The 1,117,590-nt window shown below is 40.5% G+C and overlaps 23 protein-coding genes and 2 long non-coding RNA genes across 72 annotated transcripts; 14 read left to right on the top strand and 11 right to left on the bottom strand.

Annotated features, from left to right (window-relative positions):
* Window positions 1-3,399: 3,399 nt before the first annotated feature.
* Window positions 3,400-27,881, bottom strand: RELL1 (RELT like 1). 2 transcript variants are annotated; one of them, XM_061379691.1, is made up of 7 exons: window positions 27,702-27,881; window positions 16,739-16,981; window positions 14,878-14,949; window positions 13,509-13,566; window positions 10,952-11,191; window positions 10,074-10,261; window positions 3,400-6,507 (listed from the first exon to the last, which is right to left on the bottom strand). In XM_061379691.1, the coding sequence occupies exons 1-6, from the start codon at window positions 27,787-27,789 to the stop codon at window positions 10,081-10,083; spliced, it is 882 nt and encodes a 293-aa protein (XP_061235675.1). In that variant the 5' UTR covers window positions 27,790-27,881; the 3' UTR covers window positions 3,400-6,507; window positions 10,074-10,080. The 2 variants fall into 2 exon arrangements, with proteins under 2 accessions (XP_061235675.1, XP_061235676.1); XM_061379692.1 differs by lacking the exon at window positions 3,400-6,507 and adding an exon at window positions 8,963-9,548.
* Window positions 27,882-50,242: 22,361 nt separating this feature from the next.
* On the top strand, window positions 50,243-69,970 carry PGM2 (phosphoglucomutase 2). Its single transcript, XM_061379687.1, has 14 exons — window positions 50,243-50,385; window positions 55,428-55,595; window positions 56,424-56,530; window positions 56,905-56,989; window positions 58,200-58,283; window positions 59,728-59,921; window positions 60,889-61,078; window positions 61,809-61,906; window positions 64,329-64,509; window positions 64,631-64,724; window positions 65,494-65,623; window positions 67,899-68,088; window positions 68,731-68,864; window positions 69,568-69,970. Exons 1-14 carry the CDS (start codon window positions 50,314-50,316, stop codon window positions 69,668-69,670), a joined length of 1,830 nt encoding a protein of 609 aa, XP_061235671.1. The 5' UTR covers window positions 50,243-50,313; the 3' UTR covers window positions 69,671-69,970.
* Window positions 69,971-79,642: 9,672 nt separating this feature from the next.
* Window positions 79,643-180,402, top strand: TBC1D1 (TBC1 domain family member 1). Of its 8 annotated transcripts, none has more exons than XM_061379674.1 (22): window positions 79,648-79,819; window positions 86,860-87,371; window positions 129,147-129,680; window positions 132,774-132,863; window positions 134,140-134,244; window positions 134,880-135,012; window positions 136,422-136,513; window positions 138,039-138,149; window positions 140,618-140,746; window positions 142,034-142,120; window positions 143,811-144,091; window positions 145,785-145,913; window positions 148,122-148,238; window positions 149,255-149,394; window positions 159,370-159,555; window positions 160,557-160,718; window positions 162,678-162,836; window positions 168,560-168,804; window positions 169,231-169,390; window positions 173,500-173,669; window positions 176,356-176,526; window positions 178,601-180,402. In XM_061379674.1, exons 2-22 carry the CDS (start codon window positions 86,955-86,957, stop codon window positions 178,799-178,801), a joined length of 3,819 nt encoding a protein of 1,272 aa, XP_061235658.1. In that variant the 5' UTR covers window positions 79,648-79,819; window positions 86,860-86,954; the 3' UTR covers window positions 178,802-180,402. The 8 variants fall into 8 exon arrangements, with proteins under 8 accessions (XP_061235663.1, XP_061235658.1, XP_061235659.1 ...); XM_061379675.1 differs by having other exon boundaries at window positions 143,811-144,052; XM_061379679.1 differs by lacking the exon at window positions 176,356-176,526 and having other exon boundaries at window positions 79,643-79,819.
* Window positions 180,403-232,789: 52,387 nt separating this feature from the next.
* On the bottom strand, window positions 232,790-236,522 carry LOC133226373 (uncharacterized). Its single transcript, XR_009729490.1, has 3 exons — window positions 236,450-236,522; window positions 235,729-235,793; window positions 232,790-233,938 (listed from the first exon to the last, which is right to left on the bottom strand). It is a non-coding gene; the product is annotated as an uncharacterized LOC133226373 (long non-coding RNA).
* A 102,000-nt stretch (window positions 236,523-338,522) lies between these two features.
* KLF3 (KLF transcription factor 3) lies at window positions 338,523-363,772 on the top strand. Its single transcript, XM_061379784.1, has 7 exons — window positions 338,523-338,630; window positions 342,827-342,865; window positions 349,234-349,329; window positions 356,169-356,664; window positions 357,121-357,271; window positions 361,708-361,868; window positions 363,026-363,772. The coding sequence occupies exons 3-7, from the start codon at window positions 349,273-349,275 to the stop codon at window positions 363,205-363,207; spliced, it is 1,047 nt and encodes a 348-aa protein (XP_061235768.1). The 5' UTR covers window positions 338,523-338,630; window positions 342,827-342,865; window positions 349,234-349,272; the 3' UTR covers window positions 363,208-363,772.
* A 6,843-nt stretch (window positions 363,773-370,615) lies between these two features.
* On the bottom strand, window positions 370,616-386,647 carry LOC133226391 (toll-like receptor 6). Of its 5 annotated transcripts, XM_061379917.1 has the most exons (4): window positions 375,346-376,621; window positions 374,642-374,699; window positions 373,416-373,724; window positions 370,616-372,464 (listed from the first exon to the last, which is right to left on the bottom strand). In XM_061379917.1, exons 3-4 carry the CDS (start codon window positions 373,638-373,640, stop codon window positions 371,184-371,186), a joined length of 1,506 nt encoding a protein of 501 aa, XP_061235901.1. In that variant the 5' UTR covers window positions 373,641-373,724; window positions 374,642-374,699; window positions 375,346-376,621; the 3' UTR covers window positions 370,616-371,183. The 5 variants fall into 5 exon arrangements, with proteins under 5 accessions (XP_061235901.1, XP_061235897.1, XP_061235900.1 ...); XM_061379913.1 differs by having other exon boundaries at window positions 370,616-373,724; window positions 375,346-376,618; XM_061379916.1 differs by lacking the exons at window positions 374,642-374,699; window positions 375,346-376,621 and adding an exon at window positions 386,627-386,647 and having other exon boundaries at window positions 370,616-373,724.
* LOC133226392 (toll-like receptor 1) lies at window positions 380,112-382,426 on the bottom strand. The gene has a single exon (XM_061379919.1). It carries the CDS (start codon window positions 382,372-382,374, stop codon window positions 380,425-380,427), a length of 1,950 nt encoding a protein of 649 aa, XP_061235903.1. The 5' UTR covers window positions 382,375-382,426; the 3' UTR covers window positions 380,112-380,424.
* A 3,511-nt stretch (window positions 386,648-390,158) lies between the features above and the next one.
* Window positions 390,159-420,606, top strand: FAM114A1 (family with sequence similarity 114 member A1). Of its 4 annotated transcripts, none has more exons than XM_061379780.1 (15): window positions 390,159-390,264; window positions 391,759-392,108; window positions 393,481-393,568; window positions 402,449-402,562; window positions 402,723-402,829; window positions 403,852-403,986; window positions 405,706-405,858; window positions 407,307-407,430; window positions 408,546-408,605; window positions 411,173-411,258; window positions 412,410-412,577; window positions 413,836-413,975; window positions 415,223-415,295; window positions 418,237-418,290; window positions 419,878-420,606. In XM_061379780.1, the coding sequence occupies exons 2-15, from the start codon at window positions 391,767-391,769 to the stop codon at window positions 419,977-419,979; spliced, it is 1,746 nt and encodes a 581-aa protein (XP_061235764.1). In that variant the 5' UTR covers window positions 390,159-390,264; window positions 391,759-391,766; the 3' UTR covers window positions 419,980-420,606. The 4 variants fall into 4 exon arrangements, with proteins under 4 accessions (XP_061235764.1, XP_061235765.1, XP_061235766.1 ...); XM_061379781.1 differs by having other exon boundaries at window positions 411,176-411,258; XM_061379782.1 differs by lacking the exon at window positions 408,546-408,605.
* A 17,098-nt stretch (window positions 420,607-437,704) lies between these two features.
* TMEM156 (transmembrane protein 156) lies at window positions 437,705-456,228 on the bottom strand. The gene is made up of 7 exons (XM_061379983.1): window positions 456,080-456,228; window positions 451,351-451,629; window positions 449,557-449,805; window positions 447,281-447,388; window positions 444,134-444,238; window positions 438,875-438,976; window positions 437,705-437,757 (listed from the first exon to the last, which is right to left on the bottom strand). Exons 1-7 carry the CDS (start codon window positions 456,177-456,179, stop codon window positions 437,705-437,707), a joined length of 996 nt encoding a protein of 331 aa, XP_061235967.1. The 5' UTR covers window positions 456,180-456,228.
* Window positions 456,229-459,101: 2,873 nt separating this feature from the next.
* On the top strand, window positions 459,102-518,627 carry KLHL5 (kelch like family member 5). 8 transcript variants are annotated; one of them, XM_061379924.1, is made up of 12 exons: window positions 461,982-462,073; window positions 465,763-465,914; window positions 489,229-489,414; window positions 497,335-497,471; window positions 497,908-498,104; window positions 505,678-505,890; window positions 509,839-510,025; window positions 511,309-511,533; window positions 511,835-511,997; window positions 514,161-514,373; window positions 514,958-515,129; window positions 517,175-518,627. In XM_061379924.1, exons 2-12 carry the CDS (start codon window positions 465,835-465,837, stop codon window positions 517,229-517,231), a joined length of 1,830 nt encoding a protein of 609 aa, XP_061235908.1. In that variant the 5' UTR covers window positions 461,982-462,073; window positions 465,763-465,834; the 3' UTR covers window positions 517,232-518,627. The 8 variants fall into 8 exon arrangements, with proteins under 8 accessions (XP_061235913.1, XP_061235912.1, XP_061235908.1 ...); XM_061379925.1 differs by having other exon boundaries at window positions 489,232-489,414; XM_061379929.1 differs by lacking the exons at window positions 461,982-462,073; window positions 465,763-465,914 and adding an exon at window positions 459,102-459,262.
* A 213-nt stretch (window positions 518,628-518,840) lies between these two features.
* On the top strand, window positions 518,841-563,901 carry WDR19 (WD repeat domain 19). 6 transcript variants are annotated; one of them, XM_061379669.1, is made up of 37 exons: window positions 518,841-518,889; window positions 520,370-520,461; window positions 520,546-520,611; window positions 523,391-523,516; window positions 526,297-526,412; window positions 526,981-527,096; window positions 528,118-528,198; window positions 530,573-530,685; window positions 531,928-532,101; window positions 533,198-533,268; window positions 534,045-534,217; window positions 534,307-534,421; window positions 535,144-535,250; window positions 535,661-535,783; window positions 537,080-537,229; window positions 537,759-537,906; window positions 538,522-538,726; window positions 539,292-539,451; window positions 540,054-540,164; window positions 540,409-540,518; window positions 542,371-542,428; window positions 543,454-543,600; window positions 543,715-543,797; window positions 544,576-544,659; window positions 545,699-545,845; window positions 546,252-546,376; window positions 547,804-547,916; window positions 548,801-548,869; window positions 549,142-549,219; window positions 553,262-553,358; window positions 555,549-555,673; window positions 556,339-556,420; window positions 557,058-557,208; window positions 560,448-560,571; window positions 562,130-562,206; window positions 562,813-562,932; window positions 563,714-563,901. In XM_061379669.1, exons 1-36 carry the CDS (start codon window positions 518,884-518,886, stop codon window positions 562,925-562,927), a joined length of 4,038 nt encoding a protein of 1,345 aa, XP_061235653.1. In that variant the 5' UTR covers window positions 518,841-518,883; the 3' UTR covers window positions 562,928-562,932; window positions 563,714-563,901. The 6 variants fall into 6 exon arrangements, 5 of the variants coding, with proteins under 5 accessions (XP_061235653.1, XP_061235654.1, XP_061235655.1 ...); XM_061379670.1 differs by lacking the exon at window positions 535,661-535,783; XM_061379671.1 differs by lacking the exons at window positions 518,841-518,889; window positions 520,370-520,461; window positions 520,546-520,611; window positions 526,981-527,096 and having other exon boundaries at window positions 523,392-523,516.
* A 798-nt stretch (window positions 563,902-564,699) lies between these two features.
* On the bottom strand, window positions 564,700-602,368 carry RFC1 (replication factor C subunit 1). 3 transcript variants are annotated; one of them, XM_061379685.1, is made up of 25 exons: window positions 602,226-602,368; window positions 596,980-597,108; window positions 595,094-595,172; window positions 593,230-593,349; window positions 580,596-580,828; window positions 579,790-579,864; window positions 578,248-578,325; window positions 577,356-577,443; window positions 576,974-577,260; window positions 576,515-576,622; window positions 575,810-575,989; window positions 575,379-575,483; window positions 574,663-575,059; window positions 573,761-573,870; window positions 572,078-572,192; window positions 571,525-571,613; window positions 570,358-570,495; window positions 569,806-569,901; window positions 569,545-569,643; window positions 568,956-569,110; window positions 568,724-568,841; window positions 567,310-567,455; window positions 566,651-566,864; window positions 565,404-565,595; window positions 564,700-564,825 (listed from the first exon to the last, which is right to left on the bottom strand). In XM_061379685.1, the coding sequence occupies exons 1-25, from the start codon at window positions 602,226-602,228 to the stop codon at window positions 564,727-564,729; spliced, it is 3,453 nt and encodes a 1,150-aa protein (XP_061235669.1). In that variant the 5' UTR covers window positions 602,229-602,368; the 3' UTR covers window positions 564,700-564,726. The 3 variants fall into 3 exon arrangements, with proteins under 3 accessions (XP_061235669.1, XP_061235668.1, XP_061235667.1); XM_061379684.1 differs by lacking the exon at window positions 602,226-602,368 and adding an exon at window positions 599,507-599,527; XM_061379683.1 differs by lacking the exon at window positions 602,226-602,368 and adding an exon at window positions 597,903-598,029.
* Window positions 602,369-608,015: 5,647 nt separating this feature from the next.
* Window positions 608,016-624,382, top strand: KLB (klotho beta). The gene is made up of 5 exons (XM_061379958.1): window positions 608,016-609,142; window positions 615,050-615,557; window positions 618,397-618,665; window positions 619,843-620,986; window positions 622,745-624,382. Exons 1-5 carry the CDS (start codon window positions 608,405-608,407, stop codon window positions 623,092-623,094), a joined length of 3,009 nt encoding a protein of 1,002 aa, XP_061235942.1. The 5' UTR covers window positions 608,016-608,404; the 3' UTR covers window positions 623,095-624,382.
* A 1,376-nt stretch (window positions 624,383-625,758) lies between these two features.
* Window positions 625,759-630,845, bottom strand: RPL9 (ribosomal protein L9). The gene is made up of 7 exons (XM_061379698.1): window positions 630,687-630,845; window positions 630,489-630,604; window positions 629,547-629,642; window positions 629,098-629,230; window positions 627,609-627,689; window positions 627,068-627,186; window positions 625,759-625,874 (listed from the first exon to the last, which is right to left on the bottom strand). Exons 1-6 carry the CDS (start codon window positions 630,730-630,732, stop codon window positions 627,080-627,082), a joined length of 579 nt encoding a protein of 192 aa, XP_061235682.1. The 5' UTR covers window positions 630,733-630,845; the 3' UTR covers window positions 625,759-625,874; window positions 627,068-627,079.
* A 428-nt stretch (window positions 630,846-631,273) lies between these two features.
* On the top strand, window positions 631,274-641,917 carry LIAS (lipoic acid synthetase). Of its 3 annotated transcripts, XM_061379689.1 has the most exons (11): window positions 631,297-631,446; window positions 632,379-632,551; window positions 633,264-633,357; window positions 634,076-634,156; window positions 634,366-634,522; window positions 635,372-635,429; window positions 636,507-636,635; window positions 637,241-637,386; window positions 639,106-639,176; window positions 639,919-640,030; window positions 640,934-641,917. In XM_061379689.1, the coding sequence occupies exons 1-11, from the start codon at window positions 631,366-631,368 to the stop codon at window positions 640,984-640,986; spliced, it is 1,155 nt and encodes a 384-aa protein (XP_061235673.1). In that variant the 5' UTR covers window positions 631,297-631,365; the 3' UTR covers window positions 640,987-641,917. The 3 variants fall into 3 exon arrangements, 2 of the variants coding, with proteins under 2 accessions (XP_061235674.1, XP_061235673.1); XM_061379690.1 differs by lacking the exon at window positions 632,379-632,551 and having other exon boundaries at window positions 631,274-631,446; XR_009729471.1 differs by lacking the exon at window positions 637,241-637,386 and having other exon boundaries at window positions 640,934-641,012.
* A 936-nt stretch (window positions 641,918-642,853) lies between these two features.
* On the bottom strand, window positions 642,854-661,463 carry UGDH (UDP-glucose 6-dehydrogenase). The gene is made up of 12 exons (XM_061379688.1): window positions 661,228-661,463; window positions 660,324-660,492; window positions 657,883-657,984; window positions 656,356-656,556; window positions 656,078-656,275; window positions 655,429-655,576; window positions 654,146-654,240; window positions 652,256-652,386; window positions 651,391-651,524; window positions 650,166-650,257; window positions 649,966-650,076; window positions 642,854-647,281 (listed from the first exon to the last, which is right to left on the bottom strand). The coding sequence occupies exons 2-12, from the start codon at window positions 660,483-660,485 to the stop codon at window positions 647,171-647,173; spliced, it is 1,485 nt and encodes a 494-aa protein (XP_061235672.1). The 5' UTR covers window positions 660,486-660,492; window positions 661,228-661,463; the 3' UTR covers window positions 642,854-647,170.
* A 7,911-nt stretch (window positions 661,464-669,374) lies between these two features.
* SMIM14 (small integral membrane protein 14) lies at window positions 669,375-728,000 on the bottom strand. 2 transcript variants are annotated; one of them, XM_061379702.1, is made up of 6 exons: window positions 727,986-728,000; window positions 727,207-727,299; window positions 698,906-699,016; window positions 684,990-685,038; window positions 673,132-673,280; window positions 669,375-672,547 (listed from the first exon to the last, which is right to left on the bottom strand). In XM_061379702.1, exons 3-6 carry the CDS (start codon window positions 698,978-698,980, stop codon window positions 672,515-672,517), a joined length of 306 nt encoding a protein of 101 aa, XP_061235686.1. In that variant the 5' UTR covers window positions 698,981-699,016; window positions 727,207-727,299; window positions 727,986-728,000; the 3' UTR covers window positions 669,375-672,514. The 2 variants fall into 2 exon arrangements, with proteins under 2 accessions (XP_061235686.1, XP_061235685.1); XM_061379701.1 differs by lacking the exons at window positions 727,207-727,299; window positions 727,986-728,000 and adding an exon at window positions 713,985-714,166.
* LOC133226320 (uncharacterized) lies at window positions 713,703-724,781 on the top strand. Its single transcript, XR_009729472.1, has 3 exons — window positions 713,703-713,830; window positions 723,593-723,843; window positions 724,283-724,781. It is a non-coding gene; the product is annotated as an uncharacterized LOC133226320 (long non-coding RNA).
* UBE2K (ubiquitin conjugating enzyme E2 K) lies at window positions 727,817-768,375 on the top strand. 5 transcript variants are annotated; one of them, XM_061379693.1, is made up of 8 exons: window positions 728,182-728,418; window positions 735,936-735,975; window positions 745,600-745,693; window positions 750,801-750,859; window positions 753,213-753,295; window positions 762,964-763,063; window positions 766,551-766,679; window positions 767,017-768,375. In XM_061379693.1, exons 1-8 carry the CDS (start codon window positions 728,246-728,248, stop codon window positions 767,089-767,091), a joined length of 753 nt encoding a protein of 250 aa, XP_061235677.1. In that variant the 5' UTR covers window positions 728,182-728,245; the 3' UTR covers window positions 767,092-768,375. The 5 variants fall into 5 exon arrangements, with proteins under 5 accessions (XP_061235678.1, XP_061235677.1, XP_061235681.1 ...); XM_061379694.1 differs by lacking the exon at window positions 735,936-735,975 and having other exon boundaries at window positions 727,817-728,418; XM_061379696.1 differs by lacking the exons at window positions 728,182-728,418; window positions 735,936-735,975; window positions 745,600-745,693 and adding exons at window positions 746,930-747,019; window positions 747,498-747,604.
* Window positions 768,376-779,852: 11,477 nt separating this feature from the next.
* PDS5A (PDS5 cohesin associated factor A) lies at window positions 779,853-857,628 on the bottom strand. 2 transcript variants are annotated; one of them, XM_061379667.1, is made up of 34 exons: window positions 857,496-857,628; window positions 856,519-856,689; window positions 827,917-828,120; window positions 827,443-827,529; window positions 826,539-826,636; window positions 825,917-826,043; window positions 821,803-821,883; window positions 820,297-820,437; window positions 819,193-819,308; window positions 818,292-818,386; window positions 817,300-817,445; window positions 812,045-812,196; window positions 808,425-808,538; window positions 807,705-807,786; window positions 807,025-807,073; window positions 806,765-806,904; window positions 805,503-805,618; window positions 804,636-804,741; window positions 803,009-803,169; window positions 801,161-801,284; window positions 799,848-800,006; window positions 799,530-799,598; window positions 798,731-798,867; window positions 797,893-798,016; window positions 797,420-797,624; window positions 796,806-796,920; window positions 793,654-793,786; window positions 792,887-793,006; window positions 792,001-792,063; window positions 786,781-786,926; window positions 785,464-785,569; window positions 782,876-783,228; window positions 781,632-781,782; window positions 779,853-781,051 (listed from the first exon to the last, which is right to left on the bottom strand). In XM_061379667.1, the coding sequence occupies exons 1-34, from the start codon at window positions 857,520-857,522 to the stop codon at window positions 781,016-781,018; spliced, it is 4,254 nt and encodes a 1,417-aa protein (XP_061235651.1). In that variant the 5' UTR covers window positions 857,523-857,628; the 3' UTR covers window positions 779,853-781,015. The 2 variants fall into 2 exon arrangements, with proteins under 2 accessions (XP_061235651.1, XP_061235652.1); XM_061379668.1 differs by lacking the exon at window positions 781,632-781,782.
* An 18,813-nt stretch (window positions 857,629-876,441) lies between these two features.
* Window positions 876,442-918,411, top strand: N4BP2 (NEDD4 binding protein 2). Of its 2 annotated transcripts, XM_061379791.1 has the most exons (19): window positions 876,442-876,631; window positions 883,846-883,960; window positions 884,258-884,429; window positions 890,554-890,889; window positions 892,764-893,994; window positions 894,826-894,950; window positions 896,141-896,229; window positions 897,521-897,597; window positions 899,378-899,533; window positions 902,095-904,406; window positions 905,786-905,871; window positions 906,599-906,641; window positions 907,801-908,045; window positions 909,529-909,647; window positions 910,982-911,120; window positions 911,249-911,434; window positions 913,854-914,022; window positions 915,649-915,772; window positions 916,589-918,411. In XM_061379791.1, exons 4-19 carry the CDS (start codon window positions 890,676-890,678, stop codon window positions 916,632-916,634), a joined length of 5,361 nt encoding a protein of 1,786 aa, XP_061235775.1. In that variant the 5' UTR covers window positions 876,442-876,631; window positions 883,846-883,960; window positions 884,258-884,429; window positions 890,554-890,675; the 3' UTR covers window positions 916,635-918,411. The 2 variants fall into 2 exon arrangements, with proteins under 2 accessions (XP_061235775.1, XP_061235776.1); XM_061379792.1 differs by lacking the exons at window positions 883,846-883,960; window positions 884,258-884,429.
* An 11,340-nt stretch (window positions 918,412-929,751) lies between these two features.
* Window positions 929,752-947,112, top strand: RHOH (ras homolog family member H). 5 transcript variants are annotated; one of them, XM_061379704.1, is made up of 3 exons: window positions 929,752-931,256; window positions 932,324-932,428; window positions 945,781-947,112. In XM_061379704.1, exon 3 carries the CDS (start codon window positions 946,006-946,008, stop codon window positions 946,579-946,581), a length of 576 nt encoding a protein of 191 aa, XP_061235688.1. In that variant the 5' UTR covers window positions 929,752-931,256; window positions 932,324-932,428; window positions 945,781-946,005; the 3' UTR covers window positions 946,582-947,112. The 5 variants fall into 5 exon arrangements, with proteins under 5 accessions (XP_061235688.1, XP_061235690.1, XP_061235689.1 ...); XM_061379706.1 differs by lacking the exon at window positions 932,324-932,428; XM_061379705.1 differs by lacking the exons at window positions 929,752-931,256; window positions 932,324-932,428 and adding an exon at window positions 940,972-941,464.
* A 22,885-nt stretch (window positions 947,113-969,997) lies between these two features.
* On the top strand, window positions 969,998-971,931 carry LOC133226341 (uncharacterized). The gene is made up of 2 exons (XM_061379763.1): window positions 969,998-970,226; window positions 970,770-971,931. Exons 1-2 carry the CDS (start codon window positions 970,004-970,006, stop codon window positions 971,684-971,686), a joined length of 1,140 nt encoding a protein of 379 aa, XP_061235747.1. The 5' UTR covers window positions 969,998-970,003; the 3' UTR covers window positions 971,687-971,931.
* Window positions 971,932-983,609: 11,678 nt separating this feature from the next.
* Window positions 983,610-989,483, top strand: CHRNA9 (cholinergic receptor nicotinic alpha 9 subunit). The gene is made up of 5 exons (XM_061379757.1): window positions 983,610-983,791; window positions 984,924-985,069; window positions 985,831-985,985; window positions 986,657-987,189; window positions 988,810-989,483. The coding sequence occupies exons 1-5, from the start codon at window positions 983,722-983,724 to the stop codon at window positions 989,367-989,369; spliced, it is 1,464 nt and encodes a 487-aa protein (XP_061235741.1). The 5' UTR covers window positions 983,610-983,721; the 3' UTR covers window positions 989,370-989,483.
* A 20,563-nt stretch (window positions 989,484-1,010,046) lies between these two features.
* Window positions 1,010,047-1,090,963, bottom strand: RBM47 (RNA binding motif protein 47). Of its 6 annotated transcripts, XM_061379934.1 has the most exons (6): window positions 1,056,119-1,056,155; window positions 1,055,508-1,055,771; window positions 1,018,759-1,019,918; window positions 1,017,056-1,017,262; window positions 1,013,172-1,013,374; window positions 1,010,047-1,012,811 (listed from the first exon to the last, which is right to left on the bottom strand). In XM_061379934.1, the coding sequence occupies exons 3-6, from the start codon at window positions 1,019,885-1,019,887 to the stop codon at window positions 1,012,560-1,012,562; spliced, it is 1,791 nt and encodes a 596-aa protein (XP_061235918.1). In that variant the 5' UTR covers window positions 1,019,888-1,019,918; window positions 1,055,508-1,055,771; window positions 1,056,119-1,056,155; the 3' UTR covers window positions 1,010,047-1,012,559. The 6 variants fall into 6 exon arrangements, with proteins under 6 accessions (XP_061235918.1, XP_061235917.1, XP_061235915.1 ...); XM_061379933.1 differs by lacking the exons at window positions 1,055,508-1,055,771; window positions 1,056,119-1,056,155 and adding an exon at window positions 1,090,809-1,090,963 and having other exon boundaries at window positions 1,017,056-1,017,259; XM_061379931.1 differs by lacking the exons at window positions 1,055,508-1,055,771; window positions 1,056,119-1,056,155 and adding an exon at window positions 1,090,809-1,090,963.
* Between the last annotated feature and the right edge of the window lie 26,627 nt (window positions 1,090,964-1,117,590).

Genomic DNA, 1,117,590 nt, shown 5'->3' on the forward strand with positions numbered 1-1,117,590 from the left:
AAAATGAGGGGTTACTTTGATAGGAAAATAGATTCAGCAATATATTCTCCTTTGCACAAGACACACACACACTGCAGCTATACTTCATGCCATTGCACCTCTACAGCACTAAGGGCTGCACACAGATAATTTAAGAGATGTTTCAATTACGATACAAGAGGCCTGCTCTACAAAGACCTTAGACGAACCCAAGGCAGAGCAAGTCTAACTGCATCTCCAGGCAGATGGCCAACTACTCACCTCTGGTACCCACCATGGCTCTGCACTAAGGCCCACCTGTGTCACAGGTGACTTAGTATCTCTTCTTACCTAAACTTACTAGCAAAACACACAACCAATCCACTCACCGCCTCCCCAGTCACAGAAAACTCAGAGATTTCTTACTTTAACAGCACAGACCTTGCTGCAAGGGAGATCTCCTCACAGGATTCCACCATCTTCATGGTTCCAGCCCTATGGGCCTAGCATCTACTTTCTTTTCTGATTACTTAAAAGGAACAGACTCCACTTTCCCAAACTGCTCAGCTTTTTCCTCTTCCTGTGCCAACTCTACATATTCCTTTATTGGATTTGGCTCACAAACTGATCTTAACCTGCTAGGAAGGGAGCTCCGAGGCTGACTGGGAGCCTTGCAGCTCTGTGCTGTGGCAGTTTGACCAGCCAGCCCTGCTATGGGTGGTGCGCAGAGGAGGCAAAATGCTGCATCCAGAGCAAGAGACACAAAGTATGGCAAGGTGAATAGACCAGCAGCATCTTACTGCACACCCCCTACAACTGAAGGGGAAAAAGAAATTAAGAAAAAGCAAGGATACAGAAAACAAGAGAAATGGAAACTGCATCCACAGCATCTGCCAGCACTTTGCGCCTAACTGCAAAACTCCCTCAACAAAGTTATGGAGTACACAACTTCACAAAACACTGAGGAAAAAAAATCCAAATCCATCTTTATGGATGTCATATATAGACAGCCAAGGCTTAACCACTCTGTTTTCTTATTTATTCATTAGCAGCAGTATTACATACTTAGCAGTGAAAAGAACAGGCCTAAAGTGGCAGGGGGCTGGAACTAGATCTTTCCAACCCAACTTCTGAAAGCGCACAGAAACCCTAGTTTAACAGGTACAAACTGATTCACACTTCAAACTACATCTGGGACACAGGTGTGAGTACTCAAGATCTATTAAATATTCAGGAAACTGAATTCCTTAGGAGACACAGCCTCATGTTCCAACGCAGTAGGCACTTTTCAGTATTACCAGAACAGACTCTATGCTCTCCTCTCATCAAGAGATGAGCGATCTCAAACAGGTACGTTTTAACCCACATCATTTTGTATTAGTATGGAGTAAGTACAAACTCAGTTCACTTTTAGGGAAAAAAAAAAAACCCCGAACAAAAATACCAGAAACACAAAACCAAAAACCACACAACCAAAAAACAAATTTATGTGACACCCTTCTCTCCTGTCTTTTCCTACTGTGCTTTTAGTGCCTATCTTCCCTCTTCTATGTCTTTCAGTTTACCTCTGGTATGTGGCACCACAAGCAGTCACATCTCCCAGGAGGCTCAGGAGCCCCCTGTTCCATGCTGTATGTAGACACACTTCAGGAATCCTGGAACTTGGCTTCACTTCCACGGAAAGTGCGTTGATGCAGTATCTATCCACAGACGTGAAGTACACAGAAAAACACTTGTGCTTTAGGTTTGGGGTTTTTTTCAAATGAGACCATGTGGCTGAAATAATAGTCTTACTACAACTGACATACAAAACACTTGCAAGTACAGGGATCATTGAAGATACCAATTTTGTCAAGGTTTCTGTGACTGTGAAAAATAGGGGACTGTTCAGAAAGAAAATAACAATGAGCTATGAAGTACATTAGAGCATGTTTTCCAACTGAGGTTGTTTATAAAGAGATTCAGTAATAATAGAAAAGAAATGCTTTAATGCTTACCATGTTTCAAAAACACAGTACACGTGCTTTGTGTACTTTACAAGTAAAGTCAGATTTTACTAGTAGCTCCCTCATCTGTTTTGCTCCAACAGCATGAGTTAGGATCCTGAATTCTGGCATAATACTGTACTAAAACAAAAAAACAAAAAACCCAGACAAACACCAAAGTGCCTGTGGTGGTGAAAAAATAACAGAAGTATTATTCAGGTAAAAATAAAATCTATCTGGAAGAAATTCTTCACGTTTCTTTTGACAACTATGTCAGTCCATTTATAATAGAATTTTTCGAACTTTAATACAGCAAGCCTCTTGTATTTCAATATATACACATACTATCTAATAAAAATGTGTATTACATGAAATTACAATCTTCTATCTGTATCTTCTGTCAAAGCTTGTTGATACGGTTATACTGCATTCAGTTTTAAACTTCAACATGAACTGAAATTGTCACTGAAAGCATTAGAAAGTGAAGGAAAAGGGGGCAAGGGGAACACAGGCTAAAGGAACAAGAAGATAGCATATTACTCTCAGGTTATTTTATTATGCAGAAGAGAAAAGGAAAGAAAAAAAAAATCCGCCCAAAAGGGGATCAAGAAAGTGTTCAATTTCCAGAAGCTTCACAATCAGTATCTCAATTCTCTTCAAAAATTAAGGCCTGGAGGAATTTTTGTTTGTTTGTTTAATTGTGAATATAAACCACAGCTGTGTATAAACCTCTAAAATTCAAATACAGATCTCAAAATAGACCTTTTGTGATACAGCTAGGAACACTGAAATAAACAAAAAAAAAAACACTCCTGCAAATCGGATGGTACACTGATAATCACATAGCAGCTACCCACAACTTGCTTTGAGCCTCCTTGACATCACTGATATACAAAACCTCAATTTTAATGCAATTTACAGATCATAGTTATCTGTGAGAACGTAATGCAACAAATTCAGCATTGTAGTATCACAGAGGGACATAGGCCAAGAGGAAGCAACTGCCAAGAGCTTCCTGTCATTTGTAATTTTTTGTTCCATCCCTTATGAAAACAATTGAGAATAAAGATAGTACTGTGGACTTTTAAAAGTTCAATGTCAAATATAGTAAGTTATTTTTTAATTAAACTTTTTTATAAAGATTGTAATTTAAAGTTGTTAAAGTCTTGATCCTTTAAAGGTAAAAGGCCTTTAAGATAATCAGATACCAGAATGGATTAAAGCACAAATTTTCTTCTTTCCCATGTAAAACATGGAACTAAAGTAATATTTGCAATTGTCCTTTCTCAAGAATATAGAACTGCTCTGAAGTATATCACGCCACAACCTAATCTTCTCACTACCTCCATAAACAAAAACTTAAGATGCAAATTATACAAACTGCATTATACATTAAGACTGTGCAAAGGTGAAGTTCCACAGAATGGATGCAGGCTTAAAGAAGTCACAAGCCAGCTTAAGAATCAATACTTTTTATTTACTGCTTGGTAGTACAAAAGTTGTATATAAACTATTTTGTTAAAAATACATCTGATATGCAAATTTAAGAAAGGCAGACTAATATGGCAATATCCATACCCCTACAAAATAGCAGAGTGTAGTGTTAAATGCACTTCAACAGGCACAGTTTCTAAATCCTCTTACTGAAGTAACAATGCACAAATTCAATTCTTGCACATATCAGGTCATCTAATACCTTATGTATTTTATACAGGTAAATAATGTTTTCATATCCAACACATTTTCATTTCCTTTATTCTACATATCTCCAATGGAATCAAAATAGAAACTACTTTTAAATTAAGTAAAAAAATACATATTTCTGTTTCAGCTTTCTTCCATCTTTTTGGCAAATTTACTTGCAGTACTAACCCATCATGTATCAAAACATGACAAACAACGTTATCAAAATAACCCCCCTTTTTGTATTTAAAGCTTTTGCAACAGTCTATAACTGTGTATTTCCTTTGTGAGAGTTACTTAAACAGCTTGGTTTTGCCCAATATTCTCTTTTTCCAGTAACATTTTATACTCATAGCTCTCAGTCTTTTGGAAACTGAAGCTAATTACTATAACCAATACTAATTAAGTTCTTCTAGAAATATTAGCTCTTCATATAAATAATTAAGTGAAGCTTGGAGAAAAAAAATAAAGATCAACAATATTAAATGTATGCCTTTAAGGTGAGTTTGGTGTTTATCTTAAAGAGATTTCCTAAGTAAGATTTAAATTAATGGGAGCAGGGTTGCTAAAACAATAAAGCTCCAGTCCTGGCTGAACAGTTATTTTGGGTTCTCAAGGATGAACAATATCTCTAAGAAATACACATTTTAAAAGGAAAAATAAACCATTTAATCTTTTCAGAACTTTGTTTGATTATAGTTTGCTCTGGGGTTTGTTTGTTGTTCTGTTTTCCCCAAAATACAGCATTGGCGAAACTTATATATTGTTAAGTATATATATTGGTAAGTGTGGCCAGCAGGTCAAGGGAAGTGATTCTCCCCCTCTACTCTGATCTCATGAGTACTGTGTTCAGTTCTGGGATGCCCAGCACAAGAGGGATATGGACCTGTTGGAGCAAGTCCAGAGGAGGCCATGAAGATGATCAGGAGGCTGGAAGCACCTCTGCTATGAAGACAGGCTGAGAGAGTTGGTCTTGCTCAGACTGGAGAAGAGAAGGCTCCAGGGAGACCTTATTGCAAACTTTTAGTACCTAAAGGGGCCTGTAAAAAGCTGGAGAAGGACTTTTTACAAGGGCATGTAGTGTCTGAACAAAGGAGAATAGTTTTAAACTGACAGAGGAGGTTTAGATTACATATTGGGAAGAAATTCTTTACTGTGAGGGTGCTGAGGCATTGAAACAGGTTGCCCATCCCTGGAAGTGTTCCAGGCCAGGTTGGACAGGGCTTTGAGCAACCCGGTCTGGTAAAGGATGTCCCTGCCCATTGCATGGAATTTGGAACTAGGTGATCTTTAAGGTCCCTTCCAACCCAAATCATTCTATGAGTCTATGAAGTCCAGATAGTATCTCATGGATACAAGTAGAAGAAAGACCACCTGCAACACATACTTTCAGCAAGCGTGAAAATAAACTTCATGTTTCCTGGGAAGACATGGGAGTATCTAATACATAGGCATTGAGACTAAATTTTATCTTTTTACACATTGATTGTTAACACTGTGTAAACTGATGAAAAAAACCAGATATGGTTTCAGATATGAAGGAGAAACACAGTTTAGAGCAATTGGACTGAAAGGATTGGAAGTATGAATTTAAAATAAATCAATTTCAATGCAAACACTGATTTTAACTGAGTTAATAAAATAAATTTATAGTTCTCAGAATATAGTGCAATCTCTACTAAAATGCGTTACATTAGAACTTAAACTCTTAGGCAGTCAAAGCAAATGATATTTTTCAGTTTCTATTACACAGCAAAGTTTGCTAAGTATTGTAAAGATTTGCCTCCCCATAACAAGTAACAGGACAAAGTAGAAATCATGATAAGCTGACACAAAGAATATCACAAAACCATCACTGGTATTTTTAGTGGTAAGTCATACTTCAAATATGAAGGGAGTGACACTGGCTCAAGATTTCAGTGCCAATGAAAAAAAAGCTACCCTCAGTCCAATAAAGCCACTCTGAAGTACTTTAGCATATACCCCAAAAAATTTTTTTATGTCAGGTATTCCATATCCTTATCTAAAGCTTGAAATATGTTGCCTTAGCTTAATTAGGAGCCTGTGGATAAAAACAAAAAAAGGCAGAACTATTAGGCATTCTTCAAACACAAGAGAGTAGGTACAAGAAAACGTGAAACAAGTGGCCTTGAGGAAAGTAACCTTCCCAAGAGCTTACACAGCTACATAGAAAAAAATGCTGTTCAGCCTATGTCAAGTAGTAAGGGGGAGTAAGGAGGAGGAAGAAAACAATTTGACATCTGCATATAACTGAGCCACTCTAATGTGAAGTAACCTTTAGAGTCCAAGGGCTTATGTACTAAAGGCACACATGCAGATTTTGGCTGACATAATGATCTACCCTGTATGTTTTGCTTGGCTACTAGTGGTTAGATTAAGAGTATTTTCATCTTCCAAAGGCTTGCTTTTATCTTCAGCAAACACTTGTCAATTTTGGAAGGGCAGAACAAAGGAGAAAAATCCAGATGGATTAGAGGGGTGAACACAGTTTATCCATAGGCTAATCATATTACATGTAATACTGAGCTCACTAAAAATGCTTGTCTAAGTTTTAAAAAAATAAAATAAAAATTAAGATTTGGTAAGTCTTTTACCTTTCCTGTCCAAAACCTTAGGTTTTATCTCCAAGATGAAGCCCAACATTTGATACGAGGTCCACAAAGGTCAACAATATTTAAGTGTCTAAACCTTAATGGCTTTGCACCAGTAAAAATCAGTGTTTACCCTTGCATGGATGCCACCACAGAACTTGTAAAACGCAACAATGCCATAAATACATTTCCTTAAATAGTATATTTCTCTTGGGAGTTTTCAGTTTTCTCCACAGTGCTAGCAAACAAGTTTCTTCTAAAAGTTCCACCTGCAAGAGAAGAATAAAAATAAGCCTAAATAGCAGAATTAGTTTTAGACTGAGCATGCCACAATTAAAAGTTAGCAGATGCTCCAAAATGGGGAAAAATGCCACAATCACAGGAAGTGGTTGCCGTGCATTGCAAGTTTAGCATGTGAAATCCTAAAGGAAAGAAACTGAAAATTTAGCTGGTACTTATGAAAATGATGGACAAATGCATGGACAAACTAACAAATCACATCACAGTGCAAAGCACACATAACTGAAAGGATACTAGGAACGAAAGATGTTAAATATCTTCACCGCACCAGTACTTTAAGTTTTTGTTTACCTGTAGCTTACAACGGGTGTGCAAGAGCTCAACTCAAAATTCTGACTTCAACCATCAGTCTGTCTACTACTTTATGTACCACTAAGCATATTCTAAATAAACTTAAATGATGAAATGGAGTCTGCTGAGAACATGGACTGTGGAGACATGGAGAAGACATGCTATAGCTTCAAATGACACAGCCAGCAAGAACTAGGATAAGCTGAACTATCATAGAAGTCACTTTAAGAAAATACTTGAGAACATGTCAGTTTAGGAGGGGAAAAAAAAACAAAACAAAACAAAACAAAAACACCCTGAACTCAAAAGCAGCAGTGAAAACAAGCAACCAGCAATATTACATCATTCAGGTACTGCCCAACTCAGGTATACCATTTCATACAGGAATTCTCAAGTAACATCAGTTAAAGTCAGGCCACAAAGCACAAATCTACTGCCTCAAAACACTGGAACAAACCTTTTCTGTTGACTGTTAAATACACATTTGTGTCTGCCTTCTTCCTCTGCATCTGAAGATCTAAGCCAAATTTTCCAAAACCATATGCTTTCTATAGTAAATTTATTGGCTGAGAGTGCAGAAATCTTAAATGATACTTATCTGTTCAGTTTCTGTTAATGAAGCTATAATGATTTATTAAAAGTCTGAAGTAACTGAGTAAAGGTCTAACTACTACCTGTTCAGATGTGAACAGCTTTTCACAGCAGTGGACAAAAACTAATCTAGAGTCATGCTAGGGAGCAGTGTCATAGTCTTTCAAGCAAGATCTGTTTATTTTTTTGTAGTGCACATCAAACAAGCCTGGAAAGTTTCCCAGATGATTTACAAAATAGCTCTGTTGGACTGGAAAGACCTTTACAAGAGATTCTGCTTTTAGAACATGTTTTCAGAAAGGGCAATACTTTAATCCTAAGGGAGGTTCTACAATGAAAAGCTGCCATAGATGGACATTTAATCTTTTTTTTTTTTTATGGCTATACTATTGTATCTCCCTAGGGAACAGCTTATTTTTAGATTAAAGTAGTCATGGTTTAAATTTAGAGAACAACTTTTAGATAATTACAGGGAATCTATTTTTTATTTAGGAGAGAACAAATTAGAAAGAAAACTGGACTACAAAACATTTTTAGAGTCACTTTAAAAATTATTACTTTTTTCTAAACCAAAGTGCACTGGAATTAGCTTTATTTTCATATATGCCTTTTTCTATTTCAAATGTTTACAGAGACTAAGTAGTCTAAGTAAAAAAAAACAAACAACGCATTACAAACAGTCTGATCATGCTAAATTTAGAGATACAGGAAAGAAAGGACAGTCACAGGAGTAACAAAACAATTAGCTGGCTATGAAAATGTCAATGCAGCCAGTGAAGGAAGAGGTTATTTCTTCTTACATTTAGCTAATATTGATTTTTTAAAGAGAGGAAAAAGAAAGAACACCAACAAAGTAACTGCTGAGTATCAGGACATAATTCTGAATCAGAAAGTAAGAGTAGTTTGTCTTTCACTGACATCTGCAGATCCTTTGCAGATTACAGAGCAGCAATAAGTCAGCAGCCACTAGAAAGCTACAAGTTGCCAAAAACTGTCATAGAACAAAATGCAGAAACAAAATACTTAGCCATCCTTACAGCTATCTCTAAGGATGCTGTATACACCTGGAAGGCAGCTGTATTTACACTGGCTTTTACAACCATTTGTCCAGTTTGGTCTTACAAATGTCCAGCAATGAAGATAGGACAACTTATTTCAACTTCTTAATTTTTGAAACCTTAACTCCACCTCCTTGCAAATTAGCTCACTATTTACTTTCTAACCCACTGAGCAAGAAGAATTTACTTAATCACACTCCACAGCCTTTTAAACATTTGGTAACATACCACATCTCCAAGTCTTTCTTTCTCTGTGACAGTGGTTCAAAAAAATTTGGTATAATTTAATGATAAGGCACAAAGTCCAGACAAATACACACTCCTTAGTTCAACGGTCCTAACTGTGCTGCCAATAACGGTTGGTAGGAAGTATCCCACTGCATACCAGTTCTCTACTTTGCCTTCCTTTCTTAATTGATACACTTACAGAACGTCTTATTCATTAATAAAAAACAGATATAAAGAAAAGGCCACATCTCAAACCTTGGCTTTTCAAATTTAACCTCAAGACACTCAAGGGGGTTTGGGTCTTGTTACATTGTTAAACATACACAATTTCCACTTGTGCATTTCCCTCATATCTGAAGCTCCTAAGAGTTTGAAATGGACTGAGCTGACACAACATGACTTTATCTGTTCTCTCAGCATACAGAGATTTTGGCACTGTGCACTTTGTTCAGTGTCTTCAAATCTAGGGCCTTTGTCACCCCAGAACCCCTTTCCTCCTAAAGGGAACGCTCTGTATTTGAATTACATTTATGTAAAATCACCTTTCCCCTTCAGATGATCAGTCAGTGTGTCATCAGTTAGAAGCAAATCACATTGACTTACAGGGGCTTTTCACCCCAGCTGTTACAAAAAAAACAAACCCAAAAGAAAATCAAAAACAGTCAGCAGTGCATTCCAAAGCCATGCTGGACACATTGACATGCTTCATGGGGTACCTCAAGCAATTCACTGAACTTTGATGACGCACAAGAAAACCCCAACCTCCTTAGTAACCTACCTAGATCCCTGTGATATGAGCATTTTCATGTGTCTCCATTCCTATTAGCCAAAGATCCACTGATCTATCAGAGAAGTACCTTGTAAGCAGTCACTTACATAAAAGCACACAGTACAAGGCAGCAAGCATAAGGAAGAAGCATTTAAGTTATTCCAGTGATGCAACTGTCAGCAGCATTTGTTTCTTCTGGGTAATAAGCACATTGCCACTAAATCTGAACCACCACTTCTTGCAAAAATTAATATTCAGATGTTTAATTTTTTTGGACCTCTGATGCCACCCTCCACAAAGAGTTTATTTCAACATCTACTCTCATTACAAAGCCTAAATAAACAATTAGATAAAAATTTGGTGGATAATTTAGCCTTTACAAATTTATCATTAGCTGAGTGAGCAAATATAATTTTTTGAAAATATAATCTGATTGATTCAATCTGATTTTCTTCTAAAACTTCTGTAGAAACTTTTTAAATTAAAAGGTGAATTTTCATGCAGAACCGATACATTTTCAACTTCATTTTTCGTTATCAATTACCTTCACTTATTTGACAACATACAACTTTCAGCACGAGTTCCCACTGTGTGTTACCTGCAGTTTACTCGGAGCTTCTCCTCTCTCGCATCTCCTGTTTCACAGATGTGGCAGGCACTTCAGTGTCCTCCTGTTTTGCAGGTGTGGCAGGCGTATCACCATTGATACTCTCCACACCGGTAACAGACATCAAGCTTTTCCGTTCTTTGGAATTCGATTTGTGCTCCACTTTTGTGACTCTAAATCTGAGGTAAGCAAAAGAAAGATTCATTTTTATTTCCTCAGATTAGTTAGATTGCACACAGTACCCAATGTAAGGACAGGAATATGTTTTCAGGTCCTCAAGACCCTCAGAGCTGACAACCACATAGGACCAGCTTCACTTCAAAGAAGTCTTCCTTCCCACTACCTACATGTACTTGTAATACTCACTATTGCTAAATCACACTTTCTCTGGGAATTATGTTTTCAAGCAAAATCCACAGATAGCATACTACTTCTTAGAGGAGTAATTATCTAAGACAACTATAACATAAGCTGGGAATTAAAAATAACAAAACAGAATGCTTTCTATAGTTCACACTTACTTGAAAAATACCAAATTCAGAAAGAGGAATTTATTGGTGTGCAACCCTTCCTTCTTTTTAGCCAGTGTCAATAGAGCAATAGCTATGGATTTATACCCACAGTAAATCCCCAGCTATTTACATAATAATAATTAAAAAAATAAAAAAACAACAAATACAAAACCCAAACAAACAACCCATGTTTATTTCTTCCGGAAATAACCTCAGTCTAATAGTAATAGGGTTACAAAAAACAATTGCTGATGCTATAAACAGTGTAGAATCAATAAATACCTGATCCAAAATGGGCCACTGTATCTTCCCTATGAAAACCATACTTATTGTATGACCCAATGACCCAAGCCTTACCTTCCCACAGAAAGGACTGTAACTTCTCCGATACGACTTCTTCTGTGCTCTTTAGATTTATGAGCTGGCTTTATGAGGTGCCATCGTTTGTGGCTACAACGAGTACAAACATCCTGTTCTATTGCTCCTCCAACAGTATGGAAGTGATGGCCTTTACAGCTGTGTTTAAATGGAATAACACCAGGTGACAAAGGAGATCCTGGACTTGTTGGACTCCCGGGAGAGGTAGGAGATAAAGGGCTGTAGGAAAAAGTATAAAGGAAATTTAGTGTTTAGTACAACATCCTGTTTCTTAAGAAGAAAAAGAAGAGTAAGATATAACCTTCAGTTACGCCTGTGAATAACTTTTTCAGGGACCGTTTATTTGTGAGGATGTCTGGTTTACGGCTCCCTCCAATATCCTATTTTTGCAGTTAAAATCACTTCCATAAATTAATTCAGCTGCAGTCATGTGGTTAAGATAATTAACACAAAGGAAAAGGAAACATAAAAAAAAAAAAAAAGGCTAAAAGAAAACAGTTTACCTGAAATTATACTGATGAAGACATGCAATCAGCTCCTTAAAGTCACACTTGGAGAACTATGGAAACTATTTTAGCGTTGTTACAGTACCCCCAGGAAATCACAAAAGAGCATTGTCCTACAACACTGCAAAGAGCCAAACTGTCTACCATGAAAAGGAAAGGACTCAACAGATAATTCGGCTTAAGCTTCAGAAACACTTTTTTCTTAAAGTACTTTGAAAGAAAGAAAAAGCAGTATAACCACCAAGAAGTACTTATTGAGAACATCTGATTGATTCAATCCGATTTTCTTCTAAAGCAGAAAAGCAGGCAGCATATAGAGAAACCAGATGTACTTTTTTTTGACTTCAGCATCAATTTTGATACCGTGCTGCAACACATTCTCCTAAATCAAGCCTCTCAGTACATTAAAGGTGAAATTTCTGCAGCTTAAGGTAGCACACCTTGTTTGAAAAGAAAAAAAAAAGAAAAGGAAATACCAGGAAATTACATATTAGTAGCTTACTATGAAACTGGAAAGGCACACTAATGTGGTTATTCTGGTCCTGATGATATTCAGTGTTTTAATAATTCCTTGCATAATAGAACAGAAGAATAACTAAAGTACCCATAAACTCTGGGTCACCCATAGTAACCGTAGAGGACAAGATGAGAAATGAGGATGATCAGAAGAGAGCATGTGTATGAAACACACATTCAAACATACATAAACCTTATTAAAAATATTGCTGTATTGCAGGAAGGAAAAACAAATTTCAGTGCTTTAGCAGAGAAGCTTTATAAACCCAGATTACAAAGGAACGAGCCAGAGGATCATTCTGCAGAAAAAGAAGGTGAAGATCACAAGCTAAACATGAATCATTATGATTTTGTTGCTTAAAAGAACAATCAGGAGTATAACCTGCTAACCTAGAGCTACATTACTCAGCATTAATCATCTCTCAGCTGATCATTCCATCCAGTTTTGGAACTGTTATTTCAAGAAAAATACTAACAAACTGAAGAGACTCCAAAGGAGAACAGCCAAACAAAAGAAATAAAATATGCCACAAAAGACAGGAGTTACTTGGATGCTTATTTTCAAAACAAAAATATCGACATAAGACATTTAATGGTCTTCAGATACATAAGAGAATGCTACTAAGGGAAAACTGTTCAACATCTGAAGCAAAGACAGGACCTAATGGCTTTAAGTGGCAGAAGTGAAGATTTTGCTTAGCCATTACTTTTCTTATCATTAGGAAATGTTTCATAATGCATCAAACTTAGAAAAAAAATACAGTGGATTTGCACTTAAGTTACTAAAGCTTTGGGAGTATCTGTCAGAAATTATATAATTATTTTCCCCTTCCCTTTACCTTTTGTATTTTAATTCACCACTGAAACAATAGCTAAAATTCCCAAAATAACATCACACATATCTACACAAAAAGACCGAGTTAAATTCAAATATTTCTGCTGCACCGTAAGTTTAAAAGGTACTTATGTAGAGATATACATAAATGATGCATCTGAAATTCAAGAGATAAACTATTTTCTCTATGTAATTCTCTAAATGTGTACTGAAAAAAGTAAGAGGTGGGTCAGCCAACGTATATTACCATGATTACAAAGAAAAAAGTAAACCAGGAGACACAGAAAGAAATGTCTATTTCGAGTTAGCATCCATACAAAAGAACCAAGTGCTGCTTATGTTTCTTCAAATCAGAGGAACTTTGGACTAAGCCAAATAGTAAGTAACTTCACTGTGATGTAAACAAGTATTGCAGCCTCTGTAAATACTTAACCCAAAAAGCAATGAACCCGTATCACACACCTAGAACTCATAACCAGAAGAGCCAGTTACTAACCCAGGGCACACATTAAAACTGAGTGACTCAGAGACACCACAATCAACATAAATCAATGGAAATCAACGTATTATCATCTCAGCGGGCAAATCAAGGAACTGATGTACTCAGGAAACAAAATCTTCAGAAAGGGTACATTTTTTGTTGCCTCAGGAAATATGCATTAAGAAGATGAGGAATTACCTTTCAGGTTCAAAGGCACTGCTATCTGCTACCATGGCCTTTAGCACATCAGCATTTGCTGCAATGAGAATAAACAGAATTCTTCAGAAGTGCACAACTCAAACCTCAGAAAAAGCAAACAGCAAAATTAAAGGTCCTCAAAGAAACTTCATTTAGAAGAAAGATGACTGCATCATGCATAGCTCCAAAAAGGCACAAGAGAAAATTGTGCAAAAAAAAAAAATTGTTAATATAATTCTATGTGATTTTCTTAACATGAGCTACTAAAAGTACAGTTCATACTGCACTCAAAAGCTCTGCCCCAATTAAGCCATGTAACACAGCCATCTACACAACACTCCCAGACAAGGTCTCTGAAAAGTTTAAAACATCCACTTGACCACAGGATTATCATCACCTCATATATATATATAAAGCTACTTCAGATGAAAGACACTGGTTCAATTGAGCCCTACAAAATGCAAATTATCAGCCAAAAACAACCAATAGCTCACATATTCTAAAACACATATGGGCTACACCTAATCCCAGCCTCCATGAAAAATACACAAACTCAAAGCCCTGACAGTTATTAAGTAAAAAGCCAAACTAAAACAACAAAAAACAATAAAAAAGAAGAAAAAAAACAAGGGGAAAAAAAACCACAAACCAACCCAAAAATACAATTTCTCCAGAGGATTAGTCTTCATTCAAAAATAACTCAGAGCTAGCTCAACACTTCAGAGAACTTCAGTTTACACAAACATAAAATTAAAAGGCTGCAGGTTCTTGTGCTATAAAAACATGCAGTCTCCTAAGTGTTTCTTCTCCTGGGCAAGTAAGTTCTGAACTAATGAAGCATTCCATGGGCTGCTTAACTTTGATTTTACTTTTGCAGTCATATCATCTTCTTTATCCTTTATTCTGCACACACAGCACATAAAATTAGTGCTCGTCTACCCTATAGTCTCAGTTATTCACAAAACCTTTCAGAGAACAGCTGCAAAAATCATTTCAAGACAAAAAGCTTAATCTGGTCAAAAAAAACATTTCCACATGCTTTAAACATTTGCCACTAAGAAAGCAACCTTGAGGTTTTCTTTCACAAACAAAAGGATGAACCAAAAAATAAAAATAAAAATCAAATACCCAAATAGTTAAAGTATCAAGAAATGCATGAACCAAACTTCCCATACAAAACAATTCTCAGGTAAGCAAAACCTTCCCTATTTTGTTTGAAGTTATTGCCTTCTAAAGGCAATCTCAAAGAGTTAAGCATGTACAAAATGGTTATTAAATAAAAACACATGAACATACCATACTTCAGAATATGTGGAAAAAAAAAAAACTTGTTATAGAACACCATAACTTGAACATCACAATACTATACCTTCATTTTTCATAATGTAGTTAACAATTTGTCCCACAGTGTCGCTATTCTCATGTATTGTTTCATTCATTTCTGTGCAAGGAAATAAATATGTTATCAATATCTTGGGCTTCCAAATCAAGAAGTGAGTTATTTTAAAACAAAGTAAAAACAAGGCCACAAGCTAAAACCAAACCAAACACCAGAAGAAATTACTTCAAAAGACAGACAACATCTATTGTCACTTCAGAATGGAAGCTTAGAGAAGACTTTCTAGTCCTTATTCAGAAAAAAATACAAACACAAGTTTATGGAGTCTAGACATCAGCTCTAACATACTAATTTAAGACTTGAATAACTTGAATTAAAGTTGAATTTACAAAAGCATATGTCAAAACTCGTGCTATATCCAGTAAGGAAGAGACAAGACAGCAGTATTTGTATTTGGGTATGCAATAGGGAGGGGAAACAAACAAAATCATTAGTCTGCCCAAGTCACTATTTTAAAATAGATACTATCACCTTCTAGAATAAGAGGGATTCAATTTAAGCTTTTCATCATATTTGATTTTTTGCAGAAGCAAGGAATTTAAGAAAGAAACCTTACAACTAAATACTTCTGGAATCAATTGCACCTATTAACAATACTGGAGGCTTCCCCAGAAAAACTTCAGAAGTCGGAGAAAGATGGGAAAGAAAAACAGAACTGTGAGGAGGCACAGCTCTGCCGGTTTCCAATAATTACGGCTAGCTTTAAAAATAAAAAAAAGAAAAAAAAGAAAAAAAAAACCAAAATAAAAGAAGTATCACAGGATTGAGACAAATTTGTAGGTGAGATCCTCCTGAATCTGTCTCAGCAGTAGTAAATTAGGGGTTTCAACATCTCTGTACCCATGCTCCATCTTCATTCTAATACAGGTAACTGTGCAGTGCAACTTTGAGCTACCTCCCCAAGACCTAGAAGTTATCCCCCTATCATGACTGCTCACCTTGCTGTCACCAAGCAGGTGAACTAACAGATCAGCCTGTTCCATCCCCTACATGCATGCCCCAGGCAGTAATTGCTTAAGAACATGCTAACACATCATTACTATACCGAATAGCTCTACCCTTACCACAAAGCCAAAAAGCTGGAAGTGTAATTTGCACTTACTATGAACCTACTGACAGTAATTAATTAGGAGAAAGGAAGAAGCCCAAAGTATTTACAAGTGACTTGACACTTATATTTACTTAGCCAAATGCTATAGTGGCTTACTATAGCCCTTCCCAAGGGATAGCATTCTTTTCTTGTTTTGTTTTCAAGTAAGGGTAGATGGAAATAAGGAACCATAAAAATAAAAGCACAAACATTAGAACAAAAAGAAGTATCTTTAGGAAAAAAATATAAGCAGTACACATAACACAACACAGAAAGTAGACAGTCCAAAGGCTGTTTTATAATGAGACGGGAGATACGAATGACAGAGCAACGGGAGCAAAGACTGCTAACACAAAACTAAGATTTTAGGCTTCATGTAGCAGGGCTTTTTATCTCTCCTCAGATGAAATTATGCGTAATAATATTTTGTTGCTAACAGCAGGTGGAATGCAGAAAAGTAATCTGGTGACTGTGACTGCAGTGTACAGCTGCAAACAAATATACTGGACACTTTGATCCCTCTGTAAGCTCTTAACTGATGTTAGAGGACTTGCATGGGAAATTGGAACACTCCTAGTTTTGACTGGCAAAGATCAAAACGCAACGGACATATAATGGTAACAAAAATATTTTCCTTAATATTGTTTTGATGTCAAATATAGACAGAGAAATGACAGAAGTCTCACAATAAATTATTCTATAGTTGTAGAGAAATGGGAAGTAATTAGACTTGTTGATTACCTATTTTTTCATCAAACTTTTCTTCTTCTACTTGTTCTGCCTCTGTTGTACAACGATATCCTTTTTTCTTAAGGACATGACAGATCAGGATCCCCAGGAGACCCATGATGAAGAAAACAGGAACCAATGCAAAAGCAATATATTCTAGGTGTTCAGCCTTGCCATCACTGCCATCAGTCTTAGTTGTCAAAGTAGTTGTCTGTAAATCACTGCTTGACAAAAACTGGAAAAACGCTCCATTGCCTATGCAAATGAATAAACACAGGTATTACTATACTCTGTAAATCAATTCAAAGCATTTAGAAAATTGCAAGCAGGACTAAATCCCCTAGCATCAATGTGATGTACCTTCTGTGATGACTTGAATGGGCAACACATACTTCACTAGCTGCGAAGCCACACCCGTAACAGTAGCTATTCCCTCTTCATAAATGATTACAAGACATCTAAGGTGCAAAACCCCACATGGTATTTCTCAAACATAAGAGTGAAGAACAATATTCTAGCCTAATAGGCTTGTGAGCTCAATAAAAGGGCTCACATATTCCATGGAAGTGTAACACCACCACTGCTCCTTGTCCCCACCAGTGAGGAAAATGAGATACCATTTCTCCAGTATTAAATTAATGCCAAATTGCTAAAAAAAAAAAAAAAAAAAGGACATGGATTCCTCCCTAATATGTAAGCACAGGATTCTGAACTGACCTTTGCAAAGCAGTATCATCAGGTGTGAGAGAAATACCATGATGTTTTTCTTAATAGTGGGATTTCACAGTACGAAAGAAAAAAAAATTACTCATCAGCATAAGATAAGCTCATTTCCCTTGTTTAAGATTCAGAACCCATTTTGTATTTAAACTTGAAACAGGATGAGACAAAGGCTTTACGTTTTGTTTGCAAAGAATCTTAAGTTGCAGCATACACACTAGCTTTAGACTCACAATTATATATTTTTGTTTCAATTAAACTCTGAATTTAACAGATGTATATATTCCATTCTATAGACTGAGCTTTTGAACTACCAGAAGTATAGAATATTTACATTAGAAGGGACCTTTGAAGTTCATTACTCCGGATGCTGCTAGAAGTGGATCTGATTAGATCAGGTTGCTCAGGTAAGCTCCATCTGAATGATGGGCATTTCACAAATTTCTGGGCAACCTGTCCCAATATTTGCCCCCTTTCATGGCTAATATACTCAGATAAATTGAAGTCTCAGTACTTTCTCATATATAAGGTAAAAAGGTGTTCCTGGTTTCAGCTGGGATAGTTAATTTTCTTCCTAGAAATCCAAAAATACAGATTTGCATACCCAAAATTCCTTCTGAGCCTCTAGAGTTTATACACACTCCCCACCCACATAAAAAGATTTAAATACCACTCCTCCAACATGCAGGAATATTGCTGTATTTCTACCCTTTATTATTGCTCTCCACTGCAACTGAAAGTACGTTTTTTTTGAGTAAGAAAACAATGACAGTAAAGACAACCAATAGGAAAAATTTCTAACACTATTTCAAGATATTTTCCATCTTTTATTAAAATGGTCAGGGAAATTCAGTCATTCCATTAATGAAACTGGTTAAAGGAACAAAGATCCATCAGAAAACCATTTATGACAGTGATGCTATCAGAATAGAATGTCTAGAACAATCAAATCACTATGTTTAAAAAAAAACAAACAACTAATTGAAGCCTCCAGAAAATTACTGAAAGACTCTTATTTCACAAACACCTCTCCTGCGTTAGCTGTAGAACTAAGCTGGATTTGAAAATACCAGTAAGGTGACAGAATTTTTTTTTAAACCTGTAGTTCTTTTCATATCAAAACACTAAGTCGTTTATTTTTAAAGTATTCTGAATTTTTCAGTACAGTCTTGAATCGTCACTTCAGTAGTACATAGCACACAAGACTTGCTCAAAGTGAAAAAAGCACTGGAACTTCATTGAAATAACAATGGATAAAACCACAATCAGCAGCAAGAAGAAAAGGTGTGCTAAAAGCATTTCTCTAAACTAGCTTTCTAAACAATAGCAGAAACACAGAAAACTTGTAAGAACTGCAAACAAACTACTGAACAGATCACAAGGCTAAATGTTAAAATCTCAGGATGTTTGCTTTGGACAAAGCCAGATGGTCTAGCTTACTCCCAAATACAAAAGTGAAAGCTGTTCACTTATAAGAGAGGCCAGCAATCCTACAGATAACTGTATACAGAATTTACTAGACAAGTAACCTTTAGATGCTTTAATTTATGCCCGAGTAGGACAACTGACCAATATACACAATTTAACACTTTCAGGCTACAACTGTTTTACACTGCAAAGAAACAAGAGACAAGAATGGCTTATGGCCACAATCATATAACCAAGAAAGTTGATCTTACATGCACTTTATTTCCTTTCTAAGAACTTATAATTTACATTTTAATATACCAAAATATTTTTTTTGTTGTTTGTTTGGGGGGTTTTTGGTTCCCCGCCCCAACTCATCACGCAGCAACAGGTACAAAATCCCTCATTTAAGCAAAGCACCTTAATTCATTTCCCAAGCAGGAGAAAAGCCATCATATCAAAGTAGTATTATTTTGGTTACCACAGCATCTCCAAATCTAAAAAATCCAACTTAAACAGTATATGTCACAAACCCAGAGAGGTATTAATAGATAAGCACCCTTCAGGTTCAAACAGAAGACAAAAACAGGCAGGTGCTTTGGGCTTCGCTTGCACATTAGTCATTTTGAGAACAAATGGGAAAGACCTACAACACTAAGAGATCCACTGCCCCTCACTACTCTAATGGGTGGAAGGGCCATGAGATCAATCTGACTCAACTTCTGCAGTTTTCTACCTCTCTCCATGGAAAGAGAGGCATTCATTCCCCAAACAAATAACACATTTCAGTGTTTTCTCCATAACCACACTAGGTAAATACCCACTTCAAACCTAGAGCAAGCAGGTCTTACAGACTAATACACCTAGAACACACTTTCCTAAAGTAATTGTGGTAACATGGAGGCATAGTCTCAGAGTATGCTCCAAAAATAAGGCCAGGATGATTATTTGTTTAAAGAAGCCTAATGTCCTATATAATTATTTTTAAATCACCAACTTGAAACCACATACGCTTGATGCAGCCACTGAAAATGTATATACAATTTACAATACAAAGCTGAGTCAGAGCTGCATACAATCAGAAGACAAATTACACAAAGAAAATCGGAAAATGAAACCCAAATGCTATTAAATGTTCACAGCAAACCATAATAAATTCTATATAAACCTGAACCAATCTCAAGTTCACAAACAACTCCAGTGACTGAGATGCATCACATTTTCTGAAACACAGATCACTGCCAAATGTTGCAAATGAATGATCATTGCAATTGGTAAACACCATCCCCACCCTGCAAAAAAGCACACCATCAGAAACTCCTCAGGTTCATGTTCCCAGCACACCTAATATATAGCACCTGTAAATGCTAGCACAGTTTGAGTTCCTTTGGTGTCAGTTTTCTTTTTCTAGCTACATAATCTGTTTCAGGACTTAGTACTTCCACTCAGACTGTCACTTGAAACACCAATGAGAAAATCTCATCAGATACAATCTAATCTGCAATCAAAAGGTGATGATAATCTAGACAAATTCTCAAATGACAGATGCAACACAAACAAGGTAAAATAAAACAAAAAAATTAAAAAAAAAAAAAAAGACAAGAACTGTGCCTATACTGGTTTGGGTTTTTTTTTCCTGACAGAAGCATGTTGGTAAAAACTCTTAGTTTATCAAGTGCATACTCTGCAGCACAATTTAGCCCACTACTTGGATTAAGATTTAAAGACCTTCTGAACCAGGCAGAGAGACATACTCAAAAGTATTTTTCCAATTTAAAAATTCATTAGCAGAGATACTCCAACATACCAGACTAGGTAGACAAGACTATGTGATTTTTCTTCAGTTGTAGATACCTAAAAATCTAGTTCTCCCATTAAAATTCAACAAGATAAACAACTTTATTTGCAAGGTATTATACGAGTAAAACATTAAATCAGTAATATTAATAATATACATAACTTACAGAAAGTCCATAAACAGCTTGATGACACTCATTTTATGTTCAGAGATGTAAAAAATCACCAAAAGCAAACAAAAAAGTATCCCAGAAGTATTTAGCTGTATCAAATACTTGGTAACCTTATAAGCAGAGTGCAGCACCCAGCTTTCATTATCGAACACCCTAATACACAGCAAGATGTCTGCCCTCAAAGACCTCAACAGTTAAAACATAATGCAAAACCAAGGCTTGCCTAGCTTATGAGCAATATATATAAATATATATTTTATTTCCCAAGTCACAGGTATACCCTTCATTGTATGCTCCCTATTCTGCTTCCCCAGAGGCATATTATACTTATTAACAGACCTGATAGTCTACCTCATTCTCATGATGTCTGATGTTGCTTCACAATGGGTTTTAATGACAACTTCGGCACATAGCAATCTTCCTTGACTCAAGTCAATTCCTATAGAAATTAATTTGCTTTGGTGATTTGCTGTCCTGGCATTTTTATATACCTGTCACTGTATACCAGTTTACACATTAAAATTACCTGAAGATGTGATATAAATAAAAAGGTTTAGGAGCAATATTCAGCACATTTAAAGTGACACTTAAAGCTACATTTTGCCACAAATTGCTACTAATTCAGATCCTATGTACTCTTGTTTCCTTAAAAATTAACATATTAGGTATTGAATTTGAGTATTGCCTGCCCTTACTTAATCTTTACCTAAAAAGTAACTATAAGGATAGTCAAACTCAGCCCAAGTCTTTTATACTGGTTCTAATCAGTATTAGTTTGACTTAGTGTTCTTTCAGCAATGGCTCAAAGAATTTTTACAGCACCTTCATGAAACAGAATATACAAGGAAAATGTTCGCATATGAAAGAATATTTCATCCTGCATTAAACTGAAATTTTTACGTGGCCTTGACATATCCATTAACATTTTTCTTAAGCGCTGTATTCCCTCCATATCAGTAAATTAATGGCTGACTACAGAAATATTCCAAGACTCGTGTCTTGAAGGCTGTGAGAAAAAAGGAGCAGACCACATAAAGCAAAGGTATTGCTCTGTAACAAACTTAAAGGGTAAAGAAAGTTTTATAAACTCACAGAAAAGGGAGATGGGAGCAATTTAGAAAGGTCATCTCACTTCATCTCACTGTCAAAAAGCAGGACTAACTGTACCTAGACAACTCTCTGCCAAGTACGGCTAAAGATCCTGAAAAGGCAACAGCTTGCACTCCACGCCTATTTTCTTTCTCACTACAAACGGAGAGTCAGAACAATTCCTCCTTTAGAATCTACTACCACAATATCTGATTTTGCTTGTACTGATATCTGCAGTTACAGAATTACTCTTTCCTTGGTTTTAGCTGCAGGTACTCGAAAAGATTTCATAGTTGGCACGATCACCAGAATCTCCCCAACATGAGCCCCAGTTATCTCAAAACTTTGCCTTTACTATTGATCTAAATAGGCAATTCTCAAGCTTTTCATAAAGCACATGACAAATCTCTAGAAGTACTTAAGACTGCATAAAGAACTTGGATTCTTGAAAAAATAAATAATTTTTATAACAAAGATCAAACCTGTTTAGTTGTTATATAAGCAATATAGCTCAACATTAAAATAATGCACTCTATTTATTTTTCTAACTCTCCTGTACTAAACTCAAGCATAATCTACATCTAGCTGACTACTTCAAGCAATTCTAGCTGGTTTTGTATTGTTTAATTTACAGAAAGCAACCCATGAACAATGATGTAAGCTCTTTGCTCTACTGATAAAGAATGCTATTTGGTTTGTCTGGATTTTGCCCATTACACCCACGCCATTTATTTCTTATGGCATGCCTTTTATAGAACTTTGTTTACATTTTAAGAGTTTGATTGTTCTAGCAATCTACTTGCTAAAATAAGTACATACTCATTCACCATCTTCTTCTCTATAATGTTCAAGAAGTCACAGGATCACATTTCCTGCTTTCCAGCACAAAAGTGAAATGCAGCTATCAATCTCAGAGTATACAGAACAAACTATTGTTGGCCTTAATGAATATTTAAAGAAATTAAATGTCATCAATGTATGACCTATTTAAGTACAAAACAAATTAAATATTCAGATATGGCATATGATACGCTTTAACATCTCAGCTAAGCATAGCTGGAAAACATGTCTCAGCAGCTTATGTATTTATCTCCCTCCCCACCACTAATGTGCCAGATCACCACCCACCTGTGGAAAAAGAGCAATCACTCAATGTTTGAAGCAATTTAGACAGAACACAATTTGCTTGGGTGGGTTTTTGTTTCCTTTCTTTTCCTTTCTTCCATACCTGGATCACTTCTAGTTCAATTCACCATGGCGACCTACACACTGTTTAAAGGGCACAACCAAAGGACTGCTTAAGCTGGCAAGGCCACACGGAGGAACAGTCAGGCATCTGGAACCTCAGCTCACCCTGCAAGGAAGAAGCACCTGATGATCATACCTAGTGCTTCATCTTCTCCTGGATCTAGAGGAAGCAGACTCTGAACTGCATTAAACTATAAAGACACTTCTTACCTCCAGGCTGAACATCTAAGGTGGATGGATGCACACTTGGATTTAAAGCATTCATCCTAAGTATCATTTAAAGACATTTCTTATTTTAAATTACACACTTTTAAACTTGGGCATAAAAATAAAGCTTGTTGATTAGCTGAACTTCCTATATACATACTAAATATCTCACTCTCAAGAATTTAAGAAAACTTTATTTTTAAAAACTTACTAAGGTAATGGAGTTTTAATGAAATTAATTAAATGCCAGAAATGGCCACCTTATGTCCCTTGGCATTTCAGAAGTGGTGGATATTTTCTTAAAATAAAGCAGGTCTAAACTATCTATTTTAATTCAGTACATTCTACTTATTTAGATATAAAATAAAGCATTCTACTACAGCTGCAGTAGAGGTTTCTGTTATCAAAGTCTAATTTCATTTTGTCAGACTCTTAATTCATGTGCTTAGCAGTGAATTTATCTAGAACCCTGATGGTAATTACGTACCGATTTAATACTGGGTTTTAGTCAGTTTAATGATAGTAAATTTCTCCAGAATGGTTTGCTGCAACTTGGAATTAAATGTACCTTTAAAAAGTTATCCAATGTAAACAGTATTTATCTGTTCTGGACACTACAGTAAAATTGCCTATGCATACCTAAGCACATGAAATAACAAGCAGTTTCAATCAGAAGTCAAAATATATCACTGCCCAAAACAAGCACAAAGACATTTAGAAAATGTTTGGGCTTCTCTGCCTTACTAGTGGTAGCTACAGAAGAGACCAGGCAAACTAGACAAGGCAGCAAAGAACAAGTTAAAAAAAAAAAAGTTAATTTTCTAGAGGAAAACACTCTTAAGTGAAGAAAACCTATTGCCTACCATTCACTGGCCTATTGTTCAAGGAAATTGTACTTTAGGGAATATGCACAAACTGAATAACAAAGAAAAACACCTATCATTGAAGAGGAACATTCAACAAGTTTGTGAATTCCGATGAACTTCTAGCTTCTTTGTAGCAATCAGAACCTACAGCCAGAAGTGAAATAAGCAGGAAGTCTGATGAGAAAAAGGAAGCCACATGATGAAAGAACGTACTGACAACTAACAACAGTACTGCTAATTGCCTTAGAGGTTAAGCAAGGTTAAGATTTGCTATTAAGAATTCTTTAGACCTCAAAACCTTCATTAGACTTGTCAAGAGCAGTATCTCAACAAAGCAAGTAGAAGGATCAACCCCAGTTCTTTAAAGCTCTTCCTAACTGCACTTAAGAGAACAATAGCAGCAAGATGCATGCAGCAAGTCTTAGGGATGGCTTACCTGAATGTAATAACAATAACCTCCTTGCCACCCAGCATTGTGTTCATAACTATAAAACCTCAAATGTTTCACAGCACCTCTAGCTGAAGCCTGCTTACAGTCCTTAAATTAAAGGAGAAGTCTCTGACCCACTGAAGTGACCACAAAAATTGTGTCCGTCAGCAATTTTTGCAGTAGGTCTGGAAAGAGAGCTTTCTACTCTGAGCTGAGAGACAAGTCTCCACCTTGACGAGTTCTTTCTTAATCCTTATTTAGTTCTGAACTACATGTCCTATCAACACTTTGAGTAAGTTGTCTGCACAAAGTTTTAGGCAGGTTTCCTTAAAAGCTTGAGGGTGCAGTGGGGATTTAGGGAGGAGACATCCCATATGTAAGGGTAGGCCCTACTGACAGCAAACTATAGCTAAAAGCATTACTGTATATTGCACATAATCCTCAGCAACTTTAAACCATACCAATTTCTACACTCCCAGACAGAGCTTGTTAGGAGCCAATAAGGAAGACCAAACCTAGTAAATCATCTCATCAGTCACCCAATCAGTCCGAACAATCCCACCATGAATGCATCTGACATTCAGAATTCAATAAGACAAGAAGAGTATCTAGAGTTTTGTCATGTTCAGAAAGGGAAAAATTGCAATACGAAGGGTATGACAGAGGCTCAGTCCATTCCTTGTGAGTGACACAATACGAGGTTGATAATGCTGCAGAAACACATACAAAGACAAAAAACTCGCGTTTCCCTGTTTAACAGTGTTAAAATTGGAGTGCTTGTGGTGTAATTGCTTTGGTCACTACTTGCACAGCACAAAGCTCCTACTGCAAAAATACATAGAAACTGATGTTTTTCATCTGTGTTGGAAAATTTCCCCTCAAATTTCAAGTTTTCAAATAAAACATGCACTGGATGCAGCTACCACACACATTTAGTAAAGCAAACTTCACCTGTTTGGCTGTTTAAAAAAATAACCAGTCTTCCTTCACACCAGATATGATTCCATAAAACGGGTAAATTTACAAGTAGAAGCAGCACCTGGTGAGCAGCAATGAAACCAAACACATCTTATCACAACATTTATGCAAACTAACAGCCACACTAGTTTAAATGAGTTAAAACCCAATTTTAACAAATACCAGAATATCTCCTGTGTGAAGATAAGGCAGATAAACTGACACAAAGCATCTGGCAAATTCAGAGTAATAAGAAAATTCTTTCATAGCTTTACACACTTCCTGCTAGACTTCCCAACTTCTGGATTTAAAATTATGATCCTCTTCATCTACATAAAGAGCCATAGAATAGTTAAGGTTGGAAAGGACCTTAAGATTACCTAGTTCCAACCCTCCTGCTATGGGCAGGGGCACCTCACACTGAACCATGTCGCCCAAGACTCCCTCCAACCTGGCCCTGAACACTGCAAGGACCAGACTTAGTTACTGCTATTGGTTTTAAATCCTACCAATGCACCAAATCCTACCAATGGCACACTAACAATCCTCCAGCAAAACTGCATTCAAGCTCAATAAGGAAATCCTGAGTATAAATATTTGTTAAAAGCCAATATAAGTCTATGTATACACATCCTTTGGTTTACTAAAACACGTTTACACTCTTTTCAAGATGCCAGCAGTAGGTAAACTGCACACTCATCTCAACATGCGCTAAAATACCGAAGTAATAACTATCAAAGAACAAATTAAATTTTTATCTATTAAAAAATATTTTACACTAAAGCAACTGAGAAGGAAAAAAAATATGGCCATGATTAAGGGCAGAAGAAAAATCCACAATTCCTCTCCTCTAACCTCTGCATACAAAAACTGAAGAAAAAAAAAAAAAAAAAAGAGGCGTCTTTCCAGTGCCCCAAAGAGAAGGCTGACAAGCCTCCCATTCCTCTTGGTTTCAGAAAACAAATAGCAGGTGGCAGATACCCCAGTCCTCTCTGACAGAGCCAACCTGCACCAATGATTACAGATGTACAAAAGTAAGTATAGGAAGACTAGAAACATTTATCGCTAATTTTATGCTAAAAAGCCCACGTTAACTGTTTCCACTCTTATCAATGTCATACCATTCAGAGGCAATAAAGCTGCTTAAATTGAAAATCACGCCAGGTAAAAAATGAGCATCAACTTAAAAATTAACGTTTAAGCATAGACAATACACAAAAAAACAGACTACACAGGCAACAAAATCTGCTTCGCTTTGAGATTATTAGTACCATAACATTTGTGGTTATCTATAAACAAAGAAAATGTCACTTAAGACTAACTTCCTCTGGCGCTTGTCTGCGTGCGAGTGTTCTTCAGAGATCTCCGGGATTACAGTCAACCGAATTTCCAAAACCTAAACGCTAAAAGCCAAGTTTACTCTCACAACAGACGGTGAAACAGAACCAATTCTCCCACGCATTTCTACCTTGCGAGACATCTGATTCCAGCTTGAAGTGGAATCAACTACGGAGGAGTTACCAGACTCGCTCTGTGCAGCTCATTAGGAGTTTTTTTTCTGTCTTTTCATCTCAACTCCGGGCTACCCCCGACTAAGCTAACAGTCCGGGCGGGGACTGTCGCGACATCAGAACCGCTCGGCATTTGGGCTGAACGCAGCCGGCCTCACCGGGAGAGACCGGCCGCTGCCGCCGGGAGCGCCGACCTCCTCTCTGCGATCCCTTCCCGCCGGGCTCCGCGGTGCCAAGGCGGAGAAGAGACACGCTCCAGTCGTGCTACCCTGCGGCGGGCCCCGGCACGTGGCTCAAACGACAGGTACCCCAGAGGCACCCGCTTCGGCCCCGCGACGGTGGGGAGAGGCTCCCGGGGGAGAGGCAACGGGGCCAGCCGAAACACCCGAACGACAGGAGAGGTCGGCAGGGCCCGGACACTCGCACCCCTCGACGAGTACACAGCCGGTGGCGGGAGCCCGCGGAGAGCCTCAGGGGCCGTCGGCAGAGAGCGAGGGGGGTCCCGGCATGAAGCTTCCCCTCCGACAGAGCTCCCACCCGCGGCGAAGGACCGAGGCCGCAGCGACCCACCGAGAGCAGAGCGGTTGCCCAGCCAGGCACCTGCCGGACCCAGCGAGGGAGCAGTCGGTGAGATCCCGCCTGTCGCTGCCGGAGCCATACCCAGCGCCTAGCCCGCGCTGCCTCTGCGTTGGCAGCCGCGCTGCCACAGCCCGGCCCGGTCAGGCCCAGCCCACCGGCGGCGGGGCGCACCCTGCCCGCACGGCGCCTGCGCGAAGCCGCCGATGCGGGGCGGAGCTGGGACGCCAAGGCGCGGCGTTCGTGAGGTGGGTGGGCTTGGCAGCTGTGGGGCTGCTGCTGAGGCCGTGGCGGGGAAAGCCGAGGGTGAAGCTTAGGGAGCGGCTGCTTGGTACCACCCCTGGTCTGGTCTTGGGGTGGGCATAAGGCGTTTCTTACGCACTCCTGCGGGGGTAGTTCCGCGGTGTCCCCCGGCCCCAGAAGCAGTTCAGATCGCAGCTGGTAGAGAAGGCTTTATGAGCCCGGCCCCTTCAGCCTGGGAAGAGCAATGCTGGGATGCAGCAGGGAGGCAAGATGGAGATGGGGCAACATTTCCTAACGGACACGGGGCAGGATGAGCTGACTTCTTGCCCCACTTACTCAGCCATGCGCTGCAATGGCTCACAAGCACCAGGTGTGCTGTGCCACCGTCGTGAGGTTGCCCGAGGTCTCTCTTCCACCCAGGTTTAGGGGTGTCCTTGAGACTGGTTCTTCTTAGCTGTGGCCACAGAAAGCTGGTCTGCCATTCTGGTGGCCATGCTCACCGTGCCGGGAGCAGCATTGCTGCCAGGGTGTAGCATTGCACAAAGGCCGAGGAGCTTACAGCAAGGACAGTTGTTCTGCGTCAGGGGCCCTGCTCCCCAGCGTCTGCAGGGAGCTTGTTTGTTGTAAGAGCTGCACTGGAGCTACATGGTGACCATGCAGGGCAGTCTGTTATGCCGAGGGGCTCCAGGGCCTTATGAAGTTACTGCCACCACTACAGCATTCAAAATGAACATGGAAGTGTTCCGAAACTAGTTATGACCCTCCACTAGCTGTCCGTTAGTGCATGGGAACATAGCTCACACTCACAGTTACCTCTTCCCATCCACAAGGCCTCAAATTCATCTTTTATTGCTTAGTTTTTCGTAAAGTTTTTACACTCTGGTAAACTAATTCCCATGCTTAGACCTTGGCCCACATTGTATTTCAGCATCTGCAACTAGACTTTCCTACTGACATGGCATGAAACCAAGTCGTAGAATCTTGTAATGGTTTGGGTTGGAAGGGACCTTAAAGATCATTTATATCTAGTTCCACCCCCTGTGCCACGGGCAGGGGCCCTTTCACTAGACCAGGTTGCTCAAAGCCCCATGCAACCTGGCCTTGAACACTGCCAGGGATGGGGAAGCCACAGCTTCTGTAAGCAACCTGTTCCCATGCCTCACCACCTTCATAGTAAAGAATTTTTTGCTAATGTCTAACCTAAATCTCCCCTCTTTCAGTCATATTCTTGTATCAAGGCAGAGGCAGCTGTAGCTTCCGTGTAGTTCCAAATATATTACTCTAAATTATTCTGACCTAAATAGTGTATTTCCTTGCTTTCACTCATTTTAAATACCTAAGCAAAAATCACCATATTGCTGTAATTATAAAGGCAGATAGATCCTTGAATGATATTTTTCATCTAGTGCCAATGATGTGTGCAGATATATCCTTACCAGCCACTAACTAGAGTTTATCCACAGCTAGATTCAGTACACTAGACTGAACCTTCTTGTCTGGGACAATCAGCCCACCTGAAACCTTTCCCCTACACCCCTCCTGGCTTCCTTTCTGGTGAAGAAAATCCGCAGAAAATTATGTCGTCAAAAATAGTACGTCAGGTACAATACGTGCACTTGAGAACATAAAGCGCTCTGGAAATAACCAAAGTTTTAACCCTTTCCTTCTGTGCTTGACTGTCAGCTCTATTCTTGTTAGACTGTGGCCACTATTTATGCAATTATTTTCTTCCAAAGATACATGTATGAAGATCCGAGGATGTATCTGAGATAAGCATGCTGACAAGCAAAAAATAAAAAAGCTCTCCTTTATCCTTTTGGGCACAAGGGTAAAAGACCTTTCCAGAGAAGAAGCATTTTTTGAGTGTAGTGACAGGGCACTATTGATTGTTTAGATACTTGTTTACATTTCCGTTGTTAGCATCTGTTAGTACCATGATCTTAACAGTTCTTTCACAGTTCAAAGTTGAGTCCTGGTAAAAGCAAATTCTGAAATAATTTAGCTGACTTTGACTGCTATTTGCTCATCAGAAGTGTCCAAGTTGAAAAGGCAGTACAGCAGTCCTGAGAGTAGATGATGTAAGCCTTCAGAAACAGTTACAACATGGATAAGCAAGATAATGTATTAAAGCCCAATAAAAAAAACAAACCAAACAAACCCCCAAAAACCAAACAAGTTACAGAATAGAGTACATAAGCAGAATAAGTAGGAATTGCTCATTTTTTTTTCCATGTTTAATATTTATATCAAGTGCTCAATGTGAAGATGTTAAGGAATTTAATGAATATATTTGTAATTGGAAATGCCTCTTCTCAGTCAAGTAGATAACCAACAGCTTCTCATATATGAAGAACTGGGAGGAGACTTCACGTATTTATTAACAAAGAAAACTAACTGTCCTTTTCAACAGAAGAGGAAGTCAAGCAGGAGGATGAGGTTCTTTGCACTTACAAGAGCAAATCTTTCTTCCTCTTGGGTCTCCTACAGAAAGTACTGCTGCTTACCCTAGATGGGTCTGCTCTGTCTCTTAAATTTTGATTTATTCTTTTTTAATTTTTGAGGGTGTGTTTCTGTGTCAGCTGTACTCTGCCCTAAAGGAGATGGACTCAGGGCAAGGGGGAATCCTCTTTTTGGTGAAGTGTAGCACTGTAGTGCCCAACTCACAGGTAACCGCAGAACTCAGCAGGATTTCTGAACCAAATTGACTCTATGAAACAAGCTCCTCAGAGGTCCCCTTTATTTCAAAGCCTCCCTCTGACTTCAGAAGTATTGCAGTTAAAAAACAATCAAGAGAAAAAGAAACACCCACAAAGAAACCCAATTAGAGAACTAACCTGGGTTTACAACACAGCCCACAAGCAGTGAATTGGCACAGCTTCTGAGGCAGCATCTTCCTGTCCTTCACCCACTGGAACAAACACCCCTGGGCACAGGGGAATTCTTTAATCAGCTTTGCCAGCAGAAGATCTGTGAGACCACCTGCCAGCTTTTAGAGAGAATAATAAACCTCACTCGAAACATTACAAAGGTTCCTTTAGGATAAGCACTACTCAGCAGCAACTAAAACGTCAGTGTGTTATTTAACATTATTCTCATCCTTAGCACTGTACCAGCTAAGAAGTAAATTAACTGTCCCAGATGAAACCAGGACACTTGTGTATTTGTATGGCAAATTATATATTATAAAATAATATATGGACCCAGACAGTATAACCTACCTTGGTGTACTAGTTTTGGCTGTGTGGTGCTTAGCTGCCTACTGGAGTTAAACCATGACACTTGGAAGTGATACCTCTAACTCAAAGCAGCTATATTCACCAAATTTTTAGTCAGGAAAATGTTGTAAGGAACACTCCCAGCGAACTATTTAAAGGCTAAACTCATAGTTATTGCTTCCCACTTTACCCAGTATGCAGCTGTTTCTGGTGATGAAAGTAAATCTATTTCTGAAAGGTACTGCCTTACACAGAAAAGTAAATCTCTCTAGCCTAACAGAGCTGTAAAGAAAACAGTTTTGCTGTAAAATTCTAAACTTTGTACCTGAAAAATTGCCATTTTTTACAATATTTCATCCTGTCAGCTTGAGAAAATACTAGTAAAGAAGCTGTAAGGGTAGTGTTTTTCTAGAAGCAATCTCTCTCTTGCTCCATGTCTTTCTCTTCTTGTCTCTTTCATGCTACTGTCCCTCTAATGCTGTAACCAGTTAGGTTGCAGGACTTACTTTTTAAGAAGGAATTCAGTTTCGGTTTTATTTGTACCTATGTAAGGTCAGGGTTGTGGCTGCCACCTTTCAAGAAATAATTTAACCACTGGATTTTTGGTTTGGTCAGGACTGTGGCTTCTCTGTGATGAGTCCCTCTGATAAGGATGAAATCTGTTTCCTTGGACTAGAGAGAGTAAAGGCACCTGGACTTGATTCTGGAGCTAAGTAGTTATGCTACCTGCCTGAGAAGAGACTAGCGTTACAGCTGCTGTCATAAAGACCGGAGCACATGATTTTACAAACATTGGCATGTGGATTGGAAAAATAATTGAAACCAGTTATTGTAGCCTAGCACATCCCTCCAGGATGCTAGCCCTTAACATTATAGCAATTGTGGTAGGGAATAAAGAGGGAAGTGATGCAATTAGCTTTAATTGTTTGTACTGTTATGGTTGCCATTACGTTTCCCGAGATGCCAGATCCTGTTGATACTCGATAGGTGTTCCCCAAGAGTGCCTGGTAGATAGAGCTCTCCTCAGGGAACTGAAGGAGAGGAATGTTCATTTTCTGATATTAGCTAGGTCCTAAGCATCAAAGCACACATGTCTTCAGTGCCTGGGAAACTTTAAAGGCTATGGTATGGCTCTTAGGAAGCTCAGGTGCCTCCTAAGTTAATCAACAGCTTCGGGCTTCAGTGGAATGTAAGAAGTTGCATGGTATTAGTTTAGCTTCTTGGAATATAAGGAAAAGAGACGACCATAAGCAAGTACTAAAGTAGCTTCAGAGCTTGACAAGAGGACTTACAGGGAAACAACAGAGTCCATCCTACACTGAAAGGAGTTACGAAAGAAGATTAGTGGGTTTGAATGTTGTGGAGAACCGTATTACAAACATACAATGTATAGGCTGGCTTGGTGTGTGGTAGAGGCAGAAACTGAAGTAGCACAAAGTAGACCAAGTCCCTACAGATGGCAGCTTTTCCCTGGGTTTTATGCTGTCACAGTTGTTAAGGAATTACCACACAAGAGTTAAATTGGTAAGTAAAAATCAGCATGTAAATACTGTATTAAAGTTTTATATTATAATGCTTATTTTCAGAAAATTGAAAGTGAAGCAAAGGTCTAAGGTAATGAAACCGAAATCCACTGTTTCTCATTCCCCATTCATGCATTATTATGAATTAATCTGATGGACTTTGAATTTGTCACAACTTGGCAAGTACTCATTGGGGAATCAGCAATAGTGATGGTGAGCAGAAAACTAGGAAATCCCAGTAGTGTTGTGTGAAGTCACTAAGCATGAAAGAATTGGCTTAATTAATGGCATTATTACAAATAGCACATTCACAACTCTGTGTGGCTAAAGCTGTATATGCACATAGAAAATTATATTTAGAAGTATGAATATTATATTAAATGTTTTATTAATCTCTCATCATTTTGGAAGCATCCATAAATGAAAGTAGCAAAGTAACTGAAGAAGGTCACTTCTGCATTTCAGCAACCAGGAAAGCTGGAAGGATGCATGGAGGCAGGTGCATAGAAACTTGGAGCTGCCTGTTGGTTCTGCAAGGACCTTGGCTATCTGTATAAAGGGGGCAGAAAGTACTTCTGAGTGGTGTCTTCCCCATCTTCTGCCTGGGGCAGATTTGCAGTGTGTGTTGTGTTGCAGATGTTTTCCAATTCCCAGAGCTAGTAAGAAGATCAGTACAAATTAAAAAACCTGGTTATTCTAATTAACCAAATCCTATTGATTTGTTTTATCCATCCAGTTTAAAGATACTTCTTAATCCTCACCTTCCCTATCCCTGCGATTTCCTATTAGGAAAACAAAATAATTGAAAGATGGATTTCTTTCAAGTTAAATAATTTATAATGTTCTAAACTTCAGATAAGACTTGAAGTAAATCTTCCTAGCTTCTGAGATTTGATCATCAATAACAAATTACCTATCCTGTAATACGATAGTTCTACATTTATTTGAAAAGGAGAGTAACAAAGTATTTTGTAGAGTATAAATATTAATCAAGTTTCCATATAATAATTCAGGAGTGACTTTGCCCAAATGCCCAAAATTCTCTTCTGTTGAAATGGACTTCTTGCCTCTCCCCATTTTCTGGCTTTTTTTATAGACCAAGTCCTTACTCTATCTCCAGAGCTGTATGAGAAATTAGCAGTTAAATCCTATAAAAAGTGATTAGTAACGTCAAATAGGCTACCATGGACTCTTCAAAAGGTAGCTTTGTACTGCATTTGCTCCCTTATGATTTCATGAAAGTTTGGTTGTTGCTTTCTTTTTGTAAAATATATTGTCATGGTTTAGGCCCAGGCCGTAGATCAGAACCATGCAGTCTACTCCCCACCCCAGCCCTTTCTTCCCACCGCTCCCGGAAGGATGAGAAGGAGAAGCAAAAAAAAAGTAACTCCCACAGGTTGAGATAAGAACAGTTTAGTAACTAAGGTATAACACAAATCACTACTGCTACCACTAATAATAATAATAAAGGAAATAACAATGGAAGAGAATACAACACCCCACCACGCACAGACCGATGCCTCACCCCACCCAGCAGTGAACTAGCCCTTCTGGGTAACTGCTTCCATTTTATATACTGGGCATGACGTGCTGTGGTACGGAATACCTCTTTGGTCAGTTTGGGTCAGGTGTCCTGTCTCTGCTTCCTCCCGACTTCCCCTCCTCCCTGGCAGAGCACGAGGCTCACAAAGTCCTTGGTCAGGTAAACATTTGAGAAGTAACTAAAAACATCGGTGTTATCAGCGCTGTTCCCAGGCCGTAAGTCAAAAACACAGCTCTGCACCAGCTACTAAGAAGGAGAAAAAATGACTGCTACTGCTGAACCCAGGACATACATAAAAAGCTAATGTGAACCCAATTGCCTTTTGGTTAATTTTTTCCATACTGGTCTGATGTAAGAGTGAAAAAGGTAGCCAAAAAGCAGTAATTTGTACAGATTATGTCACTTACAGGTTTATTGTGGAGCACACACAAAAAATAATGACCTGCTGAAGATTGTACTCATAACAAAAACCAGGCTATGAGAATATAGTGACAGTAAACTAGAAATACAGCATAAAGGTATCTGTTTGGCCTTCACATGTCAAGATTTATGGTCCTGGCCTGTTGGCAGCATTTACACTTAACTGTATGATGCCTAGCCACTTTGGGGGATTTCTCAGTCCTCAGCTCAGAAGCTGCTTTCTCAGCTCCTAGTCATGCATAAGTAATATTTTCCAGAGAATTTAAAATTTAATTCTAGGATTTATGAACTTAATTTCCTGAAAGATAAAAGGATGTAGACCTCCAAGAGACATCTAGAAAAACACTCCAGTGCTTCAATTGTTATAGGTGTTTGATTACTCATACAGAGTGCTGCTTTCATTTAATCATGCTGGCTGTGCAAAGTGGAATAGTACATTCCTTCAAAATAGTACTGAGGCTGGAACTATTAGAGAAAAATATAGGTCACGCTGCTGTGATAAGCGTTCCTCATACATTTTCATAGGATGGAAATCTGGGAAGTGGTCTGTTAGCCTGATATGGTTAGACTTCTCGTTTTGGTTGACCAGAGTACTAGCTACCACATTTAATCTCCTATGCATGAATATATGATGTGGGTAAAAGCCAAGAGCCAAGTGAGTAATCACTGAATCACAATTTAAAGTCTTAGTTTGTAGAGGACAGACTTTATTTCCTCCAAGATTTCAGAAGCACACTCTGGTTTATGCAAATATGACTCGCCAAGTTTGTGTGCAAGGAGTTCAGTATAAAACTCAGTCAAGAACAGATCTTGAGATAAACTTCAAATCTTGTTAGACCTGTTTATTCCCACAGCTTTTATACTAAACTCTTTAGATAAGAAGCCACAAACACACTGAAAAGCTGTAGGGGGAAGGAAAAGATTTAATTTGAATTCCAGTCTATTATATTCACAACAGTATTTCTATTTATTTGCATAATACCTCATAAGTCACCAATCATTTTAGAGCCAGAGAACACGTAAAAGCAATTATACACAAAGTTAGAAAAATACAAAAGCTAGGATACAGTAAGATGCACAGCAGATGTGGTTGTATGGATGTTTATTTAGTGTAACATGCTAGGTATTATTTGGGGTTTTCTTCTCTGGCAGAAAATGTTTGGATTTCTGGAAATAATACGAGTATTGGGAATTTCTTCAGCTCCTTCTCTTGCCTTTGCTAAGCTGAGCTGTGCAGTATCTTCAGACAAGGAGGCATTTGCAGTAACTGTTTTTTCTCTGGAAGATGTGGAGTAGTTTATTGACAGGGGTTGAAATGAGAAGGGCGAGTGAAATCATGTCTGATTACTGATGCCCAGAGTTTCCATTGTACTGACAAGGCCTTGTTGGATCAGCTCCCTGGGAATGTGGAACTGAAGCCCTGTTGATTCAGTTTTGAGGACTGAAAGGGAATCAAGGGATAGACGGGGGTAGGAGAGGCAGGTGGCTGAGAGTCTGGGAAAGCATCTCAATTGGAAGGGGCAGCTTCCTAGAGCTGTTTAGGAAATAATGCCCCATGACTGTGAGGACTTGACAAGGTTTTGATAGATTTTTGTCTTTCATATCAGGCCAAAGGTCACATCTGAACCATGGTTAAGACAGAAATTTTTTTTTGTTTAACAGCTCATGGACAAACTGTGTTTGTGGCAGCTTCAGAAGGGTGAGATATGTAATTCTCAGAAGTCAGATTTCCCCCTCCCCCAGATTAATCTTCCGTTTGCTTTAAAATAATTGGAATTTTCACTGGGGATAGAAAAAAGTATACTCAGAAAACAAGTAGTGCCAAAGGCCAGCAGGAGTGCTGGGAGTCACTCAGGTAAAAGAGAAAGCCCAGCAAGCAAATGGACTCTGGCACTGTGTTTTTGAAGAGGATCGTGTGGCATTAAGGAAGATCCTGGTGCCTTTCACTGAATGCCACAAACTGGGACCTGCCCTGCTTAAACTAAGACAGTTGTAGAGCTCGCCTCTCTTTAGTCTCACACTTCCAAAACCTGTACTGGTTAACTTCAATACAAGTTCATTTTAAGCAATAATTATGTTACCAGAAGGCACTGGGTGGTGTTTTATTTTTTTAAAGTAACAAGTAGGTTGTGTTCTCAAGCAGTAGCAGGTAAAGGAGCTGCTCATCTCCCATGTTTTATGCAGAGCCCGTGGTCTTGTTAATTGTCCTACTTACTCTCTTGTGTCACCCACTCTTGACACAGGATTTGAAGATTTTAGTAGGTGTGTGATAATTAAATTAGCATGAAAATCGTCTTGTAGTTGAATAGGATTTTGGTTAGGACATGCTCATACATATCAAGTCTTAGCAAGTTAGGTTTTTTTGGCTATAGTGGTGGTGAGGCAGGGCAGAAGTGAATAGTACATTCATTAAAGCATATTATTTCAGATATTCCCAAACTTTTTCTTAAATAGAAGTCAAACTGCAGTATGATGACAGAGAAAACTTACTACAAAATATGGGATCAAGTTCACATGTGTGCAGAGGGAGAAGACACTTTTTAATCATAAAGTCTAGTGTGTTAGCCTTCCCTTCAGATATGGGCAAGCTGTCTGATTTCCTCCTGGAACTGAAATGACTGAAATTCATAGGTCCTGTTTTGCTAAACAGAGCCTTAATCAAAGGGTTGTGGAAGCCAAGGCTGGCTGCTTTTTTTCTCAACTGTGGGTGCTGTTCTGCTTCATACGGCCAGCCAGATCTTCAGAGCAGCAGAAACTAGTCAACAGTATCTTCTGTCCTAATCACAAAGGTATTGAGTAATTGTCTTTCTTTTTTTTTGCTACCACAATGATTATTTCAAGCATTTTTTATACTGAAAAGAGTGTCTAAGTCTCAAAACATTGTGTAGTTTGATGATTTAACACAGTGCCAAAACAAAAATGTACAAGCCTAGACTTGCAAAGCATTATCTCAGAATAGTGCAAATAATACTTTAAAATGATAACAAACATATAAAAGGTATTTTTAGGGTGAACTACTATGTGTGAACTACTATGCACAGCAAACACTAATCTGCAATAATCATATCCTTAATTATCATTATTGCAGGAACAATACCTAACCCAACCTTCCTCAGGAGAGTCATTGCCTAGAGTTATATTAATGCCTAGATAGATATATATGTCTCTAGAATTTATTATATCTATAGTAGCTCTATGATATATATATACATCTATCATATGCGTAATGTATAACATATTATAAAGAATTATTATCACCTGGAATTACGGTAGGTAAAAATCTAGACTCTTAAACTACAGGCAACATACAAGCAGTAGATGATACTAGGGCTTTTTTCCGAAGGATTCATTTGACCGTTACTCAGCCTCCTAATATAAACAACTAAATTATTCCATAACATCCCTCAAGACTGTTAAGTCAACCAAAAGCCTTGCATCTCCAAATATTTGCTTCTGGTGATAGCACATTACAAACCCTAGCCATAATCAGGATTTCCACCTGGTGTTTATAAAATGTAATCTTGTTTTAGCTGTTGAAGTCCCAAGGTAAAGGTAAGAATGTCTTGCTGAATATTTTCACATTACTTCAGTTCAAAATATTTTGACTGAAGAAAAGCAAAGACTTTTTTTTTTTTCCAGTGGTGTTTGTCTGTACATCGTACTAGCAACAAAGTGCAAGCCAAATCCAAACAGTACTGCTGTATAAGGTGAGATCCTTCACTTCATTCTTCACTGCAAGGAACTCTGACAAGAGGATTTTTTCCCCTTTAAAATATGAAATACACATTTTTGAAACAGAAGATCAAACTCAAGTTGCAACTTCTATTGAGAGAAAATATCAGGTAGTAACAGCCTCTAAACTTGGTATTAATACTTTTATGGTGCTTCCCTCTCAGCAATTCTTCCTGCCTTTCTGTCAGACTGGTTCTCAGGGGTTGCAGGAGGGCTTGGATGCAGGAGTAGGACCAGCCCCTCTGGTAGCTCAAGGGTAACTGGAACATCAGTTAGAGACTAAGAGATGCTAGTGAAGTTGGTGTTTGTTATAGACTCATATTTCTGGTTTAAAGCAGCATAGCTTTTTACTCTGCCTTTCATGCAATTTGTAGTTCAAAAGCAGCAGAAGTCTAGAAGAGCAAATAATAGTTTGAATTACATTTTGCTGTTAGGAAACAAATTCTGCAGATAATTTTTTCTGATTCTTGTGGGGCCACAGGTAGTATCAGAGCTGGAAAAAAAATAAAGATGTAATCAGAGTAAAAGGAAGGGGAACAAGAGCTGATTAATCGTCACACTATCAGTGGTCATCATTGCTAAACCTGATGTGGAAACAACATTATGGTACTTCCATGAACACATGAGAATGGATGAGAACAAAATTTGGGAGTGGCTAAGTGAAATCAGGGAGTTTTGATTCCAGGACATTCTGATTCAGCAAGGGAGGGGAGATGTTGACTGCATGTTTAGTCTCTTAATAAAATCACTAACCAGTTTAGGTTTGTGACTTTTGAAAGAGCCTGACAAAGCTTTGACTCTTGCAGAGGACATCTGACTTTGATGCACTTTGCAGTCACAAAGTCCACAGCTGCTTTCTAAGGGAGGCAGCACACAAATAAGGCTGGGTATCAAGATCAGTTCAGCTGAACATTGCACAGCAAGTTGCTCTGCACCTTAAAATAGAAACAGATTTATTTTAGCAAGCGAAAAGGTTACCAGCTCCAGTGTAGCCACGTCAAGAGCTTGTGGTTTAATCAGATGAGGAAACTTTGGTATGTGATCCTTGCCTGTCACACAGACAGCTGCTTACATGCCATTTCAAGCAGTGGATACTAGTGTTTTCAAGTTAACTTAGGGTGATGAATACAGTGGGGATTATTGTTGCCCCCTCGTGCAGTCTTGAATTTTCCCCACCTGATGTACAGATAAGTAAAGTTTATATTGCTGGTTGTTTCTGTGTTCAAAGGGCTGTAGTATTTCCAGTGGATAATTAACAGGAACCCCATCTATTGTAAATAATTCTGTGGAGAACTGTCCTGTTGACACCTGGGATTCTGTCTCATTCCATCCTTCTGTCTTTCTTCCAACCCTTTTTTTGATTTTCTGAGTTTTGCAGGTTTGTATTTGTCTGGTCAAGTGGCTTTACCTGTAAGTATTCCAAATCATGATGGAGGGGGTTTACTTGTTTGCACTATTGTAACCTTCCTTTCTTTGACAATTAACACTTCTCCAGGTGTGTTAACAGTGATGTTGACGTTGTATTTGGTGCCTCAGTGCCAAATATCGACCTAGTGGGAACCTCTAGGTCATCACAGCAACCCAGAAGGTTCCTAAATAGCTTGTAAGTCTTACAGTAAATGTGAAATGGAAATTGTGGCTCATTGTTTCTCTTCTGAGGTTATGTCAGCTAAAAAACAGTCATTCATTTTAATTTAGCTGGTAAATGTAGTTTCCTGGCAGTGTAGGCTACAGAAGGCAAAATTTAACATCAAGTCACTTCTGAACAAGGCAGGAAAGAAGGCATGTTATGTCTGAAGGCCTCTCTTTCATCCACTGCCTCCCTGCAAGCTCAGTGAATTTTCATTGTCATTCTCTCAGCACTTCAAATACATGTGCTTTGCTATCTTCTTTATCAGCATCAGGTTCACAACAGCATAAACTTCTAAGCCACAATAATCAGAGGTTCCGCATTAAATTAGCTTGTTTAGAGCTCCAGCTCAAAGGCAACAAAATTAAGGTATTTCAGGTATCTTCAGGAGCGTGATGGCTGTCAGCAAATATAAGATTGAATTTTGTCTTCAGTGTAAGTTGTTACCTGACCTAGAAGACAAACCAAACAAGAAAAACCTACACTGTTACAGGTTTAGTTGGGGTTTTTTTTAATCACAAAAGCATTAATGGGAGCTGTGGAATGACTGAAAATCTTCACATTATTCCAATATTTTTTATATGAGATGGTTTTTGCTTTTGAGGATGAAAAGAGACAAGTTTTTTCAGTGAGATATAAACTGTTTTAATTGTCAGTGGTTGTTAGCCTATTCTCAAGACAAAAATTGTTTGTTGTTTTTTTTTAATGAAGTGCTTAGTAATTGAAGGAGCTCTTTTAAGTCACTCCATGACAAAGGGCTCAGAATCAGATTTTCTGAAAGGGCTGGGGGGAGCTTCACCTTTTAAAAAAGTTTTGATAACTTGTGCAAATTTTTCTTAGAGATTAATTCCCACAGGAAAAAATGCTTCTTACCCTGTTTGTATTTCTTCAGTCATGTTACTGATATCAAGACCGGTTATGGAAGGCTTTTATAATAGCTAAGTTGATACAAGTTTTATGAAATGCAAAATATGTTGACCTGCAATATTATACTAAAATTTAAAATCACTCAGAATTCCTGAAGTCAAAACACTCATTACACCCTGTAGTGCTGTAGATGGAACTTGTAGGTAGTGGTGGCTCTTTATAATTTATTTATCTACATTACTGCAAACTGCTATCTGTGCTGCAAACTTAATATGCTGCATTATGCTCCTTGTCGGTCCTGTCCTGCAGCACCTTATGAAAAACCACTACACCTTTGTACTCAGCAGTGGGTTATGTGGTTGGGTTTTTACCTTTTCAGGACTGTGTTGTCCTCTCTATAACCTGATGGTGTGTTATCTTTATTGCTGGTAACAAGGTAGTGTACCAGCTTGTTTTGGGAAAGGGAAGAGGCAGGGTGCAATTTGCTTTTTAAAATAAAATAACATGAAAAAAGAGTGAGGAAGTAGTAATACTCATACTGACAAGAGGGTTTTCCTAAAACTGCACCCTGAAGAATGTAATGAATGTGAATGAAACCTCTGCTGCTGGCTGAGTAGAAGAGAGAAAGGTCTCACTGAGAAGCATCCTGAGACACAACAAATAGAAATATTTGCATCTGATCTGCTAATATTTAGATTTCTGAAAGAAAATGAGCATTATGAGGGAGAGCTTTACCTCAGAATTGGGATCTGCTTTAAAGTGCTGTATTTTACGCAGTAACTATTTCTTTAATGTGTTGTCTATAAGAGATAAGAGACAGCAAAATGAGGGGACAGATCTCTAAGGAAGGAAGAAGTGGTTGGCAAGAAGAGCAATGTGTTAGTCATGCTATAGTTAGAACAGCTGCTATCCAGCATGTAATTATGTTACTTTTTTGAAGGGAGAAACTTTGCTTCTATGTGCATAAACATTTTTTTTCCCTTAAATACAGTTCTGTCTACAAAATGATTGGCAGCTGAGGCCTGTAGGTGTTTAGCCAGACCAAACAAACTATGGGACAAAGCTGCTTGAGCTAACTGCAAGAACAGACCCAAACACGAGCTGAATGCTGTGTTTAATCATTTCAACTAAGAATTTCGAGTAGTGCATTCAGTAAGTCTTCTTGCAGACAGTTTATCTGGTATGTGACTGAGCTCACATACTGCTGCTTCATGAAAAGAAAGGTGTGAACAGATGTCTATGCCTACATAGCATGCTTGTTCACACTGATGATGAGTCAGTACGTATTGACTATATATGGGGTTTACTTCATTCTCACTAATATTTCAATTTATGAGATTATTGCTTTAAAGCAATGAATACAAAGGCATTATCTCATCATATTGACAATGAGCTGCTTGAGAACTCTTTAATGGTGTTTTTGTCAGGAAGACTTTGTTCCAGCAAATGTTTATGTCTATAGAGGAAATTGTAGAGTTTCCTCTACAGTAAGATTGCATTGCAATACACCATCAGTATGTACAATAAAGTAATAGTAAAGTGCTGTAATAAAGAACAAGTTTCCGAATGTAGTGTTAAAACTATATCATTCAGTATGGTCCTTTCATCAGCTGGCACCTACCGAAACTTCTCCCTCTTTGTCATCGGTGCTCAATACCTATAGTTCATTCACCAAAGCAGTTGTAGCCTGTCTACATGTCACTAGATTTAGGCTCTTCCATGTCAACAGTGTGAATATGCTGTAGAGCCACCAAATCATCCTCACCCCTTTGTTGACTTCCAAAGTGGCAGTAAGTGCTTCCTCAGGTAGAGCTGTCTTGGGGCTTGTTTGTAGACAAATGGAAGCTTCAGATTTGTGCCCATAAGTGTAAACTGTTTATTACTTAACTTGTTTTTATGTTACTTTATACTGTGATTCTGTCTATTCCCTACTAACAGCCTTTTCACTTTAATAAAACTCACTTTTTTCAGTGTGATACATTTGCTAAATGGGAAGTTATTGCTGCTTCAGACCAGGTAGATATTCTAAGGATAAATCTGATTTTAACACAACTAGGAATGGAAAGATAGTCCTTCAGAACTGAAAATATTTCTCCCTTTGCAGAGCTTGTACAGAAGAGTTTCTGCAGTGCTGGGTTTGTACCACATCATATACTTCTATGAAGTTTCAAACAAACTTCAGGTTTCCCAAGAATCTGACTCAGGCCCCTTCTTTTCCAGTTATCCGTCTTTATCTGCAAGTACAGTTTTGTGTATGGAGCACTTCCATTCCTCAAGAGTAAAGCTTTTGTAAATTTTTCTTTGCTAGTTTTCTTTTAAGGTTTGGTTACCATATGATTCAAAGCACTACACTATGAGCTAACAATTCCTATTATACATCTAAATATATTGTGGTCATATATATGAATAATATAAGAATATTATATTAATATATAAGAATATAGATATAAGAAATGTCTCTTATTGGTATTGGGTAATTATGCTGGAGGGGGAAATATTGTGAATCAGTTACAGCATATTTGCAAAGAGTTAATTACTGATTGTGACCTTATGAAGCTGCTGTTGTTATATAAGAAACTACAGTTTAAATCAAACATGTTCAAACCTTTCCAGTGCATTTCCATTCTAGGAAACAGCATAGAATTGCAAGACATTGTCTACTACTTCTTTTGATCATGTAATCACGGCAGTCTTGCTGTGAAAAACAAGCATCCTATGACCAGCCTATCAACTACAAAACATGAACAAGAAGGAAGTAGCTTTGAGTCTGAGTATCTGGCAAGTAAACCAAGAATAAAAATGAGCATAATTATGCTAATCATAAAGCCAATCTCCAAACAATTTCTCAAGCGATGCAGGCATCGAGCCAAATACCTAGGGAGATACTTGCATTTACCAAGCAAGCACATAACACCAGAAAATTCTATTAATGCAGGAATGGTTACAGACACAAATTGTTCTCAGAGATGGCGACATTAATTCCTTTCAACAGCTAGGTCATGGAAAGAAGAAAGCAAAACAACACCCTTAGGCCCACAGTGACATTTCAGAGTCTTTATTAAAGCATATTACTATGATAATTTACTACAGTTTTCTACAGATAGATTAACAGTAGGATTTCAGACAGTACACTTTAGTTGACTACAACTTCAACTTAAAGTTTTATTCAAAATGAGATATGGGAAATATGGTCGTTTTCCCAATGTGTGGTGCTCCTATTATGTTCTCATTATTTCTTTAATTCCTTGATAATGAAACATCATGGAAACAGTGTGAGGGAACAGTGCAGATAGTTTTTACTCACTGGCAATTGTTCTCTATTGCACAATTCTAAAGACAAGCAGAGGAAACTCTGCCCTCAGGTTACAGGAAGACTAGCACTAAATTATCAAACAATTACTATCTGGAAGAAACATGGGGATTTTTTGCAAGGCAGGACAATAAGAATACGGTTCTATCTCAACTATTTGCATTAAATAATCTCAGTACTTATTTCTGCTATGACCGAGAGAGGGCATCCTTTTCCTATTAAATCATGACACGAATACTGAAATAATGAAAGCTCATCAAGAACCTAGTGCAGATTTCTTACTATTCCTACATTTTAACTAAAACTTTTTGAAGTTTAAAAATGTAACTATTTAAAAAACAGATGTACTTCAATCTCCCAAGTTGTTTGAGGCCATTTTAAGACCTGCTATATAAAGTTTTCAGTATAGCCTTTAATGTAGTGCTTATATGGTTTCAGTAGAATTTGCTTTATCTCCTCTACCAAGAACAAATACATTACATTAGTAAGAGGCTACTTCTTTTAAATCAGATCGTTAACTGCAGATTTTTTTATTCATTTAGGAAAAGCAAGGTAGGGCATTTATTGTTATGTTTACCTTCTCCTTAGAGCAGCTTTGTAGCACAAATATGAATCTACCAACTTTCCATATTTTAGATACTACTTCCTCCATCAGTGGGACATTGGATAAATCTTTTGCACATAAGCTCAGTTTTGCTGTCACTAAAACAAATATTTAACTTGGTGTATGAAGTGTGGGGTGTAGAAAAGCATACCATGCTGGTGTTTTTTAAAGCAACCACCTTTCCGCTTGGATACTGCCATCGTGCCTCTCAGTCATGCATTTACAAGCCTGAGCATTCAGTGGGAACTGCTGCAGGTTCAGCACTTTTGAGAAACAGCTTACTTAGAAGTCTAATGTTGGATTTAGAAGCTTAACATTTTTGGGAAACTTGTCTATAATCCCCATAGCTTACTGTTGTTGAGGCAAATACCTATCCAGTATATTGATGCTGCAACCACTTCAGATTTTTTTTACTTCCATTCTGAACAACTAATTCTGGTAAAGGAATACTTTTTGTAACTTGGGGCAAGAGAACTGTCAGAATCACTCTCAACTCCATTTCTGTGACAAAACTGTGTTGCCTTAATCAAGTTGTAGGCTTAGTAAGTCTACCTAGGTATCCAGAAATCTAACTAACAAGGGAAGAAAGTTTAATTACAACAGAACTGAAGAACGTATATAAAAATAGTCTACTCCACTCACTATTTTCATAAAGGAATCGGGCCAAAATAGTCTGTGCGTATTACTCTTTAATTCTGTGGAACCAAAACATTAAATACATCATTTTTGTCACAGTGTAATTTTTGAATCATTTGGTGAGTTCAAGATCATTTATTTATTAGTCAGGCTATTTTTATTTTTCACTAAAACTTGCATTTTGGGGCTTTAAAAGTGAAGCACCATCTAAGAGAAGGGCAGCAATCCAAAATACACTTGAAAAGAACTGGCATTAACTCTAACTTTGTTCTGTCTGTTGAACAAATGCAAGTAAATTCATCCTTGAACCTGGAAACTGGGTGCTGTCTAGAACAAGACAGAAAAAGCACATTTTAGTTGTTCAGCTTCCACAGGATTTGGGAACTGCCAGAGATCAGGAGTTTATGCTAAACAGTGGAAATTGGAAGACTTTTAGTTGTGAACAAGGGGCTTACAATAAACAATGGAGAAAAATTTCCAAGAGGAAATGTAAAATAACATGACACATTCTTGCATTAGCTGGTAGATGACAGAAGTAGAGAACAAATACTAAAATTCAAGCCAGGAATACAATATCCAGTACATCCTTCCTTCTCTTCCCCTGCTTCCCCCTAACCTCTCATCGGGTTACAAGAACAGTGCTTTATTTAGGGCAACATCCTCTTCTGAGGGCTGTATGTGCTTTTTGAACTGTGCAGTGTGCGCCACTGTTTGCCAGTCAGTCTGTGCTATGCAATCAAAACTTCCTTTTCTCCTGCCTCCCACTGGTATTTCAAGCTAGTGATGCAAGTAGAAACTAGTAACACCCCTTGAAATTTTCAGACTGTATTGTATGCGTATGCGTACTTAAAGTGTATGCACTTTAAGTTCGGAGAACCAAGGGCTACCTTTAACTTGGTAGTAGTAATATCCTATAATCATTAATCCTTTCCTTTGTGTCTGTAGGTACCACAAGTATTAATTGCTATGTCCCAATTGGCAGTAAGTGGAGAATGATTATGAACTGAAGGCATACTGAAAATGGGGGAACTGGGCAGAAGAGTTTAAATGTAATATCTGCATATATAACAAGAAAACATTATTGACTGTGATACTCACTTTCTGTTAGCATTTCACAGATTTTCTGTGTAGCTGTACCACAGTAATGTAGAAGTCAGCAATGTCCTCCTTGCGAGAATATACATCTCACCCATCACAGAATCACAGACTGACTGAGGTTGGAGGAGACCTCTGGAGTATGCTATAGTATGCCACATGGAAAGGTTCTTTAGGAAGTGTCTTTTTACGATGCCTATGAAATTTCAAGATAACATAGTTAAGGCCAAGTAGTCTGTCACTTAAACAGCTTCCGATTTTTGTTAGCTCTTTGGCAGAATTCATCAGCTGACACCAGCTTCCTGAATAAATGTGCCTTTTATTCTGCCACACACCAAACTCATCCATTACCTGAAGAACCATATGTAATATTTAATTATTTGTGCTGAACCTATGTGACACATTGAAAATGCAAGGCATTGCTGGCACTTCTAACTTGCCAATACTATCTGTATTTCAGGTGTTAATTGAAACACTGAATCTGACAAATTGGTATGTGGGCACTGAGAAAATATGTCTACATTGAACTACTAACATATTGTCTCATCTCTTGCCTTTGCACTGCCCTTATTCCTCTGGCATGCATAGGAATGCAAAGCCTTGCTCGCACCTTGTTGAGCACCACCAGAAGAGGACAAAAAAATTATCTGCCAGTAATACTTGTTTCTCTTTTCTTCCTTCTATTTTCTGTCTTTGATTTTCTTCCAGTGATGAATGACACCCTTCAGTATGAAAGCTGGGACAAAGAAGTACCTTACAAAGTGCAACACATAGCCTTCCTTGGCAGCTTACAACCAAGTGACAACCAAAAAAAATATATGTACACAGATATATGAATGCTCTTTCATATAAAGATAGAGATAGAGAGAGAGGGAGAGAAATAGATAGATAGATAGATAGATAGATAGATAGATAGATAGATGGATAGATTAGATAGATAGATAGATAGATAGATAGATAGATAGATAGATAGATAGATAGATGATAGATAGATGATAGATAGACAGACATATAGATAGATAGCAGTACAGATATATTAAACTTCTCATCAGCCAGAAAAGTAGCATCAAATATATAACTTACTAAAATGCTACAATTACTGACAATTACAGAAATCACATGCTGTTTGGACTTGGGAATGATTTGTTTGTGTCTTTAGATTGAGTTGAAATTTAAACTTTAAATCTCTTTCAGGATTTCTCTTCTGTTGTAGTTATACTGCTCCTAGAGAGCAATCTGTAGTAGTAACATCTGCTGCACCAGCAGAAGACCCAGGGGGTTAAAAATTCTCCAAATGATTGCAGACTGATTCCTAGTCTTCTGACTAGTCAACCTGAGGCACTCTGGAGAAAGTGTTCCTGTCTGCTGCCACTCCACTTGAGTCAATAGGGGTACTTTGGCAGGGTGCTTTGCAAAGTCAACATCTTAGTGGCTTATATTGTTATTCACTTACACAAATGCTGGGCTTTTTTTCTGTGATTACTTCTGTCCAGCCTTTGAGAAGCATGGCAGAAGTTCATTGACATGGCCCCTTCCTCATTTGCCTCATCCTTTAAACATGGGGCAAAAGGGATGCTCTGGTTGTTCCCATTGAATCACTGTTCAAAAGAGCCTGGATAGCTATATCCCTTGTGGGAGTTTGATTCAGGACGTGGTAGTACTGGCAGGCTACTCTCCTGGCTCCAGAGTGTCTGCTTCTCCTCTGGTACTGCACCTTCCCAGTGACCTCATCCAGGGATTTTCCCCCCACCTTGGCCTGTCCTGCAGGGTCAAGCAGGGAAATCCCAGTCACTCCCGTAGCTCTCTGCATTTATGCAGCTCTGATCTAGCTCAGCTGCTAGCTAGAAGCTCGAGCAATTAGATTGCTGTTTCCCTTAGTACTTTACGAGGTTGATGCCATATATCTTGTTATGCAAGAGTGAGAGTTCAGTGTTCTCTGGATTGTACTTCTGCCAGAAAAGTAAGAAGTCAAAATGGTCAAAGGGGCATCCTCAGGGGACTGCAGCCAAAACCTGAGCTAAGTTATTGAACTGTTTAAAGAGCAACAGCTTGGCAGCTCACACTTCCCTCAAAGGCACTATGCTATAAACCAGAGCGATTAATCAATGCAGCTTTGGCTGCTCCTTAGCCCTGGCAGGAGGAGCACAGTCAGCCTCCTGAAGTGAAACTCAGTTACCTTTTTATTTTCTTACTTTTTTCAGTTTTGCAGCTGACAGCAGATCTGTGTCGAGGCAAGGAGATGCAGAGCCAGAGATGCTGCTGATGAAGAGTCAGTGCCCTTCTGCACAAGAGGCCCCAAAGTGGCCGAACAACATAATTCTGTGTCTGGTTTCTTCCTCTTCAGTTCCACTGATCTTTCATCTTAAAGCTTTTCCAGAGGAATACCTTAATAGTTATTTTTACTCATCAGTAGTGCAGGAGGAGATTCATTAACAATGATCTTCGCAAGCTATGTGTACCATTTCTCCTTTACATGCATTCTGGTAACATATTAATGACTTCTGAAGGTTTTCAAATACCCTACAAGTCATTATTTCTATGAAAATTTACACAATTAGTACTCATTATTCTACTCGTCATGCATACCAATAATAGGTGGTTTAGTGTATAAATGAAAACACGTAGAAATAACATGTTTCACCTGATAACAGTGAGCAGTTCCAACTTGAAAGGGTGTAGTATATAGAATGTTTGTTGATGTTGACAGACAAAAAGCGTTCTTCAACACAAATCACATATTCACAATACTGAACAAGTTCTTAGGAATGGGATTTTTAGCCCCCCAAAGTGGGAATGGAGTCAGCCAACTTCTCACAGTACCAAATAGGAATCATCCAGGATTTTTCTCGGTATTCCTTCTGCAGGGACTGGCATGTGAGGCCAGGCTGCTGCCACTCACTCAGGATTAGCAGAAGTAGAGTGCTCTGATTGTGACTTCCATAAAGAACTTCCTATAGTTGGATGGTTGGCAACTGAAGGAGAAACAGAGGTCACATCATGTTCTAAGGTTTGAGACTAAACACTAAAAAAATCCCAGCTACAGGTCAATTCAGTGATACATGCCCTCTTTCCCACTGCTTGCTTGTGCAGAATTCCGGCTTGTTCTAGAACATACAGGGCAGAGCAACAGAGAAAGAAAGCTGGAAAATGAATTTTTCCAGGCTGTTTCTCTCTTTGCCTCCAGGTGAATGCAGTTTGTTCATATTTTTATCATGGGAAGGATTGGCTACACTGTTAGCATGTCAATCAGACAGACACGGCTGAAAACTTTGCTTGGGTCTTGTCTTTTCCATACTCTCACACTTCAGGCAGTAAAGAGTAAATAAAGATGCCACATGCCCATCTGACGCTTAAAGATTAAGTAGGTGACTATGTATTTTGCTTAGTCTTTATCCCAAATTAGGGTTCTTCTGAGGTCATCCCTGATTTACATCGACCTTAGAAAGGAATCCATAGAGCCTCTAGCCATGAAAAGTCACTTTCAAACTACAACAGCGTTAGATCCGTCTCTGTCGCTCATGTCGAGCAGGAGGCAGCAGCTTGGTACGTGCAGACAAGCGGTGCTGTTCATCCCGCTTCTGCCGTCACCCGGCTCCCCGACCGTGGTCGCGGCGGGTGGCGCGGAGCGGCCCCGGCTCTGCTCCTGACCCCGACCTCGACCCCAGTGGGGCCAGGGCAGGCGGGCTGGGCGGAGGTGGCGCGGCCCGGCACGGCCCCGGCGGGCGGAGCGGAGCGGTCGCGCTCCGGAAGAGGGAAGGAGCGGGCGGTGGCGGTGCGGCGGCAGCAGCATGGCTGCGCGGGGCTCCGCCGGGGACGCTGCGCTGCGCAGCGCGGCCGAGCAGTGGCTGCTCTGGGACAAGGTGAGGGGCGGCGGGAGCCCTGTGCTCTCCGCGGGGCTGAGGGAGCTCCGGTCGCGCTGGGACTTGGCGGGGCAGGCGGTGGGGGCCCAGTCGTGGCAAGCGTCAGGAGGCGAGGGGCGAGCCCCAGCTTTCAAACTGTCGGTGCCTGGGAGCACGAGGGCACTTGCTGGCTCTTTCCGCTCTGCTCCCGAGCCCCATAGCAAAGGGGCTGCTCCCCTTCCCCCGTCCTCCCCTCCCGCAGTGGGGCTGCGGTTCCCGCCGCTGCTGCCGTGTCAGTTCTCGTGGCAGCCCTCTCTTCAATCTAGAGTCCCATTTAGCTGATCTGGTAAGTATCGGCGCTGTATTGAACTCCTTATTTAAAAGGGCCTGTATTGTTCCTGACCACTTCTGTTGTAGGGACGGTTGGTAGGCTTAAATTATTAAAGGGAAGAACACATCGCTGTGCTGTCTGTCTCCCGGTGTTAAAAACCTCCAGGTACCTCCCTGGTTTTGTTTACTATAATATTGTTTCCAAAAGACAGGCAGGCTTGCTTCAAAACCACCTGTTAAGTGCAGAATCCATCCTCTTCTTCCTGGTGGTGTTGCCCAGCGCTTAGTGGGCCTCACTGTTTGTAAGATAACTCCTGACTCTTCAATATTGTCCTTTCCCATGGTTCCTCTCCCTTTTTCTGCCATTGTCTGGGAACACTTTAGCATGCATTATTTCCCATCATGTTAAGGTGCTTAACATTGTAGGACTTTGTCTTCAGTGTTGGTCTTGACAGCACTATACGCAGAAGTATTTTTTTGTATTCCACATGTCTAAAGAACCATCTTGCCACAGTGCTGTTGTGGATAATACTAATGTAGTTCCTTGCTGCTGCAGTTCGCACTTGGTTCTAGGCCTTTATTCAGGATATCGGGTTTCTAGCTCTTTGTCCTTATATGTGAAATATGTTCATTTGGGTGTATTGGGGCACACAGGCCATGTCCCTCTTTGCTCCCTTCAGTGTCTGCCCTGAGCTCAACACCATACAGTGCACTCTGGGTTTTGTGCATCATGGAGGCTTGTTTGGTACAGGCTCTTATGCTTATTTCAAAATTATCAATGAAAACAGAATAATTCTTTTGTGGTTTTAGTACTTTCTCCGAGTTCTAAAGGACATCACTAGAAGTAGCTCAAGTTTGCTGTGATTCTTTATTAGGGATCATTTGAGTGGTTAACTGCTCAGTTAGCCAGCTCTGGTTTTATTAATGATAATGCACCGCCAAACCAGCCCTTTCAGAACTGCTGGTGTGTCACATCCAGTGACAATACGCTTATTGTCGTCATCTGGGGTTTTTTTCCAGTATAATTGACTTCGAGAAAACAGTCTGGTTTTAAAGGGTCTTTTATTTCCATAACTTCATAGAATCATAGAATGGTTTGGGTTGGGAAGGACTTCATGATCATATAGTTCCAAGCCCCCTGCCATGGGCAGGGACACTTTCCACCAGACCGGGTTGCTCAAACCCCCATCCAACCTGGCCTTGAACACAGCCAGGAATGGAACATTCACAGCTGCTTTGGGCAGCCTCTTGCAGTGCCTCAGCACTCTCATAATAGTTTCTTCCTTATATCTCACCTGAATCTTTCCTGTTTAAGTTTGAACCCATTACCCCTTGTCCTATCACTAGAGTCCCTGATGAAGAGTGAGTTTCTTGTTGATCAACACTTCCAAGTCCTTCTCTGCAGGGCTGCTCTGAATCTCTCCTCTGCCCAACCTGTAGCTGTGCCTGGGATTGCTCCGACCCAGGTACAGGACCTTGCACTTTGCTTGGTTAGACTTCATGAGGTTTGTGTTGGCCCACCTCTCCTGTCTTCTGTTTGACCAATTCATTTTCAGCTGGTTACTCTGATTATTTTGTGAAACCCTCTGGAAACCTCTTGTGGCATCCCTTATAGCCTCTCTACTTTTGAAAGATTAGCTCTTTGTAATGACTGTGCCTTTGACTCAGTAATAATTGACCAGTATGCAATACCCATTGCTGATTGCTCAAAACTGATGAGGTATTTTCATCTTTCAGTCACTCTTACATGTTCGTAAGAAGAATCTGATATAACCCTTGCCTATTTACTCTGACACTTAAAAAAAAAAAAAAGGTTCCTTTTTGATGTGTGGAGCCAAGTCAATATTTAATGATGATGGGTTGTGTGCTTGTTACAAAATAATAGTTTGCAAGAGCCAGCCTTTACCGCTAAAGACAGTCCTGCTGACTTAACAGGAAGTTTGTACCTGGGTGGCAATTACTGAGCTTGTTACCGGGCTGTCTTTGTCACTGTGTTCATTGCAGTGGTTTCATGTTTTTCATTCTTTCTCTTATCGGTCATAAAAGTATGGATAAGAGGTAGCTTCTGCTTTTGTCAAAAGTAAAACCTGTGTAGTGAGTAACTGTCCCTCTACTCTGACACCTTGTGGGGCCTCCTGCACTGATGAAACCTCTCTGTAACCTTCCTGCAGTGTAGATTGAAGTAAATAACTCAAGTGTTCCCAGGGGATGCTTAAGCACTGCTGGAAATTAATCCTCTATTAAATCACCTGCCCTGTATTCACAGGAATCCGTGTTACCATATTTGCATGCAATTTTATTTGAGAGTAGAAAAAGTGGAACCTGAGAGAACCAGCAAGGAAGTTAGAACACAGCACTTCATCCTTCAGATACAGTTGGGTCCGTCTTTAGTAGAGATGCTGTGAAGATTTGGGTGTGGCTTCTTCGTTCTGCTTAAAAAAGTTACTGTTTCTTTTTTCCTTAGCTGTACATATTGGTATTGTAACATTCACACAATATTGTAATATATTGAAACATTTGTTTCAATTTTAAGTTAAACAAAATGGGAACAGTTGCCCCTACAGTAAATAAAGAAAATGCAGATTCTCGGAAGAATTTATCCATAAATACAATTGTAACAGTAATTCTGGAAAAATCCCTCTGCTCTGTTAAACAGAAGGCCTGGCTTTTACCATTACTTTTTTTTGGAGGTGGGAGCAGCAGGGAACAACCCAAACAACTAAATCAATGCAGTGAAGTTTTCTGTAGCAAATGATGTGGACCTAAACTCTGAGACTTAGGCAGCTACCTGGGTAAGTACCATCATTTAACCAGATGTAGAACACTGGAGGATCCCTGTAGCTTCACAGTCAACACCAAACCAGGGTAATCCCTCTAACAACAGTAACAAAGATTTCTCTGATGAGAGCTATAGGATGTCCTCATGCCCAGCTGCCTTTCTGTACTGACATTACAGCTTCTACTCTGTCCATCTGTACAAACGTGTGCAGCATCTACCTAAAGAGATGCCTTTTTCAATGGTAAGAGGCAACTCTTGTGCAGAACACTCACGCAGAGGGGAAAAAAGGTGACCAGGCAGTGTACAAAGCCTGATGCAAAAGTTGTCATTCAGGCTTCACCCTACAAGGCGTGGCCCTCATACTGCAGCAAAAAGTTCAGGTCAACTTTTAAACAACCTAAACTCGGAAGTTACACTGACCTATATTATTCTGCAATAACATAGAATTATATTTATTACTATAGAATATAATTACTCTATAATAATACAGAATTACATTGAGCCTCCTACAAGGAAGTATCAGGTACCATGTTCTTGGACTGGTAGTTCTTAACCTGGAAATCAGTAATTATGGAGTACCTCATTGCTTATTGCATCTGGGAAGCTGCCTTTTTAAATTATTTATCTTATTCTGTGTTACACAGTTTGCTCATTAGCACCAAAGGCTCTTTAGCTTTTGAGAATTTATTTAAACTATGGTGTTTGTCCAGTAGCAGGTGCACAGGTCAGTGATTAGGGCACCCTGGTTTCAGTTTGGTGTGCAGAATGCTTACACCTTTGTGTGCAGGCTGACTCACATGCCTACTGCTGTGCGTGTTCTGCAGCATTTTCTGGAGCTGAAGAAAATACCTTTTTTCCTTTTTTTTTTTTTTTTTGTTTGTTTGTTTGTTTTGTTTGCACTGTATGTATACCTGAATCATCCAATAAATAGTATAGTCTGTGACCTTGATTTGAAGTCAAAGCTTGAGTCTGTTTGGATATGGTAGTCTTTGTACTCCAGTGTAAAGTGTGTGCAAACATGTGATGAGTAACTTGCAGAGGATGCTGCCTCTCCACATAACCATGTTGCCTAGTGCCTGGAGTGTGCCATCTGTCCTCTTGGCTCATCAGTTTTCAAAGATCAAACACTAAACTTCACAGATCCCGTGTTACTGAGATTGAGTTGTTGCAGCGTAGGTATTACAGGACTTTACTAATTCCTAATTTTGAAAAACAGAGAGTTGATAATGATAAAGAGTTGAAACAAGCAATATATCAAGAAAAACTGTGACACTTGGAAACTGCTCACTCTTTGCAAGCAGTCCGATGTGGCCTTTTCCTTACCACTCGCACACTCATTCTGTTTAAGAATTCAGCTGCAATTTCTGAGCTTTGATCTCAAGGGTTATGCTTATTTTTACAAGCATTGCCCATAAGTATATTGCAAATTATCATCTTTATCTTCTGATGCATCTGCTTTAGCTCCCCTGGTGTCAGCCGGTCTTTGGGCAAGGTGATGATTTTATTTTTTACACTCTACTTTAGTGCTTTGGAACTACCAAATATTTCTTAATCATCAACTTAACTTACTTTCTTATATGTTTAGAGTAGTTCTTCTGTTGTGATGACACTTCTCTGAACTGTAAATGTGCTTTTTTTATTTGGTTTTGTTTTGGTTTTAAAACCAGAAAATATTAAAATAGACATCCTGGAAATCTTTTCAGATTCCAAAATGTGATATATATTCTGCTGTGAAGGCACTTCAGGAGCTAAATCAAAAATAAGTAATACTTGACTTCAAATTAGGAAGATGTAGTAGGAGTTCTGGTGTTCCTGAAGTGGTGTGTGATGCTTTGATACTGAAATAACCCAGTACAAACATTGGGAAAGAAAGCCAGTTCTGTTAAGAAGCTTAAGGGTGTTAAAAACAACCAAAGCAAATCTTTTTTGGAATATCTGAATTTTGTATCTACAGAATCCCAGAACTTCTGCAACAGTGAAGCAACTGCTTGCTGAAGGAAATGCCGGAGAGCTGCAGAAATACTTTGGCTCGCGGATGGAGTTTGGCACAGCCGGGCTCAGAGCTGCCATGGGAGCAGGGATTTCCCATATGAATGACTTGACTATTATCCAGACAACCCAGGTACTGTGTTCAGCACTTCATCTCACTTAACTGGTTGTATATACAAATGGGAGAGCCTCATTTAGGACAAGCAAATGGGTATTATATGGAAGTACAAGTTTTTTACTATTCCTCCATTTTTAAAAAAATGTTAATTAGTAGCTAAGGAAGTGCTGATCTCTGAAAACAAGTAGGGATAAGCTTTAAACCATTAGAAGAAGTTATTTTCCATCGTTGATTTGCAATTGAATTTATACACAGGTACACTTAAGCTCAAGTGGATCAGTTAGTCCTGATGGACTATAGATAAAACCCCAAAGGTAGCCAGCATTTGGCTAAGCTTTGTGTATGTTGGATGTATAAAGTTACATAAATGCAGAGAAGCTATATGTATATATGCAAGTCCTAAAGTAGATCTGCTTGGAGAGAGCTTAAAAAAATCCCAAAACCTTAAATTACTGCAGCCCAGAGTGGTGGCGTATCACGTCCTAAATATGTGCCATTGTTAAGGGCGAGGTTCAGTTTAAAACTGATGGATTTGAGCTTAAAAACTGAAATACTGGTCAGTTGTCCTCTTCCTCGTCTGACATCTATCACAGCTAATCATGTCATTTGTTTCTGGAATTGGTTCTGGACTTGAATGCTGTACAGCTTCACTATATTGATTTGAAGGGTTTTGATATTTCTTCGTATTTTGTGATCCTAGGAAAACTGAATCCCAATCGAGTTCACTGAGATGTTATGCGTGCTCACGTTTTTAAGATATCAGCGTCTTAGCAATCATCTTAATGCAGCAATGAATTAAATGTTCAGGTTGAGTTGATGAGGTGGGTTTGCTATTGTCTCCAGGGATTTTGCAGATACCTTGAGAAGAATTTCAGTGACCTGAAAAAAAGAGGAGTTGTGATTGGTTTTGATGCTCGGGCGCATCTTTCCAGCGGAGGGAGTAGCAAAAGGTACCTTTTAGCTTTTAAGTATTGTGTAGATGTCTTGTGTGATCCATTATGACTTTATGTCTGCTTCAACAGTATTTTCTCTTTCTGGAGAGTGAATTAAGGTGACGGCTTTATAGTACTTTTATATTCTGTCAATGCCAAAGCAGTTCTTGGGAGTTACGCTTTGTCTATTGGGAATAGTGAGGGAACACATTTTAAATTGGGTATGTATAATAGTTATTTATGTAGGGGTTTGTTTGGTTTGGGTTGCTTTTGGTTATTGTAGTTGGTTTTTTTTTTAATTGGGGAAGGGTTTGTGGGAGGGAAGCTGTGAATTCTAGGAATCCAGTTGGTGAGAAAATGAATCTATTTCCCTGGCATCTTTACTTCTTTAGGTTTGCAAGACTTGCTGCTAATACCTTCATCAGCCAAGGAGTTCCAGTTTATCTCTTCTCAGATATAATACCAACTCCTTTTGTGGTAGGTTCCCCTAACATATCTTTTTATATACCAAAAGTTCTGTCAGGTGTCTTGCATTACTTACATTTAAAAAAACCAGACATACCACTTTACTTTTTAAGATCTCTCTGCAGTTAGTCTTCTGTTTATTTAGCTGTATTTAGTTTACAATATCCACAGCAAGAGCAGGAAGAAGCTTAGTGGGATGTCAGTGACACTGGGACGTGTTTCTCTTCATTCCTGCTTTCCCGCAGATTTCTTGTAAAAGACATCTCATTGTTTCTAGATTGCTGTGGACTCTGAAGCCTGAAACATGTACGCATATTTCAGTTTGGATGGTTCTTTATTTTTATTGTCATTTGGGGGGGGTATTGAATCCAAAGTAGACTTTTTAGATAGCTACTACAGGTTGGAGTTCAGTGGTGTGGCTCCGGGAGGGCTGTTGAATGCGTCCGCATTTTCACCATCACATCACTAGGTGTCAGTCCTCTAGAGCAATAAAGAAAACCTCTACCTTTGCACTAAAGGAAGTTTCTCCTATTTATTACCAGTTACTCCAGCAAGTGCTGCAAAGAGAACACAGCAGGATGAAGGCTTTGTATGCAGCCGTCCTGTACTGATACAAATTTTGGTAGATTTAGGGTCAGATTCTTCATAGTGCAGCTGAAAGCATTGTTGCAAGAACTGCAGTTGATTGTATTTGCTATTAAAGATCCAGGACTTGAACTGGACCTGTTGTCACAAATAATGCTTTATTTTTAAGTCGCTCCATCTGTTTTGGATTAATTTATAAGAGCTCTCTCCAGAACAGTTTTCCTCTCAACCACAATGGAGTAATTGCTCCATGGACTGCTCTCAAAATATAGCATGCACGAGACTGCTTCCACTCTATACAGACTTCTGTCATTACCCCAACAAAATTTACATTCTACAGTAGGCAACACATGCACTCAGTTTCCTTCTATAAAAACACTACTCTAAAGATCTACAAAGTGTCTGAAACAACACTGAGAATGTGCAAATGGGAAGATGCACATGAAAAGGCAAGGGCTAAAGTTGTGCCCTGTGTGGTGGAGCAAGTTCTGCTTAGCATCTGCTTTAGAGAGTCAGTCTGTAGGACTCACACGCTGGCTTTCTCTTCACTCAGCAGTATGGAAGTATTGCATATGGATGAGAATAAATAATACAGTATTTTGCACATTTCAGTTCAGATAACTTTCTCTTGTTACAGCCATACACAGTAACTCGTCTGAACCTTTGTGCTGGAATTATGGTTACGGCTTCCCATAATCCAAAACAAGATAATGGTTACAAGGTATTCCTATATGATCTATTTTCTGGTTTATTTCAAACATTTTTTTTCCATGTAGAGACACCAGTACTATTATGTATAGTTTCTATCATGGTATAGAACAAATTAGATTACAGTTTGATCTCTTCTAGATGTATGTATGTAAAGCTAGTAGTATGCTTCACTAATAATTAAAATCTTAGCTCTAAAAAGCAGGAAGGTGAGCATACTTTGGAACACTTTACAATATTAACTGACCTCTTTTCAAAAGCACTAATAATTTCTCCAATTCGTGATTTAAAAGTATCTCTTTCATTTGACAAACCCAGAAAATTAAAAATACATGAAACCTGATAAGTTGCTTGCACAAAATGTTTTGAATAAATTCCATTGATTTTTTTGTACATTTTTCTTTTGCTTAATTATTACTGTGACTTTTTTTCTATAACAGAAACCTGCTTTCCACTGAAAACAAAAACATGTCTGCATTGCCTCTCTGCCAGTCACCCCATAGCTTGACTGGTCATATACAAACTATTTCCAAAACTAAAAAATGGAATTTGGGGTACCTTTTTTGTCTTCTTAATAGAAAAACAAGGCATTAGCAGGGATGATTTCTTGCTGTCCCTCCTTCTAGAACTTTGTGTCTTTTTAAAATTGATTTTTTTTTTGTTAATATTTCATGTATTGATCATGATAACTTCTTTGGGTGTTTTATCAAATGCTCTTTTAATCAACTTAATTTTTTCTTAATGCTTTTTTATCTGGGCTACATATGTGCATGGTCCAGGTGCTGTTAGGTATCTGTCCTTAAACTTGTGGTCTGTAAGCCACCAGTAGGAGAAAGTGTGCAAACAACTGTCAAAAAGTAAAACATAATAAGTATATCTCTTCCTGGATGTGCAAACAGTCAACAAAAAGCAAAAGACCACAAGGACTGAAGGTCCTGAAACTTAGCTGTATTTGTGCTTGCTGTTGTGGCAACACTGCTGCTGTATGCAGCTGCAAAGTTTTTGTGTCTTTCTCCTTGTCGTGGTTTAAGCCCAGCTGAACCCAGGACACTCCTTAATTCTTTACTTTTGTACACTTTCTCTTCTTAAGAATTCTATTATCTAATGATAATACCTCAAAATCTGGGAGAAAGTATATGGCATAGCCTGGGCAAGTTATCAATCCCAAGGTGAGCAGACAGATTGATACTTGAGTCTTCTCAGTAAATGAGCTGGGTCTTGTTTTGTGTTTCATTTTGGATTTGGATATCTTCTGATAAAATTAAGCAGCTTTTTTTATAGAACAAAAATGGGATGTGAGAGAGATCACCGAGCATATGAACAGGGAAATATTCTGGCTATACTTAAGCTAATTTACTGCAATACCCTACCAAATGCAGTGCACCTTAGAAACAAAAAAAATTACCAAATTATCCTACAGTGTCAATGACCAAATACTCACTCTATTTATTATTTAGGTTTACTGGGAAAATGGTGCTCAGATCATTTCTCCTCATGACAAAGGAATTTCTCAGGCTATTGAGGAGAACCAAGAGCCATGGCCTCAGGCTTGGGATGACAAACTGATTGACAGCAGCCTGCTACTTCATGATCCATATGCCATGGTCAATAAGGAGTATTTCAAAGACATACAGAAACAGTGCTTTCACAGGTAACTGGTTTTAACTCCATTAAGAATACTGGATTTTCCATCTAGTACTTCAGTGAGGCAGTTTAAATTGATGGAAGTCAGGGCAGCTGTGATCCTGACATTCTTTCTTTGCCTCTCAGCACTGGCAGCTGTGGGATGATGTAGTAAGCCATTTCATAAAGCTGGTCTGGCAGATGTCTAACCCAGCAACGTGAGCCATTAGTTTCTGATTATATCATCTCCCTGTATTCACATGGCCAGGCATCAACCAAACGCCACAGCAAGACTGTGGCCATCTTGTGCAGATGGGCTTCAGCTGACAGTAATCGTCCAGCAACCTTAAAATGGGCTTTTAAGGTAGATGGTGAACTTGGCTGTTAAGCCAGTTCTGGCAGGAGGTCTTGCTCTGTCGTTCTAACTTTGCATGTGCTCCTGGTGGCCTTGGGCACCTTCCACAAGCCTTTTCCTGTCACTTCCTCCACAAAGTCAAATGGTTGTTTCTTTTTGTGATTAGCATGTAGAATTGGTTTATGTATTAGATAACCTGCAATGTGTTAGATCTGTTTATTTACCAAAATTTTAACCATCAGTAATCATATTCTCACAATTGCCAAAGACAAAGTAAGAATTGCTAGAAAGTTAGGAATATGAGAAAAATTATGCTGCTTTTTCAGAATAGGAGTTAAATGTCTCCTTACGGGTTTATATGCCAGAGATGGAGATGAAAAGTCTTACTGGTCAGTTGAGTATAGAGTGTACAACATAACTTATCCCAGAGATTTTCACATAGCAGGATATTAGATATCAAGAATGACTTATTGCTAAAAAATGAGACTAAGCCAATTCACATGCCATTACCTTTAAAACTTGACCTCCTTTAATTTATGTTTGAGAGACAGAATACTGAGTCATCTGTCTCTGAACATAGTGAATTTTATGTATAATATCCTTCCATATCCAAGTTTACTGTTAATCTGTTTCATTTCAGGAATATAAACAAGGAAACAAACCTGAAATTTGTTCATACTTCTGTACATGGCGTAGGTCATAAATTTGTGCAGTTGGCCTTCAAGGCATTTGACCTCAGCCCTCCTTTTGCTGTTCCGGAGCAGAAGGATCCTGATCCAGAATTTCCCACAGTGAAGTATCCAAATCCAGAAGAAGGCAAAGGTGTTCTGGTAAATAAATACCTTTTTTTTTTTTTTTTTTTTTTTAAAAAGAAAAAAAAAAAAGAAAGAAAAAGAGTTGCAATGTCTTTCAAGCAGTGTTTCCTTTCTTCCAGAAGTTATGGCTAAAAATATTCATGGAAGGACTATTTTGTTTCTGTTTTCATAGCCTTACCTTTAGTGACCAGTTAGCTGGAACCCTTTCATTGAAATGAGTAACTTTTGAACCACCAGTCAGGTAGTAATCAGCTATAACTTCAAACTACTTTGTCCTGTTCTGTATCAAAATGAGCAGCATCTGCACAGAGAACTAAGTGATACAATTCTTTTTAAAAATAAAATAATAAAAAAAAAAAAACTCTTTCACAGTTGGTTTTGGAAGGCTTTTACAGTTTACATCTGAAATACAATGACCAAACTTCTATGATACAACACCGGTAGCAGGAGAAGTTTTCACAGGTGGTTAGAAATCCTGCTACAAGTATTTCCGCTACACTTTGTTATTAAAGGGTCCTGTTGAATTGAAACAATGTTTGGCTCAGGCTGCAGAAATGGAATGATGTACCTGAAGTTAAATACCCCTGACTCTGCTCTACTGCTACCAGGCTCAGAGTTTATTTTTTGTAGAGACGGATCATGATTTGGGGTTTTTGAGATTAAATAAATTGGGAAAATAATTTAAAACCTGTAAAAGTAGAAATAATTATCTGGGAGTATTAACACTTGCTTACCACTTTTCCAGACATTGTCTTTTGCTTTGGCTGAAAAAGATGGGGCAAAAATCATTCTAGCAAATGATCCTGATGCTGATCGACTTGCAGTGGCAGAGAAACAAGAGAGGTATGGTAATAAAGAAACCATTTATATTTTTAACTTAAAGGCTAGGCTCATTTGGGGGATTCTCGTTACCAGTGTTGCAAAAGAAGATGGAAGAGTCACAGTAGTTGTTTTTGGACTAAGACCACACAGAAATATGAGAGGACTGTATGAAGCAGACCACAGTGGGAGCTGTAAATGAAATAATGGTTAATATTAGACACTGTACAAATAAATATTGAATAGTTGATATGCTGTAATTGAGGCATGCACAGAAGCATGTGAATTGCTGTGACTGTGCTAGACATTACTAAAGGTGGGTTTTCAGTTATCGTTCAGTTTTCATTCATGCTATGTTTATTAAATAATAACTTGAATATTCAGGAGAAACTTTATAAAATAGGGAACATCCCTGTTATTTATGTGAGTTCCTTCTTTCCCAAATGCTGTTAGACCAAACATTTTACTAATTATTAGGTGATTTGGGCCCCTTTTGCTCGGTTGTAGACTTTTATACATGATGTTATGTACTGCATTTCACCTTGAGCTTTATTAGTGTTTGGCACTTCTCAGTGCCAAATGAGTATAGTACCCTTGCCTTTAAGGACCAGCTATATATGAATTGTTTATCTATGTATATCCTGTCAAAGAATGGGATCAAAGAAGGTAAACTTGCTCAAACAAGGGATTTTCACATTTTTTTCAGCTGAATATACACTGTAACCTGTAGTTCTTGACCTAATATTGCCATCCCCTTGTGTCACGCTCCCAGTATCTTCTGCTTCTACAATTGTTTGCATTTCTGTTTTGTGGTTAATTTAATGAATGAAAATAAGCTGAAGTATGCAGTTGGTATCATATCTACAAATAGTGGTGTTTCTCTTTTCTCTTCCTTGGCAAAGCAGAAACTAATCTGAGCAGTTGGAAACCATAAGTCTTTAATAAATGGAAACGTCAAGATTTTAAGCTCAGAGAGGAGCAGAACAAAAATCTGCTGCTGGGCCTGGAGCAGAAATAGTGTAAATGAGTTCCCTGTGCATGAAAGCCAGAAAAGAGATATGAAGTCATGACAACAGTCCTGGCTAGCCAAGGGATGAGATGGGTGCCTGCTCACCTCAGTGATTGTGGATGATGCAAATATTTGAATCTGTGCCAGTTACACAAATTCCAAAAACCCAGTAAAAGGAGACAGTGCAAATGTCAGTTTTGCTCACAAGATAATCTTGTTTGGTCTTCTAGCAGCTTCAAAGGTGGCAGTGCTTTCTTTGGGGGTTTGGAGAGCTTTTTTTCAACTCATTAGCCTCACAGCATGAACTAAGTAGGCTTCTCTGCCTTTAGAAGAAGGCCTAATTGGTAGTCTCTCCTGCATGTTGGGCAGTGTTAGGTGGAATTTTTTGTGGTTTAATGTTTTTGACCTCTGCCAGCCTCAGTTAGCAATTCAGCATTGAGGAAAAGGCACAAAAAGCTTCAGTTTATGCTAGTTATTATGGGTTTAAGCAAGAATGCAAAATCATTTGTGCTTTTTGTCTAAAAACATAGAGCTATCTGACACCTGAAGAGGGGGTGCTAGTTTATGTATCACCATTTAGAGCACAGTGCTCTCACTCTGCTACCTCTTTGCTGTTTAGCCAGTCTTAGTTGTCTCCTGTCAGTCCCATGTCCTCACATTCCTGCTGTAGCTGTTCATACACTAATTGAATATTAATATAGGCTTCTACAGTATCTGTATACTTCTTCTTTGACAGAAACTCCTGCTAGAGCACCCTATCTCAGCGCTCTTACACTAAGTTGTCGCTGTGCAATGCTTTGTGCCTGTTGGCATCAATAAATGCAGGAGACTGAGTCTGCTCCTCTTTCACAACAGGTACTGTTTCTGTAGGTCTTGGTTTTTGTCAGTTTGGCAGTGTCTTTGTCCCCTTTTATGACTGGGAATTTTTGGGCAATTTCAACAGCTGTATTTCCCTTTTACTTCCAGTTTTTCTTATTTCTAGCAACATGTCAATGTTAATCTTTTTCACCCATTTGAGATTTTTTCCAGTCTTCTCAATGACAAATTTATGTGTTTATGATTAAATAGGAAGTATTTGTCACTGATTCAACTAAAAGTATTGATCACTTGAGAATTCTGTTTTCGTGTCTCTGTGCTTTGTCTTACCGATTTTATAATTTGTTTGCTGCATATATTTGTTTTACTTAAAACCTGATGGAAACATCATTGTTTCATCTTTGGATAAACTCAAAAGCTGGTTCGTATGATGGAGAATTTTGGGGGAAGGAATTTTTTTGTTTGTTCATAATGAGCATAATATATCTTGTTACTGTAGCTTGGAATTCACATGTGCTTTATTTGTTACTATTTGCATATGGAAGAACCAATAGATTTTTTCCCCCCACCTGCAGAGTCATCCTTTGAATCCATGTGTTTTCTATTCTTTTTCCCCTTCAGTGGTGAATGGAAAGTGTTTTCTGGAAATGAGCTGGGAGCTCTTCTAGGCTGGTGGATCTTCACCTGCTGGAAAAATAACAACAGGGATACCCGTGCCATTAAAGATGTCTACATGTTATCCAGCACTGTTTCTTCCAAAATCCTGAGAGCAATCGCACTGAAGGAAGGTTTTCACTTTGAGGTAAGCAACAGTTACACATTATTCCATGTTCTTTTATTTGCTTTCCTATACAGTGTCATATCTTTGTAAAACTTTGTTTTTATTTTTAATGCCTTTTTTTCTTTTCTGCTTACTGCCATAGGAAACCCTCACAGGTTTCAAGTGGATGGGCAACCGTGCCAAACAGCTCATGGACCAAGGAAAAGCTGTTCTTTTCGCGTTTGAGGAAGCTATAGGTAAGAAACAAAATATTATGTTCTGGTACCTTGTAAAATAGTGGAAGTAGGACTACTGCAAAAAATGGCAGTGTAAAGGTGTCCTCAACACAATGGGTGTATTTCCAGTGAGTAAATTATAATCATCCATTTGTCTGATTAATATTACTAGTTTTAATCCTTTGTGTCTCTGTTAAGCACTGAGTATGACAATGTGGGCTAGATGTATGTATTTTCAGTAGCATAGTTATGTAGACTTGGGCTGCAAATTCTGCACAAGCTATTTAAAAAACCCCAAACAAAACACATTTTTCAGACTTCAGCTATATTTACCTGACAGTTTGAAGCTAAGCTTAAATGAGAATAAACTAAAGTAAAATCTCCTCCAAGTTGTACTTGTAAACTGGAAAACCATGAATAAAAGCTATGAATTCATGCAAATGAAATTGTAAAGCTATAAAGCTACTTCTTGAGTATCTCAGTACCTGAAAACCAGGGAAAATGTGACTGATTTCTCAGATAATTATCAGTGTTACCATATGTTACCATGTAAGGGCAATCACATTTGAGACCATGTGACCTACTTGCTTTTTACTTGCAGTGTGGCATTTCTCCTTCATGAGAGCTCCAGAAGCACTCAGGAGCATCTGGCACTGATAAGATAAAAATCCATCTCTATCATGAAATTTCATTAAATATCTTGCTTATCAAAATTAACACTGATTAGAAGATAAATTTTTTCCACTTTTGGTTTAACTCTGTATTTAACTCTATAATTTTCTTTGTTTAGGGTATATGTGCTGTCCTGCTGTTCTGGACAAAGATGGTGTCAGTGCTGCTGTGATAACAGCGGAGATGGCTAGCTTTTTGGCAACCAGAAATCTGTCTTTGTCTCAGCAGCTGAAAGCTGTCTATGATGAGTGAGTTCAATTAGAATTGTTTAATTTTCAAATTTTCTCCATTCCACGTACTGTGGTTAATAGGGACTCAATGGCAACCTATAGTATATGAAAAAATAAAAATTGGGTTATTGTACTATAGTACCCATCTAGAAAGCAGTCCTGCCTCATGGGCGTGAATACATTCATGACTTCATTTTGTGTCATTTTAAGGCATTTTAAAACTAACATTACCTTACTAATTCCCCATTAGTTAATGAGATTTTTGTGGTATTTATGTTTGCTTATCTGAAAGGTTTTTCACTTCTGAGAAGTTCTGCTCTTGGGTCCTTTTACAGAAGATTGGCCTGGGTTTTGGCTAGCAGTATTGCTATGTGGTAGAAAGCATAGTGCCTCTTGCTGCTTAAATGTGCCAGATGCACAAAAATGTTGATGGCAGAATGGGTCTAAGCAGCTCTGGCATATTCATGATACTCATAGAAGCCAGCTTGCTCTGTCCTGCTTGCAGGGCAACTTCTGATTAAATTAATTCTAGTTGGCTCTAAGGTTAGGCTTTTTTTGAGATTATTCCAGTTTTTTGTTTTATTTTATGTATGTTTCTTGGTTTTGGTTTGGTCATTTTGGTGGTTTTTATTATTATTAATAGTATACATTGGTTGCTGGTTGTTCTTTCTGCTCCTGAATACTGGAATTTGAGCTGATTGCTCCAAAGTGCTGTGACTGGCCATAGCTATTGGCTATATACAGCTGGGTAACCCTCTGAGAGGTTTTAATCTGGGGCACTACTTTTTTTTTCTTTCACGTGTTCAAAGACCTACAGAAGTAAGTTGTGGGATTTATCAACTATTGTACATGGCAGAAGTTTAGGTGGGCTCAAGAAGCAGTAGTATAAGTGCATGGAAGAGGAATTCATGCCTAGAGCTGCACATATAGCATCTGAAGTTAGAATTCTCTCAATCAGTAGTAGCTGGAAGTGTATTTTCAAAGAATTATCCTTCTCTGGCCCATGCCTATGTTTTACTTTCTTTTTTTTTTAAATACTCATTCAATAAACACCTGCTTCAGGTTGCCCTCAGAAGATTTCCCTGAGTGGAACTTAGCTGTGCTGCTGTGTACACAGCCACTGGAGAGGATTCTCAAAGTCAGAGCCTATTTAGCATAAAAGCAGTCTGTAGATGCACCTCAGAGTAAGATGTCACTGTGCATAGTCACTCTTTTTGGAAATGCTAAAGATATAGGGAAGGATACAAATCTTCCTTATTAAATTGATGTTTGGTAACTAGAACTGGAGGGGGGATTCTTGTTTTGTTTGGGGGAGGCTTTGTTTTGTGTGTGTTTGATTTTCATTTGTGGGTAGTATAATGTTGCAGTTTTCTGCTCCTTGCTACTTCATATTTGTCAGATTTGTCTTGTGAGTTGCTGTTGAAGCAGAAGAAACTGTTCTGTGTTTTGCAGTTATAAACAGGAGATCTCAAAGAAGAAAATGCAGATCACGGAAAGGACACAGTCCTAGCAGGCTCATCAGTTCTTTAAGTTATAGGACAGGTTTTGTTAATTCCCTTGCTGGATTCTCAAGACTGACTTACCAACTACAGACCGTCCATTTTGCTACAAACATGACCCCATTTAAGGAATCTTTCAGGTTTCTAACAGGAACATCCTAGTATTAACGAAAGATTCTGTCCTTCAGACATTTCCTGGCATCTTGTAAACAAATGAAGTGTTGATCTTCATCTCACTTAAACAACCAGTCCAGGCTTGTATCCCTTTCAACAGCGTGCTGTTTTGAAAAGTCAGTATGAGCAGGTCATTTGTGTTTGACACTGATTCTGCATCATATTACCTGGCAGCAAACAGATAAGGTAAAAAACCAATGTTCAGAACAATTTGGTTAAGTAAAGATGTTTTAACGAGAGAGCAGCTTCTGAGGTGTGACTAGAGAAGACAGTCTGGAATTTGTTTTACTCAGAAAAGGTCAAGTGAAGTCCAGTCAAAGAAGCTATTTAGATGTAGTGTTCTCATATGGTGATTATATCTTTCCGAGGAAGTAATGACTTTTTTTTTTCTAATTTGTAATCATTGAAAGGAAAAGTGTCTGCACAGAAGTTTCTTTGAAGCATGCAAATTAGGACAATTAAGCTGTCAAGGCCTTTTTAAGATTGAAAGTGAGAGAACTGATGCTACAGTTGGGTAACCATGAGAAAAGATTCTTGCTTTATAGAAAGTTGTATAATGTGCATGGTGTACAACTCTATGAACACTGTTTCTTCCATTCATTTGTATTGTGTCTTCACAGATATGGCTTCCATATTACCAAAGCTTCATACTTCATCTGCCATGATCCAAAAGTTATTCAACAGCTTTTTGACAATCTTAGAAATTTTGACGGAAAAAACACCTACCCAAAATCTTGTGGTAGATTTAAAGTTTCTGGAATAAGGGATCTAACTACTGGGTATGACAGCAGTCAGCCAGATCAAAAGGCTGTAGGTATATTTTTTTGATTGTATGTAAATCATAGAAATATGTATATACACATAGATAAAAATTTCTATGGAGAAACACTCTAAACCTTATGTGATATCCTGAGTCTTAAAATGAGTTAGATTGGGGATGATTGCTTTGCCCTGGTGAGAGGAAATGAAGGTTTGGGTGGAGGGAGGGATGGTTTTTTTTGTTTGGTTTTGTGGTATTTTTTGTCTCCAGGGTGACAGACTGTCCAGGGAGGTAGGAGAATCTTGCTGTCTTGCTACAGCAATCTTGCATAATTTTCTTCAGTTAAACTGTCTACTGAGATGTGGCTTTGGGTTCTTTAGTTTTGCACAGTTTATGTTTCTTTTCCTCCTGGAAAATGCCATTATAGAGCAATTTCTATCTGCAGTAAAAATATTGACTAGATTGAAATGAGCTACCTAGCAGCATTGTACTGCAACCAGATTCTAGGTTGATGATAAGGCTGTCATTTGCCTGTTGTGGGTTCAAGACCATAATGATGAAAACAGAACAAAGCTTAACTTTACATGATCCTTTAGCTGTATTATACAACGTCAAGTCATGGGTTTTGTCTTGAATTCATTATTTATAGTCACTTTCCAAGCTTCTAAAACAATTATTTTTACTATTTCTAGATACTTCCCACTAGTAAAAGTAGCCAAATGATAACTTTCACTTTTGCTAATGGAGGAGTAGCCACAATGAGAACCAGTGGGACGGAACCAAAGATCAAATACTATTCAGAACTTTGTGCACCTCCTGGAAACAGGTATTGTCAGTCAATAGCAGTCAATTCTGTGTAATAGGGGTTGTGTGGCTTTTGGTATTGTTTTGATAGGGAAAGGGCTCACCATGATCAATTAATATTAGTACAGTCATTAATTTAGCAAATGTATTTGCATAAAGCTTCAATTGTAGAAAATTTGTTGATGCATTCTTGTTACTGAAATTCCTTTGAACCTGGTTTTGCATTCAGTGAAAAGTTATATAACTATACATAAAGTGTCCTAATATATTTTAAACCCTTCTGTGATTAGTAACTATATCCTTGAGTCATAGCCTTGGAAATAATATAGTCTTAAAGATAAGCAATTATTAACTTCTATAATGAAAATAATGCTGTTTCACAGATGAAAATACATCTGCAGATACTATTGCAAGTATAAAAGTTACATTTCTAAACACATATGTTTAGTAAAAAAAGATTTGAACTCAAACTGGCTGTTCTTTTTTAGATTATGTTGTAGTTTTATGTTTCTCCATAGTCTTAAGTGCCTTTACGCATGTGCTCCAGTTGGAAGTGACCATCAGTGCATCACCATAAGAAATCAAGTGTACATATTAGTATCAATAGCAAAAGTTGTCTAAAACAATGCAACAGACTTAAAAATTCCTCAGACTGAAAATATGCTTTTTTTGTTTCTCCACTGTGACACTGTGTTTCTGTATTTATGTGGATTTTGTTTTCTCAGTGATGCTGAGCAGCTGAAGAAGGAACTAGATGAATTGGTCAATGCTCTTGAAAAACACTTCTTTCAACCAGAAAAAAATAATCTTCAACGAAAGACTGAGTAAAATAGCAAAATTACTGCCTTAATTGGCTTCTGCAGCATTAGAAATGTGTTACTTAAGAAGTAAGGATTTTTAGGACCAAACATCTGAGAACCCAACTAAAAAGACTTCTGCTTTTATTGAGAGTTATTCTGGATACTCTTGTATCTAGTATTTTATTTTGGAAGGAAAGTACCTTTACTTTTGAAGGACCAAAAAATACCAATCAGTTGAACTACAAGCCTTATGAACTAAAAGTTGCAAATGTATGTCAATCAAAACTTGTTTTAATTAAATAAGTAATATCCTGATTTCTGAAATGCAGCCTCTTTTGTGGGGATTTTTATTTCTTTTCTGTGTGAGCAATCTGATCTCACTATCCAACTTTATCTAGGTTTAGATTTGCAAATAAAATTCTGTTAACAAGAAGCACTGTAAACCTGTGGTGAGACTTTGACAATCTTGGGAGAGATGTTTCAGAAATAGCGATATTTCTTGGAGATTTAGGTCCAAATGAAAAAGAAACTCATCGTGAATTTGCTGAAGATCTATCTGCTGTGGGACTATAAATCTTCTTCCAAGTTAGAGATACTAAGTGTACTAAACTGCCTTTCAATACCATGAACATATTAAGATAATGTATTTACATACAACACCTTTCTGTTGTACTTATGTACTGCAGCCTCGGAGCCTGTCACACAGTATGCTACCTTAGTGCAGAACTCTGCATGTCTAATTTAGAGCAGAAGCTTCCATTTTATTGCATGCTGTTGTCTGCACTTGCAGAGCCCAAGAGGGTTACCAGTTGAATTTAATACAAGGGTTTCCTGCATTTTCAGTACTTGTTTTACGTATCAGTGTAGGTCTAACAGCCCTAGTATTTCTTGGGTAAAGAAATCTCTTTGCCAGAACAATTTCTGCTATTCCATGGGGAATGACTAATTGCCAGACCAAGTGTATATCAAATTTAGCAAATTATTCATAAAAGAACAAACTTGCTGTTCTGTCCACAGTAAATACTAACTTACCATGCTAGCTGATGGTAAACACTGACGCCTACTTTCACCCTGCAGACTTTAGTGTATTCATTGGAGGACACAAGGAAAGGAGTAGTCCCTGCATTTTGTGGCTGTCATGTCAGTTTTTCTTGGCTGTGCAGTCAAAGGCAGTGTCTGCATCATTCATATCAAGCTCCATCTGTGTGGCATACAAAATTAACTTAAAAATAAAGTAATAGCAAGGATATTTAAGAAAGAGTATGCTGTTAATAAAATCCTAGTCCTTTCAAGTAAAAAGCTAAGATTGGCTATTAGTTTGTGCAGAAAGTGCTTGTTCAGACCCTCAACTTTTCTGTTTCCATTTATTTTGTACTAAACCAAAGATGAGATGGGTTTTTATTGATACATGTTTATTTGGTGCCTTCAATAAGACAGTCCATACTCCAAAATAGGACCCTAGGGCCTAATGAATATGGTAATAACTGTCAAGGGAATCTCAATATTGACTACAGTGCAATCAGCTTTGTCACGCAGCATGAAATTTCAGCTTATATGAGCTCCTGCTGTCCTTTCCTTCTGAAAATAAAAGCTAAGGACAAAATAAAGATCTAAAATAGCTACACAGTATGCTACATGTGCTAAAACAGTGCATTTGGCATGTTGTAGATCTGAACTGATTCTCAAAAGGAAAGTAGAATTTCCTAAGACACTGAAAAACAAAATAATCAGTCATCAGTCCCTTTCCACCTGACCTTGTGCCAGGAAGTCTATTAATCTTTGGACTTTTTTCTGATTAAAGAATCTTTGTATGAAATCTGATGGCAACATTACCAGACTTAAAATGTTGGGGTTTGTCATCTTTTTTTTTTTAATTAATATTAATTAAGAGAAATTAAGCAGGAAACTTACCCACTGCTCCCTACCCTTGCTATTGCAAGGGTTCCTTTTTTCCTCTTTCCTGCCCCTCAGCACATGAGGTCATGCATGCTTTTTTTTCATTTATGAAAAGGCACTAGGGAGGCATGAAAAAAAGAAGGTAAGGGGGAAATTTAAATTGAGATAGAGTGTGGAGATTGGGTACTCCAGTACTCAAGTAGGAGAACAAAGCTTAAAGGAATAGCTCCAACATGCTATTGCTATTTCTTTTGAACATTGATTAGAATTAAAAAGCAAGAGGATGACAAGCAGAATGAAAGATTGGGACATCTGATTCTCCTAACTTGTCCTTAATTTGCTTTATCTGCCATTCCTGTAAAAGCTTGTTTATGTCTGTGGAAAATCCTCTTGAAGGAGTGCTGTCTTTTGTATGTGCAGGATAGCAGTTGATGTAGGGTGTTATGTTCCAGCTACACTATTAGTTCTGGAAAACAAGTAGACTACTGAATGTCCATGCCTTTCTCTAGGCAATGTCAGGTTGGGGGGAGGAGAGAGAGACACAGGTATATGGTCCCCAGAACAGAGTAAGGCACCTTATTTTGAGGTACTGGCTATGTGAGAAGTGGAAGGATAAATGTTGGACCTATACCTCAATTTCTGGTATAGGTAGAGTTCAACTCTGGTAGAGTTGAATATCTGTCTTGTGACGCAACCACAGGCCACTCTTGCAAAACATGGTTTCCTGCACTGCACTGCAGTCTGAGCTTCAAAGAAAATAGCTCTTCACAACTTTCCAAACCATACTGCTCACTGGCTGGTTAGATGATGTTGGTCAGTGCTTCTGACACTGACTTGTTTATGCTATTCAGTCTCTCATAGTGTGATCACTGTGGACTGAGTGTCAAGATTGAGACAGGGCAGCACCTTTGCCAGAAGATACAGCAATAGGGGGCATATCATGGGAGGGGGTGTGCATCATTTTCCAGATTGCTAAAGACAAAAGCTTCTTGAAAGAAAAATCAAAGAATCATAGAATAGTTAGGGTTGGAAGGACCTTAAGATCATCTAGTTCTAACTCCCCTGCCACGGGCAGGGACATCACACGCATCTTGCTGAAGCAAGAGTTGTAGTATATATATGATAAATATAAACCACTCTCTCAGCAGCCTAGATAGGCTACAAACCTAGGGCACATGGGGTGCGTAGACTGTGGAGCCTCCACCTCTGAAGGCTCTATTTGACTTTAAACCACAGTGTGGATGGATGCACCACAGGTGTAGTACTCACCAGTGACATCTCTGTGTGTATGGGGTCCCATGCTGAAGAGCACAGCCAAAGGAACAGTTCTGGAGAAGGCAGGCTGGGGCAGGGCCTTCAGTCTGGGCACTGATGAGCTATACCCAGGGCAAGGGGGCTTTGTGCACCTACACAAACCTGCAACCTTGGGCTTTGTCAGGGGAGATGATTCTCCTTCTCCAGCCTGCTCTTGTGAGACCCCCGCTTGGAGTACTGCATCCAACTCTAGAGACCTGAGCACAAGACTGTTAGAACAGGTCCAGAGGAGAGCCACAGAAACAGGTAGAGGGCTGGAGCATCTCTCCTATGAAGACAGGTGGAGAGAGCTGGAGCCCAGAGAAGAGAGGGCTCCAGGTACACTTCATTACCGCCTTTCAATATATAAGGGGGACTTTTAAGCAAGACACTGTAGTGACAGGACAAGGAGTAACAGTTTAAAACTGAAAGAGGGTAGATTTAGATTGAATATAAGGCAAAAAATTTTTATGATGAGGGTGGTGAGGCAGTGGAACAGGTTGCCCATAGAAGCTGTGGCTGGCTTATGCGTGGAAGTGTTCAAAGCTGGGTTGGATGGGGCTTTGAGCAACCTATCTAGTGAAAGATGTCCCTATCTATTGCAAGGGAATTGGGCTAGATGATATTTAAACAGTCCCTTTGACACAAACCAGCTAACATGCTGACAGTAGAGCTATGATGGTGTTGCTGCCCCTACTACCACTGTCCTCATAATTCTCCTTGTTTAGACATTTAAAGGGTACCTTCTCATACCTCTCTCATCTTCCACCTAACTGATCCCCTAAACTGGTTACCTCTACTAGGTACTGGTATGGCAAGACTGTGATTTATTGTCATCAGGCTGAGAACCCCTTTTTTAGGTTATATAGGTCTTATGGAGGTGAATACAGTATAAGGCAAGACCAAAGGGCCTTTACAGCCATCCCACAAAGGCCTACGAGATTTTGTGCTGTACACTGAGCACTTGGAGAACTCAGCAAATGTCTTAGAAGTCTGGCAGTGGGGACAGCAATGAGCTGACACATACTGAGACATCCTTAAGATGGCTTTAGAGCATCCTCAGAAAGAGTACAGATATGGCCAAGATGATGACCCAATCTGTATCATTCTGTCTTCCCAGGGACAGGGGATTTACTTCTCCATTTCCTGCTCTGTTCCAAACAGAATTTCACAACTTTGTGTAGGGGGGAACAAAAAAAACCCACAGTGGTTTATGAAGCTCATTGAACAACTATGACAAACTAGAGAATTACAAGATTAAACTTTTGTTGCTAGAGTCTTTACTAACCTTGTCTTGCATCAGAGAAAGAATCTAGAACTGAAATACAGAACTGAAACAAAGGCAGTAAAAGTATACCATAGAGAGAACTTAATATTGCAAGTTGGAATGGGTGTGCAGCTACAGCTTCTTCACAGCTGGTCTAATTCCTCCATCAAAGCGTTGTGTAAGATAAGGCAGCCAATTTAGAGATGATTAGTCCCAGGGCAGACATTAAATAATTTGTGAATAACCAGCCTTGAACTGGGAGCAGAAGCACTAATATTTTATCCAGAAATGGGAACTGCCATGACTAGAATAAAGAATGCTTGCAGTCCAGACTGAACTCAAGTATCAGGGAATCCCTAACTATTGCTAGAGTAAGACACATCCCTAAGTTACCAAAATCATGAAAAATGAGCCACATTAAGACCCATAATTCCAATGAATGCTGTACAAGTTTAATCCTATACAGAATCATGCCTATGGGGCTAGGGGGAAAGTGCCTCTAGACAGAGAAGAAATTAGCATAGTACTAAAAACTTGTTCCAAAATACCCAGAACATTGTAATGCTTTTAAGAGTAGACTGATGGACTTCACTTGAAAGTTGTTTGTTTACTAGCCACAACTTAAATTCACCCCTGGCTTTTTTTTTCCCCAGTAAACTTTTTGACCAATTTGGCTAGATGGAAGTAACTGCATTTCATCTTCCTTACAGGCTGTGAACCTAGTCCACAGCATATTATGAAAAACACAAGTATTGTACTTGAGTTGCAGAAGGATTTATTTGAGACTTTCGCTATATAACGACAAATTGTACAACTGGAATTCACTATAAAAGAATATTTAATATATAAACAATTATCTTAATGTTGTATAAGTATGTGCTTAAAGCTGTAACTAATTCACCTACAAAGTTTCTGTAAATTAAGTTTCCTGCTTGCTATTGCTTTTCAAAGTTCCAGTGGTTGTGGGATTTATTTTGACACACCAGCAATAAGCAAACCTGATGTCCTTGTTTAACAGTCACTGCACATAGCAACATTAAAATGATACTAAACTAACATATTTAAGCACCAGCCTAAGTCTTTACCAGAATGGAGACATTCAGGATTCTGTGGCTGAAGGCACCTGGATGCCATATATAAACTTAAAAATTAATTGTAAATAAAAATAATAGCCAACAAAACTCTCCTCTGCCCGTAAGTACAAAAGTAATAAAAAGTAAAGTAATTAAATGAAGTTGAACTACCTTCCTGCACAGTATTTCTTTGCACTACATAAGCACTTAAATTCATCAAGGACAGTGTTTCTGCGTGGAAGCCAACATTTCTCTTTTGTATAGCAATTGCCAGGTAAGATGAGGTCATGCAATGTCAGAACACTGTGCATAATGGGATGAACCTATTAAACTGTCCAATCATATCCTAACACCCACCTAAATAAATTGTAATATAAATGATGGCATAGCAAAAGCAGCTTCCAAACAAAAGGAAAAGCTTAAAATAAACCATCACTGGTAAGTAATTTTCAAATGTATTTATGGGAATGAAGGGCAGGGAGGATTAATGATGACATTTGAAATGTGCAAAACCACAGAGAGAGCAGCAGGCAGGATCTGTAATAGTAGCTCAACTCTTTCTTGATACTTTACTCATGATCAGTGATAACAGAAAGCCTCTTGTCTACAAAGATAATCCTTAACTAATGTTGCTGGCATGCATTCCTACAGCATATGAAGTATGCAAATGTGCTATAATAACAGTTATAATTCAAATTTTGTTTATTAAATGTCTAGAACTATATATAAATAGCATCTGGAGATACATCATTGGATAAGAATGTAGTACTTCATCCAGAGCTCACTTAAGTCAAAGGACTGCAAAACAGTTAGTACCATGCCCTTAATAAGGTACTAAACAGATGTACATGAAACAAATAACAAATAAAGACTTAGACTGTTTTACATAATAGCAATAGAAATCCATCATTATGTACAATTCATCCAGAGGGAGAAGCAGAGGCTTATAATTCAATTGAAGCATAACATAGGTGGCTGCATTCAAATTCATAATCCAAAGTGTTAGTGCTTTCAACTGCTGCCCAACTATAGAGAGACTTGAACTCTGAAAGCATCTTGGGTGGAAACTTAAAACTTTGCATTTGCTTTGTGGTACTTCAAAGGGTGAATCCACTGTCACCCTTGGGCAGCCCCAACCTGTGCCTTCACCCATGGCTAGGCACATGCAGCCTAAATCTGGACTGATACACAATCCTACCCCAGCTGGGATCCAGTGAGTAGATGCTTCTCCTTAGCCTACAAGTGAGGCTCCATTGCCCACATGTTGCCATAGCATGCCTCATACAAGTCTGTTTATCCAGGTTCTGTACAAAAGGCAATGATGGCTTTTCCTCTGCATTTTTTGGAAGTGTGACTGTACAAAGAGCTAATGGTTAAACTGGTGTTCTTTTATAGATCATGTTTGCAGGATGTGAAAACCCCAGGCTGATTTCCCTCCTCAGTCTGAAGAAGTTAATGTGATGGTATGTTTAATAGTCTACTGCAAAGAAAAACTAGCCTGTGAAGGAAAAATGAATAGAGATTTACTGAATCAGAAAAGCAAAAATTATTAGTAAGTTTGGTGCTCAGGGCTTTCATCCGAATACAGGGATTCCAGTCCTTGAAATATATGGAAATGTTTATTTTTTATGGGCTGGAACTTATGCCCCCCTTCTGGTTCTCTTCTTGTGTTCACAAATGAAACTGGGGTTTTCCCCCTATGTAAGTAACGCTTTCATCAGGAAGCAGAGAGAAGGAATGCAGTTCAATCATCAGTCCTGAAGGCTGATGATTTCATGGAAGGCAGGCCGAACGCTCTCAGCCTTACTCAGGCTAAGTAAGAGACAAACTTACCTTCCCGTATTCTGGATAAACAGATGTAACAAGACACAGTGACCTTTTTGTTCTTCAAATAAAGCATTTAAATACCTATCTTCAGGAAAGTGTGGATGCTGAATCGTGAGAATAGAGGACTACATCTTTTAGACCTAATAGGTGCTAAAAACAGAAAGAGAAGGTGACTTTATGCACAGTCCCATCTTCTGCATATCCATATCACCTTATGCAGCTCATGAGCTATGGAACATTGAAATACCCTCCTACTGCAAGGACAGACCATATCGTACAGTTGCAGCTTTACCACATGACTATTCCGAAGCACTCTTTTATCCATGACAGCTGTTTTTTCCCTTGCTATCACCAGTCACACCAAAGTGTGTTCATATCTAAATGCTCTTTGTTTCACCTGGTTCAGCTTTAAACTTTTTCTTGTGCATTGTTTCTAAACCTCTTCACAAACAATTTGATTTCTGTCATAGCACTGTTTTAAGTCTCTATTACCAGCACTGAAATGAATGGTCACTCACATGTACACAGCTGAACATGGTGGAGTTTGCTCCAGATGCTTATTGTGACCTGTGTGTTTCTCCACTCTATCTCATTAGTCATATGTTGTTCTTACTATGACTGTTTTCATCTGTTGCTGAGCTGGTGGGAGACATCAGGCTAATACCTTCTAAAACCATTGACAGATGTTGTATTTTTATTACTTGGAAATTTTTAGGTAGATAAAATTATCACAAAATGTTTCAAAAGTTATACCAAAATTTACTTTCATTTTGAAGCACTCAGATATTATATTTTTACCATACCTTACTAAGTATTATAGGAGTTGGTGGGGTTAAACAGATGATTGGCTGTTCCTGAACAGCTTTTCAGGGTGTTTGCCAAATATAAACACTCCAGGTTTGTTTCATCTCCTATTAACTGTAAGGAAATATTTTATGCCTATTTGAATGAAAAAGTCTGCTAGGCAAAGAATTAAAACATATGAGCCAGAGATAATGGGAAAAATAATAGAGGGCCCTGTCAGCAAGTTCAAGCACAGTCTGATTTCTTTCCCAGATGTCAAAGAGGAGGAGGAAGAAAGGATTTGTATTTGTGATGCTCTAGCATTGACTTCTGTTATGGTTCAAGGATCTCCCAACCAGCAAGAAATAGTATTGTAGGATTCTTTTCTGTTTCATTACCACTTTCTGAAAGTCACCCAGTGAAGCAGCAAAAGATCTGGTAATGTATAAGCCTTGTCTGAAGTGCTGGAGCTGTCTGGGTGGGACTGCAGTTCACCATCTTCTAGAACATGACTAGAGTCATGTAATGCACAGGCAGCAGGGTCTGCAATGAGCAAAAGGACACGCTTGCCTCAGATACTGAGGCTGGGGCGTGATAACTAGAGTAAAAGCCTTGTCCTTAGCTGTGATGGTTTAAAAGCTAAGACAGACATGGTTTGCAGAGAGGTGGCATTCCCATTCCTAAGGAAGGTAAAGGATGTCACTAAAACCAAGAGGCATTCATACCTATTCCCACGTATGAAGAAGCAGCAACCATGAACTGAGTGCAGATTGGGAACAAGTGCTCTGAGGGAACTGCTGCTTCACACTTCATGTATCAACAATCAACAAGCAAGCAAAAGCCATGTAGATACAGCCACCACACACTTTGCAAGTAGGGACATGTTTACATACCAAAACGTGATTTTTCATAATCAGGGGCAACACTGTGCTTGTGTTTGACAGCTTACTTGACTGTTTCCCTCACAGAACAGCACACATGCAGCAGCAGAGCAAATTTCCCTGAGAAAGCTCTGATTCTACAAATATGCACAGGCTTAAAAGTAAGTACATCAGCAATCCTACTGCCAAGATGACTTGAAATTAATTGAGTGTAAAAGTGGTTTGCAGAATGCGAATGTGAGGTACCTTGATCATCTGGAAAGAGCGCTCACAGGGGAGTATTCAATTAAGTTTCCAGATCCTCTTTGGCAACTTACAGACCAACTGGTGCCAACTACAGTGATTTTATATAAATACATGTATGCATGTGTGGAAGAGGTGGGAGGAAGGTGTGAGGTGATTCAGAGAAGCTGAGCCTGTGGAAGGCTGCCCCACGGGCAAGACTGGGCCCAGACCGACGGGGACTTAACCACTTCAGGTTCTCGGTGCCGGGCTAGTTCCAGCTTCATGAGGAAACTTCCCCCTGAGAGCTGTTCCCGCCTTACCTTCCGCGCCCGCACCTTCAGCTAACCTCCTGGGCTCACCACGGCAAGGCGATAACGACACGTTTTCTGTGGGAGTTCGGGGTTGTGCACACAGGGCTGCGTCGCCGAAATGCTCCTTGAGAGGGACGAAACGGGCCGGGATAAGGGTCCTCAACTGCCTGCTGTCGCGATATGGGTACCCGCCTGTCGCCGGCCGCCCCTGTCGCGCGCCTGTCCCTCTCCACCCGGCCTGGCAGGGGACCAGCCGCCTGTTGCTATTTTCGCCCGCGCTGGCTGGGCGTGAGCGGAGAGGCGGCGACTGGCAGCCGCCGGGCGTGCGGCCCGACCTCCCCCGCCCGGACCGCCGGCAGGTAGGGGCGGGTCGCCCGCCGGCCCCGTCCCGACCGGGGCGGACAGCAACAGGAGACGGCGATCAGCCCCCTGGCCCGGTCGGGCCGCCCGCGCTGCCGGTGTGCTGAGGCGCTGGTGTGGCCTCCCCTCCCCGGCCCGTTGGCGGCTCTCTGTCCCTCGCCCCTCAGCAGGAGGTGGGCCGGCGGCGCCTGACAGCCTGCGGCTGCTGCCTGTCAAAGGCACTTCCTTGCAGCGAGCACATCCTGCGGCGGCCGGGCGGCGGTAAGCGGCTGCCGGTTCGCCCCAGCTCCAGCTCCAGGCCTGGCGGGGGGTGGCCGGGGCGGCAGTGGGGGACACCGTGCGCCTGCTGCGGGCCGGCCCGGGAAGCAGCGCTGGCGGGACCGAGCCGCGTTTGTGGAGGGGACGGTGAGGGGAGGGAGAGCGGCTTTTAGCTTTGAGGAAGTGAAGGAGTTGAGGCAAGAAGTGAGGCACCCCGCCAAGGGGCGGCTGCGGGCTGGCGGGGCCGGGCCGGGCCGGGCTCTGTACCCGGACTCTGAGGTGGCAGAAGGAGGTAGACCCGGCCGAGAGGAAACGGCTGAGAGGCGGGTGGAGGCCGGGGCCCTGCTCCGTGCAGGCGGCGAGGATAGCAAGGGCGGACGCCCTCCCTCCTTCCCTCTCCGACGGTCGTAACGGAGCCCCCGGTGAAGTCGCAGCCTAGGAACAGTACTTGCGTGGGGCAGGACGGGGCGGGCGGGAGTGGAGCCGGGACGGCGGGGAGCCGGTGCCGAGCTTCTCAGCTCACAGAGACCTGGGAGAGCGGGTCTCTCGTCGGAGTGACCGGAAGACCTGCTTGAATTTAATGTGCTGTTGACCTGATGAGCTACTGTCTGCTTTTAGTTCTTTTTCTCACTCTTGCCTGCATCTTCCTCTCCCATCAATGCACAGTCGCTTAATCTGAGTCCTCCCAGAACCTGCTCCTTATCAGAGCAACACAGCGACTCTTCCCATAGGGGTGAAACTAACCTCTCGTACAGCAGCAGCACGGTTGAGGTTAACCTTAAAATCCTCACACGCTGGCGCACTATTTTGGTGGCCCTTTAAATTCGCATACGAAATTAACGCAGGAATGACCTCTTGAAACTGTGCTCACGAGAGGTATGAAACAAATGTGGTTATTTATAGTGCAATTTGAAAAGACTGAGAGCTTCGAATCTGTGTTGTGTTTAAGAGAGCGTCTAATACAGCGGATCTGAACCTTTAGGAGTGCAGATGGTGGAATTTGTGTCTGCTGTTAAGCCCAGAGATTGAATGGAACATCCTGGGTAAAAATTAATAAATACATACGTCTCCCTAGCAGCAAATACCTCGGAGCCAATAACTGTGATTATGCTTTTAACACTTGTAAATGCCAAAATGGAAATTCATCACAGCTTGTTTTGTGTAAATGCTGGTGGTCATAGGTAATATGCACAAGTAGAAATGCTGAAGGTAAGAAAAATGACAAGCTGCAAGGAATGTGAAACATATTGAGTGGTACATGGATGACTCAACACTTTTTTTTCTTTATAATTTGGTTAACTGAAAAGTTGGATGCAAGTATTTGGCTGTGGATATGCAACTGAATAAAAAAAAGGTATGGCATTCAGAATGTTGTATACCTAACAAGCTTTCTTTTACAAAGACTTTCTTAGTGCATTGCAATGGTAGAACAGCCCAATATTGTGTCCAGGTCCATCTGAGGCTGACTCAGAAGACCTCAGTCATCAGTATATTAAGTTCTGTGGACTCTATTAGGGACATAGGTGTCAAGGGCAGGAACAATGAGCTATTTTCTTAACTTGATAGTTGATCATAAACTTGTATGTGATTCCTACCACAAAGCCAAATGGCTTGCTCAGAGTATGTGGTAGAACATTTTTCAGGACCGGGTCTGAAGTTGCTGAAGGTGTTGAAAAGAATCTGTCATAAGTCAGTATTTAATGCATGTATATGAAAAAAAAAAAAAAAAATTTAAAGGAATTTCTGAGGTGAATTGTTCTCTTGACTTGCACATGCTCTTGCACACAGCAAGCCATAGCTCCAGAAGGAAACAGCAGATAATAAGTAGCTATGAGATAAAAAGAACATCTTGCAACAGAAGGCTGTGTTGTGATACCAACAGTTTCAGTTAAATAAGAACTATTTGAAAATGGAGAGCAACCTGTGTTATGATACCTAAACTATCTATTTAACTGTAGAAAACAGGCCAAAAATGTTGCTTAAACCCCCCCCCCCCAAAAAAAAAAAAAGAGATAAAGCTTACAACTAGGTGCCCCATAGAACAATGTAATGAATGATGTTGTGACAGTAGGTAAGAGAGTCATTTCATACATATTGATGGAAACATAAACATAAAAGGACCACTTCTTAGCAGTGACATATCACGACATACCGAATACATATTCGCATTTGTGTTTTTTTAAATATGTCCTGCTAGGTGGATAGAGAAGTCTTTCAGCATGAGTGGAGACAATGTAAATCTTAGGGGTCAGAGAGAGAGGGAGAGAAGTGGTATTTAGCTCTGGCTTGCGTTCCAGAGCTCTGGCTGCAGGCCAGGGCTCCTCATAATCCTTAAATAGTATGATATTTCTGCTAAATAATCAGTGGTGAAGTGCAGGTGGTACCAGTGCCTCTGGTTCTGTTTGCAAGCAGGTTTCAGCACTAAAGTAGTGCATAGAAGAGCTGAACAAATTTGTGCTTTTTAAGACTAGCTGTTTTTCAGAAGACCTTGTTTGGAAGTTTTGCTTAGCTTCTTAGAGAAGAAAAATAAAAACTGTTTTACAGAAAAAACCTGCTGTCATGTTAGTAGTCTGAGGGAGTAAGTCTCAGTTGTCTCAGATGAGCTGCATCTTCCTCAGATGAACTGAGGAATCTGGGGCCTTTCTGTTCAACAGTTCATAGGTCAAGCTCATTTAATCATTGAAGTGTGGAAGCTCTGACTGCTTCCTTGCTTGACGCATCTTATAAACTCATCAGTTCTCCTGTGGATCCCAGCAGTCCAACTCCAGATGAATGATACCAAATCAGGAGGAGAGCTGGAGGAGAGTGAAGGATTGCTTAGCTCAATAGTTACCTACATTCTGAACAAGAGTCTGAACTTTTGGCTGCACATCTGTACTATATTTTGTCCAGAAGAAACAGCAGAAGGATGAAGGATAACTCTTCATCACTGATGTAGTTTCTACTTTTTTTTTTTTTCCCCTTTGTGTGTGTTCTTTTGGTTTAGATCTATCTCTCTCCCTTCTTTGCCTTTTTTCTGTATTTGTTTGAGTCTATCCCAAATCTACATGGTTTTCCCCCAGCTGCCAAAACCTGATTTCCAGTGCCTCACCCTCCCAGGTTAATAACACAGTCTGTTCTCTGTACCCCACAAGATTCTTCTTCCTAGCCTCAAAGCTGATCTGTCCCTATCTAGCTGAATGGCACCCAGAGCCTATATCTTGTCCTCAGTCCTTGCAACAGTCTTAAGCTGAGTTTTGAGGAGTGCCGTCCTGCATGATGCACAGCTTCTTAGACATGTACCTGGGAAGTACCTGGGGTTCAGAATGGCATAAGTACTGATTTTTGTATCTGTCCTGCCATCACCTTGACTTCTCTCTGAAGGCATTCCTTTCACTTTCTGGTGACATTAAAATATGAGAATAGAACTTAATTTGGGAGAACAAGAGCCTGATGAAAAACACAGTATCAGATTTTGCTACAGGACTGTCAGTGTAGTGTTGCATGCTTTCTAAGACTGCTCCCTGCTTATGGGAAGTGGCTGGGTTAATCACAGTGAAAAAGAAGCTGGGGACAAAGAGCACATGTATGTTCCTATGTATATCTTTCACATTAGTGAGTCAGTCTAGTGTCTCCTAGTATAGAAGGTGAGGTAAGATTTATTAGCATGCTTTGGGTAAATATCATATGTGCTACAGTTTGCCTGGCTGTTTTTATGCTGGTAGAGCAAATATAGATAAATTGAAGGAAACAAGTGGGAGGCTTTATTTTTGTTCTTTTTCTATTCTCTCTTGGATTAAAGGCAAAATAATCATTTGCTTTAAAGAAGCTGTGAATTAATCAGTGAGACACTTGGGAGCCTACTATACTAATATGGGTGGTAAAAGGGTACAGCACCTACAACCAAGTTTTAAAGCGGATAAACTGGGTGGTGGCAACCAGACATGGGTGAAGGTGCCAAAATTCCGAGTGGTGGAGTTGGGGGAGACGTGAATGGGTCAGAGCACAGACACTCTTCAGTCATAGTGTGTGCTTAATTTTATGGCTAGGAATAGGCCTGTTAAAATGTACAGAACTATTTTTAGGTCTGTATTAAGCATGTACATAAATACTTCATGGTCTGGAAGTAAAACCTAGGCCTTGGTATAAACTTAAAGGACATTAACGCTGACAACATGAAATTGGTGTAATTTCTGATGGCCTATGAATGTAAATTAAGATAAGAATGACAGGAGGAGTAAACAAGGAAAGAATGGCTGGAAAAGGCAGAAGAAACATGCAGAACAGTAGCGTACAGAACAATATGGGTTAGATAATGAGACCTTCTGATACTGCTAAATTAGTGCCCTGAGAAATTGCACTTTTAGCCTCTCTTAATGTTAGGAAAAAAACCAAAACCCTAGCATTCTGACTTCTAATTAATTGCTTTGATTTAGTATAAACTGCTTTTCTTTAGAAATAACAAATACAGACATAGGAGTATTTATGCTGTTGACTTTGCAAGGTGTTTATTTTGTTTGAGAGGTGAACGCCAAGAAGTTTCGCATTTGTATTACATTCCAGCAGTACAGTGTTTGTTTAAGTATGACAGAGTATCAAACTTTTTTTCTTAAATCCTGTTCAGTACTTAGAGTCAGCACGCAAAGTAATACATTGTGATATTTATTCATATTTGAGGCTGCAGTGCCTTGCAGGTCTGGACTAAAAGAGCATGGTAGATGGTGGTAATCCAAATGAAACTTCTCTTCCTTGAAAAGTTGATTTAAATGAGGATGACTCTGTTGTATTTTTACTTGTGTTTTATTTAATGGCATTTTTTATAAAAGAGTTCTGAGAAATATGGTTACAAAAGGTATGTGGCTAATAGGTTATCACCCGTGCAGGGGCTCACTTCTCCTATTTTTAGCTAAGAATGAAGGGGTTTTATGTTTTCTTACCCTGAACTTATTATATATGCCACTAAATACTAAGAACACTAAAAGCTACAAACCTTGTGTTAACACCATTGTACTTAAGAATGATCCTGATCTTCCCTGCAGTTGCAGAGCTATTTGTCATTGTTACAGTTAAGAAGAAAATAATTTGTAAAATTTTGTCAAAGAAGAAGAGACCACTTTGATTCCTGACAGACGCAAAACTATAATGACAATTGTGTTTAGCAGTCTATGCTGATCAGGTATAAAAAATGTTTTGTGAAGCTGCTGTCCCATAGGTTTCGATGCATTTATATTCATCTTAAAGATGGTTGTTTTCTTGCTTGCTTGTGAAACAAAAAAGAGTTGTTGCATAATTGAAATGAGGCTTCCAAATTCTGGATTTTCATTTCCTTTTTCCCCCACACCTCCCTCATCTCTCTCTCCTCTTCCCCTCCAGGTTTATAAAAAGGTTTCTGAAGAAATTGTTCTACACATCTAGAAAGCTACTTATAATAATTTCTTCAAATAGTGTCTTTAAAACCTGCATTATTGTATTCTTTTGCTAAATTTGTCAGCCTTGGGACTGGTAATGTTGCCACAGAGTTCATTTGTCAAAAGATGCAGAAGTTCCAAACCAGTAAATGTACCCAACCCTGGGGTTTCTGCATTTCCCTTGCTTTTACAGTTTGCCATTTACTATAGAAACATTTTTCCCCATGTGGACATTTGTAAATTGGTTGTATTTTAAAACCTTGTTTAGTTCAAAATGAATTTCCATCTTAAATTTCCTTTCATTTTCAACAAGGTGAAACACTGTTAGAAACTCAGCTTGAGAATATTTTATAAGGATAAATAAAGGACACAGTTTGATGAAAACTCATGAGAAAAATACTGCTATTTTTGATCATGCTTGTAGGTGAACTAAGACAAGAAATATTGTTGCCACAGTAAACAGATGCCATTTATTAAATACTTGTTCAAATATAATTGAAAGTGTTTTGTAAAGAGTTCTTTGGACTGCTCATGTTGTTTAATAGGTCTTTTCATGGGAAATTCTCAGAAGGCTGAGGGTAAACTAGTGTCATGGTATTTAAGCACAGGCAATTACAGGCCTGTCAGCTTCTCATCAGTCTCACACAAAAATAATGTAACAGCTTAAAGCCAGGTTCAGTTAATGAGGACTTAAAACACGGTAGTATAACACATGCCAATCTATGTTTTCATAGACCATATTTTGCTAAACAAAATTGACAGATAAATGTAGTTATTAGATTTGTTACTAAACCAACTAATATGTAGTAACAACAGTGGTGGTACTATATGTTGGGTATAACAGGGTTATAACAGGGTTGTATGTAACTTGGTTCCATTTGATACTTTACAAAATGAAAATGATACAATATCAATGTGACACGCATTAAGTATTCCTGGCTGTCTGACAGGCCTCAAAACGTAATCATGAGTTGTGAATCGTCATGTTTTTTAGTGGGATGCTATAAGGATTGAGGCTTATCTCTGCTGTCTGGTAGCTTTATCAGCAGTCAGTCAGTTGACTGCTACTCGTTTTTCCAGATGAAGATTTCTGGGGTGTTATTTAATGAAAAAGTCTGTTTGGTAACAGCCCAGATCACTTGGCAAACTACCCAAGGAAACAACCACATGTTAGTAACCAAAGTAAAAGTTGTCTACCTATGAACAAGGAGGATGACCTTCCTCCCTCCCCAAATGGGAATGTGTCTTAGCAAGCACTGACTGCAACTGTCCTGAAGGTCAGAAAAGCTCAGCTGAGTTTTTTCTGTGATAATAGGATTGAAACAGGCCACTGTGATCCATGTACCTCTGCCCTGAGACAAACACGAGCTAGAAAGAATGTGTGGTTTTGAGTCTGATTACTTACTAGATGGTTTAGCAAGAGTTGAAAAGCAACTTTTAAATTAGAACTGACTTTTTTTTTTTTTAAAGCAATGAATTTATTGCTATTATGTTTGTTGGACCTGAAATGATAAGGTCCAAGGTAGGGGAAATGTGCTGAATAGGTCATTGTAGAAGATCAGTATGTCTCTTCTGATGTTATCAAATATTTGTGTTACTAACAGTTCATTTTTAATAGGGTTCCACTACCTACATAACTATTTCTTTTCCTTACAGAAATCTTCTGTTCCTTAATCAAAGAACCATACAGAAGTCATTCCATGGAACTGAAATATTGATGAATTAGTCCAGGTTCCGTAAAGGACTGTAAAATGGAGCCAATTACATTCAAAGTTAAGAAGCACCAAATATCAAATGATTTCTCAGCAAGTTTCAGTCTCCAGCTTGTTGGTTCTCTGCCAGTGCATTCCCTAACCACCATGTCAATGCTGCCTTGGATTGTGGCAGAGATCCGGATGCTCAGTGCAAAGGCTTCCAAAGAAGAACCTAGCATCAGCCAAATCCGACTGTATGTTTCACCAGAGAGTTTACGATGTGAACCAGACACTGGGAAAAACCAGCAGTGGGACCCTTTGAATTATTCAGGTTTGTTTGAACACAAGCCGCAGCATGTCCACAAACTGATACACAACAGCCACGATCCAAGCTACTTTGCTTGTCTGATAAAGGATGGAGCAGCAAATCATCAAAGTATCTGCTATGTATTTAAAGCTGATGATCAGACAAAAGTAAGTAAAAAGAAAGAAAAACCACCAGAGCAAGCAGCCCTGGAGCTGCCTTTGTGCTGTTTGAAACTTTTCACTACAATGTAAGATCTTAAGCTTGTATTTACAATTAGAGGTTGGATCTCACTAAAACATACTGACAAATGTCATTTTACTTGATATTAATGGTTCCATTGAGTTTGAACTGTACAATATGTGAAGTGAAAGGTGTATAAATCTTCCACAGAATCAGAGCCTGAATTTCACCAGCTTAAAAAACACTCACATTTGGGATATGGGCTGAAATCTTGTCCCTCAAGTCAGTGAGAGTTTTTCTGTTGATGTCACTACATCTAGGATTTCACCCTTGAGTCACTGTGAACTTTATCTAATCCTACGGTCGGACCTCTCAAATTTCTCTTTTCCTGAGTTGAGACGTACGTGACTGGGAAATAGAGATAGCTCCTTTCTCAGAAGGAGGAGTGGGTAGTGGGGAGCCTTGGTATGCAGGATACCTCCAACCACAGGACACTGTGGAAGCCTCTTCCTAGATCTGTAATGCAGAGCTTCGTGGGAGGTGTTGGAGGATGAGAGAGAGACCGACCATACTGCAGTGCTGTGACTGTGACATGCAGGCTTGCTGCTGCATGGTGTGAAATGGGAGTTTGGTGTGCATGTCGCATGCTGTGGGTGAGATTTGGCTCACTCTGCATTTCTTAGGAACAAGTTGTGTCCTTGCTGAAAAGGTGGAAGCATTAAAAATAGTCTCTTCTTTTGTTTGAGGCCACTGTGAGACAGTAACTCTCATAACGCGAGTAGAATTTGGCAAAAAGCTGCTGTGACCTATTGGGGACAAACCAGTGACATATCCTTCACTTCTTGAGTGGAGACTGTAGTTATAATGTTGGAAAACAGTCTATTACTACATGCTGCTTGCTTTACTCATAGGAGGTGTCCTGCTGAAGCACTGTGGAGGTATTATGTGTATATACGCCACACATGGGATTTATGCCAACCTGAGCAATCGAAAAACATTGCATGGTCCCAAATCTGCGGTCTTGAGCTTAGAGCTCAAAACATATGAAAACAGGTTTAGTTAAATCCACCCCAATTAAAAAGTCAGTTCAGGTAAATTAGAAGGCAAATATGTTGTAAATCATAAGCATTCAAGTGAGAAATCCTGTCAAGTTAATACCAAATTTGTATATGTAAGGGAGCAGAAATAAGGAATAGATGTTTCAGAACTTGGCATTGAATAAATACATTGGTAAATGCATTTTGCAGTTTTCTCATGCACTTATTTTTGCTCGTGATTTTACAGGATTATAGTGAGTACACAGCACTGATCATCCCTGGTACATTTTCTTTTGCAACAAAGGATTGAAGTACTTTTTCCTAGACATGTTTGAAATCAGAACAAAATAAGTCTCCTGTTAAATTTACAGCTGTGTCTACATCTTTTTAGAGAAAACACCCAGAATTTTTGGGTGCCTATTTTGACCACTTGGTCCCAGATTTGCACAGCTCTGTGTTCTTTCAAAAACTACCCTCCACCTGGGCTCTAAACTTGCCTTGATTGCAAGGGTTGTTTCTCCTGACTTTTTTGCAGGCTAGTTTCCTCATTAGGAGGTAGACATCTAATTGGCATTTGTGTTTTAACAAAATGATAATGGGCATGTCAAATGTTCTTCTCATCTTCTAAAGTGAAGCCCTTCCAGTTTTACTTAAATTCAGTGCGATTTCTGATTAATCTTACCTTTAAGTAAATCACTTATGCTTTATAGGGTGCTGTTACTTTGCCCTGAGTTGTTGTTGTGCAATGCCTTTTAGCTAATCGGTACTTCTATATTTATCAAGAGGGATGAAATGATGTTACCTGTTTTGCAGATACCCGATTTGCAAGCATAGGAGTGCACTGTATACCTTTGTTACAAACTGAGCTGTTTGTTAAAAGTGAATGAGTTAGGATGAAGAACTTAACACTATGTTGCTGCAGCTTATGTTTAGTTTCAGAAGAAATAAATTTTAGAAATTGCAGCTTTGCAACTGACGTGACACAGCAGACTTCCATGAACTCTTTACCCAGTAGCCTTAGACATCCAATCTTATGTGATAATTGCACTTGTTCTCAGGTTAGGGCAGGTCTGACTCAGAATTTGAAGTGAAAAATACTTTGTGGCTTTACAAATTCTGAATATATTCCTATCTTAGGGTAAATAGAATAAAAGAGGACAGAGGGGTGTCTGTTGGAGGAGTGGGAAGATAGTATGTTAAGACAAAAGTAGGTGAGTAGAAGACTAAACAGCAAAGGCCTTTGAAGAGGAGTGCGAGAAACTTGAAGCTCCTTCAGACAGACGAATAGCACTGGAGGTGGTAGAAAGTACAGAAAACCAGGATTGCTTGGGCTTTTAGCATCAGCATTGCAGATAGACAGGAGTTCATTAACTGTAGTCCATTACCTGTGGTTGTATTGAGAACATACTGAGTGAGAACATATACTTGATTAATGAGGGATTATCTTACTGTTTAATATGAAAGCATTTTGTTAATGGGAAATGATCTTTTTCTGGGTAATATTTAGCTCAAAATTGATGGGGTGTAGGAACATGTAATGTTTTTTTCTGGATATGAATACAGGACTGTTAGGTTCATTGTTGCTCCATTACCAGCATGTTCACTTTAGAAAAGAAATCAGTAGACAGGTAATTAACACTAAATAATGTCAGGATTCTTTACAAGGAATTCTTTGTTCTATTCCTCCTCAGAAATGAAAGAAAAGGCAGAGTGCCACTGTGGTCTTTGTCTTCATCGTGTAGGATCCTGTATGATTATTTCCATTACTTCATGTCAGTATACAGCTCACTTTCCCTGCTGGTGCAGCAGTAAATAGGAGAGGACGTAAGAAGTTTCCTGTCAGACTGCTCCTTGGCACATTACTTGAAAACAAGCACATGGATATAGAGATCATTCCACTCCACCTAGTACTAGAAGGATGGTTTTACACTGCATAGGGAGAGCTTTTATGGGTTAAAGTTACCTTTCTAAGCATATCTGTTGGATATGGGATATGGAGCTTTCCTTCTTTCTCTATGCATAACTTCAGTAAGTTTCCAGTAGTTACAGATAGGGGATGTTTTATCCCTTCACCCTCGTTCTGTGGAAGTTCTGATGACTGAGTAATTTCTGCCTGAGGGTGGGGCTGAAGCATTAATGCATATTCTTTGTAGGTGCTCAGGAATGGAGCTGAATTCAATTATATTGCCTGCAGGGAGTTTATGAAGGCTATTGACAGGTCATTGATTCCGATGATGCATACTGTGTTGAGTAATGGTGGTGGAAGCTGAGGAAGCTCTCCTGTAAATCTCTGCTTGCAGAACAGTACCTTCATCATCAAGCACATCTTTGTTGAACAGGTTGACCACAGTGCTTGGGTACTGTAGGGAACATGATGGCATAAATGAAAACATACATGCTACCAGACCACGTATCTTTGCTTATGCTCTACAGAAATGTCAGATGGTATTGACATCATGATTGTTGAAAAATAAATAGGTTAAAACTTATTTTTGGCCTACACTTGAGATGTGGTATATTGAAAGTGTTTGGAACTGTAGGTGAGGTATGCTGTTTCCTACATGAGCTCATTCTCCACAATCACAGCACGGTTTTTCTGTAGGACACCTTGCTTTAGTGCATCATTCACTCAAAGAAGTGAAAAAGATAATAAGAAGCTAATGGCATACTGTCCTGGGATATCCCTCTCCACTAAACACAAAGTAACCAAAACATTACAGAAGAAGAGTAATTCCTGCTCTTAGATTCAGTTTGGAGAAGTAATTCCACATGCCATTATGTTGGTCTTTATTTGGTGTATCAAATTATTTTACTTAGGTATGTTTAACCTAATTTGATGGATGTTTTGGCTGGGAAATGGAATACTGGTCACTAGTTTACCTGATCAGGCCCTGGGCTAGTTTAGATTTAAGGGAAGTTAAGGTTGCACTGTCCTTTATTATATATTTTTATTTGTTGTAAGTAAAGAATAACAATGCTAAACTTAATGGTTTCACAGAAGTCTGAGTCAAAGAGGGCATTCAGTACCTCAGCCTTTTCCATGTCCTGTACTTCATTGAGAAGCAGGCTCACATTTTCCATGGTTTTCTTTTTTGTCATCTATGTAGCAACAGACGCCCCTTTTGTTACCTTTTACATCCCTTGCCAGATTCAACTCCAGGTCGGCTTTGGCTTTCCTAACCATGTCTCTAAGACAGTGTCTATATGTTTCTCTCAGGTTACAGGTATTCTCCTGTTTTATGTTTGAGATTTTCCAGGAGTTTCTTGTTAATCCATGCAGGCTTTTTTTTTTTTCCCTTGGTCATTTGAATGGACTGCTCTTGAACTTGAGGCTGAGTAACAACCAGCATTCTTGGACCGTCTTCTCTCCTGGGCCATTATTCCATGGTACTTTTTCAAGTAGATCCCTGAAGAGTTGATCCCAAAATCTGCTCTTCTGAAATCCAGGGTTATGATCATGCTTTTTGCCTTGCTTCTCAGAATCCTGAGCTCCACCATCTTAGGGTCACTGCAGCCAAGGCTGCCTTTGACCTTCATATCCCCATCAAGCCCCTCCTTGTTGGTAAGTATGAGGTCTGGCAGAGCACCTCTTCTCATCACCTCCTCTGTCACTTGGATCAGCAAGGTGTCATCAGTGTCTTTCAGAAATTTGCTGGGTTGACTATGCCCTGCTGTATTGTTCCTCCAGCAGATACTTGGATGGTTGAAGTCCCTCATCATGACCAGGGTTTGCAGATGTGAGTACTATACTGAAAGTACTACACTAGAAGTACTAGCTTTCTTCATTCACATCTTCTCCCTGGTCACAGGGTAAAATAAATCCCTTTGTGCAAGGTAAAAGTTAGCAGACAGTGCTGTCACCTTTTTTTAGTGAAGCAGGTGCTAAGAATGTTTGAAAGTTTCTCCTTTTTTCTTTATGTGATATGAACTGGAAGGCTAGAGGATTTGAGGGAAAGCCCAGAAACTTGGTCCTGATGTCTTGTAAGGAGAAGTATTTCTGTGACATTTATCAATGACTAATACAGAACTAGAGTATGAAGGAATGTAAAATGTTCAGTTCTCATTTTTTAAGGGTTAAGTTTAGTTCTTCTCCCCCTGCAAGAGTCTGGACAGGAGCTGTCATAACAGCCTGTCATACATACTTGTGTTTACCAGAGCTGTTAATGTTACAATGGGAAAAAAACTGAATAGAACTGTTCTGTTCCATTTTATAGAGTAACACTGCTTTTGCTCGTGATTTAAGCAGGATCACAGCTGCACAAGACATGCACAGATCTGCTTGTTTCTTCTGAATCTGTTCAGTAGTGTCATAAATCAGGGGCAGCTTTTGGCCCAGGAACTGGGCTGCTAGCAGCTGCAGGAGTGTTGCCATGAGAGTTGCAGTGCCCATATGGTTGCAGTGGACTGGGACACCTGCTTGAGACCTGAGCCTGCTCATAGACTCTGTGCCAAATCTGCCCCATGGCAGACACAGATAAGCCCCATCTCCTTTTTAAAATGTAGCCCTGAGGCACTTTTTAAAGTGTAGCGCTTGCCCTGCTGTTGAGCTGTTTGGTTACAACAGTAATCTCGCCTTTTGTTAGAAGTCTTCATTTTCTGGGTCCAATTGCTTTAACAGTTACTATGTTTTTTAAACAACCTTCACCTACTTTTGTGAGGTACTTAACGCACTTAAGTAGATCATGCTGTATTACCTGGAATGCAGTACTTCTTATTACATGTTGTTTGTGATCTGATTATGTGCTGGAGAAGCTGGTTTCAGATAATCAACACGTAGCTCCCTGTGAGCTGCACAGAACTGATGTGAGTGAACTTCACATTATTCATCTATAAAAGGAATGGCAGAGCCCAGTGAACTCCAGAGCAGTTGTTGTGAGGCTTAGCTTCGTGACTGAGGGTTGTTACACAACTTGTTTTTACATTAGGCTCTAAGATGTGGCCTCACTAAGTATCTCATTTTTAATAGCACCATTTCCCTTTCAGAAAAGAATTAAGGCAAGATAATTTTAGAGGTGATCTTTTCCTACTGTATTTTACTGCTTGATGAGTTTAAGGAGATTAAAACTGTTTGTTCTTTTGCAAAAAGCATAAAACGCTGAAACAAAATGAGGAAACTGGACTTATTTCAGTGCAGCTGAGAGCTTAATTTGGCTGGTTTCTGCCTCCTGTTTGTATTCACCTTTGTTTTTTTCTGATGAAATCTACATAAATGCAAACTGCTAATACTGCAGTCTTGCCTGTTTCCCAAATGCTAACTGGAGAAATTAATGTTAAAAAAACCCCAACAAAACAAAACAAAAACAAAAAAAAAAACACAAAAAACAAACAAACAAAAAAAAACAACAGAAACAAAACTCAAACAATAAAAAACAGAAGAAAAAAAATCGAGCAGAACAAATGAAACACCAAATATGTAATTGTGCACATATATAGCCTGGTATATAAAGTAGGTCAAAGTTTAGCTGTGCAAGTCTTAATAGCATGCCCTATGTAATTCAAACAGCCAGCTGTGCTTTGGACACTCTCACAATTAATCAGGATTTTTACTTATCCTGAGCCTAGAGCATAACTGTGACTAGACCAGCTCTATCCTGGGACCTATTCAAAGGATTCACGTAGGTGAACTTTTCTTTCAGGGTGCTTTAGTGGACAATGAACCTGTCCCTAGCAGCATTGTCTCAAGCCTTTATGGGGCTCTTGTCAGGCTCTTGTAGAGTGACTAGAGGCTCTTGTAGAGTGACTTTGTGCCATCCTGGCTAAGCTAAGTGCTCCACCCTTATTTTACAAGAAATATTGTGTGATTTCCCTCAACCTCATGTACGATTGCTACACAGAGGAAGTCATTTGTGCAATACCAGTGCTGTTTCCTGACTTAGAGATGAAGTCTTACCAAGGAAGATGAAATTAATCACATGGTTTGTAAGGAGATTCTTACAGTGGCAGCAACATGAAATCATACTTTCTTGTGATTTCTTCTATTTTCTAAATCATGCAGAAATTTCTGCTACAGAATGACAATTAGTATAAGATTCTGTATCAGATGACACTGTTAGCGAATTTTTAAACTTAAATAATACTGAAAGTATCTATGTGTTACTTATGCTGCCATGTGCACTTCATTTTAGAGCCAGAGTTCACACCAAAATTATTTATTGTTCCTTTTGGGGATTGTAGAAGATATACAAAACAGTGGAACTGAGGCAAAAATCTCAGTAGCAGATTTGTGACCAAGCTTCTCAAGTGACTGGTAACTATTCCTTTTGTCTGACAAGGTCTGATAGTTACAGCCTATGAAGTCCAGTACAGGCAATTGGAATAATATTAAAGCTTTCTCCAGAGTCAGAGTTTCCTTCAGAAACTCCCTGTTCACATAGTGAAGAGTTTCCTTGCATATCTCCAAAGAGAAGCTTACTCTTAACATCTTCGCCCAGTCTGAGTGCAGCTTTTCCTCTAGTTTCATGTTGCACTGTGGTATCACTCAGTGGGGCAGTTCAGAGCAATTTAAATATTCCAAAATATTGTGACCATCTTCCTAAACTTTGCAAGAGTTTGGTGATGCTGTAGTCTTCCAATTTGATTGAAAAGCCTGAAGATAACTTACTGTGGAAAACTAATGTGAAAATTTGGGTATTCATTCAGTCCACACAGTTCTCGAAGCACAGTGTTGGTCTTGAGATGAGAGGCTATGTTTATCTACACATTCCCCCAGCACTAAACATATTAAATTCCTTTGCTTCACAAGTGGCAACAATAACAGAATAGGTTACAGCGAAGTTATTCAGCTCACCTTACTATAGTGCGGTAAAGTCTGCTTTTTGCAAAGGTGTCAGATGAAATACACACAAAGTGAATGGGTCTCCTCACCACCTTGGAGCCTAAGCCTAGTCAGACCTGCAGCTTCAAGCCAACTCAAAGCCCACAGAAATTTCTGGGCAAATAAAACAAGAAGTGGGAGTTGCATGTGTGAGAAAGTTCTGAGTGAGAAAGTAAATGAGTCTAGAAACCCAGGTTGCATATACAGAATGAAGAGTATAGAAAGTACTGTTTGATCTATAGTAACACTGGATATTAAGCTGAATTTACAATACTACAAAGAGCAATAATTAATGATAAAGGAACTCCAGTGTATTTCCAGCAGTTACCCACTGCTGTGGCTTGCTGAAATTAAATTAAGACTAGGGGATGTTTGAAAGAATGATGTGTTAATGACCTCCAAGTGCAAGTCAGCCTAATCTTGATTTAGTAGATGGTTTTTATTTTCATTTAATTAATGATTTTAAGGAATATAATGTATGCACACTTATGAAGTTTTTAAATTACTTTTGTAGGTACATGGCACAATGATATTTGTATGCAATTTAAAGCCAGAAAGCATATTTTTCGGCGGGGGGGGGGGGGGAGGAGAGGAGGGGGTGGAACTGCTTTGAAAAATAACAGTTTTAATAAAATATCAGTCTTACTTAATACAGTGTTAGTTTTCATGGCACACAGTACAATAACACATTGAGGACAGTGTAATTTAGTTCATGAAAGAGAGAATTCAGAGCTTGTACAATCTGTTTTTAGACACGTGGGAAGATAGCTTTTGTCAAATATATGAATAAACAAAGGTTGTATCTGTCACGTACATTAGTACAGTCTCTCCAGACAGAAGTGGCTCTGGCATGAATCAGATTATAGGACTGGGTCCTACATCACTGATTTTCCTGAAGACTAGTAAAACCAAAACCTGTCTATTTTCCCTGCTTCACAAGTTCCTCTGAAAAGCTTGGTCTTTAGCTCACTTGGATCTACTTAAACATTCATATTCAGGCAGTTGTATTTTCTTTTTCTTTTTTTTTTTCAGATTCTAAAATGGCTCTAATTTGTCAAATTCAAGCTGTCCACATTGAAATATGAAGATATCAATTAATAAATTATGATACTGAATAATCACCTTCCTGAAATAGCTCATTATTTTTCCATGCAATTGGCTTTTCATATAGAGTTTTGCCTGCATTGGGCTGATATTTATGCTGTGCCCTCAAGGTTATCAGATGTGGGTTCTCTGGCTGTAGTGGAGCAGAAAACCAAAGCAGAGGAGGCATATATAACTGTTTATTTACTTTAGCCGCACAATCTCCCATCCTGTTATATGTCAAAGTGAGTAACAGTAACAAATCACTGTCGTAAAACCAGTGCTTTCCCTTGCCCAGTGCAGGCACTGTTGTTACATATTTCTGGGTTTTTTTAGTCTTTCTGTGGACGTCAAGTTATGGTAAGGACTGTGGGAAATATTTGCCTAAAGAATGATTTGTGTGACTGGACAAATACACGCTTAAATGGATATGTGTGTCTGCCCTAAAGGTTGATCGTGGAGGATCTGATACAAGGATTGAGTAGATAGTGCTGGTTTATACTTGGTTTGTCCTTTGTATGAAACTGCTGGTTGATGTGGACCTTCTTATTTCCCACCCTCCCCCCACTTTTCCCAGAGTGACAGTAATTGAGATCTATTGCTGGTCATAAAAACAGCTTTGCTGCCAGTGATTCGTCTTGCATTGGGTTAAATTTGATCCTTCTACATGAGTGATTAAATGCTTTGCATTTGCAAGCTTCTCGTTTCAGCCTTTAAAAGAACCTCACAAAGCTAGTTTCACACATGCAGAATGTGTTTAAAAATTGCATTCTTAGTAACCATGATCCATGGTGGCTTGTTGAGTTGTTTTGTTGCTTGTATGCTGTGCTTCTAAATAATAACGTAAAGAGCTTTCACAGGAAGAGAGAATGAAAGATAAAATTCATAACTCTTAATTTGAGATTTCGGAGGCCACATTCAGGACAAAGGTGAACACCAGCTTGCAACTAACACCTGGTGATGTATTTTACATCTAAACCTGTGGCTAACTGAAACAGAGATTTTTTTTTGAGAGTCTAAAAAGCAAATTGTACATGTCTTACTTCTGAGTCTTTAATGCTGAAAACATGTATGCACTTTTAAGTTCAGGCTAGTTTGATTGAAGACAACAGAAATACTTCCAATAATGACACTGAACATGCTTGTAGATACTTGCCTGCCTAGCACCTAAAATACCTAATATATTATTCTTCTTGGTTTTATCTTCAGGTGTTTTCCAGTGACAGTTTCCAATGAACAGTTATTCATATAAAAAAAAATGGTTTCCAATTTCTGTAATTATTTAGAAAGATTTTTAATGAAGTAAAAGGATTTTTAAAACCTGACAAAAAGAAAAATGGTAACTATAATGCATTAACATATTGAGGATGATTAACACTTCTATTAGGAAAATTAGGTTTCTTTCTTTCATTAAAAATGCAAATGAAAGTATGATGTATGTCTAGGAAGCAATAATGTACTGATGTCTTAGGAAGAGCAAAACTCCATCACTTTTGATTCTCTCAATCAAAACCCTGATGTGCATCTGCAGGTACAAATAGCATTTGGTTCCTGCAGAGATCTCTAATTGAAACTGGATTCAGAGGCATTGCTAGCAGATAGTAGGCTGCCTTAGCTTGACCTGCAGTCCAGTGGTGATGAGACACTTTCATTTTCCTGGTTTAAGCGCATATTTCAAATGGCACAACAGAAGCTAATGATCTGCTGGAACGAGGCACTTGGATTCCCAAATCAGGAGCGGGATTTAGGAGGCAAAGCGGCTGCTTCTGTGGAGCTCTGCTTCCTCAAAGCATTGTACAGCATTTCTGACAGTAACATTTTCATACATAGTCAGACCCTTTGAAAGTTTCTTTAATTGGAGGAAGTGAACTTCATTGTTCTTAAAAGGGATTAGTCTCCAGAGTGCATAACTCCTTTTTACACGCACCCCCTCCCTTCCCTCCGCTCCCTCCACACAGGTTTGCAGATTCACCATGGTCTAAGATGAGGTGTTTAAGTGCCACTTAGTGGCTGTCCAGAGCAAATATAAGCTGCTCCGATAGCTGTAGCAGTTTTCACCCCTCCTCCTGTTGCTTCCAGCAGCAGACTTCCTCACCTTATTTTAGAGATGTTGAAGGCTTAATCTAAGACTGGTTGAAATCAATTAAAAGACCCTGGTGGGCTTTCGGTAAGAATTTCAATACTGTCATTCCCATTTTAAGTCGGGTTTGTTTGGGTTTGTTTTTTTCTGTTTTTTTTTTTTTTTTTTTGGGGGGGGGCGGGGTTGTTTGTTTGTTTGTTTTGGGTCCCCCCCCCCCCCCGAAAAAAATTATCCTTATGAAATTCTTGGGTTCTCCTTGTGGTTTTGGTGTGGGTGTTTTTTTTTTTTTGCTGTTGTTTTTTTGTTGGTTTTTTTTTTTTGGGGGGGGTGTTCTTGGGTTTGTTTTGTTTGGGCACTAAATGCCTTTAAAAGTATGGTAATGAGCTGATATTTTACTATGAAACAAGCTAGCACAAGAACCAACAGTAACTAAACAAGTTGTCTCTAGAACTGAAATATTGGTGTTTTGGAGTTTATTCTTAGGTATGAAATTCACAAAACAAGACACACGCTGAACTGGGGTTAGTATTTGGCATCAGCTAATGTTCTGGGATGTCTCAGTTCCCCTCAGCAGAATATCTGATAGATGTGAAAACATCAGCTCTCAGTCATGTTCTGACTTTGATATAACGTGCTTGTAGCTGGATAAGGACCAAAGCTGACCTTCTAGAGATTTCAGAATATTCTTTACATGTATGTTATTAGCTCCTTAATGAACTAGATCCATCCAGGGAACAATAAACCTCAGAGTGTGTGCATTGCTCATGTTCAGGCTTGCTTTCTACTGTGAGGAGGTTTTCAATGGGCATTCTGCAGGCCAGTTGTGTACTGCAGAAGGCATGCTTCAAGTGTTTTTTTTTAAATTAATTCTTTTTTTCTTCCTTTTCCTTGCCCCTTCTTATTTTAGTTCTTGTGTTTTAATAGAATGTCCTTAAGCAAGCACAGACTGGAAAAGTTAGAAAAATTCCCAGAAACCTCAAACAAACAAAATGTAGGTTTCTGAGATATAGGTACATTTCTTGTTAATTCAAACTGTCAAGGTCCTGGAATAAATCCTTTCACACAAGTTGAGACTGTGTACTTCCAACAAGCCATATAAAAACTATGTATGTGACAAATTTTCCTTACCTGGATAACCCTCAGTGACCTGACTTTTGCACACACACATATGCACAGGCATGTCAGTCTGTTCTGGAAGCCCTGATGCCAGCTTGAGACATCAGGTGAATTAGACTTGCAGGCCTTAGTCTTAACTGGAGCTCAGTCCCAGCTGGGTTGTGACTGAAATCCAAACATGTGCATGAGGATGACATTATGGATCTATTTGCATGTTAGAAACAACTGTGAAAACAAATTAAAGCTGGCCTACATGCCACTCCTAAATTATGATTGAAATCAACAGGAGACTTGGAATTTCTTATGTCATGGGGTAAAAGACCCTGCTCAGCTCACTTCTGAGGTTCACTTATTCGTTTGGGTCTTTGTGCCTGTGAACACATTCAAATATGTGAGCTCAGACTCACAGGTTGCAGAGATATCTGAACTTACTGCTTCAGTGAAGAGCTCTGCTGTCCAGACCATCCTTCCAGCTGTGTCCAGGTTTCTTCTGGAATGCCAGAATTCCCTATTGATACTGGGAATACCGAGGAAGGAGGAAAGGGCAGAATCAGCCCATGGTGACTTTATTGTAACTTTATTTATTTCTGTAGTGTACCACATATCAAACAATATTTTGGGCTTTATTCCTGAAAATATGTACACATTTTCTAAACTTCACCTACTCCAGGAGTCTTACGTGAGCTGACATAGCTGTCTGACATTCTCAGTGACAAAACATGGTTAAAAACCCATGTAGTGAGGGAATGCGTTCAGTTTGCGTGGATCCAGGATCCATGGTTGTGGGATAGCTGACTCAGCATATGGAGGATTCCATTGTTCTGGCAGAGGAGCGGAAGCACAGTCAGCACATGTGGCCAGAATGTGCAGTGGTGTCTTACAGTAATATGTTCTGAGACCTTTGAAGTGATGCAGCTTTATCAAAACCACAAAAAAAGCCATAATGACAAGTCCTGTTACTGTATTTTAAAAGCCTCTGTATTGTATGTTGTATTTCACAAGTGTTTTCCAGCATGTTTTTAGGAGTTAAAACAGTATTGGCTTACAATAACTGAATGTGGAATATTGTTTGTAACGAAACCAGGAGCTGCAGACTCCTGAATAGAAAGCCTAACTGAATGGTGGGGAAGGTGTTTTTTTCCAGATCAATAGAAACAGTACTTGAATCTTGTGTTTTAAAGATGGTTTATTGCCGTTTTGTGGATTTTGCTATAATTGAAAGATAGTATGACTTAGATGAAAATATATAAAATCGATCACAAGAGCACAAGAATCCACATCATTGCCAAAGGAACACTAGATGGGTTAATAAGCCCTGAGAGTAGGAAGGGGAAAGATAAGAAACAGTGAGTTAAAAGCACGTGCAAGGGAACATTGCTGATAAAACTTTTCACTTTCAAGACAGCTGGGAAAGAATATAATCAACAGCACAACATGGTGAAATAAACAGATAATTCAATAAAAAGGTAGATTTATATGCACCATACAAATTACTATACTATTATTTTAGTGGGTTCCAGTGGTATTCTCAATTCCATCGTACACAGGAAATATCTAGGGAAGGACTGTGCTGCAGCTTGTTATCAAACGGTGATGGGAAGCTCTGTGGAGCAAGGGCTGGGCGGGTTGTTGAGGGCACTTGTTAATCGGCTGCAAGGGGCTGCTGTAGTGCTCAGCGGGCTGCTGCAGTTCTCCCGCTGGGGTTTTGTCCAAGAGCACTAGAGCAGTGTGGCTTGTGATATGAAGGCAACGTTACAGAAATTGAAATTTCTTCAGCTTGATTCCAGAAAAGAACAGGACCATATGGTATTTGTTTCCTCTTTTTGTTATCTGTGCTTAAGCTGCATGAGGATGTAGTAGCAACTTGGTGTGTGATTTTAGCGGGGGCAGGATCGGATCCTTCTCAAATGAATGGCTTTTACACCCAGGTGCTCATCATATGTACATTGCGATAATGCTTCATTGACTGTAGGTAAGTTATGGACCCTGTGCCTGCTGAGAGATAAACCTGAACTGATATTTTTATTATTAAGCTCTTTCCATCAAAACCAAGAATATTATGGGTTGGACGTGGAATAGTTAAAGTTTTATACTAACTGTTTTTTTTCAGTGTACGGAAATGGATGTTTCTTTAGAGTATCCTGTGCTACAGTAAAGGTCCAGTAGAATCTGTGTACTGTCTATGGGGATTGTGAGTTATGAGAAATCAATACTGTTACAAATAGATTTATTAAGTTATTAAATAAATTGTGCAGAACTGAGAAGACCGGTTACTTTTCATGGCTCTCAATACTGTGGAACTTTAGTTTCCTAGTCTCCTACTGTTGCAACTGAATTACACAAAATAATATGCTTAGGTGGGGGTATTTTATAGGTAGTTGTGTGAACCAAGAGCTAGGCTATAACTGTAAAATTGTGCACACAAAATTGCACGATTTATATTATTCATTACTAGAGTGTTCTAGTAGGATAAAGTGAATATGGACATCTTCACTAACATGAAGTCCCATGTAATGGAAATAGGCATTCATAGCATGTCTCTCTCCCATAGCACCTGGGGAACTGGTAAATTTTCTAATTACGTTTTTAACCAGTAAAGTGCGAGTTGTCATGTTCTGATCATAGTCTTGTTTTCCTGAGCACTTTCTAGACCTTTTTTGCTATGTAACTTAGCCATTATGGTAAGTAGAAGTGCTTAGTATTTAACTTTTTTTCGAGTTGTGAAATAGTCCTCCACAAAGGAAATGGGATGTACTTTCAAATGAAGTGTCTGTCTACCCATCTGGGTAACCTGGGTTAACCATACACATTTCAAGATCTTTAATTATAATCTTTAATTAATTGCATCTTACGAAATACTTCTTAAACTTTGAGAGGTTTGTGGGGTTTTTTTTTCTTTCTCCTGATATCATTCAGTGCTTGCCACAAGGAATCCACAGGAAGCTGGAGGAAAAGGATGGGAAGTTCTTCCATGGACATATATCTAGTGCCAGGGGACATTAATCTCAATTTAATTCTCACGTCCTTCATGCCTCATTGTCAGAGGGATTTTTAAAGTAAGCACTCCTGCATCATTAGTGTTTTGTGGTTTATCCAGTTGTGTCAGGGTGTGTGTGCAGGTGTGTCTCATCTCTGTGGTGGCTGATGCTCTTTCTCCTAGAGCCGTCTCAGCAGCCTGGAGAGCTCAGCTTGAGAAAAATGTGAGGTTTCCAACTGTTTCAACCACAGTCAAGACCTAGTTGATGATCTCAAGGGTTCAACTTGTATCTTTGTCACTAAACTCTGGGATCCATTTGATCTGAGCTCTCTAATCTGCTCCTGCAGTTTTCCAGTTTGCCTGTGTTCCACTCTTCCTGATCCAGTTTCACAGCTGCCCAAACCCCCCCCATTGTGACACTATAAATGTGAGGAGCTCCTGATGTCTCTTGCGTGGCAGTTCCCCACTATGCAGTGAGTTTTCTCCATAGCTCATTTGCCACATTGTCCTTGTGGGTTTTTTTTGCATACAACTATTCACATCAAAGTGATCTCTTTACAAGTCTCCTGGACTTATCTGCAGATTCAGGTTGTGGTTTTTTTCACCCGTTTACAGGGATCTGATCAGTTGATCAGAATTGAATTATTCATCAGTGCACATTTGATCTTGGTCAAAGGCAGATACACAATTATGCTTGAGCAGAATTAGTCAGAAACCATAGCAAAGTTCCTGACAGCTTTAGGTTTTTATTTTGGGTTTCTTTTTTGTGGGGTTTTGTGGGGGCTGTGTGTCGGAGGACAGAAAATACTCAATCCAGCATAAAGCTTGCCAATCCAAAGTTTACTCATCAGTGTTTCTGGAAATGTTTGAAGCAGTAGGATTATTTCAGTCCAGATGAGCATTTTGAATTAGTTGGCCTTAATGTTTGTGAACGGGCACTTGCAAACAGTGAAGGAGGACTTCACTGTCTGCTGAGCAACATGGTTGTTGGGCTTTTGTGCTTCTCTCCTACACGTTGTAGGATCACCTTTCCCTTCACAGATCTGTTCCTCCCTCAGTCTTCTTGCTGAGACGAAGGATCTCAAATGAGCCTCAGCACATTGTAACACTCATGTTCTGACACTGCTGGAGAGAAGATAGGTACTGCTGTTAGGGAAGAAGACACATAATTCATCACCAATGCTACTATTCATTCCTGAGCAGGAAATGCTATTGTCACTCGAATTAAAGCATTTGAGCAGTTACAAATTTTGTGACTGGAAGACAATCATATATAAGCTAAAACCTACAGGAGAGAGTGGAAAGGGTGCCACTGCTGAGTCTGTGCCCACCGCTCTGGTGACGAATTGTTCTCTTCTGTCTGCCACATGGGGAGCATATTATCTCTGGGCAATGGCCCAGTGTCTAGTGTTTTTCATATTTGCTACTGGTTAGCAGGTAGCCAAAACATCAGTCTGCACTCTTAACTCACTAACAGTACAAAGGTTACCCAAAACACTGCCATTTCTGTTTCCACTGAGCATCTGGAAACTACCAAGAAAGTAATCCCATTTTCTCTGGTGAAAGCTGGATTTCATCTTAGTGTGGATGCACAGTCCAGTTGTGTTAAGGGCACAGCCAGTACTAAGCAGTGATTAATTGTCAAGTCTTGCTGTTCTCTCTCATCAGGGAGCTGATGCAGATCTTGTTTGGTAAGGTAGTTTGGTTTTGTGATTAATTTTTGATTTGATTTTGTATTGAGAAAAAAGGAGGTTGTTTATAATTTGGCAAAAAAAGATGTACCAAAACTCACTCTTCTTTACCACAGTATCTTTTCAGAAGCTAGCTGGTCAGGCTTGATTGAGTCTTTGGATAGGATGAAATCAAACAGGATTCATTATTCTTTTCATTCAGTGGATCCAGATGAGTAATTTGTTGCATCTTGCATCATATAAAAGCCCAAGATTTCCTTGAATAGACACCTTTGTTTTCCTATTTTTTAATACAGCTGTATCTGAGAACCAAACCTGACTAAATTTTAAATTCACATGACAAACAGTACTCTCACAGTAGTTTCTTGCTTTCTATCTTTTCCTCTGTAAAATACGGTTCTATAAAATAGGAACCATCTAGTCTACTACTTGAAATGGTAAGGGATGAGGCAAAACTCAAGGAAATCCTAATTAATGGTGACAAGTGATAAAGGATAAAAATTGTGGGTGTTTTAAACAAAGACCAGATAATGGATACTGGTAATTACTGGCAGGCATATTCTTTTACTGCATTTTTTTCAGCTGAATTTACAAAGGCCTTTTTGTGTTAAGAGAAACAAAAGAGATAAATGAAACTTGTGTCAGTGAATGTGGGCATAGAGGATAATTAATGAAAAGAATAGCTGCCAAAACATAATTAAGTACAATTCAAAGGAAAAAAACTTCAAAAGGGAATGGGGTGTGCTCTAAAACCACCACCAAAGTTAACAGAAAATCAACAGGAGAGGCCAGTTCTCAGGTGGCTATGCTCCTAATGCAACTTCTTGTGAGACATCATTCAGTGGTGACATACTGTGAAGACTCTCAAAAATATTAACAGCCATTACATCTAAAGAAAGCTGAAATCAGAGGAGAATGAGTCAGAAAATACTCTTGTGTTGAAAGGTTGACTTCAGCCTCCAGTTTCTTGTTAATATTTCCTCATATCTCACATCTCTTACCTCCAGTTTCTTTTAATGGAGAGAGTTTTGTTTGGGAAGAAATAGTGGGGGTAGTTGTGTATGTGTAAATTTCTGAAGGATATCTGTAAAACTGAAAATTATCTTTCTGACAATGTAACTAGTTTGTGACTTTGAGGTATTTTAATTGCTACTATTTTAAAAACAGCCACAAATATCCTGATAATATTTTCCATGATAACATGGAACAGTACATAGAAGTGAGGATTTTGTTTTGTTATTTAAAAGATCATACATTTAGATAAGGTGGTGTCAAGTGCTACTTACTGTTTATGCAATACAGATGTTATTCCCTGGCCCTGAATTTTTCCACTTACCTAAAATGGATATATAGTATTTTTGGAGAGACAGTTATTTGCAGAAGAGAAACTTAAAATAGAAAAATAAAGAGGTTCTGTTTTTAGAAAGTTGAACATCCTGAAAAATGAATCCACTTACTGTTCCTACTGCATTACTAAATTTTTTGGAAAGTGAGTGACCTCTTCGTTTACACTGAAGAATTTCATGTGTTACCAAATGTTTTTATATCTGAACATTTAAGCCTAGGTGCTAGCTATTTCCTAATGCCAAATGTGCCCACTCCTTCTGCCTTCAAGGCTGGCAGATATCGTCTCATTTAACAGATAAACTAAAGCAGAGAGAGCAGTGATGTAGCATGCCTGAAAATCATATTAACAGAAACTGGAATACATTCACTGTTACTCTCTCTCCTAATTCATTGTCTTCACCACAACAACACTCTTCCTCCCAGTTTTATAAAAGCATGTAGGTTTCAGAGTGCATTTAAAATCACATAACACTATAATAACAATTGCACACAATAGGTTTAGAAACTAAGTAGTGTGAGGTGACTGGGGTCGCTCTGACACTCTTTGAGCCAGTTGCAGTCAGGATGAGAAGCCAGATCTTCTGACTGACATCAGAGTTTAATGTGGACTCAGAGGAGATGTGTGTATTGTTAGTTTAAAACTGTGGAAGGGTGCCAGTCAGGAAGGGGGAGCTGGAAAAACTCCCAAGCAGGCAAGATCTCCTCAAAGGGGAAGAAATAATTATTTAGAAATAATATTGTTCATACTCAGAGAAATGCAACTCTAATTCTACCACCAAATAGTGAATATACTGTACAGCTGTAAGCAGCACATAATGAGGAACATTCTGCCTTGCTCCTGCTCTCAGTTGCTGTATGACATAAAAGCAGACCCAGTTCTGTACTTTAGATGGTAATACTTCTAGTGTTCTTGGAAGGTACCTCGCTTAAAGCCCTAAGAACAGATGTCGCTTATTCATGTGTGTGCTCTATATATCATGAACAATAGCAGCAGTCAAAATTTCTCCTTCTATTATGCCAGGAAACCTTTAGAGACCACCATCAGAATAAGTGTTGATCATATTTAGTCATTAATTTGGCTTATGGCTAAGAATATCTGTGCAATCAAACTGCCCATGGCCATTATTGTACTCACAGAATGAGCTGTTGGCTTGTGAATCACCTCTACTTTAACCTGTATAACTATTAGAAAATGGAACTCTATTCTCCTTTATGAAAATGTCAAGTGTATTTGTTATGGTTTTAATTCCAGAAACTATAGTGTAGATTGTCAGTTGATTAAAAATAGGTCTAGGCAGGATCTTTGGGCTCTCCAACCATGAGAAGGTCGCTGTGAGTAACTTGCATGCTGATTTATTAGCTCATATTGGTTAGTATTTTGTGGCTCCTTGGCAAATGTAGCTCAGGAAGAGGATTTCAAATTCCCGCATCAGATTTCTTCTCCTGATTACCTGTGTGTCTTTGAGCAAGCAAATGAAACCGGTCAAGACTGAATTTTACAGATGGGTAAACTACTGTTTCTCTAGAGAGTGCTAACATCCAGTGGCAACAGATTTCCCCAGTCCTATCAGCACCAGCTCAGCTGGGCTGCAGGGCCAGGCCAGGGCTGGGAATGCACTGCCATGCACTGGCTCATGCATCCACTGCAGCTGGATACCTCCATTCTCAGCCTATCACCAACCTATTGGCCATGATGGAGATACCCCTCTTCACTGATGCAGTCCTTTGTTTTGTGGCACCTTTTTGGGGTAGGTGTTACTGTTCTGGATCAGCATTCTGGTTTGTTCTTTTGTGATTCTCTATTCCTTCAGAGGAAGTGGATGGAATTATGCTGTGACTATGCTGCAGGAATGACCTGAGAGCTGTTTTTGTGCTGCCCTCTCAGCCTACTGTGGCTCATTAGACACAGTTAGTGCTACAGCACTCACTAGTGCAGCATGAGTAGGTGATACAGCTCTCAGTTGCAGGATTATGCAGTCTGGGGCATGGGCTGAAACTGTTCCTTTTATGTCTCACTGAGCTGCGAGGTTGGCTCTGCTGCTCCCCAGCCCCTGTGCATTTGTGTCACTCTTGCTTCTGTGGTCTTCTAATATCTTAGATTTAAGTGGAACAGTGCCAGCTCTGAACCGGGAGGTCATTCCATTTGCCCTAACTAAAGGACATGCAGGACACTTACACCAGGTGACTGTCCTGGAGAGAGTGTCTTTGGGCACACCAAAGAGCTGAATCTGGCACTTCAATGTCTAACTTTGAGCAGTTGAATTTTATTGGGCACAAGTGCAGAACAGACCACTGTGCTTTCCTGTTACGATTTTGCAAATCTAGTTCTGCATTTTGTTTCTGTGAGGTGATGGAAAATAAAGGGCTTTTTGTTACATGGGACCCAGTGGATTATTTCCTGTGAAATCCATTTTTGGGTGTTTTTTTTTTTTTTTTTTCTTTCGTATTTCTATGCCTTTCCTCCAAACTGAGGAAAATGAGTTCTTTTCAGGCAGCCCTACTCTACTGAGCAGGGGGTGTGTTCACAGGCAGTCCAGCCAGAGCAACAACAGGGCTGAGCACCTTTCCTGTCTGGGTGGCAGGTAACTTCCCTTGGCCTACGAGGAATGCATGTACTATTGACTTCTGCTGTGCTGGTTTTTTAGCTCTCTTCTTCGGCAGCTTATTTCTGGAAGCAGAGCTGCTAGTGTGTGATGTCAGATGCCGATAGCTAACATGATTGGCGACCCTGACTGGAAGCGTAACGTTTTGCAGTGATTTCCAGCAGATGATTTTTGATATTGGTGTTAAGTCAGACTTCACTGCCAGCATATTCCCAGAAAGTTATGTGGACCGCGTGAGATTTTTGTTTCTAAGTCGCGAATGCTGTCGCTCGCGCTGAATTTCATAGAAAGACATCGCGATGAGGTAGCAAGCGGCTGCTTGCGCTCTCGGGCGTGTTGCGGGGGGGAGCCCGCTCCCTTCCCGCCTTCCCGGGGACCGCCGGCCGCAGCCCGGGGCGTCGCGGCGGAGGCGGAGCGCAGCGGAGGCGGGACGCGGCCCCGGCTCCCCGCCTGGCCCTTCCCTTCCTTTCCTTTCCCTTCCCTTCCCTTCGCTTCCCTTCCTGCCCCGCAGCAGGAGCCGGCTCTGCCGCGGGGAGCCTCCCGGCTCCGCCAGCTCACAGCCCCGCCGGGTGGAGCCCGGCGCCCGGAGTCGGCGGCAGCAGAGAAAGTTTCGGGCTGGCTCCTGTCCCGGCGAGTGAGGCGGCAGCCGAGAGGCAGCGGGGAGAGGCAGAGAGGAGCGGCCAGAGCCGGGGATCGCGGCCGGCCGCCGCGCCGGAGCTCATAGGATGTCACCATTGTTCAGCTGGGTATCTAAGGTAGGCGGCACCGCGCCCCCCGTACTCCGCTCTCGGGAAATAAAGTCCAGTCTAAGAGTTTGCAGATGTTCGCGCTTAATTTCAAGGCAAGTCAACGGTCGCTGGGAAGGGAGCAGGGCCCTGCTGTATTGTTCAGCCAGAGAACAGGAGAAGCGCTTAAACTGAGCAGTAGAAGCAAACTAGTAACACTCATGGCTTTGGCTGAGAGATTAACACCCCAGCTTGCAGTCCTGGCGGACTGTGCTTACCTTGCTGCGGGTCTGTAGAAGAGGAGAGCTGTAATTAAAACGGCACAGAAAGTGGGGTCTCTCTGCCCGCTGAAGTCTTAAGGCTTCTTAGTGCTCTGGAGAATGTGTAACAGCACTCCTACTGTTTGTTTTGGGCTTTTTTTCCTGGGTTTTGTCATACTCTGAATTTATGAAGAACAGTAAGTTAGCTTTTAATGGAAGACTTACCTGTGTTAAGTTTGATCATGCATGTGTCATGCTGGCTTTTTACATCTGTGTGTCTGGGGCTTCAGTAGAATTTTCCACTGTAACTGTGAAACATGCAGATGCAAAGCAATGGAGATGGTTAAAGAAATCTAGAATATAATTTTGAGCTATTTTCAATTTTTTTTTCTTCAGAGAAACAGTCATTCTGAATGTAAAATGAGCTGTATATGATATTCTGTTGTGAGGCACAATATAACATGTAGAAGCAGACAAGCAGGAGAAACAGCTGTATGACAGCCAAGAACTGAGGGTTCTTTGGAGGAATTACCTGGGGCAGGGTGGGGGGGAAGGGAGAATACGACTTTATCTTGAAATTTAACAGGCAGCCCAGCCTACTAGGCAGACCACATAAAACCTGGTTCTCCCTTTTGTTGTGCCAGGTGTAAATGGTCTGTTGCTTAATTACTGTTATACATCCTTCTCCCTGAATATGTAACAGGTGAAATGCCTACCCGGGGAAGATAGTAAGAGGGAGGTGTTTCATGTGTGACTGTGTTGTCTTTGCTCAGATTCTGAGATAGAAGGATTTGCTCTAGTTGTCTTAAAAGAAGTCTACTTTAGCCATGTCCTGAGAGATAGAAATGTATCATTTCCTCTTTCCACTTGGCATTTTTTCATCTGCTTAAAGAGCTGCCTGGTGGGGTGCTTGTTAAAGTAGTTCCCTCTCCTGTCATCGCTGTGGCTCTGTCTCCTGGATGATGTGAGAGGCCTGATTTGCCATGTTATCCTTGGGAATGATCCTGGCTGATTTCCATGCCAACTCTTACAAACGTGCCAGTGGCTGCTGTCAAAAAATGAGTGGTACTGTTGAGTATGTACTGCGGGGATGCCATCAAACGACAGTCTGTTTCCCCTTCTTGGTGTTCACCTGTCACCTGAACAAAGCAGCTAGTCAGAGTAGTTAGTCTTGGAGTAAGTACAGGGCAGAACATGTAGCTCACAGAATTGGCTGTGTTTTAGAGAGAGTAACAGAAGCTCTTGCAGAAACACACTTCTAACTCTGCTTTAAGGAATGCTTTCTGGGCTTTCAAAACTAATTATTGCAGCGTTGGTTCCTTGCAAGTGTTTAGTTTTATTCTTTTAATGGCCGTTAATCATCAGTGCTAATTTGGGAGGGAAAGCAAAGCAGTCTATTTAGAACTATAAAATGAGACTTGTTAGTGGAGAAAGCTTTCTTACCTGCCAAAATCTGATCCATAAAAATGTAGGAACTACTGCTGTTGGCTTTCAACATAAATGAAAGCTTTTCCAGTTTTTACAAGATGGTAACGTGTTCTAGAACAGGGAGCGACCGCACAACATAGGTGGGGGGAAACTGCCCTTCTGAAAGCAGCACTGACCCCCAGCATCTATTACTTAAAAATGAGTAACCCCCACATCCAGTAATATGAGCGCTTAGTGTCACCCCAGGCCTGCAGATACTTACAAGTGAAGTAATTTACTCCCATATACTATAAAATTGTTCCCTAGTGTTTGTATAAACATTACCTTTTAATATGTCTTCATTACAGGTTTTTATGTGCTGTTTTACCCAGCTTGTCTCCTACCTACTTGCAGGCTCCTTGGGGATGAGTTCTGAGGTGCTGCCAGGACAAGTTGTGGGGCCCATTTTGGGCTGGAGTATAAACCCCTGCTCTAGTCTTACGTGGGTTGATGTTGCCCACGTTGGCCATGTGGATGCTGGCTGAGCCACTTACATGATGACTCTGTAGATAATGAAGTTCTTAAATACTGACTTGTTTTAGTCTCCTAAAACTATTTGAATAAAACAGAATAGTTATACCTGTTTTTCCTGTACAGTTTTATACAAAGTCAGCCAGTTCATTTCAGGGAAACCTTTGACTAAGCACCTTAAAAGACAGTTTGTTGAAAGTGTAAACTAGGTTTGCATTGTTGTAGGTAGACAATACAGTCACTTTTGTAGACACACATATTTTAATCTATAATCAGTTTAGTTCACTGCAATAGCTGTTACTAAAAGTAAGGAAATAATTTTGGAGTTGAAAAATGTCAAAGCTCTCAGCAAATAAAAAAATCATAGAAGTGAAGATTTTTACCGATTTGTGGTTCATTTGCACACCATTAATTCATTAGTAGGAGGTAATAGTACAGTGATAGTTAAGAGAAATTTTATATCTGTTTCTGTAATAAATTGAATATAAAGAGAATTTGAGTAAATGTGTCCTTGGATTCTCAGGTAAGCAATTTATATATAGTGTGTCTTTCTAGTTCCATATATAATATAAAAGCTGAGTTTAGCTTATTTTGTCCAAAGGATTATAAACCAACAAGGAACTAGTAAAGAAAACAGCTAAGGGAAAATGCAAAGCAAGGGCACATTATTTAAATCAAAGTGTCTCTATAATGATGTTGCTGGTGTGGATCAATCAGCCCTGGTCAGCTGCTTCCAACCTGCAGGACAGCAGGTGGGAAAGGGATGCTCCTGGTTCTCTCCTGAGCAGAAGCGCCCAGCAGGTTTCTGGCTGCAGCCTGAGGAAACATTAGAATGGGCCACCAGCACTGGCAGAAAAGGGCAGGTTTGCAATGTAGCTGTTCCCTCAGCTGGCCTGGCTATCTTGGGCTATGGACTGAGAAGCTGATCATTTGAGTTTCTTCTGCTCTGAAGAACAGACTTTAGGGTATATTCACAATAGATGCTCTGAAATTCCCAATAGCAAAGCAAGAAGTATTGTGGGTTTGTTTTCTAAGAACTGCCAGGTCAAAGTTGCCTGCATCAATTGCGAAGCTCTTAAGCCACCAAAAAAGAAAGTTTCTATGCTATTCAGTGGAGCAAAGGCTTGATTGCTCAGCTTGTCCCATGAAACATTACTGGAGTAGTAATTACAGTAATATTGGAAATGCCACTTACTTTTCTTAGAGTCCTGATACAGCTTAATATGCTGTGTTAGAATTGATCTTGCCAGTGTTTTGCCACTATTTCTAGTATTCTGTAAGCAAGAATAGTAGAATAGAGTGCCTAGTAGGCCTCTGAGGGAGAAAGAATGCATGGGAGTAGCAATCTACTTAGTTTAGGTCAGAAGCTAAAAATCAAATTGATTTGCCTCTGGAGGAGAATGAGAAGGAATGAGAGACTGAAAATCAGGAAGCCCAAGAAATTGCCCTCTCCTCTTTTTCCTTTTTAAGTGTTCTGAAAGGGTGATCTTGGCATTTTTACTGTTCTGTTTTAGGGTGTATCACACTCATTTAGGAGGATGTTTTGTTCCAATTGACATGTGCCTTTTTCATCACAGCTTCCAGAAAGTTGAGCACCTTTGTGTGTCTTTAATCCCTCAGTGAATGACTTGCATTGTAGCCAGACAAATTGAGGTTTGGTCTCTTAAGGACCCCACATAAACAGGCATTTTAACACTGTCTGAAGCCAAATAAATTTAGGACATATTTTAAGCCCACCTTACTTTTAAGCCCACCTTACTACTAAAATGGTAAGTTATTTTGGGAGGTGAGTAAATGTTGGTGGTACCCTATGGGGTACAACCCTTGTTTGTGCTAGTGCATTTACTCCTGATAGCCCTTTTTGTAAAGGAGTTTGGCTACTTGGATACTGTATCAAGAATCAGAGAGTTAATAGAGAGCTAGTGTTGGGGAAGAATTGGGAGTCGCTGGGGAAGAAAGGCTCAAATGCCAGAGCTTCACTTGTGGAAAAATCTCCTTGAAGCCATAGATCCTGTGGGTAAGGCTGAAGGGACAGACCCTCACTTGTCTCCCAGGCCAGATGCCAGCAACGCAACGAAGTTCGGATTTCTGCTGGAGCTGGGTTTTAGTGTCTGAGTTCACACAATGCCCCTGTCAGAGAACACTACGTTGCTGCTCCCCAAGTCAGTTTATGCTGGGGAAAAAATGTTACCAGTTGACAGGTTTTCAGACAAATGCAGATTGTCACCGAGTGCCAAGAGGTTGTAATGTGCTGTTTTCTGTATGCCAGTCACACCCCACCATCCCCGCGGGGGTCTGAGCAATGACCAAGGAATATGCGCTCAGCATTTGAAATGAATTCAGTCCTTTGGTTAAACCCCTCTGTTACTCAGCAGTTATGTTCCCTTTGGAGCTATTAGCTTTTATTCTTCGTCCTTCCATTTCTTTTTTTTGCATGCCAGGCCTGAATTGCACCCACTCTGCTTAGACATCCCCAGTTCGATGAGAGAAAGACAGAATACAGTCTGGCTCGCATGGCTTTTACGTGGCTGGGCAGATGAAGTAGGGCAGTGTCCTATGCATTTGTAAAGTACATTATGGGTGCTTAGTAAGAAGTGGGGCTTCCCGTAGTGAGATTCCTGGCCATGTAGATTGCAGCTTACCAAGGTTTTTCTCCTGAATCATTTATGCCTTTCTGAATTAATTTCTTATGAGTGTCTACTTTTGGGTTCATGTTGACCTTCAGATTTAATAACAAGCCAAGCCTGACAAGGTAGCTGAGCTTGCTGTTTTGTACAGGTCTTGCCCCCTGCAATTCAAAACAGAGCTTTTAGGTTCCAGTCAAAGACTGATTGCTTTCCTTTGCTGAGCTCTCTGGAAATTGGTGCTATTAGCTGTCTTAATGTGGTTGACATGGTTTGGGCCAAACCAATAACAAGTGTTAGTAAATCTTGCAGGACCAGGGAAAACTCCAGGTCCCATCAGAGATGGACAGTACAACTAAGGGTTTGTTGGGGGTTTTGCCATATTGTATGTGAGACACCATAGTTTAACTTTATTTGCTTTACATTTGATTATCTAAAATAGTGTTTCACATCACAGCCTGCTTTTCTGGAATGCTGCTATAGTGAAACAGTCTTTTATGTGTGCTAGAGGTGTTTCTGAGAACACAAAAGCAGTAGTTTGGCTCTTGGTTCCCCAAGTAGAAAGTCAGGCAAAACACCTCTTTCTTCAGAGATCAGATCATAGAGCTTCAAGATAATTCCAGTTTGTAATTTCCCATCATCCTGAACATAGAAGCTGCAGCACTTCTGAGAAACCTCTGCTTTAAGGGGATGTTGGAATGTTTTTTTCTGTGCCAACTAACAAATAAGGTTTTAAAATAAAATGTTTTAAAAGACTTACTGAAGTTGAAGGAGCTGGGGTTGTGTATAGTATACGGAGGTTGACTAGTGGCTTAACAAGTAAATCTTCAATAGAAACAGTGTTAATTGAATTAAAACTTTATATATATATATAAGGAAGTTGTGAATGCTCCATCCCTGGCAGTGTTCAAGGTGAGGTTGGACAGAGCCTTGGGCGGCATGGTTTAGTGGGAGGTGGCCCTGCCCATGGCAGGGAGGTTGGAACTAGATGATCGTAAGATCCTTTCCAACCCTAAATATTCTATGATTCTATTTTATTATTAGAAGCCTTTACAGCTCAACTATTCAAGCTGAATTTCTCATGGATGGCAGTGACTGAGGGAAAAAAAAATCTTAGCCTTGGTTTTGTTAGTATTTTACATATCAGTAAAGATACACAAAATATGTCAAGAGATGTGCCCAGATGAGCTTGTTTGCTAATTTATATGGGGAGATAAGACAGCAGAGCTGGAAAAAGCAGCGGGAACTGAGAGAGCAGAAGCTGAGACAGGGAATTACATTAACCACTGTATCAGTTTTATCACTGAGTTATTTGTGTACTGGATTGTATCTGCGTTGGTTTTGGTTATGCTTAATTTTTAACCAAGTTACAGTAACAAATCCTCAATGAATTAATGCATAAATATGGAATTTTAATAGGAGAGATTTAAAGTAAAATCTTCCTGAAAACAGGGTTTGCTTATTGAGGAACAAGAGGGGAGGTTCAGTCACCTTTATCCTGTTGAAGTGGACTGGAGTGTTAACAACTGGGCTTCTGCTACCTGTTTTCTCCTGAGCCTGCAAGTTTCCAAAAGGCCAAGCCAATATTTGCAGATCACCTGGCTAGATGTGTGAAAGCTGCACAGTAGCCTAGATGAAGTCACCTGTAGGTTGCATCTACTTTAGCAAGTAGCATATAGTAACAGATTATTCAAGGGAAACTGCTGGTGCTGGGGATAGGTAGTGTACCTTATTTAAGGAAGTTGGTTTTACTTTCAACTAGCCCTAACTTAGTGCTGTTAACAGATGCCTGTTTGCAGTGAAATGGTCACAAAGTGAAGGCTTAGTTCTGTTTAAATGGACATTGTGGAGCAGTTCAGGCACTTTGTGACAGCTCCACAATGCTGTCGCTCAAGAAGTGGATTGGGAGATTCCATTCTCAAACATATTCCTCGTCCAAATTAAAATAGTGTAGTCATACCTATATAATACTTGAGAATCCAGTTAGAGAAGCTGGACAAACAGCATATACACAGCTTTCTAGTAGATGGCCCTGATTCAAGGAATGGAGGTCCATCAGAGAGGTTTTGTTTTGGCTTTTGGCTACTGCTTTGTGAGGATTTCAGGCCTGAAGAGGTTGTCCAGAGTTTCTGTGAGCTAGACTTCTGCCTGCCATTAACTGAAGCAGTGTGAAGAGAGAGTAAAAACATGTACTGATTTCCATTCTCAGGGAAGTGTGCATGTAAGCACATGTGTTGATGGATGCATTTAAGAAACAAAACTTCATCTTGGCTGAGTATCTGGAAGCTTCCCAACTCAAAAGTTGCTGGCTTTGGACATGTGAATGCTTTTCTTTGTGCCTTTACAGCATCATCACTGTAATCAAAAACATATGTTTTTTCCAGGGGGAACCTTTGATACGCAGTAACCAAACAGGATTTTCAGGTACAGATATCTAGTGAAATTGCAGGTTTGGGGAGAAGAGAATACTTGCATGTAGTTGCACAGGCACACTCCCAGCTACTGAAAATGGCACAGCTGAGCTAAACTAAACAGCCCCTTTTCCTTTCCAGTCAAACATTTTGGGGGGTTTGTATGTTTATTTCAAAGAGCTCTGTAACCAAATATCTTACTTTTATTAGACCTTAGCATTTGCCTTTACATTTACCGGACCATTGGTCTGCTGCTATCGTACCAATGAGGTGAGCTCACTGCACCTGTTGTCACGGAAATTTGGAGGGTTAACATTAAATGTTTCATGCTTGTTTTATTCCTTTGAATGTTTTTATACCTTCCAATTTCCTCAGGTGCAAGGCATGGAGAAGGAGATTTGTAGAAGTGCTTTGGAGTTTTAGACAATTATGTACAAGAGGCCTGTCTTTAAAACTCTGATCACAGTTACCTAGAACATGAACCAAAAATATGTGTTGGAATTTCAGATTTTGGCTAAGTCCCACTTGTATCTGTAGGATTTAGCTTCCGTGAAAGCAATTGCCATTTCCATGTGACATGCTGGAAATGGAGGCTGACTTTTGTACACCTAAGAAAAATGTTCTTTTATATGGAAACACAGTTTATGGAGCTGATGCTATGTTTTGTTTATAAAGTGCAGAATTATACACAAAATTATTTATTGTAGGTTGCTATAATTGTCATGCAGTTATTGGAGGCTGACTTTTGTACACCTAAGAAAAATGTTCTTTTATATGGAAACACAGTTTATGGAGCTGATGCTATGTTTTGTTTATAAAGTGCAGAATTATACACAAAATTATTTATTGTAGGTTGCTATAATTGTTACAGTTCAGGCAGTATTCTCTGTTACTTCTAAAAATTTGATAATGCTTTCATGTATGTTTAAAAAACAACACCAGAAGGTCCAGTCCACTTGTCTGTTAGGTGTGGCTGAAATATCAGCAGTCCTTAGTGCTGACAGAGTCTGTTGGAGGGGATAGAAGTTGGCATTGAAAGGAGTCTTGCCTCAAAATCTTTTTTTCCTTCCTTTCTTCCTGCTTCCCTTCAGCTAGTCTCTGTGCTTCATAGAGCATCATCCTTGTATCGCCCTCCAGTTCTTATGGAGATGCTGTAAGTCTGTGACATACGTGCTTTAGAAATGTTTTATACTCACCACACCCTTTTGGGCTTCCTCAGCAAGTAAGTGTTTAAATATAGAATACTTTGGAAATATTGTGAAGGTCAGGATTCAGTCACTCTGGAAGGGGTGTGACAGCATAGTGTCCAACTTAGCTGCAGTTCAGTGTTTGGTGCTTGTCTGTCTGATTTACCATTTTTTTTAAAGGAATCCAGCCTTAAACCGAAGGAGAGAGTGAAAGAACAAAAAGGAATAGTGGAAAACTTACTGTTGGAAGAGACAGGGTAGGCTTAAAATAGCAATTTCGTAAGAGAACAGATTCTGATTTTTTTTTATGTGGGTATTGTTGTAAGTTGTGGCCAAATAAAGTACGTTGTGGATCAAATTTCGTATTTATTAAGTGGTAATACAAATGTATGGTAGGAGCTCCAGGAACACACATGATCTTGAGAATATCTTCCATTTTCAATCAGTCTGGCACTGTCTTCCATGTTGTGGTTTTACTTTTTTTCTCCCTTTTTCTCCTGTATTGCTTTCTTACATAGGAATGAAAAGAATTTTGAGACTGAGACTCAGATTAATTAAGTTCTCTGAAGTTCACCTCTTGCTCATCAACTACATCATTAGTATTTCCAAACTCCTTTCAGGCATTATGTAGGACTTTGTTACTAGTTGCTGTTACTGTGTTTATTTAAATGAACCAGATTATGCAGGTAAATGATCTGATTGCAGCTTTAGAGAAATATTAGTAAGACTGTAGTATGGCTAATGCAGAAGGTACAGAAGGATGAATTTCAGCTGTTACTCTTTAGTTCCTATGGTTTTCCTAGATAAGCACTGCTTCTGAGACCAAGTAGCAGCACCTTCACAGGCCAGGTAGTAGTGCTGAACTGAGCTATGGTTGAGATGTTGGCTATATGCTGAACTGAGATGACCAAAAGAGTTGTTGGCAAAGGCTGCAGATCTAGAGAGCTACCACTGTGAGTTTGTAGGGAATTTAGCACAGGACATAAACATGAGAATTCTTGTCAGCAGAGAGAGCCATCATGGCATTTTCATCATTTGGAGGCACTGCTAAAACTTCTCTTCTGGCTTCTGCTTCTTAGGTATTTCTGGGGTGGCTTAGCTCTGGGATGACATCCAGGAGTGATCCCATAGCTCCGTTTGTCTTGATGATGCCTTTTATCAATGTTTTGACAACTCTTCTCCATTTGGGCCTTAAAAGAATGTGCAGCTTTATCTAAAAAGGATATTGATATATTGGGGTTTATGTCGGGACATGCAAATTCACTATTGACTGTCAACACAAGGAGCATGCTTGGGTGCCCTGTAACAGTTAAAGTGGTAAGAGAACAGCCAGTGAAGATGCCAACATTCAAATGAAGATATGAGATTTGGTTAAGATGACCAAAAGCATGGACAAGTGCAGTAGTGCTGCGTAGGGTGGTATTGAACGACTGCCAGACGTAGGGTAGTTAGTCTGTAATCCTGCACTGCAGCTGATGCATTCCTACCATCTGTGATGGCCTTTGCAGTGAAATGCAGTCCTGCAGGCAGTCTGTTAAGTGAACAGCACATTTTTCACACTGTTTTCTCTGAATACATTGTTAAATAACTTCTTAAGATCTCTAGTATCCCATTGGTTTTCCTTTCTCTCATCACTTTTCTAGCATGTTTATGTACTTAGTGCAGACATTCTGGGTCTCTTACAGTGACTTGCAGAGGCACCTGATGCAAAGACTTATGGAACAACCGTTCTACAAAAGCATTTTTTCCCAAGCTCTTTCTTTTTTCTTGCAAGATTTTTGTCAAATCTGGATCTGAGAGGAAGAATAGAATACAGAAAACTTGAACTTCTTATCTACTGCAAAATTTTAAGAGGTTTGTCTTTTAACAGAAGGGAAGTAGAGTCTTGTTTGTCTATCATCAGCAGGAATTGGGAGGACTGACTTTTTAGGACAACGATCCTTGACTCTTTGGCATCCTTTCCTCCCTCTGGAGGCAGAATTGCTAGTTTCCCTAATGTGATCTGGCTGTATCTTAATAGAGGGGACCTTGAATAAACAGATTGCCCTTTCCTTTTCTACCCAAAAACATTGCACTGATAGCTTCCAGTAAATGCAACATAACCTAAAGAAACCAATGTGTTTTCCACTGTCCTCAATAACAATTTAGCAACTGTTTCCATGAGAGTTAAAACGTGACCTATCCTGTTGTAGCTAAATCTCTTCACATAAAGCTGAATAGTTTTAATTCAAATTACATGATGAGTGTTTTAGTGTAAATAGTCCTTAGGAATCATAGGAAGTCAGTAAGCTTTCTGTGAGTTGTTTGTTTCAATATACAGGTTAATTCTGTAGGTTAACAATTTCATTATATGCTTCATATGTAGTAAAGGTCTTGCTAACAGTCTGAGAGCTCTTTAGATGTATTGTTCTTCTTCTTCTTCCATTTTATTGAATGCATAGTACATTAGGGATACCTCATGTACAGTAGCATTAAACTTCAACTTTATAAAACTTTAACCTATGTCAGTACTATAAAAGGTGTAGGTGTTCTTAAGATGACTATTCATGTAGAAATCAAAGGCTGGCAAACACCTTATGTTCAAAGGAAGTTAATTTTCAGAAATATATACATTGTTATTTTGTGTGGTTTACAAGGTATTTTAGGGGAAAAAATTACAAACTAGCATCAACTACAGTTGTGAATTTCATGAAGTAGGTAGTTAATTGACAAGTTTGAAAATCCCATTAGACCTTTTGATGATAGAGCATCACTAGAAGGCATAACTTAGAAAAAACCATAACTCAAAAAGTCGCTAGACATGAGAAACCATTTGCTTTACATCCAAAAAGGACTAAAACCGGTGAACTAAATAACTGCTTTTCTTAAGTGGAAGTTCGGGTAGTTTTCATGGGATGTTTAACCATAACTTTCCTATCCTGTCCTTCTGCAAGCTGACCTGTGGCAGCTGAAATGTACTACTACACACCAAAGCAGCAAATATGTACTTATCCATGAGCAAATCTGTTCACTGGCATTTTATACCAGTCAGGCAGAATTCTGGAAGAGGCTCGTCAGCTTCTACACTCCAATTCCATTGAGGCCTTTGTGAGTGTAATGTTCCAGGAAGAGTCTTCCCATGAAAAACTTCTGTCCCCCTGCCTCCCCCAGCAGTTCTAGGGAGAAGGAGCCTGGGGCTGACCCTTTCCTCCCGAAGTTTTACTGAGTTGTCAGAGTAAAAGAGATGATGTTTCACTCTATTGCAGGTAGAGCTAATTTATGTGTCATGTCAAGCAAAAGCATTCATAGGATAATCCTCCTTATCCCCTGTGTAAACCTCAAGAATATATTTTGAGGGGAGGGGGGATTTTGACACACATTTGGATCAGCAGGCCAAGAAGGTTCTATCAGAAATAACTTCAATTGTAACAAGGACCCAAATTGCAAATCGAGTTTTCCTCCCTTCTTGTTTGCAGCTGGATATTGCTAAAAGGACAGGCTTTGTGTCATTTGGAAAGAAGTTGCATTCGCTTCTGTCTGTTTTGTAGCCCCTGTTTTGCCAGTTGTACCAATTTCGGTAACTGTGACAGAAGCCTGAGAGCAAAGGAGACTGGGAGAGAGCCTGTCTCATACAAGTGGAGATTAATCTGGTAAATAGCTGCTTCCCCCCCCCCCCCCCCGAATGTTCTTGGTAACTCATTTCCTGTTTTAAATCCTGTTACTGCCTTTCACTTAAAAAAAACACCGAACTATGAAGAACCTCTCACCCCCCCGCGAAAAAAACAAAACCCACCAAGAAAAAAGTCCTTGTTCCAAAAACTTTCAAATGTCATTGCTGTGTTTTTATAACTAAGAATAGTCTTCCTTCTGTTTCCCACCCCATAGCCTCCAACTCAGCCCCTAGGCCTGTCTCAACCCTGTGAAAGGAGCTGAATTCTACTCCCACACCCTTAAAAAAGGATTTAATCTCTGTTGATAATGCATGAACACAGAGGTTTCTAGCTATTACTTTACAACAGGCATTACCTCCTTGTAAAACGTGAGCCAGGAATCCTGCAGGTTTGACGGACTTTGAAGACGTTAATGTCTTCAGGTGCTCTTGTCATTTGTGAAATTATGTGAAAACTGAAACTAAAGATGGAGAAGATAACACTATAAAGATCTTAATGGGCTATTTGAAATATCTGTTGACTTGCTTTATTTCACATCTCAGTTTATGGTACTGAATGGAGGAACTGATGAAACAGGACAAGATAAAAAGAGTTTGTATTGTAAAGACAGAAGGGGGCTGGGGAAAATGAATTAATGAATGCCATATGATAAATCTTCCAGGTATAGGGCAGAGTATACAAATAGGCTTCCCAAAAGTAGATTTTGTAGGAATACCCCCTTCAGAGCCAGTCAGGTGCTGTTGCATTTGGAGGTACACTAAAAGCCCATGGAGGCCTTCCATCAGCTGCAGTTTAGTTTTGGTTTATTCATTTTCATGGAGAGGTGTCCCAAAGTAAGCAGCAGTCTGGGACATGGTGGTTTATTTACGGGAAGTAGTCAGGTTTTGTTGTATTTTGGGTTTCAAGGAAGGTATGTCTTGAGAGCATGAGAAAGAAAACCTTAAAGTGTATCAGCAGCATGGTGCTTCTCGGGGAGGAAGTACCACCACAAAATAGAGCAGTCCAGCTTCACTAGAACACTGGGTGCAATTATGTTCTATTTCTGAGCTTGTTTACAATAATCTATAAACAGATTCTGCAAATATTGTTTTTTCAGAAAAAAAAAAGAAAACTTTTTTTGTGCAACTTTAGATTGCCTGGAGTGCTCTCCAACACACATGACTTGGAAAAAGTGTAACCCTTTCCATCTGGCTGAGGAGTCATGAGGAAGGTTCTTGAGCTGAGATTTGTCTGTAATATTAAAAGGAATGTGATACTGTGAAAGTTACAAACAGTACTCACAGAATCAATCTGCATTACTTAGCAATCTTCTGGAAGGAGCACCTGACTACCTGATGTCTGTAGGGAGTCTAGTCAACTTTATAGCTTTTTATGATGATGCGTAAACTGTAAGAGTATGTGTTGGCTAGATGGAGCTCCATTCTTGGTGCCTACTATGTCAGAGTCATCTCAGAGGACATGAGTGTCACTCATCTACCATGCTCAAAATCAAAAGAACTAAACACATGACTCTTTTCTGCAACTTTGGGTTTTAGTGCACTTTTGTTCATCAGCTTCTTACATACATACCTACAAAACTTGAGTCTTAGCCCCATCACCTTTGCTTATCCCATTCTCTGTATAACACCTGATTAAACCTAACCAAGTAAACTGCCCCTGAAAGTAGACACATGTATAGTATTACCATGGACCTATGAAAGGAAAGAAAATTATTCAGGCTTTGAGCTTTCCCTTATCAAAATTGGAATGACATCCCTGCCTTGCCTTTGCAGGTTTGGTTTCAGGGTCCTTCCTGAGCAGCACACCTGTGGTGTGGTTAGCCTGGTTGGCTGCTAGCCTGGCTGTGTTCTCAGCCCTCTGATTGTGTTCTGACCTGTTCTCCTTTCTCCAGAGATCCATAGGTTCCCTGGTTAAATGAGGCACCTAGTGCATTTTAGGTACTATAAAGAGAAATGAGTTAGACCAACATGCATGAGTGGTGAAGCTGCAGAGAGTAGTACAGTTCTGTGCTGTTTTATGAATAGTGAGGATACAGCAGCAAAGTTTTGGATCATTTGTGTTGAGGTATGAAATCATGGAGCAAAGGTGAACTGTTTCCCAATCCAACCATTGATCTTAAATACTTAAGGAAGTGTTGGTATTATTCTCACTTTTGCTTTATCAATGGTGTATTTGTTATGCACAGAGAAACTGATGTGAGTTTACTATGGATGGTCATCATCCAGGAACTGAAGGAACTAACCTTTCTGCCTTTGTCGGGATTAAATCTGGTTTGAAAGTGGCTTTGTGGTAGGAATAAAAGTCAACAAATAGCAAAGGAAGAAAGATAATAATTAAAGTGTATCATGGAACTGCTGATTAGAAGTAAAGGGGTGAAACTTCGGACAATGAGAATTGGGCTTAATGGCTGGAAAAAGTCTGCAAGGTGTGGGAGGCTGTAGAGCAGTCTCTAAGCAAGATAATAGAAGAAGAAAAACCTGTGAGGACTGTTGAGATAAGACACGAGTATAAAAGGTCTTTCACTAAACTGCAAATGGAAGTTTGTAATTCTTTTCTACCTTGAATTTCTAGTAATCCCAAGGAAGAGGGAAATTCTGTCACCTTTAGAACTTTTTTTTTTTTTTCCTTCAGTAGAAGAGCAAAATAATAAAGGCTGAAGCTTTTAGCTCATTCTTTATTTAAACTAGTAGGCAAGATTCAGCAAGATTCAGTCTCAGCTGATAGCGTCTTGCTCTTATTTTTTCTGGCAGCTGTAGGTTTCCCATGGGGAAGAGGAGGTTCTGGAGTCCCCATTGTTGGAGTTACTTAGAACTCAGTTGGATGTGACCCCTAGTGTCTTGTCTAAGGTTGAAGTTGGATCTAACTTGAGTTTGTCTTGCTTTATGGGGGGGGGGGGGGTGTTCTGCGCTTTCAGAGGTTACAACCAAATTCAATTATTCTGTGATACTGAAAGGAGAAATTGTGCAGTATCTTGATTAAAAAATAAAAAAAAAATAAAAATCCCAGAGAAGTCTGTAAATTAAAATGGTTTAGATCTAAAAATACCAAACTTTAAATTCATTTAGTGACTAAAACTATTCAGAAAAGTCAGTTAACCACTAGTGTGAGTTTGAGAAGTGATAAAGACGTGAAGCACTGATCTGTTTTATTACTGCACAGCTGTTTTGCTAGAAGTGTGCTGACAAAAGATCAACTGCTTTTTAGTACGTATCAAACTACTGAAATCAAAGATTTTATGCAGACTTTTAAAAATGCAAATAAATACTTTGCTGTCTCATCTTTTTATAAATGTTTTATTTGTCTCAAAAATGAATTTCCTTTCTTCTGTTCCACTACTTCTACAAAGTATTCCATGGTTATAAATACCTTACAGGTGACAAAAGTACTGCTGTCTGTCCTGTTAGAACTAGATATCTTCTCCCAAGATACATTGTATCAGTTGCAGACCCTGTTTTTCGCTTAGCACCACTCTCTAGTAAAGTAGACATGGAAAAGTATTAACACCAAACATCTCAAATATCTCAAATATCTTGAGATATTTTATTGAGCTATGGTCAGGAAAAATGGCAAGTAAAACCACTTAAAAATAATTCAGATGTGTTCTTGAATAAGCAGGCAAAACTCAATCAAAAACATCTACTTGTTTCAAGAGCTTTGGGAAAGATTTTTAAGGCTCTGGTCTTCTGAGGCCTTCTGAGGTTCAGCTCAAGAACTGACCCTAATGGTTTTAAGTCTCCCAAGAATTCATGGAGTTTATTGTGTAAGACCAATTCCTGATAACACAGATCTGTTTTATATTAAACAAAGCCACCTGCTCCTTTAAAATAGTTCAGTCTGTGCTTGGGACCTTCACTGCCTTATGGAGAGACTGATAGGTATAAATGTGTAGGTTTATACTGTAGGTATAAACCCTGCATAGCATCTAATGTTTGGTTGGTTGGTTTTTTTCACCAGCTCTGGCCACTTGATGTATTAACAGTTCTTTTTCTGTGGCATGCTTTGCTTTCTTATTTAGCGTGTATTAAAGAAACAGAGAATCATGCTTTTTTAGTCTCCCCTTATTTACCAAAAGGCAGCTGTTGCACTCAGCTGTTCCTGGACTTTTTTCATTAGAGTAGTTTCTCACTCTTTCTCAAATATACTGAGAGGCTAAAGGCGTTGACATCTTGCTATATGTTTGCATGTATACTTTCAGGGTGATTTCTGGCTTCATGTAACTGTTGCTGTGAAGGGAAAGAGTTATTCTTTCTTCTTCAGGTGCAGCAAATCTGTGCCTGTTTAAAAATCACTGCCTTCTCTTGTGATTTGGTGCATGGCATAGTAGCAGTTTGTCTTGTAGCAGACTAATGTGAATTAGGAAGTTCTAGATATTGGTTTCTGTTTTGCTTGATTACCCAAGAATCAAGTCACAAGAATACTCAGCATTTCATTTCCGTGCTTTGTCTCTGCAAAATAAACATTCTCATTGTAACAGAAATAACATGGTATACTTAAAAAAAAATAAAATATCACAGGAGTCCAGTGTTAGTTTTAAGGGTTATAGACACATCTTCTTCTGTATCTAATTCAGACACTCTAAAATGCAAAAACATCTCCTAATGTATTTCAGTTGTGTTTTCTGTTCACCAGTCCTCTTGGGCCCAGACTGAGTGATGAGAAGGTAATGTTCTGTGTTGAGTAAAGTTTCATTGTTGCTTACACTGTTGTTCTGTACTTAGTTTTGTGGGCTTAGAGAAATAATTTTACGTCATCAGCAGTTGTCTTTCTGATTACAGAAATAATCTTTATCCACTAATTACATATTTATACTGAGAAACAAGTCGGAAAACAGTTAAGAATAGAAGTAGGCGAGTAAAGAGAATTTGTGTGGCAGGAAGAAATTGTACACATGTGCAGCAGTCCTCCCCCACTGTCTTAGCAAGTTCAGATTGGTAGACACCAACCTCCTGTATGTCTGTACAGGAGATGCTGGTATCTAAGTCACCAGGCTGAGATGGGATGAGGCCTCCTGAGGTCACCTCATTCAGCCCTCTGCTCAAAGCAGAGTCAGCTAGAGCACATTGCTCAGGGTCATTTCCAGTCAGAGTTTGCATACCTACAAGGATGGAGACTGCAATATGTGGGTAACCTGTGCCAGCATGTGGCCAACCTTACTATAAAAAAAGACTTTCTTATGGTCAGGAAGAACCCCACAACCATTAAGTTAATTCAGGAGCAATTTGATCCTTGCTCCTCCTTGATACAAATTAAAGAGCCATAAAACCTGATTCAGTTTACATCTTAATTAATTCCTGGAGGTTTGCAGAGATGTGATTACTGTTTGCCCAGTGGCATGCTGCGTAACCTGGAAAAATTCCAGCTGCAGTTAATAAACATTTGCCAGGATAGAGCCTACATTGTTTATATTAATAATTTGACAGAATTATAAAATATTTATGTATTTATTTGCATTTCACAGGTGTCCTCTTGATGTCTCACCCTCTTTATTTAAACTAGTGTTTACTTGATCTTCATGTACTCAGCATCCAGGTTTGCTGAGAGCGCCAGATTCAGAGGATGCAGAGGAGCATGTGCATTCTTAGTTTCTAGATACTTGCATAGAAGACCTGGAAAGGTACAGGTAAATTAAAAGAGCACATATCCTGATCTGGCCAAGAACAGTTGCAAGTTAAATACTTATCTCATTCATCATAGCTTTTTTATGCTAATGAAGAGAGACTAAAGTTTAACATACTTAAGGGTCACAGGAAAGTGAGGTATCGATTTGCTGCTTCTTCTGTAGCAGTAGTACTGCATCAATTGCCTAATCAGGAGTAAAAAAATTGTATTAACAGGCTGTGGGGTTTGGTTGTTCTAGGGGGGTTTTGTTGGTTTTTGTTTTAAGTTAACAAGCAGGAACAGAGGAGGCAGTGTTTTTCAGTACGTGTAGCACAGAAGCCAGCTGTTACTTACAAATGACATAATTAAAGCCTTAGCATATGTGAAAATAAATAATTAAATAGTCCCTTTGGTTTTCATTAACAGGCCTCCTAGGTCTTCTCAGACCTGAAGCATATTAACTACTGCAGTCATTTTCTGTGATGTAGTGTCTTTCTCTTACTCTCTGTCTATGAAGTCTAGCTACTGCTGAATAGCAATTTTGTCCATGTCCAAGGTGTTTGATAACAAAAGACATTCAAGAAATCAAATTCAATAACTGCATATCTGTGATGGATCCCTAATGCCTTGTCTGGGCTTTTAGCTCAGCTATAAGCCTTGTAGCACCTGTGCTGCTGGAAACTATAGTTGTCAGCATGGGTTGTGCTGGCTAAGACAGTGGCACCCTTTGCCTGGGTGAGAGGTGGTGTTCCTGGCTTTAGGAAAGTGTTTTCCAAGAAATACCTCACTCCTTTGCTGTCACTTCTGCAGCCTTGGCAAAAGCAGAGGTGGGATTGCAGGTCTCTCTGCAGGTCACTTGAATATTGCCCGTGGCTGGTGAGACAAGGCACCCCCCGGAAGAGTAAATTGTGTTTATTAGAAAATGTTAAAGCAGTTGCAGCTTGAAATATGGGTAGAATAAAGTTTTATGTTTCACTGTCATCCCTGATATATTATGCAACTAAAAATTGGGTCTTTGAAGGAGTACAAGGTAGGTAAAACTGAGATGAACCTTGAGCTCACAGTGGCTTTCTAAAAGGTTCATGACATAGCTGAGACTTCTGAAGTCATGACCCTGTTTTCTTACCTCTGTCTTTGCTGAGTGATAAGCTCATGACTCATTCATTGCGCTCAGGGGTGAAGTAATGTTTCCTGTGTTGTCTGTCTGTCTTATTTTGTAATCTGTTACTTATTCTCTTGAATCCACTAGCTCTATGTGTGTGTATGCTTATCTATTTATCCATATCTATACATCTGTGCTTCCTTGTCTCTAAAAAAGGCCTACTGAGGTCTTTCTGAGCAGGCAGAATATAACCATTCAGTTTTCAGTGTTCAGCCTCTTTTTTTTTCCCCTTGGAGTCCTTTGCTGTTTCCACCATTGGTGTATGTACATTACTGCATTATGCTTAAGCCATGGATAACCATAGAAAAGTCTGGAAAAGACAGAGGTCATGTCTCTGAAGCATTATTATTTTTCTTTTTAATGTTCGAGGATACTTTTTCTCATAGAGGATGTGGTTCTTTGGGTTTCTGTTTTAGTCTGCTGCTCCCAGACTTCTTTCTGTACTATCTGCAACCAGCTACTTGTAAGCAAGCAAGCTCCAGCTGATGCTTGACAGAGGATTTTTGCTTTGTCAGGAAACAGGCACACTTAACGTGGATTATTTTTTTTTCTCAGGGTAATTTGGGGAAATTAAAAATTTGGCAGAATTATCTGTTGTAAACATAGATGGTAGCCCTGTATTTGTCATTACAGAAGCAGCACAGACTGCAGAAGAACCGTAATGTCCTTAAGCCAGTCAAAGCAGTAGGATGTAACCAAGCATCAGCCCCACAGCAGTTCAGCAGATAGCATATGCATGTTCCCATCTTACAACCACATCAGAAACTGTGACTGTTTAATGTTACTTAACATACTTGTAATTATGCCATTGGATATATTTTAACATCTGTGGCTGCAGCAGATTTGAGAGTATCATCTAGGATGGTAGAATAAAAATGAACACCTAAAATAAGGAATGTTTCTTTGAAAAACACACCTATTTACAGTAAAAAAAAAAAAAAAAAATCCCAAACACCAAACTGCAATAACAAGATAATATGCTATTATGATGGTGAAAGCAAATTTACAAGAGACTCGGTAACATGAATGCTTGAATAAGAGAAAGGAGTGAAAAATAACAGATTGCATAACTTTCCCAAGTAATTAGTCAGTAGCTTCTGTCATGCTTTCTGAAGTATTATTCGTTTTGAGTTTGAATGTGTCACATTATACTGGTTCCTTCAGGTGCAAAAGTTTTACTGAAAACATAGTGTATTGCAGATGAAGCTCTTTTGACAAAGTGTTGGTGATGGTGAATTGCTGGCAGGGAGACAAATGAGCAATTCATTTAGTCAGTGTTTTAACTTCTATAATGTGCATGTTGGACAAATACAAATCACTTCAACTGGTCTTTCAGAAAACAAACCCAAATTAGCCATCCCAGAAAAATAACAGCAGGAAGCACCTCTTACTTTTGCGACTTGTTTGTCATACACAGCGTTGGCATCTGGTTGTTTATTTTTTTTTTCCCCTCTTCTAGGTGCCTGAGATCATAAGTTCTATTCGACAAGCTGGAAAAATTGCTCGTCAGGAAGAGTTTCAGAGTAATCTCTCAGATGTTGAAGACCCTTTTGCCAAAAAGTTTGAGGTGCTGTTCTGTGGACGGGTGACAGTAGCACATAAAAATGCACCTCCAGCACTCATAGATGAATGCATTGAGAAATTTAATCGTGCAAGTTGTACAAAACAATCAGATTGCAACTCCTCATCTCAACAACATGAAACTGCCAATAACTTTGGAGGCTTCTCTTTCAGCGACAAATTTCGGTCTGTTTTCCAGCCCTTGGTCAGTGAAGAAGAGGAGAAAAGGCCAATTAGGAAGTCCTTTTCCCAGCCTGGGCTGCGTTCCTTTGCTTTTAAGAAGGATTTGCAAGAGGGAAGCCAAAGGAGTAGCAGCTTTGTCAAGTCTTTCGAAGAAGATGCCATTTCACTGAACCTAAAAAGTCAACTCATCTATGGACACAGTGTTGTGCAGCCAACAGACATTGCAGAAAACCGGACAATGTTGTTTACGGTAAAGCAAAATGTGCAGCTTTGGTGCTTTCTCATCTTGGAGTTTGGAGTGGCAAACACCAAAGCAGATATTCTGACAGATGGCTGTTACTTCTTTTAATAACTTAATTGCAATTACCACAGCTTAACTTAAACTTGCCTATTTCTCTAGAAAGCATTGCTAGTCAGTGTAAATTGTTTTACATAGTCAAAATCAGTTTATATTGAATAGTTTAAAACAGCACTACCTGTAATATTGGCTTCTAAGAACAGCTTTTAGAAAGCCACAGCAAGTTAGTAGGTAGTTATACAATTGCAAAATGGTATGTACAGTTACACTAGCTATTAACAGTAGAAATAAATTTCCAGGTGAATGAGTTAACTGTAACTAGAGCAGAAGGACCAAACCATGCCTGGGGGCTAGTAGACTCTATGTCCTGTGTTAGGCAGCATAATTCATGGAGGTCCTCTGCTGCCAGCATGCCTGTATAATGGTGGAGTAGTGTAGTAAGTTCCTAGACTACTCCACACCTGCTTCCACTGCAGGCCTACTCTTGTGTGGGTAGCAATGCCTTGCCTTGATAGGTGAGCAGCAAAATAATTTTTAAAGACCTGAGAAATAAAGAATGTGTTATTTGCTTCTCTTACAATCCTCTTGATACATAAGTTATGTAACATTTTTATATATGTATCTTGTATCATGTGAACAGAATGCAGACCTGGAGCTGATATTGTGATCACTGACTATCATAAGATCATCTTGGATCTGTCAGCTGCTGTCGGGGCTGGGAGGTTTTAAGGACAGCAGCAGAATGGAGTGGGTGCAGTTACAGCAGTTTTTTTGGAGGAGGGGAAGAGAAGCATTGCTTTAAGGTGGATTGCCAAAGTGTCATGTCTGTAAAAGGTAACAAAAAAAGAGGCGTAGTTAGCGATACCTGATTTAAAACTTCTGGTCAGTTGTGGCAGGCTGACATCAGAGAGAGAAGTGGAAGAAGGTGGAGAGAAATTTTATGCATCAGTAAAAACAATTCCATGTTTACTTTCCCTGAGCATGTATCTCATACAGAAAATTTAGACAACCTTTATAATAATGCCTAATTTTTAAACAATTCCTGACTCCATTATTCATTTGTGGCACGTGCTATAGGGATAGGGACATTATATTATATATGGACTGCTCAAAGTCCAGATCTTCTTACTCCAGTGAGTGCATTTTTAATTTGTATTAAATAGATGCAACAGTTCCCAAAAACACATGCAGCTTCAGCCTGAACATAATGTGAGTCACTTGCTGACAGGCTCATTTCCCAGTTGTGAGGTTCTACTGCTCTGCTTTCTATCTTGGGTTGCTTTTTGCCTGGGAAAATATTGTTTAGAATGCACAGTTGTATTCTTTTGCTATTCAGTTGGTCTAAATTCAGCTGAATATAAGGAAGTGACGTAACTGTGGTTTGTACCTCCGGTATCCCCAAGTTTGTGACAGAGCTGAGTTTGTTGGTTAGCCATCCCCCATGGTCAGCAGGTTCTCTGAGTAATGGTATGCATGCAGTATGCACAGGTCAATCAACTGCTCAGCAGTTTCTGTATGGCTACATATTAAGCTCTTAAAAGTAACTCCATCAGGAGTTCATCAGGAGGGAAAAATTTGTTTGTATTTTCACAGTTAAAGTTCTTCCTTGGATCTTCCCCAGGACTGCAGCAGAGGTTAGTTGGTGTATGAGGTGTGAAAAAAGTTATCTGCTGACTCTCCTCACCTTGTCCAGACAGTCCAGATTTGGTGTCTGTTCCTGAAGAGCTGCTTTCCTAGCCAATTTCTTAGTATTTTCTTAATTCATTTTAGGCTTTTCTCCTGGCTGTGCCCTTTTTTTTGGGGGGGGGGGAGAGGGGAGGAGGGAGGAGCATGGGTGGGGAGAAGGGGTGTGTTGTTGGGCTTTGGTTTTTTTTTTCCTTTGTTCTGTTGGATTCAAATGATCCCTGCTGCCCTGGGGCCAAGTGTGAAAGGAGTATGTGGGGCTGAGCTAAGGGAGGGGAAGGCAGCAGCAGTCAGGAGGGGGCTGCCGAGTAGGTGTTGGAAGGAATCTCACGAACACAGGCGAGGTCAGCCTGGGGACAATACAAGGAAATCAACAGGGGACTGGGGAAAATCATTGTGACTGGTTGAAGTCAAAGAGGTGGAATGTGACCATTTTTAGACACACACAGGTGTGGCACATCTCACTTCATTTGTACACAGGGTTTCCACCTTCCTTAAGAAATGATGGATATATTGGTGCTTCTGATGTTTTTACGTGCATCTTTTGGGATATGGTAGTGGTTGAAGCTTCAGCAGGTTTGTTATTAAGTCACACTCCTGAATGTATTGCAATTCTATTGCATCTTCCCTAAAAGCTGATGTAAGATTTGTCCTCTGCAGAATTTTTGATGTGCTAGAAACTATGAGGAATTTAAATTCTATCTGTTAAAAAGGTACAAAGATGCTGCCAGAAGCTGAAAAATTGAAAACAGCAGTTTCACCTTAAAAATGCCTCTCAGCCCTCAAAAGTTAGCATGAGCTTTTGGGTCACTGCTGTACAAACTGCCCACAGATTAATTTAAGTTAGAAAATGTGCTCCAGTAAGCTCATTTTGTATAGTTCAAGTTAAAACCTTTAGATTAAATGGTGTGTATATCTTAAATAAATAAATAAATAAAAGCCTAAAAAAATAATCAGGTGGAGTATAGGTAGAGGCACGCACTTGGACTTAAATTTTAGGACCAGTTTCACTAATTAGCTTTTCAGAAATGTGGTATGTGACAAAGCTGCAGAAGATAAGGGAGTGTTGAGTGTATTTTCTCAGTGCAAACTAAGTTATTTATGGTATAATATTACTCTCATCTAATTAAAGTCTCAGTCTCTTGTCTCGTGAAAATAAATATTAATTCAGTAATGTGAGGAGCTCTGAATGCCAGATCAGTGTTGTTTCCATATTCTTACTTTCTCTGGTAATAATACACTGATTGGTCTAAACATACCGGTAGAAAAAAGTAACTTATATTCAGGAAACATTTTATAGTGAGACAAAAGGAAGTGTAATGGTATTTGTTATCATCTTGATTTTTACTTTGCTCTTTTTAGATTGGCCAGTCTGAAGTTTACCTTATCAGTCCTGACACAAAAAAAGTAGCAATTGAAAAAAGCTTTAAAGAAATATCCTTTTGTTCTCAGGTAAGAGTGCAGTGTGTTCTCTCTGTTTTCCTTTTCTCTTTTTTTTTCTTTTCATATTCTCCACTTGTAAATGCTCACATACTCCTTCCTGTCTCCTAGTATTTCAAATGGATTCTTATCTCAGCAGTGTCGGTGATTGCTATTGACAAGTTGCTAGTTAATCAGTAATTTTGTAAAACCATGGTTATTTTCTCTTGCTTTGCATTGTAAATTCTGAGATACTTCTGTGTGCAGTGGATGAATAATATGATCTAGAATGGACACCCTGATCAGCTCTGGTTTAAGATTTCAGCAGGCCTGATGCAGTTGTTCGAAGTTCTGCTTGGCATCTTCATATGGTTTAAATTTCACTAAAATTTTTAATTTACTGTGATTCATCATTATGATTATTGATACAGCAGTGTATTGCTTCTCTTTATTTGATTTTAATATTGTTGTGCTATAACATTTAGCAGGTACTAAGATGGTGCTGAGCATAATTACATTTCTATAAACAGGCTCTACCACTGTGCATGTAATTCATCATCATAAGTATGATTTGTTGGGTTTTTTCTTTAAACAAGCGTGGTGCACTGAGGAGACGTGCACTGTGATCACCCGACTCTACTCATCTGAAAGTCTTTTCATAAAAGAAAAAAAATCCCAGAAATTAAAAAACCTTAGCATTTTACCAGGATGTAATGTTTATCTACTGTTGCGGGTTGCTTGTACCTCAATTTGCATGCCTTTAGGGAAAATAAATGCTTCCATGTCTGATCTTTAAGTTATATATTAAATGATTTTCATTTTTTAACTAGCCAAGCTTTTTTTTAGATAAAAAAAAGTTTATCCATTTTTCACTATTGCTTTCATTTGCTCTTAGAAATGTAAAGCAATTGTTGACCACTTAAGCAAAAGAGAAGAAAAACAGTGAGCTTTTTGCCCCCCCTCATATTTCTAAAACTGAGTAAAATACATGTTGAATAGCATTTATTCGTCTCTGTGTTTTCCAATGGATCTATTCAAATTGTTGTTTAAAAAATAAAAGAGGAAAAGAAAAACAAGAAGAAAATGCCACCAAAACCAACAAACAACCTTAGACTTCAGTAAAGTTTAAGATTCATGAAGTAATAAAATAGATTTTTAATGGCCAGATGACTTTAATGTAGCTGTAACAGTGATATGGGACCTACCTGTAATGCTGTTGGGCCTTTCATGCTTCTGTTACTTGGAGAAGTACAGGCACAAAATATTGAAAGTACATGTGACTGCTTCATTACTGTTGTTTTTGTACTAGGGAATTAGACATGTGGATCACTTTGGGTTTATCTGCAGAGAATCTTCAGAAAACGGAGGCTTCCACTTTGTTTGCTATGTGTTTCAATGTACAGATGAAGCACTGGTAAGTGCCTAATGGAACAGTAGGCCCTAAAAGTCTTCTGTTGCTCTATGCTCTTTGTTTTGCTGAAGGTCTTTAAATCCTGCTCTGCTTGGAAATGTAATTATTTAAAAAAGGTAACTAACATAGCAGTACTTTATAGTACATAGTACTAACATAAAAGTTACTGAAATGTAACTGACATATCAAAGCAATTTTTAATTTGCTTTGAAGGCAGAAGCTTAAGTCCCCTTTAAGATCCAGTAATTTAATTGCACAAAGTTAAGACTGTATACCTCTTTTTGGGAAGAGGATTTCTTCATAGTGCACTCATTCAGAAAATCAGAACTACACTGTCAGGCTAGTGCATCACAACTTCAGTAAGCTTTTTTTATCACAGACAAGATAGAGGTAGTATCTTTTATTAGACCACAGTCATAAAATTAGGTGGCCTGGAGAGATATGACTTCACAGTAAGTTTTGTCTTTGCTTTGTGTTTGTGTGTAGAAATGGCAGGGGAACAGCTTTTCTTTTTAATCATAGCCACATTCCCAAATAAGCATCAGTATCATTCTAAAAGACTGTTGTGTTTGTGGTAAGGAAAACAGAAGCTCAGTGGAAGAGTGAAATTCTGTTCTTTTGCACTCTAATCTTTTCAGGTTGATGAAATCATGATGACATTGAAACAGGCTTTCACCGTAGCTGCTGTGCAACAGACTTCCAGGGCACAGCCCCAGCTCTGTGAAGGATGTCCTATGCAAAGCTTGCATAAACTCTGTGAAAAGATAGAAGGTGAGGTTTAAAAACTTCCTAGTTGAATATTTCTTCTAGTAATTTTACTGGGGGACAGTCTTACATGTTAAACTCTATGAGAATGAATGCTTAAAAAGAGCCTGGAACTTGGGATGGAGGGTTGAAAGCCAGTCTTTCTATTTAGCAGACTGCAACATCATGTTATCTGTAAGGTAATAAGAATTTTCTAAAGAAAAGTTAAACTCCTTTCTATATTTTAGTTGAATTTTTGAAAACTCATCAAGTCTAAATATTACTGAATTGCAGCTAGCATGGTTCTATTAGCTGCCTAAATGCTGAAAATTGCAGGTAAGAAACTCCTTAAGAATATATGCTGCAATAGTTTTGACCCCCTGTCCTATGGAATCCACTTAAATACCAGCATTACGCTATCATAAACCTGAACCAAGCAGTATGCATATGTTTGTGATGTTGATTTATGCCCCTTCATGAAAATGCAGCAGTTAAGAGTTGTAGGTGTTGCTCAGAAAACAAGTTTAAAGGAAAAAAACCAAACAAAATCTCTTTGCATTTCAGCAAATTTCACAGTTGGGTTTTGTTTGTTTAAGTAATGTCTTGAGTGAATAAAGGGCAACAGCAGCTTGTCAGATCACATGACAGTAGCTTGTTGGACTAAAACCTATCTAGTATTAATTTGATGAAACTGGAGAACTTCCAAAAGTACTTTTCACTCTATTTTGGTATCAGCTAGCTATGATTTTTGAGCTATGATTTCTTAGAGGCAAAGGATTCTCAGTGCCTTTAATCGTGCCATCTGGTTAAATATATCATCTGCTTCTGAAGGAGAAATGCCATAATCAGAAACTGAAGTACAAAATACTGTTGATGGTCTGCTCTTTTTCCACAGAAAATAGAGGAAGGGAAATTAATCCAGGATGAGAGCAGGAAAAATAATCTGAATGAGAGAGTAGTCTGCTTTAGACTCTCCGTCAGTAAATGTTGTCAGCGAGAGGCACAACAAGAAGTTTACTAATATGCAATAAATTTACTCTTTTTCAGAAGAGGCTAAGGTATACAAATTGGAGAAAATCAATGGAAATCATATTTGTACCATTAGCAAATCCAAGTAGTACTGCAGAAATCACCAGCAAAGCAAACTGCTAAAATGCAGTCAATTGTGGGTTTATTTTATCTTGTGTGATAATGGAATCTTTAGCTAAGAGTATAATCCCGGTCTGTGCTCAGTAAATCTCCTCATTACAGAGTTCATGTCCCTCACTTTAAAGACATGAGTTCACTAACAGCTTTAAATTAACCTAGAGTTCTTTTAGTGCCCCATTATGAAATCACTGCAACGGGTCAGCTCAAATAACTGACAAGCATATTTATGTTGATTAATTCTGACAAATTTGACCCTGTGATTTGTTCCTTTTTATTCTTATTGGCAGGGTTACACCCTTCTAAGACTAAATTAGAGCTACAAAAGCATCTAACAACACTAAATAACCAGGAGCAGGCCTCTGTTTTTGAAGAGGTTAAGGTAAGCTCTGTGTTTCCTACAAGATTTTAAAGCAATTGAAGTTTTTGCTAACATCAGCATCAAGCACCAAAGTTGTGGGTTTATTTGTGAATTATCTTCATTTAATAGACTGTTAATCACCTTGTGCTTTAATTTCAATAACATTATTTTTTAGAGCTGTTAAAAACTTGTCCTTTTATAACAGTGGCTCATTTTACTCGTTTTTCTTCTGCTTTCAATGAAAAAAGTTGACTTCTCGCTGAGTAAAAATGCACACATTTTTTGCAGGTGAAAGCAAAATAAAATTGTGAGAACATTCAACTGTTAACTTGACCAAACCAAATGACTGTAACATTCCCAGATCAAAAGAATTCCTGCTTAACATTTATCCTTGATCTTAATACTTGTCAAACTAACTTAAAAAGTTTAACTTTCTATCTTCTGAATTAAATCCATTTTAGCACAGAGGAAAGCATAGTGGATGTAAGACAGATGAACACTGTAGGAAATGTCTTTGGGATTGGCACACTATTGAAGATTAGGGAATTTCAGACATTTTAAAAATAATATTTCCTTCCTCTCTTGAATCATTTCAGTCTCTTTGTGTGTTTCCTTGTGGCAGTTTATCATCCAGTACCAAATTTGGAAGTTACTCTGCGGGACTGATTCCATGACCTAAGTAATTAGTATATAGTAGCTAGCTGGCACTGTTGCCTTTTAGTATTCTGTACACATTTTAAAGATCTAAAGCTTCCAGTAGTCACAGAAAACTGTTAATTGATTCTGATGAGAGTCTGCAAATGTTTAACTTGGTCAAACCAAGGGTATGTCTCTCCTGTCTGCCTTTTTCAGCTGATTTTTTTGAGTTGAACTGCCTGACATTTTAGTTGTAGCGTTCTCAGAGCTCCATATGTTGTAACCATGATTTGCATTTTTTTATAACCGTCTTTCTAAAGATATTTTTATTAATCTGATGTGCTACCTTGGCATTGCCTAATTCATAAGTTACCAGCTGCATTACCTCAGTAGTCTTAGAACAGCATATACTTTTCAAAAGTTAGGTTTCTGAAATTGAATTCTATAATAACTTCTTCTAAAAGTATTTTCATTTACAGTAGTTCAGATCTAAATAGAATGCAGCAGGGAAACATATGTTCACCTTGTGCACTGTTTTTTAAAATACCTGTATCATTTCCTAAAACTGAAATGTCCAGTGAGGTTTTCTAGCAGAAGGGTTTTGCAGCAGAACCACAGTATTTTGGTTTTCTGCACATCAAAAGCAGATTGGAAAAATATTTTTATGTCTTAATATGCTTTTGACAATTTAATACGTCCAGAGTTGTCTTTTCATGTAAATTCTGCTGTGTATGGTGAGGTCAAGTGTTTCCATACCTGTGTTCTTTGCCTGGGACACTGGTGCCCTCTGGTGGACTGGAGTCCAAGTTAAACTGGTTCTTAGCGATGTATTGACAGTCAGATTGTAAGAGGAAATATATGCTGTTATACAAATGTATAATTACTATGCTTGTGGTGTTTTCAATTAAAGAAATTAAGACCAAGGAATGATCAAAAAGAGAATGAGTTGGTTATCTCTGTTTTGAGAAACATGTATGAAGAAAAACAGAAGGACCATATCCATGTTGGAGAAGCAAAACAGGTAAGTAAGTAATCGCTAAGTTTTAGTTCATGTAAGGAGGATCCATGGAAAAAAAAAACACCTCCATTCCATTTTTATATTTTTCCAAAGGCAAATTTCCATCACTGGCATTTTGGAACTTCAGACTGTTGGGAGCGGTGAACACTGGTTTTGCTTATGATTCATAGGCTGTTGTTCTGTGCCACAACAGGCATATCTGATTTTGAGGTACCCAGTACAGTCTGATTTCAGGCCTAGGAGATAAGTATGCAAACAAGGTAGACCACTGATCTGATTGTTGCTCTCTTCTCACTGCAATGAAAATTCGTTGTGTGTGAGAGAACGAATTTGTAATTGTTCTCAGATAGTCTGTGGCATTTGCCATCCCACTGTCTGTATGAGTCATTGTCCTGACAAACAGACTGGATTTGATTCTTGATAAAGACTTACATTTACTTAATAGCTAGAAGTTACTTACTTGTACAAACCACCTTTTGAAGTGGCCTCAAGGAGGAGTAGCTGAGTAGGATTGCTGCAGAAACCACATCTGCAACTCGTCCATTTCTGCAGAGCTGTGTTACCTTTCATTCTGTATCAGGTTGTATTACTGCTGTTTAATTGGCTATTTATACAGCACAGTTAAGATTTTTCAGAAGGGATTAGTGATTTTGGATGCCTTGCTTTGTGACTAACTAACTAACTTGAGACACCTCATGGATGTTTGTGTTTAAAAGAGGATCAGCACCAGTTCTCTGAAAACTTTCAGTTCCAGTTGTTTGACCCTTTTAAAAATCTTGGCTGTCCCACCACTGCTGGCTGGTAATTTCACCATGATGACTGCTGTTGTCCGTTTGTGATAGAAACTAGCAAGTATATATATGGAGTCTAATGAGACCCAGAAGGAATTTGGGACATAGCAGCAAGTCTTTATTTACTGTTTGTTCACTTTGCTAATCTCCTCTTTATGGCTTACTAGCTAACTATTGACCTCCCTGAGGAAGCAAGAAGAAAACTTTGCATGTTTTGTTCTCTGATTTTTTGCCTTGGGCATCTCACCAGAAATACACTTTTAAGAAAAGAGCATTGTAGTTGTGGTCTGACAGGAAGAAACATTGCCTGAGGTCCTCTATCATCATACCTGAAATATTTTTATTTGGTCTAATGACAGCCGATTATCAGATAGTTGTCAGTAATGAATGGCTTGGAAATAGGGATATAGGAAGCAAGATAATATCTTGATATGTCTTCAGTGTGATTTGAAAATCCCTAAGGCCTGCTGCAGTCTGTTTACCCAGTTTCTGGAACCAAAATTGGTTAATCTCATGTTTGCAAAGATGCCAATGCTCTAACAACAGAGTTGACTTGCCCTTAGTCCATCATTTGTCTTAGCACAACATTTTATATTTACTCTGATAATTTATCTCCAGCGCTGTGTAATAGCAGATACCTTTGAACATGTACACTGGCAGTGTTTTTTTTCTCAGCAGTTATTAACCCCTAACACCCTCATGTCCTTGTTCCCTTCTTTTCTGCAAAGGTATTCACTTTACTGCTTTTCATAATATTTTTTTTCCTAATATTTAAATCAGGGGAGGGAAGAATGTAAAGAAAAAAAAAAATCCAACCCCAAAACCTGATATTAGTACATGGGTTTTATCTAACAAAAATGACCTTCAAATTAAGTGTCTTTTTCATAAGAATGTAATAGCAGGCAGTATCTAATTTGCTCTTTGTGGATAAAATAAGTGAAGGTTAAAAGAAAATAAACATTCGGGGCTCTAAATTTAGAGCCAAAAAAGGTAGAGCAGCCTTAAGATGAAGCCCAAAAACAACACTGAAAATTGTGTTCTGGTATCAGCTGCAGGTATTAGGTTTAGATGGTAATATTTGCATCATAGAGTCATTTTTGTATTTGCTGCACTGGTCTTTGCAAGCACTAAAAATGAACTGAAATATTTATTTAAAAAGAAAACTCTCAATAGACTGTTAGCTTTAAGATGGAACTATTTCAACTGGTGAAACATACAGAAAAATCAGGTTATTATACATCTTCCTGACCTTTAAGAAGCCCTGTTTTAATATAGTGGAGACACTTGAGAGTTTTTGTTAATGATGAGCTTCACCATTTTTGATTAATTTCTTGGCAAGAAAAGTAAATCCATTCAGCAATCTCTAATCTGTTACACTTAAACATTTGGAATTTGTACAGTTGTACTTTATTGTTAAAGAATATTTTCCAGCACAGCCATAGATCCATATTGAAGGGGCACTTCTTCTGAAGCTGCTACATTTCCTTTAGGAGATTTCCTGGTCTCATGTTAGGATAGTTTGTTAAATTTCAGTATAAATATCAAAAGATCAAAATGCATGAAACGCCAAGGACACCAGAAGAAAGTATTGATCCAGGTCATGGAAGCCTTCAGACTGTTCACTGAGATCCTGCTCCATGCTCTTGAGTATTTCACATTTATATTTTTAAATACTTGCAGACTTCACAACCCCCTACTGAGAATGCTGTAAATGAAGTGCCCAGCAGTACTTCGAGATTCAGATTAGATATGTTAAAGAACAAAGCAAAAAGATCCCTGACAGAATCATTTGAAAGCATTTTGTCACGTGTAAGTATCATCATGTTTATTGCCTCTGAACATAATTTCATTGTTTTATTTATTTGAATGATAGAAAAGTAATATTTGTTATCTTTCCAGGTTGAATGCCAAACAACAAATATTAAAGGAACAAAAATTTGGCAGTCTCATTCTCCTCAGCAGTTAAATTGAACAAAAACCTAGTACAGTTTATTAGCTCATAGACATGCAACTAGTAGTGACAAAACAAGGCTTTCAAAGGTTATTTCAGACACTGTATCTAACCTGCTTCCATGAAACAAATGATGGCAAAAGCATGTTCTCTCTGTTATTATTATGCTCATAGAGAAGATTTTTAGTTGAATATCTCCCCTCATTACTTACCAGCCAGCATTTCTAGAGTTCACCCCTGTAAAATTCTGCTGTGAGCATGTTCAGTGTATGAGACATAATGATAGTGGTGCTACACAAAGTATAGTAGCTACTGTTCTAATTTTTGTCAGTTTGTCCTGACCAGCATAAGGTGTCTTCCCATAAGCACAGCTGTATATTGATTGCATTTTCATTGTCATGGCTGTTTTGATGGAAATTCTTTATTTTTATTAGATCTGAGGCATTTTGCCTGATATTCAAGGAGAGTATAGTCATTATTGTGAATAATGATAACATTTTGTATTTTATCTAGAATAACAGCTCAAAGAGAACATAAACCTTAACTTCAGAACATAAAAAAAATATATCATTTAAGGTGAGGAAGACAGAAATTCCATAGTTGTGTCAGCATATAAGAACCCAGTAGTTTCTTGATATTTCTCTTGGCTACATAAAAACATTATAGAAAAATACTGTTGAACAGATTATGCAAAAATATTTATGCTTTCTGATTTGTAGCCATTGAAATGATAATACCAGAAATGATGTTCTGTTGTGTATTAAATCTATATGGTTTTAAGAGCTTTATAAGCCTTCTTGTTTCTTTGTATCTTGGCAAGAACTACCTAGTGTCAAAATTTCCCATTTGGAATTCAGAAGGTACTTTAACAGTAGTTACAGTACATTTATTCAGTATGTGATTATGTACGTATCATGGAAAGCACATCATTTCCCATGAGAATTCCTCAATTCCACCAGATCCTTTAGAATGTCCTGAATGAAGCCTTTGTTTCTCACAAGGGCAAAGGCTGTTCTTAGACATTTCAGGAAATTTAATTTGGATACTGTATTTGAAAATTAAAGATCCTGACTATGCTACACAAATCTTTTTTTGGTATTCCTACACATCATAATCCTAACTGCTGGTGTGCTTTATCTCTGCAGGGCAGTAAAGCCAGAGGTCCGCTGGATAGTGCTGGTGCTGTGGATTTGGACAGTTCTATATCCAGTTCTTTAAACAGCACACGTAAAGTAAGTAGTCTGGGGTGAATGTATATACTTGGAAACTTCAAATAATATTCCCTGAAAAAAATAGTCAGATGTGAAATGTGGTTATCAACCACTCATATAACTGTTCTGTTCTAGCATCTTGCATTTTGTTCTGATTTTTTTTTGGGGAGTAAGCAAGCTAACTGATTGTATGTGAAAGGAAATAAACCCTAGAGCAATCAAACAATATGATAAAACAGTATCACAGAGTAGGGAGGGTAGGTATATCCTTTTCTTCCTACCTGCAAGAGTCCTTTTGCCACTTACTTATCCATAGGTTCCATCTTTATTCCTGTACCAAGTCCCTCTGAGGGACAGGGCTGCATTCATTGCAGGCAGCCACTTGGATCAGTGACTGCCTTTCCCTTTGCCCCATGTCATCCCTTCCTCACACTCTGCTGGACTCCAGCTTGAAGCAATATTTAAGTTCTTTAGAATTTGCTAGTTGATTATCCAAATCATTTTTCATGTATGGAATTTGTCAGAATGTGTGCGAGTCCTGTGAGGGACAGCTTGAGCAAAATCATTTCCTACTTTACTCTGGTAACAGACTTTCAGGCTAAGAAATAGCAGTCGTGTCAATACAATGGTGACATGTAAGATGCTGTTATCTCTAGAGCTTCACTGGAGATTTCTGTACTGTTCGGCATGATGGGATTCTTAGTAAATCTGTGTTCCTGTTCTCTGGAATTTTCAAGTTGCTTTCAGGCTTTTCATTCTGTTCCCTATGCTATTAAAAGAGAACAGTGCAATTGGGTCTCTATTTGAAATAAAAAAGCCATGTTACTGTAAATAAACATATATTTTTTATATATCTTATTGTGTGAGTCTGTATATGTGAAATAAAATATTATATAAATCATCTGAATCTTGCAAGAATGTGCGGTAAAATAAATGCAGTAACTACCATGCTGCTGATCCTAATGTGGTTGGTTTCAGCCCTGAAAGTGCATAGTGTGAATGCAGCATTGAATTAATCAGAATCATAAAACTCAAATAAAAGGTCAAGTAATTTCCCCTTTTTTGCATGGTTGGAAAGCTTTTAGTCTGAATAAAACAATATAAGCAAGCAGCATAGAAGAAGACAGTCATCTTCTATGGGGGCAGCCTAGTACTCTGCAGGTTTGGATACAGCTGTTGATTTTTCTCTAGTGCCTCATCACCTATGGACTCCTGACTTCAGGTAGTCAAGAATCTATTCTTACTGCTTATGTTTTTGAAAGAATGGCCAGCTCTGCAAGAAACACATGAGGTGGTGAATGAAGAAAAATGCATGGTTTTGGACTGAAACAGGCATCTGATCATAGGAATGCTATATTCTCAGATGGGGTGCAATCTATATAGTATTCTGAAATGTCAGCCTTTTCATTGCTGTCACTGTTACCCAAATCTGACTCTTCTGTTCTGACCCCATTTCTTCTGAGTTGTATTTGACATACTGTAAAATACAATTACTCTCAAAATAACTTTTCCTCTCTAAAATGGAGACTCTGATTTTTGACCTACATTAATAACAAAGACATAAACCATCAAAGATTCTTTCTTTAGGCTATCATGATAAAACATGCAAGTTTAAAGCAGATCTCTGGGATGTGAATGATGATATGAGACTGCAACCTCAAAGACTGATAACTCTTGATAAGATTGATAACCTTATGTCTTGCACTGCTAGGAAGCACCATTGTGTGAAAAGGATAAAGACAGACTTCCTGCGCTTCCTACAGAAAACACTGTCAAGACCAGTGGATCAGTGGGTGATCTCTCCAGTGATGCAGATGATTCCCCAGTTGAGCAGTTACCTCAGCAAAGCTTTCGGAGGCGGGCAAACACGCTGAGTCATTTGCCAACAGAAAGCCAGGAATCTCTGGTACCTGTTGAAACATCGCCGTCTGTTCCCCAGAGGAAACTTATGAGGTATCACTCAGTGAGCACAGAGACTCCTCACAAAAGAAAGTAAGACTTACTAAAAGCAGGCTATGATTTTGTTTGTTGAGGACATATTTTGGGATGATAATTGCATACCAGGTATGTCCTCTTAATGGATAAGAAATGTATCACAGCAGTGTGTCACTCACTGGAGGTTTGTAGGTATTCTGTTTAAAAACACTTTTAGCCCTGTGTACTCCACAGAGGAGAGAAAATATAAGATGTTGTAGTTCCACAGTATAAGTGTAAGCGCAACGTAGGATTGCTCCTATGGGGTTTTATTATATTTTTTCAAGCAATATTCCTTAATGCTGGTTGTTTCGCTCTGCAAGCAGCATAAAGAAATGCTACTTCTTATTCTCTATAGAGAAAATTCTGGTAGCATTTGTGATCCTGAAAACCTTACTAGTTGGTGAATTCATGTGTGAGTTCACAATAACACAAAAACTGACATAAATTACCTAATTCTTGATAGAGGTGAGGCTCCTGTCTAACTTTTCAACAAGTCTATATAGACTTTACTCATAAAACCAAGTTACTGCTTGCCTTCATGCTAATATTCTTCAAACTGTCCTCCTTCAAAAGCCTGCCTCCACATCTCTAAAGTCTTCTCTTAACTTTATGGCAGTTTTCTTCGCTCCCTGTATCTGGCTTTTCCCAATTACTATGGAAACACTCTGTAGGCTTCTGTTTGGCTGCCAAGATGCTTGTTTACACAAGTTAGACAGTAGGAAATCTGAATGTATTTCAGCTCATTTTTTCTCTGCAGGAGGTGGGGCAGTAAAAAAAACATGCCTGCAATAGGTGATGACAGTGAAAAAAGGGGAATTATAGTATTTGACATGAAACATGCCCTGGGTTGCCTTTTTGTCCCTTCTTTGAACCTTTTTAATTCTAAAATACTAGAAGTTTTTTGTAGTGCAATTTAAGACTTGCAGTGTTTGTTGAGAGTTGCCCTGATGTTTGTAGCTGCTTGCTCAATCAATTCTTATTGTACTGTAGGAATGCAGCTAGAAATTAAGTACATTTTTAATTTCCTTGGTTATTTTTATTTGGGTTTGATCATGTAATTTTTAGTAACACTGAGTGTGCATGCTCCCTCACATAAAGCAAAAAGAAATCACTGCTTCCCTTTTTAGCAAAAGTATAGAACCAGAGGAAATGGAAAACTTAGAGGAAATGGAAAAATCACTGGAATTACAGACTTTTAACGATTCTTGAACATTTTATAAGTGTTTTTGAACAGCTTACCTTAATTCTTAAATTGTTTCCAAAGTGTAAGTAAATTCACTTCTTCATGTAGCATTTCACTTCTCATCCATTAGAGCTCTTGATCATATGCCTGGCTTTATCATAGAAATCAAGAGGAAGTGCATATGAGGGAGAAGAAAGGGGTGTGTCAGTGACAGGTTTTGGGGAGTTTAAATACAGTCATATGCTGAAATGCCTCGCTGAAGCCTGTAAATGTGTATGTGGGACTTTGCTGATTGGGTTAAAATGTTCAGCCTCTTACTGCATTAACTGTGGAAAACATAGGAACTGGCTCATTTGTATATGGCAGGTCTCTTTCAAAGATTAGAGAAGTGATTCCCCTTTTTATTTTTTTTTCTTCCCCTTTCCCCTTTTTTCCTCTCTGTTTTGTTCTTTGTGCTACCTCAACTCCATCACTGGTTGGAATCCCACTATATGGTTTGAAAACATCTGTTGGTGAATCTAAAAGTTCTTCTGGTCAACTTGCACGTTCTCCTACTCTAACTCGTCTTAATCCTTCGGCCTCTTCACCCAACTTCTTTAAATACCTAAGGCATAATTCAAGCGGAGAACAAAGTGGGCATTTTGCGCAGAAGAGGTGAGCCAGCTAGCATAGTTTGGAGAAGTGTTTGTTTTACCATGTCATAAATGTGAAGCTGTAGTGTAAATAATTTAATACAGACCAAAGGTCGTAGATTTTTATGGGAGAGGGGACTAACTGCTCCGCTACTGAATGCAGAGCTGCTACCCATGTAATTTTTTTGTTTAATAAATTATTTCAGACACATGGGCACATGACTTGCTTTGGAAAAACTGGCTCTAAAGAAACTTGTTATGCAGCAGACAGCAGCACTACTTAAATTGTGTGAGGAATAAGTTGCCAAGAACGTGTGATTCAGCTCACTTTGTCCTTCCTGAATCATACAGTTCTGTTCTGCTTTGTTCATGATAACACACAAACATATTACTATTTTGTGCCTGACATTAAGGGCAAATTGGCAAAGTTAAATAAATGGGGCAAGAAGTAGGACTGTGGAGAGCTGATTACAAAGAAAACCCACAACCAAAAATCACAAACAGGAAAACATTCCCCCCAGAACCAGTCAGAAAACCCCGACCACCAGCTTATGTATTTGTGGTGGTTACTTTGAGCAATATCAAATAATATTTTTCTGTGCCTCCTTTCTTAGAAATTCTTTACGTATAGAGAATGTTGAGCAAAAGACATTAACCCATCATTTCCCTGAAAATCTGAAACAAGTAGCTCCCTAAAAATCTTAACCATGCAACTCTTTCTTAAGTTCCTTGAGCTAAAACTGTTTATTTTAGCTCAAAAGGCTAATGAGACCAAACATCCTTGGAAGTGCTGTTTACAGTCATTGACCATTGGCAGGCAATTTTTTTTTTTGCTGTTGTTGTTTATTGTTTGGTTTTGTTCTCTCAGGTGAAGGTTTCCTGTTTTTCCAAAGTGTTGATTCTTCTGACCATGAGAAAATACTCAATTGAGAACCTTGTTTCACCAGTTCCTTCAGTTATATTTGTGAACCAGCATCTCTTTAATTTAGCTTCACCTCAGAAGTATGGTGTAGGAAATGAGTTTATTTTACTCTTCATTTTAATTCTGCATGCAGAATAGCAACTTCTTCCCTTTCCCTGTCATTTAAGGGTATACCATATAAAACCTCTAAGAAACAAGACTGAAAATGGAAATTTATAGGGATTATCAAATGGGTTAATGAGTTTAAATCAATAAAGTTGAGCTACCTAAATTGATTGTATTCTGTAAGTGAAATTGCCATGCAATTGTGATGGATTTACAATATGACTTTAAGCAAAACCTCTTTGCAGGGCACACTGTGCAACAACCTTATCGCCTTCATGCTCAATACCATCTGATAAAGAACAGCTTTGCTTCATACTAGTGCTTTTCTCAGGGTATCTCCATCCCCCTCACATCTTCAGGAGACAGTGCTAAATGCCATCCAGATATATAATTTGAGGATTATCAGAAGCAGTTCTTTTTTAAACTTAGTTCTTCAGGAGTAAATTTTCCTACTCGCGTACTTTTGTGTACTCTTCTGAGAAAAGGCCTTGTAGTATCATTAGCCAAATAATTTTATATTTTTTAATTCCCTGCAAAGCCTGTTCATTATCTGAGTTGTTCTCACTTCCATCTATTGGCATTCTCTGAGCATGTTAGGGGCTTGTTATTTTAAAAGAGAGCAACATTATGTTGGCCAGAAGACTGCTGATGAAATTTGGTTAGTGCTCCTGTCTGTTGCATAAATACAGCCACAGTCCTAAATGATCAGTCAGAAGGCTCAACTTTTAACTTAAAAGTTCCAAGCTTGTCTGTTAATGCTTCACAGAATGTTTTTTGCCAAAGTCTTAGTTTTCATCTGCCACTGCAATGATTATCAGTGTCAGCTTTTCCTAACCTCTTCCCCCCAACTTGGTCTTTGAGACTGGTATTTAAGTAAATGTGCAATGATAAAGTTGGCATCAGTTCTGATTAGATTAAAGGACTTTAGTTGAAACATACACTAAGTATCTTAGAATACAGCAAAGAATAATAACTTTACTGGAAGTACATTTATTTATGTTGGAACATTTTAGTTTGCCTAAACAAATATGTATTTCAAAGTAGCACATTATTAGCAGTTTCAGTTTTGGCTTTGGTTTCCTTGATATTCAGGCCTTCAGGATTAAGCTGCTTCTTGTTTGAAACTAGCAGTATGTATTATTTTTATTCTGTGGATTTATACTTCTTTATTCTAAACTATGCTTTTCCCAACTGCACTCTCAGCATCTCCTACCGTACTGCCTTAAGGAAAAAGCTTCATTCTTCCTCTTCTGTGCCAAATTTCTTAAAATTTCTGGCTCCTGTAGATGAAAATAACACCTCTGACTTTAGGAGCACAAGGTAGGGTTCTCTCTTAAAGCCTGCAGGTAAAACTGTTTTCAAAGGTTTGTTTAAACTATTTCAAATGCTTCTTGCACTTGCAAAATGTGATTTGTGCAACAGTTCACTTGCATGTATTCTGCATGTGATTGCTGTCAAAAGGATGGAGCTGTACCAGACTCCTTGCCCATTACAGTTGCAGAACTTAGCCATTTTGATGTTATAATGATCCTGCAACCTCCACCTATGCACTTCAGTGATTATTCCTGCCAAAGCATTGTATTGGCAGTTTTCAGTTAAGAGAATATACATGGTTCATCCTAAGTAGGATGGAATAAGCAAAGAATAGTTTAAAGATGTAACAACTGAGAGTTACTAATGGGATTTTTAGTAGGAAAACAACATTGCTGTTCACTATTTTGTTTAATATTCTGAATACAAAGCTTTGTATGTAGTTTGTGTACATCAAATGAGTAACATACAAGGTTCCTAAACACTATTCCAAAGGTTGTTGTCTATTTCAAATGGTGAGTTGTGAACACAAAGGGCAAAAGTTTTGCTCTAAGTCTGTTTTGTGGATGAATATATTACATACCCAGTTCACAGAAGGTTACAAGTTTAGTTGGTGTTTATAAAGCTCCTTGATATATGCTGATAAAAGGTATCAACAGTTCTTTGTGCCTCCTATGAATAATTGCTAGATATTTTGGATGGCATTTAAATAGAATGGTAAAAATACATTATGGTGTATGTGTCTTTAATGCATTGGGTTTGCTGCAAAGAAAGCTGAGAACTGATTAAAACTGGAGAAGAGCTGCCGGGCCCTTTTGGTGAACCTGTGTGATGTTTGCAGCCTTGTATAAATCTGCTGCCACAAAGCAAGCTTCACTTACCCAACACTAAGCTTGACCCAGCACGTGCACAGCACACTGCACTCTGTAGTTGATGGTCACTGTTGTTACATGCACTGAAGACTGTGTCACTGATAGCAGATTCAGGCAAACTACTCACAAGCCATTCTGTGTTCACTGTTCTAGTGACTATGAATCTAAACACAGCCAGCAGGCCATTGGTGAGGACAGCCCTGTAAGGACACGACGGCATTCATGGAGGCAACAGATATTCCTGCGAGTGGCAACCCCTCAGAAAGCATGTGATTCTCCCAGTCGATATGATGGTAAAGTCTGTGTTTATTTGCTTCCATGAATGTTGTCAGTGGAGATAATGTGGATCATTTTGTCTACTGAGCAGACAAATTTGCCTGGTGCTTTGTTTGTACTGTCTTTGCACTTTCTCACCTACTCTTTGATCAAGCCAACCTCCTCAGCTGTTGAGGCTTTTAGTTTTCAGCTTTGGTATGTAACATAGTTTCAAAGTTGTGTCAAATTAACTAACTGGAGGAGCAATTATTGTTGTTTGTACTGTTTTAATGAGTTCTGGGTTTAAAAAAAGCATCACCAAGTATTGCTCTAGAAGAAAAGGTGAGGCTTCTGTTTCATCTTGCCATGCTGCAATATAGAACTCTGGACTAGAAAAATCCTGGCCTAGCAGAAGGAATTAAATTTCTTTTATGACCTCAGTTGAGTTCTGTAAAGTGTACTTCATACCAGACTGAATTTGACCACATGTATGCTGTTCCACTCTGTGACTTTTGCCACTTGAGCTACAGTTATCCACTGTTCTCATATTTATCTCCTGAAATTCTGTAAAGCTTAAGAACCACAGACTAGAAAAAAATCACTGCACATCAGAGTGCAGGTGCGACATTTTATCCTTCTCACTGAACCAGGTACTACAGCACATGCTGAGGCCAACAATACCTCAGAGAAGCTTGTGTCTGTAGATAATGGTCTCTGGCTCATTAAAGCTTGAATTTCACAGCTTGAGCTCTGCAAGCTTTACCTCCTTCTTGCATCTTAAAGAGAGACTTTGATTAATTGGACACAGCATATAACACAAGTGTTGTTAATGTAATGCTGGCAATGTAATTTGACTGATGTTGGGGAAGCTGTGTATGGGCATAGATGCCTCTTAAATTTAGTGTATTTTAGAATGAAGTGATCTCAAGAGCATGTTGTGTAAACACACTTTAAATGCTCCCGTATACTCAAGCCATTCTGTGAAGCTACTGATTTTTCAGATTTGATGCATCTTTTTGTGACTGGAAATAGTCTTACTTGTTTTTGAAAGCCACAAAACTTTTCCATATTAAATAGGAAAAAAAAATATCCTAAATTGCCTATTAAAGCATTTCCTCTGAGACATAATAGCTGCAAGATACAATCTTAACAACCTACAGCTGGATAAGCAGAATAGTTGGAGAAGCAAGTGTGGCCAAAATGAAAACAGGACGTACTATTAATAGATGTAGCAATTTAAAATATCTGGCCTTTTTCTTTACTGTTGTTTTCTTTTTCTGGTTTTGTTCCAATGTACATATTCAATTTATGAACCCAGAGAGAAAACTCAGAGTTAGGTTTTCTTCTTTACTTTATTTTATTATTATTTATAATAAGTATGGGGTTTTCTATTTGGGGTTTCATGCATCCCCTGGAACATTTCTGGCAGTAAAGAATACTCACTCATGTTCCAGCCTCTGTAGCCTTTAAGAGAGCTGCTATAAAGGTGATCTTACTTTGGACTCACCACCACAGTTAACTTAGTCACCTCTGTACTTCCAAAGTAAATGTAACTATCATTTATTGTCTTGTTCCTCTTTCTTTGGTACTGTCTTCAAGGAGAAGCAGCACATACATTGGAGTTTATTGATTTTGTAAGTTACTTGTACTTTTAGTCTTTCTCACTCTTTTTATCTTTATTTCCTTTGGAAACAGAAATTATGCAAACAGCTGATGTATCACCAAAAGATCAATTTCAGACCAGTTGAACAGAGGGCAAAGAAGGTTTTCAAGATAATGTTATATAGCATGTTCTGCAAACATAAGAATAAAGGGAGGGAAACAAGGGAACATTGTGAGTTTCCCTTTATATACTGACTCCTGTGACCAATTTCTCCATTCAAGTGCAGTAGTCCATACACCCATCCAGGGTACTCTGCAGGAGAGCAGTGAGAAAAAAACCTAGGGATTTTTTAAAAGTCCCAACCAGGAGACATGGATCTCTGTGAATCAGAGATGATAGGGTTATTCAGGCTTAGCATAGGCCTAAACTATGTACTACTTTGACCACATGTGGGCAGGCACTGTCAAGAAAATGATACAGATCTGTGGCAGTAACTTCTTTGGTTTGTAATCAGTAAATATGAGTATCTAAGACGTCACAAGAAACAGAGACAACTTTTAACTCTGTACACACAGGATGATCTAGATTCCTGTATTTGTGATTTGTATAGGCAAGTGGCGAGCTAGATCTCAGAATGGATTGTGTTTGTTGCCACGCTCTGTAGTTAATGCAGCAGGATAAGAAGGTGCATTTACTAAAATTTTGTTGTTGTTTTTTTTTAAAGCAAAACCCAGACAACTGGTACATAGCTTTGGCTTAAATTTTGAGGTTAATCTTACAAGGTTCTGAACTTTGGAAATGTCTGGTGTCCTGAGTTCTCACATGAAGCTGACAACACTTTGAGTCCCACTGTCCTGCACTTCTGGATCCTTTACTTGTTTAGGATCCAGATATTTGAGCTAAAACTTATTTCCTGTAGCTCAGCTGGAAAGAAATGATTGCTGGCAGCGCTTTGGTGGTTGCATTGTGTATACTAGGCAGAGGTCATACTGTTTGTTTTGCAGACACCATTATTTAAAAGGAGAGGTTTATTGTACATGGAGGAAGGTGTCCAGGAGTGTAGTAAAATGAAAAACAGTTCTAAATCAGTAGGATATTAAAAAAAAAAAAAAAGGATTGCAAATAGATACACTTAGAAAGCCATTTTTGTCTCGACAGTTGAGATTCCTGCCTTGCTTGAAGACCAGACTCAATCCAGCTGCACTTGGGCAAGATGAGCAAGTGCTCTGAGACAACAGAAAGCCTGAGATTTAGGAGAATCTTACTTTTGGTTGTTATGGGAGCAATGTCCCAAGTGCAGGTCCTCTTTCAGCCACCTCCTGCCTGTGGATGCTACCAGTTTCCCCTTTCCTTGCTATTTTCCCCTGCTTCTGTACATAACTTTACAATGAAACACATGACTGCATTTTTTGCATTATGCAATTCGCTGCCTGGCAGGACAGCGAGGTGATGTCTCATGAACCTGAAGAGGAGGCTGATCTCCACTTTGGAGATCTGGAAAGGATTTTCTGCATAGGTGAAATATTCAGCAGAAATTTTTATTTCTTTCCAGCTGGCAGCTTGATGTTTTCAGGGTTGAATTATGGTAGTTCTATTGTAGCAAGCTACAGTTCAAATGTCCAACTTCACCTCCTGCTGTTTGCCACTTCCCATGGAATGGTTGTGCTGCTGCGGGTGGTGTGGAACACAGAGAGGAAGCATTTCTGTCACACCACCACCACCACCTTGAGACATACTCAGTGTCTTGTCCTCTGATATTTTTCTTTTTTGTTTATTTGTGGGGCAGAATTAGTGTTGTATCCTGCAAAGTGGAAAGACAAAAAAAGAGGAGCAAAGGTCACTTGCAAAATGGATCACATTTGGTGTGTTACAATTCTATATTTCTTTTGAAAGAAGGTTTTTGTTGATCTCTTTATATGATTTTTTTTTTTTACCTGTTTTCTCTATGAGTGCACAAAAGTCACTGGCTGTCCCACTCACTGTCTAAAACATTCTAAGTAATAAAAGTGTTTCTTCAGTTCTTTGATTTTTACCTTTATACCTGCCCATCCTACTTGCAGCTGAATCGTCATACCTCTAGAGTCTTTCTAATAAGGTCCACATTTTGTGGCTATGCAAATGGTTTAGGATGTCCTAGTTCTCTGTCTTCACTGTTAAAATGGGAAAGGAGCAGCCTGGTGATCATTGTAAGCCAGCTGAAATATGAGCTTACTCAGAAATGGTGGTTAGTTTCCAGTTGGATCAGTTTTCTAGTCCTACTCCTGGTATTACACAAACACTAGAGCAGGCACAGGGAGGCAAAGAGGGACACTTGCAGGGAAGCTGGAGGTTGGTGCTCTTACCCTGCTCAGAAGCAGGACACGCTTAGATCAGTGCAGAGTGATCACGAAACTTCACCTGGTGCTGCAGTGCAGCATACTTCTATTCAGCATCTACAAATCTCTGTGCAGTGGACTATTTTCACTACAATTTTCACATATTGACTGCAGAATTTGTCGCAGTGGGAGAACTGTTTTGCAGATTGTCAGAAACTCCCAGCAGGGTAAAGTCAAGTACTAGGTTTAAAGAGGGTGTGAACAGGTTCCTGAAGTAAGTGGTGGGAAAGTGATGATGTTTGTCATGAGCTGCAGGATGTTGGTGGCAGTAGACAGCAAGATTTTTAAAACAGCAGTGTCAATTGTAGAACGGATGATTTGTTTCAAAGGTGGACAGTGGGTTGGAATTACATGTTGGACAGTGAAAAATTGCAATTCAGAGGAATGAGATGCTCTTACATGACTGCGGAGATTCACTTATTTGTTTGCTAAGTTGGATTTTGTAATGTTTAAAATGCAACAAAGAAAAATAGTGTAAAGCAGAAAATAAAATGCTTAACGGAATTCTTCCATCCACGTTCTTGCCATATGTTGCTTGAGTTCTTAACCCTGGAGAACAGTTGTGACTGGTAAACACTGCATTTAGAGAGCCATCTGTAAACAGCTTTGTAGATGGGATGGTGATACCGCATTATATTTGAACCTCCTCCCTTTTAGCTTCCTATAAAAATAAAACAAGCCCTTTTTTTCTGCATGAAATGTTGCATTTTCTAGTCAAAGATGAATCTTGTTATCTTGGTTTTGGTATTTGAGGTTGGTTAAACTGAGTGCTTCTGGCAGAATGTTTTTAAAATTTAGGCCTTTAGGTGGGTTTGTCACGTCTTTGTTTTTTACTTTGCATGTGTGGTTTCTCTTAGTGGGTTTCCTTCTTTTCTTGTTTTGTGGAAAGCCTTGTTTAATACTGAGGTTGCTTGAATAGTGAATTACAAATGAAATTTTCTAAAAAATAGGGTTTAAGGCAACGTTTTAATAACTCACTGTTGGAATGTCTTCCCGCAGGTCCCAGCAAGTGCTCTATACTCATTGTAGCTGCTTCTGGAGCTAATGAAATTTCCTGTTCATATCATTACCAGTCAAATATTGTGTAATGAGTACTGCAGTCGTTAACCAACCTTTATTTAGTGTGGTGCCTGGGAGTAATATACTGTGATACTTTCTTCATAATCTTTGTATTTTGTTTTATGTGTTATCTTTGCAAGTGAGAATTTTGTGTAATACAAAAATTCTGTAGCTTGCAGATGTACCATATATGAGGTAGAATTTTATATGGAAGCTGCAGGGAAAGGAGCAACATATTTGAAAGGAGTACAGGTCAAATGTGGAACAGGAGTCAACGAAAGTTGACGAGGTTAGCAGATGAACAGGGAAGCAGGCTTTCCATGTGTGCTGAAGTGTTTAGATCCTGCTGAAGTGCGCTTACTAATCTCATTAAAGTTTCAAAGGCTGTGCATTACTTGGATTTAAACGCGTGGCAGTTTGATTCAGTGGGATGTGAACTCCCAGTTATGTTCAGTTGAATGGCTCTACTATTTATCTTTGCTTTCTCTGCTACCCTCCAGATCATTTGTGCATAATAATGAAATATTCAGTTTCTTGTTACAGTATTTCTACTCTTGTCTGGATCTAGAAGCTGAGTGGCATGTCTTTGTTGCATACCCATGGAACATGGGTTTGTGTCTGGAGTTTTACTTTGCTTTGAGGGTTTACCTGCACATTCCACCTCCTCCACTCCTTTACCAGCCAAACAGCTGATGCAACTCTGCAAACTTTAGACAGGCCACCTGAGCAGTTAAACAGGTTCATTTTGGTTTCTATACATCCTGCCACATGCCAGCATGGAGATGGGAGGGAAGGAAGGTTGTAAATGTGTTGCAGTTTATCAAAGTAAACTTTAGACTTTCTGTCAAATGTCCACGAGTGGTAAGACGGAAAGAAAATATAGAAAAGGAGCTGCAATTTGGAAGGCAAGATCAAGTCTAAGACTCTTCTACAGAGGAATCAGAGGTAGGGTTGATAATCGTAATTGTTCAGCCCATAGAATTTTGTAATCTTTTTGCTTTCTTTTATAGCCTTAAGCATTGTGGGTTAAACTTCTTCTAGTGAATAGTGATCTTATCAGGTTAGTCAGTAATGGACAAGAAATTTTCAGCCTAAGTGGAAGCAGGACCATGGTCTTAAGTAATTAATGCTTTGCAGTGGTTCAGGTGTTGCCACAGTCAGTGGAGGATGATAAGTGAGTAATATCTCTGATAAATTAGAAGGTGATCTTTTGTCAAGTTGATATGAGTAGAGCAATCCACAAAATTTGCACTGGGAAAGTAGAATGTGTATGTTAAAACCAGGAACATTCTAGGAATACAATTTGTTTAATTCATTTACTTGCATCTATTTTGCCAGTCTGCTGGGTTTTGGTTTGGTTTGGTTTTTTTGGTTTTTTTGTTTGTTTGTTTTGCTCTTGTGCTAGTAGGTAACCCTAATCTGTCTCTGTACGTAGTCTGATATTTTCTAATACATGTGTATATATACATACCTAAAACCAAAATACAGTCTGACTCTAAAAGAGATCCATAAACCACTGAGGCCATGTTTAGGTTGAGAAGAGATTTGTTTCTCCTAAGATGTACGTGCATTGTGTATTGGATGCTGGGAGAATGTAACAAGAACTGAATAGACTTAGTGTACAATAGACAAAGTGATTCAAATAAGAATACCTTTTACTTTTTGCATTGATGTTTGGTGACTGTTTTCATTAATTCCTCTTTTCTTATGGCAATGTTATTTTGTGCATGTAATGCAGCCTTAGAGGAATTCCCTTGACAATGGTGATCTTTTTTTTTTTTAATTTAATATTTTATTCAAGCAAATGAAGCTGGTTCTAAGAGCATGAAAGAGACTATATGTAGTCATTCTACATAAACATGTGTAGAACATTGTTGACAGTATAGTGTGTGCATCAAAACCAATCAAAATACTTTTCCTTTTGTTGTCAACACAAGGTGAGAATTATCAAATGTGTGTTCCTTCTTTATTTGATGACATTTACCTAAGCTTTCATAACTGTAGATCTTAGATCACAGAAATCTTTCCATTTACCTGTAAAGAAAAAGACAAACAAATTAATGCATCCCAGTTTCTTAGAAGGGATATAATATAGTTTCTTCATTGTATGAATATTTCTCATAACCAGCTGTGTTTTTTAATGCATTTTCAGTTTTTCCTACTTCTCTTTGCAGCAAATGGTGATGGCCATTAAAGTGTCAAATGTTTGTCATAGAATCATAGAATCATAGAATGGTTAGGGTTGGAAAGGACCTTAAGATCATCAAGTTCCAACCCCCCTGCCATGGGCAGGGACACCTCACTCTAAACCATATCACCCAAAGCCTCATCCAACCTGGCTTTGAACACTGCCAGGGATGGAGCATTCACAACCTCCTTGGGCAACCTATTCCAGTGCCTCACCACCCTTACAAGAAAGAATTTCCTCCTTATATTCAATCTAAACTTCCCCTGTTTAAGTTTTAACCCATTACCTCTTGTGCTATCACTACAGTCCCTAATGAAGAGTCCATCCCCAGCATCCCTATATGCCCCCTTCAGATACTGGAAGGCTGCTATGAGGTCTCCACACAGCCTTCTCCAGGGGGCTGAACAGTCCCAACTTTCTCAGCCAATCTTCATATGAGCGGTGCTCCATTCCCCTGATCATTCTCGTGGCCCTCCTCTGGACTTGTTCCAACAGAACCATGTCCTTTTTATGTTGAGGACACCAGAACTGTACACAATACTCCAAGTGAGGTCTCACGAGAGCAGAATAAAGGGGCAGGATCACCTCCTTCGACCTGCTGGTCACGCTCCTTTTGATGCAGCCCAGCATACGGTTGGCTTTCTGGGCTGCAAGCGCACACTGCTGGCTCATGTTGATTTTCTCATCGACCAGCACCCCCAAGTCCTTCTCCGCAGGGCTGCTCTGAATCTCTTCTCTGCCCATCCTGTACTGTGTCTGGGATTGCCCTGACCCAGGTGTAGGACCTTGCACTTGGCATGGTTCAACTTCATAGGGTTGGCATCAGCCCACCTCACAAGTGTGTCAAGGTCCCTCTGGATGGCATTCCTTCCCTCCAGCGTATCAACTGAACCACACAGCTTGGTGTCATTGGCAAACTTGCTGAGGGCACACTCAATCCCACTGTCCATGTCAGCGACGAAGATGCTGAACAGGACTGGTCCCAACACCGATCCCTGAGGGACACCACTCGTTACTGGTCTCCAGCTGGATATTGAGCCTTTGACCACAACTCTTTGTCCTTGACCTAATTCTCCTTCCTGTCAAGTTTGCTGTTCTCTGAAATGCAGTAAATACCCAAAGTGTGGGTATCTGCATTTATATCCAGAGTCCACGTTTTTAAAGGTTTAATTTGTTTTGCTAGCTCAAAATGTTGCATTTTTATATGCATATTTTAGCTCTTGAATTAAACTGTGGTAATAAGCAAAGAAATGTTGTCTAAGCAAACAGGTGGTATTTGGAGCCACCCTATTTATCTATGACTCCTTGAGAGGAAAAGATTGACAGTGGCAAAACTGAGAAAAACAGAAGCCAACAGCTGTGAACGTTTCCATTCTTATTTAGTCATCTGAGCTCAGTTGTGCGAGTGCCTTTGAAGAAACAAGGAAAGAATAGCTGCATATGAACTGTGTGAGTTAATATATGGCATAGCATTCTGAGCAGAATTCGAAGCGGTGAAAACTTTCCTATTTTGTTAATTTGTAGAAATGAGATAATGTGTGTGTTTAATTCAAAATCTTTATCACTGTGCGAGGCAATGACAAAGAAATGGACCTCTGAGCTACCATCAGAATAGTTGTTTGAGGAGTACTCCTTCTCCAGGAGCTATTGGACATTGCATGCACATATGTACTTGTCTTTGGCTGGAGAATCTGGGGAATGGTTTTTATTGCATTGATTTTAAAGCATTTTCTTTTATGGATAACTGGTCAGCTTGTCCTTGGAAGATGTTTCACAGCCATTCTGTTGGGCTGAAGGAGAAGTGCTGTTGTGGTGGCTTTCCACTGGGATTTGATAGGAAGAGATGGGTAGTTTTGACCATTCATTTTTAAGGTGGTGCATCAAGTAATTTTTCTTCTAGATACAAATTACATCAAAGATTAGTGAGCAGTCAGAGTTGTTTTAGAAACCAGTAAAATTAAGTGGTACTACAGCAGGCATTAAGAACACAAAGTATAAGAATTTATGCTTTGTGTTGAGAACTTGTTTGAAAACTATGTTGTTTGCCCTTTCCCTAAAGATTTTTAAACCTGCTTGAAATTTACTTAATGTTTATTTTATTTTGTACTGTTTTCAGTCTTAGAATTAGCCTACATGCATGACAAAAAGATATATTTTGTGGTATACCAGCTGAAGCCAAAAGAAAAAGTGCAAAAGGTTAGGATATGATTAAAAGTTAGAAGTGAGAGCAAACATGTCTTAGGTGCCTGTCTCTTTTTCTGCATGTTTGCTTTAAGAACTGTTAATCATCCCAGTGAATGGCCTTAGGTGGTGGTGTGTTTGTGCAGCTAAGGGTGTGTGTTTTCTTTGTTAAGCAGTTCAGAAATGGTTCTTTAAATTATAAGGTTGCTATATTTGATTTGAATCATGCCAGATTTCAGCTGTAGGTTTTATTTTTGCAATTTCTCAAGCTTGCTTTTTCCATTTAGTTCTGCCCTTGTAAAGCTGTAATAAGTAAGCCATGGTTTCATGTATGGTGTAGTGTTTTTATCAGGTTCTAGAAAAAAAAATGTTCCAGGATTTGGCCAATATGATTTTTACCCAGAAGAAGCTTCTAAATCTGCTTGAAACGGTCATTTGGTAAACTTTGCTTAGTCTTGCTACCTCTTAGATATGTATGTATATATGTGTGTATGTAAGTAGATACAGGCATACATACATTTGTGTATATATATGCAGTCCGTCAAAATGTGCCCCTTCACCTGATCATGAAATCTAAGTAGTTCACAACAGTTTCTCTCTTTTAAAGATTACTCCGAACTTGGAGAGCTTCCACCCAGATCCCCATTGGAACCAGTGTGTGAAGATGGCCCCTTTGGGCCAGTGAAAGAAGAAAGGAAACGGACACCCCGTGAGCTTCGCGAGTTGTGGAAGAAAGCTATTATTCAGCAGATACTTCTTCTTAGAATGGAGAAAGAAAACCAGAAGTTACAAGGTTGGTGCACCCTACTGCAATAGAGGTTAACCTCTTCATTTGTTCTGTGGCCTTGGCAGTGGATTGGACCATGCCTTAATGAAATGTTTTAGGAACGTACAGTTTAACAGCATTTCTCTCAGGTCTCATTAGTGTAGGTGACGATTTACACTCATTTTTTCATCACTACATCTTATTATTTGTTTACTTGATCTGAACTGGTACTCTTAGTTTTACCACAGGCTGGTGTCAAGAAGCTCTGGCAAGGAATTCAGCACAATAATGTTCTGCATTTGCATCCATAGGTCATTGTCTGAGTATTGGTCATGGCAGTGTTCTGTTTGGCTGGTCTTGAAGTTCTCAAGGAGCTGGTTGTGGACTTGAAACTGTGGGTGCCTGCTGTAGTGTACAAATTGTGCAAGCAAGGCTTGCATGGAGTAGTAATTGTTTAGATCAGTCATAAAGATGATAAGGAGCTTGAGAAACTGTAACTTGCAGGGCATTTTTAACACAAATCTGTTGTGACGATTTTTGCATATAAAATGTAGCTGATTACGAATACATGTTTTATTGTGGCGGCTGCATACAGAACCATAAGTGATTGCGCTGGAGAGCTGCTCTTTTGAGGATGTGAAGGACAGGGAGAGAAATGTTTATCTGGCTGATTTTAGATGTCCAGGAAGGGAGTATGCACCTGGATCCTCAAGGGGGTGAGGTACCTGGCCTGAAAATGGCAATTCTTGTTTGTCTTTGTGAAAACTTGAGAAAGGATTGTCTTCCAGGAAGAACAACTGTGTAGACAAAGGGCCCAGCCATGTGAAAATATCAGTATGCCGAACATGAAGTCCTTCTTTCAACTCAGGCCAAGACTCCTGGCTGGAAGGAGAGAATTTATTTTGTCCTGTCACCTGAGTCCCTGATGAAGAGTCCTTCTCTGGCACCTTTCTAGGCCTCCAATGTCCAAGTTAAATTAATACGTTACAAATAGTAAACAATATTAACTGGTGTGTTCAATTTATCAGCTTCAGAAAACAATTTGCAGAACAGACGTCTGAAACTTGACTATGAAGAAATCACACCATGCTTAAAAGAGGTAACTTTGATTTGGGAAAAAATGCTGAGTACACCTGGAAGGTCAAAGATTAAATTTGACGTGGAAAAAATACACTCTGCTGTTGGGCAAGGTAAGCACAGTTTGCTATTCTGATTTGTGTAAATGCACTTAAATTGTGTTAGAAAATGAATAGCGTGACCTGTTAACCACTCCTTATAACCAGGTTCTTCCTAAAGCTGTTCTTCAGGCTGCTGACTAAAGGAGTGACAATGTTGGATATCTTCATGGTTATGCGTATGCAAGTAACAGCCCCTTTCAGCGGTAGCTGCAGTTCTGTTACTGGAATTACCAGACTTGGTATTCAGTTTTGAATTAAATTTGATTTTATAAATTAAAAGTTATCATTAAAGAAGAAAGCCTGGATAATGCCAAAGAAATGACTGTGTAAATAACTGAAGAAACTGCACTACTATATGGAAATTCTCTGTTCCAGCCTGGGTAGTATGCGTGTATATAAATAGTATACATGGGTATCTCTGTAGAACTGCCTTTCTTCTTTCAAATTCAGCAATGCATTGTACCTGCAAGCACCACCTACAGTCTTCCTCACAGCTGCAGGGCTGAGCAACCATCCCGTTTCCACTGTGTGAAAAATAATGTAACCTAAGGATGGTTTTAAATGTGCTACAAAATTAGAACATTTCAGTAATAACATTATTACTCAATGTTATTTATGCCATGGTTGGATCCAAAGGCATTATGCTGAGTGCTGTATGTAGCCAATGGGGAAGATAGCTACTCCAAGGAATTTCTTATAGTTCTAAACAAAGCTTTCCAATGTGCAATGGAAGTGTCAAGAATTCACCACTAGGAGAAGTTTACTATATGCAGTTATTCATCAAGTTAAATCAAATTGTCCATTTAAAATAGCTAGCACATCTATATTTCTAACAATACTAAATGCCCTAAGCACAAAGCACTGCAGAGTGAGGGAAACTCATCACAGGTTTCTCCCATTAACGTAGGTAAAGGGCTCTGTTGAGTCAGTGTGTGAGAGTGACAAAAACTTGTTTTCTGTTGATAGTCCAGTCATGCTGGCTTATGTTACAGTTCAAAATAAAATTAAAAAAACTCAGAATGGTGCAAAATAAATAGATAAATAAAGCACTGCATAGTGGATTGCTAATAAGTTGCACATACAAGTAGCCAGTTGGTTATCCCTAGCTCTTACATAGCTATTACGATGCTCTGCTCTCTAAAGCCCAGTTATGTCAGAGTTCTTAGAGTGATGTCAAATTTCATACATATGCAGAAATGAAAAATGCATTTAAATTGAGTTTAGGAAGTTCTCGTTTAGACCAAAACCATTACAATTAACGTGAGTAAGCAAGGCAAACAGGTAAGGATTGCAGGTTTCGGTTAGCATGGGGCTTAAATTAGGATAACAATATATAGAGAAAGAAGTTCAATCTTTAAAACATTTTTTACATGTAGAAGTCATTCAGCAAACCACTACAAATATACAAAAAAAACCTACAAATATAACACTTGCTTTCTGATTATCTGCTTTCTGTTGTAGTCTAGATCACATCTCATTTGTACTTGTTTATACTTTTGGTATGTGTGCATTCTACCGTCCTAAAACTTACTCCTAACAACACTGTCAGTGCTGTATTAGTGAAAACATTAATTAGTTCTATTGTAGTGCTCTACTGTGTACTTTACATGGGGAAAAAAAAGGGAGATAAGTATATAACTTTACTGAGACAAGTGTTGCAATTTTTGCTGCTTCTTCTAGTACTTCTCAGACTGCATGCAAGGGTAACCTTAGACTTAGGCAGCTCACCCTGTTTCTACTTTTAATCTCACCTATTAAGATAATGTCTCTTACTGGTTGAGGAAGTGTAAGGACTCTAGTTTGATCTGCTTCTGTGGTCTACTGGAGATAGCAGATACTAATCTAGCAGACAGGGATCTGCTTGCATATCTAGCAGATATGGATCTTCAGTTCCTCAATCCTGTTAGCTCAACTATAGCTGAACCCTGTGTAGAAGTGCAAATTAAGGTTTTAATGACTTTCTTCTCTCAGGAGTGCCACGTCACCACCGTGGGGAGATCTGGAAGTTTCTAGCAGAGCAATACCATCTTAAACATCAGTTTCCCAGTAAACAACAACCGAAGGACACACCTTATAAAGAGCTCCTAAAACAACTAACTTCTCAACAACATGCAATACTTATTGACCTAGGTAAGTACAGTAGTGGTTTGAAATTAAAATAAGGGGTTTGTGATTTCTGGAAAATAACTAGAAGAAAGTAAAACACAAAAAGCTTCTCACCATTTAGGAATAGGTTGTTGGTAAGAACTGCTTTTAATCTGGTGTGAGAACCATTACTTGACACCATTAGGAAAATCAAAATTTGCATTTCAAGCACAAAGTTCCTTTGCAACATGTGGTAATAAGAGGCTGCTAGATATAACCGTGATACATCTGTGTTTCATGTATTGACAGTGAACTCCACAGGCCCATGGAATACAAACTGTCAAGAAAGGAAGTCAGTATTTAAGTGCAGACTGTTGAATTACATGCTGTTTATTCCTGATGTCCAGTGTTTGCTGTCTCTGCTCAACACTTTTACTGTAAATAATGCAGAAGTTTTGCTTTTTTGCTTTTTTTTTGCCTATTTCAGTGGGTAGGTGCTAGCAGTTGGTATTTTTACTTGTATTAAAATAATTATGAAAAGATATTTTTAATAATTATTTTTATTTTTTTAAATAAGTCTCTTTTAAAGGCAGGTTATTCACATTGCTGAATTCTAAGCAGTAGCTGGCTCCTGACTCAGGGAGAATGAATCGATCTGTTGAGGCACATATAGTTCATTGAGTTTATCAGAGAGAGGATAGGAATCAAGGCTTTTAAATGTGAAATTTAGGTGGGCTTCAGACAGGCTTTTGGTCTTCTTGAGTAGTTTTCCATTTTCCCTCACATTTATTGGTCAAAGCTTAAAAAGTATTTTCTAGTGCTAGAAGGAAGCATGAGAAAGGAAATCTAAATGGAATTAAATGATTGTTTTAGGGTTGGAGCAGAAGAGTTTGCTTCAGATAATTGTAAAAGACAAATCTATGTATATCCTCCATCCGTTTAGTTCCGTTGCATGAGATTGTATTTCATTGATTGACTCTCGCCATTGCTAGATTAAGACAATAATAAAACCCAGGAACATTCAGTAAGACCAAGGCAGTATCCTCTGTAAGATGTGGATCGTTACTGTCTTTGGTTGCTGCTGCTCCCAGTCTCTATCAGTACCAGTGACCTCCTTGTCTCAGAAGCTCCCACAAGACAGCCATTTGTTTCGTAGACCACTCAGAGGTACTTTTTGGCATCTTCTCCATCTTCCCTCATGAAGGTGCTTCCCTTTTCTCCCCCAGGCAGCGCATGGCTGCTCCTCAGCTGGGTTAAGTAGTCTGTGGAATCTACTGCAGTCATTAAAATATGTCTAACATGACAGTAATTACTCAAATATATGTGATTGTTGGTTGGATGTTCACCCTGGCCAAAGCATTTGTATTGAATGCAAGCCATCTGATGCAAGTTTATAACACCTCACTGCTTTATGGCTAAATTGGAAGTTTTTACAGCTAATCTACAGGTTAACCTCATGAATATATAGTTGTGGATATTTTAAAAGATATTGTTTTTTCCTCCCTTGGATATTTTAATTCAGTTTATTGTCTGAGAAACCAGGAGCCGATGTTTTTCCAAGAAGATTCCAGCCTTTGTGTGTGGGATAATCCCACACTGAACTCAATGTTCATTATGCTCTTTCCTAATAAAGGAGAAAAATTAATAATGTCTTCCAGAGCATGGTAGAACTTACAGCAAGCTTTTGTTGTAGGGTTTGTGGTTTGGGTCTGAGGAGTTGTGTGGAACAATTTAAGAGGTTCCCTAATCACTATGTTTGATTAAAGGGGGAAGTTATGTGCTGCATATAAGCAAATGTCATGATAGAATGATAAAAAATATGGGAAAATCTGTACTTGGTTTGACCTCAGTGATTAAAACCTCTTGTATTATTTTCACTTATATCTTTTCTGTGAAGAAGTAATATGGAACAGTCCTATCATGCTTCTGCTCTTTATAATTACCCATATAGTTTGAGTATCCTTCATTGTAAATGGAAGGCTATACCGTCTTTCTTCCACATGGAAGAATTGTTTGATGAGGGAGGGATCACCTAGACCCAGAACTGTCAGGGGCACCTATTTCTTAAGAACCCAATGTGCAGGCAATCTGCTGCAGATACTGAACTGTGAGATTGGTCAAGTTTAGATAGTGACCTAAGCTTTATATGGTAAATAAGAATATTTTCTACTTTTGTGGGGTTTTTTTGCAACACTTGGTAAAGTGTGTCAAAATACCAAGGTAGTGCATGCAAAACAAGAATCTAGTGGGACAGGCACGTTTCTGCAGAAACTGGTGGGTAGTTGACGTGGGGAGGTTGATGATCGATGACACTTTCACTTTGCCATACTTGAAAGGCCTGTCAGGTTTCAACTTGGCACTACGAAAGTAACACTCCAAGGAATCTTGTTGCCAACCAGGAATAGGCAGCTGCGATGTAAGTAAATTATTGCCCTACAGACTTTGTCACACCAGTTCTAGGAATTCCCCTGATCACATAGCAACAGAAGCAGTCTTTAGTTTTTGAGACATTTATGTGAAACGAGTGATCATTCTCTAGCAAGTACCTGTTGATCCAAGTCAGCATATGTGATGTTGATACCACTGGCAGGGAACGTTGTGATTCTGTCACACTGGAGTGCCTCAGTAAGTGGTAAACACTTTTGTGCTGGGTTAGTGAATTGAACAACTTCATCAGAGGAGAGAGGTAGGTGTGGGACAGCTCCTGGCCAGGAGGGAGTACTGTCAGAGTTTGGTTGGCTCACACTGCAGACTGGGGCTTGCTGGCTCAGCAAGCTGTTCATATTTTCTGCCTGGTTCTGCACACAAATACTTTCTTATCTTAACCATGTGCTCTGCTTGTAGAAACAAATGACTGCATGTGCTCGCAAATGGGTAACTTCATGGTGGTTTTCCTGCAAAGTATTTTTCTGAGGGAGCTATTTGCCAGCTCATTAGCTCAGGGAAGGATTGGGCTCTATATTTTAGTAAGATGAAATCAGGAAGCCGAAGAATTCCTAGTTTCCTAGTGGTTCACATTGAAATAGAATAGTGCTGCACAGTAACAGACAGCATAACTGGATAGGCAGCTAGAAGGAATTTGCATGTTCTGACTTGTGTTGCTTCAGGCTATCAGAAGTGCTTTCTCTTAAATCTTTAAGAATCCTTCTGAAAGCATGCACTTCTGCCTTGAGAGAAAATCCTATGTTCTAGCAACATGTGGTTATAATATTTAAAAAAGCTTTCCCAAATTCAGCTAAAGAGATCTAGCTAATGCAGTATGAACCAAAGCTGTAATACCTTTCACTTAGTTGAATCAATGCATCTTCAGCTGTAAATTGTGCTTCCTGGGAATGAGGACAGCAGTGTGCATCTGAATGCAAAGGTAAGGTACAAAAGCCACTTTCCTGGCCCAGTTTACATGTCGCAGTGCTATTTCATTATGTGGACAACAGCAAAGCCACAATTCCCTGAAGACTTTTTTGTGTATTTCCTTAGTGGCCCCACCTGCAGAACCGCAGCAGTCACTGGGAATTTCAGGTCCTGAAAACCAAAGTCATGTTCAATGAATTATTTAATTTCTCAGTAAGGTAAACTGACTTCCAGATGCTGTTGGTGTACAAAACGCATCACTGAGTGTTTGCAGAACATAGAAAATTATGGTGGGTTTTATTACATTTCAAAAATAAAGTAGTTACTTTCTCATTCTGGCAGTCTTGGTGTATCACAATTCGTTTAGAGTCCTTAGAGTTGTTTGCTCCTAAGTGAAAGCTAAAATTCTTAAGTCATCACCAGAGCACTCGGAAACAAAACAGCTTCTGAGTTTAGCAGTTCTGCTTCTCCTTGATTTGCTGTCTTTTAGAACTTCTTTGCATTTTTATTCTTGCTCAGTTTGTAACTTTTCCTCATGACTTACATGAAGGGAGCCTTGCTGTGAGTGAGGCCGTACGGGTCTGCCACAAGACCATGCTGTAATAACTTGTCATTCAGGGAGAGGCTTCCTTTGCAAAGGAACACAAGCTCCTTCTCATTTGGAAGACAGAAATAGTTCTGTTAACATTCAACTCTTGTGACAGCCTGGCCAGGGGAGATCTGCTTAGGAACTGAATGCCAGTGTCCCATGTGACAGGCTAGAGTAGCTACCAAATGGCAGAAGGACTCTGCCCCAGGCTTTGTCTTCCTGAAACAGGAGCTCTGATATTATCTAGCAGCACAACAGCATTCCTGGAGCTAAAGGGTGGGGTGATATTTAACAAGTGTGCAACTGAAAACCAAGCTTCCCTTAATACTAGAACAAAAGAAGTATTCAAATTTCTTCTCCACTGAGGTATTTCAGAGGGGAAATCTGAAGGGGGAAATTTTTTTCCTAAAATTTTAAATGCTGCCTTTTGAAAAAGTTTTTGGAAAAAAAAAAATCTGTAAAAGTTAAGCCTTTAATGTCTCCGTTCACAGGATCACAGGGTGGTTGAGGCTGGAAGGCAGCACTTGGTATTATCTAGTTCCCTCTCAAAATGAGGTCATCTAAAACGGGTTGCGCAGGGCCATGGTCTCTCAGGTTTTGAATATGTCCATAGGTGAAGATTTTGCAACCTAGAAAAATAAATAGATTTTTTTTTTCTTATGTTAGGTGAATTTCCTGTGTTTTGCTTTGTGCCCAGTGCCTCTTGTCCTGTCAGCGGGCACTACTGAGAAGAGCCTGGCTCCCTCATCTTCATTTCCCCATGTTATTTGTGCATAGTAAAAGATCCCCCTGAGCCTTTTATTTTCCAGGTTGAATTGTCCCAGGTGTCTCAGCCTTTCTTCATAGGAAAGATGCTCTAGTTGCTTCATCATCTTAGTGACTCTTTGCTGGATTTTCTCCAGTATGTCCATATCTGTCTTGCAGTTGGGAGCCCAGAACTGGATACAGCACTCCAGGTGTAGCTTCACAGTGCTGAGTACAGAGCGCCTCCCTCAAGCTGCTGGTAGTGCTCCTCCTGATGCAGTCCAGGATACCATTAGCCGCCTTTGCTGCAAGGGCTCACATTCAACTTGGTGACCACCAAGTTAATTTTCTGAGAAGCTGCTTTCCAGATGGGTGCCTAATAGCATGTACTGGTAGCTAACCCCATGTAAAAGGGGATTTTTCTGCCAGGTTAGTGAATGGGATGAGCTCATGGAAGACTCTGAGCTTCATGCTGTAGGAAAGAAGGAAGGACACATAAGACTGGGAGGGACACAGGCAAGGAGGGTGGGGGGAAGAGACACATTTACTAGGGAAAAAAGAAAGGGAAGAGGCCCCAGCCTAGAGAACTCAGGTCTTCTAAGTCTGTGCCTGGATCCTAATAGTTGTTTAAAAGGTAATACTTTAATCAAGAGGACTGGGTTACTCATCAAGCCACTGAAGACTAGAGTCTCTCACTATTGTAAGCAACCCTATAAGCCCTTTAACAAACTGATCAAGGGCTAGTCTTAAGAACTAGTTCCTCAGCTGCTCCAGACAAAATACTGTCCCCACCCCTGGCGGTTTTTAAGTTAATTTTCAACTACTGTAACAAAATGGTAGTAGAGCATAAGAATCAATTGTTTGGTATTGTTAACTTTTTTACAGTCTTCCTGGGGATGATTTCAGAATTGACCTTTCAAGAGGATCTACCTTTTTGAAAGACTGCTTAATTTGATAACATGGCAAAGGTTTTTTGATGCTTTTTTGTTAGGGGTTGGTTGTTTGGGTTTTTTTTCGGGGGGAGGGGTTATTATTATTATTTTTATTTTTTAATTTAAGGCACCATCTTTGGTTGTTTTCACAGGACGCACATTTCCAACACATCCGTACTTCTCAGCACAGCTGGGAGCTGGGCAGCTGTCACTCTACAATATTTTGAAGGCCTATTCACTTCTGGACCAGGAAGTAGGATATTGCCAGGGCCTTAGTTTTGTAGCAGGAGTCCTATTACTTCATATGAGTGAAGAAGATGCTTTTAAAATGCTGAAGTTTCTCATGTTTGATGTGGGCCTGAGAAAACAGTATCGTCCTGACATGACAATTTTACAGGTATGATTTAAATTCTTCTAATGAAAGGATGCTAATGTTAAACCATAATAATGCAGTACAGCTAAGATTGTCAAAATCTGGACTTGAACTTAAATTCACCTCTCAGAAATGAGGAAAGATAATCTGTGAACAGAATACATCATGTAAAATGCATTAGTTTCAATAAAAAGACTACTAGGCAAAAACATAAATAGGAAGAATTCTTTTACGTGCCGTATGAGGTTCAAATGATCCTGCAAATGAGCATGTCCGAGGCTCACAGGTGACCCATCCTGGGTCTTTTAAATGGCTTCTATTTCTTTTCTTCAATCCATCCAAACACTAATTGACAAATACCTTTCACTGTTCCTAGTAAGTATGAAACACAGATGTTGCTACATCTAAAAATGTGTTTATCTTTACTCTCTTTGTTCTTATTCCCTGCAGATCCAGATGTATCAACTGTCTCGACTTCTTCATGACTACCATCGAGATCTCTATAACCACCTAGAGGAACATGAGATTGGCCCCAGCCTCTATGCTGCTCCCTGGTTTCTCACCATGTTTGCCTCCCAGTTTCCCCTTGGATTTGTAGCCAGAGTGTTTGGTAAATCTTCATAAACCCCTCTATCTGTTCTTTCTGAAGTTTTATATTTGGAATCCTGTTATTTGGAACAGCATTATTACCCAACCTGATTCAGAAAGCCAGGAGAAATATTTTACTTACTATTGATGAACAGAAGAGCAACAGAGGTCATCTTTTGGAACATGTAGTTTTTATAGTAAAATGGAAAGAGAGAGGAGGAAAGCATATGTCATTCCCAAACTGTTCTGTCTTTCCATCCTCATTGTTAGCTTTTCCCACCCTGTAATCACTTGTAGAGGGGATGTAAACTTTGATGCCATGAAGGCATGGTGTTACAACAGTGGCACTTCAACACCACGATTAGTTTTAAGCTGAAAAGAGATGTAACAAAGGTATCATCTGAGAACTATATTAATCTGCTTCATTGTCTTTGTCTCCAACAGTGTCAGTGGAAAATTATATTAAGGGTTATGTTTTTAAACACACACAGAGGTGGCCCTTGCAGTTTAAACATGGACTTATGCTACCGAAACATAGTCTTTTAAACTAGTGTTTCTTTTCCTTACAATTTTAGCCTGACTGATAATTTCACTTCCAAAAATGTTTGAAAGCATAAGTTTAGGCTCTAAAATGTAGGCTCCTAACAAATTTAGGCTCTAAAGTCACTTCTGTTACTTATTTTTTAAATCTACAAAAGTAAAGTTCTCTTTTTTCTTTTTTTTTTTTTGTTTTGTTTTTGTTAATTAAATTCCAGTTAAGAATTTATCTTGATGCTGTGTTATGGATTTAGATTTTATAGATTGTTTGGTATTTGAAAAGATACTAAATATAGTCTTGTCTACCACAGTAACAAATAATGAATTATAGATTCCAAGAACCACCACCAAGAATCCTTTCCTGTTTCTGTTAAAGGACATGCCAAAAGTAGTGCTGTAAGAGATCATAGTGAAAAGGATGGTGTATAGCTAAGCAGATCTATGTGTCTGTGATTAGCATCTTAACTCCAGGGAAAACAGCCCTTTTTTTTTTTTTCCTGGAACAGTTCAAAGTAGGCTAAAGGACATCAATAACTATCTAGTTGATGGTAATAATTGTTAGGAATTAAATCAAGTGCTGCATGCAAGTGTCATATACTGAGTTTATAATCTAATCAGTTCATCTTTCAGTTCTTCTTACTCATAGTATTGTACATGATAAGAACAGTCTTTGACTTGGACAGTTGACTGCAGTGGAGGTATTAAAGTGCCTTGTGTCTCCAGTATATTTGGATTTCTGCCTTAATACATGGATTAGTATTTTATCTGTCAGTGGAGGATTGTAAGGCTTTAGCAAGCAAAGATTTTACACTGGAATAGAAAGCATAGATGCATGATCTTCACAGGACTGATTTTAGGTCAGAAACAGAAAAACATGTGTGACTGAAACTGTAACCTCTTAAGAATACCTATTTTTTTTCTTTTTTTTTTTTTTTTTTTTTAGACAGTCCATCACGACCAACACTTGCAGTTTTTAATGTTTCAAAGCATTTAGTGATTTCCTTAAAACAGTGTTTACTGGAATTGTGTAGGTCAAGAAATTGGACATTTTTTTGCATTAGAAAGCAAGATCTCTTCACCCATGATGAAGATTGAAACACAAATATAAACCTGAAAAAGGCTATAGCTGTCAGTTTGCTAGCAGCTGTCGTTAGCAGCATGGCAAGTTAGGATCCAACCAGTTCTGACCCATGTGTTCACACACTTTTGCAGAACATAAATACGTTTTTGTTGCTAGAACCCTTGGGATGAAAGAACGTTGCCTTTTAATGTTGAAGTAACTCATCTGTAGTTTACCAAGGCTGTAAAATCGCTCTGTCGTTTTCTAACGTGGTATCTCTAAACCCTTGATATTGGAAGCCCCACTGCTGTTTAACAAGATAATTGTTATAGACCACTTTCTTTAGATTTCCATACAGTATAGTTTCTGCAAGCATTTTACAAAGCAGTATGTGAAAGAAATGGGCCAGAAAGAGGTTGACCCAAAGACTGTTTAAGGAGTCCAATAGTAAAACTTCTTTTAAATTTTTAATTATCTATCCAAGCTTTCAATACTTCTCCTAAGTGGGATCTAATGAAAGTGCAGCATTAGCAAAGGTGTGTTCTTTAATAATCAGATTTACTTATTAATGGAGGAGCCTTGGTGGAATAGTGTATATTATTTCAAGATTGTAGATAAAACTTGGGTTTTTTTTAATGCCGGAGGCTGCCAGTGATGCTGACATTGATTTGGGTACCTTCACTGCTGTTGGCTGGCAGCCCACTTAACGGGAAGCATGGGGAGTGGATAACAAATAGGTCTTTGTTAAGTCTTTGCTGTTTTAAATCAGAGAGACATTTCAGCTGTGTATTACCATCTCAGCTCATACAGACATTCATTAACAACTTGTAGATCAACTCAAGGTGACCTATGTGACTTTCTGGGTGAGGTGCTGAATAAAAAATGTGTTATTTTCAGCTCTGTTTTTTCAGTTTGTGTTTCTTAGATGTTCTTCAGCATTTCCTGTCCTAATATAAAGCCTTCTCTATAAAGCGTTTTCCCATAGCTTTCAGTTTCAGTAGAGAATTGAGGCTCTGTTACCACTTTTCAATCATTCTTGACTTTGGACTTGTCATTGAATCAGACTTGAAAAATTTTATACCACTTTTAGGACAAATGGTGGCAAAGTGCAAGATTTATGGTTAGTTATTACTTTTGCTTTTCTTTCTCAGAGAGAAAGAGGGAGAAGTGAAATGAGTTATGACTTCAACATTATAACCAGAAAAGCACAAGGGGAAATTTCATTCTGATACAAACTTGAAAAGAGAGTTGATTTTACTCTTTTTCCAGTAAGAAGGAAGTTAGCCAGAGTTTTCAGATGTTCTTTACTACATCAGATACACCTGTAGTTTTTCTAGCAGTTGTTTTTCTTACTGTGTGGCAGAGCTTGTTTCTTTTTTCAGTCTCCATTATTCTTTCTTTTTTTTTATCATGAAGACAAACTGTTTGGTGTCTTTGTTTTACTTCGTAAGTAGTTGCGATTTCATTCACAGCTTCAAATATAAAGAATGGAAAGAGCAAGAGAGAAGCCCTTTAAAAATAAAAATCTATTTAGGAAATACAGAATAAACCCAGAGTATCTTCTCTTCCTTTTTCCACCTCCATTAGTATTGTTTCATATGTTAGATGCTTTTGCCGGCAGTGAGTCTGTCAGAAAAAAACACCTGAGCAGATCCTGAGTTATAATAGCGGGAAAGTAAATGCTGGGCAATGCTGTCTATCCTGTGGACAGGTGTGTTTGTGAAGATGGGTTTCTTGTCTGATGCTTTCATTACAGTCTTCTGTTTCTTTCCTCTATGAAGACACAGGCCACTTGTAAAGGAAAAGAAAGGATGTTGCATTGAAAGGTCACTATATACTGTAGTTTCAGCGTGCTTGTACATATATCAGATGCTGTTATTGCAGGGTCACAGGCAATATTGACACTTAAGCTGTATTACTAAGATTTCAGGATACTTCTTAATGTAATTTTTAAAATATTAATGTAAGTGGTTGAAACACGTACTAAAAATAAGCACATGCACATGAAACCTGAGGCTGCTGGAAGGTGTGCATTTAGCCTTATCTGCTCAGTGTCCTGGCTTCAGCTGGGCTTAAACCACAACACTGAGATTTTGTAGCTTTCTCCACCAGAAAACAGAATTTCAGATCTTCGGTTGTGTCTTCAGGTGTATTTTTTGCCTCTTTTATTAGGGTTTTTAAATGGCATTGGGATTTGAATCTATTCAAATTCAGATTCCTGTGAGCATCTCAAAAGAAATTACATGCACAAAAAATGGTGACATTGGCAAACCTGGTTTATTGTGTACTTAGCTTAAATTTGAATTGGATTTTTTTGAAAAAAAACTTGCTAAACAAATTGAAATTTGCTATTCCTGGTAATAATCTTGACCCTGCAAAACTTCTAAAGCCAAGGCCACAGTAATTAAAGCACAGTATTTAGCCTCCAGGTCAGTCCTATGAGAAGTTGTTGTCTTTGGACATTTTACTGGTTTAATATTCTTGTCAAAAGATGTGTTTGCTTTATGTACTTTCTTTTTTCTTTGTTTTCACAGATATGCTCTTTCTTCAAGGATCAGAGGCTATATTTAAAGTGGCTTTAAGCCTTTTAGGAAGCCACAAGCCGTTGATTCTGCAGCATGAGAACCTAGAAACTATTGTTGATTTTATTAAAAGCACTCTCCCCAACTTGGGTTTGGTACAGATGGAAAAGACCATTAGTCAGGTATGAAAAGATATGAACATATAAGAAGTATGCAAAGGAATGCTCTTTTTCACAAGTTCTTGACAGAAAAACCGCAAGTGTCTTGTGTTACTTTGAGCTGCTAATCCTGTTATTGTAGTTCTGAAGATTGAAACCTTTTGGAAGCATATGGCTCAGGTAATACCTCTGTATTCATACATCTACATGTTGGTTATGGTCACTTTATGAAGCTTTTAATGAAAATGAGTTTTTTTAAGTGTGTGACTCTGTTATCGGCAGGAGTATTACAGCCCATACACTGTGCATTCTACAAAACAGTGGGCTAAAAGCCTTCTGAGTTTTCCTGTCTCCAAAGAGTCTTGCTCTCCAAATCTCATTTCAGAAGCAAAAGCTGACGTACAAGAGCTTCACAGATGTTGACTTTACTTGATGAAATTGGGAGTCCCTCCCTACACTGACTTTGTCTATACTGGCTTTTATGGTGTTGGCTCAAGTATGTTACAACAGTGCCTTTGTATTCCTGCCAGGAGTACGTGGGGTAGTGCAGTCTCTCGCAGTCACAGTGACTCTAGACAGCAAAAACTGGGAATCCTTGCTATACTATTTTTAAATGGCAGACAAGGAAGATGATGCAGTATTGCTAACCTGCCAGAAGAACCCAGAAGAGAACTGTGGAATTTGATAAAATCACAGATTATTGCAATTAAGGCTTGCCTTTTTAGAAACCTCAACTGTTACACTTCACATCTAATTTGCAGCAGACAAAGAGATGATGGGGTTTGTTTTTCAGAAGGCCTTTTGTTGTCTAAAACATGGGGGGCAGGGAGCACTGTGCAGAACTACAAATGCCTGCTACTCACTACGGGCAGCAGATGTGCAAAGCCTGTGGCTTGGTAAAGAAAGCAGGCAGCTTGCAAGGGGTTCCTTTCTGTTCCCTGGCAGCAAAGCTTCTGGGGGACATTAATTAGACATGAATTAGGATCAGGAAAATTGCTTCTAGTGCTCATTGTCAAAGGAAGGAGTAGAGAGCTAGGAAGTCTTTACATGGGGAAGGAAAGCAAGTGATATCTAGGGAGCGAAGGCCATTGTGTGTTGTCTGCTAGGCTGAAAGCATGGAGTGTACAACTCTGCAGAGACTTGCAGTACTTAGGCAGGCGATATGCAGAAAACCATTGGCTCTGAGCAGAAGGATACTCTGTTTAGGCAGCTCTGTAAATTTAAAGTGGTCAGTGAGCTGAAGGGAGAGCAGTTCCTCCTCTGATCAGAAGAAAGCCCATTGTCTGACCAGCCCTGCAGTCCATACACAGCTCCTGGCCTAATCCCCATTCTCCTTAGGCCTCTGCAGGGTGGCTTTTGATTTACATGCACTAACGTGCCTTCCGTTAGCTAGTTTTCATGTCAAGCTTTTGATTTGCATCATGTTTCCCCTCCTTCAGATTTGATACTTTGGGTATGACAGCAGGGATTTCCCCCACATCTCAAGAGCACAGGGGCCAGAAGTGGCAGAGGTCAGATGAAAAGAACTGGCATTCTACCCTGCTGACTTGCACTGTTAGCTTTACTGAAATGTCAGCAGTGTCCTCCAGAGATGCGCAGACCTATAGAAAATGAAAGATCCATATGTTTAACCAAACTCAAAATTGTGTTTCAGCCTTCTGTACTTAGATGCTCAGTATGTGTGTTTCTGCTGGTATAAAATTATGAGGTAATTTTTTTATAGCATATGTAGCAGGTGTCAGAAACAATTCATAAACTGGTATTTTCTTTAGCCAAGAAAGCTTTGTAGACAAAGCAGATAAAATAGATAATAACTATTACTATTTCAAGAGGTATTAAAGATAGGATTTGGTATTTGACTCATTTCCAAAAAGAGTAAAGTACAAGAGGTTTAAAAATAATGAATAACCCCTGAACTTGTATTTTTGGGCTATTTTCCACATGCGTTTTTAAATCAACTTTAGTTCCTGTTATGTTCTTTGATTAGCACACTTGGCCTTTTAATTTACCACCTTCTTCAGTGCTTTCAGAGGAGATAGCTAGCACAGGGACAGCAGAGACATATTTTTTTAATAATTTGAAGGCAGGTGTTTGCCAAAACCTAGAAAAAGGAAAATACAATAGCAATGGTTTTTATTTGGATCACTCTGCACCTCAATTTATTTATCTCCTTTTATAATAAAAGGTTTTCTTAATATTCATGTGTAAGGCTGAGCGCTCATTTTGGTGATTCTTATTTAGCAATAATAGAAATCTACTTTGACATTACATAACGTGTCTGTTACGTGTATTAGTGTAAGGACAGATTAGTTCATTTTCAGTCTCTAGGAATACTGTAAAATCATAAATAAACATAGCAGTGTTTACTGTTTCTCCTTTAAAGCTTTCATTCTACTTAGCCTTACACTTGTCCACATGGCACATGGGTGTGGACCACAGTTTTCTAAAATTACATCTAATTCTGAGTATGTCTAGGAAGGTTTATGCCACACTCAGATGTATTAAATTTAAATGACATTTTTAGTGAAGTTTTTAAGTAGATCTAATTCCAATGTATTGCACTCTACTGCCTCAGTCTTGCCGTGTGAATGACAAAAATAGTCTGGTTTTTGTACACAGGGATTAGATATCTAAGTCTAGATCCATGGATTTCAAAACATTGAATGATTTTGATCTGCACAGCACCTAATATTATTTTTGTATACAACAGGTGTTTGAAATGGATATTGCCAAGCAGTTGCAAGCTTATGAAGTTGAGTATCATGTGCTTCAGGATGAGCTTATAGATTCTTCTTTAAATGACAACCAGAGACTGGATAAATTAGAAAAAGCGAACAGTAGCTTGCGCAAACAAAACTTTGATCTCCTGGAAGAACTGCAGGTACAATTTATATTTCATAATTAACATTCTAATTTTTCTACCTTTACAGAAGGGATTGTCGTACACTAGAGCACAGGAGAGATTGGCGTTTGGTCTGTTGACTTTAAAAGCATAGCCACTAGCAGTTATATTTAATTCTGTTTTTAAAGCTTAAATGCAGAAGAAGTTGAGAGGGGTGGATAGAACATGTGCTTATAATTAGTGAAAAGTTGAATCACCACACTGTTTCTTCTCTTGCAGTTAAAATTGTACCTCTAGAAGATGACTAAAAATACACAAAGTGCTTTCTCAACTTTGTTTTTGTTTTCAGCAGGGATACTAGATGGGAAAGCTGATGCCAGTGTCACAGTTTAGAGATACATCAGATATGGGACACACTGTCTATAAAGACATACTGCTTCTTACAAGATTTTTTTTTAAAACTGTTGCCCAGATTGTTTAGACAATACGTGAAATAGTAATTTCAAATATATGCTTAGTGCCTGATCAGTATGCAGCTGTTTCAGAGGCAGGACGCCTGGTCTCTAGGGGTTATTCTTTGCTTAACTGTTTAAGAAGTCAGAGTTTTGGCTGCTTTATAATAGGATGTTTGTTATAAAACTTTTGACTATGATTTTAGTTTGAAGAAAGGGACTTCAGGAGTAAGAAGAAGAAATTTCAAGCCTCTTGATTAATGGTAGAGGCATAGACTTTTTAAGATAATAGGGGAGGGGAAGGAGTTTGGGTTTCTCAGCCATTGGTCCAGTATCATGACTAAAGCTAGGCAAGTGTGATTAGACTTAGATTGCCTCTCCTAACAAAAATTTGCTTAAGCTGTAAATTCTGATCCTGTGAGATCTGAACCTGTTTTGGGTACTAAGATGAGCCTTAGAGAAGCCAGGAGAAGAGATACTCCTCTGCAAGATATTTTGATATCTTGCCAGGCACATGGGCAAGGAAACTGTTGACTGTAGCATGGAGGGAGAGGGATTTCTGGGATGAGATTCCAGATGGAATATCCTATACATAGCTACATCAGGGGATCTTCTACTCCCTTCTGTCCCTAAGGACTCTGCAGCCCTAAGCATTTTTTTACAAAGCTCGTTTCCACCTGTGTGCTGCCAAGTCAGCACCCAACATCGTAGGGGGGAACTTAACCCTAGTGTTGGAACAGTCCCTTTGTCTTGCATGTGGGGCTTCATCACCCTTCGTTTCCTATAGGGAAAGGTCCTCCATTGATGATGTGCATAAACACAGTGCATAACCAAACAAAGTGCATAACCAAACAATGGGTGCCATGGTTTGTCAATATCTTTCCCCCAAAGGCTGAACTTGTAAACCCAACACAATTACATGAAGAGCAGTGAGCTCATCAGAAGGGCAAATACTTCCCTGAAAGCCAGGACCACCATATTGTCTCCAAATGTTATTCAGTGATGAAACTTCAAAACAGATCTCTGCTTTTGTCAACGTAGCTCAGCTACAAATCTCACATTATGAGATTGGATGATCTAATACTTTGATTTGCAATGAAGAACAGCCTTTTGAAGGAGAATTTTTGGAATTTTTCATTATGTGTTTTCTGTTTCCATATTGCTCTAAATCCACTCTTTCCCCTTCACCTCCAAAGCTGGACTAAATGTTGAGATGACATGAGGATGGGTTGTCTTTGCTTTGCAAAGCATGTGCAATTCAACAAACATGGTTGGCTGAGATGGCTTCCTAATAGGCTCATACAGAAGCTTATCTTAGCCTGCAGGTTTTTAGTATATAATTTGCCGACTTAGTAACACTCTGATTTCATTACTTTGCATTGTTTTCTGAGTCTAATTGTGAGCTAATCAAAGCAATCAAGTTGAGAGAGGGAAGTTTCTTGTTACAGGCAACAGTAGTTTCTTATTGTAGTCTAAAGTACACAGATCTAGTAACATTCATACTTCCATTTACCTTTGCAATTTTTCATTTGGAAATTACTTTGTATGTATTAATGTATCTCAAAAATATTTTAAAGTCATTTTCACTTATTAATGAATTTCCCCTTTCTTCTTTTTTCCTTTCCCTTTCTTCCTCTCTTCCTTTCCTTTTACTGTGAAAGGTGGCCAATGGAAAGATCCAAAACCTTGAAGCCACAGTAGAGCTTTTATTGACCAGTGAAGGCAAATTGAAGCAGTCCATTCTCATGCTTGAACAGGAGCGAGCAGCTTTGTTGAAAACAGTGGAAGAGATGCAGAAAAAGATTGGTGATACAGACGGGAAGCCTCTGCTTAGTAGACAAGGACATATGGTTGCTGACTGACATTCACAGTAGTAATGGAGCAGAGAAGCTGAGCAAGAAACAAAGGGAAGAACTGGGTCTTTCTGTCATGATCCGTGGGGATTTGACATTATCATTTTCATTGTACATGCCTTACTCTGTAGCAAAGCAAGGTATAGGCATGGTGGCTTCCTGTACCAGAGAAGCTGGTTTCTCATGGAGAAGGCTCGCTCTTAGTATGCAGAAATACAGAAAGATACCACGTAATAATAAGCAGGAGAAGCTTAATAGCACGTGCAGTCATACACAATATGCTGTAAAGATGTTATGGACTTTTCCATAAGTGCTTTTAAACCTAAGTGCTTTGTGTTTGTCACAGATTTTGTTTGTGTGTAGATCACCACCATTGTTAAATGCGCACCCTTTAGAAGGCCCATTGAAGAAATATGGCAATGTAAAGCCTTTGAATGAATGACTGCCCCATTGCAGCTATGCAGCGGTAACATTTACAGTTTTGTGATTGGACTGGAGATACTTTTGACAGTGTAATTCCCCTACAGCTTGACTGGGTTCTGTTAATTATGCTGTTTGCGCTTCAGAAAACTGCTTCCTGATGCTTGAAGGTGCCAATCCATTGGACTTCAGAGAGCTGGATTTCATCATATATAACTATGCATAAGTGGAGAGCTGCCATCTGTTTTCACATTGGTTTAGTATATTTTTTGTTTATCAACCATTAATTTAGTATGTTGTTAGTTGGCATTATCTGATAAACATACTGTATATAGTAACTGTATTATGCTTAAAAAATACACTGACATTGGTTTGGTGAAGCCTGTGACTTTTGCGACATCATCCAAGGATTTATATTCATACTCTACAAATTTCATCTTATTTATTTCTGATCTGAAATGTGATGTAGGACAACCTTTTCCTGGGAAACTAATGCCCACTGTCATGTTGTTTTTTCCTTTATTCAGGCATTTCAAGAGCTTCACATTGTGCTAGATGTGCTTAAACTGTTTTATAAAGAGTATGGCATTCTTTTTACAATGCATCTTTCAAGTAAGATTACACATGTAGAAACAAATATTTCTCACTTTCTTTAATACAATGAAAGTAGTTTTCAGGCCAGTTAAAGTACCACTGCTACAAGTGTAGTAATACCCATGGATATCCATTTGTTTGGGTTTGCTTCAGAATCGGGAACAGTGTCATAGTTTTGTCCAGTCCCCAAGTGCAGAGGTAATAGGCGTCAGTGTTTTGTTATGGTGGAGATTGATTCAGGAGATTGGGGGGGGGGGGGTGTGTGTATTTTTTTCTGTCTTTATTTTTAAATTTTCAAAGCACACAGTGTTTCCTCTGACTGGCAGTGCACAAGAGGTTTTGGTTTACTTTTTCCTTTTCTCATGCAAACCCGCCTGACACATTGTGGTTGTAGTTTAATAGCAGACCTGTAACATTCATCTACAGTGCAGAGCGAATACCTCTATGTAGGTCAAAAAGAAAAAAAGATCATTTACTCTTCAATTTCTAGAAGCTTTATTTGACTCTGTTGTGTCTTAAATATGTCTGGTTCTTGCAAATCCACCCTGTATTCACTTAGTATGGAAATTCCAGATAAATCAGTTATTATTAATCTATTTACCTCTTAGGCTTGGCTTTTTATTTGGAAATCATATTGAAGCTCATGCTTCACGTTTAAAACCTTGTCATAATGGACCTTATACTTTTAGAGCACTCAGTAGTGTTGCATTTTTACAGCATAGTGCCATAATTCATACACTGACTTTTTAACAAAAATAATAAATGTAATAATAATCTATGTCTACATCTATGTCTGCACATTTTTTGACATTTAAAAACAAAAACATAATTGGTGGGGTGACAGTTCAGAATGGTGTCAGATGAGAATTTCCCTAAAAGTACAGTACCATCTACAGTGGTTATTAATGAAAACTCTTAGTTCTCAGTCTCTTCTGAACATGTTAAGAATCCAGCTGTGGTCTTGGGACCTGCATCTGTGCATGTTGACCAAGGCGAAGTACATTCCACATAACTCCAGGGATGCATTCCTTGTAATGTTTTGCTTCTCTGCTAGTGTAAGTGGAGGACTACTTCTAGTCCAGAGCCTTTTATTCAGAATTTGGGTAATGCCAGAACTAAGTGCATTTAGGTGAGGACTAAAGTCACTGTTCTTAGAATGTGGCAAAAAGATAATAAGCAACATTTAGCTTTTGTGACTGCATAAATGTAACTGTTTCATTGTGCCAGGGAGTGGAATTTTCTGCAGGTAAAAATGCATTTTCTATTTGTACATGTGCAAATTAATACAATTCTGTTAAATATGTAAATGCCTGGCAAAGTGGGGGATTATGCCATCCACTGGGCATGTCTGAACATGAACAAAATAGCTGATTTAAGTCTTTCTGCTGCTTATACTGAAGCAGATATATGGTATGTTTCTTCAGGATGTCTCTCGCAATCCTGTGCCTCTCCAGTTCAAGAGGCCAAAGTGGAAAAAAGTGGAGGAAGGTAATGACAGTTACCCTATTCCCAACTTTGGAATATCTGTGGGCTTCTCCCTTCAGAAGTATGAGAAGGAAGTAACAGAGCCCAGAGCTAGTCCCAGATACTTGCCTCCTTCTCCAACTACATTCTGTAGCTAACCATCCGTAAGGATGCGTATAATTAGATCTCTTGTTGTCTGACTACCAGCAATTGTCATTCATCACATACTGTCTTCAATAGAACAGCAATTTTAGATTCAGAGAATGTTCAAAAAAAAAAACAAGCCAACCTACTAATCCATACACTAGTCCTCAGCAGGAATCCTGAATGAACCACTCCTGGAAAATCCAAGTTGAAATAATCAACATTGTCTCCATCTCACTTTTACAGATAAAAGTCCTCAGGAGTGATGCTTACTTTTTGAAGAAAAGAAAAAATAGTGAAGAAGAAAGGAAGGAAGGAGTTCACTTGTATGCGCAACCTAGGCTTCCAGAGGTGCACAACAAAGGCAGCAAGGTGTGCAGTCCGAATATGCTAGTGAATGACATTGATGCAGTTGTCTGGAGAGAGGTTAGCCTGAAATGTGGAAAGAGCCAAAGTTGGCATGCATAGGAAGGAAAAGGTAGCTCCACTAAACCATAGAACTGAACAGTACTGAATAGCTGGAGGACTTGCTGTGGTGTGGTTCTGATTTGGTTTTTCCAACCAGTGCAAGCAGTAGTTTGTGGTAGGTACTTATGATTCCCTGTACTTCTGGCTGTTTGATGTACTTTTATATTTTGCCATGTTGTCTACCCAGAGATCGTTACTTAATACAAAATCTGAAAATGATGGCATTGCCCATCATGTGAGAAGGTCAAAGCAGTTTAATAAAAGCATGTATTAGAGGTCTTCCCTTGTCCAGAGTGAGAATTGAGGCACAAAGTTCAAAGACTTGCACCAAATATTTGGTTTTTCACTGGTTGCTGGCACTGAAATCTAGATCTTCCAAATCATGGTCAGACTCTCTTGCTGGTTGTCTGAAAGATTGTTCCACAAGGTCTGCAATGTGTACTCATTAGTTACACAATGCTCTGCTGAAGCAATGTAAAATGGGAAGTGCAGCCACTGGAACTTTGTCCTTTCCCGATAGCTATGCCTCCCTCCCAACAGCAACTCTCAGTTCTGCTAAAACATGCTGTATCAGGTACCTCTTCTGCAGGTATTTTTACACTCTCCAGCTCTTGCTTCGTATGCTAGAGTAGGTGAATTGCCAGCAGTCCTGAGCAGCATGGATGGTAGTATAGAGTTGCCAGTCAACCAATATTCTTGGGATTTTTTCAAACACAGTAATCTTTGATAAGAGTTTGCATTACTTAGGACAAAAATGATGGAACTGCACCTAGCAGGACTCCGAACAAAGGATGGTAATATACACAGAGCAGAGGACAACGTAGCTAGTGTTTTTTCTCTTTTGGGATCTTCCTCCGTCATTCAGTGGGACAGGAGCTAAATCAATTTTTTGGTGATTTTGAAGTCCACCACAATAGCTGCTGCAATTCCACCATAATAAAACATCCTGGTGTATCAACATGGCAGAGCACACCACCACTTCTTAGCCAAGTCAGCTGGGATAGTGTCAGTGCCCCCAATGCATTCCCCTCTCTCCTGGAGGTTTGGCTGCTTTATTAGATAATGTACCTTAGATAATGAAGACATCTGCCCTTGAGGCACTTCTGGCCTCCAGCAGCTTCTGACCTCAGTGCAGCCATTCAACAAAAAGCTGGAGGAAGCCAGGTGCTTCGACCCTGCCATCACCTCTTGGGAGCTGCATTTAAGCTGAGGCTCTTGTGCTTGGTCCCTGAGACATGTTGCAACCACACTTGTGTCTGCCTGTGTACCTTGTTGATCCTTACCTAAGGACTTGGCTTCCTGGCTTGACCTTAGACATGCCTCACCACCACAGCCTTGTCTCGTGACCTGGACTGGTGACCTGCCTTGCTTGTCCTTTATTGGGTGTTGTGGGACAGTCCCCTTGTCAGTAAGTTGCCCCCCTCAGCTCATGGCTCATTTTCTCCTTCAGAGCAGTGCCTGCCCTTGCTGCTCCCCAACACACAGCCCCATAGCACAGCTCAGGTTACATGTCTGCATTGCTTCTGATTCCAGTGATGGGCTGGTCAGAGCTTGTTTAGGTGTTGCTACATGACACTGCTTCATTGAGCAAGCAAGCCAGTTCTTTTTAGAGCTTGTTATAGGGACCTCCAGTGCAATGGTCATGCTGTGTGAAAGGGCCCTTACTAGTATCCCACCTATTTCAAAATACTGTGATCACGTTCTTTTCCACTTCAAACAGTGCACGATATTTGCATGCTATGTTCATGACACAAAGAGTGCCTAAAGGGAAAAGACTACATTTTGACTCCGGCTGGATGAATGCCATGATTGCTTGAAGCACCTTAGATCATTGCACAGTATTTATACAGTGTCACACCCTGTGATGTGAAGTAATTTTTCTTCAACAGATCTTTACTAGAACAGGTCTGTGGGAGGGAGAAGAACACCAGCACCCAGGCTAACCATTGGGATGCAACCTAAGCATTACTTTTGGAAGGTACATGTGTGGCTTACACCCACTAAGTTTTACATAACCTAAATTAGGGTACTCAGTTGCTTATGCAGCTGCCAGAAAGTGTTCCTTTCATCTAAACAAACCTGAGGCTGCAAGAATTCAATGCCTCAAAGTAAGCAAATCAGGAAGTACTTAATTATGTAGAAGACTCTAGTTACTCTTTTGCATAAATGGATTTTTTTTCTTCTGTCTAATTGCATCATATGTTTTCATGGTGTTAGAAAAGCTTTGGGGCTATAGATGCTAAAAGATGATGAAGGTGCTCTTGCAGAGAGAACAGAGATGATTAAAATAGGGACTCTGGGGAAGCTTGTACTAGCTCCATGTTGTTGACTGTTCTCATGCAACATTTCAGAACCCCAGAGAGATTTTAGGAGATTTTACTGACATTTCTAAAGTGTTATATTTTGCAAGTAGAAATTCCTGCTACAGAAAGAGATGGAATCTGCTTTTGATAGGAGTAAAATGACCAACAAAGATGTTCTGGCAGTGGTCATACTGGTCCTAGGTTCAACTGCACGCCTGTTTCCTTCTGTCGCTGTCTGGCACTCTTCTGTAATACTTTTTGGTTGGTTTTTTTTTTATCATTCACACTAGATTTCATGTTTACAGAGGAGATGTTAATAAGTTCATTTTTCAGCTAAGAGCAGAACGTGATAATTACTTTTTGTATCTGACCTTTGTTATTAATGAGATGGTGAGTTTCCATTTTGCATTAGTTATTTGCAAGTCAGTCAATCAAAATAGTCCTCAGGAAGAAGTCTTCTTGCTACAACTTGATTTATCCTACTTCTCTTGAACGTGTTTTGGGGTTCTTTTTTTGACTGTTAAGTAGTATTTAAGAAGTTTCCAAGTTCTGTTTTCTCAGGATTTTTTTTTTTCCATAAGCTGTTACAGGATGAACAAACACAGCAGTCCTATGGAGAGTCTTTTTCAATGTTTCCAACATCTGGTGCTTAGGATGTTGTTGGCTTGCAGTGTCAAAGATTTGGAATTGACAAGGCAAGAACTGACTCAGAGTATGTTTCTTGCATGTATTAGTTAAGATGAGCTGAGTAGCTTGAAGAGTCAGCCACTGATTGGGTCTTTGAGTTCATGAAGCCATAGATGCTTAATGGGATTAGTGGTACATGCATGTCTCTCCAGCTTGTTATTTGGAGTTTCATATCACAATATGTGCATATCACAAAAAATCTGATTCCAAATCAACGTAAACATAACCTGAAATGCAATTGCCATTTAGTGTTTAATATCCTGCTGCACCAATTGTGTCTCATATTTTTTGGTAAGGAATCTCAAATAGTGGTGTGAGTGGTTAGAGACTGAGGTAACAGGCAGACACTGAAGAGCAGCGAAACTTGCAATTGGCAAAATAGCAATATAATTTACAGCATGTAAGCAAGGAATAATTATAGAGCCTTTGAAGTGCATTCTATACAGTAAACTTGTAAAGAAAGTTGTTAATAAACATTATATTCATTTTGAAAGAAGGAAAAAGAACCTTATTAAAATTGGACAGAGGTGGACTGTTGAGAGCAGGTAGGACCAGCCATGATAAAGCCATGACATCTTCAAGACCTGCAGTAGGATTTCTAACATACCGTAAAGAGGTCTGAGTGCAAATATCCATTGAACTGAGAGGCAGTACAAGTCTGAACATAGTGAAATAATCTGAATAAGCCTCAGAAAGCCTTCAGGGTTTTTTGCAGTTCCCAATGGGCTTCACACGGGTTCTCTGAGGAAGAAAATGTGTTGTTCTTTTCAAACGCTGCAGAAAGTCATATAAGACCTGATCACATAACTTAGTCATGTGGTCAGGAAAGGTTGCTTCCTGGTAGAATGGAAAGTAAAGGAAGAATTTTTAACACAAAAATATCCTCTGACAGCCTCTGGTTTATCTCTGTGATACACTGATGTCTTCATAGCGCTGAGAGCAAGCATCTGTTTCAATAGTATTTCAATAGCAATTTAAGTAGCTACTTCCAGCCACGGACACTTTTACAATATGTAACCTTGTTGGAGCTGAAATGAAAATAGTTCATGATGCTAGCCTATTATCTTAAGGGCAAATGTTTGCAAGACATTACTAAATAGGTTAGGATTAAGGTAACAATTGGTTAATATTGTGGGCAAATTAAGGAATGTATATTTGAACATCTGAGTGGATCTGCACTGACTGTTATTAGATGTGTGTCTGTCCCAAGTACAGTATATTCTTGTTTCCCCTTTTCTAAAACTTCATGCCTCAACAAAGGATAAAAACTTCCAGTGTCAGCTTTTGCTTAAAAAAGAAGTAGGAAGTTCTATGATTAAAGGAACATGAGTGTATGTGAGAGGAGGAAATGAGAGTTTCAGAAGGTAACTATCTTCTTAATTACAAATTTTAAGCACTTTCTGTCTCTCAGATCTAGCATGTTCTATCTGTGTAAGAAAAGAAACACAAACATCATGAAGTATTACCCTGCTGCATCTTACCAGGAAGGGAAGAAACTGGATTTTTAAAAGAAAACCAACAAAACTTTTGGCAGAGATTTATACTACTTTTATTATTATTGTTTCATTTTACTTTTCTTCTAGTGCCTGATATTAAAGGACCCAAATTTATCCACAGGGTGAAGGAATTTAATCATTAATTCCAACAGGAACAGGATGGTACCCTTATTATTCCTATCTCAGATAAAAAACTGCCCCTGGGGGAGGGGTTCTTTTGTTGTTGCTGGGTTATGTTTTTTAATGTGTTTATTATCCTTGGAGTGTAAGACCTAAGCTCTAATCTCAAAGCAAAGCAGCGATTGTGACCCTAAGCACAGGAAGTGCTCTAATGCTGCTGTTCACTATTACGCAATCTGCTGAGTGCTGTGCTGTGCAGAATCCTTCCGTCTCCTCCAGACATCAGCTTCCACAAGAGCTGTTTTTTTCTAAACCATTCTAGGTGTTGTACAGAAAGAACAGCAGAGGAGCTGAACCAAGTTCTTGGTATGGCTTTTTACATGTGTGCACATGGCTCTGGGCAGACACTTTCTACAGGTGAAAATATGGCCCTAATCATGGATAGATTTAAAAGCATTCATTGGCCTTGAATTTTTTTTCTTTTTTTCCTATCAAACTTCCTACTTTGGCATTTGAGTGCTGTATAAGGTTAGTGTCTCCAGAGGATGGTGTGTTAACTTTTGCCTAAATCAGAGGTTTCTCGACCACAGGGGATTGATGAGCTGGCCAAGTACAGAACTGCAAACTGTTTTCAGCTACAATACTGAAGTACATGTAGCAATCAGGGGAAAAAAAGTATGGAAGGGCAGGGGCAACAGAAATGAGACCAGACAGCTTTAAGAGGGTTGCTATGTATCCTGCACACTCCTAGCGCTGTGCTTCACTGAGGAGGCTCCACTGAAATTCCGGCTCTTATGCCAAAGGCTGTGCAAGAGAAGCAACGGGTGAGACATGTTAGGGAAACATGATAAACAAATTGAGCATCAGAGGGAAACTGTAGAAAGGGCAGGCTGGAGGGTGCACTGTCCTGCTACCATTACCCAACTAATCATCAGCATCTGTCCTGCACACATGAAAGTGCTGTACAGTGTTTGGTGCCAGAGACATCAAACCTCCTGCACGCAAGGATGAACATGTGAAAGACAGCTGGTAGGGCCCAATGAAGTTTCCAGAAGAAGCCACGTGGGTGAGTGTGCCTCAAGATTGCCATTTACATCAACCTGAAAGATGAGAGTTTGGGTTTAATCTGTGTTGGTTAAATCCAGGCTCTAATTTTTACATAATTTGCATATAGAGAGTAATTGGGGTTTGATACCTCTTTTCCACATACAAATTTAGGTGCTTTGCCAGAATGAATATCAAACAATGGTTCCTTCTGAAAATCATAAGGGGAATTAAAACTCTTAATCTAGAGACTCTCATATTGATTTCCTGCATTTCCTGTGGTTTTAATATTACTGATCTGCAGTGCCACTCAAAGATTCTTTTACTCTTCAGTGAAAGCAGTCAGATAATTTCAAGCACTAATTTTTCAAAAGTAATACTTAGTTAACTTCCTAATTCTGCATTTGTGCAACAGAGTCACAAAGTTGCATGTCTGCATTAAGGAATTCCCATCAGTGGTGAATCAAATTCTCCACTAGATGGTAATGTTGTTTCAGTTGATTTGTGTTGAAAGAAGTTTCTCTGCCAACAACTCCAAAAGGAAGTGGAAGCCATGAGACTTGTCCAAGAAATGATCTTTGGATGATTTGGGTAAGAAAAAGTTTCCATTTATTAGAAAAAAAAAATTTGTTTTGAAAAGGTTTTGATGAAAACCTTGCACTGTAATTATGAGGATTAGAGAAGTCTTAGTTCATGAAACATCTTTAAAAATGTCTAAAAACTATGAATTAATTGATAGAGAATGCAAAAGACAAGCAGAATGATCTCTGCTTCATGCTCTTATCTGATACCCATCTTTGTTGCTGAGTGATTCAAAATCCTTCAGTTGTTTCTAGCCACAGTTTTGCTGGGAAGTAGAAAAATAATCTTCTCCGCCTTTTATGGCAATGGAAACAGAAGCAAAACACTGCTGCTGCACTGGTACAAGAAAACCTCACTAGCTCCATCGATGCAATCCTGGGGGTAAAATAGCAGCTGTGCTCCTTTTCCATTGCCTCCTGGGACTTGGTTCAGCCAGGCTGGCATGTACAAATAAAGTATAAACCATGACGTACAGACAGCACAGGCTCTGGGCAAGCCCTGCAGCCAGTTCACACCAGCACTTGCTCTATGGACTCTCTACAGTGCTGTTGTGCAGCAACAGTGGAGCTCGGTGATGAGCCAGGAGAGCATGCTGTGTACCACTGCCATGTGGTGTCAGTCTTACTAACTTCAGTCCACTGTGGTAAAAATCAGATCAGGGGACAAGTACCTTACCATTCACAGTGAATGTGGGCTGCAGTTGGGACCAAAGGGTGGCCTTTATCACAGAAACATGATTTATGTTGTTTGCATTCAGCAAAACACAACCACTATGAAGTGAAAAAATGCCAACATACTCCACAAGGAGAAGGAGAGTTCCTGCATGTGCTACAAGCAAACATCTGCAGGCTTGCTCCTAGGCAATGTCTCAGGCCAGTGCAGCTCTGGAATATGTTTTAATAAGTCTTTAAATAGCACATAGCATTAAAACTAAATAAAGGTTTCTAGCTTCTATACTAGGATTTACCATGAAATTCAATGGACTCCTTTACATTGAATTCTACCTTAGTATGCTGATAGATCTCAACTGCAGCATTACAAATAGTAACCTAAAAATAGCTCAGTTTGTTTCTTAGAGGCCATCCATCGATGTTACAAATTAAAAGCAGAATTATGGTATTTGCAAACAGCATGCTCTCCACTAGTGCTGGCTGAGAGCATCATCACTTAACTTGCATCAAGTGAGAGTCCCTGTCAGCAGTGGGTCCTCTGATCACATGAGACTCAGTTACATATACTGTAAAGTTCATCTGTGCTAGTTTTATTTTTAATAATAAAGTTTTAAAAAAGCCTTTTTGCCTTCCACTTGGAACAGAGAGTAAAAAAGATACCACCAGGAAAAAAAAAATTCAGTTGAGGCTTGATTTAAAGTAAGGATTCCATGTGACTCTGTTAATTGTTGTTAAAGGATTATCTGGGCCTTGGCTACAGAGATGGTTATGGCTGTACATACAGTTGCAATTTGAATATGATATAGGCAGGAAAATGTAAAGCTTCTGTTTCAGGTTTGGATTAGTATTCCGTATTCTGTAATCAGGCACACTTCAACCTGATGGAAACATGGATAACTTTTTTGCTTGAAATCAGAGAAAACAGGTTTGTCCCACCCAAGAGACATGGGATGAAACTCACACTCAGGGAAGTCTCTGCAGGTCCTTCGAAGGGCAGTCTCACATTTCTGCTTGCTGCTCCCCTACCTTACCTAGACAGGCAAAATTTACAGTGAGAGGTAATAGTTTTAATCAGAGCTACCACATCGGATGACTTTTTGAGTGCTGATAATATTCAACTGTCTGGATAAGAAGCTGCAAAATCAGAACCAAATGAAGGTTAGGCACACTTGATCTTACTTCGTGCATATCACACTGAGTTCTTTTTCTCACATCCACACCAAAGATACCTTCTCATGGCTGTATCTATTTCAGTCCCCAGCTGACTAGCAAGCACACCATCCAGAACAATCTTAGTTAAAAAAAACAAAGGTGTAGTTAATCCTAAAGATACCAAATGGTGTTGTATCAGCCATAACTGCCAGTGGTTTCCACTGGGGTATAGCTTCAGGAAGAGCTAAGTACAGGACTGAAGGTTAAAGTCCAGATTTTCCTGAGAAGAAGGATGAGTTCATCCTGGTTATCCAGCCTTCTGTTGCCACACTAAGACTTGGGGACTGCAGCATATATTTTGATTTGAGCACAGTTTTCTGTCACAAACAGCTGCTCTGATACTTAATAAGATAATTTCAGATTCATATTATATTATCATGACCTTTACAACCATCATGAGCCTGTAGCTATGTAGAGAAGTAGTGTCTTCACCTTGCAGATCATCTGAACACAAAGAGAGTAGTCTTTCTGCTACTCTTTGCAGAACAAACCTTTGGGAAATCTCTGTGCAGCCCATCTCCTACACACAAAACAAGTTTCTGACCATACTCAGTGACAGCCCATTAACCTGTGAGACCCACTCAACATTACACAATGCAAGTGGCTGCCAGCCTGACTATTAGCAGAACAACCTAACTGGCTACTTCCACAGAAAACATGCAAGAGACCTGTAAAACCTCTGTTTTTCTTCCTTTTTTTCCTAATTTACATCTGCTTTCCTATCTCGTTCTGACGTGCCAGAACATGCTGGGTATCAGACTCCCAGAGGCGAGGACAGTACTTGATCCCACAATTTTTTCTGAACAATTTTGAGGGGCAGAACCTCTTCCATATCACTGATGTATGGCGCTGCTGCTGGGTCACTGGCGAGTTTGTAAATACGCACAGAGAAAAAGATCTGAAAAATGAAGATGGTTTTATTTAAGTTGAAATGTGTCAGATGTTTGTGTCATATTGCACACAAATTCTCATAATCTTTCAATATTATAAAATCTCATTTAATACTGGGTGTTGTAATTTGGTGATTAAGAAAAATCTTATTTAGAAATAATGTCACAATTTCCACTTGTCACCCCAAATTAAAATCCCAGGAATTTTACAGCTCTCTGTTAGAAAAGAGCTAGTTAGAAAGCATGATTCCACGCTCTTCTATAAAGCTTTTCATCTACAGGTTTTCAAGTACTGTAGAGAGAACAATCCCATTTTCTCTCTCACAGTAGTGGAAACATAATGAATTTAAATGTTCCTGTTTGGGCTTGCCCTGCTCTGCAAAAGCAGAGACCCAAGGGAGGTGGATGCTGGAGAGCCCTTAGGTCTCCTAATTCCTTCTAACCCCTAAATCACCCTGCCTTTCCTGGGTATAAACTCCTACTCAAAGTGCAGAGCATGGTGGCACTGAGCCAGGGGAGAGAAGCAGAAAGCACTGAAAGTTATTATGGGGAGGGAGGTGGGGGAGGTGTTAGGACATATGAATAAGCAGCAACCCACATGCAACCAACGTCTTAAGAGTATTTTTCACTTTTGGCTATACCTTAGATGTCTGAGCTATATGCTGTAAATGGAGCACAATTAAACATGTATGTTAACCTTTAGAAAGCTGGAATATTTAATAGTTAGGGGGACACTGAGAAAAGCATCAACATATGAGAGCTGATGAGTACCACTGAGACATGACTCAATTGATTTAAACAGACTGGTCTCCTCTGTTTGTCCTGTGTTGCTGCCTGTGCATCCCGGAGGACGCCACCTCAGAGCACAGCACGCACAGTCTCAACAAGTGACAGGATTCACCCTGTCCATACCTTTTTGTGCAGAGCAAAGCACATGGTGGGGTGGAGCAGAAAACACTTCTGCGAAAGGCAAACTACTAGAGCTGAGCTTGATGTGCTGAGAGCAAGTGTGGCAAGATCTTGCGCTGTGTCCGCACAAGGAGCCATGCAGAGTCCAGGGAGACACAACCAAACTTTCTTGGGCTGGTCATGGGATTGGAGAAGGAACTGTGGCCTAACATAACTTTGTGGCCTTGGCTTCCCACTAACCACCTGGTTTTGGAGCACTTCACAGCTGGAGTAGAGCTCTGTGCTCCTGCTCTGCATTGTTGTCCATGCATGAACCAGCATTGGGGTGTCTGCTCCAGCTCCCGTTGTCAGTGTGCGAGACAGACAGACACATCCCAAGCCTCCACAGCTCACTGGAGCAGCATGGCTGGCCAGCTGCAGGCTGTGCCTTTGTGCAGCCCATTTTAACAACAGATGCTTAAAAACTGCTCCCTCAGCTCCAATCCCCAGTGCATCCTTGCTTCAACTGATTTCAGCCTCTTCAGCAAGGTAATCCCCTACACAGTAGGAAAAGAGAGGATGAGTAGAATACCTCACCTGTAGCAGCACTGTGCTGTGAAATGGGAGCAGAACTGGGAAGAAAGCTTGTACAGGTACAAGGTGGGCTAATGAAGCAGGACAGTGCTACTGCAATAGTACAGGTGGCTGGGGCAAACCTCCTACAAAAAGATCAGGAAGTGGTAGTGCCATGTAAGTGATTTGCTGTGACTTTTTGATGTCATGTCATAGTAAATATGGCTATGTGTAAATACCAAAGCTGATTTGGAAATGTGTAAATTTGATGTCCAGAGATTTTAAGCAAAAATACACTGACAATGGCACAGGTGCTATCCCTGGTCTTTTTGAACCTAATATCCAGAACAAGCAGGAAGCATTAGAGCATAAGCAGGATTTCCTCCTAGTAAACCCAATTTCCCCCTTTTAGTCTAATTATATTGTACTAAATGTCCTCTTTTTAGCTGACAGATAAGTTAACTAAAAGAATAGGCAGAAAAGAAAAAAAAAAAAAGAAAAAAGAAAAGCAAGAGAGCATGCAATTGCATTGCCTTTGGCATGGGAAAAGCTGCAGCCAGAAGCGGCTCATGGATAGACGGTGTCTTAGGGCTGTGTACAACTTGTACCAGTGCCTGAGCTGTCCTTACTTCACTCCCTCATAGCAACCGGTGCACAATGAGTTTGGATTACTTTCCATGCATACTTGTTTGTGCTTACTAATGAAAAATCAAGCCTAAAATATTGTGCTTCTTCAGCCATTCGCCAGCCACCTGATCCCACTGGATTTCACCTCATTCTACTTGTCTGATTTCACTGCACTCTAATTTTCCCTCTTATCTTTTCCTCCACAGAGCCTCGTGTTAATCCAGATAAATCTTATTTGCTGACGATCTTTCTCTAGTATTTTAGCTGTAGGCTTTACAGAGTTATTTATTATCAAGAATCTGCAAATGATGTAGAATGTCTTCTTTTGCCTTTGATCTGCTGTCCCCTTCACGTTTAGAGGAGTGACAACACAGCCTTTAAAATCACTCTTCTGGAGGATTTTTCCCTAACTACTGGCTTGTGCAAGATGCCACGGGGAGAGGGGCAGAGAGACCAGGGGCTGAAATAGAAGAGGCTCAATTACGCCCCCGGGAGAGAGCAGCACGCAGGACACCCCATCCAGCTGCAGAAGGTGCAATAGTGCAGACTGAAGTTTGGGAGGTTTGTGCTGTGAATGGGGCCGCTGTGGCCCTCCGGCAGGTGTGGCTGATGCCTGTGGGAGCAGCGCCTTCCTATTGGGAGCACCAGCAGAATGCAAATGTGGAAACATTGGCAGGAGGGTGCGCTGGGGGCAAAGCCAAGAAATCGCATCCGCCGGAGCTGCGCGCAGCGGGCCAAGCGTCAGGCGCTCTCCCGGAGGGTCAGACAGCCCCAGCCGCGCCGCATTGCTTCATGAGATAGGCAGTCACTTGGCAACAGCCCGCATCCCGTTCACAGCAGCGGCGGGTTCCGCGTCCTCAGGGTGAGGGTCGGGGGCAGAGGGGCAGCCTCTGAGAGGAGGGAGGCTGTGGCTTGCCCCAGGCTGCGGCAGGTACTGCAATCGGACTGTAAAGGTCACCGTGTTGCTTCCTGAACACGTCACAGAAACAAGGCTGGCAAAGGGCACACACACAGGAGCAGAAGACCTTGAACCCGTGTGCAAATTTACCAGGGGATATGGAAAAGCAAACACGGAGGAGCCAAGCGAGAGCTGTGGTGGTTAAAGCTTCCTCTGAATAGCAGGTTTTAACCGGAGTTGGCCACTAATTTTGCAACCAAATACTTTCTATCAGGTAGTCCCTGCTCTGGTCAGGCTTGAGAATTTTTCAGTAAGACATATATGTATTGAACAAATCCTTTCCCTTTTCCTTCTCTTCTCTTTCCTTCTCTTCTCTTCTCTTCTCTTTCCTTCTCTTTCCTTCTCTTCTCTTTCCTTCTCTTCTCTTCTCTTCTCTTCTCTTCTCTTCTCTTCTCTTCTCTTCTCTTCTCTTCTCTTCTCTTCTCTTCTCTTCTCTTCTCTTCTCTTTTTCTCTCTCCTTCTCTTCTCTTCTCTTTCTTCTTCCTTCCTTCCTCTCCCTTCCCTTCTCCCTCTCCTCCTCCTCTCCTCTCCTCTCCTCTCCTCTCCTCTCCTCTCCTCTCCCTCTCCTTCCTCTCCCTCTCCTCTCCTCTCCTCTCCTCTCCCTCCTCTCCTCTCCTCTCCTCTCCTCTCCTCTCCTCTCCTCTCCTCTCCTCTCCTCTCCTCTCTCTTTTTTCTCTTTTCTCTTTTCTCTTTTCTCTTTTCTCTTTTCTATTCTCTTTTCTCTCCTCTCCTCCTTACCTTCCTTTCCCTCTTCATTTTTCTTTAAAGAGGAGTGCTCCAGAGGACAAAACAGGCTATTGAGTCATAACATCCCTTTAGTCCCTTTCCCTCCTCTGGGATGAGGAAGGAGCCCAAGTCTGGATACACCCCTTGCCAACTCCAGGCCAAAGGAACAACACTCGCTCTTTTCCTTCCCCAGTGTTTTCTCTGCTGGGGAGTGATAAGGTGTATGTATGTTTTTCAGTGGTTTCTGTGAAAACCGAAAACTCCAGTGCTTCTTGTAGAAGATTGTTCATTTTACAGAAGTAATTGTTTCCTTTTCTGTTAACAGTTGCTCCCACCTTGGGGCAGGTGGAACAAATGGTTGGCTTGCTAGCCCAGGTTGAGGGTCAATCAGTGCTGAATGCCTCAGATCAGGCTCTTGGCTGGTGGGGCATCTATTGGTTTTTGCAAAGCCCTTGGGCTCTTTCGAGCTCAGGATAAAAGACTGAAATTTTGTAGTTTTGTGGGATGAGGAAACTATTTTCCACCAGACACTGTTCCTTAGAAAATATGTGATGAAGCAGCCAAGGAAACAGGGAGAACAGCTAAGTCTTCATCTGTCAAGCTCACTTCAAGCAGGGTCAAGGAATGGTTGGGTTCACTTCACTTCAGGGCTTTTAATGTTCTGCCTGCCTTACTGTGGGAGTTTATAACAAAGTGAGAGTTCCCCGAAACACTTTCAGCTGAAAATTATGATTCCAGAAAATGAGCTGAGGGATATTTCTTTTTGAGACTGGGTTGGGAATCACTGGGACATTGAGCTTGGAACAGCAGATAGATAGCCTAACTATCGGTGTGCAACTCTGAGGTAAGAAAACCATACATTTTATGGAAACACGTTTTAATGATGGTATGTTTAAAGGCAAAAAAGTCTGCACAAACAAGTATTTGCGTCAGTGCTACTCTGTTGCCACCAATTTACTGGCAAAGCTTCTTGAGGCACTGCCAATAAGTTATGGGGGAGGTCACTGGCAATTAAAGACGAGTGAATATTAGGGTAACAGGGAGCTGTATTTTTATTTGGAGGTGACATTGGAGGAATTTTTGTTCTTTTCCATGTATGTTAAGAGCTTTGTGCAGTATTTTGATACATCATTACTCCAGAGATACCACCTTTTTTTTTGCTGGTGTTTTGGTGAACCCAGAGTTCAGCAAAAATGTTCTTTACGGTTTTTTTTACTTCTGTTTCCATACGCACTTCCGAATAGCTTCAGTTAACTGTTACTTTTACTCAGATGAGTTTACACTTTTTGAAAAGGTAGGACCTAAAAATTTGTTTATGACATCACTGAATAATTAATAATTCAATGTGCACATTACTTATTTTGTACACTACAATCATCTCCTTGGCTCAGATATTCCCCATTTGTCAGCTGATGCCTGTCTTTGAAAATGAGTTTCTAAATGTCAATAATTCCAAATCTATCTAGTTCCAATAGCCTGCATGATAAAAGACTGTGTTCTGGTTAGATGGATAATTTACTCCTCAACTGATAAGCACTAGATGTGGTGCAATCACTCTGCAAGGTTCTTGACGTGAAAGCTGTTGGGTTCTCTACGTATTGCTTTTGATGGTTTGGTTAGCTTTCCCCAACATTACTAGGTAATTTAGTGCCAATGTGGAACACAAAATATTCCTCTGGCTTCTCTGAGAGCCATTTCTGCTGTAGGTTTCTAGGAGGGAAGCTTGGTCCTTCTATAAAGGACCATGACTTCTATTTTCCACATACTTTTCATGAAGCATGTGTGAAGATACAGCTCTTTGTGTCTGTTCCTCTCCTTCACATCACTTGAAGTCAAACTTGTGGCCCCTGCTTCTTCGTCACAATTAAAATTAGTGCAAAAGCAGTGGGGGAAGCCAGTGGCTAAGGTGAAGGGAAAATGAGTGGCTGAGAAAAAGAAATGTTTTGGGTGGTGTGAAACAAAGTGAGAAGAAAGAGTGATCTGGAGTCAGTGAGAGAAGGAGAGCAGAGTGAGGTCATATTGTGGCAGGGTAAGAAGCTGCTGAAGTGTGTCTTTGTCCCAACAATTGCTTTGTTGGACATCAGCAGTGTAGTAGTACAGAGCAGAAAAGAAAAGTTCTTTTTTTTAATGGCATATATTACAAGCAGATAATGTTTAAGTAGGCAGTGTATCGTTGATGCATAGTTAAACGTCACCCTGGCAAGAACACATGTAAACCTATTTAACAGAGCTCCATTTTCCAGTGTAATTCACAGAGACTTATCTATGTAAAGACGTACTGGAACAAGTCTCCTACTAATATTGCTTCCCTAGGAGACACTTTGGGCCTCTGAGATGATCATTAACTCATCTTTTTCATGGAGTGCTGTTTGATGTCTTTCCAAGACCCATGTATCGTCTTTAGCACAAACTTTCATGGTCTTCCTTTTTGCTCTGTTCCCTTCAGACTCCACTCCAGGGCTTGCCTGCTAGCTCTGATACCTGATTTCCTCAGACAGTGGCTAATCCATTTCCAGTTTCTTTAATAGTAGCTTTGATGCATCTCTCTTGTACTATACTGTGCTCTCATGTGTTATCCATCCTACCATCCATTAATATCTAAAAAGTGGAGGGATCGCAATGTTTTGAAGTAATCTCATCAGCTTCTTTGTGGTCCCCAGTGTCTGACCTTTCAGTAAAATTCTCTTTACATTGGCGTTCAGAATTGAAGCTTATTTCTCCGTCAGTCTTAATTTCTACACCACTTTGAAACTAAAAGCTACTGGTTCTCCTCAAGTCCCAGTACTATTATCGCCTTCTATCACAGGACTAACTCACAAAGTTTCCAGCCTGAATGACTCTGCTTTTGACAGTGTGTTTTGCTACATTATTCAGTATTCTTTTTATCTTCACTTTATCAGCCTTTACCAACTTCCTGCTTTGCAAGCTTGCTTGTTTCAGCTTCCTCCCGTTGTCAGTCTTTAGAGTCACACACCATCATGTCTGGTCAACAAATCAGATATCATCTGTGAACTCTAAGTCTTCCAGCATTTTGACTGATGTTCACCACATCCCTGTCAGTGGTATTCCTCAGTCAATAAATGGCAGAAGTAGCAAGAGTGTTAAGAAACCTGCTTATCTCACAGTAGTCTCTGCTTTGAATGACTGGGAAAAAGCTGCTCTCTCAATTGCAGCTATTAACAAATATTTCAATGGCCCAGCTCTCCATAGATCACATGTGTTCTCAGGGTTTATAAAATGTGTTGATTTGACTGCTACAAGATGCTCTGTACAGTAGATTCCCCTAACATAATTTTACTATCCTATTGCTGGTTTTGTATTCTGACTTTGACATGATAATTTCAAAGTTAGGCATCCAGTGCCTCAGATTCTCTAGAACGTTCTTGACAAGAACATACATAATATACAAATAAGCTTTATCCTCCAGGCATTTGATCAAGATGCCTCTTTCTACCCATGGGCAACATTTTTTGGTCTGACTTACACCAAGAAGTTCATTTGTGGCAGCAGTAGAGGTTGGGCCTCCTGTATTTAGCAGCTCAGCCACGATTCACCCGTTCCACAGACTGCATTTTCATTATGCAGGGCTGGAATGGCATTCCACAGTCCTGCACGTTTTTAAAACCAGATTGGGAGAGAGGCAAGAAAATGAGATTTACACACTGGTAAACAGAGCTGTTGAGTTTACAAAGTCTTTCAGTCCTGGATTCCTTTTCTTTTTTCTCTTTTTTTTTTTTTTTTTATCTAAATGTTTAACATGATCTCTGAGGGACATTTTGGCCCTCAAAGCCTCTCATCCTGCCAAAGAGACTTGTCATGCAGATATGACTTTCCTTGTTTTCATCTGAAAGGGACAGAAGATGGGAATGCTCAGCAGCTGGCAGGAGTGAGCTCTTAATAATTAAAGAAACTGAATGTCTCACAGTGCTCCTTGCCAGCAGCCGGTACCAGCTGCTGCAGTGACAGCTTCTGGGCGATGCTGGTGGGTGCAGATCATGTACCTTGTTGAAGTTTCTTTGTAATATTGTGCAAAAGGAGGCCTTCCATGTTCCAGTGTCATATAATTGTGCTAACTTCTTATATCCCATCTGTTTGCTAATACACCTCCCCACTGTCCTTTTTTTTTTCTCTTTACCTTTGGGGTAATTTCAAATGGAATTGCCTTGAGTATTTTCCACTGACAAACTGGACATGTAGGCATGTCTGTGGACCACTGGCAGAGCTAACCTAGGCCAGTAACTTGTGTGACAGCTCTTATTTGTGTGAAACCTGGCAGGTTTAAGTGTATGTTTTTTCTGCATTAAGCTCTCCTCTCAGGACCTGGTTTCATGCCAGCTCGCAGCCTACCACCTGCATGAGAATGCCTTGCTGGGAGAGCCACCACATTCACCACCCTGTGCCATGTCTCAGCGTGGGTAAGAGCAGCACAAACACCTGGGCAGGAGTTTCTCAGAAACATGGGGCTATCTCTGCAGGGATGACCACACGGGACCATCGCATGTGGAGGTCAGATTTCATGGCAGATACTGCTACAGCTTCAGCTCAAGCTCAGCTTGCCCTGCAGAGAGACTTCCACCCTGGGATGTCTGTGCCAGAGCACAGCTCCTCTGTCGCAGTTGCATAAGCGGAATGGAGGCCGTTTGCACTGGGTGTGAGATCTGGCATAAAGACAAAGGGGGAGGGTGAGGATTTGAGTCAAGTGTGGAAGCAGAGGAGGCAGCCAGAGAGGCTTCTCCAGGGCATGAGAAAGGTGAGGGGAAGAGGGACAGAAGAGCCTGGCCTGCCCTGAGACAAATGCAGGGCAGGGCTGGAGTGTATCTTTATCCCAACAACTATTTCCATCCTGAGCAGCCCAAGGTAACTCTAATGATAATACTTGGCTTTTTATCTGTGCACTGTGAGAAAACACATGGAAACTCACCACTGGATCCAACTCTCCTCTCAATATTTTGACTTAAAGGAGGTGAATTGGCCCTGTGCAGGGAAAATGCATGGGGATGCTACAGAGGAAAAAGGTTCTGCTTGCTGTTTATGTTTACTCAGGAAATACGTCAAAACGGATTTCAATTGCTGGTAAAAATGAACTTCCCTAGCATGAAGAAAAACAGATGAATCTTGCCCTTATTTTTTAAAGTGGTCAGCTCCTGCACTTCTCCTAAGGCATTTCTTGCTCAGGTATCTCCCAGGAAGAGTCTCCTCCCATCGGAGGCAGTGTGGCCAGGCTGTTAGAACCTGTTAGAACCTCCTGTAGGAGGTCGCTTTCCCACAGCACCAAGTTCTGCAGAGGTTTGTTCCGGAGGCAGAGACCTGCTGAACCCACAGGCTGATGGTGATCCCTATGTCGCTGTCTCCACGTAGGTGTCAGTAACTGATGGTTGTGTACGTGCCAGGGTGCCCTGCTTCACCACCTACAAGGACGGATGAATGACTCTTAGAAGTGCTAAGCACGACCTAAGCCTGCACCTGGTGATTTCAGTAGGGATTTTGGTGTTGACTTAGGAAGCAGGTTTTCTGAAACGCCACATTTGTGTTTGCTTTGCTGCCTTGCGTGAAACAGGGCATATGGCGACCAGCAGCCTTTCTCCACCTTGCTGTGACCCTGTGCCACAGGGTGCCCGGAGGAATACTGAGCCATACCAATGGACAATCCAGGGGCGATGCAGAGTGGGGTGGGAAGCTGGAATCGTTGGGACCTGGTGAACCAGATCATCTGGATGCTTTTCAGCAGGGCATAGCCTTGCAGGTTGCTGCTCAATCCCGAGGCGAGTGTCTGGAGCCATGCAGGTTATAATTCAGTTTCTGACCTGGGGTCAGACACCTTCAGTGAACTAATCCCTCTCAAACACATCCCTGCTTGATTTATTTAACATCAGCCTGGGTGAGCATGGTCAGGGTAGGTATTGTTACAGTGCCGTCGTGTTTGCATTTGGTGGATCCAGTTTGCTTTATTCACATGCCTTTTTCTGCCATTGCAATTCTATTGTTTGTTTTGGAGGGGGCTGTTTTCTTAATCTTTGTCATCTCCCAGAAAATGGTACAGATTCTCTGTTAGGATTGTTTTGAAATTACAGCATGGGATCAGATTCTTTCTTATAGGAAACCTTTCTATGAAACCTAAAGTCACAGTCCTGGCCCTAAGTGATTGGCAAAGAAAACTGGATCAAGCTCAGGTTTCCATTCCTGTACATATTTGAACAGTCAAATCCTATTTGTGCAGAAACCAAAGGCTAAACTTGCCAATGGTCTTCAAAATAGAAAAGGCTGAAAATAACAGTGAAATATATATCACATATATAGAATTTATGTTAAAAGCAGTTAGTAGGTGTTCTCATGAAGTGTCCCTCTCTTGTTTGTTCTTGTGAAGCTTTGAGAAACTCAACCCAGTCAACCTTTCTGTACTGACCTGAAGACTGGAGGCCTCAGGAACTTCCTCTGTAGCTGTACTTTACCAGTAATCCCGAGAAGCATGTTTTACTTTATTCAGACAATTAGTTTTCTATCACAGTATGTATCTTTTTAGAGATTAGCCTCCTTTTGTGCTAGATGCTCTATAAATACAGTGCCTGATCTTTCGCCATCCAGCAGCAGATTGACAGCAATGGCACAACCATCTGGTATTTCCTTTTGTAATTAAGTAAAGTGATAGCTTTCTTCTTGGGTTAAATTAATCCTGTTTCTTCATTCAAACCCTCTGACCTGTCATGGAATGCTTTCTTATTACAGAGCAGGAAAATGACTGACTGTTTTCATAGGTTTTAAGGACAAAAGGGACCATGTTGACATTTTCTTCAAAATACAGACCACAGAATTTCTCCAAGTGGTTTCTGTGTAAAGTCCAGAAATCTCAAGAGGAAACAGCAAAATGTTTTCATTTTCATTTCATTTGAAGGACATTCAGTCTTGATATCAAGACTTCAGGTCATAGGCAATCCATCACAGCCCTCACTGAGGTCTTCCAGTTTTTAATCATCTTCAGAACTAAGATTTCAAACCTAAGATGTTATGGTTCTTTTTGGCAGGTTCTTTACAATGCCCTTTAAACAGCAAACTAACCACTGTTTTTTGTCACTTAGAAAACATAAATAAGATTATCTGGGGCCTCTCCAGTTATCCTCTTCAGAGAATTTTCCTACCAAAGATCCTCCTTAAGGCAGCTAATTCCTATATGTGGAAGCTTAAATAATAGCTCTGCCTATTTATAGCTCTGTTAAGTTTTCCATTTATTTCCATCTTGGTCTTGTGTGTGAGCCTCTGCCATGCCTGCCATTTCTGAGCAATGAGCACACTGGGAACTCATGTGACTGTGCACTGAGAGGAGAACATGAGCACCTCTTCCACCACCTTCCAGGTTTTGTATAGGCATAGAAAAAGAATTAATGGTACTGCTAGGAATAAAGAAGAAAAGACAAATTCAAACAAACAATTCTTCTGTTAAACAACATTTATTTTGAAATTCTGATCCTGACTTGACATTTAGCAAACTTTTAAGCTAAGTACTTTATATAATAATGACCATTGGGATGCAAGCCATGAGCTGACATGTCAACTATAAAAAAACACCTTAGTAATGTGCTTTGTTATCAACACAGAGGTCTCAGTTCAGCTGCTTTTGTACAGTTGTCCAGTACTACCTGAGAATACTAGATGGTCCCCACCTTGTCCCCAGCTATAGATTTCTCATATATTCGTATCTCCTGACAGATTTCCCATGTGTCATATCCGTCAGCTGCATGTGGGTATCTCATGCACCCTGGGACCTCTGAAGTGGCACTACATGCAAAGTTGCAGACAAGGAGGCAAACCATGCATTTGTTTCCTATTGAATTTAAACGATGAACAGGTTATAAATTACTGTCTTGTTTGGGTTTATTTCATCCAGCAAATCTGACTTAATTGCCACGTCCCTACAGAGGCTCTGTTACAGTTTTCTGGAGTATGCTGGTGTACAGTGTGTGACTTTTTTGCAATGTAATATAACATTGGTGACTTGAGGTTTGTAACCAGTTACAGCAAAGCTGCCTTTCACTGAATTATCATTTCTTCTGAAGAAAAGACTGTGAAGAAATGCAAAATCTCTGTCCTTTTAAGCTGTGAGGGAGCATAGGATAAAATTGAGTGATACCACATACAAAGCTGCAGAGAAGGAGTCACTGAAGAGCAGGCTGGGTCTCTGAGCAGATATGAGTTAGACATGATTTTCTTCATCTTAGTGTCTCTGGTCATGGTAAGGTACTGTGTAACAGAGATGCTGACTTTATTTTTAAATGTTAATTTGTAAAATCATATGCCTGATAAAAGTTACGTGGCATAAAGTAAGAAGCTTTACCTGTGCATACATGAACTGTCACAGAGAGTGGATTAAAGGGGATTTGGAACTACTGTGTTATCCATTAGTGTTTTGTGAGAGAAGAAAAAGGAGCAAAAAGGAGAGACTCTTGAGCCGTTAATCACACATCCATTCTTGGCATTACAACTACACTTATATTTTGTTGTGTCATACCTTACAGAGGTTGTTATGGCTGTACCCAAGGACAAACACCCTTCAGACAATGTACCTGATCCCCTCAGCTGCTGCCTCGGGTTTTTAGGCATGCCAGCTTAAGCACAGGAGGTATGTATATTCCTGCATCCCATGAGGTGCCCAGGAACTGAGAGCTCCAAAGGTCTGAGTTTGGCTGTAACATCAACTGAATTTCTGAAGGCCTTGAATTCCAATCAGGAATAGCAATAACAGAGCTCATAAGGACAGCGGAAACAAACAGGGCCAGTTTGCCAAGGGCTTCAAGCCTACGTGTAGAATTTACATCATTGGCTTAGACAGAGTACTGAAGAACCTGCCAATGCCTTGATATCTGATAAACATCAAGGTAAGTATAGGAGGAGGTATCTTCAGTTTCTGCTATATCTGAAACAGCCACCCCTATGCCCGAGGCTTTGAGTTTTTAATTTGCTGCCCTATCAATACCCAGAAGGGTGGGACTGGGAAAGGTTTTCCTCAGGTAGATCATCAGCAGATACAGCTGAGCTTGTTCTTGGAGGAGCCCCGCAAGGCAGGCACAAATAGGAGGCTGACGCCTTTCATGTCAAATGTGTGATATATCACCACTTCAAATAACAAAGGAAAGAATTTCAGAAACATACGTAGAATAAATGGTGGGGATGAAACAAAACAGTCTTTACAACTCTGGCGCTAAGCCTGGAAGGAAGGAGGCCCATAGCTCTTACCCCTTGAGTTCACAGTGCCCAGCTGGATCTGTCTATACCCAGACAATTCCCATCCACCAACATCCACTAGTTTGACCCCTTTCTCTATTGGTCTCAACCCAATCAAGCTAATTCATGGTCTCCCTAGTTTGAACCTCATCACATATTCTTGCTTCTCTTCAATTATGTCCACAGTTGTTCAGCGCTTATACGCATGATCCAGTGGTACAGTCACAAGTAACATTACTCACTCACTTGTATTTTGATCAAGTCAAAAGTGAGAAAAAATATTTACAAGATGTACCATTGTAACTATTCATTTCAGGAAAAATGTGTCAGAATGACAGGGCTTTGAGGAAAAATACCAGAATACCAACATGATTGAAAACCATGCTGAAAATCTCACATTCTTAAAAGCAGTATGTGCCTGCACAGTTCAACATTCGGACCAGCTGCCTGATCTATTCTCAACATTTTGGTCAGTCATCCCTAATGTAGGCTACTGGACAACTGAAAATAAACTGGTGAAGGGCCAAAGCTGAGAAATGCATGTCTACTGCTAGTATCAGACCTACTATGAACTTGTTTATACAGGCAAACATTTCATTATTTACCTGCAGGTCATTTAAGGATAGGACAATAACAAATTGCATCAAGAAGAAGGACTAGGTTCCATTTGGGGTTACAAAAAAATTCTGTATTACCATAAATCATCAGGACTTTGTCTACACACTTACTTGATTTAGGCTGAGACTCATAGTGCTGATAGGTGACATATTTATTCATTACTGGTTATCTTACAGGAAGCCTGAAATAGGAAAATTTAAAAAGGACATTAGAAACAAGAAGCAGATGGGGCTGATGCTTTAGTTAAAAACAAAAAAACCACAAAACCCACAAAACAAAGGGAATGAGAAATTGATTAATTCAATTCCTAGAATATTGCAGACAGTAATCCAGGACAAGGTGGTTTAAATTCAGGGGATACATTATAAGAAAATCTGCCACAAGTCAATAAAGGATCAAATTAATTACTAACCTGAGATCAGACAGTGTTTGTGTCACTTTGCCTCCAGAGGGTTTGAAAATGTATAGATCAACTTATAGACTGGGTATCAGGAAAATTTTCATTTTACATTGTAACCAGAGGGGTCACAGTACTTGCCTGGTGACTTCTTTTCCAAATGGCTGCACATTTTTCAGGAGATAATCTTATTTAGAAGTGAGACGGATAGCCCACAGCATCCATAGCCCTTCCACTATTAAGTGTTACTGCTTGGAAGTTCATTTCTAGCCTGTGTTTGCTCCACTACAACTCGCAGCCTTTGAACTTTATGTTACTTTTGCCATACTGAACTCACTTTCATTTTTGAAATGCAGAGTACTCTCCTTGGGACAGCTAGAAGGTCACAGTGGGCTGATGGCAGCTCAATACACAGGGCTGCCAGAGGCCTCTGCTCTTTCTCAGCTCTGCCATCAGCCACCGGCTGGTTCACTCAACTCCCCCATGACTAAATTAAGGATATAAATCTCTGTGAAATGCAACCAAGGATGGCGTTTAAATAAAACACCACTACCCCTGCCAATTATTTTCATCTAAGTAGATTGATACATTGGGTAAGTTCCTCTGAACATGTACTCCTTAGATACGCACATAAATACAGCTGCTTTCTGTGATCCTGGATGTACAGGAGCTTGCACTGGCACGTTTTATCACAGCTCACCAAGGGTCCCAGGGAGCAACGGGTTGGTATCCCATGCTCTTCTTTGCTCATCTCCCCGAGACTGCAGAGCTGCAGGCTTCACGCAGCCAGACATGCCCCAGCCTCTGGGAACCCCAGTGCCAGTAAGGAGCCTCTCTACAGCAGAAATAGGTGTAGCATCATTGGAGAAATGGCCTTGTAATTGACTGGCAATCTGGCTGGATGAAGTTGAATTAGAAAGATATGCCAGCAATATCTCGCCCAGGCTCTTATTTTTCCATCTTGCTCAATTAAAATAGTATTATAACAATAATATCTGATTCTGGCAGTACTCAGACTTCAGGGGACTAGTGCACAGCGAAGCTTAGACAGAGTTGATTTTGAAATAACTTTTTTTAAGATAATGACATTTCAGTAGCTGGCTTTGGGATATTTGAGGGGCTCATTTTTCTAATTAAGAAAATAAAGCCCATTAATTCTAGATTTGATTACCAGACAGCACCTGTGCTGGTTTTAGCTGGAATAGTTAACTTTCTTCACAGCAGCTAGTATGGGCTATGTTTGTGATTTCTGCTGCAAACACTGCTGATAACACAGGGATGTTTTTGTTACTGCTGAGCAGTGCTTACACAGCGTCAAGGCCTTTTCTGCTCCTCACACACACTCCAACAGCAAGTAGGCTGGGGATGCACAAGGAGTTGGGAGAACACAGCTGGAATGTGTTATGACCCCAATTGACCAAAGATATTCCAGACCATATGGCATCATGTTCATCAATAAAATGAGGAGGGAGATTGGTTGAGGTCACTGGTCAGGGACTGGCTGGGACTGGTCTGTTGGTGGTAAGCAGTTTTTCCATTTGCATCAGTTGTCTTTCTTGGGTTTTATTTTTTCTCTCTTTGCTATCCCCACCTTTTCCTTACAATTTATTGTTGCATTATTATAATCATCATCATAAGGAATGCTTGCTCCAATGAGATGTATAGCCTTACTATCTGTGAGCAGAAAACTTTAGGGCTTTTGCAACCATGTAGCTCTGTATTGTGGCTGTGGCAGTGCTAGAGCATAATTTCTATAGTAATTAGATCTATAATAATACTCATTTGAGAATTAGGCTGCTAAGTTTTTCATTATACTAACAGATTTTGGATTTACTTATCCATGAGGATATCCATGAGGAAATCAATTTACTTATTGATTAGGAAGGTGTGTTTCCTACTTATTAATTGCTTATGCCCTTCAGAGGATTTCCTGCACTGCTGGAGATTCCTTTAGTGCATAGTGTCAGCAAAAAGTTTACAAATTATTTAAAAGCTTCAAAATCTTAAAAAAAAAAAAAAGGTTAAATATACCTATTAAATCTTGTGCTTGCTTTTTCTAATGGGAGTGAGCTTCACCACAAGTGAGAAATCTAGAAAGTGATGTTTTGTTGTTCTTTGCTTTTAGTCTTTGCTTGTCTGGTAAATACTTCTATTCCTGAATAGAAATTGATTAAACACAACAAAAGCAAAGCATTGCAAGCCCTCTCTCCACATTGACCACAAGTGAATTCAAACCTCCAGAAGATCACTAACCACCCTGCTTTGCTGTTGAAGTGTAGGCGGGGGTCTGTGCACGTGCAATCAAGAGGCCCCTATGAGCCAGATCAGATTGTCAGCCTTTGAGGTGGTAAAGAGAAGCACTGAGAGATGACCCAAAGAACAGGACACAGCAGCAGCGTGTGACAGCCGTGCAGGGGATTTGTAATCCAGGCTTCCTAATTTCACACGTAATGCTCTTTCTACTGGTTGATAAGATGTCCCTCCCAAACCAGCTACATCTCTCAGACTTGTGTAGAACACCCTTCTTAGTCCTCCCTCTCTTCATTCCCCTGTACCCTAGCACCTGAGAGTTCCCCTCCTCATGGCTTTCTCTGTTGTCAGAGCTGAACGTGCTTTGGCAACATAGCAGATTATTTCTTCCCTTATGGAACCACTTGACAGCACAAAATAAGTTCCAGAAGAATGCAAAGCCCTTCTGCAGGAATTATACAAAATCCCTATTTGTAGCTACCTCTCAGTAGTTGTTGCATTGCAGTGGTGTACCTCAGCATCTATCAGCTTAGGATGCCACCAGAAGGACGCTCTTCTGGCAGCATTGCCTTCATTTTACATTATTTGTGTTATTCTCTAATACTTCTATGTACCCGGAACTGTGAACATCACATTCACAGTGACAGCACTGACAGGACTCCTGCATTGAGGAGTCTGGGATATCAGGAAGACGTGACAACGGCACTTGTGACATCTGACCACAGGTAGGAATAAATGCATAATTATGATATTGCTTTTGCTTTATGATAGACAGTGTATGTGGGCTTTGGTTGGCTTCAGGAAGGTTTGCTATCACATTAATATAATGAAATTAAGCAATGGTAAAAGGCCATTAAGAAGGTAAGAGCAAAGCTCCAAAACTTTGCTTAATAAATTAGCAAAAGGCCTGAACATCTTTAATTCAGCCCCTTTGGCATACCTCCTGTGATACTACTTTCACTACCTGTCCATACACTACCTTCTCAAGAGGCTTTATGCTTCATTCAAATCACAGCTGATTCTCTTCAACACTGGTATTTTATGATATTACTGGAGGAGAGGAGTGTGAAAGGCAGGATGTATGGGAGGATTTCACCTAACGTACAGGCAAGGGGTACTTATTTTAGGTGTAAAAACAGAGGTGAGGCCTTGAAATCCAAACATCTTCAGAAACAGAAAGAATGGAGGTTCTTCTTTTATAATACTTATTAATATATAAAATCAGATTAATGACGGATGAGGTTTAGTCCTATAAGTTTCAAGAGAGGTGAATTTTTAAACTGGCAGGCAAGCATTCATTTTGCTAGATTCAAATTCATGTAACTAGATATTGCTGGAATGCAGCTTTCATTCTCCCTCCTGACTATAAACAAGTAAATTAACCCAAATCTTATTCTGGCCATCATGGATGCCTTTTGGCCTGATTCTGCTTTAGTAAACAAATAGACCTACAAAAAAGGAAACCTTTTGAGCTGAAGTTGCAAGAAAATGTAAGAAGCTAAAAGAAGCATCCAAGTGCAGACAGATACCTCGAGATGTCTTACCTGCAGTGCTGAGACCCCTGCATAACTAGTTCAGTTTTCATATAATTGGGTGTTATCATAGAATCATAGAACAGTTTGGGTTGGAAAGGCCCTTAAGATCATCTAGTTCCAACCCCCCTGCCATGGGCATTAATGCTTCACACTAGACCAGGTCACTCAAGGCTCTGTCCAACCTGGCCTTGAACACTGCCAGGGCTGGAGTTATTATGAAGTTATGATGGAGTTATTATGAAGTTCTTTGTGTAATGATAGAGAAATCATATGCAGCAACCACTTGTTATAGCTATCTGCTTCCTGGAATTTTCTTCTGGGGGAGGCTGACCCATTAGCAGCAAAACAAGATGACTTACTACATTTGATTTATAGCACTGCGCTTTGCAGATATTGGAGACAGACACCTGTAACTTCATTACCCAGCAGTGAATTAAATAAAAAAACAGTTTTCAAAACAGCCTTTTTAATTCTTTTTAATTTTTTTTTTCTGCTGAAATCTAAGAAGATGCAAAGGCATGGACACAGCCATAAAAGGACTACGGAGCTGCAGTGATTATATGTCCCTGGAGAGGGCAAGAAAACAGGAAAGGGAGCCAGCAAAGAGGCATAGTTAAGGGAAGGTTCACAAACTTCCCTATTACCTTTGGGAAAGTTTCCAAGCTCTAAAGCTGAGAAAGAAAAACCTGGACTTGGCAAAATAAATCATCTGCACTGTACAATACGTGATGTCTCAGGATGAGTTGTGACATTTAGTAATACCGTATGTCGTGAATGGCACTGAGGGAATAATCCACAGAAATGCAGCTGCTTGGAAATTGCTTCCAAGACCATTTCTAGATGAACAATTAAATCAAAATTTTGCCTATTTCATAAGCACTGTAACACAAAAAAATTGTTTTCTGTTCACAAAAGAGCTATTGCAAAAGGGACATCTTCTCAAAAGTATTCTTACTGGAAATTATTTGGCTGAGATCATTTTGATATTTTTCATAATTTGTTTTATTTGTTTTTTGAGATGATTGTGACTAGAAGAAATCAATCCTATGATACTGTTCTTTATCAGTAATTAAACTTAGAGTGGGTTTTTTGTCACAAATATGCAAGAAAAGCAAGTTTATTTTATTACTTCCTCCAAATGGCCATATACAGATGGTACTTACAATTAATTTCTTACAGATAACCTGATTGTACCCAGTTTAAACTTGATCTACAAGGAAAGGCATGTACATTAATCAAGGGAGTTCAGGTATATTTACATTGTTTCTGCTCAGTGCTAGTCATGTGTGTGGGACATTATCCATAAACAGTAACAGGGAAAAATGGCTTTTATCACAAATTCTTCACTGTTTGTAATTTTTTTAAGAGACCTAGTGGAAAAAAAAGATTTTTTCTCTATTGGAAGTTTCCATTGCCAAAGAGTTACTTTAAAAACGTCTTTCCTGAATCATCTCAAAAGGTTTATAATGTCCAGCAGAAGTAAAATTAATTGCTGTAAATCTGTAGCTCTGTCATGTATCTTTTTATTGGTGACACTTGCCAGGACAAAATACTGTCGTGATACCTGAGCCATGTATTAGCCTTTTAAGTAACTGTAGTTGATGTCATACCATGAAAGGTGATGTAACTGAAAGCATTTATGGACTATGGTTAAAGGAGAAATGGACTTCTGCAATGCTACTTTTCTCTCTAGAATGAAAGAGGAAGCAGAAATCTGCTTCCAATGAAGATTTTATGTCTTTATGGTAAGCTTGAGGTACAGCATACTTCAGCCAAGTTTGACGAACTGTTGCTGTGTGTGAAGAGCAATGTCTACGGTGAGCTGAGGAACTACCTGCTGGTTTCTGGTCCTTTTGATGCCATCATTTACTTTCTACCATAGGTTATATGCTTGCTGCTACTGTGCTACTGTTTTACCATAAAATATGCAATCTGATTAACATGCCAGAAGTGCAATTGCAATAAACCCTGATAATTCTTGCATTCAAACCTGCAGGCTCATTGTGGATAATGACCATATACATTCCAGTGTTAGCTGAGACCTAAATTTTCATGTATTTTCATCCTACCTCTCACTAATGCTATCCCCGTTAGAGACCAGATAGTGTGTTCTGCATGTGTACATTTCCTGAGAACTGAAAACAAGCAAGAGTAAAAATGGCCCAGAGCCCAGGGCATCTCGTGAGTCTGTGTTTGTGTAAAAGAGATTCCTGGTCTATCATAGGAGCTCTTAGGTACTACCTAAATTAAATACAGTGCAGCAAATGGAAACTGCAGTGCATGAAACCAGAATAAGATTTATTTGAAAACTATCACCTGATTTTCTATGACATACTTTCCCAGTCTAATGAAGATTACATCTTCAGTAATGACATGTATGCATAGAACTGTAATATCAACATTTGACCACAGAGACACCTACCTGGCCAAGGGGAAAAAAATGTAATCCCACCTTCAGCTGTATTATCACAAGGTCACCGTTGCATGCAGTTGCATTGAGTTGCTCCTCTCCCCAGGACCAACGGTCAGTGCTGATGCATCCCTGTTGGTACATGGGTACTAGGACACACGTCCAAAAGCAGTAAAGGTATCCTTCTCTGGTGTATCCAACCAATCACCCCATGTCTGCTGATGAACAGCATCTCATGGACAGTATAGATGTGAAACGACCAGACTTTCAAGAAACTACCTTCACCTGCATTGCTGCCGCTGCAGTTAAATGGAGAAATTAAAGCTTAATATGATAGTACAGTGGTGATAGACCATGGTCCACATGCTGTCCTGTCTCAGTGGAGTAATGAACTGCTCCATGATTGGAGATGGGTCTGTGCATATGTGTGTATGGCAGAATAACATTTTCCGCACAAAAGCGGGATTTCTCCCAACCTTACATAAAGCAGCCTCCCTGCGCTGACTATAAAATTTGCCAGTGTTGCTGGAGAAATTAAAATCTCCTCTGCAGGCTGTGTCCTGCAATGTCTCTGGCTAAGATGAATCCTTCCATGGTGTGTCCCAAGAAGCAGCACCCCAGGGAGCTCTGAGGAGGCGAGCTTTATGCCATCCACTTTGCGAAACCATATTTAGATCCCACTCGTGATGGGCTCACCCTGCAGCTTTTGCCTCATAACCAAAGGCTTTAAAAAGGCTTTACACTTCCATTTTGAAATAAAACATTTAAATTCCAGTTCTTCCAGTGCTTTTCTGGCAAGATCTGAACTCTTGCAGACACAGGGGAGGACTCCAGGACAGCAGAACATTTCCTCTTAGCACACTGTGTGCCAGGCACTATGTCAGAAGGCTGTTTTGGCAATACCTCTAGAGCTGATGAAGAAAGACTTATGCCTCCCTCTTTGCACCTGCTCAGGGGAGATCCAGCCACTGCCATCATCCTGATATGGAATTCCTAGGAAAAACAGGAAGAAGTATTCTTTGTTAGAGATTAATTTGGTTTATGGTGGCTCTTTACCTTTGGGGTGAGGGGAGAGGCACACAAGAGCCTTTGTACTCTGCCCTTGAACTAATAAATAGAAATAACAGCCCCTGCAAGAGCCATGCCCAAGTCTTCTCCACAGATACCCTGAGGTGTCTCCACATGCTCTAGGCATAACCTTCACCCTCTGGAATTTCTCTGCCTCTCCCATTTTGGGGCCTCTTTTGACAGTGCTGGCTGCAGCTTCCTTCCCAGGCAGCCCTGACCTCTGTATGGGTGCCTTGGCAAGGCACTGCTCCCATCCTGGCCCTGCCAGCAGCAAGAACTTGCCCAGGGATAGTGATTCCTGACTTGTGAGGGTGCCAGGAGGGTGAGAAAAGCCACGCTCAGCACCCTTAGGGGTGAAGCACCCTGTGTCTGCCCTTCACCCTCACCCAGACCTGCTTACAGAGGGGATCTCTCCTTCAGAGCTGCTGAAGTGTCCCCTTTCTAAAGGGACTGCAGGCTGACCTCTGAAGATGGTGGTGGTGCCTTCTGCACAAACAGCCCTTTCTAGGCTACTTTTGAGGGATTTCTTTGCTACATGAGGAGATCCTGATGTATGGATATAGAGTGAGAGCTGTACATCCGTATGTATTCACAAAGCTCTTTACTCCTTAAACCATCTAGAGGTTAGAAGCTTATAAGGGACAGGAGAAATCCATCTAAAAATACACACAGAAGTATTTTATCAGGACACGGAGCTGTTGAAGGAAATCCAAAGGAGGGCCATGAAGATGATCAGGGGCTGGAGCACCTCCCGTATGAAGACAGGCTGAGAAAGTTGGGGCTGTTCAGCCTGGAGAAGGCTGCGTGGAGACCCCATAGCAGCCTTCCAGTATCTGAAGGGGGCCTGTAAGGATGCTGGGGAGGGACTCTTCATTAGGGACTGTAGTGACAGGACAAGGGGTAATGGGTTAAAACTTAAACAGGGGAAGTTTAGATTGGATACAAGGAAGAAATTCTTTACTGTGAGAGTGATGAGGCACTGGAATGGGTTGCCCAGGGAAGCTGTGAATGATTCATCCCTGTCAGTGTTCAAGGCCGGGCTGGACAGAGCCTTGGTTGGCATGGTTTAGTGTGAGGTGTCCCTGCCCTTGGCAGGGGGGTTGGAACTGCATGATCTTAAGGTCCTTTCCAACCCAAACCATTCCAACCCATGCTGTCCTGTGATACTATGATTCTATGATCAGAACTTTATACAGAAAGGAAAGTTGCTTAAAAGAATATCCTATGATTTGTGAAAAGAATGAACATTTTCCCCCTCAGAGTAGCTGGATTTATACCTGGAAGTCTATGTTAAAAATCTTCTACATACATTAAATCATAGTGGTTTCAGCTTTAATGTAGAGTTTATGTTATAGTAGAATAAACTATAACTAATAAACTTGCAATGCTTTTCCTCCAGGGCACATTTTATTCTCCTAGTACCTAATCAGAAAGGCTTTTTAAGACTTTGGTGTTAGGCTGAGGCTCCCCCGTCAGAGGATTGTTAGGCAGAAGACAACAAAGGTGTTTCCTTTCCCTCCTAACCATGTTTTTTTTTTCACAGGCAAGCCATAACATGACTGTCTACATGATCTGAGTGTCAAAACAAGGTGTTTGCAAGGTCCATAGTGGCCACGGCTTAGTGGGATGGGTTGTTGTGGTGGCCTCATTTATGGAACTGTGCCATAGACTTGCAATGGGCATGTCAGAGGAGTCTGCCAGGCCACGTCATCCCACCTTACAGCTAACTTAGAAATGCTGTGTCCAGTCTTGCCTTATGCAAGCCCACAGTACACCCATCGCTGCAACTTGCTGCAGTACTCAGAGTATTAATTTAGTTCTCAGAAGTGAGGAATACTTGTGCTCTCACTCCAGTGATATTCAGGCACATCTCCAGAAAAATAATGCTCTTCTTAAAAAGGATATTCTCTAATATCAGGGCTTGAGATTTGCAAAGTGATAACAGCATAGCCCAAATGAACAATTAAACTTTGGCAGACTACTTTTCAGTTCCCATTTAGAATAACAAGAACTATGTCAGAGTTTTATTTGATTAACATTCACTATCTGTACTGATCAAAGGGCTATGTGCAAAAAATTAGCATTTTAGGAGAAGGTCTTTGATAGCCAGCAGTAAAATTCTCACATTTAGCCTGGAATCATTCCCATCTGAATTCTTTATTGGTTTATAATTTATGAAGTCTCATTAGTGAAATCAAACAGATACTAAGCACACCTAAAGCTTCATCCTAACACAAAGTAGGCTCCACATAGTTAGGGTAATAGCTATTATTTCACTCCTTCGCTCTTCCCCTCCTGCAGTTAGAATGATTTGTAGTTCAAGAGGGAAAGAGTCAAAGACTTCTCACAAGATGCTGCTTTAATCTCACCTCATGTTTTGTAGGTGCCTTCTGAAAAACCAGGTTCTGACTCTCCCTTCATCAGGAGCTGACCCATTAATAGCTTGATTAAGTGGATCATGTCCAGGAAGAAAAAACATTAAATAGAATTGATTTCTTTAGCTGGAATTTCACCTGCTAAAGCACTTAAATTGTGTTTTTCCTGTACTATTGACAGAATTCAAAGAGCACGGCTCATACAGCAGATGCTTTTTCAACATGTACAGTGCCACTGGGCACAGTACGTGAGGGAATCTGACTATTTATTGACAATCGGTGTACTGCAGAAATCAGGGAACACAAAGGGTAAGGAAAGATTACTGTAGCGGGAGTTAGCTTGAGCTTCGGCTGTTTTTCAACACTGAGACTATGCAGTATAGAACATCCTTTTACAAATATGACCTTTAGAATATATTGCATTAGCCTAGTAATGCCACAAGGAATGTTTTATTTGGGTTTATGCAGTTTTAACAAAGGCTGGTAAGGAAGCATCCATCATTTATTACTTCTGATGGAAAAATGTATTTCAACAAATAAAACTTTTACTAGAAAAATGTCTAGAAAAAACTATCAGTATTTCACAGAAAAAAAAATGATGTAAAATAAGTGCAAAGTTCATTGCTTTCAGGTGGGGAGTAAATGTTTTCCATTTGGAATTAGAGAGCGGCTTGCATCTGGGAATGACAATGTGTTTGCCTGTGGTTCCCAGCTCTTCTGTGATCCTGGCTCTCTAGGTGTAAGCACGCCTATTGCACCTGCAGGGATGGTGCTGAAGAAGCCACCTCAGCTTGGCAATTGCTTGCCGTGGCAGGGAGCCTGCTTCCCATCACCCGTGGAAATGCAGCAAGAACTGAGCTCTGAGCTCATAGGATGCCATGCCACAAGCAGGTGACTGACTGTTGTTTGCCCTATTTGTCCCCCCAGCTGCAGTGAAGCTCTGTGATTTGTGTGTGTGCTGCCTGGTGCATAGGTGGCTCATGGAAACCCACGGCTGCTCCTTCACCAGGGACCATGAAACCACAGTTGCAGCTGGGGGGAATGGTGGCCCCTACAACAGTGCCTCAAGATGTCACTGAAAGAGAGAAGTCTCCCCAACTCCAGGAGTAAGGTACTGGCCATCCTCATGCGTTTGCTTCCACCATTTCAAACCAGGAAAGGCCAACACTTCATGGTAGCAAATGATTTCTTGTCCTCTGCAGTACTCAAAGTGACTGGTTTACTGGTTTACATAGAAGCTGAGAGCTACAGATGGTGATAATAACAGAGCTTGCACTTACACTGAGCAGCTTTAGGTGATTACCTTGATGGGTCTACCAGGGTGCTGTTTCCTATCTAGTCAGTAATTAGCCAGCCAATATGATCAGAGTTCTGGCATGAGAAGCTAATGGTACTGTCTCCTTTTACTGGCTTTTGGAGCAAGCTGATGAAAAGCAGAATGACTGTGAATGCCTCATTGTTTTAAACTGTCTAAACCTGGCTGCGTGGTGTGGAGGTTTTGTCACAAAGGTGTATCAGAAATGTATTCCATACATTCACCACACAACTGAAAGGCTGCAGCAGTATCTGCTGGAGACTCAAGTGTCCCACAGCAGTAGTCATAAGGGAAGAAATGTGCCCACAGCCTCAGTCATGTACAAGAGACAGATGGAAAAAAATTGAAACCTGACATTGAAGTCAAGATTCCAAAATTTTGTGGCAATTTAAGAAAAACATGTTTTCAGAAGTCAGATTTTCAAAGCACCTCACAGAAAGTGTGAAAGCTGGCAATCACTCCATGGTTTGCAGGAATCATATCAGACAACCTGGCCATTTTGCATTGGCAGAAGTGGCTGTATTTCTCTTCCAATCTTAATAAATTGTAATGCGGGAAGAGATATTTATAATACGTTTTAAGCCATATTTAAGTAAATCTAATGTTTGACAGATTGTGCGTGAGCAGAAGGAAAGCAAAATAGTCCCACCGTCACCTGATGCAGTACTGGTTTGCAAGACAGTAGCTGAAACTGAAGTTGCAACCATGGTGGTTTTAGATTTAGATCAACAGCAAAGGTGCTCTGCAAGCATTCTGCAGGTTCTCTGCAACACGTTGGATCCTAAAGTGTTAACAGAAATTAATGCAACATAGCTGCATGCCAGCTGCCTACAATAGTACATTGAATGTAGAAAGAGTGCAAAAGGTGATGAAGATAACAGACCTGAATGTGGCTCTGTGGAATTGCACCAGTCACAGGCACGTTGCCTGTGAGTGATACCATACACGAGACGACATGGGTTTGTCTCATGCACTGGAAATTACACGAGTTAGATTCCTGCCCTGTACAAGCCCATGGGAACACTACAAATAGTGGGAACTTACTGCAGCATTATGGACAAGTTTGAAGCTTCTTGGCACCAGCTGCACAGTCACTGCTGCTAAGGAGCAACCGCCTTAGCACTTAATCAGACAATATATTGTTCGGGATCAGTGTAATATTCATATGTGATACTAGATCTCATCTGACAGTCCCTTGTACTGCAAAAATGGCTTGTAGCATTAACAGAAGTATTGAGTATTATAGTTTATGATAAACATCCCTGAATTTTTCTTGAAGTATTCCAAGAGGCTTTGAAAGCATTAGCATTTTAAGGTGATTGACTTGGAATTCCAAAGTAAAAGAGAAAATTGTAGCTGAGAAAGGGGTGCTTCATGAAAAGTTTTAGAACGAAGACTTCCCATTATATCAGAGTTGTAGCTCAAGAAGTCCACTGTCAGTGAGAAAGCTGTGAATTGCTCCACTGCTAAGGAAGTATTAGCTCCTGTAAAGCGTGTACCACTAGTCCTCAGAAACCTGTGTCAAAGATTTAAAGTATTATGATAACAATAATAGCCACAACATTCCCACACAGAATTCCCAAAATTAGTTAGGCAGATGAACCACCAAGGGCAGACTGTACCTTTTTAACTCAAACCTTCACAGACTTTTGTTCAAAACCACCCTTGTCTCAGCAGCTGAGTGTGCTGTGGGTGATGCTATCACACCAAATAGATACCCACCATTATTTACAAGCTTACTGATTCAACTTTATATATGTACAATCATAGAATGGTACATACAAAATCAGGTTACTGAAGATGCAGTGCATATAGCACAATCCACACATCATAAGGCAAGAGGACTATAATTCCCCTGGTCTGCAGTACAAAATAGCAAATTTACCTAATTTTGTATCATAAGGGACCATTTAGCCCATGTGTTTGTTAGCCTAACACATGAAACCCTTTTTCCCTGGCTGAGGGCCTGCACCCTGACCAGAACTATCTGTGCTGCTGTGAGTGGCCAGCCCTAGTAAGCAGCTGTATCCCTCTGGCAGCGGTTTTTAGTGTAGGTCTGTAGATCAGTGTGTGCAGCGACTGACAAGGAACTAAGAGTAAGCCATCATCTGCTGGTTAAGCCCACCACTGTCAATAGTTATATGAGGAGGATATGTACTAACTGGGTATGTATCAACTGAAGTGCAGGATCTCTTCCAGCCTTTGTGGAAAATCCTTCTGATGAAAAAGAAAAGCCTTTTATGTCACCAGCTCACCAAATAGCCATCTCATTCGAACTGTCAGCACTGTTCTCCTTAATTCCTGCATTATTTTCCATGCTTAAAGAGCACGTGTTGAGTGGCAGCAGCTGAGACATACTAAAAGCCATCCAAGAAGCATGAAAAGTGACATCAGACTGTGTGAGCCTGCAATAATCCACTAATCCTTTTGAACACATTCTTTTATTCAGGCAGACTTTGGTTATTAGATTTGGCACATATTGCACATATTATAACAGTGATCATTATTGTGTAGCTGGCTAATCCTCAGTTTGAGGAAGGATTGACTTTTGCACTCTTTTTAAAAAGGCTGTCAATATCAGCACTAAAGCTCTGTTTCTAAGTGTATGATATGCTTTGTTGTAACAGCATTATCACAGAATTGATACAAATGATACATAGATTTACATGGAGGGGTAAATGTATATACTGTGAACACAAAACCACATCACGGCCAATGATCGAAGTAGAAATGAGTTTGGTTCTCTGTGTACCATGTGCTTGGAGTTAGATGACAGGTTTGTTTTAGTAGGCAGTTAAGTATTTCTGTAAAGGCTGATGTAGAATCATAGAACCATTTAGGTTAGGAAAAACACCCTTAAGATCATCAAGTCCAACCATTAATATAACACTGCCTAGTTCACCACTAAATCATGTCCCTAAGCACCACATCTATGTAATGAAGTCAGGAATAACTATGGGAGAAATATTAATTTAGGTCTATTTTGATGCATTTTTTTGCCTAAGCGTAAAATTAAAAAAAAAAAGAAAAAAGTTGAAGTCAGAAGTAAGAATGTATTTTTAATTTAAGTATTCACAGAACAGCATACTTTTGCCTAACTACATAGTACCCAAGACATTCAAGGCCAGGCTAGATGTGACTGTTAGCAGCCTGATCTGAGTGAAGATGTCCCTGCCCATGGCAGGGGGGTTGGACTAGATGACTTTTGTAGGTCTCCTCCAACCCAAACTATTCTATAATTTTCCTTACAATGCTTCTCACTAACTTGAAAAAACAATGCTCACTAGATCTTGCAGAATTAATCATTTTTTTTTACAGGTATCCAGACTATTAGAAAGTAGGTTAGAATAAAGTCACTGAAACGTAGTTATTAACACTGGAGTTTGATGAGCATCCGTTAACTAGGTCTTTGAGTATATTTTTCTTTTTAGGTTCTCAGAAGGCAGGTTCACTATTTCTTTCTAAGGTCTGTGTTTTATTCACTGTTCAGGTCACTGAAAGACTTTCAATTTCCATTACTAGAGCACAGTGATGCTTCAGCCCAGACCACATGGTAGGATCCCATTCCTTTTCTAATGTTCCCTTTTCACCTATAAATGAATGCTGAAAGTCTAGAGGCAACTTTCCCACCTAAACAGGGATCTGTGAGAGATTTTGAGGAACCCATTCAACATCAGTTGTTTCAGAAGCATGTTTCTGCATCTAAGATCAGGCCTTTCTAATCTGCTGTTTTAAATATGCACTTAGATATTTAGTTTTGAGTGCAAACATTCATTCTTGCTAAGAAGTCACTGTTAAATTCGAATGATGATAATTTAAAAGTGTACACACACCCTTACATTTGTGACAAACTTCTATGGCTGCAGGCTTCATACAAAACTAAAATAAGTTTAAGTAAGTTATTATCTAGGTAATGAGCTTGAATAACATTTTTACTGCTTCTTTGGTATAACCATTTTATAATCAGATTTGTTTTGCTCTTGCACACCATATATTAAAATAGCCACCTTCTCAGCTTTTGAAAGAATGTGATGATGAATGAAGTTCAACTCCTAGGATAAGTTAACACTTTTCCTCAGTAAATCAGACCTAGATGAGAACCATGGCAAACCCTGAGACTTGATGTATTGTCCAGATGATGAGATTTCAGGACAGGGCACTTAAATGAGAGTTCTTTGCCCTGAAAGTGATGTTGAATTTCCCTGCTAAAATGCAATTCTCATGAAAATAACAGTAGACAAAAACCTCTGTGTGGTTGCTCAGCACAGAGTTTATACCACACTTAGATCATATTTTAAAACTTAGTGAAGGACTTACGTGCAGATCTGTGGTTCTGCTTTGCACTATAATGATTTCCCAGTGGGAATGTGAATTTGCACACAATATCCTATTATCATGCATCTCTCCAGGCTTTATTAGCTTGAGTGCAATACTACATGAACATATCTGGGATACCTTCAGACATGAATTGACTCATGCACAGCCAGTACAAAAATCATTGCTTTTCAGAGCTCTGTATGTTGTTCCCATGCATACTTTTCCATATTGGTCCTTGTATGTTTTTATTACAGTCTATGTCCACTAATACTATATTTAGCCCTTTACTTCAGGAGAATCTCATCAATGTATTATATATTAATCGGAATTATTAATCAGTAACTTGTCCTGCATCAGTACATGGCAGCACTTGTATGTGGAAAAATGAAAATTATTTTATTAACTCCATATGGAAGATGATTATAAGGGTAGTAAAAACTGAGCAGAGTAGCAGAAATGAAAAGCTGGTTTAGCATTTCTTCCTTTATTTGAAATTGGTCACTGCTTTATACTGACTGGAAGGGAGTGGTGAGAGAATGTGAAATTTGGTTGATGACAAAAAGTGGAAACCTCTTCATCTAAATACTGCTCAGGTAAGGGCTAGCACAATTTTCTCATGAATTGACTGTCTTCAGAGGTGTCAAACTAACAATCTCACCCCGTTAGTCCCAGGCTTCTCTGACAGTTAAGATGCCAACAGCATCAAATATGGTGCTGCAAGTACTTGCTAGCTGGAAGCCTCACTGATCTTTCGTGTCCCCTGCAAAGTGAGTTCCTGAACTGGACCCCAGAGATGCAGTCACAATGCAAAAGATGCCAGTCCCTTGTCATTCACTCCAATGGGAGCTGTTGTGCAGAGGTGGCAATGCCCCAGTGGTGCCTCTGGCAGGAGGGAAGCAGTTTCTTACCAACATTTTTGTCACTGAACACCTAGAATCACCGATTCTTGTTGCAAGGGGTTGTCTATAAGATTAGTTTGTTGTTTGTTGTTTTATTGCAGTCTATTAGTGCAATGCAGAGCACCCTACAGGCACAAATTACAGTCCTCGCTGCGGTCATGAAACACTGCAATCAAAATTTCAAAAGATATTGGGCAGCCATCCAGCGTTAGATCCACCTCTCCTTAGGAAGATTCCCTCTCCACCAGCATGCCCTACCCCAATTCACTGTGAGCTAAGCTCTCCCCACCCTGAATAACAGCACTAATTAAGAAAGTTTTTGGCTAATTGCATTTCATACTGCTGCTTAGGTTGACCTAATTTGTGCTTGGCAGGCACTGTAAGGAAAGTTAGTCAGTGAAGAATAAGACACTGTTGCAGTAAACAACTCAATGAAGGCAATATGTGGGCAATCTTAAACAGACATTTGTATCTCTTCAAAGGTGAAAACAAGAAATGGTGTTTCTTTGTTGTTAATTTTATAAGCACTTTCTAGGGCAAAATTAAATAGTGTACTTATTGTAACACAAATATTGCCTGAGATGTGTGCAGAAAACTGGTGAATCATTTCCTGTTTGCTGCATTATCACTCCACAGCTTTACCCCCCCAAGAACGATGTTGTCCAAAACAAGCTACAAAGCACATCTGGGTCCTGGGTTTCCTTTACTCTCCCAGATCCCCCTTGGCTGTGGAGGTCTGTAAGCAGTGGTGTATGTGGCATGCCGGGTGCTGGTGCAGGCACAGGGCCCAGGAACAGGAGTGGAAGGAGGCAGGGATTGATGCTCCACCCAGCCTTGCCCTTTCCTGCAAACTGGCACAATGGGAGATGGCACTGACTCAATGATGCAAATACCTTGATGAAACCCACTTTCTCTTTGATGCTGCAGATAATAAATTGTTAGGGGGAAGAGGGAGCCTTAAGCTCCTTTCCTGGCTTACCTGGCACGTGGATTCCCATTGCAGTCCAATGCAGGGACCTTCAGCAGTCCTGGCAAAAACACAGAGGGCTACTAAAGTCCAGACAGGAATGACAGGAGTCATGACACGTGTGGCTGCACGATGTCACATGAATGAACGAAGGTATTGTGCTTGGAGTAGCTCACTGCTAGCTTTGCTGAAGCACTGCTTGAAGGTCAGTGGCAAATACATAACCACAGAAATGCCGGACAAAGAGGGCTGCGAAGGTCATCAACTCGAACCTCTCTCTGGAAGCAGGACGGATGACAGCACTGGTTACACAGGTCAGCTGTTACTTTGGTCAAGTCCTGGAAACATCCACATCCTCCCTGGCCAACCTTTTCCACTGCTGCACTACCCTCCTAGTGATAATCTTTTGTTATGTCCAACCTGAACCTCCAGTTTGTGGCTATAGCACTTGTTATATCATCTACCACCTCTGAGAGGAGTCTGGTTTTCTCATCTGCTTCTAACATGTCAAAACACACACTGAAACCAACATATCCATCCAGCACTCTCCAGCACATACAGGCAGGTATTTCATCACAGACTGAACTCAGGTTTGTCAAGAAAGATTTGCTCTTGGTTTACTTTTCTGTCCATACATGATTGGAAATGATTTCCAAGAGGACATGCTCCATGATCTTTCCAGGGACTGAGATGAGCCCCACTTGTTTACAGTTCCTCCTCCCAAGCCTTACTTCTTGCCTTGCTTAAAGACGGATATAGCATTAGCCTTTTTCTAATAAGAACCAGAGATCCTGCTGCCCCAGCACCACCACGGTTTCCAGCTCAGCAGTTGCTTAGCAAACTTTTTATTTATTTATTTATTTGTTTGTTTGTTTGTTTTTAATAGAATCACAGAATAGTTAGGGTTGGAAAGGCCCTTAAGATCATCTGGTTCCAACTTTCTGCTGTGGGCAGAGATGTCTCACACTAGACCATGTCACCCAAGGTTCTATCCAACCTGGCCTTGAACACTGCCAGGGATGGAGCATTCACAGCTTCTCTGGGCAGCCCATTCCAGTGCTTTACCATTGAAATGCAGTGCAGGCTGCCACTTCTTATAAATCTCAGAGATTTATATTCACAAGGGATGCAAAAGCAAGTTTCTAGTCATAGACATCATATCAGTAGCTTTACACAGTGAACTGAACTGTCTTCTAAACAGGAGTGACTAAAAAGCTGTAAAGTAATAGAGCTGTGTTGCCTTTTTACAGACAGGAGACTGAAACGCTCCTTAATCAGTTCTCAAGAAGTGAACTTCAGTCAGTAAGAGAAAACCTTCAATAAAATCTTCTAAAAATCAATACTTCTGTTGGAATGGTTTGTGTTGGAAGGGACCCTAAGGATTAAGAATCATCTACTTCCAACCCCTCTGCCGTTGGCAAGGGACACTTTCCGCTAGACCAGTTTGGACAAAGCCCCATTCAACCTGGCCTTGAACACTTTTAGCAGTGGGGCATCCACAGCTTCTCTGGGCAACCTGTGCCAGTGCCTCATCACCCTCATTGTGAAGAATTTCTTCCTAATATCTAATCTACAAAGAATATTAGCAAAAATGTCTGCAATCAAGCACGTACAGATTAACTGATATGCCTGGTGGGCAAAGGTGTAGTTACTGGTAAGGCTCCTCCACTCTGTCGTCCACAAAGAATTCTTGCAGGTAGGATATTTAGGATAAAAAATGTAGTGCGTCATTATACTATCTGAAATTATCAGCCAGTGGTTACCTATAGCACATTGACTGATCTTTATTTCAAGCCAGATGGAGAATTATTAGTGCTCTGCAGAAGAGAGAGCTTTAGAGAAGAGGTGCTAGATACAGTGGGGAGACTGACAGGGTCCAAACACCTCGTCCTTCTCACAGATTTAGTGACTGCTGTCTGATTGTTCTGTAGCCTGTCCTCTTCTTGCAGCAAAGAGAAAGCTATGTGATACTGGTTTTTATTCAGTCCCTCTCTGCTTTCTGTCTGAATTAATGGTAAGACTTGGGGGAGCATCTTTGCAAAGAGCAGATGCTCTGCGATCTTCTTTGAGTAAAAGTCAGTGAAGACTGACTGTGAATCAACACATGATTCAAGATACCAGTTTTCCCTTGTAGAACATATCATCCATGTCCTTTATTTCCTTCACTTAGACATGGCTGCCCAATTGGAACCTGAGTAGAGAGCCACTGAAGGGGGGATAGCTGTGCAGACAGAAGATTAACACAGACTGATGACAAGCAGTGATTATCTTCTTTTCACTGAATAAAGCTTGAGTTTTTCAGCCCTTAAGATATATTTCAAAACTTGGATATTTTTTCCTGTTATTTTACTATAGAAGCCCTGCACTATTTCTTCTTTTTTTTGGGGGGGGGTGGGGGGGTGGGGGGGTTAGGGAGGGTTTAGTGCTTTTTGCCACCAACTTGCCATAATGTAATTTACAATTCCTTTTTGGATACTAGCAACAGAGTTGTATGATAGGAGCATTTTCTAAGTTCCAGTGAATTAACTTAATAGTTATTATGCTTTGGTCAAGTTAAATTCTCCCTCCCAAAATAAAGAGTTTACTTAGTATAATTTAATTAATGTTTTGAGCATGCAGAATGCATATACACATTATATAGTTGAGTGTAAAAAACCCAGGAAACACTCCTTATATGACTTCACCTTGCCATTCATATATCACTTAATAATAAGGATGCTAAATAGCAGTTGACATACGGAAGTTTACATCACAGGAGGAGTTTTATATAACAAGTGTTTCCTTAGTATCTTAAGTCCCAAATGTGGCTCTTAAATATTCTAATTGCTTAGTCAATGATGCAAAGCTTAGTCAAACGGTCACTTCTTTCCCATATTCCTTCTATCCCTTCTGATATCTGAAATCCATTTCTGAAATTGACAGCATTAAATAATGAAATTGCAGAAGCTGAAAAGGACAATCAATCATATTTACCTAGGTTGTTTTAGCAAATAGACTTCCCTCTGATAAATGACCATTAAATCAGTTAATGGAATTAAATAAACTTTATGTGGAAAGTCTGCTCTATGCTTTGTATATCACCTCAGCTTTTGCCTATTGAATCATTTTGGTAACATTCATGCTTAGGTGCTGTGGGAGTGTAATGCTATGCCAGTCACCAAAACTTAGCTGCCAGTTTTCCACTGTTCATTCTTAAGAGCCAGTTTAATCCAATTTCATAGTGTTCTCCTCCCTGAGCTCCCAGTGAGCTGTTCTGCCCTATGCATGCTCTTTTTCCAAGTCACGATATCATGAGATGATGACAGAAGAAAAGCTGCATTTCAAACATAATATGAGGAGAACAAACTATTTCTGCTGTAGAAGTTGCACATGCAGTATGTGTTCCATGGTTATATGCAAATTAGGTATGTGGAACTGAAGCATCCTCCTGGTTTGTCCCTGTTCAGCCTCTCTACATGTATACAACCAACAGTTTGTGCTCTGACCTAATAGTTACAGCTCACTAGAGTACAAACAGTAATTGTACAAAAAAAAATATGAGAAACCAGAGAGCCAGAACAGTGAACAGGAATTTCCAACAATCAGTACTGGGTGTGTTAGAAGGAAAGAGCATGAGCAAGACAGAGCCTCTCAAAGTCAGAACACACTAGCCCAGTTTTTCAAAGAGGCATAGCTCATCGGCTGCACCCATGCATCAACCCTATTCTTCCCTGTAAGTCTATCAACTGTAATAAAAGGAGAAATGAAACATTTTGCTATCCCCAGCCACTGTGTTTAGATAGATTTCGCTGGTTTTACCCTGATGGCTTCTTGCAGGGTTCACAATTTTACTTTTCCTTAAAGGAATAATACTGTATTGTTATCCTGCTCCCGAACACCTTCCAAGATGATGTCAGGTGAGTGCACAGCATTCCCCATGCCACAAGTCCTCCTTCATTGCATTATGTAGGGTTCATTGTCAAGACACAGGCAATTAATTTATCTGATACTTGTCAGCATGCAGTCATACTGGAATTCCTTACCTCCAAAACTGCCTGCTCAGCACCAGTCTCTGCTGACTTTGCCCTCTTTTCAGCCTGTCTGGAAGGAATGAATGGGGTGGAAAGGAGACAAGAAGCTCAGTTTCAAGCCTTTGATCTCAGGGCTGGCCTGGGAAGTTCTCTGGAAAGATATCTTGCACTTGCTGGACCTCTGAACCCCCAAAGAGCAACTCCGAGAGTCCAGCGCTAAGGCAAGCAGGTAGCTGGAGAAAAGGTACTTGAGAGCCTTTGTATTTCCTTTGCAGCAGTGAAAGCCCCCAGAGAAACCCATCAAGCCACCAGGGTACAGCCACCAGCTTGCAGGACATGCTCCATGCCCATTTTAGGCAGCCCCTCTGACAGTGCCATGACAGGTCCATCACCTATGTCACCAGTCAGCCCCAGGCAACAGCAAAATGGCTGAATTGTAGAAATTACACTCCCAAAATGTGAATTGTGCTACACATTCTAGGTCATCCCTACATCCGTGCGAGCAAATGGGAATAACTTGGTGCTTTACTTTTTATTCTTATTCTTGCAGTATTTTTATATCACCTAAAACAAAGTCAGCTGATTTGTGTTAATTCCATCTCAGATAAAATAAACTTACAGGTAATGTCCTGCCTTTGATATAACAGCATGTGAATTAGCTAAGCATTCAGTGATGATCTGCCACATCCGTAATGGTGAAGTCAGTGGATCTATTTTCAGTGTGGTATATTACTCAATTTAAGGGCAGAAGGGCAGGGATAGAGGCCATGCAAAATCTGACTGATTTACCAATAAATCACCTTATGGTCAGGAAGATATTTATTTACTGATAGATGGCCACAATCAGTAAGAGAAGCAACAAAAACAAGTGATAAAGACTGCTGTAGTCTCAGGAAAGGTTAAGGTTTGATGTTGATACTTTGCCACACAGGAACGAGCAAATTTGTTTTCAACAGCTTTTACTCCAGGTGATTAGATGGGGTGAGACAGGTTTGTTACTAGTAAACCATTTATCTCCCTTTTCAAAACCAGCACACAACTTCTATGAAACATAACTGATCAGACACACCCTATAGGAGATAACACCCTTCCTACCCTGTAAGCCAGCAAAATCTACATTTTCATCTCAGACGAATAGCATGAACCACACTGGATGCTCAGACCCAGTATCTCACCACATGTAAACTAAAGCAGCTCCTCTCAAGGCAGTGGAGTAGTGACAGCTGTGCCGTTTCAGATCAGATCTTCAAACCCCCATACATGTGTCAATCTGCCTATAAGAGGAATCTGAAGTTATTTGCGTTGCAGAAGTGGGCCCTCAAAATGCATAGAAAACAAGTTGTGCAAAAAATTTGCTCTTGGCAGGAGTCATGAATCCAGGGGTCTTTTACTCAGTCCTCTTGCTTAACAGAGGCCAGAAAATCAGTCATTAGCACTTCCTCAATCAGGTGCAAGGCATTGTATTTGAACCTGGATTTGCTTACCTAGATTTTGGATATTTACTCTAATATCTGCAATTACTGTTTTATGTATTATGATGTCTTACAAGCAGGTACACATAGAACTATGAAACACAGACTATGCTGTCTGTAAAACAGCCTCTTATAAAAAAAAAAAGGCCTCTATGCACTCTAAACCTTTTAAAATATGAAGTAATATTATCTTATTGAAACGTAAATTGTTTTAGCATTGACCAGCCCTTCCAACCAAATATAACCAACAGATATACAGTTCAAAAGATATGTCCTTATTTGTTAATAACTAGGGGTTTCCCAGAACAGTGGCAGTTTATCAGAGAATACCCAGTCTGTGCTCCTTGAGCACAGGTCTGGAGGAAGGGAGAATTAAGCCTGGTATTACTTCTCCACAAGTAAAATCCCCATTCTCAGAGGAGAGCAGTACAGTACTGTACTGGTACTCCCAAAAGGGACATGGACCATGGGAGAGCACATTCAGTAAGGCTTCAGTCCCACATCTGCACCTAGTTTAACGCTGGAGTTGCATCCACTAACCCATAAGAGTTCCTCAGAGGATAAGATGCCCGTCTGCTGTAAACCACCAGGGTTTGCTGATCTAGCATCAAAAAAGCAACATGCATTAAGGATGGTGTTGTGCTTAATGTCTAAAAACTTTGAACAAAGGCAAGCATATGTGCCTACAGACAGTGTCTCCTCAAAACAAGCAAAGTAAAATAAGGCTGAAATTCTCAGCTTTAGCTGTTAAACTTTCTGATCTGTCTTCAGCTTGTTTTCTATTATCATTGGTCTCTTAACAACTCAGTTAACCAGCACAGATAAGCGACACAGCATTCTGATAGTTGGGTAAATGCAGACAAATTGATATGAAGAATACTGTGCATATATCTTTTTCAGAGGCTGGCCTTGACTTCTTTGCTTCCCCTGGTTTACTGCAGATCATCAAGCACCGGCACTTCTGAAAGCACTGTCATCATGAGAAAATGTGGCTGCCTCTTCCTCCAGGTTCAGTCATGTATCTGATAGTTGAAAGGTCTATGATGGAAGGGGGAAGTGATGGATATCGGTTTATTTAGTTTTCACTACTCTGACATATCTGGTAATCAGACTGTTGATCAGTCCCCCCTGCCAAAATTTAACAATGTGCTTAAAGTTTGAAAGTACATATTATGTAGCAAACCACCACAGTTTATTGGGTGCACATGTATTGTGACGCATCACACGGACCATATACCATTTACCTGGCAGACCATAAGGACTAGAATGTAAATCTTGATAAATGGTTGATGCAACTTGTGTGAGGTTGATGGCTGTGCATGGGCACAAAACCTCAGTTCTCCCACTCAAACAGTGTGCAGAAAATATTCTGCCCCACAAGCTGCTGCTCTAAGATGGAGGGTACAGGCAGCAGCAACCTTCCTGCCTGCATTTCCCTGCTGAGGATTTGTCCCCACTGGACAGCAGCGAAATGCAGTGCAGGCTGTCACTTCTTGTAAATCTCAGAGATTTATACTCACAAGGGATGCAAAATCAAGTTTCTAGTCATAAAGAGACATCATATCAGTAGCTTTACACAGTGAACTGAACTGTCTTCTAAACAGCCACTAAAATAACACCTGATAGAGCTGTGTTGCCTTTTTACAGCCAGGAGACTGACAATGCTTCTTAAAACAGTTCTCATGAAGTGAACTTCAGTCAGTAAGGGAAAACCTTAAATAAAATCTTCTGAAAATCAATACTTCTGTTGGCTTAAAGTTTTATGAACATGTGAAACAAAGACCTGAAGTCAGTGGCAGTTCAAAAGCCTCATACAACCTGGCCTTGAACAGTGACAGGGATGGGTCCACATATGCTGCAATAACAGCAATAACCACAGCTCCTCTGGGCAATCTGATCAAGTGTCTCACCACCCTCATAGTAAAGAATTTCTTCCTAATACCTAATCTGAATCTACCCTATTTCAGCTTTGTTCTACATATCCTTGTAAGCAGTCCCTCTGTAGATTTCTTTTAGCCCCTTTAGGCACTGGAAGCTGTTCTAAGGCCTCCCCCGAGCTTTCTCTTCTCCAGGCTGAACAAGCCCAACTCTCTCCGCCTGTCTTCACAGGAGATGTGCTCTAGCCCTCTGATCATTTTTGTGGCCCCCCCTCTGGACTCACTCCAACAGGTCCAACGTGTCCCTCTTGTACTGGGGGGCGGGGCGGGGGGGGGGGTGGAGCAGAGCTGAACACAGCACTGCAGCTGGAGGTTTCATGAGAGCTGAGTGGAAGAATTACCTCCCTTGACCTTGGTTGTGCTTCTTCAGATGCAGTTAAGGATACAGTTAGAAACTATCCTATATAAATACTATGATCTTTCTTTGTGGTGGATGTATCAGGCAGCCACCTTCATGAGCAGTTAACAGAGAGCTTGTGGGTCAGGGTTAAAGGGAAAACAGTGATGGGAGACATTACTGTGGGCATCTGTTATAGACCACCTGATCAAGAGGAATCTGCAGATGAAGCACTCTATAGGAAGATAGGAAAAGCCTCACGCTCACAGACCCTCATTCTCATGGGTGACTTCAACCACCCTGACATTGTTGGAATGACAGTACAGCCTGGCACAAGCAATCCAGGAGGTTCCTCGATTGTGTGGAAGACAACTTCCTTCTGCAAGTAACAAAGGAACCGACAAGGAGAGGTGCCATGCTTGACCTTGTGCTCACCAACAGGGAAGGGCTCATTGGAAATGTGGCACTCCAGGGCAGCCTTGGATGCAGCGATCATGAGATGGTTGAATTTGAGATCCTCAGGACAGTGAGAAGAGCGAGCAGCAAGCTCACTGCCCTGGAGTTCAAGAGAGCAGACTTTGGCCTCTTCAGGAACCTGCTTAGTAAGGTTCCATGGGATATAGCCCTAGAGGGCAGAGGGGCTCAAGACTCTTGGTTGGTCTTCAAGGATCACCTGCTACAAGCTCAGGAGTGTTGCATCCCAACTAGAAGGAAGTGCAGCAGGAGGGCCAGGAGACCTCCTTGGGTAGATAAGGAGCTGCTGAGGAAAATTCAGATGAAAAGAAGAGTCTTACAGAAAGTGGAACCAAGGACAGGCGGCCTGGGAAGAGTACAGGGATGTTGTCCGGGAAGCTAGGGACCAGGTTAGGAAAGCTAAGGCCCAGTTAGAATTAAACTTGGCTAGGATAACAGGATAGGGATTCTACAGGTACATAGCAAATAAAAAACAGATTAGGGAGAATGTAGGCCCCCTCAGGAAGCTCTCAGGTGAACTAGTTACACAGGATTTGGAGAAGGCTGAGGTTCTGAATGACTTCTTTGCCTCGGTCTTCTCTAGCAAAGGCTCTGACCGCACCACCCAAGTCTTGGAAGGCAGATGCAGGGACTGTGAGAATGAAGACCTTGGGCCCACTGTAGGAGAGGAACTGGTTTGAGACCATCTTAAAAATCTGAACGTGCACAAGTCCATGGGTCCTGATGAAATCCATCCGCAGGTCCTGAAGGAGCTGGCAAATGAAGTTGCTAAGCCACTGGCCATTGTATTTGAAAAATCATGGCAGTCAGGTGAAGTTCCCAACGACTGGAAAAAGGGAAATATAACCCCCATTTTCAAGAAGAGGAAAATGGATGACCCGGGGAATTCCAGACCAGTCAGTCTCACCTCTGTGCCTGGCAAAATCTTCGAGCAGATTCTCCTGGAAGGCATGCTAAGGCACATGAAAATCAACAAGGTGCTTGGTGACAGGCAGCATGGCTTCACTAAGGGGAAATCCTGACTGATCAATTTGGTGGACTTCTATGATGGGGCTACAGAACTGATGGACAGGGGTAGAGCAGTTGATGTCATCTACCTGGATTTGTGTAAAGCGTTCAACACTGTCTCACATGACATCCTTGTCTCTAAATTGGAGAGACATCAATTTGATGAATGGACCACTCGGTGGATAAAGAACTGGCTGGATGGCCACACACAAAGAGTTGTGGTCAATGGCTCAATGTCCATCTGGAGACCAGTAACGAGTGGTGTCCCTCAGGGATCGGTGTTGGGACCAGTCCTGTTCAACATCTTCATCGCTGACGTGGACAGTGGGATTGAGTGCGCCCTCAGCAAGTTTGCCGATGACACCAAGCTGTCTGGTTCAGTTGATACACTGGAGGGAAGGAATGCCATCCAGAGGGACCTTGACACGCTTGTGAGGTGGGCTGATGCCAACCTCATGAAGTTTAACCATGCCAAGTGCAAGGTCCTACACCTGGGTCAGAGCAATCCCAGACACAGCTACAGGCTGGGCAGAGAAGAGATTCAGAGCAGCCCTGCAGAGAAGGACTTGGGGGTGTTGGTCAATGAGAAAATGAACATGAGCCAGCAGTGTGCGCTTGCAGCCCAGAAAGCCAACCTTATGCTGGGCTGCATCAAAAGGAGCGTGACCAGCAGGTCGAAGGAGGTGATCCTGCCCCTTTATTCTGTTCTTGTGAGACCTCACTTGGAGTATTGTGTGCAGTTCTGGTGTCCTCAACATAAAAAGGACATGGATCTGTTGGAACAAGTCCAGAGGAGGACCACGAGTATGATCAGGGGACTGGAGCACCTCCCGTATGAAGATCGGCTGAGAAAGTTGGGGCTGTTCAGCCTGGAGAAGAGAAGGTTGCGTGGAGACCTCATAGCAGCCTTCCAGTATCTGTAGGGGGCCTATAGGGATGCTGGGGATGGACTCTTCATTAGGGACTGTAGTGATAGGACAAGAGGTAATGGGTTAAAACTTAAACAGGGGAAGTTTAGATTGGATATAAGGAGGAAATTCTTTCCTGTTAGGGTGGTGAGGCGCTGGAATAGGTTGCCCAGGGAGGTTGTGAATGCTCCATCCCTGGCAGTGTTCAAGGCCAGGTTGGACAAGGCCTTGGGTAATATGGTTTAGAGCAAGGTGTCCCTGCCCATGGCAGGGGGGCTGGAACTTGATGATCTTAAGGTCCTTTCCAACCCTGGCTATTCTATGATTCTATGATTCTATGAGGACTATGATGACAAAGCATGAAGACAGCTTAGCATCTTCAGAAAATCTTAGAAGCACAGCTCTTAACAAATGCATGTTTGTGAGATGAAGGCATTTTGAATATTTTCATAACCCATACACAAGAGAGGGAGCACACAGCAAGAACATCATGCCAGAGCTGCTCAGGGTACGAATCTCATTTCAGTGCTTCCATTCGGGACAGGCCCATTCGGGTTCCTCACCTCTCAATTGTGGTGTGCAAGAACAGGAGAAGCAGCTTTGGGTTGGGGCTTTGTGAGCTGGTAAAGGACAAAAGACAGCATCACCCATGCAAGCAGTTCTGTGAAAAACTAAATGTGACCAGAGAGAAGTAGGGTAAATGAAAAAAACACCATTAAACCTGATTAGAGATTATGATTCTTAATTACAATTTCCCGAACACATTGATGTTCTTAGGGAGAGAGTATATGACGTTCAAAATGACTAGATAATAAATGAGATTTTCAAAGTATTTAAATAGTGAAGGAGTTCCAGAGACCTCTAAGTTACATAGGTAGCTTTGAAATTTCCCCCTCAAGATAATAAATATATGTCCCACTATTTCTTCAAAGCCTTTCTTCTCCAGTGGTGTGGTATTGCTTGCACACATTTTGTAGTCATGTTTTTGTTCTCTAACTGAAAGCATAGCCTCAGTGTATCTCTATGTGCATTGTGCAATAGCAGATTCAGAATTTGCATTTTTTAGATTACCAGACAATAAAAAAAAATAGAGATTGCACAGATATGCACCACCCTTCATTAGAGGCAGTGATATTCTCTCCCACCCGGTCCTGCCCAACCAAGACAATATTGCACATACGCCTCCAGACAATGAGATTGCCACACCTTTTGCCTCTAATTAAAATTATTAAGTCAAGAAGGAAAGAAATGCATTTCAGTCTGTGCTTGTCAGCCAAATGTCTTGATAAAAGTGAACATGTTCTGCTGTTGCCCACCATCTGTTCTTATAAATACTTCTTAAAAACACTGAACAGGAAAACAGATTTTTCATCACTTTTTCACCATTTTATATCAACTCTGCCCTCAGGTTTTTCTTTATGCAAACCCATAGACATTCATAGAATAGGACAGATTTTTCTCCTGTTGAAACATTGCTTCATTTGACACCTTTCAGTAGAAAAGATTCAAACCTAATGCACATAGAAAGCTCACTATTTAGAGCAATGAGGATGTCTTTATTGAGGACAGTATTTTAAATGGAGCAATCTTGCCTCTCCTGTCTTGATCCATTACATATTCTCAGTCCTTTCACAGTTAGACAAATCATCATAGAACTAGTGACTACCTCTCTTTGACAAAGAAGTAACTCTTCGCAGCACTGCAGCCTTTGAGGCATCAAAACATCATGCATCTTCTCTGTTTTCCTTTGCTGGTGAAAATTCAATCACCTGCAAGAAAATAGGCCTTTTAAATCAGTGAGTTAAAAAGAGCCACCCAGACTTAACTATAGCATCCAGTCCTGTCCTGATTCCCAGTATCTTGCACCTGATAAAATTAAGAAATCCCAGCTGATGCAATACAGCAGCCCAGCTGTTGACAAATATGGGTTGATAAGAAGGTCAATGCTGTTTCTTATGCAAACTCCCCGTTGAATTTTAGGTCCAGTCACCATCCCCAGGCTTTCAGTAGGCTATTTTAATTATTCTTCCTTGCTTAAAATAGTGCCTTAACTGGTGCCTTCCTTAAAATCTTCACCTCCAGTACAATTTTGATGGTGTTTCTTTGGTAAGACCAAGGAAAATGGACTTTGCCTGGGGCTGTTGATCATCTCTAGAAACATTATTCTTTATTGCTTAAAAACAGATATCCTACTGCATGCAGAACCAAATGTGAGCTCCCTTTTCATAGATAATTGCAATTAATTCTTCTAACTACTCCTCTTTTTTCTCATAGAACTGCTCCCAGTAGACAAATGGGAATCATCCCAGGTACTTATAAAACTCAGCTTCACAAAAGGGGTGAAAAAATGGCACCATATACCAGCATTATCCCATCACAAAAGGTCAGAAGTGGCTCACACAGGTGGAAGTACTAAATTCCTTAGGGCTTGACTTCAGGCATTACAGAGGCCACTCTTGTGTTCAGCATTTTTTTTGTGAGATAAAGGCTGAGTGTGAAGATTTCGGGAATACTGGGACTATTTAAGAAAAAGCTTCTTAGCTGATATTAAATCAGTTTGTGGGAGTGTTGGTACTAATCCTGTCAAAGACCTGTGGCATTCCAGGTCGTGTGAGGCCAGGGCTGCTTGTAGGGAGCAGTTGTACCTCCTCCTCAGGAGCAAATATCTGCTCACTGCCAGAAGGGACCAACTAGAAGAAGAGTGTGATTGTTTTGAACTTCAGAAGCACAGGGAGGTCAAAAGGAACAGCAGCAGCAAGTCTTAAAATAACAGGCATGTCTAAATGACTTCTAGCATAGCGCATGCACAAAAAAAAAGGCCTTTTCCAGTCTTGTACACATTAAACTCCACCATTCGCAAATTCTCCCTAGAATTCCTAGTAGCAGGCTTTCCTCTGCAACTTCTGGTACCATCTATTTCAGGTTAGACCACAAATACTGTGAAAGAGGGTCCTGACTCTGACATTCCAGGCTCTCGATTCCCTTATATTCAAATCCACAAACTTTTCAGGAACTACAGATATATATGAAACAGATTATGTTATCTTGTAAGACTGAGGACATTATTCTGGCTTCAAAAGTCAGAAACAAAACTGCATCATTTCCAAGGCTGTTTCTGTGCCAGCCAGGTGAGAAAAAAGAGGAAAGGTGAGGATGAAAATAGGCGTTTGATTGCAGCTGGGATTTGTTCCTTTTATTTCTCCACATGTTGAAATTTTGGGTTTCTTTCCCTCCCTTCCTTGTTTGCAGTTGCATGCAAATTACATAGTAAAGTGATTATTTTAAGCTATCCAAAGTTCTCTGAAGGCAATGGGAAGGAATCACACTGACTGCAAGTATGAACTGGGTTAATACGACATTTTTTGAAATGTAAGTGCATGAGATGTTCCAAATCCAACTTCATATACTGCAGTTACTTCTCACTATACCTTGTTATAGCAGCATAACTCAGATGGTGTTTAGAGTTCACAGTTTCCCCCTGAAAATCTCAGTAAGACAACAGAGAACTTTGTTTCAAAATTCTGGAAAAAAAAAACCCAAAGCAAACTCAAGCCCTCACCTTCTCAAATCTCTGAAGTTCTTGACTTCTCCTAGATTTGCACCCTAGAACCACATAGCAAGAAGCTGAAAGGCAGAAAAAGAACATAAAGATTTACACTTGTTTTTCTTTCATAGATTGTAGCTTTGGACATTAATTTCTAATTTAGTTCATAAATCTTTTATACATATGTATACACAAACATATGTACAAATACACAGATATGTGTATGGAGATATGTTTGTGTGTGTGTGTGTGTGTATGTATCGCTGTATATATGTATATATCAGTACATAACAGTTGGAATCAAATAATACATAAACAGTACATTTTGGGCCCAATGCACTACACATCATTGTCAATGGCATCCAGAAAATATCTTAAGACATGCACCTGTGTCTTCTAGCATAATTATGTAAGTTTCTAACTCTAAAACACTTGGGTAAGCATGAGCAGAACAAGAATAATTTTGATCCATGTTTATTATTAGGACCATAAATTTTCAGTTGGGCTCATAAAAATTTTACTTAAATCTCCTTTCAAAACCAATAGTTTTGAAAAAGCTTTTAATAATCAGATGAGACATTTTTCTGTTTCAGATTTTCCAAATGTCAGGAGGAAGTTCTTTCCTCAGTGGCCATTAGACTACAACAGAAGGAAAACTAGTGCTAAAAGAAGCTTTTTCTTTGGGGTTTTCTTCTCTGTTTGGGTTCCCCGCCCCCCGCCTTCTCCCTCTTCTCACCCTGCTTTGTTATTCTGCAGCATCTCAAAGCTTTCACATCCTTGGAAGCATTACTATAGGAACAGGAGGAGCTCTGCAAAATGGCAGAATAACATCTTTTAATTTCATTTCCCTTTCTGCCACTTACATTTTTACAATTATGTTTTTAGTTTTAGAAAAGTTACAGAAGAATGAAAGAAAATTACATCATTTGCTTGTTGTGAAAGGAAAGACAAACCTTAACCTGCCTGCAGTTACCCTCATGTACTTACTGGGAAAAAAAAGAAGAAATTAAAAGAGAAACTAACATTCTGAGTGTCCAGAATTTTTCACAAGTTGAAAAAGAAGATAAACGCCCTAAACAGTTCCTTTTGGGGTCTTAAAAAAAAACAATTAAAACCCCACTCTTCATTTCTAACTGGAACTGTGGTTCCAGCTTGAGCATGAATGAGCAGTAATGTAACTCTTTCCTGGACTTTTGCATAATGACTTTTCAGCCTTACTGCTTCTGAGCACCCAGCATATATTTTTTTTTAAATGAGCATCATTAAACACATGTGACTCATTAGCAATGATGGCTTAGCTTGGGTCAACATTGGTGGTTTCCTCTCTCAGCTTTCTGTCCTGGGTTTCTCTTGGCAGTTCTTCCTCTTGCTCCAAGGGTAGCTCAGCAGCATATGAAGCTCCTTCACCACTCAAGTTTAGAGGAAACCAGGATCCATTTCAATTTCCCTTAATACACCTGCCTCTAATTTATGGCAGCTCAGCAATTGCTCTTGAGCAGCTACAACACCTCTGCAGTGGATGTAAGAGCCTCTGAGACAAAAACAGGGCAGATTTCCTGGCCGAAATCAAAGGCACAGGCTAGGTACATCAGCACATGCCACGTGTCGCATTAAGGAAATTTGAGAAGTAATGCACTCAGTGAAAGCAGAATAGAGTTTGGCAGCATTCTAAATGTTTGGGGGGGGAAGAAAGAAGGTGCTCCAGAGCCATTAATAGTAGTCAGATCATCATTCAGATCTGGAAAAAAAATGCTTAGGAGGAGGCCCCAGGGAGATACAAAATTAACCCTTGACAATATATTCAGAATTTGCCACTGGTTTTAGTAAATCCCAGGTAAAAAAGCACACATTGCTGCTTTAACAGGCACCCCAGCCCTTTGGCTCAAGGCATACAATTTTCAAAATAGCAGGGGTCAGTACACAGCAAAAGCATCTGGGGATGTTTCACTATAACTTTCAACACAAATGACTTGGAATTGATCCTCTGTCTTAAAGACCATGCAAAGTATAAAACAAAGCCATGGCCCCCTAACTTTGTGAATTGAAAGATGAAATGAAAGAAATAAGATTGCTCATCTGGTCTTCCAGATTTAAGGAATTAAATTCTGTATTTACTTGTAGGTCCCAAAGAATTAAACAAATGCAGAAGAAGGGAATATTCTTTGGAGATGTGGCTGGTTATTTTCTTAACCTGGTGTGTCATCAGCAGCCTAGATGCTACCCTTAGAAAGAATGTGGCCTTACAACATGTATCTTTGTACATCCAGTTCCTTTTTTAAGAGTCTTTGTTTTCTCAATCCAATATTTGAATTGTATTCAGCACCCAACATATTTCCTGAGAAGACAACTGTGTGTTGGTACAGGAAGCTGCACAGGTGACAGTTTAATTTAGACAAGAATAGCAGAAGAACCCATGCAAATACCACATTAAAAACTGATTCTCTGAAACTAAGCAGGCATAGCTTTGTTCTTATTGCCAAAAAGGTATTTGCTTATCGTATATTTTATTCTCATTTTCCTGAGATAGTTTTCCTAGGAGGTTCTCCAGGTCAGCAAACTGCTGAGCCAGTCCTATGGGGCTCCTGAGAATGTTTGACAACAGGCTTCTGGTTCATCAGCACAAGTTTAAGCTGTCAGGGCTGGGAGGGGCGTGACAGTAAAAGAGGATTGTAGGTTCTGTTGTCAGATCTTCTACCAGGGCATCGCTGTCTCTGACAGCAGGGTTGATGTCTTTAGGTAACCACAGAGGTCCAAGCAACAGCTCAAAGCACCACATTTAACATTATGAATGCATTCAGCACAGTATATGAGGTAAGCGCATTTGTAATTGTGTATTATATTAATACGGGGTAAGGTTTCTTTGAGGAGTTGTGAAGTTCTGGCTCAAGAAGAAAAAATGCAGTATTAGAGACTGCATCTTTCAGTGCTGAATCATCTCAGACAGAAAGTCTGAAGAAAAGATTGCTGTCAAGTGCTTGTATATATTGTTAGTTAGACCTGGTCTTGCAAACATCTTAACTATAGAGCAGGCACTGGATACCACAAGAAGCAAACCAATACTGCATGCCCTATAATCTAGTCTTTAATCCACTGTTGATAAATCCTGCAGAAAACAATTAAAGCAAACATTAGCAAGTTAACCCATGTAAGAGAGAGGAAAAAAACAAACAGGCAGAAGCACTTTATGTTACTGATGGATTTGCTGTCATGAAGACTGTATTGTCTTGCTTTCACCACCAGCGTGTAACTCTCAGCCATGTGTATACAAGGGGGTTTTGGCCCAGTCATTTTTACATTCCTGGTAATCTCTGGTCCTTTGTGATTTTTCACTTTGTTTTTGATATTACAACAAATAGATCTTATTCTTCAAAGTATCAGAAACTGGTGATAATCATCTGGGAGTGAATGTTGGCAGCCTCACCTGGCAGAGAAACTGGCTTTTAACCTTGCAGTGAAGGGGAGGAGAAGGTCTGGTCAAGCACTCTGCAGTAGGTGAGGCACTGCACAGACGTGGGGCAGCTGGAAAACTTCACAGTAGCAGAGATGTGAGATATAGCAGCTTCTGTTTGGGGCTCCACAGGGATGGATAATAATAAATTATTTCAAATAGGAAGTTTAACGGGAAAGGATTAAATTTAACCGAAGTTTAACAGAAAGGGATTTTACCTCAAAAGTAACAGTGTGTAAATGCATGAGTTGACAGGTTCAAGTCAGCCAAATGGCTGCAGGTTTCCCCAGCCCAGGAGCAGGGGGCTGAGGCATCCTAACACAGCAGGTCCTGGTTAGTAGTCAGCCCTCGACAGACCTAAGCTGCCCCTGCATAACAGCACTTTTGTACACACAGAGAGCAGACATAAGTTTACTGGGGCTCATTTGCTCAGGCTCAGTCAAAGCCTTTCTGGACCTGCTCCAGCCCTACATGCAGCCAGCTCAGGAACTCCTGAACCATAATCCTTTTACCAAATAAACAGGTAACCCAATTAGAGGAAATGGAACCAACTAGTCCCATTTACACCACATTTGATGAGTGTCTCCGCATGGGTCATAGAGAGACAATGTCCAGCATGTCTTTTGCACCTTTGCTCAATAGGAGAAACTTCTTTTCCACATTGCAGCGTGTGTGTTCCCTCCGTAATTTTTATAGAGGCAACTACACACACAGCTGGTGTACAGCTGCTACCTACAAATGACCTGTATCTCAGTGCAAACAAAGCAGTAAATGGTTTAGCTATATAAGGTGACAACATAATAAACAGATTGTCTTTTCCTGTACATTCATTCCTGAGTATCTGCTTATATTTGGAAATATTTGTGGTGTAGAAGAGTATTTGTAATTGTTCAACATTACCTGCTTTAAAGCATCTCTTAAAAAAAAAATAGTAGCTGGCCACTCTGTGTGGTTCTTCGCTCAGGCAATGTTGCAGATTTAAACAGGAATTGGCAAAACTGCAAGGGAACAGACACCAAGGGTGAAAATTCAGTGTGATATGATATAGTTACCTCACCACAAAGCGAATCCAACACACAGTTGTAGGGTTGTCCCCCCAGACCAACTGCAGGATGCTGTGCTAGGCTGCTGAACTGCAGTGTGCAGGGAAGATTAGGCACCTCTGAATGGCAGTGCTGAGCAGGGAGCTGCACCAGTGCTAAACCCTGGCAACAGGGCACCTAATTCCTGACATCAGCTACCTGAGGTAAGACAGAGCCAGGCTTTCCTCAGAGATGCACAGTGAAAGGACAATGGCAATTATCACAAGATATATCAAAGAAAATTCTGGCTAGATACAAAGCCAAAAATGTTCACAGCGAGGCTGATTCATATTTGTCCATCATATTTGAAAAATCATGGCAGTCAGGTGAAGTTCCCAACGACTGGAAAAAGGGAAATATAACCCCCATTTTCAAGAAGGGGAACATGGATGACCCAGGAAATTACAGACCAGTCAGTCTCACCTCTGTGCCTGGCAAAATCTTGGAGCAGATTCTCCTGGAAGGCATGCTAAGACACATGAAAAACGACAAGGTGCTTGGTGGCAGGCAGCATGGCTTCACTAAGGGGAAATCCTGACTGACCAATTTGGTGGACTTCTATGATGGGGCTACAGAACTGAGGGACAGGGGTACAGCAGTTGATGTCATCTACCTGGACTCGTGCAAAGCGTTCGACACTGTCCCACACGACATCCTTGTCTCTAAATTGGAGAGACATCAATTTGATGAATGGACCACTCGGTGGATAAAGAACTGGCTGGATGGCCGCACACAAAGAGTTGTGGTCAATGGCTCAATGTCCAACTGGAGACCAGTAACGAGTGGTGACCCTCAGGGATCGGTGTTGGGACCGGTCTTGTTCGACATCTTTGTTGCTGACATGGACAGTGGGATTGAGTGCGCCCTCAGCAAGTTTGCCGATGACACCAAGCTGTCTGGTTCAGTTGATACACTGGAGGGAAGGAATGCCATCCAGAGGGACCTTGACACACTTGTGAGGTGGGATGATGCCAACCTCATGAAGTTTAACCATGCCAAGTGCAAGGTCCTACACCTGGGTCGGAGCAATCCCAGACACAGCTACAGGCTGGGCAGAGAAGAGATTCAGAGCAGCCCTGCGGAGAAGGACTTGGGGGTGTTGCTCGATGAGAAAATGAACATGAGCCGGCTTCAGTGTGCGCTTGCAGCCCAGAAAGCCAACCGTATCCTGGGCTGCATCAAAAGGAGCGTGACCAGCAGGTCGAAGGAGGTGATCCTGCCTCTCTACTCTGCTCTCGTGAGACCTCACTTGGAGTATTGTGTGCAGTTCTGGTGTCCTCAACATAAAAAGCACATGGAACTGTTGGAACAAGTCCAGAGGAGGGCCACAAGGCTGATCAGGGGACTGGAGCACCTCCAGTATGAAGATAGGCTGAGAAAGTTGGGACTGTTCAGCCTGGAGAAGGCTGCGTGGAGACCCCATAGTAGCTTTCCAGTATCTGAAGGGGCCTATAGGGATGCTAGGGATGGACTCTTCATTAGGGACTGTAGTGGTAGGACAACAGGTAATGGGTTAAAACTTAAACAGGGGAAGTTTAGATTGGATATAAGGAGGAAGTTCTTTCCTGTTAGGGTGGTGAGGCACTGGAATGGGTTGCCCAGGGAGGTTGTGAATGCTCCATCCCTTGTAGTGTTCAAGGCCAGGTTGGACAGAGCCTTGGGTGGCATGGTTTAGTGTGAGGTGTCCCTGCTCTTGGCAGGGGTGTTGGAACTAGATGATCTTAAGGTCCTTTCCAACCCGAACTATTCTGTGATTCTATGATCAAACAGTGGAAGAGGTTGGCCAGAGAGGCTGTGGAGTCTCAATTCTTGCAGATATTCAAGGCTGAGCTTGGTACTGCTCTGAGCAACCTGCTGTACTTGACCATGCTTTGAGCAAGATGTTGGTTTGGATGAGACATAGCGGTCTCTTTTGACCTACATTGTCCTGTGTTTCTATGAACCCCTCTCCAGAAGTCTGGGATGCTCATGGAGAAATGCAGTTAGGAATATTAATATATTTGGAGCACATCTCCAGCAAGTCTCTCCTGAAGAAAAGTCCTGTAACCATTTCCTGAAAAATGCAGGAAATGCAGTTTCTTTTAAAACTCAGGACAGTGGTGACGCCAGTACCCAAGTCCTATGTGTCCTGCTGGCTAGAGCACTTGCCGAAGCAATAGCTATCCTTAGAGCCACCCTTAATGTGAGCAGGTTCAAACATTGCAAATATTGAAGCTACCAATAAATAACAATTCTGAAGTAAGGTTGAGGGACATGAAGGAGCCCAGCGCTGTGGTGAAATGTCTCCTTCTAAGAAAGGCAGTCTTCACATCTGGTGCTGGAGTGTCTTTTGCATGGGTCTCAGATGGAGAAACAGCCATGGAGATGGGGATGTGCCAAGTTTATTCGCTTCCTAGCTCTCCTGTAGCCCCTGCAGGCTGCAGTCCCCTGGATGCTCCCTTCATGGACCTTAGGGTTATGTATAATTTATTCTGCCAAGACCCAGCTTCAACAACAAACTGAGCTTCTTCCCCTCCCACAGCTGGCCTGCTTATTAGGCTGCTGTCTTGGGAAACACATGTTTGAGCTACTCCAGGCTGAGGAGGATGTGATATTGAGGTTTCCCTTGGCAGGCACCCTACCCACCATGCCATTAACTAAAAAACCCACACAGTAGTGCCATTCCCATTGCCTCTACCATCATAGCTGAGGCATGTTTTCAAGGAGCTCAGTCCTGCTGAGCTCCAGGGGCAGCTGAACGCTGTCTGTAGGCGTTAGGTGTGCTCTGGGAACACGCAGTGGGACAAGTCTCCAGGGAGTGGGGCGGGAAGCTGCAGCTTCCTGCATCCAGCCCTTCTTGGCACCCAGACACGGAGCTACACAGGCTGCGCACTGCTGGCTGAGCAGTGAGGCTGATCCATGGGTTCACCAGGGCATGCCAGGACCTCCCTGTGAGCGCAGGCAGCCCGGAGCTTCAGGAGCAGCTGCACAGGGCCTTCTTGGATCGCTGCCCCAGATACAGGTGCCCACATGAGGTGCCTTTCTGACCCTCAGGCCCTGTGGCACACACAGCCAGCCTGCACACCTACAGCCTCTTGAGTCTTTTGTGCTCACATCCTGTGCTCTGCTTGAAGCACATTTAAGGCACCATGCCACAATCTTCTCTCTCCTGCTAAACCCTCTCTCCTGCCATGGTGCCCTTCAGCCCAGGCTGTCCATGCACCTTTTTCATCTGGCATTTTCTCTCCATACAGTTCCCCAGCAGAGCTGATCTGCATGTATGGGGCAGGAGTGGTAATTCCCAGGCCCTCTGTTGTTGTGCGACCAGAGGCAGTCCTGGCACCCCAGCTGCTAAAGTAGCCCACAAGATCCACAGACTGCTTCAGAGTGACTCCAAGGAGCTAATAGATCTCTCAAACTAATAGAAATAACTTCAGGTCTAGACTGAGCAAAACCCTATCCTCCTCTAAGTCCGCCAGCTTCTGACCCCACTTTCTCTACCTTGGCTTAGACTTTGCCTTCTCTCATACACACGATGTGCTATCACTTTTTAACTGTCTCCAGACTTGTTCCAATGAAGCATTACTGCAATCCCATGACAAGACTAGCATGGACCAAAAGTACCACCTAACTTGTTTGTGACCATGTTTAAGTATTGAAATCTGACTTTTGCTTTTGTTCTTCAGAAATGAAAATAATGCTTTTCAAATAACTCTTCTGTGAAAAGTGTACTGAGACAGCAATTTACAGACTAAGCCTCTTGCTTCCCCGCTTTGGAAGGCACATGTAGATTGGCAGTAGAACACTGGTCTTCCAGTATCACCTATTCAAGTTTCTTTTATGCTGCTCATTCACAAATCCTGCCATCCTTGGACACTTGTATTACAACAAAGCAGGGAATAAGTCAGGATATTAGTCTAAGAAATTACCTAATCATCTTGTCACAGAGCATAATGTACTTGTCAATTACTTTGTCACTCTTCTTGGCAAAATTGATACGGCTTTGGAAATATTTTGACTTGAAAAAAAATAAAATTTCAGAAAAACAATCATTTAATTGAAAATCAGCTGCAGTCTTTTCTCACACCCAGACTCCTATTTCACAGTTTCCTCTTTCAGTATCCTATTTTTAAAAATACCCTTAATCCCCATGTGCTTCTCTCCTGTTCTTTTTCACTGATGAAGTACCATGAATAGTTATCCTTTTCTATTGAAGGCCAGGACATGACAATCTACTGTGCTCTAACTCGTCAGACTCCAACTAGAAGTTACAAGGACAGAGTAAAAACTGATTTGTCCTGCTTTGAATGGCACAGTATGCATTGAAGAAAGCTGGTACAATTCAAAGAAGTTGTTGGATGAAACAGAAGGGCTGGAACACCCCAGACAATGGCAGGAACAGTATAATACAGGTACTGAAGCTGGTGGCACAGGGACATAGATAGTGTTATCCAGACAACACAGCACTAACAACACTGGCACATGGCCAGAGATAGCAACCTACTTATCCCACTAAAGAGCAAGGCAAGTTTTTCTGAAGCATGCTCTTCTCTTCAGTGCTCAGCAATCTGGTTGGACTTACTACCTCAGGCTTAATGACAGCAATGCCAGAGTGTTCCTGCTCTGAAGTTCTGATACTGGGAAAGCAGCAGAGGGACCTGAGGTGGTTCCGCAGGTACACAGCTGGAGTCCAGCATGGCTCCTTTGGGTAAAGGCTTTACTAGTATTGGGGTGGAAAACAAGAGGGTAGGCAAGATGGGGAGAGTGAGGGAGGAGGAAGGAAGGAGGAATGAAACTGTCCCATTTAAAGCTGCTGAGCTCAGTTTCGCTGTGCTGCTCAATTTCATCTTCAAACTCCACAACAAAACTGCACTGAACCTGCTGCCAGGCTTGAGCTGGTGCTGCAAACAGCAGAGCTGCACTTCGGTGACATTCCTTCTAAACCAGTAAGTGCAGCTGGTCCCCAGCTAACTCTGCCATCCAGTAGAATGACACCAGCAGGTAACTGAATGTTAACTGGCCTGGCAATTTACGTTGCACAGTTGGTGGTATAACCATCTAGCAGAAAAAAGTCAGGGTCATCTTTCAATGGGATCCTTTTGAAAACCTCTGATAACACAGGCTCAAGTGCCTTCCTATGAAACCAGGAATGTACATTATGTTTTCTGGGTGCTTATGATGGGTGCTGTTATCTACTCATTGGACTTCCTCTGGCTTTTACATGGCATGCAGACACATTGGTTTAACATGTGTTGGTACTCATATCTGGCCTTGATCACTAGCGGATTAGTGGGAGGCTTCCCTCTAGGCTTCACAAGGGACCTGGCCTACTCTTTCCCCTGTGTACAAAGAATGTAGCCTCCCAATCAGTCCAGTGTCAGGCCATGGGGCTTAGCCTTGAAAACTACCCTGAGGCTGCAGGTGCCTGCACAACCCATCCCACAGGAGTAATTTGAGAAACACCCTTATGCAAGCTACATCTCAGCCCTAACTGCACCACATGGTAAAGCATTTTCCTGCCTCAAAACAGTTCCACTCAGGTGGCCTGAACAACATAGGGATCTGAAGAAACTGCAATATTTTGCTCAAAGTACAATTGTCCTGTCCCTCTTCTTATATTGATCCTTAAACTGCACACAAAGCAGGAGACTGGGCAAGCCATCACAGAACCCCACAGAAGAGAGACTATCTATCTGATAGAAGAGCCATTAAAATCTGCCTCACGCACTACTAAGATACTCATAACCTCTTAGAACAAATGTCAGAGGACAAAGATGGAAGCGTATCTTTTTTTACTGTAGCTTACCAAAATCCACTGAAAGAGTGTACCCTGTGAATTTTAGCTATATGATACCGTTACATCTCTGCTGTGCCAACCGCTTACACTTGAAACTAATTTATGTCAAAATACACTAATATTCTCACTTTAATTCTGACACATTTTCCATTGACGCAAATGGAGCTTTTCCATTGCTTGAAGTCTCTAAAACACCTTCTGAAAAAAACCCACACACAGCTGTTATAGCTACTTAATAGGTAAATACAGTATACAGTTTTATAACTATATTTTATATAGTTATATATATAACTATATATAGTTATTATTATATATAGTTATTATATATTTATTTTATATATATAACTATATTATATAGTTATAACTATATTTTATATAGTTATACAGTAAAAGCTAGATACACAGTATAGTTAACTAAAATTTAAATAGCTGTTACAGCTCATTTGAGCAGGAGAAGGAACATTAAAATTTTACTGGAATGATTTAACATTTGCTAGTGAATTTACTAGAATGATTTAAGTGCACTGCCTGTCTTCTCTCCTACATGTGCTCAGAAATCAAGTGCAGGCTAAGAAACTTTGGCTGAATAACATGGAGGTTGACACATGGGACTGAACTGATTTGCAAATCTTCTGGCCTGTCCTGAGCAGGAAGCAAGGAGCCAAAGGTGTTTTGCTAATCTCATTAGTGTTTCAGTAATGAGGTCCATTTATTTGTGCAGTGCAATCACAGAAGAGAGCTCCAGAGCACATCCAGTTCAGCCCCTCCACCATAGCTGAATCCATCCACATGTGACAGACGCTGGTTTAATCTGTTCTTACAAACCTCCAAGTGGAGGAACATAATCTGCCTGGTGCTTATTTTTTTTTCCCCTGTATAATTTACATTTTTTTTCTGCAAACTAGATTCTTGTTTTATTCATTTCCAGTGTGTGTGTTAAACATTAGTTACTCACTGATCTCTTTAAAACAACCTGTAAGTAGTACCAAAGTTTACCCACTTCACAATGTCCCATGCTGATTTATACTAGCGAAGCACCTGGTCCACAGTTTTAAAAGAGCTGTTCTGCCAATGCCAGGCACTTCCGAGATTGATGATGGTAAATCAAGATTTATGTTTTTACATTCAAATGTTTCATGGCTCTACTGTTCTTAGTTTGGTAGTGATGGTAAGTCATTGTGAGCTTAGAGCTGTGATGGTGACCTGTAGAAAGCAGCTCTTTGAGGATGGATTGTGTCCACCAACCATGTACAGCAAGATGGGTTTTGCACTCTCAGAAAAAGCACTGGGTCATTCTCTCATTATGTTCTCATTTTGCTGGGGGGGAGGGGGTGGGGAAGAGAATTAAAACTTTGTTTTCTTCTAAACAACTTTCAGCACAAGGTTGTTGAATTTTTTCAACACCATACAACAGGGTTTTTAATTTCTTACAGATGCCTGATGTAAGTATTTTATATGAATGGTTCTTCTGTAGGAAATTCTTGCCACCGCTCCTGGTTTGTCATGGAAAGTGACTGCTCTAGTCTATGAGACAATATTAAAACAGACCAACAACAACTCCTATCAGCCTGGAAATCAATGCTCCTAGGAATTTTGTTCACAGAGAAAACAACATAGCAGGAACTGATACCATCTTTTCAATGGCTTGGAGATTTATCTTAAACTCATTACCTAAAAAAATTAGGACTGGATGGCCTAGATACATGAGTGAAAGTTGCATGACCCAGATTAGCCTCCACCACAGCTCTTGGCAAACTGGTATTGTCTTTGGACCTCATAGGGAAGGAGAAGATGGGAAAAACTAGGGGGAGAGTGAAAATACAAATGAATAGAAAATAGCATCACTATAAGATCATTATTAGCCTAAGGTAACAGTTGGACTTGATGATCTTAAAGGATTTTTCCAATTACAGAATCATAGAATAGTTAGGGTTAGAAAGGACCTTAAGATCATCAAGTTCCAGCCCCCCTGCCATGGGCAGGGACACCTTACATTAACCATATCACCCAAGGCCTTGTCCAACCTAGTCTTGAACACTGCCAGGGATGGAGCATTCACAACCTCCCTGGGCAACCCATTCCAGTGCCTCACCACCCTAACAGGAAAGAATTTCCTCCTTATATCCAATCTAAACTTCCCCTGTTTAAGTTTTAAAAACTTTACCCCTTGTCTTACCACTACAGACCCTAATGAAGAGTCCCTTCCCCAGCATCCCTATAGGCCCCTTCAGATACTGGAAGGCTGCTATGGGATCTCCACGCAGCCTTCTCTTCTCCAGGCCGAACAGCCCCAACTTTCTCAGCCTGAATTATTCTATGTTTCTTTTGACATACTAAGAATTTCAAAGGTTGAAACAAAATTTGCCACACTCTTCTGGCCTGGCACAGCTTGTCCTGAAAAGAACAAGCTTCTATGCCTTTCTAGGCACCAATATGTGGGACAGCTTTTGAGACAACGGTGACAAAAGAGGAAGCACAAGGAGTAATTTATTAGAGAGCGGTTTCTAAACTTTAACAGAGTACAAAGAAGTGAGGTCTAAGAAGCTGGTCCCTGGGTTGGTGCTAATCTATGGGGGGCTAATAGGGAGGTAGGGGGTGAGGATTTTTTCTTAGGATGCTTGGGCAGATTTTTTGCCCAAGGAATCAAAGAGTGAGAAGAAGAATCAATGTAATAGGTGTATTTCCTAAGTATTTTAAGGGAAAAGGCAGGACTATTTGCTTAGGGATAGAACTGAAATAACATGTAGAAGATTTGAAAATAGACAACTGGTACTTCATTGTTCTCTGAACCAGATGTGCCAGCAGGAGAATGAAAATTGTCCCTAAAACTGGGGTGAACTCCTACAAAAGTTCAGAGCTTCTTCATGTGGCAACATTGTTCCTCAGATCACGATCAGGGTTATAGTGAGCACTCAGGATGCCAAGTGCAACACAGAAGCTCAGAGAGAAGCATAGAAGAGGTAGATCAAGAGCAAAGAAGGCTTTGAGGGAATTCACAGCCTGGGAGTAACGGAAAAATCAAATAATAAAGCAAAGGATAAGGACAGTGCTGAAGGAGACTTAAACAAGAGGCAAGGAGGTATGCTTGAGGAATATCAGGTTGATAACCAGGGATTTTGTTAAAAGTGTTGAGCCAGAGTTGAAGGCCACATCAGGCTGGAGGGGAAGCAGAGAAGTCTAATTAATGACTAGGGTCTCTGGGTGAAAATACAAGTCATTGAGTGTGAGAAGGCAAGGAGAGTCAGACATTAACGGAAGGGGGTTTAGGCTGGCTACTATCAGGTGTGGTGTACCTCACAGCAACATGCACTAGGAAGAGAAGTCAGAGGGAGGATATGAAATGAACTGACAAAAGGGAGAAAGAGAACAGCTAGAAGGGGAGGAATCAGTTTTCATTCAGCTCCCCTTCTGTGTAGAGGCTATCACAGGAATTTACCCTCTGTGTTTCATGTATTTGTAGCTCAATTCATGGCATTTCTTCACAAACAACTTTGGTAAATGCTCCCTAACATTACTCTCTGTGCTGCTGCTGCTGAGGAACTTCACAACACGAAGAGTGGTAAATTCTTTCCTGTTAGGGTGGTGACGCACTGGAATGGGTTGCCTAAGGCAGTTGTGAATGCTCCATCCCTGGCAGTGTTCAAGGCCAGGTTGGACGAAGCCTTGGGTGATATGGTTTAGTGTGAGGTGTCCCTGACCATGGCAGGGGGGTTGGAACTTGATGATCTTAAGGTCCTTTCCAACCCTAACTATTCTATGATTTTATAATTGGAAAAATCCTTTAAGATCATCAAGTCCAACTGATATTAAATGCCCTCTGACATGCCAAATTTACCAGGAACTATAAACAGAACTTTATGGCAAATTTCTAAACTGCCACAAAACCCAAGAATTTCAAAACCCAAGCCTATAAACTTTGTCATTATAATTGTGTAAATTACATTCCTGATCTCTCAGATGCCTCTTCTCCTGGTGCCAGGTCCCAAGCTTACATGTTTCCTGCTGCAGAGCCCCATGATTCTCCCAGGCTCCATTTCCCTGTGGTCAGCCAGGATGACTTCATGGTTCTGACTCATCTTCAGTTCTTCTGCCTCCAGGAGTAGAGCGGTGTCCACCACCAAACAGCCTTGCTGAAGCTGAGCCTGATCTGCTTAGAACAAAGGCAAGGCAAAGAAAATGGACCCACAACAAAAGACCTATCTATGTGAGCTTGTCTGTGTGCCTTCCATGAAAGCTGACTGTTGTGGCTGCTTTTCTGGACTCCAGAGCCTTTCCCCACATCATCCAGTGTCAGCTCCTGACAGCTGACTGCCTCCTCTTGGGAACAAGTTCTTAACTGTCTGCTGATCTCTGGATTTGCAAGCCTCTAAACCAGCAAAGTAGAGCCTGAAGCTTTTCACTGAACAGAATATAGGATGCTCAAAGGAATCAGCTTTTCAGTGCCTGCTGGGATATTATTGTCTGGAAAGTCACTATACAGACTCACATGTTTTGTTCTTCCCACAGTTACACTTAATTAGAGCAATGCTGGCTAGCCAGGAAGCATTCTCCTACCCCTCTAGAAGTCAAACAGATTAGCTTTATTTCCAAGGGTACATTTACATCGCAGAGAACATGATGCAGGAATTCCCAGGCTAGCACTGAGCTGATTTGGCAAGTCCACACAGCACAGCAAAGTACTATGCAGATATGCCAAGAGGGACTGAAAGGCTGAATACTCATGTTCGGCTGGCACAGTGTTCAGGGCTACATCACGTCTGGTTCAGTGCTGGCTTACATGGAGCCTCTGCACAGTATTTCCAAGCTCCTCAAGCGGTGGGAGTAAATTGTACTGCATCAGTTTGGACGTCTATGTGCACACCCTAAACTGCTGATCAGATCCTTAGATTATTACATGGCAACTTCATCCCATCACAACTTCTGTCTTTTAATCAGTGACAAAAAGTCCCTTAGTATGATCCATTTTACCTTAGTTTTGTTACATTTCTGGTCTGAGACCATTAAAACATCTCTTCACCTTTTATTTCATGCATTGTTTTTTTTTAAGCTTATCCTTGAGAAAGTTGTATAACACTAGCCCTCAGATGTCTGCACTTATTCTGATCCCTTCCTGCCCTCCAATATATCCTATAGACTTCATAAGAAATAGTAACAAAAAAAAAAAAAAAAAGAAACCAAGATATTTTACTCAGGTAAAATTATGATCTGGTACTAGATATGATTAACAGTTTTGGCATCAACCTAGATCAGTTACCTTAAATTCAAGAAACCATCCTAGCAAAGCAAGGAACAGGAAGCATGAGAAAATTTGCCATCTTGCAAAGTTTTTGTAGCACTGTGTTCTTGAAAAGCAGCCAGCACTCCATCCCATCCACTTGTAAATGTTCTGCAGTTATTCTTTTAATAACTCAAGGTTGATGGATGAGTGTAAGGTTGGGCAGCTTTGTTTGATAGCCTAGGGGGGAGAGAGAGGGAGGGAAAGAAACAAGTATCAGCAAATAGATTGTGCAACAGACAAATAAAAAGAATTACACAATGCACTCTATATTTTAAATAAGCCTTCTGGAATGCTGTCATTGCCACCAGTTGATGTTGCTTAGAAGAATTCATCAGCTAATGCTAGCACAGTCCTACCAATAATTTCATTTAAAGAGAACCAAATGGATCCAAATCATTGCCCCCTGCTAGTGCTTAAAAGAGTGTCAGCAATGCAGAGCAGTATTTTCAGCAAGTTGCGTTTTCTAAAGAGACATAATCCCTTCATTTCAGTCTCCTTCCAAACTTTCCCTCAGGAGAATGGGCTCAAACATGAGATCAAGGGGAGACTTGAGATTTTTCCAAGTTTCTCAGCGTCACTTTGGAGTCACTTTTGTTAACTGCTTATTTCAGTGATTTTTCAAACCCCCTAGGAAACACAGAGCAAAAAGGCTTATGCCCAGAATTTTCACAACAGGTAGGTGAGAAACGTACTAACTACTGTCAGCAGGCTTAAATTTGGTAGAAATGAGGACTACCCCTTCACTTGGTGAATACTGCTATTGTGAAGATTGTGAAAATTCATTTAAAATCTGTTATTAATTCTTCTAGTAAATAACAATGAATTGTCTTCTGCTGGAAAGCATAGAAGTCCTTTCTTTTCCTTCTGCTTTTGCCACCATGCTTCTTTCCATTCCCTCTCCTTGAAGTTCAAAACATTCTAATGAAATCATCTCTAGTATGAATTAAATTTTTTAACTGAAGCATGAATTTTGCAATTAGGAATGTGTGGAACTGTCATGGAAATTGTAATGATTTCAGATCTATTGCGTATATGCAAACCAGCAGAAGTTAAGGACAAAGAATATGGTCATGCATAGCATGGCACAGATCACTGTGCTCATCATGAAACCTCCAGTGGGAAGGTGAGCACTTACAAGCCCTTTTGATGTTTGGGCTGGGCTCAGTGTTTCACATAATTAATACACTTTTTTCAAACCCAACAAGCATTGTATTCAAGCCTTGATGAAGAAAAAGCACAATAGCATATGCAAAGGGTACTCAAACATACACTTATTAAAATCAACATCAAAATGCCTATTGACCTTAGCTGTAATCAGCAGCCTCTGTGTGTATAAGAACAGGCATCTGAGGCTGACTTGCACTAGAAGAGAAGTCCCTGATAAATGGGAGAAAACCTTTTTTGTTTTTGAAGTTTGTAGCAACTGTGCAGCCAATGGTAAAAGCAATGGCACAAGCTCACTATTGGATAAGTCAGTCTGTAATCTGGTAGTGTCTCAACTCTCAACTGACAATAATCACACAGAGCAGCTTCTGCCCTCAGTGTTTGCCACACTCCCTAATGAGAAATCTCCACCCAACACCCTCCATGACAGGGTCTTGGGAGGTGATCTTCTTCACCCCACATGTCATGATACCAAGCTCCAGACATTATAGAAGACTGTAGCAGAACACAGGTTGATATGAATGAATCTGACCTGTCTCCTACTCTCTGCCCTGGCCATCCACGACATCTCAAACATAGCTGAGGCACTTTGAGAACCTTCATGGCCACAGAAGTTTGTAGAGTGAAGAGTATGATGAGCTTCATCACTTTCAGCCACAGTCTCTGGGTACAGAAATCACTATGGTAAGAAGTTTTGGGCAGAAGTTAGAGCATTTTAGAGCTCCGAATCTGCAGAATGAACTTTCCAAGGAGCTAAAGACCACCACAAACCAAAGAACTGCCTGCTTCAACTGTACTTCACCTTGTTTTTCTAACAATAATGTGCTAGCTGGCATCCCACCAAAAGTGACTGCTGCAGAAGGCCCACCCCCAAGGGGTTGTTGGCAGACCACATCACAGCATTCATGCCCACCACTGCTACAAAGTATGGTTGTCGTATCTGTGTCTGTGGAGGCTGTGTAGAACTGAATACACTGCCCATATCAACTATGGGAAAATCAGGGTGCATGTGTGAACAGCAAATATTCTGAACAGGCCCATGACTATGGAAATATCCTTTAAATCAACAAAGCTTTGGAAGAAAAAAGTGAAGTGGTGCCCCCACTAGAGACTCCCAGCTAGCATGTTCCTTCTGCTGTTCACCATCTTCAGCTATCCAAGAGAGAAATCAGTGTTGTCTAAGGAGTGACTGAAAAAGTTATCACCACATTTGTCCTGCTTGAAGAACGGTTTTTAAAACACTAACAGAGCAAAACAATTTATATTTCAGTCACACAATTTACATTTGGTCACACCAAAATGACAACTGTTTTTTTTCTCATATTTTTTCCATCTATGCAGTTCAGAAGTAGAGGGCAAGACTCACATCTACTTCTTTGGGTATGGAAGCAGAAAAGATTAGACAAAATGTTGTCAGACTACTTACCTGAGTAATATGTATACAGCTGCCTTCTGCTAAATACCCAATTAAAGTCTCTGTGAAGTAGAGTCTAGAAGGCAGGGTTCCTCAATCCAATAGCATCTTTAATACATCCCTCATTACCATAATATTGAATATTATAGCACCATGTAATCCAGTAATTACAGTTTTCCTTTTCAAATCTACTGGATTGCATTGACGCAGTTGGCATTAAAACAATCCCAAGGTTTCTCAAAAGCAAACCAACTTGCCTTTATGTCTTTATTTGCAAATGCATTTACTCATATAAACAAGTTAAAGGTAATTTCTGAAAAACATCGTGTGAACTCTGTTTTGTAAGATCCTGACAGAGCTTTGACTACCTCAGCAATAAAACAAGGAATCCTACTTGGGCAATAATAGTATCATCTGTTTCTTTCTAAGGAAGCCTGTTTGACTTGACAAAACATGTATTGTCAAATACATGACAGGCACAGATGATTTGGAAGATAACATAGTACAAGCAGTCATAAGGTATGAAACTCAGGTAACTACCAGAAATTCCCATACAACTTTAATTTTTATGATATATTTCTTGTGAATTTGTTCTTTTAACATATGAATAGTTATAGAAATAGTTTAATGACAAAATCATAAGAATAACCTGACAATTGTAAAGTCTCAATATTTTTTTCTGCTTGTACATCATGTCCTTTCACACAGTTTTCTTTGACAGTTGTAGCTAATTGGGACAAACGTGATTGTAAGTATATGAGCATACAGTGGCTGTTGTTGATCTTGTTGGAGATTTTTAACATTATCAAGATACAAGGAATAATAATTAATATCTACCTGTCAGATATGGCCTATTCAGTGAAGAAGTAAAATCAAAATTACAACTCTTGTGGGAGTTTTCCAAAACTGAAGGAAAAGCTAAAAAGGCACTGTTCTGTAATCAGGTCAGCTTACCTCATAGCGCTTGTAATAGCATGAATCACATCATGTTCCCTTGGCATTTCTGTGGTTGCCATCTTTTTATATACAGACATTGTAAAGAGCTTTGCAAACAATTAAGATGAATCCATAGCTCCCGGTAAGACTGACTATACCCCACAGGGCAGGTCTGTGCTGCGTCAAACCCCTCCATGTCAGTCCTGTGGGGACACCTGGCTGCACCCCCATGGTACATTTGGGTAAGCCCTCAGGGTCACCATCTCCCTCAGTGCCTGGTTTACTGCTGGAAACTCACAAAAGAGCCAGAAAGAGTGATGTAGCAAGTCACTGAGGAGCACAGCAATCTGCAGTGAGCTACACAGGGCTACACAGCAGCTAAATCCACAGGAGCAGGATGAAACAAATTTGCACTTCAGGACAATGCAAGATTTGGGTTTATCAAGGAAAGTGCCAATGATAGAGATATAATGGAGGAATCCATCATGGTTCAAATAATGAAGAACTAAATTATTTTTTTACTTTTCATATTGCTTTGGGTTTTGGACGTGTTTTTTTTTTTAAGACATCAGTATGTACATGGAAAGGTTGAATTGTCTGAAAATGGTTTATTTTCTCTAAAGGGATGGAGACCCCAGAGGTTTCTATTTCTTCAGGGGATGCTGATTCACAACGTTGGGTGGTCAATACCTTTGAAAATCAGGTCACACACATAAGATACATATATTAGTGTCTAATTTTCAGTTACATTTTAAAAGGATCTGGGTTACAGTCTTGAGAAGTAGAATAATTGTGAAAAGTTTATATTATCTTTCCATTCTGTACAATAGGGTGGCATCTGGTATTTTCTGTAGGTGAACACATTTGTTTTACAGACAATCTGGAAACAATACATTCAGATCATACAACATTCAAGGATGTTGCTGCCCTCTCTGAATGGGTTTAGGGAGTTGCTCAGGCCCATAAGTGTATTTAGGTACTTGATGACGAATACAATTAATAAGAGCTAGGTGTTTAATTATTTTCATACACCTGGGACCTGCACCTATCACTGGGCAGAATGGTAGAAAAGAGCCAGCTTTCTACCTTTATCAAGGTGTCCAAACCTGTGACTGCTGTCAACAGCAAGGCTGGGACCTGGCTCAGCACTACTGCAAGGTGCAGGGTGGATATCGATAGGCTGAAAGGGCACCCAACACCTGCTGGGATCCCCTCCTACTAGCCAATGCAGCCATGGCTCTCAGCCTCCACAGGACATGCACAAAGGAAAACCTGCACCAGCATGTGCCCAAACATGCAGGAGCAGCTGCACACACTGCCCAGGTATAGCCCGTCCTCTGCTACCGCATGGTACCAGGCCCTGCTTCTGCTTGAACCTGCCTGTCTGCTTGTATGGGCCTGTACTTCACCAGTGCTCAGAGCCAAACATGTGCATGAGTTATTCACAGGTATCTGTAAAATTAGATTTGAAAACCGTAAAATAACAGTCTGATGACAGGCTGGTCATATCTCCCATGGTTTCATTACCTCAAACAAAGCTGAAGAATCAGCAAATGCTTTTAGTTTCTCACTGAACCAATGAAGAAGAAATCTGTTCTTCCTGCTGCTTCAAATGTGAGCAGCCAGGTCTCCAGGCAGCACTTCTGCCACCTCCTTGGACTACAGAAGGGCAGACAGACACCAGCCAAGAGGGGCAACTTCAGGGTATTGCCCATGATACTGTCAACAGCTGCCCTCTGGCATCAGCATTTGCATCAGCCTGGGCGCATTTCTCACTTGGGGCCCAAACAAGAATTTGTTATGGGGCGTGTTCAGGCTTCCAATGCATTAGTAGTAACAATAATGATGATATTGTATGCTATGCCTGCATTACAGTCTGGTGCTTAGAAAATAAACATTTTGGTTTTGCCTCAGTGTTTACCTTCTTTGCCTCAACAATTATCTCTCCACAGCAGACCATTATCCAGTAGCAACACACAGTGCCATTAACAGTACCATTTAAAATGTATCATCTTTGTGCTTCAGAGAGAAGAATTGCGTGTGGGAAATGTCAGGGGCCTCATGTGTTTTTTGGACCTAAAACAGAAATTAAGTCATTTGAGCTATTTTTTATCCTTGGTTTTGTTTTTCTATTTCTTGTTTTGCACAATACAAGCTCTCTCTGGCTCATGAGGAGTCTGCAATGGTAAAAATCTGGAAGGTGTCTAGGGAAAGCATATTTTAGGGCAATCCTGTGCCAGGAGCTGCTGCAGGTGATAATAACTGATAAAAATCCAGCATATCACCTGAATCTGCTTCAAACTGATGATAGAGCTTTAGGAATAGGTAGGCATTGGGCTTCTTTGTATCTTCTGAAGAAGAGGTGTGAGAAGCTCCTCGTGATAATTGTTAAATATTAACATCATGTTGACATTTAAATCTGATTACATGCAAGTCAGCAAGACACCTAGAGGTTAGCAAGGTGTTTAGAGAAAATGTTCTCTCAGTAATTTTGGTGCTTGTGTAGGAGCACCATGGGACGAACCAGCCACTGCCAAGACCACAGCAGTGTGTGAATGGCCCAGGCAGCAGCATCTGGGAGGTAACAGCTCTCTATTATGCATTAGTTGTTTTGTCCTTTGCGTTCTGTACTGAGCCAACTATGCAGTTAGCACTTAGCAAATAGGCAGTAGGGCAAATGAAATGGGAGAGGATCTGTTCTCATGTGCATCAGTACAAGTCAGAGAAACTCTATTAAGGTCACAGAAGTAAATGAGAGAAGAACCTGGTTCATTGTGTTTATGACCAGTTAAACTTTGTCAAATAGTAAGACCTCTTTGAGTGGCTGAAGAAGACTAGACAGTGGCAGAACTGAGCAAGTAGAGCCCCTGTGTGGATGGAAACAATACATGTGGTTTGCAGTCAAAATCACTATGGCTAGGTCCAGTAAAGAATACAAGTGTCTAGTGAGAGGCAAAATAAGAGGGAGTGCTCGAGCTGTGTGAGACACTCTCAAACCAAGTCTGATACTTCTCAATCTCAGGTGGTACCTCACTATCAGACCCCAGTGTTGCTGGGCTCCTGTGCAGCCCAGATTCACCACCATCTCACACATGCTGAGCTCTCAGTACTTACTTCATGCCCACAGCTGAATGGCATTCCAGAATAGGCATCCCATCACCAAGGTCTCCTGAAGGGCTCAGTCAAGCAGCTGCACTCTGAACACACTTCAGCACTGAGTTGCATGCAGAACACCACAGACAGGGTCATACACTTTGTGGGGGAGCTCAGTCTTTTCTAAAATAGCCAGCAGTTCACTTTTATCAGTTTTGGGACCAATTCTACTGACACAACTCACAGGAGCAGGAAGTGTCCCCTGAAGCAAACAGCTATTTCCGCTCTCATCCATCATCAGCCACCAAACAAGGTTTTTGCACTGCTGTGGTGAAGGGCTGGGGAGATGGGGGTGGAGGCTGCTCTCTAGTCTATGGTGGGATGAGGTTTCATGTGGTAATTTAGAAAGGCTCCCTACAGGAACAGCTCTAGTGATAACCCCCATCTCCTCCAGGAACAATGAGACAGGTGACAATGTCACCAGGGCTGACATTAGCCTACAGGCCACTGGTAGGCAGGCCTAGGCAAATTTAGTATTTGCTCATTAAGTAAGAGAGTTGAGCTAGAGGTCCTCCTGCACAGCTCTGTTTTATCTACCAGGCAGCCCAAATCCACGTAAATCTAAGAAATGTGATTTGGCACTGTGATTCATGAGCACAGGTGGGACAGCAGGGCCTTTGACCCTAGTCCTCCTACATGCTTTATCTGATGTGAAATGCATGTGAACAGGGGCAGACCAGGAGTCAAATGAAATGACAGAGTGGTCAATAATTGTCCTGGGTTCAGCAGTAGCAGTCATTTTTCTCCTTCTTGGTAGCTGGTGCAGTGCTGTGTTTTGACTTCTGGGCTGGGAACACAGCTGATAACAATGATGTTTTGGTTTGGTCAAGGACTTTCTGAGCCTCATGCTCTGCCAGGGAGGAGGGAAGCTGGGAGGAAGCAGAGACAGGACACCTGACCCAAACTGAACAAAGAGGTATTCCATACCACAGCACGTCATGCCCAGGATGTAACAGGGAGTGACCCGGAAGGGCTAGGAGACTGCGGGGTTGGAGGAGGTATCGGTTGGTGCTTGGTCGGGGGGGGGCGGCGAGTTATTGGTTGGCAGGTGGTGAGGTGTTGTATTCTCTTGTTATTTCCTTTATCATTATTATTATTGGTGGTAGCAGCAGTGATCTCTGTTATACCTTAGTTACTAAACTGTTCTTATCTCAACCCGTGGGAGTTGCATTCTTTTTGATTCTCCTCTCCGTCCCTCCATGAACAGGGGGAGGGCAAGAAGTGTAGGGAGAGAGTGAAAAAGTTGTCTGGATGGGTCTAAACCATGACAATAATGAAGACATCAGGTCCCTGAGAAGGAGCAATGTGGTATGCTTGGCAAGCTGCACACAAGCAACCAATTTCTGATAGGAACTTCAGCACAGCCAAAAGTAAACTCATTCATCAGAGGACAAATCTTGTAGGGCATCCCCATAGGTTAATGAAACAGCGAGTTAGTAGAAACAGCGAGTCTGCGGGGGGGGGAGGGAGATAACCCAGCAGGAGGAAATGTTTACTTCAACAAAACAACTAGAGGAATCCTCATGCATATGAACCTGGGAACTCTGGATGCTATGGACAAAGTCTGTAACTGGTCTTGGTTTAAAAGTGTCCTGGCCTCATGTGTGCCATTCAAGAAGATGTTTATAAATAAAGAGGTTTCAGAAAAGAGTTCACTGAAAAACTGAGGAGTGGAAAATGTGTCTTACAGCAAGAGCTTCTAAAAGCTGAAGCTCCTCACTAGAGCAAAGGGAAGAGCTCATACAGGTGTAATCTAGGAGTACCTGTATTTGGAGCAGAACTTTGGAAGTGGGCTCTCACACACATCTGTCTAGACAATCTGCCTTAGAAATAAGGCATGTGGTTTCAGCAGAGATTAGATTCTTTGTCATGGCACAGTTTAATTAAACTTGGCTGGTTTACTCAAAGAAAAGTGATAGTTCAAACAGGGACCAATGCAGGGAAGTCCTTTGATCCATGTTATACAAAAGGCACCACAAGATCTTTTTCTGGGTACTGGTCAATGAAAAGTGGGGATCCTGCACATCCCCTTCACGCTCTACCCCTCAGCATCAGGTCTTTAGGGAGCTGCTGTAAAGTGAAGCATCTCCAGCACTGCCTTCCTCCACCCTGCTACAGAGAACCCAGGAACAGCAGGAGGGGGAAAGAGAGATGGGTAAGAAGTCTTCGGTGCAAGAACTGAGCTTGGAAATTCAGGAATTAAAAGCACTTTTCCCTCAGGTTGCATAACTAGTTGTTGAGCAAGAGAACAGAGCAGATGTGGGCTGGTAAGATCTAGCATAAGTTTATTAGAAATTAAGAGTCTGACGGCCAGCTGGAAACTTTCTACTCTCAGATGTCCAGAGAGCTCTTACAGAAGAGGGTATCACTCTCTGTCCATCTAAAAGAACTGGTACCACTGTCTGCCTTTCTCTCTTGCACACACAGGGAGGGCAGAGAAACACAGCCTTTTTAAAAATAACTCTTGATATTAAGGTCATTCCCACGATTAGGAGAGTACTGAGGTTTCTTCACTTCTGCGGTTTAGAGTCCTGAGTGAGATCCAACCCTATGAGCAGGCAGTGGCCCCCTCGGACTACTGTTCTGAGTGAGTTGTCTCATGTCTTTGTGAATGCATCCACTGAAGATGCCGCAGTGATCTCTCTTGGCAAGCTACGTGTGTGTCAAATTGCAGGCATGTCTTTCTTCTCCAGCTACTTTTTGCATGATGTCTGCCAGGATATGCAAAAGCAAAATCGACTCAAAAGCAGTGCTAATTGCCTGGAAATTAGCAGAATATTACCTATTCCTCACAAATCCCAAAAAATCCTCTGCCCATTTTTATAGTGTTAACACAGCACTAGCATAACATTTCAGCCAACAAAATTTGTCAAAGAGCCAGTCGAGATTAAACATAAAATATTTGATCTCTGAGCACTCCAATCTCCTATTTCTTTAAAAAATAGCACTTCATTAGAGCCATCTTCAGTGCATTAGCCTCCCTTGACAACAATAGTACAAATCCCAGCACAAAATTAAGATACAATCCTACCATGCTTACACAACTGTGAAAGCTCATGCCTGAATTTACTTATTTCTCTGTTTTCTTGGTTGTTAACCTGGGAAGAAAATATATTTAAGCCACCTGAATTTGCACTCCAAGCTTTATTGAAGTATGCTTTTCACCATCCCCACCCTGACCCAAATGAAGTACTGTCATTAGGACACTGCAAGTCACCAGCAGTGTTGCAACATGCCACTCCACATTTATGTGGCTGGGCAAGTAGATAAGGAACCCAGCCCATGCTCCCATTGGGATAAAGAGAACTTTCCAACGGGAAGGATAAGCAAGCACTGGAACAGGTTCCCCGGGGCACTGGTGGAGTCTCCATCTAGTCTTTAAGAACTGGTTAGACTGGCATCTGTCAGGAGGGATAAAGGCACAGTTCATTCTGCCTTCCAACCCTATATTTCTGTATCTAAGGTGAAATTCTGTTCCTGATGAACAGTCACAAGTATTTCCTGTTCCTTGCATCCTGGGAAACTGAGGAGACACAGTTTAGCAACTGGCATTGAAGTAAGTGATTTGTGGGTCACATTAACCATCTGAGAAGACTATCTGGCCTTTATCTGCTATTGTACAACTCCTGGAGTCATTGATCCTGACTGACATTTGAATCTTTAAATCCCCAAATGAGCGACAGCTTCCAGACTTTCATAACCTGCATTATTTTTAGCCTGTTACAGAGTCCTCATGATTGATCTCCCTGGAGTGGCTCTGCTGTAAGCCCCGAGGGAGGGGAGAGGAAGGGGTTCACAAAGACATGAATTTCCATGGGTGATAAGCCCACATCTGTTTGGAACTGTAAAATGGCAGCTCGTTGTGAAATCCTCTTCGAGCATACCTTTTAAATGCCAAACAAGCACAGCACCACCAGCACATAAAGAAATAATTGAAAGGCTCTGGAGGGAAGGCAAGAGGACGTGGCTAATGTTTCACCTAATCTCACCCGCTTGCTCGCTCTGCCCCGGCAGCCCTGCTTCTGTGACGCAAACCCCGGAGCTCCGGCAGGCAGCTGCTCCTTGACTGCCTGCACTGTCTGCCCCGCTGGCAGCACGACAAGGAAAACAAAGAACTGAAAACATAAAGCAGCGAGAGATTAGGAACGGAGAGGCCAGGAGGATATCGCACGCTCCGCCTTCATGGTGGGGCCGGGGCTGAAGTCCCTCCCGAGGCCCTGCCTGAGTGGGGCCTGGAAGGACCAGCCTGGACCTCTCCCGGCCAGCATCCACCCACAGAGCACCCCACGCATGGGCTGTGTCTCAGCTCTCCCTTCAGGAGAGGCTCAGCACCGAGCAGACCTGAAATAATGGTTCTTTCACATCAGGCTGGCATTAACCGAGAGAGCGGTGTGGGAAACACTTGTCAGGCTGCACCTCTCCTTTGAACAAACCCACTTGGACTCCCCAGCCTTCAGTTGCTTGTCTTTTACACACACAGTCATTCACCTCCTCTCTCATGCCCCCAGATACCTTTCCTTTGGCATAGAACAGCTTACTTTTCAATAATCTGTATTAAAAGTAATTAGCCAGAGGCCCTTCCCAGCAGTCCTGCTCTGAAACTCCTGCTTTTTCTGAGTTACTTCCTGTCATGCCTGTATTTCATAAAATTAAACCTATGAATAAACAATACCCACGATATAAAAAACTGCAGAATGTCTGCTATTACTTTGTTGCTATCACTTGCTGCAGGTCAAACTGAAGAGGAAGCTGGTGAGCCTGACGTGCGTGCCAAGAGAAGAGTTCTGTATACAGGAATTTGGACTTATTGGCAGTTAACACTGTTAATTATTGATTGACAGCATTTGCCTCTGTTCAAGTGAAGTTTTTAGGGCTGACCTTTCACCTGCCTTAAAATTTAAACTGTGGCTAATGGGGCAGGAGAGCCACAAAGCATTTCAGTGGGTTTAGAAAAAAAACACCTCTTTGTACTAGCATCAACCTAAGTGACAAAAGTATTCCAGATCCTAAATGAAAAGAACCAAGTCATAATTTTTTACTAGGTGCTGACCAAAATCTCAGAGTTTAAATCATAAATCACTAGGGATTTGGTCTCACAACATAAGCAGTAGCATAGCAGCCAAGCAATTGCTGAAAAGCAGTAAAACAGAAGTACAGATCAGAGGCTGGTAAGGGACTGAAAACAAATGGGATTCTTTTTGCAAAGAACCTATGAACTGACAGGGAAGAAAAGAACTAATAGTGAATGAACATCTTGACCAAAACCAGATGCAGAATTAAAAACAACTGAGTTTCTAGAGGTTTGCCCTTTTTTGTTTGTTTGTTTACTAGATTTCTTTTTGATCCGGCTGTTTTTCATTTTGGTTAGTTTCATTTTGAGGCCAAAGTGATGAAACACTACAAGAAAGGAAGTTCTTGTGGTTTTTTGGGGCCATCCAGAAGCAGAGTAATGGAAAACCAACAACATGCAGGAAGGACTGGAAAGCGTGTGAGAGCTTTCCTAACCAAACTCTGGCAGTCTGCAGACTGATGGTGTATTGTGACATACAGACTCTTTCTTGGGGTGTGTAGCTCTGTACAGACCTAGTGCAGGCACATGGCTATGTAGTGATAAAAGCCTAGAGAGTACAAAAGCTGGTTCACCTTCGGAAGCACAGTGATCCACCTCTTTGCGACCACTTCCTTTGCGTTCCATCCAAGGTCTGTAGGACACACCTTTCATTAAACCAGCAAGGACTGGAGACATGTTTCTATGATCTCTTCCCTGCTTAAGCACCCAGGAACTTCCTGGCCTTAACAGAGATCAGAGGTCGCATTGGCATTGTGCAAGCTCCAAAACACTGTAGAATTTCCATTTTCATAAATTTCTGTTCTCAATAAAAACTTGTGAGTGCTGAAGAAAGTGCATGGCATTGCTCTAGATGGTGTCTTACTTAAACTGTGTCTCTTCATAGTCACAGGTACTTCCTGTGGCAAAAATACACGTATGTGAGTCTATCGATTGGTCTCTCTAGTGATGAAACGTTGAGTTTGTTTTACAGGCTAGGTAACACAGACTTTTGAACACAGTCAAAATTGTTCTCATCAAACGACTCTGCACAACCAAAAAGAAAATAGAATGAGCTCTGAGCATTGCACTGGCCATGCCTGATCAGGCCCACTCAGTGCATCAGCATCAGAAAAGGTGAAAAATGTTCAGAACTCAGGGCTGTCCCATCTGCAGGTAGGTACAGAACAGGCAGGACATCAGGAAAAGGCAATGCCTAGAGGCTGGTTTATACCCTGAGAAGAAGTTCCACGTTCTTCCCATGTAACTTGTGGAAGCATTTTGAGGAAGGAAAGACATTTACTCCCCCACCCCGAATTGCAGCTGAACCCTCTGTTTCATTGAGTATGCATGTTCCTTCTGCCTGTGAGGCTCATATAGCTGCTATAGCTCAGGTATGCCGGTGCTTTGTGTTCCATAATGCATGCCTCTTCACCATCTCCTGTGAGCAGAGGAAAGCAAAGCTCCTGCCTTCACTTTGCAGAAGGAGGACTGATTTGGCTGAACCTATCAAGCAGTGGCTAAAATTTTAACTATCATTTATTTCTATTTAGTGTTTATTAAGTAGCTACTGACCAGATCTTCAGCCGGCTAATGTCACTTTACCTTCAGATCTTCGAGGGGATGTTAGCCGTTTTGGCCTGTCTCAGGGTTTAAGCCTATAAATGTCAAATTAGCTTCTGGAGTTGTGCAGAGTCTTTAAGGAACCTCCATCCTTGTTTGTTCCCCAGCAAGCAGCAGAGGACATGTGGGCACACGTCCACCACAGGAAGGACGTGCACAGAGTGAGTGCTGACTGGGGTGGATTCAGAAGCCAGAGGGATGCCACAGGGGGCTCAGGATATCCATTGGAGACACTAGGGAGGTCTCTTGTGCCATCACCTACACAGCGCTGCTAAATACAGTGGTGACATGCTTGTGGGTTGCATCAAAACTGCCTTTCCAGCTGCTGTATGCCAGAAAACCTCTTTTTTTATACCACTCTCATACAAACAAAACAATAGCACAGGATAAATCCTGCTTCCCTTTGTACTCAAATAAATTTGGGATGACTCTGTCGGTTTCAGGAAGGGAGCTTACATTCCTGCATCTTCCCATTCCCAGAATAACATTATTTTCTCTTCTTTAACTAGGGAGCAGAAAATCCAAGATGTGACTGGAGCTGTGTGATTAATTGGTAGCTGATGTGCAATATGAGAGGACAATTTGGGTAAGAGCTAACAAGTAAGAAAATCACTGGGGGCGAGACAGGCAAAGATGGTATTTCATTTCATTCCATAAATAGTGTGAAAAATAAATATAACTACATGCAGCCCTCAATGGCTTCCTTTGGAAAGGCCCAAAATACATAATTTTGAAAATTAGGAGTTATTTTAACATTTTTTAAAATATTTCATATGGCTGTTCACTGAATTCAGTCCAACTTCCCCAATATCTTCCGTCAAATCAGGAGTGCAGTTCAGTCTTCATACAGGAATCTGACAAAAAAAAATAATCTGAAAAAAAGAAATCCATTTTTGTATTGGGATCAAAAAGCAGAAGTGTTTTACCTCTATGAATATCCTCAGGTTATATACTACTTTACTGTTCATAGATCAAAGGACAGAAAGATTTAATTTTATTCCCTTTTTTTTTACACCGTGTCCTAATTTATTTTCCACTTTACAAATTGGACCCCAAATCACCTGTGAGTGACTTCACATTGTTTCTCAAAAACGTGATGATGACATTACTGGTAATTTTTAATCAATGCAGGTGAATATGTTTTCCCTTTTAATCGGTTGGTTGTTTCTTAGACCTCTTGTTCAACTCAAATACTCGGCAAGCATTTTTAAGGGTAACGATTGTTTCTTTAACACCCTGTGCCATCTGCTATGGGTGGGAAAACTCAAGAACATTCTTTCTGAGACCACCCAAAAAGTCATGGAGAAAAAGGAAGGGAAGTGAAGGAAGCCTTGTGAACCTTCCTGTGATTCTTGTGTTGCAAGTTTTACTGGTAAAGCTCAGAACCCGACCATCTGAGTTCACTGTGCTCTCTTGGAAAAAAGAAAAGGTGTGCTACAGAGCAATGTGTTTCCAGCTTTCTAAGTTTAAGAATGCATTTCTTCCTTTTCTGTGGATTTAAGGGTCTGCCAGAAGTAAGAAGTAAGGATAAACCTATTTTTTTTTCCCCCTAAAAAATATTATATATTCAGTTGATTTTTTAGCTTTTGGTACACAGAGAAATTTGTTTCAACCGGTTTTTGTTCCAAGTCAACATTTTAAAAATATTCTGCACAAAATATAAACTAACAGTCTGTTAAAAGACATATTTAATTATCTTCAGTACAATTGCTGGTTTTCCTATCTGGTACCAAGTGACACTGGACATTTTACTCTATGAAAGACTTTCCTATATCTAACAAGTCAAATTCCACTCACAGTTTTCAGAACAGATAAGTAGGAATTAGAGGGAGGGCCCTGTGCAAAGGAGCCACAATTTACTAGTGTAAAACCTACAATAAATTAAAACAGCTTTCTCTGAGGCATTTAGATATCAGAGGAGCTTCCACGCCATTTTGTTGTGCTAAGATATGTATGTTCCTCATTAATCACTGCATGCACTTTGCTTTGCACTTGGTCAAATGAATGGTTCTGGACAGCTACATCCTTAAGCACCCTTTGCTCCCTGAGTTTATAAGCCCTTCATGGGATGTTTAGACAGGAGGAAGGAGAGCAGGGTGCACACGTGAGAGTCCTTATGACAATCTGAGGGTTACACAGTTCTGCTTTTTGAAAGGTTGGATATTTCTCATTATTATATCCACTGGTTTTCACAAAGGTTGTGACAGAAAAGAAGAAAGCCCAAAGAGAAAGACACAAGAGACAGAGGTGTCTGCAAAGTAGTTCCAAGTAAACCAAAAGCCCCCAGGGTGAGAGCTGCATCCCATTCTTCTGCAGGGAAAGGAGGTAGTGTGAAGAGTGACTCTGCCCTTCTGGAGACTTTGTCCTTTCTGTAACTTTACAGGTGCTAGAGGAAATCTAGATAAGAAGAGATCCTTCCAGCCTCAGTCTTAGTCCCATTAAATTAAAGGTTGTCAGGTTGTTTAGCCAGTGGACATTTTAGGTAGAAGAGCAAGAAACACACTGAATATAGATATGAGCAGGACAAGAGCTGAACATGTTACACCATTTTTAGGATTATATTATTTTGCAATAAATCCACAGGAAACTCTTAAAGGCCTTGAACCACAAAGTTACACAGCCCTGCTGCTTAGTTGGGGGGTGCCTTTTCACTGCTGTAGAAATGAAACACTGGGTGTCTGGGAAATCATCACCAAAAAAGAGCTGCTTTGCCTTGAATTTGAGCCCTGTGTGGGGCAGTTTCCCTTACTTCTACTGATTGTTCTGTTCACTGCAAAATGCATTCACATCCACAGTTGCTTCTTCTAAGGATATGTACTCCAGAGTACTATAAAGTCTATGTGTTTTGAAATATCCCTGTGGCCTGGTCTGGTTCATTTACCATACGAAAGATCATCTGTTCTATAATCCAACAACATTAATGATATGGTGAGCCACTATACTTTTGCTATTGATTTTGTCTCACTCTGTATCTGCAGCTACAAAACTAATGCACTGTATGTGTCCCGATTGCTGCAGTCCTGGCTGACATCTTGAGTGGAGACCAAGAGGCCAGGTTGAACAGGCACATGAGAAGCATCCTGGCCAAGTGACACAAATGTGGAACATGCAGCCAGTAGTTATAGCATGGGAATAAAATATTTAAATCCTGTCTCTATGCCTAGCAATGAGTAGGGATGATGGCTCCCTTATTCTAAGGTTCAGTATGGGTATGTATCACCTGCAGAAATGAGCTACAGGGAAAAAGGGGTGCAGGTTGGACAGCAGCATTGCCAGAGTTGGGGTTCTGGGCCCTGCCATCTCGAATGCCTTCAGCTGGTCTCAGTGCAAGTGGTCATCCCTGCCCTTCCACTGACACTGGTACCTTTCCACCAGCGGGGTCCAAAGATGCACCTCCCCAAACTTCAGGAGCTTCAGTGACACCAAGCATCAGCTTGAGAAGTAAATTTCTCAAGCCACAGAATCATTGGCATCTCACTGCCAAAGTCATTTCCAGGAGCCCATTGGTTCACATAACTTTTACTATAAACATCCCTTTGTAGAATAAAAGAAGTAAAGAACTTTATTTTTCTCTCATTTGTGACTTCTTTAAGCTTGTGTAAGTTTGTAAGTTTGAAAAACCTATTTTAAGTTCTGGCAAATTGGGAATACAATCAACCACTAAAAGTCTGACAGGATGTTTTGTTATGACAAAATGCTTTTGGCTAATGAAAACATTTCAGCTGGAGTCTGACTACCTCAAATATTTTAAATGTTTTAAATACCATTAAAGGTAATTCTGAAATGAAATAATGATGAACTAGAAGTACCAGCAAAATCTAAGTAAAAATTTAGTATTTAACAAACTATTAAACACTTCTATACTGCACAAACAACTCTGAAAAATTTTCATGAATATGCGAACTGTCTCAGTGTTGCTACAGCAGCTCTCTCCATTTAAACTGTTTGTTTCTTCGTTTTCGTGAAGTCCTGCCTTATCTCATTCAACCACATAGAATTGAAATGATACAGAGTGAAAGAGGAAAGTCTGAGAATATAATCACTGAAAGACTGAAAAATAGGTTTGGATGACCTTGTGTTTTCTCTCTCTCCTTCCATTTTGCTCCATGGGAAAATACTTTTATGAGAGCAACTCTTAGATGTTCTGGTTCAGACGAGTTCAGTGATCATTCGTGTTTTCAGTTTGCTGAGCATTACGACTTTTTATTATTCTAGTCTGAAATGAATTGAACAGCTGAAAGTGATTCTTGTAACACTGAATTTGAGGCTGAAATTATGTGACTTGTAATAATGTCAACCTTTTCTTACACTAAAGCTCTCTTTCTTAGCCTGGAAACAGGCAGTATCTTGGAAAGAGGAATCAATCTCAATAGACTTTATTCTGATTTCACAGATAACAATAAATCATAAGCAGGAAAAACATTGGAGATGTTTGTGTTCAGCTACTGTAAGAGCAAGACTATTTCCTACATTTTTAGATAAATAAATATGGACATTAAGAACTGTATTGAGCTAAGAGTATTATACTGAAGGTAGCCATCTTACTTTTAAGACAGTAAGACATTACAGAATAAGGACAGGGGCTGGAATTTTACAGCTCTTCTTGTACCTTCTGCAACCTTTCTTCCTAGCAGATGCTGTTTGGTGTCTAATTGCCTTGATCATAAATGCAGAAGAAAGTCAAAAGCAAACAGAGAAAAGTAATTCAGGAATTGAATAAAAATGAAGTCCAAATTTCCTAAAGCTGGGCAGGACAGGATAAGGCTGTTAATGAATCCACACAACATCAAAACGGGAAGGGCCATTCTGAGCTATGGTGTTGCTTCTGTAAAGAATCCGTGCTGATTTTACTTTTCATTTGGAAGAAAAATACCCTAAACAAAGACATTACAACTTAAAGTGTACCATGCTAAATGCACCAGGTGTGTAATTTTGCATGAAGTATACAAAATTAGTCTATCTTCTGAGCCTCACAGTGCTTCTAGACTTCTAGGAACCAGTCTCCCCACTGAATCAGGACAACTGTGGGGTTTGTACACCTTTGCGAAGTTGAATGGAAATCACCACACTTGAAGAAAGCAAGAGGCCTTAGGGTTAATGGGAGTGCTACCAAAAAGCAGAAGAAATCATCCCCACAACACAGTTTCAATTTTTTATCTTTTCCAGCATTGTTTCCCCAGATCAATGTTATTAGCACATAATAATGAATACATTTTTTAATAGTTCTATATTATACAATATTTTTTCAGAAACTGTTGAATATGCTCTTGGTTCAGTTTGGCTTGGTTTGGGTTTTGTGGTTTGTTTGGTTTGGTTTTGTTGGGCTTTTTTTGGTAAAGTGATCATTTCATGATGAAAGAAATAAATCTGATCTTGACTTTCTGTTGTCCCACTGGGCTTGACTGCATACTGTGTTAATGGACGTTTACGCCACTGACTGAGCATTTTGCATTTAGAAATGGTAGTTTTTGAACATGAAGCCATGAAAATAAGCCCAGGAAAGAATGTTTATTGCATGTATACATCGAGAAGACGATTTGAAAATGTTCTAGAAAATGAGCCAACTAGTGCTTTCTCTCAGTTTCCTCACATTAGTACTTCATGAAAGTACACAATAAGAGTGAAGAAAACTTACTTAAATCAGTGACCAGTGGTATGCATGGCTCTCATTGATCTGACTTGTGTACAGATGTATGTGGGTCAGGATGCCACTTGGTAAAAGTCAAGGAGGAAAAATTCTGGAAATGTTATAGCACATTATATTGGCACAGTGCCTCTGGAAGCAGTCAGAACTGCTGCTTGAGGTATTTTCATAGATTTGTCTCCCTGCATTTGTTGGTTTTTGTTTGCTGTTGCTTGCATGTAAGTGTCAGCTGGATAGTAAAAGCATGCCTTCAAATTTCACACTAGAAGCATATGATTTAATCCTTGTTTTTCACTAAGCCATTTTGGGGCTTAGAGTTTTTTTTGTGAATGTGATTCTCTCCTGAAAATGTCATTGTCAGTAGAAAGCACAGCATCTTATCAAGGATCAAACATCCTAGCCCTTAGATAAACTGTACATGCTTCCAATAAACAAGCAGCACAAGTGACTATATGGAAGTATCCCCTATTGTGAAACCTGATCTTATGCCCCTGTCATGGTTTAACCCCAGCCAGACAGCTTTTTCACTCACTCCCCCCTTCTTGCCCTCCCCCTATTCCTGGAGGGACGGAGAGGAGAATCAAAAAGAATGCAACTCCCATGGGTTGAGATAAGAACAGTTTAGTAACTAAGGTATAACACAGATCACTACTGCTACCACCAATAATAATAATGATAAAGGAAATAACAAAGGAAGAGAATACAACACCTCACCACAGGCCGACCAAGAACTCACCCCCCCAGCCCAACCAAGCATCAACCGGTATCTCCTCCAACCCTGCAGTCTCCTAGCCCTTCCAGATAACTCCCAGTTACATCCTGGGCATGACGTGCTGTGGTATGGAATACCTCTTTGGTCAGTTTGGGTCAGGTGTCCTGTCTCTGCTTCCTCCCAGCTTCCCTCCTCCCTGGCAGAGCATGAGGCTCACAAAGTCCTTGGCCAAACCAAAACATCATTGTTATCAGCTGTGTTCCCAGCCCAGAAGTCAAAACACAGCACTGCACCAGCTACCAAGAAGGAGAAAAATGACTGCTACTGTTGAACCCAGGACAGCCCCTCTCTCTGCTCACATAATGAATAACAAATGGGAGGACTAGGTCAGAAAAGAAGGTTAAGCTACCCAAAAATACTTGTTTACCCAAAAACACTGATTTTCCAGAGGTAGTACTTCAAAAAGCTCTACCCATGACAACACAGATACTGGGAAAACAGAAAGATAAGGGTTTCCTCAAACATTATTTGGCTCTTAGAAGGGTGGAAAAGGAGATGACATGAATTTTACCAGCAGCAGGGAGCAAGAGGTATCTGGTATCCAGGGCTTGTAAGGAGGAACAGATGAAAGCCCCTTCCTGCTGGCCAGGAGCGGGAGGAGTGCTTCTGCTGTTCTGTCTAAAAGGAGAGGATACGCTTGGCAGAAAGTTTTGGCAGGTGGAGCTGGGCTGGTTTAGCCAGACACCAAGGCAACAATCACAGGATGAAGAAAAATAGCAGACCTAGAAGTAAATGACTGTCTGTAATGCAGAGCAGTCGTAAGGGAAGAGCCAGATTATTGGATGTGGGAGTGTGTGAGCAAAGGAAATCAGGATGCCATTGGAGGTGGTGAGAAAGAAGAGCTGTCCTGGAAGATACATCTTGGAAGCCTTAGTATGGATTTTAAGACTTTTAGAAAAAAATATGGTGAATAGGTGAAATAATGGAAGTGGGTGTATGAAAAGAGTAATGTTACTCTGTCAGTCATATTCCATTTCAAAGCTTGGTTAAATAGGCATTTACGTATACCAAATAGCTGTAGATGGCTGCAGCAGGCATTCCAATAATCCCCAAAGTACTTTCTATGTATAGAAATGCACAATGAAGTCTATTTAATATGGCCTTCATTTCAAATTGAGCAGATGAATTTAATAGACTACAGCCTTTTGTCTAAGGACAAAGGCAGGGAACTGTGTAAAGCTGAATAATACGAAATACTCAGGAGTCAGCTTCTGGCTGGTACTTAAAACTGTGTTTTATAGTCATAAAGTTAGGGGGAAATACTGTACATAAAAAAAATAAAAAGAGCAGGAGGCGCTTTTCCCATATAGTCTATTACTTCCTGCAATTCATTAGAACTCCTTCCTTGTGCATAAAGGTCACCTTTCATTTATGGACTGGGTCTGTTTGGTTTGCTGAAAAAGAGTGTCCTGAAAACATGTTAAAATAAAATATGAAAGGAAATATAGAAAGAAGAGGTAAAAGAGGGTGTTTTATAGCAGGACTTTTACAAATAATGACTCTTAAAGGGAGCTGGTCATCGAAACTGCCATGAGCATTGAAACTGCTCCATAGAGAAATATCCTCATGGCATTACAGATCACAGGCTGGGGGGGGGGGGAAGGCATTTACTGACTACTGTTACCACACAGAGACTTTAAAACCACAGGTCAACACTGCTCACTGCTGTTGTGAATGGCCAAAACAACACGTGAAGATGGGAAGTGATTACTGAAATTTTGCAGAGCAACTCTGTAACAGAGAACCAAAAGGAAAATGGGCAACCTACAAAACAAGGTATCAAAGAGACTCATTTAAATGACTGGATGCATTCATAAGCAAGTGTTATAGTATGTTTGCCAGTGTCCCCATCACTGCAATGTGCAGACCCAAGATCCCAAGGACCCCCGCAGGTCCCAGCAGATGGCTGGGTGGGATGATGACAGTGTCACTGCAACCCAAATGTATGAAATGCAAGCGAACAGGGAGAGAGGGCATGAGATGGGTTCAAAAAATGCTCATCACATGTGCAGCACGGGGGGATTTGGTGTGTCTGCAGTGGGAAGCCTGATCCGTCTGACTGTGGGATACCCACCTCGAGCCCCAGCAGCTGGCTGCAGAGCCACAGCCTGAGTTCGAGGGGCCATGGGCAGCGCTGCTTTTCTTTTAAAATTGATGATGGTGGTTTTACTTCGATGGCATCTATTTAGAAACCTTCCCCCACACTTGCTGAGCAAGGGGGAAATGTGATTGTAAGCAGTGGTTACTGCAACTCATGAGCCCTTAGACAGCCGAGGTCAAAGAATTATATTTGAAACCACTCCTTAGAAAACTCTGAGCAAACTATAGCTTAAAACTAAATCTAGATCAGCTCATTTCCATCAGTGCTGCTATATGCTCCCATTACTTGCTATATGCCTCCATGTGTTTCAAGCTGGTCAGCAGTGAGATGCTGCCACTGGAGCTGCAGAGCTCTGACCCCAGCTGTCTTCTCATGCACAACTCACCCATAGAGTGGGAGCTCTGTCCTTGACTTGAGATGTACACAAAACTCCAGGGCTTCCTCAGCTTGCAACCCATGTCCAGAAGGCCCTGAAGGCTCAGAAACTGTGTATGTAGAAGTGATCATCTTGGTGACCATCAGGAATTGGAGCAGGGCTGGAGGGATGCTGGTGAGGGACCTGGTGGAGCAAAGAAGACTGTGAAGGAGATGCTGCGGTTGGCCACGATGATGCAGGACATGTCTCCTGGGGACGGAAGGAAGGAGAAAGCATGAGTGGATGGTGGGTTAGCAGCTCTCCAGCACCTGGAACAGCAAAACCACTCAGGAGACTGATAGTACACAGCGTGGATGTGCAAAGGTGAGAGTGGCCAAGTAAAACAAGCCAGGAAAAACTCTAAACCAGGGACACCATCAAACTCAAGGTTAATGCCAGGCTTTACTGTTGCAAGTATAGGGAGGGAGTGGACTGCCAGAAAGCTACATGGGAAAGCAGTTGGCCCTTCCTCTAGCCAAAAGTGGTAGGCAGCTGAGAGGGATCTGCACAGCAGAAGGATACTGGGGTGTGTCAGCAGTGTGAACAGCAAAGGACAATGCAGAGCTGCAACTCCCTTCCGCCCCTGCCCCCTCTGCCAGACATCCGGATTCCAGGCGCAAAAGGGCAAAGCCATGTTTTTTCCCCTTGAATAGCTTTTTGAGACTCTGGGAGGCTGCCCTTGAGACTGCCAAAGCCCTGCTGCCTCTCATACAAGCTGCTAGTGCTAGGCTCAATTAATCATCCTCTCTCGGTGGTAACTGTAGTAGAGCTGGAACCAGACATCCCAGTAAAATATCCTGAGCTCATTTTCTTTCCCCCTGCCTGTTATTTCTGTAACACAGCTGGTGGGGTTTGCCACTTGCAGGTAAAGAAGCCATGGCTCTGCTGTGAAGGGGATGTATTTCTAGTGTTAACGATGCACTACAGATTGTTATAAATATCCTAGCTGTGGTTTCTGCCCTGGTTTTGCTTTTCCTTAATGCTTTTTTACTGAAGTTTTGTTTCCGCGTCTAAAATATTTTTTATATTTATTTTATATTTAGTGGAATTTAAACAAATAAAAAAAATCCCTGACACTCAGAGGTTACTATTTAGGAGATTCCCCAGACAAGCAAACACTCAGCACTGCTCTATGGCACATGTGTATGTCTTGAGATTTCCACTTTCCTGAAGACTGGCTCACTGCATGGTATGCAACATCTTCACCTAAGAAGCATAAAATACTACAAATCAAAGCCTTGCAGAGAACATCAGGTCCTGACCTCGTAGCAGGGGAATAAAACCAGGCAGTAGTATCATGCAGCGGTTGTTTTTTTTTTTGCTTAACGAAGCATTGGGATAATAAAAAATATGTACGTCTTCCTATTTACTGCATTTTAAAATAATCATTCAGCACTGCTTTCATTTTTCATTCCATCTGAATAAGCTTTATGCGTTGCTGTTGTGATGTGTGGTTTTTATTGTTGATATTTCATATGTTATTATCTTCAAGGTGCAGAATTCAGTAGGAAAAACCTTTCTAAAGTGGTTTTTGCTTGGCTAGTTCTGCTAGGTACTTAGAGCTGGTAGACAGGTATGTAGACTGCCTTAGTCCCATGTTTTTGCTGGGCATTCTTTAAGGTGTGCATGCCCATGATGAGTTCACCTTTCCTTGGCTGAGCAGTCCTGGCTGGAGGAAGCTGTGGCCCAGGGTCCTCAGGAGGAGAGTGCATACCTGCATATGCCACAGCAAAACAGGCACCTTGCAGAGATCCCAAGGAGTCACAGTATCACAGTATCACAGTATGCTAGAGATTGGAAGGGACCTCAAAAGTTCATCTAGTCCAATCCCCCTGCCGGAGCAGGAACACCTAGATAAGGTTACACAGGAACGTGTCCAGGTGGGTTTTGAATGTGTCCAGAGAAGGAGACTCCACAACCTCCCTGGGCAGCCTGTTCCAGTGTTCTGTCCCCCTCACTGAGAAGAAGTTTCTTCTCAAGTTCAAGTGGAACCTCCTGTGTTCTAGTTTGTACCCATTGCCCCTTGTCCTATCATTGTTTGCCACTGAGAAGAGCCTGGTTCCATCCTTGTGACACTCTCCCTTTATACATTTATATACACTAATAAGGTCACCCCTCAATCTCCTCTTCTCCAAACTATAGAGACCCAGCTCCCTCAGTCTTTCCTCATAAGGGAGATGTCCCTTGTTGTGAGAAAAGGGAGTTTTTGTCTGGTTTTCCAATATGGTACAAATAGAAGCAAGTAAAAAGTCACATTTTGGAGCAACCACGACTTCACAGTTACCAGCAACACAAAACTCTAAGATAACCGGATAAGGCGTGGAAGGAAAGCTAGAGAATAATAATAATAAAAACCTTTAAAACAAAAATTTCCCAAGAGCTGGGACTAGAAGCAAGTCCCAATTTCCACTTAAATCATAAAGTGTTCGATGCAGAGGCAGGTAAGAAGCCAGCCTGTTATGTTAGAATAAAGCATTTTTCTTAAGAGGAATCTATTATATTACATTCACATTTGTACTGGGCTGTGGCACACATCCAAGCCATGGACAAGTTCACAGAAAGGAATTAGAAGGAAGAGTCAGCAACTAAGCACCAGATTAATTCTTCCATCTCTGTAAACATGCCACCAGCAACAGCTGTGTGAAAACCATCAGCACACTGGAAGGACATTGCAGCATGCAAGCCAGAGGAGATACTGGGTCCATGGGAATCAAATACAGTAAATCAGGGGTTACTATCTAAACAAGGCTTAGAATCAGATTGAGCTCAATCAGACAGTAGGGACCAGGGCTGTGGTGAGACAACTGTGGTCAAGGCACCTGTGTGCTCTGTGAAAGTGCTTCAGTTTGACCATGCCATTTTGCAAGATGCTTGAAGTCCAGTAAGACCAGTGAAGCCAGCAGAGATAAAGGGGAAACGAGTCTCCCTAGTACAGAGGCAGGATTTTCTCTGCAATTGTCTGCTTATGATTTTATGTTTATAAACCCATAGCAGACAAAACACTGAGGTCCTTAATTCTGATTTTAGGCTCCTAATTTATGCCTAATTTCTGAAAATTACATTCTGAAAACCAGAGAAGTATTCTGTTCATTTTGACTCGTGGTACCCAAAATTGCTCAAAAAAAAAAAACTGTTTTATTTTCCCCCATGGAAAATCATCTTTGGGTAATTATCCTACTATTCATTTTTTTGTTTTGTTGTTGCTTTGTTTTTTTTTCTTAAACCTAGTTGCCTCTGATGGAAGATTTTGCTCCTTCATCAAGACATCCTCACTCAGAAACGAAATATCCCACATTCTGCCACCATGAACAAAAGCAAGGCTGAACATTGCAGCTCCCAACCACCAGGTCCCACATTTACCCACAGCCATGAGGGAAGCCTGGAGAAGATCTCAGGTTTGGCTGTTCCTCTAATGCACTTCATTTTGCGTTTCCTACCTTCACACATAGCCAATTCCCAAATGGTCAAACAGGTCACACAAAGGAAACTGAGTACTAAAATGTTTTCCATCTGACATAACTGTGCACCTTATGAAAAAGCATTCCACAGGCAGGCTACTCACAGCAAAGAGGACAGTGTCTTGTTAAATGTTTTAGAAGCATATCATCTTCCTAGCTTCCCAGTGGGAATTGTGTCTATAACTTTAATATTATTCCATGTATTGTCATCATCTGCTGCTGATTTTTGTCTGCAAAATCTTTCAGAAAGCCTCGTGGGCCATGAACAACATCTGTAAATTATTTTTAAGTACAGATGTGCCTGGGTTGATCCTAGCTGGGGGGCCTAGGGAGCAGCGGCCTACACAAGCAGAGATGGAGGAGCTCCTGCGAGAGGGCGGCAAGCAGGATGGCAACCCCAAAGTGCTGTTCACCCTGGGGAATTACAAAGAAAGATGGACACTGCTCCACGGGGAGATGTGCTTGACTCCCTTTGATCTGTGTGCAGCTGCTGGTGAGCAGAGGAATAAATAATGCACCCAAGGAAGACCCTCATCTTCTGAGATACTCTAATCAGCCACGGCCACATGTGCTCAGTGTCCTTGGAACTGCTGAGATCAGTGGGGCCCATCACACCACTGGGCATGCCTTGAAACAGAGTGGAAATGAGCTAAAGGGCAGATTCCCCAGGACCAGTCCACCCACCCCTGTCGTCCATCCGCTGTAGTATGTCACTCTACCTCTGCCAGTGTTCTCCATCTACATCTTTATCTCCACTCAACTTTCATACTGAAATTCCCTTCCCAGATCCCCAAAGTCTGTGTATGGATATACAGGCATGGAAAAGTTCTGCTGACATGTTCACAGTGTACTACTCTCTCTTCAGCCCAGAATCCCATTCAGAAAGTGCTTCATGTTTGTCTCCCTCCATAAATTTCCTTGTTACCTTTTCTCACTGGCTTTACTATTTCTCTTCCTGCTCTCTGCTGCCTCAGCTAGGACCCTTTCTCTTCTGGGATCTCTGAGTGCACAGTAAGAGAAAGAGACACATGCTTTTTCTTCATCTCAGCTACAAACTCAAAAACAAATGTTAATGTCTCTGCTTGCCATGAGTAAATTTAGTCTTATTTTTAATTGTAGCTTCATATCCTGTCTGGTCCTCATATTTAGAAGCCAGTTAGCAACGACTGGACAGGAGAACGTGTAACCTGTTTCAGCAAAAAGGCTATTAGCTTCACAACTCTGGTACAAATAGGTAACATTTGGGGAGTAAATGACCTGTAGTTACTAAAATTAATTTCCTTTTTGTTCTTTTCTCTCTTGGTTTCTCTCACATTTATTTTCTTCTATACCTTCCTCCTAACTCCCCTTTTACCTTTCTGAATTTTGTTCTAGATTAATTTTTCTGACTTAAAAAAGTCAGTGACTTGCGAGTATTTTTTGATTTGTAAAGGTCAGAGAGTCTTTCCCACTGGACTGTTCCTTTAAAAAGAGACAACTTGTGTTCATCTGACACCCCAGCAGACAGTAACAGATAAGAACATGCACAATTGGAGCCTGGGCACCCTCCCAGTGGGCTGTGCACACCCATCCCTGGGAGCCAGCTGCCATCTCTCATGCCTCAGACATCTGCTCCATTTATGTGCAGAGTTTGTGATAAACTGAAGTCCCCCAAAAGACCAAGCTATGGAGCCAACTCCACAGTTTAGTTTTACTTTAGCCATCTTTCTAGGCAGTCTTTTCTTGTCCTGGACCACTTCAGTGATATCATCTGCATCCTCTGAGGCTGTCATTTCAGCTGCATGAGCTTTGTTTTCCATGCCAAGTTTCCACTTATAACTCAGCTCTTGACCACCTTTAAGGCTTCCACAGAATTCCACAAGAAGCTGGTCACTGATTTAAGCTCCCACTCACAGAAACCACATTCTCAAACCTATTTAGCATGATGCAATGCCTGTAAACTCTCCAAAGATTTAAAGACAGTAAGAACACTGTTACAAGGATAAGGCATACTATATAAGATATACAGGGTTATATAAGAGGGATATATAAGATATATAAGGGTATATCAGGGACTCTGTTAATCAGTCCCATTCAAGAGTTAATGGGGTGACTATTAACAGCAGAGGCTTCAGGGGCATTTTATGTATGAATGCTGGTGAAAGAGCAACTCCTCTCTCTTTCTGCCTAATAAATATTTAATTCAAACTGGAACTGCTCCTACAGGAGAGACTTAATAGCTTGGTACACTGAATATTCACCCAGGATACAAATATCATGGACTTTAGTTCCTTCCCTGGACAAGGAAAAGCCCATGTGTTTGAATGTGCAATACAAACACTAGCATATCATTTTTACAAGAGATTCATGACCTCTGAAAAACAAGCAAAGCAAAAAATCCCAGGCCATTCAGTATTCCATTAGTCTTTGGCAGTTCGGAGATGAGGGGAACTGCAGAAAGACTATATAAATATAGTTATATAAAACAATTGTTCTACAAACTCATAATTTTACTGTTATAGCTACACTCATTTTAATTAAAAATACTGCCAATTCCTGCCAGCTCCCAGCTATTTCTGCAGCCAGGCATTAGCAACAGCTGGAGCCAGGAAGCATTTCACAGGCAGTTTTCGGATGCCCTCTGCCTCCCCAGTCATACACAGAGCATGAGAATGTACCAGCCTACGTGGCCATCAGACACTGCTACTCTTGTCCATTTCCCCAAAAGCATTTGAAAGGTAGAAGTCTCATTCTGCATCAGACCAAAGTCAGATGTCAAAAACTGCTGACAAAGAGTAATGTTCTCTGCTGCACAACCACAGCTGTGGTACCCTTCCCTGTACAACAATGCTGAACTTTGTCTGGGGAGTGAAAACATAAAATGGACAGATAAAGCTGTAAAACAAACCACCAAAAAAAACAGAGCCATAAGGAATCAATCACTTTATTCTTTCCATAATTGTGACCACAATAATAAGCAACAATGAAGTACTGGAGTCATTAAATTAATTATGAAATATTTGTGAGGTTCAATTTTACTGACATGCTCAATTTCATTGTATCTTTTCTATACTAAAGTCCAAGATTGGGTTGGAGGGGGGAAAGCTTAGTATTTCTGAATACAGAGCTGAAATCTCTTTTCTCCAGCTTACAGGAGAGAAAATGCGGTAGACTGATCTCTGCTCTGCTCAACTGCAAAATGTCAATGGTTAGGTACCTGTGTGTAAATGCCTGTGTGAGCAAAACTGTGGGTCCAGTTCCTACAAATAACTGCACACAGATTCTGGAAAAGCTTGGGCACTTGTGCTACACCACCCACTATGGGCTGTTTCTGTGCATATGAGTTATTCTAGGTTTAAAGGGCTTTAGCCAACCAGTCCAGACCAGCAGAGTAGCTTTTAGCTGCTCAGTTTCGTGTGATAACTCATCAATAGTGAATTCTCAGTGTGAAAAGTCTGTGACCAGTTTTTGGGTTTAAACTCCCTCCTCTGAGATGCCTCAAAATACCGCTGATTAAAACATTGCCAGAAATCCAGTGTTTCAGGAGTGATCTGGAAGCAGAGTAAAAAAAATAAATAAATAAACAGAGCAAGTGACTAGTTTGCTTGTGTGATTTCACATTTAACAATCTCACTGTAGCAAAAGACCTAAAATCTGCAGAAGGGCCTGGTGGTCTGCAGAGAAGGGATAAAACCCCATCCCGCAGAAATCCAGGACTTGCAGGCAGTTGCACAAGGGAGCTGGGGTTCAAATCTCTTAGCACATTTTTGTTCAGCGAGGCTTTCTCACAGACATAAGCTCCACTGCAACTGCCTCTGAAGTCCTGTGCACACCTGCATAGATTACAAAGAAGGGAAGGCAGGTCCCTCCACACCCAAACTGTAAATTAACAATGCAACATGTCAAGTTAAGATATGCCCTCCAGCACCTTGTTTTAAAGGCAGACCAATGGCTGACAGCCTCCTGATACTCTTAACCCTTTCCCTGGAATTCACACCCAGTTTCCAGCCTCCTGAAAGAAGAAACAAATGTAGAGAAGTGACTGTGATTTTAAAAGTGATATACCAATTCAAACCTGGGCCATCAGCTTTAATCCAAGACAGAAACTGAATCATAACCTGTGGGTTTTTTTCTGCACAAAACAGAAGAAAGTTGTCACTGTACTAATTTGGTTTCTGCAGAGTGCCTTGTACAGCAATAGTTTTGGCCTGTGAATGTCACCAGTTGAAGACAACTGGAAGAACTCCCTGCTATGGGTAGATCATGGGAATTACCATGTTTTTTTCTCCAAAACCCTTCAGCAGGCTCTGCTTTTCCACCAAAGAAGTATGCATCAGTAACTATAGTTTTGAAAGGACTTTTAACTGATCCAAGAACAAGTATACTCATCCAAACTGCAAGACTTCCTAGTCTTATTGCCATCTCTTTCCTTACTTCCTCCACTTTGTCATGGTGGCCCACTACTCACACTCATCATGTTGCATCACTTCATATCCAGTGATGGGTTACAACTAATTCTTGTGCTACCTGTAATGCTAGCCCTCCTCTGATTTAACCTCCTCTTGACTATCTGATTGTGTGGCTCTTACAGCTGCAGGGAGCAAACCTGTGAGGAAAGAGAAGGGAAAACATAATGAGTGTATGAAAAAGAATAAGGAAAAGACAGAGCTGATTAATAACAGTGATGTAAAGGAGCACCACTGCAATGCATTATGGCATCTTTACTGGTTTATGAGAATCTTGAATTCCAGGCTGCTTCTCCACCCAAGGAATTCTGAATTCAGGTGTAGATTTTTTTGTTTGGGGGTTGCTTTGACTCTTACAATTACACAGCAGACATAACTGGAATAGTCAGTTCAGTACATCATTCTGTAGCACCCTGAAATGTTGTCACTGTTGGGAAGCAGATAATGTAGAGAAATGTGACCAGATTTTATTTTTTACAACAAAGGAGATGAGTGGGCAGCCCCCTGGGTCAAGCTGGAACTCACACCTTATCACACACCTCCCAACAGCCCAGGAGAAATCAAGTTACAAGAAAGAAACAAGGTCCCACACACAGGCTGTGAAATCAAAATGGAAGAGGCCCAGATAGGGTCCATTCAGTATCTAGATTAAAAGACATTAAGTCAATTACTCGCTGCCTGATATATTTCTAAAGACAACAAAGCTTCCTCAGAGATGGCAAGATAGGGAATGGCATTCCAGATGGTTCCAGTGAATTGAGTCTATCAGTTGCCCTTCACAGAGAGTTAAGTGGATTTTTAGTTCTTTTAATGAGCACATCTTCAACCTGACAACAGATGAGTGCACATAGATTCAAAATAAAATTTAAGATGGATGAATATGTGTTTGAAGAACAGAACGGAATTGATGCTATCAGCAGTGCCCAAATGCTCTGCTTGATCAAAAAATTACTTCTAAAAAATATGTCAAATAATGCCAGCACCTGACTTTAACTGGCTTATTTTCCCTCATTTCTGCAGTTTTGCTTTTCACCTTTTATCTCAAGAGCCCACTATCATCAGCATCTAAAGAATCCACGTCTTCAAACTCCCTCAATGACAGAATATAGTGTATTAGCCATAATAATCACAACACCAAAAAGACTGACTGCCCTGATATTGATTTTCTCCTGTTAGTAGCACAGAGAGTGCAACAAACACATAAAAATGGATTACTTTCATTTCAAAGGAAAGGGCAACTTGATCTAATTCAAAGAGTGAGTGAAAATAGCACTAGGGAGTGTCTTGCTTATTGTAATTCACCGCATTCACACCACTTCAGCTTAGCTGGAAGAGAAATAAAGACCCTTCTAATAGTATTGGGGAATTTAAACTTTTGGGAGGAGAGGTAATCAGCCTTCCCCTGAGTTAACCTAAAGGGCAAGAGTACCAATACACTCAGTAAAGAGGTATCTCATTAATTCTGTGAAATATTGACACATAAACTGAGCGAGGTGTAATTACTTGCCCTTGAAGGCCATTGCAAGTAAGGGCTTGGAGTTACTTCTGCCAAGAGTTCATGCTCCCTTCAAGTATATCATGAATCTAATCGACCTGGTATCTCAGACGTATAAAGCTAACTAGTTTTTGTAGAACCATGGCTCAGAGGAGGAAATGATACCCTGGCTGTGTCCAGGTAACCAGGCTCCTAAACCTCCTTACTTCCACTTTTGCTCCTCAGCCAAATTTCCACCCCTCTCATGCTTTCAGATATAAACTCTCCAGGGTTTTAAAAACTTCTCCTATTACATGGACCCTTAGAAACCAATTCACAGTTGCCCCCATTTTTCTACAAACACCTCCATACTGTCATTTAGTCACTGGTCAAATCTCATTCAGCTGCCTCCAGGAACTGTTCATGCGCACAATTCTGAGTGGTGGGCACTCACACGGGTTCCTTCATGCACAAACAGAATTACCATCCTGCTGATCTTGTTCTTCTGTGAGCCCACCTGACTGTATAGCCAGCAGTTGCTGTAGAGAGCACTGAATATTGTTCCTGTTATTGCTCATTAGTATTGCACAGGCACCTGCGTGCCCTGGCATAGATCTGGACTTACCTGGCCAAGGATAGACAAACAGTGAGGGACAGTGCCTGCCTGCAAAGCCTGAAATCTAAACACACAGCACAAAGGCTGAGCTCCCATTTCCATCTGACAGGTGGGAGAAGGTGCCACCTCTCCTATGACGACCACATCCCCTTCCTTCCTGCACTGACAGTGAGGTTGTTCAGCAGGAAGCCCCATCTCCACTGGCAAGAAGAAATCCCACTTTCCTTGGGGATCTCCCACAATATACCTAGGAATTTCTTGCTATGTATCTCCCATACTCACCAAGGGCCGACCCCTGCCACACCATGCACACACAGAGCCCTTTCCAAATCATTGCAGCCCATGTAAATCTATGTACCCATCTACACATGCACAGTCACGCAGACAAGGCGCTCTACCTACCCCAACACACCTAGGAAGACCTAGAACTGCCCACTTTGCCCTTGGGCAACCTGATTTCATCACATGCTGCACTTCAGGCTGGAACTACATTTGCATACAGGTCCCCCAGGAGCTGCTTCTCAAAGGCACCCACAGGGGCTTTTCCTCCCACTGCTACATGATCTGATTCATGCTCCGTGTTGCGTGACATGACACACACCCTTGAATTCACCCATGTTATATTTAATACTGGAAACAGTCCAATTTCCTCAGGCTCACGTGTATGATGAAGTGATGTGCTTCTCTACGTTGTTGTTCATGGTGGCACCACACCATTTGAGGTCATCACGCAAGCTTGGCCTCACAAATTTGGACTTGGACAAATGGGCTTGGACTCCCCATTTAGGGCAGGATCAAGCGTTCACTTCTAGCAGCATCCCACCTAAGTCTGGCTCTGCTAGAATCGCAGACAGCCTGCCAATCAGTCCATGAAATTCAAGAAAAAAACAAAGTGTAGTAGTAGATATGAATGAGGAACAGAACCAGAAAAGCCTTTACCTTTGGGTTCTTGGTGGTACTCCTGAGAGCAAGCTCGTATCAGGTGCTCTGAAGATGGGTCACAGGAGTATGCAAACATAAACTGCCAAATAATTAGGGTTAGCTAAGCATAACTTCAGAATTTCTTTTCAGTGGATAAAAATGTGACTGCTGGCAAATGGAGATGCCCTTAAGGAAAGAAAATTAAATTAATTTAATAGTCAGGCTGCCATAACCCTTTCTCTGGGATTTCCCAGATGGAGATATGTGTAAATGAGCTCTATAGACCATGTGTTACAAACCCAGCATTTCAGGAAGCATCCAGACTGACTGCACAGTTCTGTGTATGTTCAGTAGATCTGAGAGTACGCATGCTTGCCTTCATTGAATAACATGAGTGAGCACATCAAAGCCACAATCCTGGGCACTCCAGACTTACCATACTATCATTTACCCAAGCAGAACAACACTGAAATCCCCAGGACGTTCAGGCTGGCTGTGCACATGCCAGGTAGCTAATCTGTGCTCAGCAGGGCCACCCACTGGCTAGAAACCCTGGGCCAGCATAAAAACCCCAAGGCTCCGCCTGTAACACGCCTGCAAGGAAACAAGACATCCCTAGGAGCACTCGGATGTGTGGGGCTCTGTGTTAATCACAATGGCGGCAAGAGCTAGCTTCAGTTCACCTCACCTCCGACAGACAGAGGCTTAGATGCCTGACAGAGGCAGATTCCAGACAGAGCCCATGCCTGGTGTCATCATTTGGAACATTGTGCTTGTTTGTACTATCCCATCAACAAACAGGTGAGGAGCCCATGAAATGCTAATTATATACTACAGGTACATGTTAAGCCATTTTATAGACAGTTGTGTGCCTTTATAATTTAAATGGACAAGTGCAGTGAGTTACATGTAAATGAGGTCCTGCTTAGTGTCACAGCATCTATAATACACAAGAAAGGCAAATAAACTAGGGAGCCTTTTCTACTCTGAATTACTGCACAGGAGGTAGGCAAAGTGCTGAGACTGGTGTTGCCTGCTGGTGGGGAAGCGGTGGCTTGTTAGCACAGCCAGAGGCACTGGGAACCCTAAGGGAGAACATACCTGCCAGGAATGGGATGTAGCAGAGGCCTCTCCCTGCCAAACACCAGCCAGCAGGCTGGGATGGGCACTGGAGGGAGTACCTACAGCAGCCCTGGAGGGAGGCAAAGGCTGCACCCAAGCCCTCTCCTGATGCAGCCCAGGATACGGTTGGCTTTCTGGGCTACGAGCGCACACTGAAGCCGACTCATGTTCATTTTCTCGTTGACCAACACCCCAAAGTCCTTCTCCACTGGGCTGCTCTGAATCTTTTCTTTGCCCAACTGTAGCTGTGCCTGGGATTGCTCCGACCCAGGTGTAGGACCTTGCACTTGGCATGGTTAAACTTCATGAGGTTGGCATCAGCCCACCTCACAAACGTGTCAAGGTCCCTCTGGATGGCATTCCTTCCCTCCAACGTATCAGCCAAACCACACAGCTTGGTGTCATCGGCAAACTTGCTGAGGACGCACTCAATCCCACTGTCCATGTCAGCGACAAAGATGTTGAATGAGATCGGTCGCAACACCGATCCCTGAGGGACACCACTCATTACTGGTCTCGAGCTGGACACTGAGCCATTTACCACAACTCTTTGTTTGCAGCCATCCAGCCAGTTCTTTATCCACTGAGGGGCCCATCTGTCAAATTGATGTCTCTCCAATTTAGAGACAAGGATGTCATGTAGGACAGTGTCGAACGCTTTACACAAGTCCAGGTAGATGACATCAACTGCTGTACCTCTGTCCCTCAGTTCTGTAGCCCCATCATAGAAGGCTATGAAATTGGTCAGGCAGGGTTTTCCGTTAGCAAAGCCATGCTGCCTGTCACCAAGCACCTTGTTGTCTTTCATGTGCCCTAGCATGGTTTCCAGTAGAAATCGCTTCATGATCCTGCCAGGCACAGAGGTGAGACTGACTGGTCTGTAGTTCCCTGGGTCTTCTATTTTCCCCTTCTTGAAAATGGGGGTTATATTTCCCTTTTTCCAGTCACTGGGAAATTCAGCTGCCATGATTTTTCAATTACGATGGAACAGACGATGCTGGTTTTCTCATGAGTCCATTCTTCCAAATTCTCCCATCTTTCTACATTCATATTAGTCATATCTGACAATAGGAAACCAAACAAAAAACTCTTTTTTTTTCTCTATTAGTTCTGATGCTGATCTGGGGGATAGGGAGAGTAGATGGTGTGACAAGACACAACAGAGGCCCAAGATTTTTAACTCTGCTGACTTTCATAGAGCTATCCTGATTTGCACTTACAATGTGCTTGATCACCTTTTGGCAAGGTTTTCTTTTCACGGACACCACCTTGCCACAGTAGCTAGTGAGGCTGAGAAGAATTCCTACAGTGGCACAGGTGCCTGCTGGAGCAATCACCAGTTCCCCCTTCAGGTAGTCATTGCTGATCAGCAGTAAACAAATTGGCGGAGCATCAGGAAAAAGCCATCTTTGGAAAAGATAAAATTTCAGTTTCTAAACTGGCCCATCCATAAACCTGAATGAATTTGTGTAAAAGGAAGAGACCTCTGGAAATCCAGAAAAAGCAGTGTCAGATGGAAGAGGCATATTCACTGTGTGTTAGAACTGCAGGCAGACATGGTATAGGAGGTGTTTCACAAAGCAGACGTGGCTGTTGAAAGGACCACACTTCTCCCAGTGCTTTGCTCAGTGAGAAAGCCCTAAGTTAAGAGTCACTCGCTGGAGAAGCCACCCTTCCCTCCCTTTTTTCCTTCAGGCCAGAGATACCTCCCAGGATTAGATCATCCCTTGGTGTCAGGCTGCCATTGCCAACCATGGGTGGGTGTGTTATTAGTCAGATTTACATGTCTAAAACATCATTTGTGCAAACACCCCAGGGCATGGCTATGAATGTGCATGGAACACAAATCTGAAAAAGAAGTTCAATAAGTAGAAAAAGTAGTGTCCAAGTTGAAGCAGCCATACAAGTAGGTCAATCTACTCACAGCAATTATATTGGCCAATATAATTTCTCAGCAGATTTACTGCAGAATGTGTTTTGTTACTGAATGCTTCTTTCAGTCGTTTTCATGCTGCTCTGCTCGATGCAGCATGTGCTCAGTATGTATCTCTAACAAGTAAAAACTTAAGTTGAAGAGTCCCACACAAGGGGCACATCTCCAGAGGAGATGCTCTGGTATACGATTTTGGCCTATAGCCATTAAATCAAAGGAACTTCACAAGCCATGACCATATAGAATAGTTATTAAGCTGCCTAACTTGGGGCTTGCAGGCTGTCACTGTCTTTTTTCAAAGCACCTACCTCTGCAGAACTGGGATGCTACTGTCCCCACAGAGCAGTAAAAACCAGAAGGCACTCCAGACACAGACTTTAAAATATGAAGCCAATCTCAGGGGAACGTAACATTACAAGCAGTTGACAAGGCATAAAAACATACTGCAAGCCTGGTTTCAACATTTTCAGAGAAAAAAAAAAAAAAAGGAATGTATTTTAAAGGATCCTACTCACACTTTTCATTATCAAGACAAAATTAATGGCCACAGTCAGATGTTGTTTGGGAAACCATGCACAAGGCCGGTAGAAAGCAATTTGGAGTCGTATCAATACCACACTACTGGAAGTGAAGGAGCAAAACAGCTGAGCTGAAATGGTGGTTGGAATCTATACTAATATCTGGCTGGATCCAGATCAGTTGTCAAGAGAGGAGCTGTGTTTCCACCCTCCTGTAGTGCTGGGGAGGAATAAGGTGCTAAGCTGCAGCTTTCAAGGGGAGAAGGGGAAGTGTTGTGGAATCCAGAAAAAGAGTCCAGAATAAGGAAACTTTCAGGCGGTTTTTGGGACACTGGGCTGGAAATGCCACTTCAGATCTCTGGCTGGTTTGCTGCACCCATTTGCACACCTGCTTCTCCTTAATGTCTAAGTGCTCTACAGCCCCATCTGCCACAAGAAACAAGAGTAACCGAGCTACTTGTGTGCTGCCCAGGTAACCATGCCATCACTGTCTCGTAATCCTAGATTTTTTGCAGCCCAATTTACCTGATTGTATCACTTTTGTTCACATTAAGTGTTCATTGTGAAACACTCCTAAGACAGGAAAAACTAGATCACAAGGGAAGAGCTCCTCTGTGGAGATTGCCACAGATGACGCCCGTTTTCATCATTCAAGAGCTCAGCACAACACCCAAAATGACCAAAAACTTCCTTGAAATGTCCTAAGCATGCCATCATTTTTCACGCTAAGCTGTGCAAGGAATAATAAACCAAATTTATTTCAGTGTGGATCCATAAAATGTACACAAAAAATCCAAAGCAGGACACACACACCCCTGGGGAAATCACACGTAACAAGAGCCAGATTTTTAAAAACTCCCTTGGAATAAATGGATTTACATGAAAAAAAAAGATTTTAAACAAGTCAGGGGAGTGGTGGGCACACCTGCTAGATTACTCAGATATGGTCAAAATCAGCAAGCCCAAAGATAAATGAAGATCATGTTAAAACTCCTCCAGTTGCTGCCAGAAAAATAAACACACAGCCCACTCTTCATGTTTCTTTTTAACAGCTCTGATCGTAACCTGGGGCCATCCCCTGGGGTAATATCTGTCCTAGACATCATCCATTATCCATCCACATAGCAGTGCAGTTACAGCCCTGATTCCTTTCTTCTTTATTTCATTCATCCAGACATCCTCCCCTCCTTCCTCCCTGGGTTGCACTGGCAGGTATAGAGTGAAGGGTGGCAACTTGCCTTCCCACCTGCAGGGAGACAGTATTAATCCCTTCCTGCTTTGTGGAAATGGGGGAGCTGCTTACCAAGCTGCAAGCCAAATCTAAGTTTATTTTTAAATAGCACTGTCTTGATTTTTGGTATTCTAGGTTTAGGAAAGGCCTTGATACAATCTTGTCTCCTGCTGTTTTTTGTAACAACCTCAAAATATGAAGCTGTGATCCAGAAAGAGCATAGCAGTCGGTATCACTGTATAGATTAATATGTGCCAAAATGCTCGCAAACCTACACCCCTGCCAAACCCTAAGGTTAATTAATTAATGAATTAGTCCAAATTGAAACTTCCTAGAAGCAAGTATTTGTTGTTAATTGAAAAAAATAAAATACTGAAAATACAGTTACAACCTTTGCATTTTGCTAATGTTTTAAAAGCCTAAATGTAGTACTAAATACAGGATTATTTGCCTAATAATTTTTCTGTAAAATATGCTATTTTATTCTCCTTGTTTCTGTTGGTTTTAAAAAAAGCAAAGTATTAATTTCCAAAAGTGCCTTTATAGACTCACTATAAGAGCCATATATTACAGTCTTTTTTCTGTTGTAGCAATGTTAAATTTACAGATTTACAGTTAAATTAATCGGAATGTTTAATTTAGGACTCCAATGGTCCACAGATGATTCGCCATTTTAAGTTGTAATTAGCCTCACCAATTCAGTGACATAATGAAATAACTTATTGTTAGGCACATGCATATAGGATGTGACTTCTTAACTTGTGCATAGTAGATAATGGACATTTTATTAAATCACTAAGGATTGACAGTATGTGATGCAGAGTTTTGATATGATTTGTATTAAGTGTCTTTTCTGATAGTAGACAGTAATTTTATGTAAGTAGAGTATTTGCCTTGTATCTATACAGTACTAATACAAAACATAACAAACCAACAAAGCTATGCCAGCAGAATGGACAGTGTTGAAACACATTTCTAATCCTTGAAGAGTCGTGTTTTATTGTTATTTAAGAGGATATATTGGTAGAATTAGGACTGTTTTGAACCATACCTAGCAACAGGTCAAGGAATTTACTTGTTGAGCAAAAACTTGACTTGCAGTAAGGGCACAATTTCTCTAAATTTTCAACATGAAAAAGTTTTGAAGTAAAATGTAGCTAACTTCGCTATTAAGGTGGTTGAATTTTGCTGCTCTTTATCCTTAGTTACTGCACTGACCTCAGGCAGCCCCAGAAAACGTCACGGAGAACTGCAGCCAAAAAACCACTAAAGCTCCATCCTGTCCTGTGAATGTCCCATTGATGTCAGTGGTGCAGGATGCATCTGAAAAGCTTTGCTGAAAATGGTCATGTGCAGTTCCACTCTAGAATTCCTCTTTTAAGTATGCCATCCTCAGAAATTGTTAGTGCCAGCAGCAGCATGCACTGGCCTTCTTTCCTCCAGCAAGACTAAGGAAAGCCTTTTGCATTTTCATGTGCTCTTCATGCAGAAAATTTAACCTATAAAGAGTATCTTCTTCTGTGGGATCCCAATGCTTAAAAAATTGTAAGCTGCTGCATCCCTCAGCCTAACAGAATACCTGCTATTGACTCTAATGGGAATCAGACTGGGACTTCGTTAACGCAGTGCAGATGATTTTTAATACTTTTACAGGAAAGGAGAGAGCTCTGTCAGCGTATATGGGACATTATTGTCATTTCTGTGTGTGAAAAGTGGATCTGTTGCAGAGAATCCTTTGATGATTTATGATCTAGATAGATTTCAGAAATACCATTTTCTTAACAAGGACTGAGGCACCTCTTTGATTTGTTTTCTCTTACTAATGACAAGTCTCCCATGAAGTTCATCATTCTCCAGTAATGTTTCTCAAAGTGTGGATCATGACTCCTTTGAAGACCTGAAAGCACTCAAAAGAGGTCATGTAACATTAGCAAAAGCATCCTTAGTCAGCTCAGTTCTTCCAGGCAAAGAGCTGTGTTTACTGGCTACCAGTGTTTGCACCAGCACAGGAACTGTGATCTTCCCCTCATTGCTTTTAATTGGCTGGCATTAGTTAAGTCCCTTCACCACATGGGCATGATTGTTTATACTTGCAAGCAGTAATTACCAGCAATTCTCATTATCCCATCCTAAAGGGACTGACCTGCTGCCTATTCAGGAGGTTGTACAAAAGATGGATAAACCAGAGGAGAATGCATTTTCAGAAACCCTTAATGGCTCATGCCCAAAGGAGAACAGATGGGAAACAATTCCCTAATTTTTCAAGATTTAAAATACTATATGGTCTTGAAATGGTGGAACAGAGGGAGAAGTGGCTGGGCATTCAGCTGGCCTCCACACCTGCAGAAAAACTTACTTTTGAGGAGACAAGTCTGCTGTAGGAGTTAGGAAGGCAGCAACCTAATAAAAAAGGAGTGAATGAAAAGGGAGACCCAAAGAACACTCATCAAAATCAAGATGTTGAGAACAAAATTAGTCATGAAGCCAAAGGACACAAAAATAAGAAAAATATAATTGCCTAATCATCAGAACCAAGAGCTGGATAATAAGATGAGAGGGACTGAAGTTACACAACTATGAGCAACATGACAGTGTTACAGAGGCAGGCATGACGAGTATGTTAAAGCGAATTGCTAGGATCTGTGTAGGCACAGGGAATAGGGGAGATGGCCTCGCATGTTACGTAAGGTACAACATTACACATATGCAGCTCAGAAATCACAGCTAAAGAGCTTGGCAAAGATCTGCCCATTTGGTCTGTGTGTTCAGTCTGGCCACTGCAGGCTCTTTGCAGCCAAGCTGCTCTCTTTGTCTCCTGTTAAAGGTGTACCCCTACAACTACTGTCCAAGTTGCTGGCACTAAGGAAGAAAACTATCTTGAAAGCTTATGAATTAATATTGTCACTTGTGAAGCTCAAGATGAGTGAGCAGGTGGTCTGTTTTGCAGAGTGTCAAATCAAATCAATTAGCTAGATGACTAGATCCATAATCAGCTATGTGTGGTGCCAGAGTAGAAAACCACATTATCACCCAGATCTTCAATCTGAATGAAGCATGCTGAGTATTTTCTATTGCCACTAAACAAATGCAAAAGTACAGATAATAATTTCATGATTTGAAAATTAATTACGTCTGATATAACATAAGTCTATACTAGAATTTGTTTGAAGATAGTTTGGTCACAGAACTGTATTTTTGGCAAAAGGAATTATGTCCCATGAGTTACATGTCAGAACAGTGAAGTCCAAACCAGTAATCTATTCACCTTGTGATTTAAAAGGACAAATGCCACTAAGTAGAAAATAGTTATGAGCTAAATCAAATGAGATAAAAACGTAAATAAAAATGGGTGAATGGTAACTGGAAATTCTTGAGAAACTGTACTTTCTATGTTCAACAAGCCACAGTTTCAAAATGCCAAGGGTAAACATCCCTTCCCTTAGGAAGGAACTGTAAAGCCAGATACTAAATTAGCTCCTATGAAGGAAAAAGGAAGCTGATAGTAATTATTACTGTGGTGGGTTGACCCTGACCAGATCACAGGTGCCCACCAAAGCTGCTCTGTCACTCCCCTCCTCAGCTGCACAGGGGAGAGAAAATACAATGAAAGGCTCATGGGTCCTCCATGGGCTGCAGGTGAGTATCTGCTAACCATGGACCTCCATGGGCTGCAGGGGAACAGCTGCCTCACCATGGGCTGCACCATGAGCTGCAGGGGAATCTCTGCTCCTGAGCACAGAGCACCTCCTACCCCTTCTGCACTGACTTTGGTGCTTGCAGAGCTGTTTCTCACACATTCTCAGTCCTCTCCCTGGCTTAAATACGTTATCCCAGAGGCGCTACCCCTATGGCTGATGGGCTCAGCCTTGGCAAGTGGTGGGTCCATCTTAGAGCTGGCTGGCATTAGATCTTTAGGACATGGGAGAAGCTTCTAGCAGCTTCTCACAAAAGTCATTCCTGTAGTCCCCTCCCCACCAAAGCCTTACCACACAAACCCACTACAATTGCCAACCAGAAGATAGGTATTGATAGAAAAATAAATGCATAAATGACCAAAAAAAAAAGGTTACGAAGTATGTTACGAAGAAGAAAAGTCTTCTATAATGATTAGATTCTACAGTGCCTCTATAACATACAATGAAATGAGAATGGTAAAATTATCAGTAGCAGTATACAGAAGGCAGAAGTGTTAACTTTTCTGCTGGGAATCTCCCCAGTCAGTATATATGTAGTGATGAAAGGTAAAGCCTTGAAGCTCTATCAGTCCCCTTGTTTGGCAGAACAACAGAATCCAAGTGCCAAACTTTCATACATACCTCAAAATCTCATTAATTAATTCAAAGATTCAAAGATTATGAATCCATTGGATTCATCTAACCTGCCCCCCTGCATTGCACAGCCCACAGGAGCTGCATGAATCCCACCTTAAACTACAGAAAGTCTACTAGGAAAATGCCTACTTAAAAAACACTAGAACTATGAAACTGAGAACTTCCTTCTTGTCAAAGCTTGTTTTGGTTCAGCTCCTGGCCATTATAGCCTCCTACATACCTGATCCACTGAGGAATTAATTACAATACTCTCAAAGCACTGTTCTCAAGACTACAACCAGGACTCTCCTTTACCTTCTCCCCAGTAAAATATGAACATTATGAAGCACATTTTGCCATTCCTCAGGACTTCAACTGCACCCTTCCTAACATGATAGCATTCTTCTTGCCTTGTGAATGCCCAGACTCGACACTAAACACCAGCAATTGTAAACCTGTGCTAAATAAAAAACTAAGAGCATAAGAAAACTAAACGTGTGTGCACGTATTGGCACACATTTGCTCACACTGCATCATGGTTAGTTTCACAGCACATTTTGGGACTATGTGAACCAGCCCTCTGCCAGACAATGCCTGAGCATGGTTTGAGGAATAGCATGGGACAAGTTGCTCAAGCAAGCAGTATGGATGAGGACACTGTGTTTGGGGAAGTCTAGGTGTATGGAGGGAAGCTGTGCTACCCCATTTGCCCTCACAGAGAACTGAACCTGGCACGCTTCACTGATAAGTATAGACTCCATGAGCTTCTCTAATTTCCTCATATTTTTAACTCCAAGGGTCACAAAAGTTTGTTTTTTGCTGATCAACACCAACAACTCATGCTTAGACAATTATTCACCCTGTTTACCATGCCCATCAAACATCACTCTTCCCCAGTGTGGATTTGTCCATTCCATCTGAATGACCTAAGATTTTTGTTCTCTCTCCAATTACTTTATATTCAACCATGTTAAGACAAGCAATCCAAGGTCACTTGAATTATAATATTGACACTACCCCTTTGACATTTGCGATTCAGCATTAGTGTCCTCTGCAAACTTCATTTGCACTAATTCTGTGCTTTCTCCCATATGTTTGGAAAAATTATTAAACATCACCGATAGAAGAAACATTTATCAAATAACTTTGCTAAAACAAACCTCTTTGAGGAAGAGGAACTTTCACACTAAATAACAGATTGTGGAATCTCCACCTGTGGAGACATCCCAAACTGGACAAGATCCTCAGTAACTTGACTGTCTTTGAAGCTGTTACTGCTTTGAGCAAGGGGCTGGGTTTCATGGCCTGCAAAGGTGCCTTCCAACCTAAATGATTCTGTGATGATTCTCCCTTTGTATTCCAGGACCTGTCAGCTGGCCAGCTTTCAAGCAGTGTGCCATGTGCCATGTTAATTTTATATTGTTCATCTTTCCTAATTGCTGTCTCATGTGATGTTGAGTCAAATTTTGTCATTTCCATCCTCCTTATCAAACCAACTTGCCATCTCATCAAAAAAGGTGGCAAACAAGATTTCCAGTATTGATTTCACATACAGCAATGTTCATTGACATTAGTTATATTTTTGTCCTTTAATTTTTCTTTAGTCTAATCATTTGCTCATTCTTCTGTTCATGATTCATAATAGGCCTTACTGTATGTATCGTAAATTAATCCATATTCCCAGATCTTCCAGAGCTGCTGGAGCCCCCGAACATCAGCCGTGAGAGATTAGGCACTCTTCAGAACAGCGCCGTTAAATTGTTTGGATGGTCGTTATCTGGATGGCTTGTTTTGAATGTTTAACTTCTCCTCCAGGTCCCGATGGACCAGAAGCTGTTTTACCCCAAACCACAGATAAGAAACCGCTCTTGATATCCTTCCAAATGAAATTAATCGAACCGCACTGTCTCCTCCGTGCCACCGGACCCTCCCGGGCCGACCCTCGGCCCTCAGCGGGCAGTGCAAGGGCAGTGCCTGAGCAGCAGCCGCAGCAGCAGCAGCGCGCCCGCCCGCCCTGCCGGCGGCGGAGGCCTGGGAAGCCGGCCTGAACGCTGCCTGCTGCCGCCACCGCGGGCAGGGCCAGGGTGCGGCCCAGCATTGAGGTTGCTGGCTCAGGCTGCGGGACCCCACCCGGCCGCAGGAGTCACCCTTCCCGCCCTGCTGCTCCTCGGGGAGCAGCCTGGCCCTGCTCCGCAGTGCTCCCCCGGGGCTCCCTGTCACTGCTCCTCCCTTTCTTTTGCCTCTGCCTCCACCAGGCCTGCAACAGCCCGGCCCTGGCTCTGGCTCTGGCTCTGGCTCCTCTACCTACAGGGGCAAACACATCTTAGCTTCCTCTTCTGAAGAGCTTCAGAGGGTGAAACAGAGTAACTGGGATAATTCTTGCTCTTCATATAACTAAAAAAGCCTTCTTAATTGCATGCACTTCAGACAGCCACTACTCGGTGGTAAGATGCATATCAAGAAGCCCCATTTGTCACACATAGCCCAAATCTTATCTGTTTTGCTGGCCAATCCAATACCAATAAATTCCAGGCGATTCTCACTTTTTTTTATGCCTGCCTCCTCTTTTTTTCTTTGAGTCCACAAGACACTGGTATTTTTTCACTGTCTCCATACACTCCCACACACTTTATATTTGCCAGTACCTGTGGCACAACCAGAGCCAAATGCCAACATCCCTCTTTCCACTTACATCATCTGCCAGTATAGGCAGTGGACTCACATTCCCAGAATACCACAAACTGACACACTGACTACTGAAAAGGGACAGCTGGTATTTCTGTGTTCAGCATTGCAGTAAAGAGAAGATAAATTCTTTTTGGCCTTGTTTTTTCCTCCAAAATGCTTGTCAGTTTTGAAAGAAAGTCAGTAGCCAGCATTTGCATTTTGGTGGTAATTTGCCTTAAAAATTACATTCATCATGCCCATTTCAAGCTTGTGAGAAAACTTCTAACTATGTCTCACTACTAGTTGCAAAGTCTGCTTTAATTTTTCACTGTCAACACTATGGACTTTCCTGTGGCAAGCTTCTGCCTTTAGGTCTCCAGCCAACCAGTGTCTTCCGAATCCCAGTTATCACATGCAAAACATGAAGTGATTTTGCATATCAGCACTCATCATCTGTCACTTCCTGAGAAAGAAAATCTACCCAAACTGATCTTTGTACTCAGATTTTAGTTAGCACTTGGAGTTCAAGGCCACCCTCCAAAACGCTGTTCACAACAGGTGTTAAGGAGGAAGCCACAGGGGGTTTTCTCTCTCCCCTGCTCTACATACCACCAGAAGTTAGGTGTCTTTAATACTGAGTTCCTTTCTCCTGAGATGTCGCTCACAAACAGTACTTAAAAACATATGATGAACATGAGGAGGATGCGCAACATTCACAGACCCTGCAGCCATGGCTCACTTAATAAATCACTGCCTGTGGCACTGGAACATTAATCCTCGCCTCCCTGAGACGCCCTACCCTATATGCCTTATCTCCCATCTCATTAGATCTCTCTACCACAGTCAAAATCTTTGGACTGAAAGGTAGCTCTTTCATTTGTGAAGGATTGTCTTCAGGAGCAGAAATGCCCAAGTTTCATGAAAAATCTAAGGTTCATGATGTTGTGAGGAACAATTTTGACAGGTTAACAATAGCTGTGCTTCTGCCAAATTAATGTATGTGGGATGATTGGGAGATTACAGGATGGGCCTGGTAATCAGCCAACTTCAAGTGAGTAAGTAGCCACATACACTTATTATCAAAGGCCCTATCCTGCCAGAACTTCAAGATATCCTATAAGACTCCATCAGGTCCTGCTGAAATTAGGTTATGTTGATAGTACCATACATGTGGAACAAAAAGGAAGACACAAACCCTGCCCAAAGGCTTACAAAGACAAATGGAAACAGAGTCACAATCCAGGCATGGAGAGCTGCTTACATCAACAAAGAAAACCATCAAAGGTAGAAATGGATTTCCAGAGAGAGAAAAGAGAGAGATGGTCCTGGTTCAGACATGAGCATGGGACCTATGAGAACTTCTCGCAGTTTCCTCCACTTTCAGAGACATCCTGTATGACTTAGGCAATTCACTAAGGAATAAATATGTAGTATGTAGATTTCATTCTCATTCTTTGGCACACAGGCTCCCACTGCCTTTCACAAGCTCTTCCTTCATTCACCGCATGGTGAGAACAAGATGGTCATGCAGCACAGGTGCAGAGACGCTGAACATGACATAGGAAATACCAGGAGAGGGATGAGTACTAAGCTAGGCTTCCCCCAGAGTGCTGATGCCTGAGTCCAGGTGTCAAGGAGATGCTTTCTTCCAATCAGTGGCAAGCTAAACCAGGTCAGTGATTGTATGCGGAAAGAGGAGGAGGAGGATGTGGTGGCAGACATCACGCCCAATAGCCCAGGGGCGAAAGAACTCACCCTGGAAGTGGAAGATTCAGGTTCAGATGCCTTCTCTTCTGCCTGGTGTGGAGCAGGGTTTTAATCTTAGGTCTTCTGTCTCCTGAACAAGTGCTCTGAATGCAAGCCATCTGCCACCAGGCCTTCTTGCTGTCAGCTGCACTGCTTTGCACAGCATGTTTAAATACTCCTTTGGCCAGAGAGAAAAAACATGCTTTCATGCCCTGGTGTTAGAGCAGTGATCTGGGATGAACACTCCAGCCCTCTTGCAGTGAACACTGACGTATTTTATACAAAGAGAAGAGTTGAGACCCACTGCAGAATATCCTCTAGTCTATTGAATTGGGCACTGTTTGCAGGAGATCTGGGTTTAGACCCAGAGGAATCAGGACTTGAATATCTACCATCTCTGGGCAGGATTTGGGGGGGGGGTTTGTTGGGTTGTTTTGGGGGTTTGTTCTTTTTTTCAGTTTTTGGGCACGCAGAAGTGCTGATTTTGCTTCTTATGCTTTGGGACAAGTGAAGTGCAGAAGGTGTGCTCTCTCAAATTGCACATTTCAGGTGAGGTAGAGGAAGCTGGAGCTACAAAGGCCCACAGTAAGCCAGTATTAGCAGCTCAGAGGCACTGGGGAGAGAGGATTGTGTGTATCCACACAAAAAAAAAATGTAGGTGCATTATGGCCTTAACTTTTTGCCATCATCAACAAGGGACATCAAGTGCTTCTCAGGCTAAGCAGCCCTCGTGCAGGGGTTCTGATGATCTAAGGAACACGGAAGCACTAGGTGAGCCAGATAGCAGCCTAAATGTTAATATAGCCTTTAATCTCTTGAGTACATCTCCACTGTGATGCGGCAGAGACACAAAGATGAGGCTCCAGGCCAGATGCACCTCCTATCCATCTTATTTGCTTGCAGAAGCACCTCCAGGGCAGGTTCTGGGGCAGCCCAGCTGGTACTTACAGGGATGAACTCTGTGTGCACCCAAGGCATTGAAGTGCACTCAAGGGCATGCTTATTTTTGTCCCATGACTGTGAAACTTCTGCCTAGCCCATTTGTCCTCGCAGAGATATCCTGTGACCTTTATTAGGCAGACACCTGGAGTGGGACAGAAAAGTGTCTTGCCACAAATGCAGATGGGATTTATGGGCTACCTGAGCTCAGACCAAGTCCAAGTGAGAGCGTGAGTGTGAATGTGAGATGCTTTGCTGCCAGAGGACCCTTGCTCCAGACCATGTGGGAGCCCACACTGAGGGGGAAGAGCACGCACAGCCCCTCTGCCACTACTGTACTTGCAGTAGCTGTGATCACCCCTTACCAGCAGCACTGTGAGGATGAATTCAGTAATGCATGCTCTCTGACACAGCAGGGGACCACCAAAGCCAGGGTATTTCAGAAGAGGTGAGGAAGCTGCTCTGGTGAAGAAAAAGTGGAAAGATCAAAGCTCTTTTCTAGAAAAATTCCTGAGCAGCACAGAGTAGAGAACAGGGAGGAAGAAATCAATGATCGCGTAACTGCCAAACCCCAGCACACCCCAGTCATGAGTCAGGCCCCAAAGAATCACAGTATTTCAAAGCAAAATGACATTTTTGTTCTTTCTATTTGCCATCTGATGTTTTGGGTCCCTAGGGTTCAGATGCAAACTTTTCCTCCCTTAGAAAAATAAAGATGAGATTTTGCCCTAATCACTTCTGTCCAGAAAATATGGTTGAAACAAACACACAAAGAACAACAAAGATCACAGTGAAACCTCCCAGAGCTATTATACTCCTATTTATCAGATATCTGGAGAGAGAAGGAATATTGGAAGAAAAGAGTAACAGAAAGCTGAACATGTAAGAGGAAAAGGCTACGTGCACCTCTTTAAGCCTTTCCTTAAGGCAGAAAGGAACTGGTAGGCAGGAGATAAATTAGGGAAGATGTTAATGGTCATATGTCTTGGGATAAAATTAAATTCTTCTTAGTTTGCCTTCTGCCCCAAAGAGACCGCAGCAAGTATTGAATTTAGCTAAGAAACTTAAAACTCAGATGTAAAGTATGGATCATTGCTGACATGGCTAATTGGTAACTTCCACAATCTGTTCTCCTGCTGTGAAACATAAGATGTCTCGTCTTTGTGTAGACTGCAAGTCTGAAAGGGATGGAAAAAGAAACATTTGCATATTTGCAAACACTGCATTACTTTTTTTATCAATCGGGGTGCTATGAAGAGAAGTGCATTTGAATGAATTCACTGAGTTTTTTGTTAATGTGTGATGCAGAGAGGAGGATGTTGGAGGAAAATGCAACTGGACATTCATCTTGGCTTCCCAGCAACATCTGCCACATCCGTGCTGTTTTCCTGTCCCTGCACGTTAAAGCTCTCACTCCTGTCTGGAAGAAGGTCTCACAGATCAGAGAGCTGAAGTGTAGATCCAAGAATTTTTATGAATGTGGGCAATCCAGATGTAATTAACAGCTTACAGGAAGCAAAGTAAAGAGGGATTTGTGTCTGTGTTTACAGTGTGGCAAACAGGTGAGTTTAGTATCAGGTATTAAATATATCCAGGTAATAAATCACACCAAAATAAATCAAAGTCTTACTGTGCTGTGAACAGCCTTTGTTCTAACTCATTCTTCTTTGACATGGAGTCTTTGTTCACATGATGATACTTCGTATTTCTCAATTACTTGCTTTATCAATTTGCCAATCAAGTTTAACAGAATTTTAATGCAGATAAAAATTTTTAATGTTAAAAGCATAGATCTTTAATAATTAATTACTGACAGCTCAAGTCCCTGTCATTTCAATCAAGATTCTTCATTCAGATCCAAAGGTTGCTTTTTTTTTTTTTTTATGGTATCCAATACAGGCATACTACAATAGTCAAGGGGAAACATAAAAGTCTGTTACATCTACAGGTGAAACCTTTGTGCACTCCCTAAATTAGAGGACCGTGCAGAGAAATGTTTTGGTTCCCTTAAAGATACTGAAATAGCCAGCCTCTCAGAGAGGCAGAAATTATACTTTAATGTATTGCTGCAAGTCTCATCCAGCATGATTGCTGGGGAGTTTTCCCCACAGAGACTGGAGAGAGAGAGCGCTAACAAAGAGGGGTTTATGCATAAAACACATAAACCCTCTAAACCTCTGTGTGTTTTGTGCACTGCAGTGAAGCTAAGGGCACACTGTTGGCAGCATGGCTTAGCATGCCCATGTGCATTTGCAGGGAAATGCGGATGCCTGGCCAGGATGCTGCTGAGGAGCTGTGCAGCAGGACAGACACCAAGGTGCTGGTGACCCCCTGCCTCCCTCACAACAGGAATCACAACCACCTTTGTGCCTGTGTCACCCTACGAGCAGCTCCTTTGGTTCTGCTCAGCTTGTGGCAAGGCAGAGCTCACGCACACCTCCCTGCAGAAGTTGATACCAGCAGCCATTCACCCCAACCATCCACCACTGCAATCCACAAAGTGCCCCTTCTCCTCCTTCACAGCTGGTTTACCCATGAGGCACTTCAGCACCTGAAATTGTTTTGCATCTGAAGTGCAAGTTCCTTGCAGCATCCTCACCTGAGGGACGCTCTCTGCACGGAGGTGACATGCCGACGGTGCCATCAGACAGACCAGCAAAGCAAGTATGTAAGAGTTCATCTATATTCACACCAGCTCGAGTTCACTTCCCAACACCCACGTCTTCCCTCTGCCTGTGAGAAGTCTTTCAGCTGCAGGGAACCTCTCTGGCTTGCATTTGCCTCCTCTCTTTCCCAGCTAGTGCCCTTCCTGAGTGAACGCAAACATGACTCAGCTTTTCCTTTGAAACAGAAAAATTTGGTTCTCTTCACAGTTCCACTTTGGTGTGCTATGACAGAACACAGATCTGTCTTTCACTTTGTTTAGAAGACATGACGCCAGTAGCAGTTGTGGATTTAATTATATTTCAGCTGCAAGAGAACCTTAGTTACATTTTTTATGTCTCTTCTGACCTCAAAAGGCCAGCTTTAAACAGGCAGAGCATTCTTTAATATCACTGATTGTGGCTAGGTTTGATTTAAGTCCTCATAAAAGAAATTACTCCCTTTTGTCTGAAATGTTCATTTTGGCATATAAAAAATGTCTCTTTCATGTATATGTGCATGTGTATATGTATATTGAATAAATGTCATTGTATAATTGCATAATGAATTGTACAATTGATATTTGAATTTCATAATTAAACTGCACATGTCTTGGCACATCAATATATGTCAGTGTTCAGAATGTTTTTCATGCATGTACACCAGCAGTAAAACTCAGTAATCCTTAGTCAGCACAACCACAACAGACTCAAAAGGAAGAAAATACGTTTGCAAAGGCTGAACTCTCCTACCCAACACCTCTCAGAAAAAAACAATTTGTGATAGCCTTCATTTTGTTACATATTTAATAATATTCATTACACCTCATGCATAGGTCCTATAGATTATTCCTTAAGGGTTCGTAACTGTGCAATATCGCTGTCTCCTTGGCTTAGATAGCTCCTCTGCTCTAGCTCCCTGGAGATACGTTAGAGATGTTTTATTCACTTAGTTCAAAAACAGCACCCCTCACTGCTTTGATAAAGTTTTCTCTTCTGGTGGGATTGATTTTTTTATCACAATTTGGTGACAGACCTGTAAAAGCACCTTGGAGCCAGAGAGGCAAGGAGGAGCTGGTGTCACACATAGCAATGAAGTGGCACATTAGGATAATGAACAGGGAGGGATATGTAGCTATTAGAAAAAGAGTGTGGCTCAGACTGAGTCCAGCTCCCTGCCACAGCAGTGCCTGACCTACAGTGGGTGCAGATGAACGCAGGTGGCTGTGTGCTCCCAGCACCTGTGCCAGTGTCTGACTTGGCACATCTTGGGGTCCTTGCTCCTCTCTCAACCTCTCCAGCCACCCTCAAGAACCAATATGGTTCAGCTATGGCTGCCCCATCCCTGGCAGTGTTCAAGGCCAGGTTGGACAGAGCCTTGGACAGAGCAACCTGGTCTAGTGGAAGGTGTCCCTGCCTGTGGCAGAGGGGTTGGAACTGGGTGATCTTTTAATGTCCCTTCCAACCCAAACCATTCTATGATTTTATGATTCAGTGTTCATCACTTTGAGTCTGAACTTCAAATGAAGTCCAGCGGACAAAAGCAGCTTCTGCTCAAACCATTGGGCAAACCTCAGCCCCCAGCTGTCACTAGGGACAGGCTAATTTGCATCCACCACTCTGCTTCTTTCCTCCCCTGCTTCTTTCCTGCTTGGCCCATTCCCATTCCCATGTGTCAGTGGCGTGTCTTTTGTGTGTCACGTGGCTGAACACCAGTGGAATATAATTTACATGAAACAGATACAAGACATAGGCCACTTTTCCTCTGCTGGAGAATCAACAGCCTCAGGGGGGAGGTTGTTTTGTTTTCCTTCTTTGTTGTGTTGGGAGTGGTAGGGGCAAAGAGCTGACAAAACGATATTTCAAAGATGCAGTCCCAGTTAATAAAAATGGAATTTAAAACAATAAAAAAAAGCAAAGAGGAAGATTTCTTCTTTCTGTATTCTTTGTGATACTTCACTCACAGCATCCGGCAGGGCTGGGCTGGCGGGTGGCTTGTTGATGCCATGGCAGGACCCAGCAGCACAACTGCCCTCACCTTGAATTCAGGGACCTGAGAAACAGAGCTTCTGCACTTAGGTACTACTGCTAGTATGGCAAAACCCATGTAAATCTGGAGTTGAAGCTTATTAATTGGGATAACAAACACAAGGATGCCATGTGCAATGCACAGATCTGGTATAAACTCACTCTGACAACTCAGATTGTACCAAAAAATCCCTGATGGGTTCACTCTGACTGGTACCTGCAGGCTTTATGCCTGACCCATTACCATACCTGCCTGACCTCCTCTAGATTTTCACCAGCCGGGCCAGCACACAGAGGCAACAGAAATGTGCTTTGGATGATTACACAGAAATGTGATAATGCACCACACCTGATCTGAATCAAACATGTGCTGCTGGGAGATCCAATCATACACAGATCTAACATTAACAGTCATGGATTTACAGCACAAGAAGTTTCCAGAGAGAAAAATGCTAGCCCAGGAAACAGTCGGGGATTAAATGGAAATTGAAGGCAAAAGAAACCATTATTGCAAATTGCTTCTTTGCATAACAAAGCCTGTAAAATCTTGTTCTTTGGGAGCTATCAATTAAGCAATTTTTAATTCACGTAATGCAGCGGGATTGTACTGCTTTCCTGTCAGGCATTTTTTCAGTCAATGTATGGGGACAAATGCCTTTCAGTACTCTAATGGCTGGCAGAAGGAGCATTGTTAGCCCGATTTCTAATTTGGAGCTGGGGGGGAGAAATTGCTATCAAATTGAAATCTAGCTACCATAAAACTCCATGACCAAGCATTAATTATGCAACTGTCCTTTCTGTTTGCTATTTGCATGCCACAATAGCCCTGCTAGGATTTTGCCTGAGATCTAAGCAGTTTCCCTGTTCAGTTTGCTGCAGTTTGTAAGCACTGGCACAGATCTTTGCAGATCTCTGCAAGACGTCTCTGTGGCGGTTCAGATTTGCTCTGCCACTGCCCTTGGTAATGCTCTGGGGAGCCGTTTCAGAAATGTTTAACTTCAACAGTTACTGCTTCGTGCCCTTGTTGGCCGGTTGGTAGGAGCTTGCTTCTGCCCACACCAGGCAGAGACAGCGCAACCGGGCGTAGTGCCGCAGCCACCCAAGGGCGTTGCACATCCCTCCCCTCCTTCTGCAACAGCCCTGCTGGCCCCGGGGCGAAGTAACTCCTCCCTGAGCTTCTCCACAGGCAGTGGGCAAAAGGCAGCAAACTTGGCCCTGGGGTATCGGGCTGTTGGCCTCCAGTCCCCACAGCAAGGCAGGACCGACAGAAAACACGCGTTATTGAGCAGCCTGATCTGCTAATCCTCTCTAGGCTGCTGGAAATACTCTTGAATAAGTGCAGCGCCCTGGCTGCAGGCTTTGGGGAGACTGCTTGCAGTAATCACAGTCTGTCATAACATGAGTTTATTACAATAGCTGTGTTCATGTAATAGACAGAAATGTTTGTTCCCTTATGAAATACACAGATGCTGGAAGATTTATGTGGTTAATGCAAACAATAACGCCATCACAGATTACAAACCACAGCTGATGTGTATATACTGTACTGAAGAAACGAAGACAGCAGTTTATGAAGTCTTCTGCCTAAAGCCAAGATTTCGGTAAATCTTTTACCTTCAAGGAAGTAATGTACCATCTTTCAGTGATGCTTCTGTTTATCAACAATTACAAGTTTTTTGCTGCTACCTGCAAATCTAGAATGGGAGGTTTGAGAGAATTTGTCTTTTTGGGGAAAGGATTTCGGTTGGCTTTTCGTGCATGAACAGGCCCCTCCAGGAAGCGGGTACAGCATCAGTTTTTCAGGTAACACCATCGTAAGCAGGTTTTAATCACTGAACTCTATTATTTTGGCTGCTGTGGCAGGAACCCTCTAAACACAGCAGTGGAGACCTTCTCTGCCACAGAACAGGCAACCAGACCCCCACATGGCAGCTTGCACACAGCAATTACAGGAGCAGAAGATCCTTAACACTAAAACAGTATTTCTGTACCCTTTGTGATAAAGAACAACTTCATTTGGAGGTGGAAAACAATAATCCTTGAATCACCATCAGTGGTACAGCCACAAGGCCCTCTATATACATCTACCAGAAATGAAGTTAAGCTGCTGTTTGTTTAGAACATTTTCTTTTGTGTAGCTCGTTTCCCCAGGATTCCCACATGGCACTGTGCAAATGTGGCTCTGTGTGGTTCACTTCTTTGGGGCTGTTTCAAGAAGTCTTTCTGAGAAGATGTAGCTCGTCCACCATTTGCTGACAGTGTTTTAAAGGCTGGGGTGGGCAGGCAGCTGCCACAGCAGAGAGTTTGTGCAGCTTCTTCAGACTGCTTATTTGTGTTAGTGTCATCCAAGAGAGTCTCTGTGTCTTCCACCCAAACCACCGCAGGCACCTCAGCAGCAATAATCTGCACCTACACTTGAGAGAGGAGGAAGTTCAGTTTGTGTAAAACCGATCCTTTTCTGTTGAAAGCTACAGTTGCCTTACAAGGTTTGTAGCTCCACCCTCTCGTTTTTATTAGAGCAAAATTTGCAAAGATACTTATTGTGTTCGTCATCATGGTTCATCTGTTTGTACAAGCCACACTAACATCTCTTTAAGACAGCTCCTTGCACCCTGAAATGTCATCAGGATACGCAAAGATGACAAGCATAGCAGTGACACAATTGTCCCTTCAGACCTGCTGATGATTCTGCTTAAGTTATTGTTACTTAGGGTGTTTTCCTCCTGAAAAGCAGCCAGGTGCACACCAGTCATGAAGACCATTCAGTACTGCTTATTGTTTAGAAAGCACCACAAACGTATCACTTTACAGAACATAAATTCAGAAGTGTTGAACAAACATGCAGGACAGACCCTGTTCTGAGCAACTCAATTTAAAAGCATGAGGTGATGCAGTTAATGATAAAAAAAAAGAGAGAAAAAAGAATAAACATGCTATTGAAAATGATGTTGAAATGTTCTCTACTGAATAAATTTAATTGCTTAAGTATTGTTTTGGCTTACTGCATCCTTTCAGAGCTCCCAGTGTGCTTAATGCTTAACTTTCTACTTAAATTTAGTTACTCTTTGAAACCACAGAAGCCCTTAGTACCCACAATACCTGATGCTAGTAAATTCTATTTTAACAGTGTGTTGTGTGAAGAATCATCTCCCTTTATTTGTTTGAACTTCCCACCTGATGATTTCATTTGATGACTCCTAATTTTTGTACCTGAAGAAACGATAAGCAGTTCATACACCACACAACCCTCTTTCCCTCCGTTTATCAATTGCCAGTTTATCTACCTCAGACCTCCCTCCTTGGGCTCAGGGACCTTAGTCTATTTCAGTATTCCTGATATGAAAGCTATTCCACATCTTCAGGTATATTTTTTACCTTCTCTATGTCTTGTGTAATGTTTCTGTACCCTTTCTGAGAACAGCACACAGTATTCAGAATGGTAGGTGTGTATCACGGATTTATACAGTGGTGGAGTTCTAATGCTATGAGCAATTCAGTATCTTCAGATGCTAATTCAATTCTGCTTTGGAAAGATGCAAAATGAGGACAAAAAGTAAATGTCAATGTGTTTGTAACTTTGGTGACCTCCCACTGAATCTGGGACTTGATATTCAAACTGAAGTTTCTCAAGTTTAACTACTGGTTTGAGGAATCTAATTGCCTTACTGGGCTATATAATTCTAAGGTTTTTTGAGACTCTAAGCAGAGACTTAGGTGCACTCATTCTGTTTGATAACTATTTTTTAATTGAAACAAAAATGAATCTCTCTGTTTTCTTCTCCAGATTGCTATGTGAGAATGGGACAGGAATCAAAACTCATCTTCTAAGTTAAAACACTACAAATCACAAATGTCCTTCCACCTCTTTTTTCCTACTGGTATTTCTCCATTTGCTCCTAGAAGCTAAAGACACAGCTTGTTGTTATTGGCCAGAAATAAAAACTTAAAGGACTCTAATAAGAAAGTACATAATGTGAATGGTCACACAGTGATGAAAGCTTTTCACCTTATGAACCTGATTATAACATATATAGCCTATAAATAAGGGTATATTGTATAGCTAGCACACTTTTTATCACAGAGGATTCAGGTACCTTGAACCAAACCTAAATCAGCATAGGTTCTCTGAACCTCATGGAGATGTGCTGGTTGAAATTAGTTGAAATAGGATGAAGCAGCTCTGACCACAGCAGAATCATAACCCTTGTGTCCTTTTCTAAAGGACTTCCCAGGGCTGATACAACATGATTTATCTTCCTATAGGAGGTCCAGGCAATCCTTACACTGCATTTGCAAAGCTTTTTGGTCACAGCCATACTGCTGACAAAGGCATTATTTACACTGAGTGGTGTGATAAGAGAATGTAAACACCTTAAAAGTGCCATTCCTCTTGCACAATTGGCTCCTGGCTGCTGAATCAGCGCTTTGGGGACAGGACTTCCTGCCAGCCACACAGCCAGTTGTTCAGTCCGCACCTATCTGTGCTTCCATCGCACCATCTCTCTTCTTCAGAGCTCCGCATGAGCCTCCAAGAGCCTAGCAAAGCCTTTTTCCAGTCAGCACAAAGTTGTCGTGCTCCTTTTCTAAACCCATTATTTCATAAACTAACAAATAAGAAGATGAGCCGGCAGTGATTAATGCTTGCTCCTTTTACTAGGGCAGGAGCAACTGGTGAGAATCTTTACTGTGCACACATTTTCTTTCAAGGTCAGCTGCGCTGCTTTTGAGTTACCAAAGCAACCCCCCCTAGATTAAAATATGAAGAAACCTAGAAATAACTATGACTGTTTTGAAATATTTTTTTTGCTAAGTTTGTAGGTTCTTGCAAAAACTGTTACTCCAAACAGTAATCCATTGTATTACTGGGGCAGAGACAGACATACCGCATTTGCAAAACACATAACACCACCTAAAATCCTTCATCCACAGAGGGCAAAAATCAATGGATCTGAACCATGGATAAAGTTTTCTCTTTGATTATCTTGTAAGAGATAACAGCAAAGCTGATGAGATGATCTGACAAGTTTTTGCAGCAATATGATTGTACTCTATAAGTCACCACTCCACAACCATCAGCACACCCTTGAACCATAGCTACTATGCAGACTGCAAGGCAGTAATGTACGGTCTGGGTGCTGCTTACTGGTTAAGATGCCTGATAAAAACCTAAACCATTTGGTGAGTGCTCACTGCAGCTGTGCCATGGGAGGGTGCAGAGAGGACAGAGCCAGGCTCTGCTTGGAGATATACAGGGCAGGACAAGACACACACACTGTAACACGGGAAAATGCAATTAGATGCAAAGGAAATATTTCCACTGTGAGGGGGACCAAGCACTAGCACAGGCTGCCCAGAGAGGCTGTGAGTCTCCTTCCTTGGAGATCTTTAAACATGGCCTGAGCAACCTGCTCTGGGCAGGCAACAGCTGGACTAGATGATATCCAGAGGTCCAACCTCAATTATTCTGTGATGCTGTGAACTTACGGCCACTTACTGTATTTCCTAGTTAAGAGGTTGTGAGGATTTTCACATCAGTGTAACTATCAAGGGAAAGTAGCAATGAAGAATGAAAATTCAGAAACAAGTAAATAACTATGTTTTACAGAAAAAGAAATCAGAAATATAGAGGTTGGAGAGGTTGTCCCCAGCCAAATTATCAGCTGGCAGCACAGCTCAAGAAATGGAGTTCATTTAGACCAGGGCATTTCCAGCACACCAGAGCCTGTTTTCAACCAGTTTTGAGAGGAAAAATACAATATATTTTACAGGAAAAGTAAAAAATATTTCAGTTAGTAAAAACTGTTGATACTGGTACAAGATTATCACATAATACACACATACATGCATACATATGAAAAAAAAATAAAATAAAACTGAAAAGGAACAAGAATACCAACACTGAATATTCAGGAAAAGCAATGGAGGAGAATTAAAATGAAACAAAAAGAGAATATCCAAATGGGATCTCACATTTCAACTCTGAATTTCTTTGAACTTTTCCCATTCAAAAAGCCAGGTGTTTTTGACATTCTGCTTCATGAAGTACAGCGGCATTTTCCAAAGGGAAATTTCCATTTCAGAACATTGTATCGGATCTCTTCAGCTATTCTTCCAAGAGCTGGTATCTTTGAGGAATATGGGCTTTCCTAACCAATACAACTTAATTTGTCCTGAAACAGGATTTTCCTTTCCTCACAATAAAGCGGTGAATTCTTCACATTTGTTACACATTCCTGTAGTGTTTTACAAAAAGACATCTACAAATTTTACTGCCCTGTTTGCTTCCAGACCACCCTAACAAACAACTTCTGCTTTATTTTTAGAATTAGCCTTTCTTGCTGGCTTTTATTTTCCTGTGCAGCCCTAGCATGATTTACTGTAATTAAAATTTAACTATGAGTTTGCTGCACTGTACACCTGATACTATGGCATAAATACTACTTACCTATTTCTCTCTCTCTCTGGGTATTTAATGCCCCTCATCACTTGGGCTATTTGAATATTCCAAATATTCACAAACAGAAAGAATATAAATAATGTAACTTTTTTACTGCAAAGTGCGGAGAAGAGGTAACAGAGCTTCCCAGTGATCCCAGCAATCAGTCCTTGCTGCATTAAAAGCTGTGACACTGCATTATGTTCCCAGGTGTGAGCGTATAACATTCATGGAGGTGAGTTATGGCCAGGAAAGAAGCTGTGTACTTCTGGTGGTATAATGCCACTAAAGGTCATGTTAGAAGAACCAAAGAACTCTGGATTAGAAAGTTATAAAGAACCCTGATGTTTCAAACTGATGGCAGATTGAGACTGAGGCTACCACACAGTCAGTATATGAGGCAACTGCAGCTTCACAGTCGGTCAGGAAAAGGTTAAGATTTTCTGGAAGTGGCGTGTCCACAGATGGCAAATTCCTCTTTCTGTTCAAATGAGACTGTCAAAACCAAAACAACCTCGTTCCCAGAGAAAGAAAACTAATTTTCCACAAATTCAACCCTTGCTTCTTCCTCCATTTCCTCAGCTGTTGGTTCACTGCCAGCTCACTGCATCCTCAGCTCCCAGTTGTTCTCAGAAAAGATCGTGTTTGCTGCTTGCTGCTGTTTCCCAGCCCTGGTTACTCTACTCTTGTAGTGGACATTGCATCCCCTTTTCCCCTGTTCTCATCGTTGCTTTTCCCTCTTGCCTTCATGGTTCCATCCCCAGGTTGCAATATCACGCCCTGTTTAAGCAAAAGACGCTGCCCCTCCCTATAAAACCTGACTCATTCACACCTCTGAACTCCTGGAGTTAATTGCCTCAGGGGTTTATTTATCTCCACAGCATCAAGTTAAGCCCATTCTCCTGATGATTAAGCTTCAGATCTATGTATTACCAGCTGTGTTTTCAGATCTTCTCTTGGTTTTCTGTGATGGTCTTCATTTGCTTCACCGGGATCTTCTTTAACCTCAGCAGAATTCAGGCTCCAAGGCTCAAAAAGCTCTTAGTTTCTCCCTATTTTTCTTATCATGTAAGAAGAATTAACTCTACCTCACAACTAAGGAGCTCAACCATCAGAGTTAAATATGTTAACTAACCCCTGTATCCTTCTCTGAACTCTCATCTGTGAGAATGTGGATGTACAAATTTGGCATTTCTATGAACTTGAAACCTTCACAGTAGCAGGCCCATTTCTCTAGGAGTTGTTCTAATTCTGCTCATATTCTTTGGTTCTGGAGCATCAATAACTTATACACTACTGCACTTCCAGTCAAAGTTTCATACTTACACACAGCTATACAAATAGAGGTTTTATATTCTAACGAATTATGTAAAAATCTGCCCAAGAATATAAACAGCCCTTATTAGGTGAAGAAGCCAGCAAGAAAACAAAATTTTGCTTATCCTAACTTAATATGGAAAAACACATTCATATGAGAAGGCCTAATTTTCCATGAATTTACAGGAAATTTCTGAATCTCGGACTTTTCTGTAGGTCTTGGCTGCATGTGCATGCAGATGGGCACTTAGCTCTTATCTACATACATGAATCACACAGCAAAACTGTAGCTGCACACTGGTGTGGCAAGGAGGGTCTACTGTAGTGTTTTCATCATTTTCAAGCAATACAAACTCAAATAATTCCTTTGTTTTGAACACATACAAAATCTACAGCAGAGCTGATGAAGAAAATCTTTGGCCTCTGAGCAGCCAAAAAATTTGCTTCTGCAAAGGAGACACAGCAGACAGCCACATACACGGCCTTTCAAGCCACCTCATTTCAGTCCTGTGCTAACCCACTGGATATGCCACTTTCAAGCATTTATTCTGCCTGTAATTCCCATGCACTACACTCACAGTGGCTCCTTTTCTAGTCTCTCTCTCCAGCTAAATACAGCCAAATAACAGAGTCAAGACAACTATACTATAGGAACCATGTAATGGTTATGCACACAAAGGCTTATTATTTGCTTTAGCTCAACATTGTACTTGCTCAGCTGATAAGTAACTTAGGGGTGGACATTTACAGAGACTATGTGTGCTTCAGAGGTCAATTAAACTGTAGGACCTCTCCAAAAAGTTGTGCTTAGAGTATCAGGAAGCTAGGGCCGGCTCTGGTCTTAGAGCACCTAAGGAACTTGTAACAATCTTCTGTGAGAAGATCCTGCACAAGGCACCTACATCCAGGAAAAGATAAATGCTTTCCATAGGAAACTTGTGAAATCCTTCCGTGGTGAAATGTCATCACGTATTTTCTAAGTATATGGCACCTGAAAATTATTCCTTCATCATGTTTTCCTACTGCCTGTCCATGCTTTTAACTCCTCTTTCACTTCCCTCCTAATTCCCACCCTCCCTAATCAGCACCTCTCCCAAAATCAGTGATCTCTGCCAGTGCCTGACCACCCAAGGTGCCCTGTGTACCATGACTTAGCTGACTGATTTCACTGATGACTGTGACAGTTAATCCCACTTAGCAGGCAAAAGGAAGGGAAAGTGATCTCTTGTTTTGCTAATAATGATTCCAGTTATGCAAACAGGATCCACCAGCATTTCTCTTGCACATGTTTTCATAGTAATAGCCATGAATTTTCACATAGCCTTTGAGAAAGCTGTGCTGGCTAGCTATATTCTTTCATTATAAATACCTTCTATAGCTGTTGGTTCCTGGGCTTTCCCAACAAAATCAAGGGTGAACTCTAGCTTGCTCAGTCTCAGCTAAGGAACAACCTGTTTGCCTAGCAGTCAAATGAAGTCAAGGCAGTCAGTTTTTACACCAGGAAATCCTTACAAAACATGCCTCTAATAATTCCAAGGAGTTTCTTTGTTGTTAAATTGAACTATGCCATGACAAATTGGCACTTTCAAACAAAATGCATTCTCATAATTCTCACATTTCTGTAAATAAATGTTAAATGAGAACAATGTGGTGAAATTCCAGGTAGCTTGCTGGAAAGCAGGAAGGTTAACTAATCTTCAGCGTAGTTTCAATCATAAACAAATACAAATGTTTAAAGAACTCCAGGGTTTAGGTTTCAGCAGAGGCTGCTATGGCACAGCAAGGGTACAGTGCTCTTCACCAGCATCTGGCTCCCCAGAGATTTTTCTCTATAAATCTCAAAATCTAGGATTTGAGTTTTATTGACATGATGGGGCTTAAGCTGAAGGGGTTGAGCCAAGCTTACCAAGATGCCAGGGCATCCTTCTAGCTTCAGCTTCTCATTACTGCCCTCTTTCCCATCTCTCCTGCATCTGATTTCTTCTCTGTTCAGAGCTGCCTGTTGTCAGTTCTATGCCAGACACAGGCCATGACCCCTAACCCGGCATTTCATCCCACTGCAGTCCGAAGGGTGTGCTCCATGGTAGGAATTTGCCTGGTAAACATTGTGTCCAAAGAGACCCGTGACTTGAAGAAGCCTTACTCACTCTTCTGCCATGGTTTGCCATTCTGGGCACTATATTTTCACAAAAATCTGATTTGCTTATAGAAAAAAAAATATGCATTTTGCTCCTTATTATAATTGGGTAAACATTTAGTGAGAGACCATAATTTCTAGGAGACCCCCATATCGATGGCTCTGATCCCACATCAATCAGAGGAGCTTTTTCCTATTACTTTGATGGGAATCAAATCGGCCCCAGAACCACCCAGGCATGTCTATACCCACTGGTTGTTGGGAAGTGTGGCATATGAGAAATCAGACCCGCAGCTCCAGTACCGGAGCTCAATACTGAGTACGTGATTCAAGGACTCGTGCCGTGAGTGTGACAAGCACAATGGCTTACAGAACAAGGCGGCACACCCAGTATCAATGTTTAAAGAGCTGAAACCTGATCTGATACCTTTGCAGAAGGACAGAGAGGTAAAGGACTATTAATATGTATTAGGAGAGGGATGTAAATTAGAGCTGTGAAACCTTCCTTGTGGAATAAAACTGAGACGGGCCACAGCCAAAACTATAGAGCTGAGTTTTGCGTATCTCTGCCATGGGAAACCAGAACCTCGGATACAACTGCTCCTAAATCCAGGAATTAGGAATTTGGGCCTGGATATAAACTTTCCATCTTTGTAGGTTTTTCAAAACAGTGTTTAGAAGTGATCTAACATAAATTCAGACCCAGACACAAAATCTCAATTCAAACTCAACTCTCCTGAAATGAGTTACCCAACTTAACGCCATTCTGATCCAATTTTGTCCAAATTCCTAGGAAGTTCAACCTCAGCTAAACTGATTCTGAAGTTCCATGGTGAAGTGCAGATTCAGATGCCTGAAATGTCTGGAGAAATTAGGATACCTAGAGTAAGAGGGAAACATAAGGATGGAAATAAGAAGCAAAATAGTGAGAACAGCTGACTGCCAAGGGAGGAAAGACACACTGAGAGGAAAGGAGACACCTGTGTAGGTCTGTTCACACTATATCACGTAGAACACAGAAGCCAGCTCTAGTGTGGAAGCCACAGCTTAACCTAATGTCCATTCCAATAAATCTTGATTTTCAGGTAGCCTTGCTGGAATGGGAATACTCCCATCCTAACCAGCAAGGCAACTCTGGGACTGGGCTGACTTGCACTTCTCTTAGAAACAATGGCACCTGACTGCTTCCACCCTGTGAGCAGGTATCTGGTATTTTAGATAGCTGACACACTGACACAGTTGTGTAGATATGACACGAGTCTGGAGTAACAGGCCCAAGCAGAAGTAATTTAAATCCATACCGGTGACATCTCTTCAGCTGATACTCATATCAAAACAAAACTTTGGGTTAAATGTGGCACTTCTAAACTGAAATGGTAAAATACTTACTGCAGCCCCAAGGTCATTTCCATAAATGGAATATTGGTGTTTCAGCTTTGCTATTCTTGATAAAGGAGAAAACCGCAAATCCTTGCTTGCTCTGTACTGCAGAAAGACAGAAGGAAAACCACGTGGCAATGCTAAGTGACCACTTGATCTGCAAGCACAACCTGAGGTGCACGTAGAAGTTGGTAAGAAATAAATCTGAAGCAATGCTGTTCCATTCTTTGCAAGCCCAAAGGAATAAACCTCCTCACACACAGTGTCCTCTTGATCTGCAAGATCCACATGGGTTCTTGAGCTCAATAGAAACTGCTTTGTGTTAATGCTCACTCTTGTCTCCCATGTACTCACCATTGAATGTAACTCCTTTTGGTGCTTCACAGAACCAAAAAGGTCATTATTCAAACAAGAGAGGTATAGCAGAGACATGCGCAAAAAACACCTTGCCACTACCTTTACAATGGCAGTGACATTGCAGAAATTACGCAAAATGATTGTGCCAAACTCAACATGATTTTGTGGCATTTTTCCTTTTCCATTATCCACATTTTTGTTTACCTGCTTACCATGTGTACATGTGAAAACTGCACATACAGCCACGGGTGCTGTTACAGCTCTGTGCAAAGCTTTGACACACATGGGCCAAGGACAGATTCCAGTAAGACCCACACAGAGCAGTGATGGTTGCACTGCAGAAGCACTCAGGAGTAAAAGCAGGGCCATGCGAGGGAAGGGAGCCCAGGCTACATGCCAGAGATGCCTGATACAGGGTAAAGAGGTTGGAAATTGCAGGCTGGCTCTGAAATCAGCAGACTTGCATGGGGCTGCAGTGAACAGAAAATTGGACTGAATGAGGTCTCTCACAAAAGAGAGAGGAAATCCTAGCAGTGTTTAAAGACTTCATGAAAAGGAGAAAGCAGGAGCAGTAGCTGCAGAAGCAAATGAGATAAATAGTGGAGATTTTTTTAAGGTGGAAGAGAAAAAAGCTTGCTTGCATTATGGGACAAAAAATGACAGAGTGAGAAGAAAAGAGAAAAAGCAGAAGAGAGTAGAGATGGCAGGGGTTCAGACAGAGATTTGCTTCCAGCAGGAGTATATGCCCTGCCTTTCACCCTATGCACCCTATTACCAGCCATAGGGTATCTGTAGCTTGTACAGCACTACCATGCTCCCTAGACAGCAGCTTGACTAATGCCTGATCATATTCCTCATTAACCATTCTGGGATGTACTTTTAGGACCTTTTGGCTGGCATGATCCACCCACATAACATCATTGCAGTGGGCCAAGGAGCTATAATGACAAATCTGAGCTTGGCTCTTGCATCTGTGAGTGTAGGCACAGAAAGACTCGGGGCATGACAGCAGGCCCAGGCCTGTGCTCAATATACACTAAATTTTTAGAAGCATTTTTTCCCAAAATTGATGGCATAGCCCAGGAAATGAACACTGGCCTCCAGGGCATTGTGCTGGGACCTACAGCACATTTTTTATTCCCTGCCACAGGCATGGTGATTTGTAGATCTATGCATGACTGCTCACGTAGTGAGCTGCACGGCTTGACATTACCCACACAGCAAATGCTGGGAAGTATCTTCCAAGTTAAAACATTATCCATTCTTTGACAGGCTTGGAAGAACTTAAGGTGAAGTTTTCTTTATTTTCTCAAGACATTCAGCCCTTGGCGCAAACACAATCTTATGTTAGATGTACTCAATGCTCGCTTGGGTATACAAGACTTTGAGGATGATGGGCATCCCAAAGGACTGGGAACACAAGTCCAAGCATAGACCTTCCTTAGGAAATCATCTCATGTTACCTTTAAAATTATAGAGTGAAAGGCAACAATAAACCAGGTAATAAATTACTATCAATCAGAACCAGAGCCCCATATGTTCCTGTAGCAAACATCTGAGTGAGACCAAACTACTGGCAGTGCAATAAAACTCAAAGGGTGTGGAGTTTGTGTAACATGAAAACATAATTTCTGCTTCATGAATCTACTTCTAGAAAAGAGGAATACATTTCTGGGAAGTAAGCAAGTTTGTTTAAACAGAAAATAAACCTCAAAGAAAAACAGAAAAAGGGAGGGTAAATGCAGAGGTTACTTTGTTTTGAAATCTGTACAGTTGTTCAATGAAAGTCCCTGCTATTCAAATTTCATTTTTGGTTTAAACATTATAGTTTCTTTTGCTACTCTTGGCAAAATGCTGTCCATATCCTGGAGGCACTTCCGTTGTTACTCTTTTCCTAAGGCTCTGACCTTGAGGCTCCACAGGGACACCAGAGTTCATTCCCACAGATTAGCTTCCAGGACTGGGGGTTGCTTATAGCTGATCGGAGGGTGTGGAATGATGCTTTTCAGATATGGACACCAAGGTTTTCCTGCAAAAAGACTACAGGTTAGCTCAAAGTTGGAGAAACTGGCTGTGTCACTACTGCAGAATAAACAATAAAACCCCATTCTTCATTATTTCTTCTAAAACTACAGTATAAATTTCAGCTATTTTTTGTTTAAAATCATACTTTTTTAGAGTGGTGAGGAATAGCTGGCAAGCCAGACATAGCTTTTTCTCTGCTTCTGATTGCAATTCCTCTTTAAAAGGCTTCTTGTAATCCTCTTCAGCAAGGCATAACAGACATTTACCAACCAAAGAGAGACACAGAGGTGAAAGACACCATTTCTATTTACTCACATCCTCTTTTTGGGGAAGGAGAAGGTGAGATTCTCTGGAAGGAGTTACGCTTCAGCAGTACATACCCTTAAGTCCTTTTTTTTAAATTGATATGATTTCAGTTTTTATCAAATGCCATAGCTATATTTTACCCACAGTTTCCTTATTCTTCTGAGAGCTGAACCAGCTGACATTTATGGCCTTAAGTGTTAGCATGCTATATGTGATACATCTTAATTCACATATGCACTCTGCACACAGTGGCAAGGACTGACAGAAGGAAAAGCAATTTTTAACAATTAAATTTCCTATGGCTTTTAGTGGAACTAGCTCCCATTGGGGACCTACCTTCTTCCCCTGCCTTTGAAAATCCAAACAAATATTAATATTTAACAGTTTTTATATCAACCCTTATACTAGGCTTTTAATGTTCTTTAAGCAGATTAATGAATCAAACCTTTTAATATCCAAGAAAGACAAGTGGCATTTGCATAAAACAGACCCCAAAGAACTCAAGAAGATTAAAATCCAAAGCCCACTGGAGCCAGAGGAAAGGCATGGACTGACAGCAGGGACATCAGGATCATTGTTTTGGCCAGCCACTGCAATGAAAGCTGGAAAAAAAGGAAAGTTCCCTATTTACCCACAGGCCTCTCCTTCCCATATGAACATCAAACTTACTTGGAGCCTGTCGTGGTTTCAGCTAGGATAGAGTTAATTTTCTTCCTAGTAGCTGGTGCAGTGCCGTGTTTTGGATTTAGTAGGAAAATAATGTTGATAACATACTGATGTTTTAGTTGGTGCTAGTAGTGCTTACCCCAGTCAAGGACGTCTCAGTTTCCCATGCTCTGCCAATGAGGAGGGGAACAAGAAGCTGGGAAGGAGCAGACAGGACACCTGACCCAAACTAGCTAGAGATATTCCAGACCATAGGGCATCATGCTCAGTATATAAACTGGGGGGGAGGAGGGGTCCACTGATTGCTGCTCAGGGACAGGCTGGGTAAAGGTTAAAGGGTGGTGAGCAGTTGTATTGTGCATCACTTGGGGTCTTCTTGTTTGTTTTAATTCTATATCCTATTATTACTGTTGCTGCTGTTGTTACATTTTACTTTATCTCAAGTATTAAACTGTTCCTACCTCAACACACAGGTTTTACCTTTTTTCTGATTTTCCTCCCCATCCCACCTGGGAGGGGGACAGCCAGCATCCACATGGTACTTAGTTGCTGGCTGGTCTTCAGCCACAACAGGGCACAAAACATTTCTGGAAACTTTGGCATTGTTTTGGTTTGGTTAATATTGCTTTTTATAAAGCTTTTTATCATGTTTTTCAAACAGTGTTGGCACCAGAATGACCTGCCACCTTTTATTTTTAAAGAAGTGTTAGTAGTCAGATTCCTAGGAATAACTATTAAAGCCAGAGGACATGTGGTAGCCAAAGATCCTCTACATTTATAACCAAGTACTTCTATAAAATATTGTTTCAAGTACAGAAAATGTGGCAGATAAGGCATTACTGGATGACAGTTACATTTTCCTCAAAGTAGGAAAAATAATGTGTAGTTCCCAAAGGCCCTATCTCTGTAGGCTTGAAATGGGGGGGATGGGGGGGGTGGGGTGTGAATGTAAGCACTGCCTTCCATTTCTCAAGGGCTGCCAGTAATAGAAAGACAATGGATAAGCCCTTCTTGCACTGTATAAGATATTTTTGCATCTTCATGAATGTTATGTGCACAAAAGTACACATGCACACAAATACACAGATATGTCAAAAAAGGAATGCCAACCACAGAGTTGAGAAATCAGGCATTTCAAAGGCAGGAAAATGAAGTCTTAAAATAAAATGCTCTCCCTGAACTTTACTCTCCTCTATTTACTCTAGCATACTGGATTTGTTATAAAAATGAACAGGAGAAATACTGGTGATTCCAGCAGCACGAACAACATAAACCCACTTTTTGTACAAGTCAGCATAATATCCTCTACCAAAAGTAAAGTCAAAGATGGGCTACATCCAGATCTATAAGCTGGTGAAGTTCAGCTCAGCTAGTTTTCTGCAACCTTGTCATACTTGAATTGCAAGGGTCTATTAATTCAGCTGACTTTGGTTAAACTGCCTATTGCTCAGCTATCCTTGCACAAAAAATGTGTCTTTATCTGGGGAAAAGTTATTCAATGCATTTGGAATGAAAAGTGCAGTAAATGAATGCATTCTCCTTGTTGCAATGAGAAAAACTATGAAATCAAATTAAATTTGGTAAAATTGTGCACAGCTAGTACAAGGCTTTAAAAATCTGAGCTAAAGATCTCCCTTTAGTACTCGATATTATTAGTAATATTTAGCACACTCAAATGCTAATGTACTCATGAATTAGGCAACACACACTTCAAATACATCCAATTTTTCTTTATGTGAAGTACAAATAATAATAATGAATTAATTAAATCTCTGCATTATATCAAATCCTGACATTTTGTGAAATGCTTTGCAAATTCACCATTGCACAAAGTGCGGCTGTAGGTTAAAATTAAATGAAATGTAATATTAATTCCTGCATCAAGGGATTAGAAACAAGAATTTCTGCAGCATGGTGGAGGTTATCAACTGGAAACACAGAAGAGAAGACTGAGGATGCTGGGATCACAGGATGCCCATTAGACCCAAACGTAATTATGAATTAAGTAATGTGGTCCTGGGATATATCAGACACAACGTTTCCATTAGAAATTGAATAACATTATGGCAATGTGCAAAGCACTACTGCACCTTCATCTGAAATATTCTGCATACAACTCTATGACCCATTGTTCAGAAGGGATGAATTGAGGATGCAAAGACACTGCAGATGACTGGCATGAGCCAAAGAACAAATAGGCTACCATACATAAGAATACAATAGCCTCATTTGTTTAACCTGGTGAAATTAAGGTCAAATAGGGATACAGAATAAAACCCAGAAAGCTAAAACAACTTTTTCAGCTACTGGGTAATGCCAACACTTGATGGAAATTGGAATTACAAAAATTTCACAATAATCTGGATTTTTAACAAGCAAAGAAATAGGGTTCTGAAACAGACAATAGGGAAAGTAGAAATAGAAATCTGACTGGTTTTACAGAGAAACTCAATTAACTTGTGAAAGGGATTGTATAATACAATTATCTGCAACAGGTGAGACACAGACTTTATAATCCAAAAGGTCCTTTTGAATTGTATCATCCTACCTGATAGGTATTAATCCTAAGGGATAGTATGCCCCACAGGTTTTCTGGGGTTCAGGCACCCCTAGAAGGCTGAGCATCACTAATGTTTCAAGGACTGCAAGAGATGACAGAACTACCACCTCAATACCACTTTTTAATCTAAATCAAGAGCTCTCAGCAGTGCCTACTCACGTTTACTATTTTCCTGAAAACACTCTGGGTTACTACAGCTACAGACATACAGCTAGCAGTGATCACTGCTGAAAGCACCTTCATAGGTTATCCAAGCCCATGTCTGGTCTTGCCTTCATCCCTGCCCAGGCTCCTCTCCCGAGCGCTGCCCAGTGACACATTCCTGCTGCAAACTGCAAACGCTCTGAGAACTTGGAGAGCTTTGTGCAAACCCAGAGGACTGCGCAAGGAACCAGCAGTGTTCAAGCAGCCAGGATTTGGAAATCTGGATCTCAGTAACAGGACAGTTTGTTAACATGAGCTGTGGATCCCGGAGCGTTCCAAGCCCGATTCTTTGACTTCAGACTGTTTTCATCAAAGACCATCTTTTCAGATGGATGGGATAGTCCCACCCAGGGGTTGCCTTCTGGTCCATCTGCAACTTTGTGATCACAATGACTTGGAAAACTGTAGCTATTGAGTACTGAAAAGAAGCCTTGCTCACCTACAGCCATCACCTGCTATTCCGCCTGCAATCTCATTAAGCCATGTTTTGCTTTGCTGACACCAAAGCTGCCAGAGATCATCTGGCAAAGGAGACTGTATTAGTAATGTGGCTGGCATTTTGCCTCGTGCAGCTGAGATCACTTCTGAGCACTGCCTCGCTACTGGTCTACTCAGACCGATGGCCTAAAACTCTCCCACTGTTCATCTTCCCAAGATGTATTGGCCTTGCAACTGGGCTATTGCACTGGCCTTGCTCCACAGAGGTGATAATATCTATAATTACTATTTTTCTTGCCTTATGTCTTCTTTCCTTAGCCAGCTGCCTGAGTTGTTGAAATACTTGGTGAGGCTGTGTACCCGCTCCATTCCTAAAGTTCCAAGCAGCCCTGTTGCCCATTCATCTTAACTCATGGCAATGTCTCCACTTCACTAGAAATTTTTTTACTTAAATTGTTTCTAATTTGGGTCAGAATCTTTGTTTTCCAGGCATTTCATTGTGAAACACATCTCTCAGTCACACAGACCTTTTTATCTTGGAGATCAGAGATGTGAAATGCAAACACTGTCTTCTTTGCACAGTGTATAAACAACCATAAATGGAGCAACCAGGATGGGATTAATTTCACTTCACCTTAGCCACCTAAAATTCAGCATCACTCAATCATCTAGATCCCTCATATAATGACTGGAAAGGGGAAATTTCTTTTGAAAATGAAATTTCACTCACACTGATGCATGGGAAGGTCTCATTCTCTGGAGAGGTCCTTCTCCACCAAATGCAGAGCATGTCTAGGACACCTGATACTCACAAAACTAAAGGTAGATGAGACTGATGACGGATGTTTTACGTCTTGACAGTATTTTGTAAACAGAAACTAATTATTTCTGGCTCTTAAAAGTTAAGTAAAATTTCTAGCCCATTTCAGAGTAAGTAAATAGAAGCACATAGAGAATATATGACCTGTCAAAAGCCAGGTAATCACTGTGAAAGCCTGGTAATCACTGTGAAAGTCACAGGAAGAACACAGGAGATCCTCAGTCACAATCCTGTACTAAGACCATTAAACCATGCCTCTTTCAACAAACATCTTTCTACTTGTTGCCAGCAAACATCTCAATAGCAGTTTTATATGGGTTATTAATTGCTTGCAGTGCCTTGCCTTTGAATAGCAATAAGAAGTGGTCACACACAAAGGATTCTCTGGAACTGGATGGCCGTCCCCTAACCCCTTCAAGCCAGCTTGAAGAAAGGAGCCATATGCAGAATCCAGAGCATTTCCAAGTGATCCTGCACTGCTCTGGATTCAGTAAAATTCCCCTGGAGACACAGCTGTACTAGAAGTCTTGGGGTTTCTTTTCCCCCCCGCCCAGGAAAGAAGGGGTAGGAGCAAACCCAGTTTTTCCTCCAATCATAACTGTGAAAGGCTTCCAGCTCCAATAATATTTTCTAGTGTAGAGCAGAATTCCAGTGTTCACAGGTACTATGTCATCTCCTATCCATAAAAGTCAAGCCAATGAACCTTCAAGTTCATAGGTTATCCAAGCTGCTACAAATATCTATGTGTGCATCTGTATTAATATATGGACATACACATATTTGGGTGTACCCAGGAGTGTTTGCATGTGCACACACATAATTTTATCATTTTTAGGAATTAATTCTTGATATTTAGATACTTGCTTTTGCTAATACTGGATCACCTCACCAGAAATTTGCATGCACCTATACAGGAACTTGAGATATTTTTTTTTACTTTACCAAGCCAGACCCAGCCTTCAGAGCACTGAAGACATCCACAAGACCAGGTAGAGAGAGGTATGGCTATAAAGCCAGGGTGAATAATTAGTGGTGCAGGGAGGTTGCAAATTCACTGGCAAATACCCACTGCCTTGTCCAGTGAGCTGCTGAACTCCCCATGGGATGGGAAGGACATGCATAGAGCAGTTCAGCTGCATCATACAAGAGGCTGCAGCTTATCAGAAACAACCCAAAGAGAAGGATTTGCTCTTTTTCAAACAGTTCAGTAACTGAGAGCAGAAAATAATGGGTTTGTCTGTGGTGAAAGTAGCCATGTATCTTGCACTCACTTTACTACTGTGCAGAAAGAGAAAACAAAGCAATAGCATTTTAATTTCAGGTTGTTAATGCTATACCCTGCTCTGCACACCCCATGCTTCATGCTGAGGAAAAGCTACAGCATGCCAGAAAGGAGCTCTTTTCAATGAGTAGAAACAAAACTGAGGAAACTGGAAATCTACATTATTTACTGCATCTAAACCTCTTTCTTATGGTAAACCAACAGCCTCGGGCAGCAAGCTGCAAACCAAAAGACACCTTAATAGTCCAGGAAGTTCAGATATCTTTGAGTTAAATATTGAGCAATGCAGGTGCAGGCGGCAGATGGGAGGTTTGGGTGTGAAAGCATGCCAAGTGCATAAACAAAACTCTATTGAAGGAAGCCAATTTTAAGATCTCAGTGAATTCGTTGCACATAGATGGCAGGAATGCCACAGATGCCCTGCGTGAGAAACAAGAGTTTTCAAGGTTCCTCAGTGTGCAAACCACTGGCATAAAAAGGAACCTGCTTTGCTTTCTCACAATTACAGTTATCATTAGGCATGCTCGAGTATACCTTCTGTTAAATATGCAGAGGCAAATAACTTCTTCGTGAAACTCAGCTGAAGTGAGCAAGGGACTTAGTCTGTATTCAGGGAATCAATGCTTTTTCAAGATTTGTGTCTAATTATTTGAGAATTAAGAACCAAAGATTTTGCTGAAAGCAAGGAGGCAGACCATCTGTATTTGAATTATTTCCACCTTACTTCTTCCACTCAGCTTTTGTACACTTTGTATTCCCCTATCCACTTGGATATGCAAGCCATTTTTTAAGACTGAAAGAAATCCTGGTTTAGTGTTTCTTCTCTATCTATACAGAAACAGGAGCTATAGTCTGTAAAATTTAAGTAAGTTCAAGCAATAAATGAAATTACCAAAAAATGCTTGAAAGGGGTACTTGAAGAGAAAACAGCTTAAATCTGATCTTTTCAAAGACTGGATGCCAAAGTGCAGACAGACTTTACCATGCCTTCAAACCTTGAATTCTCCTCATTTCTGCAAAACAGCCCAACTAATAGTCCACCATCTAAGGAGAAGAAGATATGACAAAAAAATACAAAGATGACGTAGCATCTGCTTAAAGTAAATGATCCTTGCTTGGTTACACAGCAACGTTCAAGCAATGCCTACCACAAGTCTTAAAACTGGCAACTACCCCAGAGAAATGCACCTTGCATAACATATTCCACTGAAAGCTCAATAGCCTTGGGGTGAACCTGCTGGCTTAGAGTTTCCTTGGACAGGATTTTTAAAGAAAAAAATGAATCTAGACATTTTTTTCTTCCACTGCACACTGTATACCTATTTAACATAAATTTTAAAGGGAAAAAGCTGTAACACAGGTTGCCTTACTAATGCCTGGCTCCATAGCTACATAAAATGACTTGTTCAACTCTGAAGTTGTTTCTCTTAGCTTTGTTGAGACATTTACTAAGTTAAAAAAGAAGCCAATATCCAGTTGTTACTCCATCATGCTATAGGTGACTATCGGTAAACTACAGGTGATAACAACATAGGTGACTGCGGCATGCAAAGCTTAGTGAACAACAACCCTACCAAAGTAGGCCCTTGAATTTCCTTGGAAACACTGACATGAATATTGTCATTTTTGGATCTGGACAGTTGTTTATACAGTGCTTTTGATGCATATGCTAACTATTCTGTTACTGTTGACGCATACTTAAAACATAGATCTTCTGATGTATTCTTCATGTCTCGCATTTCTTTGCTTAAGTTCCAATTCTACCTAACCTTTATATCCAGCATTTTAAGTGTACATATTATTAGTTTCTATGCCAGAAACATTTGCATTATATTAGGTTAGGCACATACATAATATTTTTACAAAATCCAGGATAGCTATTAATTCATAGAATCATAGAATGGTTAGGGTTGGAAAGGACCTTAAGATTATCAAGTTCCAACCCCCCTGCCATACCATATCACCCAACCCTCCTCGCTCTAAACCATATCACCCAAGGCCTCGTCCAACCTGGCCTTGAACACTGCCAGGGATGAAGCATTCACAACCTTCTTGGGCAACCTATTCCAGTGCCTCACTACCCTAACAGGAAAGAATTTCCTCCTTATATCCAATCTAAACTTCCCCTGTTTAAGTTTTAACCCATTACCCCTTGTCCTATCACTACAGTCCCTAATGAAGAGTCCATCCCCAACATCCCTATATGCCCCCTTCAGGTACTGGAAGGCTGCTGCACAGCCTTCTAGTCTCCAGGCTGAACAGCCCCAACTTTCTCAGCCTATCTTCATACAGGAGGTGCTCCAGTCCCCTGATCATTCTCGTGGCCCTCCTCTGGAATTGTTCCAACAGATCCATGTCCTTTTTATGTTGAGGACACCAGAACTGCACACAATACTCCAAGTGAGGTCTCACGAGAGCAGAGTAAAGGGGCAGGATCATAAAGACTGAAATTTTCTCTTCTTAGGTATGCCTTTGAAATTACTCTTAAACATTTATTCCAACTTAAGGATGTAAACGGGACTTATGCAGGAAATGGGCTGTTGCTGGCTGTTTACGCATGGGTGAATTTTGTCCAGTGGGTGTGTATGTTGATTTTCCACTCTAGAATTTCTGTTCCTCCCAGTGCTTCATTACTACCTGCCAAAATCGCTGTTGTTAGCTTTGGTTTTTTGTACACTTTAAGTCAGATTTATGAATTTCACAGTCATTCCACACCTGATCCTTTTTCCACTCACCTTTAACTCTTTTCCCTAGCCCTGATCACAACTGCTTAATCAGTCAGTGAATCAGTGACCTTTTTATTAATTACACATTTAACTAAAAGCTAATTTGTTAATAGAGTAAGTCTTGCAGTACTGTGGAGCAACTTTCTAGAGTACTGAGGGAAAAGTGCGTCCCTTCTCTGAGTCGATGGTGCCTATATAAGAAGTTCTGACTTTCTCAAGTGCTTATTTCTGAGAACTTCCAACCCCAAAGGAACAATGTTTATCTCTGCAACAGTTTTCTTTGAAAAGATTTGAGGATTTAAAGACTTCAGATTTAGAGTCAAAATCTGCACGAAGTACACAGCCCTTTTTGAGAGAAGCACCCATTTGCATTTTTAATTATACAATTATTTTTCCCCAAGCAATAAAACTCAACTGCTTCTGAACAGGAATGCTATTTTACCTAACATAATTTTTAAAATATTATTTCCTTAAAGCTTGACCCTTCAGCTTAAGCAGATCTTCTATTTCCACTTTACATCTTCAATAACTGACACATTTTATTATCCTCTCTGAAAGCCAACAAGTAAAAATCTGATTTGAGACTTCTGTATTCTGAATTTATACTTAACCTGCCATAAGCACATTCTAAATAGGGGTTTAACTTTGTGCCAGAATGTAATCCTACAATTATATCACATTTTCTTTTCAAATGTCAAGCAATCAAACATGGTAGGTGGGAAAAAATGAAATTAAAAATTGTAAATTGCATTGGAAGTGAGAGCCATTGGGGTTATCCAAGAAAAATATCTGTTTTCTGTAGAAACCTGGAGGCTCCACAAGCCCCAGACTCTAAATTTCCAACTGTTAATGGAATACTTGGCTGACCAGTAGCAGTTTATCCAAGCCTTTTATTAGAAGCATGCACAGTATACTGTCCTCTCCTTATGCTCTCTGCAAAGGCTCCATGAAGAGGAGAGGTGGCAACAGACACAACAGGTACAGGCCAAAGGAAGATTCTGGATATTGTATGTCCCAAAGAGACAACAGCGCAGTCTGTATGCCTGCAGAAATAAAACCAGCACAAATGCCCTTTGAAAGTACGGTCAAAGAATAAGCATGAAGAAATATAAATGGACACTTATTTGTGCTCAGCAATGAATACTGAACATTTACAAGTACTTTAAATCACAGTTCAGAATTGCTAGAGCAGACTTTTATGTGGCATCGCTAAATAACTGTTCACCAAAAGTTGAATTTCTCCACTGATGTGAATCTGCTTTGGCCATGCCTCACCAAAGGTTTTGCTGAAGGAGCTCTTGAGACATGATCACCATATGAGTAGCTTTACTGTTCATAAGGGATCCAAAGAAGCCTGAGGAAACCATCCTTCAGTGTAAACAGAGGAGGGTAAACTTGACTGAAAAGCCATCTTCATATTCTCCTAAACTTGGTCTTCTCAGTGCCACGTAATTCAGACATCCCAGACCAACTCTTCAGCTGGCATGTGAGCAGCAGCGCTCTCCCAGCACCAACACACTTTAGATTACAGCCATTATTAATGTCCACATGGCTCTTCCCACTTCCATCCCTAGTAAAACCTCTTACCAAGCTTCTGAAAGCATGTTTGGAAAGTGGCCACATGGCTGTCTTCCCTCGTTCCCATTCCAGATCAATTGTCTCCTCTCTGAAGACCTCTTCTCTTCCATCTCTCTTGCAGGCTGTGAAAGGAGACAGTAGGGATAAGGATCTCATCTGTGGTTTATATAGATCCAGCAACCCAAGTTTTGTTGTCTGTGTGACACAGAAGAGGCAAGATCTCATTTCTGGATAGTTTTCAGTAACTTTTTCCTGTTTGGGGAACTGTTTTATTTCTGTTTAAATGTTACTATAGATACTGGAATTCAGCTTTGCAAAGTTACATAACCAGCCTCAGCAGAGGAGAGGGCAAGGATGTCAGGAGGGACATAACATCCTCCTGAGTGAACCTTATGCAGAGGAGAGCGTTTGGTGCAAGAGCACTGGGAGGGAAAGGTACCCTTCACACCTCTCTCCAGACCTGAGAAGCTGTGTGGCTGCTCTCAGGTCCATCAGGGACTGAACATGGCTGAAGCATCTGGGAATGATTGGGTGAAACTAGTCATAGGACAGTCATTAAAAATACTGAATGGGTAATAGCAGATTTTGTTCAGACGTCAAGAGATGGCAACACATACAAGCAGACGTTCTACAGCTTGGAAACGGGAATGAAGGTACATTGCATTTATCTGGACTGTTCAGGGATGCACACACAAACCAACACACCTTGGAAGAAGCTAACTCCAGGCCCAGAGTGCTAGTGTGGCCACGCACCCTGGCTAACTAGCCCAAAAAGCACAGCTAGTCAGTTGTCATGTCAACACTGTCTCCATGCCCAAGACCCACAGTGGTGGCCGGCCAAGCACAGTTCAGAAGTCATCAGCTTTCTCAGAGCTGTTCTGAGCAGTAACTGCTCTGAGCAGTTACCTAACTATGGTAGTATGCTCATGGTGTCAGGCCTTTTTCTGTTACTCATGAATATTTCTTTCTCATATGGAAGGGAAAAAGAAGTTTCTAAACTAACTTGCAAACGTATGAATACGTTTGGTTTTTTCACCATCACGTTCATAATTTTGGAAATTACTTAGGAAATCCACTGTTCTCAAAGCCTATCTCTGTTGCTCCACCAAATACAGCTGAATTCCAACAGCACACCTGCATGTAATAAGGTAAAGGGTGGTTCAGCGATTTCCCGATGTTTTCAAGACAGCTGGGTTCAGATCTTGACTCCTTGAAACATCAGTCTATGTTCATATTTCCGAAACAAGAGGCATTTGAACATTTAACGAAGAATCTACTGATTCAGACACTGTAATTTTTACCCTTCCCTGCTAATACTACCTCAGTTTTCCATGAGTGAAATCGTGATCATGCTTCCCTGTTTAGCAAGGATGCAACAAAGAGAAATTCCCTTACTGAGTATGTGATACTTATCATCAGTTTGATTAAAAAGACAGCTGAAATGGAGATTCCCTACATCGCAGCCACATAAAATGCCCACCTGTTTTTTATTTAAACTAGTGTCAATTGTAATGTCACCTTTCTTAACAACTACTACAAATGCTCCTTTTACAACCAGTACAGATGCTGATGATGCTTCTTCAGCGAAACAAGGAGAGAGAAGCCATTTAGATACTCTGATGATTCAAATATTCGCAAGCTATGTGTGTGGTACTGTACTTGAAATTATCTCTGAGACCATTCTAAGTGTACTTAAGTTAGTGCACTTAAGTTAGTAGAGTCTTCCCAAATCATGTAAAACAGGTCAGACACAGGTCCATTGCATTTGCACACTTAAAGACAGGGTTTATGTAAATATAGAGAGATACTAAATGATCCAGCCCTGAGAAGGCAAGTAGGTGGCCTTAGTGAATAGATACATATACAGACATTTCAATCCTATTTCCTCTTTCAGTCACCAGCAACAAATAAAAACAAACCCAAACCGGTCTGCCTTGAGAGATGCCAACAGAGAACAATTTCTAGGATGTACTGACTCCCACACTTTCTCACAATCTGATTCCATCAAAATCATCCCAAGATGCACACTAACAAGCTGTAGACTGAAAAAGGACCTGGTCATTTTTGAAAATGTAATGCTAACATGAAGTGTAGATTAAGAAACAGAAATGGTTGAAACCTTAAACCTTAGACTGGAAAATGTTTTTCTGGTGCTGTTTTTATCTGATTCATGGAAGATTTCGAAGGTGTTTGGCAAAACACATTGTACAAATGCTTTTCCTATTGTATTGAAAAAACTGTGAGCACAACTGGAAGACTTGCACATATTGTGAAATAATTTCTTTGCTTTCACGTCATTTTAATGTCACTCAAAGTTTCTTAATGAAATCCTGAACAATAAACTGAGCTGTAGGCAGGATATCTACATAGTAGTCCCCTGCCTTTGGATGTTCTGAATGCCACACCCCCTTCAATCCCAGCAGCTTTTCTTTTACAATCCCATAGATTTTGCTTGAATTCTAACTACTATCAGACAACATCAAACAAATCCAGGCCACTTTAGCTGATCAGTTCAGTGTGGCTCTTTGCTCAGAAACTCAGTGTGACCTTACCATTTGCTGAATCTGTAAATAAGTAATTATTTGGCTTACTTATTAAGGTAACACACCCTAGCTAGGATGAAAAACCAGACCTACAAGATAGTCCTCATCTCAAGTTTCTGCTGGCTGTACTGTCTCAAAGTATTTATCCACATTGTATTAGTGAAATTTCATCTACCTTTCATGCTGTAGTTGGAAGTGTGAGGCACAGGTGGTCAAAGCAATAGTCATCAACAGTTGTTTTCTCTCATTAATTTATGAGATTACAATCTTGTTCTGCAGATAGAAAGATATCTGTTCCTTACTACAGAAACTGTATTGCTAAGTATGTAATTAAAATTTTCTGTCAAATCACTTTTCATTAAAATATGTAGATCAATAATGATATTACTAGATGTCTATGTAGAAGGCAAATAATTACATTTCATACAAGGGGACTGTGTTTTACACTATAGTTTATATCACCCAGAAAATTAATCTTTTTGTTTATACATTGAAATTCTAAATAACATCCCTTTACAAAAATAATTTGGGAATATCATGAAAATAACAGTTATGTTAAAAAAAAAATCTGACACGTTGATATATAAAAAAATGCATTTTTGAAAGGATGTATTTTCCCAAACAGTTTTTGCTTTAAATACTTAGAATAAGCATAAAGGAAAAAATAATAACAATTGATGGCACTGCCGGCAAAAATAGAGAAAAGCAGTTGTTCTCTGTTTTTAACCAACAGATATCATTCTTGCTGGACTATACAGTACTACCTACAGGCATGGAAATGGTAGTCACCTGCCATTCCTTTGCACTGTTGTTAATGTCTGCATTATGGTGATTTTAACTTCCAATTTGCTTTCATTCAGGTTTTCTATTTAACAAGTACAACATTTTATAGGTAGTGGCTGCCATGAACAGCCTGATTTTAAGGCTCATAATGATCCTTATCTTCCCCTAGAAGTGGTAATTAATGCAGAATCACAGAATCACAACATTGGTCAGGTTGGAAGGGACCTCAGGAGGTCATTTAGCCCAATCTGCTGTTAAGTTCAGCTCTGAATTCAGAACAGATTTGTCTAGACTTTGTACAGTCAGATCCCCAAAACATTGTTGAAAAGATTTAAGAGTTCCTGTGAACAACCTGTCCAAAAACTTCATAGCAAAAGACTGTTTTTTTCTTGTTTTGCTGGAACATCCTGCCCCCTCACCCCCTATTTCCATGGCTTTACGACCACGGTCTCCCATTCTCACACTGCACTACTCAGCTTCAGCTTCTCAGTAACCATCCTGTAGGTGCTGGAAGGTTGCTGTTAGGTTCCCCTGTTGCCATGTCTTCTCCAGGCTGTCACACCATTTACTGAAATACATTTCTTAATACAGTGATATTTTTAATATAAAAAGCCCACCAAATGAAAATAGCTAAAGAAGGCAGCTAATCTAAACCGACCAGGTTCTGCAAAGCTTTTTTCAAACAGCAAGGGAAGGAACCAAAATCTTAACCAACTTCAGTACACCTCCTCACCAAAAGGAATTAAAGTCTACACTTTTTCTGCTAAGTCATTTCAGGACCTCTCAATTCAGCAAACAAATGTACTAACTTTTCAGTAAGTATTGAATGACATAAACGTGCTTCAGTTCTACATTAACTTTTCGAATTCTGCTAGGATACATTATTCATGCAATACCAGCTTTGCAAGGCAGGGGGGAAGCATGCTTTTGGAGGCTGTTTTGAATATTGAGCATTATGAGTCACTTGTGACTCTGGAAATTACAGTAAGTCAATGGAGTTATGTCAGACCTGAACCGGACTCTTGACAGTACATCCTATCCTACACAAGCAAACAAACTCCCCAAATGTGGAAGGAGGGGGAAAAAAAAAAAGCAAAATGGGTATTAGCATCTTCCACATTTTAAGACACCTCTTAATCACCCAAATTAGACCCAAAGTTGTTCCTCCATTCTAGCAAGACAACTAAAAACCTGTGATTTCAGGATATATGAGACCTCCACAGGTTAGTCTGTGTCCTACCCAAGTTATACAAAACTGAAGCCATACATAATAAAACATGACAAAATGGGGAAATAAATGCTTTAATTAAACAAAGAAAAAGGAAAAAAAAAAAAGAGAAAAACCCATCCAAACCCAGAATATCTTAAAATTTATCTATTTTTCCCATCCGTCAAGCAAATAAGTAAGAACTGGAGGTACAGCAACCTTAATTACCAGCTACTATAGCTAGCCTTAACTATCTCCTGGAAGATCCAAGATCTGTTTTTCTCCTAGGAGTAATCTCACACTACATCCACTGAGTTGCCTTACTGAGCAAAGTCAAAGCGACTTTTACATTATATGGGCCCTCTACAGACATAAACAGATATACCTAAATTACTTTTTGCACAGCAAAGTCAACCATCATCTGTTAATGATTTGACTTTCTGACAAGATTTTTGGGGAACAGCAAAGAGCAGAATTACTTCTCTGGATTTCCCATTGATTCAAGACATTCACAGCTTATTTTGGAACACAGACCAAATCTTTATACAGTGAAAGTCAACAGCTACATAAGCAGACTAGTACATTCTATATCCAGTGGACTGAGATGAACAAAGTAGCTCATTTCTTTGCTACATTTCCCATTGCTTTCTGTTGGAAAGGCACAGTGAACTGAGACTAAAAGCAACAGAACTTTTATAACCAAACCACTGACTGCATTTATTTTGTGACAAATCACATCATGTTTCTGTTTCCTGTTCCACATGCTGAGGAGAAATTCCAGTCCCAGTACTGAGGAAAATGCCATTACAGTAATAAAGCTCAAGAACAGTAGTAAGAGACAAAGCATCTACACAGATAGCAAGACTGTTCTCAATCACATCAACATCCGCACATCCTCTCGAGTTCATGTCAGTACAAATTTGATGAGAATTTGGTCTCCATACCCCACAATCTTAATACATACAGATCGGCTATTACTTCCAAATTTGCTGCTATTCTTTCTGCTATGGAAATCTCAAGCGTCTCTCAACTATATTTGACCATCAATACTTAATACAACAATCCTTCTACACAAAACTCAAGCCCAGCAACCTTCAGTAGCAATTACACCTGCAACAGAAACATCCTTGTTCTCCAGAATATCAACTTGTAACACGAAATTCAACACACGCACACCCCAGTCCCCAGATGTTGCCACTGTAATTCTGATGGCTGCAGTGAGGTTAAGGGCTGACTCTCAGAGGGCTGTTTTTTTACTAAAAGCAGTCATGTGCAACTCAGTGGTTTTTAAGCAGAAAGAGCAGCCGTCCATCCTTTCCTTGTGTGAGGCTGGGAACACAAGAGCCTTGTGTTGTGGCATCTGAAATTTGTTTCTGCACAAAATGAGAATTCATTTCAGGGGTGAGGAGCTACAGCAATTGTCTTGGTCCTCGGGCCATGGGAAGGGGCAGGCAGGGAGGAGGAACATGGTCCACTCATCATCCAGCGTGCGGGCAGGCGGGAGGCAGGGAGGAGCTCACGCATCCGCCTCTGCCCTAGGCCCCATGCACCTCAATACCAGCTCTGCCTAAGTTCTGCCAGTGGTTTCCTCTTGCCCGCACCTGAGCAACAGAGCTGCAGAGCCTGGCAGCTCGCCACTGCCTTGCCCTTCCTTCCAGCAAACAACAAGGTCCCAATTATGCAAACACACACGTTGACTCACAGGTTGCTCATGTGCCGAGTGGCTACAAGATGAGAGCCCACTGTTCAATGAGGGAAGATCCAGTGCAATTAAAAGCACATCTTATGTGGTACTGTAAGGTTTTGAATACCTGCAAAAGCCTTTCCTGGGGACTAGAGAGTTGACACTACCCACAGAGCTCCCAGAACAGCAGGGGAATTGTCTGCCAAAAGACTGGGCTGAGTCACAGAATTCTCAGGAGGGTATGTCTATGCTATAGTCACAAGTGATGGGACTGCAATACCACATAAACATAGCTGGGCAAGCTTTAAATTAGCTAGCTTCGGCACCAGGAGTAGTCTAGCCGCTGAGTTCAGGCCAGCCTAACCACTTAAGTATTTACCCAGGTTTTTGGGCATGTTTTCCAGCTAGCTCTGAGTTCCCCGCTGCCAGAGCTGGATTGGCACCAGCTCCCCAGTTGACTCGTTTAAAACCAGCTCAAGTATGTCTGTGACTGCAGCATAGACACACCTAAGCTTCCAAATCATTGAAATTCCTATTTAAACTCCTACTGTCTCAACTTCCACATTTCTAAAAACTTGGAATTACAACACTGGCCTGTATCGTCACTGTATTGCTGAGATTAAACATTTGGGGTGCAATAAGTAAGTACCATTTGAAATGTGAAATTTATGGTGCTTCCAAGATGTGAACCGTGTTTAACAAAAATAATGAATATTGCTGGCTATGTGATGACCTCTCTCTCATTCATTCCAGAAGCAGTTCAGTGAGCACCAGATGCATGAGGTGACTATCTGACCTGAAAATCTGCACAAGACAGTAAGTGTATACATGGATCTCCAAATAACTCAAACGTGTCCAGGCATTACCCTCTATCCGTGGACTAAGGGAAAAGCCCACTGATTCCAGTGGACATTTTCACTGCATAAATACCACTCACTAACTATATAGTATATTTTGTAATGCATAGCAACTTGGAAGAAATGCCATCTTAACGCTAGCAAACCACTCCAACTTCACCCCATAACTTGAACGGAGGACTGAAAAAATACACGAAATTCTTAACTACTTCTTTAATTTTTAACTGATTTTTGGAAAGCAGAATACGTTTTTGACATTTAAAAGCTATAAATTTGTGTACACCTTAAGTCACATTCATCGCAGTGGTAATACAGCTGATTGTTCAATTCATCATGGCTGTATTTGGTCCTTTAACAGACAACTGAATATATTAAACCTTTTCATTTATTATTTTAATACCAATTTGTTCATGCCAAAGATCTATATACTCCCCTCCACCCACTCTATGTACTGTCTCCTGTCTGCTTATACCAGAAATTTGTGTGTGCCAACACACTCCCTGGCTGAGAGTGCAGATCCTCCGGTCCCCATCACATCAAACACTCCATCTCATGGCAAGGGCTCATGCCATGTGCTACAAAACAAAGGACAGCCAAGCAATATCCTTTATTCTTTCAATACCAAGGACTTGCATACCACTTTTCTTCCTTCTGTTTTGAGAAAGAAGTCATTCGGCACATCAACATTTGAGATGCTGCAGGGATGATGGGCAGAGCAGAAATGGAGGAGGTGTTGGGCTGAAAGATGTTAAGGGCTGCCATCAGCTAGCCCTTTGATCTAGAAACACTTCCAGACCTGGTTAAAACTGCTGGGTCTGCTAACCAGATGGCAAGGACTCCCTGTGTTCCCAGCTTCTCCCTCCAGGATTTTCAATTCCTATTAAAATCAATGAGATTCTGCTCCCTACAGAATTTGAACATCCTTGCAAATATTTTACTTCTTAAAGTATGAAAACCAAGCACAGGAAGCCAACGAAACACTGACAGGTGTACAGGCGTGCTTGGCACCGCAAAAGCATCATTCACAACCTTCCCTTTCCTCGCATTTGCCAATACAAATTCAAAGTGACTTCACAAGAAGACAGTAAAATTACACTGGATTAGAACAGGTTCATCTGAGGCCAGAACTAGGTAACAGTTAACAGGAAAACTTGGAGAAATCACCAGAAGCAGCACGATAGCTACTACTAAATATTTTGGCATTTCTCATTGTTTGACATCAAAACAGCTCTGCCTCTGACCTAAGGCTTCTAGTTAGCTGTGGAACCTTTGCTAGTTTCCAGAGTGAAAGAATGCAAAACTGGGACACAGCCACCTTATCTTGAGCATGTTCATGCAAGAACACTGCAGCATCTCCTTTTCACAGACCCAGTGAAATGTTTTGTGTCTGTATGTTCTAACACAGCAATTTTGTTTATTTTATAGGCTTATAATAAAAAAATGACACTTTATGAGCTACACGATAGTATTTCAACAATACCTTGTTGTGACATGATATGGTGCAATTACTTAGCAGGAGATACTACAATTTATTGTTATGTCATTGAGTCATACCCTTCAGGGCTTCAGACTGGTGTCTTACTTTGCTTTTTGAAGCCATACAAACTTCAGCCTACAGTCAAGGGAAGCATTAAAACATCCTAGAAATAAAGACATAGACCAAACATGTGCCTGCACACAGCACCGTGCTGGAAATCACTTCCCTGGTCCTTCCACCTTCTCTGTTTTGCTTTAATAGCACTATTCACTGGGCTAATCATAATGAAAGAGAATATAAATTTTGACTCAAAAATGCAAAAAAAGGAGAAAGGTATGTTACATTAGGGTACTCTTCAGGCAGTTAAATACACAGACACAGCCTATGAAGCTAGAGATGCTCAGCACCTACTACTGACTTTACCCACGAGAGGAAGCATGTAACTGGAGCCCTAAAGGATGACCTCTCCACCATCCACAAGCATCACTGCTGGCTTTTCATCTGTCCACAGTTTGTGCTGCAGGACAGAGCCTTGCCAAGTACAGCATTGTGCCTCTTCCTTGGTGTCCTTTTCAGGTACCATGTATCAGTCAGGAAAGGACATCACTGTATATGGCACACTGTAACAACTGTAAGCACAATACAGTGAATTGGTGCCATCACCTTTCCCTAACCACGGGTGTTTGAGACAGTAGGGCAGGATGTTTGGGGGTTTTAATAAAGCATTTCTCCGAGTGAATTCCCCCGGTGTACAGTGGGTACGAAGATAAGCAGCTCCGTTTCACAGGCGGTAGAAACTCCATGTCGAGCAGCAAGCGCAGCCTTGGACAAGCTGAGCCACCCCACCGCCACGGCGTGTCCGGAGAGCCTGCGCCTCGGGAGCGCAGCGAACCGTGCCGCGGGGCCGGGCCGTGCCTCCTCGGCCCAGCCACCCCCCAAGGAGGCCGCCGCTGCCCCGCTCCAGCTGCCAGCGGAACCCGGGGAGAGGGAGTACTGGGACGGACACACACAACACACCTGCCAAGGTGCCAGCCGCGGCGCTGGGCAAGCGGGGGAGCCGCGAGGGGCCGGCCCAGAGCCCGGGACACCGCCTCCTCCTCCGGGGGGCCGAGGCGAGCGGAGCTGGCAGTGCCTCTCCCCTCCTGTCCCCTTCCCTCCCGTGCGGAGCCTCTCCCCGGCGGGAGGCGGGAGCGCACCCGGGCACGACGGGCTGATCACAACCGTAACCCCCCCGGCGTGGGCCTCAGTCCCAGTCCCGGCGGCCGGAGCGGGCGAGCCGCCAAGCCGGGGAGGAGGCGCGCAGGCACCTCCGCTCCAGCCGCCGGCCCGCACCGCGGTGCCTCGCCCTCGCTCGCCTAGCCTCGCCCGGCCGAGGCCCGGCCCCGACACCTCCCCGGCGCGACGGGGCGCGGCGCGGGCAGCCCCGGGGCGGCACGGCCGGGGGAACAGCCGCCCAGCTCCGCGCAGCCCCGCTCCCTTTCCCAGCCCCCGCCGGCGAAGCCAGCTCGGCGGCAGCGCCCCAGAGCGAGCACCTCCCTTCCTTCCCCCCGGGCGCTGGGTGTTGCTGTTGTTTTGCTGCCGCCGCCGCAGGTCGGCCCGGGTGGACGCGGAGGGAGGGAGGGGAAGGGGTGCGATCAGGGCCGGGTGCCAGGCGCACGCCTCTGCCTGACACACGGGAGGGGAGGAGGAGCTGGACGGGCAGGTTTGTCTGGGGGGCGGCGGCGGCCCCGCTCCTCTCCCCTCCCCGCGCTGCTGGGGATAATTAGTATGTGTGCTAGTCTGTCTGCCCCCGGGAGGCAGGGCGGGCTGCGCGGAGTCAGTGCGTGCCCGGCTGTTTGTGCGCTGTGACTCGCCCCGGCCCCTCGGCGGAGCCTCCACCCGCGGGCGGGGAACCGCCCGGCCGCGCTCCCCGCCGTGACCCTCCCACCGCTACTCACCCCGCCGGCCCGGGGAGCCTGGCAGGGCGAGCGGCGCCGGCGTCATGTGACAGCGCGGCCCGGTGCCAGCAGCCCGAGGGGAAGGCAGGCGAGCGGGCGGGCGGAGGGCGGGAGGCAGGGCGGCGGGCGGCTCCTCCTCGCACACAGACCAGGAGCCACCGCGGAGGCGCTTCAGCCGCGGGGACTCGGGACACGCCGGCCTCGTGCCTCGGTGCTTCCGGAGCGCCCCCAGCCCCGCCACCCAGCGCGACCCCCAGCGCTGCGGGAGTCTCCGCACCGCACCACCCGCTGAGCGTAAGTGTGAGGAGCTGGGGGGGCGCGGGGGAACGGCCGAGGGGCCGGGCTGTGCCGGCTGCGGGATGGAGGTACCGGAGGAGGAAAGTTTCCACGCGCTCCGAGCGGCGCGGAGCTCAGGGCATCGGGGAGCGGGGCGCAGCCGGAGGAGCGGGAGCCGCAGCCGGACTGGGGGGCGGCGGGGACAGGGTGTCCGTCGGGCCGCAGCTGCGGGGAGCAGGACGGGTGCAGGGACTCACAGCGGGGTTCTCTCTCCGCGGTGCCTGTGAAACTTCCTGCGTGGCCGCCGACGCGGTGAGGCGGCCGGAGCAAGGGGGTGGCAGCTGCTGTCCTGCGCCCGCTCAGGCGAGCAGCGCACCTGTGTGGCCGGCGGCGCCGCTCAGGGCCGGGGCTGCCCCCCCTCGCGGCACCTTCCACCGCCGGCCGCTCTCCCTCCCCGGCCGGGGCGCCTGGGGCCTCCTGACCGCCGGCCCCTGGCGGGAGGGCCTGCGCGCCGCCCGTCCCTCGGGGCCAGCTGAGCGCGGCCGCGGCCCCCGGCCTCCCGCCGGGTGTGACAGGCTCGTCTTCAGGTAGGGGCTGAAGTGTCATCGGATCCCGCACGGGATGTCGTGCTGGACGAAACTGAGGTGGAAAGTATAGCGGGTGCCCGAGGGCGGCGAGGATGCCAGGGCAGAAGTTCGCCTCTTGGCCGTGTCCCACCAGCGGTGCGAAGGTGTCCGGCGGCGCCGTGTCCCCAGTTTAACTCTCGGTCAAGGATGAGTCAAGTCGAGGATGAGATCGCCTCTCAAAAATCTGCCTCTCGTACTGACATCTAACCTAAGCACCACTTCGATGGGGCAGGCGACGGTAAAATGCATAGCGCCTAGGACAGCACGGCTAACTCCACTTTAGCGTGGAGTTGGAAACGACCGTAATTAGCTTCCCTTTTCTGGGTGCCGTTTGGGCTTTTGCTTTTGGTATTTTTGTTTCTTTGTTTTTAACCCGAAATGGGAATAGGAGTTACTTGCTTCAGACATTTGTGAGTGCCTGGCACAGCTAGGGGATCCCTGGAAAAGGAAGGTTCAGCAGCAGAAGCCCATGCTGACAGATCACAGCACCTAAGCTGAAGTTGGGAGAAAGGCCTATCTCAGAATAGCTCAAGCGGTCATTCAAGAAGTACATGAAAAAAAAATACATCACATTTGCTCCCCTGGTGATTTAGCTACTGTACCTGCACTGTCTGCTGTGTTCTGTTTGCTTCCTCACCTTTGAAAACTCAGGAAGTGTTGCTATTTGTGGAGCTGAACTTTGAAGGTTTTATTGTTGGGAAACCTGAGTTCGGGTGGCTGATAGGACAGCTCTGAAGACTTGACTTTATTTGAACTAACATCCATAAACGTTCATTACTTGTATTGAAAACAAAGGATTACTCAGCTGCTCTCTGGTGACTTTTCTATAGAATACTTTTGAGATACACTGTCTTGATAATCGCATGAGGAGCTGCTGCTTGTGTGAGAGGAATCACATCTGGATTTGATATTCCTGCCTGACCCAGAAGAGACTTATTTCAAACTAACTTTCCTCTTGTATTTTTAAGAATATTTTGTCTAGTATCAAAATACAAAAAAACTGAAGCTGACTTGAGTGGATTTTTTATATTTTTTCCCAAGCAGGCACATGCTTCCCTTCCCCCCACCCCGCACACCCTATTACTGCTGTGTCCTACACCTCAAGGAAGACTGGGGTTAAGGGCAAGGGGGAGAAAACAAAGATACTAACTGATGTCTCTCACTTCCCTGAGAAATGGAGAAAAATCTCCTAAGTAGCAGAGCTGCAAGTGAGCCCTTAGGTACTGTGAGGAGTTGACCCAGGCAACACATGTTTAAGCCAAAACCAAGAGTCTTCAGGTAAATAATTAGGTAAATGTGAGTGAGATTAGTCAGAGGCATAGAGATAATAGAGGTCGGAGTTACACAACCACCAAATTACTTATATTTCTAGATACTCAATGTGAAGAGAGTAAGGAGCTGATAAGTCAGCATAAAACCTATACCCACATGTTGCTGTATAGATGCTCTACTAGTCAGTTGTCACCTCATGCGCATTGTTAAACTCCAGCCATGAACCCCATAGCAATTATTAGTGTTACTGTGGTACTTGTCCACATAATTTGCTGTAACACATTCTCGCATTGGATAATATTAGATGTCTCATCCATGGTATGTAAATAAACAATGCAAAGTATGTAAGAGGAGAGAATATTTGAAATAACAGCTTTGAAGGAAAATGGATATTGAAGTTACTCTGTTGTATGACATCTAGACAAGATGTGCTTTTTCCCTGCCTCACATTGACAGCTATTTCATTTATTCACCTCTGTATTTGGGTGCTTCAAAATTAAAAACATTCTGTCCATGGAAAATCAGGTCCTAAGATGAAGTCTGAGTTAGCATGAAACAGGGATGTAGAAGGCTAAGCATGTGATGGGTTAGAAAAATATTCATGAGTGCACTGAGTAATGTTGGTCCTCAGCTACTGAGCAGTGCTGAACACAAAGTGAGACATGGTCTAGGAGCAGCCCCTAGCTTTACAGGTAACTCCTGCACTGGTCTGATCACCTTGGCTCTGTCTGTGAAGAAGATGCTCGCTGTCCAGCTGTGTGCTGCCTCTTTGATGTCATGAAGCTGTCGCTCTGTTTAGCTTCTGCATTCTGTACAACACAGTAATAAACCAGCTTGTCTCAGGGAAGGTTTCAGCTAATCATCATGACCAGTGGTGTCTAAAAATCTCCTGCTGCCCTATGTTAAGGGAGCCTGTTTGTAAATAGGGCAGGTCCCCTGCATAAGGACAGTGTTTTTATTCACACCCAATGAACAAACACCTCCACCCACTGTTGTTGTTTTAAAAGACTCCAGCTGCTCATGAATATAGGGTCAGGGAGGGCCGCCTAAATGTTTCTCTGTGCTTTCTCCCCAGCGCAGCCAGCAGAGCTGTTTCCTGTTCTTTGTTTCAAGGCTGGGGTTTGCGTCACACATTCCAAGTGGCATATGTGGTGCTCTTTCCTGTTTCAGGCTGTTTTCTGGCAGATCAGTAGCCTCGTTCAGGCCCCTTGTCACTGCCCCTCAACTCCCAATCCCCACCCAATGAGTTATCATGTCTCTACACACTCATGATTGCTTAAGATGCCTGCGTTATGTCATAACGAGGTTTCCAAGTTAACCTTTAACGCACACCCTGGACTCCAGTACAGTTATGGGGTGAACTAGAGAGCTTCGCTGAAAACTTCTACTCAAGTCCCCAGAAAGTTGTGAGCCAGTTCTCTGCTCTCACTTGCTCATCAGCTGATCTGGAATTGCTCCATTAAAGTCACAGAGTTACACTGATGTAAAAAGAGTATGAGAAGAGAATCCACATCCTTGTGTAGGCTCATACGTGTAAGAGTTTTGGCTCCTGACATTACCCAGCCTGAATGGCCCACCATAAGCACTTTGTATTTCCAGATCTCAAAAGGAATAGGTATTTTCTTCTTATACAAACTAGAAGATTTACTGTCTTCCAGATATAATACAGAAAATGAGGCACTGCTGGCTAACTTTTCTTTGGAATAAATAGGTATGGTTGTCCCACGTTTTGCATTTTTGAAGGCATAAAAATATTTTTTTTACTCCTGTTTTTATATTTGTCTTTTCCCGTGACCCTGTTGCAGGCAGACATAAACACTGAGAGGAAATTCAGGAAGAGAGCATAAATCTTTCTGTTGCTTTGGATCTGACAGAAGAAGAGCTAGAAGACCTAAGCCAAAGCTCACTGAAATCAAGAGAAAGATTTGAATTAGCTTCAGTGGGCTTGAATCTGGCCCTGAATGAAAATGCAAGATGGAGTGCTTATTCTTCTCTGTCACTTAGGGGCTGGGATATGCATGGTTTCTGTATACACAGAAATATTTCCACACTTTCATTTTGCCCATTTTTTTTATTTCAGTCATCCTTAAATGACTGAAATAAAAGATTACATTTTTAAAGTAATTTTTTTGTTCCTGCTGTTGCTTTTTTTGGATGCTAAAAGTTAGCTGTTTGTGATTATTGCAGGTATCTTTTAAGAAATATTTGAACTACATGCTTTAAACTTCCTCTTTCTGGAGTTGCTTGTATGTGAAAAATAATTTTTACTGAATTATGTGCACATCCTTACATCAACTTGTTTTTTTGTCTATTCAGAAGTCCAGATAGCAAGAAGTATTTGGCCACACAGTTTTGGTAAGTTATTTATTGATTATTTTCATTTGTCACTCTCGGTTATTTTTACTTAGTTGTTTTTTTCTAATACCATGGATTAGTTTATCCATTAAAACCTGATTAAATATCTTAATTCCAGTACTGGTAATTTGCACAGGATTTCAGACATACTTAATATTTTTTTCTCCATGACAGAGGAAAAGTGTTGAATTTAACTGTCTTTAATATTGGAAACTGGTGTATAATAAATGCAGTGAATTTTGTGGTTCTCACCTTTTTGTAGCCTGAAGTTCTACAAAATCAGGGACTGTGATTAAAACTATAATAGTTTTGTAAACCAACTTTTTAATATTAATTAACACGGCTAACAGGAGGCCTTTTAGAGTTCTTTTATGCTGGCAGCATTGAAGCTTTGTGTTTTCATTCTGAGGCTAGCTGCTTCCAATCCAGAATATGAAGTTTGGCAGAGCTGGTTTTACAAGAGATTTAACCCTTCCCTCTTCAGCATTCACTTGATGCCTAGGCTTCCTTTGAGGGTTTTGTAGCCACAGTTGGTATCTCCCAGGGGAAGGAAGTGTAAGTGTAGATCAGCCAAATGGAAAGATAAAACTTTAACAGGTTTTTAATAGTAAACTAAGTCAGAATGGAAAGAAAAGAACCCACCAAACGTATGGTCTGCCTGTCATGCAGTCAGCATGTGTTACCAACAGACTAACTTGAGCCACAGAGGCATGACAGACTTTCCACTAAGCAGCTTTGAAGACTGCCTGATTTGTACCTACTACACCATCCAGCTCTTCTCCCTGTTTTTATTTATTCAACTTTTGTAGGTACATAGAAGGTACCTACATGTTGATCTAGGTACATCAACATTTGCCCTGTATTCAGACTCTCAGTCAAATTAATCCTTTAGGCTATTATTCATAAATGTGTACTTCCTTTATTTAGGATTATTTTTTTTTCCTTCTTCCCCATACTATCAGAAATATTAATTTTCTGTTTCATGGTTCATGATATAGCAGAACCCTTTACATGAGAGAACAGTATTTTCTGTCATTTTTCCCTCGTAATAAAAATATAGGGTTTATATTTATATTTTTAAATTACCTTCAAAATTAACTTCTTGAGAGAAGCACAACAAAAAAAGTTCAGTTTGGAAGGGAAAGATTATCATACCATTCTGCATACTTCACTTGTTTTAAAAAGTCTGATCTTTTATCCTTACTAGACTGTTTCTCCTTCTAAGAAGTAGCCTGAGACAGGAAACCAGACAGCAGTCTGTCGTGATAAGGGAGAATATTGTCTAATGGAGGTGCCTCGAGCTTTTCTTTCTCTCTCCCATAGGCTCAGTAAATGTAGAAGTGAAGGTTGAACAGGGTTTACATGGGCCCCATTTTTCCTTAACAGAGAAGACATTTTCTTAATGAGCACTACAAGAACATTTTTGCCCCAAGTTTTACATACAAGAAAGCCATTTCCAGGCACGTGGCTTCAAAGAACCTGCAACAGTATTGTAAATTTAATGGACATACTGATTAGTCTGCTCCACAGCTGATAAATTATTGTGTCAAAGCAGTTCTAGGTCAAGGTGAAGTCAGCAAAGTTACGATGCCCAAGTTGTGCAAAAAAGCCCAGATTTTTCAACCTGCTTGCAGTTCTGACAGGAAAAAGGCAAAAGATTTTCAAGTTAGTAAAAAGCAAAATAGCCTCAGACTGAATAACAGAATCCTATACAAATATGATTTTTCTTCATGCCTATCGAGTAAAACTTCCAGCAGCAGAATTTTGCCCATGTTAAAAGTTTCTTTTTACATGATATCCTGAGTTTTTCAACTGTTATTACCGTTTCCCAGTGGAAATCCAGCGAATAAACACAGAAGGCTGCCGATCAGTGAAACGGTTCCTTGATGTACTAGTTCTTCATGATTCTCCCACTGACTGGTTCTTCATAGGCTGGCTGCTGCGGTCCCTTGCCCCAGAAGTGTGTCTGGGCCTTTTCTCCTTCCCCTGCTCTTGTTTTGGCTGAGTCTGACTGCTGTGCTAAGCTGGAGAGTTTCTTTGCTGGCTGCTATTTTTGGGGCCCATTGCAGTTAAGCGCTTGCTTACTTCCCATTAAAGTTAATGAAACTTTAGAAACACTTTTATGCTGATTCAGGTCTTGATGAACAACTGGTACAGTAAGTGCGAACACAGCTTGTTACTAGCCCTGGAAAACACTTTTTGTGCCATTGCTCTCAAAAACTTAGTTTTTCTCAGTCAAACTCTCTTTCAAGTTTGCACTGAAGAAGACTTTTCACGTAGGTTCAGAAAACCTCCCCACCCTCTGGATTTCATCAGTGTAGAGTCTTCTGATGTTGTAATTCTCATTATCAGGGGAAGTTTGACTCCAGGTATTAGAGCTCCATAGTATTAGAGCATAGTATTAGAGCAACAGCCTAAGTCCCAAAGGTCTTGGACTGAAGAGCTTTGGCCACATGACTTACGTTGGCTGCTAGGTACCAACAGTGCTGTGAGAGCTGCCGTGTCTTTGCAGAAGGCACTCAAGCAGTGTTAATTTAGTAGATATCATTACATTATTCTGTAATTATACAAACAATAACAATCATACCTTGAAGCTTCTAGACAAAGCCTCACTGTACCACGAGGCAGCATTACTTGCTTCCCCCAGGCACAAAGACTGAGAAAGCAAGCCCCGTGCATGCTTTTGTGCAGAGTGAAGAGAGGCAGAATTTATGGTCACCACCCTGCTGTCCGCAACAAGAGTCAGGACACTGACTACTCTTCCAAGTACTTAATGAGAGCAAAAGCTCTATGTCAGAGGGAGGCTTTATAGTTGTTGGATGTGCACGGTCAAAACTAGTTCTTCACCCCATCCTTTCATAACAGGTTTACGGAGTTGGTGGACCTTTGAAGATAGATGTATGAAGCTGTCGGGAGTAGCTGCGGTGCGGTTGCGCTTCTCCAGCTGCTCTGCAGTGTAGATGTGTAGTCTGGCTCCATTCTTTAACCGCTTGCTTGTTTCATCCAGGGTAAATAATATGTACAAGTCCTTACTGTCAGAATACACCTTGAGTACCTTTAAGCTTTCATTTACTCTTAATTATGTCTCTGAAACAGTAAACCATAGCTGTTAGGAAGTTAATATCACGAACTCTTCAATCCTGGTAAGGCGATGAGCCTACCAGTGCTGAACTTTCCTTTTGGAAGGGATTCTTCCCTTGGATATTGGATCATAAAGGCAGAGTTTGTGTTTTTTCTGGCTGTCTTCACTGGACTTAGGAAAACAGTGAAGGACTCTGCCTGGACTTCACCTTGCACCTGTCCTTATTTGCATACAAAACCCAATTGCTTCATTTGTCTTTCTGAAGTACAGGGTGTGAGCAAAATTTTATCAAAAGCCATGTCCTGTTTGGACAAGTTGGGCTGACTTGGCAGAGATCCACAGGGTGGAGTGAATGGGAGGAGGCAAGAAAGTAAAACTGGGTGGCTTGTTAGCAGAAAAAGAGAGGGAGAGCAAAAAAAGAGAGGGTGGAATGTTTGCCTACCAGATTGTAGTTAATTATTTAGTTTCAGATTGCATGCATTTTAAATTCTTCTAACCCACATGAAAAAAGCCCTTTAATGCAGAACAGTTTATCTAATAACATGAAAGACAAAGGCCTTATTTTTTCATCTATTTAAAATGAATGTGGTGGTGTCCCCTCACTGTTTTTCCCAGGGTACCTCAGGAATGAGATTTGGTTATTTTGATTTTCCAGAAATTAGTTGTATTTACTAAACAATTTGTGGGCTTCCAAACAAGTACATTGTGAAATCAGTGTGTAAAGTAGAACCCAACTGTTTTTTCATTCCTCTCTAGTAGAAACAGATAAGACTGTTTACCTTCCGTGTTGCCCCCTTCTCAGATGTTTAGGAGAGAGAGCTGGGAGGTTTTGTGTTAGTAGGCATGATTTTACAAATAGCCTAGGAAAAACTACTGACAACTTAGTAGAATTAGCATGTTTTATTTGTGTGTGCATGGGGGTTGCATGTCGTTACTTGTGAGTGTGGTCCAAGCAATCAATTCGGAGCATTATTTTTAAATACAAAGAGAATTGTTTTGTGAGTTTGTTTGCAGCCTTCGGGAAGTGTATTTCTGAGCTAAACCTTAAATGCCAGACCCAAAGCTGGTTTATAGTGACTCTAGAGCAACTCCACTGGTTTCCACCAAATAAGAATCTGACCCTCTGCTCTGGACCAACATTGCATATTAATTATTTTTGCGTTCTTGAAAATTGGTTTCCAGTCTCTATCAATGGCGAAAAGAAATGCTTAAAAGTAACATGATAAAGAAGTGCTAGATTTCTGTACTATGATGCAGCGATAAAAGTTAACATTTTCTTTTGCTGTTCTTCAATGACTACACCTGAGAAAGACTGGGAATTACTTTTCACATTTCGTGCAGAACACTTTGTTATCTGTGTCAGTCTAACTCCTACACAGTAATTTAGAGCTCTCTCAGGAAACACTCAAATGTGTAGCATGACATTGAAATGTGTATCAACTGTCTTTCATACACTTGCTTTGGAGTAAAAGGTGAAACGGAGTAACTTAAGCTGAAGAAAATAAATCTTGAAACAGCAATGGCAAAAAGAATAGCCTGGAGCATGACTGCTTATGTAGAACAAACTCCTTCCTTCTTTTTCTTTCCTTCTCTTTCTTTCCTCTCTTCTCCTTTTTTTTTTTCCTCTGTTCTTTCACCTCTTCCTTCACTAAAGTACAGATTGGTATGTCACTTTATCTATGCACATACAAACTGAACATTGGAACTTTCTGGAAACCTGAAAGCAAGTGATTCCAAATTCTGAGAAGCTACGTTTTACTGTAAATGTTTTTATGTCTGAAAGGATAACTTCTTTCCTGTTTCCACAATGCATATATATATATATATGTAGGAACATGTGTGAAGTGTATTTCATGTGTAGATACGTGGATGTATTTCTGGGAAGACAGTCTTCTGAAACATTAGTTCAAGCTATGTGAAGCATTAAAAACCTGTAAAATCAACCGTTCAAAGAAACACAGTATAATCAATGACCTGCTCTCAAACAAAATATTAAATTAAAAATTTACAAAATTATCAAACTTTTAGCAAATAGTGCCATCTTATTCAGCTGCTTCTAAAATAAAACTGTGTTAACTTTAAGCTAGAAATTGCATTGAGTTGCTGGGTTTGTTTCACCTTTTTCTTTTTTTTTCGCAGTTTGGTTCTCTCAGGTCTTTGACCTTTGTAAAAAGAAGGAGGAGGATACTTTAATTTACTTGTGATACTTGTTTGTTTCCATTATTCAAAATGTACACTGTGGTAATATGTTTCCAAAAGTCTTTAAGCTTTATTCGTATACCTGCATAATTAATGATAGACTTGTAACAACTCGTGCCATCTTTCTCTGGCAGCTCTTAACAAATTCTTATCTACAAGTACACAGGGTTGTTAATTGTAAGATTGTTCATTAGTGCGGGCTTATTAGAATTGTTTTAATTTGAGCAGGTACATCGTGAAATTTTCATTTAAATTTCTGGAAGAGTTTTCCAGCCACAGCTACAGATCTGCTGTTGAGCCTGTAGCCTGCTTCCAGAGGGTGAAATTGGATGATGTGCTCTGGTTGTATTCGTTTCTTTCCAGTGCCATCTACTGGTCAAAATTGATTTGTGTATTTCTTATTTTTTTAAATAAGCTAGAATTGGGCAAGTGAGGTTGAACACAGTGTACAGAAAACAGTTAAAGCTGCACAGAATACAACCAGCTCTTTTGGAGAGCTTTTCTTTTGCACAGTGAGCACAAGTTGTTACTGAATTGTCAGTAAATCTGTTATCTCAGGGAAATAACTGATGTATTTTTTATGATAAGTCATTGCAGCATGTTGAATTTACCTCTCCAGTATGTTAGTCCTGGATTTTAATCTTTCTTTTGTGTTGATTTCAATGTCAATGTATGTGAAAGTTTCAGCTTCTCTATTTGAACTCTTATCCTTTCGAGAGTCAGTTCAGTTTGTTTATGTAAGATAGCTCTGAAGTTGTAATGCTGATGAGAAATGCCTAGTCTAGACTGTGCATTAGTCCTTACACACTGACACTAGTGAAAGTGATAATTCTGTGATCTTGGTATGCTGTCATGCACAATAAAAATACAAATTCACTTCCATTAAGGTGAGTGGATGTCCCCTTGTTTCAATAGCAGTTGAGAGAACAAACAACAGAAACACTTAAATGAAGCCCAGCCAAATATTTAAGATGCTATTTAGAGATGGGTAAATACATTCGTCTGACAATAGAGTACTTTCTCTACAGTTCAGAATTTGCCTAGGGGATTTCCTGTAGCTTTCTAACAGCTTGTCTTTCCCCTGCAGGCCAGGACATCAGAGGCATCAGAACAGGGAAATAAAAAAATGCTAATGTTTGACCCAGTCCCTATCAAACAAGAAGCCATGGAGCCTGTTTCAGTGGTAAGAGTTTTATAATACATTAGCTTTTGTAATGACTCCACAGTTTTTCCACCTTTAAATGAATCCTAAGACTTCTCTAAGCTTTGAGTTAGCTTAGGAAAGGCTGTGAAGCTGTATTTTTCTCTTAGGGCAGTGGAGTTCACATTCTAGGAAAACTTTCTCTGTAGTTTTTGAACGTATTGCCCCTAAATGACATACTTCATTACTTCTGCTGGTGTCCCCATACCCAGAGCAGAGGACATAACATCCAAGTTATCTCAGCCGTTGCAATGCAGATGTCATCTCTGTAGTTCATAGAGCTGATGGAGGTAGGTTGAAATGAAGTTACCAGACTTCACAGTGAAGTGGCAAGAGCCTATGTTTTTAATGTTACTCCTTTGAACTAAATGAACAGCTGCTCACTGTCCCCTTTTCTGTTTCTCTCTCGGTCTAGACAGCATGCCTGGGGCTAACTCTGTGTTCAGAACAGCAGAAAATTAATCCTGACCAAAAAAGGAATGGTTTTGGTTGTTTGGTGGTTTTGGTTTTTTGTTTTTTTGTTTTTTTTGTTTCGCTGGGCAGGATGGGTGCATTACCTACCGTGTGAACAGATGAGAGCCAGGGCAGTAGAGGAGGAATGGGGAAAAAAGGGGATGGGGGGACTTTTTAATTGGTTTAATTGTCTGTCAACTTGGTGTGTAGGGTCATCGTAGAGGAGTCTGACAGGAGGAGTAGCAGGAACGTGTAGCTGGGGTTGAGACAGTGGGAATTGTGATGATTTAGGCTGCCAGGGAAATAGAGCCTCAGGAAGCAGTTTTATGTGTACTTCACCTATTCAACTGCCAGCTGCTGCTGAAAAGCAAGGTTCAGGGTTTTTTTCCTCCTTTCCAGCTTTGTGTCTTCTTTGTATGACATGAAGCAATTGTGTGGCTGCAGAGTGATTTGGATCCTTTGGATCAGCTCATTTAGTGGTCAGAATTGCTAACCCACCAAAAATGCCCTTATTTTTCGGTCAGATCAGGAAGCTGATCTGACTTACTCTGTGCAGTCGCTCAATGCTGGAGCAAGGGGAGGACAAGGGAATGGGACCTCCCCTTTCAGCAGCCCCTGCAATAAGATCAGGTTAAGTGCAACATGAAACCACACCCCTAGAGAGGCTGATCAATTAAAAGGGTAAAGTGAGTGTGCATAAATAGAGTGCGTTAAACTCATGCTCTGGATGGCATCTTCCAGTGAAGAGTTTGCTTCCTGTTTTATTTAAAATGTGGAGTAATTGTCATCAATTTAAATGCATCTGTAAGCAGTCTGTTTTCTTCAGCGCTATTAATAACACTTTTTGAGAGTTAAGTATATGTGCATTTTAAAGTTACAGTATGGCTTTCATAGGGTTTATTTACTTGAGAGGCATGACAGAAAAATAACCAATCTATCACTAAGAGTGTGTGACAAATTACAGTATATGGGTCAAGGAAGAGCCTTAGTATTGGACAGTCTGTCACTTCAATCACAATTATTGCATAACTTGATTAAGATTAGTGGTGATTACCTACAATTATCTAAGGGTATCTAATGGTATCTATTAAAGGCAGAAAATGGGCCACTTTTACAACAGTGTCATTATGCTAACAACAGGAAATCATTAGAGAGACACTGCGGGCTGTCTTTTGTACAGTGTGCCTTCATCTCCCAAAGAAGGTTCTGTAGTGGCTTGGATAATGCACATGAGAGGCACAAGATCCTGCCCTTATACAGCTGTGTGCTTCTGCGAGATGGGACAGGGTTGATCCTTCCAACAGGCTGACTAGGAGAGGAGTGAGCAGTCTTCCCCAGACTGCAGATTAAGGAAGAGCTGTAGTGGGAAGAACAAGGGAACATTTCTGAGCCACGTGCACTGCAAGGCTTGTTCTATACCACATGCTTCTTGCAGAGGTGTAGTACCTTCCATGTATTGGACCTTTGGAGTCATCTTGCGTGTTCTTATAGCTCAGTGTCATCACTGTGACCAGCCACTGGGGGACTATTCAGAGCACTTTACCAAATCAGTATGCTTTCCTTTTTGTTATTGCATAATGAAAAAAAAGAAAAATCAGGAAAGGAGAAGCAGAAATTCCAGAGGAAAGGACATTTTTTGAGCAAGGTCCCCCTCATGGAGATTACCCTGGTTTCCCTTGGGCTGACAGCTTGTGTACACACACAGGCTGTTCAGCCCCAAGCCCTCGAGGTCCTGGCTTCCCCAGCACTTCTTGGCCTTGCAGCTTCCTTGGAGCCCTTGCCACCGCAACTTCCCAGCAGAAACTACTCTGGAGACACCTTTACAGGGAGGAATCATGGTGTGTAGAGAACATAGAAAAGCTAGCAGCCACTGTGTGTGTTAGTTTTCTTGACCTTTTCAGGAGGTGGAAGGTAGGAGAAACTGTTAGTGTGATGTTTTGGAGGTGCTGAGCATAGCATTCGTTTCTCTGCAGGCTGACATAACCCAGAAATCTAAAATCAAGATTTATTTGTATTGTATCTTTCATTCTGATAGTATCATTAGAAGCCAAACGAAAAAACTAAGCCCCTTGAGAATTATCCATTATTTTAGCTGAGCATACACTGTCCATAGATATAAAATCTGTCCTTAAAAAATCCTGATGATTGGGATGGGAGAAGGAAACAAATTATAGTTTTGACCCTACTGTATTTCAGGGCGTGTGTCTGAAAGGATTAACTATACTTCTCAGATGGCTGAAGCTCGCACCCACAGTATTTCATCATTCTGCCAACAGCTCATGCTATTTACTGAATTATCGAACACATCTTGTGATAGTTCTTAATGAACTAGTGACAGAGTCATCCGAGCCCTACCTAAATACTTGCTGCAAGGACTTTTTAAACATTTGGACTAAAACCAGTTGCCATTTAGTGAAAAGTTGGGTTTTGCTGTGTTACGGTTTCTCTTTGAATTGAAACAATCAGCCTTTCCCTGTGTTTCCATCAGTCCTGCAACTGTTTGTTTCACCTGTTTTTAAAGATAGCTGTGTGCTACATGACGAGTTGAGCTCTTAAGTAGTGTATTGGAATACAAATTTTATGTGGTGAGAATACTTTTTTGTGTATTAGCTACTGTTTGGATTACATACAGTTCATCCTTTTACATGATACTGATTCAGCAAATGGTGTAAGTAGGTAAGCATGTTCTTCACCTGTTTATGCTTTTCTAAGAGGCTGGCTAAATTTTAAAGGTAAATTCGTAGGGTTATGTAGTTTATAAAAGACTTTGTGAATTGCTTCAAAATCTGTTTGCCTGTACAACAGAGATGGTGTTTCACTGGGGCAGTATAATCTAATTTAGCAAATTATATCAGGTAAGTGCTTGATACTGTTTCCTTGTCGAAGCAGCAGCCTTCTAGGTGCTGAGACATGTGCTTGTGACATATGTGTCCAGTCATTATCATTGATAGATTGTCAAGAGAAAGAGCATGGTGATTCTCTCTTTTGGATTTATCGGTTTAATCGTGTGAGCCACATGGATATGACTCAAAAACATTAGAAGTTCCTTTGATTTATTTTCCAGTTTCTTTGTGACTTCAGTACTCTGGATTTTATTATGGACAAACAGCTAGGAAAGGTAAATTAATTGCTTTGTAAGACACAAAGGGGGAAAGTGATGATGGCAAACATAAAACAAGAGCTAGATGGAGACTGTAAAGGAATGTATGTTGAAACATAATCCTGCATTTTTATGGTGATCTACCACAGTGACATGCCATTCTGCACAGGGATGTTTAAGAAAGCAGAATTTACAGGGAAGAGGGAATTTATTGTGGTTTTTTTTTAAATCTTAAGTCAGACCAAACTCCTGCATACACTGTTAATTCCCACAGTAGAAATCCAAGGAAAATGCATGAGCTTAAATATTTTAGGCAAATAAAAGAACAACACTAAATTTTCGATTGTTCCACCAGAATACTTCATGTAAGTTCTAGGACAGGTGAGAAAAGATTGCTTCTGTGGGCTATGAAGTAACAGTCCTGCTTCCTGCAGTTGGTGGTATTTAGAAAACCAGAGATAGTTGGGCTTTTTTTTGGTTTGCAGTTGTTAATGCCTCCCTATTCACATGGAAGTGTGAAGCCTTCCTTATTTTCCCATCCTGTATGCCCAATGGGATACTTCCCTGGCAAAGAAAGGGAAAGTGATTTACCAAATTTGAAAACAGTCAACCTCATGGCAGTTGCTGTGTCCCAAGGGTCTAGAAACAGAACCTTTGCTATGCTAAAAAGATACAGGAAGCTCAGCTTCAGAACCAGGGCATAGATCTAAGTGTGACTTAACTCCAGACAAACAGGATTTCAACCACATTTCATTGCCAGTGAAGCAAAAGTTTTCCACCAAACAGTGTCTGACTGACAGCAGATAGTTGCCTTTTCATTGTTCTAGGATCCTTCTTAACTTTTTCACCCTTTTTCTTCCCAAAACAGATAATTTGTCACACTGCATTTTTCTATCGCAACTTTATCTGCAGTTCAGACAGAAACAGCAATTCAGATCACAGGAGGAGTTTAGGAAAATGATTTAGTTTCCCCAGACTGCCAGAAAAATTAGCTGCTGTTAAATCTGTGCCAAACATCTATGCAAAATAATGCAAGGCATATGGGGTAGAATACCGAGTCCCTAAAATACTCAAGTATGTCTTGCTTGTCTAAACATGCTTTACTTAACTGTTCTAGTTTACATTTGTCTGCACAACTTTTTAATAGTTTGATGTTTTTTCAACACATCTGGTGTTACTCGAAGACTTGAAGAGGATAACTGTGTAGAAAGGCTACAGCTTGGAGATGGTTCATTCTTTAATAGACCCATTGCCCAAATCCCTAAGATTTAAATTGCAAAGTCTTTTTCCTTTCTAGTATTCTTGCAATGGAAGAAATGTTTGTAGTCAGTAACCTTGTGATCGTTCCTGGCAAACTTGCAGCACTATAAATGCAGTGATGCTGAATGGTGAAACACTTAGAGTTTGTTGAAGCTGGGTAGACTTTGTATTAAAAACCAATAAATGACAATTTTAAAAGAAGTATTTAATATCTCCTAAGTGTTTAAACTTTGATCTTTTTGCTTATGCCTGTAACTTGATCAGATTTAGTAGATATTAAATACCGTTAAATATTAAACTCTTATCAATATTCAGTTGCCTTCATAACTTAGAATGCTAATAATTTCATTGCTTAGCTCAGCAGTGGTGGCAAATCTGTAGAACTTACTTTAGCCAGCACAGCTTGCAGTAATTACATTTTAATACAGTTTTGAGGAACCAGTTAAAAGATGAACATTGGTATAGATGGAATTTGTAAGATTAGTCAGAAAGAGACTAAATAAAGGTTTCAGAGGTTTTAATGTAATATTTACTGTTTCAAGATTAATCACCACTGTGTATGCTTCTTTACTTGAGCACTTTATGGAATAGGTGACTCAGCTTTGCTGTTCTACCATAGTGTTATGAATGCAGGAGGAAAACGTAGTATTTTCTAAACTCACTGTTTCAGACAGTAACTGAGAAGAAGAAAAATGCATTTGGGTCGTTTTGCAAAAATATTTTTAGTTAACATTGACATTTAAAATCAACTGACTGGCTCTCACAGGGAACGCAGTTGGGAAAGCAGGAAAATGTATTGCTACAGGTTTTCATCCCAGGAAAAAATAATTGAAATGTCATGGAAATGATTGTATAAAAAAATAATGGGTTTATACTTCTGATCTCTTTCACTTTTTACCATGTGAATTTTTCTTTAAACCCCCTCATCAGAGTCTTTTTGGTGCCAAAGAATTTAGCAGGTTTTTAACATTAGTGCGAAACTGCTGAGCCTTAATGTGAATTCTTACTTACCTGGGACCCAAAGACAGAATTTTGTTTCAAAAAATTTACAACCTGTAAAGTCTAAGAAACTGTGGATTGCATTTCCCATGGCTGTCTCCTGTGTTAGAACATCACATTGGTTTCCACTGTAAGTTACCTGTTACCAAACAACCCCAGTTTTCAGCTGAGTTTCAAATGCAAAACTGATCTGGATGGTTGTTTCATAACACTATACTCTGTCACGAATGGGAGTACTTTTTGGTTTGCAAAAATCACTGCCACTAAAATGTGGAGATTGTCACATAGGTCAGGATTAGCTTTCCGGTTTATATTGTAGAGAACTGATAGCTATCACTAACAAGAATATTCTTCAAGTACACCAAATGTTTGTCCTTGCAGTAGTTTTATAAAATCAGACTAGCTGGTTAGCTGCTTTATCCCTTTAAGAAGAAAAAAAAGGGGGGGCAGTGTTTAAAATTTACCTTTTGTACCCTTGGGTTTCTCACCTACTGCTTATGTAGTGCAGCTGTGTATTTTTCATTGCTTGTAGGGTTCAGATACAAAACTTCTTGCTTTAGTGATGATTGTTTACCAATTGAGCTGTTGATTGGGACCCATTACTTGCAATTCTAAGTCAAATTTAACTCCTGTCTTGCTTGACTTCATGATCGTTGGTATATAGTTATATGCTGACACAGCACCATGTATCTCCCTGGTCAGTTAAGTGGTGTGCAGCTTAGTATATAAAAACCAGTTTTTAAGGGAGAAAGAGTTGAGTAAGCCTTAAGGATTTGTTTTCATCATCTGTTCTACAGTGCTTCTGAAACAGTGAATCAGTACTTGAATAACTTCCCTTGTGTGAAATCTTAAGCTTTATTTAATTCACTTTTATTTAGAAAATGCATTGAAGTACTTCCTTGAAACTCTCTCATTTTGCTCAGTTTTATTAACTGCCGTTCTTTTTCAGCAGTAATTGTGTGTGTTGATTTATTATTTTCTTTCATTCTTTTTCCACTACTTCTGACAGTCATACCCATCCAATTACATGGACCAAATGAAGCCAAACAAGTACAGCGTCATCTATTCTACACCGGGTATGTTGCACAATAAATTTTACTCAAGCCCTGAAGGACTATCAAATGGAATCCAGATGGAGCCAGTAGACCTTACGGTGAACAAACGGAGCTCACCACCTTCAACTGGAAGTTCTCCTTCCCCTCTAAAATTCCAGAATGTGCATAGGAGAGCTTCACCTGGATTGACTCTGTCCTCACCCAGCTCACCTCTCAGTAAATTTACACCTTCACCCCCGGGAGTACAGCCTATTTCCATGCCAATAACCATCCCACCTGTAATGGCCGCTGCTCTTTCACGCCACGGACTGAGAAGCCCTGGAATACTCCCAGTTATACAGCCTGTTGTGGTCCAGCCAGTTCCTTTTATGTATGCTCCCCATCTTCAGCAGCCCATCATGGTGTCAACAGTTCTTGCAGATGAGATGGAAACTCCAAGTAGTATGCCAGGTTGGTGCTGTCAGAGTTTTCTTCTTGCACCATTTCATCCTGGGAAAATAACTGTATATCCAGGCAATGTTTGTGTGCTTTTCAGATTCTAGGAAATGAAACATAATTCCTGTTGTTCTAAAATGTACAGGCATAGAATTTACTGTATAAATATTTTATCAAACTTAATCAAAGTTGCATTCTGTTCTGATTTATACCTGCAAAAGCTGTTTATCTACTGAGATTTGGACTGATAAAAATGCTGGACTGATGAAAATGAATAGAATTGTTTTGAATTACAGTTCATCAGGAAATAGCCTAAAACTGGAAGATTTTGTACTTTAATATAAATTGTTGCACTAAACATCGAGGTGGGGGATTTCTTTGGTTTTAACTATCAATTTTTACATACATTATTTCTTCAATTTTCCACGGTTTTGTAATGTTCCCTGCCTTCTCCCACTCTCCCCCATACAGTGCCTGTCATTGAGTCTTATGAGAAGCCTATGCTGAAGAAGACAATCAAAGTAGAGCCAGGAAGTGAACCACAGAAGACTGACTTCTACCCTGAACAAATGTCACCTCCAATGATGACCTCGTTGTCTCCCCAGCAAGTAATGTTGCAAGAGTAAGTAACTAACAGTAGTCCCAACATCAGCAGAAGAATGAAAAGCGGTCCATTGCAGCAGTTAACAGTTTTGAGGAGCAGGAGCGGGTGTTGCTGTGCTTTAGAAAATGTGGTAAAATATAGAAAAACATCCTTTGCCCTCCACTGCCATTGTGAAATGTGATTTCAACTGTTTTTAACTCTCTTTAGCGATACAGGAGTTGTTACGTATTTATACATTGCAACCCCATAGATCTGCCATTTATATAATCTGTTTCTAATCTATATAATCAGTCCTACAGTTCATTGAAGGTAGGGCTCTCCATATGCCAGTGATACCTGTATATGTAAAACCAGCAGCAAACTCGAAAGAAGCTATAAAGACACTTCCTACTGATCTCTGTGTTGCCTGAAATACCTTTCTCTGAAAAGATTCTTGTGACTTTCTTTTCTTGGAGGACTTGTCTTTTAATAACTTTTGGCTGTGTGGTGGAAAGAACCCCCTCAGGCCTACAATTTCTCTATATATCCAGTGAAATTCCATGTTTACCTGAGGCCATTGTTCTGTGGGTGGCTTTTTTGGCAGCTCAAGTAGTTCCTGAAGCTTGCTTTCCTCCCAGCCACTTAGTTCCACCCCGGTACCAAGTCATTGTGCTGGTACAACTATTACTGGGGCCACTACATGAACTGGATCACAGATCTTTAGGCATTAGAACTGTTCTGTTTGCAGACGGCGGAGCAAGGGCTAGAAAGAAGTGAGGTCTGGGCAGAGACTGTATAACTGGAAATACAAAAAAATTCTCAGGAAATACGTGAGGAGCCATGGGCACCCTTCCTGTTTTCCTAGGGAAAATTCTGTCAACTTAACCAAAATCATGGGATCGCCCAGAGCCCACGTCATCCTTCCGCTGGCAGTGCTCTGGACAGGCATGTAGGCTGCTGGCATGGCTCTGGCAAGAGCTGAAGTTTGGAACTGAGCTGGGCTAATGGTACATGACCTAATACATGCCATAATCCATTTCTGCCCTTTCTTCCTGCTTACCATCATCCTCAGAGCAGTTGTAGGAGACCTCACTGCCTAGAGCGGGGAAAAAGGGCTCCAAGTCAGACTCCCAAAACCAGCGTGTGGTGTGGAGAAAGCATGGAACAACAGGCGGTCTTCTGCAGTTCTGTCACAAGTCAGCCAGGTCCTCCTGCTCATGACCATCCCAGATTAGAAGGCACACCATGACTCCAGGGCTAACTACGTTCTGTACAGCCATCTTGTGGGCACCCTTCCTTTGTTTCAGGTCTCTAATAACCAACTTAGATACAGCTTGTAGCATGCATGCTCTTTGCAATCCAGCTAGTGGCCAGCTGGCTTTTATAAACTGTATGCTGTTTATTTAAAAGTAACCTTACATGTTTTATTACACTAAACATAAAATAGTAAGCATCTGTGTTTACTAGAAGGTTACTTATCTTCTGTAATGGACCTGCCACACAAGGGAGTCAGAAACTAACTTCTGGTAGGTCAGGACTATCAGATGGTTCAGTTTGCTTCTGTTCTTTGTTACAGGCCTCTTTAACAAAACCAGTAAGTGCTGTTCCTTGCTGATACCACACCCTTCCAGGGCTGAGACTTCTGCAGGCTTGTCACCTGCATTAGTGACTTGAATTATTTCCCAGTGACTCCAGTTTCCACAGGAAACCCATCCGCTGAGCAAAGAACATAAAATTCGGTATAACATGTAGGTAGTGTTGAATAGTCCATGTTCCCAAAGCATCTCCTCTGCTTGCCCATGCAGAGCAGTAGGTTTATGGAGACCCTGTCCTGGGTAGTGGCTTAAATTGCTTTCTAGCTGTCCTGCAGAGCTGCAGTTCTTGCTGGTTCCTAAAGCCAGCTCGTTCAAGTTCATGTTCTGTATTCACAACAAGAAGTTTGTAAATAACAGGTTTTATCTTTCTATCATTAAAAGAAAAAGGCAGACAAATCACACAAGTTAGCAGGCGAGACACCTAGACCTTTATAAAATTTCCTGTTGTCTCACAGCTTCACCAGCCTCTCTGCATTTTGAGCTATGGTTTGGCAATGATTTTTTAGCATTTCTCATAGGTTGCAACTGCCCAAAGTGCACGAATGAGCTACAATAAAGGGACATAGGAAAACTTTCAGTCTCACTTTTAAGTGACTAATCTAGCTTTAGTGTTAGTTTTTGGCATAAACACACATATGTGTTTGTGTGTGTGTATATATGATGGTGGTGGCATTTTTGTGGGATTGCTGGACTTTCTAGTATGTCTGATAATAGAAGTAACTATGCAGTTATTTCTAAAATCAAACTTGAGGTAGTAATCTCTGACCAGATATCAGAAGCCTCATTAATACTGTATTTTCTTGCAAGTATTGAAGCCTAACTTAAGCTGACAACATAGTGTGGTCTGTTGATAAAGGAGGAGGAAATTTTAACATGATTTTTGGAAGATACTCTTATTGATTAAATAATGATACTTAAATGGTTAGACTTACGTGAATTTGTATGTGGTTGCGTAAGAGGGAATGAAAAAATTAGAGCTGTGCTTTTATTATTGGCACTTACTTCATTTACCTCTGATTTTTGACACTGCCTTATTATCCATTTTTTAGAGCTGCCATGCCCTGCCTGGTTGTTGATAACACTCTGTGTCTTGCCACCCTCCTTTTCTCTAAAGGGAAAAGGAGACAGAGACAAATCCTCAGCACTTTTTTTACACACTCTTAGATTGAAAACCATCACAAATCTTGTGCAGCCAGTATCCTCTTTCTCCCTTTCTCCAGATGTTACCATGTCCAAGACTAGCCTCTGCACGCAGGCATTTAAATCAGATCTGTTTGCTCTCTTGAGCCAGAGCTTCTTCAAAAAGACTAGTATGCAACAGTGTTAAAATGGAGTATTGCTTTAGAGAAGCATTTATTTGGAAGCTAAAAGCTTTCCTTTCTCATGTGAGAGTATGTACATCTGTGTCTAGCCTCACCGTCTGGGGTTTCCTGCCATTACAGTATTTTTAGCTAGATTTAGCATGCACTTGAAGAATGCATCACTCAACAGCCACAGAAACTCCGAAGGAAGAAGATTTGGCTCCCAGTTTGAAGCTTGTAACTCTAGTAAAAGAATTAATGACAGAATTTAACTTTACCCACATCAGTAATTCCCATCCTGCTGCGATGGAAAATAACAGATTTTTTTTTCTTGTTTAACCATGCACAGATTTTCTGTCTTTAGCACGTGCCCTTCATTTTGATGAGAGAAATGGGTATTCAGCGTTTCTGAAAATTAGGCCCTAAAGGAACTTGATTTAAGTAACTGATATAACCTAGTGCATTATATAGTTATAAAATGTAATTTGATCAGTAAAGAAATGTGAAATACAGCAACTGAGGAAAGATGGGAATTCTAGAAAGCTTATTTCTGTCACATGGAGGAGCTAGTTTTGCAACAAGGAATGGTAATACCTGCACATCATATACTAAGTTTCAATTAAAAGCTAACAAGTACATTAAAAGCGCTGATACAGATCTGCTGATGGTTAGAAAAATGCAGCTTTGTGAGGCTACAAGGTTTGTAATGCCACGTACCTTTTTGATGAACTTATTTATTTCCTTTTCTAACATTGACATGGAACAAAGAACCAAGGTCGTCCCTGGTTCTGTAGCAGGGGTGTTGTTCAAACCTGAATATCCACAACACCACCCACTGAGAAGCTGGATGGGTTTTCACGTGCGTGAATGTGTATAGTTCTGTCTCTTACAGGAGTCCATATGTAGTTGGTACATGTCTTACCTGCAGCGTACCTGTGGGCTTCAAATCAAAACCCAGTGTTTGTGAAGGTGGAGGGACAACTGCAGACATCCTGTGGGTGTGCCACTCAGGCTGAACTCTGCTTTTAGGAATTGACGTCAGTGGTACAGGGAGGCCGCACCCTCCTGCCAGCACCAAACAGGAAACTCTTAATTACTCTCTAAAGGAGTGGCTGGAACAATAAAGACTTGAGTTCTGCTTTGAAACCCTAAAGATACAATTTCTTTAATAATATGGAATAGCTGTTTCCAATTGCAAGCGAATTAGTTGCATTGGAAGGAAGAGGGAAAATTGTGAGCAAATACAAGAAAAGTGCACTGTGAACTCAGTTTGAGAAATTTGCCTTTGACTGAAAAACAGGAATTTGAATGGTTTTTTCCTTTATAAGGTTAAAAAAAAAGCTAGGGAGTAGTAAAAATGGCTACATCATGCCATAAAGTGAGTAAACATTTTGAAACATTGCTGCTAGAATACACAAAATTTGCTAAACCCTCTTGAATTTTTCGACATGCATGTAATGTTTTTCTTTCTGCCAAGAGACAGAGGGGTAGTGAATTGAGAGCTCTGTCATGACTCATCTGAGCTGAGGTTTGCTGTGCTGAATGTTTCTCATTTTTAACATGCAGTTTGCCTTTGCAGGAATCACCCTTCAGTTATAGTTCAGCCAGGGAAGAGACCTTTACCTGTGGAATCTCCAGATACACAGAGAAAACGTAGAATACATCGATGTGATTATGAAGGCTGCAACAAAGTCTACACTAAAAGCTCCCATCTGAAAGCTCACAGAAGAACCCATACAGGTTTGAGCATTGCTATGCTTTCCTTTCATCAAGTCTATTGTAAAATGGCGGACTACACTTTTAATTTGTGCTAATGGCCAGATGTAAATAGAACGACAGCAGTTGGATTTGGCATTGTTCTGAATGTAATTGTAGGCTGAGCAAAAGATGGAGGATGTAGCAGGAAAGATGTACAAGAAGAGACTGTAAAGGCAAAGCAGGATCATGGTGTGTGAGGGTATGCTTTACATTCACTGGCTCTTTGCTCATTTTTTGTCCAGTTGCTTGCAGATTGCTCAATCTGCACACCCTGAAAACACCCTGTAAACACCAAATCAGTTCAAATTGCAGTACCTCACCTCTTACATGACTGTTAAATTTGACCGAGACTTCCATGGGAGTAACCCATTTGTAAAAGTCCAGACCATGTGCCAAATACAAACACATCTGCTTCATGTGGGCATGCTAGCACCAGGTTCAACAGTGCTTCTTCTGCGTGAGTGTTCCAGTAAACACATCCCCATCTCTGTTCTCTGTAGAAATACTCATCTTGGCATTGCTGAATACATCAAAGTTTTTTACAGAGATACAGGACACTTCCAGGTAAAAGGGAGCCCCATTCATGTCTGTCTTACATCAAGACAGCCCTTTAGCTGTTGGGACAGCATGACGGTATTAAGAAGAAGGATCACGTATTACAAAGTAATGGCTGAGAGAGGGTGTAAGTTGAGCTACTTGGTATAGTGGTGCCAGTTAATTACACTACAGTAACTTTAAGAGGTCACAAGTTCTCTCTCTGCTGTGCTGAATGGTAGCACCAGTCCTTTCCCCCAACTAATCTAGAATATGGGGTCCTGGTTTTGAAAACACTTGAACAGATGCATAAACCTTCACACTTCTGGGCTTGGTGAGACAAACCAAGTGCTAATATGGCAAGGAGGGGAGCAGAGAGACAGTAAAAAAATAAGTTGTGGCAGGAAGCAATTTTTGATCTGTTGCTTTCAACTAGACAGTTCCTAGCACTGAGTGCTCTGCAGCCTGGTGCTGTTCGGAGGGCAGCGTTTTGAGTAAGCATTAAAGTACTTGCTGAAATTTGACAAGGCAAGAGGATAAACCTGTCAGATATTTAACTGCTGTGTTTGCGTCTTAAATCCCCACTTCTGTGTTTCTTTCTCCAGGTGAAAAACCATACAAATGCACTTGGGAGGGCTGCACGTGGAAGTTTGCCCGTTCTGATGAACTAACGCGGCATTTCCGCAAGCATACCGGCATCAAACCTTTTCAGTGCCCAGACTGTGACCGTAGCTTTTCACGTTCGGACCACCTTGCTCTCCACAGAAAACGCCACATGCTAGTCTGAATGTCTTCTGTCCCTGACTCCGCTCACACTTCTTTTTTTGTACACATGCATTTTATTTTGGATTCAGCTGGACTGAATCTCTGAGTTTATACCATTAAAAGCTTACCTATGGTCAGTAACAGATGTTATCTAACCCTTCTATGTTCTTGCCACGGGTCAGACCTAAAGAATGTGAACACTTTTTGTTTTCTTTCTTCTGGGGATGCTAAGCAAACCCTTTCTGCAGACAGTATGTTTAATGTATTCCATTGTGAATAAGGGAATTTGTAAACTTAAGAGCTTTTGTTGGTTTCTCCATATAATCAACCCAGCATATACTGATAAAGTAGTAAATGTTATTGAATATTCAAAATGCTAGTCCTTGCCAGAGACTTTTATTTATGTGCCCTGTAAGGAATACAATCATTTTATGCTCAACAATGCAATGAATAGACTCTCCCAGCCGTGTTGAGTTCTGCAATATGGTTGATGAAACAGTTCTAGAAAGAAACCCGATTTAGAAGTCCCCTCTGCCCAAACAGTGAACAGCATCGTAGAAATAAATCTAAGCAATGAAATTACTTTACAGACAGATTGAGTCATAGCATCATTTACCTCAGTGAAGAAGAAAAATTGACAGGAATTGCTCCATACATAATACTGTGCATCTAAACCAATGTCCTCTGTCCTCTGTATTATAGTGTAGTATATATCCTTGTTTTTGTTGCATCATGCCCTGGTTGATTTGTTAAATGAAGACCGTGTGTGACACTGTATGTCTGGTTTCTGTGCAAGTGTAAGGATGCAACACACGGTACTCTGCTATGATACGGCATTAAATGATACTCATAGAAACCTACCACACCTCATTTCAGGGATATAGACTATCCCTGTGCAATCACTCCCCTACATTTCCTCTAAATAATTTTTTCTCTTTGATGTACCTCAGAAAATAGCAATCATTGCATCCAAAGTGCTCTGAACTGTATTGTTGTGAGTGCCAGTTTAATACACTCGGTATGTAAAATTAGTAATCTACAATACTTTTATGAGAAGATGGCATCGCATATGAAGTGCTTCTGATGATAAACGGAATCGTGTATCTGCTTTGGATAAAAACATGCACCAAATCATCCATTTGATAACTCTGATTCGTGACTGGTAGTCTGTCAATGGTAGGTAGACAAAGCTTCCCTGTGGATATGTCTATTGCATTAAAATGCCACATCAGCAAATCTTAACTCCCAGGTCAGTTAGCAAATGCAACTTGGTAGATAACATAAACAACTCCAGCAACCTGCAGTTGACCTTAGAAATGTTCCTGTCTTTGGGAGCCCACTGAAAGAAGGTTTCTGTCTTTATTAGACGGCAAACTTTGTGGTACTGCAAGGAAATGGGATGCATTTCTCTAGGGTTTTGCGCACCAGTGCGTTTTAGTTCTTTTCCCTACGTAAGATAAACAGCATTTCCTGCAAATTAAATATACTGAAGTCAGATTTCTGTTTCTTTTGGAAAAATCTGCTGGAAAATGGAGGGGTAACAGGAAGAGGACTTTCCAGAGGAGGCAGGTGGAGTGTTCATCTGTGGGTGGGTGTATTGGAACAGGTATATATACATCCCATGACATTCAATGGCAAACTGAGATAATCCCACAGATGGAAGAGTGTGAGTGCAGAGAGCCTTCCCTTGCTGATGGGAGTCCACCAAGTGTTCTGCTGACATCCACATGCCTGTAGAATCAAGGAGAGGATCTGTACTTCCAGAGAGGAGCACTCCCACAGCGAATGCTGTGACACACAAAGTATTGCTCCAGTTTACCAAATCTTACATGTGGGAACATGGAACTGGCAATTCTGCTTAACGCATAGAACGTGTGCTCTAGAAGGGGAGAACAGGGGTTTGCAAAGCAGGGCTGGGAACATCGCTGCAAAGGTTTTGTGAGGAAGATCTGTTACAGCACTGTACAACCTCACCGCTTCACTAGGACTGAAGGGAGTTGCGCCAGATTGATCTTGTAACTGGCCCTCATCTGCTTGGCTATGGAGCTGAACAACCTGGCAGATGAATTGGTCTGGTTTGGATAGGCCAGGTCGCTGCTAACACTGAGGAGCTTGCAAGGAAGAGAGCGACATCAGTGAGCAGCTGTTCTAGAGCAGAGGGGTTGTTGGACATCTCTTGTCAGCAGTAGCAGACTCAGCCTCCTTCCCTAAGTGCTGAATGTTGCTGGAGTTGCATCAGTGCCAACGCGTCACTGATAGGCTGCTTGCAGCCCCTGCAGCACCAGGCAGAAGCCTACAGACATTGAGTATCCTGGGATGAAAACAATTGTCTATTATGTTCTAGGGAGAAAAGCAGATGGGATCCTATAAAAAATAAGCAGCTTCATGGCAACTGGTCCCGGTTTTAGCATAACGAGTGCAAATGCATATGATTTGGGATGTTTAAGGAACATTTCTTTCCAATGCTCTCTTTGTCTTTTAAGGCATTCACTAAATGTTTTCTTTAGTATTTTTTTCTTTTTAAAAAATGAGAAATCTCAAGTACCCTAAAAGCAGAACTTCTCTGTAACTGAGACTTACTTTGCAGAATTTAGTCTAGTTTGTTTCCCATATCCATTCGTTAGCCTGTCTACCTTTTTCCTGACAATATTTATGCTAACAGTGGGGACAAATACAGTGGCAATTCAATAGAACTGTAAAACATCTTTAACCATGGCAGGGGGGTTGGAACTTGATGATCTTAAGGTCCTTTCCAACCCTAACTATTCTATGATTCTATGTGCCTTGTGATTCAGGACAATGGAAATTTAAATATTAAATACAAGTATTTGAGATTATTTCATGTAATTGCCTTGCTTGTGGGATTTTTCACTTGTGTCTGTGGGGTCTCTCTGGGGCGTTGAAGTCACGAACAAGTAAGCTTTCATCTTTCTGCTGAAAACGTGAACTTACATCCTAACTGGCTCATTGGTTCATTTTAGCAAACTCTGATTTGAGGAGCATGTAAAATATACACAAGTAAACACTTTTTAAAGCGAGTCCTTCTGTCCTTGCCCTGAAGAGAAACCGGTTTAGATACAAAGATAGAAAACCCTAATCCTGCAGAACATGCACATTTTAAAACCCCACCTTTTTCCCTAGCAGTATTGCAGTGTGTGACAGGTAGCACTGCTTTACTAAAACATGCTTGTTTAAGCCATTTAACCGTAATAATTTTCTAAGTTTCTATGACAATCAGAAAAAGTTAAGCAGATATTAATGTTTGTGGGTTTATTTAAATATACACCACTGTTCTGCAGCGATGCTTGTAATGTCACATCTTGTCCAAGTATGTTGTTGTCTCTGTCAAGGTTAGCAACATGTAGATGAATACAAATCCTTTCTATAACAAAATTGCAAAGCATTTTACATTATCCTAAGAGGGCTACACCAGTTTTCATTGCATTTTACAGATATTAGCACTTTTAAACAAATGTACTTTTAATATTAGAGGGTCAAAATAATCTTTCTGCCTAGCATCTCTCACCTGCAGCGACAGCAGGGGTGTTCTATTTACCTTAATACTTGTATAAACTATGCAGACATTTTTAAATAAAGTGTAATATATTTTATAAGCTAATAAGACTGAATGGGTAATTAAAGGTTTCTAGTGTGCATTACTATCACTTGCAAATACAGGACATTTTGGTAATCTTTTCTTACTAAAGATGTGAATGTTTAATGTACTTTCACTGTTTCTACTTTGGTAGTCCAATGGGAATTCAGTAATGACATTTTGTCATGGCGAACTGTGAACATAAAGTTGTACTGTACAGGCCTCATACTCTATTTAGTATACAGTGCATATGTATTATGCTTGTTAATAAAACCCTCAGAGTATCATCTGTGGTCCTGTTGTCATACGCTGTGCGACAGAGAGGCACGGCACAGGGCAGGGCCAGAGGGATGCCCAGGGATCCCTGCCTGCTCCAGGCAGCCCTGGCTTTTCAGGAGGCCCTTCTGCAGTGCCCCACACACCACCAAGGGCAGGAGCACGAGGTGTTGCAGGCACTGCCTGTGAGCATGTTAACAAGCAATAGGACAAGAGGTAATGGCCTCAAGCTGTGCCAGGGGAGGTTTAGATCGGATATTAGGAAAAATTTATTCACCAAAAGGTTAGTCAGGCATTGGAACAGGCTGCCCAGGAAGTGGTGGAATAACCATCCCTGGAAGTGTTCCAGCCCCATGTAGATGAGGACCTTAGTGACATGGCTCAGTGATGGACTTCCCAGCCCTGGGGTAATGGTTGGACTTGATCTTATAGGTCTTTACCCTAGTTGATTCTATGATCCTAGCTCCTGTGCTTGGCAGTGTACTTGTGGCAAACTCACAAAAGTGGTTTACTTGCTTCTAATCACAGCACTCTGATAGCCCATTGGCAGGGCTGGAGCACCAAACCCCCAAGTCCGCATTTTTTATCACTTTCAGCACCGGGCCTCCTCCTTTAGACATGCTCTTCGCCACAGCGCTTGCCAAGGCCAGGGTGCCAGAGATAACACAGGCCACGAGCACATCAAGGTACACGAATCCTGCTCACCTCCAGGCACCCCTGTGGGCTTTGCTGAGAAACGATGTGGAAAGCCGACAAAACAAGTTCCTTTATTTATTCACACCTTTCCAGCTGCCTGAAAGGCATAAGCCCACTTGAATTCACTATGCATCTCTTAACACCTTCCATTCCTGCATCAGGGTATTGGTCTGTTGCTGCCTGGGACCCAGCAGATCAGCCCAGTCTGCACCTACACTGTCATGGTGCCATACAGAAGGGAAAGCAGGTACAGCAGAAATGAGGCAATAAAAACAAAACCCTGCAAACAGAAATCAGAATGTGAGAAAATGGGTGGCGTGAATTTCCTGGCATCCTGCTTGAAAATAAAGCTTGCTTCCTGTAAAGCAAGAGTCTCTGTTCACATCATGCTGTTGATTTCCAGGGTTCATTTGGTAGTGAACCAGTCGGTATCTGCACTCCAGAGCATACTCAGCCGGCAGGACAGATGAAGTGGGAACTGAGCCACCGACCCAGCATGGAAATGCCATGAGGAAAGGCTTATCCTGCCCTGTCTTCCTTAGCCCGCACACTCCTACCAGGGGTTCCTGCATCTGCCGCGCTGGTAAGATCACCTGTTTCATTTTTCCCCAGAGGCAAAACACGATCGATGTGTGTGTGCCGGCATGAGCGACCATTTTCAGGAAATAGCGATATTTCAATCGGCCACTGGGCGTCAGCCTCAGCCTGAGAAAAGGGCAAAAATTGGGCTTTCGAGACACTGATATGAGGAAATACTTATTTTCTCGTAAAGAAATAAAGCCGTTCCTCTGCTGACCTTCTGTCACTGTGTCAGATCCTCGTCCTGCAGGAAATCTGCTCAAGGGTTCACAGCTGCTTTTTGCGTCTTTACTGCGATTTGTAGCCATAAAGACACTTTTAACATATCCTCTACAATTAAAACTCTGGCCTGGCCAAACACAGTGTGTGCTTCCAGGCCTGTGAGCTCAGCAAGAGCAGCACTTCACACGGTTCTTGCAAGTATGGACATTAGCATGACAGTGTTTCAAGAGCTCAGCTGGACGCTCCTGTCCTGTAACTAGTGCAAGCTGCTTCCCAAGAAGCATCTCTGTGAACACGTTTTTTAAAGACCCTTTAACAGCACATTGCTTCATAGAAAACAGCAAAGAAAAGCATTTGCTATGTTCAGCCACACAAATAATCAACAACCTCTGTATCCTCTGAACAGAAACAGCTTCAGGGAAGGAGAAAAAGGAAGTTCCAACAGAGAACTCATGAGAAAAATAACAAACCAGCAACGACCAACAGATTGGATCTGCTTTATCAGAGGAACTCAGAAGTATATTTTAAGCAGCTGCGGTGTACAGTGCAGTATGGATATAACTGAAATACTTGGCATGCACATGAAAGACTTGTGAAGACATAGGAAGGACAGCGTATAAAGGTGTGTTACAGGGTTAATGACCTAAAACAATATAGATGGCAGACCTGAGAAACTGTTCCTTTCACACCTACCTACAACTTAGGTTTCAGAACAGTGTTAAAGATGAGGGACTCTTCTATAGCCCAGACCCTGTACATTATTTAGGACATAAAACCCTGTTTGCTGATGCATTACATTTACAGAGACTGGAAAGCCCGATTTGAGAAATTTTACTTCCTCTTTTCTCATCTGGTAAACAGGACAGAATGTGTTCCCATTAACACATTGCAACTAAGTGTGAATGCTGAACATGTCCTTAGACAGTAACGCTTGGGAGAGGAGGAGTCTTTCAGGAAGGAGGGGGACAGGTTTTCTGGTAGCATTCTCACTGTAAAGAGCAGAGGAGCCCTGAAGAGGTGAAGGCTACAAAACTCCTAATGAGCCTAATGAGCACTGGCCTCTGTGACTGAACAAACTGTTCCTTGAGTACCTGACTTACGGCACATAAGCCTTAAATTACAGATGTCACTCTGGCTGAAACTAAAATAAAGAAGCCACCAGAGCTTACCCAGGGAACTGCCTAAGAGCAGCCAGCCATGTTACAGAGACAGTGAAGAACCTGCACCCAGAGGGAAAAACCTGATAAGAAGGAAATATTGAAGCTTCAGCAGCACATTCAGGCCTCAGCCCCAGGCTTAACATTACTACATCTGTGGAAAGAGCCTTGCAGCCTGCTGTAACTGGCTGACTGGCTACGAGGTGTGCAATGCACTTTCAGCAGCACCCCATGGTGCCAACTGGCCTTGGCCACCATGTTGGGCTGCCATGAGGCACAAGTGACTCTTAGGGTAGGGTAAAGCCTTCCTGAATTGAACTCCTACAGAGCACTAGGCTTAACTGTGGCTTTGAACATCCCCGCTCATCAAAAGTAACCTGCTTTTCAAGCATGCCACATCCACCAGCTCCCACTGAAGTAGAGGGCTTAGCAGTCCTTTTTAAAGTACACAGAGCTTGGACCTGGCTTTGGCAAGGGGGAGATCCCAGTTATGTGTTATCACAGAGGTCAGTAGCTAACTTCCCTTCACCTGAAATTATGACTTATTAGAGAATTTTATCCCTTCTTTACAAAGCTCTACATTGAGATAAAGGCACCTGGCATCGTACTGTGATAGCCAGTTAACCTGAGCTGGTCAGTGGGTGCACAGCAGTGTCACAGCACCTCTGTACACAAGGAAGCTCTCTCATAGCTTCCTGTCCACTGCTTCATCTAGTTATCATGACACACACCTGGCAGGTGCTTGATCAGCCGCCTCTGCCAGTGGTAAGGAACACACCTTCTTGCTCACCACATGTGCTGCTCATGGTTGTGATCAGAGGGCTTTGCATTTCCATTGAGCCATAATTACACAACTCCACATCACCAGAGAAATGAAACCACCAAATTCAGTAACAGAGAAACAATGAGAGGTTTATTAGATTGTCAAATTAAACCCACACACAATTATTAGATGTTGCCTATCAACAAATACCATTAGTTTAATCAGATTGATTTTAGCAGAGAAGTTACTTACCAATGAAAACTGCTTTCTCTCACATGGATGATGACTGGAAGGGCAAAGCAACAGAGTTCATTGAAAGTAAAAGGGGATTCATCTCCAAACATCAAGCTTCTATCTTTTAGAAAACAGGAAAAATGAGCTCCCCGTATAGCTTGATATGATCATGGCAAAAAGCAGCAGTAACATACTATAAAAATTTCATAAATTCAGATATTATTATTTTGAAGACTAAGAATAGTTGCTTCTATGAAATCATGACTGGATAGGTAAATCTAGGTAAGTGGGAATGATTAGTGCAATGAAGGGAGAATAACGTTAAATAAGGATTAATGGCTCTGACTTTCAACCCTTAACCAGGAATAAGCAATAGCAATTGCTGTATTTATCACAATTACATTTTGCTACTAACTGGGGATACTGTAAAAGACTACAAAAAACTCACTAACACAATTAAATGCAAGACAGTCAAGTCAGTTAATCGCATACTGATTTACACTACTGGTAGAAGTAACATCACTCTGCTCCTCATCTGCTCCAACAGATATTGGCAGGTTAATGTTAATAGCTGCCCTCAGGTTAGCCCAGAAAAGGGCACGCTTGCTCCTCTCCTTCGGCCACTCCAGGTAGGTTCGCTTTGCCATCAGAGCCTTCAGCTTGTGATACCTGGCAGGGATAATGTAGGGAGGGATCGGCTCCAGTAAAATGAGGATTAAGCTGTTGGAATTCTCGCTGAACAACTTGTGATGGGCAAAGTACAGCTCATAGTGGCACCACTCGCTCTGCACAAAGTTGGGAGACAGCACAAAGATCGACTTGTAGCTCTTCTCAATGCAGTTAATGATGTTCTCCACAATGCTCTTGCCGGGGATGAAGTTTCTCTCGTGCTGGCACAGTTGTACGCAGCCCTCGCCCTTCTCCAGGTTCGGGATCAGCTCGTCCTTCACCCACAACACGTCACGCTCGCTGTATGAAACGAAGGCATGAAACTGCAGAACAGCCTCCTGCTCTGCAGGGTGGTTGTACCAAGCTCTCCGCTTTGTCTGCGTCCACTGCCATGTCATCCGCACGTACCACGGCACGTCCAGGTAGATGCACAGAAAGGCCACGACAGCCACCAGCACCAGCGTCAGCATCAGAGCTGTCACAAGGAGCAGCACCGTGTTGCAAGCCAGCTCGCTCAGGTGGAAGTCCTTCAGCTGCGTCCCTCGCAAGTCCTCCGGGTACTCGCACATGTACGCCGCCGGCCAGCCGAACAGCCTCCCCCCGGACTGCCTCTCCCCACGGATAAAGTCTCGCAGTTCACACGAGCACTTGAACGGGTTCTTTCCGGCTTGGAGCTCCCTGACCCTTGGGCAGCTCTGGAAGAAGTCGGCAGAGGGGGTGAGGATCGAATTCATCTCTACGTTCAGGAACTCCAGGGACGTAAAGCCGCCGCACCCTGGCAGGTCAGCCAGACGGTTCGATGCCAAGTTCAGCTCTTTCAAGGCTTTCAGCTCGGCCACTCCCCTGGGGACACTGCTGATCTGATTGTTTTGGAGGTTGAGATTTTGGATGTTGACTGGCAAGCACTCAAACACAGCATCCACCAACTGATTTGAGGACAGGTCCAGCTCTGTCAGAGACTCAGCCCATTGGCATTGCACATCAGCTCCCTCGTGACGCAGCAAGTTGCTGCTCACGTCCAGGTACTTCAGTGATTTCATACGGCTGGTCATTAAGCTAACCTTGGGAAGGCTCTCAAATTTATTCCTCTGCAAAATAAGTAATTTCAGATCTGTCAGAGTGCCACAATTCTGGAACAGCTCATCCGTCAGGGCATTGCGAGAAAAATTTAAATACTGAAATGAGCTTGTTCTGTTGGGGCAAAGCATGTGTGGCATATATGCATCATATATTGTTAAACCGGCAAGATTCATCTCTGAAAACCCTCTGTACAGTATCTCCTGGTTGAAATAATAAACCTTATTACGAACATGCTCCAAAGTTAGTACTTTCATGGAGCCACCCAAAGAGATTAATTGCTCCATAGAGCTTAATAAGGGTAGAAAGTCATATTCAGTCAGCTCCCCCAGTGGTCCCCGAAAAGTCAAATTCCTCACAGTCAAAAGCTCCACAGGTGAATACCAAATAAGCAGGAAAATCTGCAAAATTATAGTCCACTGTAAATCCACAGTGTCAAGCATGAGAGCTGTTGTCTTGATTTCCTTCAGAAGTGCTAAAGAAGGTGAGGGGAAATCTTTATAGCTCAAGGTGTATCTTAAATTAACTATTTTTAAGTTTTCTGAAGTGCTCATTCCATCATACAATAGGGGAAAACTGAAGTTTTGGTTTGCTGCAAACACAATGTGGAGGCTCCTTGTGTTCACGGCTGTCAGACTCTGAGGCTCATACAGGGAAAAGTCTTCTAATGTTAAAAAGACAGTGTGCTGCTGCAAATGTGTTATATACCTGAAGTCTGACCTTTGTATCATTGTGGCACTTAATCCTAGATACTCCAAACAAACCATGTTCCCGAATTCCTGGCAGATGGGCAGGGCAGTAAACTTATTGAAAGAAAGATCTAAATGTTTAAGATACACAAGAGTTTGACAGTAAACTTTCAAAATGCTATTATGAGATAAATCTAAGTATTCCAAATCTTCATTAAAAATGAAGACACTGAAGTTAAGCTCTGTAACTAGATTATAAGAAAGATTTAATACCTGAAGATCAGAAAGAGAAATAAAATCTGAGATACCAAGTCCAGAGATCCTGTTATGTGACAAATCTAATATATGAGTATGGACTGGAATGTTTTCTGGAACATTAGTTAGCAAACTGCTTGAATAATTTGCAATAAATTCATTTTCCACAGTTGGATGGATATTATTACATAGCGTGAATGTAAAGATACAAGCAAAGACATAGCTATTTGTGAGGGGTCCCATTATGTTTTCCAGGTTTATATGGGTTTTTTACACAGAAGCATATCCTTGTTCTCTATTCAATACGTCTCGGTGATGAGTCCAGCCCTGTGAAAAAAAAACCACACCGAATTTGCTAAAATAGTTGAATCATTGAATTATGCTTTTTATTGCTAAATTAAAATTCAATATAAAATTAGGCAAGCAATAGGATTTTCATTTTTACATATTATTAAGTTCTTAATCTTAATCTTTACATCTTATTAAGTTCTTATCAATCCTCCTCATCCCCATTCTTTAATGCCAATCATCGATTATCTCAGTAGAAATTAACTCCCTTATAATGGGAGGTATACAATCAGTTGAATGTTATGTTAAGCAATAAAAATTTCTCAACAATCTTGAAAAATCTAAAACCAGTACAAACAGACATTAATGTATTTAGGAGTAAAGGAGAACACAAGTCTCCAATCTGCTCTTTCTGTACACCCCATACCCCCACACTTTAGGGGACCAAACTTCAAAAGCCCCATGGACCCTCACAGAAAGTGGTCGAAAAGCAACTTCTTCAGTCAGAAGAGCCAAAGAATATTCCTCTTCATGCCCCAAAGACCCAGGGCATGACCATGTACCTCCTCGGGGTCAGCTGATTAAAGAAGCTGCTCAGCTTTGTCTTTGTTACAGCACAAAGGGGTCAATTTTTCCAGTAAGCCAAGAATCTTGAGGAGGAATTATACTGTTATCGCAAGCAAGGTTTGAATGCAAGGTTTTGGTAGCTAGAGGGGGCTACAGTGGTGGCTTCTGTGAGAAGCTGCTAGAAGCTTCCCCCATGTCAAACAAAGTCAATGTCAGCCAGCTCTAAGACAGACTCATAATATCAAAATTGGTATCAAATCTGTACTCGAAGTCTTCTTATCCTCCAAGTCTCCTATCAAGCTTAATCAACTTTTAATTAAGGAAGAACACGTGTCATTAACATCTCCAAAAGATATCAAAGAATAAATCAGTAAAGTATAAATTTCTACCTCAAAAGAATCCAATTGAGAGTTCAAATTCTGTCTTCAAAAAGTGATGCTGGAATACCTGAGCACAGAATAACAGTGAAGCTGGGATGGTTGGTCAAAGTACAGTATCACACACAAGCACAAGGAAATATGACCCAGCTTCCTTCACAGAGAGTTGACCCTGTTCTTCAGACTCCAGGCTGGTAAAGAACTTCTGGAATCAAATAAACTTTGATCTGGAACTATGTGGAGGAACTTCCCTTTGGACAAAAGGGACATCAGGAACAAAGCAAGAAATGTTGTGAAGGAGATAAAAAACAGAAAGATACTCTCTGTGCTCCAGTGCCAGCTGAGTTTCAATTTACCATGCATGCTATGCTATATGGTGTGGCAAGGGATCATCCACACTATATAGCACTGAAGAGTGCCACTGTCAAAAAATAAAGCAGATATGTCTGGCAAAGCAATATTAAGGATCAATGGTTACCCTGCCAACACTATTTTATGATGGTATTAAATTAGAGTTGGCTGAGAATGAAAATTATCATGCCAACAATTTGTTCCCCTTTCGTCTTTGCTGAAATTCAACATGCAGATGAGCATTTTCACTGACATTTCAAAATGCAAGAATATCCTCCAACAGTGAAGAAACATCAGCACCTGAGATCTGGAGTCCAAAATACATGTAACAAAAAGATGTAAACAATGGAGCAAATATAACCCACCTTTTGTGCATGAAATTAATCTCCGAGTGAAGAACCGGCAGAAGTCCTCTGCATGCTTGGTTAGCTTCCTCAAAGCAGAGTTTCAAACATACATAATCTTCCAGCTGGGGAATCTCACATGAAATGCTATTTCCTTAATAATTTCTGCCTCAGGAAGTAGAAAGAACAGGGTTTTCTCATGTAGGCTATACAATTCTAAGAATTAATGAAATTTCCCTCCCATGCAGGTATTAAGAGCATAATGAAAAGAAACTTTTACCAGTCCAGACTCTAAATACATTTACTTCCGTAATATTTACATAATTGTAAGTTTAGGTTGAAATAAACCTATCTTCAGCACAGAACATTCACCAAAGCAAGACCGTTTGAATAATTCTGCATTTCTAATTTCATTTCTGCTTCTGATAGTTATGCAGATACTCTAGAAATTCATCAACTCTATCTCCTCTTTTGCACACACAGAAAAGAGGAAGCAGAACTCACTGCTTTATCCTGCCAAGTTATTTTCCTCAGCTAAACACACTAACTAATGTAGCACACTAAAGGATGGCAAAAGCTTAGATCACAAAAGCTAGTAACAGAGGCAAAACAGCACAGTTCAAAACCTTTACAGGTCTGCCACCTTTACACTAGAGATGTCTCGGATGGTTATCAGGGATAGCTCACATTGTAGCTTTCTTCAAAAATCATAGAAAATTAACTATAGAGAATATTCTCTATGATATGAAAGCTGCAAGGAAGCCATGAAGAACAGAGCAATACAGGGTAATCGGGGCATGGAGGAATCCAGTAAAGTAGCCATTCAATTAGCGTTTTGAACAGTGGCATAAGCCTAGGGAGCAAATCAACAGAGCAGAGAGTGAGTGCATTGCAAATGCAGGTATGAATAACCAAAACCAAAACCTCACTCCCATAAGCATCCAAGCTAATACAGCATGCTTCAGAAGGATTAATTAGCAAGGAAGAAAGAAGCAGAGATGAGTAAATGAATGAAGATTACATAAATCTGAATGAATTTTAAGATTAAATTCATGAAGTATGTCATGAATTCTTCAGGTCTGAGCAAGCTGGGGCAAAGCGGGGGAGCACCTGGGCCCATCTGGACTCAGACTAGCACTTACTCCACCCGGTAAAACAGTGCCTTGCAGAAGAGTTGAAGGCACGGAGGGATTCAGCTAAAGAAGCTGAGAAGTATGAAAATTTATTCTAGATTGCAGTGTCATCTATACTTCAAGCTTACATTAGATTCCTTTGAAACTTTTATTTTTTTATTATGTTTTCAATTTTGTAAAGAGGAATTTAACCCTCTGCTTTGCTGAAAGACTTCCATTTTTCATTTTGAGACTGATGACTATGATAGTCTGAACTGAAACAGAACTGAAACCATTCAGCTTTCCTCAGTGCAGTGAATCAGAGCAAAACATTACAAAAAACTCTTGAGACATCTGTGACCCAAGACAAGGCCAGTGATCGTGAATGTTTCTCAAGAAGCAGCAAAAGTCTGCTTGTCAGCTGATACCATCTTGTCTTCAAGCTAAAGGAGAAGTTCCCACTGCTGGGAACTTCTGTAATCCATGAAAAATCTTTGCCACATGGACAAAATCAGATACAAACCAGCTTTCACCAGAACTGACTCCAGTGCACACACACCTGTAAAACACAGAAGTATCTACACCTTTAATCTACACGTTTAATTTCTTTATCACCCTACTTTATGAGACTTCAAAATACATTCAAATAAACAGCTTGACATAACAAAAATTTTGCAACTGGGTAAAATAAAACTCATACTCCTAAATATCTGTGTTAAATCATTAGGAGCATTGCATAATGTTATTTTTATGAATCAATTCAGCAAAGCTGTTTGGGGCTGCTTGCAGTTTACTGATTAAGTCATTTTGTACGATAGGCAAAACCTAAAAAGTGGTGTATTTCTCTTTGTGCACCCTGAAATGTACCAGCTGAGTATCATCCTTCCCATAGTTGGTATACATATGTTTGTGCAGAGACCTTGTTCCATTTCTGAAGTTTATACTGCTTGAGCGTTTGCAGCTGATTCTATCAGTGAGCACCTGTCTTCACAAACAGCCTTTCCTCAAGGTACATTTAATATTTCAGGCTGTATGTTGGGATTACCCACCCAGACAGAAACTGCAGCTACATTTGGCTGGGTATCAGAAGCTATTCAGAACCATGACTATGCCCAAAGGTGTAAAGAATCTCCCCAACTGGAACTGCAGAAGAGAACTTACACGTACAAAACACTGAGTTAAAACATAGCCAGAGCACCCATGAAAAGTTAGTAAAATTATTAAATGTTGCAAAACCAGTGCTTGGTCGTATCAAGGACCTTATCTTCAACTGCAACTCTCACTATCACAACTTCACCCTGTGTGTCAAGGGCTAAATGCCACCACAAGTCAAAGTGAGCAGAAACTGTACTGAATTTATGCACAAGCCTATTTTGTTTGGGTGTAAACAGACACAAGGATCAAAGCTGTGGAAATCAGACTGGTAATATGGCGTAACCATGCAAAATACAGAACTTTCTTGCTTACCTGCTTATCAATACTGCTTCCTCTTGACATAACAGTGACTACAAATGAGTATTAGAATCAAACTCAGTAAATGTTTCTGAAAGAAACAATCAGACAAACTGAAGCCCTGAGTGAAAACACAGGTTTCATAGAGATTTTGAATCTTCCCCTCAACAGAATGCCTTCACCTCCCACACAGTGCCTTTCTTTCCCCTCATGCACCTTTCCCTGCTCTAACCTTCTGTAAGTAACTTCAGTGCCAATGCTTTGTAACATTTCTAAAGCTAAAAAAAGAGCCAAGTTCTAAGCAGGGCAAGCCACAGTGTGTTTCTTTTTTACCACACACTACTTAAATATACATAAAAGCATTTACTTTCACTTAATTCTTCACATTTTGGAGGGTATTTAACCCCTATGTTATCAGTCCTAGATTTACCATGCATGTAAAAATACCATTCCTGCTAGTCACTGAGATGACTAGTTAAATGCCAAGAATCTGCTCCGATATGGTATCTGACACCTGAATATATTTACACACTCCCTTTTCCTGATAACTGGCATACATTACCAGTTATAAATTTTAGTGCAGAGCTAGTTGCACATTCACATCAGCAGGGTGCACAGAAATGGGCAGCTACTTTTCGAAATGTGCAGATAAAGTGGCTGACATGGGCTGTGGGACTACACATGGCCCCATGTATGGGGAAAATTTCTTTGTGGACTGGCACCGGTCTTATCAGAAGTGCTCAGAGTATAGAGAGGCTAAAATAATTCTCTGAAATACTCTTATATGTATAATTTCAGAAACTCATTCTCTCCTGTGGAATCAGAGAAAACTACATGTAGTACTTCACTGCCTTATCAATTATTTGGCAAGTATTATGGACAAAAATCAAATACTATGTGGGCTTCTGGTTCTGAACTACAAGTTTTAATTACTCCCCATGCTCATTGCAAACCTCCCTTTCCAACGTTATTCACTGAAGGATTTTGGACATACACCAGAAACCTGTAATTATGTAGCTCTGCTTATGATCACATCAGCTACACAGCCAGAGGTCTCAGAGTTCCCAAGTTCCTTCCAAAAAGTAAAACCCTGTCCAAACCTTCCACTCCTGAAATAAATAATTAATTTCTGGCAATGGCTACATGTTCCCACGTGAGTAACAGGAAGGATTCCTGGTGTACCTTCTGACTTGCAGAGGGCTTCTGTCTTCCAGCCAACAGAAGAAGCCATAGGAGCTCTTGAAACTTCACATACAAGAGGGGATGTTAACTGTATAACAGAAGTTTCAACTCTGATGCTTTTGAATAACATTATCAAGTGAGCCACCATGTAATAATATAGGTGTCCCTGGTTGTGTGAAAGGGTTAAGCAAACTTAGCTAGCTCTCTTCTTCAGTTTTCTAAGGGTTAAATAAGTTATACACTGAAGCACTAGTTGGAGAGGAAGGAAGCAGCACAGAAAATATTTGTTTCCAGAGCACTGAATGAAATGCCTGGTTATTGCCTTTCTGATCACAACTCGTAACTGGGCTGCAAAAGGTAGTGTTTCAGCTGCAAAGGCCAAATTCTCTTAATAAACAGCATAATGTAAGATACCTGGGTGAGGATTAAAAAAGTAGAAAGCTAAAAAAAAGCATGGTTAGAGAAATCAAGAGTTTCTCAAGATACAGCTAATGGTGATGAAGGCTGTTCTGTTACAGTAGATACCCTCTCAGTCCCTTTAGTCAGGGTATCACTCAGGACCAAAACAGTGCCAGGACTCTATCAGAGGATGGGAATCAGAACTCCTATTGCCAATTCACTCCTCCCTCACAGCAGTACCAAACTATGAGCACCAAAAGGTTAAGTAGCTCATCTTCCCTTTTTATTTCTATTCTGCCTTCATTGGAAAAGGAAAAAAAAACAAAAACAAACAAAAAAAAAACCAAACAAACACTTTTTCCTCACTCGGTCCTCTTTGGTAGCACGGCCAGTTTTGACCACCTGTGCTGGATGTTCACAGAGTCCTGTATCTTGGTCCTATGTTCTTAAGCTTCACTGAGTCTCAGAAAACACTACTCAGGCACCATCTCAACCGCTGGACATACAGACATCTAAGGATGCATCATTTTCTTTTTTGCAAACTCATTCTAGCAAAATTGGTCCGATGACCAAACTGCCTAAGTTTTGTTATTAATGCAGCTCTGCAAACTCTTCAGCAGCTCAAGCACTCTTCAACGTGACTATACCAACTGCTCTAGATTTTATTATGCTGAGAAAAATTCACTACAGTATTTCAAGCTGTATTTCAAAACCCAAATCCAAACTCATTTGTGATTTACTATTTCCATATCAATCCCAAGAGACTTGCAGTAAGGTGAGTTGATTTTGCCTAAAGTTAGGAGGTAAACTTCAACTCACTCAAAAAATAGCATAGACAACTACGTAGAAACAATGTTATGTAACAAAAAGATAAATACATTGAGAACCAATGGAAATCATAAGGTATTTATTGCTTCAGCAAGAAAAATCAGAAGATTCTCCATTAGAAAGACGCTTAATCTGCTTCCTCACACCTCCTTCCATCAGCCATTGGCAGGTTAATGTTAATAGCTGCCCTCAGGTTAGCCCAGAAAAGGGCACGCTTGCTCCTCTCCTTCGGCCACTCCAGGTAGGTTCGCTTTGCCATCAGAGCCTTCAGCTTGTGATACCTGGCAGGGATAATGTAGGGAGGGATCGGCTCCAGTAAAATGAGGATTAAGCTGTTGGAATTCTCGCTGAACAACTTGTGATGGGCAAAGTACAGCTCATAGTGGCACCACTCGCTCTGCACAAAGTTGGGAGACAGCACAAAGATTGACTTGTAGCTCTTCTCAATGCAGTTAATGATGTTCTCCACAATGCTCTTGCCGGGGATGAAGTTTCTCTCGTGCTGGCACAGTTGTACGCAGCCCTCGCCCTTCTCCAGGTTCGGGATCAGCTCGTCCTTCACCCACAACACGTCACGCTCGCTGTATGAAACGAAGGCATGAAACTGCAGAACAGCCTCCTGCTCTGCAGGGTGGTTGTGCCAAGCTCTCCGCTTTGTCTGCGTCCACTGCCATGTCATCCGCACGTACCACGGCACGTCCAGGTAGATGCACAGGAAGGCCACGACAGCCACCAGCACCAGCGTCAGCATCAGAGCTGTCACAAGGAGCAGCACCGTGTTGCAAGCCAGCTCGCTCAGGTGGAAGTCCTTCAGCTGCGTCCCTCGCAAGTCCTCTGGGTACTCACACATGTACGCCGCCGGCCAGCCAAACAGCCTCCCCCCGGACTGCCTCTCCCCACGGATAAAGTCTCGCAGTTCACACGAGCACTTGAACGGGTTCTTTCCGGCTTGGAGCTCCCTGACCCTTGGGCAGCTCTGGAAGAAGTCGGCAGAGGGGGTGAGGATCGAATTCATCTCTACGTTCAGGAACTCCAGGGCCGTAAAGCCGCCGCACCCCGGCAGGTCAGCCAGCCGGTTCGATGCCAAGTTCAGCTCTTTCAAGGCTTTCAGCTCGGCCACTCCCCTGGGGACACTGCTGATCTGATTGTTTTGGAGGTTGAGATTTTGGATGTTGACTGGCAAGCACTCAAACACAGCATCCACCAACTGATTTGAGGACAGGTCCAGCTCTGTCAGAGACTCAGCCCATTGGCATTGCACATCAGCTCCCTCGTGACGCAGCAAGTTGCTGCTCATGTCCAGGTACTTCAGTGATTTCATACGGCTGGTCATTAAGCTAACCTTAGGAAGGCTTTCAAATTTATTCTTCTGCAAGATTAATGTCTCCAGTTGTTCTAATTTGTCACATTTTTCATAAAGAAGATCTGTTAAATCATTCTTTAAAAAATTTAAGTATCTTAAGGGGCTGTCAGACGAAGGACATAGCATATGTATCATCTTCGAGTCAGTTATTGTCAAGGCTGCAATATTCATGTCTGCAAATATCTTGTATAGGTCATCCTGTGAGAAGAACATAGATGTGATTACAACTTTCTCCATTATCAGTGCCTTCATGGAGGTACCTGAATAGTCAAAGTCACATCTTTCAATGCGTGACAACTGTGTTACACTGTTAATACTTAAGTATTGAATGGATGAGTGCCATACAGTCTGAAGAACTTGAATGAGAGCATTCCAGTCCACTGACACATTTGTCAGTGTCAGATTCTGTAACCTGGAGCCTTGTCTGAAATTAGATAATAAAGCTACTAATTTTTTTACATTTTTATTTGTGATTTCCGCCAATGACAAACTTTCTGTAGTATTTTGTATCACAACCCAGTCAAAATTAGCTTTGGACTGATGACTTTTTGCATACAGGAGTGGCAGGTTATTGATTTTTCTGTCTGAACCATCTTCTGGAGAATTGTTGGAAACAGATGTAAAGAGTTCATTTCCCACAGACAGGCTGACATGGTTCCAAAATGTTAATGCAAACAAACACTTGTAAAGAAAAAAGTTTCTGAGAGATCTCATCTTTTCAGTCACATTGGCTTCTTCTTCCTTGGAGATGCTCAATAACTTTCTTATCTGTCCATCTTTGTTCTAAGCCTGTAGCAAAACAAACAAACAAAAACCAGATTGTATGATGAAGTGGCTACGCACGGGCCATCATAGAGAATGATTTTTTAAGTTTTCAGTTTCTCACCTCATCTCTCCCTTCAACTCAAAAAGCAATGAAGGCACCTATTATCATTCAGGAGAAGCATTCTTTACTAAGAGAACACCACTGATGTTTCTATTTGGTAAATATGCTGTATTTAATATATGATGAGCCTGTCTCTTAAAAAACGTCTGATTTCATAGGTGACTAGCATCTGCTGCTTACTTAGCAGCAATTACTGCTTTTAACAGTAGGATATGAACTAGACTCACGAGATATTTTTTTTAATGGACTTGTGACTATAAAACCTGGACTGAAACACAAGATGGGATTTCAAGAGAATGAATCAAAATCTGCATATCTTTAAGCAGCTGAGATTAGTCATTAGTGCTTATTGTAACTGGGCAGACTGGGGCAGGGTTAGGAGGTTCTATATTTATGCTATGGGAAATTCCACAGATCACTTCTTGTCTGGGCTTGAGCACCTCATGAATTTAAAATCTGAAAGTGGGGTGTCCCCATGTCTGATTTGTTACGTGTACAAAGAGGAAACCGAACACACACTGAAAATACTTGCATGCTACACAAAAAAATACCAGTTGTAGAATCTGGGCACAGAAAAACTTGCCCTGATCTAAGGAAGCTGACCTCAAATGTCTCTGGTGTGAAAGACAGGCTTATCTAAACACAGTTTAAGAAAAATGGCCTTGCTTTGATTTTCCCTAATGGAAGACACTTTGCTTTTCTGAATGTAGGATTTTGGGCTAGCCAGCCTCCCTTTTGTTTAAGTCTGCCATTGTGAATACTGCCTTAAATCTCCTTTTAGATATTGCCATAAATCCATTAGACCGCTCTTCTGAAAGAGGAACTGGTATGAACTTAAATGGGTAAATCTTGATTTAAAGTTTCCTTTCAGATTTCAGAAAACTTTTTGTATCCTCAGAACGTTCCTCCCTCTTCCTCCCTTTACCTGTCAATTGTAGTTGTTGCCTGAAGCTTTCCACAGTGTTTATTCATGACTGCACTGGCTTTCAACTTTCCCTTGGTATTGAAATGGGTAAATTCTGAGTTGATATTTCTATTGACTCTACAATTATTTCTATTGGCTCTACAAAGAGAAAGTAATAGCTGTCACTTGTTGGACTAAGGCTACAACCTCAAGGACTACATCCTCTGTACCATTAACCATTCCACAAGCTTTCTTAGAATTATATTCTCCCTGATCTAACACAACCTATATTATGAAATCTTAACAGTACAACAAAAAACAGTCCACTGAGTTCTTCTTTTGTCAAGAATGCATGAAACTAGGCTTGGAAATCACCTGGAAATGGTGGGGCAATAAGGCAAAACCTTTCCACCCTTTTCCAGATTTTCATTTGTAAAGATTATCCCGTTTTACCATCATAGCACTCAAAAGACATTTAGCCATGTACAGAGAACAAAAGATAATTCGCATTCTCTATCCTGTTCTTCTTACTACTAATGTGTATGTAACCAAACAAAATGCGTAGCTTCAAAAGAAATCTGAAAAAGGAAACAAAAAAATCTACCTTCCAATCATTGTTTCTTCTTAGAAGAAAATTACAGCAATATCCAGGGACTAGATGAAAGAAGGATATGAGTCTTCCACATGTGCTTAATTTTCTTTCTCATTCTTATATCCTGGCATTCAATGAAATCATTTACGAGTACCTTCAACCTTTATTTAGAATATCCTATGAAATAACAAAATCAGCAACTGTTACAACACATGACCCCTGACTTGGGGTCTAACACTGGGGAAATCATCCTTCATAGTGATACCCCTTTTAATTCAGAAGTATTGCCAAGTCTCCAAACTTGACAAAAAGCAAGAAGAGCATTATCAAAACATAAGCAAAGCAAGATCTTAACAAGAAGTTGTCCTATTGTATAAAGAGCAAGAAAAAAAATCAAAATTAGGTTTTTAAAGCTTTTCCAATATAAACTCAGATTAAACTGACTAAACTTCCACTTAAGAACTGTATATAATATATTGAGGGTCCAGTATTAAGGTAATCACAAGTTATTGGTATAATACAAACCCCAAATCTTAAAAATATGTCTTCCACATGAATGAAACATATCATCAAGTTAGACCCATTCCTGAACTGTAAAAAGCTATTTCCATTAAATTACCATGACTCCCTTAACTGTGGATGCAGTGCTAATACAAAGAGCTGCTACTTGCTCCAGCTTCTTTGGATAAATTTACTGAACATAAGCAACTTTACTCTCACTTCTTACCCACATATTTGAAAGTACATCATACATTGCCTAATAACCCCCTATGGAAAACATGGCTCATTTACAAATAAGACGCAGAATATAAATCAGTTTTAGCTAACTAGCAACTGATTATAATCAGCAAAATTAAGAGCTTCTCACCAGAAATCCCCGCTTTCGAAAAAGCTGAAAATGCACTCGGGAAAAGACAAAACCAAAACTTCCTGTAACTCTATCCTACTGTGTGACAATACCTAGAAACGCCCAAACTTTTGATATAAATATTTGCGCCGTCTACTGACAGCTTATGGAATAGCATTTGCTTTCCTCCAGATGTATTTTCCACATATAACATTACTGTAATTTCCCCATTATTTAATTATTATTGAATGATTGTGTTTTCATGCTTTGCAATAGAACAAGCAGAGTAAAAAAGAAAAATAATCTTTTTACCAACTTTCTGTCTTCATCAAATTTATATGAAAGTAAGTACTTCTTCTGAGCAAGTTTTACACTGGAATTGATACATTTTCCTCTCTGAACTTAATAATGATCTAAGTCTATAAGCATTATTCTGATTATTTTTTCCCATTTAGCTATACCAAGTTAGTTGTCAAGTAGTTATCAAGATTGGTTTATAAAAGTACTGTTTGTCTTATTTTAATTTCCATTTAATTACAAAGGAAAATACTGTCCTGCTCCGGCAGTGTTGTGATTTGGTAAAATAATGGACATAGAAACAATGGGTGGGGTCCTCTTTTTCTTTTTTTAATTAAAACAGAGCAGCAACTTCAGAACTGAATGCCCAAACACTTGAGTTAGTGTCCTGGCAAAGACATAAACCAGTATCTCTCTTTATTTCTGTATAATATCGGTCAGAAATTCCATCTTAGCCAAGATCTAAATACAGAATTGCCACACTACAACCTACCTTTCTGGGTTTGCATACCATAACCCGTTCACTATTTAAGATTTTGATGCCTAAGGAAGCAAAGGAAATAGTCTTAAAATTACTTTGTTGCTTTAAAGCTTATTCTGTTTATCATATTTCATTTCTCAGATTCAAGGGAAAAGAGGTCATCCAAAAACCAGAAGGGAAAGATGGGTTGTGTATTAAGCAACAGAATATAGAATCATAGAATAGAATCATAGAATAGTTAGGGTTGGAAAGGACCTTAAGTTCATCTTGTTCCAAGCCACCTGCCATGGGCAGGGTCACCTCTCACTAAACTATACCACCCAAGGCTTCATCCAACCCGGCCTTGAACACTGCCAGGGATGGATCATTCACAACTTCCCTGGGCAACCTATTCCAGTGCCTCACCACCCTGACAGGAAAGAATTTCCTCCTTATATCCAATCTAAACTTCCCCTGTTTAAGTTTTAACCCTTGTCCTGTCACTACAGTCCCTAGTGAAGAGTCCCTCCCCAGCATCCTTACAGGCCCCCTTCAGATACTGGAAGACTGCTATAAGGTCTCCACGCAGCCTTCTCTTTTCCAGGCTGAACAGCCTCAACTTTCTCAGCCTGTCTTCATACGGGAGGTGCTTCAGGACAACTGATATGGACAACTGATACTCTGCTGTTATGCCAATGAGCCTTTTAGTGGTACTCCATGATTCTATGATTCTTTCTCCATTTCTGTCAATACAGAGAAGTGTATTCACAGCTGGTTTCCAAATGACACCTTAGAATGTTGGTATATACAAACCTCACCCTTGTCTGCTATGAAGATTTTGCTATCCATCCCTAAGATGAGATAAAAACCAAAGATAAAAGCTTCCTTCCTCCCAACATTGATTCCTGTTTTGGAATGCAACAGTTTAACTGCATGAATATAACCTACCTGTACTCTAATGAACACAGAACCAGGCATACATTTGCTTAACATTCAATAACTGCCGTAAATTAGAGACTCTTATTCAAGGAGATCTCTTCAATTAAGTGGCAGTGCGAGCTGGTCACTGGCATAAAGTTCTCCAGCTCTGCCTACATGCTGTAGAGAAAACATATGTTAAAAAGCAAAATAAGCATATTACCATTAATTGCACTTAGATTTACCAGTGCAATCACTGGAAGAAAATTTAATATATTCCTCACATATTTGTGCATACTTCATTTTGTTAAAAGTAGCCAAATATAGTTGTTTCATTCCATGTTTCCTTTATATTTATCTATTTATTTAAAGGCAAGTATCTTTTCTGAAACCCATTAGGCTGATGATGACACAGTAAATAACAAACTTCAAGGAAATCTGAGATGTATCAAAGTGTTCAATCTCTATTGCTCATTTATTTCAAAACCACTTGCAATACTATCATAGTGAGCAAATACAAGCAAAATTAATTACTGAAAAGTGAAAGAAAATTAGAAAATAAAAGTGCTAAACTCAAGAAAGCAATTTAGGGACTTAGGAAACTGTCCTGGGTTCAGCAGTAGCAAGTCATTTTTCTCCTTCTTGGTAGCTGGTGCAGTGCTGTGTTTTGACTTTTGGGCTGGGAACAGAGCTGATAACAATGATGTTTTGGTTTGGCCAAGGACTTTGTGAGCCTCATGCTCTGCCAGGGAGGAGGGGAGGCCAGGAGGAAGCAGAGACAGGACACCTGACCCAAACTGACCAAAGAGGTATTCCGTACCACAGCACATCATGCCCAGGATGTAACTGGGAGAGTTACCAGGAAGGGCTAGGAGACTGCAGGGTTGGAGGAGATACCAGTTGGTGCTTGGTTGGGCTGGGGGGGGTGAGTTATCGGTCGGCTGGTGGTGAGGTGTTGTATTCTCTTCCCTTGTTATTTCCTTTATCATTATTATTATTGGTGGTAGCAGTAGTGATTTATGCCTTGGGTGATATGGTTAATGTGAAGTGTCCCTGACCATGGCAGGGGGGGTTGGAACTTGATGATCTCAAGGTCCTTTCCAACCCTAACCATTCTACGATTCTATGATTCTATGTTATACCTTAGTTAATAAACTGTTCTTATCTCAACCCGTGGGAGTTGCATTCTTTTCGAGTCTCCTCTCCGTCCCTCCGGGAACAGAGGGAGGGAAAGAAGGCAGGGAGTGACTGAAAAGCTGTCTGGCTGGATTTAAACCACGACAGAAACAAATACATCCTTCTGCCCCAATAGACTACATATTTACACATTTAACAATGTTAATTTCATCATGAAGAAATAACTTTAGATTACAATAGTGATTAATACTGTCTTGCAGGTCTAAAACACACATGGCCTTGAACAGAATCTGCAAAACTGGCAGTATATGACCTAACTTACAGTAAAAATTACTGTTCATCATGGGTAAAAACAATCTCCAGCCACTGAGCTTTATCTATCGTGATTCCCACTCAGACACTAACTACCCTTACTGTTCCAGAAGCTCCACTGAAAAGCAGAGGGAAATCCTCAGGGCCACTCTAGATTTCATTTTCAGTAAACAGATCTAAACATTAATAAATTAACCCAGAACCACCAGCATGCCCAGATACTTAAATTCTTATTGAAGCACCTTCAAAACAAACTTACTACTTAGTGATACAAACACTTACTGTACTACCACGTACCTTCATGGGAAACTTCAGAGACTTGCCTGGTAAGCATGTAAGTCACGTAGCATGATCCGTATTTGTGAAGCTCGCTTCTGAGAACTGAGGCTTTATTTTGTGCCCTCCCATAGCAGCTCTCCTCAAGGATTCACAACATGTATTATTTTGCTTCCTGTAGCAACAGTATTTCTTCAGCCAAAGAAGATGGGTGACAGAAAGGATGCTATGATAAATGGTGGAACTGCCTTTTACCACAAAGGGCATGCTCTGCCTTGAAACGAAGCAGCAAAAGGAGTAACGGATATGGGTAATTAGAGGCAAGAACCACAGGTTGTTGGGAAAGAGCCTGCAATCCTTGCTCAGCCACGTCTTTCTCGCATGGCTGTGGGCACCCAGTGCTAACGCTTACTGGCAACATGCGTACGCACCTCCCGCTTTCTTTCAGACGCAATTCCTGTGAACACAGACATAACGAAGGTGCAAAGTGGAATTTTAAAAGCTAAACCTCAGTTGTTTAACTCCTCAACTCCGCGCAGCTCGCTTCAAGAAAGTATTAAAACTTTCTAGCACAGAAGACGCCACCTCAGTGACTCATTAATACTTCAAACGCCTCAGTGTTAACATTACCCACCAGCGCCCACCCACTTTTGCTTCTCAGAGGACTGAGCCCTGCTTCACCCGCGCCCACTGCTGCCGGCCGGCGCTTCCGGCGGGTCCCCACCGCGAGCCCATCACCCCCAGCCGCCTGACGCCCGTGTCCCAAAGGGAGCCGGGGGCAGTGAGGGGCAATAATGGCGGCCGGTCAGTGCTGCCACCCCGGCCAGCAGCCTGGAGCCTGGAGGCGGCCGGCGGCAGAGTACAACCCCTTCGCAACAGCCGGCCGTCTCGGGGGCCCGAGAGAAGCCGAAGTAGACAGCCCGCCCTCTTCCCTCCTCCCTGCGGCCCAGCCGGCTGCCCGGCCTGCTCTGCCTCCTCCCCCCTCTGCTGCCGACGTGGCGGGGCGGGGAAGAGAAAGGAGTCGGGGGTGCGCCGGCCGGGCATTGCTGAGCGGTAAGGAGTCGGGCGATTTCTTCTTTTCCTGCCGCTTTTGAAGCTGGCTGCGGACTTCTCACTAGTAACTGCCCCAGAGGGGATCTCGAAAGGAGAAGTTAAACAAAAGGAAAGGGGAAGCCGTGGCCGCTGCGGGTTGAGGGAGCGGCTGCTCCTGCTCTGCTCTGCCCTGCCCTGGGTGCGGTGGGAGGGCGACCTAGGGGCATCCCCTCAGTGCCGCGCCCGCAGCGTCCCACAGGAGGGAGAAGTGTTGGCGGGCGTCGAGCGGCAGGGGAGCGCGGAGCTAACAGCCAGGGAAAGGTGTTCCTTACGGAGGCGTTGAGTCGCGCCTGCCGGCGCCCGTTGTGTCCGGGTTGTGTTCCAAGGCGGAATGAAACTCGGGCGGCGGGTCGGCAGGTGCCACCGAGGCCATGAGGGGCCGCCGGTCCCGCTGCAAGGCGGCTGCGGGAGGGGTGCTCGCCCGGAGCCCTCTCCGGAGCTGGCCTCGGCATCTCCCTCATGAGCCATCTGTAGAGTCATTCCCCTTGGTAAGGAGCTGTCCGGGTTGGTTTAGATCAGAACAGCCTCACGGATGACAGCTTGAGTGGCGCCTTACTCCCGGCTCAGGCACGGGGCGTGTTTCCTGACAGATGCAGGAGTTTGCTGCTAGGCGCTTTGCTCCCATAAGGAAGGTTTAGCAGGTATCTGCAGGAACCTTGGCCTGAGTGGTTCCCCAAAGGTGACTCAGTCCTGCACGGTATATGTGATCTTTTAAAAGTTGTACCAGTGTTGGGTATTGTTTTATTCCGATCCAATCCCCATCAAAATTATGATGTATGTGTGTACTGATATTACAGGTTTCGGAAAAGGATCTTCTTATCTGAAGGTGGAATTTGTTTTACAAACACAAAACCTTTCTTTAGGTGATGTTGCCCATCACACAGTGAGTACTGTTAAAACAATGGCAATATTTACCCATGCTAAAGCATTTTATGGTATTTGCTGTATTTGTAATGGAAAACTGCAAATACTTGTGGCAGATGTAAAGGTTCTGACTTGTAAATTCGTGTTTTCTAAAGGTAATTAAGTTACAATATAAGCTAAAGTAATATGAGTGGTACCAAGTGCCTATTTGTTTATGTTTGTTGTTCACTGATCCCAAATGCTATTCTTGGACCTGTTCAAAGAGATGATCTACATCAGTTAGATAAACAGGCTGCTAAAGCCACAGATGTACATGATTCTCTAGACTTTAATAAAATACAACTAAGGGCAGATTTCTCTTAAATCCCAGTTATACGTTGCTTTTTACCTTTCTTTTTTCCTGTTCCTGAGTTTCTCTTAGAACCTCAGTCCTTCCTAAAAGTACAGAGCTTTGAACCATATTTAATATGGGAGTCAGTGAAAAGACAACACCTACAGATAGTGTTGTGTGAGTTTATTTTATGCTGTGCAACTCAGCATATAATCAAGAGCTAGCAATAACAACTCTCTGTCAAGGGCTGTCCTCACAGTGGCAGGCATGCTGTCGATGCCAACAAGTAAGTGGTAGTAATCACTGTAGAGTAACCCTTTTGGATTCTGTCATTGCCACTCCTTAATCAGTTGCTCATTTCAGTTGGCCATTTCTTTCCCTTTCCTGAATCCTCAGCCTGCTGACTGCACAGTGATGGAAAATACTTAGAAAAAATAAGTTACATTGAAAGATAAGGAGTAAATAAGAGAAATCTGGTTTGTAATGTATGAGAAAAAATAAAAATCAATAACTGTACCTCGTGCAAGCTTACCTTGGATTCAAAAGTGATGTTTAATCACACAGATGGAACTTTAGGAGCAGGTGAGAAGCATTGCACTCCCCAAACAGTAAGCCTTTGAGACAAGTGATGTAGAAACAGTGTAAGCAACGAATGCTTCCTATCTACGAAATGGCTGCAGGGAACACAGCCTGTCATGTTCTCAAATTATGCCCTTTCTTCAGCACGTAAGTATCACTGCTGTGTTTGTCATCCTCCTCTCCATCAGTCAGTAGGCTATAGGAACATGTTTATGTGGAAATGATGACAAGGAGAGCAAGAGGTTCTTGGCTATTGCAGTTCAGATTATCCTGTTCACCAATGGCCTTTCACGGGTAATAGGGAACATCTAACAGAGAACATAGGAATTAACCATGTGGAAGCTCTTACCTTTGACTCCTCTGATAAATGAGCATCCTTTCTCCTTCACCAAAGCGTATTTTGGAGAGTAGAGATGCTGCTCTTCATACTTGAGTGAGATCCTGCAAGATGAATAGTGCTGTATGTGCCACAGGGCTCCATGCTTCAGGAGGCCTTCCATCAAGGCTGTAGTGTTTTCAGCAATAGCTTGTAAATGCTGCATATTTGATAGTCATTCAAATGTTTATGGAACCTAAGAGATGTAATTTATTTTCTGTATTCAGAATTGAAAATGTCTGAAGCCATATGTGATGGCATCCCACCTGAAGAAAAACCTGAAGTAATGGAAATGCCCAGCAAGGAGGTGTTGACTCATGAGTCAGTACCACACCTTGTGGAAGCTGAGATCTTGCATGAGTCTTCACAAGATGAACATGGACAGGCTGCTCAGAGTGCCAGTAATAGACAGGAAGGAGAAATATTTATTAATGAAAACCCTTTGACTGAAAAATTAAATGAAAGTCTGCCTTCCAATGGAGAGGCAACTGAAGACATGACAGCTGAGTGCAGTGAGACTGTGAGCCTTGATGCAGAACCTGAATCTGAAGAAACACTGAATGAACAAAGCAGTCCAGTAAGTAATGCCTTTTTTTTTTCCATAAAAGCACTCCCCTCCCTGCTTTGTAAGGACAGAATGTTGTACAGTGCACATACTGTTTTTCACAAAAGCCTAAGGAGTTACATACAAAAAGCCTGCATGAAAACTACAAATAGTTGAATTTCTCTTTGCCAGAATGACATTAATTTGGTCTTTCTTGCTTGTTTGCAATAAAACTATACCAAGAATCTAACTGATTTTGTATAGAAATAATACTACTATGATTTTGTTATGTGGTTTTCTGTACAAATCTACTTCATTCAGTTCACAGAATGAACCTAGAAGAGGACAGAATTTAAGTTGCGTGTGAAGCACTGAATCCTGTGTGTGCTAATTTTCAAGTCACTGACTTTATAAAAACCGTGTATGATTTACAAGGCTTGGTGAAATAGCCAGTGGTTTTTGATTTGTTCTAGGCCAGTAGGTTTTGATCTGTGGCCCACAGATCTTCAGGAGCCCTGTGAGTAACTGCTTAATAATAAATAAAAGAAATAAAAATTAAAGAAATAAAATAAATAAAACCCCCCAAATTCTCATAATAAAATAAAAGAAAACAAACAAACGCCAAAACCAAGGCTTTTTTACGGTCTATACAGCATCCAGATCCAATGCCTGTGACATAGCTGAAGATATTCTCGTCTCCACTGAAGTATTTTCAGGAATCCACAAACTGGACAAGTTTTAGTCCTTCCACCAATGATCCCCCTTTCACAGGGATAGATCGCTGGTGGATGCTGATGCTGCACAATGCAGAGCTACCTTGGCATACTTCAGCTTTTGGTTTTGAATTGATTGTGTAGGGATGGTGCATTACTGGAGACTTTCTTGAGACAACAGTTACTTAATATGATTTAAATATGGAATACTGGTAACCACTGAATGCCACACATTAATGTAAAACACTGGCAGCACCTCGTATGTCTGTTTTTACTGAACTCAGTTGTTGGGAGTTACGGGTGCACATCTGCTGGCTTACCCCTCTAAGGAGACTCAGGCAGAGAAGCCTTTAACTCTGGCTCCTGGTAGAACAAGGGAGGAGATGGATTCCTGCTTCTCCCTAATACTAGCTTTAATAAATTTATATGGCTTTATAGAATAAGGTACCTGAAGAAATATTAAGATGTCTGTAAAGACATCTCTGGTGTTTTAGGTGCTTTTAAAAACAGGTGATGTGAGCTAAGCTTCCCATTCTGCTTTCTTGTTCACAGAAGCTTGAACTCCACATAATACCCAATCTATCATCACTTATTAGATGCTGGACTTTGTTACCTGACAGGTTATTTGTGTTTTCTCCTGTCTTTGAGAAACATTCGCTTTAGACAGTGGAGTAATATTTTTGTTCTTACAGGCCACAGACTCTTCATCTAAAGCAAGTAGATGGGGAGCTTGGGGTACCTGGGGAAAGTCTCTCCTGTCATCAGCTTCTGCCACAGTGGGTAAGTGTTCAATCAGTAAAGTTCATGGAAATAAATAATAATATGTCGTTAGACACATTGCTGTTGTATGTTCAAGATTCATAGACAGTTTTGTCCTGATATGATTGGCAAGTGTCATTTCCTTTTTTTTTTTTTTTTTCTTCTGTGGGAAGAAGGACCTTCCTAAACTGTCAACAGCATAAATATTTCTTGGTGTCAGGTTATGGAAAAGTTACTAGGGTTGTTTGTGAAGTTAGTGAATGACCTCACTGTAGCTTCTTCACAGAAAGGATACATAATTTGATACAGTTACTATCAGCCAAAGGCTTATAGTTTTTGAAGCAAAGCACTCCAACTCAAGACTCAAGCATGTAGCCGTTTGTGGTTTATACACCATGGCTTCTATCTCTACGATATGAATTCGCCGCTCATAAATCATTCCAGCTTTCAGTGACACCCAGTGAAACTGTTAAGTCATCACACCAAACGTCAGAGAGTAGAACAATGTACTGAAACATGGATCCTATACTCCCTCTCCCTATACTCTCATTTCCAATAGTATGTCTGTTCAGTATGTCCTTGCGAAGACTTTTGGTAGAACTTGATCATTACACATTGAAACTCACAGACAAAAAGTGAAGCATGCAAATACCTAGTTGCCAGTGGGAAATCATTCCTTACAAAAAAGCTACTAAGCTGTTAACTAACCAGTTCTCATAAAGGATCCACAAAACACTTTTAAAAGATGAAACTAGTAATTAAAATGAATTGCTGATTACTAAAAGCGACAGGTTCAACAGAGATACTGTTTTTATAATCCCTTATAAGGGTAAATAATTCTCCTTCTTACTGTCCTCTGTTCCATGGGCAATAAATTATTCTTCTGTCTTTCTGGGATAAGGGAGCTTCCCCTCTCTTCTCTTTTTTTTTTCAGTAATACACACAAGAGTTCCTAGCTACCTTTTCTTTCAGACAGTCCATCAGATGAATATATCTAATTAAACTCAGAATCAGCTTCTAAGATGTCTTTAAATTGACATAAGTGATGGTTGCTGCTGAAAGGAGCAGGTCTGTCTTGCCCCAGCAATGTATTTCTTCCTTCTGGTATGCTAACAATAGTGTTCATGTAGTGATGTGAGGAGCTGGTTTATGAGACTGATTTTTGAAAAGTACAGATGAAGTAAGAGCTGGATCTTCAGCTGGATCGGTTGTAAATTCCCTAATCTGGTTTACCATTTGATGACCCAAATGCTACTGAATGGGGAATGATAGGAACATGTAGAACATGCCAATGGGAACAAGGACAACTTAGCTAGCTGTGGAACTGCATGAGCGTTCTCAACATGTATTTAACCTTAAAGCTAGCACTTCTCTTTCAAATGTGAAGAAGGGTCCTTGTGCTGAAAATTTTACCCACCTTTTTTCTAGCACTATCAGTAGGTCTAATAAAAGGTACTGCTCTCACAGCCATTCATGAGCCTTGCCTCTCTTACATCCTCAGACTATCTAATAACAGCATTCTGAAAAGAATCTGGCTTAGCGTAAATAGCTAAAGAAGAAAATTTATGTGCATAAAAGTAATTTTACTGTTGAGCAGTTGGAATTGTAATGCTGATGAATTATTCAGTTTATTTTTATAGTTGCAGCAGTGGTTTTCTCAGAACAGAGTTTTTTCAGGTCATTCAGTTTCTGCCTGTGTGATAGCCATATTTATATTCTGTTTAGCTTTTGCAATAAATAGTGTTTCATCAAATGGCCGTTCTAATATTGTTTGTGAGTAACAGTAACTATGCTTGCAGGCTTGCAGCAGCAATGTGCCTTGCAGTCTTCTGTTGCTTTGAAGTCTCGGCCTCACTGAGCAATGAGTTTAATGTCACATAGTGCATACATTTTCTGTGGACAGTATGGCCATAGATTTTTTTTGCCCAAATGACCTGAGCTTGCCTGAAAACGATAAATGGTGTTAGAAAAGCTTTGGGAGACAAACGTTAACATACCATCTGATTGTATTTGCATCATAACCATCTTCACAGGGTGCAAATATGTGAAAAAGTTTGTTGTCTAGACAGCCTGATTTGATAAGGTTGTGCAATGGTGACTATTTTGAATATAGATATTGTATGTATCTTTTTAGAATTATTTAATGAGCACAGTTGGAACAGGTTAGGTTGCCTTGGCAAAGCAGCATCTGAAACACACAGAAAAGGAGAAAGAAAATTTAAAAATCATTTTGATTTTACATGAGAATGGTTGCACTGTGTGACACTGAAGACCCATCTGTTACCTAGCTTCTGGCAGTGGCCAAGAGCAACTGGGAAAGAGCATAAATTCAGATGTATGTGAAGCAGCACTTCCTCAGTTTTCTCTTCCCATTTCCTGGAATCTACAACATAGACTTTCTGACCCGGGGATCAGGGTAGGGTTGAGTTCAGATATTACTATCTAATAATTTTGGATCTATGTTTTCTCTGTCAGTTTATTAAATGAAATAGACTTTGAATTAAGCAGAAATCAAATGTACATTATTCCCTGTTCAGAGGTAACTTGAGAGACCACATAGATAAACTCAGATTTGTTGCAGAAAATCAGTGCAGCAGGTAATAGTTTATATTCCTGAAATAGAGGGCTTATTTCCTTGTTGCTTGTTATGGAAATTCATGCTTGATCCTGTGAAGTGTCTGTCTGTCACTGTCATAGACAGGATGTAGAATGGCATATACCATATATCTGCTTCAGTATAATAATTCCTAGTGAGAGACAGAGAGAGGAAAAAAAAAAGCTATTTTGAATTTCTATAAGCTTTCTTCTTATTATTAAATATTTATTATTCCCCTTCAAGTTATTCTGTTTAATATCTGAGCAATTCAACCAACACTTCATCTCCTATTCTTCTTCAGAAAATAGGTTTGCCACAATCCAGTCCATTTTAATGTGGCTTATTCCTTCAGTGTAATAAATGGTATAAATAAAGCTGCTTTCTTGGAATTAGGCTTATCAGCAACACCTTCATTATGTGATTTTTCTGTTGCTCTGTCATTATCTTTGTACAACAGAGCTGCTTGTCTGGTTAAGTATGACAAATACTTACTGTTCCTTATATTTTTCTTCAAAATTGTCAAAGTAGCAGAAACAGTTTGAGGTAGACTAGATAACATCTTAAAGGCCTAAGCAAATACATTCAGCTTTTAATAAATAGTATCATAGAACAGCCTAGGTTGGAAGGGAACTTGAAAGATCATTGACTTGATTGACAAGGGTAACAGGTTAAAACTTAAACAGGGGAAGTTTAGACTGAATATAAGGAGGGAGTTCTTTACTGTAGGGGTGGTGAGGCAGTGGAATGGGTTGCCCAGGGAAGTTGTGAGTGCTCCATCCCTGGTGGTGTTCAAGGCCAGGTTGGACAGAGCCTTGGGTGACATGGTTTAGTGTGAGGTGTCCCTGCCCATGTCAGGGGGTTAGAAGTAGATGGTCTTAAGGTCCTTTCTAACTCTGACCATTCTGATTCTATGATCATCTAGTCCAGGCTTTTGGGGGAAAGGGTTAGATTGAGAATTAGATGAGATTATCTAGCATCTTGTCCAGTGACATCTTGAAAACCTCCAGCAGTGGGGAATCTACCATGTTCCTGGGGAGATTGTTCCAGTGATCATTCTTACTGTAAAAAATTTCTTTCTTACAGTCTTTTCTGTTTAGGACTGGCCTGAAATGGTTGTTTCAAGGATTTTGGTTTCATAGAATCATGACAGAATGGTTTGGGTTGGAAAGGACCTTAAGCTCATGTAGTTACAGCCCCCCTGCTATGGGCACACTCTCACTAGACCAGGTTGCTTTAATGGAAGGTGTCATCATGTCATTTCATTATTCTTCAAAGCCTGATTTATTGTTCCCAAACAGATTAGCATTTTTACTGCATGGCTGTACTTTGTTTAGCATAGCTGATTTTAGTTTCTAATAATAAGTTAGTTCCCATATAATTTGTATCTTATTTCTCTTTAGCTAACTCTGCACATACAGCCAATGATTGTTCTGGAGATGGTTTTGGATTCTAAAGAAAAGATTTGTTGTCTTAGAACTGATTTTGACATTACTTGGATCAAGGTCCCAGCCACAAGGCAGGTGTGATACTCCCCTACACAACAGAATCTGTAATGCCTTTGGATTAGTAGTAGTCACTGCTCGAACCATGCTTAGTGTCTAACACTAGATGTCACACTAAGAAAGTTATTGAATGTGTCTCATTAATGAGGTGAAGTTTTCTTTTGTTTTTAAAAGGTACAGGAAATCTGGTTTCCCTCCTTGTGGAGCCACAGTAGAGTAGATCCACTGAAATAGCTGCTGGGATGATGAGACGGGAGAAACAGTGTCACTACGATCTGGAGACACAAGTTCTTGTACTTACCATTACCATTTTACTCTCTTTCTTTTAAACTGAATCTTTTAGTAAATCAGCAATTACACCATCCAGTCTTTTAGTAAGAGTGTTGATAAAACTCTGCTCTAACAGTGGGTTACCATTACAGCTAAGCCAATCTAATGGGTAGCAGCCACTGAAATGTGCAGTCCTGCACTTCTTTTCCTGGCATATTTCTTCCCCCTTCCTGTGCCAGCATTCATGCTCCTCTGAGCTCCTGGTAATCCAGTCAGGAAGCTAAACTGACATAAGAATAACTCTAGAGGAAAGAAAAATCCATTTTCTGTCTCTTCAGTTCATTGAAATAACTCACTGAGAAAAGTGCCAAGGCAAGCAGAAGGGATAAAAATGGAAAATGGAAGGAGCAGAACTTCCCACACCAGCACCAAGAAGCCATTAGGTCATCTTAGCTGTAACAGCAAACCTGTTATTCCCAGGTGATAAAAAAAAAGTGAGGAATAATATATTCTCACTCTGTAGTTGAAGCTCATCTCTTCCATTTTTAAAAACAGCTTGTATACTTGTAGCAATAGTACAATTATATACAATAGTCTATTGCCATTATTGAAACGTTTACCATTGCATTAAGGAGATCTGAAACTAGTCTCATTTACTAGCTGAATTGGAGTTACTCCTGTTTTACAGACTGAATAGCATATGAATAATCAGAATCTAGTCTCTGGTTTTGTTTTAACTACAAGGAAGAGGATTTTTGTAAAGCAAAGCCTTGGAGTAAATACTCCAATACTACCAATAGGGTAGCCTCAAAGTGAGCATAATGGTGTCCCACTTTTTAGTGTACAAAACTAGAACACAGCTGGCTTTTCCACGTATGTATGCTTCATATGGTGGAGTGATTCCCCCCCCACCAGCCATTTTTCACGTTCATCTGTTTCTCAGTGTCAGATGCTAATTTAAGGCCTCAATCTTCATCTTTAGCTCAAACCAGTTGAAGCTTCATTCATATTACTTGACTGAAGTTTGATCACTTGCTCATCAGAAGTGCCCTTGTGGTGCAAGACAGGTTTTGAAGACTCTGTGGTAGCCAGGGACAAAATCTCAAAGTCTTCTTCTCCATCTGTACCATTGAATCAGGGCATCCAATAGCCTGGGAGTACTGGATTAACAAGGGACAGCGATTCCTTCTGAGAATGGTTTAGATTTCAGGCGTGTTGAACTGCCTCCAAGGTGTCTGTTGGCCTCTTTCAGCTCTGCAGGGAATCCAAAGCTACTAAGCTGGGAGGTGGAAGATAAAAGAGCCTGAAGTTGGATTTATCTGACTAAAGCATTTGTGAGTGCTGCATTCTGGCCTTGAGTAGACCAGGCACACTCAAAGTCAGGCCACATTTTTAGGCACTGCTTGTAAAATCTTCCCTTTCAAGTTAAAGATTCCAGCCAGCAAGGTGAACATCATTCTGCTGAAATCACCAGCCAATAGAAGGAAAAGAAATCATGTAGGCAAGGAAAAAAAAAAAGCAACACAGGGAAAAAGGCACGCTTTCTTCAAAAAGAATGCATGTAATTTCTTCAAAAAGCATGCATGTAATATCCACTGCATAACTCTTCTGTCCCTGCTGCCACTGATGAGTGGCATGAGAAATGGAGGTGTTGGAGGTGTTCCTAAGTCTACAATATCAACTCTGTTGTGTTATCACACCCAGTGTAACAAAACCAGTGCACTTTCTTCTCTAAAATGTAGCCTCATCTCCCATAACCTCTTTTATTTCTGTGCCTTTTTAAATTACAAGTAATAATTTTAATTTCTAAAGCAACATGAGCATCTGCTGTGTTTGTGCATGTATGTGTATGTAGCTGATATGCTGATATGCTTCAGTTGTGGTCTTCTGATCTCATCCAGTTTTGTTGTTGTTATCAAACATACGTGCCATCCAGCTTACTCCAGCAAAACTAGTCCTAGTTGACCTGAGGTGTTTTCTTATCATTATAGTGAATGTAACCACAGCCCTGAAAATGCTACCTATTGTAAGTCTGTAAATATCAGTACAGCAACTGTGTGCCTCCTTTTCTTGGAAGTATGAGATTGTCTGCAGAACTATGAGAACCAAATTACAGAATATTAAAAAAAAACAAAAAACATTTTTAGGTACAGGAAAAAAAAAAGGAAGGGAAATTAATCTGAAAATCTGTAACTTTCATACACAGTTAAAAACAAATTTATGCTTAATGTTCATAGTTTTCTTTTTATATAATTACAGGACAATAGTATTTTATTAGCAAGTCAAGACCTCAAGAAAAATTAAGTCAATGGAAAGAATAGAACTCTTTTGCTCATTTGAAAAGTTGTGAGTAAGAGAAATGGAAAGGAATTTGATATGGAACATCTATTACATGAGTTTAAAAGCACAATTAATAATTATTTGAGTCTCAAGAATATGTAAATAAATGGCTCAATCTATTCATGCTAATATTTTCACTTAATCAATTAAAATGTGCAGAAGATTGGGATTAGATAAAGTAGTACTCTGCTCTCCAGTATCTGCATTGGAACAGATTTTGCAAAAGGCCAGAAGTTATCCGTCAAAGAGTTAAATCCCCGTGGTACATAACCTGGCATGTGGTGTCGGATTGGACAGACTGCTACATTTTGTAAGACATGAGATAATGTAGCAAAGGTCATATTTTCTTTAAACAGGTAAAAGCATTTACCTGCCTAGTCTTTATGTTTCAGTGTAAAACATCAGGACCCCATTTCTGTTGACAGAAAATTACTTGTTTCTGCTTGTGTGTTCCTTGGGGGACATCTTTGTTCTTTGTATTTACCTCCAGATACCCCAGTTTTCTTGTATGTGATCTTTCAGTAGTGTTGCTTCACATATGTTTTCTAGAGCATATTTATTACTGAATTCACAGAGCACCTGATGTGCAATCCATCTGGAAACCATACAATCATAAACCTAAGCTTTCCTTCTTCCTACTCCATTTCAAATAGTTTTGCTGCATTTTTCTTTGATCAGATGTTCAAAAGCATATTTGTATGTTTATGTGTATGTTTATTAGAACACTGCAGAGCACTGGCAAATGATAGCTTACTTTGCTGTAGTTAATATAACTCAGAAAAATGCTTTGAACTTCCCAACAGAAAGTGCCCCCAATTGTGGGAAAGTATGGACAACATTTAATTAATTGATGTGCTTGACTTTGTGCCTGATATGTCCAGGTACCTGCATGAGCATCTGCCTTAATGCCTTTTCTGGAATAGTTTCTCTATTAGCACTTCAGCTTAAGGTAACAAAGCAAAGAAGTATGAAATTGTCATTAATACTTCTTACAAGTGTTTAGGCAGATAGTTGTTGCCCTGCTGCTAGAAGTGATAAGCTTTATGTGTGATGCAGTAATAGTGTACTGAGCAAGAAAGAATCACACAGGGTAGCTGAAGCCATTTCATTTTGTGTTGGAAAGAAATATTGCTTGGTTGGTTGGTTGTTTACTTCTTGCATCTCAGCTGATGTGCAGAAACTTACAACTAAGGAAGATGTACTAGCTGGATCATTTGTAATGGGAGAAGCATATCAGGAGCATAACTTGTAGACATACCCAGAGGCAATTTGAGGGTAATCTTTTTTTAAGGGCATTTTTCAGCTACATCTGATGAAGGTTAGGAAGCTATTGCTTCCTTTTGCAACCACAGGCTACAGGCAATCCACCCTATCCTATAGTGGGATACTACCAGTCCGTAGGATCTGCTAGTGTAAATTAACTCTGTGTAGAAAAGCAGCAAAGCAATCCTATTCTATCAAAATTATTCAGATAGAAACCCTAATAATATATATTCTGTACATTAAACTAGACCATTTTTATAGAACAGAGACTTAGGAAGTCACTATGTTAGGTAAGGGTCAGGTAAAAACTCTGTGGGAGATCAGCAGCCACTGGAACAATAGTTCTGTCATCTGACACCAGCAGTTTATGAAGTACATTAAAGTAGCAGCTTTGAGGTGAGACACTTCAGAATTTGACTTCAAGTGAGTAACTGAGGAGCTTAAATCCTGCAATAACTTTGAGGGCCTGGGTCAGTATTCCGAAAACAACTAACATAGCACCTATGCAGCAAACTGAATAACAGATTCCTTACCTCAGCCCTGCAGTCACCCACAGACCATTAATTGTGGCTTAATTGTTCCAGACTTCTGAAAACTAAATTAGGCCAAAACTATGGCATTAGGAGGACCATCAATTTCTGTTTAAACTGGTTGCAATAGAATATTTAGCATTTTGAAAAGCAGAGAACTAAACTTACATATGCCACTGAAACAAGTTTTGCTTTTCAGATCAAGTGTCATCTGTAGGATATTTCAGCTTTATCATTTCTAATCAGAAGAACAAGTGAATTATTAACCTATTAAAAAATTAAGCAATAGGGTAAGTTTAATAGTTACTCTGATTGTCATCATTCATGGGGTATAAAAATACTAGGCACTGTTAGTAAAACATTTTCAAATAATGTAATCTAAAATATGCTTCTGCTGCAGGTCATGGGCTAACAGCAGTAAAGGAAAAAGCAGGATCTACCCTAGGAATTCATAATACAAGTTCAGCATCTTCAGAAACAGCAGAGTCTCCTGCAGCTGAAACACCAATTACACGTGAGTTCAAGTTCACTGAATTTTGGCAAAACTCTTTGACATCGCCAAATTAGTGCAATTTACAGAATTTTAATGTTTTGACCACAGAATCTAGTTTACTGTAATTTGGGACTTGTAGAGTTGAAAGTATGCTGTATGCTTGCTCTTTTCCTTTTGTTAGAAGCAGAAGATACTTTGGACCAAAGCTCTTCTGAGAATATTCCTTCTTCTCCTTCATCTGGATCTCGTGGCATGTTGTCAGCTATCACTAATGCTGTTCAGAACACAGTGAGTCATTTTAGCTGGCCTCTCTGTTCTAGTTATTCTTCATCATTTTGAGGTGCAACTTCACTGTAGATCACATTGGTTAAGTTGTAGGTCTTTGTAAAAGCAGTTATGTTTTAAGTCTGTTTAGAGTCTCTTCCATGGCAAAATAACAGTATCAAATAATAAAAAACCCGATTCAGAACAATCAAGTTACTACTTTGTCACCAAAGTAATAACTACTGAAAGTACAGAAGAAGTCTCAGTGAAAAATATGATCTTCTCCTAAACTATGTCAGATTTTTCCAGTCCTTTATAAATCATTTTTGTAGTTATGGTACCATCATCTGGTTTTCTTTTACAGTTAAATCCTTCCAGAGAAAGTTACCAGGAGATTTGTTATCATTTCTGAAGGCAGATCAAATAAGAAAATACTCTATTTACTTATATTAAGGCTTTTACTAAACTCTGCTGTTAGTCCCTGGCCCTTACCTTCACCTCTCTTTCTAGTGTCTCATTTCATATTAATCTTCACAGAAGGTGGTCTGATTGCAGACTCAGTGAGGCAAAATCTTTTGTCCATGGTCCTTCCCTTTTAAACTCTCCATACATTTTCTGTGTGTTGCACTTCATCCTTTTCTGACTTTCTGTGTTGCAGCTTTTGCAAAATCCTGTACCATACTGTTTCCCAATCAATTTTTGTGTCATTTTCTTCCCCAGTGTTTTTGCACACATTATCACAGCAAATGTTTTCCTCTGATCTTTCCCATATGGTGTTTCCCTTGAAATTTTAAGAGACTTTAACCATTGGCTAAAAAAGCATAGAAGACTAACTCCCTATTGAGCATGTTTTACAAAGTGCAATTCCTTTATTAGTGCATATCCACTTCACTCTGAGTGCCTTATCACTCTAATATCTACTAGTTAAAGCATAGAAAATCTAGGGACCTGAATGTTCAAAAACAGTGTTGGCAAAAACAATACTCTTACAGTTCATATTAGCATAAAGTGGAAAGAAAATAACCACATTGTGTTATTTTGTACAGGGGAAAAGTGTTTTATCTGGAGGCTTAGATGCTTTGGAATTCATTGGGAAGACAACCATGAATGTCCTTGCAGAAAGCGATCCTGGATTTAAGAGAACCAAAACACTGATGGCAAGAACAGTTTCTCTCTCTCAGGTTGGATGTATTTAAATGCAGCTCTGTCAATTCTTCTTCCGTAATTTTAGGTGCCTCAGGGAGAGGCTTTATTTATTGTAGTCGATGCTGGCTAAGCTTATGGAAATAAGTATTATGCTTTATATTTTCTTCACTTTAGTTTTCTTCACAAAATCACCAAAGATAATGCAAAATCATCTTTTCTGCATAATCACACGTGCAATAGCAGATTTTTAATAAGATAGTATATGTGGTGATAAATCATTACACTCTGGAGACAGAAACAAATTGTTCATGTTTTTGTATCAGCTCTACACAGATACCTTCCAGCATAAACATCAGTATAGTACTGTCCTTGGAAATGAGTAATACTGGAATATGACATATGTTTCCTTATGAATTAAAGCTGTGAAAAGTTCTATCTTAATGTTAATCTAAACTAATAGTACTCTTACATAGTTGTGACTCATATGTTTGAAAGTTCAAGGACATGATAAAAACAGAATAGAAGCATAAGTGCTGCCAGTACAAAATTATTTTAGCTCTCCAGACACTGAGAGGAGAGAGGCTGTGGAAATCAATAGACATTGAAAAAAACTGTAATTTTGCTACATGTTTACTTCTTTCTAGGGAGGAGTAAGATTTTTTTTTTTGTAATGAGATGTTTCATCTTTAATGTTTATGATTATGAGTGTGAACAGACTAATAAATACTATTGTAGCAGGCCAAAAGCAAGTAACTCCTGTTAAGGTCTACAGGGTTAAAATGAGCTTTTAAGGATGCCTTCCTAAACGATGTGCGTGAATTCACACATAGAATCTGAGACAGAAAGGGACATAAATCAGTTCTCATGGGTAGCATAACACAATGCTTCCTTCTGAGTGATTTGTACATAAAACTTTGTGAGTGATCTTTTGAAGGTGGAGACTGAAAAATCTGCCATCATACATCTTTTGTAACAAATTAATAACCAAAGACAATATCATAGAAATTCTGAATTGTGGACTAGTGTAAGTGGAAAGAGTTTACCTGCATTCAGAGGCTTAAGATGCAGTTCAGATGTATTTACCAGCTTTACTGTAGCAAATTTATACAAGAGGCCATTTCTTACTGGGACTAGAAGGAATAGGAGATTGTATTCTGTACAGTAATCTATCCTTCCAATACACTAATAGCAGTGTATAAGAAGACCACTCTAAAACATCCCCCTTTGGTAAAAGTCATACCTTACTAGGCCAATCTCTTTTGTCAGTCCTGCTGTCACATAAAACTGACTTTAGTATCTGCTAAAAATATTTTATAGGAAATATTTATGTAGGTGCATTACTTATGCAGTTAGGTCCTAAAAATAATATTCTTCCCATTTTGTGGCCTGTGGAATGGACTACATGACTCTTTAAGGCTGTGTATGGAATTGTCCTTATTTTTCTTTTATTGTAATTGATGAAGAAATCCATTATATGTATTTGTAGCTGATGTTGCTTTTGAGGACATAAGCAAGATTATTTGATGATTAGCAATTACCACAGGGAAAAACACACTTAGAATACTACTGAAATATTTTATTAGAGAAGTTCATAAAAAAATAAGTTAGATATTTCCGCTCTAAAATGTCACCTCTGCATGTGTGATGTAGTCCCAAATTTTATTACTTTAGACATGCAGAACCAGAAAGTAATAAAACCTGTCATACCTACAGCACTACCCATAAAACAACAGAAATGATGTGTGTTTTTGCAGCTGTTGCGCGAAGCTAAAGAAAAAGAGAAACAGAGGAGGGCTCAGCAAGTTACAGTTGAAAGAACAGCCCATTATGGACTACTCTTTGATGAATTTCAAGGTTTGTCTCATCTTGAAGCTCTGGAAATCCTGTCAAATGAAAGTGAAGCTCAGGTACAGTATGCAGACAGCATAAATCAAAATGGTCGGGAAAAAATAGATCTTTACATTAGTTTTACTCTGCAGCTGCATGTGAAATGAACAGTAAGTTTTCCATCAACTTCAAAGAAAGTTGGATAGGTCCCAAAGGCCAGTCCTTGGCTTCAGGAAATCAGTCTAAATACATCTAAAATTTAACCCCAAGATTAACTCAAACAGCTTCCTAACTTAAAGTTACTTTTGTTAGGATCATATTTAATGTGTATTTATCAGCTTGTGACATTATGCAGATGTTTTCAGAATTTGCAAGGAAGTTGAAGTCATTCGGTTTTGTATCAGGCAGGAATTGCAGACCTACTACGCAAGTCCAATTCCTTGATAAATATTTCAAAAATCATACACACATGCACACATGCACAAAATACAGTACTGTAAGCATGAGACCTATACTGACAGCCCAAAAGCCACAGGAGGAGTGCAAGGGACTGAAGGCACTGCTAATGTCCAATGTGTTTCTAATAGCAGGGATTTTAGAATATTTTTAAGATTTTATTTTAAAAGTTTCCATTAAAAAAAGTTCACAGTGAATCCTATAAAATGCGTAATGTTATAGGGAGGGGCCAAAAAGTCCTTCACAGTCTGAATCAGGTCTTCCAGCTTTACCTTGCATTTAACCTTGAGCATATGAGCTGGACACATGAAGGAGCAGTAAGAAGTTAACGTAAGAAAATAGTATCTTCCTCCAGTCTCTCTCCTGAGCCAGCCTGCACGTCTGTCAAGCAAGGTCTAAAAAAAAAAACACTCCTGAAACAAACCCAAATGTAACATTCTGTATCAAAGGGGAGAAGGCATTTCTGTTGGCTTCCATAGGCAGAGACTGTGATCATGGGTTTAACACCATGCAACTGTAGTGCAGACATACAGCAATTCAAAGAATCTCTTTCCATCCCTCTTAGACATGCATACATGTTAGATATGCAGGAACTTGCAGATCCCTGAGACATGCAAAGACCTGTCAATATGTTCTTCAGAACCGGTAGACTGTCAATAATTTTGTTTGCATTTTGCAGAAGGTGAGACAGTTTTCTTTTTCCAGCTCTTCCTGTGACTGCTCAGGCTAAGCATGAACTCTGCCTGTGCTATTTTTGCTTGCTGTCTTCATCCAAGAAATCCTCAAGTGCTTACTGCAGTTTGCAGTTACACCGTAGATTTATAGTTCAAAACTAATGTTCTGGGAGAAGGTAGAGACCTGATGATCTTGCAAGGCTGGTGTAGTTTTTGTGGTACTCGACAAACTTTGTTGATGAGAACTAAAAATGTGTCTACAATGGAAGGTTTGAGCATAGTGGAAGTTTCTGTTTCCTAGCCTGTTTTGGTATCAGGCTCCAAATTAGCACTTAAGAAATGCTCTGTTTTGATGGGGAATGCTTACTTTTTCTTTCAAAATGTCCTTTCATTTACAGATTCAGTCATATTTAGCAACACTTGATGGAGAGCAGTTGGAGACTGTGAAAACTGATTTAATTGCTATAAAAGAGATCTTTGTTCCAAAGGAATCAGACGATGAAGTGGTGCAGGCACAGAAAGGTAATTAGAAAAACAGAAACTTAACCACATGGATAATTGTTACTTCTGTATACAGTGATTTAAAATGCTACAATGCAAAATATAATTTCTGATATCTAATACTCTTCATAAGGTAGTCACTAAAATTAATATACCAGAAGTTCTGGAAGTTAATCAATGCTTCATTTTGAATTTATATGGTAATTGAACTGTGAGATGTAGAAAATATAACATCAGGAAGTATTATATTATTTTGCTTTGTTGTCAGTGAAAGCAAAATAAAAATAAGAACAAAAAATAATAACCTTTTGGATAACTGAGTTTTTCTTACAGAATCTGTTTATGAAATTGTGTAATCTGAAAGTTTTGAAGTCTTTAGCAATGCTTTTCTGTTTAGCAACTTCATCCTCACTTTGCACCCTCCCTTGCTAGACAGAGAAAAAATTAGAGTGTAATAAAGAGACTTAATAATCCTGAACTTTTTGAGGGGAAGTCACTTTGAAACATAGTGGCAACGCTGCTTTCTAGGTATTGTTTGGCAAGACATGGGGTGCAGAGTGTGAAAAATAAGTTAAGGCAACAGAAGCATGCTGTAACTATGACCTAGTACACAGCATTGAAGGGAACAGGACCGGCATGACTGTCCATAGATCAGCTTACAAAGGTTACAGTAAAATCAGTTAGGAGCAAAATAAGTGTCTTAAACAGGTTGGGAATGTTGGCATTCCCCAGAACAGAAGGATAAGTTAAAGTCATTGTAGTTCACGTCTACAGGCCTGTGAGATCCGTACCAGACCTCTTCTAGCTGATAGAAACAACCCCTTTAATCTGATTGAGGACTGGTTTATGCCATTGAATACTGTGTTGTTGTGTTTCAGAAACAAAAAGGTATCTCTTCCACATCTGCTTGACCTTCTCAAGGGTCCTTTGCCCTTAAAACCTACATTTTGCAAGATGGTGAGGTGTGGTTTCTCTAGCCTTCAGAAAAGTTAGGAAAGACAGAGATTAACAGTGTTTGTTAAATCTTATTTAGCCACTGAGCAGTATTTGAAAACAAGCTAATTACCACTTATTGCTAATTTATTACCACTTTCTCATCACCCAAGTAATAGTATTTGTATGGTGCCAATTGCCAGTGCTATACATACTCAACTGGGAGGAAGACCGATACTTTTGCATTCCCGTGTTTGGAAAGGGTAGCCTAGACTCTCAGAATCGCATTCAGATATGGTAGTGCTGCGTTTAGCTGCTACTCTAAACTCTTTCAGTCCTGCAGAACGGGAAATAACTGCAGCAATCTTCAGGGGAGTGTTTTGCGAAAAGGATTTGAGCTTGTTCTTGGCAACCTTGAAACTGGAATTTTAAGGGTTTTTTCGTTTTGCACCTTTGCTTAACAGCCAGACAGGTACTAAATCCATATGAAAAGACAGAAAGGAAAAGACATTTTCTGACACAAGTAGGAGAAAGCCAAATGCATACCCTTCTCTCTAATGTTTCCTCTTTGATTATGCAACCCTTCCACGTATTTTTCACTGCAGCTTCTTTTCTTTTCAGTTGTTTATGAAATAATGAGAGGAGAATATCTGAAAAAGTAGTTTTTCCTACACACCAAAAATTTCATGTGTGAGGTTAAGGGCGATGGGAACCAAAGTGAATATTAAATTGAATATGCCAGTTATCAAAAATTTTGGTAAGTTTACGTTGATCCAGTGAACTGCTTACCAGTTTGCATCATGCTGCAGTTTATAAAATGATTTGGCATTGCTTTAAGAACAAGTGAATTCAGTGTATCCAAGAGGTGCTGTGTTGCAAAACCTGAAAAATCATGTTGCCAAAATTTGCTGATAAGGGCAGCAATGAAACGAACTCTGTACTTCTCTGGCCTGCCAGAACACGATCTTGACCTGTTCCCCTGTTGTTAAGAGGAAAGCTCAGTCTTTTGGTCATTGCAGGTGAGCAGTTCTTCATGCTAAATACTAATTTATTTTCTATCACCAAAGATGTCCCTGTCCATGGCAGGGGGGTTGGAACTAGATGATCTTAAGGGCCTTTCCAGCCCTAACCATTTTGTGATTCTATAGGCACTCTCTTTACAAGTAAGGGTGAGATGTCCTTTGTTCTAACAGAGTATAATCTGAGCATCAGATTCCACCACCTTTCCACGTGTTGCAAGGTATTGTGAACTGTAGACAGTTCTACCAAAATCCCTAAACTCCTTGGAGAGTAATGGCCTTCCACTTTTAAGCCCAGTACTGATGATTTGCATAAATCAAATCAAATTTGCATGCCAGTTGGAAAAACTGGCCCTACCTAATAAATCAACAAAAAATAGTCAGAATATTGCAAGACATTTAAATTAATTTTTGAAATAGCTAGACTTTTACCAGGCTCTGTATGGGGACTTTGACCTTTTAGCGTCCTCAGGCTAAAAAAAAATGGATTTTATATATTCCTTCAGGAAATGTTAATTAAGAATCCAAACTCCGTAAGTGCAGGTGAACAGAACCAACTAAAATCCCAACTTTTAGGAACTTTGAGTGTGTTAAAATAAAGCAACTCTAAGTAGTCAAAGGGATATATATAATAATGATGACATTCAAATACTAATGATATTTATCTTTGCTCAAAAATCTTGTGAAATAAAACTGCAGATACTTTAAGGCTCATTACTCTAAAGCAGAAGAGAAAACATTCTTCATTGAAGCAAATCTCAATCTTAAAATAGAAAGAAAAGACATCTCTATGTGTGGTTTGCAGACAGAGCAATAGGGAAAGTGTTTTCTAGTATGTTTCCTCTGAAACTTGTATCTGGCTCTGCTGCAGTTTTTATTCCTTGGTTTGAAAGAATAGGTTAGTATCTTCAGTTATTTTGTCGGTCATTGTTGTGGTTTAAACCCAGCCAGACAGCTCTTTCACTCACTCCCCTCCTTGCTCTCCCCCTACTCCTGGAGGGACGGAGAGGAGAATCAAAAAGAATGCAACTCCCACGGGTTGAGATAAGAACAGTTTAGTAACTAAGGTATAACACAGATCACTACTGCTACCACCAATAATAATAATGATAAAGGAAATAACAAGGGAAGAGAATACAACACCTCATCACCAGCCGACCAATAACTCGCCCCCACCAGCCCAACCAAGCACCGACCAATACTTCCTCCAACCGTGCAGTCCCCTAGCCCTTCCGGGTAACTCTCAGTTACATCCTGGGCATGATGTGCTGTGGCATGGAATACCTCTTTAGTTAGTTTGGGTCAGGTGTCCTGTCTCTGCTTCCTCCCGGCTTCCCCTCCTCCCTGGCAGAGCATGAGGCTCACAAAGTCCTTGGCCAAACCAAAACATCATTGTTATCAGTTCTGTTCCCAGCCCAAAAGTCAAAACACAGCACTGCACCAGCTACCAAGGAGAAAAATGACTGCTACTGCTGAACCCAGGACAGTCATATATTGTCAGATAACTAGGGATCATACAGCTTCTTCTCCTCTTACCTGTTTTTGTGAAACTTAGTGGAATTTAGAATGGGGTAGAAAGAGTAATGGAAGACCCAGGCTAGCATATCAGGTTTTGCAGGTATCTCTCTTGCTTGTTCTTTTCTTTGTTTGAGCATATGCACGCACACACCCACCCATCCCTTTCTTTCACCACAGTCAATGTTTTTCAAGTGCCAGAGTGCCTGGGGAAACTATTTGACCCAATGTATTTGATCGCGTAAGATATTATAGTGATAACACCCTAACAGAAATTGTCTTGTTTTTTCTTGCAGCAGATATGGGAGAAGAGTTTGTCAGCATGCTCACTGAACTGCTCTTTGAATTGCATGTTGCTGCTACTCCTGACAAACTAAATAAGGTTAGCACCTGTTAAGTGAGCTGCCTCTGTTTCTTCAACAAAAAGAGAAGGCTTTGTTCTCAAATCTGACACAGAGCAGTACCTAGCTCACTGCAGACAGTTTAGAAAGAAAAGTACAGGAGGGTGGGACTAAAATGATGAATACAGAAAAGCTTTCTGAGGAGAAGAGAGATTAGTAAGGCAATACAGTCACAGTGACTAGCTAGCACAACAGGCCCTGTTTAGAAAGCCTTGACCTAGGGATGTCTCAGCAGAACAGAATTCATGAGCACAGCAGATTTGGTCTTGCATACTGGGAAAAAAGGTCAGGTTCACAATTATTTTTCTTGCTCATCGTGTTTATTCTTCTGAGGGACTTCTCCAGCCTTCTTAGCCGGAAGCGAAGTCTTGGCTTTATCCCATCTAGCTTAAATCATCTAAAAGTGCTAGAAGCTAGTCACATCTCTAGTCACATTTGTACTATCAGGCCCTTCTAAAGGTGATTCACCTGCTTATCTTAGGCTCAGATGAATCTTTATCTCTCTAGCTGCATATATAGACTTTGGATAACTAGCTTAGGCTTAAGGCATAACATATTTTAATTTAACTTCATGTTAAAAAAGAGACATCATAAATATCTTACTAACCTTAACAGTAGCCTGAAGTTGTGTAGAACTTCAAGGCTTTTCCACTTTGATCTACTTTCGTGCCTGGCAAGGCAGCTGAAGATACAGTGGTTTTCTACTTCTTTTTCCTTTAAGAATTTAGTACATCTCTCTTACCTCTCCAGTACCTTTTTTTTTTTCTTTTTTTATACCACCACCTTATTTTCATTATTTTGGAAAATTATACTTATGTAAATTCCTTTGAAAGATGCCTCCTAAAGCTGAAATATTAGTAACTTTGTTTTAATGCCAGCTCTATGTGCTGGTTAGGAGTATCCTACCTGTAGAGGACTTATCCCTGACTGATCCATCTTTAAACAGCCAGGAATGCTTCTCCCCCCAGTTTCTTAAATATACACTTAACTGAATTCCACACAGAGGCTTGATATGTTTAAACTTCTAAATGTAAAAAGGAAGTATTAAATATATTGTAAATTAATGCTCAGGACCATAATTTGATATTCCGTATTTGAACTGAACTTTGGGGTTGGGTTCTTTGTTTGGCAGGCTAGGAAAAAAGCTCATGAGTGGCTAGAAGGAGCCACTTTTTCCACACCAGTAGATATAGAAGAGAAGGTAAAAGCAAAACCTGGAGAACCTGGTGAAGAAAGCGCTGAAAAAGAAGAAAAAACTGACAGTGATAAACCAGAAATAAATAAAAACAAAACTGTGGAGGTAATTAGCTTTTAGAGGATAAGTTTCATTTAAAAAATTGTTATACTTTGATAAGATTATTTTTTTATCTTTGTGTGTCAGTGTTATGCATTGTCCTTATTTTTTAAGCTCATGGAAGTATTAAGAAATACTAACATCTAACTACTCACTGTAAACCCAATAGGAAACTAACTTACATTAGTATTTCTACTGTTAGTCTGTTCCTGTAAGAAAACATCAAAGTAGCACGTCCTCTGCTTCATGCATTGGTTTTATTTTTTCATATCTGTGCTTTTATGTGTATGCATGTGTATGCACAACATGCAGCACAGCAAGCTGAGAGATTCTGTGGCGTAACGATGATAGCATATTGCATTCTTGGCATCTCTTTGTCCCAGTGACAGTGCATGGAAGAAGTTCTCCACCTATTTAAACTCTTGAGCAGTTTAAATAACAAACAGACAAACCAGAAATATTCCTTAGGCAACTCACAAGTATTCATTCTCTTTAGGAAAGATAACCCTTAAGGCTAAAAGCATTGTGTCCATTTAGGTAACCCCTCTTGTTGATAAGGTTGATTTTGATTGAATATTTTACACCAAGTTACAGCAATATTAAATGTGGTTGGAATCTTTGTCAAGATTTTTTTTAATTAATTCTAATAAAGAAATTATCTCTTACGTTTTCTTACAAAAAGGCCCAAAGAAGGAGGCAGAGTTACACTTGCATATATTACTGATTTTTAAGTGATTGCAAATTTCCAGCTGGCATCGTCTTGTGAAAGGTGTAGTGCCATAGTGCTGGGTAGAATTTTCATCATTGAGGAAAAAAGCCACTTTCTTACTGGGAATATTACCTATTTCTACTCTGGAGAGTGATATGAGGGATGACTCAGTACTTTTCACTACAGATGAAATTAATTATGACTTATTCTAGACTTAAGGAATCTTTGTATTTGTTAGGACTAAGTTTAAAAGTGCTATGTTAGAAAATCTGAGACCCTGACCTAGTTTCCATACAAATAAACAGTACACTTGTTCTTATTAGTTTTTCAGGATGAGGATAAGGTCTGTGTTTTATAATGTGTGAATATTTAATTTTCCAGTATTTTTTGTGAGGATGACATTATAGCTGATATTACTTCACTGTGTTTGTGGCAGCATTTCCCATTGGAGCAGGGAGGGCTCCAATGTTTCAGATTCTTTCCTATATATATGCCTATAAATATAATTATCAGTGTTGTTATTACCGATTGTGTTATTTCCTGGTTTAATTTAAGGAAATCTACATGCTGTCCATTGAAAGTCTGGCTGAGGTAACTGCTCGTTGCATTGAACAGCTTCATAAAGTAGCAGAATTAATTCTGCATGGGCAGGAAGTGGAAAAAACAGCTCAAGATCAAGCAAAAGTACTGACAAAGTGAGTAATACAAACATTTGCTTGAAACTCATGAAGGTCTGTTCAGTTTCTGGCACCTGAGGCACACTAAGTTCATGGATCAACAAACAGCACTAGGTTTAGGGGTCCTGGTGGTACATTTTCTCATGTAATCAAGTTATGTAAGCTACCTGTCATTTTCTGATGTGGGCAACATATGTACGTTTACAAAAACATGCCTTGTTCACAGTCTGAAAGTCGTTTCTGCTCCAGCAAATGAAAGTACGTGCTAATTTGGGTTGCATTTCCTATGCATACAGTTTGCTTTTAGAGTGTACAATGTAGTCATCTTATTTGCCAATAAGAGTTTCATTATCTACAGTTTATCTGCCAAAAAATACAGAAAAGTCAGTCTGCAGCTCTAATCAAGACCACGTTTGTCAGCAACTTTGCAGTAAACCATGACAAAACATACATAAATCGAAGAAGCCAATTTATCTAGTGGGACTCAAAATTCAGATCTCAAGCTCTCTGTAGTAATCAATTCTACTGATTTCAGTGGGTGTTGATATTAAGGTGTGGTAAGCACTTGAGTTTAATAATTTACTTTAAGTAAGTAAATTATTTAAGTGTTTATCGTCAGGAATGCTAGTAACAATAGCAAAGGCCATAAGAAACACTTCAGTCTAAAACAATGTACTTGAGCAAGTATTTTTCCAAATTAGAGATAAGGTATGGTGCGCTTTGCAGGATGAGGTTCTAGGTGATGCATTTTGTGACTGTTTAACAAAATACTGAAAGGTCTAGGAATAGAACTAGATCTCCTTGTTTGCTTATGTTTTAACCACAAGGGTACTTCCTTTTTAGTACATTTAGAGTAGATATTTTATTGCTTAGATAGGAAACTTCTCACTGCTCTCATTAAAGTTTGATTTATTTCCAGTAGAATTTGTAGGAGTTGTATTGCTGCAATCATCAGGAAAACAGTAGTTAAACTAGAAGTTTGGACTTTAACAAATGGAAACATTGCCCTACCAGAAAAGACCAGCGTTTGAGCCAACATGACATCAGTTTGCTGCTGTAGTCAGCCATGGATTTTTCAGCGGAGGAATATAAAAACTGTATCATGACAAAGTCTACCCCAAAATATTTAAAAACTTACTGGAAGCAACACTGCCCTAACATTCTTGGTTTCTAAGATGAAGTGTGTGCCTAGGACAGTCATAGGGGTTTTAGCCATTAACTGGACAAGGATGTATTTTTATATTTGTCTCTCTTTTTTAAACCAGCTTAACAAATGCCATGTGCAATGAAGTTTCATCTTTATCCAAGAAATTTTCCGATTCTGTAACAGCAGCTGGGGTAAGATAAAAGCAATTTTTTGTAGCATTTGTTTTTTTTTAGCATAGTTCACTTCCTGAAACAGAAATTGTTACCTGGGTCTGGTGGCTTTACCTGAGGCACCAGCAAAATGGGCACTTCTTTCCTCAGATCAAGAACACAGAGCATTTTTACAGCAAATTCCCAGTTGCAGAGAGTTTATAAGCCTCAATAGACTGCAGTGTGTCCCCTGCCTTCTAAAAGCTCTCTAATTTTTCCCTGTTACCACTCAGAAACTCTTACCTTCTTGTACTGGAAGGGCCCCACATTTGAATTCCCACAAGCCTGATGGTATTTTCTTCTCCTACTCAGTCTGTCCCTTTTGAATACATTTGTGTAAGTCATTGACAGATTCCAGCACCTTAAGATGGCTTCATTAGCCTTTGCTAATTCCCCTGTACTAGGGCCACTTTGTTTTCAAATGGTTTAAGAGATTAGAAAATCTCTTTGGTTGCCCATCTTAAAAAAACAAAACCAAAACCAAAACCAAACCACTCCATCTTGTATATCAAGATACGTCATTTAGGAACATCCATTTATCTGTGAACAGCTTTGCTAGAAATAGTATCCTGCCTTTCAAGACATTTCAAAGATGAGTGACAGATATCTGACTATTACAAAAGGATCCAGAGGGAAAAACTGTGCTGTTGCTGAAATTGTTCTGTAAACATCAGAGAAAAACAAACTCTGGCTCTTCTGATTACTCCATGAAAATGTGAAAGTACATCAAAGGAAATTTTCCCAATTCTCCCATAAAGTCTTCCAGCACATCTCTGAGCAATTTTTTTCTGAGTTATTTGTGGAGAATATGATTTATTGGGTTGTTTTTATTCTGAATAATTTACATTCCTTCCCATTACTCTGGAAGAAACTGCTTATTTTGCATTTTAGGATTGTATTTTAGCGTATCTTTGTGTGACAGTTGCAATAAGTACATGCACAGACATAAAAATAACTTGCTCATGAAATATTAAAGCTTTTGCTAGCATTGCATTGGGGTTTGTTCTTGTCAACTCTGTACTGAATTTTCAGTTTTAGGACCAGATTTTGTGGATATTTGTGTGGACACAAAAAAGATTGAGCACAAAGACATTTTCCACTGCTAAAATACTCTCTAGAAGATATTTCTAGAAGGACAGTCTGATGATCTTCATGTGCTGTCCCATCCCTGTAAGCTCTTGGAGAAAGATGTGGACCTTCTGTTCATCAGGATCAGTAGGAAAGCAAAGAGCACCTGTCACACTGTAGGACTGTAGAAAACCCACATCTTCCTTCATGTCCCAAGGTTTCGATTTCCTCCTTAGCCTGCCAACAGCACCCAGGTTTGCAAACACATTCCAGTACTCTACAAAGTGCAGTGACTTGTGGGAAACTGAGAAATGGCTTAGAATGGAAAGTACAATTTTTTTCAAACATAATGCCATCCTTATGGCTGTGTAATAGAGGCAGTAGCTGTAGTGGTGGTTGTACACATAATCTATAATGTTGGCAATATTGCAGAGTGAGTAGTAACACAGAAGTAAGAAATAACAGCTTTGCTTGCTATGCAAGATTTCTTTCAAACTTCAACTTACTGATTCATACAATCAATAGTATTTAATTGATGCTGCTCTCTGTTTCAGTTTATTGACAATCATGTAAACAGTGCACTTCATAATGGATTTTCTAATAACTTACAGTAGAGTTGCTCTTTTCTCTAACTATCTTCCCTTTGATTCTGCAATCTTTCTCCAAGCTAAAATTAAGGTATTTCATGTTTCTTTAAATCTGTAATATGAAACCTACAAGGTTGTAAGGAAATCCTTCAGTTAAATTAATTAGTATTGTGTTTCCTTTGCTATAATAAAGCCCACTGTTTGGTATTGAAAGAAAGCAGATTTTGCTGGAGCTGGAGGTTACTGTCTTTCTTAAAAAAACCCAGTGGAAATAAAGAAAGGAACAAACTTTTGCCATTTTAAAAAGCTGAGAAGTTGATGAATCCTGGTTTCCTAGCCTCTAATAGTCTTACTGCTCATTCTACATGCATTGTACATACCTTACAGGCAGGTGTCAAGAGGATGGGGCCAGACTATTCTATGGTTCCCAGCAACAGGATAAGGGGCAACAGGTACAACCTGAAACACAGGAAGTTCCATCTGAATATAAGGAAACCCTTCTTTATGTGGAGGGTGGCATTAGCACTGGAACAGGCTGCCCTGAGAGCTTGTAGAGTGTCCTCTGTAGATATTCAGATCCCTCCTGAACGAGATCCTGTGTAATCTGCTTTAGCAGGGGGTTGGACTAGACAATCTCCAGAGGTCCCTTCCAGCCCCAGACATTCTGTGATTCTGTGTACCCACTGTTACTCCTATCTGGTAGTGGAGAAAAATGCTATGTTTACTGTCCAGCCTGCATTGTCCAGCTCAATATACACTGCTTCCAGTTTGGGGATCTGAGTTCCACCTGTTTTTCCTCCTGTAAGGGAGCTGCTCTTGGCCTTTCATTTCCTCCTAACCACAGATATTTTTGAAACTCCTAAAAACTTCATTTTCCTCCTGACCTGTGTTTTTCCTTCTTGTTTCCTTGAAAATTAAAAAACATTGGGAGAGTTGAAAAGGGCACTGACAGACACATGGACAGATAATCTCACATAAATCTCATATCCATAGGAAACCAGGCAATTTCAAACTCCATGAATTAGTAAGGAAGGAACCCCCTCAGCCTGTTTTAGTTCCTTGTACTCAGTGATAGAAAGATGCAGGGTCTACTGAACTGTGTGTGAATGTAGATGTGGTTATCAGGAGTACGATGATAAACAGCATGAATAAGAATCAAGGTGAAGCAAGACCTTTATAGAATTCATAAAACCACTTCTCAGATATCAGTATATTTCTGTTAAATGTATTTCATGTCCTGGCATTTCATTCTATTTTCTGGTTTACAGAATAGTATGAAGGCAGAGGTTCTTAACCCCATCATCAACAGTGTGCTATTAGAGGTAAGCCTTCACTTATTTCATGTTGGGAGATGTTCTAGTAAAACGATTTTGAAATGAAACAGTCATATTTGTATCTGAAGAAAGAACTATATAAACAGTAATAACAATATAATTCTGGCTGTTCAGTGCTAGCTCATACATCTCTTGATTTTGTGTTTAGCTTCTCCCACAGATGCTATAGTAGTAATATTGGAGATATTTCATTTAGGAACATCATTTTAGTGAGGATCCTAAAGAACTGTATGACTGAAGTGAGACTGGCCTGCTCTGAAATTCTGCTGCTGTCACAGCTCAGCAGATACTTTGTGATGTGCTCTTTAGCCCTTTTCTGGCCTATTCACAAGTTGTCTGGAATAAGCGTGTTCTTACTGTTCTATTAACTACTTCAAGTATTGCAAAGTATTTCTGATTCACAGATAGTTTCAGGCTATTCTTTTGTTTAAAATTTGTATTGCAGGTGTGCTACAGTGCTTCCCATCCACAGGTATTTAGATTTCTACAGAGTCACAATCTAGCAGCAGAGCAGGCTTTGGTCAGCACAGGGATAACCATGTGTCAGACACCACCACAGTGTTCATGAGTGATTTAGTTTATTAGATGCCATGACCTATGAGTGACCTCTTCTATTAGACACATCAGAAAAGCACAGTGAGTAAAATGTGCCTCAGTTTTACTGAGAAGAGAGGTCAAGAGAGAGTAATATGCTTATGAAGTACTAAAACGTATATTATCTGCAGCGCAAATTCTTTTAACTCTGCTAATTAGATCACACTTCTCTTCAAACATAAATAAACATGAAGCAGTGACTACAGATTGTCATTCTGTATCTAATAGCTGTGTTCCCTTAACAATGAGGAAAAGATTATTTTACAATAAGCGATTTTGCATTGAATTAACACTACCTTTAAGAAAAAACATGGAAAGTTGAATAGAGCTGTAGCAAAGATTACTATGTGGTTCTTCTTGTTACGGGGTAAATTTGCTGTTGCAGCTGACATATTTTTCCATGCCTCAGGAACTGCAAAATTTGGGAGTGTCCAGAATTGTGGGATATGATGTTTTGTACTTCATACATCTTGTATTTGTATACAAATACATATAAGTACAGCCTAGGGTCATGGGAAAATACAAACTGCTAAACTGCTATGTTCAGTAGTAGAAATGCCAAAAATAGCACTGTGTGTTAAAACCAGTACAATAATTCAAACTTAATTTTAGTATTTCTTCTTCCACCTACGGCAAATTCAAACTTAGTTCTGCTGATGGAGAGACTAACTGGTTTGTATTTAAAAAAACAAATCTACTTCTGAACACTGGCATTTTATTCTACTCACATTGCAAACAAAACTGTCCAAGAGTTTGACTGAGGGGAAATCAGATTTTTATGTAGTGATTCAGGCTGTCCTTTTTAGCTGTAAATTGTTGTAGTTTATCATTTTTGTTACCTGCAGAGTCTAAAATCTTGTGTGAATCCATATGCTAATGTAGCATGATGCTGATGTAAAACAAAAAATAATGTAATTTAAAACGTGATTCCTGAAGTACATGACAGCTCTACTGATGAACCACGTTTTCTCTCCCCATTAGGGTTGCAACAGTACTACTTATATTCAGGATGCTTTCCAGCTATTGCTTCCAGTTCTGCAAATTTCCCATATCCAGACAAGCTGTTTGAAAGCACAGGAGTGACAGTTTCCCAGCAGCTGTCACCATCGGGCTTAACAGAAACCGCAGACCTGATGTCTTTTAATGTATTCAGGTAGAAGAGATGGTACAAGAGATGTCTGGCCGCTTCGAGTCCTGTGAAGACTCTAAATGCAGTTTTGCACATACAATATTGAACAACATTTTAAAACTCATCAGACTTTTACACTTCAGAAGTAGTTAGTAAAGTGAGTAATTTCTTTTCCATTAGAGTATACCCTTTGCAGGAATTTAAAATGAAGTTTATTGATATTAGCATTGATATAAACACAGTTTCTAAAAGTTGACCGTTTCAGTCGTGTTTCATGTATGAAGTGAATTGGAATGTAAAGTTGTTTAAAACATTTCAGCCCAAATGACCATTTCTGTTGTTTGCATCCTGTCAGTTAAAAATATGTATTTCAAAAGTTGGTTTCATTATTTAATTTGAGGCAACATAAACAAATTATCTAGTGCTGTGCTCATTAAATACTGTTTACAGTAGCAAACAGTAACATCATAATAATATGTACCACCTACATAGCACTTTGTATTGAAAGAGTTGTACAGTAATAGGTATGAACTTTGCTAAATGAAAATTATGGAGGCTCTGCATAAAGAATTATACTGAAATGTTCTGACCCAGTTAAGAGTGCTAAGCTCTATATTTGCTGACCCATAACTTTTTGTTTATGTCTGTTTCTTCATTCCAACAGCTGAACAACATTGCAGTCTGAAGTAATATTTTTAATATGCAAGGGATAGAAAATTTTCCTTTTGTTTGGCAACTGAAACATCCCCAAAATAATCTCCTCTCAGATAGATGCATCACCAGGTTAGCACTTTGGGGTTTAATTTAGGTTTTAAACGTTGTGAACCTTTTATCAAATGGAGTTACTGATACCAACAATTCAGCTGTACAGGTTTTAGGCACAGAAGAGAAGTTGTGAAAACAAGTTAAGAGAGAATTGCTTTGGGTGGGGAGGTCATAAGTCAGCTTTTCTCTGGGGCAGTAGTTACACAGAGCATAAATCAGCAGCAAGAATGATGTTTCATGATAACACCAGTAACTGTGATAATTTGTCTATATCCTTAGCATAAAATCCTGAGCTAGGAACCTCAGAATTTGTTCAGGTTAGTTTACCTCGTAGACAGGAAGAACATCCCAGTATTTTATGTAGCCTCTTCTCCTGGATTGTCATTGTTTATTACGATTCTTTCAGCTATTTTGTATTTTTTTCCACTTGATACACTCACGGGTTATATTTAAATGCTATTTAATTGTAGTCAACATCTGAATATTTTTTACTATAGAAGTTCATACATCATAAAAATAATGAAATAATAGAATCATAGAATAGTTAGGGTTGGAAAGGACCTTAAGATCACCTCGTTCCAACCCCGCTGCCATGGGCAGGGTCACCTCCCACTAAACCATACCACCCAAGGCTTCATCCAACCTGACCTTGAACACTGCCAGGGATGGAGCATTCACAACGTCCCTGGGCAACCCATTCCAGTGCCTCACCACCCTAACAGTAAAGAACTTCCTCCTTATATCCAATCTAAACTTCCCCTGTTTAAGTTTGAACCTGTTACCCTACCCCTTGTCCTATCACTACAGTCCCTAATGAAGAGTCCCTCCCCAGCATCGCTATAGGCCCCCTTCAGATACTGGAAGGCTGCTATGAGGTCTCCACGCAGCCTTCTCTTCTCCAGGCTGAACAGCCCCAACTTTCTCAGCCTATCTTCATATGGGAGGTGCTTCAGTCCCCTGATCATCCTCGTGGCCGTTCCCTGGACTTGTTCCAACTGTTTCATGTCCTTTTTATGTTGAGGACACCAGAACTGTACGCAATACTCCAAGTGAGGTCTCACGAGAGCAGAATAAAGGGGCAGGATCACCTCCTTCGACCTGCTGGTCACGTTCCTTTTGATGCAGCCCATGATACGGTTGGCTTTCTGGGCTGCAAGCGCACACTGAAGCCAGCTCATGTTCATTTTCTCATTGACCAACACCCCAAGTCCTTCTCCGCAGGGCTGCTCTGAATCTCTTCTCTGCCCAGCCTGTAGCTGTGCCTGGGATTGCTCCAACCCAGGTGTAGGACCTTGCATTTGGCATGGTTAAACTTCATGAGGTTGGCATCAGCCCACCTCACAAGCATGTTGAGGTCCCTCTGGATGGCATTCCTTCCCTCCAGCGTATCAACCGAACCACACAGCTTGGTGTCATTGGCAAACTTACTGAGGGCACACTGTCCATCAGTTCTGTAGCCCCATCATAGCAGGCCACCCAATTGGTCAGGCAGGATTTCCCCTTAGTGAAGCCATGCTGCCTGTCACCAAGCACCTTGCTGTTTTCCATGTGCCTTAGCATGCCTTCCAGGAGAATCTGCTCCAAGATTTTGCCAGGCACAGAGGTGAGACTGACTGGTCTATAATTCCCCGGGTCATCCATTTTCCCCTTCTTGAAAATGGGGGTTATATTTCCCTTTTTCCAGTTGTTGGGAACTTCACCTGACTGCCATGCTTTTTCAAATATGATGACCAGCGGCTTAGCAGCTTCATTCGCCAGCTCCTTCAGGACCCGTGGATGGATTTTATCAGGACCCATGGACTTGTGCATGTTCAGATTTTTAAGATGGTCTCAAACCAGTTCCTCTCCTACAGTGGGCCCAAGGTCTTCATTCTCACAGCCCCTGCGTCTGCCTTCCAAGACTTGGGTGGTGTGGTCAGAGCCTTTGCCAGTGAAGACCGAGGCAAAGAAGTCATTCAGAACCTCAGCCTTCTCCAAATCCTGTGTAGCTAGTTCACCCGAGAGCTTCCTGAGGGGGCCTACATTCTCCCTAATCTGTTTTTTATTTGCTATGTACCTGTAGAATCCCTTCCTGTTATCCTTAATATCCCTAGCCAAGTTTAATTCTAACTGGGCCTTAGCTTTCCTAACCTGGTCCCTAGCTTCCCGGACAACATCCCTGTATTCTTCCCAGGCCGCCTGTCCTTGCTTCCACTTTCTATAAGACTCTTTTTTCATTTGAATTTTCCTCAGCAGCTCCTTATCCATCCAAGGAGGTCTCCTGGCCCTCCTGCTGCACTTCCTTCTAGTTGGGACGCAACACTCCTGAGCTTGCAGCAGGTGATCCTTGAATATCAACCAAGAGTCTTGGGCCCCCCTGCCCTCTAGGTAGGGCTATAGCCCATGGAACCTTACTAAGCAGGTTCCTGAAGAGGCCAAATTCTGCTCTCTTGAAGTCCAGGGCAGTGAGCTTGCTGCACGCTCTTCTCACTGTCCTGAGGATCTCAAATTTGACCATCTCGTGATCGCTGCATCCAAGGCTGCCCTGCAGTGCCACATTTCCAACGAGCCCTTCCCTGTTGGTGAGCACGAGGTCAAGCATGGCACCTCTCCTTGTCAGCTCCTCTATTACTTGCAGAAGGAAGTTGTCTTCCACACAATCGAGGAACCTCCTGGATTGCTTGTGCGGGGCCGTACCGTCATTCCAACAGATGTCAGGGTGGTTGAAGTCACCCATGAGAACGAGGGCCTGTGAGCATGAGGCTTTTCCTATCTGCCTATAGAGTGCTTCATCCGCAGATTCCTCTTGATCAGGCGGTCTGTAACAGATCCCCACAGGAATGTCTCCCATCGCTGTTCTCCCTTTAACCCTGACCCACAAACTCTCTGTTAACTGCTCACCTGTCCCCAAACAGAGTTCCACACTCTCTAGCCTATCCCTAACATAAAGGGCAACTCCCCCTCCCCGCCTGCCAGGCCTGTCTTTTGAAGAACAAAGGAAATGGAGAACAAGGAAATACTATGCTGTTTTTTTAGGAGAGAGAAACCATGTTTCTGCTTTGCACATGATGACTTTTTTGCACCAAATAAGAGAAGACAGAAAGGTCTCTGTGTGTCTTACGGTACTGTGGTTCCTGTTCTGCTGTCATACACACTGTGACTTTTCCTTCGTTACTTAGAGATGGAATTTTCACTATCCCCGAAGTAAGGTTTGTTACATACAGTCTGGTTTCTGCCACCCTGTAATCGAACAGATTTGAGATATCTTTCTGGGTAAGTAGAAGGGGTGCACACTTCAAATCCACTTGCACAAAATGTAAAAAAAACACCTTACAGCAACATGAACAAAAATAAGAAAAAGCCCCTTGGCAGGTGCAAAGGCAAACAAAGCTTGACATTCATTGGTATTTATGCCATATTGAACAGCTAACATTACCTTAACGTGGGAGGAAGTGGGTCACAGGACAATGCAACCAGTCAGCAGACTCACTAGCCCAGAGGTAGGATTCAGCTCCCACCAACCATCACACCCACCACACTTCTGCCTGGCATCGCTTTATTTCTGAAAGCATCACTTCAAAAGTGTGTTACAAAATAATGTTTAGTTGATACAAAACATTTCACCTCTGACTTCTACACTTTGAGAGGAGTAAGGGGACTCTTCTCTAGTCTTCCTGCCTGGCAGCTGGCAGACACATACACCTGTGCTTGCTTGGCCAGAGGTCATTCTTCCGTACACACTGCGACCCAGGAGAACAGCTCCTCAGTGGTGTTAGTGAGGTTATTGTATATGGAGCAATATACATTGCTCCATATACAGGATCATGAGCAGTTTCCAGTTTTAAAGATCTGGACACCAGTGGAAGCATTCAGTAGCTCATAAAAAGGCCTTGTTTAAGGTGTGTGTTTCTGTTCTGTACTGGCAAGCAGAATATAATACCTGGTTAAAGCTTGTTTATTTTTTCAAAGACAGTAAAGAAAAGTCTAATGTTTTCACCTATCAATCGTTACAACCTGGATTTATTTTTACTTTAATTTGATCATTATTTTTCGTCAAGAATCCTTTCTGTTCACTTTGGAGTACTGCTCTGCATTAGGTATCTGTAAAGATCATATTACTGCCAAATGAGTCACAGAACATGCAGTAACTATTCTGTATCAGTCCCAATCTGAGTTAGTGTTTTCTGACATAAATTGATTTAGTTACTTTTTATATGGATCTTTTTTTTTTTTTCTCTGAACTGCAGTGCAGAATATATAGTGTTAAATCTGTCAGAAAAATGTGTTGACTAGCGGTGGTGCCTTTTAGCAGAGCCTGAATAATATAGTATTAGAAGCCTCAGGGGATGTTTGCAGTGGTTGGGGGACATTCATAATACAAAGATTGCTTGTCTGAGATGCTGCTTACTAGAGGTTTCACTGTCTTGCTTAAATTATGTATGTATTGAATAAAGTACCTTACCCTGAAGTAAAAGAAGCCATAAAAAATAACATGCAGACTTAAAGTATTTACATCCATACAATGTACAAAGGAAAATAGGTCACAGTATGAGCATAGGGTTACTCCATCTGATCTCAGATGGAGTCATCTTGCCTTAGGAAAACTGAATGTTCTATCTTTACCTCAATTTTAGGTAAATAACATTTCAGTAGAAAAGTACTATGTGGATGTAACCAGAATTTTTTGTTTACAGAGATTTGTATTTTTCCATCGGTCAAATAAATGATTTTAGAGACTGAACTGAGACAGTATACACAAAAAAAGAGAATGTTTTGAAGAATAATGTGGTGGAAGAATGCATTCAGTGAAGTCTTTCACTTTGTGATTTACCTTTGGAATGATGAGTAATTTTCCTGAGAGTCTGGCAAAACCAGATGTTGCCTTAAGCTTTTAAGGGACAGTGTTCCTTCTTTCATCATCACCTTTTCCCAGGTCAGTATGCTGAGTGTGCCTTGGCACTTGTCAAACTACGAGGTTTTAGATAGTTATTTAAGAAATAACCTAGACTGTGAAGATCGCCTGTTGTTTCGAGCAGCTCTGGGGTTTGTGGCATTCCATTCACTTTTGAGCACACCTTTTGATGCAGAGACAAAGGAAGTAGGCTTTTGCACTGGCTAAGCTGAGAAACCTATCAAGATGAAATTTAAACCAGTGTCTGCAGACCTACAGCCTTGCAGATGATCCACTGTTATAGTCATCACTGAGACGACCTAGAAGTAAACTGTTAGACAAGTAATTTGCTCTATTTGTATATTAGAGGTATTTGCTATTTTATTTTTTTTTTTTTAGGCAGACAAACCAAAGCAAGCTATAAGTTGGTTGCTGCTTTTTAGGGTATGGTCTATTCATGTGTAAATATCTTTTCCCCATGATTTGCTCCTCCACCCCAGCATCCATTGCTTGTGACAACTAAACAAAGGAGCTGTCTCTTCCACTTCTCATGCTGTTTAGATCATCCACTGAAGCTGTTAATATCTTCTTCTAAAATGTGCCTCAATCTTATAGTACAACATCGCAATCGTTACAAGCTGCGATGCTTTTTAATGATGTTTCCAGAGTCACCCACCAGTCAGGATTCATAAATACTTTAATGAGGCTGAAATACTACAGTGTTGGGAGTGATAAATACAGATTTCCACCATTTTTCCGATTCCCAGAAGTATTTTTATTGTGCAGGCAGTTACCCGGTGCATAGGGTTATCTTTGAGACATAGCAGTTCCATTTCAAATGACAGCCCTGTCCTTACCATTAGTCTCAAAAGAATGTAGACAGTAGAAAAGGACTTCCCTAAGATCTTTATAAAACCTCTCAGAGCAAGGCTTAGTGTAACACCATCAGCCTGTCTGACCTACTTTGGAATTCTTACAGCCTGACTGGAAAACCCCCTGGATGTTCAACACTCTTTTTCTGTCTCTGGTCAACCTGTGTTGCTGAAGCTGTTTTTAGTGTGTGACCTGTATATTTTCCATGCTCTGACTCCTACTTCAGTATTCAATATTGACAATGGTGTGTAGTTATAGAATTAAAAAAATGGAAATAAAATGTCAAAATGGAGCTGTTAAAAAGATGGGGGAAGGAAAACGATTTTTCAAAGGAAAAGAAAGAAAAAAAGGATGTGCTTCCTGGAAATAGAAACAAATTTCAAGGTTGGATTAGAGAAAAGGCTGTCTCACAGAATTTTTCAGCATTGTTCAGGATAAACAAGCGATGGCACCTGATTAGTTCTAGGGCACTTCTGCAGTAAAATGAAGATCTGCATGAACTTGAAGGAAATAAGTTAAAGATCAGAACATTCAGAGAGGAAGAGCTCAAAGGAAAGGTGATGACTAATTGGATCACTGTGGACCTGGAGTGTCCATTCTTCTGCTGCCTGCACCCTAGCAGTCCCTCGGCACACATCTGCTAAGAACTCCTGTCAGTCTCTTTGCAGTCTTTTTGAGGAGGAGCTGTTCCAGAAACAGAGGACAAGCTGTGCGTTCTCCCTTTAGAACATTTTACCCAAGGAGTGAAAGAATATTTCTTATGTAACACAATAACGTGCAAAAACACTGCAGTGAGGACTACTCGTAATTCTTAGTGAGCTGAATTTGCTGTTGCTGTAAAGAGGAAGTCGTGAGGATGTTGCTCACACAAATGTGTGCTATTTCTCTCCAGCACTACAGCGTGGAGGCTGAAAGGTATTTGACAAAAGGGTACGGTTCTGGAGTCAGACTGTGCCACCTAGATGAAAGCCAGAACACAGTGTTAACTTTTTAAACACCTTTAGAAGCCACTCAACCCATTTACCAGGCTTGGAAACATGCAGTCCCACTCCTCCTGCCCTGCTTATCCCAGACACTATCAGCAGCGCATACAATGTTGGCATTTAAGATGCTCTTTCCTTTCCTCCAGTCCCTTTACCAGCTCTGCCCCACAGTTGCAGGTTTCTGGAAGCCACCAGTTCTGCCTTTCCCAACAGTTTTGTTCACCCCACACGCTTCCACCTTCATGGCTACTTCTCACTGCTGGCTTCTGAGGTTCTTCCCTCCTGCCTGTCCATCATCTTGTGCTTGAGAGGCTGCACCAGCACGTTGTTTCTCTCACATCTTCAGTTTTGAACAGGCCAGAGATGAAGACAAGGGGCTAAGATGACATGGGAGGAGAGAAACCAACTGAATCTCAGGAGAAAATGGGAAGACACTACACTGGTTGCTTTTTTTAGCCCCCTCCTTCCTTCTCCAGTGTAAGGAGGTTGGACTAGAGACTGCCCAAGGCCCACTTCAACCTGAATTACCTTAAGATTACTTTTTTTTTTCTCACCATTCTTGCCAATATATACCCATTCTCCCACTGCTTCCTGTAGTTTGGGTCATACTTGCAAGACACAGTGCATTCTATTCAACAGAGATTAAAAGCTTGTAGGAGCATTTTGGGTTTACTTGTTCTTGGTGTTTTTAAAGGTAACTTGGAAGATGGAACCTGCCAGGGTAGTAAAACCAACCACTTATAGAGCTGTAGGGTAACTGAGGGTAATACACTAGTAAGTCACAGTTTAGCTACCCAAGGAAAAGGATAGAGAGAGGTTATAGTCACCAAGAATAATAGAGGTAAATTGTAGGAGAAAGGGAATTAAATTGGGATCATGAGAGCAGGGCTGTCTCTATCAACAAGATCTCTGGGTTACCAAAAGGGACGACTGATAGTGCCATGCTTTGATATATTCAAAGAGGGACTAAAGTGGCCTTAGCAGTTCTGCAGTGTTCTGAGGTAGATGTGTCTCTTTGTCTGTAAACTGCTGTTTCATAGTTAGAAAGGAAGAAAAAAAAAAGAAACCAAACCAGAAACAAATTGTGAGGTTTATTTTATAGACTGTATTAAAAAATCCATTTCTGAAAAGGTTTAAGTTATCACCACATATAAGCAATAAAGCCTCAAAAGCCCCCAAATCAAAGAAGTCAGTATTTTTCTCTGATTTTTTTTATGAGATGGTAACAAACAATAGAAATGAATGCTTCAGACTTACCCAATCAAATAGAAGAAATTCCATATGGCCTCAAATCACTCAGAAAGCTAATGTTCACAACTATTCCTATTAAATCAGAGCGGTTTGGTGTGGTACGTTGACGGGAGAAGCAATTTCAGAAAGCTTCAGGAGGGAAAAAGCTATATAAATGTAAGGGATGGAGGTTATGAAGTATTAACATGGTGCTAAATTGCTGCATATCATATTTGCAATGGGCAGTTTACAATCTGTTCATCCTGATGGATTTAGCTCAGGGGAGTCTCAAATCCTGGCTCTGCAATTTCTGCCTCTGCCTTGTAATTGATGTACCCACAAATTGTACCCACAAATAATGCGTGTGTGCATGTCATCACCAAATGAGTCTGGACCCCGCGCACCCCAAACAAATCTGTTGCACTCAGAAGAGCAGGAATAAATGGAAAGGAAGGAAAAGTTCCAGGATATTGAGTCTGAATACTAATGACCTCAGCCAGTACAAAAGATAGAAATGCAATTTATCAAAAAGTACAAAACCTATTTGTGTCTTAATGCGTTATTAAAAACAATAACAATTTTGTGGTTTGAAGCCACATTACTGGTTTGGGGTTTTTTGCATTTATTTCTTTATCATCTAAGAAGTTGCAGAATTTCTGAAGGTCTCCTGGTTTACAGGAGAAATTAAAGCATAGTGCTCAATACCCTCCTTCTGTGATCTTTCAGCCACCTTCCTCAACAGCCAGAAATTGTATCTTTTAAGCATGCTAATCATCTAGAGTATTAATTATGCTGAAAACTGTGCTTGTTTCATGAAAGTAGACGATAATTTCTGTCTTTAAACAGACTTTCGTATCCTGTGGAGAATATAAAATATTCTCTGATAGAAAATGAAATAATGGCAAGGTTTCTATCACAGCTATATGATTAAGTATAAATCCCGAATGAACTGAAAACAGATGTAAAATCCATACTCTCCTACTGAAGTTGTTTCTACAGAAAAACATGTTTGTCCCTCATATTTTTTTAATACAAAATAGTTTTGGTGATGGACAAAATGGAGCTTCTCAAGTAAAATGCACAGTTGGCATTCTCATGAAAAGGCAGGTAAGAGCTCCCCGAACTGGAAATAGAGATGCTTTTGTCTGTGGTGCATGTATGATGTGTCTTCTTTCACCACACAGTAATGATACTTCACATGACGATATCTGAAGCTAAAGAAAACAGTATCAGGAAAAAAGAGGATGTTAATCAGGTCTTTCCTAATTTATCCTAAATGTTATTCTTTTGACTTTCACAGCAATGAATTCCTCTCTTTCTTAATAAACAAAACAACATTATAACTAAGAGGCAGACAGAATAGATTATCCGCATCAGATTAGAACAGAAGATCAAGGAATGCTACCTGCCAGCAGAACAGTGATTTAGGTACCTGCCCCAGGAGAGCATAATAGCAGAACTGGAGTGAGAAGCACTGGATTGTACTCACTTCCAGGAAAATGTGGCAATGTTGGAGTGGCAGAGCCAAAAGCTGCCCTAGAGAAGACCCATCCCATCCACCTGGTTGGAGTGATCCAGAAGGATGTCTGTCCCTCAAGTGTCTCAGGCTGGCTTTCTGCAGCACGTCCCCATCTACACACAGCTCAGCCTGGAACTGTCTTTTAAAGGTAGGTGGTGAACGGTCTCATTCCTTCAAATAACTGAGCAGCCTTCACTCTTTCCTCCCCCAGGCAGCTGAATGAGGGGAGAAGTTTTGTGTGAGATCTGCCTCCACTCCCAAATCTCTTGCTCTGTGTCAGCTCTTGGGCATCTCTTCACAAGCTCCTCTTCCTGCGGCTGAGTGTTCAGAAGTGAATCTGGGATATTAACAAGATCTACTGTATCTGATCCAAAATAAGCTAAGCTGTCCTAATGAGGGAAAATAAAAATAGACCAATGCAAATCACTGGCTGGACAAAAGAACTTGCAAACCTGTGCCCAGCTCCATTTCCCATATTATACTTGTATGCAGTGGGACAAATTTGGAAATAAGGAAATAAGAGCAGCTTCCTCCACATTCCTAAGTGAAAAATACTCCTCAGTAATCATCAATGAGACTTGGGATACTTAGACCACAGCTGCCACAGTAACATGTGATGAGGAACCTTGACATATGAAAATGTCCAGATCCCAGTCAAGCTCGTCTTGGTTTTTAAGGAATTATGCAATGCCAGTGTCATGGTTTAAACCCAGTCAGCCATAAATCAGCCACACAGTCTCTCTCGCTCCCCCCCTTTTCTTACCCCTGCTCCCGGAGGGATGGGAAGGAGAATTGAAAGAATGTAACTCTCATGGGTTGAGATAAGAACAGTCCAGTAACTAAGGTATAACACAGACCACTGCTGCTACCATCACTGATAATAATGATAAGGGAAATAACAAGGGAAGGGAATACAATACCACCCACTGACCAATAATACCCAGCCTGACCAAGCACCGACCAATATATAGTCAACCCCACAGTGATCTAGCCCTTCCACGTAACTCTCAGTTACATCCTGGGCATGACATACTGTGGTATGGAATATCTCTTTGGTCAGTTTGGGTCAGGTGTTCTGTCTCTGCTTCCTCCCATCTTCCCTCCTCCCTGGTAGAGCATGAGGCTCACAAAGTCCTTGGTCAGAGTAAACATTTGAGCAGTAACTAAAAACATCGGTGTTATCAGTGCTGTTCCCAGGCTGCAAGTTGAAACCACAGCGCTGCACCAGCTACTAAGAAGGAGAAAAATGACTGCTACTGCTGAACCCAGGACACGTGGTGTGGGGGGGAGTACAGGATTTTGTTACTTCTTACTCTCACACCAAGTGAAAAAGCTAATGTAGCTTGTCACCCATTAGCTGCAAGCCCAATAACATCTGTCTCCCTTTTCCTTTACATCGTAAGAACTGGGATAAGAAGGGTTCCTTGGCTGTAAAATCATACTGGAGGCAGCAGCTGCTGAAGTGAGCTAAAAAATGACAAGCGTAGGCAGGATACAATGCATCAAAAATTGATGCTGGCTGATGGAACAGTGGGTTTAAACAGCCTGCACAGTGCCCATTACAGCCCAGTTCTGTGAGCAAGCCAGAGTGCTTCCCTTCAAAAACCTCCCAGTGTCTGTTCTGGAGAGAAACACAACCTGGCGTGCATTTCATACAGAGCCCAACAACTGTGCCAACTGCCCTGGAATGCGCTCAGCTGTCTGATTCTGTGAGCTCTTGAGTACTGAGTTTTCATTTTAGTGCCTGATTAAGACTTGAATCTAATGGAAGCAGAAACACAGGAGGAAGTATCTTTCATAGCATTAAAAAAATAAACATGTAATTGAGTGACTGCATACAGTCCTGAAAACAATTTAAAGCTGCATATGGACATAAATCTTTTTTTCATCGTTATCTACAGGAATTCATGAAAGCATAAAAAATGATGTCTTACTGTAATGGCCAACTGGCAAACCCAGTACGTCAGTACTAGCAGGATATTCTGCCTGCAGCTGCATCCCTCCCCCTCCATTTCCTGATGATTTTAACCGCAGTACTATCACTTCTGAGCACTGAACTGATGCTTTTGAGAAGAAGTGTCAAAAGCATAATTGGAAGGGTCCCAGATTTTCAAAGAACACCTACTGTTCTTCACAAATCCATGCATGATTTATAAACACAGCTTAACTGTAATCTTTCTCTTGCTCCTGAGTACACTTGGCATGTGCCTCTGCTAGAATGTTTTGAACTGTGATTTCCACTGTTTCCCTTGCACAATTTGTTTCTTCTGCTGTTTCTGTGGGCGTCTTGCTTGAAGACAGATGAGAGAGGGATTATTTTAAATACAAAAACATTTTTGTAAAGCCACAATCACCCAAGGAAAAGCAGGCAGAGAATATTTCTAGTTGCCTTTTCTGTTTGTGCTACTCAGTTCTGCAATGATGGCATTTAAAGACCTCTGCAGGGAGGCCACAGGGCCTGAGTCAAAACCCAGACAATATCCCAGGTGGACATTCATTGAATTTTCATAGAGTCATAGAACAGTTTGGGTTGGAAGGGACCTTAAAGATCATCTAGTTCCAACTCCCTGCCACACAGAGGGATACCTTCCCCTAGACCAGGCTGCTCAAAGCCCCATCCAATCTGACCTCGAACACTGCCAGGGATGGGGCAGCCACAACTTCCTTGGGCAGCCTGTTCCAGTGTCTCACCACCCTCACAGGGATGAACTTCCTAATGCCTGATCTGAATCTACCCTTCTCTAGTTTAAAACCATTCTTCCTTGTCCTATCACTAAATGTCCTTGTAAAAAGTTCCTCTCCAGATTTCTTGGAGTCTCCCTTCAGCTGGAGGGCTGAAGGGCTTCCTCACTGGAAGCTGCTCTAGGGTCTCCCCTGAGCTCTTATCCATGTGAACAAGCCCAGCTCTCTCAGCCTGTCTTCATAGGAGAGGTGCTGCAGACCTCTGATCATCAATTTTCCTGGTATTAGACTGGCATCACAGTATCACAGTATCACAGTATGTTAGAGATTGGAAGGGACCTCAAAAGATCATCTAGTCCAATCCCCCTGCCGGAGCAGGAGCACCTAGATAAGGTTACACAGGAACGTGTCCAGGCGGGTTTTGAATGTCTCCAGAGAAGGAGACTCCACAACCTCCCTGGGCAGCCTGTTCCAGTGTTCCGTCACCCTCACTGAGAAGAAGTTTCTTCTCAAGTTTAAGTGGAACCTCTTGTGTTCCAGTTTGTACCCATTGCCCCTTGTCCTTTCATTGTTTGCCACTGAGAAGAGCCTGGCTCCATCCTCGTGACATTCCCCCTTTATATATTTATATACACTAATAAGGTCACCCCTCAATCTCCTCCAAACTATAGAGACTCAGCTCCCTCAGTCTTTCCTCATAAGGGAGATGCTCCACTCCCTTAATCATCTTAGTTGCCCTGCACTGGACTCTCTCCAGCAGGTCCCTGTCCTTTTTAAACTGAGGGGACATCTGCACAATTAAATTTCTAAATTCTAGGGGAGGGTATCCCCAGAAAATGACAGCAGTGATGTCCCTCTGTGAGTGTAACTGGATATGAATCAGCCCTCATACACTTACTGATGTCTTGTGTCAACTGCCCCACATGGGACATTTTGTGTCCATGGGCTTTCAGGTTGTAAGAGGGGAGGACCCATCAAGTTCTTTTATTTGACAATTTCTGTGAAAGAGGTCTTCACCTTTTTAACCATACACATGCTTCCCCTGTGCGTCATCCCTGTCGGTTACCTGTCATATACCTTGTGTTCCAATTTTGTGATCCATTTCACCTAAAGATAATATTGTGCCTTAAATTCTGTATTCAGTGGGAGATTAACTTGACTTATCTAGCTATGCCACTACATTTTCATTCAGGAAGAAATGCAGAGATGTGAAGCACCTTACATGTTCAAGGATCTCAAGGCTCGTCACAGAGAAGGAAGTGCTGATGGAGAAAGGCAGTGTGCTAAAAATTGTTGTCAGTTGCCGGTGTGGAACTTTCATTAGCTTGTATGCAGCCTTTGACACAGCTACCAATTTTATTAAGAGAATTAATGGGAGGCAGGACACTAAGATTTTGTCTTCTTGTCCTTGGGGCATTAACTGTCAAAGAGATTGATGCAGTAAATGAAGGGTTCAGGCTAATAGAGGGAAGTTTGTGTGAATTTGATCCAGCAGCAGCTCAGAGTAGGATACTGGAAGCTTTTTACAACAACAAAAGAAGTCCACGACAGTTGGGTTTAAGATGCTGAGTTTTCCTTCTTTCTTTCCTCATAAAACGGCAGCACTTCATCCAGAAACTGTCAGGTCTATATGTCTCTAATTCCCGCAAGTAAGAGAATGCTGCTGTGTCCCCAAGTCATTCATGAACTCTGTTAACACTCGTTTTGATTCAGAGAATACAATGTGCTCCTCCCCAAATGGGCAAAGCACAGAAGTACTGCAGGAGAGGGCTCACAGTCACACTGCATGCCATACACATGATGTTCATTTAAGAGGAAGTGTACCTCGGGTGTGTTAGAAGCCCCAAGACCTGCATAGCCAGCCTGTCCAGACTCCACTTAGCCACACCACTGGGAAAGATGAAGTGCCATAAAGGCAGGACACAGTCATGGAGGGAAGTCACTCCTTAGGACAGGCTTTCTTAAGCCTCCAAGGGCAAATTTAGCCAAAACCTTCCCAACATAACGATGATTTCAGGGCTAACCATCAGCAAAATCATCTCACTGAATGCTCCAACACCTTCAGATAGGCTGTTCATCATATACAGGAGTGTTTTAATGGGCATGGTGACTTGAGTCTTACTTGTCCACTTTTATTTCTTACTCCCCACTTACTCTTTGTCCTCGCTGTTTTAGGGAACAGACATTGAAATGTGTTCAGAAATGCTAGTCCTCTTGCAGTTTCTCATGCTACATTTTTTGAAGTAAAGGGAGCTAGTAGCCTCACTTCAATAGACAAATTCAGTATTTATCCTTCTGATCTGCTCTCCCAGATTTCTTACTATCAGTCCTGCTTCCTTTTTCTGTCTTTTCATCTGTCACAGAAGACGGTGTTCACTGCTGGCACACCAGACCCAGATATACCTCCTGTAGCATTTTAGAGATGCTAAAAATAATAGTTGATGCAAGTAGTGCTCAGAAAGTTGTAAATACCAGTTGATGCAAGTAGTGCAAGTAGTGAGTAATGAGCACTACACAACCTCTGGTTTAGCTGAGGAGAAACAGTTTTTACCATGGGGCAAATATGTAACGATGTGTCAGACACAGAAAAGTATGATTCTAGCAGGCTGTCCCCAAACAGCATTGCCTCTGAATGCAAATATTTGCACTGAATAAAATGCTTGTGCTCCCTGTCTTCCTAACATCAGCCTTATGGTAGTTAATGTCACCTTTTGACAGCACTAAAGAAATACATCTACAGCTGTAATATGCAAAGAGAGGAGTGTCTTAAAGCTCTTGAGAGACTTGGCTCATTCCTTTTTTGCAGGACAGTTGCTAATACTTGCCCTTTGGCAAAGGTACAAGTCCAGAAGCTGGTAAATTTTTTACTAGCTGAATTAACTGTCACTGTGGTAGTAACCAATGGAAAGGAAGTAACAGAGCACATGCATGCATCTCTGTGACCACAAACACAAATACACACACAGACAGATGTACAGATACACATACATGTAAGCTATAACATTACACCCAGAGGAACATGGCCACATGTGTGTGGCTGTATGTATATAAATATACTTACACTCTATAATCGACAGTATTGTCTTCAATATAAAGACATTAACAAGATATTTTCAGAAAGAAACAAGTCTTTTTCTGACATAAAGAGAGCCATTCAGCAGAAAGTAGCAATCTCTGATAATTATTGATCTCTTTCCATCTATTAGCAAAACAAATATTTCCTTATTGCAGTCTGAAGCAATAAGCAAATAATATGCCTTATACTTTGCTGTACTGCCTGATCTGGATTTTGAACTTGTGAAATTCCTGTGGCTGAAACCAACATTGTCAAACCTTTCACCTGTCAATGTGTTGGGTTAAGGGCCTTTTCTGAGGCTATCACCAATTTCTCCATCCAGCTCAGTAGCAACAATGATGGTGATAGGAATGATCCTTCCTTTTCCATTTTCTCCTCTCTACAGCTGCTGTTAGACATGCCACCCTGCTGCGTAGTGAGCCTCCTCACACAGAAGTCAAATAAACACTCCGTGCTGTGGTTAATGCTTTCTCTGAGTGCAGCTTCAGCTAGCTGGAAATGAGAAAAGCGTAACTCAGAAGTGGCTTGCCTGTCCCTGTCTTGCTTTGTTCGATGCAGGGCAGGCACTGACCTAACACCTGTCAATGAGTCTGAAGCCAGATTTGCAGCAGAGAAGTGCGGATATTAGTGCTATATGCAGTGGAGCACTCCCAGGTTTCTAACTCTGTCTCCAACCCTTCCTTGTTTGAAGCTTTTGTCTCTGTGGTCTGAAAGGCTTGTGCTTCAGGGGAGCAACTGGTAATATGATACAAGCATGCTTTTTGATCAAGAAGCTCCTGATACACACTTCTTATCTACATCCCACCTCCTTCTTGGGTAAAAAAACCCCCAGGTTTTATCAAGTTGATGTAGTCTGTAACTGTAATTGTCAGTCCTGGGAATTTAATCATCTTAGTGTTTTTCAGTCTCAGTGCTAAGGTGTCCATGCGTGGCACTTCTCACACAGCCAGTTCCTCCCTGCTGAGCAAGCTAGTCTTTAGTAGCACTCTAGAGATTTCATAGATAAAACCTTTGCATTTGTGAGAAAAGTAGACTACAATCTCCTCCCACAGCCTTAGTAACCAAAAGAACTTGCAGTTAGCAAGTTTTCTTGTAAATGCAGTGTCAGTTAGTGTTAGCCACAGAGCCACCCACAAACACCCGTAGTAACGAGTTGAATCAGACCTTAGCAGATGGAGGGGGAAGTGTTTATTTGCAGGAAGTGAAGCAAAAATAAAGCAGAAAGTGCTTTTATTATTTTCACACAGTAGCTTTGAGACATTCCTTTAAGAAATGTTATTTAAGATCTAACATGGTGAAAAGCAAGATCTAGATCTAAGTTCCTGCCTCTCCAGCCACATCTTTTGACAATCTTTCACAATGTCACGTAATATTACAATTTCAGGTATTCAGCATTAATCCCATGTATTACATCCAGTTTTCACCTCATTGCTGGCAGTTGTTCTGGCAGGAAGACTGTTATGACCTGGAAAGCAAGCCTGCTTCTATACAGCTCTTCACTGGAACAAAGAGTTTGGGAGTTCTCAAGGTACCTAATCTTCTTTCAGTCACTGACCCAGCGTTTAAGGAAATGGATAACGCCAGCCCAAAGTGTGCTGGATCTCATGTTTTGTCTCACAGAGCAACTAAAGAATCTGCAAAGCTGTTCCATCTTTTCTTTCTACCCTTTAATACATAACACTTAAGATAATGAAACCAACAGGAGTGCTGACAGGTCAATTCCAATGGATACTCCTAGAACACAAAAGTCAAATTTTCATGGGAATGAGCCATGGCTTTTTTTCACTCCTTCTAAAAGATCACTTTTGGTGAATCCAGCATCCAGGAAGAACAAAGCATGATAGTGATCAGCCATAATACTGTATAAATGAAAGCAGTGAATACTAATGAGAACCCCCTTTGCAACATATCCCACTAAAAACCTAGAAATATCTGGGTTTTCACCCCTGAATAAATGTTCTCAAAGGAAACAATGAAGGTGGTGGGCGGATACATGGCAGACAGGGATGTGGGAAGATAAAGGTTTGCCTGAGAGACAGTGGACATTGAGTTTGATACTGAGTTTCCAATAAAACTCCATCTGATTTAAACAGATGTAAAGAAGGAGCTTCTTAAGCTTTTAACCTAAAAATTCCCCATTAACAGTAATACAATCTGTGCAAAGAGTCCTGAGCTTGTCTATGCAATTGATATATTAGTCTCTATTATTTATTCAAGTAGCATCTGTTTGTTTCTAGGCATTACAAACATTGCCAGGAAGTGCTATCACTTACTGCACATTGCTTTTCAGACTTGTTTCATTACATCTGGACTTCCTGAAACAATTACCGGAGTAAAAAGGCTGGAGAAACTTAGAATTGGGAGACTAGTTTTAGTTCCAAGCTGAAACCAACTTCTTGTCAATCCTTCTGACTGGTATAAAAACAACAGAGCGGTGTTCTTTGTCTGGGGAATTTGACTGGCAAACTATTCATTTAAAACATGTTTTCCTTCAGAGATCACTTGCAAATTGCTTCTTTCCTCTGCACTTTTCAGAAACAGATGTCAATGTAATGCTGAAGGCCAGGAAACATTCTACACCATGAAAATAATGTCAGAGTTTGCACTGGGGCCTTCAGGGACACAGGTTTAAAAGACTTAACACATTAGATTATAGATGACTCTTGGTACCAGAAAGAAAACTGATTTTGTTTCCCTGCCTCTTAGCTCTCACAAAACACATTTTCCAGTTTGTCATCCAGCATACTTGGCTAGAAGAAGTCGTAAGTTATTACGAGCAGATACTGCATACTACTAATTCTAAAAATACGAGGAAAAACAGAGTAATTGGAGTTGTAAGGTATTTACTCACCTTCTACAGTTGCAGCCACATGGCAGTGCTCTCTTTCAGGAATTATGGGCAGTATCTTTGTGGTCTGTGCAGTCAGTGGAATTTGTTGTTTGCTGGGTTTCACTATTGAAAGTTGAAATAATTATTGGACATATTATTAAACAGCAAATACATCTGCAGAGTGTTAAACACTGAATCTACAAGTCTGAAAATAACTGAGACCTATCTGCACAAGAGGCAGAGACAGGTTTTCAGTGGGATTTCAGTGCCTAGAGATGCATATACATGACTTTTGGGAACTCCGAAAAGCCCTAACCATGTTTTGTATTTATGGTGGGACTATACCATGCTGATTCTAAGTCTACCTGGGAAGCAGCTTGAAGTAATTTGCTCTTGGAAATTTTACTGGTAGTGAAAATACAAAAGCATGCAAATTTGAGGTTATATAAGAGTATCCCAAAATACAAAACCCTACAGGTGGCCAGTTAAGCAGAAACAACTAGAATGTAGAGTGTGAACTTTCAGATACATTTTCACATAAAGGCAGCACAGGTTACTGCTCAGAAACATGATTTAACTTTGCAACCCTAACCCTAACTTGTAATACGTGCAGGGAGAGCTACTGGGTGTCATCCAGTTGCTAACAAAGATGACAGCATGCATCTTAGAAGCAGGGAAAGGAGGAGTGATGTCTTTAGCATGCTGGCAACACAGATCCTGGTATGACAACTTACTGGAATGCAGATAGAGAGAGGAAGAAATAGCATTGTTGGGCAAGTGACCTCAGAGCTGTTGATCCAATGCATTTTTCAAAGAATTACTGTAGAACACAAATAATACTGTAATTTCACCCTGTCCATCCTGTCCCTGACCATCCATAACTTCTATAAACCTACAAATGGGTTTCTGCTGAGTATATAACAAGAGGATGATCTGTGCCACTTATATTTAGCTACCTCCCTTCTCCATTGACTTTATCATTTGGGCTTCTCCCTTTATAAATGCAGTTTAAAAGTAGAGTTTGGATCTTGGTAATTAAACCAACAGAATATGAAAAACAAAGTTAAAATAAAACTGGGGTAGTTTTAAAAATAGCAGTGGGTCTTGTTTTAACCTCAGGATAAACCTGGAGAGAGGGGAAATGTAGGCTGATAGTCCCTTCAGAGCCTGTGTGTAGCACTCTTCTGCATTCATGCAAACTGAGCAGAGAAAAGGTCCCTTGTGCGTCAGTGCTCTATGGAAAGCTTGAAGGGACTATAAAAAGCTCCCTAAAATTACCTGTATCCTATAGATTTTATGCTCCCATCTGAAAAATAAAAAAAGCCTCAAAGCCTTATTAGTTTCATATCTTTCTCTGGAAATGTTGCATCTCAGAAACGCATAAATCTGTGTTAAATACTGAATATTATGACAAGCTTTGTTTTTCCTAGCATTATTCATATAAGTTGCAGAGGAAGAGACAATTACTCATCTACATCAGGAACTGAGAAGGATCAGAATCAAGCATATGATGCTTCGCTTGGCCAAGATTAAACAAATTTCTCCTTTCTTGGCTTTGCATCTATTTGCTGCTGTAAAAGCAAGGAGCAGTAAATCTGAACTCACTGGGATGCCAGCCCTGACACTACTGAGCCAGTGTTTGCTTTTGTTTTTAACTTGTCAACTAACCTGAAGCTGTAGAAACACATCTGAGAGCTGGCAGAATTTTGCCTATTTAATCTTATAGGAGAGAAACTATTATTTGAATAGGATAGCACAGAAAACAGTACAGGAATTCAAATGACTGTGAGGAAATCTGTCTTATTGTTTCTTATGTGCAAATTACAGCTATCAAGCCCACTTATATCAAATTCTATGAATGTCACAAATTCTGAACAGCCCAGAAAACAATCGCAGGCCAGAATCCCTGAGGTTTTATTCTCTGAGTCCTGGTTGTCACCATGATCCTGCAGTGTCCTTCTTTCAGGGTAAGTTATAAAATTACCATCCATCAGAATTAACTTTGCATTACTGTGAGCCAGATAAATGATTCAAGGAATCCTGTATTTGTATCCTAAAATGTAATGAACCGAACTGTGAGTCCTTGAGCCTAAAAATGAGAATATTTTTCCATTTGAGCAACCTAGAATAAGGCATTATGTTTGAACTAAGATTGCCCACACAGACTGTAAATAACAGTAGGAATAAATAAATAACAATATGATTTCCTGTCTGCACAGTCTCATTCTAACATAGGAATGGGAACAGGCCTTTTTTCTAATATACCTTATGCTGCTTTCAGAATAGGATAAACATAACCAAAGAATGTCATTCTTATGCTAGAAAAAAAAGGTCTAAATGGGACTTTATAGTGACAGACTTCTAGTAATATAAATTCACACTTAGGTATAACCCATAATTATATGAATGAAACTTCCAGTATGAAAAGGTCCTGCTAGGCCGATTCAGTCTAGGTATTAAGACACCCTGATTTATGGGATGTTTCCTGTGCAAATTCTCTCGGGTATTCTTTCACAGTTCATACACACTGGCCTGCTGCCAACAAGTCATTCTGTGCCATTTTTTCAGGTTACAGCTATATGAGAATAGCTGTTACCACTTACTAGTAGTGGAAAAGGTACTACAGTGGTTCTTAGCCACTAGGCTAAGAAAAACGTATAACAAAAGGGTAAGTATAGCTGCCTTCTCTTTCTCTGGAACTGAGGCTGATTTAAGCATAAGCTGTGCATGACAGTTTAGCAGCTTCTGAGTTCTTTTGAAACACTGTGGGGAATACTGTCTCATCCTTGTAGTTGCTAATATTAATTTATTAAGTTGTTCCAAAACCTCTTCTACTGCCTCTTCAATTTTAGAAAATTCCTCAAAGAAGTTCTTGCCAGAAAAGTCTTCTGTGTAGGAATCTCTCTACGAGTCTGTGTCATGAACACGAAGCAAAGAATTGACTTTTCTTCAGGGATTATTTTCCATGTGCTACTACTGTCAAGTTCTATTAGGTATGAAAATGCTCTGTGTCTGGAAATCCAGATCAGTCACTTAAAGAATACTTACTTCTTGAGCTGAAGAAAAAGCACTCTCTACTCTTTCTTTTCTCTTGCAGCTGCACTTAAGAGAAACTGTGTTTTGTCAGTTCATACCATTCAAGAGACTGATTTACACAAATGCAGTGACAGAACCAGATCCGAAGTCTAGAGGACATGCTCTGTACAGCCCACATTGTGGTGCATACTCTTGGTTTAACAGCACAGACAATGTCTAGTCAAATCCATGACCACAGTGCTTCCAAGCTCCCCTATCCTCACTATATGCGCATAATCCTTCGTAGTACCATGAACTCAGAAGGCTGAAACTTTAATCCTACCTTAGGGAATATACTATAGTTTTCCTCCTTCCACTGGCCATCAGACTTAATGGTTATGATTCATGGCCACAGAGCCACTAACAGTTTCACAATACTTGCATCCATACTGTAAATTACCTTTTTGTAGGACCACAGTGACATTAAGACATTAATTTCCTGAGCTTACCTAGGAAATCATTCTCATTTTCAAAGTATAGGCTTTCTTCTTTTATTTCCCTTAGCTATCTTGAACTTTGAGTAACCTTTTAGTAGTAACTATACATCTTTTCCTCTATGTGATATATTGTCACATCCTCTCAGATACATAGTTATTTAGCCTCATCATGGTGTTTCCAGGGTACTGTCTTCAGTGGGTCTCAATGTTTTATTTCAAGATTTCAAGCTATGCACTAGTGATAGTGAAGATATTATCAAAGGCTGTCAAAGAAGTCATCTATGGCTATTCATAATCCATTCTAACAGTAGTAAATCTTGAATTTAGCAACTGTGAACAGAATAAACTCTTTTCATATGGTCTTGAGTCCACTTTAAATTATACTGGTATAAACTGGGAAATTGACTGGATTGACTGAATTCAGGTGTGTGAAATCAAGTAATTTAATATTAAAATAAACCCCATTATAGCAGTTCATACAACTAAGCATCTATCTGGGTTAAATGGATAAATTTAAGTGAGAGGCACGTAGAAGTAAGAATGACAGATTAGTAAGAGATTCATATTCTTTTCAGTAAGATCTAGTAAAACCGGATTTGGATTTTCATAGAACTTCATAATCAAAAATGCCTTTGGATATACAACATTAAAAATGCCATTGTGAACATGCTGATAAAACAGATATGGTACTTAAGATAAAAGATGTCAGAAAGATAATTCTTTTCCTGCAGGATAAAAATAATGAGCTCATAAATATATCTTAGATGTAGCCAATGCTGTAAGAGTGAGAGGCATCAACTGTACTCGCAAGAGAATTCAGACAAAGAGCTATTCACTCTTTTCTAGGTGAAATTGAAACAACACAAGTTACTGAGTTGTAGAGAGAAATTACTGAGTCTCTTCTTTCTCCTCAAGAACTAAGAAGACAAACAGCAAAGTACCCAAGCCTAACCAAGTTCAAAACATGTTTTCATTTGCTGGCTTTGTGTTTGTTTTTGTTTGGAGCAAGGTTGGTTTGCTATTCAGAACTATAATTCTATAGGTTCATGTTAATCTTTTTAAAGATAGCGCTCTCTTTATGAAACCCAAATCCATGGAATTTATTAAAGCATAGGACTCTCTGAGCAATATCACTAACACTCAGAGCTACAGTTATTAGTTTCCTCTCACACAGAGACTTGCCACCAAATCATAATTTCTGGAACCAAAACTTGGAATTTAGTCATGCCATTTAATTTACCTGTGCTAAACATACTACACTCTTAGAAGACCATATTTTAATTCCTATCTGAAAATAGAAAACTGTAGTTTGGGGGCATTTTAACCTAGAGATAGGCTACATAGTGCCAGCAGAGCCATTCTCTGAGTCCTCCCACAGCCATCCATTCCATCCTTTGGTAGCATATTTTACCAAGTCATAAATCCACAGCACACATATACATGTACATGTCTATACTTTTTATACACACACAAAGCACTCAGCTGTCAAACCTCAAATGTGGCACACAACAGGACCTAAAATTAAAAGGCAGTAAAAACCCAAAAGTCATTAATGCAACACATTCGAGACTGGGAGAAGCATTCTCAGGTGATATACGTCTTCTTACAGTTTTATTGTTGGAATTTTTTCTTTATCTTTTGTCTAAGATCAAGGTTACTCTGAAACAAACCTGAAGCATTCCTTTTCAGGAAAGACTTAAAAGGTCTTTCTTGACCTTCTTATGACTCAAGATTTGTTAGGGTTTTATTTTACCTTTATATCACTTACCAGGAAAAGGATGAATTCTAGTAGCAGATATGGTTCTTCTTGCATGTCTGGAACCATTTCTTCTTAGAATAGTAGAAACTGATGCTGTTACTCTGTGTTTACAATCTGTTTTAAACAAAACATGTTAGCTATAGAATTACATTCAGCTCTGATTGGAAGGAAAGGTGGTAAAGTCCTTATTCTTTACACAGTTGAACAACTTCCATGAAGATGCAGGAAGGTTTTGAAATAAGGTGATGAGGAAAAGCAAGGGCCAGATGGTTTATATTATTGTGAATTAAATTTTCTGGAAATTCCATTCAGGTTTGCCCCTTTCAAATTATTCTTTCCCACATTGTACTGTGTACCTTGGAGAAATTTTGGATGCTTATAAAAATGTACATATCCCAGCACAGGTTTGAACTCACACTGTTGATAGTGGAATAGCAAGGATGGAGGGCACTGGCATCCTAGGAAGCTGAATGATTCCTTTTAAGTGTAGGGTGTTTATCTTAGGAAGCATGGTTTGAGAGCAATCTCTATAGCACTCAGAGAGATAGAGCTGAGCTGAGCAGCTCTGATTGTTCCTCAACACCAAGTTATAGCTAACCCTCTTCTACTGTGGCAGCAGTTCAGGGCTCAGCAAGCTTCTGATGACATGCTCACTCCAATTCAACAGAATAGATGTTTATCTTTTTTTTTTGGGAACACTGGAACACTTCAGCTTTAGGAAATTCATTAAATTAGCATTATTTAGGTCATGATTTTTTTATGAATAGCCACTGAAGATCTAAAGCACTGAAGCCTGAAGCATGCACTGTAACAATTAATCTCAAAGGAAGCTCTGGAAATGGCTGTAAGACAAGTGGAAGAGAAAAAGCAAAAAACCTGCTTCTAATTTAGCTCTTTTGTCATGGATTAGTTGTAACCTCCAACAAGTTTATTTGGGTATTTTATTTTATCCCCTCATGGAAACAATGTTTTGGAGAGTCTCAGAGCCTGCCTCACAGAATGTCTTGCAAGGTCACAAGACCTTGCATATTTCTGAACAGCTTTCAGTGGTGCTTGGAAAAGAGGAAAAATACCAATCGAATTATAACTGGAAAAAATCGTAGCAGCTGTTTTAGTCACATAGTAATATTCTGCTGTGTTCTTTGGACACCACTGAAAAAGCAGTGTGTAGGCTTGAAATTAAGCGTGGCATCAAAACATATATATAAAAGGAATACAACCGTTAAATCTGCTTGGTTTTTTATCGGTAACAATTAGACATTGTTTATAATGTTATATATGATAAATTTAACCAATAAAACCACACTATTCTTCTATCAGCAGAAAATGTATTCTAGAAGCAAGTCAGTGATTAGAAGCCTCAAAAGGGCATCTTTCCGCCTGTGTCCATGACAGTTCTGAAAAACCTGCATTTAATAGAAAACTGATGTTTAAGAATAAAGTCGGTAAATAATTAATCATCACTACTAATAGTTCTGCATTTAAAATAGGATGTTATGACCCAAAGAACAGAAAATCATATTCATTACATTTATAGGTAGCTTTCAAATTACAAATAAAAGTTCTTTAAATTGGAGCATATAATATCCTACTTATAGAGACCTAATTTATGCTTTATGGGGATTTATATACATAAAAGAGGTCTCAAAATTTGGTTCTAGCAATAAGTAAAAGATGATGTATTTTAACCAAGATAGTCTGGTAAGGCACTTCTTTAACAATCTGGGGGGGGGAGTAGGAGGGAGGCTCACAGATCTGCCATTTTAAGCAATAGTTTTGCTTTGCTTATTCCTTTAATATATATGCATATTTACATTATGCTAAAATAATCATAGAAACATTCTGTGTGGGGGCACCCTTCTTCCTTCTGTTATGATTAAATCTAGGCTCCTATTGCTCTTTCATTACAAAACTGTCTGTGATTACAGGGAAGATGATCAGGGGACTGGATATGGCTTATTATTTTGTTATTACCACTGCAACCAAGGTCTCCATTCAGCAGCTCTGGACTACAAGGGGAATGGACATCTGCTTGGTAATAGCAACTAAATGCTGGTTGCTTAGAAGCATTCTGTGTACTCAGGGCTGACAGAGCCCAGAAAGCCTCAGCGCAAGTGCTATGAAGAACATCAAGGAGCTGTTATCTCAGGTACCAGGTTAAGTAATGCTCTTTTCACACTGATGAAAGGAAGTGTGCTCCCTGTGCCACCTATCTCTGACTTGGGATGAAAACCAAAGACCAGAAGAAGCTCACAAGCCTTCCATTTTCTGCACTTTGTGCGGAAGACTTTCCTTGGATTGCTATGAAGTCTCATGTTCAGAGTACTGCAACATTTTTATTCTTGCTTTCTTCAACGTATACTGCTAGCAGAAAGACTGTAAATCTGGTTTCAGCCTGTAACCCAACGGAATTGCGTAGGAAGAGCCTGTCATGGCTGTTGAAAACATTGCAGAATGAAACAGTTGCTTCAGACTCTGAACTAGCAACAAGTTCTTTTGTAGGAAAGTTTTAATCACTTAGAATAGTCAATACTGCTGATTCAGAAATCATAGCACAATAACTTCTTTGCTGAAATAACAGCAACAATAAGAAATGCTATCTGGCTTAATTCAGCTCTGAGAATAAGAAGGCACAGTTTGGTTCACTTGCATAGGATTACACCACTGCAGAGTTTAGACAACCAGTTTTTAGGACAGACAATTGAGTGCATATCACCTCATACCTAATTTTTCTTGGCCGTGACCTAGATGAATCATCTTCAGGAAGGAAAGGGTATTTCCATCTGCTTATATTTGCCATTGGCATTTCTGCTTAAGACCTTCAACAAGGTTCAACGTAATTGTTTTACCTACTGGAATCAGGCTGAAACCAGAAGTTCATATCACTAAGGATCAGAGGCCACCAAGTGTCTGTCAAAACCCCTATATTTTATTAACCATCAATAAGCTTGAGCTTGCATCCACAGTTCAGAGGTGAGAGGTGGTAGTATCAATCATCAGAGTATTTCAGTCCCCTTATAAGAAACTTTTACTATATTGCAATTCAAATATTGCTGTCTGAGGCTCATTAGTAATCAACACTTTTTTTATTGTAAATTAACACATTTTCATTGCATATAAATTTAAATTCATGCAGATTAACTTTTTGTTACTTACAGTTTTGCTCATTTTCTTGGACTATTTTGTAGATGACAATTGAAACAGTAAACACAAGAACTACTACAATCATGGTGAGCCAAATGATCTTCGTCATACACATTGGATCTGTCCATAAAATGTAAAAGAAACAAAATGAAGGAGCAAATCACAGGCAAAAAAGGTAGAACATTCACTCTTGGTAGGTTTTTGGACCATGCCTATCCCCACAAATACAGCTTTAAAAAGATAAAATTATGTGGGGTTTTTTTTCCTTTCCTTTTTTTTTTTTTTTTTTTTGATGCCTTCTTTGTTGTTTGACACTAAGTTTCCCATCTGGAATTTAGCTTAATTTTCACATCTATCTATCTATCTATCTATCTATCTATCTATCTATCTATCTCCCCATGTCTAAACTAATTATAGATAACTAAGTGAATGAAAACCTTTCCTATTTGTATAAACTATTATATGCAACTCAGCCAGGAAAAAAAAATGCTTCAAAGATCAACATTTATACTTAAGGTAGATCAAGAGTAATACATATCCCCTTTAAGTTTGGATGGAGCTAAGAAGGAACTGGTCCACTGTCCAACAGTGGCCTTCACTGGCATTTGCAACCTCCTGGTCCCTCTTTATATGAGAGAAGGTAAGAGTCTCCATACAGAAATTTTCTTACCAGGAAGTGAGGAAATGCCACTAACAGGACCCCTCTGGGAAGTTTTTTTTAACTAAGGCTGCCTTAAGGGAAAATCAGCATGGGACTGGATGAAGGAGGTAGGCTGCTCTTCTGGACAACAGCTGCTGCAGAATGCACTCACTTTCCATGGGTAATTAGCTCAGTAACTAGTGTAAACCAGGACTATATACCACAGAGAAAGGATCTGGGGAACTTTCCTCCCTGGTGATTCAAAAGGCCTTTCCGACTTCTTCAGCAGCTGCATGATAATGCATACCTTTGCACTGTCAAATAACTATTAGAAGAAAACAACTATATTACTATGACTCATATACAATCAAATGACAGACTATAGCCAAACCACTGTTTTCCTTGCCTTGACTTAGAATAGCGTAATTAGACCTACATCAACTTCCCCTGTGTATCTTCTCCATTGAGAAGTCATGAGGTAACTGCCAATAAACCCATGGCACTTGCAGGCAAGCAAAGCTCATCCCTCCTAATTCAGAACTAAAAATATCTTTTATATTATCCTCCAGGCTCCTTTCAAACAGAGTACTCTACCCTGTCTTGCAGTGACTTGTAATGACTTGAACGTCAGCTTTGCTTAGCAAAAGCCATGAGCACCTCTTTAGCTTTGTTTTAAAGTAAATAGAAAAGAGATGTGTTGTTAATTTTTATTGTTAATTTGAGATAACCACTTCCCAGAAAAACACCATTAGCAAAGGGTGGTTAGCTTGTAGTTTTAACAAAAGTTAGACGGGCAAAGTACAAACTATACTCTCATAGCTACACCTATATATCTTTTTAAAAACCAACTAAGCTGCCCTCTCTTTTCTAAGATCTTACCTGGTTTTATTTAACACAGGTTTAGACAACTCCAAAACACGTAATTTTTTTGCAGCAAAAGTACATAATAAAAGGCATTTGCCATACAAACCAAAACGAATGTAGTATTTCATCCATTCCCAGGTGGCAAGTGTTGCATATAGACAGGCTGGAAGCCACAGTCAGGGAATCTGCCAAAAAACTCCTTCAGCACTAAGAGAAATTAAAAAACCTGACAGGCTGTCCTCTGAGAAAACTAAGTCTAGTTCCACTGAAGGTTTCTCTTTTAAGTGTGCTGTAGTAAGGCCTTACTAAGTATACTATGGGAGGATATTGCAATACAATGGTAAGAAAAGTTAAAACCATATCCTGGTTCTTCTGCCATGGAAGTTAACAGGAATTTTTCCATTTACCTCCAGGACAGCAGGGTTATGCCATTATCAGGGAGAGGTGAGGAAAAAATGTAATTCCAGGTTTTGTGATACACGCAATTTGTGACTCTGTCACCACTAAACAAAAATCTGTACCCTTCCTTTGCTGTCCTGCTTCTAGGGGGAAAAAAACACAACAAAAAACCACAGCCAAACCTGCTTTAAATCACTATAGAAACCTTCAGTTGGCTAAGAAAGATGGTCTTTTACTAAGGGATGATCAAAATTGCATTATCTTCTTGTGAGATACCTACATACTTTCAAACAGTTGCTGAAAGCAGAGAACCTACTGCAGATTTTTTGCAAGAGTGGTATTGTTTCTGCTTTGATTTCTATTGTGACTCTCCTTTGTAACTTACATTCCACATAAGTCTTCAGTTGCATTGAAATATTTATACAGTCATTTTGGTCTTCCGTCATTGCCACCAGACAGGAATGATTTAGGTATTCTTCGGCTGCATTTCTTCCTCCGACTGTAGAATTGTTAATGTGGATTTCCAGCAGGTAGTAACTATTATGCTCTACTTCTTTCTCGGAAACCATAGTGAAATTAAAATATTTATACAAATAAATAACATCTTCTGGTTTCACTTCAAGCGAGCCTTTTGCTTTTGGAAATAAAAATTAAAACTGTTATGTAGTATGTGGTAGACAAAGAGACAACTCTCAGAAAGAACAATAAACTGAGTTTTCCGTCTCATCTGCAAAATATACAGCAGGCTTTTACATTACTGACTTTGATAAAATGAAAAAAAGGATGCCATGTAAAGTTATTCTGAACAGATATGAGAAGTACTGATTAGCTATACAAAGTATGTTTCCCCTACAAATAAGACCCCCTTTTTGCTTTACTATCAGCTTCTGAGCTTTCATTTTTGTGTGGTTGTCACAGGTAACAGACAAAACTTAGGCTATGAAAAGAAAACCCAACCAAATAAAAGCCATATGATGATAGAGATTTGAAGTGTACATCTAGTCTATCTGCTAGTAGTTGCAGAAGGTCGTTTCATTTCACACAAGCTGTGAGACTTGCAGAATGTTAACAAGAAGCATAGGTAGGTGAGACATTGTCAGAAGTCATAAAATTGTGTAGGTATGACTGAGAACAGAGTTTGTCCACACATTTTGTCTTGCAATTTTCCATACTTGCTAAGACAGCTATTTTGTAATAAGATGAACTGCATTTCTTATATTCAGGACTTGGCCTGTGGCCAACAATGTTCGGAAAGCAAAATTCAGAGACATTCTTTTCCTCAAAAGTTTCCAGATACTTTGCAAGTATCTGTATACAGCACAGAAGGAATATGCTGCTACTGAAAAGAATGTGGTTGTTGCTGAACTCTTCCCTGTATTGCTGTGCCACCCCTTATTGAGTGCTGCCTTCTTTGAAACATGCAAGACCATTTCTGATACTACACAGTTGTGGCCTATTGTAAACTGCAAGCACAAAAATGGTTATTTCTTGTATAGCTGCCATAAGAATAGTTACTATATTTGAATTAGTTCTTCAGATAATTGCTCACAACCTATCTTCGTATAAGGTCTAGTGTGAGGTGTCCCTGCCCTTGGCAGGGGTTGGAACTAAATGATCTTTAAGGTCCCTTCCCACCCAAACCATTCTATGATTTTATGATTCTGTTATAATATCAGCATGTATAATAAAATCTACATGTAGAGTTCCACAGTGACATTTAAAAGCAAATTCAGTGTGAAAACTGATCAGAAACTACAATTCCTTAAAAAGAAATTAAACATTTTAGAAAATTTAGCAAGTTCAAAAGAATAAAGATGGGACTATCAGAGCATTCATAAAAGCCAGATGGCAGAGGTCAAATTTACAACAGAAATATTCCAGGTGGCTGTGATTTTATACAAGATCCTCTAAGAAAATAAATCAGTGTTTTGCCATTGGCATGTTTCACTGGCAGCGAGGAATGAATGCCACTGAGAATTTGACATAAAACATGCATCTTCTAGCCATGCATCTTCTAGCCATGCAAAGTCAAGCTAAAAACCCCCATTGTTCATAGATGTGCAAAGACCATATAGAACCAGCAGCGTATTAATTTTCTTTTTTAACTACCAAATAAAACCATGTCTTTTATGTTGTAATTAGCTACTGCAAAATTAAGTATTTCTCTTCCCCTACTTACTTTTTCCAGCTCCTAACCCTGATCCTTGATGATCAACATTCACATCTCCCTTGGATTCACACTCTCTGTGTTTAGTATGGGACTGTTCCATCCTGGAAGACTGGCAAATACATGGAATATTTTTGAAATTTGAATGATTTACAGTGGCCTTCAGTAAAATAGCCTTGTTTTCTCTTCTTTGTTGCATTGATGCTTTGCAAGAATTGTTAAATGTACAAAGTGGAAAAGTGGTGTTATTTGATGAGCAGGTGTCCATGCATGACACAATTACAGTGTTAACTGTGGAAAAAAAAAAAGAGCACTGTATTAGAAAGACAGTCATATAGGACACATGAAGAAATACGTAGCATCATGTAACAGACCTTTAAACCATTTTATGATGTAATGTGCTTTCTTTTTTGAGGGTAATGGCAGCACGTTGAATGCATCAAGTGAGAGAAAGCAAGCACAGTGTTCCAAAACCTAGATACTGGATTTTTGTTCCTGAATTGTATAAAATCTCTTCTAATACTAACTTGAATTGGTGGTTGCATTCTTGTTTCAAAGCTGCCCCAATTTGATTGTACTTGAAAAGAAGATGAAAGCACTCATGTTTGGAGGGGGGACTTAGCCCTGCAACTGTGCAGCTGCAATGCACCAGTGCGATTATGTTGTAAAATAGCTATCAGAACAAAAACTTTCTTTCCAGTGATATTGAAACCACACAGTGAAAATACACAGAAATGCTTCTGAATCCTCCAACCACATCCTTCACGTTCTCTTATATTCAGTCAACAAACACGAATCTTAATTAGCACCATTGGTTTTGTAGTCATAGTCAAATTTCAGTATCAAATTACTGTAGCTAAGAGTACATTAATGCAGTTTTGGTAAGTAGCAAAAACCCCACATAGAATTAATTATTAATGAGTGTTATTTTAGCTCTCTTCCACATCAAAGTAGGGCTTTATTGTACAAATCTTGCATTTTTACTTGAGTTAATGTTGAACTGTTTTTTTCAGTATGAAAAACACTCTAAGAACAAAAACTTCTGGGACCCCAACATGGATGACGTGTTTATGAACAGAAATAACCACATCCTGGAGTTGGTGCAGCACTAACCTACAGTTTTGTAGCTGAGCTTCCACTTCTAGTAGTATGCTTGCATCTCTATGAAGAGAAAATTTTCCATCTAACTCCCATTATGAGTAATTGAATGAGTATGTTCCTAAATCCTTATGTATATAGAGAAAAACACAGCCTTTATTTGCTGCAGTGCTGAGCTGCAATCTAACAGCTTCAACAGACCACCTGTACTCACATAGCAGCAGGCTGACCTCAGAAACCATTCAGTGAAGGATTTCAGACAGGATGCAGAAATTAAATCCAAAATCCAATGCCAAAATCAATTATCTTCGCTAACACTACATCAGAGAGTCATAAACTCCATATAAAACATAATAAATAGAAATGCAAAATGTACATCCTATGCAGGCAAAAAAAAAAATTAATTTTAATACAAAAAGGAAAACCATCAGACAAAATTTAGGGCTTGATCTTTCCCTGAGGCAAGACACAACATTTTCTCTAACCGCTTATGATCTGACCAATGCAGCCTGAAGTGGAGCAGGCTCCTGAGGTCAAATTCTTCCAGCTGAAGGAGGCATTTTGTGTAGAGCTTCTCCCTGGAGATGAGTCAGGAGCAGGAACTGAATGCTTACTCTGTTCTCACAGCAAGGCGTGCGTGCATCAGTTTAAAGGTACTGCTGCAGCTTTCAAAGTCAGCTAATGGTAATTCACTATCATACCCCTTCATCAAGGAATTTGTAAGCAGACTTGGGAATCCACATGCTGTGCTGTGACAGCAGTCTATTTTCAGCATTATGAAGTCTATTTTGGACTTCACATCACACCTAATCAGGTTCCAGAACTGCCTGTGAGCTGTGTTATAGATAGGTAAATGCATGTTATCCGGGTGAGATTTGCATGTTATCCAGGTGAGTTTGATTGCTGTCCTGTTAGGGAGTGAGCTTACATCCTGATCCTCTTGAAAGATCTTTACTGAGAAATCCAACCAAATTGCAAACTAGCATCAGCATTTATGTTCTTCCAACTCACAAGATTATGGACTTCCTATGAAGTGAAATATATTATTGATAAAGACTGTAACCTGGGCCGAAAGACTAGACTTTCCTAGTGGATCACATGGCAGACAGATTGCTGTACCCACAAAAGGCTTTCTCCTTACTTCAGGACTGGAGAGCACCCTCCCAAAAGTAAGCATCGCTAGAAAAGTGGAAGGGGTCTTGTGAAATCTGAATGCAGACAGACAGAAGAGTTCAGAGGATCAGTGAGATGAAACCATGCAAAGTATCTCTAGGAAACAGCTTTGTATTCAAAGATCTGTAACCCACATGCCTAATATTAAGAAGTTCTGTGATTATTAAATTCTTTTAGTAAGCCTCATTTTACAGGGTGTTCTTCCACAGAAAATCCAATTCCATTGAAAAGAAATTATTCACAGGGAAGATATGAATTTGTAAAAAACTTCCTTCCCATTAAAATGAAAATCATAAATATTTCATTTTGGATTAACTTGACTTTTTTTTCATTTGATCTATGATATTCCGTTTTGAGTCAATTCAGCAGTATATGAAATTGTAATTTTTGTCACCTCTTTATGGAAATTATTGTCATTGCATAATATTGTAGAGATACAAGGCCTGCAGTACAAGTTGGGGAATACACAACTGATAGATTTAAACAGATACACTCCATCAAGTAGCTGGACCCAGAGGACATGACTGGAATTGAGAGCACCACAATCCAAAACTAGAACCTCCTGCTCTAAAGCAATCTAGTTTAAAGGTTCAATACCTTGTGTCCCAATAAGTGGGTTGCTTTACAAATATAAAGGAAACATTTCACTTTTGGCAATGCTGAACTGTATTCTTTTGATAAATTTTTAATGGTTTAGTATTTTTGTAAATTGATTTCTCCCTACATTTCTTTTTAATGAGAGATTCCCATTCTTATTCCCTCTGCAGAATGAAAATAAATGCTGGAGCATCCCCTGGGATAAAACCTTCAAGTTTCACTTCTATCTGTATACTTTGCTTGCCTGCAATTTCACAGGTTATATTAAAAACCTGAAATACGCACATCGTTAATGTGATCCTGGAAAAGGCTGTGGAATTAGGTGGTCTCTGAAACTCATTTAGGAATCCTTCACAGAGGAAGACACAATGACTATGTTTCACACCTCAAAGATGTCCAACAACAGCTCTGTGTGGTGAAGCCTCATGGGGTAAACAGCAATTTGAAACACCTACAGGAACTGCTGTACATTTTGTGTTTGCCACAAAATCTGTCATAAAACCAGTTTCCAACAGAAAGCTTTCAATGAACCAGAGACCCAAGTGCCTTGGAATTTTCAAAATTAATACTTCAATATATTTGCCTTCTCACATAATTCAGACGTTGTTATACCAACTGCTATATACTCATACAGCTTTTAGAACATTCAAAATACGACAATGATTCTAATTTTCCAAACATAATTCTGTGCTGTATTCTGCTCATGTACTTCAGAATCTTAATTTAGGCACTCTGTGATTAAGATCATATGCAGATATCATAATTGCAGTGATCATGCTCTTGCAGCATAATGCACCTCCAATAAGAGCAATCTAGGAAAGCAATCATGGAAAATCGAAATAATTCTTTGATGTTTGACAGTAGGGTCAATGTTTTCTTCTGGTAATAATCATGTCATTGTTTAATTGCATAGTCTTTGTTAGCAAATACTTTTGATTACTTCTGTGTGGAGATAGAACATTAATTATTTCAATATCTGAAACTGACACATCAATTTTATATTTGAAACTTCTGACAGCATACCAAGTTTGTTCGTTTATCAACTATAAAAATCTATTAAAATATTCTAGTTACTGTCATGTTTACCCTTTGTGGTTAATAGAGATATAAATGTAAATAACCAATATGGACTTTATTTTTTTTTTCTCAGAAAATTATGCTTCATAATAATTAATTGCATGATGCCTGGGAACACATGCTATTTGTCAAAGGGATGCTTTTTATTATAACATTTATGTATTCAAAAACTTAATCAGGAATAAGTGTGACAGAACTATTTTAATATTAATTTATTTACGGATTTTTAAGAAACCACTGAATGTAAAACTTATATGCATGTATTTCACATTCATCCTAAATCCAGGGTTGACCTTTAGGATCACCAAGATGTAACTGGCATTTATGTTACATGATTTGCTGCACTCAGTTACATTTATGCCACTCTACTTTTTGTCAGGTCAGCACTGCATGCTTCTTTCACAGACAGCATCTCATACCAGACAGAAATTGTACAATGTATTATAGGCATTTAAGTGTAGGAACTTAAAAAACAGCTATTTTTTAAGACATGAGTGCCTGCTATAAAAGAACATACGTGCTTTAACTACTCTCTTCATGAGGAACATAGTAAAAGCACAGTTGCATGGAACTAGTTCTCAAGAATTTTGCAGTGTAGATAAATGAATTACAAACTCCATTCAAATTGCCACAATAATTAACACTCTTGGTTAAAAATCTAACAAAAAACAATCTATATGCTTTGCATATGAGCACAGCATTCTGACGGTAGCTTTTAGGAAAGCATGTACCAACTTTTCAATTGCAATCAGAGTTTCAAATACAGAAAAGGCTATTCTAGAAGCTGCTCACTCACCTTCATGAATTTTGAAAAATTCGGGTAAACATAAAATGAACATGGTAATTATTCCCAGGACCAATCTGAAGAGTTCTGATTTTCCCAAAAGCAAGCACATGTCACTGAAGCACTCCCATCTAGCATAGTGGTGGTAACTTCCTTCCTGGTTTAGCTTTTAACTTAGTGCAGACTTTATGCAAAATAGCGTCTATTCATTTCCTTTTCCCAATATGAGCTTTCTTTTCACTTCTGGTGACATTAACTTGTAGAAAGCCAAGTTTTGTTCTTACAGGACATAGATGAGGATGACACAAATGACTACACTGAAGATAAAACTCATGTACCAGGGTGAAAATAGAAGAAAAAACAAACATAGGAATTATTTTATGAACTTGGGGTAGTTTTGTTTTAGGAACATCACCCCCTAATGGCTACTTTCATATACCTTCTAAACAGTAAATGAATCATCTCTGCAAAGGAATTTTGTATTCATTTGGCTAAGCAGGTTTTTTAAAAATTACTCAGGCCCTCATTATAAAGATGAGTCAGAACCACATGAGTCAGCTATGGAGACTTGATTGGTTTATTTATATACATATGCTTTGGGGCTAGGAGAAAGATAATTTTATCTAATACAGAATCTTCAAGACTTTAATAGACTATGAATTTGTTCATTATGACCTAAAGTTTCTGAGCTGGCAAATAAGTGATGTACTAAGTAAAATGAGATGTTCGTACTATCATTGCTGCTGTATTCTTAAAAGACAACAGATGTTTTGTCAATCTGTAGAGTGTCTTCAGTGTGTGTATTACTATCCTTTACACCACAACAAGACTGCATAGAGCCACTGCTATTTCTATACACTGTAGTCCAATCATTCAGCTAAACTTCCTAGTTAAAAAGAGTGAAGTCTTTCATTCTGACAACTACCATATTCCATGAATTTTTCTTACTGGTAAGGTTGCAAAGAACATTTCTGAAATGTTGCAAATAAAAGTACTCTGAATAATGCATATGTAAAAACCAATCATTTGACTCAAATATAGAGTATATGCAGTATGAAAGATCTGATTAATTCAGAAAGCTCTCTTCTGATGTAGTATTTTTCACACAATGCATTAAATATTAAGTAGTATCAAAATGAAGCAATGCTGTTGAAGTAAAAGAAGAAATGTCCTATAAACCTGAAAAGCCCTTCTTGTCACCTAGTTATCTCAGAAGATCACTAAGCCAGGTGGAAGCAAATACAGCATTCATTCTGTAGAAAGACTCTTTATGGAGCTGTAGTGGATGTAAAATTGTTAATATGATATTTTAAATGTAGCAGGCTTATGCAATGAAAACAATGAACCCAAAGCAAAAAGAACTGATTTTTCTTTTTGACAGTATGGTACAACAGCAGTAATAGGGTACAAAATAATCACAAGTATGAATTTTAAAAGTAAAATACTGAACAATTTATATTTGTCATGTTGGCAATTTATGTTTGTCATGTTAGCAAATTAGCTCTTCTTTGTGAGAGATTAATGCCCCTTAAGTATCTGCTGTATCATTTCTTTGTATTTTTCTGTTTTCAAGGTTATATGGTGCTCACCCATCCTTTCTGCCCTTTGGGAATGGAGAAAATACTGGAAAATAACTGGGGACTTTGTCAAGCAGTATGTGTATCTATCCCTTTCTGGTACATTCAGACTTTCATTGCTGTTGGCAGTGCCCAAGGTCAGACTAGAAACTGGCTATAGCATCACGCCCAAGTTCAGCCTTGTACAGTAATAGCCTGTGGATTATGTTGAGTTTGAGATTCTATGGGAGAGTTTCACACACTCTGCAGTAAGCAGATGGGGAATATCTATTTTAGGGCTATTGTGGTGGCACATTTTAGTTTAGTTCCTGAGTTCAGGAGGCACGTATATGATCTGTCCACTCATCCCCCAGGGACACGGGCACCCTAAGCTTCAGACACAATTGCCCTCAGGCAGCTCTGTGCATGTAGTGTAGCTGAATCATGTGCATGTGTGTGGCTTCACCCTCCAACTGACCTCAAAAAGATTAGTTTTCCTTCCTGGGAACATGCTTCCCTCCACCTAGCTAATAATTTTTGCCCAGCTGGAAGAATTAGTACTTTTGAAAACCCTGTCCTTAGGTCAAATTTAGTTAAAGTCAGCTAAATGGTTTAAAGTCAGCCAGGATGAGAACGGGTAGGCGAAGCACACAGCATGTAGACCACATTTCCTTACAGAATTAGGCAAAGAAAGCACTATATGCCTCATTACCACATCACACTCACACTGCCACGCCTCAGCAATGATCTTGTGCACCCTTAAATCAGTTTGATCAGTTGGAGGCACATCTGAATGTCACACAGTCTATTAATTCAGAAAATCATACTTTCTTTGCAAGGCAGAGGTCATCGATAAGGTGCTGCATAACAAGGCTGGCAACGGTTGGTGTGTATGTGCCCATTAGACGCAAGTACAGACCGCCTCAGCACCACACGGTGCCAGGGTCTGGAGCGGGGGTGTCAATGACTGCCTCGTGTGTCACCGCAGATTTATTTCACCTCAGTGTGAAAGCTCGGGCCGGGGGAGTGCAGGGCTTTATGGTTCTAGAAGGCTCGCAGGGGTGCCCGGGCCGGGCCGAGGCCTTGGAACCCAGAAAACCCCCCCCAGACGGGATCGTCCTGGCCGCCGTTCCACTGCCCCGCCGACAGAGGGAGCGCGGCGCGGGGCAGCGGCCACAGCCTGAGGGGAGCGGCAGCAGCCACCGCCCTGCCACGCGCGGCCACGCTCTGCCCCTGCCCTCGGGCGCGCGGAGACCGCCGGTTGGGTGGCGGCGGCGGCGCGCGCTCCCCGCCCCGGGGCAGGAGGCGGGGCCGGCGGCTCGGCGGGCAGGGGGCGTGTCCTCGCGTCCCGCCTCGCCCCGCCCCTGGGGCCCTTCTCGCCTCGCCTCGCCCCGCCCTCCCCGGAGGTGCCCGCGCGCGCAGGGGAGGGGCCAGGATCGGGGCCCGAGGGGACCCGGTGTTGACGGGGCAGCATCGCCCCAGTGCCCGTGGCCTCCCGCTGCGGAGCAAGAGCGCTGGCTGCCGCCGGGGCGGGGCGGGGCGGAGCGGAGCGGGAGGGGCGGGGGTGACGGGGCCTCCATCCCTTTTTTTCCCTTTCCCCGCCCTCTCTCAACCTCGCCCCCTTCCCGGACCTTGAGAGGTGAGAAGGGCGGTTGGGGCTCGGCAGCTAGAGGAGGGGGGGTCTGGGGCTGCCGGGAGGGGGAGGAGAAAGCGAGGGGAGCGCTGGTGAGGGACGGGCTCCCGCCCTGCTCTCTGCTCCGCCAGGCTCTCTCCTGCCGACTGCCGCCCCGAGCAGCGCCCCGCGGCGGGGGAGGGGAGCGGTGGCAGCGCCCGCTGCTGTGGCAGCCCCGCCGGGCGGGGACGGGGTGGGAGCCTGGGGGAAACGCGGACAGCAGTGTGGGGGGGGTGCTGGCTGTCGTAGGGGGCTCCGCCTGGGGAGCGGGGTAAGTGTCCGGCTCGGGTCAGAGCGGGGACCCGGTAAAAGTGCGGTTAACACTGAGCTTTCAGGTGTTTGCTCGTGTGTTTGTATCTTAACCTTCGCGGTCAGAGTATGAAACAGTGGAAAACTACATTTTGTTGTATTTTAAGAGTAGTCGGACAGAGCAGAGCAGCGACTGCCAAATCGGCATGATGGGGAGTGGTGTCGTTACACGGGGAAGAAAAAAGAAGTATAAGTGTTGAACATCAAACAACTGTTGTTTATGGATGTTATTGGCTCATGGTTTTCCTTGAAGCCTTTTTGTGGCTTTGAGCTTTGAACTCCCTTGGCTCAGCGGTGTGAGCAGTGATGCAGCGTGGCAGTCCGGCCGCAGCTGAGCCGTCCGCGGCTGATCGTCACGGTGGTTTAGCAGCGATGCCTGTTTGTATCCAGTAACGCCACAGCGGGGAAAAGGGAACGCTCGGGCTTGTTCTTTGCTTTTACTTAAAAGTCCATAATGCAATTACACAAACTGAACTCCAAGTGCAGTCCTGTTTTCAAGTAAAAATACCACTCAAGTCTTCTTACTAGCATGAATAAGGCCACCACTTTGAACTCACGATTATGGCAGCGTAGCTTTTGTATCTAGACAAACTGTGTATTGTGGGGATGGGTCCTTTTTAATAAAACGGATCACAAGATGTATTTTCACGAGCAGTTCACCAGTTTTGCCAGAAACGATATCTGATCGTTTCTCATGAAGGTGTTTTTGCATGAGAATTTCCAGAGGCGTATATGGAGGAGTATCTACAAAAAAAAATAAAAAGCCTTGTTCTGAGACTTCGTAGGACACTGTGTTCCCATCTCGTGTTTTTCCTGTTTTCCCCTTCCTGAACAATGGTAAGGAGCAGGATAGAACCAAAATGATAATAACAGTAACCCTAATCTAAATCAGGTAGTGTTTTCTTTGCCCTGCGTCGACTTCACTGACCTATCCCCCGAGCATGTCCTCTGGGTGGGCAGGTCGGCTACCGGAGCCAGCGTCTTTGCTCCGTGGCAGTAGTTTTTAACACATTGTGTTTCACAGGATTGCGGTGACTGCAAATTTAAAATAGAAAAGAATTTGTGTGAAGATGAAAAAAAATCTTCCATTAGACCGTTATGGTCAAACAGTGATTGCAAACTGGTGCGAACAGTGACAGTTCATACTGGTGAACTTATTCCAACTCTCTGGACTTTTGTGTCACAAGCACTTTTAAAAAGCTTGTTCTTTGGTTGTGTCAATCAATGTCTTGTGCTTTTTGGGTGTAATTCAGTGTTTCATGATTGGGTAAAGAAGATTACCTAATCGGACATAACATGACCCATAATGAAATTTTTTACAGCTCTGAAGAAACTGCAGTGTGATTTTTACATTGCCCTTACAAAACTTTTACAATGGGAAAGCTTGCCTCAATTAAATTGCAATCTTACCAAGTAGAACGCATTAATTACAAACCTAACTATCCACTTTGCTTTTTTTTTCATAAGAATATCTTTTATCCGAAGTTACCAACAAAGCAACTGCTGACCATAAATAGATGTGTTAATTGGTTGTATAGCCTTAAAAAATGATCATGTGGGAGAGATGAGGCTATGTGCCCCAGGTGCAAGAATGAGTTGATGCCACTATTCAGACAGGTAGAAGGTTCTTGCAGCTAGTAAAAAAGATCAGACCATAAGAGGTCAAATATTAGGTATTGTGTTATGCCTGCAGGTGTCCTATGTTTTCCTTCACTTTAAAGTGAAAATAATCATTGCATGTAGTCTATTTGTTTGGTGCTGAGTGCAAAGTAGATGCATACTGTTTCAGCAGGCTAGGGGTTTTTGACTAGATGTTTTACTTTGGCTAGAAAGTTTATAGCGGCCTGTAAACAGGAAAGGGTTGAGAACCATGGTAACAGTATGCATAAGTAATTATTATAGAGCCATTCCATTTATTGAAGCATGTTTAGTGGTGGTACTTAGCTTTATTCAGTCAATGTTACTCTTCAGTAGGAGTGTTCAGTTTAAGTGCTTTCTGTGGCGGAGCAGTTCAGCACTGCTCCTTCCGTCATGGAATTGCAGCTAGCTGAAGGTAGGGGTGAAAATGCGCTGAGAGTCTAAAAAACAGACACTGCCTTGCAACCCAATATTTCTTGAGAGCTTATATATTCAAATTTCATACTAATTTCCCCTCTTTCTTTGGAGTCTTTGTTGATACATGTGAAGTTGTAGAAGGAACAAAGGTGACAGTTTTGTAGTGACATGCCTTGTATTGCATGCCTCAGAAAGTTTAGGAATCACAGGATGAGTAGAAGGAAGTTGTGTCTGAATAGAGTAAATCTGCTTTCAAGATTTATTCCCCACCCCCCAAATGGCTGGTTCTTATTTGTCTGCACTGTTAATTTTCTGCCTCCAGATTTTTTTCTGCTACCTCAAATTTTTGGAAAGAGGAAAACAAATGGAACTACGTGACTCTTCGAACACCTAGAGATCATTCTGGTTTTATAGGTAATTATTGTATTTACTCAATTCTAACAGTAAGTTATGCTACAAGGAACATGACTTTAGCCCACAAAGGTACTAGGTCTTCCTTACACCTGAAATTTCATCTTTTTTGTGTAATGTGCCTTGTGAGGTCTTCCTTCTGGTAAGGGTACAGAAGCAGGACTTGGTTTTGCATTTGTGGACTTCACATCCTAGTGTTTGGAACATTTCTATGTGATTTCATCACTTCTGCTCTTTATCACAGCATGCTTTATTGAAGACTGCCAGCATTACTGTAAAGTTCAGTTTTCATCTTATCACAATGCATGAGAAACCTCTTAAGTTTGAATCTTTTAATCATTATAGGAAAAGAAGGAAAAGTTGATACTTAATCTGTCAGAGAAAATAATTGCTTTAGAGAAGTGCTTATGAATAGAGGCCCACCAACTGCACAGTCAAATCTTATTGCCAGTAATACTGAATGGCTTTCGCTTTCTTTCTTTTTTCTTTAGGAGGAAAGTAGTAGGACTGTTCTAAGTTAAAGTAATTTTCAAAGGGAATAGCTTTGACATTTACACAAAGCAAAGGGATAAAAGAATGTTGAAAACATTAATACATGCACAAATCTAGCTTTATCTGAACTCTTTGTAAAATCAAATACTGCTGAAAAACCAGGGGAGGGTGAGAAAAGCAATTAAATTAATTTAGGAATACTAGGTTTTACCAAAATGAAAAAATCTGCTTTCTTGACTGCGAGATCTCTCTGCTTTGGGAATGTTGATAAATGTACGCCTTTATTCCCTACAATTTATTCATGTTGTGATACAAATATAGAAGAGAGATGGTCTTTCTCGCTGTATCATCATCTGTTACACCACTGGAAAGTTACCATATACCATTTTTAACAGCAGATGTTATTTTCCTGCATGACATCCTTGTCTCTAAACTGGAGAGACATAAATTTGATGGATGGACCACTCGGTGGATAAAGAACTGGCTGGATGGCCACACACAAAGAGTTGAGGTCAAGGGCTTGGTGTCCAGCTGGAGACCTGTAACGAGTAGTGTCCCTTAGGGATCAGTGTTGGGACCAGTCTTGTTCAACATCTTTGTTGGTGACATGGACAGTGGGATTGAGTGCGCCCTCAGCAAATTTGCCAGTGACACCAAGCTGTGTGGTTCGGTTGATACGCTGGAGGGAAGGAATGCCATCCAGAGGGACCTTGACACGTTTGTGAGGTGGGCTGATGCCAACCTCATGAAGTTTAACCATGACAAGTGTAAGGTCCTACACCTGGGTCAGAGCAATCCCAGGCACAGCTACAGGCTGGGCAGAGAAGAGATTCAGAGCAGCTCTGCGGAGGAGGACTTGGGGGTATTGGTCAATGAGAAAATGGACTTGAGCCAGCTTCAGTGTGTGCTCGCAGCCCAGAAAGCCAACCGTATCCTGGGCTGCATCAAAAGGAGCATGACCTCTACCACTTCTCTACTCTGCTCTTGTGAGACCTCACTTGGAGTATTGAGTGCAGTTCTGGTGTCCTCAACATAAAAAGGACATGGAACTGTTGGAACAAGTCCAGAGGAGGCCCATGAGGATGATCAGGGGCCTGGAGCACCTCCCGTATGAAGACAGGCTGAGAAATTTGGGACTGTTCAGCCTGGAGAAAAGAAACTGCATGGAGACCTCGTAGCAGCCTTCCAGTTTCTGAAGGGGGCTTGTAAGGACCCTGGGGAGGGACTTTTCATTAGGGACTGTAGTGATAGGACAAGGGGGAACAGGTTAAAACTTAGGGGAAGTTTAGATTGGGTATAAGGAAGAAGTTCTTTACTGTGAGGGTCTGAGGCACTGAACAGGTTGCCCATAGAAGTTGTGAATGCTCCATCCCTGTCAATGTTCAAGGCCAGGCTGGACCGAGCCTTGGGTGATGTGGTCTAGTGCGAGGTGTCCCTGCCCATGCAGGGGGATTGGAACCAAATGATCTTCAGGTCCTTTCTAACCCAAACCATTCTGTGATTTATAATTTGTTCTGTTTTGTATTTTTCCTACTTCTCTGGTTCTTAAACTTAACTGGAATAATGTGTTATGTAATTATGTTCAGGGGGGCTGTAACCTTTGACTAGCTTTCCAGGAGCACAAGTCCAGAGGAATGTTGTAGTTCTACATGCAGGAATAACAGGAAGCTTGTTTAAAATAAATTTAGCCCAGAGTAATAGCTGAGCACCAGCTGCAGTGTCCTTGTAACTACCTTCTGGGAATGTTCTAGCCTGGAAGTACCCAACCTTTGAGATACAGTTTTCATTACAGATGACGGCAAAGTACTTGAAAATTCTGTGTGTAGTTATTACAAGGTCTTGATTTTCTCTGGGCATTTTTGATGCATGGCCATCACATTCATGAGTTTGGGAAGTTTAGAGTTTAGTCCATTGCTGTCCTCTCATTTCTTTGTGTTGCTCCTTATTAAACTGTTGGAAGAAATTTCAGTATTCTTATTTTATTTGTATAGATTAATTATACATTTCTTTTATATTTCAGCTATGTATTTCTACACCCCTCTACTCCCCCCACCCTCCCACCCCCCACTTTTAGTTAATATAGCGAGGATTTGGGCTAAATGAAATTCATCCTTATAAGCTTCTTATACTTAGAAACAGATATAAAAATAGCACTTTGGTATTTTTATTTCTATGGTCCCAAAAAGCAACCTGGTCTACTGGAAGGTGTCCCTGCTCATGGCAGGGGGGTTGGAACTTGATTTTTAAGGTCCCTTTGAACCCAAACCATTCTATAAGAAAATGACTGCAGGATACCTAAGGAGCCTGTTCCAAGTTTATGGTTGCTGAGGTGATACAGACTTTGGCAGTCAAACCACTGCCACTAGCTATAGTAATCATCGGTACCAACAACAGGGCAGTATTTCATGTTATATTAGTCCACTAATGTGGGTTTTCATTTAGTGTGGGCTTCTATAACACCAGAACCTGTTTGTCACCCTGCATTGCTCTTGCCAATACCAGGTGTTTTAGCATTGGATAGCAGAATGATGCATTTGGTACCTGATGCCACAAGCTCAGTGCCTAGATAGAGGTTGGGAGGCACCTGCTTAAGCTTGATGTTGTCTTCTGGCTTTACTCAAGTTTGATAAAAGCATAGGATTAGAACATGGGAATGGAACTCGAACAAGTGTCACTTGGTCTTCCTTCAGGTTCCCTGAGATTCGTCTCTGTCTGCAAAGATGCTAACACCATTTTATTTATCCTCTCGCTTGTCTGTTTAGTGGTCTTTCCCAACCAACCTGTTAGCCCAATAGCAATGATAATCAGAAAATTACTGTCACTGAGTCACATATGTTTGGCATCAGGTAATTGGGGAAAACAGTCCTTTGTGACTGACATGTTTTTTAGGGAACAATAGGCTTTATTTAGTTTCTGGTCATAAAGGATTGACCTCCGGTCAGGCTTTTTTTTTTTTCCCCCTTTTTGCCTGTTTTTCATTTCTTTCTCTCCTCAGTCAACCTATATCCTTGTTGGTACCTACCACCATAGGTAACATCAGCACTTTTCTGGGCTTTAAAGATTATTGGAACTGCTAAGGTTCCTCAGAATTTGCTTTGAGAACAGACTTTGGGTTTTGGGTTTTGGGGGTTATTTTTCCATTATTTTGCAGTAGTTCAAAATGCGTTAGCTCTACTTACCAAATAGCCAGCCTCTTCCAGATTGTCAGAACTTTTAGGCTGGGCCTGCACCTTTTCTTCTAGTGCTCGTGGAAGTTAAAGAATTTGAAACAAATGTCAGGTGTACTCTGGAGAGAAGGAGCTGGCAAGGTCGGTCACTATGGGAGAAATCCGTATTCCTGTTGTACTGCAAGGTAAAATCACTAACTATCAAGCAGAGATGATGATTAATAATTACGTCTTGTGGACTTATGCAATTAGGCATTTTTCCAGAGGATGAATTTCTTTAAAGATGAGAGAGGTATTGATTTCAATCTGTTCAGAAGAATACTTTGCCAATTAATTACATCAATTCTGAGTGATGTTAAAAATCCTGATGTCTTCCAGAACAACAGCATATACTTGGAAGAATAGTTCTTAGTAATTTGGATTCTTCCAAAAGCATCCATCAGATTGTCAGAATTAATGGAAAACTGTTTATAAAATTGTAGAAGACTGTTTTTGTAATACAGTAAAATTTAAGGTAGAACACTGGCTTTATGTCTTCAAAAATGTGTCTGGATAGACTTGTCCCACTGCCTTAGTTGATACTTTTGTCCATATAGTCAATATAAGTTCTGTTGACTATTGCAAAGAACTGAACTTCATTTAAAAATTAGTAATACTTTAACCAACTTTCTTAAAATTTGCAGTGCTTTCCAGTTCAAGAAATTGACATTTTAATCAACATTCTACTGTATTTTGTGAAAACTCCCATGGCCCTGTATTACACATCAGTGGTGGGAGCAGTTCATGAAAGACTGTATCAATTGTTCTAGACATAGAACAGATATAGAATGTAAGCGCCTTTCCTACCTAAAGACCTTTTTAACTTTGAGAAATGTCACCCCTTACAGTTTTAAAAAGCCACAGCTTGCCCAAGTGTTTTGCATAATTACAGCCTTTTAAGCCTTTGAAAAATGCCTTGAAAATGTAAGGTGTTTCTCATGCCCCCACTTAACTGGATTTTGTATGGTGGAGAGGAGGAGCAGAATGTGTCTTACCTAAAAAGAATGAAAGCCTAAGTAACTAACGAGTGCTGTGGATAATGTTCTTAGACATGTTTCTAATAGTCTTTCCTTAGTTATTTCTTGTGGGTTGCAACTGAAGACTTTTTGTTCAGCTAGATAGGCTGGCTGTCTACAACAACAAAGCAATTGTCACCTTGGCAAAGCATTACACCAGTAGCATTGGAAAGGATGATATTAAATGAAGAAGCAATTCATTTTGTGAAAGGCTGGGTATTATGAGGCCAGAACAGTGATTATTATTTCTTTCATTGCTCTTTGTTTTGTGATTATAGTATTATGTGTTTGTTTAAAAAGGAATCCCTCCCCTCCAATCTCTGTTCTGGTTAGAACTTAGCCCTGTAAGAAAAGCGGTTCTGCAGGAAATGCTTTCTTTACTAAATAGTACCCGAGGTACAACTTTATTTTGAAATGCCATATTAATAGCAATTACCAAGAAAGAAAACAAAAAAGACCATCTTTTGAAGATTTAAACATAGGAAACAGTTAGACATTGCTGTTGTAAGTTTTCAGTTGAGTGACATGTTTCTATTTTTAAACTATTTCTGCTGTATCTGCTTCCAAATAGTTTCCCAGAAGTTCTCTCTTCTCACCTTTTTTTTTAATCAGTTTAATTAATGGACAATACATTTTAGAAGGTGGACTTAGATGGAGCAGATTGTATTTATTATTCTTCCTTCCATGTTTGACAGATATTATTTTTTTTCAGAACAAGTGAGAAAGTGTGGTAGTGTGATCTGCTTATGGTGTTGTAACCCTTCCATGCTCAGTGTAGCGTATTGGTGTCCCTATTTGCAACTGCAGGAACTGTTTACACATAACACTTTTGAATATTGACTTTAAATAGGAAGATCTTGCAGCCTATCAAACTCCAAGCAGTTTCACTTTCTAAGCATCCTTTTTATTTCCGGCACTTTTGAATCTTTTTTCAGTATACATTGCTCATAAAAGGGAAAGATCAATAAAGGGAGAGAGAGGAAAGAAGAGGGTCTTTATACCCTCCTGCTCTCAAAAATTTCTTTCAAAGTATGCAGAGCTATTGTGCAGTCATAGCTATTTAGAACCAAAAGGAGAGAACTGCATGATCTGAAATGTCTTTTAGTGGTTTTTTTTTTAAGTGCTGGTTGTTTCTCTGATGTGTCTTCCATCTCCTCTACCTCCCTTTCTCCAATATGTTACGAAGCTGTAAGAGGATACAGGTATCAAAAATTACGCATGCTCTATAGGCATGATGATAATCTGTCTAGTACAGGTCTGAGTTGATTTGGGTGGAAATAGTATCATTCATTATAAAAAAAACCCCAGAATTCACACCATTCTTATGCTTACTGTAGCCTCAGTTTCACAGCCAGCAGAACTTGTTAAAATCAGTTTAAAGTATACCCATAGAACAAATGAAATATTCACAGCACCTGGCTATGTAGTATGGTGCATTTTCTTAGTCTACCGTAAGGCAAGAATCAAGTCCAGAGAAGTTTACTAACCTGAACTGTAAAGAATACAAATAGTAATATGGCTGAATTACCAAATTAATGTTTACATTCAGTATGTATGTGGTGAGGAGACATGGGAGAAGCTCACAGGAAGATGAGGGTTTTGTCAGTGGTTTTGGTGACTGGATTGTTTGGAAGCAAGCTCTTGTTGCTAGAGCAGATGTTCTATGTTGACTTCTGCACAAATAAGCTATTAGCCTGACAGTTGCCTTCCAGATAAGTAAAGTATTCTACATTGATTATTCATTATATCCGTATGCATTTGTCTTGTAGATAATCTAAAATATTCTAATACTTTGAACAGAAGTACTTTTGAATATTAAATGGTCACTTGGTCCTTGCCAAAGATGAAATCAGGGTTTAAATCTTTCTCTTTTACATTCAGTAAGAGAAATGATATTTTAGATGTAAATGTATCACAAGCTTGTTCATTCAAACTACAATTAAAGCATTCAGAAACTAGAGCATTTAATGATGTTATAACTTGATGAAGCTTAGCAAGGTCTTCACCAAGAACCATAGCATTTTAAACTTGGGAGTGTATCCCGAGGAAATAAAAGAAATTGACTAAAAGTATAAGTTTATAAACATGTGGGCAGATCAAGTGGTAAGTAATAGAGCTTAACTTTTTTTGCACCTTCTCTCACTTGTTGATAAATTCTTTTTTTCTTCAACAAATACAAATTTAAACTGCACTGTTGCATAGGAAATTGACTGATGTTTTGACAAAAATACAGTTGTACTTTAAACAGATTAAGGGATAGTTTCAGTAAATATTCAAGCATTATTGAAGCTCAATGGATGATAAATACTTTTTATAAGTATTGAAAGCTAAATTAGGAATTCTTCGAACTTTGAACGGGGAGGATAGGTGGGCAATGATTGTAGACAGTCTAAATCTTGTGAGATCCGTACGCAGTAGTACAAGGTTAGTTTCGTATTTGCCTAAAGATTTAGAGAGGAGAGATAGGAGAGAAATTAAAAACAAAACAAAAATAAAAACCAACAACAGCAATTCCCACCGCAACAAACAAACAGGAAGACCAAACACAGGGGAAAAAGAACAACAAGCATAATGGTTATCAAACAATAAAAGTTATTTCTCAGTTGCACCTTCTGACAGTTTAGCCGTCTAAGACTGAGTTTTCTCTTTTTTGAGCACGGTATAGTGAACCTCATACCTTTTGGAGTGCCAACAGTTTGCATTACTATCCTGTGTTCCTTCTGGCAGTTTATTTATTTTGCTGTTGTCTATTTCACTATCTATGAAGAACAAAAAACATTTTAGGATCCCTGTAAAACGAGGGCTGAGGCAGTAAAGATGGGGATTAGTATGTTTCTTAGGATAGCTGAGCAGTTAACTCTGCAAGTTCTTTAGTGATTTAAAGGTTTAATAGGTAGTGTAGATTTCTGCCATTGTTGCCTTCTTTCTCGAGGTCATTTCAGTTGTACGCAGTTGTGAAAGGGTAGGAGCTCGTAGTTGTGTTTGAGCAATCGGATATTGTGATGATTTCTGTTTTACTTTGTTTCTAAATCCTAAACTCAAGTGATACACAGCCACTCAAGCTAAGGCAGTTGTGCATCCTAAGAAGCAAAAGATCAGCAGCTCGTGAGTCTGTAAGTTCTCCAGACAAGGTGGCTTTATGTCTGTTGGTTTATCAGTTCCTCCCTAGTAATATTTCTGTCTACTTGCCAATTCCAGTCAAGTTCTGACAGAATGGAGCTTTTATTGTGTTTAAATTCCTGAAAGGTTTTGAAAATATGGGTAGGTAGTGAAGGCCAAATAAGCAATACTGCTTAACCTGCCAGCTGATGAACCCATTGCTTCTGGGTTTGGATATGACAAAGGATTTGTTTGTCCTGCCTATCCTGGTAGTTAGTAGGGAGGCATATGTGTGAGTCCAGGTTAGGGAGACTATATTGAGACGAAGCATGTAGGAGAACTGGAGTTATTGTTAGAAGAGCTTTTGAAATAACCAACAGTGGGGAACCTACATGAAACTGCAGAGGTAGAATGGAGAACATAAGAAAACAGTTTTCTCATTATATTTAGGGATACAAGGTGACTTGAGACATAGTTTAATCTGAGATTTGATATTATTCAGGTACAGAATTAAAGGATATTTTTCCTTATGTGCTTTGGATACATTTTATTTTAAGCAATATTGACCCAAAGCAGAAGACTAGTTTTGTTTTAGAATGAAGGGGATAATTAAATGTACCGTGATTTGCTCTGCATGTTTTTTTCTTAATATTTACTGAGCCAAATCACTGGTTAAAATCAATGGAAACCTTTAATTAACATCTCTAATTTAATCATGTTGCTTTTACAACTTCGCGAATTTTATTGTAACATGAAAAACCCTAACATTGAGATACAATGTCTGTAATTAAAGCAAGTAATACAACACATTTTATTATGTATTTATAAACAAATATTGGTATAATCCAATTTAAGCATTGCTGGGGCTATTTGATTATGAATCCTGCTGTCTGGTACTGATCTCTCATTTCAGTGCTTAATTTCAAATTTAGAGTTAGTGATGTAAATGTCAGTTGTAATGGAGAAATGAGATGAAAGGGTTGGGTTTCCTACTCTACAAGATAATAATTTCTAGTAATGTATATCTGTCAGCTGCTAGTGTGTCTAATTATAAACAGGATTTTTAGTAGTGATTGTTGAGGATTCATCTCACACGTCCTTAATTGGAATATGAACCCTTAAATGTGCTTGTAGAAATCTTTTCTATAATTCATATATTTAATAAGTAATTGAAATAATTTTTGTGTGGCATTTCTTGCATAGTCACTGCTTCATCTGTGTTCAATGAGCTGTATAAGGAGCAATCATTACTGGCAAGCTGAACTGGAAAAATGCTCTTCTGTACCATACATATTGAAGTAAATAATATATATCTAGAGCTGGCATATAGAAAATCTTAATACCATACTGGAGGGGGATAGAACATGTGCATGTACACATTTTGACAATGTTCTAACAAAATGCTTCCAAAGTATTTCTTTAAAAAGTAAAACACTTTTTCTTTCATCTTTTATATACATGTAAACAAAAGTAATTTTCATTTAGCAGGGGGGTAAGAATAACCTGTTATGAAGCAACATTCAGTAGCATGGAACTCATGAGTTGATTTCTTCACCTCCTGTATATGTAGTTACCATGCTTGGCAGTCACCAAGGTCCTTTTCTGCAAAGCTGCTTTCCAGCCGGGTGACCAATAGCATATACTGGCACATGGGATTGTTCCTCCCCATGTGCAGGATTTTGTGCTTCCCCTTGGTGAACTTCATGAAGTTCTGCAGGCTTGCTAGAAAGACAAAGTCAGAGGGCATTTGGTGTCTTGTCTTTTGCCTCGGCCTTTGCCACGTCCTCTGCCACCAGGGCCCTGCCCCATTCAGCAGCAGGCCCACATTCCCTAGTCTTCCTTTAGTGTACCTGTAAAAGTCATTTGTGTTGCCTTTGATGTCGCTTGTGAGGTTCAACTCCAGGTGGAGTGCAGTGGTAGAATTAATATTGCAAGGATTTGCAGAAGTTCTGTTTGACATCTGGGATGTTATGCACAATTGGGATCCTAAAATATTCTAAGTGCGTGTCATCTATAGATGCAACATTGATTTTCAAAACTAAATAAAAGTTCAGTTTTTCATAGTAATGAGTCATATGTTTCTTATAAACATTAATATGATACTTATAAACATTGAGATGATTCTTAAAGCATTCTGCCTTTTAGTGTGATGATTGTTGGTTTTATACTTTGATCATTTGTGTTGCCTTTCTGTGAACCCTGTATTCTGTAACACTGTTTTTGAGATGCAGTGATAATTTGCATACAAGGAATTCCAGATGAGGTCACACCATTTGTTTTAGAAATATGTAATAAAATTATATCCTTATATGTTACCCCTTATGCAGCTGAAAATCCCAACTGGGAGGTGGGGGGTGATAACTGAAGCTGCTAATTAAGCAGAGGTCCACATTGAGAGAGAAATAATGAGTCTCTTCAGATGTCTTTTGGTGCTGGATCATTCATTTAGAATGCTCAAGCCTCTATGTTGAAATACGTTGCTTCAGCTGCTGTGGCATTACATAGCTTGACATTTAAATACAGTGTAAACTTTTTGCCCATGGAACTTAATATATTTTTCTTAGATATTTGCATAGTCTGACATGGAGCACTATCTTGTATTACCTAATTGCTTGCCAATCTACTTCACTGTTCTTCTACAGTTTTGTGATCTGACAGTTTTCTGTAAGGGCCTTATGCAGAGCTGAGTACCTGTCATTTTTTATCAAACAAGCATCCACTCTGCTGTTGACAATGTTAGTAGTGTTTTCCTTTACCCATTTTTCTGTGGGTTTTTGAGACTAACTGAATGCCTCATGGTGAAATAAAGCTGCTGCTGTCTTGGAAAAATTGTAAAGATATCTTCTTCAGTTTGCCTGCAAATCTACCTACAAAGGTGTGCTTGTATCATCGTGATAGAAGGAAACTATCTCCGTGTTACTTTGTTTGGATTTGCTGCAGTCCTGCCTCTGGTATATGGCCTTTTGTAGCTTTATTAGTCAATACCTTCCTAAACTGGTTCTAAAACTTGCTTTTCTTTTGGCAAGACTACTTTAAATATCTGCAGAGCAGTGGTTTTGTTACCACTCTTCCTTAACAGTGACATTTCTAGAGTAGATGACTTGTGCTGGAGTGTTACAGTATTTCTAGATTGTATGACTTTATGTTGTTTTCATTAGACTCAGCAGTACCAGTATTTGAGTGCATTAACTGGGAACTTTTTACTTGTCTTGATCTTTGTGTGGCTACTTCAGCCTTTTGGTACCAAAAACTGCTTTTGTGATCTGGGGGACTGGCTTTTCACAGTGTTGTCCATTTTGTAAGATAAATGAGTTTTAATGGAAAAACCACATCTGACCTGATATACTCAGAATGCAAAATTTTCCAGGGTGAATAAGCTTCAGAGGACTTACTGTTCTGTTTGCTCAGGCATAGCTCTGCATTGCAGTTTTACTTGTAGATGGTGCAATTCCTGATAATGCTTGAGTATTACTTGAATAGGTAGAAATTCAGTTAATGTTTTAATGTTAAAGAAGCATAAATGTGTTGGATCACAACTGTTGTTCTGGGTGAACCAGTATGATGCTTGAGCCTAGGATCTGACAGTGTAGTCTTCTATTATATATGGAAATCTTTCTCCCCTTCTCCCTCCTTATCTGAATAAAATAGACAGCAAACCATGCTGTTGCTTCATACCGCTCTTTTCATGCTACTGTTAAGCTGACTGCTCTGAAGTCTGTGTTTCTAAACATATGGCTTGCACCTCTCAAGAGAAATGTGCAAGGCAAAGTGGCAGAAAGTTGTAATGTAGTGCCAGTAATTTTGCTGCAGCTCATTTCTGCTGGCCAGAACAATGTATTTAAGTTCATACAGTTAGTAACTGTAGGGTGTTTTCCTTTTTTTCACCTGGATGAACTATGCTGTTTCTGCTGTAAGGGACTATTTGTGTAACTGTGAACCAGAAATGTTTGCACTTACAAAAAGCTTTGGAATAGGAAATGATTATTGTTTTATAGAATCATAGAGCATGAAGGTAGATACCTTCCTGAAGTCTTTGTTGAGGTTATTTTTGTAATCTTGAGGCTGTTACAAAGGAATAGGGAAGCAAAAAGAAAGTAAATATTTAACATTTCTTTTAACATAGGAATAGGTATAACCAGAATTGCAGTTGGGTTTTGGCGATAGCAGTTTTCTTTGAACAGTTATTTTAATGCCTCAACTTAATATTTTAAAAATCTGTGTTTTTAAGTGTTAAATATTGAATGCCTTTTAATGATGTAAGTATGCGTTTGATTAATTGATAAACATCTTGTGGTCAATGAACTTTTCTTATGTTCTGGAATACATGTCTAGGATCACTGAACATTGACAATAATATATTACTTTATCACATCTTAATGAGCCTAGTTATGTCTAAAATACATCTTTTTGTATTTCCTTTTTTTGCTAAGCAGTATTTCCTCAAGGGAGAAACAATTCTTGCTGTCCAGACACAGACTTCGTCTAGTTATTTTGATATTTTCATTGTTAATTTTCATTTAAAGGATCATCAGTATTAAGGACTGATCCTTTATGCCTCTAGATCTTCAATTTAAAAATTGGTAATTTAAAATCTGTTTGACAGAACGAATACCTTGAAAACATTGTATCTGAGTTTGCTTGAAGTTGAGTGGTGATAGTTTTTTGAAGCCAAAACATGGCAGTGACAGTAAAAATGTTACCATGAAAAGTGGTGTTGGGTTTGAAATCTCTAAGTGCCTCAGAAAAGTGATCCATAAATTTGTGTTTATTTGAAAATCTACATAACTTCCTAGTGGAAAAATTGTAATAAATAAAACCCTTTAGATCTGATTATTTAAATTATTTTCTATATTGCCCAGTGATGTATCTAATAAAATTTAGTGTGTATCTTCCCTTAAAATAAACAGTAGAACCATCTTAGGTGCAAAACGTTGCCTAAATTTTAACTAGTTATTCTGGATTTCAATCTTCCTTTAACACTTGTGTGAATAAATGTTATAAGTAATATCAAAAAATGTCAGTGGAGTAAAGTTTTGGCTAGTGGAAAAAAAAAAGATTTTTATATCTCTCTGGGGATAAATTGTTCTGAAGTTCTTGAAGAGAGTAATTTACAAAGCTGTCATCTTATGTTCTTGGTGCATATCGTTCTATTTGCACAATTGCAGATTTAACTTAAGGTATGCATTTAAAGGTTTTCCTTTTGTTCATAAAGCAGAATTTGGGAAACTGAGCCCGACTGCTAACTACAGGAATTTATTACTTTGTGAGGCTGCTTGTATGAGAGAAGATTTGTACTTGCATGTTCAGGTGCGCCACTCTTAGGGAATATCAATCTGATTAGTCAAAACCAGAGTGCTCTAAATTGTCTTCAAAGTATAGACAGCCCCGTTAATATGAATAGGATTATGTTCCCACAGAGGGCACTGTACCTGCATTCAAAATGTTATGATTCACCACAAAATAGAAATTGTTACTCAGCTGCAACCGTGATAAAAGTCAGAAAAAATGGGTATAAGCACTGGTGTTTTTTCATTAAATGAAAACTTTTGCCTTAATAAATGAAAAAAATATTTTGGAATCCTTGCAAAGTCTGTGTGAGCTGCATTTGACTAAGATGGTGCTGTTCAGCTTATCTTTTTCACAGTTTTCAGAAATACATTGGTGCGTTAGACGTATGACTGGAGGCCATAAGACATGGGTAGGTATTTGGGATTTGTGAGCACCAGTCACCAGACAAGATGAGGTTTGGGTGGTCTTAGTAAGCGGAAGTCCTCATAGTTCATAATTTGAGATTTCAAAAGTCTGTTAATTCCCAGCAGGGGACCTGATAAAAGCTATACATTATTCATAGTAATAAAGATTGTCGAGATCAAGAAGAGGCCCTGAAGTATCTCTGAGCAATGCTGTCAATTTAAACTGAAGAGTTAAGTGGCGCTTGTCTCATCTTGTCATTCGTAATACAAGCTTGTATCTAATTTATATGAAAAAGAAGTACTTTAGATATTTATGTGGTCTGTCTTAGAGCTATAATTTGGGAGAGTGTACGGAGGAGAGTTTGAGACATCTAGAAAAATTATAGAAAATAGAAAACACTTTTGTGTTATGGACTCTTAAAACTACAGCACATTTTGTTTTCTAACCTCTCTTGGAGCCCATGGCTTTACAGCTGAAGAAAAGCAGTAATTAGGCTGCATTTCCCCGTAAGTAATGAGAAAGTGCTGAAAAAGCGCTAGAATTTGCAAATCTGCCACTAGACTTGTTCTGGGACAGTTTGAATTTTAAATGAGTCTGTTATACAAGAAAGGGAATCCAGGTCAGTCCTTCTGTATAACGGATTTACTGTACCAGCAGAAATAAACATAGTTAAAGTTTACTTTTGTAGTTAAATGGGTAATTAATATATTGCTGCTGTGATGAATGTTAACAAATACAGTCACTCATCCTGCTTCTCCACCCTTGATGACCACCTGACACCAACACAGAATGTAAGGAGAGGATAAATAAAAAGGTGCTGTTTTGTTATTACTTTTTAAGCTATACTGTCATTTCACACAACTTGCAGTTAGACAAATTATGGTGTTTAAACACTGCAGTTAAGCTTTTAACAATTAGCTGTATGTGTACAAGATGAGTAAGGTCTTCATGTCATACCATTTTGCTGCAAAGCCCTTGATACATAGCTTATGGTATGCCAGGATGCTGGCAAGGTGTGCGTTCTGCAACGCAGCATCTCTGTAGAGAACAGCTGGAATGCTGTTTCTGTAGAAGATAGCTTTGCTAGCATTTGTGAAAAGCACTTTAATAAATAACTGTGTTCTCAGCAGTGATGAGTGAGATTTCCAGGTCAAAACTAGCCTTTTCAGCATCATGGTTCCCAAGATAATAGCATGATTTACTCCTGGCACTGGGTATGAAACAGTGTTTGTGGGTTTTGGTGGTAAAATCGTGCACTGCTTTAAGTTTTTGTACGGAGTATGTATAGAACCTCTTTCAAGGAATACTACAAGTGATTACAAGATCACATGTACTCATAATGTTCATCTGAGGGATAGTGACTTTCACTTTTGATGAAAACTGTAGGTAGAAAAGAAGCACTTATTTATAAATTTGTTGCCTGTGTATCCTGGAGTCTTGAACAGAGTAACAGAACTGTGAGGACTGAAACGTGGATCTGTTTATGAAAGACTGATAAAATCAGTGCCTCTTTGTTGTTCTGAAATTCTTATTAACTATTTGCATGTGATTGGAATGAGTCTCAGCATTTTATACCTAACTAGCTCCATATGTCATAGAGAAAAATAAGCTGGTTTTCATATGAAATGTAAATAGGTCATTGTCTCTTTTGTCCTTTTGGGCTTTTCTTCTTCATTCAAACAAAAGCTTTTGTTGGATATTTTAATACATTACAGTATCTGTCTAGAGGGAATTCTGTCTCAAAAGTATGCATCTCTCTTTTTCACTGTTCCATCACAGTACTTTTATACTGATCCGGAGCAGCTGATTGTGTATGATTAGAAAGAGGCCATTTGAGACGTCATCTTTTGTTGTCTGTTTTGCAGGGGGTGTTTCTGATGTCTTGGAAAATGACCAGTTAGCTTTTTCTTGCTTTCACTTTTAATGATATATAAGTGAATGGAAACCATTAGCTCATTTAAGAGAAAATTTTCAGTTACTGCAGACCTAGATTTGAATCAAAGCGCATCAAGATGAAAGGCTTTATAACCCCCAGTACTAGTCCCTTGAGCCTTCCAGGCTGTTCTTGTCCTTTTTAAGTTAGTGCATGTCCTGTAATGAGGAAAAAAAAAAAAAAAAGATTTACAGTTGAGTTTCTCCCCAGCATAATCAGTTATCTTTGGACTGGTTTTAAGTCTTTCCTGTAAATTTATTCTGCTGCAGTGCAGGAAGAATTTAATTTGCTTTTTGTGGGATTTTTTTCCCTCTGAGTAGCAAGAGTTAACAGAGTAAGAAGCAGTGATTCTAAGATGCAGTACAGGAATTACTTCTCTGTCATTTGTGGTTTAAGAAAAGGGGGTGGTATTTAGCTCTTGAAAGGGCTTTAATGAATACTGTTTGTGGGTTTGAAAGCTAATGGTCAGAGGAGAGCAACAGAAACAGCCTTGGAGCTTTTAGGGTAAACCGATTGGCATTTTTCCTGATTGAGGTGATTGTTTCACCTCCTCTTTTTATCTGAGGATTTTTCACTATTGCCTTTTGTTGATATTCAAATTATATGCCGTTAAAGAATCCTTTTTTGTCTGAATGCAATGCTTTCTCCCCTCCTATAGAAAATCTGCTTGCCACAGACAGGCAGAGCATGTGTTTCTCTTGTCTTGGTTGGGTGCACAAATCTTTTATGTGTGCTGCTTCTTACCCTGTTGCCTAGACGATCACTGGCTTTCACTAAGGATGTCTGGTTCTCGTAAAGAGTTTGATGTGAAGCAGATTTTAAAAATCAGATGGAGGTGGTTTGGTCATCAGGCGTCAGCCCCTAACTCCGCAATTGAAAACCACCAGGGAGACTTCTGGAATAGAGGACAAAATGTAACAACTGGTGGCACAAAGTTTTTAGATTCAGGTAACCTTCCTTTAACATCAGTTGGTTACAGAAGGTCCAGCCAACAGGATTTCCAGAATTCACCTCCTTGGCCAATGGCATCCACCTCAGAGATCTCTACATTTGAATTCTCAGCAGACGACTGTGGAGGTGCACGTTGGCTTGACAGACAAGAGACAGATGATAGAGCAAGTGAAGAAGAAAATGAATCGGACAGCAGTTCATGCAGGTTAATTATTACTTTCCTATTATGAGAAATGTGGTTTCATTTCATGTTTAAAGATCGCATGCATATGTAGGCTAACCTTTTTCTAGATTAAAATGCTTCAGAAACCTGGCAGCTTCTGTGCATCAGAAACAAAAAATGATTTACTATCATGCTTCTGAGTGTTTACTAGGACCTTTTTAAATGGCAGCTTTAGTTAATGTGAATAAATAAAGCACAAATGTGGATGCACTCACTTGTGTTTTAAATAGTATACCAAGTACCTGCTGCTATGAACAAGGTACTGTTCATTACATGGTAATGTTATGGGTTTCTTTCTAAATTGTTTTGAAGGGACACTAATTTTTTAGTTATGCTGAGAATTAGTCCTATGCCAGTGAAAACTATGAAAATGTAAGCTTCTTGTGTCTCTTATCTGGTGCTTCCACGTGTTTCTATAGATGAGGGAGATGAAACTGTAAAGTTATTTAAATTATAAACCAAAGATTGCATTTTCCTTGTGTATATGCAACCTGAAGAAAAAATAATATTTAATCTATTGAAAGGCAACTAATTTGTGCTTTAAAGTGATTGCAGTTATCTGTCCAGGTGTCTTAAACTCTCTCAAGAAGAAAAAAATGGTTTTACTGTGTCTATAAAGGTGTTTTGGTGGTGTTCTTACATATCAGTGCTAAAGATGAGACTGTGAAATTCATTCTTAAATGAATGGTGTTTACCAGTTGTAAATTAGGCAAGTGAATAATCTTTCTTGTTAAGTATCAGTTTAATTTTTTTATTTCCTTTTATTGCATAAGTCAGCCATTCATTCACCACTAGAAGTATTTTTCCTGTTTCATAGTGCATGTAGTTCATGATAGTTAGCTTACCATTTCAAGTAAATTTCATTGCTTTCTTATGTTTAAGATAACTTTGCAGTGATACACATTTCAGAAAGTATGGCTGTTTTAAAGGGTACACTGCTTCATAAAGCCAGTTAAGGACAGATCAATATAGTTACAGCAGTTAAGTGTTTTGCATTTCCTAAGAGGAAAATTGGTTTAGTATAAGGGCAAAATAGTCCATAATGTAAACACTAAGTATTTATAGTTTATATAACCTTTAAAGATTCAGGGAAGGGAGGGGAGGGTAAAAATCCTTAGTAGTCAACACAGTGTATTTCTTTGTATCACTGAATGGCAAAAATACTAGAATGACAGGGAAAGGAAATCCTGCATACTGATGCTTCATAACAGCAGTCTTACCATGCTGTAACAACTAGGTAGCTATAAATAACTATTTTAAGTTATATTCAGTTATGAAATTTCAAATAATTGTGCCACTGGATAATATATATGATAGAGGCATAACATTACTTTCCATTTCAGCAAGTCTACTTGTGAAATTCTTATATACCTTACCACAGATAGGATATTCTCACCATAGGAAGGCAATCAATCAGTTTAGAAAAAGCATGTAATTTTAAGAGAGAAATATGTAGATTGAAATTATGAATTTGTTCTCAACTGTGGGAGAAGAATTTACATGTGACAGAACTGGTTTGTTACTTTGTAGAACTGGAGAACTCCAGATATTTATTTAGGGGGTGTGAGAGGTCTCTGTAGCATTGGTGGTGTTTGGGGTTTTTTTTTTGCATCAGAGCTTGTATACTACAGGAAGTGAGGATAGGGTTTGAATTTCGTAAATTTGAAGTATCTTTTTAATTACGTGCTTAATCTTATATAGTATATATAGTTATTTGTAATTCCTTTATTGTCTTGTAATTCTTCCTACTGTGTTAGTTTTATGCTTTAAGTATTTTAGATGAATTTTGAGCTCAGTGTTCGTGCAATTTGTGACTATGTAAAAACATGCTTTATATTGTTACCTGTATCTCTAATCTCATGGGGGGGCTGTACTTAAACCATGTTTTGTTCACTCCCTTTGTTAAGAATGGATAAGCTGTTGGGCAGACTGCGTAAGTCTGCCTGACAGCTGGTATATTTCTGATGTTAAGAAGTTAGTTAAACAGGTTTTTTTGTTAGTGTAAAACAACTTCTTATGGACTGCGGGAGAGGGGGAATAAAACTACTTTCATCTATGCAGTTTTCAAAGGGCTTTTCTCCCCCCATGTGAAAACCCTGTTACACCCACTAGAAACAAATAATGTGTATGAAAAAAATCCTTTTTATAAACTTCTTGTAGAAGCTGTGGACTTACCTTACTTCTTCACTCCTCTGTAATTTACTACTGGGTTACAAGCCCTAAAAGCATGAAGTGATAGAAACAGCTCTACTATTTTGTGTGTATCAATCATCCTTCCTCTTTTCCATATCAAATAACACAGGTAGAAAAGCATTTTGATCAGGTCTTTGTTATTACAAAAGCTTTAGATCATTATGTGATTCATTTAGAGAGCCACTGTAGAACTCATCTGTTATTAGTATAGAGCTTGGTGGCATAAGGGGTACACAGATTTCAAGCTTAGTACCAGATCTTTCACCAGGGGCTGCATTTGAGATGCAAGCAGATTATCCGGATTCAGGGATCAGAGCTAGTCGGCTATGATGCTGTTCACATCATACTCCTGTGTGGTGTTTGTAATCAGCATTAGCTTGAATGATTGTTTACTGGCCTGGTGAGATTTGAATTCTTTTGCTGGTTTTCGTCTCTATTTCCTGCACTGCTGCTGTTTAACTCTCCTGCATTCCTGAGGTCATCACTTTGGATTCGTACACTCTTTAAAATTTTCCAACAGCTGTGCAGACTCTGGTATAGTAAATTTAAGCCTATTAGCAACAGCTTTGTTTTTCTTGACTTTTTGTGAGTGCCATCTTAGCAGTCCACAGACCTTGAAGGCACAGTGGATATCAGGCTAAAAAATACCTAGAGCATACCTAGCGTGCAGAATATTGCATCTGGTTCATTTCATCCAGGCATGCATTAAAATATTTGAATTAGTTTACTGCAGATTTAAGTATGGAAATTTATTCAAACATAAAATGTATATTTATATTTGAATGTTAAATACAAACAGTATTTCAGAATTCATCAGTTGTGTCCTAAGCTTGAACAGCATAATACGATATCGGTAACTGATTTTAAGACAAGGTCTAAATGTACCGTGTGGTAGCTACTCTACAGTACTGCTCTGTATGAACAGCCTTGGAGTAGTACACTCTTAAGTTCCAATCTAAGCCTACCCCTCCCCAACAATTTTCAGTCTACAAAAAACTTTGATTATGTCCTTTTTTACTTTCACCTCAGTCTTACTGAACTCTGAGGCTTTAAGTTCTTTAGGGACCCCCAACTGTGCTGTGTATTTTCTGTATATCTCCTATCACAACATAATGCAAACTGTAAATAAGGACAGTTCATAGATTCCCTAATAGTGGCATGATAGTAGTATGATACTTGAGATCAGCTGAAAAACTGTAAAAAGGAAATTTTTGCTAGATACAGGCACAAATTCGATGAAAAAAAGAAACTTTGTTATTGAAAGAAAAGTTGTTTTACAGGAGAAAATCTCTAGCCTCTTGTTTTCTTCCATGCCACTGCTAAAATTCTTTCATTTTCCTTGGTGCCTGTTACACCTTTGCTTGGGCTGTCTGTAAACGTTTGAAAAGGGTTAGTGCAGCACAGTTACATAGCATAGATGAGGCAGATTTAATGTGGTAAGCTTGAACAGTAGATGAAGGGGCTTCAGCATGGACTTTACAAAGTCACAGGCGTTTCCACTTATTTTTTGGAGTAGATGTTTTCCAGACAAAATGTGCATTAGTGGTGACATTTGTATGGGTATACAAATTCACTGCACTAAATCCAAGACATCTCTTAAAAGCAAGTCAGGGAACATCAGTGCTGTAATGAAAGATCTAGCTGTGGTGAAACATGCCTATGTTTCATGTTAACAAGTAAAGATGCGGTAGTATTTGTATAGCAGGCTGTACATGTCTTTGGGCTAGCATAGGTAACACTGAAGTCTGTGCTCCAGCTTCTCATGTCTGTTGTTCCTCATGCTAGTTAGATTAAGGCTAATGCAGATACATTAGTGTTTGCTTGAACCTATGCCTTTTGATTGCAAGATTGTAGTTCTGGCAGTTGCTATAATTCTTTTTAGCACAGAGTAAATCACTAGCCCTCAAATTCACATGCATTTATACCCTTTCTGTGCTTTTCTGTCTCTGCAGAGTCACTTTTTTCCTCTTGCTATTGTCTTCCCTTTTCTTGAATTATGATACACATTGGATTTTTGGCAGTCTCTGTTGTCACCTTCTGTGGCTTCCTCCTTTTATTTATGCTCTTCCCAGCCTTTGGGATAGTGTCCTGATTTTTACTCTTGCTTACTTTTTCCAAGAATCCTTTCGGCATCCTTCTTTTCAACAGAGCTCATTCTCCGTAGCTGAGGTTCTTGTCGTGTTAACTTTGAAGAAGGAAATATTTTACTGCTTACAAAATATATGAAATCGTGGAAGCTGGTGTATTATTATTATTTTAGCAAGTTTTGTTCTGGTCTTGGTGGGCAATAAAACGTCGGCTAGCTTGAAGACAACAATGTGAACAACCAGATTGTTAAAAAAATACATTTTAAACTATTTTGAAACATTGTATGTAAAAACTGCAAGGAAGTTGTAAAAATTCAATTTATCTTGATATGTAATTTGTTCAAGGGGAGATACACTCTGTCTTCTCTGATGTGTATGACCTGAGCAGTTGACTACCCTAGCCTAAAGATTTGAAATTGCAACAGATCTTCTAATTATGTTATTTAAAAAAAAAAAAAAAAAAAAGGAAAACAACCTTGAGATCTTGTGCTTATTATGGTGTCTGGCAAATGCAATGTCCTGTCTCAAAGTAGACAATTAGCTTATCTTTTGGCTGCATAGGGCTGTTTTGGTTTTAATTGGGAAGTCCAGGTACTGGAGATTCATCTCTTCTAGTCAAAGAACAAATGCTTTTGCTGGTTTTCAGTAATAGTGAAATTTACAGCTTACTGGTGATTCACTGGAGTAAATTCCATATGCTTCATTTATGATTGTGGAGTTTTGATTTGATCAGTCAAACACTGGCTTTTGATTTCATTGGCATTATACTTGTGTTTGCATTACACTAATGTATGCAGGTGAATGGAGAGTACTATGCCTTATTTGTCTTCCTTTTATTGTCTTCTCTAAACACAAGGGAGTTGCACCTGTTTTCCTGCACACACATAATCATTTTCATCACTTACATCTAGATTGTTTCTATTATTTTGAACCTTTTTGGGGTGTGAATTAATGAAAAAAATTAGTACTTTTGCTATTTTTCTTCATTAACATTTTGGGATACTTACTTTTTTAATATCCATATATGTTGAGATGTCTAAATTGCTTTATTGATTTTTCTGGTTATTGTCATATTTATAAGGGTAATATTCTTTATGCATGCATTCAGAATTAAAATGTTGATGTCAGTTACTTTATTTTCTGAGAAACAAAGTGGTGTTCAGTGGAACCACGGTAGTGAGGAGAAAACCATGTGTTTGGGGTTTTTTCCTATCTCTACAGTTTTCCCACTGTTTGCTACTTCTAATGCTTTCATCCACACTCAGTTTGTGTTAGAGAAACATATGCAAAACAGAATTTAAGTCAGTTCTATGCATAAGTTATTCTTGCTCAGTTCCTATTTTGCACTGTTTTCAGTGCATCTGTGAAAGCCATTTGGGTTGGTGTGTAGTGCTGCCCGCAGATTTCAACAGTGTAGATAGAGCATTTGCTTTAGAAACCAAACTAAAAGGTACCATGTTTATGCAGTTATGTTCTGCATCTGTCCCTTTTTAGTGAGACAATGCCTTAAGGAACTAAGGAGAAAGGAGAAGAGCTGGACTTTTGGTAGGTGGAGTGGGGAAAAAGAGACAGAGCATATAAATCTTTTGAAAAACAGACTTCATTTGTTGATACTGTGAACCAGCCACTTGAGTAGATGAAGTAGCAGTATATTTGGGGTATTTTCTCCATCAAAATTTTGCACATAGAAATGCCATTGTAACACTGCCTGTCTGCTTTGTCCAGTCAAAGCTCTAGTCACCAGCTGCACTTCAGCACGTCTAGTCTGGTCTAGTGAAAGGTGTCTCTGCCCCTGGCCAAGGAGGTCAGAAATAGGTGATCTTTAAGGTCCCTTCCAACCTAAACCATTCTGTGATTCTATGTTGCTTCTGTCAAACAAAGTCTGGCTTTTTAATGAAAGTAAATAAGCTTTTACTTGCTGCAAGAGGTTAGAAAAGACAAAGTGGTATTGTATAGAAGGCCAGCATCTGTACTACATAGCCTTGATCTAACTGCATCACTCTTATCATGCAGTAAAAATACATTTTTGCAGATTCATAGGCTTTCAAATTATCTTGCAGAGAAGTTGACCCTTTTTAGAAGTACAGGTGAAGCTACAGCTGAATTAGGCGAACTGATTGTGACAGTAGAACAGTGTTAAATACAAGTGAATTTACACAAAATTTTCAGAGAACTTTTTTAGACAATTTTACCTTTATTTAAAAAAATAGAATTAATTTCAAATTTTGGATTTTGTTCCTCTTTGTTCCAAAATGAATAGCTTGAAATGTGTATTTGATTTTTTTTTCTCACTCATAATGAAGTCTTCATGGCTTCATTTTTATTTAAAAAACAAGCATGGAGACTTTTAGCCTAGAAGATGCCATCCTAAAAATAATTTTAAATGCATAAAATTCTTGAAAAACATTTGCAACCTTTGTTATGGGCAAGTTAATACTTACTGGAATTCATAGGTTGTTAGCTAATAAGTAATTGCTATAAAATAACCATTGTAACTCCTTTATTTACTTAAAATAAGTAAAATAACAAATCCTGTTAACAGGAACAGACTGTGTTTCTCCCCAGTAAAACTGGAAGAACACTGGTGCCTCTCTTGAGAGAGTAAGTTTATTAAAAGTGGGAGGGAGGAAGGCTTGTATATGTTGTAATTTCATTTATTTTTATATTGAAAACTGTGCTGTGGCTTTAAGCTACAACAATGAACCCTGAAACAACAGCAGGAAGAGGAGGTGTGTATTCAGCTCTTCAATGGTAGTCATCATAAGTGCTTTAACTTTCGAAACTCATTTCTGGCCACTTTACTAGCCCAGTTGCTCCATTTCTCTGCAGTGAACTATTAGATTAGGCAGAGCTCTTTATTCCATTCTACTTCAAGAAATAAAATCCATTAGAAATGAATGGTTTTACAGCATGGCTTATAATTTTGGTTTCAAAAGGCATACTCTTACATAAATTCTTAATTAGACAGAGCAGTTGAAGAAAGCTAGCATCTTTACTATATGAATCACCAGGGTAGTAAAATGTGTAGCTAGCATGGGAAAGATCTTGTCCTTAGGATAACTTTATTCTTTATTTTTACAATCAACCTGAAATTGTACCATACTTAATAAAAATCAGTCAGTGCTAGATGGGATCTTTTTGACATAAGTAGGGAAAGAAAAGAAGGACTTAAGAGAAGTGTGACTGAAGTTTAAGACTGCAGAAAGGAAACCCTACCAACTGACATTCTAAGGTATTCTTAACAATATTTCCACTGAACATTTTAAAAATAGTCTCTTAAAGGAGTCTGCAGAAAGGGTTCTTTGGTACATTTGTCTTGTTTGCTGAGATCCTCAGTCTTTAATGTAATTTTCTTAGTAGTACGTGTGATGTTCCCCTCTAGCCAGTGTATAGGGAAAATTCATACTACACTTAAATTTGAGTTGAGAGGCAAATCCAAAAGGAGCAGAGCTGCCTTGATATTCAATGCTGCAGGACCTCATGGCTGACTGTTTTCTTAGAGCGTGGGATTCACAGGTCAGTGCTAGATACCCAGGTTTCCTCTCTCTGAGCGGAAGGGATGTGGGCCAAGAATTTTGGAAGCCATTTCAGTACTACTGGGAGAGAGAAAAGCAGCTCCTCCCCTGCTCTGTTCTTCCCTTGCTGTGTGTTCTCCAGAGCTGTCATGGCTGTGGCTAAATGGAACTGTGAAACAGATTTATAAAACAGTTCGCAATAGGTATAGATACCTTTGAAGCTCTATCTTCCCTTTTTTTGCAAGTACTTCAACTATTGGACTCATTCATGTTCTCTTTATGGACCACTGAAGCTTCATCTTTCTTTCCTTTTTTCCTTCCTTGTGGAAAATGGTTGGAAGTTAATGGCTGGAGGACAGGTATACAGAGCTGGACTTCTTCAGGTGAGGAGCTAACTCTTCTATATCCTGAGTAAGTGCTTTATGGTGAGTAGTGGAAAATAGACACCACTGCACTTATTTTTCCTTACTGAACAAGACTGGTGACTGCTGCTGAGTTCTCTGCAGAACGCCTATGTATGCAGTCTGGCAATGCTCTAGTGAGGATGCGGTCCAGCAAACTGCTGGCTCGCCTTTTTCCTTCTGCGTGCTAGTTTGTTGCTACTTCAGCTCTATCTGTACAACTCTTGGTGAGATTGTGATGTAGATCTGTCCCTGATACCATGTGAAGTTCTTTTTATCATTAAGAATAGGGTTAATTTGAGGAATCTGGGTTAAAATATGGTTCAACCAAAAAAAGCCCCAACAAAACCCAAAACCCCAGCCTTTGCCAACACAATTGAGGATGTGATAAATTGTGATAAGAAATGAATTTCGTAAGCATTTTCTTGTTGACCAGTTCTTTTGACTTGTTTTTCTTTTGCAGGCCTGGTGGTTTATGAATTGCTTTCTCTGAGTATTTGTTGCTCATTCACTGTGACAATGCCATCGGGTTTTGCCAGTGTAATGTTTTTTTGTGGTTACGTGGGTTACATGGTTACATTTTTCACCTATATGAGTTCATTGATTCACTTTCCAAAATGGCCACAAAGAATAGTTGTTTCAGTTTGTCAGAGGGCCAGTGGTGGAGCAGAGCAAGTGACTCACAGTGGCTGAGAAGTGAAATAAATGGCTGACCGCAACTTCAGAGCGCACATGCAAGATAAAGTCCTCCAAGGGAAGTAGGCTCATTTCTGATCCCTCACTAGATACAGGTTTAAATTCATAGAATCACAGAATAGTTAGGGTTGGAAAGGGCCTTAAGATCATCAAGTTCCAACCCCCCTGCCATGGGCAGGGACACCTCGCTCTGAACCATATCACCCAGGGCCTCGTCCAACCTGGCCTTGAGCGCTGCCAGGGATGGAGCATTCACAACCTCCCTGGGCAACCTATTCCAGTGCCTCACTACCCTAACAGGAAAGAATTTCCTCCTTATATCCAATCTAAACTTCCCCTGTTTGAGTTTTAACCCATTTCCCCTTGTCCTATCACTACAGTACCTAATGAAGAGTCCCTCCCCAACATCCCTATATGCCCCCTTCAGATACTGGAAGGCTGCTATGAGGTCTCCACACAGCCTTCTCTTCCCCAGGCTGAACAGCCCCAACTTTCTCAGCCTGTCTTCATACTGGAGGTGCTCCAGTCTCCTGATCATCCTCATGGTCCTCCTCCGGACTTGTTCCAACAGATCCATGTCCTTTTTATATTGAGGACACCAGAACTGCACACAATGCTCCAAGTGAGGTCTCACAAGAGCAGAGTAAAGGGGCAGGATCACCTCCTTCGACCTGCTGGTCACACTCCTTTTGATGCAGCCCAGGATATGGTTGGCTTTCAGTACAGAACATTTTCTGCTGAAAATTCAGACTTTGTTTTTGAGGAGCTGTCTTGAAATTAATATCTTAGGCCGAGGACTGAGCTAAGTCTCTTGGTAGATTTAGCCCTGAGTGTGCTGCCTGAGTTCATGGCATTGTGAAAAATGTGCCTGCATTGTGGAAAAGTAAGTAGTAAAGAGTTAAAGAACTGTGAGCAAGCAGAAGTGCTTCCTACAGTGTACATAATTAGGATTCATTTCCTTCATGTCCTAGGCCAGTGCATTCCTTTTGCATTTTCTCTGTTCCTCTTTTTTCCCAAGGTGCTGCGGGAATGGATCAGAATAGTTTTATTTCCCATCCACCCTTTTTTTTCCTGTGTTGGCTTCTAACTGTGCGGGGTCTCATTTCAGACATGAGGCCTCATGCAGTAGGAGTGGTGGTATATGGATGTGTTTCTTGATTATTTCTTTCCCCCCCCCGCTGCATGCCCACACACTCTCACTAGCACCATATATGCTGAGTTTTGTTCTACCACTTTAGCCTAAGTGTGAAACAAAGCTTTAACATACATGTGAAGTAAGACTTCAACATGTGGCAGAGAGATGTTTGATTCCTTATTGCATCTTTCTGTTGCTTTTTTAGTTTGCAGGATCCTGGTAGATGTCTGTTCTTTCTTAACCACCTGATAATGCCATAGATACCATCACTGGACTGATCTTTCTGTGTCTGTTAGTTGAAGAGTACAATATTAAATGATGGTACCTATTTCACAAGGGTTTAGATTAGGTTTGAAGAGAGAAAGTATGAAAATGAAGAGGAATTAAATAGCAAGGGAATATGTATTAAATCATGTATATAATTTTTAAAATCACATGTGATTTTTGCTCATCATCTGTAGGCAGAATCACTGCACCTCAGTATTGTGTGAACTAAGATTTCTGTTACTGTTTTCAGCAGAACCTCCAACAGCAGCCATACCTTATCATCTTGTCAAACTATGGAGCCCTGTACCTCAGATGAATTTTTCCAGGCTCTCAACCACGCTGAACAGACTTTTAAAAAGATGGAGAATTATCTTAGACACAAACAGCTGTGTGATGTCGTGTTAGTTGCTGGTGATCGTAGAATTCCAGCTCACAGGTAAGCTTATTATAATTTGAAATAAAGTTCATATTCGTTTACAAATGCACCTTCAAAGTGTGTCCTGTGTTTTGTTTAAAGAATGTCAGAACATCCTAAACAGTTTAGAATACTTTAAACACACTTATGTTTAACGGGTTTTTTTGGAAACTAAAGGTTAATGTTTTTTTATATGTGATACAGCATCAAAACAATTGTGATGTTTTCATGTTCTTCTTTTTCTCTTCAAGCATATAGTAATATATTTGTGTAACAAAACAAAACCCCCAAAAGTCCCAAATGCATCCCCAGAATATTCTAAGTAGTAGTGGTTTCTATATCATGGAATGATGTAAAAAAAAATAATAATAATTTTAGTTTTAATTTTTTGTTTGTATTCATAATTGGCAATAAGGACAGTCATCTGTCCACATAAAGTTTATTTGCTCCTGTAGTAAGAAGAGTCCTTTGATAGTATGTTACTGAACACTGACAGTAAATGTTAGATGGCTAAATTAGAGCAAACATTGCCCTACCTGTCTGTGTAATTAACAGATCGTATAGCATGCCTCTTAAAAGCTAGGAAAATTCCAAAAATAGTGAAACGAAAATATGAATAAGTGAAGTACATTACCATATTTAATGCACAGTATTAATAGCTCCAATAGGACCTTAGGTTTAAAGTAAGCTGTCGTTTCGTTAGAAATAACAACCTAAAGCATTCCTGTTTTCCACTGCTCATTCCTACCCTAACAGTGAAACTACAGCTTAATACTGCAATAGTAAAAAGATGGGAAGAGGTTGCTGGTTTGGGTTTGGTATTTTTCTTGAAAAGCTAGATCATTGCTTTTATTCAGATATCATCCACACTGTTATGCTGATACAAGTGAGGGATTGATGATACATGGGGGTGGGAACTGACTTGAGCATAGAGGCAGTTATACTGTAACTTGGTATTGCTCTCTAAGACTTCATTTTATAAAACTTCATTTTTAAACCATCGAGACTATCCCTGATTTTTCCAAGTTGATTTAAGTAAATCTTACTGCAGTTACTGCTAAAATGTGTGGTCCTGCTCTCGTCCCTTCAACCCCTAGCCTGAATTCCTTTGTAAACACTTAGAGCCACTTAGTTGTGGATGATAATGAATCGGTTTTGGAGAGACACTAGGGTGAGCAAGATGATTTGTTTTTCCCTGTTGCTACAGAGTTGCTTAAGATTGGTCTTCAATCTGTTCAAATTAGTTGCAAAACTGCATTGTCCCTGTGGAGCGTGAATCAGATGAAAACAGAGAATGCACACACCCCTGGTGGATTTGCACCCGTGGAAGTAATTTTGAAGTCAAAGAGTTTTGGAGTGCTGTAAACATGAAAAATAGTGATAAAGAATATAATATATTATTAATATTATCAATTTGTTACGAAATAAGGAAATAATTTTACTTTATGTGGCTGAGGTAGCACGTTTGCAGCATACAGGTCTGGAGTATGGATTATGTAACAGTTAAAAAGTGCAGAAAGGGTGCAGGGGACAGCTGCGAATGTCTGCAAGATACTTATTTTTTAACTAGAGAAACTGAAAGACTACAGGCTGAAAAGTTCTATAATGTGCTTCATACCTGTTTCTTGTTTACTTAGAGAACTGTCTTTGCTCCGTGGTTGTATCTATTTCTGTAATGCTGTAGGCATACGCTACCACCTGTTGTTTGCTCTGGTCTTAGAAGGAAAAACATCTTGCTGTAGTTGGTATTTTGTGTTTTAAATATGCATGAAATTGAAGGCCAAAGAAGAACACCTTGTGCTTGTAGCAGGAAGTGGGAGGCTTATGATTGTCCTTAGCTCACTTCATAAGGTTGGAGAAACTTGGAAATAAGCTTTGCCTTTTGCACAGCAAGTTCTTCCTCTCACTATTTTGCTTTCACAGGGAAAAGTAGCAATAACTGCAGTCTTCATCCGAGTATGTCCAGAGTACCTCACTGAAAGCTGAACTTTTCCTTAGTGGGAAAGATAAAGGTGAAAATCCTAAATTTGGTTCAGCAATTTATAGGAATTCAGTAGGAAGAGTGACTTTATGTATTTGTAGCTGAGGTTATAAGAAAAACATTCTGTAGGCTTTTTGTCATTGCCTACATCCAAGTTCTCACTTCTTCAGTACTGACTGCAGGTTGGAGCAGTCGGTGTATTTCAGAACACTACTGATTATTTTCTTAAAATATAATGGAAGATGTATTAAATACCTATAAGCTTAATAGCTTAGTGATCTCAGATGTCTAATAAAATAGAAAGTTAATTTACACTGAACAGCTTTTCCTTTAACTTTTTCTTTTTTAAAGATAAAATGGGTTTTCTTAATATGAGGTCACACAGAATTTTTAGGAAGGGACAGTTTTCATTATTATAAATCATGCTTACCTATAGAGAGGAGTTTTCAGGTTTTCTGTTTTGAACCTGATATTTTCTGTGTTCACTGCAATTTCAGATGTCTAAGTCATTACATTCCTATTTACTATGTTCAGCTAACTGCTGTATCCATAGCAGAAGTTTGTTCTATTTTGTAACCTGCTGATCAGAACATTCACCATAAGAAAAGGGTCTGTGTAAATTCTTAGCCGGAGAGGATTTACAGCCTGCTCTGTAGCCTCAAACCAGCAATCTGAAAGTCTGTTCAGAGACATTTTTCTTTTCTTCCTGTTGACACTGAAAGATGGAAGTGCAAAAGCTATGGGACTGAAGGAAAGAAAGCAAATGGAAGCTTATGTGCTCTAGGGGTTAGAAGGCTTGTCTGGAAGAGCACAAACCCTGGTTTGCAGACTTTATCTTGAGGCTTACTTACCTTTGTACTTCTTTACCACATTTTAATAATACTTCCTTTCTTTCATAGTCTGTATTGCCTTAGTTTGTAAATCCTTCACCACAACATGTTTTTGTTTTTAGCTACAAGTTTATAGAAGTTTAACACAAAGTCAAAATATATAAAAAAGCAGTTGTATGATTATGTTAAAAAAGGTGCTATTGCTGCTAACAGTGTGGTTGTTCTGAAAAAAATCACAAAGGGTTTATTATAATCAGCAGCAAATAGAAGCAGCAAATGAATTTTGAAACATTTGATTTCTCTTGAAGAGCTGCAATTGGAAATCATTTTAACATAACCATACTGCATGTATTTTTACATATTGCTTGCTTTTAAACAAATTTAACTTAAATAAATAGATATATATTAGTAGTGTTGGATAGTACCACTTGCATATACTGCTTTTATTACTAACATGCTTTGTTATCAAGAATAGAAACTAGGTGAAGCCACCAGTGTATGAGGTGCTTCGTAATAGGATGCATAAACTATTCAGCATCACCTTACATCTTCAATGAATGCTATTAATGTCTTCCCTATTTTCAGTTGTTACACAGCCACAAACAAGACATTGCCTAGGAAGTGTCCCATTTATCTTTAAGATGTTAAGAAGCTTCACTACCTTCTGTCAGGTGAATCAGGTTGGGAGATACTAAATCTGTAAATTGCCAGGTTTGACAGCGATCAGCATTTTACATAATAATTGTTTTGAAGACCTAGAAAGCTGTCCAGATGATGCAGCTTGTGGCAATTCCAACAAGAAGAACAGTATAATTCGGGTATGCCACCCTGTTTGTATATATTTTACTGGCTTTCAGTAGAAAACTCTTCAAAATAAGTTAAGCTGTTACAGTAAGTCTCTCTGGCTTTGGATCAGTACAAACCACAGAAATTAAAGACATCAGCAGCAATAGAGCCTCATGTTAGAACAGGGGCACATACTGAAACACCCAGATTTTGTCGGTGTTTAGCCCATAGCTGTTGAGTGTTTTTTCCAGAGAAACTAGTTGTTCAGGCGTCTTATGGTCTCACAGGTGAAAAAATCTGGTATCCATGTGTTCTTTTTTCTCTTATTTTTCCTGTGCACTGAAAAAGAGCAGCCAACATTCTGCATATAATCCAGTAGCCAAATTCTTGTAATCTTATCTATGCAGAGTTGAGTACTTGGCAGTACCTGGTCATTAGGCAAGAAGGAGATAATTATGTTCATGATAATTATGTTCAACATCCACAGTCATACAATACTAAGTGATTAGGGCTTTTTCTTGCCTTTTGGGGTGCAAGTTTACTTTTTGTTTTGGTCTGGTTTGGTTTTTACTGTTAAGAGGCTTCTCTAATGTCAATGTATATGGATTTCAGAGGCATTTTAGTTTGGGCCAGTTATGGAAGAAATATAACTCATAGGTGAAAAAAAAAAAAATAAGACCACAAACTCAGAATACAAAACCCTTCAGTTTCTAAACTGAGAAAAAGCACAATTTTATAGCATCAGTAGTTCCTAGTGAACTGTTAATATGGAGGAATACATTAAATTTTGTGATGAATAAATAACACAGAGGTCTTTATGTTAAATACAAACAGAGCCACGATGGCTCTATTTAACAAGGAGATGTAAATAGAAGTGTAGTTTTTACAGTCATTGCACAGATTTTCTTTAAAAAAAATGTATTTCTCACTTAGCTGTTTTAGATCTCTTTTAGCAAAAAGGTCAAGTATGGATGGGGAAAGTCTTCCGTGGATTCTTCAGTTAAATGAAGGTATTGGCTGCTTCATGCTGTATAATCAGCATGTAGGAATAGAGTTTAATTTCAGACAATCCAAAAAAAGCTTGAAAGAAAAATTAGTTACTAGCTATGAAATTAAAAGATTAATGAACAAGTGGGTGTCAATTATTGTAAATGTCCTGGGTTTAGGACACTGAGTTACTGGCTAGGCTTAAACCACAACAGTAAAGTACTAATTGATTTTTATTGACTAGTGGGAAAAACATGGGACAAGAAAAGGCCAGTTGGCTGAAAGTCTGCCTTTGTTTTGTTTTATGCTAATTGTGTCATCTTGATACATTGTCACTGTATCTTTCCATCCCCTTTCTTTCTTCAAAAGAACTTTTTTCTAAGTTAGTTAAGAGAGAAGTGTGGTTACCTGTTTTGAGGCATTTCATTGTCAACATGCTTCTTGGCTGAAATATTACAAAATTGTTTCCATTATAGAATCATAGAATCATAGAATAGTTAGGGTTGGAAAGGACCTTAAGATCATCAAGTTCCAACCCCCCTGCCATGGGCAGGGACACCTCGCTCTAAACCATATCACCCAAGGCCTCGTCCAACCTGGCCTTGAACACTGCCAGGGATGGAGCATTCACAACCTCCCTGGACAACCTATTCCAGTGCCTCACTACCCTAACAGGAAAGAATTTCCTCCTTATATCCAATCTAAACTTCCCCTGTTTAAGTTTTAACCCATTACCCCTTGTCCTGTCACTACAGTCCCTAATGAAGAGTCCATCCCCAGCATCCCTATAGGCCCCCTTCAGATACTGGAAGGCTGCTATGAGGTCTCCACGCAGCCTTCTCTTCTCCAGGCTGAACAGCCCCAACTTTCTCAGCCAATCTTCATATGGGAGGTGCTCCAGTCCCCTGATCATCCTCGTGGCCCTCCTCTGGACTTGTTCCAACAGTTCCATGTCCTTTTTATGTTGAGGACACCAGAACTGTGCACAATACTCCAAGTGAGGTCTCACGAGAGCAGAGCAGAGGGGCAGGATCACCTCCTTCGACCTGCTGGTCGCGCTCCTTTTGATGCAGCCCAGGATACGGTTGGCTTTCTGGGCTGCGAGTGCACACTGAAGCTGGCTCATGTTTATTTTCTCATCGACCAACACCCCCAAGTCCTTCTCTGCAGGGCTGCTCTGAATCTCTTCTCTGCCCAGCCTGTATCTGTGCCTGGGATTGCTCCGACCCAGGTGTAGGACCTTGCCCTTGGCATGGTTAAACTTCATGAGGTTGGCATCAGCCCACCTCACAGGCATGTCAAGGTCCCTCTGGATGGCATTCCTTCCCTCCAGCGTATCAACCGAACCAGACAGCTTGGTGTCATCGGCAAACTTGCTGAGGGCGCACTCAATCCCACTGTCCATGTCAGCGACAAAGATGTTGAACAAGACCGGTCCCAACACTGATCCCTGAGGGATACCACTCGTTACTGGTCCCCAGCTGGACATTGAGCCATTGACCACAACTCTTTGTGTGCAGCCATCCAGCCAGTTCTTTATCCACCAAGTGGTCCATTCATCAAATTGATGTCTCTCCAATTTAGAGACAAGGATGTCGTGTGGGACAGTGTTGAACGCTTTACACAAATCCAGGTAGATGACATCGACTGCTCTACTCCTGTCCATCAGTTCTGTAGCCCCATCATAAAAGGCCACCCAGTTGGTCAGGCAGGATTTCCCCTTAGTGAAGCCATGCTGGCTATCACCAAGCACCTTGATGTTTTTCATGTACCTTAACATGCCTTCCAGGAGAATCTGCTCCAAGATTTTGCCAGGCACAGAGGTGAGACTGACTGGTCTGTAATTCCCTGGGTCATCCGTTTTCCTCTTCTTGAAAATGGGGTTATATTTCCCTTTTTCCAGTCATCGGGAGCTTCACCTGACTGCCATGATTTTTCAAATATGATGGCCAAATATGTTTTCAAGAACAGTGTGGTCTTTAAAGAACAGAACTTTATTTCTTATTACAAAACTTCAATCATGTTAGATGTTAAAGTAAAATTAATCTCTTCCCCATATGCTCTTAAACCAACTCTGTTGCCTTGACAACTAGAAAAAAAGGATTACCCTACTGTAGGCCTGACCAAATGGTCAATGGTCAGAAAATCAGCAAGAAAAAAGTATTTCAAATTAGTTCATGATTTATTGCTTTGCAGTTATTTAACTAAGGGACAAGTTTTTGTAACTCATTATTTTGTCTGTGTACAAGCAAATCCTCCCCACTAACACACAGTTAAACTTACTCCTTAGCACTGGTGCTCACCTTTTCAATTAATTTGTTTTGTGGTTCCTGACCTCTGTCACATTAACAAGCCAATGTAATGATTCAGTACGGAATAAACTGACATTTTGTGAAGTAGTAGATTCATTGAATGTATGCAGATGGACTCTGTAGGGTATTTGCAGTAGGCTTGATTCTTGGACTTGCTGTTTGCATAGCTTAGTACATAATGCAAGTTCATTTATATTTGAGAATCCCTTGTGAGCAAGGCAACGGCAAACTCCTGCAGCACAAAAGTTGATCCAAACCACAAGAGCTCTTCTGCAGCTCTGTTGGGGAAGAGACCAGACCTCATGAGTAGTTATGGTAGGTTTCATATAATGGAACTATGGGTTGAATATTCCTGTCCTACATTTCGTTTCTTTCTCTTTCACCTTAGTCCAAGGTATCAAAATTCTTGCACATTTTGAGGAGTGGCGTTATTATATGTACTCAGTGTTTTATTTTGAGATATCCAGAGAAATGTCTGTTGTGCATCGATGTGTTTACTTACTTAGTATCTTGAAATACTCAGAATTATTAGCAAAAGGATAAATGCATACTTACAAAAGAGATTATTCTGTACCTTCTCCACGTTTACTGCATCTAGTTCTGTTACAGTATTAGCAAATGAATGCATGTGTAAAGCAGTTTAAAGCACTTTGAAAAGGACTAGTCATTCTTTCATGTTTAAAAAAAGTAACTGATGTAATATAAATGGAATTAAATGTCTTTTTTTTTTTATTTCCAAAATGTATATTTATATTCAGTTTCCAATTCACGTGTGTTTTGTGGGTTGTTTCTGTGTTGGCTATTAAAAGTCATTGAGCTTTGAAAGGGTAATTCGTTTACTTTAGCAGCAAATGCAGAATATACTTCATTATTCCTAGAGGGGACCTAGAGCATGGAGCAGTTTGTCAATTTTAAAATGTTTTTCTCACTGCAGTGTTTCTTCAAAGGGCAAAGTAATGAATCATAAATTAAGAAACATCAGCTTGACTAAGTTGTTTGTTTGTTTTTCTCTTTGTCTCCTTTTTCTCCTGCATGATGTACTCAGATTGGTTCTCTCCTCTGTTTCGGACTATTTTGCGGCAATGTTCACTAATGATGTAAGGGAAGCAAGACAGGAAGAAATCAAAATGGAAGGTGTGGAGCCAAATGCATTGTGGGCTCTGGTTCAATATGCATATACAGGTAATTAGAATGGAAATGGGAATTTCATCTAATGAATTATCCTGTGAGCATTATATTCCGTTACTAGATTTCACACACTCTTTAGAAATTATTATTTGCATTATTTTAATGCCTTAAAAATAAAGAAGTCATCACTGCTGTTACCTGAGGCAGCCTGGTAGGATATAGTTTCTCTTTTAATACTGTAGTTAGTTTAAAAATTATGTGAGTATCTTAAATGTATCCTGATTGACAAAAAAGGAATCTTACTGGGATTCCCTTTGCTTTCATCATCAAATATGCTGATTTTGAAAGCTGGTTATCTGTTGCTAAGGGTGATGTTTGCTAAGCTTTATATTCTGTCATATAATTTGTAAATAATTCTGTTGCCTCTGAGTTTTAGAGACTACAACAAAAAAAGTGGAAGCTAATGTGATCTCCTTCATAATGTTACTAGGTCGCCTTGAATTAAAAGAAGATAACATTGAGTGCCTGTTATCTACAGCTTGCCTTCTTCAGCTCTCTCAGGTTGTAGAAGCATGTTGCAAATTTCTAATGAAGCAGCTTCACCCGTCCAATTGCCTTGGAATCCGATCTTTCGCTGATGCACAGGGTTGCACTGACTTGCACAAGGTGGCTCACAATTACACTATGGTATGTTGTTATTTTAAGCATCATCCACTTTGTTTAGTGATGAAAATACAGAATGTTTGCCTGAATAAAATACAAATGTTTTTTCTCCATTTCCCTAGTTCTTGGTCATCTTCCAAGAAATAATGCACATATGTTGCCATGATGAGAAATGACAAAATAACTATGAAGTTGCTGGTTTAGAATTGGAAGGAGATAGGCAAGCATGAATGGTTCCCTGTAACAGCAATGGGATCACATGATATGCATTTAATAAAAACATTCAAAAGCTTGTTCATGTTTCTGTCAGTCGAAATCTACACACTTAACAATGGGCAAGCTACCATCATTTAGTTCAAAATAACACGTTACTGAAACTGTAGAATTCTAGTTTTGTAATAAGCTGGAGTAATCAGGTTCCAAGTTACATTCATCAATATAGATTCTGCATTATCCTTTATTTATTAGAAGTGGGATGTCAGGGTGGCATCAAACAATTTAATCTTAGGCTAGGCAATATGTGACTAATACAAATTTGCCAATGATCTTTTCAGAATTAATTTATAGAAAGACTGACCTGACTTCTTCATCTTAATAGTCATCCTTTTATTTTCACTCAAAATGTTCTTCTTTCCTTTTCACGAGCATATTTCAATAATGTTATCAGTAGAATAAGGCAGGAGGATTATTTCTGAGGCAAGTCAGTTCCTTTGTTCTCTGCAGTTTTACAAGGCATTTTTCTCTCCTCTTGATGAAATTTTTCCTATGGAAGCCCTTGGGATCTGAATGAAGACATGTAGATACCGCATAAGGGATGTGGGAATGAAGATAGTACTTAATTTGCTTGTGTGGTGTGGCATTGCATTGCCATTAAGATATTGGCTTAGATCCAAAACTGTGATTTCTGTGTGGTAATTGGTTTTAGAAATCTGTGGCTTTTCCTCTTGCACCTTAGTTTTTGCTGGTTTAAAAACTTTCTAAATTTTTTCTTCTGGGCTTAAAATAACTTAGTTTAGTCTGTACAAGGGTTTAAAATAGCTCTTTTTTTCTTCTTACTATATACATAATATAGTGTTCTTCCTCCATGAGTGGATCTCTGTATTTTAAATCTTGTACACACTAAAATTCACCAAAACAGGTCAATAAATAGTGTACCGATTGTAACTTACATTTTTATTCTCGATCTACATTATTGCTCAAACGAAAATAAGGAGACTGCAATTGGGTAGACAGTCAGATGAAACAGTCAAGATAAATGTGGCTTATGTCTTGGAAGGATATTAGAAGTAATGTTGAGCAAGACAGTGATACAAAACATATGCAAAAAGAGTCTGAGCCATTTGTTCTTTTTAATAATAAGCATATATTTTGGTTTGTGCTATTGTCATGTCCCTTGTAAGTGGACTACCAAGATCAGAATGGTAGTATATGTCAGAGTAATGCATCTTTGAAGGTGAATGTTAGCGATTATAGTCTTAATATTTTGATTGGCAATTCATGACTTGTGGCAGAAAGGGGTTGTGAACTTTCTAAAAGCCGTTCTTTTACAGCACCTGTCTTTTCTTTTGCTCAGACCACAGGAAAACAGTTGTGTGCCTTTTCGCTGTTGTTCACTTCAGTGGCAAAGTTGTTGCTTTTCAGGCTTCATCATGGTTGAAATTTAAATTAGGTGGATTTTAAAAAGCCATTTCCAAAACTAATTAGTTGTGGTAGATGGATTCTTCCCAAGGCCTCTCTTAATGCTGTTTAGTTCCAACAGAGAGACGAAATTGAATTTTAGTAATAATGAGTAATAGAGAAGCAGCTTCTTTAGTTTGAAATGAATGTTGCTATGGAAACTGCATAGAAATGTATAGTCCAATTGAATCTTCGATTAAAATAAATCCCCAAGTAATTTCATTTGTTTAGAAGCTGTTGGGGGAAAAAAAGTTCAACCGTAGTAAGTGACAGCCACTTGATGTGCTTTCCATTACGAAGTATTAGAGTGTAAGACTTAAGCATACCTGTAGTACCTGGAAATTCTGGTTGCTGAAACAGTGAATTATTTTTATGCTGCAGCAGAGAACAGTGGGGGCTTATACTGACCACAGTGTGTATTTCTGTCTTTTCCATGTAATTTTGGTTCTTTTAAAGCACTTGAAATAGAAGGTAATGAATAATACAAAATACTTAGATTTTACTTCATGTATGTTATTTTCTATGAGTTGTTCTTTCTGTTTGGCAGAAAAAAATCAAATTGCTGTATAACTGTTTTTCTGCATTTAAAATAACTCATCAGTTTTAAAGGGGTCTGACCCATGTTGGAATTTGGTCATCATCATACCTGCTTCTTTAAAAAAGTTCTTTACATGAAGACTAGAAATTCAGATTAAAAGAGGATTTGGTTCAACTGAAAGACAATCAGAGGATTATCCCAATAGGCCTACCTCTGTTAATAGACCTGCTCCGTCTGAATAATGTTAATTAGTGTCATTGGAAAGCATTATTATGATACTCTGGCATGATTTTAATTGCATAATACAGTGTGATTAAAAAAATTAATAAGTATTTGAACGCTGCACTTCATATTAAAGATACAGATCTTTGTTATGCCAAAAGGACGTAAGTGTTGCATTACTGCTTACTGTGTTGACAGTTCTTGATAAGTTGTTTATTCAGAGGAGAATAATTTTTAAGATTATCATCAAAACAGGTCAATTTTTGACACTGCAAACTAAAACTTGAAAAATCCTCTGGATGCATTAAGTGAAACATGAAATCAACTGAAGTGAGAAGTAGTAGAGTTAATGCGGTATAAAGGGCAATTCTGATTTTTATGCATCAGGGTTTTAAAATACAGTTGACAGACATGACATGTATCTGGGTAAAGGTATCTTTTGTGCAAAGGTTAACCTGTTTTGCTGTAGTCTATATATTGTACTGGGGCCATACAATGATAAATTTAGGAATTTCATTAGGCTGGCCAGTAGTGTATCTATTCTCTTTAATTTGTAAAGCCTTTTTACGCAACATGCCTTTTGCGGGTTTTGGGGTTTTTTTTGTTGGTTTTTTTTTGCTGTCTTCACAAAGTCAAAAGAAACACCCTTTTGTCATCTTGCTTGTTTGGAACAGTTGATAGTGTACCTTGAATGAAAACCAGTAGCTCCTCTTCCACAAAAAGGTCAGCTAAATGGAAGCTAACACTTTCAGATGAGTAAAAGCTAGCTTGTGTTGTTTCCCGAACATGAAATATCTATAGCAAGTAGTGAGGTGTTCTGAAGTAGTTTCTTCAGTAGCCAGATTTTAACTCTTTAACAACTGAAAAAGAAAAAGCAGACATTCTAAACACTGTATGTGATAGTGCCTGAGTCAATTTCAGTGTAGATAGCTTTGGGATCTTTGTTACTCAGCTTTCCATGCTTAAAGCAGAGTGAAAGCTATTTTGATTTTCATCAGAATTCTTCAGAAGCACATGAGTAGAGAAGGTGTTACAAGATTCAGATGAACCTAATTTTGGAGTTTGCATTGATTTCTGAGCACAACTAATGGCTGTTTGTAAGAAAAACTTAGAGGACAGAGTAACAGATTGAGGCCACAAGCATAGAAGCTAGGAATGCTGCAGAACGGACCATAGAACCATTGAATCAATTAGGTTGGAAAAGACCTTTAAGGTCATGAAGTCCAACCTTTACAGCCTTTAAAGTCTAAACCTTTTAGACTTGATTTCTCCTGTAAAGCCAGGAGTTGTGTAAGAAACAGCAATATGGAATTCATGATTTGGGAGGAGTCAAAGGGGACAATTTGTTGGTTTTTCTTGCAACAGCCCGGACTGTTTGTTCTTTTGAGGGGGGGAACATGGAAAGGGGAGAAGTTTCAGTATTTTATTGTACACAAAGGACCAGAACCAAGGGTTGTGTCAATGCCTAAAACAATTTTATTTTATTCCTGCGTTCGAAATGCAGTCCAAACTTTCCTTCTCAGTAATAGTCTTGACTTGGAAAATACTGCCTTCTTTTCACCTCTGAAGACACAAGATACTTCTGTTTTTCAAGTTCCCTAAGTTCTGCCTAGCATAATAGATCAGTACTGTCTTGGCAAGACTAAATAGGTTTCTGCATGCTGCCCAGCCTGATTTGGAATCCAGAAACTGTGCAGAAAGGAGTCAAGCTACAGTTAAGTGTACTCTAAACAAACCGTGAGCACAGCGAAAGCATTAGGCTGATATACCACTGAACACAGCAGTCAGAGGTGACTAAAAGTGAAGTACCTGCTGACATTGGTCTATTAATAGTTTACCAGGAGGTCAGAGAACTCAGTTCTTATGAGTTTGTAGCTGTTGACCAGCTGACTGAAACAGCCGGTAGACAAAATCACATTCTCTGTTCTCATTCAGATCCTGTGAGTCAAGCACCTCTTGCTTTTTAGTTGCCCAGGGTCAAACAGTCCTGTGATTACAGCTGCCTGTTGGGCCACTTCAGTATACTATCCTTAGCCGACAGGTGTTGTAACCTTCATGCTCTCCAGGGTTCTAACCTTCTTACAAAGTGTAGAGGGATCCCACCTCACCAAATCCCACTATGGGGATTAGGTGCCACTTAGAAATAAGCATTGTAATGCCTTGTCTAGTGCTCATAGTATTCTCTGTATCAAGTCCAAGGGTAGACCTGTGGTTAAGAATATCACTATTATTCACTTTGCAGTTGATGAAGGAGGACTTTAAGGTTATGATGTGAACAAGAAACACACAGCATTGAGCATAGGGACTGTGTGTCGCTGTTTTAGCTAATACATAAGCCTCAGGCTACTCATTTGATAAAGTTTCCAAGCTCTTTGAGGAGCTAATTTTGGGGGTGGGAGATTTTTTTTCCTTTCAGGACCAGAAAGTGAGGGACTGAAACTGCAGACCATTTGTTCTCTGAAATATCCTGTTCTTCCACAGAGAGTTCCCATAAGAAGAAGGAAAAAAAGGGCTAATGAGGAGGTTCAGAATGGTAGGAGATACACTGGCTCCTCCTTTCTGTCTTCAGAATTTGTGTCTGTAGAGGAAGAGGAATTGTCAGATTCTGATTATAAAAAAACCCAGACATAGGCTAAAGAGTGGCTGTATTCCCAGTGGAATGCTTTGATACTATGCTCAAAAGGAGAGTCTGCTTTAAAAACAGAATGGGAGCAAGAGGAAGTTGAACTTGTTTCCATCAGAAGGCAATTGTCTGCAAGCAACAAGAAGAAAAATCAGACTTTTTATGCACAGCAGCTGTTGAAGTGATGCAGTCTACTTGGGAAAAAGCTTTCCAAAGAGGATCCCTGGCTGACTTACTCAAGATCAGCTTGTCATTGCTTTCAGAGACAAAGGAAACTTTCCATGCAGGTGCTTTCCCCTTCCTCTTCCTGAGATGTGGATAGACAATATGAAAAGTTTAAGGTAGTAAGTGTTGGCTTTTCTCTTTGTCAGGACTCACTGCCTTTTTGTTCAGCAAAACTAAAAACAGAGCTCCAGCTGCATGTTCTCTAGGGAGAGAATCAGCAAAAAACAGCAGTGGGAAAAGTTAACTCGGTATCTGAATTTCTGCAAACTGCGTGTTTAAACTCTGGAAATAATTTTGATCACTTTCTCAGCTTCAATTTTACTCCCAAGAATCAAAATAAAAAACAGGGCATGTGTAGTGTGCTACTGGATACTGGTGCAGTCCTTTTACCAGTTTCAGTTCCTGTATTTGTTCATTTTCTCGACTTTCATGTTGTGATACAGAGTGTTAGATGAATTAAAGAGGAAAAGACAGTTATTTCTCCCTTCTAATCTACTACAGTTTTCAGTTGGAATCACTACATTTGTGTAGCCCATTGGTTCTCTCTAATAGGAAAGCTTTTCAGATACTAAATGTAAAATTTCCCTTTCCAAATTCTATCCAGGAATCTGTCTGTGCACAGATAACACTTTCAGTTCTTTTCCTAACTTCAACTCCAGAGCTACCTGTGGATTAGACTAACTTTCATCTTTCCCCTGAGAAATCTTGTAGCCATGTTATGTATGTGTGGCTTTCATGTAAGTCAGACTGGTTTACTCTTTACTATTTTTTTGCTCTCTGCTCAGCATTTTTAGTTAATGCTTTTGAGTACTGAGGTACAGCTTTGAAATGATGAAGCAATAAAAGGGAAGAAGTGTTACTTTTTCACTTTGTTGTCATGATGTCTTTTGCATGGGCAATGCCAGACTGTATTGTATATTCTTGTTGCCATGTTGTATGCTAAATTCATACCTGTTTTGCAGCCCAGGTCCAGCTTCAGTTCCCAAGTTTCTCCTTGTTTTTTTACCTAAAATTCCTATTTTTTTCCAACACGTATGTGTTTCTAATCCATAGCTCTTTTCATTAGTGTGCAATTCTTTCTTTTTAAGTTGTTTAACTAACTAAATGAGGCTGATGTTGATATTAGGCCTGGTTAGACTTCCCTGACAAGGGTCAAATGCACTTTATCCTCCAAGTGTTTTGGATGTACATGCGATGGCAAAGCAAACCCAGCATTCCATTGACTAGCTAGCTAGCAATCAGTAGTGTGTTACTAGATTAATTGTAATACTGTTTTATTGTCATGAAGTTAGTCTCAGTTTGGAGAACAAGGTTAACTGGGTTTTGAGTTACCTAAGTAAAAGAACATGCTGTGATTCGTAGATTGCCTTTACTGTTCTTTCCTTTGTTGCCTTGTAAAGGTGTATGGGGAAAGAGGATAGACCTGTTCTCACTGTTTTGTTACACTGGGTTTCTCCCTATAAATTCATAGTGCTGATTGTGTTTCTGTACACTTTTCTGCTTTTTCTGCACAAGTTCATGAGAATCTTTATAGAATATTCTGCAAGTTCTATTATTATGAAGTAATAGGGTATCCATGTTGGAAGTGACACATATTGTCACCTTCCTATTTTGAAGCAAGGATTTGTTGCTGGAAATGACAGGATAAATGTTATAAAATTGACTCTCATAAAAGTAAATGTTGTTAATAAAGCAAGGTGTGTACAGTATTGTGGTTTCTTTGTATGTTTTGCTCCTCAATCAGATCAGCTGTATAAAACCTACAAAATGGATTATTTTATTCCACTGTTTTAAATCAACAATAAAATTGTGTTGTTTCCTCTGAAAACTTACGGCCATAGTTTAATCTAGCTGTGATGAAAACATTTGTGACTGGTAGTTGTAGGATGTTGTGCTCTTTGCTTGTATTCTATGTTCTTTATATCAAGAGGAACAAAGTGCATCTTTTATCCTTTTTTTCTTCTTTTTTTTAATAAAAAGGAACTAACTTCAGAAAACATTTCTTCAATTTGCAATGCCAAGGTAGTAATAACTCCCACAGCCCATTGCTCATTTCTGTCCGTACGCGTCCCTCTCAGCTTTTTCAACACATACGTCTGGGAATCAGTGACAGAGTTGGGGAAATGATATGGGGTCAACATAACTTAGTACATTTTTATTTTACTCTTTTCGTCCTCCCAGGTCATTTTTACAAGTGATATTTACTGGCACAAGCGAGAGGTGGCATGAAGGGAGGGAAAGCAGGGGAAGAATTCAACAAAATGTCTTCAAAGTAGGATGTCACCTGTCTTAAAAATGCTTTTCTTTTTCAGGAAAACTTCATGGAAGTAATTAGAAACCAGGAGTTTCTATTATTGCCGGCCACTGAAATAGCAAAACTTTTAGCAAGTGACGACATGAATATTCCTAATGAAGAAACCATACTGAATGCACTACTTACGTGGGTTCGACATGATTTGGAACAGAGAAGGAAAGATCTTAGCAAACTCTTGGCTTACATTAGACTGCCTCTGCTTGCTCCACAAGTAAATTGTTCAATTCCTTTCTAGTTTATACCATGTTACAGTGGGCATAATGTCTACAGCATCGATATATTGATACTGACAAATCATAAACGCTTCAGCATTCTTAATGCTTTGGATTCTTAGAGCTGCATATAAGAGCTTAGTGTGTTGTATAGACATGATTTTGTGTCTGTCTGAAGTACAGGATATTCTGATCCTAACCCGAGGTCAGTCAGGACACAAGAAGGGGTGGAGCTACTAGGAAAACAGCACTTTTGTTGCCTAGAAAAATGGTTATCATTGATATTTTTGTCACTAGAAAGTGTATCCTTTTTATATTTCTTTATGGAAGTTGCACAGCTTGGGTCAGTGAGTTTTCTTCATATAATTAAGCTATCCTTGAGATTTAGGAAATACAATTTTAATAAATTGCTTGGAGTGATTTTTCTGCTCTTAACTCTCGATAAACCATCCTTGGGTATTTTTGTTCTTACCAGTCAGTACTTTTCCTCCTTCTTGGAAATTTATACACAATGTTGAGGAAGACTTGAGCTCCATTTGTTTAAATAGTTGTGAATTACAGCTTTCCTAGTCCTCTAGGAGGAATGACTACTGTCATTAGTGTCATGTGTAGCATTGTGTTTGTTGCCTGATAGAATGCATGTAAACTAAGTCCAATATTTTAAATTATTTATTTCCTCCCCTTCTTTCTCTCCCTTTCTTCTGTTGTGCTAACCTTCTTTGCTGGACTTTCACTACTCCTACTGCAGAGTTCAAGGATTTTGCTTTACTGTTTTCAGTTTGTTTAGTTAGAATTCTTTATTAAATTAAGAAAACAGGATTTTTAATGGAATCTGAATAATAAATAAAATTCATTAACATAACAAAAAACTGAGTTTGATTCATTCATAGTGATAAATCACATACTCAACATGTTGTTTATTACCTCTAAGGTTGTATCCTCTTGATGGATAATAGGATTCACTAGCAAGCATTTTAGTATTAACATTTTAGTACTGATTATTGTTTATGCAATGGCAGGATTTTCTCAGTTGTGACCTTGGCTTTGTAATTCACTTTTTCTAGAAACATGATGCAGTGTAAGCCAGCTGACCTGGAGGATATCATTCTTTTGTTGAGCATTTAATTAATTGATAACTAAGTAACTACTGCTGAATTCCTTTTACTCGGTTGACTGTAACTGAAACATCTTTGGGAACTGAAAGTACACAATTTATCCCAGAAATGTGTACTGAAATCAAATTATGCCCACTCAGTAACTGATCAGGAAAACAGCAGAATGAAATATAAAAGCAGTATCATGTTTCATTTATTTTAGCTTTAATTCTTCATGTCTTCTTCAAATATGTACTTGTATTTCTAAAAATATTTTTATGTTGCCTTTTTATTACTTAAAAAAATTAAGGCTTTAAAGCCGTGTTTTTAATATGGCAACAATTAGAACATTGAGTAAATTGAAGTCCCCAAAACAGTCTTAACATTTTCAGAATCATGTTTTGCTTCATGATCACATGATCTTAGGCAATCTGACAGCAAACATAATATAATGAAAAGGTTTCCAATTTTATGGTTGAAGGGTTAAAGCTATTTGAAAGAAATGAAATTAGAAAATTGAACAACTTGGTGAAATCAATAATGTTGCAAAGCAGAGATGCATAGAATATTACATTGATACTTCAAAACATAAAATCTTTGGGGAAATACTGTGAAACTGTAGCACTGGAAGCAAAAAATCGTAATGAATTGTCAGTTTTATTGGTTGCGGGTTTATGCATCTCTTTGTACACAGCATTCTATTATGTCTTTGGTTAGTGCAAGCAGTGTCCTAAATATTTGTGTCTTTTTGCTCTTATAAAGGCTAAGGATGAATATTTGGCATCTTCTTAAGCTGTCAGGTTGTAATTATTCCATCTGTGATTAATTAAAAAGATGATAAAGCAGTTTCTGAGTTACAAGATAGTTCAGCTTCCTTTTAGACATAAATACTTAGTACTTAAGTATCTACACTACCTTTCTCTTCATCAAGCTTGCCATTACTGTAATTTCATGCTAACACATCATGCTTAGTTAGAAATGCATTTAGACAAGGAGCTATGTAAGTAGTAAAACTTCAGAAAAAAAATGCTTTTGTTTAAGTAAGTCTGTTCCAAGTTCTTTGAAGAATATTGGCAGAAAATTGTAATGGAGTAGGTTTAGTTTAAAGTGTCTACAGGTTTTTAGGGGGGTACCAAAACAACCTTAGATTGCATTCCTTTTTAAATGAGATGAAGTTGCTTTCAGAGATTGAGACTCTGTACTATGAGAAAACTTCTTCATAGGTTGGAGGAGTTTGAAACCAGAGAAAATGTTGGTTGCATTTTGTTGTTGCAAAACTCATGTACACACATGACGTTGCTTTAAATATTGAATGTTGCTTGTCTATCAGAAAAATATACTGGAGGTCTGAATTGGTCATGTTGTGTACAAGCCTTAATTTTCATGTGTACAACTGTGACAACCTCCAATTTAAAAAAATAGTAAATACAACGAGATTTGGGTTTGGTTTTGTTATTTTTTTCAAACCGTGTGCACTTCCATTGTGTTGCATGCTGGCAGTTAAAAAAATAACTTTTAGTTTACTGTTTTATAATCACACAGTGTCCTTCTGAAGTGACACAAATGCTCAGTGGTGCTTTGTGTCAAGAGAAGAAACAGTGGGAAGTATTGAAAGTCAAGAATGAAAATCAAGTTCCCTCTGCCTGTTTACATGAGAATGCTGCTTTTTTTTTTTTTTTTTTTGGTATTTTAAATAGAATCATAACATCAGCCAATTAGAGAAATACTCAAAAGGCTCAGTTTTCTCAAGAGTCACTGGTAAAGGGCTTTGAAAGTTTTGTTTATTCTCTGTGTATGTTAATTATGTTTGCTGTTAGAGTTTCTGTTACAGAGGTGTTCAGGCTTAGCAGTCTGTACTTATCTGTATCTCTTCTGGAGTCATGGATGTCGTATTTGCCACCTTGCAGTTCTCAGGCAGCTTTAAGCCAGGGATACGCACACGGTATTATGCACAACTATTTGATAATGCGTCCCTTTATTACTCCTGATTACTAATTTCACAGAACTTGTGTACCTGTTACCAGTTGGCTGTCAACAGCTCAACAATGACTTTGTATCCTGCTTTGTGGATTACATACTTCAAATGTTCACAAACTCTTTGGATTTTCTGATGGCAGTTCAGAGGCATCTGCCTTTTCCTCATTGTTCTGACAACTGCCCCAAGTCCCAGTGGGGCACTTGCTTTTTTAACTCTGTTACTCAGGCCATGTCATACAGCTCAAAAAAAAATGCCAGTTGTCTAGACTTCTAATAATTACAGTTGGGTCACTCAGCCTACTAATATAGTCTTCCTGGAGCCTGACAAACATGGAGTACAAAAGACTCTAGAATGTTTAAACTTTCTTTAAACTAAAATCTTTACTAAAAAAAGCTAAAATCTTTATAAAACTTACTTTCATTAGTACTCTATTTAATTTTATTTGTCAGAGTTAAAATTTAACAGTTGTCAGATTTGCTCACAGCCTTGACCACGTTAAAGTTTTTAACAAAGGCTTGTATTAATTGCTATGCTGTGATCTGGGCCACTGTCAGAGTGAGGAATACAATATAAATTAAAATATTTAACCTGTGCCTGAAGTGGCTTTTATGGACCTCAGGATTAAATGGATTCTGGAGTAAAAGCCTGAGATTAAACTGACTTGCATACCTGAAGCCTGATACCATTTTCTGAACATACCTATAGTGGCACTGGAACACAAGGAGATTTTGTTTTCTTTCTTTGGACCATTAAGCTTAAATCATCCATTAAGATCAGGTGATGTTCCTTTTTTTGTACTTAATGGCTTAGCTTAAAATGTGAATGTATGTTGTTTACAGTGATACAGCTTGTTTAATTTTCTTTCTTTTTCACAGTTTTTGGCAGATATGGAAAATAATGCACTCTTTAGGGATGACATTGAATGTCAAAAACTCATTATGGAAGCAATGAAGTACCATCTGTTACCAGAGAGACGACCTATGTTGCAAAGTCCTCGCACCAAACCTAGAAAATCTACAGTGGGTGTGTTGTTTGCAGTTGGAGGAATGGATGCAACAAAAGGTATTTGCTTGTAAAAGCATTATTTCATGAGCTGTTTTGGTTCTTTTTAAAATAAACATTTGATAGATAGTTTTACAACATGTTAATTCTGAAATTCAAAGATTCTGTAGTGTAGGACATGAAATGTCTTAAATGTGCACTGCTTATTAGGTTATAAAAACCTATGCGGCTTTGACAATACTGTAAACATTTTGGAAGCTAGGATTATGATTGATTTGGAATCATGAAAGGAACACTTGATTTGATGAGTGACATGTTGAATCGAGTGAAAGCTAATCCCTATTTACTCAAGTGAGAAGTAATTTGGAAAAGGAAGAAAATGACAAGTGAAGAATGGGGTTGATTGAAGAGTAGGGTGGATTGAAGAATGGGGTTGATTGAAGAATAGGGCTGTAAATAAGTAACCTCAAGAATGTTAGGCTTTGTTAGCAACTATAGAGAGAAGGAAATTACTAAAATAAGCTTTGCCAGAACCACATGGTGGTTACTGATATGACAACGATCCTAAAACAAAGTGATGAAGAAATAACCACCAGGGGTCCGAAAGCCCACTGCCACATTTTTGTATGCATACGGGAGGCATTCTCTAAAATGTATGATGTAATGTATGTAATCTCATGAATATGTATGTTTAAAGACAATATAATCACAGCCTGGTTGATGCTTGGGAGAGACACGTTAGGAGGAGCTATCCCCCATGTCTCCTGGCGCCGCAATAAAAAATACCTGCTTGTCAACTTGAAACTTTGTTGGCAAGTTCCTGGAGTTTTCTCCGAATCACAAGGCACAAAGGTGACCTGCACATGCATTTTAAAAAAAAAAAAAGAAAACATGCTTTTTGCCCATTGCTATATGGTTCTGTCACAGCTACTTCAGTTTTCTTCTTTATGCACTCTCGTATTATTTAATGATAGCTAGAAGGAATCTGGCAGGTTAGAAAATTGTCTTTTTTTTTCTGGCAGAGGAAGTGTTTTCTTTCACTTGTTGTAAGATTAGCACTTTTACTAGATGTCACATAGCTTCAGATTTTGTTTGTATTTCTATAGGCCTGATTCTGCAAACCAGTTATAAATCCTGCTTTTTGTCTTGAAAAGCACTGAGAAAGTCCTCCTTTATAATGGTGCAGTTAATTGCTGAGGAAGTCAAAAAAGACTATTTGCATACCTAGATTTAAGAACATGCTGCAGGATGTCATGGTGTCTTGTGGGATCAGCATATTGCTGAAATAAAAGCTATCCTGATAATTCAGGCCTTTTTAATAACTTGCATATGTTGTCATTCAGGAGCTACAAGCATTGAAAAGTATGAACTTCGTACCAACATGTGGACCCCTGTTGCAAACATGAATGGGCGAAGGCTACAGTTTGGAGTTGCTGTCTTAGATGATAAATTGTATGTTGTTGGTGGCAGAGATGGCCTGAAAACATTGAATACTGTAGAGTGCTACAACCCTAGAACAAAAACTTGGAGTGTAATGCCACCTATGTCCACTCATCGTCATGGTCTTGGTATGTAATGTTCTTGTAAAAGCTAAATGCCTATTTCTAAAGTTATCTGTTTTAAGATTGGTAAAAAACACTCAGAAATTAAGTTTAGGGGGCGCAGGAGCTACATTTTAATGCTAACTGCTTATTGAACATAATTTCTCCTTCAGATTATATCCAGCTTTGGCTACTAGAAGGAAATTTCTTTTTGTATGTTTCTAAATATTATGTGGTGCATGCTGGACTGTCACTAGGAAAATGTGCTCTTTTTTCCCTTATCCAGAAGCGATTGGTGTTTCGTATCTGTTTTTTTGGGTTTTTTTAGGAGTAGCTGTATTGGAAGGTCCCATGTATGCTGTAGGAGGACATGATGGCTGGAGCTACCTGAACACAGTAGAAAGATGGGATCCACAGGCTCGTCAGTGGAACTTTGTAGCTAGTATGTCAACTCCAAGGAGCACTGTTGGTGTAGCAATATTAAATGGAAAGTATGTGAAGGAAACTTCTACTTTCTATCTCATTATTTTAATGTAATTACAGGACCATTCTAAATGGCTGTTAATAATTTCTCTTGATAGATACCTGTTGATAGCATTAAAGAACCAAGTTTCTTCATTCACAGAAAAGGTACTGGATTGAGTCAAGCAAGCTTCCCCACAGCATCACAGTGCCCTTCAGTATCACTTATGACAGGCCATCTGTATGGGCTAATAAGTAGTTAACATCTTAATACAGAAAAGAGCAAATGGTTCTTCTATTTCACAGAGACTCCAGTGATTTCCTCTTACTGCGATAGCTGGAATAGTCAATTTCCAAAATTACTGTAAAATCAAACTACTGTTGTATTGCATTAACTCAAAACAGTAACCTTTGGCAGAACTAATCTAGTCTGGAGTGTTATCTGAAATTTCCACAGCTGTTTTTCAGTGAAAATTTGCCGAATTCCTAATACAAAGCATATTCAGACAACTAGGTCATTTTGTGTTGCAGGCATAGAGTTGCAGCAAACAGTTCCCTAATCAATTCTACTAGCCCAAAGCTGAATCAATTATATCTAAAGCACTCATAGCCAGACTCATAGCCAGAGCAATTTTGTTGTTAAACTCCAGTGATAAACTTGCCATAACTTCCACAAGCAACCTGCTTAACTATTAATACGTCTGTGAAGTTCTTCTCATGTCAAATCTTAAAAACCTTTTGCTGAAATTTATTTTCATCATTTGTACTATCTAAAGTGAATATGGAAAATGCATCTTTTCTTTCCTATTTGCAACAGCTTGTTATATCTAAAGACACAGGTTCCCTCAGTATTCTGTCATCAGGACTGAATAATTCCATCTCCTTCGGTCTTTGTAGGCCATGGTTCCTAGTGATTTCACTGTCTTCCTTTGGACTAAGTGTGATTGCTCTGTAGCATCCCAAAGTACAAGTGGCGTTTGAATCAAGCTATTACAAGTGCATAAGTGAGCAAACACTGTTGTGTTTTGGGGAGAGACAAGGTGGGGGACTTCATTTAAATGCTGTGTTGTATAAAGGGTTGATTTTTAGTTGTGAACTTTCTGGAACTGCAACAGGATTTTTCTGTGTCCTTCAGTATATTCCTTACCATGAACAAGTTGTATTATTAAATATGGGAACTTCCATGGAAATGTCTTTGTTTTTAAAGGGCATTAAAATTATTACTAAGAACTACTAGGTCAGCCATATTTACAGGATGTTTGTATTTACGTTTTGATCAAAGTATATTTAAAAAACGAACAATAGTGTTTCCCAAGATGAGGGCATCTTGAATAGTGCTTCATAAAAACTGTTGTAAATTGATCACACTGTCATCATCTGCAGTATCTAATGTTTATTTAATTATTTAACAATACTATAATGTGCCATCCACCATGAAAAGGTTTTATTAATATTTCAGGTGATCCCTCAAACTGGAATTCACTTTTGAAGCGTTGCTTCTGTTTTAGAAGGGCTTCCATGGTCCTGCCTCTCCAAATAACAGTGCTGAGCATTTCTGCTGCTAAGCACAGATTGCTCATAAACTCTGTGCATGAACTCTTTATCAAGTTTGATAATTTGATTAATGATTCATCAGTGATGAGTGCTTCTAAAGCAAATCTCTTCCTTCTAGCCTTTCCAAAAAGTTAAAATCCTTTGTTAATACCAAGTGTTAGAAGCCTTTTTGTTAGGTCTGAGCAAACCGGGCCACCTAGTGGGTGTGAGTGACTGCAATTAGCACTGTCATAAGCTAAAGCCCGGGTCTAGAAAAATACTTGAATGCCTAAGATAAGGCAGAGCAGAGTTGTTGCATGCACAGGTGCACTACTGACTTTTGTCCCGCGGACCCTCCTAGAAATGAGCCTTTATCTGTCAAGTCACAGAATTAATTTTGAACATGTAACTGTATGCATAGGATGGAACATAAATGCCATGTTAGAGATACCGATTTTCTGTAAATTATTGTTACTATGCATTGATCATGACAATAAGAAGAGAATTAGTATAAAATCTTAACCTGAGTTTTTGCAACAGAACATTCTATTGAAAGTTAATTCCTTTTTTAATAAACATGGAAGTCCTTCATACATGAGTAGAAAGTAGAACCTTTACCTGGTTCAGACAATATTAACTTTTTTATTATTACTTTGTAGGCTTTATGCAGTTGGTGGTCGAGATGGGAGTTCTTGTCTTAAGTCAGTAGAATGTTTTGATCCTCATACAAACAAATGGACCCTCTGTGCTCAGATGTCAAAAAGAAGAGGCGGTGTAGGTGTAACCACCTGGAATGGGTTCTTGTATGCAATAGGTGGTCATGATGCCCCAGCATCAAACTTAACATCTAGGCTGTCAGACTGTGTAGAAAGGTAATATCCTGATGAAAGTGTATTCTGCTAGTAATTCTAATAGTGCTCATCTATAAAGTATTTATGGGAAGAGCTGTAAGTAGAAACAACATAAAATAGCTGTGTTATTTTTAGCATGAGCAGAGGAAACTTACACATAAAAACATACTGTATGGCCATAATATGGTTCAAATGGCAAATAATTGGCTTTAGTACCACAATCAATTTCAACAGCTTGTGCTTTCACATGTCGTAGTTATCAGAGCAAGCACTTGCTCTACTATGGTATAGCAGCAGAGCTGTTTCTGGAGTGATACATTTAGACATAAAGAAGAAATATAGTAAGAGTGGTTGTATGTGTATATATGTATTATTATATGGAAAGCAGCACGAAGTAGATACCTGGCTGCTACTGACTGTGTTACCAGATGACTAAAGAAACATTTTCAAAGAGAGTATTTGGGGAAAAAGTCTTTTGAAATTAAAACCCAAATCTGTGCTGTCCTAATACCTGCTTTCTACTACCTTGAGAGCATCCATTCCAGTGTGTTTTTCCTAATAAATTTTGGCAACAGTTTTAGAGCATAACACAAACTGTTTTTCAGGTATGATCCAAAAACAGATATGTGGACTGCTGTGGCCTCTATGAGCATTAGCAGAGATGCAGTGGGAGTATGTCTCCTTGGTGACAAGTTGTATGCTGTTGGAGGATATGATGGTCAAACATACCTTAATACAGTGGAGTCTTACGATCCCCAAACAAATGAATGGACACAGGTATAACTTCTGATCAGACTGTACACTACTGTTTATCTTGTTGTTTCAAGCGTGCCTCTTTTACAAGGAGAATTCAAACACTCCTAAGAAGCATTTTCTTAACTAGTGTGGTTTAAGTCTTTTTTTATTTTGTCTACCATCCCAAAGTTGTTTATCTTGAACAGGCAGTTGCCAGCTTCTAATAAACTGTTCTTCTTTATTTGACAAGAGTATAGCTATTTTCTTTGACAATCTCAGCTACTGTTAATAAAATATATTGACATGTTCCCCAAACTGTCTTAAACAGTTCTGTTTGCATGATTTCCTATCCTGAAGATAAATTATAAGCATAGATTACTTTTAGCTCTAATGTGTCTCTCAGCAAGTTTATAAATTTCTTCAAGCTTTTGGTCATCTTTTCATAAATAGTCCCTTCCAGACGTGAATGCCATGTACAATGTGTGCAACTTTCAGGAAGCCTTTTCCCATTTCTCTTCACTCAGCTCAAAAAAGAAAAAAAAAAAAGAAAAAATCTTCGCAGAACCCATTACAGTCAATTCAGATCTTGGTTATTTTTTTATCGTTCTAGGAACATGCAGCTCTGTGAGAAGAGCACACACATGGACATCCTGGGCAGGCTGTCCTTTGTCATCTACTGCCATTTGAGATACCCTAAAGCATCTACATCCAAAGAAGCTGTCAGATAGGGCACAGAATCTATGGGAGACAAAAGCCCTTCTGCAGCTCAGTTGCAGGCCAGGCTGAATGTCCAAGCTCATCTAGAATAGCATTAGACACCAGTGTATAGGCAGCTGAATATGCTGTTGCAGTAACAGCCCCAAACTGCAAATTCAAAAAATGAGCTGAACTGTTTTCTATCATCATCTTTGTAACACAGAAAACAAAGTTGTGTGTTTCCCCTCACTTCATACTGCAGCAAGATCTTAAAACAACTCATCTAGGAGGCTCATCAGAGCTTGGGACCTTCAGTGGCAGTACTCAAGATAACCCATGGCATTCCTGCTAAAAGGAAAAAAAATGCACCAGATGAGAGAAACAGTGCTTCTCACCATTGCATCTAAATGAATCTCACATGATGTCTGAGTGGTGACCATTTGTATGTACCTTTGTAGCCTTAGCCTTGACCTTTGCTATCTCACTGAATCCTGCGATCCCCATATATAAGACAGTTTTGAACCCTTCCTAGAGGGATTTGGAAGTGCCTGTGTACGTTCTCTCTTACTATTTCAGCAGTCTACCACCCCTTCATCCACACACAACTCAAAAGAGTGAAATTTTCTCAGCTGAAGTTTGTCAGAGCCACAGACAGCTCAGCATAAATCTGTTGTTCCTGGGAGGGCGAAAAAAAAAGAAATGGAGTTGGCATAAACACCCTTTTTTGTCTTCAGGATAGTATCTGTAGTGCTTTGCGCTATTCCCACACACACACAGAGTACTATGGAGTTTTAAAGGAAAAGCTAAGGTGACTTGCTGGACTTTCCAAGTCCAACAGAATCTCCACAGAAAAAGGTCTTATCAGAAGTAACTTCTGTTTACAAGAGAAGAGAGACTGAGAAAAATTATTTTTATTTGAAGAACTTATAACAGAATTTTATCAAATACTAAAGTACAAAGGCGAGGTTGGCCCTGTCGCGTTTGGTGTTTTCTGATTGAGAGAAAAATGCAGTTTTGCCAACCATTGCTCAGTTGTCAGACTGTAACTCGGGTGTCCAGTTTGTACCATAACAAAGGATTCTTTTTCCTGTAATACCAAGTAACCGAAATTATCAAAAATTGATATTTTGGGGATTTGCTATTGTTTTTAAAGTGCTGCAGTATATCACATGAAATATCTTCACCTTTTGTGTGTGTTTCTATCCAAGTTTTGGACCAATTTGCTATGATTCTTTTAAGTTACATTAACAGAGTGTGGGTGATACTGTCACTGCTGCAGCTATACAACTGTTATTGTAAGTGTTAACAAAATACTGTCAGGTGTAGTAAAACAAAAAGCTTACTATATTGATCTCATGGATTATTTGTTTGTTGTTTTTTTTTGCTTGCAGGTTGCACCGTTGTGCTTAGGAAGAGCTGGAGCATGTGTTGTGACTGTAAAACTGTAAATTTTCTCTATGAAGGTGACATTCTCCTGAAGCAAACCACCAGTGCACCAATAAAGAAACACAAGGTGCAGGATATCTACCACAGCAAAATGTTTGATCTCAAGCTAACATGTACATGTTGTTCTTATGGACCAATATTAAGCACTTTTTTAAAAAATCATTTTTGTTACCCAAATGTTACAAGGATTCTATTTGTAAGAAAATCAGCTGCAACCAGACAGTTGCCAGCAGAAGACTTCTGTTTAGGAAGTGCTGAGAAATGAGTAAACTCATTAGTGGACTCACTATAATAATCAAATGTTACAGATCCAGGGCCTGGATCCCCCAGACATGCAGAGGAATGATGCTAGAAATGGATACACTTCCACTGATACAGTTGAGTCTATCTCTGGGTGGAACAAGTTACAGGATTGGACCTTGTATATTTTGGTTATGTTTGGCTGTAGGTATGTGAGCAATTACAATGACAAACCAATGCAAACCATTATAAATACAGGCATAATGCCTGCCTTGGAGATGAAGTTATGTATTTGGTGAATCTTTTGCACTTTTATAATCATTCCTAATTTAGCAAACTTTTTATTTAACCAAAGCCTTATTTTAAATATTGTTTTATTATGCTAACAGAAATCTGCTGTTTAATACTTTCTGCCAGATTTTTGCCATGCAGTGTACTTTTTTGATTTGTCAGAGTTTTTACGTGAGATGCAGAACATCATAACTTCTTCTTTACTTTGATTCTTATCTTTACTTTGCTATTTTTAAGGAAAAATCTATAACCATGAGTTATCGGAAGAATTCTGAAGTGTGGTTAGGAGTTAACCAGTTTAATATTTGCACTTTGGTATTTTTGAAGCATTCCATTACATCCAGACTAATTACATTTTTACATGAGGCTTTGCACTAATTTGAGAAGTATAATTTTGTAAGATGAAACAATTGTCTATCCAGTAAGGTTACTTTAAAATGTAAAGGGCCCAATCCTGCAAGGTGCTTACCTCCCACCATTGATGCGTGTTCCTCATCTTACAGGAGAGCTATACGCGCCTCGCAGGATTGTATCAGATCAGTTACCTTATTTAACAGTAATCTATTTTTAATTTTTCAGGTATTTTATAGTTTGCCTTTGTTGAGCCCTATGCTGTTACACAGAATTGCTTTGAACAGTCTGAATGTTCTCAGAAAGTCTTTTTGTATTTGCTTTTCTGTGCCTTGTTCCTTACGTTTCCGAAGCAGTGGGTTAATACGTGTGACAAGGGGAAGATGTGAGCTCGTTGAATGTTTTTCAGAAGTTTGAAGTGTCCAATACCCAAAGTCTTTGTACATTCGTAATTTTAAATGTGTTAATGCTCTCGGTGAACTATTTATTGTTTTAAAAGAAATTACTAAGCCGTGACCCTTTGTGATGAAACCTGCACTGTCTGCAACTGAATACAGATCAACGTAACCGCGGCCTGGTTGGGTTTGCGCCTGTCCTGGCTGCCAGCGCTCAGTGGCACACGTCCCGTGCACCGCTCCTCCCGCGGAGGGTCCCCATTGGCTGCGGGCCGTCTCCGGGTGACGGCGACGCCAAGGGTGGGTGGGTAGGGGTAGGGTCTGGCTCGGGGACTGGCGCATGCGCAGGAGGTGCTGCGCAGGGACCAGGGGGCGCGATGAAGGTGAGGCTCTTCAGCCGCTGTAAGCGAGGGATAGGGCCGCTGCAGGGAAGCCTCGGCCCGGGGGAAGAGGAGAGCCGAGAGCGGCGAGGTGAAGGCGGGCGGGGCCATGGTTCTAGCTCCGCACTGGGCGATCTGGGTCGGGGGCGTCGAGTGCGGCCCGCCGCGGGCGGGCAGTGCTTGCAGGCTGCGTAGGGAGGAGCGCGGCGGGAGCCTGCCCGCTTGTGCCGGCCTCCAGCGGGAGACTTAACGCGGCGGACTGGGCTTCCTCAGGGCTGGCAAGGCCGCTCCTACCGCCCGGCCGGCCCCTGGACCCCGGGAACAGGCCGCGGGAGAGGCAGCCTCCGGCCCGGCTGCCCCTCACTGTCACGGGTGCCCGAAGCTGTTACCGTCCCGTGTCGGGTCTCCTGCTGTGCCTTAATGGTGGCCCTGGCGAGGAACCCTCCTCCTGGGGCAGCAGTTAAACAGGATGAGGCAAACAGGAGAGTTTCTTACTCGGATCCCTCGGGGGAGTTAGTTTATACGATCCTGTCCACTAAGCATGAAGAGCTGGAGCTTGCCTGCACTGCCATCATGATTTTCTTTATTGTTGGCTTGTTACAGATTTTATTAAATTTTTTTTCAAAATCAAACATAATCGTCAGAGGTTCTTGTGCTTGTGGCGTGTGGTGCTCATAGCTTTACACTTCTTGTGAGTAAAATGCAAATTTAGTGTGAAGAATGCCTCGGTTTATGTGCACCCAAAAGGATGGGAACCTTTGGCAGAGACTCAGGTAAGCCTGCGGCATGTTTGGTGGACGCCAGGCGTTGGGGTTTATCTGGTGACATGAGAGGGAAAAAGTCATGATAGCAAGCTGTGAAGTGAAACAAAGTTGTGGGCTTTATCTTACACACAAGTTACAGAAAAATCTGTGCAGGCAGCATGAAAGAAAGTTGAGAAACTTTATTGGTTGAAAGTCAGAATCTTTATGATTGAGTGGGTTTCAGGTCTTGGCTTGTAAGACACGGGAATTCAGTGTAACAAAATAGTTACATGTCTTTTAAGGAGTCGATGTTGAGCTTGCAGTGGTTTGCACACTGAGGATGCTTTCTGATCCCAGGCTTTTCCATGAAATTTAGAGAACTTAACATTCTGGTCTTTGGACAGGAAGGGGGAGTCTGATGTATTTCGAGGCTTTTTTATGATTCTCTAGGAGAAAGGAAAAAAAATGCTAGTTGTGATAGTCTCAGTAGTTCTCAGTGCAGACTAGACCCAGCATTGGAAATCTTGGTTTTCCAGCACAAACCAAAAGATTTTTACGTGGAATTTTGCTACTGTGGTGCATTACAGCCACCCGGAAGTTGCGTTGTGTTTGGGGTTTTGTTATGGGTTTTTGGTCTTTTTTTCCCTTTCACAGTACTCAGAGTTGCTAACATGCTAGAACTATTGTTATAGGCTTACATTTGTAAGATGTGTAATTTCCCACTTCTTTCTGTCTCCCAGCAAGTATTCAGCCTATTAGAAAAAGCTTCATCTGGTTCCCCTGTGCAGTTTGCTTGGCAGAAAACTTTGGGAAATTTCCTTGCTTTAACAGGGTAAGATTACAAATATTTATTGCATTTCTCCATAGAAGTCACTGATGAAGAAAGGGAATTATTCTCTATGTTTACCTTTTTTAGAGGTGCTCATGCTGTGAAAATTTTTGATCGTCATGGTCAGAAGAGAAATGAAATCAGCTTATCAGGGTAGGTGCTAAAATGGGTTTAAATTATTTTCTTTGTTGTTTTCTTTAACAAGGCTTCTCTTCTGGTAAGCTGTTTGTACAATGTGAGAACTTTTTGGAAGAGATACTATCTGTGGTGAACACCCCTGGAAAAGAAGACAAACTGATGAGCATGTGTGGAGTCAGAGGCAGGAAAAGCTGAATTTATAGTAAGCTATCAAGGATAGTCAGAAAACATATTCTTATACCCAAAGCACTCCTTATTAGTAATAAACTCAGTCTACTTCATTAAAATGTGAGAAAAAAAGTCCGTCATATTAAGAAAGAACATAATGACGTTGTAAACAATATCTCCATGTCATGCTGATAGCAACTGCATTCTTGCAACTGTTGGTTTTCTAGTAATTTGTTATTCAGCCTCACTGAAGAAAGATATCCTCTTGGTTTAGTGCTTTTGCTTATGTCACTGGCATAATGTATACTGTATATTGGCAGTTTTGCTCTAGATCCAGATTGTACTTCTGAAGTGAATCTCAACTGTTCTTCCTGTTTATCATACTTTGATTCACAACAGAGAGTGGTGTTGGGAGTGTATGAACTAGATTTCTTTCAGGTGAAATTTAAGTCATGTGCTTTGGAAGATGCAGCCTAGCTGCTAACAGTCAGTCCATAGGGGCAGGCTAGGTATGGCCCAGAGGAAACCTCCCTGAGTGCAAACACTGTGACATCTGGTCATCATACCATTTTCCTATATAAATCTACTTTCATTGGGCACCATTACTACCTGATGTAGCAATAGTTTCATTTGTGTACTCATTTCTTTTTAGTGTTTTACCTGCTCTTAGATTAAATCTTCGTGCAGATTCTTGATTTTTATTTTATTTCAAACAACCTGGTACTTTTTTATTAAGGTGGAGCCCTTACTCATGAAAAACTCCCATTAAGGCTTTAAATCTGAAGTCTCTAATCTAGAAGTCTGACTTCCATTTCCAGAATGTAACTTACATATTTCCGTATCATTGGTAGATACGAGCCAGAATCACGTAGGTCCCCAAGACCTCTCTGGAAATCCAGTTTTTGCAGTTCATGGTAGTTGCCACGTTGCAGGAAACCAAGAGACACAGTTATTATTGTCTTTACCAGACTTGCTTGTAGCTCCTGCATCATCTTGCTGTTCTGGTTAGGAGTCATTCATAATGTGGGCTAGCTATGTCAGTGTATTTTGCTTGGTAACACAGTCCACTTCGTTCTTCACTGTATTTTGCACAAGGTATGATAAATGCTGTTTCTAGCAAACTGACGGAAATGAGGAAGGCTGTATAGAGTAAGTAGGTGAACTCCTAGAAGAGCTTGTGTTGGACTGGGGATCCTCTACTATCATGTGGGTTGGTAAGGAAGGGGTTTTTACCTTACTGGTAGACCCTTACAGTACTACCTTATTGATGGACAAGATGACTCTTGCCTTCAGGGAAACATATAACATCTAAACCAGTTTTACAATAATGTTGCGTTCTCATGGCAAGACAGAGAACTTGTATAATAAAAACATATATGAAAGCTTATTGAAATAATTAACATCTGCTTATGGTAGTTTGAATAACACTGACTTTTTGAGGCCCACCAGCAAATCTTCTGCCTAGATTATTTCCAGCCTCTCTCATTCTCTAATTATTACTATTAGAATAAAATCCAATTTTTGCAATACGTAGTTTAAAGAAATCAATGTTCTTATATGGTTTTTCCCCTCAGGCCAGACTTTGCTTCTTTATTCGTTGGTTAACTGTTAACCAACTGTAGTTTTTAACTGCTGGATCTCTCCTTGTGTAAGAATGGAGTTCAGAATGTCAAATATTCTCTGCTATACTAGTTGATATTATAAGCATCTTCTTACCATCATGCTGATAGAATTTGTTTAGCAGCCTGTGGTTTTCCCTATTCTTTTTTTCTTTTTTTTTTTTTTTTTTTTGGTATGTTTGTCCTTGTTTTTCCTGCTCTTGATGTTCTGATTGCCTGTGAAGTATTCATGGGTGCATTTTGGAAATGCACCATACTTAGTCTCTAGAGTAAATCACTGAGATTTTGAAAAGATAGGAGAAACTGGAACTGAAGGCATACTGGATTAGTTTACAGCAATGTATGTTTCAGTAGGGCACTTCTGAAGTTGCTTGTGTTAGGGGTTTTCATTTGAGTGGTAATGAGAGTGACATTTTTCAGAGAGATGACTTTTTTAACCTATTAACTTGCTTATCTAGAGAGGAGTGGTGTCAGATGGCATAGGTTCTTATACTGCTGTGTATGGTGCTTTAAATACTTGTTGTAAACAACGCTGTTTCCAATTCACTAGAGACTTGTGGGTAAGTCTGCCCTCCTCTTTCTTCTGGCAACTATTTGCAAGTAGTGTTTTTTCCTGTTTCTGCATGAGTTTCTTGTCCAAGTTCATTGTGCTTTTTGAACTGTGACAGAAATAATCCCAACAACTGAATAGCCTCTAACAAAATAGAACCTTACAAAAGGTTTTCACTGTTTCTTGAAAATCAAGGTGGCAGTATTTCAAGTACTAGAATATGGGTAGCAGTGTCTTTTCTGTGGGATTCCTTTCAGCCCCTGTCATTTCAATAGCATTTGAGTAAGGATGTGGTTGCTATAAAAGTACACTTTGCAGATAAATCTGCAACCTGTCATGGGTTTGCTTGGGAGGCAAATGGAAGGACAGGCACTAAAGCTGAATAATTCTAGCTATTTCTGTGAACTTACAAACATATTTTAACATGATTAGTTAAAGTTATTTGGTTTTTCTTCAGTAACTGTGTTGCTATGGACTGGGACAAAGATGGAGATACTTTAGCAATAATCACAGACAAATCTAGTGCCATATTTCTGTGGGATGCAAACACAAACAAAACAAGCCAAGTAGACAGTGGAATGAGGTAAGATTTTATTTTTAAGGTATGTATTTGAAGACTTGGATCACTGAGGCTTGTTGAAGTGGAGGATGTATTGCAGAAATCATCTTCTTATCGGAGTCCTCATAACACATATATTGTTAAACTAATATGCTACAGTTCATTGCTGAATTCTTTCTGATATGATCTGCTGGTTTTGCAGTGTTTGTGGTGGGTGGGGGTTTAGGTCTGGTAGAGGTTTTGTTTCTTTTTTAATTGTCAGCAGTGCTGAAGTCCCAAGAGAGCTTCTCTTCACTGTTTCCACTGTTCTTTCAATTTGGTAGCAACAAGGATGGGTATATTTTTTGTGTATTTGCACGAGTTGCATTTTCTCCAAAGTATTCACACAAGTAAAATGGAGCTTTAAAGTAAGTGAAGTGATTTTAGCGGTGCTAGCATTTTTTTGCCCTTGGATTTATAAGGTGGCTAAAATACTATTCAGAAAATAGACTGTTCTAGGATGGGAGGAAATATCTGAGGTGGTCTTACTGTAAGGTTCAAATCCCTACCTTTCTAAATTTGGCCTTAGGCTTAAAACTGTTCCAAAACTTACATAACAATCAAGCACTGGATTAACAAATAAGATGGGTTTAACAATTAAACTTTTCATTTCTTTGAATCTGTTCCACTAAACTATTGCATTCCACATGAACATTCTGCCTGTAGGAAATTAATGTCTCGTGTTTGTTAGGACACTCACCTGAGTAGGGAAACAGCTAATTTTGGATTCTGCTTCTATTTTATTTACATGAGTTGAAACAAGCATTCTTTCTGATTTAACCCTTCATTTCTAAATTTCCTTTATATATATTTTTGGCAGAGTTTTGGTGCTGGGTTTTTTGTTTGCTTTTTTTGTTTTGTTGTTGTTGGGGTTTTGAGGGGTGGTAATCAAAGATACCAAAATTGCAGTGTTTTACCTATTAGATTAAGAAAAACCCTAATTGCAGATGGAAAATTTGGGGGGGTGGGTGATTTCTATGAGGGTGAGTGGGGTTTTTTTTCTGGTTTTAGGTTGAAAACTCCATGTCTGGAATATGGAATTATTCCATATTTCCATTAACAGTTACAGTTGTGCTTTTTAAAATGTATTTGAAATACTGGATATTTGATTATGGGATATTTATATATGTTACAGCCTGGTATCCTATGTGTGTATGTTGAAACTGAATTTGAACTGTACTGAAACAAAAAATGACTTCTATACAAGTTATTCCACTCCTGAAAAAGTAAAAGAATTGCCACTTTGCACAAAATACAGTGACTTATCAGCCTATACATGATTTAATTGAGCTGTTTTGAAGATTGTTGGTAGAATTTTGAGTCGCATGTTAGAAAACAGTTTCAAAACAAGCAAATGAGTGCACATACAAATGAGATATTTAAAGTGATTACTTCTTCCTACTGTCTAATGAATTTTATGTATATCTTTATATGTATATCATTATATGTATATCTTGTTCATGTATTTGTGGATTACTCATTAGCCATTATGTATTTGTTACTGTTTATTAGTTATTACATTATCAACAACACTCCTTATTAGCACAGATGTAATGATTATTGTTGATAATTTTGTGGTGAAATACATAAACTTTGACAATTTTTTGTTTTCCCAAGTAGGGGTTTGGGGGTATTTTTTTAATAAATCAGTTTTAAACTATAGCTATTAATATAATGAAAGCAATTTATGAAGATGTATGTATCAGTTTTATTGTGTGGAGGAACAGATCTCTTCATGTGTGAACAAATGTTTTGTGGGGAAGAGTAACTTGCCAGTATGCAAGCAAAAAAGAGCATAGAAGGTACTTACCAGAATGGAATATGCAGCTACTGCAGTTCCTTCATGATCTTTCTGTAACTTGCTTATTGGAGGCAGTCCTGCTAAAACAGGATTATATATCAAATATAATCCTCCTAAAACAGGAGTATATATCAACTGAAGTGTCTAATCCTTTTGTCACAGTGTTATTGCTGAAGCAGAGTAAGCATAAGCACTAAGCTATATAAATGGTGTGATAATCAGGCTTTTCTGGTGTCCTTTTTGAAATTAGAAAAGCACAAACAAACCCCCTCACCCATAAACCTTAATATATACTGGCAGTAATTTCATGTATCAGTTAATATCTGAAATTTGTTTCAAATTGCTATTGCATGCTTACAGTAAGTTTAAAAAGATGGGAGAGCTATCGATGGAAATAACTGCACTAATTATAAAATTATGAGTAAAATTGTTTTTGCTCAAGAGGCTCTTTTAAAAGCATGATGTATAGTATCCTTAAGTATACTCCAGATAGGACTTGCTGTATCTGAAACTCAAAGTTCTGAAAGTTAAAATGTCTGACTTTATTACATTGGCTATAATTAGACCTGTTCACTTGGAGTTGGCTGAATCCATAGGATTACTGAAGTACAAAAAAAAGTACTGCTGAAAGTGAAAATATCACTTACCTTCATGGTATATCTGAGTGGTTTATAAAAACTGCATATGTGGCCAAATTACCTGAGATTCCATTCAAGACTATTAATGTTTGCAGACACATTTCCATTTGTACAAGTCTTACTACATTACCTCATATAACTTGTTATTACTTTCATTATTTTGTGTGCACTTAAATAATTGTAATACTTGCAGACAACATTTGCTAAATTTAAAATTTCTGCTTGGTCTGTGTGTTTTCATAAACATCAAACCAAATATACAGATGTTTTTATATGCAGGTACATGAAAGGACTCTTTATTATAGAAACTAATTTTTTTCTTTTAGGGATGCGATGTCTTTGTTACTATGGTCTCGAGTTGGAACTTTACTTGCTGTTGGAACCTCAAAGGGAAACTTACTTATATATAACAGACAGACTTCTCGCAAGATTCCTGTTCTTGGTATGGGCTGGCTTGAAGCTAAGCTTATGTATGTGAAAGTGGAATTTCACTAATATACTTAGATTCCTTTTTAGTACTGTGTATGAACATGCAAGTCACAAATGTATTCATATTCAACTTGCACCTTCTGTTCTGTTGTAATTACCAGAATATTTTTATAGTATAATAAGTTAAAAATATATATACACACACCTGATACTGCCTCGTAGGAAACTTGTGTTATCTTTCTTGGAAAGAATTTGAGTGGCCAAATTAGTTTTCCTTACCTGCATAGAGTACCTCTGGACAGAAAGATTAAGGATATAGCACAGTCTCAAAAAATCTACTGCAAGGAAATGGAAGAACAGGGGCTGTGCAAGTTCCTGTAAGGTCAAAAGACTTACATCTGGGAGTAGAAGATTTAAAAAAAACAAAAACAAAACCAACCCTCTCGAATTTGGAATTGCTCCTGTAAGTTATTTTGCATTCGGACAATCTGTGTTTGGGTGGCCAAGTAGAGGATATTTCCATCCTAGCTTTTCTTGATGGTTGTGTTCGTTTGTGTTGTATAGGTTTCTTTCTTTTCCAGGCAAGCACACTAAGCGGATTACTTGTGGTTGCTGGAGTACTGAAAACCTTCTGGCTTTAGGCGGTGAAGACAAAATAATTACTATAAGCAATCAGGAAGGGGATACTATAAGACAGGTAATATTTATAAACCCCATGCGATTTTAAGGCATACATTAATACTCATGGTTCCTGAGAAAGCTGGGACCGATGGGAGCTTATGTCTTTTCAATACTCCTGCTTTCAAGGACAAGAAGCCTTTGGGAAACCTCACACAGGATGAAGGCATAGTTAAACATCTGAGCCTCTGTATTATGCAGCTTGATTTATGATATTAGCGTCTCTGCAGTTCTGCTGTGATCTTGCCTGACCGCACTTCTCTCATCCCTGATGCTGTTCTGTGTCTTACAAGAGGATCCTATGAATGCAGTCTTAAGTTGACTTCCGCTGTAGCAGCGCTGGACAGCTCTCACATGACTGTTAGCATAGAATCAGCTAGGTTGTAGAATACCTTCAAGATCATCAAGTCCAACCATTCCCCAGCACTGCCAAGGCTGCAACTAAATCATGTCACTTACAGCCTTGTCTGTAAAGTTTATGAACACTTCCAGGGATGGTGACTCCATCTGCCCTGGGCAGCCTGTTGCAATGCCTGACCACGCTTTGCCGAAGAAACTGTTCTTAATCTCCAGTCTAAACCTCCCCTGGCACAGCTTGAGGCCATTTCCTCTTGTCCTAACACTTGCTACCTGGGAGAAGAGACCAGCCACCTTCTGGCTTCATCCTCCTTTCAGGCAGCTGTAGAGAGCGATGAAGTCCCCTCGAGCCTTCTCCAGGTTAAAATCTGCCAGGTCCCTCATCTGTTCCTCATAAGACTTGTGCTCCAGGCCCTTCACCAGCTCCATTGCCCTTCTCTGGACCCACTCCAGCACCTCCGTGTCTTTCTTGCAGTGAGGGGCCCAGAATTCATGATAGCATGTCATTATGATGCAAATGGAAGTTGTGTTTTCTCCAACTTTTTCTTAGTTTTGATACTAAATGCAGTAACAACTCTATCCTTAACACTAGCATGAACAGAATGCAGAAATAATGCAGGTATTTATCATGAATATTTGCTATTTTAACTGTTGATTTCTCAACCTGAACTTCTTTCTTACAGACCTCAGTAAGCTCAGATCCCAGTGATATGCAGTTCTCAGTTATGAAGACTGATGAAAGAGTATCAACCAGGGAAAGCACAGTAAGAATTCAATACAAAATACTGCTGAAAGTGTTCATCTGATGTTTCAGGTTTTCTGCTGACAACCAGTATGGGCCAGGAAGCAGTTTGTTCCTCCTTTATTTAAAGTCTGGTGTTGGAAGATTTTTTTTTTACCCAAAAGCTTTCCTTTAAAGCAAAGCCATACACCTTTGTTCATTAAGATGTGTTCATGAAAAGTGCAGTGGTTAGCAGTATGACAGGTAACAGGGCAGTTTTGTAGTCTTTGATCGGAGTAAACATTAGCAACAACTAAAAACATGGGTATGTTATCAGCGTTGTTCTCAGACTAAAGTTGAAAACACAGCACTGCACCAGCTACTAAGAAGGAGAAAAATAATTGCTACAGCTGAACCCAAGACAGGTAGTTAACAATAGATGGAGATGTGTGCAGGGACTTAAAAAAATACATACAATATAAATACAGAGCAGTATATGAAACATGGCAGGTGAAAATGGAGCAGGACTGTCAAAATTGCAGAGATGCTGCCTTTCAGAGGGCTGATTTTCAGCTGCCAGTTTTGGAAAAAGAACCCTGCTCTCTAGGTTTTCATCTTATGCATCCCTCATCATCAATTAGACTAGAAGCCTCGGTGGCAGTCTTCTAGTGTGAGTGTTTTCCTGCCTATGCCTAAATGGCTACAGTTTTATTGTCTCCATCATCCTTCTTGGATGATTCAAAGTCCATCAGGTTGGTCAATGGTGAAGTACAGAAAAATGGGGTCATGATAACTGTTAGCAGAGCATGTTAGTAAATGAAGCAGTGAAGTACCAAGACAAAAAAGAAAATCCATGGATAGAAAGGTGGTACTATGTTAGAATTTGGCCAGATCTATGCACTTACGCAACATACTAAATTCTCGTATAGAGTATAGGTGTCAAACCCCCAATTTTTTCCCATGTTTACTTTGACAGACCTGTAGTAATTTTTTGCCTCTTTGCATGGAGTGAAATGTTTTCTGTTTCCTAGGGAAATTTAATTAACAGGTATTTTGAAAATGCAGGAACCGAGGACTTCAGTCTCGCTTTCTTCTGCTGCTTTCTGGAGCACACAGTAGCCTAGACTTCCCAGGGTTTTTTATTACAGCTCCCAAGTTTGCTGTAGAATGTTAGGGAACATGCTGTGTTTCTGTAGTTCTTGGTGTTTGTGCTTGGATGGTCTGTCAACAGCTCTAAACCACATGACATTTATTGTCTATCTAGGTATTGTCTATATATTGGTATCTGTTATTCAATGGAAAAGGGCTTGGCTTAGTAACAGTTACTTCCAGGCAGTTACTTATGACTTAAAACCAAAAAAAACAAACACAAAATAACAAGTTGGATCAAAATAAGTAGTACTAGGCTTAAAATCTTGCCCTGCTACAGAACATAATTCTTGTAATTTCATAGAATAATTCAAGAAGTAATATTTCTTGAATACCCATTAAGCTGCAGTAGAATTATAAACAAATTGTTTCAAAAGGCACTTTTTATATTTGAGGTAACATTGGGAATTATAGGTCAGAATTTGAGTTTGTAATTCTGGATTAATGCATTTTAGGTTAACGCATGCCTTTTTTCTCAGTTTAAAAATACCAGTGTTGTATTTCATTCTTCCAGCTCTTATTTTAGGAATAAACCATTGTCTGTTTTTCAGACAAGGAAAGTTAGAACAGCAGGTAACATAAAGTAAATTTATAAACAGTCCTTCAGAGCATCTTTGTCAAAGAATAAGGTGAAACAAGCTGCTCCTTCTTCCTCTAAAATAATTTCTAAAATAATAAAAAAAAACCCCAAAGGTCATTCTGTCTTCCACTATGATGTCAAACATCTCTATGGAATTCTTTAAATAAAATGCAGTCACTTAGAATTATATCAGACTGTAAATACTGCATGTTTAATACACACTGAGCAGGCTGTTTCTTTTGGAATTGTCTTTCTGTCTTTGAAATCTAATCAAATTACTTGAGATACCAGTGTTGTGATAGTCTTCCCTTCAACCTCACAGTTAAAAATTCTGTGGATCGAAAACCACATTGTAGTGAGAGTGAGAGTAGTCCAACAGGGTAACTCCATATCAACTGCTGCCTTTTCCTCTGAAGAAATGGAGTTGACTTAATATTTCAGTAGGGAAAAGTCTTGAATTTGAGATGTGTGTTCTGCTGGGCTTGCATTTAGGTCTGTGAACCAGTGGCTTACAAAGACACTATCCTGAAAATCTCATTCACTGTTGATAAAGATTCAGAATTAAGATACCTCGGACTCTTAGGGATTATTAAAAGTCCTAAATTTTGTCTTTTAGTGAAGATGTAGGGCTTTATTTTAAAGTGATGTGATTCTTATCAAGTTAATTTTTCCTTTCATTCATTGGCAGGTAAGTGTAGTGGTCGGCAAGAAGACACTCTTTCTTTTTAATTTGAATGATCCTGATAACCCGATTGATCTGAAATTTCAGCAGACTTATGGCAGTATTGTATCCTACAGATGGTGAGCAGAACTAACGTAATGAGGCATTCTGGTGTTAACAAGCTGAAGACTTTCCCCGTAGTTCTGATAAATGCTGGATATCAAACCATATACACTGGATTTTTCTCGGATATATTGTTGCCTTTTTAATAATTCTTTTCAAAATACAAGTCTGGCAGTTCAATGGCTATATAAAAGCAGTATTTTCAAATATAATTGCTGTTGGTATGCTCAGCTTTAGAACATTGATACTGTTGCTATCTTGAGAGTAGCTTAAACTGAGGGGGTTATAGGGTTTTTTTTCTTTGGAAGGGTAACTAACAAAAGATCTAGGGGTGGGGTTGTATCCTTCAGCCAGCTTGTTGATTTACAAGTTGTGCAAAGTTCTTCTAGCCTTCCTGCTATGTAATCCAATTGATAATTGTCCTTTGAAGAAATCCCAAGCTAGAAGTTCCAACTCTGCACTGAAAAATCAACTGTGCTTTTTCTGTATCTTTGAATCATGACACCATGTCTTTTAGTGCCAGTTCGGTTAATGTGTAATTGACATTTATCCTTTTACACTACAACTGTGTAAGAAAACCTGTAGCTATATGCGTCTTAATTCATGGCCACATGTCTAACAAGGCATACCTGGGCTGTTTCACAGGCAATGATTTCTTTGCAACTAAGCCGATGAAATATTGTTTGAATTCATCCTTACACGCTGTAACTATTTCTGCCTTAATCACATTATTTCTACTTGACACTATGAAAAGTAAACAGACCATGTATTCACAAATACAGATTGTAGCTTTGGTATGTGCACTGTTTTTGCAGTAATATGCCTTAAGTGCACAGTGACTGCTGTTACTATTTTTAACATAGCTTTGATGGTTATAAGTCAGCCAGAACATTGAAATGAAAGTCTCTGTCTTATGGTATGCTTATTCCAACAAAGATACTAGAGATCTTTCTCCTGGCATAACTGCCATGTATGCAGCTTGATGAAAGTGAAGTGGCATTATAGGATGTAGAAGAGTGAACTCTGGGCACAAGCATGATTTTTTTTCCCTTAAGAATCTTTGGTTGATTTTTCCTTAATCTATTTTATACTGTGGTGTTCTACATTACATATATATATATATATATATATATATAAATTTATTATTTTTCCTATTAAAGGGAGGCATTGACAGTTATCTCAGTAGTCTGAAAGAAAATGCATTTTGCATACTGCATAAATAGATCTCTTTTCCTAATTGCTGGGTTTTTTTGCAACAGGTACGGTGACGGCTACATTATGATTGGTTTCTCACGAGGGTATTTTGTAGTAATCTCTACACACATTCGTGAGATAGGTCAAGAAATCTTTCAAGCTCATAATCATAAGGATAATCTAAGCAGCGTTGCTATATCACAGTCATTAAACAAAGCTGCATCGTGTGGAGACAATTGGTAAGTGGTAGATTTATACATGAAGAATGGAATTCATCTCACTTAGCTGTAGCTGTTAGGCATTAAAGCTAGGCTTCCCAAGGCTCCTGAAGAAGTCAAGGCAGAGAAGGTGAGAGGAGCTGCTCCATGGAACTACCTCTCTGCCTAAAGTTAGGAGAAGCTATTTTTTGGCCAGAATTTCTGCAATTGTAACTAACCACAACAGTAAAGGTTATTCCTTTTGATTCTTTTTCTATTATGATACTTGGCTACAAAGTTGATTGGACATAAACATCTGCTTAGCGATAGGAGAACAATTCATTTAAAACTGTACTGAGTATGTTGATATCTTCCTCCCTGGTGTTTGGTCTTACCTGCAGTCTAGACAAACATATAAATGTGTACGCATTTAAGGAAAAAAAAGTGTGGAGTTTTCCCAAAATAGGTTGTGCATATGATGGAGTGTAGGTCCTTTAGCTCCTTGTCTGCTACTCCCTGCTTCTGTGATACCTGAATTCTTTAGCAAAAACAGAGCTGAATGGTAGTAGGAGTCACACTGTTCTGTCTGTCCTCGGTTCTGCATATGACACTTGCATATCAAGACTGGTACAACTATGAGCAAAACATGGTGCAAGTTCAAGCACTTCAGCTGTTGTACAATAAGTGTTATTTCTTTAAGGAGTTCTTTAGCATATTGAGTAACATAACAGCGTAAGTAAACTCTTATTCTGTCCCTTTTTATGTGAGGCAGTATTGAAAGCTAGATTTTTACATCTGTGTTTCAAGCAATGTTTGTCCATAAAGAATGTGTTTCTAACCTAACCTGTATTGTAACAGGTCAAAAGGGGCTAAGCATGTGTGTTTCCTGCTACCAAGCTCTCTTGAGTTGGATTTGTGCCTTTTTCCTCAAATTTTGGTTCTCTGAGCAAATCTTTTTGTACAGTGATAGTGATATACTATTTAGGGTGATGGAGAATAATGAGTGTCTGTTGCTTTTCAAGAAACAGAAGGCATTTTGAATTTCTCTCTATTTAGGCTGTCTTGATTGTTTGATTTTCTTCCAGTTCATGATGACTGAAATTTAAATTGGTGAGAATGACTGTTTATTTTGTTGTAGCATTAAAATTCATGACCTGTCAGACCTGAGAGAAATGTATGCCATAATAAACTTGGATGATGAAAACAAAGGTATGTTAACAGTCTCCATGAGGACAGAAATTATTATAAATCAGGTAAAACAGAATTTTGATGGTGACTCTGTTTGCATGGATGAAAGTACTGTTGTAGGAAAAAAACTGTAAATATAGCACTTACCATAAATTCTTTCCTTCCCAGCTTGTATTTGTTAGGTGACACACAGAAAAATGGGGATGTATTTTATTTTATCTGTTCAAAGTATAGAGAAGTACAGCTCTCAGAATATTCAATTCATTTTTCGAATCTGTAATGCAGTATATTTAGATTACTAAAATAATTCCTTAACTGGCTTCTGCTTCTTTACGGGTTTGTTTGGTGGTTAGGGTTTTTTTTGTGCTTTTCAGCATCAGACACACAAAAAGCACATTTTGTGCTTTTACTGACATACAGACATTTGGTCTGTTCTCATCCTGATACACAGAATTTGTGCCTGTGGCTTCCAGAACTTTCTTACAAGATTCTGTTCTTGGGTGATGAGATACCACTATTATCTCTTCCTGTAGTATCCATAAATACTTCAGTTATTGCCAACTCTTCACTCTTAGGAAAATCTAAATTAATATGTTATGAGTTTGGTTTGAGTGATTCCAGTTGGTCTTGGAGTTCTGTTAATTGGTTATGTTTGAGTACATTAGTACATATATTCCTAGGTATGAATTCCTACCGTTTTCACATCTTAAAGCAAAATAATTGTTTCTTGGTTTCAGTAGTAGAAGATTTTTTTTAATTTCTTTTTTTTTCCTCCCAAAACCTTGTGAATGTTTTAGGCGTAGACAAGCTGGCTTGGACAGATGATGGACAGTTGTTGGCAGTATCTTCACGAATAGGATCCCTGCATGTTTTCTTGACAAAGCTTCCAATCCTTGGAGATGCTTGCAATACACGGATTGCATACCTCACTTCCCTTCTTGAAGTTACTATAGTAAATCATGTGGAGAGAGTATGATAACTTTTTCCTTTTAAAGTTCATTTAGATACTAGTAAAGTATTAGTAGTGGATGGAAATTGTTTTGTTTTGTTTTCTTACAGGAGCTACCAGTCACAGTCTCTGTTGAAGTAGAGCCAAGTTTTGTGGCTATTGGTGTTTATCATTTGGCTGTAGGAATGAACAATCGGGCTTGGTTTTATGCACTTGGAGAGAACAGTAAGCATAAATTTAGTTCTTTAAAAATTACTGCATCATTGTGTTTTATGAATTCGGTGTTGTGTTTAGGAGTTCTGAACATTACACATTGTACAATAACAACTTGAATTGCCATATAGTCTTGTTAGGACCAGATAATGATATTCACAGGCTGAAGCAGTTAGGACAAGACATTGTAAATAATAGAAATAAAACTTCAGGTTCAAGGTAGTGGTAATAAAATGTAGAATGTTTCCTTTTTCTTTTTTCAGATCATGTTAACCAATGCAAGACTTTAAGGCTTTTGAGACATTATTGGACAGTGTCTTTAAATACGAAGTTTGTCAAAGTACTTGGGGACTATATGATCAGAGGGTTTAAACTGGTGAATTGGTAGATGTTCATGTTGCTTGCATGGGGCAAAGTAGAATGGTTATGCTATGTCCAAATTTTAGACAGAGGATTTAAAGTTTTCTTGCCTCTTTATGCATCAACTTCTTTGACTAATATTCCATTAATCAAAACTGTAAGAATACTAGTCAGAGTTGCATAGGAAGAGAGTTTTTTGAACTTTCTAACCAGTTTTCTGACTGCTAAGAAGAAAGTGTTTACATGTGACCTATCCCCTCTCTGCTTAGTTGTGAGTTTTTCACACCTGGCTACTGAGCTGCAAATTTAGACAAGTGAAGACCTATACAAAATAAAATATTTTTACCTTTTTATTTTCTGTTTTAATTTCTTAGATGTAAAAAAGCTTAAAGATGTGGAGTACTTGGGGACTGTAGCAAGTATGCACCTTAATTCCGATTATGCGGCTGCTCTGTTTGAGGGTAAAGTCCAGTTGCATATGGTAAGAGCTCTGGCAATTTTTAGTGCTGAAGTGATGAGTTGATCTAAGCTGAACAAGTTAATGTTTTAATTAAAAAAAAATGAAATAAAATTCATCTGTTAATGGAGGTAAAAAAATAAAAATTCCTTAGAATTTTTTGCTGGCTAATTAAATATAAAGGTGACTTCCTGTAGACTTCAGAAATACAACCTAGTCTGAAACAGGTGAAGAAAAAATGTTTCCTTATAAACTGTTTAACAATTTTTAATTAAAAAAATCTCTGGGGGAATGTGACAGAAGCAGGTGCTGGGGTTCTGAGGGATGCGCAGGTTTGTATTAATCTCATTTCCTTACAGTTTGCTACAGGCAAAAGTATGATACTTCATTGTTAACAGTAGGGTTTTTCAAGTCATTCTGTTCTTTGTAATTAGATAGAAGGTGAAGGTTTGGATGCTCAAGAAGAACGAGAAACTCGACTCTTCCCAGCAGATGATGATAAATACCAGATTTTGTGCCATGCTTTAACTAGCGATTTCCTCATATATGGTACAGATGTGAGTATTGCTTCTGTCTGAATTATTTGGATTATTACCTATACTTTTAGGAAAAAAAAAAGGTTCTGAGAAGTTTACAACGGATTATTTTCTATGCAAGAACTTTATGCAAATATAGTCAAATTTACATTCAAGTTCCTTTACTGTCGCATTTATATGAGGTGCATTGTCATGAAGATTAACTTTTGCTTTTACCAGTGTTTGTTGCAAGGCACTGATTTTAATAGCAGAATTTAATTCTATTGCATTAGTGAAAGGGTTGCAATCAAAATGTCTTCCAGATAAAAGAAAAAACATGTCACTTGCTTTGCAAATTTGTTTATTTGGTGGTGATGTGATAGATGTGGACAAAAAGGTACTGGGGTAAAGAAGTGTGATAGCATAAATAGAAGACTTTACTTATTATAGAAGCCTTTTCCTGAAGAGAATTATTTTTAGGTGATTCAACAAAGATAGGAATTAGGGGGGTGCTGAAGAAGGATGTGAACATGCTTACGGATTTTTCTGGAGATTTTTCTCTGCATGAGGAGTATTTTCTGGTACTGGGAATACAGGGCACATTTGGCATTGTAATACTGTGCTCTTTGTGGCACAGCTTTTTGTGACACAGGCTGATGTATTGGCCTTAGAGGAAAGGCAGACTCGCTATCTCTGGTATTACCACTCTTTTGGTAACTTGAGTGGTTTTGCAGCAGCTGAGGGCTTTCCTGCCTCCTCAGTACCTGAACTGGTACTAATAAATTTGAAGCACTAAATTCACAACTGATCAATTTGATGATGCAGATTTTACAGTTGACATCAAAAGATGCCTTTTACTTTTCTTCTTTGTGCAACAGATTGAAATAAGCATTAATCACAAATCATTTTGATTGCTTTTCTCCCCTGAATTATGTACATTTGTTCTTATAATGGTTCTCCCTTGGAGGCAAATTTTTCAGGTTTATGTGAAGGTTAAGGTTCTCCCAGTGTTGAGGCAGGCATTTCCTCTCTTTGGAGAACTGCACAGGAAATATGACTCGTCTCCACAAAGCAGTGCGACAAATAACAAATACAATAGAAAACCCCTCAAACCTCCAGCTCCTTCCCCCCCTCCCAAAAAGCCTCAATTTTCCTGTCCTACCCAAAACCAGCTGTAAATGAAGAAGGAAGCCAAAAAAACCCACCTGGAAGTATTTTTCTTTAAACCCAACTCTTTGTGCTCAGCACTCTTAAAATCAGAGAAACTACAACTAAGTTAGTTATCTGCATGCCACTTACTGATATCATTATTAGCTTTTTTCTGTTATTTCTCATTAGACTGGAGTTATTAATTATTTCTACATCGAAGACTGGCAATATGTGAATGAATATCGGCATTCTGTCAGTGTGAGAAAAGTTTTTCCAGATCCCAATGGAACCAGATTGGCTTTCATAGATGACAAAAGTGATGGTTTTGTCTACTGCCCAGTAAGTTAGTGTGGGATACCCATACAATTATATTTACAAGCAGGCTCTTCAACTAGATGGCGTTTCAATAAACTTTTTGTCAAATCCAATGTGTATGCTGGTAGGAGAAATTGGCAAGAAGGCTTGAAGATAATGATAATGTAAGAAAGTAAAACCCATCATGTGAGATCAGGGCAATTTCATTATACTAAGTTCCTGATGGGTAGTTTCAGAACTGTATGTGTGTGTGTGTGTATTCAAATACAGATATTTTAGCCCATTAACAAGTTCTGCCAGTTTCACTGCCTGTCCCAATAACTTTTCTCCAAGAAAAGTAATTAACATTTATATAATGTGCATTTTCTTCATTTACTTCCCTTCTGAATTGAACTATTATGTTATTTAGAGTTGCTGCTTATAAGAAAACTTTTTCTTATTTTTTCATATTTCTGTGCTATTTATATTATTTATTTTTAATCATAACTGGGATGAATATTTGGTTTGTCTCCTTAGCCATTTGCTAGTAATTTTATTATTGCATTGTTTGTAGGTAAATGATAGATTATATGAGATTCCGGACTTCTCACCAACTATTAAAGGAATCCTGTGGGAACACTGGCCAATGGATAAAGGTGTTTTTGTTGCTTTTGATGATGATAAAGCATACACCTATGTTTTTTATAAGGATGCCATTCAAGGTACTATAAATGCTTTTAAAAACTTATTCACTCTTTCAGTTGGTAAAGTAAAACATGTTCTGAGTCTTCATTTGTCTTAAATACTTTTATAATGCATGTACAAATGAACAGTAGTACAGAAGTTTTGTAGTACAAGTGGTAGGAAACTAGTTGCTTTGTAGGTTTCTCTGTAAAGCTCTAGCAAAGCATTTTGGTCCTAACTCTCTAAGCTTCTTGCTGTTACAGTCTTTCATCTGAAATTTTCACTTTGTGCTTCAAAATTGTATTTTGGAATGTTAATGAGAAGATTTTAGAAGCACGGTGACAAAACTTACATTCACTTACAGTTAACGAAAATAATAGAAATTTATGTATTTTTTACAAAGAAACATTAAGAAATCTACCTACAGATACTTGGCAAATGACCATACTAGTTTAGAAGATTTATGTTATTTATGTGTATTTACTTTACTGAAAAGTATGTGCTGTGCAGTCGATGGTGACTACCAGAATTAGACACCTTGAATTAATGCCCTGCAAGTCTACATTATTTCAGCTGTGACTGTTTGCTACACTTCTTACCATGTAGGGATATTTTAAATGATGTCTGCTTTTCCTCCTGATCTTTGAATCTAGGGTCAAAGATTATTTTGGCAGGTGGCACAGAAGTCCCCTTTTCCCACAAACCTTTGTTGCTGTATAATGGAGAATTAACTTGTCAGACTCCAAGTGGGAAAGCAAACAATATGTATCTGAGCACTCACAGGTTCCTTGGCAATTTGAAAGACTTTGGACCTAATGAGCTGACACAAATGCTTACTCAGACTTTAACGTTGAAAAGGTACATCTGTGTTTTAATTATATTGTGTAAATTGTTTTCTTCTGTGCTTATAGCTCAGTACAGCATATCCTGATGATTTAAAAATGTGATTATGAATATTGATAAATTAGATTGATCCATGAGTCCATGTAGCTGTCTATGCAGACCAAGCTGAATAATTGGCCTAGTGGTGCTTTATTTGTTTTCCACTGTCAAGTAGAAGCTGACGTAATTTTTTTCAGGACTGCTTCAGGGTCCTATGACAGTGTCTCTTCCAGAACTGGCCGAAGGTGCTTCTTACCTACTCCCCACTGTAATGAAGCAATGTAAAATCATTATAATGGAAGGAATGCCAGATGGTTTCCTGAAAAAGTGAGGCAGAAACAGGAGAAACAGAACTGTTAAGTTATGCGTTCGTATTTCTCCTTTCTTCCTGACACCTCTCTCTCTCCATGGCTTAGAATTAAATGCTTTTCATCTGTTCCCTACCATAGTATTAGGAAAAAAAAAGAGTTGAGAGGGAATTTTATGTTTGACTAATACCTAAAATTAAAATAGTTTTAATAATGTGTTTTACCTCGTAAAGGTTTTCTGAAGCATGGGAATTGTGCAGACTTCTGAATGACCAGTCTGGGTGGAATGAGCTGGCCAAAGCTTGCTTATATCATATGGAGGTGGATTTTGCAATACGTGTTTATCGGACATTTGGTAATGCTGGGATGGTGATGTCACTAGAACAAATAAAGGTAAAATGTAAAGTCCTCTTTAAATAGGAAATATGGTGATTTAATTCTTTAAGAATTGCTGAGTTCTTATTTTCTGGGGATTTTGGTGTTTGGTTTGTTGTTTTTTAAAGTAGAAGGTGAATTATTTTCAAGGGAGTTAATAGTTACTGAGGAGAAAATGTCCAAACCATGTAACTCTTGCTTGGTTTTCTCTTTAAGCGGTTGCAGTCTCTACTGGAATGCACAACATGCCTTTCTGCATTTGCTTGAGAGCAACAGAAAATATTCATGTCTCAGGCATTTGGAAGCTCTGTTTTCCTTTGTCATTTTTAAGAAAATGTTTAAGGCCACTATTATTAATTAAAAAAAAAGTTATATATCTAAAAGTGTATGAAGTAGTACCCTAAGAATACAGTTCTGCAAACTGCAGTGTTTGGACAGTGTTAGCTGCAGTGACTTTGAGTTCCAGTGAGGGCTTTTTCTTGGTTTGTAGAATCTATTCAACACACATGATTGTAGAACACAAAACTATTTTGTTTTGACATGCTTACTAAATTATTTTGCTTACAACAATATGTTTTTTTCTCCTGGACTACTTTTGCACCTACTACATCATTTTACAGGGAATAGAAGACCACAACCTTTTAGCAGGACATCTTGCCATGTTTACTGGTGATTTCAATCTGGCTCAGGATTTGTATCTGGCATCCTCCCGTCCTGTTGCTGCACTTGAGGTACTCATTTAAGATGCGTAAATGCTTTGCAGATGTTTTCATGTCCACCTTAATGTTGGACTGTTTTACCTTCTGATAATTCTGCTCTTGTATGGTTTTATTCTTGCCATTTTGTGACTCACAGATATTCTTTTAGGATGAATTCAAATTACCTGAAACTTTCTAGAACACTAGCTCTATATTTGTATTTAGAATAACATAAGGTTCAGAATTTGATACTTGCTTTACTGTTCTTTGTTAATAGATGCGAAAAGACTTGCAACACTGGGACAGTGCACTTCAGCTGGCTAAGCGTTTGGCTCCAGACCAGATCCCTTTCCTATCAAAGGAATATGCAATGCAGCTTGAATTCACGTAAGTTCCCCTGTAAAGTTGCAGTGTAAGAAGATTAAACCAGTACTTATGCTCACTAGAAGAATACAAATTGAGATACAATTGAGGTGCAAAGTCCTACACGTGGGTCAGAGCTACAGCTCTGCACAGCTACAGGCTGGTCAGAGAAGAGATTCAGAGCAGCCCTGCGGAGGACTTGGGAGCATTGGTCAGTGAGAAACTTAACATGAGCTGGCTTCAGTGTGTGCTCGCAGCCCAGAAAGCCGACCGTATCTTGGGCTGCATCAAAAGGAGCGTGACCAGGAGGTCGAAGGAGGTGATCCAGCCCCTCTACTCTGCTCTCGTGAGACCTCACTTGGAGTACTGTGTGCAGTTCTGGTGTCCTCAGCATAAAAAGGACATGGAACTGTTGGAACAAGTCTAGAGGAGGGCCATGAGGATGATCAGGGGACTGGAGCACCTCCCATATGAAGATAGGGTGAGAAATTTGGGGCTGTTCAGCCTGGAGACCTCATAGCAGCCTTCCAGTATCTGAAGGGGGCCTACAGGGATGCTGGGGAGGGAACTTTTCATTAGGGACTGTAGTGATAGGACAAGGGGTAATGGGTTAAAACTTAAACAGGGGAAGTTTAGATTGGATATAAGGAGGAAGTTCTTTACTGTAAGGATGATGCACTGGAATGGGTTGCCCAAGGAAGTTGTGAATGCTCCACCCCTGATGGTGTTCAAGGCCTAGATGGACAGAGCCTTGGGTGGCATGGTTTAGTGTGAGGTATCCCTGCCCTTGGCAGGGGGTTACAACTTGACGATCTTCAGGTCTTTTCCAACCCTAATTATTCTATGATTCAGTGAGATTCTTTGATTCTGTGATTGTGAGATAGTTCAGCTAACTACATTGCTGAGAGAGGATTCTGTGAGGTCTTGCAGCTATAGTATAAGGAAGAGCAGTTTTGTAAGGAATACCTTATTCTAGAGACATATGATAGCAAATGATAGTTACTTTTGATTAATTTCACTATACCTGGGTTATTTGCAGCTGTAATATGATCATTACTAAATAAATTCTTTCTTGCAAGTAAGTGGGTGGAAAATAAAATTCACACCATTTAACACTTCTTACATTGGACAAAAGCCTTGCCTTTTGCCTTTCTTTCATTAAATACCCATTAGCCTTCATTTTCTTACATATTGTAGGTAGGTGAGTGTCAGATTCCAAGGCTGTCAGTCTCTGAAAGAGAGAAGGTTTTAACCATTTGCCATGATTTTAGAAAGATTTTGTAGCTAGTTATTCCCAGACGAAACCTGGTTTAAATGTCTAAACCAAGAGGAAAAACTCTTATCTATTAATAGAGTTGCTAGACAGCTCTGTCTCCCTGGCACTGAGAGAGGACAGTTGTTGGTCACAGAAAGGAAGGAACAGAGGCATCTGAAGCAATGCAACCATCTGTAACTTGAGTTCTGAATACACTTGAGGAAAAACCTGCGTTCATTTTTATGTTGTGAAAATTCAGGAATAATTCTAGAAGTTTAGTTTCATTTATCTCACAGAAAAATAAGGAAGTAGGGATGAGATTACTGAGGTGTATTGTGCAGATAGGTTATTTTCCTGTCTTTCAAGGGAGATTATTGGTCTCACTATAATGAAATTGAGAGACAGACTAAGAGACAGACTACATCTTTGGTTAATAGCTTGATAAAGTGCTAAGGAAGTGCCATGAGTAACTCTGTGACTGTCCATCTTTTGCATACTTCACATTCTTGTACGGTCATTATGTATAAAGCAGGACAGATACATGTATAATCTGTGTGGTAGAAAGGTAACCATCTCTTTTTAGTAAAACTATTCTCTGTATAACTTCCAATTTTCTTTTAGGGGTGATTATAGTAATGCTCTGTCACACTATGAGAAGGGAATCACGGGAAATAATAAGGTAATTCCGTTTTACTAATGATAGCATTTGTATTATCATACTACACATTGTCATGTTTCAGACTCACTTGAATTCAGGAGGGTTTTTTTATTCCGCTCTAAATCTGTACAAGTGTTTCATTTGGGGTAGTAGTCTTCACCCTTCTCTTATTTTTAATACACAGAATGATGCTTTCTCTAGTTGTAAAGCATTATTGACATTATATTAACATGGCAATAACTAGATTTAGGTTTTATAGTTTGAGCAGTTCCATAATAGACATGCAAATGTCAGAAAATACTGCTTGGGTTTTCATTGTTATAACAAAGGTCCTAATAATTGTTTCTGTTATTCTTTATTGAATTGTTATCTATATAAAGACAGGCGAGGATTGTGTTAGAAGATTAACATTGTATTCAGTAGATCCTTCCTTATTCTGGCATTATTTCCCCTAACATAATGATATGGACAGGGCTTTGTGCAACCTGGTCTAGTGGAAGGTGTCCCTACCCATGGCAGAGGGGCAGGAACTAGATGAGCTTTAAGGTCCCTTCCAACCCATAACCATTCTATGATTCTATGATAATATTTGCATAATGTCTGTTAAGTGACTTAAATGATAATTAGGGAACATAATCAGAGAAATAGCAACATTTCTGAAATCAAGCCATTTGGCCTTAAGAAACAGCAGTGGCCTTGCCACTTACAGAAAAGGATTAAAGGAAACATCCTGCTTGTAGTTTCTTTTTTCTCTACTGTTGGTTTTAGAGGAAAAATTAGAGTAGTACTGAGCTGTCTGTAAAGCGTATGTATACTTGGTCTGGATAGATCTTGTAAGTAAAATGTAAAAATTAAAGCTTAAAAAAAGAACTAAGCTGAGTTCTAAGTGACAGCTGTAGCTATGCAAGAATTTTGAGACAAAAATTGACTTTGTGAAGTCCATGTAATGTTTTGTTAATTTGCTTCAGTGCTTGGTTACTGTGGCTTTTGTGACCTGGTATTTCTAATGTATAATATATAGTTACTGCTTTTCATTTGATTGCCAGTACCAGGATCATGATGAAGCTTGCCTTGCTGGAGTGGCTCAAATGTCTATTCGAGTAGGAGATATCCGTCGAGGGGTAAACCAGGCCATTAAACATCCCAGTAGGTTGCTAAAGAGAGACTGTGGAGCTATTCTGGAGAATATGAAGGTATTCAAAAGAGTTAATAAAGCTAAAGCTGAATAAGTGAAATCATTAATCTATTTATTGATCGTTTTTAATCTTAGTTTAGAAATGATGTTTTAATGATTTCCAATATTGTAGCAATTTTCAGAAGCTGCTCAGCTCTATGAAAAGGGACAATATTATGACAAGGCAGCATCAGTATACATCCGATGTAAAAACTGGTAAGTGCTGTTTTCAGAGAAGTGGTGTATTTCAAAGAAATTACTATGGTACTTTTTGGAAAGGAACGATTCTCTGAATAGCACAACTGTCTCATTGAGTATGTTTCATTGATTTTATTGTTCCTTCACCCAAGCTGAAACAAGAACAGTGTTCTCTCAGAAGCTTCTGTTGTTTGAAATAGAGTCTTATTGTAAATGGGAAATAGTCTTCCTTTTTTCTTTTTTCTCTGTTATGTTTAGTTACCTGCAGTTTCAAATCCTTAACGTGCATGTGCACATGCACACACGTGCACTGAATTCAGTAATTTTATTTGTGTAGTTACTATTCAGTTCATTAAATTCCTTCATTTATAAAATACATTGCCTTAAGTACACAATCATGAAAGTATTCATAGCTGCACTTGTACTGTTGGCCTTTTGTACTCTTCACATTCTTTCAGATTACAGTTTTAGTACTGTGCTGCTTGTTCTACTGTAGATTAAGTAGAGAATATTAGATGTAAAAATGGTTGGTCTGGCACTTATACATCTCAGACTTAAAGAGAAGATACTGTCCTTCTTTAAGCCTGTAACTTCATGAAGCAGTCTGTAATTTCCAGTTCTTTTATGTATAAAGTGCAGCTTTTTGAGACTACTAAAGTGCCTTCAAAGCTTATACATTATGTGCACTTAGTTCTTTTTTAGCCTTCTTTTAGTGCTGGTATAAATATGCCTGTTTTACTGGAGAAAATTTGAAACCAAGTATATTTATTAAATAACAATTATCTTGTCTTTCTAGGGCAAAGGTTGGTGAACTTCTTCCTCATGTTTCATCTCCAAAGATTCACCTACAATATGCAAAGGCCAAGGAAGCAGATGGCAGGTGAGTTTGAATCCTTATGTTTTTTGTGAAAGTTATTGTTTGTTGGCATTATTGATGTTATTAGATATTACCCTTTAAAAAAACAAAGGCTTTAAAAAACAGGCTTTAAATTTTGCACAAAACAGCCTTGTGAAAATGCATTCTGAAATATGTAAACTTAAGGTGTCATGTAAGGATTTTAAATGTAATCTAAGGACCTTCCATTAGTATCAAACATGTTTTTCTTATTTACTGTCTTCCTGTCTAAGTATTAATATATTTTTACCAAAAATCATTAAAATACAGTCAATGTATTCAGTTCCACTTGGCAAAGTATTGAAGGGTTTGCTTTGTTTCTAATGACTCCTCATGTGTGGTTTTTAAATGACATTCAAAGGGAATAGTCGTGAAAGAAATTTTTTCATTCTAGAACCAAATTACTTAATGGCTGCACTTGCAAAATATTGAATCACATGAAATTACTGGCTGAAATGAAAGCCCAAAATAGGTTATATGTAATCACAGAATGTAGGTTCTACTTTCTTTACCCATCAGTAAACGTGCTTCAGAATAATGATACTTTATAAACAGGACCAAAGCTAAAAGTCTGCATTGATGAGACTAGAAAATACTGTTTGTGTCAGTTGTGTAGTGTGAGAATGAGAAATATCTTGATCTTGTTTACGGAACAGAAATCTCATTTTTTACATTGCACAACTAGCTATTGTCTGTTTGTTTTTTATTATTTTCTCACTCCCAAGCGATTTCATACAGAACTAATGGAACAGATGAGCTGCTTTTAAGATATACCAAAAGGGATGCTAGCAAAGTAGGTCAAGAATAGTATTGTGGTAGAGATTTCTCTGCCTTTCATTCTTCCAAGAAAAAATGAAATAGAGCCAAAAAAAAGCATAGTAATTGCAGAACAAGGTTATTATATGCAAACTGAAAGGAAGGTGTTTCAGAATAACCTCTCAGTAACAAAATACTTTCTTTCACACCTTATTGTAAGGAGTTATTTAAAAGTTAGAAAAACTGATGTGAAACCATCATTTTACAGGTACAACGAAGCTGTGATAGCTTATGAGCATGCAAAACAATGGGATAGTGTAATTCGACTATATTTGGATCAACTTAATAATCCTGAGAAGGCTGTTAATATTGTGAGAGAAACACAATCTCTTGATGGAGCAAAGATGGTGGCCAGGTAACAGTCATACACTGCAGGCTAAAAAAAATGGTGGAAGAGGCCATACCTATTGGAAGCTGGTGAGGCTTGCTGACATACCAGACTCTAGTCATTGGTACTTGGCCAATGACTATATTTCAGTTTATTGATTTGAGTTCTGTACAATTTGGACAGCTGAGCAGGTGCTGATTTTTTTTCCTTCTTTTTAACTTTCTGATTAAAATTGTATTAACCTGAAGTTTAAGCAATAATGAAAGTTGTCATATTGTATTACTTATGCTGTTAATTTTAGTAATCTGTTTAAAATAATCAACATATTAATGTATCATATTGGTGTGCCACAAAACATACTATATTTCTAAAACATTTGGTGTAGTCATTATGCTCATTAGTACTAAGGCATTAATTTGTTCATTCTTCTTAGATTCTTCCTCCAGCTTGGTGACTATGGTTCTGCCATCCAGTTCCTGGTCATGTCCAAGTGCAATAATGAAGCTTTCACATTAGCTCAACAACACAACAAGATGGAGATTTATGCTGATATCATCAGTGAGTATTTCAAGTTAATAGTTTGCTGTTCTTTTAATTGGTTTAAACCAATTTCAAATCATAAGACAAAGGGTGTGAAGTTTTGTTTCCCAGCCTTTCCATTTCCAGTTACCATGGACATTTTTGGCAAATCTGTGTCTTATTCAGGCCTACAAGCTAGGCTTTGCTTCCAGCTGAGGTATCTCCCTTGGTCTTAAGTCTAGGTTGTTTTCAGATCTTGTCTGTGCTGAAGATTTTTCTGTTTATCCATAGAGATAAAGTATTTGTCTAGACTATGCTGCTTGTGTTCATTGAGGGATCCCTTTCTTTGACCTTGATATATGTAGTATCGCTTTTCCAAAACTGATACTTTTACTGGGACAGTTCTTGATGTTTATCCTTTTTCTATACTTCCAGCTCTTTCCTTACATATGTATGACACTTGCATTTTTTTTTTCTTTTTTATTTTTTTTTTCTCTTTAAGGCCCTTCGTAACCCCCCTCTTGTCTCAGTGGGAGACAAAAAGGACACCTGACTGAGAAGCTGACGTACATGTCAGGCCATGTCCTGGGTTCAGCTGTAACAGTTATTTTTCTCCTTGTTAGTAGCTGGTGCAGTTCTGGTTTTGACTTTAGTCTGAGTCAGTGGCCAGCTTCTCAATTTGCAATAAATGTAGTAATTTTTCACCTGTGTCAGGCACCATTCTTTGGAAAGAGTTCCACATGCATATCTACCAAATTCTCTCATATTTTCAAGTAATCTCTTCCTTTAAAAAACATACTATTGTTACAAAGGTTTTAAAAACTTGGCAACAGCTAGTTTAGTGATGCATTGTGGCAGCTGCTTGTGAAGGTAGCTGCTATTGTTCTGCTGCTCCTTATGCTTTTTTCTTTTCTCCTATCCAAAATACAGTGTATCAAATTGTAATCTAAGTGGATGAAAAAATAGCTGAAACCTTACTTTGGACTGGTGGCTGTCTTTGGTTTAGATTAGCACAGTAAAATCAAGCTTTGTTTAGAAGGTGTTGTGTTCCCTGCTACCACATGGTCACACTGATCCTCATAGGCTTGCTTTGTGCAATACATACTTGCATATTCTTAAACTCTGAGAAATAATTAGATGATAATCTCATAATCACTTGCGCTGTTTTATTTTTGCCAAGACATTGTGGAAAAATTCATTAGTAGGTCATAGTAATGTAATTTTATTATGTCTGTTAAAAACCGGAAAACCTATGGAAACAAGTATTTCACTCCATTATTAGCTCCTAATGTCTGACATTTAATCTGATTAAATAGGGAAAAAATGTAGACATAATTTGAGTCTAGCTGGCTTTGGTTTTCTTTGAATATCAGTAGGAAAACAAAACTTAGAATAGGATCTTGCTTCTTCAGTAGGGCTTTTATTTTACTGAGAGCACTGCTGTCATTGCTGTCTATCTGTTGCAGGTTCTGAAAGTGCTACCAATGAAGATTATCAGAGCATCGCACTCTATTTTGAAGAAGAAAAGAAACATTTTCAGGCGGGAAAATTTTTCTTGCTGTGTGGTCAGTATGGAAGGGTCAGTACTTAAAGGGTAAACCAGTGATAGTTAAAATGTTCATAGAAACTCTTCAAAATCAGGGAAGTTCACAGTAGACTTCAGCTGCCTTAACTGATGAAATACTGGTATTTAAAAGTGTAAAAAACATAATTAGATTACTTGTATTTACAGCTATCTACATTTATGTGCTGTGAATTACATACTGCATATGGGTCACTTTTTCACTGCAGCAGAGGCTCCAGGTGGATCAGTGATACACTCTTCTCAGTGAATCTGTAAATGTCATGAACACAGAAGAAGAACTTGTACCTTGTACTTGTATCTTACTAGCTTGATCAGTGATGATGACTTGGTGGTTGGCTTATTGATTTAATACTGTAGCATGCCCTAACTTAAAGCTTTCTTAATTTTTCAAGACAGAAAAGACGTTAACTGAAGTATGTCAGTTGACACACTTCTTTTTGGTCAGTTATACGTTAGTGAACTGATGCTTATTGTAGGTTTGATTTCTGTATACTGAATGCATACAAAAGAAATATTACTGATTTTTGCAAATTACAGCCATTGTAGTTGACCACTCCTTCAGCTGGGATGTAGGGGAGGATCCAGTAGCAGATTAGTCATTCATTTCTTTTCACCATATTGCTGCAAACATCTTTCACAGTTAGATGAAGGTATACACCAGAATTTGGCAGACTCAACTCTTATTTCTTGCAGGAGTATCTGGAAGACCAGCTCCTACCTCTATAATGTGTATGGTTATCTATATGGCTGTAAAATACCATCAAGCATTCAGCATGTGATTTGAATGTCAAAATGCAGAGAGAAATAACTTGATAAAAAAATAGGAAAACGTTGATTTCATGTGTTTGAGTTTTAACTTGTCTTCTGTATTGTTTTAGGCATTAAAACACTTTATGAAAAGTCCAGGCACAGAAGATAACTTGGCTATAGAAATGGCAATTGAAACAGTAAGTAATTTGGATAAACAAAAATGTCTTTATTTTCTCAGGAAGTTTACCTTCAGTATTGTGACAGTTTCCAGGCATCTAAAATTCCGTGACATAACATGTTAGAAAGTAAATATGAACTACTGCCTGTCAAAGGTGATGAACCAAGTAATCATCTGATTCGAACACACAGAACTAAAAAAAAATAACAATATTTTTATGGAAACCTCCTTATGAGCAAGTATTTTTCCTTTCTCTTTCATATCATAATTTCTTCTATCTTTATTTAATAGGTGGGCCGGGCTAAAGATGAAGCCCTAACAAATCAGCTGATAGACTATCTTATGGGAGAGAGTGATGGCATGCCCAAGGTATTGTATTTTTATCACTGCTATTTTGTCAACATTTTACTGCCTCTTTTAGCAGAGCTTGAATGTGAGCTAAGTGGCACTGCACCCATGGTTTTCTGCTGTGAAAGCCAGACCTCAGGTGCAGACATTCCAGTCTACAATTAATTCTTTAGTCAAGGAATCTAAGGTCTCATACAGACTCACAGTAAATACAGTCGGGTACAAAATGAGAAGTATGGAAGAGGAAGTTCTGCCTTACTGAGGTGAGTGAGATTTGGGAATAATGAGGATGACATGGTCTTGGTGCAGTAAGTTTATTTCGCCCCTAGTATAACTTTTGGCTATGATTCTCTTGGGAGATTAGAAATTCAGGCTCTTTCCTCTTCGTATGGTGCCTAGAGATTAAGGGTTTGATATTTTAGACTTTTACAGACATTTGGACAGCTGATGGCCAAGCCAACATTGCTTTTATAAAATTAAAAAAAACCCAAAACAACTCTATTACTTACCTCTTATTATTTACCTGTAATTTAAAATGCAATTAATAAAATTATAAGGGAAGCAAAAAGTAGTGGAACAAATAAAATTCAAGTGCAAGAGACCAGCAGAGAATGCAGCTGTTGGAGGCATTGAATGAAAAATCAGTGTAAGCTAAAGCAGTTTCTCACTCTGTGCTGAAAGTTGGATGGACCAAAACTGAAGCATCCGATCTCATTTCTAAGAGCAGCAGCCTCACCATCTAGTTGAAAGAAGTGCATAGGACTGGATACAGAAAGTGAGCTACAGCTTGATGCCCATACTGAAGAGATTCTAAAGATTTTAGAAAACAGGAATTTTGTGAATACTGTAATTGCCATATTTAACATTGTTTTGAACTTCAATGTAGAGCTTTCCTTTCCTTGTTTAAAAGCTCTCTCTTGTTCTTCTGATGCTTTAACCCAATCTGCCATAGTCTCTCTCAGTGAGTAATAAAATTTTACTTTATCAAATCATGCATAGTTGTTTTAAAAATCTATTTAAGAAACAATCTATCTTTATCTCTGTTATGCTATGGAGGCTGGTTTTGAAATTACCAAATAAATGGGGTTAGTTGTAGAGAATAGCAGCTTTTATGTGGTGGTATTTTTGCAAAGCTGAAAGTAAGGCTAAACTTAAAATAGCCATGCAGCAGAAACTTGCTAGTCCTTTCAAGCACTATCTTCAAACCAGACCATTGCTCACAGCAGCCTGGTTGCTTTAAATCGGATAAGGTGGCATTTAATGAAGTACCACATAATCAAAATTATTATGCTTATCAAAACTTTGTTGTCTAATTACAAACTCTTTCCTAAATTTGTTATTATGTCAACTATTAAATTTAACGTGTAAAGAATCTTAATTTGCCACATGTGCTCTTATGTAATTTGTTAGGGAGCATTAACTGGCAAGGTTCTGCTGTTTTCTATGTGTGCATTTTCTAAGTACAGGTGTTTTAAAAAGCAAAACTAAATTAAATCATGGCTATCTAATACTAAGATCAGTCACATTGCAATAGTAACTTGATACAAAGACCATAGGAAATGTGTTGTTGAAAATTCCTTCCTGTACCTTTTGCTTTTAAAATAACTGACTTTAAATGTTAGAACATGAAAGTAAAACATGAGGATAAATGGCTGCCATGTAAGTCATTTAAATATATTACTTAAGTCAAATATCATTAGAGACATGGCAAATACCATATAAGACTACTGGTCCATGCTGGCACAGCATCCTTTTCCTGGTGCAGCAGGAGAAAAGGGGAGAAGTGGTCATCAGTAGAATGGCCAGTTGTGAGCATTAGCAGGTGTCAGAAATTGTGAGGAATTATATCCTAACCTATCATTCATAATAATTTTGTTTTACTCCACTCAAGAAATAGCAGTTTTCCTTTTTAAGGCAGTTTTCAGTGGATAGATAATATCCACTAGTAAGTGGTTGTGGTTACTTTATTATCCAGATAACTTTTACTGTTGTTCAGTTATGGTTCTCTTTTTGATCATAGAATCATATAATAGTTAGGGTTGGAAAGGACCTGAAGATCATCAAGTTCCAACCCCCCTGCCAAGGGCAGGGGTACCTCACACTAAACTGTGCCACCCAAGGCTCTGTCCAGCCCAGCCTTGAACACCAGGGGTGGAGCATTCACAACTTCCTTGGGCAACCCATTCCAGTGCTTCACCACCCTTACAGTAAAAAACTTCCTCCTTATATCCAGTCTAAACTTACCCTGTTTAAGTTTAAACTCGTTACCCCTTGTCCTATCACTACAGTCCCTAATGAAGAGTCCCTCCCCAGCATCCCTATAGGCCCCCTTCAGATACTGGAAGGCTGCTATGAGGTCTCCAGGCTGAACAGCCCCAAATTTCTCAGCCGATCTTCATATGGGAGGTGCTCCAGTCCCCTGATCATCCTCATGGCCCTCCTCTGGACTTGTTCAAACAGTCCTATGTCCTTTATGTTGAGGACACCAGAACTGCACACAATACTCCAAGTGAGAGCAGAGTAGAGGGGCTGGATCACCTCCTTCGACCTGCTGGTCACGCTCCTTTTGATGCAGCCCAGGATACGGTTGGCTTTCTGGGCTGCAAGCGCACACTGAAGCCGGCTCATGTTCAGTTTCTCATTGACCAACACCCCAAGTCCTTCTCCGCAGGGCTGCTCTGAATCTCTTCTCTGCCCAACCTGTAGCTGTGCCTGGGATTGCTGCAGCCCAGGTGTAGGACCTTGCACTTGGCTTGGTTGATCATGTGTTGCTTAAAATTCTGCTCCATCATCAGTTTAGAAGTGATTTTTTTTTGGTCACTTAATATTTTCCTTTATATTGTGAGTTAGAACAATTTGATTTGCCTTTTTTCTTTCTGTATGCTAGTTTTTCTCTCTTGCTTTTATTTCTGTGGGTTTTTTCCATCCTTTTTTCCCTTGGCTCTCAGGTAGAGACTTAATCTTTGCAGTTGTTGACTTTATAAGGAAATGTCTTTATAGCTTTCATATTTCTGCTTTTGCTACGTGTTTGAGACTTGCATACAAAATCCACACAGTATTCTAGAGAACAGGACAACATCATTTAATACAAATCTTTTTAAAGATATTTTTCTACTGTTTTAACATAGAATACACATGGTAAATGATTGCGTTTACTACTAATATTGCAGAATTAGTTGGTTTTGGTTTTTGCTAAGCTGTCTATAAAGCTACCTGTGCCTTTTTGTTTGTTTTTTTTTTTTGTTTCCTGAATTGTATTTTTAAGTTAGAACCATACCATTATATACAGTATTTCAGCTTAATTTCACCTGGATTTACTAATTCAGTTATTATCACGTACAGACTTTACTTTTTTTATTGATCCCATTTTAGACATCACTGCTAAAGATACACGACAGTGACACTGGTGACACTAGCCCAGTTTTGGGTTTGGTTTTAATTTTTTTTAATAGTTCCTCTTCATCATAAGCAAGGTGATTTAATTCTGTATTTTTGCTGTATCTTTATGAATTATCTAAAATTAGCCAGTTGTCCCCTTAATTTTCAGATTTTTAACTGCTTTGGATGTCTTAACCATCTGGTCCCAGAACAATACACTTTTTAATGGCCAGATTTTGTCATCCTTATTCACACTACGCAGTGTTTGCACTTAGATCTGGAACACAATTTAAACTTTTCTAGCAAAATTTTGAGTTCTAAAAAGAGTCTTTTGGTTCTTTTCTGACACCATGAATGCCTACATGTCTGAAGTTGTTGGGATTCTGCCTGGGCAGCTCTCTATGTGCCTAATGGTCTGCAGCTTTTTGTATCCATATTGGCAGTTTGGCAACTTAACTGCCACAGCTCGCTCAGGGTCCCCAGCCTGAGTGTTTGACCGTACCAAAAGCCAAAGACTTGCAGGTGAAGGCAGCATAGCTAAAGCATGCCCCTACAAAGAGCTCTTCACAAAAAAAGGCAGCTCTTGTCTGTCTGCTTCCTTCAAAGAATGTGGTGGTGGGATAAGAAAGGGAACAAGCAGTATGTATTCAATCAGTATTAATTGCTTTTGTATGATTTAATTAAGGATGCCAAGTACCTATTCCACTTATACATGGCACTGAAGCAATACAAGGAAGCTGCCAGAACTGCTATAATAATTGCCAGGGAGGAGCAGTGTTCAGGTAAGTCTTTCCTCAGATGTGGCAGCATCTCTGACACTACACCTTGCAGTACTTGAGGATTCTACTTAGAAAAGATGTTTTAAATATATTCAAGCTTAATTAGAAGTAGTCTGTGAAAAGTTTGGGAGTCGTACCCATATGTTAAATATTAGAAGAAAAAAAATTGTTGAAAATACCTGCATTCCTTATTACATTCAGGTAAGTGTAGTCATTAAGATTGCTTTCAACTTTACTTTTCTGTATATCACAGATCTTATAACTGCAGTTTCTACATGCAATTTCCAACTTGGATACTGATCCTTTAGTCTCTGCCTGTGATTTTTTTCCAGTGGGAGAGGTGCACAGGAGATGATTTCTGTTGAAGGATCAGATACCTGCTTGCTTAAGCCTTGCTTTCCCCTGTATTAGGTAGCTGAAGTTAGAAATAGAAAAAAGTAATAAGAGGAGACAGGGCTAGAAGCAAAATAGCTATTGCCTCCATTAGTCATGCTCCTCTGCAGCCATGGCAACAGACCTACCATAACACTCCTTGCTTTTCCAAGTAACTAATGAAAAGTAACTGTAAAGGGAAAATAGCAGCCTCAGGAGCAGCCAGGCAAGTTAACTTCTATGGACTGCTTCTCAGCAGTGGGATAGGGAGTGGAGAATCTCTTAACCCTTTGGCAAGCATGGTCTTCCAGTTCCTCATAGCAGTGAATAATGCATTTGTGCTGGTTATGTAAGCAGGAAATGTAAATGCTCAAGGGTTTAAATATTTACCAGCTTCTCTGAATCTGAAAAATTTTATCTAAAATGCAGTATCCCACACTGTATTTCATCTTCCCTAAGTATAGACGTGTTCTGCAACCCAGGATTAATAAGCACAATATTTTTTTCATTAAAATCACCAGTCTTGCAGTAGCTGTTTCAGAGTTTTGAATTGTTGCTCTCTTCCTTCAGGAGATGTCAGTGAGTTTGATTCTGAAGTTTACACCAATATAGTTTGTTCTTCCCTTAAAATCCACTTTAATACTTAACTCATAGTGTTTGGTATTTTCCTTTGAGTATGGCACTTTATGTGCAGTTTAAGTTGGATTTATGTAATCGCATGATTTCAAGACCTCGTACTGAGAATCTGGAACAGAGCATGCAAAATTAATGTTGTTTTCCAGCAACTAATTCTGGACTGATAGTCAGCTGCTACACACAGATTCCATACAGGTTGATTCAGTTGTTGTATATAATGACACATAACAAACTGCTCTGTAGAGTAAAACCATTTGCCAATAGAGGAAAAAAGTTTGCTGAAATAACTGAATCTGAAATTTCCTTTAAATGTCTCCAGCTGCAAGGAGTATGACTCCTTATACACTAATAATGAAAACAAAAACCCCAAACAAACAAAAATAAGCCAAAACAAAGCAAGAACAAGCAAGGAGCCAGGAGTAGCCTAACAATACTAAACACAGATTGTTTTCAGCAGCATCGATAATTTAGTAAGATGATGTGTGGTTTCTGGACAATCCTTGATAGTATCCTTGAAGCAGTTTAATCTTGTGAATTAATATTCACCATGGCAGAGAATAACATCATTTCCAACCCAAACCGTTCTATGATTCTATTCTATGAATATTCACATTTTAGTTCTCTCTCTGACAGATTTTAGGTTGGTTTGGTTACAGAGGCAAAGAGTTGCCAAAGCCAATAAATTAATATTTAAACAACAGCTTTTCAGTAGCTGACACTGAAGAACAAAAAGATGTAACAGCTGGACGAGGCTTTGGGTGATAATGGTTTAGTGCGAGGTGTCCCTGCCCATGGCAGGGGGGTTGGAGCTTGATGATCTTAAGGTCCTTTCCAACCCTAACTATTCTATGATTCTAAATGCTCGAAAAATATCTTTTCTCCTCTTTATAGGGAAACAATGCATTGGTACAGCATCTTCTATTTTTAAAGTTTCATTATATGAAATGGTCATACACACATGTATTTTCCTACTGTTAAGCTAAATTCTCTAAGCGTAATTGTTTTTCTTATTTAACTCCCTGGCTGATACCGTTCAAGATACTGTGACAAGCAACTGCTTTCCAAAGAAATTGTTAATGCAACGGTTTTGCGCTAAAAATCAACTTAACTTCCTGTTCAGCTTCCATGGGTGTAAAGAAGTTATGAAAAATTGAATTTGCTGTTCATTGTTGGTTTTTTTGTAAGGAAACTACCGAAATGCCCACGATGTTCTTTTCAGCATGTATTCAGAGTTAAAGACCCAGAAGATAAAAATCCCTTCCGAGATGGCTACAAACCTTATGATTCTACACAGCTATATGTTAGCAAAGGTAAAGAATTGAGAAACTGAATTTATGTGTAAGTTAAGTTACATAGTTTCTGATTTGTTGAGCTGTACATATGTACGCTCTGTATACATAAATCACATTGTCATACAGGTAGTGTCACAGAATCCAAGTGAAGGTTAACATCAAGCTTCAGGACAATCCATGGTTGGGTTTGCCTCTTTGGCATATTGTTTTCTTAAATACTGAATAATTAAAAACCTACATATGACTTCCTATATTTCTTTTGCATTTGTACATACAAATCTCATGCTAATAGTGCAATATTATTATTGTTATTTTTTATTATCCATAAGCAGATCATTGCTCTTCTGTAAATGAAATTAAACAGGGGTGCTCATAGGATTTCTGGTGGCTAACCTGAATATCTGTTCTGGTAGCCCACTAGAATATCTGTTCAGCTGGCAGCCAGCTTCTGGCCTCCCCCTCTGCCAGCAGTGAGGCAAGAGCAGGCCAGGAAGACTGTTCTAGGAAAGAGTGTCTTTCCTCTCTGCTGAGTGTCTGGTCCTTTCTGCAGTGCATGGTACACCTCTGCTCAGTTTCTTGAGAGAGCTGTGGGCTTGCAGCTCCCAGAAAGATGAATGGCAAGAGTGGGCTGTGGGAATGACTCAGTAACAGCCACAGTTAATTTGCTGTTTATTGTATTCCAGGCTCACATCAAACGTGGTGATCACATGAAGGGAGCACGTATGCTTATACGTGTAGCCAACAACATCAGCAAGTTCCCATCACGTAAGTGCTATCAGTGTAGCAGGGCATGCTGTGTACTCTGCAGGAGAATTCATTAACCATTGCATTGGAAGAGGCGTTCTCCTCTTGTGATCCTGTAAGGCACACAACAGCACAAATGCACAGTGTGCTCTGCCATCCTCCCCAGGACAGCTCTGTGGCATAGGGCCCCCAAGATGGTTTCCTCACTAACAGTTTCATCTGTCCTTGCCTACCGTAACTGTGGTCCTGAACTGCCTAACCCAAACACACACATAGGGTGTCAGGATCATCTGTAACCAACTGTTTGGTTTTGTGACGTTATCACAAAATTTGAATCAGTCTTCTTTTGAAAATACTTTTTGGGTACATGGAAATAGTAGGCTAAAATGTAGACTTTAAATGGTGCAGACCAGATCTGGGAGAAACAGTTACCATCAAAACATGTCTGCTGCCCTGCTGAGCTTCAGGAATGCAAAGAGAGGTGAAGCCGCAATTTTCTTGTCTATAGTTACAGGAATTGCACAAATTGTGCAACTGTATACCATGAGGAAGAAAAATACTGTCAGTTTTCATTAGCACCTTTTTTGCTGCATTAGCTCAAAGGCTGTCAATATAATGGTAAAGAAATATTTGACGTAATTGTTTCTTTGTGTTACAGATGTTGTACAAATTTTGACTTCAGTTGTAATCGAGTGTCACAGAGCAGGACTGAAGAACTCAGCCTTCAGTTTTGCTGCTATGTTGATGAGACCTGAGTATCGCAATAAAATAGACCTTAAATACAAAAAGAAAATTGAAGCAGTGGTCAGGTGAGCATTGTTCAGCTGTACTTTCAAACATACACAATATCAAGGCTTTATCAGCTTTGGCTGCTGCAGCATCAGCAGTATGTGCTCTTCTCTGAGTTAGACTGCTGAGTAAAATAAAAATGAATGGAAGGGCAAATAAAATAGATGAATTCTTGACATTTTCTTCCTCCTCTGAAGTTCTGTTTTGATAGATCCTAGCCAGTGTTTTCTGCCAGAGAAGGAAACGTAGGTGAGCATGTAAAAGTATATGTAATATTTTTCTTATCTATTCTGCTAGCCTCTAACCTTTCTGAGGCTTAGGGACATGCTGAGCCCATATGGGTGTTTTAGGTATTAATTCTCTGAGTTCTCCATGAGCTTATCTGGTCTCTTCTTGAAACCATGTACATTTTCAGCAGCAGGTGACTCCCCTGACAAGAAGTTCCATTGTGACAAGACTGGTCCCAAACTAGTTTAATGCAATGCCGTGTACTTTTCCTCTTGGGAGAGGTCTAGCTTTCTCTGTGTCACTTGGGCTTTTATAGACCTCTGGTTTTGCTTATTCCTCCTCTATCATCAGTCACAGAATCACAGAATCCCAAGGGTTGGAAGGGACCTCAAAAGATCATCTAGTCCAACCCCCCTGCAAGAGCAGGGTAACCTAGAGTACATCACCCAGGAACTTGTCCAGGCGGGCCTTGAAGATCTCCAACGTCGGAGACTCCACAGTCCCCCTGGGCAACCTGTTCCAGTGCTCTGTCACTCACAGTAAAGAAGTTGTTCCTGATGTTCACATGGAACCTCCTATGCTCCAGTTTACACCCATTGCCCCTTGTCCTATCACTGGACATCACTGAAAAGAACCTAGCTCCATCACCCTGACATTCACCCTTTACATATTTGTAAACACTGATGAGGTCACCCCTCAGTCTCCTCCAAGCTAAAGAGACCCAGCTCCCTCAGCCTCTCCTCATAAGGGAGGTGTTCCACTCCCTTAATCATCTTTGTGGCTCTGTGCTGGACTCTTTCAAGCAATTCCCTGTCCTTCTTGAACTGAGGGGCCCAGAACTGGACACAATATTCCAGATGCGGCCTCACCAAGGCAGAATAGAGGGGGAGGAGAACCTCTCTTGACCTACTAACCACACCCTTTCTAATACACCCTAGGATGCCATTGGCCTTCTTGGCCACAAGGGCACATTGCTGGCTCATGGTCATCCTCCTATCCACCAGGACCCCCAGGTCCCTTTCCCCTTCGCTACTTTCCAGCAGGTCAGTCCCCAACCTGTACTGGTACATGGGGTTGTTCTTCCCCAGATGCAAGACTCTACACTTGCCCTTGTTGAATTTCATCAAATTTCTCCCCGCCCAACTCTCCAGCCTGTCCAGGTCTCGCTGAATGGCAGCACAGCCTTCTGGTGTGTCAGCCACTCCTCCCAGTTTAGTGTCATCAGCGAACTTGCTGAGAGCCTCGGTTCCCTCATCCAGGTCGTTGATGAAAATATTAAACAGCACTGGTCCCAGCACCGACCCCTGAGGGACTCCACTAGTCACAGACCTCCAGCTAGATTCTGCACCATTGACCACAACTCTCTGCCTTCTTCCTTCCAACCAGTTCTTGATCCACCTCACTACCTGATCGTCAAGCCCACACTTCCTTAGCTTATCTATGAGGATGCTGTGGGAGACAGTATCAAATGCCTTACTGAAATCAAGAAAAACCACATCTACTGCTCTACCATCATCCATCCACCTAGTTACTTCCTCATAGAAGGCTATAAGGTTGGTCAAACATGGCTTCCCCCTGGTAAAACCATGTTGGCTGCTCTTAATGACCCCCTCATCCTTGATATGTCTAGAAACGGTGTCAAGAATAAGTTGTTCCATCACTTTTCCAGGGATTCAGGTAAGGCTGACCTGTGTTTTAAGGACCTGAAGAGTCCCAGTTTGCACAGCTGTTCCTTTATGGATACTGATCCTTACAGCTTTCCTCTGAAATGCTTCTCCAAAAACATTGTAAGAGGCAGGACTAACAGTATACCTTGTATTTAAGATGTGGACAACCAGTGGATTTACATAGTAGCAGAATGACTACATTTGTCCTACTTGATCTGCTTTGTTTTGTAGCATGTATTGTAATTGAAGATCCTGTTCCTAAGCCACAGCAGTTCAGAGCCCATCATCTTATACATGAAAACTTTATTCCAACAGGTCTTGGTTTGGCTTCCCTCCACCCTTGTATATTGTCACAAAGTTGTTCTGGCATCAGTCTGAATATTACCTACAAGCTGTGGTGTCACATTATTTTCACTTGCACATTATGAGTACACAGAACAACAGTAGGTTACCACAGCTGTGTACTGTGAGAACCCTTTATCCTATTATGCTTAATATCCTTGAACTACTTAAATAATGGGAAGTTCTTCCCTTGTACCTGCTTGTTAAGACTTCCAGAACATTCCATTAAGCTTCTAAAATAACATCAGTGCTAAAAACGGTGTTGACTCAGTCTGATCTATGAAACAGGTTTCTTCATACCTTAGACTGCAAGGGAAACATACATGTCCAGGCTTATAAAATGAGAAATTAGGCTTTCTACAAAGTATCAATGTAACTAAGGCAGCCACCGAATGCTCTCCAGGGTTACTAGGCTAAACATTAGGAACTATCCTCTTCACTAGAAAATATGCTAAAAGTGAATCCAAGCTCTTTGTCTATAAAAGTTCCATAAATGACTGAAAGTTAAGGCCACACATGAAATCTGAAAAAAGGTCCAACTCCTTAACCCAGGTGCTGTCATGTCTGGATCAGGACCATCATTCTGAGAGACACATGGGGATGAAACAAGCATGGGAAAGGCAGTGGTACAACCTGTTTAATCCTACCCAGATGCCTGTTTATTTCTTGTTACTTCAATTCTCTGTGGTCACTTCTGCCACAGAAAAACACTGAAATAGAGAAACTGTAGCTTTACACATGAGTTTCAAAAGCTTTCAAAGTATTATGACCCATTACAGCTTTAAAAAAGTTGTATAGTTTCAAATTAGATGGAAAGTTACATATTTTTGAATTTACATAACTGCAATGAAGCTTGTGTGACAGTTAAAAGGAATTACCTGGTCAAATACAACATAGCAACTGGCAGCTCCGCAACTAACTCAAAGGAAAACCACTTGCTAAATCTTAAAGGCATTGCAAAACATCTTTGGTCAAGTTCAAAGCACTTGAGGTTTTTATCCACTTTTGCATGTTTCTTCTAGACACCCAAGCACAACAGTGGTAGAAGAGCCAACAACAGCCTGTCCCTACTGTGCTTTCCAGCTCCCGGAGTGTGAACTTCTGTGTCCCAGCTGCAAGAACAATCTCCCATACTGTATTGCAACTGTGAGTATCTGCTGCATCTCTGCACTGTGAGCAGAAATGCAGAGCTGCTCTTTCCTTCTAAAACTAAGGTCATCTGAACAAAGCTTGCTGGTAAATTCAAGCTAGATAATGGTTTTGTGATTAAACAGAATTGTGCAGCTGGTGCCCGCCTAGCTCAGCCCTTTGCTCAAGTGTTCCAGTGCTCAGAGCAGTAACAGCAAGGACAGAATCTCCCCTTTCTTCTTCCATGTGCAGGATGCTTGCAGAGGGCACAGCTCTCCTCCCCTGAACTCAAGGCTGCCAAGACTTCAGATAAACAAAACACACCTATAACCAAACCACTGCAAAACCTGTTTGGGGGAATACCCAGTGTGTAGCAGAATTTTTGGCACTTCCAAGATCAAGAACTAGTTCAGCCACTGACTAGTACTGGGCCTTACAGAAATGAGGGGTTTTTTTTGTTTCAGGATACTTTAAAGCATACTGGAAAGGTACGGGTGCAGTGCCTTTCCCCATGGAAGAGCCATGCATCCTACTGGTACCAGCATGAGTACAAAATCTCTAGGCTGAGGTTAGCTACTATATAGTTTACACTATTTCCATTGGGTTCAAGTGTCATGCTAGAATCACAAGAAAAAAAATGAGAATTTACTTGCTCAGGAATCCAGTGTTGGAGTTATCATTCTTTATTAAAACAAAGGAATTAAATCTTACAAAAAGAAAGAGTAGGAGCAATTACCTGTTTTTAGTTACTCTTGTTTTAACAGAGTAAGATAACCAGTGTATTTTAGAAGTATTATCTTCACAAAATAAAACAAGGCTTTTAAACACAGCTTTATGAGCCAAATGATGTACATACTCATCTGTATTTCACGCCATTTATTTAGGCTCCAGCTTGATTATAGCTTATTAACATCACAGGTATTGGTAGCATCATTAGGAACACAGCATTTTCAAACTATGAGAGTCAGCGTAAACAGTCTACGTTTCATACTGTACTAGAGCATAAATCTCTATGCATAGTTCAAAGTGCTGTTGTGTGTTTTTAGGATTGAAAAGGTACATACGAATTCTTGCTATCAAAAGCAAATTAATAAACCATACCCCGAATGAGGAATCACATCTGTTTAAAGAGGCAATTACCAGGCACTCACTATGCTCACATTTGTGACAGCACTAAAAATGACCTCCTGGGCTCAGGTGATGTGGCTTCAGGGCTGCCATCACGTGTAACACCAGGAATCCCAGTACCTTCTGTGCGGCTCTAGACATACGTACAGGTGACAGTCTAGAATTGCTAAACAAATCGTTTTAAAAGTTGTGATTCAATACACTCTTAAGATTTCCTTTTTTGAGAGGAATGCAGATTACAATGAGAACACTGTCTCGCCGAGAGCTGCTTTCTCATGACAGGCTTTACACAGGAACCCAACACCAGTAACATCATTTGGGGTTTCAATTCCTCAAGATATTTAGAACTCAGTTGCTGAGACTTTTTCCACAGGAACGGGTACAAAACTAAATGCCCAGGTAGTAGGCCAGACAGTGCCTTTTAATTACTTGAGGCTTTTGCCTGCAGGGTCGCCACATGGTGCAAGATGACTGGACAGTCTGCCCGCACTGCGACTTCCCTGCCCTCTATTCAGAATTCAAAAAGTAAGTTGAGATCTTTTTTCTACTGTAGGACTCCAATGTTCGATCATATTTTAGCAGCAAACTGCTTCATTTGGTACTCAAACCAGGTAACAGCTGGGTTGGGGTAGAAGAGGAATCCCTTTACTTGGTAGCCTCACCTAACATACAGAACATGGCTTCAAAGTGGACCAAAAACTGCAATAAGGAACTCTACCAGAACGCAGGGCTGCAGCACCACGACCAGAGATGGATGGACTTGTGCAAGTTCTCAGCTCCTTCCAGGAAGACAACCTGATGTGGGGCAGGGGAAACATGGGCACAGCAGCAGTCACCAAAACCAAATACACACAATACTAGTGCAGACTAAGGCAGCGACAGCCTCTCATCCCTGATAATCACCCATGTGGGAATGGGACAGGATAGCTCTTCTTCAGATGTTAGAACTGTGAAGCTGCAGAAACTCCATGCTCTTCTCTGTATATGTTGTAATTGCTATTGCTCTGGCCTGTATTTGTTACATAGCACAGGTCAGAACTTAGCTTTGTGCTTTCTGCTTCAGGCCTGGCTCTTCCTTAGGAAAACATTGCTAGAATTCTCATCTGATTCATCACCCTTCTTTTGAAACAGCATGTTAGAGACTGAAAACACATGTCCAATGTGTTCTGAAAGGATTGATGTTGCTCATCTTAAGAAAATAACTGATTGCACACAGTATCTCACACCAGAAAATGGGGACCAATAATGCAGGTATGTACTAGAGCCTGTACTTTTATACTTAATGGGGCTCATTCTAGGGGGGGATGGAGAGTGTCTCCCAGCAAGGGAAGTGCAGTGTTCAGGGATCTAACTTACAGCCTGGGTCTGTGCCTCGGATACCAGAGACCCAGCTTTATTGCCTCCTTGCTGTCAGGCATGCAGACACCAGCAGGTTTTGCTACTGCAGCTAACCTGGTTGTTAAATCATTTCGGGAGTGAGGCTTTAAACCGCTTTACCTCTTTGATATCATCTGTGGCATGTTTCTCCTGAACACCAGCTGGGCTTTAGCAGCAGCGAGAACAGGCTGGAGATTGCAGCAGCATCAAAGGTTTCTGCAGAGCTACCAACAAGTCTTTAAGTGGAGGAAGAGAGAGATGCTAACTGGAAGGAGCAAATCTTAAAATGCAGGTTACATGATCTTAGCTTCTGTGTTTAACAGAATATAATCAGAGGGTAACAGCAACATAGTATTGGCTGGACATACTTGTATTTCAAAGTGAAAAATGACACCACTGCTCTGTCTGTGCTGGGCACTTTGATCCAAGACTGCACTTTTAGTTAAAGAAATGCTAACTGAAAAGGAGCTAAAGAAATTCCTCATTAATTTTAACATTTGAAGGCAAACACAGTCTATGAATACTTACCTACAGGTCAGAGTAATGCACAAATGATACTATGAATTACATATATAATAATAAACTTTTTTCTCCTAGTCTCAGAAAGCTGTTGTTTGCTATCACAGTCTGACTGACCACCTCTGTTTTCTTTCAGAAAGCCATGTCTTGTCTGGCAAGCAACAAGGAAAGCTCCATCACTGCATCACACATCTCTTCCCTCTAGGATTTAGTAGCAACCACATGTCACTTTATTTTACGATAGCCTGTAAATATTTAGCTTTTGATAAATTTTGTACTTTGATTGTTATAGTAATAAAATTGATTGATAATTCTTCTTACCAAGCCAGATGTGTACTTTATCTACACCAGAGAGAAACCAAGGGGCATTCTGTGTTACAGGAGTGGCAAAACCCCCAAGGCATCTCTCTCTTCAACATCAGATCTGAACTTTTATGACTATTTTCTATTAAACATTTCTTAAAGTATTCTTTTCTGGTTTTGATTAAAGATGCAACTCATACAAGCACAAGCTCCCCATGTTTTGGAACTAAACCGCTCACTGCTTTTCTGTGCTTCTGACTGAACAAAGGGAAGTTGCAGGAAAAGAATAACACCACATCCTGTATGTGAAGGAAAGCCAAAACCCTGAGGCAAAGAGAAGGCAAGACAACACTCCACGAACTTAACCAAAGCTTTAAAAGACTCCTGTAAAACATTTTATTGCCATTTTATACTCTGCTTAATTACTATAATGTACAAAGACACCATTTAGGTTTGGGGGGTGGGGTGTTGTATTGGGGTGGTGCATCATTTACAAGAGTTCCCCACATAACATCAGGGGATTTGTTATAAAAAAGAAGAAACAAAACCAAACAGAGAAGTCCTAGGAAGACTCAGCATAGATGCCAGGTAACTAAGGGCCACGGTTTTGTTCTGGTCATGCACCTCAGTGTCTGCTGCACAAGGCTAGTTAATGGCTTGTAATGTTGTAGCATGTTAACAGTAGTACCACACAGCGCAGCGCCAGAGTGCAGTACTTACATCACCTCTACAAGAGCATTTTCAACACACCGGTTATACCTTCCCAGCTCCAGCACTGGATACATGTCATGGTCCTGCCACAAGTCAGATAAACAAAACTGCATCCAGAGCAAGATTTTTTACTGTTTAATGTCTTGTTTTCTCTTTTCTTTTCCCTTCTTTTTTTGTCATTTCTTCATTTTTCTCTTTTTTTGGCAGCTTGGAAGATGACTTCACCTTTTTTTGCTGTAAAACAGAATGTGCAGACAGGTTTAAATTCAACTGCAACCTATCAAAAGCACAAGTCAAAATGCTGTCGGGATAAAAGAAAAGAGTCTCTTTCCTTCTGCTCCCCTTTGAGGTATAAAGTTTAAATGCCATGGGGCATACAGACTACAATATTCAGTCCTGAGGGCTGACCACAGCTCCCTGATTTGGCAATACGTACAAAGGACACTACTAGAACTATCATCTGGGATAACCATATGCAGAGACCTGTGGCTGCTCCTTACCAATGGCACCATCCCCACCAACACTTAAAATACTACTAAGTTTTGGAATTGGATGCAGTAGTCACAAGTTCTCAGTGACACCTCACTCTGAACCAACACTCAGGCAGAAAGCAATGGATGGAAATAACTTTGACTTTTTCACACTGTCACTAGTTGCGAATTTAAAAGTTGAGCAATGATGCATTCAGCATCTACTGTAATGTCCCCGTCCCCCCCCCTTCATTCAGATGATGGTCCAAGTCCTAGAAATGTAATTAAGAGAAAAAAAACACAGTTCAGTGGGGTAATTTTACACTGTACAAACTAAGTCACCTTAATCATTGCGTCACTGTCAACTGTATCTTGCTCCTCCTCATCAGATTGGATCTCTTCCACATTAAAGTCTTCGTTCATTTCTAAGGTGGACACAGATCCTGACTGCCTTCTAGAGATCTTGACAGAATTAAGCGAATATGGAGTCAGATGCGCCTCTCTGTTGTAAGCACGTGTAAAAGCTGCTTTGACCTGTGAGGTTGGAAGGAAACACTATGAACATCCGCTTAGGAACTGCAGACTGTTGGCTGACCAACTCCTGGCTAGAGATTCCACATTGTCTTTCCTTTGAGAAGGTGTGGCCAAAGAAAGATATGTAGAGGAGGACACTATCTCGAAAGGACGTAACATCTAAGAGCTGTACGGTGAAGGCTCATTTTGAGTCCCACATAATCCTTAGCTAGAGCATGCATCTTCAGATGATTGTTGCTTAGTCCTCCAATAATTTCAACACTTGTTCTGCTGCCCCCAACAAGTCACACGCACCAAAGCACTCTCGGCAGCACTGGACACCTGTCATGCTGGAGCAGCGTATGCAGACAAGGTCCAAGCACCCAACAGTAGTACTGCTTTAGTTATCACAGGGAAAATCCTTCTCTTTCCCTAAGCACTTGATTTGGGATGGGGAGACCATGGTTCAGCTCTTGCACCTGCCTAGTCTGTAGTAGGGACCTCAGCTTAAGCTCACCTTATACGGCATGAGGGTCTCAGCTACTGGAGTGGAATAGGTGGATACTGGAGCGGCACTACAAAATTCCCCCCAGGTTGGGCAGTTCAGTCTAACTGGACTGTGAGAGATGCAAGCTGCAAGCAGGCTCCTAATTCAGTGCCCACACCATAACAAATGTGGTGCATCCATTCTCCTTTGCACGCTGGTGAGTAAGGCAGTGCTGTGCTGTGCATGAAGGGCTGATACAGCTTATAGGCAGGGGCTACCTCGTAGAAAGGCAAAGCATTCCCTGTTCCTTCCATGCCCCAGACACAGCTGACTCCTAGCACAGCTTTACACCAGGAACAACAGGCATAAGATTCCCTAATGAATCAGGCCTCACTATATTTTAGGACCTACCCCTGAACCTTTAGTAGTATGTTTGACAGCTGATTTACAGACTACTATTAATTAGGTTACAGTTACTAAGCAGCTGCACCTACTTCAGCCTTTCAGCAGCACATCCATACCACAGCTATTATTCTATGATTTCTTTTTAAAGATACCAAAGAAAAAAAAAACCACTAGTCAGTTTTACCTTGGGATCCAGCTTTGAGAAAGCACTGGGTTTGCCTCCCCACATGCTTATTTCCATGATATTGTCAACATCTTCTTTCATCAAGCAGTAAGAGTCCATGAAGGTTATAGCTTGCTGTACACCATCTGCTCCAAAGTCTTTCAAGGGCTGGACAAGCGCATCCCGCAAGCACGACAAATACTCCATGTTTACTGTCCTCTTGCATGCCTGGGTTCTTTGTCAAATTAAAATTAGTAAGTGGATGTGTACACCGCCACTACTCAATTCTAAACACAAGCTACCTGTAGGTAAGGCCCTCAGCAAATAGACAATCAGCTGCCTTGAAAGCTAACTGCAAGTGGTACTGTGCCACTCCTGCCATACCTGCACTAGGGATGACATGAGGTATTCAAACACCAGTCTGGGGAAACTGAGACTGACTGAGAAACAGTAGTTTCAGGGCAGAGGGAAGTCACAGTGCTACTGGCTTAACTAGAAATATTTGCAGTATGACTGTTGCCCAGATTAAACATTAAGAAAGTGTCACCAGCAACACAGGAGCATTTTCACAGATTGTACATTAAGTCTGTGCCAAGCACAGCACAGAATTAATGGCAGGCAACGAACCAGACAAGAACTAAATGTGTTTTTGATATAAACCAAAAGAAGGTCGGTAGTACCTGAGACTCATGTGCATTCCCAGTTCTTGAATGATACGATCATGTTTACCCGTGGATGAAAACTTCCCCAGCCAGCTGGGAAAGACAGGAAACTGGGACATGGAACCTCTCATCAGCTCCCCTGGGAGAACACTGGCATAAATAGCCTGAAAAAGTAACACACATGCCCAGCTCAAACCACAGTGAATTAGTCTCACTGACACAATGATGTACAACCCCATTTGTCTGCACAGAAGGGAGTATCACAGTATCACAGTATGCTAGAGATTGGAAGGGACCTCAAAAGATCATCTAGTCCAATCCCCCTGCCGGAGCAGGAACAACTAGATAAAGTTACACAGGAACGTGTCCAGGCGGGTTTTGAATGTCTCCAGAGAAGGAGACTCCACAACCTCCCTGGGCAGCCTGTTCCAGTGTTCTGTCCCCCTCACTGAGAAGAAGTTTCTTCTCAAGTTTAAGTGGAACCTCTTGTGTTCCAGTTTGTACCCACTGCCCCTTGTCCTATCATTGTTTGCCACTGAGAAGAGCCTGGCTCCATCCTCGTGACACTCCCCCTTTATATATTTATATACACTAATAAGGTCACCCCTCAAGTAGTACAGTTCCAGCTTATTTTAAGAGAACTCTTTCTTGGTTGCTTGTTTCTCTTCAACCATTCTTAGGGTACAACTTCATCTCTTGTACCACCCCATCTGTTACCATGCTCTAAAATATCTGCAAAATTATCTCTGTTTTAAAAGTCATTTAAAGAAAAAAAGACCATCCTTGTTTCTCACATCCAGTAAGGAATGCAGTCAGACAAACAGCTGACCATGCAAATAACTGCTGTCATCTCCAAGAGACAGGCGTGGTGAAGGAGGTATTTCTGAAGAACACCACGAATCTACACAAACTCAGCCAGGCAGGTTCCTAAGCAACTTATCAGTCTGCACCTGTGCTAAACATGGGGTGAACTACATGCACTCTGGAGATCCCTTCCTGCTTCATCTGTGGTACATTCTCTGATGCCAGTGATAAGCTTTCAAGCACAAGTCTTTTCAATGTTTCAGTGATCAGTGAAGAGTACAGTGACAAAGCTTCAATCCTTTGTGCTTTGGGAGATACTACCCCGGTGAGAGGCTGGGATAGGAAGCACGTAAAACAGAGTAGGCTCATAGCTACACACCAGAAGTGGTGTGTGCCACATGCTCCTATGCTTCAGAACGATGGGACAAGGTTTTTGAAGTCTCAGAAGACTTCATCTCAAGATAAGAGTATGGGTTCAACAATATGAATATGGGAAACTGCTCTCACCAGCAACACAGGCAACACTGCATGAAGCATGAACTTCACAGGTCATACAAATTATACTGAAACATCAACAGATCAGCCTTTTATACTGGACACCAATAAAGGACATGAGTGCTGTGCTCACCTGTGTTGGTAGAAGATTCCAGTTTTGCTTGCTACGAATCTGTCTGTCCACTATATCACCATCACAGATACTATCAGCTGCTTTACTCAAGAGCACCAAGTGCTTTTTCAGATTTCCTCTGGAAAAAACCCAAGTTGACTGTATTACAAACCAGAAATACCCAGACAGGTTTTAGTCTAGTTTTACGCTCCGACACAAAAGCCTATGTCAATTTGGGTATGGAATAACTCACCCCGCAGCAGCCGGTTTCACATGTACGTAGTTCTCTTGGACAAAGAGAGGTGCTAGGGAATAATCGTGGAAGAAAAGATCCAATTTGTCTATGAGAGACATACAAGAAGCCTCACCTCCAGCAGCAAAAACCTTCCGGACAACGTCAAAAGGGCCCTAAGTAAATGGTATTTCACAACATCAGCGGGTTGCAGGTCAACACAAACAGTAAGACACAGCTCAATATCAACAAAAGTACTTTAGTGATGGTACTCAACAACACCTGGACTCATCAGTACAAATTCAATGCTCAGTATTTCCTTCCTAGCACTTCAGCAGTTTTGAGAATTCTGGTTTACTTCTGATATTAAGAGAATTATCTCTTATATAGAGGACTTAGGATGAGCAATACGAGCTTCGTAATTGCATCTTACGTAAGCGACCAACATCAAAATATATACTCACTCTTGGATTTACTGTTTCTCACCTGTCTTTGCCAATTTTACAGCTCCCTGCATCTAGGCTGTCAGCGCTTTAGAAGATGCTTATAAAGCTTAGTGATTATATTAGAATACATAACAGTAAAAGCCAATCCAGTATTTTACACTTACCAGTTTGATATCCTTCCTGGCTCTGCTGGCATCAGTTTTAGCCTCATCGTAAGTCAATGATTTATCTTTTGCACACCACATATTAAGGTTATGTAAAACCTAAAGAACAAAATTTACAATTTTGTAGCATTAAATGGAAGACTCAAGCAGCAAAAAGTCTCATCTCTATACATAATGATACTGTTCAAATACTGTGCTGAAGTCAAGGATGTGTGTATTATGTGCTATCTGAATAGACACTGATGTTTAATTGGCACTGACCTGTCTGATGTCCTGATTTGCTGCCAGGATTATCTCTTGCATAGCAGGTGGTGGAATTTTTAAGCCTTCTTTAAATGCTATAGACATCATGGCACCCTGCGATACACACATTAATTGTCATTAGAGAATTCCTGTGAGTTCTTCCCCCTACAGAACACACTGACACCTCTATGAAAGAGCATTATCATATCCCTCTAGGTTTTTAAAGCACGTGTAATTTAAACTTTCTCTCAAACATAAGTCATCCCATGACTCATCCCAAACATAAGCCATCACTTTTTTAAGTGTAAAACTTCTACACCTTTTTTGGTGTAAAATAGCACATGGCCATTAAAAAAAAAATAAATTATCTTTGGATGTATTTAAGATAGACTTCTAAAATGTGAAAGGCTTTGGGATATTTCATTCTTTGGGAAGAAAAACTGAAACAATCCATATTGAAAAGCCATTAAGTTTTAGGTGGTGTTTCCAATTTCGTACAAGTTCTGCCACATGAAGACAAAAGTTACTGATGGTAATCCAGTGCAGCCCACACAGCCACAGCCTTCTTACCTTTATCTGTTCTAGACGAGGTCTCTGAAAACGAAGATCAAAACAGTAGTGGACCAAGGAACGCATCTTAGGATGGTTGCGATCGTTACACATACAGATGATGGGGACCTTTGTGTGTCTAATCAAACCGATCAACTCCTGTGATTTAAACACGTTACAACAATTACTTCAGATAACTCGGAAAACAAGAATGGTTGAAATGTAATACCAAGCAGCATTTATCCCTGTCTTAAATCAGACCCTTGAGGGGTGCAAGTCTATAGAACTTTTCCTATTACAATCAGGCTTCTACACAGTGAAAACCCAGCCCCTCTCCTACTTCTGTTTGCTACTCTATTCAGCTGCAATAAACCTGCTGTATACTCACTTCCACTATCTACTCCCAGCAATCATGTTTGGCCTGTTCCTCATGAAACAATGACAATCAATAGCCCAGAGTAGAGCTGTTCACCTGCAGAGCTAGGTTCATTTGTCTAAAGGCCAGTCTGACCTGGCCCATGCCCAGAGGGAGCACAGCGCAGTCTTTCTGACAGCACCCTGCCATAAACAATGAAGAAGCAGGAAGTAAAAAGATCAGCACCTCCCTGTCCAAAGAGCTCAGCCCTGAGGCTTCAGGATCACTAGGCCTACCAGAACAAATTTTGCCTGCTCTAATGAAGGTGAAATTCAGTTCAATATCATATTCCTGCAATGTAAATTTCTCCGTCTGAACTAAACATCTGTTTTTGTCGAAGTACTGCATGTGATCACAGGAATTCTTCAGAAGCTAAAACTGGAGCTGCTAAGGAGAACAAAGGATAATACTGCCTATGCCACATTATTTATTCAGTTACTGCCTCCCAAAGACAGCAACTGTCCCAACCAGATTACAAACCTCCCATTGCAGGTAGGTGTCAGCTACAGAGACTTTAGGACCAATCAACCTCTACAAGAATAAACATCAAAAGCGCACACACCCAAGTTCATCACTACAGGTGTCTTTTACAGAGGTATCATTTTTCCCCCTCTACTAGCGGGTAATCCTTCTAACAGAGGTCAGATAAACTACTCTACAGAGACTTTCTATGGACCATGGGCTGAGAACAGCAAAGTGGCTTGAAATATTTAGTGCTATATCTGGTATGCACTCTCAGCAATGGCATTAGCTAATAACTATAGCAGTTTCACCTGAATCCCTCCTCTGTCTTCATTGCCTGCCATACCATCCACTTCATCCATGATCAATACATGTTTCCCGCTAACTGATGCAGATGTGCCTGAAAATGAATATGGACAAAAAAATGAGATGGAAATAAAATATGGACTTGCTCAGAGTTTTACATAATGCTTTATAGGTTAGGTAACCCCATCTTAAGACAGCTGATGTGGTGGTGAAACTCTTGCTCTACCACTTGATCACATGAATCTATGTTCAGAGAACAGAACTGACTATAACACTGTGTCATCTTCCAAGAAACAAGTCCCATGCAACAGAAAAGCAACTGCAGATTCTTAAGCAGTTTGTGCAGATTAACAATTTATGCTACTAATAGCAGGATTTAATTCTACAATTGAAGATGAAATAAAACAGCTTATTAAATGAAGCCATCCTTATTAGAGCCAGATCCCTCTGCGTGAGGAGTAAGTTAAATTTCTAACACTTGTGCAATAAGGAAGTTCTGTCCCTACTGTAACCGAATTATTAACACAACAAAAATCCTCCTTCAGACAACAGACATACCAGAATAGAAGTCTTTGATGCTGGTGTTGTTAAGGGATTCAGCAACTACTTCCTTCAGACTGTTCTTACTGCGAGTGTCACTGGCATTCAGCTCCACATAGCTATACCCCAGCTCCTAGTCCAAACACAAAACCACACAAAAAATGAGAGCACAGATCAGTGAAAGAGCATACGTGTACTCAGAGGTAGTATCAGTATTTCAGTGTTCCAGAAGAAAGCTCTTACAACACTGCTTTCACACCTAATTTCTGGCTTTGATTCCTTTCTCTCCTCTACTCTTTTTCTCTTGCACTCCAAAAATATTTACAATCACACATAATCACAGATATGCCCAAATGAGAACTTGGGGGCTGGGGGAAAGGGAGGAAGTCGGCACAGTTTTAGCTCCGGAAGATGAACAGAACTGCCACCAGGGACAGAAACAGAACTATAAGCCAAGGCTGCCTAAACTCCATGGTATTTCCACCTGCATATCAAAGTTTTATACACAAAAAAGCTGAAGAAAAGAGAAGCTTTTAACTATTTAACAGCTAGGAAATGCATGGCTCCCCAGCAGTCTGAACACTTCAGAACAGGGCTGCGCTGCATGAAAGTCCCTGAAAGAGCTTAACCCAGCCACTCCTTTATCCACAAACTCCCCTGCCAGAGCCATGCCCCAGCACTCCAGTGAGCTACACACAGCCTTGGTCTCTCAGCTTAAACAACCCTGTTTTGTTGGATGTTCCTGTGGGGAACAGTGAAATGCTTTGCAAAGACCTGAAGCAACTGTGAGCAAGCTAGGCTGGAAACTAGAAGCAGAGACCACACTAGTGCAGAAATGAGCCCATGCAAGCACATCCAGCTTTTCTGCAGGTCTAGTTTTGGGTGCGGCATCAGTTTGATGGCCCACAGCTTTAAGGCAAAGGCAGAAGATTGGGAGTTACTCTATACAACTCAAATATTGCAGTAAGTAATCACTCCTTCCCAGCACATACATCAGGTAGCTGACAATACTTCTCTGGAACCCTTCCCAGCTGGTAATACCATATTCTAAACAAGTTCTTGTAATTCAAAGAACAAAAATACTCAGTGAAGCGTTACAACAGCTCTATCAGTAAGTCAGCTTTAACAACATTTCTACAATCTGGAGGTCCCAGCTGATTCTCATGACACAGTTAGTGGAACACAGTGCTCAAGTAAGTTAGGGAAAATGATTTCTAAATTCAGATTTAGAAATGATCACAGAGTACTGTCAACTTCTCTCATTCCAAAGTACTGTTTGAATTTAGAATGAGTCTGGGAAACTGCTCTTTGTTACAACATAAAAGCCATGGCCAAGTCTTTCAAAAAGGCTGCCAGAATTTGACTCCCACTAAACTCAGCTCAAATATTCTCCGACTTGTAGAGCTAGTGCTGAACGCTCAGTTTTTGTAAACCATCTTTCGTTGTTCAGCACACTGTGGCATGCTTCCTGTCAATATAACAGAAACAGACACCCACGGCTATACTCTCACCCCAGACCTGACAAAGGTATCTACAAAATTCCACATATTTTCATCTGTAACCCTGTTCTGAGCAGGCAGAACTAGGCTAGGGGAGACACTGGCCATTCAAGCGATACCCACCTGCACACTGTATCTGTATCCAGATACAAAAGCAATATGGAACAGAACATGTTGGGAGCATGTGTCAATATGAACTCACCTTACAAACCAAAGAAGCTGTAGTAGTTTTACCAACTCCAGGTGGACCAGAAAGTAATGCTGCTTTAAAACCAGTACCATCATCTTTGCCTCCAGTTTTACTGTTCTTCGCTATAAAAGAAGATTCCAGGTATGTATTACAAAACAAATGGCATACTTCTAAAGGTATCAAACATCATTGGATGTTTTTCCTTATTTAGGGCCTGATATTAACATCAAAAAATGCATATACGTCAGCATCCTAACTATTTGAGGAAAAGCAGTTTAAACCATCTTAATTTAAGACCTGCAGTGATTCTAAAATGAAAATAGAAAAAGTGCTATGAATGTAACACAACTATTTCAGCGATTTCCTCACAAACACAGAACAGCAAAAGAAACCATGCACCCAAACAAACTAAACCAAACCCCAAACACACCACAGAAAAATTCCACTACCCACTATGGTTGAAGTGAAACTTAAACACTATTTTAAACACAATTAAAAAAAGTCTATAGGATGACTCACTACACATGACATAGAGTTGTCATACATGTCAGGCAGAACAAGGACTTTAAAATTTCATCTCTTCCCCACACATGACAGCAGCAGTTTAGACGTGATGCCATCCTGTATTTTCACCGTGTGTACAGACAGGTTAGCACTGGCCAGCATTCTCTTGGTGTCAAATAATTCAATAGGCCATTTTAAACCATGGCTTCCTGTTCTGTTTTGAGGGGTGGGGAGTGGTAAGGTAACAACTGCTTCACCAAAATAAACCTCAGGCTCAACTGCTGCTAGAAATTCATTCAACTGAACCCTCAACTCCTGATTTCTAGAGCTGCTCTGCTATCTCAAAGGCCCATATTAGTCAGTGTGATTGGCATGGAGGAACACAGAGAAAAGTTAACCATGCTAGTCACCTTGTCCATCCTCCAAGGTATTCTTGTGCCAGTTTCTGAGCCATCGGAGCAGTTTATTGGCACAGCTTTGCTCACCCTGCTGTCCAATTACTGCCTTAAGAGATACAGGCTTGTATTTATCCACCCATAGCAATCTCTCTGTTCCATCTTCATTAACCTCAGAAGCCAAGTTCCCCTTCAGACAGGAGGCTTCTTTCTTTTCTTCAGTCTGCCTTTTAAAGTCTGTAAGTTTTTGCACAGCAGTGGTTTCTCTCCTGGCAGATTTGACAGTATCTCCTTTTTCAGGAGTTGACTTGTATTTTTTATTATCAGCTTCCCTTTTGATGGGGCTAAAATTCCTTTTCCGAGCGTCAGCTTTCTGTGGTGTCCTTTTAAGTCTTGACTCCGCTTTCTTTGCCTTAGGAAAATAAAGGTAACAAAGGGAAATTAAAGAAAAAAAAAGGCAAAAAAGCACACAGTAAATAAATGGGCTGTCTTTAAACAGCTCTGTACAGGAGTGGTTAAGAAAGTAACAAAACCCCTATGGCTCCAAAGAAGTCTTAAACACAAACAGAAAACTTTCACTTTTGATACTTTTAACCCAGAAGGTCAAACAGACAAGCACACGTGTTACTGGGACAGAAGGCCAAAACGCCTTTCACTTAAAGGCAAACCAAAGGGAAAAAAAAAAAAACCCAACCGACCAAAACCAAAACCTAAATTTAGAATAAACAAACCTCTGTTTCAGCTGCCAGCTCATATTTGGACTTCTTGCCTGGCATGGTTCGAATGAGATCAAACAGGCCGTCCTCATCAACAATTTTTGTCCCTAATGCTGATGCCTAGAGCAAAAGTAAGAATTAAAAGGGAAGTCAAGTTAGGAGTTACATAATTCAATTCAAAAGTCCTTTCCAGAAAAGACTATGTTTAGCAACCCAACAAAGAAAAATGTGTTTATACATCTATACACACACGCGTATGCATATAAATAAATATTTATGTATATAAATAAAAAACAAAACCAAGCTCTAAAACATTAGGCAACTTTTCCTTTTAACATGCGCTTTATTTGTAGTACTGACTTGTTCTGACAGAGATACTGACAATCAGTCAGATGTGAACAATTCAGAGTTTCACTTCTCTTTCGCTCAGGCACAGGAACACTCACCTTTTCACATTTAGATTGGCCGCAGTCTCGCCCCATAACCAGATAGTTTGTCTTCTTGCTGACATTTCCGGTGACTTTTCCACCATAACGTTCAATCAGAGACTTGGCCTCATCTCTCTCAATACACTCCAGAACACCTGTAATTACGAATGTCAGGCCTTCCAAGCAGTTTTCAGCTCCCTGAGAAGCAGAACATTGCAGAAAATGCCATTACCCGAAGCAATTCTACCAAATACCTCTTTACCATGAGCTTCTTTAACCCCCTACTATATCAAGTACCCCATAAACTTCAAAAATAAGCCTATCATACCTAGCTAGGTACTAGAAGTTCAAAAGCCATTAAAAGGAATAGTTAACCAACAGAATACACATTGTTTACCTGACCAACCATACTCATAACACTCTCTGCTTGAAGCACAGAATGTCAGTCAAACGAGCAACAGCAGTCTTCCAACTTTAAGACCAGTAACTATTATTCATTATCATGACTTCATAAACCAAGTACTGAATTTAATTTCTTAGTATATTTCCTTACATTTAGTCACTGCTTTGGATTACAATTTAGCTTCTTCCAACACATATTTCCTATTTGAAAAACACAGAAGTTTTTAAACAGTTTAGTTGATACTTGTTAGACCACTTCTAACAGTATGTCTATGATCCACTCCAGTTCTACATACAGAATTCTGGTGTAGCCAAACTTACCTGGGGTATCTCTTTGGAACCCAGCGCTCTTGGACCCTCACGATTAAGGAAGCTTCGGTAGGCTTGGTAATTGATTCGCTTCTTTTCAGAGTCCTCAGGACTTACAGACTTGGGCAGGAGAGAAAAAAAAAATTACTACACATATCACATATATAAACCAACAAAACAAACTCAAGCATTTAAAATGTTTAAGACATTTTTATGTACCTAAGGAAAAAGATCTAACACTTGTTTTTAATTTATTAACATGCAACACTTTTCCAGCTTTTTTTCCTGTTTTACAATTGTTAGGAGCTTAAAGCTTACCAGAATTCATATTCTTAAAAACTGCCCAGAAGAATCAAAGTACCAAGTTACAAGAGTGACACATAAACAGTAATAATGAAAAGTATTTTCCTGCAAAAAGAAAAAAAAAGGCTGACATTTCCTGGCAACAAAATTCACTTTGACAGCTCCTACCTCAGCCTTCTTGGGAGAAATTTTTTCCTTCTTTGGTGTTGTCTTCTCTTCTTTCCTGGAAGCAGTTTTTTCTTTTGATGTTAAACTTTGAGCACCTTTTTCCTTTTCAGCCATCTCTTCTTTTTGTTTCAGAGACGCAAGCCTAGAGCTAGGTTTCAAAGGCAAGGTCTTATCTGTCAGTTCTCTTGCTGTTCTACCATCAGATGACTGTGGGGATAAATGAGAGCCTTCTGAATTACGCTTCACAGCGTAATTTTCTGCTTCACCCGGTGAGGTTGTTGCTTTCACTTGAAAAGAGGCAGAGGCAAGAGAGCACATACATAAGAATGTATCTAGTTAATATTATAAATTGGTAAAATATTTTCTATATTCCGCATCCTACCTCTTTCTGATTGCTTATATTTTTCTTTCACATTAGGACTGCTCTTGATGCTCAACACTGTTTGCTCTCCTCCTGAATCTTTCCGAGCCTAAATAAACACACAATGCCAAAGTCAGAGATCCATGTCCCAAGATACTATTAAGTCCAGATCCTCGAGTTTTCCTACTGTTAAGTACAACAGACTGAATGACATCTAACAAAGCTGACCTCTAGGACAAGTCAGAATGCAATCTCTATCACAGGCAGGCAGATAGCAAATTCTGAACTCAGCCACGCACATAAAATCCTTAAATCAAAGACCAGACAGACTTCCAGGTTACAATAAATTTACTAATACTTTCTAAATTCATATTAGCAACCCTAAATTCCAAGAGCCTTGCGGTACAACCCAGCAAATATCTTACTGCGCCTTACACCACAAGCTATGAGAACTGGGAAGATTCCCACCACTGGGGTTAGTCTCAAAACTCTCAAGATTCCACCTTTCCCCTTCTTTCAAAGCAAGGGGAGTATTCTCCTTCCTTTTATCACTCTTCAGCTTGTGCCATTGACTTATTTTACTCAACCTAGTTGTTCTGAACCAACAGAGCTATGGTGGATCTAAAGCATATCCTCAGCAACACGCTTCATTCCATTAGAACTTGGCATTAAAATTCCATTTCAACAGAAGCAGACAGCACAAAGGTACAGTAATGCCCGCTGTCTGATTAGGAAGGACACTATTTACTGAGTGAGGAAAATCCAGGAGGAAAGTACAAATAACAAATGCTTTCTTAATGTTTCTAATGTATTTGCATAGAAGTCTTAACCCAAAGGTTAGGTGTCTAAGTAAGAGTATTCCCTGTAATCCAAATTCTAAAAAATAAAAATTAAAAAGAATTAAGAATTCAACCTTTCTCTTCTGCGGTGGTTCATCCAACATGGCCAAAGTTCTGGCAAATTCTTCATCTTCATGCAGCTGCCTCTCCAGCTAAAAAAAAAAAAAAACAAAACCAAAAACATATTTTTAGGCTCATGTCTGACAACTTTTAATTCTACTACAGTTTTTTAAAACTCTATTTGCTGTTGAAGACAAAAACTTTATCTAAAGTGAGGCAGCACATAGCTGGAAAAAGTGCATCCTACCAGAGGCAAATTTCTGAAAACAGCACTAAAGAATTACCTGATTTCCCAAAAAGAGCCTGAAATCTAGCAAGAAAAATCCAAAATCTGGTTTGGATTTGTTGCACAAGAAACATTAATAAGCTCCTATCATCTGTTTTCAAAGAGGTTTTCTGTTCCTTCGTATGCTTTATTGTTGTATGTCCTTTCCATTTAAAAAAAGAATATCAAAACTTGAAGGCAGGATGTGACAACAACCAGCGTGCACTGAGATCCAACCTGCTGTCTTTAGAAAACTTCCAAAAGCAGTCCCAAGAGGCAAGCAGAAACAATGCCTGCTAAATATTCCGGTATCTCAATAACGAATGTTTTATTCTTATTTACTGCTAGCAACACACATGAAAAAATTCTGGCAGTTTTGGAGAATTCAGCTACTGCCCTGGGCCCAGCTCTGGGCACCAGTTCTATTTACTTTATGGAAACAAGTACTTTTACTTTTCAGTGTATCTACTTACACTTGGGCAACATGGTCTAGTGTAAGGCGTCCCTGATCATGGCAGGGAGGATGGAACCAGATAATCTTAAGGGCCTTTCCAATCCTAACCATTCTGTGATTCCATGTTCATTTCAAATGAAAAGCAATACCTTATTTTTCCTGACACAGTGTTTACATTCTAATTAATAAAAGCCAGATTCATTATACCTTGGGGGGGGGTGGGAGGGGTGTCAAGAATGAGATTAAGTTTTTGCGTGTATTATATATTTATTTCAAGTGATACTGAATAATATTATTGATAATAATAAAAATATGTTGATAATATTATCAACATATGGGAAAAAAACTTTTTCCCAAAAGCAAGTAAATATGTATGGCAAGCATACCTTTTCCTCATATTAGCATTAAATCAAACAGGGAAGTTTTTCTTAAGTACAAGAATGATGACCAATGAAACAAATCATGGATGGCAAAGGGTTAATTTTCACTCCAAGTAATGAGAAAAGTGGGAGTGGGAGGGGAGGAAGAAGGATATAGAATGTGAATTCTGTGTCAAAACCAGCATTATACAGACATCAATTCATTGTCTGCACAGGTAAGAGAAAGTCTGAACAGACAGAAGACAGATTAAGTAAAATGTTATTATGTAACTTAATGACCATAAAAATAACTGTGTGAATATGTTTACACATACGCGCTCAAGTTAAGTATACAGATGAATTTTATGACACTTACTTATATCATACATGGAAAGTCCATCCTAATTTCTTAATAAAACCAAATTTAAATTAAACAAACTTCACTTCATTGAGAGAAGCAGATTTAGAGAGCTTTTACCTCAGAGTCTTCTTCAAGCTGCAGTTGCCTAGCAATGGCCTCATCATTTAGTGTACTGTCTCTGCTCTGTGAGGGCTATATTTAAGAGAGGGAAAAAAAGAAAAAAGAAAAAAGAGACCAACAGTTCAGTTTCCCCAATATTGCGTTAATTATAATAATCTAATCTATACAGATTCATTCTGTATACTTCTAGAAAAGGACTGGGAACGAGACATGCAGCATTTTATTCCTAGCTCTCTAACCTAAACATTATTAAACAGGGCTGTTCCCAAGAGATTTTTATTATTCAAAACAAAACCATGCTATAATATAAATACCTAATTTCTTCTAACAATGCTGAACATCTCTGAAGCTATCACAGTTGGCCTGCTTGAAAGAGAAATCAGTAACTACATTGTGCATTGTTAATTTCCTCCATACTTTATTTGGTACTTTTTTATTCCCTGAATATATGTGGCATCAAGCTTGAGAAAACAACCTCCTGCCCTCCACTGCCAACTGTAAACTACCCGGTCCACTAACTAATCTCAGAAAAATACTTAAGTCACTTAAGAAGCAGCAATAGGGAAAAATACTACTTTCAGCTTTGTGCTATCTTCTCAAACACAGAAATGCAACTCTAAACTTGCATTTGAGGACTTAATATGCCTGCACATATCATCAAAATAGAACTAATACTTGAGTGGCCATTAAAAAGTAACATTAAGTAGGACAAGCAATTAAGTACCTCCTTGCAGTCATTAAATTGGCCATCCGATCTGCTATCAGACACATGAGCAGCATACAGCAACATCATCAGTACTCACTTCTTTCCTTTTACTTGCTACCAGTTTCTTTTCTGATCGCTGGACACTACTTGTCCCAAAGTAATCAAGTGCTGAGGTGGGAGTCTGTTTCACTGGAGATAATGGTTTGCTTTTAGCTCGTGGTTTTACATCTTCCTTTTTCACTGTAGCTGTTCCTGGACAATTGATTGCTGATGTCCCATTCTCCTTTGGTTTCAGAGAAATTTTTTTATTGACAAAGTCATCTTCTTCATCTAAACATGAAGAGTATTCTATTATTTCTGGTACACAGAACTGATATTCTTACAATGGAACTATCAACAGAACTATTTTGGCAGACTACATCAACTGAGATACTAAGAAAATATTACAGGTGTTTAGAAGTTATGTGAAAAAAAGGCTGAGTTGTATAACACATAGTGTTTAGCATCTTTAATAACACAGCTCCATTCATAAATAGATTGAGTACTGAAATAAAAACACATAAAATTTGTTACTTGTGTTCATACATTACCTCTCACTTAGAGAGGCCTGCAAAGAATGCCTTACCTTCTTACGTAGGGAAGACTATAAACAGGAAATCCAGGTCACTGGAACTTGAACCCTCTCCTTAATTAGCACATGAAACTGAACCACACAACTGTTCCTTCACACAAAATGTGAAGTACAAAGCTACATTGATTTTATTACTTTATAGTATGCATTAACTGAGCAGCTAATATAGGATTTGCAGACATGTATAATCTAAAGAATCAATCGATACTACACTATAAACCAGGGGAAAATACTATGCATTTACAATGTATTTATGAAAGCTTCTTGTATAATCTTACTAGTTATTTTTAAGTACTGCTCATAGTTTATGAATGTTTTAGAAGAAACACTTCAACACCTTTATACTTTTTCCCTTTCAGTCTGAGATTCCATCAGCTATTCTATGTTCTCTATACTCCTGCACTTAAGCACACTCTCCTTCCAATGCAGTCAAAACCATCTCAGGGAAATACAGCCATTTCACAGAAGACAGAAATCAAACAATCCAAATGCAAACAGCATGCAAAGCAAGCTTTTCAACTTAAAAGGAGGAAAAGTGGCACACACAGTCTCATTAAGAATTAGCCCACAGACCACTGAACAGAAGAAAGACTCTTTACAGACTTTTCTATAGTAGCCAGAATGTGATCATCATTCATCATGATTCATCAGCAATAAAAAAGAGAAGGAGGGTCTGATGGCCATTCATTCATTCTGGACCCAAACTCCTCACCCAGCCCATCAATCAACAAAAAAAAATTATTACCAAGAACTTCAGAGTGCTGTGTCAGGTTGTGAAGTCTTACTGACAGTTACACAAATGAAACTCTTTATCACCGAGGCATACAGAGATCATTGCCAAATCATCAGACCAATACGGCAGCACAGAAGACAAACGTCACTGAGCAAACTTCTAGATCAGTGATAAAAGCACTTTCTTTGTGAACTCTTCTAAAAACTCAAAGTGTGCAAGGGTTAAGAAGCAAACTGCAAGAAAATCCCCAAAATGAACATTAGACACAAAGAATAAAGCACAAAGACTTGAACAGAAACACAGGATATCTCATTTACATGCCTGTAACTGAAGTCTGGTTTTACTTTTCTCAAAATAGAGGTATTTCAGACATTGCCATCAACATTTCATAAACACTGAATGTTCTAAACACCTGTTTTATAACTGAACTTTGACAGTATTACCACATTCATTCTCCAGTCACCTCTAATTTAAGCCCCCATATTTCTTTGCATACAAAAATTTGTTTTCTTAATCTCTTTGCATACAAAAATGTTTCCTTAATTCCTAAATTTAGATTATATGTGTGTTATATATAATTTGTTATATACTAGACAGAGATAGAGGAAAACAAATTTTTTGTTAATTTCACCTTTTCTCAATGGATGGTAGTAACAACAGTGTTTTAGCCATCAGGCAGAATTTTCTGCTGCTGAACACTTAATGCTAAGCAGAATATAACAAGTACTAAGGGGAATCCTCACTATTTCTGAGAGAGAAAAAAAATTCAAAGAAAAATAAAGATCTGTCTGGAAGGGAGGAAACAGGTTTAGCAGTTACATCAATAATGCCTAAAGACAAAAATTTATCTACACCAAAGTGACATTTTTGCCAATTTACAAAGGAATATATGGAAGAGAACATTCAAGCCCATGCCCCCAGTTGAGAGGAGTGGGTTTTACCACGAGGCTAAAAGCTTTACATTCTCAACACCCTTTACTTTCCCTAGGCAGCCGCAAATCTTACTGCCACTTGGCTCAATTTAACAAACCATTACACATGTGGGAGATTTGGACATTAAATGCTTTAGACTACTAATTTACAATAGTTTGAGCTCTGTATAGGAGACCGCTTATCTCAAACTTACTTCTAGAAATATTTCTGCTCCTTTTAAATTTTTCAGTTTAACAAGAAAATACATTTGCAGGAGTAAAACGTACCTCTTAGTAGAAATCAACAGTTAATGTAGACAGAATTGCATTTATTTGTCTTGGAAAGAAGATACAAATCCTATTCTCCCTCCCCGACGCCCAGATTTTCTTAAGCTAAGGACTGTTCCATGCTAAAATCAAATCTTTACCCATCACTATCGTTATCAGAAGACCTCGTTCACTCAAGTCATTTAAATAATGACAAAAACAACAGGATATTGCTTTCTCTCAAGTAGAGAGAAGCAGAGTAAATATAATTAGGTTTTAATTAAAAAGAATGTGGATTTAAGTCATTAATGATACCAGTACTAAGTATTACCAATAACAGAGCTCTGCTTTAATTATACCCTTCCTAGAAACGACAGGATTAGAAGCATTTATTGACTGCAAGCAGTGGCTGAAAAAGGACAAGAGACAGCACTTACGAACAGCAGTCTATATAGAAAAGGCAGAATGAGAACGTGAAAGTGGTTGCTGAGAGGCAAAAGCACCCCAATGCTATTGAGTGGATTTTAAAAGGGGACAGGTACTCAGGCTCAGGAAATTCATAGGCAAATTTGTGATGTGCTTATCTCCAGGCTCCCCCTTTACTTCAAATACACCAACTTTTTCATTGAGACCTTCACATTCCTTCCTTGAAATGAACTGCTCCCCCATGCCTACTGCCACAGAATTGAATAGCAAAGTTAATCAGTTGTACACTTTCAGTTTCCTTACAAGCATGAATGTGACATTACAGCCATTGAACTGTTGCATATTTACAACTTGGAAAATATTTAGAGGCCTACTATTGCTGCTGTACTATTCAGGTCAACGCTTTTCAACACATGACCTGTAAAAGGAGAAGAATTCTCACACAAGCAAACCAATAATCTGTGGAAAAATAAAAGTGAAAATTCAGATTTCAGCTTATAAAAATTGTAGATTAATTGCATTCTTACAGCAAATGCTAGGTAAACAGTTCAGATGCCTCACATGGAGGCAAGGACTTCACAAAGTCAAAACAAGAAATCAATTTTACCAACTAGATTACTTTTATGTTGCAAAATCTTTGTATAAAGATTCTATAATCTTTGTATAAATCTTTTTTATAAATAAAAATAAATCTTTTTGTATAAAGATTTGTATAAAGCAGAGCAAGACTATTCCAAGAACGGTACTTCCTGTATACACCGACACATTACGTGCGTGTTGTATCCTGAAAAAATATCCTGAGCATACACATTTGGTTTGTTCCAGGATTTGCTCTGAATTAAAAATACAAGTCAAGACTATGTATTCTAGTCAACTTTTCTGGATGTGACAAACAGAAAGCTAATCATGTGATTAATGGAACAGACAGGCAGGACAACCAGGAGACTGCTTTTAATTATTTTAGATGCAAACACTACACTGAAGCAGGGCCCTATTATGCCAGGCAAAGTATAAGGACTAACTTCCCTAGCAACAAACAACAACTGTTAAACCCTGGAGGCTTTATTCTTTTATTCTACGACATTAAAGCACATCTAGCTGTCATTTTATACTGTTCTAGCAGTAGCACAATTCAGTTAATAAACTAATGTCTGCGACCCACCTGTAACTGTTTGTTATTCCTCTGCCTCTTTCCTAGTCTCACCCTTTCCCAACAGGGTTTCACCTATTGATTACAGAGCAACATCTGTGGCTGCTTCCTAATTGAGCTCTCTCAACATTACCTAGGCTGCTTTAAACATTTGTTTAAATTCACATCACTTTAAAAGGCTGATACTAGGGAATTACCTCAGCCAATCTAAAAAGGGAGCAATCTACTGCAGTCACAATGGTGACAAGCAGCACAGGGCAGATCCTCAGATGGCCTTCGGAACAACATACTTTATTCATTTCTTATTTCTGTACGGTTGAGCTCCTCACCGGTACAGAATATAACTCCCTGGTTCCTACGCTGTTTAGAACGCAATTTTTTTAAAGCTGAGACAACCTCTTACTATGATGTTACAAAAACAATTCCAAATATACACAGGTCATCTACAGGGTACAAATAACTCGTACTTGTTATGATAAATGTAGTTAAGTTGGTAGCAGGTCTTTTTTAAGCTTCCTCATCACTGAAAAACATAGTAGCTTTTACATTTAAAAAGCCTGGTTTGTACAGTAATTGGATTTTTTTAATGTCATTTCTCAACAAGCTAAGTGATTTTAGATGTACTACAAACATGCACTTAAAACCACTGTTCAGCAAAGCGTTAGCATTTTGCCTGTATCAACATGTCAAAGTTTCATGATGTTATAAAAATATAAAGCTTACCTGAACCATTCCAGCTTCACTCCCTGAAATGAATTCACTTTTGCATTTACCAATTATCAAAGGTTATTTCAAGTTGCCTCTCTCACATTTTTTATTTTAAAAGAAAAAGGTTGTGAGATCTAAGACCTCAATGCAATAACTGCCACATCTAACTGTCATTATATAATTTAATGCCAAACTACATAGCCTCTGATACCCTTTTGTTCAATATATACAAAATAAAATTATTATTCAAATATGTATACTTATCTTTCACTAACATATTCAGAAAGATGTTTTGGGAGCATTAAAATATCTGAGGAGGCTGAATATATTTAAACTGAAGTTATCTTTATCTGCAAAACCATCGCTTACCTCAACTCCTTCTAAATGTAATACACTTGCCATACAAACTGCTGCGTATATTACCTTGGTATGCAATTAGAAGTTATTGGTTCATTAACTTTTCCCAGTTTATTAAAGAGAGTTTTAGTCACTCAGACTGGTTCCTTTTACCGTAAGAGCAGCTTTATCATTTCACAGAAGGAGATCCAAATCCCCACATTGCAATGAAATTTCACGTTGCAGTTCAGTTGCCTAAAGTTACCTACATGACAGCAGTAGTCAGCAATGCTAAATGAATAATAAGGAAACAGGGGGAAAAAAATACTTGAAAAACATCCAGCCAAGTATGAAAGCATTTCTCTTTTGCAGCTGCAGCTCAGGGCAGCTCAATGTACTGAGCCACTCAGGACACAATGCTCTGTTTCACACGAAATGAACTAATCTAGCCAAAACAAAAAGGCCTCTTTTACATTTTCAACTAATCCAGCAGACGAACTGAATGAAGATCAGTTACTCAAGCAGATCAGTAAGGAGACGTGCAGGAAGTAAAGGAAGAAAAAAGATCTCCAAGCAAGCAGAAATAGGCAGAGGAAAGCAGCAACATCTTGAACTAATACAGCTGCTGCTTAAAGAGACACTACTCCAAAGAATGAACCTGCCAAGTGACATCAGAACAATACACTCATGTTTACGGCGATTTATTTAGTGCATGACAATCTGTGCCAAATACGATAAAAGTTTCAGAGAAAACTTAAGAATGATAGCTTAAGACAAGACATTCCAATACCAGATTCAATAGAAAACATAAACTATCTCTGAGAACTGAAAAAGCCAAATAGATGTAAATTTATTTCAAAATAGCAAAACTGAAATGGCTCTGGTAAGCTTTACGTTTTCATAACAGCACTGAACTTTCCTATTATGGTTCAGGGCTGCTTGGAGGGATATCATTTTATTTTGCCTTTAAAAAAAGCTTGCGGCAGTAACAGGTTAATGCTGCACTATTTCAGAGATTTAAGTCACAACACTGTCAAGCAGACCTCTAAAAATTGCACTGAGGCTTATCAAAGAAGCAACACCACATATAGGATATTTCAGGGGTTTAAAAGATTTTTTCCAAAAGAAATCTTGGAGCCTTTAATGAAAAAGGTGAACAAGCGATAAGAAACTTTCACACTGAGATTTTTACAGCAACAATACAATAAAATTGCACTGTCGTATTACTGATTAAATGCAAAACTAAGTCTTCACCAGAAAGCTTATTAAAAAAATTGGCACACTTACTAAAATTTTATTTCAAATCATCCTGCATGTGAGACCACAACTTAGGAGAGGTAAGAAGTCACTGCATAAGCACTGAAAAAAAAACATTTTTCTATTCCAAGTTATAAATCCACACTGTTTTAACTATATTTTTTAACCTGAGTAGATTCTTTAAAGGATCTACATCTGAAGTCAAGGTCACTTTTAGTTCTATGGTCTATATAAAGCAGATTCTGTGGTTTCCTTAACACACTGCTTTCAGGTTAAACACAGCTTTGTTCCACATTAAAGGGACTAGGCAAAGCAGAAAACAGTACACTCATTCTAAGAGATACAGGGAATTCTAAACAGGATTTTGCTAGTTAGCTATACTTTTAACAATGAGCCTTTAAAATAGCTTTATAGAATAGAAAAAATTGCAACCTTAACACCTAGCAGTGTATTCCAGAAGACTTTATTAGCGCTCACCACAGTAATAATCACTGCAAAAGGAACATTTTGATTGCTATATCAAAAAAGTCCAAAGGACAGAACATTTTCAGCAAGTGCTATGGTTCATTTTTTGGTCTCACAAAAATATAAAATAAATAAGTAAATAGAAACTAATCATCACAGTCACAGAAAGTTCATACAGGATGGTGGGAACTCGGGAACTTCACCTGTCTAATTTTATCATTTAAATGCAATATACTGAATGGTTAACTGAAGTTTATGGTATTTCTAAGCAAAGGTCTTCTGTGCAAGCACTGAGGAAAAGAAAACAAACCAATCAGTGGAGAAACTATACAGAAAACAACTTGAACCTCAAGAACTTCAGGAATTCTACTTTCTCTCTTCTGAAAACACTGCATACTTCAACGCAAAGATCTCAATGTGTTTTCACACGCTCTGTGAACATAATTAAAAGCTGCAAAAAAATTAGTCTCCTACATCTTCAATTTTTTACTACTAAAAAGTTGCAAATTAATTTAGAACACTGTAGGTGCACCACATAATACCGGTGCCATAAAAAGAGCCCACAATAAATTATTGTGAACTCTGAACCACAACTGGATGGAGGGGGGGGAAAGGAACGACACAAAACAAACCAAAACCAAAGCTACCTGCAAATAACTTACTTGTATCCATACCACTTAAATGCCTACAATAACTATATGAATTACTTATGTAGTAAAGAACAATGCATTGCTTTGTTTCAGTGGCATAGCAACCTTGTAAACAAACAATCTGTGTGAGTCTGTATTTTTATAAAGTTTTACTCCAAACATTACTAAGTACTACCTTTGTGTTATGATCTTACGCCCTACCTTAAAAATGCGCTGTCTTACGTAGGACACAGCACAGAAATAAGATTCATTTGCACTTAAAAGACTGAAAACATTAAAATCTGGTTCAGTATTAAAAATTTTAATCTACCTGATCTTTAACAGGTTTCATAAACCATCCTGGCGATAAAAAGGAAAACTGACAAAACAACTGAAAAGAAAAAGGCTGCTTCCTACACCATGATTTCAATGGTACTACTCTAAATGCTCTCCTTACGAGATCTCAGTTTCTACTTCCCATACTACCTATAGGGTCATCACCATTAATGTCACCTTGTTTTTATGGGCACACAAATACCCAGTAAAACATACCTTGTGTTTCACCGCTCTGACAGCCCAAGGAGCCGAAGTATCAGTGTGAGACAAATAAAGCCAGGGCTCAGTTGAAAATTAACACAAATGCACAACATCAAAGATTAGGGACGCAACACTGAAGACACGCAATTAAGCATAAAGAAATGCAAAATGTAAACACTAAAAGTAATATATATATTTACAATAGATGCATATTTCTCCATATTTTTCTGTAATAAAAAACAGCGCAGGAAAGAAAACCTAATAAAAGTGCTTGTTCCAGTAATGGAGGAGTATGATGATTAGAACAGAAACCTTCACAGAACTATCAGGCAACCAAATTCACACTGGATTAAGGGGTACCATCTGACTTCCTTAATTGAAAATAGCTTTACTACACTTACCCAAGATAACGCCTACATTCAGCTACCAGAAAAAAGAATTCACTTCATACTGCTTTCCAGGGGAAGAAAGGGATTAGAAAGCCTTAAATCCAGCATCCAAATTAAATGGAAAAATTATCCATTTAATCTGAAATGATAGTGTAGAGCAACAGCACATGGACCTGTCAGGCTTATACACTTGGTCTGCTACATGTCTAGTTTTTATTTTTTACATAAAGAGTATTTTATGCCATTATATTTCCTATTAAAAATCAATACACATTAAGCAACTCAAGCACTAACAGCTCTGTTTCCCCACCAGCCCAACATTTTCTGTATTTAAAAAGTCTTATATATATTAAAGTCTAATAGAGAGAAATTACATTCAGCAGGAACATTCAGAAGTTATTCTTGTCCTGTCTTCTAAGCTGTCACAAGGAACAGTTTTCCAGTAACTTACAAACCTACTCAGTTTCTACCACTTTGTTTATTCTAGCTTTGTAAATAATTCAGCCTACCATTAGCATAAAGCTTTTTTTTAAGAAAAAAAAGTTGTATTTTGCTATATTCAAGCAAACAATGCAATTGTTACATTTGCTACTTATTTATAATTACCTCCACAGGAGGTATATAAAAGATGAAGTAGTCACTAAAAGCGAGGTCACCATTCTTGCCAAATAACCACCTGTGATGAAACCAGATGGAGTTCAACACATCACAATAACAGGTCATCTTCTACAAACAAAGCTCAAGGTTCCATAATTCATTAAACAGTTGAAGTGTATTTTAGCAAGTACAACAAACATTTGGATTTTTTTCCCCCAGTTCCCTAAAACCATTCCATCAACACACACACACAAAAAAAAGGCTGTTTTTCCTTTGTTACCTGCTAGAGTAACTTCACATTATCTTTGGCCATCATTGAACTAAATACTTATTTAAATTGTTTCCATAATCACAGAATGGTTTGGGTTGGAAGACACCTTCAAAATCATCTAATTCCACCCCCCCCCGCCATGAGAACAAGGTATTTTTTAATAGAATTACAAACAGAAACTGTTGTTTTATTTTTCTTTTGCCTTAAAAAAAAAAAAAAGGGGCAACTTCACAAGATGGTAAGAACAAAGCAACCCAATAATCTCAATCAATCCACTCTTATACAAACCAAAGAGTTAATCCCCCAGCACTTTTCAAGAAAACTGTATTCCACCTAATTATACAGAAGAGATGAAAAGAAATTCAGTCAACTACAGGAAGAAAGTTTCAAGTTAAATTGAAACTCGGTTGAGACAACCACCAAGCTTCTACTGACTACTTGATGCCAAAAGACTCTTTCGGACACATCGCCACAGACAGAGCCCTTGAAATGAAATCCTGAGTTTTGAGTGAGTCCAACAAGCTGATTCCAGATTTACATTTTCAACTGCATAACAGTAAAAACAAGAAAAGGACAAATGCCTACAAATTTCACTAGGATTCTTTCTATCTACTGATTCTATATTCCTGTTCTTATAAAACCTGTTTATTTCAAGCCAACAGCTGTACCAGTACCACTAAAACACACTCAGCCTGACAGCTCTATTAAGCTGAAGGAACAATTTATACAGGTTAAATATAAACAAAATTCAAGTGTTGCGTCTCAACGTTACAAAGGCATTGATTAAGTCAAACTACTAAATCAACCTGTGTGTGCTTAAGACTCTTTAGATAAGAGTAACCTTGAGCCATGGTTTTCAGATATTTCATGAATAATCTTGACTAGTTTTCCCATGGTATCCCTATGCAGAAAAACTTGATTATACCACCTTGAATTGCATAATAAACCTTAACATATATTGTTTATTCCCCAGGAATTTGGTCTTTTATCTGCTCCAGGATCAATGCTATTAAAGAGCCTTTTAATTAGGAAAGAACTGTTGGCAAAACTGTCAAGGTAAACAAAGTTTCAAGTAATAGGCCAAATAAGACAAAAAAAGCATCTGGGATACTTTGGAAAATTAAACTCATTTGAATACATAATACAGCTAAGTACTGGGTCAAATATCTAGGACAAGTAAAATCATCACAATCCACCTTAGAAAGTGATCCTGAAAAGAGCCAGAGGAGGTACAGAAAAAATCAGCTGAGCCACACTTCTAACAGGGTATCACAGCAAACAATCCTTTTGGGTTTTAAAAATACTTGGTATGATTAAAGGGAAGCAATGTTTATAGTCAGCAGGGATCTTACCATGAAAATACTATACGCAAGGATGGGGTCCACTTTTTCAAACTCAAAGAGGGATCACACAACTACTCTTAGAATTTTAACAGTTTAAAAACATGTTTTATCAAAATAGATCTGGGTTCAAGTCTGTTAATACTATCAGTTTCTAAGAATCCATACAGAGAAGTACGGCCGCTAGTAAAGAACTACTCTAGGAGACACCTATAGAAGACCAGATAGTTACAGCTTCAGCTGAACTCAGAGCAGGTGTTGTTAGTACATCAAACCACAGCAGCAACTGGTAAAACGTGTCTTTCCCACTTCAAGACAAAATTATAGTAGGCAAACAGAGATGTATCAAACACTGTAAGAAATACCTCTGCAACCAAAATGTGTCCACCTAGTGCTGCAACTCTCAGGAAATTTTACAGCTTGTGTTACACAGGTGATCAGAGTATGGTAACCAGTATCCAATATCAAAACACATTAAGTTTATCTGCATTGTAAGAAACCACTGTGAAACTACAATAGATCCAGTGCAGTAAGAGAACTTTATGTTTTAAAGGCAAATCAGAAAATTAACCTAACATGACAAGGGATTTAACAGCTCTGGAGAGCAGATCATTCAAAAGGCTCTAACTTACTGAATTAACCAAGTCAAATTTAAGATGCTTCCAACCTACGCCAGCCAGTAAGTCAGAGATCAGATTTATCTTACTGTCAGAATCTTAGTAAGTAAATTCTGCCTGCAGGTAGTCTTAATCTTTGCTTAAGTGCCACTAACACATCTCTCAGTTAAAAGGGAACAAGAGAACAATCAGTAGTAAGAGAAGGTCTGAAGTTGCAAGCACGCACATGTATTTCAAATGTGCTTAGAAAAACCCACAAAAGTCTACATAATGAAAAATGCATATGCATACACATTCAGCCAACTACTCTCGAATGCGAAAATAAGTGTTAACGTCCATCTTCAAGAAGCACTGAAAACAGTAAGCTAAATACTAGAAGCTCCACTGATTTTCTGCCACAGATGCATTTTTAGAGAATTCCAGAACCTGACCATTTTCCCCTATGCTGGTGGCACACCTTTAAGCATACTTGATTCATAAATAAGGCTGAGTCTACATAAATTGGTCACCTATCAAACAACAGTAGCTAATGCCACTGAAACTTTTCCATAACATTTCCAGTTTAGTAGAGGACAATGCACAAGAAGTAAGTCCCTGGAAACAAAACAGCTTCATGATAGAATGGAGAACATGCAGGGGGAGGGGAACTGTGCTTTTAGTTCAGCTGCACAGCTTCTGAAGAGACTAAATCTAAACTAAACAAAACTCAGCTGTGAACTCAGCAGTAAATTACTGTCACAATTTTTCCAAAAGGAGACCTGAAAATGATCAAGGATGGTTAATTACACACACTACTTTACCCAAGAACCAAAACAGCTCCAGCATTTAGAAAGCAGAAATCCAAGACTGAGAAGTATGGTACATACAAGATATAATGCAAGCCTCTGTCACCATACTTTTTCCAACTCCAGTTCTTCCCAAAAGTCTAATAGACAAATAATGTTTTTACCAAAAAAAAAAAAAAAAAGTTGGTAAGTAAAACACAAAATCCAAGAACTTTTGCAGTCACCAACATATCATGCAGAGATTTAAGACATGGAAAGTCGTATATCACATAAAGTAAAAAAAAACCCTAGGTTTTCAAACACGTTTATGGTAACCAACAGTCATTTTGTAACACGTGCCAGTGAGCAGTCTAACTACATTAAAAATATTCCTTTACTTAACTCCTTCCCCTAAATCTATGGAATACTCTTACGCAGGGAGTATTGGCTGATGAAATTATATGCATATTTAAATGACCCTAAGCCACTACCAACATCATCTCACTTTTACCCTGCTCCTGACTTTACAGTACTTGAGGCTAAACTTCTGAAGAGCTTTTGGTTAGCTTAAGGATAATGTGTCTTCCTCAATATTAGGCTTTACGGTCATATTTAAGAGTGTATCAGTCAAACAATCCATCCCATAAGTAACATAATCCACTCCACAGTAGCTAAACATATAATGATGTATTTTTTCCATTACCTGTCTCTGAAATATAAACAACAGGATTCTGCTTTAGAACTTTATCAGGTTTTGAAGTAGCTGCTTTTTTCTCAGATTCCTTCTTGGATTTTTTCACTGACTGCACCTCCTCTTCTGAATCTGTATTTTGAACACAACATAAATTTAGATTTCTGCTACATACATACAAGCTTTAAGTAACAGATCACATAGCATCAGTTAACACATGTTCACATATAATCAATTGAACAAGAAAAAGATATCATATGGAAGGTCAGAGCACAGCTTTACTCTTCTCCATCAGCTAATAGCCTAGCCACCATTCAGTCCAGCACACAGATGACTAAATGAAAATTTGGTCAGAACTCAGTCTAGAAACTGGGTTTTGTTTACATAAGAAGAAATGTTTAGTTACTTATTCCAAGAATTGCTATGCTCATATAAAAACCTTTCTGAAAAGGAATGTGACTCTTAGAGTACCACAGCAGATTACTAAACAAGAAATACACACTCAGTAAGTAAAAAAAAACAACAATCCACCCCACCCAAAACCCACCCAATCCAAACAACATACACACCACAACAAACTTTCAACTTAGATTCACAAGACTGATTAAATGTTTATAGTATCATATATTATGCTGGTGTACACTACGGGACCTATTCCAAAAGACAACAAGCTAACAACAGGGTAAAAAGACACCACTAAGGTTGTACTCCGATTCAGCAGAATACTGGTAGACTTGCCACTCACCTCACCAACCATTCTCTATATCCCACAAGTTGTTAAGATGACAAACTTACAGCACTGTGGATTATATATCCCAGCAGCCAAATGAGTAAACAGGACAAACTGAAGAAGTCGGGACAATTAACAAGCATAAGAGAGGGCTACTCTTCAAGGCCTACCTTTATCCATGATAAACACTACATATTAATAATTATAATATCTATTAAAGGCAGCTATGGTCAATTGACTTGAGTCGATTGAGTCCCATCTCATCGTCTCACATCCATCTCCCCAAAAAGCACACATGCCTCTCTCTCGTCAAGAACTTAGAACCCCATTTTTCTCTTCCCCTACTAATAATGACCTAGAATTTGCAAGATCTCCAGACAGTATCAGCACTTTACAAATAGCTGTTAAGTTATATATTACTTTTGTACTCCAACATTTAATGCAGAAATAGTTCTACTGCCATTCCTCATGCTAAAGAGGAACTTTTTATAGAACAGTTTATCTGAAGATTATAGCACATTTCTATATATAATAGCATTACTTTTACAGATGTTTCTGATCAATTTAAATATAAAACTATGGAATGAACATTTACTAGACTTTTTTAATAGACAAGAAATACAAGTTTGCCTTTCAGAACAATCTCCTTGTTCACACAGGCACAGAAATGTGAAATTGTAGTATATGATCAGCCTCCTGTACCCAGCATGGGATGTTCTTTATCCCTAAAAGAACAGGAAACCAAAAACTCTGCACAATTTATATGCATTTTCGTAACAAAAAAAGTTAGCAGTTTTGATTGAAGTCACTATCTGAATGGGTTTTGGTGGGTTTCTTTTTTGGTTTGGGATTTTGGGTTAACAGATGTTTTCTTAAAAGTTACTTTGCAATGTATATTTCATGCATGGCACACACTTCACTTTTACTATTATCAAACATATTTTGCTGTGCAGCAGTAATTCCTGTGAAAAATGTTTTTAACTCCATTTACTAAAAAAAAACCAAAACAAAACAAAAAACCCACACACAAAAAAACCCCACCAAACTAATCACAGCTTTCTTTCAGATGTACCATTTACCTAAATCAACCTTGCATGCTGGTGCAAAAGATGCAAAGGAGCATTCAGAAACAACCATGAACACTACCTGAATCGTAGATTATTCTCTTTTTCTTTTTTGGCCGCTTTTGTTTGGAATCATCCTCTTCAAAGGGTGAATTATTCACCTAAGAGTAACAGTCCATCAGTTCAACTAGTAAACAGGTCCTTCCAGCTTTTACTCAGTTACACATTCAAATTTATGAGTTTCAAACAAGTTCTAAGAGAAATTATTTATTTGCCAATATTCCACTTATGAACAGTCTTGCTTAGCCCATGGGCGGGAGAGGGAAAGGTGCAGGGCAGAGCAAATAAGAAACTGCAGCAGTGAAACTAAACATGCTCCAAGCAAATAGATGATTATGTTGAAAATAAATATCAAAGTTTAATACAAATTAAAGGAAATAGATTTTCAAGCACTTCCAACTTTTTATTTGTAAAAAGATAATGCACAGTCCCACCAGAAATAGAGATCATACAGATCAACAAGCTGCTTGTATGGAATTCAGCTTTCACTTTTGGTTCTATTCTGTTTATGGTTTTGCTGTAACCACCAACATTCAACATAATTTTGGAGTAGAATACAGCCCATTGAAAAACAAAAAAAGCACCCACCACAGTTAATGCTAGCCTGATTTCTTATTCGGCATCCTGTTTGCCTGCACCTTGTCAGCTCACCCATTAAGCACTGCAGCTACCAAGAGATTACAAACTACCAAGAGATTGCACCAGTGGTCAGAGTTGACAAACAGGCTCTATCTAGCATCAACTACTACTAAACTGTCTCAAGGAAACTTTTTTTTTTCTTTTTTAAAGAAACAGATTTACAAGTTTTGGATATTAAAAATAAAAATAAAAATCACAAGCTGCACAGATAGGAAGTTCCTTGGGGCTACCAAACTGCTTGTTTTGTAGTCATGCACAGCTGTAAATGCTTCTAAAAATATAATTCTAGATAAGCATAACCACACATTTTATAATCTACACTCAATTCTGAAACCTTTGATATAACTGCAGAATTGCAAAGTAGAAATAAAAGATCACATGACATAACTGCTGTGTCTTTCAGCTGCACTGAATGGTCCTTTATTTTCACATTGAAACAAGTGAAATTACACAGCCAATTTTTAAGTAAAATCTTACTTCATGACTGTGACGCTTCACATTAAATCTCCATCCCACAGAAATCCTTCCATTCTGCAGGTGATTTTAAAGTCCTTTTTTCCACCCCTTTCTTTTTTATACAGTTTAGATAATTGTGTGAGGCAGTGACATCTCAAGCTAGCCCATGTCACCCAACGCTCTGTCCAGCCTGGCCTTGAACACTGCCACGGATGGAGCATTTACCACTTCTTTAGGCATTCATTCTGGTGCCTCACCATTCTCATAGTAAAGAGCTTCTTCCTTATATCTAACCTGAACTTGCCCTGTTTAAGTTTAAACCCACTACCCTTTGTCCTGTTGCTACAGTCCCTGATGAAGAATCCCTCTCTGGCATCCCTGTAGGCCCCCTTCAGGTACTGAACGGCTGCTATGAGGTCTTTCCGATACACCTACATCTTCTATGCATAAGCCTCAACCTTAATTAAAAATTAGATAAGCTGAGCTACTCAGAGAACTTTCGACTACAGCTAAAACAACTTCAAATAGATCAGATTATTCCTACTTTAGCACCTAAGCCTAAGAATTTTTACCTACCTCTCCCATGCCCTACAACCCAAATGTTTTTTTTAAATTAGCAATTTTCTTCACCACCTACAGTTTTGCTGCAAGAAGTTAATATTAAGTGGTAGCTTCCTCCCATGCCTATGAGAACAACTGACATACAGCACTTTTTTCAGTATGTAAGAACTATGACTTTAAAAATGCTGGATACACAAACAATCCTATATCCAAGAAACCGAGCACTTCACAGGTAAGAAAAGCAAAACTAACCTTGGTCTCCTTTTCCCTTTTCTTCCCCCATGAGGGTCCTTCACCATTTTTAATGTTTGCACTCTTTTTCACTGTCTCACATTCCTGTCGCCTTCCAGGAGTTACAACATCGAAGAATTTCCGGATATCCTAGGTAAAGGGAAAATTCATTTATAAATGTTTTAAATACGGACAGCTCTCAGAAGTTTCATACTACAGAACAGCAAAGCACTTCAGTTACTTTGTCAGCAACTCCATTAATATTTGATGATCTTGAAATTTTGTTCCCAATTAAGCAAACAAAGCCCAGCTAGTTAAACATAGCTGCTCAGACACCAACTATTTTTCTCTTGTCTTTGAATCATGCAAAAAAGAGTTAATTTCTCCCTTAGCTGGACATCTTCACCGATACACGCTTCCACTAGCAGTGGAAACAAACTTCCACTAGCAGTGAAATAGTGACATATGACAAGATACAGTTAGAATTCTTTTTTTCATAACTAATCACCACCAGCCTAGCCCAAAGCATTTCTATAGTCAACACCATCAACTCAGGAATGAGGTAGTGTCCAATTGAGAGATACAGAAAAGTATCAAGAGCTAGGAACAGCCAAGCAGTGGGACATACCACATCCTCCACCTTCTCACAAGTTTAGGACAATAACTGAGTAAACTCAATTTCAATCATTAAAAACCATAGCCAGCAAGAAACAGATTAAAATCTGAACAAAGAACTTCATACAAAGAGCTCAAAAAAGCCTATTTGTAACCTTATTTCATTATCTGACCACAGTATAACCACAAGAAACTTCTTTTAAGCTATACAGATCAGCAGCTGAAGCTTCAATTTTAAAAAAGTACTATACACACAAAGCCAAATCAGACTTCCATTGAAAATACTAATATTTCAGCTTTATTAAAACTAAAACTGAGAAAAGGCATACCTGGTTGTTATCACTAACTTCAGGGATAGCAGCCATTTTAGAGGAAGAAAATGCATCCTATGGCCTAAATATATAGCAGGTAAAGGATGTGGATTAGGACTATATTCTATCCAGCTGATAGCTATTTGCCATCATTGAGTTCATCTGGGTAGTCTGTTTATTCTTACAGGGAACTACAAGCAAAGCAGTAAACTCTTAAGAAAACTCCATAAAAGTCTGACCAGGCATGTTTCAGGCTGCTTTTCAAGATCTCCCTGGTGGTTTGGATTATCAGAGCCTATAGGGCTTAAAAACAATGCAATACATAATTTGAAAGCATACACAAAATACAGGACATGTAAAGGTTTATTTAGTGTATTTAGCTTAAAACAATTTTGCAGAACCAAAAACGTTGTTTCCTGTAAAAATTTAGACTCCTTGTGGTTTACCTGCACATAATAATATGGATTCAGCAAAAAACACAATGGTAGACTGGGAAGCATTCTTTCTCAATGAGACTTCATACATTTCCATCCATGGAATTTATACCTTGAGGTATAAATTTTCAACACTCTGCTATTTTACATGTACTCCTACAATATAAATGCAGTACTATATAAGCTCTGAAGTTTTGACTGCTAATACCTATAGCTAACAGGTCTATACCTACAGTTAAAAAGTCTAAATATAGATTTGTGGACTCGATAACTCAATCATTATTACTGACTTCTTTTTAGGCTTAAGGTAACATAGGCAACATAAAAATTTATTCAAAGTCTTATTAGATCTTTTATGTAGTAAAATAGTTTAAATACTTACTCCAACACTGCAAAATAAAGTTACTTTTAAGTCTTCATTTCTTTTATAGTTTGTACTTTTTGGCTTAAAATATTTGGAGACTAAATTTTAGATCAATAGTAATACTATTCATTTTAGTATTTTAACTAAAAACAGCTAGTAAGTGAGCTGCTCTGCAAACACTATGTGCAATAATATTAAATTACTTTTTTAATAGACTTACACAAGAAAATACCATCATATCCTGGTTTCTAAAATGCAGACTTAAGAAAGAAAAATATATTAAATAGACCTGCCTGCCCCAGCTTCTTCCACTATTTTCATACCACAGCTCCTGAACTGCTAAGGCCTAAATTATAACATGTAAATTATTTTCTTCTTCATCAGTTCTCATAAGTGATCAAGTTAGCTCTTCGTAAGTACCTTTAATTCACAAAATGCCACAGAGCAACAATAAAGTTATCTTTCAGTAAAGCTTTTATCCAAGAATCATGAGAAACAGAATTTTCATGCCCTTTACTAAGAGATGCCAGATAAATCCTTAGTTCATTGCAGAATTTATTTATAAACTACTACATAGGCTTAGATCTCAGAGAGGATCACTTGTGTCCATTCTGGGTTTATCTATTTAACATACTTTGACTGATCATCTTATTGGTATATAATGCTATACATATACAAGTTCACCAGGTGGAAAAACTGTGTATGCTTAGCTTTCAACCATTCCAATAAGGTGTGTGCCAATGCAACTAACAAGTTTCCTTCTAGAACTTTCCCCCAAAACCTACAAAAGTCATCAGTCTTGTGTATCCTGGAAATACACTAACCAGCATAGCTATCCCAGCTGGTCCCCTTGCCCAGAAGGCTAAAATTAGAGGCAAGGCTCTATTACTGTGGTCTCACCCATGGGTGCTTCAGCAGCAGCACCACTAGGACATGTAACTTTGAGCAGTTCTACCCAAGGAAGAGGTGGAACTAAGTAAGAATTTCTGACCATTCTCACTAAATTAGGGAGGTAATTGATGCATAGCATCTGAACAGCCTAAAAGCTGTGTTCAGGTGTACATGCACAGGCTAAAATGCTGTGCCCTGGTTCCTGCTGAACTATCTTAGTAATTGTATGATCCCAGCAGTGGCTGTGCTGTCCAGTTCTTGCCAGTTTTGACTACCGCTTTAAATCCTCCACCTTACGCAATAATAGGAGACCACAGCAATTCATCATGCCAAGTTGCAGGTTTACCCTTGAAAGACTTGTGTCTGTCTTACTGAAAATAACATGGATAGAAACTGAAACTCCGTTGTCAGGTAGCACAAAGACTGATTATTCAAAGAGTTTATCAGGGTGACTTTTAAGACCTTAGTAAATACCCAGCTCAAAAAAGTCAGTTATAAAAGCCATAAATATTCCATGCTGGGTTTTTTCCTGCATTTCAAAAGGCCCCTACACCAATAATCAACTACTTTGATGTTAGAACCACCTCAACCTAACAGTAATAGGCAGTGTTTCAGAAGGGTGGTGTTCAGTAAGGTAGAATACTTTCCAAAATAACATCATATAATTCAGTTTGCATGTCAAAATACAATGTGAGATAGAAACTTGAATTTCACCCATCTAGCTCAGTGACTGCAACAGAAAATAATGCAACTTATTTAGGTATTCTTAAGTGTGTCCACGAGAGCCTTGCATTAAAAGAACAGTATTTATTTACAGATGCTTATCTGAGTGTAAGTTTTGTGCAAACATCAGCTCTGTCATGTGGTGTGTCCAGAAAACCTGCACTAACTGAAATCAAATTTATAGTTTCACTTCAGTAACACTTGCTTGGATAACTACACTTAACATTCACTAATGGTGGTTCTGCAGCACAGGTATTACACAGTATTTTTTGAGCAGTACCACAGTTCTAAGTACACAGCAGCTGATGCTACAGCTCCAGCCATATGAGTGAGTGTCTCCCTCAGCTAAGGGCTACTCAAGTAGCCCCCACTCCTAGTCCTCCATTCCCTCAGTATAGCATTCTGCCTGGGAACTGGGTCAGGTCACTAATCTGGGTAAAGAAATAAATCCCTTCTAACACAGATCAGTTCATTGTGTAACTCCACACACATCAGTTCAGCACAGCTGAGAAGATGCTGCAGAACCAACCCAACCCAGGCTACTTATGTTTGGCACTACATGAAAACCTTACATGGTTACTATCACTGTATTTCTGCTTCTATCTCCGCAGCTGCACCAGTGATGGTTTTACAGGCTTTCCTCTTTAACACTGAAAAGGGAATGGGCTGAAGAAACCCATCCTCTCCACAAAACGATAGTTGTCTTCCTCACTTCTAAGAAAGTGCCAGACATCGTGAGACGTGACATTCAGAACACTACATAGAGGGAGAAATCCTTCTTCCCGGGAAGGTGGGAAAGGAGGAAGCAAGTCTTTCAGTAAGGTCAGTTTTCTAAAAAGGTGATGGCAGGAGAGGCAAACTTGTCCTTGTGCATAAATTTAATGTCATCAGCCACCCCTAACAAACCATGAACACATCACAGCTTAATAGTCTTGTGATTCTTGGAGCTGGCAGACTTCTGTCAATACTGTGAAACACTCAAGAGTTTATTGCCCACCATTGCTGAGCATCAAGTGTAAGATCTAAACAAAGTTAAATACTGTAGAGTCCAAAATCGAACTTCACTGGCTTCGAACAGCATTTGTAATTAAGGCAGTAGACACCTGCACAGAAACTCCACCTCAGTAGAAGAAAACTTGTCTGAGTCAGAAATTAACAGGGGATACCATCTTACGATGGCTGAATAAGTGAACAGTACTGCGGAAAGCACATGAACACGTGTACATTTACAAATTCTTTCATCCTACTGAGGGTTGCATCCTTCATTACTTATTTATAAGTCTTTACTTCTAGACTTTTACATCCGTTTTTCCCCACTTGAACTGCTTTTTGCCAATACTGCACACTGTCCAATTCGGCAGCAGAAACGCCTTCGTGTATGCCGTTACTGAAATTAAAGGAAGAGTTAGAACTTGAGCAGACTGCCTTCAGCGAGAGGTTGGCGTGGCCACCTTTCCCCCCGAGCGCGCCCATAGTCCGCGCCTGATTCACCCCCCGGTTTCGGGAGGGAAACTGTAGGGGCGCAGCCGCTTCCCCCTCGGGACAAGGGCACAAACGGGCGCATTTCCTCGGTCAGGAGGTTGTTTCCTAGCACGCGCAGAGGGCGAGCGCGGCAGGGCGGGAGGGGGGCCTCTCCCGTGCAGCCTCACAACCGCTCGGCCATAGCCACAGCGGCCTGTGACGGCCTGGAACACAGGCTCGGATCAGCACACGCCGAGTCCCGACGGCCCCAACTCCCTCGGGGCTGCAGCCACGCTCCGGGACAGACGCCCATCCGGCCCCGCCGCTGGCGGGACGCTACGGGACGCTGCGCAACGTTCCCTAACGTTCCCTCCCTCTCTCTCTCTCTCTCTCTCTCTCTCCCGCTCGGGAGGAGCCGCGGAGGGGGAGAGAGATGGAGGGGGCCGCGGTGCTCGGCGCCGCGCTCACCATGCTGCTGGCGGCGGTTGATCTCTCTAGCGGGACAGCTCCGGGTCCATACCTCCCACCTTCGCGCCAACTCTCGCAACCCGGCGCGCGGCACTGTCGTCACAGCTGCGACGGGCGGGGCGGGGCGGCCTGCGTTGGTAGTGTCGGGAGCTCCGCGGCGGCCTAGCCCTGCAGCCGGGGCCTCCGCGGCATCATTGCGCGGCCGCCTTCCTGTTTCCGCTCTGCTGCTGCCAGTGCAGGCGTCAACAACCGGTACCCTGCCACTGGGCTGCACCGCTTCTAATCGCGGTGCTGAGTCTGGCAGCTGCTGCGGGTCTGGCCTGCAGGAACGGGAACGGGTCGAGCAGCGCGCGTCAAAATGTAGGGCTGCGGCGCCATAGGGAATCGCTGTGGCCTAGGACACCGCTGACAGAGAAAGGGAGTTGGCAGCCTTAACCGTTACAACAAAGTGAACTGTTCCAGGCTCGTTGAGATACACCGGGGTTTAATGTATTGAGACAAAACGAAGCATCCCAAGTACGTGAACAGCCGTTTCTGGAGGGCTGAAGTGCAGTTTACATCAGGAGAATAGAACAAGTTGGCTAAAGTTTAGAGGCAATTTCAGAATATGTAGCTGCTGTACCACCACAATATTTTTTAACTAAAAACAGTATTTTAGTGCAGTCACTGCAAGTCAGGTATGTGTCAGTGCAGAATACACAATAACTGCCCTGTGATGAATTGCTTGTTGGTCCCTTCATTCTTCTTTCCTGGTTGTGCAGGAAGTGTTAGGATTTAATTCCTCTGGCATATTCTCTGCCTTGATTCCTCTAGGGTATTTTCTCCCATGCATTAAAGCTTAGCAGAGCTCAGAGCCTACATCTGAGGAGTCAAAGAGAAACTAGAAACCTATACTCTGTCTTCACCCATTATTTAATTTCTAATAAATGTCTAATGAAATCTTATATGTTTTCTTCCATTTTTTCCCTGTGCTTGCTGAACACTGGGAGGAAATAAACGGGGCAAACCCAATAAAACCCATTTCCCTCTCAGTAATCACTCATCTGATGTTTAGATTCTGCCAACTGAATTGCTAATTATTGTGAGTCTTGGAAAAGAATGGGGAGGCCAAACAGAATTTGTGACGTTAAAACTACTCGTGAAAAAGGTGAAGATTTGTGCTTGTCTCAAAGTGCAGTTTCTAGTATTGTCATTTGTATATCTTCTGTATCCACTTCATTTTCTTTCCTTTTTCTGTTTTTTGCCTCCAAGAACAAGTGACTGTCTACTTGGTGGTCTGGTCAAACTCCAGCGAAACAGAGATATGAAAGTCAGATCTTGTTCTATCTGAGAAAACATGAATGCAAATGATAACCTATTACCATTCCTGTTTAATTCTTTAAGTTGGACTTTGTAAGATCCTGTTTGTATAAAAATTGATCATTTATGAACACACGTGGTCAGGCATCTCTTACATTTTCAACATTAGCATAGCTTGTGAGTTTGGACTTCTGCATAAGACAGACATGACAGAGCGAGTAAGTAAGCGCAGACCCACAGCACAGGCTGTTTTTTTCAGCCTCTTTTGCAAGTTATTCCATATGCACTCAACTACAATGGGTATGCAAACAAAACTGGGATCACTTTAGAAAAACATTTCCAATGATGTGTTTGTATTTTAGTATTTAATTCTCATCATGTATTTTTTAAAGCTGTGTGTATTCCTGATACCAGAACTAAAGAGTAGTTAAAATGGCTGACATTGGTAAGAGGCAGAATGACTGTTTAAATAATGCTAAAAGAATTATTGCAGGTGGTTATCTGTATTTGTAGTTGATAAATTTGCCTAGAATAACATCCAGCAGAGCACTATCTGCATGTGGGCTTGTGACACATTCATGTTTCTTGGAAGGCAAGAGTTTAACCCTTTATGAAGAGATCAAACTGAAAACCTGGAATGACTATTATTCACTCTTGGGCATGGTCAGGAGACAGAATACCTCTGTTCCTATGTGGATGGCTACGAAACCACTGAAGTGGGAAAAACCTCACTCTGATACAGGGAACAAAACCTGAATACTTGTATTATGATGCCTTTTGTGAGATAAAATGAAGGCAGTAACCTTTCTGAGTCTATAAGTGAACATGGGTCATGTTTCAAAGGCATATTACAAGACTAAAAGTACAGCTTTTTAAAAAGTAGCTATAAAGTACACTCAACATCATCACTCTATTTACAACTAAGATAAGTAATTTAAAAAATTAGACTTGTTTTGTACCTTTCTGAAAATTGCAGATTATTTGACTTTTTATGGTGGCAGGTTTTTTTCCAGAATACATGAAAAAGTTGAAATACTAATTCTTGAGCTTGAGGGTTTTTCCTCTGTTGAACAAAACCAGGCCCAGTTGTTATTATTAGTGAAGTCTTTCTTATTAACAGGAGGTTGCTATTAGAAAAATACATTTTCTTATATTTACAAAGTTTTTAAAAAGTATTTCTGTTATTTTCTTGATTATTTAATTTTTTTCCGTATTGATATGTTGATTCAATTTTGAAATTTAAAACAACTTTTACTGCAACTTTTGAAGCAATGTATTATTTACTGCTCTACAAAATCTGTACTTAGAATTGTTTGAAACTCAATAGAAATATGAGGCAGATACTTGTAACTTAACGCTGAGATACTTTTGAAGTCCATAAGGCTTTGTGTCTTACATGTTTTAGGGGACAACACGCCATTGATCATTTAAGAAATCTTTATAACAGAACAGAGATGTTCTGAGCTTTGTATGTGTCCAGAGGACCTCTGAGGTTAGGAATTGCCCTGGAGGAATACTGTATGGTAATGCTAAAATGATTAGGAAAACACAACAAAACTACATTTCCTGAAATCAAAATTTCAGGTTGAATTTTGTATTTTTTCATAGCATTAATAGGCATTAAAGTAGTCATTTACTAGATGGTAGGCTCTGTTTTGGAGGCCTCCTATAGAGATACTTTGCTTACTAGAGTCTCTAGTAAAGAACGCCAAATTTCTCTCACTTTGTAGAAACAGTAATTAGCATTTTGTTGCAGACCAAAAATTCCAAAAATTCTTTGTAAATCTGTGGTCTAGTTTCTATTTACATTAGGCTTTCTATAGAATCCATCACAATTATGCGTCTTTAGAAAAGACCTGAGCCCGTCTCAAACAGTTTTTGCTGTATAAGGCAAAGGTATAGGGCAAAAACAAGTGTTTGATTTGCATCACAGTGTTGAGGGCCATTACATAAGTTGTGCTTTTTTTAGCCCCTAGCAGCTGATGCTAATGTAAACATTACACTTTTGTAAGTGAACTTTGTCTTTAGGTCTTTTCTCTCTCTTCATTTACATACCGAGGCAGAATGAATGTGGCTTGACTTGTCTGCTTGGCCTGACATTGCATCCATTCAAAACTCCTGTTGACTAATGTGTTCAGCATTTCTGCAGGTCAAACCCCAGGCTTTCAGGCTGAGCCCCTAAACCAAGGAGAATACATATTCAGTGCTAAGTGAAGAGTTGTGTTTAAAATTTGAATCACTTGCCTTGGCAGAGACAAAGAAAGGAAATTTGATAGCTGAGAATCAAACTGAATAGTCACTAGACTTCCCAACTGCAGTAGCAGTAATGGCGATTGCCTAGAGGCCTCAGCCTCTCCCACCTTTGAGGCATTCTGAAACCAGATTCATTAAGTGCATGGCCAGAGACAGGAAATCCCACTGTGCAGCACTGTACTGACAACCACATACAGCATTATATGGAGCCTTTACTGACTGCCTTTTTGAGCTATTGGAATAATTAATTCCTTCCTCTTCCCCTCTCTCTGCACGCTCACTTCTCAACAGTCCTTGGTCACATCTCCCTCATCTATGCTAATTGTTTTCCAAATTAGGAATCACAGTCTTTCCCCAACTCAGCTAGCTAATCAAAACCTTCTGAATTCAAGTCACTACATGACTCCCATCAGTTAAATTGCTTCCTCTTTAACTTTATCAAGTAACATTATAGCCCAAACACTTAAGTATGACAAGGCAGTAAGAAACTGGATTCAGAGGCCTGAAAAACTGAAACATTTTTGAACCTTGATTATAGCATGCTTCCACTCATATAAATAATAAGGAAAGAAATACAGGTCATAACATTGTCCATATCAAGTGTCTGGGAGCACAAGTCACTGCTGCACCTTTCACATCTCATGCAGATGCAATTCATTGTCTGCAGTAAGATGCCAGTGGTACTAACTCTGCCATAGTTAGTGGGGAGAAGCCTGTTCACGTTACCTTTCCAAGGCATTGCATGGTATTACAGAGCTGTCATGAGCATTTTGAATATAAGCGTCTGATAATCGTGATAACTAACTGCTTTAGAAGTACAGGGACATCCATAGTGACTTGTGTTTGAGTTTTCTTTCATAAAGTACCATACATACAATCAAAGTTTTTAAGTGTTAAAATAGAAATATTATCTTCATGCAATAACTATCCAAATTAGCATTTCAAATGCTATTCCACAGAATAGAAAAGGAGCATGTCAGTATATACAGCAGAACGACTTGGTACAGTCCCTATCTACTCCTCTCTTTCCCAAGCTGCCTTTGGTGGGATCTTGGCTGAGATGTGTGGACCAGTTACTTCAGGTAGTTGAGGGAATGCTGTGTTTGTTATATGAGAGAGACTCAGGTTAGATGCACAGCTACCTCACCAGCAGGAATCTTGCAGTGCAGAAGATATCAATGGGAGCATTCCTCTATGATTAAACTGTTTCTTGTTGCTGCAGAGAAATGGTTATGCACATGCATTGTTGTTTTGTTGTTTATTATAAAAACAAATAAAATGTCTCCTGTCTTCAACTGATTAATCAGCTTTGTTGTTAAACTAAAGTATGTCTCAGTTACATTATGCAATGCTGCAGGCATACTCTCACAGGTAGAAAGAGCAGTAGAGTGGCAGTAGCCCAGCAGTCCATCTGGACTTCCATGTCTTACATGCCAGCAGGGCTAATTCATCTAAGCAGAGGGTTATACTTAGGTAAGTTGTTCCCATGTTCAGATTTCAGATTTACATGCATATCTTTCTTGAACACAAAGTTACTTCACATCACTGTCTTGTTCCACAGATCGCATCAGCAACTGTGGTCTACCTGTGGATACACTTTATGTTAGTGTACCTTAGGAAAAGCAAAAATAGCAGGCATCAGTCTTACTGTATTGAGTAAGTTGACTATATCTCAGTACAGGCAGTTTTGCTGTAATTTGATACATGTTAAAAGATTATATTGCATTAAATTATATTGCTCGGTAAGATACTTGCTGTACTGATGGCCCAGCTGTGTATACCAGGATTGTTAAATTGATCAATACTGAAATAGCATCTTTCAGGGCTAATTATCTTTGCTAACTGTATTTAAAGAAATCTAGGGAAATTGCTTAAGGACTGGAACAGACAGCTGTTAATTTTGTACTGCTGCTGTACATAGAGCTGAACAGTAGATTTTTGTACAGGAGAGAAGAACAGTTGCATGTGTTTGAAAGAAATACTAACTTGCTTTGCAGTTTCATATAGTTAGTGGGATGTACATATATCTCTTGTCCACAGCAAAATTTCCCATGAGCCCAGGGAGAATTTTTCAGCAGAAGTAGCATGTTCGAGCAAAACAGGACTGAGGAATGATGTACTGCCCTTCCAGACACCCAGTTACACAGTGGGATAAATCACCTCTAATGGGAGACTGTTGTCTGAATTATATTTGTGCTGTGTTTCCTCAAAATACAGCTGTATGATGAATAAAGACGTGATAGCTTGTCAGCAGCCTCTATCACCTATACTCTCCCACCCAAATAAATTAGCTTTAAATAATGCTAGATGAGTTACTAGCATTTATATTGTTCAGGCAACCTATTTTCCTGCAGTAAGAAGCCAGATAGGTGTCTCAGTGAACATACAGAGGCCACCTCCCTAAAAATTACTCCATTCTCTGACTTATTCTAGGTCTCACAGTTCAGGCTAATCATTGACAGGGCTGTTATGATCACAGGCTTTTAGTGAAGCTTTGATAAGACACTCTGGCAGTTTGTGGCAAATGAAGACAGTCTGCACGTTGGGGACTCCAGCGAATGAATGGGTTTTTTTCCGCAGCAGTACAAGAAATCTCACTTTTAACACTGGCGCTATAAACCAGCATAATGAGCAGTCAGCGACTGGAGAGATTTGTTGCTTTTTGGACATTAGTTTTCATAAGGATGGTTACTGGGCTTTCTGGAGAGGGAAGATCTGTGTGGAAAAAGGACCCCAACTTCAGCCCTGTGAGTGAAACACAGATGTTTTTGTATGACACTTTCCCCAAAGAGTTTCTCTGGGGTGTAGGGACGGGGTCTTTCCAGGTTGAAGGCAGCTGGAAGAAGGACGGGAAAGGCTCCTCCATCTGGGACCACTTCATCCACTCAGAGTTCAGGGCTGCTAACAGCACAGATGCCTTCAGTGACAGTTACACCTTGTTGGACAAAGACTTGTCTGCTCTGGATTTTTTGGGTGTTACTTTTTACCAGTTTTCAATTTCATGGTCAAGGCTTTTTCCCACTGGAGTGGTAGCAGCTCCCAATGAAAAAGGACTCCAGTATTATAACAGCCTTATTGACTCTCTGCTCTACAGAAACATTGACCCTGTGGTTACACTATACCACTGGGACCTGCCCTTAATGCTGCAGGAAAAATACGGGGGATGGAAAAACGAATCAGTAATTGATATCTTCAATGACTATGCCACCTTTTGCTTCCAGACCTTTGGAGATCGTGTTAAATACTGGATTACAATCCACAATCCGTATTTAGTTGCTTGGCATGGGTATGGCACAGGTATTCATGCTCCTGGAGAGAAAGGGAAAATAGCAACTGTCTACTCTGTAGGACACAATTTGATCAAGGTACAGTATAGTAAAATTTTACAAACTGGTTGTGCACCACCGTGGGAAATGATGGGAGCAATCAATCATGTGATCAGTGTTTCAAATAAGTATCAAGGACCGTGAGAACAACAAGAAATAACCCTTAGCTATGGCAGTCTTTTTTAATCTTCGTGTTGATTTCATTGTTGTTGTCATAACAGCTGACTCAGCAATTACTTGCTTTAAAATGCCTGTTTATTATTTCATTAAGTTTTGCCTACACAATCTGTCTGTTCAAGAGCATGATACTCCTACTTTATCCTTTCCACTTACTAAAACACACTAACATGGCCATTCATTTGGCTATACTGAAATGACTATTCTATTAGTTTAAAATGAAATTTATTGCATTCTACTTGCAACAGAGTATGTATATATAAATATGATTAATTCTACCTTAATAAGATTCTATTGCAAAATGTTTATTGCTAAACTATCAAGGTCTGTAGTTGTTGGGTTTGGAAGTAAACAGATGTCCTCTTCTGTATTTGAGAGTTTCAAAATTATAGTATTTCCATGATGGTTTTAGCATTTTAATTTTTAAGTCTTATTGATCAGCTGTCTTCTACAGAATTACACCTCCTGAAGGCTTAATCCCATGATCAGTAGCTTCAACAGATGCAGCACTGGGTCCTAAATTCATGGTACTCTTTCTTTGAGAAGGACAAAAAAGAAGCCTGAAGTGAGTCTTATTTTTTAAGGGAAAAGCAGAGATTTTGTTCCTGGTATTCTCAACAGTGTTACAGCATTGCAGCATTACAGCATCTTCTCTGATAGATTACAGATTTCATTCTACAGAGTAGCTAATTCCTAGGCATAGCAGTTTATATTCCTATTTTCTCCTGCTATAATTTAAAACAATTTCCAATAACAGCAGTTTAAGGTAAGAATTAACAATGGCACCACACCATGTTTTTCCATCGGTAGCACTCAAAGTACTTTACAGAGCAGTCACTAGCTGGTGTCTGTTTGACAGAACAGCTAGTGAACACAGAAGCAAAGGCTGCTAAGCAGTGTGCTCGGGAGATCCATGCAGAGAAAACAATCCACGGAAGAAGAACTCAACATTTCAATTTAAAAAACTCATTTGCCTGTTACTGTGTATGCTGGCCATACACAGAGAGTAATAATTGCTACTGATCATTTTGAAGGACCTTACACTGCTTCCACGGAAATGAATTCTGAAGCCTGATGCTTATAAATTGCTAAGGGGTTCACCTAGACAAATCTCTGTTTACCTGTGTGATCATTACCACTAACATGGGGAGCATGTGGAACCTCAGACCAGATGGAGACTGGCCATCAAAAGTGTATCTCCTTTCTCCATTAAAGGAGACTGTACTTCATGAAAGCAACATAGGAAAACAATGATAACATGTAACTTTCTGTGCAACATTTGAAAGGCACATCAAAGAAGATATAAAAACTACGAACTTGCTCCTGAGGCAGAGAAGAAAAAGCTGCACACAGGAAAGTTTGATTGATTTCTTTGATTTAACAGTAAATAAAACTGACAAGAAGCAAGAAAATACAAAGCAGATGAATCGCTGTGGCTGGAACTAAATGAGATACATGCCTGATACATTATTACCATTTTCTCTCAATCTAGTTATGTTCTTTTATACTTAGGTTGAGGTTTGTAAAGATCACAAACTGCAGACCAAGGTGTCTTCTTTTCATCCTCTGTATCAGTACCTTCCAGGCAGTTCTTCCTTTGCTACAAAACAGGCAGAACGGGGCTTCTCCCCCAGCCCCTGTTAAAGATCATTCACACTCCTTTCCATCTGTCAGAAAAGCCCAACGGAAAACTGACAGAATAAGATCTCCCTAAAAGTTTTCCTCATGGACATGCTTTCATATCAAATACTGAGAAAAGGTGATAAATTCCCTTTCAAATACAATGCCTCTATATAGATCTGTCACAGCTCAGGTTCATCTCTGTGCCCAGCTGCCTTACTCCCAGCTCTTCAGTAGCTCCCACTATGCCAGGATCTCTTTGTGGACACTGCTGTCTTTGGGATCTTTGGATGATCATGTCCCATAGAAGTCCTATGATTGATTCCTGTTAAAAAACAGTTTCTGATGAATGAATGGGGAGTAATTTTAATCTCTACATCCAACCAGACACTTTCTTCCCATCCTCCAAAGGGGCCTCCTTTCCTCAGCATCTAGATGAAGCTACACCAATGCCCATATTTCTTACAGGAGGAGGGAAATCTGTCTCCATCAAATTCCTAGGCAGAATTGTCTATGCCTGTAAAAGTCTTTGCTGGGGGATTTTTCAGAAAGCAGTAGGAGCCATCAGTGGTGTAAAATTCAGCACCAATTTGTATATTTTTTTACATGATTTGTTGTTGCAGATTATCTTTTTTACACTTCTTGGAAATGATAATTTAAAACATAACCCAAATGCAAGGCAGCACACAAAAAGTTTCTTAGTAAATCCTAAGGCAGACTTTCAAACCACCCTCTTAGAAATTTAGTTGCCTACATCACAACAGCCGTTTCTTCCTTCACAAGGATTGAGATTCAAAGTCAGTTTCCAAAATAAGGGCTTCAGCTCTATTGACTACATGTCATCTTTACCACAGATCAACAGGGCCTTGAACTGAAATATGCTTTCCAAATAAGCCACACACACCTGCCCGCCTTTTAAAGTGTTTAACACCATCTGTTCAGACTCTGTACTCTGGCTCTTCATGGTTTAAAGACCAAAATGATTAAACACAAAGCCAGAATCATTTTATGAGCATTTTCATAATTCTAGTTTTCCTAAATTGTCTCACTCTCCAGCACACTCAAATAACTCCATATACCCCTGACATTGTTTTGTGTGCTCATTGCTGAGATATTAAAGGAAAATTGCTTGACTTTAACACATCTTAAGAATTGGAAAATATCAGTCTTTTCAGTAGTAAGCTCTTTGCATACATACATGATAAATTACAGGATCAGAGTTTGAAGGAGTATAAGAATATTTCAAGAAGAGAACAATACTGTTGCCTTAATCTTATTAAATTGACTTATGTAACCTTTTTACTGGGTTAATAGTAACCGACTTCCCACTCTCTTTCAAGTCTATGCAATAATTTCTATATTGATACCAGGAAAATATGCTGAAATTAATGTCATACGTATCTAGAATAAACACACAATATTGATCCTGCTTTCACTGTGTGTTTAGCCTTGACATTTGTCCTTGATCTAACAAAGAAAGTGAAAGATTAGGGATTAAACTCTAACTGAAAAAAAAAGATTAGTCAAGATTTACTTAAAATAGCCAATTTGATGTATGATACAGCCTTTAAATTGATGTTTGTTTCATATGTGGTCTTACAAAGCAAGTTGTATTAAGCAGTTGGTTCTATCAACAATAGTTTGCACTTAGCACTTTCCATCTGAGAATGTTAAGCTGCTTTACAGATTCTGTAACTCAAAACAGAATTCTAGTCAAGCACGTGCTTTTGTCTCTACTGTCTGTAAAAACCCTTAGAGCAAAGGGTGTAAAAAACTATAGAGCAGCAGTTTTTTTCAGTAGAGTTAACCCTCAGTACTAAGAGACATTAGTGACACAGGTGAGTTTGTATATGGGGATCCTATCTTGACTCATATTACATGTATTTATTTGCACTTGATATCTACTCCTGTAGAATTATACTTGTGGCTGTATTCTGTACTGTAGACAATATTTTTAATAATAAGTTTACTTTCTTCTTATCTACCTCCTGAAGATGCCTACAAATACAGTGAGCTGTCCCTGATTGTCTTTTACATGCCAGTGCTGCATTCTAATTAGTTGGATTTTGGCAAAGTCCTCTTTCTCCACTTTGCCTAGAAATGTGCGATTACTAAGGTTTACCTGGTGCTACTGTCATGCTGCTTGGCACTGTACATGATACAGCTGCCTTCAGCAGGGTTTTTCTTGTTAAGCCAATGCAGCCATGTACCTGTGATTCAACAGTGCTCTTAGTAGCCTGTGTCTGAAGGGAAAGAAATACAAATGAGGTAGGAAATCACTGGGAGCAGAGAACAAAGGAGGCCTGGCTCCAGCAGCCACCCCAGGCTGGAGGACCTCTGGGAGAGGACAGTGAGTGTAACAAGAGATGGCACTGGCCACTGAAACTTTCTGATGAGACTGGTAAGAAATAAATCAGTTTTGTAATATTCTGACTGTATCTTGCAGGTTGCCTCATGAGTACAATTTTGCTGACTTCCCTTTTCAGCTGCAGAACCTGCGTTTCAAAGGTTAACGTTGCTTTATCAGTATTTTCAAAGACAGACCTTGAACAAATGTTACGAGCATGACCTTAGAAACCATAAACAACAGATACGTAAAATTTCACAAACTGCAATTCTTTGGTACTCCCCAGGCTAGCCAAATATCTACCTGACATCAGGTCTTCTGTTGTTTTAAACTGTCAAGGCTGTGTGTTTCTAGATAAATTAACTCTAATTATTGTCAAAGGTAAGCAATGCTGTTTGGCTTGGTAATGATGGCAGCCTAACTCGGCACTCTGAGTGTTTCACAATGCTTCTCAATGTTTCTTCTGGGTGCAAACTGTTATTTTCTGTCCAGCTGAAGAGTATAAAGCCACGCTTCAGGAATAAGGTAAACCCTGAGTTACTTGGCAACTCCTTAAACAGGAGAGGTCAGCTCCCCTCCCCTGTGTCAGACCCCTGGCAGGCTTCATGCTGTGATCCAGAATCACTCTCCTCTGACACCATAGCTCTCCCCTTTTCCAGTGGGACTTTGACAATGCTAGTGATTCCTCAGTCTCCCAGGTATTCCTTTTTATGTGTAAATTTTGACTGCTGTAGTCTCGTATTTAAGTAATTAACAACATGACATTTGAAGGTAATTCTGGTGTGTGACAACGTTAAGCTTTCTAAAACATGATGATAATCAGAAAAATGGAAGTAAGATGTGATACAAGGTATGCTTTCATTGTCACTGACATCAATAGCAAAACTTCTGTCTGCCCTAGTGCAGTCAATATTTGGCTAACTCTGAGTAATAAAATAGGCCATACCGAATAGATCTTATGAGACACTGCTGCCAAATTCCCTTTAAAACCAAAATGTTGTTGGTCTCTACTTCATTCTGTGCTGTTACATGTACTGTCAGAATTATTATAGCAGCTTCAGAGAAGAAATGAACTAAAATCCTGAATCAAAATTATCACACAGAACTGTGAAACTTGACATTTAGGTTCAAACTTCACAGTTGGGTCCTTTCTGCAAGTTTTTACATTTAGGGACTGTGCAAATATCAGAAGTTGAACACATACTCATGTGATTATCCCAAGAAGAGGGATGGGCGGGACGTGGCTTGACCAGAGTAAATCCAGATAATGCCCGTAGCACAGAGCAGTGAATAGAACAGAGCCAACACTGACAAAGGAAACATCATTTGAGATGCATAATTTATGGAAGGAACAGTTGTAAAAATGGTTTAAGGTTTTAACTGTATCAGCAGTTACTGTCTGACAAAGACAGACCTAGTGGGAATGTCTGGATCACAGAGTTCAAATCCCAGCATTAACAGCTGTTTATTCCCAAAGTGTCTGTGTAACAGCTGTTCACAGCCCTGCTGGGACATCTCATGAAATTTAGACCCATGCTAACAGGCAAAAAGCCAGAGCCCTCGTGTGTGGTAGGAATAGCACACATGAGACACTAAGCATTGATTGCATCATCTGGAGGCATCTTGCAGTGTCACAGTAATTGCCCATTACAGCTGAGCAGGATAATTAGCATGCCTTAGCTGTTAATACTTCCACAGCAGTCTGCAGTGAATCAGATGCAGCTCCCTGCCTGTCTGGCTGCCAACGTACACAGACATCTATCAGAGAGTTACAATTTAATGCTGTTTTTTTCTCTCATCAGGCTCATGCAAAAGTTTGGCACAACTACAAAACCCACTTTCAACCATACCAGAAGGGGATGATGTCCATAGTACTAGGATCCCACTGGATTGAACCTAACAAATCAGAAGATGCTTTGGACATTGCTAAATGTCAGCAGTCTATGGACAGAGTTCTTGGATGGTTTGCTAAACCTATCCATGGGGACGGCGATTATCCAGAAGAACTGAAAAGTGAATTCTCGTTTTTGCCACGCTTTACTGAGGATGAAAAGAACTACATAAAGGGAACAGCTGACTTCTTTGCATTTTCCTTTGGTCCTAATAACTTTAAACCTCCAAGCACTCTACCAAAAATGGGGCAACATTTGTCACTCAATTTGAGGGAAGTACTGAACTGGATTAAACTGGAATACAACAGCCCTCGAATCCTGATTGCAGAGAACGGCTGGTTCACTGACAGCCATGTGAAAACAGATGACACCACAGCCATCTACATGATGAAAAACTTCATTAATAAGGTTTTACAAGGTTTGTACACAAGTTAGTTAGTTGTTGGATTTTTAGCTCTTAAAGGTCATTTGATATTTAGACCTTTAATTATTTATTTTTAATAGATAATGGCAATTAAGTTAATTATTAATTACTTATACTGCAGGAGTACAGATCATGGATCAGGATCTCCTGGTGCAAGATGTACAAACACAGAAAAAACCCATACTCCCTGTCCCAGAAAGCTAAAGTCCAACATCTGTGTTGGATTTTAAAACTAATAGGTACAAAACTGAGTCAGAATGAAATGAATTAATGAAAACAAATCTATTGGATATCACTTTTCAGTGCTGGCAGCTCAACCGTAAAGCCTTTGTGCATGTGCAAACACTGACAGCAGGGAAATGAGACTGTAACTACAGACAGTCATTGCTATGCTGGGTCTTACTCCAATGTAAAATGCATTAAGGAAATCAGCAGGAGAAGGCTAACCACTCTTCTGGAGTTCTAATAACACACTTTTAATCTTGGTATTTGCCCTTCATAAAGCCAGTGTACAGGAGTGCCTTCTGAAGGCAAAAGATTTAATTCTGTATTAAATATAAACACTGTTGGTGCATAAAGCCTCTGCAAAACCAGTATTCCGTTTCCTCCCTCAGTTTGGTGGTTATGGGAGAGGGACAGGTGCTGGTCCCTATAAGCATCCTCCCAGCAGGCTGCCCCACTGCTGATGCCACACTGCTGGGATGAGGTGGCTCTGATCCCTTTGCAGAAACCTTTCTTATCCTCAGAAAAGAAAAAACACAAGTAATGGCTTACTTTGACACCAAGTCAGGAAGTGCTGTATCACCAACAAATGTAGTTAAGCCCCAAATGAAGATTATCCTAAAGATGGTTCAAACTGTAAACTTCACGTAGTGCAACTGTATGATATGTCCTGCCTTTTCCAGATTTTGAGGAGGTTACATTCCAGTGTTTGGTTTATGATATTGTACATAGTGCAGTGACCCAGCAGCACAGCCTAGATGCAGGCCTGGTTGGAGGTGTGGAACAGGTAGATGTCCAGACACATACATAAGAAAATCCATAGTGTGTTCTTTTTTGAATCCTCCACAGCAGACCTGGCTGTAATAACCATCTGTGGATTCACACTTCTGAAATACTTGGTCAATGTTCAACCCTTAACTGCCTCTCAGGAATTGTTACCTACAGTTTTACGTATGCGGATACTTCAACGTCTGCCTTGAACTACAGGATTCTCTCTTAACTTTCGCCACTTTTTTATGAAGCAAACTTCAATTTGTCTGATCAGGAATAATATTTGCAATGTATTTTCATATTTTTTCTTATAGAGAAGTCAGTTATAAATTTGCTGTTTGCAACAAATCAATTAGATCACTTTAACCTCAAAACATCATTTATATAGGCTAAATTGCAATGGGATTGTGGCTGTTAAGATACCATGTAACAGGCTGTAAGGAGCTGTATTCTGTGTGTTCAAGGAAGATGCTGTAAACTGCGCACTATATGTCTGTAAGTCACAGCATTGTGAGTCATTAAAATGTGTGATGTATAACATCACCACTGCAATGAACTGACCTCAGTTATGATATAGGAATGCAATTGAAACCGTAGGTTCTTAGTGGCATGTATATGCCTGTCAATACTGCAACTATTACTTTTGCAGAAGGACTCCAAGGCTTCCCCTGTAGCAGACACAGAAATGCCTTGACATATCCTTCTGTGGACGTCACCCCTGGTGACACAGGAGCTTAATTAAATCCTGACCTCTACTACCTTCAGCTCCTTGTGAAGAGTCCTGAGAAAATAAGACAAAACAATGCTGGTCGAGAATAGAGCTTGAAATCAGAGTACTTCATCTTTATTCCTTGGCTTACTCTCGGTGGACTACAGGTGAAATAGTGCTGTCTGCATCAAAATCCTCAGTAACCCCACTTGGTCATTGCTTTGCCCTTGGTATTCCAGCCCTTATAAGGTTAACACGAGGAGTTACACTGTGTTATTTCCTAGATTAAAGCTGGCGACAGGCAGCTAACATGACTGACCATGGAGTTTGGACTTTTTCTTCCAGGCTGCCAGCTGGCACACGCTGTAAGTGCGTAACGAATGTTGTTAGTTGGTGTCCATCAAGAAACTGCTTTGGAAGTTCTGTTGCCCTTCCTGGAGAATTGGGTTCCACATCCAAAAAAACAGTCATTTCTCATGTTTCTCATATATTGTATGTGAAAGATTGTATTTATACTCGTTTGAAGGTGGAAGGACATTAAAATTGCCTGAAAAAACATGCATGTGCTGCACCCATCTGTGACTAAATCAAGCACTGCAGTCTCTGGGTTGATGAGCCCAGCTTCTTCTAAAGTCATTACATGTCCCTGCTGACACATTTAGTTTTTCAATTTAGAAGCTGAACAGACACTCCAAGATGTTAGAGCAGCAGACATCTTTCAAATAAAAGTAGAGAGTTTTAGCTTCAAAGCCAAAAACTGCATCAGTTTTTGCACCCTTCACTTTTAATGATGATTCTCTAATGTCATTGGTACATACTGCTTACAAATCATCAAATACAGCTTAAAATCTGGATGCAGTGTAATGTTTCCTGTTTATTTAGAGCAGAAATAGAGCATCCCATAGTAATTTAATTTCTTAAGGAACTAGAGATGTACATGGGGTTTTTTTAATTAAGAAAGACTAAGATAGATAATGTCTCTCACAGTTTTGCAATGAGTTACAGTGGACCAGTAATCCTATGAGCATTGAGAAAACCCTCAAGATTTTCAAAGTGAATAGGCCTAACTCATAAAGATCCCTTACGTGTGTTACTAAATATGACTCATGACTGTTACTTTCTCTTACACAGCTATTAAATATGATAACATAGACGTGTTTGGTTACACAGCCTGGTCACTCCTTGATGGCTTTGAATGGCAACACGCTTACAACATCAGGCGCGGATTGTTTTATGTGGATTTCAAAAGTGAAAAAAAGGAAAGGATTCCCAAGTCATCTGCACTTCATTATAAACAAATCATACAAGAAAATGGCTTCTTCCCAAGGGAGTCTACCCCAAGCTTGCAAGCGCAGTTCTCATGTGACTTCTCCTGGGGTATCACCGAGTCTGTTCTCAAGGTAAGTGTAAAATACTGGGAAGACTGCGGGAGGCAGAATGATCAACAGCTTTACTGACTGTGCACGGCCCCTGGTGTTCAGGAATCTCAGTGCAAACACGAGTTAAGCCCAGCCGTAATTGCATAGATTCAATTTCATGTATTTCACAGGCTTTGCGGTGAGCGAGGCACAGAGCACTGGGTGCTCCTGCAGCAGAATACCTCTGCAGGAGCCCTCCCAAGGCTGGCCCTCCCTCACCTTCCCTCTGTTTGTGTCTCCATCTGACAGATCAGATCAGATCAGGAAGTTTCAGACCAAGAAGCTGACCCCAAGCGGCTGTTCCTGGGTTATTTTTCAACCAGGGGAGTTTCCCAATCCAGTTGCAGCATGGCCATAGGAATGCCCACGACAGCGTGACGGAGAGGGTGGCACAGGGCAGGGACAAGGTGGTTACGCTGGTGGCAGCAGAAATACCTGCAGGCTCAAGGTCCTGTCTAAAGTTAATGGACAAGGCAGAAACAAATTCCTGGGTTGATCCTGGCTCTGGGTGCTGTTTCCACAAGTGGGTAACAGCCATTCTTTAAAATGATTTGTACCACAAAGATAACCAACATCAGCACATTGGAATAAAAAAAAAATAATCATGTGCTACATAGAACCTTGTTAACTAGTAGGAGACAATAAAGATATGACTAAACGCTACAAGCTGTTTATGTCAGATATTTGCATAGGCAGACAGACTACCAGTAAGACCAGGGAACACTATGTCACAGTTTCACAAGGCTGATCTCACCAGTAGTGCCAAAATAATCCATGCCTGCCTTGTACAACCCCTGGTGCTTGTTCTTACCACCCTGCTCTCCTGCCAGCTGCTGCTGTTTGCATGACCACAGAGTGAGCTCTGTCAGGGAGACATACCTGTGTGAAAATACATGTCATGTAGACTGGTGGCAAGGGATGGGAAAGACAGTGCAATTGTGATGTTTTCAGGAGACGGAAGAAGCAGAACAGGTAAGACAACCACTAGCACAGACAAAGCTGATATAGGCAAGTTGGTTATCCTCATTCCCTCTGAGCATCTGAGCAGCGCCTTCTGACATTCAGCACTAATCCCACAGCCAAACACAGGCAGAAATGCAGACTACAAGCAGGCATTTATTTAATTAAACCCTGCTGTAACATATTGCTGTTTTCACAGGCAGAGTCTGTGGCTTCCTCACCGCAGTTCTGTGATTCCAGCCTGTACCTCTGGAACGTCACAGGAGACGGGCTCCTGCACAAAGTTAAGGGGGTGAAGCTAAAAACACGACCAGAGCAGTGCACAGATTTTGTCAGTATTAAAAAGCAACTTGATCTTCTGGAAAAAATGAAAGTCACCCATTACAGATTTGCACTTGACTGGTCGCTCATTTTACCCAATGGAGATTTGTCAGTGGTCAACAGGCAAGTTCTTAGGTATTACAGATGTGTGATTAGTGAAGTACTGAAACTCAACATTCAATCCATGGTCACCTTGTATTATCCAACTCATGCCTACCTAGGCCTGCCAGCTCCATTGCTGCAGACAGGAGGATGGTTGAACCAGTCTACTGCCTATGCTTTTCAAGACTATGCGGCTCTGTGTTTTCGGGAACTTGGTGATTTGGTTAAACTCTGGATTACAATAAATGAGCCTAACCGGCTAAGTGATGTCTACAACAGGAGCAGCAACGACACATACCGGGCAGCACACAATTTACTAATAGCACATGCCATGGCCTGGAGAATATACGATGAGCAGTATCGAGCCTTTCAGTATGGCAAAGTGTCCCTGTCCCTGCATTCGGACTGGGCTGAGCCTGCCAACCCCTACTCTGAATCCCATTCAAAAGCTGCCAACAGGTTTCTTCAGTTCGAAATAGGCTGGTTTGCCAACCCCATATTTAAAACTGGGGACTATCCAGCTACTATGAGGGAATACATCCGCTTTAAAAACAAAAAAGGCCTCTCATACTCTTTGTTGCCATCCTTCACAAGCAAAGAAAAGCAGCTCATCAAAGGTGCAGCTGACTTCTATGCCCTGAATCATTTCACCACCAGATTTGTGGTTCATGAACCTCAAAATGGGAGCCAGTATGAATTTGATCGTGACATTCAATTTCTGCAGGATATCACCTGCCTGAGCTCCCCTTCTCGTCTGGCAGTGGTGCCCTGGGGACTACGCAAAGTTCTCAGGTGGATTAAAAACACCTACGGTGACATTGATATTTACATCACAGCAAATGGAATAGATGACCAGTCCCTAGACAATGATGAACTTCGAAATTATTACTTGGGAAAATACGTACAAGAGGTTTTAAAAGGTGAGTATATGATAAATTGAAGTTCCCCAGAGCCATTTGTGTGGCACAGATCCAGACATCCCTTAAGCAAGCACCTAAGACTTGCTGCAGACAGAGCAAGCAGCTCTGGTTGAGATGTAGAAACTGGCCACTAGCATTCAGCCCTGAGGAGCTCAATTCCACAGTCACAATCAGGGCAGATACAACGCAAAGCAATGGAATCAAGCTCCTTATATGAAATACAGCCACAGCTGTATCCTGTTTAAATTGTGTGAGAATCCATGTGGACTTGCATATAGAGCAGGGTAGTTATTCAGAGGTTAGTAGAAGGTGGTACATGAGACCAATAATTCCCAAGAGATAATTCTAATTTCTACTCTACAAAGAAAGGTGGAAGCCTCCTTAATTGCTTGCTGAACTAGAGTCATTGGACAGGAAAGCACAAACAAGTCCAAAGGGACCTGAAGGGACATACAGAATAAATACAGGAGGTCACCAGATTTTGAAGGAGCTGCTATTGAGGGGGGAGTCAAACTCTCCTGTTCCACTGCTTGCTTTTCCCTAGGCACCTAAGGAAATCTAGTTCTTCACTTTATAGAAAAATTGGTAACAGTTATGGAGATAGAGGACAAACTTTTCAAGGCAGTGATCTTCAGCAATTGCTCATTGTATGAGGAATGCTGCAGGAACCTCACCCCTCTCATCCCACTTCCTCCAGCCAAACATTAAAAGGAAAGCAGTGAGCCACAGGATACAGAAAGGCCTCGGTACCTGAACCACACAGCCAAAATGAGACACACAGTATACCCCTGCACTCAGTATTCCCTATTGGTAAGCACTAGCAACTTCCCTGATTAGGACATGGGGCCTCTAAAAGCTCTTCTGTGGCACCTGTCCCTAGACATACATAGTCTATGTATCCTGATTTCTCCTCTCTAGGAGCTTGCTGTGTAAAAAAATGAGACAGGTCATACTCATAGCTAAGCATGGCTTCAGATTACTTTCCAACACCAAGAAACAGAGCATTTCTTGTTGTTTCTCCAGTGCTTAGCTCTTTCTCAATTAGTGTAGGACTAATGAACATCTGCTGATTTATTTCCCATGCTAATTTCACATTGCAAACTAAAGAACAGTAGGTTATTAGAGGAAGTAAGTTATTACAGGTTGTTTAAAGGGCTCTTCATCATAGTACTCTCATTTAATACTCTTTGACACTTCATCACATAATGATCCCCCAGTTTACAATGTTCTTGCTTAATCTGGGTCACATCCCTGACAGTGCTCTCTGCTTACCCATGAACTGGAGAGATGTTTACTCACCAAGGACTGCTATTTGACATCATTATTTTCACCCAGCACTCAGGTGCAGCAGTCTAACATGCAGTTGTGTACTGAGTTTGGAGCAGGGTGGGAATTTTCAGAAAGCTCCTCTCATGGCACAGATGAGCAGCTCAGCTGCTTCCCTTGAGTCATTGCAGGTTCTGCTGGATTCCATAAACAACAGCATCTGGCTTTCCCCAGGCAAGCAAGCTCCCAGGCTCTTGCCCTGTTCAAATCTGGCTTTCACAGAGTAGGTCCATAAAATTCCCCAAAACAGTGATGCATTGTTTTTACTTAGGACAGCTGGGAATTATTAAAAGCAGTAAGTATTTTTAGATACAATTACACTTTTTTAATTGATAGATTAACAATTTGAAATCTGACCCTACTACCAGAAAGTTTGTAGGTGATACAATGTTTTATTAACATTTGGGTTTGGTTTTTTGTTCCCCTTCTCAGCATACTTCATCGATAAAGTCAAGATTAAAGGCTACTATGCATTTAAGATGACTGAAGAAAAATCTAAACCCAGATTTGGATTCTTCACTTCGGATTCAAAGGGGAAGCCTTCAATAAAATTCTACAATAACCTGATAAGCAACAATGGCTTTCCTGCTGACCTGCGGTTTTCAGCCTGTGACCCTTCCAGACAAGAAAAGCAGTGTAGCTTCTGCTTGTTCATCTCTCAGAAGAAGCCATTAATATTCTTTACCTGCTGCCTTTTCTCTACCCTTATCTTGCTTTTAACCATTATTTTTTTTCACAAAAGAAAAAGAAGAAAACGTTTTAAGGCAAAAACCATCTGGTGAATGTGTTTCATTTTAAAAAGAGGACACAAGCCCCCTGTCAGTGAGATCTGTCACTGTTTGCATTCTACAGAGGACAGTGCAGATCAGACAACTATGGAAAAACACCTCATCAGTCACTCCAGTCATACACACCAAGCATTTTGTTTGAAACCAGAAAGTAACCACGCACACAGGAGGAAGTCCTATGATGACGTTTGTTCCTGGTGAAATTCCCTTTACCCACCTACTCTACACAGAAGATAAATTTTCTGTGTAAAACAAAGGGAAGAGCATTTTATGATTGCCTGTACCTTGGAATAACAAGTCAAACAGTTTGACTTGAGGTTATTAAGCTGTGAGAATTGATACGCACCTTTCTATGAACCTCTGGACTAAAGTGCACTGTGATGTGTATTCGTGTGATAAATGTTGAGCATGAAACTGCAGTTGTTCGGGTTTACAAATAAAAGCATTATTAAAGCCCAGAAATGTTCAGCTAACTGCAGCAGCAAGAGCGAAATATCCTGGGCCAGCTTCTGACAACACCTCTAAAAAAAACAAAATAAGTTAACTCCATTGTCAACCACCATACCTGTATCTCTGACATACTGGGTAAACTAGAGATCAGATACTAACGTTTTAAGCAAATGTAATTGGATCCACAGGGGACAAGTCAAAATAATTCAGTTACTATTTTTCATCTCCAAAATGAGGCAGCCATAAAATTTTTTACTATCAGAGACAATGAAAATAAATAGTAACTATTAATCCACTCATGGGAATGATTAATGTAATTCTAAATTGGGACTTTTTCAGAGAAATAAATGTATATTCTTACCTTAGATCTGGTCAACTGCCACTGCAAGCCATGGGTGGGCTAAAACCATGAGTTTATTGCTATGGCTGCATTAAGCAAAAACTACCAACCTAAGCATAATGTTCTTAAAGGGTAAATGAACCTCTCTCACATAAGACTTTTCAGGGACAAAACCCAGAGGTTTCCCTTGGTCTGGTTTTGGTCATCTCAAAATGAGCCCAACCTATTTTTCCCTGTGAACTGCACCATAATTCAAAGTTCACACTGGCCTTTTCAGAACACTTCCCAGGCAGGTACCACACACCTCTGGAGAGGGGTAGTGAAGCTGCGCCAGAAATTCAAAGAGGCAAGAATTGGTATCAGTTGAACTCCCACTGTCTTCCTCTGTCTCACAACCTTCCTTTCCAGTGGCTAGTACCATTTTCAAGACACAATGCAACCCCCAACCAGCTCCCACTAGAAGCTAGTTACCTCAGTCCTATGGTTCCCAGAACACACACTTCATGCTGTACTCCTGCAACTCTGAAGAGATGAGGCATGTAAACACATTGCCTCTTGCAACTGCATCTGAACATGCAAGACAGCATCAAACACAAGGTAAACGACTGTGTATGATGATAAAGTAAACAATGATGTAAATGACAGTATTACACCCACTTCGTTAACAGGCTACTGGGAAATATGTGGAAGTGTAACTTGGAGGATAGACTGAATTGACTGAACCCCAAACTCCCAATACTTGCCTCAATCTTGAGATTCAGTTCATAAATGTATGAGGTTATTTCTCCACTGTATTTCAGATGCTTGTCAACATCACAGAAGGTTCACTAATTCAAAAGGTAAGTACTAATAGAACGATGAAGCACTCTAGTCCATTTCACACTATAAGATGTTCTACTGGCACAGAACAGCACAGATGTTAGGAGACATCACCCAAAGACACTGACTAGATCAGCCTGAAGCTGGGAATTAAAAGCAGTAAATGTGTACTTTTAGATGCAATTACACTTTTTAAATTGATAATTTGAAATCTGAACCTACTACCAGAAAGTCTGCAGGTGATAGATACAATGTTTTATTAACATTTGGGATTGGTTTTTGTCCCCTTCTCAGCATACTACATTGACAGGAAAACTCCAAGTGTGCTGTGGGAGCCCACAGAATTTTAGAAGACTCCTTTAGCATTTATCAAACTCTGCAGAATCACACAAGTGGGTGCTTCGGGAAATTGTGTGAATTTTAGGCACACCTAGGTGCTTCCTCAATAGTAAGCTTTAGCTACTTGTTACCAAGTAGGTTTCTGCACCATTCCAGCATTTTATGTGAAACTTTTTTTTTCAAAATGGAATTCAACAAGTGACAATGTAGATTCTACTCTAGCACAAAAATCATACAACGCTCCAATTACGTGTTGCTACACAAGATCAGTAACCAAGAAATAAACAGAGCTCTATCCCCAAGATGACCCAGGTGGAGAAACTCAGCACTAACCTCTGCCTGCACTCTGACATCAAGCACTTGGTTTCCTTAGCTGAGCAATATGCTAAGGCATCTTATTTTCATACTACTTCTTGTATTCTGTATTTAGTTTAAATGACCTTATAAACCTTGTTCTACTGATCCCAGTTTTGGTTTTCATCTACTTCAGAGTGTCATCTCAAGTCTGAATTCCCCTCCAGAAATTGTACAGGGAAATCATTTTTGCAGGCTGAGGTTCTGAAATGACATGAAAGAATTGTAGTTCCCTTCTGTGAGAACAAAGCTTTTGTTATTTTTTAAAGCTATGATTTAAAACTACCACTTCGCGATTCTACACTGTGGGTCCACACCTGTAGTTCTTGGCAGAAGAAAAACGAGAGGCCAGGATATGGAATAGATTATATTTTATTAAACCTCTCATGGTGCTTGAGTTTTGGATCAGATTCTTCAAGCTGGCACTTCCTGATACAACGTCGCATGGTGGTTTGTTTCAGGATCCAGGTAACTGCAAACAAAAAAGTTCAGAGATTTTAGCTTAAGGTTTTAGCACTGCAAATGTGAAATTGAAAGTTTATAGATATGACAATTTATCTGATAGGTTTTAATGCGAGACAGACACTAATAGCTCAAAGCATTTGTTGTAGTTCATTCAGAGATTACTTAGAGATGCCTTCAAACACAACAGCTCCCAACTGTTTAGCAAGCAGGTAACAAGCTGTTCTATCACTTGAGAAACTCAGAACAGCACTAAAAATAAATCTTTTTAGTAGCCTGCAAGTGTTAAAAAAGTTTATGCAACACCTTTCCTCTGCATCCTCTGTCACAAGCTCAGATTCAGAAGGCACACAGTGATTTGAAAGTCAGCCTGTCTCATCCTACGCAAGTGTTCTGCACCATGTATGAAACCACAGGTAGCTGAAATGTATCAAACTCCTTTAGCAGTTGAAATTCTTAAATTATCCCTAACCCCTTGTACTCATCTTCAGTAACAAAGTGTAAATAATCTTTTCTGAACTGACCTTTGTTTACAAGGATTTATACACAAACTACACAGAAGACCTTTACACATAAATTACTCGCTGAACACTGTTTTTAGTGAAGGCAGTATCCAACCAGGAGGAACACGAGCCTAAGAAAAGTCTTCTCTGTAAACAGCTGTAAACCCATTTGTCATGCTGAGTTTAAATTCTCAGGCCCCATTGTAACGAGCATTTACAGCACAGAATACAGCTGTCTGGAGTCAGGTATTTCTCCATCCAGTAGCATAATGCCAAGTTGATCATAGAATCAGATCACCAAATGGTTTGAGTTGGAAGGGACCTTAAAGATCACCAAGTTCCACCGCACTCCCTGCCACAGGGACACCTTCCACTAGACCACGTTGCTCAAAGCCCCATCCAGCCTGGCCATGAACACTGTCAGGCACAGGGCAGCCACAGCTTCTCCGGGCAGCCTGTGCCACTGCCTCACCAACCTCACAGTAAGAGCACCCCATGATGAGAGATGGAAAGTAGCCAACAGAAGACCTAGCAAAATTTACGTTGATAAAACTGCCTATGACGCCCTTTATAAGCACAATAGCACCCCTCTTGGGAACCCACTTAACACAGCTTTGTGAAGCAGATAAACCTTGTCAAGTCCCCAAGTCAAGTAACTATTTCTACAAAGATGTACAAACTGTGTCAAAATGATACAAACCTTTTAAGAGTTTTACTCATCTGCCTGCTGTACTGTTCCTTTCTCGGAGACATAGATACCATCCAAGAATTTCCTGATATCCTTGTTCTTGACTGTAGTGGCTTGCTGGATCAGGGCAGCTGCAGACAAAGCAAGAGCATGTGCACAAAGCAAGAGGTCAACACCAACTCATAGCCTTTGTCTGCTCTCCAGTATTTCAACTAATGTATGAAAGGGTCATCTGGAGAAAGGAATTACCAACCTGAAATCCTGTCAAGTCTAATGACAACAGGACACATTTCACTCCGTCTCAGCTGTAACTGAGGGCAGTGACAGTTTACTACTGCACACCTGTACAACCTGAAGAGTTTGGTGCCAAAAAGGCCATCAAGATTGACTCAAAAAATCCCAAAAGTTTCTGTGGACTTGGAGAAATTACAAAGAATAAAATTCTGAGCTACCATTTACCTCAAGGTTTAAGAAAGACATTTTGCTAAGCTGACATCTTCAGATAAAAGCAGCCACATCACTGTACCTTCCCATCCCATCTACTTTCACAAACCTGAATTGGAGACCAATTCAATGTCATTCCCTTCAAGGATCAGCTCATCTTTCTGGGCTTGAGACACTGCACAGGAAACACCTAGAGAAACGAAAATGCACAATCCATATTATTGGTAAGGGCATTAGTGCACTAAAGGAACAATATTCCTGTCCTGTCCCAGCTTAGAGCTCTAGAGAGCAGTATGCTAGGCAATAATTAGCTTCTGTGATTTTGTTAAGAGTCCCCCAAATCCCTTCCAGGGTTGCCCTCCCTCACAGAGTTTCAGAACTCAAAAGATCAGTGCAATACATGCTCTGGATTGAAATCAATTACTTGATATCTCTACTTAAATGTTACCACAACCCAGCATTAATCACCAGCACTGTATACAAGCCAGAGATCCTGCCAGCACGGCCTCACCAGCTAGGTGGTGCCATCTGCCACATGCTCATGGTCAGGAAGACAGAAGTGGAGCAACCCTATCAAAAGTCATTTAAAGAACCCCCGCCTCTGACATGCCAAGCACCACGTTTATACCAGCAACACTGCAAATACAAGAAGTAAACACTGGGACATTCAAGCATCTAACAGGAAGCTTTCATTTGTGAGGAAAATAGTACAAGTTTTTATAGTTTAAACTATTTGGTCAATAGATGTCAGCTTTTACGCCAGGATTTGCTAGCATTTTACTGCCTTTGAAGTAAAAGCTGACTTAAAAAGGATCAACTACAATAGCCAAACCCACCTCAATACCCTGCAGTAAATCAAGGCCACTGTAACTCCACACTGTATCTACCAATGTTTCTGGACAAGTCTGATGCTTTCACCTAAAACCACCCCAAAACACCATTGGTCACATTAAATATCCTTACCCATGCCTTCACCAGAAGTGGAAGTACCAAAAAAAAATAAAATGGTTATGGGAAGTCTTCCCTACAGCCTTAAGGTAACCATGTTTGTGACATGTTTTGTCTCCTCCTTTCAGAAGTTTAACAAGCTCCATCACACACCTACTCTGTCAGACATTTTGCTAGAACTGCTAGCACCAACAGGTGAGATAACAGTTTTGCACACACGCTCCCAGGCAATCAGGAAATTCAAAATACATCATCACTTGAAAGACCAAAAATACAATGTGGTGTGAAACTAATTCGTGTGCAATGCTTAAAACAGAAACACATCTAAAATTAAGCACCAACTATAAACGCTGAAGAGATCTCACAAAGATGAAAGTAAACACGGTGCTCCCTGCAACTTCTATGAGAGTAACTAGCCCTGAATTAGTTATTAGCTACTAAGTAACTGTCATTACTAAAAAGAAATTACTAAAGCATTAATAATAAATCTGAACAGTGGTAAAGGTATCATCACAAGATTACATAAATTCAGACAGGCAAGCACTGTTTCAATAGTCAATCACATCACCTGTTACCAGAAGCAGTACCCAAAGAACACAGCTGAGAAACCCCAGTTATAAACAAGAATGTGCATCTCCAGCTCTGCTCACCTGGCCTCATGCGCACTCTGCGGATGTACTTCTCTCCCAGGAAGTTCCGGATTTCCACAAGGGAGCCGTTATCCTGTATAACCACGTTGATGGGAAAGTGAGCATACACCGACCTCATCTTGTAACGAAAGCCCTGCAGTAAGAGACGTTAACAGATATTGAAACAGTACATGACCGAAAGATGACGCAGATGCATCAAGGTTACTGGAGAAATCCAACCCCAAGGTATAAGGAAAATAGTTTCCTAACAAGGGCAATACATGAAGCCCAAGAGACATTCCTGCCTTCTTCCACCCACAGAACTTGTCTGACAGCAAGTGCAAGACAACAGAAGTAAAATTAGAGAAAGCTCCATCCGGGATGCTTGGAAAAGCTCTCACTAAAGTGAGAAGCTGTTTATTGTTGTAACAAAAGTGACAGGAGTTACTCTGTTTCAAAAGAAAACCTACCAGTGTGACACCCTTTATCATGTTCTGTACATGACTGCAAATTGTGCGAACTGTTGCCAGCTCCTTTCTGTTACCCCACCACTTGTCCACACGTAGCTGGGTTAAAAAAAAAAAAAAAGCATTAACAAAGCTTTCAGCTGCACTTCAAAACTAAACCCAAAACGTTTATGTGACAAACCAGAAGTGAAAAGTTCAAATAAACTACTTAGAAAACCCCCTAACAAAGGCACAGAAGGTGTTTTTTTGACAAATCACTGAAGGCTCACCTAGCTCAGGTCTTCTAAATTCTAACCCCCAGATGCAAGAGAAACATTCCTTATTAATGGAACACGAGGAAAAAAAATCTTCAGAGCAGCTGAGACAATCTGATATCTTCAACTGAGGGATGTATTAATGAATGCTAAATTCCAAAAAATCAGTCTCCTATGTCTATCAACATTTAAACGAAACACTGTGTGTGGGCTCAGTGTTTTAATGACATACTAGATGCTTGTGAAAAAGTAGCTGAAATCAGCCACTCCTCCTCTTTTTGTGTAGTTTTTTTAAGACCACACAAAAATATCATGCAGTTATTCAGAAAACACCCTGATGAGACCTGACAATTCTGGAAGTTAAACGTGCACGTTTAGTTTTATCGAGCTAAAACTAACCCATTTATAAAACAATACATATAATGATCAACACTTTTCCAAACAACTGTCTGCAACTATGAAGAAAATCAAACAATAAATTGACTCCAACATCACAGAATTGCAAGACTCCCATGGCGCCCAAGGGGGTCCCATGAGATGAGCCTCTTTCAGAAAACAATGAAATAAGGGAAAAATTACAAGCCATACTTTGTAACTAAACATTTCAGTTTAACCTCCTACATGACCGAGGAATTAAGGAAGTGTAAAACTCTCCCTCTCTGAGCAGCAAAACGACCTATGCAGCACTCACCTTCTTGTGCTTCTTTCCCAGGAGAGACAGCTCCACATTGATGTGGTTAAAATCCCTCTTCAGGGTTCCTCTGGGGCCCTTGACGATGACTGTCCGGCCCTTCAGTGACACACTGACTGGAAAGCACAGGCAGACACGCGTTATCCGGCTGCGGAGCCAACAGCACAACACGCCTTTCGACCGCACACGCAGACGTACCTTGCTCGGGGATGTCAACTGTCTGGTTGCTGAGAATGGTCTTCATTCTGCAAAGGACAACCGCAAGATGCTGCACACCCTCAAGACAAGGCCCTTTCTCCACGTCCTTCCCGCTTCTAAGCCGCACGTACCCCGGAACGCTCAACTACTAAGAGCCCAGCCCAGGCCCCCACCCGCTGAGCCGTCACGATGCCGAGATCCGCTCCCAACACCGGCACATCCCGCCCAGGCCCCAGAGGATCGGCGGCCTCAGCGCTCAGCTATACGGCGGGGCCCAGCCCAGGTCCGGTAAAGCCGGTGGAGGACAACAGGGGAAGGCGCATCCCGGGGGCCTCCCTCCCGCAGGGCTGGGGACAGGGCGGGGCGGCTCGGCCCGGCACGGCCCCGGGAAGCTGCCTCTGCTTGGGTGGTGCGCCCGGGGGCTGCCTGCGGCCGATGGCCCCGGATGGTGTCGGATGATGCCGCCAGTCTCCCCCTTACCTCGCAGCTGGCAGCGCGGAAAGAGGCAGCGTCTGACGTCATCACGTTCTTGTAGGCGCCCCGGCCTCCTGACGCCATCACGTTAAGGTAGTCGTCCAAGAGGCAAGAGTAGCCGAAGCCCGATGAGCCGACTGAGGCTGGCAGGCGGCGTGGCGGAGCGCCGAGAGGATCGATCGGACTGGTATCTGCGGACCTCGCCATGTCGCTGCTGCCGCGGGGCCGCCGCTGCGAGGCTGCCGCCACGGTCGCCCGGCGGCTGCTGGTGGGGACCCGGGCACGGGTGAGTCAGCGGCGCGCCAGGGCTGTGTGCTCCGGGGGGACTGCTGCACGGCGGGACGACGAGCTAGCCTCCGGAGGGGGGAGAGCAGCACCCAGGACGGCGCCCCGGTGGCAAAGCGTGATGCTAATACCTTAGCTCGTCTCTTGATGCGTGCGGGCTGCCCGGCTGGGCCGTGGCAGCGGAGCTTCACCGCGGGCAGAGCCGCAAGCAGCGCTGTCACCACACCGCTGCAGGGACGTGAGGCGGCCAGAGAGCGGTTGGGCCCGGGCATACACCAAGACACTCAGCACACAGAGAGGCACTCGGAAAACTGAGCCATGATCCCGACTGCTTCTAATCCAGCTTCTGAGAACTGATTTGTGCTATGGTTCCATCAAAATCAGTTACTGACTGGGCAGTGCACAGATAATCGTCTCGACGTCTTGTTTTTGAGCTCTGAAATCTCAGATTAGTCCAAACGGTGTTATATCCAAAACCTATATAACTTAGTTTGATGTTGACAGGATGAGGGGTGATGGTTTTAAACTGAAAGAGGGGAGAGAGGCTGCATGTGCGGAAAAAGATCTTTACAATGAGGGTGGTGAGACACTGTCACAGGTTGCCCAAAGAAGTGATGGATGCACCATCCCTGGAGACATACAAGGCCAGGCTGGACAACCTGATCTAGTTGAAGATGACCCTGTTCATTGCAGGGGGGGTGGACTACATGAGCTTTGAGGGTCCCTTCCAACCCAAACTGTCCTATGATTCTCTATTTTGGAAGAGATCATGCTCAGCGTATGTTTCACATGACTTAAAAAGAGAATTATATGTTTAACTTAAAGTCAGTTGGGAAAATGCTGTGTACATTACCACCAGAAGCACAAGTGGTTACTTAGAATGTATTTCCAGTATATTTGTAATTTAATAAATCACAGTGTTGCTTCTTTCAGGTGTCTGGGAGCCATGTGTGTAACCAGTACACAACATCAGGTTCTTTGACAGAGGAAAAAAGAGAGTTTCTGCAAAGAGGACCAGACTTGCAAGACTTTGTATCTGGAGATCTGTCAGACAAGAGTGCATGGGCTGAGTATAAGGGCAACTTAAAGCGTCAGAAAGGAGAAAGGTAACTGTGATTTTAAACAAGTGTAGTTGCTTCCATGCATTGTCTTGCATGTTTACTATTTGCTGCAAAATGTGTGTTACTGCATATTGTCACAGTGGCTTGCAAATGTCATGATTTTTCAAGAAAGAACAAACATGTTATTAACTTCAAATGCATAACAAAACATGGTATTTTCTCACTTGAGTGCCTGTGCTGTGGCCTATATTAAATTACAAATATACATCAGTAGGTATGTGTACCCTACTTGGTGCTGAAAAAATATTATTGATGCAGTAAAACAAAAAATGAAGACTAAATTGAAAAATCATAGAATCACAGAATGGTTTGTGTTGAAAGGAACCTTAATCACCTAGTTCCAGCCCCCTTGCCATGGGCACGGACACCTTCCACTAGACCAGGTAGACTTTGATGGCTGCATTAATTCTTGCAGTCTCCAGTGTGGCACTGTTAAATCCCACCAGTACAGGTGACAGTTTTAAACCTTCCGATGACAACAAACTCTTACTCTTGAATGTTGGGAAGATGATCGATATGGAAGAGAGAAAGCTGTTACGACCATGCATGATGTTAATATTGGGGTTTGAGGTGCGTCAGTGTTTAAGGAACCTTTCCTAGTTGGGATCTGTAACAAATGAAAGTGGATCTATGAAATTAAAGGAAGCTTACCATGTAAATACTTTATTAATCTGTATGTTTCCATGATGTTATTCAGGCTGCGACTCCCTCCATGGCTGAAAACAGAGATTCCCATGGGAAAGAACTACAATAAACTAAAGAATACCTTGAGAAGTTTAAATCTCCATACGGTAAATTTAGTGCCAACCAAGTTTTCATGCAGAAATAAGGAATTCTTTAGAGATACAAAATTATTTCCATGTGGAGGACAGGTAGAAATGATGTTTTGCATGATCTTCAAGACTGAAACCAAGCCCAGTGCTGATCCTTTTTTCTGGCTGTGAATTTTACCCATAAAGGATGAAGACAGATCTGTAGAGTATTTAGTGGTTTTCCTCCTATGGTTTAAATACTATTGTTTACTATTTGCATCACCAGAGGAATCACATGATTCTATGTGTGACTGGTTTTAGTAGAAACACGTGCAATTTCAGAGTTACAGACATACTTTGTATAAAAAGAAATTCTGGAAATTTATTTCATTCAATATACCTTATAGATGCTAAAAAATGGTGGGTATAAAATGTATAGAGAGCTTTTTTCCTTTTTTTTCAGAGTAAGATCAATGTTAATGACAATCTGTGATAATTAATAAGGCAGTGATGTGGTGGAGGAGTTTTCGGGGTTGTGAAGTAGAGGAAAAGAATGATAATGGATGTCGTGAAACTCTTCCTGTCTCTTTTACTGACTTTTTAAAGAACAACATGTAACTCTGTTAATCTCCACATTTATCACAGAAGGAATTATGTTTTCTTTGTAAGCTACTATTGAAATTGGTTGATAACATAATAATAATTTTCAATAATAATACAGAAAAAAGACAGGTGCTTTACTGTCTTTTACCTTTAGGTATGTGAAGAAGCACGTTGTCCCAACATTGGTGAATGCTGGGGAGGTGGAGAATACGCTACAGCTACAGCTACTATTATGGTAAGTCATTAACCATTTCTTAAGTATTCTATTAATGTTTGGGCTGTTGTAGCATATTGTTGGATCTCTACTGTAGTGGAGCAGCGTTATAACAAGAAATTTAGAGTAAAGCACTGACCTAGTTGTTTTGCTTAGTACTGGTTTCTGTTCCTCATCTGAACAGCAGTGATGTGTACAGTATAAAGGTAGGAACGTCTTTCCCATTTCAGCTGATGGGTGACACATGCACTAGAGGTTGCAGATTTTGTTCAGTGAAGACAGCAAAAAATCCACCTCCCCTGGATCCGGAGGAGCCTTACAACACAGCAAAGGCCATAGCTGAGTGGGGCTTGGACTATGTTGTCTTGACGTCTGTGGACAGGGACGGTTAGTATCTTGTCTCTCATCTCTTCAGTCTAAGCTCACATATGCGTTACATGGGGTAAACACAGACCTCACTAAACATCATTCAGCACTATTTTTAAGGATTGCTGTTGTAAAGGAGTCAACAGTGCTGAAACTTTGGAAAGTTTCTACATATTCTTATCATTTCTTTATGTCTGGAAAAATATAACAGAAGTTATATTGTTATTAAACATCAAGAATATTTAGAATATACTAATTTTTTTTTTCAAAATACATACCTATACACTGTGTTCTGTTACTTGATTAGCAAAAAACACACGACCCACATTCATATACAATACCATTCCAGAACTTCCTTCCAAAAACTAAACCCGGAATACATTACACAAAACAAATCTGACAGCTGTCTTTTTCTAACATTGTAGTAGCCATATAAGAATGCAAAACCATTATAAAGGCTGTTCAGGGTGGTGGTATGTCTAACAGTTTCTTAGTGGCTTATGACAGAAGAACAATAGTATATATATATATATATATATATATATATATATTTAATTTTTTGTAGAACTGTTTATCAGACCAAAACCATAAATAGATAAAGCCATTCTGTGCTCAGTGAAACCTAAAGACAGGTTCATTGGGAGTAAACATTTAATGGCTGCCCTAGACGACCACAGTTTGACTTTGTGCAGAGCAAGGCTTCGTAGAATATCCATTGTAAGCCTTTGGCAAAAGAGGTGAGAGAAGACTGGGGTTTGAATTCTTCATTATTCTGCATTTAAATGTGAATCTGTAGTTTTGGTGGGTTTGCTAATAAGTGAATACATTTCGTGAACAGAAAGGTTAACTGAATAATTGAAATGCTTCTAGATATGCCTGACGGTGGAGCAGAACACTTTGCAAAGACTGTCTCTCATCTGAAAGAAAGGTATATCATTAATCTCTTACTGTCATTGTTAAACATTAGAATGTGGTACTGCATATAGGCCAGAACTGCCTTTAGCTGGATTATTCCAGGGGCCATGCAAATACAGAAGTCTGCCTTTAGTCTGTCTGTGACCCCTTTTTTTGTTTGGTGGTTGGGGTTTTTTTGGTTTTGGTTTGGTTTGGGTTTGGTTTGTTTTTTTTTCCTGTTTTTCATCTTTCTTATATAATGCCCACAGAGTATTTTGAATTTAGATACAATTCCAATTTAGCCCAGGCTTCTTTAAAGCTAAGCACTGGATTATTTGTCTGAAGAGGCAGCTGGTTTACCAGGAAATGAGCACATACTTTTGGGGTGTGTTCACTCTTGAAGCTTGGGGCTCAGAGTGGATTTAGGTAACAGTGACACACATGACAGAAGTCAGGTTTCTCTGCCAGCAGTGGTCAGTGCTTTGTATTTCCCCACAGTATCTGTTTCTGTGATTGTACCTCCCTGCTCTCCTTGTTTGTCAGCCTTCACTCTGAATCCATGGGTGCCCTGTACCCCAGTTCATAGCACACTTATCTACCAGCAGATTTAATTCATATGAGCTCATTTCAGTCCTTTTCCAGTATATCCTGGGAGTCAAAAGGCTCCTGCAGTCTTCCCACCTGTCTTTTTGAGCTGACATCTGGCTCCTGGACACAGATGAGACGCTAGGGCAATAACGCTGTGTTTTACCCCGGTAGGCAGGATTATAGCTTTTCTGTATATTGGAGCTCTGATATTTAAGCTGAAGTTAACCCACAACAAAGGCACATGAAAAAACGCTTATAATTAGTGAATGTGCTCATTAAAGAGACTTGGAATCGCTTTTATGCTTATTATTTGGCTTACTTTCTATTTCAGCTGACACAGTAAAATCAGGAACTAAACACATGATGCTTTGTGTGAATTGTAGTACAAGTATTCGCAGAATTAACTTCCCTTACTACCTGTGCTGATCAGAGCATCATTTACATTTGGGTTTTTGCTGTGTTGAGATTTTTAACAGTGATGCAGACCCCCCAGGTGTGTGCTTGTTTTGGCTCTGCTTTCCAGGAATTCAAAGATCCTGGTAGAATGCCTCACTCCCGATTTTCGGGGGGATCTGCAGGCTGTGGAGAAGGTAGCGCTGTCGGGGCTGGACGTGTACGCACACAACGTGGAGACGGTGCCGGCGTTACAGAGGTGAGCAGCGGCAGTGTCTAGAAGCGCGAGCAGACGCGGTGCTTTGTGGCAGACCCGTGTGTGAAGGGGGCAGGCGGGGCCATGTATCCATAACGGCGTTAAGGCCGCACTGAGCTGCGGCTGCCTTCCCGGCCGAGGCGGGACGGGACGGGACGGGACAGGCCGCGGCCCAAACCCTGAGGCGCGGGGGGAAATGGCGCGGGGGACGGACGCCGCCAGCCGGGCCCGCTCCCAGGCTGCCCCGCGCGCCGCCGCCGTGCCCGCCGCCCGCAGGCAGAGGGCGCCCGCGCCGCGCCCGGCCCTGGGGCGGTCCTCGGGCAGTGTCGCGGTCCCGTGCTGTGTCGCGCTGTGTCGTGTGTCGTGCCGTGCCGTGCCGTGCCGTGTCCCCCCCCGCGCCGGCTCCGCGCTGCGCTGGGGGAGCCGCGCCTCGGCTCTCCTGCCTCCTCACCGGCGCCCCTCGGTGTGGGTACTTACACTGGGGGTCAAACCGCACAGCGGCACCCTCCAAGTTGCCGCTGTCAGTTCGTAGAAGGTAGCAGGACGCTCCTCTCCGCACCTCTAACTTCTGTGACCCTTTTCCCCTCTCGCGCTGACATTGCGAAAAGGAAGGTCCGTGATCCCCGAGCCAGCTTTGAGCAGTCCGTACGTGTGCTGAAGCATGCCAAAGAGGTCCAGCCCCGCGTCATCACTAAAACCTCCATTATGCTGGGGCTAGGTGAGACAGATGAACAAGTGTATTCCACAATGAAATGTAAGTTGGTGTTGAAACACATGCCAGAATTCACAAGTGTGAGTTTTATTGTGCTGGAAAACAATTGTAAGCATCTTTGCCTCAACATGAAAAGCAGTTTGTTGGTGCAGGAGACGTGTTCTTAGCTTTACTACGGAAAAATACCCCACAGGTTTCATGACTATGTGAATACTGAAGTTTCATGTTTAGTGACTTTTGTTAAGAAAAATGGAACTTCTGAAATGTTTTGCCTTCATATGGCTTTCAGATGCAATTTAACAGGTAGATCCAGCTTGACTCGATTTCAGTGGAAATTATAACTTGTTTTGTGTGACTGTATTGACATTCTTATCTTTGCAATACTTAAATAATGGGCTTGCAACATAGTTGCCTTATTGTGCATTCTGTTTATAAACAGCAGGCCTGATTGTTTAAAGTCATTTGTTTCATCTTAGCACAAAACTGGTTATTATCCTTGGAGTTGTAGCATGTTCTTATGTTTCCATGTAAATGTATTTTTAAGAGGAGAAAATTTCACAGCGGTAACTGAATGCAATGTGCTTGTAAGAAGAAGCAGTTTATAAATCCTCTGGTATTTCTCCCCTATCCTGGAAGAATAGGGGATCCAGTATTTTGTGTACAACCCATACTTGGAATGCAGTGATAGCATCTAGTTTTTCTGCAGCTGTCCCAAAATACAGACCATAAAATTATAGTTCCTGATTTTTCCTTTCTTCCTGCCTAGTATTTCCTAGCCACAAGAATATGACATTTCAGATTCAGTGCCATTTGTTTTCAGGCTACATTTATGGCTGTATTTGGAGACAAACTCATATCTGCACCATTCATTCAGTTATTCTGGTTTTGTTCCCCCTCCATCCTCTGGGTATGGGTTAAAGAACATGTAAATGTGCTGAGATTGAACCAGTTGCTTTACAGAACTGTATAAATCTAAACAGAGATGCCAGGGCAACAGTGAGTATAATCCTGTGATCAAAACACTGTCTTTTTCTTCCTGTTTGATGTGGGGCAACCACTCCAAGTAGCCAGAAAATAAATGGAGATGTCTGTGCAAAATCTCACTCCTCAGCTATCTCTTTGTTCACAATACCCCTCTAGCTGCAGTGAACATGACTGTTCAGGCAAGCTGACTATCAAGAGGCTGGATTTCCCTCTGTAAGCAGACTACCTGAAGACATGTGCTGTAGTATATACTCAAATTTTAGCAGGCAAAGTTTGAGATTCTGCAGGCATCAAACTAATGTACAAGTTAGTAAAACAAGTGTGTAAAACTGGCTAAAGATGTTGGTGATGTCCCCTGATTTATAGCTCTTTAGAACTGTCCGTATCTTTGTGGCATCAGGTCTCTTGAAACAGTGTAGAAGTGCCAACTGTATGTGCATGCATCCACTTTTTTGTGAAATGAAGGCTGTGACCTAGAGACACAATGCGAATCAGTAAGATAAAGAAAAGACGAGAGCATGTCACCTCTGCAGTGAGTGCAGCACAACACTGTTCTCTCTGGCTTTTGACTGGGAAGCTCAGGTCTTGCAGCAGCATCAGGGTTAAGTATGCAGCTGCTGCTCATCAAGGCTGCAGGTTCCCTTCACTGCAGAGCAGAATGTAACCCCTGCAGGCTGCTGCAGCCTGACCTTTGTTCACACTTGGAAGGAGGCTGTTTTCTAATTGCTGACAGGCTCTTGTGATCCTTCTGCCACTAACAGGGAATTCTTTTTCCAGTGTTGCGGGAAGCAGATGTGGATTGTTTGACCCTAGGACAGTACATGCAACCAACAAAACGTCACTTAAAGGTAAAAATGCCTTTAATTTCCAGACAGTGTTATGGCCTGCACCGTGCACACTCCTCCTTCTAAGCTGAGGGTTGGTATGCATCCTTAACCTTAACTGCCCTTGTTTAACCTGATCTTCATTTATTATGGATGCCTCACTAAAAATTACCTCAGCCATCTAATCTCTTCCATCTTCTGCAGACTGCCCACTGCTACTTTCTGCTCTTAGCTGGGCAGATAGCTGGAGTTGAGGCATGATTCTGGAAAATAAGAGTTTCAGTGTATGTCTCAAATGTAATGGCAGGCTCCCCTTCACAATCTCGTAGGCTCTCCCTTAGTGGTCCTGCTTGAGCTAGGGAAATGACCATTTTCTCCTTCTGTCCTCTGTCTGGAGCTTGTGTCTCTGTTCAGGTACTGTTTCAATGAAACATCTGTCAGTGAAGAGATTTGTAGGACTACTGTGCTTCTTTTACTTGGACAGAAAAAGGTTTGCTCAAAAGGACTGCTCAAAAACAGAGTGAAGAAAATGATAAAGCAACAACTAGAAATGAAACATTATAAACTTTTCAGCTAAATTTGAAAAGCAAAAAAAAAAGCATTCTGCTGGTAGAAAGCAGAGAAAATTCAGTTTGTGGCTTGACTGCCAAAGTTCTGGAGTGTAAGATTTTGAACTTGCCATGTAACTGTGTTTAATTTCACTGCGTGCTAGCTGTAGCCATGTCCTTGCATTCATACCTGATCAAAATGAATTCTTTTCAATCAGGTTGAGGAGTACATAACTCCTGAAAAATTTAAGTACTGGGAAAAAATAGGAAATGACCTTGGATTCCATTACACTGCTAGCGGGCCGTTAGTGCGCTCCTCCTACAAAGCAGGTAATTACTGAGAAGCATGAGATCCTTTAGCACATAGCATTTTATTCTATGAAGTTGAAATGGGGAAGTACTATGTGCAAAGCTCACCTTTTTTTTTATTATTATTTACACTTCCTGTCTTCCATAGGTCACCTGCATGCATCAGTATGACACTGACTGGTAGCTGTACAATTGCTGCTGCTTAAGTTAGTTTTGTTGCAAACCACAGTTTGTGCTATAATTGATGTGTGAGGCAGGATAAAGAGTACCAGTTTGCAAGTTTTCCTTTATACTCTGCCTCTTGGATGCTTCAGGTTTTAATGGGGCCCTTTGCTGTTTGTGATGTGTTGCTCTAAGCAGAATTTATTCACAGTGCTTAGAAATAATTAGACATGCTTATGGCAGTACCTTTCTGACAAAGCACTGGGTGTTAAGTAACAGCTGATACTAATGGAATTGCTATGTAGGTCCAACATCCTGCTTCTCCCTAAGAAGAGTGGAGAAGACTCATCTGGGGCACCCTTACTTCTCAGACAGCTTGAATGCCAGCTCAAACATGAACTTATAGCAGGTTTCACTATAAGTTGCTGATACTTTATGAAATTGGAATTAATTTTTAATGGATTCAATTTGCCACTGCCTGTTGGAAAACAGGAAACAGCAGAGACACTTCATCAAATTAAGGACAAGGAAAACCAGCATTTAGAGGTGGAGGGGTTAGTTGTTGGGTTATAGGTTTTGGTTTGGGGTTCTTTTTTACATCCCTGCTATATGTATTGAAAGTGCTGTTGTATAGAACTGAGTTACTATAAAATACTGATAAGAATAATTACATTGTAGAATAGAATACTTACAAAAAATGTGTATTGTTTTATTTCATTGAAATACCTACAAATCATTGGTGCTTTTTTGCCTTTTTAATAGGTGAATTCTTCTTGAAGAACTTGGTAGAAAAAAGAAAGACAAAAGCTATTTGAAAGTACGAATGAACCCATTTAAAGCAGCCAGTTTCGAGTATCCTCTTTTCAGCACGTAATTATGCTCCGTTCCAGAAATGCAGAAGACCAGATGGTGGATGCATGAATAAACTTACTATCTTTCCAGAACACACTTCTCTCACCAAAGCACTTCACATTATTTTATCTCATTCCTTCTGGCAAGGCTACAGCTACATAGTACTTGTAGTGTTCAGCAGAAGGTCAGAAGATAGAACTGTGTGATAGGAGGGTGACTGATTTTACAAGAGTGATGGAAATGAGGTGGAAGAAATGTAAGCTGCAAAAAAATAGTATCCAATTTAAGTAAACAGGCTTGATACCACCATCAGAATTGCTGCTGTTTATACTTGTGAAGGTGCTAATAGTAATGTGAAAGGTACTGGTATTTTGGTGTATCTTACCATTAGGTAACACGAGCTTGTAAGGGCTCTGGGAACTAGAGGAGTTCTAAAGAAAGCTTGTGTGCATGACAAAGGACCAGATTAGGGCTGTTTGAGCTACCCTGAGAAGGTGTGTAATAGACCTTCAAGAGATGGTATCTCTTATCTGCATCTTAAGAAAATGAGATGTACCATTCTCATAGCTAATAAGAAAAGCACTGTTCAGGTGCTTGTATGCCCTAAAAGCATGAGCCTTGGTAAACACAAGGCATCAAGTTGAAAGAAAGCAACATCCCTCTGTGGCAAGACAATTAACCTTGTGTAGATACCATAGAATTGAAACCACATGGAAACTTGAGTTGCCATAACAGCATAAACATAGCCACCCCTAGCTTGGGTGCGTGACCATAACAGACTCCACTGAGTTGCACAGGTGCTGCTTTGGTATGGGTCTGCAGGACTGCTGCTATTCTGTACCATGCTTCTGCTCCATAGGTATTGTTTGTCATTAAAGGAGAGTTAAAAACCCAGCCTGAGGGTGTGGTGGTGTGTTTGATGGGTCTGGTGACCTGCCCCCTTGAGATGCAGTCTGGCTGTTAAAAGCTGAACTGTGTCATGGATGAACCGTGAAACCTGCTAAGCTCAAGCAGAAGTAAAACCATGGCTCATGGTATAGTAGCAGCTGTAAACTCTTCTCTACACACTCATGATAGTTCAAAGTGCATCTCTGCCTAATAATTCTAAGTTGTTTGCTATGGCCATGAGATACCATTTTGAACTGAGTTCAGCTCTATCTTCATGAAGTTATTTGGGAAACATGCCAGCAATTTGCTGTCTGGCCCCAAACTCTCATCATGCAGGTAAGCCTAGGGCTGGCTGTGGTAAGTTACTGTAACTAAACTAATTAGTCTGTATGAAGGAGAGTGAGTGGACCTTCCACCCACCTCCTGCTCAGCAAAATGTTAGAAGGAAGATGGCTTATCAGCAAGTTAATATAGAAAAGAGACTCAATATTGTCATGAACAACAAAAAACAGATGATATGACTGGGCCATCACAAAATGGGACATATGACTGGGACTTCACAAAATGAATTACAGCAATAGTAGAGCATTATGAAGACAAGTAGCCTTGAGCTAGAAGAAATGTACTAATTAAACAGTAAATTATGGGAAGAGAAACCTGAGCCATGAGGAACAGGGGAGGGGGGAGAACAGAGAAACAAGTCTCACTAGCTGTACTTTGTAAAGGCAGAGAGAAAGGCAAGGCTGCTTTTATAATAAATAGATAAAATTTTGACCACTGATCTTGGAACCAGTCATGCTTTGAGCAAAAAATGCCCTGCTTCAACTGATGTTACCTGAACACCAGAGCAGTGGAAGGTTATCAACTATGGTATGAGAATTTACTGCTCCCTCCACCACAGCAAGGAGGGAGGGGTGCAACAATAATCCCAGGATACCCACGTTTTAACATCTGCCAGCCTTTATTACAGGTCCTACTATAAATGCTTGTTTTGGCTTGCTTACAGAACAGACTTAACAGAGTATTAGTGTAGCTTTTGCCAAGTTACTGCTCTTTCAGCATATCAACACCAGAAATACAAGGGAAAAAAAAAAGGAGAAAAAGGAGTTCTGAGCCATACAGCTATTATCAAACATAACACAGGAATTATCCATGATTCCTTTAGTAGAGAAACAGTGCTTCTGGAAACACAGTCCAGTGTTACTTCATGTTAGAATTATCTTACACATTGCTGCTGGGTGGTTCAGAAGATGATCTTAGGCTTTTACACAACTGCCAATTGGTACCAAGTTTCAGAAGCTACATAAGCTATTTTTCTAACTGCATGTTTTGCTGTGGTTTCTAAGGAAAGCAGCCGCATTTTGACTTCATAAACTAGAGGGGTGCTTTGTTTAAAAGAGCATTTGAGGACGAGCCCTCAAGTTCTTCTAGTTAAGAAAGCCTGCTTTTACAACCATCTTCCTTTGCTATTACCCCTTCAGTTTTTCTGTAACTCCATGTTAAAGCACTAAGGTCTCACAGAACTCCTGGTTATAAATTCAGCACAGGTTCCATGACTATCTCATTTTTGTTTCCGATTAAGTTTCATGTTTAGTGACGTACGAAAAGAAAATGTCAATCACATCATTCTGTCAGTTTGTTTAACAAAGCAGCCATAAAATATTTTAAGAAACATTAATCTTCCTTGCAATCAGAAAAACATCAAATTGAGTTCTGGGAATACAATTGCAATTTGACACAGACACTAAAAGAAGGAACAGCCTTTTTTAGCATCACTGCATCAGTCTACTACACCATATGAAGCTTATTTAAATGTTATGCAACTAAAGAACTGCATCTTCCAGTGGCTTCAAGTCTTCAGGTCAAATCAACAAAGCCAGGGTTCATTTAAGAATAGTTTTTAATTTTTTTCCTGCTTCATCAGTAACATTGGTGTCCCCTTCATTTAAAAGGATGTCAAGTACTTACACCTTACTACATGTGACAACCTACTGCAGATGTGCAGCTTGTAATGGAAATTCAGTTTGTAATGGAAATTCTTAGCTTATAATGGAAAAAGTAATGAGAACCAACTCCAGTATTCCTAAATCAGCCAGATAATCTATTTCATTTCCCTGCATTATTTTACAGTTCATTTTAAACTTTACCTGTTGGGCAAGACTGTAGCACTACAAGAAGTTCAGCTGACAGAAGTGTGAACTTGTTGACCAGTACAAAATCTCACCACTGACCACTCCTATACTAACTGGTCTTGGTCAAAAAAGCGTGTCTTCTATTCACGTGCAATATTCTTGGCAACATGTGCCTGGCCCCAAACTAGTTTTACTTTCACAGACACACAAGTAAAACAGTACATCTTGCCTGGCATTTACCATTAGTCTATTTGGCAAGACTTTGGTACGACTTAATTAACACATTCTCTATCATACTATTTATACGCTTGTATTAAAGCTGGATTTGCTTTGTATTCCCATTTTTACAATGCAAAATTATCAGTGCTGCTGTGGGATTGCATTTTATTAAGAACCCCATAAAAATAATTTCAGAACACAGGAGCCCATTACACAATTCTCATCAAGAATTACCTGCTGTAAGATCCTATGGACAAAGGCTCAATAGCATTAAACCCCATCTTTATGTGCACTACTCAAGCCTTCAAAGCAGGCATACAAGTCACCTCCAATTATTTCCCTGGCAACTGTACCCTGAAGAGGATGGCTTATGATTCATAGTGCTGCAAAAGCTTCTGGAGCTCACTCTTTCGGCCTGTGGTAAAGTTCTCTTACATATGCAAGGTAAGTATTGCTGTATCCCAGAGGCATGCTCTACTGTTCAACTGTTCAGACTGGATTCATTCCACAATCCCAGTGGTGAACTGAAAGAATGCAGTCACCAAGAAACTAAATAAGCTGACTCTGAGAAGGTAAGGGAAGTGCCAGTACCAGTTTTACCCCTTGTTGCCCTTCAGAAAGGATCTGCTGCTCCCCCTTTCCTAAGAGAGTTAGAGTGATCCCACTAGAATGAACTTGGCGAGTCTTTATAACTTAAACCACAAGTTACTATCTGGGCTTTGACCAAGTTTGCAGGAGAAACAGGGCAGGAATAGGAGTATAGCACCTAGGTCCTCCATCTCCTGATGCCTCAAGAAAACTGACCAGTCCTGCACATTCCTAATAGGAGCAACGTTTCAAACAAGAGCTTAGCAGTTCATCCATCTACTTCAAACCCATGAGGACAGCTCCCATTCAGAGGCACCACTATTGCAGCTGTGTGCATTTCTGAAATACATCCGTTTTCTGGAGCCTCTACTCACCCTCCCTCTTAAGATGAGCCCTGAAGCAGTGCTGTACTACCCTGAACACAATTTGGGAGAAGAGATCCTTTGTGCACAACTTGTCAGTACCCCAAAGATAGGTGACCAGCCTCCCCTCTCAGGTGCTGCAGGGGCAGAGGTAGTTCAGGAGGATGCCCACCTGCAAGGACAGGGTGATCTACCAGTTGGACTGCAATGCTTACAAATACTACAACTGTTGTCCCTGCTCTGCAGGTGTTGTATGAAAGCAGCTTATGAATCAGGAAGAGATGAATGATGAAAGATGACAGTTTAATTTTAAGCCCCCGCAATTCCCACTCACTTTGAGTGGCTTCTGTTGTGCTCCTCACAGAAGGATGGGACAAAAAGCCTGAGGCATATTTGCCCAAAGTGCTGAGTGATCACTGCATAGTAAGTCCCTATGTGGAAGCCATTAACATGCAGAATCTGAAAGCACCTGGTTCAAAGATAGAGCTATTTCAGTCAGATAGCACTGTTTCATATAACAATTTCAGTAGATAATACAGGCTCCTTAAATCTTCAAGTATCTGTCCTAAAGCTTAAATTGTAACTACATTTCTGTGGGTAAATAGTTTAATAGCACTCATTACAAAGACGACACCGGTCTTGTGCTCTGTTTAACCATTGATACAGCATAACTGAAGGCACATCTGTTGAATAAATTCAGAAGGTATTACATGACTAGCTAAAGGATAATTCTCCAATATCTCAACACTATGATTATTCAGCTAAGACATCTATGCTTTCTAGTCTGAAACCTGTTCATGGTCACCCTCCTCCATCCTTCCCTCCATTTCACAACCCCATGCAACAAGCCAAATGCAAACTCTGTCATCTCAAGGATTTTAATCTCACTGGCCAATTGAGAATAAGAAAAACAAGTAGAAATAAAGTAATAAGGCAAAAAAACCCCAAATCAAGATAAGATAGGAAGTATTCATTCCTGCTAATTAAATGAGGTAGCAAGCTGACTAATTATGGGGCTGAATTTTTGTTTTTCATAATTTAACAGCTGGAAATAATTTTTGCGGGTTCATTAAGAAAGCTGCTTTCAGATGAAGTATGTAAGCAGAAAGGAACAAAAAAGAGCCATCAGGTAGCTTCAAAGCCAGTATTTGCCTTCTGCTTGGACTGACACCAAATTAGGTAGTTCTGCTTAAACTGAATGTTTGAACAAGCAGAATGCTCCTCTACTGAAGAGGGGCTGTATTGGAAAGACTTGCCCCAGGAATTTGATTACATCAATAACTTATGTAGCTGCACATGGAATGTATGCAAGACAACTAGAGAATCAAAAGTGAAAATCTGCCAGTGGATCAGCTTCTAGCTGCCAGTCCACTGCCATTAGTTACATGATAGACACCTGTGGAACTACATGGTCTCCCAACAGACACTGCTTATACTGCATCAGTGCCAACTGATCCCAACCTGCATGGGGTATTATTGTTGCAGTCAGCTCTATTTTAGGGCTCAACCCAGATCCTGCCAAATTCATTTAGAACTTATCTTTTTACTTCAATGCCAGTTAAGAGCAAGCATTTAACTGGGTAAAGAATTACCTGATCACTCTCTATAACCAGACTGAAGTAAAAAGATACTGTTTCTTTTGTTTTCATATAATTTGAAACATTCAAAATGCAGTTTAGTAACACTTCCAGGAAGCAGAAATGTGCAGTTTGAAAGTAACTTTTCCATTTAAAAGATGATTCGTTATTAAAAACTGATCTGTACCATCCTTCAGTAACAAAAAGAAAAAAAGCTATAAAAATAGAGATTTGAAATTAGACTGAATTCACATGTATCAGGTACCATTTCTAGTGTAAAATTGGTTTCATTTATGAAAATATCTTTCCTTAAAAAAAGCACAGGCTTACAGTTATTATCACTAAGAAGGTCCACAGAATTCCTTCAGCACCTATCAAACATTATACTCTCGGCTTTTTGACAGGTGGGTCCTGCAGGCTGAATTTAGGAATTTCACATGAAGATGCAAAAGGAATTCTTTTGGCTGACACCTTCTTCCCGATTGTTTCAATCTGAAAGAGAAAACACATTTCATAAGTAGCAAGCTAAGCTGAGCATGTTGTCCTATGAGGAAAAACTATAAATCACATTCAGGACCATGATGCTAGAATAATACAAGCCACAAAGCATAGTCTGGCCAGGAACAGTTTTTTATGGGATTGAAGTTGCAAAAAGGTTTTTGTTAAACACAGCCTTCCACAGGTGCCTGCTTTGCCTATTTAAAGCTGCATCTTGCTAATTTGAAAATTCATGTGCCTCATTGTCCATAGGACTATCAGAACAGAAATCATAAAATCCTTCCGAGTGTTCACAGAAAGTGGGTTCAGCCTCCTTTGTCTAAAAAATTATATCCAGTAAATTCAGATAGAAGATTCCCAACTCCCCCTTAATGTAGTGGGTTGTGTTTGAAATAACAAAACTCTAAAAGGCTAAAGGCAGTCAACTCTGTACAAAAGAAAGCATGTAACAAAGCCAACACACACAAGCGAGGTGCTGCAATATTCAAAGAGCGAGACAGGTTCCCCTAATTTCTAGATCAGACTAATGTAAATCACCATGGACAGAGCTTGTGGAGGATAAAACACCAAGTAACAAAACAGTTCAGACACCCAGCAAGCAAGGAGAGCTGTGGCTTTCCTCTTAAGGAGCACAGGTCAGATGCAAAACACCAAAAGACAAAAATACTTGAGCTATTTTAAGTTTGACAGAATTTTGATGAATATATTTTAGAGAGTCATGTGAGTTACCTCTAGAAAAGAGTTGTTCAAACACTCATGTGAGGTCTAAGTACTGTATTTGCCCATAACAGCTTTAATTGGCTGGTTAAATCAGTTTATACAAGCCTGTTCATGAACAGTGTAAATAAGCGAGTAGTTTAAGCAGAAGAAAAAACATCAATAAAGAATCCTATAGCCATTATGCAAGTAATCACAATACTCAGGAGTATACAGAATAAAACAACACATCCGATCAGGCTTATAGATTTTGTTCCAATTGTGTCTAGGTGAGATGCTTCTATCAGGTTATTCATAGATTTGGTGATTTTAGTATTAGTCAAATTCTGTCTATGCTAGAAGTGCTTCAAGCCCTGCAATCAAGGCTCACCCTTCGTTCTCTACTTGAAACCTGAGCAGATTTTCCCAAACCAGAAATTACTTCACCTGTAATTACAGAGCTTCACATTCATATTCCTTAAACTGAGCTTCACTGTGGAAACAGGTTATAATTGAAATGGTAGGTGTGTTTAAAGTTTTTTAAACTCTAGGTTAAATAAAAGAAACCCCACAACATAACAGCTCAAATTCATAAATTTGGAGTGTATGTAATGGAATTGCTATTGGCATCAGGCTGTCTATACAATAGTTTTTAAATAAGAGCAGTTAAAAAGACTTGGGACCTAGGAAATTAGATTTTGGGGCTGCCCTTTTAAGACAAAATCATTATTTCACACAGAAAATATAGGTCAATTGTTGAATGTCTTCATAATGACGTTCTGGATGAAAACTCCAGATAATAAACCTGGATGACAAACTGGATTCTGGAAAGCAAACTCACAAATTGGTTAAAAATTCAACTAGAATTTCAAAGAAAAGTTACCCAAGAGCTATGAAACAGAGCTTCTGATTTGAGAAGTCTTTAAAGACACAGACCCACAGAAGCTCCACAGAAAAACAGCACATGGGTTATAATTTGATATATAATTTGCTATCACCTTAGCAAAATGCTTAGTTAAGAACCTTTGGGCCCTCTCTGGGTGTAAACACAGACCATTGCTTTGATATTCTGGCTGACATTAATCAGTCCTCTCTAGCTTCCCATGTAACACATCTGAAGATAAGTCAGTGAAATGCTGAAGCATCTTCACGTACGAGACTTTCAACTCCAGTGGCAGCCAACCTTGTGCAGACCTCAGGGAAAGTCCAAAGCTTCTTTTAATAATCTGTCCAAGTGGAGGATCTCACTGGCTGGTAAACAGGTTACCTGCACTACACCTTGTAGCTGTAGGTAAACCTGCTTTATGTCTTTCGTGTAGAACGAAAAGGTGCTTACAGCTTCCATTTACTTCTGAAGGAAGCATGTTCTGCTATCCTGTTACTGTCAGTTTTAGATGTTGCCTTTTTCATTTGGTGATGTTCAAATAAGTTTCCAGGTACAGGGTGTGGCACAGGTTAGTTATAACAGCAAATGCTAAGCTCAGCCCTTCTGATGGGTGGTAGCAGCAAAGACTGCAGGACTTGAGGAAAGAGTGAAGGGGTTAGTTTTGGAGGCAATTATCCTGTTGGTTATCTAGAATGAATTTAAGAAAGAGATTTAAAAGGTTTTTACATCTATCTCAATCTGCATGATTTCCACAGTCCAAAGGGCAGAACAGCATTCAGATGTTGGTTCAACTCAATCTTAATGGTCTTCTCCAACCTAAAAATCCAGATTCTATGATTCTAAGGCATGCTTATACTACTGAATAAGTATCCTAGTCTGATGCAGCTTGGATTTTAACACAGTAATCTATGAAAACAGTAAGGTAATGGAGGAAGACAGTGCTAATGGGGAGACTGAAGTACAGATAAATAGGTTTAGATCTAAATCCTCACATGAAGAGGATTTTTTCAGTTGATACTCAGTTACTGCAGAAGGAGAGAAAAGAAGGAAGAAAGCAGACAGAAAGAAACGTAAGCAGCATCACGCAGCTGGTTACCTGGAAGCCAATGACTTGTAGCTCATTGTGAAGATCATCTAGAAGTCTCCTACCATCAAAGATAAATGCAGGCTTCAGCATCTTCTTATGAATACGTTCATAATCCAACTCCTGTAAAAGGCAATTAAAGCAGGTAGAGTAAAGCAGTAGCATAACACTCCCTCTTTTTTTCTTTAGTTTAAATTGAAGATAAGATTTACCTTAAACATGTCCCATTCAGTGCAAATCACAAGGGCATGAGCTCCATCACAGGCTTCATAGGGGTCTTTACTGATAGTGACCAACCGAGACACTGTAAAAGAAGGAAAAATAAAAGTTCTGTTCTGCACACACTTACCATCAATCTGCTGCACTACTGGCAAATAAGTCTTCCTTGCCCTACACAAACCCCAAGTTTCAAGCCACTTACCTAGAGATGTTTACTAGCAAGATCTTTATCACTTTGATTTCACTTGAGTGAAAGCAGCTTGTACCCAGCATCTGAACAGTCAGAGCACTTAAGTGTTTGAAGTTAAGCATTCAAATTTGACTTAAACGGTCAAGAGCATCTCTAGAATTAAAAGTCACTATGGAGCGTTCATATACCAACAAAGGTCACTGCCTCTACAAAGCAGCACATCACAGCTTGTATTTAACTCCATTCACACTACAAAAGATACACTGGCTCACTAGCAGCTGCCTTCATCCTGACTGCCTCAGCAGCTCCCCCTCTAACTCAAAGGCATGTCAAAAAAAAACCACCCTTCACTCCATCACAGCTCATTTTCCACCATTCTCTTCACATCTGATCCATCCTTCTCTCCTATTCATCATCTCCATTCTCCCCCCTCCAATATTAAAATGGAACAAAAATCTCAAATACCCCCTATGTCTCTCCAAGAAATTTCTAGTTATAGAGGATTACTTTAAAGTCTTCTTGAATTTAAGGAAACAAATTTGGAAGCAATACAGGGGAAGAATGCTCTACAGTGAATTCCAGAATTATTTCTTTATGTATACTTTATATATGCAAGCAAGAACTACAGCAATTGACTGCTACTGCTGAACCGAGGACAGCAGTAGCAGGTAGAACTCAGGAGACAAAAGGAGCTGACAGAACAACATTATTCTCTTCTACTTATGGACATTCTCTCTCTTCCTTTTAATTAGGCAAAGAAAATTCTTTGCATGTGTTCAAGTGGCTATCAAGAGAAAAAAAAACACCATAGCACATAATCTGTATTTAGCTATAGAAGCTATGGGGAAAGGAGGAAGAGTTACAGTAATCCTCTGGCCTATAGCAATCTTTAAGAAGTGTAACCAACAGCACACCATTGTCATGGTGAAAATCTGAAAATAAATTTACAGTATTTAAACCGACTTGTGTGTTTTGAGAGTAGGGTGGGAAGGGAAGGAAGAAAATAAGCTTTACATGAGCATTCTTACCTTGGTTATCTTCTGAGACACCCAGATGTGACAGATCCAAGATTATTTGTTCCTTAGGTACTTTAGGATCATAGATATGGAGCTTTGCTCCTTCATCCATTAAATACTTGCTAATATAGATACTGGATGATTCCCTAGGGAAGTGAATCAATCAGTTAAAGAACCAGGTGGCATGTTGTAAGCAATTAAAGTCTTCAAGTATCATGATATATTATGCAATGCCAGAGCTTTTAGACCAGTTTTATATTAAAAATCATAGTGGTAATCCATACCAGCAGTAAACATGATGTCTTGAGGGACATCAAGGAGAGTAATACAAAAAACAAGTTTACATCTATCTTGCTGAATCATGACAGAGAGATACTAAGCCTCAGGACACCTTTTGACCATAATTAACAAGGCTTCAAGCTTATAAGCATTCCCCACAAACTGCAGTTGGACAGTTGTATCAGGTTTGAGCTTTGCAGGAAAATAGAAGTAACCACCTTTGGGAAACAAAGCTGAAACTTTGGCTTCATATAGTAATTTAGAATCACTTGCAAAAACATTTGCATTCTTTTCTGTGGACAATGGAAGGGCTCTGTTAGAAAAAAAAAAAAATCTATCTTTGCTTACACAGGTTAATAAGGACTAGAGTTAACTGCTCTAGATTCTGAGCCATTCAAGCATGCTGTAGAGGTCAAGAATCAACTGTCTCACCCAGCTGAGAAAGACTAATACTTGTTACAAATCAACTCAGTCACAACAGTTTAAGGGTCCCATATCTGATCTGGTTTTATTAATGCAACTCAGCTGGGGGGTTTAACTGTGTAGCTGGTGACAAGTTGAGGGAAACCACATTAATGAACAGAATTTGCTTTCTTACCTTGTGTCCCCAGTATCCTTTTTGAATGCAAACCCTAAAATAGCTATCTTCTTATCAGCCACAGTATTGAACAAGCTGTCAATAATGCGGGAAGCAAATCTTCTTCTCTGATAGTCATTCATGTCTATTACCTGAAATTACATCAAATATGATAGTATAGAAGGAAGCAATTTCAAACTATAAACAGATTCTATTTACAGTCAAGCCAAGCTACCTACACAAGTTTAATACAGGCTTAAAAGAGAAAGCTAAGTATTTACTCAGTGTCATAAGTAATCTAAAGATAAATCTACAGTTAATTTATCAAATCCTATTTTAATCAGTGACTGTATATGCTAATGCATGATAGTATGTGTGCACAATGTAGTGCAAAGGCTAGAATATTTTCAGATTGCTTGGTTTTTAAATCTATACATTATTGTATTCTAGGCAGAATCATGGAAAGCAATTACACTGTTAAAAGTACTTGGTGTCACATAGATATCCCATTGCAAGACATACACTTCCTTATGTGTCACACACAGTGACTGTGAAAACGTTTTTAGCCTCTTTCCTGATGGGATTGCAAGCCTCTCCCCCATAGACTAGATGTCTTAATGAGGTATGTTTTTAATATGTCAATCTGCACCTCTTTAGAGGCAGAGAGCATAAAACAACATGTCTTTCTTGTTCCAAGCAATTCATGTAAGAATTAATTGTTGCAAGCAAGTAACTAAACTGCTGACTAGCCCCTGGCTGGAGGTCAAAGTATCTGAACAGGATGGGCAGTGGCTTTCTACATCACAGATAATGCAAGAAGCTGACAAGTCACAGATAGAACTCGGCAGAATTCTACAAGCAGCTAAGGGAAATTATGAGTGAGATCAAGCCAAGCTTCAGACAATTGGAAGGGAGTATTAAAGACCTTCTGAAGAATAGAACTATGCAAAGCCAATAGAGCTTAAGTAACCGCTTCAACAGTACCACATGGCCATGATGACCCAGGTAATAGTATAAGAAATACTAGATTTAAGCATGGATGTGGCACAACTGACCAAAGATGAAGTAGCAATTAGTATTGGCAGGTTATCTATTTGACACCAGACTGGGATGGAGAAAAGGTAGGGGGGGAAAGGCTAACCAAAAGGAATATTAAAAAAAAAGAAAAAAAAAAAGGAAAGCTGCTAATAAGGTAGGCAAATCATGTGCTGGGTATTTTGGGGGCATCTGCTAGGCAGCCTTAATGCCTTAATCACCATATCCTAAATCAGGAAAATAAACCAAAGCTGTTCTTTTGACCATGCCACAGATGTCAAAGCTGCCTCGTCAGTCAGTACTGGGGAGAGGGGTGAGGTTCTTTCACCAGTTAGTAGGGAAGCACTTGATAGTACAGGCTGGTCATCCTGGAATTGCTGCATTGGTGCTAGGCCTGAGGCCATCCCCATCTTCCCAACCATTCTTAACATTAACCAGGGAGCAGCAACAACCATGTTGATTTATAAAATACTGCCAAGTTGTTTCAGAAAAGGCATTGTAGAAGTAGACCCTGAGAAAAAGAGAAGCTTTGAATTCAAAGTAGATGGAGATAACCAAGCACAAGAGGAATACTGAACTCCAGACATACTTGTAGTTCACATTTTCCACTGCTACTTCTAGACAACTTCCCAATCCATTTGATCCAGACAATTTAATTCATTAAAAAAAAAAAAAAAAGAAAACAAACAACCCTAAGCACAAACAAGTGTCAAACGCCAGTGTTAGGCTGAGGGCCCTAAAATGTAGAGATGATCAATATCTATTCCTTAAACCTGAAACACAGATTACATGCGAACAATGCTCAAAAGCTCAATGCCTGATACCTGAAAGCTTAAGAAATACAACTCCCTCAAAAAACTGGTGAAGAACTTGTACCTGTTGCCAGTAGCGAGCTACTTCAGGTAAGTTCAGTGCCTCACAGAGGTACACTAAATTCAAGACATCCTTCTGAAAACAGCTACCTCCAAACCCTGAAAGAGAAAATGGTTATTTGACAAGTGATTAAGGTACTACTGTAAACCAACCACTGGAATCAAGTAATTTTTTTTGCAATGAGACCTAGTCACCATTATGTTATTTTCCCCAAGTATTTTGCTTCTAGCAAATGAAAACTTACGAATCTCTCAAAAAGCCAGCTCCCAGACATACTTATGTAGTCAGTTACAGAAGGCTTAAAATCTGCTTCAGGTCACACTGAGGTCAATGGAAGTTTTAACCCAGTCTCATGGAAACATGGTAGCCCCTAGGTTTTTTGTTACTACAAGTGGGTAGACAAGCTCCTAAGTTTTTGCTCTCTCTCCACTTAGAGATTTAGATTAACATTCAGAACAAGTATGTTAATCAGAGTTCTTTCCTCCCTCATCACCAAATGGATAGCTAATCACTGCCAAGAACCAAAGATCACCATAGCCAGGGGAGAACTGAGACAATTAACAGTGGGATCTTTGACCCCTAACTTTGCTCAGCAGAGTCCCAGATGCAACATGTTGTACAAGAAATTATAATAACCTAATAGGAATTTTGGTAATGCTTTTGCTATCTGCTTTTCACTCTTGCATAGGCTCTATGAGAGGTTATATTTAATAAGGTTAAAGTCATACATTCTTTTTAACATGTAGACTGTAGCCATATAGATATGCTTTAGTCTTATAAGTTTGGAAGTTTGATGTATCACAACTTTATCACATCTTACTCTCTAGTATATTTGAGCAACTGAATTCATTCTACAAATTAGAAGTTGCCATCACACACTCTGACCTAGAGGCACCCCCTTCCTCAGGCCACTGGCATCAACTCCTGAACAAGACTGCAGCAGTTACAATCAGGAAGACATTCTGGAGAGCACTATCATCAGTGATGCTTCAGAAAAATAAAGTTGTGGCTTTTCTTTCCAGAGTCTCCTGCAGGATAATCTATACACTCTGAACTCTCAGCTTTCAGACTGCCATCTTCTAGAGCAACCTCAGTCCTAGACATACTACCAAAAAAACCTGATTTATGCTAGTACTCTGCAGCAACAGTTTCATACTCTCATGCTGTAGAAGATTAAATTTAGAGTATCAAATCACTTACTTCAAAACACTTCTAGTAGACTTATTGCACTATTAAACAGAAGTCCAGAAGGAAAAAAAAACCCAAACCCCAGATTTTTCATTTACCAACACTGGCTTTGAGAAACTTATTTCCAATTCTTTGGTCTGTTCCAATAGCTCTTGCTACTTCTTCAACATCTGCACCTGTTGCTTCACACAGAGCACTGATTGAGTTAATGCTGCTGATTCTTTGGGCAAGGAAAGCATTAGCTGCCTGTAGATAAAACACATAATGAGAAGAACTTACATTTTTCCAGAAATCAAGATGCCCACAGACCTAAGTCAGTTACTACTGGAAGGATTACTTTAACTCTGTAACTCTGCTGAGATACAAAAATGGTAACATAAGTACTTTGATACATAAATGCAAGTTAATGGCACCCAAGCAAAATAATGTAGTTTTTAACTTGCAGAGTTCAAACTGTTTTTGTGATAGTAACCTGTTTCCGGAGCACTGAAAGTTTACTCTTAGTAATAAATAACACAGCAATAAAAGTGAGAAAAGGATTTCAGGGAGAGTTTATATCATCTGTTAGCTCAGCTGAAGTAACTGGAAAAGATGAGTATCCTTTGACATACATACTGGGTCCTCCCAACTATGTCTTTCCTAGCTGCATCACTCAGCATCAGTGAACTTTTAAGTCTCACTCTGAGTCTTCTTTGTCTCGCTTACACCCATTGCTCATTGCAGACAGCAGTGGTGAGTAACACTAACCAGTTTAGAAAGTTCTGATGACCACGTATTGGTTGTGAGGATTTTTTCTTTGGGCACCCAGTGCTCATAAACAGCACAAAGAGCACGGACAGCTTTCTGTCCCTCTGGAGAATCATCCCCACCAATAAGCACTCTATCTGGGTTCTTCAGGTCCTTGATGGCTGTTCCTTCTGCAAGGAACTCTGGGTTAGACAGCACCTAGAGCACAGAAAGAACAACAGGTAACAGCCAAAAGCAACAACCAGCCTTTAAATATACAACTCAAAGATTACGCTTACCTGCAAATCTAAGTTAGGCTTAGTATTAGCATCAAATATTCTACGAATGCTCTCCGCAGCACGTACTGGAACTGTGCTTTTCTCAGTGACAATTTTATAGCCATTTGAATTTTGTACAATTCGTCTAGCACAAGCTTCAATGTATTTCAGATCAGCTGCTCGGCCTTTTCCCATCCCATAGGTCTTTGTTGGAGTGTTGACCTAGTTACAAATACATGGAGGGGGAAGAAATTTTACACAATAGGTGCAATAGTTAAAATGAGACAGACATTTTCCTTCCCAGAGTCCAGCTTGCTTCTAGCCCATAATCTTTTTCCAGATGAACAGCCATTGGCTTTCTCCATCACCCATTTTGTCATGTAAAGCAAGCTCATTTGCCTCTATTCAAATAGAGTTTAAACAAGAGCAATTCATAGAAGCTTCATAGGCTTCAGTGAAACTTATTCTAGAAACACCAGTAATTTTTTCATGATTAGTTCCATACACCTTTTGTTTCCTGTCACATGTTAGGAGTATGATACACAGTCTTGCAGCTAGTGAAGTAGTTATAGGTTTCATTGCTAAGTGGATTTAAACTAAGTGTAGAGCTGCTAAAAACTGCTATACTGAGGTAAACCGAAAAGGCAACATGAGGGAAAACACATCACTTAAAATAAGACAGAGGGTCCTTTTTATTATAAACTGAAAGAAGTGGCAACAACATGCAAAACAACAGCATGTTTTAAGCCAAGGACAGGTGGCAGTATATGGGCTGTATTAGTGGCAATCCTCCAGAAAAGTAGCATTCATTTTAGACTTAATGAATGGAGAAAATTACTATCAGAAAGAGCTCTGTACTGAGGTGCCCTAACAAAGAGGAGCTCTCAAGAAAAGATGACTGAAGTAACAAAAAAAAAAAATGAACTGTGGCCTACCACGATGAATAGCAAGCAGTCCTTTTGCATTCTGCATTAGGAACAGCTGTCTAGATTACAAAACATCACATTATTTATGTTTTACTGGATCCTCTAAGTGGTATCAACAGCTTGGAAATATTAAAGCTAGAAAATATGAAAGCCGGCCTCCCCCCTTCTTTTTTTTTAAAAGCTTCTAGAAATAAGTTATCTTTGTAACCAAATAATCAGGATGACTTTGCATTCCTATCTAGGAACCATATCATTACTAAAGTCCCATAGATTTCAGTAGTACGCTGCAATGACAGATACACACTATATTCTACCCTAAGACCCCAGACATCTAACCAAACTAGTTATCAACATTTTCATTTTGATTTAGAGCCTGTTTCTTTGTCAAACGGTCTACTGGCTATAAGAAACTCAAAAAGAAAATAAGCTTACTTAGCACTTTTCCCACAGTACCCAAAAAAGACAAATAAAAAACTGTGACACAATACATTTCTAACTGAATCTATATGACAAAACAAAGGCCTCTTCCTAATGTAAGAGAAACAATGATTTGATAAGAGAAAAACAAAACAAAAAACAAACAAACACACCACACACAACCACCTTCTCCCCCTCAACTTACAGAAATAAATACAAGATCAGCTTCTCTAATGGCATCATCAATACTGGTGGAAAAGAAGAGGTTTCTTCCTCGACAGGATTCCACCACTTCTTTTAACCCTGGCTGGAAAAATAAGGCAGTCAAGATTAATGCAGTTAGAAGAACAGTAAACCACATGCCCAAACTGACATTTCAGGTACAGAAGGACTTTTTACTTCCCCCCAGTATGGCAAGTTTTCAGCCTGCCAGGTGTGAAGTAAAGTTTCTGTAGATTTGCATAGTGAAATAAATAAAACCCTTTCTTATTCAAAATACTCAAAACACTGTCTTGAAAAGCTTTCAATCACACTGAGTTTTTACTTGCACAACTGGATTTTAGACTTCAGTTATTCCCATGCTCAATTCTATTAGCATGAGCAGCAAATAAAGAAATACCTGTAGATTAACGTTTAAACTCAAAAAGTCTTACAATATTCCTTAGGCTGCAAAGAAAATTGGTGGTTCCAACTCTCCTTTTCTCTCAGCTACACATTCCATGATCTCCCCAACATCAGATCTAAAACTGATTTAATGAAAAACCCAGAGGCCTACCACCAAATTAGCAAGCCCAGATCCACTGAAAGAAAGGCAGTGGAGACACACAGGAAATGACCACTCCTTCTGGCAGCCACACATCTTTGAACCAAACTGAATTTATCATGGCACCACACCTGCAGTGTGGAAGAATCACAGGTATGATTTGATGAGATTCTTTGCAGTGACACATACTATACTATAACAATTCCCTTTCTCTTAAGGCCTCCACTCAGACAAGAGGAGCAGGAGTCCATGTGTACATATCAATCCTCTGTGTTAGAATGGTCTACAACATTATTTAATGAAGGCATAGTTGTCATAGATAAAAGAAGCCTTTAGTTTTGTTTGAAAAATGAAGTCATACACTGTAATATGGCAATCAAATCTCCACCTTGAGAGTAGCTTATCATGACATGAGAGATCTGAACGAGCGCCAGAAAGGCAAAGGTTCACTGGAAAGAGGAAAACAAAGCAGAAGCTTTCTTGTGCAAGTAATTTTTGCTGTCTCACTTTATAGCAAAAGCCCACTTAAAAGGAAAATAAAGTTCAGCACAGGCAGAATAAAAAGTAACATTTGATGGGTTGTAACAACCATTGTGTTACTGGGACGTAAATAGAAAGGCAGTCCATTAGACAATTTCTAACACTGGAAAGAAAAAAAAAAATACAAAAACCTCACTGTGCAATGACTCAATTTTATAACTGCCTGAACTAATTCTTGGCAGTTTTTGTACATTCTTTGTAAGCAAAGGACACTATTCCAGGAAGCAGATGTTGTGAGGTGGGTTTTTCTTACTGGCCTTTTTTTTTTTTTTTTAACATGCCAAGACTAGCTCCACCTTAACTCATTCAGTCTAAGTATTTATAGAAAATAATGTACTTGCTTTCATGATCTTTACTGATGTCTCACCTGCTAATCTGAGCATTATACACATTTTCTTTTGAATATGTATGACAAAAGAGGCCTATTCATCTTCTTAAAGAGTCACAGTATAGGTTTTGTTTGAAGAGAAAAACTGCATTAGAGTCACAGCACAGACAGGAATCAAAAGACTTCTTATAGGGAAAAAGTAACTGAGTACAAGGCAACACGCCTTGTCTTTTGGAGCCAAGTGAAGGTAAGCTTTCCCTCCTGTTAAAGAAAAGAGCTCAAATGTATAAAATGAAATCTTTTGTGCATCTCATGAAAGATTTAAGAAAGGAAAGAAAAGAAAGAGGCCTATTCCTTAATTGTGAAAAGAAAAGGAGTGGAAAAATAAGTTCTGAAGAAGGAAAATCTATTTTAAATGCTTTACATATCCTCAGATTGAAGTAATTCTGTAATGAAGGAATGATACTGTGGTACACTTACAGTAATCTTTACCTGGCCTAGTCTTCCAGGACCAGATAGGAGGTTTTATGGCACAAGGGAATCAGGAACATGACTGTTCCCATCTTATAATAGGGTTAAGACGGCAGCACCAATTGGCTTTTGGCAGTATTCAGAACAGGAATAAAGCTCACCACTCAGCGTTACACATTCATATAGTGCTACAACACAGCAAATAACATCTGTAACTATGTAAGAGAACAAGGCTATAACTAAACTGGGTTCTGGAAGTCAGTGTGATTTAGCACAATTCACTGTATACATATTTTTCCTTAGTAGGCTCTTCATATATAATCCTTAAATACCTGCCTGCACCAAACATATTAAGATATTTTCAAAATCTGATTTAATGAGCAGTAGCAATAAGCAAATGCTCCAGAATAATCTTTTTGAAGGACATTGCTGTGCTATACTTACAAAGCTTCAGAGGTGGGCCATTTGGAAATGCCATGTGGTGAGAGGAGGGAAGCAAATGCAACACTGGATGAAAGAAGGGAGAACAGTGAGAGAAGTTTACCTCATAGATGGGGAGTGTATCCGAATTCCAGGCATTGATTCTGGCCTCATTGACATCCACAACAGTAACTTTGATATTGGGGCACATCTGTGCAATCACACTACAGGTTGGGCCACCGACATAGCCAGCCCCAATGCAGCAAATTTTCTTAATGTCAAACATGATTGCTCTGTTAAGAAGAGGGGGGAAAAAAGAGAATCAGGATTTGAAAATACTGGCCAAAAAAATCAAGGAAGTAATAGATAATTAATGATTGGCGATTTTATTGTGCTGGCACAGGGAGAAACACTTCCTCGCAGCTGATCTCTTGACATGAGCTGCAGTTACTCTCTCCCACCCGAGAAGGCTTCAGAGCCTGCCCCGCTCCAGGGACGCAGGCACACACAAACCGTTGAGGAAGCGTTTTCTGCGGTCGCTGTGAAGCCTGCTAGCACAAATACCGCCCCTCGGGCCGGGAAGTTGCCGATGCCGCGATAGTCCCAGGCATAAGCCGAAGCCGCAGCGTGGGGGACCGGCGTAGCCCCGTTGCAGGCAGAGCCGCGCCAAGCCCGGACCCCCGAACCGGGCCTACCTCCCGGTCCGTCCCCGGAGCCCCTCAGCTAGGAGAGGCGCCGCCAGCGCGGAGACCGCAGCTCCGGCCTCCTCCTTCGTGAATGAAGCGGACAGCAGCCGACCGCGCTCCCCTCCCAGGCGGCTCGGGCCGGGGCCGACCCCTGCCGGCTCCATCTCGGGAACCCAGCGAAAGGTACCTGCCGGCCGCAGAGCAGTCCTCCGTCCGCAACCCGGCCCCGCGCTGAGGAGGAGGCGGCCGCTGGCGGGAAAGGCCGCCACCGCCCCGGGTACCCCCGGTGAAGGCAGTGCTAGCACCCGCGGGCGGCACCGAAGCTGCAGCCCAGACACTTACTGTGGGCGGGCGCGGTTCTGCCCCGCCACCGCGAATCGGGCCGGAGACCGCGGTGAGGATGCTCGGCGAGCTCAGGACAACGTTCCGCTACGAGTGGAACAGCGGCCGCGGCAGCTATTTAAAGGGCCGCCGCGGGGCCGAGGCAGCTGTTTCATCCCGGGGACGCCGAGCGAGACCGGTCCCGCCCCCCTCTTTTCCCGGGGGCGGAGGAGGTTGGCGCGGAGCCCGCCCGTCCCACCGCCACCACCGCACCGCCCCGCCCCGCCCCACCGCAATGCCGGCGAATAGGCGCGGGACACCTCAGGCGCCGCCGCCGGTCGCTTAGGCCCGGCCCGGCCCCGCCACCTCACGGGCTGCTGATGGGCCGCAGGGCCCCCGGGCCCGACTGGGGTCTCCATGGCCTAGCCGTGCGGCGGAGGCTTCCGTCAGACCTGAGGAAGGGAAGGAGGGAGGGATGCGCTTCTTAGGGCACTCGCCGCCCTCGGGGTGGACCGTGTCCCGGTGCACGCTTTCCCCATGTCATTTTGGGGGTTTTATGCCACGTTCCCCTCGCTTTGATGCTTTTTTTGTGTCCTCAGGGATGGAGAGGTGGCTTTTATTGCAGCTTCTTACTGGGAGAGGCCACCAAGAGCCACTGGAAGGGTCCCCAGCTGCCCTTGTCCCTAGTGGTTGGTGGTGATGAGGTTGGTGCAGTGTTGGGGAGCAAGTCTGGGCCCCAGTGGAAGCACTGCCAGTGGCTTCTGGCAGCTCTGGCATGGCCTGGGCTCCCAGGGGAGGTTGAGTGCTACCTGTGGGGTGAGGGACTGCTGCTCTGAATGGCTCCCCTCTTCTGATGAGGAAATGACTCCTGATGGTAGAATGTGCATGAGAGGAAGTGTTAGTCCTTCAGCTGTGCTTACTGTGAAACACAAAACTTAGTGTTCATTCTTCTGTAGGGTAGAGCCATTTCAGCAAAGAGAAGTGAACAGAAAACATGGATAGGCAGCAGTAAAACAGTGTTTAAAGTCCAGATAGCAAACATTGCTAGAGTAAGGAAATAGAATGAGCTTGAATTCTTTTGCCCTTCTGATCTGGCCACTGCCCAGGATCTCTTGCCTAATTGTGTTAAAGTTCTGAGATACGACTGTTGTCTTTGCTATCAATGTTCTATGTTATTGGTCTACTTCAGTTGACTTCAGGAGCAGAAAGATTGTGAAAAATCTGCCATCTTGTCTTTCCCAGTGGATTCAGGTTCACTTACAGTGCATCATCTAGAAGCTGGAGGGGGTTTTGCAGCATCTGCAATACTGTAGTCATTTATGCTTTAAACAGACTAGAATTTCTGTGTTGAGTAGAAATGTTAAATGTTGCCAAATTAGGTGAGTAATATATGTATGTCCTTGTCAATAATGTGAATAAAGTATTGCCTTGTTCTGGCAGGGCATTTTTGTCCATAGATGTGAAAGTGTACATACATATATATTTATATATATATGAAAAATGAGTCATTATTTCTGTTTTATATTTTCTTTGTTATCATTTTACTCCAGAGGATCTGACCGTTCCCTAATCTGTGCCTGTTTAAGTGAGTACATAGTGTAACTCACTGGTCCTTTAGAAATGGTACTGTAAAATATATGTGTTTCTACTGAAAGAGCCTACTGAGGTTTGCAGTCCCAGTGCAGGATCCCAGCAGTTAGTGTGGTTAGCCAAAGAGCTGCCTGGCCAAGGTGCAGGGTTCACTGTGTTTATCCTGAAGTAAAAACAAGTAGCTCCTTGTTTCACTGTTAATTTGCACAGATGTCTCAGTTTTGAGCGCATCATTTTTTTCCAGGGAAGCCTAGGCAAAGCAGATGGAAGCTCGGTGAGCTGTCACTACCAAGTCAGTCTTGATGGCCATCATCATGATATGCCATCATCCTCAAACCCCCGTCTATCTCCTTAGGACTCAGTAGCCATAAATGCATACACATGTACTCCTGAGAACTTCTTCCAGTCCCTCTGTACGTGCCTGTTCCTATCTTGGTAAGGCCAAATCCACCTCAGATGCTTTATGTGGTCCCCTAAGGGTGTTGATAATGGTGTGTGTGCTTGACAAACAAGGAGTGGATTTTCTAAAGCAAATGGTGGTGGCTGTGTGCAAAGGCATGTTTGTGAGGGGGAGTTCCCTTTGCATATTGCTGGTTGTGTGGGTAGTTGGTAGTTCATTGGAGTGCACCAATATCTCCTAGTTGGTGCCTTTCTAAGAATGAGGGCTGCAGCTTCAGAGTCTTCCTTGGCTCGGAGACTTCAGGCATATATTTTAGTGTGAGGTGTCCCTGCCCATGGCAGGGGGTTTGGAACTAGATGATCTTCAGGTCCTTTTCAACCCTAACTATTCTATGATTCTCTGTGTGTGTCGAGAGTGCTGCAGCTAGTGGGTTATAAGGAAACATGGAGATCTAATTCTCCACCTGCAACTATGCTAGCTTGCCAAGGAGCCTGAAAGGGAATAGTTTTGGGGTGTGGTAATCATGGCCCTTTCCTGGGAGGAGAAAGGTCTGAGCTGCAATCTGTGATTTGAGAGCTGTTAACAAATACCTGAAGAACCCTTGGAGGTGGGAACGCACCCCAGCCTCTTTTCTCTTAGCACAGGGCCTTCACTGGTAGAATGCAATATCACACTTCCTGCCTAGGAAGTGGATCTCGAATTCCATCCTGCAGAATGGCGCAACTTCCCCAGAAAGAATGACGAGGGCTTCTTTCAGTAATAGCCTACACCCTGGTTGCGAGGGCAGTGCTGCCAGGTGAAAAATGCACAGCTCAAAGGTGCTGCAGTGAGAAAGGCAGGGAGCTTGGGTCTCCCCTCTCATTTCAGAATAAAATCAGAATTACTGGGCGGGAGTTTATTTATTTTCCCATTCAGGCAGACCCATCGTTTCCCAGTATGTAGAATTTTTACACCACCTTGCAGATGCTATAGAGCCTACGTAAGGCCTCAGGGCATGGTATTGAACACCCTAAAGCACGCTGCTTGGGAATCACAGCCCTGGGCTGCTACAAAGCAGATGAAGCCAGTCCACTGCTGGCCACATTTATAAATAAAAGTGAGAGTTCTTCTCCATTTTCTGAAGGCTCAGTGTAGGCTGTTCATCCTTTTGCAGTGCAGGATCAGTAACTTCAGTAACAAGAGGAATGGGATTTCAGGTGAATGCTTTTCTTTAGCATTGCTTGTTCACTAGGTCAGATGGATCCCTCTTCCAGCATATCAGGTAGCCTGGACCTCACTGGGAGAGAGCCTTTCCTTCCCACTGTGGAAGGAAGCCCCCACTAACTTGAGGCTATAAATTCCTTTCTGGGAAGCAATGCCTAAATATCGGGTGAGTAAAATGAAGTTTTTGAATGCTCATTTCTTGCAAGAACAGAAAATCAATAATCCTTCACATTAGCAAAACATAACATATAAAAACAGAAGCTTGACAATTTCAGATTCAAGAGAGCTGTTTTCTCAAAGTGCAGGTAAGTAACCACTGAAATGATTTAGAGATGGTCCATCTCTGGAAAGATTTTCTAACATATTTTCTAGCACAAAATTTAAATAATTTATGCAAATCCTATGGATGTCAAAGGAAATGTCCATAATAATCCAGTTTGGCTTTATAATTTGTGATCTTATTGTGTATTTATGCAAGATTTTTACTAAATACCCCCTTAACCAGGTTGCTGAAAGGTATCTTAGCAGGGTGTCCATTCAGCTGAAGAACAGTACTGATGAAGGATTGCCACTCTCCAAGTCTTGTGTATTGCAGGCTGTGTCAGAAGTCTTTTCTCCTCTCCACAGAGGGTTCACGTCAGTGTTCATTTATTCTCAGGTGAGTTCCAATATGTGTTATTTTGGAATGAAAGTTGTGAGAGCTGCTGGTAGGGCTGACTGATGAGTCACTGCTCCGTTCATCTGGATTTTTACATTTTAAAGATTGTAATTTGCGTAATGACTTAACTGTAAGTAACCTATACTCGCTAGACTGCTGCTTAACTATGCATCCTACTAGGAGATCATCTTTCCAGACCCTCGTATTAAATAGCCTGAACTGTAATTCATGGAAGAATCCATGTCCAAGAAAGGTGATTATCATAATGTGTACAGACCTGCTTAAGGAGAATAGGCATTTTAGAGATATTTGTAAATTTTTGGCTACAGATACGCATAGGACAGAGGCGATAAGCTAGTCAATAAGCTAGTGTTAGGGGACAGACTCCAAAAGGAGTGTTATTTTGACAATACATTTCCTTAGGTACCTAAAGGTACTGAGGTCTAATATGAGCAGTTCCGTTGACTGTCTCCTATCTAAATTTGATCTGATCCTGAAAAAGAGCAATTCCTTTGCTATATGCTGTCATTGACCTGGCCTTTAGTGTGTGCTCAGGCAAGGGCTAACACCCGCAGGATCAAGTAGCATGCAGTCAAAACATTTAAGGCTGCTTCATTCAAAAAGCTTGGCCAAGGAAAGTGGTAATGTCTTTTTAATATCATGTCTCAAAGGCCTAGAGCATGTACCAGTGTGAGATTGGATCCTGTGTTCTCCTCTCTGGCAAATAGAGGAGTGGGCTCAAGGCCACATCTCTGACTTTCCAGAAACCACAGAGCAAAGGGCAATCTGAGTGCCACAGGTGGGTGGAGGGGGCACTCCTCACCTCCTGCGTGCAAGCTGTTCTATTATGCAAGAGAGAAATCATGATTTATGAAGGATTTGGGGGATGAGGGGAATGTGAGCGAAGAAAAGAAAGAGCAAGTGAGTGCATGGTTGTGTAATCTCCTGGCTGGCAGCCTGATTTTGGAGATGAGAGGAGAAGCCAGCAAGAACACCGGATATGAAAAAAGTTTTGTATCGTGTCTAGGGAGTGTTTAACATCATACTAATCCCCCACCAGATTTAGCTGATCATTAACTAAAGGCGGCCATATTTGTGTAATCAGTTCGTGACACTGACATCTCACATAGATTCAGCAACCACTGTTGTTAAGCCCTTCTTTAACATTTGACACAGCACAACCAAGAGGCAACCCCATGTGTAACAGGGAAATTTGAGCTACTTGGCAGCAGGCCCAGGCTGAGGCAGAGAAGCGCCCAGAAGACTTGCCCACAGACCAGTTAGATCAGTATTTGAATCCATGCTTTGTTTGGTTTTTTTTTACAGTGCTAAGAGGAAGGAAGGAGACCCAGCTAAAGAGAGTACACAGGGACATGTGGGACTGGGCATGCGTGTTCCTCTGGAAAAGGCTCCAACAGCTGCAAAAAGCAGGTTGTGCACCAGGCTTGGACACAGGAAGCCAAGTGGCTGAGCTCAGAGCCAACCATAACAGTTAACTGCGCAGAGCCAACATTACAAGTTGTTACAAGAGGCATTTTCCACCTGGTATGTTCCTACTTAACCTCCACATCTCCAGCTCACCAGAACTCTTGACTTTGCTGTTTGATCTGACAGATTGCCCAAACAGCTTGTGATTAATCTGATACAATATTTTGTTAACTGACAACCAGCACCCCAAACTGCAATTATTAGCTAAATTTGCCCTAGTCACAGTGGTTTCTGCTCAGGGTCAATGTGCCTTGTTTGTATAGGGCCCAGAACATCTGGGCAGTAATTTCAAGCTGAACTTGTGGACAATACTGCAATATAAATAAAAAACAAAAGCCACACAGGATTAAAACAATGTTTAAAAATCAGAGGAAGGCCACCCTCAAACTCTGAGGAGACTGTCCATTCTTTCAGTTCCTGAACATCAGTGTTTTGTTTTCTGGTATATGACCTTCCTCTGATTAGATTATTTAAATCTCTCAGAATACACAGAAATTATTCACACTCCCCCCCAGGCATGATTACATTTGACAGCCTTATCTATTGTTTAGTAAATACCTTTTTATTTTTTGCCTCCTCTTCTGATGTTCTGGAAACCACACACATTACACCAGACATCAAAGCTGTTCCTTCAGAAGCAGTGCTGTGGGCAACAGCATTGCTTTTCTGAACAAAGAGCATACTAAATCTCCTAACAGGAGAGCCATTTCAGGCGTAACAGCTATTTCAATAAAACAATAAGGAAGCCTTAAATGCTAAAACTCAATGGAATGGAAGGACGAACAGCCAGATAAGCCACTGCTTTTTATCACAGCTCCACTGGAGAGAAATCGCCTTGCAGCATGACTTCTTTGAAGGGTTTTACACAGCTGAGCTGTCGCATTGCCTTCACAGTTGCTCACATAAAATAAGGTGAGGATTTGATCCACTGTTACAGTATAGATAAAGCAAATTTGGCGTAATCTCTTCCCCCCTACATACTGAAACCCAACAGAAGCGTAGAGCAGGAAGGGGTGTCAAACAAGATAGACTTGTGATTCAAATAGCAAGCTAATATTGATGCAGGGGGAAAATTATTATTTGGATTTTCAATTTCACCCATATAAAACTGAGGATGGAAAACAAGGCTGTGGAAAATCACTAGGAGAGCTGAAGGAATCAGATTTTACTCACCCTCACCACAACAACAAAGCAGATTTTGATGTGTTCCGTGCAGTGCTTGATGTAGTGTCCAGTCTTGTGAGGGCTTCTATGGATCATTTTCCTGCTAATCATATTATCATTTATTTCATCTACAAGTTCTGCTCCAAACTGACTTCCTACACCTTTTCTGAGGTTTGTTTTTTATACTGAAGCAATGGCTGTGACCTTCCAAATGTGGTACAATTGTGAGAAATTTTGTTGGTCATCTTAGGAAACGTGTTTTCTCGGCTCTAATAGCTTCTCTTCCATTTTAAGGGTATTATTCGAACCAGAAGAAATGAATAATCTTCAATAATTTTTAAACAGGTGTAGGTCTGAAAACTACATAGTCACAGAAATTATTCTTGTTTCATCATTTATAGCCTAGAGGACATAGTAACAAAACACATAAATGCAAAACTTTTTATTTTCAAGCTTGTTACTTGTGACCTTTGATTAGAAATTATTGCTGTATTTTCAATTACCATGGTGTAAAATATTTATAATATCACTTTCCATGCAAACAAGAAAAGTGAAACTTTTTAAAAGCTGTATGTATATGGTGAATTAATATTTATTGTCATGTACTGAGATGGGTTTGTTTCAGACAAGGCCTTTCACCAACACTCTTATCTATGGATATTAAAAAGGTAATGCAGAAGCCAGATTCTTCTAGTTATTATATTTAACTTCAAAGTGCCTGCTATGGGAGTTGGCAATAATTTTGATACAAGATCAAGTAACATGGGGTCAGTTGCCTTTCTTGTATGAGAAGAGACAAATTTTCAGTTGATGTTGATGAGTGTAAATCCCTGGAAGCCAGTAAGTTATGCTGTTGTACAAGGGAGGATGTGGTTCATCCCACCTCTTTCCCCACTCCAAGGCCCACCTCTTTGCAGTGAATTGCACCGTAGGCTGGTGGCTGGTACTGAACAAGTAAGGGTAACAGGAGAAAAGAATTCAAGCTGTCCATTTCCACACGGAAGCCGCTTAATGTTCATGGAATGTTTTGCTGCAATGATTTGATATATTTTTCCCAAACATCTTAGATAAAATACTTTTTTTCCCAGGTTTTGGGGCACAGTAATCACTACCTACCTGATTGGGTGATCTTCAACTGCTAGGCCTCGTGCAGATCTATTCAATATAGTTAATTTGGACTTGTGGTAATTTCCTTTCTGCATCACTTTTCAGAATAGGCATGTGTGTTCTTGACAAACGTTTTAACAAGTGTGCTTGTAAGTAAAGTTTAGCTTTAGTTTTAGGGGTTAATATTTGAGTAAAAGGGTAAATCTTGATGAGCAGACATTCACAGTCTGATTAAGATAATACAGTTTCTAAGTTGACTCATACACCTAAAGCATTTGTTATTATGCTTTATTATTATTACTAAAAATAAATTCAGATTTTGTTTCTGATTCTCTCGTATTTATTACTGCTATCTTTAAACAGGTGTATATTCTTTTAAACTCTAAAGTTTCCCTTGTGCTTTCCTCCTTTTCCTTGGATTAACACAGGAATCCCTAATGTGTGGTCTGAGCTGCTGCTGGGGCAGTGCTCAGCATTTCATGCTCTGCTGCTGAAGGAAGAGTCGGAACAGTGAGGAAGCAGCATCTTACACAAAGACTTAGAGACAAAGACAAAAGGTTACTAATGATTGCTATTTATTTTGTTAAGTCAATAAAAAGTGCATAGTACAAGCCCTTTATCCCAATCCAAGTACTCAGTAAAAGATTACTAGGAAAACGCAAATGGCACAGATGATTTTTTGTTTGGCATAATTCAGACATTTTAAACCACCGATTTACATTAGGTACATCACATCATCACTCTTCCTTTTTCAATCATGAGCATTACAAGGCTAAGTCATCTGCAGACAATACATGGATACATACGATTTCTCATTTCAGAGTATAATAATTGTGTTAAGCAGACTCTAAAAATACTATTGTTTTAACAGAGTTCTAAGCTAAGGTATAATTGTAAACTTCCCTCCATGTTTCCCAAGTTGCTACAACTTGCATCTCTTACTAACCGAACTTAAAACCCTCATTACAGAATTAATCATATCCTGAAGCTTCATATACCACTAATCTCTTCCACACTTCTCGGAATTTACCATTAACATCTGTAACCATGATACAATTATTTAATTGCAAACTACATCACTAAAGGCCAGATTTCTGCCACCCTTATTAAAACTGCTACTAGTACATTATCTCAAAGTAGTCCCACAAACTTCAGTGCAACTGCTTGATGAGTAAGGCACTATTTAACACGAATAAGAGTGGCAAAATACAGTCCTACAATTAGTTACTTTTGTTTTAATTAAGAGTGGTGATTTGAAGCTTATACCTTGGGGAGAGTATCTGAATTTAAAAGGCATTCATTTTGACGTGGGATAGTGGCCTGGCTCTTTAGTAAAACATTTTACAACAAAATATTTCCAATGTTTTTTCTCTGACATAGAAAATTTAAAATAGCAATTTACACGAGGAAAGCATATATCTATAAAATCACTGGGACAATTACTTTGAGGAATTTCAAGCAAAGACAGTTCATTTAGATGTAAAACACAACACTGCTCTGAACAAAAAGTTCAGTTATCAAGACTGTTACTGCCAGGTGTACATGGTGAGTTTTATAAATACATACACAGTTCAGTAAAGTGAGACTGATCTGCCATGAATCTCACCAACTTCCAACAGGATGAGGAATGACACTGTCTGAAATAAAGCCTGTTTCAGTTGGCTTTTTAATCAACTGGAAGCCTGTTTTATGCTTCTGATACTGAAGAATTCTGGCCAAAAATCCTTGGAGAAAAGGTCAATGTAGGAGATTATATATATTTCCTTGTTGGGTCAATAAAATGACGCTGTATTACTTGTTCCGTTCCAAACAGTATCCCAAACATAAACACACACAGAAGGCAAAAAGCAAGCACAGTCAGACTGCTTGTCCCAGTGACATCTTTACACAGTGTCTGTGGCCTGTACACCATTAGACATAACAGGACAAATTCTCTCAGTGTCTCTGCTGCAGCCCCACTGCTGTACATGGCACTGCACTGATGTCACTGAGAGCATCTGCCCAATCTTCTTTGTTTAACTTTGTTTTTTTTACACGTGCCCCTGTGCTCAGGAGCATGCTATTCCACAGAAATTCAAAGGGCAGTTCCGTCAAATTACAGAAGCCTTTCTTCAGGTCAACGCTGTACCTTTACAAGGAGGCTTGCCTGCCATTTACCCTGAGGAGGAAAACCCTGCGCCTCTTCAACCATGGGATCTGATGTGAGATTTTTGTTAGAGCCCACTAATACAACCCTTTGTGCATCTGAACAGTGAGTCCCTTCAGCTCCGTAACTAAAGTTCTCATGAAATAAAGGTTTGTAGGGTAAGGCTTTGAATTCCCATATGTCTGTTCTACTGACCTTTATGGAAAGAAGCTTCATGTTGGTAACATAAAAATGTTCTTTACAATTATTCTCATCAATTTTTCAAATTGATCAAGAAAAATATACAGTGTTGCTTTTCTGTACATCTTTAAAATGTTCTTAAGTTAATGTACATAAAAAAGTCATTCCCATTTGCCACAATGGGATATGTGCACCGGTATGTGCACAGCCACACATACGCACACATAAACACCCCACACATACACACAAATAGGGAAAAGACATGCCATATCTAGTCACCTGCAAGTTTGTTATTCTACAAGTACAACCAGCAGATAAGGATGAAATGTTAAGAATTGCTGATAACATACAGGTGAAAAAAACTGAATATCCAGTATATGCTGTATACCAAAAGTTGGTAATCTTGGTAACCTCTTGGTATTATTTCATTCTATCCAATATACCTCACATCATGGCTAAAAACTTGTTAAGATACCAATTATTATTAAAAGACTATATCAGCACAGAAAATTCTAGTAAGTTCTTCTCACTAAATTTTATTCCATAAAGTCTATAAGTAAACAAATATCTTTTTGGAATATCTGTATTTTTTTTTTTGACAACATATTGAATAACATATATCATTTATTAATGAACAAGATTAAATTAATTTATTTTTTGGTGGTAAAATCTTTTCTGTAAAGTTTCCAATATATGTGTCAAAGCTTTGACAGTGGCAATTATCACATTCATTTCTGTGTGCACACACACACACACAAACACACACACACAGTATAATTCTAGTGGACAACCCGTGCTTCTGCCAACAACCCTGAAAACTATGTTAGTGGTCCAAAGACCAGACTAAAAGCTGCTCTGAAGCCAGGGCAAATATAAAATCATTTCAATTTTTCACCACATAACTAATCTCATAGTTGCAACCACAGTAGAATTCTCAAAAGCATACTGGAGAAAAAATACGGGTTAATCTGAAGAAAGGTCAGTAACCTTCCATTATCATAGATGCACAGGGATTTTCTTTTCTTTTCTTTCAATGCATGTCAGAAATCACTGCAAAGAAATTAAGATCATTGTAACAGAAAGAGACTGAGTGGAATGTCCACAGTAACAGTAACAACCAAAAAACCCCTGCAATGCCTTACCATTATTCAAATTACAATCTACTAGGAATTGTAATAACATACAAAGCAAAAATTAACTTAAAATTGAAGTTGCTAAAAGCAGTTCATGAAGATAACTGCTGAATGGTAATTCTGCTCTATATAAATGAGAAAAGAAAACAGTATTGAATGGGGTTTAGCAGTAATCTGGTCGCTTTGTCCATTTGGTCGTGCAAGGTTTTAGCTACTGAACTTTTCCAATATTGAATGCTCTAGTCCACTGGCGGGGCTGGTGGTTCTTGTCCCTAGGGAAGGAAGGAGGAAAAGAAAGAAAGAAAACATGTACAGGATTAGAAACAGTGCTTCACCCAAAATACTTTATCCATAAAAAAACTTGGAAGAGTTATATTACACTTTCCTTTAAGATCTTTCAATATGTCTTTTGATATTGTGAGTAAATGATCATCAAAAAATAAAATTGTTTCCTGCATCAACAGGGATTTTTCCATGATCCCACACCTAGGACAAAGATCACCTTCCCAGTCTCATGCTGTAATTCTGTTTACTGACTTCTCTGAAGGTTGTGATTTTCCCCCTGTACGTAAGAAAGTAGAAGGCAGTTCCAACCAAGACAGCCAGTGTCCAGAGGACATTATGACCCACACTTTGTCACCCGTACCTGCTCCATCCCATGGCAGGCCTCACTTGGCCTTCATGATTCTACTACTTTCACTTTAGTTTTACTCATTTTCATTGTTAATGGAGTTCCAAGAAAATACACCAGGGGGAAAAAGTAAGGAAAACTTGACTTTAAAATAGTCTGTAATAAAACAAGATACAGTTAAGCTATTGTAGAGTCTCTGTGCAGGGCATTTGGAGATGTACTTACATTATGTGGGCTGGTTGGCTTTCCGGCTGTGTTGGGTCCTCTCAGATTACTAGGTCTCAGTAAGAACAAGATAAGTGCAATCACCACCCAGGCCATTATTATCATGGCAAAGCTGATGCCGTTGTCACTGGAGGAATTTGGTCCTGGCACTACAGACAAAGAAAACCCAAGTTATAACACAGCGTGACAGCAGAGTTCTGTCCCCAGAATGAAAAAAATTAAAACAAAACTGCACATATGGTTCACAAAAAAGCCCTGAAATATTTTTGAACTGAGTTTTCTGATTAGTCCTTCCTTTTGGCTTTGAAACAAGTAATTCTTGGTTAGTATTACATCAGGTTTTTATCACATTTCTTATCCCTTTGAAAAAAGAATCTATTTCATAAGAGTTCCCTGGAATACTCAGAAATACCATTAATATTTCTTAGTTCACACTCCTAATGAACTGGAGATGTTAAACACATATTTTGTGTTTAAGAAATCAAACTTGATTTTTAAGAAATCAAAACTGATGCAAAATATATTTATGTTGGAAAACCCCCATCTGTATGTTTGGTTTTTGCCTGTTTGAGGCAAAAAACTCAAAATCTTTCATTTGTTTGAAACGGAGAATAAGACTAAAGAGATGGAAGTTTAGGCTCCATTTTCAGGCCCCACACAGAGAATACACTAATTCTAGCAAGAAGGGAGCAAGCTAATGGTTGTAATTTTGTTGGCTACGGTAAGTTGTTTCTTGAGAGTTTATTTGAACAAGTGACAGTGTCAATATGCCAGATCTCCATGACTGATTATCCAGGTCATGTGGTATTTCTGATAGCATCAAAGAAAACCTATCTGTCAGGAGGGGAAAAAATGATGATGAGATACGTGAAAAAGTGAAGCCAAGGAATACAACATAAAACTTTTACACCTAATTTCCATGCAGAATGGCTGAGACATCAAAACATTGAAATAAAAATGAGAAGACCCCCTCGGACTGGACATAGCTGGTTGGTCTTTTTGGATCCAGAACCTCTTGCCAACACCTGCAGATCTGAAAACAACAACTTTTCTCCTCTGAAGCATAACTCCAAATAATCAAACCGTAACTAACGTAAGCTGAAGTGTAAGCCAATGTGTAGTTAATTATCTGTGCTACTTCCATGGCTCCATTGACAATAGTATCTATCAGGTTGTGCTGGGTATGGGTCGGTAGTTGGTCAGCAGTTGTATTCTCTTCCCCTTACGTATATTTTCTGTTTCTCAATAATATGATCAACCTGAGCCACTTGGAGCCACTTGGGCTGTGCATTTGTTTGGTTTCTAGGGAAAGGAAGTTATATTCTTTCAATGCTCCTCCCCATCCCTCTGGGAGCCAGGGGGAGGAAGGAGGGGAAGTGAGAGAGTGCCTGTGTGGTTCTGAGTTATGTCTGGGCTTAAACCACAACAGTTCTTTTTGGTGCCCAACATGGGGCACAAAGGGTTGAGATAACGACAGATCTGACCAGAGTGTGTCTAATCGTATTTATGATAACCATTTATTGTTTTGGATTAGTATTCACTTGTCACAATGCTGATTTACTGGCTCTCAAAGTTGTTGCTCTTGATCTCACAGTTTCAGCATGTCGTACCTTACTTACAGCCAGTATTTGCTCTGTTAGTGTTTATTGGCTGGGGGCCTTGGGCTAAGGTTCTTGTTTCATTGTACTTTATGGTAATGACTTGTAAGACAATAGAATCATTGATGATGAAACTTATCTGGCTTGCGTTCCCAGTGTGGTCACCACCTCTATACCTTGGGAGGTATGTAATAGAAGTGTATAGCTATTACACATCTTTTTTCCCCTACTTGGGTGGTCAGACTATGAGGGAGACGTTCCCACAAACCCCTGCAACAAGTACAGCAGCTACTCAAACTCTGACTACAACAGACAGCGCACCTATTCCAGCTCCAAGCACAGCAGCTACACCAGCCCCAGTGACAACTTCAGCAGCTATTCAAACTCCGACTACAACAGACAGTGCAGCTACTCGAGCTCCAAGCACAGCAGCTCCAATGTGGATCTGAGCATGACGTGAAAGGTATAGAATAAGGGGTGGATACTGTCCTGGGTTCAGCAGTAGCAGTCATTTTTCTCCTTCCTAGTGGCTGGTGCAGTGCTGTGTTTTTGACTTTCAGCCTGGGAACAGTGCTGATAACACCGATGTTTTTAGTTGTTGCTCAGTAATGTTTACTCTGACCAAGGACTTTGTGAATCTCATGCTCTGCCAGGGAGGAGGGGAAGCTGGGAGGAAGCAGAGACAGAACACCTGACCCAAACTGACCAAAGAGGTATTCCATACCACAGCACGTCATGCCCACTATATAAACCGGGGGTAGTTACCCGGAAGGGCTAGATCACTGCTTGGGTTGGGCTGGGTATTGGTCGGTGGGTGGCGAGTGGTTGTATTCTCTTCCCTTGTTATTTCCCTTATCATTATTATTATCGGTGGTAGCAGTAGTGGTTTGTGTTATACCTTAGTTACTGGACTGCTCTTATCTCAACCCGTGGGGAGTTACATTCTTTCAATTCTCCTTCCCATCCCTCTGGGAATGGGGGTGAGGAAAGGGGAGAAGTGAGACAGCGGCTGCATGGTTCTGAGTTACTGGCTGGGCTTAAACCACAAGAGGTACTTCCATGGATCCATTCACAATAGTATCTAAAGACCTAACATCTTCATTAATGATACAGATGATCAATTAATACAAAGCTATACTGAAGAATTCCAGAAAGACAAGAGCTGTTCTATTTTACGATTCAAGATGAAAACTTTAACATCTGGTAAAACTCTGGTGACACTCGTATCGTTCAGATTTTTCAGTTGTCCCAACTCATTTGGATCATCTCATCATGGAGTCAGGTCTGGATTCAGTCTCAGCTGGAAGTTGTTCTTATGTAACGTTCGTTAGGGACTAGTCGGACTGCCTTCTGGAATTTTTGCTGAAGGCCAGTGCACTTAGGGTCTGTGGTTAAACAAAAGTTGGGATAATGATGGTGGAATTCAGGATCTTGTGTGGTAGGGTCAGTAGAATAGCAAGTAGAATCGCAACCCTGGACTTTAGCAGGGCAAACTTTGGCCTCTTCAAGCAATTGCTAGGGGAAATCCCGTGGGCTAGGCTGCTTGAAGGGAAAGGGGCCCAAGATAGTTGGTTGACGTTCAAGGACTGCTTTTTCCGAGCTCAAGATCAGAGCATCCCGACACGTAGGAAGTCAAGGAAGAGGGTCAGGAGACCTGCGTGGCTAAATAGGGAATTGCTGGGTATGCTCAAGTGGAAGAGGAGAGTTTACAGGTCATGGAAGGAAGGGCTGGCCACTTGGGAAGAATATAAGGCTGCTGCTAGAGGATGTAGGAAAGCTGCTAGGATGACTAAGGCCTCCTTGGAATTAAAGCTGGCGAGAGGGGTCAAGGACAGCAGAAAGAGCTTTTTCAAATACATGGCAGGTAAAACTAACACCAGAGGCAATGTAGGCCCGCTGATGAACGGGACGGGTGCCCTGGTGACAGAAGATACAGAGATGGCAGAGTTACTGAATGCCTTCTTCGTCTCTGTCTACTCTGCCGGAGGCAGTCCTGAAGAGCCCTGTACTGCTGAGACCTCGGATGAAGATAGGTCAACGGAGCGGTCTGCCTTAGTCGATGAGGAATGGGTTAGAGACCAGTTGAGCAATCTGGACATACATAAATCCATGGGTCCAGATGGGATGCACCCGCGGGTGTTGAGGGAACTGGCTGAGGTCATTGCTAGACCGCTCTCCATCATCTTTACCAAGTCTTGGGAAACGGGAGAGGTGCCTGAGGACTGGAGGAAAGCAAATGTCACTCCTGTCTTCAAAAAGGGCAAGAAGGAGGACCCGGGTAACTATAGACCGGTTAGCCTCACCTCCATTCCTGGGAAAGTGATGGAACACCTTATCCTTGGTGCCATCTTAAGGCATATCAAGGATAAGAGGGTTATGAGGGGCAGTCAACATGGCTTCACCAAGGGGAAGTCGTGCTTGACCAATCTCGTAGCCTTTTATGAGGAAATAACACGGTGGATGGATGATGGCAGAGCGGTGGATGTGGTCTACCTTGACTTCAGCAAAGCATTTGACACAGTCTCCCACAGCATCCTCGCAGCTAAATTGAGGAAGTGTGGTCTGGATGATCGGGTAGTGAGGTGGACTGTGAACTGGCTGAAGGAGAGAAGCCAGAGAGTTGTAGTCTATGGGGCGGAGTCTAGTTGGAGGCCTGTATCTAGTGGAGTGCCTCAAGGGTTGGTACTGGAACCAGTATTATTTAATATATTCATCAATGATTTAGATGAAGGAATTGAGTGTACTATCAGCAAGTTTGCTGATGACACTAAGCTGGGAGGGGTGGCCGACACGCCAGGAGGCTGTGCTGCCATCCAGAGGGACCTGGACAGGCTGGAGGGTTGGGCGGGGAATAACTTGATGAAATATAACAAGGGAAAGTGTAGAGTCCTGCATCTGGGCAGGAACAACCCCAGGTTCCAGTATAGGCTGGGGAACGACCTGTTAGAGAGCAGTGTAGGGGAGAGGGACCTGGGGGTCCTGGTGGATGACAGGGTGACCATGAGCCGACACTGTGCCCTTGTGGCCAAGAAGGCCAATGGCATCCTGGGGTGTATTAGAAGGGGGGTGGTTAGTAGGTCGAGAGAGGTTCTCCTTCCCCTCTACTCTGCCCTGGTGAGACCTCATCTGGAATATTGTGTCCAGTTCTGGGCCCCTCAGTTTAAGAAGGACAGGGACCTGCTGGAGAGAGTCCAGCGCAGGGCAACTAAGATGATTAAGGGAGTGGAGCATCTCCGTTATGAGGAAAGACTGAGGGAGCTGGGTCTCTATAGTTTGGAGAAGAGGAGATTGAGGGGTGACCTTATTAGTGTATATAAATATATAAAGGGGGAGTGTCACGAGGATGGAGCCAGGCTCTTCTCAGTGGCAAACAATGATAGGACAAGGGGTAATGGGTACAAACTGGAACACAAGAGGTTCCACTTAAACTTGAGAAGAAACTTCTTCTCAGTGAGGGTGACAGAACACTGGAACAGGCTGCCCAGGGAGGTTGTGGAGTCTCCTTCTCTGGAGACATTCAAAACCCGCCTGGACATGTTCCTGTGTAACCTTATCTAGGTGTTCCTGCTCCGGCAGGGGGATTGGACTAGATGATCTTTTGAGGTCCCTTCCAATCTCTAACATACTGTGATACTGTGATAAGTAAATGTTGCTAGGTCAGCTCATGCAGCAGGTCAATGAAGGAAGCAGAAGGAACCACAGAAGGAAACCACACACATTTGTGCAAAACAGTTTCTTCCAGCCTGCGCTGTAATACAGTTTAGATGTAACCAAGTGAGCTGAAACATGTTCTAAACTAAGTTAAGCAAGACAACAGCTGATCACTGGATCAGCTTGGCTCTGTACTACCTACTCAAAGCATGCCAGATACTAAACCAGCCACAACACTGTTTACACTATTCAAGAACCGCTAAGCCCACACTTCTCACAAATGACCATGTGTTTTAATAAGGATGTGAGATATTTCAGAATGTGTTACTTTAATCTCTTAACAGGAGATGAGCAAAATATCACAGAAATAAGCAAAAAATATAAGCAAAATATCACATAAATAAGGAGAATCACACTTTTCAAAGCTTTGTACCACAAATCAAGAGAACAGAAAAGAAGCTGTTTCAGCTACTGGGAGCAATAATATTTAGAAGACAACAATCTTTTGCTGCAAAGACCTTCATCACTAAGCTTAGAAAACAATCAGCTAAGACCATCTTGTGGATAAAGAACAGTTGAGTGAAGCTGAAAGCACGCAGAATGGAATTTGTGCTGATAGGCAGAATAAAAAAAATCTTATTTTGAGAGTTCACAGCCACAGTGCTTTTAGCTAGAATTGATATTTTGCAGGTAATTTAGAAGTGGGGGTTTTGATTCCTTGAAGAATAAAGGCTATCCTTTAAGAGAACCTGTGGGTGATATTTTCTAGTATTTCCAGACAGATATAAAATTGTTCTGTTCTGACCTCACAGATAAATGTTCCTGCCACCACCCATTTTGATGGATGGATCTGGTTATTAATCTCCAGTGCCTGGGAGACACCAACTAGTACAGAATGTAGCAGTACGTATTCCTGAGTCACTGAGTAGCATTAAACTTACACTCTCTAACCTGCCTTCCCACACAACACTGAATCCAGCCCAAGGTCTTTATTTTCAGAGCATCTGGCCCCCTGGGCTCAGCACACCGACATATCCACACACTTCAGAATGAAGCCTCTGAACAGTTCTGCCTCTGTGGTTACTTGGAATTATTTTACACTATAGCTGAACTACCTTCAGGCAAAAAAAAAGCATTATGAGGACCTGGGCTGAGATTGTGGCATAAACTCCCATGGCAGCTAACGACTGGTGAATCCCATCTGTTGCCTCATGTACAAGACACAGTTCTTTGACTTGCTTTTTCCCACAGAAACACAGACAAGATCACATAAATTAGTCTTCTCTTGGAGAGAAATGGGAAGGGGTGGTGGTGGTGGGAATCTCCTGGGACAGATGTTTGCCACCTCATTTAATGTTCTACTCAAAGGCAGTCAAAGCTGTTAAAATGATGAGTTCGGTAAAAATAATTTCTAAAGATTAAAGGCCAACCACATCATGACTGAAATCTCAAGAATACAATATCAAAATTAATAAATGTCCTTCTTAAATACTCCTCACCTGAACCTAGCTCTTCTCTTGAAGTGCTATTTTTCATTCAGAGTGAGGTCGTACTCTAAAGAAAGAGAGGAAAGATTGCATTTCTTTTACTGTAAAAGTATATTCTGTGTGGTGCTCTTTGTCTGCCCTCTCAGGGTACAAATATCTCCTTTTGGATCTTCAGCTTTTTACTGTTTAACACTTGCATGTGAAAAGGCACGAGCATGCTCTCTGACTTGTGCTGCCTGTTTTTTACAGTGGTTTTAGCCTTGCCTGCTCTCTGAAGAAAGGCAGAAAACCGTACAAAGAGAAGTATCTTACAGATGAGTCATGAGGGAAGACAAAGAGCCTGTGGGACCTTCCCTGCAAGCTGACACTCTCAAAAGGCAGGGATAAGGAAACTGAAGAAAGCCAAAAAGGACTTGAGCAGAGGAAGGGAGAAGGGAATTACCAGAAAAGGGAGGGAAGAGCTGGCAGACATTTCAGGCTGCTGTGACTCCCCTACGTTGAGTACAGCTCAAGATGAATCACTGATATGTATTCATTTTAAAATACATAAAAATTTGGGAGTAGACAACATTTGAGACAGTCATCTCTGCCCGTATTATGAGCTAGCAGAGCATGAGAATAGTGTTGAAAATATGAATGTGGTAAACCCAGGTCACAACATCTGGGAATTGCTAGAAGAGTGAGCAAAAACCGAGGCAGTAGTCCTCATTTCCTTTGACATGGAAGGCTGTCTGCAAAGGGCCATGAGCCACCAAAGCAGCTCAGTACCAACTGTGATCCTCCCTGGGCTGGATGAACTGCTGATATTGCAACTGCCACATGCTTCAGAGAAATCTTCCCTGCCCCACCTGCATTAGACAGAATTCAGAAAAGAATTATCACTCTTACTCCTCATTTCAGGGGAAAATGTAAGATCTTCTGATTTGCTGAGCATAAACAATCCCAACAGAATATTAAATGTGTCACATATTCAAAGTCTGCAGCCTGTTTTCTCCAAGGCACCCACTGGAATGGAGGAAACAGTCATCACACTCTGATCCACAACAGATATTTGGACAGCAGAAAATCAGGAGAGAAAAAAAACATCAAGCAGAGTGCCCAAATGCTCTCTGAAGTGCTAATATCCTCCTGGATATTGGAGTACAAATCCAAAAGCACTGGTTCTGACCATGGCAGGAAACTCTGCAGGGTGGTCACTGCAATATAATGGTGCCAGCAACGATAAATAAGAATTTAGAGCTAATAACACGAAAATGTGAATGGGGGAGCCTTGAAGTTATTGCTTTGATCTGGCTCTAAAAATCTACAGGGATCTGAAATGAAGGGTTGAAAAAACAAACTGTGCTCAGGAAGGCTCAAACAGGGCGTTTCTGAGAACTCCCAGCTGGTAGCAACAGCGTAACACATGACGCTGCTGTGACACTGGTTGAACCACAGCCCTGATGCCTCCCAAAGCAAAACCACATACATCTCATCAGTTATTCCACAACCCTGCAACTTAAGAATTTATGTACGACAACATTCCCAGCTGTGCTTCCAGATGGAAGATGAAATCCTGGGAATGAGCAAATGGATGGTAGTGAAACAAGCTTCTTCATATTTAGGTCCTGAAATAAGGAATCAAAGTCAGCAAGTAACAGTAAATGAAGCTGTGGGACCTAAGGAAGAGGAGACCCACCTCAAACATAAGCTCATCAGAACAGGATGAAGCAATCGACAGAAGACTGGCCCAGAATTGTTTTAATCTGCCTCTGAAAGCACCTCTAGAAGCTTCTCCAGGCTCAGCCTGTTTATTTTTGCCTTTGACTCCTGACAGTCTTACAGAGTTCATGTTCGCCCAAGCACGGAATCACAGAAGCATCACAAAATAATCTGACAAATAGGCAGCCAGTGTCATTGCATCAGCAGAAAAATGCCTTTGCTGGAACTAAATTTAAGGAAATATGATAGCATAGGAGAGGGTTTACTCTATAATTTTTGCTTTGGTTTTTGAAACAAACCACTGGTTTGGAACAATTGCTGCCAAATTGCTTGCATCTGCACAGACAGTTATCACAAGGATCCCTTTCAGGATGGAAAGCTATTTGCCACAAACCACTGATATTCCCACTGCACTATACCTTGGTAGCATGAAAGCTATCCCACGAGCTTTGTGCCCACACATAACACAACTCACTCATTTATACAGCTGTTAGCCTAAGAGTTTCATAAATGCTGATGATGAAGACTCCCAAGGCTTAAGCAGAATGACTTTTACAGCCCAGTCAGTCTCACCTCTGTGCCTGGCAAAATCTTGGAGCAGATTCTCCTGGAAGGCATGCTAAGGCACATGAAAAACAACAAGGTGCTGGGTGACAGCCAGCATGGCTTCACTAAGGGGAAATCCTGCCTGACCAATTTGGTGGCCTTCTATGATGGGGCTACAGAACTGATGGACAGGGGTACAGCAGTTAATGTCATCTACTTGGACTTGTGCAAAGCGTTCGACACTGTCCCACACGACATCCTTGTCTCTAAATTGGAGAGACATAAATTTGATGAATGGACCACTCGGTGGATAAAGAACTGGCTGGATGGCCGCGCACACAGAGTTGTGGTCAATGGCTCAATGTCCGGCTAGAGACCAGTTACGAGTGGTGTCCCTCAGGGATCGGTGTTGGGACCGGTCTTGATCAACATCTTTGTTAGTGACAGGGACAGTGGGATTGAGTGCACCCTCAGCAAGTTTGCCGATGACACCAAGCTGTGTGGTTCGGTTGATACGCTGGAGGGAAGGAATGCCATCTAGAGGGACCTTGACACATTTGTGAGGTGGGCTGATGCCAACCTCATGAAGTTTAAGCATGCCAAGTGCAAGGTCCTACACCTGGGTCGGAGCAATCCCAGGCACAGCTACAGGTTGGGCAGAGAAGAGATTCAGAGCAACCCTGTGGAGAAGGACTTGGGGATGATGGTCGATGAGAAACTTAACCTGAGCTGGCTTCAGTGTGCACTTGCAGCCCAGAAAGCCAACCATATCCTGGGCTGCATCAAAAGGAGTGTGACCAGCAGGTCGAAGGAGGTGATCCTGCCCCTTTATTCTGCTCTCGTGAGACCTCACTTGGAGTATTGTGTGCAGTTCTGGTGTCCTCAACATAAAAAGGACATGGAACTGTTGGAACAAGTCCAGAGGAGGGCCACGAGAATGATCAGGGGACTGGAGCACCTCCCATATGAAGATAGGCTGAGAAAGTTGGGGCTGTTCAGCCTGGAGAAGAGAAGGCTGCGTGGAGACCTCATAGCAGCCTTCCAGTATCTGAAGGGGGGGCCTATAGGGATGCTGGGGAGGGACTCTTCATTAGGGACTGTAGTGATAGGACAAGGGGTAATGGGTTCAAACTTAAACAGGGGAAGATTAGATTGGATATAAGGAGGAAATTCTTTCCTGTTAGGGTGCTGAGGCACTGGAATAGGTTGCCCAGGGAGGTTGTGAATGCTCCATCCCTGGCAGTGTTCAAGGCCAGGCTGGATGAGGCCTTGGGTGATATGGTTTAGAGGAAGGTGTCCCTGCCCATGGCAGGGGGGTTGGACCTTGATGATCTTAAGGTCCTTTCCAACCCTAACTATTCTATAATTCTATGACTTACCATCACTTGATTTTGACTGCAGACTAAAGCTCAGAAAGCTGCACAGTCTGTGCCTATTTTAACACTGAAAATATTCTGCCTCCTGTTACTTGCCTCTTTGCCTCTCCTACATGCCTGTGAGTAAACAAACATGCCACAAAAACACCACCAAAAAAAAAGAACAGCCCAGACACTGAAGTCTAACTTGGGAGTCCAGGAAGCCTGCCTCAGGACAGGTGCACTTGGGAGAGGAGGGGTGCTAGAAGTCACAGGCACACAGCATAACTTGGAAAGCCCACAAACAAAGAGTAAAGCCAGCAGCACTGTATGGCATATGTGTGCACCACTCTCTTTTTTTCAGGGTTTAGCTCATAGCTTTTCCCCTTCAACCCAGTCTGGCAATGAATCTAGGACTGTTTCAGTCTGGGAAGTCTTACTGCAAGTCCAAGCTAGATCCCTAACCTTAAACTGGTTTTACTGGGGAGTGAAGAGGAACATGAGAGTGAACAAAGGCATGCTCTCTACCAAAGATCCTAGAAACCTTGACTGCACTGCTCCTAGACCTGTAGAAGACAAAAGGACCAGCGGCTGTTGCTTCCCCAGACACTGCTCAGGTGCTCCCTCCTCCTTCTGAGCGTTACAGTAGTCCTAATGCAGGCTAATTGAGAGAGTTCATATGCTCAATTGGTAAAGCAATATAGGAAAAACAGAGCCACTTCATTTTTATTTATAAGCATTTAGCAATGTTCCCCCTAGACCATGAAAAGTGTAAACAGAGCAGTCCAGGCAAGCTTACATTACTGCATAAGCTCTGCACAGCTACACTTTCATGCAGATGCTGGTAACGTTTGTCCTAGTAAATGCTCACCCTTCAGGAGAGTTTTTTTTGATGTATTCCATGACAAATTACAAGAAATGTACAGATCAGTGCTCTGCTTCATTAACTACACAGCCACCAAGTCAATAGAACTGCTGGCATGCTGTACGCCAACTTACCAGTCAGAGCTGGTGGGAAACCTCCTCTCCCTCACAGGGGAGTAGAAGGCTCACAGTATTGATGGCAGGTCACTCAGCCCCAGTTGTGAACATGTGTACATGTCAGGGTTTGTGCTGAATATCCAGTCTCCTGTGGTTAGGCTGCTGTGACTGTAAGGAGGGCAAATACAGCCCCCTCCAAATTTTCTCCTTAGGAAAAAATGAAATCATCCTATTTGGAGGCTAATGGTAAGATTCAGTAGTGCTTGGGGCCCGATCAATGGTCATGCTGGTGTATTGATACCTCCAGCCTCATCACTGTTGCTGCTTCCATACAATGCTTCCAATGTACAATGTTCACCTGCATCACAGATTCTCAGAAATGACTTCTCCCACGTAGCAATTTTAGTATTGTAGTATTTGATTTAACGTAACATGTTCCTATAACATTAAATCAACTGCTGCATTTTAAATACCGGTCAGACTGTATTTTAATTACTGTTTATTTTACTTCCGTGCTCCTGATCTCAATAGTTACTCACATTCCTGAAGGCATTCTGTGTCTGTGCAGTATGACTGGGATTGTCTCAGCTGAAAGAGAGTAAAAGAAAGGCATGACAGTTAGCAATGAGACTCAGTCAGCTTTCACCAAAGCCATGATTTAGTATGATGTCAGAGCACAAGTTCAAGATAAGGGAGATTATAACTGATCCTTTACTGCATCACACTTAGTTTATGGTGTGCAAAGTCAGTGTCTGAATGCTGTTTACATAACCCTTAAGTCACCTCACCAAAGTTTTACTGCTTCCACACAGGTTGCAACCACTGAATGCCTTTTAAAATTCAAGTTAAAACTCTACAGTGATACAGACATTCTTATATACAGGTATACCCTCTACACACATTCTGGGATTTGTAACGGATAGGCATTACTACTACTACCTAGATCAAGACACATTAAAATACTCTGTAATTACGTAACAATAAATGATCAGACTGTGATAACAGTTATGCACGGAAAGGCTGAATTAAAATTTCATATTTAAACTTAGCACTTATTGTTTTTCCCACTGAAGATCTCGTTTTAAAAAGCAGATTTTAATATGTGTTTTACTGGTTTCCTTTCTCTCTACTGATGGGTAAAATTTAAAATGCTTTTAACACCTGTAATGACTATTTGCATTTACAGGCTAAGTAAGCTTGCTAACGGCAAGAAAAGTCAACACTGCAAGCTGAAAATCAGTATTTTACAGATGACAGAGTCAAAAAACAAAGACAAATATCACATTCTTTATCAGGCACAGAGAGGTAAATGGATGGGATTTAATCTGCTGCATTATGGAAATAGGTTCTATCCTCTGCCTAGGTAGGTAAACCATGCAGCTTAACAAAGTACAGAATTGTTACAATGCCTCGGATAGAAATGACATTTGTGTTTTGACAGGTTTTATGTCACAGTAGTGTCACAAATCCCAACACTTTTTGTCACAGCAGGCTAATCTGTTTATTATTAGTGTAAATATACAAATGTGAAAAAAGAAGGAAACATGGTGTTTCTTATGAAAGAAATACATGAGTAATTTCTACAAACCAAATTTCCCTTTTTATTGGCATAACTGATTTGCTGTATCTAATCATACTGTTATGCAAAGCACATCAAGGAGACAGAGCAGAAATCAAATGAGGAAGACATCTGGAAAAGTCTAAGTCCCTACCTTTATCCGGTAATGATACATGATGTTCAATGACTCACACATTCAAGAAAGAAAAAAATACATAATTGGAGATTGATCACATTAATTTTTGTTAATATACCAGCAAATTTATTGAGACTACAAAGAAGTTCCTTAGGAAGTACTAGGAAGGCTGGATTTAACCTTTCAGCTATTTCTATAGTTAAAATCATCAGCAGGGAAAATTCAAACAGAAGACTTATACTTACCTTATTAAAAAAGAATAAAAAAGAAATCTATCACACTATGCGTATTTTCCGCCCTCCTTGTATAAAAGTAAAAGCTCATTTTATTTTCACACTTTGGAAGTAATTCTCAACGAGGAGGTTTTATGTCAGCAATAGTACCAATTTAGAATATCTGACACTGCGAGATACCTTAACTGGGGAAACTGGGTATCACTATACTCACATTTTTAAGAGATCAGCAACATAATTATCTTCTGTTTGTTTAAAGGTTTAATTCTGGAAAGGGCTTAGTTTATAATCCTTACTTTGTGTAACACAGTTTACAGGTATTCTTCAACACAGAATGATGCCCAAAGTTAAAACGGGCAATATGTATATGATCAGAAACATACAAACATCGTGTTATCCCTCTGTCCCTAGGATGGCTTGTACTCACACAGCTTATCTAGCTTGCTCAAGACAGGCAACACTGCCGTGGGGTGTTCTACCCACAATACCATCTATCTCCCATTCTACATGTTACTCTCTGTCCAAATACAACTTTTCAAACCATGCGATTTCTATAAAAGCCAACTCAAAACATGGTGCGTGTACTTTTTGTTGCTGTTAACATTCACCTGCCTACCAGATGGGCTTCCACTGCTACCACAGCAAAAAAAATTGCAGAGCTTCAGCTTTGATTGACATGGTTATGTTAACCACCAGAGAAGCTTGTTTAGCAAAACCAGAAAGGTATTCTGGCTACACTCTTGAAGAGTGGTCTCGGCCATGACCATGATCACACTGTGCTTTATCAGTTACCATTACCTTGACCATTTCTTCATGAAGAGCCTACACACTGTAGGAAGCCACCTGAATTAAGACACTGTATGTATTAACTCCTAAAGATTACGTGTGCCCAGAGGGTATGCTCAGATACTGAGTTTTATCCTACAGGCATCCCTCATTACTTCCCAAAAGACAGGACAGGCTCCAAGACCTTAGAATGAAAAGTACTGCTGGAAAAACCAGTGACAGAAATCTTACAGTAAGCAAGCAATCTTAAGAAAAATACTATTACGGGTTGATCTACAAACCTCTGCTGAAAAAAAAATGCTTGTATTAGATTATATTATGCCAATATGGAAAGAAGTCTGCTTATGTATGGAGGAACCATGTACAGAGGAACCTTTACAAAGTTGATAACCATCTGTACTCTGTCTGATAATGGGGCTGTCCTTTCCAAAGGGCTTGGACAACAAATATGCCACTTTTAAAATGGGGATTTAGAAATTCACTGTACAAGGTAGGTTTAGAAACATCAAATGATGTGAAACAGTTACAAGAGAACAGTATAAACCCTTCATATTTTATAATTTGCATAAAATTCCTCTAAAATGAAAATAATACATAATAATGTGATCATGCAGATTGAATGATCCCACCTAAAAATATTACACTTCATATTCTCTGCTATACTCATATCCAGCAAGACAAGTATTACTTAGAAATATTTATCAGAAACATTTCTCAACTATTCCAGGCAATATAATTTATTTATTTTTTTATAAAAACTACTTGTGCTGGAGAAGATCTGGTCAGAACAGGGCCACTCAAAGACTCAAATAGGTTTTAAGATGACATGGATCACGTGATAAAAACTACACTCAAATATCTCCTCATGTTCACTTCCCCTCCTGACTACAGGCACATGCAACATCTCAGCAGTCCATGAGCAGAGAAGCTCTAGGACAGCTCTGTAAGACATGGAGCCATGTAACAAGTCTCTTTTTAACACCTCAGTGACAGGCTACGTATTGTTCTCTTGGGATGAAACACGGCAGCTGGCGGAAAATGACCAGCAGTAGAAACAGGTTTTCCTCAATTCACACAGATGAACTAGTTCATAACTCTGATACCCGATAGAAATCTGATCCCTTGCGGTCACTCAATTAGTCAAAAGATGAGAAATGATCCTGGCACACGTATGAAGTGCTCACCTAAGCTGAATGTTGGGAAAGGTACTGCCTTTTGCTGAAACAAGAATGCTGCTTATACCTATTAGCTCTTTCTTGATAACTACACCCTTAAGAGACATGGCAACTGTTGGAAAAACCCTGAATGTGAGACATTTCAATTGTCAGGTAATGGAAAAAGAAGCAATTATCAGGGACTTGAAATAAACAGACCTTTGTTTTCAGATTTTCTATTCCAATGTGAAGGGGGAGTTTGTCTGAAAGTTTGTGGAATAATAGTAAAAAGTTGAATGAGATCTGCCTTCCTCCCTATGAAACCCTTAGGAAGACTTCAAATACATTTGATATTTTTCAGAATGGGGACAGAGCTGATGAGAAAAATCTCAACAGAGATTAGAATATGTTGGCTCTTACATACTTAAAGGCAACATTATTAATTGTGAATTTGGGTTTATTAATTTTTCTGAGATCCCTGTGCTGTCAAAACCATGAATTTAGTGGAAGATTTATAGTTGACTGCCTGATCTGGCACCTACTAACAGCAACAGCCTCTTCATGTTTTTCAATATATTCTGGAACAGGCCCTTAAGAACACAGAAATTCGGTGTGTGAAACATTGGGGTTTATTCAGCAAAAGAGAGTGAAAAATGTTGCAAATGTAAATATTTATAGAAATTATTATTTTCTTCCATTTAAATGAAGAGGATTACATTTGAATTTTAACATTCTCTGTGCAGCTTGTCATCCAAATACATAAATGGCTTAGTGCATGTGAGCCAAAAAATTAACTAATTCATCTTTTATTGTCCAAAATGAAGCAAACACAAATTGCAAACATTATGAAAGCTAAAAGAGAACTAAGAAGGCTCAAAAATGTTCAGTTTTAATACAGTGCAAACTTACAGGCAATACAAGTAAAAATACTAATTATAAATGCACATAACTTAAAATACAACCATGAACTTTTAATTCCCTCCAAGTACATTTAAACCCTTGAATAGCTAAAGTTAAAATAATTTAAATTAATAATCCCCAAACCACAAGAACTCATGGTCAATATAAGTACTTGGTTTCTATGAAGCCCTTCATAAGTTCTTGGAACCAGGAAGCACCGTGCCTGAATTAGAGCAAATCAGTGTCCACTTACTGGCGTATTTTGAATGTAAACCCAACACAGTGGTAAGAAAAAAAGAAACTGAGTTACTTCCAGTGGTAAAAGGGGTTTTCTTCACTCTTTCCCCACAATGCTCACACTTTGCACTGCAAAAATAAAAATAGAACATTTCAAATGGCTGCTAGTTCCAATAGACAAAGCTTTTAGCCCCAGTTCACACTAACAAAGTGTTGAGATCCTGCTCCTTTGACACTTTATACAAAGTACAGTTTTAACATGCCATCTTGTGGATCAGTGCTATCGACCCATCAAGCATACCTGAAACCTGACCGTGTTCTGCTGCTACCCTTACAACAGATGCCATGTTCTGACAGAAGCCTGCAGTTTTTAGCAATGACAGCCACCACTTTTAACAATCCCAGCTGTGGACAAAATGCGAACAGTCACAGTAAAGGGTCGCTGCTATTGCCCTCTGGAAACTTTCTTCGTGAAGTTACTGTATTAAGTAAAGCCTCTATTTTTTCATGTGCAAACCCACTGTGGGCACACAAACACACCACTGCACTGTGTGGTGAGAACAGGGTGTGAACTTTAACTGCATATTAGCTGCTCCAAAAAATCACTGAAGTCCAAGTGAAATAGTAAGTCCTGTGAAACAGCTTCATCTAGCTAAACAGAGAACTTGTTTTTCCAATACAGTGACCTCAGCCACTGGGATTGTTTCAGTCTTCCCATGAAAGAAGTTAAGCCACTTTGCATATACTGCTCATCACAGATAGCTACTGTGGAGAAGGAAATTCAGACTTCTGCCTACCTTCACAGTAACTTGTTCTCGTGTCAGTTCTCTTGCTTCCTTTCCAGAGGAGTTTTCAGGATTTGCTACCCCAAAGTCCAACAGTCTCACAAATCCTGGGGCTGGTCCCAGGCTCTGCTCAGACTTCTTTTTTATTTTTTCAATTCAAGTAAATAGCATCTTGTCTAAAACCAGCTTAAGAGTTCTGTCCAGAATGAACACTTTTTAAGACTTAAATGTACTATTTAAGAGTTTAAAAAAAAAAAAAAAGACACAGCATACAAATACCAGAAAGATACCAATGATCAGCCAGGTCACCAGTTTGTCATCTTTCAGAAGAAATAATGGCATAATCCCAAAAGCATTTTCCAGCACCAGAAATGGTGCAATAAGGAGGTAGCAAAACAAGAAGAACAGGACTAGTGGCAGGAACACAGTGCAATGATGAGTGAAGTCTTGTGTGAATGGCAGATGAGATGAAAGTAAATTATTTATATAGGGATAATTAAAATAATTGTCCTTTAGAGTAACTTTTGAGACAGCTCAGTGCAGGAATAAGTCCTCAGAAAAGACATGAATGAAAAATTAATGCATTCATGAGCCAGGTCAGGGAAAGACCTCCATACAAGAAATTGTGATGGAAGAAAGCCCAGAGAGATGTGTGAAAGAAACAGGTAAGTTAGGTATAGAGATAAGAGAGCAGAAATGGATAATGGTGGCAATGAAAATAAAAGGATAGATAAGTAGGAAAGCAAGGATAAATACCTAAAAGTACCTAAATACCTAAAAGTAAATTTAAAATGGAATCATAGACCGTTGATAGAAAATGTGATAAACAAGGGCAAAATATCACCACTTGTGAAAATATTTTTTTTCACTTTAGACCAATTGTAAATTCTGCTTTTTCTCTCGAATGATGCCAGACGATGACACCACCATGGCACACTCCCGATTGTGTTCTCATGCTTCTGGGTAATGAAATCATTGTTTAAGCCTTGCTGGCAATCATGTCTGTTCTGTCCAAAGTATACAAACAATTTAGTAAACAACATAAATAAATTGCTGTGTTGGTCAGGCCAGTCCTGAATACAAGCCAGGTTGCAAACTGAACTGTAGCATTATCTATACAGTTCAGATTTAAAGGTGCAAAAAGTGACACCTACATGCATTATTCTGCTACAAGCTGGCCAAGAGAAATACAAGAAAAATAAGGGAGAAAGAGGAACATACTGATGGGATGGAATTGAATTGTGTCTTAAACAACATTAGTTTCTCTTAGAGGAACAAACAAGAAAAAAGTGAACACTGCCTTCCCCACTGCTACATTTTTTAACATCATATGCAGAATTACAATAAAATAAATGATTGTTCATACAATGACACAATAACAATCTGCGATAAAAATCTGGAGTTTGATCCTGTGAGGTGAAATGTCATTTTTTCTCATGGCATATGAGAGAGAAGGATGGTTGGTACCTTTCAGAATAATACTATTAGATTACAAACCAGCTCTTAAGAAACATAACCATCAGCCAGTTATGGCAGAGGGAGACCACTAACTTTCAGACTGAAAGACATGAAATTTTATGGAGGAAGATGCAGCAGATAAACAAGTCAGACCAGTGTGCAAACAGCAGCCCTGATTTGGGCAAGAAAACATTCTTCCCTTTACTTTCTCATTTCTCCTGTTTCACCTCAGTATCACACAGATCCCACTTTTCCACACTTCCCTCACTTTCCTACAACTGCATGACTCTTTTATCTGGCCTTGAGGACCTGGCATATCACTGACATCCTACCTTTAGTGAACGCAAAGCAGAACAGAGAGAGACAAGGAAAAGAAAAGGAAGCAGTGTGATAGTCAGGATTGTTACAAGGAACTTGCCGCACCTCTGACTGCACGAAATACTAGACAACAAATGGACGAGATAGAATATTACACAGTATTATTACAGAGGCATCTCTAACTCCCAGGAGTTCATTAACAAATTTGTACCTAAAATACAAAACCAGAATACATGTGGGGATTTTGACCAAAGAGAGTATCTTCTGCAAAATGATGTATTTTAGCAAATGAAAAGCGTATTCCCACATAGACAGTCTTGAGGAAGTCTTAGAACGAGCAGTTCCAACACAAAAGTACAGTTTGCTCTAAGTGTTGACTACATCCAGATGTGGCCTGAGAGAAAAAGGACAATTTTCTCCCTTTTCCTCAAATGAGATGGCTACAACACAGCTCTGATCATCAGAGTTCAGCCATTCATAATACAGTTTATAGCTATTAGTTACTTCTGGAATATCAAGCTGATAGAATTTTCAATGCATTATTTTTCCACTGCTTGCAATACTGTCAAAATATGCATGCTTGGAGATGCTCAGGTCAGGTGTGACTGACAGTTTAATATATATATATATTACTATTTTAAAATACATATATATGTATATATACACTGGTTAAGAAGCAGTCACTTCCAGCATACTACAAAGCTTAGGAATGGGAAATGCAAAGAATGACAAGCACCTTCAACTTTTGGTTAAGCCCTGATACCCAACCCCTTATTGGTAAAAATAGTCTCCAGGGGACATGGACCCAAGTGGACACCACTTTTCATGGCTTTTTTTTACTTGTAAAAAACATCCACTTAACTCTCTAGAAAATAGTCTCCACTTAATACTGCTCGATCTAGAACTAGCTGCTAGATTACAAACCACCAGCAGTACCTGAATTCTGTGATACAGTTTTGGGGACTTAACCTGAGCAACACCAGCACCTTGAGCACCAGGTGAAGGAAGGGAAATGGAAGTCAATGGAGCACGAGTTCCTCAGGAGCAGGCTCATGCCCTGCCACTCTGACCCTGCGTTTTACTTCTTTTGGCCCAGTGCCTTAGGAGGTGCACCAAGTCTTTCCCCACTGCATCTCAGAAGGATGATAGCTACTTCGCCCTAATGAACAACCAACCTAAAGTTCAGCTGTTTGGAAAGGTCCTTTTTGAACCAGCTTGAACACCAAGGAAAATAAAGGGGCAAATGAGAGCAAAATGTGACTTCCTGCTTTTGGGGTGGTTGGCTAAGAAGGGCTAGAGAAGCAATAGCAACTGCTATTAAAAAAAGAAATAGAAGGCGAATGAAACACGTAAGAAGTCTCGAGAAGCATATTCAGAAGGTCACTTTATCACAAATGCATTCAGTATAGCTCTGCTGCGCTTTCAGTAGAAGGCCAAAAGTGAGCTTGACTCACTTTTGCTGGTTGCCTGAAGGACTATTTAAGTTGGGCTTAGCTGTGCTGGCATCTTGAGAGCTTTTCAACCATTTGTGGCACACAACACTGATCTATTTTAGTCATCTGTGTTTATTCTGTGCTGTTTGCATAAAGTCGCCCTCAGCCAAGATCCATGGCTGTGCTGGATTCTATTTCAGACTATGCCAGTTTATAACAGTAAGACTCGATAATGACCTGGCCAAGAGAATTATGTGGAAACTTGGTTGACAAAAGAATGTTTGAAGCAATTGCGTTGAAATAGCTTGAGAATTTGCAACTTTTGCTATAAAAGATCTAGTGACACCTCAAAAGACAAGAGAGATTGAAATAAACAATGCTTGGTTTTGTATCCCCCAGAGTTTCTGAGACATTCAAGACTTCTGATACAGAAACATAACTAGACACGGGCCATTACTTTGCAATTAGCTACAGAAGAACAAAACACAAGGTTGTAATTCCCACAGAGGTTTGTAAGGCCATTAAATCTCTACAGTAGAACTGCTGGCAGTTCATCAAAATGGGTCCTTTTGTATTACACAATCAGAAATGCTTTGGTTTAAGAACATACTGCTCATTTTCAGAGAAACTGCTGTGAGAGAATTCTGAAGTCATTTCTGTAAAGCAAATAATACTGTATCAAAGCGGGGCGAAAAAAGGATGTTTACATCATACAAAGCTATGTGTGTTACTGGCTTGCTTTGATATTTCTGGCCACCCTAAGTGGTCACAGAAATAGTCTCAGGCTTCATAGAAGGTGCTCTATGTTTGATTATCCCCCTCCACCAGATACAGAGTTTTAAGTTTAGTTTTCAGACTTGAGCTGAGCCTTGAACTGAGATACTCCATGGATCAGCCATGCTTACTCAGAAAACATGGAAGTCCAGAGGAGTAAAATAAAGATTTTTATTTTACAGAAGTGAAAAAAGGGGAAATAAAAAGGTTTAAATATACCATCTTTCTTATCTGGAGATTTACTATTTTCTGCCACAATTAAAAAAGGAACCATTTCCTGTGGATAACACGGAATGTCTTTCACTGTGACTCTTTCAAACAGCTGTCCTCTCATCTGACAGAGCCCCCCATTAATGTCCTTTATGTTGTTTGTTGTTCTTCATTCTTGAACTCTGGCTGCTCTTGTCAAAATAAGTTTTGCAGATAGAAAAGACTGAAAAGGAGATAAAGTCATACAAGCTAACAGACCTGTCACTGTCTTTTGTCAACTCTTGTGTATCTGCAGAGGATGGAAAGTCTTGTGATATTTCTCTTTTATGCTTACTTCCTCTTATGGAAGTTATCAATTATCTGCTATCCCATAGAGTAAATAGTAAGCCCAACATACAATAGTCAAATTGTTACACAACAGCAACAAATCCTAACAGATGTTTGCACAGGTACTACACACTTAAAATTATACTTATGAAGTTACAGCCAAAGACTTCAGATTTCTCTTGTTTCCCAGGAATATTTGGAAATCACAATATTTGCTCATTATTTACAGTGGCCATACTACAGAAGTTTACATGGGTGAAATTTTCATGTTTTGACACCAAGGAGAACCCTGAAAAATCCACTTCAGTAAAATGATAGAACATTCAGCATAAGAGAATTTAACGCTGCTTAAGTATGTATATGTAAGTTCTAAAAACCATGAGTATGAACAGTATCTCCCAATTGACCCCATAAGCAGCAAAAAAATCTTTAAAAAATACCATGCCATTCTAGATATACAGTCCACTTCTTTAAAATCTTCATGGTATTATGAATTAAGAAGAAAAAAAAACCCCACAACAAAACAACAATTAAGTAGATATAGGGAACCATTCTGTGTATACAGCATGTTTGGATTTCCACATACACATACACACATCCCCCACAGGCTGAACAACTATGGATTGCTTTTCTTGTATCACAATGGTTTTGGAGTAAAGGTTTTGAGGATCCAGCTTTTAGAGGTAGTAGGCTCCCAGTCTCCGTTGAGATCTGTAGGGTTCAGCAACTTTGAGAACTGATGTTCAAGGGTTCCTTTTAAAACAAACAGTAAAACCCCTGTTTGTTTATGTTGTGTAAGACTCAGTGAAAACAGCAGCTTAGAAAGGAAACTCTTACTGAAGCATGGAAATTACAGATGAAATTGTGAAGCTTCCTGCTAAAATCATATAACAGGTTACTTGAGGATAATCTGGATGCTGACTGAGACTTTTGAGACTTCTTTCTAGATTCTGCTGAATTATTACAGCTAGTGATCTGCTGTTATAAATATTTAGGAGCATCTGGTTTGCTTTTTAGAAGAGATGAAATCTGGCATTTCCCCTTACTCCTCACAACTTCCAGTGCTAACTGGTATGAACTTTTAGGAAGCTGGACACTGAGCAATAAATTCCATTCCTGGAACTACACAGGAACACTATTAGACTGGTCTTGGTGACTACCTAAGAGCATGCATGTATAATGTGCTCTGTTTACATTCACAGTGCAGGAACTAGTGTGGCTCCAGGTGACCCATCTGCACCCACCTTATACTGTACGGAGCAGCCCAGGAACAAAATCTCAGAGACCTTTGTGACACTTCCAACTTTGGACACATCTTGCGTCATTCATACCTAGAATCCTCCAGCCACAACATGAAAAGAACTGGCTGACTGGTTCCATTGCCTGTTAGTATCTTCTATCAGAAAAAGGAAAAGATTAAAAAATGCTGGATGGGGTTCAAAAGTCTGAACCATACCGGTCCAGATTTGTATCTGACAAGCCTCAGAGGAAAGGGTAGGTATCACACACCCCCCTTTTTCCCTCCCAACTTCCTGGAACTTGGTCCTGGGGTTCCTTTGTCACCAGTTTAGCATGTGCCCAGAAGCATGACTGTCCAGAATCAACACAACTGTGGGATATGGCACAAATGTCACATTGAAGACAAGAGGAAAACACTTACTGTGAAAGAACATGCATATGAGCATCCATATCGGGGTAGCAAGGAGAGCTCAGAAGATTCTGAAATTGTGCCTTGAACTGGAAAGCATGAGCTAGAATGGCTGGGCCCTGATGTAAAGGCTCCACAGAAGCCTCAATTTTCTACGCCCTTGTGCCAACAGCACTGACCTTTAAACAGTGCATAAGTAGACTGAAGGATGCGATTACACCCCTGTACTTAGCACTTGAAACCCATATCTGGAATACTGCATCCAGTCTTGAGCTCTGCTGCACAAGACATATTGACATATTGAAGGGAATTCAGTAGGGGTTACTAGGGGCTGGAGCACTCAGCTCAGAGAATAGATCTAGCGGAAGCCTCCCACTACTTACAAGGAGGTTACGGAGAGGATGGAGACAGTCTCTTCACAGCGCTGTATGGCAGAAGGTACAATACATTCAACTAAAACAGTGGATGGAAAAAATTCTCTACCACAAGGATTGTCAAATATTGGAGCAGGTTGTCCCAAGAGGCCATGGAATTGCTATCCTTGAAGGTTTTCAAGACTCAGCTAGAATAAAAGTCCTGAATGAGCTGGTATGAATTCACTGTTGACCGTGCTTTGAGCAAGAGGTTGGCCTAGATGACTTCCTGAAGCCCCTTCCACCCTGAACAATTCTGGTAATACCAGCAAATGGGCACACATCCCTTTCCCTTCTTGCATCTCCATATCCCAAACAAGCCTATTGCTTGTCCAGCAGTAAGTGAATCTATTTCTACTTGTGAGTACCAGGAGAGCACTTGGGAACTACCAAAGGGAAACAGTATTAGGCTCATAAAGCACGTGCAATTGGCTATGCAAACACGCTCTATTTGTCTGGTGTCATTTTGGACTTCGGTGCAGGTGGCCACTACATGATGTCGGCTGCTTGGCAGCTCCAGCTTTGATGCTTAGCCCAAGGGTCTCACGGTCTGTGAGATAACAAGCATTGGTCACTTCTCTTGCTCTTGTGGGGGACCATTTTGCCTTCTGCTGCAGGCACTAACGTAGCCCTCCCACCACGAGAAGCTGGTCTGGGGTATTTTGGCTCCCAGTGTGGCCTGTGTGTTTCTGGGGAGGCATTCTGTATGCACAGGCCCAGGGGTGCAGTGTGAGACCACTATAGCACAGGTTCTGCACTGCTGCAGTACAGGCACGCGTGGTAAACTCTGTTTATTCTGAGCAGTCACTTCGCAAAATGGGGCCAGCCAAGCTCCCTGAGAGCACACACAGGTACAGCATCTGCCTCACTTTAGGTTATTCCCCTGGCAGTCTAGATGAGATAGTGTAATGATGCACTCCAATGCCAACACTGTGGACACTCAGGATTTTATGTTCAGGATGAAGCAGGGCTGTGTGAGTACAACCCACACATTTGCAAGAACAAGCTATAAATACTTCTTGCAAAGTGCTGCTTAAAACAAGTTTGTTCTTTTATGGATATATGCACATAGAAGTGGTTTTATTTTAAGGTCAAGCACACAAATTGATCCCTTACTCCCAGACATACATACACTGGGGACTTGAACATTACCACTACTGTTAGCATCAGCCAGTGGATGCCACATTTTCCTATAATAACCTCCCTAAAATGCTAATAAGAAACCTCTTGGAAAAGGGTGTGCTCCTAGAAAGGATGCTCTTCACACATACTGCCTTGAGCAGTTGATGTCTGCAGTAACTTAAAATGATATTAATTTAGGCCTTAAGAAAGAAAATGCTATAAAATCAAATTTATGAAAGTTAACACAGGGAAGTACATCAACTGAAGCTGACGTAAAATGTCATCGTAGGAAACAGTTTACCCAAATTAGAGTCGTAATCAAGTTAACCTAATTGCTCGCAGTTCACAATTGTTAAAGTTATTTTTTTAATGTATATACTTTTACTTAGGGAAAAAAACGGTGCTTTGTAGTTTTTCTTCAATGGACAATGAACTAACTTCCATATGTAAGCAAAGAATCGTTATTATTTGACAGGTCACAGTTACAGCAATGTAATGACTTGCTTGAAGTTGCTCAACCATATCAACAGCACAGCAAGAGACAGAACTCAAAACTCAAAAATCACTGTATTCTCAACTTCAGAAATTTTTCAAGGTTAGTTTTAAAAATGTAGACATTGTTATCTTGACCTGTAAGTAATGGCACTCTATGCGTGATAGATGTTACCTTGAATTCGAAGAGTTTGCAGGGTAGTTTTGGCTTTATGCAGACTAAAAAAGGGTTACAAAGAAACACTTCCATAGAAACACTGTCAACAGCGTCAAAATGCAGCCTTGGGAAATAAACAGAAAACTATCGTTTGTATTAACTAATCAAAAGCTCATCAGAAAGTCAGATACACAGATTCTAACTGTACACACAACTGAATAAGCAGAATCAAGAACATCAGTCACTGCAAATCTGCAAGAGCTGAAGTAATGTCTGAATAACCACCTTTCCAAATGTCCTCATGTTATCCTTACCAGATTAATCAGTCTTCTCATCGCATGTTCATGTGAGCAAATGCATTCACAAGGATCAAATCCACCTTCTGCCATGGTTCTCTGGATAAACCTGAACTTGTCAGTGAACACCTAAGAAGAATAAAAATAAAAGGACAATGAACTCTTTTTCAACTGCCCATATTTTCCAGAGACTCTCACCTCAAGTTTCAGTTTACTTATTGCCAGGATAAAAAAGAAAAACAAACCAGGGTAATCCTATTATTCCTTTGGCAGCATGAATGAAGAAGTCTGGTATGTGCAGTAACATTATGATGTTGCTAAAAGCAGTGTCTCACATGGGATTCCTTAGAGAGCCAAATAATTTTTTTGCAAGAATTTGTGTCTCCCCTGGGTTTTCCCACATACCACAATGAATTACATCCTAATGAACAAGAACCACAAAGATTAAATTCTGGTCTCTCATCTGCATAGTGGGAGTCCAAAGTGGACAAATACTACTTGAAAAGTCAGGTGAACTTGTACTCCTAAACCCTAGCAAACTGCTTACATTCTCCCTCTGGATGAATGTACAGGAAAATAATTTAAAACCCAGTAAGTTCTCTTCTAAATGGAGAAACAAGTACCCCTGTTGTACAATGAAAGCAAGTAGCAGGGGTGCAAAAGCGGATGTACTTGGAAACACTTTAAAAATGGAGCTTCACGCACTAATTTTGGATCAAAGAAGTAGGTTATTCACTTAGCAATACAGAAAGTTCAAAGCTGTAATGGACATGGCAGGGAATAAAATCTAGGTTACTAACCTGCTAAAACCACTTATACCAAACATGTCAAGCATATACAAACATATCTTTACTATTTTCCAATGGCTTCCCAAGTGACTTAATTGATGGTCAAAATGGGTAGCAAATTGCAAGACATTTCTACCCTTGTGGTCAAATACGAGATTTATTTCTCTCAAATAAGGACTCTTAAAATGTATTAGATCAGTTTTATGTAGTGATACTTTCAAAATATTTTTGTTAATTTGGCATCCATAAAGCTGGATTCAGATTGTGTTGCATGCACTGGGGCCCTAATGTGAAATAACTGGCAAGCTTAACAAATGCAGCAGTACAGAGCAGGTACAACCTCTCAGTTTCTTTAAACAACTATTTTATGACGGTGGAAGCCATTTGTTAAGGGCGTGCTGAACCAACAGATGCATTCTGCAGTCATCACCTATAAAAACTTACAGCCCTGATCACACATAAGCATGTTTTAACCTTACAAGAAGAAAGAGGAATGACCCATATGGGTGTAAGATATCTTCATTCAACAGAATGTATCACATAGTTCTTCTGTTTTGGGGGAAGAAAGAGATGGAAAAAAGAAAATGCACTTCTGTCCTTCCAATGTCCACTACTCTTCTGTATTACCCTCTGCCACTGTGGAGAAAGCCAGGTAGTAAAAGAAGGTTAAGAGATAACCGTATCTTCATTACAGATTCTGAACATCAGTGCCCTTTATCTGCTACAGTCTCTACTTTTTAAAAAGAATACTGAAAACTGAAAAAGAGCACAAAAGAATAACATTGATGGGATGAAGGGAAGGCTTTTTGCCTAGACACTAAGGAAGAGTAATCTGGCAATGTAACGAGAAGACAACTGAGAGATGAGTTGATTATGTAGAATACAAGTACCTCTGCATAGAAAAAGAAACCTGAGTTTTGAGAAGTTCTTCAATGAAGAGGTGATCAAGAACCAATGACTGGAAGCTGTAATCAACTAAATTCAAAAGAGAAGCAAGGCATATATTTTTACTATCACAGTAATTTACTGGTGCAACAAACTGCAAAAGAAGGGGTGGATTTTCTGTCTCCCAATGCATTCAGATGTGCTTCAGGCAAGTACAGGTTATTGAGCAAAGTACAGAAGCACCCAACTTCAGATATAACATTCTCCAACACACAGATCACAGCAGATTATCTAATGATTCTTTTTGTGAGTTAGTTATAAAGGTACTACATTAACTTTTGTGAATGCATCTCAGAACCACTAGAACTGCATGTAGCAGTAGAACAAAGTTTTTAACTACACAAGCTTGCTGGATGACATGCCACATCAACCAGACTAGCCCTTCTAAAACCGTGTTAGCATGAGGAACAGGTAAAAGCTCTGACTGCTAAATAGTGCAAAATGGTTTCTTTAGACATAACGCTGACAGCCAAAAGAAGGTATTTGAACCAGTAAAGTTGCAAAATAGGCTTATTTATATATGACTACACAAAATTGAAACATCAGATAAGAGTCATCACCAATGACACCAGGCTAACATTCTCTGTAGAAGAGACAACTGAAAAAGGTTAGACAATAAATGGGGAAAATTAATCTGTCACACAACATCATAAATTGAAGTGGAGGTGCTCAAGAAGGAATATACCCCGAGGCATTTGAATTTCCCATGACAAATTACCTTAATGAGCTAAAATAAAGCAGAACACATGACATCAAGTAAAATGTCATCCAAGCTTTCAACAAAAGATCCCTTATAAGTTTTCTCAAATGATGCTGAAAGGAATCATCATTTATCTTTCCTTCCTCCAAGCCTGTAACAAGCTTACAACAAGCCTAAAACAAGCTTCATTTCTTCATCAGCAAAGAAACAAAGAGAGACCATCTATTTTGGGAACAGCACTAGGTTTTCTCCTGATAAAGACACTAAACCTGGGTTGGTTTATTACTTAAAAAAAACAAGCAAAAAAAACCAACAACAAACCAAACCAAAAATCCCAAAAAAAAAAAGAATCAAAACCAAAACAAAAGAACAAAAAATAAAACAAACAAAAAAAAAAAACAAACAAAAAAATCCCATGAGGTAACTGATCCTCCTTATGCAATTATTTTTTTGCTGAGAACTAGAAGCGCAGATTTCATATATGGTTGACCAGTTATAGAGAGAGCTGCTCTGTACTGTGATGATTTTCACTTGTAAAGTGACACTATCATGTCTGTATTCCTCATTAGAACATTCCTGGCTTAATAACTGTTTCATTTTTAACACATGTTGAACGCATTAAGTACAAAATATCAACTAAACTCTGTAATAAAATCCTTAAGTTTATAATGTTTTGTGACTGTGTGTATGATTTGGTAATAAGAGACTACTATTTTTATATATCATGAAGCAGGATTCCTTGGCTCCACTGTGTGCTCTTAGGCAGTCCGTTTGTATCAAAATCCTGTTCCAGAACTGCAGTGTGCTTCCTGCCTGCCTCTCAGTACTTGCAATCTCACCTCAACTCTTAACTTGTCCTGCCCAGCTCTGACCTCTTTGCTGTGAGTCACAGCAGCTCTCCACCTTTTGCAAATACAGTTGTTCTACATGCAATCTATCACAGAAAATGCTCCAGTCTTTTCCTCATGACCCGGAGAAAGAAAAAAAAACAACCTGTAGTTTTATTTTACTTATTTTTTCTGTGTGTTTTCCTGTTTATTGTTACCTTGTTTTTCTTGGATTTTATCATAGAGAACTGTAAGACCACAGCAGTTGGCGAGGCTATGATGTTAAATACCTGCAAGTACTCTGAGAGTTAGTTTTACTCTACTTTAAATTACAGTATTTTGGTTTGGCCATATTACTGCTAGCACAGTATTTAATTCACAGGGTTTAAAAACAGCTGGAAGATATGTTCTACAAATATGACAAAGCTCTCACTGATAACAGCTGAAAAGGTAAATATTATGGCCTCTAGACTAAGCAAACTGATGAAAAGCATAATAAAGGAGAGAATTAGAAAACGTGGACAAATATGATGTACCATCAAAGAGGAGTCAATATGACCTTTCCAGTGTAAAGAGGCCCACAGAGGCAATCACAAACAGCACTACTGAAATTAAAATAATGCAGTCAGAGCCAGAATTACTGGAATTTGGGATCAAACTGGAGGATGGTCTCTGATAACTTAAGAAAGAAATAAATGGCCACCATTACCTTTTGACTTGAGCATCTATTTGAAATTGCAGGCAATGAAACCATACTGAAAAATATTTCTAGTCTCTTGTGATTTAAAAAATAGCATTCTCAGTTATAGTAATTATTGCAAATTGTTTCTTCTTTTATTATCTTCCCCAATCCCAGCCCTACAGCTGTGTATTATATTTTATACATTCTACTATCAAAAAAGCTATCTTTATGGCTACAATCTGATTGTATTTGTGTACCTGGAGACTCTTCCATTTTAAATGATTGCAATGACTATATATTATTCCCCAATTCAGTAACACTTCTCCTGAGTAAATAGTATGCAGCTGGTGAGCTTTGGGAGACAGAAATTATACTCTGCCTCTCTCCACCCTCATCATTACAAAACTGAATTCCTTCCTAGCACAAAGGCAAACAAGAATTTTTGTCAATTTTCCATGTGCTGGATGCTCTCCAATGGGACTCCAATATGATGCTGATTAGCAAGCTTCTTAAAGTATATATACTGTTGATCTCTACTCCTTGGAATAAAGGAGTGTGTAAAAATATTTATAATTCCAGTATTAAAATAAATACTCTATATGATACATAAATGAGAATCAATGCAGATTTATTATGGACTAAACCTGGCATCTTCAGCATCATAACTTTAAGTCCATTGAGTCTTATCTTTCCTGGATACAGGCACTTTTGACATGTAGACTCACGATACATAGAATGGCGGAAGATTTCCTCTGCTAAGAACTATTTCTGCTGTGTTGCTGTTGAAGACTGAAGGTAAGAAATCCTTGGGAGCAACATACACCTTTTGGTACAGCAGACAAGTAACAGCTTCCACATTACTTTCAAGAAAAACAAAACCCTCTTCAGCTCCTTGTTACTGTTTTTCAGCCAACCATGATAACTCAAAGCACAATTGTCAAATATTTCTAACAAGCCATTAATTTTGTTTCTGAGTTCAGTTTGAGAGAAGTGTGGCAGAACAAATGAAAATATGTATAAAAATTAAAAATTAAAATGTAGAAAGCAAGCAAGTGACTTGTTATGCCTCTGTAGGCATTTGGAAAAATGTTAAAGGACTAAGGTAGCAAAAGCCATACACAAAGCATGAACAATCTACTGACCCAAAGATAAAATATTCATTTTTATCTTACTGTCAGAGGCAGAAACCCTCTCTCCTATACTCTTCCAAGATCTCATGAAGGATCCAGGTTTCCATAAAAAGGATTTGCTCTCTTGCCTTTTTACCTGCACCTAAGCTATCTTAGTATGCAATTTTCTTACAATACCTGACCCTTTCTGTAATTATTTTCTTCACAGCATGCCCCAAGTTTGGCTCTTTTTCATAATCTTACCCATCTCAAAATGATCTCCAAGTACTCTCTTCTAACATTTAAAACATCCTGCATATTGGCCTCACATAACATAACACCCTTGCAATCCTGCACACGAAGTCCTATCCCAGAGAAACTACCAGGAATCAGGGCTGTGTGACTGTAGAATCCACTAACTCCGGGGCTGGAAATTTGCTTCAGTTAAAGCAAGAAGAGACTGCTGCAATCAGCTCCTCATAAAGCTCTTGATCACTGATTTTACAGGAGTCTTTCTTCTGTTCCCTTGCTACCATTAGTGCTCCAGGGGAAACTGTTACCTCAGTTGACTCATTACTTCAAAATACTTCTGGTACCAGTGATTACTCCAAAAAAAAGACAGTAACCGCATCTCTAGACGTCTCACCTAATCCCGTCTCTTCTAGAGACTGGACTCACTGAACCCTGCCTGGCCACACAAAATCCAATTCAATATCAATTAGGTATACAGCAAAAAAATCATACAGGTATCTGCAGTAGGACAATATTGCTTACTAGTGCCCTGCCAGCCAAGAGGAACATAAGCATTCAAATCCAGTGAATCCCAGCCAAACTCGGTATTTTCTGTGTTATGTAATGCCTTTTCCTGTTGATTTCCATCTTCTACAATATTTGTGCTTCATGCACATCCACCCTCCCATGGAATCCCGAGTGTTTTGTTAGTCTTTTGCTGAACTACCCACATCCAACTCACTAGCCTATTCTTTCCCTTCCAATTATTTCAGTTGTACAGCTAAACTTTGTAAGACAGGCCAGTGAATTTTATCGACTGATTTCAGTATCAAGTTTCTCTTCAGACTGGGTTACAGCACAGAGAGGAAAGATAATACGCATGGATTTGGGGTTTCTATCCTAAAAAAACAAACCAGAAAGTTGAGGGGACAGGACTGGCTTATTTTACCTGCAAAGATCTTTGTGAAATACCTATTTTTTTTCAGTTGCTACTTAAAGAAATGAAGCACATTTCGTCTCACCTGAGCAATACAAAGGAGGAACAAGGCAGAAATGGTAACTGAGCCATTAAAAAGAGCAAAGGAAGGGAAAAACTAAACACATGATAAAACTGCAGGACAGCATGAGAAAACAAAAGTTTTTGTAGCTGAGCAGGGAAGAAACATCACAAAAGGAACAACAGAAATAGGGAGAATATACAGAGAAGAATAAGCAGTACTTCAAAATAAATAAATGTTATTCTGCTTGAATAATGGATTCTAAGGCAATAGGGAAGGACACTGCATTAAATCAAAATTAATCCAGGAGCCAACAGCCTAAGCAACCAGTGGAGGTGGTCTGCATTTTTAATGCAAGAGTTTTAAACCACAGGGGTTATAGGGCTGGGAAAAATAAGGTTGAAGATTTCTAAGGAAGCTTCCTTTACAAAGCAACTTCCACTATTCAGACAAGGCTAAAAATAGGTTCTTAAAAAAAGAAGAACTTTGTATATAAATTAAAACATTCCAAGGATCAGTCATCTTCTATTGTAGTAATTTAGATAGTTAAGTAAATATTCCCTCATGGAACTGAAGTCTGAAACACTGCCACATTATGCTTGGCTTTTTTACAATGGTAATTTTTAATCCCTTTTATTCACAACGCAATAAAAGCATCTCTCCCATCATTTCTTTCACACTTACAGCTCCATCCTAGTTTTGCTGAAGCAAATACCAGCACTCACACTGGCTTCAGCATACCAGGATCTGGTCAGTAGTTCTGCAAGGTCACAGATCTCTAGGGGACTAATGATGACCCTTTTCCACCCAGCCTCCTCCTAGGCATAAAACTGTTTTCAGGACAAAAGAAAACCAACTGGTTGACTGCACAGCAAAAGCAAAACAGCAGGATACAAACGTGGGTCCTGCCAGGAGGAGCACTGCCACAGTAAAGTGTGGCTCCAATTACAGCTTTCTTCAACTAATTGTCCCAGTTCAGATCAACCATTTGGCTTTTCTAGGGAAAAGAGCCGCAATGATTTTGATGGCTGATACAATACCCAAAGAGGGTTCTCATACATGGCAACACTTTCAGAGTATAAAGCAATCCTCTCTGCTCACATTCTAATTCCAGGGGGTGGGGGAAGGAATTCTGTACAGCTGATTTTGTACTTGAAAGCATCAGCATGTCTCCCTAGACTTCCAGCTGTAGCCTAATGAGTTGGCAAGTGCGTTTTTGCACTACAAGTTTTCTCGGGATAATTAACAAGATCTAAGATGAACTTTTCAGTGCAGATTAAGCTAAGCCAATTCCCTTCCTCATGGAAAAGTCAGTGCTTAACCATGCACACAGATGTATGCAACTGGTGCTGTTCATGTTGGTTTCAACAAAGACATCAAGACCAGTAGGAGCTCCACAAGAGAACTGCTCATCCAGCCACACTGTGCTCAAGGCATGCTACTGGATAACTTTGCTGCTGTCTCACGAATCATTTGTTAAATTATGAATTAATTTTCCAGTGTCACCCATCTGGTGCTTCTTACAAATGCTAATTTAATACAAAACAACTCCTTAAAAATAGGAGCAAAGCCAAAGAAATGCTGAGCCAGTCACTGAAGGAAACTACAGTGACATGCCAAAATCAGGGAAGGAGGTTTTGAGCAGACAGGCTCCGAACTGAGAAGTATGTGCTAAGGAATCTTCCTTGTTTGGGATTTTTTTTAATGGTCTCACAAGACTACATCCCTTATACCCACTGTACAGGTCCACCGCTGTGTGACCACCACAGCACTGAGCACTGCTGGGCCACTAGCACTTTCACCCTGATGTGGACATTCAGACTTGCTCTGAGTGGGTCAGAAAATTCTACTGTCAGCTCTGCCACCAGCACCAGCACCTAGAGCAGTGAAGCAGGAGCCAGAGCATGAAAACTTAAAAGACTTACAATTATGGTCAAAGCCCTTTCACAACTCTTCTTTCACCAAAGTGTATGAAAAAGTTGACACTGCTTTAAAGGATGAAAGGATGTAGTAGGAACCTGGTAGGAAACTTAACATGGTGGGCAAGGCTAACCAAGGTTACAGGTATGCTGAGGTACATCAGTTCAACACAGGGTGTATCATGCAAATATAGAAGATTACACAGATGCTTCTTCCAGTTTAATTAAGGCTTCTCAGTGTCACGTGTAACTCTCAAAGGACAAGACTCCAAACATTAAAACCCTGTACGGTACCAATACTGTTTCCCACCTTCCTTTTCATAGCCAGTTGCCAATATGCGAAGAGAGAGATTTCAGGCTTTACGGCTATAAGGCTGATGTCAGTGATCCAAACTGAACTCCCCAAGGGAGCTAAATAAGACCTACCAAGGCTAAAAAAAGCTTTTTTACTTATTCCCATGCAGGTGGCTTAACATTTTTTCTGGGCAACACACTTGAAAAGGAGCTAATTATGCACATCCAGTCATGGACCAAAAAAGCAGTCCAGCTATTTTAGAACTCATTTACTGGTATTTGATACAGAATATTATTGCCAAACTCCAGCTGTCAGCATTTGGTCATCCTTTCATTAAAATGATGACATTTTTATGGAAGAAATCTTTTGGAATATGAAAGTTAATTAAGAGAAGATGTCAATGACACAGAACATTGTCCAAGAATAATACCTTATTTCTGCTAAGTAAATGCTTCAGCTTCACCTTAACATTTATTTGTAGTGTAGGAGGCTGTGATAATGGTCTAGGGCAACAGAGTTATTTCTGTTGCACTGTATGTCTAATGGCAATTCAATCACTTCACTTGACACATGTTAATGCAAAAGGGTAGGCTATCCTCTGTAAAATTACTAACACACTGTATTTCAACCAGTTTATCAAACAAGCCAGGAGCCCTCTCCTGTGGTTTTCAGTAAGGCAAGAATTCTCATTGACTTTAACAGGATTTTCCACTGAAGGGGCAAGTAGAAAAGCCAGCTCCTAGGCAAATGTGCTTACTCTCCTGCCCTTGGTTAGTGTCTTTGGTACTACAGACTGCCCCACTGCTTGTTTTGACACTCCTCTTCCCATTCCCCAGCCACAATTACCAATCTCCTACATTCAGCACCCCTGCAGCCATACAACTGATGCACTGCTGCTGGAAGGAACACATGTGGAATCTAAGCACTCCTGCACCAGCACTGAGAGGACATCCATGCTGTGCCATACTGACCAGCCATGGCTTGGCAGGCCTGATTCTGGGCAAGCGGCTACACATGAAAGAGGAACTGGCCTTTCAGGAAACAGACGTTTGCAAGGAAACAAGTATAAAGTGTATTCCCTGCAGATGGAAAACAGCAGAGACGAGCATCTCGCACAAGCCTCCCCATGGGAGTAGAACAGAGAAACCAACTTGCTGTTGGTTACTCTGGCCAAGAAATGTTTTGCATTTGACTTTTCAGCTTCATAATACAAACCTAATAATTTACTTTAAAAGACTTAAGTATGGAAAGAGAATATGTTCCTATAACAAACTATGCAACCTATCCATAAAACAGCTCTGTCCTTGTTCCAAGATTTACAAATCAAGATTGAGATTAATATGTGACAATGGTCCACAAACATGCTCTTAGCTCATGGGAACAGTGAGCAAGCACAACTTTGCTTAGTTTGTAAGAGAAAAAGGTTTAAGCCTTAGCTTAAACACTCCAGAGCTGCCCCGAGCTAGTCATGAGCACCCAGGCAGCTGCCACAGCTCAGGTGACCTGCAATAACTTGTTATTTTGCAGTATTTTTTTTTTTTTTGGGGGGGGGTGATGGTGGTGGTGGTGTCAATCATTCAGAAAATTTCAGACATTTCATCTCTTTATAAAAATAAAGATTTAAAAAATTCTATTATTCACTCCTTCACAAAAACGTACAGTTTCAGAAGAAATAAAAACGAAAGCTTTTCCACCATATTAAGCTAGTAAGTGGAGCCCTAAACCAAGAGCTAGGAAGTTTTTTGAGACTTGTTTATCAAGAGTACACTTGTTTAGGTTACAAAATACCTTACTAAATCCTTAGAACTGTAAAAATACATTTAATGTTACTTAACGTTACTCCAATAACATAAAACCACAAAACTATACTGAAATTCTTGGGGATATTTTCATTATTTTTTCTCCAGGGATGACATATGTTTCTAATAACTTGCCACCGAGGTAACAGATTTAGCAGGGTAGCAGCATGCTGAGAAAGATAGCAGGATTTTCAATTTTCAGATGAAAGCAGCTCTATTCCCTGGCAGCCCTACTCCCAACCCCTTTAGGCCAGATCAAATTTTATCTGAAGCTAGCGGGTGCCTGTCTTCAACTTCAATGGAAGTTGAATTAGGTTTTCTACATACCTGCAGTAAACAATTTGAAGCTTATCAGAGTATTTCTAATCAGTACTTATACCAGAGGGAATCTGTAGCAATTAACAGGATTTCTGGGCTTGCTTATTTACATATGTTTAGCTAAAAGACGACCCAGTTTTTGCCAGCAAATAACATCCATCTCATTCAGCAGACTCACAGGGTAGATTATCAAAAGGAAAGTGCTATGCAAATTATACAAATCTCCCCTGCATCTACTAGCAACAGATTTTTAAATCTGTTACATTAATTTACACAAGGAAAATCTATGGCACTACTTCACAAAATCAGGATTAGTTTGTAACATGTATCTCACCTTCAGCTCCACATTTATCCCACAGGAAAGAAGGTATTTTTCATCTTGAGACACTTTTGTTCTATGTACTAATTTCAAACTGAAGCATCTGACAATCTTCATTGCTCAAGAAAAGTCTATGTATAAGAATATTCCTGTAGTTCATGAAGCTCTCTGACAAAAGCTTTATGTAGTATTTTTCATATGGGTGCTTAATGACAGGTGCCATTTAATGAGTCTAGATATGAAAGTGATGAGCCCTCAAGGACACTGTAACCACTTGCACAAGAATTGTTGTTAAACTAAGGCCACTCACACCAGAAAGCTTTGTTTCACGCTTGATTTAGTCCAACTATTTGAAGAACTAACCCCCAACTTTTCTTTACATCTTCATGTAATTTCATTTGGAGAGCTGCTTTTTTCCTAAACTAACCTTTTAGTGTATGAAAACTGACATAAACTGTTCTATCAAGTTCTCTAAAAATATTGCCTTGCTAAAAATAAAGCTTTTATGATTAACAGGAAATATACAAATACATACATGTGAATATATGAACAAAAAAGACCAAAGCCCTTTTATTGGAGGTCTTTATTTAACAAATTTGTTGAATCTATTTAACAAAGATTCAACAAATAAAGCATCGCAGGTGCTTGCATCATACAAATGGCTGGTGCTACATTTTGTACAGCTTTTCTGTTCTTTCTGATTAAATCTTCTCTTTTGCAGAAAAGCTCATTGCTCTGAATCTGACCTCTGTCTAGCAGTTTTATAAAATAAGAATAAAACTATATTTAGATCCAGAAAGCCATGGGTTTTAATGCATGCAAAACTGCAAAAGAATCAGAACTAATCTTAATGAGGGAAACTTTTATCAAGTGTAATTCTATCTGTTCCCACCCAAATGGGTCTAATTTGTTCCATTATCTGTAAAAATAACAGCTAAACACTTTGACTAAAGCCTCTGAAGCGTATTTGTTCAATTAATAACCATGCAAATATACAACCACTCAATCATGCCAGAGGCTGCTCCCCAAGCACCTTCAAATCTCATGTAAAGCTGTACTGATCATTACTAAGGGACCTTTTTCTTGCCCCAGTCAATACTGTGTCATAGGTGACAGGATGGAAAGAGGAGGACAGGACTACTCTCCTTCACTCTACTGCTCCTGAAGTCCATCAGAAGTAAGACTAAAACAGCTAACACAGACTGATCCTTCTCATATCCCTGACTCTGTTCCTTCACAATAAGGACCTAAGGGGTCTTTCTTCAAATGAGGCTCCTTGGGAACCGGGGAAGCTACCTGCTGGTGAGTCAAGGCATAGAAGCAGAAGAAGCTATTTTGGAAAAACAATTCCTTTTCCTGTTTTCTTCCTTTTCTTTTCTTTTTTTTTGTTTTTTTGGTTTTTTTTTTTGTTTGTTTTGTTTTTTTTTTTACTTTAACCAGGACTGCAAGACATGGATCTGTGGTATAATCTTACAAAGCTTTCCTAGCTTCCACTGTACTTATTTATGGAGGACTTGGGAGCTTCTTCTTCCAAGAAGCACTCCGCATCTTGCAGCATCAGGTGCCTCATGAACAACTAGATAGAACTTTACATATTAATAAATTGAATCTATAACCTTAGTAGTTAAAATGGAAAACATGTTTTACATCAAGTGTAATAGCGTGTATGCAAAGCACATATGTAATAACATGTATGCAAAGCAGGCTCACAGGCTCTCTGATTTGCTTCCCAAGCAGAATAAGGGCAGAAAATATCCATTTTTCTATATATAAATGTACCTGCCAAAATATTTTTCTATTTGTTAAGTAATCTGATAAATGTTCAAAACATACAGAGTGAGAGTCTGATACTTGGTTTTGTCAGGGCAATGTATACCTTCTCCATTCATACATGCTTCTAAGAAAAGAAAGAGGATCTTGCTACTTTCATTGTACTGGCTCTGTGAAGACTTATGATGCTGATAGGCTCAATTAAGCTATGATGACCTTCAGCAGAGATAAAATTTGCTCTTCAATATTGTATTTCAAGTACCCAAAATATCTAGGAAGGAAAATTCTGAAACACTAATACAGACTTTGTTTTATTACATATCTGTTAAGCAAATAACATTCACATATCACTAATTCTTAAGTCTAAATATATGAAAGTAAAAATGAGAAGTTAATAACAAAAGAAGTCAGTTAGAAATCAACTTTCTCTAAAACCAAAACCTGACCTTTTGAAAGCAAGTACAATAGTTACAAAGTGATTAAAACCATACTGCATTTTGAAACCGCTTTTATGTAGACTGCTTCTTTAACAAGTCTATTACTTTCATTTTTCCCTTAGAATGAGAGAAGAACATGGACTGCGGAACGTTGCCCATGTAACCAGGCTGTGCACTTCAGCCTTACTGGACTTGAACCTTATTTTGCACCTTGTGCAAAACCATCACAACGTGCATGGTACAAGGCTAAAATAAAATCATCCCAGAGCTCCACAACAGCTTCTACTATCACCTCAGTTCTAAAGCAGACCTTCCTGGCTTGTGGTCCTGAGTGGGTCAGGGATGTCCCTGCCAGCCAGAGAAGCACACCCAACAATACTTCATGGAATGACCAATAACATCCAGTAGGGCTTTGCCCTCATTTAGCTCTTATGCAAAATGATCTTAAACTACTTAAAATACAGGACTTTACACCACTCTAGAGTTAGGCACAGGTTGTAAATCTTGTATTTTATAAAAATGGGGTAAAAAGAACCAAAGAGGCTGGACTCAGCCACTTCAGTGGCAGAAGGAACAGTGCTCAGAACTGAACCGACTAATGCACTGCCAACACTACACCCACTTCTGTTTTGCCAAGTGCTTCTACAATTTCAAGCTCCGCTGTCAGTGACAGGGTCACATTTTTAAATCAGTGACAGACAACAATAGCTTGCTTTCTTTCACTTCAACAGGTCACAAGAATTAGATGGAATTATCAAGGATTTATTCTCTCTCACTCTGTATAGGAAAAAATCAAAAGTAAGACTGATTTTTTTTCTTCTCACTTTGATTTTGCTGAGCTGCTATCTGCTTTTGGAAAGTAACAGAAATTAGTAAAGGTGGATAGTACTCTAATAGCTGGGCATGTAAAGACTTCTAAAACATAATCCATTAATGCTCACTGCAGATACGCGCCTTCCCCAGCAGGCACACTAATAACGTTAATGTCATAAGCTATTTAAACCAAAAAAGTTAGTCGTCCTCACCTCTAAAAGCTGGACACTTATCTACATGCACAGACATGGATGTTCAGCCAGCGTACGACACAAACAGTCCCTACACCAACACATCTATCACCTAGTTCTGAAGACAGACTGGACAAACAGGTGTTTGCCAGGAAACTGAAGTTTTGGATGCAGGTCACGCACCACATTCACATAGAAGTGGTGGTTAGCTGAGGCCTCGGAGCTGACGCGGACGAAGCGGCTATGCTGCTGGGCAGGACACCTGAGGAACCTGGAGCGCTGACAACTGCGGAGGAGTGACCGCGGACGGTATTTTGTGGTGTTCAAGGCAGACATACTCCTTCCCCACTGTAATCTGCTACAAATCACATCTGGGAGCACACATATGAAGAGTTCCTGGCAGGAATCCTATCTTTAATCAATTAATGGCAGTGTGACGTGGTCCTTTTCCCGAGATTATCTTTCACGACATATTGTCCAATTTTTCCCACTTCTCAAAAAGCGGGGAGCAGCCTGGGAGCACATACCCCGATGTCAGCATGCCACTGCTAGCTTCTTTACAGACATAAAGCTAAAACCCTTTGGCTCAAAGTATCGGATTGAGATCCCTTAAAAAACCAATCCGGCAGAAGAGTGCCACTTCGCACTAAAATCCCGAGTCAGACCAGCTGTAAAGAAGCCGAGCGGCTGTTCACCGGTTCCAACAAGAGAGCGGAACGGCTCCGGCTCTCCCGGTGTTTACCTTCCCGGGCTCCAAGCGAGGCGGCCGCCCGGCAGCGGGGATGTTCCCGTACGGCAGCAGGTTTGCTGTTACCCCCGCCCCCCTCCTCGGACACCCCCGGGGCCGCGCCGCTCCACGCCCGGCGGAGGCAACGACGGGCGGGGGTGTCCGCGGACACCCGCCCGGCTGTGCCCGGCCCTGCCCTCCCGCTCCCCGCCGCGGTGCCCCCGCTCACCGTGCTCTGGCCGCCGCTGCGGGGGCTCGGGCGGGGACGGGAGCAGCGCGGTCGGGCTGGCAGAGGCGGCCCCGCGGCTCGGCCCCGTGCTTCGGGCCGGCTCACACGTCAGCCCGCGCCACGAGACCCGGATCTGCCGGCTCCCGGCGGCAGCGGCGGGGCCGGGGCGGTGCCGCGCGGCTCCCGCCCCCCACGCACGCCCCTGCGCGGCGCGGCTGCCACCCGCACGGGAGCCAGGGGCCGCCCGCGCCGCCTCCGGCACGGCTGCAAGACAGGAGCGGCCGCGGCACGGCCGGGGCAGGCTGGGGCGCAACGCGTCGGCCCTAAAATAAAGCCCCAGTAAGTGAGAGCTGAGGAGGTGCAGGAAAAGTAGCTCTTGGGGGGGCCTGGTGTGCTTGTGCGTCTGCCGCAGCCCCGCGGTCAGGGCTTCGCGCTCTGTCACTTTGGTGGCTTGGCCCACTAGCCATCACCTTCAAAGTATGAGGGAATTTACAGTGTGGTTTCTCACCTAGACGTCTAAAGCCTGTTCAGGAGCTCATGACTCACAAGGCTTCTCAACAATTAAAACATCCTCCAAAGTATGCAGTTAGCTGTTGTAACATGAAGTTAGAAAGGAAGATTTCAGATCATGACTTCTCGTGTCAGGGTTTACCTTTGCCAAGCCAAGGACCTGGGGTGTCATGCTCCCACATGGAAAAATGGACCACGTCCTGGCCTGGGGATGGTGTCATAATGCAGTGGGGATTGCATAGGGAAGAAAATCTTGTCCTCCAGCATTTCCAAGGGTAGCTTACCCCCTTCAAGCCAGAAAACAAGGACGATGCTACAATTATGGTGAGAAAGGAAGACTGGATGGAAATTGAGTTCTCACCAGTCAGTACCTCCTCATGGCACCAGTGCCTCCTACAGTCTGATGTGGCCCATTTAGGGGAACAAGCTTGGCTGTTCTCATCCCTCTTTGCTATTGTCATGGGGCTTTTGAGCCTCCTTTCATGGCTACAGTTTTTCCCTGGAAGTTTTTTCTAGCCTTGGGCATCAAGCCTACATTACTGTGCCAAGTCATAGGTGCATTGCCAGTTGGCAGCCTTGCACGTCCAGCCATCCATCACTGGTGTGCAGAGCCACCTCTTGCTGTAAGACATGGGTAGGCTAACTCTGCTCATTTAGGGCTGGCCTGGACATAACCATTCCACTTTCCGAGAGACAGCAGGCAGGCTGCCTTAGCCTAGCCATGCCACACAGTCCTGACTTGCTGTATATCTTGCCTCTCATCTCTCATGTTTCAGCCCTTTCTCTTGTGTTAGTTCTGAACTGAACAATGGCAATACTGACAAGTGAATCAAAGCACTGACACAAAGCCAGGCCATCACACAGATAATCTAAATTATGCAGAGTTTGTGTCTTCTTGTCTTCCTCAATCCAGGGAACTGAACCCCTGGTAAGGCACAAAGGACACTACAATTTACCTTTAATTTGGAAATATGAAACTACATCTCTACAATATTTCCTGGGAGAACAGGTTTCTTGACAGTCTGTCTAGAAGTTTATAATGCAACAGTACCCATGAACATCAGCGACACCAAGGTACATTTGGCTTGAAGTACACTTCGGCTGTCCTGGCCAAGCACAAAGCTATGCAAGACAATGGCATCAGAGGGTGGTCATAAGCAGTTGAATGATTAACTGTTTGCTGCATCCTTGCTCCCACTTTTCCCTCAACCATCCTAACCCTTCATCAGGGAACAAGCCATCCTAGAAGCAAGCAGAGACAGCTTCCCAACACCATTAAGCAGCCTTGCCTACCTGTCTCCTACACCTAGCACATGGGGCTAGTCATTGTTTTAGAAAACTGATCTGAGATCCTGAAATCTCCAAAACAGGCACATCTTACCACTAGTCCCAGCTAAAACAAGAGAGGAGAGCAACAGCAACTACACAGTAGTAGAGCAGAAGGTTCCTCCTGTCAAGCTGATGCAGGAGCACTAGTCACTTCTATTTTCTTGCCTGTGGGTAAGGCCAAACAGCCTGCTATTGGTAAAAGGGTGGCAAGCATACTTGGGATTGAGAAGGGAGTCTGATTGTGATTGACTGGACAATTCTAGAACTAGAAGGGCAAGACTATGAGCTGGACAGGAAGACTCAGATACCTTCTCAGAAATAATATGAATGCGCAAAAAGTCTGTAAAGGAGAGGCAGGAGCTGATGGGGATGATGACTGAGAGACCTACAAGAAGCAAGTATGCAGTGATGGCACTTACAGCTACAGCTGTGACCTCTTCCTCTTGCTTTGAATCAAATAATGCATAAGCTTATTGCTTTCAAATCAGCAAGTACATATATATAAGCAGAAAATAGCTAGGTATTTTGCATAAAACATTCTGCCAGAGCATCCCTCAGATTTTGGCCCTTCTGGTTCCCACGGGCAAATGAACAAGCCACAGCAGACACTGATTCCATCTCATCTTCCTACTCCCAGGCTTCAGCCATCTGCTCGCCCTTACACTCACAAATTTAGTGCACAATACAGCAGTAAAATGAGATCCTGATACAGAGGCTGTTTCCAGACCCACTCTATGAAGCCTCCTTTCTGGCAGTCGAACTATGATGAAAGCAGTGATGACTTTGGCTACTTGATGAACAAAGGTACGAAATGCACTGAAGATCAGCTAGTAACAAGGACAGTAAATCCATTGATTTTGTCACACTAAAAGAATTGTGCTGCCCACCTCCAAGCTAAAACTATGAAAACAACTCTGCTTGAAGGGCTGAAGATGGTAATGTTCCGACAATAACCCTGTGAAATGGAGGAGGGTGAGAGTTGAGCAAAACTTACTATGACATTCTCTACATCCACCATCTGAAAGCAGCGTGCATTGGGCACTTTGTAAAGCAACAGGCAGGTGACACATTCCACATCACAGTGCTAGCTTTCAGCTTTTCTGCCCTGACAGGCAATGGAAAAGCAGGAGTTATGCGGTGATCTAACTTTCCAGATAATGGATGAGCTTCTTTACAGATACCCAAGAACATCACTTTTACCATTCTGAAGTTCTTTCTGCTGACATTCTTCTCATCTTTGCTGCATACTTCATGCCACTAGGCATTGTATCACTCACATCCAGATACTTTGTGAAGTGGAAACTCTATCTGCAATTCATGCAGTTTCATGAAATCTGAAAAATTATTTAGAAATTGGGCAAATCCTCTAATATAACTCCTTTCCTGTATGCTCCCTCTTTTCTTGTATGCAGTCTATAATGAGTAGACAATGCTATTCCAGAAGGAATCTACATGAAACTCTACTGCAAATTTTAATGCTGAAGAGCCACTTGGAAGACGTCTGCAGCATGGTCTGAAAGTGGCATCCAGGAAGTGAAAAAGGAAAAGATTATGAAGTACCCTGGCAGTAGCAAGTTAGAAGTGTCCTTTTGGCAGCAACACTGGGTTTTTTGAAAGAGGGATCTGATTTTGGGGAAAGAAGCCAACTCCTTAGAAATATTGCTCCCAAACATTCCTAGAATTCAGCTGGGCTGGCATCTCATGAAGCACGGGAGAATTGTAAAGCCCTTTAGGATACTAGGCAGCACTTTAGGATACTAGGCAGCAAGCGGGTAAATTAGCTGGCACAAACGCTATATTGTGTACTTAGGGTAATTTAACAGAAATTTAGCCATGTGATCACCACAGAACCAAATTTATACTGTCATATCTTTTGTGAATGTACAGACAGAAGCTTAATGAACATCCAACCACAATCTTAGCTGTCACAACTCACAGCAAAAATATGGCTTGGTGGAAAGAAGAAACTCTACTGAAATTGTCATAGGCTCTATGGAGGTCTTTTGTGCTCCAGAAGCAGCAATACACCAACACAGACTTTGAGATAAATTAGCCACGGTCTAGGGGAAATGATCACAAAGGATTGTTGTAATGTTGCCAGATCACAGTGCCAATGAAGTTTTCCAAACTAGGAAACGGAGGAAGGAAATGTGAAGTCGAGGGAATTACAAGGATTATTTTACACTTAACTAGAATATCAACTAGCAACTTAAAGTAACTATGAAATGCAAGCAGGCCAACTGGGACACTTAAAAGATCAGGCTTGCAAAAAAAAATTCAAAATAGAGGATAAAGATATGAACCACCAAAGTGTTAATGATAACACTCACTGGTTAAGATATACCATCTGAACTAGGCTAAAATGGGTCTGTAGAATTTGAACAATAAGTTCTCAGTAACCATGCAAGTTAATGAGACAAAGGTCCACTAAATTTCATTGTGATTAGTAATGATGCAATCAGTGTCAGGAACATATTTTGCAAATACTTTGGGAAATCCTCTCTAAAAATATGGTCTATGTGAACCAAAATTGTATAACCTTAACAGATTGTTTTTCGTTTGGGGCAGAAAGCATAATAACAGCTGCATGATTGTGGTGGCTTTCTTGCAAAGAAAAGATAAGAAACAGTGTGAACTACTTCTTAAGCAACTGCAATTCATAGTCATAAGATATCTGCCACCATAAACTTACCAGCAACTAACAATGCGATATTAATCTGAAAATTGCTGCCACTCGGGAAAAACACATCTCATGTCACTCTCTCTCCTATGTTCAGAGCCATTTCAGCATTCAGTCTGAAACTGCCTCTGAATATGAGTCAGAACCCTCAACTGTTACGGTCCTCACAGACTTCAAATAAAAATGAATCCCTGTTCATTTTCCAAGTGAACATCTGATAGAAGCCACCATATCTAACAGACAAACCAGGCACAAAATGCAAGCCAGTAGATCTGATGAACGTTAGAGCAGGAGAAAATGCGAGAGAATGAAATGAAAGTAAGGCCCCAATGGATTTTTTTTGGGGGAGGAAGCACTACCACATCTAACTAAGAAGCAGCAAGGAATTAAAATTTCCTGGTCAGGAGCTGGGAATTACTCTGATCTGAAATGGATACATGCAGTTTCGCAGTACTGAGTAAATGACTGAAATTTAAGAGTAACCATCCATTTAAAAGGCAAGGCATTATTTATGAAGAAAAAAGAGAACAAAGAGAAGATATTTCATGCATCACTGAGGAGGCGTATCAAAAAGCATAACTCTGCCAGTCAGTCCTTGGAAATCACTATTTCATCACATAAAATGTGACAGCATCTCTGTATGGACTACAGAGAATTAAATCAAATTGCTGGAAAAGAATCTGATCTGTTATCACTTTAAGTGATACTCTGGTTTCTGTAGCACATTCAACCATGCTTTTCATTTTGGATCTTAGGGCATGAGTATTGACAAATGAACTAGAAATGACTGCTGTTTCAGCTGGCCAAGATCTGTGTGAACATAATGCTAGGGTTTGAGCTTGTGCACGTCAGGTGGATGTTTGCTGCGGTATGTCAAACCTATTGAACAGAAGCTGTAAACACTACAAGTGGTTTGGTATAAGGAAAATACTAGGATTTACAGAACTTGATAACACTGTCAGGTCAGAAAAAAAATCTGTAGTACTCAGCTCATGCTTCACAGCTTACAAATTTTGTAATGCAAAATTCTTGTGCAAAAACACTGCACAGATTCAGTGTTCAAGGGTGTGAATTTACATTTTCAGCATTTAAATGGGTTCTTGTGGTTACTTTGTGTTAAGCTACTAAGGTCAAAATTGGACATACATGTCTCTAAAACTGGAGGTAATTACTGAAAAGCCAGTGCCATATTACAGCAGAAGTCCAACTCCTCCCAAGAGAAACTACTGAGGGAGCCAGACTCTTCTCAGTGGCACTTAGTGACAGGGGAAGAGCACTGCGCACAAACTGAAATACATGACATTCCAGCTGTGTGTGGTTAAACATGTGACATTCCAGTGATGGTGGTTAAACACTGGCAGAGGTTGCCCAGAAAGGCTATGGTGTCTCCATCCCTAGAGATATTCAGAACCCAAATGGACATGGTCTTGCTGGACAACCTGCTCTGGCTGACCCTGCTTTAACAAGAAGAGTGGACTAGATGATCTTGAGAGGTCCGTTCCAACCTCAACCATGCTGTGGTTCTATGGTACTGTGCCACTCCAGAGAGAACCCAGGAGTAGGTACCTCTGCAGAGCACCTTCTCTATAACTTCAGTGGGAGTAAAATTATTTGGGATGGGTGATATTAAAATAGAAAAAGAGATAGTAAGACACCTAGAAATATCTGTGCAGGAAGACACTATATGTACACACACTATGCGGTGTTAATACCTTTTGTCTGCTGAATGTTTGGAGAGGGGACCAACAGTGCAACATTACAGGATTCCTGGGACTAAGAGATAGGGTCTGCAAAATCCTCTGAGGCAGTCACAGAGCATGACTGAATATCTCCCAGTACGACTAACCTCTAACTGGGGAAAGATAGATACAGTCTAGAATACTGCTTTTAATAAGTGACAACTTCCAATTTACAATATTATCATTTTGCACCCTCTTAGGAAGATGGGAAAGTTGTTACAGGGAATTTTATGAGATGGCTTATATTGCACTGAAACTGCTAAAATTGCTACCCTTATTTAATAAAAATGCAGAAGACAAGAAACTCTTTACATCTAAGCTAGATTTTTCACCTAAACAAAGGCACATGCTATTAGTGAAAAGACAGACACACAGAATAGTAGGGATTTTCTAGATACTGTTCTGTGAAACACTGTGCACCTGGTAGAGATGCAAAGACAAGAGAAATTGCTTAGTTCTGCTGTGTTCGGGGAAACTGTATATTACTCAATACATTAACACAACACTGTCTGAGCCTTGTTTGTTTAACCTGACTTTATCCTCAATGTTCTCCTCTAATAACTTGCCACATCCTATGTTCTTGCTAGCCACATGGCCAAACTGGAGACGAGGTTAGGAAAACAACAAAAGCAGCTTGTCTTAATTTGTATTCTTTGAATTGGTCCTCACTGGTTTCTATGACTTCAAATGTAGTTCAATTAACTGTGGTTGAAACAGTGCCTTGTGATTTAGATTTAATGATCTAGCCCTAAATTATTATTCTACTGTAGTAAGATCAATAGAAAAGTTTTGATTTTTTCCTAACACAAAATTGTTCTAGTGTCCAAAATGCAGATATTTTAGGATGGTATCAATGGCAGTACAGCTTGATAAATTACCAGTCTGTCATGGTTGAGTTCTTTCTTGATGATCTTTAACAAACTTCACTATTTTGTAAATTTTTGTTGTAGACAGTTCCAAAAGACTTCCATCAGTTGCAGACTTGGTGCCCATCATGACAGATTATACTGTAGTTTAGCATGACAGATTATACTGTAGTTTAGCAAGATAGCCATTGATAGAAGTAAGTTCAAATTCTAGTTAGAATTTTCGAAAAGCCTCAGAATCCCCAAATTGCTATATCAAGCAATAATAGCTGAATTCAAGAGCCCCAGATTTCTTTTTTTATTAAAAAAACTATATTTTCCTACCGTTCAGGATTCCTAAAAAGTCTTGTGCTTAACAAAACAGAGAGAATATTGAAGGAATTCATAACACTTGATGCAAAGCATACTGGAGTATGCTCTCTCTGTGGTTTGGCTACTAGTAGGTTTCCAATTTTGCTGCATATATTCTTGTATTATACTGTGGTTATTAATACATCTTCAATCCATATTCTTTTACAGCTGGAAACCTTTTCTGAGTTGGTAGCACATATACAATACAACACTAATGCCTGCAGGAGCTTGATCCTGCATATATCTCTCTGCAGCCTGCATTGATGGCTCAAGGTCTGAGGTTGCATACATGAAGAGGACGAAGAGCCTAGTTTCACCCTTTTCTCCTGAGAAGGCCTGGCAATGATGTAGAAGGACAGTTTGCAACATACACTCCCTAAATAAGTGTTGTCTGTCTCCTCAAAGGAAAAGACAGGAAGCCAGATGGAAGCATCTTGGAGATGCAAACTTTATCTACATGCTGTCAGTTGGACCACTCTGTACACAAGGAGCTTTCCAGCAGTTAGCTTAACTACACTGTCAGGAATATGAAAATATTTTAGCAATTAAAGACCACTAGCAATGCTAGGCAATTAGGCTGTGACCGAGTTTGCTCTTCTTCGAAAGGAAGCTGGTTTAATTTTTTATTTATTCTGGATTTCCATATTCATTCAATTAATGCTTCATAGTAATTTGCTGTTCCAGTTTTAATTCTAAACTCAACTGTCCTAATAAGAGACTAACTCCACCCAGAGCAATCATTCCAAAATATTACTGCCACCTTATCTTCTCTCTTACTTGCTGCGTGTAGGTACTTCCCTGGCTACCACTTCAGTGAACAACCAATTTAAGCTTCCAGCTTCAAGGTCCCATGTACTTCAGTCCTAATGACATTTATGAAATCGAGGTTTTCTGAGCATCATCATGAATCTGATTTCAGCCCCCACACTCATGAAAATAGCAGGGATTGTTATTCAGTCAGAGATCCTACAGACATGACGAGAAGATGTCATCCAGCTGGCCAGGAAAAGCTGTCCAGCTGCCCTTTAAGGAACTTAAAGTCCCTTTGTAATGGTTTATGAAGACTGCAGTATTTAACTAAACAAAGTTACATAGGTTTGATAATGTATGGTAAGTTATTACATTAATAGGTGGTAATACAAAATACTTAGGGCAGAAAATGTTTCTGAGTAGAAAACAATCTACCAGCAATGTACCACAGTGACTATATGCATTATATTATTGGCTAAATCCTCTCTTCCCTTAGAACTCTAATACTCATAAAACTAATAATAATAGCCATGTTAGGTTGTGAAAACTGTTTCTGTATTCCCATATTACTTTCATTTTGAAAGGACCCTCAAAAAGATCACCATTTTGTATTTGTAAGAAGAAAGGAGCATAGCTTTGCACCTTTTTCTTTGTAAGAAACATGTTTAGTTTTCTTTAGTCAACTTGTCAGTCTGCTGATGCCAGATTTTGCAAGGTAGATGCTCATTAAGAATATTAGGGGCCTCTTGCAGAATTACAAGAACTATCTCACAGCTGAACCAGCACTTTTTTTTTAATTATTTTTTTTTTGCCTTTCATGAACCACAACACAGCCTGTAGGCCCTCAGGTGTATGTAGCATCAGTTGAAAACCACCCTTCCACAAAGAAGAGGAAGTTTAAGTCTGTTTTGCTAACAGACTTAGAAGCATTGGGGCTGTTTGTATCTAGGTTTTCCTACCAAAAACATCAGGTTCAGATATAGCATGAATTTAGGAGATATTGCCAGGCCACCAAATCAATGAAAAGTCCAGGGTGTCCTGTCAATTTCGAATAAAAGCCCTTAACAAGTGAAGAACAATAGGGTGCTACTCTTAAACTACCAACAAACTTCTGCACATGCATTATTTAATGAAAACTTTGCCAAATCTTGTTTAAGCCCTAGACTGATTGATGTAAAATCAATAGCTGAATTAATTTCTGATCTAACTCCACTAAGTCAGATGAATTGCATCATGTGAATTCAAACTGAATGACTTCAGATGACTGATGTTTAGTTGGTACACTTACTGCCCTTTTAAGCATATCAATAAGCTGCTAATGACATGAAAAATACATTTTGGAAAGTGCAGACATCATGAGTGAATACCTCCTCCCCCTGCCAGGAACACCGAACAATTTCTGTTCTGCTGTTTCAACTTTCTGCCTGCTCCTCCTCCAGGTTCTTCCTCAACACCTTTATAGGGAACGCCGGACAAGGCAGCAGCCGCGCCCTGAGCTCTTTGTAAAGCAAAGAGCTCCCAGCAGCAAGATCCGTCTCATGGGAGCAAGCCAGTGCGCCGTTTCGCCCAGGAGAGGGCACCCTTACACCTGGCCGCACAACCGGACATGGACGCGCATAGGAAGAACAGGAACGGTAAGATGACAAACTCATACTCGGTCAACTTGCACAACCAGTTGGTTATTTTTATGATAAAGCTAATCTTCGGCATGAGTTGAGTCATCCAGACGCTGCCATAACAGGAACACAAGATGACAGACAATAAACGTGCAGCCTAAATTTTTTTGTAGTCTCTGAAATGTGCTAAATGATAGCAGATAAAAAAAGACAACTTCTGGCATGTAGGCCTCTCTGTTAAATGCTGGAATGACAGAAAGAGGTGTACCTTTGGTTGAAAAAGAGGGTTAAGTTTAAAAATAACCTGGTTTATGAATATTATTTGTTGCTAATTTTTTAAATAAAGCATTATTATAAATGAGCATATGAACGTTTAAATGCAGTTTGCATTTAACAGTAAATCCTCATATAGATGCCTCATGAAATAAACAAAATAAGAATCAAAAATATGTTACAGGTTAACCCCCTGAAATCAGTATACATATCTCCCTAGGCAACTCTCCTCTCCAATACGAAATGCTCCAGCAATAATGAAAGAAGATCAAGCCTGATATTTTTGATTTTTCTAAATGAACGAGGCCAAGATGAGGAGAGGGTAAGTCTTGTTATGCAAGGGACAAAGCAGCAAAAGAGGATCAGAATGTTGCATGCTGGAAAGTTATAGTTTAAAAAATGGCATTTTCTCCTAATCACAGGAAGCAATCTTAACAATTCCAAAATCCCTCTGAGTAATCCTAATGGAAACATATCCTATTGATATGAACAGGATAAAATTGGGAAAATAAGTAAATGAGAAAAAAGATCATGAAGAATCTTAACAGAAATATAATCATACTTTGTGCTGTCATAAGCATCTTGGGGGCCCCAGGCAGTGTACTGGGGTATGGGGCCATCCCTAGTCTCAGACAGATAAACCATGCACATGGTGACTGTTCTGTATGGACAGTGAGTCCAACATGGACTCTTCATTAGGGACTGTAGTGATAGGACAAGGGGTAATGGGTTAAAACTTAAACAGGGGAAGTTTAGATTGGATATAAGGAGGAAATTCTTTCATGTTAGGGTGGTGAGGCACTGGAATGGGTTGCCCATGGAGGTTGTGAATGCTCCATCCCTGGCAGTGTTCAAGGCCAGGTTGGATGAGGCCTTGGGTGATATGGTTTAGAGCGAGGTGTCCCTGCCCATGGCAGGGGGGTTGGAACTGGATGATCTTAAGGTCCTTTCCAACCCTAACTATTCTGAGATTCTGTGTACAATTTGTGCATGAACAAGAGCCACTTTTCCATTAGAATAAGGAGAACTTTCATACATATAGGTTGCAGGATAGATAATATATCCCATATTACATGGGAGATGATATATTATTTAGGATTTTTGGCTATCCTAGCTTAAGATAACGAATATTTACAGCCTTTCTCTATTGAGAGCTTGGGCTGCAGTCCTACAGTCACTGATCTTACTTTATAGGCACTGATCCTTTTAACTTTCCTCCTGCAGTAATCTTACATAGTTTGAACATTATTAATTTGATTTTATTTTGCAGTAACAGACACCGTATTTCCTGCTCCCACTTCCCAAAGTATTTCAAAGCAGCATGCCAAACACACTAAACAATGCATGTATAACCAGAATTGTATCTCCCACTCTACTAGTTATGATGAATACCAAGGGGCAAAAGTATAGAACAATTTGCAGCCAGTTTGTGAAAGCTGCTATTGAAAGAACTGCTTGTTAGAAGGCTAAATTGATGATGGGATCAATGAAAGAACTATCTTCTGAACTAAAATATACTACAAAATTCTGTAATTCAAAAAGTGAGCTCTCTTCAAAGGACTACAGTTTTACATTTTGTGTTTGGATTTTTCTAAGGATGAAAGACTAATGAGAACTTAATTCAGAGAATAGATACAGGACTACAATAAAACCCAAATCCCTCAACACCTATTCAAAGACAGCTAGACTATGGCCCAGTACTGGCCTAAAACCCTGTAGAGTCTTCTGTAAAATAATAAACTCTAGTAAAGCACAAAACAGCATAGGAGATATACAGGGATAGCCCTAGCATGATGATTACATAAGGTACTGATGTTTATGCAATGTTTTTATCCTGGCAAAACTCACCACTACTCTGTTCTATCCCCCAAAAGCCTTTCTATATCTTATCTTTTACCAAAGATAAAATTAACACAATACATAGTGAATATGACACATCTGTGAGGTAACTGAAAGATGCCTATTTAAGTACAAGGGAAAGGAGTGTGGTGCACTAAGGAAAAGAGATACAGTAATTCATATTAATTTGATTTGCTTTTTGCAGTAACAGACTCTGACATTTGTAATCCAAATGAGCACATGAAAATGAACCTAGATACAAACCAGGCAAAATCACTGCCCTTTACTGTGGCAGTTACTGGATGTCTACTACCCAAAACATACAAGCGTACTCAACAGGAACACAAAGGATTCTGACGCTTGATAAAGGTCATGTTTTCCACTCCATTCAGAGCATAATCTAAATATTAGAAGCTCAGTTTCTTTCTATGAGCTGTCTGAAAAGACAAGAGGCATTTAACCCAGAGATTTTATGCAATACCTTTATAATTTTTGTCTACAGTTCTCAATAGGGGCTCATCACACCATGGACCTAACTTCCATCTATGAGCGCTAAGAAGCAGAGAAGTTATTACCTTCACTTTACAAATAAGAGCCTAAGGCCCAGGGAAGGCACAGAGAATCCACGGTCTACCTTCTCAAAAGGAACTTCAGATTTATCAGTGGGATTTAGACATCTAAATTATTATAAAGATGAAGGCCGAAGCTCGCACTACAAGACTTAAAAAAAAAAATCAGGCCTAATGCAAAATGGTGCTTCTCAAAAAAGTACTGAAAACCGCAGCTGAAAAACTGCACTGTGTATTGCATTAAAAACAAGTATTGGTCTGAAGGCGGCCTAATTCGATGAACAGATGCCCATGGTACAACAACTTTGCAGGAAAATGGACTTTTTCCACCCAAACCACAGAGGAAGAACAAGCACACAGTAAAAGGAATATATACATTTGTATATATTATATTGACAGGTATTTTATTTTTATCAGCTGGGCCTTTCTTTGCTGTGTACATAATAGTGAAAATGTTGTTTATACTAATGGAGATAAATAAACAGCATTTGCAGCTGACAGTCATACCAGAAGCAGATGTTTGTTGAGATAAATATCCATGTTGTACATTGTCCTCCTGCACTGCACCGTTAAGAGGCACTATAAAATCTTTCTGTAGACCTTAATGTCTTGAAAGCCTCTACTTCCTGAATAAACAACAGTCGTAAATGCAATCTCATGCTCTCCTCTGAAAATCTGCCTACAGTTTTCCATACCACACCGTATTTTGTGCACCTCAGGCTAGCAGGGATGGTTACTGGTCCCCTATTTCAGTTTTCTAAACAGAGCAGTATCTGTGGGTTGCTGATTGCTCCTGCAATAAAACGTAACAGTCAACTAGGACTGACATTCACCTTTTACTCTACTTCTAAAATCTTGTAATGGAATCCATGAAAACTTCCTTATGCTGCCTCCTCAGAGGTGGCTGCTTCTGGGCCTGCCGGGCCTGTATGCTCCCTCTATCCCGTGTGAGGAGGCAGCCGCGTCTCCAAGGGAAAGGCGAGGGTGGGAGGAGGGCAAGGAGCCGGGCCAGAAGAAATGTGTGAGAAGCTGCAGTTTTCTCCAGTGAGCGGAAAAAAATGGATGAGTACTGCTGCCTGGGCAGGTTGAGCGGTCCCCAAGGCATGTAAACCCCCCCCGTGGTTATTTTTGCTCAGGACTTGAGCAGGAAACGTGACAGCTCTTCCTTGAGCCAGATGTTTCCTGAGGGACATCTCAGACTTCTCCCCTGCTACCTCAGGACCCCCCTGGTCCAGCCCAGCAGCCAGCTCAGGCCTCCCGAAGGCACCGCTTCACCCCTTTCTCCTGTTCGGTGCCTCACGGCTCCCCGCCGCTACGCGTTGGGGCACAATGCCGGGCGGGTCGCGTTGCCTGCGGCGGGAGCCATGACAACGCAACCGCCTTAGCTCTGCTCCGGGGCTCGCCGCCGCCAGCGGCGGCAGGGCTCTACCTGCAGACTTTTTTCCTCACGCTTTTGCCGGGCGCCGCCAGGGAACCCACCCGGACCAGGACACGGCGAGCGGCGGCAGGAAGGCAGGAATCTCCCGGGGCAGGCAGCGAGCGACGCGAACCCCCCACACCTAAGGAGGAGGAGGCATCATTCTACTCTTGGGGGCAGCAGAGGGTGACAGGCCAAGCGCGCCTGCAGCCGCCCCACCAGCCAACGCTCGGCCCCCACCGTTGGGGAACCCCAGTGCCCGCTCCCCGCACCCCGCAGCCCCTCCTGAGCAAAGGCGGCAGAGGCGCCTGCTTCAGCGCGCATGCTCAGGGCGGGCGCCATTTTGGTTGGGGCCGGGAGTTATCCAGCGGGAGCGGCGGCGGAGCTCGCTGGGCCCGGCTCGGAGGTGGCGAGTGGGTGCCCGCTGCGGAGATGGCTAACATTGCGGTGCAGAGGATCAAGCGGGAGTTCAAGGAGGTGCTCAAGAGCGAGGAGGTCAGAGCCTCTCCCCTTACCCCTGCGCGCCGCCACCACCCTTCCCCGTGTATGTGCATGAGTGTGGGCAGCGAGGGAAGGTACGGGTGCCTCTCCGGCCTGCGCGGGGACCCCGCTTCCCCTTCAGCCCCACCTCCCCGCAATGGGGGTGGGCCCGTCCCACGGCCTCGGGGAGGGGTATGGCGATTCCCGGGGAGACGGAACCGGCCAGCCGGTTGGGGGGGGGGAGGTGGAGGTGGAGGAGGGGGAGGGGGCCGCGGAGCCCCTCCCCCAGCGGGCAGCCGGAGCTGCCGGCAGTCCAAGGGGGAAGCGCGGCCGGCGGGCCGGGCCCAGGAAGTGTGGTGGTGGCTGTGGCGGCGGCTGCGGGGGCACAGCTTAGGAGGCCGGCCAGGCAGGCAGGCAGGCAGGCCCCCGGGAAGGGTCCCCGGTAGCATGCTGCCAGGCCGGAGGCTGCGGGGCGGGGCCTGCCCGGCTCGGGGCGCCCCCGGACCGAGCTTCCCTGCGTCCCTCCGCGCGCGCTTGAGTGCCGCCGCCCGCGCGCGGTCGGGCCCACGCGCCTGTCGGTCGGCGGGGGGCTGGGGGGAAGGGCCGCGGGAAGGGGGATGGTGTGAGCCCTCCGTGCAAGTCGGGGGGTGATGAAGCGAATTGGAGGGGTTGGTGCTCTCACACGTTCCCTGGAGCTCATCCCTCCGGTTAGGGCCGGAGGCTGCAGAGCGTGGCTTTAATTAGTTTCTCTTACAGGGTTGCAAGGAGATCCCTATTTATTTAGGTTACTTTAATACAGAACTTCCTTTATCCCACTGCAGGCTTACTCACCTTCAGATGGATGCTTTTAATGCCTCCCTCGTTTCAGTCATGTTACCTCGTTTCCTGAACTCTGTGTTCTGAGGCGGTTAGTAAGAGAAGCTGACCACTTCCAGGGGGACATGAAGTTCTGGTCAGTTTGGGGGGTTATATATCGGCGTTTGCAGGGTTACATTAGTACAGATTCTGCTGTGTCTGTGTCTGAGTTGGTGGATGTCAGCCAGATAGGTTTTAATGGTTGTGTCGTCATTGTCATCCTACTTGGGATGATGTTGCAGGTTAAATGCTTGTGAAATTTTAATGGGAATATGCAACTCCTAAAGCTAGTGTTTTAGAACTCTAGACATATTCACAGAGGAGAAGTCAAGAGAATAATTTCTGAAGGATACTAATGATCTAAGGAAAACATGTTCAGGGCAGCAGTAGTTGATGTGCTTTTAAATTGAGTGTGCTAACAGCATTGTTGCTATGCAGCTTGAACAAGCCCCTAGAAAAATGTAAGGGCCTTGTTTTACAGTTGCCTTCAGAGCCCAGGCTGATTGAGCGAAGCTGTTCCACAGTGAATACAGAATTGCCTGTAAACTAGGAGAAATTTCTAGGTGGACACCTTTATACCAAAGCTAGAAAATCTAGACCTTGTACCTCTTATGACAGGCTGGTATTATGGGAACAAAGGAGTCTTTATTTGAAAGTGCTGTCTAAAGGCTTCAAGACCCTTTCCCTTTACATAGGAAAAGAAACTGTGAATGGCACAGGTTTTGGGGAGATTTATGACGGATTTTCTTACTGTAAAGGTTGAATCTAGTGTGCTTCAGTGCATAGACTAAACCATTTGTTTAGTCTGTGCATTGAAGGGCTTGGTACAGAATGTTGGAAATAAATAATATTGTGAAGTAGCCTTTAAGCTTCCCAGAGCTTCCCCAAAATCAGGCCACAATTCTTATGAAATGAAAATGGTGGAATTTTAAAGTTACAGTGCTGAAGAGTTTGATACTTCTTATTTCTACCATTAGGAAGCTAAATATGAGTGTTTTACTGATACAGCAGTATGTATAAAATTTATGTTTACAGACTACACAAATTCACCTGTCTTGAATGCAAAATTTCAGTGTTACTGAATGGTTGTCCAAGTTACAAGCAAAGTTTTTGTGAACGTTTGTATATTCAGAGGCAGTCAAACTATGGTGTTAGTATCACTGAGCATGAAAGCATATAGAATAAGGTGGTGAATAGGGGTGTAACTAAATACTACAAACCACAGAGGAGAAAAATGTATTTTTCTGTGTGTTTCATGTACTTAAATGATTATGAAACTTTTTTCTTAAAAAAAGAATTAAAGACAACTTTTTCATGAATGGTGATGCTGAACCTGTTATTTTGAAGTTCCGAGAACTTCTCCAAAGGCAAGGTGACTCACAATGTCTGCACTTAAATTATTCTTGATTTGATACTTTGAGCTACATCTGAATAGCAGCCACCCCTGTTTCTTTGTATGTGCCATATGAGCACTAATACCTGGGAAAGGGGCAGGCACGCTTGGAAATAATACATAGGAAGTTTATCATTCAGCTTCTTCTAGTGCTCACTTTTGGACTGAAATATAATGGTAGAACCAGAAATGTGTTTAAAAGGGAGCAGCTGGATGGCAGTTAATTCCTCCTGCATTTGAAGTACATATTGGAAGCACCAAATTTCAGTTCTAAATATCAGTAAAGAAAGAGTTCTGAAAAGTGTGTTTATCTTTGCTGTGGATAAGGATCTACGCATTCTTGGTCAAGGATGCGGTGGATCCTTGCTATTCATCTGACTGAGTGTACTTTTCATGTTACTTAGCTCTTTCAATTTCCTTGACTTAAATGGCATTTCTGGGAAATTGCCAAAATGTGTATTTTAGACTATCTTGTTCTTTGGTTTACAGATAAGCTATGAAGGATTTTTTTATTTTTTTTTTTAAGTTGAATCTGGGGCTTCTTGCGTGTTTTGGAAAAGCATTCTTTTCACACTTACGCAAGAGAAATGTATTTGCTCTGCTTGCTTTTTATCTCTAGTTTTATTATAAGCCCTACGCATTAACTTACGGAGTGGGATATTGTGTATTTAAGAAAGTTCCTTGTAACTTTGCATCTCTTTAATACTTGAATTAAATAGATCAAAGTGACAGCTATTTCTTTGTCAGGAGTGCTCTCCAAAGGATTATAATAAAATAAAACTCTTTACCTTTGTGTGTGGTAAAAGCTTTAAAATTTGAAGGTAGATGAGGTCCTGTGTCTTTAACAAAGATGCAGCTGTTAAGTTAATGTAGGTAATAACTTGACTGGTTAAATATGTGTTAAGGCTACTGTGCTGTGCTTGTATTAAAAATCTAAAATGACTAGGCAGTACATTAGATCATATTTCAAATCCTAGTCTAGGCAAGGCATCAATTGGTCAAACTTATTCTCTTGTTCTGTCATTTCATTCATCTGTTATCTTGTTGATTTTGTGGGCTGAAATTCTAAAGCTGCAGAACATATTTTGAGCAAAAGTATGAGGCTACAGTGTGATGGAGAAACCATAAATTGGTGGAGGGAGAATAGTGTCCCACTTCTGATCAGTGGGAGAATGCTTTGGTGAAGATACACTATTTCAAAACAGAGTTACTGGAATGCTGGGGTGGGTAGCCAATTACGTGCTGTCTGTTTATAAGCAGCTATATTATGAGAGGAGGAGTCTGGTGTTTAACAATGAATAGAAATGTGTTGAAACGTCTTGTGGTGACTTAAACACTGATGCTGAGAAGTGGTTGAAATTCACCAGGTATTAAACAATGTGTGACTTGTTTTCATATTTTAATAGAGCATCAGTGTTATGCTTTAAGGAAATTATATTATGCTAGCATCGAAGGATTCATTGTTTAATTGGCTGTCCAGTTTCTTTTATCATGTAGGAATGTAAGGTGTTCTCTGGCCATCTGTAAGTAAGAGGCTAATAGATTTCTTACAGTGAAACCACTACTCTGGTACTGAAGGTAACGCATTGGGAAACATAGCTTCCTCCTAGCAAGAAGAGAGTTGGTATCTCTACCACAGAATGTTCTTTTCTTACAAATATCAAGGGACGGGTTTATCTGCATGGGAGGTAAACCCAGATAGAGGTGAGAGTAATTTAAACTTGACTGCAGTTGTGGAATACGAGTATCTGCATGAACAGATATCTGAATTGGCAGTTAAAATTTGTAACTTGTTTGAATCCAAAACAGCATTCAAGTGGAGACAGTAGGTTAATGGCAAAGTTGAAGGAAGTGGGTATTTGTTTTGAGGTCCGCTCTGACCTTTTGTAATTTAGAGGAGGAAGGGAGAAGGAAAAGGTAACAGTCTGCCATACTGTGTTCCTTAGGCTTTTAAAGTTCTAGTGAGTAGCTCTGGTGTTTGCTATTATCATTGTGTCTAGTGATCTTGTCATTTGTGTCAGTCTACAGTAAGATGCTAAGGGTCATCTCTGAAATTTTCTTGCTATTTGGAAAAGCTGTAAACATTTAATCTTAGCTTCAGAAAAACTTACTTTGTCTTTTTTATATTTGGGCAGTCTTGGGTACTAGAAGTTGAATTCACCACGGTGGAAACTTTTAGTAGTAATTGTGCTTTAGTATTGCTAGAAGGGCCTGTTGGAAATTGCAGATCCTTGTTTTTCTTCCCATTTATCATATAGAGCCAATGCAGATGTATAAGAATGAGATGCTGTCTGTTATGGCTCCTGAATTGGTGATATTTTATTAAACGTATCCATTTTCTGCCAATACATATGGTTAACTTTTGGTCTGTAAGAGCAGTCATGATGAAATTAGTAGTTTTGTGAGTGCAATGGGACTGTTGTGGTTTAACCCCAGCCAACAACTTTGAAGTACCACACAGCCGCTCACTCCCTGTACTCCCTGTGTGGGACAGGGAGGAGAATTGGGTTGGGTTAAGAACAGTTTAATAATTGAAATAAAGTAAAATGAAATAGTAATTATAACAATAGTAATGAAAAGGGAGATAACAAAAAGAGAGAGTGTAGAATAAAACCCAAGAAAACCAACTGATACACAATACAATTGCTCACTATCCAGTGACTGATACCTTTACTGTCCCCAAGCAGGGATCAGTGCCTCCCAGCCAACTTCCCCTGATCTATACACTGAGCATGATGCTTTATGGTTCGGAATATCGCTTTGGCTAATTTGGGTGAGCTGTCCTGTCTCTGCTCCCTCACAGCTTCTTGTGCCCCTTCTCACTGGCAGAGCATGAGAGGCTGAAAAGTCCTTGATCAGGGTAAGTGCTCCTTAGCAACAACTAGAACATTAGTGTGTTATCAGCATTGTTCTCAAGCTAAAGCCAAAACACAGCACTCTACCAGCTACTAGGAATAAAATTCTATCCCAGCTGAAACCAGGACAACTGTTTGTGTGAATAAAGCTGAAGTGTGCGTAGTTAATTAAAAAGTATAAAGTTAAAAAAGGTGTAAAGATGAGAACTTTTAAACTGTCATTATTATGTTGGTACCAATCTCTGTTCAGCCTTTCAGAAGACTTGCATATGATACAAAAGTGGGGGGAGTGTCAGCGCACTGGAGTGCAGTGCAGGGCTGCTATGCAAAGCGATCTTAGTAGGCTGGAGAAATGAATGGGCTGATGGGAACCTTTTGAAGTTCAGAAGTAGGAGCCAAGTCCTGCTTCTGGGAGGAAAAAGCACTATGCATCAGTACATACAGACTGGTGACTGACTGGAAACAAAGCAGGCTATCAGGAGACTGCTTGCATGACCTAGTGAAGAGCAAGTTGAACATGATTCAGCAGTGCTTTTGTGGCAAAGGAGCCCTACCACATACTAGGTTGCATTATCAAGAATGTAGTCAGTGAGTTGCCAGAAGTGATTCTTCACCTCTGTTCTGTGCTTATGAGGCCATGTGTGGTGTTCTCTGTCTAGTTTGGGACTTTCCAGTGTAGGACATTGGTATGCTGGAGTGAGCCCAGCAGAACACCAAGGTGTTTAAGGGACTGCAGCACATGTTGTATGAAGAGAGGATGAAAGAACTGATGTTGAGGGAACTGTTTGAAGGAGCATCTTCTTCTCACCCACAAGTACCTGTGGAGAGGCTCTGGAGAAGAGGCCAAGCTTGTGGATGGAGTGCACAGGGATGGGATGAGGGGCAATAGACACATGCTGGACCATGGGAAATTCTGATTAGGCACTGGGAAAAAAATTACAATGATAGTAGTCAAACATTTAAATAGATTGATTAGCAAGATAGTGGCATCTATTCTTGGAGAGACTCAAAATTCAACAAGTTCTTGAGCAACCTCTCATTGGACCTGCTTTGGGCAGGGGGTAGACTAGAGCCCATGCAGGTTTCTTCCTACATGATTATATATTTCCAGTATGTTTCTTTTTTAATGTTTTTTTCTGTTTGTTAAATAAAACGTACAGAGAGAGGCTCCAAGACTGTGGCCACACCTGGTAGAACTTTCCCCTGTAAACAAATTGAAGACTTTTAAAGTTGGCTTGTTCCTTTTAGTTCAGAATAGTTTCCTCTATTGTAAAACAATAATGAATCATCTTCCTTTTCAAATTAGAGGCTGATTTTTTCAGGTAGATGCAAAGTTGTCAGGGCTTTTAGGCAAGTTCTGGGTTGGAACCTGAAGGTACAGATGAGAGATCTGTAATAACCTCTTTAAGCTGCATTTCTCTGAAATGTTAAGATCATCTCAACTTTGAAATAGTTGTTTGTGAGACCCTTTGTACATTGCCAAAAAGAGTTTTGTCTACTGTGTATTTTAAGCCATGCCTGTGATTTTAGGCAAGACATGTAGGCCGGCTTTCTATAATTATATAAAAAGGATACCAAACTACCATTACTATGCATCTTTGGTTTTCATAATTCCATCCATGATGTTTGGTTGTATCTTCCAATTTGTACTGCAAAATAATGCAGAAAGGATCTGTAGATCTTTGCTTTCAAATGAGTTTGTCTGTAAGTCACTTTTTTGGTAACTAAAGAATAGTTGGCTCAAAACAAAATGCATTTACTAGGAAATTTAAGAAAACTGCTTATTATTTTTACTTCTATTATTTTAATTCTAGTTTTACACCTATTTAGCTGAACCGTGTATCAGTTTTTCAAGTTCTATAAATATAATACCATTACACTTTTAGGATCAGTATCATGTAGATGCTAATATGCACTGGTATTCATACTACTACTTAAATCTTTGATTCAAAATACTTAACTTACAAAGTTAGTAATAATCATTCGACCAGACCTATGAGCTGGCCAAGTATTGGTAGTGGGGATATTCATGAACAGATTGCAATATCTGTTGCTCATCCTTGTATTCCATTAGTGACATTTTTTATTGTTAACATGTATCCATTTGAGACTGGAATATAGTAAGTGGTCTACACATCAGTTGACAGAATCTGAAAGATTTTGGGAGAAAGTGGAAAACACAAAAAAAGACTTTGTCTCCATTTAAGTCAGGGTCATCTGCTTGTCTCTGGTAATCTCTTAAAAACTTGAGGAAAGAGAGCAGTGTCTGGGGACAGGACTGGGTTAGTCAGGTTAGGATTAGAGGCTAGGATGCAGCTGCCAGATGGGACCCCCTGACCACAACTCTTTGTGGACCTAAGGAATAGTAGGAATGAGCCAATCCTTTCATCTTCCCAGTCTCGCATTCATTCTTCTGTGTTTGTTTCCAGGAGTTTGGCTTTAATAGGAAAGAAGTATACAAGTCCTAAGGTTAGTTCATTTTACTCAGTATGAACTTTAAATAGAGTTAATGTTTTAGCATACTAAATTTGTGTTAACTATAAATTGCAAGAAGGTGCTGGTTAACAGTCCAATTCTGAGTTGTCTAATGTTTTTTGTTTTCATTAAGCTAGTGCAGATACTTAGGGTAGTTCTTAAATTATTCAGCTGTTAAATGGTTTCTGGCTTGTTTCATAATCCTAGTAAGGATAGTTGTCATTACTGTACTTCATCACTTTTACACTAGTAATTGGTGCTGGTATTAAATTGAGAAAACACTTTTTGGTTAAACTTAATAATGCAGATTGTTTTTTGTCTCTAACCAGGTAAAACTTTGCTGCAATTTAGATAAGGAAAATAAGCAATTTAGTTTTTTTATGAAAAAGAGTATGAATTTTGAGAAATAGTATTCTATAAGGCACTCTAGGGATGTAGTCCACTTTTTGTGCTCTTGACTTATCTAGCGTTTTCCCTTCAGATTGTATCAGTGTTAATGCTTGTAATATTTGAATTGGGAGGGCTTGAATATGCTTGACATGAGTACTTAGTAAAATAGCATCTGCATAATAAATGGAGTACATCTGTAAGGATCAAAAGTAACCTTGTTTGAGGACCAGATCTATGTCTGTTATCTAACATGTTGTAACAGAATTGTACTCTGTTGTCAGACAACAGGCCGTGGATTGTTCCTCTTTAGTCAGAATTCTAAGAGCCTGCACAGGAGAGTGATGTGAATATCCCTGGCTACAAAAGGAGCTTCATTTAGTGTATGTGTGTTATTGGACCCACTAAACCACATTCAGTCATATGGCACAACTCCAATTTGGCTATGCTTAGATATAAGAGAGCTGAGCTAGTACTGTATCATTCTTCTGTCAGGATGCTAATAGGGGCTATCTTGTCTACCTTTGTTCTCACAAAACACTAGGAAACTAATTTGTGTTCATTATTTCAGTGTTTCTATTCATTATTAGCCAGTAAGATCAACAGATTCTGGAATATGTTTGTGCAGTGTTTTATGAAGTGTGTGTGTGTGTGTGTGTAAATCCCAAGCCCACAAATGCAGTAGTCTGTGCTTTACCTAAATAGGTAGTTTAGTTCAAGCTAAAAGTTCAAGCTTTTTATTTTTAGTTGAAAGTTAACTGTGAGAACGTCTTCTCAAGTTTTTGCTGTGTTAGGATGTATTTGAAGTACAGGAGGTTATTGTGAAATAAGGTAGCATGTGCAAATGGAAATCATGGTAGCTGTGTTGCATTTACTCCCTTCCTGGAAACTTGTAGGCCTTCATGGTGTTTAGGTAAGCCCCTCCACTTTGGAATAAGGGTGTCCATATGGGAAGCTAGTACAGAAAACCTGTTCTGAGCTATTTCTGCAAGTCTTCAAGCTCTGGGACTGTGAGTGAATTAGCATAATCAATTTAAAATGAGCTGAATCTTGTGATTCCTTTATATGTAGAATTACTAGCAACCTCAGTAGGGTTGCCTTACAGAATTGACTAGAGTCTGCATCAAATGGTTTTGTGTGTTTATAGAATGACTAATTCAAAGTATAGTTCAAACTGATTATTAAAGCATACTTTTATCTGCAGGGTTTTCAGTTGTTTTGCATCAAAGACAGAACTGTGCATAAAAGATAAGAAAATGCATCTTGCATTCCTGCAGAATTGCTTGTTCACTGGGGGGCTTTCCTGGATGGAGTTATCCAGAACAGGAGTCCCTTGCACCCTGCCTATTCTGATACTGAGTATCTCAGTGGCACTCATTAGGTTCTTGCAGCTTCTGCCCATGATTGATGCTCCTAGGCACTGTAAGAATTTTGCATAGTTAGATGTAACTTATGAGTGTGTAAGGGCCCTTATCTAGTGTGGGAGTGCAGGTTATGCTGGTATGTATGCAGCTTTTGTCGCATAGTTTTACCAGTTCAGCCACACTGTCTCTCGGTGAGACAAGCCATTATTATATAACTGCTTAGGACAACGCCAGTGTAGCTGTGTCAGTTATACCTCTGTGTATGCCTGGCTGATGCAACAGTTTTGTTAGAAATAGTTTAGACAGCCACCTAGAGCTGAAGTTTCAGAATTCTTTTTAGTTGTCCTAAAGCAGTGCCAAGAAGCAGTGTCACGTTCCTGCTGCAACCTGGTCTTCTCTTCCCACTTTTGTGCTCCTTCTCTTACTGGCAATGCTCGTGGTGAGTCAGATCAGGGAATTCGGTTAAAATGAAAGATAGTTTTAATTCAGATGTTTGCTGTTCAGTTGTGTGAACACTTGCACAAAATCCTGCCTCCTCCTTAACATCAGTTCTACTAGGACCAGGAGGAAAGTAGGACCATGAAAGCTGTTTGACTAGTTTAACTTACCATGGGAGTACAGTCTCCTACGTTCTTTTTGTAGAGCGATGTTCTAACAGCTGGATGTTAGTGAGAGTAGGTATTTAGAAACCTTAAAGAAATTGCACTAAAACTTGGTGGTGCTCCAGGACCAACTCTTGCAAAATGAAGAAGTTTTTAATATTCGAGATGTTTTGTGTGCTGACTGGAAGAAAAAGCCCAATCCCTCTTTGCTCTTGTTTGTAAACACATGTAATAATACAGAGTTTTAAGGTTGACACAGGTTTAGCCTTTTGCTAAGACATTTTTTGAAGAATCTGATTAAGATGCATTTAATAAGTAAAACTCTGATAAATATGTAAATTCTAGTTTGTCTCTTACCAGTACTGCAGAATTCACACATTATCCATGATTTTAGCTCTTAAGATACTTTAAAGTACAAGTTATGTGTTAGTAACATAGTATATTATTCAGTACATGAAAAAGAAAGTAGTATACAGAAATAATCTTGCGTATTTTTTTACTAAAACGGGTATAACTGCAGAAAATAGGTGTGAATGCTGTGATAAAAAATGGAACGTGAAATGTGGAGGAACTTCAAGACTGAAACTGATAGTAGGGTCAAAGAGTGCAGGAGCGTTTTGAGAAAATGCATTTCTTTACGTTGGCCATTTCTTATCTAGGAAAACTGCTCTTTAACATGCTTCAGACAGATTTCGTTTTCTCTCTTCTGCTTCCCTGCCCCAAACATTTGATTGTTTCACAGGTGAGCGTTGCTCTGTCCTTTGTAGGTCAGCAAGAGCGATCTCTGAGAATGCAAATGTGAACTTCTGATCGCAACTGGTAGTGCAGCGCATACTATACTTCATAGCCATGACTGGTGTAATTATGCGACATTTCTACTTAATAACAAGCTCAGGCTCTGGAAATGTGCTTGAATTCTGTCTTTTAAGCTTGAGTGATTCTGAAGGAACAGGAAGTATTGAACTATTCCCTCTTGCTTTTGTAGCTCTTTGTGACTACCAAATTTCCCATTTTGCTTCAGGACAGCATCCTTCGCTTTGCTTTGTCGTAGGGTGATATATCCAGCTTCTGTGCTGTTTTCCCGTTTCTTGCAAAGGAGTGAGCTAAGCAGATGCAACATACTTAACTTGAGCTACTCTGGAGTAGCAGAGGATTAAGACGGTAGAATGTTGGTTTGTAAGGCCAAGGAGATGAGAGGGAGAGGTTGGTAGTTGACAGCAGCCTAAGAAGTGAGCTTTTCTTGGGATCCTCTTTCTGGTATACCAGTGAAGGGGGGAGAACCCAATCGTTCGGACTAAGTTGAAAGAGTTAGTGGTATTGTTGCAAAACAGTATAAGAAATGTCAATTATGGCAAAACATTACTTTGAATATTAATCTACAGATTTGCAAGGGGTTGGTAAGTAGAATAAGAATGAACTTGGGTTTGGTTTTTAGGTTATTAATCTAGGTAATTTTTAATGGCATAAACTGCTACTGAAAGATTGCACTTTTCTGCTCAACATTTATGTTGACTTGGAATACTCATGGCTTTTGTCAAAAAATCGTGCTGCATGGATTTCATTATGGTAGTAATCAGATGATCTTTTTCTATAACTCTCTTTAGAGATGTTCATGCCAGACTTTTGTGTAGAGTAGGGTGACTGTGGTTGAATATAAAATGGGGGGCTAGGGTAAGAGGAGTTTTATGAGGAACTAGTAACTTTATAGTACCATAGATTAATTTTGCTAGCATGGCTTCAGAGTAGGGTAAAGTATTTCTTTCTTATTTTGGCTTATCAAATGTTGATCCTTATATCATCAGTATAAAATGTTTGGATGTTCAGAAGTACCAACTTTGCATTTGTAAATCATAGCTGTGTTAAAGAAGCATCTGAATAATTAGATTTTAGATAGATTAGGAAGTCTTTATTGCCCATTTACTGCATAGAGGAATAAAAAATAATTTGAAAAAACTGTCTGAAAGATAAATAGAAAGGGACTTTTTGTTGGCGCAGTTGGGATACAAGTAACTGTAGAAAACATTTCGTATTCAGTGGATGCCCTTGCAAGCTGGTGGACTTTGTCCTTGGTTGAGAAAATTCTGGAGAAATTTTTCAGTTATTCCTTAATCTTTGTTGAAATCTTGGCATGTATGTTCTGTAATACTTTTCCTTAATGTGTGAGCTTCTGGTCTTAAAGTGCTAAATGGTTACAGAGTTTTAATAACTTAGCTGCTTTTACTGTGACTAGACTTGTTTGTTTACAGACACCATTGATTATTTATATGTGTGTCTTTTCAGGTTAGGGTTTTTCTGTTTGTTTGTGGGAGGGATTTAATATACCTACATTTCTAGACTTCTCAATTATTTTCTGTAAAAAAACAGTAAATTAACAGAAAATAGTAGTACTTTATCCAGTATAAAGTATGTTCTGCTTAAAACGGAAGAAAATCATGTTGCAGGACCTATGAAATCACAGATAGGAGATAGTGAACTGCTGCATGGAATAGTGGGATTTTGTGGTTTATCTTTTTTATTTTTTAATGCACAGTTATTCAGAGGTAACCATTGAGTTTTAAACACCAAATCTAATTCTGGCAAAAGTGGTGTGGGTTTTTTTTTGTTTGCATGTTTTTTTGGTTTTAGAAATCTTTATTTACCATCTTGGCCTTTATACGTGATGATACTTGATGTGAATTTTGCATGTGGTATATGAATATTTAAGGTGTGATGTACACTTAGAACATACAAGCAGTAATTAATTTTGACACTGTTCTTTTTTAAGAAAGTAGTGTGCAGAATTGAAGCTATTAATACTGCTAATAAATGTAATTTATTTTCCTTTTTTGTTCTAATCACAATAGTTTAAAATGTAGTATGTATGCTAATGGATGCATAGTGGATAATTTGGCCTGTTAACATTTCTTTGGAGTAATTGTATTATGCAGGGATCAAAGGTCTAATGTTAAGGTAATGTCAATAGGAAGTAGAGCTTGTTGGTTCTAGAAGAACTTGGAATAGATTTTTTTTTTTTCAATTTTTTTTTTTTTTGGTAAGTGTAATAAATAGTATTTTTTATGTGGGGAAAAATGTTCAGAACAGTGCAGTTTTTATCACCCTGTCTTGATGTGCTTCTGTGATGTCCATGTGTTGTAGTTTTGTCCTGGCTTTCTTCTAGCTCTTTATCTTCAGAAGGAAAACTTTGAATTTTAAGAGTGGAGTTGCTGGCCTCATGAAGAGGATAATGGGCCATGAATAACACATAAATTAAAGAGTTTTTAAAAGGCAGATTGGAGAAGAGAGGAAGAGATGGTATGGAAAGCTCAGGAAAAGGGGTAGATTAACTGCTGAAAGAAGGCAGGCCCCTCTAATGAGGATCTCCTTGTTAAGGCCTGTAGACTATGGTGAATAAAAAGAAGAGCTTGTTGTCAACTGAGAATAATATTACACGGACCAGAGCTGCTCTCTGAAAGTGTTTAAGTAGAAATGGAGAAGATGTATGTGATGAAATCTTCACAGTGGCAGAACTTACTCTTCAAAGTTTCTGCTGGACCAGATTGTTCTGTATGAGGAAGGTAACTCAGACATAACACCAGACAATCTAATTCTGGGTTATCTCTTTTAAAGAGGAGGCAGGCAAAGACAAGACAAAATATTATTGATCAATAGCAGTAATAAATACTGTAATAAATGTGATTGAGTGTGCAGTTCTTGGGAGATGCTCATAGGATGACTCTTCAAGGATTTATTCCTTTGAGTGTCTTTTTAGACATAAAGCTTTTGTAATGCATGAGAATGACTTACATGAATCTGTCCCAATTTTTCTGTCTCATGCTTTTAGTTTAATGTCCACAAGGCAGAGTAAAATCAGGTAAGCATGACTATAGCAATGCATACAGTCTCAGGAGCTGGGATGGTCTAGAAGACAGCAAATCTTTTGAGTAGAGCCCTAGTGTGAAGCAGGGGTGCATTTAAAAGGAAAAAACAGCTTTGTATGATCTGACTAGAATACAAATGAAAAAAAAGAGGGAGCGCTATCATGCATTATGTAATATGCTACATTAACACTCCTTTCTCTGGTTTTTTTTTTCCACTCTTGATCAAAATCATTTTCAGTTGTGATGATGGGAGGTTCTGCTGGTGTAGTGTTGGGCCTGTAGGTTCCTAGAAAAGGATTTTAGTGGAGTGTTTTCGTGTTGGCAAGAAATGCCAGTAGAAATTACACTCTTAGAGAATTTAAACTGAGATTATGGAAAGAAATGCTGCTATTGATGACATGGCTCGTATTTCAGGAATTGCTAGCCCAGTGATCTAGTCACCAAATTGTTGATGAATCAACAGGAGGTGATGCTATTTTAGACTTCGTATGGAAGCATAATGAGGTCTTTGTGGAAGAACTGCTTCTGGCAAGTCAACTTGTTTTGTGAGATCACAAGTTGATTCATAAATTCTGTGCTGAGATCATTGGTGTCAGACACACTTCAGGAAAACTGGGCTGATGATAACATTTTAGAGACAGCTCAGATGATTATGGTGAAGGCCAGGGATTTATTCTGTTTGAGCTGCTAAAATTAAGTAATTGTATCCTGTGTGATCCTTATTAAGGGAAAATATTGTAGGAAAATACTCCAGGTTTAATTGGATGAATACTCACTTCAGTACAGTTAAATATTAGTTACTGCTCCTGGGATGAGGGAAAATGCAGGAATTGGCAAGGTCAAGCTGAGTTGCACCTCACATCAAAGTCAATCAGAATAGCATGAAAAAGGTTCTTGAGTTATGTAAATGAAAAACCGCATTTGCTATATAGAAGGCATGGTAGAATTTAAGCAAAATTAAGTTAGTCCTTACACTGAAACAGTGTAATACAGCCTGCCATTTTTCCTAAAAACATTTTTCCTAAAGCAAATAAGGGTATGGGCGATAGCTGTAGCTGTAGTAATAAAATCAGTTGTCTCAAATGGTAGAACCAGGATCATTGACTCTTGCAAGAAACTGAGCGTAGCAATAGGGGTTTTGTTTGTTTTTCACCGAATTTATGAAGTCACAAAGGATTTGTTGTGGAAAACAGTGAGTGTGGTACTAATTGAAATTGAATATGAAGGTTGAATATGAACTATCCAAGCTGTTACAGCAGTGTGCAGGACACTGAGAAAAAATAAATTGCTAAGTAGAAAATTAAGCAAGCTGCAGTGTGTGTTAACCATAAATTGTATCTTTGAAATTTATCCCTTTTGAGATTGCTTCAGTCCTCAAGATGGAAAGTTATGGGCTTTCTTGCAAAGAACAAGAACTGCTCTCAACTTGGAGCTTGCCAGGTGATGTTGAGAGGCGGAGAGCAAGAGAACCTGAATAGGTTTAACAATTGTGAGGCTATGGAATGAGCTGCCAATTGGAATAGTGAGAGCAAAAAACTTCAGAGTGGTTGGAAAGCTTGCAAGAGGAATGTGAGTGCCTGTGATTGAGTTTGAATTCAGAGAGGGAGTTTCTTACAGTGCGTGGCTCTTGGAGAAGGCTGTCTTGCTGGGACAGTCTGTCCTGCTGCTCAGTATTACAGAAACAAAGCTTTGAAAGAAAGCAGTTACTTTCTGGTCAGGCAACTTACATGAACAGTAGCAGGAAAGAAAATAAATCTAGAATATGTTTAGAGACATAATTTCATCATTTCCTCTAACTTCCTTTCTCTAATAGCTAATGTCATGAAAGACAACACAAGATCTGATGCTGAGCTTAAAACAAAAAAACTGGTTTATAGATACAAATTGGTAAAACTACTGTTACATTTAGTATTTAACTGGCTTTTGATTTTGGAGGTGCATGGTGCATTCTTCATTTGCAGCGTGGTTGGAATCCGTTTTTTGAAGTGCAGTACTTAAGACTCAGCTGTGCAGTTGCAGGTGCTGCCTCTTGTGGGGGCTGAAGGCTTTTTACCCAAGTTTAAAAAGCAGATGTGTGTAACTACAGATGTAAAAAGCCCCCAAATCACCATTGGATTAATGTAGTGAAACTTTTAATTAGGGTCTTTTACATGGTGAAACTTTAATTTTTATTCTTCTTCGTATCTGTGAGCATCTCTTGTCAGAGGAGCCCCCTCTTTGGCTTGGAGGACTTTATAGAATATTTACAGGAAGGAAATAGAAGTAATCTCACAGCTGTTCAGTGAATTCTGCATCCTTGATGGTTCACACAGTTGGTAGCTCCCAAGAACCAGTCGATGGCAGCCATCAGCTTTATCTGATTTAACTCTTTTCTCATAGCTGTCAGGGATGGGGTTTACTCTGAGGGAGAAGCACAGCTGCATGGGTTTTTTTTTTTGATGCAGACCTAGTTGGAACAATTTTAAAGGATCTGGGAAGATGCCTTGAGTTCTTGGAAAAAATACCAGTGGATTCAGGAGATCTGCATTGCAGTCAGTGAGTGTGGTATACAGAAGCAGCAATTACTTATCTCTAAAACCTTCATGGTATATCTTTATGACAGGAGATTCTGCTTTGCATCCCCCCCAAAATGTTACTGGCTGGAAGATTTGTATGAATTCCACAAATGCTGCTCACTGGATCTCGAAAGTAGATTCAATGGAATGAGTAGCTCTGGCTAAACACTTCTGAGAATCAGTTTCTGGAAAGCATATGTTTTTTTTCAGTATCAAAACACAGTGTTTTTATTTTGTAGGCAAGTTGATATGGGGTGTGAAAATGTTGAGTAGGTGACAATGAAATGCAAGTGTATAAATAAATTGTACCTTACCCCTAAATATTAAAGATAAACATGATCCTGAGCAAGACTACAGTATTCTGTTTAGATCATTGTATTGTTTAAAAATATCAACACTCCATTTGGGGAAATCTTTCTGTATTTCAGTGAAAGTGACAATCATGCCAATTATTAATAAAATTGCTCTAAGCAAAAAAAGCCCATGTGTAACTCGGTCAGTTTAATGTTACAGTTTAAGATGTGTAGAATTAATATCTGATTGGAAAGATCACAGTTGTCTTAAAATGTAATGGATTTAAAACTATGATTGTAGATACTATATCATAAGATTGCTTTTCTTACTGTAGTGATAGTATAAATAATATTGAAATTTCTACTGCTTCACAAATAGTCTATTTTTAATGAAGTAAATGTCAAACTGGAAGATAGCCATTTAGTTTACTGTATTTTTAAATTTTTTTACATATATTTTTTAAAAATACAATTCTAAAAAAATAAAATACCATATTTTGGGGGAAGTCTGTATGTAAAATGCTTACTTACGATTCTTTGTTTCTCTGTTTATTTTTAAGACGAGCAAAAATCAAATTAAAGTAGATCTTGTAGATGAGAATTTTACAGAATTAAGAGGAGAAATAGCAGGACCTCCGGACACACCATATGAAGGCAAGTAATGTTTTTGTGTATGCAATCATTGTACACTTCAAATCCTGTGTCTTGAGATGCTTTATTTGTAAAATTAATTTATGACATAAAAATGTAGAGCTGCGTGTTTTAACATAGTTTTTAACATAGTTAAAAAAAAGACAGATTTTAAGCTTGGAAAGTATTTCAGTTCAACTTCTGTCTTGCCTGAGGACAGATCTGTTCTACAGGAGGATAGGCTATCCTGTATCAAAGGTTAATTTACAGGTATAAGCTGTGCAGTGTCATTGGTATAATTCTGACTTTTAGTTGTTTGTTTACAGTCTTGACATGGCTGTTCTTAGCCATGAAGCAGCAAGAAACTGAGCTTCAGAATGTAATGTAATTGTACATGTATTTCTGTGATCTAATGTAGTGGTTGTTCAAAAACATGCTGCATTTTTCTGTCTCAAGGAGAGATGCCATTGCAAGTTGCATTTGCGATTTATCTTGTACATCCATGGGTCCCAATATGTAATTTATACTGGAGTTGGGACTCTAAAGTAGAACTTCATGTTTTCAAAAATTATACCTTACTGACTTGTTTATTAAAGCTGGTATGATGCATGTCTTCGGCCTGAAAAAAAAGCAAAATAACGAAGTTTTAACCAGTAGTTAATATAGCATACTTCGTTAGAGGTACCAAATTGCTCAATAATGCTGGTACCTGTAAACTTTCTGTTTGTATATAATATATAATGGAGCTGGCAGGCACACCTTCTATCCAAGGTCCTTGATGAGGATCCTTGACTTTAAATTTTCTCTCTTTTTGTTGTTGTTGTTGTTTTTTGTTTGTTTACTTTAAATGATGTTTTATTGAGAATTTCCATGCCAGGTATATATTTCAACCTGAATTTGAACTTCCAGTAAAAAAAGTCTCAAGGAATGTTACAAGCAAATAGATTTCTTGGAAATTAAAAGAGTTTGCCAAGTTCTCAGTTGCTCTCGTTGCTCCATGCCTTGGAGTTAAGAGTGGGACTTCAGTATTGTCCAGAAACCAGACCTATGCCTATAGGTGTAGGTGTATATGTGTTTGGTGGCTACTGATCAAAGTCTTCTTGTTGCATCTTCACTCAGGAGGACAGCCCTTGTGACAGCCCTTGTGAGTTCTTCTCCAGGCTAGTTGCTGGTGCAGTAGCATTGAACTTGGGAGCAGAGAGACCTACAGCTGAGACCTACAGCAGATAAAGGATGAGGAAACAGCCTAACAGAGGCTGAGCAAATTGGGATGGGTTAGGTGTTAGAAGTTGAGGAGAAAGGAAATGAGCCTGGAAGGGAGAGAACAGAAAAGCAGGAGCATCTGTAATAGTAAGGATGCTCCCCTCCAGAACTTGAGTCCCAGTGTTCCTCTGTTGTCTAACATAAAATGGCAGTTCCCTCCCTCCCCTCTATCCTTCTATACTCTCTGTCCTCATCAGCTGGTAGTATTAGGTGACAGAAAATGTCCTGAAAGATGATAATTTATTCTGATTAAATCGTGTGCCATCAATCTAAAAGTATGCTGTGTACCTAAAATACGTGGTTGTGCTTGTGACCTATTTGGAAGTGGACTATTCTGTATTAGTGTAATGGTTCTGTTGCGAATATAGTTGGCCTTGTGTATATAAGACTTGATTTTACATGTTAAGATGTTGCAAAATTAAGTACTGGGGTACTAGGAAACATTTGAATGGTGTGGGGAGGGTGTTGTTTTGGGGGGTTTGGTGTTCAGTTTTTTCCCATTCAGAGTTAATCCTCCTTGAATGAGTTGGTTGGTCATGGCTTGCCATTTTTTTTCCCCTTCCAGGTCAGCATTACCTTGGATAATAAAATGGATTTTTATTTTTGGAACATGTATTGAGAGTTATTTGAAATGACAGATGTATTCATGTCTCACAAAAGTTCATGAAGAGGGTTAAAAAAAAGATGTGAATGCCTGTCTGCAGAACTGGGTTCTGTGTGATGCTGGGTAATTCAGCTGGACCAAAATTTCAAAAGCCAAGCACTGTGTATGCACTTACTCAGCATATCCTGCTAATGAAAATCAGCATTATATGTTCAGTGTGGAATTTGTTGACTTGAAACGCAAATGTGCATACTTAACTACATATGAGGACATTTCATGATGAGGATATAGTAAATAGCCCTTTGAGGGGCTAAAACTATCATGTATTCTGATTATGTCAGGGATCTCATGGAAAAATAATGTGATCGTATTCTTACTTTAATCTGGAGGGTGTATGCACCAAGGAGCAAAATGGAAGTTACTGACAGCCCAGTCTCTGGTGTTCCCTGATACTTGAATAATTTACATTGGCACATTAATATTTCTGTAACATAACTTTATGCCTTTAATCCCTGATGTAATTATGAAGGGCTTGCCAGTGTGTGCAGTTTAAATTTTATAACTAAAGCAGTAATATATGCTGCATATTACTGGCTGATCTCTGTCATGTGCAGTCTAAACAATGAGACAGCAAGAAGTGCTTTATGAAGGAAAGCTAATTAATGTGGTAGTTCAGGTCAGACAGTTCTGAGATACGGGAGGAAATTCTAGGACCATTGTGAGGTGACCACAGTTAGTAAGGTATCTGAAAGCAAGCTGCTGTTGCAAAGTTCTTTCATAGGTGGTGTCAGGACATTGGCTAAGTATGACTGAGAAAAAGAATGCCATCTGTTGTTTACAGATTGTGCAGCTTTTATTTTTCTGTCATTTGTGTCAACTTGTTGATCAATTATCAGAATATTGCAAGACAACTTCAATTGAAACATGTTTGCATCCCACATTAAAACATATGTTTGGAGTGAGGACCTTTGAAAGTCTAGATTAATGGCTGGTGGGCTTTATGTGATTCAAGAGCTTTTCAATAGAGAGATTTTTATTATTTGCTTTTTGAACCCTGTATAACCATGGTATTAATTTCAAGCCAAGCTTACATGTGAGCCACAGTAACTGCAAAATTTATAATAGAGCAAGTTTTAACTATTTTTCTTGAAGAAATACCCTAACTCTATTGTGAGATGTATGCTCCAGTAGGATTACAGAAGGAATGTTCTGCCATTGCCGTTTAATTCAATCTCAAGTATCGAATAGGTACAGAAGAGCCACACGTATGCATACTCCTTTTTAAAAAAATTCTGCAGAAATATTGGCATGCAGAAGGTAGCGTGTAACTCAGTTGGTTTCTAAATGTAGTATTAAGGAAATTAATATCCAGATTTGTTCCGTCTAAATCTTCAAGCCTGTATTTTTAACTGTAAACTTCACTGGATGGCAACAGTACTGTAAAAATAATACTACCAACTCATTAGTCCCTGCAGTTTTAAAATCTTTTGGACTTGTACATTGCAGGTGGAAAAAATTTGGTGGCTGAATAGCCTGTTATGCAGAAAGTTGTAATTGTCTGTCCTTTAAAGGCGAGTTTTAATGGAAAGCAGAAGAAACGGTAATACCTCAGTGTAGGTTTTATAATACGTTACAGAATGGTGTAGCAGTAAAATCATACAGGGACTGGAGAATTTTTGCAGTTCAGGAACAGTGTAATAGTTCTGTTTCTCAGGAAAAATTGATGGTGAATTATGCTTCAATCTAGGCAAAAAGAAAAGTGAACTTACTTAAGGTCCGTTCTTGATATACAGGCCTACAAAAATATTTCACCTGTGTTGTCCTCTAAGCAGAAAAGTGATCCAACTTGAATTTTAACTATGATCATTTTGTATTTATTGGGCTTTCTTCTGTTGTATTTTGTTACGTAATCTCAAGATGCTGTAGTATTGAGGAAAACCAGCTGTAGAATGTAGTGTAAAAATACCAAAGTGATATTAACCAGTTTCAGGTATAGTATATTAGACTGAATTAAATCTTAAAAGTGAGAGGTGGTGTTAGCTGCTGAACTGTATTTTGGCACAGATAAAAAGGTGGAATAGACTATAACTGTTCAGAGTATTCCTTTGAGGGTTTCTTTTCCTTGCATGTGAATCTTGCAGCCTGTATTGGGACTGCTTGAGAGATGGTTTTGCATACAGTGTTTTGCAAAAGAATAAATCACTCTTGAAATCCCAGAGGAAATAGTTTGCAGATACTTCAACTTTCATTCAAGGAAATTTATGGATTGTAACAAAGCATATTAAAAGGTTTCTTTCTGAAAGAATAGCAAATGGGGAGAAATACTTTGTTTTTATAAAAACTAGATATCTAAATTGGTGTGTGTGTTTTGTTATGCTGTGTTCTTTTTGTCATTAAACTGCTACCTGGCAAATGATCTTCAGTGGGCAGACAGTCTGAGATTACTGTGTAAAATGGAGGTATTGATAGTAAACTTAAATGTTAACAAAATTATGATTGAAACAGACATAGGTAATGATATGATAACTGGGAGAGAAAACAGAAATGTTCAGGGAAGGGTAGTAGAGCATGATTCTGTCTGCCAGGCTCATGCTATCCTTTATTGAATGCTGTAATCCAGCAAGCTGTATTGTTAGTACTAGTGTATCAAAGCGTTTACAGAATTGGAACAGAAGTAACTAGTTCAGACAATAATAATAGAGCATAGTGGAAGTAACGTTGGTGGCTCTGTTTGGTTGGTTTTATTGTTGTTGCTTTTTTTCCCCGCACATTGTGGGAACTTTTCTTAACTGACTTAGTTAAACATTCTAGAGTTCCAGAAAGCTTAAAATGAAATAGTTATTTTCAGCTGTAATTTCAGGTGTAATGTGAAGAAGATTAGGCATCTTGGCATAAGGTATCAGAAAACAGTCAAAATAATGTAATCTCATGTTCAGGCTGCATGTTCCTGTGGCCTTTTGTATCTGTTTGGGGGATACTTGGTTGATATTTTGGTATATTACTAAAACAGAGCATGGAAATTACAACATTGGAGATGAGAAGCTACAGGAGAATATACACATTAAATATACATAGGAAATACAAATTCTGATTTGCATAAGCAAATATTACTTTATTATATTGACTTAAATGCATTTCTTAATAAAATACATGGAATTTAGAAGTATCTTCTAGCTAATGTATCTGTTGAAAACCTGTCCATTTAGAAATGTAAACTTTATTGTCATGTTCTTTTGTTTTGATTTCCAACTTGTTCTTTTGCAGGTGGAAGGTATCAATTAGAGATAAAAATTCCAGAAACGTATCCATTTAATCCTCCTAAGGTACTGTAAACAGTGTTTTGGATATGTAATTCAGCTAACAAGTTGGTTTTGAGCATTCTTATTTCTTTGCTTGTGTGTGTAGTCTCTTTGTATTACCCATCTCTTTTTTTAATTCTCTCTAGACAGCCACTGGAGCTCCCATATTTAGGTAGAAATAATTCAGGATGCATAACTGTATCCAATCAGAAAACGCTCTCGTTATTCCTTAAAGTACAAACTGGCAAATTCTGGGGAGGAACTTTTGCCTTATTGTCAACCCTTCTGTAATTTCTTAGTTTTCATACAGTTTTACTTGATGTAGAGAGTATGGCTATCTCTCCTTCTCCCCCTTTCTCCCCTCACTCCCATCATCAAAGAAATGCTGTAACAAATAATTATTGGTTCTTTTAATTTCTTGGGCTCCATAAGGTATATTTAGTAGAGCCTTGGGTCTAACCTATCCATTTTATAGTAATTGAATAGTGAGGTGTACGGTTGTGTGACTTGAAGACCCAATAGAGAAATACAGTGGTCTTACTGCAACTTTTCTGAGGGAGTGCATAAAACATGCGCATGGATGAGAGACAGAGATAAGTGTGGTAAAGTAACTCATATTTTTTTTGCAACTTCCTGCCCTTTCAACTTTACTATATCTTTTTAGTACTTTAAATTTGTGGTTCCACTTCCCTCCTAAATGGATCAATCTGAATAAGTGCATGTGCAGCTGCAACTGCATTTCTGTGCCCTGATTTCATCCTTTTTTCAGTGGCTTCTGACATATCGGCAGACTCCTGTGTTGTCTGACTCAGCTTCTTGACTTGCTTTCTGTTTGCCTGAAAGGTGTCTTTGAACTAAGAATGTGTCCTAGATCTTGATAATTTTTGCCCTGATGTGTAACACTGGGAGGGAACTGGGGAAAGGAGGAAGGGAGAGGTGCCTGTAGCTCCTTGGCTTTTGTCCTTTGAATGATTTCCTTGAGGCTGGAGTGAAAGACACAGAAAATCTTAATGAAATGTGTGTTGGTTTCAGTTCTTTTCATCTGTATGTGTTCTGTAGAGAGCTAAAATAAGGAGAGCTGAAGTGGGTCATAGACACTGAAAGATGGGTCTATGTACCATGGTTTTAAATTGCTGCTTTAGGGCTTGCTGACTTCCATTTCCAAAGTTTATAGGCGGCTGTTGGAAGCTCAGTGCACTGTAGCATTGTAGCGCTTATTCTGGAATTTGTAGTCTTGAATGGGAGGCCTTTTTGCTTGGGCCTAGCCCTGCCTTTCATCTAAAAGATTTTTTTATCTTGTTCAGAATGTCCTTTGACAGCCATTGTTTGCAGTCATTCATTGTGAGCAATTACCTGGTATTTACATGGCTTTTTACATTTTCAAAGTGATTTAGAGAGTTGAGCTAGTGAATAAGTGGCTCAGCTGACATGATCTCTTATTTTCTGTCCTAGAAAGCAAAGCTGTTATGGTCTTACCTGTTTATATACCGTGATTATACTGATGTTTCTGTAGTCCTGTATGTATAGTCTTTTGCTGTAGTGTCTGAAGAATAAGGTGTTCTCTGCACTGATTTGCTCGCAGGTCAGGGGCAAAAGTTGAAAGGTACATATAAAAAGAATTTGGAGTGAGGAGGTAGAGATGAGAAAGAGACAGGTCAGAATCACTAGAAGATAGTTAAAGTGCAACCTCAAATAAGGGGTTTGAAGAAAATGAAGGAGAAATTTCTAAAGGTGTATATATAATCCTTTCAGAGGACAGCTTTGGGTTTTGAGACTTTCAGAAGTAAATGTTGCTTTTAACTTTCTTAGCATCTGTAAAAAATAAAATACCATAACCCAAATAAACAAATAGACCCCCAAATAAACGAAAAAACTCCACCCCAAACTGATTTTATTAGTGCTTTGTGAGCATGAATACACTTTATTTTAGTGTAAAAAAATGGACAGGATCAATGAATGCACGCTGGGACTAGATTCTGTCAACAGTTAAGAAAAATAATTGTAATCTAGTTAAGTTCTGGTTTCTTGAAAAGCTTTCTGTATATAGGTAATGAGACTGGATGTTTGTAGAAGTAGTAGCACCCACCAAGGAATCGGGCTTTGTGTGATGCAGGGATATGCGCACATGACAGCGTATGGGAAGGCAGTCAGGGATGAGTTTGGTGTCCTCAGTCAAGTTCTGTTTTTGAGTAAAGCAGGGTTCTGTCTAACAAATGGCCTTGCAAACTTGAAGCCTTGTGAAATAAGTGGTATCATGTCTTAAGTTCTGGTTTTAGCTTGATATTTCCTAAATTAGTATTTCTTTATCATATTATTTAAAATGCTTATTTAATATGGCATTTAATAACTGGTTTTGTTTTTTTAAATTATCTTCTAGGTGCGGTTTATCACCAAAATATGGCATCCTAACATTAGCTCAGTCACTGGAGCCATTTGTTTGGATATTCTGAAAGATCAATGGTAAGATTCCATACAGATTTAAATGCTCAAAATCAGATACACTGGTGTCCTGGATAGGCAGCAACAGCTCATGTTGCTTTTCGCTTTGCATTTGTACTTTGAGATGTCCTTAAAGTTTACAGTATTTCAGTACAGTAGTGTAAGTTGAAAAGATGCAAGTGAAAAGATTGGGTGGTAATTTGGAAAGCACCAAGTAGATACTATAAGCATAGAGAGCTCTTCCAGAAAATTCTATACGAGGACTATGGTGAATGTTTCATTGTTTTCGGTGGGTTTGTAGGTCTTAAAATTTTTGGGTAGTATTTGTTAATGGAAAAGAACTATCTGTTGCCTCCTAAATTTTGTCCTTTCAGCCTCCCAAAGTGTATGCAGAAAAAAACCCCAAGTGTTTATCTTCACTCTTCTACTTCCAAATAAAAATCGGTTCTGATAGAGCTAAAACAATGTATGAAGTAAGTCTGGGAGTATAAAAGGTAACAGGTCAGCAGTTGGAAAGGGAAAAGAGACTGACTGTGCTCCTCTGTCTCATTGGTAATATTGATGATTTGCACCTCTGTAAACTATTTGCTTTTTAGTTGCTGACTTTTGATTCATACTACTGAAAATGTTAATGGCCCACATCTGTGGGATAGACCTGTAAGTGTCCAGCCTGTAACAGCTGTTAACAGTTGTGTCCAACCTGTAGCAGTTAATTTGTTTTTCCAGTAATACATTTTGTCTGGTTTGAAGATTATATGCACCAGTTGTATGATAGACATGATACCTAACATGAATGGAATAAGCTTTGTTATTTTCCTCCATGTCTGCCCTAAAAGAATAGGACTGTAATTCCTCAACAGATAATGCCTAATCCATACAAGCTTCAAATGTTTGTAAAGTCAACAGTTTCATCAAGACTGCTATTGGCCAAGCAGAAGTCAGTTGGGTTTGAAAGAGCAGAAAGCTTGAGTTGAGGTCTTGCAGGTTACACATCTGGTGTATTCATCTTCTGCAGAGTGAGAAGATTATGCAAATCATGTGGCACAGGATACAGTAAATTCTAAAATGAAATAATGATCATGTTGTATTTTTCGTTTCTGGAACTGCGTATCTTTTCTTACAGTCTTGGAGCACTTGATACTCTTTGAGGCAGTAGAATCTTTCAACATAAGTGCTGTGGTACATGGTATAATTTTCCTATCAGTAAAGCCAGTGCCTGCACCTAGTTATTCATACCAACCTGCAATTATACTGGAGATTAATGACTCATTAGCTGTGCAAGTTACAGTTTCCTGAGACTGAACTCTAAATGAGATGGGCATGAAGAGCTGAGGGTGAATGGGCACGAAGTTGTCTGGTTGGGTTTTGTGCTGGGATTTTTTTATTGCATATGGGGAAGCAAAATCCTTTATTTCTGGAAGCAGAGGTGGTTAACATGGAACTCTCTCTCACTGTCATTAATACTCTCCTAGGAAAAATTTATTCGAAGTTTTTAAGCTCAGAGTTTGGTTTGGGTTTTTTTTTCTCCCATCTTTTGGTACTCCTTTATGCACTATCTATATGATATACTCATAATATCAAGGTTTGTGACTTCTAGCACCTCCCTCCAAGGCTAATCTGTCCATATTGAAGCCCCTAAACATCACGTTTCTCAAAACCAACACTTATCTAACATTTTTCCCTAAAAGTTTTGAGAATGGCAGTCTAGCAGAAGTCACGCTTATTTAGCTTATTTATCAGATTCTGAATTAAAACTGAAGTAATGACTTTTTTTTTCTTTCACATTTTCTTATTATCTTCATGCTACTTTAATACATTCCCTAATTAGTGTTTTCTATGGAGAAGAATGGATTATCTTGCTTATGTAGCAAAGGAGTGGAATTCAGGAGACATTTTGATTTCCAGCCCTGGAACAGGTGTTCTGTTGTCTTTTCAGAATTGCCAAACATTGTGACTTGAAACAGTCTAACAAAATTCAGTCTTAAACCAAAACTGCTGCTTTAAGAATGAAGCAGTTAATAGCTTTTAAGAGGAAAGTTTTTAGCCTTCTCAGTGGCTGATCAAGCTCAAAATGCCAAAAGGCAACAAAGACCTAAAATCATGAGCTTCACCTGAGTTTTCTTTTTCTTTTTTTTTTTTTTTTTTCTTGTCAAAGCTATTGAGATTTGGAAAGGAAGAACAGGGGAGCGGATTTGACTTGTGTTCTTGTAGTCTTTGAAAGCTAGGTCTTGCACAGAAAACCTAATCTGTGTTTCAGTTCTGCCTGATGGGTGCAAGGGGAAGGGAAACTAAACCACAAAAGACATTAATCTTCTTTCATTGAGATGAAAATAGGAGTAATGGAGCAAGAACTTGCCTTCTGTATATTTGAACTGGGTAGCACAGGAAGCACCAATATTATTGCCAATGTGTGTATTTTTAAACTCTTCCTTTGAAGCACTTTCTTCACTTGGAAGCGCTAAGAAAAGAATTTCACAGAACTTGGCAAAGAGGAGGCATATTTCTTAATGTATTATAGGAGGAGGCTTAATTCTGTAATTCTTAATGTAGTGATCCCTTCATTTTCTTAATCATGGAATGGTAAATGAAAATCACTTGAGCATTGTTAAAGTGCTTGTCAAGGCCTCTGGTCCTTTGGAATAGAGCAGAATTGTGGCTACCTCCATCCTTTCTTGTTTGAAGGATTTCAGTATTGTGAGAGAGAAGACTTTATTCTGAATAGCTTTCTAAAATTTCCTAAGCCATATAAATGGTTAGTATTGTTAAAATTAATTGCTCAATGTTCTTCAGTATATGCTGATTTAGTTATTTGAACTGATAAATGGCCATGTCACCATGTTTAAGATTCCTGCATGTATAAGTAGAACAGTGGTCTGAATAAAATGATAGGTTAATTAGAAAGTAAACAAATTCAAGCAACATCTGCCTAACCTTGATAATTTCATATTTAATTGATTTCACAGGTATTCAAAGTTAAATGGGACAAACGAAATTCCAAAATACTCTGATGGCTGTGTTTGAGAACATATATTTAGTTCCACGGTCTGTCTTGCCAAATCTGTTAGTAACAAGCTCTGTTTCTGAAGTGCCACTTCGTTGACTTGTAATGCTCTTAACTGAATAATGCTGCTCTGTTACAGTCTCAAATTCCAGTGCATAGCTGTGTTTTTCAGTGAGGTCAGTGGGAACTGGAGGACAGAATTGGGGCCTATGGGACTTAGTAGGGTTTCTTAGAGTCAATAAACTGATAAAATACTCATTTATATACGGTGAATACAAAGACTTTAATGTGTTTGTATAGTTAAAAGAAGTCTGTTTGCTACTCACCTATCCCATGATAATGATTTTCTGTTGAGCATAGTTGAGGTATTCTGCATGTTGGCAGGAGGTGTTATCAGTTTGTGAAGTATTGTCTTTAAATGATTTTTAATGAGTTTAATGAAATCCTTTCTTCACAGTATATGCTTGATGCTGAAATTCTTTGCAGCTGTGGATTTTGATCACGTTTAGATTTGTAATACCTGTTATGCCAGTTTCTTTGCAAACCAGCTACCATTTGCTGGTAGAATTAAAATAAGCGTATGATTTTGTAAAAGGAATACTGTTCTGGTCTGATGCGAGTTTTGTTACGTGGTTTCACCTACTGTGGCCTCTGTTTGTCTTCCAGGCTAGTATTTTATCTCACTGTTTTATTCTCAAATATAAAATGTATCTAATACTGTTCACTGAAACCCGATAGCTAAATTACTTGAAAGTGACTCTTTGTAAATCCTTTGAGCAGTGATTATCAAGTGACTGTATTGTGGCTGGTTGTATGGCTGCAGAAACCTCTTGGCTGTTGTGGGTTTGACAGTTGAAATAAAAGTGAATAATCAGAGTATTTCTTTTTCGTAGTGGCTCTACTGAAGTTTTAATAGATACATAAGCAACAGCCAGCTCATAGTAATCATTATCTTGGACTCATTTATACATTGTGACATCTAAAACTGCTGTGTTTTGTTCAGGGTATTTGAGGACCGTTGAGCCTCCTTACAGCTCTGAGAAAAGTGCAGAGAATATTAACATTGTTTGAGGAACTGTTCAGCAAGCAGGCAGGCTTTCCCCCCTTGCATTATGTCAAAGCTATTCTATTATTCTCTTTTTTAAATTTCCCTTATGGGTGCCCAGTCTTGTATTTCTCCTGTAGTGACAATACAGCGGGTTTCCACTCAAAGGCCTTATTTATTTCCTCCCTCTTTCCAGATTCCATAAGACCCTGGTACAAGTTCCCAGAGCTTTTTTTCTTGGATTAACCAACTTAGTTATTTCACACATGAAGTAAATATAGCAGGTTATTTTTTTAAATAATAATAATAAAAATAAACCAGTAGCCATGTTTGATGGACAGAGCAGGGCAGCAGTCTGCTGTCTGCAGCTGTTCCTGTGTTCTGTTGGGTTCCCTCTCAGAGTAACTGAGAGATTGTGTCCAGGGAGGAATGTACAGAGCGTAAGTAAAAACTTCCTAAATGGAAAATTACTTACCCTTTAAAAATGAAGAACTAAAACTGGCGATGTTTCATAATCCTCTTAGGACTCTTTCAGCTCATCAAAAGGTAAGAGGTTTCTTACCTCAGGCATGCTGGGCACAGCTGGGTTGCTGTGCTTTTTAATATCACTATATTCACCCAAACTTAGTGGTGCTCTTTTTTTAATGGAAATGCCCCAAGATACTACCTAAAAATAAATAAATAAATAAAAAATTGTAAGTGAGCAAAATACATATGTTCTCTTAGGGACTGTGCTTCCCTGTAGTGAGCTCTGCTTCTCACTGGTAGATGTTACTGGCATTTCCTCCCATTTTGGAGATGTCGAACTTGCAAGCCTGTACAGTAGCTAAGCAGCTTTTTGGGATGGGAATAGAAGTCAATGGTTATTGGAAACTTTAGAAGAAAGCAGGAACCAGTAATGTCATGGGACAAAGGCAATATAATGTAACATGCAAGGCAAATATGATGCCAGGATGTAGGAAGTTCTGCCTGCAAAACTCATGATATAAGTTGCCTGTTTTTTTATTTACTATTGGTTAGGCTTCCATTGTAGCAGTGTAACCACTTTAAGCATTGTATTCCAAGAAAGATGGGAACCACTGGAAAAAATCCAGAATAAAAAGCAAATATGAGCTAAGCAAGTATGATCTATAATGAAATATTGGAAAGCCGTTTTAGCATGCAGAATACCAAGAATACCAATGGTGAAGCATTAAAATAGATTTTCCAAGAAACCTGTGAGGCTCCAGTTAAGAACAGATTAGACAGAACTCTGTCAGGAATGATACAAGACCTTGCCTTTGGGACAGAGGAGAGAAAAAACCTAAGATCCAAGTCTGCAGCTAGCTTGAGTTAGCAAAGGGAATTGCTTGAACTCCATGAGATGTTGCTCATAAACCCACACCTAGAAGTAAACTTCAAATGTAAGAAGAGTTGGAAATCTTTCTGTTTTTTTCAGGATTCTATTCTGGAAAAATAAACCCTTGACGAGCACTGGAAAATGCAGAAGACCTCTATTTTTCCACTGGAAGTTTGTTTTAAGGAAAATGCAACTTTCTTTGCAGCACATTCTTTCATAGCCTGTGGGGATGCCGTGTGATGTGTTTGGTTTTCTAGTTTTGTGCCACTGTTGGCATAGATTTTCCTCCGGAACTGATGATGAGAATTGGTTGTGCTCTTTGCTGATGAGGAACAGGTCCTACCTTATGAGTGCCTGTAAATGTAGTTCTGGACAGTCGTCTCCATTCACTTTATTCTGTCAAGGTAAAGGGAAGGAAGAAATGCTTCTTAAGGTACTTGGGAAGTGAGAATCTATTTTTAGATACCCCTCCAGTTTCTTCTGAGAATTTTAATTTATGTCTGAGAAATTAAGACTAAGCTCCATAGAAAGGAGCAAGCCTTTCTTTCTCACTTTGATCAGGAAAACTAATCGGTGTCCTAAATATAGAAAATGTTACATGAGTATACAATAATTACACAAAATACACCAGATTTTCTTTACTATTAATCTCAAACTTTAATTCCTTCTTTTTAATACAAACAGCAGCTGAACAGTAACACGTTTTCTGTAAATGTAAAAAATCTGTAAAAACCAGGTTTTCTTTTAAGAATACTTCTTTAAACGTTTATGTCTAATGAAGACTTTCATATGCGTGAGATACAAAGGTCATTTTGAGACATGAGACTTGAAAATAAGTTGTAAGCTACATTTTTTGAACATTTTTTCATATGTAGCTGAACTAGTCTTGTCTGTAAAGTTATTACTTCAGAGTTTGAGTTCTCTGAGCGCGCATCCATCTGTATATCCAAACGGATGAGGTATTTGTTTTTATTGCTTACTTTGAAATTGGAATGTCAGATCAGAAGTTCAAGTCCCAGTATGCTTTGTATAAAAATCTACAAACATAACAAATGAGGAAAGACTGAAGGGGGGGCCTAGCAGTCTTGAAAGCCAGAGATGGCTGGCACAGGCATAGCAGAACAGAGATGCCCTTGTTCTGGGCATCCATGGCACCTTTGGTCCTTAGTAATGCTTCCTGCTCACCTAGGTGTACTTTCCACTCCTAGAAGGTACAGTGTGAATGGAAGTAAATTGCATGTAAAAGTGGCACAACTGGCTGTGACCCGTTTTGTGTCTTCTCTACTTGAAATAATGGGAATATTTTCAGGTGTCTTTAAAATAGAAGAATTTCTGTAAAGGCAAATGCAGAACAGCTTTTATTTGATGAAGGTAACTTTAGTATCGGTTACAGTTGATAGATACTTCATGTTAAGTCTTTTTTTTTGTTTTTTAACTTCAGAAGATAGTGTAATTAAAATCTTTAACTCAGAAAAAAAGACTTTAGGTTTTATAGTATGTGGATGTGGTAGTTCCTGAAAGTCACTGCATAAAAATAAAAGCAGTTGCACCCATTCAAGCATAGTAAGGTCTGAAAGACTCAGCATTCAGTAACATCCGAATGCTGGAATAGTCAACCTGTTGCATTACATTGGTTTATTTCTAGCAGATAGCACTGTGAATGAAGTAATCAACGTGTACATTTAATAAATTAATTTCAAGCATATAAACAAGTAGGCATCACGAAGAATAGGAAATTAAAACAGTAAAATAGCATAGGTAAAGCAAAAACATGTCTGTGCTCTTTCACTGAGGTTTTTGGGGGTGTGTTTCCAACTCAACCAAGATGCTTTGTACTCTTGAGTTTACTATGTTAGCTGGGCTCTTGTAATGCTACTGAGGACATGTTTCAGTAACCAGGTGTTCTTTATCAGATTAAATACAATCTTACTAGTTAATCCCCAGCTTTGTAATTTAAAGAAATGTTCTTTGGCCTGGAAGAAGCATACAGCTTGGAACCTGAGCTACTTAAATTTAACTGGAAGAGAAGTTGAAATTCTTAAAGCTTAGTTACTAAAAAGTAGCATTGGAAAAAGATAATGGTATGTTGTTAGGGGGTTGTGATTTGTCAGAATCCGGATCTAAAAGCACAAAGTTAAGATTTAAGTCTGCAAAATTCAGCTTGAGGGACTTCAAGCTGATGCAGCAGTTGGAATGAGACAGTATGTGCTAATTAAAATCTCAGTCACTTGGGATGTTTCTCACTTGTGTTCTCATGCAGAACACTGTACTGTGAAAGTTCAGTGATGATTATCAACCTAAAACCAGAAAGAGTTTCTAGGAAAAATCATCTAGAATTAGAAACAATAAAGGAAGAATGCTGTATTTGAATGTCTTGTGACATAGCGGGAGAGCTGTAAATGTAAGCAACAAAGATGACCAAAGGGCTGGAGCACCTCTCTATGAAAAGAGGCTGAGAGTTGGGATTGTTTAGTTTGGAGAAGAGAAGACTTAGGGGAGATCTTAGAGCAGCTTCCAGTACCTAAAGAGGGCCTATAAGAAATCTGGAGAGAAACTTTTTACGGGGACATGTAGCTGTAGGACATGGGGTTTAACCTGAAAGAGGGTAGATGTAGATGAGATACTAGGAAAAAATTTACTGTGAGGGTGGGGAGGCACTGGCACAGATTGCCCAGAGAAGCTGTGGGTGCCCCATCGCTGGCAGTGTTCTAGGCCAGGTTGGATGGGGCTTTAAGCGACCTGGTCTAGTGGAAGGTGTCCCTGCCCATTGTAGGGGGGTGGGACCTACATGATCATGAAAGGTCCCTTCCAACTTGCCCATTCTATGATTCTGTGATCTTGGAATATAATATGTAGGTGTCACAAATGTACATCAAGCATTTTACCAGTATCTGTTCTCTGTTCATCGGTGTACTCTGTTGGAATACCTCAATACTGGTGCCCAAGTAGTGGAAAATACATAAATTTCTGAAGTCTGAGACTGGAAATAGATTTGCAGACTGTTTCCTAAGTACCTGGACTGTCAGGTCAGACTCTTCTAACAGACTGTGCATTTACTTTCAGTCTTTTGAAAAGAAGAAACTATTTTCTGTTGCTTGAAAATGGAGCAGTTTGTACGAAGTTGGATGTCTGTGTTTCACAACTTGCCTCTGACATTTCACTCAAATCCAAGATGGCACATTTTCCCCCACTTACCTTTCTACTAGTTCTTACGGAAAGTAAGCAGTTTGTGTATTGGTTTGAGCATCTGTCTTTGCCAGCAGTTAAGAGTCTGCTTAACACTTCAAATCAGCTGAAACACTAAACTTCCACAGATTCTGTGGGGTCCTTGTTTGGCTTCCAGTATGTGCCATGGTGAAATGGTAGATCAGAGATGGTATTCATGATCAAAACTTAACTGTGTATTTAAAAAGTTACAACTTTCCAAGTTTACAATGTGTAACCATTTCATACTTTTCTGAGTGTTTTTATCAACATACTTGGTTTTCCCTTACTAAATTGAGGTCTCTGTCTAACTATGCTTTGAGATCAAGATTAATTATGAGAACAGAACCATAAAGCTCTGACTGTAGACCTGTGCTACCTTTGACAGTGTTCTTTCACAGGGGCAAACGAGTGACTTTACAGCACCATCATGACTACAGAATGTTTTCCTGCTTCTGACAGTCATGTCAGGTTGAAATGAGAGGAAGCTGAGATTAGTATTTTCAATTGCATATTCTGTAATACCCAGACCTTTTTATTTACTATAGTGTTAATTCACTGAATTGTTCACATTTCACTGCAAAATGTTGTATTAAAACCGGTGCAATGCTAAAGATATCCAACATATAAAATTCCTAATCTGTTACAAGTATTTAAAATACAGGTCACTAGTTCTGTATATGGTGGTTTGCTATGCAGCGTGCCAGCAGAGGGAGCACACAGGGGCTACAGCTCTGTACCTAGGCCTTGCACAGCGTGCTGTTACTGGTAGTAATGAAGGATGACACAAACTTCAAAGTGGCATTTTTATTTTTCGGATGAATCGAATTCTGTTAAGTGGGCATGGTCAAATCTGCAGGTCAATGACTTTATTTTCCAAAAGTTTAAGAAAGCAATATTAGAAAGAAAGTCCACATTTAAAACCCTACTGAAATATATAGAATGATATTCTAAGGACTATAAGCTACAACAGTTTAAAATTACGATTCTTAGACATCAAATGTGGACATGTCCTCTTATCTTCTATGCTACTAGTGTAGCAGCAAAGGTGAGTACAAGCATGGGATTTGATAAAGTCATTTTCAAATGTTTAATTTTAGGGCAGCAGCAATGACTCTAAGAACGGTGTTGTTATCGCTGCAAGCATTGTTGGCAGCTGCAGAACCAGATGATCCACAAGATGCAGTAGTGGCAAACCAGGTAAGATACTCAGTTGACTGTGAATTTGTAACACTTCTGTAACTGTTGCTAACTCAGATTAGGTCCCAAAACCTGGGGGAGATGAAGATTTTTAAAGAATTTATTGAAAAGTTCCCTTACAGTAAGCATGAATTATTTAGCTTGTCAGGAATGTCGGAAGATAACAGCATAGTAAAACGACTTCCAATATAACCTGGCTTTTAAAATCTGCAGCTTCTAGTATAAGAAAAGCAATTTGTATTGGTTTAAAGTTTTGACTTGACAGGGTTCCTTGAATATGGCTTGGTATGTAGCTCCTCTTCCCATGAATATGAATAATGTTGAGCATTTTATTTGATGACAATTTTATGAATAGTGACTTCAGATGAATTACTGTTGCATTTACTCCTGAGGAGCGATTTATCTGAATGAAGCATTCTGTGTATTTTTGCCTTTGTAAGTACTTGGGATAACTGTTTGTCGCTGGTTGAATTTGTATTAGCAGAATTCTATAATCGACAGGGTTTGTTACTTTTCAGACAGTAGCAGTAACTTACAAATGCCAATAAAATATCAATTGGATCTGATCCATACCAGGAATGATGTCATTCTATTTGAAGTGTTGTTGAAAGATGGGAACAGTCATTCCATAACTTATAGTCTGACAGTTTTCAACAAAGTCCCAAGTATGTGTGTTGTTCCTCCTTTCTACTCTGGGGGAAAAAGAGAGAGAAGGCTTGGGTTCCCCAGCAACTGGTAGTAGGCTGTATTTCCATAATGAAAGAACAAAGCAGTTACAAGGTTCTTCCAGCATCAGTCTCATCTGTACCTCCTGTAAGTCAGGACCTTCCAAGATAGGGAGACAGAGTGTGCACTCCTTCCCTGTAAAATCTGTGTAGGACGATAAGTTAGCAGTTTATCAAACCTGGCAGGACTTGGAGGGAAACTTGGAGATCAGAGGTTGCCCTTTGCACTACTGGGTGTGGAGAATGGTGTTTGCTACTACTGTCCTCAGTAGTGCAGTAGGTTTGCTTGTGGGATTCTGCAGTACTTCTAAGGCTGCTCTGAACAAATGTCCCTGAACAGTTCTGTCAGACTGAATTCCTCTGCGCTGGGAGGATTGTTGCAGAGGCTATTGAGGCCACCAGGCATGTCCCTGCGCTGTTTTTTCTTGCCAGATGCGTGCCCATGCTGTCAGCCTCTCTTTATTAAACAAACCCACTTTTTCCTTCTCTCAAAGAACAAGAACAGTGTTTCCCATTCTGGTCCAGTGGTAGAATTTTGTGTGGGAATCGTAACAGATTTGTAGAAGCTTTTAGGCTGGAGTGTTTTCTCAGGCAGAAAACTTCATGAAATTTCTAGGTTCGGAAGAGCAATTTTCCACGCTGCCTTTCAGGTGCTTGTGGGGATGTGTCCAGTGGGACTGTGGCCTGGCTGATGTGGGGAGGATTCAGTTTCTCCTGTTACCAGCATGGAAACTCTGCTGCGGCTTGGCCTTGAGTTACAAGCATCTCTGTATAAATAAAAAGTGATTATAGCATCTTTGAGAGATTTGGTGGTAAACACCCAGTTCCTTCATGTGTTTTATTTGGTGCTGGGGTCTAGTTTGCTTGGAGGTTTCGTTGGTTGGGTTTTTTCTCCCAAACCAGAAATTCACAAGATTATTCTTGTTATCCTTCACACTCATTTTTCATTATGTTTATTAAACTGTGTGTTAGACTGCGAGGCTGTCCAGGTAAATGTCAGTGTTCTACAAGGTCTTGAGCTGAATCCCAGGGAGAACTCCTGTTGGAATAACGGCAGTATTTTCAGACACCAGCTATCTGTTGTCAAAACTACTTCAACTGGTTGCTGTGTTTGTTAAGTACAGCAACCTGTACTTTTTTTTTTTAAGTACAGCAACTGTTTTTAAGTACATTGACTGCCTCAGATTCCTGACATAGAGACATCAGTAAGAGGTGCCTTTAGGCTTTTCTCAATTCAGTGAGAAACTAGAGTATTTACGGATACCTAAGTAAAGGAATTTTATTTATAGGCCACTGAAAGCTGGTTCTGAATAAAATGCAGTTATGCAGTTATGACTAATCCTTCGCACTTCAGTTAGTTGCTTTCTAGGCTTGGCAGTGTTCTGAAATACATACGGAAAAAATAGTCAGGGGAAGATCTCTTAAGAGCAGAACATAGTACTTGAGGATGCTACTAATGCGTAACTTAATCTTTCCTCTTTTCTACTTATTGCACCCAAAGACAGGCATTACAGACCCCTGTACTTAGAACACAGTCAGTTATTTCCAACAATATATTGTCTCCCATGTTTGTTTCAGTGCTAATAGTCAGATAGTAAATATACAAATTACCTCATGTGGAGCAGAATGAGTGGGAGGTGGACAAAGCACACAAAGCAGTGTAGTTGATGTGTGTTGCTTAGGAGAGGTAAAGTTAAAAAGTACAGCAGTAAACATACTGTATTCACTTTGACGGTGCTTTATAGATTAAATGATTGTTTTCGTGTATGAATAAAATGTTAGAATGATAATCAGCCACATTTCTGTCTTTAAAATGCATCTATATATTTAAATAATGTAATTCTTAATACCTTGGTTTATTATTTAGAGCTATAATTTATTATTTCTCCAAAGATGGGAATACCTACATTTTAATGAATAAGGGAAAGAGGTTTGGTTTTTTTTAAATACAAAAACCCCCTTGAACTTGACATTACATGCAGAAGTTGCTAAAATAGAAAACGCATTGCTTTTCTGAGTACAGTTTATGACAGATGACCCACTTTCTTGGCTTTCAAGTTCTGAAAACTGTGTGGTAAAGTTCATTCTGTTGTTTGTTAGAAAACTTGTGATGAGATTGTTGTAAAATAGATTTACATCTCCTGCATGATGTTTTTTTCCAGTAATTAATAGCTTACATGAAGAGTTGCAGCTTCCTGGCTTTTTTTTGCACATACTCGCCTGTTTTTCAGCCCTTCTTTTGCACATACAATATACTTACTTCAGGAGGAGGCCTGGTAGTAAAATGTCAGCCCTGATGGAAAACCAGCAGACCTACTTGAAGTGTATAAAACCAGGCATATTTGAAATGATTACAGAACTACTTTAGAGTAGTATGCATATGTACATTCAGGAGATATTAACATAGGGATAATTTTTGCTCTACCACACTGAATACAAATTTTCAGTAGCTGTGCTAAACATAGCTACTTCTCATCAGTGCAGTTGAGAGCAGTACGTGCTTATACATATAGAACACCCATAGCGTGTAATTTAACCTAAAGCCAAATGCATTAAATGAAGTGCTTGCCTAGGTTTACTCTTATGTGTAAACCTCACCTCCAAATTTTATCTCTGAACTAGCAGTATGATCAGTGTGAAGCACTGCTGATGATGTTGTAGAAAGAACGACGGATTGGAATCTGCCATATTACTGTGCTTTTTGGTTGGATTGCTGAGTTGATTTAACTTTCTCCTTCTCCTCCATTCTCTCTCTTGTGTAGTACAAACAAAATCCAGAAATGTTTAAACAGACAGCTCGACTTTGGGCACATGTGTATGCTGGAGCACCAGTTTCTAGTCCAGAATACACCAAAAAAATAGAAAACCTTTGTGCTATGGGCTTTGATAGGGTAAGTATATATAACTTACGTATTTTTCAGTAGGGCAGAGCAATTACATGTATTTAAATAGAGGGAGTCATTAGTATACTGAAGTAGTCTTGCCATATCCATGACCCTTTTTGATCTAATCATTGCTTTGCTAATTATTTGCTAATAATCAGAATACAACATTATTAATAAACTTGTGAGCTACACCTGCCTTTTGAAGCAGTTTTTCTGTAAACTATTAGAATTTAACAAATGGTAAACTAATGTGTTCTGATTAATCTGTGAACTTTTCCACTTCTCAGAGCTGCAGGTTCACACACTGAAAATATTGCCTTTTTTTTTTTCTTTCTCATTGCAGAATGCAGTAATAGTGGCCTTGTCTTCAAAATCATGGGATGTAGAGACTGCAACAGAATTACTCCTGAGTAACTGAGCCATGTAGAGAGAGCTGCTTCAGTAGTCCAGCTTGCCCCTTCTGGAGGAGCATCACCATCTGTTATTTTTAGGATTCTATATAGATTCTCTTTTAAAACTGGCACTCTTACCTGATGATGCTATCTAGGCACTATTGGAGACTGAAAAAACCGCTCTGTAAATAAAGCTAATTAAACGTCTGTGTAAATTTAAAAAGGGGAAATACTTTAATTTTTTTTCTTACTAAATATTGTAAAAATTCTTTGAGCTCAGCTAAGATAATGGGAAAAAAACATGCCTACTTTAGTGTTTAGCCGTGTGACGAAGACTAGCAGGAACTTGCTTCAGGATTTCGATTTAGTAATTCAGAAAGCAACATTTTTGAGTGTTAGTCATCAAAATTGTTGGTGCCACTCATCACAGCTATCTTACTGTTTTTAACATGGATCCTATGTGCCTGTGGATTGACCTATATTTGCATGCTTGTACTTAATAGACATACTAGGTAGGGTTGCTGAAGAGAGCACCATTGAAATACTTGATTGTTCTTGTAACTATTTTTTTCCTGAAAGACTTTGAAGACTTACCCAAAGTTCCAAATGGTGACCTATTCAGAACTGGTTTCTTTCTAGCTGACTAATTGGGAAACCCAATTCTCCTCTCCCTTACATCATACAGCTGAAAATCCTCACTAGATCATGTTTCATCATCTCTGGTTATTATGTGTGCCATTTACAGTAGTCTAGGCTCCCATTTAAAAACGTATTTTGAATTATCAATAGTGATTTCCATCTGTCATGTTTTCTACACGCTCTCATAAGGAGTATGCCTCAATTTAGCACAAAAAGATGGAGCTGGTTTTCTTTCTTTTTTTTTTTTTTCTGAAATGGTTGTAAAATGTTCTTCAGTACATTCTGGATAAAATGATTTCACTGGGTCTGAAGGAGGAAAACTCTGGTTCTCTAGTGTACCAAGAATTAAAGAATATTTTCTTTGAGTACTAGATATGATGCAGTCAGCTGTTTTGTGCAGCAGTTTTCTAGCTTTATTTTGGGCTTTGATTTAAGGATTGCTTACCAGGTACTTTAAAATTCATCACTGCTTGCGTTTTTCTCTACTTGACACAAGGAGCCTGTGTTGGTGTTTTTCTGTACATACTTCAAATGCACATAGAAGTAGAAGTGTGTTCTTGGTTTAGCTTTCTTTTGAATTGATGTTTCTGATAAATGAGAACTGAAGTCTTACCTTGGCTTGTACATACAGTCAGTCTTTCTATTCGTATTAAAATGACATTTCATCCTGAGTGCAAAAGCTTGAAAATTATTAGTTTTGCAACTTCAAACACTAGTACATTTATTTGAAGAGAGCTGTGATGTCTTTGTGAATATGATGCTAAGTTTTAAGAGTATATCTGACAAGGAAGTTCGGAGAAATCCTCAGACTAGAGAGTGGGGCTTGTGGGTGATGGAGTACTGTATAAGTCATCTTTTCCATACTTGTTTTTTTTCCCCCTAAACTGTGGATTAATGGGGTGGGGAAATACATGTCTAGGGGTTTTCTGGAGCTATGAAGTACAAGTTGAAATAGTTTCACGCTTCATAGACACTCTTGTTTATAAATCATACTAGAGGAAATAGGAACATTATTTTACCTGTTAAATATCTAGAGCATAGTGGTAGGGGAACAGAACCAGAAAACAGAGCTGTAGAGGCGTAGCTAGTTCAGGGATGTTCCCTGTACTGCTCTGTCCAATGTGTCCAAACCTAAAATATTTCAGGGCACAGACAGTAAATATTTTGAACTCATATCAGTGCAATACTAAATGCATTTGCTTGGTCTTTATACATATTACTTTTTAAGATGTAGTCAGTGATCAGTTTTCTTGAGTTAGTGTAAATCGTTTGCAATGATGCCAAAGGAAGTGAGTTGTTTTCGTCTTTCCTTATATTTATTTATTTTTTTAACAAGAACTGATACTGTTCAGCTGGTTTGGTAGGTGAAAACCAGCGACAGTAGGAAGCTGTGGCAGAATGCCACTTGTGTTAATCTCAAGTTGCTGTCTTTTCTGTTATACAGGCTAAGAACTTCTTGATTACATCAACACCGGGTTTTTTTTACCCTAGTGGTAATTGTAAATTGCTGACTACTTTCCCTTGTTCTTCGCTGCTGTTTATCAAAAGAAAGAACTTGGAAGTCATTCCTGGGGACATAAAACTTACCAGTTCTGAGTGTGTCTTTTGATAATATTAGTTTCTGAAGGACAGCGGGTTTTTCCAACAGTATGTAAAGGGATAAAGGAAGCCAGGGAAAGGGGAAGGGGGGGAAGAGGAAATGGTTCTTAGGTGAGCACAGTCACCTCTGAAATAATGCTGTTAGGTTTTACTTCTGTCATGAAGTTACCTCATTTTCTTCTCTACTGCAAAACACTCATCTTCCCTTTCCCCCTTATGTATAGGTGATGGCTACTGGGTTTTGCCCTCCATCCTTGCACGTGATAGCAAAGCTACTTTAATGCTAGCTCAGGTGCTGGCAGAAGGGAAGCTTCTTCAGAAGTGAGTGGAGAAGGCAACATGACCCAGCATTAAGGAGACATCTGCAGTCTGAAGTCCCTGTGCATTTGACATGTAGGTCCCTTATAAGGAATGTTTTTGTATTGGTAACTGTCAGTCAGAGTTGAATATAGGGATAATGTTTGAGGTTAGTTTAACTGCAGCTGGGGCTGAGCCCTGGGAATTTTGCTGTTAATGTTCAGTTTATCATTATGAGTTTGTACATACAAAATGGTAGTTCTGTTTTCTGTACGACTGAACTATATTCAGGGCCCTGTGCTCTCTCAGATGTGGAGTTGCCACAGAGTCCACTGCAGCTGTGGACTTGGGCTGCATATTTACTGCTTTTTTACAACAAGAACGTAACACATGGGTGCAGTTGGTTTCAAAGTACAAATACATCCTGCATTGTCTTCCTCTATCATGTAACAAGATGGCTTGAAACTAATTTTGAAGTCTGAATGGCCCCATTTTTCTAAACAAGGTATTGGCAATGGCAGTTACTGGTTGCCAGCATCAGTCAGTATTTCACTGATGGACGTTCTAATGTGCATCCAGGAAAGTTGGTTTATCCCTGTTTTGTTTTGTTGATGGGGAACGAGAAACTCTTACCTCATCCTGTTCCTCGGAGTGGAGTACAGCTTTGAACAAAGGCAGAGAAATGCCCTTTCCTCTTGCCAAAAGCCTCATCCTCCCGTGAGTGCCAAAAGCCCTGACTGTATCCCACCCCCAGCTGCCGATTCACGGCTCCCTCCTGTTGCTGCTGCGAACAAGCTGTGTTCTCAGTGTGACAAACGGGTACGGTTTGGAGACACAAACTTAGGAACATACCCTTCTGAAAGCTGTGGCACGTGTGCTGTTCATTCTGCATATCCCAAACTTAAAACTTTCTTGTCGTAATCTTGCCACAGAGTACATGGGGCCTTGACTGTAATTGGTTCAGTGTTATTTATCTCAGCAATTGGGTACTAATGGTGTAGGAGTATGTCTTGGGTTTTTTTAATTATCGTTGTACTTAACTGTTTTCCAAGTGAATTAGTGTTGGAACACTGACAAGGAATAGAGGATCTGTTCTGTTGTCTGAAAGGAGGAGTTAAATAGCCAGACAGAAGCTCTACCTTGTAATGTCAAATCTGTGTTTTATGCGGTGGGTAACAGAAACATTTGAACTATGCAAATTGAAGCTTAGCAGCTGTGAATCAGAATAGGCACTCCAGAGCATATGGATTGCTTATTTAATAGGGAAAGGGAGTCGGAGGGGGGGATCAACACACAGTTTCCAGTAGGAGTTCTTATTGCATTGGTCCTGCACTGTGAAGGTGGAGTGTTCCGTTTTCAGTGCACAGGGAAAGCTCGTGGTGTACATGTCCCTCACTTCCTTCCTGAAGACCAACACAAGGCAGCTTGGCCTTGGAGGCTTGCCCAGAGGGGGAGATGTTAAATACTTTAGCGGTGAAAGATAGTTTAACATCATGTCTGCTGATGAGCAGATGCAATGAGAAGGTGAGGTGTCAGCTCCTGCTGTGTTGTGTTGATGAGGGGCACCTCAGTGAGCGTGGCTGCTGGGTTGGGGTTGGGTTCCTGTGGCTTTGATGGGCAATCAGCCCAACAACAGGTAGTGAAAGTGAGTTTCATCGTGGACTCTGTTGCATTGCAGAGCTAAAGTGTAAAAGGAAAGATGCTCATTGGGTGCATAAAGGTTGTCCTGGGAAGACCATACAGCTGGTTTTGCTGTTCCTGGCCTCATTTTCCAGGCACAGCTTTCCCATATGGCTAGACAAAGGGGCAGTTGCTTCTTGACAATTTTCTGATCTATTCCAAACCCATCAGTAAGTCATGTAGCTTGCTCTTCCCATTTGTGGTGTTAGTGTCATCAGCAGACTCATCACTAGACTTACTTACAAGACCAACTGTCCTGGTTGCAGTTTGCTTCTTGCTTGGGTGTTCCAGCTCCAGTGCTCTGTAGGTAGCAACTTCAGATTTGTTCTCATTGGGCAAACTCTAGCAAATCATTTGCACTGTACTGTGATGTGATGTTCCTTCTCTGCTGTTACCTGCTTTGTAGGCATCTAAAGAGCTAGCTGGTCGCTTATGGTGCTGAGCCATCCATTGGTAATGTGAGTTAAGATAATGACTCGACAGACGAGGAAATGTACTGTGAAAATGCTGTACTTGTCCGTTTTACGGCAGCTGCTGATGCTCTGTTGTGGTGTCTGAAGGAGGCTGCCATCATACAAACGCTGATGTCAACTGCTGAAGCGCCCTGCTTTCACTTACCTCTTCCATTCGCACCTCTGACTCTTCTAGTTGAAAGTGTGAAATAAAGACCAATACAACCCATGGCAGGAGGTTGGGTCCCAAGGTGCAGAATTCCTGTACAGGAGGCGCGGGTGGGCTGGGATGCAGCATCAGTGGGGTTTGTCTTGAAAATAAAAGCTACACCAACACTTTTGTACACAAATGGTTTTTTCAATAAACACACATTTTGAAAGATGTTGATTTTCACTGGGAATGCTTCACAATAAATGCATGTTTCCATGAAAACAGCTTTTATTTGGTTTCTGATAAATCCAGTTGTTCTGAGGTTACAGGGTCTACTGCCTCCATGCCTGTGATGAGAGAGCAAGGGGTGATTGTTCTTGTGATGCATATGAAAAAGTTGTGGAGATGATGATGTAAATACAAGGTGTGTAATGATGTGTGTTACGTCAACTTGACTGCCTCGTGATAGGCTGAGAACTACATGCACAGATGTCTCCTTTCAAAAGCTGTTTCTGGGGAGACAGCTCAGAGGAGAAAGTTTTCTTTGGATTTTCCAGCACTGCTCATGTTCATCTCATCTTTGTGTGTTTTAAACTATGGACTGCATCTAACCCACAGCGCTTGCATGCGGGGGGGACAGCACTGTCTCCCAGCTCTAGTAGAACCTGGTAGAGATGATGACTATAGATGTATTTGCCACCAGTACATACTACCCACTGCTTCTGGCATTTGCCAACATTTGTTAAATGGAGTAAAGTGGTTTCAAAGAAGGAGTCTGCGCAGCTGAAGCCATGAGCTGGGAGTAACACCGGCTGTAGTGCGTTGTTACAGGGCTGTGTCCCATCTTCAGGTGTGTGTGGCTCTGGGGTGGTTCTGCCAGTTGGGACAGTGCTGCCCAGTTTATGGTGTTCAGACAGTGGTGTGGGGTGGTTGTTGGTTGTTTCTTTACACTTGCTGCCATCAGGAGCTATGTTGTATTGTGGTGCCTTGTTCATTATAGAGGGAGGGGGAGCACTCCCCAGCCCCTCGGCTGGGGCTGCCCATTAATTGAGCAAAACATTGCTTAAATCCATATCCCTTGTTGTTGTAATTGGACGCTGCTGTGACATGAGTAACTGAGAGCTGCTTTATACTGAAACATTGGCGCCGTCATCCAACAGCCTCGCCATCTCTTCCAGCACTGGAAGCGAGTTCACAGTTGCCATGGACTGACAGTGCTTTACTACTCAACTTCTCCTGTACTTAATTCTCTGTCTCAGTAGCTGGCATGGACACGTTTCGCTCTCGGGCAGGTAACTCTGACACTGCCAATGCCGCATATCCAGGATTTTAAATTGTTTTAAGGTCAAGTCTGGATCTGGAGCACCCGTGTCTGGTATAATGTCAAATAAATTACATTGCTTCACTTAGTGGCTGCTTTGTGTTGAAATACATGAAGTCTTTAGGTGGGCTCGTGACAGCCTGGTGTAAAATAAAGGGTAATTGCCTGGGATGGGGAGGGAAAAATGAGTCTGGTGTTGCTAGGGAGAAGGTGGGAGAGAAACTGTTTAGTGCTGATGGTACCTGAGACACCAGACCCTGGAGCAACCCAAATCCACAGCCCTGTGCTCTCACAGCAGGCAGGACAGGGACAGTGCACAGCCAGCACCTTGGGTTCCCTGCCCTGACCTCTTCCCTTCCGCCACCTTTCCAGAGTGACTCTTCTCACAGCTGGTGGATTCCAGTCAAGCTCCTGCTGGTCCTGTTGGAGAGGTTGGGGAAGTTCCACACAGCAGTCCCGTTTCTGTGTTGTGGGAGCGGCTCTTGCCTGTGTCAGGGCAAGGGCTCTGTCTCCATCCTAAACACCTACTCCGTGCCTGGGTGCACAGCATGTACGAGGCTTCCTTGAAGCAGTAACCCTCGCTGGTTACAGATGAGCCAGGTAGGCTTCAAGGTGGGTTTTGGTTCAGCAAGCTGACAGAGAATGGGCTGGTCCTGTCATCTCCACAGGTTTAAACTTCCCTGAACACAAAGCTTGAAGAACATCAGACCTGGAGTGCATCCTGGTGTTCCTGGAAGTGGTGGCCAACACGTCTTCATATTGCTGTGGGGAGCTGTTGGATGTCAGGTGCACAGAAAGTGGCTCAAAGGAGCTGAAACTGTCCGTTCAGGTGGAATTAAAACACCTCATGCTTATGGCTTTTGCTGTTCAAGAGGAATTATGTGTGCAAAATACCTAGAGGTGAGTGACCCACTGAGATGGGGCAGGGGTGTTCTCCCTCTTTTGCCTGGCGTGCACAATCCCCACTGCGACATCTGCCATGTTCAACTCCTTCAATGGTCTGAACCACACCAAAAATGCCAGGAGTAAATTGCTCTAGGCCATACCTGTCACAAGAGAGAGCTGTTTGGAAGTAGACGTTTCTGCCAAAGTAGCAAATAGGGCCACATCCTTTGCATAGATGTGAAATGACAAAGCCCTCGTGATAGCAAAGAGGCTGAAGACAAGACATTTTGGTTAAAAGGTATGATATTTTGGAAAGAAAACAGCTCAGAGATGCTGAGTCAATGAAATTCCAGTATCAGCTTGGCCAACTGCTTTGAGCAGCTGCCCAAGCCATCCCCAGGAGAAATGAGGAACACCTTACCAGAGCTGTTATGGGATTGCAAGGGTGAAGAGCAACCAAATAACAAATAGACTTGAGCTCTTGAGATCTGACCGTGACGGTGAGTGTCTTATTAGATTTAATGGGCTTGCACCTCCATGCTGTACCTCCTGCAGTGCTGCTCCTGCCGCTCCACAGCAGAGTGCCACCATCGCAGCTTTGCTGCTCCCAAAGCCTCCGCTGCGCGCACAACCGCCCGGGCACTGAGGAAGCTGCTGCCAGCCTCGGCTGCAATAGGATAAATGCATTGGTTTAATTACTGTTTTGCAGCAGGTCAGCGCTCCCTTCATCATCCTGCTTAGGAGGATTTCAATAACAGCTGCTGCGTCAGTGCTTCGGCAGGGCTGGTGCCTGAAGGTTGCAGGAGATTATACAAGACAGCCCTTGTGTTATTCCCACATGGCGGCCTTCCTGGATCTGGGCTCCACTCTGACGTGTTGAACTTGGGGTTATGAACCACTGGCCTGGCAAAAAAACCCTGGATGAGCAGGAAGAGAAAATCAGAAGGTGAAGCTCCTGACACAACCCCATGTACGTAAGACTGAGCTCAAGTAGTGCGCGATGGAAACAATCAATCACCATCATTTTAGGGGACTCCAGAATAACTTATCCAGGCTGCAGCTTGCTCTCTTCTCTCCTGGAGCACTTGGGGATGGAAGCAGCCACAGAGGGATCACATGAATTACGTGGGCAGGGACAATCTCTCCTCATTTCACAGGAAAGTGGAGAAAAGCTTGTCTGTGGGCAGCAGGGAGCTGTGTCCATGCAGGGCACCCCACATGTGCTCTGGAGACAGCATGTAAACCTCCCGAGAGTGATGGTTCAGATCTCTGCCACTAGCGTAAGCCCACCCCATTTCTGGTCTTGGGGCAGTACTGAGATGGATGATGCAGAGGTACCTCAATACATAGCACAGCCAGCAAATGGTATTTTGAGTGTTCACAAAGTGCTCCTCAGGGTAGTGTCCCAAGCTATGTATGTGCCTTGCTGCCCAGACAGCTGCTGCTGGTGCAGCTATGGCATGCCAAGGTAAGAAACCAGAGTATCACCCATGGAGTTTCTGGAGCATGCAGTGATAGCTCACCTGCTTTATGGCATTTGGACCAAACACCAAAGCAACTCAGCCACCATCACCTGCCATCTCTTGCATCAGCTTTGGCACATCAGGGTCAACACACATCAACCTCTGCTTCCAGGGCAGCGAGAGGAGATTTAAATGCCCATTACGGAGCAAAACATGTATTTCTTGTTCTGGAGCACACCCGCCTCACGGCATTGTGAACACACATCTGAGCTCTTGTGGCTGTTGAAATCACAGCCTTGTTATGGAAGGATGCTCACTGTACCTGAAGTTATCTGGTCACACTTCTGGCCTCAGTTGATGTGCTGCTGAGCTACAGTGCTGCCAGCGTGTGTTAAAAATCAGCCTGGATAACCTCTGTGCCCCCAGTGAGCAGCAGACCTGTCTCCTGATGGCTGTCCCTCCTCATCAGGTAACACAGGACTTGCTTATGTTGATCTTCCATGTCGCCTGTGATGTCAGCTCTGCTGCCCTTGGATCTAGCTGTGCAGTTGGTGATGTTCAAAGTTGAACAGTGCCTTAGAATCACAGAATCATTTCCTGCCAGAGCTGAAGGATTCACCATGAGCCCTGACTCTTCCTCCCCCTGGCTCACACACCCAGCCACGGCACAGTTCCCTGATCACAGTTTGTCATGTCTTTTGCTAGGCAGAAACAGAGAAGATGTTCTGCTGCAAGTCAGAAAGGTCTTTCCATCAGGTCAGGGGGAGGATGTCTTCCATGGCAATGGCACGGTGACTGCATGCTGCCTGTTGTGGTGCTTCCAGTAACTCTTCATGTGCAGTTTGGAAAGTGACACCAAGGCCCCCAGGAATGTGCTCACATTGTCATGAAGCTGAGTCCAGGTACAACGCTCTTCCTGCCAATTACTGCAGTACATGTGGCTGCTGCTGTGGCTTTTGTAGCTGGGTGAGGGGCAGGTTTGTCTGAACCAACCTTTTGCTGTGGTCCCACTCATGTCTTTACAAACAGCTGCAGATTCCAAACACTTGCTCATTTCCTTTCAGACTGCAGGAAATAAGGCTGGAAACTTGCCTGGAGTGAGAGATGTTCCTGTTTTGAACTTAAGGTATTGTGGTGAGTCAGATTCGTGACAGCAGTCATCCTGTGGGTCACCACAGTGAGCTGGGGCTAAGGAATCTCCAATGGGAGCCATAGGACTGGGCCACCTTCAGTCAGAAACAGACCACAGAGGGTGAGCTCGAATAGAGAAACTGGGTCGCTTGCCCTCTTTTTGTCTCTCACACGTGGTAGAACTACAGGAGTGAGACATTTTGGATGCACTCTCCTGACCCGGGCTGTGTGGCAGGGAACGGACAGGCCTCTGCTTCTGTACCAGGACTTCCATGTTCTGCTCCTGAAGAAGTTTGATGGCATTTGCTGCCTTCCAGGAACCAAGGCAAATGGATCCAGGGAATGTTGTGCTTAAAAACCTCTCAGGAATGGAAGCTGCTGTTGAGCTTCAGTAGGAGTATTATATTTTACTATTTGAGCTTCCCTCTGACCATCTGAGTACCTGGGATACCCACTGGCAGGATGACTTCCTCATCAGGAAGCTAAGCAGGGGAAGGCTTCAAGGGACATATAAAGTGCTGCTGTACAGAACAACTGTGCCAATTCCTGTTTAACACCTTGTTATTCCCTATGCAAACCCGTTCCTGCACAAGGTGCAGTTCCTTGGGCTGAGACCAGCTAGTTTATGACTAATGCTCGGTTATCACTGTGCACACCTGCAGCCTGGCTGGCAAGTTGGCTTCACAGTCCAGCTTCTGCAGCTTGGGCTATTTCCCCAAGCACTGATTTGGGACTTGATTTCCCTGCACAAGCCAACCTCTTACTGCCAATATACGTAATAATGGAGCACACATGCAAGCCAGCTAGGATCCACATGGATGATTTCTTAAAGAAGCGCATTTCCTGTGTATTGTAAATGTTTGGTGATCCCAAATCTTTTTCCATCTTTAGAGGAGCCAGTTCAGCTGTGACAGCCCCACCGATGATTAACTTGAAACTCAGGCCTCAGTCTGATGCCAAACTTGGTCCAACATGCACCAAGTACCTAATTGAGGGCTGGAAGTACACTTTAGATAAGGATGTTATTTATCAATTATGAAGCTTAGGGGCTTCTCAGCATGTGCAGAAAAGATCTGTACTGTGTATTATTTTATCTGTTTAAGATTGCTCTAGAAAACATTTTGTCTAAAACAACTATTCAGATTTAATTTTGTGGAGTGCTTGAGGTTTAATTTGGTGTATTACAAAGTACACTCTCAGAGCAGCCTGTCTTACTGGTACAAAAAGTGAGCAGTCCAGGCATCAGAGGACACAAAGAAACAGAAATAAATGTATGTCTGCTAAGAAACAAAGCCACACTTCTATGAAGATGGGAACTTAAAGATGATGAGAACTTGGATCTATGTAACTGAATGTGAAACCTCGGCACCTTTAAATCCTACACTGGATAAAAGCTGTAAAGACTGGGTTTTATCTGCTTCCCTTTATTCTTTATCACACATTAACAAGTGAAAAACTGAGCATCAGTCTTCTTACTACAGTGAGAGAATCCCCATTCTTATGTAAAATACTTAAGTACAACCCCCCCACCTCTTTCTCTGGAATAACTTGCCTTCAATTCCAGTTTTATACTGATTACTCTCTAACAGATTATAGTTTCAAAGCATCAGAAGTGCTAGCAACACGTAAATTACACACCTATAAAAACTATGCCTGTATTCCCCGTATCTGATAGAGGCTGACGGTTCCAATGACCTGCTATTGCAAGTGAGACTGCTGTAAGGAGCCCTGGCCTTAAAGGACACTGCCCATTGCTGAGGCAACTCTGAACTGTGCCGTGGTGCGAGCCCTCTCAGGGCTTCCGAGAGGGAGCAGTGGAGGGCCTTTTCTGGGCACGTTCTGACAAGAAACCAGTGGGCCACCAGCAGACCTTTCCTGTACTTTGCATGCTGCATTTTGCTCAGCCAATTCTGCCCAGCTTAATTTGCTGCATGAATGTACTGATTTCCTTTAACTTTACTGATAATCAACCTTTAATTATACTGATAATCAACATAAGGGAATAACGCAAATGTCTCCTTATTATGGAAAACAAACAAAAACAAAACAAAAAACCCCACCCCAAACCCAAACAAACCCCCCAAAATATTCCCCCCCCACAAAACCCCACAGACAAAACCACACAACAGCAGAAAAAAAACTGCATAACTGTGGTAAAACAACTGCCTGCCCTAAGCATGGCACTGAACCTTTAGAACACTAACCTCAACTAGTCTACGATGATTCCTTGAGTTACTTAACATTTGAGCTGATTAAAAACTGATCAAAAAAGGGGACACTCTCCCCACAAACCAAAATCCAACCCCCAGCAACTCCCCACTTCACAAAAATCAAAGCTTTTGGAGAGAATTCTGCATATCTGCAACACGTGTGAAGTCCCAGTTTGAAATCACTGTTTGAGGCACACCAGTAGCTACCAGAGCTCATTTCTAAAAGTTTCTTTTTTTACATAGCAGCTAAAAACACCTAACAAAAACACCAAAATACCGTAACTTTGTGTGAGGGAAGCATGTGACCGGGGCACTAAAAAGAAAACTCTGCTATGATAACTAAATCCATCTCGTGAAATTATTTCAGTTTTGGGAACCAAAGCCCTGACGGATGTGCCATTAAATGCTTTTAAAATATCCCAGTCTCCCCTCTGTCAAAGGCATTTCAGATCCTTCAAGTCAAAACAATGCAGGCTCCTTTTGAGAACGCTGCATGCGCTGCTTTCTGAAGAGTCTGATTTTCTCTGTTACTGAGGAAAAATAACTGTAGCACCAGTTGAAAACTCGTTTAAGAGACTTAGTTATTGCTTAAGCACAGAACCAGGCCCTACCCATTTTAGAAGAGCAAGTAATCCTAACTAATGTCAACAGTATCCAACTCTTCCACAATGAATCAAGAGATTTCAAACCAATCTGCAGAGGCAAACTGTGGAACTGAGGCCCGGGAAGCCAAAAGAACTACTCACTGTCACTCTGCAGACCAGCCCCCTTCTGCCCATAAAACTTTACAAGGTAAACCCAGTGTAACTTCACCTAACTCCCCTTTTAAACTATTAACCGTCTGCATTACAATGTCTCTGCTCAAATCAGTATTTCTAGGAACATCCAAGACTATGCACAGATACAGCAAGTAGTTTTCTGCGAAAGAAAATGATAAAAGAAATTAAAAGACTGCCACATGACACCTAGAAGCGTTTATTTTATGCAACAAACTTAAATATGATCATGTGTACATAAAAGTGTACACTGTATCTATGCTGAACAATGCCAGGAAACATAATATTGATGCAACAATCTTCTAAAATAAACATTAAAAAATGAGCCTGGACAGGAAGACAAAATGCAAAACAGACTTACTTCCAATCAGCACAATGCTTAAAATTGAGAGCAATCCTAAACATTTCCAACTTTCCTTACAAAGCTGCCAAAGTCCAACTATTTTTAAAAATTGATTATTTTTTTTTGTTTTCTTTACATCAATAATAAAAATCTGGTGACAAACATTATAAAATCAAATGCTGGACTGCCTTTACTCCTTTAAAATTTAGAATATTCCAACAGAACCGTAGGAGTAAAAACACTTAAAAGTGATATATGTTTTTATAAAACAAACATCAATATGTACATTTATTGCAAATTATATTAAACTAAAATGGAGGGAAATTAAAAAATGAAATGTCTACTTGCGAATTAATAATAATTTTAAGTGATTACTTTCCCACTCTGATAAAAATCAGAAAGCAACATTTATAAAATTGCCACCACATGACTTTTCATAGCAGGGAACTGAAATCTGTACATCCTATTCTTGCAGAAAAGTAGGCAGGCAGAAAGAATTATACATAAAACAGTCTCCAAAAGTAAAGCAAACAAACTTTTTGTGACTTTTTTTCCTCTCGTCTTGTTTCAAATCCATTCAGTAGGCTTTTGCTGTGAAACATGGGCATACCTGGCTCTAGAATCATGAATTTTCAACGTCAGTGTAAGGACCTCCTCTGACTTTAAAAAAAAATATGCAGCATGAAAATTAATGGTGTAAATACACTTTTTAACTCCAGAATGCAGGAACTGGAACCAAGTGTTAAGCAATTTGCTTAATTATTGACTTTTCATAAAAAAAGTCTCTGGGGAAATAAGTACAGATGCTTTTAGCCTCTTTCTCAAGAGTTTCTGCTTTACATTTCCATTGAGAAGGATTAATTTCATGTGAAAGGGAAGCATAAGTTTTCCTTCTGGTTTCAGAGCTGAAAGCTGTGTGTTTTGAAGTTAATTTCAGTTCCTGTACAGGAAATTTCTGAATCCTAGTTTTTGCAGAAGCTTGGAGCATGCCTTTATTTGGCCTTCATTTCCTCCCTTTTCGAGCAAGTTTTCTTTTTACCTTTTTTAGGGAAGAAAAGAAAATAAAAGTTAATTTTAAGGATATGGAAATTACAATTCTGCATCAAAATCCTACCTACATTGTTTACATTTTAGCTTTTATACTCTTTATAATGTGACTTTTTCCTACTCCATCTTTCACCTCAGCAATTACAGTTAACTGAATAGAACTTCACTTCCTTATTTTATAGCACAGCTTCCTGAGAAACTTGAAAATATGCAAATTGAATAATAATTATTCCATAACCGAGTCATGGTTTTTCAGCATAAACAGAAACGTAACTTATCCATAGCTTTCACTGGAATCAGAGAATAAGAATGACAACTTGTTATAATTAACTGTATTTAATTATCCAGGTTTGTAAAAATAGTCTTTCTTAAGAACAAGCATTACTTCAGGTGTTTTTCAAATATTTACAGTAAGTTGTACATCTACTTAAAAGCAATAATAAAATCTATCAGACACACTATTTTCACACGTTTTCCTAAAAGACAGACAGATTTGTTTTAATATCTTAATATCTTGTATATGCTACAATAAAAAAAACACAGAATTGTCCTATATAAGTTGCCTGCTACACCTTAAGGAAGCCTCCCTCTGCTATCTCTGTATCCTCAGTATCTTCCTGGCTGCTCCCACAGGCCTTAAAAAGATCCATTGCATTTTGGGAACATTCTGGACTTGAGTCTATCTCCAACAGTGAATCTCCATCACTTCCAAGCACCTGGCTTCTGAAAAACGTTAACAATGTTTTGGTATTTTTTCCAAGAACACTGAGGTATTACACATTTAAAGAAGTTCCCTGATACAGATGGCTTATTTCAGGCTATGGATAGTGCAGTTTGATATGAAGACTTAACGAACCTGACATATAAAACAAGCATTGCAAGGGAGTACAGATACTACTCTCTTGAATGACTGAACAATTTACCAGTGTATGAACCTTGCTGTGAGAGGAAAAGGTTAATTCTTTTTGATTGAGTTTCTCTGCAAGATTCTTGTTAATTTGCAAGATCTCTAGAAAGAAAACACTCCAATAATTCTTTCTTCCTTTAGATTAATTCGTGATTTCTTCCAGCATACCGGTTTGCTGATCTCTTAGTGCATCACAACTTCAGACAATTTTGTATTAACATTGTTATTGTATCAGCTAAACAAATTTTTCTCAGTGTTTATGTGCGTTTGTGGTTTGTTTATATTGGAAATCAAATCAACACACTTTAAACACTGAAGTATAGAAAAACAAATTCTCATCCAAGAACTGTTTTGGAGTTTACACAGTACCAAATTCTGCTTTTGATTTACTTAAAAAATATATATAGAAATACTGTTAATATTAAACAAGCACAGACCCAAAATATCATAAAAGATTTAGTCAGAATCACAATTTGTTGGGTTTACTAAAGACAGTTTTCAAGCCTTTTTTTTTTTTTAATCAATGAACTGAAGCAGAGCAGAGCACCTAAATTCCTGTGTACCTGGCATTAATGAACACACTGAAATACCCTCAATTCTTAGTCCTTTTACAAAGCAGACTAGTAAAGGGAACCATGATGTAACAAACAAAATGTAAAATTTGGTGAAAACACGTTAGTTTACCCTGTTCTAACCAAACAAACTCATTTTTTCCAATTCTAGTTGCCTGGTACCTTTAAAAACCAGAGCACAACATAATGTATGTTGCACCATAGTGTTCATAAAATCATCATGTTTTTATTGTGCCCTTTAACTATGCTGGATCTGTTAGAATTGGACATTCAGGGTATATCTCGGGACAAGAAAAGCCCACCCCACCCATGGGTTTTATTATTTGTTTATTTTTACCTTTGTAGATCAATTTGTCTCTGTGCTGCTGCTGGCTTTTTTGCTGTGTCTTGCTGTTTTGGTGCTTTGGCATTACCTGCCTCTAAACTCCCTGGACCTTCTTGACTGACTGCTGCCCTTTTCCTTCCCCGGACAGGTGGTTTGTTTGTTTCCTCATTTTTTGCAGTGGTGCCCTGAGGTTCAGGTTTGGGTGGACGCCCTCTCCTGGTTTTTGCTGCGAGTGATGGTCCTGTTTCATCTACATTTTTTTCTTCTGGTTTTTGATGAATATTTTCAGTTCCAGATGCTGTTGCTGTTCTTTTTTTCCCACGTTCAGTGCTGTTTCCTTGTGTAGCCTGATCAGAATTAATCTCCTATAAAGTAAAAATCATGAATGTGAAGGAAAGAAAAGATTCCGAAAGGTGAACTGCAATTGTTACCTTGCTCCAACAGAAACACAAGTTTATAAAACAAAAAGTGTTCTTACAAAAAAACACATCACATCATCTTAGGCCTACTTTTACTAAATGGGATTTCAGGCATTAACCTTGCAAAAAGGTTTTTTCCACTGTGTGTAATGTTAATATCTGTTCCCAATGTATCTTTTAGCTGCTTGAAAGTGATCTTACAGCAAGATTAATAATCTCAGATCCTCCCACGAGGGTTCTTCTGGACAAGTTCCTTTTACTGCCTCTTTGCCAACTGACAGGAGAGAACTGAGGAACAAGAATAATGATGCTGGTATAGCAAATGACATTTACTTCAATACATGTAAAGTTTGAGACCAACCTTCAGTAAAATGCAGATTATTAAAGCCCTAAATGCCAGTAAAAGCAAAACAAACCAAAATAAAAACACCAAAAAACCCCAAGGCTTGCAAATAACAAAGGGAGCAAGACCTAGTCTCAAATTAAACTTGCTGTCTTTGCCATTTCTTTATCATGTCTGAATAGGTATGGCCCATATGCATGTTTTCCTCAATATACTGAACAAGGTAATGGAAGTGATAAAATTTCATGAAGCAGTGTCTGCATATGTGAAACAGAAAGGGTGGTGGCAATGTAGGTCTCTACACAGAAAAGTATTCACAGGGAAACAAAAAGGAAGCCACTGGATGCTAGACCTTCATTTGAACATTGGCTTCCAGAACAGTTAGGAGGAGGGGCAGAGAAAATGGCACTGAAGAAGTATGGCTGGGATGACTGCAGTTTCAAACAAACCAGTTCAGGCCACTCACTAATGTAAGTGCTGCATCTGAACCACAGACCTTCTGTGTTGAATATTCCACCAGTATTTCTTAAATGTTTAAATAAGTCAGGCAGTATCTATTCTTTATTAGTGTTCCAGCAGCTTCATATCAGACGTTTACAACTGCTATTGCCAAGAACTTTACAACCACTCTTTGATAATTTCAACCAAAGCCAAGTTTCAAGAAGGCAGAAAGCATTTTTGAAGACTGATTTCATAAAGGCTTTACCTAACTTCTCTAACTTTTCAGAAGAACCCTATTCTGGGGACAGAAGAACCAAATAAGGAACCATATGTTGAAATCTGAGGAAGACGTTTTCTTCATTAGCTCAGAGGTGTGAGCATCATGTGGATGTTATTTTAAAAGATTAATAAAACCCCTAACTTTTTCTATGATACAAATCCAAAACACCTGCTTATTACTCTGATTTCATCTAATCAAAAGACTGAGTAGGAATATGACTTAAAAGTGTGTGTAGCATGAACCATCTATGTGTCCCTACATTATTACAAAATGTCTATTTTGATTTTAGACTCACAGAACCATCTAGGTTGGAAGTGACCTCTGGATATCCTCTGGTTAAGCCTTCTTGTTGAAAGCAGGGTTATTGAGAGCCCTTGACAAGCCAAGCCATGAACAGCAACATCCCACCACTTTTCTGGGCAACCTATTCCAGCGATTAATTTTCCTCACAATTTCCTCTGAAGCAACTTCTGCCTGTAGCCTTTTGTCCTGTCACCATGCAGCCTTGAGAAGAGAGTGGCTTTCATCTTCTCCATTTATCTTTTAGATATCGAAAGACTGATTAAACCCCCTCAAGGATTTTCTACTCTAGGCTGAAAAAATCCAACACTTTCAACCTTTCTTCATATAGCAACTTCACCTAGCCTTTCTCTGTTAAGCTCTCTCCAGTTTTTCAGTTATGTGCTGAACTGGCAAGGACACAGTATTCTGGACACAGTACTCCAGCTGTAGCCTAGTGAATGCCAAATAGGATGGAATAAAGACATCCCTCAACCTGGGGCTATACTCTTGCTGATGCAGCCCACGACCCAGCCTGCCCTCAGTGCTGCCAAGGCATGCTGTCAATGCATGCTCTGTTGGTTGTCTGCTGGGATGGTCCCTCAAGCTCTTCTCAGGCAAGTTACACCCCAGACATGCAGATCCCACAGTGCTGTACTGCTGCCCGAATTGTACTTTCTGTACTGCTGTGCCCAGGCACAGGGACTTCACATTTACCTTTGTTAAACTTCATGCAAGTGTATGTTTTATAAGTTAAAACTGCAGTGAGATGTACTAAATAGACCCCCAGTGCCAAGCTTATTATACAGATACAGTTCATAAAAATACCCAGACATACCTTGTTTTTCACAGGTTCCGTCTTTGCTGGTGTGACTGAAATAATCCTCACAGGATTTTCATCATTTTCACTGACCCCCGTTTCTGATATATCCGAACTTTGTTCCCTGGTAGCATAATTGAAGGAAAAAATAAAATACACAGAACAAAAGAGTAAAGATATTTGCAATTATTTTAACAACAATAATAATATAAATATAAAAATCAATGCAGACAGGCTAAATTAATTAAAAAAAGAAAGTAAGAGAATTGAATTTGCCCAAGTTCACACACAGATTTTCTTTCTGAGAACCAGGAAAGGTCTAGAAGGAATTAGCTACCAAGCCAAATCCCTTATCACTGACACAATGCCATATAATGCTTTTTGCAAACTTAAGACCAGTGCTCTACATGAGGCTGTGTTCCTTTTCCAGATAGAAAAAGCCAATATAGCAAAATAAAGACCAGCAATTCACCACCAACTTCAAGTTAATTTACACAAACATACAATAGTTTGAAAACGAAAATAGTTAAAAAAATACAATTATTACAGCACATATCATGCACACTTAACAGAACAAATTCTGAACTCAGTTATACCTCCTTTTGGCCTAATGAAATGCAGCAACTAGAGCTGACTTTCTCTACTTTCTTTAACTCTTAGCCAGCTAACTAATTCAAAACTAAATTAATGCATCTTAAAACCTGAAAGTATAAACTGTTTCTTCAGATTTATGAAAAATTTAACATCACTGGATTTACATAAAATAACACTTAGTAGAAGAAAGACCGAATATTACAGTGTTATGTTGCACCTTTCCACTGAAATCCTGGTCCTCTTCAGCAAGTTCTTTTTAATTGGTCTTAATCTTAAATATTTAGTCTATATAAAAAATGTCTGCTGTTATCAGTCAGGATTAATGCTAATTTATACATTAAAAAAAAAAAAAGTGTGAGCTGCAAAAACTGTATGGCTGGTGTCTTCAGTTCTGATGCAAAACCATGAATATTAACCACCACCATTTCAGGCAGTGTAGCAGTATAGCGTCTCTCGTGTTCTATTACATGTAATTACACCTAAAGACTGGGCTAAATTTTTGTCTCCTAAAGAGAAAAAAAAAAAAAAACAAACAAAAAACCCCAACCCAAAACCCCAAAACAAAAAGCAAAGATGGAAATTTTGCCTACAGACAACTATTATATTTCTTAAAATCGAACAAAACAAAAGTGCTCTTCAAAAACACTGGCACAAACCGAATCATCTCCTGTCTTAAAACATGCAAGCACACTGGAGAAGATGAAGTAGAGAGTTATTGAAAGAGATTTCAAACTCCTTTACCTTGATCTGTTTCCTGCAGAAGAGCTCAGCTCAGAGTTTACACTGATGTTGCTTCCAGTCTCTGATCCTGTAGTTCTGATGTACGGTCTTCTTCCAGTTGCAGACAACGGTTTGTTTACTGTACCTAATACACCAGTTGGTTTTGGCTGGAAGAATACATTTAAATATTAAGAAACAGCAACTTCAGATAGATACTTGATTTTTAAAATATTTGAGTATTTTCAGGTACCTTTTTCTGAATTAACAGTCTCAATCCCAATGCCACCAGCTCAGAGCTACAGACCTCATCTTTACTTTAAAAAAACACCACTGTCTGTCCTACTTTTATTTCTTGTAACAGCACCTCATGAATTGCCTTGCTCTTTCTCATGAAGGGACAGCAGCTGGAGAAGTCTCAACAAAAGCCAGAATGTTAGGTAATACTAGTCTCAACATGGCTGAGAGCCTCTGGGTAAGGACGAACGGGGAAGCAAATAAAGCAGATGATGTTGAGAGAATCTATTATAAACCACCCAGGGAGGATGACACCACTGATAAATTGTTCTACAAGGAAATAAAGGATAAATCTAGATCAGCAGCCCTTGCCTTTATGGGCAATTTTAACTTCCCAGACATCAACTGTGAATATCATACAGTGGAGTCAAACAGATTCAGGAAATTCCCTGAAGCACACTGAAGGTAACTCCTTTGTGCAGGTACTACGGGAGGTGACTACGAAAGGGGCCTTCCTAGATCTATGGCTTGTAAAAAGAGAGGGACTTGTGAGCAAAGTGGTGATTGGTGGCTGTCTTTAAATGATGACAAAGTAGCTGAGTTTCAAATCATTGGCAATAGGAGAAAAAACTGCCACCAAAATTTTGATCCTTGATATAGTTAGAGCAGACTTCAGGCTGCTGAAGGAGCCAGTTATCAGAAAGAACTCTGGGACACTGCTCGACAAGGTTGGTCACCTCACAAATAGGAGGCGATAAAGCAAAGATGTTTAATGCTCTCTTTGCCTCCGTCTTCAACACCAGTGATGGCCCCTGGAATGTCCTTTATTAGATGACCATGACTTGGGTGGGGGATGATAACTTCCAGGAGACCCTGAAATTATTTGAGACTTGCTGCTTCAGCTGGATGCACATAAATATATGTGGCCCAATGGGATTCACCCCAGGGTACTAAAAAACCTGGCTGTCGTTAGTGCAGGACCTCCCTCCATCATTTTTCAATGGTCCTGGGAAACCAGAGAGGTCCCAGTCAACTGGAAGCTGACAAATGCTTTCCCAATTTTCAAGAAGGGTAACAAGGAAGATGCTGGTAATTACAGGCTTACCAGTCTCACTTCAGTGCCTGGTATAATTATGGAGAAGGTTATTCTGGGAGTTACTGAAAAACACTTGAGAGACAACACAGCCACTGGTCATAACCAGCATGGATTCATGAGGGGAAAATCCTTCTTAACCAACATAATTTCATTTTATGATAAGGTCACCCTTCTAGGTCACCAAGGGAAGCCAGTACACGTGGTGGTTTTGGACTTTAGAAAAGCTTTTGATACTGTCTCACAGAATCCTTCTGGATAAACTGTCCAGCACACAGCTAGGTAAGTCCATTTAATATGTCAGGTGTGCAACTGGCTGAGGGGTCAGGCTTGAAGAGTCATAGTAAATGGGGTTACATCAGGCCAGTGGCCAGTCACCAGTGGGGCTCCCCAAGGCTCAGTTTTAGGGCCAGTGCTCTTAAATGTTTTTATAAATTATCTAGACACAGGAGTTGCATGTACATTAAGTTTGCTGATGATACTAAACTAGGAGCTGTGGACTCCCTTGAGGGCAGAGAAGCCTTACAGAGAGATCTGGACAGACTAGAGAGCTGAACAATCACCAAGAGTATGAAATTTAACAAAAGCAAGTGCCTGATCCTCCACCTGGGATGAGGTACTGCTGGTTATACATACAAATGGGAGGAATGAGAGGCTGGAGAGCAGCCTTGCAGAAAGAGAGCTGGGCGTTTGTGTTGACAGCAGGTTGAACATGAGTCAACAGTGTGCCCTGGCAGCCAGGAGGACCAACCATGTCCTGAGGTTCACCAAGGTTCCATGCACTTCCTCCATGGTTGAAGGAGGTGACTGTCCCACTCTACACTGTGCTGGTGCAGCCCCAGCTTGAGTGCTATGTGTGGCTTTTGGTACCTCAGTATAAGAAAGACATTAAACTATTACAGTTTGTCCAGAGGACGATGATCAAGATGGTGAAAGGCCTTGAGGGCAAAACTTAGGAGAAGTGGCTGAGGTCACTTGGTTTGGTCAGTGGAGAGTCCAAGGGGTGACCTCATCACAGTCTACAACTTCCTCAAGGAGGGCAGGAGTGGGGAAGTGCTTATCTCCTCTCCCATGACCAGCAACAGAACACAAGGAAATGGACTGAAGCTGTGTCAGGGGAAGTTCAGATTGGACATTAGGCAAAGGTTCTTCACTGAGAATGAAGGGAAGTGGTAATGCACAAAGTCTGTCAAGGAGCACCAGGATAGCACTCCAAAGTCATACTGCTTAGTTGTAGGTAGTCATGTGAAGAGCAAGGAATCAGACTAGATGACCCTTATGAGTCCCTTCCAATTTGAGATACTGTGTGATTCTAACACCTTGCATTTGCAAAGCAAAGCACCTCAGGGAAATGCTTTCCAAAAGGTAATACAGAATTAAGTTCACTACAACAGTAGGAAGTTTGTATACTTTTACTATACAGAAAGCTAGCATAAAAATATTTAACACTATCTACTCCTGGGTTCTCTGATACAGCGATGGTATTTTAGATCTTGATATGGATGGTGTCTGTTGACCAATCAACCTGGTCAGGCTGGCTGAAGTTTTTATTCTGCCTCTGGAGAGTAGTCAAGAAAGTTTTCATAATGGACTGAGCATGTGTTCAGTAGCTGCATCAGGCTAGTGCTAATACTGCACAACATCTACATAAACATATTATTCTTGTATTTTATTTATTCTATTTACTGAGTAACTCAATTCACTGCATGTCCAAAGAAGGGCAAGGAAGCTGGTGAAGGATCTGGAGCACAACTCTTACCAGGAGCAGCTGAGGGAACTCAGGTTGTTTAAATTGGAGAAAAGGAGACTCAGAGGAGACCATATCACTGTTTAAAAGGAAGCTGTAGTGATGTGGGTGTCAGTCTCTTCTCCCATGTAACACGACAAGAGGAAATGGCCTCAAGATGTTGAGGGGAGGTTTAGTTTGGATATTAGAAATAATTTCTTCACCAAGAGGGTTGAAACAGGCTGCTCAGGGAAGTGGTAGAGTCACTGTCCCTGGAGATATTTAAAAGACCTGTAGATATGCTGCACAGGAACATAGTTTAGTGGTGGGCTTGACAGCACCTCATTAACAGCTGGACTCGATCTTAAGGGTCTTTTCCAACCTAAATGATTCTATGGTTTTATAAGTACTTCATAAAAAGTATGCAGCATTCTGCACAGCCAATAGAAGAGAGAAAAAAAAAGTTTGAGAGGAAGCGCTTCCGCACAACCAGGTTGTGCAGAATTTTGCAACCGTGTTGCAAGTTCCTGACACCTACTGCCATAAGAGGTTCTGAAGGCAGAGCATCCAGAGGTTTAAAATCAGAGCAGATAATTTTCATAACAAGTCCATAAACAAATCTCAAAACCAACAGGCACAGATGCAGAGGCTAGCATCCCATCATGAAAATTATGAATGCTGAGCGAGTAAGAAGGAGAATGTATTCCAGAAAGTGACCAGACTTGCACCCCCTCCCTAATTACATTGCATTGGTCCCTCTGGAAAAACAATACCAGGCCAAAAAGGACCACTGGTCTCAGTCAGTGGGGTATCCTTACACAACTTCATTTTCTATAATGGATGTATGCAGAAAAAGAAGCACATGCTTGTGTATTCTATTAGGCATTAAATAAATGTTTGTTTTCCCAGAACATTAAATAGCTTTAGCCTACATTGCTGAATGCCTTATCAAAAGAGAAATGTGGTTAAGTTTACACAGCCAACTAAACCTGCTTCAGATGCTTAGTTCATTACATTTGAATATTTCCAAAGGTGAAACAATTACAGCAATAGATATATACGTTCTTCTGAAGATATTTAAAGCACCAGCCTGGTAGCAGCTGCTGCTAAGGAAGGTTGTTTTCTGCTTCCCTCCTCCCTTCCTACTTGTAACTCCAACCCAGCTGAGTAGCGTACAGGCTTGTGTCATAGGGTGAACATGAAGCAAGGAGAGGCAGGATTCTGATGCTGAGCAAACCTCACCAGCAAGCCTCACTCACATGAACTGCTCTGACAGCAGAAAACTTTTGTGTAAATGAAAAATCAGTGTGAGAAGAAGCAATTTCAAATGATATGGCTATGTACAGTGATCATCTGTCTCTACTCTTACAATGAACAATTACCACAAAGTTTTGCTCTAACTTTAAACTTCAGGAACCAATGCAGCAACAGTTCATGGAACACAGGACATGAAAACTAATAAATGCACATGAAATTTATATTAAAACCATGATTTATACTGTTCTGAGCATTCTTACACTTTACACGTTATCCAGAATTCTTGCACTAAGCTCAAGAAAAAACAAAAGAGGTAATTTATTGGGCTACACTAAAAAGGATTCTGACATAATTTAACCAGAAGACAGGAAAGGAAAACCTAGACAGTTTCAGAACCCCAAGAAAGGGCAGCTCATGGTAAAAGGTATAAGAACAGGTTCTGTTTTTTTTGGTATTTTTTCCTGTTATTCCCCCCACCAAGACTTTGTATTTTCTCTCCCCTGCGAAAGTTATCAGCCAAATTATGTCTGAAATAAAATAAGACATTCAAAAAGGTGTAGACATTTGCAGCTGAATTTAACAGCATTAACCACTGTATTAAAAATACTGAGATTGAAAACTTAAGACCTCTTACGCTAGTGGCATCACAATTCAGTATCTGCATCATAGCTTTATGCCACACTTATCTGAATAATGGAAAAACCTATAGTTATGTAAAAAACATAGTTAAGAAAGAATCTATGCCTCAGTGCACAGGTATCAATCCTGGTGTCTACTCACCTGGCATCATGGTAAAGGTGCTAAATAATGCCATTAAAAAAAAAATATTGTACACAAACTCTTAACATCATTTTTAAACTACTGCAGTCCATAACACTTAAAATAAATCCCAAGTAATATTCAAAGAATGTAACATGTCAAAATACAGTACCTTTCCTGTCAAAAGAAGAACCCTTGTCTCTTCTGAAATGTAATTCCTGTCATTGCAAAAATCCTGTAAGAAAATCAAATAAAAATCAGCATGTGTTTTGATTTCTCAATCTTGCTGTTGCTTTTTCATATATACATGACTGACTTCTCAAACTAGATGCAACTATCAAGTGCTCCAGGTATTTCACGCCATGCAACGTGCTGCAAATGAATCAATCTACTAAAGACAGGTCAAAATTGTATTTTAGAGATTTGTAGCAAGCATTACTGAATGTCAGTATGTCGTGCCTGAAGCCAGGATTAACATTTTTCATTCTCAACTTTTCTTTTTTTAAACAAACTCTGGAAAGGCTGTTACCTAACAGTCTAAGACACTAAAAATGTGAATTATATTCTTCAGTACAGCCAACACATCAAGTCTGGGCCAAGGAATTACTTTGGTTCCACTTACACGTTTTAGAAGTATGCCTCTTAAAGCACATACTGCTATTGCTGACAGTTGAGTTGTATTCACTAAGACTATTACTAGGCAACAAAAGGACCAAATTGTACAGCAAGCAAAATAGCCAAACAGCTACTGACAAACATACCACTGGTAAGACAAAAACATTCCCTTTTTCTTTTTTGTCTGCTTTGTATTCCAATTCAGATATACAGTCAGCTTATACATACATTCTCATAGCTCTCACCTGGCTATAAACATTCCTGGTGTACATTCATAATAAAGAGACAAGCATAGTGTACAACCGATGTTCAAAAAAATTAATTGCTGAGGATAAAATATATGCATTTTCCCACTCATAATGTTAAGTTAGGGAGATAAACAGCTTTCAAACATAAAAATAAAAAGTATTTCCCCTCGTTACTTTGGAAATTAACAAATTTACCTTCTCAGGTTGCGTAAAAAATTTGGTTGGCAACACAGGGTCCTTCGGTGAATCTGCATTGCACAAAGCACTTTTGCTGTTGATGACACATAGTGCTACATCACACACTGTATACAGTTTCTGAAGAAAACAAACAAAAAAAAGACAAGTATGCTTTAGGAATTACTGTTTTAAAGGGTACAGAAAACAGCATTCTTAAAAAAAATTTCATCTATGTGTTGAAATAACCACCACAAAGGACATATTTTGCAATTACATTAACCGTACTGTTGGCTTTTCAACCACATACAGAAGTCCCTGTTTTTCATATGACTTTACTTTTAAAAAACTAGTAATATTTTACATGCCTATGCTGTAAAATAGAATTGCTTGCTCAATCAAATCGCCATAAATGGTTTCTTATCTCTGCTAGAAACTAGGAGGTTTAACAGTAGCCATACAATACAGCATTTCCTCCCCCAAACCGCGAAAGACATTTATGCTGGGAAACTAGGCAGTAAGAGTTAAAATAAGGCAGGCAGGCAGAAACAGTAATATTTAACAGATTTTGTTTATTAACTTCATTAGGTATTGTGTGCTGGACAAGGTCAGCAAGGTTCTGGAACAATAATATTGGCAACATACAGACAATGCTTGCAATTAACACTCTCTAAAAGATCATAAAAATGTCTGAACTAGTTCTTTCAGATTTCCTGCAAATCCTGTTCATCAAGTGTTGGGTGATGGGCTGAGGGTTTCACAACACTTATCTGAATTGCTTTTCTTACTTCATTTGCCTTTGGCTCATCAGGCGACTGAGCATCTCGGGTAAGCTTGATGCTTTCTGCCATCTTTTTCATGAAGGCATGGCTATTGTTCTCATTCTTTGTCATTAAAACTTCAAGCATAAACCACAGGCACCTAAAAAGCCATAAAACCACAAGCAATTACATTCCAGCTTTTATACTGTAGCTCCCAAATATAGCAGTGTCTTAAAAATCTTTGTCAGCTGTACTAGCTTTTCTTAAGAAACCACAATCAATTTGAAGATATAAACAGGTAGCATCATCTGAAGGTGGAAACAGAATCTAGACTTTAAACACAGTCTTAATTATTTTCAGAATAAATCTGCCAAATTAGCGTGCTTCATATTTTATCTATAGATGCTGCCCAACCAAACAAGGTTTTCCTCTTCCAAATATGAACAGAAGCATGAATCTTGGTGCTACCATCATACAGATGAAATTCTGTAATAGGAACCTTGGGGTTCCTATTAACAATTAACCATAACCATACTCAAAACAGGCTTAAACAAATCATACCTCTGATAGACTATGTGGTTTAATACAGGAATTCAAATAGGCAAGGAGATCCAAAACTGAGCAGGTCAGATTTTTGCTAATGGTCCATACGGGAGGAAAAGAAATCCTTACAGATAGACGTAATGGAATTAGCTTTCCTAATTTTTTTTCTTTAAATCTAATTTATTTATTGGGAGAACCCATTATGTTTTGACTAAAAAGTTTGCTTTAAGAATTTTTCAATTACGGTATAAAGCACAACTGGTCCATCCACGCAATCATTTGCTATTTACAGCTGCATGTGGCTAGAAGGTCAACAGTCATAATATGGTAAAATTATACTTAGTTGGGAAAGACATATGGGCGGGTATGAGAAATGCAGGCTTCGCCAGTAGCTAATTTAATTCTGAAGCTCTGGAGGAGAGATTATCTTGTAGAAAGAGGCTAATAAAAAACTAGAAAAACAGGATGGCTGAACATCAGAATTCCCTGTACACAAAAGCCCCAATCTTCTTAACTGATACAAATTAAAGATTGTAACACAAGAGATGAAGGAACATTTCTCTCAAGATCTCCAAGTAAAAGAGGGTTGTGCTCTGTCAAAACACTTTAATAGTTATCTGGTGTTGAAATAAAATAAGACATCTATATTCTGACTTGCATCAAAAGACCTATAAAGGCTTTAGTAAATAAATCTCTTGGATACCTTTACATCCATCTATTCACTATTCTCAAAAACTTAAATGGGATGACTACAGTACTGATAAAATACCATACTGATTCCACTTCTACAAAACCAAATATTACTACTGAGAACAAATTTTACTCTGGTAATTCCACTTAACATGTATCAACTTTAATAGTCTCACCTCCTCACTAAGTCAACAAATCAAATCATTATCAACCCCAAACAAGACCTTTCCAGAAAAACAGTGGGATCTCACACAGAAAAAACAGGCACCTAGAGGAACACAGTCACATGAAGGAAGTTTCAGTATTTTTGGAATATGAATTTGGAAGAAAAAGACACTGTCTCAATCTAAGAAACAACCTCAAACATACCTCTGCAGGACAATTCTTAATCTTCCTAAGTAAGTACCGCAGATTATAGCTAAGGAACTTGCTAAGCATGTATTTACTTTATGTGACTGAATTTAGGCCATGTAAAACCAAGACAAACTAGGGAGACAACTGCAAAACACACTGCCAAGTCTGCTTTTCCAAGTTTGCAAGTGTCTGTTAACACTTTAAAGTGAACACTATGAGTCTCAGAACTCTTGAAAGAAACTGTATTACATTATATGAGAAAAATGTTTTGCATTTATCTCAGGAGACTACTCAGAGAAGTATTCCTGCCAAAATTCCTGTAGAGTATTTCTTTGTTTGGAACAGTCCTCTCTGGCTAATTTAGCCAGCCTGTGACAAGCATGAGGGAGGAAATCTGACAACAAAGAAAAGCTACACAAAGGGGGTCAAAAAAAAACCAAAAAAACAAACTCTAGTGCACTACAGAAAGCACTTCTTGGATAAGTATTAAGTCAAGAACTGTGAATCAGAATTTGTTCGATATATTTTGGATACAGCACATGCTGCAGGATGCTTTCAGATGTTGGAAGGGGGTCCTGGGACAAAATGCAGACTTGATAATTAGGTAAGAAGTCTCCACTGACTCCAGATTCTGACCAGGTGTGAGACAAGTAACCCAGAAATCAAAACAGATTTTTTCATTTAAAGAAAGAATCAGGCTTAGACCCTCATAGGTGAAGGTGCAAAAAGAATTAAGATGTGAACTCACCTATCTGTACCAAGAATGAACTGCTTTTCTGATGATGTAGTATGTGGCTATACATGTCTTTGTAAGAGCAACAGTGCTCACAGTTCCACCAAAAATAAACAGAAGAAAAAACCCCAAAACACTAAAACCAAAGCTCTGTGTGTCTATGTGTATGTGTGTGCTTTAACAACTTCTAGAAAGTGTCAAAACTTAACTATTTTTTTAAAATTCATTACAAAACACAAAGGAATACAAAAGTTATACTTAAGGTATGAAAGATTATTTGAGGCATACAAGAAGGTCTCAAACTGGAAGCAGTACAGAACATGCTTCTTTATGACAGGCTTGTGTACGCTAATCTGTGCTGAATACATCAAGATGCACTAAGCTGCACTGCAGGCATATAGTCCAAATGATAAGTCAGCAGAAAACTTAACATGAATTCTAGCAGATTTGCATAGGGGAAAAAAGAAAAACAAATTGGTTTTAAGTCTTGGAAAAATCTCCGTATCTTACAATATCTGAACTGACACTGCTTGGCATCACTTAGTGCGTTGGGAAATTCTACAGATAATTCCTAGACACAAATACAAGAATCTAAAATCATTACCTCACTTCATGAGAAGACAACTTCACTTATTTGGTATACTATGGTATGACCTACAGGCTACCATTTGGGCTTTCATAATATACTGCTAAGCAATTGTTGATGCCTTCTTCCCTTGGTTAAAGTGTTATATACTTTCCTGATTACTGTTTTGCAAAATGCCATTGACGAAGCAAAGAGTACGTCTCTTCCTAATCAATTTTCTCCAAGCACGGAAAAATTCTCAGCAGAACAGTTCTAGAATCATTTGGCACTTACTCTTTGACATCACGAAGTTGATCAATATCCTGAGGTTTTGTGAAATCTGGATCATGTGCCAGTAAGTGAATCATATATGGTACCACATATTCAGGCAGCAAGGATAGCAATTTTTCTACAATAACAAAAGAAAATAATCATAATCTATATTACCCCCACATGCACATCACAAGAAACACTTTTTCAGAGTATTACTTTTTCAAATGTGGAGTGTAAAAATTTCAACTTGCATTTTCTTCCTACAAATTTTACTTTTAATGAATCATTAAAAAGAAATGAGTGAGTTTTACTACTAAGAAACTACTTCATCTTATGTCAGGAACACTGATAAAGCCTCAAATATCAAATACCACCATTTTATTTTTTGAGCAATACAACTACCACAGTAACAACACTATATTTGACAAGTGTAATTCTTAGCAATGTACAGAAAAGTATTTTATGGTTTATGCTAATGCTAAACCAAGTAAATTAAGATTTGAATGTGTCTAATATAAAGATGAGGAAACAAATTATTCAGTATTTCTTTACAGAAGCAATTTGCTTTAGTTTCAACCATTATTCCTTTCAGTTTACTATTTGACTGTTCTTAACAATCTTACTGATATACTAACCATTAGCCATAGGATTCTGCTTAATATATTCTCTTCGTATACTGATGTTTTTGAGCAAGCACTGTCTGGCATGTGCTCTTCTCTCCTTCACAGGGTCTTTGGCACACAAAGCAAAGATTGCCATATATTCCAAAGGGAGCAGTAATTTCACAAGTGCCTTATGCAGTTTCTGGGCAAATATCTGCCTCACTTGGTAGCACTCATCCTACAGCAAAATACAAAGACTGCAACTATAAAAATCTTGGGTTTAAAACAGGAAAACACACAAAAATAAAAGAGGCGTTCTAGGTGGAATCATGAGGAGACTTTTTAAAGTATCAACAGGTGTAGCGCAGTATCGTGAAATTTCAAGAACTCTTAAAAGCTGCAGTGAGAAACAGAAAATACTCAGTGTAGCGGCAACAGAAGTTCAGATGTAAGGACTCTGAACTCAATTAATTAAAAGTCACTTCAATTCAAATGCAGTTACTTACATTAATGACAAGTGCACAGAGCTGGAACTGTTCTGGAGTAATTATTTCATGGTAACAGGGTTCCTGTGCAAGCTTCATTATTGCACTACCAGCAGCTAACCGAAGTCGAGACATATCTGATTTGCTATACAAACATGAGAGGAAAAAAACAACAAAACAAAACTCACTCAATGATTCTTAAATTACTTGCATGTCATGATTTCTTCTTTTTTTAAGATCAATGAGCAATTAAGGCTTTCCTTTGTCAGATTAGATCGCAGTTCTGTAACTTCAGATTGAGCTAAATTAATCCGACCAAACCTGTGAAAATAAGGTGCTTGCTTTCCCCACAAAATAACTGGTTCTAGTAAAATACTGAAATGAGTAAAGTCTCTTGTTTTCATATCACTGTCTAAATGAAAGCAATGCTTTTGCCACAGGTTTTATCTTTCCTTCCCTCACCCTCAGAATGAAGATGAGGTGCAAAGTTACCTCACTGCTGGAATAAAAAAGCTCCACCCAAAATCACCCAACTCCCAAGTGTGCTAAATTTCATCACTCAGTTGTTTTCAAAGACACTCCTGCCGGTCTTTTACTCCCTAGTATGTCTTTTACTGTCAAGATATCTACAGGGTTCCGAGTTAAATTATTAGTAAATTACAAGAAAGTAGGAGCAGCAAGCATATTTTTGTTCTGCCATTTCACTCCGAATACTGAATTCCAATCAGATCTGTTTTCTAACATCCCATTACCCAACACTGCTCTCACTTTAAAATTCTAAAGAAACTCCAAAATAATTAATATTCTTTGAAATTCCACAACAAAATTGACGGTAGCCTGAAAGGAACAAAAATCTAACCTGATCCGCTTCTGTTCTGTCAAGTCTCCTTCGCTGACGAGCATAGCTGATAATAACCGGAGCGTGGAATTTGCAGATTTTGACTGGTTGTTTTTCATACCCAACAGCCAGCGTACCAAAAGTTTAATTGCTTGCACCTATCAAACACAAACAAATCAACAATGAACTTACTTCCTAGAGTTGGTAAGTCACTAAAACCTACTGCTGTCAAATGGACATGTCCACAGAATCCTTTATTTTTTTGAGCCTATTTATTTTTAAGGAACAGAACTGAGCAGTAACTATTTACAGAGTGAAGGAGGAAGTAGCAGTCTGTGACATAAGGACATTTCAAATATGGTTCAGTGTCTTCACCAAGTGCATCTAGATGATGCCGGATACTTGCTACATGATTAAAGAGCAACTAAATAAACATTTCTAGACATGGACAAGGGTTCACAGTAAATAGCCTGTAAAGTTGAATGAACACAATTTATTAGGGTGTCAATTTATTTCAACTCTGTTTACAGTCAGTGAAGTCAAATCTATTTTCTTGGAAGGAAAATGATCTTTTGAATCTCAATTTTCTCAACATTCAGCATAATTAATATTGGTAAGTGAAAACACCAAAATGAGTAACTTTCAACAGTTCTACAACTGTGTATAATCAACAAAAACTCCACAACACTGCATATTCTAAGGAGACTAATGCAAAGGTATTCAAATGGATTTATTTTAATACTCTCTGTTTCACAACTTGGAAAAAAAGTAGATTTTTAACCTCAAATATAGGCATTATTACTGACAGCAGATCACTCACCTTTGCTAGTACTTCTGGAGAAACTTCTTCATCTGGAGACCACAATTTTCCATTTTTCTCACCTGTTGACTACAGACGTTCATGTAAGTTTAAGAACTGGTTCAACTCATACAGAAAATGCAGAAGTAAAAATGGAAAAAAGTCAAGGACTAAGCTGTCTTCCACACAAAGATCTTTTATAATGCAATTATCACTGTACTAGCTATTTACAGAACATTTCTTTATTTACTTATTCAACAGAAAAAGCTCTACTCCCCACAGAGCTGACAACAAGCAAACAGAATAATAAGGACTTTAAAAAAAATAAAAAAATCTTACCCTGTCATTCATTAGAAGATCTTTCACAATGAAGTTTGCAACAACAGATTTCATTGGAGAAGCAAACTGGTCTGGAGCCAACATAGAAATATGACCCAATGAGACTAATGGAGTTATAAGTTGTTCTGGTACATCAGCATTCAAACTTCTACTAAGAGGCTGAGGAATGGGGGGAAAAAAATAAAAGAATCAGCTATAAATAAGTAAGTAAATTAGCATGCCTAAAAATAATTTGTTTTCCTGCTGCATTGCTACTGAGTTTCACAGTTTTTCTATAAGAATTAATAAAAATAGCAAATAAAAATGGAGAAAGAATTTCCTAATTAAGAGAGTAACCAAAAATCTCATGATATACAGGCAAAACAAATTTTACAATCTCTTCCCATTTTAATGGAGAAATGCATTCAGACCTGGGAGACATGGGAAAAACTCTGTCTCAGTTCTGTTCAGGAGCTGTGAAAACCTAAATTTTAACTGCAAATGGCAGAAAATAATAGCAGGTAAAAAACACTTGGAAACTACTAGGGACATTGCTATTAGCAATCAGTATTGCCCTTCCAGGAAACAATCATCAGGATAATTCTGTGCTGTTGTATCACCCAGCATTCTCTCATCATATTCTGGTGTTAGGGAAGGAACATGCACTCTCAGAGAAGTCTAAGCAGAGATCAAACTCTTAAAGTCAAAGCTTTTCACACTTGTGAATTATGACCAGGTTCAAAGATAGCCAAGATTAAGGACCTAAAATACTCTACAACTGCAGATTAATAATGTTATTATTTAAGAGATTACAGTGAAAAGTAATAAACCCTCTGGGATGGAGAAGGCGACTTTCTGCTTTACAACTTGTCTAAGCAAGCAGTAAGCTAATGTCTGAGCTGAAGAGTCAAGTAGTTATTCTGCACTAGCTTCCTTTGTAAGAAAGTGCTGTACCTGCAAGGACCTTAAAGCAAAGCGATTTAATAAAAGTTTGAAAGTAGAGGACGTTATCTCTCATTGAGTATCTGCTAAATGTCCTCATGGAATTCAGTGTACATCATTCCAGCATATTTAGCTTACTTTCCCCAAACTTTTCCTGTGTAGACAAAAAGGAATACCCTACCTATCAGGCTTCAGAATAGTACAAAATCTTGACTGTAAGAGAGAAACATTAATTATTTGCTATGTAATATTAACAGCTTATCTTGACTACCATGCACCTGTATGTTTCCCAACCTCATAAATTATGTTAATAAACAGTCTGAATTAATGTTAATTAGCAGTATCAATTAAGAACAACAGAAACGGATCGTAGAAAAAAAAGCAAGACATACCTCGAAGATCTGTGCAAGTTGCACTTCTTTATTTGAAAATATGGCATGTATACAGTGAACAGCCTGTTTTGCCTGATGAGGAGTGCCTCTTTTTGCTTTCTGATGCAAAATGGGAATTAGTGTTCTGTGAACATTAAACAAAACATTTCAAAATGCAATTTGCAATCTACAAAAAATTGGATTAAGAACCAAAGTAGCAAAGAATTCAGTAAAAGCTAGTTAAAATATGCTCCAATGCCTAACCTACAAATTTCATAGTGTAAATATGGGCACACTAAAGGGACTTTGCCAAGCATTGATGCACCATTTGCACACCATATACCTCCTCACATCACAACTGACATACATCTACAAAAGGTGAAACCTGACATGTTTACACGCACCTTTAAATGTTTACATCTACAAGTTTACACATAGTGCACAGGCTCTATCTGAGCATGGCCAATGCTTCCATCACTCTAGAGTCATATGGCAGTCCACATGAGGAAGAACTTGGGTTACTGCTGCTGAACACTGCTTCAAAGGACAGCAAGCAGCCTGCTTGCTTTAAACAAGTGGTTTAAAAAACCCCAACATAACAACAAAACACAGGCCACTTGAAACAAACTATCTTGCTGATTATATAAAATCTTCTGTTTATGTTAAAGATTTCTGAATATAAAATCTGGAACATCTACTTGTCCTAAGACTTCTTTTTGTGTCACTATAAACACACTAACCTGGTTTTGGCTTTCAGAACATTAACCTGACCTGCTTGTAAACCATCCCAAAGGCTAAACCTCCATTTTGACAGTTATATTTTTAAGTTATTTGAGACTGCCCAGACTAGACTTCAGCAATACCTTGCTACGGCATGAAGCCAAAAGGAACGTCAGCAATATGAGCTCCTTTGACAGAAGATGGCATATCCCAGCAATGTGCAGTTTTGACTAAACTCTAGTAGGGAAGTACAGACAACTGGAAGTAACAGACTACTATACTGGGAACTATACTGGCAATGGGGATTGCTGTGTTTTTTTTTCTCTTCACTCCTACAAATGTCTTAAAAGAAGTCTTGTATGTGAGCTTCCAACATTTTTCTTTTGCCCAAAATCTGACTCAAATCCACAAAAATTGCTCAGGTTGCCTCTTCAGTTCCCTGAAAACTTCACATGTACGCTGGTATGCAGTTCAGCATGGTAATATCCGAGATGCTATTTCAATAAAGAAGAATTTGAAACCTGTGCTCTATAATCTGGATTAGTTAGTTACTAAGAGGCTAATTTTAAGGTCTTAGATGTTACCCCCAAGGTTTTCAATAGCCTGTGAATACCTAGTAGATTACGCTGCTTTAATCAGCAGTTAAATCATGAATTGTATAATGATGACTTACAGAGAGCCAATTATTCTTTGTTAGAAATTCATGCCTGCTTTTGGATCTTGTTTCCCAACTTGTTTTATAACAAACAGAGCTGTGAACCATCACAGATTATACTTTTCTTCCTTACAAAGATAGAAAAACTGCGTGAAGGGCAGACAGGAGTAGAAACGATGCCAAAGAATTATATCTTCAGCATATTCTTGCTGTTGCTTATTTTGTAACCTGGGAAACATGATACACACTGCTTTTAATATGTCTACTATAAGAAGAGTTTAAAGTACCACCTATCATCTTCAATAAATACACAAGCATTCCCAGAACACAAAACACTAAGAGATAGAAAGGTAGTAGAGGAATACAAAATGATGGAAGAGAAGCTGTTCACATTTACAAGACTATGAAGTTAATTCTAGGGGCAACATACTGAATAAACGATCAAGAGGAAGAATTCCAGGTATGAAAAGCTGCATGTAAAGAAATACACTCACGATCTTATCTGTGGCAAATCTGTTTCTATTTTGTGACCCGTGTTTCTGAAAATCTGTATGGCTGCCTCAGCTACCTTATCATCTTCCATCCTGAGGCACTGAAGCAGAGACTCGTAGGTCTCTGCAGAGTGGAACGAGGTAGGATGTGTAAAGGACAGAACCTGCAGATAGACATTAAAACAAAGGGGTATTTATTTACGGTAAATGAATCATCAGAAAAACAAAATTATTGCTGTTTATGAGCATTACCATCATCATCAATAGCTATTACATGCTCATATGAGATTATTACCTTCAGTAAGTCCATTTTGGGGAATGTGATATAAACATTTTCAAATAAACTAATCTATGCTTTGTTCTTCAGGGCCTCCCATCCTCCAAATATTTTGTAAGATACTACATTACTTGAATATGTAAATGTATTTATTAAAATGAACACTTATTCAAAAGTATTCATCTATATTACAATATGCTTAAGAATGGGTTTTTTTCAACTTAACCAGACTGAAATCTTAACTTCTCCAGAATCTATAGTCTCTGAGCAGGAAAAAAATGGACGAAGGTAAGATACCTACAAACAAAATGGATTCCTAGCCTTTTAATCTAAAGCCAATGAAATATAACACATCCTGTTAAATAGAATAAACATCAAAAACAAACTAAGCATGCAGACATTCAAGGTCTGAGAGAACAAGAGCTTCCCCCAAAGCAAAACTGTATTAGGTATATTTCAGATAACGTAAGGTAGGGAGAACAATGAAAAGTTGCGTGTATTTTGTGAAATCTTTGGATTTATCTTGGTTTCTTCAATCAGAGTTGCCCACTTGCACAAGTGAAATAACTTCAATGAGTGAAATAACATTCTCAAAAATACCCATGTCACAGCAACAGAATCTTCAACCTTGTCAGATTTCTGAGTTACATTACTTCTTTGCATGCTTCCATATAACTATTTCTGCCATGGCTGCCATTACCAAATTTGGTGTGATGTGTCTCCATAAATTCCACCTCATTCACTCACACTTCTGAAAAGAAAATTATGTAACCTTGCCCTCCTCTCTCTGTTTTCATACTTCCCTTTGTAACATGTTGAAAATATAGTCTCATCAGTGAACTGCCAAATCCATCACACATGTTTTCCAAATATTTAAAATCCTCCTTTCTACCCAGCCATCTCTCACCACCAAGCAGAACACAAGTTCCCCCATCCTCCTTTTTTCTCCTCTGCATAACTTGGCTCTTGAGTTTATTGCTTGCCCTCCTTCCAGTATCACACAGGCCCAAAAGAATGTACACCTCCTAATTTCCCCATTTCTCTTCCTCTCACTTTACCTCTGCACTTTCTTCTAAATTACTCCCCTAAGCAGAAACCAATTTCTGCTTGAATGTGCGTATTTCAAGTCTAGGCACCCTTCTCAAACCATACTTCTTTAAAAAAAAACAACAAACCAACCCAAAACATTCCTTACATTATTCTTTTCTCAAGTATTAAATAACTAAACACATTCATACACTGAAAAAGTAATTATCTAAATAATAACTATTAAAACCATGCTAACATTAATTCATTAGTCATACCACTTTTGTCCCTTCTATTACAAACTATAGCTGCATTAATGTAGATTACCTTGAGAAGTTCAAGTCCTGCACGAATAGCAGTGTCAGGACTTACACCCTCCTCTTCATCATCAGCTGTCCCCTCTATGGATTTATTCATTAGTTTTACTAGTGCACTGAAATAACAGACACAAAAAGAAAAAAAGCAAATGAGTGTGACAATGTACAAAGATTACCTGGTTTTGACAATAAATAAAGGGAACACAATAGTTCATTATAGGGGGAGGTTGTGTGATGTTTGATTTTTTGATTTTTTGGTTTTGTTTTGTAATCAAGGTATTCAATCATTCCTTTTCCTTCTGAGTTAAGCTTTATACAGACTTAAGTTTTCTGGGGAGAAGTGGGAAGGAATAAAACAAACAAACAAAAAACCCCAAAGAAAACCCACCACATTGGCAGCATTCAGATCAACACACAGTTGCATGAATTTCAGAATGCAATTAGCTTGCCAGACAGTCTCAAAAGAAATCCAAACACTCTCTTACACAATCCCACAAAAGCTAATTACTTCAACTGCTATATGCAGGACTGTTGCAGCTAATTACGTGAAAATTATGATGGTATTTTTCACCAGAAGTTCCACAAATAGCACTTTCACCAGGAACAACTACTGATTTTTTAAAAATCATTTGCAGACAGCACTGCAAAAAAGTATTAAAAACCCCTGTAAAACTGCATCCTCTGCAAGCCCAGCCACCCAGGCTGCTGCAAACTAAGACATCTACATAAAATATTTATTTTTAAAAAGCATATTTTTTAATTCTACGACAGATTATTTTAAATCCCAAGAAAATACCCCCTTTTTTTAAACTCCTCCCCCTCATCATTCACATCATCTTTATAATCATTATGAGTTAGTATGAGCTTTGAAACTTACCTAATGGCTTCTGAGTCAATATGTACAGGGGCAATTCTTTCCAAGAGAAATTTGACCATTTCCAGAAAAGGATTTGTTGGCTGCTTAGGATTTGCAAGTTTCCGGGCTATCTCTCTCTACAAGAATGTTAGACACAAACAAGAACTGTACTCATTTTACTTACTTCTTAAGCGTGTTGAATAAGCTAAATATAGCCACTTCTTCTAACCACAGATTGTCTATACAGTGAAACGTATTCTTAAGGGGGGCTGTTAGCTCCAGATCTTTATCACATTATATTGAAAGCAGACATGCTTTACAAACTATTTGAATGCAAGATGCATTTAGATTTCTACATGTTCTTCATTTAGAAGAGTTCTTCAAGCTAAAACCAAAACAGAATCAAGGGAGACTTACGTTGTAATGTAGATGCAATTTAAATAGCTACATTGACAAGTAATGCATAAATCTGAAGGTAGCCCTGTTGTATATCTGAGATTTCATAAGAAATAATGAAAAAAACAGCACTACCTGCAGATGTGTACCTTTGCTACAACAGATGTTCAGATCCTACGTACTTGCTTTGGATCCCCAAACCTGGTTTTCCCCTCTGAATGCCCCAGATGTCAAGAGCACTAAATTCAGCTGCAAACCCAGCAGAAGGTGAACAGTAGTTATTTTATGTTTTGAGGGTAAGTCTAAAAATCTCTCAAAGAAATGACTCCTTGACATTCCTTCTCCTAAATGGCTGAATGCTGCAGACCCTACAGACTAGGAAATTGTTCCGTTATGCTAAATTATTTTCAGGAAGAGGGAAGAAACCTTCCTTTTGAAATTGCATCGCTACATTCCCAATGAACAAAGTTTACTAGTTTAGGAGGAGACATACTTTCTACATCAAGTGATTTGGACATAGTTCTTAAGGTCATTCTGTTCCCTTCCCTGTACAAATTTCAGAGTGTAATATTTGGCTTGTTGGTACTCAGAAATTTCTCCAGTGTCAGAAGACAATTTAGGAACTACAGAACAGGCACTTCTTTTAGATTTCATTCTTGATGCTCATAATTCCAGGAAGGAATAAAGCTACTGCTTTCAACAGGAAGCAAGATTATGATCGTAAACTGTATTTTCCATAATCTCTACAGGTTAACCAAAAAGGTATTTTATGAAAATCAGAAAAATATAAAAATCATGTTGAAGTACCAGAAGAGACCACGAACTCCAAAGAACCAGTTTAAGCACAAACATTTGAAGCATGAAAGCTTGCTTTTCCATTTCCTTACCACACAGACATCTGCCTGTTTGCAAGAACACGTCGGGCTAATTAACAGCTCAAGCTGGGACCGAAGTTTCTCATCATCTCCCAGAACCTGATTGAATTTCTTCACAAAATCTTGTGCTTTTCCAGGATCTGGAAGATTTTCTGTAAGATTAAACACAATTCCTCATAAAATAAATCTGCCACTTCAGTATGCCAATATTCACAGAAATACAATTTCCAGGAATGCTGCAGTAATGGTTTACAGGACTCATTAGCACTTACTTGCTATGGTCATCAGCTTTCCAAACATGGCAGCACTGTTTGCTTCTGACTGAGGACAACAGCAAAAACAAACAAACAAATCAGTGATATGTCCCTTATACAAATATACCTTTAAGCTGACCTGTTACCTCTCCAGCACTACAGTCTACTCTGCAATCTTATGGTTTATGTTTCTATTTTAAGAATGAGCACTGGAATAGTCTAACAGCATCATTAGCCGCTACTACACACGGAAAAAAGGGGAAAGAAAACCTTGCAATATCAAAGAGCTAAAACATTTCACTAATTCATGTAGCAGATAAAAATAAGCTGTTGGGTAAAAAACCTCAATAAAAACCCCCAAATAATTCCTCCATATCCAACTCCAAAACACACCACACCCCCAAAGCAATGCCCTTCTATTTAAAGTTTGTGGTAGTTTGAAGATATGCTTATAAATAAAATTTCAGTATAAGTACTCAAAAACTTTTGATTTCAAGCGAACAACTAAATCATTGCTTTACATCACAACATATTCCACTCTCAAAATACACTGTAAAATGAAAACAAAAAAGGTCTGTCAAAAGCAGACGAAAAACATGATTTTTTTTTACTTTTCCCAATATATAGTATTAAACACCTCACAATAAATTAATCTAGCAGGTCCATTGTATAAAGTATTAATATTTTCAAAACCGTACAGTGGGTTGCTTATGCAAGTCTAGTAATTCCCGTACGTGACTCCTTAGCATGTTCTGGCACTTCCACATCTCATTCAGTGCTCTGCAAAAGTGCAAAACCAGAAAAGCAAAGCTTACCCATTTATCCATGACAAGAACATGCTGGATGTAACATAAATAACCAACCCTGTTTATTACTACAAGTGCAACATCTGCTAGGTACAATCAAAACCTACCACGTATTAAACAAACGTGTTCCAAGCAAGGTGGAACTGATTTTCTCTTTTTACAGAACATCCCCTCTCTTATTATTCTGCTTGGAACAATTTCACATAGTGGGACAGCCACAGTATGCCTCACAAACACACAAATCATCTTGAAGATAACATTTTCCAACATAAAACACAGGCCAGTATAAATAAAAAATTCAGTTACAGATACCTTCATCATGGACCCTAATATAGAGCCAATCTAGAATTCACTACTTGGACATTTTTAACTCTGCATTATGCTCACTGGATGAAAACAAATAGATAAAACCAGTCTTCAAATATCAAGGTATTGTTTTGTCTAATGGACATGTGGATTTTCTATATAAAAATGTTCTGAAATACTCTTGCAAATAATGCTAAGCATCAATTACTTATATTTTTATTTAAATGCTGATAAGACAAGGAAGATTATATAGATGTTGGAAAAAGCTGAGAAAGCAAGCATTTTCTCAATAGAAGCTATACTCACTTGACAGCATTTGGATCCAAGCTAGCATACAAATAGTACAAGCACTTCATTCGCTCTTCCGTTTCTAAATTGTGTGGAACGAGATACTGAGCAAAGATTTTTTCTACTAATAATCTGCAGGAAAAGAGATAACAACTGTACATTTTCAAAAGTGGTGATAACTTTTAGACAGATGAAAAACCCAAGAAATATCAGAAGTCATTGAAATTAGATTTTTCATCAGAGAAGACAAAAAAGTAGTGGTCTTTTTCTCATCTGTAAAGATCTTTTCCATTGTTGATAGAAAGATTAGCAAGAACTGCTTCTTGAGAGCTTGTCCATGTTCTTTCATTTTCACCTTTAAGAGGGAGTAACTGCTTTGTCACCATCCAAATTTTCTTTTTTCTCTAGGCTCTGAGAACCATTCTTTGTTCACTCTCATACAAAAGACAGAGGGATACAGAGAATAAAGAGCCCAAACAGAGAAGAAAAATGAGTAGTTTCAAATGTTTTGCTTTTTGTTTTTTTTTTTCCCTCAGTTTTATCTTAACCCTTCCCTCAAGGATACTTCAGATTTTTACCCCCCCACCCCCCTCTGAGTTATATTCCTGTATTCTACTGCAGGAGCTAAAAATCAGAATTAAAAAGGCAGAGACAAAGGAACACCAGAAGGTGTACCACAAAAGCACCAAAAGGAAAACTAAGTAAGAGCAAACCAAACCAGCAAAAATGGTCTCCAACTGTCTCGTTTTAAAAAAACAATAACACCTATTTAAAGTTTTACATAAAATACACAACCTGAACTACAAAATATGACTGTACAGTTCATTAATAACCATCCCCCAAATGAAGAAATAATTCACACCTTCATTTAATCCACAGCAATGAGAGCTGTGAATGATGTTCAAGTTACACAATATGATATTTACGGACAAATACCTTGTGTAGTTAATTTTACAAACTATTTCACAGTGATTCACAACCAGTAAATACTCTGGGAGTGTCTTATACAAAGATCATAGAAGGCAGCACAGGTTTCAAACACACTTTGTTTCTGCTCAAAGAAAATTCCAAGAGGAATGGCTAGGCAGAAGAATAAAAGTATGATCATGAATATGGATACAACTATTTCAAGGTACCCTGTTCATATTAAAGAAAACCTGGCTTTCTGCCTTTAAACATACATAAATATACATTTCACTACTGACGAATCCAAGAACTAAATTGCTTGGGGATCTTCAGATCTCAGGGGACTCCATCTCTTATTTAACATGCTAGGCGATTGGTGGCATCGGAGTTATCCTAATTTATGAACATGGCTCTAGCCCAAGTTTCTACAGACATGTAGAAACATTTCCCTTAGTTGACATGGTTTAGTGGTGGACTTGGCAGACCTGGGGTAAAAGTTGGATGTGACTATCTTAAATTTCTCTTCCAGGCTAGTTTGTCCTGTCATTCTATTCTATATGCTCTAGAAACTGTCAATCCACATGGCAAGGCTGTATCATGCCTTTCCTGGTCCACATTCGTTAGGGTAAAGATTTACAAATAGAGAATACCTCTGGGTCACACTGGCTAGCATATTAACAGCAGGTAACAGGGCAGTGTTTAAGATGTTATCTTACCTCCTTCTCCATGCATTTATTGTTAAGACAAAGAAGCCCAGAGCACACAGTTGATAAACAGTTCATATAGTTAGAAGTTCTCAATCTTGAGTAGACATGCACATCAATAGTCAAGAACACCAAAACCATTATAAAGTGAAAGAGTTAAGGATGTGTGGAGAAGATTTGTTCTGTTCCACTTCATGCCTGAATACTGTGTGATACTGCACTATTATTTTGAAAGAACTTGTGTTGTCCTCTGCACACAATGGAAAAATACTCAAGGGTCAGACAGGTGTTCATTGTTACTCTTCATACTCTTCCCTCATTAGGGAAGGAACACAGACTAGAGTTGGCTAATTATGACCTATGCTTGCATATTTAAAGGATTGGATGCATTCTGTTTTAGAAGATCATAGCGTATCTATAGCTTTTCAGGTGCTAAAAGTACTAACTTTCTAATTCTGAAAATTATGACATTGAAATACATTATTATCCCCTGAGACGGGGAAAACAACCCAATGCTGTGACTGAGCAAGAACTTAACTGTCAGTCTAATTTGATGGAAAACTGATAGAATCATAGAATAGTTTGGGTTGGAAGGGACCTTCAAGATTATTTAGTTCCAAGTCCCCTGCCATAGGCGGGAACACATTTCACTAGTTCAAAGCCCCATCCAACCTGGCCTTGAACTCTTCCAGCAATGGGGCATCCACACCTTCTCTGGGCAACCCGTTCCAGTGCCTCACCACCCTCACAGGTACCAAACTGAACTACAGAAACACTGAAAGTCAGGCCACCAACCTTCCAGTGGATACCCACAGAAAAAACAGTATACAGTCCATACCTACTAATGAAAAGACCAGATTCAATGGCTTAATCAGACTTTCAGAAGAAATCATGTCAAAGAAACTCAGCTTTGATGACATAATCTTTGTTTAAAACTCCCTGCCTCACTTCCCTGACAGTGTTCCACATTTCTCATGAGCAGGAACATTGAAAACATCTGCACCATTCAGTATGGAACTTCTGATTCATTCACTGCTCACCATCAAACCTGTGTACTGACAGCAAGTCATGAACATGATAGAAAAAAAAAAACCACAAATGAATCTGTCAAATATGCAAATTAAAGCATATTTGATGCCTATACATATGCAGAATTAGCTTTGTTTAAACTATGTAAAGATTTCCTCATTTTTCACTATTTGATACTTGCAGTGTAATTATGATCAGCCAGATGAAGAAAGTAAGAGCCTTCACCACCGCAGTGGTAAGAATTCACTGTCATAACTGGCAACTGAAGGAGGCTATTAGCCTATTCACTAGTCACTAAGACTACTTACCAAGATTATGAAACATACTGAGGTAGCAGACTGTATAACTTAGATGCTAAAAAACACTATGAAGAAATTTCTGAGTCTGCGGCATTAAAAATCTAGTCTGAAATTCTTTGTGTGATCTCAGAGTTTGGCCTCCTTATGAAAGCAAAGAGTTAATAGCGAGAGTTGAAAACTATCGTCAAAATACTTTCCCTTAAGCCAAAACATTATTTCAAAAAATTAAAGGGACTGAGCGACACAACTGGTAAAATTAGACAACACCAGAAGCACCTTGGTATTTCTTCAGCTTCTGATCTAACTGAAGGGTCCATTTCTACACAGCATACCAAAAGGAGATGTCTGTGCATACACTGTGGTACATAAATGCACAATACTCACAGATCATGGATTTTAACACTGTAGTTTCTGGGAAGTAGCAATACAAACAAGAACTGGCTATAGTAAACAAGAAATTTGACAGGGTTTTTTTCCATGCAGTTAATGACCATTTACTATTCATCACAGTAAGCAGAATGAACACATGACCAAGTAATGCAACCATCCTGAATATCTTAATGATATGATAATGAAATACATCATACTTGAAACCAAAAGTATGGGATGAGATATAACAGCTTTTCAGGATGAACACGTATTTGCAGAGTATTTTTTATCACTATAAAAAATAAAATTAGGGAGGCTTAGGTTGACTCACTTGTCATCAATGCTATTTTGATAATATATGTGCAAAAGTTTATCCTTTATCCAGCTCACTTTCTCTGCAGCATCTTTTCCAGCCTCTGCATGAAGACAATACTTCTTGTATAGCTGCGCAAGCCCCATCATAGCTTCTTTTCTTACTCGCCACTTGTGAGGGAAGAAATAAAAAGGAGGTGAGGAAGTGGTTTTGGTAAGTACCAAACATACATAAAATACAGTAAAGATACAGTAGCATGAAAACAGACATATTCTGATGTCCTACACTTACGACACTTCAAAAGGTGAAAAGTGCTGTTTAGAGCCTCTAAATGAGAATTTGTGAAGACTACACAAGGGGTTTCTTTCCTGTACTATGTAGATAAGTATTGCCTATACAGAGGAATCCGGTAACCTCTGTGCTGAGAAAAAAATAGTCTGGGAACTAGTTTATTTAAAAAAACACAGCTTAACATGTATGCCTGAAGAAGTTCCTTCTTCAGGCAGTATTTAGAAGACTTGCTATTCAGAGACAGGCACCAAGCAAAGGTGGCATCCCTCTTTCTCCCCACAAAGCCTTAACACTATCTTACAGCACACTTGTCTAGAAATGGGAGATCCGGAATTTAGGCCTAGCTAAACCTGATAGAGCTTGAACTCAGGCCACTTTCAGGAGAGTGGGAAAGGCACTTCTTTTGCTGAAGCCTCAAACTAACCACAGTAAGACTCCAGGGATCCAGGAAAAAGCCAGACTACAACCTCCACAGCTGGAATTCCTGGGTTTTCATCCTTGCTTTTCGTGGTCACTACTTTATTCCCTCATGTAAACAGAAAATGTCTCGTTATTAACCACTTTAACAGACAAGATCCATAAACTCTCCTATGCTGATTTTGCAAGGAATCATACCAAAACAGACTGAGGATTAATCCAGAATAGCGCCTCCCACTGAATTATTTATAGAGACAACCCCAAGCAGAAACTTGTTTCCCTCACCATTAAAAAGAAATGCATGAAATTCAAACTGAAGAGAATTTCTTCCAGAACACACCAGATATCAGTTTTGGTCTTGACCTCCAATGACTACCAACACTCAAATCCTTTCACCCTGTCAAGCATAAATGTAGATACTACTACTCACACAGTGCATCATTTTTTACTAATTTTTTTTACACTTACTGTTTTAATAACACTAAGTGATACTGCAGGTTTAATTTCTTAACAGTTGTACTGACTGACTTCCTTTTCTTAAAGGGCAAAGAAAAGAAAAATCTTGAAGATAGTATGCTATGTTAGCACAACAGTCTTACACACCACTAGCTGTTGGAGTAGGTTATATCAAGAAGATGGAAAAACAGAATTGTGTTTTGCTACAGATTTCTTAAATATTAAAACCACAAGTAACAGGCAATGACATTTAGATATAAATAGATGTAATTGTTCAGCTTCTCACCCACTGTGATCTAAAGCACATTTTAAAGAAAATAAAAGTCTGAAAGACGAAACATTCTCAGAAAAGTATTAATATTTTAATGTGTTCAGATACACCCTTACAATGCAATCAGATTTCCTATGCAAGACACGAAGGATGGCAAAACTGTTACCAGAAGACAATGGATTAAGGATTACAATGAATGATTCTAGAAAAGCTAAGCCTGAAATGAAAGCAGAGTACTTAACAAAGGGTTGTAATGAAAGAAAGTTTGGAGTGTCAATAGATTCCTCATCATTGAAACTACTGCAGAGAGTATAAATCAGAGCAGGTGGAAAGACTGTTTCAGGCAGAAGACGAGACGATGGAAGGCACTGGACAGAATACTTCAGAGAATGCTTTGAAACACAATGGAAGCAAGTCACTGAACAGTAGATACAGTTTGGAGGGGTGGGGAGGGGGAGTGGAAGAGTCAGGTGCTACTGAGAATTAAAGCTCAAATAGCATACAGTAGGGTAAAAGATGAAGGCAACTGAAAATAAAGGGGAACATGATGATCAGCCTAAAACATGATGAACAGACTCAGGTAAGGGAAGTACTGCCCTGATTTAATTAACAAACTAATTTTGACAGTCTTAGCTTGGTGAACCAGCGTAATTAAATTCCCTCACTGAAGACTGCTGGGCTGAGTTAAAAAAAAAATAAATAAACTTGTTACTTAATTTCAAGACAATCCTATACCTCCTGGAATAGCTAACCTGTTCCTTACATAGAGTTAAGAATATTAACATCTAAAAATCTTTCTCCTTCACCTGGAAAAAGCCACAATGGTTTTTAACACTCACAGAGGAGCAGTCATCAAAACTAACACATGCAGAAAAAAGTGTGCACAGAGAAATAGAAGATGGGAGTCTGTTCTTATGGCGTCTCACTCTATAGCTTCTGACTTCACACTGACAAGGTAAAAAGCCTGTTCTCACAAAGGGACTAAGTCCCTACGCCACAAAGGCTGCTGAGAGAAATGGAAACAGAAGTCAACTGTCAAAACTCTTCTCTTTCAGGTTCTTAAAGTTACTCCAGCATAAAGAAAAAAGTACCTTAAAAATTTTAGAAGCTTATTAAAAAAAATAAAATAAAATTTTTAAATGTCTCCTAAAACTAACTGTTCTGAAAAGTGAAATCACTGCAAAGACCCTAGAGACAATGCTCCAATGGAAAAATTCCTCACCATTCTTACCAAACACTGGATTCCAGTTTTTGGAAAGCATCTGTTCCCAGAGTTACTGTTCCAACTGGAGGACCAGTAGAAATTGATTTGAAAACTACAGAGGTTAAGGTGGTTGTGTGTTTTGGGGGGGCTTGCTGTTATTTTTTTAATAGCTGTAATCATTGGGCAAATGCCCATACAGCTCAAATTAGTAAGGATGTTTTCTAAAAAACAAAGCACTGTCTTTTACCCAAAAACTTTTACTCTAAAAAAGTTATTAGTTTATCTTTACTAATGCTGTGCCAATTAGAATATGGTCAGGAGAAAAAAATACATTAAATAAATGGTGTAACAGCATTATTTAAATTTAAATTTTCACATTATTTTATAAAGAAAAAGGACAGAACTGAAATAACAGATTAGCATGTTTAAGCAATCATCATTTTACTTCAGCTTATTGGACAAATGTTCTTTTTATAGTAATACCTATACTCATTTGATAAATGATTGCAGGCCTGAAAATAATTAGATGAAGTCAAATTGATGAATGATCACTTAGGAATTTGCAGTAGATTTGCCCAGCAGAAACCTGGCTACAAGGGGTAAATACATAATGTAATTGAGCTCTTAAAATCAAAAGAATAATTAAAATAGGTGTAATACATTCTGCCTGGAACTCCAAAAATCCTATATAGAAAATATAGTTATATGGACAAATCAATACCGCCCTCCCAAACTCCAGAAAAATCCTAAAGAAAAAAAAAAAACCCTCTGAAAGTTCACAAGGCCTCCATACATGCTTTGTAACATTAATGATATGCATAAAGACATGCCATATTGTTACAGTCTACTTCAAATGCTAATATTTGTTGTATTAATTCCTAGTCGGCCCTTAAGTTTTCATTTCTCCTCAGGATGTATTCTCATTAAAGCTCTCTCCAGAGATTTTTCTAAGAGAAATATCAACTAAAGGTGAAATTATTTTTCATTGGTGAGTGCCTGAAAAGGCACCTAACCTTGAAATTTAATGTATTGTCAAACCTATGCCTGGTGTCAAATCACTACATCAGACATGCTAGGAACATTAAGTAGTATCATACTGGGTTTAAGGCTACATGAACCAAAAATCCTTAGCTCCACAGAAATAAGTATTACAGTGGTACAACTGCCTGCCTCTTACTGATGGTAACATGCTAAAGTAGAACAGAAACACCATGTGGAAGACACAGCAACAATCTTCCCATCCTATGTGAGAGACCCAGTGGGAAGTGGTGGTCAGATTAAAAGTTTTATATCTCACAAATGATGTTTTGGACATGTCTGTTTAACGACTTAAAAAGAAGGAAGTAAAGTGGTCTTAATCGCTCATGAGAAACATGCAAGGTCAAGCTGCAGGTACAATTGCTTTATAATAACAAACATACTCAAAATCACAATTTCATTCTGTGCAAAGACAGACATCCTCTTCGCAAAATCCATTACAGTAACATTCTCATTTAAAAAGGCAAACATAAAAAATAGAAAATAATTTAAAAATAATTAACTCCCTAGAATGGCAAAAGTTCTAGGAAAGATGCCCCCTATCAAAAAGGAACAAAGGAAAAAAAAAGAAAACCAACCCAAAATCAATGTTGCACAGAGAAATCTGCTCTTATAACATCAACCTCTAAAGAGCATGGAGCCACATCCGAACGAGTGTAAGCAGTAAAGTGGATAAGCTCTGGCAAGTTGGAGATCAAACCTTGATAGAGCATGGCAAAAGTTTCAGAAACAAATTATTCAAAGCATATTAGTTAAACATCTTCACCAAAGCCTCCAGAAGCAGGAAGCCTTCCAGAGGGCTGCAATACAAACAAGATCTATTCCAGGAGGTCTGAAGAGCTTTCTTACGGTGTCATCAGAAGACATTTTAAAACAAATTCATAAAATGAGCAGTGAAACCAGGTAGTATCCCATCCATGACTTCTACAGGCATTTAGAAATGATACACCAAATAGTAACTTATCCTGCTATTGCAATCTATCAATAAACAAACTGGATACAGCAAATATGAAAGAAACCAAAGGGTCCCAAGAGGAACAGAGCGCCACTCACCAGAGCATATGATTTCGAATGGGCAAAGAGGTTGAAACAAAACAGTAACAACAAGAAAGAGCAGACACCGCTGAAAAATTAAGTTACGGGAATGACTCATTACACTACAAAATGGGAAGTTTTGCCCAAGAAAAATTTAATTTTAGCAGAACCACAAGTATATCAGTAAAATGCATTAGAATCTCAAAACCCTTCCACCAAAGTCTCACACCAGAGAATCTTAAAATAAAAATGCTGTTGTGAATTAATTATTAACTAAAACACAGGGTACAATGACAATGGGTGGAAATAAATGACTGGTTTTCACAATGATGGGAACAAAGGGGCCTATTGATGGAGTCAGAAGGGAACCTGTGACACTTAACAAATGAAAAATTATTAGAAAATTAACTGAACAGTGTGCATAAAGTTTACTGAGAGAACTGGTTTTCCCCCACAGCATTCAGGTTAATAGCCAACTCCATTTCTATGGTGGCTTTTGTTTTACTTTTACCAAATTATATTAGAAGCAGATATTCCTGAAAATGAAATATTAACACTTACCCGTTTGTCTAGCGTTCTTTCCCTTACAAAGCCAAGCAGCTGGTCATTGACTAAAGAAAGATCTCTCTTGCCTGCAGTAATAATTGTAACAATAACATCATGCCGAATGGCTTCTTCTGGGTCATGTGATCTAACCTTCAAATATTCTGTTGCAATCAGAAACAATGAAAAACTTGGCTTTTTATGTAGATATGATGCATTCCAATTTATTAATCATGTTAAAACAATTAAATGACAGTCACAACCATATAATGTATTAGACACATAACTGCCTACAGAAAACATCTGCTCCAGCACTATGTTAAATATAAAGCAATTATATAAGTGTATCAGAATAATATAAAGTGCACAGCTTTTACAATAACCTCATTTGCAGCAAGTGAAATAAAGCTGATTAGAATATATAAAAAATAAAAAAAGGTGGGAGAGTGAGAGTAAGAACAGCAGACACTCTTACTCCCAAAGAGCCAAGGCGGCAAATAACTGAAAAATACTGATAATTGCTGTAGGTTAGCTTGCATCAGAAGAACAGTATTTTCAGTTAAGCCTGAAATTCTGCTTATAGTGAAAAAATGATGCTGAAATGAATGAAGAAACTTCATAGTTTAGATCAGCACAATGGCATTTTCTAAACTCTCTGGAAGAGAGTACTGGGGAACACACTGAATTTTTTTAACAGTAAAGCAAGTTGTTGCACCAATATTTGCTCTGGCTTGCTAAAAGTTTCATTAGAATCTGAAAATACTTCAAAACTCATCCTGCAATGGGTAGCTTCTTAAAGACTCACAAAAAAGTTCACACAATGTCACACTCCTTTTTCTATTAGCTAGCATTTGCCTTCATTAGAAAGCAATCACTCAGTAGTCAGCTCTTCCATCCAGCATCAAGCATTGGACTTGATACATTTTAGAACTCTACAGCTGTGTAGAGATAATTACATTCTTCCTTGCTCATTTCTTAAATTATTCTAAACCCCTGTATAAGCATCTCACCAGTGAGGTCTTTTGCTAAGTCTGGATGGTTCATTAAACAATGACTGGCGAATTTCACACTCTCTAATCTCACGGGGACATGGATATCATTGAACCTAGAGGGACAGAAGACGATGAATGTTAACTTTTAATTAGCCTTGCAAATCAAGATAATTCTCTATGTAAGTGACATGTGTTGATAGCATGTTATACTAACTATTAGAATACTTTTATATGGCTAAATAATACAATAGAAAAGTTTTGTATTTACCTCCATAATGTACCTCATACAAATTTTTATGTTATTTCTTGTGAAATTATGCCAGGACTAAAATTAAGGGATGGATATGCTACAAATGGAGGAAATGTTTTTTTTTTGTTCATTGACTTTTGAACTCTTCTCTATACACTGTTAATCATGTATGTGTGTATATGCTTATATACACAAATGAAATTATAAAAATATAAATTGCCATAACATGTACCATTTGAAAACATTCACTTTTTAAAAACAATAAATTCCTGTATTTGCTTAAAAGGAAACTTCTCTTCACTCAATTATGTTAAACGCCAAATAAACCAGATATAGTTGCAGACATAGTCGGAATAGCACGAAATTTCAGACAATGCTGGTATAGCTATTATGTAATTGCCATTATGTATGTAATGTGCTATACATCTAACCTATACTCCCATAGCTGATAGCAATATAGCTGCAGTCCTTCAGGCTTCTTCATTCTAAAATACAACTATAGGCAAGTCTCTGCTTCAAAGATTTAACAAAAGAACTTGTTCAAATATAAATAACTACATCCTTTAAGAACACAGCAAAAATGCAATACTATCACAAAATTCAGGAAAAAAACCCAACCAAAACAAACAAAAAAACTAAAATTCAGAATTCTATCTCAGTTTCTCTTACCGCCCAAGAAAGCACTGCCAAAGAGGACGGTTTTGTGTGGCCAGATCAGAATCTTTGGAGCCAAAGAGTTTAGCCAGAAGTCGAACAACAGCCAAGCGTTCTTCTCCATCATTGCTCTAAAAGTCAAAACATGAAAATAAAACTGTAAATCATTACCTGTAATATCTTAGTGATAATTTCTGGCTTCCTTTTCCTTCTGCTTTTGTAAATTAGACTAAAAAGCGAGTTTAAAATGATTTCCAATAATTCATAGTCTCCCTAATTAGATTATTAGATGAATATGAATAAAAATACACAAACACCTATTAAATTAACATATTACAGCCATTAAATACATGGGTGTGCTTTCAAATTTGTTCTCTTTACAAAATAAAACCCCACATACCAGTTTGAACAGTATACATCCTTAATTTCAACAATGACTGATCTTACTTTTAAAACATACTTTCAGACTATTTTATGCATGTGGAAAAGACACCAATTAAGATGTTATAAAGAGATGTGCATAATAAAATATATGTCATTTCACTAAATACGTATTTCTTTGTTGTTTATTGCCACCATACCCTGTATGTACATGCACACTCAGCTATTTCTCTTGTCCATGTACAATCGTACAGAAGACAAAACCCCAACTCAGGATAAATTCACTTTTCAAGGATTCAAAAGAAGCCTTATTAGCTGATCATGCATTTGGAAATTTGCAAATATTTGGAAATACTTCCTCTACTATTAAATATTAATTTCACAAAAGAAAAATCTGAAAATCAAAACTGAAGATGACACACTTGCATTTCATGAGATAAGCCAGCCAAAGCCTTATTACTTTACACATTTCAGGTGAAACCCAAAGATTAAGTACATATAACTTCTGAATTAAGCCATATGAATTTGTCATTATAATGATCATCTACTTTGTGTGCATAATAGCAAAGCACACAAATGAATACAACTTTCTAATGTCCTTCCTTTTATTTTAAAGATAAACATAACATTAAGTGATAAATATAAAATTTTATCCCTCCAGTAGGACACTTACTAAATCTGCACTCTATAATATTCACACAAATTTTATCACTTGTTGAAAGCTCTACTGTAACCTACCTTCAGCTTGAATTCAAGCTGTGGCATGACAGACAGCAGTAAGTGAGGATCTATGGCAAAAAGCTCTTGTATCAAGTCAAACACATGTTCTGATAAGTCACTTACTGAAGACTTTCCGAGTACCAGAACCTGGTTAAAAAACTAGAATTCAAACAATATTATTTAGCATATTTTCCTTCACTAATTCAAACACTACTTAAAAAAATACTTTAATGTAATATCATACTTTCATTCTTCATACGTACATTCTAATGGAAAGTACTCAATGCACATTTTTTCCTCACATCAAAGCATTTAACCCCTGCAGTTTTAGCTCAAGCAAACTACAAGCATCCTTCATAGTTCAGTTCTGTTACTTCCATCAGGATTAATCCATGGTAATTTGATAATTCAAAATACCAGTAATTATCTCCCCAGCAAAATTACCAGCAAATGAAAGAACTGTTAATTTAAAAAGCTTCTCTATTTTTAATCAATTTTAAAGAATGTCAGATGACTTTATGGTATGTCTTGCGATACTGACAATTATGTATCAATGCTGTCAGTGATTTAACAGAAAAAAACACAAGGTAGACTAAAATATGAAAAATTTATTTTGGGTTTGTTAGATTTTAATATGCTTGGATAGTTCCTACTACATACTGAGATTTAATATTATTTGAGTAGTGCAAATGCTATGAAGCTATTATACACTTGAATAAGAACGTAAGAAGAATAATATTAAATCAACCCAAAGGTCACTTTAAGCACCATCCTCCTCCCAGCTATGACTAATTACAAAAGCTTAAAGAAACAGGGGAATTTGAAAGCGTTACTTGTTAGTGAGACTTCTCGAACTTTTAAATACTTACTGATTAATCTTTTAGTAATTTGCCTAATTCCCTTTTTAAACTACTCTTTCAAGAAATCTACTGGCTTCAGCACTCAAGGAATGCAACAGAATGCACCAGACTATGTCCCCACAAGACAGTAGCTGCTGCTTTAATAGGTAGAACATACAACACTGACATTCAACAAAAGGCATTACAGTAGAAGGAAGATTTGTAAGAAACCCCTCAATTCTTTTACTGTTCATGCCAATGGAGGGAAAAAAGAAAAACCCAAAATCCTAGTGAAGTGCTGGTAGTTTGAAACGTTTCATCCAACGGCTGGGTACGAAATGAGGCTGTCTGGTTACTGGATATATGAAGTACTAACTAACAATTCCTTTTTGTTCCAACAGGTTTTTTTTGATGTTCATACTTTCACAGCCTAGACGTAGGCTTTAATTTACATAGACTGAGATGAGTAAAAATTGATGTGTGCTTTACTTATTTGAAACACCTCACATACTTCTTTAACACCCAAGGCAATAATATCATATTTGGAAATGGTACTCCTGTAGCTGTATTGCAAAATGTATCTTTTATAAACAGCCATTTTTAAACAAACAAATAAATCTCCAATAAAGAAAGTAACAAGGACAGTTGTTAATTGTAGATAACATTAATTAATTAATTTACATACATTGGCAATACACGGTTCAATGGTCTGGACTGTCCTTTTCAACAGGACTTTTGCAAGATCAAATGCTTGTTTATTAAGGTTCTGAAATAAAGAAAATATAACAATAAAATTTTAGAGACAAACTATTTCAGGTGACTCTACCTTCCCAACCTTGAAAGACCATGACCTTCAGAAGGTATGTTATACCACCAATCTATTTGTTTTCAAAGCTGTCAAAGTTCAGTAATGTTAATTCCACAACTATAGACTTAAAAGAAAAATAATCTTAGAATGGTTTTTTCCACGCACTTAAATCTAACCCAAAACCATCACTTCTGCACACAATTTTAAGACTTTCATCACTTCAGTTGTTACATTTAGCATTGCATTCATATCTGTAAAAAGTTTCCACATGCCATCACGTTAAAAATTGTGAAGGAACATTACCACACACACTTCAGTAATTAAGTGAAAAATGAACTAAGTCTAACTTACTATTTAAATGTGAGATTTTTTTCCCCTTCACATACTCATAAAAGGTACAACTGCAGCAAAACTCGGCATTGTCCACAGGGTAACTGTGCACTGACTTCCCCATAGACTGTACTGCATGGTCTGATAGCCCAAAGAAAGCATCTAAACTTGGGCAGTTAGCTGCAAACTTTCCAAATAAACATTTGATTACAACATAACAAATCCGAACATTGTTTTTATTACTCTTGAGCAAGATAAGGAATGTAACTGCATATCTGAAAAATGTGACTGTCCAAATCTGCACAAAATCCAATATGCAGTATCTATCTCATCTAGGGATTAATGCAGCTTGGAGGAGAAGGGGGAAGGGCAGAGGAGAAAGGTGGATTAGGCAATTGCCCTGAAAATTATAAATGACTGCAGACAAAATACAGGTAAAGCCTAAGCATGACTGATTCTTGGAAAGACAGTATTTGGCAAGTCTACACTAAGAATGACTCCCTCATGTTCTTTTAGCTAATGAGATGACAAACCCAAAGACAGTTATCAACTGATAGCAATGAAAAATAAATGTCCAAAGGCTCCAACAAATACCTTCTCAGTCACCACAGCACTAAGCTGATGGTCTCATTACAGCAGACAGACAGATATGTTCAAGCTCTTCTCAAATTCAAACTAAAAGTTTCTCTCCATACCAGACCATGATTAAAATCTTGTTGGCAGATATGTCTGTATTAAACTAAAGCACTGCCAACCTCATACATTTTATCTGGATCTTCGATAAAGCGTCAAAGTTTTCTTGCAATGAAGTTGTTTTGTTTTCTTAATATATATATATATATATAAAATAAAAATAATATATGTATCTACTAATAAGTAATATACAAACAATTAATCTGTTTGGAGAATAAAACAAAACAAATCCTTAAAGGTCTGGATTGGCCATGCTACAGAGGATGAAGAAAATACTGATTTTCATTACATAAAATACACGTTTTTAAGGAATAGCCTTGATCATAAGAGTGGCAAGAAAAATATTCACTAAATAGCACTGGTTTTAAAGTTCATAAAAAGAACTACAGTTTCATGCCATAGGTGGTCTGAGCAAAATGTGACGTATCATTCTGCTATTGAAAACCTGGATTTACTGGAGGAGAGCCACATTAGCACATACAGAGAGAACAATGTGCAGTAAAACCACTTTACTGATAATGGAGGTACAAATGAATATAATTTACAGGCTGAGGTAGAATTTACTTCATGTCTACATACTGGTGTATTTCTTTTTACTGCATTACTGCCTTACAGAATGCAAGTTTTTTAAAAAACAAAACCACCAAAAAAGCAGAATACATTATATCCAAACCACATTATTTCAGCTCCTTTACAAAGATGAACTTCCATTAAACCACACTGATAATTTTATTATGTCATACCAAAGAATGACTAGCATTCAATTGCTTTGCACAGACATAAAAGTACATTTATTATATGTTCTCTACAAGCAAACAAACTGCTTTCCAAGCTATGGTGCTTCTGATTTACATACCTACAGACAAACAATATAAACACAGAATTTCCTAGGTGATCTGTGCATGAAAGGAGAACATAATTACTGCAGTCAAACTGTTTGGCAGTGCAAACAAAAGAACTTTCTGGTTGTTTGGGTTGTTTGTTGTTTTTTTTTTTTTTAACTACCATGGCAAAGCAGTATTTTAAGTTCTTTTGTTACAGGAAACAAACAAGTCAGAATAGACCAAAACACTCACCAAAGTATGATACTGACCACTGACTACAGGGTATTATTTGCTCAGTCCTGATGGCTAAGAGTCAGTAAGGACTGCCCCCCAGTCTTCCAAGAAATACTAAACATGCAGTACAACCCAACACTTAAACCAAGTTTTCCTCCTTCTTTCTCAGAGCCTTTTTTCAAAATTTCCTTAATTAGGCAAAATTCTATGATTAAGCTAACAATGTCAATGCTAAAGGATTATACTCACTTTTACTTTGCCTATACCAAGTACTCACAATACACTGTTCAGTTGTAAAAAGTTTACCATGTCTTTGCATCCTCGGAGCAATGCCTGGCACGTGGCACACACATCCCCATTCCTATATTTCCACTCCTGATCTCTACTGTCTATAGTGGATTATAAGCAAATTACAAAGACAGTGCATTTTCAAAAGGACTCTTTTTCTACTGTTACGAATAAGATGCCTCCCTTCCTGTTAGCAGTTTTAATAAGGCATCACCTTGTTGCTGTCAGTAAAAATGAGCTGAGAGAATGATATTCCTACCTCATGGTCACAACAAAATGAATGCAATAAGTATCTTTATACATCCATTGCTGAGATTTTGCAAGTAAATCACAATGACCATGGCTTAGTCACTCCTGTGATACATGTTTCCAGGAATTCTCCCTCTTTAGGTAACCAAAGGAATTATCCCTGATTTTATATGCTAATTTTACTTTAATTATGTAGTCACAGATGGAGCTGCCTTAATTTTGTCATTATTTTAAATTAATAAATGAACAAACACATACCTGGTAATCAGAATACAGTTCATTTACTGTAGCTCATAACTGAAACTTACTATTCTTCATACAAGATTCAGTAAGAGCCACAAGAGTTACAGCAAGGGAATTTCCTTGGACAATGCAGGGCAACCCCAGCCTGCACTTCACTTCCCCTGTTTTGACCGCTAAGGGAGTTGTGTTCACTCTCCTTTCAACTTTATTTACCCATTACAGTAAAGGTACTTCAAAAGCTCAACTGCAGACACAGTGAACATGTAAGCTGTTTCACACAATGAAATCAGGGACAGTTCACGGAGCTGACTGTACAGGAGGCATCTCTGAAAAACCTGTCCAAGTAGCTGTGTAGATGGGCTAAGACAACACCTGCATGACAGCAGCAATCTGCTGGGAGAAGCTCAAATAAGACTCCTCTAGGAAGAGAGGGGTTCACCTATAAGTGAGTTAAAGACATGCTGAACTTCACAAAAGGCAGAATGATTATGGAGCTCATAAAGAATGGAACACTAAAAGCAACCAACTAACTTAAAAAGTACTGTACTTCAGGTGATAATTAGGTTTTACTAAGAGAAAAGTTTAAGGGGGAAGCTACTGGGGAAAATAAAAAAAACCCCAAACAAACAACAACAACAACAACAAACAAATGGGGGAGGTGGAAGGGAGTCTGACTGGCAAGCTGAGGCAAGCAGCAAGTCACCACAGAGGTCTTAGGGAATTATCTTTTTCCTATTTTTTCTTTTTTAATAAAAAATTAATACTTCACATCTTTTCAATTTAAAGCAAAACCAACAAAACCAACCAAAAAACCTAAAAATCAAAACAACCAAGAAGCCTTAAGATACATTTTCCTATTATATATTACATTTGCTTGAAAATACTTCATTACTGTTTCAGTACAGAGTTCCTGAGGTGCCAAGTAGGCAGAATCTCGATACTCAATAATCTAGCCACAGCTAATGAACAAAGGAAATGTTCATCCACTATTTCCCCAAGGCTTTGAAAAAAACTAAACAATGAAACACCAGCTGTGATGGCCAAAGTGTGTGCAGCGATACACAAGAAGCAAAAGGCAATAAAAATTACTGTTATAATAGTATACTACTACAATATTTTACTTTTCAGACCTTGTGTGCAGGAATGAGGTTTATCAAAATCGAGTCCAGCAGCTCCTGAGTTACTCCATCGCCTTCCATGATGATAGAACTCATCAAATCCAGCATATGCATTTGTACCTTCTGGTTGTGGCTATTACTGAGATGATAAAGAATATTATCAATACTGAATTTTCAGACCCTAACAAATACTAACAGCACTGTTAAGAAACAACGCCTAATGATGTCCATCTTGCCCTCCCTTACACTCTCCACATCTTGAAACTATTTTATGTGCCTTTCCTCTCTTACAGAAAGCATCGAAAACCTGTAACACCCCAGCTTTGCTTTAAGAGAAACAAAACAAAAGAAGGAAATAACAAACATGGAAATATAAATGTAGATAAATTAGTCAGAATAAAGTATACTGCAAAAACACAGGCCGGAAATTTTAAAACATGCCTACTTTTAAACACAGACTCCTCCATATTGTCCATAATTCACACCCATTTGCTTTCCCTGTATCTCCTTGCTTGAAGGAACGAGGACTTGCTCTATTCAGTCATATTTATTTGTAGGCTATGCAAGGATTCAGTCTACCCCCCAAAATAATGCTAGTTTGACAGGTTATTATAACTGAAGCAATTCCACTTACTTTATAACTGAAAAAAGAGTCCTAAAAAGCTGAATAAAAATTTCATTGCAATCTTCTAACTCAAAGCAGATGTTGTAAGATTTAACCCACGCTAAATTCTAAAACAAAAATAGGATATTAATGACATTAAAACTTCACATTAAGTCACATAAATATATAATCATGTTAGTTACATTTTTTTCTATTTAAGGAAAAACATTATACAATAGATTGTAAACCTTCTGGGGAAAGATGAGATATTTGCTTTGCATATAAAGCGCTCTTAACACAAAAGGGCTTTGCAATATACATCCAGAAAAAAATAAATACAGAATAATCCTATTTATTATGTAAAAAAGCTGATTGACAGAAATTGTTACTGTAAGAAATCCATATTTCTCAACTTTTTTCTTCATGCTATGAAACAATACTTTTAAACATCAATAAAAGGTTTACAAACAAGACACTGTCTCCAAGTGCACACTGATAAAACCCCCACACTTCTTGTCAAGAGTAATTTTTCTAGTGTTTTTAAACCAAAATCTTATATTCCTTCTCTCATCAATAATATAAGCAGATTTGCATTTTAATCACCATTTTAATCACTAACTCTCTTTTGATGAGGTAATATAACTTCAAGGATGCATTATACAAAAACCAATGTATAGAATTGTAAAATAAAGCTAAATGTTAACAAAAAACAATTGGTTTAATGTTCTCAACTATAGGCTGCATAAACTTATTAAACACAAACAGAAACATAAGTCCTAGAAAAAGTGATTCACCAAACTTTAATGAGCCTGGTACAATTTACAGAATAAAAGAAATTTCCCAAGCATACTGGCACATCTATAGAAAGACTGATTACTTTTCCTAGGCTTACAGACCAACTATCATCTACTGAAAATTGTAATTGTTGTGTTACCTCTAACAAGTAAAAGTATCTGTTAAACTGAGGGCTCTTCGTGTCCTCCAAGCCTTTTAATTGTCTTGTAATAAACAAGAAAATGTCCTGTCAAAAAACAATAAAGTGTTTAGAAGCTTGATTCAGTACAGAATAAAAATACAACCCTGCAGTAATGACATCTACCCATATTTACAAACTCATGACATGGGAACATTAAATTGTCTTTTTCAGGCACTAACAGAAAGCTATCACCAACTCAGATACCAGTTACCTAGCATTACTTTACACATCTGTGGCCCTCGAAGTACTACACTGATTCACAGGACTAAAGCAAAATCTCTTTAATAAAACCAAATGTGAATATAAGTGCAATAAATAAAAGTCAGGGGTAGCAGTTTGGGAATTTATTTGGGGGTGGTGGTGTGGGGGGGTGGTTTCCACAGAAGGAGAATGAGGTAGGAAGAAAGCCTTTATTTTTTAAAGCATTTTTACCTTAAGTTTGTCATGGGAAGTATACGGAGCTTCAGGAGCATAGATACGAAAGATATCAGCCAAGCAACATGCTACAAGGAGGCGCACATCTTTATTGGGATTCCTGAGGAAGAATTCAGATGCAAGGTGCAAGGCTAACGGGAGATACTGCTGCTTTTCATCCTCCGAGTCCTGGTCCATATCCATGAAGGTTTTTACCACCATCTGAAAACACAGGAAAAACCCCATTCAAGTGCTTTCTGCTTTTATTCCTTATTACTAAACAGTACTTTCTAAAAGGATGAAATACCATCAGTACATTTTCGACTGCACAAGCACAGTACTAAAATCTTGTTAGGACAAACATCAGAAAAAGATAAATGTTAATCTGATACTTAAAGGCTTACTCAAGTTGGTATTTAAAGTTGAGACACTAAAAAAAAAAAAAAAAAAACAGAATCCTTTGCAGCTCTCCTTTTTTTGTCAATCTTAACCTGAGCTGCAGCATGGAAACTGCTGTATACCAGTGAGGTTGGAGATGGCAGCAAGCAATTCTTCACCAAAGCAGCTCCAGACCTCTTCAAAGCGAGGACTTGCCTCAATATACAGTATGAGGGGCTGGAAATCATCTGGTCTAGTGCAGACATCACAGTACAATGCAGTTGCTCTAACCACTATGCCATGACTTGAGAAGAGCCTAAGAGGCCAGTCTTACGCTCTGCCTCTATCAAGGCACAGAGCTGAAGAACTACTTTACAGATGCACAATCCTTTGATCTGGTTTAGTCAAACTAGATACCAGGTAAGAATTTAATCCCCCATGGAAAGCATCTCTAATGCTGTGTATCTATTCCTGCTGTATACTGAAACCTGCATCAACAGCCTTATCTGTATAATGAAAAAAATAAACTGTGTGGTTTCCTTGTTTCTTCTAGCACAGCTAAGTACCAATTCCTATGAAATGCCACCAAAATTGTTTATTTTGAATTATTATACAACCACCTGAACAAAAAGTGAAAATTTAGTTTAAAAAAAATAAAAAGCTGAAGGTTTAGCTTCTGGAATAGGGTTTGTTAAAGAATGAGGATGACTTCTAAGACAAGAGCACAGAACCGAAAGATGTGCCACAGATTCTTACTATGACCTTAATCAGATTGGTCTTTGTGTCCTCCATGTTGCTTGAACATCCTTAAGAGTTAAAATTGTGAAGAACAGCCATATTGCATACCAGTTGGATTTAATATACCCATTACACATATTAGAGAGATGCAAGAGAAAACACAGAATGATAAATCTTGATGGGTCAAATTTGCCTCCAGAATACTAAAACACAGTAAAACACAAGAAGAGATTGAGCTTATATGCTAATAAACACATCTCCTACTTTTACACAATTCTCTTGTTATTGGGTCATTCAAATGGTACTGAGGTTGTTCTCCTGTTATTAAGCATGCCCCCACTTCCAACATGAAAACACTGTCTTTCAGCTTTACCTCCTCCCTGCATTTTGGAACCCAGTTTTAAACACAGTAGATCTTGTGCATTAAAATAAATGTTTGGCAACAACCCTTCCCACAGTATGTTACTTAAAACCCTCTGCAATTTCTATAAAATGTGTAAGTACATTCCTTCATGAAGCAACCTAAGCAAAACCAAAAATGAAAGGACCAGAGTGGGGAGGACATAATAGAATAAAAGAAGTTTACAACCACAGCCCATAAAATTCCAAATTCTACCTGCATTGGCCTGTTTCCCTAAAAATATTCTAGATACATTTTGAAACTTAGCTAAAAGGACAAAACCATCTTCCTATCCACAGCACAGGCCTGTCACAGTGTCACACATCATGTGTGCTTCCTAGATAGCAGAATCAAAACCACAGATAAGGCAGACTTCAAACCCTACCAGATTCTTTCAATAAGGCAGGTTTAAAACAAAAACAAACAAACAAACAAAAAAAGGGGAAAAAAAAAATCTCTCAAACCACCACACCAGTCATTTTAATAAATTTTTAGATAACCTATATAAGCAATCATCTGATCTTTCCCATAAGCCAGATCTCCTTTCTCCCTATGCGTATCATAAACTTAGATTCAGATCTCTCCACGAATTCTCATGTTCATATGTCAATATGCATAAAATTTTGCATATATCCCTGCTCTATTATGTCAAAACCAGACATGGAAGTCAGCATGGTGCTGTGAAAACACACAACTTTCTTACTCTGTAACAAAATGTTAGGATATTCTGGGATTAAAGTAATAAAACTAGTATTTGGCACTGTCTTGCTGCTTTGAAAACGCACCAGCCTTACGGATTTTCCTGTACTGCTCTTGTTTTCAGAAGGAAATGCCAACATCCATAAAACCTCATTCTGTTTCTCAGTAAAGCAGTCCTTGATACTTCTTTCCTATTACAAAACAACACTTGGGCAGTAACTGGGCCACTGGCATGCTGCAACTGCTATTTAACATACTGATCTATGTTTCTCCTCCGTGATTTCTTTATAGACACGTATCTGCTTGCTCTTGAGTGTTCTCTTTTGTTTTATAACAAGTCTTTGGTGCATGATGCTCTGTTTATGACACACACAAAAAGATAACAGGATAGTATCTTGGTCTGTATCTAGGATCCCAGATACCAAAGCAATACAAATAATATACGAGGGGTACACAAAATATATGTATATATCTTGGGTGCATACACACACACACACATATATTTTGTGTACCCCACATATATTATAAATATTATATATATAAATAAAAAATGAAAGTAACATATAAACAAACTACACAGGGCTGGACCACAGTTAAAATCATGATGTAAATCCTTGCTAGTGCCAGGGCACATGCAAGATGTGGGGAAAATGGAATTAATAAAGCCATTAATTTGTTGGAATGTCATCAAACTTCAGTAATTCTACACATTTCTTGAATATATACAATCAACCAAAATCCTACAGCCTGCAAGTAGTCCATACAGCCAAGCAAACACTGACAATGATTATAGTATCACACAACAATGATTTCCAAATGCTTGCTAATCTATATTTGAGATGTTATAATAGAAGAAAAGGTTAAAAAAGAAAAAGTCCAGACATTAAATACAATCCATGCTTGGCTCTTCACACTCACCACACTCTTCACACTCAGCCAAGAACCTGCTCAAATTTCATCAGTTACAGGACAGGTACTTTTGCCCTCTAGCACAACTGAAAAAGTAGCTATCAAGCAACAGTTAAGAAAGCAACTTAAGTCTGTAGTACGAGATATTCCATGTTTAATGAAATCACTCATTCATACTAGAACCACATATCCTCAACTACAATGCACTGACCAACAACAGCTCCATGATTCCCTGGGGTACTCGTGTTTCTCTCTACAGCTATCCTTTGTCTTGTTTTCTCTATGACAAGAACTACCTTCCCTTCCTCCCCTCATTATTATGTTGTCTAATGCAACTGGTCTAGGATCACAGTTCACAAATATGTCCAATAATCCAAAGAAATTAAACGACAACATACTGCAAATTATTTTCTCTGATAAGGTCTGACAAAGAAAAGTTACTTCTAACCACCAGGGATTGGTATTACTTGAGATACACAGAACCATTAGAAATATAAACATGTAAAGTTAAGCATACTTCCCAAAAATATTTCATAAATTGTGTGCTAGCCAGAGTTGCAAGTCTTTCTATATTTCCTACAACTCCATTCCATGTCCTGTTGCAAATTATGAGTTTTCTCATAGGAATTTAAAACACCCAGCAGCAGTATGCACGTTGCATGATACCTAGTAAATATTGCTAACTTCTTAGGAAGAACTGCTCAGAATGGGTTTAGAAAGATTTTCATAGTTAAATTTTTAGCCACATCACTGCAACACCAGTATTAATTGTGACAGCTAGAAACTGACCTGTTAAATGAATCTGCTAATGAACCTAGAAACTTGAAGCACACTCTATAGAGACAAAGAAAACGTCCAAATAATTAAAGTTTTAAAATTTTTAAACCCAATCTGAAAGCCACTCATATGGCTACTAATATACGCAAATGCAATAGTGCAGGAAAATGACAAAGCAAATAAGCTCCAAAAAATTCAAGTTGTAGTTAATATTTCATTGAACCAGAAGGAAGTAAAAATACAACTGAAGAGAGGAGACAGGAATGGCTACTGCCAGACAGGTTTTAGAACAATTATTTTTTCCAAGAATCTGCATGTTCAGAAAAATATTTACTTAAGTTATTCATACTACAGGTACTCTATTAAAGCAAATTATACTCAAGATGTCACCTGAGCCATCCTAATTACCCTTCTTCTAATAGGAAAAAAAAAAAAAAAAAAGAAGCCCTAGCCAAACACACACACAATTGCTCTTTGCATTAAGGTTTTCATTTTAGGTCTAGAAGTTTTAATTTCCCAAAGTTTTGAATCTACCATTACATAAATATTTCCCTAGCAGAATGAAGTAGTTATTTCAGAGTTACATACTAATTATTATCATATTAAGCCAGCTTTTAGTCCAGGATAATGTGATTAAACCATATGGCATGGTTTAGCCCCAGTTAGCAACTAAACACCATGCAGCTGCTCACTCCCCGCACCCTCAGTGGGATGGTGAGGAGCGTTGGAAAAAGGTAAAACCCACAGGTTAAGATAGGAACAGTTCAGAAACTGAGAGAAAGTACAATATACTAGTAGCAGCAGTAGTAGTAATAATAGGAAAGAGTGAGAGAGAATTAAAGCAAAAAAAAAAAAAAAACCAACACCAAGTGATGCACAATACAATTGCTCACCACTCACTAACCCATGTCCAGCCTGTTCCCGAGCAGCAATCTGGGCCTTCCAGGTAACTCCCCCAGTTTATATACTGGGCATTACCTGCTGTGGTATGGAATATCCCTTTGGTTAATTTGAGTCAGCTGTCCTGTCTCTGCTCCCTCCCAGCTTCCCATGCCTCTCCCTCACTGGCAGAGCATGAGACTGAAAAGTCCTTGATGAGGGTAAGTGCTACTTAGCAACAACTAACACACTGGTGTGTTATCAGCACTGCTCTCAAACTAAAGCCAAAACACAGAACTGCACCAGCTACTAGGAAGAAAATTAACTCTACCTCAGCCTAAACCAACACCCCGTAACATGAACTCACTGCTTTTCAAATTCCAGTATTATTAATTGAAGTTTTGTTGTACAGTTGAAACAACCCTAGCTAGAGTGCTACTATTCATTTGTATAATTCCCTACAGACTTCATAGCTCCCACCATCAAACTTTGTTACTGCCCTCTGCAAAAAGCAGGAGACAGAGAGCATTATTTAAAAATATTAATGTAACAGAATCCATTCTTTTCAAAAAAATTTAGCACTCAAATCAAACACTAATTACTAGCAAACATAAACAAAATACAGCTATTCACATTTACTATTAAATTCATTCTGTATCTCCATTAAGTTGTCACATACTGATGACAGTATGGTGAAGGTACTTTAGTTAGACTGGAGAAATAAAAGTGTTAAAACTATTCTATAAATTTTCATTATTGCCATTTTTACCATAGTACCTTCAAATTCTAATTATAAAACCAAGACTTTACTCTCCCAGGCTCTACAAACATTTAAGTGAAATGCTTCGATTACATCAGAGATAGAGAAATGCAAACATGTCACTCAAACTAGCAAAAAAACCCCACAATAGTTAAGTGAAGACTACTACAGATCACTCTTAGCTCATTACAAACATACTGAAAATTAAAGAATTTAAAGCTTTCAGGAAGGCATTCATCCAATGTTAAAAACACACTGCTCAACCAGTCACTCTGCACTACCCTTTCACCCAATGCAGAGAAATGCACAGACCACGCCTGAACTAAAGTTGCCATGGGAGAAGAAACTCAATCCATCCCACTCCAACCAGTTTGATGCCAGTGCCAGCAAGAGATGCAGAGCCTGGAGAAGGATAGCAGGTCAACAGCAGAGCACCAGAAGAACAGCACAATTCCAGCCACTCCAGCCAGAAAGTTGGCTTCATCAGGGCCCCATCTTAAATGCCTCTAGACAATCCTACATAGCAAGGACAATAACCAAGAGGAGTTAAGAGACGTGTGTATGCCTGCAGTGCTGTGATCTTACTGGCATCTCAGAGACATGGTGGGATGGTTCCTGTGACTGGAGTGTTGGAATGGAAGGAGACAGGCTCTTTAGGAAAGACAGGCAGGGAAGACAAGGAGAGCGTGGTGGTGTCTGTGTCAATGATCAGGTGGAGTGCACAGACCTTCACCTGGGGATGGATGAGCATCCAACTGAGGCTTATAGGTCAGGACTAAAGGGCTGTCCTCCCTTTAATCCTAATCCATAAACTCTGGTCAGGCTGTGTTACAGTGGATATCTGCTACAGGCCACCCAACCAGGAAGACCAAGTGGACGAGGCTCTCTAGAGACAGATAGGAACAGCCTCATGTTCACAAGCCCCGCTCCTCGTGGGGGACTTCAACCACCCCAATATCTGGTGGAGAGACAACACAGCAGGGTATAACCAATCCAGGAGGTTCCAAGAATAGATGATAAATTCTTTCTCCAAGTGACTTGAAAAGCCAATGAGAACAGGTGCTATGCTGGACCTTGTTCTCACCAACAAGGAAAAGCTGGTGGGGAATGTTAAACTCCAGAACAGCCTTGGCTGCAGTGACTGTGAAATGGTGGACTTCTAGATCCTTAGAGCAGCAAAGAGAGTGTGCAGCAAGCTCGCTACCCTGGACTTCAGCAGAGCACACTAGCCTCTTCAGGGGTCTGCTTGGTAGAGTACCATGGAACAAAACCATGGAGTGAAGAGGGGCCCAAGAAAGCCGGTCCATATTCAAGGATCACCTCCTCCAAGCTCAGGAGGATTTCCTTCGGAGTGATGCTCCCAGCAAAGGGAAGGTCAGGCAAAAACATCAGGAGGTCTGCATGGATGAACAAGGAGGTCCTGGACACAATCCAATACCAAAAGGAAGCTTACAGAAGGTGAAGGCAATGAAAAGTCACAGAAGGCAAAGGCAGGGACTAGGAAAATGAAGAACTGCCTGCTGTAGGAGATCAGGTTCAAGAACATCTAAGGAACCTGAAGGCACGCAAGTCCATGGGACCTGATGAGCTGCACCCACAGGTCCTGAGGGAAGTGGCAAATGAAATGACTAAGCCACTATCAATCCTATTTGAGAAGCTGTGGCACATGAGGTGAAGTTCCTGTTGACTGGAAACAGGAAAACATAACCCCCATTTTTAAAACAAGGAACACCTTGTTTTAAAACACCTGGGAAACTAATGGGTGGTCAGTCTCACCTCGGTGCCTGGCAAGATCACTGAGCAGATCCCCCTGGAAACTATGCTAAGGCACATGGACAATAAGGGGATGATTGGTGACAGCCAACATGGCTACACTAAGGATAAATCATGCCCCTTAAATCTGGCAGCCTTCTATGATAGGGTTAGTGTTGGCGGACAAGGGAAGAGCTACTAACATTGCATGTAGCGACAAGACAAGGGAGGATGGCTTTAAACTGAGAGAGGGCAGATTTAGATTAGACACCTGGAAGAAATTCTTCGCTCATATGAGGCTGGTGAGACACTGGAACAGGTTGTCCTGAGAAGCTGTGGCTGCCCCATCCCTGGCAGTGCTGAAGGCCAGGTTGGATGGGGCTTTGAGCGACTTGGTCTAGTGGAAGGTGTCCCTGACCACAGCAGGGGGGTGGGAACTTAATGATCCATTAGGTCTCTTCCAGCCCAAACCATTCTATGATAATGTGAATTTGTCTCCTGTCCAGTTCATTGTTGCTATTCCTTTTTTTATGAAGTTTTGCTGCTGTAATTAGTAAACTTACCACTGCCTCCACATGGGTAGAACAGCATATTCTGTATTGTTTTACTTACATTGAGCAATTCAGACTATTTTCCAAGAGCCCATATGTTAAATTAATCAGACATACTAAAAAGCATAAAGACTATTACTTGTAATAAAAACAGTATGCCGAGCCATTCATTAATTATTTGAAGTAACTTCCTGGATGTGTGTTTTTAAGTAACTACATAATGAATAAGCATCATACACGTACAGCACCATAACCAAAACGGGACAAGCACTGTTACCAGTTTGGGAGAGAGGTTGTACAATTAACCACATGTTATATCTCCACAATTAGCGCAAAGCAGAATTTTGATTCTGCTGTAAATCTAGAAGATTCCTCAAGTAACATAAATGCAACAGATGAGGGCGAAATGGCAAGGAAAATGGGGAAAAAAACATAATCAAATGCCTTAAACCAAAATGTATTTCATGGCACATGTTAGAACATGCTATTTAAACAGTTGTGGAATATTTTGCCCTGCAAAATCAGTCCCGTAACATTAACTTAATTACAGTAACTTGTATGGACTACTGCAAGGAAAGGCTGAAAAAAAATCATGCTTCCCAAGATTACAACAGCACAAAAGGAAGTAAAAAAGGTGTCCTTCCTGCCCAGCAGAAGACAATCATAATAGTGTTATCACTTCACTTAATAAATCTTGTACTCTGGCCATGAACAAGTCCATGTGAAAAATGAGACTCATGATGTCCAAGGACAATACTACACTGCCCTTCCTTATCACTACAACTTCGACAAAACGTAACATCTTGTTCAGAACTGCCTACTTTAGTATCATTGACTAAGTTTTCTATTGTAGTAAGATTTAAAATAATTTTTGAGCAACCTCAGTTCCTTCACTACTATATGTGATAATGAAGGGCATTTTTTTCTCCAAGCCAAATGATACTTCAAAGGCAAGTCTATTCCTTTTGTCTTTAAGCAGGTACCACTATGCTTCACATAAGATCATCCTGCAAGTTCATTTATACCCACTGTAGTTAACAAGAAAACCCACCACCACACACACACACACACACAAACAACTCACAAACAAAACAAAAAATAATAAAAATAACCCAAACAAGACAAAAAGTACTCCCCCCCAAAAAACACTCCATCCAAGCAGGCTGTGCTTTCGTGTGATGTGAAAATTCTTCATTAAGAAGAAAGTAGATTATAATCAGCTAAATGCCCTGGAATTTAACACAACTTCCCTTGTAACTGACTGGCTGGAGTACTATCTTTCTTACAGCTCTGTACACCCTGACAGGGTAAAAAAAACATGGAAGCAAAGCACAAACAGAAATTTAGACCTGTTCGCCAACCAGGAGTCACAGCAGCACACAGCATCTATGGTTTTGGTTCCATGGAGATCCAATTTAGCCACTTGCTGCCACTATCTCCTTCTCCTTTTCCCATTAACTTATCCTGTCCTACTTCTAGTTACGCAGGGCCACTGTGTATTTTGCACTGGCCTCAACACATGTTGAATATGAGTCAATTTAACTCACTAACCTGCCCAAAAACCTCCTCAGAAAAAGTCTCAGATAGTTTTCTGACAGGTATAATTAGATCATAGATCTGATTGGTTCAAGCCAGTAGAAGGGCAGGCAGAATTCAATAGCCAAGACCAGAGTGGGAAGAATAACTTAGCTTTCTGGTACATAAACTCCTAACAACCTAATTGTCACACAACTTCTTAACATTAATAGTGGCAAGCACATGAAGACTGAAATAGGCAGCTATACCCAAATCCTACTAGTCCCCCTTCTACCTTCATCTCTATACATTAGAAACCGGCATAAGATGTAAGCATGCACCATTTTAGACTCAAGGTCTCAGAAACATGTTGTTACAGTAATTTCCAAAACTTGTATCCCAAGAATCAATTCATTTATTAATTTTAATTGAATTATTATTTCCAGATATCCCCCATTTACCTTTCTAGGCCATCACTTTTATTTTGCTTCCAGGTTATTATTCTCATCACATCCTCATACCAAAGGTTCACTCAACTGCAGTATTGCACAGAGCACATGCTCACACTATTCAAAAATGCACACATGCCTAATTTACATAAGAACATAATACCCATAGTATTTACCATTTGGCTCCTTACCCAGCATGAAGTTCTACCGTATTTTTGTTCAGTGAAAGATTTCACCGAATGGTCTAGACTGACACATCAGTCTTCCCTTAGTCCTTTTCAACTTCATAAAGTCAGCAAATAATTTTGTTTTCTATTTCCTCACCTTACTTTTATTGACATTAAACCTAAGAGCTTCCACTGGATTCAGTCTACTCACTTAAATTATCTGACTTAATAGGAATTCTGTGAAATCCTCCTTGGTTATGATCAACCAAACTAACTTACCTACCTCATCATGCTTCCTGTTCCCCAAACAGCTAAAAGCTTTTTAAGCATGAAGAGTATTATCTAACCTTAGGTCACTGGATGGTTTGTCATTAGCAGAAATTATCTCTTTAAATCTACTTTTTGGCAGCAATCAGCTTTTGATGCATGACACTTGGCTACTCAACCCAAGACTTTTTAAAGTCATATTAATGCAAGAAACATTAAGAAATATTGTTAGTCCGCCATACCATACTGAAATCCTGTCAGTATTTTGTTATCCTAGTTTTAAGCGGTCTCACACTATTTTTCTATCACACAGCTATAATACTGTGGATCAAATCACACATTTTAACAATGTATGGGTATGTATTCTCAAATAATGAGAAGTATGTGGCAGTGAACATATTTATCAGAACATCATCTTTTCATACTCATGCCACTCACCATGTCTTACACATCCATGATTTCAGCGTGGTGCAACAGCACCAATTTTTGTTTTATGTTTTAAAGCAACTGAGTCCTCAGCAGTACCTAGTCTCTATTACTGGGAAGATCTGCAATGGGATTCTTGCCAATATTCCTGCCAAAGTCTGACAATTGTTTAGGCACTCTAAAGAAAGTTGATAAATTAAAAACACTGGAAGTGTTCTAAGTTCTCAGAAACTTCGCTTCCCCATAGATAGATACATAACAAAAGAGTATTTGCAGAGGGACTAAAAAGAACCTTTAGTCTTTAAATATTCTAATGATAATTCAAGACACCAACAGTTAGAAGCATTTAATTAAATAGTCCTCTTCCCCTAGGTATAGTAGCAAGTGTTACACATGGCTGGGGCAAAACAAAACAAAACGAAACAAAACAAAACAAAACGAAACCCCAAAACTTAAAAGTGTATTCCCCAGGTGAAGGAGTTTCCATTTCCATACAAAGTTTCCCAAGTACTTTGATAATAGCCTTCACATGTGAGAGAGGGGATTCTTTAGGACCAGCTTACTGCTGTGTGATAATTCATGTCCTCTTCCAAAGAGAAGGTGGTGCTGGACAAGAACAACAGCAGCATTTTCGTTTCTACTGTAAATTGAATGAATGAATGAATTCTGAAGTGAGTATTTAGGCTCCGTTCTCACAGCAAAAATCATATGTTAAGAGTGCCACATGAAAACACAACTAAAGGCTATGCTTCCCACAATACTAATGTTTTAAAGGCTATATCCATGTATATTTCTACACTACAGTGCAGTACATCCCGTGGTACATTGTAAGTCTTCCTGACTCAAGCCATCCAAAAGCAGGTGGCATATAAAGCAACACAGAATTCCTACTCAAATAAACTAGCTTTCTCCAGTGAAGCGCTACTTTATCAGAAAATTCTGCTACCTGTTGAGCACTATTATCTGTATTATTAACACAAAAAATAAAAGTTTTCTCGTTAAGCAGCTACCTAGCTCAAAACCAGAGCACTCTAGAAGGGACTGAAAGCAAAATTTGCTTACTCTCCTTGTGGGTGGTGGCTTCATTTTATTTTTAAGTAGTGCCATTAAAAACAACATTTCAGGAGATTCTTAAAACGACAGAAAAAGAACTGGTATGTGAAAAATTGAACCCAAAATGTATGTGGAGTGGCTTCCTGGCTATAAGTTTATTTAACTCTTAAATAAGGAGTAAGAAAATAATCTATACTTAGTGCATGGAAAAGTATTCTACTGGTAGAATTCATCTATTAGAATCATAGAATGGTTTGGACTGGAAGGGACCTTAAAGCTCATCTAGTTCCAACCCCCTGCCACGTGCCAGGACACTTTCCACTATACCATGTTGCTAAAAGCCAGGTGCAACCTGACCCATTTAATAAGCTTGATAACGTATTTAAAACTATTTATTAACTATTTTAATAAATATATTTTACTCTGAATAATGGCAAGTAACCCTAGTAACAGATTGATTTCTATTCCACTTTTAAAGAATAAAGAAGTATTTTAAAGAATTTTTCCATTTTAATTTTCTTTAAAATGGGGAGACTAACGGAAAAATAAAAGGCATCAATGTTGCTGATAAAAGGATATGAAAGTCAAAACCACAGTGCTCAAAAATATGATGCTGCTGAAGACATAATGATTATGTGAAGGATATTCAGTTTCTGAGAAATAAGCCTGGAAAACGAATACAACAAGCCTATGTAATTTATTATAATGTACACAGCACAGAATAACATCAAGAATTTTTAATAAATTAAAACTGTATTATCATAATTGCCAATATTTAAAATGTGGAAATATTTCAAATTGAATATATCATTTTACAGAAAACATTTTGGGAGACTTTATATGACAGTATTTAAAATGTTATTTTTAAGGTATTTACTCTTCATTTCATGCTACAGTATTTCACACAAGAACGTAGACTTTTCCATCTTCAGTATGGGAGGTGCATTTGTATGATGAAGGAAAAGGCAAAAAGCAGAAGACTGAGGAAGCCAGGAAGACTGGAAAGAAACAGATTTTCCCACTCATGCCTCTAGCTCATACATGGTTTTATTCGCTGAACCTTGATGTTTACACCCAATCACAGCTATTTTCACTTGGTGATAACTCTGGCAAACATTTTAATAGTATCTTCAAGCCACATAGCTACATTCAGATGGTCACAAATTATCCCTCATCCAAAACATGTACTCTATTTCCAAAACTAAGACTCTCTTTTGCCCAACTAAAGGGGAAAAAGAAATAAACTAATCTTATAGAACTCTACTATACATTTCTGAACTAGCAATACTCTCTTAAAGAATTATATGTCATCTCCCAGAGTTGTGCTGGCTTTATTGATTTTCTGAAGTTAATTTCAGGCTAATAAAATTCCTTCCTGGGAATTCTTCTCTTACAGCTTGAGAACTTTAAGTAACTCCTGATCTCCTCCATCAGAGTTCTGTAACTATTTTGCCTATCAGTTCCATCAAATTATTGCTTTGTGGATGGCTAGAATATGCCCGTAACTGCTGTACCTGTCTCTCAACATTCCTTATATGTAATCACACAGTTTTATAGCTACAGATTTTGCCAGGATAAGAAGCAGGCAATATATCGGATATAAAACGTTAATGTAAGACTTTTGCTGTTAATACATGCCTGACATATTTTATTAGAAGTTCCAGTAAGAAGTCTTTTTGTGCTAAGACTTTATTAGTGAAATATTTAAAGATCACAGATGTTCCCCAAACTATAGAAAGCGCTCGAAATTATGCTAGAAACTGACTTCAGATAAAGACTTCGTGGTATAACCATAGCCACTACGCACATCCGTTACCCACCATTACACAGATTTCCCAGACAGTTGTTGGTGACTCACATCACCTGCACTGTGCAGCACTGGCCCATTTTAACCTCTACATTCACTTCAGCTTTATTTTGAAGCTCTCTACTTAGTATAACAATTTCATTATCTAAGGGGGAGATTTTTAAAATTTATCTATATATTTAATGTATATTAAAATACACTATTTAAGTTCAGTCTCAGAATGAACCATGCTGAATTTAGATTAAAATAGCGCTTCACTAAACTACATTGCTGAAATCAGCAACCTGCAAGTACTAAATACCATTCAAACAGCTGCCAGCAATATTCTCATAAAGAATGCCTAAAACAGGAATCACAGAAAAATTTTAGAGGTCCAGCATACTTGAAGCACAGTAGCTCTGTACTTACAAAATGCTCTGTCACGTTCATCCAGAAAATCACTTATTCCCTCTATGACAAAATTTGAGAAATTACAACCCCAAAAGCACAAACCATAAAAGTCAATCCACTCCTTGAGGTTAAGCTCCTAAAATTACTTTAACACTTTAATAGTTTATTAGAAATATTTTGTTACCCACTAAATATTAGTTTCTAACAGTCTCACAGTAGTTTCAACTTATTCAATAAATTCTACCAACCCAACAGTACCGCTGTCTCAAGACAGTGTATAGACTGCAGCAGTTAAGTTCTGCCATACTTGAAATAGCTGGAACATGTGGCTGATTCCTTCTATAAAATCAGACACCTGAAAAAGTACCAACCTGTACACCCAAGCATAAATTTAATAACCACTGGGAGAGGCTTTGGTCATTTCACAAATGTCTGCATCTGTGCCAGAGACGGTACCAAGGGGAAATCCAAGAAGCTTACAGAGAAGGCAGCAAGCCTCTGCCTAAAAAGTTACGGCTGCCCAGAACACGTAAGAAAGTGCACGCATTAGAGTACTGGACTGAAGTGCCTGAAGCCACAAGCAAGTCATTGTTTAAGCATTTACTTACACTCTATTTTTGTTTCTCCGACTTGAAAATTGAAGAGAGGCTCAGCACATTCATATGCTGGAAATTTAAAAAGCAGCTAAAACACTAGAAAGAATTATAAAAAACAATGAATGATTGGGGAAAACGAAAAATAGAGGGGAAATGTTACCTATAAAGGACAACAGATCTCTCTCAAACTCTGCAGGAGAATGACAACTACTTGACCAGGTGACTGTCAAAATAAAACACTTGATCTTTCTTAAGCATACATGAGACATAAGCTCAAAATTTAACTTTTCTTACCTAAAAACATTCATCTATCTTACCTAAAAACATTCATCCAACAGCTTCTGGCAACACTCCTGTGCAGTTATTTTCATAGAAGTTTCCAAACAACTTACTACTAGAAAAATGGGTGAAATGCAGTTCTAAGGTTGGCTGAAGTTTGGCAACTGCAGAATTTCAATACATACACCACCACAAAAGTGCAAGCTCCCTATAAACACTGTCTCTTCAAAGAATAAACAAAATTATATTTAAACATTTTTCATCAGTGAACAGATTTCTGGCTTATCAAAAAGTCCTTAACAATATATTCTGCACAACTCTCAGGCCCTGAAGTGTAAGAAATAAGAGTTAAAGGAGCAACAGTTAAAGAAGACTCATTTTCACTTTTTATGAATAATTCTGGAAAAGCTTCATGTGCAACAGTAAACTCATGATCTGTTCTGCTTTGAGCTCTGTGGAGTGTTAATAATGCTGGCTTTGGGATGACACACAAGATTCTACTACTTGCATTTTACAAGTTCATGCTTGGGGGGTGAGAGCTATTTATGGTGCCCGTCTGCTGGGTAGTACAGTATTTTTTGAATGTGTGATTATATGGAAATAAAAGACTGATTTTTACATATGTGTATATATGCACATACGTATTCCCCTACAGTTACACATCCTATAGGTCAGTTTAAGTCCTTTTTTAAAGGACAAGCAACTACTACAGGCATTAGGAGGTAGGGAAAAAAAAAATGAGAGCTGGCATGAAGACAAATCTGTTTGCAAGCACTGGCCTGTACCACCTACTGCAGCTCAAGTCACAGCACAAGACTTAGTAGTTTGGACTGCAGAACAGGAGAAGACCAGTCTAAACATCAAAGACCATATCTCATAATCATTAATACTGGTACAGAAATGTGAGCCATTGGGCTTAGGGAGGCCTAAAAACCAGTGAAACCTCAACTCTTTCTTTTGTTCAAATGGGAAAGACAACAAGGCAAAAAAAGAGCAAAACAAACATTCCTAGATATAGAAGCGCATGTCAGTACCTCTCAGTACCTCTCACTGGATATTACCACACCAAGTCTAAATTCGAATATAAAATCCATTTACTTTGAAAGCAATCATGTACTAGAATGAACAGTACGATCTATTACAGCAGCCAGTCAGCTAAAACATTACAAAACTCATCGTGGATTCCACAACGTTCACGTTCGCTCAAAACTACCAGCACCACTATCCACACATTTGTGATTAAATGCAGCACTGATTTCGATTATTCCTAACCAGAAAACAGTCTCTTCTGTTTCTGCAGTTCTCTGCAGAACTCATTCACTGCAGTTATGTTTTCAGTTTTCCGAAACAAGTGACACCATTTTGTAGACAGATACTGCCTCGTCAAACGGGGGGGGGGCGAGAGATGTTTGTAGAATTTCTTAAGGTGCAGTTTTAGTGCAATGTTAGTCAATCCAAATCTGTCAGACCTGTCCCTCCATTACTCCAGCTGATGAGTGACACCACTGAAACATCCGTTTTGTTGGCCAGGTTACTTTTCAAATAGCTCTGCTTCCTGAAGCAGCTTGCTGCATAGCTGTAAAAAACACATAGGGGAGGGTAGGACTACTTCAGTCCAGTCTTAGGGTGCAGTTTAATGAATCTTTAGGTTGATTTAATAAGGTCAAACCCAATGAACACAGTATTCCAAAATTAAGCTGTCACTGCAAATAGAGTTCTGCCAACCCAAGACTGTCAGATAGCTTTGGCTGACATAAGGAGGGGGTAGTAAGTGACTACATTAAGTCACATTGACACTTCCACAATCCACTAGTCTGCAGCCTAGAGACACACCTGGATTTGCATGTGGCAAAGGATGGTCCACAAGCAAGCCAGAGTACTTTCTAACTCAAAGTACTGGCTTTGGTGTTTGTGCTTCCAAGCATTCCAGTAGAGTGAAGTACACCAGGGCTTGATTTGGGGCACTCCTCCAGCTACTGGTGTAGCAACTCCAGCATTTCCAACCACACTACTTTCCCCCTCCTTGCCTACAACCACTGCATGCCTCTATTTTTAACTTTTTTTTTTTCCCCTTCTTACTCTTCACCAACTTGATTTGTTTCTATGACTCAATAAGGCAAATGACTTTGAATCGTTATTCTCCCCAAGCAGCAGTGTAGATAAGTAACTGTTTCCTTCAGCAGCAGCGTCAACTTGAAGAGTACTCAAAGTAGTCGAGTACCAAGGTACAATATCAGGACGACTTCCAAAACACAATTATGGCAGTTTTTAAAGGGGACTTGGACTTTTTTATTTTTAGATAAACTAACGTGCTTTTCACTGTGTTGAAATACCCACTGTGCACACCAGCTCAGATTACTAACCTGACTTGCAGAACTAACCTGTCATTACTTACCCCTCCACCTTTCCACCTTCCTATTTTGCCCACAGCTTTGTTTTCAAGCAGACTGATTGAAATGATGAAAAGCAGTGGGAAAACTCTCAACAATCCCTCTAAAAATACTAGCAATTAATATTTTCCTCATTTCTGAAATTCCAAGACTGGTTTTAAAGTTAATTTTATGAGCATGTTGCATGAGGCCAGGCTTCTAACCAAAGTGTTGACAGGTGTTAGATCAGATAGTATACAGAAACTCATCACAGCCCACATACAGACTGGAGTCAGAGTGACTCTGAAGATTCTCAGGACAGCGTGAATTAGGGCACAGCTCAACAGTACAATTTCTCAGGAGGCAGAGCCAGTGTGAGAGTCCCTGAAGATGTCTCTCAAACCAGCATCACTGCTGGATATAATGCAGTGAACAACTCCATCCTCTCAGCTCTATATGGGCATGACAAACCAATTTTAGCATCAGAAATAGCACAGAGCACTGCAACTCTAGGATTAATGCACTTTAATTTACACAACAAATCCAATTAACACCAGAAAGCTCCAAATTTGCACAAGTACCTAAACCAAGAACAGGCAAAGATGTCAAAATGAAATAAAATTAAATGGCAACGTTTTTACTTTGTAATCCAACTGAAGGAGTTTTAACCTTTAAAGCAAAACAAAGGCTAGGACTAAAAGAAAACAACTGAAAAATATTACATGCCACCTTTGCTGAGGTTTAGAAACACAGCCTTTAACTTGGTTTTCACTCCATTTCAAAGATACAGATTTTGTGCTGGCTGAACCCTCCCATTTCCTAAAGCAAAATTCTCGTGATTTTACAGCAGTCTAGACTACTGGTTCCAAGTGGAACAAAGCTGAAATCTTATTTCCAGATTTCCCAAGTTCCCTCAGGCTGCACAGTTATGCCTTCTTTCGTATTCTACATTTTCTAAGAAAAAATGTCACTAACAGCTCACAAATGCAACTCCTAGACCTTAATTTACTGACTTCACACAAGCAAAAACAGTTCTGCTGTTCTTGTCACTGGAATTTTACTGGTTATAGCAGAAGCGGCAGCTTAAGAGAAGAGATGGATTAGAAGTTTTTCAGAAATAATAACACACGCCAACTACGTTTACAAAGGATGAATAAGGTATTTGAATAAACATGTATTTTCAGCAAAAAAGCTTTAAAGTTGCCTAGCAGTTCTTCGGTTTGCTTTGTCAGTACAGCAGTTCACTGCTGAGAAAGAACCACCCTGTTAAGAAAACCAAACATACAGGGTAACCTTTCCCATCTCCCCCCAGATTGCTGAATTCTAGTTCTACTATCAAAAGAGTACTGAGTTTACCTCATCTCATTCTTACTACTTCAACAGCTTAAGAACTGAATTTCACTTATTCTACAATACATTGTGCTATTGTACAAAGGGGCATAATTTCTCAATGATTCTTCTTTACTGTTTCACATAAACAATGTTTTAAAAAAAAAATTACATCCTTTCTGACTAGGACATCAGGACTAAAGTCCACAGAAAAGCACTGCAGTCAGTAAGAGTTAAATAAGTACCAGGTTTTATTCCTAAATCACGAGAAAATAACGAGTTTTATAGTCCTCAACATTTAATTTCCAGTAATTCCCTACTAAATTATTAATATGGTTTGATTAAATTTCAATAATGAGTTTATTATAGAGAACCATTACTGCATTTTGGATAATAAAGTACATGCATGTATTTTCAAATAGTAACAGAAGAACACCACAGTTAAAACACAAAATGGTACTAAACCAACAAGATTTACACTACTTTGAATACTCTATCTGAAGGAAGAGTAAAAATTTTAGAGCAAATATCCAACACCACTTTCATTAAACTAGTAACACAAGTAAAGTAAATCAGTTTTTTTTCCAAGGAAAAACTTACCTTAACAAACCTTTTACATCCACACTGTGTCATAAAGCTCAAATTGCAAATTTTCTATGTATTACACACTTCCTAAGGTCAATTCCAGTTTCACTGGACACATTTTGCCTCAGCATTTATAATATCACCATGATTCTAAGCAACCAAAAAAAAAACCACCACTAGAACCCTCTCAAATTATGTGAGAAAAATACTATAGAAAATGTTAACTAAAGAACCGCTGCCTTTAAGTTAAAAAACTAGTAATGTCTTCAAATACCATGCACAGCCCTCTACCAGTCTGTGGTTTAAGAGAATATTAAAAAGTTTTTGTGCTTCATTTTGGTGTTTTATCTCCTTTACTGCTGCTATATGAATGAGTTTTATCATGCGCAACAGTATTAAGGATGGCTGGTTTCCAAAAGATCTGTTTTCCATCACTCTCCCCCAGAAGAGCTGCCAACTCACTCCCTCTTCTGCATCCCTCACTCTCATCCTCTTGCACTGCTTGTCCACTTCCCCCGGGTGCCGTGCCTGGAGAGCTGGGGAAGGGGCAGCACACCCCCTACATCTGAAACGCCCATGTGGACATTAGTTGAATTTATTCCAGCTACCACACTGGCTGCTGCCTTTTGAAATGTTTAACAGTGCTGGTCCAGTTTCCTTTTATCAACAGAATTAGGATGTCTCTATTCTGCTCAGCACCAATTAGACAAATCCTTCATCTCTGAAACCTTTGCCCAACTGCCAGCAAATTTTGAACTAATTTAACTTCAGGGAACATCAGGAACAAAGAAATCAGACTGGCTGATTGGATTCATTAGCGAAGCAAGCTAAAAACATTTGTCCAGACAAAGCTCTATCACATACACAAAGTAAAGTGAGGCACTGGAATAGGTTGTCCAGGGGGGTTGTGAATGCTTCATCCCTGTCAGTGTTCAAGGCTAGGTTGGACGAGGCCTTGGGTAATATGGTTTAGTGCGAGGTGTCCCTGCCCATGGCAGGGGGGTTGGAACTTGATGATCTTAAGATCCTTTCCAACCCTAACTGTTCTATGATTCTACAAACTGAAAGGCACAAATCTGTTTTCTTTCCATTTATGAGACTAATTCTCAGACACTAAAACTGCAGTAATAAGATTTTCATAATGAGTAAAAGTTTTAAGTTGGCTTTTTGATGGTCCCTCATGCTAGATGCAACGATAAAAGTAAACACATCAGTAAGTCGCAGAGTAGTAAAACAAAACAAACCAAACCTGTACACCTGCAGATCTAAAGCTATTCCTTGATGGCCGATCAGGTTATTTTCACAGTCAGCTGTAAGATGGACAGAGACTACAATCGCAGACGAAAGGGGATTCTTTAGTGACTCCAAGCAAATGCTAACACTACTACATGTTAACATGACTACTTTAAAAAAAAAAAAAATAGTGTGCATTTTTCAGGTGCTGTAGCCAACAAGGAAGGGTTTGGGGCAAGACTCCAGAAATATCCGATTTCTCCAAACTCCTTTTAAAATATTTTTTCTCCTTCTCTTCCATCTACAATATCTGTATCTGTTAAAAAAATATTTGTAAATAGAAGAGACAGTGTCTCCTTAATGCTGTTTTGCTAGCACAAAACTTTTTCTTTGCTTCAACATTTTGGAAAGTTTTGATAAATCTCCTGGAGAATAAATGCTGTAATTTCTGCCATGAGATATTAAAATACAACACTAAAAATGCAAGGCCTAAAATTGCTAATGACCACCAAATTGTGTTGCAGCAAAAGGTGACAGGCTCTATTCATACATGACAACAGAGTACCATTAAGATTAGGTAATACAACTGAACAACTAGAAACAAGTGGGAACTCACTTGAGAATAGCCAAGACATTAAAAAGGCTGACCAGTCTTCACAGTAAATTTTAATGGATTTTTCCCCTGCCATGGCTGCAAAACCGATCCTAACAATGCAGCTCTTGACATCTTCATCAGATAAGTATGTATCTTCTGTTTCACATAAATAAAACATATGTTTAGAATATCCCATGTTATCTAGGTACCACGAAGTTTTCAACATTAATTTCTAAGAAGGAACATAGTCAGTGCCAATTTTATCTTTGTTTACCTTTAGCAGTACTTCATCATGCTTAAGACATCTTTGCAACAGCCAAAATCTGATGTCAGCACAGCAGAGGGAATACAGTCCACTAGTTTACTGCAGCTGCAGAGCCAGCAAACACACATTGCTTTGAGTGACACCAGCAATAAGCATGTGTTTTAGATTTCTAGGTAACAATGATGATTAAAAAGATACTGCAGTCTGGAAAAAATTCTTGTATGAAGAATCTTTAACATAGATTGGGGACCAGACAGAAGTCTGGTTTCTTTACCAGAATGGCTATACTATATACCACGAATGAATGATCTGCTAATTATTTTGTCTGTTGTTTTTCTTTCTGGTTGCAAAGATGCACATATGTATTAAGCAGACAAAATAATATGAATTTATTCAAGTAGACGAGGAAGAAGAGTAACCTCAGATGACATATGATTTCCCTTCCTACCAATCATCTCCATATTACTGTCTGCAAACCAAGGGATAATTTTTCTTTCACTTCACTGTTGTGAGATTAACACTTCATTTATGAGTCTTTGAGCACAGTTAAGGCTCCTGCTGTTTTGCAGACCTATGTGTATAAACTCCTCATGAGAATACAGCTACATGTCAAGGATCCTGTATCCAAACTTTATTTAAATTATCAGAATACACAAAAAGTCTCCCACATTATACCATAAAAATACATACTGACAGGCATCCAAAGTAAGTGATTTATATGATTAAAGCATGTCACTTATATGAAAGACAACATCAGTTCAGCTCTACTCAGCCGCAACCTTCCAGTGTGACCCTAAGAAATATTTAATCTTCAACAATTATTCCAGTTTCTATTTCAATGAGTGCTCTTTCTTCAGGAGGGGGTCAAAACCAGAAATTCCGAATTTGCTACCTGTCATTCATTATTTTGTATGCTTTTATCACAATAACTCCTTTCATCTCTTTTCCACAGTAAACAATCTTATACTTCTAAAATCTCCAGTCAGCCTCCTCAATCCTAATGTTTATGCACTCTTTGGTAAGTGATTATGTATCTTCAGGGTTTTGTTGTTTTTTTTCCCTTAGAAAACAAAACAAAACAACCCAAAAGAACAACAACAACAAAAAAAACACAAAACACACAAACAAAACCAACAATGCACACACACAAAATATCCACCCCACCATGAAAACTTGAAGCCATTACTTCATTTAGTCCACAGAAAGGACTTGCTCTGGAGTTAATCAAGGTTGTTTGGTAGAGAAGCATACTGCCCAAAGGCCATCTTTCTTATTAAATGAAGCTGGAAGGCTATAACTGAAGGAAAACACTGCAGGAAAGGAATATCCTATACTATCTTTAAAAACAGTTAAGCCTGATGTTAAGCCACCTATCACAAAGTTTCTATGCAATGCTTGTTAAACAGCCTATAACAAAGTTCTCAAAGAAAACATTTGCCATTTTCTGGGTTCTTAAGTAGAGACAATGAGGTCTGGTTTACATTAGTGCTAGGCACTCAGAAATGTAACTGAAATCAAAGGAACTTGTGGTCTGAACACATAAAGTGCAACAGAATGCACAGTCCCTTCAGAAGTCACATTTTAGAAATGCCAACTCAGGCATATGAAGCCAGCTTGTCTTTCTTGTATTTGGATTTTCCCTTTTCAGTAGCTCTTCAGCTCCCCATCTTTTCAACTGTGATTAACATGATGTACCCACCCCACAAAAAAAGCACTAGCAGAAAAATAAAATTAGTAATTTTTTTGAGCTTTATAATAGAATACATGAGGGCATAAGAACTTCTGAACTAGCCTGTGCATTTTGGTGGTCTGTCATCATAAGTCATCATTCCTAATTTAACAACCTCTGTTTCTTCCCCCTTTCAAATTGGGGATTCTTTTCTTTCACAATATATTTATCTTATTGTTGCCAGGAAACCATTACAATAATATTGTACATGTGAAATTGCCACTAATTACTGATGCACTTGTAACAAAAGAAAATTATCAGATACAAAAACAAAGGGTGTCATCATCAATCAATCTGAAATTCAGTAGCATCAGGGGAACTGGGTGAGCTTACATATGGTCTATTTCTTTAAGGATGGAGAAAACTGGGACATTTACAAAGCAAACAGCTAATATTCCACTGGAATAAAAAAAATTAAAAGAAAAAAGAAAAAAAAATCAGAACAATATTTCTTTGTCTCTGACTAGTGGCCTGTCCTAGTTAATGAAAAACTTGATTGTTACAAGAGTCAAACTAATTAAAAAGATTAAACTATGAGCAAAATCAAATTAGAAATTTGGCTTTAGGCTTATGGGGCCAGCAATAGCTCAAGAACATTGCAAACTGCAGTCTGCAGTTAAATACAATTAACGTAAGTTTTCAAATTGTTAGAATAATTAACTGTGGATCATTTCTGTAACCTGGCTATATGACCTAAACAAAGCTACTTCTAATTCTTAAATATAAGCATGTAAGTACATGGAAGTCAGAGGTCTTAGCCATGAAAATAGCCATGTCATCTAAGTTTTGACAGCAAACAGTATTTATTAACTAATATAATCCAGCATACTTGATGTTTACCTTTTTCCCCTCAAACGTACCAAATTTTAGTCTATGACAACAGAAAAGATTTTCTTCTCCCAGATGATACTTTAACTTGTATTTTTTAGCTTCATTCGAAACAACTACCTAGGCACAACCACGTCAGATAGAAGTCCCATCTAGCTACACAGTCTCAGGGAGTGGCCATTAATTTATGCAGAAACATCAGGTGAGTGAAGAGCAACCTTTTTTTTTTTTCCACATACCTCCAGCATACTCCAGAACATTTAAGCAGCAAACAAGCAACCTTTCTCAAATTTAACATTATGTAACAGATGCCTAAAAGCCACCTATGGGTAACGTGATAGATTATTAGCATTAACTACTTCTAGTGATATAAGGATAACCTGTCAAAGATAAAGACATGGCAGGCCCAACTGCGAAGAGGCCAACATCTAATTACCAGAGGAACATGCAGAAAGACAATGGGAAGAAGTGTTTGTTTCACTCTGGCACAAATACATACCAGATAACCAAGAAATGCCATGGGACAAGATAATGGAGACTTCAAGACACACTAGGAGCGCTAACTTTTCCAGGTGACCAGAAGCTAGGCCTTAAGGTGGGGTGGCAGGGGAGAATTGGGAAAGATGGTGAAGGGGGGAGTGGTAGTATGGAAATCAAAAGAAACTTTCACAGAAAATGCCAAAAAAGGCTGCTGGACTGTTTGAAAACAAAAGGAAAAGCACTCCCCAACAACAAAAACAACAAAACACAGTATGGTAAACAACACCAGCTATGGTAAAGAACTTCATCACCCTCAATAAATTCTAACTTATAAACTCTTTAATTTCACTAAAACGTATTTCTTACAGTGCCTTAAACCTTTGTCAAAAACCCCTGTACTGAAACTAATTTATCAGTCCTTTTGCTCTGGAAGGTTTCAGAAATTTCCTCCTTTTCTGGGGGGGTGCGGGTAATTTTGTATCTTTAGTGTCTGAGTAAATGGGCTTTTTACAGATTTTATGAATTTGTGTTGCTTACACTGGTATTTATGGATAAATAACAAACACTGGACTACAAAATGTTTTCCTTTTTTCTACTGTCTCATCATATGCTTTACTAAACTATAGTTGCTGGTACAAAGCTGTATCTGACTCATCATCATGCATTATTTCTTAAAATTATTTAGCAGGCAAGATAGTTTTGCAGAAACAATACAGAAGTCCCCATCTCCATGTCAGAAGATAACATCTGTAAACACCTGAATCAACTCTGAAGTTCCTTCAGCACTCTAGGGCAGGACTGCCACAGAAAGAAGCTGCTTTTTCGCCCTATGCCAGCACAACTATTTATGAGCTCTCAGGATAAATCAGGCAAAGAAATTATTCAGGCTAAAATTAACACAGATTTGTTTTGTTTAATTTTTTTTTTGGGGGGGGGGGGGGGTTGGTTTTGTTTTTTTGTTTTTTTTTTTCTCTGAAGATTTAACCCAGATCTGTTCAACCATCCGTTTTGGCATGCAGCAAAACAAAATGCTTATAGAGAGGGTACAGAACAGAGCTTGGGACAAGCAGCAGAGTGAGCCACTTCTGCCGGCTGTTTAAGTCAGTCTCTGAGAAAGTCTCCAGGCATTTTGGATCAATGGGGCTATTTTTACTGTATCTGACAATTAAGTACACTACTATTAATCTTATTCACAGTGATTACAAGGTTTTATATAAATAAGATCAAGATATTCTCTTGTGACCAAAGCAAGTTGTATCCAAGATTTAAGTTTACTGACAGCAATATACAAGTCTGGAGTTTGACAAAGCAGTAAAATACAGTCAATTTTGAAACTAATCCAATAGTCAGAGAGAAGCACTGCAGCAAAGCAGATGCCGAGTTTCTAAAAGTTCTTTCAACCTTCAACTATCTTCTGGAAAGAAATATAACATTGCTAGTACAATTGGTGTCAACTTGCATTTAGATGCTGGACCAATTTTGGAACTAAAGGAGGAGTACTTGGTTACCTTGTAACAGTTTGGTTTTCTCCACCTCTGTCGCTTGGTTGAATAAGCTACCACTTCCCCCACAAGCCTTCCTACATTGACAAGCATCTGACTTACAGCCCCGAAACCAATCACCGTATAACTTGAACAGATGCATTTTAAAGAGGAACATTAGCCTAAAAAAAACCCCCCCAAAAATGTTATTCTGTAGTCAAAGTACAGTTAGCCTTAACTCTCCACTACATGCTAGCTGCCTAGTTTGGTTAAATATTATTTGATCTATGAAATGGACACTTGTCCCCAGGCACACCAGTTAAAATCACTTCTTCAATAGCTGGAATTATACATCACATAACCATCTCACTCAAAAAGGCACTGACCCGTCAATGTAATTTAATGCCAGAAAACACCTTTTTGACTCCATTAAGCACCTGAGCTAGTGTTTCACTCATCATACATATGCAATCCAGAGGCCTTTCCTTTCTACATCACTTCAGAGGTGCATGTTGATTTTAAAATTCTCAGTACTTCCAGGACTGTGATAATGTTATCATACAGATATATCAAAACACTGTAAAAGAATCTGGCCTACATTTTATTACCCACAACCCCAAGCAGAAGGAGGGAAGGGATAGAAAAACATTCTTTTTAGAAGTCCTTGGCACAAAAGCTGCTGCTCAGGCACTCTGGGACAGGTGCCCAGAATGTCTCAAGTTCCAATAATAAGAAAAGCCTTCATTACGAGAAGATATCTGGACACAAAAATACAGATGCAATATCAGAAAACTTGCTAATAAAGATACAAATTTGTAACCATTTAAGTTGACCATGACTTCAATAAGCTAAAAGAACAAAAATTTGCAGGAACTGACCCAAACCCTGGTGGTCAAAACAAAAAGTTACACACACATCTTTTCTAAGAGACACACAGAGCATCTTTAGATCATGCATGGCCAAGGCAGCAACAAAACCCCTACAATTTCCAAGGACCGGCTCATGCCTGAATTTGTACATTCTGCTAAAGCTAGCATTTATCATTAGATCGTATTTAAGTTATGGAAAGCTGTCTTATAAATTAAAAAAAAAGGCCACTTTTTTAAACATTCCCATCCCAAGCACTGCATCATCATAATATTCTGCATGCCAAATGAATGTTTTTAGAAATCAAGCTGATATAAAGGAACATGGATTTCATGAATAAAGATTATATATATGTGTCTATACAAAGACATAAAAAAAAAAAAAAGGACTTCTTGTTTCGTTCTAAAGTGCACAGAACTTCCAATTTTCTTGATGCTTCAGTAAAGCCAGTATCTGACCAAAAAAAAAAACTCTCAAACGCAGGTGAAACTGTACCAGTAAGATAAGAAAAATCTTCCTCTGTTTTTTCAGTGATGATAGGTCCACTAGCAAAGTGTTTGCTCCCATTCAGTCTACTGTCTTGAAGTCATCCTAATTCCTTAGCTCTACTTCACTAAAAGAAATGACAGAAACAAACAAACAAACCACCCCAAAAGGTCTGCTCTTAGCCTGAAAATCATGTTCAATACGTACACACTAATTTAGCACAACATATGCATGACTCTGAAATTCTATTATTCCCATTATCTAGGAATGGCACAGCTCACCATTGCAAGTTCTACAGCCAGGACAAAATAAAATATTTCAATAAGCACCTCAAAATTGCACTCCTTTCAACACTGACTTTCATACAAGGTCTCTGTCTAAACAATCAAAGCTCTAGGATCTTCTCCTGTAACTGGCAATATTCCACCAGAGTTTTGAAAACACTAGGCTGGACTTGTCCATTCACACTTTGCATAAATGTAATTGGACAACAAGGCTCATTTTCAAAGAAACAACTGATGTGTGTCTTGCCGCTTTGAAAGCTAAGCACAAAGCCTACATTTATAGGCAAACAGATTTTTCAATGTACTAAGTGACTAGGCAAGATCATGATTTCTGGTTTTTAATCTTTGTGTGGTCACTGCTGTGATGGAAAATAGATCATCAGTTGAGAGAGTATTTCCAGTCTCTAAAAAAATTATGATTATCTCTTCATCCTGGGCATGCGACCAAATCCCAGGTTACACCAACTTTCTGATCCAAAGACCACAGAGTTAACCAGCAAGTTGTGTCAATATTTGGTCAATGCTCAACTTTATTCTCTATTTTCAGCACAGTGTTAAGTAATAATACTACTGCATCACAGTAGTATACCATGTTTTCAGTTGAAAAAGGGATTAAAAAAATAAAAAACCAGAGATAAGCCTCAGTCTCCCCAGGACGCTGTCAAGCAAGTAGAGAAGATGCTTTTGTAACAGTCACTTTGGCTTATGAAAATTTTGCAACCTTGCCAAGTACCGGTTGTACTGAATAGGAAATACAAAGTATTATATCAAATTGTAAAATCTGAGACAGGATTTACCTATGAAACAACTTTAAAGTTCGATCTACCAACTCTAGAAATTAATCTTTGCTGTTTGCGACCAGTGCTATCTTTTCAGTAAAGAATACCCTTAACTAGATCTACTTGTTTCCCTTGCTCAACTATGCTTGCTAAAAGTGCTGAAACCCACAAAAACCTTCTTCTAGCTTACCAAAGTTTTCAGTAACATATCCTACATTATTATTCATGATTCCACTTCAGACCTCTCCAAAACTGGATATATTTCACACACAAAATAGCAGTTGAATGTATTAACTCTGGCTTCACAATTACTTGCAAGACTACGGTCACGAATCACAAAAATGACTCTTCCCCTTTTAAGGAAAAGTAAAGAGGTGGTATTCCCACAACGGTCTGCAGGCAAGAAGGAGATATTTCAGCTGTGCCAAGGAAACTGGCTGTTCTCCTTTCCAGTTATGAAATATTTACCTGAACAAGCAAAAGTTGCAGGAAAAGGGGTGATGATCAGGACTGCTCACCTTTAACCGTTTAACCACCTCATCGTTGGTAATTTTGTCCGTAATCTCCTTCACTCCAGGAGGATAGTAGATGATTTTACCATCGGCAGCAGGTTTTGGTTGGGTAGCAGGGAAGTCCATCCTGGTGCTGCTGGTTATAAACTTTCCTTCTCCACAGTCCTCTACCGGCCTCTATCGGTCAGAAAACAAAAGTTCAGCAGAATGGAAACGACTTTCTAACCCTCTTTTTCCATTTCTCACCCTCAATTCGCAGAAGGCCCTGGTTATCACCCCGCCGGCCGCGTCCCCCTCCGCCACCTCCCCTACCCCGGGCGGTGCCGCAGTGAGGCCCGGCCCGCCGCTGCCGCCGCCGCTCCTCACAACTCCGGCCCCTCCATTCCCCTCCGGGCGCCTCCTTTCATTGCGGAGCTGCTCCAGCCCAACACTGTTAGTTCGGAGCCGAGGGGTTTACAATGAAATTTCGGGCTCGATCGAAGGACGCCCTGGGTCCGAGGGCCCGTTACGGCCAAAGGAAGGGGGAGGGGGCTGCAATTCCCAGCCCCGGGGGGGTGCTTCGGCGCCGGCACACCGGCCCCGGAGCCGGGAGACAAGGCCTAAACAGTTAGGCCTCAAAACTATCAGGAGGCAGAGAAACCAACAGGAGAGGGGGAGGGAGGGAGGCGGCGGCGAGCACAAACAAAACAGCCCTGCCGGCCCCCTCGCCCGGCGCGGAGACCCCTACCCACCCCCCCCCGCGGCGCCGGGAGCCCCCCCGGGGAGGGAACCAGGCCACTCTCCACTTTCCATTTGTTCCCGCAACTTCATGTCCCCTCAGCCCCTCGCCCCACCACCCCTCCTCGCCCCGCCACCTCGCGCCCGGCCGGACCCACAAAGAGCCACCCCAACACCCGACTCCGCGCACACACCCCTGCCGGCGGCGGGCAGCGCGGAGGGGGGGAGCGGCCACAGAGGGAAGCGGGACCCGGAGCCGCCTTTACCTCATGCAGCTCCGGAAGGTGCAGCATTGAGTAGCCTCCGTGCCGGGTGGTCCTCACCGCTCCGCTGCCACCCCCGCCGGCCGCTGCCCTGACTGCTCCGCCACCTCCCTGCTCCGCGGTGCGGCGGCGGCTCCGGCTCGGGGAGGGGTGGGGGTTGGGGGAAGCTGCTCGGTGGCGGCAGCGGCGGCTGGGGAGAGGGGGAGGCTCCGGCGGAGCGTACGCCGCGGGGACACAGTGCCGCTCTCCGTCCGGCCGGGGAAGAACAGCCCGGGAGGAGGCTCCGCACCGCCCCCCTGCCCGCCTGCTCGCCCGCCCTCGGGCCTGGGGCCGGGCCCGGAGCGCCGCCCAGCCAGGACCCCTCAGCCCCAGGCCCGGGGCAGGGGCGAGGCCGGCCAGTAAGTCTTGCTTCTCGCCGAGCCCTGCGTAAGGCGGCGGCGGGTAGTACCGGGCGCGACCGCCGCAGCGCTGCCTCCCGCTTGGCGCCAAAACCTCCGGAGCGGCCGGGCCGGCCGGGCCGCGGCCTGAGGCTCAGGCCCCGGCTCTGCGGGGCTCTCCTGCCAGGTGGCGGGGGGGCAACGGCTGGCTTCGAGGGCGATGCCTGGGCGCCGAGGGGCCGGCGGCCGCGATTGCCGGGAAGGAGGCCGGCGGATGCCCGGCTGCAGGGCGGCAGCGCAGAGTGCGGGAGGGGAAGAGACATGGTTTTGTTTCCTCGTGGAGCCGTGCTCATGGCCGTGCGGTCTCGTCTGGCCGGTCCTCGGGCATCGGGGGTCGGTAGTGAGCCCTGGTCGGCTTGGTAAATCAGAAAATGGGGGGAGTGGTGTGTGGGGTGGCACAGAGCGTGCTGTGGCAGATAGGAGCAAATAGCCCTTCTTCAGGAAACTGCGGGGAAGAGCAGCATCCACTCATTGACCCCAAAATCTTCCTTCTTGTTGGCAGATGGGTTTCTCAAACATTAATTTAGTTATAAATCTGTAGGAGAAATTTGCATTCCAGGGGAGCCCTTGCCAGGCACCTCAGGAAATCCTTCCATTCAAAATGTCTTTGTAATTTAATATTCTTTAGTATTTGCAAGAGGTGGGGTATGTTTGGAAACTCAGTAGCTAAGGGGGATGGATGTATCTGTCTGGTTTCAGTCTGTATTATGTGCTTGGCATGTCTGAAGCATAGGTGGCTATAAAGTGTTTGCCAGATGCCCACCCTGCTCAGGGAAGGTGTATGACAGCTGAAAGATGACTTTTAAGACTTATTTAGGGTCTTCAGCTGACTGCTCTCAGTTACTTGAACCAGTTAAAAGTATCATTTTCCTCAGTTTGTAAAACCTCTAAGAAGTTTTTGCTAGAGCACATTAAAAGTAGGAGGCTGAAACCACTGATCTGTTTGGAGAGATGGCTCCTCAGAGGCCTTGCTGGGCACAGCAAAGGGGCTGACATGGCCTGCCAGTCATGCAGGAAAGATGCAGGAGGGTGAGATGATAGCAAAGGGCTAGGTAAGTAGTCTTATGGTGAAGTATGCCAAATTCCAGATTTACAAGGTGTGGGAGGAAATGTGCAAAGACTCAAGAGCTCCCAAGTGCTTCTGGTGCAATAGCATGTGGGTAGGAAATTGCTCTCCTATACCTGTGTTCCTTGTTTTGTCCTGAGAGTTAAAGCCTTGAATGTTCATAGCCTCTATGAAACTGCCTCAGAAGGATTATTTGTTGTGAAAATAACTGGGAGTTGGAAGGAACACTTAGGTGGTCTCAGACTCTGATCTTGAAATCTAGAAGGGTGCCACCACCCATAGCATTTAAATGTACCTGTGAGTCCAGGTTTAAATAAAAGGATTCTCTTGAGGCTTAAGGATCAATGGATTGGAGCATTGACAATGGACAGGTGACCTTAAGAGTGGGATACATGATTCACTTTTAACAAGGTTGTACCGATTTAATAAACAAAGCCAACACAAAGTGATTAATATCTTTCCTAATCCCAACTTCAGTGTCCGTTTACATTTGCCTCAGAGCTGAAGTACTCAGACTAGCTATCAACTCTTATTCGATGTCAGTAAATAATGTGTACTGTCAGAACTATTACAGTGCTAACAAATTATTTGTTTTATTCTTACAGTTGTTAATTTAGGTACTTTGCATCCCACATCAATGTGGTGCAGATTCCTTATTTTAATACACTTGTGTGAATAAGTAAAAAACAGATCCTAGAAGGCTGTAACTAAAAAAGTATGTATCAAAAACCTGTATGAGCTGTCTTCAGTTTAAATAGAAAATGAGAGAATATAAGTTAGTAAAAATAATGCAAGAAATATATCTAAAGTGACCTTTGTTGAAGTTTTTCTTCTTGACCAAAGTGTAAAACTAGGAAGATGTTAGGCAGGCTTTTCTTTCTGCGGAATTGAAGTATTATGGGTGTTATAGCCCAAAAATGTCACTCAAGACTCAGAACTTCTGGGTTTTAATGTTTATTTGTGGGTCCCTTCGAACCCAAAGTATTCTATGATTTTCAAGTATTCTTTTATTGTTATTAAAAAGCAGTGGTTTGTGTATATCATTAATGTGATCCACAGTGTGTAGTTACAAGTTTTTCACAAACTGATGCCATCTTTACCTAGAAATTTTTATACAACAGGTCACAAAGTAGGAGTAAGAATGAGAAGGTAGAGGGCTACACTTCTACAACTTGCTTTTAGTAAGTGAAGAACAAACACAGTGCAGAGCCTCTAGTATGCATGCACTTGTAGTCACTTTTATTTTCTACTAAAGAATTAAGATAAAATATTGCATTCTAAGGCATATGTACACTAAAACTAATGTAGTTAGATGTGGCATATCAAAGGTTTCACTCGAAATGTCAAATTTTGCTCATTTAATTACAGTTTTATTTAATCTCAAGGAAGTTGTTTGTGAAGCCCTACACTGAAGTACTCTTGGTTGTGGACCAAAAACTCTGTCTTTTTGCAGACTTCAGATAAATAATGAAGCTAGCAATTACTGTAGATTATTAAAATAATTTTAATTCTCAGGGGTTTGTATCTGCAGTATCACACAAAAAGTCCTGAAATACATAAGTAGAAAGTTGAGTATCTAGGAGAGGTTCGCACTAGATTTCTGCTTTCATAGATAATGATTAATCAGAAGTATGAAAACCTGGATCACCCCTCAGCATCAGTGTTGGAGTCAGCCGTTAGATACAGATGCAGTTTCTAGTGGCAGCCTGCTCCACTCCTGGTATAATACACTGACTGTAGGTTCTGGTATCAGCACAACCTTCCTGACATACCCTAGGTCCACGGTGGGAGTATTTTGCCAGCACAGTATTGTACAACTATCAGAGTAGTCGGAGGATCGGCTTTGATTTAGAAGCTGTTAGTCAGATACATGGTGTTTTGTATGAATCTTGATCAAATCATGATCGGAAAAGTGGTTGAGAGAGGAGTAGGTGCAAATTCTGTAATCGTGGGATGATTAGGCAATGGTCACATCTTTTCTCAGAAGAGAAGCAGCAAGATTGGTACTTCTGCACTATTTGAAATTCTAAAGGGCTAAAACAAAGCGTGTGGTTCTGACAGCACACCCCATTAAGGGAGGTATGAATGAACACTTAACTGCCAATTAGCTTGAATATATGCATGGCATTTTCAGAATGTGCAAACATAAAAGCTTCAGATAATCTGACCTATGGAACTCTTAATCTGAATAGTCCTGAAGTCTGCTCACAGATATGATTACAGCTGCTAGTGTCTGGTTTGTTGCCTTTGCTTGTTTGACCTTCACCCTTCTAATTTCAGCAAGCATTTGAGATCTGACTTGGACTCTGCTTCCAGGTTCACATGATCCCTTGCATATTAATGGATGGCTGTGTCTAATAATAAGACCCAGTCCTTCAGTCTTTACCAAGATTTTATTGAGTCCCTAGCGGGACAAATTTCTTTCGGAATTTATTTACTTTTACTCCCATTATTTTTATTGGAATGTACTTACTCCAGTATGTTTGTTGTTTGTTTATTAACATATTTTAGACTACCACTGCAAGTGTAATTTATAAGCAGACTGGAGTACAAGGTGCTGAACACTCTTGTGAGGCAGTCTTGTGGGGTCATTCTCTATTATGGTCAGGAGATGTTAAAGGAAAGTACCAAGAAAAGAAGAATGTGGTGGTTTTACTGGTAGGGGAAATAATGTAGCACAAGGTTTTTAGAACAAAACAGCTTTCAGGTGAAACAGAAGAGAGTACAGAGTGATTACTTTAAGCACAGAAAATCCTTTAATTTATGTTGATTAAATTAAGCTATGCACATGTTTCCAGAACAGATTAATGGTTATCCTCAGGTCTTTGTTAGAACAGTAAACATGGATAGTAATAATGACCAAGAACTAAATAGTCATATTAAGACCAGCGTGTCATGAATTGCAGAATAAGTCGTATCTGTCAGTCTGCTGGGCAGACAAGTAAGAAATCCTATCTGGTAGGTTAAGAAAGCACTTGTCTTCCTAATAATAACTGTGCTCTTGAAAGCTCCTGCTTTGCAGAGCCAGGCTGTAGAGTGTGGTCCTTCACTATTAGATTTTTTAAGTCACAGTCAAATAGGTCAAGAGGGGGAGGAAAAAAGCTTAATTACTTGTTTTCAAGTCTAGCATTTAGCCGGTTTTTATATCTAGCAGGTTGATTTCTGGCGAGCTGCTTCCTAATCATGAAGGGGGTTTTTTTTCACCTTTATGAAAGCCTATTTACTTTTTCAGCGTTACGCCTTTTTTTTTTTTTTTTTTCTGCAATACACCAGTTTCTCTGAACTCAGTAAAAATTAAACCCTGGAAAATAATTTTTTGTCTTCATTTTCACATAGAAGCTTTATCTCTTAGTTTTCCTTTTCTTTGGTATTAGTCCTTATTTCTGGTTGTCTTTTCTCTCCCACATGCAGTTGCATGCAGCTCCTCCAGTAAAAATTACAGCCTTTAAGTTTGCTGCACTGGATCTTCAGAGATATTCCTGAGGTTTCTTAACTAAACTCTGAAGCATAACATATCTTTGATAATAGCACCTAATTGTTTTAACTACCTATTTTTACAAAAGAATTGATGTATTTTATATCTGTTGTAAATTGAGGTGGGTCAGAGGTGGATTTCTTCACAATGTGTGTTGCCATAACGGAAGACCTCCAAAAGGTGCCCCATTCCGGAGGGTATTTTCAGTGAAACTGTTTTCGTATTAGACTAGACCAGGAAGCATGTTTCATCCCAAAACCAGGGATTTACATTTATCTCCCATGTTCTACATTGACAAAGCAAAATCATTAAAAGGGTGGAGGAGGACTTGTGTGTATTATCTTATGAAGATAATCAGTTGGACACACAAAGCGCTTCCTTGAAAAAGAGAGGGGTCCCGCAACTCACTGACTTTTCATGTAATAGCACCAGTTCTGAATAAAGGGAAGACCCAAATAGTGTATGATGAAACTTTATGATGAAACTCGTTTGAAACTGATCCCTAGCCACAGTCTGTCTACATGTTATTTTGTTTTGGGTTTGATAAGGAGGGCTTTCTCCTGTGCTGTCTGAAAATGTCCTTATTCTGAGTCACGCTTGGATATAGGAGAGTTATAACAAAATCTTAGAATAGTCTCTGTTGAAAGAGATCTTTAAGATCATCTAGTTCCTGCCACCCTCTGGATGTGACCTGTTGACTAACTCCTTGAACAGCTGGAGGTTTGATTTCCTAAAATTCAGGGTCCCGAATTTACTCTTTGCCTGACCCATATCCCTCAGGACTGCAACTCCACTAGTGCATGATCACTGCAGTGCAGGTTACCTCCACTCTTGATGTCTCTGAGTAGCTCACTTGTGCAGTATTGCATCCCCCGTGGTAGAGCTGTCTATTACCTGGTAATAGGGTAATGAGGATAACCTTAAGTGGTCCCCTTGATCTGCTGGCCTCTAGTAGACACCAGCCACAAGGTTCCCTTTGTTGTATTGGTCTCTAATCAACCTGCTCATGGCTATTCTCCAGACACAGCTATACTTGCCAGATACAGAATTGTCACGAAACCTTTGGTATTAAGACACATTCAGAAATGACAGAGATGGTCATTATCAGTGTATTTAAGCCATTGTGGAAAAGCGTATACTGGCAAATACACTTGTAATTTACAAATACTGTATTGACAGAACAATTGCACTTGCTTCCTTTGCTTGCAAGTGAAGTAAAATCAATTTATTGGCACCTGCATATTGGTGATTTCATAGGGGAATTTTAGAAGCCTCTTTGATCCAGTGCTAGTTTTGAGCATTCGGAGACTGAAGTCACAGCAGCCTACTGCATGTTATCTATCCACCTCCTTTCTAGCTGCTCTCCGTTATGATGACTTGTCACCATTCCCTACATAATTACATTCTCAAGGTTATTTCCATCTCCACTCCTGATGTGTCCAAAGCACATACATTTACACCTATTCATTTCTGACAACCAAGTCTACTTTTCTCCAATAATATATTTAATAGGAGCATTTATCATTTCTGTCCAAGAGACACCGCATCTCAAAAGCTTCAATTTGCTTTGTGTCACTATCAATAATTTATCAAAAGTCACATTCATGAGTAGCTACAGCAAAAAAATAAGCATTTCACTAGTCATGTCTTCTACTTTTGGGGTGATTTTTTTTCCCCAGGCTTTTATAAGTGAAGCTGTGGATGGATCAACTATTCTTCAAATTTTTCCAGTTTCTATTGGACAGGTTCTGATTGGATAAATTTGATCCCAGGTAACTGAATTTATGAACAGTCTCTGTAGTTAGATCATTAAGCATGATGTTAGCTTATTCTATTTTTATTAATTAAGTGAAGTTTATTTATGGCACACTCAAGAATAGCCTGTATTTTTCATTAGCCTTTTATTGGCTCTCTAATACTTGCTGCACAGTAGAAGTAGTTATGACAAAGAGTGTTATATCATCAGCCAAAGGTTGCTTAAAAAGAGCCTGTTTCAAATTCATCTTTTCCATTCTGCAAAGTCCTTCCCAGATTCTTTTTCCCCAGCCAGGCTGCAAGGAAGTCTGCAGTTACCTGTAGTTGTAGCAGTAGCATATGGCTTTCTATGTTTGCTGTATTTTTTTTTCAAATAACAGGGCAGATCTGGGGTATTTCTGAGTGTATGGGTCTGCTTAGAGGAAATAACACTGAGAAAACCGGGAGTTTGGTAATACATTTAGCTCATGGCAGCTACCTACTGGTGGGAAATCAGTATGAGCAGAATCTCTCCCTCTGCCCCATTAAATGAGAACTGTCCTATGACCTGTTAAAAAATTAGAACATGTGTGGAACTAACACATGTTAGAGTTAAGAGCCTCCGATTAAGAGGCTCCTTTGTGGAAAGTATGGATTGTATTTGTGATGCTTCTCTTCCTAATTATTTCACAGATACAATGTCTGCTGCTAGCAGTACATAAAAGAATCATAGGAAACTTTACAAATGAATATGAACTTGGAATTTACCATTATGGTCAAAGAAAGATGCCTGATGAATGGATGAACAGTCTCAGGGCTGTACTGTAATGATGGGGTCATTTCATAGTGATGGATAGGTATGTGGTATACTATTCAGAGGCTTAAAAAGGGGTTGCATTTATCAAACTTGGGAAAGCATCAAAGTGTTTGGGTATGACTGTGAGCAATAGAATCATTACAGTTTGCCTTTGAACAAAGTCAGGAAGTATATTGATCATATAGGTTTATGTTGCTAGGAAAGCAACTAATGATGATTCAATCTGTGAGTTCTGTGAATGGCTTGAGGGGATAATCATTAAAATATTATACCACTATACCATTTGGGAACTTGGATATGAAAGTTGGAATTTCAAACCCTTGTAAAGAACAATTTACATTTGAATTTACAAAATAAAATTACTTCTTTGGATTGTACAGCTCCGGTCACTTCATCCTTACAAATAATGCACTGGGTGTTTACATCCACACAGGTCATCAGACAGCATGACAGAGGAGCACACTGACAACATGGTGATTCAGCAGCAGAGAATACCGAGTATCAGTGGAAGAAGATTTTCCTAAATTCAGGGTATGTGGCAGCAGAGAAGGTATCTAAGGTTATTTGAGCCAATGCTTGAATGGGTATTTAACAGAGCAGACAATGAATTTGTGACTCAAGAGCAGACACTGAATATCAGGTATTGAGTAGACAAAGCCAGAAGTAGGCTAGACAAAGCATGAGCAAATATAGAAATGGCAAAAGCATATTCCTGACAAACATAGATGCTTAGTAATATAAAAGCTGTGTTCACAATAGTCAGATTTCTAACTAAAAATTCTCCATGACAGAACATAAAAATGCTCATGATTGTAGAGTGATTGCTGGAAGTGATGATATTAAATGCCAGGAGAGGGATTACTGCTTGTAGAGTAGCCTGATATGTATCCACTTACAATTTCACCAACATCTAATACCACTATTTATATCCTATCTGAATTTGTCAAGGCAGCTCGTGTGTACTTTGTGTACACAGTGTAGTATAACTACACTGTATTAAGCGCATAAACACTTGCTTTCTTAAGTATGTTTCTGTATTGTTCTTTTTATCTTTCAGACACTGAATAATTATACCTAAACATTTATAGTTTCAGGGAAGTGCATGCTAAAATTATGAACTTTCTTTATCTGACACCATTAAAATGGCACAGACTTTTAGCCAGCATGTGACCATTTTAGTCACTACTTTATCAGGGGGATTTTAGTCAGTTTTTGCTTATGGAATGCCATTGATCTATACTTCATCAATATTTTTTAAACTTCCTTTGCGATTTGCTCAGCAGGCACCGCTTATCCAGGACAATGAGAAGAAAACTTGAGCGAACCATTTTTTTCGTCCATTTTCAGTATCCTTTAGCTTGACCCTGCCTGGATGCACTCTGTTAGGCATGTTCCTTGCTTCAAGACCTGTAACAGTATGTTCTCTCACCAGCCTCATAGTAAAAAAGATTTACATGAAAAAATACGTTGAGAGGTCTATCAAATTCTGAATATAGTAAGAAGAGAGCAATGTTAATTTTAGGGGAGAAGAATATTAGCTAGCCATAGAGCTTAATCTCCCTAAGGAAGCAGCTTCATTTAACAAGCAAGAAATAATATTAAAGGAAGTACACAAATGCTGACATAGTCTGTTATTTTTATTAACCAAGTACTTTATAGTTTCCTGAATTTAAGCATATTTGCTGTAATATTCTGCCTTACCAAACCCTTATTTTGGTGTTTCTCTCCCTGCTCCTTTCTAAAAGGTTTGTCCCTTGGCCCTTTGCTGGATATGAGAAATGGGAACACAAGAAAAGGTATGAATGAGCAAAAGAAATCAAAGGAGCAAAGATGAACATGTGTGGTAGACAGTCTGCAGCTGGCTGTGCGTTAGGAAGTTTCAGATTAACGAACAAAAGATGCAGAGATAGGAGGTGAAATAAATAGACCTGAGTAAAAATATTTTAAGTGTCATTATTTGTGATCAGTAATTAAAATTTTGCCAGAGTCAAGCTGCACTGGAGAAGCCAAATTCTGAGAATATGATTAATTGTTGTTATATATCTTAAAACTTGTTACACCTACAGTTCATATTTACTTAATATAAAGGCTCCTTTTGAATTTGGTTTTGGTTTTGGATATTTGGAAGATACAAAAAAAATACTTTTTGAAACTAGCTGGACAAACTTGCAAGAAGATTTTTAAAAAGCATGGCATACTATTAAAATTCAGAGATAAAAAGGAGATCGTTGTGGATTTTTTTTGCCCCCCCCCCCCCCCCCCCCCATATGAGGAGGAGTTCCAGATCCAGTGGAGAGCTATGTGAAAATACATGGGGAGCTTTAGTTTATGCGTGTGTATGTGCTGCCATGGTTGGTAAATGTCTTGTTGCTCAGCCCACGGAAGAACATACGTGTGATAGTGGCTGCAGTCACACTTGGGAGTGACATAACCTGCCATCCTCAAAGAGATAGAATTAGGAGAGTCCAAAACATTTGCCTTTAAGAGTCATCAGTCACAAACTGTGTAATGCTGCTGAGGAAAATAATTATCAACGTGTGTATGAATGAGGGGAAAATTTGTTCTGCTGAGTACTTTTTAATTTTCTACTCTTTGTATAGTTTATTTTTGCATGTGGAAAATGGGCAAATTCATAACAAACATTGGTGTACAGATAAAATTCTTACTTGGTTTTGGAGTACACATTGTTCTCTCCTAACCATCACCACTGCACAAAACCAGAAGTCATAGCTCAAAAATTGCAGAACTACATAGAAAATATGAACTATGCCCATTTCAGAGTCCAGGTTAGTGTGTTTTTACCTAAAAGGAGCCTACAAGAATTCTGGAGAGGGACTTTTTACAAGGGAATGTAGTGATAGGAGCAGGGGGAATGGCTTTAAGATGAAAGAGGATAGATTTAGATTAGATATTAGGAAAAAATTCTGCACTATGAGTGTGGTGAGATAGTGGCACAGGTTGTCCAGATAAGCTGTGGCTGCCCCATCACTGGCACTCTTCAAGGCCAGGTTGGCTGGGGCTTTGAGCAAACTGGTCTAGCAGAAGGTGACCTTGCCCATGGCAGGGGGGTTGGAACTGGATGAGCTTTAAGGTGCTTTCCAAACCTAACTGTTCCGTGATTCAGACAATTCTATGATTCTTTCTTCCAAGTTTTGGTGAATGTAAACAGAGGAATAAAGTAATTGGAAGAGTTCAGTTTTCAATCGTCTATTTGAAGAAGGCTTAAACATGTTTTCATGATATGTCAACTGTTTTGGGGGTGTGGGTTTTTTGGTTTTGGTGTTTTTTTTTTTTTTTTTTAATAAGTTGTCTATTACAGATAAACCCAGATCCAAATTATACCACCTCTGCTCCATCCTGAATTCTGTGTGTGAGCTAAATCTGGTTACAGATACCAGTCTGAATGTCATGAGCAGGGTGGAGTGTAGCTTGTCTTAGGATCTGACTCCCTTGTTCTCTGGACTTGAAATTGCTGTGAATTTGGCAGGTCTGAGCTAACTAATTTTTACCTAGTCCTCAAATCAGAAACTGGAGACTGTCTTGTTACAAGGAGTGACTGTAGTTCTGTGTCTCTGAAACTTCAAGATGGTCCTTAGCTGCCTGCGGCTTTCTAAATTTGAGTTTCTTTTGTTGCTGGTATTATTCACTGGGAAAGAATGTGGCCCCATTTCCAGTGACAGAGGGTGTGAAATGTTAAAAAGTAGAAGGGATAGGTGGATTTTAAAGGGACAAAACCAACCAAACAAAAAGGTCAGAATTTACAGGAAAGCAAAAGGCAGCCTTGTTCCCTATTCATCAGCAACTAAATAGCCATGGAGTCAGTTTCCTATCGAAATAATTCGGTTCTATCATGTGACAATTACAAAGAATCACATACTGAACAAAGGATTTCCTTTAAAAAAAATAGTTTATACAGGTGTTTTTAAATGCATATTCCTCCCTGCTCCCCCTATCTCCTTGTCCTTTTTTTTCAGCATAAGACATGCAGCATGGCACATTATTCAAGTTTGGAAACTAGTTAGTGCAATTTAATTCATAAGTGAGTGCTAGTGGGTTTAGACTGTAAGAAGTTCCCTAATTTATTTTTATAAGCAGTTGGAGTAATTTGCAGATGTTTGTGACAGAAGTCAAGTGCAAGGGTTGCTGTAAGCTAGCCAGCTTTTGTGTAACAAATGATGCGTGAGGAAAATTGACAGGATACCTGCAAGGTACTTATATATTGTAGACTTTTGAAGTTATTGAGTTGTGGTATCAGAAAATTTTGTAAAATACACAAGTCTGTATATGATCTGTACTTGGAAATAAAGCCTCTATGAAACCCTTTGGGGAAAGAAATGAAATAGTTTTTTATGTTGTTTTAATCCTCTATTAATTGAAGGTCAGGCACTGTGAGGTAAATGGGTTCATGTATCACTTATGATTGGCAAGCAATTAACTTCTGGTAAATTAATTGTACAGACAGTGGAGTAGAGTCTGTCTTGACAGGTAAAAGTATTTGTTCATTCAAGTGACATTAATAGACTAAATGAAACTTGCCTACAAGTACATAACATTGGATATACTTAGAAATTCCATTCTGCAGCAAGGTCCAGTGTTTTAAAAATTTCTGAATAAGAGCAAACGTTAGACATCCCCATACTTCCAGTAGAAAGAAAGCAGTGGGGGTTATGCTGAATTACTGAAAATTTTAATGATTTCTTTCCCCCACTATTTTAGTAAGGTGAAGTGGACTGATAACCTTTAACATCACAAATCCCATAAAATATGAAAAGATATAAAGTAACAAGAAGCCAAAATTTCACTTGAAGTAATATTACATATATATGTATATATACATATATAATATTACATAGTCAAAAGAAAACATATCAAATTGACTAATATCAAATTGACTTTCAATAAGTGGTTTGATATCAAGTGTTTCATTCTCCATCTCAATATGACTTAGTCACATTAAGTATACTTGCAAATTAATGTATTTGAGGAAAAGCATCTGTTCTGCTCTAAGGAAAACAGTTACTTTAGGTGATACAGAACACCTTAATGAGATAAAATCCTAATACAAACAAGATATCTTGTAGTTTTTTACATGCTGTCACAGTGAAACTAGACAGGTAGGAACATAAGATAATTTTAATCCTAATACATATGATATTGTTCCAACAAAAACAAACAAAACAACAGAACCACCAAACTTCTTTCCCTTTCTGTCTGCCCTGTTGTTTCCTTAATAAAGACAAAGTCCAACATAGTATGATTCGATTCAGTAGCTATCTTAGCACTGATTAGATAGATAGCTTCTTCTTCCGTAGCTATCACTTCTTAGATAGCTTCTTCAAAATCAGTGCAACTTCTTCTGCAGCTGTGACTGCCCTCTCAACAACTGCCTGAAGGCAGTTACCTCGCACATTGGAAACCTGGAGATTTTCTGTCCTGGGGCAGTTTTCTTCTTAAGGCTCTGTCTTTACCTGTGAATGGAGGCCATTAATAATATTGTTCCTTGGAAACGTCCTCTTTCTTGATCAGCATACAACAGTTGTTTTATAAAAACCAGTAAGTAAACTTCCACATCCTGGTCAAATTCCAGTTCAGGTAACAGCACCCTGGTTACAGAGCGTCTGCAGTTTCAAAGGGATAGTTAATTGTCTGTTGAGCTACTAGTATTGCATGGTGTAGTTAAAACAGCTGTTGCATTTTGTTTGAGAGGTGGTCTCAGCTAATTAATGTATAAAGTGGACCCCCCATTATGTTTTGGGTTTTCTTTCCTTTTTACAACATATTTTGGCTATGATAAAGTTACAGAAGTATCAAACTGTTTTTTTACCCTTTTTTTTAATTATTATTATTTTCTGTTAGGCTGAGTCTAATTACTGCAGTGACATAAATTAAATCTGATTTTTAAAAATACAGAAATACAACTATGCAGTTTTACCATTAGCCTTATTCTTCAATCCTGTCTTAAATACACTGATCTCTAAATTCTCTGATATTAAATTTGCCATGGGATGGGATCAGTGCAGTTTTTAAAAATAAAGGCAATGATATTCAACAGATAAAACCATGGCAGTTATCATGAGAGTCAGCTAACTGCTTTTTATATGTGCCAAGGAGGCATACTAAGCATCATTTGGTTTTTTTCTTTCTGCTTTTTAAATAGATCAGGATGGATTTTTGATATCCACAAAATTTGACATATCAGATTGATAAAAACAGCACAGCAAAGAGCATCCAGTACAGAATCAGATTCACCACAAATCAAAACTGAAGTGTGATCTTATTTCAAATTCAGAAGATCCTTATAGCAGTGAGGCTGCTGTCAGCTATGCAAGTATGACCTCATTCTTTGCCTGCAGAGAAGATACAATTAAGTGTAATTCTTTACTTCTTGGATTACAGCATTTATTGTCATAATCTCTCTGCATCTCCTTTCCAAAAACCCAAGCACCTTTGTAGTCCATATATTCTGGCAATATTTAGTATAATAAGCAAATTTTATTTCTGTTCTGCAATATGTCTGGAGTATCTCATTGAAGTACAAGTATGTTGAATGCAGACTAGTAATATACTGCTTTAGAATCCCTTTAAACAGGAATTTGAAAATCTACAACTATTAATGTTCAGCAATAACCTTATAAACAAATGCCTTTGATAATTTACTGATGGGTAGGTGAATCAAAGAACTGATTTGTTTAGTTTTATAAAACTTCTATGCTTCCCCTCCCCTTTTTTTGTTTTTACTTAAGGAATTTAAAGTTCTACTTTGGAAATCACATGCTGGCTGAGGGAATAGTTATCTTTTGTAGGAACGCAAACTTCCAAGATAATGGGCAAAGTAATATTAACTGAGACACAAACATTCCAAGAAGCCAGGTTAAACATCTTAAATCAGCATTAAGGTAAATCCATTAAAAAAACCAAAAACAAAACGGGGGAGCAGTTTAGAAGCTGACACTTTTTATTTCCCCTAGTGGTAAATGAAACCTAAACCTGGCTCAGGCTGTGGAAGGCTCCTCAGGAAGAGGAAGGGTTAGAGCATGGAGGGACTGAAACAATTTTTTTGTGAAAATGGTTTCCGCAGGAACTAGATGAGGGCTTTTTTTCATCTCAGGAAGAAAACATGATATTTTAGGGCTTTGACTGTATATATTAATGGTCCAAAGTAAAATTCTGAATAAGGATAAAAACTACATCTTAAGTTCCTGGAAAGATAATTTATTTAAGATTTTCTGCAGGCAGGCATGAATTTTTAATGCACTCCTATTTCTCAGGCATTTTTCTACAGTATTTATTATTGTATATTCAATATGTTACTTTAAGTAAAAATAAGTCTTTAAAACTGACAAAGTTAAACATGTCTTTCTTGCCACACCAGAATGTTCTTCAAACCAAAAATTTAGCTGCAAATTGTTCTTGCAAATCAAAGTCTGATTGTTTTTAACTATAGACCCTCAAAGCCCATTTGAGTGCAGAAGAAAGGAGATCACAATTTGCTGAGTAGACTTAGGCTGTATATAATCAGAAACATTAAAAAGGACTCACATTTCCTTCTTTTTATGGCCCAACTCTGGTAATAATACTATTTTAACGTGATTTATAACATAAGCAAGATCGTAGTAAAGTATTTTTACTTTGAGAAGGCTACATTGTAGAAACTAAAATGGAAAATCTGTTGTTAAAGCATTCAGTGAAGACCAGACTAACCACTTGAGCCAAACAGCACAGATTACATGCGGTATGTTCAAGCTACTCCAAGTAAAAACAAGCCAACTGTAGACATAAGGAGAGACAGAGGAGTGAAAAGAAAACGCCAACCGAACAAAACCAACAAATACCTCCCCCTAATAGCAAATAGGTGATTATTGTGCTAAGTTTGAAAAAGTTTGTGTGGAAACTCAAAAAAAAAAAAAAAAAAGAAGACACACACATACTTAAAAGAACTTTTAATACAGTGCTTATAATTATGGAGACACCAAAATCCCTCCTGTTTAAAGTGTTAACTGTGGTAGCAAGAAATCTGCCAGTACCCAAATTAGTCTGGCATTTTCATGGTGTCAAATACTGTAATATGTACAACTGGCCAAGAACAACATAGTTTCATGCATCAAGTGCCAGCAGCAACCCCACTAGCAGTGCAGTTTAATGACGGCTATCAGACTCGAGCATACTGGAAACCTCTCTCTTCCTCCTTTTTGGCAACATTAAAAATATGAAGACAGAGTCATTAGACTGGAATTTACATGACCTATTTTTCCAAACGTATGATTAACACGTCACACCCTTAAACAAAAATTATTTTGTTTCTGAAACTTGTCCAAAAGCTGAATGCATGAAGTAAGGAAACAGTTCCTGGTACATGCATGAAGCCATCACTTGCACACACAAATTCAGATCAAGGTTTTTCCTCCTGATTTTTGGACATGTACAGTATCAGTGTATTGAGACAAGGAGGCACAAAATGTAATCAGTTCTAAGCCATGTTAAGTGTGATGGCTTTGTAATGGAAAATAACTGCGGTGCTTGAAGGTAGTTGACATAGTTCCAGGTCCTTAGGACCTTAGTACAAAAGGTGTAAAAAAAGCAGAATAGAAAAACAGGACCTGGGGATGGGGAGTATCTGGGACTAGCAGATGTCCAGGGTGGACACAGATAAACTAACTGATAAGTAGAAGGACAGGATGATTGCAGGTTGCCCAGGGGGGTTGTGGAGTCTCCCACATTCAAGGGCCGCCTGGACAAGTTCCTGTGTGATGTACTCTAGGTTACCCTGCTCTTGCAGGGGGGTTGGACCAGATGATCTCTCGAAGTCCCTTCCAACCCTTGGGATTCTGTGATTCTGTGATTGCTATGTTTGGTGTTAATAAAGCCATTAAGCTGGTGTAAAACACCTACTGGGGAGTATCCTGGACTAGCTGAAGTCCAGGATGGGAGTAGTTAAACTAACTGGTAAGTAGAAGGGCAGGATGATTGCTATATCTGTAATGTTAATTAAGCTTTTGGGGAAAAGTAAACGATCCTTAAAGACCACCACATTTTTGTATGCATGCCGGAAACTTTCTGTAAAATGATGTAATATGCCCAGTGACCATGTAAGGATGGTCTGCATGGCAATACGCGGACACACGTTAGGAGGAGCTATCTCCCATGTCTCCCGGCGGCGCAATAAAGAATACCTGCTTGTCAACTTGAAACTGTTGGAGTTTGTTCCTGGAGTTTTCTCCGAATCAGTATTGAATAATTATTTATGTTCCTTTAGTGAGTTATGGTAAGAGACAGCTTTTTCGAAACTTGCCAGCACATCCTGTGGATAAATATGTATACACTTTACGTATTGTATTAGAAATGTGAACGTTTGTTCTTGTTTATTAAATATTGCACACCATAAAACTACAAGATAAGCACTGAAATAGCAAAGAAATGAGCAAAGTATTAATGCCTGAATCAATTTAAGTCCTAAAACATTAAATGCTTTGAGTACTGATTTGAAAATTTATAGCATTACTTTTATTGTAAAATATATACAACCCTACATATAAAACCTATTTGCCTTTATGTTGCTGTGCTGCCAAATAGGACTGTTATCTCTACAAACTAATAATTCCAAGAGCAATTACTGTGAGCACCTTTCTGCAGTTTTCACAAGACAACTATAGTGAGCTACCCATGCATAATTAGTCCGCCTTAAAACTAGCTATTTCTTTTGCACTTGTTTATTCTTTGTTGGCATTAAAACTAAAGTTACAGCTCAAATGCAAACAGGTTGGTTTTGGTGCAGAGGGAAAGACTGCAGGCCCCAGAAGGAAGCAGCAGTGGAATTAGGAGTTACTGAGATACAAAACTGGCCCTGACTTTTTGCTCTTTCTTGCGAAGCATGTAAGATTAGTGTTTGATAAGCACTGCAGTAATCTGTTGAAGGCTAGTTCTCCCTCCACTCTTTGAAAGAAAATGAAGGACAAATGAGGCTAGGGATGCCACTGGTTCAGGAATGGGATGAATCACAATGAGAGGCGCCTTCGGGCAGGAAAACAACCTTACTCCCCTCGGAGAAACGTTTCTCGCTTCTCATTGCTTCTATTCCCCGGGAAGCTCAGTGGGACACCTCCAGACAACGTCCTCCTGAGGCATTGTGCCTTAACGGGAGGCGGTTGAATGAGATGGCGGGGAGGTATCTCAAAACAATGGGCGTAGGAAGGCACTCGTCTCCTGGAATTCGACGACCAAGCGGGAAGAAGTTGATACCCCGCCTATTATCTTGATCGGGCCGGCAGTGTGAGCTGACAAGGATGCCTACAGCAATGTAATGAAGCCCTGTTCTTAGAATTCAGTAACAGCTAAACGTCATCAGTAATTTTCCAATTATATTTTAATGCCCATTTGCTGAGCATGAAATTTCTTCAGATCAACAAGTTTCTATGTAACTACAGAAAAAATTCCCAGTGGAATTACCTCGAGGAGTGGTGGTGTTTGTATTTTTTTTTTAATTGTGATTTTTAAGAGCTTTGCCCCTTGTGTCGATAAATTCGAAACTGTTGTTCAGGTGCCTAGTTCTCTTCATGATGGTTTCACAGGAGTTCTAATTAAAGAGCTGCTTTTCATCATCTCAGTCAGGAGCATGTCTCTCTTTCATCTTTCCATTATCTCCCATTGTTCAACAAATGTCCATTGCTTGTTGCAGACAGTGAAGCCCTTCTCCGCTATCGTCCTTTTGCAGTTCATAACCTTCACTACAATTACTGATGCCAGCTCCCACACTTTCCTCAGATTCCTTAAAAACTCATGCCATTTCTCCTCCAGCATCAGCCCCCAGAGCCACTGCATCATTCTGCACCGCAGCAGCTTTCTCTTCTGCCACGACTTTAGAAGCTGCTTAGTATAACAGGACAGCGGCAATAGCACCACATCCACCCAGTTGCTGTCGCTACGTGGCTACGAGGTTTCAGTGCTCTTCCAGACCTCCATGATCTGTTTGCTGAACGTCCTGTAACCAGTAACATGCCCTCTACAGGCAAGGTCTGTCCACGCCGGTTTTGCCATGCCGGTTGAGAGCGCAGTCACCCTTTTCGACGGTGAACTCGTGAAGCTGTTTTGACCGTCGTTTTATCGGTAACCACTAGACAAGGTGGCGAGAGTCGCCTCATGGGGAGGAGGGCTGCCCTCAGCCAGGCCGGGCCTCAACCGGCAGCATCGGCTCCCCCTCCCCAGTTTGAGTTTCTTCTGCGGAATGAAACCTTACAAGGCTGTCGGTGTCGGTGAGCCCCGCAGGACGCCAGAAGCAGGGTCCCCCACTCCACAGCCGCTATCCGCGGCCGGGAGCGACCTCTACTCCTGCCCACCTCGGGCCCAGCCACCTAAGCGTCCGCTCGCTACGCGGCGCCCGGCGCGGCCGGGTTGCAAGATAGAGTGGGCCGGGCGGCGCTGTGGGCCCCAGAGGGGCGGCACGGCGCGGAGCCTCCTCCCGGCCTGTTCTTCCCCGGCCGGACGGAGAGCGGCACTGTGTCCCCGCGGCGCACGCTCCACCGGAGGGAGCCTCTCCCTCTTCCCGGGCCACCACCGAACAGCTCCCCAGTCCCTGCGTCCGCCTCCGACGGAACCCGGCGAGCCGAGCAGCGGGAGGTAAAGCTCGGCGGGGTCTGGAGCGAAGCGGAGGGACCGGGGAGGAGCTTTTGCCTCCCCCCCCGGTCCCTATAGGGTGCAGGCCCCGAGCTGTTCGGCAGGGCCTCCGACGTCTCGGGGACTGGGAGGCGGCCGGATCATGCGGCGGCTGCTACAGCTCTCCCCCACTGGCGGCCGGGCGTGCGGGGTCCTCCTCATACCGTCCCCGTAGCACTGCGGGCCCGGGGTCGCCGGGAGCCCGTCCCCAGGCGTCACTGGAGGGGAGTTGCCTGCGGGTGGGAGGCGAGGCAGCGGGGCGGGTGTTGCGCGGCGGGTCCGCCCGCCAACCAGGGCTCGGCCGTGGGCCACGGGCCCCTATAGCTGCTCCTGCGCGACGAAGGGGCCGTGGCTGGGGGAACGTTGTAGCTAGCGGCTGGTGAGCCACTCCGCTGCCGGGCTGAGGCCTGCCCTCCACGGGGGCCTTCCTGTGGGCCTTGCCCCCGGAGCCACTGCTGTGTCGCCGTCGCGATGAGCGCTGCGGGCAGTCCTCGGCGTGAGGTGCCGGCTGCCTGCCTCTCTCTGTCGATGGCGGCGTAAGAGGTGCCGAGACTTCCCCTCAACGGTAGTGACTTCTACTCCCGGCATCCCCGGGGCGGCCGCGGTCCGGCCTGCCCTGCCAGCAGCTGGGGCCTGTGTGGCGGCCCTGACCCATGCAGGAAGGATCGGTGAAACGCTTCACACGTTTGTCCCCAGAAAACGATGTGGAGTGCCCGTGAATCCTGAAAGCACCTCGCAGAGAACAGAGCCCTGCGAGATAAATTCACCCCGTCCGAGATGAAATCAAAAGGTTTTTAGTACTTAGAGAGCTCGTTCGTTCTGAAGAGCTGAAACGTGTTTATCGTGTAATTATTCGTGTCCTTTGTAGTGTAGTATTCCCACGTGATTTGGACACGGTCGTAAGGTCACTGGGCCTTCGTAAGAGCCTGACTTAATGGGATAGGGAAAAAAATACTCTCGAGAGATACGAAAAATGTTTTTATACAGTGTTTTGACAATGTTTAGTGTGCATTGAGTCTTCTAGTAGGACGAGAATAATTCATGTAGAACTTAAGCAAAGAAACACTGAAAGTATTTTGAGTGCTTAAGGTAAAGTAGAAGAACAGAGAAGATAATCAGGTTGCTCTTCATCCATTTCAGCATCACTGAAATAAAAGCTTTAGATGGTACGTCTTGGCCTGTGGTTGAAGGTTGAAATACAAGCCTGAAGCAAATTACAGAAGGGCAGAAAAATTTAAGTATGGTATACGTTTGTAAGTAGACAGATTTAGCCATGATTCATCCAGGTACAGTCACCATGTGTTGCTTGTGTCATGTGTTCACAGGATTTTCAAGTTGCAGTAGTTTGTATTCTGTATATTAATGAAGAAGGGAATTTAACAGCATCAAAACACATCTTAAGAATTCCTTCATCTTTATAGGCTTTTTCCTGTCATGTTTTAGGTTTGTTTTTAACTCTGGGGTTGCCCTGTACTTTTTGTGGTCTCTATTTTATTTTAAAGAGCTCTCCCTCTATTGTGTTGGCATTAGTGTATTTTAGGAGAGCACCGACATATAGGGAAGCAAGATTCTTAGTATTAGCAACGTGAAAGTGCGTTTACCTGACAAATATGTTAGCCTTGACAGGGTATTGGGAAACATGGTACACTTACAGATGTTTATGGTGTAGGTGGATTGCTACCTGTGACATTGTCTGTTTTACAGACGATCATTATGTTGTCGTGAATTGGTTAATAAATACACTGCAATACTTCGGGGGTTTGTAGTTTTGAGGAATCGCATGGTGTCTTGTCTTTCACTCCTACCTGTGTACTGATCCGTAGTCCATGCTAAATGGCTGACATAATCAGTCTAAATATTGTTTTAAATAGTTTTCTACATGTGAATTTAGCTCTGGTAAAAGTTCCTGAATTACTAATCATTGGGGTTTAGGAAGTTGCTGCTGTTTTTCTTACAGAGGCTCTGCCACTATGAAAATGTCAGCAGGGTGTTACTTAGCTGTCAGTTACACTGCCTCTCAGAATTAAGTAAAGCCATACATTGGTATTTTCTCCTGAATCCAGCTGTGGTTATGGAAGAGGTTAAATTTTCCACCTCTTTCCTCTCACTGGGGATTTTTGATCTACCCCTGAGTTATTTTATGTAATTAATCTGTGTTCCATCTCAAAAATTGCCTGTGTTAACTCAAACCACCATTTAAAACTAAATAGATTTGGCTGATGTTTTTTTACAGTCCTATAAGTTGAACTCATGTGAGCTAATTTTTGAATGTAAATGACAAGTTTAAGCCTCTATCAAGTAATTAATGAGAGTAAGCTTTTTGTTGATGTACCTAGCTTAGGATGAGGTTGTCTGTCTTGATTTACATGAAGCTAATAGCTGTACAATGCTGTGTGTGTTATGTTCAACTGACGTAGTGGCTTCAGTAAGGGAATTGCATTTGAACATATGAAGTAGATATAATTGCCCTGATAGGTCTGTGTAATGTAGTTCCAGCCTGGGACCAGATAAGTGATTTTATTTTATTTTTTTCCCTAGAATATATTTAGGATGTCTACAGAAATAAGCTGTTTGCACTCCTGTCTTGCTTTCTTTCTGTGATTTGGTTTCTTGCTTTCTTTTCAAAGTTGAAATTGTGTGATGTGAGTTGAATCAGCATGAGTTGGCTAAGTGGAGTGTGTGTCACTGTAGTGTGTTCCTGTTTGTGAAATTCTGGACTACCTGTTACGTCGCTGTTGTATGTGGACAACTAGCAAAGTTCACAAACTGCTTTATGTCTCTTTCCAGCCTGATTCCTCAGCTTCTTTATGTGGCTGCTATTGTTCTAAAATCACTGGTTGATACATAACAGCTTACAGATTAATAGGTTAATAGATAACAGGTGAAAAAACTGGTTTCTGTTCCAGTGTACCTTGTGCTCTTATGCCCTAGCAGTCATGAGCTCATTAGTCTCCTGTCCTTGGAAGTGCTTTCTGCAGACCTGCATGCATCTTCATTTTGTTTCTGAATTTGAACCCATGCTGAAGTTAAGAAATTGTTTGTGATTCAGCTTTGTCTCAGTATACAATAAACCTTCATTTAGGGTCACAGAACTGAAAAGTGTGTAAGGTGGTTAAGAGGGAAGTGGCAGCTGGGGATCACCAGAGTGCAGCACTGTATGCATCATGGACTTGAAGGCCTTAAGCAGACCTTCAGGTAGGAAGTGATTATACTGCAGAAAGTTGGCCAGACAGTGCTGCCTTTGAATTATTCTGTGTATCTCACTCAAGGGAAACGTGTGGACTTGAGAAGCCCTTGTATGTGGAAGTACCAGAATCAAGACCTGGTCATATTGCAGAAGCCCTATTAGGTGTCTATGCAGGTGTGATTTAAACCCAGCCAGACAGCTCGTTCACTCACTCCCCCCCTTCTTGCCCTCTCCCTTCTCCTGGAGGGACAGAGAGGAGAATCGAAAAGAATGCAACTCCCACAGGTTGTGATAAGAACGGCTTAGTAACTAAGGTATAACACAAATCGCTACTGCTACCACCAATGATAATAATGATAAAGGAAATAACAAGGGAAGAGAATACAACACCTCAGCACCAGCTGACTGATAACTTGCCCCCCTGCCTGACCAAGCACCAACCCATATCTCCTCCAACCCCGCAGTCCCCTAGCCCTTCTCGGTAACTCCCAGTTACATCCTGGGCATGACGTGCTGTGGTATGGAATACCTCTTTGGTCAGTTTGGATCAGGTGTCCTGTCTCTGCTTCCTCCTGGCCTCCCCTCCTCCCTGGCAGAGCATGAGGATCACAAAGTCCTTGGCCAAACCAAAACATCATTGTTATCAGCTCTGTTCCCAGCCCGAAAGTCAAAACACAGCACTGCACCAGCTACTAAGAAGGAGAAAAATGATTGCTACTGCTAAACCCAGTACAGCAAGTCTGAAGATTCACGCTCTGGAGCCTGAGTCTTTGACAGCCACTTCCCTTTGTTCCCAGCGAAGTTGAAGTTGCAGCACCATCTATAAGAAGAAAGTAACCTGACTTCATTTGTGTCAACAGCTGAAGCAAGCCAAGAATCAGGGAAATAGCATTTGCATTTATTGCCAGCCCTGAGTGTTGCCAGTGCAGAAAACTGAAGTATTCTTTTAACGTTCCGCTTTCCCTTCCTTTATAATGCCACCTGCATGTGCGTGCCCATAATTGTAGAATACCAGGTTGGAAGGGACCTCAAGGATCATTTGGTCCAACCTTTCTCTGCAAAAGCAGGGTCCAGACAATATGGCCCCAAACTCCATGCTACTGTGATCACTGCAGCCAAAATCCTCGCATGACCCAAATACTGCTTTGTTGGCCTTCTCATCTTAGTTTGGAGGTTAGTAGCAGATGCCTGCTGTAAGATCCCTCTTGATGATAATCCCTGTGATCTTGAGCCAGAGGCATTTGGTAGGGCTTCCTAGCCTTGAATTACAGGGCCGGGCACTGCTGTCTGTGTGATGGTTTTTCAGAGACAGGTGTGTATGAAGATTCGTTTGGAGAGGGTGTGAAAGGAAATCCTGTTCTGCTGAGGAGCTGTAATTCCACAGATGCTTTACTTTTATTCACTGCCCTTCAGCGTCACTTTTGGATGGAGTCTCTGGAAGCATGGTGGGGGCAAGGATCAGCTCCATGTGACAGGACTTTTCTCATTCCAAATCCTTCTCTCCCTCATGCTGTTTTGTCATGTGGAGCAGAAATGCAGTCTTAAGCAGCAGTACCAATTGCAGGTGTTGAACTGCAGAAGCACCACCATAACCAGAAATCTGGTCTCCTTTGTGCAGCCTGTTAAATTGCTATAGGGGCTGAGCATAGGTCACTGCAAAGCAGCTGAGCTGTGTGGTCTTCACTGGGGACAGCCCAGGTAGCCTGAGAGCTCTGCCTCCTGGAGGATCTCCCCTCAAAACTGAGATCATGTATGAGCATGGGAGGCTATCAAACAACATAGGAGGGAAGCTGTAGAGGATCTCCTATCTCTATTTCTCCTAGGGCTGGAAAGGCATTTTGCAGATACTCTTTATGATTTTCTGAACACCCCTCCCCCCCCCCCCAAAAAAAAGTCCAAAACAATAACAACAGAAAACCCCCACACCCACAAAAAAAAACCCAAACCCAACTTCCCGCCCTCCCCCCCCCCCCCCCCGCCCAAATCCCAACCAAACAACAAAACGTACAAACCCCAAACGGAACCAACCCAAAACCCAAGCAACAACCTTTTCCTTAAACAAGGAAAACAACTACTTTTTGATTTTTTTCTGGCTTGTCAGGCTCCGTTTTCTGCACACTCTGTAATCCAAGGCTACTTATTTTGCCATGTCCCAAGCTTTGACCTTCAGCACACAGCAAAAGGAAGCCAGTACAAAAGTATTTGTTGCCAAGCAGACCTGGTGCTGGAGAATGCACTTGCTGGTGGCTCTTTTGCTATCTCACTGCTTTAACCATGTGCACCCAGCAAGAGATCTATCTGTATTTGGGAGCTTGGAGGCATGTATCAGGAGCAGCTTTCTGCATAAAAGGAGACCGTGTGATGTGGGGTTTGGCACCTTCTGTCACCTCTCAAGCACCAGCTGACCAACTCAGCCTTCTCCTGATGTGGCATGTGAAGAAGAGCCTTTGAGTCCTTCCTAGCAAACATGGCTCTGCTCTTCCTGAAAGGTGTATTTACTTCCTAAACATTTGCTTCAGATGAGTTTGTGCTGGTTTGGTTGAACTGTGTGTGTAATTGGAGAAATTTTTTGTTTCATACTCAAAGTTTTACTTTTTGCAGTTGCTTCAAAAGAATCTCTCTAGTCCAGGCCATGCACAAGGCTCAAAAATCACAACAGTGGGAAAAAAACCCTAGCAGAGCAGGTTGCGTAAAACAAGTGTTTTGAGATGTGTATGTTAGTGTATTGCACTTGGACAGAATGTGATGTGAAAATAGGACCTTAGTTAAAAGTGTCGAAATAGCCAAAGCCCTCGGAACAACTGATGGGAGTAACACTGAGTGGGAGAAGGAAAAGAGCAGCAGAGATTTTGGAAGTGTTTTTAAAAGTGCATTGTCTCTAGCTGGGTATAGATTTTCACATTATGTAACAGTGTTTAGGTGGCCTGTTCCGTTGCTGACTGCTGGCAGAAATGGAGGAGCACAAAAAGCTCCCAAACTGCCTCTTTTGCTACTGTTACGCTTACTGAGAAGAATGTGCTGGAAAGCATTTCATTTTTTTCTTCCCTTTTTTGCCTTTTGTTTTTTAGGGAATAGACTCAAACGTTGTCCTCAAAGAAAAGCTTTTATAAATACAGCTACAGGGTACAATGATTTGGTCCACTTCGATTTCATTGGCTGCTTTTTTTTCCTCTTGTGCTTGTATTTAAATACTTGCTTTGCCTCATTTATGAGTCTTCAAAGTGCAAGAAAACAAATGCGGAAATAACCTTTGTTTTTGAATGTGTGTGTTAGAACCTGATTCAGACAGCAGAAGTCTGAGTAGTGGAAATCCAGTAGCATTACACTGTTAGCAGGTACACTTTAGCCTGTTCACTCTGTTCTAGGCTGCATTTATATTCACAGACGGAATGTTCTGTAAAATAGCTGAATGGCATTTCAGCCTTTCTTGGTGTGGTTTTTGTGAAGCTCATGTTTGGGAGTGGGGTGAATAGCATTTTCTGCCTACAGCTGGTGCTTTATTTCGTAAATTTGGACCTCGTCATAAAGTTCTTTCTTACATGAAGTGCTCTATATGTTTTGATGACAATTTTTAATGGCTGGCATAGTGGATGGAGGGTAGATTTAAAAAAGGAGGCAGGTTTCTCTGACTCTTGTGAAGGCTGCTATAAGGTAATTGAGCCATCAGTGTGCTGTGGTAGGAATGCTACAGAGTATTTGTGCCAAAATTTTTACCTGACTTAAGTGTCTATGCTCATAGATTGTTTAGTTTGGGTTTTTTCTTTGTTTGTTTTATTTTGTTTTGATTGGAAGACTTGTCAGGAAAATGAGCTCTAGGCTAATATGTGCACTGGAATTAAGTCAGGCTTTGTGTAGATCTGACATCTTTGGTGTGTACACAGTGGATTAAGAGTTTGCAGCCACTTTGATGAACAGAAGTGCGGCTTTTTAGCATTGATGGGGCACTGCAAGTTAGTGGTGTAAGTAACATATTCTGATTTTGATGTACCAGGTTTACTTTGCCTAATTCCCCACATGATGGAACAAATCTTTTCTTGACCTGCATGGATATGTAGACCTTTTCAAGATGGTTAAGAACTGTGGTGAAGAGCCATGTGGAAAGACAAGTGAGGAAACTTACTTTTATTTCTAACTAATTCTGCTGCTGTTACCTTATTTACCTGATGTTAGTCAGCTTTTTTAGAGAAATCAGTAGTTGAAAACAAGAAGGTATTCTTACACTTAAGAAAACTTACATTTGAGCTCCACCCAGCTTGTTGGGTACTTTGTCAGTAAAATGTTAGCTGTGCTTAATCTACTAAAACAGTTATATATATTGACCAGTATTAAAGCTTTGCTTAAAGTTTTATGGTCTGTGAGCAAAACATCAATTTTAATTTGTGTTCTGATCGTTCTTTTGTCAGGAGGGACATCCGCTTCTGCTGGCATCTGAACTGTATGTTTGAAACTATGGTTTCCTGACAGAAGAGTGCGTTATATTTTTTTACAGCAGATCTTTGTTAAATGTGCTGTCGGTGGTGGTTTTGGAAAGATGAGAATGGACCCACTGCAGGGCAGCTCAGTGAAAGTAAAAATGTAAGTTCTATGCTGTTACTATGTTTTTTGAATTACTATTGGTTGTTTTTTTTTTCAGTCTCCAGTATGTCAGTATATACATATGTGTGTTTTTTGAAATCTAGGTGTTGTGGTTTAACCCCAGCCAGACAGCTTGTGCACTCACTCCCCCCCCCACTTCTTGCCCTCCCCCTACTCCTGGAGGGACGGAGAGCAGAATCAGAAGAAATGCAACTCCCACAGGTTGAGATAAGAACAGTTTAGTAACTAAGGTATAACACAAATCACTACTGCTACCACCAATAATAATAATGATAAAGGAAATAACAAGGGAAGAGAATACAACACCTCATCACCAGGCGACCGATAACTCACTCCCCCCTGCCTGACCAAGCACCGACCCATACCTCCTCCAACCCTGCAGTCCACCTAGCCCCTCCGGGTGACTCTCCCTTACCTCCTGGGCATGACGTGCTGTGGTATGGAATACCTCTTTGGTCAGTTTGGGTCAGGTGTCCTGTCTCTGCTTCCTCCCAGCTTCCCCTCCTCCCTGGCAGAGCATAAGGCCCACAGAGTCCTTGGCCAAACCAAAACATCATTTTTATCAGCTTTGTTCCCAGCCTGACAGTCAAAACACAGCACTGCACCACCTACCAAGAAGGAGAAAAATGATTGCTACTGTTAAACCCAGGACACCAGGAAATGCAGATGACCATTAGGTGATGTTTTATGTAGTTTGGAATAAAAAATTGCTTAAAAAAACCCAAAAGCAACCCAACATTTTAAACAAACAGAAACCCCACAGAAACCCAAAATCAACAGGAAAGCCCCAACCCCAGGATCAACCTGGATTATGTGCATGAAGTTAAGCTTCCTTAAAGTGATCGCAGAAATTTACAAATGGATACAAATCTGGCAGCTTTGGTCATATTGGTGAAATGTTACATTGTATCAAGGCCAGAGACTTCCTTTGTCTTTAAAAAAGGAATGAAAGTAATACTGACAACGTATTTGTCATTTGAACTTGATCACAGTTAAACCAGAAACATACTCTGCTGCTGGATGCTTTTAGTAAACCTTGACTAGAGGTTGGAATGTTTTTTTCTGGTCTGTTTGCTTGAAAATAAGTTATTGTTAATGACTTTGAAAAATTATGTTTACTGCTGATTGTTTTACAGTGAAGTATTTCTTTATGAATACTTTTGATATCTACTAAGGCACTATAAAGTAGTTTAGTCTCTCTTTATTTTGTATGACCTGTCTCTTCTTGAGTACTACCTGTTTCTTCCTTTACTTGAGATTGTATGTATAATAGGACTTGCACTCAGTCCATTTTACTTGAGAATTTTAAGACATCTTGGAAATGCAAGGTACTGTGCATGGTTCTGAAGAAGACATCCCAGTGTAAAGATGTATGGGATGTGTCAGGCCTTCATCTGATTGTAATTCAGCAACTGCATATACATTTTCATGTTACAGTGAAATGAAATGGTAATGCCTGTCTTAAGGTCGAGACTTACATTGTTTTCCCAGACATTTCAGAATTCACATGATGCCTAATGTTGTTTTATAGTGGCTTTTGTCTGATTTTGTAAAAATACAAGTTCTCCAACAATATATAGCAGTTCTTAGAAAGCAGAGGGCATTTGCTATAGAAGACAAAATATGTTTAGCTGGATGAATTTAATGTAGCCTCAGTGTAAACACGACTCGTGCCTTTTAGCCTCGTTTTAGAAAGGGCATTTATACCCTTATTTTTTTTAATTTCTTCAGAGTTCTAGGAGAATTCTGAGCAAGTTTGCTGATAATAACACTACCGGTTAGCAATGGGATGGCTTGTGTATGGCAAGTGTATGTTAGCAGTTACTTCCTAGAATAAATGAAATCTTACATCTTTTAAAAATAAGAGGGTTATTGGGGATTCCCCGTCTGCGCTTAGATTTTTGCAAGATTTAGATTATGTGTCATAAGGAAGAGTACACTTCAAATTTTTCTAAGGACAACTTACATTTAAAGTTAAAATTTGCATTAGCTGTGTAATGTTTTGGCTTTTTATCTTTTTCATTTTTTCCCCTTAGTGTGAGGAACCAGACCAGGATGACTGTTATACTATTATACTATTATTTCAGATTAATTTCTTCAGTGAACAATTGTATTAATGAAAATAAAATGGAACCTTTTAGAATATGACTCTACAAAGGAGTTTCTGTACACTAAGTACAGTGATTTAAATTTACTCCATGTTTTATGGAAGAATTTTCTTACATGTTTTCATAAGACTGTGATACTTAATCAATTAGTTTATGAATTTAGATAAGAGAGTGAAAAAAATGGAGAGGGAAGGGGAAAGAAAGCATGTTGCATATTTTTCCCCTCTTCTGTATGACTGACATACATTTTGTATTTATTGTAAACATCTTTCTTTATTTCTTTCCCCTAGGTAATTATAAACACATTCTTAGAACTAGTTTATGAAACAATTGGTTTTCCTTTCACTGGAAGGTTGAATGTTGTTGGTAAGATGCTGTGATTGAGACTTGGGATCTTGGTCCATCCTCTTGCTGTGCCAGGTTGGGCACTTTGTTCTGTCCATCAAACAGAAAAGCGTGTTGTGTTAGGTTGATTGCATCAGTGCCTGCCTATTTCTGTAGTGACTGGACTGCTAGCAATGGAATCTGATCTCCGGCTACGTGTGTCTGTGCCTTCAGAATGTCTGTGATGAATCCATCCAGATCCTTAGGGATAGCAGTACTGGAACAGGCAACACATGAGGCTCATAATCTGCTGTCAGAAATAAACTGTGGCCAGCTAGAAGGATTAAAGTGCCCTAACCTGACAAGTCTACTTTTTCTCTTCTAAGTTGGTAGGATTTGAAAATTATCTTACTTTGTAGAGAACCTCTTTATTTGTAAAATTGCTTAATTTGTAAGGTCATTTTCATACAGGCAGATTCTTGATTATATGCTTGTTTGTGGTAGTTGAATTACATTGGAGACAAATAGGAGGAGATCTTTAATATCAGGAGATGTGTATTTCTGAAGAACTATGGATGAGGACATGCTCGTTGATTTTGTTTTGCTTTGGTTTTAGAGATGAAGTTGAGACTGCCACAGGAGTACTGTTTTTCTTCAGTGCTGAAATGAAACAGCTGTTTGCTCTAATTGCATGTGTGTCGAATGATGGTACCCAGAACTGACAAGCAAACCTCTGAGTATATTGCAGCCTCTGGCTAATTGTCTAGAATTCCCCTTCAGTGTGTTCAGCACAGCTCTGTTCTTATAAATCATTATGTTGTTACAACTCCATTTCCATCTTGGGGAAAGAAAAAAAAAAAGAAACCAACCAACCAACTCTCATCCACAGCAGATTAACTGATTCATGTTATCCAGAACCAATGAATGTAGCTGAGCCAAGACTGGCTGTTGGGTTATTTAAAATTGTTTCTTCTTTCATATTAACTAATTTTCAGAGAAACGTGAATCTCTGAAAAGTCAAGTCTCTAGATAAAACCCTCTGTGAAGTTCAGGGCCTGATCGTAAAAGCAAGCAGAAATCAGTCCTTTCATTTGAGTGTGTTAGTATTATCTCTCACAGTACAGTGTTTTTTGTATGTGCGCAGGCATCTATTTTTATATACTTCTGTTGTGCTTGTAATATCAAGAGAAGATATTCACCAGGAATCTGTCCAGGAATTTAATTGAAAATATTGTGGTAAACAAAAGAGATTCTGTCAAAATACCAGTGCAATACTGGCCATGGTAAATACCTTATTTAAATGAAATCCTTGGCAATGCCACTCTATACTTTTGGTAGGTTTAACTATTTCTACAATTCTATTAAGACTTTAGATGGAGACATGGGACAAAATGTGGATCTGTGTATTGCCTTAGCGTACGTAAATGTAGTGGGTCACCAAGGTTTTGACTTTTGTGTGTAAGTTCTGAGGTAACTGATGTCTTTTTCCCTTCTGCTTTTTTCCCTTCTGTGATTAACTGCAATAAACAGTTTATGCCTCAATAACCCTGAAGTAATGCACTGTAAATTCACTGGTTGATATTGATGCAGACTGAAGTGTGTGACTTCATTTGGTCATTAGAATAAGGCATCCTAATAGATAGTGGAATACACAGCCTAATGCAGGAAATACTTCCCTATAGGATATTCCCTACCCAATGTAAGGCAGTCAGTAGTTAAAAGTCCTAGCTTTAGAATGTGTTTTTCAACAGCAGGTCCTTTCAGGATTGATTGTTGTAAGAGAGATGGATTAAAACACTGGCAACACCTGGAATGTTCTGCTTAAAGCCTCTTGGTGCTCAGTAATGTTAGGGTATACATAAAGAATACTTTTCTCCCTTGCAGGATCTTTTCTTTGTCACTGAACCTATTTTAGTGAGGAACAATCACAGTTTTTTAGCACTGACACATTGTGTGAAGTTAGGTCTCTACTTTTTTACTGGCTGGAGGATGAATCAATTAGAAATACAAGTTTGAGAAACAGGACTTGCTGTAACTTTTTTTTTAATAGTTTTGCTTGACTACTTTTTTTTGTGACAGTAGAGAATGGTGTAAGGGTGGATGGCTAATCAGAGAGGTGAACCAAAAAAGTATAATGAAAAAAAGAAGCTGCAGTTGTCCTAGCTCAGTCTGGCTAACTAGCATCTTCCATTGTCATTTCTCCTTTAGTTTTGGAAGTCCGCCTCTTCCTGTGTAGTTTTCCTTGTCATGCATTTCAGACTTCCCTGACCTCTTTGTTGTTTCAGGTTCATCTGTCTCATTTCTCTGTCTAAGGTCCATACATATATGGTAGAAACTTCTGGGATCCTGCAGTTGTCAGGTTTTTTTATGTAAGTTCCTATGACTTGGGAATGGAACATCCACACATTCTAAAACTTCTCTTGGTAGTTGGAAGAGATTGCTAGAAGTGCTGTCCAAATCTGGCACTGATCTGGCATTTTCATTTGATTGCCAATGATCCAGGGAGAGAAGGACTAAGTGGACTTAGAAATGCTGCCGTTGATTTATCTGCACATGTTGAATCATGTTGAATTGTCATCACTGGCAAAATGATGTATCTTTATATACAAACAGGTATTTTATGGCCCACTCAGTAACTGTTATCACTAAATAGTGACTCTTTGCTGTAATTAACTTCAGATTCTGAGCCTTACCAAAGTTTGCTAGTCTTCTTGTAAAAATTATAAATAAGTTTATTATGAGCTTCACTAGGACACAGCAGAGCTTTGATGTTATTTGATATAAAGAAAAAAGTGAGACCACACCATACTCTGTGCTTGTACTTCAATTAATAACTTTCCTTTTCTATACAAGATTAATGCAGTGATTGCAGTTATTATAGATACCATAATGTAATAACTAATTTATTCAAAGGCTTTCTGGCAGACGTGGGGGGGTGGACAGAAGCTTCTTCTGGCTTTATGGCTTATAAAGCTGTTAAAAAAGTTTCAAGATCTCCCACAGGATGAGACTGGAAGGCACTTGTGGATGTTACCCTGCTCAACCCACTGCTCAAGCAGGGTCACCTGCAGCAGGTTGCTCAGGGCTGTGTTCAGGCAGGATCTGAGAATCTGCATGCTTGGAGAGTTCACAGTGTCTCTGGGGAACCTGTGCTGGTGTTTGAACATTGAAGAACCTCATCTTGTTACTCTTGATAAATCACGGTGGGGTGGTAGGAAGTAATGAAGGACTTTTGGAAGATTTGGAGATGTCTGTTATATTTTCCAGTACTTGTGTAAGAGGGGCAAAAATTCTGCATGTTAACAGAATCTATGTGTTCCATAATGTTAACTGGTCATCAGTAGGTGTTAGCAGAGGAGTATTTGTGAACTGGCTGCCCTGCACTGCTGCTTCGACTCTTCTGGATTTTTCTTTTAAACTCCCATTGTATTTGTTTTTTCTTCCAGACACAGATGAAATACCTACTTAGTTGGGGAATAAGGCTGCTGTTTAGCTGTTGGCCATTTGAAAAGAAGAAAGGCAGCCTTCTAGAAAATGCTTTCCAGGATCCTTATGGTTTTTTTTTTTGTTGTTGTTGTTTTTTGGTTTGTTTTTTTTTTACCTTTTAAACAGGAGACATGGAAATGTGACTGTGTATTTTACTGAAACTTCTCTGTTCTCTTTTTTTCCAGGTCTGCTATTTCTGTTATGTGTATCCCAGTTACGAGGAGTTTTTTGTGATTTCTGAGCTTGGTGCTGTCAGCCTCATGTGAACAAATTAAAGCAAAAACCAAGCTGAATTTTGGAAAAAAAAATGCCACGGAAAAGGAAAACTGGTGGGAGCCCTTCTCTGAAGAATGGCAATTATGACAGAACTGTTGCTGTAGCCCAAGGGGACCCAAGCTTTTCACTGTCACAAGCAGTGCATAGTGTCAATAAGGAAAAGCTCCTGAACAGCATGTCAGAGATGTTTTCTGACCTAGATCCTACTGTGGTTTATATGGTTCTGTCTGAATGTGATTTTAAAGGTAAATAATGTGCAGTTATTGTTACAGTTTTGTTGCATGTGCAGGCAGCTGTTAACTAGGGTGACTCCAGAAATGTTGGTGTAGGTGTTGCAAGCATATTTGTGAGTTTAGCTTTTAATGAGCAGGTGAGTCATAATATTTTGAAATGTTATAGCTTCTTCCTTGCAGGATTCTCCCAAGTTTGACAATGTTTCCATGAGGCTGGTAACTTGCTGTAGCAGTGTGCTCCATATAAATGGAAGTGCAGTTTAAGTGGTTTGTTCTGTGACAGAGCAGGCAGTTACAGGCTTGTGAGGAGAGTCTTTTTTCTTTTCCCATTTAGTTTCTATGCCATACCTGGTAGGTGCACAAACTGTCTCTGCAAGAGGCATATTTTGCGTTCTAGACCACATTTTTTTTTAAGACAGTGGTACACTGTATGTGGTCCAGGCAGCGTTTGCTTTTCCTTAAATACTTGAATTGAGCTTTTGTTTCACTTTCTGTTTTGCACTGTCATCTTGTCATCTCCACTGAGGATTAGTTTTTGCAGGATAAATTCTGTTTGTTATATTGATTTCTCTGCAACCTTGCTTGGACTATGTTTCTTCCTCTGTATTCTGCCAAGCTACATACCCGCTTCTCCTGGCAGACTACTTTCATGTCTGTGCCTAGTCCTTCCCATGCTTGTGTGGTTTTGAAATTCTGTGTGTAAGCTCCTTAGCATATAATAAAAGTAATGGATAAGATGCAGGAGTTATAACATCTGAGGAGTTACTTGGGGGGGGGGGGTAAGTCATATATGGAGCATTTTAATCAATTTGTATTTGTGGTATCAGATGTGATTAGCTGAGTTTTATCTAAGAGCATTTTGCAAAGAAGGCAGGGATTGTTAATTTGTATATGTATGAAAGCTGGGTAGCTATTAAAAGGACTGCTTTTATTGCCAATTTTACTTTACCTAAATTGCACAGAGTTTATATCTTAATACCACTCTCATAGTTGTTGCTATGATTGTTGTTTCTTTTAAAATGAAAATTGATGGAATTACTGAGTCATGCTTTGAACTCTTAATAAGATTTACCTTTATCAAAATAACAGATTTATCTAGAGGCTTATTGAAGAATTCAGCAAGCACACTGAGTTCATTATTGTGTTGTACTATTAACAATAGTATGAAAATGGAAAGACTAGCATCTTTTCATATAAGTAATAACAAGTTTCATACAGTAGAGAAGATGGAAGGACAAGGAAGGTTTTGTTTAACATGTGCAGAGAGCATTGGATTTCAATGGAATTAGACTTCTTGCTACACTGTCTTTCAGGAAAACAGGAGCTTAGCTTTAGGGCTCAGTGATACTTGTGCCAGGTTTTGATCTTATTCATATTGGTCATGGGCAACCTGTACTCCATTTGGTGGCTTTACAGAGAATTAATGTAGGTACTGGGTTTTTTCAGGGTAGGTTAGATATGACATTTTCTATTGGTCCTAGCCATAATGAATGTATTTTGTGTGCTTTTATCTCTTTTGTCGTCAGAAGTGTTTTCCAGTTCATTTTACACTGCTTAGGCTATGTAACATAGGTTAGAAGTAAGTACCCATTTAAACATCCAGTTCTGATATTTTTTCCAGTTAAACTGGATAATTTTTAGACATTATTTCCTTAGTAATTTATATGCTTATTAGGTTATTATTTTGCAGTGAGCGGTGAGTTCTGCCTTTAGTGAGAAATAGATGAAAGGAGTTGCAGAAGGTGTGTTAAAAGATGAATTGGTGAACTGTTTTTTGGTTGTCTCTTTAGTTGTGATAAGTACTCCTTGTAGTAAAAATACTGCATTCGCATTAATTTATGTTTGTTCTGTTGACCATGCTTTATTCTCTTTACCTTATTCAATAGTAGAGAACGCTATGGATTATCTGCTAGAGCTGTCCACTCATGCTGAAGGAGTAGGATCTTCAAAAACCTTGGATTTTGATACAGTAGCACCATCGCTAGCTCTTGTTAATCAGCAAAGATCTATTGCAAATGAAAGAAGGTGGCAAAGTACTGCAGAACAAAGTAACTCTGAAGAAGGGATGGAAGAGGTCCTATCGAATGATGTGCAGCTCACTGAAGAACTGGATTCCTTAATAGAAAATTCCTTTCAGAGATACAGCTTGAGTGATGAATTGCCCAATTCTGCAAATGACCAAATAGTACATAAGCGTTCTGTGGAACACAGTGGCTTTAATGAATTTCCTGAGTGGGAAAAATCTTTTTCAGGTTGCAGTCTTCTACTTTTTCCACAGCAAACAGGGACAAACAATGAGGTTTTAGAAAACTTCTGCTGTTCTCAGCCACCAGTGAGTCAGCTAAGTGTCCATACAGGGTCACCAACTGCATCTGACACTTCTGCACAAATACAGGAAGATTCTGATTTGTCAGAAATACATACTCAGCATGATGTTGCTTCAGAAGTCTATAAACAACCCAATGGAGAAGTACCTTGTGGAAATTCTGATCAGACACAAGATACTGTTTTGGATCAGAAAAGCGTGACTGCTGCTTCTGGTGAGTCCTCCCAAAGACCTCTGGAACTTGAAGTAGCTGTCACTGGAAATCCTAATTCAAGATGCCTGGAACAGCACGAAGAGGTAGTGACTGCCTTTAACAGCCACCAGGGTACCTCTCTTCCAGAGGCATATACCTCTCTTGAAACATCCATGTTAAAGACACCAGAACCTGTAGATTTTCAGCAAACTCAGCAGGGTTATAACTTAAACTTTTCCCCACTGTCATGTCAGCCTCAACAACACTGGAATCTCATGGCTCCTGTGTTTTATCCATCCAGTGGAAGTCACAGCTTTGTAACTCCTGTGGCTGTCAGTCCAGGGCAGTGGAGACCTGTTTCAGATTATAGGACTTCAGAAAAAGAACATCATTTTTCCTCTCCAGTGGTTTCAAATGCTTGGGATAGCAGCCTTTCTCAGAAGCTACAGGAAAATCAAGATAGAAACTCCAAATTGAACCTCTCACAAGCACAGCAGTCACCTGTTTGTCACATGATGAGAAAAAGGATGCACCTTATAGGTCAAGTACTTGTTCTTCTCAGAGGTGTTCCAGGATCAGGAAAATCATATTTGGCAAGGTAGACCATCTACATTGTGAGCTTCTAAAAGGAACTGTTTAATTGTGAACAGGATTTAGTGCAGGCAGAGACAGTTTTCTGCCATTTATAAATAGTTATGCTTATACCCTAATCTCCAGCTCCATGGTACATGCAGCATGATGAGTAATAATAATTGTGGAGAGCTGAGTTGCTTGCAGCTCCTTGACCCCTAAAGGAAACTGAAATAAGAAGGGTTAGCTTTAACTGCTGTCACTAGCCAAAGGAGTTTGTGTCACCAGAGGATCACTGCATTAGTATTAGGCCTGCTGTGTTCTTCCAGTCCCTGCTCATTTCAGGTGTTTCCTTCCAATCACATGAATGAAAACATGCCAGCTCTTTGTAGGCAGAAATTCCCTTTCAACTCTTGGAATTCTTTTGTGTAAATACTATGTGTGGAGCTTCATGGGTTGAATTCTTGATATCTTTTCTAATGCTCCAAAAGGCTAGCTTGAGCTTTGACTCCTCTGGCTGGCACCTGAAATACTGGGTGCAATTAACACTGTGTGTATATTTGTCAGTGTGAAAGTATGTCATCAGATGCAGATGGAAAAATACCTCCCTTGTTGTTTTGAAATGAGACTTGCAGGGAACCTCTGCCAGCTCTTTTTTTGCCTAGATATCCCCAGCCTTTAGAAAAGAAAGGGCATTATTATATATCATCTTTGGAGGATGTTTTCCCCCCCCTTAACTGCTTCCATTCCAAATAATTTTGGTTTAGTGCAAGATATTAAATACATGTATGTATGGTAGAAGATAACACGCCTGGGGAGGAGAAGCAGGAAAAGCTATTTACTTCTTGATATTTCACAGGACTTTGCTTGAGGATAACCCAGGTGGAATCATTCTTAGTACTGATGATTACTTTTATAAACATGGACAATACCAATTTGATCCCAATTGCTTAGGGGAAGCACATGACTGGAACAGGAAACGAGGTGAGAAATAAGGGATTAGCTTGCTCCTTTACAGTTCAGTGCTTGTGTGCTGTTTTAAAAGCTGCCTGTCTTGTAATGCCTGTCTCACAGATCAAGCATTTATGCCATCGTAGAAATATTTTTTTAATATGTGTGTGGAAAAAGAATATGAGCACAAACTCAGAAGTTATCTCTCCGTTTTGGAATTAAAAATGCCAGTGTTTGTGTCAAAAGATTGTTTTGCTTCAGATTTCATCATGGTTGTGTCCTGTTTCCGGAGTGCTAATCTGTACCATCTCCCAGCAATACTTCTTCTGAGATGAGCCATTATATATGCATATGCAATAAGTAATGAGGATAAAGATACAAATAACATTTACACAGATAATTTCCTGCTCTTGACTTTTTTTTTATCTTAAGCACTAAATCATTGGCAAATTTAAAACAAATTTAAATTGTAAGAGCAAGACAGAAGAAATACTGTTTTTTTTTCTCCTTTCCATAATTGGTGTATTTTTTTTATATTGGCTCCCACGAAGCGTATCACAGAACAATATTTTTAAGCTTCTATTTGCCAAATTTGAACCATGATAAGTTTTCTACTATCAAATTTCTAACCAGTGTAGAAATGGGTTAGTAAGAAATGTATGATTCAGTGATAACTTCAGTTGTTCAGACATACTGTAACATAGCTACAGAAACATTGTGCTATATCTCAAAGCACTGATTCTAAACATTCCATTGCTGTGTATTTAAACTACAATAATTCTTTCGCTTTTACATATTTTATGTAGTCTTACAGAGTGGACTATTCTTAAGACTGCTATAAAGTCAAGGATTTTGTATGCAACAAAAGTCCACTTTAATGGGATCATGTGGGTTTTTTAGTTGAATTTACTGATTGGTTAGTCATCTTGGTGCATTTTACATCTGCATTCTCATTCCTTGATTATCATACATACGTTAATTCAGAAGAATAATGCTGTATCAGTAGCTTTACATGTGAGGGGGGCATTTCTGAAAGAAAAAAAAAAAGAAGGGCCTTGAAACAGATCAAGCTGTGATGAGAGTTCTTTACACAGTGGTTAATCATTATGGATTATCTACTTTATAAAATAGAACAAATTTAGAGCATTAGTATAAATGCTATATGTCCACCATTTTATAGTGAAATTAACTATATTGCGTTCTTTTGTGCATGTGTCTTTCAGCCAAAGAAGCATTTGAAACGAGAATCTCTCCCATAATAATAGACAACACAAACATACAAGCATGGGAGATGAAGCCTTATGTTACTTTGGTTAGTATTACAGTTTGATCAACGTGAAAAGGGATTATTGACCAGCATGGCAACAACATATGTTTTAGAATGAGATTGTCTTTCTCAGACTAGCTGTTGCTCCACAAGGAAGTCTGGAATAAAAAAAAAAGTGTTACATGGAATCATATTACCCAGTGTCATATTCTGTGCGTGTCAGAGCATTGACGTGGCCTACTTTCCAAGTGACAAAACCAAGTGCATTGTACTTGGGTCAAAAATAAACATTGTTGTGGAAACTGAATTCTGTTCCTCTTTTATATGATCAGTGAAATTATAAACTACTTTAAAAATATGATCAGCACTAATTAATGAATGATGTTTGATGTTCCGTGAAACTTGAAAACGCAGTCTTAGTTTCATCCTAAGTATGACATAGAGGCAGATGTCTCCTACCATGGCATGTAAACACATTAGGGAGTGTAATACATAAAACTACCAGGTTTTGAGCAGATAGTGTATGTATGCTGCATGTGGTAATGGATTATCTTTGATAATACAGTGGGACTTAACACAGATAATTTTATCAATAGAATTTTTATTTTATTATCCTTGCATTTATTAACAATTTTCAGATTAATAGTTCTTTCATAAATTAAATCCTTGATTTTGCTGTATACTGAAATAAAGATATAACAAAAGTTCTTCCAAGAGGTGCAGGGTTTGGTGAGGTAACAAGATTTATTTCTGAAAACAGTAACAGAGAGAAGTGGCACAGTACTCTCAGTGTTTCTCCTGATTAGACTTAGGTCTCATTTTCTGTCATGATGAGACTAGATGACGTAAGGACCATTTACATGCAGTGCACTCAAGTTTCCCATATGGCAAGACGCTGTCCACAGTGACTGTGTTAATGTAACTGAATTGCTTGTTTTGGAGCTGGCTTGCAGCTGGTCAGCTCTGAATGTAAGCAGAGAGCTTTTCTCTCTCGGAGATGTGCATACTATCCCTGGAAAGAGGAGAAGTTCTGCAGTCTTGACTCAGAGAAGGTAGAACATTCAAAGGGGGGATATAAAATGATGATTTTGTTTGTTTGGTTTTGTGATCATGGCACACAGTTTTACAGTAAGAGAAGCAAATACATATTTTTAAAAATCTCTGTTTATATAAGCAGAAGCGCAACATTGAACAGAAGTATGTTATTCCAAATGTTTAGTTGGTTTTGAAAAGCACAAAAAACAGCTTTAAAGAAGCAGGCTATACATGTGTGCTTGTTCACAGGAATAAGAAGTGGATGATGTGGCTTGTTCTGTTTTTTATCTGTTTTATTCAGGCTCAGCAGTTCAAATACAAAGTTGTGTTCCGAGAACCAGGCACATGGTGGAAGTTTAAACCCAAAGAGCTTGAAAGGTAAGATTATAAAGGAGAATTTCATATTAGATTGTATATCTTTCACAGACTATGATTTTTAAAAAGGCACCACTTAGTGCAGTGGCTGGTGAAGTAGTCAAGATTTTTGTGGTATTAAGTGTCTTTTTAATAATTTTTTTTTCCACAATATTAACTTTTCTGGTATTTTATATGCATTATGAGATGTTTTTCACTGTCACTTTATTCTAATTCTATACAAAAGCAATAGATATTAGGTAATGTTTTCATGATTGCAATTCTTTTGCATTTAAGGTACAGTGACTGCTCCTTTGAGTTCCTGAGGTTACAAAAATGGTGTCAGGTTGAGACTGGTTTTGCATCTGGCTGGTCTGTTGCCTTACTTGAAATGTTTCTGCTGTCACTGAGTTTAAAGCAGTCAGTACCTCACGAGAGGGACAGACCCCTGTGCATCGTCATTATTGTTTACCTCATCTTTAGCAGGACCTTCTACACACTCATAGAGCCATTACGTAGAGCCAAAATAGGCAAGATGTAAACCCTGTGTCAGTGAATAATATGTACCTAGAAAATTGGCTGGTTGCCAGGTTCAAAGGGTCTGAAGTCCAAGAGGAGGCTGATGTACCTCTAGGATGAATGCTAGGGTAGCCACGATTTAATCTCCTATTTATGACTTGGATACTGGAACATAGTGCACTCTCAGCAGATTGGCAGATGATACTGAATTGGGCAAGAATACTTTGTTCAGCCTTAAGAAGAGAACATTAAGGAAGAACCATGTTGTTGTCTTCAGGTATCTTTTGAGGGGTCACAGAGAATACTAAAAAGATCTCTTCTGAGAATGGTGCAGGAATAGGGCAAAACAAACATAAGGTGGAACTTTGGAAATTTTTATTACATAAAGTAAGTGGGTGTTTGGTTTTTGTTTTGTTTTTTCTTTTGAGGGTGGTCACATACTGAAATAGTTTGCCCAGAGAGTTTGGAGACTTTCAGTCATTGAGGATATTCAGAATTTGACAAGACAAAGCTCTGGGCACCGTAATCTAGCTGTCCCTCCTCTGAGTTGGAGGTTGGACTGTGTTGACCACCAGGGGTCCCTTTCAACATAAATTGTTTTGTGATTTCGTACTATCTGTTGTCATCTGAATTTGCATGCCTAGCTTAAGGTTGACCACTTTTCAACTGTGGTAAGGAAGATTATTTTCTCTCCTAAAATAGAACTTAAACATTTTCTCTTGTACCTTCAATTTCTGTTTTGTCATCCTCAACAGGATTCACTTCTAGGTAGAACAACTGCAGAGCATATTCCTAGTTGGTGTTCAACAGAGACACTGAAAATCTCCAGCCAAAGTGTGTCTAAAATAATAGTGAATAGGTTTTCCTCAAGGCTCAAGGAGTTCTTAGCAAAACCAAAGAAGGAAGAGTTAATTCAGAAATCTTCCATACCCAGTCTGATATCCTGCATCACTGTCAGGATCTGATATGGTGTGTTTCTGAAACTGGTTTGAAGAAGAGGCATTATTGGTACAGTTTTTAGTATTAAGCAAATCATCCAGTTGCAGAACAGGGCCAGCGGGTGGGGTGGAGAAGTGGAGCAGCAATTTGACTCACACCCTATGTGGAGTACACTAGTGCACTGATACAGAAAGAACAGCTGTTTCACAGCTTTTGCTCTGTCCCCCTGAAATCTCTGGTTAGTTTTGCTGTAAACTTATAATGAAATTATTATTGAATTATTCCCTTCTCCCATTTTAATATACAAATCTGAAATGTTTCCTTTTTTTTTTTCTTTGGTGTATAGGCGAAACATTCATGGTGTCTCTAAAGAAAAGATCAAAAGAATGTTGGAGCGATATGAACACCGCCTTAGTGTTAGTTCAGTATTGGATTCTTCAGTCCCAGACAAAGCAGAAGCTGCTGGTTGGAGTGAAGATCCTTGTCAGGAGGAAAGCCATAGGTTAGATTCTTATACTAGCTTTGTAGTCTTGCGTAAAAGGGTAAACATTCAAACTTTGTAGCAGTGGAAGCTGGATAATGCTGTTGAACAGTTAAATAATAAAAAGAAATGCACTGCGTAGCTTTCTTAATTTATAAGAATTTGAGGATTTCTAGAAATGAGCAGTCAAGGGGCTTAGGCAACTTTCCACTGCTTTTTGAAAACCTCCCCATGTGACTGTGTGTTTGATTGACTTTCTCTTATCAGAAACATGCTATAGGAGGTATGTTGTAGATAAAACCCACTTAAAATCTCTAAAATGCTTTTCAGAATAATGTAGTCCCAAATTACAATTTCTGAGGCTGTGTGTTGTTATTAGATGATTGTTTTGTGGCAGAATGTGAATTCTTTGTTCAGTAGAAACAAGTTATCTACTTGCTTTTGAGTATATTTAGTTCAGACTTCTCTAGGTTTATGTTGGTTGTATGCATGACTGTTTCGTAGTGGCTAATCTGAATAATGGTGTATATGCCTTATAATAATGCATAGGAAATCAGATTATTTGTAGTTATTATCTCATTTGGGTTTTGCATGCTTAATGTATTTGAAATTGGTGGAACTGTGCTCTACCATCCCTGAGAGAAGCAAGCCAGCCACCCAAAACAAAAGAAATTAAAGATCCCCTACCCTCTTGACACCAGGCAGATGGAGGGGATCTAGGAGACAGGGGAGGTTGGAAACAGTTTACTCCTCAGAGTAGACAGTGTATTACCCCCCAGTTTATGTCACCTTCCCAAGTACCCCTGTACAACAGATTAGAGGTATGTGAGGATGAGGAAAATGAGAAAGATGATGAAGTAGATAAGGGATCATCCAGGTTAGAAGAGTTGCCATGTAAGAGTCAGAGAACACCTTGCATCATGACCAGCTCTACCAGGAAAAAGAAGAAAAGTGATTGTGATTGGTTACTTCACCCTCAGAGGAACAGGGGGCCTGTGGGCTCATGAGGAGTACAAGGATGTTGTTAGGTTATGCAGGGAGAAAATTAGAAAGCCAGAGTTGGAACTAACTCTGGCCACTGCTATAAAAGGTAACAAAAAGTACTTTTACAAATATATCAGCAATAAAAAGAGGGACAATGAGAACCTCCATCCTGTACTGGATAATGGGGATAATCTAGGGAGTGAGGATGAGGAAAAGGCTGAAATACTTAATGCTGCCTTTGCCCTCAGTCTTTAATAGCCACACCAGCCACCCTCAAGGTATTCAGTTCCCTGAGCTGGGTGTCAGAGATGAGGAGCTGATTGAAGTCCCTGTAATTCAGGAAGAAATGGTTAGCAACCTCCTGTTCTGCTTAGATGTAGGCAAGTCTATGGGGCTGGATGGGTTACCCAAAAGTGCTGAAGGAGATGGCAGAGGAGCTTGCTAAGACTCCATCATCTACCAGCAGTCCTGGTCCAGTAGGCAGGTCCCAGAGGACTGGAGGTTTGTCAGTATGATGCTTTTCTACAGAAAGGGCAGAAGGAAGACCCTGGAAACTACAGGCCTGTCAGCCTGAGCTCGGTGCCAGGGAAGGTCCAATGCAGCCCATCTGCATGGAGCAGATGATCCTAAGTGAAATCAAAAGGGAGGGATCAAACCCAGTCAGCATGAGTTTATGAGGGTCACGTCCTGCCTGACGTGATCTCCTTCTATGGTAAGGTGACCCATCTGGTTAATGAGGGAGGGGCTGTGGACATTTTCTGTTTGGACTTTAGTAAAGCATTCAACACTGTCCCACAGCATTCTCCTGGAGACACTGGCTGCTCATGGCCTGGATGGGTGTATTCTTCACTGGGCAGGAAACTGGCTGAATGGCAGAGCCCAAAGAGTGGTGATAAATGGTGTCACATCTAGTTGGCGACTGGTCATTGGTCCCTCAGTGCTCAGTGTTAGGGCCAGTGTTGTTTAACATCTTCATTGATGATCTGGATGAGGGGATCGAGGGCACTCTCAGTAAATTTGCAGGCAACACCAGCTTGGGCAGGAGTGGTGATCTGCTGAAGGATAGGGAGGCTCTGCAGAGGGGCCTGGACAGGCTGGATGAATGGGCTGTGGCCAGTGTTATGAGGTTCAGCAAGGCAAAGTGCCGAGTTCTGCATTTGGGACACAATAACCTCACGCAACACTAAGGGGTTTTGGGAAGAGTGGCCGGAAAGCTGCTTGGTGGAAAAGGACCTGGGGTGCTGACTGGCAGCTGCTGAACATGAGCCAGTGTGCTTCATTACATAACTGAATGCTGGGAATGGGGGTAAATAGGCATTTAAGAAAGTATTCTTAACCCCATGCCAAAGTAAGAAACGGATACTTATCAAGGGAAGTTCCTCATTGCTTAGCTCTGTTTTTATAAAGAAGTGTTGAGGTTAGGGCTAAGTCATCTTAAATTTGCTTTCTCTCATTAGAGATCTCCAACTGGATGATTAGTGTCCTAAAAGGTGGTTTCTGATCTGTAATTTGAAATTATTAAATAGTCAAGGCAAAATTAAAAATGTGGACAAGAAGGTTTGAAATGGGTTTATCTTTCATTTGAATTTGTCTTTCAGGACATTACATTCTGATGTAAAGGAAGAACCTTTCGCTTCTGATCTTGGGCGTCTTGAATTAGCTGAAGATGAGAAAACTTTTCCCAGTACTTCTCTAACATTAGAAAGTAACCATGATCCTGAGCGTCTTCAGAAAGAGGAAAAAGAAATTGAAAATAGCTCAGTGGAACACAATTGTGAGGACAGCACTGTTCAAGATGACTTGGATGTTTGTTTGTCAGATCATGTAGAAAAAGAACTGCCCTTGGAGAAGAAAGAAGAAAAGGGAGAAAAACTAGGAAAAAGTACTGAAACAGAAAAGGGTGAGATTGATGTGACCACGACTGAAGATACTTTGTGCATGCATACAGAAGGAGTTGAGGAGCACTGCAATAACAATATTCTCAAAGTTCAAACTGAAGTTGAACAATCTGGCCAAATATGTACAGAACCAAAATCAACAGAAAGTAGTAACACAGCAGAACCAAGCAGTTCGGCTTTCGACATGTCAAGAAAACCAGAACTACTCAACTTTCTGGGTGACTGGCCTGTAGAACAAACAATGGGACAGAGAGTCAAAAGAGCTAGACGACTAGAAAAATCTTCTCTGAAGAGCGATAAAGAGGTTAAAACTCCCAGTCAACAGAATCCTGAGTTAGGTAAAGAGCAAGCAGGCCTGCCTGGGACCCATACTGTTGAAAAAGGACATGAGGAAGAAAATCTAGCCTCTGGCTGTTTCTCTGATAATTCAGATAAAGTTACACCGCAGTTGCAAATGATAGGACATTGGCCTGTCACAGGCTCATTACAACAGAGACAACAAAGGTCAAGGAGAATGAGAAGCACAAATCTAAATCAGGCCGATGAACACAGAAATGCTGAAGATGACATTAATAGAAATGCTCTTGAGACTGTAGATGTGCTTCATGGGACACCTGTGAACACTGCAGAGCAACCGGATACAGAGACTTTGCATATGCACCAACCTGAAACAGAGGCTAGTGAAACACTAGGTGAGAAAAAACTGCAGCAAAATAAGAGAATGAGGAAACATCACAAGTTGGCCCTCACTTTTACAAATAACAATTTGCCCCATCCAAGAGAAGAGGAATGCTTGTCAACACTTAATGTAGAAGAAGAAAAACAGGATGCATGCTCGTGTAGGCAAAAAAGTGGCTATTCACAGACTGAATCACAGGACTTTGCTCTCCTGTGGAGGTTAGAAAAGAAAATGCTTTTTCCCGAGACTACCAAAGTATTGCATGGCAGACTAGATGGCTTCAAACCCAAAGATGTAGGTAATGTTTCAGATTCTCAGGAAAAAATTCCCTATCGAGTTACGTATGATAAAAGTACATTTGTGGAAGAAAGTGAACTTATCAATATTGATGAGTCTGAAAAGCTGAATATGCTGTGTAAGCTCTTTGATTCTGTTTCGTTTGAAGCTGTGAAAGATCTGTATGAAAGATGTAACAAAGACATAGACTGGGCCACAGGTCTGCTCTTAGACTCTGATGAAAAGTTACGCAAAGATGTTGGCACTGAATGCTTTCAAGTAAGAGAAGCTGAGCCAGTTGTTGCAGACCTTGATTTCAAGGCAAGTACAAACTACAGTGAGAATCTCAATGACTGTGAACAAATGTCACAAATAATTGGGGCTGGTGATACCTCTAAGCCTTCAGAAGATAATAACTCATCATTCAGCATTGCAGAAAGTCAGACGGCCAAGGCAACTGTGACAGATGTTGAGGTGTCTGATGCATTGACTGCTACCTCACTGAAGGATTCATCAGAACTGAAGAATTGTGGAGATGCAGCCCCTGGAACTGATGTAGACAGCTCAGCAGCAGTTATCTTTGAGCCGTTCATTTCAGGAAAGCAGAAGGTAGAAGCTGAGAGTCCTGCTGAGGAACCTATAAATAAGCCATTAGTCTCACAACATGATGCAGGTTTCTGTGGACCCATGATTCTGCCTCATGGTCCTAACACAAATTCTACCAATTTGAAATTTGAACTAAATAACAAGAGTGACAGTAACCCTTCGGAAAGCAATGCAGAGAATTCCAAAGTGATGACTTCGTTACTAGAAGTGGATCATGCACCTCTGTTCGGTCCTAGGAATGATGAAGAACTGGAAACCCAGGGGCGTTTCAGAGAGATACATGGTAGAGAAGAAATTGAAACTCCAAACAAGGATGAAGCCAAAGCCAAGATACAAAGTCCTATACCAGCATCACATGCAGCCTTCAATATAGATTGCCTAGAACTAACATTACCTCCTGAACTGGCACTCCAATTGAAAGAAATATTTGGGCCTGTTGGCATTGATGCAGGTATGGGCATAATTGTATTCATATTTTTATATAAAAAAACAAACAACCCTAAACAACAAAACCCCTCAGTTTGGGTGAGAAAACCTTTCTTCTTTTGCCTCTGCTTTTTTTCCTTCACGCTTGGTTTTTAGGGAATGGACTTGCACAATGCCTTATGATACTGTTTGCTGCTGTTAATCCAAAATTGGAACTGAACTATGTATGGCATAAAATACAGATGCAGTAGTGCTACCTTCTGCCTTTGTCTTTTTGTACATGCACGTACTTTAAAAGCATAAGAAAATATATTGGCTTGTTTGCATTTTGAGCAATAGACTTTGAGCCTATATTCATATTCTGAAGGGATATTAATATGATGAGGAAGATGCAAACAGTGACTGGCTAGGAAAAAATAAGAAAGCTTTAGGTATCAGTTGAAGTGGGGAAGGACAAGATGAATTGTTTAGAGAGAAGGTAAAGGGCAGCTATATTTAAAAGATGTAAAAGATTAAAAGGGAGTAGTCTGCTGAGAGACTATGATGAAGGAAGCTGTAAGCAGCTTGAACATGCATCATAGAAGTTAGACTGATAGAAAAAGGAAGATAACATGAGTATATAGCTTGTTTGTTCTCCCTCCCTCTGTCTTCTGCTCCCTCCTCCCTTCTTTATCTTTTTCTCCTGAAGATTATGTGATGTGAATTTGTGATTGGTGATTTGTCTGCTGGCCTCTTCGCCTTCCATGTGTACTCCAAAAAAAACCCAACTTGGTAGCAGTAGAATTATGCCCTTCTGCTTGATACATATGTACTTACTGCCTTTTTAGTTTTGAAAGGGTGAGAAACATCGGAAAGATCTTTTAGGGGGAAAAAGTATGATACCATGATAATTCCTGCTGTTTCCTTTAGAGTTAGATGGGTGACTTGGAGTTTGCTTCTCTGAGTTTATGTGTTTGAAGGGAGGCTTGTGACTGCTGTTGGGCAGGGGCAAGTATGTTGTGTTCCATAAAAGCAGTTGCATGTGGATTACAATAAAACAGAGGGAATCACAGTTTCACGAATGAAACTGTGGTTATAAATTACCAGTGGGTTTGTAAAAGAAGGTTCTGATAGCAAAAATGGAAAGCAGGAAGATGTAGTACAATAACAATTCACGTTAACTTGGCTTTTTCTACCCTGTGAGGGTTTTTGAACACACCTAATGGATTCTGTGTGAAATGCTAATGTATTTATTTATCTGATTATTTTATCTTGGCAGTTGCTGAGGTTTTTTTCAGGTATGACAGTTTGTGCAGAATCTCCAGAATTCAAATTAACAAGTGTAGGCTACTGCATTTTCATTGCTTAGATAAGTTTTTATAGATTTTTATAGCTTTAACAAATATGTTTTCTTTCTTCCATAAGGATCACTGACTCTTGAGGATTGTGTGGTTCATATTGATCTGAATTTGGCCAAAGTGATTCATGAGAAATGGAAAGAATCTGTTCTGGTTAGTAGATTTCTTGCTTATAATATGGTGTTGCATGCTTGCGCTCGGGTCAGATAATTTATCTCCTTATGTGTTAGTTTAAATGTGTAAGATACAAGTATCCTTGTAAAAACAATGATAACATACAAGGGTAATTTGTAAAATATGTGGAGTATACCTGCTCATCATGTTGTGATCATCAGAGCTGTGTAAGACAGTTCAAGGGATGAAGAAACTGCATGTCATGAGTGCCTCAGCATGAAGCCAGGATTCTTGAAAGAGAAGGACCATAATGCACAATTTCACTACAAGATTGATCAAAAATTCCACTGGCCAAAAATAATTGCTGGTTTTTTGACACATAAGAAGAGTTGCTTTATGAATAATCGTATATACAGAACATCTCTGCATACATTAGTTGAGAAGAGTTCTCTAACCTCCCTTTCTTCATAGCCTTATGAAACTGAATGCTTTTGGGCAAAATTTTTGTTTGGTTTATTTAATTAAGGTTGTGAAATCTTAGCACAGGGCATGTTCCTCTAGTTTGATGTTTTTGGAAAGATAGTTCTGTCTTTTAAACTTAATAATAATTTTTCTTAAATGTACTTCTTTTAAGATAGCCAATCTTCAAGAAATACTGTGAGACATTCTTTCAAAGCTGGCTTACTTAGAAGCTAACACTTGCAAAGTTTCACTGCAAAATTTATAGCTTTCTTACAACATTCGTGATTTTACTGTTTTTATTTAGAAGCGTCGGAGGAGAGATGAATCATGTAAGTTGCCTGCAGAAGGTAAGTTATGTATTTCTCTTACTTGTAAAGATACTTAATGCTCATTATAAAAGTATTCTTTGAAACTTCAGTAAGTTTGCAAACATTTTGTCTGTTGCAAAAATGATGAGTTCATTTATTAAGCTAAGCTTTTATTTATTGTTCTGAGTTCCATTTACCATTCTCTTACAGAGGAGTGTGAGGAAAAGGAAGTTAATTATAAGCAGAATCACTAGACCTAGGTAGCTGCAAGCAAAAAGCCTATCATTTTGTGTACTTCAGTGAACTTACAAATAAGCTCTGCCTGGATCACATAGCTGTTAGGTCTGACTTCTGTAATCTCTATAGCAAGGAAAGGTGCAGCCAGAGAATTACTAGCAGAGTGAGATTTCTGTACGTGAGAGAAGGAAGGTCAGCACTACAACATCATTCACATGTTGTCTGTCAGAGGAATTGATTGTAGCATGAAGATGTATGCCTTGTTCAAAAAGTGTTGAGATCTCTGGCAATCCAGTTTTCAGTCAGCTCCCAGAAGAAATGTCCCCTGCAGTCGATCCCACTACTTTTGCATGAGACTTCGATTGTAGTCTGGGTTCAGCTGTAGCAGTCATTTTTCTCCTCCGTAGTAGCTGGTGCAGTGCCAACAACCCCAGTCAGATAAAGAAGGAGAAAAATGACTGCGAGAGCTGAACCCAGGACAGATTGCAGTGTGGGTGCAAGCTCTCTGCTGTTTGGAATGACCAAACAGTACTGTTTGCATTAACTTCTAGAAGTGTAAATTAACAGATTGTTAAGCATCTGTCCTTAAGTTGTAGAGGAAAGGCAGTTAAACATGTAAACACATGAGTCAATAATTCACTTATAAAAGCAATCAAACCTCCTCACTTTAGTGGGTGTGCAGGGTAGTTAACAGCTGTAAGATACATCTTGGCACTTGAAAATTTGGTGGGGGAGTCTGATGGTTTTGCTTTTGTTTTACAAAACAGATTAAGATGATCAGTCTTCAGAAAATAGAATGAGGAAGGTGAAAACAATGTGTTGCTTTCTGTTTTAGCATTAATAATAATGTTTTAACAAAAAAACAAACCGTCTAGTTTGAAAAACGTAATTATTTTGGCTTTGTGTGTATAAATAAGCTAGTAACTGCTTTATTTGTCTCCTCATTTTTATTCCTGTGAAGGTCCTACTGTGATTCAGCAGATAGATACAGATGACTCAGAAATGCTGTTATCTCAGACTGCAGACGGTAAAATACAGAAGAAAAAAATGAGCTGGGTATCTGGCTCATCTGAAAACATACAGACTAAAAACCCAGCAACATCAGACGTTTTCCCTTTTATGGATCACTGGAATGCTCAGATTCAGAAAGTTTCTCTCAGACAAATAATTTCTGAAGAAATAGCTATGCAGGAGAAACAGGACCTGGTATGGGTAGCACCATTTGTAATGCAATTTAAGTTCATTACTGTTAATGAACCAGAGTATGTCTTACCTGGTGACTCATCTTTGTGCTGCTGATTCCAGCCTAAATGCCTGAGACAAATGCATGCCAATTGGGATTGTTGGTTACCCTGATACAGGAGTTTGCTTGTGGTAGATGTTTCCCTTTTAAAAATTCTCATTTTAAATTGTAACATTTTGGTTGTTTCACAAACAGATCGTGGCACATTTCACTCTCCAGGTTAGAATTTGGGTTTGGTTGAATTGTTTTTCTGATTACTCACCTAAAACCAAAGATCAGTGTGAATTCTCACACTTATTGGTAAAGCAATATCAAAACTAGTTCTTAATTGTTCTTAATTAGCTCTTTGCCTTGTTTTCTTAGAAGTAGATTGGATTGATTTTAATATTTTTTAAAAGGAGAACCCACAACATTCCTAACAGATGAGACGTTAAAAGAAGGACCTGAGGTTAACCTCAAACAGGTTTCTGTAGCCACTTGTCAGAAGAAAGTAATTTTGTAAAAGATTTGGGGTAATTCTGTATCTTACACACAGTTTCCATACCCTGACTGGTTGGCCTGTGTGTAATATGCCCTCTACTGCCGGCAGCTGCTTGAAACAGGCATTCTAGTTTGTTACTGTCTGATAAGTAGCTGTCCTTAAAAAAGAGGAGCTTTGTTTCTACTGGTATAGGAAGTTGGATGGATTAGCCTGTCCCTTGAAAGAACGGCTTGTGGATTCTTTCTTTGAACTGCTTACTGATAATAATAACTGTGGGTTACTGATAATAACAACTGTGATGCTCACAGCTTTATTTACAGTTTGGATTCGTGGAGCTTGGCTTTGTTCTGTTTGTCTTTTTTTTTTTTTTTTTTTTAATCTGAGTGCTGGAATGATCAGTCTGATTTATTCTGGGCTGTAATTATGGTTTTCTTCTCAGCATGACTTCACAATATGAGCATTTATTACAATACAGCCTCAGAGACACCAACAAATTTGTTTACGCTGTTTAATAATAAGATGTTGTTTCAACCTCATGCTTTCAGTATAGAGAGGAGGACTTTGTGCAAGCTTAGCATTGGACTAAATAGACTAGCAGGGAATGCATTCCAAAATTTAAATTCCTCCTAAAAAATCCTCCTTTTGCTTTGTCCATTATGAGAGAGCTCCAGCGGTGTTACTTTAAATGACTGCAGAGTACTGTACAACATAACACAATATAACATACAGTACAGTATACTACATATACTGTGCAGTATAATACAACTCACCTGTCCCTACTTTATTCTCATCAAGTCAGTGTGACAGCTGATATTGGTGTGTTGTCTTTGCTCTGGGTGCATAACTACTGAGTAGATACTTTTTGAAATCTTAACAAATAACAGTGAAATTAGATTGGCTCCTCTGTTACTGTATTTTGTTGTAATCAAGAACTTTCAATATTTTTATCTTTGTCTTCTGGGTAGAATCGTATTCCTTGTATGGCTAGAAAAGACTGTGCCGCTAAACTAAAGGAGAAGCAACTTTTTGAGATGTTTCCAACTATTAGTCAAGATTTCTTAATGGATATCTTCAAGGACAATAAGTAAGAAATCTTTTAAGTTCTTTGTAAAAATGGTATTCTGTAGTGCTCTGTATTGCACAGTTACTGTCTTAAGTATTATGAGTTATGATATTGCTGAAGAATTGCTTTTTCCAAACTAGCAGGCTTTTGTAGATCTACATAAAAGCAAAACTAGTTTATGTTAAAAGCAAATAAAAACTCTGCGTCTAGGCTTGTTTCTTTTATGGGAGAGTAAACAGTTTCTTTCCTTGGAGAAGAATGTCTCTGGGTGTTGACCTCTGGCTGAATGTCACTGGAACTGCATATTTGCTGTGGAGCTGAGGTTTAAATCAAGTGAGAGGAATTAGTGGAGGTGGTAATAGTGGGTTCGCAGGAAATGGCATCTGCCCAAAGGGATAACTACCATCACCTGATGTTGGCTGTAAGTACTCTTCTGGTTGCTACAGCAGCTCTGAAGAAATGAGCCATTTCTCAATCTCTTTCTGATGACATTCTCTCTTCTGCATTATATTTCTGGGGTATGTGGGTGCCTTCTTAAATCCAAATTCTTGAGGACTGGACTTTCATTCAAGGGGGACTTCTTTTTTCATCCTTCGCCTATTGAATGTCTTTACATATGGGTTTGTACGCATACTTGTCAGTCTTTCTGCTTGTCCATGTTGTTACCAAAACCTTTCCTCGTGGAATGTTTAAAGTATGTCCTTCACACATTTCTGTAGGTCAAACATTTCACCATCTCTTCTTTTTCATGTTTTAAATTCCCTTCATAATGTTGACCTTCCAAAAATCTGTCTTTACTTTTGGTCAGTCTTTCTGTCTGCTTAATAAACAGCAGGAAGAATAAAGAATGAGGGCTTATTAGAAATCTGATGGCTACTAATGTCCTGTTCTCGTTTCATTAATAACAAAGCTCGACTGGAAATACAAGGATTTCCCTGCTTTAATGGTTTCAGAACACTGAGCTAGTTTTAAACTACTTTGTACTTACTGTCCCTGACCAGAGAAGATTTAAGGTGAACTAACTTACCCAGGCCAAAAAGCAGGTTTACTTCTAAACTAATGTCTGTTTGATTAAGGTAGGGTGCAATTTACTTTAGTATTTCATTCTTCTTTAGATATTCAAGTGCCCCATAATTACATTTCAGTCAACCAAGGCTGCATATGTGTTAGTGCCAGTAATACAGTACAGTGAGCCTTCAAACCTTTTTGTAGTAAGGTGGAAAATTCCATTCCAGTGCTTTATTTCCATCGTAATCTATTTCTGTAACAATATCAAGGTTTGTAATATGTATTTTAATAAATGTAGACGTTATTAATAGATTTGTAAAGTCACAGCTTTTACTTATCCTTCACAGCTACTCTTTAGAACAAACCGAACAGTTTCTGAACTGTGTTCTGGAGGCAGATCCTGTAAAAACAGTTATAGCTCAAGAAAGTGTTCAGCAAAGTGAAATGGCTTCATCCTGCAGTGCTGCAAAGAACCGGGAGAAGAAGGTATTTTTGTTTGTTTGTTGTTTTGTTGTTTGTTTTTTTTTAAATAGTAGTTACAAACATACCCAAATCTCTGTTATTGAAAACACCTTACAGTGCATACTTAGCTTTGACATTGTGAATTCTTACAGGCAAAAAAAGGTAAGGAAGAGGATGAACCTTTGAGTGAAATACTTCAAAAAATTGAGTATCCACAATACGATGATTTAAGAGCAGAAGCTTTTTGTCACCAGCAAAAGAGACAGGAGTGTTTGAAAAAGGCCGGGGAGGCCCATTGCATTGGTATGAAGTCTGTGGCAGCATTTTACGCTCATCAGGTAAATGTAAACATTGTGCTTTTTTGCCTGAATTTGTTGAGGTACTTAAATACTGAATTGGAAGTTATAAGAAAAGCATTGTGCCTACTAGAGTTGATAAATTTGCCCAATTACTGTTTCCTATGTAAGTGTTGTATTGAGAATTGCCGTACAAGTAAACTCTCTTTCACTAGTAACGATACTAATACAGGAAGCTGATGTAAGCAAATTCAGTGCAAGATCTTGTGAAAGATGGTATTTAATGCTCAGTCATACGTACTTGTTTGCTCATAGATCGCATTCTCACATCCAAATACTTGCAAGCACTAAGATTTTGTCTGTGTGGTCTGGCCACGTTCATTCATGTGTGACATGGACTGCAACTAAAAGCAGTTTTCAAATCCTTCATATGTCCCTTGGGTTCGTCTTTATTAGTGATGAACTGTTTTTAGAAGTCTTATGTACTTTTTAGGAGTATTAAAAGGACAGATATTAAAAGTAAGACAGGTATTAAGGTGTGATCTTTTGCCTCAGAATCTTGCTTACTTCCTCCTCTGTAGATCCTGGGCAAGATTGGGCCTGCCTGTCTTTGCTTCTTCATTCTGTCTTTACGGCTACAGTCTGTCTTGGGTTGGGATAAACAAGGTGTGGTATGCCATGGATTTGGCCATCCACCTAGTTTTAGAATGTAGATCTATTGCTGATCAGTCTTATGTGCTCTGGCCTTGGAGCACAGGCTCTCTGGTATTGATTCAAGCAGATTTCTTGGTATATACCACTTTGATTACAGTTGGTCGTTGTTGTTGATCACATTCTTGATTGTAAGTATCAACTGTTCTTGTAAGTCATGGAATCATAGCATACCAGGTTGGAGGGGACCTCAAGGATCATCCAGTCCTACCTTTCTAGACAAAGCATGACCTAGACTAGATGTTCAGGCACCCTGTCGAGCCAAATTTTAAGGTATCCAACACTGGGGAATCTCTTCTTTTAAACACTGACAGGCTTGGGACACCAAAATGTTTCGTACATTGGTTTCTTGGTACCTTCACATGAGACCATTGATTCACACCACTCTTAAAAAAAATCTGTTACAAATATCTTTTCTCTAATGTAATAGCATATAAGAAATTGTTAAGAATTCACATTATAGAAGAATTTAACTAGGAGCTGCATTATGATAGAACAAAAATGGAATAATGGAGTCACTTGAATTTTCTTATTATCTTAAAAAAGATTTCATGCAATTGGTATAACATCACTCTAAATGTTTAGATTGTTACTATGTATGTAGGAAATACTGATTATTGGTCTTTATAAAGAACACTTTATGTTCTTGGTTCATAAATTCTTGAAGTTTGGAAATATTTTACATGAAGGTCTGCATAATTTTAAATAGAAATCTAAGTCCTGTCTTTCTTTCATTCTTAGGGATAACAAGTACAGTGGGGAAATGTATTACATGTTTTCTTTCAGGTAATAAAAAAGCACACTAAGCTAACTTTATTAATGAATAATACTTAATGCTTGGTGGTGTTAGCCTGTCTTGGGAATCCTCTGCAAGTATGAATTACGGGGCTGATGTCTGTAATGTAATACATGTCAGATGATCCATTTTAAGAACAGGCTGTCACTTCCATTCTCTTGAGTCCTTTTCAGTCCAATACCTGGACTCAAGTCTACGATTCCTTTTCAGATTGTGCTTACAAATCTTTGAAGACATACTTTGGTGCTTCAGTCTCTCAGATATTACCAGTGTAAGGTTCAGAGGAAATAGTTGTTACTTCTTCACTGTGTAATGTGAATAGCCCTGTACTGCTCCTTGCCACTAATTCCAACAGGGACTGTACTGACCTTGTCAGTCATAAAAGATTTGTCAAAAATGTAAGGATAGGTAATACGCAACTCTTTAAAAAGAAAGAAAGAAAGAAAATCAACCTCAGAGTGTTTGCCTTTGGCTTGTTTGATTTTTAAACGAATGCTTTGAGAAGAATTAACCTCAACTACCACACTCAGCAGGTTTTTCCTGAGTTGTTGGACATTTTCTCTGACATTGCTTCGCTACATTTTTAGCAAAATATTCACAGAAAGAAAAATTCTGTGATTAGGATAATAAATCTGAAAATCAGCATGGAATGTAACTTTTTAGCTTATGTAAAGACCTTATGGTTTTGTGCCTTTTCTGGCTTTTTTGTTTTCCTCCTTGTAAGGCCGTTGTTGTGCCGTCTTTGACTAGTTTCTTAAGGACAGATTTCATGAAATCTCCTTGTGAGTAGGTCTCACTGAGCCTCTTCTGCAAGTTCTTTTGGGATTATAAATTTTACTGCTTCAAACTGTGAGCTAAAAGCACCCTGGCAGTATTATCATTTTGAAACGAACCAGCAGTGTGGAGCTTAGATTATGTCTCAGCATGTAATAGTTGCTATGCTTATGACTAAAGGGTCGCCTTCATGAGCAGAAGATGAAAGAAGCCAACCATGCAGCTGCTGTGCAAATCTTTGAGAAAGTAAATACTTCCTTGCTGCCTATGAATGTGTTGGATCTGCATGGTCTCCATGTGGATGAAGCAGTGAATCAGTTGTCCAGAGTGCTGCAGGAAAAAAGTGAAGGTAGGATTAAGCTAATATTTCTTGCCCCCTAAAAGTTATTCTCCTAATTTTCTGCTAAGAAATTATGATAGATGGCATGGAAATGTTGGTTGGTTTGGTTTATTTTTTTTTTACATGGCAATGATGCTTTTTCCTCTCTGTCTTGCTTTGCACCACTTTCCCCAACTTCACATTGCTTTATCAGAACTATGTTGCTTTTTTAATCTTAAAGAAAAATCATTATGTTGGAATTCTAACCACAATGATTACATTGTCTTCAGCTTTTTCATGAAAGTGTCTGATTTGAGCTGTTTGTCAGTAACTTCCCTATGAGTTTGCCAGCAGGATCTCTTGAGATCAGAATACTACTGCTCCCATAAATGCCATTTTGTTCAGTTTTGACTGAGGGCTTGCCTTCTCTCCCAGTGGAGTGTTCAAGTACTTCATGAGTGTTCTTGCTGTAGAGAGATATGTTTTCCGCATTATTACTTTACCCTATAAATTTAAGCACACTGGGAATGCTTCTATAAGAAATATTTCTTACGTGAGGTACCACTGCACAAACCTAATTTTTTGGAAACAGCTACTCCACACAGCAGGAACAAAAGGGTTTAGTACGGCCTTGGATAATCCTTTTCTTTCAGTATACATCAGAGACTTAAATTGCATTATCTTTTGCTATTCCTAAAATGACGTTTGTATACTTTAAGTTGTAACCTGATACTTTTTAGAGCTAAATTTCATGAGCTGCACTTGCATCAGGAGTCCTGAAATAATGATAAGGGCTCTCTGTTCAGTCAACTGAACCTAAGTCACTTCAACTTAAAAAAAGTTCAGTGTGAATACATGGGAAAGGGATAAATGCCAGGCTGGCAGAATTAACAGCAAACTAGTGTAAAACCCAAATAATGTTGAGAGAGGGCATTTGGGGAAAGATGTCATGTGAACTGGTAATCCTGAGCTGTCAAATCTTGGCTTGTGAGAATTCAGTTTCATTTCTGTTTTTCCTCTTTTTCAAAGTGTTAATCTAGACTGCTGTGATCTCTGAGAAAGGAGCAGTTTTTTTTCTTATCAGGGACTAGATGCCCTAATAAATCTCATGTGATATGTTGATATATTGGTCCACGTGTCACAGCATAACAGAAGTTAGTCCAAATAAGTGTAACTTAAATGGGTGGATTTATATTTTCCTCCTCCTTCCTTTATCCAACAAAATGTTATTTCTTTACTCACATTATTTTTAGATAAAACATGAAACAATAGGGGGAAGTGTCACTTAAAAAGTAAGTTACACCCACTTCTTTTAATTTTGCAATTTTAATTTAGATCACAGGATATAAATTCCAAGTGAGGATCAGATGACAGAAAGAGTAAAGCTGCTATGAAATTAGAAGGATTTTGTGATGATCACAACATGTATATTGCGAGCAACCTAGACTTAAAAAGCTTGACTATGCTTTTTCAGAGTATCTTTTTCAGAAGAGGGGGAAAATGGCTATGTTTATGTAAAAGAGACACAGCCAGCATGGGAAAGCAAGGTTCTAAATCACCAGTGAGAGTTCTCAGAAGAATGGATGGAAAGATCGTACTGAATGCCAAGTCTCTGCTCAGGGAAAATCTTAACCGTTACAATCCCTGCTGTAACAGAGTACCAGCAGACCGGTGGTAAACCGTATCTCTGTGTTATCACGGGAAGAGGAAGCCATAGTCAGGGAGGAGTTGCTCGCATCAGACCAGCAGCTATGAGATACCTCACAAGCCACAACTTCAGGTGAGTTTAGATTTGTGTTACTGATACATTTTTTTTTTTCTTAGCCCACATTTAACTAACTGAAAATTGAAGTTAATTTTAGAATACTGATAAAATACTAAACAGATCAAGGCAGGTCTGCTGTTTCAGATTAAAGTAGGTCTGCTGTTCATTAATCCAATCCAAATGTGTGACATAATGCCATCTTATACACTTCACCTATGAAATGTTAGATCCTTTCCTCTGAGATAGATGAAAACACTGTGAATTAAATTTATCTAACACAGTTTAATTGCATATTTCCATTCAGTTGTTAGTCCTGATTTTTATTGGTCTCTGGTACCTGCTTTAGTGCTTAGCTTCTTATGTGGGACAGCAATTTAACAAGTCTGGGTTGGCAGCAGTGTGTTTGCTGCTTTTTCTGTATAGGAATGTGTGAAGGTGACTGTAATGGTGGGACTCAGAAACAGCAAAGACTTCCCTTCTGATTTCCTTCTTGCTTTCTACGGAAGATGAGGGAGAAAATCTGTTTTGAAAGGGGGAATCTAAGGGGAGCGGGAAAAGAGGAGCAGAATTAATGTAACCAAGAATATTGGCCAGCGTATTTTTTTCCTTAATCTTCCTCTTAGTTCTTGCTATTCCCAGTTTTTCACCTCTCCAGATCCTGCAAAATCCTTGACTGTCACATCCAGAAGACATGATGCTGATTTCCTGACTCTCAACTGCATGCATACTTGACCGAGAGAACCTTACCACTTCCCATATGTTTGATGAGGGCTGAAGGAGGTGGCATTGCACACAGCTTTCATTTGAAGCTTCATCTTTTCTTATTTACAGGTTCACTGAAATAAAACCAGGCTGCCTGAAAGTCATGCTGAATTGAAGGGTTGTTGAGAAGAGGAATACAGAAACTGAGGTGTCGGATCACAGCTAAAAATTTTTTGAACAACCGCAATAGTATTTTGTAATCTGTTTTAAAGGATGATATTCTATTAGAAATGGCCTCAATTTACAGCAAGCATTTTTGTCAGCGTGTTTCCAAGAAAATTTTTATATGGAATGGATGCTTTTTTGAACCCGCAAAAAAGAAGACGCTCACAGGATTTGGAGTCTCAGAAACGCAGATTATGAATTCTGCTGAGCAGTATAGGATGTTTTAAAGGGAAGTTAAGGTACAATTTTTAAATATAACTGTCTTCTCAGTATACCCAGGCTGTGTCGTCTGACCCTCACACATTTTAACTACTGTAGATTCTATGCTTTTACAAGATAATACTTTGTATGAAGTTATTTTGTGATTCAGAACTTTGTGCTAAACCCTTGAGAAGAGCACGGGGGAGATGGGAACTGGGCAACTACTGATATTTCAAATCCAGTTACAGCTGAGTGCTAAATATTTCCAGGTTTATTCAAAAGTCTCATGACTTTTTAGTGATGGGTTGACCAGTTCTGTTGTCCTTTTTCCGTTTTAAACTTCTCCAGATACTGATGGATGTTGCATATAAAGAACTGTGCAATAAGACCAGCTGGGAGTTTGGTAATTTTGCAGACTTACTGTGATCTATTAAAGGGAAAAGTACAACACTGTAGTTCAATCTCTACTTACACATAGCTAATACTGTAATTTTACAGTATTTATGCAGGAGATGCCCTTAACTTTTTTCAACATCTACTGGACTAAAAATATTTCTTCCTTTATGGTTTTTTAAGTGGAGAAAATTGAGTATTGTTTCACTTTACAGGTATCTGATAGTGACATGTCTTCATTCTGTGTGTATTTAATTTGGTGATTTCCTTGTAGAAAATATGATTGTCAGTGAGACATTTTAAATGTATTTTTAACATCAAAGTGAATGCTAATACTACAGTAGTAATTGCCTAACTGGAAAGTCTGGGAATACAAAAGTTATATTATTGGTGGTGGTGTTGCATCAGCATCTAGAAATACCTGTGTAAAAAAGCAAAACAACAAAAAACCCCAAACACTCCCCCCCCCCATTTAAATATAAACATCAGTATTGTGGCAGGTGTTTCCAGTAAGCAATCAAAAACTTTTTAAGTAGAAATATCTTTTAGCATGCATTACTATTTTTATTTACATCTTTGCCTCTTGAAAGGCATACAAATTTTTGTTGTAAGGCTTTTTCAGAAACAGGTAGGGGTTGTGTATTAGGAGCAGTATTAATAGGTTAAGGATCAAGGGGAGGGTTTATTCATTTAAAACAACTTTTGCAGTAATTTATATCCAGCAACCACATGCATACAGAATTTGTGTATGAATCCATGTATTTGTGCAAGTTCTGCCATTTGTGTGCATTAGGAGTAATAAGCAAGGAACTTCTGTGAGAAAAGCTGTGCACAGAAATAGGTTTCACTTGAAAATGTGTCTGTGTAAGTTGCTGACAAACTGAAAGATATGTTTCCTAAATATCTATATTTACTGTAATATATACACAGTGAATGCAACGTACACTTAAAAATTAATTTGTCATGCTTCAACAGATACAGTAATCTTTTCATGGTGACTTCAAGTGGAAGAATTGCTTGAATAATATTTAATTGAAGGGACTTTTACTGGAATAATAGTTGTAATATTTTTTGAGGTACCTAGTTCATCTGAATCATGTCCTTTCTCTTTTTTCTTTCTTTCTGGGGTGATCATGTAAAATACAAAAAAAGTCTGTGCTCCACAAACCTCATTAGCAGAGCCATTTCTCCCACTGCACAAACTCCTGTGCAGTGAAGTGCGTGATCCACCCTGTGTGACAATGCCTAAATGGACTGACATGTCACTTAGGCACTTGGACTTGAGACAGCAGTTCAGACTATAAGCAAATCCAGGGGTTCAAATGCTAGAACTGCCTCAGCGAACTTAGGATCTTTCTTTTGGACCAAGGAACTTCCTTCTGCTCCTGAACAGGTTTTCCTTGGTGCTACTGTTTATACCGAATGGATATTCAGCTTTCTGGGGCAAGTCTTTAAAGTGGAGTCCCTGTTGTTTGGCTCGGGTGGCTGAGTTGCCCAGCCAGTGTATGCTCAGAAGTGTTGTGTGTTGAGCTGCTGGATGCACAAGCCCTACAGTAATGTGGTTGTAAACAGGGAAGTGGCAACACTTCCATCTGGTTTGAGAACGGGTCTGGTTCACTCAGCATATTCACACCTTTCCTGGTATGGGCAAAGACAGCTTAGATTGCAGTTCAAAAGACAAGCAGAAAGAGTTGTTTTCTTGCCCATCTGTTCATAATCTGGTTGTTGACAAGTTTACCCTGGCGATGAGAAACACAGCTTTTTACCTGCTTGTGGTTTAGCAGAGGGATGGTGATTGAGTTTGACGCTCACTTCCCCAGAAAAGTCACTTCCTGAGCCTCTTCCAAAGTCATTACTGCAAGATAAAAATCAAGGGGACAAAAGAGATTAAAGACTAAAAATTGTATAAACTTGTAGTCTGGAAGAGGATTAGAACTCTCCAGAAAAGGAGGTTCAGTGTACTTCCATATTATTTTTTCATCTCTTAGACCTATTTGGATAAATGCATAAAAATGTTGAGGGCAAAACCTCAGGTACACCCATTACTAGGAGAGTTTTTCTTCAGTCTGTCAAAGTCAGCAGAGGAGTACATAGTTTAAGAGCAATTTGGAGTGCTTCTTGCTCTCCTTCTCTCCATTATCCTTTTGGATACAGGTTGAGGTTCGCTAAGGTACTCTGAATACCCTGTGTGGTTATAGATTAATTATTCACCTGTTAAATGTTGTGTGATCGCAGGCTGAACTTTAATGGAAGATGATGGTTTAAATTCATTAACATGGGTGCTGACTGAAGTGATCAACTTTATTGAAGTTAGTGACAGAGCCTTTATCAGCTTCGGCAACTCAGGGTGAGTCATTGCAGTTCCAGCTCGGAGGAAATATACTGAGCTCAGCCTTTTTCTTCCATATGATCTTAAGCATGTGCTTAGAAGCTGTGCTGAGCTGGATACACAATGGAGCAGAAGATCAGTGCACAGAGAGAAAGAAAGTAAGACTTTTCTTAGTAAGGATTTCCATGCCTTCAGCCAAACTGTCCAGAAAAAAAACACTGGACTTCTTGTGTTTCTTTGACTGTTTTATAATGTACAGTGGATGAATTATATCAAATACAATTGTTTCAAAATGGTATTTCAAAGTAGGTTACATTTTAGAACTCTCAACCTTTCTGATGTCTTTTGCAATTATATCAGTGAGAAACCTGAGGTATTGTATAAGTTCTGTATCATCTTATACGTTTAATTAAAATAGCACTTAACAGTATTGCCACCAGCACTCTGAAATAACACGCGACTGTTAAAATACCTATTTTGTGTATAACTTTTTATCCAGTTCTTCAACAGCATGTGGTCGTGATGACTGGTAGCTTTTAATACATGAATTTGGGTTCTTTTTTGCAAAACATTTTAACCTTTATCCCAGTTTTTCATTTAGGAAACATCTTTTTGTGTGTGTATATATATGTATATAGACACACAAAATTTAATATTGTGCTAGCATTGATGAATCATTTTACAGTGAATTAAAAAACAAAGACCCAGAGGTGCAACGAAGAAAGTTGTTTCCTGAGTAATGTGTTTAAAAATATGTTGATTGTGAAAGTAGTGGGGCAGAAATGATTTAAAAAAATATTTCAAGATACATTGACAATACTTTAACGACTTCTGCTTTTAAAGGTATGTGGTACAGTTGTATTTAAACTTCATGTTTTTGTAGGCCTGTTGAAGGACACCTCAGGCAAAGTTTAACTGGCATTTTTTTGTGGCTATTGGAAACCATTGTGACCTGGGAATTCCCATTTAAACAGTGTCCAGATGCTCTAGTCAAAATCTAGAACATCACTAGAACCAGAACATCTGGAACATTACTGTTGTGGGTATGTGGAATGTCAGTGAAAATCCTGCAGGCTCAGCAGAACATGTACTCTTAAGGTTTTACTTGAGGAGGTGAAAAGTAACCACATCGTTAATCTTGCCACAAAATGTGGTGGGTAGACAAGAAAAGATTTTAGTTGCTGATAATGGCAAAGAGGGATCATCATAAATGTAATATGAGAAATTATACATAGACTGTATGTTACTGATGCTTATGTCTTCAAATGCAGTTCACATTTCCAGAACACTATTGTGCTCTATGTGGAGCGAGAGAGAGGATAGAGTATGAGCAGTGTAACAAAGAAGAGTTGGTTGACTTACCACAATTCCGAAGTACCATGTTCTCTTAGAAAAGCTCACACAAAGCCCCATGTTCTTGCTATTTCGGCTAAATAAACTCTGCAGAGGATTAAATGACTATATGCGAATATGCATGTGAAAAGACCTAGTATTGCAGCTACCAGTTGTAAAACCTCTTAGGACCAGTACCTTGGAAAGATACAAATGTCTATTTTTAAATTAAAATTTAAAAATGCTTTTTTTTATTTGTATAAAGTTGTAATTTTGCTGTCAACTGTAACTTTAATTTTTTACTGAAATACAGTTTTGTAATTTGCATTTAAAATTTCTAATGTGAAAAGGATTTACAAAATCTAGTTTAATAAAGGATTTTTGCCACAAGTATAGCCTTCTGTCTTTCCTTGGAAGACTACATTTCAGCTTGTGACAAATTTTGTCAAATAGTAGTCTTGGAGTTCTGCATGAAAGCCACTTGCCTTGACTTCAGTTTACCATCTGTAGGGAGATGAAGCAACCATCTGCGGGCTTCAAGAGGAACAGATTTGTGGCCTGATTTTAAGTATTGTGAGTGGGCGCTGAATGCTCACATTACTGAAAATGAGGGTCATGGTTTCAGATTTTTTTGTCCTGAAGATGCTGAAGAGATGCTGTTCAGGTCTAGCTTATCTTGTGGGAGAGTGAGGGAGGGGTATGTGTCAAGGGGAGGGGGAGGTATGGCCACTGTCCAAGAGGAGAGTTTGTGGGAGGGAAGTGTTCTGGATAGACCTCGTTTAGCAAGACCTCATGGGTCAGGGGGAGTGATAGGTAGCTCCTTAGGAAGCACCATTGCTGTATTGTTGTGGATTCAGAGCTAGTAAGCCTGGCCTTTCCCAAGCCTGCTCTGTACAGATCAAGTGAGCTTTTTGTGTGTCATGTGTCTGGAAGTGTGTGGAAAGACATATGAGAGCAAAGTGCTGGCTATACTCAAGCCTGTTTCATTAGCTGAGGTTGAGGACAACTGGCTTTGACCTGAGTTAACTTCTGCAGAGTCATTCCTATGACTTCACTGCCTTGTAGCTTGAATAGACTGCATTTGCACAGCAAAGGCCTAACTGATAAGCTGTTCAAGAGAGAAGGGAAAGCAGGTTTGGGGAACACATGAAAGTTTAGCGGATGCTGGCTTAAATCTGAGGTGGCTGATGCTGAGCTACAGCTACTAGACCACAGAACTGACAAATGTCTGGTTGGCTGTGTGCTCCTTACTTGCTCCTTAGGACTCCCTGCTCTGTCAATGTGGCTCAAGGTCCATCTTGGGGTTCAGTCTCTCAAATTGTCATGTTTTAAAATGAAGGTACTGCTAATGGAGTTGCTTTCTTTGTGGAGGCAGGACAGCTGCTCATCATAGAGACCCAGCTTTACTCCTGTCCTTGATAACAGTTCATCCTGAGTTACCAGCTTCTGCTGCTGTCTATGCCCTTGTTTCCCCTCTGTGCTGGGCTAGCTCTGAGCTCCTTTCTGCTTGCAGCTGGGAGCTTGCTCTGGCACTGAGGATTTCTGAGAGCCCTTCTCCCTATTTAAAAGTGGGAAATGGAGTCTGTCCTTACTTAGCGAAATTATTTGAACTTTTAAGGCTGAAAACTGAAGTGTGGTAAAATAAAAATATGGCCTGAGGCAAACAGAAAATTTCAGCCCAGATCATTAAACTATAATTAAACTGTGTCCATTGGTGGAATGCATTGTGTAGCTCAACAATAGGTGGTGCCCTTGCCAATGGCATCGAGTGATGGTGACAACAGCTTTTAGCCTGCCAGTATCACAGCTGTTTCTCTGTATGACATGTACTGAAGGATGTTATTACACATCACGTGCTGTTCGTTTCTTCCTCGGAGGGAGAATACTGTACTCGGAGTGTTGTTCTGGTGACTTTTGTTCTTTACAGATGGGTGTGGTAGAGCTTGTTTTCAAAATCTACTTACTTCTGTGTGCTAAGAACGGGGAAGACAAGTTTATTTTTGCACTCGGATTTGAAGACAATAACGTGGGGGTTTCTCCTTTAGCTAAACTGGTTTGCTTTTTGCAGTTTAGTTGTCTGGATGCATGGATGAATCAGTCTGGAGACTGACACAAAGGTGTGCTGTTTGATGAAGTCCTGTCCCGCTGTGGGTGTTGGTGGTGGCACAGTGTCTTCTTGAAAACCCTCGTGGAGAAGGACCCTCTTGATGTTGCTTGACTTTGTGCATCACGGGACCTGGCTGGGCTAGCAATGGCTTCACAGTAGTTGCTGTCATTCATTCTGCAGGATAGATCAGGAGATAAAGTTCCTTTCTTCCAATAGCCTGGGAGGCTTCTAGACAGATTTGGCACATGCCGTCTTTTGAGGATTAGCTCAAAGAGCTATTCCCATAAACAGGGCCCATGTTTGTCCTGAATGACAGTTAGGAGCTTTGGAGGATCCACAAATCTTTATTACCCCTGGGCCAGTCTACCCTGTGTCCCTGAGTGCTGTAGAGCTGAATGAGGTCTGCAGCCTTTCTCTCTCAGTGGAAAACACATCAGGAAGATGGTGAGGAAACCAGTGGGGACAGAGGTACTCTGTAAGCTGTTAAGAATCTTAGAGGGAAGCTCTATGGAAGCATGTGGATGGGCCACATCTGAGGGGCACAATGCCAGGTGCAGGCACAGGCCCTGAATGAGCTGTGGGGGGGGCTGGGTAATGGATCCAGATCAGTACCAAGGAAGTGTGGTGATGAAGAAAGGCCTGCTACATTATGAGTGTAATGAGCTTTATACTGGAGGGTGGGTGGTGGCATGGAGTAGGGGCATGCCAGTGAATGGAGAGGATGGCAAACACCAGAAGGGATCTGTAAAAGCTGGTAGGGGAAGGTGTGGTGTGGCACGTGGGCAGTGCATAGGTATCTGGGAGACCCTGAGGTGCTGCAGGACCATGTCGTAAGGTACCATGCACAGATGGGGCACTATTGCTGGGGCAGCATATTCCATCAGCTCCAACAGAGCAGTGCTGGTACATCTAAACCAGCATCTCCAAGCTGACTGCCACTGGGATGTGCCATTCAGAGGTCTTGCTCTGATAGGGCTCAACATCCTGTGAGCGACTTGTTTTGTGCCATGTTCAGGTTTTGGGGTTTCTTTTAGCTTTATGTAGCTTTCATATTTTAAGAATGCTACAGATCTTTGTCTTGATAGAGACAAAACCTGTGTTGCAGACTTTGGGGGTGGGATGGGAGGACTTGCAGTTTTGGTAGCTTTTTGGCAAAAAAATGGGGCTTTTGACACTCATTCTATGACGGACATTTAGGCAATCCCTGCCGCTTCATGGTTTGAAAAATCAGCCATGTATCCCCAGTGCCACCAGCATTCTCCATGGCCTGAGCCCACTGTGCTGTCATGATGTGTGATCTTCAACTCAAGCTGTGGAAACAGAAAGGGCTAAGGGGGAGCACAGGATGAAAGCCACCATCTTGCTTTCCTCCCACTTATCCTAAGCGGGTTTGTGCCCTCTGTTATGGTGCTGGGTTTAAAACTAGATTTGTGTACTCCCTGTGAGTAGGAAAGGCTTTATCATGTAGCTCAGCAGACATCTTACATGACTTGGGGAGTGCTAAAATAATAGTGTAAATAGTATAAACAATATTATAAGTAGTAAAATAATAAAATAGTAAAAATATAAATAGTAAAATAATAGCATAGATAGTAAATTCTTGTGTGTGATCAGGTTGTGGTATCTGTAACTTTGGGCAGTAGGACATTGCACTGTGGCATGCTGCTATGAGAACTGCTCTTTCTACAAGCTTGGGAAGCAGCTGTATGGATCATTATTATTTTTGTGTTATGCTGAGAAACAGGACCCTCCTTCTTACACACCTATGGCTCGTTATTCACAGTGGACTGGAGCAAGCAATGGAAATCCTCTGCCTGCAGCACACATTTGATTGACTTGGCCTGTAAATGCAGGAATGGTAGTCCTGCCAAGCCGTGCTATGGGAACGGTGTAACAGTGTTTGCTCTGGTAGCTAACTCACAAGGCATTGCCTTGGATTCCCACCTCTAAGTCAGAGTAAAAACAGTGTTCACCGGTGCGTCCTTCTTGCCTTTCCACGTTATCTCCTTTAACTGTCTTGCAGTGCCACACAGGCAAGCCATGGGTGACCAGAAGTTTCAGCTTTTTGGTGTTTATCAAGATAGGGATGTAAAGTTTGTATCTTGATACACTTCAGGGAGAACAGAATGTCCCTGGAGGGATGATGTACCCTGGCTGGCAGGGGGGCTTTCCCCAGAGAGTGCTTCCCCCAGAGAGTGCTTCCAGAGCAGTTCAGGGCATCTACATCTGGCTCCTGCTCTGAGCCTTCTCCTGGGGAAACATTTCCATGTGCATGGGGCAGAAATGATGAACTGGGTGGTGAAGCGGGGAGGCTGAGACTGTGTGGTGTGACTATCCCCATCTTCAGAATGGGAGGAAATGGGAAAAACACATTTGAAATAAAACCTACTGCTGCCTCCACCTTGTTGTTTTTCCCAGGAGGAGCTCCCATGGCTGCTGCCTGTGCTGGGGCCGGAGGCCTGGTCTGTGCTGGCATGTGTTTCCCTGACAAGGGAACCCAGTGGCAGGGCAGCGCTGTGGGACTGGAGGTGCAGGGGGTGACCCAGAGCTGTGTGCTGGCTGCTAACGTCACTTGTTAAGCTGCCCCAAGCGCGGTGTGCTGGGGCACAGTGCCACCGCCATGGCGGCACCTGGGGGTGCTGGTGGCAGGGAAGGGGGAGCTGCGGGCCGGGGCTGGTGAGAAAAGCAGCTTCCTCCAGCACTCCGCTGCTGTGACAGAGCTCAGCCCTGCTGTCTTGGGCAGGATGAGAGGAAGAACCAGTGTTTCCTCAGCGCTTCTGGCTGGCCTCTTTCAGCGCTTCCTGACTGGGACACCAGTGTCCGGGAGCACCCTGGGCAAGGCCTGGGTGAGTGTGGGAAGCTGACCCGGCCCTGAAGCCATGGAGTAGCCTCGTTTTGGATGCGAGTTCACAGAGAAAACCACCGCAGCCTCCTGCACAGTCTCAGAAAAGCCACTGGGATTATTTCTGCATTAAATCCAGATGGGGAAGGAAGTGTGAACGTCCCCGGGGACAGAGAGCATTGCAAAACTCAGACAATCTACAGAAACAGTTGCGTTCTTGCACGCTATGTGTGTGGAAGTGTTTGCTGGTGGGACAGGGCTGCCCTTAGAGCCCGGGGATGCTGCGTGGGGCCTGCCCACCCCTGCCTGGACCCTCCTTCAGCTGCCCCGCAGCCCTGTCACCTCATCCCCACCGCAGGCAGCCTGACTGCTGCTCATGCTCTCTCCCTGACAGCTCCGGGGCTGCATGGCCGCTCTGTGCTCCTCTGTGCTCTCCTACGAACTCCGCAGAAGGAGCCTTGTTCCCTCAGTAGGGTGCATGGGTATTTTGAGAACTGGTACCTGATTTGGGGGAAAAAGATTGACTTTGTTCTCAGTGGTATGATGCTAGATTGTCTCAGAATGACAGACAGGGATGTTAAGTAACCCTCAGTGCAGTCGCTAAGCACGCTTCCCTTTCAAGAAAAGGGAAGTAGGTTTTCATATTGCTCTGGAAGAAAATACTTCCCATACAATGTCCTCACCACCAGCTCTGCACTGGCGTCACAGGAGGAATAGCTCTAGGAAGTGAGCACACCGGTTTCTGCTTATCAGTATCAAGAAAGAAATACATGTAAATGTTGTCACACAGCATACACTGCTGGCTTTCTCTGAATCAATCCAAGCCAGTGGTCCGAGCACTGACCTGATCTCAAGAGGAGTACCCCAGAGAAATAGCAAACCAGTAACACATACACAGCGGGAGAATTTAAAAAGGTAGTGAAGAGTTGTCCTGGAGTTAAGACTGCAGAAAGCTGTGGTTTCAGAAAGTGGGGAAATCTCAGCCTGGCCTGTCTGCACAAGTGCATGGGTTTCGTGTAAATAACAGAGCTATACCAGTCTTGAAAAGAGGCTGGATAAAGGTAGATGCTCACACCCAAATCCTAGCACCAAATCAATCATTTGCACAACCCGGGGTTCTCTTTTGGGCCTGAGAGGTCTGTGCTGCTCAGGCGTGCCCAGCTCTGAGTCACTCTGTGCCTTGCACCAGTCACAGCAGTGCTTGCACCCTGAAAATGAGTGGCTCAGGGCCAAATCCCACAGAGCAGGGGTAGCTGGAGGGCTGCTCTGTGGCCACTTGAAGCATAGGGCCAGCCTGTCACTGAAGGCAGCTCCATTTCTGTGTTGCAGGGGGTCAGATCTGCTTTTGCAGGGCAGGTCCTTGACCTACCTGCTAAGTATGCTGGTGGTGCCCAGGCTGTGGCTGTCCCATGCTGCCCCTCTGCCTCCCAATGGCCCTTGCATGGCCTTTCTGGAGGTCTTTGAGTCGCCACCCTCTGAAGATCCTATTCCTGCTCACACAGTGTGTTGGGAACCCACCTTGTGCTAGGTTTTGAATTTTTTGAATTCTGTTTCATCACCACATGCTTCAGTTTGTGCCACTGCCATACCAAAACTGAGGGTACTGCCACTGTATTAGCCTGCTGAAGAACCAGAGCCTAAATTCATCCAGGCAATGTAATTAATAGTGTGAGAGTTTTATCCACAGAGGAACTGCTTGTGAAACGGCATTTTCATTTCCACTTTCAGATTAGTTCTCTGGCAATGAGTAATGCTGCACAAGTTGCTGTGCCCACTCGAGAGACTTTAGCAATATTCTTTGTTGCGTTGCGAGGAAGCCTTCCTTTCTTTGAGGTAACTGTTCCTGGGAAGGGAGTGCTTTCAGCCCCATGTTGAAACGTGTCTGGGCAACCTACGTGATTTTCCCTGTCCAGTAAAGTCTTTTGAGGATCCCCCTCAGCAGAGGGAAAGCAAACAGCCACATCCCAGTTTTCCCAACACACAGCTGACATCTTAACCACATTTTTCCTGCCTCCCTTTGAAAATATTAGCAAAAAAGAATTAGGCTCATTCTTCTACAAAGTAAGCACACTTCTTGTGTGATGTTCGTATTTCTGCTGCATGGTCTAGACATTAGCAACAATTAGCTTTGTCTTAATATAATGATCATATAGTACAGGAGAAAGGCTTGTAGGGCTAAATACAATGGATGTCAAGAATGTCATGATTTACTTCCTGAGCAGTGTGCATACCATACTATTTGGGCCAGACCAAAATCAGAGCTGAGTGAACCTGGGAATATAAAGGAAATCAGGCAGGGGGGACAGGAATAGCTTCCTTCCTTGATCTTAATCCCTTCCTAATGTCAGCAGCCTGCCGGTTTCTCTGAATAAGACAGAAATCGGTGGATTAAGAGACAAATTGGCCTTTAATTGTTAACTGGCATATGACTTTACATGACAAAGCCCTGGATAACGTTATTTTACATAATTGGTCATAAACCCTTAGTTACTTGAGGTTTAATACTTATTTTTTTGCTGTCAATTTAATTTTCAATGCAAAAATAATTTGCAGCCTTCCATTCCACCCCATGAATATTTCTCCAACAAAGTATTTGTTTCTGAAAGTGCCAGATAATGACTCATACTGAGTTAAAAAAAAAGGAGAAGCAACATCTTTTTAAGTGTATTAACAGTATTATCTCGCAGTCAGATGCTCCCCTTCACTGCACAGCATGGAGAGGTGAAAAGGAGCAGAAAAACTGCAGTAAGAAAGGGGGAAAAAATGCAAAGATCAACAGAAACTTGTGTGGCTGCAATATTACACCTAACTTTGGAATTTCCTATGTGTTATGCAGACAGTGTGGAGTTGAGGGTCTCTTTGTGGAGTTCCAGGTCATGAGGAAGTGCATGAAGCATGTGCATCCCTAAGAAAGGTCCCAGATTTTTATTTTACAAAACCCAAAAGAATGGAAGAAGCAAAAAGAAATCTGACATTCAACTATTTTTGGGAAGTTACTGGGTCAAGATGCTCCGGGAAGCACAGTGGAGGGAAATGGGTGGAAATCAAGATATTGTCCAAACACATTTCTTATTCTGCACTCTTGGTGTTTTGCTGAGCTCACTCGATTCAAAAGTTGTTTATGAAGTATTTTACAGATGGATGCACTCTGTATCCAAAATGCAAACTGCTTAGCCAGGGGACCTCACATCTGGATTAGTCTGCAGCTCAAAACAGAAAACAGTAGTTGCATTTTTAAGCAGCTGCTATCTGTAGCAGACCTAAAATGGGTGATGATCACTGAAGACATTTATACCAATATAATTTGTGAAAGAAATTTATTTCTCTGTTTCTGACAAGCCACAGTGTTCTGGTGGAAACATTTCAGAATGTTTGGGTGTCTGATTTTCTTTATCACTATCACAGTGGAAACTTACTGCCTGGTTGCATGCACTGGTACTGGGAAATCCAAACCTGGTTAAAACCAGAAGAATAGGTGTTTAATGTGAAAATTAAGTAACACGAGTTCTCACATAAACTGATAATATGCCAAAGCCCCTTATCCAAAATCTTGTCTCAAACTGAAAGAAAGATTGAAGCTTTTAGGAAGATAGTGTTCCAGAAATGCCTTCTGTGAGCCAGCCTTCCTTACCCTAACCCCTGTTGATAATTAACTTAATTAATTTCATGTCATTGGGAAAAGAAACAAATTGATTTCTCAGCCTGACTGTGCAGCACTGTTCTGCAAGCTTTGTATCAGCAGGTTTACAGCGTGTTTACACAGGTTATAGTCAGCAGCTAGTTGTATTTTTGGCACAAACCGTCTTTCATCTACACATAAATTATCTGCTTGTTTCCTTTTTGCTTTACCTTGTAATTTATTCTGTTGATTTTTAATCATTTTTGGAAGCTGTATGACTTTTTTTGGAATGCATTGTACTATCATAATGTTAATGTGGACAAATTTGCTAGCTGTCTTCAAAGAGCTTCCATCCTGCAAGGAACACAAAGTGCATGGCTTTAGATACGGATCAGGCAGCCTGTTCCTACTGCTGCATGGCTAGAGATGGTCTAAAAATGGTGAAATAGCTTCACTGAGCCCAAAATAGTTTCTGAAAAGGACATGGGTTCCATTTCTCTGCCTCCCAAGCTGGTTTCAAGGCTGCTGGGGAACCCACTGCTGATGCCTCTGACTGAGCAGCAGACAGCCCTCTGTGCTTGTCATCAGGGCTCCTCATGTTCAGCTCTGGGGCAGCTCTCCTGCTGTGCCAGCAGTTTTGGGCTGCTTCAGGAGTATGGGACAGAAATGCCCTCCCTGCAGTCCAATTACCTGATCATCCAAAAAGGACAACCTCTTGTGCTCCCAGCTCCTGGAGCACAGACCTGGCACTTGAAATCCTGAAACTGTCATCAGAGCTTTGCTTTCAGTGTTGTGGTAGAAACCTGGCCTTGATGAGAGTCTGGCCAGTTCCAGTTGTCTGTGCTGGGAAAGGAAGGAATCTCCACACCTGTGGTGCTTTCTCCTGCTCAGAATCTTTATGCTGGTGGAAGAGAGGACAAGTGTGCTGGTGAAATGATCCTGGTCAGTCCTAAACAATGCTACTGGGGAATCCTCACTGAATTTTGACAAATCCCTATAAACCAGTGTTGAAAGAGCCCCAAAGCGCCTGCCTTGAGTTTTGCACAAGGTCAGCTAAACATGTTTTTTTAAAGTCAGGGCCATATTCCAGCTTGCATGAGAATATCCCATCTCATTCATGCTACTGTAGTGTGAATTGCATATAGCACTGCCGGGCAATTGTTGATCTGCTCCTTTTCTTCTAGCGTGTATAGAATAGCATAGCATGGGCTGTGCTATGCTATTAGGCGCTGCAGCAGAGAGGAGGCAACTATAGGAGCAGCAGAGTGCAAAGCGAAAGCTTTCTGCAGCCTGGAGGTTTTGCCCTCCTCCTCCATCTTCAAGGTTTTTACATCTGCTCCCATAGCCACCAGAGAGAAAGATACATACACTCATATGCCAACCCACAACAAAACCCACACAGCAGAGCTGAGGAGCTGTCACCCGGAAGCTGACTTACTCTAAACTACTCTGCTATTTCTCGTCACACTACATCTGGGTCTGCTGTCACAGCTGCGTCCAGATGAGCTAGACCCGGTTGCCAGGACTAGTTTGGCCTGGATGTGCAGTGGTCTCTGGTCACCTCTTGATGTTTTGCTTTGTTTTCCCTCTCAATAACATAATTGTTCTAATCTGCTGGAAAAGAAGTCCAACCGAAACAGCCAAGAGCACAGAACACCACTCTTCTATTTTTTCTTCCCCTATCTCGTCTAGAAGACTTGATTTCCGTAACGTTTATTTCCAACAGCCGCTTTCAGCTTCCTGCATCTGGTGAGTTCTTTTTTTTTTTTCTTCCTAAAAGTCTTAATGTGAATTGATGTTCTTAATCAAATTCAGTATCTTTAGTTTTACTAATAAGTTTGTGAAATTGATTCACATAATCAGTTTTATTTTTAATACAATTTTTTAATTACTCAGTATTGTGATAACCTGTTAGATGGTGGTCTAATCCTGCCTATGTTTCATACAATACGTTGCAGAGTTTGTTTCCACTTGAGTGTAAAAAGGCCTTGTATAAAAGTAGAAAGAGGGGTGTGATGGGCTGTGCCATGCTAGTATTTTCCATGTTAACTAATGTAAGAAAAAACAGAAAAGATGAGAATTACTTTAAAGATGGTGGTCTGATTCTGACCCCCTTTGCTGTTGTATGAATTACAAACCCATAAGAGATAAGTATGTGTAAACCTGCAACACCTCAAAGGATGCTTTCTTCACCGTTTGTGAGGCACGACATAACTGTAACTGTTTTGCTTCATCTTAGATGTCCCCAAGCAAATTTGGGTGAAGATTTTATTGTGGGATTTTGAGAAAGGTGAAATTTAGGTTCTTAAGGGCTGAAGTGAGATTGAAGGTATTTTTAATTTGCCAGCATATCTGTCACTGTCTCTGGTTCTAGCAGCTGCTTGGCCCTGCTGACTCTAACAAGTTCATCTACCACCTTCTAAGATGAAAGGGTTTTGTCTGCTCTCTAAATGGCCGCGGCTGTAACTCTTTGCTTTCATCTCACGCCACGGCTTCTTCTCCTCTGCATTCTGAGCCATCCATGGCATGCTCTTGGTGTGGAATCCCTCGGAGAGTGGTATGTACCTGTGCACACATGCGTACAGATGTATGCACATCTGTGCACACCTGGGCACACCGATTTCCAAATTTTCTTCCAAAACTGCATATTATGATGCTTTAGTGGTGGTAGAATGTCTTGTCACATTGCCGATGAGCGGCAGTTAATCTAAAAGGTGAATGAGAAGGAAGCACACAGAGGCAGGAGCCATTGCTCTGATGCAGTCCCCACAAAAAATCTGAATGTAGCTTTAAGATTTTGTAATTTCTCCTTCCAGCTGTGTTTTCACCTGTGAATGGGGCAAGAGTGTGGCTGTGGCATCTGGAGGAGGCTAGCTCTAACCCAGGATTTACCCTGAAGAAAATGCTTGCAGAGGATAAAGGTAGGATAAACGAGATTTAGTTGTTAGGAGTCACATCTACCAGCATTTTTTTGGTGTACATGCCCATCTGGTGCTGCTGTCAGAATAAGGTGGGATTGTGCATTGCACTGTGCTACTTGCTATTGAACGTTTCCCAAACCCACCATTTAGACCTGTGGGTGTTTACAGATGTTCCAGTAAAAAAGACCATGCACATATACTTACTTTAGAATGAGGTTTAATCTAATTTTTCAGAGAGAGATCTGATGATGTAGTCATACAAGAAAAGTCAAGTTTACCAGATAAAGTGTGGTACAGACTTGATGTGAATACCATGTTTGAGACTTGGGCAGCAGCTGCAGGATAGAAAAACCCCACGTGTGCTTGCTTCCTGCTAAATTGAGAGAGTAGGCCTTGATGGGGCTCAGTATCGAGTTTTATATTCACTAGATTAGGTGTTACAAAGCTGGAAAAAATAATAGGTTTGTATTTATGGTGAATCTGTGGTTTTGTAAGTAATCAGTACTTACTAAGTTCCAGAGCAAAGAATTAACATTTTAAAAATGGGCTTGATTTTCATGTATAGCAAGACATAAATTCACAGTCCAACAGCAGGGCAAAGTGGCTGTATATTCCTGTCATTTAATCCCACTTCAAGGGAATTTTACTGTGTCAAAGCAGCGTGAGATGGTCTCATGTCCGAAGAGCATCAAGCCTCACGTGATTGCTTTTATCAGAAGACAGTCCCTATATCTACATGCATCACAGTAAAACCACGAAGCTGGAACTACATTTCTAGAAAGTTACTAAAAATACTCTTCCAGCCTGGTGACCAGCTTTCTCAATAAAATGTTTATATGTAGAAGTTTAATAGATTCTGGCTCAGCTGCTCCACTCGGAGTGTGAATTTGGGAATGAAATGAGAGTGCTTTCTCTTCATAAACCCAGTAACCAAGAAACTGATGCTGAAGTTGCATCAGCTGGTAAGAGCTGCTGGTGCCAGTGATAACAGGGAGGAAATCTGTTGTACAGCAAGGGGCAGTCATATAAATCTTTAAAGATGTCGGTGGATGCTTTGCAGTATACCCAGAGCACACAGGAAATGAGCAGAAATCATGGTGGCGGTCTTGCAGGCTGCTCCACTGGCCTGTCTTGGAGAACAGCAGGTCTGCACCAGCTGCAGCTCCTGAGCAGCTTTTCTTGGTGACTTTCTGATAACTAACTGGGATGACACCCAGGCAAGGCAAAGAAATTCTGCTCTTTCTCCTTTTGCCTTTGCTGTGCAGCTCTAGATGTATAGCACAGCTGGCTGAGGAGCTTTAAACGAAAAAGATTTTCAAAGAAAAATACCTCTTCTCTCTAAAGCAAACACACCAACCCTTTTTTCTTTATAAAATGGTGGTGCTGTTATTCTATAGTTTTCATTAAATAACAGCTGAATGTCACTGAATGCACTGTTTAAGTGCTTAATTTGATTTGGCATTGATCATACAGTGAAAAATTGCAGATTTTCTAATAAAGCTTTTGATAATGGTTTGGAAAGAAATAAGAGATGTAACTATGAAACTTGACATTCCATGCATCAGACTATGCAGCTTAATATCATTTCCAAATCAGGTTCTCACTTTTTGACCAATGGTGTGTGATTTTATTAAATTAACAGTTTTCAAATGTTTCCATGCCATGAGCACAGCTTACATCTGAAAAATGTCTTGGGATGACCCCAACATAGTAATTAAGAAAGGAAGTTGGCTGCAACTGTCTCAAGCCCACTGTTACTGCAGCTTTAAAATACTGGTCAGGATCACACAGATACAATGAAGTGATGTAACAACAAAATTTGTAGGCTGCAGCCTACCTTTAGCTCTCCTTCCCAAACCCAAGTACAGTTTCATATGTGCTTAGCATAATTTAGTTGTGCTTGAATTTTTACATCAGTGAAGAATGGGAAAAACTTCTTAATCCACCAAAAGCATTGGTCTGCAGTAGAAGGGGAGACTTTTGTAGCAAGCAAAACCTCTGTAATGCAGCAGTGAGCATGAGCACTTGAAGTCATGGGTACAAAACCTTGGTGTATCAGATCTAAGATGGAGAGCTGCCAGAGTAGCAGGGAGCAGTAGTGCCAGCAGTCACATTCATGCTGGAGGTTGTGCTGGAGGATTGCCATCACTGCTGGCATGGCAGCTGGAGGATAGCTGGGAACACAGACTGAACACTGACCACAAGTGTGTGCTCCTTACAGAGAGGCTGCAGGAGTATTTGCTCATGCCTGGTCGTGCTTGTGGCTGTGACTGGCATTTGTTAAAGATTCCTTGATCTTTCCCACCCTGCCCAATAACTTGCTGCTATGTCTGCATTGTATTTCTTTTGCACAAGGAATTGTGTTTGGTCTTTGGTTACAGAAGCCAAGGAGCAGTGTAAATTCCTAAGGGATGAGGGTGGCACTGAACTTGGCATGCTTGTCTCTACCTGATGAAATGTATGAGCTCGCTGGAAACCACATGAGGATTCTGCTGTGGTTTGAGGGGTTCCCCAGTGGAGGGGGCAGTGGTGACCTATCATATACGAAGACTAAGAATGTGCTGGGAAGGGAACAAATACTTCTCCTGGCAGGAGCTGGTGTGGAGGGCTGTGGTTATTTACCATGCACAATGCCACTTGTCACACACAACTGTGAGCATGGTGTATCAATCTCAATAACTGACATTTGCCCCATGTGAGGTTGCTGTACCATCTGGTGATTCCTGTTCCTTATGAGTGACAACCTCTTCCTTATGAGTAGCAGTAAGTTTTTTTTGAAGGTTATCCTGGTTTATGTCAAACTATGAGCCCGGCTGCCCTAATATAAAAGTGTGAGACCAATACCCCTACATAGTTTGGGATGGGATCTATTTTGGTTGTCTCCTGTTCATATGGTCATTGAGAGAATACAAAACCTCTCACTCTCACAAGAAAAAAATTATTTTCTTCTGCTGATTGCCATGCCAGTGGACACAGCTTGCAGTTTGCCTTTGTTTTCTTTTTTCATTAAATGACTGTGTGTAAGAACTGGTAAAGTCTGTAAGGTTCAAAGTTATTGAATCAATGACATACTGAATTATCTCTTAACTTCCTCTCATCATCTATGTGCTTGTGTTTTTCTCATTACAAAAATGTATTACAAAACATCTGCCTTAAAAATCCCTCATGTAAATTCCTTTATTTCCATAAATTTAAATGCAGGTTTTAAAATTCACTTATCTTTCAGTGGAGTTTTAATTGTAGATGAAAAGCCATTGGGTAAAATATCTTTGAGTTTGAATCAAGTCCACCAGGATTCAAAAATAAAGCATGGGAAATGTTCTCATAATGTTCAAATGTAGCTCTCCAAAAATATCTCTCTTTCCATATGTGTGATCATTTTCATGCAAAATATGTAAAAATCAAGAAAATCAAGGAAAACTTTCTAGGCTTCCCACTGAAAACCAGAAACTCTGTGTTCAGATTTACCATAGTGTGGGGATTTGCATGATCTTTAAACCAACTGAAAGCCAAATAGATGTCAGCTTTAAGTATCTCAAATGGCTTCTCAAAATACTGAGTTGAAAAATAAGCGAGAAGGATTTATATATTACTTTTGGTGCTAAATGGTAGAGGTTTGTCTCTTCTTAACCTATCCATATGACCCAGTGCTGTCCACTGTATTCTATGTTTTATATGAAAGTGACAAGAGATTAAGGTTATACTGGAATCGAAGTAAAGGAAAACAGGCCCTGAAATAATATATTCTGCTATGTCATAAGGTTGGGGTAAGATACAGATCAAAGTAAAATCTGAACTACCAAGGTATAATTTGGGCTAAATACAGGGGGAAAAAAGAAATCTTGATGGCATGTTTGTTTGAAATTGAGCTTTAATGATAACTGTGCATGGGACATACGCAATTTAATGTAGGCAAGTATACATGCCCGTTTATTGTGTTTAGTTCAATTTACTACAATTAAGGGATTCTAGGGAGGCTACATAGTGAGAATTATTTTCCTGTCTGTCTTATAAATACATATTAACTCTTCTCCTTGTGTGGGTACAGAGCATGAATGCCAAGTTGTGGGATAGATTGTGAAAGGCAATTCCTTTTTTAATTTATAAAACAAATCAAGAGGATAGAGACCTTAAGACAACAAGTGCAGGCAAAGTCATGATAATCGCATGTTTTGTATCGCACCTTCTGCCTGTGAAGCAATTGAAATTATTTCCAAACAAACCCTTCAAATTTTTAACATTTTCATGTACATGTGTGCACACACAAAATTTTTGGTTTAACTTGAAATGATGGCAGTTTCCTGTGGCTGAAATCTACACTAAAAATGTAAACAGTCTTATATATAAAGAAACAAGAAAAAGCTTTTTGTTGCTGGCAGTTCTAAGGGGAAAAGCTAAAATTGTCAGCCAGTTTCTCAGTGGTTTAAAAGAAATAACCAACTGAATTATTGTTGTTTACTTTACTAGCTTTGCTCATTAACTCTAGGAATTTAACATTCATCACAGTAAAACTGAAGTGATATGCAGTAAATATGTGTTCTTCTCAAATAAGAAAAGAAAGAAAACAATATGTTTTAGCAAGGAGTCATTATTGTGAATTGTTTGATCAACTGAAGCATTGTTATTTGCTGCTCAAAGCAACTATGTGTTCAACATATTTTATTCTTATCACAAAATGTGAAAAAAATAATCTCCATCAAATTGGCTAATTCAGTTCTAACTATCATTTTCCTCCTTCACCTTTATCTCCCAATGAAATCAGACTTACGCAGCTATATAATTTAATGAACATGGAGAACCTCCTCTTCCCCCCCCTGAGGTTAGGGGCAAAAGATCTGGGCTTGAGAGTCTCCTCATTTTGTGGCAGGCATTTTATAAAACCAGATCAAAGTTAAACCTGAATAGACCTCTGAAAGTAACCTTGGAGACCTGGTGAGGGATCACACGGAGGGCTGTGGAGAAATGGTAGGACATTTTTAAAATACTTTTTAACATTAAGGAGGGTGTCACATCACCTGTATCATTCATATATTAGCTTTTAGCTATACTGTTAATATTGATTACTTGGTAGACCTTAAAAGACCCAGTCAAAAAGATTAGGTACAGTGCAAACAAGGGAAAGGGGTGAAGTCCTCTCCAGGTTAGAGTCAAAACATGCAGGAGCCAGCCCTCACCGCTGCAGTGGGCTTAACACAGGCTCTAAAAGTGAGGAAGCCTTTCTGCCTGCAAATGCAAGTACATACACGGAGTTGCTGGGCTGTTAGATTTAACATTTTGCCATGTTACATATATGCATGATTTTATATAAATCCATACATCTCCTTAACAATAAATAATTGTAACATATTGTAAAGATGTGTCTAGAAAATTTAATGGCTGATTTCACAGTAAAAATCTAATTGTTTGCAATGCTTGACCATGTAATCTATGTATAAGTGTATGACTATTATCCGTTAGTTACAAACCTAGGTTACTGCAAATCCAGATTTATCACAGCAGTCATTTCTGCTCATGTGTGTGCAAATGTGTACTTATATGTAGAAACAGCGTAATATAAAGACCATGGTCATTTCAATAATGCTTCCATTCTTTCATAGAAAATATATATGCAGGTTTTCAAATGATGGCAAAATATCTTGCCTTGAATATGCATCTGTTTTGTACAGCAATCTGTCACGTAGTCTTTTCAAATGGATGAATATCAATGTGTGTATATATATGTCTATATAGACATATAAACACACATGCATGACATATGGATGTCATATTTTTGTACATGGATGTATAGATTCATTATTGGAACAGTTATGTTTTTAAATATACACTGCTTTATTTCCAATGTTTTTGTGTATGCATATATAGGCATATACTCTTCTATGCCATCAGTCTAGCAAATGATGCATCATTCTGCAAGAAATGACAAATGATTATTTAAAACTAAAACCTGTTAGTTGTGTTTGAAAGGGAAATGGATACTTCATGATGATATTTTTTGTATCTGTAGATGGTAAAAAAATGCCCCCAAACCAAAAATAGAAATAGGGAAAAGGCTAGGCTTTCTGGAAATAAAACACAATTATTGTTGAAAGTTGTAAATAAAAGAGTACTTCACATTTTGTGAGTAAAAAGAACAAAAACAAACTGGAGAAATTTTGAAGAGTTAAACTTGTAAAAAAATTTACAAAAATAAGTTGTGCCTTTTTGATTTGTCTTAAACTTCAAGAAAGGTGAACTGTGTTAAAAAAGGATGTGGCATGAAAAATTTGAAGTGGTTTGAGGCCCAAAGCTGCAAATATTTCCACATGTGAGTAATTCTATACACACAGTAGTCTCATTGAAGTAAATTACTCAAATATCATACATTTTATATAGTCAGTCCTTCAGTTTGACTGCAGTGCATTTACACTTGGGTGGAAATTTTATTTGAGTCCATTCTGATAGAGTAGCTTTTCGTAGGTACGTGTGATAGTGCTATAGATGATGCATAGCACTTTATCCATGTTCATCTGCAAGCGTATCTGTATCCCCATCTGGACCCCAGAGCAGTTCTATGTCAGTGGTGAATATATATACACACACACACACATATATATGTACATGTGTGTGTACAAAAACAGACTATGAAGGAACGCCGACGGACAGATGGTTGGCGAACTTTTGTGTTTGAACGTACACACATGTGACATTTGCACACCAGCTGCTCCATGTACGACTGTATCTGTGGTGAGGCTCGAGAAGAATTTCTTCTCTTTTTAAGAGCAGAGGAGAAAAATAATCGTAGGGAAGGGTGGGAAAAGAAGGTGACATACCCATTTTCTTGAGGAAAAAAACCACTCAGTAAACGCAAGGGCATGTGCCATGCTTTGGGCATGACGTGCTCCATTTCTGCTGACTTTGGAAGATACTGGATCACACTGAAAATGGCACATGAACTGGTGGTTCTCTGTGAAGGGGTTACTTTCCTGCACTCCATTTACCCATATTTTAATTTGGAGAGGGTGGAACACTTATACTGAAAATGGGTCACTACTGAATGCTGTGTAGCGTCATGAATATTACATAGTCTGTAACTTACCACATCATGCCATAAACATATGGAAAGAAACTTCAGACTCATGCCTTGAATTTTGGAGCAGGCATTTAGCACTGCCAGATCTGCTTGACTTCTACTGAATTTCAGATCTTGGATTAATACATGAGAGTCTTACAGGCTTTTTGTTAATTTTTCGAGTGGTTGCAATCATTTGTCTTCATGTTTACTTTTTAAATAGCTGAATCAAGGTGTGATTATCACAGTTAAAGGGCTCCTGAGATAAAATAAACATTTCTTTGGTCTAATTGGGTAATTAAAATGAGAGCTAAATAGTTTTTCTCAGGGACTATGGTAAATTGAACAGATCTTTAGACATGCATTATCCATTTCTTTTATATATATTCGTTATAGGTACTATTACTAAAGTAATGAAAAATTATTTTTTAATTTAAATATCTCATTATACAGTTCTGTATGTATGTGCAGTGTGTAAGCATGTGTGTAAAGATGTACATTTTCCCATAAGGGAAGCTGTTGTCCTTTTATTAAGACTTCACCTCTTATTTAGTCTTGTAAATAACATTGGTCTGTGTTTGTAGCTATTTTATAGCAAGATTCCCCAGTCTTATATGAGGGATTTTCTTTTAAATCTAGTGACTTGCATTCCCTTGCTAATAATAAAGTTGTCAAGATGACTGAATATTTCATCATAAATCCTTCTCTTCAGTTTCAGTTGTTAAAACTTCCAAAGAAAGAAACTGAGGTTTAAATCTTCAGGTGTTGACTTGATCCAGAAGTGATTTTGAGCAAAGGGCCCTAAGAAAGTGGTTGTCTATTTTCTTTAAATTTCATAAATTAAAAATAATATGTATATATGAAGGTTTATTTTTATTTTTTTCTAAACAAAGCACTGAAATTTGAAAACTGGAACAGAATTCCAGTTTTGTGAATAAAGGAGTGGAAGAAAAATGTCTAAACTGTTATGTCTGCAATATTTTTTAAATGCTGGAAGAAGATATTTTTTGAGATGACAAGACATCCTGGCTTTGAAAATATGGGTTCACTATACGTTGCTTGCTCTTCTAACTTCAGAAAGACATTGCAGGTATGATTGTACTTGAGGATAAAATAGCTGTATAAAAGCTTTCATCCAAGCTTCTAGGCATCCTCTCAATTCTTCAGAATATTGAAACATTGAGAGATAATCTGGCCACTAATCCATCAGTATTATAAATACACTTGCTTGTAAAGAGAAGGAGTTGAATACAGATTCTTTGGTTGGAGTAGTTTGGGGCAAAGATCTAACATCTTGGAAAGGTACAGGCTGTGAGTAGTTCTCCTTCATGGCAGTGGTACCACCCCTGAATGCCGCTATGGACTAAAACTCTGACCCTGTCTGAGGTGACAGGAGGCTGTTTAGTAAACTGTCAAGACAGGGCCACTTTGTGCTATAGATCAAAATTGTCTTAAAATGAGTTTAAAAACCAGGAGGCAGCTAAAGCAAATGTCAGAGCATCAGCTTAATGCATGACAGGAAACTTCACAGTATGGGGCCATTTGCTTGCAGACCAGCTGCAGTCTCCAGACGGGCTGCAGCTTATGTATTAGTTTTTAGTAGCCCTGTGCTGTGGCAGCAAAGGCCTGTGCAGCAGTCTGGAGGTTTGTATCTGAATGGAGCAAGTACAACTTATGCACAGAGTTGACAACAAGGTAGCATGACCTGGGCAACTTGGTCATCTATCTGAGCATACAGACTGGATCGACAGCAGACGCAGTGTCTCTGTCACAGGGGCCAGTTGTCTCCCTACTGCATCTTCTGAGTGATGCCCTAAACACGCAACAGCATTTCTGCCCTGTCTTGGTTTCCTGAGAGCCTGTCTGCTCCTCTCTCTCTGTCCTGCTTTGCAGGGGTTTTCTGAGGCGCTTCCCTTGCCCTGCAGTGCCCACTGCACCCACAGAAGTGAAGGTGTAAAGCTGCGCACTGTTCTTTCTGGTTGGTGAAGGTGCTCTCTGTATCACTTTCCTTTCCTTGAAAGCCTCTAAGATATGCAAGGAGACTTTTTAGGTACCTGCATTGCAGTTAGAAGGAGCAGCGATTACAATCAACATAATAGAGGGGAATTGTAGGCAGTTTTGCAGACCCCCTTCTGCATGATGTGAGATTTGCAGGAGTAATGTAGGCAGGCAAAGAGAATACCTTCATTCAAACATCACATGGCAAGTGGAAGTCTCTTCAGTGTTTTTGAGCTTTTTTTAGTTGTATAAATATTTTTATTTCCTCACAATGTCAGATCTCTTCAACAGCTAGTATGCACAGTGCTCAAACTGAAAAATTAGCCTACTCTTATCCTGGTATCAGCAGGAACTGCACTGAGATCTGATTGTGGTAGAGACCAGATAATGACAATAATGGTTAGCATGTTAATTGCTTTAACTCTCTGAAGAATTTTATGACTGTCTGATCTAAAAAGATGCAGGACATGCTCACAATGATCTTATAGTAGATGCCAGAGAATCAAAATCACATTTGGTTCAGTTTATAAACTCACTGCTTCTGATAAAAGAAGTCCTTGCTTTCCTTTGCTGGTAGAATTGTTCAACAAATACAAGGTTATCTTTTCATGGGATGTATATTCATGTAAATCCTCCACCTACAAAGAGCTTGGTGCTGCTGTGATCATTTTCGCATCCTGTTGTATTACAGGCTGATAACACAATTCACCTTCTCCATATCATATTCAGCCATGATCAAGTGTGAGAAATTTACTTGCATGAAATTGCTGAGGAGCAGGACAATCAGTGACCAGAGAGCAGCTCTTGTATGGCTTCTTGCGCACATGTCATCAGTGAAGTCTGAGAGCTCTGTGACCACACACCAGTGCCATGGTTCTGTGTTCCAAAAACAGAGGGAATGAAAATAACAAAAGCAAAAAAAAAAAAGTTGCATTAGTTGCATAGATAGTATAATACAGTTGAAAAAACAGTGCTCTATCTAAAACTGTGCAAGGGTTTTCTTTGAGATTAATGTCGAAGTTTATTAAAGGTCTCTATTCAGAATGACTACATCAGAATTAAACACATATTTTTTATAATATTTTAAAAGCTCTTATTTTATTATTAAAATAAAATCTTCTATTGTTACGAGTGATGAAAGCATAAACCAAAGTAGTGTAAAAGAAGATACAGGTTTATATCTGGAATTCCAGACCTAAAATGGACTTGATAAAGTCAGTGAAATTTGGAAAACTAAATTGTTGGGGGAAAAAAAGAAATAATCCATCAGCAGCCTAGGTTCAACCACCTGGGATCAGAAGATTTTGTACAGTCTTTTAGTGGCTATGTTGTGCTGTAGTATCAGACCAAGACCATACTCAATAATGTACAAAAACCCCCCCAAGCTTTTGCAAGTATTTACACAAGTGGCTGTACACTGGAGTGCAGAAGTGCCCAGTACTGGCCTGTGTTTTAAAGGACATTTTTTTCTGCTGATGTTTAATCTGAAGAGTTTTCCATCAATTGGGGTGAACTTGTGTAATTGTTTTAATACACTAATACTGCTCTTACCCTGGGACTGTGTCAAGGACAAGCTATGTGCATATTAAAAAGATACCTTCAGCATGCACATATGTAGTCCCAACTATATACACATGAACTCCAAATGGCTGTAAACAAAAGCAGGATCAGGGCCACTGACAGTGAGCTGTCCCCAGCATCAGAGTATGGACCTTGTTATATACTTGTACATTTTTATTCATCAATAGATTGTAGAACAATATAATTTGCTGTGAAAACAATTTTGCACTGTCATGGTGAATATTTCAGCTTTTGTTATTTGCGTGTAGAGTAGCCATGTTTATTAGTCCTTAATAACTATTTCAGGCCCTAACCATTTGTATAGTTTCTTTCAAAATAGCCAGCATAATCAGACCTGGTAATCTGTGTATCAGAAACAAGCCGTGTACCAGAACAATCCTTCTATCTGTCTTTCTCCATTCTGGCATTTATGAAATAGCAAAAATCATGCTTTGAACATCCTTATTTTCCCCCACATTCAAATACACATAAAATAATGAGCCTGAAGGTTTTAAGGACTACTTGCACCAAAGAAATATTTGCTCTGAAAGGATGCCAGGGAGGAACTCTTCATCAGGAACTGTAGCGATAGGACAAAGGGTGATGGGTTTAAACTTAAACAGGGGAAGTTCAGGTTAGATATAAGGAAGAAGTTCTTTACTGTGAGGGTGGTGAGGCACTGGAATGGGTTGCCCAGAGAAGTGGTAAATGCTCCATCCCTGGCAGTGTTCAAGGCCAGGCTGGACAGAAGCTTGGGTGACATGGTCTAGTGTGTCCCTGTCCATGATGGGGAGTTGGAACCTGATGATCTTCAGATCCTTTCCAACCCTAGCTGTTGTATGATTCTATGATTCTACATGCTGACTTCCCCTGGGAGCATGCAGCTTGTCTGAATCATATGCTACTGGCTTGTGGTGAATTGTGTTCTCAAACTGTACTGCTGACACAATTTTGAAGTAGAATACTGTGAAGGAAACATGATTATGCATTTAAGTAACTGGAGTGTGTATCCTGCATATGCTTTTCAAATTTTTCATAGACATAGTTTGTAAATGTCTTGTTTAATTCTGCTGAGAGCTTGCCTGGGGAATGGGGAAGGTGGGACAGTGGAGTTAGACCTACTGAAGTTGTACAAGCAAATTTCCAATGGTTGCCGCCAAAACTTAACATCATGGAGCAGCTTGTTTCCCAGCAGCCAGGAATGCCATGAAGTGGCATCAGCCTCCATCCCATTTTCTAGAAGCAAGCTGAGATGGTGAGAGCACTGGCAGACCAGGAAGCACTGTCTGTTGCAATGAGTCCTCTAGATACTGGTAACTCAAGTATGCATGAGGCAGCATTGGTGCTGCCTCTATAAAACACAATTCTCTGACCAAGCTGCTGATACATCTTTTGGCCAGTACACTGGGAGAGATACAGGTGTGCTGGGAGCACGAGTGGAGGTAGGGCGCTGCACTACAGAAGAAAAGCAGGGGAGTTGACAGTAGCAATTGTTAGTGCCTGTAAAATGTTCTCTCTAAGCTCATCTAGCACTTTTCCTTTGTTTTCCCCTTTGTGGAGTAAGCCAAAGCTCTGAGTGTGTTAGAAATGTGGGTGGGCATTTGTGTGTGTTGGGGGTTAGTGTAGTGAAACTGGAGTATAGTGGTAATGTAGAGTATATGCTTTTGTGGTCATTATTCATTTCTGTGCAAATGAAAAAATCTTAAGCTGTTACTTCCATCTTCATGTATGGAAACAGAAATGCATTATTTGTGTAACATACACAGGACATTCTGAAGTTATGTGTGATGCTTTTTAAAATTACTTCTGTTGAGCAGAACTAGTTTCCCCCCAGTTTGCAGTGAGTGATTTTTCGTAGCGTCTTGTTTGTCGCCCTGGATGAGCACTGAATCTTGCACACAGCTAGTGGGGAAGAGAAAAACACTTTCAAAATAGGAAAATTTGACTGAATGCTGGCAAGAGCTCAAAAGTAATTACTTACTCTGAACAGGTACTCTCAGTTCAGTTTTGCAACAGAGTAAATGTCAGGGGAGCTGTATCCCTTTCCAATGAAATGGTTTGACAGGGCAAGGACTGCTGGTGTGGCTTTCTTTGGTTTGTGCTTCTTGCTTGTTGAAAGTGATTTGTAAAAAATATGTCAAACTTTTTGATATTTGTGCTGTGAATCCTTCCTTGCCTTTGAAATCTGTGAAGATTCATTTTGATTCACACCTCAAGTCCTTGCTTCCTCATTGTCACATGTGGTTCTGTATTTCTGCTCATTATAGGATTGCTTAAATAGCCAAATTGGCTAGCAAAGGATTTTTTTTTCTTGACTACCTTTAGAGAGCATGGGTGCATATTAAAGGGAATCTGAACTGACCAGTTAAGAGGCATTCAGGATTCTGCCAGTCTTGGTGAAAGTCAGAGGCAGGCAATGTCTCACTAAAAGCAGGTTAGTACCAGTTATACTGAAGTTGATTTTATTGGGTTTTTTTAGACAATTAGAGGGGAAAAAAATCATTGGTGTCAGTGGAGAATGGCGGAGGTGATAGGACTGTTAGCTCCTGTGGAGCACCAAGAAGGTTATTTACATGAATGGCTGTTTCAGAAGTAGCCACCTGGGAGGGAATGGCAAGGTTCAGCATCCTCAATGTGGGGTACTCCCCATGGTTGTCCAAAGACATGTCCAGGCATCTTTATCTTGATAAAAAATGTTCTGTTCTCTGTGGGTTATAACCATTACATTTTATTTTTCTTCTTTCAGAAATGTCATTTGACTCACTGAAGAATTAAAGCTGACAGCACCACAGGACTGTGTGGGAGAAAAGGGGATTTTAGACTCAAGTGACACAATCAGGTTTTGAGAAGAAGAGGCTTGGATGGTTTCTCACCAAATGGAAGTTATCTAGAAAGCCTCTGAGACCCCTGCATCTCTTAATTCCACTCCTGCTGTGTGAAGACAGTGCTCTTGGCCCTGAACATTAGTAAAATGCTGGATTCAGTCAAGTGTGTCCTAGTGGGAGACTCCGCAGTGGGGAAAACTTCTCTGTTGGTACGTTTCACCTCTGAGACTTTTCCAGATGACTACAGACCTACTGTGTATGAAAATACTGGAGTAGATGTCTTCATGGATGGTGTACAGATCAGCCTAGGTCTCTGGGACACATCTGGCAGTGATGCCTTCAAAGGCATTCGCCCCCTCTCATACCAACAGGCAGATGTGGTATTAATGTGCTACTCGGTGGCAAACCACAATTCCTTTCTGAACCTGAGGAACAAATGGATTGGTGAGATCCGCAGCCATCTGCCCCGCATCCCTGTTTTGGTAGTGGCCACTCAGACCGACCAGCGGGACATGGGACCCTACCGTTCCTCCTGCATCAGTGCCATAGATGGGAAGCGGCTTGCCCAGGAGGTGCGAGCCAAAGGCTATCTGGAGTGCTCTGCCCTCAGCAACCGTGGGGTGCAGCAGGTGTTTGAGTACGCCGTGCGGACAGCAGTCAGTCAGGCCAAAAGGCAGAACAGGCGCAAGCTCTTCTCCGTTAATGAGTGCAAGATCTTTTGAGGACCGTCAGCAGAGGGTTTGCCCGTTCATTCCTTCTGTCTTCGCACAAAGGTACTGCGGTAGAGAGAGTGGGAGGTGAATCAAAGGAGGACTCCTGGCAGGACCACAGTGCAGGTGCCCCCACTGAGACAGATGTGCACTCTATCTGATCATGCATGGGCACTATCTTGAAAAAAATGAAGGTGCAGGTACTTACCCTTATTCACAAGCCTTTGTTTGGACTTCCCTAGCTTGGACTGGAGCAGGCCTAGCCTGGAGAGCTACAGGTATTAGCTGTGCTGATTTTGTTGTTGTTTCTGTTGCTGTTCCTCACTTGTTGGTTTGTCTGCATTTATTTAACGACAAACATCTGCTTGGATCAACCCCTACCTCTTGACATGTCTGTCCATGTGGAGTTGTGTTGTTTTTCTTTACTTTAAAAACTTTGTGTTATAAAACCTGACCACTTCGTATTCTATTTAAAAGACTTGGATACATTGTTGTAAAATCCTGACTCTTTTCATGTTTTGGAGGTTCTTCCTTTAGCTAACCACAGAAGCCTGCAGACAAGCCTAGCACTTCTCAGACATCCCCAAGTCACTGCATAACAGTAATGAAATCGATTACATCTAGCATAGGAGTGATCAAAACTTAGTGACATTTTGACAGATGTCTTGTAGCTTTGTGAATTTTAGATGGGGCTAACCAGGAGGAAACTAACCTGATTCTTCCTAGACCTCATCTGTTTACAACCCCAGAAGTGCTGGCTTGCAGTCAGGGCTGGTTTAGACATATTGTTGGGGTGACTGAGATGAGTCTGTGCTATCGTCTCCTCTGTTGTCCCTGCTATAATTCTGAAGGCAAAAGATTTCAGTCGCCAGAGATGAAAGGCCAGGTGTTGGTTTTTTTTTTTTTTGGTGTTTTTTTTGTTTGTTTGGTTGGTTGGGTTTTTTTTTTGTTTTGTTTTGTTTTTTTTTTTTTCACATAAGCACCAAAATACTCATGTGTTTTTGGTACCTTTCTTTTGAAACAATGAAACCTGTCACCAACCATAGTAAAAAATTAAGTACAGGGCAGTGTTGAATGTGAGTATTTAGAATGGCTAAATAGATTTTTATACTAAGTATAGCTGGCTGGGTTGTATCAAACTGAGACTGAAACAGGCTTTGCATCCTGGGGAGCCTGACAAGTCTAAGAGTCAAATCCTCACATACCTGCTCAGGCCAACTTACCCTCCTGCACAGAAAGACAGGCTAAGGAGTTGGACATTCCAGGTGTGTAAGAGTACTCTGCCACAAGACGGAGTGGGGTCAATATGGATTGCTGTGCATTCCTCGTGAGTTGCAGTGTTCCCTCCTCCTAAGGTTATCCATCCCCTCCGCCCACACCACCTCTCAGGTCTTGCAGATCTGTCTCATCCAGAAGTTTCTATAGAGGAAATCCCCTGGGGGATTTCTTAGTGCAGTGTAGGTTTTTTCTCCCTTTCCCTGTCCTTCAGCTAGCTCAGAACTGACCTTTGAAGGGCTTATAACATGGTGCCATGAAAGATGGCATGTACGGATTCAGGAAACCTGTACCTGTTTTGACTGAGCCCTGACTCATGTGTTCCAACAGGAATGGATGCAGTGGCTTGTCTCATTCAGATCCAAGATGGGTCTTCAGGAGTCACCCCACTAAGCAAATAAGCTATAGCTCAGATCTCATGTATCTATAGTCTGTCCCTGAAAAACTGGTTGGGTGTTCTCCTACTCTATTCTACCTCTGAGCTTCTCTATAAAGAGACATTCTGAAAAAAATCATTCCCCTCCTATGAATCCCAGAGATGACCTCACCTGTGATGTCGGTGAGCAAATATTTGCATCACAGGCACCTTGAATAGCAGTAGTGCACGGGACACTTGATGTGATCACCCTGCCAGCTCCCAGCCTGGTAAACATTTACCAGTCATCAACCTGATTGTAAGAGAAGCTTGTGGTCACAAAAACATACTGGTCTCATGTGAGGTTTTCGTATCAGCTGTAAATCTTTACAAGCTTCTGCACCTGAGAACATGAGGGCTCCCGTCACCACCCAACTTTCCTGTACCCTTTCCTACTTTCTGTTCAGCTGTTGATTGCAAATCCTTTGCCCCCTGAAACACTAAAACTGACATGTTTGTAAAAGAACCCAAATGGTGTACTTCTGCAGAGTTACACAAGCGGCTAGGTGTTTGCTGTCCTTGGCTTTTGGAAGAAACATGTTTCTACATCTCAGCTCTTGCAGTGCCTCTTCACTGAAAGGTTTGCTCTTTGTAACCTAATTTAAAAGTAGCCACTGTTACTGTTTAAACATTAAAGATCACATGCAAAATGTCACCTTGTGTGTGTTCAAATATGTTACAATTGTGGACATTTTTGTTAGGGTCACCACTGCTCTAATGGATTTAATACCTTGTTTCAACTTTTTTCATTGCGCATTTTTGCTGGCATGTTCTGTTAAATGGTCTTTTTCGTCTGTGAGTTAAGCTTTGCCTACAACAGTTCATGCTGTTGTTTTTATGCTAGGCTTGGATGCTGTGTTGTGGTGTCTGGTACAGTATTGCCAGATTTGGGAACCAGGAAGCTCCAAAGGGTTGTTGTATCAGATTAAGCCAGATGAAGATGCATTCCAGAATCATGCCATAACTGACAATCCCATCTTATCTGTGTTTGCTTCACAAGGCTTCTTATGGTGTTTTACGAAGTGAAGAGTTCAAGGTCTGCTTGCAATTCAGTGAAGAAAAGTGAACAGAATTCCCTGAGACACCTGAGCTGACGACATGGGATGCACAGGGAATTTAGGGGTGGCTTGATATTGTGCATCCTAGAGCCAGTGCAAGGTATGAGGGCACTAAAAGCCAGCTGACTTTTAAAATCAAATTGGAGAGAGGATAAAGTAAAAGGGGATTTTAGTTTGGTGCTCTGTGGAAAAGGGGGTATCAGTTTTCACAGCCTGGTTATTTTCAGATTCTCAGAGCTAAGAGGCACTTCTCACTGGGAACAAACTGTGAAGAGCAGTATTTTAGTGTCTGTAATTATGCAGCTTTCCCTGAGCTGTTGAACTCGGGGAAAAGTGAGTGCACAAACGTGTGCACAAAAAGTGTGTGCACAAAGTGTGGCAACTCAGGGAGTGGAACCTGGATAGATCAGAACTCGGCCCAAGATTTCAGCCACGTGGCTGATTGAGGTGAGACTCGCACAACTGCAGCGGCGCGGGACTGCTGAGGTCTGCCACAGAACCCTACCAGGGTGATGTTGCTAGCGTTGCTTGAGCAACAGGGTCACCAGGTATGGCTCCGGGGTAAAGATCAGGCTCTAATATTCAAAACACATTCAAACGACAGCTGGGCACACATGTTATTTTCAACTTGTCTTGCTCTGAAAAACAGCAGGTTGGGGGAGAGAGAAACAATGTGCATCCTCGCCTCAGTCGGGTCACGCTGTTACCCAAATGTTCCTTTTCTGTCTTCTCAAACCAATCTCTTCCAGTTTGTTACTCCACTGCTAAGTTTACTTTCGCTTGTTGGTAAAATAGGTTAAAAAACTAAAAGAAAAAAAAAATAAGAGAGAAAATACATGGAACTCAGAATGAGAGCAGCACTGGTGGCAATAGCACTGCTCTTTTTATCAGTGTCTGACTTCTCATTTTGACAGAAAAAGTAATTCTGGATCACTAATTGTTTTACTGAACTCTGCAAATCTGATGAAAAGCTGAAGAAATATGCAATTGTGATTAAAATTGGGATTTATTCTTCTAGCAGGAGAAAAGAAGTATTTTCCCTTACGAAGCTGTGAAACGTAGTTAGTACATTACATTATTAAAAACAGTCTTCCAGCCTTTTTATACTTCCTTATTCTGCAGCATACAATATAAATATTTTCTAAGAATAAATAATAAAGAAATGTTTCAGATCTTCTCCCCCTCTCCCCCAGTTTTTCATATGAGACCTTATTCAAGCTTGTTAGATGTAATTGATACTGTTTTGCCGGATATTTGTAATTAAGAGTTTGCAAATATTGGTGCAGTTTTTGTGGGCACTCTGCAATTGCTCAGGTGCGTGAACACATATTAGCTAATGCTTGTCTTCATAAAGAAAATGCATTTAAAAAAGCCTTTCTCTATGTGACAGCACTATGCAATAAATCACCCCAGGGGTCAGACACGAATTGAAAACCCCTGTCACACTCTGACATCTCAGCCTTTCCTGTATTACTGTTGTGTTCAAGTGAGTACAGCCACTAAACAATTTCAAATCAATGCAGCAATTCAAGTCTCTTAGCACTTTCTCCCAATGCCTCTGCTACACAAGGCTCAGGTTAATATACAAAGGATAAACCGCTTCACTTCAGAACATCAGAACGGCTTGCCTGCGCTTGCCTTTGTGAGCAAGTTAACTACCTTGACTTCACTAAAAGTCAGTTCAGCCCCTGAAAAGAAGCCAGCTAGGAGCACAGTTGTGTTCGCCAAACTCCCTGGCTCTGAAACGACAGTAATGAACTTTCATCTCTGGACGCGAGGAAACAACTTTTATGTCTCAGAGATTTCCTTCACAGCTGTAAGCACAAAAGCTCCTGACTGGGTATCAGTGCATGCCTGTCCCGGCTGACCTCTGTGCCCTCCGTGGTGTGCTGTGAGTGGCCAGTTCTTCAAAACAGAATTCAGGGAGGAAACCACCTTTGTGCACATGTTTGCATTGCTGTAAGTGCTTAACTATAGCTATGGTGGCCTTTCCACTGCCCTGCACCTCTTGCTCCATTGTGGCACAACCATGTCACTGCTGCAGGCCTGCATGGTTTGTGTGGCTCAGGAAGCATTGAGGAGATGCTCCTCAGGACTCCCCTTCTCAGGCATCACAGGCAGCTGCCCCGCTCTGCAGACAGGGCTGGCCCTGCCTCAGTCAGGCTGCTGTCACTCGCAGATGCCCTTGCAGTGACAGATTTATTTTGTGTGCTATCTCTCTCAGCCATCACTGAGAGATGGTGTCTGCAGGTGCTGTCCTCCTGGTAGCATGGGTGGGAGGGCTCGTCTCAGCTTTGCTGCTCTCCACTGCTTGCAGTGTGGGGAGAGGTCTCAAAGCACCAAGCGAAACCCTGTGGCACATCCCTTCCCTTCCTGAGCATGGGAAGCATGGCCTTGCATGAGCCATGGATTAGTTATTAGCAAACAAAATAATAGCTATTACTGCCTTTCTGGTTGTGGAGAAGTGAATGAGTGACATGTGGGCCTGAGGTCTTCATAACCGCCCTACACAGGGCTGGATGGGGGGATTTCTGTCATTACTCCTCTCACCTTGGGCAGCTGCCAGTGCGATTCACTCAGGGGTGGAGCAGAAGGGCACAGGCCTTGTGGCGGTGGCTGTTTCTGTCCCTGGAAAAGAGGAAGGAAGCAACAACCGGTGCCTCCACACGGTGTGAGGTGTTCACCCGCGTCTGCAGCGTTTCCAAGAAGCTTCTGACAGACACCAACTCCTGTGGGTGTCCAGGCGGCTCCCGGCAGTGCCTTGGAGGACTCAAGCTGAGCCAGAGCAGCTCTGACCCCAAGACCTGGGCTGCCCTCTGGAAATGCTCCATCGCACCACAAAAGGGTGCAGTACTCAACATAGCAGGCTTTGCTTTGGAAATCAAGATCCCTTGCAAAAGCCAGCTGCCCTGGATGTGGTTGAGTGTGTCTGCTAGCCACAGGCAGGGCTGTGGTGCCTGAAGGCACACAGCCAGCCCCTGGGCACAAGGGAGGAACCCGAGGCTCATACTCCTCAACTCTAATTACATCGAAGCAATGGGAGGGAGAGTTACGTGTCTTATGTGCCAAACCTCTCGTAGCACACAAGCAACTGCTGAATTTTCTTTCTCAGAAAACTCTGGGGGTTTTATATATCAAATGCTAAGTGGCTTTCTGGATATTACCCTGACTAAATGATTGCATTTACCTGCCATCCTGACACTAGATCTGCTGATAAAAAGCTAGTGCCAGCACCATCCTGCTGTGAAGGATGGAGTGCTCAACACAGTATGCATCTGAGTGAGGGTTAAAGGTCACAGGATTTTGTAAGAGACTGGTTTAGGACTTCTAATGGATCTTGGGCATTAAGACACACTGTCCTGGGTTCAGCTGTTAACTGTTACTTTTCTTCCTAGTAGCTGGTGCAGTGCTGTTTTGGCTTTAGTCTGAGAGCAATGCAGATAACACACCAATGTTTTAGTTGTTGCTCAGTAATGCTCACCCCAATCAAGAACTTTTCAGTCTCCCATGCTCTGCCAGCGAGGAGGAGCACGAGAAACCATGAGGGAGCAGGGACAAGAAACCTGAACTAGCCAAAGGATGTTTCAGACCATAGAGCATCATGCTCAGTGTATAAACTGGTGGTAGTTACCTGGAAGGGACCAATTGCTGCTCAGGGATAGTCTGGGTATCAGTCAGTGGGTAATGAAAAATTGTATTGTGAATCACTTGTCTTTTCTGAGCTTTCATTTCTTCTCTTGTTGTTTCCTATTATTATTATTATTGGTATTCTTTCTATCACCACTATATTTTACTGCATTTTGGTTATTAAACTGTTCTTATCTCAGTGTATGGGGTTTACATTCTTTCAGTTCTCCTCCCCATCTCCCCCTGGGGAGGCTGTGTGGTGCAGAGTTACCAGCTGGGTCTAAACCATGACATATATACATGTATTGTAAATTATTACACAGTATGTGGAATTTGTGCTGTTATCTGATCCATCATAGAATTATTGACCAACTAGACCAGAGCTGCAGCCTTTGCTCATGATCAGGGCATTGGCTTAGAAAATGAGCATTGTTGTTCAATCCCTTCCCCATCCTGCAGAGCTTGACCAAAGCCATGTCAGTTCAATAGGGAGCTTTTAAGTTTAACGATGCTCTGGGCCAGGCCCCTGTAAGCCCTGTAAGCTTTTGGATAAACAACTCCAAACTGAGTGCTGATGTAATCAGCCTGCTCAGTATCAGCTTGACCCAAATGGGTTCACCCCACCTGAGCCTGCTGTCTGTGGTTGGCTGGTGAATGGCAGAAGGACGAACTGCAGATATGAAACTGCACAGACACCCTGGCTGCCCCCAGCCCTGCTGCTGCAGCTGGGTGACACCAGATGAGCCACAGCTCTGCTTGTCCCCCCCATGGAGTGAGGGAGATGGCAGGGACCTTTGTCTCAAGTACTTTCTGATCAGTCATGAAAGATCTTGGTGCTGGTGAGAGCTTTTGAGTTTGCCAGGCCCTAGAGAAATGCTTCTGCTGATGAGCTTGACCTGCAGAATTTGCTCTGAGTGGATTTGTAACACAGCTTTGTGGGACTGGGGCTTTCCAGCGTTTCAACTGCCTGAAGGCCCAGGGAGTAGGTAAGCATAAGTGACAGAAAGAGAAGGGACAATACATAATGATGTGTTAATTACTATTTTATCAGATTGTAATCACAGCTATCAATGTAATGCCTTTTTAATTGTACTACACATGGGTATGGGCTGAGCTAACATCTGATGCACCAGGGAGTTATGCTGAATGCCAGGAGGGTACAGCAGGAGGAAGGTCCCTCCATATTTATCCCTAACGCATAGTAAGCAACTATGGTCTTTTCACCCTTACAATTTCACCCTTCCATGATAAGAGACTGGGCAGAAATTGCCAATGCTCCCCAGACTGTTTCTTTGTGAAGGGAAAGTATTATTTTCCTGCATTGGGAACAGTCAGAGGTATCCACATGGAGTCTCAGGCTCCCAGTGCAGTACAATACATAACTCAAGGAGATTAACGCAAGCAGAGGAGCTTCTGACTCTGCTCCACATTTTCCACAACTTTCCATCTGTTGCCAAGAAAACTGATGTACTGCCCTTGCTCGGGGGCATCCTCAAGTTTTTTGCTCTCTAATATGCAGGGCCATAGCTTTGCTGTTTTCCCCTGGCTATCCAGAGTAATTTAAAGAAAATGAGGCATCTTTATCCAAGAAATTCCTCTCTTGCTTTCATAGCTGACACATGCTTTTGACTCCTGCTACAAAGACATCAGAATGTAACTTTTAATTTATAGTGAAAGAAATCCTATGAGCCTTGTTTAGCAAAAGAAGATGGGTTGAGAAGTTGCCTTCCTCCCCAGTAGCTAGTTCTGGTGGACTCAGTGTTTGCAATAGGTGTCAGCTGGTGCTGGTAGAGTTAATTCTCTGTGAAACTGCACAGCAGATACTGGAGGGACATCACTGCATTGTGTACTAAATACATGAATGACACAGCTTTAAGCAGAGAGTAAAAATAGCATATGGAAACAGAGATGTGCTCTGAAAAGATCTAAGACAGAAAGGATTGGTTAGCTAGGTTCCTGAAAAAAAGAAAAGGCTAAGTTGTGATTGGGATCTGGGACAAATCACTCAGGGATGCTGCTGAAATATCCAGAATTAACAAGGCCTTTACTGAGCAGAAGTGCTTAGATATCTGCAGGGTAGTGCTCTGATGTTCTGCATGTGACAGAACTAAAACAGTGGGAAAACTGAAACCTGAGGCAGAGTGGCATGAAAACACCCTACTTTAACTCCACACAATCAGTGTGCTGAGCTGCATGTGCTGTGGTGAACAGGAGAAGCTATGAGTATGCCAGGCATGAGGAGTGAGATGCAGAGACAGCAGCAGAGTGCATTGTGTCACAGGAGTCTGCAAGCACAGGGGAAAGACACCTGGGATGAGAAGAAGAAAAGACAAAGGCCTGGGAGCTCACAGATGCTCTTCACATGAGCAGTGTCAAAGCTGCAGCAGCAGATGGGCAGAATTAGCATGAACGTGAATGCAAATTACATACATTTCTTTACAGGACAGAGGTGTATCAGCAGATGTGGTGATACAGATAATTATGTTACACTTAAAATATCTCTGGGCTGTGGAAAGAAAGCTGTGCAGGGCCTCTGAGGACTTGCAGGTGTACAAGAAGATGGGGAAATAAAAGCCTTTGACTGGACCCAGGGCTCACAGAACTGCTACAGCTTACTGGAAGTGATGCTCTGCTTTTTCCGTGGGAAACCTGGACAATGGGGACTCTGCATCACGGCCCCGAGCTGGTGTTGCCCTTGTGGGCACACATTCTCTGAAGCCCAGAGGGAAGGAGGTGATGAATCAGACATTTTGCTGAAAAGGACTCCAAGGAGCAGGAACCTGAGAAAGCTCACCCACAACTGAAACAAGAGAGAGGAGCTGTGTTGATATCCGGGGAGGCAAGGCCACACGGGTGTCCTGGGGGCTGTAGAAGGACCATGTCTGATGACAAGGCTGAGTCTAATTCTTATCAGTCCCTGTCTTGGCTGGGATGGGGATGAGAGATGTAGTAGACAGGCCTCTGAGGGACACCCATAGCCCATGTTTCTCTTGTTGCTCTTCTTCTGGACAGTTTAGCATGACAGATTCCCATATTTTCAGTCCAGAGGCCTCCACAGTTGACTTTCCACACAGGCAGTACAGCCCCCACAAAATCATGTTGCTTTCACAGGCTGAGTTCATACATGGAACAGATCATTAAGAAGCAGGTCTGCACCGTCTACCTCCCTCCAGCATGGTCCCAAGGTCAATGAGAAAGCTCCCTCTTGATGTAGCAAATGTTCACCAAGCTGGAAGTCCACTTGAATGTGACAGAGACGCTGCTAGCACCTAGCAAGACAACTCTCCTAACAGATATAAACCCAAGCATTTCTACAGTGCAGAGGGCTGCGATCATAGAATGACAAATACTGGCAAGCCAAAGGATAGAGGTGATGCAGTCTGCAAGAGCTGTCACCAAGTGGATTTTGTGATCACTGCTCCATGCTCTTTGCAGGTAAGCGTGAATGCTGCCAGTGATGCAACAAGAATTCAGTCACGTACCTGTGCTTCAGTTAGCTCAAGTCTGAGTCAGCTACTGAATTGTAGAATCATACACTCAACTAGGTTGGAAAAGAGCTTTAAGATCATCAAGTCCAAGCATTACCCCAGGACTGCCAAGACCATCACCAAACCATGTCACTTAGGGCCTTGTCTACACATTTTGCCATCAAGGCACAGATCTAACACTAACAGCCACAAAATTAAGCCACTGTAAATGGCACAGACAGGAATAAACTTTTCTTTCTTTCTGTCCCTGAAGTGTCCTGAAGTTTGTTCAGGAAACCCGTTTTACAGGACCACAAACATGCACTAACAGAGCACTCGCGCTTACTGCAAGGGCTAATTTACCGTTTTGAGTTGTATATGGTGTGATTAAGGAGAACTTGGTTCAAACATATGTAAAACACAGCTTATGGGGATGGTCTGCACACCTGCAGGTGGGAACGTCAACAGTTTAGGTTTATAGCTGTGCTAGACCACTCGATCAAAAAGTAGTGAAGAGCAGTAACAGCAGCAGTGGTGGAGGCTCTAACAATGAGAGGAACTCAAGGATGTGGTTTACTCTCAAGAAGGTCTTGAAAGAAGGTAGGAGGGGGAAGGAGTAGAGAGAGGTGGGCTGCTCTAAGCAGAACGGTAGGAGCTAAAGCATAGTGAAAGCAGATATAGATAAAGAGTGAAAAAGGTTACTGAGAACTGAAGAAGTCTGAAAGGAGACAATGGCTGAAGGTAGTTTCTCCTGTTTTCAAAAGCTGTTCACTAGGTGTGGTTTGCAGCACAAACGGGTATTTGGACAATTTAATCTGATTCTTCTGCAACAAATGGGATATCCCAAACCGGGAATGATCAAAGTGCAACATGAGACATGACTTGCATTTGGTGGTCAAATTAAAGGGCTCACTTGTGGGTTCAGTCTCTGCCATGCAGGAAAGCACAGGAGGGTCTCCAGGGCCACCCCCAACCCAGTGCTCTCGGGCAGAGTTAAAGGCAAAGTCTAATATGCTGCCTTCAAAAAGCAAACCTGCTTTCTACCTGCGCTGCAGCAGGCTATGACACTGTGCATGGCCTTGCACTTGCCTTCCAGCACCTGCTTCTCTCACAGACCTTGCCCAGGCCTCAGGGTGCATGTCCCCGGCTCCAGGGACTGTGGCACAGAGCATGGGGAAGGTGCCCGTTGGCTAGTCCTGCTCTGTCCAGGGCCAAGAGCTTGATTCTGAGCCCATGGGAAGAAGCCTAGCTCAGGAGCGAGTGGAGTGGCTATTTCAGAGGTGCTGGTTCAGGGGGTCTGAGGAGAGAGGACAGAGACCTGTGAATGCCCGGGGCGTGGGGAGGCACCAGATCTGTGACACCCAGTGACACCAAGTGGTAGCTGCCAGGGTGCAGTAGTGTCTGTGGCAGGGAAATTGCTGATATTTCCCTCTGTGCTCTGGAGCCTGCACGCTTAGCACAGACGTTATGAAACTGGTAGGGAAACCCGAGGCTTGGTGACATGGTTGCCAAAGCAAAGGTTTCCAAGATCCAGCCTCACTCTGGACAGGTTTCGCATCTGAGGTGGGAGCTTTTCACTGCTGGGAGTCAAGCTGTGGCACTGATCCTGCCCAGCTTTACTGCAGACCACTGAGAGACAGCCTGCCAAGCATGCAGCACTCTGCACTAACGGTCTCATTTGCCAGGTCAGGGCACAAATCACCTCGTGCCTGGGATGAAGTGACAGAGAAAGCCTTCACATTGTGTGCTGTGGGACCAACGCTCCACTGTAAAGTTCTGTAGATGCTAGAGAGACCTGGGGGCTCGCAATGACACATGGTCCTCTTGGGATGTGAGCTCTACATATGCATGGGTTTTGGCAGGGTTTGCTTTGGGAACAATGAAACTACTCTGAACATAGCTTAGAGCAGAGCTGCTGGCCCAACAGCTGGTATTTCTAAGTGTTTCAGGTCCATGTGCCCATCTGCACGGCACTGAAGAACTGTTAGGAAGGAAGTATCTACAAAATTGAACAGATTAGTGATGGGCACCTGTAGGTACCAGTCATGAGCTGTATTCTTCCCTCCTCACCTTGCAACAGTGTGCTCACAGGCCCCACTGGCATCAGCTGTTTGCAGATGTGCAATGGAGTGGGCAGGGGTCTGCTTCTGTCTCCCACCCGCTCTTCCAAAAAGCGAGCCCAGAAACACAGCAAAGATAAATCAGTACTTCTGAATTAACCAACTCATTTGGTTAGTTCCAGGCATTGGTAAGGTGAACCAAGCCCCAGGAAGGTATGGTTCTTAACTCTCAGCTGTCAAGGGAGTCTAGACAAGTCATCCGTAGTTGTCCATACTCTGACATCTGAAGATGTGGAGATTGATTCCGTCCTTGCCTTGGACACCTGTGCACAGACCACAGTTAGCACAGCTTCTGCACCCTTTCTGTTACTGGCCTGCTGAGTCCTGCCACAGCTATCACCCCCTGTGGTGCCTGCTCGTGGCAGCAAAAGGAGTGAAGCTGTCTTTCCCAGGGATCTGTGCCTCAGAGGTGGATGAGTTGAGCTCAGATCACAGCATTTTCACACCAGTTGTTTGCATATTTCCATGACACTTTTAAGAACTGAGTATCTCCGAGGGTTTTGCTCTCCCACTGAATTTAATTGAAATTTGCCAATGCATGAAAAAGTTGTTGGAGAGAAAAGAGACAAGCAGAGAGCAATCACATAATCCATGTTTGCTTAGGAATTCAGGTGACTAGAGTGATCACTTTATTCCTGTGGTTAGTCTGATTCCTATGGAAAAAGCTTTCCAAACAAACAGCATATTCAGCTACATCATGCACGCGATTGAGATGCTGCTATTGAAACTATGGGCAGAGATGTAACAAAAGAGATTTCTACTTGTGTTTAAACCTTATTCTATATTACAACACCATTGAGAGGGCTAGAGGCACTTGTCACAGCTATTGTTTGTCTTTCTGAAGTTAATTGCACTTTAAAGTTGTTTTTTCCCTCACCTGTCACACCAGAAGCAGAATTAGAAACTTCCAGGAATGACTTCACGGAGCAAAGCAGCGTGGAGGTTCGAACATCTGTATTTGGTGTGGAATCAAATAAAACACAGAGGAATTAGAGATAAAGGTAACTTTATGGACCTAAATGTTTCAGGTTCAACCTCTGCATCAAGATCGAGACAGACTTACCCTGCCCTGTGGATCCGAGGCATTTAATTTCATGGCAGCCACTTCAGAGGCTTCTCCTTGGACAGGGTATAAAGTCAGCTGTGACAAGCTAATGTGATAAGACTCAGCATTTGCTGAGACAGAGTTGGACACTGATGGGGTGTGAGGGACACGCAACTTGAGTTCATGGCCTGGTGCTAAAGCAATGGGTGAAGCCCTCCCTCTTCAGCTATCCTCAGTTATAACACACTCCCTGTCAACTCTGCAGCTGGAATTAAATCCAGAGGGAAATATAGAGCTCATTTTAACAGTGGATTAACAACAAAAAGGATGTGGTCTGCATCGTTTCTGTCCTTGGATTTTTAGCCATGAGGTTGTCTGCCAAAGCAGATGTGTGTCAAATCTAACAATTAAAATGAAGTATGGTTAATCAAGTACACACTAGCGTTAGGACCTTAAAATGTTTCACTAAATGGTGCAGAGTTTGGGGGGGATCACTTAGCACAAATGTAGCCCTCTCTCTTGAAGGGAATGGAAATTATTAAGCTTGGCACAGGTTTAGTGAGCTGCAATACGGAAAGAGAGGCTCTGACTCATCTGCTCTGCAAACGACCGCATGAGACTGCAGTTTCACTTTTTGATGTGGTCTCCTTACAGAAGTGTATGCCAGCTCAGTTATCACGATGAAATGTTACTCCTTCCACCTGGCAAAGCACTTGGTAATTTGACTTGAGGCTCTGGGGGAGGAGAGCTGAAGCTGCTTCAGTGGGTGTCGAACCCACAGTTCAAGCAATAACTCAGTCAGTGCCTTCAGGGATGAGCTGAGCTCTCCCACCCACTCTCTTCATCCCCTTCGTGAAGGAGAAAAGGGAGGTGCATGCAGAAGGGACCATGGTTTATCTTCTGAGGTACACACACATAAGAAACAGTTGAAGGAGACGACAGTGAAATAAGGAGGTGTCTGCTGCCTGTGTGCCTGACAATGTTTGTTATATAAAACATTTGGTGGGATTAGGGCACACTCCTGTGTTTTTTCAGAACAATGTAATAAGAAGGAGAAGCTCTCAGGTATCAGACAAACCTCCCTCTCCCTCACTGTGCACATCTGTAGGTCACTGTGCTGTGCCACTGTGCATTTGGGAATGCTTTTAATTGTGATTGTATGTCCAGTATGCAGCTACAAATGATATTAATTTGGACATCCTTGTTAACCACACCAAGAAGCAACTAATGACAATCCCAGGGCTCTAGCTACTAGACTCCCTTGCCAAGGAGCTAATGGCCTGAAACAAAGAGAAGCACTCTGGACTGGAATGAGCCAGAAGTAAGGCAAAGCTTACTGTGGAGTAAGCTGCCTAGTTAAAATACCTGGGTGAATGCTCTTGCTCTTTGATGAAGCATGAATGTGAAGTCATTTACACCTCTTTACCTTGTGTTTTGCTGAGTGGGTGTGTGTGCTCATGGGTAGTTACCAAGGAATAAATGACATGCTGTAAAATTCACACCATCAATTAATTCCTTCATGTGCCCATGCTCTTAGACAGAGGAACACCCTGTCTCTGGATGGTGGGTGAGGAGAGGTGTGAGGGCTCTGTCAAAACAAAGCTGCTTCTGTGCATATGTAGTAGGAAAATGAAGTGGCTGAGAAACCTTATGGCCACAAACTGTGTGCCTGCAGTCTTCCCTGTGGTTTTGGCCACCTCGGGCTGACTCAAAAGGCAGTACACTGGGTCTGCCTGGAGAACTGGGGAAAGGACCATTGGCAGAAACAGGAGATGGAGTGGTCAAGGTGTCATCTCCAACTCAGATGCCAACATCCCAGTTGGAGTTGGTAGGCACCTAAAGCCTTTCTTCAAGGTTCTGTAGACACAAAAAGAAAAACGTGAAAAAAAGGTCATAGATTGCTTCTGGAGGGCCAGGAGGGGAAATTTTGTGGAAGAAAAAAAAACCAAACCTGAACTTGCTTCAGTGCTCATTGTATGGTTGGAGTTGTAGAGATGGGCATGCCCCTGACTCTTTGACCCAGGAAGTGTTTCTTTGCTTCCTGCACTAGCACTGGACGTCGTTGTGCTCTTCCCATGGCAGTATTACTATGTATTCTAACACTGGATTTTGCAGCTTAATTTTGCTGCTTAATTTTCCTTCAGGAGCCTTCAGAACTTTACTTTTCCTCTGTCTCCCTGGAAGAAAGGAGGCAGGTAGCCACACTTCCATTCAGGTTGGGATGAGCGAGTCCCAGGTGCAGGGGATGTGCACTTGGGACTTGCTCCCCAAGTCCCAGTGATGGGCACATGCACAAGGGGCCAGGGGAAGCTGGGGAGCTTCTCCTGGGCATGGGAGCTGCTGGCAGCACTAGCCCCACCATTGCCCTAACCCAGCTTTTGCAGCCACTGTCACAGAAAACCAAGTAAAGAGTGCTGGGTTAGCCCCTCTGGGTAACAATAAGAACTGAGGTTGGCACTGGGTGTTAAAACACCGTCCTGGTTCTGGAGGTTTTCTCAGGGCTCAGATAAGGTGGGGCAGCCGCTTGTGCTCGGAGCCGATTGGTATGGGAGCTAAAGCAAACTACACGGCTTAACCACAGGAACCTGTTTTCTTTCTGCACCGGAAACACCTGCCAGAAAGGCTGTGCTCACCCAGGCTGTACGAAGAAAAGCCCCACATGAGACTTCCAGCCCTAGAGCAGTGGGTCAGGGGGTGATGATCAGCACACGGGTTTGAACTGAAGGCAGCTTACTGTGCCGTTTAACCAGGTGTACAGCAAAGAGAGGGGCACCAGGCAGCAGGTTCCTGGGAAAGGCATTTCTCACAATGGCCAGCTCACTGGGAGGTGCATTTTGCCTACTGGCTGGAAAAAAATGGCAAAAAGATATAACCACACAACAACTGTTGCCATTTATACTGCAAGGCATTGGCTGTGGAGCTGCTGGCTCCGGCATGGAGCGCTGCCATGTGGTCCAACTGGCCCACACCAGTGCAATGTGGTGAGCAGCTCTTCCCTGAGCACCGCGGAGGGGATTGTGTGTGCCGGGTCTGCACCCACCCTGGTCATGCAGGAGCAGAGTTGCTGCAGCACAGCACTGCCCTGGGGTGGCCTGGACCCTCTGTGCCCCGAAAAGGGGTACCACATCCTCAGCCACAACAGTGACCTGGTGTTTCTGCAATCTTGATGGTGCTACATGAGGAGAAGCAGTCGGTGGCTTTTGTCCCCTCTGACCTCTTTGACATGTAGTTTGCATAACGAAAGCCCAGGGCAAGACACAGCCAGAGAGCAGGGACACACAGACCCTTGCCTAGGGAAGTGCAGCCCGCAGAGAGGGGCAGCCTGTAGTATCTGATCAGACAAGCAGTTAACCATTTTTTGCCTCTTCTCCTTTTGCAGATACCCACGGTGCATGATTCATTGCTTGTCCTCCACTCGTCAGCATTTCTCCTCCAACAAAATGGAGGGTTGTCAAGCTGGGGCACACTTAAATGTCAAAGATCTGGACAGCTTTGACAAGCTGCCTGTATCTGGTACATTTACATAGAATCATAGAATCATGAATCATAGAATGGTGCCCTTCATGTGTCTGTATGGGTGTCTGCAATTAGCACCTCCTGCTGAGTGATCACTTGCTAAGTGATGGCTCTGAGCACTGAGCACACTTGAGGCAGGAGGGTGGCATGGGCTTCAGAGCTACAGTAACCTAAGCAGCCCACACTGCTGCTTGTTGTGAGCACCATGCAGTGCAGAGCAGCTCTCGGGACATGGTGGATGCTTCTCCTAAACATTGTTAGCATTTTGGCTTGCAGTAAGTGGGCTTTTGTCAAGCTGCCCAAGTAAGCCGAAAGGGTGCAGTCCCAGCACTTGCAGAACCCACTTTGTGAACTATGTGGTGAGGGCCAGAAATGCCTATGGAAGAACTAGCCTTTGGCAATCACCTCATGTTCAGGCATGAAAAGACCGGGGAACACCTGACGGTGAAGACTTAAATATCCATTGAATAAATTATATCTTTATTAAAAAGAAAAAGCCATCAGAAAATACCCTGACACTAATGTGACCTCTGTGGCAGAAGGATGGCCACATCCATATATTCAGAGTTAGAGGAGATATTGCAACAGGAACAAGATGCTCCACAGACAACACACATCATCTATGTTCTTCCCATACTTGTGGAAGTTAATGTATTAACCCTAAGACATTGCACACGAGGTATAACAACAGCAGTACATTTTTAATAAAATGTTCTGTGATTTTTGCTGTTTAACCCCCTAAATGCTTTCATTCCAAACGTTAGTAGGAAACAAACTGTACAACGGGCCTGTAGTGTGAGGGTGTGAGGGGTCATGCTGCCCAGCAACTGCAGGTGAGAGGATGGAGCGTGCCATAAAGCGACCAGGCAACAAATGCTACAGCGTGCTGTCATGAAAGCCAAGCTGAGATGTAAGACGCGGTTCCTGACCTAGTCTTACAGTAAATTTGGGTTTCTGAAGGAATGAGGGCAACATGACAGGAAGTAAAGAGCTGAGTAAATCTAAATGAGTGGTTTGTACTGGATAATGGGGTTCAGCCTATGCAAACTGTTGGAATTTGTGGCTAAAGAGTATCAGATTTTCTTTATAAATAAAACAAAAAGCTTTAATAATTTTGACATCTGAGCTCTCCAAATCTGAACATTGTAGATTATAGTGCCTAAGGAATTTGTGTGCTACATCCAGGCTTTGCACTGGTTTAACTTGACTTTTTGAGGATCCTGTTTACATGTCATTTTGCCCCACTCCACTATAGTTTGAGCCTGTAAAAGAAAGGAACAAGAATCTACCAGTATAATACCTATCTGCATCTATCTGCTCACATTGCTAGGGTAAGGTGAGGTTAAATTTGTCTCTCTGTCAGTTGATTCCCCTTCATTATAAAGTGGCTGCATTTCAGTGCTGTTGTGCCCAATGGTTTACAGGATTTTCGCACCTGTGATGTGCACAAGGCTTAGCTTAGCAACCTGGCAGGGAAAGCTCCTTGGAAGTTTTAACAGTACATCAATACATCAGCTAAATTGATGTCATTTCCTTTCCCTTCCCTGGATTTGTTACCTGGGAGTTGTTGCTGCAGTAACTTGGCCTCAGGAAATACAGCAATTAAAACTATGGGTGGTTGCACTGCAGGAAGATAATGCCCCAAGAAGACTGCTTCACAGAGGTGTTTTCAGGATACAGTTTGAGAACTTTCTGGCAGGAGAACCAACCTATGCCATTTTATTACTTGATTTCATCTGGGTTAGTACAGCTTTTTGTAGATCTACATGATAAAGTTAATCTGATTATTTTTAATCTACATTTTTTTCTATATTTGCTTCAGGTTTAATCAAGCAAAGTTTGTACACTCTGCACCAGTACAGAGAGGGAAATGACAGTAGTAGCTTGAGGCAAGCTGGTACAGCTGTTGAAAAAACACTTGCCAACCTGTAGGTGCAGCACAGCCTTAAGCATTAGTTTAGGACCTGTTTTCCCTGTTGGGAGAAAAGTGACCATCGCCATTTGGAACTGCTTACACAGCTGATAAGGAACCATCAGTGGCATTCAGCTGGTTTTTGTGGTGTGTGGCTTTTCCCTCCCTCACGCTGTTCTTCCCTGCTTGCTTGGCATCACGCAGATCATCACTGGGGCACCCAGAGAGGTTTTCCTGACTTTCAGTTGGCTATAGTGAGCTCTACATCCCTTCTCATCCCATCTCTTGGGTGCACTGTTATTACATCAATATGGAGAAATGGCACATTTCTATATTTGAGATTCTTAGTGTGAAACCATCACTGTTACTACCATGAATACCCTACTTTCTGTCTGAGACAGACCAGCACCCCCTTCCCTCTCAGAAAATTAAGGAGCAGTAAGATGAGAACATTTACCATCCTTGTAGTTGAAAGCACTCTTCCCACAGCCTTGAAAAGATTATCAGTTCACACTTGGATTATAACATACCTGCTGGGTAGGGATGGAATGACAACTGCACACCTGAGGACAGCCTCAAGGTTGCTCTTCCCCATGCCCTCTTGGTTACTGCAGCCTCCTACGCTCTTCTGATGTACATCAGCACTCTTCTGGTGGCGCAAGGGACAATAAAACAGGTCCTCCAGCCACTTCCCTCCAGCCTGTCACTGCCACATGCCAGCTCCTGAATTCCAGGTTGAAGAGCAGCCCAGGGCTGCACATGTCATCACACAGCATAAGGCTGAGCAGTCAGGCACACTAACACATGGGCCTGTGCAGTCAGTTCCATCCCCCCCAGCATGCACAGAACAGCATCCTGCTTGTCCTTCCATAACAATCCCTCTTTTTCCTCTTAAGGAAAACATGTGCGACCCACAGAACCCCCTGGCATTATCGCAATAAACCAAAGTCTTCCCCCTCACTCCAGAGGCAAGACTTTGCCCTGTCTCTTCTCCATAACCAAGGTTGGTGAGCCAGATTCCTCCCTCTCTCAACATCCATCCTGAGATCTCTGCTCCCTCTGGCACATTTGCCATGTGGGTATTTAACTGAACTGCTTACCTTGCAACCACAGAGTGCTAGCTGCTCTGACACACAGCTTTGTGAACACAAGCAAGACTGGGGCTCAGTGTCAGCATCACAGCGTGCTGGTTCTGCAACAACTTGTAGTAAAGCTGTAGGAGACCTACCAAGTGTTGTATGCTAGGGAATTAACAGATTGCTGTCTACTATCACAGCTCTGTCTTTGCAGTGTGCTCTGCATGGAGAGCGAAGCATGGGCTTTCTGTAACTGAAGACCCTCTTGGAAATTAGACTGGGTACTGAAAAGCACAGTACCATGCCGGTCATATTCTGTATGCCTAGTTGTCACCTAGGCAGCTCCTGAACACACTGATGTGATGCGCTATGGGGCATGCCATGACTTTGCACACCCTTGTTACGAAAAGTGACTTAACCTTCTTATGATCCTGCTTCTCAGATACTAGCTATTCAATTAAGAATCTTTCTTTAATGAATGCTCCAGTTACAGAATAAGGGTTATTTGTTTTAACCATCTTCTATGTTCTCTGCTACAGTGGATCCTTTGAACCAAGCAGGGTCATCTTTGATGTATTAGCCACATTTCAGCTAAAGGCTGCTTTTGGTCTATATCAGACTTAGGTACACGCTTTGAAGAGGGATCAGTGAAGAATCTAAGCATTGTCAAGGAGAAAGCTTCTATAGGTAAGGAGACAGACTGCAGCAATAGCATCTGAGGTCTGATGCAGCTGCTACAGAACTGCAGTTAGGACAACAGGGTCAATTTTCCTGCTAGTGTCACACTCACGCAGCAGCTAAATTCCCTCTGCACTCAGCTTCCAATTACTGTCAGCTAGCTTTACTTCTCATTACATTAGACAATGAAAAAAGATGCATACTTGTATTGAGTTATCTTGTCACCACTGTGATGAGCAGACTTTGAGCAGGGTCTAACATAAAGATTCTGGAGAAGGTCTTGAAAGAAAACAGTTTAATAGAAAATTACACAAAAATCAAACTACAATGAGAACAAACATGCTGAGTAACATGCACACTAACCCACAAGTCACAGCAGCTTGAAAACCATGCCGCTCCACTCTCAAACCATTCCAGGTGGGAAAAGTCACCCTGTACTAGTTCCTTCCCTTCTCTGTAACCTTACAGAGCACTTGAAGTTCAGTCTGTGTAAGATATACCCCTTACTATGGAAGCCCAACAGACAGATGGAACTATGTCATCCTCAGGATCTTCACCACCACCTTGCTGTTAACAGCTTCATCAGAATACCGATGAGAGACCACTCTCGCAATTCCCCAGCTGGAAGGAATGCACACCATTCTGGTTTGGAGGGAGTCCAGCAAGCCCAAGAGCACAGCGGAAGACAGTCAGGAACTCCCTCTTTGTCACAGCTGTACCATCCAAGTGCACAAAGAGAGGGCCCTCTCCTTGTGGCCGTGCTGCCACATAGATGTGGAGAGCTTCAAGAGGACATACCCACACCTATTTAGAGAATCTCAGTTGGATCAAATTCCTCTGTCGGCCCATATAGAATGTATACAAACTAAGGTTTGCACTGCCTGCAGTCAGCTGGAGGTCACTCAAGTACAGGAGCTCTGGCTGCACTTTATGTCAGTGATTTACCACCATCTCTTCTATGCAGAGTGCACCAAAAAAAGCCACAGTAAACATGGCACGGAACAATATACACTCATAAGGAGAGCTACACACAGATTCCAGAGTCCCCAGCAGAGATCTTAACTCTTCAATAGTTACAGGAGAGTACTGATCATTTGAAGGGCCAGTCCTATTCAACCCTGATATCCTGTGACAGATAACAAGATCTTGAAGAGGATCAGGATGATCTACCATTCTGGAGACGAAGGACAATCCTTCCATATACATTATTATTTTTGCAGGAGGCAGATCCTGGGACTTCATGTTGACCAAGAACTCTTTCACTTGATCCACTGGAATTGGCCAAGCTGCAGACAGAGCCATGCCTTCTCTAAAGGCAAGGAAATTCTTCAGACCCTTATAGTAGATGTGCCATAAGTGGCTGTCTCCCGAGTCCTCGAGTAAGAGCAGAGCTTCCAGGGGCCAAGGGCCCAAGGGATGCTTCCAATGAGCCCAGCTGAGTTCATCTGTTGAAAGAAAACCACATTAGCAACGGCAAACAAGGTGGCCTCACACATGGTAAAAGTTTCCTCCCCTTCAACATGCTTCAACTTTATTCTTGAGCTTCTCTGGAATAAAAACTGTCCCACGCATTCTTATGACTTTCGCCTGCACAACTTCCAACAGCCAGAGCACAGGATTACACTCTCAAAAACCACTGTGAAATTCCTCTCTATAGCAACACCTCAAGCCTGATGACAGATCCAGCACAGTACTGCAAGATTTCTGCAACCTCACATCTCCATCAATAGGCAAAATAGGCTGAAAGTGACAAAACCACCCCAAACCAGCAGTGAGCCCAGCAGCACACATTGATCCCAGAAATCTTCCAGCACTAGATTCAGGCCCCGTGGAAGCAGGTGGAAGCCTCTATCATCTCTCCCACCACACAGCCGGCTGACCACAGGGCCACACTCACCAGCTCCTTCCCTGCTACCCACCTCCACTCCACCGGGACCCCGCGGCCCAGCGCGGCCACCCAGACCACGCGGCAGTCAGCCCAAGCAGGGCTCCTGCCACAGTAGTGCCACCAGCGACCAGAAGGACGAAGGAGCAGCGAGCGGCTCTATCCCAGCTCTCTGCATCGCCAACAAAACGGCACCAGCGCAGCGGCACGCACGACACGAAGCAGCAAGCCCTCAGCTGCCCTTTTAAAGCCTGGCCCTCACTTCCAACCAACCGGACCAACCACCGTGTGCCCTCGCCTCTTAAGCCATGGCGGAGCCCGGCGGTGCAGCCTGTGCCTGAGGGGCGGTGTGGCGCAGTCACCACCTTCCCCCGACACCGGGGCTGCCACGGCGAGGGTGGTATTTCACCGTCCCGTTATTGCCTTCACTGTGCCATATCTGGGGCCTAAGGAAGGAGGCAGAGGTGACAGTGTGCGCCCGCGGGCGCGCCTCCACTGTGTGACTGAACCTCTCTAGCTCAGGTTGTGTTCTTCTGTGCCAATGTGTTGCAGAAATTGTAGAGGTACAAACGCGGTATAGGACTGAATGGGGGACAGGAGTAATGCTCAAAGCTTAAGGGAGGGGGTCTCCCAGGGACAGAGGTTGCTGGGGTCCCTGCCCCGCTGTGTTCAAGGGGTGAGAGACAGGGCCAGTGTCCAGTCCACCCTCCTGGCTGCCTACCAGAGCAATGCTCTATGAAGACATCATAAATGAGATGAGGACACACAGGGGAATACCAAGCCAAAACCTCAAGATGTCAGCTGTGACGCCTGCTCAACTTTGTCTTGGGTATCATCACAGATAGCTGCCACGGAAGGGTGGCTGTCTCATTAAGCTGAGCGCAAACATCTAGGTAGGCTATCTGTAGTTAATAGCAAGGGATGAGTAGTTCAGAGTAATCAGCTGCCCTGAGCTGTTCTACAAGAAGCTGCAGAAAACCACATCTTGGAGAGCCCAGGAGAACAATGGGTAAGGAACACAAGTACTTCTCTCTTCTTTTTAACCTTACCAGTAATTCTATCCGTATTTCAGACTCTGATAAGGAGCAATGTAATAAATACCTGTGCTTCAAGCCTTTCAGTTCGCTGGCCGAGCCCGGCTCCTCACAGTTCCACCCGTCGTTAGCGGCCGCTTCACACCCACCCCCCCCGTTCCCCGCCTGCTGCCCGGGAGGGACTGCATGGGGTGGGCAGCTAATGCAGCGCTCCGGCTGGAGGAGGGCATTGGAGCGGCTCCGCGGCTATAAAAGGGCCGGTGGCGTAGCTATTGTAGTCTTCGTGTAGTTGTGAGTGGTGTGGTTGTGGTGCTTCTGCTCCTGCTATGTCGTACAGCGACGGCGCTGCTGCTGGGGCCCTTGCTGGGCCTTTCTGGGAGATGCTGGCGCTGCTGGCCCAGGAGCCGGGCATAGAATGGCTGCAGGGGGCCCTTGCTGGGCAAGCAGACCCCTTCTCGCGTCTCAGCCAAGGAGCAGCACGCAGGACAGCGGCGGTGGTGCGTCCAGGCGGCTCCCGGCAGTGCGGGGAGCGCGGCAGTGCGGGGATCGGTAAGTGTGTGCTGTGCTCCGCGATGGGGTTGCCGCATCCCCTGTAGCCGGGGCCTGGTCTGTGGCTCCGGATGGGGAGTGAATGGTGGCCGAGGCTCCCGCCAGGCTGCATTTCCTTGGATTTACTACAGTTCTTGTGCGGGGCTGGAGCTTTTAGAAGGAGGCTTCGAGGGAGCCCCCTTCCTGGGCTGGGGAACATGCCCCTTTTTGGCAGGAGTGTGATATGTTCCCTTTGCAGTTGACTTCTATAAGCCATACAAGCCTTGGTTTTAAACTTGTGTTTTACTTGTCTTCTCCACTGCTACTCTACAAAGTTGTAAATTCCCAGAGTGTTACCAGATCTAGTGCCTGAATGGACCTGGTATGTTGCTTTTAGTTTCCAGTTTGCAAAATGTCTCAGCTCTGGATGTAGCTGTGTGTGGACTGATGAACAAGGAGAGCATAGGGGGTATGTTCCACTAAGGAACACTGTGTTTATTGCTGCTTTAAATGGCATACTTGTGCTTGTTGTCAGCGTGTGCTAATGTGGACCCTCTCTTGCAGGGAGGGAGATTAGCTGGTCTCAGAAACACTCATTGGGACCTTGGCCTCTGAAGACTTTGTCATTGTTGGAGTGTTCAGGGGATGGTAGGTTTTGGCAAGCCTGCCTTGAAGGACTGAAGAAATTCCTTGTCTTTAGGAGAAGCATGGGAATGCCTGCAGCCTGGCCAATTCCAAAGGAGCAAGTTAGAGGATTTTTAACTGTGGAATCTCTTTATTCATCCTCAAAGGCACTGGTGTATGCGGCAGGACTGGTTTATTTGTCAAAATTGACTGGTAACTCTGATCCTCTGGGAGATCCTATCACACGTTTCATGGTGATAGGGCTGAAACGTCGAGCAGGCATCCTGAGAGATAAATACTTGCCTGTAACAATTGAGGTGTTGCGATCTCTCTTGGGTGCTCTGGAGTCTGTATGCATAACTCATTATGAATGCTTACTGTTTCGCGCATTATTTACTGTAGCTTTTTTTGGGGCACTTCGAATAGGAGAGATGGTTGCAAAGCATCGTGGTGTACTGCAGCCTGAGCTACTGCACCTGAGTGACCTCCAGCTGATGGAGAGGAGAGTGGCATTTCACCTCCGTAACTTTTCTGTGGGTCAGGAGAGACATGTCATCAGCCTTGGGCTGTCTGAAGAGCCATGGGTGTGCCCTGTTCTGGCTGTCCAGAACTATATGATAGTTCGTTCACAGCTGGAAGGGCCACTCTTTATCCACTTGAATAATACAGCTGTAACAAAGAGAGACTTCCTGAGTGTCTTCCGAGGGGCCCTGCGGCTGCTGGGGCTGTGCCCAGAGCAGTATGGTGTGCATTCCTTCTGGCTGGGGACTGCTGTCACCGCTACACGCTGTGGGTATCCATGGGAAGATGTAACTCGCCTGGCAAGATGGCCCTGTATGGTCCTAGACAGACCATAGCCTTGGAGGTGGACAGGAAAACAGAAGCTAATGATTTACCTTCTTTCTCTAGAGTTAGCTGCATGGTTTCTAGTCTTGGCATTAACACCTGGAACAAACTTTCTACCTCACAGGAGGATGAACTCTGAAGTTGGCTCACAGTGGCTGCTTGTGCTGTGTGTGGACCTTGTCTCTGTCTTGACAGGACAAGTCTTCAGGCAGTTTTATCTTGTATAATGTGAATTAATAAATGGTACCTTTTTAAAGATAGTCTTTGCCTGCTAGTAATATTGTTGCTTTTTGCCCAGAAAAAATTTGCTTTGAGAGCCGTGAATGATGATCAGGTTCTGAAGAGAAACTCTAAAGTGGGAGGTAATTAAATTGCAGTATGTTTTTGTGTAGCTGTACACTTTTTAACACTAACATGTCACTAAGGTGAAAAGAGAAATATAAGCTATATTATTAGCCCAATAACAGCAAAGGATAAGCTTTTTAAAACATTGATAAACATAAGATGTTCAAAGTGATATGTGGTACTGTTTAAATGGGGGACAGCAGCCTTTCTATTCAGCAAACTCTGCCTCCAAAAATATTTCATTTAATCCTCTAGGTAAATTCCCTCTGAGCATAATTAGCCTAATCAGCATTTTAAATAACAAAATAGCACATGGTTCACTTAATGATTTCCTTAGGATGTGATACTAACTGTTCCTAATTCAACCTGTTCTTTTACTTGAATTTTAAGCTATTTAAGATTGAGAAGTTGTTAACCACAATCATAAAGTACAATGGTTTGAGTACTCTACAATTTTGCAATTATAACATTTGTAATATTTTTATAGCATGTGGTGGAATATATTCTTCACTGTATGGCTGGGCTGGGGAGAGAGTTGGTGGGTCACAGTACCCTAGCTGAGAACTGTGGTGAGCAAGCCTTTTATCACCCTTATTACTATCACTTATCCAAACCTAGACCATGATTGTTGCTAAATGGGCTGACTTTGTACCTTGCTCTGGCCTATACCCTTTTTCTAACAAGGCTATGGACCACAGAAGTGTGGGAGCTAGCTGAAATTTAATGCTGGCTTGATCTCCATGTGGTTACTTAGCTGCGATTTCTGAGACTTTTGATTAGAAAAAATTAACACTGTCTATGTAGGGCAGTGCAATCTGCTGCTCTTTGCTGTTAGTGACATTGTGGGAATTCACTATGGTGCAGTAAGTCTTTTGTGGCTATGACTGTATCTGAGATCTTTGTTCTAACTGTGTTTCAGCTAAAAGCTGTCTTTTTTTTTTTCATTTTGTGGCTTTGTTCATTAGAAATGCTTGTCTATACAGTCACTTCTGCTTCCGTGCATGAAATCTGAGTGTAACTAGAGCTAAGGTGGTACAAATGTAGCATCTGCTCAGGGGCTTATCCTGAAGTGCCCACCAGTTGTTGGTTAGGCTGAGCAGACACTTGGAACATACCTGCATAAGGAATTGCTTTGTGCTCTGCAGAAGCCTTGATGGATTTTTGCTGTACTTGTGTGTGATGTATCTGCTCATTGGCTTGTGCTTGTACCCAGGCATGCCGAATTTTAGTACTGTCTGCTGCCTTGCTGTGAAAAGACCTATGTATTGGCTATATGTGGCATTTTTTTGTTTATTTTAATTGTCAATAAATTATTTTTTCCCATGTTCAGTCTGTCTTGCCTGTGACAGTAATTGAGTGATCTCCCCATCTTTAGCCCTCATATAAGTAGATCAAAGTAGCTGCACCATTGTGGCAGACCTGGGAGGCATCAAAACGAACTGGGTACAAAACCAGCTCAGTGGATGTGCCTGGCCATTTAACTTCTTGCTAGGACTTTTTAATTGTTTTCAGACATAAGCTGTGCTTCCCAAATGGGGACACAGGAAAGGCTTGCAAATATTTTTTTTATGGTGTAAATGGATGTTCTAGTAAGACAGGAACAGCTGTATTGCGTAATATATGTGTCATTCTTAAAGCTTAGAGGTATGCTTTAAGTCTGTCTTTGGGGGAACCTGGTATTTGGCAAATAAATGCTGTGATGATTGCTCTACAATACTGGGAAAATGTGTGTCTGTCTTATCTGTAATTTCCATGTTTGTGATATATGAAACAAGAAAGAATAACCCTTGTTCTTATTTCTACCTACTTTCTATGTTTTTGTGATATATGAAGCAAGAGAGAATAACCTTTGTTCTTATTTCTACCTGCATTTTGTGGCTGTAGCCAGAGATTCTGGTCTTGTATCCATTTAAATGAAAGTACAGTCTAGGAAGCAGCTGGAGGGACTGAGGATGAAGAATCAACTATAGTTATCAACTTCACTGAGTTTTGATCCCTGCATTGGGAAGAAGAGAAATGTGTTTTTTAAGGAATAGCCATCACTGAAATAACCAGCTTTTAAAAAATTGTTATTTTGATAGGCTGGTTGGCATATTCTTTGATAACAGGGTTATACATGCAGTGCTAAATCTGTAATTTCTTGTTGGAGCTATAGGTCACCTTTTACATGGCAAATTAAACTGAGACAGCTGGTAAGTAAATAAAACCTGTCTTCTGAATGTTAGGAGTTTAGTGTCTCATCAGCTCAGAATCATAAAATAGTTCTCTTTAACAAATTTATATTTGCAGAGTTTTTCCATTTAGCTGTTTCAATGATCCTGAATAGAAGCAGAAGAGGATATAAGGTATTTACTTTAAGAAGCAAAATGGGGAATTACTTCAACTCACAATTCTTTCTTACAATGTTAATTATTTCACACATTTTTATCATGTTAAAGTGAAAGGCTGAGCATACTGACTTCAGGAAGTAATACTCTTATTGCTGATCACTATGTGCTATGGGAATTCACTGTATTATGCAGAGAGAATGGTGAATTTGCTGAGTTGTTCATGTGGAAGCTTACAATTTCTATAATTTACAATTGTGAAATTTAACTCATTAGACTATTTTCAAGAATAAATGGGAAGTGAACCACAAAACTTTCTTTGTACACCTGGTTAGTATACTTTTGACTCTATTCTGATTGTGATGTTCATCAAATACATATTATTTAGAATAACAAAAATATTACCCATTAATTACTACAGTGCTAATTAATCAAATATAAAACATATGTCCTCACACAGCTAAAACTTTCATTGTTTAAATGATAACTCAGAGTGGTGTTCCAGAAAGGGATGAAATTTGCAGGAAATGACTTATTTCCACATCTACTGAAAATGAAGTAGGTAACTAAATCACATACTTGTCAGGTTCTACATAAGGATCCAGGCGTACTTCTTGCTTGCAGAATGAAGGCATCCCTTGCTACTCTAAGCAGCATCCACTATCAAAGAATAGTTTGGGTTGGAAAGGACCTTAAGATCATCAAGTTCCCACCCCCCTGACATGGGCAGGGACACCTCGCTCTAAACCATATTACCCAAGGCCTCGTCCAACCTGGCCTTGAACACTGCCAGGGATGAAACATTCACAACTTCCTTGGGCAACCTATTCCAGTGCCTCACCACCCTGACAGGAAAGAATTTCCTCCTTATATCCAATCTAAACTTCCCCTGTTTAAGTTTTAACCCATTACCCCATGTCCTACAACTACAGTCCCTAATGAAGAGACCATCCCCAGCATCCCTATATACCCCCTTCAGATACTGGAAGGCTGCTATGAGGTCTCCACGCAGCCTTCTCTTCTCCAGGCTGAACAGCCCCAACTTTCTCAGCCGATCTTCATATGGGAGGTGCTCCAGTCCCCTGATCATTCTCGTGGCCCTCCTCTGGACTTGTTCCAACAGTTTCATGTCCTTTTTATGTTGAGGACACCAGAACTGTACACAGTACTCCAAGTGAGGTCTCATGAGAGCAGAATAAAGGGGCAGGATCACCTCCTTTGACCTGCTGGTCACGCTCCTTTTGATGCAGCCCAGGATACGGTTGGCTTTCTGGGCTGCAAGCGCACACTGAAGCTGGCTCATGTTCATTTTCTCATCGACCAGCACCCCCAATTCTTCTCCGCCGGGCTGCTCTGAATCTCTTCTCTGCCCAACCTGTAGCTGTGCCTGGGATTGCTCCGACCCAGGTGTAGGACCTTGCACTTAGCATGGTTAAACTTCATGAAGTTGGCATCAGCCCACCTCACAAGCGTGTCAAGGTCCCTCTGGATGGCATTCCTTCCCTCCAGCGTATCAACCGAACCACACAGCTTGGTGTCATTGGCAAACTTGCTGAGTGCGCACTCAATCCCACTGTCCATGTCAGCAACGATGATCTTAAACAAGACCGGTCCCAACACCGATCCCTGAGGGACACCACTCATTACTGGTCTCCAGCCGGACATTGAGCCATTGACTACAACTCTTTGTGTGCGGCCATCCAGCCGGTTCTTTATCCACCGAGTGGTCCATTCATCAAATTGATGTCTCTCCAATTTAGAAACAAGAATGTCGTGTGGGACAGTGTCATACACTTTACACAAGTCCAGGTAGATGACATCAACTGCTTTACCGCTGTCCATCTGTTCTGTAGCCCCATCATAGAAGGCCACCAAATTGGTCAGTCAGGATTTCCCCTTAGCGAAGCCATGCTGGCTGTCACCCAGCACCTTGTTTTTCATGTGCCTTAGCATGCCTTCCAGGAGAATCTGCTCCAAGATTTTGCCAGGCACAGAGGTGAGACTGACTGGTCTGTAATTCCCCGGGTCATCCATGTTCCCCTTCTTGAAAATGGGGGTTATCTTTCCCTTTTTCCAGTTGTCAGGCACTTCACCTGACTGCCGTGATTTTTCAAATATGATGGCCAGCTGCTTAGCAACTTCATTCGCCAGCTCCTTCAGGACCCGTGGATGGATTTCATCAGGACCCATGGACTTGTGCACTTTCAGATTTTTAAGATGGTCTCGAACCAATTCCTCTCCTACAGTGGGCCCAAGGTCTTTTGATAGCAAAAGTCCAAATCAAAAAAGCTAAGAATAAATTAGCTTTTGCCTTTAAACCTCTTGGGGTTTTCTTTTCAGTGGTTAAATAGAGAATTATGTGTGCTATTAACAGTGCTGAGGAGATTCTTTGAGAAAACCTGCAAGAGCAAGCAAGTGCATATGGCATACTTGTGTTTCTTGTTTGCAACCAACACCTGCAGAAGTAGACTTTAAAAATTGAGGGGTTCCATTGATTTGTTACTTAAATGTCCCCTTCAAGTACCTCTTGGGTACCTAGAAGTATAATTTCTTTTTTGTCACCTTGGCTTCTTCCTTCTGCTTAAAGATATGTATATCGGTTTTGATGTTTACTTGTGCATTGAAGAGACTTGATTGCTCCATAGCAAGGAGAATACTGACATTCTGTAGCAGCTGTAATAGCAGCATGCTCTGTTTACCCTGCTCTGGATTTCTGTTGAAGATGTTTCATTTCATATTCTTAAGTCATACCCCATCAGGAGGTTTGTAATTGCTAATGTTGCGAACTTGGAAGCTGTGTAGGCATTAAAAGTACATTTATTTTAAGATATTTCAAGAAAAAGCAGTGCTTTTCAGTCGAGATAGGTGAGGAACATTCTGCTTTGTGTTGTGATGCAAGTTTAGCTAGAAGCATTAGTATATTGCAGACTATATCAGTTGCTACTGGCTCATTGAATCATCTCCTCCAGTAAGATGTCATAATGTTGCCATCTCATTCTCTGAGGCTGGCTGTGTATTCACTGTAACATGTTGCTTAACCACACCAGTGCCTCATTTGCTACTTAAATTGCCTTCAAGTACTGACAGAAGGGAAAGAGAACAACATGTACTGCAAATCCTGTGCTTTTTCCCTTATGTATAGCTTCCCACCAAATATCTGTCAAGAGTCCAGACCTTACCATTCCTGAGTCATTGATACCATTGGATTAGGAGTAGCTCTTTGAAATGGCAATGTAATATTCTGCTTTTGTTAGAGCCCAGGGCTAAAGGCAATATGAAATTTGATGCTAAAATTGTTCCAAGTTCTAGCAATGTTTTTATACTAGCTCTTTTATATTAGTTTGAGGAACGGGCTTTTGCACTTTTATATACACTTCCCAAAAGCTATAACTGTATAATGGTTGTGTGATAGTTTGTCTTCTCATAGTTCTGCTGTAGCTGTAAGGTGTGCAGTAATCCCTCTTACCTTTTCCCTAACATCCTGGTTCTGTTTCAGAATGAAATACCCTCCCTTAGGGTAAAGGCAGTGGAGCAATTGGCAAAGATACTTCACCATTTCCAAATGCTTTGGAACAACAAATGCTAATTGTTGGCAGGCAAGCAGCCAATGTTTTCCAAAGCACACAACCCAACCAGATATAATACAATATAACATGTACAATATAATATGTACAATATAATAAAATACACTAAGTAGTATTTTAATGTAAGAACACATTTTTTGTCTTAAGAGCTTTTATACTTCATATAACCTTCCACAGAATCTGAAAAACTGCAGTTATTAACCCTGGAAGATTCAGTTCAGTGTTGTAGGCTAGCACTTCTAGATGGCAAATCCTCTGTGGGCAAAGAAGTCTTTTCAGCCCCTCTAACCAAAGAAAAGGATGTTCTTCAGTGGTGACTCCCTATGTTAAGACTTGAATGTTTTTTGTTGGAAGTACTAAGCCTTCATTTCAGTGTATTTGTTGTGGGTTGAAAAGAAGGAACCAGTATCTTGGTGTTGAGCAACTGCTTAACATTTTGCAGGTGAAAGCCTATGGTATGAATACTGCCTTCCTTAACTGATCTGCAGCCACTGTGCTCAGGATGCTTTAAACAAGGGATGCTGTCTTTGCTGACATGGTGGTGGTGCTTTGTCCCCAAGAACTAAATGATTCTGTTGTGCCACAACAAGCATAGTTGCAGAGTGAATAAAACTGCAGGATTACTACCATATTTTGCTCAAGTGGAATTTTTTTCCTGCTCAGTCCATAGCACAACGTAGCTGTGCTCTTGCTAGGATATTCTAAAGTCTGTCAGTACCCATGTACCATAAGATGTTTCAGTAGCTAAAACCATGATTTATGGAAAGTTCTTTTTCTTCAAAGAGATGAGTAACTGCTGCCTGCCTTATCCTCCAGGGAGGCTTGTTCAGGCATAAATGCATTGTGTAATTTGTGTCCTCCCCCATGTAGTTGCTCTGATATTTTTAAAGTGGGAAGCTCTGCAGTGTTTGTGAACTTGGGAAACTAGTTTATTTGCTTTAGGAAAAAAAACACCCTTACTCTTGAAGTGTTTTGCCAAGGTGGGTATTTTGCTCTGCGTAAAGGAGTCGTTTTGTTTTCTTCCTCCAAATTCTGGGAGCATGGAGAAATCACCTGTGTAGATTGGATAATTCCAAATTTTGCAATATGAAAGTTTGCTTTGTGTCTTTTTTTCAAAGAGACTGTATTACAAAACAGTTGTATACAGCACTGTATAAAGCAGCATGTCTGAATACTGTTTCAGCATTCATCTTGCAATTGGAGTTCTGTGAGTTCCTTAAAACACAGTTAAAGTTTAGGCTGAGACATGGTCTGCATTTTTCTTTTTTTAGTCTTCCTCATCTTTTGGCATCCTGCCTTTTCAGCCAGCTGCACTGTTAGTGCACAACATTAGTCTTGGCTCTTTGTAGAGAGCTCTTAAGCTCTGGGGAACCCTGACAAGAACACGGAAGTTCAGATGTACCGTATTCTGTGTTGCAAGGTAGATGTGAGCTTATCAGGAAAGCGTATGTCCTCAGAGGATGCTAGACTCTCTATGCAGATACCCTTGTGCTCATGATGAACTTTCATAATGTTTTAAAGGGATGTTCCCATCCCACTTTGAATTTTGGAGGAAAATTCGTTAATATCTACACTCTCTATACTAGTCAGCTTGCAAACATCCTGGTGAAAAGGTTGAACATGCTGACGTTCATCAATTTAATAATACAAGGTTACTAAGGGCAAAAGGTTTTTCTACTGGGAAGGTGCTGGGAGGTGGTCAGCAGAGCTGCCTGCATGAGTAGACCCAAATTAAATTTGTATTCAGAAAAACGCACAAATGTAACATGTTAGTGTTAATCTGGAAAATGTGGCTAGCATTCTACATTATCTCATTACCTGACATTGCAAATGCTTCCTAATGTGCTTCCTGTCTTCTATGTGTACAACAGAGTGGAAGAAAATATGAATGAGTATGCTGGTTTCAGGTGGTAGGGGATTTTTAAAGAGAAGGAAAGAGGAGGCAGTAGGTGGGTGAGAAGAAATGAGGTGGAGAGAAACATGCTGCATCTAAAAGAAGTGCTGTATTCTCCAGAGCAGGCGCATTGAGGCTATTTTACTGGCAAGAAGGGTGGCTGTTACCGTGCTGTGAAGACTTCAGTTGGTCTAAGGAGAGAAGTCTGACTCTGAAGAGTTAGTGTGCTGCTTGACCCCATCACAAGATAATATTCTGTAGCAAATGCTGCGAAGAATGTGAATATAACAGCTTCTTGGGAAAAAAATTGGCAAGCAGGCAAGTAGAAGCAGACTGTGAGACACTTCTTACAAACTGTGCTTAGAAACCAATCTGTTCTTCTTTATTGTTCTCTGATGAAGGGATGGATTATAAATGGTACAGACAGCCTTGAGGCCTGCGATAACACAGTGTTTAGCTTTTCCAGTTGGAGGCTTAAAACCTGAATGCTTTTTATGTGAGAAAGAGTAGGAATCCATTAAAAAAATTCCCAAAGTACATGTCAAAACCTCAGCCATAGGAGCAAATGATTATTCCAGGCAGAAAGACAGATTTGTTTATTTGAAAGAACAAAATTTTAAATGTATTTATGTTTCTTTCCTGCTTTGCTTATAATTTGGCTAAGATAAATGTCTGAAGTCGGAAGTATTAATAGAGAAAAGATCCCTTCCTTGTCATCTCCCCTTCAGTCTGCCCTTAAAGTGCATGCAAATTCAAACTTCCCTTACATGGCAGTACACTGAATTCAGTTTTTTTGATATCGATAACAGCACGTGGTTGTCTAGAACAACAAAAAGTTACATGTGTCATGTGAGTGTCATACAAGCTCAGTGCACCAATGCATTGTACACTTTTATCCTGCTGAGTGTAAGCATGGAAGCAACGTTCTGCTCCATTAACAGCCCATATGCATTCTCACAAAGTCAAATATGTGTTAGAACAAAGTATATGGAAGCAGGATTGGATATTGTGCCATGGGCCTTAAGTTCTCTCTGCATAAGAATTGGCCTGTGCTCTATATATGGTTTTGTATCATACGGTTGTTGACAATGATTTATATTTGCCCGCCCTGAAACCCTCTCATAACTGGTCTCTTGTATGGTAAGCAGGCAGAGGAGCTGGATTAACCCACTTGATGGTTTTGTTCCTTCTGCTTATCAGCTTTTCTCTGAAAGAACATCTTGTCTCTACTTGTTTTATATCAAGTGTAAGGCAAAAAATCAGCGAAATTAATCGAAGTAGATCAAAATGCAATGTGATTTTTGTGCGATAAACGAAATCGTCTTCAATAGCTGGGTACATCAGTAGGCTGGCTAATAGGGCCATCTGCTGGCAGATGTACTCTCACTTTGAATTTTGATGGGAGAGTCTGGGACTGGTTAATGGCTTGATTCTATCTTCTAAACACCCGTGACTCTTCTTAAATTATCTTTGTAAGCGGCTTCGTACTTCGTATTAATTTCTGGCTTCATAGCAGAACTTATTACTGTAAAAAGAGAGCTGCTTAAATATAAATTTAAGCTCCACTCAAATGTTAAATGGGATGTTTGATCTGTGAGTAGTACTGCCATAGGTTATGCCATAAATTAAAGCTATTTTGAGGACATATGGCTCTGTAGATAAATACTTAAGATCAATGAACAACGATTAATGCTAATATTCGCTCTTCACACAAAATGTCTGCGTTAGGGACATTTTGATTACAATTACAGATCAGATTTCTTGTGAACAAAGAAGCCGAAAGAGCATTACATTTCTTGTCTTTAACATTGAAAAGCCTTCTGAACATGTTTTAGGTTTATTTTCACAAGCACTGTGTAATCAATGCAGCATCTTAAACGACAAATGTGTTCTTGTGTATGTGTGTTCATGTTTGCTTGTCTGTATGTCCAGTGTTTGGTGACTAGCAATATGATAAATCATAACTGAGGCTATGATCTCTCTCTCTCTCTGCAAGTTTATAGTGAGTAACATGGAATATATGTGTGTATAAGATTGAATTGAGTAAACAACACACATAAGCATGATTCTTGCTTTTGTCTTTTGAGAACTTGTAGTTTCCTTTCAAGATTCATTACAGGAAAGGTGCAAGGTTTTTTAATTTGCATAAGGTAATACATATTAATGTGCATCAGTCTACACTGCTTGGCAGTGCTGGTGTAACAGATCACAAGGTTGTTTCTAGCCAGTGGCAAAGCAAGGTTAGCCTTGTTTCCAGTAGTGTTTAGAGCAGGACACTTAAAGCAGTATCCCTGGTCACTCTGGTGACTACAGCAAAGCAGTAGCTACTTGCTGACATAATGGCAAGGAACTGCAGACTAAAGGCATCCTCAGAGAATGCACTGATCTGACTGTATCCAAAAATCTTTCCTCTTCCATCTCTGATTTTTGTTGTGTCTAACAACATATACATTCCTCCCACAAAGAAGGATGTTATCACATACTGACTATGGGCTGCTTTGACCTTTCTGACTTCTAAACAATTTCTTTTTTACTTCCTTTGACAATTCAGCAAATGAAGTGATGGAGATGAATTTCATTGCAGGCACTTTGAAATCCTTTATTGCTTACCTATTATACCTGGCTGTAAATGTCATTGATTTATAGACACCATGAAAGCACAACCGTTAGCCAGTGAACACCAGGAGTGATACTCTATAGAAACTGTGTACAGAGAGGTCAGATTACTTCTAGCCTAAAGACTACACAAGAGTAAAGCAACAGTGTTTTTTATATTTTGTGTGGATCAGAACTATTCTGGACCAATTCTTTTTTGCTGGTAGTTCATTCTATGTTCTCACCTTTCTATTTTAGTGACTGTTTTGTTACATGTTCTAAAAGAATTACAGTATATCAGGAAGGATGGATTGGACTATGAAAAGGAGGAAATAATCTTCCCTAGTCCCTGAGAAATTTGTAAGAAGATTCCTGCAGTATTGAAAACTAACTTGGCCACATGAGTAATATAGAGAGAGCTAATGAAGGTCTGATGATCGGGGTAGATGGGAGGCAAGGTGTGCTATTGTTTCATATTTATCTCTCTCTCCTGTAAGTCTTGGCTAAATGCAGGAGCTCTCCAGTAAGTCTGTAATTCTTAGTAAAGTTTTGTCAAGTTCACCTGGGAAAAACTGTACTGTATTGCGAAATGACATTTTATCTGTGGAGTCCAATTTTCTTTCTGATTTACTGTACTGAAATCTGGTCTGACTTGTCTACACCTGTGGAATTGATACAGGGCTACTGCAAATGTTGCCTGCGTTGTTTGACTTTGGTGTGGCTGCCATCTCTTCCATGTGGTGAAACCCTGTTTTGTCAACATGGCAGTATGTAGACTGCGTTTTTTTTTTTGTCGTGTGACATATTGGATGTGTGATGTACTCTGTGACTATACCAATTAAAGCACTAAGGCAAGTAACTTTTTTTTGTGAGGGTCCACAAATTCTGCACAACTGGTTCTGAGCAGGCTCAACACATGGGCAGGAAGATGTGGCCCAACAAAGAACTGTAAGAGGGTTCTTCATAAAATGGACAAAACTACTACATTTGTACTAAAAATTGCAACGGAATACGATTTTCCTGCTGATATCCAATCCATTTGTCATCGTCTTCAGCATTAGCTTGAGAACAGGCAGCTCTCAGCTCAGGTTACGGAGAGAGGGAGGGCTCATCCGAGCAGTGGCAGAGACAAAGACCATCGCTGTAGGACTCTTGACAGCGGCTGAGGGGGGACTGAGCTGCTTCTAGCAGCTCATCCGTGTCTCAGCATCTTTGTGCTGTGCAATTTGACTTTTTTGTTAGTTTTGGATGGTGATAAACATTTTTGTCCTTGGGAGAATGGTTTTATTTATTAACCAAAAATGAAGAGTAATCGCCTGTCCTCCTTTAATGTGTCTCTGTGGTTGCTGTTCACAACAGTGATACTTCAAGGTGAGAATACTGCTTGATAGCTAAATGTTGCATTGAGGTTTACTTAACTCGGGAGATGGTGTCTTGATGTGTCTTGTGTGGTTGAACTCCAGAAGGCTTTCAGCTGTTTTGTTTTACTTTGTCTCACTGATGATACAGACAAAATGAATGACCATGTACAGCCAGAACTTAAATACTTTTTGGGAAGCTTTTATTTGTCAGGATTTCTTCTTAGTCAGGAAGGCTTGCTTTGAACTCTGGTTAGTTCAGGAAGTCACTGCGAGTCACCAGAGTGATATACTTCAAAGCACTTGCTTACTGTGTAGTGTCAGCTGGCGTTTGTGTAAGTCTTGAGTGTTACTGTCCTCACCCTTTGCAGAAATGTGTGAATCTGTCTAAAGGTAATACAGAGACTGCCTAGAGAAACTATGATGTACGAAACTGTGGAACAGCACAAGTGGTGTTTAAAACCTGGAGTTTCAGTGAAATTTTCTTAGTGATCAAGTCTTGCTAGCAAGAAGCATCTCCAAATACATGGTTTAGAAAAGATATTAGTGCAAGGATGTGTTTATACGTTGTGCAATTGCCAATTTGTGAAGAAAAGCAGCTCAGAGTTTTCCCAAGTAGATAATAAATGCATAAAAAAGTTCTGAAAGTAGCATGAATCTATTAGTGCTGTATTTAGGGAGATATCGCAAGTCATTAGCCTGGGAGTAGGTTTGACTTCAGACTTTGATTCTAATTTTAGCTTGGCAGATGTGTGACTTAAGAAAATAATCTATATAGTCAGTGTGTGTATATATAATATAAAATCTGTAAAAATATGCCTATGAAAAACATCAGTAAAATAAAGGTAATGTCTTTACCTTCAAAAAGGCAGGAATCTCCATATGCAGCTTTTTTTTGAGTGTGGAAAGCTAAAGTTAGCAATTCATTTACTACAGGTGAATGCTGTCATCAGGTATTGAATAGCTTCATCAGGTATACTTCTGTTTCTGAACTAAATGATATTCTGCAGTATATGAATGATGAATATAGGAAATACCACTTTCCTATTTTAAGGCACAGAATACTACTTAAAGCTGTAGGATGAAGGTGTTTTGTCATACTACTCAGTGCTTAATCTGATGTACTGAACAAATCTGTTATCTAGCTGTAGAATCAGCCAAAGGAAAATATGCTCACATGCTGTTTAATGAACTCTTTGAAGACTACTCAAATGCTCTAAGACCAGTGGAAGACACAGATAAAGTACTGAATGTTACTCTTCAGATCACATTATCCCAAATTAAAGACATGGTGAGTAATAGGTTTTCTAAAGATGTGCAAGAAACATACCAGCTATAAACCTTTTTCTTGGAGTAGGAAAAGCAACTTGTATTTTGTTGTGGCAAATTCAGTAATGCTTCATCAGGAGGGTCCAGTTCTTCCAGTACTTTGTAGGTTCCTATCTGATTTCCATTGTAAGTCTGCAAACTTCAAGCTGCTGAATCGTTAAGACTTCTTTTGTAGTTAGATGTTGGTGTCACACACTCCAGGCAACTTTTGCTGAGTTTTAAATAGAAAGAGCAAATGCTTTTTCTAAGTTGCAGTTAATTCCTACATAAATGCCCTATTTTAGCCTTCATCAACTTTTCTATAAATTTGGTTGAGCCAAATATACTTTCAAGGCAAAAGAAAATGTGTCTGAAAGGAGAATGGAAAATCACTCTTGTGACTTCTGAATTACAACTTCAAGGCCTCACCAAGCTTTAAGAACTTGTTAGACTGAATCTGTCAGCTGCTTGGTCTTCTTAAAAGGAAATTCTTAAGATACGAGGAGCTTTAGACAACTGTGATTAAAGCTAGGGAGGATGCAGGGGGAAGAAGGTTGGGCAAAAGAAAGTCAACAAGTGAGCTCAGTATAGTGTATGGGCATATGGCTGGGAAGTACTCTTGTGGCCTGTCAGTGTTCTGGCCTGCTTTGAGCACTACTTTAAAGCTATAGAAAACATGCTGTCTGCTTCTAAGATGTGATTTTTGTCACCTTCAGCTAGATACACTTTTACATTTTTATGCAGGATGAAAGGAACCAAATTTTGTCAGCTTACTTATGGATTCGACAAAGCTGGTATGATGCATACCTCAAATGGGACAAAGATAAATATGATGGGTTGGATTCTATCAGGATTCCAAGCAATTTGGTTTGGAGACCAGATATTGTCTTATATAACAAGTGAGTATGGCTGGAGAAAATCAGCTGAAGATGTCTGAGGGAGGGAGGGGGCTGGGGGAGGAACTAGCACACAGAGTCTGAACTTCTGTAACTGTACCTGACCTTTGCAAGGTGTGTGTGTGTTGTCTTAACGTTTGTTTCTGATAATTTAAATATTTTTCAATAAAACCATAGGCAAGGTTTGGTAGTTGATTATGGTACACAGCAAAGCGGTTCTCTATTTCTCTGCACTGGGAATTGAATACCCTGGCAGCATGAAGTGCTTTCTGCTGAAGCTGCTGAAGAGCTCTATAAGTTGTCCACAAAAAGGTGGTACGTGAAAGCTGCACTCCTTGTCTGCTCTTCCAGGCCACTAGTGACCAGTAGATTATTTTCATCTTTGGATGGATTCTTATCCTACTGTTTCCTGTTTGAGGTCAAGTCTGAAGGCACTGTGGCCAACAAAGAGAACAAAATTTAGCAGCACTGATGTTTGGCATTAAGAGGCATTAGTACCTGTTAAAAGTAGTTAATAACAATCTCATACTGAAGTTCAGTAGAAATAGAAATATGATTTCAGAAGCATGATTTTAATGGTGTAAAGTGAGGGTCTTCTGCTTTGCCCCCTCTTCCCTAGCCCACACCCAAAGTTATTGCCTGCCAATCCTGACTGTCATTTTTCTGTCTTTTAGAGCTGATGATGACTTTTCAGAGCCTGTCAACACTAACGTTGTGTTGAGATATGATGGAAAAATCACTTGGGATGCACCTGCTATCACAAAGAGCTCATGTGTAGTGGATGTATCTTATTTTCCTTTTGATAGCCAACAGTGCAACCTTACATTTGGGTCCTGGACCTATAATGGTAATCAGGTAGACATCATCAATTCTCTTGATAGTGGTGACCTCTCTGACTTTGTAGAAGATGTGGAATGGGAGATACATGGTATGCCAGCAGTTAAGAATGTCATCACTTATGGCTGCTGCTCTGAGCCCTACCCAGATGTGACCTTCACACTGATTTTGAAAAGGAAGTCTTCTTTCTACATATTTAATTTGTTGCTTCCTTGCATTTTGATCTCTTTCCTGGCTCCACTGGGATTCTATCTCCCTGCAGACTCTGGGGAAAAAGTGTCTCTGGGTGTTACAGTTCTTCTTGCTCTGACTGTGTTCCAGCTGATGGTTGCAGAGATCATGCCTCCCTCTGAAAATGTACCTTTGATAGGTGAGCTTTATACACTTTGTCTTTTAATATGGCTTATTAGTAGTAGAGCTGTATGTGTAATTTTTGGCTTTTGGGATGATAAAGATGATACACTCTTAAAACATAGTGAAATACTTACAATGCATGTGGAATTTGTACAAATATGATGCAGCTCTTTAAGTTTTTGTGTTCATTTTAAATTATGTATGATCTATTTTGTATTAAATGTAGTTAGACATTTAGGGTTATTTTAGCATGTCCTGTAGTAAAGCTAATGATGGAAACAGCCTTAGAACCAGTGTAAGCAAGAAATAATTACAAGGACACACTGCTTCAAGACATGTTTCTGTCAAATCCAGATGATTGGATGGCCTGGCTGGGATGCTCAGAGTTGACTTAATATCTGTCAATCGTTACATTGAATTGTAATTCCTGCAATCCATTATGCTGGATTTTAACTTTTGACTGAGAATTCAGAAGAGCTGATGTGTAGTGGAAGGGTGGTGTTCAGCACTGCCTGTTTACCTTTTGCCAGGACCTTTCTCCTGGTCTGGGCTGATCTGCCCTCTCAGAAATGAGGCTGTCCACCCCAGAACACAGTTGCCTCCACAGTGGCTTCCAGCTTCATTAACAGAATTCAGATCTATTACTTTTATTTTCACTATTAATGCATATATAGAAAACTGCATGGCTTAACTGAGACAAAACACTGGTCAATGAATAGGCCTGAATGCATTTCCCACACCAGCAGCCTAGAATAGCAGACCTAGCTTTAGTCTGCTTTCTCCATTACCTTACTCTCACTCAACATCCTTTCCAACCCCTTTGAAAACTGGGATCACATCACGCTTGTCTGTGGCCAGCCTTTGCTTTTCCTGCTGAGGCTGTGCAACGGTTGAGCAGGACTGGGAGCTGCCTCTTCGCACAGAACAGAAGCCACAGTAGGTTATCTGGAGAGCTGTGTACTGCAGTTGTGAAAAGCAGTGGCTGAGAGGCGCAGTTCGTACTCACTGTGTTTATTATCTATTCCTAGACAGAGTGAACCTTGCTTTTATTTGGATTAGCCATGCTAAAATTTGTACATACAGCTAGCAAATCTCAACAGGCAAGGGAGCCACCTTTTAGCTCTGTGCCTGGTCTCTCAGCTGTCACTATGCTAGTTATGGATACCAGCAAGGTCTGGATATTCAGTGGCCTGTGTGAGTATGAAGGCATCCATCTGCTTGTATGGGGTGTGGCAGTAGCTCCAACTTTTGTTAATAATGGCAAGTGGGATTTCTAATGTGCCACCTGAAGCCATTGACATTGGGGTTTTGCAGACACCAGGGAAAGAGGAGGGCTCCTGATAAACATTAAGTTGCTTTCTGAATGAGTGTATCTTGAGAAAACGGAGGGTTTTGACTTACAAATATTTACCATGCTAGAAACTTACTCACCTGAGAGGCATATAAGGTTTTGCTTTAATGACTTTAATCTTTGTTTATAAATGGTAAATTAAGTGTGATCTATGTAGAGAGAATCAAGATGATTAAAATTGGTTTCACTTGCATTTATTTAGCACTGTTATCATATTGTTATTTCTGCATATTTTTAAAAATTATTAGGGTAGCATCTCTAATATGATTTTGTTTTGTGTTCCAGGAAAGTATTACATAGCAACTATGACCATGATAACAGCTTCCACTGCACTGACAATCATTATAATGAATCTCCATCACTGTGGTTCAGAAGCAAAGCCTGTTCCACAATGGGCCAGGGTGGTTATTTTGGACTACATGTCAAAAATCTTTTTTGTTTATGATGTGGGTGAAAATTGCACAAGTCCAAGAAGAGAGAAGGAAGAAGAACAGAAGTTAGAGGGAGATGAAGGGTATCAGAGTAGGCATACAGAGGTAAGGAGTCACCTTCCCAGCAGGAATGATGACTGTGATATCAAGGAGAAGCCCAATGGAAATTTCAATAAAAGCTATGGAGCTCATGGTGACATTAATGTTAGGGAGACTGTTAATTGCTGTTCCTGTTACAAAATGCTGATTAAAAATATTGAGTATATTGCTAATTGTATTCGAGACCATAAAGCAAACCGGGCCAAAGGAATTGAGTGGAGAAAAGTTGCAAAAGTGATGGACAGGTTTTTCATGTGGATTTTCTTTATCATGGTGTTTTTTATGAGTGTGCTGATCATTGGAAAAGCAGCTTAACTGAAGATGAACGTATTCCTTTTGTAAACCTGAACATACTGGGTTGGCTTGTTTGGTGAAGCTCTGGGACAGGGCTGTTTTTGAGATCTTTGTCTTGCATTCTGTATCAATAAACAAATTCATTTTGTAGGCTGTGGTGGTGTGTTGAGACATTGCGCAGTGAGGGCTTTGTTGTTGACTGTCTTTGCCTTTTAGTGGGGGAGTGCAACCCTGTTGAGGCTTCTAGGCAAGGGCTCTGCATTCCATCTTGAAGGGTGTCAGCCATGACTTCAAGCTAAATGGGGTGGAGCATTGCAGTGATGGAGCAGACAGCATTGCAGGAGCACTGTATTCACAGGTCTGCATCTCTGCAGCTTGTAATTTGACCAGCCCTTCCCCTATCGAAGTGAATTTATGACATGGTGGCAGTTCTTGGAAATCATGTCTTCATGGTACTGCCTTTTTCCTTTTTACCTTGTCTTCCTAACATCTTTTTGTTATGGCTCTTTAATCATTGTGCTATCATTCCATAGGCTCTACGTGTCTATCTGCTGTGTCTAATACTTCTAATAGCACTGAGCTTACTGACTATGAAAGTTAAATTGATTTTCATCTTTGTCACCTCCTGCTGCTGAATATTACCCTACTGTCACTAGGGCTCCAGAAAGCCAGATTCCCAGGATAACTTGCTCACCAAGTCGGAGGGCCCTTCTTGAGCCTAATAACAGGAGGAACTTCTGTCCTTCCTGAATGTCTCATTCCCTATGGGATTTGTCAAGATAGGCTTTTAAATGCTATTTGAGACTGCTTAAATATCAGGTGGTGACATTTGTCTCTGTTCATTTTGTTGACCTTCATCAATATTCACCCCATGTGTCCCTTGTCCACTCTTACATCCTCTTTAATACTTAAAGTACTTACAGGAATGCAAAGGTTCTGTGCAATGCTTAGCACAAAAGCATGATCCTTCAGTCTCATTAAAGTAGTAATCAACACTCCTTGCTCAACACCTCAATACTTATGTGAGTGTGTTTGCTGACAACACCAGAACCCCATCTCCTGTGTCTTTTTTCCTGTTAACCCCCTCAGACTGGAACTCTGGAAGATGCCTCATCTAGTAAAGTGAGAAGCTAGTACCCTAGGTGTGCCCATGGCAGATAAATTGCTTTTACAAAGCACCCTGAACTTCGAAACCACGATATTCTAGATGCAGTGGGAGAGGCAGAATGACACTGTAATGGATCTCAGTCAAAAGTTCATGTAATAAAACTCACTTTCATAATTGTTGCAATTAATAGAAGCATGCCTGTGAAGGTGTAACTTGTGAGTCAGGAGTCAAAATGGCAAAGTGGTGCAGTTATGCCCAAATTCATTGGAAGTAAGGTGTTTCTAATTATTATGTAAATGATGCATCGAATTGTTAATACCAGGTTTTCTTTTGTGTGGAATAATTAATGCTGTAAACTTATCTGGATTCTCATACATAATGCAAGCCTTAAAGTCCGGGTTTTAATGTAAAGCTAAACTGGGTGGCTAGCCAAGAATAAACTCATGTGGAAAGTCTCATGTGTTCCCTGTGTATTCTCAGTTCCTAGTCAACCAGGGTAACTTTGAATTGAATAACTCCTTTAGAATACAAGCTGTTCACTTTCACTGTGCAGAGAAATGGTTGCACCCATTTACAATGGAGTTCAGGATCTGGCATTTATATTGCCTTTTTGGGGAAACCGATTTGTTCTTTGCTGTGGAAAAAAATACTGTTCCAAAAGTTGAGGGAGCAAAGTATTCAGAAAGGGAGTGAAATATTCAGCACAAGTCTTCAGCATGGAGAATTGATGACCAAACACTCATTTGTACTTTATGGGTGGCATAGAGTTACTGTTCACTGCCTCTTCCAATATAGGATCTAGGTACATTAAATATACTGTGTGTATCAGTGGCGGAGTCTACGAACGTTCAAATGCTGAGGAACTCCTTGCACTGGAATTTGTGAATGGTGAAAGGTTATATGGATTTAAATAGCTGGCAGGTAAACATGAAAGCCAAATCTATCAGCATACTACTAGCTAGTCATGAAATGTTGACAGGTGAAGCAATATGTCAGGGATTCGTGACTCTCTATTCTTCAGTGTTCTTCATCCCACTAGTGGCACCCATTGGAGACAGCTTCCAGGTTTAGACAGACCTTTAGTCTGACTCAGAACATCTTTCTTAGCAGTTCATATTGTGCCCATGCCATTTTGTTTAAAACAAACTGCTGCAACTGCAGGCTTCCCATATGTAAGCTTGCAATCATAGGTGGATTGCGGGCATCTGTCATGCTGGTGCTCTTCAGCATGCTGCATGCTTCAATGGTGTTGAAATCATACTTTGCACTCCTTAGCATGTTTTATGTAAAGATGCAATTAGTTCTAAAGAATTCTCTTCCTTACAAAGGTGTAATTACAATAAAGAATGTGAGCAGTAGGTGATGAGAGCCAGTAGAAGCTGGTACCTGAGCTGTTATTGTGAACCCTCATGGTAGGAGCCTCAGAATCACACCTTTGGACTTGATAATTTTCCAGGGTAAAAACATGTGATGCTGCATGGCAATGCTTCTGGTGACAAAATTGACCCAAGGTCCATGCTCCTTCAGCCATACATCAGGTACCTAGTTTAAAGCTAGCTCAGGAGTTTCTAACTAAACTTTAGGGGCTGTAGTTTAAGTGTTCCTCCAAGGTCTTAACGTTTAGTTTGTATGTCTCTGTATTTCGAGCAGTAAGAAAAACCTGCTCTAAATCAACCAAGTGTGTTACCAGTCAGAGCTATACATGACAGCTCTGGTGCTGAGTGGAGACTGGGATATTTAATTCTGTCTGTCCTGGTGTCTTCCTCTTCCCTTTGGGCGTCTCATGCTTAGATCCAGTAATCTCTGGTGAAGATTAAATCAAGAGATGATGAATGACCATGTTTATAGTAACAGAAAATTGTTTATAAGCTTGTCTAAATAACTCTGCAGGCTTAACTTGAAGGCAATGGAATTACTTTAGATTTACTGAGGAAGACAATGATGCTATAAAAATACTGTTTGAGATCTGTGTGCACAGGCTGGTGAAGAATGAGCTGGCAGATTTATTTATTTTTGGTGTTGTACTACCTCTCTCCTCTTGTATCGAGTCATTGCAGTGTTTAAAATTAGGAGAAATAATAAGTTACCTCCTGTGGTGCCTTCATTGTGCTCTCTTCCATGAGCAGAATTACAGAACTGAGGTGTGATGGGATGTTGGGGTGTTGAGTTTCCAGTGGTGCAGAAAGGTAGGAGATGTCCTTAGCTACCACAGGAAATCTGTTTCTGCTTTTGGAAATTGCAGCCTGAAGATTCCAGCTAAACCCAAAAGGATCATCTTGGACAGTAAATAATGTCTTCAGATAGAGAAGTGGGTTTCACAACGTTTCAGAAGTTCAGATGTTACATAATAATCTATCTGTATGTTTCATCCTCTGATTAACAAACCTTTGCTCTCTGACTCTGCCAGAAGTACGGCAAGTGTCCGAGGGTTGTTTCTCAAGCAGCTCAGGAGTGTGGCAAGAATTCCTTATTGTGTGTCTGTAATGCAATCACAGAAGACCTGTAATGCAATTGTTTAGGAGATGGGAAAAGGAGGGTGAGGTGAGAGGGGATGCCTTTCATTCTGTTTATAAAACTGGGAAGAATCCATCTTGTCTTACAAACTTTTGTTACTTGTTGAAGAAAATACATTGATTCTTCTTAAAATCTTTTTCGTCAGTGACATGATAAAGTTTCAAAGGTGGCCTATGAAGTTTTTATGCAACAACCTCCTTTGTACTTGCAGGCAGAGTTACCTAGAGCTCAATTAAATGAAGAGAGCAAGATGAGCGTCTTTTCTCACTGTTTCTGAAGTTCACTAATAAGGAGAAATCTGTGTTAGAGACAAGTCCAGCTGAGTGGAAGGGACAGGAAGGGAGCAGAGGAGTTTGTATCTAGCTTGTGCTGTGCAAATCAGATCTTTATATTCTCCAGACACCTTTTAAGCCCTCTATTCTGCAAGGGGGCAGTGAACAATACTGTTTTTACATTGCTGGCCATAAGGAATAACTGAAATTGCAAGTACCCAGCTCGGGTTCATTCTTATCTCTCTCTAAATATTTTTGTGCATTCGATTGCTACTCTGTAGGCCACAGACTATTGAAGGTCTGCAAGGCTACCAGGAGTACGCTGCAATTGTTCTGTCAAGCTGTACTGGTTTAACCCGTCCTTCCATGTAGCTATATTTGGAGCTCAAACAATCTCACAAGCTGTCCAGTTCAGCAACTCAGATGGGCAACAAGGGCAATGAATTGATCAAAGTGTTTATTGTGCTAGTACTCCTTTGAGTCTTGCAAGCTGTATTAGCTCCTGGGAGCTGTCAGGAGCATAAGGTGCTCCCAGGTCTCTTTACCACAAATGTTAGTCTCTCAGGTGCTGCAGCCTGCCTCCTTGTTATCTGTCATGCCTGTTCTTGGTCATGTGGGGTCCTGAGTCGCTTTGGCTGGCTGTGACACTGCTGCACCTCCAAACATAGTTCTAGCCATTGTGTTTGAGAAGGGAAGCCAGGGGTACCTTTGCAATGGGATGAAATAAAATACAGTAACTGAGGAAGGATGTCAGTTGATGGGGAGTGTAGTAGGGTGGAGAACGTGGTCTAATTCAGATGCAGTTTTTTGCACAGAACTCTTATGTTTCCTCTTGACTACTTCAGAGCTTGAGGCTCCTTCTGGCAGCCATGCATATTCAACTCATTTTCTGTCCAGCTCACCTGATTTCTCACAAAGTTGATAAATGTGCTTCCTCCACAGGAGGCCTGCATGGTTCAGAGGCATTTCAATGTATCCTGTGTCCTGCAGCTTGTGCCCACTTTTGTTCAGCATGTCAGCATTCTAGGTGACTGCTGGTATCTGTGGTGAATGTGTTGCTTTTATCTAGTGTTTTTTAGCAAACTGGAAACAGAATGATGATCGTAAGGCTATCTCTTTCCTCATAGCTTAAAGATGGGAGCTATAAAAGCTTGATACTGAGATCACAAACCCAAGGGTAAACTGGCTCCTCACCCCCTTGCACTCAACCAGTAGTGCACTGCAAGTGAGCTCGGGGCTATGTTCAGATATGGGCAAAATGGAGTCACCTTCAGGTGAGCTGCCTTCGTTCTGTGTTTGATTGCCATATTCACTGCCCTGCCGAGGTTTTTTGAGCCATAACAAAGAGGGTTTCTCAACACCATGGTTCAAAGTGGAGTGGGCTGGACAAGTGCTTGTTTGACACAGCACCCTTGAGCTGCATGAATTCTCAGGAGTGCTTCCAGCCAGCAAGTGCTGTGTCACCGGGAGCATTCCACTGGGACCCTGGATTCCTGAGGCATCAGCAGCAAACCAGCCTGGAGGTCCTGCCAGCAGGGGAGGAGAGGGTGAGGAGTGGTGGTGAGAGCGAGTCCAGGGCCGCGGTGTCTCTGCTGTGGAAGTCAGCACTCTGCGAAGCTCCTCCTGTGGCATCGTTCCTCACCTGAACCCTGAGGCCTCTAGGGGTCATACAAGTGCTGTTCTGGTCGCTGGGGTGCTTCAGGGCCCTGCTTGTATGCAAATTTTAACGATCGAAACCCCAGAAAGCTGCACTTAACCCCCAATGTTCTGTTTTCTCCAAGATTCAACAAGTCATGTAGCCTGTTAGCAGAGTTGTTCCTGCTAACCTTTTATTAAGGTGTAAGTAAATGAAGAATGGTATCCTACAGACAAGTGCAAAGACTGCTGTACTGACATGCTGTTTCCTGGCTTATTTAGAGGCCATGCTTTAATTTATAGTGTGATCCAGGGGCTGATGGTCTTATGAACACAACTGATTGAGGTAGTCTGTTAGTCCTCCAACTACTGCAGGCTGAAGGCTTCATAAGCAGTGGAGATTGGCCCTACCATCTGATCAGGACAGTCCGGCATATTGCTGAGACCAAGAGAAAATGCCTGCTGAAGGCATTTGGTGCTATGGCAGGAGGAACTTAAGCCCTAGGCCAGGTCAGCAGAGATGTTTTCTGACTAACTTCAAGTAATTTGAAAAAAAAGAGGGTTTGTGTAGACCTTTTTTTTCCCCATTGATCTTGTTCTTCTGTGTTCTTTGTCCCCTTTACTCCTCTAATCCTTATACTCTTTTCTGAAAGTAGAAAGACTTGTTTTGTGTCCTAGATTATGACCATACCCACTATAGGTAATAACTTCAGCATGATGGTACTGCCCCCTGTGCCTGACAAATGTCTCTTTGAGTTCACTAGCCATGGATGTTGACTGGATAGAGCAACATCCCTGACATGGAAGAAAGAAGGAACATTTGCTCTCACTATGACTTTACAACTAATATCATAACCTGCTCACTGCAACAGTGAAAGAGGGTCCTCTCTCTTTTCTGAGGCTCTCTACTGCCAGCCAGCAGGGGAAATGATTGAGGAAGTTCCACAGATGGCCTTCACTTCAAAAGATAGACACAGCAGTAGCTGCAATTTGTAAAAAGAAGAAGAAGAATTGTCTGGAGGCTGAGTTGAGCTTAGTGGGAGCCATGTGGGAAAAGCACTTCATTGTTACTGGCTTGGAGGCCCCTTGTATCCTTGGCATAGACTACTCCAGGGGAGGGTAATTCAAGGACCCAGAGGGGTCCTGATGGGTTTTTGATGTAGCCACTGTGAACACAGAAGATCAAATAGCTGTCTACCCTGCCTGGCCTCTTGGAAGATCCCTTCCTTGTGGGATTGCTGCGAGTTGAAGAACAGCAGGTGCCAATTGCTACCAAAATGGTCCACCAGTGGCAATATTGCACAAACCAAGGCTCGCTGGCTCTCATCCATGAGCTGATTCATTAACTGGAAGGCCAAGGAGTGATCAGCAAGACTCACTTTTAATAGTTCCATGTGGCCAGTACAAAAGTCTGATAGAGGGTGGAGGTTAACAGTAGGTTAGTGTGGCCTGAACAAAGTGATGCAACCACTGAGTCCTGCTGTACCGGACATGTTAGAGCTCCACTGTGAACATTGCTTGCTGCGCTGCAGCTGTGACTGTTACATTGCTGTTTTGTAGCATGTATTTTCCTTTAAAAAACCCAACAAACACAAAAACCAGCCAGAACAAGAAGGTAATTATTAACCAGATTTGTATGACTATTGGTTTAAATGTATTTAATGCATCCTATCATACAGGAGCATGGGACTATTGCTCATTTCAGAAATTCCTGTCCATACAGAACATCTGAAAAGCTGGAAGTGATGTCTTAAAAGAAAGAAGCCTTGCGGGGATACAGTGGAACCTAAAATTGCAGGTTTTGCACATTGATGATGTGGCTTTATCACAGTCTTTAAAGAGACAAGGGACAGACTTGCAGTGGTTTGACATCTGTTTTCAATGAGATGCTTTAATATGTTAAAAGTAAGGCACCAGAATACTGTTATAGCTCTGGGCCATGGTCTTGCTGGGACTGCAGCCTTGTAGTGGTTTGCCTAGCAGCAGGCACCCTGTGGCATTCTTGCAGGTTATGTGAATAAGTTGCTCTAGAGGGAGGTGAATACAAGACAGAACACAGCGATTCTCCTTTTTTTCATTGCCTGATGTGGTTAGTGGGGGTGCTTAGGTAGGACAGTGTATATTACCAGTGATTTCTCTATTCTACTTAACAACTACAGTTGGTTTTTTGTTGTTTTTTTTTTTTTTCTGCCCCAAATGAAGCATTTCTTGACAAGTTTAGAGATGGCATTTGTAGAAATAAAGCATAGTGCTAGAATAGCTGCTCTGGATCCCACCTAGGCTGCTGGCACCTGTGGGTACTTTGTGACCCGGGAGCAGGACCACTGCTTTGGAGGTGTCCCAAAGGTGTGTTGGGCTTACCTACAGCTCTGCAGTTCTCATATGTTGAACCTTCAGGTGCACTCGGCATTATTGCTGAATAAACACAGGCAATTTGCATTACAGAGATAAAGATTTCTCTTACAATGGATTAAATCTGCAGGGAAGGGGACTGGAGAATTACTTTAATCCAGGAAGAGCTGGGGGGGGGGGGGAGGGTGTGCCCACCAAAACCCAGCTCTGTTAGAATTTCGTTACTCTTCACCTGGTACATGAGCCTGCCCTCTTTTTATCACTCCTATGGATTGTGCTGTCTCACTGTAAGTACTATCCCTCCAAAGAGCAACTTTATCTATAACATGTAATTAACCTTATTGCATGCTATTGAGAGAAAAGGGTTTCACTGTTGTACCAAGCTAGAAGTTCCAAGGTTCACAGCAAAACTGGGTTGAAAAAGCATCTTATCAGTGATCTATGCAGTCACTTGTAATTTGCTCTTGTTCCCTTAAATACTGTCCAACAACTCTAAATCCTGCATGAAATAAGTGGGTTTACTTTTATGACCTGAGTATATAACAGCTATGGGAGGAGGTTTGCAAAATGTCACATGAGAAGATCAATGCTAATTCCTTTCACTGCAGTCAGTGGCTTTTGCACAGCCTAGCTTCTGTCTTGGCTTTTCTGCTTCAACCTCGCAGAGTTAAATGCCAGAGATTTATTACATGCTTTCTGTCTGAGTTAATTTTTTCGGCCTCTGAATCTGCTAATTGCTGTTTGTAAATTTTCCTGGTGGTAAAGGTCACAAAGATAACTCATCCCCTGTAGTTTAACCTCTTGGTACATCTCAGGTTATGAAAGGCGGTGTTGAAGTCTGCCGATTAAATTAATTACTCTTCTGAGGTTTCATCATGAAAAAAGACTGTTTTGCCTTTGTAGTTCACTTCCACACAATTTTTACATGATATCTCAGAGTTGGGTTAGGAATCTCTAATTTTACTGGAGTGCAATCAGATAGTAAAACCAGCTTTGTCAGACCAACCTTATACTGATCTGTCTGTTGCATAGGTGCCTTCCCCTAACTCATGATACTGGGAAACATGCTGTTGCTTTTGTTTTCCCTCTAAACTTTCTGTCTTTGCCCCTGCATCATCTCTAAGCTGATGAAAGCAGAACAAAGTCTGAGAATAAGACAACCGTGTTTTGGTGGCCAAAGTGGCACCAGCCAGCACTCAGTGTTCACTGTAGCTAGCCCATGCAGACAGCTTGTTCATGAAGGTGTGTGTTTCTGAGAGTCAGATTCACTTTCCAAAGCCCCACATGTGTGCAAGTAAGGGATCCAGTGCCCCAAACCAATCTGTTCCAGTTTGAGAGAACAAGGAGCAAGCTGGCACCAGGGTAACTTCCTAGAAACTGGGGGTTGCCCTGCTCCTTCCATCTGGAATTGCATAATCAGTTGCTCACTTGCACTGAAATGTAGGGCCCATCCCCTCTGCTCTTTCTGGAAGTCACACTGGCGGAGTCCAGCATGGCAGGTAAGGCTGAGTTAATCCCAAATCCTGCAGGTCAGCTCTTTGCGTGAGATGCTACAAGCAGTGTTACGGGAGGATGTCCAGAAGCAGATGCCCCTGTCTTTTCTGCATGCTGTCCCCTTCTTTGCAGAGGTGGTCCTCCTGTGTTTTACCACTTTAAACAGGTCCAGCTCCTGCAATCTCTCCTCAGAAGGGAGGTGCTTCTGACCCATGATCATCCCTGTGACCCTTCCACTGGACAGCATCACAAAGGTGGCACTGCAGCTTTTCTGGAGCTCTTAGAGCATTGGTGCTTGTGGCAGTGTGCTGAAGGCTTATTCGAGTTTAGGAAGCTCTCCAGAGCAGTTATAGCAGAGAAGACCACTACCTGCAGTCAGCCCAGGCACAAGGCTCAGTTACTTCCCCTTTGTGTTCAAGCCCAGGGCCGAATGCCCCTGGCAGCTCTCCTTCTGCACATCCAGGCCTGCAGGTATCGGAGAAGGAGCATATGTTGTAACCCTGTGTTCTGTTGTATTGTGGAAAAACTGATTTCAGCTCTCTCCAGCCCCTTTGCTGGATTGTTTTAACACAGAGTGTGAATGCAGTGACAAATGGACCTTGAAGTAGCATGTGGTGGAAACTAGAGCAGCTTTAGGGAAAAAAAGAGTCTCCGGACAAGATCTAAAGGCAACATTTAAAATTATTCTCAAAAAAAAATGCATTTGCCTACCTTCCCTTTACAGAGCATCCAGTCTTCATCTGTTCTCCTTTTCAGTTCACTTACTGCACATCATTTTCCAAAGCTCAACTTCATAACTGTGCTGCTTCATCATTTCCTCACTCGGAAATCCTCTGTAGTGTGTCTGCAGTACTTGATCTCAGATAAACAGGGCTCCCAGTTGAAGCCAGCCTTCATTTCACCTTGTGCACAGGACATAATGGATATGTGAGCAACACTATGGCCAATATGTCCATCACATCTGCTCCATTTCTGCCAGTTGTCAGAAACTCCAAACCAGGACTAGTGTTCAGGAATGACCTGAATAGCCTGGACACCTATGGCAACTCCTGGCACTGAAGATATTATCTACCTGCCAATACAAATCACTTTCTGCAATATTTGGTATGTTGTAAGCTTTAATTGTTCATGTGGGCTAAGTGTGGCTGCTGTTTCTCCACATGCGGATCTTGAGTTGCCCTGTGGAAAGTAGCTCTTTCATTCCTAACTGCTTCCTTAAAATCAATGGCAGCAAAACCTGACATTTTCAAAAGTGATCAAGATGAGGTTTTCAGGGTCACATCGCTCTAAAATCTCTAGAACTGCAGAGCAGGCGCTGCTGGACAGGTCAGCATGTTGGGAGTGAAGCACTGATCATCTGCCACACTGTCTCCAAAGGTGAATGCTCCTTCATACCTTCCCCACAATGAGACATTATTCTCCTACATTTCAGGCCCAGGAAAGTAATGCATAGTTAAAATGGAAGCAATTGTGTGACATTAGGAGAATGTGCAAAGTACCTAAGCAAAATGAAAATGAAGGATGGATGACTGGGCTGTCTTCAGTTTGATGCGAGAGAGACTATTTGTTGCAGATGTCCATTGACAGTTACTAAATAAACAGAAAACATGCTCACCTGCAGAAATCCCTTGAGCTGGAAGTGCCTGGAGAAGTGCTTGGGTGCAGTAGATGAACTTACCCAGTTCTTTTTCTTCCCAGGCTATTGACTTCCGCCGTTGCTGGAGACTAAATCTTGGGCTGAATAGATCCTGCATCAGACTCTACACAGCTGCCCATAAGTTTTGACTGTGCAGCTGTTAAAAATGATGGAAAGATCTTCCTGGGGAATTCATGAATTCTCTGCTAGGTTGTAAATAGTGTGCAAGCAAACAGATATTGTCACTCTGCTGCTTCTACACCATTCATCTTGGGCTGATTTGAAACCCTGTTTTATCTCTCAGCATCCCTTGTAGTAGCAAGCAAGATTGGTAAGTTCAAGCTGCTTTGCAGTTTGGACTGTACGAGCATGGAAATGAAAGAGTTTGAAGTAAGCACAGTTGTCTGTCTTCTGGTAAACCCCCCACATACTATGTCAAACCAGAACAGCCATCATGTGAGGCTCCTTAGAGTGGCAATGTCCAACCAAAAATCAGAATCTCACGTGAGCAGCTGCTTTGGTAACAGACTGCAAGCAAGCTGTCATCCAGCAACTGCCAGGGTAAGTCTGCTACCAAGTGGGGAGGTGTTGGCAGTGTGAACTCACATGTCCCATCCTGCAGGAGCAGAAGTGGGGGGCCAGGGCTGCAGTACAGGGGCTGACGCTGCAGCTGCGCAGTGCTCTGCTGCTCGCTTCATGTGTATGTGTTTGTCCTGCTTGGGAAGCAGCTCAAAGGATGCCTCTGAACAGCTTTCTGGCAGAAATCTCATAACGGTCTGCCCAGCTTTATCATTTGCTTGTTCCTGCATCAGTTCATCCTTGACACCGATCCTTTTATGTCTATTTAAACATGTCTATTTCTGGCTTTCATCAGTTTGAGCTTCATATTTTGGAAAAGGAAAAAAGAAAAGTGCTTTTTTTATGCCAGTCCCCAGTTGTCCAGAATCTGATTTCTTCCTGGAAATCTGTAATCTCCTTTATTTACCCTTCGATTAGGGACATTGGCTCGTTTGGACCTGGCTCTCAGTTTTGATCAATAGATCTTAGAACAGTCATCAAGAGCTTTTGTTCCATATGATTAAAGCAGAAAGATAAGGTAACAAGATAAAATTGAAAGAATCCCCTCCATTTTCCTTACCAGTCCTTTGCTTTTTGGGAAGGAGAGCCCTGTTCCTTGTCTGTTCTCTCTCTCCATCCTCCCATCTGCTATTAAATCTTATCTTTTGGGATGCCATTATCTTCTTGGTTCAAGCAAAGCCCTTACTACACTGAAATTCTGTACTAAGAACACTGGGCAGCAGTGCCTTAGCCAGCCCTGCCATTTTTGGAGTTAAATAGTTGCTTGCATAAAGCTGCCCTCTGTTTCCCTCATTGACTTCCACTTTTTTTCTTTCCCCTTCTGGTTTCATTCAAAGAGTAGCTTTCATCTGTGTTTCAGGAGGTGTGTGTTCCCCTGCACATTATGTGCTGGCCCTTTTGTACTGCTTTCATGTCAAACCCAACAGAAGTGGAAAACTTGCAGGGAACAAGACTTGAGACCTCTAAGCCCCATCCAACCCCGTGGCATTGTCCTGCCCATCACACCAGGGTTGTAACGTCAGACTCCAAGGAAAAACCTTCTGGAAGTGCACGTAGATGCAATTTTGTCAGATAATGAGTATACTGCCACCCTTTCTACTCACAACGGGATTTAAACCTCTCGGGGATTATGGATTGACCTAATTAATAAGCAGACAGGCAACAGTTACTTTAAAAAATAGAAAAAGAAAAAAAGACTGTTCTGGTAAGACTGGAATCAATGATAGGAGAATACAGAGGGACTTGAGGAAAGCTTGATAAGCATGATTTATAATAATGCTTTTAAGTTCATAATGAACTATCAGAAGGCTATTCTGAAATATCTTTGTGGCAGGTATGTTCTCTTTCCCCCTCCCTTTCCCCAGCAGCATAATGTGTGGTGTCAGGATCTTTTAGTATTTTCTTCTTAAAGACTTATCTTGAAATATCCAAAGTCATTGATTATCAGTCACTGATCATCAGTATTTAAGGTTATTATATGCTACTGCTCGCCTTATACAGGCCAGTTCAGGGTGTTCCTAAGTTTTGTCAAAGTCAAATTTTGAAGTGCTTCTTGGTAGGAATTTTCTGTGGTTGTGGTAAAGTAAAGGAGAAAACACTCCACAGTCTGAGCTGCACCAGTCAGATCAGACATGCAGAAAGGTGATGCCACAGGAAAATTGTTCAACTTTCAGTTTTCTTTTGTTTTTAGTGTCTGTTCTTTATTCAAAGGCAATGTAAACTCTGTGGACCAGAGCAGCCAGGGCAGCTCTCCCTGCAGCTTTCCCTGTTTGCAGTGTGAAAACCCCTTTCTCAAGTGAACTGGAGTCAAACCTCTTAAAGGTGAGGGGGTTCCTGTGGTGTCTGTGGGAGTGCTGCCATCAGTAGGATTCCAAAACCATGGCTTAATCCTCCTCTCACTGATGGTGCTTGCTGCTGGCCCTATGGCACCTCTTAAGCTGTGTAATGCCATTAGGCAAGCAGCAGGGTAGAGTCAGGAGACCAGCTGAGCAGAAGCTGGCGGAGCAGCCCCCAGGGGAAACACAGCTGGGCTGCTGGCAGGGAGCATGGTGCCATGCTGTGTCCAGGAATTAGCTTTGGAAGAAACCTACTCACAGGAATAAATAGGAGCAGGAGAGCTGCCAGTTGTTAAAAACGACTTGCAGTAGGAAACACTGGGTCTGAGCAGCCCCATGGGAAGACTCACAGTGCAGTTTTAAGAAGTGCTATTGCCCAATTTCATCTACAAGGTGTTCTGTGTGCCACGGGTGGGGCTTTCACATTGCTCAGGCACACTCACCAGCCCAGGACATTGCTAGTCATGTGTTTTCATTTGATCCTGCCACTGTGCCCTTGCCATTGCCCTGTGGATGGGGGCAAGCTGAGACTGGTGCAGATGCGAGGCTGCTCCTGGGGAGCTCCCTTGGGCTGCAGGGGCTCTCCCCTCTGTCGCCTGCTTGTGCCAGTGCAATGGTTCATGTGGGGACATGGCAGACTGTACCAGGAAGCTGAGCCAGTTTAAACACAAATCCTCGCTCCTCCACTTCAGCCCATCCCGACTGGCAGCAGTGATTTTCTAGGCATTGCTGTGGGTGCTTGGGATGGGTGGCTTGCCTGCTTTTGCTCTGGGCTGCTCAAAGCTGTGCCAGCTCCAGTCTGGATGTCCTGCTCTCATAGCACCTGAGATGAAAACCCCTGCTTAACCTGTGCTGCTGTACAGCTAGCGTGTCCTGGGGAATAGCAGCAGTACCTTTACAGAGGTATGTTTCAGCCTTAGCTGTTATCTTGCATAGTTTCCATGCATTGAGCAGACTGAAGCAAAAAGCTGTTTAAATAGTCAAGACTAATGTTGCGCTAAAGAAGGTATTGTTATATGTTAACATGTGGGAGCGCAGCCAAGCAGAAACAATAGAAGCAAAAACCCACAGTTCTCAGGAATCAGTGAGCATGCCACCCTGTGCTGCAGAGAGCAATCTCCAGTGACTGGCACCCTGACAACCCCTATCACACCCATCAGTGGTTTGCAGGGTGGTTTTCTGTGCTAACAGGAGAATGGCAGTGTATACCCTCATGGGCAGGACTGGCCATGGCAGGGGTGACCCATGGGCCCACTCTGCAGTGTCCTACACATTTTCTGTTTCCATTAATGTTTTCCCAGCCTGTGCCCTCATCTTGGCTGACAATGCTGACTAACCATGACCTCACCAAGAATGCTCCCCAACCCGTAACCTAGCCCAAAGAGTCTCAGCGGAGTGGGCTGGCCTTATCACTGTGGAGATGCAGGCTGGTCCCGAGGGGTGATCCGGCAGAAGGGAGGTGCCGGGTTCACCTGGCTTCTCCATGCCAAGGATGTGGTTCACACTGCCTGTAAAATGGTGGGAGGATGGTCCTGGTCCAGGGTGGTGGCAGCAGACCTGTGCCACTGTTTAGGTTGAACCGGCTTTCTCTATCCCAATACACTGGAGTGTCCAGCTCAGCAAGCACCCAGCTTTCACTTCAAAAGCTGATGGCATTCTGGAGGTGAAGCAAAAGGTGTAAAGCTTGCTGCTTTCCAGTGTGGTGTTAAATAACTTCCTAACGACTTGTATGTGGGCAATTATTGCTGCTTTAGCTGAGGAAATGATTAGCTTTTGGAAAGTTGTTATTCATGCTCAGGGTGCAAAAGCAAATGGTGGGCAACCCTCACCTGCAAGGAGTTGACCTATCCCTAAATGCCACAGCCAGAGATGAAAAGTGAAGCTCACTGAGAGTTTTCAAGCTAGGGAAGGGTATTTGGTCTTGAACAGCTGCCCTGTCCCAGCCTTTCCTACATTAAACCACTCTGTTGTGTTCTTTTTTTCTCTGTGGACTAATCATTTACTGTAATTTAATGATCACAACCACATAAAATTCACTTCCTTGTGGTAAGAAAAAAAAAAAAAAGGGATTAAATGTCTCAGTTTATCTTTCCACATAGGTCACATGGCCAGGGCTGGCTGTAAAATGCTGAAAAACGAGTTTGAGGTGTACCCGGTGCCAAGTGCTGTACATTTCCGTATTCTCCCTCCCTCCTGTCCCTCACAGAGAGACAAGGAAGTTTGCTTTCCCAGGGAGGGGATATTTTTGTAAATCAATTTAAAGCAGCATTTATTATTCTTTAATCTAATCCTTTAAAATCTCAGTGCTGTCCTAGTCCCAGCCCCAAAAAGGGATGAGAAGAACTCATGCAAACACCAAAAAGTGGAACAAAGTCACTTAAAACAGAGTCTCAAACCCCCCCACATGCTGCAGGGACAGGGGACAGATCTCAGTCACACTAATGTAATTAATGCTGGGTGAGTTTGGAAGGAGGCCCTTGTGCAGTGTGTCACCTCTTGTGCAAGTAGCAATGCAGTTCCCTGTGGTTTTAGGCATCAGAGTGCCCCTTGGAAATAACCTGGGAGGTCAGGGAAAGGTAAGGTGGCTGTATATGGCAAAAGCCCACCAGAACAATGAGGAGGCTGGTGAGTTGGATCAGTGTTTGGGAATTTGGCTCCCGAGTGAGGGCTGACAGGTGTAAAGAAGTCTGGGACTCACACAGCACAGTGCTGAACAGGACTTGGGTTTCTATCCCCCAAGTACAAATTGCAGCAGATTTCCATGATTTCTGTTTTTCAAGAGTGCCTGGCTCATCTTGGCTGTGCTTACAGCAGCCCCTGAGGATTCACTGCTTCCAAGCTCTGCCTGGAGGAGCCCTGGCAGCTGGTGAGTTCTTGTCCATACCTTCTGGATGGTGGCAGTGCTTGTGAATGCTGAAGGCATGCTGACACCTTGGTGAGCTGAAGTCGTTGTTGCCAGCGTGTGTGTGTCCACATTAGGGACACAAACCAATCTCTTCTTCCCTGCCACAGGCTGATGCCTGTTCTTTCTGACCAGTTTTCTGACAGGCCAGGGCCTCAGGATGCCACCCCATCATTGCCATTTCCCAGTGTGTATGGATGATGCCTGCAGTGCTTTCTCCAGGTACATCTCCACCAGTAAATCATCAAGCACCCGATGACTCAGGCTGAAAGTCTGAGTCAGACATAATGTCCTTCCCCACCTCTCATTTTTGACATGCATGCCAAGCCTGATGTACTTCACCTCATGCTTCTTGGGGCTCATGTGCAATGTGAGAACCTTGGGTGTGTTCCAGGGCCTGCTGCAGCACTGTAGGGTCAGGGGGTGTCCAAAAGCATTGCCAGCACACCACAGGAGCTGGTGTGTCTGCAGGCAGTGTGGCGTGTGCCACAGCCCTCTCAGACAGTAGCACTCCACAGTGTGGATACAGGGATGCACAGTCTTTCTTTTGAAAGAGTGTGCTGCAATGTTTTGGGTGGTAGCAAGAACTTACCCAGCATTTTCTTGCTTGGATATATCCTCGGTGACCCGAACGCTGATAAGGTGCTGGTGCTCCCCAACATTTTGCCTGCCAGAGCCCTCCTCGAGTGCTCTGCCAGGCTCTTGGCATCTGCACCATTGCTGCTTGGAGGACTGCAGGACAGCAAGAGCCACCACGGTGCTGCTTGGATGCCAGCTTGCAGATGCTGACTAGGATGAGCTCCTCTGCATCCTGCACAAAGGCTGATGAGCCAAAGGATCTGTCTGCCTGGAGCAAAGCCAAACCTTGGGGAATCCTTAGCTTATTTACATGGCCTTTCCTGTGAGGGATAGCAGCTGAAAAGTCAAAGACTAGAGAAACTATGGATGCCCCTTGTAGAGCCAGTGCATGAACAACAAGTTTAATAAGTAGTCCCTTGTCATTGCATGCCCTGTTGAGTGACTGTGAGAAACCCTGATCCATATCCTACAGGTTTGTTTCAGGAGTGAGAATTGTTCTTTGTAGTTATTGCTTCAAAGATGTGGAACAAAGGAACTCCTCTAAGTGTAGGCTGGTTTACCTCTGCCCAATTTAGATGAATCTCTCTCTCTGCTGGTTAGCTTGAGGTCAGTCCTGTGGCTTGTGTAGGCTGTTTGGAGAGGGGTGTTTTCATGCTTCAGGAAGATCTTCTGGTTTACCTGTGGCTTCCTGCTTCCCACCAATGCACATATCACAGGCAGCGGTTGGGCTAACACTGAGCTTCAGTGACACTGTAAAAATGCACAAGGCCACGCTCAAAGTGCAACCTGGATGGCAAAAATTACACGTGTGTGTTTGGAAAGAAACCCCAAGGAACAAAAGCATACCTTGCTTCAAAGTAAAAGTACATTTATGGGCAAGCAGATGATGAAAAGCAATACAGCTTCCTTCAACGTGACAAGCACACTGCAAACCCACTGCACACAGAAGTGCAGAACAATCCTGCACAGGGTGGGCACAAATCCACAGCCCTAGTTTGTGGTCTTGCCTCTCCAAATGCCCTAGGGAAAGTGGCTATGGGGAGCCCCGGGCAGATGGAGGCAAAACCTCAGGGCCTGCCGCTGGGGCAGAGCATCAACCCTCATAGCCTGTTTAGATGGTGACATCTGTCACCCTTCTGGGCAGACGCGGCTGTCTGCGGCAAATGTGAGCACACCGGAATGTTTTTCCCCATACAGTTTTCTGGTGAAGACTTGGTCCTTGACTTTTCACCTCCCACGTGCAAAATCTACGGTTTTGCCCAAGTGGGGAATGTGAGGCAGAGCTTCTGTCTTCTTCAATTAGGAAACCAGGGAACTCCAGCCCTGGTCTTCTGTCTGGAGGAAAAAAATATCTGGCCCAATTCATCAGCTTGACAGGAAATACTTTGTATGGAAATACTTCTACAGTACCAAACTTGTAAACATTTCCATGGTCTCTTTGCTATTTAGCATTTTGAACAATCACCATTGCATGGCACAGCCTGCCTTTGTGTCAGGAGGGAAGGACTTGATGGCACAAAACTGTCTTTATTTATTCCCTCACTTGCAGCTTCTCCCTGCAACACCCCTCCAACCATTTTGTTGCCAGGCAGGACTCGGCCCTGAAACTCAGTCAATTGTGATTCAGCATTTAATTGACACACTGGAGCATAAAACCTGCCTTTGCTCACTTTCAGATGCAGAGTAGAGGTAGTTTCTCTTGTTACAAGGCAGATCTGGGATTTATTTATTTTACAGGTCAGCATGATGTGCCAGTTTTGTGGCTGATAGGCGTGCAGGGAGCAAAGAGCTCAGTAGGTGCTCAGGGCCCAACCGGAGGAGAGACAGGGGTGTAACACCAGCCCCAGAGAAGGACATGGGGTATCACATATAACTTTTCAGATATATCAAAACCACTTTTGCACATACTTTGAGCTTTAGTGGTTATATAAATGAGGTGTCGCAATAACAGAGTGGTGATAATCCACTTGAATTTCTTGTTAATCTGTTTATATAGTAGTTGTATCATAGTTGTGCTAATGGGTGGTGTTTCCTGAAGAAAGTTAAAGCTGATTTTTAGAGATTTAGGTCAATAACAGCCAGGGAAATGCATGTCTGCTCCTCATGATCATCATGAAAGACTTTCAGAAAGGGAATGGGATTGACTTGGCAGTGTTTTGAGTTGTCACAGTGCCCAAGGCCTCAGCAGAACTCCTGACATTCCCAAGGCAGCAAGGTCATCTTGAAAGCACAATTGCGTTTCTCTGGCATTGTTTATGTTAATATCCTGAGAATGACTTGCATATTTCTACCTTATGGTGGGTTAATCATTAATTAAGATCTTTCTTACAAAACTGAAGTCAGAAAAATAAAGTCTAGGAAAATAAAGGAATTATCTTGTGATGTGTCTAGAAAAAGCTGCATGGCTTCATTTTAATCTTGGGCAGCTGGGATAAAGGGAAAGAGGAAAGAGCCAGAAACATTTTCAGTGTGCCACAGTTCTTCACCTCAAACGGAAAATGCTGTTTTTGTGAATGCCATGTCTCACATCTGAACACCTGTAAAGAGCCATGGTTTGCTGGTGGTTTCCGTCTCATCCAAGTGGACAGAGGCAGACTTCAAGTGAGTGGAAAGGTCAGCAATGAATTGCAGGGAAGTTAGTCTTCTTGTGCGACTTGATGATTTATCTGACAGGTGAAGTCCTAATGGGGTTACATCTCTTTCAAGGCTGTTTTTGGCGTCATGTTGATTATCCGTTCCCTGAATAAGACAGACTGACCTGGTAGTGGAGATGATTTCTCAGACACACAGACTCCTAAACCAAACCTGCAATGTTTATACAGGGAAAACAGGTAAAATTAGTCTCTATCCCTACCCTCAATTCCTACAAAAAAAACCCCCAACAAAACACCAAATTGAAAATACCAATTGAAAATGTATTTTCTTTCAGTTTTATTGCACCAAAAAAAAAAAAAAGGGGGGCTAGGGAAATCTCTCATGCTTAGTGTCCTTTGGGAAACCCAGGGCATGTTGGCATAAAGTCCGTTGTCCTAATCGCAACATGAGAAATTATGCTAGACGTAGGAAGTTGCAGACACTTTCTTATAAGGGACGTAGAAGCTCATACAATATTTGCTCTGATCTCCTTCTCTTTTGGATATTCACTAGTGCTAGTCCCTGCATTGGTGGCCAGCACCTCCCTGATCTCTGTGCTCTGCCTCAGTTTACCTCTGCTCCCTCACGCTGCTCTTCTCTCCAGACTTGGTATTTGCAGCAGATTTTCTCTAGGTGGATTTACTCCTAGTAAACAGACAGCCAGGGTTCTGGAGGACTGCAGCTACTGCCAAGAGATGCAGCCTAGCTTTCTGTGCACTTGAAGGGTGGAGCAAGCTGAGGCAAAAAAAACATGCCAGTCCTTCTGTCCTGCAGCAAGGACATGCAGCAGAGCTACAAGGGTTTTATGTGCTGGGTGGATGGATAGCGCAGACGGGTGCCAGCTTCAGCATCATCCATATCCAGGCACTGACTGGATGTAAAAAGAGAACTGAACTGATCAGAGGCTGCTGAAAGAATGGTGAGATGCCCAGTATGTCTGCTGGGAAGTTCACTATCCTCTGCAGATGGTGGGATGGGGGAGCCAGGAGCACAGTGTTTCTTGTGCATCTTCCCTCCCTGCAGGAGCCAGTGGAGATGCTGGCTGTGGTGCTCCGTCTCCCCTCTTGCCCCAGACACCCTTTTCCCAGCTTGGAGGGGAGCACAGCCTTGGTGTAGTGGCTTAAGTTGGCAGCCGGGAGTTGCAATGAAATAAAAGTCTCAATTTTTAAAGACTGCTTTATTCACTACATTCTAGAAATGTACCGTAAATGGAGCAAGAACTAAATAAACTCAGAGGCTTCTGACAGTACAGAGAACAGAGATACAATAAAATACCTAAAATATCAGCTCTTTAGAGAATAAGGCACACTACTTTTGTTTTATTTTTTTATGTTTTTTTTTTCTTTGAATAGTTTGTTCTTAACCTAAAGATGTTCACATTTCAAGTTACCAGACTTACCTCAGTAGTAATGTACATGAAATGGTTTAGAAGCAAGAGTAAAAGGCACAGGAGGGAGGTTCAGTGTGACCTGGCTGCCTGTGTTCCTGGGCCCTGCCTGCTTCTGCCTTGGCACAGGCAGCACCTTGTGACATGGGGCACCTCAGGGTTTGCCCTCGTTGGCTAGTTTCTCTCCCTGACACCTCTGCGAGCAGCAGGTCCCTCATCCTGCTGGCAGGAAGTTGGATGAGTGGGAAGGAAGCCATCACCCTTAATCCCTCCTCTCTGGGTCAGCAGTAGCATGGGGCTGGAAAGGGGCTGGCAGAGACCCAAACCACTAGATTGCCTTTTCCCAACCCACTGGGTGTTTGTACAGACCCCATGGACCCATGGCTTTAGCCAGAGGGCCAGAGGAGGCAGAAACAACCTCCCCGCTGGGGGCTTCCCCCTTGGGGCTTTATCCGAATCACCTCCTCTTGCCCTACTAAGAGGCAGGGCCTCAGGGCTAAGGTATAGGTGTGCTTTCAGAAACGTAGGGACAGACAATAACTTCTCCTGGGAAAGGGTGCGGAGGGGCAGAGTCCAACCTAATGGTTAACCTCACAGTGCTTTCGCTAATGGGTCAATGGGATTGAGGAGAACTCAGCTCGGCTGAGCAAGAGCACCTAAAAAACAACTGCTCCATTTAGAGGCAAGGAAGAAAAGTGTGCTAAAAGGTCACTTAACTGAGCTGGACGTGGTCTGGATGTGGTTCAGTTGTCAAAATATACCCAAATACAAACCCCCTTGGGTTGGTACTTACACCACAAAAGGTAAAGGAACATTGTTTACTCACTCCCAGCTTCACACCTCGTGTCACCAGAGCTGTGTCTGCAGGGCTGATGCACTTCATACAATGGGCAAGATATTTCTTTACTATTTTACTATATTTTACATTCACTGCACTACTAAATAAAAGCCTTTAAACAGGCCACAAAACACTGCAATAATATATTTACTTCTTAATAAACCAAACTTTTTTATAACATCGCAATAAAAGGTTTTTGTTTCGTGGCAAACCACATACCATGTAAATTTGCAACATAAAATGACTTAAAAAATGTATATTAAAAGATATTTACAAGCTCTATGTTTTGAAATCATCAGGTCTAATTGCTCCCACCCCTGATGTGCAGGTACAACTCCAGTTGTGGAGAAGAAGAATATAGCATGGAAAGGAGGCTGGGAGGGAGGCTAGCCCTGTTTCACTAATTCCAGCATCACTACCACCCCTATTACCTCTGGAATTTCTCACGGAACACAATGGAGCGACGGGCAAGTAATGCTGCACATCCTCTTGGCGACAGCAGCATACATTCTCAGTCACTACAACATATACTTCAAAGAATAAAATAAAGCATTGAAAGACAGCCTAAGCTTTATACTGGATGAAGACCTAAGTCAAGACACCTCACGTGAGATAGTGGCTACTTGTTTCTGCATGTGCGCCAACCACGAGTAGCTTCAATAAATAGAAAATCCAGTTGTTAAGGAAAGCTCAGAGCCTTTCCTTTACTTAGCACAAGCCTGCAAATCACACTGTGAAGAGGTTTGCATGAGGAGGCTTTTTTTTTACCTCTCTCTCCCAAATGGGCAATATTAGTTACTTCTGATTTGAAATAAGAGCAAGCAGTTTGTGTTAATGCCAGCACAAAAATGCGGAGGTCTTGCACATTTTTCAAATTGCACTTTCCAGTATAACTTTTTAAATAAGATACTTGTTGTTTTTTCTTAAAAAAAAAATCTAAGGTACATATTCTTTAAATATTGAATATATTCTTCAAAATATATTGTTAAAACTTTCCCTAGCTGCTCAGGTGTGCTTTTTAATATATAGCTGATATATTATTAAAGGCACTACAAAATAGACATCTCTGGAGTGCAGAAGTTACTAAAAAATAACCTTCATACCACAAATATATTGAAAATATAACTGCTAAAAAAAATAATAAAAGACCCTATGCAACCCCACTACGATTCTTCTAAATGCATGTCAGCGGCGGGCTGGATGCATTGAGGTCCTTTAGAAATGTATGAATACAGGCGTGTTAAACTTTAAAAATAGCCTAAAAAAGTTAGTGAAAACTTCAAGCATAGAAAACATTCCAAACACATTTTTCTATGATATTCTTCACTTTCTGCATCAGTTTCACCAAGCCCAAATGTTTCCTCTTTTGCAGAAGGTTCTTTCTTCATAAATAGTAAAGTGTTCCTTCAGTGTGTGTTTCTCCACCACCCTCCTCTGCTGTCAGTCTCAGTACGTCTGGTAGACATCATGGATGGGGACTTGGATGGTCGCAGCTGGGAATGCTTGGGGGAGGTATCCAGCGTACCCACCATAGGCTGCGGCTGCAGCAGCAACAGCAGCGTTCTTCTGTAGCGTGGCTATCGTTGCTGTTGCTGCAGCCGGTGCTGCAAATGGCACGTAACTTGTCCCATAAATCCCAGCGGTGGGGATCCGCTGTACATTGGGAGCCATGGCGTACACCGGTGTGATGGGGCGGCCCTGGGGGGAAAAATATTGGGGTCAGACCTCAAAAAAGGGGCTTAAATTGCTGCAATAGCCCACATGCACCTCCTGAATTGCAAACCCTCTAGAAGGGGAGGTGATAATAAGAGGGTAGGCAGCGCATGCCCTGTTAAGTAAGAGTTATTCCATCATGGGATGCTGTTCCCTACCTCCCAGATTTGGGTCCCCCGTAGGAGGGACAGTGGTTGTCCAAAGAGAGATGTCAGATGAGCAACAGGACCATTGCACACTGTCACATCCTTGACAGCATCTCCTGAGTGGGAGCGGGCCAGGTTTGTTCCCCCACGCTGGTTATGCAGAGCAGGATGCATGGGAAGCAGGATGGGATGAACTCACCTGGAAGGGGGGAGGTGTTGAGACGGCCGGTATTACAGCTGCTGCTGCGGCTGCTGCTGCGGCTGCTGCACTAGCTGGGTCCTGCTGGACAGCTATAGGGTTGATGATGTGCTCAACAGTGTGGATTTTGCCATCTTCCATCATCTTGGCTGGTGGTGCGGCCTGAAACATGGAGTACTGGGCACCAATGGCAGGGATGGCCACTAGGAGAGATGAAACACATCAGACAGATACGCTAGGAGAGGGTTTCCAGGATCTCACCTCAAAGAGCCCTGCTTTCTGCCTCACCATCCCTCCAGCAGTGGTCCTGTGCTGCTCTCATCAGGGCAGGTAGCCCTTGTGCTGGCAGAACTGCAGGAGCACCTCTGCCCTCCGCATGGGTGGGAGCTCTGTGGCTGATGCACAACAATGGGCTCGATGCTGCCTGCTCTGCCCAGCACTTCTGCCCATGCTGCTGGCACAGTGTACCAGGGCCAGAGTCCTACCAGGGACTGGGAACTGTGACCTGAATTTACACAGCCCCTTTTGACAACCACTGCTCTCCTCCCCCCGGCCAAGAGCACTGGGCAGGTGGGAGCATGTACTGTCCTGGTGGGGTCCCTGCTCCAGTTGTTGAGATCAAGGGACATGCAGCTGCCTTAGGCAGAGCTGCTCTGGAAAAAAAAAGTGTGGTTTGTACTGCAGATGTTGCAGACAGCAACTGATCCAGTCTATATGTTGTCCTTTAATCAACCCTGCAAAAATCAGTTGATTTACTATTATGCATTTCCTAGGACTAACTTGGCTAAATACTTTTTATCCCACCTCAGGATGCTACAGGATCAGCTTGTTTAATGACACACAGAGAAAAGAAATTGCTCTTTAGGGAATTCTCACTCATGCCAAAATTGGACAAGGCAAAATAATTAGAGCTATGGTCTTTCAGGCAAAGGACAAAAAGCCTAGGTCAGAATAAGTGTTCAGAGATGGTGAGTTTGTACATGGCTCAAAATTGAGCTTCATGGCAGTGCTTAGGGAAGAAATGCGCTTTGCTGAACATTCCAAATAATCACAATAATTGGACATGAGCCAGCTTCAGTGTGCACTCACAGCCCAGAAAGCCAACTGTATCCTGGGCTGCACCAGAAGGAGCATGACCAGCAGGTCGAAGGAGGTGACCCTGCCCCTCTACTCCACTCTCATGAGACACCTCCTGGAGTGCTGTGTTCACCTCTGGATTCCTCAGTGCAGGAAAGACATGGACCTGTCAGAATGGGTCCAGAGGAGGGCCAGAGAAATGATCAGAGGGCTGGAATACCTCTCCTATGAGGAAAAGCTGAGAGAGTTGGGCTTGTTCAGCCTGGAGAAGAGAGAAGGCTCTGGGGAGGCCTTATTGTGGCCTTATGGGGGGGGGCTTATGAGAAAAATGGGGAGAGACTTGTTATCAGGGCCTGTTGTGACAGGACAAAGGGTAATGGTTTTAAACTGAAAGAAGGTAGATTTAGATCAGGCATAATGAAGGAATACTCTGTGATGCGGGTGATGGGACACTGGAGCAGATTGCCCAGAGAAGCTGGGCATCCCATCTTCTGCATTCCCCAACCCTGGAGTGTTCAGGTTGGATGGGGCTCTGGGGAACCTGGTCTAGTGAAAGATGTCCTTGCCCATGATGGGAAGATTAGACTAGATGATCTTTAAATGTCCCTTCCAACCCAAATTGTCTATGATGAACCCAACTGTTCCATCGTTGCCTCATAATGCACACTTCACCGTTCAGCTTGTGAGCCTTTCAGCAGTAGGGAAAACAGAGACAACGGTGGACTAAGAGGTGATGCTGGCATCTATGGGAGGTGCAGCCAGTAAGTCAGAAAGGAAGCCAAATATGCGCACAGGTTTCTTTCACTGGGATGAAACTTTACAATGCAGATGTGTGCAGTTCTGCCTGTGAGAAGGACAGGTGCCAGCAAGCAGTATGCTCCTTTCGATCCTGGGGACTGCAACAAGGGATTTGATCTTTCAGGCAGAGAGTTTTTACTGCAAGTGGACTACCACTGTTTTGTCAAGCAGAGACATTCACGCATGACCTTTTCCAGCTCTCCTTCCTCACCAAGCCCACCTGGTCAGCTCAAACTAGTTTTATCACCAGGATAATAACCTGGTGATAATTTCTCACCTGGATAATTCCTGGATTAAAAAAACAGATAATTTCTGGTTAAATAAAATATATAAATAACCCGGATAATTTCTCACCAAAGCAAAGGCAGACAGCTCACATGCTCCATTCTGCAGTAACTTCTGATAGAAAAACAGTAACAGGCAGCTGGGGTATTGGGGTGAATTCTCAGGAGTGTTTTAACCATTTGCAAGGAAATAGTTGCTTTAAGTGGCAGGAAGCTTTGCAGAGTTGATACATCTCTACTCCATGGTTCTGGTAATGTGTTTTCAGAGTCAGACCCTTCTAGTAACAGAGGTATATCTTGCATGTGGTACCTCTTACTAGATCGTCTGATCTGATTGGGGAAAAATGACTGGTGGCTCCTGTGCTGAGAGGCTATGCAGGAGCAATTAGGGAGGAAGACCCAATAAAGAAATCTGAATTCTAACATGCTTCAAGTGTAGAAATATGTAGAGTTGAGCTTCAGCTTCAGGCTTTTCTTTGTCAGTTGAATTAATTACAGACACCACTAATAGCCATGTATTTCAAAGCCCACTTTTCAAGCATCCTTTAATAATACCTGGAATTCCTGAAGTATCTTTACAAACATACATAGTGGTAATATTTTCTGATTGTGAGTGGGCAGTGTGTTCTCAGGAAGTCTGATCTTTCTTTGGAAATGGCTTTAATCTCATTAGCCTTTTTCTCTAGACCCCTTCTGCCATTGTCTCATCCAGCTGTTCCAAAGAACTCTTCACAGCCTTCTTCAGATGCAAGCTGTAGTGATGATCCACTGACAGTATGGATCATGTTTTGGGAAACCACTGCAGCTCTATTAAGTACTGCTTAGGTTCTGCACTTACAATTTGCTTGGGGAGAGGAATGGGGAAAAGACCTGAGGACTTGTGCAAGAGAGCTTGTCCACCTCACCTGCAAGGACCTTCTTCCTCAGGCTTCTTTTACAAATAGAAACCTCTCCAGTCAGGAACTTGAGGAATTGGAAGGCTCCATCCTCCATCCTGTTCACCTGGGAAGGGCAAGGACTGTTTTCCCAGCTGAGGATAAGGCAGAAGGGGGTGGTCCCTGCCCCAGCCCTTGGGCTAGCTCCCTGTAGCCCAACAGAGCTGAGAGCTCTCTTGTAGGTGCTGCATTACTGCAAACTGAATCCTGAGGGCTCCCTGCATTGCTCCTTTCCCATGCCACTGATGGTGTTGGAGAAGCTTGCCTCAGCTGTGGACTTTCCTGCAATGGAGAAGCCCCTGGTCCTCTTCCCAACCTTGTAGTACCAAAGAAATAGGAATTCAGCAGGAGAGAGCTCTGGCCTGGCTGGAAATTCAGGGTGGTACTCTCCCAGGGAGATATTAGTTTTGAAGAAATTAAAAGGGAGGAAGATTGCTCTTAGTCACCATGCTCTAGTGTACATGACCAGATCGAGAAAAACATCAGCTTCCTCCTAAGAAGGTGCAAAAGGGGACAAGAGTGGTGGGCACAGCTTCAGTCCTTTTTCCTTTGGTCTGAAGAGCTCCTGGATGTCCATGTCCCCTGTCCCACTGTGTGCCTCTTGTTTTAGAAAGCCCAGTGAGGGCCAGGAAGCATCTACCACAGAGGAACACTGAGTTGTGGCTTGGGGTTGTCCCCACTGCTGCAGCCATGGGCTGTCCCCGGAGGGGCCCCCATGTGCCGGACACAAGGCTTGGAGTGGGGTCTTACCCACAACTTCTGCTTTCCTCCCCTCATTGCACATACTAACCTGCACCAGGCTTGATGGCCACCGGATTGACTGCAGGTAACTCCAAGCTGGGCGCCAGCTCGTACCCTTTCTCTTGCTGTTTTCCTTTGCCTTCATGGTACCTGCTGTAGATGCCACGGCCAGCGGAGTATCCCCCCAGGTAGGAGCCCCTGGGGCCGGGGGCTCTGTTCCCAGCTGCACCTCGCCCTCTGCCTCGTATGCTGCCTGCTTATGATAACAACATAGAAAAGGATGGTGAATAACAGAGAGCAACAGCCATGTGGGGAGCACTAATGGTGCAGGCTGAGGCTGGGAGGCATGTGCTTAGAAATGACGCTGCTGAATTTGATCTGAGTTTGATCTGAGTCTTAGTGACCTCGCTTAGGAAAACAGAAGAGTTTGGCCTTAGAAGCACACAGTAAGCCTACACAAGTTTTGCTCTTGATGTTTCTGGCCATGCATTAACTGCTTATTTATACCAGTGCAACTCTTGTGGCTGGTGTTATGGGTATAATGTGCTCAGCAGAGAGAAGGGCTTCTCTGGGTTAATTTCTATGCAGTAGGAGCAGCTTCTGCTCTCAGCTGTCCTCCAGAGAAGACCCAGTCTCTCAGCTGGCTGTGACGGGACCCTGCAGAAATGGCCCGAAGTTGTAGCTGGCCTTTAATCAACTTTGTCCCATAATCGCCTGTATTTTTACTAGTCTTGTTTTTGCTCTTTTACTAGTAATGTGATTATACCCCATCTCCAAAAATATTGCCTATATTTTTCCTAGAGACTCCATGCACATGCTTTGGACATTGTGGTAGTAATGCACTGTCTGTGATGGTCTAATTGAATATTTAGACTGTCAGCTAATTCCTTTGTAGTTCATTGCAAGCGCAAATCTGGAAATTGAGAAGAAGCTGAAATTGTTGATCAGCTAGGGTTAAAAATATCTCTTGGTTTATATGGGTGCTTTAAGAATATATTCATGCTAGGCTGCCTGTTATACGGAAATAAACACTGAATTTCAGGAAACTATATTTCGTGTAAGTACAGGATAATTGTAATTATAACACCAGTTATAGCTGCTAGGTTTTTTTAATGAATAACTGATTTTCGGTTAATTTTTAAAAACTGTAACTGATAACTAAAGTATACATAATCAAATAATTATTTGGCACTCATATGATTCTTCCTGCTAGTAGTTCTCAAATTATAGAGGACACAGCACTACTGTCACTTTAATGTGGAGAGCAAATGACACCTGGAGAGCTTCCAGCTGAGGCTCTCTCTGACATCCCTCCTTTTGGATGATCAGGTCACTGCAACACACCTCCAGGACTAGGCAAAAAAATGATTTCTTATACATAGGGTCCAGGTCTTTGGAAGGAAGCCTCAGAAGCTGGAGTCCTTGGACTTGCTCAGACTTTGTACAGCACTCATAAAAACCAGATCCCTCTCTTCCCCATCCCAAGCTTGGTCCATTAGCCCATTCTTAGCTATATTTTTGACGCCCACTCACACTAGCCTCTACATCGGCAACTATTTATAGATAAATACACTCTGTATTGTCATAAATTAAAATAAAACAGAACAGGAATATGGCAAAAAGACCTATAAAGGAGTGTTTAAGAAAAAAGTGCATAGCACCAGCTGTCCTTTGTTTCAGGCAGACATTGGGTAGGTCGCACCAGCCTGAGATCAAACCTGCACATCACATCCCCTAATTGTGCTTACTAACCTTTCACAAAGTAATCTCTGTTGGGCCCAATCAAAGCATTGTACGGATATCCATAATATGCTAGTGTATATGGATCACAAGAGTAAACATAATTAGGTTGCTGAGTTACTTCAGGCGTTGCTGCTGCCCCTCCTTTTGCTGCTTTCTGGTACCGGGTGTATTGTTCCTTGTCTACTGGCTTGGCCAAGGTAACCTCCAGACACGAGCCTTCCAGTTCAACACCATTAAGGTTGTTCATGGCATGAATGGCATCTTCCCTGGTTGTAAAGTGCACAAAGGCATAATCACGTATTTTTTTCACTCGCTCTACACAGCCTGGATTAAACTGCCCAAAGACCTTTTTAATAGTGTCCTCCGTGGTCTCAATCATTAAATTCCTCACATAGAGGATTTTAACAGTTTCCATGACATCTTCATCCACATCTATCTCTGGTTCTGCCCAGTCAACGGCAATTTGGTGTCCCCACAGCTGGATTCTTCCTGGCATGAGTTTCCTCCTGGCCATTGCTGCTGCTCGATGGCTCTCATACTCCACAAAGGCAAAGCCTCTGTTCTTCATTTTGTCTGCAGCGCTGGCATACACGATGACATCCAGCACGCCTTCTGTCACCTTGGCGATTTCTTCCAGGATCTCCTCTCTCTTCTTCATCTTGGGAATGCCTCCAATGAAGAGCCGGCAGTTATCCACACTGCAGCACACCCCCAGCAGCCTGCCGGGGCGGATCTCATAGTTGTTCAGCTCCCTGACAGCACGCTTTGCCTCATGCTTTTGCGTGTACATCACGAATGCATACCCACGGTTCTTCCCATCAAAGTCCATCATCAGGCGCATTTCATAGATGCGGCCAACAGACTCGAACACGGGGACGAGCTCATCTTCGTAGACATCACGGGGGATTTTGCCCACAAAGACCTCACAGCCGCGAGGAGGGTGTAGGCCCTCCCAGCCAGGAGGAGGGCCGCCATACTTGCGTTGCCCATTCTCCTGGATCATGCTATATCCAGTGCGTGCCATGAGGGCCAACAGAGCGGCCTCATTGGGGGCACCGGCAACACCTTCGGGGACTTTTGTAGTAGCCACGTTGGAGGAATCATTGCTCATTCTTGCAGTGGAGTCCTCAGCGGTCATGGTGTCAAACTCATTCACAGCCTGATAAATCCTGAGCAAAGGAAAGAGGAGGACACTTGTTAGAAGCTGTTAGCTACCACCAAAGCCTCACCCCTCTCTTTTGTCTTCTTGTAGTTCTGCAGGTTTGTTTTTCAAACTGGGAGTAAGGTTGCAGAAAAGCACATGAACAACCCACACCAGCCTGAGCACTGGTACTGTAGGACAAGTGCTTCCCAGATGAAGGGCAAAGTGAGGAAAGTGGTTGATGATCACCTGCCCATACTAACCCTGCACTAAGAGCTGCTGCTTCAGGAAGCTGATGTTGCATGAATGGATACCACTAAACACCTCAAAACCTCAAGACCCTAGGGAGGCTTGTCTCCTCTTTGAAAGTGTAGGAAGGAGCTGACACAGGATTGGGAAAGGCACGATACCACCATGAAGCCAGTGGTTGCCACCTCCAGAGCCCTCTCCTCCCTGTCAGTCATTCCTCATTTAGTTCATCTACTCAACATCACAAGTGCCAGATGCCATACTCCACAGTGAAAGATGGCAAATGCATGAGAAGCCCAGTTTCCATCTGACAACAACCCTTCGCTCCTCTAGACCTTCACAGTAACTGTCAAGTAGGAAATAATAATAATAATAATAATAATAATAATAATAATAATAATAATAAAAAATGAACTTTATCTTCAACGGGAACAGTTCTTGTTCTCTTATGCAAAGGATGATCTGGCAAGACTCTTAGTTGCCTGCTGCTTGTAGTACAATGTCTGATGTGTTTATTTCTTCTGTTGTTACAACAGGACTTCACATAAATGATGAGAATCATTCCCTTAAGACAGGCAATTTGCTTTAGAGCAAGCAGCCAGCACAGCCCTGCTATCCAGCAAGAGGAAGGCAAATTTCAGAAACTTCATTCTGTATCTGAACACAGGCAGAGAACAGGAAATGCAGATGTAGAAGAGGAGATTACCATGCTAATGTTCACAACTTCAAGACAGTGGACTTCCTCTCTGAGCACAGTTAAATAAGACACTTTGGGACTCTAATTCATTGACTTTTAAAGCTGGAAAGATCCATCAGACCATCTAATAGAAGTGATAGTATATGACATGGACCATTACATTTTATTGTTATTTGCACATCAAGTCCTATAACATCTCTCCGACTACATCGTATCTTACAGAAGGACATTGGTTTTAAGGGATCAAAGAGCTGTAGACCCCACCACTTCCTTTATGGCTTGTTTGCCAATCACTCCCTCAGACAATCAAGCATGATGTATTTCTCATGAGAATTTGTCTAGCTTTTGCTTCCAGCTAGGGTTGTTTTTTAAACCATTCTCTGATAGACTAAGTGTTTCAAGACCTCTGCTTTTGCCTTGCAATCAAGCAACACTGCCTAAAACTTGTATGCTGAACTCCTGAATTCCTTCACAAGAAGTAACTTTTTTTTAACCTAAAATAGTTTTTGTGGCAGTTTCATCAGTTCTCTAGAGTTTCAGGCCTTTCCATCCTTGCTGTCTACAGAGATGAAGATCATCCCTCCTTCTTCTCCCCATGTCTCTGTATTGCAAGGCCTGCTTCTCCACACCTTCTCACTAGCAAACCATGTGGAGTTTTTCTGTCAATTCTAATCCCAAATCCTTTGCAGAAGCATCACTTGATAGGGTTATGTCCCACGTGGCAGGCATGTCTTGTGTTTCTTACTCCTAAACTCCACAGCCTCGTGTTCAGCCCTACTTCAACTGCCTTTTCAGTAGATCCCACCTACTGAATACTACACCACTGGCTCCTTCTCATTGTTTTTCACAATTCCATCAGCCTTTGCATCATCTACAATTTTTTTTTGCCATGATTTGCATTCATGGCCAGTTTTTGATGGAACTGTCAAAAAACAGTGGCCTCTGTAGGAAACTGCTAACCACCATAAGAAATGGTTTGACAGGCTTATTTAAAAAAAAAAAAAAAAGAACAAAAGAACAAAAAGAACAAAGCTTCAGCCAGATTTGTTTGCTCTATGTAGTCATATTATTCAGTACGACGCAAGTTTCTCCCTGTGCCACAAGTACTCTGATACATACCTTTTGTTAGAACAGTTTCACCACTTTCAGTGCACTGGTCACCATGTATGTATTAGTGTACAGTAGTATGCTACTGGTATACACTACTAGTGTACAGTAGGTCCAAATCCTCAGAAATATGGGCAAAAAATTCAAGCACCTGATTTCTATGGTCTACAAAACCCCATTTAAATCGTAGAAACACTAGCACCTCAGATTCTTTTCAGTACAGCTCCTGAGCTGCCAGAATTGTGCTGGTCTATATCCAGAGATACCTCTGCAGCAGCCAGGGCAAACACCACAGAGCTTGGTTCAGCCCCTAAATGTGTTTGGCATTGGGAAACCAGACATCTGTGCCTCAGTCTGCGGCAGGGCCTAATCCTGCAGGTGTGTTTGGGCCAGTAGTGCTCCACGTTGATGTTTTTGAGCCATTGTAATTTAAAAACATGGAGAGCAGAGGGAGGGGCAGAGAGGATGGAGGGCAGTAGTAGTGATGCTGATGCCCAGGCAATACTTTAGAATATATAATTTCTTTGAACTCAGGTCTTCTGTGTAACTGCATCAGTTTTGACAGCTTCTTGATTTAAAATGTTATTGATAAACATGTATATCTCTGATTCAAATGTTCCCCCTTTGTAACGTGTCACAGTCAGATACTATAATTTTTGATTATTTGACATAATTAAAAAAATAATGAGGCAGAGAAAAACATCTGCATTTTTCACTTGACAGTTTATTCCTGAAAATGGAACTTCACCTTTCCCTGAATGAAAACAAACTTGTTACTTGAGCACTTTACTGTGTAATAATCATTACCTTTATTGGGGCTGTCTGTTGGCAAGTGCATTACTTATTGCCCCAGGTTTGGGTAAGTTTATAAATGAGCCATTACAATTTGGTTTAGGTCAGCTTACACAATAGAAGACTCTGTATTCTGTTATCTGCACAGCACAGTCACTGGGGCTATAGTCTAGAAACCTACAGATCAGCAAAAGGACTGTGGAGAAAGCAGAGATGGAACAAAGCCTCCCCTGCCCACCAGAAACCAGCTTGTAATTCCGTGGCCATCCGGGAACTGGCATGCTCTCCAGCACCTTGCATTGCACCAGAAGGACAATTTCTAGTATCGAAAGTTGTACTTAAGTGCTGATGGCCACCTTTGCTGCAAACACTACCATGCACCATTTGTGACAGTGAATTTGTGAACCTAAAATACATTAATCCCTATGTAATTTACTGGGAATCAAGATTCATGATCAAATGTATTTAGTTGGGGGTTTTTTGAACAGCTCCATAAAGCTGGATTTAAGATTGTACTACCTAAGACAATTATAGAGCCCATGTAGTCCTACTTGAGGTAGCTAAATGCACACTTCAACAACATTCATTGCCACATGACACAACCAATACCTTAACAAAGTTTAGATATCATCTACTTTGATGAGAAAAAATGTAGGCATATCTGGAGTGAGTGCCTTCTCCTCCTATTGCTTTTGCCTTACAAAACAGGTTGCCAACACAGCCTAACCTTGTAATGTCTAAAAGTAAGCACTCTCCAGAATTTCAAAAATACTTATTTCCAGAGTGTTCAACCCTACTCTGTGGACACTTTTAGTCTGTGGTAAAGTGGTCATGAAAACTTGCTACCATGTGCTGTGGGTGTACACAAGGCATGAACTAATACTGCGGGTTTAGTGGCTTAATAAAGCCAGACTGATTTCAATACATCCACCAGGTGTGATTAATGCTAGAAGAGTAAAAAATTTAAGCTATATTAAAATGTACTGTCTTGTGAAATATAAGTGCTTGCTTTTTGGTTTATGAGGAGGAAGGTGCACCTGATCTCGATAACAAAGATTCATAGAAGAGAGAGACAAAAATATTAATTGCTAATGAGAAAAGTTGTGCTCTGAGACAGCCAAGTTTTGAATAGCTCATTATCAGGACTGGAACAAGAATGGCTTCTTTTCTTCTCAGAAAACAGTGAAGTCTTGATTGTCCAATGGCACATCAGACGGATCCTAGCATCTGCCAGCTTATCAGGATCCAGGATTGTGAGCCCTCGGTTCAGCATCTCTGCTCCAAGGCCTCTCCCTCGTGCGGGTGAACTCTCACATGTAGACATTTCACTGAAACCGTTCGCATTTCACTTTCGCTTGCTCACAAAACTCCTTCCCTGTTGCCAGTCTGGCAGGTGTAAATAATCCTTACCCTAAACGTTAATTACCTTCTTTTTAACCTCTTTTTGCACATCACAGCTCATAATATTAAATGGAAAACTTACTGTGTTGGCAAGTGACTGACCTAAAGCATACTGTGAGTGGATTGATTACCTGAGGCAGGTCTTTTATTACACAGAAACACCACACCTTGTTTAACAGCAACACAGGGCCAAATTCAAATGTCCCTTGTGCCACAGCAAGGGTAGCTCAGGGCCCTGGTGAGAAAGTGATGCTCACAGTCCATATAACTGGACTCGGGCTTATCCCTGTCTTGTCCAGCATTGTGCAGTGCCCTGTGAAGTTACGCATCACCTGCTCCTCTGTTGATCCTGGTGTGGTAATACAGGCTTGTACAAACATGGGGACACAGCCAGTGTCCTTGTGGCAGCAACCACGTGTCCACCCCACTCACGTGCTCCTATAAAACAGGGCTGTTTATGTTTGTACTTAATTCATCCCTCCAGTTTTGTGTTACATAGATTTAGTGGCATCATGTGTCCTTCTGAGGGTGACACAGCCACCTGTAGGCACATAGCATAGGGACAGGTGCCAGTACCACGGCAGGCAGCAGCAGAGCCCAGGGTGATACTACACTGCTTGCTCTGTGATAACCACGGTAGGAGGGGATGGGGACGGCCATGTCCCACCTGCAGATCCTGGACCATACACACTCCTGCTGAGCTGACACCACAGGCCCTCACAGAAACCACACAGCTACCTGCTTGCTTCAAGAAACCACCATGGTTTTGCATTTTAAGCAACAGCAGCTGCAGAGGGGAGGTCAAACACTGAAATTTTAATTAAATAGACTCTCTTGACAGCTACTGGTTTAAATGTGACTGTCCTAGGCTTTTAGCTGTAATAGTAAGGGCAAATGGTAACCCTGCTGCTGACATTGAGCAGCAGATCTGGCAGCATGGCTGCCACTGAAGCGCTTTATTTTTAAAAGCTGTCTGTTTTCTCCTGGCAACTTTAGATACATAAAATGTATGTAACAACAGCAGCTTACTAAGAACAGCTGCATAACTTCATCACAGACATCACATAGCCACAGCAACGCTCTTGCTGAAACCCCAGTTTGTCTGTTTACAGATCTATTGGCTGAACAAGAAAATGCAGGGGCCTCCTCAATTCAAAATAAGGTAATGTCTTGAGCATTGCTTCAAGTGCAGTAAGTTACCCCTCTTTTAAAAATAACTACAGTATCATTATACATCAATTTTCTTGGCAAGACTGTCTCTCCTTTCCTAATCTTTATTTTCATAAATGACCTGAGCAAAGCTGGTATTATTGAGGCTGTTACTAAAGCTGGACCCGCAAGCCCTTGCTGCCATCCCATGTGCTTCACTCTGTTTGCAGTCAGCTTAGGAGACATTCTGCTGGAAGCAGTATCCATGCTGCTTCTCCATGCACAAGCTCCTCTCCGTGCACAGTGAGGACAGAGGCCAGGAAAGAAGCAGGTGCCATGAAAAAAGGGGCCAATCTTTGGTGAAAAATCCTTGTAAAGACTTCGTCTGACTCCAAATTAATTTGTTTTTAAAGTATCAAAGGCTAGTCCTCAGTGTAGTTTTCAACAGGAGCTGGATCACAGCTTGGTTCCCTATCTGCTGTCACTAATGAAATGCAAACACCTCAAGTTGAAACTTGTGGTGGGTCAATGTAAGAGACTGCAGCACCTTCAGCATGGCTTTTTGGCTAAGAACCTTTTCTGAAAGTCCTGCATACAGGAAAGGGAAAGTTACAAGCAATCACAGAAATAACAGAATCACAGAATGGTTTAGGTTGGAAGGGACCTCTGGAGATCACCCAGTCCAACCCCCTGCTAAGGCAAGGCCACCTACAGCAGGTCACACAGGAAAATGTCCAGGGGAGTTTGACTGTCTCCAGAGAGGGAGACTCCATGACCCTCATGGGCAGCCTGTTCTAGTGCTCTGTAGTTTAGTTTATGGCCATTGCTCCTTGTCCTGTTGTTGGGCACCATGAAAAGAGTCTGGCACAGTCCTCTTGGCACCCACCTTTGAGATATTTATAGGCATTTATGATGCCTATAAATATAAATACAAATTATGATAATAAACCCTCTCAGTCTTCTCTTCTTTAGACTAAGTAGGCTTAGCTCCTGTTTGATGATGTCTTCATACTTTTAATAAAAGAAGAAATACCTGAGGCCAACAGGCTATGACAATGCCTGCAGTGTGTCAGACACCTTGCTTTACCTGCAGCTGAACTGGGTGAAGAAGTTGCCCCATGCTGGACTAAAAGCTTTGAAAAGGTAGATTTTCTTAATTTAGACCTTTTTTGGCAAAACTCTGGAGAAAGCACTGAACTGCGGAGCAGACCTAAAGGGACGGGAACATTGGCTTGATGAGTAGCTTGGGAGGGTAATCTCATTGATCAGATCAGCACTAGCTGTTGACAGCAATATGTCTGTCTGCTGTGCCAGCTATCCTGATGTCAGCATCACTAAAACATTGCATATTCTCTTCATCATGTGTGTTCCTGTATTAAGGCAATTGAACTTGTCCATCCCCAGCTAGGGAGTCACCTGGGAGAAACCTTTTGGCTCAGGTGCAGCATGGGACTCAGGGACATGCACTTGCAGCAGCACTTGCTGCACCACATCATTTTCCCTGTATGTTCAGGTATGAACATGTACAGAAGTGGCTCTCTGCCCACTAGAAGTACTGTATTTAAATGTAGAGAGAAGCAGTGTAAAGTGACTAAGGGGTAGGATAAGACTGACCTACCAAATCACCAGACTAGCTGCTGAAATTCCCACTTCTGCTAATGGCGACAATTGGCATCCTAACCTGCGGCCTATCATCAGGGGTCTGGGCACTGATTTCAGTGGAAGATTTCATATTTCAAGCTTAACTTCAATTTTATTCTGGTCAGTTAGCCATGTTCCCCTTTTGTGGGCCAAGTTAATAGTCTGGGCCTGAAAAGCATTTTTTTGGGTGGAGCTACTGCAGGGGGGAATCCGTGTATGCTTCTCAGATGCTTACATTTATTCTAGAGTGGCATAAGCATGTAAAAAATAGTTGTTTCCATTTAAAACGCTGAAAATTGTTGGCTTCATCTTCTGTTTATGTTCTCTTCAAAGAAGAAATATAAAGAAACAGAAAATTAAGGGTGATATTCCAAGAATACTCAATATCTAGCATTACTCCCCCTGACATCACTTACAAGATTCTAATGACTTAAATAGCGATACAGTTTAGACAGTGATGAGCACTATTGAAAATACTGTATTAAAAGACTTTCAGGTCTGGTTATGTCCTCCAGGCACCAATCAAAAGTAATGTATTTCACTTAAAACCTGTGAAAAAATTACTATATTACTTCTTGCTCCTGTTTAGGAGGAAAACTCCTGAAATCAGTCTGTAAATTAACATCATGGAATTTTTGAGGTTAAAACTCGAATGCTAATCAGATAATTGAACTTCAAATTTGTGCAGTCAACAGCTGGCTACAATTTCAGACAGGATTTGAAGGTTAAATCAGCTGAAATTATGATTCCTCTACAAAATAAAGCCACCTTGTACTGTGCAAACTTCCGGCCTATTCTATTATCAACCTTCTCTGCACCCTTCTAAGGTCCATATTTAATTTGGACTGTAATTCTGCAAAGGCTGTCAAAAGTTCCACTTGCATTACTAGTTAGCACTATCCATGCCCAGCAGTGAATGTTCCCAGGATGGAGGTCCCTCAACAACCTAACCTTCTGCCCTGGAAACTGCAAAAGTAGTATTCAGTGGGGTATCAATGATAATATCTCAAATAATACAGTGAGAAGACTTTCCTGAGCATAGCACTTCTTGCCATTGTGTTTTGATGATCAGAAGTTAAAAATCTGTTCACGCATACGTGGCTTTCCCATGGCAAAAATGAAGCTATGCTGATGAAAAGCTGTTGATGTGCCAAAGCACTGCCACTACCTAGAGCATTCTACCAACATAGTCAATATTTTTGCTAATTCTGCAATGTGAATTCTGTCAATGCAATGTCTGTTTCTTGAGTGTTTTTATGCTACTGCAGTGTCAAACCAGACATTTCAGCTTAAATCACTTCTGAAGGAAGTTTAGGTAAGCAAAACCCTGTCTCCTCCCTTACTTTATAATGCACTTGGTTGCAAGTCATTCAGAACTTTGTCCCAACAAGTTGCGTAACCTGTGTGTTATACTGTTTGCCCCAGTTCCATCTTTTACCCAGTCAACTCAAAATAACTGTATAACTCTCAGATATTTTGATAGGACCAATTGCTGGCTCAGTCTGAAGTTATTATCCTGCAAGATATTGAACTCACATGTTAAGGAAAGATGAGAAGATGAGAGATGGGTTGTGTAATTGCTCTTATCAGCTTTCCAAATCAGGTAACAACACAACCTTCCCCTTCTCCCCACATTCCCATATTTCAATCTAGTCAACAAAGTCTATTATTACCATGGCCAGACAGGAAAATGTGTGAGACAAAGTGCAATGTAGTCACTTGGTATGTAACAAGCCTGTCCTATTCTGGGCGAGCTGTACTTGATGGTGTAGTTTTTGCAGCATATGTTTACCAGAAATGCAGTTAAACAATGTTCACTGCAGAGAAGCTGATACAGATAAGTGTGTCTTCCTCATTAACTGTCTGCTTTTAAAAGCATTTTTACCAAGTAAGTAAGAAGTGTTTCATTCAATATGGACTATGAGCTTGCACCTTTTTCCATAAGACAGGAAAAACTATCTTCTGCAACTGAAAAACAAACCCACAGTTAGACTCATCTGTTAATTATTACACCAGAAAGATAAGGCATTCACCTATTTCACTTCTTGACTCTCTCTGAAGGAGAATCTTATATATGAACACAGTATTTTAATTTAATCATCGAAAATGTTTAGTGAAAGCTTCGCTGAACTGTGGAGTAGCAATATGCATGCATGTGCTTGTGATTTTTTCTTTGTGATTGTAAGGCAGAACACTATCTGTCTGTCTGTCTATGTAAACATTACAGTAGCATGTTCCCCTCTAGAGTGCAACCAAGAGTACCTAAAAAAGTTCATAAAGTACAGTTCCCTCTTCAGTCTTTCTGATCTAACTTTTTTAGCTAACTGTTTCGGAGATCCAAAGAGAAATGTAACACATCCTGCCTGTTCATACAAAGTCTACTCAGTCAATTTTATAACTATAGAAATAGCTTCAGATTTTCAGTTCACCCTAATCTTATGCACTATTTTTATTGCAACAGTCTCAGTTTTGTGTGCCCCACGTGAACACTGCAACTACAAGGGGCCCAACCTGCAACCCTGCTTTCAGCAGGAGGTAGAGATCTCAGGGAAACCTGAAAGTGGCCCCACGTGTTCCCTCCCCCTCAGGTCACAGAAATGAAAATCAGCATAAGGCAAACCACAGTTGGGATGTGAATGTTCACTGCACATTAAACTCAAAGCATTTGGCTTAGTCAGTGGCTGGGTGATTTGGGTTTTTTTTTCCCTTTGTGCACTGACATTTGACCCCTTTTATAATATGCACCTTGCACCACTGAAACCCAGTTAGTTACTTATTAAACTCAGGTACCAATGGCTGACTTGTACATGTCACGCTTTTAACTGCCTGGCGTTGCCTGTGCAAGAAGGAGAGGGGGGTGAAAGGCAGTTGTCTTTGCTGTGAAATTCTGTCATATCGGCAGAAAGGAGCTGCAAAGTGCAGCAATTTGTACCTGACCTCTGATCTAAGAAGTTTGTACAAACCTTTGAACCTCAGATTGAAATTGAGAAACAACGTTTACAAGTACAAGGAAGAGATTTCCAGTACTCGTTACCTGTGTCCAGGGTTAATATTATAAATTAAAAAGAAAAAAAAAAAGTTTAACCAAGGCAGGGACTTTCTCAGGAGGCACCATTCCTGTGCTGGGTTAATTCAAGACAATTGAAGTTTACTGTAATTACACCTCGGTTAGAAATACCTAGGGTTTAGAAATGAAATTTCTGTATGCTTCAGAAAAGGAGTGGGATTTGAGACAGATGTCATTTGAAATTCACTTTTTGTTGACCTTAACTAGGGTATTTTTTTCCTAAATGAAAAGCTGATGAAAGAAGACAAGCAACATTTGATTCAATATAATTTCTTCAGCAAAGAATGGAGCTGAAATGCAGAACTGAATAGAAATCATTAAAGAGGGTAACAAAATGGCTCCTCCTTTGTTAACTTTATTTTTATCCTACACATTATCTAATCTCAGTTATACAGTGGGGAGCTATATGAGAAACCCATGGAAAAATAATCAAACCAACAACATTACAACAAGCTCCTGACAGGCAGTCATATGGCCTTGTCTTGATGAGCAGAAAGGACATGTTTTGAAGTTCTGTCAGATTAACCATCTTAATGTAATTAAAAACCTCTCTTGACTCTTTCAGACACTGGCAAGGTCTTTGGTTCGACATAATCAGCTAACAGCAGCATGCGCCACTGTGGACTGTTGAGTGTGAAGGCCTTCAGAGATCAGCTGCAATAATATGACTGAAAAAGGTGCCCTTTCTGCAACCCAGTCTGTCAGGCCATGGAGCATTGCAAGGGATGGCAGCAATGTTTTGCTGTGACATCCCTCACATGCTCTGAGCAATGGCTGTCATCCATGTCAAGCTTGGGTGTGCAAAGGGTGAAGGAGCACTTTACACACACATTTTGGTGCATGGCGTCAATCCCACCTAGCTCAGAACAAGACACAACTATGACAACTGCTGAGTATGCTCCACACGTGAATGAATAATTTCATCATTGATTTTAATCGATTTTAATCACAGAATCACACAGAATCACAGAATTGTTAGGGTTGGGAGGGACCTCTGGGGCTCATCTTGTCCAACAATTGAACCTTACTCACAACAACTACATTCCTTTTCTTTAAAAATAAAAAAGGTTTTAGATTCAACTGATTTTGTCCAGGTTGAAGTTTAAACTTCACTATTATTATCAGCACTGACCCCAATGAAGCAACAAACGAACAAATAAATAAGGGTGAACAGATTAATGTCATGTGTCCTATGTCAAGCCTTAAATGTTTCACATGCTGCTTAAGCAGAATATAAACAGAATAATATCAGAACTTGATTTTCTTAAAATGCTATCAAATTTGCTATATGTAGATGAGTTATATAGATTCATTTGTATTAATAATACTTGAATATATACCCTGCCTGCTCAACCTTTCTAGCCACTTTCAGTCTGTACCTAAAGCTGATAACCCACTTGTAAAGCATGATTTTATGTTAATTTCTTGAAAAAGCAGAACAAAATATGAGGAAGCACAAACAAATGATGGCAGAGACAGACCGATTGAAAACATAATGTCAGACGATTGAAAATGGCTACCTTTCACTTCATTAATTTAACACAGTAGAAAAAATATCTCAGAGACACCCGTTTATTTGTTTTCCTCTGTCTAAAATATCAGTCATTTAGTTTTCACTGTTCTAACATTCACTTTACTATTTGCTATGCAAAGTCTTTTAGATATTCACATGTTGAGCTTATAGTTCAAGCTTAAAAGCAATTGCTTCCTTCTCAAACGACTCTTTAGGACCCTCTAAAGAACGGCAAAACCTGAACTCGAAACCTAGACAATGACATTCTTTTGGTCTCAAATCCCTGATAAATGAAAATCAGATAAAAAACCCTAAAGAGCAAACAAGATTTCCCTTACCTCTCCGGTCCCACGATCGAAGTGCGACAGGTTAAGAGGACTCAAGCCTTTACCTGAGCAACCTTTCTTCCTAATGGCAAGAGCCGTGTAACCTGGTTATACAGTTTATGCATCTCTTTATTGGCCAGCGAGCGTTAGCCATTTAAATTCCTTGGGAGTCATTTGTTAAGGGCTCTTAGGCTGAGGCTAAGTGGGTGGGACAGGAGGGAGAGGGGATGTTAGCACTGCCAGACGCAGAGAGCTCTCCAGAGCGGTTTGAAGATTAATAGAAAACCATCTGCAAGGAAGGGATCTTTGGAGGAGGGCTGGGTCCAGCCTTCAGGGGAGCGTAGGGAAGAGAAACCATGACATTTCTGCAGGAGGAGGAATCTGAAGAAGACGATTTCATTCAAAATTCAAAACTTGGAAAAAAGGGAGTGAAGCATGTACAAACAACTCCTTCCTAGCACAAGGCGTTGTGCAAATAGCTTGAGTTACTCACAACAGATAAGATAAGGGCATATTTTGCTTGACAGCATGAGGTTTTTTCAGGGATTTTTTTTTTCCTTTATATGCACCTGGATAAATTATTTCAGGTTGTGCTGAATCAATTTACCTTTGGTTGTAAGAAAAAGAATGGTCTGCAGCTTTTGCAGTTAGAGGTAGGTTTACCGATCTCATCAGTGATAGGATGGTAGGAATAACTCAGCCTGTGCCATGTACCCGGCATGCACGGTTCCAGCAGCAAACACGGAAACTCAAACGTGTTTGCTTGAAAATAAAAAAAGAGCCTGGTGCAGAAGTAAAAACACAGGGGTGGTAAAACATGATTCATGACAGCAGAAATGGTCTGTACATAACAACGGAGCATTAGGCCCTGGGAGCACTTAGGCAAAGCAAACAACACACCTACTCGAGCAGCCAAGAGGAGGAACTGTACTGAAACACTCTCTGGATGATGGATTTGCCTGACTGGAGAGCAATGTGCATGACCAGCCGGAGGGAGAAGAGGGAGCAGGGCATGCCTTGAGAGACAGCTCACTTCTGGGAAAGGAGAAGGTGAAAAGCAAACATCATATTGCAGAAGCAAAACAACTACAGCTTTTAGTCCTTTCCTAGTTGTTTTGGGGTTTGTACTTGTTTGTTGTTTTTTTTCTGTTTGTTTGTTTCTTTTTTTTGCTGACAATAAACCTTCCTATATTCTTTCTCATTTTTCCAAAAAGTAAATTTTGGTCCAAATCTGTGGCCAAGCAGCACATAGGCATCAACTCAGGGCATCCTTGTGTGAAAGGAGAAGTGTCTTAACCTTTCAATGGCAAACTGTGCATGGGGGTGGATTCTTCAGGGGAAACAATGTCAACTTGTATCAGATGACCCTACATAATAATTTGTTCTTACCCACTGTGTGCTTTAATCTGGGCATATAAAACTTAAAGATATCCCTGTACTGCAGAGTCAGAGGCTGGACAATAGAGAAGAGGGGTAAGAGAGTCAATGTGTGTGGAGATAAGAGCTCTAAAACTAGAAGGCTCCAAGTGAGAGTCAGAAATGTGGAAGATGGTAAAGACTGGCAAAATAAGCATCCTTATGGTGGTTTCTGAGAGTGAACAGGAAGTTTACCTGTTCTACTTATACTGCAAACCCGAAGGGTGCCTGCAACTGGCTTTTTATACTTGTTTATCCACAGTACTGTGGCCACAATGTGTTAGGCACTGTACAAACACACCTGCAGCCCGGATCCTGGTCCCAGAATGCCTGTAGCCCAAGTCTACTGTGCAAGCCTTTCATCTTCAGAACTCGTCTCTGCAAATGTTAACTCATTAGCTACAACAGCTGCAGTTGTCTTCTTACCTGCAGAGAAGGCAACTGCTGTGCAGGGAGGGAAACTGTAGCATGGAAATCTAGTGGTTTGCCCAAGACTATGCAAGGAATCAGTCTCAAATCTGTGGATAAAATCTACGAGGTTCTGCCGAAATCACATTTATGCCTAAATCCCACTGATCTGTACACAGGGAAGAGAGTATAAAATATTCCGCTAGTATAAGCTGACAAAATTCCCACCCACCAGCTTAACTGATTTTTTAGTCAGTATCATGCTCTTTATTTTTTCCTGTTGGAAAACAAATCAAACTTTTAACCATAAGCATTGTAAAGTGAATCCTATGAGCTACAACTGTGCATGTTCTTGAATACACAGAGAAGACTATTCTGGTGTAAGTGGAATGAAAAAGTGCGAATGCTAGTGAGCACACAGGCTCATTTTTAGAAGGCTCTTCAATACAGCATGTTAATTAGGATCACGTAGAGAGGCTGTTCAAACCCTTGACCTTTGTTTTATACTTTCACTTTTAGTTACAGCTTGTTATTAGTTTCCAAGTTACACTCCCATTACAGTATAAAGCAATGAACATCAGCAGTTGAAGCTGCTGCAGGGTATTCCAAGGTGTTAGTATGGTCAACATGAGAATTTGAAAAAACACTATTTTTCCTGCAGGCTGTGTGTTTATAGGGAACTTCAGAAAATTGGACAGAATTCTGCAAGTGTGTCCCCCAGCTTTCCCTGACGTTGGACACCTACTTCCCTTAGGCTTCAAGCACACCACGTTCGTGACAATTATATGACTTTTTATATGTCTCTTTATGATGACTGTCATCCTTACAGGAGCATATCTAAGGCAGAGTGCAAAAGTGCTAAGGGCAGAGCCATCTAAGCAGCAAGGAAGATGGATTCTGTACACACATGTGCTCCTCTCCTAATACAGCATCCACTGCTCTGGCGTAGAGGATATAAACACGTCTTCTCCTAACGTACAGCTTGACTACAATGATAATGAAGTGTCACCTTCTGTTACAATAATACCACAAATATTTAGTTGGCTCCTATTTTTGACGACTGACAGCTAAGCAGAGGCCAAATCCTAAGAGCTGTGAAAGGGAACAATGCAGAGAAGAGTCCATTCAGACCAGTTCATGCCTGTGTTTCCCACAGACCTTCCATTTCCTTTTATTTTTTCTGTAGTGAGATTACATGTGAAAGGTTTTTCCTAAATAATCATTCTACTGAATACAGTGATAGAAAAGGCTGGAAATTTGAGGGGAAATATTGAGAAATACTAAAATGCCTGTCTGATGGGGACCTTCTCCCTGACTGAGAAAGGAGACGGTGAGCTTCTCCTTGGCTGTGTTTGTTCTAGAAGCAGACACACAGTCTGACCTCTGCTGATTGGGTGCACTGGGCTTCTTGATGCAATCACATGCAGTAACAAAGCATTGGATCTGCTTTCTGAGATTTTTAGAAAGATCAGCCCCAAATGCTTTGGGAGATCTAAAGGCTGCCCACGGGTTCAGCATTTTACTGGGGTAGGGTCATTATCTGGGTAAGAGTGAGGATTTTTCATGGTCATGGTAAGAAATAGGCTTTCAGGATATATTTCAGGGTGGCAGCTTAGCATCGTATCAGGCACATGAGCAAGAAAAAGGAGAAGGGAAAGTAAGAAGTGAGTGATGGGTTGGCTTTTATAGTTATTTTTGTCTGCAAAAACTACTGAGAGACGGTAGGAGAATGAGAAGGGAATGTGCAAAGTAAAATTTTTCATTGAAAGGATGCATGAATTTAAGAGTGACCTGCAAGGTCTCTAATCTCAGCCTCAGAAAATCTTCATGGTTTGTCCGTATATTCACGCATAAGCCTGTCCTCAGCCAAAATGCAGTCACGAAAAATAGGATCTCATATTGTAACAGGGAGCCCTTTCTTTCTTTTATTTCTTTCCCTTCTCTTTTTAACAAAACCACTTTGTGTTTGGTGAAACAGGTTCCCACATGTTTGTAGAACAATTTCATTGCCTATTCGAATGTTTTAAGGGACAACACCACTTTATTTAAACGAATAACATGTTATTTTATACCCGTTATTACACAATGTGAGTTAATAAAGCACAGTTTGTCATTTCCTGACTTTCTTAAGATACTGCAGACCAAAACCTGGGGGCATCCATCAGAGAACTCACAGTCTGTAACAGGTAGCATAACAGTTCTGGATTTTTTTTCAGTGGATAGCAAAGAACAAACACATGTAATTGTGTGTCTCAAAATAGATTCACTGTACCATCTCAAGAGATTTTCAGAAGTATTCAGGTAGACACTTCGAGACAACAGCTTTCAAGTACTCTCACACCAAAGCCGTTTCAATGCATAACCTACGTCAGTGCTCTGACCTTTCTTTATCTTGCCACATCAGAGAGGATTCCCAGTAAACACCCTTGCAAAGGTGGATTCCCCTTCTGCTTTGCCAGCCCTAGGCACATGCTTCATCCCAGCATAGAGATAACAAATTCACAGCCCAGAAGGTGAAATTCCACTACGGGGAAATTTGGCCAAGGACACGTTGGGCTTTCCCCTTCTGTTTTTTTAAACTTAGGCTTCTCTGGTTCATGGGCAGTGAGAGTTGCCCCGATAACCTGAACAGTCACTAGACAAAGATACTGTTTTATTTTCATCAAACACTTGAATTATCATTCTTCAATAAAAATCAGCACAGAGGATCACCCTGGTGAGTAGGCTGTTTTCCCATGTGTGGTTCTGTGCTTTCATTTAAACCTTAAAGCAGGTTTTAGGTTCCAAAATGTAAGAAGACAGATACTGAATAACCCCATGGAGTGCAATAGATTTTAATTAGCACATAAAAGAAGAAGGAAATCAGAAAAACCCAAAGATTTTTTATGTAGCTACAGCCATTACATTTCTGTGGCATGTTTGCTTTCAGTCAAAATGAATACAGGGTGGGTTCTGGACAGACATATCCACAAGGGAGGTTAATATGATGATTGTTCCTCAGCCCCTGGGCAAATAAAACACTCTAAGGGGAAAAGGTTTGGCCCTCACTATCCTGATGTGGCTGCTCAAGACCAGTGTTCCACATCACAGTCTCATAGACACGTTAAACCGGTGCTGCCAACATCAGGTCCTGCTCTATCCTTCCCACAGTCATCACTTGTGCTGCCATGAGCATTTGTGCAGCTGCACCATGCACACATGCCACCTGAACACCTGCATGAGCTGCACCATGCACACATGCCACCTGAACACCTGCATGGGCAGAAGGGAAGGAGAAGATGGGACTGGTCCTTCTGCCAGCGTTGCTGCCTTAAAGCATTTGTCAAATCAGCAGCATTGAGCTAACCCATGGGAAAGCAAGGATAAATTTCCTTTGAAGCCTGCTAAATCTAGTGCCACAGCACAGCTCCTGCTCTAGACAAGCTGATGAGATTTCACAATGGTAGGTAAGAGCCTTTCTGTAACACCAAGGAGCTTAGCGAAGCATCCAGAGAGATCAGAGGGTACAATACCAAATTATTACTCTATAAGTTTATATAAGTTTTACAGCCAGTGAATCTTACTGCTGCATGTACAAGAGGCTGAAGGTACTGGAAGAATCAAGGAGGGAGGTACAGCCTGTAGTGTGACCTCCATGGGTCACTGAAAGGCACCCAGTGGCCACCTCCTGTGGCTAGCAAGGATATCCAACCAGCACAAGCCAAGCATGTGCCAACCAATTCTGGTAATTAAAAGTTTTCCAGCAAATAACATTCTCACTTGTTTCCTCTAGGGCCTTTTTGCGAAGGAGAGCATCACAGGGGTTCATGATACATGTTCACAAGTGGGAAGATAAAAACCTTCATACTTACATTTACAGGAGGCTTCCAGAACCAAGGTATGAAAGTGAGCATGGTTAGCACACGTAATCCTCATTTCCTCTCTCTTCCAGAAATTGCTCTGCCCTTTTACAGGTCGCAGTAGAATATGATAATATTAAGTAAACAGCTTTTCCTCCAGCCAACAGGCTTCATCTCTGCTTAGGGCATAAGCTTTTCTATTTTAGCCTTTAATGTCTTACTGAAAATAAGACAGTAAGCATCACTTGGAAATCGTTTGCGAAAAGAAGTGATAGGTTAAGGGAACTGACTGTTACCTTCAGGAAGACAAATTTATTCTTCTGTCTCCCAGTAACGTGAAGGAAAAATTTAGACTAGAGGAGTCTGAATGAGCTGCAGAGGACTTTACTGTATCCATTAACTCAGGTGTCTCTTACATTTTATTGCACGGTCACAGCTTCCATGTCTCAGAACCCTGATTTATTGTCAGGACTAGACAAAGCAGTTTTTGATGGTCTTGGCAGAGTCTGAACTGCCATGCACAGAGAAGGCATCATTACCAAAGAAGTCTGTTTAAGCAGACCAAACTTTATGCCATCGTGTGCTGCCAGAGTACATGGGTCGGGACTTCACATGGTAAAAAGCTGCTGCGACTGAGTCACCTGTTGGTAGTGTGTGCTGCCACGGAGCAGGAGCAGGGTCACACCTCTTGGCCCATTCGCTGCCTTGCATGGTGCACTTTGTCCTCATGCCCAGCGTGGATTTGCCCATGCTGTCACATGCTCTTGCCTTACCTAACCTCAACCAGCGCTCCATTCCCCCTCCGTTCACAGTGTTTGCATCCCATCTGCTCCTTTCCACTGCTGATCTCTCTATGGGCAGGCAGGATTTGGGTTGCAAATCTGCCTTCAGCTGGGCTTTCTTCTCAGCAGCCAGCACAGCACCACCAGACATTATCTATAGCACAGGCAAGCCCTAGAGCTATGTCTATACTGAGCCACTTGCACGGTGCAGAAACACAAGTGTAACACAAGTGGTTCTTGGTATGAACTTTGCAACCCTGGGGTAAAACCACCTCCGTAACCAAATACAAATAGTAAAAGAGCACTTTCACCTCCACGACTGCACCTGGACCAGAGCCCACCGCTAGTGTGGGGCTCTTGGGCATCATCTCCCTTACTGCCAGAGCTGCCACAGGTCACCCCAAGGGGTAGAGCCAGCCTAAGGAAACTTGAAAGTGCTCAAGGGCTGTGTTAATGGGCAGCTCTCTCAGTAGTCACAGGAAGGTGATTTTTTTACAGGACTACACATCTGCTATAAGACACTTCTCTCAAAGAAAGACCTCAGAGTGCTGTTGACATAACTTACCTCTACAGATATTTCACAAGATAAACCAGACAAAGTGTCTGTGATATCAGTAACAGCTGAAACATTTAGGAATGAGGAGAATGGTCTGAATGGCTGTGATATTAAATCCTTTAGTTAAATTGCTCTTTCCCTTACTCAGTTAAAAAAAAGTTTCTACAGTGACCTAGGATCTGCTGCTCTTGAGCCACCAAAAACATGAGTAATGATTTGTCTCATTCAGAATGAACCTAAGCTTTACACTTCCTGCCTCTAGAAGAAGGTTCATATTTTCAGGAGGACATTTCCAAACTGACAGGAACCAAACCTTTAAGTTCAAACTCAGAAGCTGCATGAAAAGGGTCTGAGACAGGAAGCTCCTTCTACTTTGGCTAATGGAGGAGTTGGGGACACAAAATGAGCTCTTCTGGGCAGTGTCCACACTCTCAGCTCTGCCCTGTTTATCTCTCATGTTCCTGCTCTTCTGCAAGGTTGGATGCATGTAGACCCTGGAACTGCCCAGGGTAGGCACTGTGGGCAAGTCCACCTTGCTCTGAGGGGAAGGAGGAGACTTTGGTAAAGGATTGTCTGCTGTGCTGCCTCTGGGTGCAGGGAAGAGACCCCAGCACAGTGTAATTGTTAGCAGAGATGTAACTGATGTGAACTACTGTCCTCAGGTTTTGGGCATAAATAATGCTCACCATGCACCTGAGACCTTAGCTGTTTGCAAGGAAGCATCAGCAATTAAACAGGAAATTGCAGCTTGTCAGGGGGTTAACCAGGTGACAAATGACCACAACCCTGCACAGATACTCCCTTCTTTAAAAATCAAAACCAAACACAAACCCAAACAGTTAAAATCTTCACAGGAGCGTTAAAAGGTCAATGGCTTTGCCCTTCTCAAAAACATGCAAGGTAAACTCCTGAAAAAAGCACATTTAATTGATGGGAATACATACAGGTTGCGTTTAAAGGTAAGCACAATATCAAATATCCAGAGAAAAACCTTCTCCAGTCTCAGTGCATCTAAAATGGTTGAAATTTGTCATTTCTAGGGTTTTGTGCCATCTTCAGAGCACCACTGGAGGTAAGTAGAAACCTATGTTTAAGGATGTTTCCCTTCCTAATACATTGCTGGAGATTATTCTGAAAGAAAAAGGAAGACATTTTTGCACAGCTTGTCCCAGTCCTGCCCCATCTGATTCACCAGGACATGATTTAGCACAGACTCTCTGAATATGAAAACATACTGCTGTCTGGTACACAGATTAGTGTGGCAACAACCACGTTGTCACCTGTTCTTCACCTGTCCTTAGACCTGCAAATCTTGAGGTTTGAATTTTCTACCTGTAGAAGGAATTATTTGTTTGTATTTAGGGGTGAGTGAAGAGATGGTTGAAATTTTATTGTGTATGAGTTTATCTGAATGAAGCCAACTCACTCTTGGTGCCACATCATCGTGTTTGACATCAACAATGTTACATCAGGGGTTTAATTTGACTTTCTATATGTTTCATGGCATGAAACTGGTGGTACATATGAGACAGTGTGCCCCAGAAAAGACAAAGTCATCAGGTGGTGATGTTCCCTTGGTTTTGATCCTTGGCTTTGTAAAATGAAGCAAAATCTTTCTCTGAAGACAAGCCACAAGACTGATTGAAGAGTAGCAAGGCTATACTGAGATTTTAGACTGCTTTTCTTTGGTAACTTCAATTCTCTTGGGAACAATTATTGTTAAAAATGAAACCAAAGCGGATTAAAATTGCCTTGCACGTAATTTCCTAACTATACTGATGTTGGTAAGAGAAAAAATAAAGTAGTTCCTTTTGCAGTCACTAAGCTATGTCATTGCAGAGAAGAAAAAGTGTAGTATTTTGAGTTTGTGCGTTCACTCCCCAAAAGACCATTTTAAACATGTAAAAGGTTGCTTTTGGTCTGTTATTGATCACCTTGGAAGATCAAACACAATGTTAAAAGAGCAATTGCAAAGTACAGCATGCCATTTTTGGGGCATACTCTGTACACCTCCGCAGTGCAGGAGGACTCTTGCAACCTGGAAGAACCAGAGGTTCCACTCCAGTGACTGCACATTTCTAACAGAGATATTCACTTGTACTCAGATCACAGCCAGCTTCACAAAAGAAACAAACTTCCCACCTAAAGCATATGACAGTGTCTTGCATCTAGTGACTAGGAAAACAGATTTCTCTGAAACAAGGATTTTCCATAACCACCTCTTCTATGAACACTTAAAATGTGCTCTAGGGCATCTACTACTGCCCAGGAGGTGGAAACAGGTGCTCCACTGACCAGGCTCCCTCCAACACAGCCTTCATCCCTTCTGAATAGCATAGGAAATACAACCATGAGCATAATGCTGCCGCAGGTAATGGTTACTAACCTACAGGTTGCTCCTCAGCTGGCCAGCAGCAGCGGGCTAAGCCGTCTTGTGCCTGGTCACCGTCACTGTTGCGTCCCCAGCACCAGTCACTGCTTTGAGACCTCAGCCTGTCACTTCGTAGGTCACAGAGAAACAGCAGGACAGACCTTGTGGTTTCAGATGCTCTTCTACTGAAACTATCAAGGGAACCTAAATCATTACAACCCCTAATGCAACCTAATGCTGATTAAAGGGCACCTTACAAAAGGTTCCTCCCTGGGTACACTGTGATCGTGCTTTGCCAAGAGCAACCAGCTTCTCTCCTACTTCTGCTGGCCAAAGGTCAGCACTTTGAAGTGAACAAAGTCCAGCAGTAGCTCACAGTTAAATGGCTAAAACCACTCCAGCTTACCACTGGTGCTCCAGAACTAAATCTGTTGTAACACAAAAAGCTCCCACTGTAAAATTTGAAAGGGGAGGGAGTGCATTTCAGCACAGAAGACAAACGACATCTGCTGCTGTAACTTGTGCAAACAGGCAGTAAATAGACTCATTGTCTTTGCCTGGGAGTTCATTTCCCTGTTTGCATATCCTAGCACTTGTACACTCTTCCTGGTTCTCCTGAATGTGTGGTGTTCCCAGCCTGGTTTCCTAAAAATGGCCTCTCACCCCACCCCAGGCATACAAACTGAAGCAGTGTCCTTGTTCACTCCGTTCACCACTTGTGGACCTGCTGCCCAGCTGCAGCACGCAGCTGGAAGGGTGTCCCAGAGCCCACACAGCTTTAGGGAAGCCAGGGCTAACTCAGAGAGATTGAATTTGTGTGTGACTGAGGCAGGGCAGTTAGAGCCCAGCTTTTCCCCACCCTGCGAAGCAGCGCCAGCAGGGCTGCACAGCCTGTGGGTGAGGGCACCTGTGCCCCCAGCAGCCACCCCACCTGCAGGAAGGGGATGCAGAGAGGAGCAAGGGATGAGTGCAAACTCGGGGGGGGGGGGAGGAGCTGGGGACACAGAACGGAGCTGGAATTGCCCTGCATTCCTGTGGTGATACTGTAGAAAACCAGACTTAGTAAGTTCTGCTATTCATAGATCAGCTGGTTATAATGATGTTAAATCCTCTAGTCCTTGTCTGTCAAATTCACACTGAGATAAGTAGGAACTAAGCATGCTCAAGAGCCTTTGAAGCCTATGTAAGTGCCTAAATACTGTGCTGGGGAGGTCTGACTTTAAACATCCATGTCTGAACAACATATTGAAAAGCAGTTCTCTCTTCCAGACGCAAACTTTAATCATTATATTGCTCAACTCACAGAAACGTCATCAAAATTAAGCAAAAAGTACACAGTCACTTTCTAACCCTAAGTAAAAATCGAGTTTCTGAAACTACGCTACACTTCCATTCCATTAAGCATACGACAGTTTTTAAGTAACCAAGACCCTAAACCAGTGCTCCTGTCTTCAAAACCACCAAACAGGCTTCACAGAATCACAGAATTGTTAGGGCTGGAAAGGACCTCTGGAGGTCATCTAGTCTAACCCCCTGCCAAGGCTTCCCTAGTACACTACATAATAATGTAAAGCTACGGGAATGTCACAGAAGTAATGAAAACATCTAAAGGAGTAACCTACAACAGAGTGAGAAAAATTTGATTTTTGCACTCATGAAAAGGGAGGGCATGCATGTATGGAAAATCCTGGCTGCTGGTTTTGCTGGTTTCAGTACATTAGTAGAAGCATTGTCTCCAGAGAGAGCTGCTTTCCTTCCTTTTCTCCTTCTCTAGAAAGATGACAGTGCACAGAAGGTATGGTTTGAAGGAGAAATTGTTCTTCTCTTATCTTTTTCCATCTTTCAGTCGCTCTTTATAACAGTGTTCAGTTTTCAGGCAACAGGAGACATATTCAGGAAGAGCTGGCCTTCTAATAAAACAAGGAAGAAACACCTAGGACAGGCATAAATAAATCTAAAGAGTTGGCAGGTGTGTAAGGGAACAATCCCACTAGTTGTCTGCCTGGTGGGTTGGAAACCCCTGACAGTTACTGTACTGCCCACTACTGCGGATCTATTTCAGTGAAGGAAAAACCCAGTGTGTTTATTATTCCATTACAGGGCTTGGTTTCTGATGTCCTTACTCTCACAAGCAGCAAAAGCACCAAAACAATGTACTGTTTAATATCAAACAATGCTCTTGTTCCTTATCAGAACAGGAAAGCTAATGCTTGTTCAACGGCACAGCCAGAATGAATATAACTATACATTTAGACTGAGCTTACCAAAGAAAATAAGAGTGAAAGCAGGGAAAACTTATAATAGGAGCAAAAGGAACCCATCACTGCCAGTCAGGAGTGTCTGCAAGTGCCAGTCAAGCTGCAAGAACAGTGTTTTACAAGCTCCAGTTTCAGTTCTTAGCTCAGAAAGAGGAACTGACAGCTGGAGATGTGGTTTGGGAAAATGAATACATTGCAGTTAGTGGCAGAGTGGCATGCGACAGCCCCACCTGATGTAGCGGGGGCATAGGTTGCTGTTGGGAGTCTCACATCTAAGGTGGGTTCTCTGACCCTCTGGCTGCTTTGGAGCAGTTCTTTCTCTTGATTTGGCCAAGAAATTACATCCTGAACAGGCGAGTTTAATTGAAACTATGAGTTCTTCAGAGCACTTTTGGTTCTAATCACATATGCCCTCCATCAAAACTTTTTTGTTTTATTTATGAATAGTCTCAACTAGATATAACATAAGCATGTAACCCCTTCTTAGCTCTTGTCTCTTGAAGAGGAGCTGCAGATACTCCCTTCTCAAGGAGGACCACATTTATTTCCACAAGGGGAAGGAGAAAGAGATTCCCAATGGAGGAAGGGCTGGACCTCTGCACCTCAATTTAGCCTTTGAGAGAGCAGAGGAGGATACACGTGTCCTCTCCATTGTTCAAGGTGGTTAAACCCTCTGCTTGCTTTGATCCTGGGAGCAGCTCAGGGCAATCTGGGATTGGAGTGTTTTGAGGGAGGTGTAAACATTAACATACATATCCCTGCTCCTGCCTTCCTCTCATGGGCATTTGCAGTGCAAGTGGTTAAAACAAACCCTACGCAAATGAAAATGAAGCGTTCCCCTGGGAAGAAACAGGCAGGAAGACAAGACAGAGAGACACCTCATGGCACAGCCTGCCTGCCAGCAGTGTCAAATCACAACATGAATGGAACACTGTTATTATACCCAGATCACAGAGAAAGCACCCCACTGCCAGCAGGTAAATAGGAAAGGTGTTTTTCACAATCAGATTTCCACAAGATGGGTTCATGCTTTGGGGAGGCTGTGCAAAAGAAACAGGCTATTTTTAACAGTCAAGCCAAATGCTTGAAGAAATCCTTCTAATAAGTAGATGCCAGCACAGCTGTGTTTAAGGGTCTGTTCAACCAGCGAGTAGCTGGCTCATAGACTTTGAATACAAGTAATGTTTTAGCATTGTGACCCAAGCAAGAAACTGGAACACCCTGAGAAATGATCTTGGCAAGGATATATAATGAGTCAGAATGTCCTTTTATCTGATGATGCGTTTTTACATGGTGGGAGCTATTTTAATTGCTGTATAATAGTCTGAGAAGCTGCAAAGGGTTGAATGCTTCCCCCTTCAGTACTAGCCCAGTCAACACCAATCATGTTTCTGCTTTGTGTCCCCCTCAGCAAGAAAAATTGCTCTCTCTCCACTGGACCTATCTGGTGATGGACCCGGGTAGCAAGCCACCATACAAATGTCCTCAGGACAGCTGGGACTGTGAGCTGGTCTGCAGCTCTTCTGCCTTTTGTTGTGCATTTTCCTTACTTCTAGGCCTGGGGAAAGAGTCCCCTCTTCCTGGTATTTGTGCTGCTCTTTTACACATGAGCAGCCAGAAAAATAAATGAGAAATAAAGCATGCTAGTGAACCAGAAATAAATCCTGTTTGAAAGCTGACTTGAACGGGTGATCCAGACAGTTACATTTGTTCTGGTGAAGGTTTTCTGAAAAAAAACCACAAAAATAATCCTCCCAGACTCTTTACCTAACCCTACATTAATTTTGTAGAAAAGCCCCACCAAAATATTTGACCCTATCTATCTCTTACTGACAGGGATGACAGCAGATTTACACACACTATAGATTAACTACAGGACTAGAAAATGCTACTCTCAAATATTTTTATAAGCAAACAAGAAAACCTGTTGCACAGAAAAACACCACCAATATAATATGCTTATCTGAGGCCTCAAAAAGCTGCCCTTACAGCTAAAAATATCTAACATTTATAAAGTTGCTTAATTAAAAAAGTAATGTTTTAGTTTGGTTTCTTTTGGGGGGGGGGGTGGTGCGTGTAGTCAGATGAAAGATCTGGAATGGCCAAATGCCAGTTGCTGAGCTGTTTGCAATGGCTCCTCTCTCAGGAACTGCCAGCATCTCTAATATCAAAACTCCACCTGCAATGTTGAGAATTGAGCATTAACTGTATTCCAGAGTCAAGCTGGTCAGCCAGATTAAAGAGGAGAAGCAGAGGGAGGTAGCACTCATTGACTTGTTTGCAGATCTGTTTGTCAGATCCTTGCAGATGCCCTCCCTTGCACAAACTCACAGACCTTGCATGCTACCAGTCTGAAGGACACAAACCATAGTTATCTTCAGGTTTTTGCTTCCCTTAAGACAGATGTGACTGCTGTCTTAACACAGAAACTACACTATAAGCTAGAATAACCATTTTTAAAATTACTTGGACTTCACTCACAAAAAAATAACATTAAGTAATTTACATAATTACAACTCCGGAAAACCTGAGTCTAAACAAAACAGCAAAGTCCCTAGAACTGGACTGGACAAGAAGGAAAACAAATGAGAAGACAAAGATCATATCAGGCCGTAGCCTGGCATGTTAGCACAAACCTATTCCCAAAACACTGACAAAATGTGACTTCCTAAAACACTGTCAAAATTTAACTTCTTCAGAACAGTCCTTTTTTTTTCCACATGCATCTCCAGTATATTCAAGCATAAACCCATCAGGCCTCAAAGTGCAGCACCATGATAAACTTAAGTGTCAGTTAATAACTTGCCAAAGTAGAGCAATCATGGACTCTGGACAAAGTCTGGTGAGGTTGCTGGAGAGCTACCCAGTGCTATTGGAGACCTGCACCATGAAGTGCTGTTAGAGGATGGCAACACAGAGACCCTGACCTTCATCAAGTTGGAGTTTAAGGCTACCCATCTCCATAAAGGAAGAAACGGAAGAGTTTTGAGAGTTGCCAGTTTTGTTAGTGTCCATCAACAATTCTAAGAGTTGACTAAGAATGATTATTATGCATGGTTTTGAGATAATTCCTTCTTGACTTTTTAAACTTGTTCTTCAGTTTTCCATAAAACAAATCTTTAATTAGACTCCCAATGCAGCAAAGTACCTAAGCAAGTGAAAACAGTTTAAATCTCATCTACATTAACACAATTCCAATGTGTTTAAAATGATACATATGCTGGCTGGGGTGGACGCCATCTGCCTCTCCCAAAATGTAGCCAGAGGTTTCAGTAGCCTCCCTGCCACTACAGTTGATGCACAGAAGAGCTTTCCCTGTGTTTTCACTCTGTCTTGAAGACACTCCCAAGCAATTCAACAATTTCTCTATTGAAACTTCCCTGTTTAAATGCAAAAGAAGAACAGAGCTGAGCCTACAGAGTTGAATGAACATAAACTGAAATGCCTTCACTAAATTTCATTTCCAAGCCTTTTCTCTTTTCTTCCACAGGGGAGATGTGTCTTCATGAAGTTTAAAAAGGAAGCTCTCTATATATCTTGTTTCTCCTTATAAAAGGTTGCTCACTTTCTATTTGCCATTTCAAAAACTGACTAGAAAGAAACACATTCTTAATTGAAAAATGCTTAGCTGTAGACATGTACATAACTCCAGTTAGTGAGAGCATCCAGTTAGTATTTTTATCCAGCATCATCATTAACTCACCAACCATTTATATCAAAATATTCTGTAGCAGAAAATGATTTACTGCCTAGAGTGAAAAAAAAACTTTGCATATACAACAGCACCATACTAACCTGCTGTGCATGGCTCTAGTTTTAATGTGAGCTCTCTGTAATTATAGTACTAGCACAGAATCACAGTGATGGTTTTCACCCTGGCTAATCTCAAAGAAATTATTCTTTTCAGCCTCATTGGAGAGATACACAGCACAAGGTGGACTGTGAGGGTCTTTGATGACTTTAGTCCAGGGTGAAACCCACTGGGACTTTGTGAAAGAGGATGGTAGCCTGTGGAGCCTGTCAGATATGTTTCTGTTGCATTTATTGACTATCTGATCTGTTGGAGTGACAGTACAGCCCGGCACAAGCAGTCCAGGAGGTTCCTCGATTGTGTGGAAGACAACTTCCTTCTGCAAGTAATAGAGGAGCCAACAATGAGAGGTGCCATGCTTGACCTTGTGCTCACCAACAGGGAAGGGCTCATTGGAAATGTGAAGCTCCAGGGCAGCCTTGGATGCAGCGACCACGAGATGGTTGAATTCGAGATCTTCAGGACAGCAAGAAGAGCGTGCAGCAAGCTCACTGCCCTAGACTTCAAGAGAACAGACTTTGGCCTCTTCAGGAACCTGCTAAGTAAGGCTCCATGGGATATAGCCCTAGAGGGCAGGGGGACCCAAGACTTTTGGTTGATATTCAAGGATCACCTGCTACAAGCTCAGGAGTGTTGCATCCCAACTAGAAGGAAGTGCAGCAGGAGGGCCAGGAGACCTCCTTGGATGGATAAGGAGCTGCTGAGGAAAATTCTAATGAAAAAAGTCTAGAAAGTGGAAGCAAGGACAGGCGGCCTCAGAAGAGTACAGGGATGTTGTCTGGGAAGCTAGGGAAAAGGTTAGGAAAGCTTAGGCCCAGTTAGAATGAAACTTGGCTAGGGATATTAAGGGTAACAGGAAGGGATTCTACAGGTACATAGCAAATAAAAAACAGATTAGGGAGAACGTAGGTCCCCTCAGGAAGCTCTCAGGAGAACTGGCTACAGAGGATTTGGAGAAGGCTGAGGTTCTGAATGACTTCTTTGCCTTGGTCTTCAATGGCAAAGGCTCTGACCACATCATCCAAGGCAGATGCAGGGACTGTGAGAATGAAGACCTTGGGCCCACTGTAGGAGAGGATCTGGTTCGAGACCATCTTAAAAACCTGAAGTACACAAGTCCATGGGACCTGATGAAATCCATCCATGGGTCCTGAAGGAGCTGGCAAATGAAGTTGCTAAGCCACTGGTCATCGTATTTGAAAAATCATGGCAGTCAGGTGAAGTTCCCGATGACTGGAAAAAGGGAAATATAACCCCCATTTTCAAGAAGGGGAAAATGGATGACCCAGGGAATTACAGACCAGTCAGTCTCACCTCTGTGCCTGGCAAAATCTTGGAGCAGATTCTTCTGGAAGGCATGCTAAGGCACATGAAAAACAATAAGGTGCTTGGTGACAGCCAACTAAGGGGAAATCCTGCCTGACCAATTTGGTGGCCTTCTATGATGGGGCTACAGAACTGATGGACAGGGGTAGAGCAGCTGACGTCATCTACCTGGACTTGTGCAAAGCGTTCAACACTGTCCCACACGACATCCTTGTCTCTAAATTGGAGAGACATCAATTTGATGAATGGACCACTCGGTGGATAAAGAACTGGCTGGATGGCTGCACACAAAGGGTTGTGGTCAATGGCTCAATGTCCAGCTGGAGACCAGTAACAAGTGGTGTCCCTCAGGGATCAGTGTTGGGACTGGTCTTGTTTAACATCTTCATAGCTGACATGGACAGTGGGATTGAGTGCGCCCTCAGCAAGTTTGCCGATGACACCAAGCTGTGTGGTTCGGTTGATACGCTGGAGGGAAGGAATGCCATCCAGAGGGACCTTGACACATTTGTGAGGTGGGCTGATGCCAACCTCATGAAGTTTAACCATGCCAAATGCAAGGTCCTACACCTGGGTTGGAGCAATCCCAGGCACAGCTACAGGCTGGGCAGAGAAGAGATTCAGAGCAGCTCTGCGGAGAAGGACTTTGGGGTGCTGGTCGATGAGAAAATGAACATGAGCCAGCTTCTGTGTGCGCTTGCAGCCCAGAAAGCCAACCGTATCCTGGGCTGCATCAAAAGGAGCGTGACCAGCAGGCTGAAGGAGGTGATCCTGCCCCTTTATTCTGCTCTTGTGAGACCTCACTTGGAGTATTGTGTACAGTTCTGGTGTCCTCAACATAAAAAGGATATGGAACTGTTGGAACAAGTCCAGAGGAGGGCCACAAGAATGATCAGGGGACTGGAGCACCTCCCATATGAAGATCGGCTGAGAAAGTTGGGGCTGTTCAGCCTGGAGAAGAGAAGGCTGCGTGGAGACCTCATAGCAGCCTTCCAGTATCTGAAGGGGGCCTATAGGGATGCTGGAGGGGGACTCTTCATTAGGGACTCTAGTGACAGGACAAGGGGTAATGGGTTAAAACTTAAACAGGGGAAGTTTAGATTGGATATAAGGAAGAAATTCTTTCCTGTTAGGGTGGTGAGGCATTGGAATAGGTTGTCCAGGGAGGTTGTGAATGCTCCATCCCTGGCAGAGTTCACGGCCAGGTTGGACGAAGCCTTGGGTGGCATGGTTTAGTTTGAGGTGTCCCTGCCCATGGCAGGGGGGTTGGAACTTGATGATCTTAAGGTCCTTTCCAACCCTAACTGTTCTATGATTCCCCTTATCTCCAGATTGTGAAAAGCGTGTTGCCTGTAAGCCTCTGGAAATCCTACCCCCTCTGGTATTTTGGTGTATAGAGGATATCAGAGGACACTGAAGCATAAGGTCTTTCAGAAGTCGGAAGACAAAGTAATGGAGAAATCAAGAAGACAGGCTTGCTTAGGCCCTTTTTACTGCTCTTCAGCACTGTTGTCCTGTATTTCCACCTGGATGACCCCTATCTGCTATGGGCTGTGATAAGTCTCTGAGACAGGCAGCTCCTTCAATGTTCAGATGGCTCCCCCACTCCCTTCACACACCACTCTCAGTTTTTTTCTGTGATATTGCTCCTCCTCATGGCAGAGGGCAGCAGGGCTCCCCAGTGCCCACCCCATTTCATTCACTTTCCACAGAGAGCTCTGGAATTGATGGTGCTCATCTGCTAGATGTTTGGTGTCTCATGCTACCACCTACAGTACTGGTTTTGCTGCCACTGTGATTATGCCTATACTTGCAGCATTGCAGTTTCAAACAATGTCCCCCTTGCTAAGAGATTCCCACTTGACTGTGGATGTCAAGCTAAGCTTTGTGCTTCAATACTGATTTACAAGGCATTTCAAGTAAAAATGAGGTTGTACTACTTCAAGTAACCTCCATTGTACCCACTCCCTGCCAGTGGTACCGATGGTACTCAACACCAAGCCTAACAATCTTTCCGTGCAGTAATCCTAGGCACTCTTTCTACATTTTCATGCAGATATGGTGCCTGAAGAGACCTGTAGAGGTCCATAGGCACCATTGTTTTTGCCTGGAACTCCATTCAGAGCTCTCCTTGCCATTATGTCTATTTAAATGGCCTGGGCAGTCATAGCCCTGTCAGATAAAGCATTTACTGGTAAGCATTATCAGATGAAGCCCCTTCAATATGCAATACATAATGGCAATGTAGCTCCCAAGGATAACATTAGTAGGAATAAGTACAATACCAGATAGAGAAGGGTTTGCAGAAGGAACATTTTAGCTATCAATTCCACTGTTTAACACCAATGGACTGAGTATTCATACTAAATTCAACCTGAAGCTGCCTACCCATGAATTTTCTATTGTCAGATCCTTAGTTTCAGCTTTATTTTTAAAGTTGTCTGCCCACACAGAGCTGTGATGTGAGCATCTCTGGGAGCCATTCAAGTGGAAGACCTCCATGATAGAGTGACTGCCCTGAGTATTGCCTGGGGGAAGCATTAATGAAAGTGCCATAAGCCAGGTTAGAAAAAGCTGTTTCTATGCATTACAGAATGTTTACACAGCCATTTTCCCTTTAAAGCATCCCAAATTTTTCAGGTGCAAGTGTTCAGTTCAGTAAAGCTTAGCATAATCCCAGATGACAGTCTGTCTAAGAAACTGCCCAGAGGAAAGATCCAAGCAAGATGTGCATTTTTTTTGGAGACCACTAAGAAATCACATCACTGCTATAGTGCCACAGTGTTTGTCTGCTAATATATTTGCAGGAGGTAGGAAGGACTGGAATAATGACTGTTGTCTGCAGCTCTTCAGAAAGGAAAACACGTAGTAGTGCAAAATGTGACTTCCTTCACCCAATACTCAAAAGGGTTTTGTTTGAACAACGTGGTTTTGGTTTTAGTCATATACTCCTGATACAAGAAAGGCAACCTGATGACCTCTCAAGCTTGATTCCTTCCAAATATGAGGGTTAAATGGCACTGCAACTTTTGCTCACTGTCTTTTGTTTCTCATTCTCATGACCAGGGAGACGCAGGGAAGAAGTCCACATGACTCAGGACACTGTAGAATGCGAAGCATGCCTTCGTTTAGTCAGCCATTACAAAAAGTGATCTGCTAAAATTATGGGTTATTATTTCTATTTTTGCCTTCCAGTGTGTTTGATACTGACAGCTGTTGTTAAACTGTGGAAGTAAAGGGACCCAGCACCAGGGAGGGGAGGGCAGGGCAGGCTGCCATTCTTTTGGATAGGTATGTTTAATCATCAACTATATAATGCACTCTGATCTGTGCGACATCTGACTTTTGATGAGATGAAAGTTCTGAAAGTTATTACTGAAAGCAACAAATTGCATAAAGAAATATTCTAATTGAAAGTACACCTTGCAAAGAACTAAAAACTAAATCAAGATCTAAGCATTTGTTTCTCATTGACATCACTGGGAACTGCATATACATTCATCCAGCATAAAATAATTTTGGTAATTAAAATAATTAAAGTTACTTCATTTTGCAGAAATTATATTTCATGTTCAGCTGCAATTTATAGGTTAACGCTTTGTGTTATTTTAGCAAAATTGAAAAGCTGGTGTTTCCATGCATCGCTACAACTTATGCTGAGCTGGAAATGAGCAAGGGTAAGTTTACTTGTCTCTAATCACTGTCCTTTAAGGCTTGCATTTTACCTGATCATTTCATTCACTGCAACAGAAAGAGGAAAACCAGCTTATTGTCACATAAATATGCTTCTGCAGCTGGCTCTGAAAAGGTAAATAATTTCCCTCAGAAAACTCTTACTCCTATAATAGACCCAGTGAAATTCATACTTCTGCCTTAAGGAAATAAACTACTTAAATGCTAATGTTTCACATTTAAATATTTTAAATTGCTTCCAAAGTAACACAAAGGTCGTGTGGGTGTTCTACAACTGGACAGCTACAGAAAATATTTTCCAATATCCAGAAGCAAAAGCAGGGAGCTTCATCTTCATAGAACGAATGAGACTGCCAGAGACCATGGGGCCATTTGCTCTTCTGTCTCAATTCCAAAGTATCTGCAGTCACACACACAGTATCACAGTATGTTAGAGATTGGAAGGGACCTCAAAAGATCATCTAGTCCAATCCCCCTGCTGGAGCAGGAACACCTAGATAAGGTTATTCAGGTGCTGTGTCAGGGATAAAAAATAGTATCTGTGAAAGTCTCCACTCAGGGTATGGTCTTGAACAAAGAGGTCCAGCGCAGCAGACCCCAAGCAACCAATGTGATCCAGGTGATTTGTTGTCTTTGCAAAGGGGGAGTCAAGGAAAGTGATTGCAACATCTCACCAGTGGTGTAATGGCTGCTACACAAACAAGTACAATAAACAAATGAAAGCTGCTGGAACAAGTGCTTGAATTCATGAGGTCACTGAGCTCACAGCCTGGATGCTCCTCATGGCACCTTCTCAGTGACAGCCCTGTCCCCTCCTGCGGAGAGAGGGGACCCATGCTACTCCTGCCTCTGCAAAGGCACTGCTCAGCATGCAGGGCCCGGTGCACATGACCAAGCTGGGAACTCTTCTGGCACTTTCTGGGGGGAAGACAGCAGAGTTTTGCCATGCCCCTGCTATTCTTCTGCAATCCTTGCTGTGTGAGTTGGTTGTGGTTGTTTTTTTTTTTGGCAGGGTTTCTCTTTTCTTGCCGTTCAAATATTCGGCCATCCAAATATCTCTATTAAGAGAATCATGCTCTTCCACAGTACTTGAAAAGATTATTCCCATTTTAATATATCCCTTTAATATGGTCATTTCTGGTTCAAATATAAATTGGAAATTTGGAAGATTTGTGGGATCTGTGATATTTTATTTTGCATAGGTCTAGCAGTAATGCCTATTTTACAGGGACTGCCTTTCAAGGTGAAGGAAGACATCTTTTTAACTAGTGACTCTCTAACCAGCCCTGGCTAGGCATTATTCTTGGTCTTTTCCACCTTGTATATACAGAAGAAGATTTTGCAGAGCAGGCTGTCCTCGTGATCCCTGTGCAGCCCTGTTCCTTTCAGCATATGTACACAGGTTTGACCAACTGAAACTTGGTAAACAGCAGTGCTGGAAATCAAGTGCATGGAATGAAACCTGCTGGATTTTTTTAGCATGTAATTGTATGTTATTATTTACTGAAACAATTTAACTTGCCTATAATTTACAGATATTTACAAGCCCCTTGCCCTGAAATCTATCTGATACTGTTAATGACTTGTTGATTCAGAGACAGAAAGGGGCTGGCATTGAAAGAAGTCCCCCGTAGTGCAAAGAGGATTCAAAAGACTGAACAGATTTTGTCAACAGTCCTACTTCTTCAATTTAAGCTACATAATCTGCCTCATAGTCACCAGCTAGAACCTTATCTTTGTATGAAAGCAGACAAGATAACATTGTCACCACTGTCTTTCATTTTAGATATTTATTTTTTAAAATTCAGGCCCTATGAGCTCTGAGATAAGATCTGACTCTTTAGTTACTGCAAAAGAAACTTCTACATCAGTCTAGCATACTGCTAAATATTGGAACCACCATTCCTGGGAGTAGAGGGTGAGAATCACACATCAGACATGGCACATAATGAAAATCACAGGTTTTAATCATGGGCATGCTGTAAGTCTGTGAATAGTGAAACTATGGTGCAGCCTTTACCAAAATGTCTCTTGAATCATATTTCAGTCCTTTAAAGCAGACACTTGTGGGGATCCAGTTGCTTTGTTCTCCCGTATTCTTTTTTCCCTGCGCTTTGTTCTAAGAGTTCTAGTACTGCTAAGAACTGAAACTGCACTTATAGTACTTTTAATAAAGTAAAAGCGTTGCCACACTTCAGTAACACCTAACGCCACTGAGCATTCACTAAGCATAAATAGCACGTCATGTACAAGCCCAGTTAGCAAACACATCGAGAAAATCTCTGCCACCTCAGGGAGGATTGAAGCTAGCAGGAAGCACAGCCAGGAACCAACACTGGTAAAACGGAAGCCACAAATTAAGAAAAAATCCCCTTCTTACTTTTATTTTGTGCACAAAACATACTGTAAGTAGATTGTGAATACTGACTACATATCAGTCACTTCACACTGAGCCCTTTTCAATATTACTTGGCAGTTATTTAGGATGTAAAAGGTCATTTCTGGGGAGTCACCGTGTGTACTTATATAAAGACGCATCCATACCAGCAAAGCACACACAGAGGATGGCTCCTGCATGAATGAGTGAGCTTTCACCATCTGGTAGAAAGATTCAGTCACTGAGCAAACTTAAAATTCCAATAATTATTTGAATCTATTCACCTTCACATCTCTTAGCGGCATATGCATTCCAGGAACTTCAGTCCTGGTATTTTTTCTGTGTCTATTGTCTTGGAACATGGAAAAAGTCTTGAAAAAATTAGTTACTTTGCCTATTTTTGCAAAACTCGTTCAAAAATCAGCAAGTATTTTTCAGCATGAGTCACTATCCACATCCCTGTTGCAATAATCTGGTTATGCATTCTCATTAGAAACTGATTCCTGTTCCTTCTCTTCAGTTAGAAGATGAGCAGAAGCCAGCTGGTTTGAGTTTTATTAGAAAACCATAAAGTGTTCAAATGCAACTGTGCATTAATTCCGTTTGTTTGCTTGAAGATACAACAAAACCAAAACAACCAGCCAATCAAGCATGGGTTAATCAATCGCTGCTTTAGATGAACCACCCAGTCAACTACAGTTGATGCAAGAAAACTGCAAAATAGCAATGCTAACCCTTCTTCCGACTTCTAGGGAGCAAACTTTTGGCAAACCTTAGAAACAAGCACCATCACCCTTCTGCCTCTCACAGCTGGGAAGACTGAAGTGGAAATCGGTACCTGGGTAGAAGCCGGTGTGCTCCTGTGGGTGCTGGGTCCCGCTGCCTGCCTCTCTGGGCAGCTCAGCAGCTCTGTGGCCTGTGCTGCTCGCTTGGGTCAATGTTTCACCAGGCTGTTTCATCCGCTGTCCCACCCTCCCTGCAAACACCCCGTGGCGGAAGGCAGGGCCTGGGCCACAGGTGCAGAGGCAGTGCCAAAAAGGTTTCCCCTCTTCTACCCACCCTGTCCTCCACAGGGAAAACAAAGCACATACAAAAGGGAAACCTGCGAAGAGGGGGACATAAGGAAAGAGTGCAACAGAGGGGGGAAAAAAGTACATAAATGTGCTATTAATAGATAATTTGTGGGAGGCAAGTCATGATAACCTTTCTCTGTATTGTTCTAAGGCTGCATGCAAGCCAAGGCGTGCCTAGCTGAAAGCTGAGAGGGAATGCTTAATTTATGGGAGCACATAAATTTCCAAATAAATCTTTGTCATAAGAGAGCAGTCATCCAAATCATAGCTAAAACTTCAAAATGGCAACAAAAAGACCTGAAACCGCATGATAAAATAATGCAAAAGGAGCCTAAACACAAAGATGAAATGACCGAGGCAATCTGCGACATTTTACCTTGCAGGTGGACGCTCTGCTCCTGCCTCTTGGCTTCTCGGGAGTGCCTCAGAGTTAAAGCTCTACCTGCACTAACTGGAGCCTTCCCGTTCCAGGAAAGTTAACAATTACAAGCAGAGGGCAGCCAAAACGGGCTGGCAGCTGAATGCAGCACTGACAAGGTGCCGCTGCCGCTCCCTGAGGACAAGAGGACAGTCGCTGAGCTTGGGAAGGGCTTGGAGGCTGGGACTCAGTGGCTGCTCCTAACCTTGGAGGCCCTTTCTGGACCTGGGACACAGATGTATAATCACGGAGGAGCAATGGGAACATCTAGGCAAGCCGGCAGCAGCCTGTGCTGCGTGTCCAGTTCACCCAATACACACGAGCCTGCTCAGCTCTCCAAGGTGCCACCATTTACTGTGGGTGTTTTCAGCTGTGTTGTTCCCTCCTGCTGATCTCCATTTTACTTTCCTTTTGCCTGGAATAGGAGAGACACAAGAGGAATCTCTCACAGATTTGGTATTTAAGGCCACTATGGTGGCTGCCTGTGATTCCCTGGTAGGACAGGCCATTGACACCAGCAGAGAAGGCATATGGACTTCCCTGCAGCTGCTAGACATAAACCCACTGCTGTAGGACAACATGCAAGACTTGGTAATGCATTTTGCATAAGACTTTAATTCCCAGCCATCAGCTAGTATGCCCTGTAGATAAAAACCCCTCTCAGCTGCTTTACAGCATCTGCTTCAGCCTGTGAGCAAGAGTGATGTGATGAATGCACAAGGGAGGAACAGACCCATCTTCTGCCAGCTTCTCAGGCTTGTGGCAAGACACTTGCCACATCACCTTAGCTTCTCAGTCCTTGCTGACCCCCCAGCTGTAAGTGGAAATAACAACCTGCTATTTCACAGAGCTGCTTGGAGTCTCAGCTGTGGCTATCACCTTTGAGACCCCCAGGCAGAAAGAACAGTCTTATCTGAAGGAGCTTATCTGCACTTAAGACCCTGCCTAACCAGCTCACAGGAGCAGGAGCTGCTCCTAGCAGTCTTGCTCCACCTGGCGTTGAGAGCTACTCTCAGAGGGGTGCATTAGGTGGGCAAGAGGGGAGGTCCACCCATCCTGTTTCCCCCTTCTGCTTGGATAAGGACTCCACTCAAGATCTTTCAGATCTTCCCAGCAAAACTCAGGTTGAAGAGACCTCGTTTCTGTGAAAAGGTTTGCTTTTGACAACTTGGTGTTTCTTGGTCACCAAAGACTTTAAACAGAAGACTGGAGAAGCGCTGCCCACTCATCTGGATCAGATTGAGATTTTTACCACCATTGTGTTTCATGTCATGACAGTGCTGGTCTGGTCTTTGGCAAGGTTGGAAACTGAGAGTGCAGTGGTGAGATTTGGAAGTAGGAAGGAGGCACACCGGTACTTGAGTTGTGAAGCCAGTTCAGATTTAGTTTGCCTGGCAGCATAGACAAGGTCACTGGCTATTATGGGAAGGTTGTACAAACACTCACTTTTCCACGGTGCTAATACTTGTGCACGCATATTAGCCTGGTACAGGCATAAGAGAGTCAAACCGTAGCATTGACCCACTGAGACCAAAGGACTGCAAGGAAACTCAGTTATCAGTCAAAACTATCAGGTGTAGCTACTGCAGAAAAATGATGGCTCTACTATGGTACAGCTAAAGTTGTATCATGTCACCTTGGACAAATAGAGCAGTGGAAAATTTGATGGGTCCTCCCACTAAATATGCCCTTGTAGATAAGCTGATACAATACAACAGAAACCAAACTTTTTTTTTTTTTTATATTGTTGCACAAGGAATAAGAAAAAAAAATATCCTCCCTATAATACCTCTGCACAGCTACCACCTTGTGAAAACTCAGTCTTTCATTCACACAAGCTTGTGAAACCTTTTTCTGGTTTTCAGAGATTAGCCTCTAAATGAAAATCATCCAAAAAATAATGACTTATACCTTTCTTTCTTGTAAGAAAGTGGTAACACTTTATAGGACTTTATAGGATGCTACATATGAAAGCACACTGTGAACATGAGCAACTGGATTAAGTGCCACTGTGAAGCATTTCCCTGAAGTGTTGATGCCTCTGGCTCTTCAGCAGGCCAGGATAGGCTACGATAAATTTTTTTCCCCAAAGGTCACAGAGCAAGACAGTACTATATCCACAGTCAGCTCTGCAGGTATCATTGCCCATGTCCCTGAAACAAGTGTGGTCAGCTTCTGGCCAAACTGAATTTCTTTCTGGTCTCAGAGATGAGGTTTTCACAGCTGAGGGCTTGGAGAGAGGCAAATGCTTCTCAGGAGGCCAAGTCTGCCCCTGTGTCACCTGGTCCAAAGTTCCCCACACCACACATTCGCAGATAACCAGGGGTTGGGTTTCTGATTAACACAGTGCTGATAGGAGGGACTGTGACCCAGGGGAACTTGTGTTTCAGTCTCTTCTCAGTGCACAACCTTTGTCACAGAGCACAGGTTTCAAGGGCAATGTAACACTTGTGTATTAACTTACTACAAATGAAGGAGGTGCTGGGTTGTATAGCACACAGACCATAAAGTCAAACATTAATTTAGTACAGACACCATATAACTTCAGACTGGCTTGGTAGCAAGTAAAGTAAAAGATACGGATATTAAAAGTGAAAAAGCACCTAAGATTTGTGTGCCCAAAGGCACTTTCAATGAAACACCAATTTGATTACAAAGCATTAGCAGCCTTAACAACACATAGGTCAAACAACGAAACTAAAACGTTGGGGTCAGGTAACAGTAGGGGAAATTTCTGTGAACCTTAAGTGGGTTTTAATTGTGTCCAGTTCTCTTTCAACAGATGTATTTTGTATTTCACCCTGAATGGCAACACTCTCTTTGGGGAACAGTACAGATCCAGAGGGGCTTCTGCAGAGGTTTTGAAAACTTTGTATTCCCAATAAAGAGCTGAGCACATGGTGCTGTCAGGAATATGTTCAGACCCATCCCTACGAAGTGTGTTGAAACAGCTTCCCCAGGAAATACTGGTACAGCACCTGGTACGCCCCCTCCTCTGGAGCAGAAAGCTTAGCAACCACCTGCTGCAAAAGAAACAGGTGGGAGGGGAAAAATAATCACTGTGAGCTGTAGATGATCTTTATCCTACAGGAAGATAACAGAGATGTGAAATGTGACTTGAGAGGGCTCTTCAGCAGTGGCCTGAAGATGGCACACATGAGGACACATCTCCAGCTGTGGGCTTGGCTGGCTGGGCTCTCAGAAACCACACCTGGCCATCCCAGCAGTGCAAGGGCCTCAGCCCTGCCAAACCTACTCATCCCATTGGTCCATGATTTAGGATCTTGCACTGAGCTTTCAAAGCAAAATGCCCTGTAGATCATCATCTATTGCAGAATGAGTCTTACGCAGTGGACAGGCAAAGTGCTCCTCTGTATCACAAAGGAAAAGAGATCGCAAACTATTTACAATAAGCTTCTGCTAGGTGATCCCAGAGCTGTATGGCTGGTAGCTTCACTGAGTAGAGTTTTAGTCAGCACTATTCCCTCAGAGGGACCAGACCTTGAAAAATACACAAGACACATAGGAAAACTTGCTTGCAATTCACAGGGAAACTGAATGTTGATGGGAAGTATTTGCAGGGAGTTTCTATAGAGCTGATTTGTTAAATACTTGGCTAGCAAATAATAGGCAATGCTGGTACAAAATCCTAGCCAGGCTAGAAAACTCCGCTAAAAAAAAGGCTTTGTTCAAAATACAAACCACCCCATCCCACCTTTCTTGGTCACTCCCTTATTTACAGCTTTCTTTTTAAAAAAAACACCAACCAACCAAAAAAAAAAAAAAAAAAAAAAAGAAAAAAAATAGTATTCCAAACCCTTCTCATCCAAAGGCTTCAGGGAGAACTGCTTATTTTTACTTTATCTGTGTTTTATATGGCCACACTACTCTAGCAATTTAGCAACTTTTCACTGCAGACAAGTATTTCAAAATATCCCCCTTCGTAGTTGTTGAACCGCTTTTACGTGTATTACTGCATTGCATGATGCCACCCACAGCCACTCTTAGGAAAGGGTCATGTTGGAAACACAAGGGTTTAAAATCACAGATGTGCTTTCCCCACCGGTCTGATTTTAGCCAAAAGCCCCTCAGGTAAGCTGCTTCTCAGATTTCCCTGATGGGACAGTTACTGAATAGGGAGAATCTCAGGCTCAGGCTTCAATGGTGCTGGTATATTCAGGATCCTCACTGGGCAGTCAGGGGTCTGTGTAGTTTGGGTGTTTAAGCAATGTCCCCATTGTGTCCCTAGTCCCTTGTCTCTGCCAGCGCAGACCAGGAACAGAGGAGCAAATGGGCAGGTTGGCAGTGATCTGGGAGGGGAGATGTTCTCAGGAGCACTAATGGCATCGGGAGTATCTGGCAGTAACACATCTGCTCTGGACTGCCATCAGGATGGCACTGGTTGCACAGAGCAGTGTCTGTAGTGCATTGGCGGGTAGGTAGCATGACAGAAACATACTCTGGCAAAGCTGGACAGCTTTTCAGTACAGTGGAGAATTATTACTACTTCAGGTGTAAAAACATGCATTAAGCCACATTTCTAGAAGAGCTTGCCTCTCACTTTAGGCACCAAAATAAGCCCTCACAGAAAACAGCCATTACCTGGGCACAGGTGTTACAAGAGTAGCAACAAAGCAGAGTTTATAAATCAGCCCACTTCCCAGGGAGGCTGGTGTGGCAGCTGCTGCCTCTCAGACTGTGCTCAAACGCTGCAAATGCTTGACCTGCAGTGCGTGGGCAGGGTCCTCATGGAGTCCCTCTCAGTGGGTGCCATGCGCCACACAGATGTGCTGCCAGACATGGAGGACATGTAGAAAATGTATTGGAACAAAGTATTTATTGTTTTCTGTGACTGTTGCTTGCTTAACTTTGAAAACTTAACCAACCCTAGGGTCAGTATAGTGGTTTTACTCATTTTTTCCTTTAAAGGGGTATGACTAGGAAGGGAGATTGCTTCCACCTACATTTCAGTTAAGACATTTTTAATTAGTTGGTTAACTAGACCTATTATGTATATGATTTAAAAAATTATAAGCCATAGTTTGTTATATGATTTTTTTTTTCTCCCTGTAGTTCATTTAAGATAAGGAGAAACTGTTTATTTTATACTGGAGAGTACTTAAATCAACATGAATGGGCTATGATTTCCAGATAATGTCTATATCTATTTATCTCTCTATTATCTATCTTTCTGTAAAGACACATTAAGTTTTAAAATGCTTTGGAAGTTCTGATTGTGTATGTGGAGCTGTAAAAAGTGGGTTTTAACATTGGAACTGAAACTAGCCTGTAGCCATTTAGCAATGAGCAGTCATCCTAACACCATCCTCAGCAACTTATGTCAAACTGGGCAAATATTTGCCATTTAATCCAATACCTAACATTTGCTGACATGAAACATCTTCATCAGACTCCGCAAGTGCAGCTAGTTACTTTGAATAGATCCCAGGAGATAAGTAACATTTCTATTTTTAAATAATGCTTAAGAAAATAGTACATATGGAGATTTTATAGCTGAATGGAAAAGCTGGGGCTCAATCAGCCTTTCCAGCAGATACTGCCAAGTAGATGAATGAAATTCTTGTTCTTATTTGCTTTGCTCAGAATCTTAGGAGGTATTGATGCAGATCTCTGTGATGCCAGCTCCTGAGGACTGTACTAAAATATCTGGAAGCTATTTATTGCTTAATTACCTCCATGCAACCAAAACCACCCCTCACACAGATGCCTTTTATAGCACCTCCATCTCATCATTTGCAGATGAGTGGGATGAAGGTCTGATCTACACACAGTGAGCCTCTTGCTTTGTGGTCTGCCTATCAACTGCCCATGAGAGGTATTTAGCTGCCTCTTGCTCCTCCCTTTTTGGATAACCCCAAGGTAGAGGGAGGCTTTCTGAAACAGAAACAGCTTGAAAAGAATACGGTGCCTAGAAGTAGCAGTGTGGCTAAAACATAGCTGGAGCTACATGGGCAACCACAAAACCAGGAAGAATACTGAGGGTGCTTAGAATGGAGTCAGTGACTTGATAATGGTCTGCAAGGAAGTTAATGGAGAAGCACAGAAATTAACAGGCATGGTTCAGGAGGAAGAGGAGTTGTTTACAGGGCAGGTGATGGATGGAAAGGAGGGTGGAGTACAGCTGAAAGGCATCTTGGGTGTAGAAGAGATGGGAGGAAATGCTTAATTTCTAGAGGGAAATTAAAAATAGGATGGAACAACCCAGATGCTGGGGTGGGGTAAGGTGTTTTGGAGGGACAACTGATAAGACATAGTAATGCTTGTGAGAAGGGAGAACATGACAGTTGAACTGGAAAGAGGAAGCAGTAAATACAGGATTTGCAGACGATGGCTGTAAAGAAATGTATATGAGTCAGTTAGAATAACAGTGTACTGAAAGAACATAACCAAGAGGACAGCTAAACCCTGGATGAAGGAAGAATTGGTGGACCATCTGCCTTCAACCACTGTACTAGGTGCTTGAAGCCATATTGGAACAAAAGTGGAAGAAATGCAGTACACCTAGGGAAAGAAGATGAAAAAGCCAGAGGTGACAGTGCAACAGAGCCCAGCCACAGAGAACCAGGCAAGTTAGGGCAAAACTTACTTGTGTGGTGGAGCTGGTCATGGGGCAGCTGGTGAGATGCAAACCATCCAAAAGGAACTGATGGAAAAACCAATGTGATGAGAGCTCAGAGATTTAAAGATCAGCTGGGGGGCATTTTTGTGACCAGAATAACTCATGAAGTGAAGCAGAGCGGTGAGGCTGAGAAGGTAAAAAACTAACAGGCATGTGGGACATTGAATGGCAGCCGCTCTGCTGAGAAAAGAGGGATTCCCAGAATGGCTGGAGGGAGCCTGAAGTGCAAAATCTGGGAAAGAAGGAGCAGGATGTCTGCAGGTGGTTGACCAGGAGGAGGAAAGAGACGCATTGCTGGGTGCAAGCTGAAGAGGCCTGAGGACACAGCAGTCCCTTGGTGGCAAACAGCAGTGCAGAGTCAAAGGCAGTGGTGTTGCTGATGGGCATAGGCAGCAGCCGAGGCAGCAGGGAGGGCTGGGAGAGAGAGGACCAGATACTGTCAGGGTGAAAGGAGTGAGCACTGAAGCAGTAACGATTCAGAGAGAAAAATGTAACAATGAACCCTTTTGCTGTTTATAATAAAAATAGCCCCAAGCAGATTTTCATAATTATTAAAAACCTTCACATAGAAGGAGCCCAGGAGAACCAGAAATGTCCTCTCTACAGTAGCTACATCACATGGGCAAATGAAATATGTTGCTAAACTTGTTTTTTCCCTAGGAAAGGGACTAAAGGACTGTAAGGACTAAAACTAGATATCATTTACGCCTATCCACACACAACCAGTCATGCTTTATGCTCGTACAGTTCCCATCTATTGTATGAAAGCTGGAGAACTGAGTAACGCAATGTTCTGTACCAGAAAGCTGCAGCATTCAGCCAGTAGATCAGTTTCCCAGGGTAGTTTTATGGTTTTTTGGTTTTTTTTGATCTTCCATTAATACTCACAGTGGATTTGCTCCTTCATGCAAAGGAATGATTTAAGAGGCGGTATCTGTAATGCCTACTCAGACAAGTAAGCACATTGATGCATTTTCTGAGATCAGTGGCGAATTGACCTGCAATCCAGCTGTCCTGAAGCTTGCAGCACAGCTAGTGGGAAAATCCCAATTCAGACTCCCAACTTATAAAATCCATCTTACTCCTACGCATGTTTTTAGAATTCAAAAGCCTTTTGCTGGATTCTGGAAAATCCACATTGTAATCCCTCAATGTAGGCAGATACCGTATTTTGAGAGCTGACCATGCTCTGATCAATACTGTGAAATCAGGAGCTGCTGTATAAATGTGTTTCAGTGAAAAAAGTGTTATATCTAAGCTCAGAGGCAGATATCTGTTGTTGGCTGGATCTCAGTCCTGCTTAGCTGCAGACTACAATTCAGAGGCTTGGACTTGATTTGTGTTAAAACTGGAATTACACAGTCTGTTCTTGCTAACCTTTGCACAAGATGGAGGGATGCTCAGGACCAGCTTGTTCTTGCAAGACTTCTGCTTAAAACAAAACCTTTCTGAGGACAGCAGCTTGCATTTGAGTTGAGCTGCATCTGTGCTAGAGCCAAATCTTAGAACCATTGAATCATAGAATGATTTGGGCTTGGCAGGGACCTTTAAAGGTCAGCTTGTTCAACCCCTCCTGCAGTGACCAGGGACATCTCCAACTAGATTAGGTTGCTCAGAGCCCTGCCCAACCTGACCTTGAATGTTTCCAGGGATGGGACATCTAGTGCCACTCTGGGCAATCTGTTCGTGTCTCTAGGACTCTCATAAAACATCAGTTCCTCATATGCAGTCTGAATCTACCCTCTTCATCACAGAGTATTCCTTCATTATGCCTGATCTAAATCTACCTTCTTTCAGTTTAAAACCATTACCCTTTGTCCTGTCACAACAGGCCCTGATAACAAGTCTCTCCCCATCTTTCTCATAAGCCCCCTTTAGGTACTGGAAGTCTGCAACAAGGCCTCCTCAGAGCCTTCTCTTCTCCAGGCTGAACAAGCCCAACTCTCTCAGCTTTTCCTCATAGGAGAGGTGTTCCAGCCCTCTGATCATTTCTCTGGCCCTCCTCTGGACCCATTCTGACAGGTCCATGTCTTTCCTGCACTGAGGAATCCACAGCTGAAGGCAGTGCTCCAGGTGGTGTCTCATACGAATGGAGTAGAGGGGCAGGATCACCTCCTTCGACCTGCTGGTCACGCTCCTTTGGGTGCAGCCCAGAGTGCAGTTGGTTTTCTGGGCTGCGAGTGCACATTGCTGGGTCAGCTTCAGTTTTGAATCCATCAGTACCCACAAGTCCTTCCTCACTGAGCTGCTTTCCCCAGCCTTTTTTGAGTTGCCCTGACCCATGTGCAGCAGAGCCTTGCATTTGGCTTTGTTGAGTCTTATGAAGCTCATATGGGTCCACTTCTCCAGGTGGAGAAGTTCTCCAGTTCTCCAGGTTCCCCTGAAGGGCATCCCATCCCTCAGGCATCTGAACCACACCTCTCAGATTGGTGTCATCTGCAGATTTGCTGAGGGAGCACACTGTGGATTCAAAATAGTCCCCTAGGCAGTGAGGATTTAAACACCTGGAGTTATTTCATTTTGTTCAATACAACTCCATTTATTCCATGTGGATATTGAAGAGCACTGGAGTTTGGCCTGTGTTGTGCACAAATCCTGTTGTGCACTAATGTGTGGTACTTCGCATCAGTCATGGACAGCTACATATTTTCTGTTTCTTAAACATGAGCGAATAGATGCATAGAACTGTTGCTCTGAAATAACACACATTCAGAAGCCTAAATGGATGTTACAGACCATTGTGAAAAGTAATGACAAATCAGATTTTAATGATTACTAAGGCTCCAAGCATCACTAGATTATGAGAATGGTCTTAAAAGATGCCTTAGGAAAGATTTCTAGGCAGCAGTCTAGCAGTCACCCAATCACCAATTTATCACCATCAAAATGTCAAATTCTGAACCCAAACAAACAATTAGCATCCTGGCAGTGTTGCCCAGTGTGAGATTGGTACTGCAGACATGAACATGCAAATATGAGCACAGGGTTTTTTCATGATTGATAGTGCTTTTTCTTTTGCAACTTGCCACCGGATTTCAAACCCAAATTTTACTGGTATTTCGGAATAACCCTGAAGCATTGAGCAGTGATAGTCAGTATTTCATATTACAGTTATGTACTTGTGAGGTTTTAAATGCTCTTAATAGCTTACACTTGCTTAGTCTTTCCCTGGAAGGAATTCCATCTCACTTGTATTTTTACACAGTGTTTACACCTCCTCTGATATACAGTCAGCTCTGAAGAACAATGAATTAAAAATTTCAAAGTTAGAAATTTCTAAAGTTAGAAATTTCAAAGAATACTTGGTTTCACTGAAGTTATTGTAAGCAATTTGAGCGATAGAACACATTTATCTGATCTCATGCATTAATCAGCTACTCGTTAAAAACATAGGAATGGCTGTGCCTGGGGAGCTGAGCGTCTTGGCCACCTCTAAAGGTTTTCTTCTTACTAAAGTAGCACTGTCTCCAAGAGACCAGCAGCAAGCACCATTCATCCTAGAAAAAGTCAGACAGCTCTCACACGTTTAATTTTTAAAATAAAAAAGGGTCTAGATCCTTTTATCCATTAAGTAGTGTTTCCATACCCTCACCCATTGCTTGGGTAGGCAGCAGGGACACATGACTGTCTGAAAATGAGAAACTGTGAAGTACAAGAACAGGTCCAACACAACAAAGAGCAATGTCTCTACTGTGTTTGGTTTGGGGCCAGGCAAGGCTGCGTCTGCAAACTTCCTATTTGCCACTTATGTTTGCTTCACTGAAAATAATAAATCATCTCCTGCTAGACACTGGGTCTGTCTAGGCCAAGGTGAGAAGTGCTATTGTAGTGTCTTTTGCAGACACTGTGGCATACAGCCGGTGAGAGCCTGCCCTACCAGCCTACACCACCTCCAACCAGCCTCATTGCTCCCTGCAAGCTCATTTCTGGGCTGGTGCACTGGTTCAAGCACCAGGACAGTCTCCTGCAGTGCTCCCCCACCATGGCATTCACTTCCAGCATGGCCAGGAGGATGCCCACAGAGCAGCCGGCAGATGGGGAGTCCCACACTGCCCCAGCTGTGCTGAGCAATAACCCCAGCACATTTGGGGAAAGGTGATGTGTTTCTTCATGCCAGGCTTCCCTCAGGAATGAAGGCAATGGCATGTTGGAACAACATCACTCCTAGATACAAACAAGTGAGTGCAACTTAGCCAATCTAAATAAACAAATAGAAGCACAGATGGAGGAAAAAAATGCATCTTTTGGATTTGATGCTATTATTCACGTGTACATTTGACACTTAGATGCTATTACAGTAGATGCTGTGGTTCCGTTACTGATTGGATCCCAGTTACTGAGCCCATTTCTAGTTTTTGGCTGATGTCACTTTATTGATATGTTGAATGCAATTTCATTTGCTTGAGGTTAAATAAATCATCAGCGTGAATCAACATTTTCTTATGGTCCTAAGACCACAAAAAACATGGACGAGGCTGAGTCACTATGAATATAAGCCTGTGGGATCACATCAGTGTATAAGCCTGAAATTCCAGGCTATGAACCAGTCTGTGGACTGTGGACTGCAGAGACTGCAGTGATCTTTTGCAAAAAAGTGGCACATGGATTAACACTTGCTGAAACTTCATTTTCATCAATGTGCTGGTTAACACATTGGGTGTTAGCATCCTGCTGATTGCACTCTTTGTTAAGGAATAGAAAAGAAAGTAATAGCTCACAGCCCCATTGGAGTGAAGACCTCCCACCCATGATATGGTATCTCTGAGGGGAAGAAATGAAGGAGAGCTGGATTTAAAATCCCCACCTTGTACCACTGTTGTTCAAACAAAGCTCTCTCCATGCCTGTGTTACTCGTCGTGCTGCTGGCTGTCAGGAGCTCTGCCAGCTTCTGGGCTTCTGCAGCCACAGAGCTGCTGGTGGGTATTCTGAGGGAATTTATTTCTAGTGAGCAAACAGTCTAACATGTCCCACGCCCTCTGTTAGCATCCCTTGAGCGCCATGTGGGATAAGCCAATACAGGGAATCCATGTCTGTTTAGTCCTAGAGGCTCAGTTCCTTCCACACTGTAACTGGAAATGGAGATGAGGAGGTTGTATTGCCTTAATTCTGCTAAAATCCCTTCCTTGCCATCTGTAGGCCCATATGAGGTACTATATGCAAGGAAGAAAAGAAGATCAATGATGTTCCCAAGAAGGTGAAAGGAATTTTGCATGGCCTCATTAAAAATGCATATCCCTAGGAAACTGATTTTTACAAATTAAATCATCAACTGATTTCATTCCAGTTGAGTGAAGAAGGAAATGGTGGGACTACAGCAGGCGCTCAAAAGAGATTTCAGCCTTTTCATGTTATTGGTGACATTCTTTTAGAAACCTGTGTCTCCAAGGTCTTTTTTGCCTTGTGACTAAGATGCTGAAGCAATACCCAAGTTAAACGCCTTAATTTCTAACATAAAGAAAAATGTTACAGTGTTCAGTCATGCAAAAATATCAGTCAGAACCCACTGAGTCGTCTGGGATATCAGATTATGATTTGAGAAACTTCTTTTAACCTAATGAGTCTGCATTCTTAGTTAAAGCAAATTAGCATAATTCCACTACAGTCAAGGTAGATGTACTATTTCAGACATGCTCTTATAGCTTGCTTATCATCTGAGGGCTTCACAGTAGAGCTTTAAGTGGTATGACTGATATCAGAAATAAATTGCTTTATCCCCTCTGAGACAAAACCTATAAAATGCTATAGCAGTTAGCATTTATAAAATGCAGATAATATTTATAAAACTTTTTATAAAAGCCTGTATCCCAGGCAGAGCAGGTACGTACAGATCTTGAAAAGGGTCTTTATGGCAACATGTTCTAACTCCCTGAAGCCATGGAAAGGAAACTCACAGCTTACTATGATAGGCATTTGTGCATACATTTGACACAACTCTCATGATTTTGTACATGGATGTGTGCACAAAATCTGCAGTATCACTTTTGATGCTCTTTCTAAAAATATTTTTTAATTATTTTAAGATTATTTTTATTGTTTAAAATGAAAAAAATATTATTTGAATTATTTTAACAAATTCCCAAGTGATAGGAATATCAGAGTGATATTTTTTTTCTGATTTCATAACATATGTTGCTTGTACTGTGGCATGTTGGCACTCAGGTTGTGAACCTATAAAAAACACAGTGGGCCAGAATGAGCTGGTCAGTCTTCCCTCCTCACAGCTTCAGACTTTAAGGCAATGGAATTGCAGTGATGCAGTATGCTTTAACAAAGTGCTCCTCATTGCTATGGCATAAAAGAGGAAGCAAGTTAGTTTAAATTACTTAGTGTAATGTTTCCTGCTATATGTTCTCAAGCACAAGGACAATACAACGTTTGCTGTACTGCTGTGATGGGCATTTTACTTATTCCGGGGATAAAGAAAGAACTTGGGATCATTTGTTAAAATTCTTCTAATTTCATAAAAGAAAGCACAGAGCTCAATTCTGAGTCTTCCTATGCACAAAAGAGAGAAAAAAGGGATAAAGGACACAAAAAAAAGAAGGTGCTCTTGGCTAAATCAATCTTGTCAGACTAGTTTAACAGGGTTAAAAAACCTTCCTAGTGTAAATAACTGTGAACACTGCAGCACATATGGGTAGCATGACTTCAGAGAGCTGAGCCTGCACCTTACTGGACCTCCAGCCAACATACACCATCATGCAATGCTCCTGCCACTGAGCCCTATTGTCCTCCTCTGCATCTGATAGCTATAGGTGAGAAAGAGACCTACTTCCCCACAAGCACTGTGGTACCACAGCTCCCTGCAGTGCTCTTCCGCTGGCTCAGGCACAGATGGGAAGTGCAAGCACTTCAAATTCATCTGTACCTTAGAAACCAGCACATAATTGGTTCTCATCCAAATGAAAGAACAGTCTTACTATTTCAGATTTTGAGGTCTTATGTAGCCCAGAAACCTGTCCACAGCAGTGACCACAAACTGAGCCCTTCAGAACAACAAGAGCAGAATTATCACATATGATCTTTCAGCCTTCAACCATTTTCAGCTCGGGACTCATCGAGCCTGATACAGTTTGTCCAGTGGTGGACCTCTCTTCCAAGTCTCCTCTTGAATGCCTGCAAAACCTGCTGCAGTTATCACACCTCCGGCAAAGAGTTTCACAGATCTAGTGTTTGCTACATGAAAAATACCTCTTTTCTTCTGAAAATGGCTCTGACAGCTTTGCCTAACAGTCACTACCTCTTGCATTGGACGAGACAGTGAGCAGCTCACCGCCACCACCCTCTCCACACTGCCCTGGATTTTATAGACCTGAATCAAAGAGACCCCCTCAGTGGTCTCTTTGCCTGAGCCTGAGCTTACACAGCCAGAAGCTGAGTATCACACGTATGTTTTGGCTGCTCATTTCCAAGGGATTAGGGAATTTACTAAAATGTGGTTGTTGCCCAGGCTCCCTGCAGATACTCACAGCAAAACTTCACCCCACACTTGCTGGATATTGAACATACTGAATGTACCAGTCATGCAAAGCTCGGTGTGGGCCAATGATCCCAAATATTTAGTCGCTAGTATGCTCTTATCTTGGTACTCAATGAAGTAGCAAATATTTTGCTTTACTTGGTGTTCTAAACTTAGGCTGTTAAAGCTCAGATGCACTAACTAGCTTTTAATTATGCTACCTAACATCATGTCTCCCATCACATCTTTCTGCCATATTTTCATTACGGTTTGCTTTCACTTAGCTGTAAGAGTCAGGCAGAAAGTGGACTTTTTAATGATATGAACATCAACACTGTGAGCACTCATATAATTAACGTTATCTGCAAATGTCTGTATGTAATCCTACTGAGATAAATAACCCAGCTGACTGGACTCTATGAGTTTTCAGTTGTCCCCTGAAAGCCAAAAGTTCAGGATGATCCCAAACAGCAGTCTTTCTCAAAAGCTGTCTTCCTTACAGAATAACTTCTAACACTTCATGGTTTTGCTATTTTAACTTCTCTCAGTAAGTGGTCTGTAATGGAAATTCTGCCTGATCATGCAGGTCATCTTGTTCAGGCAAAATGTTTTCAATTGATTTTACATCCATTCATCAGAATTGTTTGCTTCAAAAATTGATTTTATGTCTACCTAGAACATGACCAAATACATTTAACTAGATACACTGCATTTGCACATGCACCATACAGCTACCTGGTTTTCCTCCCATACTGGGACAGGAGGGCATTTTTAGCTGTTTACAGCAGGGGCAGCTCATCGCAACCACACCTGTAAAAAACAGCTTGGCCAGCTGTATTCCTCACAGGGCTGTATGTGCTAAGGCATCCCAAGAGCAGGTCATGCCCTGCTCACTAAGTAGATCTTCCAGGCATCTGCTCCCCTGCTGAGGCAGGGCCACCCAGCTCTGGGAGTTAGCACTGACATCCTAAAGAGGAGTAGCTAAAGCCAGGAAGGAGTAAGTGAAGAATGTGTGGACCTCAGGTGAATTGTCATCAGTTAAAGCTGATGCCTATGAGAGCTCCAACTACTTTGCAAATTCAGGGCTTTGCAAAGTGGTAGATGCCAAAGGCTCACCTCTTTGCAACTTTAAAGTTAAATAGATTGTGTCTACTACATTTTGAATGTTCCAAAGCAAGTTTAAGATGAGAACATAGGCCATAAATAACTCAATGTGTGTGACTTGGTAAGCATCACTCCTACTGGCACAGATGTTATGAAAACTTCACAGTGACAGACACACCATTACCACTGGCAAAGTGCAATGAAGCAATACTCCTTCTAGCACCACTCATAGTCTTTCCTCTGATCTTGGCTGATCACACTACTGCTCTTGTTTCCCCCAGAGACCTGCCTGAGGGGCAGTGCTAAATGCTCCTCATAGCCCTACAGGATCCTTGCTGAGAGAGACTGCTGGGGAAGAACCCTAGACCTGAGAATCCCTTATGTAAGCTCATGAGTGGGCTTTGCACGGCCATGGTCCTGGTTGTGTGGCAGAGCTAATCTCAAGTTAATAATTACGTGTATAGCATGTTATGCAAGCATTCACTCCCACTTTTTCACTGGTGTCCGTTCTTCCGCTCTGTGGTAGCCACTCCTTTCCTCATTTGATTTCATGTGCTGAAGGAGCATGGGTCCCATGGGCAGCAGCATTCCCTTCCCAGCCTCCCCTGCCCCACAGCAGTGACCCCATGTTTCCTGGGTTAGGACCTGTATGCTGCTCTAGCAGCCTTTCTTCTGGATTCAAATTACTAAGACCAAAAGTTCAGCAGGTTCAATCCTCACTCAGTCTGCTAACATATTTATTTGTTCCAGTGACCTACCAGGTCACCAGCGGTCCTACCAAACCCGTGAGAAGATCCTTGTCTCTCTTTACAGCTGACCTGATATGTGCAAGCACAAGCCAAAGGGCTGCTCTGAAGGGAGAGCAGAGACAGGGGGCTAGTGAAGGATCATGAAACACTGTTTGGAACGGGCAAGTTAGCAGTAAAGAATGCTGCCCACTTATGTAGAAAAACTGGGTGCCAGCTGCTCACCGACCCTGTTATTCAAGTTCTGCCGCCTGTAGCTAAGGGCTCCTAGAATCAGCTCTCCCAATCTGGTGGTGAGACACCTCTCATGTCTGAAACAGGTTTGCCTTGGGGTTGTTAAATACCTGCTCCATGTGATTGGGCTAATTAAAAGTTTTTAGCCAAACAAATCCCTGTTTGTGAAAGTATAAAAGCTAAGAGGATTAGATGTTAGTTAAACTAGACATAACTGAGAAACAGAGTTGTTGCTGTTAATTCTTAAAAATGCTACCCTAGTGTGTTTGGGTGAAAGGAATGGATAACAAAATTAATCTGTGAAACAAAAGTCTCAGATGATAGTTAAATCAGGTATATTCTGAAAAAAAAAAGTCTCCCTTGAATTCAGTATTGTCACATAATGGGAAGACTTTGTTCTCCATACAGAAGCCAAACCAGCTTTAATTATAATTGTTTGTTCTCCAGTATTCTTCTTGTAAAGAAAACGTAGGTATTTTCTGGTACCCTATAGGTTTACTAGCATAGCCCACTGGCTATACAAACACATACATATAGTGTCAAAAGCTGGCTAAGGACAATGTAACTCCAAACTCTCATCAGAAGTACTGTCTGCTACTAAACTGAGAAAGCAGCTTAGTCTCATTCCTGTTGTACTGACCAGCTGGGAAGTCAGTGGCTGTCAATGCCTGTCCACCCTGTCCTTTAAGGGGGAGTCTCGGTTATAAAGAATTGGTTTCTTTTGCATTTCCATGGGAATCAGAATTCAACTCTCCTCAATAAGGAACTGCTTGCAATAGCGTCCCCAGTAAGGACAGATTATGGAAAATGGAATTTAGATCCACAACATATTTGTGCTGAACAAACGTTTCCTCCCTACCAAAAAAACCCACCAAAAATAGGCTATTAGAGCCTCCAGACTCCTCCTTCCCCTCTGAAAACACACTCTCATGTTATGCCTGCTCAGAAATTCTTGACTTCATTCCCAGTGAGACTGTTCGGTTCAGCAGCAGCCAGCAGCCCTCACCATCAGCATCTGCTGCTACCTGTCATTTTGCCTTGTTTCGCTGCTTCTTCCTGGGCAGACATCCCACGGATCCCAGGGTTTTATCTTGGCTCCATTCTCCCCCACCAGCCTCCTTCTAGAACACTTGCTAATGCTGGTAGCACTAATTATACTTCTATTTGAATGTAAATGCTTTGCTTGGGGACATAGTAAATATGCACCTGACTTTGGAGCCTTTGAAAGAAGGCTGTTGTGCTGATCAGTGCCAATAAGGAGGGAGATGTAAGAACTACCTCTGCAGAAGTAAATTAAGTTAAATCACATCAGCAAGCATTCCTGTGTGCTGGAAACCAATTGCACCCTCTAAGGACCAGAACAGTCCCTGGCACTTTGGGCCCACATCATTTAAATACCAGTTGCCCAAACCAGAGGGTGAATACCACTCTCCCAGGCATAGGCTGGGGGTTAAGATGAGCTCTGGATCATTCCTACACACAGTTAGGGTTCAGCCATTCAAATTTGGCAGGCAAGACAGCATCCTTCTCTGGAGGAAATCAGTCTCAGTGCCAGGGAGCAATTCTGGGCATGTTTAATTTATTAGCAGAGATCCAGGTAATGGGGAACAGAGATAGAAAACCAAATCCCTTCTTTAACAACCAAAATAGAGAAATCCTTTTCATCTGGAAATATTGAGGCAGATGATCATATAATTAGCACTGCAACAAGCTTGTACTGCCTGCAGCTAGAAGAATCGCTCTCTATGGAAGCAGGAATGCAGTTGAGCCTGCAAAAATGCTATAAAGGATCCATAGCTAATGTTGCTGGATGGTCTGCGTATGTCACAGGTGAGTTTCCACAGAGCTGAAAGAGAATTCAGGATTGAAATCTCATGTAAAAACTCCCCCCTCAAACCAGCTGAGGATGGCTTGGCCATCAAGTGCCAGTGCCATAGTTCTTCTTCTTGGAAGGTGAAAGTACCAAAACCAGAGTTGTGTAAACAACCTTTTTTCTTTCTACCAGAAGTTGACCCTGGAAGTGACAATAGCAAAGATTTTTTTTCCTTGCTTTTCTCAACAAAATTTTAAAAATCCATTTCAGTTTTCCCTTTTTTTTTTTCTTTTTTCTTTTTCGGTAGTACCTCGTTAAAAATTCCTACTGTAGATTTATTTTAACAAAATATCCACTTTTTGGTAAGTGTGCTGTTTGAACAATTTTTCCCCTGAGATGGAATCCTGAGGAGCTTTTATATTGCAAGGGAAAAAAGTATAGGTATGGATTTCTATGCTGATGTTTCATCACATGTGTGGGCTGATGCTGGCTGTAGGTATGGAATACACATTTAGCATATGCAGATCTTGCTGATCTAGTCAAAGCATTAAATAACACATCTGCCGGCCCTTTTACAGAAGGATGATTCAAGCAATTGGTAGGTTCCTAGGCTGCTGCACAGCCTCATCACACGTCTATGATGGCATAAAGAGATGAATAATAGCAACTGCATTTTCAGTCCCACCCATATTTCATCTCATTTTTAAAATCACATAACACCTACACACAATGCTTGGCTAAGTCTGACAAAAACATCACAAGAAGATCAAAATATCGCTTTCTCTGTGTGTGTATCTCAGGAGGAATTAGCAGCTGGGGTTCTTTTTCCCTTTTGTTCCCTTATTTTTGTCTCTTTTAAGGAAATAAGTCTGAGAACGCAGCAGGTAAGTGGTGAAAGCTATTAGCTGCCATGGGATTTGAAAAGGTAAGTCCTTGCACAAGTGCACCTGGATTGGACTGGAGTGGGAAACAGCTGACGGGCTCTGTAATACTGCTGCTTGGCTTCCCAGTCAGACTGCAGCTAGCTTCAGCACACGCCATGACCTTGCCTCTTTTGAGAACTGGAATAGTGTTGCCCTTGACTTGAATGGAGGCAGGATCAAGCCCTACCCAGAAAGTTTCATACGTTACGTGTCGTATGTGCATGCCAGCATTATGCAACGGGGTGAAAAATGGAAACCTGTCAGGCACAGAAGTGGTGCACTCAAGGACATACTGTTATTTGTTCTGCAGCTTTGCCACTCTAACAGGGATTAACAATGTGCCATTGATAACTGGTGTGATAAAGTCAACCAAAATGCCTCGTTTTTTAACTTTCAGAACATGATGAAACCTTTGGAGGGAAATAATTTGTTTGGCCTCAGGGTCAGTTGTTTGGGGTTTTTCTGGTGGTGTTTTTGAGTTATTTTAATTAAACTGAGAAAGCATTTACCTTTTCCAGCTTTCTCCCTCCACTTTCCCCCTCCTTTGTTCCCCAGCTAACACAGCAGCAGATTGAATTCACTTCCCAATTCCTTTATTATTTATTTTTTCAACCAACCCGGTCGGTATTGTAAGTCGCCAACCTTTGCTTTCTGGAAATTCTTTAGTGTATTACTGCATAGCAGAGTGGTGTGACAAGGATAAAGAGATTAGAAGAAATTTCATATAACTCCTTCTTCTGTCAAAATCTGCAGAGGCTTTTATTGGTAACTCAGTGTTGCTGAAATTCTTCATTAAAAGCTTTCAATATACAGGCAGGAAATCTCCAAGCACTAGGGCACAGAGTAACCAAAACAGAAGGAGAGGAGGAATATTCAAGAGAGAATACAGAGGAAAAAAACCCCACAACTGGTCAGGTACAACAATAATAATGCGTGTTATCTACAAGGGAATTGATGCTAATTCAGCTTTGAAAGCCAAAGAAACACATTCTGATTTTCACTGGTTTCAAGTAATTAGGCATAACCAATGCAGACCCAGGCTTCCCTTGCCACCATTAAACAGCCAAGGTGGATGTGAGCTGCTGCTGGATGTTCACTACTACAAGCTGCCGTGGCTCACACAGAATTCGGGCTGTGTTTTCCCTGTATGTTGTACCAGCACACTGTACATACAGACTATATGGGCAAAATCTGGCCAGCATATGAGGAGCTTTTCCTGGTAAGATGCTTGGGAGTGACCCCTAGTTTTGCTGGTGTGGGAAAGCAGGAAGGAAACACAGGGAGAATAAAGAGTTAAATACAAACTGCCCAACATAGATGGGCCAGCCAACACCTGTGCTGCAGACCTGACCAAAGCTTTGAAGATGAGGGCTGCTTGCTTTCTCTATGGTTGTCTTGTTAAATGAACAGAAGAATAGATGAGAAATGATAATGACAGCCCTGCACTTTTTGAAAGTGTGATAAAGCTATTGTCATGCTCTGCAGGTCCTCCTCAAAGCCAGTGACCTTGCAGAAGAACAATGTACCAATGAGCACGGGTGCAGGTGCGTGAAAGGGGGCATACCACTACTACATCAGGTTAGGAGAGCAGTTTAAATGCTGTGTCCCCTATTAGAATGGTACAAACCCTTCTGCTATTTTTTGGTGTCCTTTTCTCTGTGAATCATCCACCCACTAGTTTTCATAAGCATATTCACAACTCAGGCTTGCTCAATGAAGGCTGCAGCATGATCCACTGTGTTTCAGCCCACTGGGGACAGGAAAGTTCATCCTTATCTTCAGCCACTTGCTACACATGAGGGAGGTTGCTCTGCATGCTTCATTTCTGGTTTTGAAGCTGCTTGACCAGGGGCTGTCTTTCCCACTGGTGTCTGTGGTACCCAGTGCAATAGTCGTCTTTCATTTATCTGCTTCTGCTTTAGAACAATATATTAGAAGAACCTAACCTTTGCTGGTTCACATTGGCTGGGACATTCAGGCTCTGATCCAGCACCTTTCAGGTCACAAAGGCTTTGGGGATGTCTCTAAGGCAGGGGAAGCAGCCCCCTGCAGAGATGTGCCTCAGCCCTAGCCTGTCTGAAAGCAAAGTGCCAAGGCAGAGGGACAGCACTGTGTGGTAGGCACCTCCAAGTCCACAGCCCCATCATCTCAGTCTATTACCAACCTCCCAGTCTTCACCTGAAAGCAGCTTAACTTCAGGTAGCTATCACTTGCAATTATCATTCACCAGGAAAAGGAGAGCCAACACTCCAGCAGCAAATGGTGTACTGCTACATTTGACTCCTGCTTTTACAAACCACATTTATTAAACAGATCTCTAGAAGAAGTATAATGTGGTGGTCAGAGCCGTGTTGGACATGTTCTCTAAGAGAGTAAATATCTAACACTGGGAGACCTAGCAGGGGTAATACCCAGTCCTCAGCACTCTCCTCGTTACTTGTCTTCTATAATGCCTCTCTTTTTTATCCTCCTATCTTTTCTTATCATACGAATGACACCAGCCTCATTTATCTTTTCCACAAGCTGTTATTCCAGCCACAACGGTGTCAGTGGAAGAGGCTACCTGCCATGCTGGGCCAGGATCACCAGCTCTCCAGCCCACCAGTGAGGATGCATGGTATGTAGGGATACATCCAGAACCATCCTGAAACCAGCTGCTAAAACAGTGTTACTCAGAGTGTGGGTGACAGCCACGCGTGAAAAGCTCCTGCCACAGATGTGCAGGGATGTGGATAAAACACAGAAATGCGTCATGTCACAGAAACAACATCCCAGGATTCCCTTTTCCCAGCCCAAAACCTAATCAGCCATTGACAGCAAGGATGCCTCTTCTTGTGGGTTCTCCTGCTGGCCCTGCAGCTCCCTGTCTATGCAGTGTCAGCGGGCTGGCATCTCTGTACCTCAGCTGCTTGCTTCTGGGTGTGCACTCCAAGACAAGATTTCTAGTCCAGAAGGTACTTTCCCTACGTACCCTCGAACCTGACAAGCAGTACCACAGCCCTCAGCCCCATGTTTTATCAGGTGAAAGTGCCAGCCCAGTTCTGGAGAGATGCTGCAGACCCATGCATGGGAGAGTGAGTGCTGCAATGTGCTGCTCCCCCTGAGAAGTGCCAGAGGTCCCCTGGAGCACATGGAACTTGGGTGCTGCAGATTGGATACTGCACTGCTCCAGACCCTCAGGGAAGATGGTAGCCTCCTTTGCACATCATACAGTGGAGAGAGTGACACTGTTGCAGCAGAGAAGCTGGGCTCAGGCACCAACAGTGACTGCTGTCCCCACCACTGTCCCAGAGACACTGCAGATGATGCAGCATCCGATGCACTGTGAGAAAGGGGAACTCTTAGCTAAGGCAGATAAACAAGTTCTTGATTACTGTCTTCTGCCCTCACTCAGCATATGGATGCTGAATATCACTCACCAAGTCATTTAAACCAAGCTTTGTACAGATGGTCAGAGACTGCATGTTCCTTATTTTTGGGTGGGAACATTTTCTGGTCTGCAATTTGCATGCAGAAGCAATGAGAACTTAGAGCTTCAAGTGAACTTGCTGGGAAATGCATTTTGAAAACGTGGATCTTAAGCAAAATGAAGTTTTCTGGAAAACGGAGTCACCAGACAGGCAGTGTGACTGACTCATAATGCTAGCTGGACTGCAAAAATATAAGGAGACAATTTATTTCGTCCCAAGGCAACCCTTTCATTTCTGGGTCCTCTACCTCAATTTTATTGCAGTTTGGTCAAATTTCTAGATGAAATGTCATTCTGAAGCAAAAACCGTGGTTGCATCAGTTAAAAAAATGTGGAAATTGCACTCAGACTTATTTGCCTATGTTTATTTCTGCTCACTTAAAATAGCCTCTTAGCTTGACATAGATCTATAGCTAGAGCCTGTTAACCCTAAACCACATTTTTCAGTGAAGACCACCTTTAAATAAGAAGTTCACCTGTGCCTGTGCCTGGCATCCTGAACTGTACAGTCAAAACTATGATAAACTTCTTAATTTATAGACTGTGCCCTACTGGGGTTTTTTAGCAACTAAATAGCAAATGCTTGTTGTGCAAATTATCTCATTACTGTTTGTGTTTAAATGTTATAGAGATGAAGATCATAAAAAGGCAAAGAGCACTAAACCTCTCTTCAGAGCAAAGCAACGTAAGAGCATGAACCATTAATGTTCTGAATAGCAGGAGAAAAAAACTACATTTCAAGTAAATTTCTCACTGCCCACCCTCCTTCACTGACCACTCTCCTTTTCATACATGGTTTGTGCCAAGGGTCCTACAAAAGACTCAGCAGTACTGAATGTGTCAAAAAAACAGGATCATACTATAATAATACACATCAGAAGCTGAATTAGGATTGTGCAGACTGTAAATCTGTCACTATCTGAATTTCACATTTCATACTTTTTCTGAGAGGATGTATCTATGCACTGTTTCCTAAGCTTGTATGTTTTGGGTTTTGTTGATACAGAGTGAAACGCAACCCAAAATTCCATCATGTGGCATCCTACTGATGTGTGTGTCACCCAGAGGGGTAGCACATGAGATTTACCACATGGACTTCTGCTCCACGAAGTAACTGAGTAAATCACAGGAGGAGGGCAATAGCTCAGCCTGGCATTTACTGGCAGCAGCAGCAAAAGAGGAAAGAAGACGGAAAGGGGGACTCATTCCTGCTTCCCAAGGGAAAGGAAGCTCCAGAAAAAGCCCTGGATTCTCATCCCCAAGAGGTCCAGCTCAGGTTTGGTCCAGGCTCCTTGGATGACCTGCCCCATCGCCCTACCTGCCCTTGTCCAATACCAGTACCCTAGCCTCACACTTTATCTTCCTCTGGTTACTACCTCTCATGCCAAGTCCCCCAGCCTGGCTGGCTCTGTTTGCAGCCCCACCAGGTCAGACCCTTCTCCTAAATGTGCTGTTATCTCCTCAAATCCCTTGTTCCATCATCCTGGCTACCCATCAGCTTTCCAGGCAAACAGTTGTCTTCCCTCTCCTATCTCCTTGCCACTCTTTTCTTTCCCTTGCTCCTAGGCTTGCCCTTCTCTTTGCAGCTCCAAGCCCCAGTACCTGTTTCTTTGCTTCCTTTATCTTTAGATGCCCTACACACTGCTCCTGAATTCAGGGCCAGAGAGCCTAGCAGCCTCGTACCAGACCTGCAACTGAAGTCTCACTCAGGCTGGAGCATATGCAGTGTGAACAGTGGTTTCTGGGACTTGGATGTTAAAAGTTGAAGTTTCCACTAAACACATGGAAACTGCAATTTTCAAAAGCTTAAACCTGGGTACCTCTGAGCAAGGGACACTTCCCTGCTAAAGGTTAAGTCACTGCCCTAGGAAGAGGTTGCAAAATTTGGGGGGAAAAAATGAAAACTCTCTAACATTGATTTTCAGAAATGGTTGAATCATTTTAGGTTAAGTGGCTCTCTGGCCTCTATCCAGGCGAATGCAGAGCTATTCACACGCCTCAGGTGGACGTTTTGCCATGCAGTGTTTCAATCCAGGGACTTAAAGCTATGCAAAATTACAAGCAAATGAATATAGTCTTCTAGTAGAAAATGCAGGACATCCTTATCAACCAAAGGTTCTCTGTCTTCTTGTTTTTACATCTGCTTGTACAATGGGAACTTTGGGTTGCAAAGTTCCATGCATATGGAGCAGCTACAGTCCTGGATCGCCATAGGTTATATTGTGCACACAGTATTTTATGAAGTGGGGTACAACAGTTGCACCTATTTATCAATACTAAAGCTACAGGCTGTTCAGCAGTGCGTTTCAAACTGCTTTTCCAAAAGCAGTGGTCTGAAGCAGAAACTTGTCACAACCAGCACCCTGGGGACTCCCAGGTCTCCCACAGCTCTGGGGTTTCACAGCAAGCGCCTCTCACCTGCTGTCACTTCACAGGAGCACAGTGGAGCACAAAATGCATTCTGCTGGGCAGTCCTCCACCCTGCCTTGGTGGCTTGCATCACTGGTGATTACAAAGACCTACATAGCACCAGCAGCACCTCACAAAGGTCCCCTTACCCCAGGGCTGAGGGGATGCTGAGGGTGGTGTAGGAAAAGGAGCTGAAGCAGGGAGCCCAGGGGCTGGGAAAGGTTTGGGTTAGGTGCCCAGCTGATAAACACCTTCCCTCATCCCTCCATGGGGCTCTCGCAGCACAACTGCCCATGCACAGCTGCTCAACCCTCTCAAAACAGCAGCATAAGTCAAACACACAGATTTGCTATAACTCTCCAAAGATCAGCCATAGCAGATCCTGCTGCAAAACACCACAACCCAATAGGATGTTCAGCTCTACCAGCAGAGACCAGTAACCACAAAACAGGCATTCACACCAACCAGAAACAACCCACTTCACCTCACTGTCATTAACTCATCCAAACCATTTTCTGTGGCAAGGCAGAGACACGAACCCAAGTTTCCTAAGCTTTATACTGATGCCTTTCCTGCAAAACCAGTCATTTGTACACTTTTTGTTTCTTGTGTGGCCTGTTCTACACCCTGTTGCACATATACGTATGTGTGAACTCAGAAGAAACCTTTGTTTAACAGTGATTGACATTTGCAAGAGCTTTAAGAATGCAATGATTTTGGCACTGGTTACTTTCCAGGTAAGGATTAACAAACCCATGAGTTAACCACCAGTGGATGCTCTTTGTTTAAAACAGGCTGCGTTTCAAAATGAGGGCAGCTTTCAGATTTTTTGCAGAAAGATTCTACTTTGATTTGGAAATAGGGAAGCACAGCAACGGTTGCAAAATGAAACAGATAAGATTAGACAAAGAGGAAATGTGAGAGAAAGGGTTTGGATCTTTGGAAGGAGCAATAAAATGCTGCTCATCTCAACATTGTTCATGTTACAGTGCTTGTTTCAGAAGACACAGAGGCAGTGCCCCCCTGTCAGAGGAAAGGCAGAAGCTAAGTCCTTCCTGCATTTTGGCATTGTGGCTGGAACCCAGATTTGAATAATGTAGAAGCACAATGAAAATGAAAGCCTGTTTCCTTCACTCTGCACATCATTCTGAGCTCCAGAAGTTGGAGGGAGGGAGTTCACCTCTTCTGCCTTTCCATGGTACCATTAACTCTGCATCCAGCTATGTTGCACTCTGAACTGGCTTGTGTATGCCCTAGTGCTCCACAGACCCTTTGCTCAGCAGCCCATCACTTTGCATCCTTGCAAACATGCATCCTGCTCCAGGATCCTCAGCTGCAGACCCAAACTCGCTGATGGACACAGGCAGAGCAACTGGAGAGCTTGGAAGGCCCAGAAACTGGCACCTGTATTGGAAGATGAAGGCAGACATCGTAGGATGGGGAAGCAGTGAGCAGGCACTGCATGCTGGTTGCCCTACTGCAACGTGTGGATGGAGTCCAATCACCAAGGAGTTTTCATTCTGTGGTTTTGGCCAAGTTTTGCTTTGAACCCAGAACTCAGAAAAAAACTTGCACAACAATTGCTATCAAGCTTCTAATCCTCTTTGCACTGGCCTTAGCTCTGGAAAGGGTTTTTGTAACCCGTTTTGGGTATTCTTAGAGTATGGATATATGCATGGGTGCAGATAGCCTTTTATCTGCCTTGTGGGAGCATACTTACAGCTCACAAACTGCAGCAGATCCTCTCTGATTACTCTGGAGCATGAGAAAAGAACATACAGTTGCCTACACATTAAAAACATGAGTATGTGTCCAAGGATATTATAAACTCACACCCACCTCGTAACTCCCCTGTGCAGTCTGTACCTTGGGTACCCAAAGTATTCACAAAAAGCTGTGGTCTTTAACTGATTTTCACTATTACCAGTATGAAACCTGATTGCAAATCTAACCTTGTAGGCTTACAGATACATGGCATTTTTCATAAAACTAAGTTTATTACACTGCCCACAGGTAAGCAGATTGCAGTGTCAGCAGTTTTGCTTTACATTTCCTTGGAGACTCTGTATTTTTACATAACATTTATTTAGAAAGAACTCTTGTGTCTATTGGAAAATATGAAGAGGGATTGATTCAAGATACGTATATCTTGCATACACCTCTGTATATATTCTTTAACAGCCCATCTCCTGTGGCACTCCTCAAGAGTACATTCCTACTGTTTCACAAGGGAGAGAAAATAAAATGTGTTTCCTATCTATTGGTGGGGAATCTATGACACAGTGAAGGAAAATGATGCCATCTCGATCATCCCTCCAAACCAGAGACAAAGATGGTAATTAAACACTGGCAGATGACTAACAGTGCTTTGGGAATTAAAAATCCAGCATTGAGACTGATTTGTGTTGATACAGGTTGCGTATATACAGAGAAGCTTACAGCTGTTTAGAAGCAGTAAGGTATTCCCCAAACAGCTGCAAATAAACTTAACCAAAGTCTTGTTCTCTCCCCTTTAGAAGTACACTCCTCTTCTACTGACTTCACTCAGGTCAGTGATGACTGATACCCGTGTAGAAGAAAGGCTGCTAGTTGGACAAAAAGTGCAATAACATATCGATATCTATTAAAAAATATAAATATTTACCTATTTTAAAAAATACACAAATATAAATAATATCCTTTTCCTTGTTTTTTTTTAAGCTTGGTGATCTACAAATGGAAATGCTGGGATCTGTCTCAAATTTCAACCTCATCATGAAAGCCACAAGCTGGGGCTGGTCAAACAGGCTCATCCTTCTGCTGAATTGCTTGCTTGATGAGACGGACAGCACAACAGTGCCAAGAGCCTGCTCACAGCAACCCCACAGCCCAGGGGTTTGCAAGATTGCAGGTAACACACCTCTCAAACCCCTGCTGTGGTTTGATGGTGCCTCTCTTCCTGCGGGTGTACCACCACAAACCCATGTTTGGGAGATAACAGGAATCAAAAAGCCACAGTTAAAACTTCTGATAATGCTGTAGACAGAGGGAGGAAAAGTCCTGGAAGTGCTCTGTGAATGAAACAGCCTCTTGCCCTTGGACTTTCTCATTCTCATGAGAAAGCCAACAACTAAGGCCACCAGTGCCTCCAGTTTAGCAATACTTAACTGCACCTACTCAGAGCTTCTGGCAGTTCATTCCACATGCCTCAGAGCTGTAGTTTTCATACAGTGCCCCATATATCAACCAGGCAGTAAGCTGATAACTTTACTGAGGCAGGTGGCCATGAGAATGGCCAGGAATTTGCACAGGAATTTCAACAGGAATTTTCTTAGACTCTTAAGGTCAGCAGACAGTAAAAACTAAAACTGTTTGCCAGTCTGTCTTGCGGCTTACCAGGAATGTATACTTGCAGACAAATACCTGCAGAAAACAAGCATTTTCAAGAGAAATAAAAAATTAACACGGGAAGACATGGTCTCTGATCTTGGCATCTCAGATAAGGACCTGCAAACACCTGTGGTAAAACACAGGTTATAGAAATGACCTTCTAATACCAGGAAGGCTCTAGGGGGTTATACACTGGCATGTTACAAGGCAGAAAGAAGCAGAGCAGCCAGAGACGTGTTCAGGACCCACTGCCGATCTCAGACCACGTTCCCACTGATTGCACACACACCACTGGGAGGCAGAGCACTCTGGAAAGATTTGTTGTGTGCACGTACAGTCTGACCCGTGACTCACACAGGTAAGATGAGACCTGGGGCTTCAGCATGTAGAAGCCTTTTCATTTATTATTACTCAGTACAATTAGCTCCTATGAAAATCACATTGTTTTTGCTCCCTTGCAGGACAACCATGGCCTGTTTGGACCATACCCAGGTAGAAGCTTGCTCCTGGGTTCTGGGGTTGTGCAGCACCTCTGGGTACATCTGGGTGAGCCCTGGGTGCTCAGGGTGAGCAGACAACCTCAGCAACAGCATCTCCTCACCCTGTTTATTTTGTAAACACTGAATAAGACACCACATATGGCAGCAACAAAAGGCATGCTCAGTTCTCCTTGGTCCAACCTAAGCCACCTCCAGCTTCCCATCCACTGACGTGTGCACTCAGAAAGTCGTTAAGTTGGGTCTTTTCTTGCCTGCTTCAGAAGGCCAAGAACCCAAACCCAAGGACAGAGTCAGTTTTCAAGAGCCATAGACTGTACTGCAATCCCAAAATTTTGAATACATGCACCCATTAAATCTACCTCTACTTGCAGCTTTACCTGTAACTATGCTCCTGTGAGCTTCAGGAACCTTATTAGTGCTATATTTAATACTAGTGACAGTGAAATGCTCCCTGTAAGGACTAGCAGTCACATTCGATGTGGGTACCAGTGCATGAACTCTGGTGAAATTGCAGCATCCACAGCCAACAGAAATTTCACTGCCAGAAGCATGCACATGACGTGGACATGGCCTAAAGTCATGTTAATAATGTATTTTATTACAGTGAGCTGAACGTACTCTTTTGTTGTAAAAGCATCAGGAGGACGTGTCCCTGCGTGCACATTCATGCTTGACTCTACCTTCCCTCATTGCCTGTTGTGCCTTTTTTTCCCGAACTCTGACTCTTCCTCCCTCCCCAAACATGAGAGCTCCTACAGTTGCACCCTTCAGGCTTCCCAGTTTTCATGCCCTCTGTTTCTCACTCCGGCACATGCTGCACCTTTAAAGACATCAGCTAGCCACAGCTTCTTCATACTTCCCTCCCTCCAGGTCCTGAAACCTTGCGTTTCAACAACAAGGCTTTCAAGCCTTAATGGAGCATCTCTGTCTCAGATGTTACCTGAGATCAGACTGTACTCGGTGAGCTGATCTTTTCCTCTCTTTCTCCCTCTTCCTTCTCCTCTTTACAAAGATCCTTTATTTCTCATTTACTCCCTTCCCAGCCCTACAGACACCTCACCTCCATTGAAGTCCATCACCCTCCTGCTCTGGTTTTTATTCTCCAATTTTCTCACTGTTTCTGATTTCTGCTGATGATCCATATTACTCCCTTGTCATGCTGTGTCCATCTCACCTATTCCCTTCCTCTGCTGTCCTGATCCTTTACTTTTACTCATAAAAAAAAGACCATTTATATGGCATGCACTGCTCGGACTCCAGGCTCTCTACAGCTGAATTTTCCCTGCACTAACTTTCAAGTGGTCCCATTCAGCACTGTCCATTAGCCTCCCCCATTATTTCCCACCATTCAGCCTTTCTTCTATTTCCACTCCATCAACCCTGATGACTTCTCTTTTGCTTTTAACTCTCATCTTTCTACAATGTTAAATTGCAAATTCTCCCTATACTTCAATTTCCTTCAATTTGCTTTCCCATAATACCCAGCCAGCCGATGCCCCTCACCTACCTTTTCTGCTAACTTCTGAAAGACTGCTGAGACCCTAGCCATCCCTTCCAGCTCAACGCGGGTAAAGCAGGGCCCCTAATATCCCCACTCTCAAAAGATACCCCAAATCTCTTTTCTCTCCTTTCCACGGTGTCAGTTACCATTCTTCTTGCAGGCAGGACACAGGTCTTATTTGGGCAGCCTTGTTTTTAAGGTACAGCTAAGTTGATGCTTTTTGTTTACACATCAAAGACATTGCCTATTCTATCTGCCCTCAGCTAAAACAGTTCTCTGGGGTCTCACCCTTACATTAGCTCAGCAATTGCTACAAACTACACTGCTTTCATAATTGCAGTCTTGATCTGATTCATCTTCCAAATACTATTACAGGGGCAATTTTCATAGCCTGATGCTTTGAGTGTGCCACTCATGTTTGTTCTTCTGTTCACCACTACTCCATTCTCTTCCAAATAAAATGAAAGGTGTCTTTATACACAGCACTTGAGCAGGCAGGATGAGTTGAATGGCAAATGGGTGCCTTTTGCAGGTTTTGAACACCCTCTTCATGCTTCCCATCAAGTATCTTCCTGTTTGCCCTTGTAATTCCTCCCTGGGATTATTTCCCTGGTCAGAACTGCAGAGAAGCTTTGCTCATCTCTCCTAAATGCCTTCTAAAATCTCCCTTGCTGTTGAAATGGCCAGGCTGCCAGCGTGCTGTGCCTGCTCTCTACCCAGCTGACCATTCGCTTGTGCTCCACCCTGTGTATGACCCATCTCTTGCTTCTTGCCAGGTATTTCATGCATAAACTCCACATGGTGCTGACAGTCCTTCTACTCCACCTCTGGAGCAAGTACATGTGCAGCAGCAACACCCAGGTCAGGGATCCCAGGTCTATGACAGTGCAATAATTAATGATAACTTTAATGATGTCAAGAACTCAACTTGCTGCGGTTGAACCTACACCTTGTCTTGTGGTGGATCTTACCAAGTTTCTCTGATGAAAGACAGAAATACAAATTTCACTTTATTTCAAGGGTAGAACTCAAGCACACCCGTTGAGTACTCAAAAGGCCAAAATATGAATGCAAACCCTGAGCTACATCACTTGGGGCGGTGCTTTTCAAGAGTAAATCTCTCAGTGGACCCAACACTGGCAAATAGGACAGACAGCATTCCAGGTGTCAGTGAGTAGTTAAGCCATGAGCACTTTGGACACAGATGAAAGTTACCACTGTCTTGATTCTTGGTCAAGGATTCTTATGCATTTGTAGTTTCTTTCTCTCTTGTGCAAATAAGCCCATCTGTGCTGACTTAGTCTCAGCTTTATGACCTAGTTAGGTAAAAGATAACATCCAGACTCTAAGTATGCTTTTTAAAACACACTCTTAAAAATATCAAAACCCTCTCTCTTCTTTTCGAATGGAATCTTGCTTGTGATCATAGCAAATGAAAGACTGGAAAGGACAAAAATGCCCTCAAATATCAGGTAGTCAGCTTTGCAGTTGCTAAGAAGTTGTTTTGCTCTGTTGAGTTTACTGTGTCACCAAAACCCTACCACCCATATCTATACAAAGCCTGCTTTGTCTCATCAAGGCTACTGAGATGTTCCTGATCTTGGCAAGAGCTAGGTGTACCAGAAGCATTTTACTGAAAGCACAAAAAATTTACAATAGCAGAAAGAAATATTATTTTAAGCCTCTTACTGGAAAGATGAAGGTCAGAGTCCTTCCTTCTGCTAAAGCAGCACCCAAAAATATCCTATTCACAGGATCCATTTTATGACCTTGAAAATTGCACCTAAAAATCCCCATATAAAACAAATTTCAAAGTGACTCAACTACTGCTTGAATATAAGGAAGGGTTTGCGGGGTTAAGTTGTTGGTAATTTGGAGATCTCAGCTTCCTGACAGAAGAGGCAACTATATACACCCATACACAGACATGGAGGTAATTCCTTGTAGTTAGTCTGTCAGATCTGCTTCCTTTCTACAAAGCAAACTCAATCCGTACAATCATCCAAGTCACTTATTTCTTGTATTCACCAGGAAAGGGATCTGGCAACATTTCTTCACAAAGAGCACATATTTTCCCCTATTAACTTCCTCAAAAAATCAGAGCAATGTTATTCTGGGAAACCATGCATAGACAATTGGGGCCAGTGGTTTGAATGAAAAAGCCAAGATTACATTATTGCTTCACCTGTAAGTGTAGTATAACATCTGCTGGAGTCTGTCGCTCTAACAGTGCCATGGGCTCATATGGTAAACCAACAGGTGCTTGCATGCCCACTCCCCTGGATCTTCTGCTCTAGCTGTAGGATATTAATAAATTTTGAATATGTCACAATCCCAATGAATAGGATTTCAATATACACTTAAAAACATAAAAGTAAATTTCTGGTTGACAGAGGCGGTAATAGGTCTGTAATGGCTGAAGTAAGAATTGCCACCTATGTTGCTGGGATTACACGTTTTTAATCAGCTACCAAAAAAGCATAATTTCCAGCTTTTTACCCAAGTGACCTTAATTTTCACAGGGGAAAACAGCTGACAGTGGAAAAGATGTACCCTAATAAGCAAAAGCAAACCCCCCTACCTTCTGTCAGATGCTCTCACAGCTGTTGCAGAAGATAGTGTAGCATTTCACAGAGTGGTAGCATGTGAGGAAGCCAAGGCCCTGAAAGTTGGGCAGCTACAGAAAGAACCCTGCTGATAGCAGCCTGTGGCTGTGCAAGATCAAGGTTTCAGACCAAACAGCCACTGAAGCAGTATTGCCTGAAGGCTCTGTCATCTCCGCTGCTTACATTGAATACTTCTAGTCCAAGTTTTCAGTGGTTTTCTAATCTCATGTATAGAAGGCAGCACATTCTTTTACCTTTGAAAACTTCAGACAAAGATTTCACACCACAGGCTGCCACAGGAGCACAGAAATGGCCAGCAACTGTATTTATATGCCAGCCAGCTCTATTTCCCTAACAGCACCTAGTGCCAGAAGTCTGTCTCGAAGAGGTGGTACCCGAAAGCAGGGGAGGGAGCTGGGGTCTCCATGAGCAGGGAGGTGAGGTGGGAGCACCTGCCCTTAGCTCCGGGTGGGATGCACAGCTTTAAAACAAGCCGGGAGAGCAACCTCCCCCAGACAGAGATACCCAGGAAAGTGGGGGGAGAGAGAACGAATGAGCAAGAGAAGTGTTTGCCTCTTCATTCATCTCGCAGACAGCAGCCTGTTACCCTTTAGCACCCATGCTACAAGCCTGTCGGACACCAAACGGCGGCGTACTCCCGGCGCTATCTCCGCTCCCCCTCCGAGAGCCCATGTTGCCTTCCATCTCTCCATCTGTATACCAGGCTCTGCTTAACAGGGCGGGCGACCTCTCACCGCCGCTGCCTGGCACCTGCGGCGTGTTGGGCATGCAGCCCGCCGGCAATTCCCCTGGCACCCGGCCTGCGCCCGGCCGCGCGGTGCCTCCTCTCTTGCGAAAGACGCCTGGTTCTCTCCCGCAGCATGTGAGCTCGGCCCGGCTGGTAACGAGTAATTGCGGGCTTGCCCGAGCTACCGTTTGCGAGGTCTAGGAGGCACACAGATGCACCCATGGTCCATCTGTGTTAGCCTCAGGCAGCTCCCTTCAGCCCGGCCGTACGATCCTGCCTTCTGCCAGGTCAGCCCCGTTTTGCTGATAACATTCAGGAGGGATTTTGCGATGTTAGGTTCCAGACAATCTTTAATTGTAATAATACTTTGGCTTTAGCTCCAAGTTTTGTTTTAAATTCCTAAGAAGAAATGAGCTGTGTACCTTCCCCTCTAAAAAAAAAAAAAATAAAAAATAATCCAAACCAACAGCTATTTCTTTTAAGATGAATAAGGAGTCCCTGGAATTTCTCATCTAATCACACATATCTCAGAGTGAAGGAGACACTTGACCTCCTGATTGATACATGTATTCTAAACGGCCATCAGAAATTCTTCCCAGATAAGATCCCATTCATATGCTAATACCTATAACAGACTGGCAGACAGCAGCCTATCTTGGAGCCCTGTTACCTCCCTGTCACTTGTGCCACTGCTCCTCGTTCTGCACAAACTACAGCATTTTAAATGTTGAAAAAGAAGAAAGAGCCATACAAACAAAACAGTCCTTCAAAATTTACTCCAAAGACATTAGGAACGTCGCACTGTGGTTTTTCTTTGACGTGGAGAAACACACATCTTTTAATTTAAAATTCTCAGTTCACTTCTCACTTTTTAATACCCGTTTCTGTCTCTCATCTGTCATCTTTCCTCAGAATCACCAGAAATCTGTCACTTGGAAAGAGGCACCGAAACTTCACTGAAGATCTCTGCAGTCCTCTCCGCTTGCCTTTTCCCCCTGGAAATACTTTTAAACGCATTTTCTGAGGGAACATGTGTCCTCTTACGTTGTCAGCCCAGTCACAGGAGAGTGAACCCTCGGGTAAAGACAGAGGAAGAGCAGAGCAAACTGAAAAGCGGCAGTACCTACCTGGAGCCCACCTCAGCGCCCAGCACCATTCGCAGCAGCGGCAACGTTTCGGGGCAGCAACCTAATGCATTTTCCTCTCTACCGCGCTGCTGAAGGAGAGTTGAGCAACTCCTCACACTGCTGCTTGGAGCAACAGCTCACCCAAGCCTTAACCCCCTCTCCTGGCTGTTTGCTTTTTTTCCTACTCCACCCCCCCACCCCGAGTTTTTGACCACTGAAACCTGCAATTAGCACCAGCTAAGCTAAAGCCTCTGCCCTAAATCGACATTTCAGGGCGCTGAGCTCCTCGCCGGCACCGCGCTGCTCTTCTTCCACTCTTAGACCCGACTTGCTGCCTACAAACTCGATAAGGCTGCAGGAGCTCAGGAACACGCTCTGAAACTCGGACAGGGGGGAAATTGGTCTGTAATCCCCAGCCTGGGTGGGTTTTTTTTAAGCCCCCTCCCCTTCCTCCTCCCTTTCTCTCCTCGCTCACAGTAGCAAGGTTGTCTCTTGTCTACTCCCCGCCTTAAACTCACCAAACCAGATTTTTACTCCCAACACCTTCCCGTAAATCTGAACTGAAATTTTACCCTGCTCGCTGAGCCTTGCCTGGCCGAGGGCCAGTGCAGCATTCCTGTTGTTTTAAGAGGGCAGATTAAAAAAAAAAAGGACGAAAGGAAGAAAAGAGAGAAGGAAACATGGAGAGGTGCAAAGGCTGGGAGGAAGCAAACTTTTAGAACAGCTTTACTAAAAATGCTATGGGAGGGAATGATTCCCTTTTATCTTTAAAAGGCTAAACCTTTAACCATCTTAGCTTTTGATGAGTTTTTTTTGGCAGTGTCAGTCATCAGCCGTCTGTATCCTCTAGATGGATGAAGATTTGAAAAGGAAATAAACCGCTGGTACTCACCTGAACGACAGCATCGCCGGCATCAGCATAGCAGGGAGAGAAGCCTACACCTTTGCCTGATCCAGTCACCCCAAAGCAGTGGTACCGCTGGTTAAAGAAGAGCCACATTTTACTCTTTTCTGACCTAAAGTTACACGTGGTTTCTAAAAAAGGAACAAAAAAGAAACCAGTTTATTACCAAAAAAACAAAACAAAACAAAACAAAACCCAAAAAACGACGACAACCCAAAAAAACCCAAACAAAGACCAAACCAAAACAAAACAAACCCCCCAAAATAAAGAGCAGCCAAGCCTTGTTTTAACCTCCGGGTGATCCCTCTGACCGTTGTCTGGAACTCTTAAAGAAATAACGAAGCATGACTGTAAACTTTCTCACCCCCCTTTTACACTACCTGTCTGTGCCTGGCTATGGGCTTTGATGTATTGAAACAAAGCACAAGACCTGTTTATAGTAAATGAACCCAACCAACAGAGAGCTCTAATTCAGACTTGTGACTAAACAAACTGGAACAGGAAGCACACACCAGCAGATTTTTTTTTTTTTTTTTTCTGTAAGTAGTAATTCCGGCTCGCATTGTCATGCAACAGAAAAAAAAAAAAAAAATACAGGTTTCAGCTTCTCCCTTCAGTCACTTTTGTTCAAAAGCAGTTCTTTCTTTTCTGGAAAGTTATTACAGTCAATGTTCTATCACACATATGCAAATACTTAACAGCATAACATTCACCACCAGTAGTGATCTAAAGATGTTACTCATCTATTTGTTCCCCTGTACAGGACGTTCCTGCAACTGATTCGTTCCTCCCCTTAACAGCTGTAATTGATGACTAGATGGAGGATCTTCATCTAGGATAGGAGAACAAAGCAAGCCCCCAGCAAACAGTAGGTTATCAGTCCTGCAAGTTAAACTTTACAAGAATAAATAATATTGGAGGTTAAAGCTAGTGACAGAAATTAATTCTTCATAGTTCTTCCTAATTTTAAAAATAATTATACTTAATTAATGCTTAAGAATTCTTAAGTAAGAGTTCTTAATTCTTCTTAATTTTAGAACAAATATTCAGAGTTGACTACACACTACACCACTTTGCTACTGTCCTATTACCTATGCTTTTTTAAAGCAGTTTGTCCTCTAAACGTGTATTTCTCCAATTGTACCATCCCACAGGTTTTGCCTAAGCAAATCCGCTTTGACTCTTTAAAAGAGTTCTGCTTCAGGCAGTAACCAATGAATCAATCTACTATTGGGATAGCAGGTAAAACCACACAGCCAGATGCTGCAGTTAGCAATGTTTTAAAACTGTTGCAATCCAAAATTTTATAAAAGGATGTGATTTCAGTTTTAGCAAATGCGTCAATCCCAATAAACAAACAAATAAAAATCCTTCAGAACTTACCAGCATTAATGAGCAAATAATCATGGAAAAAATTGTCATCAAATGATTGAATTAAAATGAGAATTCAGCATTAGCTGCAAACATGCAGTGCAGTTAAATTCTTTAAAGAAAAATAGCTCAGAAAAGCAATTAATGAAGGTCTCAGTGCTACAAAAATCTCTCAAGTACTCTAGCATCACCTATGGCCCATTTGTCCAAAGAGAGGCTTTTCAATAGTGTCTTCATCTGATAAGTTTGCTAATAAAGTCCCCAGGAAATCCACCTCACAGGAGAGAGCTTATGCTCCACTTGCCGTTTAGAGGAGCAAAATTGGCATTACTGGCAGAAGTACTTCTTTGCTGACATGTACAGATTACTTCTTCTAAATGAGAGTCTCTGTAATGCTAGTGTAGACAATGGGAAGGCATATGAATGTACTGTCCTGTCCATGACACTGCTATACTACCGAGAGCTGTGGTTGCACCAGTGCAGTAAAGCCAGCTATTTTGAGGTACGCTGTTAGAAGTGTAGCTCTGCCTGTTTTACTGACTCTTCACATGTGCTTGCCAGTCTCACCTCTGACTGACATACCTCTGCAAAGCAAAAGATTCCTCTTATTGTAACAACCATGCCAGTTATTCTACCACAAGACAATCCTTATCAGTGTTGGTCAGACTGAATTCAACATCCTCCCTGAAAGCCAACTCATGTCTTTCTGATGGACGATTCAAACAGGTTTGCTTTGAAGATGTGAAAGATAGGAAAGAGTTCACCATTTTCCTTAGGGCAGTTCAGCTGCAGATGAAGAGCGTTACAGCATGTGGGGAGTCTAGTCAGAGCTAACACCAGGCAGTAGCTCAATCTAGCAATTAAAATACCTGCTACTGTCATGTGTGCTCACTGTCTGTGACATGACACTTGCCATGGGCCCAGGTGAGACCGCAAGGTACCACATCTGTCTGCACACCCCTGCAGGTACAGGGATGGTTGTGACACATCTGCTCGCAGCTCTTCAGTGGATTTCCAAACTTTGGCAAGGACAGCGATTTCTACACTGCACAGCTGTCAACAAAACAGTGGTGCAAAACCCCTACCATCTGTTGCTTGTGACACTAAACAGAGTGCTTCATGATGAACTCTGATTCATGGATTCCAGTTCAAATAACATAAATGTTGCCAGGTTGTTCCTGAAGTGCACTTTCCTTTCTCGGTGTACAGCAGCCCTGCAGATAACAGTAGCAATTGAGGGAAGTCTTTTATTGACCACCAAATGCTGGATCTACCACAAGCTGAGATGGGATGAAAGCATCCTCCGAAATTTGTGATCAGTTACAGGGATTGTTGCTGTTAAGGGTTCAGGTCATCTAAAATTAAACATCATATCTAATTGATCTACTGTCAGTCTGAGCCATTTTTTACATCAGAATAATTTTGCTCCCTCTGTAGGTCCCAGTTGCTCAGCTAACAAAGTGCTTGGAAGAGCATTTAAGTTCTTTACAGAGGAAGGAGAGTGACCCAGCTGTAATTTCCTGCAGCATCCTCCAGTCTGCGGGTTAAAATGAAAGAGCAGTCACAAGCCTGTAGCAGGGAGCAGAGATTTCCTGTTCCTCTGCCAAGCCATGGTAGGGTTTCTGACCAAAAGAAAAGACTTTAATAAGTCCATAGCAAAGCAAATTAAGGTAAGTGCAGCATGTTTAGGCTGTGAACACTAATCTTTAACAGCAAGAGTATTTGTATAAGGAAGGCATCCTCCAGATGTGATCTTAAAATTGTCTATCTATGGACATTCAATGTTGGGGGCTTGGCTTTTTTTTTTTTTTGGAGGGAGGGTGTTTCCCAGTTTGTAACACTTTTTGCTGAATATGGCTTATTGTGGTATCAGTTGTGTAATACCTATTGTACAGTTTATCACTATTGCCAAGAGCTGACTTTACTGCAGCAAGAAACTGCATGTTGAAGGTTTGGCAACTGCATTTCATTCAGGAGATTATGAAAACCTTCTCCCCTCCAATTGGGAAGCTATGAAAAACACAAGTGAGAACGGGTATTACTCAGGAGTAAAATATTTCTAAATATCAGAAAACTAATTGAAGAAGTAGAATATTTGTTACTTCTGTAAAAAGAGTAAGTTTAAAAGCCACTATTTCAACTCTAAATTTTTGTTTAAGCTTTCTAACACACAGTGTTTCCTAGTACGGGTTAAATATTTGGATACAATTCTATAAGCAAAGACAGTCTGCAATTAACTCAGTCATCTTATGGTATGTGATATATTCCCAGGTAAATTTGAAGCTTGGAGAATGAACATTTCTCATAGTGGCCTGAGAAATACTGTCATTTCCTACATAAAAGATCTCAGTATGCTTAATCTGTGTGACATCGCACCTTCTCCTCCAGAGATGTCTTATGGGGAGCAGATCTGGGACCCATTTTTTTGGAATAGAGGATGAGACAGATAAGGGCAGCTGATGAGGAGGGTAGCAGAATGAAAGAGAGAGCTCAACAAAACCCTTACACATCTTTAGCAAATTGGGGCTGTTCAGCCTGGAGAAGAGAAAGCTGCGTGGAGACCTCATAGCAGCCTTCCAGTATCTGAAGGGGGCCTACGAGGGTGCTGGAAAGGGACTCTTCATTAGGGACTGTAGTGATAGGACAAGGGGTGATGGGTTTAAACTTAAACAGGGGAAGTTCAGGTTAGATACAAGGAAGAAGTTCTTTACTATGAGGGTGGTGAAGCACTGGAATGGGTTGCCTAAGGAAGCTGTGAATGCTCCACTCCTGTCAGTGTTCAAAGGCAGGCTGGACAGAGCCCTGGCTGACATGGTCTATTGTGAGGCATCCCTGCCCATGACAGGGGGTTGGAACTTGATAAGCTTTAAAGTCCCTTCCAACTCAAACTATTCCATGATTCAGTCTCCCAGGACCACCATGTTTTCCATCCCATCCAATCTCCTGGGAGCTGTCAGAGGCCAATCTAGCATCAGGATGAAAAAATCTTTCCTTTGTCAGCATAGCTGAAAGTGTCTGAGCTGGCTCTGGCTACAGGTTTAAATGCCTCTTACCAACAAAGCTGCATTGTACGCACTCTGCTTCTTGTCAGAACGTATTTACAGATATTTTGCTAGTGCTACTTGTCCGGAATTATTAAAATAAAACCTATCACTTGGGATGCACACAGAGATCCTGTGGCTTGGATAAAATGCCTTTTACTGAAAAAATTGGCTTGGTTTGAGATAAGTTTCCACCAACACTGAAAGAGTGTAATTTAAGAGAATAAATTTCCTTTCAAATATCAAATCCAGACACATGACAGGCATCACAGACCTTACAGAAGAATTTGCTCAGAAATATTTTATAGGTAGAGGAAAAATCTTGTCTCCTCTTCTCATGTGGCTGTGAAAAAAATCTCATCACATTGAGTGCAGTTCAACGGAACGTTGTGAATTATTCTTGATAATCTGAAATATAAATATTATAATTTGAATTACTAAGAAACTGTACCAGCTGACATGATTTCCCCCATCCTCCTGTCCTCTCATATTTTCTCACTTGCACTGTTTTCTGTCTGATACCTCCATGCAGGCTAATTGCATAACCTCTGTCTCCTTGAGTATGAAGCAGTCTTTTGATTTTGAGGTTTGCATTCGCTGTGTCTTGGAGCTCCTGGCTACAGAGGTAGCAGCCACAGCAGGTTCACAGGCTCCCCTTTGCCCCCAGCAAGCCCTGGTGTGGGGATATCACATCAACACCTGTTTTGGAGAGCAGTGGCTCTTATTTTACCTTTGAGGTAAGTCCATTACATGAAGGAGTGGGCATGCTTGGTATGCTGTGTGGTCCTGCTGCATTCAGCCAGCAAATACACCTTGGGGGCTCCTGGAGCCAGAGAGGTACATTGCTGGGGTTTTTAGTTTGGGGTGTTTTAGTTCGGGGGTGTCTGCATGATGTACCTTGGCTGCATGCAAACATGCTCTTAGATAACCCTTAATGCTCCTCCAACCAAACCCACAGCTTGCAGAGTGTTGCAACAAACTGCTGTTCTCCTTCCCTCTTGGTTTTGTTAAAGCTCTGGAGAGAAGAGAGCTCTGCTCTTTCACATAGCCACAGGCAGCACCTCCTCCAGAGCATAAATAATAATAGTAATGTCATTCCTTTTATTATGCTGAGCATAATACATATGAAAAGTGGTTTTCCAGTCCTCATAATAAAATGAGGATCTGAAAATGCTAGGGTAAAACTCTTGGATTGTATTATTGCTCTTCCTTCTGTCATGCTTTAAGCTCTGTCTTAATTTCTCAGCTTAGAAGATTTAAGAGTTTGCACAGGGGATCTTGGAGCCATATTCTGCTTTGTGGGTGGTTGAGAATTTACAGGTGAAAAGCTGGGTGCTCTCTTCATAGAAAACATACATTTCTGTATGTCAAAACTGGAAGCCATCACTGTTGGTGAAATCAGAAGCTGGGTAAAATCACAAGGCTATGTGGTCAGATTTAACCCTGGCTAGGAGACACACTGAGTGCTGGTCTGGTATTTACTCTGAAGTGACTTCTCTTGGAAGGGAAGTGAAACAGGCAGAGTGCAGCAGAAGGAGTTCAGCAGGAAATTATCATTATGTACTGAAGCAAGCTCTAAGAACAGAACAGAAATCAAGCCAAGTAGAATTCACCCATTTATTAATCCTTGTAGAAGGGGAAAAGAAAACAAAATAAGTTGCCTAAATTCACAACTTCTGTCTCTCAGCATACAGAAGAAGGAAGGTCTGAGAGGCCCCCAAGACAACATCAGATATCACTGCAGCACATGTAGGCACTTGCATGCTTGGCTGGGTGTGAGCTTGTGCGGAGGTCAGGGGAACAACTAGGAAGGTTTGTGCTTGTGGGAGGAAGGGGGTGTTCACTCACATCCCATAATAGTCATGGGTGGTTAGCAGGAAAAAAATTGTACTCCAATGACTCAGTGACTTGAAAATAGGGGTGAGAGCTGAACCCTTCCACTCTTAAATGGACAGAAGTACTTGAGGAGGACATGGGACACAGGTTGTGGGAATGTAACACAGAAAAAGGAGCCCATCTAACAGCAAAGCTACCCAGATAAGCAGGATCTCTGTCCCTCAAGAGCCTTATGTTCATAAACACTGATACTCCTTTTGACCTGAATAAGTAGGTGAAACAAAGTCTTTTTCTTTTTTAATTAGCAATTTGCAAGAAAACCAGGAACATTTATTGCAGTTCAGACTACTTGTAAAAATACTTAAGTGTATGATTTCTTGGACACAGGTGAGAATAGGTAATAATGAAATAGTTTATTTGCAGGAACAGATGACGCTAAACCGGAAAGCCCTTCTACATGCTTTTGGTAGACTCTCTACCTGCACTGCTGTACACTGTCCAGCTTCTTCCCTGTTCTGTGCATTAGCTTGCAGCTTCTGAGCCCTTAGTTGTCTCCAGTCTACCCACCCACCCAAAAATAATGTTCTTGACCTTCTAATCCTAGAAGGACATACGCCCAAAGATGGATTTCATCAGGCTATTACGGTTATGTTTGATTTTGCCTTGCCTTTCAGCAAAGCTCTGTGTCGGTGTTTTGGAAACTGTTGTTGTTTCTAAGACCCACTCTGGTACAGGACCTTGAAGGCCTCTAACAACTACTTTCAGTGGCAAGTGGCAGATGTCACAAACCAAATTCCATGAGATCTAACTAATTTTTTAAGTAATTCCTTAAAATATTTACATGGGGCCATGATAAGGCAAACAGAAAAGTAATACTGGGCCCTTGACTACCTTTGATCAAACATGACTCATGTTTCCTCATCCCAGGCATCCCCTGCTGGTGAGGAAATCCCAGACGCCAAGGCTGCACAAGCACCAGCACCTGGCTGCCTGTCTCTCTCCAAAGGATGCAGAAATCAGTAACTGGTGATGCAAAAAGGAAGAATAAGATGCAGACTACTAGGAGGGCCAAGTATCAGCAGTGGGGATGGAAGGAGTAATTAAACATTACAAAATATCCACAACCTTGCTCTTAAGTAGGGACAGAAGTGATGTGACAGGGAATTTCTCAAGGTCACAGTATTTTCTCTTTTTTTTTTTTAAAAGAGCCAAGGACCACAAAATGAATGCATCTTGCATTGAAGAACAAACTGCACCACAAGTCGTTATGAGAGCTGGATTTACTCAGAATAAATGTGTAGTCTGAAATCACATATGGGAAAGTTAAAAACACTGCTTGGCTATCAAGCCTGATAGAAACCTGAGAGGGACCTGCTCAGGCAGGAGTACTCTGAGGAGCACAGAGGTCCTGATTTGATCATTTCTATGATAATAATTTTACAACAGAGGATGCGAGACAATGCTCATGGTAATTGCATACCAGCAGTACAGTGTGTCTTGTTCCAGTATCTGAAGAGGGCCCCTACACCTACCAGCCCCTGGATATTCATGGCAGCAAGATGAACAGTAGAACACACGTTTGTGATGTTATACAAAACCCATATTTACCAGTTCAGTTAACTTACTTAGCCTCTTACCAAAAAATGCAGTGCTGCTTTGACACTTAGAAGTGTTATTTCATAAATTACTCTTCAGGTCCTGGCCATACTTAGAGGGGCATCGTGGTCAGTGGTGGTTAGAAGCCATGAGGGTAATGTCTGAGTGCTGCCTCCACTGAGGTCAGGCCTGTATTGAAAATAAAGCTTTAAACAGGAAGGTAAAAAAGAAGGAAATGAGGAATGCAAATGGGTTGTGAATCCACATCCTGCCCAGCTGAGAAGGCAAATGGGATAATTAACCTGAAGCAGAGTGGAGTAAAGAGAGGTGGCAGGAAGCAGACATGGAGAAGATGGTGACGCCAAAGGGTTTACATGTAACCTAGAAGTTCAGAGAATACCCATACTAACTCATCTGTTAATTCACTAGATCAGCATTTCTCTGTTTTAAGTAAATTAACCAGAAATAAACCTATATTAGAAGGAATTGCTTCAGCTTAATTAATGTGGAATTATTACTAATTAAAATAATCAATACTTGAACATTCCTTCACTTAGGAAATTAAATACAAATTCAAAACTAGTTTTTATTATCTTGCAATAAGCAGTTTTCCATATCCCCTCCCACCTCTGCTGAGAAGTACAAGTTGCCACAGACCTGATGACTTACAGTCCCTGGAAGTCAGCCATCTTCAGCGCTGTGTAATGGACTCAGCCACCCCTGCCAGACTGCTGTTACAAAAGCAGAGAATTTATATGAATTTTATAGGCCTTAATTGTTTTGGTTTGGTTTTTTTTTAATGCTATTAGCTTAGTAATTAGTGGTTTGTTAATAATAACCTAGACAAAGCCAAAATATCTACTGGTATTATAGAGAGAATTGTTTTAAGCAGAAGAGATGGTGAGGAACGTGGTGCACTGAGTCAGAAGCACCTCCCCTCTAGCCGATGCTGACACGACTGTGCTGCTAACAGCATGTTCTACTGTGATGGCCAAGGTGCTTTCTGGGTTTTGTTTTGGTTTGTTTTTTCCCTCCTGAGTAGTACTTTGATTTCTTCTAATTTGTTCTTCTTCTACTTCTGTAATCCTTACTGCATTTTACTTCTTCCGACCCCCCCCTCCCTTTTTCCCAGATATACACACACACACAGCCCCAGTTTATCTCAAAATTCACCAGTTTAACTTGTAGGTAGCAAAAAGTCATACACCCTACCCAGAAGGGTAGAGATGAGTAACAGGCAATGTGCATGAGCAAGGGGAGAAAACTAGAACTAGGCTTTGAGTACCTGTGGAAAGGTTGCAGGGAGACACCAGACAAAAACCCCTTTCAAAACAAGGATATTTATTTACAAACGAAATTTTTCTTAATGTGTGCTCTTATCCTCAGTTTTCCTGTGGAACACAGGAAGAAGAACCACGCTGACAATGGCTTTACAAAAGTCTCTGACATGCGGTGTTTGCATTCTTCTCTAACATAAATCTGTTTCCATTGAAGCAGGTAAGAAAATAGCAGGCAATAGTATACCAATACCTATATTGCAATCCAGGCTTCATTTCCAGGCCTATGCATTACACAAATGCCACAAAAAGCATCTTTTTGAACAGGGAGCCTGCCATTGGCAGGTAGCATCATAGTACACATAAAGTGTGGTAATACTTGGAAGAAAACAGTACAATATTCCTGAAATTTTTACATGGCAGGAGAATTTTGCATGCCTATCAATAGACTCTGCTTGCAGAGGGAAGGATGCTTTATTTCCTAGCTGATAGCTGCAGCCCTGCAAACTGCTGACTACTTAAAAATCAAGCTAGGGTCCTTTTCTGCTCATGTTGTCAGAGTCACAGTGCTGGAAGAGACTTTGAAAGGTCATCCCGTGCATCCTTCTGCCTAAAGCGATGATCAGTTATTCCCATGCTGTTTCTGACAGATACTTGTTCATTAATCATCACTGTTAATAATGATTCTGGAGACCATGTTGTGCCCACAGTGCTTGGAGTGGGGGCTGTACAGGTGAATGATGCTTCTCCTGATGTATGGTATTGCAGGAACAAGCATCCAACTCTGTTCCTTGCCTGTGTTGGCTTAGAGGAGTAAAGAAATCCAGAGGATAAAGGAAGGAAATAATCATTTATGCTAGCAAAGAGCCAGGATTCTGAACACAAAGGTACTTTTTGTGTTTTGTTTTGGTTTTTTAATTAGGATCATAGTTTGTAAGAGTGATCATGGGAGCAATGCGTGGCACTTCCTAGCAGAAATCACTCAAATTCCTGCAAGAATTTTTGCAGTATGCAGTGCTTTCAAGCATAATGGGCTTAGATCCACAAATGTATTGCTTGTAAACTACTAAGACTATAGTGGGGAGATGCAGAATCCCAGGAAAAAAAAACAGTTGTAGCTATTTCAGCTCTTGTTTCTGTGATACTGCAAAATCCTGTAACCACCATGTGTGTGTGACCAATCCAAGCAGAAGGCTTTGCTGTGCCCACCGGTGCAGTGCATGAGTCTACCCAAGAGGTGTCCGCCATTCTGAACGCTCCTAGGAGCTGACCATGCAAGAGAATAAATCATTAATAAATATGTCAGACAGGATGTCAAATGGCTGAAGAAATGTCCTTTGCAGAGGCAGAAAGCCTAGAGAAGGAGGAGAAGACAGGAAAGGAAGGAAGGTGAAGTGGCTTATTCAGCTGCTTCTGCCATTTTGGATAAGGAAAGTATTTTTTTCACATCAAGTCAGCAAAAGCATTTCCTGATGTCTTGATCACTTCTTCACTGCCATCTTGTTTGTTTGGGTTTCTCTTCTTTTTTCTTTCTTTTTTTTTTTTTTTTTTTCCCCAGCAAAAGCAGTCTTCTAAAAGGCATTGAAAAATGTGTGTGGTGGTCAAGGGAACCTATTTAATCTGTCTGTCTCCAGGCTTCATGCTGACTGTGTTACCAGAGCACCCAAGCACCTTCCATCAGGGATGCTCCTGTGCTGGGGGTGAGCTTCACTCTCAAAGCACTACTGCACAGAGGTGGCCACCAAGCAGAGCCCAGGAAAGCTGGCAGCAGGAGCACCGATGTGCAGGAAGCCAGTCGTGAGTTAAACCAACCCGTTAGACAGCTTTCCTTCAAGCATTCAAGTGTGCAAAGTGCTTTTGGGTTTCCCTCCTCTCCTCCAGGCAGTCTGAAGTTGGGTACAGCTCAGGGTTTCGCTCTTGCCACGGCTCAGCTGTGTGAACTGGCTGGGTTTTAAACTCATTAGTGCTGTGTGAAGCAGCAGAGAAAAATATTTCTCTGAGCAAATCAAGCAGCAAGGGGGACGTGGGGCAGGATTTGCCTCTGTTGTTTCTGAAATGTTAAAGGTAAACGGGGGCTTCACCGTGCATAGAAAATCCTACCCAGCAGTAGAGCTGATTTTACTTTTATTGGACTAGTTATTAATCATTTCAGATTTTTCCTATTTATGCCTTTTATTATGGTTTTAGTGAGCACAGGTGAAGTTTTCCAGTGCAGTTGCCTGAACCTCAAAAATCTGTTTGCATGATTTGTAGAACCCTAGGAAAACAAGCTTGAGAAAAAGCTGTAAATATTTTTAATTAGTGTAAACTACTGCACATCTCCAGTGGGATTCAGGCCATGGTTCACCCTCGCTCCCAAGCCTGAAGTGAGCAATGAGGACATCATGGGGAGGGGAGGGAGGGGTGAGTGCCCTGGGAGGGGAATGCTGTAGGGCTAGGCACTGTGCTGCCAGAGGAGGGGACACAGGGCAGCCATGCTGGGGTGGTGGGATGCTGTACAACCACCCTATGCCACCCTCCTCAGCATGTTTGGAAATGGATAATATCAGTGAGAAATTCACTCTGCACCTTTCTCTGCTCACGGGGAAGCCACTGTCCCTGCACACCCCAGACAGAGCGGTATGTCTTGTTCAGATTGCTAGTGGTGAGAGTCCTCTTTACCTCCCACACACAATGATTTATGCAATTATGTCCTGTTAGGACACTCCAAACAGACAAATTATTATGAGCACACGCGGTGCCCTGGATGACCTGTGTGAAATCATCATAGCAGCCTTGTATTTTGGTTTTTGCGGGTGCAGAGCAGTCCTACCAAGACCGGACAGCAAACAGCAGCTGCAGTAATTTTTACCCAGCCACCGAAGTACAGTATTGTCAATGCATGTCTCGCCAGGCAAACTTCACCAGGCTGATTCTGAACTTGAAGTGAACTTGGGTCCACTGTGCCTTTGTCGTTTATAACACTTCATGTTATAAACAAATGCTAGGCAGCAACACCCCATGACCTGGTGTTTTAGGGAGATGGCCATCAGCGAAAAACTCCAATGAAGAAAACTGCTTCCACCAAATCTCTTCTTTAAGTGCTGATTCTTTTTTATGTTCTGAAACTAAGGGGTTTTTTCCTTTTTTTTTTTTTTTCCCTGCTGCTAATGAGCTCTTGAGAATTTGATTTAGCTCCTTGGAATGACTGCCACTTGCTGCTAGAATGTTAATCTGTCTAAACCCATTCAGCTTCTCTTACTTGCAAGTCAATCACCTGGAGCCTGCATTTCAAAGAGACCCTGGCTAAGGCAGTCACAGCAGAGATGTTTAGGGTCAGCTCCCACAGCTAGGAGTAATCTCAGAACACTCAAATCTACTAGACAGCAAACAGATCTGTACTGATTCCCCGAGAACTGGAATCATCCCCAGCAGAGACCAGGAGTGCAAATCGGGTGTGGGGGAGGCTGGAGACTGTTGAGCTGCAGATCACACAAGGGATGCTGCCCCGGCATGGTGCATCACCTCCTCCGGGAGACAATCTGTAGTTAATGGTGAAAACATACCCAGGGACAATGTAGGCAAACAAGGAGCAGAGAGGATATGCCAGGACACAGCCAGAGCTAAACATTTAAAGTGTTGGAGGAGGAGCCTGGCTTTCTAGACGTAATTAGAGAGCTGATTTATTTTGCCTTGTACTGGCCATTTTTTTAACCCCTGTTTGGAGGGGGAGAAAATACATAATATTCCATACTAAATGTGGGAAACATGGACATCACCTGAGACAGCTGATGATGTGCTGGAACTGTGTATCTGTGAATCATCCCACTGTGCTCTTCTGGAAATGTTTCTCTTTTTGCCTCCTTAACATGCTCAGAAACCCCCATCTGCCAGGTCATGCTACCGAGGCCAGAGGGGCAGCCACATCTGGGGTGAGAGGGACAGATAGGATCTAGAGATTGCACTGGGCCCTGCCTGGGAGTGGAGTGTACCATGAAACCCATAACTACCAGAACTGCTCCTGGGTATTGCTCTGCATTTATTACATGGGAAGAAAAGTTTCACCCACAGTAGACTCCATCTCTGTCACTCCCTGTGCAGTTCTCTGCTGACAAACTGTACAAACTACATCCTTGCAGAGAGAAGATGTAAAAATTTAATAGGAAAATGGCTGCTTTGCTGCTGTTGTAGAGGAGCAGACTGCTCCTGTGACCCCATGTGAAAAAGCATGTTTTGGGAATAAGCAAATATTCGGGGTGGTTATTTGCTCCTTGAATAAAACTTTTAGTCCTTTCTAAACAAGAAATAGCTTTAGAGTGCATCTTTACAAACCTTATGAACAAGAAATGCACAAGGAAAGTCAGAGCATGTATTCTGTCAGCATATACTGTCCTTTATGAACAAAGGCAGCCTGAGATGGAGCTGGGCTTCATCCAGGTACTTGTATATTTTTCTGTTTTCATAGTTCTAAAAGGGGAGAACATAGAAACTTAAAAGTAAACCCCACCATTATAATTGATTTATAAGCAAAATGGAAGATTATGACTATAAGGATTAGGAGCAGCACCTATTCTGAGACCTAATGTTAGAATTTCTTTCAAATGAACTTGGAAAAGAAGCATGATCAGCCTTATACACTCACTACCGAGTATGGGCAGAAGTATATTTTAGCTGCAGCATATAAGCCTGGAGTATGCAGGCACTGTAATAACCTCGTACACAAGCTCTGAAATAAATTTTCTTAAAATTACTTACTAGTTAGCAAAAGTGGTCTGAAGGATTAAATGCAGCAATAACAACATGGTGTTAAATTCTGCACTGGACAGTTTGCTATTGTTCACTATGGAAGAACTACATTTGTGAACTTCTAATTTTCCATAGATTTCAAGAGGAAAAACTGGGAGAAGAAGCAATATTCTTCCCTTCTGAAAATTTCAAAAGAAAAAGATAGATTCAAACTTCTGCAGCTACCAACGATGCACCCACTGCCAAAGCGCCTAGAGGAAGACCTGGTACACAGTGACACTAGCAACCTGCTAAGCTTAAGACCACTGGAGACAAGCAGCCAAAAATAACCATTTTTGTCTCTTTGACTGCCAGGATTATCCCAAGAACAAGATGTCTGCAGGAATGAACCTTTGCTGGAAAACAGAAAGAGCATAAAGTTCATCCAGGGCACTGAGTTAATGTGGGGTTGCTGGCTTTGTTTTGTGAAGCCAGAAAAATCTGCCCCTGCTCATGTTGTGACCATACATCAAAACAAGTGTGTGTGAAGAAATGAATGTCTTCTCCACTTATTTATCAATGGATAATCAGTGAAGAGATGGAAAGATTTTAGGTGTATGTGTATAAATGTGAGCTTTATAAACCCTTGTCAACTGGAGAAACCTTATTTTTAAATGAGCAGGTCCCCAGCTTATCTTCAGCTCACAGGTTTTAACCTTTTTTAAAGTTGTAACAATTTCTGTTTGATTTTTAATTATCTGGGGTCTAAAGTAAAGATGGTTTTTGACACAAAGGAGTATTCAGAGCTTTTGGCAGAGATGGGAAGATGATAAAGCAAAGCTTTTTTAATTTCTGTATGAAATAACCAGACCTGCCAAAAGATTCCTTTGGGAGGTAGCGGGTGGTGGAGGAAGAGCGATCTTAATGTTTTCCTCTATCTGTCATTACAACTGAGTGATAGATGAGCACCTTGCATCAGTGAACCAATGCCTGCATGACAGCCTCCTTCTGCACAGAGCAGCCACCCTGGGCTCTGAAGCACGTGGAAGGGGTGCAGGTGCCCTTGGCCCAGCCAAGCCATGGTCCCACTGCTAGTGCAGCCCTGTCATTGCAGAAGGGTTAAAAGACCTTTCACATTTGGATAACCCAAACCAGCCATCCTACAGCCTGCTTCAGACAAGCCGTTTGCTTTAGTGAGAAAATGAGGCAAACTAAACACATTTTGCCTGCAAATACTTAGAACAAAGACTGACTTTGAGAGAAGGCACACTGGCAAATGGCATAGGGAGCACTACTAGATATTTTTAATGGTACCTGCACCATTTTGGCTTTTTTTTGGAGTATCAGAATGTCTGATGCTTTTACTTTATCTGTTAAGTAAGCACAGACACAGATGGTGCTTAAAGCACCCGCCAGTTTAGCTATGTTGCAACAAGTGCAAAATGAATGACTTAGCCTGTGCAAGAAAAAGCCAGTGGATCAGTAATTAGACTGGCAATATAATTCTTTGCTCTCAGTTAGACCATATGCTATCAATAGACTATTTCCCTTAGGTACTTCTCTTACAAACAATGCTGGCAAAGAAATACTTCAGCTGCTACAAACTAGTTCAGTAAGAGGCTCTGCCACTCAACAGGCCACAGCTTCCTGACACAGGCAAGGAGCTGTTTAAACTGTCTCTCTGTGGGACATTTGAGGTACCTAATTTTTAAGGTCTTTAGAAAGTGTCAGGCACAGGCTTGAGCTTTCAATATTCTGAACAAGTCACATTCCCTGAAAAGCAGCGGTTTGTTGTTAAAGATGGCTGCCAATGGCTGGGGTTAAGCTGTAAGCTGATCTGGAATTTGTTTAATAAAGTGCCTATTATTTGCAGAAAACTGCTGAGTAGAGCTGTTCATTTATATAATGCCACCCTACATTTAAAAACATCATGATAATGTAGAGTGAGGCGTGCGTTTAACTGTGAGGCCTTGTAAAAGATGTGCACTGGTAAAACCAGTGTACAGCACTGGTACCAGTTATACTCCACTTGTATGAGTGGCTGTTACAAGAAATGAAACCCCAGAGCAGTCAAATGTGGCTGCCTGCATTTTGCAGGTATGCTCTCCAACCCCAAGCAGTTCCTCATATGTCCTGAAGAACAAGATCCAGCAGCACTCTCTGAGGGCAGGAGGCTCAAAGGCTGGGAAATTGCCTTCCCGAGTTTCAGCTGACTGAAAACATCCAGATACAAACTCCTTCAGCTGAACTTGACGTCTGCAGCACAAACTCCTTAGCTGGGCCAATTGTCTTCTGCTTATACGAACCTCATGTCTGGAAGCTGACCTCACTTGCATTGCCCAAAGATAAAGGCATTCTGCAAAAATCCTGCTGCTATGATTTCCTTCCATGTGTTCCAGTCTGGAGTTTTGAAACGACAGGTCAAATCCCAGCTATTGCCACCATCAGGAAAACCTGGAAAACCATTGTCTATGTGAAAATTCCTATATTCTTTTACACACTGCTACCCAGACAGTGACTAGCAACACAAATCACACTTGTATTGGGATGAAAAACTTCTGACAGACAGAACCATTAAAAAAAAAAAAAAGAAAAAGTAATACAAACAGAAAGAAACTGGTAAAATCAAGAGGAAGGGAAAAGCGTGGCTTGAGGGGGAAAACAAAAGCCTGGGAATCCTCTTATTCTAAATATCCCCTTGGTGGTGGAACACCAAACAAGATCTGGGCTTAAAACCCACCCTGGTTAAAGGGGCACAGGAGGCACAGTCCAAACTTTTTCTTCCCTCTCTGTTGGGGCAAGCAGAGCTCCCACCCCTCCAGTCTGATGGGACAACTGAGCTTTTTATCACACCCTGGTCTCTTACCAACCCCTGGAGCCCAGCACCTTACCCCAGGGCAGGTTAAACCTCCTGGGTCAGAGCCAAGCTCCCAAGATCTCCAAATAACCACCAGCTGCACTTAGGAGAGCAACTCACCCTATCTGCTCCTGGCTATAATGCCTTCCCAGAAGGAAAAGGCCTGGGGGAAAAAAATAAAATAAAAAAAAAAAAAAAGAAAATCAACTGATTGCAGGGGACAACAAATGAGAAAAAAAAGGAAAGGGTACAGAAGTCACGAGCTTGAAAGTGGATCCGTGGAGAACTGGGAGGAGACACCGAACAGCACCCACCACTCCCTGAAGCTGTCCATAGAGGCAGTGGCCATGACCCAGGAGTGCTCTGCACCCAGATGTGAGAGGACAATGTGTGGATGCAGGTCCACAGCCACCAAGGTGCCCTGTGCAGGTTCCTCCTGTGATGAGCCTGGCCAGGGTGAGGAGGAAGTTAATGAGGAGCTCCTGTGATGCTACTTCTGCTACATGCTGTTTCCTTCTATCCCTTACACCAGGAAGAGGAAACCGTTTTGTTATTAAGGGCCTAAGTATCCCTTCAAACCATTTGGCAGGCCACATAGCAGCCCTTCTGCCCCAAAGTTAATCCCAGGTGAACCCGATAGTGTCATCCCGGGCACTCTTGTGTTGTGGCTGTATGAATGGGTAGGACAGGCCTGTTTTACTGGTCTGAGATGAAAAACGCTGCCTTGGAAGAGCTTGAGGAGGCAGATACAAAGTCATAAGGTCTGTTTTCCTATCCTCTACGCCATCTGATTTTGAGAGTGTGTATCAATACTGTTTTCTTATCCTTGATGGCAATGAGGAGCTGCTCAGAAGCAGCAGCTGGCTTTGAATATGAATTCTTCAGTAGAATATGAACTCTGAGAACGTAATGCCAAGGCCAGAGAACATCCTTCAAATTTAAGCCATTTGTATTTAACAGAAAACTGTTTAAACACCCTATTTGAATGGCCATTTAAGGCAAGCCTATTAAGCTGGACTTAATAGTGCTGTCCAGAAACAATATAACTCACAGGCTTCAGGTTACAGGGAAATAACCTTGTCCTCTTCATAATGAGTCATAACGTATAATAGTAATATAACTCATTTGGGTGACATGGCAATTGAAACCAAGAGTGCTGTCCTCCTTTGCCACTGCAGGTGTTGTGCTTTATATGCAAACTGCTTACAGAGTTCAGTTTTTCTGCCAGGCTTCTGTGGTTAGTTACTGCTGGGAAATGCTGTTTCCTGGGAGCAAGAGTGGAACAGAAGGGACTCCAGCTTTTGTGGCTGCCCTGAACACCTCAGGAACAGCACAGGACACACTGAGCCTCAAGCCCCAAGCGCGGAGGATTGTTATCAACTAGGACTAGATCTAAGAAAACAAAAGGAAAGAAAAGAAACAAAAAGGTAAAGAAAAGAAGCTTAGTACTTTCTTTACAAAAGCCTTTAAAATGATTATTTTTTGTTTTATTTTTGTTTTGGTTTTTGCATTCTGTATACTCAGCTACGTATATTCAGTACAACCAGCTAGCTATTCCCATTAAATATACGAACACCAGAATTCAGAAATACAGTGCTCATGAAAGCCTTCAGACAAACCAAACAGGTGAACAAAAGCTCAGTAAGACTCTTCTTGGCCTGATAGCTCTCTTCACACATAGACAGGCTTTTGTTTAGGTTCTTGGCATTTTGCAAGGGAAAAAGGGATCTAATATATAGGAAATCTAGAAGATGGAGTTTTTTTTCTGAAGCATTTTTTTTAAAGCACTGACTGTGTATAGATCACCTGACCCACATCAAAGAATGGAAACACAGCTATGCAAAAAAATCCGTCCATTGTAGAAAAACATTACCTTCCAGTGCTGTAAACACATCATTGTATTAAACAGTAGTGTCAAATTCACCAGCTAGAGCAAGCGTTTGTAAAGTGTTTGGGGAGACTTCAGGGAAAGAAGATCCAAGACCTAGGGCACCTCTCTTAAATTGCTCTGACATCTGTAAGAATTACACTGTTACAGCTTTTTTCCCCCTTTGTTTCCCATTTCTTTTTCTTTTCTTCCTGTTTTTTGAAGCTGTTTTTTGCAGACTGTATCCACTCTGCTCAGAACTCTCAGCTAGCTTTAAGCTAATGATGTGCTTATTTTTGATGAACAATAGGGGAACTTCTAACTAGCAGCATTACTTGGCTTTTCTTTTGTGCTGGTTGTTGAAAGATAGATTGTGAATACAGACAAGTGAGCTATTCAGTCAGCTCTAGTATGGATTCCATGGATGCAGCAAAGTCCTGCAACATCCTATACAAAAGCAGAGAAGGTAAGTAAAGCTAGTGTTGTATTCTAATGGAAAAAAGAGCATGTGCCAAGTCTACCAGTCAGGCAAAACAAGTCCAGATTCTGTACCTTTCCTCCACATATAATGTAAATTAGGTAGGCCATAAAATCTAAGGCTTTGAAAGTCTTGAATGGCAGAAAACCATGTTGGTAACTCAAAAAGTGGCGTATTAGGATCAGTGTGAGGGTCTCCCACATAATTCTTCATGAACTTTGGAATCTGATTGCTCAGAATAGGATGCTTTCCTGGAAATTGTTGGGTTTGGTTCCCATTTGGGCAGCTGCTGTCATTCAGCTTTGGCAGTTCAGCCACTGCTGCCTACCAGTGGAGATGTCCTGGCAGAGAAGGAGACACCTTCCAGAAGATAGTTGAGGCAGAGTGCTGAGGAGTCCTCCATAATAACACAGAACTTCAGCATTGTCCCTGTTGTACATTACAACCCCTTGCAAAGGCCATGTGGATATTCCTGCTAAGCCACCTCTTGCAAGTGAAACCATTTCAGAAAACAGAATGTGTAAACACAACAAAAGTACTTAGAAAGGTGAGAATCTTTCCCTGCCTCAAGGTATCACTCCTGATCACATGCCGGCTGGTGGAGGCTTTGCTAAATGAGTGTTTTCACAGGCCTTTGAGTGACTGACTCCGGTACCATTGCTGGTTTCCTCATCTAGCATAACAGTACATTAATTAGTAGTATAACAGTCTTTCCTTGCTTATGGGCTGCTATCCAGTGTGGTGAAATTCTGTTACAGTATAATGCTGACTGAACATTCCTGAATTTTCACTTAAAGTGTCTTAATTATTTTCAAGAACTGGCCAGATTTGGATGAATTTTAAAGCACCAAGCACTTGAACATTTCTGGGCATTATATGAAAGACTTGTTTGTGTTCCTGAGATAGTATAAAGTAGTCAAGAAGTCCTCCTGAAGAGGTAGCCTAACATTCACCTTGTTCCAGATAAACCCTCCCACAGACTGAAGCTGGCTGCAGTACACTTACCATCTGTTCACCTTCCATGGAGCAAGGAATTTAAGATAAAACATACACAAGGGTCTCACAGACTCTTCCAGATCTGCAGCTGCCCAGGTACCCTTGGAAGCCTGTGGCTCCATGGCTCTTTTTTTCAGTAGCAAAGCAAACATAAGCATTTCATCCCACTGTTTCCATTTCTGCTGCTTGTTTCCAGCTCACATAGAAAGTTTCAGGTTTGTAGGCATAGGTGATGGGGCTAGACGGTTGTGGGAATGAGCACCTGTGAAATGGAGGGATCTGCCTGCAGCAGCACAAGTCACCTGAAGTGTCCTTGGAGCCACAGCTTCCATCCCTTTTTTGGCTACAATGAGCAGCATGGAAGCACTGACAAACCTTGCTTCCCTCTTTGCTCAGCTGCTTCTCTTCTTTCCCTTCATTCCCAGCTGAATCCAGAAAGAGTAAGTTTAAACACAAGGAGAATTTAAAACCCATAAGAACATAGGCAGCCACAAGCACAACTTTTTTAGCAGATGCCATGTCTGTGAGAAATAAGAAAAGGTGAAAATAAAAATAGGTTGAATTCAAAATGTCTGTTCCACCTGAGCTGCACAGGGGTGGATCAAGGGGTAAGAAAATGTACAGTTTAACCTTCTCTGTTTAGGTTAATTCTGCCTTGCAACTGAATTTCAGAGCTTTGCAAGAAATAAAATTCTTACCCAGGCATATATTAGACTAGTAAAATGATACTAACCCCCATCTCATTCTCTGACATTGTTAAATAATGGCTTCTTGGATTGATACTAGGATATTTAAAGAAACTCATATATTAAAAGAAACTTGTTAAATGATGAGAATTACATAATGCAGGTCTTCAACTCATGCTTCTACTAAGCATGAGACCACAGAGAACTTAAAAGTACAGCTAAACCAGGCTTGCAGACTTCCTAGAGGAAGTGACCTCCATCTCGTATAAGCTGACTGGTAGGTTTGTCTTGGCTCTTCAGTGAAAACTCACTGATCCAGTACAGTGGGTCTGACTATTAATGATTGCTTTGAAAATCAGCTCTATGGCCTTTTCTGCCACATCCAGCTTGCGCTCTTTTGTATTAAAAACCACCACAAAGAACACTCCAAAGCTGTGGCATCCAGTATTGTACCTTTTACACAACCTAGATGGTTTGAATATAAAAGGTGAGGAGCTGCTGGCATGCAGCCCTGTTATCAGAGGAGAAAGGAGAATTAAAGGGTCTTCAGAAGTGCAATGGTTTGCATGGCAACAGACAGCACACCTTACCTGTAAACAAAAGCCATTAGTGGCAGGAGCAGGCACCAGGCTCTGTGGCCTGGGGAGAAAAGCAGAGAAGAGGGAAAACAGCAGAAAGCCAGAACACACCTTGCAGCATAAAAAGGGGGGAAAAACCTGATATACATCAAGTACCTCTCTAGATTTGCTTTGTGAGACCGTGAAACAAAGAGAAACGCTTTGATGCTCAGCTTTCTGGATCACTAAATCATCCTGGGAGTCGTTGTAGCTATTATCCCCAAGTTCCACCCAAACAATTAATGCTCTGCCTTCTCTTCACCCTAGAAAGGAGTGGTTTGCTAGCAACAAATAAACAAAAAAAAAAAGAAGAGTCATGTCGATACAAATGACACACAAAAAGGACAGCTGAAAGATCGGTAGAGGTTCGTTTTGTTAAATGCTTTTCAAAGTTTTACTTAACGACAAGAGGCATTTCAATGACTCCTACTAAACTATTAAAGCCTTCACCCTCACAAATGTGTGCATGTGTGCATGCACGTGTGTCTGTCCTGATTTAAGGAATGCATAAGCTATTTTAATAGTTTTCAAGGACATGACTATGTTTTGACAAAGCCAGCTTTGTACTGCCCATGACGTCAGAGCAATAGTGAAAGTGCAAAAGGTTACAAGGCCACATCAAGAAACTGCCTTTCTTGATTGGCTACTTGGGTGCTCACCCAAACACAAATACAACAGAAAAGATACAGGGATTTTAATTGTGGTTGTTACTCTGAAAACAGTGATGTGTGACTCGGCTTGGGAAAGCTGAGGAATAATAACTTTGCTCTTAAGAAAAGCTTGAAAAATGAGGCCAGGCATAATCCAGATTGGTTAGAGAGTAGTGTTACAAATAAAATAAAACTCAAGTCCAAATACATTACTTATTACTTATCAGGAAGCTAAAGGGCACATATTCAATGAAGATAAAAACTGTAGCAAATACACAGTAGTAATTTATCATTTTCAGGGGGGATTATCAACTCTGTCTTTGAGTAGACCATTGTCTACTGCTGTTACAGAGATATTCCATTAAAATATACTAATCTTTCTTATTCTAGCAAAAAATGCCAGAACAAGATTCCAGATGGAGTTACCATTCACTACAAGAATCTGTGTCAAAACAGAATACTTTTGCTGTTCTTTTGCTCTTTATTAAAACCAAGTAGTTCTCATTTGTTAGATCTACCCTGTTTATTACAAGTTTGGGAAATATAACAGCAATATATACATCTGAGACAGTAATAATTTAATAATTTAAAATGTCCATGAACATATATTTTATTGTATTTAATTTGTGAAATTGAGCTAGAAACAAGCCAAACTCAGAGTTTATCTGGCATTTGATGATACATTTCTCTTCTTTTAAAACCAAACATCATATTATATTTATTTATATGTACTTATATATTTATTAGCCATTTAAAAAAACTTTCATCCACATTTATTTTATATAATTTGAACATCAGTAATGAAAATATTTATGCAAGCCCTACACATATATAGAAAGCAAATTTGGGATCCTTAGTCTTGATTAGAATCTAGTAAATAATTATGCTACAGAGGTGAATGATTACTGATTGCAGAACTTTCAAACCTATATATATTTAAGCTAAATCCATGGAGCAGGATCACTGCTCTTATTAGATGCTAAAGCATCAGCTGTAATGTTTTAAGTGGAAGCCTGGAGCTATACTCCAATAAAGACACAATTTATTTCACCTTTCAGGCTGGAGAGAAGGTGATAGTTGGAAAAATACAAGCAATGAAAGGGGAAGGAAAATCACTTTCTTTGTAGTCTGAACTGGGTAGCAGATAAGTTTTGTTTCAGCAGAAAGTAAAGAAAGGAAGGACTCCCAGAAAAAATGAGTGTGAGTGCAATAATGGAGCACATTCATCCCTAGGTCTCAACTGGACTTTGAAGTAGGACTGAGCCCCTGCGTTTCTTGATGGCACATTAGCTCAGGCAGAGAAACTAGAAAAAGTCAAGTTGCCCTGACTTGAAGTCCAGATGTAAGGTGATCTCCAGAAGCAGTGCAGCTCCTTCACATTACTATCAAATATAGATCCATACTATTTTTTTATTCATATTTTCAACTGCATTTCAATGCCCAGCCTGTGTGTATGCATGCAGCTACCAGGGTGCAACTCTGCCAGGTTTACGCCTCAAGCTCCATCTTTCTCTTTCCAGCCTAAGATTATTACTTGAAGGTTATCAGAAAAGTTGTGAAAAAGATGCCAAAACCACTGTATCTTCAGTTTCTTGCTTAAACACAAATATATACAACAGTACTACAATATTTTACACTTACTAGGATCTTGGGCAGGCAGATATGGTGAAGCTCCTAGAAACCCCTCAACATGGCGTATGTGAGGCCACAGCCTCCTTACATCATCCCATTGTACAACAGCGTGGTGATCCTGCCTGGTAAGGTGGAGATGGGCCAGTTTGCTATTTTCTCCCTTTTCAGTTCAAGACTTGTGCTGCTCCATAGGGACTGCTCCAAGCCTGGCTGCTCTATGGTTACCCCTTGTGACTGTGTCCCATTTCTGCTTGATCATAGAATCATAGAATAGTTAGGATAGGAAAGGACCTTAAGATCATCTAGTTCCAACCCCCTCCCATGGGCAGGGACACCTCACACTAAACCATGCCACCCAAGGCTCTGTCCAACCTGGCCTTAAACACTGCCAGGGATGGAGCATTCACAGCTTCCCTGGGCAACCCATTCCAGTGCCTCACCACCCTAACAGGAAAGAATTTCTTCCTTATATCCAACCTAAACTTCCCCTGTTTAAGTTTTAGCCTGTTACCCCTTGTCCTATCACTACAGTCCCTAATGAAGAGTTCGTCCCCAGCATCTCTATAGGCCCTTTTCAGATACTGGAAGGCTTCTATGAGGTCTCCACGCAGCCTTCTCTTCTCCAGGCTGAACGGCCCCAACTTTTTCAGCCTGTCTTCATATGGGAGGTGCTCCAGTGCTCTGATCATCCTCATGGCCCTCCTCTGGACTTGTTCCAACAGTTCCATGTCCTTTTTATGTAGAGGGCAGCAGAACTGTACACAGTACTCCAAGTGAGGTCTCACGAGAGCAGAATAAAGGGGCAGCTGGTTGTGCTCCTTTTGATGCAGCCCAGGATATGGTTGGCTTTCTGGGCTGCAAGTGCACACTGAAGCTGGCTCATGTTCAGTTTCTCATTGACCAACACTCCAAGTCCTTCTCCACAGGGCTGCTCTGAATCTCTTCTCTGCCCAACCTGTAGCTGTACCTGGGATTGCTCTGACCCAGGTGCAGGACCTTGCACTTGGCATGGTTAAACTTCATGAGGTTGGCATCAGCCCATCTTACAAGCGTGTCAAGGTCCCTTTGGATGGCATTCCTTCCCTCCAGCGTATCAACCGAACCACACAGCTTGGTCTCATCGGCAAACTTGCTGAGGGCACACTCAATCCCACTGTCCATGTCAGTGACAAAGATGTTGATCAAGACCGGTCCCAACACTGATCCCTGAATGACACCACTGGTTACAGGTCTTTAGCTGGACACTGAGCCATTGACCACAACTCTGTGTGGGGCAAAATCAAGAAGCTCTAAACAAATAAATATGTTCAGAGTGACACATGCTAAAAGTTCACCCTTTTGATTAAAGGAAGGAGAGGATCTGACATTATCTCCTAGTCTGGCATGGAAATCTTACAGAATAAACTCTGTCTTTGCCTCACCCATTCTTTGAAAGGGAGATTTCTCTTGTCCCAGTCTGACTGAAACAATTCTTTACTCTAACAACCCTGTGTGTGGCAAGACCACATAAACTTATCTCTGGTGAAGTGGTTGCTAATGCATCCTTTGACCTTGTGATGAAGTAGGCAGATAACACAAACTTAATCTCAGTAAAATTCTGCTACTTTTTTATGGGGGTTTAAGAGCATGTCAGGTTGATGTAATCAGTAGACATAAGGGCGGGAGAATATGGCTGCAAATTAATATATCCTTCAAATTGTCATGTTGACTGTCATGACCATGGGCCTGGAGCTTTGAGGAAACATTGAGCAAGCCACCTGAAAAAGCCTATTTCAGAATCTGTGCTAAAAGTGAAGTTCTGGATCCATACCTAAACCCAAACTTTGCTAAAGTATGCCTTTGGGGGTTTTATATCTGGCCTGGAGGCTGCTTCTGCTCTACAGTTTAGATGCACACCTAATGAAGGAGGTTGTGGTATAACAGCGTACCCCAATATAGGAAGCTCTACCAGAGTTGCACATCACATGGTTTTAAGAGGCATTAAGTTAAAAAGCACAGCGTAAGTATCTATTTATTGGAGTCCCATATAACTTTATATTAAACCTTTGTGCATTAATATCAGATGCTTTTAGGATCTGGCCAGTTATTTCTCAGTTTATTACAGTGTTCAGCTTGGTGCATGAAACATGGTATGTCTTGGTCTAACAAGTGTCTGAAGAGAGAGGGAAAAAAGATCACTGTGACACAGTCTGAGAAAGAGACATGAGGACCAAAGATAATGAACAAACCAGCCAGCAAAACCTACCAGAGGGAAGTTATTGGATAAACCT

The sequence above is a fragment of the Neopsephotus bourkii genome, unplaced genomic scaffold (assembly GCF_033783945.1).
Source record: "Neopsephotus bourkii isolate Nb327-2 ecotype Australia unplaced genomic scaffold, CSIRO-AGI_Nbou_v1 NB_1780, whole genome shotgun sequence".
In the NCBI taxonomy this organism is placed as follows: Eukaryota; Metazoa; Chordata; class Aves; order Psittaciformes; family Psittacidae; genus Neopsephotus; species Neopsephotus bourkii.

What these genes read in the sequence shown, in the direction of transcription:
- RELL1 (XM_061379691.1), bottom strand. Translation starts at nt 27,789, where the DNA reads ATGGCTCCGGCAGCGACAGGCGGGATCTCACCGACTGCTCCCTCGCTG. An exon ending in GGGCAACCGCTCTGCTCTCG is followed by an intron (nt 16,982 to 27,701) that starts GTGGGTCGCTGC and finishes TCATTTGCATAG; the next exon opens with GCAATGGAGCGTTTTTCCAG. An exon ending in CTACATTATGAAAAATGAAG is followed by an intron (nt 13,567 to 14,877) that starts GTATAGTATTGT and finishes TTCTCATTGCAG; the next exon opens with CAAATGCTGATGTGCTAAAG.
- PGM2 (XM_061379687.1), top strand. Translation starts at nt 50,314, where the DNA reads ATGGCTGCGCGGGGCTCCGCCGGGGACGCTGCGCTGCGCAGCGCGGCC. An exon ending in AGCGGAGGGAGTAGCAAAAG is followed by an intron (nt 56,531 to 56,904) that starts GTACCTTTTAGC and finishes TTACTTCTTTAG; the next exon opens with GTTTGCAAGACTTGCTGCTA. An exon ending in GTCAGCCAGATCAAAAGGCT is followed by an intron (nt 68,089 to 68,730) that starts GTAGGTATATTT and finishes TACTATTTCTAG; the next exon opens with ATACTTCCCACTAGTAAAAG.
- TBC1D1 (XM_061379674.1), top strand. Translation starts at nt 86,955, where the DNA reads ATGGAGCCAATTACATTCAAAGTTAAGAAGCACCAAATATCAAATGAT. An exon ending in CTTTAAACAGCACACGTAAA is followed by an intron (nt 142,121 to 143,810) that starts GTAAGTAGTCTG and finishes TTGCACTGCTAG; the next exon opens with GAAGCACCATTGTGTGAAAA. An exon ending in ACACTCTGCTGTTGGGCAAG is followed by an intron (nt 160,719 to 162,677) that starts GTAAGCACAGTT and finishes TTCTTCTCTCAG; the next exon opens with GAGTGCCACGTCACCACCGT.
- KLF3 (XM_061379784.1), top strand. Translation starts at nt 349,273, where the DNA reads ATGCTAATGTTTGACCCAGTCCCTATCAAACAAGAAGCCATGGAGCCT. An exon ending in AACTCCAAGTAGTATGCCAG is followed by an intron (nt 356,665 to 357,120) that starts GTTGGTGCTGTC and finishes TCCCCCATACAG; the next exon opens with TGCCTGTCATTGAGTCTTAT. An exon ending in TCACAGAAGAACCCATACAG is followed by an intron (nt 361,869 to 363,025) that starts GTTTGAGCATTG and finishes TTCTTTCTCCAG; the next exon opens with GTGAAAAACCATACAAATGC.
- LOC133226391 (XM_061379916.1), bottom strand. Translation starts at nt 373,640, where the DNA reads ATGGGACCCCTCACAAATAGCTATGTCTTTGCTTGTATCTTTACATTC.
- LOC133226392 (XM_061379919.1), bottom strand. Translation starts at nt 382,374, where the DNA reads ATGAGATCTCTCAGAAACTTTTTTCTTTACAAGTGTTTGTTTGCATTA.
- FAM114A1 (XM_061379780.1), top strand. Translation starts at nt 391,767, where the DNA reads ATGTCTGAAGCCATATGTGATGGCATCCCACCTGAAGAAAAACCTGAA. An exon ending in TGAATGAACAAAGCAGTCCA is followed by an intron (nt 392,109 to 393,480) that starts GTAAGTAATGCC and finishes TTGTTCTTACAG; the next exon opens with GCCACAGACTCTTCATCTAA. An exon ending in CAAGCAAAAGTACTGACAAA is followed by an intron (nt 413,976 to 415,222) that starts GTGAGTAATACA and finishes TTTTTAAACCAG; the next exon opens with CTTAACAAATGCCATGTGCA.
- TMEM156 (XM_061379983.1), bottom strand. Translation starts at nt 456,179, where the DNA reads ATGTGCTTGCTTTTGGGAAAATCAGAACTCTTCAGATTGGTCCTGGGA. An exon ending in ATTTTTCAAAATTCATGAAG is followed by an intron (nt 451,630 to 456,079) that starts GTGAGTGAGCAG and finishes TTTTTTCCACAG; the next exon opens with TTAACACTGTAATTGTGTCA. An exon ending in ACTGAAGACTTATGTGGAAT is followed by an intron (nt 447,389 to 449,556) that starts GTAAGTTACAAA and finishes TTTTATGGACAG; the next exon opens with ATCCAATGTGTATGACGAAG.
- KLHL5 (XM_061379922.1), top strand. Translation starts at nt 478,290, where the DNA reads ATGTCTGGTTCTCGTAAAGAGTTTGATGTGAAGCAGATTTTAAAAATC. An exon ending in TGCCTCTGCTTGCTCCACAA is followed by an intron (nt 505,891 to 509,838) that starts GTAAATTGTTCA and finishes TCTTTTTCACAG; the next exon opens with TTTTTGGCAGATATGGAAAA. An exon ending in CTGTCAGACTGTGTAGAAAG is followed by an intron (nt 514,374 to 514,957) that starts GTAATATCCTGA and finishes ACTGTTTTTCAG; the next exon opens with GTATGATCCAAAAACAGATA.
- WDR19 (XM_061379669.1), top strand. An exon ending in GTCCTGTTGCTGCACTTGAG is followed by an intron (nt 540,165 to 540,408) that starts GTACTCATTTAA and finishes CTTTGTTAATAG; the next exon opens with ATGCGAAAAGACTTGCAACA. An exon ending in AGAGTGATGGCATGCCCAAG is followed by an intron (nt 549,220 to 553,261) that starts GTATTGTATTTT and finishes GATTTAATTAAG; the next exon opens with GATGCCAAGTACCTATTCCA.
- RFC1 (XM_061379683.1), bottom strand. Translation starts at nt 597,938, where the DNA reads ATGGCTGCTATCCCTGAAGTTAGTGATAACAACCAG. An exon ending in AACCACCGCAGAAGAGAAAG is followed by an intron (nt 577,444 to 578,247) that starts GTTGAATTCTTA and finishes GTGTTTATTTAG; the next exon opens with GCTCGGAAAGATTCAGGAGG. An exon ending in GGAATCTTCTACCAACACAG is followed by an intron (nt 567,456 to 568,723) that starts GTGAGCACAGCA and finishes TTACTTTTTCAG; the next exon opens with GCTATTTATGCCAGTGTTCT.
- KLB (XM_061379958.1), top strand. Translation starts at nt 608,405, where the DNA reads ATGAGCAGTCAGCGACTGGAGAGATTTGTTGCTTTTTGGACATTAGTT. An exon ending in TAGGACACAATTTGATCAAG is followed by an intron (nt 609,143 to 615,049) that starts GTACAGTATAGT and finishes TTCTCTCATCAG; the next exon opens with GCTCATGCAAAAGTTTGGCA. An exon ending in CATTAATAAGGTTTTACAAG is followed by an intron (nt 615,558 to 618,396) that starts GTTTGTACACAA and finishes TCTCTTACACAG; the next exon opens with CTATTAAATATGATAACATA.
- RPL9 (XM_061379698.1), bottom strand. Translation starts at nt 630,732, where the DNA reads ATGAAGACCATTCTCAGCAACCAGACAGTTGACATCCCCGAGCAAG. An exon ending in TGATAAAGGGTGTCACACTG is followed by an intron (nt 629,231 to 629,546) that starts GTAGGTTTTCTT and finishes CTCTTACTGCAG; the next exon opens with GGCTTTCGTTACAAGATGAG. An exon ending in TGAATTGGTCTCCAATTCAG is followed by an intron (nt 627,187 to 627,608) that starts GTTTGTGAAAGT and finishes CTTTGTCTGCAG; the next exon opens with CTGCCCTGATCCAGCAAGCC.
- LIAS (XM_061379689.1), top strand. Translation starts at nt 631,366, where the DNA reads ATGTCGCTGCTGCCGCGGGGCCGCCGCTGCGAGGCTGCCGCCACGGTC. An exon ending in AAGCGTCAGAAAGGAGAAAG is followed by an intron (nt 632,552 to 633,263) that starts GTAACTGTGATT and finishes GATGTTATTCAG; the next exon opens with GCTGCGACTCCCTCCATGGC. An exon ending in GCGCTCCTCCTACAAAGCAG is followed by an intron (nt 640,031 to 640,933) that starts GTAATTACTGAG and finishes CCTTTTTAATAG; the next exon opens with GTGAATTCTTCTTGAAGAAC.
- UGDH (XM_061379688.1), bottom strand. Translation starts at nt 660,485, where the DNA reads ATGTTTGACATTAAGAAAATTTGCTGCATTGGGGCTGGCTATGTCGGT. An exon ending in ATACACTCCCCATCTATGAG is followed by an intron (nt 657,985 to 660,323) that starts GTAAACTTCTCT and finishes TTATTTTTCCAG; the next exon opens with CCAGGGTTAAAAGAAGTGGT. An exon ending in CTGAATGGGACATGTTTAAG is followed by an intron (nt 650,077 to 650,165) that starts GTAAATCTTATC and finishes TGCCTTTTACAG; the next exon opens with GAGTTGGATTATGAACGTAT.
- SMIM14 (XM_061379702.1), bottom strand. Translation starts at nt 698,980, where the DNA reads ATGGCAGAAGGTGGATTTGATCCTTGTGAATGCATTTGCTCACATGAA. An exon ending in CACAGAATGCCTTCAGGAAT is followed by an intron (nt 673,281 to 684,989) that starts GTGAGTAACTAT and finishes CTTTGTCTGTAG; the next exon opens with TGCCAGGACCAAATTCCTCC. An exon ending in AGCCAACCAGCCCACATAAT is followed by an intron (nt 672,548 to 673,131) that starts GTAAGTACATCT and finishes TTCCTTCCCTAG; the next exon opens with GGACAAGAACCACCAGCCCC.
- UBE2K (XM_061379693.1), top strand. Translation starts at nt 728,246, where the DNA reads ATGCTCAGGGCGGGCGCCATTTTGGTTGGGGCCGGGAGTTATCCAGCG. An exon ending in ATCCATTTAATCCTCCTAAG is followed by an intron (nt 750,860 to 753,212) that starts GTACTGTAAACA and finishes ATTATCTTCTAG; the next exon opens with GTGCGGTTTATCACCAAAAT. An exon ending in GATATTCTGAAAGATCAATG is followed by an intron (nt 753,296 to 762,963) that starts GTAAGATTCCAT and finishes GTTTAATTTTAG; the next exon opens with GGCAGCAGCAATGACTCTAA.
- PDS5A (XM_061379667.1), bottom strand. Translation starts at nt 857,522, where the DNA reads ATGCTGCACCTTCCGGAGCTGCATGAG. An exon ending in CTTCCCATGACAAACTTAAG is followed by an intron (nt 827,530 to 827,916) that starts GTAAAAATGCTT and finishes GTTTTTTGACAG; the next exon opens with GACATTTTCTTGTTTATTAC. An exon ending in AACAGGCAGATGTCTGTGTG is followed by an intron (nt 805,619 to 806,764) that starts GTAAGGAAATGG and finishes ACATTCTTGTAG; the next exon opens with AGAGAGATAGCCCGGAAACT.
- N4BP2 (XM_061379791.1), top strand. Translation starts at nt 890,676, where the DNA reads ATGCCACGGAAAAGGAAAACTGGTGGGAGCCCTTCTCTGAAGAATGGC. An exon ending in GGAAAATCATATTTGGCAAG is followed by an intron (nt 893,995 to 894,825) that starts GTAGACCATCTA and finishes GATATTTCACAG; the next exon opens with GACTTTGCTTGAGGATAACC. An exon ending in CAGCATTTTACGCTCATCAG is followed by an intron (nt 911,435 to 913,853) that starts GTAAATGTAAAC and finishes TTATGACTAAAG; the next exon opens with GGTCGCCTTCATGAGCAGAA.
- RHOH (XM_061379704.1), top strand. Translation starts at nt 946,006, where the DNA reads ATGCTGGATTCAGTCAAGTGTGTCCTAGTGGGAGACTCCGCAGTGGGG.
- LOC133226341 (XM_061379763.1), top strand. Translation starts at nt 970,004, where the DNA reads ATGTCGTACAGCGACGGCGCTGCTGCTGGGGCCCTTGCTGGGCCTTTC. An exon ending in GCGCGGCAGTGCGGGGATCG is followed by an intron (nt 970,227 to 970,769) that starts GTAAGTGTGTGC and finishes CCTCTCTTGCAG; the next exon opens with GGAGGGAGATTAGCTGGTCT.
- CHRNA9 (XM_061379757.1), top strand. Translation starts at nt 983,722, where the DNA reads ATGAAGAGTAATCGCCTGTCCTCCTTTAATGTGTCTCTGTGGTTGCTG. An exon ending in CACAACAGTGATACTTCAAG is followed by an intron (nt 983,792 to 984,923) that starts GTGAGAATACTG and finishes TCTGTTATCTAG; the next exon opens with CTGTAGAATCAGCCAAAGGA. An exon ending in GATATTGTCTTATATAACAA is followed by an intron (nt 985,986 to 986,656) that starts GTGAGTATGGCT and finishes TCTGTCTTTTAG; the next exon opens with AGCTGATGATGACTTTTCAG.
- RBM47 (XM_061379931.1), bottom strand. Translation starts at nt 1,090,837, where the DNA reads ATGGTGCTGGGCGCTGAGGTGGGCTCCAG. An exon ending in GGCGCTGAGGTGGGCTCCAG is followed by an intron (nt 1,019,919 to 1,090,808) that starts GTAGGTACTGCC and finishes TCCTTTGCTCAG; the next exon opens with GATTTATCAGGCTGTGAATG. An exon ending in GGCCATCAAGCCTGGTGCAG is followed by an intron (nt 1,013,375 to 1,017,055) that starts GTTAGTATGTGC and finishes CATCTCTCCTAG; the next exon opens with TGGCCATCCCTGCCATTGGT.